The sequence below is a fragment of the Falco punctatus genome (assembly GCF_963210335.1).
Source record: "Falco punctatus genome assembly, chromosome: 1".
NCBI classification, from domain to species: Eukaryota; Metazoa; Chordata; class Aves; order Falconiformes; family Falconidae; genus Falco; species Falco punctatus.
This window is the reverse complement of record NC_137580.1, coordinates 22240418-23163304: the sequence shown is the minus strand read 5'-3', so window position 1 is coordinate 23163304 and position 922887 is coordinate 22240418. Positions and strand designations below refer to the sequence as shown.

The 922887-nt window shown below is 41.4% G+C and overlaps 15 protein-coding genes and 5 long non-coding RNA genes across 102 annotated transcripts; 6 read left to right on the top strand and 14 right to left on the bottom strand.

Annotated features, from left to right (window-relative positions):
* Positions 1–6793: 6793 nt before the first annotated feature.
* Positions 6794–22188, bottom strand: RBPMS (RNA binding protein, mRNA processing factor). 2 transcript variants are annotated; one of them, XR_013931716.1, is made up of 9 exons: positions 22056–22188; positions 15284–15361; positions 14715–14753; positions 14519–14581; positions 13626–13776; positions 12630–12760; positions 10710–10779; positions 9213–9318; positions 6794–8434 (listed from the first exon to the last, which is right to left on the bottom strand). XR_013931716.1 is itself a non-coding variant. In XM_080409668.1 (8 exons), the coding sequence occupies exons 1-8, from the start codon at positions 22116–22118 to the stop codon at positions 8429–8431; spliced, it is 576 nt and encodes a 191-aa protein (XP_080265794.1). In that variant the 5' UTR covers positions 22119–22188; the 3' UTR covers positions 6794–8428. The 2 variants fall into 2 exon arrangements, 1 of the variants encoding a protein (XP_080265794.1); XM_080409668.1 differs by lacking the exon at positions 12630–12760.
* A 3377-nt stretch (positions 22189–25565) lies between these two features.
* DCTN6 (dynactin subunit 6) lies at positions 25566–27713 on the bottom strand. Its single transcript, XM_080373714.1, has 7 exons — positions 27620–27713; positions 27465–27529; positions 27284–27389; positions 26686–26774; positions 26440–26487; positions 26017–26159; positions 25566–25910 (listed from the first exon to the last, which is right to left on the bottom strand). The coding sequence occupies exons 1-7, from the start codon at positions 27640–27642 to the stop codon at positions 25812–25814; spliced, it is 573 nt and encodes a 190-aa protein (XP_080229840.1). The 5' UTR covers positions 27643–27713; the 3' UTR covers positions 25566–25811.
* A 26-nt stretch (positions 27714–27739) lies between these two features.
* On the top strand, positions 27740–28591 carry LOC308058228. Its single transcript, XR_013925735.1, has 2 exons — positions 27740–27778; positions 28532–28591. It is a non-coding gene; the product is annotated as an uncharacterized lncRNA (long non-coding RNA).
* A 2446-nt stretch (positions 28592–31037) lies between these two features.
* BTC (betacellulin) lies at positions 31038–36886 on the bottom strand. 2 transcript variants are annotated; one of them, XM_080373721.1, is made up of 6 exons: positions 35236–36881; positions 32302–32397; positions 31901–32018; positions 31624–31770; positions 31234–31341; positions 31038–31142 (listed from the first exon to the last, which is right to left on the bottom strand). In XM_080373721.1, exons 1-5 carry the CDS (start codon positions 35309–35311, stop codon positions 31236–31238), a joined length of 543 nt encoding a protein of 180 aa, XP_080229847.1. In that variant the 5' UTR covers positions 35312–36881; the 3' UTR covers positions 31038–31142; positions 31234–31235. The 2 variants fall into 2 exon arrangements, with proteins under 2 accessions (XP_080229847.1, XP_080229848.1); XM_080373722.1 differs by lacking the exon at positions 32302–32397 and having other exon boundaries at positions 35236–36886.
* A 2024-nt stretch (positions 36887–38910) lies between these two features.
* On the top strand, positions 38911–52388 carry PARM1 (prostate androgen-regulated mucin-like protein 1). Its single transcript, XM_080373715.1, has 4 exons — positions 38911–39066; positions 49953–50663; positions 51408–51486; positions 52098–52388. Exons 1-4 carry the CDS (start codon positions 39018–39020, stop codon positions 52180–52182), a joined length of 924 nt encoding a protein of 307 aa, XP_080229841.1. The 5' UTR covers positions 38911–39017; the 3' UTR covers positions 52183–52388.
* Positions 52389–63799: 11411 nt separating this feature from the next.
* Positions 63800–69962, bottom strand: RCHY1 (ring finger and CHY zinc finger domain containing 1). Of its 2 annotated transcripts, none has more exons than XM_080373717.1 (9): positions 69850–69962; positions 69647–69766; positions 69411–69526; positions 69162–69240; positions 67886–67930; positions 67725–67783; positions 66741–66767; positions 66337–66457; positions 63800–65369 (listed from the first exon to the last, which is right to left on the bottom strand). In XM_080373717.1, exons 1-9 carry the CDS (start codon positions 69907–69909, stop codon positions 65241–65243), a joined length of 756 nt encoding a protein of 251 aa, XP_080229843.1. In that variant the 5' UTR covers positions 69910–69962; the 3' UTR covers positions 63800–65240. The 2 variants fall into 2 exon arrangements, with proteins under 2 accessions (XP_080229843.1, XP_080229844.1); XM_080373718.1 differs by having other exon boundaries at positions 63800–65317.
* Positions 69963–70045: 83 nt separating this feature from the next.
* On the bottom strand, positions 70046–86125 carry CDKL2 (cyclin dependent kinase like 2). The gene is made up of 13 exons (XM_080373709.1): positions 85653–86125; positions 81389–81583; positions 80320–80498; positions 79307–79419; positions 78854–78993; positions 77714–77802; positions 77078–77204; positions 75914–76188; positions 75351–75441; positions 74505–74616; positions 74277–74383; positions 73464–73556; positions 70046–71820 (listed from the first exon to the last, which is right to left on the bottom strand). Exons 1-12 carry the CDS (start codon positions 85818–85820, stop codon positions 73497–73499), a joined length of 1656 nt encoding a protein of 551 aa, XP_080229835.1. The 5' UTR covers positions 85821–86125; the 3' UTR covers positions 70046–71820; positions 73464–73496.
* Positions 86126–87060: 935 nt separating this feature from the next.
* Positions 87061–107447, top strand: AP1AR (adaptor related protein complex 1 associated regulatory protein). Its single transcript, XM_080373716.1, has 11 exons — positions 87061–87077; positions 87436–90546; positions 94632–94680; positions 96308–96334; positions 97213–97238; positions 98130–98226; positions 98977–99075; positions 101463–101524; positions 102595–102668; positions 103578–103706; positions 106919–107447. The coding sequence occupies exons 2-11, from the start codon at positions 90470–90472 to the stop codon at positions 107182–107184; spliced, it is 906 nt and encodes a 301-aa protein (XP_080229842.1). The 5' UTR covers positions 87061–87077; positions 87436–90469; the 3' UTR covers positions 107185–107447.
* A 4276-nt stretch (positions 107448–111723) lies between these two features.
* On the bottom strand, positions 111724–116699 carry TIFA (TRAF interacting protein with forkhead associated domain). Its single transcript, XM_080373720.1, has 2 exons — positions 116542–116699; positions 111724–112965 (listed from the first exon to the last, which is right to left on the bottom strand). Exon 2 carries the CDS (start codon positions 112943–112945, stop codon positions 112385–112387), a length of 561 nt encoding a protein of 186 aa, XP_080229846.1. The 5' UTR covers positions 112946–112965; positions 116542–116699; the 3' UTR covers positions 111724–112384.
* A 174-nt stretch (positions 116700–116873) lies between these two features.
* Positions 116874–164744, top strand: ALPK1 (alpha kinase 1; the record flags this gene model as incomplete). Of its 3 annotated transcripts, none has more annotated exons than XM_080373670.1 (13): positions 116874–118108; positions 135227–135459; positions 140225–140379; positions 150244–150442; positions 152460–152519; positions 154168–154254; positions 154962–155038; positions 156502–156597; positions 157109–157213; positions 157644–159687; positions 160461–160614; positions 161655–161817; positions 163751–164674. In XM_080373670.1, exons 2-13 carry the CDS (start codon positions 135339–135341, stop codon positions 164207–164209), a joined length of 3720 nt encoding a protein of 1239 aa, XP_080229796.1. In that variant the 5' UTR covers positions 116874–118108; positions 135227–135338. The 3 variants fall into 3 exon arrangements, with proteins under 3 accessions (XP_080229796.1, XP_080229795.1, XP_080229797.1); XM_080373669.1 differs by having other exon boundaries at positions 116874–122833; XM_080373671.1 differs by lacking the exon at positions 116874–118108 and having other exon boundaries at positions 127002–135459; positions 163751–163937; positions 164548–164744.
* A 12973-nt stretch (positions 164745–177717) lies between these two features.
* On the bottom strand, positions 177718–178505 carry NEUROG2 (neurogenin 2). Its single transcript, XM_080373719.1, has one exon. It carries the CDS (start codon positions 178454–178456, stop codon positions 177752–177754), a length of 705 nt encoding a protein of 234 aa, XP_080229845.1. The 5' UTR covers positions 178457–178505; the 3' UTR covers positions 177718–177751.
* Positions 178506–186576: 8071 nt separating this feature from the next.
* On the bottom strand, positions 186577–212616 carry ZGRF1 (zinc finger GRF-type containing 1). Of its 9 annotated transcripts, XM_080373661.1 has the most exons (31): positions 212490–212616; positions 211824–211921; positions 211154–211344; positions 210955–211035; positions 210775–210831; positions 210139–210324; positions 207983–209762; positions 207539–207844; positions 207137–207219; positions 206398–206499; positions 205786–205959; positions 204997–205093; positions 204811–204917; positions 204480–204600; positions 202875–203539; positions 201271–201409; positions 200590–200774; positions 199940–200127; positions 199219–199358; positions 197910–198056; positions 195753–195867; positions 194676–194935; positions 193297–193456; positions 192568–192645; positions 191531–191678; positions 190403–190530; positions 190007–190130; positions 189410–189586; positions 189148–189282; positions 188265–188526; positions 186577–186874 (listed from the first exon to the last, which is right to left on the bottom strand). In XM_080373661.1, exons 3-31 carry the CDS (start codon positions 211172–211174, stop codon positions 186759–186761), a joined length of 6282 nt encoding a protein of 2093 aa, XP_080229787.1. In that variant the 5' UTR covers positions 211175–211344; positions 211824–211921; positions 212490–212616; the 3' UTR covers positions 186577–186758. The 9 variants fall into 9 exon arrangements, with proteins under 9 accessions (XP_080229787.1, XP_080229785.1, XP_080229791.1 ...); XM_080373659.1 differs by having other exon boundaries at positions 206398–206472; positions 207539–209762; XM_080373665.1 differs by lacking the exon at positions 207539–207844 and having other exon boundaries at positions 206398–206472.
* Positions 212617–212648: 32 nt separating this feature from the next.
* LARP7 (La ribonucleoprotein 7, transcriptional regulator) lies at positions 212649–239923 on the top strand. Of its 5 annotated transcripts, XR_013925728.1 has the most exons (14): positions 212663–212790; positions 217445–217678; positions 219141–219241; positions 219351–219434; positions 221508–221672; positions 222327–222435; positions 223972–224343; positions 225201–225330; positions 228013–228170; positions 229075–229193; positions 231891–232050; positions 234479–234570; positions 234717–234836; positions 239492–239923. XR_013925728.1 is itself a non-coding variant. In XM_080373674.1 (13 exons), the coding sequence occupies exons 2-13, from the start codon at positions 217471–217473 to the stop codon at positions 239570–239572; spliced, it is 1779 nt and encodes a 592-aa protein (XP_080229800.1). In that variant the 5' UTR covers positions 212649–212790; positions 217463–217470; the 3' UTR covers positions 239573–239923. The 5 variants fall into 5 exon arrangements, 4 of the variants coding, with proteins under 4 accessions (XP_080229800.1, XP_080229798.1, XP_080229799.1 ...); XM_080373674.1 differs by lacking the exon at positions 234717–234836 and having other exon boundaries at positions 212649–212790; positions 217463–217678; XM_080373672.1 differs by lacking the exon at positions 234717–234836.
* A 2757-nt stretch (positions 239924–242680) lies between these two features.
* ANK2 (ankyrin 2) lies at positions 242681–637760 on the top strand. 39 transcript variants are annotated; one of them, XM_080373625.1, is made up of 50 exons: positions 283710–284187; positions 316288–316346; positions 482174–482275; positions 495302–495400; positions 496746–496844; positions 512315–512413; positions 516426–516611; positions 517089–517112; positions 519259–519357; positions 520508–520606; positions 528725–528823; positions 530831–531028; positions 534027–534125; positions 534296–534394; positions 536916–537014; positions 538198–538395; positions 540334–540432; positions 540931–541029; positions 542637–542834; positions 544304–544402; positions 544510–544608; positions 547265–547363; positions 549495–549593; positions 555077–555149; positions 570475–570619; positions 575897–575999; positions 576614–576717; positions 580206–580247; positions 588443–588667; positions 590339–590437; positions 591647–591801; positions 592668–592879; positions 593746–593950; positions 595778–595874; positions 600123–600351; positions 602830–602955; positions 605119–605241; positions 606751–606783; positions 609570–609591; positions 613807–619575; positions 620976–621050; positions 623158–623289; positions 623805–623951; positions 625310–625589; positions 627961–628252; positions 630076–630168; positions 630641–630724; positions 632239–632403; positions 633791–633973; positions 637603–637760. In XM_080373625.1, exons 2-50 carry the CDS (start codon positions 316326–316328, stop codon positions 637615–637617), a joined length of 11640 nt encoding a protein of 3879 aa, XP_080229751.1. In that variant the 5' UTR covers positions 283710–284187; positions 316288–316325; the 3' UTR covers positions 637618–637760. The 39 variants fall into 39 exon arrangements, with proteins under 39 accessions (XP_080229749.1, XP_080229772.1, XP_080229774.1 ...); XM_080373624.1 differs by having other exon boundaries at positions 283710–284191; XM_080373626.1 differs by lacking the exon at positions 283710–284187 and adding an exon at positions 284216–284632.
* LOC308058225 lies at positions 329871–354846 on the bottom strand. The gene is made up of 2 exons (XR_013925732.1): positions 337454–354846; positions 329871–337421 (listed from the first exon to the last, which is right to left on the bottom strand). It is a non-coding gene; the product is annotated as an uncharacterized lncRNA (long non-coding RNA).
* On the bottom strand, positions 570626–591640 carry LOC308058223. The gene is made up of 3 exons (XR_013925730.1): positions 591508–591640; positions 587648–587718; positions 570626–571855 (listed from the first exon to the last, which is right to left on the bottom strand). It is a non-coding gene; the product is annotated as an uncharacterized lncRNA (long non-coding RNA).
* LOC308058221 lies at positions 592889–609563 on the bottom strand. Its single transcript, XR_013925729.1, has 5 exons — positions 609052–609563; positions 607699–607792; positions 596011–596997; positions 594462–594537; positions 592889–593421 (listed from the first exon to the last, which is right to left on the bottom strand). It is a non-coding gene; the product is annotated as an uncharacterized lncRNA (long non-coding RNA).
* CAMK2D (calcium/calmodulin dependent protein kinase II delta) lies at positions 612487–821796 on the bottom strand (the record flags this gene model as incomplete). 25 transcript variants are annotated; one of them, XM_080373680.1, is made up of 23 exons in its annotated part: positions 821662–821796; positions 821126–821401; positions 820171–820265; positions 758773–758832; positions 730233–730287; positions 721683–721748; positions 718989–719061; positions 713066–713168; positions 706673–706756; positions 705595–705689; positions 703900–704022; positions 702790–702873; positions 702013–702055; positions 700493–700615; positions 698017–698054; positions 690503–690544; positions 687882–687930; positions 682921–683004; positions 671774–671849; positions 670474–670568; positions 669006–669234; positions 665023–665072; positions 662417–664464 (listed from the first exon to the last, which is right to left on the bottom strand). In XM_080373680.1, the coding sequence occupies exons 2-22, from the start codon at positions 821191–821193 to the stop codon at positions 665066–665068; spliced, it is 1692 nt and encodes a 563-aa protein (XP_080229806.1). In that variant the 5' UTR covers positions 821194–821401; positions 821662–821796. The 25 variants fall into 25 exon arrangements, with proteins under 25 accessions (XP_080229824.1, XP_080229806.1, XP_080229813.1 ...); XM_080373687.1 differs by having other exon boundaries at positions 821126–821390; positions 821652–821770; XM_080373695.1 differs by lacking the exons at positions 700493–700615; positions 718989–719061; positions 821662–821796 and adding exons at positions 692167–692226; positions 696501–696533; positions 717913–717985 and having other exon boundaries at positions 821126–821625.
* Positions 770727–783476, bottom strand: LOC308058226. The gene is made up of 2 exons (XR_013925733.1): positions 772475–783476; positions 770727–771303 (listed from the first exon to the last, which is right to left on the bottom strand). It is a non-coding gene; the product is annotated as an uncharacterized lncRNA (long non-coding RNA).
* Positions 821797–874274: 52478 nt separating the features above from the next.
* Positions 874275–919743, bottom strand: ARSJ (arylsulfatase family member J). 4 transcript variants are annotated; one of them, XM_080373678.1, is made up of 4 exons: positions 919591–919634; positions 919120–919259; positions 917160–917242; positions 874275–876843 (listed from the first exon to the last, which is right to left on the bottom strand). In XM_080373678.1, exons 3-4 carry the CDS (start codon positions 917183–917185, stop codon positions 875442–875444), a joined length of 1428 nt encoding a protein of 475 aa, XP_080229804.1. In that variant the 5' UTR covers positions 917186–917242; positions 919120–919259; positions 919591–919634; the 3' UTR covers positions 874275–875441. The 4 variants fall into 4 exon arrangements, with proteins under 4 accessions (XP_080229804.1, XP_080229803.1, XP_080229802.1 ...); XM_080373677.1 differs by lacking the exon at positions 917160–917242 and having other exon boundaries at positions 919501–919743; XM_080373676.1 differs by lacking the exon at positions 917160–917242 and having other exon boundaries at positions 919120–919505; positions 919591–919691.
* Between the last annotated feature and the right edge of the window lie 3144 nt (positions 919744–922887).

Below are 922887 nucleotides of genomic sequence, written 5' to 3'. Positions count from 1 at the left end.
GACAAAAGCAGAGCTCTTAGTGAGCTCTGAGTTGCTTTTCATACCTTTTGGGATTTTTTAATGGGGTAACTTCACAGTCATCTCAGTTAGCCTTACCCTTTCTGTGTGAATCAGGGCTTGCAAAGCAAAGCAGGCTGTGAGGTAGGCTGCCTGTTTTGTTTCTCTGCTCAAGTGATTAAGATAATAGGAGAGTCTAAAGAAAATGCCTCTAGGCTACTTTCAAAGATTAAAAATATGTGAGGTCAAAAAATAGGAGAGCAGGAAAGGAAGATTGACTACCAGCTCTGTGTGCTGTGCTGGCATTGTCAGGCTCCAGTGTTCCAAGGGACAAAACCGTCCAGTTGATGTCCAGTTGGAAAGACTGGGTTAGATGCTTTGTCTCACTGGAGGAAGTAGTCTCTCTTGCTGTACTAGCAGAGAGAGCATAATAAGTTTTACAACTTGTTAGGGTATAGTTTCAGAAATAGCTTAAGGGAAGCTCACGTTGGCTTGTGAGAGGTGACATGGAATATAGGCAAGTGGTCGCAAAGAAAACAAGTTCAGAAAATAAGCATGAGCATGAGCTCCTCTCTTTTGTGTGGGTTTTAGGAGTTAGATTTTGTTTCTTTATCAAAGACGCTCCCAGCGGTCCTTACAGGTTTTTTCCAAGACCTCTTAAAAATCAAATGTTGCAACTTGAAAACGTCTCAGATTATATCAACAGGAGTCTTTTGGCTGAAAGCATCTTAGTACCACTCCAGTCCACTTCAGTCTCTTCACAGCATAATGTCCAAATCAGGCTTTTTGCTGAAGTTCAGCATAAGAGTTCACATCTGTTAAAAACTTAAACCTACTTCATCTTCCTCCAGGGTGTTCTCACGTATTTTGTGTCTGGCAAGATGGTTCTCCCAGTGGCCAAAACCATCATGCCCTCAGCTCACTTTCCTTGGTGAAATCCTTCTTCTCTCAGGCTGACATTGCGAAGGGCTGCTGAGAAGCCTTATGCTCTTTCCTGGGGGCTGGAGGCCTATTAATCCATTTTTCTTTTCCTTCCCTGGAACCGTTCACTGCTAGTCAGGAAGATAAGGGGACTGGGGCTGCTTTTGGCAAAGGTAGAACATAGAATATTTCAGCTGGAAGGGACCTACAATGATCATCTATTCCATGGCAGGCATCTTCATCTCACGCATTTCAGGAAGGCTCTTTGGCAAAGCCATCTCAGTGCGGTCTTTACCTGTCCTTGCCATGTGAGGACTTCCCTCTTGCACTGTCCTGAGGCTCCTCAGGTGATGCGTGCCCTGTCCAGCAAGGATGTTGTTCCCTCAGCTCCAGGATTCAGTGTGTCGATCCTGGCAGGGTTATCATTTGAGCCTTCCTAAGGCTCGGGGGCAATGGAGGAATGCAGGCACTGATGAGTAGTTCTTCTGACACAGCTTCCTTCTCTTCTTCCCCTGCCGTATCAGCCAGGAGCAGAAAAGCATTCAGCTCCCACCCCCTGTGATGCTGACAGACATACAGACAGGGCCTTGGGGAAAAGGAAGACAGTGTTTCTCAATGGTGGGAGCTCTCAGATATATCTTGGCTGTCTACATCATCCTTTTGCTTGTGCAATTTCATCTTGAGCCTGTGGCTGTGGGGACAGTATCTGCAGCAGTCGCTGGAGTTATTCCCAAGAGAACTAGCTCTTTTGAGGTCTGCAAGCAGCCAGGGACATGCACTCAGTCCTCTGGTTTCTCCCTCGATATTGCACCAGTTTCATTGTGTTGGGAAGGGGGTGTGCTGATTCTGCCATGGTGAAATGGGAGGAGGAGGGAGCCAGTGGAGTAAGCCAGGTCATACCGCTGATAGCTCTTCCTCTCTTGGCCAGGTGTTGCTGGTCTAGGATTTGCTTCTGAAAAGGTATCCTCATGAGGGCATCTGGTAGCAGCATTGGCATACCCTGGCCATGACCATCAGGGGCTGCACTGGCCCTGCAGAAGGAGCTCATTAGGACTTCTTTGTGTCTATAGATGTGAAACAGGCCTTGTATGTCATCTGCTTGTCCTCGCCTGCAAAATAAAAGCATTGTTGGTTTTTTAAGGTAAAAGTTGAATAGCTCAGGTGTGTCACACCTCTAAACAGGGAGCTTAACTGGCTTCTCTCCTGAAAGTTGCTCTAACTGAAGAGTTATTCCACCTCCTCCGCCATTACAATGGTTGTTCTGGAAGGGGATGGAAAACAGCAGGATTTTGTATGGTTGAATGAGAAAACTGACATAAGGCAGTGTGTACCAGAGCTAATCTATAATTCATCATGATCATTCAAGGCTTTTAGAGAGCAGGGGAGAGAGAGGCAAAAGAGCCCAGAGAAATGGTATAAAGACCCTGCACGTGGATGTAGTCAGTGAGGGCTGTCACTTCCGATGAGCACGGGCAGGCGGTGCAGGGCCACCAGGGAGAGCTGGGCTCTCTGGTACCTGCTGATGAGGAGAGGCTACATTTGCAGATGGCTAGAAGCAGCTATGGTACTGACATCTCGTTATTTCCAGCCTTGTTGCTTGCTTTCCAGTCACTGCTAATGTACCAGGCCCAAATTCCTTTGTGTGTTACTGCCTTGGGGGCATCTGGCAGCTACAGCATCTAGGGGACTATGTCCAGTAGGGTTGAGTACTTACTGTTGACCAGTTTAAGACCGGCAAGGCTAACCGCTAACAACCATCAGGGAGAGAAGAGCTCGGACCCCAGTCTGCTGGTACAAGCTTTCTGCTGCTGGCAAAGTCAGGGATACAGCTGGATTGTTGAGGCCTACCGCTGAGTTGTCAGCGAGAAAGGGATCAGCCTGAAAACAGCATTCCTGGCCACCACAGGTAGCTGGCATTGTTACAGCGCTGCCCAGCCTGGCTCGAGGGGTGCTTGCAAAAGGCAGCGCCGCCCCAGCTGAGAGCCCTGGGCCAGCATTTTGTTGTAGTGCGGAAGGCTGGGTGGTTTGGGGCTCTCCCAGGGGAGAGAGGGTCTGCTTCTGCACTGCTGCTCACGGCTGTTGTTCTGGCTCCGTATGCGCGATCCAAACAGTGTCTGTCTTGCCAGCCCTGTGCAGGCTTCCTGGGCACGACCCTGGAAAGCAGGTAAGGAAGAGTGGCAGTTCCCCAGAAGAGAGGGCTTGTCTGAACACGGCAGGGCTCGCGGCAGGAAGGCAGCTTCTCGTTCACACTGGGTATTGCAGAGCTGTAGGTGCTTTCTTCCCAACCGAGGCAAACCCAGCCTGCCACCGCTCCGGCAAGGGCCAGCAGAGCATGGAAAGCTGTTGGCTCCCTGCTCAGCACTGGGGAGGTCAAAGCTGGAAACTCTGTCCAGTTTGGGCCTCCCCGCTCCATGCAAAAGGGGTGCTGGGATGCTGGGCTGGTCAAGGGCTGGTGGCAGAGGGCCTGGGAGGGGAGAGTGGGGAGCTGGGACAGCTCAGTGTGGTGGAGACACAGCTGGGGGTGTATCTAATCACAGGTACAGCGATGTGAAGGGCAGTTAGGAGATGATGCTGTCAAACTTCTTGGCAGCCATGGCAGATGACATAATAGGGGAACGTGGGAAGTTTGGCTTGGGTATTAGGAAAAAAAAAGCTGGTGGGGAGGTGACTCCATCCACAGAGGTTTCAAGCATTGCTCAGGCAAAACCAGGCTGACCAGATCTCTTACTGGCAACAGACCTGTTGCGAGAGGGAGGTTGGATCAGAGACCTCCTGCGACCCCTTTTATCCCTGTGTTCCTGTGGGTCCAAGCCCCAGTTCCTTTGGTACTGCCCAGACTGCTGTAAGAGCAGTTCTTGTTTCTCACTGGCTTGCTTTCTGCTGCTTTGGCTTGCAAGTGTGTGCAGCAGCCTCTGTGTTACCCAACAGTCCAGAGAAAAAACAGCTGTGACTGAAAACTCATCAGTGCTTCTGTGGTTGGGACCCACGTGTTGGACTCCACCAGCCTCGTGGGTTGGATGTTGCGCAGAGTGCAAGCACAGCAGGGGAAAAGGATGGTTAAGGCGGGAGGTTGTCCTTCCATTAAGTTAATTTTTTGACTATACCTGCACTTCTGGGCTTACATCCAAGGCCTGGAGTACTTGTGCGATTTCCTCCTGCCTCCATCAGTTACACTGTATTCTCTATTCCCTCCTGAGCTAGTTATTAATTATGGAGACTGCAGAGATGGAAGTCCAGACTCTGCTAATGGTTGACTTCCCTGTGTTTTAGAAACAGCATTTCAGGCATCTGCTAATGGTATTTCTTAGCTTTGCTTTTTAAGCTCCACCATCATCTTGGTTTCTAGCCTGAGCGTGGCAGTGAGGCAGGTAATGGTGTTTAAATGCTGGCCGAAGCCTGGCTCTCGGGGCAGCCTGCAGTTGCAGGGCACACACACATCTGCAGCACCCGGCTCATCTCCCTGCGTGGAGATGTCTCCCCGGTGCTGGCACTGCTGGGCCCGGGGCTGGCTGCCCTGGCTCTGGGCTGCAGGCATGGCCCCAGGTTTTTAGGTGTGCTGTGCGATCCCCTGTGTGCAGTTATCCCCGTCGCTCCCAGGGCGGTGGGATGGCCGATGCCCTAGCTGCGCGCTTTCCCAGGCATGCAGAGCTTTTCCGTGCTGGCAGGGAGCACGGGGCAGGCTTGCCTGGCAGCGTTCGGGCAGCGCAGTGAGCCTTGCTGGCTGATGCCTGTCGATTTCCCCAAGCTTCCAGAACTGGGGAGCAAATCCACAGCGAGCGCCGAGCCCTGGCCCCGGCCCCAGCTGTCCTCACAAAGCCACCTCTTTGCTCTTAGCCGCCGGCTTCCCTCCCAGCCTCCTCTAAAGCTGCCTGGCCAGACCCCAGTGCTATCTCATCTTTCCTCTCCCGGCCTTGTTATTCCTTACCCCCTTTCCCAAGGAGGCCTGCAGGAGCGGGTGCTGGGCTCGCTCCTCCTCCCTGCCCCGGTCCGGGCTGCGGGCGCTGCTGGCCAGCCTCGGCGCCGGCTCTGTCTGCCCTTTGCTCTCCCTGTCCCGGCTGGCCCGTCTCCATTCCCGCAGCACGATCCCTAGTCCCTGACGCTGCTGCTGCCCAGCTGCCGTCACTGCTGCCTGCCCCCAACACGTACAGTCCTCCGGGAGATGCAGCTCTCCTTCTCCCATCTTGTTCGCCTTCCTCTGCTGCTCCGCTGTGTCCGTCCAACGTGGGGGGTTTGCGCTGTGTTTCTCTGCAGACCCTGCCAGCTTGTTCCCTGCCTCGGCCATTGCTTCCAGCCTGCTGCCCGCCAGCAGCCTCAGGGCAGCAAACATCTGTGCAGGGATGCGTAGGAAGGAGCTGCTTGCATCCTCCACTCCCCGACTTTAGCTTCAGCTTTAGGGGGATGGGGAGAGAAAGACTTGGGAAAGTGGAAACAGTGAGAGTGTGAAATTTTCTCATTTTGGTTTTTCCAGTTCTGCCTGTTTGTAAGCCCCCCCCCCTCCCCCCCGGGACTTGTCCCTGGTATCGGATGCCAGTACTGGCCTGGGAGTCCCTGGTCCCATTTTGCAATCTCCCGGTGTCAGCCAGCAGCTTGGGCCTTCCTGTAAGTGCCCCAACGGTCATGGGGAAGGAATGTTCCCCCGGCTGCATAGGGAAAGGTCACCACGGGCAAAGGGGACTCTGGGGCTGGGTGAGCAGCTTGCTGCTCCCACCCCTTGCCGATGAGGGCAGTGCTGATCAGCACGAAGCTGAAAACAGTGGAAATTTAAAGAAACAAAAAATAGAAAAAACGGTTCAAGAGGTTAAATATTTTCAGCAAGGCCCTGCTTCCTTTTGCAGGGCAGATCTCGGAGCAGATGCTGTGCCCAGGCAAGGTCCAGGAGGATGCGTGCGTGCTTCATCGCTTTCTTAGCTGGAGGATGTTTACTGTGGAATCCGCTCCCCAAAGCATATGCACAGCTCACTAAAGCGGTGCCTGGGACGGTGGCGTCGACCAGCTGGGCTGAGCAGTGCGTTTGCGTTGCGCTCACAGCTCGGAGCTCCCTTCCCTTGCTCCCTTCCCTTCCTCCCGAGGCCTGCCAACAAACCTCTCCCCTGCATGCAACTCGGAAACAAAGCCGTGACTTGCGGTGGCTGCGGGGGGATTAGCATCCAACATTAAGGGCTTAGCTCCCTGGCTCATCCCTGCCAGCCGGGGGTTTCAAGTAACACACCAGCATGCCTTGTTCTTCCGCCTTCGATGGTTTGTAGCCTGTTTTAATAATGTCCTTTACACACCGTTCTCTGGGCTGCGTTTGCTAAGCTGGAGCTTGTTCCTGGTACTTTGTTTTCAGAGCCTTGGTGTTTTCAGAGCCTGGCCCGTTGGCCAAGGCTCCTGGGGACGCTGGTCACATTTATCAGGGCGGGGGCGGAGTGGAGGAAGGAGGAATTTCTAGGTTGGGCTTACGAACAGTTTTTCAAAATTCTCAGCGTGTTAAAAAAAAAAAAAACCAACAAACCACGATAATCTGGCCCTTCGTCTCTAGGTTACGTTTGCCTCTGCTGTGGCTGAGCTCATGGAAAATTGCAGCTTAGCTCCTGCGCTCAGTGCCAAGGTTAGTAGGTTTAAAAACTAACCGATAACATCTTTGTAAACTTAGGAGTCATTTCTTTCAAGCCTGCTGATCCTTCCAGCCTGGATTTTGGAGCTTTCCTAGACACCCAAGTGAGCCAAACGGTCCGATGGTATCTGCCCTGGAAATTCAGCAGTCCCTCAGGAGCATTGCCTTCAAATACCCCAAGGGAGGAAGAAGGCTGCTGTTCCCCAAGGCCCCCGAGGGGTGTATGTTGAGATCCTTCTCCCTGTTCCCAACAGACACAGCACACGATGACGCTCTGCGTGTAACTTACAATAATCACTGGTTTTATTTTTAAAAAATTACAATAGAAAAGTACCTTTAAACGTATTTCCAAAAGCGGAGTAGACAATGTGGAAGCTTCTCTCCTCTCCACAAGACAAATTACAGGAAATAGTTTGCTAAAAGAGTTAGTCCGTTGCTTGGAAACGCTGGTATCGTTCCTTATAGAGCCGCTCAGAGGTTTGTCTTGGAATTGATTTCTTCTCACGTCGCCTTTATCAATCCCACTCTTTACAGAAAACCCCAACGGGACAGTTTCCCATCACACCATCTCACCCTCCCGCCCTGCCCCGGCTCCGGCAGCCGAAATCTCAGCCATGTTATTTTGGCCCACCCACAGAATAAAAGGAAGAAGGAAGAAAAAAAGGTTATGGTGTTTCACAAGGCCACGGGCACCCCATGTCTTCAGTGCAGCTGGGAAACCAGCTATGGTGAAGCCCGCACAGTGGCTGAGCTCGGTGTACCCTACAGCAGGGATGGGGTAGGGGGGGAAAGGCAGTGAAAGAAGTTTTGCGCCTCCTTTTGCAAGAAACTGAAATCTGTTTGAGGTTTTGGTTTGGTTTGCTCTATTTTAATTTTTTTTTTCCAATTCCTCCTGGAGCAAGGAGACTAGCATGTCAGCTGTCTCTTTGCTGGTACGCTATCTCTGTAAAGGTGACAGATACTGCCCCAGGGGTGTTAGCAACCTCCCTTCTTGTCTTCGCACATGGAAATGTGGAAATGCTACGCAGCGAGCAGCCGGACCAGCATAACCTTAACGCTAAAACCCCAGTTCCGCCCAGCACTTTGGCGTAACGGTAGGAATGTGTCTAAGCCCCTCGACTCGCTCGGGACTCGCACCCAACCTTGAGTAAGCTGGCAAACTGAGGGTTTGTTTTCTTTATCTCATACAGCAGTTTACGTTGCCCATAACAACTTCAAGCAGTCATCGCAGGAGGAGGAGGGAAATTGTCACCTTGCTACATGTGCGGGCTGTCTGCCCATCCCTGATCCGAGCCGTTGTACCATGCCGAAGCTTTGCACAGCAAGCTATTAACATAGCCCTAAGGTAAAAAAAATCACCATAAGAAAGTTTCTGATTGTCCTGCCTGGTTGTCATTTGGTACAACTGGGAAGAAAATGGGAATGCTGTAAGTGTCCGCAGACGTCTTGCTGTAACAGCCGGAGCACAATTCCTACAAACCCGAATCGTGTGTCTCAACATCTGCACGCACGTGAACATCATGCCTTCGACATGCAGCTGATGGGGCAGGGGGGGTGGATAGAGACTCTTAATTACACGCATTCAAAAGTCAAGCACAAAAACCTGTGGTCCGACCCAGTGTAAGATTGTCCTATTTAGGAGGTTTGGTACAAAAATACTTGCTCTCGTTTCGCTTTTTTTGTAGTCTGCTTTCCTATGGTTCTGTTTGAAAAGCCTTTTCAAACACTACAGCGATGCCTGTCAAACCATGCTTTCAGAAGTAACACACTCTTTCTTACAAATATACAGTGTAAAAGAGGAAAATATTATTACTAGGTATGCTTTTCGGTTTTCTTCTAGGAGAGCAGATGTGTGATAGAGGCTGTGGGAAAGTCTTGGAGGAATCCAAACGTGTGAGGGGTTGTTTTTCTTTTTCAAGCCTGTAACAACAGAGAGAGGTGTTAAGACAAAAAAAAAAAAAAAAAAAAAAAAAAAAAAAGCCGCAATCTTGGACTGAGGCAAAGTGGGAAAGGGAATGTGGTTAATCCTTCTTCCTTTGTGGGGAAGCTCCCTGCCGCAGTGTGGGGGAGAGGCTTGTTTGGGAAACAGGGCGAGGAAGGGAGCGAGGAAGGGAGCGCAGTACATGCAGTGACAGCAGTGCATGCAGTGACGGAGCTCCATGGACAGTTGTTTAACCAGGAAAGGGCAAGGTGGGAAATGCCTGCGGGGAGAGCCGGGACTTCCCAGGCAGGGGGGAAGGACCACACTGGTCCCAGTTCGCTCCTCCCAATGGCTGTAGCCCCTGGGCTTTTAACTGAGGCACCAGCTGGGAAGCCGAGAGTTAAGTTTGGGTTGAATTTTGCACTTAAGAGGAATTCAGTCTCTTGATCCAAGGCAGGAAGCAGGACAGCAGCAAGATGAGATTACCGGGGGTAATTCAAAGCCGAGAGGCATTCCTCGGCTGCCGAAACTCTCGCCCCAGATATAACGATAAACACGGGAACGGCAGAGCCATGGTTCCATGCTGGAGGTGCTGTGCCGTAACGGGAGCAGCGATGCCACCCGGCAGGGATCAATCCCAGGGATGCGTCTGCCTCACTGCCTGTTTCTTCAGGGACATCATGTTGGCTTGGTTGCCCCTCTACCCCCTCCCCAAAGCAGCAAACCCCCCCGGGGCCGCGTCCCCTGGCGCGGCTGGGCGCCGTGCTGCAGCCTTACCAGCACACTGTGGTTTTGTGGAGAGCATGCCAACCCAGTAGCCGCCTTGGAAGACTCCATTAATACCCACAAGACTGACTGTAGGCCACCATCACACACCTGAGACCTGCGAAAGGACGCAGCCAAGGATTAGGGACACTGGCAGGCGCAGCCGGGGTGCACTGCGGGGAGAGGTTATTTTTGCAGTGGCCGGGATCGGTGCTTCCTAAGAGGACAGCTGGCAGCTTAACCCTGCCCTGATGGGCTCCACGCAGCAAGGACAGGGAGGATGAGGCAGGAGAGCCGGGTCGGCAGCAGAACACCTTGCTGGGCTGTGCCATAGCCCGCCCTGGCCAGAGGAGCCTGGTGGGGAGCCAGGAGGTCCCCAGCCTTCCACCCTTGCTGCCCATTGCGGCTGCTGGGATTGCTGTGGGGAGGTGGACCTGATCCAAGGGATTCACTCATCTCCCCTTCCCAAATACGGCTCTGCTTCAATTTTAGCTGGAAACGTTGGCAGGTTCCGTATTTTGGAAGAACCACTGGTTCCCAAAGCATCACCACTCCCTATTTTTATCTGCTGGGCCTAAAATAGCCGGTAAATGCTTTGTAGATCCAAGTCCCGGGTCTGAACCCAAGAAGCCGGTCCTTCTGCCCTCGCCGGCTGAGCAAGCCTCATGGCCGCGGCGCAGCCTGTGGGTACCAGGCGGACAGGCACAGCGGTGGCACGGGAGGATGGGCAGCCGATGCTGGAGCCTTCCCACCTCCTTGGATCTGCTGGGATTTCTCCACAGGCTGGTGTGGATGTGGTGCAGAAGACTTCCCAGCGGACAGCAGCAGCGGCGGGGGATGGCGGCTGGGCTGGGCTGGTCGGGGCAGGCTGGGATCACGGGGAAAGCAACGCTCAGCATCAGCAGAGCCTCCTTCCCCTTTTCCATTTGAATCCCTTTTGTTTATCCACAAAAGGCCGAGTTATTTGGAGAGCGTATCTTGCAAGGCTTTTTTCATCTGAAGAGGTCTGAGGTGTAACCAGCCCAGCCCCCTCGCTCTGGCTGGGCAGACAGGCACTCGGTAACGCCACGCTTCTTGTGGCAGCCCTGGGCTGCCAGGAGGGTTCTCGTTAAGGTTTAACGAGCTGTTTGCGTCACAGTGAAGCTGCCTTCAGCCAGGCGGCCCTGCCGCCACCTTCATTTGTAGGACCCGTGCCATTGCCACGGCCCCCGGGGCATGCAGCCTCTGCTGCTGCAGCAGCATGGGCCGTGAGGCACGGGATATCTGGGAAAGCAATGGTGGGTGGGTGATGGGGTGGATGACGGTGGAGATGTCCCTTTCCTGGGGGCAGGGAGGGTGGCCAGACCTGCGGTACCTGCCAGAAAGTGGCCTTGCCAGCGCAAGGGTATGGTCTGGCCACCCGCCCTGGGCTGCTGGAGAGTGGCAGCAGGGGACAGCTCAGGGTAAGGGTGGAGGTGGCCACCAGCCCACCACACCAGAGAAGGATAGGCACAGAGAGGTAGCGCTTACCCGGCATTCAGCAGAACTGACGGGACTTCCAGCCCTGAGAACCAGCCTCGGAGGGAGGGAGCCAGCGCATCTGCAAAGACAAGAGGGGCGCAGGGTGAGAGAGGTAGTGGCTGCCCACCCTGGCAAGAGCTGCCTGCCTCCGGGACTCCCCTTTCCTGGCCTTCCCCAGGCACAGGGTGGATGGAGGTCCAAACACAAGCAGCACAGCCATCCCGGCTCCGGTTCGGACAGAACACCAGCTGGGGCTGAGCATGGCCCCTGGCGTCGCTGCTTGCCGCAGGACCGAGCCGGGCTGGCAGCACCGCGGTTGCACCAAGCAGGAGTGGGCTCACCCCTGCTTAGCATCTGCAAAGTCCACAAGAGACGGGGGCAGAAAATGTCAGGACACCAAAACCCAATGGCTCTCGATGACGGCCCATGTGCACTCGGTGCTTTGCGGCATAATGCCACATTGGCCCCACCATCCTGAGGTTCCCCGTCCCACCGCTCCGTGCAGGACCCAGCTGGGGAGGCCACCCTGCAGCAAGGAGCTCCGGGTTGGATGGTGGCTGCCCTCTCCAACGCTCCCCACCAAAATCCTGCCACCGGCCGCTGCAGGAGGCACAGGGACAGCCTGCAGCCCCTAGCAAAGCAGTGCTGCCTGCTTCCCCACAGCACCCATGGGCGACAGGGAAGGTGCCACCACCATCCTCCCCACTGTGCTGGCTTTGTAACCACACGGATAACGTTTCTTGGAACAGTGCCCAACATCACGTCTCAGCCTGGGTTTTCCCAGGGGGCTCTCAGGGCCTCCATACACCTCCGTTTCCTCTGCCAGCCATCCCCCTGGCCTCCCGAGCAGCGCAGGTGCTGCTTGTTAGCCATTATTGACAAGGCAAGTATGTAGCTGCAATAATATTTACCGCTGCTCTTCCTATAAACAGCAGGGCCGGAAAAGTCGGAGTTTCATCCAAAGGCTGTGGCTGGTTTGTATGCTGAGTGCTTTTCCTCACCCTCCTGCTCAAACCAGCCCCCATCTGCCTCCGGCTCCCAGCGATGGTGGCTCCGGATAACCCGGCTCAGTTCCAGCGGGCCAGGGCCAAAGCCTTTCGGATGTGGCTTATCCAGAAAATCTGTTTCCGTGCACTTGTTTCCTCCTGCTCACCGCCAAGCCAGAGCCGGCAGTGAGGAGCGAAAGACGGGATGATGTTGGTGTGGTGATGGCAGCTGATGAGGAGCTGCCCGTGTCCCCCCGAAGGCGGGGGTCTCTTCCCGGCATCCCCGCGATGCCGCTCTAGGAAACATCCCAAAGGCTGGTGCCGCAAAGAAATCCTCCGCCACCCCCATTTCCACTTCTTCTCTTCTTTTCCCCGCTCCTCTCCCGAGGCGGGTGGTTAATTTTTAACGGCCGTGTGCTGCCATCGGAGCCACCGGTGGTGGCAGCCAGCAGAAGAGCACTTGTGAGAAGAGCAGCACCTCGTCAATAATAGATGGGTCCTCCATTTGTGCTTCGCTCACCCTCTCCTCCCCATCAGAGTCGCTTTGCTTCATACCCCGCATCACACAAAGCCACATCCCAGCGATGCCTGAGGGGTGACCGGGGGCTCGGGAGCCCCCAGCTTGCACCGTGCCAGCAGCTGGGTGGCTCTTCGGTGCCGGGAGCGACGGGGCCGGTCCAGCCCCAGCGAGCATCCCTCCCTCCCCGCCTGCCCCTGGTGCGGGCAAGAGCGAAGGTAGGAAGGCAGAGAGAGGCGTTGGGGAGAGGCAGGCGGTGCTGCCCGCGCGCTCAGCTTGGTTTGGGTGCCATCCCTAAATTTCAGGGAGGGGGGCAGCGAGTGCCTGTTAGCCGGGCAGAGGTTAGTGGTGCGGCGAGCACCGAGGGGATGGGGGGGGGTCTGGGGCGGGGGGTGAGCGCAGTGGTGGTGGATGGATCTGAATTACCTGGGCGTGCAGCGAAGCAGGATAGGTGAAAGCAGGAGGAGGTAGAGCAGGTGCTAACTCCGCTGGGTACAGAGGGTATGGCCCCCACACTTCAGGGCTACTGGGGTAAAGTGCAGGCACTGTGAGCTCATCTGCAAGAAAAGAAGAAGGAGAGTTAATGGTGACCACCACGTCGCGGCCCTCACCGCCCCACGTGCTGCACGATGGCACCGACGGTCATTCCTTCTCCCCCCAGAGCAGGCACGAGCAGGAGCAGAGCTTCCCCCAGAGAAGTGCCAGCATGCCAGTCGGTGTGCCGACCCGCAGAGCCAACACTGAGCTCCCGCTCCCGCTGGGAAAATGCAGGGCTCAGCTGGTGGCGAGCAATGCCGTGGGGCTGGGCACATCATCACTGTGAGGTTTCATTGCCCAGGGGATGCGGTGTCATGGGCACGAAGGAGAGCGTGCAGCTCGTGCCCGCACACAGCAACGAGGCAAGGAACTGGCGTCCACGTAAGAGCTCTTCCAGCAGCAGAAATGGGTACGGCGTGCTCACGGCAGGACATCGCTGAGGTCTCCACCGAGACTCCAAGCCATCACTCAGAAACTTGCCAGCACGGTCACGCAGTGCTGCAGGCTTGTCCCACTCCCACACGCCGTGCCAAGGCAGCCGTCACTGCCACCGGCTCCTCTCCAGCGCTGGCAGCCACCTCTGGGCACCCACGGCCACCAGGCCGGCGTCTGCTGCTGGCACTGCCGCTTCCCGCTGGGCATGGCGTTCCCCACCAGCACCCATCCCAGCTCCTTCCAGCATCCCGCACCAGGAGCCCCGCATCCCCACATCCACCCATGATCTCCGCGCAACATCCAATTGCCTGAATAAGGCGTTTTGCCGAGGCAAATGAGGACGAGGGCAACCCCTGGCACCTGCCACCCCAAAAGCCTGCTGGCATTGCAGCGGTGGCGGGGGGGGGCACATGGCGAGGCTCCCTGGGGAGGGCCAGGGCCAGTACTCACAGGGCTCCCGGGCGATGAACTGAGGTACGGCGGTGGGGAGAGGTGTGCTGGGGTTGGGGGTGCCCACCAGCTTGCTCTTGGCCATCTTGGTGTTCGCCTTGGCGAACTCCAGCCGCAGCGTCTGGGGGATCTCGGGGTCGAAGCGGATGCCCTGCGGGAGGGAAGGAGGCATGGCGGCTAGGTGAGCACCACCAAGTGCCAGCCCCGCAGCAAAAATAACTCCTCGTTATTTTTTTATTATTTTTTTTTTCAACTTCCAGCCTTGAAATGAGCTAATTTGCCGGCCCCGAGGCGGCTCGCATTCCTCCGGCATCTTTAGCATCGGCACCATATTTGGCAGTCGGCATCCCGCAGCCCAGCTCTTATCCAGAGGGATTAGCAGAGCCAAAAAAAAAGTTTTACATTGAAAATGAAGACAAGGGGAAAAAAAAAACAAAAAAACCACCAAACCAAAACCCGGCAAGGAATCGGAGAACCGGCTCCGTGCGGTTCTCCCCGTGACTGTTTTCATGAGGTTCTCTCCACAGAAGGAGCTGCTAAAGGAAAGCGAAATTTGCTTTTGCTTTTGCAGCTTTAGGAGGGGTTTTTCCCGCTGAAGAAACAGGAGAGGCTGGGAAAGGCACCTCTCACTGACTCATATCTAAGGCTCTAATCCTTAAGCTTCCAGCCTTCCTGCAGGGCCCTGGGAAAGGCGAGGGGGATGCAGCCCCCCTGGGGGAGGATGCAGATGAGAACAGCCGATGGGGATCGGCTGGAGGGATGGGGATGCTGTGGGGCCAGCTGGGGTGGGAGATGTACATCCCTGGGACGGAGGAATTCGGAGAATATCTGGGGACAACAGGAAAATGAGGGGGGGAAAATCCCCAAAAAATGGAGCGGCCAGGTGCACTCACGTTCAGCGCGTTCTTCGCCGCCTCTGCCTCGGAGCGGCTATCAAAGCTGACGAAGCCCACGGGCTGCAGAGGAAGGAGGGGGGGCACCATCAGTCAGGGTGGCAGGGCACTGGGGGGACCCTTACCCGGGTGACCGGCAGCACCGGAGGATGGAAGCGTGACGGGGGATGCTCGCCCTGGTCTGAGCGGCGCCTACCTGCTTGGAGGTGAGTTTGATGAGAGACCCTTCGTACCCCTGCGAGGAAAGAATAAAAAAGGGTGTTTGTGGAGATGCCCGTGATTCAGCTGCTCCTTGGAGAGGGAAACCTCCTGCACCCACCACCCGGCAGCCCCACAGCTGGGGGCCATGGGGGGAGCTCACTAAGGCTCAGCACCAGCATGGGGACTCGCTGCTGCTGGATTTGTGTCGGGATGCTGGATGCCTGATAATATCATCCTTTGTGTTTCAAAAGAGCCGGTGCCTGAGCTGCAGGTCTGGCAGGGTGAAGAGACTGGAGAGGTTTGCAGCCAGCACTCTTCTGCTGCTAAAATGCAAATCAACATGCAATTGAAACCCTGGTGCAATCAAAGTGCCCGATGCCATCTTCCTATGGTTTACTGGGGGCAAAAAGGTGCAGAACTGTTTCTGTGAATAAAGTGACTGAATTAGACTTTCTGGGGGAAAGCAGCGGGCTCCCAGATCCCCCAGGGCTGGTGGGGCGACAGGGATGGGGCACGGAGCCAGCCCTGCACTTCCACCCCCCTCTCCCCTCCCTAATCTAGTACCTTAAAGGGCCTGAAGAGCAGGTAAAGTTCCCGGGGCTTGATATCCAGAGGCAACCCGCTGACAAAGAGCGTCCTCACCTAGAAAAGAAGAAAGGAGGTTCCTGGGGACCCTCCCTCACCCTTAGCTTGGGGATCCCCCACATCTCCCACAGCCTTAGGTGGTGGCACACCACAGGGATGATGGCAGCCTGAGGGGAACCTCGAGCCTTCAGCCACGCTTGGGGGATGTGGCATTTTTGGGAGAGGCATCCCCATCCCTTGGGTGACCATGGAGGAAACTGCTAAGATGCCACGGAAAGGTAACCGAGACCCGTCCTCACTACAGCAACTGCCCTCTGGGTCAAAAAGGCTGTCAGCATCCCGGCACCTTCCACCCTGGTCTGGCAAACAGGCTCTCTCCTGGCATCCCCAGCAGAGCCTTACTCTGCAGACAATGCCTATTGTCTCTGCTTAATTGCAGCAGCTCATTAAGGACTGGGAGAAGCAAATCCCAACTCTTCCTCCTGGAGGAATGGCTCTGTTTTGGAGGGGGCTGGTTTTAAGCAGCTTGTCACCGGTTTATAAAATCACCTTTTAAGGAGTTTTAACTCCTTTTGGGTGGATCTAAATGTTTGCCGTGGTGCAGCATCCTCAAAGCCAGGGCAGCTGGCAGCAACCCTGCTGCCACCGACCCCGAGGGGGGATGCGGGGTTCCCTGGGGACAGGCAAACCCCACCGGGGCAAGACCCGTGCTGGGATGGTTTTGCTTTACAACCAGCTTCTAACTTGTGGAGTGGTGTGGGGCAGGAGACCAACAGCTGGATCTGCTGCCGGTCCCCCTCTCCTCATCCCCAAAATCTCATCCAGACACCTTGGTGACCGATGGCTGGAGACCCACGAGAGTTTGGGGGTGCCAACAGCCCCAACCAGCCCCACCTGGACCCCCCACCCACCCACGCAGACTGTCCATGGTCCAGGGGCTGTATTTAGGCTCAGACCCCCCTGGGGAGGGAGCGGTTGGCTTGGCCTCAGCCCTGCCGTGTCCTTGTGGGTAGGTCTGACACTGGGTGCCATCACCCACCACCTCTGCTCTTGCTGGGGCACCCAGAGATGGTGCCTGTGTCAGTGGGGTCCCTGCCTGGCTCTCCCCCTCAGCTTCAGGCTTGCAAGCCAGCCCCACTCCTGCTGCTGCCGTAGCATCTTTCCGGGAGGCCATCTGGAGGATTTGATGGCTGTAGCTTATTTTTTCAGGCACCCACATGGCTTGTGAGAGCTGGTCTGGAGGGGCTAGACCAAGGTCACCCACCCCAGGTACCAAGCTGCCAGATTGGGGCTGAAGGAGGGGAAAACATTGATTTTTTTATTTTTTTTTTTTGGGGGGGGGGCGCAGGCACACCCTACTCACTGGGACAGACATATGAAACAATCAAAGACAGCCAGCCCAGGCCTATTCTTCTACTGACATTTCTTCTTTCTCTTGCAGATAAGCTATCTACCCCATCTCACAGCCTAGGAGCAGCAAACATTCCCGCTTTGTGTAACAAAACCTCTGGCTGACCTATATCTATTAAATAACAAAAGGTATTCCAGGCTGTTTGCATATAGCCCTTGTGTCAACAGCCCGGTGAGGTGATAACCATCGCTGCTGGTACCCATCGCTGGGTGCACGCTGGGTGCATGGGGGCTGCCAGAAAACAAGCCACCTGTGAAAGTATGGCCATCCGACGCTTGACTCCACTTGGAAAGCAAGCCCAGCTCCGGCCAAGAAAGGATGCTCATGGCCTTGCCCAGAGGGATGCTGAGAGCTCCAGCAGCGCAGGCATGTCCTCAGCCTTTCCTGAGCCAGGGCTGCAGTCAGGTACAACCCTGTAGCCTGTCCCCTCTACTGGGACCAGCCATGGGAGGCTGGAAGCCCCCCCCAAGGGCACCTTGGGGGACCCCTGCCTGCTTTCTGCCTAACTTCTGAGATCAGAGGGCGATGAAGCATCCCAAGGCATTCAGTGCTACACCGATGGAGACACTGCCCGAATTTCTCCTGGCAGGGGTTGGGGAGGGATTCACCTGGAGGAGCAACCCTCGTGTCCATGAAATTCAATGTAAAGAAGGCAAATTCACTCTTTCCTAGGGGAAAAAATTATTCCCCTTCAGACAGGTCTGCCTGAGGGTGGCTGCTGCTATCCAGGGAACCAGCTTGGAATCCATCCTCCCAGCTGGGTTTGCCTCCTGAGGAGGCTGAGCATCCCTGCCTGTCCCCCCTTGCCTGCAGCATCCCTCGCGCAGGGAGGGCAGGCTGGCTTCTCGCCTCTCCTCTCCCTAGGGAGCTGCATGAAACACCAGAGGTGTCGAGACAGCTCCAGGGGAGAACCCGCCGCCAATTTGCCGCGTCCCTGAAATCCAAACCCCTAAGAGCCCATCTTGCCAGATCATTTAGCCCCATAGCCGTGCAGCGGAGAGATGAGAGAGATAAAAAACTGAAAAATCCTCCGAAATTCGGCCTCGCAAAGGAAGGGCTCCTCTTCAGTAATGACTTGTTTTCTTTGAAAGTTCAAACGCGGGTCGGCCAAGTTTTAAACCGTAAAATTATACAGCGGTGAGGGGGTGAGGGAGAAGGGCTCCAAAGGATGCCCCAGCTGCTTTCCAGTCCCGAAAGGATGTTTGAGAGCTGGGAGAAGGGAGGAGATACAAGGTCCTAGGTGCTTCCCATCTGCACCCCACAAAAATCTACAGAGGGGCTGGTGCACCCAGCCGAAGGGATGTTTGAGTAGGTCCTACGTAAACAGCATCCTTCGGCTGGGCTGGGTAACAAGCAGGTGGGAGGATCTGGGCTGTGTTAAAATGAGGTGGGACTGGCAGAGAAAGGGAGCGTCCTCAGGGACAATTCCCAGCAGGCTGGACGGATATCCTTTTGCCAAGGGGAAGATTTTAGGCGGAAATATTACTCCTGCCCTTAAATGGAAGAGGAGCTTCAGCCCGCAGGGAGCTGCTCCAGGCTTTCCTGTGCCGAGATCCCAGGGATTCAGCCCCCATCCTCTACCAGAAACGCTCCCAGCACAAAATCCTGCCCTTGAGGGTGGAAAAAAAGGCCTTAACAGAGAACTGGCCGGTCAGCAGGCAGGTGTATGCTCTTCCACAGGGAAAAATGACGGCTTCTAGGAGGCGGATCGGGCAAGACGCGTGCTCCCGAGCAGCCTGGGGGACATGGGTCAGACCTCCAGGTCCCCAGCAGGGCTCAGCGAAGGGAGCTGGAGCAGGGTGGTGGGAGTCCTGCAGCCCAAACACCCCCGCTTCAGGACACCCCGAGCTGTTTCGTTTCCATTCTGCTCCACAGACATCTTTTAGTTTCTTCTTGGTGGAGCATTTCTGCATCTCTCCTTTCTTGGTACAATCTGGGGTGAACCAAAGGTTTCTTCCAGGTCAGCAGTGCCGATGTTTGCTCCTGGAAGCTGCCGGCCATGGGTGCAGGACCTCGCAGTGACCACAGCCTTGACTCCCTTCAGTGGGGATGGCAGCCACGGGACTGCACAAGGAACACACCAAGTCCTCTTTCCACAGTCCTCCTCTGCTCCTGCTGCTGCACCCCAGATTTGCCAGGGCCGCTGGATCCCACCTCTGCCACCTCGCTCCTGGTTTTTCCCCTCCTGGTGTTTATCATCCCTGCAGAAAGTCTTCTCCTAGCTTCTCCTACTCTCCTCTCCCTAGGAAGCTATCCATCCCACTTCTGGCCCGTCCCTCTCCCCTCTGCTCCCCCATGTCCCACCATCACCTTCTGCTGTCCCCAAAATGCTGTGTCCTGTCTGGGACCAGTTCCAGGGATGCTGCAGAGTCTGGGGGGTTTGCCAGGACAGTCTGGGCTGGGGACACAGAAGGACGCGCAGGGACTCAGGCCAAGAGGTGGCTGGGGTCTCCAGACCATGGCCCAAGGATGGTCCCAGCATGAAGAGGTCCATGACGGACCACTGGCAGCCCTCCTCCTCCTCTTCCTCACGTGAAGCCACAAGCCAGGTTTGCGTCCTGAAGGTGAGCTGGGGAGGCATTTGGCTGCCTTGGACCCCCATCAGATGGCGGCACCCCGAGGGATGCCGGGTGCCCCAAGGGATGCCAGGTGCCCCGAGGGATGCCGGGTGCCGGTCACACTCCCCTGCCCCTGCCCAAACCAGCCCCCCTGGTAAACGTTAACAGGCCCGGGGGGCGGCAGGGAGAGGCGGAAGGCGGACGGGTGATTCATTCACGAGGCATTTCATGTCTCCTTCGAGCCCAGCTCCCTGGCTGCCACCTTTCCATGGGGGCTTGCTTTAATTCTCCACCAGCCGATTAGCCGCTTGGCTGCCCGCCGGCGGGGAGGCACCACCGGGGTCCCCCGGTGGCAGCAGGAGGGGGATGGCACGGGGCCGCCGTCCAGCCGTACAACAGGGAAGCAGAGGTTTTGCTCCCCCCGTCCTGACTCCCCCAAGCAAAGCAGGGTGCTGCCTCTGCCTCCCACCCCCTCCACCCCCCCCCCTCACCTCCACCACCCCACCACCACCACCACCACCCCCGGCGGGGTGCATTCCGGCCCCGCCGGGATTACTCCTTGAGTAAATACTCCCTCTGCTAATGGAGCGTCCTCCTCGGCTGGGTTTAGATTCCTGGGCTGTGTGTACGCATGCCGTCAGCCCGCAAAACTCCCCGACATAAACAAGGCCGAGGCCGAGGGACGCTGGCTCTAGTGGCCCTGGGATGCGGGAGGAGTGGGCTCAGCCTCCAGCCTCGCCACTCGCAGCCGTTTCTCCAGAGCGGTAGCCAAATGGCCAGCAGAGGATGGGAGGAGAGGAGCAGCCCTCCGGGAAGAGTGATTCTGGAGCTGCCGGGGCTGGAACGAGGAAGCAGTGGAGGAAAAGCCAGCGAGAAGCCAAGAGAGCAGATAGGGGATTGCAACAGAGGAGTGGCGGGCACGGGCGGGGGTCACGCGTGGCCGTGTCCCACCCATGACTTTGGTCCCAAACCCTCCGAACCCCACACTCAAAGGAGGGAAGGACGCAGGAGCACGGCGTGGTGTGACACAGGGGCAAACCTCATCCCCTCACCGGGCACCTTCCCCCCAGAAACCAGCACTAGGGTCCCCTCCCCGCTCCCCCAGGGTGAGGGATCTGGCATGGGATGGGGATGAGGGCCACGAGCCGGGCTCTCCAGAGCCACTCCGCTACCAAATAAGGCCTCCATCGAGCCTTTTACATGCCATTCTTGCCTGGCCAAAGTGACGTGACCTCCTTTCCAAATTGTTCTGCCCCCCACACACACACACACCGCTCCTCTGTGGGGACCCCCCGAGCCCACAGCAACCCTGTCCCGGGGGGGAGGTCCCTCACGGGGGGCAGGCAAGAGGGATGGGGAAGCCACCTCGGGAGCAGGCAGCGGGACTCCTGCCAGCTGGGGGGGCTTCTTCCACCTGACTGACACCCGTCCCAAGATGGGCGCTGCTTCTCCCTCTTTTTTTGGGGGCACGAAGCTGGAAGGCAAGCCCTGGGGAGGAGCAGGGCGCAGTAACCGGGCAGCCCCTTTCCCCTGCGCTTAAGCAAATACTCGACAGCACCGGCTCTTCCAGCCACGGCTGGGAAAAACTCGTGCAGGGAGAATACCTGCCTGGCACTGGAGGAGCACGAGCGGCCATTGCCCTCCTCACACGTCCCCAGCATGGCAGGGGACCCTGGCACCTCGCGGCCGTCCCCTCTGGCCACTCATCATCCCCAGCAGCCCCCCCCCGGGCAGAGCGGCATTGCAAGGTCAGGGGATCCCCAAGGGCCAGGGGGTGATGGCCGGCCCCCGGCCCCCCGGATTCAGCCGGGAGCAGGGCGAGGGCTGCCCATGGCCAGCGCAGCGCATGCCGTGCCACCGGGAAAGGCAACAGGCCCTCCATGGCCATCTCCCACCGCCGGGTCCCCCCGAGCCGCAGCGCCTGCAAGCACCCGGGCAGCATGGTTTGCCCCACACCCGGCGAGGTGCCAGCAGGAAAATTCCCTATTATTGGGGCGCTTTGGGAAACTTTGGGAAGTTTCGTGTCAGAACCACCTCTGGAATATAAAACCAAAGGCAGGCGAGCGGAGCTGTGGTGCGCCCCGGCATTGTCCGTCAGCCAGAGACCCCAGGACAACCCGGCCGGAGCAGGCAGTGAGGGGAGGGCGCGGAGGATCCTGCCCCGGCCGCTCTCACCCTCCCAAAGTCCAAATTCCCATCTCAAGGTCACGGGCAAAACCAGGAACTTGGCGGTCGCAAGGGAGAAAGCCCGCTCTCGGCCCCGCGGGGGGCGGGGGGCTGGTCTCCAGTGGGGGGGAGACTGTTGGGGACACCCTTGGGGTGAGCCCCACGAGGGGTGCCTGGCACCCCCCAAGGCACCGGCCCCGCGGGCTGGGGGGTCAGCCTGGTTTGGGGCCCTCCCACCCCGGGAGCTGCGCGTCTCGAGTGGGGCTGCCCCACACCCGGGGGGCTGCCCCACACCCGGGGGGCTGCCCCGGGGGGTTGCCCCGGGGAGTCGGGGCGCGCCTGCGGGGAGCCCTGGGGAGATGCCGGCAGGATGCGGGGGTGTCCCGGGGATGGGGGGATGCGCTGCCCACCGGTGCCCCCCCCGCCAGACCCCGGTACGTGGGGCCGGGGAAGCCGGCGGGCCCCCTCCAGCACGGAGCCGCCCCCGGCGTGGGGGGCGCGGATGGCGGGTGGGGAGGGGGATGCCGGACCAACACCCCCCCCAAAACCCCGACCCCCCAAACCCGGACACACCGCCCCCCCCGCCCCCCGCGGCAAGGCACCCCCGGCCCGGTACCTCCTCCTCGGGCAGGCCAGTGTCGGCGGGGCCGCCCTCCCGGTCGGCGGGGAGGCTGCTCATGGTGCGAGCGGCCAAGCTGCTGGTCCCGCCGGCGGCAGCCGCGTCCGGGGCGGGCGGGGCGGGGGCTGGGGCTGGGGCTGGGGCTGGGGCTGGGGCTGGGGCTGGGGCTGGGGCTGGGGCTGGGGCTGGGGCTGGGGCCGGCCGGCGGCGGGCAGCGGCGGGGCCGGGGCGGGGCGCGGGGCCGGGGCGGGCCGGGGGCCGGGCGGGGGAGCGGGGGGGGGAGGGGGGGGCAGGGCTGGGGCCGTGGGACACGGGGTCATGGGCGCGGGAGGGGGGGGGCGGGGCAGGCCTGGGGCACGGGGCAGGAGGCTGGGGACACGGGGCAGGCGGCTGGGGGCATGGGACAGGAGGCTGGGGACACGGGGCACAAGGCTGGGGACGTAGGACAGGAGGCTGGGGACACGGAACTGAAGACTGGGGACACAGGGCAGGAGGCTGGGGGCACGGGGCACGGGGCTGAGGGCATGGGGCACAAGGCTGGGGCATGGGACAGGAGGCTGGGGACACGAGACAGAAGGCTGGGCACATGGGACACAGGCTGGGGGCGCTGGATACAGTTAGGGATACAGGACATATGGGGCACAGTCCTAGGGACATGGGACACTGGACACAGGGTTAGGGACAGAGGACATAAGGCTGGGGATGTGGCACAGGAGGCTGGGGGCACAGGGCACAAGGCTGGGGACATGGGACAGGAGGCTGGGAACATCGGATACAGGCTGGGGACACGGGACAGAAGGCTGGGGACATGGGACATGGGCTGCAGACAATGGACATAGGGGTAGGGATACAGGACACAAGCTGGGGACATGGAACAGAAGGCTGGGGACATGGGACAGGAGGCTGGGGACATGGGATACAGGCTGGGGACACGGGACAGAAGGCTGGGGACATGGGACATGGGCTGCAGACAATGGACATAGGGGTAGGGATACAGGACACAAGGCTGGGGCATGGAACAGAAGGCTGGGGACATGGGACAGGAGGCTGGGGACATGGGATGCAGGCTGGGGGCACTGGACACAGAGTTAGGGATACAGGACACACAGGACACAGTCCCAGGGACATGGGACACTAGACACAGGGTTAGGGACAGAGAACACAAGCCTGGGGATGCAGCACAGGAGGCTGGGGACATGGGACACTGGACACAGGGTTAGGGACAGTGGACACAAGGCTGGGGACATGGGACAGAATGCTGGGGATGTGGGACACAGGGGTAAGGACACAGGACAAAAGGCTGGGGACATGGGACACAGGCTGGGAACACAAGATACAAGGTTGGGAACATGGGACATAGTTCCATTGACATGGGACACAGGACACAAGGCTGGGGACACAAGACGGTCCCAGGGACACAGGACACAAGGCTGGGGACATGGGGGACAATCTCAGGGACACAGGACACAAGACTTGGTGACACAAGGCTGGGAACACAGGACAGATGGATGGGGACATGGGCCACAGTCTAGGACCCAGGGTTGGGGATACAGGACACAGTGCTGGGGACATTGGACACAGTTCTAGAGACATGGGACAAAGGACACAGGACAAAAGGATTAGCGACACAAGACACAAGACTGGGGACATGGGACACAGGCTGAGGACACAAGGTTGGGGGACACAGGACGCAAGGCGGGGGACACAGGACGCAAGGCTGGGGACACAGGACACAATCCCAGGGACACGGGACACAAGGCTGGAGACACAAGACACAGCCCCAGGAATATCTGCAGGACAGAGGAGGGGACAGTGCTGGGCACACAAAGCACAGGAGGGGGATGCAGGGGCAGGACGGGCTGTGGGGCAGGGAGCGGGCCACCGAGGGCTGGCCATGGTGTGATGGAGGTGACACTGGAGCAGGGGTCCCCGCTGTGCCGTGCCAGCCCTGCCCACCCCTGTGCCCCCAGCCCTGGCAGGACCCAGGGGCGGTGGGGGCTCTGCCGCCCAGGTTCCCTCCCCACCTGGCCCTGGGGTTGCAGTCAGGCTGCCACCCCACTCCTGCGCAGGCTGGGCTTTGGGTGACCCTGCGCTGGGACGTACGCTCTGCCCAATTACATTATTATTTATTTTTTGGGGGGGGTGACCCCAGCCCCGCCATATCCCTGCGGATGGGGCTGTAACCCCACACCAGCTCCGGAGCAGTGTGACAGACACCCTCGGGATGAAAGCCACCTGAGCAGCAGCCGTACCCAGAGCAGATGCTGCCCGCACACCGCACGTGGGGACCGGAGGTGACACTGAGGACATCTTGCCGATGGCAGGGGGCTTATGTACCGAGGGGGCATTTAAGGTCACGGCTCGCCTTTCTGCGCCTCGGTGGCCAGATTGGGCCTGCGGGCAGCTGCCTGCCGGCCTCAGTGCGGCCACTGGCTGAGAGCAGAGGGTTTCCAGAGCAGAACCTCTCGTGCTGGGAGGGAGATGGAAACGCGCCGCGCCAGCCAGATTCGGGGGAGTGGGAAGCGTCGCCTATGAGGGCAGGCGGCCCCCAGAGGGAATCTAAAGTGTGGGGACCGATCTAATTGTCCAAATCCACTGGAGTGTCTCACTTTTGGGGTAAATTCCCAGCAAAAGATCTTTCAGCAAGGGGAGAAGTTGGGGAGGAAAGATGTGTTTCATGTCCCACTGTTTTCCCCCTCCATGGGCAGCTCCACAAAAAGCTTTGGGGGGGCTGCTCGGGTGGGCTAGAGACCAGCAGCCACCGCGACAATGTCTGCAGCCCTTGTTTGTGCTCAGCGCGGGAAAGGCCTGTGGTTTCCCTGCAGTGCCAGACCCTGGGTTGGAATCGCAAAGCCAGGAAACGGTGGGATTTTATTTTTGGCATCCCCTGGTCCCAAATCTAACCCTATGCCCAGCGGGTACCTGGGGCTCCTCGGCCAGCAGCTGCCGATGCCCTCTCCTCTCTGCTTCCTACAGGAATTTCTGTCTCAACACCATTTTCCTTCCACGCTAAGGCAAAGCAGGGGGCTGTGCCGTACAAGGATAGATGGGGAAGTTGTTAACATCCCCGGGGAATCTCAAGGGTGGCTGGGAGGTGCGGACCTGCCTGGAGCTCACCAGAAGGGCTGATGCACGGAGGAGCTTCAGCTCCGCTCCGGCCTCTCCGGGAGGGCAGCCGAGCAGGAGGCAGAGCACAGCACCAGCCCTGGAGCCTTTCCCACCCACCATCCGCATGGGTTCGGGGGTGCAGGGCCAGGACACCCCTCCCTCCCCGCTCTCCCGCAGCGTGGGTCCATCTCCCTCTGCCGGTAAAGCCGGGGAAGGAGCGGGAGCGGTGCCAGGGCTGTTCCCGAGGGCTGTCCGCAGGGAGGGCCAGGGCTGTCCGCAGGGCTGTCCGCAGGGCTGTCCGCAGGGACAAACACCCGAGGCAAGGGAAAGTCCACCCTGATAGGGCCGGGATAAAGCGTTACCTGACCCCGAAAGGACTGCAGACCCCCTCGACAGAAATGCAGGTGACATTTTTATTCCTAAAACAAATCACGTGCAACAGAGTTAGTGCACAAGAGACAGCGGATCCAATGCCAGTCCGAGATCCTCGGTGGCATATAAATAAAGGACACAAAGAAGCAAGACTTTTTTTTTTGTTTTCAAAGATGGAATGAGGGACATGGAGACTAGCTGCTTCCTGGGGGCCACGTAGTGCTTGGCAGGACCAAACAACCCCCCCCATCGGCCACCGGCAGCAGAAGGTGCTCAGCTCTTGACCGGAGTGGACGCGGCCTTCATGGTCTTCTTTAGGTGATGGTAGTTTGGCAAGATCTTCATCAGGAAATCCAGCTGCAGCGTCTGGGGCTGGAAACAGAGGCAGGGGAGGTCAGCCAGCAGCCCCGCTGCCCCCGCTCGGGCAGCCTGCAGAGGACAGGAGGGTGACAGTGTGTCACCCGCGTGTGGCACCCACCTGTGGCCGCTCGGTCTGGACACGGCGCAGGCAGTCAGCCCCATAGATGACGGTGTTTTCGGGGATCACCTCGTAGGTGTTGACATTACAGCAGACCCCAATGATGCAGCCACTCGTCAGGATCACATTCCTGCCAACAAATGCTGCCAGGGAAAGAGAGGAATCCCTGTGAGAGCCATGCCCACAGTGCGGTTAAACCCTGCACCACCAAACAACAGCACCATGAGCTGCTCAGCACCAGGAACCGGAGCCAGCTCCCACCAAGGCAGCAACACAGGTGGGTTCTGTGTGAAAATCCCAGCTTCGTGGCAAGCTGCAGTTTGGCCTCAGCTACAGCAAGGCACCAACACGCAATCCTCCGCTGCTCCCAGCATCTGCAAGAGCAAAACCTCGCCAGGGCCACGATGATGAGCCAAGACTTACCTTTGGATTCAATGACGTTGTTATCTCCCACCTTCATTGCTTGGGAATCTACAGGTCTGCGTTAAAGAAAACTGTAAAGTGTTTTGCTTCTATTCCAAAAGGTAAACCCTGGCACCGTTTCCAACCACCACCCTGCACCCAAAAAAGCCCTGGGCTGTTCTGGCAGAGCCCCACGTGTGCCTGCCCCCGTACCGATCCCCAGGCACGGTGTATCGGGCATTCCACCTCCCTGCGCCGCAAGGATGCAACACCCAACCTCGAAAACATTGTTGGTGCCAATGACCATTGGCTTGGGCTCCACCTCCTCCGCTTCGGGTGTAATATTCTCTGGATACCTGTGGAAGATGGAAGAATACATTTCAGGTTTTGAGATGACAAAGACACCGTCCTGCTTGGCAGCTCAGCTGTGTGAGCGGCTGAAGTCACCCATATCCCATCCCATCCAGTGAGAGCATCAGGTTTTTGGGATTAGGATCCTTCTAGAGATCCGAGAAGGATTCAGAGTGGGAGTACTTCTCCCCTAGCCACAGTGCCACACACAACAGCAGGAAAAGTTTGGGGTTTCTGTTTTAAATTCGACCTCCCCAGAGATTTTTAAGCTTGGAAAGCGGTGAGCACAAGGGCAGGTCCGACAGGAGGGATGGAGGGTCTCTGGCTCGGGACACCCAGGAAACACCACACCGCAAACACAAGCGCAGCCAGCGCCCTGCAGGGACCCCTGCCCACCCGCCGGGCTCCGGGGGACACGGATGGTGGCTGCCCCCTCCCCCCCTTCCCTGAGATGGCGGCCGGGGGGGACCCTCGTGGGGAGCCCCGTGGGGACCCCCCCCGCCTGCCGACCGACCCATTGATGATGAGCGCCTGCTCCTCGATCAAGTTGCCCTCCCCGATGACGATCGGTCCCGCCTCGGCGATGATCCTGGCCTTGGGGTGGATCACCGTGCGGGGTCCTGCGGGGAGCGGCGTGGGGTTACCCCGCGGCCGCCCCCCGCCGCCCGCCGCCCCCGCCCCCGGCCGCCCCTTACCGATGGTCACGTCCCCGCGGATCTCGCTCTCCACGCACACCACGGCCCCCGGCGCGATCTTCACGCTGCGGGAACGGATGGGGGGTGTGAGGGGAACGGCTGAGGGAGGGGAACGGCTGAGGGGAAGGAGCGGGCGGGGGCCGGCCGGCACTCACCTCTTCTGCACCTTCTCCGCCATGACAGCACCGGGCCGCGCCTGCGCGGGGCCGCCCCCGCCGCCGCCATCTTCCCCCCCGCCCCCCGCGCGGGGCTGGGCCGGGCCGGTCTCCCGCCCTCCGTGAGCCCCCGGCGCTCGGAGCCACCACCAGGCCCAGGTGAGGAGGGCAGCGGCCGGGGCCGGGGCTCGCAGCCGGGGCCGGGGAGGCCTCCGAGGCGCGGGGGCTCGGGGCGGCGGGGCCGGGCCGGGCCGGGCCCTGCGGGGCGCTGGGGCTCGGGCCCGTCCGGCCGCTGCTCTGGCTGCGGAGCAGGGCCCGGGCCCGGCGGCTTTGGAGCCGAGCTGCGCCGGCCGGGCCCGGGGCTCGGGGTGGGGACTCGACCCGCGGGGTGTGCGGGGGGCTGCGGCCGGGCGGAACCGCCGAGGGCGGCCGGGGCGGTGGGGCCGGGTCAGCCCGCGGCCCGCGGAGCGCGGGCCCGGCCCGTGCGGGCAGCCCGAGCCCCCGGCTCCATGGGGGAGATGGGCCCCGGCCCTGGGGCGGGGGGGCGGCTCGTTCGGTCGCTGCTGGGGCCCGGGAGCGAGCCCCGGCCCCGCCGCTGCCCCCGGTGCAGCCCGGACGCCCGTTCCCCGCTCTGGTGGAGGCCGGGCCCGGGGCTGCGGGGGCTCGGGAGCGGCCGGGCGGGTTTCGGGGGTCCCTGGGGGGGGGGTCTCAGCAGCGCGGGCCGGGCGTTTCCCGGGGCTGAGAACGGGGCCGGGGCGGGGGGGACGGACAGGTGTGCGGGGGCCCCCCGGAGGAAGGGTCCGGTCGCTGGGTCCCCGCAGCATGGGGGGGGGGGGTGGGGGTGGGCACCGGGTCCAGCTCGGCCTCTGCGGTGGGCGAAAGGCGCTTTTCACACCGTCCTTGTGTGTCCAGCTCTTTATTCAAGGTGTGTGCAGCAGCCGGAATCGTTAATAAACACAAACTGATCAGTGAGTGTGTGTACAACTATGACATTTAATATTAATATTCGAGTTATGACTGATTGATTTATGACCTGGCCAAAAGCCAAGATCATTTTAACAAGCACAAGCGGTAATGAGCCAAAGGCCAGCCGGGCCAAAACAGGCTGGTGCTGAAAATGAGCTGGAAGTGAAGAGGAGCTGGAGCTGCAAACAATCCAGAACCATCCACAAACTGGAGCCAAAACTGAGCTGGACCAGAAACAAACAGGAGCAGCAGATCAGCTGGAGCCACCCGTGAACTGCATGGAAATGACCTGGAGCCATCTATGAGCTGGATCTGAAGCCAGATCAGAAAAGCCGGTACAGAAACAGACAGGAACCAAAAGTGAACTGGGGCTGAAATGAGCTGGACCTGCAAACTAAACTGGAGCCATCATCAGCAGGACCTGAAATAAACGGGGCCAGAAGCAAACAAACAGGAGCCTGAACCGGGCTTAAGCTGTGAACTGAGCTGGACCAGAAACAAACAGGAGCCCAAACAAATGGGACCCATAAATGGAGCTGGGCCTAAACCAAATGGGGGCCCAAACCACTGACCTGGAGGCATGTAGGCCATGCCGGGAGCAGAGCCATGCACAGGGTACCCAGCTTCTTCCTGGGGCTCCTCTGTCCATCCATCTGTCTGTCCCTGCTCAAAGAGAGACGTGGGACAGTCGGAGCTCCCGACAGCGCCGCACAGCCTGGCCCAGAGAGCCCCAGAGCTGCTGGTCCTGCAAACCCTGCCTGCCTCCTGGGCATGGGCAGCTCTGCCTGGCCACTCACCGGCACTTTCGGCAGTGGCTGGCCAGTGCCACGTACCTGCATGGGAGGGAGAGATCAGGATGGGACACCAGAAACATCCCATTTCTCCCGGGGAGAGTGGGTGAGATCCAGGATCTGGCCAAAAAACCCATGCTGCAGCGGCACAAACGTAACAACCAGCAGCCACAGGGCCAGCAGCACACCAGTGCCTGTGGCATCTGGGCTGGTCACTGTTAGCTCACTCCTGCTGCCCCAAACATGCAGTACCAACATGCCTGACCCTGGCTGTCACCAGCAGGGCTGCAGGAGCTCGTGTGGATCCATGAAGTGGCCTCTGCTCCCACCACAGCACGTTTTGAGCTGAAAAAGAAGGTTTTCAGTCGAAGCAGGGCTTTGCACAGGGCCTGCAGCTGCCCCCAGCCCTGCCATGGCAGTGCCTGATGGTGCTGCATCCACCTGCAAGGATGATGTCAGGCAGGGCCAGCCAAGGGCTGAAGCCCAGTGGAAACCAGTTTGCCCCAGTAGTAGGTCCCACGCTTACCAGTGTGAGGTCTTCCAAGCTTCGGCAGAGCCAGCACTGGGCAGGAGGTTCTGCACTGCCCACAGCTGCCTGGGGAAAGAGCTGGGGATAAGAAACCAGCCTGTGCCAAGAGGAGGAAGGCTGGCAGCAGGAGGGGTCACCGGCCGCACCAGGAGACCCCCAGCCCTGCTGGGTCCCCGCTTCTCCCAGGTACCGTGTGGGAGACATGACGTGGAGCTCCCACAGCCAGTTGCCAGGTCATGCTTCAAGTCGGGGCTGATCCTATGGCTGAAATGGGGAGCTGCTGGGGACCCCCAGCATCACAGGGTCCTGGGAGGGGACGCCAGAGGGTAGGTGCTGAAAGCCACCGGTCCCTGCCCGGGCACCTACGGGGTGTCCCGCACCGCGGGTAGGGCAATGAACCGCTCACCCGTGGTTGGCAGGGCAGAACTCTGCGGCCACAGCAGCCGGGGTCCGGGGACAGCTCCCGCGGCCTGTCGGCAGGGCATAGGCCCGAGCTTCAGGCAGCGGCCAGTGCCGCCGCTCCCGCACCGGAGCCAGACGGCGGGGGAGAGGGAAGGGGTACGGCCGCGGTTCTCACCCGGTTTCCACAGCCCGGCTGCGGCCACCTCCTGCGGGGACCGCGAAAGCCGTCCCCGGGGTCGCCTCGGGGAGACAGGACAGCCGGGGCAGGCCCGCAGGCACCGGTGCCCGCTCGGCCCCTGAGAGGGGAGGCAGGGTGGCGGCACCGGGAGCAGCCGTGGTGGCCCGGCGGGACCCCCGGCAGCGCCCCCGGGACCCCGCGCCCGCTATCGCCGCGGCGGCGGCGCCCCCTGGCGGCAGCGGGGGATGTGAAGCCTCGGGAGCCGCCGTGCACCTGCCCCGGCGCGGCAGCGTCCCCTGGCAGTTACGGGGGTAACACGGCGCGGCGCCCCCTATCGGTTCCGATGCAGCACCGCAGCTCTCCGTTACCGGGGGGACTTTTCCACGCCCGGTTGGCCCGGCCAGGGCTGGGGGCTGTGCGGGACGGGGAAAGGCAGGGCCCCCGCTTGGGGGGGATAAGGCAGAATGGCGGGAAAACATCGCTGGGGAGAGGCTTTGGGGCCTGACCCCCCCCTGATGTGGGGGGCCTGTAAGGACCATGGCGACACGTGGACATCTTTCCGTCACCCCTTTATTCAAGCCATTGTAAATTTTAGCCCTCGCCCATTGAACCAGCCGGTGCTGCCGTCCGGGACCCGCCTGCAGGTACCTGGTGCTCCTGCAGAGAGAGAGCAGGTCTTTGGCCTCGGTGTCCCCCCAACAACATTGGGGGGTCTCCCATCACACCAGGCTTGGCCGCCCACACCCACCTTCACACGATGCCCGTCTCCAGCACGTCCTCACTTTTGGAAGGCAAATTCTTGTTCAACGTCTCCATCTCTTCTGCCTTTCTCTTCCTACGCTGCTTCCGACAGTGGCTGGAGTTAATTAGTAATTAAAAAGGGGAAAAACAAAAAGGTGGAATGAGGCATGGCAGCAGTGCTGCTCCTCCTCCACCCTCTGCTCTCCTCGTGCAGGAGCCATGCAGGCTGCAGTTTCCAGCCCCAAAGCGATGCCCCGCGCACCTCCCGGCACCCTCTGAGCCCGCATCCTGGCCAGGGCAGCCCACATCTGCCCGAAGCTGGCAGAGGTGGGCAGCATTCCCTCCTAATCCAGAGCTGCCCCTTCCCTTCCCACCCTGTGTCCCCCTCTCCACGTACTGACTGCAGAGGCAGGCGGAGATGATGAGGATGATGAGGGTGACGATGGCAGCGATCAAGGAGATGATCACGATCTGGCCCCGGTCGCCTCTCAGGTAGAAGATGTCCACCCTCTCACAGCGAGCCCCCGTGTAGCCTCGCTCGCATCTGCCCCGTGGCACAGGGAGGGTCCGAAACACTGCCATGGTCCCCGTGCCACCATCGTCCCGCTCGCCCAGGGCCGACGGGCACAGCACCCCCACCCTGTGCCACCACGTCCCTGCCACCAGTGACTTACACACAAGCTGGTGCGTTCTCAGCCACAAGGAAGCGGCATCTCCCTTTGACGCAGTAGTGACTGTACTCCTCTGGGCACCTGGAGAAGTGACCCTGCCGCCTCAACTGCGTCACGTTCCCTGGGGGTGACAAGGACAAAGAACCCCCCCCATGGGGGGTTACGCTTCTGCTCAGAGACAGCAGCATCCCGGGGTTGGTCCATCCCCACGGCAGGTCTGAGCGCGGCCAGCTGCACCGAGCTGCCAGCACATGTGTCCTTGGCCTTGGCGTCTCCCAGCTCAGTGGGTGCCACATGGCTATGCTAGACAAAACACCCTGCCCCTCCTCCACCCCGTCCCTCTCCCCCACAGTGCCCATCCGACACTGCCAGCTCCCTCGAGCATCCTCACCCCGGTGCCTTACCCGTGCAGCCTTTGGCCGTGTCGCAGGCCAACCCCTCTGTGCCATGGCTGGCGGTGACATTGGTGTCGGCACCCACGCAAGTGAAGAACGCCAAGCCTGGAACGCAGCGGAGGTGGCTCAGAGCAGGGGCCTGGCCACAGCCCCCACCCCCACCCCGGCATCACCGCCACCACCGCCCCACCGCAGCCGCAGGGAGGGACCAGCAAAGGGCTCCACAGCTGTGCCCATGGCCCCCCTTCCCTGCCAGCATCAGCTTTTCCCCAGGGATGAGGAGAAGCGAAAGCTGGTCCCCGCCTGCCTCCTCCGCCCACCAAACCAGGGGTCCAGCAGCCAGCGGGGCGGGTGTTGGGGGGCACAGCCCTGCCTGCCGGCAGCCAGCAGCTCCTATGCCCGGGGAGGGATCCCCAGGGATCCCCAGCTTGCTGCTTTGCCCTTTTTGAAGAGCCTGGGTTTCCGAGCTGGGAAAACCACAGCAGCCACAGGAGCGAGGAGATGGCCATGCTGCCAGTCAGCACCCACCAAAGCCCAGCTGTTCCCAGTGTGCGAGCGCTCAATCCCCATCACCACCATCGCTCACCGCTGCACCCGGGCTTGGGATACCTGGCATGAATCGAGCTGGGAAAGCGGCAGTCATACTCGCCGTGGCCACGGGACAAAGCCGAGGAGCCGAGGGCCAGCTCAGCCCTGGCACGCCACGGCGGCAGTAACCGGATCGCTGGCATACCAGCACTGACTCAGCACAGCCCGCTCCCAGCCTGGCCCTCCCCAGGGATTTACCCCGCTGGGTGGCACCCAGGGGAGCGGGGACAGGTCCTGCCTGATGGGGCAGGGTGCTGGGTGGCTCCCACGGTGGTGGCACGCTGAAGCCGGAGGGTGTTTTCACCCAGAGTGGGTGCACTTTGCAGCTCGGCCACATCAAGGCCTCCCGGAGAGAGGGAAGTTTGGGCAGCCAAGCCTGAGCAGCCTCATCCCCGGTATGCATTGTCCCACCCTGGCAGCAGCGGGGGGGGGGCTGCCTGGCCAAACCTCTGGTGTTCCCCTGTCTCACAGCAGAGCCGTTCCCAGCACACGCATCCCTCCTGGCTATATATAGCCACCGCCACGCTAACGACGTGCTTTGGGTAACAGAACTACAACCAAGCCAGGGCTGAAACTGCCGGGTCTTCGCCGGTGAGCATCCCCTCCCCAGCCCAAAGAGCCCGGTGGGGACAGACAGAGCCCACCGCCCGGTCTGGGCCAGGCAGCTGGGTGGGAGCTGCCCGGTGGGAGCCAGGGGATGAGCCACGGGGCGGCTGCCCCACTGGGAACCAGCTGCGGGCAGCAGGGACACACACATGGCGGTGCAGGGAGGGAGGCTGACTTCACCCCTGGTGACCGAGTTTGCAGCTCGGTACGGAAAGATCTCCACCAAGATGAGATCCCCACCCTTATTGCAACCAGATGCAGAGCTTTGGCATCCTCCGGGCTGGCAGCCCCTTGGCGAGGACCGCCCCGGCAGCACCGCCAGCTCAGGGGGTGTGGGGTGTGTGTGCCCCCTGACACCCAGATCTCAGTGCCCAGGAGCTGCAGGTGCAAACCACTTCATCCTTTTGATGCACGGAGAGCCCGGCTCTGCTATCTAAGGCTGCACCCTTTCCTGAGCAGCTGGAGATAACCCGGGGAAGCATCCCAAACACCGGATTATTTTGCCGTAACACCCTCTGTACTCCCTCGGGAAAGCCTGAAGTGCAGAACAACTTCCCAGGGCATTGCCCTGGCGTGATGGGCACCCCAGCCCCAAAACAGCTTGGCCACCCTTGCTTTCCTCCTCCCAGCACAGGTTTGGCAGGTTTTGCCGAGCACTGTCACCAGCCCTGCCAAAATGCCAAACCCGAACTGCTCCCCACAGAAGGGAAGCCCCCCCCCCCGAAAACACCCCGAGGGCTGCCGCTCTCTGCTGGGGGATGCTGCCAAGCCCGGCTGATAACCTGCAGTTATCTCCTGCCAGCCCGAGCAGGCAGCTGCCTGCTTTGCCCACTGCCCATGCACTATGGAACTAACACTGGGATGCTCACGCACTTGCTGAACAGGTACCGGCTCCCCCCTCCCTGGCATCCCCCCTCCCCAGCATGCCCCATCCGCAGCATCCGCCATCCCCAGTGCTGCCTAGGACGGCCAAACATAGGTGTTCAGGCATCTGTCAGCAGCGTCCCACCAACAGGTGGTAAAAGCATCCCAGCCCTGCTCCAGGGTCCAGCCAGGATACCCCAGCCCCATGCTGGCCCCATAGGGTCCAGGGATTCAGAGCCAAGGTGCCACGACAGAGAGGATGAGATGGTGGGGAGGAGCAGGATGGGACCTGGGGGCACATGGGGGAGCACTGGGATGGGTGCAGGGAAGCATGGGGGAGCACAGGGACAGGAGTGTGTAAATGTCAGGCTGGGCATGGGGGAAGGACTGGGATGGGATTGTCCAGGGGGGACAGGGAGTCACTGGGCTGGGACTGGAGAAAACACTAGGGTGGCCACGGTGAGCAGTGGGATGGGACAGGGGGAGCAGCGGGATGGGGTGGGACAGGAGGGATACAGGGGAGCAGCGGGATCAGAGTGGGGAGCAGTGGGATGGGATGGGACAGAGGGGATACAGGGGAGCAGCGGGATGGGACGGGACGGGGGATACAGGGGAGCAGCGGGATGGGATGGGACGGGGTAGATACAGGGGAGCAGTGGGATGGGACAGGGGAGCAGTAGGATGGGATGGGGGAGATACAGGGGAGCACCAGGATGGGACCGGGGGAGCACCGAGACGGGACGGGGAGGCAGGCGGGGGATCACCAGCTGGGACCGGGCAGCAGCGGGACCAGCCCGGGCCGGGACGGAGAGAGAAGGGGGCCGGGGGTGGCAGCGGGCAGGGCCGGGGGGGGCAGGGGGCGCAGCCCGGGACCCCCGTGCTTACCGGAGGCGAGGGCCAGGCAGAGCAGCAGGGTACCGGGGCCGCCGCCCGGGGCCGGGGCCGCCGCCGCCTCCTCCATGCGCGCCGCCGCCTGCCCGGTGCCCGGCGGCTGCGGGGCGGGACGGGGCGGCCGCTGCCAGCACCAGCGCCCTCCTCCGCCTCCTCCTCCTCCTCCACCGCCTCCGCCTGCCCGGCTCCCACCCCGCCGGACACAGCCCCCGGCGGTCTGAGGGTGCCCCCTGCCTCAGCCCCGCTCCCCCACGCGTATCCCACCCACGCGTGCCCCCTCCCCACGCATCAGCCACCCTGCCAGCGGCAGCGAGCGCAGCGGATGCCGAGCAGACAGGTGCCTTGCCCCAGCATCCCTGGGGATTCGGGGAGCCAGAGGGACCCCCCCCCATCTTGCTTTCCAGGCGGGGGTCCGGGCGTTCCCCTGCCCAAAGGGATAGTGGGTGAGCCTGGCCTCACCTCCCCAGAGCCATTTATCCCTGAGCAGCGTGTTACGGAAAGGGAAATTTATTCCTAGCGAGCTGCTATAAAACACCCTCCAAAGCCCTTAGCAGGCGATGACGGCAGCCACAAATTATTTTGTGAGGGGCTGTGCCTTGGCACAAGCCTCCTGCACGTTGGCCTTGGGGTGGGTATTTTGGCCTTGGGGTGGCTGGGACAGTGTTTCTGGTCCCCCAGGCGATGTCCTGAGGAGCAGAAGAGTCCTGTGGGGTTGAGGGTGTCCTCCAGGATGCTGGCATGTCACCTCCTGGCATCTGGGGATGCTCAGCAGGGATTCAGCGCCGGGAGCTGATGCTGTTCTGGCCCCAAGGAAAGCAAAAGGGCTTTACTGGGCAGAAAGGAGCGCAGGCAGGGAGGGGTGGCGGGGCTGCTGCCTGCTCGGGGGTGTTACAGGCATGAAATAAGGGGGTGGAGGGTTCTGAGGTGGGGGGAAATGAAAGACTGGAAAGAACGGGTGACCTCAAACCGCAAGCTGGCAGCTATTAATGCAGGTGCTGGCAGCCACCCAGCCATGCCGTTTGGCCACTGGCCAGGGTGCGAGCGAGCTTCCGTAGCCCTGGCAAGCCAAAAAACTCAGCTGCAAGCTCCAGCGTGCCGGTGCTGCAGACCCCTCGGCTCACGGCTACCCCAGCTCCCAGCTGGCCGCAGGGGGAGAGCCCAGCCCTGGCCCCCCAAAAGCAGACCATGGGTGCTAAACCATCAGAGCAATGTTGCAAAGCTCCAGTGGGGACAGCAGGGACCTGGGCGAGACTGAGAAGACTGGCAGCTGGCACCTGGGTGTGACATGGTGCCAGCTAAGAGAAGCTGGCTTCATCCTGGTGGGGCCGGCAAAAGCAAGGAGCTGGATGCTTGTGCCCACCAAAAGAAAATGGTTTCCCTTCAGCATCCTTCATATCTGGACAAAACTGGGGAGAAAAAGCATTTCAAAGGGATTTTAAAAGACCCTGGAGGTGTCACCAGAGGCAATGGGTTCCATTCTCCAGTAGGAGCAGGGAAGGACTGGCAGAAGGTATCTCCAAAAAGGCACCTTTTGCTGGCCCTGTGTCCTCTGCTCTCACTGTCACCATAAGTATCACACCTTCCCTGAGGGAGGCCCAGGGACCTGTGTGGCCAAGTGGGTGTCAACCCCAGATGTGGCCAGGCAGAGCTGGCCTTGCTGTGGTGACCACGTAGGTGTGGCCTTGCCAATGAGACCAGGCAGAGGTGGCCAGGCAGGTGTGGCCCTGCTGAGGTGTCCATGTTGATGGGTGCAAGTAGAGGTGGCTAAGCAGACATGGCCATGCTGATCAGACCAGGCAGATGTGGCCCTACTGGGGTGGCTATGCAGGGGTGACCATGCCAGTGAGACTAGGCAGAGGTGACCAGGCAGACGTGGCCAAACAGGTGTGACCATGCTGGTGAGATCAGGCAGGTGTGGCCCTGCTGAGGTGGCTGTGCAGAGGTGACCATGCCAGATGAGACCAGACAGTGGTGACCATGCTGATGAGACCAGGCAGAGGTGACCATGCTGAGATGTCCATGTTGATGGGTGCAAGTAGAGATGGCCATGCAGATGAGACCAGGCAGATGTGACTAGGCAGGTATGGCCCTACTGAGGTGGCTGTGCAGAGGTAACCATGCCAATGAGACCAGGCAGAGGTGACCATACTGATGAGAGCAGGCAGGGATGACCATGCAGGTGGACACCTCAGCAGAGTCACATGTTGATGAGTGCAGGCAGAGATGGCCATGCTGGTGAGACCAGGCAGGTGTGACTCTACTGAGGTGGCTGTGCAGGGGTGACCATGCCAATGAGACCAGGCAGGTATGGCTCTACTGAGGTGGCTGTGCAGAGGTGGCCATGCCAATGAGACCAGGTAGTGGTTACCATGCTGATGAGACCAGGCAGAGGTGACCCATGCTGAGGTGTCCATGTTGATGGGTGCAAGCAGAGGTGACCATGCCAATGAGACCAGGTAGGGGTGGCCATGCTGATGAGACCAGACAGAGGTAGCCAGCAGATGGCAGCTGGAGCCCAAGGATGCCTGGCAGGGGCCTTCAAGGCTCACACAACCCAGCCCTTGGCACCCCAGCACCCCACCCAGGCAGGGGGTTCGCACCCAGCACCACGGCGGGGAGTGGTGGCTGTGCCCTGCCCTGCCCTCTCCTCGGAAACCTCCTGCTCATGGGAACACGCAGCACCTTCTGCAAAAGAAAGTAAAAAAAAAGGGTGGGAGACCAGGGGCAGGGAAATTGCCACACGGTTCCCATGGCACCAAGTTCCCGCAGGATAACAGCATTATTTTTCTTCCTCCTAAGCTGAGAAAAGGTTTCAAGGAGACCTGTGATGCTGATGCTGCCCGACGTACAGCAAGGCAGCCGGTATCCTGGCCGCTCCAGAAATGCCAGCAGACTTGGAATTTGTGTCCTGCTGTTTTAGGCCCAGGGCCAGGATCCATCCCGAGAAACTGCCACATGATGCGACAGAATAGATGGCTGCATAACCCTGTTAAAGACAGCCTGGCCGCGGCCTGGGCTTGCTGACATCCTTGTCCATCATGAGCCTGCAAAAGCCTGGAGAAGATGAGCTTGGCCTGAGAACATTCCATCCGCAGCAAAGCGCTTTCCAGAAGGAAAGGCATAAAAAATGGCACTTGTATCTTGCTGTGCCACAGGCATCTCCTGGCTGGGTGCTTCGGGCACCGGGAGCTGCTTTTAGGGAGTCGTTCGTGCCGTGGAAAGGCAGGGCGCTGGCTGCCTGTGTCCCCTTGATGCATGTACCTGGGGTGCCCCCCGGACCCCCTGATGTGATGCTGAGCAGTGAGGGCAGGCAGCGCAACCCCATCCAGCCATGGCAGGAGGGGGCCTCTGTCCCCCAACCCCCGAGAGCAGAGGGATGCCCTGGCAAGGTGCATTAATTTCTTTACAACCGTTAAGTTGTACCCAGGCAGGAGCCGGCGTGGCCCTGGGAAGGCACGGGGCACAGCGGGCACCCGAGCACCCCGCTCCGTGATGCTCCGGTGCGGTGCTCAGCACCCAGCCCCGCTGCTGGGGGCCCAGTTGCCCCCCCCCGGGCAGGCACCCAGCCCCAGTGCCCCCCACCCCGGGGCAGGCACCCAGCCCCAGCGGCCCCCCCAGCCCCTCGCCGCTGCCGCAGCCGCCCCTCCCGCCGGTGCCCGGTGCCGGCAGGTGCCGCTGTCCGCCCGGGGCCGCTGCCGGAGCGGGGCGGCGGCGGGGGCCGGAGCGGGGCCGGCCGGGGCGTCCCTCCCGCCGCGGCTGCCAGCGCCGCCGGCACCATGGGCTGCTGCTGCCGCCTCCTCCTCGCCCTCCTCCTCCTCCCGGCAGGTAAGCGCCCACCGCTGCACCGGGCTGGGGGGCGGGGGGCGGGTGGGGTGTGTACCGGTACCGGGGAGCCCCGCGGGTGGGCTGGGAGCCGTGCGTGGGGGTGGGAGGGCAGACCCCCCCCCTTGCCGGGGACAGCCCGGCTCCCTGGCGGCAGAGGCAGGATGCCCGGGGACAGGCTCCACACAGCCGGCACCCCCACTGCTCCCAACCGCAGCCCCGACACCCGTGGGGCCAGGCGAGAGGGGCTCTGCCCCTCTTTTCCTCGACCCCTGCCCCACAGAGGGGTCCTTGGCTGGCCTGAAGCCGGGGTGCAGCAGGACAACTTCAGGGGACCGCCAGCATCTCCTTGGTGGCAGCCCCCCACCGGGGCTGGCACAACCCCCCCAGCCTCGCACCCCCCTTCCCAGCACGGTCACTGCTTTGAAGCAGCTTTTATCGCTCGCCCCAGCCTTGAGCAGATGCTTCTGCACACCCAGCGCCTGGTGCTTTTCCAACCAGCCAAAGGCATCTCCCTCCACCTGCCCCCCGGCAATTTCATGCCCCCATTTCATAGAAACGCCCCGATTTGACATTTTTCCCCCCACTGCAACAGTCAGAGGAGACAGTTCGGTCCCCGGCCAGCCCAACAGTGAGGACTTTCAAATGACAGCAGGCACAGGTTATCCCTCTGTCCAAGCTGGGTTTTTAATAAACACCACAAAGAGCTGCTTGATCAGAAACATGAAAAGCACACTTGCATAACCAAGCGACGGGGACGTGCGCAAGGAAAAACACACTGGGCAAAGCTGCTGTGAAACTGCCACCAGCATGCAGCAGCGCGAGGGGCAAGGCTGGGCGAGGTTTTGAGCTCCCTGTGGAAACCCACAGCCAGCAGCCGTGGTCCCACACCGGCAGCTGGGGAGGTCACATCTGTGGGGACAGCAAAGCATCATCCTGGACCACATCACCTTGTGGGAGACCTTCCCCTGTTCAGTGACCCCACTGGTGCAAGAGGAGGGAGAACCAGCTAAATCCTTCTCCTTGGGAAGGGGGAGTTTGCCAATATGCTCTTCTTTCTGTACTTTCCAAACAAGCGCATTTGGGAGGGATGGGGATGAACCTACATTTTGCTCCGCAGGGATGCTGGGGATGCTGCTCACCTCCTTTGCGGGCTTCTGCCTGGCCCCGATTCAGCTGCCGCCTTGGCGAGCGGCTCCAGAGCAGCCAGCCGCTGCTGGGAGTCAGCCCTCAGCCACTTTGGGGTTGGGAGGCGGGTTTTTCCCAGTGCCTGGGCCAAACCCAAAGCTGTTCCCACGACCATCCCTCTCTAAAGCACCAATGCTTGGCAGAAAAGCCAGGAAATATGTCCCTGGAGTATAGTCCCGCAGCTCTCGGGCTGCTCCCAAACACCCCCAAAGCCCCAGATCTTTCGGGTAACTTTCTACAACTTTTTCGTCCCATCAAAATAACACTTAAAGATATGTATTTATCACCCATGAGGAAAAAAAAAAAAAAAAAGCATGATTTAAATACGTTTCAAGCTCATTCTTTGGGGCTTAGTGATAAAGAGGTCGTCACTGGGTAGGAGTAATACAGGGCTGAGCTTTGCCTGGCCACATAATGAAATAATGGCAACTTGCACAAGGAAGTTTTTATCCTGTTATTACTTCTTACTCGGGATGTAAATTCAAACCTGCTTTGCTTTCCTGAAGTGATGCCCAGCCCCATACGCACACCTGGTCGCTGCAGCCCCAAGCCTGCTCTCCCCTATAGCAATTCACCCTGCTCCAGTGGCTGAGGCATTTTAACGTCCCTGCAAAAGGGACCTTTCAGCTTTAAAGGCTTTGGGTGCTTCTGCAAGGAGCTTCCAGGGGGGAAAAGCTGCTTTTTGGGGGCACCACAGGCTATTTTCAGCACTCCTGGCCCCACTCACCTCTACGTGAGCTGGAGCACAGGGGAGATGGGTAGTTAATTATTCACTCCCAGCCTAAACAAGCAAGCAACAGCTTCAGCTTCTAATCCCAAAGGATGCTCAAACCCCCCTCTGCTGAACCCAACTGCTTCCCCTCCTGGGGCAGGCTGGGATGGGGCTGGTGCATGTTTAAAGCTGCACCTAGAAGCTGTAATTAGCAGCCAGCCAGGAAAATTAACTGGTGTGTGTTCACTTGGGCAGAACTGCTGTTTGCAACACACCTGGGCAGCTCAAGAGCCATATCAAAGATATCTGCCCGGGAAAATGCATTTTGAGGGGGTCCTAGCCCAACTGCACAGGCAGGTCTCTCTGCCAGCCTCCCAGCCCAAGGAACTGACACGGCTCCTCCTCTGGTGGTGCAACATCCCAGGGAAATAAGCACAGCATACGCATATTTGCACATTTCAGAAATATAACATGTGATATCTAAAGTATTTTTTTATTTATATCAAGCAAAAATAATTTTAGGAAGAAGCTGGTGCTGCAAACTATTGCTCTTAATAAGGGCAGAAGGCGGCACCAAGAGGAACAGTTCCCACGCTGCCCAGCAGCCTCCTTAGGCCCAGCAATCGGCTAAAGCCACCAAGGCAGGTGACTGCCTGCCAGCACACCCCACCCCAAGGGGGACAGAGGGCCCTGCCAGTCAGGGGTTCTCCAGGAACACAGAGGCCTTCCACCCCAGGTCCTCAGCAGAGACCTCTGGCTGCATGGGTTGACCCGTAGCCACAGGTTGCTTTGTCACTCAGCAGGAGAAAAACCTCTGAAGGCTCCTCTTCACCTTCTTCTCTGCTATAATATCATTGCAACTTCAGGATCAAGTGCTTCATGAGTTGAATAATTAAGCAACACTTAGCTTTGTGGAGGGAAACATCATGTTTTCTTTGCACAGAGGGTGGTGTGGCCACCCAGCCCTGCAGCTGCTGTGAAGGGTAGGTTTGCTGGGCAACCAACAGCCCTTGTTGCTGGGCTTGGCCATGCCGGGAGATGGTTGCCTGAGAAGGACTTGGTCACTCACCCCAGGCAAGGAAGAGCTGGTCATAGGGACCATGCAACATGCAGGCAACTGTCTTTATTTTAAAAGTCAGCATTAGCATTTTTCTCTGGGAAGAGCGGTGACTGCAGGATGGTGAAGCTGTCCACCTGGTTCCTCAAGAGCCATCTGCTTGCAACAGCTTTCCTCAGGGTTTGAAGAGTGTGCAAGAGTGAGTCAGGGCTCCTCCGCACTGGCTCCTTACTCCCATGCAATAGGAGCAGCATCTGCTGCTCCCAAACCAGGTTGTGACCCACCAGCCAGCAAAGACCTCACCTGGAGCCTCTCCTCTCCGGCTTGCCCAAAGCCCCCGCCTTGACGCGTTTGGGCGTGGGGATTTTGCTCTTGCCTTTCACAAGAGGCAGGCCAGGCATCCGCAGGAGATGCTGGTACAGCCCCTACATCCAGGGGGTTGATACAAGTGGATTTGCTCAGTAGCAACTCTCTGGTGGAGGGCTGCATCCTCAAGGAGGGCTGCCAAGAGACATCCCCAGGGTGCCCTGGCCAGCTGCATGTTTGGGACAGCCTCTCCCTCAGGGATGGGGCCTCTGGATGGCGAGGGACACGTGGAGACAGCACAAAGATTTCCATTGCCACGCTGTTCCTCTTAGCTATGGAAAGCTTTAGGCTTCAGAGCAATTAGACCTAGACCACTTAACGACCATGCAAAACCAATCACACAGGAAGCCAGTACAGCTCAGCAGTAAATCAGAGCAACTGCTAATTTATTTGGTCTGACAGCCTTGGCTTCTTTACGCCATTATCAGATAGCTTTGCCTTTTACCTGTTGATGTTTCTGGCCCCTGGTGTTCTCACTTGGGTTCTTCCTCCTCTCACAACCGGTTTTATACCCTCACCCACACAACCTGCCATCGGAAAGCTGGTAACAGCAGGAGCCAAGCAAGCAGCAGTGCATCACCCAGGGGTGGTTCTGCTAGTATTAGAGGTCACCAGCATGCACATGCAGTGCCGGAGTTTGCTACAGACCTGGAGCCACCACGGTGGCCCTGGTTTACTTATGGAAGCTTGACAGCAGCCAGACATGTCCCCAGGATTTACCATTTCCCGGTACTAACCCTGCTGGATGTTCCCTCTGGGATGGCGTGGAAAGCTCGTTGGTCTGCAGAGCTGCCCCTAGACCACCCCATCATCCTTATTTCTTGGGGATAACACGGCAGGGCTCTGCAACAGTGCCCTAGAAGCACAGAGGCAGAAGTTCAAAGCCCAAGACAACGACCACATCCTCCCTCTTACTTCTGCCATACCAGTACAGAGCTCAATCAGAGCCTTGTTTACTGCAGCCAGGGCCCTCCAACCAGCGAGGAGGGAGGTGAACACCAAAGCCTAAATTACATAGCGACAGAAAAGGTGAGGCAGCCCAGTGCTGAACAGCTTGAAAAACAAGTTGAACCCAAAGCAAAAACCAGTTTTATTTAGCCTCAGCCACAACAAGGAGACCTTTTGCCGTCCACAGTCAGATGCTAGCAGTTCTATTGCTAAGAAGCAACAGCACAATCGCACCTGAGCACGAACAAGGGGGAAGGGAACTGCAGAATAACAGCACAAGGTATGGGAATCCCCAGCTACAGAAACCAAAGCCAAGCCAACAAGGTCATGAACAGGAAGTCCTCACCCTATATTTAAACATAAATTGTTTTACCGCTCTGCATCATTTAACCTGGTAATAAACCAACGCATACTGCAGGACCAGAGCAGGCAGGGATGCTCTATCATCATTACACGGTGAGAAGCAGCATAAGAAATGACCTGTAGAAGGTCAAAGAAGATTGTGCACCATCAAACACATCATCCAGAGTGAGCCACACCAGCTTACCTTAGCCTTTAGGGTCCAGTTACTCCTCTAAAAACGTTGAAAGAGAACCTCACTCCATGCACATGCTTTCCTCCCCTAATACCATCATTTATAAATCATCATCCATAACGCTTTTCCCAGCAAAACTGTGCAGAAAGGACACAGCTCCAGCCACCAGCTTTTATGCTGGAGCCCCAGCTGCGCTAACAGCCCCTGAGCACCCCAACAAGCCTCTCCTGGGACCCCCCACCCACGCACCCTCTGCCCACAGGGTCAGGACCTTCACTGAAACTCAGGCTTCAGCTTTTTGTCTTAGCTGTCTGGGGGTGGTGGTGTACATACACACATACACACAGGCTGTATATCCCTGTAGTGCCGGGTGGTACTTAGACCTGTGTTGTGTGTAAGTTGTCTCTAACCTGTTCATCTTTAACATTCTGATGCTGCTTCTAATTATCTCCTGTGTTGACCCCAGACAATGTATTTCCTTATCTTGAGCAGAGGATGAGGCTGTATCAGCATCCTTCTTTGCCTACTCTGCCTAGATCTTGTGGGTCTATGGTGAAATTAATATGGAATTTTGCTTTAAGGAGTAGTATGGTCCTTAGTCTATAGCTTAGGTGTGGCCTTAGTCATATGCCTTTGTTAGTGCCTGCCCCAGAAGCAGCTGCTGAGCTGGCACGGAAAGTGGTACCTGACCTTGCTGCACCAGCACAGCATGCTGTGGGTGCTCCACAGACCTTCTGGTTGCAGTGGCTTAGTCTCCTTCTGTTGCTTTCTCTTGTTCAGAAAGGGTGGTTTGGTTCCTCGTGCAAGTACAGTCAGGGCAAGCTGCTGGGAGGGAGGCAAAAATAATATTCATGGTGCAGAAACTTTTATTATCCCTGAGACCTCGGCTGCTAGAGGAGCATCACCTCCTGCAGCTGGGGTACGGGTGCCTTAGTTAATTCAGGCTGAGAGTAGGCATGTGGCGTGTGGGTGAGGTCATGTGGACCTTCTGGTAGTTACATCAGATGTGATGAGTCATAAAGTGAAGCTCGTTAAAAGCTCCATCTCTGCTTTATCAGTGGATGTTTGTTTGCTGTGGCACGGCTGCTCCATCTGATGTCATTCACTTGGGCTGGAGATGTTCCCTTGGTTTTTATGCCCTCTTTCAGCTGGCAGAACAATTTAAAAGGTTGCTGCAATTGCTTCTGGAGTACCTCAGAAATGCATTGCTGGGGAGGCTGCCAGCCAGGTCCGGCAGCTGCTTCCCGAGCAGAGCACGAGTGTTCAACTCCTGCCAGGGTGAGACCCCCACCTCTGTGGTGCTCACAGAAGCCAGAAGAGCACGCAGGTAGCAGAAGGAGGTAACCCATCAGGTGGGAGCGTCATGCCTTGGGGTGGCAGGTGATCAGGGTTAGTAATCCCTAAGAGTGAGATATTTGAATTATAGGGGTTTGGGTTTTTCTTTTTCTTGGCTGTTTCCCATACTCCTAGGGAAGGCAAACTAGAAGGACATTTGGAAGCTCCTGTGGGGTGGCAAAGTGTGACACCGCTGTTTTCCTTGTCCTGGCAGTCCCCTGCCCGTCTGCTCTGAGCTGGATTCTAGCAGGGTGCTCAACTGCCTTAAGTGAATTAGATGGGCAAATTCCTCAGGGCTGAGCTATCCTCAGTATCCTTTCACAGCTAACATCCTTCGGTCCCTCTGACAAACCCGTGTTTGAAGATTTTTTTTAGCCTTTGAAGTCATGTGGTCCTAAAAGAAGTTTTCTAGTGGTTTTTTTTTTTTGTCCCTTATTCCAGCGCACTGCTCTGGTTCCTGCTCACAGCTGCAACTCCTACAGACCAGGTGCTGGTAAAAGAAGAAAACCCCCACCTTGGCTTTTCTTTTCCTTTCTGGATGTGTTGGTAGAGGACTGGGCTTGCTGGGTGCTCTTCTGGCCACCCAGCTCTGCGGGGACAGGCAGCACCCACCTGTGGGGCAGCCTGTCCAGGAGCTGGGCGCAGTGGCGTGAGGATGCGTGGAGCTATCAGCCAAGGGGGTCCTCAGCCATGTCCTTTTTGTCCCCCTCATCCTAACCCGGTTCAGAAGCAGCCTGCGTTGCCTCCAGGATCCCAGCTGGGCTTTTGCTGTTGTGCGCAGGGGCACAGCCTGTACGTGGGGGAGGTGATGTTCTGTGGGTGAGAGCCGGGTCCCAGATAACCTGATGGAGATGGTGGCTCGGGGGGAGGAACAAGAGCATAGCAGAGGGCTGGCACAGGCAGGGCTTGCTAGCGGAGGTTAATGCAGCCCAATCGACCTGGAAACCAAAGCTTGGCTGGCAAAGATGCTGCAGGAGCAGGGGGAGATGGGGAAAGTGAGCTGCCTTCAGCTGCACTTGCTCCCTTGGGAAATGTTCCTGTGACCTGTGACCTGCTTGGCTGGGAGCGCTCAGCCAGCGGCCAAGGATTGTTCCTGCAGCCGGTTTTGGCTCGCCCTCTGAATGTATACCCTTTAGATATTATCAGAAACTTCCTGACTCATCCCAGCTGGCAGTATCGCCAGCTTTTGAAGGTCCCTGTTGGTTTGCCTCCAAAGTTCAAGCAGATCGTGAGCTCTGCTGACCCCAAAGCACAAGCAAGCAATGTGGGGTGCCAGGGTGGCTTTGCAGAGAGGTGGCAAGCTGCCTGTGTCCCAGAGAGACTGGAAGCACCTACATTCAGAGAGGTAATAAACTGTCCAGGTGCTACCAGCCCTGGGATGCTTCTGCTGTGCTTGATGGGAAGTGCGACATGCTATGGGCTGCAGGCTCTGCTATGTGTTGAAGTGGCACATCTGAGCCAAGGCGTGATGGAGAAAGGGTTATTTTACCGAAATACGTGGGTGTTGCACCCTGATCTGAAGAGCACCAAGGGTGAATGGATGCTCAGTTGGGGTTTCAGCATTTCCAGTGCCCTCGGTTTCCACATAGCAGCTGATTTCTGCCCTGGATTAGCCATCTCCAGTGCAAACCTCTTAAAACACCCAAGTGTTGTGCTCAGGGCATGCATGAGCTGTGAGCTCCTTTTGGCAATGCCATGTCAGGTCAGCTGGGCACCTCCCTCACATTGCTGCTGACTGGTGTAGATTGGGGCAGGGGGGGAAATAAGCCCAACATCTGAGGTCAGAAGTGCTGGGCCAGAGTACCTGGGTTCTTCACTCATGCCTTGATATCTACTTGTATTGCTGATACGCCTTTCCACCCATGCATCTCCAGAGCAGACCCTCTGCTCTCTGGCAGAGACCTCTTGCAGAAGGCTCATGGTGTTAAATCTTTGAGAAAGACTCTGTTGCCCGATGTTCCTCATGAATCCAGCCAGGGATTTCATGTCCCACCCTTGGCCATGAAAACCAGCGGGCTGTGCTGTCCTGAGCTTGTGGGTGATGGCACCTTTGGCTCCTGTGATGGGGGAGGTTGTGGGCTAACGTGCTCGAAGTGGCACTTGTACCTTCTTTCTTTTAAAAAAGGCGATGCAGTTTCAGCAGCCTCCCTTCTTTGTACTCTGCCACTCAAACAAGCGTGTTGGGAAGACTGTATGGGGATACTCCAACCTGGTCAAGAAAGGGCAAGGGGAGGTGCCGGTGTAAAAGTGAAAAGGGCACAAATCAACCACATGAACCTCATTATCATTAAAGAGGCAGGCTCTTGCATCTTGTTTCTGGCCACTGCAAGTGATGCACCAAATGGTGCGGGTCCCTGGAGGGTGCTCTGGTGCTCTGGACATCCCACCCCACTGGCATGGGACCTGCCACTTGCTGCCTGTGGTCCATCAGCCTGGAGAGCTATGCAAGAGTATGGAGCAGCACAGGGGGGAATATCTGGTTTTATGGCGTTTTAGTGTCTGAACTGATCGAGGGAGCCACCAGCCTCTGCAGGAGAAAGGGAATGGGATGCATGGGGACACATCAGGTTTGCCGGATGGAGCCAGTGCTGTGGGCGGGCTTTGTCCTGGGGAGATGCTGTGGGTGAAGCCAAGCTGTGAAAACCAGTGCGTTCATCCGAACTAGCGGCTTTTCAGCTGAGGATTATGACAGTATTGCAGCTCAAGTTCACATGCCAGTAACTCCCAGGTATTCACCAGGAAGCCTGAGATGTAAACATCTTGGGATGAGGAAACCTCAGAGCGCCCTGTTGACGGCAGAAGCTTTGTAGGAGCCTGGTATGTTTTGAAAAGCTGGGAAGGAGGAGATGGGATGTCTGGGTGCTTCCCCGCTGCTGTGGCAGGGCTGGCTATGGAAACCATAGGTGCTGAGCTAGGTGGCTTGTTTGGTAACCAGACTCCAGCTTATCATCCATCTCCTCTTCCTTATCCCAAGGTCTATCTGCCTTGCGCCTCAGCAGACAGAGAGCCTGAGGAGCATGAAAGTTCAGAGGCATCTCCAGGTGCCTGTTGCTGGGAGAAGAGCACCCATGGCCTCAGTCCCACCTCCTAGACCTTCCTGCCTGGGAAATGGGGTCCACCACAGCAGTATCTACCGTGCCAGGGGGAAAAAATCCTCTGGGTCAAGCATCCCATGGACTTGTGCTCCTAAATGCCTTGGGCTTTAGTAGAAGCCTCCCAGAGCTGGCTTTGAACCCCTGGCCAAGCATGTTAGCAGTGTCTAAACAGAAAATGCCTTCATGACGGATGTGCTGTGCACCCAGCACTTGCTGCAGCCAGCTGGAGGTCCTCAGCTGAGATGTCCCTTCTGCTGTCCTCCTCCACTGAAGGCGTGCAGCCTGAGCAAAGCTGTAGTAGACACCACCAGTCTTCTGTTTACCCTGGCAGCTGAAAACACCCCACACCACCGGTTGGTGAGTCCCTGCTCACCACTGCTTCATCCCACCATTTTTGCACGCGGGTGGTCTTTTCATCTCTCCTTCAGTGTGAGGTGCTGTCCGTGCCCTGGGAGCCTTGTGGCTCTCCTGGGCGCTCAGCAGTGAGGGGCTTTGCTGGAGGAACCCTGTGTTGCACAGCCCTTGCTCCCAAATGTGAGTCCTTCCTGTGCCACTGCTCCTTGGTGCAGCTTTACGCACAATGAAGAGTTGTGTGGTGGGCCAGCAACAGCTCTGTCCCATCTGCACCCATCTCTGGTGCAGGTCTGGTCCTTCCTTGCTCCCTTGGGTGTCACCTCCATGGGTGGCATTTCAGTTAGATGTTGAAGGGACAGCATTAGCTTGGTGGGTGGCTTGGTGATGGGGAGAGAACCTTTATGTACCCACCTGCAATGCCCATACGGTCTGCAAGCTCTGCTCACAAAGACCTACCATGATAGGCATCTGTGCTCTCCGTGTTCTTGTTTCTCACCTAGGTTAGCACCAAACTCCTGTCTCTGGAACAGAAGTGGGAGTTTGGCTTCAGGATTCCCACAAAACCGGCATTTTCCTAAGGTTTTTTTGTCCTCAGCACTCACAGAATTAGTTCATTGCGGCTTGTTTGTACTGGAGCAAGTCCTTGTTCTTCCCTGTGCTGGGCTTGTGATGTTCTGGGGGTGTAAATAAATGAATGCATGAGAATAAAAATCCATCCCGATGTCACTTAGTGTTGGCATGCTCCTCCCTTGGCCCAGTTGTGCTGAGGGATCTTGCTGCTGGTGCTGGCCCAGTGCAGAGTTTAGCCCTAGAGAGCAGAAGGGGCTGGCGGGGGAGAGAAGAAAAGCCCTAGCAGCCTGCTGATGGGGACAGGGGAAAAAATGACTCATCTGCATGCTAAGAAATGGAGACAAATGAATGAATGCACAAGGAAACGGGGGGAGAGGAGAAAGAGGCATCTTGTGTTATCATTCCCAGCTGCACGGTGGTGGTTGCTGCCGAGGAGGAGCTTGCTCCCCTGCTGCTTTGCTGGCTGCTGGGAGGAGATGCTGGGAAGATGGAGGGGGTGTTTGGGGACAGGGGGTATCCCAGCCTTGGGAAAAAAAGCTGTTGACCCATGCCAGGGCAACCGGTCTGGTTTAAACCTCACCTCTAGCTACGTATATATATTTCCCATCTCTTCATTTCAGATGGCTCTCAGCATTTTAAAAACGATAAACTTATTCCCAGCTTCATTCCCAAACCCCAAGTTGCCCCAAGGATGTCCCCATTATTAATTCCTCTTTGTCTTGCTCCTAGGACTGGGTGATGAACCTACAGCATCACTCCTCACCCCTGCCAGGCCCCCCTTCCCCTCCGAGGGGATCCCAGCGGGGCCGGGCTCCAGGGATGCAGCTGTCCCCACGCCAACTCCTGGCCAGCCCTCGCTGCTCACGTCCACGGGACCTGCTGGAGATGGGACATCTTCTGGGCTGGCAGAGGGAGATGGCCACAATGCCACATCAGTGGCAGCACTGTCCCCTGCTTCTGCTTCTGTCACTGTGAGCTATGCCACCACATCCACCATCACCGCAGCAGACAGCCCACCCGTAGCTTCCAACCCCAGCTTGGTGCCACCAACCTTGGAGACAGCCCCAGGTCTTCGGACAGCAAATACCGCCAGCTTGGCAGGAGGCAGGGTGGATTTGGGGACAACTCCCAGCCCCAGTGGTACAGCTGCATCCTCCTCTTCCTCCTCTTCCCTCTCCACCGACGACCTGTACTCATCCCCTGGGACGGTCTTGTCCCCACCACCTGTCCTCATGAGCTCTGGCACCACCCAGCCACCGGCACTGCCCAAGGATGTCCCTTCCTGGGGGACGCTGGCCATGGCATCAGGCCTGGCCGTGGAGCTGACATCCCCCCCAGTGACTGCAACAAGCCCTCCTGCAGCCGAGGCCACGGCCACTGGCAAAACCACCCTCTCCACTGGCATCACCATGGAAGAGGTCCCACGCGCCTTGAGCGCAGGTGAGCACCACTGCTCTCCATATGCATTTGTAGAAATAATGTCAACCTCAAGGTGCTTAGATAAGAGGGGAAGACCCCCCAGATGGGAAGGGAAGAGGTAGGCAGCTTTCTGAGAGCACCATTCAGCAAAAGCTGAGCTTCCCTGGAGAAGCCTGCACCATCTGTTCCACCAGTGGAGACAGAGAGTCCTAGATCCCAAACCTCAGTTGCCCGGAGGCGTGAATAAAATCCTTAGCTGTAAATTTGAGCTGAAACATTTAAGGATGAGAGGAAACAAGTGCCTGGATGGTGGGTGCAGCCTGAGCTAGGAAGATGTAGGTTTTGCTTCTCCCTCCTGGAGACCTCATTAAGCTGATACCAGCTTTCTCCTGTCCTCTTCTGCAAGCTCAGGTAGCTCCGAAGTGCTTCATAAGGCCAGAAAAGGGAGGGATCTGGAGGTTTTTCTGGCCTTGGCTCAGCACTAAATGCTGCCTGGTGCTGAGAGAGCATCAAGGAGCCAGCCCATAGTCCGCAAGCAAAGCCCAGCTATGGTTTATCCCCAGTCCTCCTGCCCTGCCTTTACGGGAAGGGGGTTGTTACAAACAATATAGGGATGCCCAGCATCCTCCGGAGGAGCTTTGGGAAGCGGTGAGGGAATATTCCCCCCAGGCAGAGACGGCTGGTACAGGTGTACCAGGACAGGCCGGGGTGTGGGGCTGAGACTGGGGGGGCTGAGTGCTGCCCTTTCTGTTGGACCCTCTGCAGGGAGCATCGTGGCCATAACTGTGACGGTCATCGTGGTGGTGGTGCTGGTTTTCGGGGCAGCAGCGTACCTCAAGATCAGGTAAGGCTGTTTTGGGGGCAGGGTCCTTGAGCTGTGCCCCACACCTCACCCCCCCACCTCCCCGAGGCTGCAGCCCCTCTCACCACCTCAAGGGTGATGCTCAGGGGCAAAGCCCTGGGGAAATGCTGTCCCCAAGCCTGGCAGGGTGGTGTGCAGACCCCAGCAAGGTTGTATTTTCTACCGCGTTATATTGAAAAGCAGAATTTTTCTCCCTCGTTTTACAACAGCCTCACTCAAATGCCAGAGACGCTGTTCAGCATAGTCATAACCAGTAATTATCCCTAGGGCAAGCTGCTACCACGGGTCTCACCGTGACTTCGACAATAAACAGCAGCAAGGCCCAGTGCTGAGCATCTTTAATGAGGCTTTGCCAACAACTAAGACGAGCAAAGGTCTCGTTTTTAATTCCTTGACATGTCCCAGTGTGGTTTAATAGGGGCAAAATCCTGCCTGGGCTTATTTGCTGTCCTGATGCTTCCTGCTAAAATATCCCAAACCTAGTACATGCTTTTTTTTTTTTTGCCTTTTTTTTTTTCTTCACCCCACAGTAAAATAAGTCATAAAGCACCAAAGCAAGCAGTAATGCCGGGTGGTTTGCTTTCCTCTGGCAGGCACTCCTCCTACGGCAGGCTTTTGGATGACCACGACTACGGCTCCTGGGGCAACTACAACAACCCCCTCTATGACGACTCCTAGCAGGGATGAGGAGGAAAAAAATAATAATAAATTCCTTAATTTATAACCGCTTCTGCAGCAGAGCATCCGCTGTTGAGGAGATGCCTGGGCACTGAGCCACCGCTGCAGGCAGGATCATGGTGGGTCCGGTGGATGACAGGCAACTGGAGGGCGGGCGGGTGTGCAGCACCCACAATAAACCTGAATTTTGGCCTTTGCGTAGGAAATTCTGGGTCCTGGGACATGTCGGCCACTTGGTTTGTAGGCAAGGGAACCCAAATTCCCCAGGGGGAAGGGTGGGGGGAGGATGGAGGTTCAGCCAGTGCCATGGCATCCTTTGAAATGCCTCTGCCCCACGGCTCGGGGGGGACACAGTGGGTGCTGAGCCAGGACCAGCAGTGTGCAGCAGTCTCCCGTGCTTTCACATGCCCCTTCCTCCAAAATCACCTCCCTCCATCACCCCACTACAAAATCCCTTGCCTTGCCAGGGGCCACGAGCAGTTACGGGGCTGCTCCATTGCTGCTCCCTTGCTTTTCCTGCAGGTGCTTCTGTGCAGAAGCTCGTAGTTTCATTTTTTTCCATTTAATTGTGTTTTTTTCCCTCCAAACGCAGCCTGGGAGCCTGTGGGAAGATGCATTGACCACCCACACTCCTGGGTCGAGAGGTGCCCCATTTCACACATGTGGGTGCTTGCTCTGCAGCTTTATTTTTAAAACTTGGCTGCTAAAACACAGCAACGTGGGTTTTTTCATCCCCAATTTCTGCATTCAGCTACTAGAAGCAGAGGGGTGGCTGACGGCAGGGTTGGTTTGGGGAGGGGATGCTCACGCTGGCCCACATCCCCCTGCTCAGCCACTTCTGCCTCTGGCTAAATCCCCTGTCAGCGAAGAGCAAAGCCCTCTCAGTGTGGCCTTAATAAATAAATCAGCACTAAACGACACTGCAAAGGTTTGGGGCATCCCAGCAGCCCCCAGAGCTGGTCACCATCACCCCAGGGGTTGTGGACAGGCTGCTTCTCGCAGACCCCCAGTGAGATGATGGCACCACCGAGTTTCTGGAGGGGTTTTGGGGAAGGCAGCAGCATCCCTGCACAGGTTGGGATGCACCAGTTTGCAACGTTTTACACCCCTGTTCTCCGTTACCAACTGTTTTCTTGCATGGGGAGGGCATGAGGTTCACTGGGCATCCTCCAAGCTACTCTTTGCTGAAGCCCTGAAGCAGCAGGGCACTGCCTGCTATAGGGAGGGCAGCCGAGAAGAAGCTGCTGTTCCCTATGGGACGCAAGCAGACGAGGCAGGAGAGGCTCAGGCCATCTCACCTGAAACGCAGGTGTCTGCTTCAGGTTATTCGGCATTGGCTGCACAGGCTGGGAAACAGGCTCTGCCGTTTGCCCTGGCTGCTAAGCGAAGTGTCCCCGGGAACATCAAAGCTTGGGGTATTTGCATGATTGCTTCCTGCAACAGATGCATCATCTCTTGATTTTCATCAAGCGAGTGTAATAAACCCAGCTGGCACCTAATAGCCACCTGAAAAGGTCAGGAGAAATGAGGACACCTCTTCCAGCTCTGCTTCCCAAAGGGAAATGCCATCATTATCCATTTCCCTTTGCCTTCTGAGCCTTGTTTAGCCTCTTCAGTAGCCCATCCTCTTGCTTCCCTTTCCATGTTAGCGCTGGTTGGGTGGCTGGACAGCAAGGTGTTGGCACAGGCTTTGCCAGCACCAAGGCCACCTGCTAAGCCATGGGTGTTGAGCTGCTCCTCCCCCGCTTCTAGTTCAGACAGGGTAGAAACAGAGAATAAAGAGCATTATTAGATATCATATATAAAGAACAGTCATTGCACCTTCAAACCACCACCAGCCCGGGGAACTGCTGGGGCTGGGAGTGTATATGGGGTGAAATTTATGGCTCTGTATCCCACTCGCCCTCTTCCCTGGGATAGCAACCTGCCAGCTGCTGGCTATTCCAGCCAGGCTCCAGAGAGATGGGATGTGTTTAGGGAGGCAGGGGGAGAGAAGGGACCGTGATGCTGAGGCATCACAGCAGTGGCACAGGCTCTGAGGGTGCTCGGGGTGAGCAAAACTCCCTCCTACCTTTCTGGCAGCCAAGAAGCAGCAAATTAGGCCACCTTGGCTAATAAAACCCACAAACTGAATAAAAAAAACCCCACTCTTCTTCTGTTTTAATAAATTTGATGGTACGGTGCTGTACTTGCCCTCCCCGAAGCCACACGGAAAAGGCTCTCCCTTGCCCCTGCTGGCAAGAAGTGGCCCACCGGGGAGCCCCTCTGCTTTGCTTGGCTTTAAAACCCTCCTGAGCTACAGCTCAATATTGTCCAGCAACAGCAAAGAGCAGGCATTAAAAAACCAAAACCATCCCAAAGGTATTAAAATGTCACTCACTTTGCTCAGATGCTGCTGCATAAGTGAGGGAATAAAGGGAGAGGAAAAGCCATCACCGTTACTTAAAAAAAAAAAAAAAAATCCCCAGGGGAATCAATTCCTTTTTCACAAAGGAGAACAGAAATCCAGTGTCATCTAATGCAGGACACTGAGTTTCTAGGAGGAAGGTTTGGCCAAGAAACTAAGCCAGCCCTCGTCAGCGTGGGCTGATGGCACATGCAAATTCACACTTCATCCTGGCACCAGCGGTGACAACCAGAGATGCCACCTTGTCCCCAGTGCCACGCAGCTGCGGGTCCACAAGGCTGACACACAGGGTCCGCTTTCCTGCTCAGCCCTATGCCTGGATTGCTTAAAATGAATGAATCTCTCTTTGCCTTCAATGCGAGGAAGAATGTGTACATATTTGGGGGGACATCCTGGGGTGAAAAGAGGTTCTGCGCTTCCTGCAAGAGCCTGGGACCAGAACCCATCCCAGTGCCTTCTCTTTGCTCCTCGGTGCGGCGTAAGCAGCAAGGCAAAGCCTCTGCCCTATGGCGCTCAGCTGGCGGGTCAGGTGAAGCAAGAAAGGATGGAGATGGACATCCCACCATGAGCATGGCTCCAGCCTCCCACCCATCACCCTGGCCTCAAGCCCGGGGAAGGGAAGGCACACCGGGTGGGAGTGGTGACCCTCACTGGGGTGCCCTCTCCCCTTCCTAAAGGCATTTACACGGCACCAGAGCTCCAGCCTTACCTCCCCCCCTGGTGAAAAGGGGCTTCTTGCCAAACCACTCGTGTGTTTTAATGGCACCCACTGCTGGGGGTGGAGAGGAAGGCGCGAGGCTCTTACCAGCTGGCTCCGAGCAGCAGATTGTCAATGAATACATCACGTTTGTTCCCACAGTTTGGAAATGGAGCCAGAAACAGCAGGCTGGGATACGTCAGCAGGCTGGGATACATGCTGTGGTACCACCCCTGCAACTCAGAGCATCCTCCTTAAAATGAAAGGGGTAAAGGAAGCTGAGCCAGGCTCCCAGCTCGGGGCCAAAAATAGCTGGGGAAGGGCTTGCCAGGCTGAGTACTGCGGGATACAGCCCATAAAGCTCCAAGGCATTGCTGGGTGAAACCCAGCATCAGCCTCAGATAAAAACTGTGAGGACAGAGGCAGGGACCGTGAGCGAGGTGCAGAGATGCCCTGACTCTGCCCACATGGGGATGGTGCAAGTCAGTCCACTGCACAGCGGCAGGGTGTTAAATACATTGTTTTGTGAAGAATAAAGAGGGGGGAGTTATTTCAGCTAACCCCAGGTCAAGCCAGGGCTGTCCCCAAGCCTCTGCAAGGAGGAACTCGAACAGCCCCGTCACAGCCTGTCTGCCCAGAAACCACACAGCCCAGTTCAGATGCCTGCTGGATTTGGGAATTTCAGGGTTACCAGGTGACGGGGGTCTGCTGGAGGAAGGATGCTGTACTGGCAGCTCTGATATGGGGCAGAGGGAACCAGTGCCAAGACCGCACCAAAGGGCTTTCCTGGGTGATCACACCACAGACGCACGGGGCTTTGCACCTTATTTACTCATAACGCACCTGCCCTGCGATATGGATAATGTGTTGGTGCCTACAGCACTGGGGCCAAGGTGGAAGGCAGACTAACAAATACCAGATGCACTTGTCAAGTGGAAAAAACCACTTTAGTACCGGGGAAGGATGCCTGTGTTCAAGGTGATGGCTACAAACACCTCTCCCACATTCCCACCTCATACCCTCCAGCTTGCCCAGGGACTTCTGTGCTCCTCACACTACTATGGCAGGGAGGAAAGGAAAAAAAAAATAGCCAGGACATGCCATAATAATTATAATAATAATAAATCACCCTTTTTTTTCTCCTTTCCTTCTTCTTTTTTAAAAAAAGATAAGTAACTCCCTGCCATGAGCTTGTTTTATTTACGAAAATAGTAAACTCCCATTTTTCCCAAAGGCTTCCCACCTCCCCCACTTTGGCTCACTTTCATCTCAGAGATATTTTATTTATATATAAAAAATAGTTCACGTAGCTCTGTGTGGAACATCCTATTCCCTCAGCCTCTCGGGCAGCAGCAGGGTCTGGCAGCCGCACTGCAGATGACGTGGTCCCTCTCCAGGTCTCAGAGGCAGCCCTTGGTTGTAGCCTCCAGGAGCAATAAAGCTCATTAGGTGAGCTAATTGCCTGCCAGGTGAGAGCATGGCATGTTAAGCACAGTGCAGCTCGGACCAGAGCTGAGGGTATCACCTTGTCCTTGCAGCCCACGTCCCTACAGCTCCAGCTTCCAACAGGTGACTTCCCACCAAAAACCCATCCCAAAGTTTGCAACACAAGGACCAAACATCCCCGAATCTGCCTCCGCAGCCCACTCAGCAGGCACCGCTGGCTTGCGGTGCTCTTCGGCTGCTGCTCCTATTCAAAGGTTGTTTCTCAAGTACCAGGCAGCTCAGGGAGACCCTCACCTTCCTCTCTCGTGGCTCACCACCACCTCCAATAAAACCACTTGGCCTTCAGCCCACCCAACTTATCTTCCTGGATGCTACAGCAAGATTTGTGCATTTTTATTTTTAGCCCTTTATTTATTTTTACTACCCCTCGGATTGGTTGAGCAGAGGTGGTGCTGCAGTTCCTAGTGTTTAAACAGAGATAAATCTATTATCTATTTCCCAATCCCAGAAAAAATAAGCAAACACCTTGTCAGCAAATCACCTTCGCCCTCTCCCGCTATACCTCGTGCCAGAGGGTTTGGAGCTCACACCAGAGCCCCAGCGAGCACCTGGGAGTGTCTGCCAGCCCACCAGGGCCACAGCGAGGAGCCTGGAGCTACTTCCCCCATGGACCTCAAAAGGGAACATCCAAGCTGGACTAGAGAGCCCTCACTCCAGAAAAAGCTTGCTGCAAACCCTTGTTGTAAGCCTCTCGAGGTAGAGATGAAGCCAGCTCAGTGTCAGCAGCCAAGAGCAGCCTCAGGTGCCCAACACAAGGTGAGACCCTGCTGGGGAGGTTTTCTGCTCCCCATCGCCCCAGTGCAGCCAGGGCAGGGTGAAGGTCTGAGCTCTGGCAAGCGAACAGCACCTCTGCCTGGGCTGAGGGGCACAACCAAGGGCCATCAGCCTCTGGTGGGAGGTCACCCTTGGAGCAACCTCCTAAGGGTGTGCTGGAGCCCACCCACCATCCTGCCACCTCCCTTCCTATAAAGAGCCAGGAGCTCCAGGTACTTCATTTCTTTATCTTGCCAACAAAGCTATTTGCAAGCAGAGCCAGAAAAGTAAGTGTTGAAGGCCTAGCCATTTCTCACAAGTCTTCAGATAATCCATCATTTTGCAATTATTTCCACAGGTTTAGAAGGGTGGGTTTTTTCCACAGAGCACCCAGACTTCTTCCACTCACCCTATCCCACCTGCTCAGCCCAGCACCAGCTATATTACAGGGACCCAGATTTGCAACTCCACCAACCCTGAGGGACTCCCATCCTGAAAAGCTGTAGGAGATGAGCGAGAGGAGGAAAGCAGGGGGGACCAGCACCTCAAGGTCCCCGCAAGTCTCTGCTCCAGCCTCTGCCACCCAGACCAGAGCCAGCTCCTTGCAGATGACACAGGAATCGGTCCAGGCAACAGAGAGCAATTATTTCACCACAGTGTGAAGTGACAAGTTCCAAGTCCCATATGCAAACTGCCCCCCAGCTCCAACTGGGACCATCAAGGAGAAAAAGCAAGAAAATCAACCCGTTCCTAATACGAGGGCCCTGGCACACCCCTGGGCTGAGCCAGCCCTGCCTGGAGCCGGAGAAACAGATGCTCTGCTAGCCCTCCGAGTTATAAATAGCACGGCATGACGAGCCTTCCCCTAATTGTGTTCCTTCCAGTTGGAAAGTAAAAACCAGATGGTTTCTCTGCAGCTGGGCAGGGGCAAGACATCAGCCTCGGCCCCGGGGAAGCCAGGACTCTTCTGCTGTGGGACAAGGGGTTTTAAGTGTGCACAAGCCAGGAGGAGCCTGCACAGCTTCAGGGAAGGTTCTTTCTCCCACCACCGGAGTGCTCCCTGCCTTTCCCCAAGCCCTCCTAGGGATGCAGATCGAAAACACACTGCTGCTGCTTCAGCAGAGCTCAGGGTTGGGTTGCAGAGCTGCTGCCACCAGCTGAGCATCTGCCAGCGCTGGGGTACCACCCCAGCACCCATCCAGCTCCAGCCTTGCACCCACACACCCACCCCCAGGCACACAGCCAGCTTGAGAGGAGCCCACGGGAGGGGAAGGCTGTACAGGAGGTTTAATATGCAACAGCCCTACTTCCCCCTGTCCCCCCCCCCAGCAAATAAAGTTATTGGACCCAAGGCCACCAGACCACACTTAACTGCTTTCTGCCAGCAAGCCAAAAACCACACCAGCATCATTAAAACCATCCTTCCAGCTCAGAATTGGGGATCCCCTTTCCCCACTGCTCCTGAGCCGTTGCCCTGCACCTTCCCACAGGGATGGAGGGCTCAGCTGAGCCTCCTGGTCCAGCATCGCTTCACTTGTTGGCTTCACGAGTCCCTCTCCCAAGTTTTGCACACTCCAGCAGGCCCTGGCTGTATTAGTAGCTCCGCTCACCTTGTTTGTGCCCGCAGCCCTTGCACCTGCTAAAACACTACATATTTCCCCGCAAGGCAGCGATAATCCCATCTGCTCCTGATTTTGCCCTACACCGGCGACCAAGGCTTGATTTCAGGTGGCAGGAACTTGCTGCCATGCCCTGCAGCATCAAGACAGCTTTGCAACAGCTCCCTTAGCCGGCAGGCAGCCCTGGCCCAGCCACCACGCTGCCTTCATCCCAGGACCATCACACCCCTCTGATCCAAGCATCCTTCCCACTCCTGGCAGCACTTGTCTGCTTGGACACATTTGAACTCAGGCAACACACAGTAGGATGGAGATGAGTGGCACCGTGCCCGCCCCAGGCAAACACCCAAGGTCAATACCACGTCTCTCCCCTTGATGCCAGCCCGCAGTGAGGATGGAAAGCAGCACCAGCTCACCCTTACACAAATCACGGGTCTGACTGCCCCACAACCTGTCCCACATCCCCTGTGCAGAGGCTGAGCAGACCCTGCTGCTCTGTTAAAGCAGAGGGACCAGGATGCAGGGCACCAGCCTCCCCAGATGCACCAGTCCCTGGGAGGATGGGACTGAACCCCAGGGACGTGGGAATGAAGCCCACTTGGCACAACAGCACCGCTCCTGTGACACCCTACAGGACTCCCTCCCCGCAAAAGGGGACCATATCCAGCATGTCCACGGGCCGGGGCAGCAAAGCTCGGTGCAGCACCTTCCATCCCATATACCAGCTCCTTGCCTGTCTTCATCCACTGTATCGATCTTTATCACCTCGGAAAGACATTCGTTTTTCTGCCATGCAATGCAATTTATTTCCCTGGCAAAGGGAGTGAAGGGCTTGGTGCCAAGCTAAATGCACGATACAGCGGTTCAGCTGGTGGCATCGGGTTCTCCAGCTGCCTGCCTTGCTTTGCAAGAGGCAAATACCAAAAGCAGGAGAGCAAAAGGTCAGAATCAGCTGGATGCCACCCCCAAAACCATTTTCCTTCTCAACCCAATACAAAAGTCCAGCTGGGGAGGGAGCTGCTCTTCCCAAGCTCAGCTCAGCTAAGGGTTTTCTTTCAGCCTCCTCTTGTGATTGGAACCCAAATGGAATTATTTCCAGCTGGGATAAAATTATCTCACCATTTAGCATCAAATCTGTTTGGTTGCGGACTTGACCAGCAGGGTTTTACAATTAGCAACACAGTCAAAGGCTACTTCACTATTGAGTTGGCTTCCCAGCTGCACCATGATATTATCAGCTAAACGAACTGACAATACTATTGCAGGGGGAAGAAAAGAAAAAAAAAAAAAAAAAAAAAAAAGAAGAAAAAACCAAACCACACTAAACCCCACATCACAAACAGGAAACAATTTGCTTGTAATGAGCAGAGCGCTCTGGAAAAGATAAGAAGTAAGATGCACAGAAATTCAGCCTTGACCTTTGCCAGCTGCGAGCTGTCCTTCTGTGCTCCCCCGCAGCAATACCCGCTGTACATACATCCTTCGGCCCTAACTCATCCACTCCTCTGTTAATTGTCCCCACCTGCAAGGCCACTACCTCAGCAGCAACTCTGGAATAACATATGTCTCTTAAATATATATTGCATCGAGTTAACGAACAAGTTGCTGCATCTGTTTCTCCCCAGCAGCTGCTCGCAGGGAGAATTTGCCTGCTCTGGATTTTGTTTTTTAATTAAGGCTGGGCTGTATCTAGCTGTGCCTGGCAACATCTTCTGGCTGAAGAGATTGATGTCCTGCATGGCCTACCATCACCAACAGCGCTCAGGCTTCATGGGCGCAGTGCTCCTTTTGGAAGGAGAAGGCATGCCAGGAAGAACCATGAGGTCCATGGCACCTGGTGGGATAACAAGCATCCTCACTCGAAGGCTCACCAGCCCAGGCACTGGGGTGGCAACGCAGCCCGCAGTTAGGGTGGGCAAGCCCAGCCTTTCCCAAGGAGGTGGTGTGGACCTCCCAGTCTCCATTTCTCCACTGGCCAGCACAAATTTTTAGAGACATGTAAAAGACAAGTTACTACCCATGTGTCCTCCACCTCCAGCAGCACTTCAGATGTGCTCAGCATCTCACCACCTTCTGAAGGCAACAGCTGCTGGGTGCCACTGAGGCCAGGCTTGAGCCCCATCCACACAGGGAGCACAGGTGGTACCTACGACAACCCTGCGTCACACAAGACTTGCTTGCGAGGAACGCAAAAGGGTTTTACCACCTGTTTACAGAGCAGCAGAAGGTGGGGGCACCTCTGCCATCAACCCAGAGCACTCATTGCCTCGCCAGGGACACCGCCACACTCACCTGCAGAGACAGCCCACCCTGGTTTCGGAGCCCACGAGGGCTAGACACAGCTCTCCACCCTTCTTCTGAGCTCTGAGCATCCGTTCACTAGCGGCTTTTTTAATAGAAAAATGAATTTGTTGTTTGCTCCTTCTCCTAGCGATGCTGTACACCCTCGGTGTATCTCCACACCATTTCTGCTGCTCCACCCACCACCCAAATCCCAGCTGATGGTGGGAGACAGTGTCTGACCCAACGTTTCCCATCAGTGGGCTTCTCAGGTGTCAACCAAGAGTGTGGTCAAGGGATTTTTTTCCCTCCCTTGCCCTTCTTTTTGGGAGGAGAAGGACTATAACTTCATTAATAATACAGAACAAACAACATTCCTCAGATTAATCTCAAAACCATCAGCTGTCATCACATTTTAATCCCTTTTACAGCCCATCTAGCCCTGCCTGTCCTTTTAAAGGCAAAAAGAAGTTGCTTCTCAAGCAGTAACAGTCAAGCAAGAGAAGAACCTTGAAAACATTGAGGTGGCATCACCTGAACCTTTTTTTGTCCTGCTTCTGAGCAGCCAAAACCACCACGCCGAGCTGCTGGCAGCCACCACGGGGCTGGAGTTGTTCAGGCAGCAGGGGCCCGGTGCCCCCTGCCATACCCTGCAGCCCCTGGGGGCAGCAGTGGTGGTGGTGGGATGAGCTCTGCTGGCATCCAAATCCCCCTGCCACACACTCAGGGCTGCTGTTTCCTCACGGTTAAAAAAAACCTCTGCGTGGCCCCGTTGCCTGAGCTGGGCATCTCCCTACAAGACCACAGAGCTCTGAGATGAGGTGATGTGAGCTCCAGTGGCCCTCAGGGCTTACCTGGGAGCAGGTCTCCATCCAGGGAAGGCAGTGAAGTCACCCGGTGACAGCACACCTTTGGAGGGTGCTCCAAAGCAGCAGGGAGTCTTGCTGGCAGCTTCAATGGAGGGACCACAAGCAAAAGGTGAGTCCTTCTTACCACCTACAGGAGCTTCGAGTCAAGCGGAGCTGCCAGCACCACAGGAATATCTCCCTCAGTAGGCCTGTGGCAGCAGGGACTCACAGCCCCGTAGCTGAAGCAGCCCCTTCCCCGGGGCACAGCCCCTCAGGAAGATGCTCGCCATGATAGCCAGCCCCACCCCCCACTCACGCAAGGATGGAGGGGACAGCAAGGAGCCAAGCCACGCTCCTTCTGCACTTCCAACTTCTGAAGACAACACAGCCCTGCCAGCTTCCTGCATTCTAACAGCAGCCCCCAGGGGAAACTACCGCTTGGAGCCCAGCACAGCCCAGAGCCCCCCAGCTTCTCCAAAAAGCACTTTCCCTAGAAGCACCCCCAAAGGTAGGGAGCTGCTCCGGCACAACCGGGAAAGGAAACCTTCCCTGCCCCCTCACCAGCACCCTGCTCCCCCCCAGCACAGCCCCGAGACGATTTATGGGCTCTGGGTGAGCCAGTGCAGCCCACCTGGCCCCACACATGGTTCCCCACCACAGGACTCACCTGGACTGCAGGGTGGAGAAAGCCGGCCTCAACCCGGAGCGCCTGCTCTGCTGCACGTGGCCCCGGCACCGCAGTCTGGAAGGGGCAGGACAGCCAGGGCAGGTTTGGGGTGGGAGAGCGGAGATGTGGGCTGGGACCTTAAGAAATGGGGTTTTGGCAGCTGCCGGGCTCCTGGCACAGCTCACTGGGATGACTGGAGCAGTGTCACGGTTATTTATGGCGGCCTCCCCTCCAGCACGCGGCACGGCTAACCCACCACCGGAAAGCGTCGCCGTTAAGGTGCAAGGAGACAAGTGGCTCAGTGCTATCCTGGGCAGAGGTGCTCCTGCTCTTGCCGGAGAGGTTCCGTGATGCAGGAGGGGGGGCTTTGTTGTTGAATTTAAATACTTGTGCAAAAATTTAAGTCTCCCACGTGAAGGGCAGGTAACATGACCTCCCCGCAGCAGGTCACAAGCAGAGTGTGGGTGACTGATGGCATCACGTCCAAGCTGCTGCTCAGAGCCAGCCCTAGCCGAGCCTGCAGGCCTGATCCAGCACCTGCCCACCGGCACCACACCATCTTCCATCTTCCCTCCCATCCCGCTGCTGGACTTGCTCCAGCTCATCCCAGCCCTCCAGTACTGGGGAAGCCCAGACCGGGACCAGTCCCAGCCGCACCAAGGGGAAGAACACCCACCACCCACAGAAACATGGAAATACAGGGGCTGTTCAGATCCCTGTTTTCATAACCCAGGGGCCACCCCTCCAGGCATCCAACCCTCTTTCTTTTTTCAGCATTGAATCATAGTTTAAACTCAGCTGGGAATTTCCAGAGTACATGTGTGAAAGGAGAGACACACATAGTGTCATTTGTTTTAATAGAGATGTTATTTTACATTTATTTATAGCAGTGAGAAAAGTGCTTCAGAAAAAACACAATACCCCAGTAAAAGGCAGGCTACAGTAAGACTACCACCCGAGTCCTAGTATTTCAGACATAAAGGGGCAGTCAGATTAAGAAAAGCTGTCATTTTACAGAGGAGTAACACAAAAGCAAGTAGTTGTACGGTGAACAATAACTGGGCTTTGGGGCTTTAAGCACTTTCATTATTGGAGACTATTTGCACTGAAACTAAGAACTTTCACACTTAGACTGCAAAACACCTTGGGCGGGAAGGGCGGTTTGTTGGGGTTGTTTTTTTTTTTTTTTAAAAAAAAGCACTCCTCTGTTATCTCCCCCCCAGTGAAATCAGATACCATTAAAAAAACCCCAAAACACAACAAATTGGTCCCTGCACTACCTGAGTGCCTCTATGAGCTGCTGGTACTTTACCAAACATCTTGGGCTCAGCCCAACCCACTGGCCCGCTGTCCATCCTGACAAGACAATTGTATGTGCTTCACTTATCAGAACATCAAGCTACGTAAGCGTCTAAAACCCTACGACACCTCGGCCTTTGTACGTAAATGAACGAACGGGTGTGAACGCAACTGCAGCTGGCAAAGGCATCCAAGTGAAGAGATGGCAGGTCAGATGGGTGGCCGGGGCAGAAAGGCAGCCTTGCAGCTTGGTTTTTAGGCCGTTCACCACACCTACGCAGGCAGGCCAGCCTTGTTTCAAAGCAAATTCTGCATGTGCTTCCAGAAATTCATGCATCCAGAAATCAAGCCAAAGGATGCAATTTCTGCAAGCTCACACCCTCTCCAGCCACTCACACCGATGGCTCCAAGGCCCTAGAACAAACACGTCATTTAAAAGGAACAAAAAGTACTTACATAAAAAACTTTGCAGATGTCAGCTTTATGTAGAAAGGCCACTCTCAAACCTATAAATTTTCCTCAACAGCTGCAACCAGAATGGCTGCTATACCTCCACCTCCTGTTAGCTCACAACCTTCAGCTGCCCCAAAACATCTTCTGCTGCGTCAGCTGCTTATCACTTCTCATTTTGCATCTCATTAGTTATTCTTCTAGTCTGTCTCTTCTCTGACACAGTAAATGGCTCTTTTGAAGGGTGCTGTTCTCTCCAGACACCAACCTCCTTCGGGCACTGCCCTGCTCGACAGGGAAATTTCCTCAAGGGCCTGACCGCACCATGCCCCAGGTACTAGGGAGGGGTGTGTGATTAGCAAAACTCCTTTGCACCAGAATTAATTAAATCTTGTAACTGTTTCACCAGTGCTGTGACAACTTTGAATAAGTTTTTACTGACAAGTTTGGTGTTTTGTTTGTTTTTTTTTTTAACGTGGTGTCTTTCACAGCAGGGTCCTCCTCAACCAGCCGAATGCAGCATGTATCTCGGTCACTGCTCCTCCAAAGGCAGCTGACATCTTCCATCTTGGGCAGTATTGTATGACTCACAGTTTTTGCACTTCATGCCTAGGAGATGGAACTGCACTGTAGACCGGGCATTGCAGTCATTGCAAAGGATCTACACACAGAAATGAGAGGGAGGTTTCAGCATCAGCAGGAACACTCAGCAATATACTACAACCATGATTCTAGCAACCACTGAACTGGTTTGCCATCAGGGGACGAAGCAGAAACTATCTTTCTTTTCAAGACAGCAGGACTGATTTAACTTTACCATTTGTAATACTTAGGTCACACTGCATAATCTTGGAGAATTTACTTTTAGTATGGCAAGGTGACTCCCTGGGTAAGTCGCGTATAGACACGCTTTGGCTTCTCCTCTTGATGAAGCAAACCACCAGAGAAACCATTCAAGTGAAAACCGAGAGCAGATCAACAGCAGCTAGCAGCATTAGCCAGCCTGCTGTGCAAGACAGGCAAGCGACCATTCTTCTCAAAATAGACAGTAAGGAGATTTTTTCCAAATATCCTGACTCCCAGAGCTGGCAGAATGGTTGTCTAAACTGTAACAGATGCAACTAAAACATCAATGACCAGTGCTGTTCAATTTGGTGTTACCTGCAAATAGCAACCAGTCTCACAGTTCTGAGTTAACATGAAGAAACAGAGAAAGTAGAAGTTGCCTCTGTGAGCCAGCCTTGATCAGTAGCTGAATATTTTTGCTGAAAAGCTGCCATGTTTAGTGTGGAACATGAAGCTCTGAACTGTTAACAAACAAACATTCCTGCTTTTTGCTATGACAGCACCTAACACAAATGGAGAAAGCAAGATATCGCCGAAGATCAAGCCATTTCTTCACTGTGTGATACTACACCACCAAGAGGTTGTGGTTTTGGGGTTGGGTTTTTTTTAATTATTTTTTTGAGTGCAGGTGGGGGGTGCTTTCTTTTTGTGTGTTTGCATTACTCCCTAACCAGCAGGCTGACTTCTGATGCAGTACAAGTGCCTAGTGCCCTCTACTGCCAGCATTGCAAAGGCACAGATCTGCCAAGAATGGAGACATCGGTGCAAGTCGCATCTCTTACCTCGACCATCATGTTCTGATACTCTGTGGGCATAGGAGTCTGCGCTACTTCGTCATCCAGCTGACGCCAGTACCTTGTCATATCTAAAGCTGAGTGCATGCACAAAGGACACCTGTAACCTCTGGCAGAAAGGAAAAAACAACAACGAAAAAAAGTCTAAATCAGAAGACGGAGTGGGGCCATGAAACAAGTCCAGCCAAAAGGACCACTTTCGTATCATACCAGTCAAAGAGAAACACCACGAATCAAGAAGTTCTTGCAAACAGAACTGGAAATTATAAGTCCCTTATCCCTGTAAGAGTTGGCTTTAAGTTATTTGGTACAGGATTGGCATCATTATCTTTGCCTCTTGAAGGAATCTGTTTGGACTACAACAACATTAAGAGGTGTTTAGAAATACTTACTCCTTTAGCATGTCCTCGTAACATGTTCTGAAAAGAAAACACAATGAGAAGTTCAGCAAGAAGAATGCTATTACTAACTGGTAACACATTTGGACTGAAAAAATGGAAAAGGCACACCACTATCCCCACATCAGAAGTTAAAAAAATATTCAGAGTCCAAGTGAGAAGAAAGCTTCCCAGCAAGATCACCAGGTACTTGGGCAAAAATCCAGAGACAAAGCACATTTGATTCCATTCCAAGGTCTTCTAACCTAACGCAAGACTCAATACAATGACAAGGATTCTGTGGTTCAAGTTAGCTGAAAATATAGAGAGTGATCATCACAAAGTAAGTTTAAGAGGGACAGGAGCTGAAAGAAGATTGTCTGGACAGACTTGTGTCAAACACAGGCCGTTTAGCATACAGAGACAACGGCGCAAGGAAAATGAGAGCCAACAGAGCAACAAAAAGCTGCGTCTGTAACACAAGACAGAAGCAGAAAGGGCAAATGGAAAGGAAACATGTGGCAATTGTTCCTCCAATGGCACCCAATGCTATACATCACTTCAAAATCCCAAGAGATGGCAGTTTTTGTAGCGCAAGAGTGCTCCACTGGAAGTCTTGGAGGGCTGTCTTAAGGAAACAATCTAAAACTGAACTGATGAGCTGCCACCAACCCCTTAAAACCACTGTGCAACTGCTTTATGCACCAAGGAGGGACCTCGCTACAAGATTCTTGAAACTTCCAAGTACTAACAGAAGGAAATTCAGCATGAACAGTATACAGGTCCCTCCGCCACCACCTAAATTTACTGCGGAAGGAAGACAACCTTTCTAAAGAAACTATTTCCTCATTAAACAGAGACTATCCCCTGCCGTGTGGGCCCCTTAGAAACCAGCTCCCAGTAGCTGATACAGACTAACCAGGCCTGTAGTGACACTGAATAAACACCACGCACAAGGCAGGGGCTATTGCCTGTTCTCAAGTATCTGCAGTGCTTTACCTGTGCAGAAGATGACCACATGGCAGAACATGAGCTCCAACACGAGATGTGTGAATATCCTGTTTCGAGGCAAGTATCAGACAAAAGACAAGAAAATTAATTCAAAGACAGTCAAAAATACAGCCACACAGAAATCTAAGAGATGAAAAGATGCAGCTCACCTCCAAACATATCGGACAGTCCTGCCTGGAGACGTTTTCAATACACTTTGCAAAAACAAAAAAAAAAACAAACCAAAAAGGTTATTTTACTGCATGGATATTTGCATTTTTCTAAATTCTAAAATTTCTTTAGAATGGTAAGAAAAGATGTATGAAGCATTACAGATTGCATTTAGGTTTGAAGTTCTGAGAATTAATGGGTGGCTAAGCATATTAAAAAACAAACAGCTTGGAAGTATACATAAGCAAATAGCTCCCAGAACGCCCACAGCAGCAAGCAGCTTAGCTTTTCCTACACTGCACCAGGAACGGGAGCTCAAACTTAAGCTGGCAGATCTGCAATCAACAGCTCCTTCTAGAAGAGGAGACTAAGATGTTTATTTCCTATAGCTTCAACTGCTAGCAAAGCCAGCCCAGAAGCACTCTGCAGTGCTGTTAGGTGCACTTAAGAGAGAGAGAACCTGCTGCTCTCACCGTCCCTACGGCCTTAGATGGAGCTGTTGCCTCAAGTCCTTAATTACCAAACTGATTCAGACGTTAAACAAATCTGTGCATAAAGCTTAGGCCAAGCTGGCTCTCTAAAGTTGTTAAAAGTAACAAATGAAAGGATTTCTAATCAAGGGAGTCAGCCTTGGGAAGGATGAGAATGGATGGTGAAAAGAACACCATTATTAAGTTATGCAGAAAAAAGACTCCAAGTGAGGAAGTTCTGGCTGCAAGAGGAGACAAGTTGATAAAGCGTTGCAATTCACAGAAACCTGGTTAAAAGTAGGAAAAAAGGTAATTGCGGCATTGGGAGATTGTGACCTCCCCACTCAAAGAGCCCCCTCAAAAGAGGGCAAACCCCAGCCTGGGGAGCATGTGTAGCTGGCAAAAAATTTCAACAGCGCTATCTGAGGATATGTACTAGTTTGGGGGAGCATGTGTAGCTGGCAAAAAATTTCAACAGCGCTATCTGAGGATATGTACTAGTTTGCATTAGAAGCAAGAAACTTGTAACCAAGCCTGCGCATGAATGAAAATGAATATGTAACACACAATGAGTGTACAAGTACTCTACTGTATGTAACGTGTACCCTCGAGTAATTTGGTGTGCACATTGGGTGGAGCTATCCCCCATGCCTCCAGCACTGTAGGTAAAGAGAACACCTGATTCTTAATGTTACATTGGTGTGAAGAGGTTTACTCTCAATTTTGATGACAGAGCTGAGGCACTATCACCTTCCATTTTCAAGGGTTTTTTTTTAAGCTATGGAGTGAACCGGTGTATTCTTACCTTGTGCTTTCCTTGAAGACTCAAGCTTAGGCATAAATTGCATTTTGAACAGTGGAAAAAATCCTCCTTTGGCCCGATCCTGAGGAGAAAAGCAGCAGGCCAAAGCTGATTCGCTCCGTTCCATACCACCCTGCCACCCTCCCATCCCAAGTGGGGCTGGGGCCGGGATGGGGAGCCCACCTGCCCTTCAGACAGACCACCCCTCCACCTCAGGCCGGCCATCCACCCCCCCCCCCCCGCTTCAGTCACCTGCAGATGCCGCACTCGGCGCAGTGGTACTGCTTCTTGTCGCGGTCGAAGAGGTGGCAGATACCGCAGTAGTACTCGCCGAAGAGGTTGTGGCAGCCCTCGCAGCGCTGCTGGGCCTGCCGCGCCGGGGAGGAACAGAGTAGAGGGCCATTAGGCGCGCCGCCGGCGCCCCACACAACATGGCGGCGCCACCCCCCAAAATGGCGGCGCCCTCCGGCCCCCACCACCGGACCCACCTTCTGCAGAAGGCGGCAGCGGGTGCACTGCACCTCGGCCACGCGGAAGCGGTCCAGCCGGTGCCCCTCGGCGCCGTCGTGGCACAGCCGGCAGGCGTACAGCTTCCCGCAGCACGGCGCCTGCGAACGGCACGACCTCAGCGAACGGCCCCGGCCCCCCCGCCACCTGCCCCCCGGCCCGGCCCGGCCCGCCACCGCCTCACCCGCAGCAGGCAGCCACGCCGGTAGTGCTCGCAGCCCTCCTCCTCCCCGCCCGCCGCCATGGCCGCCGCCCCCGCCGCCCCCGCCCCCAACCGGCCGCCTCGTCGTTTCCGCTTCCGCCCCGCCGGGAGCTGGGCGCCGGGCAGGCAGCTGGCAGCAGGGTGCAGTTCCCCCCCCCCCCCCCCCCCCGCCATAATAAAGCCCAGACTCTTGGCCGTGCGCTGCAGCGCAGGGGAAGGCAGCCCTTAGCTGGGCAGCCCGGGTTCCCCCCAGGCGTTTCCCAGGAGGGGCTGGTTGCCGTTTCACTGCCCGCGGGTGCTGAGGCCGAGCACCTCTGCTGGCGCTGGGAGAGGCACCTGGCCCCGGCTGGTGCCGTGGAGAGCTTCAGGCAAGTAGCTCGGCTGCATTTGCCCACGGCTAGCTAAATGACTGCTACGGCCAGCTGAGAGCATTTGCTGTGGGCTACCGTGGAGCAATTTATAGTTAGTGGCAAAGAAAAAGCAGGGGGCAACGGGAACATCACCAGGCTATCACCCAGTCAGCCAGCCAAGCTGGGAAGGTCAAGAGCACACTGGATAAGCATGGTCAGCTACGCGCTGTCCAGATGCTGCTGAGGGACATTAGGAACCTGCACTTGTAAATGGTTGCAATAAACTCGATGTCAACTAGTAAATAACTGAGTCAAAAGTCCTATTTTTCAATGCCAGATTTCAGCACTTATTTTTAAATGCCAAACTTTTTCAAATGCCACCAATACAAATCAGCAGGTATAACACCAAGTCCAGGGAAAACCAAGTGAGCACACACTAGTAGCAAGAAATTTGGAATTTGAATCCCTTTTATTTACAAATTTTAATGTACATGTCAAAACACAGCATAGCCACAAAGCTCTAAATCCAATGATACCCATACTGTATTTCGCCATGATACATTGATAGGAAAGGCCATGTTTTGTGGAAAGAAAAATTCCAAAATTAACTACACCGTATAGGGGTGTGAACTGCGACAGAAGCCTCGAGCTGCCAGAAAACAGAGTTGTGAGAAACGCAGGGACACCATAGAACTGACTACAGCCAACCTGAGGGCAGTTAAGCAAAAATGGTGTAACAGTCCCAAGATAAAAGCGATGCCACCCTTCTCTCCCCACAAGCCACTGCTGAGTTTTACACTTATGTGTTCCATTCCCCACAGGGATCTAAAGGACCGATGACTTAAGCCAGTTACTGAATGCTCACAGAAGCCATTTCACATGCCATCCACATCACAGCTTGGTATTTTACACCGATATTCTTCCTTCGCCAGTAACAGCTGCCAGACATTCACCCAGTGTGGCCAGACCACTGGCCCAGTTAAACACCCCAAAGACAACTGCCCAAAGACAGGGACGAAAGCACAGAGGGGAAAAGGAACCTAATGCAAGGTCATGCATGCTGCTGAACATTAGTAAGGGTTTCAAAGGAATAGCTGGGAACATTTACGCATTTAGAAATTGTATTTCTTGCACAAATGTTTTCTTCACTGATGTTTTTGTCAAGGCAAAAGTGCTTTCCAATGCAGATCAGGTAGCCCACCAAAATATGGCAAATTCAGCAGCCATCTACTCTCTTCGCTATTCCTTTAAAAAGAAATCCCTCCAGAGGGCAGCAGTTAGACAAAAGAAACCCCAGCTTCCTTCAAAACCCTCCCAACCAGCATCTGCCCTTGCCACACACCAACAACCACCATTCTTTTCTGAGCAACCTCAGACAACACTTGGCCTCAGGCCAAAAAGTCAACATTTCAGGAGCTGTTTTGCACGCAAGAAATCCAGCAGCAATGGCGGTGCGGGCTCTGTCCTCAGACTGGACCTCAGTCACTTCCCACGACAGCCTGCTGCACTAACGAGAGACTATGGGATCTTCCTCTCTCTTGCAGAGACCTTGCACCTTTAGCACCTGGAAACTCCGATGGATTGTTCCCACTGTTTCAGCCACCTGCATCAAGAGGACAAAAGAATGATGTCACAGACAGGCTAAGAAGATCACAGAGGTACTCCCTGATGAGGTCTTTCCTTTATTTTGATTTATTACACATCCTTACCTTGCTAAAGCTGTGAACTTACACCTCTGTGCTTCACAGATGAGACTACTTTAGTAAGGTTTCTCCCCTCCCACCCCAATTCTATTAATCAGGATTGCTTCCCATCCCAATGTTTTTTCTTCTTTCTTCCTAGTAGCATATGAGCCATCACATCATGTGAATATAAGTGACAAATACACTCATACAGGTTAAGAGCCTGTGCAGCACTGGTGCAGAGATTTCAATCAGCAGTTGCTCCCTCTCCTAAAAAAGGAAACACCAGAGCCCAAAAGAACAAAACAAGATGCACAGTTTGCAGCCTGCGTGTTAGCAGTATTACCAAGAGATGCTTGTGGCTATCTGTAACTAACACCGAGTACGAGCGGAGGGAGTCTGCAGTGCCTGGTGGTCCCTGCAGCCACAGGGAGTATCCCCAGAGGGGCAGGTGTGTGATCATGTCCAGGCCGGCAGAGCCAGTGTACCCAGAGCACTGAGTAAAGCCCATGTATATGGGATGGAAGGTTCCAATAGAGCTGGTGAGATTTCAGAGCACAGCCTCTGAAGACCCTTCCAAAGCACCTTGTTTATTCTCCCCAGCTTCTGCGCCCTCCAGAAGATGCAGTCCTTCTGCCCAACCTCAGTGAGGAAAGAGGGGTGATCATGACAGTAAAAACCCTCAGCTAAGCACTGCAGTTCTTGCTTTCAAGAGGATAAGACCGACTCCAACACTTACAGCAGGCTCCCTGGAAGATGCTGAGCAATGAGAGGTAAAAATACCCCAATACAAAAAAAGCAAAACAATTTTTTCCATGAGTTTTCTTTCAGACAAAATTACTTATTTATGGAACTGCATGTCTCTCAATGGGCAAGATGAGAAACCATTAAAACCACATTTAAAAGCCTCTCAACCTCGAATGATGAGATGCAATGCTAAGTGAAAGTGCAACTAGAGTGGCACAGAGTTCAAACTTGGTACTTCAATCTTAAGACTACAAGTCAATGACACAGACAGCACTTTTCCTAAGCAGCCTTCTCTCCCAGACTCCTGTCTCATGCTTGCAGAGCACTGAGGTTATCAACAGCTACATTAAATAAATATAGATTGCATGACATAGTTACTAAAATTTTCCCTAGTGTTAAGCTTGACAAGCTCCCCAAAACATTTCTCTCCCTTCTTGCAAGAAAGTCCATTTTCTGTGATGCACCCGACAGTGCTGTGCATACAACCCATCTTTTCCACTCCTCATGTGAAGGCAGCCAGTTTCCCCTTTTTGTTATTCTATCAGTTTGCTCAACCCCCAACTTCATGAGCTGCTTAATTTCTGATACCAATGTCCAGCACCTTAGCTCAGGAAAACTATTTACCTAGCACAGCCAACTTCAATATCCATAAAGAAACCTGTGCACTGCCCTCACTAAGAGGTCTGTCGTAGCTAGGTGTCCTGAGAATGTGAAGGGTAAAAAGATTTTTCTGTTGCACCTCCCCACTAGGTAAGCATTCATGAAACTATCCATTTGAAAGCCACCAGAAGACCACGCAGCAGAAATTAAAGCCTACCTTTTACAGGCAAGTGTGATCTTCTCCTTAAGGCTAGTGCTCAACTCTGGGGAAGCTGGCTTCTGATGTATCAGGCATCAAGGTCCCTGACAACTGTAAATTGGGAAAGAAAGAAAAAAGAATGTCCATTTCCAAGTGTAGTATAAATAGAACAATCAGAAACCACCTTCTAGGGACATATGCAATGCCAACATGTAACTTAATACAAATCTGTTTTTTGATAATTAGACTTCAAAAATGCTTTCCCCTGCCCCTCTCCCCCCCCTACAGTCTGCTGCATCTCAGCTGTAAGCAAAGAGGCCAAAGTGACTGCCTACGGAATTACTTCCTCTCAAACTACATTTCAATGTTACTGAGGAACTAATCTTAAAGAGAGCTGCAAGATATCCCCTTCTCTCCCTATGCCTGACTCCTATGCTTTCTCGCTCCCTACTGCACTCAGCCCCCCAACATCTAACATAGCCAGAACAGTTCTCCTCACAGGACACGTCCCTCCTGGCCTCTCTTCAACTCTGGTAAATCAGGCTTAATTCCACCTTGATCCAGCCAGCTGAAATAGCAACAATTCATGTTGTCTGTCTTAGCAGTGAGAATCTAGTATTCAGTTAACCTCAGAGAGATAAATAGAGCCCCGTGTTTCATCCATGACCCCTCTCTTTGCCCCCAGCATAAGGCCTCAGGTCCTTTTACTTAGTTAAGAAACCAAATTCTGCTTCTGTTAGAGTCACACTGGAAATTTTTTGGTCAAGCTGTTCAGAAAGTCTTGAACCAAACAAATACAGAGCAGCACAAACTCTTTCATTGTTTTGTTACCTGCTGTGAGGCCAGACTTGGGTTATGGAGGTCAATAGCAGCAAGGGAGGGGACACGGGACTCCGAAACTGTTTTGTTTTCCTTTTTCAGAAATCTGGGATGCCACGCTGCAAAACACAACCAAGGCATACAATGTTAAGGAAGTAAGAGCTTACTGCCATAATGCACACTACTTCCTGCCACTTAATTAGTTTCTAGGTTTTATTTAGAAGGCATCAAGGCTCATACCTTCCACTCCTCTCAGTTCAGGGAGGTGATTTAGTTCTGGCAAACGTACATCTGTCTTGGAATATTCCCATTTTTTCCTATTTGCCTGAATGATGTTTTTTTCATTAGTAACCTGTAATCAAGGGCATAAGTACAAGCTCATGAAAACATAGAAAAAACAAAGCCGTTCTCAAGGTTAAAAATGTGTCAATGCAGCAATGTTCTGCTGTAGTTGGAACTTGCGCAAGAAGAAAAGAAGACTCTAATGTGTGTGAAAGAATCCATTCTGCTCAACTGTCATTTATACATTATGCAATGGAACATCCACAGCAAAAACCCACCAAATTATCTAAGCGAGACTGCTTTCAGAGAGACAAAATACAGCACTTGGAGAATGGCTCGGATTAGTTACCTGTAAACAGGCAAATGTTCCTACTGTCACAGAAAGAATATTGCCTAGGTAGTGAGTGCAATGGAAAGCTTTCCATCTCACTTGTTTTCATTATCAATTTTTAATGCATTTCAGACATGACTAAGTAAGGGCCTGACCATGTTAAATCCAAATCCTCAATTCTGCTTCAATAGCACAGCACACATGGTCTACTTTTCCTGGCCAGGCAGGAGGCCATGGATATATTCCAAGTCTCACAGATACACTGTGTTGGGCTGCTCCCCTCATTTAAAATTGTCCTCTGACACAAAATATGTTTCATATAGAAGATAACTACTAGTAAAGGACAACCAATGACACACCTGTAGGAAGTGGTTTGGTGGAGGCTGCAACAGATGGGATTCTTGACAATAAAACACACACTTGAGTTCAGAATTTATTTTTGCTTTGCCAAGAAGGAAAGACATACGACTTACCGATGTCAAGCTTACAGTGTAATGGCCTGCTGGAGAATACTTCCGTTGCTTTAGAAATGGGTTCAGGTATTTTTTACTCTTTTCATCAACTCTGCAATTAAAAATGCCCCAAATTTTGCATTAACTGGGGTAAGATGGTGAGTATAAGAAGAACAAATGCAAGACATCCAGAAACACTGTCATTAAATGCTTAGAAAGAAGGCTCACGGGGAGAATATCCTTTGTGAGCTTAGTTAACAGAGAAGTTTGGTCCCAACGACAAGCCATGACTCAAAGAAAGGACAGTGTCACAGCAGCTGGCAAACTGCTGCTGTTCAGTAGAGCTCTGCCAAATGCAGAAACACAGGGACCCTGTGCCTGTGTGGACATGCACAGCTATTCGAGGTGAAGCTGAGCTTTCCAATCCCCATACAATCCTCCACCCAAGAGCTGTTCCTAGCTGTGTCCTGTCCCAAACCCACATCTCACATTCCCATATCAACACCCTGCACCTCTCTCAGGACATTACAGCTCCTCAGCAACAGGGATGATGGATACAACCTCTTTCAGGTCTTTTCCCATACCTGTAATTAAGGTTCCCAGGCACAGGACCCATCCCAACTGCAGTGGGAGAAAAGTTCTGGTTGATGGGAGGGATAACTATGCTTGCATTCTTGGCATACTCCAAGCTGCCGCTGGAATCTTTTAGGCTGGTTTGAGGGCTTATTTTAAATGGGTTGATCGCACTGTCATAGAGGGAGCTCAGGTTGGAGGATCGGTCTGTTTTCTCTGCATCAGCTTTAGAGTGCTTCGCCTTTAATAGCTTTGCATCTCTGCTCTTTGGGTCAATGCTGAAATCCTGTTTGGGAAGATAAGCATTGTCTTTCTCTTACAGCCATGTTTATAGAGTAGCTTAGAGGAACGCATGGGGGAAAAAAAAGTCAAAAGCCTAAACCCGCATGATCCTGCAAGGATCTGATGAAGATGGAATTGTTTTTAGTAGAAAACCTCTGTTTTCCATCAGACAGGAGGAGACTTGTCAGGGTTCCAGCACCCTCTGTAAATAAGTCACCTTAGAATGAGATCAGAAATGATGGCGGAAGAACAGCCGTATCCTGTGTCACTTCCAAAGAAATTAAATAAGAACTGAGCCTAATGTCACCTCGAAGTCACTCTGAAGCCTCTACTCCTTAGTATCTGATTGAAACCAAAATATGTAATTTTGGAGATAGGGTTTGACAAGGGTAAACAGCAGCACACAAGCACATTTTTGTGATTTAGGATGACTTATGCTTCCCAACTGACTCCCCCTTCAGCTCTGTATTTGCCCATAACTGCATCACTATGTAGTTTACCTGCAAGGGACTGGCCAAATAGCCACTTGCAGACTGCAAAGCTGAGCGCTAAAGAACCCTTGTAGCAGCCAAACAGAACCAAAGGCACAGACCTTTCACACAATAGTGTGCGGGTTGCATTGCACCAAGTGTCACAGCTGTGGGCACAGAGGCCTCATGAACTGCCTTGAACCAGGCAACAAGGTCTTCAGCACTGTTTAGACTCAGAGTGGCTTACAAAGGTGAGCTTCTCTGAGACAGCACACTTATCTAGTCTTTTTTTAAAAAAATGAAATTGACAATAATGCTTCTATTTTTGCTATGAACTTAAAACTGCAGCACATACTTACTTAGTGATTTTAAAACACGAAAGAAAAACAAGCAACCAAGTTTGAAAAATAAAGATGGACTAACCCGGACACCAAGCATTTTTCTTTCTTCTAAAACATCATCTTTGTCCCTTTTGCTGATTTTTGATTTTTTTTGTAATTGATGGTCTCTGGCATCTTTCTGAATCTTTAATTTAAGCTCCTGAGCAAATCTACATCGGAGATGGGGAGGGAAAAAAAAAAAAAAAAAGGCTTCTGTTAATCTCAACATCACCATTAGAGCCCAGGCTCCTATAGCCTTCTAAGCAATCAAACAAACCATGCCTTTAACTAATGAGAAGCCAGCCAAATATGATGTATCCATTAAAGTAAATAAAATCATACAAGCACATGCTTTTCCATTACAGCAATAAAAGTGTTTGTATCCCAGCCTGGCCTAGATGCATAAAGTGAATACAGTGTAAGACTATGCTACCCAAGACAGTGTGACTCCAGGCATGCACAGCAATGAATTAACACCATGACAAGGTAAGGAGGCAAACATGCCACTGCAATGCATTCCCTTTCAACTGTTCTCCTATTTCCAGGAAGGCTAAAACCAAACAAACCCAAGATATTCCAGTGGCTGTCAGCTCTGCAAATCGAGCATGCAATCTTCCAGCACAACTGCTTAATGTCCTTCTAATATCAGCATTCTCTGAGCAAGAAATGAACTGTTTACCTTTCAGCAAATCCATCCTTGTTAAAGAAATCGCACTGCAAGAGTTCAGCACAAGATGGTCTTTTGTCTGGATCAATTTGCAAACACTTCTGTCAAATAAACATACACAGTAGAAGGCAAATACATTAGAGATGAAACAAAGGCTTTAGTGTTTCCAAGTGAAGTCAAGAAAAGAGCTGCAAAACTCTCCCTTCTAGGGCCTGTTATATTGAGATGAACCCAAGAGACACCACTGTCAAAAAAGTTTAATGTTTGCCAACTGCTTCCATTCTAATTACCAATGCTCACAAAGACTCATTGCACAGGGAATACCTGTCATACAAATAGATTGCTCTGCTCTCAGTAAACCTCCCTTGTTTTCAGTTACATTTGTTTGGCTATGGCTTTAGAATCTGTTTTGAACATCAGGCATTTCAGATACAGCCATGTTGTTTTTAGGTTGTTTTAGTTACCCAACATATCGGTGCTCCAGACTACTGTATGAAAGCACAGAAAACACTCCCTGGAAGGATTGTCCAGAATCTAGTAGGTAGGGTTCCTAACTCACACATAGCAGATATACAGCTCCAAGAGCAAAGGACATGTTTGGATGCCATCTCATCCAAACCTATCTGCTTGCAGTGCCTCCACCAGCAGGTAAAGGGAGGGCTGGCAGGCAACCCCATATCCACACAGCTCTGCTAGCAAGGAAGAATTAAGGGGCTGGCCATTATCTACAAAGCATCCACTTAGGTAGCAGCTAAGGGGCAAAGCTTCTTGGGAGACCTTTCAAAAGATCAACTGATGCAGTGAGGCATACAGGGAATGCTTTCAACACGTGAAGCTCTTCTTCACCTTCCAAGTCTCCTTAGAAAACTTAATCAGTGGGGCACTAGATGCTACAAATCCTCCCCGGAGGGTATACAGTGACCATTTTGGCTCTGGAGATGCCTGGCTTAGGCTCCTCTGTCACCCCAAATAGTAGCTGTTGTATCCTTGCAGCCCTCACTAAGCTACAAACCCAAGCAGTAGCTCATTGCATGGGCAGTCGAGGCAAAGCCAGTTTAACAGCCCCAGCCCTTTCTGTAGGCTGTATTCAGCTCCCCAAAGTGAAGGACAAATAAATACAGAAACGTTCACAACAAACGATCAGTTAATCACCTTGGCTAAATCTAGCACTGCAGCAGAGAGCTTGGGATATCGTTTGTCCAGAGATTCGGCCTCTTTCACTTCAGGCAACCTCATGCCAGCGAAGAGGGGATTTTTATAGAATAACTCTTGGTGTCTTGGAATTAAGTTACCTGGAATCACACAAGCAAAGCAACCACATGGAAGAAACACAGAACAGTTCCATGAAACATTTGAGAGGCTGAAATCCCAGGTGAGAACTACTATAATTGCTACAGTCTGGGTCATTCTCTTTCTATCTGGGCATCATGAGCAGGTACTGTACTCACAAGCTCCTAGCTCCCCTTTTGTAAAAGGCACTAAGAGTATGTGCGCTCAGAAACAGTTCAGCACAGCTTTTCTCTTCACACCCTCCTCCCCCTGTCAAAATATTTTTGACCCCTTCATTAGTAAGCAAGCACTAGGAGCCTGACAGGTTGCTCTTACCCAGGCACTTGGTGATATGGTAGAGCTGGTCAATGTCTGAATCTCCAGGGAAAAGGGGTTCTCCTGTGAGCATTTCTGTTATCAGAGAGCCAATAGCCCACACGTCCACAGCCCTGGGAAAAAATGAACAAACAAAACACCACCCCAGCTCAGCATGGCTTCATTTGTCTCTGATCTCCAGGCTGAGCCAGGCCAGTGCACAGCACTTCTTCAGCTGGGTACAAGGCCTGAAGGCAGCTCTGCCCCCCTAAACAGCAAGACAGCTGTTTTCCAAGCTTACAAGTGCTCTGATGAAGGGCAAAGATTCAGCTCCTGAAGCAGACAACTGCTAGCAGAAGTCTGACAGATGTAAAATCAGGTTCCAAAACCCAGTGCTTTAAAAACAGTCATACAACATAACATATCAGTCAAATCTTATACTTTAGAGAGCGCAAAGGTAAGCAGCTCCTCTTTCTGCAGGCATCTGCTCTTCAGGCAAGTTTACTGAAAATTAATTTAAGTAATTCAGGCACATACAGAAACCTGCATGATTGTACTGACAGACCTGTGAATTATATAGTTTAAGTTCTGACCTGGTTTTGCAGCACTGGGGATCCCAGTAAGAAAAAACTCATTCATTCCACCTCCTCACTCCTGAAACCTCTGTCTAGAATTGTTTGGAGGGATTTGTCTGGCTTCCCTCCACGCCCCCATCTGTACAGGAGGGAGATCTATCATAGCCTTCCCCAATACTAACATTGGCAGCTGAAAAGCTCCTATAGACACCAGACCAGGAACTCTGAAGACTCTCTTTGGCTTTTGAGCCAGGAAAACTTGCAGTAGTTAGCTGCAGACTGGGAAAGAGAACAGGAAGGCTTAAACTTTTACAAATGAATAATCAGGGAATGCTGAACAGCATTCTCTTTAACCTGTTTGCCAAGCAATAGTCCCCTGCCTCCCAAAAAAGCAGAGCAACCCTTTCCATACTCCCCACAAGCCCACAACCCTTCTGCAGCCTCACATGTCAGTCTTACTTGCCATACTTGATATCTCCCACCAGCAGCTCTGGAGCTCTGTACCATCGGGTTGCCACATAGTCTGTGTAAGCTTCCCCAGAAGCTGCTAAAGTACGGGCAAATCCGAAGTCACATAGTTTTACAACTCCCGACTGGGAGACTAGTATGTTCTCTGGCTTAATATCTCGATGTATGATCTGCACAGAGAAAAGCAAGTCAAGACAAATAAACTCCCTGTTTCTACAGAGTAAATTGACTGGCTCACCAAAAATAGTGGCTTCCTCACATCCAGGTAGAAAATTACATTTTTGCAGGCATGGGAAACACACAGAGTCTGTAAAATACAGCTACGTACACACAGTCAATGAACAAGCACTGACCCAAGTGCACAGGTAAACACAGAACCTCTAATTTTTGCACACATAAATGTTTATTTCATGTATCTCTTTGCAGCCGTATGTATGTTCTACACCTGTATTTACTACAGGTATTTTAACAGGCACAATTTATTATGCTTGAAAATCTGGCCTTGACCACAAGTTTAAAAGCTGTATTGCAAGGGCCATCGGCATGTCCTGCAGTTAAATGTGAAGAGTATTCCAGGAATTCATGAAACACATTTTCCTAGACATAAAAATACACAAATGCGTGTGTGTTTATGTATACAGTTACACAACTAGGATTAAATTGGCAGACGTGTTAGAAATCACTTGAGAACAAAAACCTAAAAATACTGAAGAGAAGAAGCAAGCCTACATGTTTACATTGACACTATCAGAACCAAACTTTTGAAGGAGAAAATCTCCCTCTGCAAGATAAGCCATCCTACTATAAGGTGCCACCAAGTACTGAATTCCTGTGGAGCTCTGGACCCTTCCTTTGAAACACTCACAGATACCGAGACAGACTGATTAGCTGACATCAAGCTCTGACATTTTCTATGGAATTCAGTCCAGGCCTTCTGCTCTGCCTCTTTCGTTTCAGCCAAAGCTTTATTTCTCTAAATTTTAATATATATCAACAACACACGCTTCTGTATCTATTCATTCAAGGTTAACTGCGGAGCTGACTACTTGTGCATACTTACATTATGACTGTGACAAAATGCTATTCCTCTCATAATCTGAAATAAATATTTCCGAACCCTGCTGTAGTCTAGTCCATTCGGAAATGCCTCAAGGTCATCAAGCACCGTGTGATCCACAAATTCAAACACCAGATACCATCGTTTCTTCTTTTTATATACTTCCAGGAGGTTCACGAGATTCTCATGCCTGAGTTGCTGTTATAAAACAGGAAATATTTTGTGAGAGCTTGACAGCATATAATGGGTAAACTGCAACCAGATACTTTTAACTGCAACCCAGCCAGTGCACTGCCCTGGAATGCTCCCCTTGTCATGGCACTCACATTCATTTACTCTTAAAATCAGCCCACTGATATTTTAGAATAGGTTTTATTTTTCTGATTTTATTTTAGTTTTTTAACATTATCTGGAGGATTTTCACCACCTCATATATGCAGGCACCTGGTTTTGTAATGTAAAAATAGATAAAACACTAAGGACATTTCTTCTTAATGGGGATGCCCAAAATACACTGTTCTGTTGTTGGAAAATCTCATGTGTTCTGCTTCTTACAATACTCTCCTCACGTAAGAGGTAATGATAACTCGTGCCCTGATTGTGACAAGCTTTAGAGCAAGCTTATGTTCCACATAAGAGAAATCTTGAGGAAGTCAAGAAGAATTCCAGAGGAGCATGTGTTACATGAGAGACAGCAGGCACCTAACAGCATCTCCCACAAAGACTTGCCGTAGCAAAGGAAAATCCACAGGTCCCTGAGCTAGCAGGAAAGACAAAGCAAGATGGTTTATACTGTAAAGTTCAGCATGCTGCCAAGTATGTCTCTGACCACTGCAAGAAGAATAACAGGGCATTTAACCATGACTGGTGAGCTGCACAGACTCCTTGCTAGTTTTGCTTACAAACAGCTCAAGCAGCAATAAACACAGCTTGTTCCTGTAAAAGGTTGGGCTGTATCTGTGGCTCAAACACAGCTTGTTCCTGTAACATTGGGCTGGATCTGTGGCTCGAACTCCTTCAGGAGATACTCTCATCAAGGTGACCAAGTAACACTGTGCCACCCTGCCTGGTCCCTCAGAGCACGGCATGAAGAACAACACTAGCTAGCTACCCTTTCCAGTCAGGATTCAAAGGATTGCTGAAGACAGCTCTTAATTTTCTTAAAACAAAACACTTTTTGCCCTTCCCAACAACCCAAAGCTGATTAATCTCTTTTCTCCCGCATTTTTTCCAGGAAGTTTTATTCCTCTCTGTTACTCCTTTCTCCAGGGTGTCGCCTTAAAAATATCATTCACCCCCCATATAAAGGCAAAACAGAGGCCACTGCAATACCTCTCAGTTCTACCTCGCTGCCAATTCATCACCAACTACTCAGTGTCTGCATCTTAATTTTTTCTAGTAAGGCCAACAGAAGACTTTACTTTTAAGCTCCTACCATACCCAAAGCATTTCTGTTGGCACTGCCAGCTTATACATATTTACAGCAACTAACATGTGCCACAATAAAAGCACAGTAAATAGATAAAAGGAATGTTCAGCATTCTTACCTGTAATAGTGTTAACAATTAAACAGCCTCTATTAAACTGTGTCTAGTGGATTCACAGTGAAAACTGACCAGTCAAGGATTTGAAGAATTTTTTTTCCCCCAGTATTATGCAGAGGGGAATGCCAAATATAGTTTAGAGAGAGAGAAAAAAAAAAAAAGCAGCTGTATTTTCTAGCTACTTTGTCATCCTATTCTGACCAGACAAGAATCCACCTCCAATTGGTTACACATTTGTAACACCGGTTTATCACACACCACTGCAACAAAACAGACCATGCTACAATGCCCAGTTATTTATTAGCTTGGAGCCTAGCAGGGAAACATTGGAGGCTGCCTGAAGGCTGCACCATAGCCCAGGGATCACAACACACACAGGAAAATGCAAAAGGACTGCAGACTGTCCAAAGCAGGAAATTGTAGGGGAAATGCTCTGTCAGTGCAGTGGAAGTGCCAGCCAACCTGCGCCTGGATCTGTCAAAGACCCAGATTTCTTAGAAGGTCTAAAAAGTGAAGATTTTAGAAAAGATGTTCAATGAGCAAAAAAGCTCTTTTCTCAAGAATAACTTCTTCCCAGCACAGGACACCTGACGAGGTTTTGCTGTTTTCAGCCACAATTAAATTTCTCCCCAACTCCAGAACAGGAGAAAAGAAAAATAAATTAAAAAAGGAAATAATAATAAAAATAAAAATAATAAAAAAAAGATTCATAGGAAGCATGCAAGTGAAGAAACTACCAAAAGATTAAATGTCTAGATGTTTATTTTCACTGAGAGAGGCCACACTGACTGAGGTATACATGGAAATGGGAACTTGGCAAGTTCCCATTCACCCAGGAAAACACATCAGTTCCCACCACCACCTGGGAGGTGGTACACACTCTGACTCAATAACTAAGCAAGCTTGGCCAACAGATCAGGTACAATCCAGACTCACACACATCTGCTTCAATACAGTTGAGGGGACAACACTCAGCTGCTGGCTGCCTCTCAAGCTCCAGCATGTACATTTTTATGAACTCTAAGGGTCTGTAGCTCTTGCAGTGATGGCAGAGATCACTTCCCCCCAGGGAAGCACAGGGACTATAGTCTGGCAGACTTGCAAAGAGACACTTGTGGCAGCCAAGAGGAGAGAAGATGGGTCTTCATGTATTTCCCATCTCTAGAACATCCTGCATCAGAGGAAAAGCCTAGATGCATTCCAACTTGTAATAAGACTTTCCTTCATCTCTTCACCAGACACATCACCTGTGTCCCAATGCTCAAAGCTACCACGTGCTCACGCACAGAGACAAGCACCCTTCTGTGCATACCACCTGTGGGACAAGGGAAGAAGGAAAATGCTGCAACTACTGCTACTAAACACAGGAGCTGAAGGTGGTCAAAAAAGCAAAAGGAACAAAGGATGTATGTCTTGGCACAAAATGCCACCCTGCATTCTTAGCATCCTATTCACAAAGACATGCAGCAGAAAAAAAAATGGCAGTAAAACAGTTTAGGAACTTGCAAGAAAGACAAGACAGGAAGCAGAAAGACCACATGACAGAACACTGAAGAGCATACACACAAAATTCTGTTTATCTACAGCTCCTGGGTATTTTCCCAGAGTATCTACAGCCCATGAAGAGAAGCACTTCTAACAAAACAACCCATGCAATGAGGCTACACCACATAACATTGCTGATAAGAAGCCAACAGGCTAAAGGGCGACTGGACATTTAGGTGAGTATAGAGCATCCACAACTGATACCTGGCAAATCATGCACTCAAACAGCAGAGGACATCATGCCAGCTGGCACTGAATTTGATACACAACACAGAGGGGGACAATTACTACTAGCAAGCAGTAGAGACCTTGGGCCTCCCTTCCTTGTACCTTTCCCTCCTGAATACAGGGCACATAAGCAGGTTTCTGTGCAAGTCAGGTTTAACAAGGCAACTCAAGCACAGCACTCAGCCAAAGGGAAAATGCAGCTCTGCAAGGTTACAACTCAAAGACTAAATGAACTGTTGCTCATGGAAATACAAACAGGGCCCAACTGAGTCTTTTTTCATTTGGACTTAGTTAAACTTCATAAATCATGGTCAGATTTACACAGGAAGCTGTGTTTCCTTCTCAAAATGATCCAATGGCTTAAGTTGACACCTATCCTACAACTTCACCAAATAAACACCACTCCTTAAAGGACCACTAAGGAGTCACAAGAGGCAGTTTCCTCCCAAGAGCCCATGAAGTCCCTACAGGTAGATCTCACCCATACCAGCTAGCACCTTTACTGCAAGAAAAACCTCCAACCACAGACATGAAGGTTACTGTTCTGCTTGGAGTCATTTGCCTTCACAAAGGTATTTAAACACCTGAATAGGTTTCAAAATAGTGCCATGAGGAGGTACCTCGAGCCCAGCAGAGGCTGGACTGACACACCGCTGCTCTCTCTCCCCAGAGAACACCCATGCTGGGCTGCACCATTCCCCTTGCCTGCAGCAAGGTGGGTTGCTGGAGTAGTAACTGCAGGAGCTTCACAATAAAAAAAGTCACGCTCTGTATTAACAACCCGGTGCAGCGGCTCATGGCGGATGTTGTACTGCAACATAAACGTCTCCCAGCTGAACGAGGAGCTACGAATTTAAACACAAGGCCATCAAAAAACCATTGCTCTGGTCAGACTTTGCTGGCAAATGCAGGTCGGCTCCCCTCAGCCGCTCTCACAGTCCCCTGCTCACCTTCAGCAGCTTGATTTCCCTCACGGCGATCTTCCTCACCACCGCGTCATCCTCGCTTTCCAAGAACTTCTTGACGGCAACGATCTGTCCGCTCTCCTTGTTTCTGCACTTGGTCACCACCCCGTAGCTGCCTTCCCCCACCAGGCCCAGCACCTGGTACTTCTCCATGACCAGTTTTCTCCCTGGGGGAGGCCGGGGACGGTGAAAGCTCCGCTAGGTACACCGTCGGGGCGGGCTGAAGGCGCCGGGACGGGCTGAAGGGACCGGGGATTTACCGAGCGCTGCTATACAGCAGCAGGCCTGGACCCAAGGCACCGTCACCATAACAACCGCCCGCCGTAAAGCGCAGCCGTCGCGCACGCCCCACCTGTCGCAATAGCCGCCCGGCAGACCCGGCCGGGCGGCTGGGCGGAGAAGGCGAGTTGCCGCAACCGGCGGTACCGGGAAGCGGCCCGCAGCCCCGCCGTGGCGGGAGGAGGAGGAGGAGGAGGAGGAGGAGGAGGGTGGGCTGGCCCCATGAGGGAGGCAGGGCTGAGGGGGGTCGCGGGGGCGGGGTTCCGGAGGTACCGCGTGTCCCCGTCGCGACGAGGGGCTGCGGCCCGGTCGTGGGGGCCCGGCGCGGTTTATTCGTTTATTTCTTGACGGGCCCGCCTCGTGTGTGTTTGTGCCAGCGCCAAAGGCTGTAGCCCTGATATTTTACGCTTTTCTTACAAAAAGATTGTTAAGTTCGATGCCTCTTCTAAGGCAAACCCACATGGTACTGGTGTCGGCTGTATGAGATTCCTTGGCTACTAATGAATCGATACACTGTATCAAAACCGATCCGTTTTCTTTAAACACAACAGCCTGCAAATCCTGTACTAAAATTTTACAAAACCAGTGGAGCCCAGTGAAGCCCTCAGGAAGCCTTGTCTGTCAGCTGTCTCTCTCCCCAAGTAAATGCAAAAAAAGGTACTGAGCACACAAATGAATGTCTACTGATTTGATGTAAAAAAACCTGCCCCTGTAGACAAGGGTAATTATGTTCATTAATTAAAAGGTTTAAGACCAGATTCTTGTCAGAAGAAGGGGACAACATTTTGTACGCAGCAGTGACTGCACACAAGGATTTGCACCGCTGGACTGTGAGGCCCTTTCGGGAGCCCTTTGGTCATGCCGTGACCTCGCCATCCACAATTACAACAGCATCACATTCCTCAAGGCCTGTTGCTCCCAAACTTTCCTCCTTTGCCTTGAAGACCTTTGCATCCCCATCCCCTCCGTCTAGGACTGCTATTCAGTCTTGGGCCAAGGTATTAGGAAAACAGGAACAGCCAGGAGCCAAATTTGTGGAGCTGATGGCACAAGAGATGCCAGACTCCTTCCTAACAAAGCCAGCCTAAGCCAGTGTCCAAGACCTACTGGAGATCTACTTGGCTATAACAAGTAAAAAGGCCTTATAAAACATTTTCCCCTGAGGTTCTCTTCTTAAAGCCATTAAGATACATAAAGAACAAATGACTAAGCAACCTTATTGTGGCATGAAAACGTGTGGTGGGCAGAGTGCCACAATAAAAAAATGCTATGAAATCATTTAATGAATATTCTGTGCCTGAGCAGCTGTGTGCTGTTACGAGGCAGCTTATGTTGCTAAGAATGTGGCGATGATAAAGGTGGAATAATACGCTTTAAAATGGGTGTCTGTCAGTGCCCTTGCTGTGCATTTTATTTTAAAAACAGTTTCTGGATGTTATGTGCAACTTCACACCTTAACAGCATGAAGGTAACCGATCTCCTTCAACAGGGGCTGCTTCTAGCAAAGTTGAAGCATGCACGTGGGTTTACTGATTGAGACTTCATCCAACACACCCTTGCTCTCTCCACTGCACACTGGTGACAGCAACTGATGGAGCAACCCTTGACAGCTTTTTTCTCACACTGACTTGTCTTGCTCTGGACATGGACACAAGTGGCATGGCAGGATGCGTGCAGGAGAAAGCAATCAGAAACTGCAACTACAGAAACAAAGACATTCTGTGTGGATATTCCTGAAAGGTGCTATGTTACAGATGGGGGGGGAGGGGGGGGGGGGAGGGGGGGTGTGTGCGGGAAAGAAGAGATTAAAGCAATAGAAAGGAAGTGGAGACCAGCTATGTCTGTTCCAAGGACTGCAAAGCTGCATAACTCCTGCCCTGCCACGTTGCTACGAGAATGTCACACCCCATGGCCATCATGCACTTTTCCTCTTCTGTTTTTACCAGTCAATTCCTAGACATTTATCTTCTCAGTTTTGTGGCCTATATTTCATAGTCTAGGGTATTGTAGAAGAAATTTCTCTGAAGAAATTTATGAACACCTGTCAGGTTTAGCTACTGAAACAATTCTCTTTGGGAGAGGAGCAGTGTACACCTTGCCAAAATGCCCAGTTCCCTGGAAAATAGCATCATGAGGCATCAATATTCCAATAATGCTTTCTGAAACCTTTCTCCTATTTCTCTTCAGTCATGTCGATAATGCGTCACCTTCTGTAGTTCATTTCTGTTTGTTTTTTTTTATTTCTCCTTCACCCTTATTCCCACTTCCTATATGCAATCACTGTAATGCACCTTTCAAGGCTGACCTTACATTTCCAGGAAAAAAAATTGCAGCTCAGTTGTCATTAATTTATTATATTCCTCCCAGCTTCTGCTGCTCATCATTATTGTAGCAAGTGCCTTCTCTGGGTCCTGGCATTTGTTCAGCACTGCTAATAGATAGCTAACTTGGCAACCAATTAACTCTTCCATTGCTTAAGATACCAATTTTGGCTTGTTTAAACAAAAGGCACAAAACACAGGCGTCAAAAACTCACTCTCAGTGCAGATGGTTCTTGAATTTTATTTTAATTGTAGCAAACAATATGGGAAACCAGCCTTTCTTGTTTACGGACGGTGCCCCATCTCAACGGGATCTCTATTAATCAGAGATTCTAGCTGCCCCACTGCTGTGTGAGTAATGCTGGCTTTTACCATCAGCAACTAACTTAAAGATGACAATTCCTTTTGTGTATAGGTTGCTTTGAGGTTTGTATTTTGAGTGATCTTTATTTTTATATAGATAATGTCACTGTTAACTTCCAATGATTTGTGTCAGTGTGGTGCTGTAATTTAAAGCCACAGAGACTGAAGGTGGTGAAGAATAAATGAGGTATTTTGTTAAATCATATAGTACCCCCACTCCAGGTATGTCTGACAGTCTGTTGGTATCTCAACAGCATTGACCAAATTCAGTCTCGATAATGTGAAAGAAACCATGTTTTTTCTCTCATAATGTGATGCCTGTAGCCAATGGGGACCTTGACTCCATTCCTTTCCTCAAAAGTGTGGCTGCTGGCGATGCTTCTTCATACTGGCCTTTGGAACCCTGGAATATTTTTTTTTCTTTTAAATGCAGGCTACTATGAGCTCTTCTGATCTTCCATGACCATAGGAAAGGACATCTCCCAGGTTAATGAGAAAGGGGCAAAAGAGTTTTAAAGTCAATAGCTAGAAGAGCTTTCTTTTTCTGAGAATTAAATTGGTAGTCTTACAGTCAACACAGCCAATGAAATACTAAACCAATGAAATACTGCATAGTTTTATTTTCTAAGTACCTACAGTGTAAGTTAGACATTTTCAGTATTCTGAGCTGACTGCAACTGATACAATTTGTCAGTCTGGATTCTGGATCCTTTGAATGTGGGGCAATGGCATTTCTTTTATATATCGTTTAGCTTTTCGTACTAAATAATATGTGGCTGTGCTGTGTGCCTTCCACATTGTGCTTGTCTTGCTGTAGCTCTCTGAAACATTCATCTTGAGAATGTCAATGTGGTGTCAGTTCTGATTTTGGTTTTTTATTTTGCTTGCCAGAAATTTTCAGACATCATGGTATCTGCTAGAATCACCCATCACAGTTCTTGTTGTTGCACTTCAGGAAGACAAACAGCTAGTTACTTAATATTTTTGATAATGAAGTATCCAACGACAGACAAGTCAGGGATGAAGTGGTCAGGTGCCCCAAATGATCTTTTAGGGCTGAAATTACAACAGTGGGGTTTGGCTTTTTTACTTCAGGAACTTTTGTTCACACACAGAGTACAAGATGTTATGAACATATGCCAAGATGCAGGGTTTCACATTATACCCTATTTCTCTTCATTCCACAAAATGGAGGAGAATAAAGTACATTTAGAAAGAAAAATCACACCCGTGGCATGCGGTGGTGATGAAACAGTTGATCATGAGATGTCACTGACTTCTTTCCAAGGCAGTTTTGTAGTAAACCGGCTTATTTTTTTTCACCCATCCTGTTTTCCCCGATGACAAAGCTCCATCGCTTCGGTTTGGCGCCGGGCCTTTCCTCCCCAGCTCCCACCCGCAGCAGGCAACTCAAGCCCTCACCCACCCTTTCTTCCCATAAGACAACACCTGGAGGGGAAATAAATACCTTCGGCGCTGACCCTTAAGGTGAAGAGCCTTCGAAATGCCCATGTTTGCCGGGACGCAGCACCACCCTCTCGCCACGCCGGGCGGTTTGGGGTGGTTTGGCGCCCCCTCAGCGCCCGGGCGGGGGCGGGGCGGCCGCCGGGGGCGGGGCCAGCGCTCGGGGCATGCGGCGTCCGCCTCTGCGCAGCGGCCGCGGCCATGAGGCTGTGGGCGCGGAGCCGCCGCCCGCCGCCCGGCCCTTTGTTCCTCGGGGCCAGCGGCTGCCCGTCCTCTCCGCCCTCCTCTCTCCCCCGCCGCCCTTGATGGCAGGGGCGGTTTGAACCCGCCCGAAGGGAGGAGGAGCCGCCGTTCGCCGCCGCTGCCCAGAATGCGATGGGGAACTGCTGGGCGCAGTGGTGCTGCGGGCTCTTCTTCCGGAGGGAAGCCGGCCGGCTCCAGCGAGGCGGAGGGTAAGTAGGCAGCGCGGCTACCCCTTTCCCCTCCCCGGGGCGGGGAGGTGCTGAAGCCCGCCCGGCTCCGCCTTCCGTCTTCCCACTCCTCGGCGGGAGGTGAGGCGTGGCGGTCGGCCCCTGAGGCGGCCGGCCCTTGAGGCGGCGGCTTCGACAGCGGGACGAGGGTTGCCTTGGGGTGGGCGGGGGGCTGAGGAGGCCGGGGAGCCGTGGCGCTGCCCGGTGGGGTGGGTCGGGGGGTGGGGAGGCCGGGGGGCCGTTGGGGTGCCCGGTGAGGTGGGTCAGGGGGTGAGGAGGCTGGTGGGGTGGATGAGGAGACTGGGGGGCCATTGCGGTGCCTGGTGGGGTGGGGCAGGGGGTGAGGTGGGCAACTGGCACCTCAGGCAGGGCGTGGGTACACCGGGCTGCAGGCTGTCCCTTCGCCCCCTCCCCGTAGGGCGGGCAGGTTGAAGAGGGGAGAGAGAAAGAAAACGTGTGTATAGCGTCTGCCTTGACAGCTCGAGCTGATGAAATGCCATTGAAAGGCTGCTCGGCGTTGTGTGTTTGGAGGGTTGATGGTAACACGCTTCCAGGGATGGCTTGGGTGAACTGGCTGCGGGGATGTTCATACTCCTTTAGCCCTCTTCCAGGGTTGTTTTTCTGGAAGAAGTGGCTTAGAAGGGGTTTTCATGTCAGTTGCCCAAATCTGTGCAGGCTACCGTGTTTGTGTGGAGGTGGAGAAGCACCATATTTTCTGGAATATGATCAGTCAGAGGCAGAGACTGTTGGGATAAAGAGGGACTATTACAGAAGGTCAGGAGCAGAATGGTTCAAATAAACTTCCGTATATCTTGTAAATGTGTAATCTGCATTTTGTTCTGCAACAACCAGCTTATGGAAAAGTAGTGTACAAATGGGAATGATACACCACCTATACAAGAACTTGGTTTTCTTCCATATAATTACCAATATTTGATACTTACAGATCTTGCTTTGGACTGATGTATTAGGATTGAAATCATCCTAGATGGATATGCTGAGCATTTTACATGTTGCAAACTCATAGCCTTTTATTTCACATCAGCTCTAGCAGGCAAGTCTGCTTGTCCCAACCAAAGACCTTTTAGGAATATTTTCCAGAGAAATGGGGGAAAGTCCAGGACAGTGTGTGTGTATGACACCTGCTTGTATTCTTAAGACTTTCTAGCAGAGGGTATGAGAACAGCTGGCACTTAAATATCTATTTCTTGTGCTGTATCCTGAGAAAAATGGGTAATACTTGAAAGGTCCTTGCTTAGCATGTGTTTTCTGCTGAGTCTTCACTCATAGGATAATACCCATTTTTTTTTTTAGCAGTCGGTGGGGGAGTGAAAATTAGTCTCCAGTAACATGTACTTACCCTCTGAATTTCCTTTGGTTGTGGGGTCTCTTTGGTCTTTTATTCCCCCCCCCCCCCCCCCCCCCCCCCCGACTGCTTATAAGTCAGTTAAGAGCACTGGATAGGTGCCAGAATCCAAAAAGGGACAAGATAGTCTTGGCTATAACAGCAAATTCTAAACACATGGTTGTCCTGTCTGGTCTAAAGTGACTATTACCTATATTTTTTTGTTTGGTTGGCTTTTTCCCCCTTGTATTCTTCTGTTCTTGTATGTTTGCAAAAATTTCTTATCCTTTTGTATATTAAGTGATGTTTGCCTGTCATCTGTTCTAGTACTTGGTTTTGGTGGATGTTGGATTTGGGAAGTATAGTTTGTTAGCTTCTTGCCACACCGTCGCATGGTCTCCAACTGGTTTTCAGCAGACAGTTGCTGAAGTTAGGGGCTTATTTGCTAAAGGGAGAAATGAAGCACCAAAACCTCCTTTAGTGTTGTATAAGTTTTTGACTTTCTGTAGAAATACAAACTTCCAGTGGTAATTTTTTATTATTTTTTTAATGAAGTGTCCTTATGCTTCAGCTGAAATAGTTTTGCTCAAAGTAGTACGAGCTGCAGGAATAACTAGAAAGTAGGTCATAGCTAATTTGTCGCTAAATTCAACCATAAGAATTCCTCTGGACTCCTAGAGGAGTGTTTAAAAGAAGAAAAAAACCTGAATAAACCACAAACAAACCAAAAAAGAAAAAATGAATATAATTTGTCTCTGGCTTATTTGCTTGGTTAGTTTGGGAAGGGTTATCATGTAGCAAAACTGAAACAATCCTTTTTGTCACTGGTGTCGGAAAAGTAATTTTAATTCATGCCCTGGTTTTAATAGATTAAAAGTTCATTTTTAGTGACTTCTTTCTCACACATAGTCTGTATAAGTTGATTGGGTTTTTATAAAGTTAAAGATGATGACATGACTTTGCATAGAAAAGTTAGTCTTTGACAGCTTTAGATCTTTGAAGATGGATCTGGCAGTTTTTAGAAAGTCTTGTGGCCTATTAGCTGAACTGTTTCTCTAGTACCTGTCAAACCTAAAAGTTTCTCAAGCCTGTTTTAGAAGATAATGAAACAGTAGGGCTTAAAAGAGGATTATAACAGCTGTAAGCATTTTAATAGGTTACTATTTTATTTCAATTGAAGTTGTTGTGTATGGGGGTGAAGTTGATGAGTCTTCCATTTCTGTTGCTAATGACCTCAGTCTTCCATAGTTGCTCTGGTAATTAGGGGCTCAAACTTTGGCACTGAACTAGGTCTACTGTTACTGAGTCCCTGTCCAGCAGATGGGAGAAAGCGTAGATCTTCCTTGAAATATTGTTGCTATTGGGCTATTTGTAATTACGTTTAGTAGGCTTGCACTGCATTGTCTTAGTTTTCTGTAAGCTCACTCACTGTTCAATTCTTGCAACTAATCTGACTGCAGCTCACGTGTTTGTAAAGTTGAGCGTGATTTAGTTAGCACCTGATGCTATAACTGGAATTATGCTTTTGTTAACAACATACAGCCCTGAAACAATTTCCTGTAACAGTTTTATTGAATTAGATTCTTAATAGTATTGGCTCCTGCACACCAAAATGTTACTATGAAATTACTTTTAAGTGTTTGTGCCACATGTCCCAGTTATACTTGCAATGTAGTGCATGAATTAAAGTGGCCTTTCATCCCTGGTTTCATAGCAATGAGTCAACTGGAAACTGTTCTGTAGTGGCAGCTGTGCACTGCAAGGTACGCTGCTGTACAGAAGGAAAGGTTGTGCAACAAGTTGCCATGGGAGACGTATCATAACTGACTTCCATAGAAAAATAATTCAGGCTTTGGCTGGTGTGTTGCTTTTAGCATAGTAGAAGTCTGTGTTGATTGCAAGTACAGAGTGATCTTCTGTACAAGCATAGAGATGCCTGACGTGCTGGCTGTATTCCTGATATCAGCCAGCACTTGCAACTGAAAACTCTGGTTTTTAAAATAGTTCAATGAAATGAATGTTGTACTGAAGCACCAGTATACATTTGATTGTTCTTTTGGGTGATAGCCAAACCTCTTCCACTGGGCAAAAAGGTATTCAGGTAACTTAATACTGTGGTGTTTTTTTTTTTAGAGAGGACAGTGTTAAGATGAACAATCTCACAGGAGAGACTGATATCCTGTATAAAATTACAGACTGGAAATATTGTTTTTGTAGTTGAAAAGTATTGTCGTGACCTCTTCGTAGATGTTTTTCTCTGAGGTTCAACCTTCTAGCAGTGCCTAGCTGTCAAGAACAAATGTATTGATGTTGTACAAGATACTATGCTAGTAAAGAGTTAAGTGCCGTGATGAGCAACGCTGTTTTCAGGAATTGCTTGAAATAATGTCTTTCAATAAAAATGTATTAAAAGTATTGCAGAACACGCTAAATGTCTGTAAATGTCAAGTCCAGCATCCTGGTAAGTGATTTCTTCTCACTTCAGGGTGTTTGTTGTTTCTCCAGTTCTGTATAAGATGTTTACACAGTTTCGCCTGTTTCTGCTGTGGTAGCGGTGCAGAGCACAGGTTAACAAGTAAATGTGTTTAATACATGAAGATTTTATGCTTATTTTATACATACTTAACATATTTCAAAAACTATTTAAAGTTGCCAGGCTTGTTTTCCTTCTGTTGTGAATTGAAGACTATTCTGTAGTGTAATTGTAGACTTACTTTTCCAGATCAAAGTATTTTAGAACATGTTCAACAGGAGAACACTTCACTATAGAGGTGAGTGCTTCCATTTCTAGTGATTTCAAAAAAGAAAAAGTGGAAAAGCTGAAATCCTGCAATGCCTTTAACAATTTTTGCAGTTTATCTGCACTGACATACTCTGGGTTATTTCAGACTAAATGAATGCTGCACTGGGTGGCAAGATAGTGGTTCTTACAGCACCTCGGAACATTAATACATCACCTAGCTTTAATCTATTATTTGGAAAGAAGAGAAGTATCTGTTGTGTTCTGATACTCAGCACTAGAGAATTCTGGAGTCTGCCTATTGCATCTTTCATCACTGCTGTGTTGGGAGTGATTTTTCTGTTGGTATAAGTACAGGACATCTAGTTATGAGTCTGACTTCACAAAAAGCTAGAATCTGATGAGGTTACTTTATAGTTAGTGATGTGTGTAGTCCACCTTGCTCACTACAGCAGTACATTCTTGTCCACCAAATACCTTACACTACCCTTGGCAAAAAGGGTTAATTTGTGTAAGATTCTCAGAATAACCTGGTTTACTTTTTTTGAGTGTTCCTTATGGTCTAAATGTCCTAGACTGTTCAGATTGCCCCTGTTACTGAGAATACCATTAATAACTGTAATTACTGCTTTGGCTTTCAAGAAAGGCGGCAGATGTATACGGTAGGGGTGATATTTTTTTTTTACTTTTTTTTTTTTTTTTTTTTTTTTTAGTGCACAACTTCCAGTTGTGTGGTATTTCCACAGCGGAAATATATGGTAGGGGAAATAAAGTTCTGTCCTCCTCCCAGATTGTTATTCATATTCTGCTTACAGCAATTAGTTGATAAGAAGTTTTGCTGTAGGTACTGACCTCCATGTTTGATGTATTTACTACGTGGAAGGTGCGTATTCAGTGAAAATAGTACAGAGAATTTCCATTTCCTTTTGTGTTTTTTGTGATAGTTGAACTTCTGCTGGATGAGTTTGTGCCGCTTAGAATGCTCCATGTATTCTTACTCAGTTTGCGTTGCTTTTGGCTTCCTATCATTAAGCTTTACATTGCCTTTATTGACCTTTAGTTTCTTATGTGCAAAGCTGGGAGGGGGGGGTGGTTGTTGCTTGCTTTTTTTAGAATTCTGTGTAGAAAGTAACTCCATGTTTTCTGTAAATTAAATACATCTTCAAATACTCCTTAAGCATCATGATTGCTGTGTGAGGTAGAGGTTACATGCACTGTAACCCTTATATCTTCTATAGTTTTAAATTAAGTGGGTGCTTTGGTGTATGTCAGAGCCATACCATTGCTTCCACTGCTTGTATTATAATGCTTCAGATATGCAGAACTATTAGCAATCTCAGAAACTAATAAGATTTCATTTTTATTAGGACCATCACGTAAGTTGTAGTGAAATACATTAAAGTTTTTTACTTTTGACTCTTCTGCTTTTAGGGGAATGTAATGTTTAAGAAAAACTTTGGTAAGAAGATAGATCCTACTATAAAAGTAATACTGTCTCTAAAAGTAGGGGCCTTCATTAATGGTATTACGGTCCCAGTGTTGTTGTTGCGGTAGTGTTTTTTACAAGACAGATTAAATATGAAAATCGTATTTGCTGTATGTGTTTAGTGACTTGTTATATTGAATTATAAAGATTGTTTACTACTTTTTCTTTGCAGTTTGAGAACCTAGTGGAAAGTGATGAGGTAAGTACCTGGATTATAATGTGAAACCTGCTAGTACAACCCTTAAAAATGGTTGCAAGACCAGTATCTTCCTCCCACTATGTTACAGACTTAAATCACATGGTTTTTTTTAATTTGAGTTTTGCTTGGTCTAAGAATGAGTATTTAACACTTTGGGAGAGATGAAGACCTAAGAGAAGAGAAAACTACTTGGGGAGAGTATGGGAAGTAATCATTTCAGGAAGAGAGCACTATGGACATTAGGAAGGCAAAAAGGAAAGAAGAAAAAGATGGGTGGTGGAAAATGTGTGTGTGTGGGGAAGACTTGAAGGAGAACTTGCTCCTGGTGTAACTCTTATATAGGATACAGCAAATGCTCTCTGAAAACATTAATGGACCTGGGTTGCTTTGCTAAGGAAAGTTTTGGGAGTCCTCTGCCATTACAATTACGGGTAAACTGGCTGAATAGTACTTCAGAAAAATAGAAGTTGGCCTTAAAACTTTAGTCTTACAGATTTAATACAGGTTGATAAGGGGAGGACACCCCCCACATTTTCGGTACGCTGCCCTGTATTTAAAAAATATGAGAACTAATAGTTTGATTCCTGAAATACACTGCTGGAATATTTATTTTTGGTTTGAAGTACTTATTTGTTTTACTGACTCAGCCACAGTTGACTGCGTAACAAGATTTTTTTGAAATTCCAAGTTAAAACAAGCGATTTCCCCCTCCCTCCCTGCTCCCGCCCCCAATTGTAAAACCAATATATGGGAGAAACTATTATTTCATATTGTTTTTTTCCCCCCATCTTAAGATTGACTTGATTGCTGAGATTCTCAAACACTGACTGTTTTTTTTGTTTTTTTTTTTTGTTTTTTTTTTTTTTTTAATTTAACAGGGGGATAGCCCAGGAAGCAGTCACAGGTAAGACTTCGAAATTCAGGACCTCTTCTTAGCTCTGTTCTCTCACTGTGACTTAAACTTTTCAGAGTTCCTGTCAAAATCCTCTCTGTCTTATTAGTCATCACGTACATGGGAAGAGTAGACGTCAAACTAACCTTCATGCTTAACCACATCAAAACAGTTTAGATGATAATGCACCATGCAAAAACTATATATGACACTTAAGGCTCTTTGCAACATACTGGTTTTATTCTTGTTTCCAGAGTCTGTATTTAAAGTTACACAGGGTGTTAGTGCTACAACACCAGTGAATTTTTTGTGAACGTGTTAGCATTTATGTAAGCAGTAGAAACCTGGAGGCCTGCTCTATAGGAAACATACGAAGGCACCAAAGTGTACGTGTTGCTTGTCTAATTCTAGACATTTTGCATTATGTAAGTTTGACAGTTCCCAAAATGATATTCCCTGTGAATGGTTCAAAAGAAGTGATATAGCAAACATTATAATAATGCTTTTGCAGTCTTGCTTGTTAGATACATATAAGTAGACATAAAGTAGATGACAGGTGAAAGGGGAACAATTTACAATTAGGGGATTAAAAAGAAGTAAAAGAGACTTACACTGCAATGATATCAACTGTTGCAAGTAGTTCTGTTAGCAAATAATGTTTTGAAAATATACTTTATAGAAAGAGACAAAAAATGCTTTGTAAGAGTAAGGAGAGACAGTGTTGTCTTGAGTAAACTGGAACTTTGGAACTCTGTTCTTGGGAGGAGCTGGCCAAAAGCACCCCTTGTTGAATTTGCATTAAAGAGCCAGTCAAGAAAGACTGTATGGATATGTTTGTGCAACTTAGGGTTGTCATGCGTAAATAATAGATGGAGTGTTTTTGTGTTTCCCCCATGCTTTTAGACCTCTGACTGAGGAAGAAATTGCTGACTTGAAAGACAGACATTATGACTCCATTGCTGAAAAGCAGAGGGCTGTTGATTTGAAACTTCAGTCAGAGGTAAGCAGTCACGATTGGATAGTTTTTCTTTTAAAGTAGTTTAGATCTCAATTATGAACGCAAGGAGATTCCATTTGCTTGAACGAAACAGTTGGAGTTCATCGGTATTTTTTAGTCTGCAAGATACACAAAGAGATTGCTGCGCAACTTAAGTTTGTATCTGAGATTGCTTCTTTTTAAATAGCCTCGTAGTAAAAAATTGAGTGAATAGGCTGGCTTTCCAACTTGAGATCTGATAAATTGGAATTTTTTGCCAAAGACAAAATGGGGAGTATACTTGATTCAGCTTTACTTGTGCGCAGTTTTTTCCAGAGCTTTTCTTAAGAAAAAAAGCCCATAATTTGTCATTTTGTTTTAGTGCGTGTCAGCAGTTAATGGAATACTATGTGGAATACAATGTAGAAATTGAGAATGATTTTCAATAAAGTACCAATGAAATATTCAACTGAAAAGATTTAAGTCTTTCACTGTGCAGTTCATAATAAAATGCAACATGCATTTAAAGGGATTCACTAGTAATGATGTTTATTCAATAGGGTAATGTTTAATTACCTACATTTATTGGGGTGTTTGGTGGGGGGGAAGCTGTTAGATTCAGTTAATGAGGAAAAATGTTTTAGCTATAGTCTATTTTATTTTATTTTTATTTTCTAGTAGCTCTTCTTTTGTTTTATTGAACTTATGGCTTTATTCATAGGAAGATAGATAGGTTCTGCTTTTGTTAACCATTACTGTTTTGTTCATATACAGTTAGCCTTACAAGAGGAGAAGTTAAGAATAGAAGAGGAGGCTTTATATGCTGCACAACGTGAAGCAGCCAGGGCAGCAAAGCAGAAAAAGCTCTTGGAGGTGAGGGGAAAGACCCCAATATATATCAGAGCTTCTGTTCTGTTTCTATGTATGCAGACTTTCCTAATATCCTTTACATCTCAGGAAACGTAATGAGGAAATTGCTTTGGCTTGTAAATTCTAGCAGAGAAAGAAATACACAATTTTAAACTACAGCTGACTGGAACAGCTGAAAATCGTCAGAATTTTTTGAAACGGCTTATGTCACCAAGTATAGATTTTGAATGAGATGTATAATTTTCATCTATAATTAGCTTGACAGACTACTTACATTATATAGTAGTTACCGATCTTTAATAGAAAGTGATCTGTGATGGGTTTCTAGTACCCACCCCCCCCGAAATTAAGCACACTTTATGGCATTATGTAGATTTGTACAATGTACTTAATATATTTGTGCACTTAATTGTTCCTTATGTCTGTGGTTTGTGTTAACATGAAGATATGTATTTCCAAGTCATCTGAATTTGTTGACCCGGCTTTGAGCAGGAGGTTGGACTAGATGACCTTTTGAGGTCCCTTCCAACCTGAGTTGTTCATCACTTTGTGATTTGTATGTGTAGTAGCCAAAGTCTAGTAATGACTTAACAGCAGTCTTTTTTTAATAACTCTGTGCCTACTTTCAGATGTCTGGTGTCCATTCTTTTGGAGCTTGGTCGAGCAAAACAAAAGCCACATTATGTTCTCCTGCTTTTTTGAAAACTGATGCTGTTCTGTATCCCGATAACATTTGTTACTCATGGTTTGCATCTTGCAGTTTGAAGAGTTACATATCCATGCATTTAATATTTTTGCCATCTTAATAAGCTATTAAAGCATGTGTTTTCACAACATCGACAAATTTCAGGTTGCCAAAGTGTGTATGTTAAAAAGAACATTTTAACTTTGCGCTATCTGTTCATCTGTAATGTGTGTGGCTGCAGTTGTAACGTGTTCAAGGAAATAGTCCACTAGGCATGTGATGTGTGTTCGATTAGAAACAAATTTTCAGAAGTTAGGTTTTAGACAAATTGAAGAAGTCTGAAATCTACAATAAGTATAGGGGAGATGTTTAACCCTAATGTATTGTCTATGTTCAAAAGAGTGAATTGAAAATTGTTATTTCCAGCCTGATAGTAATGAGTGAGTGTTCATCTAACACTTGTTGTGAAGTATAGGTCTCATTTCATATTCTTCTTTCTATTCTCTTGTCATTTGTTATGGGAGGGTTAATACTTTCTGATGGTTTTTGCCTGTAGCTTTTTTTTTAACACTTCTGGTCTATATGGAGTCAGCAGAAGTATTGTTTTATGGCGTTAACTGTTTTTTTTAGAAGTTCTGTGCAAGAAATGCTATTTTTCTTGTCCTTCAGTATTTTTAATCTGCACCTCTTTTAGTCAGGACCTAAGATAGAATGCGTTATAGAGATTTTAATTTCCTCCTCCCTTAAAATTAGTACCACTTACCTTCTTTACAAACAACTCCCCCCAAACCCCACAAAGATTATAAGGATTTCTAAGGGTGTGCTTTTTTTATAGATACAGATCAAACATTTAGCCTTTCTAAATAAACTAAAGCCTTTTTTGAATACACAGCTCACCTCTTTGCTGTTTGTGGGCAGAAGTCTTCTAAACGAGAAAAAATGGCTTTTCCATGGGAAGTATGGCATCCCTTTAAAACTAATTTGGCTTGCTAATGTTGCCCTACTAAATGTCAGGGTTTGTAAGAGAAGAGAATTTTAAAATATGTATCCTGGAACCTACAGTGTTAAATATTTGTATGTGACCTGGCAAAATAGGTAGATAATTGAAATTGGTTATTATGTGGGTATATGAATCTTAAAAGAAAATTGTTGCATGTGTCAGTAATTGAATTTTACGGACTTGTTAACTATATTGGTACCAAATTTCTGTCTCTTTCTCCCTGCATACTTAAGTCTTCTTGCCTACAACCACTGTTACGTGGTATTTCTTTTACTTCTACGCTTCCCGTTTCCTTATTGATTGCAATCTGCTTATTCTGATACTTATATAAATATCAGAGATGGAAAATGTGCCAAGAAACGGAGCCATCATCATCTTGGGATTAAAAAATACTAGCTTATCTGATGCATTTTTCTCACCAGCAAAGAGAGATTCTTAGATGAAGTTAAAGTTGACAGTAAAAAACTCTGGCTTATTTCCCCCTGCTTTTCTTTTGCAGGGACAGATCTGTTAAGACTGAGAATAGACTTTTCAGAAAATACAGTAGCTAGATACTAAAATGAACTGGTTTGTTTTTATCTTAGTCTTTGTCATAATCAGGACAGCACTCCTTCTAATGTCTCAGTTAAGGGAATGCTGGTGTACTGAGTGTATTGCTCTGAGTGATTGCATTCAGCTTTTTCAACAGTTTGCTTCTTTCCATAGCAACGTAGACAGCAAAGGATAACACAGAGAGCGCATGCTGCTAATAATGGAGAACATCAGAGGTAAGACACAATTTTTAGTGATTATCGAAGACTGACTGTTTTTACTCCTATTCCTCATTCCCCCACACACACCCCAAAAAAAATTCCACGTTTTCCAAATGTAACATTGGCAGTATTTCTAAATTAGAGCTGTTATTATTTGTTGCAGTTTTTTCCACACCAAGTAGTTACTGAATGCGAGCTGGTTACTGTTAATCTGTGAAATGAGAGGCTAGATTGCATTCATTCTGGTTTTCACTGTGGTTATTAGACTGATGCATACAAAACTGAACATACTGTCAGCTACTAAAGTATATACACATACACAAAATCTAGTGGTTTTGTATTAAAAAGATTTCTATATATAAAATCTCAACTAATATAAAAATATTTTTATTAGTCAGAACCCTGTTTGAAATGCCCAGTAAAATACACACTAATCAAATGTGGAATTGAATGTTTATATAGTCTGCCTGTTTATTAATATTATTAATTTAATTCTCTTCAATCCCATGTTCTGTGTTCAGTGTTTGGGGGGAAGAAACACCTCACACACACACCACCACCACCCCCCCCCAAAAAAAAAAAATCCTATGGAATGGTATTTGAGTTTAGAGAAGGGTCTAAAATCAAACACCTATTTTTGAATGGAGGAGAAGTGGGATAGGAAGAATTTTCAGTTAGGGAAGTACAGATAGAAAAGGAGCTGTGAAAACTGAGGTTTTATGGTATGAGTAGGAACTAGCCATATTTTAGAAATGAAGGGCTGCAGTAGCAGGGTTTGAATTCTTAGTTAAAAAAGGAATTGAAATGAAGGAGACATTTTATAAAGTGAAAGATGAAAGGAAGAGTTGTTTTGTGACAGAAGTTCATTAATCTCTTAACTGAAAATATTACTAAAAATTGAGCAGCTCAGACTGGGAGAGGAGGTGAGTAGGAATGCAAAGGCATTTTGTAGATAATTTCATAAAAGCTTTAGTTTACGATTTATGTGCTTTGTAGCATAAAACTGGGGGGCATGTGGATTAATGTATCTTTTATGGCATCCCTAGAGGCTTATAATGCTAAAAAAATGTGCATTGTTCTTACAGCTCTGTGGCAGAGGAAGATTTTGATTCTTTCTTAAGAAATACAAAATTCCATTATGAAGCTTTCCGAAGTAGTAGTAAGTCTTCCTTTTCTTATGCATGTCTTTAAAGGTTAAGTGAGTCTGAGGAGCACAGGGTGCTTTTTTTTTTCTAGGTGAACATTATTTATTTATTTTTATATATATACATACTTACATATATAGAATGTGTATATGTATATTTGTATTAAAAAATCTCATGGAAACTTCTTTTTCTCTCTAATACCTGATGCTTCAACTGTTTGAATGGCTGTAGCACAAGTTGCATATGCTGTGTTTTTCCAGTTGTCAAAAGCAAGTTCTGTAAGCAAATAAGTCCTGTGCATGGATTTTATTTTACTTACGTTTTCCAGCCATCTTTGTGCAGGCAATGTCAATGCTGTGAACTTTTCTTGTAAAACCAAACTGTGTATCAAAGATGTGAATGCATGTATATAGTTTTTTGAAATAATCTCTCAGCAAAATTAGTCATACTAATGTTTAATTTTTTTCTAATGAAGTGCAAGAGAGGATACTAACAGTTTAGAGAAAAACAATTTTTAACATATATCCCTAGGGAATTGGTGACAGTATGTGATAGTCACTGAGAAGCTGGAGGGCTGATGGTAATTCTTGGGAAACACTGCTTGTAACTTGGTGGTTTTTGAGGGCGAGGTTTGGTGTTTGGTTTGTGTTTGTTGTGTGTTTTTTTTAAGTCTTCACATAAGTCCAGCTCACAGCTTATTAAATTCCCCTATAGTTTTCATTAGGCAGTATTGCTAAATGTCCTCTTGTAATATCTTGGTGATGTTGACTATTAAAAAGCTACTGTATGCTCTTTGAAGTGATGGATGGGGTGCTTTTCCAAATGTTCCTGAGGCTTGAAGGCCACAAAGCACAAAAAAACTTTGGAAAGTTTAGTTTTTCATATTGAACCTTAAATTCTAAAAAAAAAAATTTTATATATAGGACTTTCATCTGATGCTACAGTGCTGACGCCCAACACAGAAAGCAGTTGTGACTTAATGACCAAAACAAAATCTATGAGTGGAAATGATGACAGCACTTCATTAGATTTAGAGTGGGAAGATGAAGAAGGTATTTATGTTACCATTCAGTTTCATTCTTAATTTACAAGTTAAAAAGGCTGACAGTTTTAATTATGTCAATTTGTATTTTTCAAAAGGGAAAGTGTATTAAAACTTAATTCTGATGCAATTTCTGTTAAATATGTAATGCTTAAATTGTAAATTACTTTTACCTAGAAAATTGCATATTTTGATAAATGTGGTTATCTGTCTAATAATTGAATTAATTTCCTTGGATCCTTCAGTAAACTGTCTTTTCCTGCATTTTGAGGAACTGACTTGTAAACTCACAACTAATCGTAAAGAAATGCTGCCCTCTTGTGAGCCAGTAGCAGAAGGAACAGCTTGTTCTTAGTTTTAAATGTGGAAGCTGGTCAGGAGTAAAGTATTTTGGGAAATATTGTTTCTTTAAACCCTAATTACTTTTATTGTAACTTCTACGGGAAACTTAGGTCTGTTCCAGGTGAGTATCCCAACTATTCTGATTGCTGCTGCTGTTTGTTATAGATCTTTTCTGTTCTCTTTAGTAAATCAGCAAAAGCTCTTGTCTTAGTTTCAAAAGAAATCAAAAAATCTGAGACCTTGACTCTTGAAAAGCTCAGAGTAAAAAATAACCCAGAATTTCTTTTAGCCAATACATAGCAAATATTTTTTTTTCTTTAGTAGGCTGGCTTTTGACAATCTGTGTGCAGTTTAAAAGTTCAGCACTGTCAAGAGCACTAAAATGTTTAATTCAGAAACTTGTTGTGAAATACTTAACTTTCACAGGTTTACCCAGAAATACCCAGCATCTTTTTTTAGCTAGGGTGTGCAAGAGCTATTAGTGTTCTAGAGGAACTGAAGCTAGGGCAGGGTCACGAATGTTGAAGTACACTGGATTTTATGTTTAGAGCAATTAGCACCAGTGCAGAAACAGTGTTCTGGGAACTCTATTCTACGCCATGCTTAAGAAATGCAACAATTGCATTCTTTGCTTTTTTTTTTTACAGATTGAATTGTTCTTCCACTCTTAGGTGTTAGCTTAAGTTACTTTCTAAGTAACTATTGAAAACCAGATGAGAGCAAGGTTCAGTCTTTACCAGGCATACCTGCATGCAAAAGTATCTTGTTTGTTTGACAGGTTGAGGGTCTTGTTACATATGGGCTTGTATTATCCTCACTGTTGGGAAATTTAATTCTCTATATAGAATTAACAATCTGATGTTTGCTCTTCATTGTTCTCTTATCACTGTCACATTGTAAGTATTTATCTAGTTTAGAGGTAACTGAATAGTAAGTGCTGAGAAGTGCCAAAAACTGCCTAAAACCAGAACAACATTACTGCATTGCTCCATTTCGGATTCCTACTAGCCTGTGCTCTACAGAGTAATTATTTTTGAGAGCTAGTCGTTGTGATGGTAGCGCATCTCTTCTGCTCAAGATTTGAGGTTACTAGGAAGAAGAGATGGTGTGATAACCCATGGAGGATTGCATATGCTTGAGAAGGTGACTTGTTTTCATGGCTGTAAAGGAAGGAATGTGGTTACTTGAAAGAAGCACTAGTCAATATTGCAAGGACTTTGAGTAGTTTTTAGCATGTTCTTGGTAGATCTTAAGTTTATTACAGCCATCTCCCTAAAGGGGTTGACTGCTTGCTGGGGATAAGAAGTTTAGTTAATGTGTGTGATGTCAAAATCTACTGTGGAGACTGGACAGATCCAAAAAAGTAAGCGTGTGTGTGTGTTTGGTGAACTGGGATATTAATTTATGGTCTAGTCACACATTTTTATTGTTAGTAGACAAAGTTGTATGGGGGCTGAACACAGAGTAGAGAAGGACCAGTGTTTTGAAAGGGTATTAGCCTTTAAAAAAACAACTCAGAATAGTAACAAAAGATGACATTGCTTGACTGAAAAGTTGCTGGATTAGGAGGTTCTGAACAGGGAATAATGCCTAGATCTTGAATTAGGCATGATTATGTACTACTAATAGTAGTATATAATGGCTGTGTAATGGTAGTACTGAAATGGGGTTGTGGACTGGAGCAGTCTGAGCACAGCAGATGCCTAGTTTGTGCCCTGCAATGCTATAGTTTTATAAAGAGCATTATACAGAAAGACAAAGGTTGTGAAGAGAAACTGGAAACAGTAACTTTCCTGGATTAAACAGATTTTTTTTCTTAAACAGTGATTCTATTTTCATTCTTTGGTGTCACGTTCAAGTAATAGACAAGGGCCTTGTAGCACTAATATTGTATTGGTGTTTTCAGCAGTGTATCTTGAGATGGGCAGCAGCTTCAAGTGAGCCATTGGTACCAAAGGAATAATGCTGTTGAAAATAGTGATGTTCTGAAAGGTCCATGAACCATTAACATACAATCTATCAATTGAGTCTGGGGAAGGGAACAATTTACCTTTTAAGTATTTTTTTCCTGTGAAGCCTCCCCCCTACAAGAGATGTGTGTTTCATTTGTAATATGTAACTTTTTAATTATAATTAACTAGTTAGCTAGTTCTCCAAGTTTAGAAGGGGAGTTTATTTAAGAATGTACAAGGAGTCCAGTGAATAAGAAGAGTATTGTAAATCCTCTCCTTTATCCTTTCCAGTGGTGTGGGAGGGTTTTGATACACCATGAGAAAGTCTATGGTTACTGACAAAATAAATAGCATCTCTGCTGTCTTTGTGCAGTTTTCTGACCCATATTTTGCCTTATTTTGTGTGAAATGAATGACGCCTTTTTGAAACAAACTAAAGACCTTTCCTAAACAAATGCACCCAATATCTAGCGAAATTTTAGCTGCTGTTTAAAATGTTTCACGTGATGTTTCACGTGCTTGTCAGTAAGTTACAGGAATGTTGCAGGATTGTCCAGACATTTAGCTTTTCTGGAAGTAGCACAGTACCAATAATCTTCCACTATTTATGTGCCCATAATGTAGGGCAGCAGGCTGCATATATAGGAGAAATAAGCACTGCTATAAGTTGTTTCACTAGGTTGTCTTCATTAGAACTCTGTAAAACATCATCACTGTCTGTTGTGTTCATCTGGGCCAAAACTGACTGCAAAGTATGTATTTCATGTGAACAGCAGCACCAGAGAAAGTACGGTGATGCTCAGGAGTGGAATTACGAGAGTCTTGATCTCTAAAGGATTCTTGCTGTTTGTTCTGATGTTCTAACACAAACGTGAAGGTACTTCCCTCAAAATTACGTCTGTCCTTAAAAACATGTCTTAAATCACAGGCATAAACAGATTGATTCCAATGAGAGAACGCTCCAAAACAGAAGAAGATATACTGCGGGCGGCACTGAAATGTAATAGCAAGAAGACAGGAAGTAATCCAGCTTCAGCCTCTGACGATTCTAATGGATTGGAGTGGGAGAATGACTTTGTTAGCGCTGAAATGGATGACAACGGCAATTCAGAATATGCCGGATTTGTAAATCCTGTACTAGATTTGTCTGCATCAGATGTAAGGATATCCGATTCTGATCATCAAGACAGATAGTGAAACTGTGTGGCCCTTGTTTATGACCAAATGTTGGAAAGTGAAATAGAACGTACAAAGCCAATTTGCTCTTTTATAATGTTGGTTCCCTTTTTCTTATTAATTGATCAGCAAGGAATGGGAATGACTTGCTCTCTGAATTAATTCAGAATTAAGTGCAATTTTATTGTCTACCTTCTAAACTTTTATGAAAACTGGGGTGATTTTCTTGTGTATATTTCTGGGTATCTGGATTTAATATAAAGTTATCTGCACTAATTTAAGCTTCATAGCTTGACATGTCTATATTTTAATGAGCTTTTTTTTTTTTTTCCTGGATGATGTTTCTACTGGTTTTGTTTTTAAAATTCATCACTGGCCTAATAACGTTTATCTAATACTTGAATATAGGAAAATAATTTTAAAAAAACTTCATTTCTGATATGTGCTTTTTGACTCATTCTGTGGCTATTTAGAGGGTGTACTTAGCCAGCTGCAAAACAAATTTCATACATGGTAAATTGCACGTTTTCCCTGTCTAGTTTACAGTCTTCCTAGTTTTGTGTTGTCCTTTTTGTTTGTTTTTATTGCTTTATGCTAAGTACAGTTAACCTCAACAAACAGTACAAATCATCAGGTTAGGTAAGATGTTGTCTTGTTTAACATGCCAGACTTAGTAAGTGTGTGCTAGATAGAAAACCAACTATAAAGATTTTTTTATGTGTCAAACTCTAATTTTTAACCAGTATCTAGTGGAGAACTGGGAGGACCAAAGTCTTGATTTCTCTGCCCCCCCCCCAAGACAGACCAACATCTGTTACTACACGGTCCTTAAAATTCTTTAGTTGTGGAAAACTTAAGATTCAACTTAACTGGGACAATTACTGAAAAGAACTTTCTCTGAGCAAGCTGGGGGAGGGATGATTGCTCTGCTGTTGGGGTGGGAAGAACAAGTACCTAAAGACTGAATTTCTATATCTGCATTTTTAAAAGGAAAAAAAAAAGTTCAGGTTACAAAACAGTGTGTTTTAGTGCTCTAGCTTTCCTGTGCCTCTAAACTGGATGGGTAATACTGCTAATACAAACTGAAATTCAAGGAGGTGTTCAGTTACTACAGATCTGGTGTAATGTATTGTGTGGTCTCCCCCGATACTTAATGTAAGTTATACTTTAAAAAAAAAAAAGAAAGGGAAAAAAGCTCATTGAAGAGAATGTGCAAAACACTTGTAGATCTCAAGCTTTCCCCAAAGTTTCAGTAAAGCCATGCTACTCTACTGTTATTTTGTGTAGCCGTCTTGTTTTTCCTTGAACAAAGGGGCAAGGGCTCTAACTTCATTGTGGAGTAGAAGCAACATGCTGTGTTAAGCAGTAAATATGCATCGTTGGAAGACCAGGTCTTCCAATTTGTCAGTGAAAGCTGTGTCGCTGTTTTAGATCATCTGAGCCTATGTATAATATTAGGGTCACTAGAGTGTGGTCCTTTTCATGATAACTTGAACAAAAATACTGCACACTTGGATTAAGTATGTACAAATATTAACACTACTGAACAGCTAAATCTTGTTGATGACATTCCATTTCTTAATTTAAACCATAGCTATGTCATTGAAAATATTTTAATGTAATTATCTACATTTGCAATGCCTGTAATAAGCTTTAAAAATTTGTACACATCAAATGTATATTTTTGGTTTGGCATAAGCTACTACTGTGTAACTTCTCCTGAACGTTTATTTGTATAATATATTCCTATGGAAACAAAGGCAACTTTCTCAACATGTAAATAACAAGTTTTTTACCTGCTGAAACCATAACTTTACCCTGCAGTGGTCACTACTTTTCCTGACAAGTGAACATGACATTTATTTGTCCTGACCATGCTTGGAGGAAGTAAACTAGCTGATATTCCTGCTTGTAGAATGGACAAGCACTTGGGAAAAAGGAAGCTAGCTCCAGCTGAAGGCTTTTACAGTGATGAGCATGTTCTGTAGCCATGGTTAATAGCATTCCGCTTTTCAGGAGTTCAGTGCACCACACTGAGCGACTTGAGAAATTTTGGTCAATATTTGCGGAAATCTAAGAAATTGAAAGATTATACACATGTGAAAGAATTCAACAGTACTGGAAAATACATATCTGTATAAATTTAGAAGTCATTAAAATTTTCAGTCAGTCTTAAGTTTTTGGCAGTTTAATCTGTTGCTGGTTTTGTGGCTGCTGTGTCATACATAGTGAAAGCAGCGTGTAAAGTTGAATTGTTAGAACATGACACAAAATTACCTATGTGTCAGCTAACTAAGGAAGATTTTAATAAATAATTAGCTGTGTCTTTAACTACTGAATTCCATAGCATCCCTTCTTGAGACCTGTCTACACAAGCTATGATAATGGAGGACTTGAGGAACTTGGAGCATGGAGCCCTTCTTCTATCAGTAATGAGTAGCTGTACCCTCTTACTTAAAGGTAAGATAATCTTCCTTGCGTAATGTGAAGATGGAAACTGCTCTCAGTCTGAGCTAGTGCCTAGCTGATTGTGCCTGTATGTAGGAAATACAGTGTCTGTAACAAGAAACTATTATTTTTATATTCCAGGGAAGCATTGTACCAAGTTGTTAACCTACCAGTTATACGTGTTTCTATGCTAAAGTTGAGCCACTGTCGAATAGAGATCATTTGATGTGACTATTTGGGCAATCTGGTCAGTTACTTGGTTAAGTATAAAATTGGTGTTTCAGCATTGTCTTCTAGTATTTCACTGTTGAGAGTACTAGGACAGCTAAGCCAAGCAAAAGCTTACAAAAAATGTTAACTGCCTTTGTGTGTGTAGTATTTCTCACAATTAAGTTAGCAGTATATACTAACGGTAGCCTCAGGGTGGGTGGAGGTGGAAGCAGAATCTGTTTCTGGTGAACAAAGTATGCTCTAGTATGCCTGTACTGAAAGAATATCTTCAGTCGAGCTAATTTCTGTTAGTCAAGTCAACACAGCAATAGGATCCTCCTAGGAGGGGATTAATTTTTTAATGTGTTTTGGGGTTGATTCTTACCCCAGGTAAATACAGTTGGAGAAATGATTAGTGTTTGGAAATGATTAAATTGCTGGGGTTTTTTACATTCCCAAGATTATCTCCTGGTTCCTGGAGATGTGCCCAAGGAATGCTGTGCTCTGGATCTGTGGATATCTGTAGGGCCCCGCTGTACAGAATGAATAAAAAATCTGCTGAGACACAGCACTCGGCTCTGCAGACCAGACTGAAGACTTTTCTCTGGTAAGTGCTGTTTGTAGGTGCTTCTGTTTATATATTGCACTTGAAAATCTGAGACTGGGGTTGTCACTTTTTCTTTAGAAAATATCCCAGGAAGTGTAAGCAATTAATAGGATCAGTGCCATAGGTTAATGCCCTGCGTGATGGAGCCAGTGAATAGAAATTGGGTAACAACATATTTCTTAGTGGTAGTAATAGTAACCTGGTTTTTAAGCCCGAAGCAGTACAAAACAAGAACTTGTATGTAATCGGCAGGAAGAGAACTGTTTACTGGGAATGCAAAACTAATGCTCCCTCCTCCCTCACACACAAGCCAAATTGGCGAATGTAAGAAATCCCATGCATTTTATATGAGAGACTGATTGCATGTAAAAGCTTTTGTATGTAAGAGCTTGTTTCAGGTTATATTGGCATCTTGCTCTCTTACTCAAGACAGCTTGTATTTGCAGGCATGGCCACGCTGTCTAATTAAAGAGTAGGAAGACTTGGGTCAAGAGCTTATAAAAGCTGAGCAGCCAACAACTATTGGAAAGCTGCAACCAGTAGCACTGTGTCCAGTGACGCAGCGATACCTGTTCAGGTTGGTTTTGTTAAGCTGAGGTGCTGGGTGTGTGCTAGAGGCACTTGTGCCAAGATGGTGACTGAACTGCATGTCTAGGCCAAAGACTGTAAAAGTACCAGCACCTAGTTCAAAGAGTAGAAAACAAGGGAACAAAGTATTTTTGGCAAGGATGAGATGAATAAACGAATAAAATTCTATATAAGCCTGTGTCTGATTTTTCTTGGCCTCTCTGTAATTTTCCCTTGCTTGTGATTGTTTGCCTTAATCTCAGGTTACGTTGTGTAATTCAGCTGTTCTCCCCTCAGTTACAATTCTGGTTTTCTTGTAATGATTAATGCTGAAATGCATCCTTAATGTTTAAGGATGGTAAGATGGGTAACTCTTAGGTATGCTCTGTTCTGATTCTTTCCAGTGTGTCTTTCAAGCAAACTAAAATACTTGGGTTTTTGTGAAGTATCAATGAAAAACAGAGCCCCTAGCAAAGAAAAACTTAATTGAAACAATCTGAGAAATACTTGAATGCAAACAAAATTATAAGAGAACTTGGGATGGGGGGTAGAGGTAGAAAAGTCGCTGAAAGTATTTTAGCCAACTCTTATCTTGGAGCAATACTGCTTTTAGAAAGAAATTTTCACTGGCAGTATTCTGGGCTTATCTGGATTGTCCTGGAAATAATTTTATTCACCATTAAGTGCTTTTAGACTGCAGTTGTAGAAGACAGCAAATCTTTACTAGGTAACCAAATGCTTTTATTAAAAATTTGTCTGGATTTTTACATACAGTGATCACTGATACTCCATATTTATTTACATTCACAAGCAAAAGGAGTTAATTGAAAAAAAATTGTTTTAAAAATAGAAGAAAAATCTCACTGCAAAGTTAAAAATATTAACTTTAAAGGACTATGCTGACTAAGTGTTTCTAAGCTACAAAATCTGGAAAGTTATAACCTAGGCTTGAAAACATTTTGCAATTTCACATCAAAAGCAAAGCACAAAGTATAACAAATGCGGTGAGACTTTACATCCTTACTTAGCTAGTCAGGGCAGGGGCTCAAACACTGTTCTGTGTGCTCCATGTTAATGCCTGTTGAATATACCTTCAAGGCATGTGCTCAGAGTTCTTGAATCTGCTGCAATGGATTTGAGTGACCCTCTGTCTCCTACATGTTTGTGGCAATCAGAGAGCACATGTGTCCTGGTGAAGATGGTGGCAGGAATCTGTTACTGTTGAATAAAGTATGTTCTGGTGTGCCTATTCTGAAAACAACAGCAAGAAGACCGATGTGCAGCAGTGAGAACCATCAAGAACAGTGGACTGAGATGACAGCCTTCAATTTTGGAAGTTGTGCAGGTTTCAAATTATCAAAATCGGATCCGGCCTCCTCCTCCCCACTAGCATGACTCATTTTCATCAATCTCTATGGGGCTTTTGTCTTGGGAAGGAAACGAAGAAGAAATGCCATTCTCCTGTACAGGTTGCAGGGATGGCACACATCTATCTTGTAAGATTGGCACTTCAGCCATGTGTAAGTGAGTCTCAAAATAATCCATGGACTCCCCTTCTTGAATCTCTGCTAAAATCTGGTAGTCCCCAAAACATATGATGCACTTGCACGGCAGGTCCATTTTGTTCAAGTAACCCAGTTCTGTTTGGTCCACAAACAGTTTTGTTTTCTTGCTCATGTTCTTTATCTCAAAACAAAGTTCTGAGCTGTTCAGTTTTCTGTAAAACTGCAGTGAAAACTGAATCCGAGAAACGCGAGTATCTATTAAATTATAACGGCAGATGTTAGAATCACGGCCAAACTTGGCCATTTCATCTGCCCTGACCTGTTCTCGCTTACGGAAATTCAAGCAACGAAACATCATCTTGTTGTCTTGGCAAGGATGGTAAAAGGTCATGTGGAGACACGTTACTGTTTCTTCAGTTTCAGCTTCTTCAAAAGAGCTCATGATGAAAGGCGTCCTTGGAACTACAAGGAAAAAAAGTCAAATACTAGCATGAAATCACTGTAGTACCAAAAAACCTGGATCAGTGTAGCATTCAGTTACCTCATATACTATTGTATGGTGACCATATGTAATTTATAGCAAAATGGTTGACAGTAAATGTAATGAAATCACTGGAATGAAGAAGCGGGAGTCAAAGCTACTTAGTCCAAGACAACCATAATTTTCCACCACTTCACCAGAGACTCCTTTGGTGACCACAGCTAAGTGACACATTGCTCTGTGCTGAACTCTTCCTGTCAGTCAATCCCACATCTGTTGCAATGGCTGTGTTAGCACTTCAGAACTCTCGAAAACACCCTTGACTGTAAATTGCTGCCAGCTAGCTCTTCGTGAGAATCTTTCAGTTAAGACTTATCTTTGGAAGAAATATGTTACTTTACAGTGACAGTAAGATTTACTTTATGGACTTAAAATGGAGCATTAACTAGTATTATCTAGACCTGCATGTTCTGTTTTACATTGTAGTCCTTTGACTAGAAGCTATCAGATAAATGACTGTAGGCAGTAATGGTTCAATTGTGTATCAAGCACTCTTTTGGCTCTTTAGTCAGAATTTACCTCTTGTATGAAACAAAATACAGTTTTTTAGAAATGACTGATGTGACAGTACATAAAAGGAATACAAAAGCTGGAATATCAGTGATGCCTTACAGAAGGATTTGTCACCAGCTCTAAGTATTTCCCCACTGCCTATTGGAACATCCCAGCTATCTGCTGCAGAAGTACTTAACTAGGCACTAAAAATAACTTTTGTTGCATTTTGGGTTTTGGTGGTTTAAGCTTCTCACATGCAGTACAGAGATGCTTGCTTATGAACTTAAATTCTATTCCACAGTCTGAGTGACTGCAATGCATCCACATAAAACCTATGAGACACCTTAGGAAACACTCTGATCTCGTCCTCTATACAAGCAAGGCCAGTATTTTCCTGCACTGAAACTTAGTCTAAAGAAAGAAAAGGCTGGGTACTTAAAACAGGAACCAGAGAATGAGTTCTCCATTACTCAACAGAGAAACATGGGAGCAGCCATTTAACGGGGATCATACAGTGCAGATGTTTGTCATGTTTCTCCTAGATTGTAGTTAAATTTCCAACATGCCACATGCCAATCGTGACTTTCTCACCAGCTCTGTTCAGTGAATGACACTGAAAAGCAGCTTACAATTTAATTTTTTTTATGGGTAGTTGAATCATCACTGCAGTTTTCTGACTTGTGGTGTTTTTTTAAGACTAAATTATACCACTGTGCATAAACTCCAAGCACAGTGAATGGTTGTATATCGGTGCATCACTTTCTGGGTGAAACCTCACAATCGTTTCCTTATACTTTCAACGTAATAACAGCACCAGTTCTGACGCAGTAGTTTAGCAAACTCAGCTTGCTTACTGGAGTAGGCTGTAACAGTGCTAAGCTTAGATGCTTTGAGAAATCAAAGAGCTTGCTTTAAAACAAACTAGAAAATATCATCTGTGCTTTTGACAGAAGTACAGAGAGACGCTCTGATGGCAGGCTATTCCTTTGCTATCTGTACGACAAGCTGCGGTGGCATTGGCATCCATCCCACCTCCTCCTAGTATGCCTCAGCTCTGGAGAGCTGGAAGCAGCTCTGTGAACAGGAATGTGGATGTCTCTTCCTGTGCTTAGTTCTGCCTGTTGCTCTTTTGCACTAGTAAGAGGATGTGAGATGTTACACAGGGTCATCTTTAGTTTAAGGGGAAAACCAAGTCATTTCACTTAGTTTGCAGATCTGCCTACAGAGAGAGTTTTCTGCCTCAAGACTTGGGCTGAATTTGGTACCAACTTAAAAGCATGTTCTGCTTCCATTAGTATCTTCCCTTAAATTGCTTTCTGAAGTGTATCAGGACGGGGCAAAACACAGGAATAGAAAGAAATATATTTTGAGAAATCTGCAGCGCATACAGATGTATCAGATCAATGATAAAATGGTTTTATTCACATGTTCATGAATTTTACAAATGGCTATGTGTATTAATTAGGGAAGGGGAAGAACGGCCACTGATTACTTAAGCAGCGCCCATGGGACCTGGATTTCAGCAGCTCTCACAGACCCTGCTGTCTATTCATGATCTGTTTGTGTGCCACCTCAGGCAGCCCCAACTTAGTAGCCGAGTCCTGCATTAAAGGTTTATCAAGGTTAGACTGAACATAATTCCACATAAATACTGAAAGAGTTTCTGTTTACTAGATTATATTGGACAGGAGAAAAATTTCAGAGAACTCCAACTGGAGAAGGAAACTTCCTGCAGTTAAGTCCAGAATTCTGCAATTGTAAGGTAGCCCACTGCACTGCTATTGGCTGGACGTTAATTTGCAAACAAATTGTGATCTTGCCTCTTTCCCTTCTCCCGACATTGTGTGCATCATTATCCCCATTTTTAGAGACAGGAGAATAACACAGAGCATTAAGAACAAGAAACAAGAACAAAGGACACACCAGAAGAAACACTTTCTAGTTGAGTGTTTAACAAGAGCTTAACTCAACCTACAGTGTATTGCTCAGAGCTCTCTGCCAATTTGCTTTTGCAAATCAAAATGCAAGTGTTCAACCTGTGTATTGAGAAATTAACATCTGGTTTTTTAACTTAACTTACATTCTAAAAATGACCATGAACTTTGAGGCAGAGGCAGTGCAGAATACAGTCCAGGTTCAGTGCGTGCTGCTGAAGCAACCAGCGGCTGTTTTTCCCCTTCTCTAATTAATAAATGTAGCCATGTGTAAAATAATTTTCAGGCACATTACACAAGGACAACTGTCCTTTTTGTCTCCCCAGATTGCCATGCTATGGTCACTAGCATATCTTTCGCCCTCAGCCAGCGATCATGCAGGAGGCTGGCAGACCCCTGCGTGCATCCTGAGGCAGCGTGTCCCAGGCGCGTCCTGACAGCTCTGGGCCTGGGAGTGCAACCTCTGCTTTGCTTAAAAACATCATCTTTGCTGGCATCACGTGAGAATATTCTAACTGGACGTATTTAGGGTCTGGGGCACAAGGCTGATGGGGGGCGGCTGGGGGGGGTCAGCCTGGAGAGGGGCTGGGGGGCCTGACCGCTCCCCCACAGCTGCCTGACAGGGGCTGTGAGGGGGGGTCGGTCTCTGCTCCCAGGGAACAAGCGACAGGACAAGAGGGAACGGGTTTAGGTTGGATATCGGGAAAAATGTCTTCAGGGAAAGGGTGGCCCGGCATGGGCACAGGCTGCCCGGGGAGGGGGCGGCGTCACCACCCGGGGGGGTTTAACACACACACAGATGCGGCGCCTGGGGCCATGGTCAGCGGTGGGCTCGCTGGGCTCACAGCTCCTTCCCAACAGACATGACGCCGCGGTTCTAACTGTTGCCCACCCGTGGACACCCGGACTGGCCGGCGGGGCTCTGTGCCGCCGGCCGCAGCAGGGGCGAGGGCGGGAGCTCCCGAAAGCCCTCGCCGCCTCAGCCGCCGCCTAGCGAAGAAATCCCGGTACGCCCTGTGCCCGTGCCCGTACCCGCGGCGGCGGCCCTCGGCCCGGCCTCCCCCTCACCTGTCAGCAGGCGGGCGGGAGCGCCTCTGGCTGCCTTCCGTCCTGCGGGGCGCGGGCCTCGGCGCCTGCCGGGGGTCCGCGGGGGCGGCCGCCTCACCGCCCGGTATGCGCCTCCTCACCGCCCGGTACCTCAGCGCGGCGGCGGGTGGGAAAGGCCGGGCTGGCGCTGAGGGGAGGCGGGGGCCGCCGGGCGGCCGAAGGGTGAACTTGAGGTGTTTTTCTGCACGGTGTACCCAGCTCTCCTTTTATTGTAGTGAGTAAACCGGGAAGAAATTTAAAAAAAAAAAAAAAGTAGGTGCAGCTCTGTCAGGGATTTTATGTGGGCATCTCAAGCGTCGTGCATGTAAGTGCCGTACCCAAACCAGCGATCATAGCCCTGTCAGGGAGGGATCCAGACTGCAGGGTCAGTAGTTCACTGAAATCATTCCTGTTTCAGCCCCGCACCCGCAGCTTAGCGCTTTGAAGAGTGAAATATAAGCAGCGTAGCAGGTGACTGACGATGTTCTTAAATCGAGTAGTTTAAAACGCTGGGTTATTCGCTTTAAGCAGCGGTGGTTCAGCTTCATTGCGCTGCCTTTGGGGAAAAAACTAATCTTTCTTTGGCTGGTGATCTAAACTGGGCTGAAAACTTTCCATTTGCTAGAAACCCTGAGGCAGCCCTGCCATCTGGCAGGAAAAAAAGGAGTAATTCTCTCTCATCCAGCTGCATAATTTTTCTTATTAACCAAGGTTCCTCCCAAGCACGGGGCAAGAGGCAGGGTGCAGAAAAAACCTGTTCCACCTTGGCCTGAACCCTGCTCGGTGTTCTCCCTTACCTGGGTTTGTATAGCCTCGTGAGTAACGAGCTGCTGTGCCTCCCTGAGTCCTGTAGGTTTAATTGCTTTGGCACGGGCAGTGAGATACTCTGTTGGTTCATATAAACTTATTTTCATTTGTGGGTTCCTTTTATTTATTCAACAAACAGGTAAATTACTTGTGGGTTGATAAGTTCCTTTGTAGATCTTCAGAATACATTTGTATCTGTACACAGGCTAATATGTCTGCTGCGTGTGCTCTTTTCCCCTCACATCAGAAAAAATAAAAAGGAGGTTAGACTGTGTTTTGCAAGAAGTCACGTTGAAAAGCAGAGAAGGAAAACAGATTCTTCCAAGTTTTTTCCTTAGAATAATGCCTTTCCCGCAGCAGGCAGGGCTGGGTGTATGGGCTCAGACAAAAGCACTTTGCTGCCTTCTGGAAAAGCCAGAGTTGTGCAACCCTGCTAATTATTGCATCTCTTTATGGTTGCAATTCCTGTCAGCCCTTCAGTTCCGGAAGCAGCCTACTTCTCACGTCACAAGAGAGCTTTTCTGATAGGATTATTTCGATACTTGTACCTATTGAAGTACCCTTCCTTTATTCCTAGTATTATGTAACCTCATATTAACTGCATATTCCTTATTGTTTTATGATTTAAATACAGCTCTGCATGATTTCGTAGAGGGGAGCACAAGAACTGGATTTTCTTCTCCTCTTTTCCGTAAGTTTCTAACTGGTTGAAATCCTGCCAGCTTGAGGAAAACAACTCCAGGTTTGTCCGGTATGACAGGAATTCATGCACTCTTTGCTTGTGTTTTTTTTGGATGATCTTCCTGCTGAAATGGTTATGTGGTTTACTAGAGTTCATTCCTGTACTACAGTAACTTCTTTTTTTTATCAAAATATCTTTGGTCAAAAGCAAAACTGCAAGTAAATGTGTAAAGCTCTGTAGGGCTGAGCTGCACTGCATGGTGAACAAGCTGCTGGGACCTGGGCCAGAGGAGCTGATGTCAGTGTTAACCTAGTAGCTCTTGCTGCTGTCCTGTTTTGTGTTGTTTGCACAATCCCTTCCTCACCTGGGGTTGCGGTTTTCCCCAGAAATGCTTTCCTTTCTGGAGTGTGAATCTATTCTCACATCCCTGAAGTTATCCAACGGATAATTGAGGTGATGGAAATTTGAGCCTTCCCATGGTGGACTGCAGAGCTGGTGGCACATGACGTTCCCCTGGATTGCAAAGACAGCATGGGATATGAAAACAAAGGTGGAGAAGAACCATGTTGTCCTTTCAAGCTGCTTCCAGCTGGTTGGTTTTCAGATACCTGTATTTGTTGCCTTGCTAATCCCTAGAGAGGAGGAAGGCCTAGGAGAAGTCATGCTCATTACTTTAAATGGATGTTTCCTGCTTACATATGCCCTGTGTAATTATCGGTGGCACATTATTGATGCTAGCTGCTTGGGCTAATTAAGTATTTGTAACGTGTAGGCTGAAAGACTAAGGTGGTTTTGGCTTGGCTGTGGTAGTGTATTGTTTTTCTAACAACAGATTCGTAAGGATTCGGATAACTCTGGAGCCTAAATAAGCAAATCTGGAAAATGAGAAATACTAAGAAGTCTTACATTGCTTTTGGTCACTATTGGCTTTGAAAATCTCTGCATCAGTGAGGGCAAATATGTTTGTTTCTCTTTCTGGGAAGGTCAGAAGAGTAATAGAAAGTGTATGCTGGCTTAGTGAGTGGAAGGACTGTTTTTGGATATCTGTGTTCCAGCTAATTCTTTCTAAATGACTTGATGTGAAACCTTCCTTCCCAAGCTTCCTCCCTATGCTTTAACACGCAGTGAGAAACCTTACCAGAACATCCCTGGGTCTTTTTTGAGTGCTCTGGCACATGGTACAGTAGGCATGACTGTTAGTGGTCTGCCTGGCTGGTCACGAGCTGGGAAGCTGTGATAACTGTTCTTGGACACTCAGGAATCACTTGGGAATTATGTCCTTTATAGTTCTCTCTCTCTTACTGTGTAAAAGCTGTTCTGGAAACATTTGAGGCAAGACAAGAGACTAGCCGTAGTCTAGACCAGTTTGAAACTTTCTATTTCTCTCTGCTATTTAAATTAACATAATGAAAGTATCCTTATCCTGTTGGATCAACAGCAAGCCTGGCCTGATTTCAGTGGTACTGAGTTTTCACCATGCTTCTGTCCTTTCCTCCTAAGGCCAGGTTTTACGTGTGGTTATCAAAACTGCTGATGCAGTGCTTGGGTTTCCCAGCTGTGTGACAGGATGGATGCAAGTGTAAAGGGTGACTGCACTTGTAAATGTTGAGTATGTAAATGTAAAAGTATGATTTCTGTGGTTTTCTGGCGGCCCTTTTTTTTTTTTTCATTACTGGCTTTCACACTCACTGGTACAGCTTGTGAGTGGTGTCATCATGTGAATAGTGAAGCAGATACTGTGACCTAGTGAGACCTCTTATGTCAAACTTCGCATTAGAAATACTTGAAGTGGATTTCAATGCACTAGGGGTTGGTTCATGTGGAGCTGCCGTTTTTCTGCAGGGTTGGCCTCTTGCCACAAGGGGACATAAGCAATGCACTTGTGTTTCGATGTCTCGTCTGTGACAGATATGAAGTGCAGCCTCTTAGATGAGGTTAGCAGGAAGCCTGTAAGAGCACAGTAGGTGAGCAAGTTACCCCCCACCCCCAGCCTCTCCGTATTCCCCTGGTTTGTGCAGTTCCATGGGCACAACTCCCAGGGTATGTGGGCTCCGTTTGCTGAATTTCCCTCGCTCTTGTCTTGCTGCGGCAGGTGCCTGTCTTATGGGCCTGGGCATGATGGGTGACAGGGGGCACACTGCCGTGGTACCTCCCCTGTCCCAGGGCTTGCTGTCCTGGTGTGGCACAGGGGTGACCTGAAATTGTCCTTCACTTGTTCAGGGATGTAGAGAGACACAGAGAAGGAGGCTGGTGAGAACTAATTGCTGCTTTAGAGCCATAAAATCCAGGCTGGTGGATGTGTTTGCTTGTGTGTAGGTAATGCTAAGTTATAATAAATTTACTGCTTACACCTGTAATATGCATGTTGGGTTCAAATACCAACCTGTGCCCTCCTGCTGCTCTTCCCCTCTGCTTCACAGCCTGTTCCTTGATCCACCTCAGCACTGCTGAGGGTGTAGGGGTGGGAGCCAGTAGGTGGCAATGTGTGACCAGACATGGGCAGCCATCATGTTTTATGATTTTTGGTGTTTTGTGGGGTTTGTTTTGTTTTGAAGCCAGAAACTTCATTTTGATATTGCGAGAGCTGTTGTGGTACTTGTAAGTTGCTGGTAATAATGGCAGTGGTAACTTCTAAGAGTTCATTTGGGAAAGGTATAACAGAGTACAAAAGGACCTATAGCTAGGTTCTGCAATGTGTTATTATTGCCATACAGGAACCAATGCCTCACATTTAGACCGAAAAGAAATAGGCCCTTCTCAAAGACACATGTGTTCCAAAAATAAAGCAAGATATTCAGCTGGATCTCAGTGTGAGAGGGAAGAGAGATGCATGGAAAGGAGCTGTATTCACTGAATTTTTAGATCCCAGTGCAAAGAACAGTTCTACTCCCTGAAGCAGAGAGGAGGTCTTCCAAGGGAAGAAAAGAGAGCACAGTTCCCTCAATGTTTATTTACTTCTTTGTTTACTCAGGAAAAAGAACTGTTCCGCATCAGTTTATTCAGATGAGATAGGAAATAGAAGCTCCCCTTGACTACTGAAGATAACTGTTTCTTACAAGATGGACTTCGTTTATGCCAGTCTCCAAGTTCTCATTTTCTTTCTTTTTCTACATCACTGTCTGCCCTTGGTCCTCCTGAACCACTCTGGCCCCTCCCCTTTGCGTCTTTCTTGCCTGTCTGCTGTTGCAGTTTCTCTTCCATCTTCCTTTCCCCCTTGCTGTCTGTTGTTCTTCCCTCTCACCATCCTCCTGATTGTTTTTTCTACCCCCTCTGTTGCTTCCTCCACCCTCTGTTTGTTTTTTCTCTGGGGCCTTTCTCCCTCTGTCTGGATTCTCTCCCTTTCATCCATACCACTGCCCTTATTTCCGCTTTCTCCCCACTCTGCTTTTGTTGCTCAGGACTAGACACCTGTGAAGTGACTTACAGGACAAGTGAAACCAGGCAGTCATGGGGCAGCAAGGAAATAAACACTGGGAAGAGACTGGGAGGTGGAACAGACTGATCTGTCTGTTGACATCACGCAGCAAGACCCAGTAGTGGGTCCTCAGCATATCCCTCCTTATTCTGTTGAAAAGTTGGCTGCCCTCTCTGTAAATAGCTGGTAGAGGTCTAGGGCTAGAAGAAGAAAGCACAGTAGGGACACTGCGGAAAGAGGTGGCGATGTTACTTACAACTAGGAGCTCCTTCTTATTGACAGCTGTCTTTGGAGGAAGGTTTGTGCAGCTTGGTGGGAGAGAAGCTCCTGTAATTCCAGCTTTTATGGAACAAGAAGTAGAAAAAGAAGAGTAAGGGAGGTTCAGTGCCATAGAGCAGGTGCTTGCTTCTTGCTCAGAATTAAAAATAAATCATCTTTAAGCCCTGATACAAGAGAAAAATTGTCAGCTCTTCCTTGTTATCCTTTTTTTTTTGAAGTTGGAACGAAGCCTGGAGTCTTAAGTGTGCTGAAGCATCACGTTTCTCAGAGACGAGTGACTTAATGAATTTCAGTAGAGCTGAAAATGAAAAAATAATTTGTGCAACTTAGAGGCATATTGGGGATGAGTAGTCTATGCACAGCTGCTCATTGTAGCTGTGGTCACAGGATTCCCCTGTGTCTGGGGTTTTTGTTGGTGAGCCCCTGCTGGAGTTCTCTTTGTTTACCAATAACTGAGTCCAGCTTTCAGTTATTTGGTGGTCATCTCATGTCTTTGTATGTGGAGGTGATTTACCAAGTGAAGTTTTACTCCCCTAGTTGTATGTGACTACATTTCTAGCTGGCATAGGCATCTCCCTACATTTGTTATTTTGTGGAACTTCTCTTCAAACTAGAAAGGCAAAACTCTTGGCACACAGATAAGGCTTCTTCTTCTCTAATAGCTTCCAAGAAGTCCACAATTCATGTGTGATTTTTTTCCCCTACAGATACCCTTGAACTTGCTACGTATGACCTATGACATCTTCATGATATCTCGGTTTTAGACCTTGTTCAGTAGCTATGTGAGACTGAACCTTATCAAAGCTTGAGAGAAGTCCGTGTTGCTGTGGGTAGCCCAGCAACAGCGCACAGCCTTGACTTGAGTTCTGTGTGACAGAGGGTATGCCAGGAAGTAGAAGCTCCACCTTTCACATCAACTCTCGCATAGAAGATCTGAACAAGAAGAGGCTTGAACTGGTGTATTACAGCCAATGAGTGAAGGTTTATCAACTTTTTTAATCTCAGTGGTCAGCTGTGACCATTAAGAGACCAACAGCATTCTTTGCAAGAACTAGAACAACCGTCCAGGTTTCCTACAGATTACAGTAGAAGTAAGTGTGTTCTCCCTAGGCCATAACCCTTGCGTTTCAGTTTGGTGTTCTCTGTTCTTTGCTATTTCCTCTTCTAAAGAACTAAACTGAGGTAGCTGCATTTTCTCGAAGTGGCCAGATACCAGCAGTAATCAAAGGCATCACAATACGTAGTTTGGCTAGTGGCAAGTATTTTAAATACTATATTGGGAATTGATAGATTTTATCATTGTTAGAACCTTATTTACTGTATTAAAAAAAAATAATCTGTTTCCTCTTGCTCTGAAGCAAATCCACTGAGTGTAAAAACTGTGACAATTGATATAGACTCCAGTGAAATGTTTTGGCTGAAAGCAGAAGATTCATGACTTCAGCGCACTTTGGAATAGAACACCATTTCTGTACTTCTTTACATTCGCCACATGAGGGACAATGTGGTCGTGTCTCCTAGGTACACAGTAGCAATTCTAAATCTGTTGGATTATCCACACTTTGGATGAGATACTATTTTGACAGCAAGGAGTTTAAACATTGCCTTCTCAGGGACCAAGATTTTACTGTAGAGACTGATTCTGCTCACTCTGTCTGGTTTGATGGGTACAATGCAGACTGAACAGAACCAGCCTTTCCAGCTCCCTTCAAAAACAGTGATTGAACAAAGAAAGTTATTTTGAAGAATTAAAGATAAGCACTAAAAGAAACCATCTTTTTCTGATACGTAGTAGGACCAACAAATATAGCATTTTGTAGGCTGGGTTTTTTTCCCTTTGAATTTATATAGATGTTAAGGTGTTAAAGATTCCACATTCTGTGTTGTGTGACAATAAAAACTCTATTCCATTATCTCAGTTCGTAGTGTTTAAGGGCACCCAGCTGTGAGAGATGCAGCCTGCCTTGGAGGTACATGACCCTTTTTTTCTTTTTTTCTTTAAAGATATATATGATTGTGTCCTGAAATACTCTACCTGTGATGCCCTTATGTTGTGGAGCTTACTGGTACAATACAACACTTATCTGTTTTCCTTGGATGTAGGCTTTAATTGTAGCTGCTAGTAAATCAGTTTGGTATTGCCCTTACTTTCTAGCTGGCATCCTAAAACTAAGTGACCAAAAAGTAGACCTGAAATAAATGTGAGCCTCGCTGAAATAAATGTGAGCCTTTCCACAGAAAGGGCTCTAAGGTGGAATAGAGGTGGGAAGAGAAGACAGGAGGGAACCACGTTTCAATAAATATGCTCACTTTGGCATTTTCCATCTCACTTTGGGTTATGTTGACTTCTGCCCTTTCAGATTTGAGCCATTGTAACCTGCTGTATTTCAGAAGCCTTGCTGGACTGTGAGAGAGAGGATTTGGCCAGGGAAGCAGGTGCTTTGTTCATCTTTACCTTTTATTGTTCTGGCAACCCTCTCACGGAGCAGTTGCTGTCTGATGATGTTTAGAAACAAGTTGGGTTTATTACTGTAGGCATATAGGCTCTGGTTGGAAATTGGCATTGAGAGGTGGTGAAGGCAACTGCATCTCTTCCCTCTTGTGCAGCCCCTTGCTTGGGTCTAGGGAGGGTCTGTCCCTTACAGAAACGCTTGGCGATGAAAACAGGATTTCACAGCACAGGGAGCATTGGTTTATGGCTCTGTGTATAGTCTCACAAGGGAACACTGTTCAATAGGCTTCAAAGTGATTCAGCCATGGCATAACCGTGGCTGTGGCCACATGTAATATAGCCTGTAGCTCTTTAAAGAGGATTAGCCTTAGATCAGGGACAGCATTCATTGCTGGATTTCATGTAAAGTAGAATATGCTAATGAAATGGAAATGTCTACAGCAAACATTGCGTAATATTGTAAACCTCAAAATTGAGCATTGTGTCTTGATATCTCTGCTGGAAGTCAAACATTCATATTCTGTTTGTTACTTGAGGAAAAACTGAAGTTTGTAATATCATCAGAAGCTCTCTAGGGTAAATTAAGATCTAGTTTGCAGTTTCACAAGCAAAGTTAAAAAGATAACAACAAACATTTGAAGGTAGATTTCACACGCTGTTGAATGCTTTAATGATGTCATAGCTCTCCAACACAGACAAAATCCACCACATCTTAAAATATCTTCATTTGGGTTTTCTGCAACTTGGTTTGATCCTGTGTTCCCTCCCTGTCTGTCCTTGTGTTGCTTTAAACACCATGTTTGGGCTTACAATAGTTTCAGCACCAGTCCTGCAGAGACACAGTATTTCCAACGTGTTTCTGAGCCATTTCATCTTTTTAAGGCACTTTCTGTCTGTACATCACCCTCAGTTGGCAGTCCAGTAGGCTTGATCTGGCTCTCCTGTTTCAGTTTTACACCAGACTTTTGAATGCTTGAAGTTTAATATTGTATATATGTAAGAAAAGCTCCCATACTTCAAGGGAACCTGTGATTCAAACTGTCTGACTTGAGATGATGTCAAAGATTTTATTTGCAGAAGGTCATGAACGTCTCTCAGAAAATTGTTTTAGTGGGAGCACTGGGAAATCACTGGCTGCTTCTGAAAGTCTGTTTTGTTGTTGCATGTAAAGGGACATGTTCTTACTGTATTAATGCACTGTAGGTAGTTTATTAAACCTAGAATCATCTTTATTTTTAATGTCATGTCTTTGTAAGCTTCACAGGGAATTTGTTACACTGATACAAAGCTGACTCAGTGCCTGAACTTGAAACCTTTGCCCGTGGAAGCATTTAGAACTGCTATGGGTGCTTTCCTTCTCACACAAGTAAGCAGGCATTCGTGTGAGGCTCTGTCTTACCAGCCCAGCGGTGTGTATTTGTGGCCTGGGGTTTGATGCCCACGCAGCACATTCAGACAAATGCTAGATATAAAATACATTGATAGACATTATATACCCTGATGGGCCATTTTGCTTTTGTGTACTTACAAGTGATGACTTGAAGTGCCTCATCCCAGTCTGCTGGGGGATAAAAGTCCAAAGAAAACCTTTGGGAAGAAGATCCTTCTGGCTCTGTTTTCAAAACATGTGCTTTCATTACTTAGTAGTTTTTTCTCTCCCCACAGCTCTGTGTCTTAGAATTTTGTTGTTCTGGGATTTATTTTTTATGGTGGAGGATAGGATGGTTTTGTTGTGGTTTTTTTTTTTTTTTATTTTGCCGTTTGGAAGGGTATTTTTCTGTAGACATGGAGGGTGGTGTTACATATTCATGAAAGAGAAGTCTTTCCAGCCCCTGCTCACAATGACAAAGACTTAGCTGTTTCACACAGCAAGCTGACTGGAATTGTGTGGGGCCTGCCTGACCAGATTAGAGCAAACAGCAAGCTTATTCCTCAAGTCGTCAAGCCTCCCCTTCCTAACAATTTCCCCAATTGTCATTTTGACAAGGCTGTCATTAGGTGATGGCTTCTTTTGGCCATTTTCAGATAAAGATAATTTCCTTAACTTCCATTTTATTTGACAACAAGTAGTTTGGGAGAGAAAGGAAGTGCTTCAGTAGTTTATGGATTAAGGGTTTGTCACTTCAAAGGCATCTTTGATCTAAAAATATGTGCTGTACCAAATTCATTATGTCTTTTTTTTTTTTTTAAGAACTTTCTAATTTATTGATCTGCCCCTCAATTATTCCCTTTTTTGCATCCCCTAGTAGTACATGAGATAGCAATGGCGAGGGGAAGGCACCCAAATGGCCTCTCTGAAAAGTCATGACCAGGGCAAAACAACAGGTGCTTTTGTTTGGCACCCAGTGCTGGCTCTGTCGCAGACTGGTTTTAGCCAGAGGTCCTGCCTGCTCTTCCCATGGGAGGGGTATACAGCTGGGTGTAGGGCTCGGTTAAGAACTGGGGGACAGAGAATACGTTTCCTAAGGAGTGGCTTATTTCATGTTTTGTATTTGTCTGGGTCACTCCTCTGGTAAAAATGAATGGCCTAAAAACACGGATCTAGGGCAGTGAGCATTTAGCAAACTGGAGATGGGTTTTGATTCCCCAGTACCCTCTTCTGCCAGCTCCATGTGGCAGTTGTCATGGGCTTATATGGCTTTCTGTGGGTTATGTCTCCCCTCACCTCCTGCCCCGCTGGGACCCTACACCCTGACTGCTCCCTACAAAAATGCTGACAAACGACTTTCTCTGATTAAGGGTAGTTTTGAAGTCAAACTCTGGAGCTCCTTTTTTTTTTTTTTTTTTTTTTTTTTTTTTTTTTTTTTTTTTTAATAGGAGTATAGGGGTAACTTTACTGAAGCTCTGTTTTGTGTCTGTGCTGTACTAAGAAATCGCAAACCTCATTCTAACAAACAAAACCAGAAAAGCGCTTTTCCTGGTCTGTTTCCGACTTAAATGCTCTTCCAGAAAGCACTTAGCTCAGCTTTGGAGCAGGCAGGTGCAGTGGCTGTTGAGTATTTTGCTTACCTGACCCCATCTACCCGAGGAGGCATGCTCAGAGTTGGACTTGATGATCCTTATGGGTCCCTTGCAGCTTAAGATATTCTATGATTGCTAAGTGCAGGTCTGCACGGCCAGTTTCTCTTTGGCACTTGTTTGCAGTGTTGCAGGGAGAGCAGGATGTGGTGGGGGTTTGAATATGGATCAAGAGCTGGGCTTTTGCAATGTCTGCCTTAGCTGTGTCAGGCACTGGGCTTCATTTTGACCCCCTCCTCTGCTTTTTAGGACTGACAAAACTCTGTTCTTTGCTACAGCAGTGTAAATCTGTTGCGTAAGCCCATTACACTAGCCTTATGCAGGCTTAGCTGATGCTAGGATTTGTTCTGAATTAATATTAATATCTGTTCTACCTAATTACTTCAGCTTTTTCTGTAATGTTACCTCCATATTATACCCAGCCGGCTAACCACCTTCTTGCTGCTGGAGGCTGTTCTTGATCCCATTTCTAAACACAAGCACTTCTGCTTCAGCTCTGGCTGGGGTAGCTGTGCAGAGGCTGGCTTTTTTTTTTCCCCTTTTGCCTGCTAATTGGCTGAGACCACCAGAATTTGGAGGACACAGATGTCACTGATAGTTTGCCTAGGGAGCACATTCATGCCCATCTGTTGCAGTCTAGAAGGCTGTTCATATATCCACAAGGCCTTCATTTAATTCTTGTCAGAAAGTAATGTAAATCCAGTTTACCTCAGAGGTCACAGCCAAGATTTATGCCAATGAGCCCCCTGCAATTTACACACACTGTAGTTGTATAGGATGAAAAGAAAGCCTTTCATGTTGGTGCATATTAACAAGAAAGCTTGCCTTAGGAGAAGCTTTTTGATTGAGGTTCTTCCTTATTTTAATACAGCCAATGCCAGTTGGTATATCCAGCTTTACCAAAAGAAAACATCTAATCTTTAAGCCAGGGAAGTAAACGAAATAAATAAATAAATAAATAAAGCCCCTAGCAAATCAATTTTTTTCTTTTAAAACATCTTTTCTCTTTCATGTGGCAAAGCCTCTGCGTACTGAAAAGAAGGGTAAATGCTGTAGGAAAACATAAGCATGTGTGCATTGAAATAGGAAACTGAATTTGCTTTCAGTAGAAGATGATAGTTACTCAATCACGGAAACATTTGCTAAATTGTTGTAAGCATGTTTTCTTTTTCTGGTGGTTCCCCCCCCCCCCCCCCCCCCAAGCTGCCAAGTCTGAAAATAAAGTTTAACCTGTTATTTTTGACACATCTAATGGGAAGGACTCCAGAAGCTTTATGTGCAAATCCACAGGAGGGAGAGCAGCTGAAGATGCTGTGCGATGTGCATGTTCCCTGTTACCTACTGAAGAAACAAATGCCAGCTTCAATGTTCGTTCACTCTTCTAGGGACAGTCTTTTTCAAATTTTTCAGTCTCCCTGCAGAAGGCAAGGGGACACAAAATACCATAACAGGGAGTGAAGATGACACCATAACTCAATCAGCTTCAGGAGGTGGTTGCAGCTAGAATAGATCCAGCACTACCTCTGTGTTTCACCCCTGTCCTCCTTGTTTGTCAGAAGACTCCACCATCTTAAAGACCCTCCCTAAAAATCAGTGTGGCTTCGTTGACCTTAGTGAAGCTATGTGTAGATAGGCCACAGTGCAGCATGAGAGTTCTTTATTAGAACAAGAAAACTGGATTTCACAGAGTCGGAGGCAAGGGTTCCTACCTCAGCATACACAAAAAATGCTGACTCACCACATGGTGTTGGCGTGGCTAAAGTGTAAGGGAAAGCCTGTTGAATTAGGCTGGAGGGAAAATCTAGAACTGCAAGTGGTGCAGATACTTGAATTGAAAAATAGCTGTTAAGAAAGAAATGCTTTTAAGTACTTTGGTTATTAAAGTTGCTTGTAAGAGCAGGTGCTGAAAAGTAGCACACAAAGATTGATCAGGATGTGCCAACAAGATTACAAGGGGGTTTCAGCGTTGGGCACCTCTGCTTTTTGAGGCCCAGTGTAGTTTGAGAGTTTCCTTTCATTTATACCAGCTCTGCTCAGAGGGATCCTCCTCCCTTTTCCTCCTTCCTTTTCCCTAGTTTGTCAGGCTGGTGGATTTTACTGTGGCAAACACGTTCAAATGTTACAGGCATGAAAGTCAGTATCATTTGCTTGGGTTCATAATGACCGGAGTGGTTTGGGATTAGGAGGGAGGAGAGCAAGGCATCGAAATGAAAACAGGGCTCAGATTCTAAGTTCCAGCGTAGCACTTAAAATAATTAAAATGTTTATTTGAAAGTCAAAACAGCCTCAGTCATAAATAACTATCCATTCCTTGATTGATTGTGTCGAGTCCCAACTGAGAGCTCTGGGAATAAGGTTTATTTGCTCCCTGTTGGGATTAATCCATAAATGTAGTCTCCACATGGAACTCATCAGGTCTTTGCTTCCTCTTCATTAGTCTCCCTGGAACTGGAGGGTAGCTTGAATAAGATGAAAATTAGGATAATATATTTTCAGAGAGAAAAGGTCTGGTGATCTCTAATTTGTGTTTCAGGACCATAATGCTGTGGAAAATTTCACAAATTATGTTCTCTGAGAAACCAATGCTTGTTATGCTTGCCATATTTGAAGTTTGAATGCAGCCATTGCATCTTCTTTTTCTAAAAGCCTCCAAAGCTAATTGCAATCTTAAACTAGCTAGATTGACTCCCAGGCTTCCTTCTATCCACAGTAGAACTTACAATTCCTTTCTCTTGACAGATCTTTTGGTCTGCTAGCCCAAGGGCTCTGAAATGTCACAGTATGGCCCATTTCTTATTAAAGAGATCATTTCACTGTAGCCCACCCAATTCCTCCCTCCCTCCCTCCCACTTGTTCTGAACCCCAACCCTGACTAGAAAGCAACCACAAAAATTATTTTCTCATCCCCTGAGACCTCTGTACATTTTTTTTCATCATATTTGATGCAAGAAGTTATTTTAATCCAGGCTCCAACCAGAAATGGTACAGATAGTTTTTCATCATTTCTGTTTTAAAGTGTCTGATGATTACATCAACCATAAAAGAACTACTCTGTGTCCAAAGCTGGTGTAAAGGAGCTTTCCTGTCACTAAAAAATGCTTGTCTTCAATCTGATGCAAAATTGGTTTTATTATGTTTTGAAAGTGGTAGCTACAGCGTTTGTTTGTGTGCCCTTAGAAAGCATTTTTGCCTAGATTGTTTTGCAGCATATCAAGCCGCAATTTTTATCACTTCAAAACTGTAGTCTCCTTAAAGTACCATTTGTTAGGATTTTACGGTACTTTAAGCAAGCTAATTAGCAAGCATTAAGAGGGTTCTAAAGGCCTCTAGAAGTTTTTGCTAGTTCTGCTGTTTGGCTTTAGTCTCAGGTCCTGCATTTGCCCCAGGTCCGTAAGCTGTGTGCTTGGTTATTTTCACATCCCAGCTGTCATTCAGTGCTACAGCTGTCACAAAACACAACTTAGAAAGTGGCATCTGTGTAAAGGATGCTGCTATAGTTTAAAGCTCTTTGGTGCGTTTTAAGCTGATTTTATGATGCGAGTCATTGTCCCTAGTGATGGGTCTCAAAAGGCTACCTTCCTTCTGAGTGCTAATGTACAGTTTATTGCACTTTTCTGTATGGTTCCAGCACTTTGTTGCTGCTGCTGTTGTAAATCATTATTTTTATTACTTTAGGTGTCCTTGCTGTTTATTCAGTTCTTTGGAAAAATGTACTTGAAGAAAAAATTCTTGCTTGCTGACATTCATATATCACTGTTACAGATCTGGCAGTTTCCCGGTGAGTTAAATCTTTACAATCCTAGGAAGCCAAGTGCTGTACTTCTACACTAATTTAAGCTACCCCACTAAGCCCCGTCAGTTCTTTGTGAAACTGGCAGTCTGTGTGGCTCACAAAGCCACGGGGCCCTCCTGCTTACAGTAAAGACCCAATGTGATCTTCCAGTCTGTAGCACTGCAGCCTTCCAGCCTTTCCATGAGCTGGGTTCAAAAGACTATTTTTGGGGTCTGGACTGCAACATAGATAAGTTGGAACATGTCTGTAAGCTCCCTTGGGTGCTTTCAATGCCATGTTATTTTTTGTAAAGGCAAGTATCTCAGCACTTGTTTGCTTTAGAGCATCTTCATAGAAAATTGTATTTGTGAGCACATCTTTACCAGGGCTGTGAGGTGGCAGTCGAACGCAGGCTTCTTCCGACATGGATCTGCGTGCTCGTGAAGCAGTCTCCTCCACTCAGTCGGACTAATGTTTGCAGTGAATCTGAGATACATGTGTATGTGCTCAGTGGTTACCGGAGAGGACTCCCTAGAAAACGAGATTTTTAAGAAATCAATTACACAAAGGAATGAGTCAGGGCCAGATGGCAGGGATGCTCCATCCCAACCTGGGAGGTACTCATGGGATGGCCGCACACTCATTCCCACAGGGCTGGGTAATCAGATAAATCAATTAGCAGATGTCAGTGCAGTTAACAGAGCAAGCAACACTACCATAGGTGTGTTACTGTGGTTATAACAGTGGGGGCTGCTTTTCTTTTCCCCAGTGGATAACCAGCAATGGGATCAGCTTTTCTAGACCTGGCAGGGTAGGAGGAGAGGACTCTGCTTTTCCTGAGAGTCTGCTTTCTGGGTGTTGTCACCAGGTTCAGATGTCTGTCCTTGCTGATCCAAGGTCTTAGGGAGAGGGGACTTCTGTGAACTAGGATGTGGACTAGGACCTTGTACTGCAATTAAATCCTATCAGTATGGTGGCCTTCTTGTGGAATTATATTTGTCATTGACAGATAGTTCAGCTGTATCTCCTGGGAGGACCTGGACTATGCTGTAGCTGTGTCTCCAACCCTGTCTCTGGCCCCATCTCTTTTTACTCCTGATGGAAGCCCCTAAACGGGCCCTGTGCCTGGTCCATCCCTTTGCCATGTGGGGGGTGATCCCAGCACCCCATTACAACCACCCAGCTACATTCACGTGGCTCAAACCCTGTGGAGCGATGCCCTCTGTGGTGTGGTCCTGCTCGCTCTTACTTGGAGCTTACATAGACTTGGAGCTTACATAGATGGAGAACCCTTTCTGGGTTTTCCTTCTGCTTTGTTTCTCAATGTCCTGTACCAGGGTGGGGGGAAGAATGCTAGGAGAGGTCTTCAGCTATAAATTCCGCATTTGTGGTTTTCTTTTAACTTTGCCATGCTTAGGAGTTATGTTCTTGGACTGTGTTGAGACCTGCATGTACACCTGTTTTCTGGAAGCAGCTCTAAATCCTCTCAGAGGAAGGCATTTGTAATACAAAAGTGATTGGAGAAAAGGAAGGTAGAAATACCAACTTGGGCAGAGATATGAAGGGGAGGAAAAACAGCAGAAATGCTACCTCAGTGTTGGGGGGATGGGAACTGAACCTGAGTGCAGACTTTAACCTGCTCTCCTTAGAAGAACCCTGACCTGTATTGTATATTTTATTTGATTGTTCTTCCTGGTGAGTTAATGTTTTAACAGTTGGTAGGCTGAGAGTTGTAACCACAGCAATGAAACCTGTGCTGTTCCTCAGAGCACTTTGTCACTGTATGGGCTTCTTATTTATTCATATGGTGGACATCTCACAGGCCCTGACAAAGTTGACTTCACAGCACCTCAGGTTTCTAGCTGCCCATTGGGAGGCCCAGACAAAAGGCCCAATCTCAGATGGCATCTCTGTTGCTCTCTCATATGTCTGACAAGGAGAAATGAGGCACGGCATACATGACTTAGCGTTGTCAGGACATCAACAGCAGACCTAAGAACTGAAGCTAGCTCCTCTGTATCTCAGTCTGGTGCTGTACTCTAGAGACTCCCTACATAGGGAGTTGGACTTGATGATCCGTAGGGGGTCCCTTCCAGCTCAAGATATTTTATGATTCTATTCTGTGATTCCAGTTCTTAACAGAGGATGGTTTGTACCCTCCAGAACATGAAGGCTACAATCTGCTTTTGCATCTAATTGAATACTGTGCCACGACCTTTTTGTGCTGCGCTTCGGAGTGTGTCTGGAGTAGAAGGAAGCCCTGCCGAGGTGCTCCATGGTGTGGATTGCACAGAAAGAATTGACACCAGCAAAACACCACTGCAGTGACAAATCCTAAGCCTCAGATGCTAGGAAATGTTGAGCGTTTAACAGTGTTAGTCTAGCTGATCTTTTGCTTGTCCACCCTGCTCTCCAGTTGCTCTTTATGTGCCTGTGCTCCTGCCCTCAGTCTCCCCGTTATGGCTGCTTTTTAAGTTTCTTCTTTCTCTGATATTTGTCTGCAGAGTCAGTCACGGCCCTACTGACTAGCTCCTGCCTCCAGGCTCTTCACTGATGAATCCCATCTTTTGCCCTGCTCCACCTGCCCTTCCATGGCAGGCTCTCTGATCCTCTCTGCTTTCGCATGAGTGCATCTCTTTTGCCCTCTGCTTTTCAATCTGGCAGCTTGCTCTTACTTGGTGCCATTGAGAACACAGGCTGTCTGCCACCAGCTCTGGGATCCAATGATCCCAGAGCTGCAACAGAAAGGAAAAAAACTGTTTGGAGGTTTAGCTGCTGAAACGTAAGCCATTTCTAACAGAAAACTGTCTGTATATGTGTTCCTTTGTACTTCCCTTCCTATTTCATAGCCTTACTGTTTCCCCAATTTTAGAAATGTTTTCACAGAAGCTGTGTTTCTGACTACGTTGCTTCAAACTGTGGGGGTAGTTTTCTAAGTGAGACCATCACCAAACTGGTGGAAAAAACCTCCATTGTTTATTTTGTGCCTCATTTTTGAAAGCTGCTTGACTGTTTTGGCAGATGCTGAGACGGATACCTGGGATGGAAACTGTAGGTTTTTTTCCTGCATTGCCTTTGGCAACGTCCTAAGCACCTGAAGGACTTGCAGTGGAAAAAGTATGGCAGGCCAGACACCTGGATGAATGTAGAGAGCTAGCCTTGGATAGAAGCAGTCCAAGCAGACGACGGCAGACTTCTGCTACTAGGGACTTTCCCCAGAATTACTGCAGTAACTAGAAAGGGTTTGGTGTTAGTACCTCACACATCATGTGCAAGTTGCTCTACAGTGTATGCAGAGCCTGTGCCTGGCTACTGCCTGCTGACCTCCTCAGTCCTGAGCTGCGGGTGTTCGTGGGTGACCCTGCCCCAAAGGGTGCTCAGCAGCACCCAGGCAATGCTGGTGTCAGCAGGGCTTCCCGAGGGTGGGGGCATGAGGTGGGCAGCCTGGGGAGGCGGAGGGACGATGTTGATGCGCGAGGTGGGAAGGAGAGGTTATCAGGTTTGGAAAGGCTCCTGAGAGCTGATCTGATTGTGGGAGACCTGGCTGTGACAAAAAAAACCCCCACACTTGTGTATGTTTGGTAAGATGGTCGAAAGCCCCAGACCTTTCTGTCTGTCACAGAGCTGGTGAAGCTGTCATCAGCTCCAGTGCTCGGCCTGTGGCTTTGTGAGGTGAGCTCCTGCTGCATGCTGCAGCATCAGTAAAAAGACTTTTCATTCTGGTGGGTTCCTTCAAAGACCATTTTTGCTCCACTATCTCAACCCAACCGTGGTAGGATGCCGTATTATTGTGGCACGAGTGGGGCTAGTAGTGTGAGAGGAGGTGAAAGTAATGTGCTCCCTTGCCCCGGGGTAAAAGACCCTGTGGTCTGGTAAATGCATGCAGCATCCTCCACGAGTTCAGAGCGTGCACGGCTCTGCCATTCAGTCCTGGCTAACAGTGTGCGACAGCCTGAGCCTCCAAGGTGCAGGGGGCTTCTGCCCAGCCTGGTTAGTCACTTTACTGCTTGGGGTTTCCCAGCTCCATTGAAGAGCCCATCCTTTCTCCCTGGTACCTCAGAGATGCTCGCCTCACACAGTTTGTCACTGAGACCCTGCAGTAATTTCACACACTCCTCTAATAAAGTCCTCCGAGGCTGTCATGTATTTTCATGTATTTCCCCTATTATTTCTCCCTGCTTGAGCCTTTCAGATAATTGATGATACTTTAGTTAATCATTTTCCCCCTCCTTTGTTCGCCAGGTACCTCAGCCTTGAAGGGATCCTTTTCATTTAGAATCCGTGTCTTCTCTTAAGTAATTGATCACTGTGCACCCGGGGACACCCAATTCACAGCCGAGTGGGATCAGCCTTCATGAATAACCAAAATGCCGTGGCCATGCTGCTGCAGGAGTGCAAGGGAGCTCTGGACGCGCTCCTGTCGGCGAAGGCTGACGCGGGCGAGGAAGTCGAGCGAGAATACCGGAGGTGCCAAGGTGAGGTCCCCAGGAGAGGCAGCAGGACCACGGCAGCAGCCACCGGTCCTCAGCCCTGCCCTATTTTTCTTCTCTCGGCAGATGAGTGTTTAAGCGATGCCTGGATTTCGAGGCCATGAATGGGATGTGGGCTACAGGCAGGCAGGGAAAGAAGTCCACTTTGTTGCAGTGAATTGCTGTCAGTTCTAATTTTAGGCTTCAGTAAACATGAGGCTGTAAGGAACAGTTTAGTTTGGGAAGAACAATGCCCAAAAGTTTGCTGATGCACATAAATTTCAGTTATTAAAAAAAAAAAGAAAGGAAAAAAAGGATGCAACTTCTGAATAAGGGCACATATTTCCTTTCCTTTCATAGGAACTGGGGGAGGGCCTTTTCTGTTTGTCAGCTTCTCCTAATATATTAAAGAGCTCATTGCCTGAATCTTTATCTTGTAAAATGTGTGTGACCTCTATAAGTGGTGTCCAAAGGAAAAAAAAAACCTTGCAATATCCCTCCTGAAAGGAAAATCTATGCCGGCTAATGGCTGGAATAAATAACCGGGAAAGGAAGCAGTAGTTAGTGAGAGCTGTAATAGAAAGGTTCTTCATTTGTTTTAATGCTGGCATTACCTGCTGGAAACCAGCATTTATTTTGGTATTGTCATGGTGCTTTGAGAGTGGTTTGTAAAAAAAAAATATTATTCCTTAATTCCAGTGGAAATCCAGTTCATGTCAATCATGAAAGGATAAATAGAATTGGTTTAGTTTTCTCTAGATTCAGACTTTGAGGACTACATAACTTCATTGCCACAGCCTTTCTATTCATGAAATAAACACTGCATTTGAATTGCTGAACTTGTTCAAATTACATCTTTTCTGTACAGGATAGGGAGTTATGTACTTCTTTCTGCCACACAGAAAAATAACTTCAGCAAGTACAGAATAATATAGTAAAGGATGAAGGTGAAATTTCTAGAGGGAAGAACAAAGGCATTAGCAAAAAACTACGAAAAAATCTGTTTATGTACAGGTTTTCCTTTGCGTGACACATTTGCAGTACTGTCCGTTTTCCAGTTTAGTGTTAATAATGTTTAGTTTTGCTTTGCATGAATGACTCGGCCATAATGTTAATTTGATCTTTAAAATCCTTTGTTTGTCTCGGAGCACAGAGCCGTTGAGAATATGTTTTTCCAACCATCCTTGTTCTTGCTGGGAGGTCAGCTGCCTTTTTCTGAAGCACCTAAGTCTGTTTGTGGTGGAGGGTGGTGTATAGGTTTCTGTTATGGATACTGGAAGATTTTTCTCTTTTTTTGTTTTCAACAAAGGGTACTTTGTTTCCTCATCACAAATTCTTTTAAGTTTTATTATGGCTCCTTAGAATAGGCTCTTGAACTCCTAATCAGGTAGTGCTTTTTTCCCCTCATCCTCCTCCCTCCTTTTCTCCTATTAAATACCACAGAGTATGAGAAATAATCAGTTTAGTTCCAGATAAGGTAAATCAGTGGCCTTATAATCACTCAATTAGACATGGTCCTTCAGGTAAACTGCTTTAGGAAATGAACGATCAGAGCCTGAAGTGATGCTCAGACTTTTCCGAGGACCGTGTTCCCATCAGCTGAAAGAAAAATACCCAGCAGCAGGGTGGTGACAGCAACATTAATAACTGCTGGGGCTCTCTACCCAGGGATGGCAGGGCCTCGCAGGTCGGCAGCTCTCTGCTTCGGGGAGACCCTCCCAGCACAGAGGTGGAGGGGGTTTCTTCGCCCCCCTCTCCTCCTTTGTTTGCCCCAGCTTTCTCAGACCAGGTGCAGGAGGAACTGAAAGTCAAATATGTATAAATGGTGGGGAGAGGAGGAGGAGTGCTTCTTTATCTCGCTTTAATAGAGGGGCTAGAATGGGTGTTAGATGGGTCTGGATTGGGTTTTTATTTCTTTTTAGGCTAGAAATCATTCCAATCAACTTCTGTGCCAGTTCAACCTTCATTAATTAATGAATTTATATTGCCTGTGGTGAGAACAGTTACCTTACAAGCTCTCTGTTACAACTCTTGTCCTGGGAGTTGGATTTTAGCTGAAAACCGCACAACTGTTCATAGGAGCTCCCCAACTGTTTAGTGTGGTTCTAGTGGATATTCTTGCAATACAACATCATTTTATTGTCATTAACACACTAACTGTGTTTGTTTCCATGCGGTGACAACTAGACATCACAGCAAGGCTCAAAGTGGTATCCTGCTAGGTTTGCACAAATATCCGATGCCAAAGATGACTGAAGGCTCCTAGATTGCCCAATCCTTCTGAAGATGTTGCCCTGGTTTCCTTTTCTAACCAGCTTTGTGGCAGTGACCACTGAAGATGCCTCTTTAAAAATCAAAGTTCAATATTAAATAATTTGGATGTATTCTTTATTCTATAGTGCATCAAGTAGAAGGGGCATTAATGTTATTTAAGGATAACATGGAAACAGGAACAAGAGGACAGCAGTAATACCTTTATGCTTTAGCAAGAATACCAATGTCTATGTTATCTCACTGGTTATTTTCATAGTTGCTGTCACTACTATTTTTCCTGTTTTAGTGTTATTTAAGTAAGTGTGACTTCATGTGGAAAAGACAGAAGATGAAGGTAGAGAAAGAGACAGAAAGGCTGTCTGTGTAAGCATCCTATTTCTCTAGATCCCTCCCCAAAACGTCAGTCCTATGGGATCATATGGGGAAACATGTACTTGCTCTGACTGCCTTCAGGCTCCCCATCTTCCTTTGGAAAAGATTCTGGGAAGCTCAGTCTTCCTCGGTCTACACAGGGGCATGAATCCCTCTGTCCATCATTTTGTCCCCCTCATGCTGAGGTGGGTGTCCCTGCTGCTGTGCTGATTTTGCAGTAAGAGGTATGAGGGTGGGAGCATGACCTCCTCTCCCCTCCAGCTCTGCCACCTGGCCACATTGCAACAACACAGAGAGCTGAGCCCCTCCAGACACTGCTTCAGAAGGACTGAGAAATGTGGCTGTGTGTGAAACTGGGATGTGTAATGGGAACGTGTGTCCAGAGCTGCAGCAACAAGTGAGAAAATGTGGGTTGGAAAAAGTGGTATCTTTTTAGAGGTGACCTTTTGGCAAAAGGGCCCTACATGTCCAACTTTCCACTTTTTCCTAGAAAAAAAAATACCAGTAAGTGCACTGTAATATGAGCATGAAATAGACTTTTTATGTAGTGCATGTTCTACAGTCATCCATAAAGGACTGATTAAAAAATATGTAGTAATACATTTATTGCATTGCCTTGTTAAAGCAATGATGGTCCATCTCTGAGCAGGGCTTTTTCTGGGGATTAATGACCAGAAGGGGCTAGATCTGCAGCTGATGATCACCATTAACCCCATCTGGTCAATAATCCTTGTTAATCCACTTTTATTGGCCAGAGAGTCTGTCCAGCCAAGTGGTTAGCACAGCACAGCACACTCAGGCTGCAGCTTCATCCCTGCTTCAAGGAAAATTAAAATGTGGGCTGCAGCTGAAAGGAAGGGACAAATCCAAGCCCAGATCTCTAGCTGTGTGCTCCTACTAGCAGTTGCATCCTTAGTCGGTTCAGGTTGGAGACCTAACTGAAGCTGATGGTTATGTGGGAGGCGAAGGGCTGGCCCAGGGAGGGAGCAGGGCACAGGCCAAACTGTGCTCTTGCCTTGCAAGCTCTGGCACATTGCTGGAGGTTCAGGGGCCAGGTGTGGGAGATGGGAGTACTTTGCCCTCATTAAAAAAAATAAAATCTGTCTTTTGACTCCTTTGTGCTTGGCCTTTCCAGCTGGGAGGGAAGCTGTACTTTGGGTAGGATTTGGAAACCCTTGGGTGAAAGGTGTGAGGACTGGGGTTCCCATACGGCTCTGTACTGGCTGTGCCTGAGTAGGACCCATGCCTGGATGAAGGGCATCTTCTCCTCCTAGCTTATTTTTTAACTTCTGTTGCAAACTGCAAGAGAAGTACAAGAGCTCAGGCCAGCTCCTCAGCTAGTGTGAATTACTTGGCTAAGCTGGCTTCAAAGAAGATGCATCAGCTTTGAACAGGGAATCTCATAGCCAGGCTTCAGCTGCTTTCTGCCACGCATCCATGGGCACTGCCATGTTAATAGCAGTTCCTAGGCACGTGGCTTAAACCATTTTGCCTTGCTATAGCAGTGAGCTCTCTTGTGTTGAGAGAAAGTGTCCTGTAGTCTACAGCTACTGCTCTGAGAGCATGTTGAGTAACTCAAGCCAACAACCTTTTTTTTACTGAATTATCTGTCAAATAATTATTCTCAAGAGCATATGCTTGTTATTCATTATATACCTTTAGATCTTTGTCTAATTGCTTTATGTAGTCTGGGTTTATCTCCCTGTTTGAATGTGGCTTTTTGGGCTGGCTCTGCCACCGTCACCAGCAAGCTCTCAGTAAGAGGGACAGGTCTTCTGTGCTGTTGGCCCCATTTGCTCTGCCAGGAGCCCTCTCCTCAATCAGGGAACAGATTTCCTCCTGTCTCTTGAGTAGCTCTTCACGCCCAGCCAGCCACCAGCTGGTATGACTTCCTGCTAAAAGCCTTTTTAATGGCTGATAGCTCCCATTTACCTGGAGGGCAGAGCAGTCAAGGGTAACAGATGACAGGCAAGCCTGAGGCTGGTGGCAAGAGCTAAGAGCTAGTAACAACTGGGAGAAGGTCTGTGAGCGAGGGGAGGTATGCTTTTTGCAGAGTATGTGCTCTGTTGTAAGTGTTGCGGCTGAACCCACTGCAATATCTTTACCTGCTCTTTGACCTTTTCAGGTTTGCTTCCTGAGGACTTGAGGACCCTTCTGGAGGAGGCAAAGGAAATGAAGTGGCCCTTTGTGCCAGAGAAGTGGCAATACAAACAAGACCTCAGCCCAGAAGACAAAACAAACCTGCAAGATATGATCAGTGCGAGGCTCCCTGATTTGCTGGTATGAACTACAACACACCTGTTGCATAAAACATCCCACTGAGGTGTTGAGGGTATGCAGAACCCTGGCAGGTAGTATCACCTGTGGGTTCAGGGGCTGTTTTTTTCTGCCTGGTGGCAGCAGCAGGTGAGGAACTGCTTGGCAAGCAGAGGTGAGCGGGTCCATGTTGGGATGGGGTCGCTCACAAAGGCCAAAGGGCCAAAGTAGAGATGTGACTTCTATTTGTTGCAGTCCTCAGACGAGAGGGACCCAGAAGCTACACATAGTTTCCAGGTTTTTTTCATTACAGTTGCTATGAAGCAACATGTGTGAATCAGTTTCCTTCTCCTTGTGAAACAGCTCATTTCCATGTCACCACTGCATCTTCCAAGGGAAGGAAAGTCCTGCCCTCTGCTGTCACTGCAACCAAGCTAAGGTTGAGATCAGTGGGAGCTCTGCCTCGCGGTTAGGCTTCTGGTCTGTCTGTTGGCTGTGCAGCTCGACGATGGGTGTGCCACACCATGCAAGGCTCTTTGTTTGAGGTCTTGCTGGTACCTGCAGTTTTATGTGCTCTCCCAGTGCAGGGAAGATAAAATGGATTCAAGCGATAACATCTTGAGTGTGTCCAGGCGTTTGGCTGCTGCTGTGCAAGGAATAAAAGTGCCTAGATAGTAATGACAGAGACATCGCAGAGCAGAGGGCACTGCCTCTGCCTTGTCTAGACATGACCCCAGAAGGTAAATAGGGATTGTCCGTGCACTGAGCACCTTGGAGAACAATTGAAACGTGCAGCGATGACTGTGACTGCACTTACATTGTTTCTGCTCGCTGTCGTGCTCAGCCTGTGCTAGTCTGGGCACATGCTTTGTCTGTTCCTCTGCTTTCACAGGGCAGTTCTGTTTCTGTTTCCACTAAGGTAACGTTTACCTCTTCCCTGAAGAACTGGAATTATAAAAAACTAAAATGCCAAATGTTTAGATAACATTTAAAAAAAACACCATGAATTTGAAAAGACTGCTGTGCCTTGTTTAATTCAGCACTACTAGGAGGCAATGAGGATTATTCACTTTAGTAGGGCTTGCACGATTCATCACCTACTTTTCTTTTTTCAAGAAAATTACTTGACAGGATCCCTTTGAGGACCAAAGCTGGCCAAAACCTAGGCAGGAAAAGCAAGAACTTAATGTGACTTCTCCTGTGAGTAAAGGATACTTGGCTGTGTAAGGAGTTGCAGGATCCAATAGGTGCTTGGGGATCCCATCATGTAAGATGATGAATTTGAGTGTAAAGATTAGAAAGCAGCAAGAAATACGGGTTGCTTTTTGATTTTCTCAGAGGTGTGTCAGACATGACTTGTAGCAAATAGAGGACTGCCTTTTCAACAGTAAAGGTAACATCTAGGCTAGTTATCCCTTTGGCAGGGCAGACAGAAAGTAAGGATGTGGTTTGTGAGGTTTTGGGTGTTTTTTTTTTTTTTTACTTGCTGTAGTGCATGTCTGAAGCCAACACAGTCCTATTCCTCACGGGAAGGGGCAGTCTGGCCTGAAAATCTAGGGTTTGGGGCAGGGAGGTCTGGCCCTGCTGAAATCCTAGCTGCAAAACTGCTGTTAACTCCAGGGTGGCCAAGAGATTTCACCTGCTTCAGAGAGAATCCTGCCCAAATAAAGCCAGCAAGTTTTGTTTGAGGAGGACAATTACTTTGAAGAGCAATGAGAAGCTCAGAAAAGCCAACTGCAGGGCTGGGAGGTGTCAGCCGCAGCATCCCTTCGCCAGCATCCCACATTGCAGGGATCCTCATTTTCCTTGGGGAGGATAGGGAGTGGCTGCTTCTTGGGTATTTATTTTCTTTTTCTCTTTGGTGTGTGTGGCCTTAGACAGAAATTTATGGCAGAGGTTGACCTCCTTTACAATCCCCACACAGCTCTCTAACTTTGGAGCATTTGTCTGCTCTCTCTCAGGATAAACACCTGCAGTAAACTCCCTGAGAGACCTGGCTAGATGGGAGATTAATGTGGCTGTAATAGTGGAGCAGTGTTTGCAGCATTATGCCCTCTCCCCAGGTAGATGGATCTTTTCTGAGATGATACCAATTATTTATTGCTGAAACATCTGTTGATAACTGCAGCTGCCCTTGTTAAACAAAGCATATCATGGGGTCATAGACTATAGGGACTTAAAATCCTACTGCATGCTAGTTTTAGACTATTCACCAACACCCCCTGAAGTCCATTGGTTACCGTTGTCTTCAATGTTTTATCCTGCGGTTGAAAATACTTTGTAAACGTTGTGCTGCCTTTCCCCATGTGCTTTGAAGTATTATTTCATCTTCATCAGTAATTTATATTCCAGTGCCATTGTACCATGGGAAAAAGGGAAAACCTTTTTTGTTTTCCATTTAATTGTAGATAGACTGACATTTTGACCTGTATTATTAGTATTAGTCAGGAAAAGGGATTTCCCCCCCCCCCCCCCCTTCATCCATTCCTTTCCCCTCCACCCCCACCCCTTTTTTTAAAAAATAAAATTTCAAGGCAGAGCAAAGGCTTCTTCAGTTCTTTGAATAAAAAGCTGGGGGGGGGGGGGGAAATGAGGCTGAAGAGAAGTGATTACAGTGTGATGAGGAAAGATAAAAGTCTGAGCAACTTTTTTTTTTTTTGGGGGGGGGGGGAGTGGGGGCATGAAGGACAGAAGGATAATTTAATTCCCTAGAGGAAGAAAAAAAATAAGTCTTTGTCAATTTATTGTTCAGGAAAACTTTTAAAATTTTTCATCTCTGTTTATTTTAATTTGCCATTCTTAGAATAAGCCCATAAACCCTAATTCATTACATTTAAAAAGTGCTTTAAGATCCATGAATGAAAGGCACTTCATTACCATAACACACTGGTGGTGTTAGGAGGAGACAGAGCTGGCTACCAGGGCTCACCACGAGGATGTTTTACTCTGCGAGTAGACTGAAAAGCTCCATAAGACCAGCACAGTGAGTAAGCGGATTAGGCTTCGGCTTCAAGAGTTTGCCTTAGTGTTGCACTTTAAAAAGTGGGATACCCATTGCTGGTGGCTGCATGCTTGTTTGACACATCAAGAAGGCAAAGCCACCTGCACCTGCAGACTTTTAAAGTGCTCTTCTTTGCCTTTGCTGTGGGATGATTATTGCTTCTGCACACTGGCTGAAGGAGTAGGAAGGCATGGCAAAACCAGCTTGGTGGGGCAGGGGTTAGCGACGAGCCAGGCTTTCCTCGGCACACTCTCACTGCAGCATCAGTTCAATGGGAACCATGCTACTGCCAGAGCACGGCTCAGGACAGATTTTGGCAGTATATGCAAACTTTTCTATTACCACCCTGCCCCCCCCCCTCCCCCTTGCTCCACTATATGAAGTTACTGAACCTCCCTTGGGATTTAAAGGCAGCAAATTTACTGTAAACTTGAGGCAAACCGGCACTTCTGGTTTTACAAAATCTTTGCATCTTCTAGAAGATGGTTGGGGTTTTTTTGTTTGGGTTGGCTCTTTTTCTTTTCTCTGTTGGGGATTCCCCAACCAATACAAAGGCAGCCCAGTTCAGCAAGCTCAAAATTCTGTTTTCCATGTTTTCCTAACAGGTTTTAAGAGAGCTTCCCTGCTAGCAAACCAAGCCATCCCGCAGCCCCCATCTCAGCCTAAATGCCCCTTTAGTGGGAAAGCCAACATCTGTATCCAAAGCAAGCACTGAGGTCTTTGTTTTTAACAAATCAAAGCAAAATCAGAATTGTAACAGCATCCTTGCTGACCAGCATAAATAAGGAGGGATTACTTTTTCTCTCTAAATACCACATGCGTTGTAGGGTTGGGACTGGGGCTGCAGATCCAAAAGGGAGGCTGCCAGGGGTTACTCTTCCTGCAGATCTTCGCTATCCCAAGGGATGGAAATAGCCTTATGCTTGGTGACCAGCCAATAGAGGGCAACATGCCCGTGTACACATAGGCTTTGATCCCACAAACCGTGTTGTAGGTTTTAGGTTTTGTTGAAGGACAACACTATGCGCACAAGTAGTTCTTTTGTGGGATGATTCATGCCGTGTTAATATTTTTATTACTTTTTTGCAAGATTAGAGCCTGTTTGCAAACCTATCATAATGATGTGGGCCTTTACTTCATTTTTATTATACATATCAATAGTTCCTGCATCCAGGCTTAGGTGTTCAGCCACGGACCAGGATTGTACCTGGGATAGGTACAATGAGAATACGTGGGGAAAATCCCTCAAGAGCAGGGCTAGGGCCAGTCTCTGCACCTGCTGTAGGGAACAGTGCAGGCTGACCCCATGCTCCTTGCTGTGGATGGGGCAGCACAAATCCTGACTCTGCTGGTGCAGAATCTCATGAGAGTTAAAGGGAATATTGAAAAGAGTAGAAAATAAGGCCCAGCAGCCCTTTCCTGGGCCTTGGCTAATTACATGCTGATGGATTGCCATTAGGGAAACCATTCTGAGGAACATGCCCTAACTACCCTTAGGTGTGTGTGTGGCACTTAAGAGCTGGGAGCCTTTGAAAAAGAACTAAAGAGGGGGCTGAGGATTTAGTTTTCTCCTCCTTCTAACTGTTGATGTGGTAACAGGAGAATTAAAGCCCTAAATCGTAGCCCTGGGATCTTGGTTGTTCAGGCTGACCTTTTGCTACCTGCCTCATAAGAGCTCTTCTTGGGTGATCCCAGTGAAACAGAGAGTGACGTAAGGGAGAGCTGTGGCTGTGGGCTGATTTCAGCCTAGGAGGGAATCCGTGGCACCCCAGCCTCCCTTAGGCTGCACAATCCCAGACGCTTTGTAAGTGAGAAGTATCAAAGATCAGGTGCAGGCAGGAAAGCTTCAGCTGTCCAGGGTGGCCTCCCTGATGCTGTCAGCGTGCAATGCTGCAAAGCACTCAGTCTTCTGCTGCCCGTGTGGGAAAACTACAGCAGAGTTTATGTGCAGCACCAAATAAAAAATGGGAAGTCTGATCCTGAGTACCTGTAGGGCTGTTCAATTTGCTTATGGGTAGGATTTCCTCTTCTCAGACACAGCTTCATGGAGGAGTATTTCCTCCCTGGAAAAGATCTTAAATGTTGTATTACTGAGATTGCTGTGTTGTATTTTCATTCCAAATTAAACTACCTCTCAAATTAATTGAGGACACAGATTTAGGACAGAGACTGTTGGATTTTTGGCTGACTATAATGCTCTTGATGCCACCTTCTTGGTAGGGTTCTGTCACTGGCACTTAGCTATTTTTAAGTATTAAAATATCCCCTTCAATATAGTATCTTGATGTACCACAGGGAATCACCACACTAGTTTATAAATAGTCTAGAGCTCGAGCACAGCAGAACAAATAAGGACTACAAAATTATTGTTGCACCTGTCCTTAGTAATAATTAAGAATAGGTACTCCTGCAGATGACTGTGGTCCTCCAGACCCCTGCTGCCTTGTCAGATATGAGGTCCACAGGAACTACCCCTCAAGGAGCTTCCTTAGCACTTTAAAGGGTTCTGCTTCTGTCCTCATCCCAAAATGCCACTGTTCAGCAGCCTGAGCTGCCTGCTGCTTTCCTCCCTCCTGTGACTGCTCACGTTCATCACACAGATGATTCTACTACTTGCCCCTTCAGGTAGCTGCAGTCCCTTCATTACTGCTACCCAGTGCTGAGAGCACATGCCAACAGCAGCTTGATCAGGGATGGTGCCTTCTCTGCTCAGTCTTGATGGGATGCCCTCTCCATCCTGCAAGGGAGGGAGCTGGTCCTGCCTGCAGGAATCTCCAGGCACTGCTCTACTGGAGCTCTGCTTTCTGCAAACAGCAGTGGCTCTCAGATAGAGTGGAAGCTGAGAGCAGCACGTGGAACATCCCAATAGCAGTAAAATGAAATCAGTGGCAAGTGCAATTGCAGAAAACCAGGAGTTATTCTCGCTCTAGTACTTTCTCAGTTGGTGAAGCAAGATGTGGTTGGTTGTAAAAAAATGACCCGTTCTGTGGTGTTTTGAACTGCTAATAATGGACCTAATGCTGCTTCCATTGAATAAACACCCAACACTCCATTGCCTTCAGGATGAATAACTTGAGCTAATTAACAGCCTCGGAAGCTCAAGCCATGAAACAGGGTTCTCTGCTGCTCTGAGCAGAGAGGAAAGTGTCCAAGAGCTTCTCATTCCTCAGACTGTGGCTATTTTCTGCGTGACTGGACTGTCCCGTGTTTCAAGTGTATCCATCTGCACCTCATGGACATGCTTTCTTCTGCCCATCACAGAAGTGGTAGGAGGCTTAATTCCTTGTTATTTGTCAAATGGGCTCTGATTGCCAGCTGAAAGGCAGAGATTGATAGAGAAGTCCCATGCGGTGACAGCAGCTTTGGTCCGTTGGAAAGACAGGCTTTGCTAAGAGCGCGTGGGGTAAAAGAGTGAAAGACTTCAGCCAGATCCATTGGTGTTGTGACTCTGTGTTTAATCTGACAGGGGACGAACGTAAGGGGAAAGAAAACTGAGCAATTTGTTAGGGTTCAGTGAAGTGCTAACTAGGAGCAGGTCTTGCGAAAGAATTAAAGCACCTGGAAGTACGTGCCACTGGAACTCCTGCCTTGTGCACAGAATTGGAAATTCTTTGTTGACTGCTCTTGGTTTTGTTTTGGGGTTTTTTTGAAGATTTTAAACCTCAGCTGCAGTTACAAATGCAACAAAGACTGAAACACTCTGAGGTGAATGGATATAAGTGAAAACAGAAATCCAGAGCGTCTGCAAAACTGTGGGGACACCCTGAAAATGAAGTTATTCCTGCCCCTGCTTTCTAACCTTGCTGCGTGCAGTGGTGTTTTACCAAAGGGGACCCTCCTGAGCCCACAGGCTGGAGCAGGGGGGCTTGCCTCCAGGATCTTTGCTTTATAGAGAGAACATAGAGAGTGGATTAAATCAGTATTTCATTTATTTGGGCTTGTAATTCCGCTTACATCAGCTGCCACATGAAGATTTTCTCCTATTTTCTTCCCCTCCTCCTCGTCCTCATTTACTATGCACCAATAATTTCCCTTTGACGCTTTCCTGCCAGTCCTAGTGCCAGATGGCCCCGGTTCTGAGCTTCTCCCCTCTCTTGGGAGCGGCCCCCATTGTCAATGCAAAGGAGGCGTCGTAGCTTTGAACCCAAAGCTGGGACCCAAACTTCAGCCCCGGCATGAGGAGGAGCTAACCCACTAATGCAGGAAACCATGCAAACAGCACACCCTCCCACTCATCGCCATTAAGGAAAAAACCCTTCACTAAAGGCTGTTTTGCATTTTCCCCAATGGTCCATGTATAGAAATCTGGTGCAAATTTAATTCTCTCACCACCTGATTCCACTTCCCAGCCGCAAGGTTCCCTTTGTGTCATAAACTCAATTAGACATATGCATTTCACGTCATGGACACAGATGTGAAAACAAAGTGTGCACATACCTCGCTCTTTCTCCCTCCCTCCCTCCCTCTCTCTCTCTCTCTCTCTGTAGATGCGCCTACATCAGCTTTAAAGTGATAAAAGAAAGTGAGTAAATCTGTTCAGGGCGCTAGCCCCCTATGCAGAACAAAGTGTCTGGCTGTGGCGAGCGGCGCTGGGTTTCTGATTGTGTGGGGATAGGCTGTGACATCTTGGAAGTCAATAGGGTTACCCTGGGTCTGGGCTGGGTGACAGGGAGCTGCTGCCCCATTTCATTTCGGAGTGGCATGGGGAGGGTCTTTGTGCATGGTTTGGGTGCGTGCCCAGCGCGCCGGTGCATTAGCTGTAGGTGCTGAGGAATTTTCCAGCCACACGAGTTGGCAGGGAATGAAAGGAGTGGGTATTAATTTCTCAGAACAGGGGGGAACGTAATTGCAAAGACTGACACCGAACCGTGTTTCTGTGTGCCACACAGCATGCAGCCCTGCCTTTTTTTTAAAAAAAAGCAGAGTTTCTCTCCCTGGCTTGACTTTTCTACATTTTGCGTCCATTTGGGTTTGGAGAGGGACACGAGAGGTTTTGGCATTGAGCAGAGAGTTAAATTATGCAGCTGCAAGACTGCCAGGCCCTTCAGAATAGGATGCTTCGTTTAGATTTTCCACAATGCTATTGAAGTGCTTATTTTCCTCCTGAAGAGACACAAACAGATGCAAACTTCTGTAAACACTTTAGAAATGAATTCAGTGAGTTTGGCCTCTCAGCAGTGCTCAATAGCTGACAGAAAAATGTCTAATTAGTGCAAGTGGAAATAATAGGGCCACTTGGATTCCTTCCATCCTCCTCCAAGTCTACTTTTCCTAGGAACTCAAAGGCCCTTTTGTTTGATAGGTCACCCTCTCTCAGGCTTTTGTGCTCCGATCTATTAAAGGAAGAAGGGGAGGAAAAAAAAATAGATTAGGCGATGCTCTGTGCTTAAATATATGGCCTGTTGATGAGCATTTCGAATGGCTGGTTTGCAGTGTCAGTTTACAGGTGCTTGGAGAGGGGGATTCCTCCATTGTTGGCCGGCACAAGCGGAGTTGTGCGTGCCCAACTCCAGGAATCCTTTTCAAGTGCCATCCTCTTAGAAAATCCAACCCGAGCTCAGGAGAAAAAAGGAAATTTGTACAAACCCTCCTCGCTGAAGTGCAAACAAGCTAGCAAATACTCACAACAGATTGGTGCTGCAAGCCGGCCTTCATGCCGTATACCGCAGGGACTTCTCCAGATGGTTTGACGTGGGCTTTCTTGCACACCTCAGACGGCGGTTCTGCTACTCAAAATCAAGAATGAGTCTGGTTGTCAGAGTGTAAGGCTCTGAGCTAAAAGGATAAAGAGTAGAAATAAGGCTGGGGAGGAGTCTAAGAAGCTTGAGCGGTGCCTGAAGCAGTTCGTGGACCATTCTCTGGCTCTGCCTGTGCATTCACACAAGGAAGGGAAGGAGGCTGGTGCTAAGACAGAAATGGGAGATAGCTGCTAAACTTGATGTTGTAGCAGGGATTTGGACACAGTTTTCTTGGCAGTCTCTCATCCTCTGATGGTGCCGTGGGGCCTGATCCTCCCTCCTCTGTGTTGCTTTTACTCTGTCATGAGTGGAGTTACTCACTGACATGAATGACATGAGAAACACATTCTTCTTGTTGGCCTCCTGTCCTCTTAGCAGCATGCTATCTCAGGAGCTCTGGCTGATTCCTCATGTCAGTGTGATGGCTCAACCACTGTGGGGAATCCCAGAGAGTTCATACAAACTTAGTAATCATTAAAGATGACCTGCAGGCGAAAAACATGGGATTCCTGCCCTGTTTGCTTGTTTGTGGTGTACAAAGCAGTGGATGGCTTGAGCTCCATCTGGGGCAATGCCTATAGTGACCATTTCCAGTCTTTCCAGACTCATGTTCCCCTTTTAAACTGTTATTACTGCTAGTAATCAGTTGGGCATGATTTAAATTCATTAACAGGCCATCAAATGATGTGGTTCCAAATACTAAACAACAATTAGAAAGACAAAAAAAAAAATCAGGAATGATATCTATGCCGCAAACAAAAAAACAGCTGGATCCTTCCTACCTTAAAAATGAAAATATGTTCAGGAATAGTCATAGTAAATCCTATCTGGTCACTGACACAAAGACTTTCTCCATTATGTCAGTGCCTAGGAAGGTAAAGATTATGAGGTGAGTAGAAATTCTGAGACAGCCTTTTAATTGCTAGTGAATACTTGCTTCTTGTAATGTTCAATACTTCTTTTGCTGTAAAACTGTGTAGCCACCTTACAGAAAATAACTAAGGATATCCCATCTGTTCTAAAATGGTACGTAGGCAGCACTGTTAGGGAGAGAGTTACTAAAGCAGAACATTTTTTGTAGACAGTCCACTGAGCCTTTGCGAGGTAAGTTTCTCCAAGGCTGCCCCATGGCACTGGTGTTCTTTTCAGGTTTATTTGAAAGCCTCCATCATGGTCAAGGACTGTGTAACCGCAGCTGCTATTGTGTTCCTGATTGACCGGTTCCTGTATTGGATTGATGCCTCCAGCAAACTTCTTCAGATTGCCAAAGGTCTGCACAGGCTGCAGCCTACCACGCCGATCAGTCCTCAGGTGCTCATCCGCCAAGCTCGCCTCTCTGTCAACACAGGTACCGCTCCATTTTCTCAGCTCAAGCCCAATAAGAAACTACTTGACTTTGAAGAAGACACTTTGTCCCTCGCTGCGGATGACATGCTTACAGCCCCGGTGCCATCTTTTCAAACGCACAGCCCACCCCCAGCCCCCTTGAGCCCTCCCAGCTCCTCTCACTAGCACAAAGGGGCTGGTATAAAAGGTTTCAGAGCCAAAAGCAGGAGAGAGAATTGTGAAAGGGTGTGGAAAATACTAATTGGAGCTTTTGTTCATTAACAAATCTTCCCTGCTGGTTTCAAACAGGGATATCTGAATTGCTATATTTCTGACCAAGGGGCTTTAAAAAGTAAATTAGAATCCTGGCATTTTCTCTGCACTGCCTTTTTTTTTTTTTTTTTTTCCAGTGGGACCCCTTGACTATGCAAACAATGCAGCTTAGAGGACAAACTGATTTAAAAAAAAAGATAAATTCCATCATTCCTATAACATTGGCAACACCTGAAGGATTTTTAATGCATCTTCTCACTGTCCTACTAGGGAGAAGGAAACAAAGCCAGACAAACTTGCTCTGAAACACCCAACTAAGGAATATTTTATTTGCAGAAAAAAAGAACTAAAGGTTCCCTGTGTAGCCGGTTTCATTTGTGGCTGTGGACTTCTCATGCTCCTATTGCCATGGTGTCTGGGTACTGGCACACTCCAATTGATGAACTAGTTCAGCCAACACTTACACTGCTTCTCTGGCTGGAGCAGCCTTCTTGAATTCAGCCAGACAACTGAGACAAAAAGCAAGGTTCAACATGAATCAAGCTGATCAAATTAGACCTTAAGGCCTCTCCTGCAGCCCGTCAAGCCTGCCACGGGTGACTCTGGCCATGCAACAAAACCTCTGAGCCACATGACAGGGGGCTGATAGGCAGAATCTCCACTTTGTGTTGCATTCTGCATCCTTTCTCTGTATTTTTTTGGCTATATAATCTGTGCTTAAGATGGTTCTTAAAAGCTATATAGAGAATGACAGGGAGGCAGCATAGCCTGTGGCTATGATTTCTGTGGCAGGACGTCAGGTCAGCTGGCTCTGAGGTGCATCTGCAGAGCTTCCCCCCCGTGGTGAAACTCCCCAGTGAGACCAAAATGGGTTTCCAAAACCCATGTTTCCCTGGGACAGAGACTGGCAGCTCTGTTGGTGAAGGAAGCAGGCTGAATTACTTTGTTTTGGAAGAGAAAGAAGAGCAGGGAAACCCAGCTGGTGGGGTGGCCATCAGCTCAGTGCCCAGTCTTGTTGCCATCTCCCCTGCTATGACTCCTGCAGCAGCCCAAGGCATGGGAAGGAGCAGAGCAAGAAATGAGTGCCTGGAGCCACCTGCCTACACTGCAGGGCTTGGGTTTACTCTAAACCCAACGTGCAGCCTTAGCCTCCCCTGTAATGAAGAGAGATTTATTGTTTTCTCCTTGTGGTTGGTTTACTGAAGCTGTGCTGTAGAACATAGACAGCATGCACAGAAATTCAACAGAAATATCAGAGTTTGACTTGAGGAAGACTTTCTCACATTCTAAGATTAAGCAATCTTCCAGGAATGGATAATATGTTAAGTAAAGAAGATATATACATCATTTTATCTTACTGTGCAACCACGTTATAGAATGTAATGCATGTACATTTATGACTATTGACAGCAGCAAATGTATATGCAGGTGATAATGGGATCTATCAGGTTAAATATCACATAGCTTCTCGATGAGATTTTCCAAAGCAAGTGTATTGCTAGAAACCGTTGTCTCATCAGTGTTTTCTGCAATATTTGTTGTATATATAATATATCCAGTGTCAAAGAGATTCCTGAGCGTGAAGCAGAATCTGCGGCACATATTTAATTGGAAAGTTTAGTCTAAGCATGGACACACTGACAGTGCTGGGAAGAAGAGTACAATTTGCAGAGGCTTTCAGTGATGAGTATTTTTGTTCACTTCATATCACGTGGTATATTTTTATATTAATTTTCTATCTTTTTTAAAATTTTATTTTCAATCAGGTAAACTTTTAAAAGCTGAATATATCCTAAGCAGCCTTATTAATGACAAAGGAGCAACAGGTATGTATATCTTTCTTTTCCAATTTCATAGTTGCTATTTTGGTGGGATTTTTTAATACTAGTTTTAATCACATGAGCTTCAAATACAGCCAGTCTGACCTCAGTAATGACTCCTTACATCATGTGTCTCTTTTCTGCACCATTCTTTGCTAAAATGTGGAAACTGCGACCTTTTTTTAAAAAAAAAAATCCGTAATTCATCCTTGTATGTTTTCAAATGGGTGGGAAAATATTCTGGATTGGCAGCCTTCCTACTGATTTCTCTGCCTAGAGAATTTTAAAATGTGGATCAACTAGGACAACTCCCTCCCCTTGAAAAAATCCAGATGGTTAGAGTAATGCTTATCCTCCAAATTCACACTGTTTCTATGGAGTAAATGAATTCTTTATTCTAGATCTGAAACAGACTGCAGGGCAATTATTTAGTATCTTTTGGGGTTAACTAAAAAAAAGGGAGTGAGTCCTGGTTCTTACAGCACTTTCTTTTATTGCTGGGTAGATGTGCAGAACTGTAAAAATGGGACCATTCCTTAATGCATGATGACGTTTGTAGAAATTAGTTGTTTTTTTTTTCCTTTCTGTCAAATGACTATACTGATGGTCGTGCGGCTTGTTTCAGATCTGAAGGGATGTGTAGTATTTCCAATGGTAAGAATTAATTAATTTTGACAGACATCCATAATTATTATTTAGTCATGGTTTTGAGACAATGTATTTCACGGGTTTATATCTGTTCTCCATTTTCTTAGCCTTCAGGGTTTATTTAGTCAATACATTCAGGTTTCTCTACAACCATGTAACTCTGGCAATTTAAGAAGCCTGTTTTGGGTCTTGTTGGTTTATTTTTCACATGAAACTGAGGTCCTCATACAAGAAAGGCCTTCATGCAAGAGGGCTTTAAACAAAACACCAGCTATCACTAGTAAAGTGGAACTGGCTATGCAAAACATTGCATTTCACCTTTCTTGGGATTATGCTTTTCTTTTAAGATTATTTTCATAGTATTCAATTATAATGCTTGTTTGTTTAACATTGGAGATGTGTTGTTGAACAGATAATTAATGCTGAGAATTGCAGTGAAATGTTCACAATGCTTAGGAAAACTTAGTGATTTTATTTCATATTCTGTTCTGAAATCCAATATAGATTTGAGAATGAAAGACTTTGAGTAACTAATCGTGCTGTGTTAACACAAAAACTTTTATTTTATTCTTCATGAGATACTGATACCTGAAAAGAAAACATATTTTGCCAATCATTAGAAGTATTTTGCTCTGCTGTATGTATATATTGATGGCAACAAAGATATGCCATATTAATAGTTTTGACTGGGTTTTAGTGGAACTCTGTACAATGTTTATATACAATGACTTTTTCATTACTTCACAGAAGACAGGCACCTTCCACTTTTTAGATTATTTTTATGCTCTATAGCTGTCACTCAAGCTACATACCCATACAGCTGTCTACTTATATTCCTTAACACGCTGCCACTTTGTAATCTATCTTAACTGTAAGTCCTGACTCAGACCAGCTGAATTCAACAAGGAGAACCCTGGCAATTTACTGGGATTTAGGTTACCCTCAGAGGCTTAAAATGATGGCAACATTTTTCATTCTTTACTGAGTTTTTTCGTTCTTTCTGCAGGTACCTGGAAATATGCTAAGGAAAGCGATAGGATTCTCGTTCAGTCAGTCTGCTTACAAATCAGAGGACAGATTCTGCTAAAGCTTGGTAAGGGTTTTTTTTCTATAAATGTATGCTCAAGGTTTTTCCTTATTTTTTCTTTGCAGTCAAGCTTTAAGATGGTACATTTGGCATACGTCAGAGTTTTGGCTTGTGTGGAACACCTGCTGTGTCCGTATGTCCATAACACAGCCACAGAGGTTGAGTTGTACACCCCTCTGCAGCCAAGACTTAGAGCCATGTACCAAGCAAATGCATTTTAGAAATTATCATTTTATTACTAATCTGATGAGCAGTTGAGGAGCATTCCGAAATGTTGTTCCTTTTTCCCTGTGCTACTCCACGTTTGCTGATGCTTTTCCCAAATTGACTGTTCTCAAAGGCATGCAGTAGTTTATCACAGGTACATCACAGAAATTTTCTCTCTTAGGACAAGAAAATCCCTAGTTTTCAGTATGATGGGCTTCTGTATTCAGGGATTGGTACTTGAGGCTAACAGCCTGAATTTTGTTGGTTTGATGTGACCTTTCATCTTCCATGACTGTTGAGCTGAAGTCTTTTATGAGCATAAAATGTGCATGTTTATGCACAGCCAAAAGCTAAAGGAAAACAATAAAAGTTCAGTGTCACCGAAGCAAAAAGTGCTGTGGTATGGTTTTATACTATTTTGAGGGCTCATGACTCAAAGAGATGTAAAATAAACTATGGAAAGTCATCTGTAGCAGTAATCTGACTATTTTTCTGATTTATTTCAGGGATGTGGTATGAGGCAGCAGAGTTGATTTGGGCTTCAGTTGTGGGTTATTCCAAACTTCCTCAACCAGATAAAAAGGTACAGTTTCCTTTTCACTCTGGATGTCCTTGCCAATCTAATAATCGTTCCAGATTAGCTTTTATTTACTTCAGAAAAGTCTTTTAGCAATAATATTTCAATTATGCACCTCAGACAAAGTTAACATGCAGGACAAACATTCTGGCCGAAGTCTGTATTGCACATTGTTTCCGCATGCATGCACAGACTTAGGGACACCTTTTTTCCTGCAGGGGAATGAAAGTAATAGTTTTCATTAAGCAGAATCATCTGAAGTGAACCATTCACCTAGGATGTCACAGGTGCCTCTGACAAGGACAGACTAATCCCAGAATGCAGCCATAGATTTTATTTATCTATTAGGACTAAGGCTAATTTTTTTTTTTTGTGACAGCTACCGTATCTGTCTTTAACACCTTTGTGAGGCTTGGCTGCACTAATCTCCCACTGTAGAGGAAGAAACAGTCACACCATGTGTCCATAGCTAAACAGGAATGTGAACTTAAGTCCTGCAGGTCCTAAGGTGGTGCTTTAAGAAGTTTTGTAATTGTACTCCGGCGTAAGATACACCACAAAGCCAGACCTTGTCACCTCTCCTCTACCATACCTTAAAGCTTGACCTCAAGCTTTGTTTCTATAGGAGCAAAGATGTGCAGTGAATTTTGCGGAGAGCGTACAGATACTTCCCACCATTCTTAACTATTTAGCTGGACAGACCCTTAGCTAGCACATATAGATTAACTCTTCCAGAGAGAGACAATTAGCAAGTTCATAGATCTATATGTTACATGTTCATGGCTCATTTTTTAATTGGTTCTGTAGAACCAATGACAAATTACAAAACCCAACCTAATTATATCAACACCAAGATCTCTTCACTTTTGTCCAACTCTTGTTTGTTTGTTTTTTAAACAGTGCAATAAGCTCAGGAAGTGTGTTAAAAAAGATGCTTATTTTCTTAGGCTATGAGTGATGAGCATTTATTACTTCTATCATCTTTCTAGACACCTTCACCTTGGATTTTTTAGAAAGACTGGGATCAACTGGCCAGTTCTTAAACATAATTTTTGGGTTTCTGTGGTCTTTTCTGAAAAGCAATGGTAAACCAGATTGAGTCTTTTTTCAGATATAGTTCACCAAGGGCTTTTGGTGATACCACGAGACTTTGCTTTTGCTGTCACAAACAGCACCTTGGGAAAATGCAGTGCTGTTTAAGTTGAAACCTAGAGTTAGTGGTAATAGAGATAGCTGCCATTCATGGAAACTCATATATATCCACCAGGCTACGCTTTCTGCAGGTTGGAATTAATAAAACGCTACCAAGATGATGTCTTTGAATTTCTTAGCAGTGCTTCACTTTGGATCTTATTTGTTTGGTTTGGGTTTTTTTTGTTATGTTCTACACAGAACCTACTTTATTGTGAGCAGCAAAATTCAAAACACAAGGGGAAAACCACTATGATAATTTTCCATTTCTCTTTCAGGGAATTGCTACTTCCTTGGGTATTATGGCAGACATCTTCGCTTCCATGAATGAGAAGGATTATGTACGTTTTAAAACCAATGCCAATATTGACCTGGTAAGACTTGGTTTGGTATTTGTGTGTGTAGATTCTTCAGATGGACTATGTATGGTTGTTCCAAATTCACCTGCACTTTGTTCTTCCTCCAGTTCCTCTCCTGTGCTGAGAGGGCTGAAGAAACTTCCATTGCTCTGGGTGAAAAAGTTCATTGGTGCCTAGATGGAAGGATGCCTTGCTTCAGGAAAAAGAAAACATTAATAGTATTTACAGAGTATGTAGTCTGTGTAATATATAGAATATTTATAGGATCAAAAAGTGACATGTCAGTGGTAAACATGAGCAAAAAGGCTCCTGCAGAAACAGACCTGGCTGCTGTTGTTTAAGATATGATGTCCCGCTCTATCAAGACTCAAGGGTCACAGAGAGCTCAGGGAACCTACAACAGTCAAGAAAAAAATGCTATGCTGTCTTTCTTCAGTCTAACAGCATTGCTTACCAGGTAGACCCATCTCTTTGAAAAGAAAGCTTTTGAGGTGAGGTTTCCCTCTTGTTTTTCTCATTTCACTAGAGCCTTCTCCGAGAGTTCAATCATCGCTTGCTATCAGCTGCTGAGGCCTGCAAACTAGCAGCAGCCTACAGCCAGTACACCCCGCTGTTCGTCCTCACAGCCGTGGTAAGCATTGGTTTTAATTCTGAAAATATTATTTGTATAAGACAAGAGTCCAGGCTATTACATTTGGCTCTAATCCGGCTTTCAAACATTGCATCATACAGGGTGTTGTGTCTGTGTTGTGGGTGTGATGCTGTATGTTGCTCAGAACTCCAGTTGGGAGCTAAGCAGATGGGTGAGAAGCAGTATCTGTCCACAGAGCGAGGATGGACTTTCAAGCCCATCTGGTAGTGCTGCTTCTCATATAACTACAGCTATATTTCAAAAGAAAAAGAGCAAGATTATTTCCTTCAGGAAACACAGCAGCGGCAGTTAGAGCTGATGTTTGCTTCAAATTGTAAAAGGGAAAGAAACATATTTCCCCCCCCTTTATTTAGCTCTGACCTGTGGTCCAGGCTTTTAATTCCTTCATTCCTCTTTCATCCCCTCCCAGAACATCCGTGGGGTGTGTTTGCTGTCCTATAGTCACTCCAAGGACTGTCCCCCAGAAAAGAGAAAATTCTACTTGTCTGAAGCCAAAGAATCCTTTGAGATCGGCCTTCTCACCAAGAATGATCAGAGTCCTGTCACCAGCAAGCAGGAGCTCCATAGTTTCATTAAAGCTGCTTTCTGCCTCACAACTGTGCATCGGTGGCTCTATGGGGAGAGCGAGAAACTCGGTGAGGTAAGTCAACTCTGTAGAGAAGCCATGGGAAAACTGCATTCATACAGCACTTCCGTTACAGAAGAGGAAGAGAAAGGAATGCTTGCCAAAGAGATCATGGCTCTGATCACAACTGTGAAGAATCTCCTGCAGGTGGAAAGCTTCCCTAATTCTGATGCCAGGTCTTATGTTCCAGACAGTTACAAAGGCACAGTGGAAAAACCTATCCTGCAAGGGGAAGCCAACTTTGAGAAAATCCTTGCCATGCATTCTCAGCATCATCTGTCAGTGTGTGAAGTGTTTGAAAATACTTGCAGGAGTCATAAAACCACAACAGGAGGAACTCAAGTGGGAGCTTGTATCACAACCTTAAGAACAGAAACCAAAACCATAGACACTGTGTGTACTGCTGAAGAAATAGTGTACCAGAGGAAAGGCGCTACGGAAATGCTGAATTCACCAACAGCAGGAATTATCTCAGAGAGACTCAGTGGCCAGAGAGATAAATGTATTGGTTCTGATGTGATGAAAATTTCCATCACTGAAGGGATTGAGCCATTAGAAGTAGAAATAAATGATGAAAACAGTGTTTTCAGCAGATGGCAAAACAGGAGTCAAACCACTACTTCAGAGAGCTCTTGGTGCAAGCTGTCAAAATCAAGTCACTCTTCCAGCTGGGAGGAACTAAACTGTAATAGCAGTAATGAGCCTCCCAGGGAAGGGCAGCAGCAGGAAAAGGGCTCAGCAGAGGAGCAATCTTGTACAAAAGAGTCCAATGAAAATGGTCAAGCTGCATACTTGCCCTCATTGCCTCCCAGAGCCTGGCATTCTTCTCCTCCAGAGCCTCTGCGTAGCTGTGGAAGATCTCCTCAGCCTTCCTTAGCGGTAGATACATCTCTACCTGGGAGATTTGTGGAAAAGGCATCTCTTTGCAGAGAAGAGCTGTGGGAGGAAAGACACCAAGGAAGCAGCTCTTTAGAAAAGAAAGCAAGGGAGGTGAGCAACATGGTTACTTCACTTTCCACCCCTTACTCTGTTGCTACCAGGCCCGAGGAGGAGGAAGAGAAGGCCTCCTCCTGGGTGGAGCTGGACTGCAGGAGCAAGGACAGCAGCAGGGAGGGCAGCGATGGCAACACTGCATCCCGACCCCAGGGCCCGTGTGCATGGGTCCACCCAGAAGGAGAAACTGCAGACAGAACAGAGGATTCCTCGTTTGAGGCACATCTCCGAACAAATGGAGGTGCTTCGGTACTATCGATGAGCATTGAGTTGAAAAGGGCCAGCGATTCCTTTGTGCATGACGGGCCGAGGAATTCTGCCGTGGTGAGACATGGATCTTTCAAAGTGCCTGAAGTTGATGCCCAGGCAGAAACTGCAGATTACACTGAAATTGATTTAATCAGTACTGGAGATTCAGGAAACAACTATCCTGCGGCATCTGTTCCAAAGTATCAATCAACTCCCAGTACACCTGCAGCTTTGCCCTTGCGTAGAAAGATACCCATAACCAAGCACTTTGACTCTGCCACTACTGAAGAAGATGAAGAAAAGTCTCAGGACATGTTGAGCAGCAAGAGACAATCCAGTTCATCTCTGAGTTCATCATACAAATCAGCACAGGTGCCCAAGAGTTCCCCTGAAAGTTCATTTCTGAACTCAAGGGGGAGTGGTTTTGTCTTCATTCCTGGCAGAACGAATGAAGAAATCCTTGATGCTCGATTTCTGAGGGATGATGATTACATGCAGCTTCTGGCAGGAGTAGAACATAATTGGCTTGTCCAGAGACTGACGCCTACTGGATTTTTTAAGTCTAAACAGCTTCGTAAAGCATACTGTAAGTTTCCACACAGCAATGGGCATTTTCACACAGCAACAGGTACTCCCACAGAGAACAGTCTTGACTTAGGCTTTTTAACACAATGTTTCAGTCATCATCTTAATTTTTTGTTGTTTTATGGGGGTTTGTATAAAAATTTTAGCAATGGAAGAACACTTCCTTGAACCATTTTCTCCTGTTCTTAAACTTACACATTAGTGACAGCTTCATGGAGGTGGGCTCCATCTCCATGCCTGCTTAGTCTCTCCTGCTTCAGTCCCTTCATGCAAGAGGTAACTTAGGTTGCCTGAACTCCCTGTGCCAGTTCATCAAGCCTTTTCTACCCCATTACTTGGGTCTCTGGTTTTGTTGCCCATTTAGATTCCACATTTCATCCCTAAAAACTGTGTATTTAAGATAATGGTTATTAAGTTAATCATAAATAACAGCCATACCTTAATATGCAGACACTTGATCAATATACTAAGAAATACAGAAGGTAGGAGCCACACCACTGTGGGCTTGCCTCATTGAGCTCATTAAGTAAAACCCACTTAGGGCTCATCCCATCTTGCATGTCTCAAGCCTGTTTAGCAATTTTTTGTCCTTAATGTATAATATCCAACTCTACACCTAGATACATCTTAGCGTATCTTTTGTAGCCCCATAGTTTTCTTTCAGAGAAGCCTGGATATCCTGTCTCCTGGGTGCTGATTATTTTGTCCCTTAGCACAGGTTTAGAGCAGCCCTGTGGGATTGTCCATTCTACTTGTGGTGTTTTCTTTTTGTAGCTGCTCTTCTTTTAAAGTACTCAAAGAAATCAGGTCTCTGGACAGGCCAAGAAACGGCTGTATTCATCGGGGACTACCTGAATGTGGCAAAGGAAGGCAAACAGAGAAGTGCGTTTTGGATACAGTTCCTGCACCAAGAAGAAATCCTGGGAAGGTATTGACCAAACCAATTTCTGAAATAAAATGTATATCCATGCTACTTCTGTGTAAATATGAATGAAAATTGTGTGATAAGATTAATCTTATACCTATGATTCAGCTAGTCTAATGCCTTGTTAGACAGTAGATTTTACCAAGTATTTTCAGAAGGCAGTACGACTTTTTACTTGGACATCTACAGAAATCATAGTCATAACAGGAGAAGATTGTTTCTTTAGTCTGTTTCAACCTAGTTTACATTTGGTTAGATTTTGACTGATTTTCTGTGGCAAGAACGCTTTCCCAAATCTTTTGGGCATTTTGTCAATCCTTGCCATCACTCGATGTAACCCTCTACTCTAATTTCTGGGAAGAAAAAGCTACTTCACTGTTGTCTTCTAACTGCCATGTTAGTGTTCATTTGCTCATGACAACTCTTAGGCCTGACTTCACCTTTGTGCTGGGATAATCTCATGGGAGCTTAAATGTTGCTTCCTCTTTATGTGACCTCCGGCTTTCCATTAGAGATTTTGCTCTCTCTCACACACACACACCACTTACAGGCAGAAAGGTGTTTCAGTTGCTTTTCTTTAATTTTAGCAGCACGTTTATGCAATCAGTGCATCTGCTCTGAAAGCAGGATTAAAATCACCTATTTGCTTCATAAAGGCCTCTGCACCAGAAAAGCTCTGCTAACTGCACATTTTGGATTGTTATTAGAAGTAGCTTTTGAATTATAATGGATTAAGAACAGTATTTTAAGCACCTCTGAGTCGGGTCTCCCTTCAGAGTCAAGAGTTGACTTTAAAGATTCCCATGTTATGAAACCCCCATCCTGGGATTTGATTGATCAGTACAGCATTTTACACCTATAAGAGCTATAAAAGAAAAACCCCACAACTTTAGTCACCACCGTTTTAAATGCAACACCGACAGCTGGCTTTTCTCCTCAACAGCCAAGCTCTGCTTTGTAGTTGTTTCTATATTGCAAACAGGGCTTCCCAAGTGCAGTCTGCTGCAAACTTGACTATGGCAAACACTTCTCTTTCTGTTTAGGTATGTTGGGAAAGAATACAAAGATGAAAAAGGACTTCTTCATCATTTCAGTGATGTGGAACGGCAAATGACTGCCCAGTACTACGTGACAGAATTCAACAAAAGGCTGTATGAGCAAAAGGTTCCTACCCAAATCTTTTATATCCCATCTGCAGTACTCCTGGTAAGAACTGTATTTGGATTTTAAAATGCTAACAGTTAGGCCACTGTAGCTGACACGCTGTCATTCATGTGATCTTACCTGGTAGCTGCACTGGCTCATTTCAGGACAGAAGACATCTACCCGCAGAGCTACAAGTTCATGGGTGCACTGGCAGAATAGATGCCACGTACTGTTAAAAGTCAGAAACTCATTTGTCAGTGAAGCCCAGGAGCTACCCAGCCTTTTATATCACCTAACAGTACATGAACGTCTATTTTCAGGGGTAGTTATGAAATCTGAGCAGTGGAGTTGACCCATTTTGAGCACAACAAAACATCTAAACTTCACTAGAACCCAGCAAGTGAGGTTCTTGCAGAAAAGTTGATTCGCTGCAGGACGGCTCTGAGGCCTTTTCTGCAGGATGCTGAATTTCAGGAACACAGGACTCAAAAGTAGCTGCTCGTAACTCATCAGGACCAGTGCCCTGATATCACAGGCAGCAACACTGCGTAATCCCTTTTTATGCTCATTAAGCCCTATCTTAAAAGCAGCGGTGGGGTTTTTTTTGTGTTTTAACCTTCATGAATTCCAAAAAGAAATCATTCCAGAGCTGCTCTCTTGGTGTCTGGAAACTTTCTGCTATTTTTTAACTTAAAATCAGTCAATTTATGTTTATTGTCTTTCTCACAACTTCTTTGAGGCCTAGATTTAAGGAAGGAGCAGCAACAACATCCCCTCGTAGCCTCTGTTCTCCAGGCTAGGGAAGCCAAGCTCATTTTAGTGTCACCTCAAGACACAGGTCTCTCTTCCCTGTTCATCCATGAAGCCCTGAGCCTGCTTTACGTTGAATTACCATTTCCTAAGTATTAATGACAGAATTGCACCATGTTCTCCCAAGACTCTTCCACACCTTTTGCAGGGGCAATAGGAGTCCTTACCCTTAGCGAGACCTGCATTTTTCATCACCGTATCACACTGACAGCTCAGTCATCCTTCAAGTGGCCATCACAAAAAGCTCTTTTCCTCAATAACAACCCCTTAGCATAGAACAGGCCACCTTTAAACCACAGGCACCTTTAAACCAAGTTCAATTAACTTGTTGACACAACCTCACTACCTATCCAATGCTCTATAGCCCGCTCCATTTCCGCTTGTCCCTGATGGCACAACCAGTATCTCTCTCTCCAACTGTGTGGACTGTACTCAGTCACGAGAAGGAAATGCCCGTGCAGGAGCCCTGTCTGGGTGACCTGGCACAGAGGTTAATGCTGACATCCAGTCCCCAGTGGGGCAGTAAAGGATCTTTCCTTTATTCTTACACTTAACTTTCAATTTGACTTGTGTTTCAAATACGGAGAGCTACCCTCTATGGTACAGAGCTGAATTTGCTGTTTCATTATGAGTAGGTATATGATAGCATGCTATGGATATTAATATTTCTGTTAGCCATTCTGACACTGGGTATGGCTCTATGCCACTCGCTAATAAGACCTAATGAGAGTCTGGCATCAGTACTTACAAATCTCTGAACATAGAAATGACTAAAACAGCCCTCAAAACCTCCCCCTTGTTATTTACACACTGAAGAAGGACCAGGTGCAGGTTTAGCCAAATCTTTTCAGATTTCTAGCTTATTCTTTAGACACAGTCTCCTGAAAGAAGTTTCCTATTTGCTGGACAGGCTAGATATTTATAGAACTCACTGCCCATGTAGTTTGGCCAGTCAGGCTGATGTTGTATTGAATCTTGTTCCACCCTTTGTTCTAGCTAAATATGAGCGCCTCATCTAAACAGCCTGTGTTTTGAATCACCAGTGAGTTAACATGGACACTCCTTCCATCTGTCTTATGACGGAAAGTTATAGGAGGAAAACCAAGACTTCAGTTAGAGGAGCTTTAGCACCCTTGTTTTTACATCCCTGCTTGCATGACTCTCGTTAACACGCTCTTTTCAGATACTGGAAGACAGAACTATAAAAGGATGTGTGAGCGTGGAGCCCTACATCCTTGGGGAGTTTGTGAAGCTGTCCAATAACACAAGGGTTGTAAAGAATGAGTACAAAGCCACAGAGTACGGTCTGGCCTACGGCCATTTCACCTATGAGTTCTCCAATGGAACAGATGTTGTTGTTGATCTGCAAGGTTTGTATTACAGTAAACTTCATTTCTCGTGTGTCCTCTCATGTTGCAGAATATGCTATATAAAAGACGTGCTGACTCTAAATGACATAAAGGGAGGGAGGGATGTGCAAGTATATTTTTGCCTTGAGCAGTACTCTTGCTCTCCGCTGCATCACAGCAAGAGCACGCAAGCCGCCTGCTCCCTGGTGTGCCACAGCTTCATGCCATGGAGTACTCTGCATCCCATTACACTAAAGCCAGTCTGCAAAGACGTGTCTTGTGGAACCATCTAAAGGAGAACCACTGAAAGAGGCTGTGGGTTTTGTCACGCTTCCCCCTTCCTAAAACTGGGAAGCCTAAGAAAAGGTCCCGTATTCAGCTAATGGCTAATTGAGCTCTTTGGTTAAGAGTTAAAAGACTCAACCTTTAGCATACAGGTATCTTTGGGATATTAATTTCATTATATAATCATTATGTGCCTCTTAGGGTTCTGCTTTTGCTGACATAGGGTCAAACTGGGAATCACTGCAGTGACAGTAACAGAGCATGGGCTGTGCCAAGCAGGCAGTCCCGAGTACGGTCTGTCTCAGGCTGTGATATGCAATACCAAGATGTGTCCTTTCTTCCACAGGCTGGGTGACAGGTAATGGGAAAGGCCTCATCTACCTCACAGACCCCCAGATTCATTCTCTTAATAGCAAGGATGTTTCACACTCCAACTTTGGGAAGAAAGGAATATTTTACTTCTTTAATGATCAACATGTGAAGTGCAACGAAATCTGTCGCCGCCTTTCTTTGACAAGACCCTCGGTAGAGCTGACAAGGTAGACTTGCACAGGACAGTCACACAAAGAATGGTGCAGAAGCTGGGCAGTATATTATCCTACACACCTTTAGGAGCATATTGTCTCCATGAGAACAGAGACACTGAGACAATACCCATGTGAGTTGGGTCAGTCATTATCTCCACAAGTTTGGCAAGTTCTGGCCTTTGCATCCAGGCTGGTAATACCATGTTACCAACTTGTGTACCATCTGAACCTTGTGCACTTATAGCCGTCTGTAATAATTAACAGAAGAATGTAAGAAGAGCGAGAAAACAGGCTCCCAAATTCAGCTAGAGGTGTACTACAGGACTGTATGAACTTCTAATCTATTCAGACCCAGTAAGGGGAATAGGCACCATCTGCTCTTTGGAAATGGAATATGAGATAGAGTGAGACAGAAGCAGGGAGTTGTATTTCAACCATCTGTAGAATTTTCAAATACTTCTCTAAATGCTTCAGGGAGCAAATGGTAATATTTTGATTTGCTTAAAAAAATAACAGTTCTTTCAGAGGGGGGGGGGGTGTATGTGCATACGTGACCACACAATATCTAAACAGTTGGAAATATGGTTTTAACTTTAACAGCCAAGAAAGCTGTGCTGCTCTGCAAGGGACAAATAGTGTTCTTGAACCAAGAGATGCTTTACACGAATAATTTAGGACTGCTACATTTCACAAACTCTCTGAAGACTTTCTCAAAGAGAAGAACAGTTCTCACTTAAGGACAGCACATCTCTTCTGCCTGTAATGAAACTGTGAGCACCGCAGATTTGGTGAGCAATTCCATAACTGATTCCAACAGATAATCTTACGGGACATGAGTGTAGCTGCTTGTACAAAGGAGCATTTCTGGGGGGAGTCCAGCATCTAGTAAGCCCAGAGAAAGCAGCCTCAGTGCCAGTTTTGGTTCCAGCTGGGCAGGCAAATCACCCCCCTGCCTCCCTTTGAGCCTCTGTCATCCAGCCTCAGAGAGCTGTGAGGTAGAAGATGTTCACAAACGAGGGGCGCCTTTCTCAGCCGAATTTCCAGCAGAAGCAGACAGCAGGAGACTTGCAGTTCGCTGCCAGTGGCAAGGACGACGCATCTGATGGGTTGTGCCTCAGTGGTGGTGGAGGCACAGCCCGCAGAGCTTCCAAGCTGCTGAACATCCCAGAAAATACATTAATGAGAGTAAAACAGATGTCCAGTAATACCGAAGCGATACTTACACACTTCCCCTACCAACAACCCACACCAAGATCCTGATCCTCCCACCCCACCCCACTCATAGAGCCAAAGACTACAAATCTGTACTTCCATGACGGGAGGTTTTCTTGACAACTCTGCCTGTGCTGGGAACACACTTTACTATCACACGTGCAAACAGCTGCACATAGTCCATGAACTCCAAATTTTAGCAGTATTTTTGTTATTCTTTGTGCTTGTTCTTGAGCACACTTGGAGAGCCCCTGATTTTTAACATCAGGACCAAACAGCCTGTGGTGTGTATGCTGGCCACATGCTTCGGTAGTGCCTGCCTGGGTTAGAGGCAGCTGCAGCCTTTTACTTTTTATGAAACAATCTTCTTTTTTTTTTTTTTTTTTTTTTTGGCGGGGGGGGTGTTGTTTTGTTATTTGGGTTGGGTTTTTTTTAACCACAGCTTGCAATTCATTCACGTGACCTACATGTGACACCTGCAGCAATTCACATACCGATAAGCACTCGGCCACTTCCAAGAGACCTAACTGCTGTTCTGCCACAGCAAATTTCAGAAACATGGAGAGGAAAGCAATGCCCTCCCAACTTTGTGAATTCTAGATGAACAGTTGAAATCTTTTTTTTTTGCCCTGCACACTGTGGCTAGCTGAAAAGAGTAAAACCTTCTGGCCTGGTCAGATAACGTATACATGCACTGTGAAGAAAACAGCCATAAAAAAAGAGGGAATGGGAGCTCCTCATTCTAATGCTGTGCCCCTTTTAATGCTGAATTAAGCCAAGTGGGACGTCTGGTTGAAAAAAAAAGCCACCAAACCCAAAACCTATTGGCAATATTACCCAAATTCAGACTATGATGAAAGAAGCATGCTAGAATAGGCTGACTAAAGCATTTTAGTCCTAAAAAATTCAACTGCCCATTTTACATCTGCTGCGGACAGACTTCTAATGAGTTACTTGGCCAGGATAAGCAGCCTTCAACCTTCATTTCCAATGGGTGGTTAACCTGCGTGGGCTTCCAGGAAAACGCTTGTTTCAGCCTCTGTCAGGGATGCAGCGCAGATTTTGTTTAAAAGCAGAGGGCATGTCTTTGCATTTACAGGTTGCAGTGATCTTACGTTCTTCCAGCACACCTTTACTGGTGTTACTAGCCTAACCGGCAGGAGAAAAACTACTTCTGAGAAAGTTCAAGCAGCGGTTATATGTATTCCCCTTAATAGTGCCACATAGGAGTGGAATAACACACAGAACTGGAGCTAACATTTGTCTCTGCCTCTCCAGCAAAAAGAAACTATCAGAAGACCTAGAGTTTACTCTTCCAAGACCATGGCAGCACCTCCAGAATGTGTGTGTGCGCACGCATATGCGTGTGCACTCCCATGTGTATTATGTTTGAAAAATGGTAAGCAGCTTTCCCGCTCCATCAGCAGTGAAAAGTTGCCTTAATTTCAAATTCTCCTCTTCTCCTCCAAAGCCCTGATGTGCCACTGCCCCTGTGCTCAAAGGCTGGGATCGTTTCTTTGGGGAGATTTTCTTGATGAGAAAAGGAACACAGCATCAAACTTCCACAAAAAGATGGGTCCCCAACAGAGAGTTAGCTTTAACAAAACCATCCGCTTTTGTTTCTGCAGCCAGCAGAGTTTTTTTAGGCTTTTGTTCCTGCTTTTTAGCAATGCTATTGTTTTCTAGGTGATGTTTGTGCCGAGTTGTTTGGAAAGATGCCCTATCACTGCACCGACCGATTAGAACTAGGTGTAAAGAGGGAGAAGCAAGAGAAGAAAAAAAAAATTAAATCTCTTTATTATGGTGCATAAACCTTCAGTGTTGGGGATCTGGGCAGCTGCGCAGGAAGAAAAATGCATTCAAAAATATAATGCTAGTGTGAATAATCCTTTCTCGAATGCTGCTTGCAGACTGCGTCAGCTTTGTCAGGTGAACTTGAACTGGGCCATCAGATTTGCTGCCATTCCCATTGCACACTGTCTATCACCCCGGGGCATTCACCATCTTGACTGTTGTTAAAAGCGAGCAAACAATCCATCATTGAGCCGGGGAGTCACTCGCTCATAGAAAAGTGAAATCGGCATGTGACGGTACACTCGGCCCCAGTGTTTTGCAGATTAAAGTGATACATGAAAACTCACGTGTTACTGGGAAGATTAAGTCCGTTATCTTGTTCTGCAGCCAATAAAGGATGGCCTTGTCCGCAGCAGTGGGGAAATGCTGGCTTTAACCAAGTGACAAACGCTGTGCGTGCATAGCTTCATGCTCCGGCAAAAGGGAGCACCGAGCTCTAAAGGGGAAACAAAGCTAGTTAGCAAGATCTCGGGAATTAATAGGCAGCGGAGATGCTGTGTTAAAGCCTCTCTGCAGAGGCTTTCCCTTCTCTATAGAGACAATTAAAAGCAAAACAAAACCTCCCGGACAATCTCCGCAGAACAAAGTGTGCTAATGCGCTGCCAACAGCTAGCCCCGCAGTGTCTGCTCTAACAGCACATGCAGTTTCAAGACCCCTGAAAAGTGATGCCTTTTCCAGCGTGTGCCTCTTGTTCAAAGAAAGAAAAGAAATATGTATTGAGATACGCTCCTGAATAAATCCATCTGTGGGATTTTGTAATATTTTGATTTCTTCCTAGTATTTGCATTTAGCAGCTGATTTTCTTTTGCAGCCTACACTTTACTAAAGTTATGCTTACTCACAGTTATAAGTTAGTATCAAGTGTCAGCTTGTCCAGTTCCCTGTTAAAGCAGATATCATCATATTTAACCCTGTAGCTTCTACTGGTCCTACTCTTTACAGGCTTGGGCACAAAATCAGGGGTATCAGTCCTTCACAAATGCAGGCACTCTGCCTTCATCCAGGCTTGGATACTAGAAATCCTGGATCAATGTGCTCTATAACCTCATTGCCTGAAGAACTTAGATGCATGCGTGGCCCGAAACACACCGAACTTAAATTATTGGTTCGTATTTGTGGTATAAACAGGTGATTATTGCGCAAGATAGATAGTTGACTCAGACTGATGATGGAGCATTTAATATTATAGCTGGAAGTTTCATCTTAGAGCTACTGACTGAAAAAATGGTGTTCTGATATTTTCTCTGATTTCAGAAGAAAATAATTTGAACCAGTGAAGACTTAGGGAATACTTTTTGCTTTTTTCCTTTTTTTTTTCTTTCTTAGGAATTCAGTGGTTTATATTAAGTAACTTTCTACCAAGAGTGCTTTTGCGTCTTGATTAATCATAACACACTCCAAAGTCCAACATAAGAGCTCAGTATGACCATTAAGAGCCAGTTGCCCTGTCCTTGCTACAAAATGAGCAAAACTATATTGTGCTGGTACAGCAAAATATTATCTGTAGGGACATGAAGTCTGAAGAAACATTTCCTCCTCTCAGCTAAAGCACTTGAGTTTACACCCAGTGCAAGCGCTACAGTAAGTCGGGCACAAAAACGTCCCGCTCTTGACAAGGCGATGACACACTTTCCTGTCCTTCGGGGAAGATACTTGGTGAAAAGAGTTTTTTCCCGCTCACCTTTCTGCAGGCATCCAGATAAAAAGCAGAGAGGTCTTGTTTGCTGTGTGTCATGCATTTGTGCACAAAAGTTAGTAAATTTGATATCAAGAGGGAACAAATTGATGCAACCAAAGCCTGTTAACCACAGGCAGAATGATTTTCTCACTCTTTTGCCAGTACCTAACATCACTACGAAGCACTTCAGGGAACTTCTCTTACAGAAGACCCAGTGTAAAAGGGAGACCCTTGGTTACTGCGACAATGCGAGGCTGAGCCAGGCTTGCTGTGTCCCTCTCCCTTCGAGGCAGCAGCATCCTGGGCCATTCAAGCCAGTGGAGAGCGGGCGCGGGGTGACCCCTCCAGCTGTGAGGCAGCCCTTGCACGTGAGGCAGCATGTCCCCGCTGCCATAAACCTGACATCAGCTGCCCCGAGAGCCCAGCTGCTGGATTTAGGCATCAGTCCTTTACTAGAAAGAGCTTTTCATGGGTACCGAGGGGAAAGCTTCACGTGAGCAAGCTCAGAAAGACAGCCTGCGCTGCCAAATCGCTCCTGCTTGGCAAAACTCAGCGCCAATACTGAACACCAGCCTCCTCAGCGATCTCCTTCCCACCATACAGATTGTTAGCAGGGGTGGGATTGCTCTTCCAGGCATGGGACTGGCACCCAGCACGGGACTTGTCCCAGCCCATCCTGCCCCCCCGGCCAGCAGACCTGAGCACGCAGAGCTGTATCTCTAGGCATCGCATACGTGTTGGGACAAGCGCACTACTTACAGGTGGTGTGATGCACTGTTGTAACCGCTGCTCCCTTGAAACAACCGGAATGGGGATATTTACAATAATGTGTTGACCAATAACTGCCACTGTCACCTGCTGCCTTGGACAGAAGCACCTGGGTGCCTTCCCCAGCAGCCTCTCCTGGAATGGCACACACCATCCTCCTTTTTTCCACTTGGATGACATCACCTCCGTGTCCCTCTGCAGGGAGCAGATGGGGCTATGAGCCCCCGCAGCCACCCGCTGCCCTGGCTCCTGTGAGCCCGTGGTGCCCCCAGCCCCGCCGGCCTGCCCATGGCCGCCCTCCAAACGGAACTTCATCCCGTTCTTTAACCAGGACATCTCGCTGCCAAGCTACTTTTAAGATGCAGCATGTCTTTCATCAAAAGATACCGACTTACTCATGATTCAGTGATTGCCTCTGCTCGCAGCAGCGTGTGCTGCAGGACCGGAGCACCCGCAGCACTAAGGGGAGTGCACGGGTCTCGTAGAGGCAGGTGCAGCACCCCGCTCCCCCTCCCCCCCGAGGGGGTGCCCATGCAGCATGGCCAGCACCCAGGGGTGCCCTGGCAGCACGGCGATGACAGGCAGGGTCACCCTGGCTGGCACCGGCTGCCTTTCCTCCCTCAGTAACAGCCAAGTGAAGCCCAAACGGCCGTGCCGGCTACTGGGGCTGCCGTCCCCTCGGAGCAGGCCATCACGTTAATAGAGGTTGATTTGCAAACGGCGTCACCCCCCCAGTGCCCCCGTTTGCCTGACTCCCGCTTTTCTGCTCAATGGCACAGATGCTGCTTTGTGCTGCCCAGGACCAAGCAGCTATTAGCAGCAAATCCAGCGAGGGAAATTAATGAAGGCGACTACTAATAAAAGACAGCTCAGGACAGCCATACCAACTTGCTCCAAGCAGTAATTAACTTTTTTTAAAACTCATGAAGGTAAATATGCCATCAGCTTTGGTCCAGTCTCTCTTCTTTTTAATAAAAGAAGGGGGAGGGGAGGCGAGGGAAAGGGGATGGCTGTGTGTTGCAGCCGCCCCAGCAGCATCCGTATTCCCTCCCCGCACGCTGCTGGCCACTGCAAAGCGCTGAACAACCCTCCGTTGCAGGCAGCAGTCCAAAGAATTTTTTTATCCAATCAATTTTTAAAGGCTTTATTTTAAATCTTACCATCACAAGAGTATTAGCTCTCTTCAACCATAAACCTGACTTCGGCTCAAGGAGTCACAGGGATGAGAAGGTTGCCAGAAGGTTGCCAGACCCGCACAAATGTGGCAGCACCATAGGCTGAAGGCAGGATATATCCTTCAGTCGAAGGTATCAGTTAGCTTGTTGCTCTGTTGCTCTGCAAGAGTCTTAAGCTTTAAGACGTAAGATTTGGCCCCCATAGTCAGACAAAAACCTACACCAGGTTAAAAAAGAACGAATCCCACCAGGATTTCTGTTCATGCAAGTGGGCTGCAGCACTGCGATTGCTGTAATAAAAGATGGGTGCTGGAGATTTTGCCTGTATGGTATGGGAATCGGGTCTGCATGGGCCAAATCCACACATAATGGAGGCAAAATGTGTGAAGTACAAGCCCTTAAGGATTTGGGGTGTGTGATTCACACCCTCCAGGTGATGAATTCCAACCCCTGCCCCCATTCCTATGCCTCTGCAAAGCCCTGCAAAATATCTGGTGGCTCTTCACCCTACGGGCAGCCTGGGACTTCACAAGATCCTGAATTGCCACTTCACATTCACTGGGACACGTGCCTTTATCCCAAACACTGGTCTGCAAGGGCAAGCCCCCGCTGCCACCTGGGCAGCTCACGCTGCTTGGTTCCCTGCTGATGCGATGGGCTGAGGCCAAGTAGCTCCTTTCCACCATGGACCAGCTTGGAGGTGCCTCTGGGTGCAGCTGCCGAGCCGCTTGCTGCCGAGGCGGGCTCGCCTGCTAAGCTTTCTAGCCTGCCTTGAAAAACACCGGCTTAGATTTATGTCACCGTTAGCCTTGCTCCTGGCGCACTTTTATTCCTTCACGCTGAGTTTATCTGATTACTTCAGCCAAGGGAAACAGACGGCCTGTTGACATCCCCAGAGAATGCTCAAAATGCCCCCTCCCCAGGCAGAGAGCAGCCTGCAGGACAGGCGGGAGGGGGGGCAGCAAGTCGCAAGGGCTTGATGGCCGCCAGGCAAAGCAACACCCCAAATAGCAGCAGAAATACTGCAAAGCTGGGGGCCCAGGGCTCTGGCTGCAAAGCTGGGGGTCCAAGCGCTCCCATTGTCTAGGAGGGCTGGAATCTGGGATCTGGTTCTGGTCCTTTCCCGAAATCAAACTGGGAAAGAGGGCTTTGCCAGGCTTCCGCAGCAGCTGAGCGCCTCAGGGCTGGAGTTGTGACTGTGCGAGGCTGGGATGCGCTCCTGCTGGCAGTGCTGGGAGCGCTGGCATCCCCTACCAACGTGCGGCCTTTTCAGCAAGGCCAGGCCGACCTCATCCCTTCCCCCACCAGGGCCGTGCCCCTCTCCACCACCCCCTAACTCGCACCACTTCTGCCACCCATGTCCTCTGGTGCCTGGAGGACACGTGCCCTGTCCCATGAGAGCATGGCAGGGAGAGCGAGCCGGGCACAAACCCAGACATCCCCAGCCACCTGCAGCCCCCCGGGCAGCACGGCCGGCATCCCCCCCCACCCCCGGGGGGCTCCTGGCTCCCCAGGACCTCCCCTCACCCCATGGCTGGAGCAGCAGCTGCCACTTGTGGCTCATGCCCCCGGGGTGCCAGTCCCCTTCCCTGACATGTAGCCCCACTGCCAGCTCCCTGAGCCCCCAGGTACCGAACCCCCTCCCCAACTCATTGTAACCCCTGCACTGGTCGGGGCTCTGCAAGGTGGCTGCGGAGAGGGGACCTGTGATAAAAACATGGCAGAGTGCAAGGGTGGGCAACAGGACCCTCGGAGGCTGGAGGAGCTCAGCTGTGATGGGAACTGAGATGGCGATGGCCCTTCCCCCAGCAGCTGCTCTGAAATACTTCTGAAACATCATCAAAATGAAAGGGTGATATTTTTTTTTGAGAGATCCGCTTAAAAGCTTTCGCTGTCTTTCGGCATTAAATCAGTTTAGGGAGAAGAGACTATGAAATTCCCATCTGAGGAGTATGAGCCCGAAATTTGAGGACTAGCCCCGCTATGTACAAAGCAAGCAAATGAAACCAGTGAAAGGCCGAGTCCCCGAGGAGAAAGTAGTGAATTGCAAAAAAAAAAAAAAAACGAAAAAACAACCCAACCCCAGCCTGTGGGGAAAGGCAGAGCCTGAGGCGAGGCAGTGGGAAGGTGTGTGCCCACCGACTTCTCCAGCCTGAAATGATGAAAGGCAAAACTTGCCTTGTCGGCAATGGAAATGAGAGGGTTGGGGGGGAGTTAAAGGGCAGCCGGGGGATGGAGCAGAGCGCTGCCAGGCTGGGGACCGCCAGGGGACTGTCTGTCCCAAGGCTGAAGGTGGCAATGCGAAGATTGCGTGGGGTCTTGCTTTTCATCTGCAGAGAAACATGCACAAAAATACATTTTACAAATATTTTGGGGTGGGCTCTCATTAAATCTCCTTGACTGGTGTACGCACTTTCCTAGAGGAAGTAAGAAAAGATGTATCTGTTTAATATCCCAGATGACCAGTCCTTTCAATTACAGCAACATTAGGCGATAACTGATGTACCCAGTGTCAAAAAACCAGCCAGTGTGTGCTTAATTACTTAATGTCATATACATTTCAATAACAGAGTCATTAGGGAGCACCACAGGATGGCCCGTAGCAGGTGAACCCTCATCTGGTTCTTTCCCAGCATAACGGCATTACCTCTTCACCATCAGCATACCCAAGTATCACTGTGGCAACAAAATAATCGAACCAATAAAACCCGAGGAGCAATGGACCCTGAACCCCAGCCCGAGGCACCTGAATAAGGGATTAGGAAATTTGCTTCTTTAGTGAGACCCTTCATGCTGAGCCTCACTGTCTTCAGCTTTACTGAGAAAGCTCCCCAAGTTGAATTTTCAGCCCTCCCAGGTCTTCTGCCTTCATTTTGAATCTCAGTGAGCATCAGCGAGGTGCCCGAGCCCGAGTGGCCAGCTCTCTGCCTTGGCTTGTAGCATTCGCCTAGGAGGGAGGGCGAAAGCTGTGCTTCAGAGCCGCCAGCCAGATGAGGGCTGTGTCAGGAGCGCTCTTTTTAATTATGGCAATACGCTGAAAGATTTATGTCTGACATGAAAGCAAGCAAGCGCAAGCCCTTGGGGTGCGGCTGCTGTCACACCGGCACTAGTTTGGCTTCTTGTCGCTATTCTTATGCCAAGGAGGGCTGTAAACCCCCTTGGGGGCCATAGAGCTGCCCCTCCAGTGCTGACGGCACAGAGAAGCTTTTATGCCAAAATACAACACACAGAAGGATCATAAACACGTGTTATTATGGCAAGGTGCTGCCATGGAAACCACCTCCAGGTTTTCCACTTCATCTGAAGAGATGCTTTCCCATCCTTCATCCCCTGGTCCACTTCCAGGTTGGCTGCGATTGTCTCTGCAGCCACGGGCTGATTTCCCGATGCTCTGGGGAGCCACAGCTCTGGTCAGGGCAGGATCTCCCATCACCTCCAAAAATCAGTCTTCAGAAAGAAAAGAGGGAAATAAAAAAAAAAAAGGGAAGAGGGAAATAAACTCCTTCAGGTTTAGAGGGAAGCAAGAGGGGAATAATCTCTTTTGGCCACAGTCAAAGTTAAAACTGGGATGTAGGTGAATGGGAACGCGGCCTCTCCAGCTGACCCTCGGCCAGCACTGCCTCTGCCTCCCGTCTCCTCCAAGGGCATCTCCAGCCGTGCTGGCAGCCCTGCCCAGGGACCAGGAAAGGTTGGCTTGCATGGCTCCCACCCTAAACCCCGCACTCAGCCGCAGAACATCCCTCTCCTGGCCCTCACGCCCCATCCTCCCACGCTACTTGTGCTTTTTCCCATGGTGGTTCCTGTTGCCGTGGCCCTGGCAGGACGGGTAATGCTCCTGCTAACAGGGTCTGTACCTGGGATGGAAGGAAATACCTCCAAGGATGCTGAAACGGGCAAGACCCGGCGTCCCTCCCTGGGGACCGTTGGAGAGAGCATCCTGGTGCTGAGCCACCCGAGCCGTCCCTCCGGCTCCTGCCTGGCTCTGGCTCGCCACCAAGGGAGCAGAAGCACGTCCCATCCCTCCCGGCCTTTGAAGAGCCGAAGGCACCTACTCCAGCGCCTCTTAAAAGCACGAGAGAAACGGGGAAGGACAATGAGACCCGACCAGAAAAGACGGAGAGGGCGAGCGAGGCACTAGCCTTCTTTTTGGCATTCCTGGAGTTTAATCATTAAAAGGGGTCGTTAAAAGAGAGCGAGAGTGAAAAACCCGCTCCCGACGGGCTGCCCCACACACTGCCAGCGGATTGAAAGGCTCCCTCTTGTTTTGTTCCTTCTGGCCCGTGGCAGATTTGGGGGACACAGCTTCATCTTGCTGGCCACATCAAAGCAGTGATTATGCAAATGCGCCCACTTTTTTTTAAGGAATTATTTATCACACAATAACCCCCCTGCCAGGGGGGGAAACAATAGATCAGGCTAGATAGCGCTGCTTGCCCGAGGCTGCGGGGCTGGGGGGAGGCCGAACCCCCGCACATTTTATTGGCCTAACCTAATTTCACTAATTCTCTTTTCACACGTTTGTGGGGTTTTTTTTCTCCCCCCTCCACCCACCCACCCCCACCCCTTTCTGGGACGTTGCTCCCAGGATCCAGGGGGCACCGGGTGGGATTCATGTGCTGCACATTTTATTTAATTAATACATTCAGGCGCCTCTGCCTGTTTTTAATGATTTCCAGGTGTTTGTACCCAGAAGTCACAAAGTGCTCCCGGGCGCATGGGGGCAATGATTGAGGGGCCGTGGCGGCCTCCAGCATCTCCCCCCCCCCTGAGTCGTGACATCCCTGGCCATGTGCTGTTGGTACCCACGCTGAGCACGGCTGCCTGCCATGACCGAACTCAACCCCCTGGACTTGCCTGTGCCTTGAGTTTCATCCACCCCTCGGAGAGACAGAGAAACTGTTCCTCTTTAAACCCATGCTGCTTTTTTTTCTTGACTCAGTAACATTTCTTTCCTACAGCCTTGTCTGTGAAATCCAGGAGCCATCAGCCTGAGGTGCAGTGAGCAGTTTATCCATCCATCCATCCAGTGTTTGCTGTGCAGTGTCTTCTGTACAAAGAGGCACAAGTGACACTGTCGGTAAACTTCCACCAGACTGACTTTATATATACATATACACACACACACTGTGCTACCAGCCACATGAGGAACCCAAGACCAGAAATGAAACGCCACGACAAGAGGCAGCGACTGAGCCATGTGTGTCTTTCTGATGGTGCCCGTCCCCTCTAAAGCCAGCCTGCGGCTCCGCCTGGCTGGAAACCCAGGAGATTTTCCTTGGTTCGGATCCACTTCTCTCCCTGCTCCACCCCCACCCCAGTGGTGAGCTGCCATCCCCAAGAGCGCAGTCTTACTCTTACTCTGCAGAAAAAAGGGGGGTTCTTGTAAGAAGTCAAAGGAAATTTCCAGAATTGAACTGCCCGTCAGTCAGCCTGCTGGGGCCACAGCAGCTCCGGTGGCCCTGAGCGCTGCCATGGTTCTGCCTGCAGAGGTGGCTGTCACCAGCTACCTGCTGGGGGGGGGGGGGGCATTTGTCACCCCAAGGCCCTGCGAGCTCCTGTCAGATCCTGGCTTTCACCAGGGGCAAGGATGGGTGCCGGCCGCTGGCACGTAAAGCAGCAAAAGCAACGACCCGAAAGTTATGAAAATTAGAGATTTTTATTTATATTTTATCACAAGAACAATCCCTTTGCTCTTCAGTTGTAAATACATACTGGAATAAACTCTGTAAATTATACAAAAAAATACATCTTTTCCATGAAATCTGTCTTTACAATAAATAAATGTGAACACGTGTGTGGCTGATCGCTGTAATGTTCCGTGTCTGTTTAGGTTTTCAGTCTGTTGATTTATTTTTAATCTCCTGAAAGAAGGGGGGAGTTCCTCGTCCCCTAAAGGTCGAAATAAATAATGCATGAGGGGGTCCCCCCTCCCCATGCCCCGGCCCCCCCCGCCTTTCCTCTACGTTTTTTTTTTCTTTTGATAGAGAGTTCAGCCTAAATTTCCACGCTTGCATTCAGCCCTCACAAAGCCTACAAATTATACAATGACTTCTAACCCGGACCCCTAGCAAAACAATTTATTTTTTTCCCCCCTTCCCACCCCCTCCCCGCCTATAAATCATAAGGGACAGATGGCACGGGGGGGGGGGGGGGGGCGAGGGGATGGGGGACACAAAAGCCCCGGTGACAGATCTGGGAAACGGGACAAAGTGCACATCGGCGAGAGCAAGCAGGTTTGCTTTGGCAGGTGCCGCCGCCCCGGCCGCCCTGGGAAGCGGACAGATGGGGAGCCCCGGGGGGAGCCCCGGGGGGAGCCCCGGCACCGCCGGGCCGGGCTACAGGCAGCGCCGGGGCGGCGGGGCGGGGGCGAAGCGGCCCGGCCAGTGCTCGGCGTCCGAGGCGGAGCCGGCGGGGCTGGCGGGCGATAAAGTGCAGGCGTAGGGGGAGGCGGAGGGTGCGGGGCTGGCGGCCCCCCCGCTCCAGGAGGAGGCGGGCGAGGGGCTGCCCTCGACGGGGCCACCCCCCCCCGGCCCCGCCGCCGCCTCGGGGCCGAGCCGCGCCGCCCCTGCCAGCCGCAGGGTCTCGGTGAGAGCCCAGATGTAGTTGTGGGCGAAGCGCAGCGTCTCGATCTTGGTGAGCTTGGCGTCCTCGGGGAAGGTGGGCAGCACGTCGCGGAGGGCGTCCAGCGCCGCGTTCAGGTTGTGCATGCGGTTGCGCTCCCGGTTGTTGGCCTTCAGCCGCCGGCTCCGCTTGATGCGCTGCGCCGTCTCCGCCGTGCGGGCCGGCCGCGGGGCCCCGCGGGACCGCCCCGCCCGCCGCTTCCCCTCCGCCCGCCGCAGCCCCGGCGCCTCCACTGGCCGCGCCGGCGAGGCGGCCCGCAGCGCCCGCAGCTGCTGCTGCTGCTCCTCCTCCTCCTCCTCCTCCTCCTCCTCCTCCTCCGCGCTGGACGGCAGCGAGGGCGAGGGGGCGGGCGAGGCCAGGCCCAGCAGCAGCAGCTCGTCTTCGGCCGGCGGCGCCAGGCTCTCCGCCTTCACCAGCATCCTGCCGCCGGTCGGCACCCCTCGCCCGGCCGGCCCGGCCGCGGTTTAACGGTTCGACGGGGCGGGCGGGAGAAGGGGAGGGGTGGCGGGGGGGGAGGGGAAGGGAGGGAGGGGGGGGCGCGGCGCTGGCACGCGCCCCGGGGCGGCGGCGGCAGCGGCGGAGCTGCCCGGGGCCCGGCGGCTGCGTGTCTGGCACACGACCCTCCTTAACACCCCTTATATACCCCGCGGGGAACAATCAAACCTGCCCCCGGGGCCCCCGCGCCCCGCCCGCGCCGCCCGCGCCTCAATGGAGGGCGCCGGGGGCCCCCCCGGGGCCGGGGCCGCGCCATTGGTGCCTCGCGCTCGGCTGGAGCGTGCCGCTAATTTCTTAATGAATGGCGGGGGGGGGTCGCGAGGCGCAGCTGGCCAATCAGGGTGCCCCGCGCGCCACGCGCGCCGGAGCCGGCTCCCTTTCAGCCTCTCATTGAGGGGCGGCGGCGGCACCTCCCGCCCCGGTGTGTGTGTGTGGCGGGAGCGGGGGGGGGGTCCCCAACGCCGGACCCCGCTCCCTGGGGGGATGGGGGGCCGTGGGGAATAACGGGCCGTGCTGGGAGCGCTGCGCTCGCGGCACCGCAGCCCCACGCCGCGCTGCGGGCCGGGGGCCGGGGAGCTGCCCGGCGGGACGGGACCGGGGGGGCGGCTGATGCCGGCTGGGCGTGAGCCAGCGGCGTGCCCGGGTGGCCGGCAGCGGCCTGGCTTGTGCCAGAGCCAGCGTGGCCAGCAGGGCCGGGGCAGGGACCGTGCCCTGTGCTCGGCACCGGGGGCTGCACCTCGCACCCCGCGCTGCACCTCGCACCCCGCGCTCGGCCCCTCGCTGCACGGGGGACACTGAAGGGCTGCAGCGTGCCCAGGGATGGGCAGGGGGCTGGGGAAGGGGCTGGGGCACAAGGCTGATGGGGGCGGCTGGGGGTGCTTAGCCTGGAGTGGGGGGCAGCTCGGGGGGCCTGACCGCTCCCCACAGCTGCCTGACAGGGGCTGTGAGGGGGGGTCGGTCTCTGCTCCCAGGGAACAAGCCACAGGACAAGAGGGAACGGCCCCAGGCTGCGCCAGGGCAGGTTTAGGCTGGATATGGGGAAAAATGTCTTCAGGGAAAGGGTGGCCCGGCATGGGCACAGGCTGCCCGGGGAGGGGGCGGCGTCACCACCCGGGGGGGTTTAACACACACACAGATGCGGCACCTGGGGCCATGGTCAGCGGTGGGCTCGCTGGGCTCACAGCTCCTTCCCAACCTATGTGATGCCGCGCTTCTCTGAGCGCATCTGCCATGGTTTGCAGCCCTGGGGGATGGCAGAGGTGGGTGCTGGAGGGAGACCCCTGCGGGGACAGGGACAGCAGAGGAGCTTTGGATGGCACACAATGAATACACAACTTTTCCAGGGTGGGGGGAAGCTGCCTTTGTGGCTGCCAGCAGTGGTACCGCTCTGCCCTGGAGGCAGCGTGCCCCTGGGGTGCATCTGCTCCCCAAAGCCGGGTGCTGAGGCACGGCCCTGGGCTGCCCTTGCCCCTTCCCCTGTGTTTGCAGCAGGTTCTGTGAGGAGCAGGACAAGCCTGAGGGGAGAAAAGCCATGTCCCTCCGTGGTTTGGCAGTCAGGAGAGCTGTGGTCCCAGCGCATGGGCTGCGGTCCTTGCTCAGAGCTGTCAAACGCAATTCTTGGACACAACATAGGCTCAAGAAGACTTTAAAAAAAAAACAACACCACAACTTGTCAATCCATCGGGAAAGCCTTCCCCACCCCCCTCCCCGCTTCTCTTCCAGACCACCCTCCGGGGCAGAAAGCCCCAGTGAATAGCTGGGCCTGGCGACATGCCCCTGGGGTCAGCAGGCTCACTCTGTCTGATAGACCCACGGGGAAGGAACGATGGGGAAGGAATGACGGCGAGGATGTACAAAACAAAAAACGGAGGGTGGAGTGGTGTCCTCCCCGTGTGGGAACTCCCTCACTGAGGCACTTTTGGGGAGTCGGGTTTTGAAACAGAATTTTGGTGGTGGTGAAAAAAGCCCAAAATAGATGAAAGACTTAAAATCTCAGCCAACTTCTCACCCTGCACTTTGCAAACACGCACATGGCTCAGTCCCTTGCTTGTGCTGAGTTTGTGGCCTGTCTCACTCCCCACGAGAGCGATCGCAGCCGGGCGGCTGCCTCGAATGGTGCTCGGTGTACTCAAGGGTTGGCTTTCACAGCCTGGCTCCATGTGCTGCCGTTCTACAGCCAAGGACTGTGTCTGGATACGTCCTCTAACATCAGTGGCTGCCCACTATGATGATTTAGCCCATCTATTAGAAAATCTCTGGGAGTCTACTCTCGCCTCCTTTTGAAAAATGGAAGATCTGTAGGTCCCCCCGACATCCTGGCAGAGTGACACAAAGGGACATTCTTTCATTTTCAGCATCTTAAAGCGCGGAGCAGAGTCACCTGTGACTGGACCGGCCTGGCCCTCTGCCCCCACCTGGATTACTGAGATTTCTGTCCTTCTGTCACCCCTGTGAAAGCGATGGAGACGTTAGGCGGAGGCGGCAAAGCAGTGGGGAAAGCGGCCGCGGTGCTGGGGGGCAGCAGGAGGGCACAAGCCCAGCTTTTTCCAGACCCGGGGCGTGTAACCCATTGGGTTACACCTTTTTGGGTGTTACAAGCCTTTTTGGGGTTCAGCCCAATTCCTGCCGCCAGCCTGCCGCGGTGCAGTGGTTTTCTCCGCAGGGCTGAGCACGAGGTAACTGAGGATCAGTTGGCTACTGAGTCCTCACAACCCTCCCAGTGCAGCAGGTCCAAGAGGCGCTTGTGTGGTCTGCGGCCGGCCCCGGCGGAGCGAGGGTCGAGCTGCTCTGCCGAGAGCCACGGGGCTGGGAGCAGCGGGGGGAGCGGGAGTGCTGCTGCTGCTGCTGCTGCTGCTGCTGCTGCCCACTGCCTGAACTGTCCTCCAAGGGTCAAACTGTTCAACTTCAGCCCCTTTGCCAGACTCAATCCTACTTTACGGGAACAAAAGCCCAAAGTAGGCGACGATCAAGAAATGGGAGCACAATGATTTAAGCTTATCACACAGCCCAGAAATAAAGGACACTGAGCTTGTGTGCGGGAGAGGGGGAGACCTTCAGAAAGGCTTTGTTTGCTGTAAGAAGATTGAACTCTGAGGCGACCCAGTAGCCCTTAAAGTTTAGGGTCTGTGTTGCTGAGAGACCTTTGGATACAGCCCATCCACACTTCGACCTCACAAGTCGTGAGCCAGCATTAATGGCTTGCCTGCCCCAGGTGAACGGGGGCGTGACACCCCCGGGGAAAGGCAGGGGACAGTGCTGCAGGGGCGGGATGGCCTGACCCCTCCCAGTGCTGTCTCGCTCACACCCACTTGTGGGTCTCCTGAGGGTTTGGGGGGACCAGAGCTGCCCACACCAGGGTCCCCCCTGCACCCTGAATTCTGGGGCGCCCAGCCTTATGGCAGCACCCACAAACCCCGCGAGCGGGATGGCTTTTAAACTGGGGGTCAGAATATGCCCCCACACAGCAGGGTACCAGGGTGCTCTGTGGAGGGGAGAAATCAGGCTGTTGTGGGGTTGTGTCCCTGCCTTCGCCCCAAGCCGGGTCCTTCCTGACCCCCCTGTGCACACTGCAGCGAAAAGGGCTGCAGGGAGGGGCAGGAACCAGCCCCCCGACTCCCAAGCCACATTAGCAAATCTGGAGTTTGTTTTGGGATCAAGGTGAGGAGGGGTCTCTCCCTCAGAGTGCTGCCCCAGCATCCTTCCCTAGCACCCCCCTGCCCTGGGCGGACAAGCCCCTTGTCGGGGGCCGATTGTTCCTGGCAGATTTGCATGGCAGGTGCAGGCCTGTGGAGTGATTTTGCTGTCCCGAGTCTTGCCTGGTCCCCCCCCCCCCAAGAGGGTTTGCCTCCCCCCCCTTGTGAAAAAAGGCTGCCGGTGCCTTCCTTTCCCATGAAGAAGAGAAGAAGCTTGAGGATCGCGTGAACACGCTTCAGTTTTCTTATTCTTTTCTATAGATGTGGGGAAAAGAACAGCCGATTGTGTGAAAAACCCAGTGCCTGCAAAAAGGGACATTGGCCATCCAGGCGAAGGTGCGCGAGGGAGAGCACTAATCGCTGAACCAGGAGACAAATACGATTACCAGCTCCGAGCCTTGAGTCAGAAAGTCTCATAGACTTTAAGATGTTAATCCCCAACATAATCCTTCCTTTGGCGTGTAGGAATAGTGCAGCCACAAGAGTTGTTTTGTTATTTATATTGGCGTTTAATAAAACTCAGCCAGTGGTGAATGGGCTGCCCACTCTCCAATGGTAATTAATTCCCTATTTCAGTGACCCAATTGTGCTGGGATAGAGCAGTGGGACAGTCCTACTGCCCCAACCCGCCTTTGTGCAGCTACACAGCTCTCGTGCTTCAACAGCTATGGAAACTCATTCTTTTGATGTCATTCAATGAGTTTTCCTTGGGCATCTTCTAAACTTCAAGGACCCTTTTCTTTCTCGAACGCCTGAAAAGCAGGACTAGCTTGACCACCTCTGTAGAATTTAATGATTTGGTGAAAGGGCCTTTTTGGGGGTTTGTGTAAGGAAAGAGAGAAAGAAAATTTGGCAGGCTGCTATCAAACAGGGGGCTATCCAAACTCGAGCGCACTGAACTCATTCAGCTCCTAATTTATACAGGTCTTAAAAGCCACTCTTCCTCACGCAGAATACTTCGGGGCTTCTCTTAGTCAAGGCATTTCTAGAAGGGATTTGCTAGTAAGCAGATAACTGCTTCACACACACCACAGATTCAAACGGGACTGCGGATGAGTACGGACAAAACAAATCACGTTTTGAGGCGGCATTTCCATCCACCAAAAGGAAAAAGAACAAGATCCCCAGAATGGGTCATGCTGCCGTTAAAAAGCACGCCCGAGGCTTGCACCTTTTGGCTCTTGGGTGGAGCGGGAGCGGTGAAGTTGCTACAGAAGGAGTGTGTGAAATGAACACGTGAAGAACATGTAGTAACCCTGCAAAGCCTCTCCGGTATGGGCAGCCTCTTCTATGTCTTTATACACACTTCCAAAAAAAAAAAAAAAAAACCCTTCGCAAGTCACAAACAATTCAGGATTCAACTAAGAAAACACAGAGTGAACCATATGGCCGGGGTGGCTCGAGTTGGCTGCATTTTCCCCCAGACAAAGAAGGGATTGAGAGTTGAAGGAAAGGAGAAAAAAACCAACTTTCCGGCTGATGAAGCTGTTGTCTGGAGGCAATGATCCCAAATCTCAAGGCTTTATTCCAGGCTCCGACTGAGACGTGATATGTCATATGATTAGCATCTTTCATATTTACAAGAGTAGTACGGGCTGCCAGTCTTTAGAGAAAAGCGAGAGAAAGAAGGGGCATATGCTGAAATGGATTTAGCATTTGAAAGAGAGAAAAGAGAGCGGATAAATACACTTAAACGAGGATTTAGTTTTACTCCCGTTGAGTTCTAATGGGTTGTTGATTGAGATTTTAGGGAGCTGGAACAGAGGTGTCAGCAGTAATTTAAAGGCGCTATTCAACCCTCCGTTGCTCCTTCTTTTTCCCCGCTTCGCTCCTACGCGCCTCTCACCCCACTGCGCACCCAAGCGCCCACGGTTCTCCCGAACGAGGAGTGATGCCCCGCGCCCGGGGTCCCTTGCGGTGCCTCTGTCTCCTGGTGCCGGGTCCCCCCTGGTGCGCGGGGTCCCTGCGGGTGCCGGGTCCTCCCCGGTGCCCCTGGTCCCTCCCGTGCCCGTGGTCTCCCCCGGTGCCGGTACCGCATCCCTGCCGGTGCCCCAGGTCCCAGCGCAGGCTCCAACGGGCGGGCGGCGCCACCTAGCGGCGGCGGCGGCGCACCGGTAGCCCCTGCTCCCCTCCCCCCGTACCCCGAGCGGGTCAGTCACTTGGCAATGTCAAAAACTATTTGGCAGCGCTCGATGAGTTTTTTCACCCGCCGGCAGGGACACCTTAAACGAGACCGGGTTGCTCAGAGCCCTCTCGAACCGGACCCTGAACGCTGCTGGGCTGGGGCATCGCTTTGCTGGGTGGAACATTTATTCCATGTATCTAGCCTGAATCTGCCCCTTCTTTAGTTAAAACCAGTCACCCTTGTCCTGTCGCTACAGGCCATAATACGTCTGTCCACATCTATTTTACAAGCCCCCTAAAGTACTGAAAGGCCACCAGAAGGGCACCCTGGAGCCTTCCCTGGGCCGAGTGACCCCACTGCTCCCAGCAGAGACCAGTTCTGTGGCCTCCTCTGGACCCTCTCCAACAGCTCCATGTCTTTCCCATGCAGAGGATCCCAGAGCTGGACACAACCCCTGGTCAGGTCTATCCAATATGGAACAGAAGGGTGGAATCACCTCCCTCGACCTGCTGCTGGCCACGCTGCTTTGGATGCAGCCTAGGATACAGCTGGCTTTCTTTTAGTAACAGTTTTTCTAATAAAATAGGAGAGTGAAGCAGCAGGCTCCATGTCTCAGTGGCAGCCTCTGGAAAAGCACCTGGGCAGGAGCCTGAAAGAGCCGTCAGGGTGACAGCTAAGGCGGATGCTAAACCATATGTTTTGCCTTTGTTTCCAGGCGCAGCAGTGAGGTGGCTCAGGGTTTTCACGCACCCGCTAGCCGCTGCGGGTGGCAGGTCTCAAACGGGTGCAGAGAAGCAGGCATGCAGTCTGCTCGCGCCTGCGGCTGAGGGTTTACGTGTGGGTTGGTGGGACTTGCTGTCCAGCGCGAGCTGTGACTTCTCAGGGACAGGAACACTGGGTTACAGCTCGTTTCAAAGGGTAAATGCCACCCTGGGGAAGGCAAGTTCTGTAAGAACCGTGGCCTTTCTGGCAAGCAATGGGTCAGTTTATGGCTAGAATAGACTTGCATATTACAGGCATAAACTACTTCTTTTTTTCTCCAGGATAGGTACCGATGAATCCCTCGGAAACAGCAACTGCCCAGGATAATACCATAACCTATCTAAAAGCCAGTACCCTCTTGCTCAGCTGAGAACCATCAAAACACTGTGAGAAGAAACAACTGAGAAACTCCACCAGAGGATGCGCAACTCGTCCCTCAGCAAGGCCGTTCCCCGCCCCCTGCAGTGAGGCAGTGGTAGCTGTCAATGTCCTTCCCAAAGGCTGCTGGACTACAGCACTGACCCTCACCTTCAGTGACCCAGGGCAGCTAAATAAGATTCCTGGTCCAATTCACTGACTGATCCGCTCCCAACGCACACACGCTTACTTACATAGCAAGAACTTCAATTACTGTCCTTACAGAGAAGCTTTCCCCTCTTTATCCCTTCTTACATCGTCCCTGGCTAACCAGTCCCATCATCAGCTCACATGTTGCAAGTACTCTGAAGTTCAGCATTTCCCACAATCCTGATTTCTTTCCAGGGACATCTGCATCACTGACTGCAACAAGCTTCTCACCAAGCGGTTCATTTCAAAGCTGCATAAAAAGAAAGTAGAAAATTACTTCAAAGAACTTCAGTGCTACGAGGATGCCTGCTCTACAGCAGGCTCCCGGGAGTGCCTCAGTCTTCTCTGGAAGAAATTTAACAGTGTGGCAGCATCTAGAAGTTTTATGATGTCCATGCTTTTCCCACTTCTCCCCACCATTTGTACACTAATCACTGAGCCTCTTCTATGCGCTTTGACACAGCCTACAAACAAATTTTTGCCGTGTTAAAGATGATGAACATGTTTTCTTGTCATAGCGTTTCTGACACAATAGCAGTCTTTTTCTAAACCAAAATCATTCAGCTTTTTTGTAGTTTTGAAACACAGCTGACTGATCTTATCCTAAAACCTGTAAAAAAATCTAGATACAGGTCATTGGTTCTCATTTCTTTTTGTTGACATCCAAACCTTTCACAGACCAAGGACATGTAATATTTCTTTGACTCAATTACTTTGTGTTAATTTATTTTTTTCATTGTTTCAGCTACAGTCTTTCTTAGATGTGACTGATTTGTAAATATACAAGATGACAAGAATTGCTCTATGATATGATGTTACATATATCTAATCTGAAGAATAATGAAACACTAAGAATACAATTAGGTACCTTGTAAGCATAAAAGGATTTCAATTATCAAGCAGGTAAGAGTCAACTTTATTTATTTTTAGTCACAAAAAAGGGGTCAAAACAGAAGTATCAGTGCACTGAGATACAAACAAAAAAATTCTTACATTTATTATAAATACTAGATTTGCAATCATTCTGGTAATTGTTATAGACACACAATTTATTTTTTCTTCAGAAAACTGCCATACATTTTAATTTTTCTTTTTCTTATTCTGTGCTTCTTCCTCCCGTTTCTCCAAATAACACGTAAGAATTTCATTTAGCTGCTGCTCACACTGGCTTGCATGTTGCAATCCATTTTCCCATCCTAAAAGCAACATAAACAGGGTAATTATATCTCACTTTACAGCATTTATCATGTAACTAGTCTTTGGTGATGCAAACATCTGTTTCCCCAAGCCTGTCAAATGGCTCTAATATTTCTACTTTGAAAACTGTTCTTCAGAGTGCAACTGTTAACGAGATGCCTCCTTTGAAGGAGGTCAACCAAGTAGGTAAATAAAATAATTACTCTTCTGGTACCTATTCTTGCAGTAATTCACTACCAGTTGCTTTAGAGACTGAGCACTCCCTTTGTACTATCTGCTAAGGTAAGGGCCCACCTGCTCCAAAAAGGGATGTGCCCCTTAATGAGGGAGCCTCCGTGAGTACTGGGGAGTCAGATCCAGCCAGAGTTTATTGAATGTACTTCAAGGAGTTGGACGCTATTCCATCTCTCCCTTCTCTAGGTCAAAGGAAACCTCCATGGAAGAATTTATGATTAAATGTAACTAATGCTTTGAGATACAAACCGCCCATTTCAAAGCGGACTAATTCAAGTGCTAACGAAGCAGGAAACTCTGACTTCTCTTAGGAGAGAGATGCACACAACTTTGGGGCTGTTCAGGCATTGTAAACACCTTCTAGCAAAATTGCAAGGGGCGGAGACTGGCACCATAAGGTGTTTTTTTTGGGGGGGAGGGTGTGTGTGGGTTTTTTTTTAAGCAGGATTCGCTTTCAAATATAAATACTCCATTACAGTAATCTTCACAGCAAAGATGTAGAAACTGTAAAAAACTGATTTTCAAAAACTCTGTTTCCCTCTGTGGTCCAATAAAACACACATATTCACCAGACCTGTAAACAAAGCAATCAGAAATTACTTTGTAGAGTCAGCTGATCTCCAATAGGATTGTTTTTTTTTCCTAGCAGCTCAAAATTTATCTTCCAAAACTGGTAAGCCCCTATTGCAAAAAGGGTGTTACGCATTTTTCTTTCCTATATTTAAGTACTATCCATTCAGAAATACTGCTGTATAGAAGAATTTTTTTATAACTTGTTTTGTCTGGGTCTACTATGTAAAAGCAAACTGGGCAAGGACTAGAAATGCAGCAGTGGGCTTTAACTCTCCATACGAGTGTGCTCTTTGTGTAGCTATCTGATGGCATCAAACAAAGAAGTCTCATTACTGATTAACAAATACCCTTGAAGTATAAAACCAGTTTGCAGATAAAATTGCAAACATGCAGCTTGCACACTTGCAAATACCTGCATTTTCCTGCAGTATACTATATTTTATATATAATAAATGTACTGGTTCATATAGTATGCATACTATATAGACTATATAGTATATATACACTATAAAATGTATTACGTAGTTTAATTAAAGAAGATTAGCTGCAGGGTTTCAAAAATACAGGAAAAGAAAGTACTACCTTTGCAGTGATGAATTACTCTTCCCCACAGTCTGTTCCTACTTAAACAGGCCAGATTTCCAACAATCAACAGGTGCCTCTTTGCTCTCGTCAGTGCAACGTTCATCCTCTTTTCTGAGTCTATGAACCCAATTTGTCTTGTTCTTACACACGACAGAACAATGATCTCCTTCTCAGCTCCTTGGAATGCATCTACAGTGGACACCTGGACAGCTTTAAGTTCAAAAGCCTCAGAGTGTATGTCGCTAAGCAAATTCTGAGTCTGTAGATAAATGAATATGGATGGTGATGAGTTATGCTACTCACAGTCAGTAACTCGTCTCGAGTGAACACACTTAAGTTTGAGTCTGCACTAGATGTGAACTAAGAAACTAGCGACTGCAATGACAGTAAAGCCTCAGCTAATCACAGGAAAATACATGCAGTGAACCTGGATTTGACAAAATACTGGTGCATTCAGTGTGGCAACCAGCGCTTTCGCTTACTTATCCCAGCAGCCCATGTCATGCCTTGGATGACTAGGTGAGGTACAGCTGCAGCCTTGCTAAGCAGATGCCTCTGCTACCCGTCCTTGTAACACATACCAGTTTGTAACACCCCCTAATTCATTGATGAAAATTAATTTGCCAGTTTTCCAAGAAGGTGGAATGCATGTGGAAGGAAAACAAATGGAAAGATGTATTTTTTTTAATCATGTTTGGATTAAAATATTTTGACTAATTTTAAAGGAAAAAACAGATTATTTTTTTTTTAGTATCTAGTCTACCTATCCAGCATTTGTTTCTCACTTCTACTTGACTCCTCCTAGTTGAAATGGAGCCTTTGTTTAGAATAAACAAATACACTTAAGAAAACTGTTGTATTGATGGTACATTATACAAACCTTACACATCTGTGATTTATAAAGAGTAATCAGACCAATTGCAGATCCTTTTATTCCACTTGCAACTAGAGCCTGGATGAGCTTGACTGCAAAATGAACTTCTGCCATGTTATAAAAGCTGTTGTCTCTTTCAATCTGGAAACAGGGAAGATTATTTTCAACTTAGTTAGCTCTAACAAACAGCAGAATGCAAGAAAGAAGTAGTATGGAGGAAAAACTACAGCACTGACTTTTTTTATATAAGAAGTGTTTAAAAACTTACTTGCTCTACCCCGTTAACACTATAAAAACATAGTGTTGGAAGCCAATCCAATAAAGGACTTCTGTCTTTCTCGGAAACACCATCTATCAGATTTCCTTCATAGAACAGCTCGTTGGCTATGGCACTAATAGCAGGGTGACATCGGTACTGTGTCCGAAGAAGTATTGTTTTATGTCCCTAAAAAATTATTATATAGAAAGTGTGACTAGAAAAAATAATTACTAAATATTTTACAATGAAAGCTAGGTCAAACAAGAAAGTGGAAAAAATTCCTGCAGTAAGCTGGCTTAACCTTCATACAATCACTTCAACAGAAGCTAGAACAAATACATAGCCTCTGATTCTTCTACCTGAATTGAAAACTGCACAAAGAGATCAGAAGGCAGAATCTGTCACTGTTTTTCAGTCCATTCTTGGTTTACATTTGTTATGCTTAAATTTCCATGCACTGTGAAAATGACATTTACAGAGAAATGCACTAGAATGGAATCTGCTGGTCCTCCGATATCTAAACCAGAACTCTTCCAGTGACTTCAGTGACCTGCAGTTTCACCCTCCGTCTTTACTAAAAACATAGTGAGTATGAGTAGTACATACCATTAAGCAAAGCCGGTCAAAGAGAGTCTGCTCCAATCCCTTTTCATGAACACTCTCAGACCCTTGAATAGTTGGCGGTAATTGCTTAGGGTCTCCAACAAGGACTAGCTTTTCACACTGAAACCTAAATAAGAATGTTAAAAAAAAAAAAAAGTTCTAAAGATGATGTTCCATTGGGCTCCCTTCTCCATCACCATCTTTCCACAGGTAAAATAACATGGTATCTCAAGGAAGGCACCGAAGAGCAGGCCTCAATTAAAAATTACTCATCTTACTTTCTAAATTGAGACCTTGGACTTCATGGTCTTAAAAAGATGTGTAAGTTTGGCAGTTATTGGAGGTTGCATCATTGCTAACTGAAAGTTTCTCTGCTGAAACACAAAAGGAAGGCTGTACCTTGCAATAGGAAGGAGAGAAGCAGGTTCGGTTATCTGACTGCACTCATCCAGCATCACTACAGGAAACTTAAGAGCATTCAGACAAGGGAACGGGCAGGCAGCACAGGTCACTCCAACCACTTTTACCTTTGTTATTAGTGAGGGGAAAATGGGTAGACAAAAAGTTAAGATCATTTAATAGTTAATCTCTGTGCAGTACACAACTATAGATACCTTCAGACATAGAATACACCTAAATTAATTTCTAGCAGTTCTACTGCATGCTGTGTAGTAGACTCACTGGATCTCAAAAAGTTATATTCTGATTTCCAGTTAAAAGGCACTGTGTATGTATAGAGATCAACCCAGAGTTACCATTTCTCATGCTCAGGGTGTTTACACATTAGAATAACTCACAGATTCATGTATTTTATACCTAGATCTGGTCTGGTACAGAGAGAGCTCAGATCAAACAATTCTTCAAAACTTCTGAGCCCCAGCAGCAAAAGCAACCACAATGACCACTAAGAAAAAATCACAAGAAACTCAGATTGCTCAGATCTGCTTTGTTACGACTGCTCTACAACAAGCTGGGATTTTTTGAGTTTAGGTCTAAGGAGAAAAAACAAAACTGGAAAGACAGAAATTGAGAAGGTTTTTCTACAGGAAGTCTTAAATCTTAAAAGGTAATAGTTGGATGAAAAGTTACTTAAAATACATTTGAAGTTTTCTTGGCAGTTGATACTCAACTCTAGGATAGGTTTAGCTCAGTCCTTATCTTTTACCTTTATGACAACACAGATTTGTTTCAGGATGACAGCCGCAGAGTAGCTGTGCTCAGAATTTTTACTCTCCCCCTCTTGTAAACTAGGATTGATAATATTAAATCAGATTACAATAAAGTTCAAAAAGGGTTTCTGTCTTCTATTACTAAACAGGAACTGCATGTTCAACTCAGAAGTCATACACAGCTAAGACACTAAGCTATACCTGTAGAGTCAAACCCATCCTAGTCCCAATATTAATTTTATTTTTCAGAACTAGGAGCTTGGCAAGTATGAGAGGGGATTCCCAGCTTCCATTTGCTGGGCCCTGTGGATAAGACACAGCGAATCCCCACTTTCCCATCCCGTCACTTTGACTGTACCTGTTGTAGTATAGTTTTATTGGTCCCCAGTTTATGTTGCTCGATACTCTTCCTTACATACATTTTTTCAGTTGGAGTTAAATCTTCTTTCATGAGAGCAAGCAGCTCTTTTAACTGCTCATTATCGTTTCCTGAGCCAGCATGTAAACTTCAAAAAGATTTTGAAACATGCATTACAAGGATTAAAAATAGTAGTGCTTTCAGCACCCAATACAGAAAAATAATCACACTGTATCCACACCAGTACTTTACAACAACGTACTAACCTATCCTGAATCCAGCTGAGACAGACTAGTATAATCCCTGTTTTAAACCAGGTATTAAAAGTTTAATTAAATGAAGTAAATGATAGCTTTATCCCATCAGCTCAAACCCTACCATCCCAACCAGAGACATATATGTAATACATGACTTCTCCAAGTACACAGCTGACTTGAGAGTGGAGTAGAACTATGGGAAATTTTTCATTCTTATACCCTTGGTATGGTACCGACACCCAGGAATGGAAACTTTACCTTTATTCATCTTGAACTTAACTTTGTTCTCTCAAATTGTGTTTGAAAGTACTATGTAGATTGCTTACTTTTAGTAAGTAGTTTGTCTGTAGTTAACAGACAAACCCCAGAACACTGTAACAAAGATAACTTGGATAAGTAGTACAGAACTCATGAGTTGTTACCATTAATTCTCTGAACATTAAATTTGTGATTACTTCCTCCTAGTTCTTATCACTACAGCAGTATGTATCTATTTCAAGTCTGTCCGTTTTGCTTTTCCTCCTTGTGTAAACTCCCAAATCTGTAACTGACATTATTTGTTCTCCTCTACTCCTTCCTGTTTAAAAGCATTAGCTTTATTCTGCTACAAGTGACATTCCCAAATCAAGGTAAAAATTTCCACTGTGCGGGGCACTGGGAACTCTGAGATACACCTATTACAGTCACATTTTCAATGACTTCAAAACAGTAATTTTACAGCATGCATACTATCATGAATCTTAGAATTGCTTCACATCCCTCAAAGAATAAGATTCTTACCTATGAGGAAGAATTGCTTTGGTGATTTTCCTAATACTTCCCACTCTGATAAAATCCTCAAATCCAAGATCAAGTAGACTTTGAAGAAAGAGAGGTGATACACATTACAGAAATGTAAAAAGAAACTTTGAAAAATTTAAGCTTGGTTCTAAAAAGGCTAATGGACACACCAAAGAATACAAACTTCTGCGATTAACCAGATGAAGTAACTCAGGCCACAATTCAAGTAAATCAAAGTAAATTACCTCATCATGATTAGTCTCAAAAATGCTTAATGCCTTTGTGATTCTGCTCTCATAAACAGTCTTCCATTTGTACTTTCCCTTCCCTCCTCTATCATTCCAAACCACAAGTTACTTCATGTTAGCTTCATGCTGAAGCTTCCCAAGTCTGACTCAGTGTCTCCCTCCATCCCCTCCTTTCCCTGCCCCTACTACTAATACCTAAAGATTCCTGAGCAATACTGTTTCTGCCACGATTTAATAGTAAATCTGATGAGAGTAGAGCCCAATATTAGTCTCATGTAAATTCATGCAGCTATCCTTACAGTCTTTTAACATCTGTGCTGTGCAGAGGAGCAAGGGTAAAATTAAAGCCCGTGTGGGACACTTTCTAGGGAAAGAACGCAATCCTTTTTAAGTGTTATACCGGAAATATCAACAAAATTATCTTTATCATATAAATGCACTATTGTTTTTGGAACGGTCTGTAAAAATCTCAGTAACCTACCCCTGCAGTATCCTGTCTATGGCAACATTAGTGGAAGAAGCAATCAGAAGTTTCCACTGAGCTGGCCTTGGACCCTTGGTAGCTTCACTACTTTCAAAGAGCTGTACTAAGAACAAAATCACAACAGACAGCAGATAGCTCTTGCCAGCTCCAAAAACACCTGGTATTTTGGAAGAAAAAGACAAAGGTACAAGTGAAATTTTTCTAGAAAGTACAGTTTTAATCAATTGTTGTAACTCAAGTTTATCTTATGAAATAGTATGCTGTGATTCCTGACCAAACATTGCCATGTGCTTGCTTCAGCAGCACTAAGTATTCAGGGACAACCAGCTGCCTTACACTTCGCATTTAATGCCTGCAGTGAATTTACAAAAAAATACAGAGGAGGGGAAGCTAAATTCCAAAATTTTCTGGTTGAATACATGCATTACTTGCTAAGGAGTCTCATCAATACATTAAAATAATACAAGTATCTGCATGCACATCCCTCAATACCACGTCTACGGGTACAGAATAATAAGGAATCTGAGAGATAATTATTTTAACAACTATAATTTTAACTAGATTAATATGCCTGATAACCTAACAAAAGCTCAGGCAATTTAAGTCTAGTGGTAGCTGTACTAAAAGTATCATTACTGTCAACGTGTTTACTTTGACAGGATCTGAAAACTTATATTTGTATGGTAACCGCTTTTCAATACTGTTTAAAAAAAATATAATCTTTGAACTAAGATGTTACTAGCCTTTTTCTACATGTTGAAAAGAGATAAAACAAAGAGAAAATGAAGTATTAACCAGCAAGGAATAATGCGTAACAGAAAAGAAATTATATGATAATTTAGCAAAGCTGATACGTGACAAAAAGTGGGTTTAATATAAAAAAAATAAGGAGAAGACACTAAGTAACTCTAATATTTTGTATTGATTGTGCTAGGAAAGAACTCCATATTTATGTGAAATTCTGCAAAAGGCAGAATGCAAAATCAAGGATCAAAAGCTCTGTGCTGATAGAATGGATGTTATAACATCATGGCCATTATCAGAGGGGCCTCATCCAAGAAACGAATTTTCAGGAAATGCACAAAGTAGGTGAGGACAGCAGCAGTACAGAAGAGTTTAAAAGTATATTCCATACACAGAAGCAGTTTATTCAAGCTCATCTTTTGCACGGCATTTAAAATAAGTCAGCATTTACCTAGACATAAGAATCTCCCCTTAAGTCTGCCTGGAATTGTGAATATATGATTAAGGAAAGACGTTTACTATTTCATCACTGATAGAATTCAGGGGTATTCCACTAACACTGGCATTACATATTAACTAGCATTTTTGCAAAGATACAACAACAGAAAATTTCACAATTATTTACTATATACCATGTATGATTGTGATAGGCAAGATCTGGTGTTCTTCCACTGGTTTGAGATTTTCACATGAGGTCATCATCTGAGCTATCCGAATCAGTGATGTAGCTTGATCTGGGTTCAACAAGAACGTTTGAATCATCTTTTTAGCTAGTTCCATTGCCACTTCAGTGCTGACAGGTCCATACTTCATTGTGCGTTTCATGTTGATGGCAGGTGGAATAAATTTTCTTTTGTTGACTCTATTAGTAGCATTTTCAGAACGAAAATTCCTAAGAAAAATACAGCGGTCAAAAGCTGTGGTATAATACTGCATTATGTATAATTTTCCTCTCGTGGTTCTGATATTCCTACTTGCCTGACACTGAAATGCTGAGGCTTTATGATTAACAGCTGAAAATTAAAAGTTCCTGCCCCCTGCACCCTGACATATACCTGGGCCGTATGTTCCTACCCTTTATTACTTCCCTGGGTGGAAGCTGGACCATACAAAACAGGCTTTTGGGGTTTATCGTTCTTGCTGTATGTTAACGCTTTCAATCTGACTGACTTCAACGCCACGATACTGACAGAATTAAGAGTGGTAGAAGAATGCAGTCAGAGGTAGCAGGGATTCATTTCATTACTTGTTTTATACAGTGAATCATAAGCAGTCTTGGAAATATCCCTATATTGCTCTGATTCTCCAAGAACATCTTTATTTTTAGGTGTTATGTCAAACTACTCTAAAATTTGGAAGGAAAACCAGTTCCACTGAAGCCCTGTGAAACATATACATTAATAATACAGCTCACTGAGTGACTGTGCTAGCAGCCTAATAGTCATCATAATAGCCAAAATAAATCTGTAGGTTGTAAAATGTGGGCTGCAGGTTAAGTTTTAAGAACGAACCTTACAATCAAGTTAGAGTTAAGCAAGTGATATATTTTCATTTCCACATAAATGAAAACTGCATTGTCAGCAGTTCATGCCTTGTACTTTTTCTGATCTACTTTTTAATAGGACAAACTCAAAAGTATTTCTGTGGGGCTTTCTTCTGTACCTATTGACATACTATACGCTCACAGTATCACTGAAAGAGTAACTTACATCTTTAATAGATATGGCATTAGTGGTAACGTAGATGGATTGAAGTGCTCCTCCATATTCCTTAAAGCTGTAAGCTCACCGCTAGCATTACAAACCAGCAAGGCATGAACAATCACTGAAAAGGCCACAGAAAAATAAAATTAGGAAAAAATGAAATCAGCCAAAATTTCAGATCAGCTAGATAAATTAACTACACAATGCCAAAAGAGTAATTAGCCTCCTGTAACAGAAACAAAGTTAACCCTGTTACCATGTCTGACTAAATATAATGGATGAGGAGAGACCTATTAGCCCTTCTTTTAAAGGTGTGTTATTTTGAAGTATTTCTGACTCCGACATTAGGAACCTTCTGGGAAGGAAGCTTAAATAAATAAAAATCCTTACTCATTTTAGAAACACTTGAGATGTTTAAAAAGCTTTGGAATTTAGGAAGTGAATTTTCTATGTATACCATCTGTATCACAATAGCTAAGCAAATGTTTTCTTAAAAAAAGACAAGAACATAAGAACACCTCCAATGGGCCAGACTCAAGTTCCATCTAGCCTGTTTCCCAGCTGTACAGAGGTGGATGCCTAGGGGAGAGTATAAGAACAGAACAAGTATTCAATTATATTTTTCTGAATTCACTCCCAGTTTTCTAAGGTTCTGGGACTCAGGCATTACTTAAGTAACAGGTTTCTGATATGTTTACTAACCCACCTACCTCTATTTTGCTGTTATCACTGCCAACAACCAAACATTACTTAAAGCTTTCTTATCATACAACTTATGGGTTTAGTTTTGCAATCGTTATAGAATTATGAAATAATTTGTATTTATGAACACAGAGAAAGTTAGGACCAAAATTTATTAAGAAAAAATAAAATTCCTTGAATTCAACAGCATTGACTGAAAAGCTGCGTACTAACTCTTCCAGACTGACTGCTCGAGAGATCCAGTCCTGCAACTAACATTCAGGGAACAAACAAAACCACCTCCAATTGTATTTGAAGTCCATGATTTTGATAGCATGTATGCCCACAAAGAACTTGTGTTGTCCTGTATTATTTTTTTCGTAGCTTTTGGTCTTCTGAATGTAATTCAGAACAGGAGTTTAATGTAGGCTCACTGAATTCTGCCTTGCAGGAACTCTCTCCCTAAGGAGTACACAGAAAGCCTAAAAAGACTTAATTTGTTAACTTAAAACACTCAATTCACCTGCCTTTTGTGATCAAAGCACACAATTTTCACATTGCATTAAAAAAATGTAAGCAAAGGTATATTGTTACTAGCTTCAGAATGACTACATAAAACATTCTTTATCTCCTTCTTTTACAACAACAACAAAAGACAAGACAAAGCCAGGACTTCAGCTCAATTCACCAGCAAAAATAAGAAACTTTTGCATCATGTTTGGCAGCAGATTTGTCATTTTTCTGTGGCATCTATAGCAGAGCCACACTCTGTTTCTCTCTGCACTAACCTTACTGTTTGCAAAGCACTGATGACAAAATATCACAAAATTACCCCAGAATGAACATGTTAAAAACAAAAAGAAGGACAGCTGCAATTTAGTTGGGAACAGCTTCCTAAAGAATAAAAAAAATCAGCAGCTCTTTAAAAACCATCAGTGCTAGGTTTAGTAATATTTTCTTTTTAAAATACAATATTGAAAAAACCTAAAACTAGACAAATTTGGTTTTTCTGAATTCTGAAAGACCAAAATTTTAGTCATTCTAGACTATAGCAACAAAGGCACAGAAAGGAAGGTTGGGAAAGCCAAGTCACAGATTTAATAGATGGATTTTTATATAAACATAAATTTTCCATGGTGAGTTGTTTGGGATTTCTGTTTGTTTTTCAAGGACAGTAACAACATATTCGTGCTACCTATGCTATGACAGTCAACTTGCATTCTACAGTGTATTATTTACTACATTATTTATATTATCTTCATTTCTTATCACCCATTTAGAATTTCTTACTAGATACTTTGCAGGCTTAATTGCATTAAGTACTGTATTCAAATCACATATTCAACAATACAAGGAAAAAAATACTGTGACTAAAAGCATGTATTAGATTTCAGAAATTCTAATCTCATCCTTCATTGCTGGCCAAATTTTTCCCTCGACAGTAGTTTCCTGCAATTCTGAATCATTTGGTGCAGAACTCACTATTTGATCGCCAGTTTGAGGGACAGTAGCCTTTCAGTGGTAGTAATTCCACTTCATCGTTGGAGGATGGTCCAAAGAAAGCACTACTTGCAATGAAAGTATCAAGAGGATCAAAATTCAAAGTCTTCGAAACAACCCAAATATCATCTGTCAAAAAAATATAGAGTCTCATAAGCTTCCTCTACTGCTGCCTTTCAAAGAAAATGAAGCTGGACAAAATTGCTCAGCATTTACTATGCTGCAAATTAATCAACTTTTAATATGAAAGCAGGGGCTATTGCAAAGCCCTAAAAAAGCCTTAGTTCAGCTCTAAAAGAATGAATAAATAATTTGCAATTCTTCCAGTATTTACTGTCTGATATTGAGGGTAACTGTAAAGTTCTCTCCTGGTGCACTTAGCAGTGTTTGACTTCCGACAAATCTGAAGCATTATCAATTTTGAGAGTATTTGGAACAAATCACTGAAGTATACTACAAATCTAGTTAACCAGACTTGCCAAAGAATAACAAGTACTGAAATAAATGTACATTTTCCCTTCCCTGTCAAGACCAACACATACTGAAGCATGCAAATGTTCCATTTTATTTGGCATATCTGATGAAACTAAAGCTTGCTACACTATTCCTATATCTTAAATTGCAGAGCACAGCACGGGAGATTTCTAAGTTAAGAGCAATAATGGTGCATATATCTTTACCTGTAACAAAAACAATTAAAAAAAATATCATACACAAGTAAAAGTTTTGCCCATGCAGAGTTTCAGAACTTGAAGTTACAACCCCCTGATGTCTTAGAACATTTCAGTCTGAACATAAACTGTGCACAAACACATTTGTTTCTGCCTAATTTCCTTCGTATAATTTTCAACAGCAAAGTGAACAAACTATGACCATATGGATATGAATTAAAAAATTACTGAAGTGAAACAAACTATTGAGACTATCTGGATCAAATCATTGAATGTCCAACTTTGTGACATTTTAATAGTTTAGAAGAGGTACGCAACAACTACTGAAACACCAATTTTTACATCAAGTTTTCCTTAAATATCGTCTATTTGAATATTGGGCTTTCTCAAAAGTTCATGATTCATCGATTTAATATACTCTAAACCCAAGGATGTAGAATTTACATTTTTCTAAGATAGTCTTTTATTGTAAATGTTAAACTAATTAATAAGATACTTTGTTGCCCTTCTAAAATGAGAATTGAATTATCAGGGTTGTCAAGAGTTTAAAAATAGGATTCAGTTTTTCTCTTTAGATTACAACATGACATAGACAATTCTGATGCTTAAGGTTTGCTTACCTTTGCTATAGAAAGAATAATGCTCCTTTTTACTTAGTTTGAGGTACAACTTTTTTTTGGAATCACCATCAAATCTATCAGGTGTATTCATAAATTTCTTGAACTTACTACACCGCTGTGCTTGAACTTCAAAGGCTTTCCTGTTAAATTATAATTTTAAGAAAGAGTATGTAAATGATTGGCACATTTTGGATTCATCATCAAAAGAAGAAAGCTCCACAGATTGGACCAAACTATACGGCGCAGATCTTGGTGGCTGTTCATCGTCTTACATTACCAAGTTTTAAACACAGTTATCCTGAATACAAAATACTGCTCTCATATTCAGCCATAATTCAATTGTTTCCCCTACAGTTAAGCCACACAGGATTTTTAACATTAAAATTAGAATCACTAAAAGAACAAATCAAATACTCTTACAAAAGATTAAAGGAGCAGTAATTCAAATGCAACAATTCTAAGGGATTTCATCAAGCAATTGCTCAAGTTGCTGGTAAGCAGTTTTGCTTCTTGCTGAAGAATGCCAACCTGAAATGCCGTTGGTGTGAATATTATTCCTTCACTAATCGGGCTTTCACATTTCTACACAGAACTGTGGCCTCTTTAAACATTGTTAGTGAAAGTGTCTGTTAAATGCTACTGAAATCCAGAGCTACTGGACTGTTTATAAATCCTGTAATTCACACAGCATTTGTGGAAAGCACATAGCGTTTCAGAATACCTCACCAAGAGCTGGCATCCCTCATAGAGAGCAATCTTTTGACTTCTGAGGTATGTCCCAACACTTTTCATATCATGAAGCACTGCACTAGGTCTGGATTTTATCTGCGAGGGGTTCACATCTTCTATCCACTTGAAAAACAAACACTGCTCAGATTTTGGGGCATCACAGGTATAGAACAAACGACCCTGGGAAAAAGCAAACAAAAAAGACCATTAGCACATTAAAACAAACAAGGAGAAACAAAAAAGTAAAGCAATGGACCAGTACTCACTGCTACAGAAATAATCAGATAAACACCCGTGTTTTCATCGTGTTTGGCTGCAAAATACAAATGTGTTCCCAGGACTCGCCATCTGAAGACAGCGTGTGTATTCATACCTTACAGAAATCCCATATAACCTAGAAAATTATAAATTCAGGTCTTTCTCTCTACATACATAAAGCTGTTTCTGTATGGAGAAAACTATTACATCAACAATTCTGGACACTAGTGGATACACTACAACTGATCTTAAGTGATCTCTGGAACACATCACTTGAACCTGCAATTGTAAATCATACAGAATTACCCTGTAATTGTTTGCACAATGCAGTCTATAACCCAAATGAACACCCAAAACTGTAAACAAATGAGGAATGAACAGCACCTTGTTTTGACCTTCTTTTTTAACCATAACAAGCTTAGCAGGACGCATGTGACTGCAGAGTGGAACACAGCTTTCTTTGCTCATGCTTTGCCCATCTTTCAATGATGTGTAAAATGATATATCCACTTTTGAAAGAGCTTTGTGTAATCTTTGTGACAACTCAAATAGCATTATGTTTAATTGCTCTTAACATAGAAAGGAGAATAAAAAAATAATTAGTACAACCTTAAAATGGTCACACAAGCACACAACATTAAATACATTTTCACTTGAACCTTTCAATCCCAAATCTTAAATCAAAAATTTAATGAGCCCCAAAATAAACTATGACTTGCAAAATTCAAATATTGCACATGCAATTAATTTGTTCTAACTGCCCTACTTTCATTCCAATCACATTTATTTAGTGTTTGGATATACTTAAATGTTAAAAAATGAAAAGCTTAGATAGGAATCTAAAGACCGCTAAACAGTCGCAAGGTTACATAGTTGTACAGAAATGTACTGGTTTGTCTTAGCATTTGGGTATAGACTAAATATATTTCAGCATATATGTCCAAAACCAAATGCACAGAGTTGTTCCAACAGATGATGTTGATGATCTCTCTCCCTCTCATCCTGCTTTGTGAAGCTTCAGTTTAAAAATGACAGCATTTTACATGTCATGGTCTTTAGACATACCTGTCAGAGCAGCTTTAAAAATCTGTTTGTAGTGAACATGAGACTCAAAAACAGTTGGTATGGTAATCTTTCTTTTAGGAAGATCAGCATATTTTACTTTATCCACATTAGGAAAAGACAACTCAGAAATTGTTATGTCCTATAAAGCAGAAAAATAAACCCTTTAAAACTTGCAAAACCCTGAATGAGACAACACTTGATAAACAGCTACTATGCAGATACACCAAAACCTATCCATTTTCCTTCTCCTTTTCTTTTGCTTTTATATACTGTGCCCTCATTAGTAAGTACAACTAAATAGAAAACAATTTGGAGCCTCATTCTGCAACCAGAAGCTTCAACATGAAGATTGTCAATGAAGAATCAGTTTTCTAAAAGCAAAATACAAAATCCCTTCACCACAAATGTTTGCAGATTTTGTTAACTGTAAATACAGGAGCGTAATTCAACCGGACTGCCAATAGGAGTAAAATTAAGTATACCTGGAGCTACAATATAGAGCTCGGACTGCCATTTGGGATGTACCATGAAGTTAAAATCTGCTCCTTGACAAACAGCCTGCATTTACACTAACACAGGTAATACTTTCAAAGGCTTTAGAGTAAATTATATAATTCAAAATCACGTTTTGAGCACTGGACACAGGGAAGGAGCACACAAACCCTGTTTCTAACACTATTTCTGCACAGAAATAAATTAATCAGATGAGACTGTAGCAAAGGTAGTACAAGGCTATGGAAGGAAGAACCAGACTAGAGAGCTCTGGGGAAAGTGTGCCTACTACAAGCTATCCCTGTGCCTGCCATCGAGCTAGTTCTTCCACCTATCAATGCTGCAGGGGGCATCATAACTGTATATACTGGATTTTAAAAAGCTTATGAAGAGAGTTATCGTTAATATATATTATAATTACATATATACACACAATGTGTATACTAGTGTCTATATGAAATATACTATTTGTTTCCACATATTTCACATGAATATTTTACTGTACAGTTTTAAAGAACTAGAAAACACAGCATTCTAAGTTTGTGTCAAAAAAATAAAGAGGAGAAATCTAATATTTGCATTAACTCTTAAACACAATCATTTAACAACTTTTAAAACTACTTGTGGTTGGTATGGTGGGGTTTTTTTCCAATTTACTCCATTTGTTTGAGACAGTCTACTGGTCATAATCAGTTGTGCTAATTTTTTAGGTGCTTATTCAATGCCATAACTTACTTTACCACAGTTAAAACAGAAGAAATTTAAAATATTTTAAAATCAGAGATAATTAAAACAATGTCGATTTCACAATTAAGAAAAACAGTTCTTGAAAACACGTTCTGACCAATTATAGATGACAAAACAGCCCAACAGCTTATTTCATCCTCCTGCTATCAACGTTCAGATTAAAAATCTGAATCTGGCACTGTATGCAATACACATTAACAGCTGCTGTTCTGCAGCTAAGACTCTCTTGAGTTACTAGGTATGCAGAAACATTTCATCCAATCATACTGATAGTATCTTGCAGAAAATCACGTAAAAGCAGTTACTTTGTCCAGAAAAATGTGTCTCTGTCACTTGTAACTGTATTTGCTTGAACAGTTACACACCTGGCTGTATCCTGTTACAGTGTAGCAGCTCAGATGACTTAACACCTTTTGTGTTGCTTCAGCCAAAGGTGTCTGACTTAAGTGCAGAGAAAGTAACTTCCTCTCTGAAATGAAATCTTCCTTGCTGGTATTCACACAGCATTTATCAAGCATGCTCTTTGCTGTCAGTAGACATGCAGAGCCCGGAGCGCTTTTATTCATGGCACTGCTCTCTCCTGTATCACCCAGCAGCATTCCAAGGACATTCTCAGCACAGATGTCATCAGTCACTTCGCTATCATCACTATTTTGAGCTATCAAGTCACACTGAGCCATGTTTTGATATTTTAGCCACTTGCTTTGTCTATATTGTGAAGTCAAATTAGGGAATACTGATTGTACAAACTCCCTTTGTTCATCTTCCGTATACTCTCCAAACACAGAGGTTTCATAATTTCTGTCCCCAGGGCCAAAAGCACTAATAGGAAATACCGCTGACTCGTTGCATAAATTGACTACTGAAGACTCAAAAGATTGCTGGACCTCCTCACTGTCAGTTGGATAAACTGCATCGGGAACCTTCTCAGTGGCAGGAAGACTGACAAACGGAACTCGAGCTCGTGTTTTAACTGGGCGTTTGAATCTTGAGAGGTTGCATTCCCCTGGATAGCTGGATTTCTCCTGTGCTGTAGGGCAAATACATCTTACAAGCAACTTGTAGAAGTATGGATGGTACATTAAACTACAGACGTACAAAAAACTAAGACAAGGAAAGAATTCTAAATTCTCTTTTACATCCTGTCTTCTAATTGGCAATGTCTTTGTATCATGCCTGCGCAGCACCACACTAAATTTCCATACCACATGAGCAATTTAAACTGTGATTCTTTCAATATACTTAAATCCCTGTATTCAGAACACATTTCTAAGCACTCTATTTGTATAAAAGAAAACATTTGGTAGAAATTGTTTAAATGTTACTGTATTTTAGAGGTCATAAATCTGACATTCTTGGCAGATCAGTGACAGCTGCCAGTTGGAAAACAGCCAGCTTCACATTTGCTCCTTGTTCCAAGATCACCCACAAAACTGTGTTTGACTAAGTTCACTATAGATAAGACAGTCATTGATAGGTGTCAACTGAAAGTGGGCCAGATGACAGCTGAATATGGAAGAAAACTAAAAGCAGGTAAATAACTGAAAACACTAATATAAACTAAAAGTTTAGCTTACAGCTTTCACCCCCACCCCCAAACTAGAAGCTGATTTTTCTTTGTAAAATTAAAATCGCTCTCTTCCAGGAGAATATAATTGGGGAAGGGGGAGTGGGGCATGGAATTCAAGGCTATTTCAGCTGATTTGGAAAACGCTGTTTAAAATTGTGCTTAAAAATGTAACACACTCCTCTATGAAAAACATGTGACAAGCACAAATCAAACTCCAGTTACCCAGACACACCTCAGCGTATTTCAGCAACGAAGCAGCCAGGGCAACTGTCTATTATAGTGCAACTCACTATGCTTCAAAACCCTCAGAGAGATTTTCCAGAAAAAAATATTGTGAAGTGCAATTACAAACTATAATTTCTTACTGGAAAAAAAAAAAAATCTCGAAGTTCTGACTTACTTGGCAACATCCTGTGTATCAGAGGCTCTTGCATGTCTCCAATAGTTTCCCCACTTCCTGAAGCTGGAGAAAACGTAGAGTCTGGATTAAGCGAGGAAGTCAGTTCCACTGATGATATCACCTACAGATGAAGAATTAACATGTCAAGTGAATGACTGGAAAAAAACCCTTGATTATAGCTCTTTTGTCACTATGCATTCTGTCACTGTTCTAAACAACTGAAATGTCTCTCAGAGTTAAGACCAAACAGTTTCAAAAATAAGGAATTGCTACCATGAACACACAGGAAATAAACCCACAAAAAGATCTAGAGGAGACAGTTAGTTCACACCTTGTCAGGTTCCCACGAAGTCCACTGTGTTTGTCTCAAATCAGAACGTGAAATTGAGTCTGACATTGTCCGTGGTAGAACTTCAGAATACATATTCAATGCCAACGCTAGGAAAAATACAGGAAGGACAGGAGTCACGCAGAACATTGTTGTGAGGCCAGTTGCTGTCATTCTACTTTCACTTACGGGACTGATCTATTCTTGACTCTTCAATAACATTAGACTGCTTTTCAAAATTCTCTTCTCTGATATCACCCTCATGAGGACTTCTTGAACCTGGAGACTTGACCAAAAAAGTACATTCAAAAACTTGTGAGAAATTAAACTGTTCATCCTCTATATAAATGTTACCTTTATGTGAATCTTACTCCTAAATATCATCTTATTCCTAAACATCATTCTTCAGTATTTCTAGCCCATTCTGGAAATAAAAAAAAAATGAAAAATCTGTTTTCTTCCATTATTTGAAATACTGAAATATAGAAAACTGCATTAGAAAAAAATATTCTATTTCATGTTACATGCCATGTTTCTTTGTGTCCAGGAGGAACAGAATCATAATCCAGGGAAGGAAATTTTAGCCCTTGCTTTGGAACTCTCTAACAATTTTATGCCAAATTTCAAATTCAGCTGAGGTGAATATTACACTGTTAACACTAGGAAACAATCATTATAAAAGCTTTCTGCCACTTTTCTCTAGAAGAAATCTCTCTGTTTACTATCACACAGTATGGCAATGTACATTTTTCAAAGTGAAAAAAAAAGTTACAAATGCACAGTCCTATGGCGAAGAAAAGTAAAAATAAGTAAAAATAATTGTCTAACTCAAGTTTTAACCACAAAGCACTATGTTCAGTTCTTAGCAATTTTGATATGATTGTGGTATTCTAAAAATGAACTCTCTTTCATACTACATAGACAGGGTACTTTCTTGCACTAATGTTAGTAAAAGTAACTTTGAAAAAATTGTTTTACCTCTCTGAAGTCAGACAAGACATAATTGCTTGAAAACAGGGGTGACAAAAATCTCTCAGCTGCAAACTCTGTATTATCTTGGTACTGCTGCCATCCTAGCTGGGAGCTGGGAGCTCTCAACATTATCTCACTAGCTGCTGATCCTTTTACTTGGTGCCCTTGAAACACAACAGGCTACACAATATGATGGAATTATCATTAACTGAAAATAAGTACTGTTCTGAAACTATCTACAGTCAATGAAGGTGCTTTTCATGCATACAACAAAAAAAAATTGTTGGAAAGTGCAGAAAAGGAAAAAAAAAACATGCTTTTTTCTTTCTCTTGCACTCTTGCAACTCAGCAGCAATAGTTTTCGCACAAATCTGTGAACAGAAAATTGATGTTCTGATGTAGCATGTTGGGTCTTCTTATTTGTACTGTAAAATTTGAGTTTAAAACTCTCAGTGGAAAACCTCCCATAGAAAAATGTACTAAAAAGTGATAAGAAGCCCATTATGAGATTGCTTAAATATCTATTAAGCCTTATTGTAACATAAGGCAAATAGTAAACCACTGAATTGAAATTTAAGAAACAGTATTATTTATATTTCAGTTCCACAGAAATCATACTTTTAGTTGGCAGTCAGATGTCCAAGGCTGTCTTTGGGCTGCTGCTGCTGCTGGTAGAATACATGCCTCTGTTTTCTGTAATAAATTGTCCACACAGTTGGGCTACATACAGAAGTATCAAAAGCTAATTAGTAATTCAATAACCATTTAAAATTAAGCTAAAAAATATCTTGTATTTATACAAGGGAAAGCATTTTAAATTACAACCTTTTTGTTTGAAAGCCAGAACAATCCATAATAGGATAAGAAATTACATTTGCTTTTCACATGGGTCAGGAAAAAGAGAATTTAATCTTCTTTCACTTTGACAGATTGAAAGAAAAAGACTGTTAATAGCACCGGACAAAAATCATCAGATACAAACAGATTTGCCAGCGTTTTTCGACTCAAGTGCTAAAATTCCTAGAAAGCCTACAGTCAAAAAGATAATGAAAGAAAAAGGAATGGTAAAAGATAATGGGGTAGGGAAGAAGCACCACCACACTATTAATGTGATATTAAACATAACTAAATATTACAATTTGCATTGAGTTTGTCATACATCAGGCCTCCTGAACATTTATTGGCAATAGGGTCCACAAGAGGACATCTTCCGTTTTCTATCAACTTCCTTGTCAATGCCTCTAAGCAATTACTAGCTCAACCTCTATAGTTTCATAAACCATTAATTTTATTCAATAAGCCTGGTAGAAAATTAATTTATCTTGTACAGATAGATATGTAGTCAAAAATTGGTTACCATAAGGCCAGAAGAATCAAAGTATGAACCGGAAGATGCCTGTATACTTTCTGAGTAAGGTATTTCCATAAACTGTTTTATAGCTACAAAAGATGGAAAGGCACAGTAAGTTACAGTTATAGTATTCTTTCTACATGCAAACATCTGAATATTTACTGGGCTTGCAAACCTTACCCATGCAAATAATTGCATAGTTAGGATTTAACTGAACTAAAGCAAGCAAAGACACAGACTTGAAGGCTGCATTGTTGCTTTAAATACTAAAAACTGCATGATGGAACCTTCATAATGCATCACTCCAAAAGTACGATTTTTGAACAGAAATTGCCTAGCAGGAGAGATAAGAGTACAGTCAAACAGATAGTCATACAGAATTCACTTCAAAATAGAAGCTGACCTAACCTTTAGCCTTCACAAGGGGTTCAAGTATCTCTTTAGAAGTCTCTGCTTCATAGAATGTGCTATTATTTTCCTCAATCTTTTGTAAGCTTTCTAATGCTGTGCTATGTTGAGTCAAAGCTCTTAGAAGAGTGATATTGTTTACCAAATCAGGAAGATCTGATGAATTGTCAGCCATTGCCATGCATTTCAGGCAATCCGTTCCTATTCTTTCACCTTTGCAGGCTTCCTGAGAGGCATTTATGCTCTCTAAACTTTCAAAGTCATTTTCATCTATTTCTGTTTCGTGTGAAGATGAATGGCCTTTTCCTAAAGGACAGACAGAACTTCTGGAAATTAAAGCATCTTCCCTATGTGAAACACCAAACACGTCTTGGTGGTCTGCAATATATTGGAATGAGCCATAGCTAGGATCTAAGTTTTGTGACAAAGCCAGCAAAGGACTACCTGGTTTAATGTCATCAGTCTTAGTACCCCAGAAGCGTTCTAAATCAACATCTGGGGATTTCAGGCATCCAAGCTGTATAACATCATCTTCGGTCCTTTTGTCCACTGCAGAAGTTATTCTGCTGGTAGAAATACATGAAATACTTCCAGTTTTCTCAAACGTACTCAGTTTAGGGTGACATTCATTAACATTTACGTCTCCAGGAAAGAGATCAGAGTGCTTGCTTTTTATCTGTGACATGCCATTAACGGTACACACTGCACAGCCATCAAGATCCTTCTTGTTTGTGCCTTCAGTACTTAATTGGCCTTCGTTAATTTCTTTTATGTTGCATCCATCATCCAAAAGTTCCACTTCAAATCTGGTCTGGTTTGCAGAGTCTTCTGCAATTGTCCCTGTATCGCCGACATCGCTGTTGCAAAGCTGAGATGGCATAACCCCAGCGCAGGGATTTCCATCATTCTCTCCATCAGATGTTGAACATTTGACTTCTCCATTTTTACTGTGCGTCACTACTTGACAGCAAGAATGAAGCCTCAGTGCAGCATTTTGTGCTACATCATCTTCTGTTAAGAAATCTGGACTTTGTGAAAGCATGACTCCTTCAGTGAGTTTAATCACATCTCTTTCACACAGGTCTTCATTGTTGGTGTCATTAAAATCAAAAGCCTCCAGTAGACTGAAGTTAACCTCCATCATCTGTTCACCCAGACCACAGTCTTTGCCATGTGTACTTAATTCCTCCAGACCACAGTCTTTGCCATGTGTACTTAATTCCTCCTTTACAATTCCAGTTTCAGTCAATGTTAAGTCCTCAGAGAGCTGCAGATCTCTAGGCTCTCCTGGATTTTGTCTGGGCTGAAGCTCACTTTGCAACTTCACAGATGAATCCTCCTTAGGACTGCTAGTCACTGAACGTCCTCTGTATCTGGAGTGGTTTTTTTCAGAGGTGATTGGACTTGCTGAACATGAAAGATCACCTGAGGATAGGACAAACTGACTGTCACTCATTCTACTTACAATGGATTCAGGTAGGAAGCAACTATTTGTATTGCAGGGATCTTGTAAGTCGTGACTTAAATTATCTGCCTCTTTGTCATGTCTTGTGACTTCTTTAACACAAGGTTGTTCAGCTGAATTTAGAAGCATTTCAGCATTCCATTCCTTTTTATCATTTACAGTTCCCTTCGTAAAAGGCAGGTCCTGAATATTTTGCATGAGCCTTTTTGCACTGTTGCCTGAAAAACCATGCAGGATTGTGCTCTTCTTATGTAAGCTACCTGTGTTTCCTGATGCCTGAAACCTAGAAAGGCATTCTGTGACTGCGGATGTTTGCTCTCTGCACCCTTGCGTTGGTTTAGACTTCAAAAGAGCAATTATCTGTGCTGTGCTCCTTATGTTGCCTGATGCTGCCCTGTGACCAGCTGTCTGACTACTAGATTTGGTGTCCCCAGTAATTTGAGAAGGTTCTGGCTTCACAATGGACTGATCAGAGTTTTGCTTCTCTGCCTTCTCACATCTGTCAAGAAACGGAGCAGAAAGCAGTGAGGAGACAGACATGTGCTCTGTATCGTTACCCGTACACACATCTTCATGAAAGTCTGCAAACATATTTGTTTCTGTATCCTTCTTACAAACTGTAGAAAATAATGGAGAGGTAACATAAAACTTGGATGGCAAAGTACCCTGACACTGCTTAGATAAAGGTAACGTCGTTGATTTTAATCCGTCTTCCATCGCTAGTATTTTCTTTCCAACTTGGCGTGGCCCTTGGAAACCCTAGGAGAGAAATTTTAAATTAATTTATTTGGAAATCAACTTCACATTTTCACATAATCAACACATAATCAAATGTTGACAATAGGGCACACTTCATAAAATATATTCTAGTCATGTAGCACATGACTGTTCCACAGATGGATAGAAATAATCTCACGCCTTTGTGATTTTCAGTGCAACCTCTGCAACAGCAGTCCTGCTAAATCAAACAGACTTAGTAAACTCCAAGAAAAATAGCTACTGGTAACACGTTCCGGCTTACAGTTCCAAAAATACAGGAAGACTATTTATTTATTTACCATTCATTAAAAGATGTGCCCTTTGTCTTTTAAAATGCATGTTAATATCAGATATAACTTTGGAAACAAAGACTTACTGTAAACTTCCTTTTCAAGCCAACAGACAGATGTCGTGGAGGCAGAACACCAGGTTTTACACCATTTCTATCCACTGCTGGAGCTTCTGCTTTCCTTGGCTGATCTTCAAAAGATTTTTCATTCACTTTTACTGCTTCCACTGTGATCAAATATCGTTCACCTTCTAAATTATCTCCAGCATTCACCTAGAAAAGAGAAAGCAGCAGTGTGTACGTGAGTGTTACATAAGAAAAATAACAAGCAAATACACAGTCTTCTAAATACTTACATATAAAAAATTCAGAAATGTATACCCAGTATATCACAGCTGCCATATAAATAATTAGATTAAAAGATACAAAATACTAGAATACATTAGCACTTAGTTTCAAGTTATACTTATTTAATATATCACGGTAACACACTGCTTTTACCCAATAGGAATAAAATTCCATAAAACCTCTACACGGGTTCTGGAAAAAGGCCTATCAATAAACAGCAAAAAATAAATTTTTGTTTTCCACTATTTGCATTGCAGCAGACTTTCATATACACAATAAGAAAAAGTACTGCCTTAGCTACCAAATGAGTTTGAAACGCTTCCTGAAACACAAACCACAATCAAGCATAAAAACAAAACTCCAAACAAAACGTACCTGAGATTTCAAAAAAATACTCTCCAAACATCGTCCTTTATCATCAAACAAGATAGCCTGCAATGAAAAGATAGAATTTTAAATAACTAATTTTATTTTGCAGATCTACTAGATTGCCACTGACAGTCCAGCAGTGGCAGATAATATTGAATCAAACAGTATTAAATCCAGGTTGTTCACCTTATTTCTGCCAGTTGTAATCCTCAGAATTCCATCTTGCCACGTTTTTGATTTTTTCATTTTTTGGTGAGTATATAACACCTGTTTTAAATGTGTAAAATGTTGAAATAATAGTAAGAAAGACAATGTTTAAATAATACAGCAGCTACAGCATCTTTTAGTTTATTTCTACTTAATCGTACACAGCATTAAGACTCACAGTAAATTCTTGAGAAGCCATTGCTTTGGCAAAACAGTCATCCAACAGCTTATTTCACAAATATTCACATCTTCATACAGCCTGAGAGACAGGGAAACCTTCAGAAACCACCACAGTTGTGAAGAAAATGTGAAGAAAAAAAAATAGATGTCCATTCACTGTTGGGTTTTTGTCTCCTCAAAAGAAGAGTGCTAGATGCAAGACAATGTCAAAACAATGGGGTATAGCTGATGTGGGCATTTTAAAGAGAAACCTTGAAAATAAGCTAAGAGAAAGACTACTGGTAAAAAATTGCTTTTTTATACAGATGCCAACATATTCTCTGTCAGGGGAATTAGTTTATTTAAATGAACAGCTGGTAACTCTCAAACTCCAGTGATCACATTGGTATTCAGAATTAACAAATTATCCTACACGTTTACTTGCAGCAAAAAAAATACCACAGAAGCTACTAACAGAATATTTTTGTCACAAGCTTATTGACTCTGGACTTAATCATGCATGCTTAATTCATCTTAAAGATAACTGACTCTCAAACCTAGTTACCCATGAAATCAAGCCTCTTCCATTATTTAAAGTTGGATCACAAGAACCTTTAATATAACCTTTGGCAATGAAACTGGGAACAAATCATTATGAAAACAACACATCTCCAGAAGCTGTGACTTACTGCTGTACATACAGTCTTATAATATTTGATCAGTACTGTGATTTGTATCTGCACTTGGAGATCTGCGCTTGCGGCCTCAGTTCAATCCATTAACAGCACTGCAATGGAAAGTATCGCGGGGAGACAAGGTAAGACTGTGCACTACTCTTAAGACAGTGAATTAGTAAAAAACAGTTTATATTAAGAAAGGAGAGAGATTCACACCGTTTCTTACAGCTGCCACCTTCTTGGCAGTTCCCGGGTGTTTAGCAAGGTGCAAACCCTTGGAAAAAGACACCCTTAAAGGTCAGAGAATTGCTCCTTTAGCTATTAGAAGCAGCTGGAAGAATGCGAACGCTTACTTTAACTGAAAACGGAATACCATGGGAACGGGGATGAACAAGAGCGCCGCTAGCACATTCGTACGGATGTGCAAAACCCGCTTTCTCCACACAGCCGAGGCAGGCCCGGTAAGCCGTTTTCAGCCCACCAGCCACAAGCTTTTCCTTCAGCACGGCGGTGTTTGACGCAGGGCCGCACCCCCATAAGTTTCGCTGACCTGGAGCGAGCCCAGCCGCAGAAGCTCGCCCCTCCCGGCGTAGACACCCACCACCGTTAGCAACCCCCCGATCCCGGGGATCGTCTCTTGGGTTGAAGGGACCCAACAGACAGCCGAGTCTCACTCACCTACCCGGGGCAGAGGCGCAGGACAATAGCGGCCGCCGTGTCCCCTTCCTCCTTTCGAAACTTCCCGCCTCAGCGCGCGTGACGTCACAGCGCCGCGACGCTCGCAGGCCACGGCGCGCCCTGTGCCGCGCTGCGCATGCGGGGGCGCTGCGGCGGGGCCGCGATCGCTCCAGGGGCCGCGTGTCGCGCCGCGAGTGACGACGACGACGACGGCGGCGGCGGGAGGGGGCGGGGGCAGGGCCCCGCTGCGAGAGGCGGGCGCGGACGGCTGGGCCCGGTGTCCCTGCGGTGACGTCGCTTGGTGAGTCCCTCCGGGCGCGGCGGCAGGTCAGTGGGACGAGGTGGGGGGCAGGCGTGTGCGGCGGCGGCGGCGCAGGCAGGGGGCGCTGCGGACCCCCCCGCCACACACACAGGCACAGACAGACACACACACACACACACACCCCCCCCCACACCCGGGCGCATGCGCCGCGGCGGCCGTTGGGCTGAGGGGGCTGCGCGTGCTGGGGCGGCGGGTCGCGCCCATCAGGCGGAGGGCGGGAACGGTGCGGTCAGGGCAGCGTCGTTCCCTTGCGGGTGCCCGACGGGGAGCGCCACTCGTGCCTCGTCACCTGCGGCGGCCCTCAGCGCCCCCCTGTGCCCGTCTCCTGGGCATCCCTCCCTCCCTCCCTCCCTCCCTCCCTCCCGGTGCCCGCTTCTCCCGGTGCGTGTGGCGCCTCCCTCAGGCTTTCCAACCGCCCCTGTCCCTCGGCGCCTCCCGGGGGCTCTGTGGTGACTGCCTCAGGTGAAGCAAAGGCGGCGGTGCTGGCTGGGCTGCCTTCGCACGGCGCATGACCTGCCGCCTCGTGTGGGGAGGGGAGGGTCCCGTGCTGAGGGGAGACGTGGGGAGGGGCTGGCTTTGGGCTAGCCGATGTGTGCTTATTTTGTTATTTTCTGTATGCAAGGTCCATAAGCAATGGCAGCGGCAGTACTGAAACCTGCAGTGGTCAGTACTGGTGCGGCTGGCAAAATGTATGGTGGGCAGCCTTCTGGGGAACAGACATTTGGCTAGTTGTTGGGCTGGCAAAGGTTAAGTCGAGGTTAGAAAAAATCTGTTTCACATTCTGCGTTTCCCCTTCGAAGTGTAAAGATGTTCTCCCACAGTTGTGCAGTGCTTCTGGGACAGTCTGAGTGCAGCTGCTAATAGGCAGCAGAATGTCTTGCTTTTGTACCCCTCCCATCCTGCTCCCAAGTGCATATTCCTGCTGCTTCCTTCATCACCTCTGCTGCTTATTCAGCTCCTTATTGAGTTGGTTTACCTCATTCATCCAGCAGGAAAGGACCAGAAAATGGCAACTTCTCAGGTCAGAGTTGAACTGGTTTACCAGAAAATGAGATATTGCTATAGGAAGACTGTGCAGCAACTAAGATGAGAGAGCTGGGCTGCTCTTTGGTGTCAGCGAACCATTGGTTCATATAGCTGAATCCATCTAATCATAGTCTGGTACTGCAAGCTTACATTTTATTAAAAAAATCACTTTCTGTGATTAAATAAAACAGGAAAGGGTAACCACGGCAGGCAGGCCTCACTGTGTCAGTCCTATGTCTGGAAACAGCCTTAATACTCATCACTGTCAAGTGGAAGCAAAATCTTTTCTGTTTGTGAGCACGCAAGTTTCATGGCATCTCTTGAATGCCTTAAATGTAGATTTAAAATGTATTGGTTTCGTTGATTAAAATGGGTAAAATGCAGGAGGTTCTCTGCTTTTAGGTTGAGAAAATTGTGCTGGTCCCCATGTATTAACTTCTGTATTTTCTATGCTTGCTTTCCACAGAGTGAAGTTACAAGGCAAGATAGGAACTTAAACTTCTGCAGCTTTGCCTGTGTAAATATTAGAGTAAGAATACCCAAGGTGGAGTACAGAATGTGTCTTTGAAAGTAGTTTCAGGTTTGCTAAATACTTGCCTTCATTTTGGAGTAAATGTCTAGGAGAGGATATGTTGCCATTGACCGTATGGAATAATTTTCATAGTGTAAAAAGTATTTTTAATGATTCTTTCTCCCATACATTGCCCCATTTTGCTATTTAAAAAGTCCAAAGCAAGCAAGCAAGCATTTGCACCAATGCTTAATATCAAAGAATAAAGGTTATTTTATAGCTGGAACCCTGTTTCTTCCAGACCCTAGCTTACAGTTAAATTGGGTTATGTTTTTCTAGATCTTTTTAACAGTAGAAGTTGGTTTGGGAACTTGGCTGTGTACAATGTGTTAAAGTTTACCTTTTAAAGAGTATAGATACTGTAGATTTGCGTGAACCTGCATTATTTAATTTAAATTATCTTTGCTTTCTTAGGGTTCCCTCCCCCTGCTTAATTGTCCCCCTTTTTCCTGGTTTCACATAGAGGCACTGTGATTTTACTTCATTTGAGGAAAGCTAAGACATGGCAGCTGTTTTGCTTTAAGAGAGTGGTTTTGACCCAGGTTTTGCTTTCTTCTGATTTTAGTTGTTTATCAGAATGGTGCTTGCAGTTGCGAGGCTGGCAGTGTAAGAGCTGACAATTCAAAAATACAGACTGTCTTATGCCTTGGCATTGCAGCTTTCATTGATGAGTTGAGATTTGCAAGAGTGATTACAAATTAAGAAAAAACCAACTGAAAAAGCAAACACTATGAGTTATTGACATGGTTACTTAAAAACAGTATTTTCTTAAATCTTGAGTTTTAATTTAGTGTTGTCTCAGGAATGAGCATTTCAGTACTAAATGTAAGATTGTGTACAGATTCTAATGATAGATTCATAGCTGACAGTTTCTCTGACTATTTCCAAGCTCCTTCAAAGTAATGTTCCCAACACTTCATCTTTAAAGCAAGTAACACAAAGTGAGAGGTGGGGGGGAAGCCCAGAATACAGCTTGCAACTGTTTTTCTTAAGCTTGAATGAGAACCTTTCTCCTGGGAAGGAAGCTTCAAGGCTAAGTGGCTCAAAACGTGTGCAACACTGAGATGGCTGCTTAAAATACAGCTTTACTGTACATAACCCACAGCTATTATATGTCAGTGTGGTCATTTAATGCTGTTCAGCCACTAAAAGTATCTCATAATGATCCTTTACTTTTAGTGGTGCAACTCACTATAACCCTCAGCTAAGTAGCATATTGTTCTGCTGATTATTGATATCAGTACCCTGCTGAAGGGCTTGAATGGAGCTTGAACTTCTGCTGCAGTTGCGAGTTTTACCTGGCTTATCTTTTCAAGGTAGTTGTTGACCTTTGGCTGTCTTGAGTGGTCAGCTCACAGCAGGGAGAGAAACTGATACCCGGCTAAGAAAGCCTGATTTGCACAATAATTTGAAGACCATTTCCATTTTTGTCATCCTCTTGTAGAGGTGGGCTTCCTCTCTCATGACTGTACTCGCAATTCTTTCGATGTTACCTTGGCAGAGAGCTGAGAAGTCTTTCATATGATGATTGCTACATTAATTACTTTAATTTTTGTGTTAATTTCATTTTTGAGAAGCTGTCTGCTTTTGGCAGTATTGCTTTGTTTTGCTCATGTAAAATGAGGTATTGTGGTGACTGGCAGTTTTCAAGGAGGACTGACTGGCTACACTGAACGGAAATGTGTACAAATAAAGACGAATTGATGCGTTGAAAAGGTTTTATATTTTTCAAGGTAAACCTGTACATTTAAGTCACTTCTGTTGAGTTAGTCCCTAAATTCTAGGGTCCTGATTCTGAGGTACTAACAACTTGGGTTTGCCATTAAAATCAGTGACAGCTGATGGAAGAACCCTAATCAAAGAAAGGAAAAAAATCTCTTTAAGGGTAGCACATACTGATTGCTACAGGGACTTGTGAGTAAGACTGTGCTAGAACATGTTAAAAGGCAGGATTGGAAGATTTTTTTAATTACTGTGCTTTGGTAGGGCCTTGGCAATTAATAGTGGTTTGCATTTTTGACATAACAAAGACAATTTTAAAAACAAACCTTACTATTATCAGACCTGCTATGTATGTCAGCTATGTCTTTACAAGGATTAATATCTGCTTCTCATTTAGAGATTTTACCATAAATATTTGCGACAAGCTCTTCAGCTGCTGTATGTGTGTCAGTGTAACCTGTTTGCAGCCATTGGATTTAGGATATATGCTTGCTGAGCATGGTTCTTTGGCCAGCCTTTACAGAATTCGTCTATATAATCCACCTTTCCCCCCCACCCCGCTTTGCCTTCTGTAGAAAAGGATAATTTCTGAAGTGTATAGTTCTCTGGGTTTTTTGTGTTTTCTTTCTAATGGTTTGTACAGATACGGGGGGTGGGGAACAAATTTTCTGACTTTTTTTCAAGTCTGAGACAATGTGTTGATGAGGAAGGAAATTGTATGCTTTTTAGATTTAGTTTTTTGTAGGCTCTCTTTAGCAAATAACTTCCCTGTTAACAGAAAAGCAAGCTATGTATTACTAAAACACAATTTGTGACCTGCACAAGTGCCTTAAAGAATTCACTTAGGGGTGTGTGTATATATATATATTATTATTTTTTTAATAGCACTGCTTGTCTGATAACTTGCAAAAGCAATTGGAACTATGAATCCTATGACTGCTGCTGAAGTTTGAAAGCTGATATTAGAAGTCTAATGCGGAGGGCAGACTGTTCATTAGGCATTCTGAATTAACACGATTGTACAAATTTTAAAAGAAAAGCCTGCGGTTTGGTACCACCTTACCTCCAGTGAATCTCTGTGGCTAAAGGGCACTACTATGTTCCATGAGGCATGAATTCCAGCTTAGTCTTCACTGCAGTTATTGTGTGACCTAATGTTCCTCATGATCTGTATGCTTTTTTCTACATTTTCTATGCTACAATATGCTAAAATAATGAATGGCATGTAGTCTCACAGGGGATGCGTGAAGTAATTAATAAAAAATAAAACAAGAACGTTTACTCCTTGAAATAATATTTTTATTTTTCTCAAAGGTTGTATTCAACTTTCAGTTGACAGAATGACAGGAATGGAGACTGAAACTGCAAGAGACAAAGCCATGGAAGAAGAAAGCACTGAACAGAAAAAGGAGAGAGAAAAAAAGAAGAGGTCGAGGGTTAAACAGGTGCTTGCAGATATAGCAAAACAAGTGGATTTCTGGTTTGGTGATGTTAATCTCCATAAAGACAGATTTCTCCGAGAACAAATAGAAAAGTCCAGAGATGGCTGTAAGTTTATATTCAGTATATTTCAATAGATAGAAAGTTTTGCTTTCTTCTTCACTGTGTTGCTGGTGGCAGTTACAAGTTGTTTTGAAGTGCATGTCCACTCCTGGGGAAGACAGTAATTTCATGCTGCAAGCCAGCATTAGGATTAGCACCTCAGCAAGCAGAGCTTGGTACCAGTTTTTAGAAATTGTATTTCGTGTTTCTCTTTTCCTTTCTTTTACTATGAACCATAAGTTTCAGGCATCTATCAGAGTAGAAATGACAGGGAGACACAATTTTCTCTTTTGAACTGTATAATTTTAAGAGTAAGCAAACAAACGGGTCATTTTGCCTTTGGAGGTACAGTACTTTACTTGTAGGTTACATATATGCAGAAATTAAAACATCACTTGGATTTGTGGTTAAAGATACTGGGGTTTTGTGTTTTCTGCACAACTTTGGTGTGTGAGAAATGGTGTATTTGCATGTAGGGCTACTGTGGGTCTCTTTCCTTTAGACAATTTTTGACATTGTTGATCTGACTTCAGAGTAGGAAATTGAGCTTGGTTCTGAAACTGCCAGTTTCTGGAGAAATTTAATTTACACGTGAGCTGCAGTGACTAGTATGCTTTTGCTTTTAAAAAAAAGTACATGTGTGGTAAACGCAGTCTGTCCATATAATTGTTCAGTTAACTGTGTTATGCTGGATGAACTCTAGACATACCTCTAGTATGGTATGTCTGTAAAAAGAGGTGGCCATTTTCCATCAGAAAAAAAAAATAGCAATTTCCAAAAGTGTGTACTTATTTTTGTTTTCTTAAGGATTCTATATTTATTTGAAGTATAAATCATTAGTTCAGTTGCATTGTGTGAAAAGTGTACCTTCTAATTGCTTGTTATAGTCCTCAATTATATTGAACTTCAAGCCAAGTTTAAAAACACAGCCTTCAGAGGGATAAGATTTACCCTACGTTTTCTGAAGATACTAGAGCTCGGATGTCTTGTAACTTTTTTTATTAAAACTAATACTGCATAGTCTTCTGTCAAGCAGCATGACTCATGGCAACTGAAGTGCAACCAGGGACTCTTTTGTGTTGGGAAGACTGGGTTAAACACTTATTGGGTACTTGGAGAGGCATGTTTTCAATGCAAATTGGTTTTGTATTGTAAAACTACATCAGAAAGGGGGTTTTCTTCCTTTCTTTGCAAAGACAATAGTTATCAGTGGGGAGGTAAAAGAACAAAATTCCTTTGATAAGGGTTAGCACAAAAGACAACTAAATGTAGGTTTCCTTGGAGCTTTAATTTTTACAGCAAAAGTTTTCTGTAAATCCTTGGCAGCATAGTTGCATACTGCACTTATGACTTGCAGATTGTCTCACAAAAATACTAGCAGAGTGTTAATGTTCGATTAGAACACATAACTAATGCTTTCTAGAGTACCATGATTTCATCATTTGCACTTTTTTTTTTTAATCCCTAGATGTTGACATATCGCTTCTTGTTTCTTTCAATAAAATGAAAAAATTGACTACCGATGGAAAATTGATAGCTCGAGCAGTTAAAAGTTCATCTGTTGTAGAGGTATTTAATATTTTACTTTTGTAGTTCTGATGCTGGAGTAATAATGACAAGGGTACCGAAGTAGGTGATAACTTACGGAAAATGCTTGTTTATTTCTTATTACTTGCAGTTGGATTTAGAAGGAACTAGGATCAGAAGACGCCAGCCACTGGGTGAGCAACCAAAGGATGTGGATAGTCGTACAGTCTATGTGGTAAGGTTTTACTTGTATACACCTCGTGTCTGGCAGAGTGCCTTACTTCTAACTATGGAAATAACTTTGTTGCTTTTAATTCCTTAAGAGTGCAAAACCTGCTCTGCGTTGTCTGACAATCTAATTGCATAGTGTTATTTACTCTTATTAAAAGCAATAAAACCAATATAAAGCGGCCACATAGTTTTACCAGAATTAGAAGGTAGATTTTCTTTGAGAACATCTGCAAGAAACTTTTACATAAATTATAAAAGCGAATAGAATTTTATTGTCTTTTTTTTTTTTAACCGAAAGGGGGCGACAGTGCGAAGGAGGGAAATGCATTATAGGTCTACTGAACTTGTAATGCTAAGGCCCATGGAGTGGGGTTAATGTACAGTAAATATTTTTTTTTATCGGAAGTGTACTTGTGCATCAGTATTCTTCTTAACACAGGGAGAAAGTGGGCAGGTGGCTGGTTGCTGTTGTTTGTGCAGTGTACGTAAGGAAAATAAATTAAGTAAAGGCAGGTGAGTGCTGGCAGTGGCCATGCAGGAAAGGGATTATTTTGGTACGCTGATGTCTTGTACCAGTTTAAATAAGTAAACGCTGAGCAAAGAGCTGCTTCACATGCTGTAAGAAAAAACACACTTTCATTTAGCTATTACTGCTTTTCACTGGGCTTTTCTAGTTAATGCCATTAGAGGACCAGCACTGGTACCAAAAAATATTTACAAATTACATTAATGTAGTCAAAGCTTTATAATAATAATATTAGTTTTATCAAACAAGATCTGGCAGAGTTTGCAAGATCATCAGGGATACTTTAGAAAGTACGATCTGTTAACTAATGCTGTTACTGCAAGTGCCTTTGGTTTTGTAACACACAAACATCATCCTTTTAAAGGCAGAATTTACCTAAATGAGCTAGTCTTATTTGAGGCTTTAAAAAAAAAAAAAGAATCTTCCCAATAGCACACTGTCCTGTCGCTACCTTGATAATGAAATGATTCATTAATTGAAATGAAAATAGCTCTGCTGCTGGAAAAACTTCCCATCTCAACATGACATTTCAAATGTGTCAAACAGTTATTATCATATTGTTAAGCCACTTAAGTGGTAGCATGGAAAGAGATCTGATGGTTGAACTGTCACTTATTTAAAATTCGTTGCTTTTTTTTTTTAATAGAATTGAAGCCAATGTGGAATTCCCATTGTCTGTAAAGAAAGTTTTTCATGACTAATGTCAATTTAGGTATATACCTGTAGCTGTTTAGCAGCTGAATTAGTAATTTCAAACAGGCACTAAGCTTTCTGTGATGAGGATACATAATAATCCTGACCAAAATGCCAGCCCATTCAAGTAAAGAGAAGCTGGATTACTCCGATCATTATATTCTTTAACAAAAGCCCAGGAAAGGTTATTAGTTTGGGGTTTTTTTAAAGTAAAATGTGCCAGGCATAGTATTTCCCCAACATAATTAAAGGGACTGCTTAGACAAAATATTTGAGGTGTTCTGTATAATTTTTGGAAAAGATATTCTAAATTTAATGCGCCACATAGTCTATTCGTAGCTAAAGTACATAGCTAAATGGTTTTTAATATTAAGTTATTCTGTAAGACCAAAATAGATAACTGGTGTGTTTTTGTAGGTTACTGAATTCATAGAGATCTTATTTAGAGAATATGTAGCAACCTCTTACCTTGCTGCTACCAAAAAGGGTGGGGTTTTTTGTTTTTGAAGACCAGTGTATGAGTTGTCTGCTCTTTAAACTGCAATTACAGAAATGTTATGTTAAAGGACTGGTATGTAGCAGTGGGGGGGAGCAGAAGCAGTCCAACTGTTGGTAAGCTTTGTTTCACTACGGAGTAGGTGAAAGATTTCTATGTTGGATTAATTAGTTAGCTAACTGAATACTATGACCTCTCAACAGGAATGCTTGCTGAAATAAGGTTTCTCAGCATTGTCGCCCCAAACTTGCATGCATTTTGTTGTGACAGCTTTTTAATTGGGTGATAGAGCAAACTATCCAATACAATAGTAACATAGTATTGAGAAAATGACATTTCTTTCTTTTTTTTCTTGTTTTTAGGAGCTGCTTCCCAAAAATGTCAATCACAGTTGGATTGAGCGGGTATTTGGAAAGTGTGGTAATGTAGTTTATGTCAGTATACCCCGGTATAAAACTAGTGGTGATCCAAAGGGATTTGCTTTTGTTGAATTTGAAACTAAAGAGCAAGCAGAGAAAGCTATTGAGGTGAGTAATGGTGCCTCTGGTCTGTTAACATTCTTCGTGATTGTCACTTTGTGTTGTGGTGTTATCTTTACTAGTTCATCTACTGAATTCTTAAAATATCATAATTTAAAAACTTAACTTAGCAGGATTTATTTTCCTGTTTACTACCCCCAGACCTCCAATCAATTCCACAGTTCTTTAAAATGTAATTCTGTTAGTAACCTTAGTAGACTTAGTAGAAGCATCGTGGGTATTTTTTGGAATAGTTTGTCAGCCACTTTTGGCATCCTCTGCAGAAAGAGAGATCTGTGTGTGTGTGCGCAACAGTACAATGGCTATTAAATTTCATCAGACAGGCATGATCTTACCTAATTTTCTGTATTTAAATGTGATTTGAAAGTCAGAAAACGTCTGTATCATGATGTTAACATGTTTAAAGATATCACACTAATAATGTGAATCATTTAAAAAGTAAACCTCAACAAACCCACAAAACCCACACCACTGAAAGAACAATTTATGCCTCTCGAGTCCTGAGGAGGGACTACGTCTTTCTTCAGTGAATGTAGGACTGTTGATCTGAACTTTGATGGAAATTCTTCAAAAAAAGAAAATGTGCTTTATTTAGTAGTGGTGTGGGGACTTGAAATTGCTACTTCTTTTTTTTTTTTTAAGTTTTTGAATAATCCACCAGAAGAAGCACCACGAAAACCGGGGATTTTCCCCAAAACAGTAAAGAATAAGCCTGTTCCTGCCCTGAACACAAGTAACAGCAGTGTAGTAGGTAAGTGTGATGAAGTTACGTTTTGTGCCTCAGCTTCTGAAGAGAGAATTTTGAACTGCTGTGTTAATGCAGTCTTATTTCATGTTTCTTAAAAACTCTGTAAAAAGGCACATTGCTGATTGGCCAGTGTAGGCTTAAGAATGAAAGTGTGTAAACCTAAAATACAGTAAACTTCTGCCTTTTTGTTTTCCTGCTTGATAAAGTACCTTAATTTCTTTTCATCTGCCACCATTAGTCATTGTTAGGCTGGCAGAACAGCTTTCAGACTGCACAATAAATCATTATCTAAGCATTTAGTATTAGCAAAAGTCAAATCTGATAGATTGTTCTAAAAATACTTAGTATTGAAGGGAAATATACAGGCAAGAGCAAAATTATATTTAAAACGGTAGTGCTGTGTTCAGATGGGTTTGTGATTAGCTGACAGTGATCAGTGTTTCAGAGCAAACCTTGCAGTGTTCTCAGCTGAAACTTGCTGTGAGAGAAGTACGAAAATGGTGGAGTTCTGCTTTTCTTCCTCTTTGCAACTCTTGCTATGTGAGCAGAGCAGTCTATAGCAGAATTAACTTTTCACAGCATATTTACAATTCGACTTTACATGATTCATAATTACTCAAAAAACCCTGGAGGGTATTTCTGAGAAAATAATCTCAGATTCACAGTTAAGCATGTTTCCAATAAATACGATCTACTATAACTCACAAAGCATCACAGAATTTTACAACTTTAATCACTGAAATATTTTTCCTTGTTTCTGATTTCCCAGACATCTTCCCAGTTTCTTCTTAAGGATAATGATGAAGAATCATATGTTGCATTCCTCACTATCATTCTTTGTTGCATCAGTAACTATGATTTTTTTGGTTTAATAGTTACTAAGAAGCAGCCTGCTTTTTGAACCATGTTTTAACCTAACCCCACTTAAGATGCTCTGTATTGCTTCATACTGCATCCTGCCTGTTGCAACTTTGAAGCAAGCAGATAGTATTGAAAATAGTTTGGTTTTTTCAGATTGGTTAAGTTAATGTTCTTTAGTAGGGAAATAGTTGTTCATTACATAGTTCATTGGGAGAGTATCTCCTTTTATTCTCAGAATACAAATTGGCAGTCTTTTTTTTATTTTCTTGTCTTTGTTGTTTGCCTGTAATGAGGAAGATATCTCTTCTCAAAGAGAAATAAGGGATGACATAACAAAATCTGCATTTGTTAAGGACAAGCAAAGTCTAGCTCATTTCTTTTTAGTTTGAGAGTAAAGTACTTAAGGAATCCTGTAGTCAAGCTGCCCTTGTGACCCAGAGGTCACTTTGTGAGACCAAGAGTCTTATCTATGGCGTTTTTTTCCTCCTCTGCTTAAAATGCCTAGGAAGAACTTTGGGACAATGTATTGCATCTCTTCTGTAGTTAGAGATGGCAGAGACAGGCATTTCGTTTAAAATCCCAGATTATCGTGACACGTGATACTGTGATTGTTTACTTAGGTAAGTTTATCTACTTTTTAATCATTGGCAGTTTTAAATATTGTAATTTTTAATGCAGAAGAGAAGAAAAAGAAGAAAAAAAAGAAATCCAAAGTCAAGAAAGAGAGCAGCGCACAGGCAGCTGTAGAGACAAAGGAATCAAACACTAATACTTCAACAGAGCAAGTACCCAAGTCTAAAAGACATAGGACTTCATCAGAGTGTTCAGAAATGGAAGGAACTGAGACTCACAGGCAGCCCTCAAAGAGAGAGAAAAGAAAATGGGACAGAACAGAAAGCTCAGAGGTACCTTGGGAAAGCAGGCCAGGGAAGAGAAAAAGAACCAGCTCTGGAGATGGTGAGACATCAACTCCAAAAGTCAAGACGACTGTTCAGAAGGATGAAGTAGGTCCTGTAAAAGAAGAATCAGAAGCCCCGAAAGATTCCAACGGTAAGGTTTCTTGCATCTTTTTAGTATTATTTATATGCATGAATTAAATGGCACACATATCCCTTACAGATGACAAATGGTAGGCTTAGTAATGAGGGAGAAGTCTAAATAAGGAGAAAAGCTTGGGTTAAAAAAATCACATTATTTGCAATTAAAATTGTATTTGTAGCAACCCAAGTTAAATAAGTAGGAACCTTGATATGCTAGAAGGTAACAAAGAAAGAGGGTTGCAAAAATATGTAAAAAGTGCAATCTGTGTGATACAGATGCATTAGTGAACTGCCCTTTTTGGCTGCCAGTAGGTTTATTACACTGTAAAGCACTGGTGAAAGATTCAAATTTCTGTCTTTGAAAGTCTGAAAACTTTGTTCTGCTTGGGTCAGCAAGTGAAAAATGGTTGATAAGGTGGAGGCACAACAAGGTCAGTTAAGGAATATGTGGTGTTCCCTGCAGTTAAATTTAAACCTGGGAATGAGTCATTCCAAGGAGGTAAGTTACATGGAGAATAGTGCAGAAACTTTTTAACTCTGAAAAAAGAGCCTCACTTAAGCAAAGTATGGATTACATGGTCAGGCTAGGCAAATGGTGACAGTATAGAAATCTGGACAACTTGATTCCCAGTTTCTTATATAAGGAAAAAAAAGCTAATTGATGGGATTAAAAGCTGCGTTTAAATCACATTCGGGTTCAAAAAAATCAAGGTAGTTGAGCAAACGACCTAGAAATAGGCAGCATTTTTTTCTTGATATGGCATAGCAATATTTACTTTCAGGCTGTATTTTATATGTTACCCCATATATCTTTATCAATATTAGATCCTTAACATTTATTTTACTTTTGGACTTTTTTTAATGTAGATGTTTCTGCAGAAGATGACAAAGATAAAAAAGACACATCCCTTTCAAAATCTAAAAGGAAACACAAGAAAAAACACAAAGAAAGACACAAAATGGGTGAAGAAGTCATTCCACTCAGAGTACTCTCCAAGTAGGTTATGTAACATAACTGACTAGCTTATGGGGTGGCTAATGCGTGGGGGAAGTGTTGTATTTGTATATATAGGAGAGCATTTGACCGTCCAGTTTGAGCAAACTGCAAGCAGTTTCTCAAGTATTGGGGTAGGTGGGTGGGCTAGCTTATTTTTCAGTAATGAATTTTTACTGTCCCACTAACAATCCCAGCTTGTTCCATTTGATTGATCCACAGATTAGGCAGGCTGGGTGGGCTCAGCTTGCTTGCTTGGCTTTTAGGCTGCAAGAGTCTTGCAGTACAATTTTGCCCATTTGTCCTTTATTTTTTGCAAGCTAGTCAACTATGTCTTTTCTGCAAAACTTAGGCATTTGGAACATTTTTAGTCTTACTGCTTTATTTTAATGTGTTTGTGTCGAGTGTGTTAAGAGTGCAGTTATATGAATTCAGTTACAGCAAACTTCTCCCCCCAGGTCAAAAAATCTTGAGTTTATTAGTCATATACAATGGTTTCAAAATGTTTCAAATTTTCAAAAATTTAAATCAAGACTCTTTAAATCATTGTTTTGTCTTACAGTCCATCACCATTGCTAAAGTGCAATTCCAGGTTTTGAGCAACAGAGTTGCATGTTAGCAACAGTATTAGCCTGTAGCTGAAGGTTAATCAAGTACCAGTAACTGTAAATCACACCTGGTTTCTTTGAAGTAACAGGAAACAAAAGTGCAAAGTTGAAATATTCACGTCTCTGTTGGGGTCTTAGGAGTCACCACAACTAAAACATGGAAGCACTTACTTTTTTAGTCATCCAGCAAGTACCTCCATGTTAAAGTAGAGGGGGTCCTTGCCGTTTCTTTGCAATCTTGTGCTCAGTGATGCAACTGTGTACGTTTTAACTTGTGGAGGCCACGTGTGCGGTGCAAATACATCTTGTTTCATTTTTTTTTTTTGATAAATGTATTGATTACAAAGTGTTAAGTTGATAAAAAAGGATCCACCATCACCAAAACATGGAAGCACTTACTATTGAGGAACAAAGCAAGTACATCCACATTTAAGTTGTGGAGGTCCTTAAGGGGAGACAAATGGTAACAAAATACACAAAACCAGAAATCAAAAACAAGGCATATACAAAATTATGATAACACAGGTGTAATACTGTAAGTAGGCTTCTTTGAACTGTAGCAGTTCCTAGTAATTGTGTTCAAAAAAAATCAGGATCCACCGCCACTGAAACATGGAAGCACTTACTTTTTTAGGCAGCAGGTACCTCCATGTTAAAGCGAAGGGAGTCCTTCAAAATTGAAAAAAATTACTTCAAATTTAGAACATGCAGGCCACTGAAAAAATTCATCTTGTTCGGCAAAACTTGTTGGATCTTGTTGGAGAAGCATGCCTTCCATCAGCTTATGGGCAAAATACTTCTTTTCTGGATGTAAAAATCTAGCTGCAACCGAAGTAAAATCCTGGATGGTACTTCAGTATTGCGATCAAGATTCACCTCTACTAAAACATGGAAGCACTTACTTTTTTTAAATCACAGAAAGCACCTCCATGTTAAAGTAAAAGGGGTCCACAAAAAGCGGTAGTTATCAACGAAGATTGTCCCCTTCTGCCGAGATTTTGAGACTGCTGCATCAAATAGTTAAATTAAATTTTAGTTAGCTGTACTAAAGGGCAGGGGAAACAAAAAAAAAAAAAAGTTTTAAAGAAGCATAAGACATTGCAAATACTTGCCTGACTCTCATTCCACATGGTCTCCTCTTCCTTCGACTCAAGTTAACAAGTACCTCCTTGAGCTTGTATTTATACCATACCTTCCTATGGAATGGTGTTGCCTTTTTATCTCGAAGAATCATTACGTGGGTCTTTTGTTATTTTAATGTCTTTGCTCTGTTGAGAATGTATGATCCTGGGTGAGTCTGGATGCTTTTTTGAAGTATACAGTTGTCAATGTTAACAGCTAAAACCATTACCACAAGATATCCTCCTCTTTAAAAATCCTCTATCAGCTTGTTTGATAGCACAGATTAGGGTAACAATGAGTCATTCTCACAGTGGCACTATAGGCATTGTGTTTCTTTGGAGCAAAGCTCTAGCTGTTTGCAGAAACATCTCCATGTTAAATGTATGTAAATATATAAATTGCTTCCATGTGGTGGTATTTTTTAACCAAAATGCATTTGAATAGTAAGGAATGTTCTTGTCTCGGTAGGTTTTTGGCAAGTTTAACCAGTTGTTGATTTTCCATCAATGATTTCGCTAGAAAATAACTGACTGATTCTTAAAATAGTTGCAGGAGTGGGTTCACTGAACTAATTCAGTGAATGAAGAGTTCACTGTCTCTGAATTAACTCTTAATTTAGTACCTATTCTCTGTGTAGTTTTAGCAGAAAACACAGTTTGCCAAGCTGTTCTGTATGCCCTCTGAATACATAAACCGAATTTGGGAGTCACTTTATTCACATAATAGCTTGATCTTGTTAGAACTTGCCTAGAATATGAAAAGCTAAAGCTAAATAATAAAAATGCAGGTAGTGGCAAGGCTTTATTTGGTGTAAGTGCAGGAAGATGGTAAGACACTGCTCACCAAGTTCAGCTTAAGCTATTTGTAAACTGTTTTGTCTTAAGTTATCATTGACTTTCTAAACACTGTTTTCTTGTTTACAACTGACATCCTGTGCCTGTGTTGCTGCTTATAGGACCGAGTGGATGGATTTGAAGCAAGAATATTTGGCCCTTCAAAAAGCCAGTATGGCCTCCTTAAAGAAAACAATGTCTCAAATCAAACCTGAGCCTGTGGGAGAGATGGAAACAGAATCTTGTGCACAGAAAAAGTCTCAGTCTCAAAATAACAAATGTAATCCTGTTTGTGATGTTTTTTGCGTTTTTCATTCATGATTCTAGTACGCAAACATGTGATTTTTAGACTCTGGTCCTCCAGAAACACTGCAAAATGGTTTTATTTTTCATAATGCTGGTCCTTTCTCTGAATGCAAAATACTATTGAAAGCAACCCCGCCTTCATTTAGATAGATGGGGACTAAGGAATTTTGTAAGTAAAGACTAAACAAGTCATTTCAGCCTATTCCAGTAGCACTTTTTAAGTTCAAGCAGCTTTTAAGAGAATTGTAGTTATAAAAGATTCAGAGAGAGTGGTCAGGAATGAGCTTTTTTGATGATGTAATTTGGACATGATTTGCTTAGTCTTAACTATACCTGCAGTGATTTGAAAAATAATTTAAGTCATTCAAACCCAATTGCAAGCTATTTTTTTACGGGCTTTATGGTTAAAAGTAGCTTTGTAAATATGCGCTCTTAGTTAAATTTCTGCATTTTTCAGAGTTAGTTTTTTGCTCTGGATCCTCTTTACTTCACTAACTTCAAAACTGACATTTCAGTACCGGTCTGCTGATTTTTTAATCGGTTTAGAACTGACGGTTCAACTATTAACTGTAGTCAATAGAATATAAAATATTGTTATAAGATGATCCTGTAGGCTGTGAAAACTTCTTTAAGATTCCTTACTTGGAGCTGTTTGCTTCCCCCCACCACCACCCACCACCACTTACATTGACTTTGCCTTTTAAAGTCATGACCCTAGATAAAAAAACAAAACCAAAACCGCCGAACAATATTTGATGCCCCTTGGTTCGTTTCATGTGTACATCATGTTGCTTATGTGCTTTCATAGCACCTTTCGTTTATCAAACTAATGCATGTAAAAAACTTTCTTATTTTTCACCTGTTTTTAAATGGAACAGCCAGCAGTGGAGATTCTGCCCCTCCAGCCAAGGCTAACACAATGGGGCCTCAGTTCGTCAGCGGAGTAATTGTGAAGATCGTTAGCGCTGAGCCCCTGCCGGGCAGGAAGCAGATCAAGGTAATGCCTTTGTAACCTCAGGGTAGCTGTTAGCCTTTCCTCTTGCAGTGCCCCCCAAATGTTTGAATATGGAATACCATTTAAACAAGTCTTACAGATTTTCTTTTGTTTTTTTTTTTAATTTGTTTGAGCACTAGCTGTGTCCAGATTCTTCTCTAGTGCCTGTTAATGGCAGATTTTACAACGGCAAAATAGGGTAAAGAGGGTGTTTCAAAGCAAAAATCAGCCTTTAGAGTGCTTTGAGCAATGTCAAGTTTATAATGAAAATAATGCTCTAGAGGGTGAGTAGTTCTTTCCAGTTTAAAAAGAGAAGTTGAAGACAAAGTGGGGTGTAGTGCTCTGTATTTGTCATTGCGCCAGTCATTCTGGCACAATCCAGGTAAAGGAATCTGTAGAAGTATATTGGAGTTTTTACCCTTAAGAGGAATTTGAGGGCAAGAAAATGCTCTCTGCATGAGAAAAAATGTCTTGTTTTTTAGTAAAAAAATTACAATTACAGAAACTCCATTTCAGCGAGAGTGACAGCAGTAGATCTTGTCCAATAATTCATTCACTCATTTTTTTTTCCTCCTCTATGGCAAGTGCTCTTTTTTCTCAATTTTTAAAAAAAGTGTTTCAGATAGGTTTGCTTTCTTGTCTTGATATGAAAGTAACACGTGTTAAAATATTCTCTTTTAAGGAAAATAGCAGTTTTAATGTGCATCCTTTTGAAATGAAAATATTAAGCTTTCTAAAGGAAATAATTAGCTTTTTCCAGATATTCACCAGTTGGGTGAATAACAACTGGAGTTCTAACAACTTAAACTCATGTTGGAATAAATATTCAGATTACTTAGGACAGTGAGGGTTTAGTTCAAAATGTGAGTTCTGAGAGGACTTGGCAAACTGTATTTATTTATAATGTAGTGCATTTGAAGTCACTGGCTCCTTGCAAGTCTGTGAAGTTTAGTGTGTGCATGAATCTAAGCAAGATGAGAGACCGTCTCTCTCACTGAAAACAAACTGATGATAGGGTTTCAATTTAATCAGTCTTATCTGCCTGGGTATATTTGTAGTCAGTTGTCTGAGTGCTGGAGACACTGAGAGAATGTAGTAGTTGTCACTGTTAAAGTTTGAGGGCCCAATTGACTGTAGCGTACATCTATCTTACAGTGTTAAGTCTGTGTCACAACATATTGTGCTTGGGGGGTAAGCTTACTGTTCCCACAACAGTTGAAAATCCAGGTATTCCTAGTTATGCTTTTGGTTTAGTTTTAGGGAAGTGTTTCAGGGAAGACACACTTTATGAAAGGTTAGGTTGGCCTTTGTCATTATTGATCATGTCTTTGGTTCCCATAATAAGTAGATAAGCAAAATAGTTTACAAAGTGTTACCATACAAATAAAGCAGCATTTTTAGAGAGACATGCAATTGCAGAATACAACTGTAGTTGGAAGAAGCAATAATTGTTGTAGTGCAGCAGTTCTTTTTTGGGTCAGCAGTGGAAGCTGCAAACTATTCTCAATGCTTACTGGATTTTTCTGGCCATACTAGTTGCTTTTATGGAAGGTGCAACTCTTTGACAAAATCTTGTTTCTTCTGTGTTCTGGACTGTCACAGTTACAGCAGACACTGCCACAAGGCAATGCATCTAGGATTTTTCTCTTAATAAACTTCCAGAATTGATTTCTGATTCTGTGGCAGGCTTAATTACTTCTGCACACTGAAAAGGTCTTTACAGACCACTTTTATTATAATTTTGATGTGTTGATTTCTTCATTGCTTTTTTTATTTTGCTTTTAAGGTGCTTGTCAGAGATTGTAACATTTGCCAATTCCAGTACACTGTTTGGGTCGTTGCTGTTTCCATGTAAGCATGACTTTGGGGTACCAGAATTAAGAGTGAAAAACAGCTTTGGTTGGCTCTCAAATGATCTTAACAGTATTGGCACTTAATTTTTGTTTTGTTTTAAGGCTGTCCTTGGTAGTGGAGGGTTAAAACCAACGTGCAATTCTTGAATAGAGGCATCTTCCTTTTGAGCTGCCTGCTGTGAAAAAAATTGACTAGGAATGTGTGGTGGTAGTTAATTTCCCTAACAGCAGGTATTACAAGTGAAGTACTTCATCTGAAAGAGAATGTGTGACTCTTCCTCCTTCAGCTGTCAGTGAAAATTTTCAGGCAGAGGTCATTTCATAAAGATAGGAAGGGTTGGTTTACTACTACTCATTTCAAATAATCTGCAATGAATGAGCTTGCTTTTATATATTTTGTGCATAGAATGAAATTACTTTTCTGTTGGACTGGCATATATCAGTGTTATAGTACACAAATAATTCTAAAAAAAAAAAGTACATGCAGATACAGTATTTAAATAAATGGGTAATTACTGGTGCTCCATTAGTAAAGTTATTCTTACGTAAAAAAAATAGCATCTTCAGGATTTACTGCTTTGAATTGTTCGTGGAGAGCAGGATGAAAGATAAACAGATGTTGTAGAGTCATAAATCAGAATTCAGTTATAACCTTCTCAGGAAGATATATTCAAAAGTATTTCACAAGAGATTCATTGATTAAATGTAAAAGTTCATTTACTACCTTTTGTTTCATTTTTTTGAAAATATCAGTCACCTACAAATTGAATGGTCAAAAAGTCACTCTCCTGATATTCTATTTTTTAAAGTCTGTTTATGGTCTGTGTTATCTCACATGCTTTGATAGGATGCTTTGGCAGTGCTGGCTGACGTTGCTTATGTTGACATGCTGGAGGGAGACACAGAATGTCATGTCCGTTTCAACACTCCTGAAGATGCCCAGATTGTCATGAGATCATACAAAGAAATACAGATCAAAAACAACTGGAAATTCGAAGTTCTTACTGGTAAGACTTCTTTTTTTAATGCTAATATGAGAGAAGACTTTAAGTGCTGTGAGATGGATTCTGTCCCAAGGTAGCTTTAGGAGTATGTTTAGATGTCTTGGTTGCAGAAAAGACTGCTTTTATTTTTTTTCCCGTGAGTAGTCTTATTTTGTTGTTTTGCTTATTTTGCTTATTTTACAAACACCAAAATTATTTATTATTTATTATTTATTATTCTTACAAAGTAGCAAAATGGGGGTTTATGCCACTGTTCTGCGCAAAATATTTTGCTTTTTTATCAGCTTAGTTGTGTTGTTTTGAGATTAACTTTTTAATGTTGCTTTTAGTGGCAATGAACTGTAGAATTTAATTCACATTTCAGCTTTATGAATACAACATTCTGATGATACCAAAGAACTTTAAATTAAGATTTTCTTGAAAATACTGAACTTATATGTGAAATAACAGGGCAAGGATCTAACAGCATGGGTACACTTACAGAGGTTTTAGCACTTGCCTTCTAAATAATCTTCCTTTTTTTTCAGGAAATTGAGTAACTTATGCCAAAGTATACCTTTTTAAGATTGTATTTACACGAAAATTTTTACTGACTGGTGTTGGAACAGCATCCTAATGTGTGGGTTGTTTTTTGGGTTGTTTGTTTCGTTGGGGTTTTTTTTTTCTGAAATTACTGTGTTCTACATTCATATCTTGCATTAGATTGGACTAGTCTTCCAAGTTTAGAGAAACCTCTTTATGGAAGTGAGGGGCTGAAGAAGCAGGGAGAAGGGAAGTCTCTCAAACTTTGTTACTGTATTCATAAAACTTTTACATTCTAGACATACACTAAAAATCCTAAATGTGTGAAAGAACAGGTAAAATGATCTAGGTGAGATTCTCTTCATCTGTGGATTTAAATATTTTAACACACTCCTGCACAGATCCTGACATAGGGCCCCATACCATGCATGCAGGAATGTTAACCCCTGTAAATGTCAATTAAGGATTGCAGAAGGAAGAGAATAACGGAAGAATTAACCTTCATGATAATCTGAAAGTTAATTAAAGTTTGAGACTCACTGAATGCTGCTAATGTCATTTGGAGATAGATATGTCTCCAGAGTGTTCTGTGTTCCAGAGATCCAGAAGCAACTTGAAATATGCCATTTTACAGCTGTGTGCTCTGTGTGTAGTGTGTATTTTTCTCTCATTTTGTATCCTCATATAGAAGAGTGTAGTAGTAGATTAGGAGTAAGTACTACATTGTAGGAGCATTCCATTCATAGTTTTAAGATTATTTTTTTCTCTAACTGGTTCATTGAAATGAGAATGGAAAGGCTTCTAAAGAACGCAGGAGTGACTCACGGTAAGGTAAGGATTTCAGCTTCTCTTGGTGGCAAAGGTGAGAGAGAAAGAACCTTTAATGCTCCCTGCTGCAGGGACTAGAGCTTTCCCAGTAATATTTTACTTTTTAGGACTTGACTTTGACTAAATGTCCTCGGATTTTCATCTGACAATATAGTAAGCATCTGTGATAATGTTTAGTAGGTGTTACTGTGGCTGAATGAATAAATAATTCTGTTAAAATGTGTTCAAAATCGGTTCTTAGAATTATTCCATAACTTCTGTGGGAATCTTTTCCAAGATCACTTGGAAACTTTCCTGTAACTGAAGATTTCCCATGAGACTGTACATTACATCACATAATTCCCGTCATGATAGTTATAGCACAGACTAGAAGAAACGGTGGCAAACTGCTTCTTACTGCAAAACAGCTTCTGAGAAAACCTGCAAATTTATTTCCTCTCATATTGCCCTCCACGTTTAAATATTCCCAACTGCCCATGAAGTTCCCAGAGTTTGCTTCTAACAATGGTTTTGATGAAACAAAACAATCACAGTCATTCTTACAGCAATTATTTTTTTTTTATGTTTGATTTGTTTAAAATAAAGAAGAGGTTGAGTACATAGTAAATCAAAGGACCTCCAAGTACTATGGTGAAACTTTAGCTGAAACTGAGCTCCTGCTAATTACGTGTAGGGAGCGATGTTTGCGTATTTCCTCAGTTCTTCTTGTTAAGTTTGTGAAACTCCTTGCTCAGGAAAATTTAGTACTGGATAGCCACGGTTTGTAACTGAAGAGGTAATAAAATGCACAGGACCTCAATTCAGGTCCTGTCCAACTCGTACAGGACAGAGACCTTGGCATCAGCTTTAAGCTGATTTTAAGTTTTTCCTTTCTTTATTCACTTTGGTGGGTGTTGGTCAGATGTTGCAATGCTGTGTGACTTCTCTGACTGGGAAATTTAAGACTGATGGAAATACCTGTTAGGGAAACCTAAAAAGTATTTTCACCTGTGTAAAGATTCCTTCTCATAGCTGAAAACACTGCATCCACTTGCATTTAATACTTTTATTCATGAACTGTAATGTTACTTCATTTTTCAAGGTGATCATGAACAACGTTACTGGCAGAAGATTTTAGTGGACAGACAAGCTAAACTTAACCAGCCTCGAGAAAAGAAACGGGGTACTGAGAAGGTAAACTGCAAGTCACTTTTTTTTTTTCCCTTTACAGCCATGGTTGAAAATACAACTCTGTTTCTGGGTAGGTCTGCATTTCTTTGATACTTTAGTGTTTGGGTCCTTATTTAATCCAGTTAAATCACTTTCTACTGACTTTGCAGGAGGGTTTTACAGCCACAAAATAACGTCTGGCTGTCCTGGTCCTGTTGCCAAATGCAAGGCTTGTCTTTATGGAGACAATCAGAGGAAGTTGTCCACGACTAAAGGCATGAAGTTAATTTGTAAGCTGGATTTCCTTTAAAATTCTGTCTTGATGAGCTCCTTAAAAATTAAGTATTTTCATTTGCTGTAGTGTAGTAAAAGTCTAGTGCTGCGGTCTTAATTCTCTAGTATGATAGAGAAAATGGTTGTCTTCAGAGTTAATCTCTCTTTCTCACAATTTACACAAACACATAGTTCCATGCTATGGTGAGCACTGCTGTGTTCCTAGTTTAGTCAAGAGTCTATGCACTAGTGTGTCTGTGTTCTGATCCAGAAAAATCTGATAGCTGCGGTGAGCATCTGTAGCTGAGCAGCTTCCAGACCAAAACTGGCTCACATCTAGTGCAGTTTCCTTCCAGCCTTGGGAAGCCTCTCAGGCCACAGTGTAGACAAGAGTGTTGCAATGAACTTGCAGGCTGTAGTCTCCATGCCTGCCCCAGAAGATCCTTCCAGGCGTGAGGCGTTCTTGATTAAGTCAGGCAGATCCTTTACTTGACAGAGAGGAGCCAAAGAGTATTTCACAGACATTTTATTGCTAGATTTACTTCACAAACATTGCAGATAAGGCTTCTGAGTTGGCTTTAGCCTGAATCTTTATGCTGTTGCTTGCAAAACTTCAAAATCATCTGACCTTAGTTATTTGCTGGTGACTTTGGAGACTTACTGTTTCCTAGATGCTATTGCGTGCATCACTGCAGCGAACATTTCCTAGTTGTTCCGTGTATAATTGACAAATATTACATGGACCTAAAGGAACAGTAATTGTACAGCTCAAAACTTGTCTTGCACAAGGCATATTTTCATGTATAGTCTTGTTTGTCTAAATGTTCTTTCAGCGGTCACATAGACAAATGAATCTAGTTCTGTGCAAAAAAAAATTCCCCAAATGACTGATTTAATTTTCTTAAAAGCACAAAAATGGCATTGGCTTTAGCTGTTATTCTTTAATATAAGCAGTAAGGGAATGTGAAAACTGTACAGCTGTAGAGCCTTTTACAGAGCGCTGCCAGGTTTTTTTCAGTTTTTTTAATGTATTTTACTTTTTTTAACAGAAGGTGCCAGTGACACCTTTGAGGCCAGTTTGGACTGTAGGTGTCCTGCTCTCAAGTGTCTGTTCTTCATCTTTTGAAGAATGGTATTTGTTGACCAAACTGGTGTAAATTGTCCAGTAATATACCTCATATAGGCTTGCAAATATAAACCCTCTCACTTCTGCCTAACAATAGCAGCTCAAGGGTGCAAACTCCTGCTCCTCCCCCTTACCCATCACCTTGCAACTCTGGAGGTGTTAACTTCAAAGCTTAGGGAATACTATTTAAATGCTAACGTTGTTAAGCAAAACGTCAAGAAAAGAATGCCTTGCTGTTTAACCCTTTTATTACTTTTTTACTAGCCTGCATTCCAGAACTATAGACTAATAATGAGAAAAAGTTTCTTCTTCTGTTCATTAATATTAATTTTAATCTTCTATTTGAAATTTATTCCAAAGTACTCACAAGTGGACTTCATTTGAAGGTCACATTAAAAGGAAAGAGGAAAGTGATATAATGATTTCTAATTAAACATGTGCGGTTGAATATGCTATTAGTGTATCTTTCTTGTAAAGATCTCTTCTGTTAAAGGTTTTTAAATCCCTTACAAGATCTCTTTTTGAAGATGAGCATTTGCCTATTAGGTGGTTTATATTTATAGTAAAGACAGCATCTTACACTTTTCCCGTTAGTGTTTAAATGTAGGCTTGAAAGTTACATTCATGTAAGCTCTTGTAGCTGCATTGATGTCAATGTGAGTATTTATAGTAATACTTAACATATTGTTGCATGGATGCATCCCATTACAGGCACGATACAGTAACAGAGCACAGAGATGCTTTTGATTGTAACCTAAGCAAGTTGAGATTCCGCTTTTCCTTGTGTTCTAAAAAGTATAGGCTTACTTGGCTGTCCTACAGTGGGTCCTGTGGCACACCAGAGTAAGGGTTAATGGTAACTTCAGCAGAGGGTTTCTGGCTAATGCCTTCCCCCGCGCCCTCCCCCCCCCCAAAAAAAAAAAAAAAAAGTGGTAGAGATTTTACTTTCTCTGGCATAGTACTTATAATAAACTAAATGGCCCAAAACCACTATATATGCCAAGTTCCCCAGAATTTGTGGCTAATGCCTAGCCATCCTTTGGAGTTAAAAAGGTGTCAGTGTCTGGCAGTTTCCCCATGGCTGGTCGTTCATTGTCAAGTGTGTGGTCCCCCCCTTCCAAATCCATGTTCTCTTTAATCTGTTTTTCAACTGTGTGATAAAAAAAACTTCAGCGATGCAGTGATACAGATTAAAAACCTTCCTGCCAGAAATGTTTCTTCAGGGTAGTGCCAGTTTATGGAGACCTAAAGCAATTCCTCAGTTTGTAGCCTTAAAGTCTCCAGACTGATTAAAGTCTGCTGTTCACAAAGTGAAGGCCTGGGTGCCTGCAAGCTTTCCATTTGGGTACTTGTCTTCTGGGGGAGGTGCTGCTGAACCTAGTTTACACCTTATACACCCCCTTACACAGAAGGAAAGGAGGAAGTTTAAGGGGGTGGGGGTGAGAAGTGAGAGGCATTTGGTGAGCAAGTGAGAATAGGGTATTTGTGAAGGGTAAAATAATTTGCAAAATGTAAGGGAAAGGAGGGTAGTGGGAATGCCTGGGCACAGCCCACACTATTCTCTCCTGATTATGCCTGGGGCTCGGGGCCTGTGTCCTTGCAGGGCTGACCAGTTCCCTGTCTGTGTGCCGGTGGGGAGAGCACAAATAAGCCCCTTTCCCTGATTCTCTGAAGTGGCTGACAAAGGAGGGGCTGGGTACCTGTTTGGAGACATGCATAGTGGTGCTTAAAAAAAGGTGCTGATAATGGATTCAGTAGCTGAAAATGGGAATCCATGAGGCCTGTTGCAAATTCTGATGTGCTGGTATAGAAACATTCACTGGTATGAACCAGGCAGTTCATATATTAGAGCTTTCCTTGCAGTGTTTGTGATTGTCCATCCCTTATGTTAAAGGAATGAGCCACCATACTCTGCTTCTTTTTAGAGTTCAACATTTTAAATCCCTTTTTCAGATACCAGAGAGTAAATGTAACTCTTACATATTTAGATCAGTTTTACTTCTGGAGAATGGTTGAGAAAGTAATTTACCAGAACTTACGGCCTGATGCTGTTGAGAACACATGAAGGATTGCAGTCAACTTAAATGCTGGGGGGTGCAGGGGGACCTACAGGTAAAGCTGGCAGTGTACTTACATTGCAGCACAGCAAACAATACATCCACACAACATCAGTGCAGAGCGTAATTCCTGATGGCATTAATCAGTGCAGCAGGATTCCTTGGGCTTCCCTGCTGTGTACAAGATGCAATGTGTACAGGACATAGCTGTGGCTAGCCATATGGATAAATAGCAAATAATTTTATTTATGTGGGACTCTTTTTACGTCTTAGCAAATTCTTTACTGGACTTTCTGGTGAGCAAGTGCCCCTTTACTTAAGCACCAGCTAATAAGTTTTAGTAGTCTCCATCAGATAAATTAATGTGGATTTATACTGATGTTACAGATGTGCCTAGATTAACAGGAGTTTCCTGCTTTCTCACTTTTTGTTCAGATTAAAAAGCCTGCCTTGTTACTTGCATTTTGGGTTTTTTTGGGTGTTTTGTTTTGGGTTCTTTCGTTTGTTTGTTTTAAATCTTACTCATTTAACAGTTACCTCATGAGCTCATGAGGAATCTTGGTGGGGCAGTGCGGTAACAAAGCTTGTACCTTTGCTTTGGGTATTAGTATGATTTGTTGCAGTGCTGTGGTTGAATCTGTGAATGTCCTACTATTATGGAGCTTTAAAAACAAGTATGCTTTCAATGTTATTCTCAGTGTTTTGTTTTCTGCCTGAAGACACAGTCCACAGAAATTGAAAATTTCCAGGTTAGTTATGTTCCACAAGAGTGTTTCTCCTACCTCTGTACTGGGAGCAGCTAACCCAGGTACCCTAGAAATTTAGGCAATTTCCCTAAAATGCAACTGGAAACAAATCCCTGGTCAGACAGGGTTTTGAATCAGGGATTCCTAGCATCAGTGTTCCTCCAAACTGCACCGTTATTTCTTGAGATTAATTCTCAGCACTGTTGTGATATGTATTGTGCTGTTTTCCTGTCCTGAGGGATAGTCCCCATCTGGATTTCAGTGGTTTTGTTTCTTTGCTAACGTGAGTGTAGAAAATGACGTAATATTCATACAGTGGTTTTGTTATGGGCTGACCTTGTTTTTCTTACATCAGTAACAATGCAAATCTAATAGAAGGGTAGGGGTTTTTTTAACCTGCTGTGGAAGACTGTGTTTTGGGATTTTTTTGAAATTGTAATTTTGTTGTCTTCAACCATGTTGGGAGGAAGAAGGGATGAAATGAAAGGTGCTGCACTGCCCAGAGGCTGAAGAGTGCCTTACTATTTTTGATGGTTCAGAGGCAATGCTGAAATAAATTATAGCGGGGCTGCTTTTAACTATTTTTTTTTTCTCAAATGTATGGGTTAGCTCAGCTGTTCAAAGGTAAGCCGCTTCTTATGAAGTTTGGTAAATCAGTGAATAGTATGTTCATTATTGTAAGATAAAATTGTAGCAATATAATTTTCCTCTAATCTTTTCTACAATATTTTTCCTGTTTGCAGTTAATCGCTAAAGCTGAAAGAATGAGACTTGAAAAGACACAGCAAACAAGTAAACATATTCGCTTCACTGAAGATAACTAACCAAGACGGATTGTGATATTGGAAGTGAACTAGTTTTTTAAAAAAAAAAAACCACAAAACACAACCGAAAATAAATCTCACGAACACCACGGCTTATAGCAACTAAATAATTTCTAAGAAACCGTCAAAACCTGGTCCATGTGATTCATAATTCTGCAGGCTGCAAGTATAAAGACTGCTGTGAATCCCATTTTTAAGTAGGCTGAATGTTTACTGCTTCTGAGCCTTTACATAAAGCTTTCTGGAAAAAATGTATTATGAGATCTTGCTTTAGTTCACTTCTGGGTTTGGGGGTTTTTTTGTATGTTGAAGTTTTATACAATAGGTTATGGAATAAAATGCTCAAGAAATTTTCTGTTGTGCATCTCTAATTCTTTGGTCTGCTTTATGACACTGTAAGTAGTAAAACTGGTTTGTGCTAAGTAAACCTCTCTAGGCCTCTGTTCAGTCCATTAGACTTTAAAAGTACAGTAGAATGACTATATAATCTTCCATCTATTTTAAAGTGGCTAGGACTGTCAGAAAATCTGAGAAGTCTGGAAGAAAATTACATTCATGAAGTGCACACAAAACTGAATTTAGCTACTTTTTTTTTAGAAGAATCCTCAGGGGAAGAAATAACAAAGCCTTTGTTGTATCTGGTAACTCTAGCTGCAGAAATAATTCTCACTTACAGATGCATGTTAAAAGTTGTCTAATTCACAAGTTAAGATGGTGACCTTAATGTGCTTTAAAGTGTTTCTTTGTAGACTGGCAATATTTAAAAACCTAAAAACTAAACATAAAATTGGAATGATACAGAAGGTGCAGTTTATGTATGACTAAGACTACTGTTAAATGTGACTTTACATTAATGAAGAGCTTTATTTGTGATACTGTTTTACTGAATTCTATTGCAGGGCAAATAAGACACTAATACATTGGTTTTTAAGTGTGAAACTTGCTTACAAATAGGATGAGCAAGTTATTTTGAAACTGAAGTACATTCCTAAAATACCATCGGAGTCTCTTGAAGGAAACTGTCAATGACACTAGGCATTTTTGCAGCTACAGATTTTGCTGGCAAGACAGGTTAACATTTCTAAATTCTATGCTATCAAATTACTGGAGCAGTGTAGGTAGTTTAATGATACATGTTATAATAGAGGAAAGGTCGGTGACACTGCTGTGTTTTTGCTATCGAACAATACAATGTGTGTTATTTCTACTGAATTATTGAAAGTAGCACGGGTCTAATACCCACAGTGGCCTTGCAGTCAGCGAGAACAGAAGGCAAAGGAGGGGAAAAAAAGGGAAAAAATATTCAAGATATTATACCAAAGCATATTAACTCTACTCAAGCTATCTGAGATAAGAATAGTGTAGGGAAGCAGCACAGTAAGAGTGAAGGAATGTTTAGGGAGCACCATTTATGTGCTGCTACTTGTGATGTAGCCCAATGCAGCTGCAGTGGGAAATATTTACTTGTACAGTCCGTAGGCTCAAGTACCACCAGTGAAGTCTTCATGCTTGACACCCACAAGACTTGCATTAGCATCTGACCTCCCAGCATCCCTCCGGCATGCCTCTTAGGTGGGGAGTGAGAGGATTATCACAAAGCAGTGGAGAGGGGATAGCAGTGATCAGACTAAAGATAGCAGAAGTACAGAGGGGAAAAGTGTGAGATAAGAGACAAAAACTTCTGGGTGTGGAGGGGAAGAACTTGCTAATGGTTCTTGGAAATTGCTGCCATGGGACTGCAGGGGAACTGTGGGGGGAAGGCTGGGAACAAACCTGTGTGACAGGCGCTCCTGTGTCGGTGCCAGCAGTATTCAGCTGTTTAGTCCAGTTGCAGGAATTATTATTTATTGTTGCTATTGTTACTATTATTTATTATTTAGACTTTGACTTACCTGTTATGCTACGTGGGTAAGCTATTTGGTGACGCAATAGAGAGAACAGAGATACCTAGCTATGAAAAGAATTGATCAATGAAAGGTCTTCTAGGCATCTTGCCTTCCAGGCAAGAGATTCTATTTTTTTTTTTTCAATTTCTGTGATGTGAAGGGGAAAAAAACCCCAACAGGCTACCCTGGGTTAGGTAATGAAATTAATTTACGTCAAAAATTCATCCATGCATAAATTATGCATATAATAAATTATTCAGACTTTTTATGTTTTGTGGACAGTTGAGCAGAATTGCAATAAGCTTTGGAGTTTTGCTCTTTCAGTAATAATTCCTGACTTAAACATGTAGCTTCTGTTCCTTTCCAGATTTATATAGGTTAAGTCTTTACAATTAAACATCAGTTTTCTCCTTTTTCAAACTGGTGCAAAAATCTGCTTTAGCAGAGAAGGGTGGCATTTAGTACTTGTTGAAGAAGTTAACAATAGAATTTTTGCCTCTTACTCTCCATATGTGACTTCTGAAGTACTGTCTGTATGCATTTACAAAAGACGCTTGGATTTTTAAGTATGCCAGCATGGTTTATGTAGGGGGTTTTTTTGTCTTTATCTGCTGCTGTTATCCCTCCTCATCAAACATATGCCAGGACGGCTAGGAAGAGCCGTCCATCTATTGAATTTTACCTTGGCAAGAGTTGCATCTGTAAACATACTTTGTATTTCACCTTACTGATGGAGGATGCCTGTAGCGAAGTCTGGCACATCCAACTGCAGTGGGTTAGTTCGTGGCTTACAATTAAACTTCCTGCTCTACTGTTTTTCTCTAGGTTCATCCATTCCTAGGAAGAGTGACTTTTTAACTTTCCCCCTCTTTCCAAGAAATACCATATTTTACTTAAAAAATCAGGACGATACAGTAAAATTACAGGAATTTATAACCTTGGACTGCTCATTTGTTTGCCGATTTTTCTGTCTCCCTTGACTGAATGTAATGAAAGAATGTCATTACGCATATATCTGCCTGGAGCAAAAACCAGCATTGATTCTGCTCTTCATGACCCAGCATAGGGCTGAATCTGAAATTATTTTTAGTGCTCATATCTCTACGTCTCTTCCACTGTTCGCAAGACTCTGCGTGGCAGCAGCAGGACTGTAACTCTGTCCTGTGTGAGGCCTTTGGTGCCAGCAGAACATTAATTTGGGTGAATAATAATAATAAAGTTCTATATTTAAAAAAACCAGCAAGTAACGGTTATGTTTGATGATTGTAGATCTCGTTGTCTATGACCTTGTGCCTCTGAAGGCTGCTTTGATTTCTCCTCTGGTCCAATGTTTCTAAGCTTAGAGGCTGACCTGGTAAGTACTGCTGTCTTCTAGCATGGACTGTTGCTGTCACCTCAGAGGTGCCAACGTGCTGTTGGACTTTGTACAGATAAATTCCTCAGAAGTAAGAGCGACATGAGGAAGAGGGGGAAGAGGATGGGAATGGAAGTGTGCAGTGGTTGGTATGATGGCAACAGAGAGTCACTTGTAATGAACGAGTGGAGGAAGTCAGCGGTGCAGAAAGAGAGCAGCAGGGCCTCCTGGCTGTCAGCTGCAGAGCCACTGCAAGCCTCTAAGGGACACTTGTGCTACCCCTCAGCTGCATATACGTGTTCTCCCATTTTTGTGAATGGCTCCCACAAGCTGTGTTAGTGCACTTTGTGCTGGAAGGAAGAATGTGGTTTTGGTAAAACACCTGTGCTCAAAGGCAGCGGCCTGATCACTCGGTGATTGCCGGATCCTGCGGGTTTTCAGTAGGCGGCAGTCTGCACTCAGTGCAGTGTCCCGCTCGCCACATGATGCTTGTGCCCCGCTGCCCTTTCTACCTTCCCTGCAGCATGGAAAAGCCGCTTTACCTTTGGTTTGGCACCTTGTTAATTTGTAATTCTTGTTTGACTGTTCTCGGTCTTACTGTCACCTGGAGCAGGCAAAAAAGTCGGGGAAAAAAAAGAAATCCTAAAGCAAACTTGCACTGAATTACAGTTCCCACAGGAAACTTGGGATACCTTGAGATGCTGAATTGCTCATGTCTGGGGGATAGGTGTTTGCAGTGAGAGAACTTCCTAAATCTTTATCTGCCTCCGCTGTTGACATGCTGTATTCCCAAAGACTATGCCCTTTTCTTTGCTTCCCTTTGGTAACTAATTCTTTTGCTTTTTATAATTTCTGACGAAGTCTGATTTAACATTGCGTGTTCTACCTGTTTTAACTTAAACAGCTAATACTAGTGTTCTGTGTGTCCTTTTTTTTTTTTTTTTTTCTCTTCCCCACCCCCCTCCGATGTATTATGTATCCTGGTTTAAATCAGACTTTAAGACAGTCTTTGAAAGCTAGCTGGTAAGTAAATTATCTTTTTCTAGAGAGGCTCTAAATCAAATCAGAAAATTACCCTCTGATAGATGACAAAGGCACTTGCCTGCTCAGGTCTCTTAGAACATGGGTCAGTGTTGTAATGCTTACTTAATGGCTCCATAGTGTCTAATGATCTCAGTCGGGATTAAATCATGGGAATAGTGTTGCATAATGCTGTAAAAAATAATTAGATAAGGCATGCTTGGGTGACTTTGAAATGTGCCTGAGTGGGGAAGTAATATGGTTATGTTACCTACAAGCAATTAAGTTTCTGTAGGTGGTGTTAGGGAAGTTGCTGTCTACTAAGAGTGGAATATTGTTCCTAAAGTTAAATATGCTCTATTTACGTCAGTTGTAGCTCTGCAATGGAGGAATATGGCTTGCGTACCTGTGATGTTCCGAGTGTGAGCTAGCTCCATTTGTACCAAAGGTATTAAAGCATTATATTCCAGCTGCGTTTCCCTCTTGTAGCAGGTTAGAAGCCTGGTCCTGCAAGTATTGAAGAGCATTTATTTAAATGCAAGTGCACAGCTGTCGTCTTCCAGGTTTTTACTTTTCTTTTTAAATATGCCAGTAGGTGTTTTGTCAGCATGTTAGAGAAATGGCTGGGAGAACATACTTGATTAATTTTACAAAGGAAAAAAAAATTAGTTCTAGCTGCTTTTTGTTGTGTTGTGAAGATGGGATTATCAGTCCCATCATCAGATAGGCAGTGACACTGGCCTAGGAGTTTGTCCTGGCTGTCACTGCGGGCCGCTCACACCTGCCCTGAGCCCGCAGGTCCTGGTGTGCAGCACTCCGTGGAGCCTGCTGTGCAATGTGCGACCCTGAGGATCTGGGAAAATAATGATGGGAAATTTTAAGCTGACTTCATTGCTGAGGAAGACATAATGTGTAAGCACACCTTGAGTGCCTGGCTTAAGTACCCACGCTTGGTGTACTTGCCAGGCGTTAACCAGAAGTGCTGCAAAGGAGTACTAGCTGCACTGTGTAGTACTTGGGCTTTGCAGAAAGTCACCTTGTCCAGAATCATTAAAGTGCAGATACCAGTTGAACGTGTAACAGAGCCAACCATACAGATCTTCTAATAGTGCCTTCATTCTCAAAGGGTCACTCTGGTGGAGCTGTAAGCGACAGAGAGCTGCAGCACTGGGGCTCTTGGACTTTTCCTTCAAAGTGAGCGGGCACTGTTACAGCGGTAGGCAAGGCCTTCGAACTCGGGAGCTGCCAGTGCCGAGCGATTCTCCAGGGTACTTGGCAACCCACGGGTTTTTGTTAGTTTATGAGCGGAGCCAGGCCAGCTCTCCTATTCATGCCTCCGTTAGCCGGAGCCCGTGCTGACCGCATACTTAGCATGCGGAGCAGTTACCCAAGTCACACCGGTCCCTGCAACACCCGGAGAACGGGGAGAGCTTTGCTTCTCGTTGCCAAGGCGACTCCTTTTCAGCTAGATAAACACTTGCTCGTCACTGCTGCCGTTTTGTTGCCTTGCGGTGTTTGAAGTGGAACCAAACACCCGAAGGTGAAAAGAAGTGGGAGAAAGGTAAAGGGAAGGGACAAACCAGCCCTGGCACTTGAAAGCGAGCGAGGGCTGCGTGGGCAGGAGGGCTGCCTGTGTTTCTGCAGCGGCGTTTCTGTTCCCAACACGTAACAGCGCCCTGACCCCATGCACCCCTTGGCAGTAGCTGGCTGCCAGTAACGCCGTTTGCAAATGTCTAATTACAGTGTTCAAAACTAATGATTTGTGGGTAAAAAAAAAAAAAAAAAAAGGACCTGGAATATAGAGAGGAGTGTGATGAATCTGATGGGAAAAGCCTTCCAGTATGGTGTGGTTTTACTTGACATTTAACCTACCTGATTTCTCTCTCACCTTTTGCAGGGCTGGGGCAGAGGTTGCGGCTCCATCAAATTTAGAGGGTTTTAATCAACTCTTCTTGGGTTTTTTTGTTTGTTTGTTTGTTTTTTTCTTTTCCCCTAGAATTTTAGGTGTGGTCATTCCCAGTGACAGATCACTCACTACCCACTAGCTGAAAACTCACCAAGTCTCTTGCTGTGTCTAACCTTTGTGCTGCCGGCATGGGGAAGGCTGGGGACAGGAGGGGTGGCAGCCCACGGGGCAGGGGGCTCCTGCCTGGGGCTGGGCTGTGGGGCGCCCCTGGGACCGACCCCACGGAGGCTGTGGCCAGCAGAGGGCAAAGCTGCTACGTGCTGTCCTGCGCTGCAGGCACAAGGCAAAGCTTCGGGTGCCTTTGCTATGCATTATGCCCCAGCTGATCATATAGATGAAGCTATATATGTAATTTCTGGGGGAAGAAAAGTCCCCCAGGGATCCTGTGAGCTGGCCAGGTGCGGGGATGCAGGGTTTCCAGTTGCACCAGCCACCAGCCCTGGCTCTCATCCATCTGCCTGTGATGGACTAGAAGGATGCTTTTTTAGTACGTTTGAGAGAGATTTTCATCAAGCTGGGAAAATACTTCTCTGAGGGTAGCTAAAACTACTTGCATCTGGGTTGAATACCCCTGCAGCCTCAGGCAGCAGAGCTATCCACAGAGAAATCTGGGTACTTTGGCACTGAATTACTCTTCACAGTCAGAACGCACCAGATAAATGTGTAAAATTCATCAGTGCAGAGATCTCCACTAACTGGTGGTGGGAACATATATTGTGATTTGTGGGGTGCAGGCTATATGCATTCTGCCCTGTTGTCAAAAGCAAAAAAGCGCAATGAGTATAAAAAAGGAAGCTCCCTAGCTCCTTGTCTCTGTGGAGGGAGTTTGTTCCAGTCTCCCACCCTCTGAATAATTTATATGGAGCAGACATGGTTGAATACCTTTTACCTTCACGCTTTATGCAGTTTTCTCATTTTGTTTTTGGTTGGTTTTTTTTTTTTCCCCACCATGGCTGGTATTTCTATTTGCTTCCCTTTCTCTTAGCTGCTGCACACTGAAATGTGGTTTTGTTGTGAAAAGCAGCTTTTTGTTACCTAGTGTTTTGTGTAGTATTAGTTTGGTATTTTGGCAATACAGCTGCTCCCTCAGATCTTGCCCATCATATCTGGTGCCTCAGTAGAGAGCATCTTGCAAGGTTTAGCCTAGAAGACCTCTTCCAGGTGCACAAATGCAAAGTGTACTTGACCTGTTGGCTCAGTTTAGTCGGACTAATAAAACCTTGGTTCAGAAACGGGTTATGCTGTCTGGTCTGAACTTCACACACTCATCAAAAGAGTATAATTTTAAATCCCAAAGCCCTGAATTTAATCCTTTATGGCAAGTAATATATATCAGTTAGTCTCATGTAACCGAAATTCAATCTTATTACAAGGTAACTTACAGGGTGGCAATTTTCTCTCACTGATTATAAGCTAAAGTCTTCACAGTGGCTTGTACCTGGCGTAGCCTCAAGAAAATGAGGCATTTTTCCAGTGCAGATAAGTTCTTATTCATGGAGGAGGCATGCGAAGGTGAGCTCGGTCATGCTGTGTGCTTGCTTCAGGGGCATCATCCACTGCTGTAAGAGCAAGGTGATTCAGTCAGCACGAGAAGGGCCCTTCCTTTTGCCTCATTTCCCTATCAGTGCAGCGTGTGAATGGCAGCCCATGTTTGAGCAGGGCTCCAAAAACAATGTTAGGTTGCTGTTAAGGAAGAAGCCAGTTCCACTAGCGCCCTTCTATGTTCCATTTTTCTTTGTTATTCTCCATGTTGTCAGTGGTAGACTGTCTTGCTTCTGGTATCTTACACTATGGCAGATACCGAAACATCTATCCATTAACTTGGCTAAAGTTTCAGGCATAATTAATCTCTTCCATACCATGCTGCTTTGATATTATAATTTTTTTTGTTGTTGTTATTCTGACATTCAGCATTCTCAAAACTGAAAGCGGAATTTTGAATCCACTGAAATTCCTTGACTTGCACTGAAACATCCACTGCAGAGCTTATTCTGTATGCCACTGCAATCCATCATCAAATAATTTTCCCCCATCTTCTCCCAGCAATAGCTCTGAGGTGTCTTCTGGTCTGTGTTGGGCTCACCTTGTGTGCCAGATTTGAAAAGGTAGATTAAACTCTGCGCCTGGAGCAACGGAGAGAGTATCAAGCAGCCGCATCTCCTGGATTTTCTACTTGACTTGGTGTCGAGTTATTTTGCTCTCAGATGAGCCAGGTGATTGAGGTAAGCAGATCTACTCAGTGCTTTATGCTTTTTGCTAAGGGTTGGTCTTAAAGGTGGTGGTGCGGGTCTCAGGCTGGCAGCTCCAGCCCATGCCCTGGCCCCGCTCCCTGCCCATGGCCACCCAGCTGGGCACCCAGTGTCTGCGTTTAACACCACAGCTGCTCTTACACCAAAAATCACACCTGTGGAAAAAACACCTTGAGTCTCTTGAAAACTTTAAGCAAGAGGGAATAATTTCCCTTTTCCTATTGATTCACATAATCTTCTTTTTACTTTCTTGTCTTCGGTGCCTGTTCCTTCTCCCTTTGTCACTGGTTTCCTGGAGGCCAGGATTAAAGGTGAACCCCTTTCCCTCTTAACGCTTTCACCTCCTTACTGCAAGTGTGTCTATAAACCCTCCTGCTTTCTGTCAAGTCTGTTGCCACGCTCTTATACTGATGGAAAAAATGGAATAATACAATTTGAATCAGGGGCAAAATATTTAAAGTTATTTGGGTGTCGAAAATGCAGCTGTGCAGCCTAATTGGGTTTAGGCTATATATATAGTTCTATAGCCATATATATCTCTCTCTGTGCATCTATATATAGATACAGCTGCCATGGCAAAATGGATCATCTGCAGCTTCCAGCAGGGAGAGACACACGGAGTCATTTTGCAGTTTTTAAGCCTGTTTGGCACCATCCCCTGTCTCAGATGCCCTGATTACAGCTCCTGTGCTGTATTTTATATCCCATTTGTTGTCGATGGCTGGGCTTGCGGCTGGGTTGGACCCTTTCCTTTAGGGAGTCCTGACAATGTGGCTCACTCTTTTTAACTCATATTTTCTTCCTTTGTTGGTCAGATATACCATGTTTATTTTGTCCTAAATTGTGTATACTCACCTCTGATGTGCAAAAGCAACAATTTTAAGGAATGTTAAAATAGATTAAAGGAAGCGGTAGCTGGTAGGTGTTGGAACTGTGCGTGCAGAAGAGGATGCCCTTCCTTAGGGAGATTCCTGAGGAGTATGCATCGGAAAGAAATGGCTAGAGCTTTCACAACGGGAAGGTATGGCTGTGTGGGCTAACACTGAGTGTGGTCACATCGTTTATGGAGACGGTAACTTGGCCTTTGGATGTAAGGTGGCAGTTTGTGTGGGGAAATGGAGCTACTCCTGCTGAAGCTGGTGGCAGGCCAGGCTGAGAGAAGGGTAGTGTTTTCTGCAATGTTAGACTGGCATCCTGTGCTGGAAAAAGACAGCTTGCCTGCCTGAAAAAAAATGTTATTTCTCTCCACTAGCCCAATGTGAAGGCTGCTGGATGGCAAACAATGTGTCCCACTGTGTGGGCAGATGTTAATCAAACTGTCTGCGCCAGTTGTTCTGCTATCAGCAATCACCACCTTTCCAGATGGTGATGGCTGTCTTGTCCGCTGCTTCGCCCCTTTAGAAAAGGCATGAAACAGGCTTGGAAAGAGGCACGCTGGTGTCACGCTGCCTGTGGCTGAATGGAGTTGGAGTCAAGCCGTGTAAAAAATGAAACAGAAGCAGAGGGTTTACAATGAAAAGTCGGAGCACCTGGTTTGAAACATTTTTAAAATATAACAGCTTTTGCTGTCTCAGTGCAAGAGGTAGGAAAACAGATGCTGGTGCATGTTGTATACAGGTGGAGTCCCAAACACTCCAGGCAGCATCACGTACGAGTTGAACCTGGCAGTTGCAGGAGCAGGAAGGATGAGGAGACGGGAGCTGCCAGCTGGCTGCAGACGGGAGGGTGGAAGCTGTTCCAGGGATGCTACCAGGAGGGCCCAAGCCAGGTTCAAAGGGTTAATTTTAAAAACATTTTTTTTCCCTGTGTCTCAGCACTGTCTTCTTTTAGCTGAGAAGGGAATTAGAAGTGACAGCATACCTCAGGGGAGCTGTTCTCGTGGGGTTTGGATCATGCCTGAAGCTAGATGTACCAAAAACCTCCTGAGAGAGGCTTGGTCTGACAGACCCTTGGACGATCGGCTGCCACCAGCCACAGTTTGGCCGAGCATCTTGGCTTCCCAAGTGAAAGGAGCTTTCCAGTTTTTTGGCATTCACCTCTCTTAGCTTACCAAGATGTTTTCTGAACCAGACATGATGCAGAGGGGCGAGCTGGTGCGATAGGCCCTGCTTTGTCCTGGCAGAGGCAGTGCAATCCCTTCCTCCCTCACTGTCATCTCCTTGGAGAAATGCAGGGAAGGCATGATTCCTGGGGGAGTGCTGGCACAGGTTTTCCTGGTCTCAGCAGCATTCCAGCTCCAAGGGAGCCCTATGTGAAGTAGTGCCTGTGGATGAGGACAGTGACTCAAAGCAGCCCTGCGACACCACGCAACTAGAGACAGCAACATGTGGTGATGCAAAAAATAAGAATTACACATATAAAATAGTAATACCACCAAAAAAGCCCAATAGCTAATGCCCAGCAAATATATTCCTCACGGTACTGTACTTCCCCTTTTTTCTGATATTCTTCTAGATCTACCTACCCTGCAAAAGAGGTGTGAACATCCTTAAGGAGAGAGAGGCAACCTGAGATTCACGGCTGCGAGGTTCTGAGTGATGAGAGCTGCTGCTGGCTCCTTGCACTGGGCAGGACAGACCCTTCTGGGGGGGCTGTACAAGCGGCTGTGGGCCATGGAGAAACTGAATAATGTTCTTGGCCTCAGGAGACCCAGTTGTGTGACTGCAGCTTGGAAATGTCCTGTGGAAAAGGCAAGGAGTAATTTTGTCTGAAAGTAAAGACGTTATTTTTCAGTGACATTGCTCTACTGTAGGTGCTGACAGAATAGCTTGCAGGGATCTCTGGGACTGAACAGAAATGTTAAATGCATTGCAATGGCCAAATACAAACAGATATTTTCAAAGTAATGTGGCTATTAGATAAAATAGCAATCTAAGAAGCACACATGACAAAAACCTAGTGAGACCAAATACTTGTTTTGGTAAAAATTTGAGGTTTTGATGTGATTTTAAATGCAGTGATTCAGAAAGCTTTTTTGTGCTGCAGAGAAGTCTCTCTTGCTGTTTTGAAGTTTACCACAGAAACCTGCTAGAGACACAGAAATATAGGTGCAACTTCTTAAGTCTATCTTCTGCATATCAAAATGAGGATCCTGACATTAGGACAAGACACTGTGTCTTTCAGTATCAAAATACAAAGCCCAGCATCACCTGACACTGCTCTATGCAATATCATGGGCAGCTTGAGGCTCATCAGGTCCATCTGATGAGGTTCTGCCACCATCCCATCTGTTTTGTATTCACCTGACACTGAGACTTGGAGCCACTGGAGAGGAAAAAGAACTGGCAATGTCAATGTAGTGGCTTTTTGACATCAATACAAGCAGTGTGGGAATTGATAGACTTTGTTTCCTGGTACTTATCATGGGCATCAAACTGTAACATGGGGGAAACCCCACGAATTCTACAAATACCACATCATCTCCCACTTACGAGTAAATACAATTGTCATTTTTCAAATTTTCTAGACCGAAAGCTACAGTTACACCATGTTTCAGCTGTTCCCTAACAAAAGGAGACCACGTGTGTCTGAGCTGACACATTGGCTTCTTACTGGTACAGTCAGAATCCTCCTGTAGGCTCCACTACAACCACCAGCAAAACAGGTACAGTGTGGACTCTGTTAGCTGAAGTGAGCTGGTATTGCTCCATACGGTTGTCCTAAAACAGATTAGGTGAAGATTTGGCCAACAGCAAGTGTTAAAAGGAAGAAGAAATAAGAGCAGCCATACACCTGGTGGGACTGAGGTTTCCTTTAGCTCAGCACCCCGTCTCCAGCACCACCCAAAGTCAGTACCCAGGGAAGAGGGAAAATCACTGGATAAACTGATGCTGAAACAGCCCCTGAGCCTCTAGAGTGCAAAGTACTCCTTTTAACTCCTACTTTATTATCCCTTTTAGTAGGCTGTTTTTCAGTTCTCAGTGACACATAGTAAAGAGTAACTGCTCCTTCTATTTCCTGCAGGCTGCCCTACTTTACATCATCACCTTGGAGACAGAAAACACAATTCTGTGCAAAATCAGTATCTGCTTGTCCCGATTCCTGATTTGTTTTCTTTATTGGAAGTGAGGAAGTGAAATGCTGACCCCACTGAAATCCCTGGGCATGTTCTGTTCGGTGCGGTGGGGGCTGTGGCTTTGGGAGCCGAACGCAAGGCAGAGCGAAGGACTTTGGGCATTCCTCACAGGTCATGGCACAGCTCATTGTTTCTGCCCTTTCTGCAGCCCCTTTGTTCTCGAGCAGTTTCCATGGTGTCCCTGCGTTGTGTGTAGACCTGTCTGCAGGCAGCACTCTTCTCCAACACGCCACACAAGATGATTTTATGGGGCGGTGCATCACATCGTATGGCTGCACTGCAAAGCTGTAGCACAGGCTACCAGGCATCAGCTGCCACAAATATCTTGCCAGCTGTCTCACAGCTCTGTCTTTAGAAAGTATGGATTGGTGTTTTTTAACTGAAGGGATTGATACAGATGATGCTACCTAAGAATCCAGCTCAGCCTTTTGCCAGTCATGTCTGGGAAATTAAAATAACAAGAGGAGAGCTCTTACCCAAAGGGATTGTTGCTGGCAATGTAGCGTTGCTGTAAGAAAAAAAAAAAAAAGCAATAGAGAGCATAACAAGAAAGAGCAGCCATGCTGCTTGCTGCAGCACTCTGCAAATTTTACCTTCATCTGACATGGGTGTGAAAGTAGACAATCTGTATGTGTAACACAGCATCACTCCCCTCTCATAGAGACTGGCAAGGATGAAGTCAGGTTCATTTATCTGTTATTCAGCTGTTAGTTCCCCGGTAACTGCTCTGATACCGGAGCGCTGACCCCCTGAACTGCTGCGGCAGGTGACAGGGAGGACCTCGGGGTCCTCCTGTCAGGTACAAGGTCAAAAGGGCTGAGTAACCTGGCCCCTGCTTTTCATGCCCAGGAATAATATCCCTGGAGAAACCCTGAGCTTTGAGGGGCAAAGGCTGTCCAAAGGATAATGATAGAGTGCTTATGGGCCAGTACTAGAAATATTTCAGCAAGAAAACTGGTTATATGAATCTTATAGACTGTTGATCCCAAAAGAACTGGAGTGTAAAATCACTGCCTAAGTGAGAAAGCGGGCAAAAGGGCAAAGCTGTGCTAATGGGGGATTTTAACTCCGGGGCACAGCAGAGGGTACATTAAACAGTGGAAATAAGGCTGGAGGTCTGTTAGCAGGCTGTGTACAGGGATGCCATTTAATCCAGGACCTGCAGATATCAATAAGAAATGGCACAATATTAGAGTTATCATCAAAGTATGGAGAGAATATAACTGAGGATGCAAAGGCAGCTTAGAAACAGAGACATCCTAGTCACCAAAACTGAATACTCTGAGCAGAAAAGAGGCTGTCTTGATTAAGGTGAAACCTGTACTGTGTGTTGGGATAGAACAGGCTGCTCTCCAAAGTTGGGCATGAAAATCAATGGTTTGTAAGTCTTGGCAGAGGTTTTCAAAGACACCTAGAAAGTTATAATGCCCAATTAAATAGGAATCTGTCATCAAAATCCCTTAGGAGGTCCTGAAAATCACCACCACTCTGCACTGCATCTAATTTTCAGTCAGATTTTTCCCCTCTGCTTCTCTCTGTCTCCTTGTGCAGCACCATCCCCAGCTGCCCCGGGCACAGACCTCCAGCTGAAGCCTAAGCCAAGTAGCAGGGCTTTGGAACACAGCATTTGAGCAGCCTTGGTGGAGACAGGAGAGAGGATGGTCCATCCCTGCTAAGGCCACCCAAAACTGATTCTATGGCAGCTGTTAGACACGAGCCGACTGCTGTTTTTCTGCCAGACACGTCCCACCTTTTTGGCCTGTTTTTGTGCCTCTGGTGTGGAAACGTGAAGCCAGATCAGCAGTGAAAAAGCAGGCTGTGCTCCAGTGAAGTTAAGTGTGAGATCTAGTTTCAATGGGTTTTTTTTCTTGGTGGCTGATGGCTAGCGTCTCACATGCACGTACTGTGCACCTGACCTGTTTGGGCTACAGCTTCTGTGCTGTGTGTCAAGGCTGGTGGCGATGATGGGGGGCGTATGTCCTCCAAGCTGAAGGATGCTTTGCGAAGGAGTGTTAGGCAAAGGACAGGGTGTGCTGAGCACGTCCTGTAGAGCAGGGCATGTGACACAGAAGGTGGGACTATAGAGAGGCAAGTCCCCAGCAGACATGATCCTATGCTGCAGAGAGGTCCCCAAAGAGCTTTAATTGACGTAGATGAATGTCATCTTTTTGTGCTCTCCTCAATTATTCCAAGCTGAGCAGCACTGAATCACTACCTGCTTCAGTATCAGTCCTCCTCTTCAAGCGGGGCACAGGCTGGCTGGGAAGCCATGCCCAAAGTGCTGTCTCTATAAGACAGACAACAGTGGAATTGAGAAAATTGGATCATTCTTTATATATCTGTATTGTTTCACCCTGTACGCTGGGGCCTTGCACCACTCACCAGCAGGGCACCGGCTGGTTTCCTCCTCCCTTCCTTGCTGCCGGGAGGCACTAACTGGCTACCAGAGCTGCTTCTTTTTTGCTTCTGACTGAGAAGTTTGTTGCAGCTACAGAAAAAAAATTATGACAGGGTGCCTTGGGCTCTTCAGGGCTGTGCCCATGCCCAACATTGAATTTCTCTGGATTGTTTGGGGTTAGGAGAGAGATTTTTCCACAGTCAACCAGTACTATGGGCTGTATCAGTAAAAGACCATCGGGAGCTTCTCTGCACCACATGAACTACCTAGGACCCCCTGGGAATTTTACTACATCATTGATTTTCCCCACCTGCTCGCAGCAACTCCAGACTGGAAATGGCCTGTACCTGAGTGCAGAGGTGAGGGAAATCCTCCCCCGGCAAAGGCTTGGGAGATAGGAAAGGAGAAGAAAAGCCTCATTATTTTGGGGACAAGTGGTAAGACAGACTTGCAAGAAAACAGGAGGGAAAATGCTCTGATTGTGGACAGGATCGTTGGTGCCATCTAAGACAGGAACAGTGTCACAAGCTTCCCTTGGAGCCACCCTCCAGCAGCACCTTTAAATGCCACAGGCAACAAACTGAAACTTAGTCATGGCCAGAGCACTGCTACCCTTTCACCTGTGTCTTGGTTTTCCACTAATTCCCTCTGCTCCACCCTTCTTGACTAAGTATCCACCTACTACCAGTTATTACTGCTTCTCAGCCCTCCTTATCCTCCGGATCCATCCAGGCTATCTGTGGCCCTGGAGTTGCTGAACTCCTCAGCTGCGTTGCCAGCCTGCAGCAGGCTGGAAAGGTGCTGGCAGTTCCCAGGAATAAACCTGTTTGACGTGCGTGAGGCATTGTGGCACCGGGCACCCTGGCAGGATCCGAGGAGGAGACGTACCCTTGCATGGTGGAGGTGACACAGGCAGGCATTGCTTCTGGAAATGATAGATGGAGAGCGGTAATGGAAGAAATACAGGTAAGCAGGATGAAAGCTCTTGTAGTGAACAGAAAGGTGTATCTTGCAGTTGGTTTTAGCTTGAGTTTTATGCTACTCTAAGCCTGAACTTTCTTTTGTACGTGTTTGTAAAAATGTCATATGCACCTGCAACATTCCAGAAGTAATAGCTTTCCCTATCAAACAGCCAGTGTCTCTTGTTCAGTAAAGACATGCCACATGTTACAAAAAGCTGTGGTGGTCCTTTCAAATCTGTGTGAACCGTTTCCACTCTGCTCTGAAACACAGACTCTTTCAGTCTTTGTTGGGTCCTTGGTAAAATTTAAGTGAAGATTATGGCACAGAGTCACAGCCTATGGGCTAGGTAAAAATTAACAATGACTGAAGTCAATGTAATATGCATGCTGATTATGGGAGAAATATACATGGAGTGAGTGCCAGCTCTCCAAGCCGGTGGGAAGACATATATTTATTTATTTGTAGTTGTGACAGAAGGGGCTGTGTTCTGCCTCATTGGCTGTGCAGCACCTTCACACCTGGTAAGATGTGATAATAATCTGAAATAAATTTCCGTTCAAAGGGAGGTTTTATTCTCCCTCTGTCCCGGGCTCCCACTGCTCGCCCTGGGCTGGCACCAGCATGTGCTCCCGCAGCAAGGGCCAGGAGGTCCCTCGGGGCAGCTGGCAAACAGTCCTCTGGAGAACATCAGCCTGCAGCTGGATCCGGCTGACCACCCAGCTGCTGAAGTGTCAGCAAGGAAGGGATGTAGGGATATGAGGCTGGAGGTGGGGCTAAAGGTATTGGCTAAATCCCCACGCAAACAAGACTAAGTAGTTTCCAAATCAATTAGCTGGTAGGAGTAAATTTAGCATCTCCCTAATGCAATAGAAATCATGGCGGTTTTTGAGTCTGTACTTTCAAAGACTGATTTTAGCTGACAGCACTCGAAAGCAGGAGGGCTGGTAAGATGACATGAACTGGAGCAGGGTTTTGAGCCTGGGGCAGGGCTGGAGTCCAGGTTTGCAGAGGAATGCTTTTGATTAACAGTTTTCCTCCACCTTGTATTAAAGAACCAAGCGAGTTTTGAGAAGAAACTTGACTGAAGCAGCAAATTTCTTTTCTGCTGAATAAGGGGATTTTTTATTTTTTTTTTAGTATGCTAGCAGGCAGATCACTGTATCACTAGACAGGTGTTTTGGTGAGGATTTGTGACGTGGTGCCACACTTAAATGTGAGTGAGCAAAGGTTTCCTCAGCCAGGCAGGCAGGCAGGCAGGCAGGGGTGTAGCAAACTCCTGTGGCTAAAATCTGGAGATAAGTGAGTATAATTAACTGTTGGAACCACTCGCCTAGAGATATAATTTTATTCATTCATTTTAACTCTACGATTTCAAATTGTCTTTCTGACATGTATTTTGTAGCTCCATCGGCTGTTTGGGATTTGCCATAGGAGCCACTGAGGGAAATGGTATTGCCAGAAATTCCTGTCTTATGCAGGAGATCAGACTCTCTGATTATAGGCTCCCTGGTGACCTTAAAATATCTGAATGTAGGCAGTGGGGAAGAATTCTTCCCCCTTCACGTTCCACCCAGATAAAGGCCAAAAGGTGCTCAGCAACCTCAACCCCTGCGTGGGTTTCCATGCCGTCGACTGGCGGTAAGCACACCTGAACATCCCCGCATCGCTCTAAACCCCTCAGCCTGCAGTTTTATTCCTGTATGTTGAAACTAAGCCTTGACCGGGAAGGTCTAATCAGATATTTGAATTCAGAACAAAGCCTCGGGTGGGTTCGGATGCTGCGGCCACCCGCTGGCCTCTGGGCTGGGTCTTGGCGGGGGGGTGGGGGTGGGAGGGCTGCGGGCAGCGCGGAGGAGCGTGTCGGGGGTGTGTGTGCGATGGATGTACGCGTGTGTGTCGGGGGGGGTGCGGGGACGAGGCGGGTCCTCCCCCCCTCCGCGGCGCCGCCCGCTCGCCGCCAGCCGCGGAGCTGTCCATGAGCTCATCGCAGCCCGGCTGCCGGGGCACCCCGCCGCGCCGGCCCCCCGCACCGCCGCGCACCCCCCGCGCAGGGGCCGCGCCGCAGCACAGCCCGGGCGGCGGCGGCACCGCCAAGGTCACCCCCCCCCCCCCAGCGCCCCCCCCAGCCCCGCGGCAGGGGCCGGGCCGTGGGCCCCGGCATGGTGGCAGCCGCGGGGTGCCGCCGGCCGCGGGGCTGAGGAGAGGCGGGCGGCGGCGGGAAGGAGCCGCGGGGCGAGAAGATGGCTTCCCCCGCGCCCCCCGCGCCGGGAGGCGGGCCCTCGCCCCCCGCCGGCCCGCCGCGCCTTCGCCAGGTGGGTCCGTGCCCCGCGCGGGGGCGCGCCCGCGCGGGTGGCAAGTGCGGGGCGGGGGGGGCTGTCGCCGGGGCGCGGGGGCCAGCGGGACCCCGCTGCGGGGCGGCGGGTCAGGCGGGGCCGGCCCCGGGGGGGGGGATGGCCGAGCCGGCGGGGCGGGGCGGGGGGGCAAGTATTGGGCCTCGAGCGCCCCACAGTACCCCGGCAGCGACGGGCGGTGGACGCCATTCCGTTCTGCTCGCCAGTCAATCCAAAACCCCCCATAAAATAACAAAAAAAACCCAGCCAGCCCAAAATGGTTTGAGGCAGCGCACCTGCGCAGGTGTGCCCGGGCACTCACACGCACGGGGAAAGGTGTGCATGCACACACACGCGTGTGTAACTGTCCGGGGTTGTGAGCAATGGTGGTGCAGCGCGGTGCATCTCGTGGTGCATTACTGCTGTAGCAGAGCGAATCGAAAGGCATGAAAAAAATCTTAATTAACGTAACGCAGCAATTTTCAAGCAGCTCTTCCCGCTCTCGCTGTACGCAACGCTTCTCTGCTTATGCCTGTCTCCTTGCAAGAAGAGAGCTGTGGTTTGCAGCAGCTGCTGCATGAATTTACATTTGGCGCGGTGAAGTTGGTCGCAGGAGTTGTTTGGCGTTCTCTGTCCAGCTGGGTCAATGCGGCCGAGGAGTGGCACGGCGCTGGGGGTCCTGGGGGGGTTCGTGCCACTGGCACTCCTTGTCTCCTGAAAGTGGGAGAGGCAGAAATGGAGGGACGCGGTGCTGGTGTGTTCAATTTGCTCTTCCCTGCTAAGGCTGTAATGTTCCTGTGGTTATTAATAAAGGAAAAAAACCCAATAAAGAAAAAGCTGTTTCAAAGGAGGATTCCCGAAGAGTAATCAGATTAGCGTAGTACATATGTATGCAAACAAATCCAAATATAAATCCCATCTTGCTCTTTTTTTTTTTCTTTTTTTTTTTTTTTTTTTCATTTTCACTAAGATGCTGGTAGTACTGTTGACAAGGAAATCTCAGGGGTCTGCAGCTGGGACAGGCACCTGAAAATTGGAGAAGTAGCTAAACTTGTCAACCCCCTTACACGCTGGAAGTTTGTCCGGGGGACTTAAGCAAAAAGGTCTTTGTGTGGATTTGCTTCTGACCCCGGCTGGAAATGCCACAAGAACAGCCGTCCCCACACCCTCATGTTTTTTGGCACTTCCTGTTCCCTTCCCTGCTGGGAACTGGAGGAAAAAAAAAAGTATCTGATTTTACTAGTTAACTTTGATTTTGGGAGGGAGGAAAATGAGCAGTGATCTCTCCAGTCTCTTGGCAATCTGTACTAGGTGCCATCGGTGGTACCGGTAGGACAGATGAAAAGCATCGGAGAGGGGAAAGAAGTTCCAAGTAGTAAAGGAAAGGCTGGGTGATAAAGACCCCAGGCACCAGGGATCCTCACGAAATCTGACTTCTGTTTTCATGTCACTTACTCCCCACGTTTACTGCAGCATATTGACTTCTGCGGGATTGACTTCTCCTGGGGTTGTTCATTTCACGTGAGAATGAAATGGCAGTGTAATATCCTGAATTAGTATGCAGAAATCCCTCATGAAAAAAAATGACTACTACAGTTGTTTTACTGTCTTCCTATGCATTTTGTCCACTCTATATTTAGAGCTGTTTTTAATTGCATGTAGAAAGAAATCACATTTCCGAACTGTGGCTGTGGTAGAGTCTAGTATTTATTTGCTGCCGTTCAGTAAGGTGGCATACGTACAGCTTATTGGGTGACCTTCAGAGGAATTTAAAAGCCCATGAATAAATGCACAAAGCCACTCAAGACCAAGGTAAAGAGCACAACAGTGGCTGAAGTCAATCAATTTTTCTATAAAACACTGCCAGCCTCCCACTTTACCAAGCATCTTTTGCATCCTTAGGAGGGAAGGAGAGTAGACTCCGGAGAGTACAAAACGAAAGGGAAGCGAACACATCTGCTTGAAACTATCATACTGACTGTTCTGCTGTCATAACAGCTCTCTTGATGAGAACTGAAAACAGCTACGAGCTGAATTCCCTCTGCACCGGGGCCTCGCAGGGGTCCTTGAGGCTACTCTTGTATTGCACCTTGATGGTGAAAGTCACTGAAGAAGCTGTTTCCACTGAAGTTATATTTGTGGAATTTTTAGTGTCTTTTAGTTAATTTAAGAGATCTTTGAATCTGTCCTTCATGTTAAATATATATTTGGGGGCACTTGCAGACCTGAGGCCATTATTTGTATCTGTTAGCTGTAAACCTGTTTTAGCAAGAACTGTATTTTACTTTAAACACCTGAGTTGTACCATTTCAGTTATGCTTTAAGTACACCTTGCCGAGTCAAATACTGCAGTCAGATACCAGTGCAATTAATTATGTAAAGCTTAAGAATATGCCAAACCAAAAGCCAAACTATTGTTAATTACACCATTGGAGACCGTCATGTTTGGAATAGGACGGATGTTTTTTCTCTTGTTAGCAGTCAGGAGTTAATTTCCACTTCTTTCCTTCTGGTGGTCAAGGATGTACTTCTGTTGTCAAAGGAAAGTTTAAATACTTATCCTCATATTAAGAAATACAAACATATTAATAAAATTGGCAAACCAAACACTAAGCATCTTGCATCAGAGCACCTGATCTGTAGAAGAAACAAAGCAACAAAAGTAGTATCTAAGGGAAAGACTGGCGTGCTAGGTTGGTGTTGTAACATGGATCTGTGATTAAATGAACCCTTTTATGGATTTCCCGTTGCCCGTTTGGCAGGCAGGTCCCTTCTTCCAGCCTCTGTGGAAGCTATTCCAATGTTTGAACTCCACATTGAACTCCAGGCTACACTGGGCTACCCTCTTCCGCCACCACAAGTGTATCAGCGAGGTGCATGGCCATTTCTGGGGACCCTCCACAATGTAAAAATCAAGTTGGCTTCAGAGGAACAGAATCAGGTGACTGTATAAGGACCTGACTGATGGATTAAAAATTGTTCAGAGTAAGAAAGAAGTGACTGAGGGTACAAAAAGATAAGATCATACCAGCATTCGGTTCTGGTCCTTCGAACAGCCAAAAGATTTCAGCGAGGAATCCTGTTTAATTTGGCGTTGTGATTTTATGTGAGTATGTTTCTATGCGTAAAATAAAGGAAACAGTGATAAACCCCTCTCCTACTAACTGTTCCTGAGGAAAGGTTTTTAATCCATTGAAATTGCAAGCTGTGTAATTCATTAGCAAGAAAAATTTACAATAATAATTGCTCTGTTTATGGGAGCAACATAAAATGAAGGTAATTTAGTGCTTTGGACTTGAACTGAGTCTATGTCTGGTTAAACAGAAACAGGCCAGTAATGCTAAAACTTGTGAATACTGTATTAGAAAATATTAGTTTTATGATGTAGCGAAGAATCTAAAGAGCACCTTTACAAGAAGAGATGGAATTATCCTCTCACTAACCTTTCAGATGCTTTGAAGGGCTGCATCTAGTGATCAGTTAGTGACTAGTCACTGTCTAGTGACTTTGCATTTTAAAGGGAAAAGTGAAAATTAAACTGAGGTACAGGTATCTGAATATATTATACTGTGCCAGCAGTTCAGTGTATAGATAGCTTAGAAATGGCGTCAGCCATAGAAATAAAGTCAATAGTAGAGCTAGGCAAGAAAGAGTTCTTCAGTTTTGTGAAGGTATTAGGCACTCCAGAGTTTTGCTGCATCACACTAGGACAAACATTTCAACATTTTAATGAAGTGGAAGATGCATAAACAGGTGTTGTCCATCTTTCCTGGGTGGCGAGATGTGCGGCTGTAGACACCCATTCTGCCTTCTTTGGAGTAAGAGGCTGAGAGTGGGATTCCCACATCACAAAGGCTTATACTGCTCTGGGGTCATTGTTTGAGAGCCAGTTCTCCTGTTCTAAGTGTCCTACACAGTGTTATCTCCCATGGTAGTTAGGTACTACTGTTCTACTGTGCCTCTGAGCATGCATTAATAAATTGATGATCTTAATCCATTATCTGATATGAAAAGGAAGTGTGCAGGAGTGTCTCACTGTGATTTAACTGATCTCAGTCAAAGTTGCTTATCATCCAGCAACATACGCAGTGGCAGCAACAGCAGTCACACGGTAATTTTCATTATTGATCCCCCAGAAATCCCTTTATTCCATATAATTCTCGTTTGGTAAAAGACCTGTCTGTAAAACAATGCCTAGAACTGAAAGTCCTCCTTTTCCTATTCAAGCTTTTAAAAATTATTTATTTATTTTAAAATATAGTTGGACATATTTGGAAATCCAAATATGTCCAAAAGGACATAAAGGATTCTGGAGTGCCAAACTCATGGCTTGGAGCGAGAACCAAAACTGGAGAGAGAATACCAACCATGTCATTCAGAAGAAGAGTGCTGGTGTGGATGTGGGAAGATGCAGAACAGAGCTCCTGTCATTCTGTTTCTCCGGGGATGTTTCCACAGCAGAATTGTCCTGTATTGCAAATCCGTGAGGGCAGGACATTCGCTTGAGTATTTCAGAGAGTGGAATAAGAGACCTTTGGATTTTACCCGATACCTCATTACTAGGAGAGCCAAAGTCACCACAAGCAGTTGAGATTGCCAGCCTTGTATGTCTGGCCTTGTGTATTGTGCCAAATGTGACTCTTGCACGCAACGGCAATTCATCTCTGTGCTCAAATTATACAGTTTTTCAGCTTGTCAGATTACATAAACTCTAACAGATGTGGTCTGATCTGTATGAGGTCTCCATCTAAGGCTTGACAAAAATCTGTTACAGTCGGTGTGTGGGACTGCAGGAACTAGTTTTCTTCTTTTTTATTTTCTTTTCTCAGGGAGTTTCCCCCTCTATCTGGACCATTCATACTACTGACTATTCATATACTACTGGTGTGCTTTGGTGCTGCCTTTTCTAGCCCACTGTTCTTTATCCCACTCCTCAGGCTTTTCCTACTGCAAGATGTTCTTTGTTCCCTACTAACAGTTGGTGGGATTTGAGGATATTTGAAGCTTCTTTTCCAAGGGTGGTTTAGACTGATGGCTCTCCCAGCCCACCCTTGCAGTAGCCTTGCTTTGGACAAGAGGTGTTTGCCGTCACCTCTTTGCTGGCATGGATTCTAGTTCCATAATTTCCCAAATTAGAGTGGTTTGAATTCCCCATTTTCAAGGTTTCTTTGAACTTCAATTTGAATCAAGCTTATTTTTAATTTTACCTTCTGCTACTGTGAAGGATTAGAAGTAATTTGTTCAAAACTAGAATGACTTGAAAATCAGCATAGTGAAGTACTCGCTTAGCCGTCACAGCGCTGAGCAAAGAGAATGTCTATCAAAACGAACATTTCTATTTCAGTGAACTGAACCATGCATGCCATATCAAAGGGAAGAGGGTGTTAGAAAATGTCTTCTCACTGATTTGAAATGATGAAACATAATGCATAATGAACCTGTTGCATAATAGATGTAGGGTAATGTAGGAAAAAGTAATTGCAGTTAGTTCATGAATGACTACATGTATCTAGATTACATATAAAAAATTACTACGCTGTGGTGTTACTTAGGTTGCAAAATCAAGCACTTAATAGTTACAAACTAATAGAATTAAGGACTGTGCAATCTTAATTCTGTCCTCTTCTGCATCTGTCCTTTGCACTGAACCAGGCTCTGGAAAAAAACGCTTAAGTGATCATATAATTAGAAACTGAATCATGATATATGATAACACACTGTAGGATAACAAACATACTTCTGCCTCACTGCCAGTGTTTTTAGGCTCACAATCAAGAAAAGGGAAATGGTAATTTTGGAAAGCTTGCTTCCCAGCCAAATGTGAAGGGAATTTGCCTGCAGAGATTAAAGGTACAGCTCCAGCTCCAGGTCTTTACCCTGGCAAAGTTCTCTTATCACCTGGGGGCTGGGCATTGGCATATGGCTGGACTGTATGAAGACTATCTAATCCCCAGAGGAGAAGACTGTATATATAAGGGGGGTGGAAGCTTTTGAAATGCTTTTCTCTGTAGCATTCAGCCAGGGAATCACAGATGATCATGGTAGGAAGAGGTATGTTGCAATGGATCGCACACAAAGCACATGGCAGGGGGGACAGATGGGAAGAACAACTGAAGTAATTGCTGGTGCTGTGTAAAGCTGACGTTTGGTGCGGAGAAAGGCCAAGGGGGGACACTTTCTAAGAGCAAATGTAACCTCAGCTAGAAGGCTAGCCCACTGCTTAACAGTTCAGCTTAGGATTTGTGTTTAAGTCACCTGAATAAATGGTCTCAAGGCAGGCAACAGAGATACTGGAGCTTTTTACAAACATAGCAAGAATTCTCCATAATAAAAATCTCATATATGCAAAATTACAGCCAATCCTTGGTATTTGGTCCTGTTTCCATCTCATACAGTGACTGAAATGTAGGGCTCACGAGACTGTCTGGCTGTGGGTTGGTTGCGTTTAGTCAAAAGGAGTGCTCTAAAATCTTGGAAATTAGCAGATCCTTTCGATCACACAGCAGAGTCTAAAATGAAGGAACTACAGTAAACTGTCCCAGTTTATGCAGAAAAACGCATGCAAAGATTTACCACTGCCATGAAAGCCACTTTAGTTTGAGCTACCATTTTTAGCCCACTGTGGAGGGCAAGAATTACAGGCTTAAAATCCATTCACATTCCAATTAGGCCTTTTCTCGGTTTGTAGAAAAGAGTGTGGAAAAGCAAAACAAAGGAAGGGAAAAAGTAAAGCAAGCTGTAGAACATTGTCTCAGTGGGCATTAAACAGGTTCCCAGGTGGAGTTAATTCAGTAAATACTGTCAGGTGCCCTGATATAATACAGAAGTATGTAAACCAGGTGGAAAGGAAAATAGACAAGGTGGTATTCACATATTATGATCTACTCCCTAAGCATATAAAAACAAATCAATGATTTTATATGTATCAAAGGGACAGTGCTTCCTCAGGGAGGCCCTCCCTAGGGCCCAAGGCTGCAAGGGCCCCCCCCTGCCAGGGCTGGGACATCCCAGTAGGAGCCTGCTTGCTGCTGAACTGAGTTTTATGCTGGAAAGCAAATCCATTGAAACCCAACCAGGATGCTGCTAAAATGCAGGTGGGGAGGGCTTTGAAGGGAAGGTGTTCCTGGAGGGTAATGGGCTCAGGGACGCCCGGCTGCAGGCAGGCAGCCCTCAGGGGCCGCCAAGTCTCACTCTGCTCTACTAAAAATCAATATACTGAAAAAGATTATTCTCTGTGCTTACAACTGGCTCAGATGTTTAGGGATGTAAAAAGGGACTAGCTAGTGACCACACAGGAGGATCACTGACTGCAAGGGACACCCTTCTACCCTAAAGTCCTTAATGTCTTTAATTTCCTTAATCTCCTCCATCTTTTATTACCTTCCAGTTAACCTGTCCTCTCACCCCTTACAGCTGCTACCAGAGCTGTGGGGATAGCTGCGTGACAGCCTCCTCCAGCCCAGGAGCCTGCTTAAAGGCTGTGGTAATTATTCCCAGCTGGTGTTAATTGTGAAGCAGGTACTGTAACTTACCTGGTCACCTCACGCAGTAGTCAGGTAGAAAGTACCAGAAGCAGCAGAAAGTGTTACCTGAGCAGGGAGGCTGTTCCAGGCTATCACAGAGGTACTGTCTTATTTTCTTTTTAATATTGATGCTTAAGAAATGGGAATTTAACTAAGGGTAGTAATTTGATAGTTATTTTTGTGTCAGCACTAGATCTACTGTGTTTCTGATGCTCAGTGGTTGTGAAGTTTTTTTGCGTGCTTCTGAGTTTATATGCATATATTCTATGGAAAGAGTAGAGTGTTTAGGAGAGTCTTGGGTTTTGTTTATTTGGGAGGGACTTTTTTTTTTTTCTTTTCCTGTGGGAGTTTGTGTTTTGTTGTTGTTGGTTTGGTTTTGGATTTTCTTTGGTTTTGTTGTTTTTTTTTTACTTTGTGTTTCCTCCTTACAATAATTGTACACATCGGTGTTACTGAAGGCTGAATTCTGGCTGGTTGGTTAAGTTTTTGTTGAGGGAGCTGGTAGGCCTGTCCCTCGCTTCAGGGGCTGCCCGCCATTTTGTGGGGCTCTGTGGCAAGGCTGCAGCTGCTTCGTCTGACTGCTGTGCATGAGGATGGGAACCAATACCACAGCTTGTTTTCAAAAAAGCAGCTACTACATGCCTTGTGTCCGAGATTATTTTCCTCTGAACTCACTTGTTGAATACTGAAGGAATAGTACTTCTTACCAGTCAATAAGTAAAAAAAATGAAAGCAAACAGAAAACTCCACAACCTACCACTCCTCCAAAAAAAACCCTCCCACTTTAGCACAAACTCTGTGAGTCTTTCAGTGCTAAATACTGATGGCTACATATGTGTAGTAGCAACACAACTTGTTGTTCTTAATATCTGTAGCTTTGTTGCCTCCCGAGGTTACATCTTTGTATAGTAATACTTGCTGTGAAACATCAAAATGGTCATGGTGAACATGCTGCATCTGTGTTTAAATTTTATTATGAAGTATTTATTGTGAGGCTTTCTTTGTATGGGAGTTTAGGCATGATATTAAGGTGACTTGTGTGATGTTCCCTCAGAAACCCTGATGAAGGTATTCTCCACAGCTGTGTGTCTCCCTCTGAGGAGGTGGGTGTGGGAGGGCGCTGGGGCCAGTGAGGGCTGTGTGGACCCACTGATAGGCATGTCTTGATGACTGCTGTGGCACTTACCAGCTATGGCTGGGCTACTTCAGTCTCTTTGGGCTGTCTTCCTCCCATGGCCATCTTCCTCTGAGGAACTGAAGAGCTCCACCTCACTGGGTCACCGTACTGCGTTGTTATCGTGGTAAGCTGTGATATATTGCTGCATGTGATGACCCTCCGTGGTGTGATAAGTGAAAAGGCTGATGTTATAGCAACAGAGAAGTAACTTTGGCGTTTACCCTCAGGCATCAGTCTCGAGCTAGCATCACTGAGAATACACCCCTTGAGTAGTAAATAGGCTCTGCTGGTGATCAGAGAAAGTGGGGCCTCCTCACTTCCTGCTCGTGCCTGTTTGTGTTCGGAGTAATCTTTCCTATATTTACAAACAGTAACTGCTAAATGAGCTTCAGAAGTCTCCTAGTTAACTGTCAATACAGAACTGACTAACACAGTGGGGGAATTACTTGACTAAATACAACATGTTCTGTTCTGATGGCCATCCTTTCTCTTTTTATCCTTTTTCTTCAGTGCCTGATTGGCCTTACTGGGATGATGAGTCAGCTGGGAACTCAGAAATGACTGTGGTATCTGGCAGGATGTAGGCTTCAAGATGTCACTGTGTTTTGCACTCTTTATTTACATTCTTAAAAAAATAAAAACACTTAAGTAAAGGGAGGGAGTTGAACTAGAAATTGCTGTTCATTACCACGTGGAGGTCTATGAACTTGGGTGGGGAAAACAGGCCGTATTTGGAATCTGTTGATGCATAGAGATTTTTAGAGCTATGCAAGTGAGCAGCTGGCTGAAACAATCTGACAAAATTTCTGTCAGAAAGCTTTAGAGCTGAAAACTGGGCCTTACTCACTAAAAGGGTCGGGAGTAATACCATACAGAAAATGGGTTAGAAGTGCAATGCTGCAGGTTTTTGGAGCTGAGAATGTATTGAGATGGAATTTTTCTCTTAGTTTAGCAAACATTATTTTTTTTCTAATCATAGTTTTAATGTATTATGATGAAGTAACGTGGAGTGCTTGATGTCCTGACGTTCTCCTGATAACTGGCTGAACGTGCAAACTAGGCTAGTGGTTGCTAAACCCTCAATGGACAGAGAGCAGCAGCAGTAGTATGGCAGCTTTGCTAATGAGATTACGGCAGCAATGTCAGTCACGCTTCTCTCTCCCCCTGCCTCAGAACACAACTGCAAATCTGAGAGCTGAAGTGTTTGCAAAAGTCACTTTGAGGAATACTAAATACATGCTTTCTGTAAGTTGCCTGATAATATTCTAGAATAATATTTGTATCTGTTTTCCCTTGTTCTGTACCATAACTGCTGGTATCAATTATGTGCAACTGCTCTGCATTTTTAGATTTAATCAAGTTAAAGCTCTGGTCAAGCTCCTGAGATTCCCAACATAAAACAAAACGGACTGTGTTGAACTGTGGGACTGCACAGTACTTGCAGCACAGCTATTTGTTGTCTCTGTTTGTGCAGGTTTTGGTTTTGTTTTTTGTTTTGTTTTTTACTGTCTAGTCTTGAAGTATTTTGATTTATCTGCAGAATTTTATTGGTCCTCTAGAGTATTAAGAGTACAGTATGTAATGGGGCAATTACTTGAGACTTCCTATATTAAATGAATCTTTGTTTGTGCAACAAGGATTCATTCAGCACACACACTGCAAAACATTTTGGGAAAGTGTTTGCCTTATTAACTCCTTATATTCAGTTCTACTGGTGTATATAAAATGACAACTACAGGAAAATAAGTTGCAGGCCTGTCCCTTTTGGGGGTACGCTTTCATAGGTGTTTTGGCCATTGATAACTGAGGTGAGTTTCCACATGTTAGATGCTCTCTTCGGTATTCAAGTTGTGCTTGCTGAAAACTGATACCCCTTCCTTAGTTTGATATTTACTTATAAGTTGATTTATTAAGATAATCTGGGTGTTTTGAGATTATGTACCTGGGGTAGGAAGAAGAGTATGGCCAAGGGGCCTCTGTCCTTCTGTGGAGTTTACACATCTCCTTCAATGGAAGTGACTGGTTCCTGCATGTGGAGCTGCTAGCACTAAGTTCCAAGTTGGTAATGGCGTAACCGTCATAATGTTCTTAATTGCTTTTAATATTTGTACTTCTTTAGGCATCCAGTTTTGCTGAAATCCTTGTATCAGGTATTACGTTCACTATTGTTTAAATGTGTTAAAAATAATGAATTAAGTAAAAATGGTAGATGTATTTCACAAGAGACTAAACTGGAGGAGGATTTGATCCCTCTAGTGATTGCTCTTTGCAAAGGTGAGTTGAATGTACGGGTGAATATATTCATGTGACTGTCATGAGCGGCATAAGTTTGTGTGGGGCAGGTTCACGTAAAGAAATGGTGTGTGACATGAAGTCCTGGCAATCTTGCAAAAGGTGTGAAAGGTCTTGACGTAAGTTTTATGTCCTGTTGGAGAACTTTCATCTCATGGGATGTTTCCAAACATCAGACAGATAGGAATGTATTGCTAGCATTCAGACTGGCTGGATTCAAGCTAGTGTAGCAGTGCTGTAAATAACGTTACTATTCGTGTTAAATCTAACTGTGAGGTAGTTTTGTGAGCTCACCTCTGAAAAGATTGAGGACATCTAGACTTACTTCGTCTTCTCCTGCAGTCTTTCTAAAGGTTGCAGTGTTGTGGTTTTTTATTTATTTATTTATTTAAAAGTAATTATAGATATCTTACCTACATCTATATATTTAGAAAATATCAAACTGGGGGCAATTTCCATTTTACAGCTCCTATGTTCCATTAGAAATAGCACACACCCAAAACCTTTTGTTTAAAACAAAACAATACAAACACCCCCTGCCCCAAATGCACCCTCTGCATATGCAGCTCCAAGAGGAGAAAATAAACTTTGTATTAATTCTGAATTAGGGTGTTTTGTATATGATCTAAACTAGTAACTGGCTGTCAGATCATGTGATCAGAACTCTTCTGAAGTGTCCTTTGTGTGCTGTTTTAGCGTGCTACGGCTACATGAATCCTCTGAGACATTTTTGTTTATTATTTTATCTTTCTAAAATCTAGCTTTCCCTCCTCCTCCTGGTGTGGAGTGACTGCCAATACTTGGTCATCTATGACCCTCAGCTGCTGCTGCTGTCAGGAATGCGTGTTTCGTTCCAGCAGTAGTGGATGACTGGGGCTGCGGTTCCCTCTGATGTGTAGTGTGCATGTATGTGTGGGTGGCGCAGGAGCTGGCAGGGAAAGGGGCAGGACTTTGTCATGAGTAGAACTCTCTCATGACTGTGCAAGAGCTTTCTGGGAACTTGAACTTGCTCAGGCAGGATGCTAATAGCCTGGCTTTGATTCAAGACGGTATTTTAGTTCTTGCCGAGAGCAGCAGCTGGTCAGTGTACAGAAGCCAAAGTCTGTTCGTTTGCCTAGCATAACAGACGGGGGCATCACATGCTGCATGTACATCTTTTGTAACACTGTAAAGTTTGACGATTTTTAGATCCAGGTCACGTCAACAATAATTTAGTCTTAGATTTCTTACAAATAGCTTCTTCTATCTGAACCTGCCTTTTAACAAGACAGTTTCTGAGAATTATTTCTGTAGCAGTTGGAGATTTGTACTGGAAATGCTCTACCTTGAATCATTGCTGGGTTCATTGTTGTCTTGGTAGGCATTCTTTTCTTTCTGCTGCTATTTGACAAGGTGGATGTTGCAAGCAATTTCAGGACTCTCCAATATGGACAAGGTTGGAGTATACCTGAAAACCAGAAAACAAGGCTGACACCCTTCCTCCTGGTCTGAATTTTTTTAACTTTAGTCTCTCATCAGGGACTGAGGCACACGTGATTTTCCAGGTAACAATAATTGATGAAAAGATGCCATTGCAGTCCTATTTTTAACCCTCCCCCCAAGTGAGTGTGTGTCAGACAAGCTTCTTCAGACTTTACTGAAAGCAAGAACGGGCTGTTCCTGAGGACCATAGTGTGCTGGAAATAATGGGTAATAGACTCTCCCTCTGCTAGGTCAAAACCTTGCATGAACAAAGTGTAATTTCAAGGCTGAAAGTTTCAGAATAGCTCATTTGAGTTGCCAGATAAAATTCTCTTGTGTATCAATTTGCAAAAAGCCATATAATCTTAGGGTTTTAGAGTAAGAGCCCACATTCCTGCTATTTGAGCACTTGTTGTCTCATTCGTGTTACAGGAATACTGACCTGTTATGTGTGTCATCTCGCCGTTAAAGGAGGAAAATTTATGTTCAGCAAACCTTTGCTTCATATTAATCATCACAATGGATCACTTGCTGAAACAAAACAATAAACTTCATTTCTAGTAATTCTTTAATGGTAATAAGCAAGGTCTAAGGATGCAGTTGGAGATTATTTGCTCATAAACAAAGGACAAAACCAACAGAGGACCTTAAGTTTCTGTGGCACTAAAATGCAAAAGGAGGAAGCCTTATGGTTCTCGTAATGATGGCTGGGTAAGTCAAAGCAAGTAATGAGCAAGAAGAGTTTGATATAAATATTTGGAAGTACAAGTACCTCTGCAAAACTCCTGTTGGCTCTAGTGGCTGCTAGTTCCCCTTCAGGTTGTTCAGCTTGAAGAAGGCAGTCTATATTTGATAAAGCAAATGTGTGTGAAATCTATATAAAAGCATTTTGTCTGACACGTTTTGGATTTGTACTTGAGACCTGGTAAGTCGATGGGCAGGCACCGTAGAAAATCGATTGATACTCTATTTTTATAGTATGAAATTACTTACTTGGCATGAGCTAATGAATGGTAACCTCTTGTCACCCAGACTAATACTGCTCCTGGCAGGTAACTTATTTGCTTCTGGTTTTGGCACCTGTGTCTGAATCGTGCTATTGCAGCTCCTTTGAGGTTAAGTTTAAAGGCCCTAACTTCTCAAGGTCATTGACCTCGGTCTTAGCATCTTTCTGAGGACTCTTAAGAGCACTGTACTTGAAGGGCTTGGGAAAACCTTTGTAGGGCAGGGGCAGAGAGTGGCTCTTAACACAGAAGAACAGGCTGTGTTCTTCTGGCAATGTCTCTGGATGCTTTGCCTGATGTTTCTATGGCAGCACATGCATGCAGCAAGGCATGAGTTGATGTGTTCCACCAGACAACCCAGAGAGGTGTGTAGTGCCGTGTTCCCCTGTCGGTTCAGGGCTCCGTGGCTCAGGCAGCTAAGGCCCCCTCACTGGCTGGGCTTGCCTCTGCAATTTTCTAGTCATCTTTTCAGGTGACAACCAGGTGTACTAATGGATACAAAAGTGTAAGAAGTCCCTGTCAAGGTTTTGTATTATTGGCTGCACTTGATGAAACTGGAGTCATCTTTGTCTGTAATGGTATTTTTAAGAAATACCAATTTGCCTGAGAGCCTACTAATAATATGATACAGAGGTGGATGCAAAGGTTTGCAATTCACAAGTGTGGTGGTGGGGCTGCTAGAAAGCTCTAGTTATCTGTAATGTGACCTGACACAGCCTTCACTGCAACTAAACATAGTTTGGTATTCTCTGCACCTGTCGGTCTGCTTGTTACTGGCTCATTTTGGAGGGGTGCATTTAAACTTAGACTTTTACCTGGAGTTAGCTTCCACAAAAACATGCTGAGTCTTAATTAATTATACTTTGTATTATGGTATTTGTGTTTAACAACCGGAGGTTGACTGTGCCATGCACTGACTTCCAAAAAGGAGTAAATGAAGGACATGGCAGTGCTAGGTTAATGGTTGGACTCTATGATCCTGGAGTCTTTTTCATCCTAAATGATGCTATGGTGCTCTGTATGAAAGGTAATTGTTTCTCTTTTTAAGTTTGTCTAATGTAAAATCATTGAAGCCTCTTGGAGGATCTGTACTTTGAGGAGATAGCTAACCTCTACTTCTTCTGCTGCCCCATTGAGCTTTAATTTGACTAGTGCCTGTGGGAGCTGTTGGCATTGAGATTTACTGGTGCATCACCAACATGCAACAATAATACAGCATATACATCCCTTCTCCATAACACTTTCCATTGAAAGTATGGGTGTATTGCATCTGTGATTTTTTTTCTTTTTTTCTTTTCATTGGAGTTTTGCAGAGTTAGTATAGAGATTGATTCCAGTCATAGAAAATTGCTGAGCAAACAGCATCATGGTTTTTCTTTTTTTGAGATGGATAATAGAATGTCATGATCACTCTGATGCTAATTATGATCTATCATTTTGAAATACTAGAAATGTCTTGTACTGTAAAAACAAGCACCAAGTCAACTCTCCAGCTTCCTACAATGCTATTGCTATGACAAACAAACCGCAGAATGTAAAACAATTATCTATCCAATCCTGCTGCTGTTTAACAAGGAATTGAGGAAATAGGTCACCTTAGTTTCAGGTACAGTTTAAATTCCCTTTTTAGTGTGTGTTGCTTCTGCAGAAGGCAGCAAATTTCAGGGCTGCATAAAGAATGTGTTACTAATCTTTTTTGGTTGGTTCTACTTGTGGAATACACTGCCTATGATTACTTAGAGTAAGTGGTGTGAGCTTATATTGTAAAACACGTCTTGATGTAAACTGAATCTATGTGAGAGGCTGGAGAGATAATAGTACATCAAAATTAATTTTGTACTGAATTCTAATTCAGCTGGATTTAAAATGGAGTTTCTAAGGTTTGTAAGTACGACCTGAAGAATTAATTTGTAAGTGTGCAGAGTGGCTCATTGTTGCAGAATATGTAGTGTCTTTGTTAAACAGTTCCCGAGAGAAATTATTTTGTAATAATATCTGATCTGAAGCTGGCTACTTAAAACAATGGCTCTGCTGTAGAATATACACTATTGTACAATAAAACCAAATCAATTCTGATTCAAAAGAGCATAATGCTTTTAGTTGAAAGACAAATGAAGGTTTACTCGTCTATTCTTTTGCTTTTATAATAGGTATTTTTAAAGATCTAATAGGAAGCATATGTACCAAAGACTTTATACTTAATAAGGAAATTTCAGTGAACTGTCTAGACTTACTGTTCTAGTGAAGTAGCTAGAGTAGTATGCAATGATGCGTTTATCTGGAAGAAAAAACCTAGAAAATACTCCCTTAAGGTACATTCTAAAGAGACTGTTTTCATATTGTAAGAAGCTGAAAGGATTAAAGCAGGAAAAGCAAAGAATTAAAAGTATTGTGAAATGAAAGACAATAAAAACTTCCTACTAAATCACCTACTAAATGGGTGATTTCTTGAATTTTTGTTTTAAAGTCTTATTATTTATGGTTGTCATAATGACCATAGTTGTCAAAATAATCCAAACCTAAATGTAATTACAAAGATAGATGTCTTTTTCAGAAGTGCACTTTGGTACAGCAGTGAAAATTAAGATCTTCTTATTTAGAGATGACACAAATATGTATTTTTGGCCCCTGTTTGTAGAAAGATGGAATTATGTACAGCAGAACACTTACCATGGTAACATAGGTTATGATAACTGAGCTATTGACAACTTTATGCTTAAGATGCAGTGGAAGCCACGGAATAACTAAAAATGGTGACATTTCTATTGCATTTTTATGTTGACAACTGTATATTTAACTCAAAGCCCATTTAAAGTTTAATTAAAATAGTATTTTTAATGCAATCTAAGTATCAAACTTAGAAGAACATAAATATGCATATAGAAATCAGTAGGCATTTGGCGAAATCTCTCTTCTAACATTTAATTAGTGAAGAGTGGTTTGCACAGGGTGTTTTGTGTTAGTTTGACATACCTTCTGTAGATGGAAAACCTATACAAACCTAACTGGTGATACAATGTACCCCTTGACTGTAATTAAATGGCTCTGTTGAGGATTATGTTCTGCCAAAAGTGAAAGCAGTCTTGCATCTAGATGTATATTACTTACATTAAACTGGTCATTAGATGGAAGACGTTTTTCCCACCTCCGCTGTGCAGCTGTAAAACTGATGTGAAAATTTTACACTGGTGACTAGAACAGTTGGAAAGAAGGAATCGGGAAAGATGGGAATCTTCTCTCCTCTTTTCTAAGCCAAAATGAAATGTTGCGAGTCACAGGTGAGCTTAATTTTTGTCTTGGTTTAGGCAGTTTGAATGTGTTAAGCGTTTTATTTGTATCGCCCACAACAGAGGGTACAACAAACGCTACTTCTTAAAGGGCAGATCAGCATCTATGTCAGTTTGAAAGAAAGTATTTGAAGAAGCATGCTTCAATTTTTTGAGATGAGGTTCATCAGTCATGATTCTCTGCCTGACAAAAACTCATGTCTCGCCTCCTTGAAGATGGAACATTCAGTAATTTTGTTTTACCTGACAGCTGATCAGCTCAGCTGGCATCAAGCTGCTGCTCGGAAGAGAACAGTGAGCTAGATGTCAAAACCAGCCCTGAAATGTGGCTGAGAGCAGGTGTGTCATCTGCTACCCAAATGCAAGCTCCACAGAGTTGTGTGGCTTTAGTTCGCTTAACTTTAAAACTGCAGCAATAAGAGACTAATCAGTGTTCTGAATACAGGGGTAAAAAACTATTCAATACATGCCACCCACCCCGCAGCGCTTGGTGTTGCTACCAGAACCCACTGTTTTGATTGTGTTGCCAGACAAAAATATTATTGAAAACTGGTTACTGGTACAAATGATTTGACAAGACAAATGCTTCGCTTCTGATTCCAAATTGACATTGATTGGGATTACTCATGAGGAATTTGGACACTGGTAGACATGGGAAATGGTTATGTTTACAAAGATGCATGAACTTCAGGAGAAAAGCCATATAAGCCAGCTAGCCAAATATTTGAACAGTGTACACATTTCAGATGTCCTGTGTATAAATGTGCTTCTATATTATAGACTGTCTTCTGTGCTTTGCTCAGTTTTTTACCTGCCCTTGCAAAAGAAGGACTATAGTTAAACAGCTGTGTTGCATGAAGAACTCTCCAGGCACATATATAGGATTACCTTTTGCATGTAGTTGGACAGTCTCTGAAGAGATAATAGGAAAAAACCCACAGTGTTCAGCCACTGATCTGCAGAATTATTACATTTGGCCCTAAGAGATTTTTAATGTGATTTGTTTTGTATTTCCTAAGCCTTTTCATATATTGGGTATCTCTATGGGAAGAGAAGTCTTCATTTACTGTAGCTTTGCCAGAGCTATCAAAAATTGAACCTATTAAACCTGTATGAGAAGACTGCTCAGATAACGAGACCTTGAAATTAGTGGCATGTTCTTTGTTGTTTCTTTTTTCAGTCTTACGAGAGGTTGATTTTACAGCTATCAGAGACTAGATCTTGATTTTGTATCTCTCTGCAAAACCTTGTCAGTAGTCTTCTGTTCTCTCATGCAGATAAAAATTACTGTAGCTGAGGTAAGAATATAGCTTTTGCTTTCAAACATCTACATCTTGGCTGTGCCACTTCCGAGCATGTCAGTTTGTATCCTTTTCGCCTCTGGGTGTATTATCAACCATTTGCAGGTACGGTTGTATTGGAAACATGGTTGACTTTCATGTGCCACTTGTGAGATGAAAGCATGGGATTAAAAAAATTGAGTTTTTAATCCTTGTATTGTATGCATGTAAGTAACTGCAATAGAGGAGTAGTTTTAAACTAGTAATTTAGAATTTTATAATAAAACTAAGGGAAAACATAAATATGTAGCTTCCAAAAGGTTGGTAGCATCGTTTTCATGCTAGTTGCCCTGCTGGACCATTGCTATTCTATAGCCTTTGTGTATTGTTAGACATAACTGTGCAATGTGCTATATTGCTTGATGATTACAAAACCTGAATGTTCAAACATTTAAAGTAAAACAAAATTAGGCAGTGATTGAGAATTTTGGCGGTAACTCCCAAACAAGATTATTTTGGATGACTGATTTCCCCCACAGAGGAAGAAACAAACAAAATGCTTGACTGAGTGGGTCCTAAAACCAAACCTGATTGTGTCAGCTATTCAGCTTCATGTTTTGAATAACTGTGGTTGTCTATTTATTCTATTTACCACATATGTTAGGACAGTGTTAGTGGTTGTTATGTAAATGTATCCAGAGGGTAAACTTTTATTTAACTGCAGATACTTCCAGTAATAGTCTTGTTTTCTTGGAAGTGCCTGTCTGGCTGTTTTTTATAGGCTGGCTCTTAAATGGCTTATCAGATAAATCAAAACAATTTTTGAAAAATGTACTTGAACTGTAGGCCATGCCTCCATACATCCTTTCCCTCTTTCAGTTAGAATATAAGCAGAGAATCTGATCAAAGCACATTCATCTTGAAATATTTGATATTATGAAGGATTAAATAGAAAACTTCTGAAAGGGAATTATCAACTAGTAAGAACTGCTGGGAGAGCAGAGCATATTGTAACTCTTGACCTTAGTCTAAAGGGAATCTATGGGAACAAGAGTCTCTTGATGCACTTACTGTGGGAAACAGTTTACTTGGAGTTTTCTCTTTATTAGACACCTAAGAATTCATTTCAGACAATGTTTTTTCCCTGTATGGATTCTCTTTAGACTAGAGAGATGAACTCATGTTGCAACTTGAATGTAATTCAAATAATTCAGGCAGCTCCTAAAGCAATTCCGGTGGCTGCAGAACTGTATTTCTTCCTCTCATTTCCTTTTAATGCTTTAGCAGTGTGGGCTGTGAGGTGCTTTCTGTTGGGGCACAGCCTTATGAGTCATGCCAGGCCAAGATGCTGATGTATTCAGACAGCCTGGTTTCTCAAAATGGTTGCTCCTTCCAACTGATATTAAAACAAACCTGACTTTTGTTTGCATCAGCATAGGAAGCCCAAATTGAAGGATTAGGGATTTAGAAGATGTCATCACGCTTATGATTTGCAGAAGGAATCAACTCCTATTTGGAAAGTAGCACCTTTTGCCATGTTGGTATTGTGGTCAGGCAGGTGACTGTTTTGATGTGCCTGTAAAAGCATCCAAGCTCTCCCACAGTCTTATCTCTTTCTGGCATTGCCAGAGGACAGGGAATTTGCAATGTAAAAAACATCTGATTATCTCCAAAATGAGACTTCTGATGGGGCAGCCTGTTAACTTCTTCACCAATGTAAGATAGAAATCTAGGACTTGAGGTGCTTTGAGAACCAATTTGGTGGTATTTGCAGATCTTATACAAGTCCAAATCCTATGAAATTCTTGTTTAAAATAAAAAGTAACGGGTAATTTTTTTTCTGGTTTCTTTTTGTACAACCATGTGTTTTAAGATGTTACTTAAAAGCATTGATGAAGGCTTACTCTGTAAAGAGGGAGCCATCTGTAAAAACTGTATTTAACTTGGAGCTGTAGCAAAAGCAAGAGAGGATAACCTTTACATAGGGGAGCTGGGGAAGTTTTGTTTTTAAAGGAATTGAAAGAAACACGAGGGGAGAGAGAGAAGAGGAAACCAAAACTGATAGAGAGTGGGAAAGAATCAGAGGAAAGACAATGGAACGCATAAAAGAAATTGAAAGTTTTCTGCTTTCATTTCCAGTTTTGTTAATGATTTACAAATTAGGGCCCAAAATACCTTTCCCATATGTGAAAACACAAACATTTAAAATATGCTGGTCTTTAATAAAATAACTGTCTGGAGCTGATACTTCCCTAATGAACAAATATATGAGAATCAGTGGCTGATTTTATTTGCAAAAAGATTTCCTTGAATGATTTTTCTTTGATGGAGAGCAAATGAAATTGTGTTTCAATGGGTGTGCTCTCATTCAGTCTTTAAAATCTGTACTCTTAATGCATACTGTAGCATGAACCTTGCAAATTTTGGAAAAAAAAGCATAAGTGTTAATTTAGTGGGAAATCTTTATCTTAAGCCCGTCCTACTATACCTCCAAATGACAAACAGAGATGGCTCAGGAGAAAGTCAGATTTGTGAGGAGGTTAGGAATTGCTAGCCCTTGTTTATTTCCTTAATGTAAATAGCACGTGTTTTCAATCTTTGCTGTGGCTTAATATAGACTTTCTGGCTGGGAATACAGGAGTAAAATAAATCAGATGTGTGAAATGTTTACTGATACAGAAAGCATTTTCCCAGGGATGTGCAAAGCTGACTCTGTTCGACTGCTTGCCTTTCCTGCCAGGTTCCTACATTGATGAGCTTTGAACACATCCATATCTTTAGCGACAGAGTTTTACCTTTGAGTTTGTGTAAATCTTCACTCTTGGTGATGTGCTTGGTGTGCCTTTAAGAGACACATGAGAGAGTTTGCTCCTACAGTGCACTGTGTGCATTCTCACTGCTTCATTTCAAGTCTCTCGAACAATTAAGAGCCCAACAGTAAGTGCAGTGGAGAGGGGAAAATCCGAGATTTATTGTGGAGTCTGAGTTTCTGTTTTCCCAAAACAGGAGCTTTCTTTTAGTGGTATTCAGCAAGTTCCCTTTCTCACAGGAACTGTGCCAGAAGATGGCATTGCTGTACGCAGAGCACTCATCTCCATTGCAACAAGTCATTAAGAGGAGTGGAAAAACTGCAGCTTCAAAGTCCATTAGATTGAGTCAGGCTGACAGGAAACAAATTTGCCTTCATATCACACGTCAAGGATGGTTCCATTAAAATATATAATGTGCTGAGGAGATTGTTGTTTTTTTTTTAAATTGTTGCTGTTTAACGAGAAACTTGTGTTTAAAAGTACAGATTAATCTGTAGGCTGAGGGGGTGTATCTCAATACTGAGAACTTTTTTTTTTTTCCCAAATGGAAACAGAAGATGCTGTAAGATTCTCCCTGTTCCGCTCACACCACCTCCTGCCAGCATCTTACTCTTTGGCTTCAAGATCTGCGCTTTTTTCTCAAAACGCTTTTTCCCAGCCATCCCTCAGATGCAGTGGAAAAGGTATTGTAAATCAATTCTGGTGGTTTGGTTTTGCTGTGGTCTCTATGCAAGGGCAAGTAGCACTTGGCACACTTCAAAGGTGTCTGCAGTGAGTTTAATCCCAAAAGAGTAAGCTGCCCTTTGGTGTAGGTGAAAGCCTGAGGAAAGCCTGCTCAATCGGCAGAAATGTGGTTTTCTCCTACTTTGTACTTTATACAAAGTTCTGTTCTCTCAGGGAGAGCACGAATGCTGATTTCCAGTCTGTAGGATGAATTGATATGATAACATGTGATAGCTTTTATTGGAAAAAAATTGGAATAAAAGTTTTGCTGGGTGTATCATAGAGTAGATCCAGTCTGTGTGGATCTGTGCATGTGTAAGGATTACAGTGTAGTCATCTCTGGGCATGTTGATGGAAGCTACCTGCTGTGTTCTGGCTCTCCAGGGAATTGTTAGGTTTGTTTGAAAGCTGCTTGTTCCTGTCGTGAGGTTTGGAAAATCTTTAGGTTGGCTCATGCCGGTGGCTGAACTGTAGGATCCACCTCCTTCAATTATGTCCCAAACACTAAACAGAGATGCACAGAAATTTAATTAGGAAGACATGATGCTAGAAAATTAACAAATACCAGAGCACTTCCTTTTGCCTACACTGTAAATGAAGCTAGATTCCCTTACCAGTAAGACTTTGAGGGGGATGAAAGGGAAGGCAAACAACAGTGAAGAGGAATGGAGAAGAGTGTAGAACAATTATTTGAAGTTACCTTTCAATCAGAAAGAGAGTACCTAGCATCTTTCACTTGTTAATCTGGCCATAATATGTTTCCTGATCCTTCTGCCTTCAAAACCACCAGGTTTTGGAAAGAAGTAGTCAAGGACAAAAGTGCCATGCTTTTTCTTTGCTTTTCTGATGAAAAACACCATCACCTGATGAAACTGACTCCATGGGATTTGTTCTGGGGTTGGTAATGGATAGGTAAGGTGGGGACAGAATTGGCACCTGGAAACAGATAATGCTTGTGGTGGTGTTTTTTGAGTGGGCTAGGACCCAAATGGGTGGGTAGATGTCATCTTGATCTTTCTACAGGTGGACACTCCCCTGGGAAGAATAGGGATCTGCTTCTCATAGAAAATTTCTCTTTGATCCTTTTAGCAGCAGTTCCTTTTGAGAGGGATCTCCAGGCTTGCTGTTGCTGTTATCTTCAAGAAGTAACTTTTTCATGAAGAATGGAACTTAAAAAAAAAAATCCCAAACTAACAAACTTGCCTGTGAAATACCCAAGGCTCTGATCTACAGTAATGCAAAGCTGTTATGTAGACCTGGGCTAATGTACATTTGGCAAGTGCTTCTCTCAGTCTGTGGCTTGCTGTGCCAGGAAAGTGAAAATTGTCCCTCGTTCAGTGGTTTAGGAGATAGCACATGAAGGGCTTTTGTTGGAGTTGGCGTTTGTTAGCTTATTTCTGAAGGGAATAGTGCTGGAGAGAAATATTTTGCTTTGCTTTAGTAGTGTGTTACTATGCAGAAGAGAACTCTTATGGTGAAACCCTCTAAGCATTCTCTAGTAGGAGAAAACTACTCATTCTGCAGGTTGGTTTGGCCACTTCTTTCTGTTAGATATGTTGTAAGGAAGACTAACTTGATGGAAAGAACACTCTAACTTCAGGGGGTATCGGTGTCCTCCTTGAAGTGTGTTTTTGGGTAGTAACCTGTTGGTTTAGTTTTTTGGGTTGTGGTTTTTTGGTTTTTTTGGTTTTTTAAATTATTTTGTTACTGAGCCAAGTCACAAGTTATCAGCCTCAAAAGCACAGCCTGTGGCTTGAGCTCAATGGCATATTCCGTTCTGCCCCTGGCAAGGCCTCGGTAACTGAGGGAGACTGGACTGCTCAAATGTCCGAAAATGAAGTGTGGAAGAACAGCTTTAACTAGTGAAGTGGCTTGTTCCCCCCTGCCAAGAGGAAAGAGTCTCTTACTTTAGCTGCTTTGACACCCAACAGTCCACTAAGCAGCACTGAAACATTGTTGCTTTCTCCATCCTTTTCAGAGTCCCAATGTATGTGTAGATAGAGGTATTTACTTAAAAAAAAAACCCAAAACCTATACGGCTATGCTGGGCCTGCTCCAGCATTTCTTATACGCTTGGGATTTGCTCCTGTTTAATTCCGGAAGGGGTTAGATTTGAAAGGGGTGCAGCATTATGCTGAACTCTTTATGTACTCAGAGCTAAAAGCATTATCGATTTCATTTGCTATGAATGAAACAACTTAGATGTATCTGGAAAATGAGAGAAGGAGGAATAGGGAAAAACAAATGAATGTTTCATGCCGCATATTTTGATGCAGCAATTTCCTAGCTTTCTTTATTCCTGGCTTCCTTTTTGTTAGACTTGGTGCATGTTTTGTGCTGCAGGATTCAAAAATACCCTGTCTCGTCAGGCTGCACAAAGAATACTGCCACTTGCGTTGGTCTCAGAATGAAGTTGTAGGTCACTTTAGTCATTTTATGTCAGTGGTGTGGAAGCACAAGACAATTAATTTAGAGGAGGGGGAAGTATGGAAAAGGATATGGTAAAATAAAGGACAAAATATTGCAACATAACTATCTTAAATTAATTTACAGCTTTAATGGGAGGAATGTTGAGAACTGTTAAAGCTTCCTCAGAATTAGTTCCAGATAGCACTGACCAGCGCTAATGCATACAGCGTCGCAGAACAAGTTTCTTTCTATTTTTGCATTTCTTCATACTTCCTGTTCTCTTTAACCCTTGCTCCAATCTTCTGATTTTAATAGCACATAAAAGTATATCTTCTGTTACTTTTTGATGTGTGGGTTAATATTTTCTTACTAACGTTATCAGACCTTATGGGCTGAAACTGTTCAGTCTTCAAGATCCATGCTTGCACAGGAAGATTTTGTGTGCTTGATACAGAGCTTTTTCTCGTAGAAAACTACACAGCTAAGGGAAAATGCCTAGTACCCTTCACTGATAGATCCTATTACTGCACTGAGGAAGCTGTAAAATTGAAGAGCACCAAACTATGTCTGTTCTCTGCTGAAGTGATGGTATGTTAGAAGAAGAATGAGAGGTGCTACCTGTTGCCTTTGAACTTTATTGTAAATGATGGTATTTTCTGAAACCCCTTTAGAAAATAAGTCCTAACATTGCTGACCTTCCTTCTAACATTGTATTTCCCTCTGTTTGGCAGTGACCAATACCTCACTGACCTGCTCTCCTCTTCACTGCAGCAGTGTGCTCGAAAAGCACAAAAGATGCTCTTGCATCTGGGCTTGTCATATGAAGGATTGCTAGAGTAGCATATTTGTCTGGAAAACCCTGTTAATTGCTGTATGTGTGATTATGAGAATGTGGTCCTCCATTAAAATGGCAGGAAACTCAGCCATTTTCTTAACTGAGACCAGGTTAGGTCTTGAACTGAAATTGACCTAAATCCTTGTGATTAAATTAGCTTCTGCTTTCTGTGTTAAACTTGTTCCTTAAAGCTCTTAAAGTTCATTGGGGGAAAAAACCCCCAAAGTAATAGACAGAATGGCATGGCGGGGGAAAAAATAAAAAGCCAAGTTAATGAGACGTTTGTATCAAGGGACCTTTTTGATACTTTATAAGACTTAGCTCCCTTTTAATCTTGTGATAGTTACCTCTTGAGAAACCAGGCAACCTCCCTGTATAGTCTTATCCAAGTACCACGGTGTTTGATGCCCTTCACAGTCAGTGCGGCTGAAGACTGCTCTTCAGACCATTTGAACTACCATGTCGAGAAACAGGGTGTGGAGCTGTTGAAGCAGGGCTCTTTGTATCGGGTTGTGTTTCACTGCTGGGGGTGACACACCATCTCCTTTCTGTCAGTCCTGTCCCATGACGTGCCTGCCTTTCTGTCCCTAGTTCTCCCAGCCTTTCCTTTCCCAGAGTTTTGCCTTTGGATCTACTTGAGGTGCTGGCTTAGGCTTACTTTCTTACTCTAGCTTTACACCTCAAGCATCGTTAATTTAGCAGAGCTCTAGCCACAGAAATGTGTTATAATGCAGCAGTAAAGCAAAGGTAGATGTCTTTTCAAACCAAACTAGCATCGTTTGTCGGCCAGCCTCCTCGCTGGCTCAGCAAAACTGTTGTGAAACAGCTGCTTTTCTCTCTCAGTTTCCGTCTTCTTTGTGCCCCCTCCCAGCTCTGGCACTGTTGCCGTTGGTGCCTTTTTGTAACTCGCCAGCGCTGTTTCAAATGACGTTTTCTGAAGTCAGGGTCGTACCCCCTTACCCGCTGATGGGGGGAGGAGGGGAGCGGGGGAGAAGGAAGCAGCTGTGCCTCTCTGTGGTGTCTATTATAGCCTGTTGGACGCTGCTTTTTCCGCATCGGCGTGGTTCCCCTCCCCTCCCCCCGGTAAGAGCTTGCACCCCAAGAGCCGCGCTCGGCAAACGGCGGCAGGAGCCCGCAGGAACGGGGCCGCCAGCCGGGGCCGGCACGTCGGGGAGCCCCACGCGTGTTCGTCTGTCCGGGGGCAGCAGCTCTGCCCCAGCGCCCCGCTGCGGGCGCGCTGTACAGCGGGGGGCCGTGGCCGCGGCGCGGGCAGGGAGCCTCCTCCCACGGGAGCCCGGCAGCGCCCCGCGGCTGGCAGCCAGCGCCCGGCCGTCCCCACCGCCCTGCGGCTGGCCGCGGGCTCCCTGCGTGCGCCTGCTTCAGATTTGGCGTGAGGTGGCTTTGACATGCCGGGAGAGGGAGGGAAGAGGGAGGGCTTCCCTGCTCGGCACTGTCACTCGCAGGGACCAGCGGGAGGCGGGCTGGCTGCGCCCGCGGCTTGCGGCAGCCGAGGATCGCCGCTTGCTGTGCAGGGACGCTTCTGAAATGCGGCGCTGAGCAAGGAAATACACCCGTGCGTAAGTTATCGGGGTCCCTTTCTGTCTAGGACCGTCGTAAGGGTATTTTGTTGGCTGTGGCTTGGGTGATGTGATGACTATATTTTTTTTTTTCTTCCCGTTGGTGTTCGCCGATGGCAACCCCAGAACTTGTGCTGTGTAAGAAACTATTGAAATAAATAGCAGAGAGGGATAATCGGTATTCTCCCCCCCCCCCCCCCCCCCCCCCCCCCCCCCGTAGAAGCAGGAAGTCTCCCTTCTGGCCAAGTAATGTGTCAGGCAGCCGGGGCAGCGGCTAGTGAGCCTCCGTTTGAATCTCTAGAAGAGGAGAGATTTTTCTGTGACATCCCGGAGCAGTGAGGAGGTGGTAGGCGTAGGTGCTCTTGCTGCGTCTTTGGAAGAACTGCATGGAAGGGGGGCTTGCCTCAGCCGTGCCAAACTCTGCGTCTCTGCAGTCCCTGGGTAAGAATAATCATCGTGCTGATTGGGAAGATGCAGAGTGAGATCTGTCAATAATTCCTGTATCCTCTGTAAAGAGTTGTCCAGAAGAATTTTCCCCTTAGTGTGATGGGAGGGGGGTGCTAGAGGAGATTGTCAGGGTTTCTGATTCTTCTGCTCATTTAAACGAGGGCTCAAGGGAAGCAAAATGTCCTCAGTTCCTGCGGTTTTCTTCCCTTCCTTTCTTTCTCCTCGAGGAGCCTGAATAATAGACAAACATATTAAGCTTCCTATTTAATTTCCGTCATAATGTGATCAAGCAACACTAGTTAGTGTTTCTGATGTTAAACAGCTGAACGTAGAGGCTATTCATGTGAGGTGCTTTACCAAACGGTTTACAGGCTTTGGGCTTCATTGGCAGCAGTTTACAGATTCTGACTGTGCAGAAGCTGAGGATGGAGCATGGAATAATTATGGCCCTTGGGCGTGTCAGTTGTTGGAAATACAGATTGTTTTAACTTTTGCTTCTAGCTTCCTATCTTTTTGTATTGGTTGGGGAATTACTGGTGATGTAAATTCATCTTCCCTAATTTAGTCTCAGTTATTTTACTGTGTTTTTACTTGTGGTAGAGTGTTGAAGAGGAAAAACACATTCTAAGAACATGCTTGAACTATTGAGTGACTTTATACGGGATTGTGCCTGTGAAATACTCCTGTTGCTGTTTCTTTCTCTCGTTTTTCTGCAAATGGACTTGATCTTTGTGGAGATGTTGCTGGAAGCAAAGTAGCATGTATTAGCTGCTGGAAAATATGTCCATGAGTCTATGTTCCACATGTGCTACCCAAAAAGTGGAGTTTTTTGAGCAAAAGGCAGAAGAGTTGGCTAGTACAGAAAAGCAAGAAAACACATTTTAATAGCTCTTTTGCCATTCTGTGTTCTATGCTACTTTGTTTTTGCATCGTATGTAATTCTTATTTCCACATCTATGTGCTGTCAGAAGGGCAGAGCCATGCAAGGGTTGGCACCGAATGGTAATTATTGCTTGAGTTTAAAGGATAAGCCAGTACTAGTCAGGCCAGCACTGGTATTCTAGGGCTTGATCTGAAGGCCGCAACAATTGATAAAAACCACTCCATTGACCTGGATAGATTATTATTTTTTTTTTTCCATTGGCTCCCTAGCTGCCCATCTGGGTAATTAGTGACTAGATTCCAGCAGGTTGTCTTGGTAACAATGCCTGGACTTGTTTCTAAGCATTTTAAAATAATGATGATGATAATAAAATCATACCTTACCTTTTCCTTATTTCACTACAAACCAGTAAAAGCAAAGTGTGGTTTTATTGTATATCTTGCTTATGGTTTTGTCAGAGTACTTTGTTGCCTTGCAGCAATCTGTTTGCCTTAGCAAGCTGTGGGTAATTCAGTGGTCCAGATACAATCCTTGACTTGTCTTTTCAGCCTGTGCATTAAGCTATACTGATATGGTCAATAAATTATTGCTTCCAGTGCTGCTTGGGTGTTCTGAGTGTAATTAGACCTCTTCTAGGCCTGCTATATTTGTAACTCTAAAGAAATAAGAAAAGTCTCTTGTTACTGAATGATGTCCTCTCCCACCGAGTGATTTACTCTAATACCTGTATGGCTGTGTGGACTCTGTAATGGGTTCAAACAGCTGAAAGAGCAGAATTTTCAGTGATTTTTTTCCTGTCTTGCTCTCCGGCAACTAAAATCAAGGGTGGCTTTGCTGTAATCTGCAGTCATGTGGATGCAAGACTGGAGACACGTTAATCCATTTCAGAAGCAGTAGGTGTGGGCTCAGTTTCTAATGCTTTCTGAATCACTTTTTTGGTGAAGGTTGTGAATGTAAATCATGACAAGTCCATGACTGGGAAAGAAAAAGGTGACTGTCAGACCATAACACTTTACTAGATAAAGTTTAAATTTTGTATTAGTGGGTAGCTTTAGTCTCATGCTGTAAACTGTTCTGTAAACTCTGTACTTGGTTCTCTTTAATTGGTATCACTTAGGCATAGAGTATAAGCAGATATCTCATATAGTAAACAAAGCAGCAGATTTAAGTTAATGCTAATGTGTTTGCAGTCTGAGCCAAAAGCTTTTCAGGGTTATTATAACATGCTGGGCATACAGCCCATCTATCTAAGTGTCTGAAGGAGACAAAAGTTATGGATTGGCTCATTGTACAAACCAGCTCATCTGAAAGTCAGATTCTGCTATTTGTTGCCATCAGTAATTTAGTTGTATTAAGTACAGCTGAGGACGGATGGCAGTGTGGCCTGAATATTGAGATGGGATTTCTGAGATCCCAGGAGCCATTCCTTGTATCACCATAGATTTCCTGTGTGACCCGGGGCAAGTCATTAAATGTTTCAGTAAACTGGGGTTGAGGATACTTCCTTTTTTTTCATGGGGCGCTGTGAAGATTAATGTGTTACAACCATTTCTAAGAGGACCATATAAATGCAGTATCAAACGAAACATTTGGAGAATGTGTGCTCTATACATGACTAGAGAATACATGCTTTGTAAACCTACCCTACAAATATGCTTCATACTACGCTATGCTTACAAGTAAGCATGTGCAGCTAAAGGGACTATGTTTTAAATTTGGCAGTAAACCCTGACTATTCATTTGGGGCAACTACGAGAAAAGCCTTTGTTCATCATCAATTATGAACCAGTATTTGTTAATGTTAACATGTCAAATAACAAAAAAACCTGAATTTTGTTGTGTCTTACCAATGACAAGATAATGCAGACTGTGTGAAGGACTTAACTATGTAATTCCTATGTGTTGGGGACAATGGCATGCAAACTTCTCCTGTGACTGCTGCTATTGTAACCTGAAATTATTTAGGCATTTAAGTTTTGGAAGGTTTAACTCCTGAACATAGTTCAGTCCCATTCATTGGAACTGCTTGACCAAGTGGAAGAAATTGGTTATCTTGGACTATATGAACTCTCATATTCAAATTAATACATATATACAAAGTTCCATTTTAAGCTTCATCATCTCAGCCCACCCTTAGGAGAATAAACTGATAAGGTAGTGTAAATAGGTGGGACATCTGTCTGCTTGGAAGCAAAATATTTATGTTTCGATAGAACAACCTTATCAAGGTTGGTTAATTAAACAGAACAGAAAGTTCTTAAACTCCATGCAGCAGCTTTAATTATAAGTTAGGCCTCCTAAATGGGTCATGATGCACAGCAATTAGGCATAGACTATTTAAGATACTTTCTTCTTATTATCTTGTATCTAACATCTTATTGTAAATGGTGTTATTTTTATGATCATAGAAAACCCATACCAGTCATGTAGACGTGGTTCTGTTGTGTGGTGGTGGTAGTTTGTTTTGGTTTTTTGTTTGTTTGTTAAATCCGTTGCTTTTCAGCATGTATTCCCACTATAGTCACAAAGCTCAGCAATGTTGGCTGCAGAGGGAAACCTCACACTTGGAGTGTTAATGTGTGCTGGGCATTTTGAGCAGGAGGTGGGAAGGATGTGGTTCTGTCTGTGTGACTGTCACGCTCTTGAAGCATGATTGCAGCTCAGGGAGTTCAGCAGCTTGTGCAGTACCCAGCCTCCCTCGGTGGTGCTGGCTTTTTGGTGTCTTCCCCTCCTGACAGGTGTAAACTATCTTCTTTCAGCAGAGTCTGCTATCATCATCATCATCATCTGGAATGGGTTTGTTTTTTTGATATGTTCAATTTGAAAGAATATCAGTAATTTGTACATTTGGATCTTGATGTTTTTACTTGGCTAGCTATGCCATTTTAGCTTTTCAACAGAACACCTGTTCCACTTCCAGAGACAACTTTGCCTTCCCACCTCCCACAACACGTCTTCTCCCTCCCATCTTCAAACTGAGACTTGTCACTTAACTGCCTGTGCTATTTTATTGACCTTCCTTTGGGGCCATAGGTTTAATTTCAGAGCCATTTATGTAATTTGTTTTGCTTTAGGTTGCAGAAGTCTTTTCTTATTAAACTAGTGGCCTGAAAATGCTTTCCATGTCGTTTCTAAAACTTGAACTTGCTTTGGAACGTCTTCACTCATTCCCATTATTTTTATTTTTTCATGACAAAAGCTTTCACTTTACACTTTTCCCAGCTTTGCAATGTGGTTTGGAGAACAGAAGCAAATAAGTTTTAAAAATATGTATTTGTATATATTTTATATATATATAAATACATACACATATGTAAATATATATATACGTGTACATATGTATGTAAACTAGAAAATTTGACTCACTGTCCTTTAGCTCATTGAAAATTAATTTTAGAAAATTAGGGACAGAGAACTTAACACATCTCATTAAAAAAAGGCACTGAATTTTGAGCACTTTCTATAAAATTCAGAAGTCTTGAAAACCTTGTTTATCAAGATGACTACTTTGAATCTAAAGCCATTTTTCGTATGTTAAGAAAAACACAAGATGATGATCCCTTAGGTTTATTTCTTCTATGGTACGCTAATTCAACACACTGTTAAAAATAGTTGAGCTCTATTGTGATTTTTATTTTGTGGGTGAGCACAGGTTTGAGGCTGCAGTAGTAATATAGTCCTACTCAAGTTCTTGAGATTCATTGATGGCAGTATATATTTTTTAACTGCGTAAGAAACATCTCCACTATGTGTTTTCCCATCTGCTATTTGAAGTTCTAGAGAGACAACCTAACCTAGTGCTATTTCTTCTTGCTTTTCCTGTGAAAAGGCATAAGGCAAGGGTGAGATCTCATCATGTGCAGATTACTTCAATCAGTTATGGTTTACAATTATAAATCTACCTAGAGGGAAGCTACAAAATTAGCTGCAAAGGATTTTTATATATTGTGCCTTACACAGCAAATACAGTTTTCAGGATGCTTTTGATACTAAAAAGGAAGCACCTATTTATAAGAGCTCCTGTTTCTATTTATTTCTTGAACAGAAAGTTGATGATGACTAGAGATAAGCATTTATCAATTTTTAAAAAGATGAATTGATTTGAGAGTTGGTTTGTAAGCAGAGAAATCAATGTTATGATTTGAGCTGAAGTAAACATGGCATTATGGGCTCTTTTCATTTCTCAGTCTTTTTAAATAGTGACAATGACTTAAAATCTTAACTGCCTGCAGTTAGAGAGGGCTCCTATTTATATGTCTGTGCTCTGACCTGCAGAACAGCTGGGCTGATTCCATACCACAGTTTGCTTTGTGGTTCTGATCTGATGATCATAAAGACAAAAAGGTACAACCAGTTCTGCAGTATGGAGCTTATGCTCCGCAGCCAGCTGCTGCCTCTTGTGTACCTGTTTCGGGAAGCCTAGCCACCGCTGGTTCTACATGCTTCCTAGCTGTCACCTCTGGGAGTGATGTGTGCTGGATCAAACTGCCCAACACTGTGCTGCAGGGACTGGTGTAGGCTGCATGCCTGGAAAGGAAGATGTCAGTTAGGATGCCTTCCAGGACGTTTTTCAGCTTTTATAGATGTGCTGCTTTGGTTCAGAGAGACAGCAGAAATCTTTATAAATACAATTAAATCCATTAATCAAAGTGCTTCTTGCATTGGCGAGACTTGTTTCAGTAAGTTATCTTCACTGGCTCCCTCCTTTGCTCTTTTCTTGCCCTGAGTGCTCACTGCTCCCAGGCATTTGCATGCTTGTCGCTTCCTACAGTTGACACATTAGGTCCTTTATGATACGTTGTTTAGGAAGATAAAGCATTTCAGCTCTCTCTTTTGTTCAGTAAAATGGATTTTGAACGATTGATTGAGAGGCAATAGATGGAGTGCATACACTGCTGAAACAAAATTATCCTGTACTATGGAAGAAATTATTGGTTTAATTTTGAAAAATGTTTTTTTTCCAGGAGGTAAGCAGTGTTCAGCTGTTAGCGTTCCATAATAATATGGGGAAATGGTGTACAAGCACTTAAAAAGGTTTCTATTTCTAGTCTTTGAAATGACTCCCTGATTGTATAGAGCTGCAGCTACTGCCATTCCTATGGCACAGTATACGCCACTGCAGGAGATGTTTCCATTTGCCCCAAAGGGATACGAAAATATCCCGTGTTTTCTACTGAGATTTCTATACAGCTCTGTACCTTGAGGGAGCATAAAGAGTGATCTCTTAAATTACCCCCAAGCCTCCCTGCTGTCAGTCCAGCACAAAGCACTACGCGAGCTTGGGATGCCGGGGGCTGAGGGGTGTCCAGTGGTGAAGTGTGTGCAATACAAGAATGACTTTCAAGATCTTCCTCCTGTCTCTTACCTCTTTTTGTCTTTCCAAGAGAATGGTTGTTAAGCAGCAAATAAAAATGGGTTTGGATATATTTAATTTTTCCAACAATCTACTGTTTATGTGGTGTGGAGTTTTTTCTGTTTGGTTTTCAGAACTTGAAGCATGTGAACTTTGCTGGGGCTCAGGTGAAAAGGTAGATTCACTTAGACCTGCACATGCTTGAAGCACAGCATACACACAGTCTCACTGATTTGAGCTGGATTTTAGCTTTTTTAAAGACCTGATTCCTAACATTTTCAACATCTGATTCTTTATCGTGTCTGGCTAGTTGTGCTGGCTTTTAGACAATCATTCTGTTATGTCCTACTGGTTAACTGCCAATATCTGGGAGTTGTGTATAATCTTCGGTGGTGGTTCTCTGGAAAGCATGTAGCATTGTCCAAGGGTTTTATCTCATGATTTCTCTTGGGTTTTTCCCTCATCAAAGTGGGGACAAAACCATCAAAACATTTGATATGTTGGGTCTTTTCCCCACTTTATCTGTATGGATTTACAGAATGATAATACACTTTATAATTAATTTCTTTGAATTTTTAACCTGTGTCTGGGTGGTGCCTGAATGACTATAGATCAAATGACTGCAGTCGTGTTACTGAAACCACTTGTCAGCAATCTCAAGCAAAATGCATTGCGTTGCTAGTTAACATAAGCTATTACATTGGCTATGAAAAAGAGGGCAAACCAGTGAAGAGATGATGTACGCTTGAGGCCCTTCCACCCCAAGGAAGTGGAAGAAGTGTGAAATGGATAGGAAAGCTTCCAGTTCATTAGATTAGTGACTGCAACAACCATCTGTTCTAATGGTGTTCAGAATGTTTTAGACTAAATGCATTTTCTTGAAAATTCTCACTAGCTGTTTGGGTTCAAAAGGGAGCTTTTGAAGTCCAGGATGCTCTGGTCTTGATGAAAGGCAGGGAAAAATCTCTCAGCTGTGATTCTATTGATCTCCATTTATTGTATGGAAGCAGAACTTGATTATGTCTGTGCATAGTTGCTGTCTAAAGGGTTTTGTTATCTGATCATTCCTCTACTTGTTATACTTGTCCCGTGGTTGAGACCATCTCAACCACATGTTCATCATCATGTGTCTTATACCTTGGGTCTTAATTACTGCAGCCTAAGGAAAAAGTAGAATGGCTGCAAGATTTACAGGCTATGTGACTGATATCCATCAAAGACTCTTTATTGGATAGTTAATAATCTCTGGCAGCATATAGGTAGTGTCACTGTTTTCCTGGTTGGCTAAAGCTAGCGTTTTGTTTTGTTTTTAAAGGGCTTTTTCACAGCAGGAATGAGTGGGAAAAACACATTTGGACAATTTGGTTATAAAATTCTATGGGGAAAAAAAGATGACATAGAAACATGTTAAAACTAACTGCAAGAATTGCATACTTGTAAACAGGTATCATAAGTGACTTGCATTCTTTCACTGCTTGTGGAATGGTAAGCAGAGAGAGTGAATGGATGACAAAGCTGTTCTGTGATAGCTTTCAAGGTTGCAAGACTTGGGTTTATTTTATTTTGGTTTTACTTCTTGGCATTAACTTCAGCTTGATGGCAAAAGCAAGTGCTTGGGAACATATTTGCTGTTACCCTTTAAGGAGTTAAACTACAGTGTCTCCACTTCTCAGGATGGAGAAATATACTTGTGTGTGTATATACATGCATATTTATATTTAAAAATATTTTCTCCGTGTATATATACGTATGGAGCTGCAAGGTGTGAAGGTAGCATTTTATTCCCTTGCACATTTTTTCTTACCTCCTGTTTGTAAAGTCTTCAAAGAGATTTTATATACATAACTCATGCTTTTTGTTGCCATAAAGGGAATCTTATTAGATGAATCTGGAATCACCTTTCTCTTATACAGGAGATATTGATGTTGACTACTCTCATATAACCTATTTCTTGGAAATCACTGCTGTGTCATATGTACAGTGTGCAGTCTGAGATGTATCCAAATTCTAATTTGTGTTGTGCACAAAATTAGTGTTTATAATAAATTCACTTGTATTGAAAAATAACATTATTGTGGCAGCTTTCCATTTTGAGGAAATGAAGGAGAGAAAAGATGAATATAATACAGAATGATATAATGCTATCAGTCCATCTTCCCAAATGTCCTTATGGTTTGAGTGATATGCATGAATTGATGCATTATTTTTTCTTTGTTGCCTCAGCTTATCTTCATTCTTATTATTGCCACCTGCCTACTCTAAGTGAGCGTTTGATGTGGATGTTAGGATGGCTTCTAAACACAGTGAAGTGAAACTAATCTCAGTTGGTTTACAACTAGAAAGGACTGTATATTTAAATGTATGGGAGTCTTTATTTCATGAAATACTTCTGATGTATGAGAAGTATACGTGAAGTTTTAAGTTACTGTGAAACACCTGACCTCTGCAGTGCAAGTTACCATGTAGATATACTGCAAACTATTTGGGGCATAACTATTAAAGATGTGGTTTTGATCATAGGTTCGTGGTCACTTCAGCAGAGAATGCTAAAATGAAAACTCAAAGAACTTGGGAGATACTACAATTCAGGTCTTCGGGGAAAAGAGCAAAGACCTATTTGAAAATGATTCTAAATTGTTTCTGCTGAAAATTAAAATTCTGTAAAAACTGAACCTATTATTCAGATTAAATTGCTGTCTGGATTTGATCATTCCATGTAAATAGTATTTAATGCAAGCAGTCCTGAGTAGAAGGTGAGTGTGAAATTAGAAAATGTTTCTTGTTTTCTTTTACTTCAGCTGATTAAAAAACTGGAAAGCAAAACATTGCAACACAGTGTCAACACTTGTGATAAACAGAATTTGCTTTTGCTGATCAAATTACTGGCAAATAGCAGTAATTTCTCAAGATTTCACAGCACAGTCTGTTGTTTGTTTATATCCTGATATTTTATGTCCATGTTAATTGAATTCTGATGGACATGTTGGTAATGACCACTGTAGCACAGCATATTCAAGTACTCTCCCCCTGTTCCCCTTCTTATTTTCTGAAAAAAAATCATAGTTTTTCATGCTTTTTTACCCCCTGTACTTGGATGCTTGTTATTTGCTTTTTAAAGTATTTTATGACTACAAAATATGAGAATATCCTTAAATATAAAAGAATCTTTAGCCTTTCTTGAGAGCAAAGAAAGTGCAAGCCATCTGAATTCTGTATTAACATTCTGTATTTCCTTGCTTCAGTGAGAATTAGCATAGGAACCACTGAAGTCTGGAATCTCTAAAACTTGGTATAAAGCTTTGTTTACCAGTGGCAAAAGTGGTCCTAGAGAAAGCCCTACGTGAGGTGAGGGTGGTTTGACATCACTGTTTCCAAACCAGTTGAGACTGTCATGCTTACTTCATCAAACTGCTCAATTCTATGGTCTCTGTTGCAAATTATGGGCTTTAAGCAGGGTTGATGTGTTCTGCTTTAAACTGTGACCCATAGACAGCTGAAATATCAATAATGGAACTTAAATTGGATAAAAGGAAGAATTCCTAATTAGCCTGTGTCGTTTGTAAGACTAATAAAGTCAGTGCACTGACAAAGTTTTGTGAGAAGGAGCAATATCTGCAAGGTGTTTTGAACATTAATGTTTTAGTTTCTAAATGTACTAAGCTGCTATTACAACTTTAACTGGATTTTTCCAGGCTTTTTTAAGCCTTCTAGTTGACTGTTAGGATGTACAGCATCTAAAGTCTTCAAATGTGCCTTTAAGAACTGTGCAGTGACAATTATATTAACATGTCATATGTTTAGGTCTTGTGAAATAAAATAACTTTAATTATTTCCATGTGAAAGTAATCACTGGTTAAATGATAACCTTGATATTTCAGAAATGTAGTCCAAATAATTTTTTTCAACTAAAAATGTTGGGCTTTTAATAAATATTTTTCCAACTTTTTTTTTAAAATGTCTGTTCTCAGCTCTCCGTTGTACCTGTCTGTGAAAAAATATAGATGGTTAGAACCATTTATGGCAATATAAAGGATTGTTTTAAATTAAATATTTGAACAGGTGTATTATTTTTGAAGATACAGGGCTGTTTGTATGTAACAAACAACACTGGCTGCACCAATTACTTTAATATCACAGGAAGAACTTTGCACCTGTTTTACTGTATGGTCTCAGCCATTTATGGATCCACCTTCCTTAAATCAGTCTGAATGGCAGCTCTACTACTCCTCTGTTGCTTCTTTGGCAGCTTTTAAAGACCTTTTAAAAAAAAAAAATAAGAGGGAGAGGGACAGGGCTGAAAAAGATATTGCTATCTGATGAGAGCAAACATGCATTTCAGAAACTTGTCTTTCATTTGCTTTATCTAGGTTGTACATCTGTTTTGCAGATGAAAGATCATAAGCAGAAAGGGAAAGCAAGTAGTTAAGTGTTATAGCTTATGTGGAAATGAGACAGTTTTTAAATTTTATTGTGTTTGCTTGTCTGTAAAGCTTTGTCGCAAGAGTGAGTGTACTATACAGGGAGTTTTTTTTTCTGTGGGTAGAAAAAAAAGGACAATTGTAGCATCTTCAAAAAATGCTCACTTTGCTTTGAGAAGTCTTTCCATTGTACATCAGAGATAATATGTTATCGATTTATTACTCTAAACTTACTACTCTTAAACTGGGAGAATCTTTCATAGAATAATGAAGTATTCAAAATTGCTTATGAGATTCAGACATGCAATTTCTATTAATTTAAATGGGAGCTGTGTGGGCTCTTTAATAACTTAAGTAGCTTTGAAAAAACTCATCCTTAATGTATTATTTCTCTGTAGTAGTCAATGTTTATAGTCGGCTTTGTACAAGATCAAAAATTCCTTTTCATTGTACTGAGAGCACACCTGAGAGCGTAGAATTGAAATTTTGTACTTAACAACAGAAATGTTATGAAAAATTACTGTATTCTTTAAAATCAGCATGAAATACTCATCTAAAAATGTTGATAAATATTTAAAGGTAATGTGAAAATTTCATGCTTTTTAAAGAGTAAAAAATAATTAAAAGGTTGTAAGGACTAAACTGTTATCCTTAATGGAAGAGTTGTACTAATACCTGTGAAATTTGAGTCAGATTTTTTGTTCAAATTGGTGAAAATACAGAAAGATGTGGTGACTTCTTATTAACCCCTCAATTTCTGTAACCTGGGCTTAGGACACTAGTTTAAGATGTGGAAGACCCAGAGTTGCTTATCTCCTCTGGTAGAATGGAAACTCCTTTTGTTTCCGTGATTGTGGTCTCTCATGTGTTAACCGATGTTCATATCAGGACTCTCCTTTTGAGTAAAGACCTGTGTTTGGGCAGAATGCAGGGATGCTATCGCAGGGATGCTATCACATTTCTGTCCTTCGGCGGAGGAGGGATGGGTTATGACCCTACCCAAACCCAAATGCTGGAGGTCTTACAGTTGCTGGAAAACAGCTTTGTCATCCTTTTCCAGTCAGGGCTGTTTTGGGGGGGTGAGCTGGGGAGAGAATAGTCTGCTTTTATTTATGAACCTATGTTCCTTTGGATATATGGGCCGTATATGGGAGTCACTGTGAGAAGGGGAATAAGGAACCTCCTGAATATGTGGAAAGCTTGGGGGCAGGTTTTCTGTTATTATACTTGCTTGCCAGTGGAAAGCTACAGATAAACAAGGTCACTTGCAGTCTTATTTTTGTGACCTGGTTTATATTTAGGTAGTATCTTACTTTTATGATTTGCTCTTGGACAGCATAAGACTTCTGATCACATTTGAATTTTGGTTGTGTTTCAATACAACTTGTGCGTAAGCCATTCACATGCCTTTTGTGTCCTGTTCTGTCACCTGCATCAAGTGATGAAATATTCAGAGTGCAGGGGTTTGCTATTTTAAACTAATGTTTTGCATTGTATCGTATTAGTGCTTTAGGGCCTGCAATGACTACTAAGTATCTTTAGAGAAATATTTTGAAGTAGAAATATCCAGCATGGACTGGAAAGGTTCCTTCTCAGGGCAGAGGTGCCTGTGTATCCTCGGTGACGTTCACATGCACAAAGGTACCACATGGCAGAACAGTAAGAGACTTTGGGGGAGTAGCATTGGATACCAGAACACCTGCCATGCTGGCCAAGTACTACTTCTGGGGTTGGTAAAGGCTGAAAGACAAGAGAGGAGAGGCCTATCACTTATTAAACAAACTTGTAAAGTTAAAAAAATGCTCACGAGCTTCGTCCTCTTGTCCAATCAACAGTGAGCTGAAAATATTGATGTAGAGACGGCTTCCATCCTGGGTGCCGCTATGGCAAACTCTTGTCCTGCAGTAACCTTGTAGAACACAACTCTTCTGAAGTTAATATATATTTTTTGAGCTCAGTTTTGGCCTTCTAATATTAAAACAAAATCATTAAAGGCCATATGCCTAATAAACAGATTTTGAAATTTATTCTTTTACACCAATTAAATAGAAGGGGTAAAAAAGCCCTGAACAACAGTGGCAGAGATACAGGGAGGAAAGTGTATCTGTTAAGGCTTGGTGTGTGAGATAATGAGGGATAGATCTGGATAAGGAATGTGTTGGTTTTGTGGTTTGGTTTTTTTGTGTGACCTAAAAAATAAGTCTTTGAACCAGTTGTTGAAGACCAATGCAGAAGAGACCCTGGAGACGTTCCAGAGAAGCAAGTAAAGGTGAAAATTAATATTCTGCACAAACAACTAGAGTAACTGTTTTACTAAGTTGCCTTTTTCTCTGTTTTGAATGGATGCAACCATTCCAAGTCTGTTGCGAAGGACTTATCAAAACTGAAGAATGAGATGAAATCTGCTAGTTTTAACCAGTATGAGTTTTCCAACTATTTAGTGGGAAAATTCTTGACCAACTAATGGAAGCTGCTTCTTAATGAACACAGAACATTAAGAAAGTTACTTTAAATCGAAAAGTAAAGCCATTGTCTGATGTGTGAGATTAGTGCTTCCCTTTACTGATCATGAGGAGATTATCGAAAAGAGATGTTTGAGAGATGTAGGTGTGTGTGTTCTTTCTACGTAACCACAGGCACCCTTTTGAAAGCCAACTGCACTTACTATTTTGTGGTAGCCTGCTATTCCCTTCTATTTGCAATAAGAAATAACTTTTATTTCAAATGGGAAAAGAATATTTTTGCATGGCAAGTTGTGATATAAGACTATATATGCAGGGAAGCCTACAGAAGGTGCAAAACCCCTATACACCGGAAAAGGAATCCGACATTTTGACAACAGTATGTATCTGGTGCAACCTGATAGACTCTTGCAGCTTTTCAGAAATGAAGTCCTCATATTTTATTAGCTTGTGCCCCTGAGAAGGACATAAAAATGCATGTGGTCTTTGCATGCATTTGTAAGATTTTTCAGAAGTACGCAGTGCTGCTTTTATTGCTTGCTGGAATCAATAACGATTTTTTGGAATCGGGAGGAGAGCAATGCTCAGGACTTCGGAACTAAAACTCCTCTAAGCTGCTGTTTCCTTCCTGGGTATCAGGACTTAGTAAACAAAGAGAAATTGCATTTTGTTTAACTGAAAATTAATGTTGTGGTGAAGAAAAAAAATAATTAAGGAATTTAAAGAAAGAGGCGTGTCTGAGAAGACAACCAAACAGTCATTCTTGTGTTCGTTGTGTTTCTCTTGACTAGATAAAGATGAAATTTGATTGCACAGGTTTCTGTGCCAATACAGATAGGAAGTTTAATTTCTGAAACACAAGTCCCAGTTGTTTTCATAGTGCTGAAAAAAATATATAAAAGGAACTGAAGAATAAATACTGGGGGAATGGGGAATGAGTTTTAGAGGAATATTCTTCCTTCTGGTTTTTAAAAAATCTATTCTGCAATTGCGTTGTCAGTTATAATTTTGTCTGCAGTTAGTTTGAGACAAGATTCATTAAGATTTATTCTGCATGGGTACTCAAAAGATTTTTAAAGTGTGAAGTAAATGGTGCAGTTTTGGGTGGGGGGAATGGAAAATAAAACATCTGACACAAACAAGTTTGGAGGCGTGCATGCCTGCTTGGCAAGGAAAGCACGCGGTTCTCTTGTTGCTGCAGCTGGTGCAGCTGGTGACTTTGAAATTTCTCCTGGGTTTCATTTCTTGAGGTGAAACAAAACATTGCAGCTTTATCTCATCATGGCTTTTTTGGCCCAATACTGTACTTCCTCTCTGGCCGCCTTTGCTCCTTGATTGCCATCTTTGCTTTCAGTCTCCCTTCACATCACTGTTCTCTGAGATTCCCCAGGGTCTGGCCCTGGGGTTTTGGCTACCCTTCTGAAGGGGTTTCTGAAATTCTGGTGTTGAGTCTACAAAACCTGACCTGCTTGCAAATATTTAAATTACTGACAGAAGGAATGTAAAATGCATCTTGTATGCTAAGGGGGGATGTGGTTGTAGTAGTTACCTTACTGATACTACTCCTGCTGTCATTGCATCCCATGTGTTGGTCTATAAGGTGTTTAGGAGTGATCCTACTTTTTTGGTACTGATGCCAATTGACTGATGATAGAAAACATCTGGAGGAGATTCAGCTTCAGTTTTAGGTTTTTTTCTTTGCACTAGGCTGGCTGTTATTGTCTTCTGGAAAAAAGCTCACTTTCAGAAGCATAAAAGTTCATTAATAATGTAAGAACTTTAATTTCTATCAAGTTGAAAAAGAGGCTTACAAACAAGCATTGGTTTATACTGCTGTGGAAGTGAAGTCTACTGTTCAAATACCATTTCAGCCAACCAAGCCACGAAAACTTATCTTAGTCGAAATGGTTTGTTTTAATGTTCTGTATTTGTGATGTAAAATTTGACAGTGCTGATTTTATTGACCAGTTATTAGTTTTCTGTACTTTAAGGTATGATAATTTGCCTTAATGTTCAAATACAGCATGATATCTTAACTTAATTACAAAACGGCAATGCAAAACAGCAAAGAAATTATGTTTTAAGTCTGTTTTGCAATGTGTCTTTTTTGGGCGTGAAGTTGTTACTGCAAGTGTAAAGATCAATTAGATGTGAAACCAAATTGATTTTTCAATCTGAAGGCATTGAAATTAATTATGATAATCTTAACACAATTTTCTGAGTGCCCTAAATAAAAGTAGTGGTTTGTGTACTCTGCTAATTTTTGTAGAATGCTGCTTAATTAGAACGGTAGATCCAGAAATGGTGATGCAGGAGGGGATGCTTCTGGTGACAAGAGAATGCTTACTAGACAGTGGTGAAGGGTTTCACCTGCTTCAGCAGGCAATAAAGACAGCAGGAAATACTCCACTGACAGCGTTAGCAACAAGAGGATCAGACCCTCGGGCCTGATCTCCTGACTTGTCTGCTGTGCAGCTGAAATCAGAGAGACATGTGGCACTGTACAACCAGAAGCACAGCAAGTGTTTTCCTCGGATGCAAATAAAGCATACCATGTCAATGCAGACATCCGATTTCCACATTTTCTAAGTTAATTTTAAAAATATCAGATTTTAGGTGGCTTTCTGGCCACTCAGGATAAATTAAATGGCAAGGCATTTCTGAAGTGGTTCTGACGTCTTCTAAAATTAATTTTCTCTAGTTTGGAATCAAGAATAAATGTATAAAAGTTGCTGGGCCTGTTGCCTTATAACAGTGAGCACTCTTTTGGTGGGGCTGGGTTCAGAGCCGGATGGTCTGCAGGTGCAGTGAGGTTTCAAACACTTAAATGTTGTATTGAGGTGTTTACAACAGATTTTTAAATGCATGCTTTCTGTGTACTTGAAGATGTGACCCAGTATCTGTGAAAGTGAGTTAAGTCTCTTAAAATTCATCAGCTCCCATTAACTGTTGCATCTCCTGGATGAAGGACTAGATTAAGTCTAGATGGATAGTGGTGCCTGTAGGTTGTCAAGTTACAAAAATGTTGTAAAACTCATCTAACTTTAGTAAATAGTGTTCTGCTTACAACTTGATTCTCAGAGGTAAGGGTTATCTTCTAGGCCGATCAAAATATTCCATACCTCCCCCTGACTTAGCAGGACTTGAGGACATGCTGCACCTTTCAAAAGGCTGTGCTTTGTTCCAGTGGCTCTCTAATTGGCGGAAAAAAGCAAATGGGAAATTCCTTTAGCACAGTTGGAGTGAATGTTGAAACACTTCATGCAGGGCTGAACTCCAATTCATTAATGTACTGTAGGCAGCTTTCAACATAGTAATGCCAAAAACTGGGCTCGTTGTGCCAAAGAACCAGCTATACCAGCACGCTCTAAACAAAATCCAGGCACCTCTTTCTCTGACCTTTGGCAGCAAGCTAATTAAACGTTGGGGAGATTTAAACTGTCATTTTAAAATAATGCAAGAGAGTATCAAGGCAACTTTGTTGGTGTCCACTCTCTTGCTAACTATAAATATTTGGTTTCCTGTTCTGTCTCTGATGTGGATGTAACAGGCTGAATCTTCTTCACACGAGAAGATTAGATAATCTTCACATAGACTATTAATTTGGACGCCTTGTTTTTCAAGTTGTCTTACGGTCTAATTTTAAGACAAGTTGTGTTTCTAGTCCTTCCCTCCATCCCAATTTGTAGCAGGACAGAACCACAGTCTGACTTCTAAAATCATATTAGTTGTGGGGCTTCTTCCTTTTGCACCAACATCCTCTTAGCAAGGTAGAACTTTGTGATGAGACTGTATTAGTCTGATGTAAATCAGCAAAGCTCCTAAGTTGGAGCTGTGGTTTTTTTCACTCGCTATTGGGAGTTTGAAATGCTTCAAGCCTTCAACTTGATTTTTGCATGTTTATTTTTATTTATTATTTTTCTTCTGAGCCTAAGATATGTGTGTAAATGTTCTGGAATGACTCTATCACCCAAAAGGATACAGAGAGGAAGAAATATTGGTGGCTATGCAAAACGATGAAGACTTCCTTTCTTTGAGTGGAGTGTTGGTTTGTGGGGTATTTTTTTGTTTTGTTTGGCGGTTGTTTTTTTAGGTGGTCACTGACATTGGCTAGAAGAGGTACAATGTGTGTGTTAAGACTTCTAAGGAATTTGAAGTTCTAATGGAATACGTTGGAGGACCATTTCTGCAGTTTGGGGATGGCCATCCATTGTGATTAATTGTTTGCACCTTCATTGCAGAATGTGACCGGGTATCAGGTGATGCTTATTATTCTGGAGATATAAATATATATGAATAGAGCATAGGAAGTATCCTCCTCCATCTTAGTAACATTTGAAAGGTGGATGTGGAAGTTCTCTTTATGTTGTCAAAATTCTGACAGTGGTGCTGTCAGCTGGTAGGAGCATCCTGCCGGTCACTTAAGAACAGTTATTTTCTGACTTAACTGTAATGAAAATTTTCTCCTGCATTCTTTCTCTTCTCCTCTTAAAATTCCCCCTGGTGCCTTCAAAAAGATACACTGCTGCTCCCTGCCCAGACTCCCAGAGAGATAAATCCAGCTTTTGTTCTACCAAATTCTTTCGGCCTGGCACTGACAACACTAGTGGCCTCATCTGATTAAATCTACTTCACTGCCATGCAACATGACAAATGCTTTTGGTTCAACTTGAATGGTAAAGCTTTTGCAAACAGGAAAAACAGTTGTCAGCTGTCACTGTTGTGGTACCAAACACGCATTGTGCTAGAACAAGCAGACAAAAAAGCCTATGAGGCGTAGAGCAGATCAAATGGAAAACCTACTTAGGGTACATCCAGTTCTATTAAGACTTGAGTGTATTTTTATCAAGACTTGTTTAACAACAGAGGGGCAAACATCTGTCAGCAATTCTTAATGTGGAAAAAATAGCGTCTTTTGCTGTCAAGAAAGCCCAGAAATTGCAAATTACATGATGCTGTATCATTTTCAAGATAGGAGTTTTTGAAATCTTAATTTGGTTTGCATACAAATATAGTTTTTGATGTAACTTCTTACAAAAAAAAAGTGTTTAAAAGGAATATGCTGTTTCAAGGAGCTCTGGAGAAAGCTGTTTGGCTACAGAGTGATGGCTCTGCTTCAGAAATTAAGATATGAGAGTGAAATGTGGTTGAAAGGAATACCTGGGTGTTTGGTATAACTTTGGTTATTGAGTTTCTTGTGCAAATGCACACACACGTTTTTAAGATCGTAGACTTATGTAAGCAGATATATTTTTATGGCTAATGCAAATTATTTATTTCTGCAGTGAGTGTAACTTGTGCTTAGTCACACTTTATTACACACTTCTGAAGTTCTGCTGTGGTAGTCAGTGTCAAATTCCCAGAGACCTTTGTCAAATCAAAGGTCTCTGGGAATATTCCTTACTGTTCCAGGACTCTGGACCAAATCTTTCCAGGCTCTCTCCATTCTTATTCCATGCCCCTCCTCCCCACCCCCCATCCCAAAGAAAAAGTCCAGACATTTTGTTTATTACAAGACATGAGACAAATTGTGATGTTTCTGAGTTATGTTTCTCTGTGTGTGTTCTCTATTCTTTGTTTTCTTTGAATAGATTAAAAGAGAAACAAATACTGGCTTTTTGTTTTTATTAAATGGCTTGCATAAGAATAGGTAACTTTGGAATTAGAGCTTGTTTTGAACTGTTGAATCTGTAAAATTATAGGCCAGTCTCAATGCTATGCCAGATCTATGCTTAATCCTAGATGATATTCAGTTGGGCATTTTATCCTTTGTGCAGCAAATCCCATGCATGGTACAGTATATGTTAACTTTTCCTTTTGGAGCTGTTCTTCTCAGAGGTTATTAATTCAATAATCGTTTTTTTTAATTGAATACAAGCAAAGTCCAAATAGATCAACTTCCAATAGAAGTTTCTGTCTTAAAACCAAGTCAAACAGAAAAAAACTTCCCTGTGTGTATTTTCCACCAGATTCTGGATTCAGAAATTTCATATCTGGAAGGCAAGGGGGAGCAGCACCATCCTTGAATTATGGCCTTCACTCTGAATTTGGCCTTCTGAATATAAGCCTGGAAATTATCTGTGTAATTGGTGTGCTAACCACTGTACAGTCAGACTGCGGGCATGTCTGCCTTGCCATTTACGGGCAGACCTGCCTGCTCACTCCATTTTCCAGGCTGGCTGGACACCAGCCAGTTCTGACCCACAGGCATAATGTGCAAACTAATAAGTGTTGCTGAAAGCAAGGGGTAACCTAATGAATCTGGCAGGGCTTTCAGGGCTGAGCCTGTTCCTGCTGCAGATGTGTCAAAACCAGGGGAGGCAGGCAGAGTGCGGCAGGCACGCTACACCTTTAAACATGACAGCTACTAGGCAGGCTGGCAAATGGTGAACAATAGCTCCTTTTTCTAGAAGATGAAACATAAGAGGAAAACATGTAGTTCAAGCAGAGTGTTCCATTTTTGTTCTAAGAGATGGTTTCGGTTTTTTTCTGAAAGTTTTTCTGGGGGGGAGATGACACAGATGAAGGAGCTGTGTTACTGCTGCTCACTCATTCCTTCCCTTTTGCCCCTATTCTTCCTCCTCGCATCTGTCTTAAGAAGTTTTCATCCTTGTTATGCTCTTGGAAGAGTACAAAATGAAAGAGGTACTGCAAGTTTTAATCTGAATTTCTTACCTGTTTTTTTTTCTTTTCTTATTATTATTGAAGGAAATAAGAGTTATTAGTGTCCTTTTGGGGCCTTTTCCCCCCCTTTTTTTTCTTTCTAACTTGTGTAATGAAAATAATGAATTAAACTAGATTGAAAGAAAAATGACTGAGGGTGATTACAATTATTATTTTAAATCTTCGTTTCTGCCCTATGGCACTTGCACTTTATGCCTCCCCAGACTGTAAGAAAACTTTCCTTTAACTAGGCTTTTCATACTGAACAAGGAAATGTCATCCTCAAGGTCATAAGTGGCTTAATCTTCAAACTGTGTTGTGTGCCTCCATCCTCATGGCTACATTTTTATAATATGCTAATAGCTTAGTAAGTAGTGAGAGGAGTGAAATACCTATGCCTGTCAGCTAAAGAGCACAGAGTCCCATGTGGTCCTTAATATAGTAAGGGAATATCTTAATGATTGGCATTCCTTCCTCCTCAGCTAGAGAGCTTTGTGACCTTCCATTCAGTTTATTTTCTGTTACAGCTGTTCAGGAATTGCTAGAGCTACCAGTTTTGGGGGAATTGTATAACTGAATTAAAATAGTAATTTCTGCCATTGCCCCCTTTGCTTCATCGCTCCCTGCTCCCCAGTAATTTCTCATCATAGAGCAGGTGGTAACTTGCAAGTCTAGCAAGACTCAGTAAGGCAGTTTTTTTTCCCAAGCTACACTTTTATTCTGCTTCCTTTTTAAAAAATTAGATCAGCATCTTAATTTTAATTAAATAAAAGGCTGCTAGTTAAAGCCTCTTGAGCACAGAGCACAAAAAATAGGAAGGAAGCCAAACAGAAATGGCTGCTGAGATAATTTCATCTTGCAAGTAGGAGTCTCAACTGTGTGTCCTTCAGCTTCACTTCCTAAACTGTATATTGAAGTCTGAAGCTACTTGGCACCCAGTGAATGTCACAGCAAGCCATGCTGTCACCGTGGAGCTCAGGAGTCCCTTGCGATGCTGTGAGCATGGTCTTTAGAGAGCACCTGTCCTGAGAGACCAGTAAGAAAATCTTGGATCACATAGCAAGAAAGCTAGTGAAGTGTTTCAGAAAATGTGTCAAAATAAATCAATGCTATAAACTAATTTATCAATAATTTTGAAATGAATTAACAGTCGTTCCTGCTAAGATTTTTTTTCAAATGTTCTCACCGTTAATCTCTGTGCTCTCAGTGGAAGCAGTGGTGTATATTTGTGGTGGACGGTTATCTAATTACTGGCTATTAATGAGTATCTGTAGTCTCTGACCTACTGTGACCCTACTGAGAGACATGAGGAGTGTCAGATTAATTGATTGTTCCCCCTCTCTCTCCTTTCTCCCTTCTTTAATATTTCAGGCTAAATTTTGCACTACGTACGATAGGCAAGGGAAAAACCCTGTTGCACTTGCTGTTGCTGAAGGTACAGACTTTCAGAGGATCCTGTCTGTGTGGGACTTGTTTTCTGCTGTGACTGCTCAGGTGCTGAACTGGCCTTGTGCCAGCTGCTGCTCCTCTGTCAGGGCTGAAAGTCAGCACACTGGGTCAGGACTGGAGCAGGAGAGGGAGGCAGAGGCAGTTTTTGCTACTGCCCTGTCTTCTGTGACGGGGTGGCTTTGCGGAAATCCTCATTTGGCTACATGTTCCAATCGTTATTAACTTTGATGTAGTGATGAATGAGACATCTCTCTCTCTCTGAAATGTCACTGTCAGAGAGAAAATGGCAGGTTTGGGGATTTAATATTTCAAAGGAAAAAGATCTAGTGGTCTGAGGAATAGCTGTCAGTTTTATGTAGTCATCTTTCAAAACTGAGTATTACGTAATGTGGAGACCTAAAAAGTATGGAAAACATTGAGATATTTACAATGTTCAGTCTGTAGTCCAAATTGAAATATATCCTAGCCACTTCTAGACACCTTGTCTCTGTATTTGGATCGTCATGTTGACATGAACACAGCAGAGCTTTCTGCCTTTCCTCTTTAACGCTTCCACTCTTGATTATTTTTTTTTCCTTTCCCTGCAGTAACTCAGTTATGCCTGTAATTTAAGGACATCTTGCATTGAGGGTAGGCGTATGTCCCTGTAGGTATGCCTCTTCTAGTATCAGTTGGGACTTAGATGGGTTTAATCCAGTTACATGAATAGAACCCGAGTGCTCTGGGTTTTTCTTGCAGGGCATTTTTGGCATGTGGCTTTCTGGAGCATCCTCACAGCTCTTGTTCAAGTTTTTATTACGGTGATGAATGCAGTGGCTGTCTTTGCCAAAAACAAGGCTTTTGGTGTAGTGTGAAAGTGAAGTGTTAATGTGAAACTAACTTTATTATTTTGTTTTAACTTCTGGCTCCATTTTTTCCTCTGGCATGGAATATAACGGGTATCAATTTCAGAATTCTCCAGAGCTTCTTCCCTCCCCACTTCTTCAAAACACCACCCTTTGTTTACTAATAAACTGTTGATTTCTCTCTCTAATCAGATCTTAATATGAATTTACAATATTCATTGCCCTTCAAACAGAAGCTTACAAGTGTTTGCTTTCTGCTTTCCTTGAATGCAGAGACATGCAAAGCAATTTTTAATTATTTTATTTTTTTGGCCAGCATTCTTCTGATGATGTTTTACCATGGTTTCTGTGGAGCATGCTTCTTAGTGAGTATGTTTTATAATACTGTGTGTTCAGTCTCTGTTCATTTGTTACGAAGAGGCACTGTTCAACATAATTTCCTTGTACTTTGCTCTCACTGTCCTGGATTCCAGTCTTCTGGAGCTGTGTCTGTGTGGGGCAGGATGATATGTTGGTCTTCAAATAGAACTTCTGGTGCAATGCTTGCAGAAATAGGATCAACTATAGTAAGTCTTTTCTATTGCATTAGAAAAAAAACCCAAACCTGAACAAACAAACCAAAAACCCTTAAAGATTGTGATTGTAGGGGTGACATGAAGGTGTCTTGCCCAATGATCTCCTTGAGGTCTCTGAAATAATTTTGTCTTGGCACAGGAAAAATAAGAAGTACTTCAGAACATTTTGTCAACTTCCAAGAGGGAGCTCTGGAGGTGAGGTGTTTCAGAGCTACCTGGTAGCAAGCATATGATCATTAGCTAGCCTGAACAAATAATGGGTACCATCCTGTCACTAACGAAAGGTTAAGCTGAAGTGGAACCACATCATACAACTGTACTGCTAGTAACACTACCTCTACTTGCATCAAAACAAAAGTAGCATTAAACCAGATGTCTCAGAATGGTTGACATCAGTATAGCATTTAGTAAATGGTTTCTATGTTTTCCCATGAAATCTCTTTTGCTCAATCTGTAGATTTCATTAAGCAAAACTGGAATGAATTAAGTACCATTCTATGTGAGGAGCACAAATTTGAAATGAGTTTTTCATATATCAGTTGCAAAAAGATGGTATGGCAGGAGAATTCAGTAGAGTTTTTCTGGAAAGAAAGATTATGAGCTCTTCTCTCTTGCTTGTTCTTTTTTGTGCTGGAGGAGCAGAAATATTCTGTCTCCCTTTCCCTAAAGGATTAAATAGATTACTTTGCAGCTAATGCCTAGATTTACTTCGGTAGGTACCTTGGATCCATATATTAGACTCTTGCACGTTAGTGCTTTCAAGAAGAATGCTGTAATCACAGTAAATGAAACCAAATATAAAATACTGCGTTATAGCTTTATATAGATAGTGTGTATATATATATATATATATATATATATATATATATATATAAAAAAGTATATTGGGTTGCTGCCCCACTTTCAAGATTTAACTGGAATTTGCAAGATGTTTGATTTTCTGTTAATAGAAAACTTAGTCGTTCTCTACAGTAGACAGCTATAAGTACACGGTGGATTTAAACTATTTAAACACTTTAAAAATATCCTTGGTGCTGCTTAGGGTTAGGAGGAAGAGAGAATAAATTACTATTTTGATGCTGTTGTTCTTGTAAATAATACAGATGTCTTCAAAGGGTTTCCAGAATTGGGCGGTAGTGTTAAAGCTCCAGTTACATGCAAGCGATCTTATTTTTATTTTTTTTTTTTAGGATTATTTTAAACTGAAAATATCGAGAAGAGCTTTGGGCTTTGAAGGCCTGTGCCAAAGTGAAGGAGTTCATGCTACTGGTGCTTTGAATATCAGGCATACTGTACAATTGATGTCCCTGACAGTATTGTATCTGTGAGCCGAGTTCTCGCTGCCTTCCAAGGAACCTGCACAAAGGCAGTGTTTGTTCTCCTTCTCTGTGACCCTGGTGACTCAGTGCCCTGCCAGGGCACTGAAACAGTTTGCTACAGGAACAAAAAAGAAGCTGGCTGTAGAGCTCTTGAAGAGGAAGATGCAGAGGCATTTAGTTTGAAAGTGCTTTAGCAGAAATACAAGCAAATTCATTTTAATGCATCACTTTTAACATTTTAGGCAGTGTATAAAGGTCTCAAGGATACAAATTAAGATTTGTATTCAATGGTTACTACGCTCTAGGGTGTAATATTTCACTTCCTGTGTTAGAAATGGTAACTAGGGGTGGATTTTAACCACTATGAGTGGGTAAAGAACTGAGCAGTACTAAGTTAAATCTCAGTGGCCATGTTTTTGGTTGGAAAATAGGAAGCTAAGGTTCCGACAGCACCGCTACTCCTATGCATCTGGTACCTATAGGAAAAGTCCCCCATGCAAGAAGTTCACCAAGGACTATCTATTCAGTATCAGGATGCTATATGTAAATTAAGATTACTCTGTCTTCTCGTAGGCTGTTGTTCTGGCTTGCAACTTGCTCTGTGTTAATGGTTCTTTAAAGTGAGTCAAATGCGCCTCACTGGAGTTAAAAGTAAGATGAACTGAGCAAGTACATTGTTCTTGTAGTAGCTTCAAGTTTTGCTTGATGTGATCTTAGTGATTTGACAGGATTCGTACAACTTCCTGATGCATAATTGTTGGTGTTACTGTCATCGCGATAGTCCTGCAGTTTCTTTCTTGCTTCTTGCCTTTCCTGTTGACCCCTGCAGCTATCTAAAAATCTAAAATCAAAGCAGTAGTACAGATTTTGACGCTATGAACTGACAGTGCTGTGATGGAGCTTGGTCTAAATGTGTTAAAAGCACATCCCCATTCCAAGCTTGAGTTCATATGAAGCTACGCCATCCTTCAGAAGTCAGTATACCAGGATTTTTCCTGTTGGTTGGGGGCAAACGCCTCTTTCTCCACAGAATAATTGGTTTTACCTTAATTTTGTTTTCTCCCAAAGCTTGCATGTCTCAAAATGTCTCAAAAGCTGAAAACTCCAAAGAGATACAGGAAGATGTGAGGCTTCAGTTTCTTGTTTGATATGCACTTTTTGGTGCCTTTCCTGCACAGAAAGGACAAGAGTGAAACCAACCCAGCTGAAGGGCACAGGGCAGTGATGTCTGAGTGTAGTGAATGCATGTGACGTGAATTCCTGGGCCCTCTGCACTGTCCTCCACAGCCTCTCTCACACCCTGCCCATTCTGCCTATTCCTGCTGGCCTTCTCTCTCCCTGGCACCTGCTTTCTCTTCTCTTCATAGGAAGCCTGTGCTTGATAATTAGTTCTCTGTGCAGCTTTGGAGAGAAATATGTGTAAAGGAATCCCACGTAGTAGTGCGCTAGTATGTTATCTCATGTAGTGATTGCTTGCACATCCGTAACTCCTGTTCCTCAGAACATTTCATTCTTGGGTTTTCTTGACTTTTTTTCTTATGCCTCTCGTCCCCATAAAGCTTCTTCTGTGCTGTCTTCACTCTCTTGCTTGGATACCTCTGTCCTAAGTTTCCTTTTCCAGGCTTTCTTTTTGCCTAGGCCATGACACTGACATCTTTTAAAGCAGGAAAACACTACTAGGCTGGGTGTCTGCTTCTCCCTGTCATCTGTCCTCTCTGTCCTGGTGGCCAATATGTAGAAAGTTAGGGTTTTAACCTCAAAGACCCTGCTTATAGAAACATACCTAGAGAGATGCAGATATGCCAGGGGATATCAGTAGCTGGAGACTGTTTCTGAAATGATGTAGGAATCTTCACACAGCCTTGTTTTTTACATGGAAAATCTCCTGTGAATCTGAAATAAACCCCCAGCCCCTACCAAGCCCCAAAACCCAGCCCTGTATCTGCTTCATCCCCTCTCTTTCAAGAACCTAGGCAGTCACAGAGCTTTTTTTTTTCCAAGGTAAAACAATTTTTACCTCCTTTATATAGGAGAAGCACAATTATTCAGATAGATAATAGTGGGAAATACCTTCTGTTTACTTTCCTTCCACACAGGAATGCTGAGGGTGAGCGCTGTGGTTGTGCTAAGTGTGGTATGTTTAGTACCGGAGGAATATGAAATCTGATTAATAGAGCTTTTCTCATGCGCTTCCTCAGTGAGCTGCAGGTATCGGGATAAGCAAGTAAAGGTATTGAGGAACAAAAGTAAGGGAAGGCAGATAAATTGTTGCAGAAACTAACACTGAATTTCTTAAAAGATGAGTTAAAAATAAGATTTTTAAACACAACATATGTTACAGTGAAGGATAAAAGTGACTAGGTTGGAAGAATGTGTTTTTTAATCACATTCTAATTTAAAAAGCAAAACAAACCACAGTGTGTGCTTCTTGCATAAGGTACTCTAAGCAGATGCAAGAACCTGGTATGGAAATCAAAGAGCATGACTATTTGGTGGACATGGGATGAGCCAAAGCAGACAACATGGGGGTCACTGTATAACAGTAGTGCTTTACCAGTCACTGCTAACTCTTGGTATGAATACTTTGAAGGTAAGGCAGCTTTTTGTTTGTCTGATCTTGGTGGACACAGAGCTTGAGTGAAGATTTGTCGGTGTTTCACAAAGCAGATGGCAGTACACAGATTTGGACTAAACTATTTTCATTTAAAGTCCTCTGCAGTAGTAGGAGAAATAGGACTTGAGCCCTCATAGCTGTATTTATGTCTGTAATTGCTGGTTAATACAATTCTGGTCAGAGTGTTTGAAGGATCGTTTCTAATTGTTAGACAGACAAAAGACAGCATCATCCGGTAGCACAAATGCTATTTCACCAGAAGCTCAATGCTTAAGCTGTATACTGGTTTTCTCCCTGATTCATAGTAACTATTGCATCTTTATCCTCCATTAAAATTGGAGGAAGGTGAGGCTTGGAGCCTCATGGATGAAAGTGGTATTATGACACCTGCTGCTAATGTGGTTGTTGTTTCTCTCTCTACAGTGGATATCATATTTCTCTTCAAAAAATAATATTAGAGAAGAAGAAAACCACGCTTATTGTGTATGGTAACGTTTCTGGCAGTCCGTCCTGTTGTTTGTAATATGCTGGTATAGTATTGAGAAAGAGGAAAGGAGGGAGTGTGAAAAAGACAATCGGCTCTTCGTACAAATGGTGCAGCCAGCCTTGCAGATTAGTCATTTTAACATTTTATCGGTACTGCTAGATTCACTTCAAATGCCTAAGGAAACAGTAATGTAGTTTTTAATGGCTCATCAATTACTCTAATTTCTTCAATGCTTTATGACACACTTTATACGTCCTCTTTCCCCAACCCAATAAATATTTAACTATACAAAGTGGAGCAGCTTTACAGAAGAAGCTGAGATGCCTGTCCAGCGTAACTCAGAGCTTGGGGATCAGGAAGGATTCTTGCATGGTGTGTTGGCATCATAAGCTCAAATGCTTGTTTTACCTGATTCAGAGCAGTATCTTAAACATAATCCACCCCCAACCTTGAGCCTAGAGCATAATCTAAGTATGAAATCTATATTTGGCTAGTTTAGATACAGAATGCTACCCGTGACCAAATAAATCTCTTTTTTTTCTGTTTTTTTTTTTTCTTCTTGTTGGAAGGTGTAGGAGGGAGTGGTGGAAGGAATGAGGGTACTCTTCAAGACTTTAAAAGTGTTCTTGAAACAAATCTGTGGGGATCTGCTGCACACTTTGGCACTAGCAGAGTTACTGAGAGATAGTTCTTCTGTGGGATAATGCCCGCAACAGATTTTTAGAACTTTGTTGGTCGAGTATGTGCTTAACTGCTTTCTTGAACAGGAGGAGGTTCAAACCATGTCTATATCCCATTTAATCATGTGGTTAAGTGCACAGAACTGGCATACTTTAACAAGTTAAGCTCTTTGGCTATTGTTGTCAACTACAAGTAGTGACAATTGCAAACCCTGGTAATAGCAGAGATAGAAGAACCTAGGAGCAGCGAGCAACACCTGTCTTCGAGCAAGTGTGCCTTCAGCTTGACCTTGGCTTGGTGTTCCTTGAAGGAAGCAGCTGAGATGCCAAATGAAGTCTAACAGCTCACTTCCTATATCTGCACTAAACTGATTCCTGAATCAGTACAGTCTCAGATGACTTGGGTTGTGAAGGTGCAAAATGAAGGATGTTACATGAAAGAAAAGGTATGGGATTCATTATTTGTGTATGACTCGCCTCGTTTGGAGTCTGTCTGATGGTGGTTTCCTGCATAACTACTTTTCGCTGATAAAAGAGAAATGTACACCTCATCTGAGTGGAATGCTTGTGATCTGCAGCTAGAATGCACAAAAGACAGCTGAAGTACGTGCATTCTTGATGATTACTCTTAATGCACAACAAGGGATGCTTGTCTTGATTTCATCTCTTCTGGTATAAGCTCCAGGCAATTGAATCAGCGTAACGCTTGCCAAATAGCAAAGGACAAAAATATTTTTTCCCACAGAAATAAGCTTTAGCTGTATTACTTGAAGTTCAATGTGTACTTTTTGTACGGGGCTTCCCATCTTTTTAAATTGCAAAGACAACGCTGCAAAAAAAGTCACTGAAGTCTTTATTATCACTTAAAATTGCCTGTGGAATGGATGTATGGGTATTAATAACAAACAACTGCAGGAAAACTAGCAGTGAGAGTGCCTGTGGTAAACAGGATTCACTTGTTTTCTTGCTAACCTTGAGAAGTATGCTTCCTCTTAAAAGGGGAAGGGGTAAAAAACAAAATCAAACCTAAAAACTGTCATGCTTAAGCAGATAGTTCTAGTCAGATGGCAATAATAGCATTGAGTTGTCATTTTAAGAATAAAAATATGTAGTAGTACATTTTAAATCCAGCTAAGTATATCTTGTAGTTAAAGCACAATAGTGTTATACATTCTGAAATGGGCTTGTACCCTGGCAAAGTATGAATTGTAGCTGGCAGTTAATTTCTCTTAAAAAAGGTTAAACATGTACATGCATTTGGACTAGAGAACCAAAATTTTCTGCTTTAGAAGAGGATTATGATATGTATTCTGCCAGGGGAAAAAAAGTGTTCATTCAGAGGCATCAGAGAGTAGGCTGACAGGAGGTGGGAGTAGCAGAACTTGTGCAGTAGATGTCTGAATTTGGCAGTGATCTAAAATTCAGTCTAAAATAAAGTTAGTTGAGTACAGACAGAATTAATGTTGAGCCTGTACACTCTGTTCAGTGTGAGCACATAATGTGAAAAAGTAAAATTTCCATCTGAAATTTTTCAGAAAGCTTGGGCAAGCATAATGCTGCAAAGTATGGTGTTATGATTCAAAGAAATTCAGATGAGTTTTTGATTGAATATGAAAGCTATTTAGTTGTTATGGGTTTCACCTATGTTTCTTATAATTTTCAAATTGTGGTATCAGTTAAGAAAAGATCTGAAAAGCCAACATATGGCAAAAGTGGTGGTATGGATGCCATATGAAATATTTTTCTTTTCAGAATCAGTGCTTGTAAGGATGTATTTTGAGTAGTTTAAGGCTCATCTAAGACAATCCTACTTTTTGTAGTGTTGTAAACTTTAAGAATTATTTTCGGTTTCAGTATATAAAAGAAGTAGCAATAAATGCAATGCAATCATAGAAGAGGGATAGATGATGTGTGGATGGGAGAAATGAGTTGCAATTCATTTGAGATTTGCAGATGTTGTGACACCTGTGGTGGTTTGCCCTGGCCCCTGCTATAGGGTATGGAGAAGAACAGGTGCCACCACCTAGATTTGAGCAAAGATACTTCTGCCCGCACAATCGTGATGGGCACCTGAGGCCAGTTCCAGGCTGTGCTGGTGTGTTTCCCATCTGGGTCCTCAGCCTCTGGGCAAGTGCTTCTGGGTGAGAAGGGGAGGACAGGAGCTCTAGGAGGTTCTGAACTCATGGCTACCTGGTCTAGAAAGAAAGGTTTTGTTGAAGACAGATGCAGTGTATAACGACATAGAAAACCATATTTCTGTGGAAGAGGACTGTGATCTTGTCACGCATACACTGCTCTCGCTGCTCTCACTGCTCCTGACCAGATGGTGTAGATTTGTTACCGGTTTTGGGAGCTTACATGTACTGTTGCTCCAATGTCTTCAAGATAAAACTTGAATTTAGAACTCTTTGCTGGGATTTCACCTAACAATTGATAAAACCCTTACAGCTCTTCCTCCCAGGAATATATGTTTATATGACTGTTTCAGGTTTTGATTCTCAGATGTGATTTTAGTCCTTTTCGCTTAGGCAAAAAGCCTGAAAGACATGAGCCTCATAAAGCAAGGCAGCAAACAAAATTTTAAAACAAAGAAATTCAAGCCTCTTTATACTAACACCAGCTTTATGAGTTTGTGAACCAACTCACCATTTTGACTTGTTGGAGGCAGGAGCCTGGTGGGATTCCTGCTTAGCAAATTATGTGTGCTGGACAATCTGTCTTTGTCATTGTTGTTATATATTGCTTGCTAGTGTTGCCAAGTACATTTTGAAAGCTCTCTGTTCTGTTACAGAAATTGTGCTTTAACTTGCAGTCATCTCTAAAAGTGCTTTAGGATGGTAATTAATGCTCTAAGTAACCAAAACTGTTTCTATACAGTGCAGGGAATTACAGGACTGCAAAATGGATCATTTGTTGTATCATTTGGACAGATATGAAGTACAGATCTAATCCCTTGTGATATCCTCAATTTAATCCCTTAAGGATTACAAATTTTGGCTGTTTCTGGGTGTTTAGTTGATTATTGTTAAGAATTTGAAGTTTGGATGTGAAAAGCCATGAATGCAACCGTTCCTTTCTAAAAAGCACAGTAAAAGCAAGAAAAGAGCATCAGCTCATGAAATGGTTTTGATGGCTTGAGAGGAAAGCCGGGGGGTGGTGGTGGTGCGGGAGGGGAGTAAACAGGATGAAATTATGCAGTAGTGAATTAATAAAGACGCAAGCATTGTTGACAGCAAGCTTTTATCTACTTTCTCGTTAGTAACTAGTTCCTCAGAAAGGCAGTGGTACCTGCTGTTACAGGGCATTGTTTAATCTCTAAAGCCATGAGAGACTAATGACAGAACTGAGAAGGAACTGAGTGGTTAAAATATGGATGGATCCTGTGGAGATTGGCAGGAAAGCTGTACCTGAGTTCATAGAACTATTCTCACTAAAGTCTTATGGCTTGCTGTCCTCTCTTCTGTCTGCTCAAATAACTTTTCTTGCCCGTAGCTGTTAGGAAGTTGCACAAATTTCTGTACTGAAGACCACGCTGCGGTACTTGCGTTGAATGTTTTATATTTCCATTACTGCAACTGCAATTATGACTTTTCCCAGAGTAAATACAGAAAATGTGGAAATCTAATTATTGAGGGCATCAAGTAGCTTTTATTTGAAAATCATTTACTGGGGAGGAAAAAAGCAATAATAAGAAAAAAATCCTTAAATTCAATTACTGAATGCTTAGCTGAAGCAAAGTGGAAACATGTCATCTAAACAAATAATATAACCAAAACACATTACCTTACTAGCCTTACCTAATTTATAAGTACCGAAAACTTACTGGAGTGGAGAGCAAGGTATGTATTCATGATAGATTTGAGAACATGGGAAATTAATGTGTTTTTCCTTTTCTTTTTAGGTAAGTAACTGAAGGGGACATGAAGAATTGACATTTAAATGGCCAGCATGTTGCAAAAGGTATTTCACTCTAGATTGAAGAGGAATGCATGAGTAATTCATTTGAGTAAATATTTAATGCATATTTTCCTCTAAAAAAATTGATTAAAGCTTTTGTTCACGGAATGATTGAAAGAAGTAAAAATCAGCAAGATTGTTGGTGTTCATGCTATCCTTGACATCAGCATCTAATGGGAAACTGGATACCATTCTCTTTGCTTTTTATCAATGTAACCCATGCCAGCTGACCAAATACCAACCTGTGTGAGTCTTTCTACCTCTCTGGTTCGCAGTGGTGCTATTGAGCATGCAGGTAAAGTGTTTGTGGTGCTTTGCTTGCAGGTCACAGGTTATTTAAAGTTAACACACGCTGCACCATGCAGTAGTGGAAAGCAGCTGTGGGCAGGGGCTGTTGAGCTTTGCTTGCTGTCCCTATACAGAGGTGTAATCCTCCTTCACTATCAAACAACATCTGGACTGGCAGGAGGTCCTTACAGTGTCATTGTAGGGAAAAGAACCTGTTTTTAGCTAATTGGCTAAAACTATTTTGTTTACTATAAAAGTATAAGAAATATTAACATGATGAATAGAATATGTAAGTATCATGCTTGGAACCTTTATCTGCCTCAGAATTTTCCTGAGTCAGATGAGATATTGCTAATTTTGCTGTCGGTCACTAGAAAGTTCGTTTTAGATGCTGATCATAAGCTTGATAGATGGTGTCACATCTGATTTCTAAGAGATGATGTCGTCATGTAACTTTGAGAAAGCTAAACCAGTATCCGATCTCTAAACAGCCACTTCCTTGCCAGCCAGATGGTTATGTAGGTATGCAAGGGCTTATCGTGCACTGGGAACCAGTATCTGTAAATATGCTGCTAAAAAAACTCTTGAGCTTCTGCTGGTGACACCCACACATAAGCTTCAAAGCACACCCTGCTGTATTTTCTTTACAATAGTTGTCCTACCAATTCTTTTTTTTTTCTTTTTTAAATTACTGATGATCAATTATAATTTTATGGAATGTTTGTTGTCAAATGTGGTAGTCTGTGAAATCCATCGGGATAGTACGGGCTGATGGGAAAGCAATGGTTACATGGAGTAATTCCAGTTAATATCTGTTAGGGATGGTAATGCAGAATTATTTGGAAGAATCTTCAGAAAAGCTGGTTAAAAAAAAAAGAATTCTGTCTTATAAAAATATCAGTGTTTCCTAATTATTCCCATTTGAATGAAAGCTATACTACTAAATATTTTTGACAGAAGAGTGGAAAGAGGAAGACAGGCCTTTGGATTAAGGAGTGTGTCTAGGATACAGAAGATAAACTCAATTTCTGATTTCACTAAGGCAGAACTGAGGTTTAACTCTGAATTTCCTATTTCTGAAAAGATTACGGAAACTACTGGGTTTTTGGTTGTTCTCCTTCCCTAGATTTTGAGTTAAAAACCCCAAAACTATATTGGATGCAAAAAATTAAGTGTTGCCTGGCAAGATTTTCAGCTGAAAAATTCTGACTGGCTTTGCCTTTTGTAGACTTTCCATTATTGGCTGCATGTAACTTTATAATCTTTTTCTGCTCTTCTTCCTGATATTTCTTTCTCTCTACTGGGATTTTACTGACACAGAAATGTCATGGAGAAACAAAGCCTCACCTGAAGCTGATTCAGTTAACTGGAGTTTGGGAATATTTAATCTTAAAAAAAAAAAAAAAAAAAAGAATCTCTACAACTAAAACTTTGATTGCACTTTAAGTGTGAAGTATTTTGAAAGATGGGGTATAAATGTGTTGCAGCTAAGCAAGAAAATAAATCAGCCCTTTCCTTTCCTGAAACTTACTGTAGTTTTACTAGTTCAGAGACCCTTCTGAGCAGAAGTGGCTAAATCAACATGTGAAAGGTAGTAATGGTAGAGCCCTGCTTATTATCAGTGAATAAATGCCTTTGTGGGAATTAAAATTTCTTTTAAGTCCCCAGAGAATGCCACAACATTGTTTTAGTCTTTTAAGAGGAATTGCTTGGCTAGCATTAAAACAAAATCCTGCTAATTGTGTCCGCTTTAGAATTATTTTTCAATTTGAGCAGCTAAACATTAAGGAAACCTCCAGTTATGAATTGGAAGCAAACTTTCAGTAACTTGGGAGCGATGGGTGGAGCCTGCAGGTCAGTGTAGTTGTTTCTTTCTGAAAGTGGTGATCTGATCACCCCAAATCATTCCCTTATTCTTGACATTTATCTTCTCCAGTGTAGGGATGCTGATGTAAGGCCTGAGTGCATGAGTGTTTAAAACTGGTTTCAGGCTGTGAAAGAGCTAGAGTTTCCTCTTCAGAGTTGATCCTTTTGGTAGGCTGAAATGCATCCCACTTAAGGCAGTGGTTCCCCTTTAGTCCGTGACGGGAGCTTAGGATTCATAGTATAGCAGACACACAGCTGCATGAAAAATACAGTGGAGCACAACTTTTGCATTACTGGGATTTTTCTTAAGCAGTTACTTGGAACTAATAAGATCTATGTAAAAAACAGCATTAATTACTTGCTCGCTGGTTTTATGTATCAAACAAAAATATTGGATCTGATGCAATGCTTACAGGAGCACCTCATGTATTTGGTAAGCATAAAATTAATACAAGTTTGTCCCATATAGATTTATGTCTCATGAGTTACATTAAGATACGTGTGGGGAAACGGGTATCATGATATATAAAGATGAAATTAGAGTGATTTGTTTCAGGCAATTTAGTTTATTACATTTGACATGTTAGGTCTCTGAAACATAACTAGAAGGTTCCTCTTGGAAACATGTCAACTCCTGTCTGTCTTAATGATCATCTGCATGTGTTATTACTCCTTCATTTTAACTATGTGCATTATGTCAGAAGCCAGCAGAGACTCTGCTGCTGAGGAATACAGAATTCCTTTATTTTTTATGGGAATAATAATCCAATTTTGTATTATGTCTTTGAAAGTTTTCAGAGGTCATCTCAGTAAACCAGGCATTGTTCTGTGAGCTGCATCATCACCATCCCAAGCAATCTCCCATATGGGTTCTTGAAGTATAGATGCACTTCCTGCTCCACCCCATTTTTGTCTGTTATGTTATATTTTTGTCAAGCCATATACATAAGTTTGAGCTCTCAGTAAAAGATTTTAAACATGATAGGGAGATAGTACAGTTCATTTAGGTTATTGCCAAACAACATGCTAAGATAAGGGATTCTCAAAAGTAGGTCAAAATCCTCTAAGATTTCAGAGTGTCAGTGTTCTGTGGTGATTTTGCCTTGCCTTTTTAAAAACACAAAGCTTCTAGTTTGTATGATTGTAGAGGTACCAGTGGAAATAAGAACTGTGTTCATACGGATTTACCCAGTGCTCCACTGAGTGTTTGTACTGCCTGAAATGAGAGGTAGGTGTTCTTGTCTTCTTTCTCAGAACACTAAAGACTCAGCCATCAGACCTCTCTGTGTGTATATAAATTTTATATCACAGAACAAAATGTGTTTATTTGTCATTGGCAGGTAACAAGGTGGCCAGTGTTGTGCTATGCAGCAGGGAAATGCTGCTCTGTCTTTTACCCTTCAAGCTTCTGATAAATGGCACTTAGTGGGCATGTGGTACGTGCTCTGTCTGCCCAGCTTTCCATGGAGTCAGGCAGCAGAACAGACATCACCCTTTCTTTCCTTTTTTGTCTCTGGCTTGGCTGTTAACAGCCACATTTTTTTTCTGATTGGTGATCTTGAATGAAGCAGTTGGTACAGCACCTGATAAAATAATGAGAGATGTAGTAATTTTATTTTTAAACTGAGTCAACTGGTGGGGTGGTCAACATCCAGCTTCACAAGAGAGTCTGCCTGGAATCTCTTAATGATCATCCTGACGATTTTTCAACATTAGAAAACCAAAAACCTGTATGAATAGTAGCTGAATGGCAAAATCTGCCAGATCTCCTAACTGGGAGATGTTTATTGTGTCTTACTATTTAGATATGATAAAAGAATCTCTTTGCAACAGACTCAAAACAGTTATTCTTTCCAAGTGATGTGGTTTTGTATGTGATATATGTCCAGATAGAAACAGTTACACTGCATTTCTGTTATTCAGGGGCCTATGAAGCTGTTTTTTGAACTTCTCTGAGGAAATAAAACTTATTTCTAATACCATATGTTTAGAAAATGCAGGAATCAATAGATCTCCACTTCTTCATTAGTAAGCTTACACAGGAGTATTGGTATGCAAAGGGGCTACTGTGAGACAAAGAAAAAATATAGAGTTCTGATGAACTCTAAAAGTGGTCAACAGGACAGCAGATCTCACTGGGGTGGCTTTCTGTCTGCTCTACAGGCAAATACTGAGCTCAAGATGCTGAGGAGAACCTGTGGAGTCTACCCTCTGACTTCAAAGTGAAGTAAAGGCAATGTATCGCTTTGAAAACTGGTTTCTAGTTAGGGGCACGAGGGGCAAGCATTTATTCTGGTGAGCAGGAAACATAAGAGTGGAAAAAACCCCTGTATGTATTTCCAAACTGGCTTATATTTTTTTTATACAAATCTGTTGAAGAGTGCTGGAATATAATTATTTGCATTTGCAAATAATGTTTATAAAGCCAAGCAGTGACACTGAAGAACAGGTGAATTCCTGGACAGGATTTACCTTAATTAGTTTTAACTTTTTTTTCCAGATCCACAGCTAGGCAGTAAGAGTTTTCCTGCAGAATGACTTTACAAGATAAATATAAAAGACAACATTTTTTTGCTGTCTTTACATTAAAACTGTTGCCCCTGCCCTGTTTCTTTTTTTTCTTGTTAGGGTGCTTTTATGAATGTATGTATTCCTTTATGAACTAATGCACTATACATATGTTAGTGTGCGACTTCTACATGCTAAGCTTATTCAGCCACTATGATTTTTATTCCACATTAATACCATAATCTCGTCATCCACTGGAAAATATGGTATTAAAAATATGAGTCAGACAGACCTAGTGGGGAAGGAAAAATCATCCATGCAGTTTGATGTCGCAATATATGGGTACAGATTTGCTGGGTCAGCAGTAGTGCAAAGTTCCTGTCAGTGGAATTTATCTGCTGAAAGATCTGTCCTGGGTTCCTAAAGAGACAAGGTACACCTGTGTTTGCTGTGTCTTTTTGTTTTTTGAAACATCCGGCAAATTCTGTAGCTTAGCAGTATACTGTTTGCATTTGTGCCAGTAAGCTTTTAAAGAGTGATTTGGTGATTGCAAGACTCGCTGGAGCTTTGAGATATTTGGGAATTTACTTTTGTTTAATGCTAAGAATATTAAAGAATATGAGGTTACTACAGCAGTAGTCAGTCAGTGTTGATCACTGTAAGCAATGTAGTATCATTTTTTTGGGAAAACTCCATCTCCATGCTTGTTAGATTCAGTTTCTGTGGAACAAAGACTATAATTCTACATGCTAAATTCAGCTAACGTCAATGGAGAGGAGTCAAGTTTTGGAATGGAGCAAAGGGCAAATTTAATTTTGCTTTCTGCTGTGTGTCTGCCTGACTTAAAAGAGTTGGGAAGGAGCTGCGTAATACCTAATCAGTTTAAAACTGACTCATTGGTTAGTCCTGATAACTGGACTTAGAAGCATTGGGAAAGATTTGGTTTACTGGAACAAATACAGATTTGGATCCTGTGCTTTGTTTTGGAGAGCTGAGAATTGTCCATGTTCTACAGCCTGGTTTCATCTGGAGAATTGTGTTGATTAACTGTAGTCTGTAATGGGGTGCTTCAAGTTTTATTTGTCTTCGTTGGAAGGTTTGATTCATAAAGGCTCAGTAACAAACGCAACCCTACTTTTCCTCTTTACTTCAACAAATAGCACAGATCAATTGTTTTACACCACTCAGTTGCTTACTGGGACTGGCGTTGTATCAGGTAATGGTGATCTGTAGTTGTCTGAGGAAAGGAAACTCATTTTTCCACGGTGTGAACAATTGATCATCTTACCAAGTATTTTTGAGCCTGAGATGACCTCTAATCCAAACTGATTCAGAGTACTGTGTCACACACTCTACTGGTGGTATTTTCCTTTAGATAACTTCATTGTCATTTTACTGAAAAAGGCTGTAAGCGGAGGACATGAATACATGTATTAAGATTTTTCCAGTGAGCAATGGACGTTTTAGAACTGTCGGAAGGGTCTTGCATCTGAACCTTACCTTTATTTTATAGTTTTTTTCCTCCTTAAAAAGTGGATGAGCACTTCAGGAGTTTTTTTTCTCTTTGTTAGCATACATTAGAAGTTAAATCGCGTCTTCTGATGTCTGTCTTAAATGCTTTTGTGCACAAACACAAAACATGATGGCAGGGGTGTTGGAATAGATGATTTTTGAAAGCTGCTCCCAGCCCAAACCATTCTATGATTCTCTGAAAAGTCATAGTTTTTGCTGTACTCCTTTCCAGCTGTGTTGCTGTAGCTTAGTATTTATTTTTGTATTGTGTTTAAAAATGGTAGAAAATGTGTATCTTTAAATTCTGTGTAGATATACAGTGACTTTAAGTTGTAACTATTATCTGCCTGTTTGAATTTTCGAAGGAACAAATACTTACATCTGAAAATAACAGCACAGCATTTCACGTTAAATGCTACTTTTGTTGGCAGCTTCAGGGGACATGAAAGTTTAAATGGGCATAATGAATAAATTACCCTTTGACTTCAGAGTTCCTTCAAAACAAGAATGAAATGGTATATGGTGAGTTTGTACTGCTTTTTGCCACCTTGTATTTCTTTGGAGGTATGCAAGAGGCTCATTTTCATCATGATTAATCCATTGTGATCAGGTCTGTGTTGCAGAATGCAAGTAAAAGCTTTTTTTTTTTTTGTCGCAACCAAAATGAGCACGGAGAAGTCATGGTTATATTTTTTTTATCTTCTTGGGATCTGTGACTACAAAACAGGAAAAATTCCAGAGTCTTTACAAAGACCTAAAAATATTTCACTCTTGCTATTGATTTTTACGTGGAATGCTTTCAGATGCTGAGGCAATTAGCAGCTAAGCTAAATGCAACCAAAGAGGGACTGCTCTATCAGAAATTGAAGCTAATGGGCTGTAAAGGCACATGGGATAATTAAAGTGTCCAGCACTAGGTTTGAACCTAGACTGCCACCAGAAGGAGTGGGGAAGCTCGATACATTGGCCCAAGGCTGACTGATGCACTGTGAATGAGTATTAGCTGTTTTAAGACGTTGTGTAGCCATGCTTGAAAATAGAGCTTTCAGTTTAGTAGCTGGGAAGAAAATGGATGCGGAAAGCATCTCTTGCTTGAAGCAGTTACTGTTTAACCAGCAGATTGTACATGGCGTTTCTGTGGCTTATTCTCTTCTGATTTGTTTTCTTCTTTTTTCCTTGGGCATAAAAATAGAAGGAAGGAGCAACTTCAAATAGCTAAGATCTCCCAAAGCAGCTTTGCTTTATTTAAAAAAGAGCCCAAACTATAAATACTAAGGAGGTGTCTGATGAGGTCCTAAACCTTTCCACGGCTCGTTTTCCAGACATAAAGTAAAACCTGCCATGTGAAGCATTGACTGCAAAGAACAACAGGTTGGCTGCCAGTTTTTGGGTTTTTTAAATCTGTCTTAGCCTTTCTGCCAAAATCTTATTTATTGTCTTTTAGTACAAGCATGGCAGTGAAAAGGGCCTTATGTTTTTCCAGTGAAAGAATGGGCAGTTCTTATCAGCCAAATTTTTTACATTCTGTTTATAAACATATGCTGAGAAAACACTTCATACTAATGCAGTTTTTGCAGTTTCCTTATTGTGCCAGAAGAGATGAAAACATAGGTCTGGCCACTTCACAGAGCTACTTTTTAAGGATACTCTCCTTGTTTCAATGTTTCAGATAATTATTGGTTGCTTTACCCCCCCTCCCTTCAAGTTGCAAATCCTTTCATGTATGCCAGTGTATGTCAGGGCATGTTGCTATTTTTTAAAAATGTTTGTAAATGGACAGTTTTGGATGAGGCTTTGTGTTAAGAGGTAAGTAAGAATGGGAAACTGTAAATTTTCTCCAAATAGCCTGACAAATTAATCAGATACCAGTAGGTCTTTGGCATTCTGAATTTCCTTAATGCTCAAACAACAGCAGAGAGCTACCTTGACAACCGGTTCTGCAATTGTACCATAATGCTTATCTAGCGGCATGACAAATTGATGTACCTGTAGCACTGAACAGGTAAGCTCAGAAAATCAAGAAAAGATAACACCTGGTGTCTTTTGGAAGTTGCAATGCAACTATTTTGTACTGTACTTGTCTCCAATTGGTCCCTTCTCTGGTTAGACAAAACCTTCTAGGAGGCAATGCCGCCTCATCTACCCGGTATATTAACTGTTGGCTGGGAGTAAAAGCTGGAACTTGGGTAGTAACATTCTTAAATGAAACATAAATGGAGAGTATTGTTGCCTCTGCTTTTCTCCCTCCATCTTCCTGCGCTATTTCAGGCACAGCTAGAGACTGAGGATGGGTTCAAGTTATACAACTTTGTCAGGGTTTCAAACATCACCAAAGATTTGGGGGTGTCGAAAGGCATCCTTTTAAGCTTGTACCTACCTTTTAAGTGTATTTGTACACTGCAGAAAATTCACTCTTCAGTTTTGAAGTGCCGCTTAAAAATGCACATCTAATCTTCTGTAGATCTGAGTGCTTCATGCATGTTCTCTTCTCTCCAAAGATTGGCTGAATTCAGACAAAATCAATTAGAAGTGGGGTTTGTCTTGGATATAAGTGCTGATGGTAGAAGGTTTCCATTGATACATTTAAGGGTGAACTATGTCAGTCTTATTACTCTTTTTGCTGTGATGGATAGGCTAGGTATTTTCCTTCAGAAAGTATTAGTGGCATGTAGTTAACAATAAAACATTGGCTTCCCTAGACTAATTTTAAATGGCATGAAATAAAAACTAAAAAAAAAACCCCAAACCAAACCTCCAATCTTTTCATCTTTTTAACACTGAACAAGCTGAGGTAAGAAAATATTGCCCCAATGTATATTTTTGGTTAGGAATGCAAAGTTTTTAATCAGCTGTTATATTAGCAATCTGTTTACTCCCTCACAAAATCTATTCTCCATATTTTTTTGGGTATAGAGGAAAGAGGGAAAGGGCTAACATGGTGTATATTTTAGTGAATGCAAACCTACCCCACAGTTTTTTTACCGTAATGCCTATGGTTCAGAGCCCCGCATCACTGCAGAGGTGGGAATGCAAAGGTGGAGGAAGTAGTTTTTATTTCCTTTGTGTACTTGGAGCCTTTTAGCTAAAGAAGCTGATGAAAACTGGCTGCCTCATTGTCTGCTTTTGTTTTGCTCAGACTGTAATGTCACAGCAATTTGTCTCATTAATTTGTAGCCATGAGAACAAATTATGATCTGCTGTAACAGTAATTATATTAACTATAAAGGTCATAAAAATGATGGAGGAAGCTGTGTATTCTAAATATCAAAGCTGTGCAATTAGTATTTTTCCCAAATATTTTTAATTAAAAAGGTGTGTGTATATGTTATATATGTGTGTGTGTATATATATATATACATGTGAGTGGGTATAGAATGTGGAAGTGTACGTTAAATAGAACAAAGACCATATTCATGGTTTGAGATTAGCAAACCTTAATGAATTTCTATGAATTCTCACAGGGGAGTCACCTGATGCAGTTGAGTTAAAGCACTGGGATAAAATCCTGCACAGTAGTAGGTAATAGACACTTTCTGCTACATTTTAATTCTTTTCTTTAGCACTTAAATATCCATTTTTCAGGTGGGGAACTGGGTACTTTCTGAAGACTCTGTTAAGCTTTGTTTGGAAGAGATTTTCAAGTGAGTGCGAATAGTGGAATTAAAGCAAAACAACTAAGCCATGCCTTTTGAGCAATGCAAAACTTAGGTCAGTGGTTGTGAAGTTGCTGAGAACCTACAGCTGCGCCTTCTGATCGCTTGCAGATGAATGTGAGATAATGTGCAGTAGAAGTTGCTGGGGTCCACATTTAGTAACCGCTCAAGGAAAGCAGTCAATGATTTTTGGACCAGCCCATTAGACTTCGAAAACTTTAAATGGAGTAGGAGCTGGAAAACCTGGATTTTGCCTTGTGTTAAGAATTGGACTGAAACAAAAAGTCTGATGTAGGATCCTTTATAAATATTGTTCAACACTGGACAGCTGTCCTAAAATGTTTCAGAAACAGAGTAACAGAAACTGGCCGAGGAACGTTAGCACCATCCAGGAGAGCACAGGTGGTGGTTTTGGAGGAGAAGGAAGGAATGATCCTGCCATTTAGGAAAAGGTTAACACCAGAGTATGTGACGGTTTTATTTACATTTCCCTGTTAGGACGCTTAGCTGGGAGCTGCCATTTGCTCTGTATCTTCTCACAACTGCAACAGGAATTTGTCTGTCTGAAGATTACGACCTCTGATGCGGCCAGAAATTTACAAAACATGCTACTTTGTTCTCATTCCTCTTTCTGTTTTATTAGCTGCTGGTTTTAAAATCACTTTAGTGGTAGTGATAGCCTTGAAACTGTAAATACACTATTAATTGATGAACTGTTGCTTGCTTTATTCTTCAGACAGTCTGAAAGCACACAATCTAATAAACTTTGTCAGGGTGTTCAGATCTTAACCGCATTTGTCATCTGAGAGAGCTGTGTTTCAAGATGAGACCCAAGGGTCTGTGTTTCTCAGTGTCGTCTTCTCAATAATATCCGCAGCTTGCTGCTTGGGGAAGAGTAAGAGCAGGGCAAGCATATCTGCTACTTCCCCTGAATAATCTCCCAGCCTCCAGCTGTTTTTGGCTCAGGGGATTTCCTGAGCTGGATATTGTCTCTGTGTATTTAATAACCCTCAGTAGTTATCTCTTTCACAAACTTATGCCTCATTGAGCTGAGGTAAACCCCTTCCATCTTGCTAAATGAAGGGAAATTCCTGCCACCACCTCTGTTCCCACCGTTGGGCTGGGACATGCAAAGCCTACTGTCTTAGAATATAGGATGTGTTCTTAAATTCAGGGAGGGGAAATACAAAGTTTAAAAAGAAAAATAGTGATTTTAAAGAATATGGGTAGTTATTGCTGCAGTTGAAGTATTGTGCTGAATATAGGCATATGATCAAGAACAAAACCAGAACGCTAAAAAAAGAACACCGTATACCAAAACCAGAAATCCTTGTACAAATGACTAGGCATTCAAGTCTTTGCAGTAGCTGACTGTCTTGTCAGTTCTCTTGCTCTCGTAAGTATGGCTTTATTTATAAAATATTAGCTTTCAAAAGGAACCCATCAGGAAATGAATAGCTTTGTAGTCACAGCTGGATTTAAAAAGTGAAGATAAAATAGCAAGCTCTTACTGAGGCACTCCATCCATTTTTGTGTGCTGAATGATGTGGGAGTTTTGTGAAAAACTTACTGATTCAGTAACACAAGAAATTAATGTAATCTATTTTCTGATTTTTGCCATTACATGTTGTTTCCTGTCTTTCATTTCAAATATTGGGAGAAAAAAAATATTTTGTTGGTAGCTTCCTGATTTTAAAATAACTTTGTTAAACTAAGTAGAAACTTAGAAAATGCTTCAAAAGTGGGGGACAGAACCTTGTGTCACTGGAGCCAAAGCAATTCCCTTTAGGTAGGTTCCCTGGCCAGATAGGACTCCTGAGCAGTACAGCACAGCTTTCTTCCATCTGCTCTAACAGTACACCCGGGAGTGCCGGCATGCTTCCACCCAGTTTTTGAGCTGTCTGGGATAAGACAGGAACTGTACACCAGTTTGGGTTGTAGGAGAACGTTTGGTAGCATCTCTGAGTGGATATAACTTATTCTTCTCACTTACTGCCCTGTCCTGGTCCTCACACTTTCCCTGTGCATTTTTCCTTTTGTTCTCTTCCTCTTCAGCCCTTCACATGCAGGGTGGTCCTGTCCTTTTCTTTGATGTGTAGCATATGGCAGGAGTACTGAGAAACACCATCTTCCTCCTGCTCTCCTCTGCTGGAGCCACGAGAAGCACTTGCCAGCTGTGTGCCCTGCTTGCAAGGGGCAACACACAGCGACAGTGCAAGTATGGTTCAATAGTTAGCACAGATGATGCCAAATGCAAACTGAATCTTACACAATGTTATTATTAACCTTTAAAAGCCTGTTTAAAGAAGTGGCAAAATGGTGACAAAGTGCTCATTTCGAAGTGTATCCAGAACTAGTGATGAGTAGCGCTATACAGAGGAAAGATCTGTAATGTTAAATGTAACCTGTATTTTTAGAAGCTTGTGTCTTGCTCAGTTTTGGATGAATTTTCATGGAGATAGCAGAAAGCTTATCCCTGACGTGACAGCCTGTTTTTTAAGTCTGTGCTTCAAAGCATGAATATTCTAGAGGTTTTCAGCAAAATGATGGTAAGAATTTTCTTAAAATAATCTGTTCTGCACACGCTTTTTTTTTTTTTTTTTTTTTAATATGGCTAGACTGTCAGCCTGAGAGAGACTCTAAGTACTGAAGGTGTTTTAAGTTTGGTATAATAACAAGCAACTTGCCCTTATACTGTAAATTGTTAGACAGTCTGCAAACATTGCTCTCTGCACCACAGCAATAGCATCTGTTAGTGTAAGAATTTAGTTTGGTTTGTGTAGTTCCTAGTTAGGAACTTCTAAGGTAATGTTTTGTTTAAACAATTTCTGCTTTAATTGCAAGTGGGAAAAAACATGAAAATGCTGAGGGCTGAACTGATGTACTAACATCACGGCAATTTTAGAAGGAAGCAAAGCACACAGTCCCTTAAGCCTACATCTGGCCTCTGGGCTGCAGCATGTCCTGAACAGTACAGTCCATGTGCAGTAATACAACTTTTATCAGTGTATGACATCTGATATTTTCTAGAACTCCTTGGCAGTGCTATAGCAGTGCTACGAGTTGCTCAAATGCTGCTGTTCATATACCCTGTGGAGTCATAATCTCATCTGGCAGAACAACTGGATGCTAGTGTTAGTAAAGGAAAAGACTCATTTAAATAGCTTGGTACATGAAAGTATTATCAATAAATTATTACTATTAAAATAAATATTGCCAGGAGGCATCTGTATAATAACAGGAATTGAATTTGAGTTGTAAGTGGTGGTACCTTTCAAGGCCTGTAGATACATAAATATGTGGACTTGTATTTTACTGTAAGTATCGTGTTGATGTGAAAGTATGCACTTGGCTAAAATGAAGTTTCGTTTACTTTTGCATGTGTGTTGAGTATAAAAAGTTTTGTCAGGTCTCCTGTTACTGTTCCTTTAAAACTCATGCTATTAATCTTTGGGATATGCTCTCAGAAATAAGCTGCTCTCTCCAAACATATATGCCAATTTATTTTTGTTGTTACATCATTGGTATAAAATCGGCTTGAAAGTGCTGATTTTTCCAAGGTTTGGGGAGGAGTGGATGATGATTACTAAGTTTATTTTTGGGTGTGTGACAGTCTTTTCATGTCGTGTAAGTCAGTTTTAACTCACTGAAGAGATACGGACACAGGGAATTAAGAAAAGTAATGTTTAGGAATTATTAATTCTTTTTTTTTTCTTTTAAGGAAAGACCTTTTTTAAGGTCTTTCAAACCTTTCTTACTTTTTCATTTTGTTTGAATTAGCTTTTGCTGTTTAATCTATTTTATAGTTACTAACCACTAAAGAACAAAATGTATCTTACTCATCATTTCCCTTACACTGGACTCCCATGTTAAGGCAATTATAGCATGTAACAACTGCAGTTAATTCCCAAACTCTGTCCAAGTCCATGTTTCAAGGGGAAGTAAAGTTATTTATATGACACTGAAGTGCAGCGTTTCTCTGATAAAGGCCAGTGTTCTGGAATGAGGGTTAAATGGGAGCAATAGTCCCTTGCCAGCCTGTCAGAGAGCTGGGGTCATGTAATGTTGACATGAAGCCAGACAACAAGCCAGGGCAAGAAATAGCTTCTGAATAATTTTATCTGTTCACCAGTCAGGAAGCTATAGCTGTGACAGTAGTGAAGTTATTTAAAAATATTGTTAATTAAGAGATTGGTAAGTGCTGGTTCCTATGCTATATAGTTTGCCCTTTAATGATTTTTTTAAAAGAATATCCAATATTTAGTTAATAGTTGGTTTCCTTACATTTTAGCTGTTTCATTTTACTCAAATAAGTTACTCATATTTAAGCAAACTGGGCTGTTTTGTTCAGAAAATGTCTACTAATAATTTTAATATTTCCCGGTGAGGGGATCATTGTCCCATGGTGGTGGTTGTTTTTTTTTTAACCTCCTTAATCTCAGTGGAAGAAGCGTGTGCTATTTGGAAGTGGTTTTCAGCTGTATGATGAGAACATGGCATTGAAATTGCCTATGTATTGAAATGAATAGTATCATCTGACTAACTTGTCGTAACTTCCTGATGCATATTAATTTGGTTTTTTTAATAGGCATTTTAGTATTTTATTTCACGTAGAGAAAAGAAGCAGAAGATGAAGGTATTTTACAGGTTGATTGCAAAACTGGAAAGCTAGATTCATTCACAAAGAACGAATGTGGAAAAATTCTAGGATAAAAAGCTGTTTTGGCCCAAATTTATGGGGCTGTATTGATTTATAGCAGCTGTCTCCAACTTCTCCCCACATTTATCAGAAAATTGGTATGCTAATAAATGAAGTATGATCAGTTAGAAGGGTAACAGTGACTTGATGATACTGCCATGGGAAAATAGCTTCTGAGGATGCCTTAAGAATGCGCTTTCATGTATTTGTGTGCTCAGTAGTAACAGATTAGCTTGAAATTGTGAGGGAGACGAGCGTGTGTTTGGGATGGATGAACACGTGTGTGTGTGGTTGTCTGTTCTTGACTTAGTGTTTGAGCAAGCTGAAATTTTAGCTGCTAAGAGATGTTTCTTCAACGTTTTAGAAGAACATGTGTGCATGTGCATGCTTAACTACGGCTTTCACATATGCTCATTTTCCCTCCAATGCTTGTTCTGCATGGCTCATCATGGCATTTAAATAGTCAATTTATAAATTCTGCGTTAATATTAAAATACAGATTCAAAGTTTGCTTTCAGGTATATTATACAGCTGGACACCAATGGGCTTAGAGGTTTAGTCTTTTGAGATCTTAATTGAGGGTCTTGTTCTCTTTGCCACTTCAGTAACTTTTGCTAACATCATATTTAAGCCTGGTAGGCTTCTTGGGATGTTAGATATTTTGACTATATCCATTTGCTTCATGTTGTCGGGTTTTTAAAGTCTGATCTTTTACAGTGACACAGAGAAAATTGTGTCTAGCAACGGATGTGCTTTTTGTGGTGGATGAGCAGTGACCAAAGTCTGCGAATGTATTTATATCTCAGTATTCACACAGCTCTCCACCTGGCAGTGCTGAGGTGCTGATATACATGCAGACCATTAGAGTTGTTGCCAGAAATGTTTACTTAGCCTGTTATAATCACCCCGCAGAAGTGAAGGAAGACACTGTTGCTGCCTGCAATGTATCAGTTTCCAGCCTCAGGTGACTGATGGCATGAATGGAGACCTGCCAGTCCCTGATCATGGTCACTGCTAACTGAGCCAGGGAGAATTTCACTAACACTTTGCTTCTCGGTTCCCCTCCGTTTGCTGTTGGGGTAGGAAGTTCAGCCACTGCCCCTTCAGGGCTGCTTTCACGTGACCTCCTCATCTTTGGTGATGCTGGCTGGCATGTAGTAACCATGACGTATGTGCAAGGGGAACACCTGTGTAACTAAGATAGACTTCTTGGGTTTCAGCTCCTGGTGCCTGTAATGTTTGACCTTAAACCTAACCAGTTGCTAGTAAGCAGGGTTCTGTGGGGTTTCATTTTGTGTGGTTTACTGGGTAAGACTTGGGCCATTTAAACCCCTGAGGGGCTGGAGCTGTCACCCAGCCGGGGCTGCACTTTGGGCAGAGACTTGCTGTTTGGCGGGCACCAGCTTGGGGCATGCGAGAAAGATTTCTTTTTAATTGCCATGTAATAATAAAAAGAATCTTTATTTCAAGAGATTTGAAACCCAAAAACTTATGCAGAGCTTCAAAATGATAAAATCAAGTGCTTTGAAACTTCAGAAAAAGTTCTAAAGGTTGCAACACTATAGATCAGTGTTTAAAAAAAAGGCTTATCTTTGCTTCCATTATAACACCTGGCATCTTTGAAATGTGTGTGAGATACTGGTAAAAATTATCGATTCTTCTGCCCCCGCCCTGTTTTATCCTGTTGCATTTGTCTAAGTCAGAACCGTGGGGGAAAAAAGAATAATAAATGTTGCCTTCAAGTCGTCATCTCTTTTAAGGCAGTGTGTGATGGCTCTGCTTGCTTCGTGTCCCTTTGGCCGAAAGAGGGAGGTCTCTGCCTGCCTTCCTCCCTCCCTCCCCATCTCCCTCCCTGTCTGAGCCCGGCGGCGCGGCTGGGGGCCGGTCCGCGCCGGGGGGCCGCCCTCCCACCGCTCAACCTGCGGATTTGTGGAGGCGACATCCCCCCTCCTTTAATAATAATAGTAGTAATAGTAGTTTTCTGCCTTTTGGTGAAAGGCTGTAAATAAGGAGGCATTTCTGATGAAAAAGGGAAATCAAGATAACCCTTACATATTCGCAAAGACTCTGCAAAGCAGTACAAAATGACAGTTTTGGGTACCGATGGGCTGATGTTTACCAGCTTAACTGCAAACTTCAGATGAGCTTAATTCATGTGTGGTTACCTGGTTAACAGTTAAGTGTTTTAACAAAATATTTTATTCTTCCCAAGACAAAAAAATGAAGTTTTCCGTACACTTTTCACCAGTGCTCAAGAGAAAACTTCTTAGAAATGAAGGGGAATGTTACTGTATGAAATGTAACAGCACTTTCTGACTCTAGCTTTAAGGTAAATGCTTAAAATCTAGCTTTTCAACTGGAAGTACATAGGCTTATAATAATTTTTTCTATTGACAAGCTGCACAAACCCCCTGTTTTCAGTATTTTGCTTATAGATGTAAGGAACTGTGTAGGCAGCATACTGAAGTGGTTAGGAAAGTCTTGTCATTATGTCAGCCATTCAAGGAGAAAGTTACTCTTCTTACGCTTACTTTTACCCAGGAGTAACATAGCCATAAGAAATCATGCCTAAATCATATTGCATTTTCACTGGAGATGTATGACCCATGCATATATGTGTGTTTTGTGGTGACAGCAAGCATTTAATTATGAATAAAATGTATACGGATTTTGATTTGATGCTTTATTGCCACCTTCTGCTCATCCATCTTTCCACCACATACTTGCAATGTAGTAATATGTTGCACTAGGGAACTTGCATAAGATGACATTTGATTATACAGCCTTTCAAGGAAGCAGTGCTAAAAGGAAATGTCAGTTCCTCTTCTGAATTCCTGAATGCAAAGCTCTGTTGAAATAATACAAGGAAAATGTCTTCTGTAGGAAAATGAACGGTAGTTTTCATCATTTTGAAAACTGAGATGTAAGCCGTTTTTCTGACAGAGTAGCTCAGTCTGACTTCAATTAACTTAAAAGCTCACTAATCACAAACTGAAGCAGATTGTATTTGTGTATTGTATTGTGAATTGCAGAATTTATGAGACTAATTTAAATCTCTGAATGTTCTAATAGGGAATAGAAGCAATTGTAGAGGTAGTATTGACTACTTAAAGTGTATTGATTTCTTCTGAAGATTTCTACTTGGTGGTGTTTGGAAAGCATGCCCCTGAATATTTATCCTGTCAGCATTCATGAATTATTATATGGCCCAAACATGGACTGTGGCTCCTCCTGCTCCATTAGGCAATCTGTTCAGGCAAAGAGAAATAGAAAATATCAGCTACCTTTTAGATACTACTAGTAAAAATCTATCCTTTCCAAAATGCTGGAAATTATGTGCAATTTAAAATATAGCTGAAAGGTGTATTAATAGTCTAGTAAAATTCACAACAGAGAGGGAACAGAAGAAACTTGTTGGTGTTCCTAACAGGTACTTTTAGCCAGGAGAGTTAGGTAGGAAGAGAAGAAGCAGCCTTGAAACTTCATTGATTCAGAGATCCACAGGAGGAATCAGGTGTATCATTATATACTGGTTTGTTCTTCCCCTTTTTGGCATGGCTTCCTTAGAAGCTGCACCAGCAGCAAATTCTTTTTGTCTGAAGCTGCTCAACACCTGCAGTTTGTGAGGATGAGGAATATGAAGTCAGAGTTGTAGGAGGAATAAATCTGGGTAGCTAACAGTAAGTGTACTATGGAGGATAGTGGGTCCCTAATTGCATCCTGTTTTACCTGTATTTATAAATAGTGCAAAATAGTTTCTTCACACTTAGAGATAGAAATGAGATGTATCTTGATATAGCTGAATGGCCTTGATGTTAATGACTAGAAAAGAGATATGCTTTATCTGTTACACTATGTTAAAAACTGCTGGCTGCTGAGCTCAGATATATGAGTACCTACAGTAACTTGGAACGAGGTGTGAGAAAACATACAAGTCGTCATTCGATATTTCCTGACATTTTTTTTTTTCATTTGGCCTTCATCTTTTAAAAATATTTGTATCTCTGATGTTATTTTACCTAAATGAATCTCTAAGCATGAAGGCTTCTGTGCAGAGCAGGGATGGGGTTAAGCATGGTGTCTAACTCCACCTGGCTTTTTATGTGGAGTTGGTGAAATTTTGAACGTGCTTACAGTGTGAGTTCTTTGCCCACTCAGGACCACACTTGCTTTTGCCTGGACCTACAATCTTTGGCCCATATACTGAAAGAGCTGTAATGGGAGTAATGGTGGTTACTGGTCTGCAGTACCTGCCCAGGGACTGCCCAGGCAGGTGTTTAGTTGTTTTAATTTGCTTACCACAGGCTAAGAGAAGGGCACAGTTACTGGTCTAATACAGATTATAACTAGTTATGTCATAGTAACTTATTCCTCTGCTATAAACTCAATGCAAAGCAGTTTAAAATCTGTGTGGTATCTATTTTAATTTATTAAGCTAAGTAAACTTGTTCAAAAATAGTCTATACAAGCTCCCATATACATGGTCCTGGCTTCTGCTTTGCTCTAGTGAAGGGTGGGTGGACTCAGTCCTACTGGAACTCAAACAAACACTCTTGGACATGTGGTTCTCACTCACAGTTAATTTCCCACAGGTGGGTTGCTTTTGGGCAGCTACAGAACACTTTTTTTCTGAAATTGATTTATCAAGCAAACGCACTGAGGCACAGTTTAAAGTCATGCTTATCACTGCATACAGTTCACTGAAGTTTTGCTAGTCAAAGGATCCTTTGATAGATGGGACTTGCTGGGTATGTGTCACTTTTTAGTTCAAAGACCAAATCTCTTTAAAATTCAGATAAAGCCACAAAATATTTATTTCTCTGACAGTGAATGTCCATAAGCAATATTACATTGCATCTAAAAATAGCCTAGTTTTGCAGTACAGGTGGGATTTTGAAATGTAAGAACTAGTTTAAGAACAAAGGATGCTATAGAATCAGTCTTCAGACAAATGCACCAGCTATGTGGTTAAACAGACTGTGATGCAGTTACTCATCATCTGCCCTCCTGAGTGGCCACAGTTCAACCCACTTGAGCCTCGCTAATGTCCAGCCACTCTTATCAGAAGGTGGCATCTCACAGACAAAAAGGGCAGTTCAGTTTCAGTGCCTCAGAGGTGGCAGGTGGTGGTGCTGCTTACAATTTTCTTTGATTTGGTACCTGTTCCATAGGAGCTGAACTGACAGGATGAAGGTAGTTCTTAGGCTGCTGGGCATCTCAGTAACGGATTAAGAGCATACTGGCTATATGGTATTTGTATTTTTTCCATTTTTGTGGATTTTTCCCTCTCTTTCTCCCCCTCCCCCTTTTCACTTTCTATTTTCACTTCAGGAAAAAATTATCTACTGAGCAAAGCATAAATAAATAATATCATATAAATAATAATTGCACTAATATGAAACAAATAATACTTGTTTTTCAAAAGTTACATGACTACACATCTGATTATTGGGAATTGGTCTTTAGCTTTCTATTATTAGGAATTACTTGGGTTTATGTGTCGTTGTCAAAATATGATAGTAACATTTTTTTCAGGGGTTCCTGTTTTGGCTTTCATTGCTTCCCTGCTTGGGAAATTTAAGTTTGGTATTTCTTGGTTTCAACTTTTTGTTGCTTTATTTTTGTGTACAGCACACTAGACGACAACCTCAGAAATATCTGGTCTTTACGGGAAAATTTTATTTTTGAAATGCTGTTCTTAACACTTAAGAATTGTAAATTAGACTGAGGTTGTCAAAATGTAAAATAACTAGGGAATGACAAAGTCATTTCAGTTTCTGTCACAATCTGGATTTTAGTTACATTATGTTTGTTTGGGTTTATTTTTGCTACTGTTCTTGTTTTTTAGTATAGTATCAGTAAATATATTAAAGGAGTGACTCTTGCAGCTTTTTTTGGGACACTGTTTCAGAGTATAATGAAATCTTGACATTTAGTCAAGCTTTGACATTTTCTGTTGGACAGGATTAAACCTTCCTTCGTGAAGGTGCATTTCAATAGACCAGAAAATGGCAGTCAGAGGGTCACCTTTCCTTCTGATGTTACTTCTGACTTTTAGGCAACAAAATAACATCAGGATTGAACTTAGTCTCTGGAGCTGCAGGATGTGTCAAATGCTGCTTTAATGGACTGAAACTCCAACATGCCCTTTTGCTTTTTGTTTTTGGTGTAAAACTAAGTTCTGACTGAGTCACTTCAGTGAAATAGAAACAGTAATTTAATTATTTGTACCTAATGTTCCCATCAAAGTTATGGAGAAAGCTCTTCAATATCAGTCATGTTTCATTTTATTTGTGTCATTGAATTGACTCAGAAATGAAGGCTTGGGCTATTAGAAAATAGCAGCTGCTTGGGAAGGTAGCTGGGACTTGGCTTTGGGCAAATCTTTACACTATGACAACTGAAATCTTGGATTGACAGCTCTTGGGGTTGCAAGCCCTTCCATTCTTGTATTCTACATAGCTACACAATGGGTAATAACTTTCTTCCCAGGCTCCACATTTTTTATTCTCAAGTTAAGAGAAAGGCTTGAATTTGGAGGCCTCTGAGTTACTTCTGTTATATATATATATATATATATATACTTACTGTCATTTAAAAGGCTGTATGTTAGCAGATGTCTGCTGTGGCTGCTGCAAGTGGACAACCAGTACAAAAAAAATCCACGAGTATCTGAAATGTAGTATATTTGAGCATTTGAACATCTGTGTGTGACCAGTGATTGTTTCTTGGCCTCCACTGGAACAATCTCTGTTTTGGATCAGTTTAGATCAACCTTTATTGTGTGTACAGAGGTAGCATATTAATATGAATTCAAGCACAGCAGCATACTTTGTCCATATAGTTTCTTGGATTTTGCTCTATCTTCTTGCATGTAGCTAGCTTCTGTCTGGGTGTGAAGAATCCAGAGTGTTTTACCTCTTAAAACATAAGAAATATCAGACCATTATCTGCTTCCCTTCAATGCATCAGAGTCGTCTTCATCATTATCTGCAAATTTTATTGTGGTGACTTCTGTGGGCATGCTGTCTTCTGTTGTGCTCCTGCAAGTATGATGTTCATGTCAAATTGCTGCATCAAAGTTGTCAGAAAACTAGATGAAGTCTCTTGTCTTTGTTTGCTTGGGCATTTCTGTACGTAATTTTTGAGTGATGCTGGAAAACTCCCTTATGATTATCTAGGCAGAATAAGCAGGGATTTCAACTGATAGAATCTTTTTGCGCCATAGAAAAAAACCGACCCCAAACCCTATATTAAAAAGAAATTTTACAGACTGTTTCTGAATTTAGGTTTTGTTCAGGAAGCAGAGGAGGTAGGAGAAGCGTTGATGAACTTCTGAAACTGTGTCTATGGGAACCTGAGTGCAAAGTGATGTATAGAAAATTTGTAATTAATTTTTCTGTCTCGGTGTGTAGGACATTCTTTTGCTGCACAGATAAGCATAACTGGATTCTGCTGTCTTGCTCCCATAAGGAATAGGAGGAGTTAAGTGCATCTGACAAGAATGTTTTCATTCCCTCTTTATGACTGAGAGAGGCTGGATCACAGATGCATTTTTGTGCATAGAAAATCAAAAGGTTGGAGGAGGACACAGTCTCTTTTTGCCAAAGAAGTGCTTGTGATCTGCAAAACAAGATGGTTGTCTGCTTTTAGTGTGAACTGAAGTAAGGAGCTGCACTGTTAAGAAAAAGATGGCTGTTTAGTGTCCTGGTACTTAACACATTGAGGAGTCAGCATCTAAAAGAAGAAACAGACATGTTGGGTGACTCTTGCCAAGGCTCTTCAGGAAAGCAACAAAGAAAAAGGCAAACAGGCAGAAGATTTGGCACGTTCAGGGGCTGAATTTTCTGGAGCCCTAGATAGTGTCTTAATCCAGTTTTCTCAAATTCCTGGTGATAAAACTGAAGAAAGATGTCAAACTGCCTGCTAGGATTAAATTAATCAATGTAGATGTTCAAATAGATTTATTCTGCATGGAAAGTCTGCTTTGAGCTCTGTGTGTAGCTCTGTCTTTGCCCTGGTTTCCTTCTGGTCACCCACTACCCCAGGCAGTGTAGCAGCCACAGTCTCCATGTGTTGCTTCCTATGCTGATTTACACTGGGTGACACTCTTCCAATGTGACTTCCCACATACACATTGAAAAACATTTTTTTTTTCTTTCTTTTTCCTTTGGATGATAATACTAGCTTTCATTCTGTTCAACAAGAAAGAAAATGTCCCCAGGGTACTGCTCAGAGACAGCATCCTATTGCATGAAACACTTTGGTTGAATTTTAAGTCCTCCTGAAGTGAGGGACAGAGCTTTCGTAGTAGCAACACTTTTTTGCTGTGGAAATGGTAGCAAAAAACAGCAACAGCCTTTGCTCAGGCTTTATTTTAGTGAGCGTTGAGATAATGTTTTCCTTCAGTGGAAACTGTGGAGTATATTCTTGCTGCCAATAAGAAGTGATGCAAGAAACCTTTAAAGGACTGCTCGCCTCTGATGTAGGAAACTCTGCCAACAGATGGGTTTGAACTGCTGCTTGTTTCCTCTCCGCTGTGCACGAGTTGCTCATCAAGTCATTGCTGGGTCAGAAGGTAAATGGTTGTGAATGCTTAGGCTGTATCCTTGAACCTCATGCTGCGGTTAACTCTTATAGTGCTGTTCTCAGGCACGTGAAGGAACAGGCGCGCTTCAGTACAGCCTTGTCCTCTTTTGGCAAAGCCAGCTGTGACAAGTGGATACCTACTTTAGAGTTGTGTGACTTAGGAGCATGGAACTAGGAAACGAACTAATAAAGGAAAAGACAATAACACCAGAAATGGAGGAGGGAAAAGGGATGGGAATGGGGTGGGTGGGAAAGAGTGAGGGCAAGATAGGAGAAAAAGAAAGAAAGGGAAAAAAAAGAGCTGGAGAAGATAGAAAGATGTCAATCTGTGTTTCAGGTAGAAAGCCCTAGTAACATACTGGAAGGTTGATCGAGGTTTGTCCTGCTTACTAATGCATAGGTCCCTGGGCTAATTGGCTAATTGTATACCTTATTCTTAAATAAGAAACGAAGAGTCTAATCTATACTTTTGAATCATTGAAGATTTGCTGTGGTATCTAGGCCTGCATTTGTTAGAATCTGTTTCAAAGCTTTATCACTGTAATATTTCCTTGAGTGTGGGTCAGTGCATCCCAGTTAAGCCTGTGTCTTTGTTGCAGTAATAAAAAGTAAACTTCCAATCTAATATGCATCTTTGAGAAATGTGCACTATAGATAATAAATGCAAGAAGGTCAATGGGAAGGTGACCACAGCAAATGCAGCTGCCATCAGCTATTAGAGTGCAAACCTATTCCCTTATGTTTTAGAACAACCACTCTTCTTTTCCTTCTGTGTGAGGGAAGGTCAAGGAAATGGCTCTCTGTGTTCACAGATGTGACTCCTGGATTGATTGGCAGGATTAAAAATCATGTCATATGTTCTTCTGGGCACTTACAGACATCCATTAGGAGGCCCTGTGCCTAACGGTGCTGTGTATGAGTTCTCTTGTTTTTTGCAACGTCCCAGTGGTCATTCCATGTGTATACCTGTGAACTTGGTATATTTTCCAGATATTGCAGTTACTGGCAAGTCTTAGCATCTGTTTGAAATAAGTCAGTGTGTGCTATTGCATAGATCTAGTGTCGCTTCAGCCACGTGGGTTGGATTTTTCACTATTGAGCCCTAGAGGGGTTCCCGTGTTGTACTGCTGCTGTCAAAAGCGACGGCAATGAGTCTGCAGCTAACTAAGGATCTGCCGACAGCGGGGGAAGGAAGGAGCTGCATAATTTCATTATCCTTTTTACTTGTAGAAACCAAATGCTTTATAACCTCCTCTCTTCATTGATACTAATGCCTCTGTAATCCCATTGTTATATTAAACATCAGCCAGTTGAGGATATCCCTTTGAGGCTCCAGTGGCTCAAATCTAAGCCTGGCATAGAGCTATACATAATTTCAGGGGTCATAATCCCAACATATCTCTGCTTTTCAATTTCCGTTCAGTTCTAGTCTTTAATTGAAAAGGAAACATTTTATCCCTAATCATATGACTGATGCTATTTCTATCCCATCCAAACCAAGCACAGTTCCTTCTTAGCGGTCTCATTTTTTTGCATTAAAAAATGTTTGACGACTTATTCCAGAAACTTAATTTTTAATGATTTTGGAGTTGTTCCTTACACAATAACTTTAGTTGTATAAGCCAAGAACATTGTTTTCTGGGAAGTTGTTGGCTTTCCATTTCAAACTCTCCGAAATATCACTCGGACTATCACAAGGAGTCTGGTGAGATGATGGCTTTGTGTCCTGTGGAGACAGTTCTGCAAACAGTGTGGGGTCTGCTCCCACTTCATTTAGGTCAGCAGTAAAATTCCTATGAACTTCAACAGGGTCATTGTGGATTTGTTTTGTGTGGGTTGTGGGATTTTGTTTTTAGTCTTTTTGTGGGTGTTTGTTTTTTCTTAAAGCTTTTCCCACTACTTTTTGTGTAATCTAGCCAATTCTACAAGTGTCAATAAGATACCCACACTTAAGATCTACAAATACACATTTTAAACACTTTACGTGTATATGTCTTACCATAGTGGAATGTAAATGCGACGTCATTGTACTCAAACTGCTCTTTTTACTGCCAGGTGATGCCTGTGTTGGAGTCCAGTGCTGTCCCAGTGAGGTTAACTTGTCGGTAGGTGTACTTGGAGGGACTGTTTAGTTGAAGTCAAGCTGCCTTCTAACAGCCTACTTTCTGAAGAGTGGACTAGGAGAGAGCAGGGTTCTCCCAGCCACCTTGAAGTTTTGGCTGTTGGGTTTGCTGGTAGAGCTACTGCTGGTATAAAAAATGCAGGAGCAAATCCCCACTCCTTCCCCCCCCCTCCCCCAAGAAGCTGAGAGATTGCCTTTGTGGGACTCCAGCCCCTTCCCCAGCAGGCAGGCAGTCTGCGCAGAGAGGTGAGAGCTGAGTGAGAGAGATTGGACCTTCCAGCATGGAGTAATCTATCCTCTGGATTGGACTTGGTCTGTGTAGCTACGAGCTACGTGCTGTCCCTCACTGAGGGCGAATACTCCAGGAGCCAGTGCAGCTCACTGCTTTTATGTAACCGGTAAATAACACACTGCATACTGTGTGAAACAACTTTGCGGTAGGAAGTGGTGCCATCCAAGAACACTGAATCTTTCACTTGCTTTTTTAATTATGAATAGGCAGTATTGTTGGATTTGAATGGAAACCTTTATGAATATATTTAATTGAAGATACTGGAGGCTTATAGAAATACAGAACATTCTATATATGTTAATTTGTAATTAAAATTCATTATTAATGGAATACTTGTATTAACAAACCACATCTTGATTATTATTTTTTTAAAGAGATTATGTTATTAGACTTTAATGAATTTCTGAGTAAACTCTGTGATCAGGAGCTTTCTTGCTTTGTTATCTTTATTAAAGTAAATTTCCTCTAATTAAGATTTTTTTTTTTCCTTAACCCCACTCTCTCTGTTGTGTCTCCTGCCCTCAGTAGTGTCTCAAGTTCTTCTGGGTAAAGAAAGATCTGCTTATTAGGGTTATTCAAGGGCAGTGTAGATTTGATTTTTCTTGGTTTCTGGTTGGGAGCAGGAGACAGCTTAGTAATTTTTCAAGAGGAGCCCTGTGTATATATAAACCCTGACCCTTTATGATGCTGTCAGCCATTTGATAGAAGGATTTGCTCATTTTGCACTATAAAGGATCTTGACACATCTTACAAACATTATCTTGGTTTTGTTCTCCACTGCCTGCCAGCTAGTACCTCCAGTTAGCAGGTAAGAAAAGAAGGATGAGGAGCTGTGTCTGTATAGAAAAATATAAGAGCTTTATCATGTAGAATTGGTTTCGTCACAACAGTAATGCCAGTCTTTTTCTCTCTCTGCCCATACACATGCACACATATTAAAGTTCAAGTGTGTATTTTATTCTTGTGTTTCCTAAGTAACGCACGGCATGACTAAGACTAAATTGCAAATTACAGATCAGTGAATCATTTTGTTTGCATTCAGATGTTTCACTGGTCAAGTTTTAGATGGGTAAGACCTGCACACAACAAAGAGGGATGTCCTAAACCCTGGTATTATTTTCCCTCTGGATGCATGTAGGAGACACTCTGAAGAGAAATTTTTTCAGGGTGCTGGAATTCATTGGTCCCACTCACCATTTTGTCAGGCTGTACACAGATCTCTTAAAATCACTTGAAGAAGTGACTATAGGAATGACACCACCCACCCCCAATATTTTTTGAAAGATTTAAGTATATCTCAAATATATGAGAATGTTCCAGTTGTATTCAGTATGTGCCAGGAAGAAAAACAGATGCTTTTTTCTCCTGTGGCAGCTGAGCTGAAGTCAGTGCTGATGTTCTTGTTTACAGCATTGCATCCTAGAAACAGGCTATTCAGAAGATTTCTTGTTTTCTTTCAAGTCTAATATTTGAAGTCTTAAGTCACATTCTCCTGATTTTCTGGTCTTGAGATAGTGAAATTTAATGCTGACATTGGGTGTTGAGGAGTATGACCCTAAGATACTAATGAAGTCACACACTGTAATTACTGGTTAGAAAATTACATGTGAAGTAGTCACTGACCAGAAAAGTCTGATGTATCACTCATTTTAAAGAGGGGTTATTGTTGCTATTTTTTTTTTCCCCATGAGCTTTAGATTTGTGTTTTTCAACCCCACTCAGTTTGAACGCAAGCTGCCTGCTGTGGGCGGAGGTAAGGGGAAGAGACAATGGCATCTGCGTTAGCTGCTAATTTTAACCTCTAGCTATCTTTTCTATCAGGATGCACTGTGCAGACAGAAAAGCTTGTAGGCGAATAGAGAGCAAATGATTTTTCCCAAAGTAAACTAATTATGTGTCAGACAGAAATGATTCTGCCAAAATGACTGATCTTCCTTCAAAATCATTCCAGAAGTTTTTTCAGCTTCCAAAATGGAGTAGGAGTCTGGTAGGTAGTAGCTCTGGTCATGCAAGCTCTGGCTGAATCCAACTAAATATGACAGGCCTGAGTCTTTAGTGGGTGTATGTTATGTTAGACAGTGCTAAAGCCACTCTGAACACATCTTTTTATGGGAAGCTGATGTTTTTTATTACTAGATGTTCCATGCTTTTTGGTACTCGTTCCACATAAAAAGTTTCTAAATTGAACTTCTGTTTTGGGACTAGTGAATAAAACAGGGATCTGGTGCTAGGATTCACTGAAGTCTCTTACCTCAGTTCCCAAGTGCCCCCAATTGCATGAGTGATTATAGCTGAGGAAGACAGTTTTCAGTAACAATTTGCTTGATGAATTAGCCTTCTTTCTTGATTGCAGATTGTCTGCAAACAGAGTGCAATTTTAACAAACTTGTTTGCTATTTATAATTTTGTGCATAATAATCTTTGTTCCTGAAAATTGCTGTTGGTAGTAAGAATTACTCTGTGGTCCTGAGAGAATGCTGAGAGCAAACTCTTCCCATAAAATGTCCACGATAATCAAACAGAAGATGTGGGAACACAGTTGGAGTAAAATCATACAGAAGTCACTGGGATGTTTGCATATAATTTTTCTCATTATTTGCTCAGCTGTAACAGTAAGTGAAAATTGACACCATCTGATAGCTGTTCAGCAGTCTGTGTAAAATGAGTCTGATGGGCTCTGGGGAGTTCCCGCAGACACATCCCCATCTCTTGGATCACCTCTACAGTTCATATTAATTGACAACCTCATTGCTGCTAGCTGCAGAGAGACCAAGTGATGCGTGGCTCTTGAGCCTGAACAGTGTTTTCATGCAGGAGTCAGTTCCTGGAACTCACTGGGGAAATGCTGCTGAAACAATGCAGAAAGGTTTATGATACCACTTTTCCTATTACACCTGCTATTATGTTCCTAAAAATGGTCTGGTTTTCACTAAAATTGGTATGATATCTTTCATTCTTAGCCATTCCTCCACATGCACTGTAATTTTATTTTGATGCCTACCTATTTTCTAGCCAGCAGCAAACCACTATCTTATTTGTTGGGTGTTTGGCAAGGCTGGGAGAGGAAATACCTGTGATTAGAGTAAATTGAACAGCCCTGAAGGTTTATATTCATTAGGACAGCAGATAGCACTGGTACGAACTTCCTAGCTAGCTTTGACTTGGCAAAGCTATTAAAGAAGTGAACAGGCCTTTCAGTTCTTGTCTGATCTTCCTGCATAAGGCTGCTGACAAAGACTGTATTTGTACTCTTATTTCTTATGACAGTTACTTGTCTTGGAGTAATTAGAAAGAGATCGCCAGCTTGTCACAGAATAATGACCCTGTCTCTGCGTTGCTGAAGGAGCTTTGATCCAGCTATCCTTGTGTGGGTGATCCTATAGCCAGTTACTGATTTATTGAGCTTTTGTGCTTCGTTTTAAAAAATAATAAAAAAATTGTGTTCACATGTGTATGAGAGTTGGATCTGTCCAAAGGTACACTAGGAAATACTTTATTTTACTTACTTCATTCACAGTTTGGGTTGCCATAATAGACAATGTGAAGTGTAGACTGGAAAGAGGCCAGGGGAACCATCTGCTAGGAAAGAGGTATCTTTCTAATTACAGCCGAGTAGGCAGAGCCTGGGGATAACGCCATACCTTTTCTCTTATGAGTATTTTCATGACCTTTGCCTGTCTCAGGAGATTCCCTCAGTGCTATGCTAAATTGGGTCATTTGTGTGTCTACAAAAGAGAAAGACAAAAGATGGGTGTATGTTCCAGTATTACTGCAAAATTGTATCTCCTCACCAATTAAGTAGTAAAAGGATTCTGCTGCAGTTGATGGGCAAAACAGTTGCTGAAGGGCAGGGCATTTTCTGACCTGTGCAGGTATGTGTTTTATTGCTCTGTAAATTGGATCTGAGAAAGGAAGTTTCTTGCTTTGGTTGCTGTTTTTTAAGGTTTTCAAAAACTGCATACAAAATCAAAACTATATTAAAGCATTGTTTCTGAAGTGACCACTATTGTGTCCATCCACTTGTTTATACAGTTCTAATGTGTCCAGCTCAGTATGATCTCTTTGTCATGCTTCAGGCAGTTTCATGGCTAAAAAAACAAGCATTTGAGTCTTCCTGCATGTTGGAAAACTAGTCCAAATGGAGATGTCTATTAAAAATAAATAAAAATGGGTATTGCAGTGCATATATCCAGGTCATCTCCAAATAAATTTACAACAGTTATTTTTTTCTTTCTCTCTTTGTTCAGGGCAATAAAAATATCTGTAAATATGCATGGTTGCATGCATTCAATAAAAAACAAACAAAAAGAAAAAACCCAACCAATGTAACCTTGCAGTCCTACCCTCTGTGACCTCTTTTTGTTGTAATTCTGACTGCCCTGATTCCCAATGCTCATAAATATTCTACTACATCAGTGGCACAAAAGAAATTCCCTTGTAGCATTTCACATAAAGACCAAGTTTCTTATTAATTTTGCATAAATAATCTTTCTCCTGATGATAAAAACTAAAAGTAGTAACTCCTAAGCATGGTGGTTTTGATTGGCTTTGTTGGTTTCCTTACTTTGTAACAAGCTAATGGTTAACTGTAATGGTTCCTCCATGTATTTCTGCATTATTAGCAGCAGTTCTCTATTTACTGCTTTGCATTTTCACTTGCAGCTGATCACTCGGGGATCAGTTAGAACTCAACCCAAAGTTTAAAAATAATCATTAACAAAAATAAAAGGAGGGGATGGAGCCACAGCTGTAGCAAAGCAATTTCTAATCTTTGTGTGCTAATGGATCAGATTCTCTCGATAGAGAATCAGAATGGCTAATTTGCCCTTGCAGCTTGTGTCCTCTTGACACTTGCTGTGTTTGATGGCTCTGTTATGTTCAGATCTGGTCCTGCAAGGTTACTTATGAAAAGTGTTTTGACAGGTTTTTGCTTTTTTGCTCTTCATGCAGAGAACAATTATGTCATTAAAGTATGAATAAAATAAGAAAGTGATTAAAAACACATTTCAGAGACCTACCCTGAACTTTTTATCACTTCAATGTTTGATAGCAGAATTGAAAGAATTTCCATTTCAGCTATTTGATTCTATTTTCATCTTTGTTCTTCTGTGTATATATAATGCTGACACTTTATGTTCTTTTAACTAATGTTGCTTTGGTATTTTATAATGCTGGGTTTTCTATTATATTTTTGTCTTATTTAATCATCGTGCTGCAAATTATTATTAAATAAGGAGCTGTTAAATAGGAGGCATTCTAAACTATTTTTAGCTCTTCTGCATTTTGAGCAATCAGCATTAATTTCAAACTGTAATTGACTTAAACTTTATTATATGCAGTTACATGTTTTTCCTTGCAGAAATGATTAAAGGTGTTTAAGTTACATGTAAGAGATGGTGGTAAGATGCATAAGTCAAGGAACTGTCAAGGGTAATATAATTAGCAGAAGGGCTCACCTGTGTGAGACCAGTGGCCTAGAGGATTAGGTTGTTTTTTTTTAGCTGATCATGTTCAATAACCTTTCTTCAGGTAAGTAATTCCATTGAAGCCTTTTTGTTGGTGGTTGTTTTTTTTTGTTTTTTTTTTTTTTTTTTACAAACAGTATTTAGTGTTGATAAGATGTATAGCATCAGGCTCTCTCCATTATAGAAATTACGACCATTTATTGTTTATGAAGAAAATTAAGATGATGATGACCATTGTGAGTTTTGTGCTGCTTGGCTCCTTTGCTGTCCTTATTGCAAAAATATTTTCCAGTTCTGCTTCAATTTTCACCAGTAAAAGTAGTGAACTCTTTAGGGCAGGAAGCACATCTTTGTTTATCCTATAGCTAGTAGCCTGCTTTCAGGTTGTTGTAAGGGGATAGGAAGAGCAGTTAAAGACCTTTCTAGGTGCTTTTGTTTGTATAGAAGACAAATCAGTAGAAATAACAACTTTGGGTGATTAGTTCATTACGCACTGCTGTTTTCCAACAGCTGTGTTGAGCAGAGGTTAAGCAAACTCTAAATGTGGTGTAGATTTGCCCTCCTTCTTTAAGAGCAGCCAGCTCTTTGTTTTTCGTCTTTCCCCTGACCACTTAAAAAACCAACCAACCAAAAACCCTAAGCCCAAAGAACCCCCAACCAAACCATCACCAACCCGTGTCTATGGACGTTTGCAAAGAGGCCTCTGCAGCTCCTGGCAGGCTGGGTTTGATGTGCAGAGGCAGCAGTGCCTGTCTGGCACAGACTCTTCTCTTGCCTTTTGACAGTGGGCAAGACATCTGGACTGGCAGATGGCCGAGTGCTTGCTCTCTGAGCTCTGCTGCTGGAGCAGAAATGCTTCCTTAAGATGAGTGTGTGGCATGGCAACCACTGCATCAGCCTCACTGTTGTTTCACTGGGAACCATCTTAAGAGTAGTAGCTCTGGCCGGTAATGGCCATAATGAGCTGGGTCAGTTACATGCCTGTTCACTGTAGCTGGAATGACAAAACACTGCTATGCAGTTGAAGGGACGTTTGGATGTGTGTGCCGATAACATGTGACAAGCATGTTAGTAGTGAAAAGTCCACGCTGCTGCTGTGCAGCATCATATTCCTTTGGTTATTAACTTAGTAGATGTCTGTCTTGAACCACAGGGATCTGGGCAGTTCTCTGATTCTGGACCACATCTTGATGACTGACTGAACGACATTTCTATCAATAGAAATAAACAGTTAATAACTGCTGTCTTACTTTTTGAAAAGCCCGCAAGGGCATGCCTCTCTGCTACTCATAACTGTTCTTCTTACCAGTTTTTGTATCTATTTCTTACAGTTTTTGGCACTGGCCTCTTCAAAGAGGCCTGCTGCAGTTTCATGCTGCTGTTGCAGTAAAAGGATACTTGTTCTAGAATGAAATGAGCCCCCTTATCTGCTGAAAACAGGATTAAGTAGAATAAGTAAAAATTGCATGTGTTCTAATAGGTCAGCTGTTTATTAACAGGAAACACATGTTGTCTTAAAGAGACTTTGTAGAAATTGTATGAAGATTTTAAAAAAGTCAGTCTTGCAAGTTGGTTACAATATATCTTTTAACGGTTGAATAACACTTCTTTATTCTGCAATTGATGACCCATGAGACTTCAAATTGTCAATATTCATAGAATAACGCATTTAAGGAAAAAAGTATGGTGATCTTACAACTTAATGCGATCGTGTCTTGTGTTATAAGTAGTCAAGTTGACAACTGATTGTTCCAGTCCGTAATCACAAAGGGAAGAGCCTGTGACCATGGATTAGATTAATTTTGTGGTTTGCAAAGTTGAGTTTGTGGGTGTGAGGAAGGTAGGAGGATTTGACTGTATGAGTGTGTCCCTCATGAGAGAGTGTGTTTGTCAACCAGCTTATCTCTTATCTCTGTGGGTCTGTAAAATGGACGTAGTATTAAATTTTTTGTTATTTTAAAGGACAGGGAGTCTGTGATGAAATAACTTGTTTGGCATTTCCCATAACCAGTATGGGACGCCAGATGCACCAGTTGCGTAAAGCAAACCAAGAGCCTCTCTCAGCCCCTCGGTTTTTCAGATTCAGAGGATAGTGGTTTATGTTTCTGAATTGCCAAAAAGTGACCTAAAATATGAGTTACAGTGAGGATGGCATTGGGTTGAATTCCCTGTTCTATCACTTCAGCAGAGTTGGGGGTTCTTTGGTTTGTGTGTGTGTGTTTGTTTTATTGGTGTACACAATAAATAAATGTATGTATTAAAATGGCCATGCAGAACAAACAATTGTACATATGGGAGAATCTACTTATAACGTTATGGCTTACCTTTCCTACCATAAAAGCCCACCTCTTGAGCTTTTCAGATGCTTGAAGAACAAGATGGTGTGATACTTTTAAATGCCCAGTCTCAGTGGAAAAAAACGCATCTCTGTAAAGCAATGTCTGCCCTGGGAAAAATTAAATCAGTAGAAAGCTCTTAGCTTTGCTCAATTTAGCTAGATTTTAATGAGCCACTTTCTACTGTACGCTTAGCTGTGCCATGAGGTGACTTGGAGAAAGCAAATATGAGGTCAGGGAGCTTTCTGTTTTAATTTACAACACTACCACCGTCTAATATGTTAAAACTGAGCCCAAGTTTGATAGCCAAGAGAAAAAGATGTGTTAAAAGCAACATGGAATAGCCAGATTGAAGTGTATCAACTCTGACTGCTCCAGAACATATTTGTGTTTTATGCTCAACATTTTTGGAATTAATGTGTGACGTAAAGTTATAGTGTGTGCTCCAATACTAATGTATAAGACAGACATAAACCGGCTTTTTTGGTATTCTGTTTTTACACTTTTGTTAGGTAAATAAAGAATTTGAAAAGAAAATGTAATAAATGTGTCTTTCTATACTGAGACTGAGAAGTCTAATATCATAAAGCATCTCACTGTGGCACTTGTCAGCTTTTGAAGTTATTTAAGCTTCTAGTTGCCATTTGTTTCAACTGTCAATACAGTATGTGCACTGGCACAGATCCAGTAAGTAGAAAGACAAGGCATTGAATTACAAACCAGTAGTTTCTAATGATTTTGTAGCTGAGTGCGTCTATTCTGAGTGATTTATAATAATGCATTACCCTAAACATTAGGTCTGACATGCAGAGTAGAGCGAATATTAAGATTGTCTATGAATAATACAAATATCTTTGAATTCAAATTGTGGCATATTGTTAGATTAACGTAGTTCAATATTGTTAGTATTAATTAAAATGACAGAAAAGTTCTGTCATGTCTCATCTCTTCATTTTTGGTTTGGTAAGGCCATCTTTGACTTCACAGAAAATACATGTCAGGAGTCTTTTTATGGGAAATAAGGCTTTTTTGTTTATTCAGAAAATCTGCTTGAAGTCTAAGGAGCCCTCTGCTACATTCTGTCATCTCACCAAACCAGTTCGGGTCAGTTACTGCACAATGAAATGTGAAAAAGAATCACGATGTTGCTCATTAGCAGTATTTAATCCATAAGCACTACTTGTAATAGATTTTCAGGAACATTTTTGTATTTCTGCATGACGCTCTCAAAGCATCACTGAGAACAGGTATCTGTGTCCGTAATTATGCAAAGCTTTGTGTACTGACTGCTTCAGCCCAACAATAAGGAACATTTAAAAAACCCTCCCAAAGAAATATAATACAGTGCAAGGACAGTATAGACATCATCCCAATGGGGCTTCAGATGGCTTAACCTGCTAATTTTTTTGTCATAGGCATGAGAAATTTGGGTCCAAGTTCTAGCCTGAACCTTGCTGAGTAACTATCTTCTCAGACATAGTACATCTTGTTCCTGGATGGCAAAACAGCTGCTTTACAAGTTTTGCTCCTTGAATCTTACTAGAGCTGGATAGAAGATGGTAGAGTTCATCTCTCCAGTTTGCTCTAAAACATTTAGGCTGTGTAAAGCGTGGTGCAGGTACCAGGAGGACTTTGATTCACGCCCCCCAGTAGCCTCTGTATCCTTTTTTCTGCTTTGTTGATGGCACGTGGTACTTGGAAACTGGCAGAGAGCAGAGTTGTGTGGTGGTCTGGTACACTCAGTCTCAGCAGCCTCACTGTTGAGTAGAGTTCCCCCCACTGACTGCGAGTATCTCCTGCTCTTCCCTCTGAGCAGGTAGCAGGTCAGCACCTGTGCTACCCTTTGGTTGCAGAAGAAGAAAATGGTGTGTGTGAGAGAGAGGAAAAGGGAGGGCTGGAGGGAGCTTGTGCACTTCAGGGCCAGCTCTAAGGGAGCTTGCAGGCACTGTACGTGGGACCGTGGGGGACAGTGAGTACTCTGTGGGAATGTTTCACATAGTCTGTGTTACTTCTCCCTAGTTGGCACCAAGCAACTCACCGTTTGCATATGCTTTTTGAATTGCCTTTCTGATATATCTGGATGTGACACAATTATGTGCTAGTTGCTGTAGTGTTGAACCCAGGCTCAGGGGTCACCTGGGCTCAGAGGAGCTTCATTGGAGCTGGCCCCACAGCAGGCAGGCACTGATATGTACCCCACAGGAATAATGGAGGGGAAATGGAATGCATTTTGCTTTATATTTATATATATATAAAGTGCCTATCACCATCTTGATAAACATTCTTTGGAACCACTCTTGATGGCGTTTTGCTACAGGTGATACTTCTCATACAGGAATAATTGCTATGACAAAAGGCTTGATAGTATAGCTTATATTTTCATGGATCTGGCATAAATTTTACTAAAAAAAATGTGCAGTTATGCTGGCATAAAGTAAATCTAGGTTAGAAATGCTTACTGGGTATGGAAACCAAATGACGGATATTTAGGCTGGATACTAGATAGCAGTAACGATCAGTGGGAATTTTTTTTGTTTGATGTCATCTGCCTTTATCAGTAGCAGTTACGTGGTTGGACAAAAAACAACCAAACCATAGCAGAATGGTGTAGTGCTTAGATGAAAAACCTGAAAGCTTCTCGTCATGCTTTTCTTGCCTTTTTTCTATTCCTTCAGGTACTCTTACTGCTATTTACAGAGTGGAAGATATAGGAGAGCCTAATAGCATAATTCTTCTTTCACTGTGTACATACGTAACAGTTCCTGAAGATGGCACTACACTTGCCTTTCTCACAACGTATACTAGATAGTGTCTGCTTTAAGATGGACTTGTCACGCTGCTGTTTTTTTTCTTGAGGTCAGTTTTGGAGACTATTATACCATTTTCTGAATCCAATATGCTTTCTACTGCCATCTCAATCTTCTGAATCCCTTGTAAAAATACAGACAAGAGGAGTCACAGAATTCAAATAAGTGATTTAATTAGTAATGTTGTAGAAGCTAGGCCATGGTTGTTTGAAAGGAATGCTTGTGTCAAAACTTGCAATGGCAGCGATTTTAATAATGTGTGGATATTGTGTAGTATTAAGAATCTCCTTGTAAATTCCAAGGAGCCATTCAAAGCACAGTATCAATTTCATTAGGAGGATACATAACAGAGTCTGAAACAAGATGAGTAGCATGTTAGATAAACCACAAGATTTTGTTTCACACGGCTACAGCTGAAGAAATAATCCTTGTAACAGAAAGTTGGATTTAAGCATTCTTAATTACAATTAGAAGCACAAATCACCATATGCCAGTGAGTAGATGGTTGTCCAGGCTTTTGGGAGGTTGGCTCCTACTGTCTTTTCTAGTTTCAGAGTGAAATACAAGAGTACCTTCCAAGCTCTGTGTAAAGTTATAACATAGTAGTTCTCTTACCCGGGAGGAGGTAGACATTTTCTGATAGGTTTCCAGAATTTCTTCTACCTTAAAGCTGTGGTGTATAGCTCATCTCTGTTACCAGGAGGTTGCATCAGACTGGCTTCTGTTTATAGGCACCTTGTGTTTCTCTCCTTGGCCCTAAGTGAGCACCATGTGTGCTTGGAAAAGCTGAATTGCATGAAGTAGACTGGATGAAAGCTGAGAGGAAAATTTGCTTGCTTGCAGGAAAAGCAAAGTGCTGCTTGAGGAGGGAGTGAGAGGGGAGGCTTGCTCTACCTCCCAGTTAAGTTGTCCCATTTTTGGGCTTACATCTTACTGTGCTTTTACTTTGATGTTACGTGCTGTTGATTCTGACCATGAAAAGGAGGAGGGAGCAACTGGCTGAGAAGTTGCTAGGGATTGTAGGTGCTGGCAGCTACTTTGGCCTTCAAGGGGAACGTAGCAAAAAGACCACACACATGTGCCCCTTAAAGGTGTGTATCTTTCTGTCCATGGTTACCAAAAGAAAGTACCAAGTGTTCTCTCTTGAGCAGGAGTTTAATTGAGCATCTAGAGAGCACAGAGATGTAGACCAAAAAGCACAAAACAGACAAAATAGTTGTAAGTAAATAAAGTGAGCTTCTCCGTGCTTTCTATATTGAAAAAGCTCCCTGCTTCCAAACTCAAAGAACTGGTGTTGTGAGTTACTGAGCATAGCTGACTTGGAAGAAATTTCAAACATTTCAGAGGGACCAGGATGAATGATAATTCTAAGTGGTTTTAGATAATATGTAGGGGCATTGCATAAAAACATTTTTTACTATTTGGTCTTGTTTTTCACAATTTGAAATATTGTCAATCTTACTTTTTCCTATGCTGTACCTTTTTATTTTTTGTGTTGCTATTTTATGGGTTTATTGTCACTACAAACAAGCCTGCTGTTGTTCTCATTTTATTATCTCTGTACAATTAACTTGGACTTGCACGGTCTCTGACAAGCCTTTGAATTTTGGTATTAACAATGCATTATTAATATTCCCAAGGCTTTTGTTGTTCTGGATTTTTTTGAACATTACCTTACTTGCTTTACAGTAATGTTCATCACTTTGTTTTTCTTTCTTTTGAGAGTTCTTAGGGTTGTGAACCTCTTGAAATAAAGACAGAGGAAGAGAAAGGTGTCTCTTCATCCTCGCAGAATAGTTACATTATTATTTTTATATATATATAATTAATATGTGATTCCAAAACAAATACTCATTTCTGGGAAGCTTGAGCAAACTAAAATCATAACTACTCCTAGTTTACATAATTATCTAGTTAAAGAAGTCTATTTAAGTACATCCTTTTTTCTGTGCATCAAGTTGATATGGAAATTCACTGGGACTCCTGATATTTGACTGTTTATACATACTCTGTAGTAGGGGGGGGTCCTATGTATGTCTTTTAATGTATTTTCATAGTATTGCTGTTGTGATTTATTTCCTCTCTGCCTTATCAGGTTTTGTTTTCCATTGCATAATGCCCAGAATACTTCCCTCGATCACCAGAAAGCTCTGACAAACTGCTGCAGCCACCAAGTATAACCTGGAAACAGCAAGTTTGCCTCTGAACAGCTCTGTGTGAGCAAGTCACCAGCAAAGCACCACTGCTGCTTTGGTGGAGGTCTTAGTTTTAATACGGATCCACATCATGAAATCAGCTTTTAGCTGTAAATGTTTTTCAAGTACCATTTTATCGCTTTAGCTATGGCAAATACATGCTACTGGAGGTGTTAGTCAACGAGACTGACAGGCTTTCTTCTAAGTCACACTCATGTCAGTAGGCCAGAGAAGCAGCAGAATGAGGTTTACTGAAATTGAGAACTAAGTGGTTGGAATTTGTGTGTTAATTAATCCACATCTTAGTGTTTGTTTTTTAAAATGAATGAAAATTATTAGCAATTGAATTGGGTCTGGCTAAGCTCCATAGCAGCCCTCCTAGTGCTGTTGGCACCTGATGTCCAGCTGAGGTCAATCCACCACAGCAGCTTGTGCTCATCTATCTTCTTAGGGAGGAAAGAGCCATGGCAAAGCTTGTAGTATTCTGTAATATAGCTAGTTGGGACAATGCCTTAATATTTAGAAGTTGGAATAGGGCATTAATTTTGACTAGTTACTCATTTTTCCAGAATTAATTAGTATTTTTAGTATCAACTAAATATTTCCTGAGATTGAACTAGGCTTATGTAGGTTTTTTCACATCATTTACCAACTAGAACCTAGACTCTGTTGCTTGATTTTGATGAGGCTACTTGAGTTGAAAGGCACTACTCAACTGAGTTACAGAATCTTCCTTATAAGCTGTTGCAATAGCCTTCCCCACAGCATTTTCCTGGGGAAACTGGGTGCTCATGGCCTGGATGTGTGTACTCTTTGCTGCATAAAAGAAACTGGCTGGATGGCCAGGCCCAAACAGTGGTGGTAAATGGAGTGAAATCCAGTTGCCAGCCAGTCACAAGTGGTGTTCCCCAGGGCTTGATACTGGGCCCAGTCCTGTTTAATATCTTTATCATTGGTCTGCACCGTCAGTAAGTTTGCTGACAGCACCAAGCTGGGCAGGAGTGTTGATCTGCTTGAGAGAAGGAAGGCTCTGCAGAGGGATCTGGACAGGCTGGACCAATGAGCTGGATCAATGAACTGTATGAGATTCAACAAGGCTAAATGCTGGAACTTGCACTTGGGTCACACCAACCCCATGCAATGCTGCAGGCTTGGGTAAGAGTGGTTGGAAAGGTTCCCTGGCAGAAAAGGACCTGGGGGTGCTGGTCAACTGAATACGAGCCGGCAGTGTGCCCAGGTGGCCAAGGCGGCCAATAGCATCCTGGCTTGTATCAGAAATAGCGTGGCCAGCAGGACCAGGGCAGTGATCATCCCCTGTACCTGGTGCTGGTCAGGCTGCACCTCAAATCCTGGGTTTGGTGCTAGGCCCCTCACTGCAAGAAAGACATTGAGGTGCTGGAGTGTGTCCAGAGGTGGGTAACAAAGGTGGTGAAGGGGCTGGAGCACAAGTCCTGTGAGGAGCGGCTGAGGGAACCGGGGAGGAGGAGGTTTGGGGGGGACCTTCTTGCTCTCTACAACTGTCTGACAGGGGCTGTAGGCAGCAGGGGTCAGTCTCTTCTCCCAGGTAACAAGCAGCAAGACAAGAGGGAGCGGCCTCATGTTGTGCCACTGGAGGTTTAGATTGGATAGTAGGAAAAATTTCTTCACAGAAAGGGTGGTAAGTCATTGGAACAGGCTGCCTATGGAAGTGGTTGAGTCACCATCCCTGGAGGTATTTAAAAGACACATGGAGTGCTTAGGGACATGGGTTAGTGATGGGCTTGGCAGTGCTGCATTAGGAGTTGGATTCTACGATCTTAAAAGTTTTTTCCAGCCTAAACAATTCTATGATTCTATAATTTAAAGGTAAATCAAATTGATTTTGGTGTAAAGCCATAAGGCCATCGGTGGATAACAAAACAGAGAACATTAAAGATGCTGTCTTTTTACAGAAGGGATTTTTCTGGCACTTAGTGATCTCAGTTGTATGGTTCTGCTTTGTGAGCAGCTTGGCTTTGGACTTGGAAGGAAATTTCAAAGTCATATTAACTCGAGCTCATACGAGAGCAGAATGACTGAAATAATGTTACTGCTATAGACACTGTCATTTCAAGTAAAAAGTTGGGTGTGAAGATTGTTTACTGCTTTAATAGAGTAATTATAAGTAGGTAAACTATATCCTTGGCCTACTTCTGTGGAGCAATGCAGATTTCAGTTACACAGTACCTGGTGTGCTGGCAAACTTTAATTGTCAAAGTTTTAGCTTAAAATTGTTAGGCAAAGTGCAGCTAGGTCAGTGTTCAGGTTATTTACGTGTAATAGAAGAAGCCGTCCTCTGACAATTGACATGGTAAGGATTGAAGTTTGAAATGACGGAGTATGTACTGGAGAATTCCTGCCTCTTTGTCAGGAGTTACTCCTTATTTCTGTGATAGCAAAATTTTGCCCTGTGTTTTAACAGCATTTTCTCCCCTGCATTCCCTGCAGCAATTCAGTGGAAAGAATACATAAAAAATGAAAGGAATAACATTAATATGAATCTCTGTCATCTTAAAAAACACCAGGAGTTTCCCATTACTATGCAGATGTCACTCCAAGGGAAATGAAAATCTACTGACGAAATCTTCTGACATGAGTCAAATCTCATGTGAACCAAAACTGAATATACTATATCATCCACTCAACTGTATTTTCAATGAGTCTTTTTGATATCTCAGGAGAGTTTAGAGTGGGAAGAGGAAATGGGGGGGAAGGGAAAACAGGGTCCTACACACTTCCTGAATTTCATTGTTTCTGCACAGTTTCTTAAAAGAGCAATAATCTTAGGGCAGGGTAAGAAGATGTTTCTTCTCCTGTGGCAGAACTGTGATACCCTTAACCACAATTAATATCTACAAGTAAACTATTTTCACCTCTATTGATTATTGCATTGAGTAATTAGAGTGAATGGGCCTCAGAAAGTCAACTGGTTGAAACTAGTGGATATTTAGTAGAGCCTCTGGTTTGACTGTTTGGTATGGGTCTGGGAGCGAAAGAGGTTTGAAGTGCTGGGACAGGAGGTCCCAGATCCTCCCTCCTTCCTCATGGTCCCAGGGACGCAGCAGTCGGGCCTTTCCTGAGCCATGTCGCTGTGTTGGTTCTGCTAGTCTCTGCCTCTGAAATAACCCTGCAACACGCTGGTGTCTCAGTGGGATGTGCCTGCGGGGCATCAGGCTAAATGAAGCACCAATATTAAAATAACATCAAGATTCACTGGCTTTGTGACAGATTTTATTCTTTTTCTGCTTAAGTTCCAAGTAGAACAGCAGGCAGTTTCCTAGACACAGTAATATAATGTTTATATGATTCATGTTACCACATGATTAGCTATATAATTTATTGTCTAATTTCCCTAAATATGGTATTGCAAATAGTAACTGATTAAGATAATCAGAAACAGGAGCCTAGTATGAAGAAACAACAAATCCATCATGAGGTTTTAGTTGCTGTTAGATTTTTAGGTCGTCTGAGTTACAGCATGCTGACATTAATAATACTGCTATTGAATATTCTCATTATAAAGTATTTTATAGCAACATTTATGTGGCTTTTGCTTGCCTGGCAAAATTTTCCATACAAAGAAAACTAAAGGCAATCCACTTTTGTTCCCTTTAATGTATTTTCTTAATAGTTGGAAGATTTTAAAATATTGCTGAAGTGTGTTGTTGTTTGAATGTTTATATATAGTTATAGTTTAATAAGTGTTGCCAGTATCCTGAGAATACTATATTGTCGTTTCATAACTGGTCTCTTCAGGATTAGTCTTCAAACTTCTTTTTTGCTTTGTAAACACCTCACTACTCCACCCAGATATTTTTGTCTGCTTTTCTTTGTTATTCCAACATTCTTAACCCTTTGCTTCACCCCTGCTCCTGCTGTGGCACTTGATGCTTTGGTTACTCCTTGGTACCAGCCTGCTCCTTTCCAGCTCCTGTGCTGTGGCTGTGAGCCTCCGAGTTCCCAGGCTGTGGGGCCGGGGGCTGCCGTGGGAAGGAGCTGTCACCACTGCAGCCCGGACAGTGGCACCCAGCAGGGCCCTGGCTGTGTGGGGAGCCTGGCCTGGGTGAAGCTGGGGTCGGTGGGACTGTTGCCATTGTGCCCGGACTCGATTTGGGCGGAGATGGTTCCCTGCAAGGCTCCTCTTCAGGGACTCCAGCCCCAGTTCACCTCGCAAGCACAGACACGTGAGAGATGGTAAGACACAGGACTTTCTAGTGTGTTCTGGTGATTGAATTCATTTTACCTCACATGTCTGTTATCAAGGAGTTCTTAGAGTAACTCAGCTAAATAGGTATAAAATCTTGATCTCTCTCATCTATATAGGGCATATCCCAAAAGGGTTTTTATAATAACCTTCCTGTATTTGTATATTTACTTTGAGTTAGAGCTCAAGGCTTAGCAGTTGTTGAAAAACTGGTATCTTGAAGAATTAAAATGTGAAGAAAAAACTTTTAAAAAAACCTGGGGAGACCCCTGTCTTTCCTTTAGTTCTTTGTTGTCAGAGAAGTATATTCTCAAAATAGAGTGTTAGTCAGGCACTGTGGGGCAGGGTTTGGTTTTTTGTTGTTGTTTTTCAGTTTGGTGGGTTTTTTTTTTTTTTTTTTGCTACCTCACACATTCTGGGCTAACATCACTGTCCCTTGTTTGCACCAAAAGATCCAGTAAGTAGGTCATTTACTGTCTTTTTGCAAACACAGAACTTACAGAAAATAAATCTCAGGCTTCTGTCCAGTGTAAAAAATGTTATCAAAGTTGTTATTTTATTACAGCTTAAGGTATGGTTGTAGAGATAAGACTTAAAACTCTGTATCTGTTCCTTTCCTAATGAATAACAGATGGAGCTAAAATTGCAAGTGCATCTTCAAAGATAAAAGCACAAATCTACGTGGGTTTGCAGGATCAAGCTCTAAACATGCTCCCAGAATTAGGTAGTGATATTCATGTGCAAAATGAAATTACGTATGCCCTTCATCTGCCCATAGTTCACAATACATTCTTAAAGTAAAAATGAAAAATTTTTCTTCACGCAAGTGTTAGAGTATTACTAATTTCTGCTTGTGGCTGTTGACTTCAGAGAGGTACAGGTAGTATGGCCCTTGCGCTCTGCCAGTGAAGAAAGGGGACTTGTGTCTGATTTAAAGAAATCCAGTACATAAATGAATCTATGTGATTTCTGGGGGAAATTTCATGTAGTGACTACATCTTAATTGCCTGTATTTTTTAACATTAAGGCAACTAGTAGAATTTGAGACTACAAGAGAACACCGCAGAGATGTAATGTGATCTAATAGGTAACATAGACCATGGAGTGCAGTAGTGTGATGCTCACTGTGAGGCCAGTGATTTGTAATTCAATAGACGGATATCCTTTACATCATCTTTTCACCACAGTGTGAAGATAAATGCAATAGTTGACTGTCTCTCTTGCAATATTGTATCAACCGCTAGTGACCTTTGCGGTTAAAGTGTTTCCAGCCTGATTTTTTTTCCAACACTGATTATGTACACTGTGCACGTGTTCAATGTTAAATTGCACAAAGAGCTGGGTTTGCTCAACTCTTATTGAAAAAAATTTCCAGATAACCTTTAATAAGAACAGTATGCCTCACTGTATTACATGTGAATTGCTGAAGGTCTGAGAATCTTCCCTGACTGATTTATGGAAGTTTTTATCTTTTTGCATGAGTAAAATATGCTTTAAAAAACCTTCAGTGGTGTGCCTGATTTTGCCACTAACAAATGTACACTTCTTTCAATGAAGCTTGATGCAATGTCTGTCTTGGAAAACCTGTGTAAGCCTCATTTGCTTGGTTGAGGGGGTTCCAGAAATCAAGTTTACTATTTCGATCATATGACAGGCCAGTACAGTTACTCTGTTTTTTAAATCTGTGAACCTGTTAGTTACAGTGACTTAAAATTAAGGAACCATTGCAAAATCTTCGTCTTTTATCTGTAAACAACAGATTATAAAGAGCAACAAATATTATAGGTTAGAAGAATTAACTTTTTTCTTTGAGATAAGAGTGTCACAATAACCATTCTAGAGTCTGTGCAAGGTTTTCACAGCCAAGGAACTTGGCCATAGATAGATTTATTTATTATTTTTAACATAGTACTCCAGTCAAATCAGTAAAAAGAATCCAATTTACAAGTAGCTGAAATGATTTGCCATCTGCTGTCAAGTAAGTTGTGATTTTAAAAACAAACAAATCCAACCAGCCCCCCCAAACAAAAACAAAAAAATAATGCCCCAACCCCCCCAAAAAACCCAACAAAATGAAAAAAAGCCCCAAACCACAAAATGTTTCTGCTGTATTCTCTCTGGTAAGCTAGATAAGACTAAAGCATAGTTACTTGGTATCTCTCCTTTGCCCCTTTCCAAGCAGTGAGCGATGCAGGCTGATTCTTAATTTCTTATGTTTTGCCACTTGTTTCTTGAACCTCATCTTTGCCATTCGCATAGGAAAAACTTGCCAACATCTTAGTTTTAGGAAAAATAAAAAGGAATAACTGTTGCTCTTTATTTTCTTATGGAGAATCTTCAAGAAAGAATATGTATGTTTTTGATTAGCATTCATTTGCATGTCTGCTTAGAACTTTGGGAGAGGTTTTTGTTTGGGTTTTTTCTTTTTCTTTTCTTTTTTAATTTGTTTTGGTTTTGGTTTTGTAATTTGGCCTGAAGAAAATAAGGCTATGATAAGATTGTATTACTGCCTTCAGCTACTTGATAGGGAAAAGATAGCCACGCTGTTCTTAAAGGTGCACAGTGCTTAAGACTAGGACAAGTGGCATTGGGCACAGGCTGCAACACAACAAATCCTGACTATATATAGGGAGAAAATTTTTCATCTTGAGGGTGGTCAAGGATTGGAGAAGTCTGCTCGGAGAGGCTGTGGCCTCTCTGTCCTCGGAGGTGTTCAGTATTTAACTGAATACTGTCCTGAACCCCCTGGCTGAATTGGACCCAGGTGTTGGTGAGTTGAGCTCCACAAGTTTGTCCGAACCTGATTTTTTTTCTATCACTCTGTCATTCCTTTGGTTTGGGACAAAATTTGCTTTGCCTTCTCTTAGGTCAGAGGCTTAATTTTCCTTTACGTGAACTGCTGGACTAATTAGTTTTAATGAATCTAGAATCTGGCTGGAGATTGTTATGTCAGATCTATAGCAGTGAAAAAAGGCTGGAGCTTCTGCCTCTGAAACGGTTGCCATGGTTCATTTATGTTTAACACTGTACAATTTGCATCATTTCAACAACTTTATTTTCAGTTAATTTCTTTCTACTGAACTCTTGCAAACCAGGTATTTGCAGATGTTTTGAAGTTGCTGTACCACAAGCTGCGTATCGGTTGCAATGAATGGAAAAGAGACAAATTTCCCAGTGTGGTGCTAATGATTTGTGGAATCCATCACGGTTCTTACAGGAAGGATTGATTTAGAGCTGCTGCATGTGTGCAAATAGCCCTAGGGGTCATACTAATGAGCTCCAAATTTGCCTGAGGAAATTCTCAGGGGCCTTATGCGTGATTTCTCTGTGAGGGTTTCTATTGAAAATAAGCCTTCATGTTATATGTCAGGAGCAAGGGGCTACCTTCTGCTCCCCTGTAAAGTGGAGTAGCCTTGCTGTGCTAACTGCAGCGACCAGCTAAGGCAGAAGAGTCAGGGGGGCCATAGGTAACCTTACTAACCATGCGCAGTGTGATGGAGTCGTGGCAGGCTGTGGGGGAGCTGGGGAAGGAGAATTGCCTGGGAGATGGAAAGTTGCATGGGCACGCTGGGCCAGCAGTGGGTAAGGGCAGAGAGCGGGCACAGCTGGGAGGCAGACACGCATGGACCGGCTGAAAAGGAGTAACAGCTCTGATGCTGGACAAAGGCACTGTGTTAAAAGAGACAAAAGGAAAGAATAGGGCCAAAAATGAGCGAAGAATAGAGATTGGATGAGGCATCCCCTAATTACTGTGGGATCTTACTGAAAAAATACTCGATTCTATGGTATTGTGATACACAATATTGAGATACACAAAAGGGCAGTTTTAAACTGTGTCATTTTAGCTTTCCTACTGTTTGAGCTTACAGATTTGCAAGCATCGTGTTCTTTTAGCACTGTTTCTTTCAGTGTGGCATAAGTTTTGTTTAATGCACCATTCGTTGCTAATGGAGAGCTTTTAACATATTTTCACCTTGAAAAATAGAACTCTATAAGGTGATTATTAAAATAAGGAGGATAAATTGTGTTGGGTAGATGGTGGCATATTCAGGGTTTTTTTTTTATTAAAAACACTTTAAAAAGGTTAAGAAAGGAAAATTTGCTATGTTTAATATGGAATCTTTAAAATGCCTCTTTTCACGTATTCAGAAGGAAGATAACCTGAATAAATTATGTAAAGGTTCCCAACATGATGGTTCTGCCTCAGCACCATCAAAGTGACATAACTGTGAAAGGTTGTCAATTGGCATTTCTTTGGTCTTTTTAAAAAAAAAAAGCTTTGTGTATATAAATTAGGTACCACAATATATGCAGACTTTGCTCTGGGAATGTGTTAGGCCCAATGGTTAATATGATCTGCTATCTGGATTTTTTTTTTTAATTTATTTCTGGATTAAATTGCAAATACAATAAATTGGTAACTGACCTGAAGTGCCAGTATTTCAGCATTTCCCTTTTGTTACCTGTACCTAATTTTGGAACAGAAAAGAACAATTGGTAGTAGTCCAGTGTATGGTCAGAGCACCTGCAACTACACGACTGTGCTGCTTGTTCTTTACTGTGGGAGGAGATCTGCAACCAGGTCTTGCAGGCAACTGCTGAGAAGAAATCTGTCAGCTGTGATTTTTCCTTTTCTAGGCTAGGAAGAAAAATAATCAGCTATATTTAGCACACTCAAAAGAAACCACAAAATCTGTCCAAGTGAAAACAGTGTAGTTGGGGGATTTGCAATGCCATGTCTTGCATCTTCCCAGGATCCTTGTGAACAGAAGAATGCAGGACATGGAAAAGTAAAGCAATTGCTGATATTTATCAATTTGTCTGCGTATTAGCTAAGCATCTAACAGAATGCTGCTTATTTTACATCTGATGAAAAGTAGCAAAACTGAAATGTCAGGCCTAAATCTCTATTTTATTTATATATATTGAAACCAAACTAGTATGATTCTGGAAAGCTGATTACAGTTTCCTTTGGTACACGTTGGTATGGGGTCAAGATAGGTTCTTTGCCAGGCTGTTTTCTTCTCCTGCTGTGTTTCTTGAAAATTGCAGTTTTCATGGTGTCAAAATAGGGGTGCTTATTAATAATTACAACAGGGAACATTTGGAGGTTTTTGTTTAGGAAGGGAGCCAGAAATTTATCAGGAGCTTTCTTGTCTAGAAACAGTGAAGTACCTTGTTCAGTGACAGCCTTTTATTCCACATGCGTATGTGAACGCATTTTGGACCTTGGTCATAGTTGAAGTATGCAATTGCTATAGTAATAGAAAAAACTTCAACGTGACATTAAGAACATACTTTCTTGAAAATTGCTGTTCTTTGGGTTTTGGAAATAGAGCCAAGAAGATCTTCTATATTGTATTTCTTTGTAGTTTGGTTCTTTTATTTCAGAATGTGCAGTTAGGTAGTATTTTCAGTTCGTTTACTTGCATCTTGCAAACTACCTTTGAACAGACCTCCTTGAAGGTCTACTTCCGTGTGGTTTATGGTTAGTAATGTATTATTTGTTTTGAGCAGATGCAGTGTTTTTCTTTATGGGTCTTGTAAGTGATATTATTTAGTGAGTACCTATCCAGAACAAAGCAGTTGGTCCATCAGGTGTGGTGCAGCTATCTGTCAGTTATGTGAAATCCACTACTCTTGGCACTATCTAGTATTTGTAGTGGTCGCACATCCAGGTTTAGTAGTGGGTAGCGGGTCCAAATCTGTTTTTAAGTAGTGGCCACTCTATCCATTTCACTTCCCCTTCCCACCTCTACTATGAGTACTATTCTCTATTATTCCTATTTTCTTTTCTGTATTAAGTCCATAAAGCTTCACCTGAATGAAGAGGTGTGAATCACTCAGTCATAAATTGAATCAGCATGAAAACGCACTTTTTATTTTGACTCTGGATACTCCTATTTTTTGTCACTGTTGCGCACCCAGTGAACAGTGGAGGGAAGCCCAGCCATAAGTAGCAGCAGCAGCACGTGGCCTCCAACAGGAACTGAAGGCGGTTGCCAAACAGAGTACGTGTAGCGGGAGTAGTAACATAGGTAGTGTGGTTTGCTGGTTCCTGATTTATCTTCAGCTGGCTTAGAAGCATGCTTGTTAATACAGTGTGTGTAGCTCTGAGAGGCAGACACAGTGGTTAATAGTGTTAATATTTAACTGTTTTATTGAGGTATGCTATAAAACCCGAGATGTCTTGCATGCATCTTGTGATTTCAGCGATGCAACTTCAGATGGACTTTAGCACAGAGGAATGATAGTGAACTAGGTACGTGCGTAAAAATAATAAGGTGGATTTTTATGGTCTTGGAACCTCACAGACTTTCACTGCTTTCCTGTTTGTGTCCTGAGGATTGAAAATGTTAGCTGAACAGGTACCACATGACTTCTCTTTCTCTTTCTTTGAGGCCATCAGTTAGAACCAGGGAGGTGCTGGCAGCAAAGGTCCTGCTCGTTCAACTTCACTAGTTAATTGCTCTACAGACCCAGTGTAAAGCGTGTTGAAAAGGGCAATGCTGTACTCCCTCTCTGGTTTGCAGCACTTCCCAGCAAGCTCTGGGGGCTTGCAAGCCCAGTCTAAGGATTGTCCCATTGCTCACCAAAGCATTGCAATTTAGAGAACTGAGGGTAAACACCGGAAGACTCTCCAGCCCTTAAACAAGATATTGTGAAACTGTAGGATAAATGCAATCAAAGAGAAAGTTAAGAAAAAATCTTGTTATATTCATGTAAAACTGGAATTGAATTAGAGGATTAGTAGTAACTAAAAAATATCAAATGTCGTGTCCAACCACCACCTCTCCCACAACAAGCCACCATATTTAATTGGTAATAAATTCAGTCTGCAATTTTGTGTGCAGATAATACACAGTGTAATTCACAATGTTCACCTAATTCATGTAAGAGTTTGAGTTTCATGTAAATGACATCTCTTTGAAGGCACAATGAGACTTAAGATCACTAAGGTATTTCTGGAGAAGCTAAATGTGAACTTATCTTTTCCTGTGCAGTACCCAGAGGCCAAGCTTTCTTTCTGTGTCCTCCCATTTGCAAAATGCACTTTCTACTCACATATTGGATGGCATGCATGGTATTTGCAGAGAAGGCACTTTGTTTTGTGAGCTCATACTACTCTAATCATTCTTCTGGAGATCTGGAAATGAGGTTATGCAGCTCAGCTTTGGAGGAAACCAGGGAATGCTGGGGATGGAGAGTTATGAGCGGTTGCTAAGAATATCAGATCAGCTGGGATTGCTATGGCAACGGTGTAGCCAGGATGAAAAACTTTCACTGCAATCAATCTGAATTCATAAGTACTGTTGTCTACCTATGTCGCATCAGCAAGTGAACCTAAATTTTCTGATCCAAAGCAAGTATCTTCTTAAATCCTTAAGGTTCCGTATTCTCTATTTGCTAAATAGTCTGGTACAGAGAGGAAAGAAAGCATCTGTGTCAAGGCAGAGATGTTAAGGGGCCAGGTTGGAGAAAGACATTTACAGAGACAACCATATGAATAATCAGATTGCATTTATGTCATTCATTGGTTTGCTGTTCACATTTTTCATTCTAGGTGATGAGGTGAAGCCTCTTCTCTTTTTGGACAAAAGCTTGTTTATAGCTGCAAATTCCTTCAGGTCTATTTTATGTTCAGTCTCCTTTATTAGTATAACATTGAGATTTGGGTTGTGATCACAGTTGGGGATTATTTAATGAAAATAAGCACACAAATATAAGAAGGCCTGTTATTTCTGCTTGAATTTTACTGCTCACCTTGGTTAACTGTTTTTAATGTAACTGAATTTCACAGACAAAATGCATTCAAGAATATCTGATGCTGTGTTTGCCAAAGGTTGAGTTGCTTTTTCAGGGTCTGATGTTCTTCTTTCTAGGCTAAAGTTAGTCATAGCTGATATTTACTAGTGAGTGTCCTTCAGATTAAACAATTACATAACTGGCGAAGTATTTTTCATCTTGTGATCAACGCGCTCTTCTAGTTTATGCCAGCGACCACAAACTTACTGACACTTCTGCAGCTCCCATTAACACACTGACATTAAAGAGATCCTCAGGTATCTTGAGTTCAGGGGATGAGTGGATATGCACAGACCAAAAAGGTATTTTCAGGTCAGGTCATTCCACAGAAGTTGGCTTGGCTTGTGATATACATCACGTGGATAATGGGCTATCTTTTTTTAAAATAAGCATGTTCATTTACATGGAGCTTTAATATTCACCTTCCCATGCATAGACCAAATCCTGCTCTTAGCTTCCAGCGGCAGCTCTGCTCTGATCAGCATTAAAGACCATCATTGCTTTGAAAAAGTACTCTCAGCTGGCTTAAAACTTAAAATTTGCATTACCTGAAATTCTAACATAGTATCATTCATTGTTATCATGAATTGGCACAAAGTTGCTTTAAAAACAGACTAAGCAAATTAACAGTCCTGTTCTATTTTGATGAAAAAAGTTACATTGATTCTTAATTGTGTTCTTAATATAAACTTGAAAGATTATATATACAAGTATACAATTTATAATACATACTATATACATATAAACAATATAAATTTTAAAGCTGTTAAAATTTCACGTTCTTTGCTGATAGTATTATATCTGAATACTGTTATTATTTAAATTCATTCCCAAACAATGTTTTTGTTTCAACAGATTAGGATTTTCTAAAAACACCCCAAACCATCCCACAAAACAAAACACCTTTTAATCAGAAAACCTCACAGTAATGACTGAGTGAACTTTTCAGCCACACCTACGTGTAACACATCTCTATTTCTGCCTCGCACAAAGTAGAAATTTTCATTTTCCAGGTAACTTCTTTTCTAGAAATATCCTTTTCAAATTGTAGATTAGGAACGGGCTGATGGAAATCTTGCGTGCAAGTGCAGTCTTTTACTCCTCTAGTTTCTCTTACCATTTACTGGTCCACGTTTTCAAAAGAGGATGCAGATACATCTCTGATTTGTCATCAAACCACTGATTTTCTTACTGTAGTACTCTTTTTACCCGTTGGAGGTAGCTACCTTTCCCAGAAAGACAGATTGGTCTGATCTGTCAAGATCTGGTCAGTAAAGCCTGTATGGTACCTGTGTTCTGACCTCAACAGCTGAAAACTGTGAACAAATCAATGATTTGCACCTAATATTGTGGTGATACCTTTCTGTGTAAGCTCACTTATTTTTGTTGCGAGTTGGTCTGTTGTTATATGTCAACCAGAAAGAACTGACAGTCTAAAGAGGTTCAGAATTTATGGTGGGTAATATTGAAAGCTCTATAGCAAATTACAGTTCAGTATTTTGCAACCTTAGGTAAGGAATTGCTTGCAGGCAGTTTCAATGAATGTACAGGTCAAGACAAAGATTAGCTGTAGGCTAACTGCTTACTATAGCAGAGTCTTTCATGATATTAGGTTATTTACAGGTGACAGATGAAAACTTGTGTCCTGGGTTGATGAGAGATTTCATAATTCTTTATGAGGTTTCAGTATGTCAAAACGTTAACTAAAAGCATGGCATCTAGCCTGAAATGTAAAACTATTTTTGTTGATTCTCTAAGGGGTCTGTGTTGTTTCGGTGAGGTACCAAAACCAGCTTTTTGTACAAGTGAATTTTCTTAGCCTGTTGGCAGGAAAAGTAGGTGAAGAAATTACTTTGTCTTGAATTTGAAATCACTTGATTGTGTATGTTTAGCTTGTTTCAAGCACCCCGTGTTTTGGGAAAAAGAGCAGCTTTCTTTTACTAAGGTGGTATTTTTTGATTAACATGTATAGTTATCACTCTAGGGATTAAAGACAGAAATAACATTGGAAGAATTTCAATAAAATATATCTTGTCTGAAAGACATGATTTGTAATGAGATTTTATGTGTCTCTGGGGTTTTTTCCTATTTCTGTCCTTGCGTCTTTCTTATATAAACACATCCAATTATTTACTTATAAAAATTTACAAAAATTGGTTAAAAAGAGTTGCTTTAGCCGTGTTTCATTACCAGTTAGAGAAATTAGTATAATATCAGACAAGACCAGCAAAGATAGATGCAAAAATTTCTGTTCTTTTCCACTGTTCCCTTCTATTGCAGTGCCTGTGGTACCCGGGTGGTTCCAAAAAGTGTCCAAAACCCATTCAGATAGCTTGTAATTTTTCAGAATTCACTATCGGCTTCTAGAATTTGGAGCAATCCTCTCCGCTTATCCACAGCCAGCTGAATTCCTACCCTTGTTTCTTTTCTCTGTTACATGCCCCAGTCCATCAGTTAAACAGGAAGGTGAATTTAACCCCTAGAAAGAGACTGCCCAAATTGTCGCGCCTTGACAAAACAAGTGAGAAAAATGTTGCTCCAAGTATTTCTAGTTTAGTAGGCCTGGCAGCAGGAATAGTAAAACAAATGTGGAAGGGCTCTTGGGAAGAATTGCATTTAGAGTCTTCAGTTAAAAAAAAAAAAAAAATAAAATCACTGGCACAACTTATTTGTTCATAAGAAAATACAACTATTTTCCTGTATTTGAAGCTTCCCTCAAAGTCTACAACAGAGAATTTCCCTGCCTAAGGTTAAATGTGACTGTGTTGCTGTTGGGTTAGGTGGGTTTCTCAAAGCTGATGTGCATGCATGTGAGATAAAAGGAATCACAGGGATATAGAATAAAAAAAAATTAGGTTGGATATCTTTGGAAAAAATATATTACTTATTTAATTGCAGGGGAAAAAAAGACAGGGCTGGTGCAGCTATCTGTTTTCCCTTATGAGTTCTGACAATGTACCTTGGTTCCTTTTCACAAATTATTTGTGTCTTCACATTCAAGGCACCTGTTGGACACACTTGATGATGAAGTTGTGTTTTTATGTACATGATGAATCAGTAATGTTAAAATATTTTCTCTGCAATATATAAAGCTTGTTATAGTTTTCCCTTGGAAGCCTTGGCTCTAATTAGGGGGGAAAAAAACCCCAAAAAGTATTGTGACTTCTTTGGTAGAGAGATGCCTAGGTTCATTGTAACATTAATTCTGTAGGCGCAGCAAGGTTTTCTCCTGCATTTTTGTTTCTTCATTAGATGAGTCATTATTGAAAGGTATCCTAAGCATCAATTAATAAAGAGTGTAGATTAAACGCTCCCAGGAATTCTTAGTTAACAGTCATTTGACCAGCCCAGTAGAAAGCTTGTTTTCACTAAAATCCTGAAATTGAAGAAGCAATGATGTAAGCCCTTCAAAGGCTAGAGAATAAAAGGGGATTTTTCACCCCCCCCCCCCCACCCTCTAATGAAAAGAAGCTTTTGTTAGTGGAGGCAGAACTCAGAGTGTCTGGGAGTGGGAACATGCCATTCGTTCCTCTTACTGCCACCCCTCCCCCAGGCTTTGGGTTTCTGTAGTTCTTGCTTGTGTAGCATGGCTTGATTTCCCTGCACCCCCAAAACTGCATATGAAATTTCTGTGAATGTTAACAGGAATCATGCATATTGCCTAAGAAAAGGGGGTACATCAAGGGGCCTAATGGGAGCGTGTGTGTCGGTGGTTTAGATGACGCTTTGCATGGGGAGAGTGTTTAACAATCTGTTTTGGCCACTGTTGTGCTCCTCTTGGAGTATGAGAGTCTGCCTTGCACTACCGTCAGAACTGGTTGTAGATAGACGTGTGCAAACAGTATCTTCCTGAATTTAAAAGAAACCCCAAAAACAAAACCATGGGAAGTTTTTCTGGTGTAGTGGGTATCGTTCTGAGTGGGCGTGTTTTCAACTGCCAGAAGTCACAGGGTAATATTTAGTGGTAGCTGACCTACAGTGAAGATTATCTAGAGTTTCAGTGTCAAACACAAAGCTCTGCTTTATCAAGTGCTGTTCAATGTATATTCAATGGTCATTGTAATTTTTATCTTAAGGATTTAATAGAGAAGTGAATACATAGAAAGCAAGCATCCAACAATCCAGAAGTGAGAAAACAGAAAACATTAATGAAGTTATTATAATAATTAAGAATGGGGCTCTATGCACTAGGCACTGTACGAATTTAGAACAACAGGCAGTCCTTTTCCTGAAGAGTTTAGTGCCTAAATGGATGATTCACACACAGGGCAACAGAAGGCCTAGAACAAACAAGCTGCAGGAGGGTTGGTAAACAGTCACAGCTTGTTATTATTAAATTTATATATATATTTGGGTTCAATTTAGCTGAAAGGGAAATTGCAAAGGGGAGACACAAGAAGATGGAATGAGGCAAAAAAGCCAAGAATTTACAGGGGGAAAACAAGACAAAAATTATACATAGGGTAGGAGGAGTTAGGCAAAAGTCAAAACATTTTAAATGACAAACCTAGGGAGGAATTGCAGCAAACAACAGGGTACTATTATATTTTGGGGAAGAAACATCAAGATGGTTTTCAATCTTCTTGAGAGGATTTTGCTGGCTCCTGCATCCTGCTTTTGCTCCTAGAGCTGCTTCTGTGGCCCCTTCTGGTGAAAGAATTTGTTTAATTTCAATTGCCTACTTTTTTCTGGAGTCCATGCTTTCAAAATTTACAGAGCTTACAAAAATGTGGTAGGGAAACAACAGAGGTTCTAGTTTGCCCTTCTAAATCTCTGCACACTAGTGGGAACCGCGTAGCCTCAGCAGACCTTGGTTTTTCCCCTCTGCCCTCAGTGGAGTGATGCCTTCTGAGAGCGTATTTTCTTTCAGGAGTTCTTTCATCTGCTGCATTTCTAAATCCCTGAGTCTGTTCTTTCTAAAACACTAATCTTATGATCAGCTTGACCTCTGCAGCTGTGGGCAGGGAAATATATCTGGTTTATATTCTGAAGCACACTATTGATTGGAGAGTGCCACCAACAAAAAGCATTTCTGGAGGGAAGAAGTCCTGTTTTAATACAGAGCTGGATGTGGGAGAACTGATTTGTCAATGTTTTCTGTGTTAATTCATTCCAGGCCTCTAATAATATCACTAATATTTCAGTCTTTGATGTGGTTAAACTACTGTGTATTAAGATGAGACAGAAATCCACAATAGTAATATTTTAATCTGTATTTTAAGAGTCATTCTGCTTAAGGTGTTCTTAATGAAAGGACTTGAAGCTTAATTTTTCTCTTGTCAAGGACTCACATTCAATACCTTGCTCAGATTGTATAACTTATGCATACATCATATGCAACAGTATGAAAAATGCAGAGGCCTTCTTGAACAGACTATGTTCAATATAGGGTTTCCTTAAGAAAAAGGTAAATAAAAGCTTCACCAAGGCTATATTTAGTGTTGTTATGCCCCAAAAGGAACTTTATTAAAATATACATTTTCTAAAGTGAGCACTTCTACTCCTGTATTGCAAGCCATATGTGAGATTATTGGGGTTTGCCTGTTGATGTTAATGTACAAGTGGAGTAACGCAGCAGTATGGGTTAAAACCCAAGTTGATTTTATGTTTTGTACTTTACAAATGAAATAAGTTGAATTCTATATTAAGGAATCATGCTCACCATTTGCTTTTCACCATTTTTTCACCATAGCCTTTGTTTTATTCAGATATGTTATCTAGGTTTCATGCCAGTGACAGCAGAGCAAACATTTGGATGAAACTGAGAAATGAAGAGTTAAAAAATTTACTTTCTGCATTTCTTGAATGTTATGAAAACATTGAGTATTTTTCTAACAGTTACTGCAGGGAAGGAATAAAAATCACATTATCAAGCAAAAAATTAATGAAAGCTTTTCTGCTGAACAAAAATCTATGTGTTTGACATTAGCCTTTCTAATTTCTCTTCTTCATGTTTCAGATAAAATTCTATACCTCTGTGTTTAGAATGTGAAACCAGTTGTCAGTATTGGCATCCTAGTAACGTTTGTCTATGCTGTTAGGAAGTGAATACCTCATTTGACAACTGCTGAGGTTTATTAGCTGCGTAGGTGCTTGCATGCAATTGGAAGTAATTTTCTTGTACCAGATTTTCTCATCCCATGTAGTAAAAAGCAAATGTGTTTGTTGAAACAAAGAGTGAAAAACCTGTGTAAGATAAAATTCACATCTGCTGCAATAAGAAATTCATCTTGTGGAGAAACTGGTTCTGACTTTCTGCTAGAAACAGAACCAAGAAAATCTGAATCATCCAGCTGTTAAAAAGATGTCTGGAGTTCTGGAGTGAGCATTGCAACTGTTGGACAAGACTGATATTATTTGGACACTTTTTTTTTTTTAAGCTAACATACGATTAATGGTCTTTTCCATCCATTGTATGGTGATTTCCGTATTGTGTTGACTATTGTACTTAAAAGTGTGGTTTAGGTCCTTCAAATATGAAATTATGAAATTCGTGGCAGGTTTCAAACTATGGCAGAAAGAAATACTGCTGAGTTTTCTTTCCTTGAGAGGCTTTATATCACAAAGGAAATGAAACCCTATGGTTGCCACTATGTGCATTGATTTGCAAAATAACTACAACTGACTGTTTCTCCTGTAACTAACTGTTCCCAGCTGTTGTTTCACATTCCAAATTTTATGAGTATTTTTACTGGCAATGGGGAATATTTTTAAGACTTTGCAGGATAAGGCATCCATTTATTTTACATAAAATGTTCTGTTTATCTTTTCTGATCATTCTGCATGTGGAAATATTGCATATGTTTCTAAAATGAAAATTTTGCAATTACAGTTGCAGAGAGTGAAAAATAACCATTTTCCGAACTATTGTATTAGTGCTGATATTTAAATCAGATTGGGTTTTAAAATTGTCTTTGTTATTGTAGCTGGTTTTCCAGGAAAGAAATGCTAAAGATATTTTATGTTCTTTCTGTTCACATGAAGAATCCTGACTTTAGTACAGAAGAAAAAGAAGCCCTTATTAATAAATCCATGTCATAAAAATTGAAAAAAGCATATACTAGATGTATGTTGCTTATTTTTCAGTGGAACTTTACTCATATTGTAATCCCAGTTTATTGTCGCCTGTTGTGCCCTCCTTTAGTTGCACTGAGATATTTCAGGCTTTTTCTCATCCAGCTTGTGTGCGTTGCTGTTTTGCAAGCAAGCCTTGTATTTATAACACATAGTTTATAGACAAAATGTCTGTCTTCAGAGTTTCCTAGATTCCCTCTAAGATGTGGTTTAACTCATTGATTTCATTAACTTCATTGTGTTTTATCAATTATGTATGAGGGTAGAACTGTCTTTGGGTTAATTTCCTTTCTGTTTTTCTTCTTCTCCATTTCATCTGTTTTCTTTGCACCAGTAGAAGATTTCTTGTTGTGCTTGGACTGACACCAGTACCTTCCACACTCTTGTCTCAATATCAAGCGTATCTGAGGTTCTTGTGGCTGCAGCAGAGCTGTCCCTGTGCCGTAAGGCTCTTCAGGTGCCACCTTCCATCCCAGGTTCTGCTTTTAGTGACTTTCCAAGTTGGACTTTTTACCGTGTTATAACAACACTGTCAAATACCACCAGAATTGCAGCAAAGTAGTTATTATCCCAAAGTCATATTTAAAGAAAAGTAGCTAGTACTTCACAAGATACAGATGTTTTGGCTTTTTTTTTTTTTTTTTAATTGACCAAAATATGGTCCATTTACCAAAATACTTCTGGTGAATAGTGTATATTACCCAAAACGTGTGGTGGCTTTTTGGTTTCCACTTGAAAGCTTTTCATAAATGCATTGAGTTTAGGAAACAGTTTTGGAGGAAGAGGAAAAGATTTGGAATATGTTGCACAAAAATAGGGGAAGGAGGTCACCTTTCCTGCTCTTGAACTAATGTAGATTTCAGAAGTTTAACTCTTGCTTCTGTGGGGAAATGTACACTTTCCAGGTGATGGGTGGGTTCAAGCATGGATTTAAACAGAAAACTAAAGTTTTGCTTGGAAGAATACTCCGATAGCATTTTTTTTTCCCCTTGAGTCTGTTACATTGCTGCTACTGTGGAGTGAAAGGGTTTCTATCACATAACTAGTAATTTCTGAAAAGCTTTCCAAGCCTCTTGTCTGAAACTAACTCTGGTTTTGTACTCTCCTCCATTTCCTATAGCAGGTGTCTCAGACCACAAAGGTTTTTTACTTTTCTTATGGGCAAACTTATCTTACATCTTGTTCACATCTGCGAGATGACCTTAATCTTCCAGAGCTTTGTCAGATTAACATTTCACCAGCACTGGATTTGTATTGTTTTATTTTTTTGGGTTTTTAAACTGAGCTGAGCTCCTGGTGTGCAGCGGAGGAGTCTAACCTGCCTCTGGACCCCGTGCCTATTTTGCAGAACAAGGAAAAGATTTCTTTTGATTGCCAAAATGATCAGATATAGTGAGTTAGGTTTGTCACAATGCATCCATCTGGAGTGTCTGTGTGGGCAGCAATCATACCAACACAGCTTTTGGGGAGAGTGTTTATTGAGGAAGACGATGTGACAAACCTTTCCAGTTGCTGTGAGTGGCTGCTCCAGACATGGCTGGCTCCCCAGAGCAGGCCTTCACCCCGTGGCATTGGCTCCAGAGTAAACAGTGCTCTGCAGGCTGTCCTTGCTTTTCGCTGCCAAAGTTTCCCTATTGAGACAGGGAGTTAAAAATAAATGCATTCATTTCTTTATATGCTTTGGCTTAAGATACTATAAACAGAAAGATTATTCTAAGATCAAATGAGTTTAGGCCGTTCACAGGACAGCATGTGAAGGCAAAGCCTATTTTAAGGCAGAAGAATATTCAGTGTAGCCATTTTCATTTTTTTTTTTTTTTTCTTCTCTCCTATTGCTAGAATGATTCATCCTGTTACTCACTGTAGGTGTGTTAATTGCCACATTGTAAGAGAAGTGCCATCTCCTTAAGGTGAATCTAAGAGAGTAGGGCTGCTACATGCAGGGTATTAGCAATTTCTTTAGAGGAAGTGTCAGCAACAAAAGATAGTCTCTTCCAGTGTGTTTCAAAAATTGAGCTCTGTAGTGGAAAGTATGTTCTGATGTTAAAACTTAAGGCTCATCATTGATTTGATTATGAAGTATTATCAACTTGTAAGTTGGTTTATATTGTAGGTAAGTCCTGCCTATCCAGGGAAACTTAGAAAGCTGATGACTGCATTTTTTGACAGAAATGGCAAGACTAGAAAATAAGAAAAAAGCAGTTTAATAAGTGTTTATTGTCTCTAGGAATGAACAGCATTAGTTTCTTGTATATTTGAGAATTTTGACCTAATAAGATTTATTGTTTAGAGATGATTAAATGAGGTGAAGAACTATGCAGATCTGATTTTTTGGGTTTTTTGTTTTGTTTGACACTTGAATTTGCAGTATAGGTAACATAGCCCACGGGCTGTTACATAAGGTTATTTTATAATTACACCACTCCAGTGTGCATTTTAAGATTATCCCAGTACAGAAAAGCACTTGGATGTGATTAAATGCTTCATTGAATTGAAACTTCACTAGATGTTGTACTCTGAGGACAGAGCTGTAAAAAGGCCATCTGAAACTCAATTTCTTCTGTGCAATTTGCCAGTGTAGCTCAGAGCAGCCTCTGGGACCTGCGGGTTCTTTTTTGTTGACCGTAGATGACTGAGGCATAGAGAGTGCTGCCTACATCAGTTTGCTACAGCAGCAAAAAATCCCGCCACAGCCTGGGCCAGAGTTTGTCTTCAGTGTAGCAGTCAAGAGCAAAACTGAGGACCTGTACTTATCTGTGCACCAAATCTTTCGTCTGAACACAAAGAGAACATTTTAAGTGGTACTCTTCCCTAATATTCTGAAAGTAGTTATTCTTAAAATATTTTTTTTTGCAAAGTACAATACCTGTGGGTGAAAAAAGGAAGTACTGCTGGCTTTTTAAATGTGTATTTCATTGAATACATATTGGTACAGTTCCAAAGAGTATATTTTCTAACAAGATGGGTTTTCAGTAGAAGAATGTCAGATTGACGTGCTGAAGTGATCTTTTACAGTAAGGGAAGAATAAATTCTTTGTTAAATGTTACTCCAGTTTTTGTTGCTAAATATATAGACATGTAGTTTTTCCCTTAAAGTTGGAGGAAGTATTTTTTCACTCAATGCAGGAACTGTCCCAGATATTTTAAGTAAAACACTTCAAAATGGAACATTGTGGCAGGAAAAAAAGGTGTGCGGGAAGATGCTAGTGTAGTCAAGCATGGAGTGGGAGGCTTTTTAGGGGAGAGCTGTCATTCAAGGTCTCAGTATTTTGTGATGCCGTGATTATATCTGTTAAGAAAACATCAGGATTTTCTCCTGCAGCTGTTAGCCTTTGGAATTGTGGCTTGGAGGGGGACTCATGGCGAGTGCTCATATGCTTTCAGTCCCATTTACCACAGAGGCTTACACAGTATTACTTCCTTGCTCTTGGGCCTGGAGAAACAGGGCTGTGGAATAGCTTGAAGGAATCTATTATGTAACAGTAATAATAATCACTGAAAATAAAATCTCATGAAGAGCAGTAAAATCTTATAAAAGATCAACTGACCTAGCAGATCTCCACTGCTACTCAGAGCTCAGTACTGGAAGTGGCTGCCTTGTGTGTCTGAATTATTTCCTTTCCTTGTGGGTGGACTCAGATTGCTGTTGTGTCCTGTGCTAATAATTCTCTCTTGAGTTCCCAAATTCAGTTTATAATAGGATGCATTTTGTTATATCCCTGTGACAGTGTGGTGTTTCATGGGGTTGGTGTGTGGAGTTGAGCAATTGGATACAGTTTCTTCACAGCCAGTTGGTAAGCTCCTACGGCAGGGGTCCTCAAACTTTTTAACCAGGGGGCCGGCGCGCAGATGAAGTGGCAGGCAGCCATCTGCGGCTGCTTGGTTCCCCCCCCAACCCTCTGTGGGCTGGGGGTGGGTGGGTTTTGTAAATACTGGGGGGCCGGATTGAGGACCCTGGGGGGCCGTATGTGGCCTGTGGGCCGTAGTTTGAGGACTCCTGTCCTAGGGTGTCAGGGATTTGTTCTAGTAATGATTAATAAAAGCTAGAGGAGCTAGTGTCAGTGTTGGTATTAATCCAGAAGAGCGTGCAGTTCCTCATCTGCCCTGTGGAATATACGTTCAGTTTATTAACCTTTTCTTTTCCTTCTGAAATACTTAGTGCTGGCCCTTTCCTGTTTTGAACAAGTTTCTAATGATGGTTTTGATATCAAGTAAAAGCAATGTACCTAATGTATGAGATCACTGAAAATGGCAGTGACTGTCAAATCAGAATGTCTTGTGCTCTGATCCTGTATTATGTTAGAGTCCTTACTAATTTTTTTCCTATATATATATACACTTAAAAAATACACTGAAAGGACTTAACTGAGAGTGTTGAGTTAGAAGATGCTTTTGCACCCCTTGTTTGACCCAGTCATGTATATACATCATGATACAGTCTTCAGTTACACACATCCACAATAATTTGTCCACCAACTCCTGCTGTATTCAGTGCACAAAATAGATGATCTGCGTTTAATGAACAGCTATTCAATAGCTTGTTCCCTTCTCGTTGTTTGATTTGTGGCCCTAGGCCTTATTTACAACATGTTGTTCAAACCTCCCTTTGAAGAAAAAATTATTATTCCCTTGGGGTCTCATCTATAGGGCTCATCTATAGTGCTCATCAAAGTAATATCCAGAGTGTTGAAGAAATAATGAATTGTCATTACATTTCTGTTAAGTGAAAAGACACAATTATTTCTATTGAATAGATAGGATGCTGAAAGAGATAAATGATGTGCAAGTTTTTACAGTGTTTGGAGCCTTAGCTCAGGAAAATGGGCACTTCTGTTTTTCAGTGTGTTCCAGCTCATGGGTTGAAGTTATAAACAGTCCTCTTGACTTTGATTACACCTGGAGTTTTTAACCCTTTGAAGACAAGCTCACAAGATCTCTGATAAGCATCCAGAAAATGAGAAAATTCTCTGTGAACAGCTTGTTTTTAAGCATCTGTCTTGTATGATGTCAGGGACAGATGTAGCAGCATGAACCCTGTTATCTGGTGTGAAGCTCAGTTGCCCTAGCTGTGAAGCCACCATCTTGTTTCTAGTCCTACAGTGCCCTACACCGTGTCTTCCAATTTCTCTGAAAACATCTGCAAATCAGGTAACAGATGCCCTCACCCTGTATCTCTTTGATACTGTGGTGTAGTCATCTAAGCCCTGACTGAGCCAGGTGGTTCTAGTGAAATAACAGATATGCAATGATGTGATTAGACTGTGTAATGCATTAATATAGGTAGAATTAAGGTTACACGAGTACTATTGCTATTTACGTTTCCTTGCTTCTAGAACAGTAGACAACTACCTGCTCTTTCTTAGTAGTAGCAGCAGTAGCTTCATGCTCTGTAGGTCAGCTGCTACATAATTTGTCTAAAGAGTTTCAAACCATTTGCTGATTATAGACCTTGACATTTTATGTCATCCCTGTTGTGTGTGCCTCCCCAGCCCCACCTTGGAGGACACTAGCCTTTAGGAAGCGCTGACTGCTTGGTCTGTTTTTCCCTTTTTCAACCTCACAGTAGTTTCTCTGCTCCTCCTGTGCCACTGGTGCCATTCCCAGATTCGTCCCTGGTTCTGCTGCCCCAGTGTTGGCAATCCTGTTACCCTCTTTGTACTTCTTAATCTGAAGCATGTGGATGTTAAATCTTTAACAGCTGAACTCTTTCAGATGAACATTTCAAGTTCATCTTGAGAGACGCTGTATAAAAAAGCCTCCTTAAATCCCAAAGGTGGAAATTTGATCAGAATATTTTACAAGAAAATATAAACAGTACCTAGCAAGAGAAGGCTGTATATAATAATAATAATAACCAGCTATACCTATAATAAGTTCAATTGTAGAGGCTCATTTGAGTACCTGGCAGGAAAAAAACTCATTGTTCTTTATTACATTCTGTTGAAAATATGACACAGCTCTCTTGCAGTTTGTGCATGTTAAATGATACAAGATACTGTATTTTATAGAACCCATGACAGAAACATTTATTCTAATTTTCTTCTATAACTGATCTAAGATTTCATTTCTGGTAATCTTTAAGTTGCCAGATGAACACAAAAGTCTCAATTCCTTTACTCCAAAATAAAACATAACTTAAGAATTACCCAAAGAATATAAATTCAAGGCATAGGAGAAGAATGCTTCTAGCTAGAAAGTGTCCATGGTAAGTGTCTGGTTACTATAGCAATCGCCATGGAGCACGTGACCAGCATGATAATTGCAAGGTTCTTAAGAGCCTTTTCTCTTGCATAAGTTTGATGTCCTCTAAACAGAGGTGTTATGTGAGGTCATATACACTCAATTGTAACTACCAGATGGATGGATAATGCAAACAATCAATTTGCAGCTCCCACTGGGCAGAAAATGATGCGTTCAGTTCATAGATTTTAATTTGTTTGATATACAGCATGCTACAAGTGCAGAGAATTTCATCTCCACAGCCTATAACGTTTTTTAAATCTGCATTTTGACCATCAGTTTGTCTGTCAGTCTTTGCTGCGTGCATGTTTTATGGAGCACTTCAAACTATGCAGACAATCACAAGTCTGCAAAACTTGGCTGATAATTATAATGCAGATAATGCTAGAAATACTGTATACTCGCAGCAAATAGGAGGTGTTAATACTGAAGGACAAAGTAACCTAGTGTTTCATTAAAATAACCAATTGTTTTAAAGTTAAATCTTTTAGACAATTGCTTTATTTTTCTAGTGAGTTTGGTGGCTTGACATGAATGCAGTCTTTCTAGCAAAAAAAAAAAAAAAAGATAGTGTCAAATTTGTGTACTTTATTACTTTATAATGGGTATTTGAATAGGTAGTCTGAGATTTATTCCAGCATATAGCACTGCTGATTTGACTTTCATCAGTATTTAAAGGCTGTTGAGAATCACATCTAGAAAATCTTAAATATTGATAGTCCTTTTGCCACTTCCATGGAATGACACTTTTCTAGAGGATAGAAGCAACAAGGGATAGAGCCAAGTGATTAAATATATATATATATATATACACACACACATTTTAAACACATATACAAGTTGTTGACAGCATCAAACTCAGATGTGAAATTTTCACAATTTGGAAATACCTTTGAAAGAACCACCTTTTCTGTAATACATATTTTCAGTATTACTGTGCATCATCAACTATGGTATATTTGACTGATGATAAGACCTTACTACATGTTGTTGCTTTACACAAGAACACACAGATGGGTATCATCTTTGTTTTGAGATTGCTAACAACAGATACTCAGCTGGGGAAATGAGTCACCCAAGTGTATTTGCTACAGGAATATTTGCTGTCTTTCTGCTGTGTGGAAACCAGCTATGACAGGCGTTTGTGCTGTGCCAGTGTTAGGAGGCTGGAGGAAACGAAGAAAGTGCCTGGAATGCACCTCCAACCTGGTGTAGGGAAAGAGGCTTGGCTCTCACTGCTGTCCACCGCCGGGGTGCTGAAGTCGGAAACAAGGAGTAAAATGGAGCTGGGATTTTTTTATTACTTTATTGGGTTTCCTTTTCAAACACAATTTATTAATAGAACGGGACAAGAAGTCAGATATATTTCTTGGAAGATGGCTTTGTATATCTTGGCCATCTTACTGTCGTGAGAAGATTCCTTACCAGGGCAATTATAACTGTGCAACATAAATCCAGATTAAAGACAGACCACTTTGTCACATATTTGAGATGCAAAATCTGTAACATGCCAATATTTCTTAAACACGGTATAACAGATGATTTTAAATGGAAAACTATGACGCATTGTTGGAGGAATCTGCTTTTTAGGAGGTTACAGCCAGAATTAGTAGAAACAAACAGACCCACGTCTTTGGTCACTGTGCCTTTTTTTTTTTTTTAAAAAAAAACCAAACAACAAACCACTTGGCAAGTTATAGTTTGGGCAAGAACTTCAACTTATCATGATGATTGTTCATCTTTTTGTCTTCCTTGGCCCCACCCTCAGCTAGGTAGAAGAAAAAAATAAGGCTGTGTCCAGCATTTTGCTTGAAGTAGCAAACATTTGGAATGGTAGGTTCTGCTCAGGTCCCTTATTGGAGCCGTCTGGATTCTCAGCAGGTTGGGGACCCTCCTGTACTGTACCTCAGGCTTCTGTTTTGAGCCCTACTTGGATTGACTATTGCTGTGTGCCCTCAGTCAGACACAGGTAGCCAAGGGTTCATGGCCATACGGTTAATCTGCTCAGGGTCTGTCACCAGTAGTCATTGACAGGTGGCTCAACCATTGGTCTTTCATTGTAGTTCTTCTTCCATGCTGACAAATAGAAGATATGCTGGGGAAGATGAAATTAAAATTGATGTGAATTGACCAGTTAAATAGTTTTATTGTTTCATCCCCTCTGTCAAGAGATTAATCCTTTCATACCAAGGAGCACATAGAATTGAGTGAAGAAATTAGATTGTATACAGTTTGAATTAAACAAAGTAATAATAACCTTCTGTGCTCTCTGAGTCTAAAGTTTTGCATATTAAAAGCCCTGCCTGCTACTTGCATAAGGACAATTGTTATGTTAGTGGGAGATATTTTTGTGTTTAAATGGTAATGGTTGGCTAGGCTGTATTAAGTTAAAGAACTAAACTCCCCTTGTCTTTATCAGGGCCAGGATTTCACTCAGAATTTGACACACAGTAAATTGGGGGGGGGGGGGGGGGGGGCAGTGCCTGCCAGTAAAAAGGAATATTTTGACTATCTGTTGAGCAGGATAAAAATATTTCCCTTGGTCTTTTTGTTTTTTTCCTTGCTTGCATCTTTGTTTCTCTGCTACTGATTCTGTTTGTGCTCCTTTCATTGAGGAGGAAACAAATAGAGATCAGTTACATAACTGCATAAAAAGTCTCATTTCTGTGATGTGTGTTATTTAATTTCATCATCATAAAAATTGTTTGGTCGAACTTTTTGGTGTAATTAACTAAATGCACACATTAACTCTTTCCTATTAGAGTTTGGTTTAATGAGTTCCGTGGTAAACCGTAGCTGACTTTTTCATCCACCTCTCATTCACTCTACTGTTCTTCTCTTATCAGAGTGGGACAGATGGAAGCTGAGGGTTCAGCTCAAGGTAACCAGCAGAAACTCCTGTAGGGGCAAGTCGATAAAATCCCAGATGATCGTCTGTGGCATACAGCTGAACAGATACAGAGCACTTAGTGCACATGATATTTAGAGGATTTTTAAGGGGGTTTTTTTGTGTTTTGTTTTTTTTTTTTTTTTGTCTTGTTGGTGGTTTTTTAATGTTTAATGCTAAAAATTAGGAGCAGTTGACAAAATATAGGTGTCACCATTTTAAGAATGACAGTGTTTGCATTACTCAACTGGAACATCTGAGTATTTTAATGCCTTTAATGACTACCAAAAGCAAAGCACTCTTCAAACAGCTGCAGAATCAATGCTCTGTATTTGTACTGTCACAGAACGGTTGAGGTGGAGAAGGGGTCTCTGGAGATCATCTAGTTTGATCCTTGTCTCAGATCAGAGTCAGCTAGGGCAGGTTGCTCTGTTTCTAAGGATGAGAATTCATAAGTCTATCTAGATAATCTGTTACTTAACATTTAAAAGGTTGGTTTTTTTTTTCACCCACTCCTTCAGTTTAAATGGAATTTCTTTGGTTTGTGCCCGTTGTCTTTTGTTCTGTCACTGGGCACCACTGAGAAGAGCAGCCTGTCTCAGACTTCTTTACTGTCTCCCATCAGGTATTTGTACGTATTGACAAGATCCCCCCAGAGCCTTCAGTTTTGAAAATGTGGAACATGAAAATGTTCTGACTTAAGTATTATTATTGTATAGATAGCACAAGTGCAGAATATGAAGTAGGGTCAAGGTGTAGAAAGAGGTCCTAGTTTAACTATAAGTTGAGTTTCTAGTTTCTGTTGTTTGTTGTAATGGTGGGATTTAAAACATCTTGAATGGATCTGCTGCTGTTGGATTCGGTGGGAATACAGCTGGCCTTGTAGGATTAAGTTTTTCAATTGTGGAAGTAACCAGAAATGATATCATAAGGATTGACTCCAGAAAAAGGTGATTTTCTACTAGGAAAGCATGACTTCTATGACAGAAAAGGGGATGCTAATGACTGTCGGTGTAGATGTGCCTGAGCTAGTTGTAAGTCTGGTAGTTTACACAGCTGCAGTGATCCAACTGCATCATCACAGAACTCAGTGCAGGCTAGTGTCATCTGCCCACAGTTGTAAAAAGAACATTTTTCTTTGGCTTTGGTTTACATGTCTACATGAGTGTGTTTGGGAGTGAGGGTCCTAGATCTGGAAAACACCCAAGCAGAACTCAGTAATGAAACCCTTTCAACTGCCTGCACTTATCAAAATTAAAGGGATTCATTTAATACTGCTGCCATTACTGCTAATGTGCTACAAGAAGCTTATGGCAATGCTTGCAGAGAGGCTGGCCAGCACTTTGCTGAAGAACTTTCAAGGAGTTGCTTCATGCTTTTGTTGCATAACTTCTTTTCAGCTCCATAAAGTACATTTAAGCTGGGATGGAATCCTCTTAATCACATCTGTATGAAGGGAGGTAATTGTATGTTGTTAACTGGAATGTGATTCAGATGTTGGGTGGATTAAGACACTTGAGCTAAGCCTGGACTTCGGTGTAATGAATACAGGCCTCAAAACAACGTAACTGACAGGATATATCCGTGGGAAGTTTCCACATGCTAATCTACCTGATCATCTCGACCCTCATTCATGGAAACTGCCTAATCATAAATTACTAGCCAGTTATCCTGCACTAGGGGTTGATAGATGCAAGTTGGAGATACGATATTCCTTTTATAAACTGATGAGAGGCAATTACATATGTGACTGCAGCCCTCTGTTTCAAACGAGTTATTTCCCATGTAGTTCCCTATATTAGAAGTTTGGTTATGTCTACATTTTATTTTTCCAGGTAAGAAATTGTGCTTTGCAAAGGAAATGCAATCTACATTCTATAATTTTTTTTCCTAACTGCTTTAAATGACAAAGAATGCCTTCAGCAGTCTCGAATATTTAGAACTTACTAGTATGTTTGGCCACTTCTTTGAGACAGTTCTGTGGTTATTATACCTGAGCTGGTGCAGTTGTTAGACCTATTGTCAATTCACACCAGCTGTGATTCCCTGCTTGGTTAGGTAAGGCTGATTAGGTTTCATGCTGGATTTCTGGGATCGTGGGAAACAGAGAGCAGTGATACGTTGTTACTGAGCAAGAACATTTGTTTCCTTTGATTACACCTAAAACTGTGTTGCCAAAGGTGAATGCCTAGGATTTGAGGACATGACCTAAGAGCAGTTAAGGTTAACGAGGTTGTCATCCTTCAGTAGATTTGTACCTGTGAGTTTGTGCTGGCTATGTAGCTCTTGTCAATAAGTATTTAAGATACTTGTCACAATAGGCTTTTCCAGTATTTTGTTTGTGGGCGCTGTCACACCACCATACACTTGATTTTGCAGGGAGTGGTGTGGCAGTGCAACTCTCATGTACTCATAGACAAAAAGAAAAAGATCAGGTGAGAAATATGCAGCTTCTCGATGGACAATTACAGGCTGGTTACTTTAACATAAGGGATACTACTGTGCTTGCAGTTTAGCTTTCTAGCTACCTGCTGCTTAATTCCCTTTATATTTTAACTGTGGCACGGATTTATGTGAAGATGGTGTACTAACAACTACAAAACTTACATAATGGAACTGAAAATCCTTAAACTGTGTCTTCCTCACTTCTTCCTCACACTTTACAGCCTGCAATTAGCACTGGCTGCCTCCCAGGGTACTGGCCTTTTGCTACTTGTGGTGATTCCCAGCGAGTTCTTCCTTTCACGAGGCATCAAGCCTTCAATCATAACAGTCTCTCAGGAAAACCTGCTCCTTTTCTTGGATGTCATGGAATTCTCCTGCAATCCAGTTTCCTTATTCTTTTCCAGCTTGAAGACCAAACTAAACATAGAATTAAAAAAGTAGTAGCAAGTCCCATCTCTTCTAGGGATGGAAGGAAAAGCACTGGGTTTAGCTGAGTGAGATACTGTGTTCTTCATCCCATTTACAGTACTGTGCTATCACCTTGGAGTTTTCAGAACAGTCATGTGTGATTTAAGTTGTCTTTGTATTTACATTCAGAAATATCAGTGGTTTGGTTTTTTAATTTAATTTTGCAAGAAACATTATTTTAAGAATCATAAATAAATCATCGCCACATCAACAGTCTGCCTTAACCCAAGGATCAGTTCTTAGTGGAATTAAACAAATGTTCAACAGAGAATGTGAAAGGCTTAGTTTTGCACAAACAAATTTGTACAAAATTTGACTAAAACGTGAAAGGGGAGGTAACCTCTTTCTTTAAAAAAAACATTTGTGTGCGGAGTAGGTTTCTTTGTAATTTAGAAGAAAACCCACATCTTTACAGGTTTCACAAATGATTTCCATCAATGTCTGACACTGATAAAAAATGACTGTTGTATGTCTTCCCCAAAATACTTGCTGTGACTGTGACTGCAGCTCTAATTATGGTGTAACAGATGCAGTGTTGTATAGCACCCGCCTTCTTCAAGATTTGTAGCTCCCTTTACTTTTAAATGAGTTATTTCTCTTTGTAGTGTAGAACTTACTACAGCTAGCAGTAACAAAGAAATCACTTTTAAAGTAAAAAAAAAAAAAAATAAAAAAATAGGGATTGTCAGATTGTTACACTGCTTACATTGTTGTTGTGCTGCAGATGTTCGTTGTGTTAGCAGCCAGCGTGATCGTGGGAGAGCGTATTCATGCCTCATTGGGTCCTTTCCACTTTCTCCAACCTCTCCTCTGCTGAGTAAGCAGTTAAAGTGACTTTTTTCTTTTGTTCCCCAGCCTCGCTACTGTTCAGGCAGGAGGGCAAGTTACTTGGCTGTTTTGTTTGGTTATAAGTGGAATGGTACTTTCTTTTTAACACGTTACCCAGAAGAAAAGAGAATACATTTGTGATTCTCACATGCATTTACATGTGACTGTTGCTGCGTTGTTCTTTCAAAACAAGGAGAGGGTTATTTATTTTAGTAGTACAAACTATTGCCTTATGCTGTGCCAATCACGCTGCCATTGTTTTAATACTGACAGTGAATCATCTCTTAGACATTACAGTTGCAGCCAGATGCCTCGGTGGTGTGTATGGGTTTCAGGATGAGGAGGGCAACACCTTGGGCCACAGGGATGTCTGGGAAGTGCTGTCTTTCCTTCCCAGAGCACAGCCAGGTCCGGAGAACCACTGGTTGACTTGTCAAGGGCTGTTCTGTCACATCTGAGGAAGGAGGACTCAACCCTTTCTTCATAGAAATACTTTCTGTTCCGAGCATCCTTTCTCCACAAATCTCTTTGTTTCTTGGGTCCTCCATTAAAATAAAGCAATTAATGAACCTCTGCTCAACAAGTGTACCGAGTCAGGGCCGCCTGGCCTGTGATGTTCATTCTTTCTGGCAGATGAAATGGAAGTGCGTAGTGTGCTTCTTTGAACAAGACTTTCAGCTTCGGGGAGCTTGTTTTGAGTGGGGAGACACAAACTGGGCAGATGCCCCAGCCCTGGCACCGCGCAGGGTCAGGAGCGAGTGGGCTCTGAGCAAACTGACCGGGAGGGGAGGACCCCTCCCTGCTCCTGGCGGGGGGTCGGACAGGGTGACCTGCCCGTGGCCACCCAGCCCATGCTGGGCTGCTGACAGCGCTGCCCCCTCCCCGGCACCCGGGGGGCAGAGCCGGGGGGCGGCTCTCGCCGCGCTCCGGGAGGGGCCGCGCCGCCGCCCCTCGCCCCGCCGGGCGTCCCCGGGGGTCCGCGGGGCACCGCCCCGCCGCCGCCGCCGCTGCCACGGCAACGCCGCTGCGCCCGCCCCCGGCGGGTCCCACCCTCGGCAGGGGCTGGGCGGCTGGAGGCGTCCATGGCACGGCTCGGCGCCGGCAGTGCCGCTCGGTAGGATGAACGAGGAGGCAGCCCAGAAGAGCGACGGCGGGGAGAAGTGCAACGGCGGCAACCAGAGGCGGAAAAGACCCAAGAAGGTGGGGCCGGGCGGCGGCGCGGGCTGGGGCCGCGGCTTTCGCCCCCCGCGCCGGGCAGCACAGGGGTGGGGGGGAGCGCAGATGGAGGGGCGCGGGGCGCGGCACCTCGCACGGAGCCAAGGTGTGCGGCGGGCTCGGGGGGCTTTAGTGCTGGTGGTGGCAGCTGGCTCGGCAGCCAACCTGCTGGCACTCCGCAAGCGAGGGGGATCTCCCGCTCTGGACGTTGCTTCACCATCTAATTCAGTTATCGCAACGTTATCAGAGGGTTGTCTATTGCTTTTTTCTTTTCCCCTTTCTCCTTTTCTCCTCTGGGGAAACAGCTTTCTGTTTTGTTCAGGGGAAGTTGGTTTCATTAGGCAGCCGGTGCCTCTCGCTGCGGATTTCCCTGTGCTCCCCTTAAGAAAGAGGGCAGTTTGTTTTGGCAGAAGAAATATAAAACCTGCACATGATGGTGTGGACTTGTGTGCTTCTGTCACTTTTTCTGTAAGCAATACAGATGCAGGTTTATAAATCTTCAGTTTACTTTTCCAGAAATGTTTCTTAGATTGGCTTATGAACAATCCTAGGGAAATCCGTTGCCGGCTTTTGTACCACCTCTGGTAATTCAGTGATGCTAATGAAAAATAATGGGGTAAAAATGTGACTTGTCCAGCCACACCCAGTTTCCAGGGGACTTTCTCTGTGTGTCCAGTCTCTGTCATAAATGGTTGATTTGCAAGGTATGGTGTGCCCGCTGCTTCAGCCCCCTGCTTGAAGGAATTTCTTTTAAATGGCTTTAATTGTAGGCAACTATGTATTTTTGTTTGGGTTTTCTCTCCTCTTTAAGAGGAAAGATGTCTGTGCTTCTGCATAATTATGACATAAACTGCTTTACAGTTATCACCCCCCCCCCCCCACCCCCCCCTTCTTTAAGATTAATTGGTGTAATGTGAGTTACCCACTGAAATATGTGGGACTACTTGCAGGATGAGGTGGAATTTAATCCAAACAGGGTATATTGACTGATGAATTCTTCGGTCCCTTATTTTGCATAGAATTTGCATCTTAATCAACGTTGGTGTATGAGCAAGACAAATCGCTACACATGGAAATAATTCATAGAGCTGCAAACAGACACTTATTCAGGGACTTTTGCAAGGGTTTTGACCTGGTGAAGAGAAGCTCTTTTGCAATAGGTGACACTATTAGGCCCCATTTTATCGCAGAGGGAAGATTCTGTACATATAACCATAAGGGCATGAGATAATCCAGTCTAAGCAAGAAATTGAACAAAAACATCCTCACCCCACCCCATTGTGCCTGGAATATTGCCTGGATCTCCACACAGTGGGGGATTTTATATAGCATGTTGGCCTTATATTTAAGCACAGACAAGCAGCAGAAGGAATATCTGCTTCATCTTGCTTCTGAATTTGAAAGGTTTATTTGTGTGGGTATGTAAAGCCATATGAAGAAGGAAAAATCAAATTATCGAGTGCATAGCCAGGGTTTTAATTTGGCTGCTAGATAACCTGGGAACATTATCGTATTAGGGGAGAGGTTTTGAAGATGGAGTCAAAGTGGGTGTTTCCATTTCTTTTTTATCCATGTATACATGGTTTCTTGCTTTGCTATTGTTTTTGAAGTAGCCCAGAACCTTTCAAGGTTGAAACACAAGTATGTGCCAGTGCTGCCAAATGAGTGCTTAGAAAGCATCTCTTACATTGAGTCTCTGTATTCGGAGTCTTCCAAGAGCTGATGTACCTCCATTTTTCAAAAACTTATTAAATGTTTGGGTACCTTTTCCAAGTTATTTTTTACAACTAGAAAATACTAATTGGGTGTTTTTGATTGACAAATGTAAACCACAGAATTCTTAATTGCTCAGTTTGGATGCAATAGATGTTGGTGCCTCAGGTCTGGTGTTGGATTAGCTCTCATGAAGCTTTATCCTTAGTTTGATTTCACGAACAAATACAGCTCCAGGCTTTAATATTCGTTTTTAACTTCTAAGAATTATTTTCTTAAAACCTAAAAATAGATAATTTTTTTTATAAGAAAGAGACACAGTGAATAGCTAAAAGTACAAGAATTCCAGAATGAATTCCCCTGTTTTGACTAGGTAGACACAATTTTGGGAACAGAGATGGAAGTGCCATGTGCAAGACCTCCAAAATCAAAAGTAATATAGCCTCTTTTCAGGTCCTGAACTACTTTTGCTGAACGAAGCTGCATTGCGCCATCCAACATGCCCTCTATCTGTTCTGTGGAAGTTGATCCCTTTTATGTGGATAATTAAATATTAATTGAGGCAGATGAGTTTGATCTATGTATTTATTGGGAGAGACAGAGAGAAACGCATCTCGGATACAGCATTCAGCTGGATAGTCTATATTCCAGGAGGGTATCCTAGCTATGAAGCAATGTAGGTTTTTCTCTAATTTTCAGCAGTACCCCAGGTTTTTGTTTTTAAATGCACATGCACTTCAAAATGAAAGGGCTTCAGTTTCATCCTAATACAGGATGTCAAAACCCAAAACTTTTGTAAAATGGAGAAAATTACTGTCCACCTAATACTAAATTTAATGCTTGTGGTGATGTTTGACTTTGTGCATGCTGGTGAGTTAGTGGGCTGCCTTATTAGGTTTGTGACTCCAGTGGTAGGGTTACATCTGGATTTCCTGTGGTATTTCACCTCCATGTAACTGGGGTGTGATGAAATTTGTGTTCTTGGAAAAATGCTAAATTTCTATGTTCATACAGTTCTAGTGTCAGAGAGCATAGGATGCGTTCTGCTGGAGGCAGAAGTGAACAGAATGGCCTCATTCTGTTGCTGGTGTAACTGCATGGAAACCCAAGGAGAGTAACGTGTGTTGGTCCTCTCATCTTGGTAGCCAACATACCACTTGTGTTGAAGGAACAGCATCGCAAGTGAATACGAATTTATGGTACTTCATTTTTTTGAGGCCTCCTTCAGCATTTTGCCAAGTATATTGTGAAGTGTCCAAGTACCAAATGCTTATAATTCCTCTCAAGGATTTTTTTTTTTCGTTATAGAGCGTTTCAGATTTAAACCAACTACTATCAGTCATCATGTAGAAAATAAAGTGTATTCATATACCTAGAACTAAAAACTGATGGGAAAGAGTTTTCCAGAAACCACAGGTTCTTACTCCACTGATCATAAAGCACATGCCATTGATGGATCAATGAAAACCAATCCATTTTAGCTTATTGTAGGTTTCCAGTCTTGTCACTTGTATTCTTTAAGGGAAATTAAAAGCTTGGAGTCAAGCTTGTACTATAAAAGGCTTTGGGGAAGTTGTAATGCTGATTTAAAGGAAGAGAAATAATACTTCTTTTCCTAACCCTAAGCATTATCTCCTATTTTAAATGTATCTATGGAAAAAAAATAAGTTGGATGTATTAGGTGAGGTATTTCCAGTGGAAGCTCTATACTTGCTAATGAAATGATTACAGTGTGCAAGCTAATGCTTTTAATTAATTTTGGTTACTTAAGACTATTCATTCCATGCATAAGGTAATTGAGACCCATTCTGGAATACAAGCAATACCTGCGTTCAAGAACAAGAGTCCAAATGTGCTAAGAAGAGAGAGCCTGTCTTAGGCAAAAACTACAAGAGCTTTGCTTTGGTAGGCTAAAGCAAAAGGCTATCTGAGGGCAAAAGGAAGTGAGGCTCTTCAGCAGCCTTCTAATAGGTTTAATCAGGTAAAGAGCCTTCAAGAGAAACTTGATTAATTATCAATGAGATGTGATTTCTTTAATGTATCGCTGGACTGGATTCAACTGTCCCTCCGCTTCCATGTTCCTGTATTTTCAACTATGTCGTTTACAGTGGCGCAATAATATTACACAACAGTTCAATTGGTGGTAAATATGGCTACTTAAGTATTTTAAAATGTTTGTTTACTTGGTTATTTTACTCTTCCAGCTACTAATTTTAGTGGAAATTTGAATGCCATTGGAAGAAAAATTTGAACCAGTGTCCATCTCTCCTTAAAATCAGTATGGGGGTTTGTATGACGGCAGTTCCCATCTGCCGGGTGGCATTTCCTCTAAAGTGCCCTCATTTCACACTTGTGAAGTCCCACTTAGCCTTCTCTAGTTACTATTTCCCTCACTATGCCATTATTACTGGTGACAGACAAATAGCTGTGGCAACACTGAAGAGCCAACTGATATGAAACCAGAGTATGCGTCCTCTTCTGAGAGAGATCATATCCTCTAGCTTTAGAAGAAATATTTTCCTTCAGATGATACTCAGTAAATTGAATAGGCAGAAAGAGCTAATGACGAAAAACACATTTTTTTTTTTTTTTTCATTCAGGACTAGGCTATCTAAAAGACTTCATCGCAAAGCAGAAGCAGTAGTTATAAGTTAATCCAATTCATCAGTGTTCACTATTGTTAATTTTACTCGTAACTTAGCTTCTGTAAGTCTGGAAGATTTTACTCTTCTTTCAGACGAACCGGTTTTAGAGGACTGGAACTGTTTTGATTTTAGCTGAGTTAGTCCAATTTACATGAAAATAAGGAAGCAGAGAAATGGTACTAGCGTTTGCTCTGGAAAGAAGAGAATGGATGGAGAAGACAAACTCATTTTAGGTCATAGAGGTAAGACACAGATTTGTAAAGAGACTTCTAAAGATAAAATGAGACACATTTCTAAAGGCCTGCACTATGTTTCAACAAGGCTTGCACCATTGTAAATCTGATGCAACTCCATTGATATTCTTGCATTATTGAGATCAGGTTTTGCTTGTTCCCTTTGCCTTTTCTTCCAATCACATGGCTTCCAGCATGTTTTGTGTCAGGTATAAAACTAACACCATAGCTAGAAATGGCTTTGATGTATTTTTTATTCTCTCTTTCCTTACCTGTTGTCTCTAGCTTTAGTTGCTATGCGTGATGGTGACAAAAATGATGTGTGTTTATTCCATTATGAGATGAAGCGCCTTACCTCTATGCTACTAGTTGCCACAAAGCAACCATCACTTTTGATGATTGCATCAGTACAATGTCCTGTGCTTCTCTCATGGCAGCCCCATGGTGGTTGACACTCTGGAGAAATAATTTCCATTTATTTACAGCAATGAGACAGGGAAAATAATAATGGGCAACATAGCTGAACATCTGGATTATTGCATTTTGTGTTGTCGCTGTGGTTGTGTTTCTAGCATTGTAAAGTGTGTAAGATGGAGAGAACATGTGGTATTAGCCACATGACTGAACCTGGCTTTTCAAGGTCTTTATGTTCTAGTGTAACAGGATCACTTCAATCATTATTGTGCTCTGTTGTATTGATGGAATAAGTAATGAACAAGTCTTAGAATTGACACAACTACTTATAAGATTGCATTTATTCATTGTGGCCTTTAAAGTTAATATATGTAGTGCTTTTCAGAATGTGTTATTTTATAGAGTAATAGGAATCTGCAAAGGGATGGAGTTATTTTACATTATTAGCAGATTTGTGCAAGTGCTACATTTCACATATTAAACAATGTGAAGATAACAAGGAGGAAATAATCTGGATAAGAGTGGTGAATTTTATACAGAACCGTGCGATGTGTGGCAGGCGGATGCAGGCTCAACGTGTTCTGGGCTCCTGATTTATCAGTCTCAGCTCTTGCTCATTTTCACCAATGTTTGGCAAACATCAATTGAGTCAGAGAAGCGAGTCCCTTTTTCTCTAGCCAGCTTCCCTTTCTCCCTGCAGGACGCCTGGGGCTGTCAAGTATTGCACATACAGTATCGCATTCGCACATCTCACAGCCTCATCACGCGTTCCTGCAGGCCAGCAGCGACAGGCTGAGCTGGGCTTTCAGGCAGCAGCTTAAAGCTGCCTGTCCCGGCGCTCTGGGGACACTGGGGTCCGTGCTGGAGGCAGCCACGTGCACTCTCTCTGTCTCCCCTCCTGCAGGTTGTGCTGCAACCTGCATATGATGGAAGAGCATCTGGGAGAAGGGTTTTAGCAACAAGATAAGTTGGTGAGAGAGGCCTGATACTTATAAATATCTCTGTAGTGAATGTTCTGTTTGGTCTTCTGTAGATTTTCTTTTTGTTTTTGTTTGGTTTGCTTTTTAAAATCTTACCTATGGAGCCAAAGCTGGACCATTTCTCTCTTCAGGCAGTCTCCATTTAGTGAGATGTGTGCGTGAGGCCTGGCTATTCAGCTGACAGGAATAGCAGTCTGGGGGGTGTATCAGCGCCTCTCACGTTCTCTACTTCTCTTACCTGCTTATCCCTATCGGAGACGCCATGGGTTTTGCAGCTCTGTGTTCCTGCCTCCACTGGGCATGCTGTGTTGCTTTAGATGGCATTTCTGCCTAGGAAATCTTTTCCACTCTGCAAATGGAGGCTGACATATGCAACACATAGATATTTAGGCTAGACGGTGGGAGCCCTGGAGCTCTGAAATGCAAGGAACAGAGGGAGGCCAAGAAAATAATAAGATGGCTAGGGGCTCTTACATCCTCATTTATTTGCAGGAATTAATTATTGCAAAATCTTTCCTAGCTGATTAAGTGGGTTGATTTTTTTCTCGGTGACAGAAATTGCTGAGCTGAAAGTTTGAACTTACTATTACTGTTCTTACACTGCGTAGGAATAATTATTTCCATACTTCATTTTCAGTAGAAACTTGCTGTACTGTTATTTGTTCAGTGTGATCTAAATAATTTTGCATTTTCTCATTTATTACTACTTGATTTCATTGTGCTCTGGCACCAAATACAGGAGGAAAAAATTTTTTTAGAAAGCAGATGGAGATGGGCTAGTGCTCAAGGTTCCCTCTGAGTAATTTCTAAAATTGCATGAGAGAGGCAGTGAAGTGCTTCAGATCACTTTTTTGTAAACAATTTGTAGCTGAAAATACATGTAATTAATTCTTCAAATTAATCTTTCTCTTGTAAGTGTGATTTTGGAGGATGGAAATGTAGCATTACAACTTTGCCTTTTAAACAAAAAGGCAGCACATCCTTACAGGCATTGCAGGTCAAATGTGTGGGCATTGATTAGTCTTTCCCAACCCTTCTTGAAACGGCAATGTTCCTGGAGCACACAGCAATGTAGGGAGTGAAGGTAAATGCCTACCCATATGATCTCACCTTTTCTGTGGCTGCTTCCAGCTAGCCTGCAGTTGGGTTACATGCAGGTAAACAATTCGTAGCCTGCTAGTATTTTCTCTCAGTTGAGCTCACACACACACACAGAAATTTCGTCCATGAATGAAGTGCTCTCTGGAGAACAGTCTTGGCTCCTAAGGAAATGATAGAGTAAATGGCAGTAATTGCCATTTAAAATGATTTTCTAGCTTAAACAGCGTATAGGTTTCCGCCACAGGCGAAGTATTTCATAAGCAACTGGCTGCTTTTGTTAGTTTCATCCATTCTTGGATGGCATGCATTTATATATATATGGGATCTGAGCAAACAGAATGTATGGATTTAAATTGGCACCAGGAATGCACAGATACCTGCAACAATTTAGCTTTTTGGTAATTAAATCTGCTATTTGTTCCACTACTGGGCTTTCTTTATAAGGCAGAGTTTGGAGTATATGTCGATGTAGTTGAGGCAGTGAAGAACACCGGTGATAGTTTTGAAATACGTAAATGAACAGTGAACTGATGTTTATAAGCAATTTATACCCTTCTATAGAAGACGTGATTCTGAACCTAGCTTGTTTCTTACTGTATTAAAAATTATGCTGCTTTCCTGCAACTAAAAGACTCTGCTAGTTCCTTTTTTAAACCATTTTAAATATCTAATACATCTGGCAGCTTTCTATATCAGAGACCAGATGTCAACATATAAATATCAAGAAACAGTGGCAGTTATTCATCATGCAAACCATTAGAAACCTCATCTGACTCTCCTGGTAGATGCGTTGCTGTGATCCAATCAAAAAATGAATGAATAGGCATAAACATCAGGAGAAGCGAGCTATGGGTTGTGTATGTATGCATTTGGGTTTGTGTTGTTACGCCATATCTCAGCCTGTTTGTGCATGTTTTTTTCTGTGCATGGCAACAGAACACAGTGGGCCATAGTCTCTGCTGGATGTCAGTGTTGGTTTGTTACAGCCAGCAGCAGCTCTGCCAGCTTTCATCAGCTGAGGATCAGGGCTCTTGTTGCTGTGTACCTATGCAACAGAGCAGAGAGTGTTGAATATCAGAAAACAGAAGCGCTGGAATAGGCACAGATTTTTCCAATCAATCTATGATTCATGCTCATTAGCTTTGAAACACTGAAGAAAGACGCTTTATGAGCTGGCATTTCCATTTATGCTTTAACTGCTTTACTCACGTTGAAAAGAGAGTGATGACTACAGTATCTGCAAAAACAAGTGAAAAGAGAAAGACGGGAAATGTGTTCTGTGCCTTGTCTAAAGGTCACTGCCCTGCCAAAGACTTACTGCTCAGGTTAGAGATCATGGCCTCCCACTCAGCCACTGGAACTACTGATAGTGTGTTATTTTGTGTGAAATGCAAGTTAAACTGATGAAGCATAGAGTTATTACACATTTCCTTTGGTGCACTTCAGAGCTGGGGAGGAAAGGTGTCAGTATTCTCCCCCTGTACCTTGTGCTCCCTGCCTGAAAGATGAGCACAGCTTTTGTTGTTGCGTTTATTTTTAATTAGCTACTTCTAACGGTGCAGAAGGTGTTTTCCAAGGAAGCCGTGGCACTTGCAGAGCCTGCAGTCAGTGTGATTGTGTTTGGAGGTAGAAGTGTGTGGAGACTTATGACTAATTATATTTAACACCATGTATTTGTACACGCCTCTCTCCCCCCTGGTCCTCAGCCTAACTGCTTTTTTTCACAGCAACATCACCGACAGTAGCAGCAGGCGATGGCTTTCAATTGTAAAACAGCTGCCATAAACTCATTATGCACTAATGTAGACTTTAAAATGCAAGATTGTTCCTTTGCAGTGCAAGCTTAGGAGTGTGGCCCATTTGAAATATAGTTGACAGCAATTAGGATACTGATGTACAACATGCCTTTCCTAGAAATTATTGTTATAAACCAGTTGCTACCTCTGAACAGAAATAATACCGTCTGGCCCCTATTTATACAGCAGTTTATACAGCAGAATGGGAGAGAAGGTGGAGCTGTTTCTTTTGTGACAGTTTCAGTGCTTGACTAGATCATCAGAGAGAAAATTCTGGGTCTTTTTCACTATTGTGTACTTATTAAAAACCTTTATTTGGAACAGTATGAAAAGCACATAATTATTTGGTGCTTTTTTCTGTCTAAAATGTGATTTGTAGCAATACGAATGAAATGAGTGTGATTTACATTACTATAATGTATGGTTCAACCAACAGAGATTGGGCTGCCATTCACATAATGGGGATATTAATATACAGTAATTTTCACAAATAGCATTTTTCATCATTGTGGCTAGTATGCTTTATAGAATAAAATTGGTATTGCTGCTTTGTGCTGTAGTCATTGTTTTGCAGTGGTTTGCCTGGGGCAGCCTCAGGCACGACTGCCAGAGCAAGGCCAGGAATCCAGCAATCCCGTTCTCCTGCCTCTCTTCCACTGCTATGGACCAGCTTCGGGGGCTTCTGTTTCCCACACCCCCACTTTTTAAAACCCCACCTCTTCTATTCGCTTTCTGTGCCCTGTCCCTTTCATCTGAAGACCTTCTGAGCCCAGGGTCTTTTCTCAGAGGTTACATGACATATTCAGGGGCTCATTCAGGCTGGTTCTAACATTAATATCTTGAGATGCGCCCTGGAAAGCAGACCTTTATCTTAGCTGCTTTCAGACAACTCATTTTTAAAGCCTGAGTCAAAGCTTGCTGGAGTTAATGGAAGGATTTCACTTAAGTAATTTTACTGCCTTCAGTAACTGACTGCCTTTTCATGGCTTTGAGATTCAGCCCATCAGGGATGAGCTGAATATTTCCTTGTTTACCCCTGATGTTTATGGCATGTAGCTACATTAATAGCTGAACCAGGGCTAATTCTCAATATAATTAGAGCTTGGATTGATACATTCTGGGGCCAAGGCTTTAATCCTTCTTTGGAAAAATTTTCCTTGTTACCTAGTGAAATTATCTGGATGGTTGTATTGCAATACTAATGACTACCATCAGTATATATTGATGTTTGTAGGAAACATATAACACCCAGTCCATTTCCCACCTTGTGCCATAAAATTCAGCAAACAGATACCTGTAGGAACATACAGATACTTTTCATACTGAAGCACTTCAATTCACCTTTAAAGTAGAAAAGCAGTGCTCAGCTATTACCTACCTGTACCTCAGTAGCAAGGATTGAATAAGTCCATCATGAGGTAGTGAAATGTCTGGGTGGATTATTTATTCCAGATGGCATTAAAACAATTTGTTCTGCAGAGAGCTGATTATATTCACTGTTTTTTTAAATTTTTTTACTTATTTTTAAGAACAATACATCAATCAGCAGCTCTCACTGTTGCATTATAACAGCTTCTTCTGCGGAGAGCTGATTATTTTCACTTTTTTTTTTTTTAAGAACAATACATCAAACAGCAGCTCTCACTTCTGACTGCCTATTGTCAATTCTTTTGTATTTCACTTTATGCCATTGTTAGGATTCAGGGATATATCTCTTCTGCTTTAGTCCATAGTGAAGCGTACCTCAGTGTTCTGTCATATGTGGCACTGAAGCATCTTGCTCCTTTTTGAAGGCATTGTTAAACTTGTAAGATACAGCAGTAGTAGAATGTTACTGAAGGTTGCTGGAGCTCTGGTTAATGATCAGTGTGAAGAAAGATGGAATTAGGTACAAGCAAGCACATTGACTAGATGAGCCAATATTTTGCTGGAAATTCAGTTCTTTTATTGCCTATGTGTAGTATCATTGTCTTAATTCTTGGCACTGAGGTCAATATGTGGACCTCAATATGTGAATTAGTTTCTCCAGCAGTAAGGAAAATCTGTATAAACACCTAACAACAATTAAGATTAGCATGATGTGATAACATTAAGATTAGCATGAATGAAATGTCAATGGAAACATACAGGAATGTGGCAGTAAACACCAGAAACAACTGGGACAAGAAAATAAAGGTGCAAAGAGTAGCCTTTGTTGGTAATGCAGCAAGATGGAAAAACATGCTATTTAAATCTATGCCAGAAGGACTGTGCTATGAAAAGCCCACTGCAACAGAGATCACTTGGCCTCTGAAAACCCTGCATCCATCCACTGGAGGATAGCAAAAGAGTTGCTGCAGATCATGCCTGCTCTTCTTTTCCTGTTAGCCCACCAGGACAACAGACTTGTATTTTAGACAGCAAAAATGGAAAACAGACTACAAGCAGCAGTGCTTTGACTTATAAAGTAATCAAGATTCTTACCACTCTGTGACAACTGTTTGATGTCTAATGGGTTTAAAAGATCTCTCCTAAACTTGTTTACTGCCAGCAATAAACAACTGCAGAGGTGGTGAGAAATCAGTGGCTGCCCCCCCTTGTTCTCTGTGTTGCGGGTGATGCTGTCCTGACTGCTCATGCACACCCACCTTGGTGCTCGTGGAGACTGGAGTGTAAGACTGCAAGTGAATGAAATTTGTAACAAAATGAGTATGAGTGGTAAACTAAACTTAGTTAAAAGTCTTTATCAGGTTCCCCTGTTATTCCCAGGTTGTAACCTGCAATGTTCTGCTTCACAAATTTCCTATAAGCTTCCCAGTGTTGCTGGAAATAAGGATGAATTTTAGGAAAATCAGGCTGTGTGATTATTTCCAAAACACAGACTGAGTTGCCTACTTATTGCACCTATATTTGAAAATTCTGATGCTGCCCTGTTATGTCAGACCTATGAAAGATTTAGTGTTGACTGGGAGTCTGTTTCACACAGTCAGAAGGTGACTTCAGCAAAATTGTTATGCGGTTCTGCATTGCTGAAAGCTTTCATCAGAGTTTTTGGTGTACAGATATTGTGGTCTCAAGGATAATCTAAAATGTGGTATGTAACTGTAGTGCTCCAAGGACAACAGGGAGGGCATGTTAATTGTGAGAAGCTTTTGCAACAGCTTCACTTAAGACAAACATTTCATTTTAAGAAAGACAATGAGCTTTTGTCATTACAGGAGTAATGTCAAGGGATATGGATGATGTGATTGGATGCTTGTGCTAATGGAGAATAAGGCTGAGGGTTTATTGTAGCTCTGACAAGTTTTCCTGTGATCCATGTTCGGAATTTCAATCTGATGTTGGCTGTGGTTGAGAGTAGTGGGAAGGGCAATGCTGTGTGAAGGCAATTGCTAGCATTAGGTGAGCTAATTAGGTGAGGAGGGGACCCAGGGGCTGCCTTTGCAGAGTGAGGTTCTGATGCAGAAGAACTACAAAGAATATTCCAGGTATGGAAAACCCTTACAAATTGTGGCAGGGATTATTCAGGAGCAGCGGTACCCAGTGTGATTGTAAGGAATTAAAAACACTCTCAGGCAGATGAATTGCTGTACCAGTAACTTTAGTTACAAATGAGTAAATACTTATTCTGGAGAGGATGCTGCCATTTACGAATTTTGTTTGTGTGCCAAAACTCATGCTGCAGTCTTTGTTGTCAGAGCAGCAGAGAGAGCGTATGTTTCAGTGTGTTTCAAAAAACTCTTGAGACCTTAGCAGGAAATGTCAAAGTGTGATTCCTTCCCTCTTTCAAATTTCTTTTAAAAACATTGTTTCTTTTTTGGTCTCATGAATACAACTATAAATATTTGTTTTGTTACACAGATCTTGGTGGACCAAATTCTAAAATTCCATTTTAATGAAATTTTGCCTTACAAAACGTTTCAGAACAGAGGTAAAAGAAGCCTCCTTTCTTTACATTACTCTCATTCAGCATCTGTTAAAGTTGACATAATCTTTAGGTTTGGCTGCAGGCTAGGTTCAAATGATTGCTGAAGATCTTTGTCCACTCCAGCCATGCAACATGTCACTCCATGTAGTGCTCAGTGAATATTTTTCTTGGGTTGTTAAATGTCTTCAATGTATGTGTCTGCTTGAATAAAGAAATATTTCTTCAGCTGTTCTAAATGAAGAAATGTTTCTGTAGCCTCTGGAAGTTTACTCACCGCTGAGGTTTCAGAATTGGATTGCTGGCATGTAATATAATTTCAGTGAAATAAAATGCAGACCCACAGAAGAAAAAGTTATGGGAAGGTTTTTAAGAAAAAAACTTGAAACCCAAAAAGGGTCAGCTCCTGGAAGAGAATTGCGTCTTGTTTCTAACAAATATGGGCTTTTTGTCAGCACCTCTCTGTTCTGTAGGTGTGATTTTAAAAATATGATTTATCGCCCCCTTTCCTTCATCTCTTCTCTTGATGTTTTTAAAGAATATGCCTAAAACCTCTGTCTTGCTTGACTCGGCTGCTAGCCAAGTATTTAGTTCAGAATTTATTCAAGCTCTTGTCCTTATGCCAGTCATATTGTTACCCCTGTGCAGGTGCTGGGCTTCCTGAGGGCAGGCATAACAGCAGGTGGTAGCGGTCTGGGCATCGGCAGCCATGCTGCCAAGATTAATGAGCAGCAGCTCCTCCACACAGCCACGGCTTCCCCGCTCACCTTTTCAGTCTTTTGTAGAAGACGTTTCCTTCCCCCACCTCATCCCCAGTCTTTATAAGACGACCTTTATAAATGTGAGATCTCTGCTCACTTTGCATATTTGATGCCATGTGTTGACGTATACATTTTTATAGAGATCATGACATTTTGTCATTCATATAAAGCACAGTACTTGTGAAGGGTTCAGCATTCATTCTAAGAAACATAGATGTAATGTTTAGACATTACGCTTAATTGTTCATTAGTGATCTTGATATGTACAGAAACAAGAGTAAACCTATGAGCAGCATTAAGTCATTTGGTTTGTATAATGGATATGTCTCTGGTAATGGTGTAACGTTAAAGATTTCCTCTTAAAACCAGATGTAGGTGCTTTCCATTTTGCAATAGTTGTATTAACAAGGAGGAATTGCCAAGGAGACAGAAGAGGGTGATAGCTTTTGCTATTTCAATTTTTACTTGGTGTCTAAAGTCGGGGATCAATCTAATATTTGCTCAGGATACCAAGTTGTGGATTGGTTTTCAAACATATTTTGGGATAAGGGCTTAATTGCCCATATTACTCTTGGCATGTATATCAACTGTTCATAGAAAGCAGTGAGTTTCCAGTAGGGAATGAAAGAGTTCTTGGGTTTCAGGGACGTGAGCAAATAGGGTATTAAAAATGTATGTGTGGTTTCTCTCACCTCTTCAAGGCTTCAGAGTTAATCTTTTATGCAGGGCAAACTGCAGAGCACTCTCAGCTGCTAGGGCAGGGCCTCCAGCTACAAATAGCTTGAAGAAACATCTTTTATTATCCTAAACAGTTAGTGCAGAAGGGACAGAAAAAAGTTGCAGACTGTGACAGATGAGACCACCTCTCATTCAGTGCTGAGCTGTCACAGGGATAGCCTATGAGTACCATTCTCACTAATTATCAGAATTTATGTTCTATTACAATTATATATTTTAAAAATACCTCATTTTGTTTTAGAATATAAAGAAGAAATAATAAAAAAAAAGTTTTGTGTAGTTACTTTTCAGAAGACTTTTGATCTGGGAACTCAAAGCTCTTGTTTCCTTCTGGCAGTTAGTGACTAGAGAACAAGCAGGAACTGTCTGGGTTGACCTCCAGGTTTGAAATAAAAATTGTCAGGACTCCAAACAGCCAAATGAGAGTAGCCTGAAGGCATGAACTGTAGGCACCTGGGCTGAGCAACCACCATAGGAGACAGGAAGGCAAAGAGCAAGACTTGCCATTGTTTGGGTAGAAATCAATATAAGTGGGCCACCTTTGATGGGGCAATTCCCATCCAGCTCTGTCTGTAAGCCCTTTGGCTGCATATTCAGGTAAAGAACTAAACCATCTATGCTTTCATGTTTAGTCTTAACATTTTTGCTGAGACTGGGTAGAACTCACTTGCCATCTTGGCAGTAAGGACTTGGCTGAAGCAGAGATGCTCGTGAGTTGCATTTGAAGGGAATCTGACAGATAAGGCTGAGCCAGAAGACTGATGTCCTCAGAGTTTGGTTTTTGGAAATAATTTCATTTTGATGATAGAAATAGGAACTTCCTGATGAAATCTGCAGGACTGAGAAGGGTGGAACATGGTAAGAATGAATAGTGCTCAAGAAATGTTATAGAAGAGGTACTAGTACAAAATACCAGGTAGGACCTATAAGGAGGACCTTAATGTAGTTGATGGCAGGATAATGATAAGACACAGATTTGATATAGCCATAAAAAATCAATTATATGATAATATCAAGCATAGTCTTTTCAGTAGAGGTGGTGAATGTCAGTGTTGTTGCACAAAACACTGCTGACATCTCATTTGTAATGACATGCAAAATTTGATACCCCGGACTTTACAAAGATGATCTCAGATTGGAACAGGGCAGAAAAGGCCAATGAGGAGGCTTGGGAAAAGGAGTTTGTCTTGTAAGAGATGAAAATGTTGGCACAAACAGAAAATTGATATAAATTTTCTGTGATTAAATTTAGGCCTGAAGTTACGCTGTTTTTAACTGTTTGAGTAATAAGTGTTTGGAGGCACACTCTGCTAAGAGTGTAGGGGCAAGTAAGTTCTCTATTTTAGCATGGAGTTAAAGAAATCTATGGCTAGGAGTGGATGATGTGTTGCTTGCTGTGTCAGGAGGTTGGATCTGAGGACCAAAGGCACCCTGTGTGTGTGAAGTCAGAAATCTGGGAACAAAAATATTAGAACACTAAAAGACCTATTGTTCTTTTTGTTCTGGCTGTGTGCAGCCGTCATAGGCAATAGAGTGCTTTATTTATTTTCAGATTTATCAGGAAACCTAATTCGTTCATGTCTGTTGAGTCTGGATAGCATCAAAAGGAAATATCTTTGTAGGTCAACCACTTGAGATAAAGGCCTTGATCCATGCCATAACCCAATACAGTTGAGGTCGTCCTCCTTTCCTACTTTTGCTTGACAGGATATGCTTGCCAGTCTTGTTGTTTTCTTTTCCTCAGCCTATCAGAAATACTTCACCAAGAGATTTCCCCCCACCTCCCCCTAACTCCAAGGATCAAAGTTGCCTATAATTTTTCCTTCGGGTTTTTTTTTTGTGTTGAGGTATACTAGTAGCATTTGAAATACATTCCTACTGCACTGGTCATTTTCTAGGCAAAATCGCTCCTTAAAAGAGTCCTGCTTCTCTTTACAAAAAGTCTGTTCAGATGTGCTTCAACACAGTACTTGTATTTCTGTCACAGATTTGCAAAATCCAATTTTTGTAGGCCTAAAAAGTGGAAAATCAACATACTTGTAGAAAGTCTGTCTTTTAGAATGTCTTTAAAATTATGTAGACTCTCTTTCTTTCTATTGAGTACTTTATTTTGGGTTTTGATATGCAGGAAGGAAAAACTGGGGTGAATAGAAAAATTAAATGAAGCCAAGTTCATTTGGGTAGAGTCCTAAAACTACATCCCTGCTACGTAGCACTCGTGGCTGTTGAGCTGCTGGTGCATATTTCTCTGTTCTATGTGCCGGCCAAGGCCAGGCCACCTCCAGAAAATCTCAGAAAAGGGGGATCATATAATCTGTTTTGATTCAGGTGCATGTTTTTCTACATTTGGTATTACATTTCAACTTGTTCTTTGGACTCACAGTATTCAGAACACAACTGCTTGCTATTTTTCAAAATCTCTTTCTCCTCCTGTTTAGAAGAGGTGGCTGTGTCTGGGGCAGGTCTAGAGTTTCAGCTCCTTCACAATGAGTGATATAATTTCAATAGTGCTTCATTAAGTCAGGTGGGGCTTTATTTGATGATATGCCAAACAGGGCAAATAGCATTTGACTTAATTTGGGCTGCTGTTTTAAAAAGAGGAAGGCTACAACACAGCATAATATTTTATTTCTTTTGGTATTTAATGAGTAGATGGTTTGAAAAGTAACTAATTCTCTCTTGGCTTACTAGTTTTCTGTGTTTCTGTATCACAGCTGGCAAGATGTTATTGTTCAGAGTAGCTTAGGCATGACTTTTCAGCTTCTTACTGTTTACTCTGTGTTTGCACTTGTGTATTTATTTGAAACCCTAGACATATTTAATTCTCATGGTTTACATTAAAAAAAAGTACTTCATATTTAAAAACCCTAAGACTTTTCAGGGCTTGTATCAATTTAGCTACATTTATTTAAATATTCCCTGGTAGCTCAAATCAACATGCATTTATGTATGTTACCTTAGAAATGTGGTGTTAAAGATGCTGAGAATATTAAGTAAGGATAACCTGCTAATCGCACCAAGTTTAAAGAATACTATGTCACTGAGACTTTTCTTAAGTCTCAGGCTGCTATCTTTTAATTCCCTTTGGTAAAATGATAGTTAAGTGGTTTTGCTATGCCATTCTAGCATGAATAGTGCTGTTTTTAAAGTGTACCTTGGAGATAAACTGTTCTTTGGTAGTGGCTTTCGTAGTGAAGTGTGAACAATGCTGGTTTTCGTTGTTACTTGCAGACAAGCAGTAGAGGGATTGAATTTGGATAACTGTAATGAAAGTTACAAATAAGGAAGACCAAGAAATGTTGAGAAATAATTAACAGCTTTCCTAAAATATGTGTTTTGTGGGGACACTGTGTGTGTGTGTGTTCCTGCAGGTGATGCAGTTCAAGAGATTTCTGCAGCTCACCTACTTTAGGATCTTGTGGCATTTAAAACCACTGTTGTAAAATATGTGCTCTGTACTTCCACATAAATGTCCAAACCATGTTTCAAGCCTTCCAGAGGGTGTCAGGAAGGAAGCAGTGTTTTCATTTTCAAGGTGAAGAATTCAGTGATGGAGCCTGGGGTTGTGGCTTAGCAAAACGTTGAGTCTTAGTCTCAGCTTGAAAACAGCAGGGTTACACACCGATCTAAATGCTTTGCTGAAGTAGGACACAGCAGTGCTGAGCTGAATTTATTATAAATTAGCACCAGAATCATACAAGAAACTGGTAACAGCTTTGGAAGCCAAATTCAAACCAGTTCAGTTTGATCAGCTTCACTGAATTAGTCCCAAGGTAAGTCTTCTTCAAAACTGTATGCTTTTCACAGAGGAAAAGATTTCCATGAGTCCCATAGAGCCAAAATCATGCCCACATGTGTAACTATTTCCTAGTCCCTGTGACCAGCAAGAATCTAAGATTCAGGTTTTGAGAGTACTTAACAAGAGAAGCTAGGGAAATACAGGGAAAACACAGCAAATAGAGCACCCAAAAGGGAGCAGTTTAAAATATTTCTGTGGCAGAAATTAGTAAATAATTCACTAACAGAAAATAGTTAGTTCTGCTAAGAAGAGTTGTTGTGCAAAGGTAGACATTCAGAGCAAAATTTTCAAGTTCTGTCACAACCAGGTCTCAAAACAACATGCCTCAAAGTCAAGTCTCCTTGAATTACAAGTTTCTTTTGCTTCCCCCATAGGTACCCAGTTGCACATGGTTGTCATCACTGGAGATCTATAAAAATTTCCTGCTTTGTATGAGTGGCAACCATGTGGACTCAATGAATTTGCATGCACATATTTCAACAGATGTGCATGTGTGCAGTTTTATCTGTAATTTTAACTTGGGAGCAGGAGTAGATATGGTGAAATATTGCTTGCTGTAGACAGAAATGTTTATTGTGTTGTCATCATATGACAAATAAAAGCATTAAATGCTGAAGGGAAAAATAAGTAGAAAAGGGCTGCTATGTGATCAGAATGGACATTGGTGAGCTTTAAAATTCAAACCTTTCTTTCTTGGCAATGTGGAAAAATACCACATGAGAAGGTGCAACTCCAAGGGGGAACAATATTAACTTGCCTTTTGAAGAGGTTAGTTAAGGTGAATAGAGAACAGTCATTAAGGGGAACTGGTTTGAGTGTGAATTGGAAAACATATGAACAGCAGTGATTTGAAAGGCTGTGACCACACACTCATATTTGAGTATGAAGGTTTTATAATTATGAACAAAAGAAGTCAACAGTCTTATGCATTGGTCTAAATGGAAGTCCTATCCCCAGTGCAGAGGAGGGTATTCAGTTCTTACTCAACTTTCTATCATTCTGCCTGTGTGGCTGTTAAGATTATTTTGGCTTTTAGAGATTTATGCGGATTCCTGCTGAGGTCATGTTCAGCATCTCTGAACATAAGTCTATGGAACCCTAATTTTTCAAGGGGTGGAAAATAATTTAAGTGATGTGGAGAAGACATTATAAGAGTGTGTACTAGTGTAAAGTACTGGTTACTGGCCTCTGCATCTGACACCTTTCTCCAGTGTACAGGACGTGAGATGCACCAAGGTCATCCCCTGTGTGTTTGTAGTGGGATGAAAACAGGGCTGAAGAATAACTCTGGATGTTGCACCTTACTTTGTATCTGAGGCCTCTATGTCTCCCTTGATAATATACCATTGTAATTCTAATGTTAAAAGTATAACTTTGTAGCAGAAGACTTTTGTATATATTCTGTCTTATCTCAAGTTCTTATATCCATGCCTTGCTTTCACTGTGGTGGTGTCTGGAGAGGACGCTTTCATCTGCTCCAACTGTGGAGCACAGTGGCCCATAGGTCCTATGGATGTTGTATGTCAGTCCTGGCCTTAGTGCTCTTGTACAGTTTAGCACTGCTTAAAACATCCTTCACATTATTATGAAAGTGTGTGCTTATATTTTCTCAATTGTTGTCTTAAAAGCACAAAATAGCGGGAGTAGGTTACTGCACAAACACTACCAATTAGGCCCAAAAGACAGTGACTCTTAATAGCAAACCACCTTGCAATTCTGAGCAGTAAATATTTTTATCTGAGCAAAATATAAATATAAAATATAAATATTATCTGAGCAAAGTATTAATGGAAAATCAAATAATTTCAGTCATTCAAGAAATTTTAATTAAATAGCCCTTTAAAGAAGTTGTTTTCCTATGGCTGGCTATGTGCAGTGTGTAACTTGGTTGCATATCACATCTACTGTGAATTTACAACCTGGCAGGCAATCTAGCTTGCAAATGAATTTAATTACTGGCCATGAACTACTATTTGCACAGATTTTATTGAACTTGGTTGGAGCTGAAGATGCTCATCTTCAGCTGAGGCAGCTGGTGCGTGCCCAGTCCAGGAGGAGCTCTGCCATGCCAAGGCAGAGGCGTATGCGGGGAGGGCTGGTTTCTTTGTTGTTTTGTTTGTATTCCTTAACATGAATATTGGCAACACATCAAATAAGCAGGGCTCTTGCCCACACTGGGCCGTCAGACCTTTCAATCCCTCTCCTACAGATTCTGCCACAGCTGTTTCTTTCCTGCATCTCTGTGAGCAGCTGCATGGGAAATGCTGGATCTGTGGGGCTGCCACCCACTGCCTGGGGTAGCTGGCTGAGACATTTTAGCTTTTAAAGAAGCATCTCTGCCGCAATTTTTTTCATGAATATTAATAATACCAGCTACATGGCTTACTGAGATAAATTATAAGGCATTTTAATAACATGAACAGAATTCTGTGCTTTGTTGGCAAGAAACAAATAATTTCATGTGGTTTGACTCGAGCATTACTTAAACTTCATTTTTCAGAATAGGAAGACCTGCTAGTTTGTTTTAAAAAGCCTAGTTAACACTGTAACCTGTTGTAAACTTAATGAACCTCTGCAGATGACTTAGTTATATCCGCAGTGTATCAACAAAGAAGCCAGAGTATGTTAACAAAGTCATTGTCCATTTTTATGCTGCAGGGCAAAAGCCACTTTAGATGGTACTAAAATTTACCTGACAGAAAATGGTAGTGGTGTGTGAAAGACACCAGTCCCCATTTTGCAATCCATGTAACACAGAACTTTTAATATTCTGACTGGAAACAAAGAAGTAAAAAAAATAATTAAAAAAATGTTAGAATTAATTTCATCCTTTGTGTTATCTATGATAATTTCTGTGTTGTATGTTAATTTTCTTGAAACAAGTGTCCAAATCAAAGGCAAATCTTCATAACCAAGACATGCACTGGAAATAACATATCTGCAGCAGGCTTGGAATTTTTTCCTCTGATTATTTTCAGAGGAAGACTTTTTATGTAAAACTAGGCAGTGCTTTTGAAGAGACAAATTGAGTGAGAAGATATGTATGTTCTGCATTTGTGTTGAGAATATCAACTAATAAAATTAATAGGTGACTGCATAAACACTAGCAATTAGAGCAGAAGAGTATATAAAATCTGTATCATGGGGAAGAGTGTCGATGTAGAGCCATATTTCTGTATTATTTGTACTGACAGAAAACCAGAAAAACTTGCCGAGATCAGTAGAAATCTTGATTGATGTGTGCTTATTTTAAACTTTTTTGTCTAACTTTGCCAGTTCTCATTTTTGAAGTTTAAATCAGCAATGGAGAAGTAGCTAAGATGGATGTGTAGAAGGTCTTGAGAAATGACCTTAGGGATTCAGGTTTTTGGCAGTATAATGAATAGGGCAAGTCTGATTCCATCCCTGTGCCTTGTAACTAATGGAGCTCCACACCTATGCTTTACCTTCCAAGCTGCTGAAATTTCTGCAAACTTGGAGTCATCACTGAGCCTTTCCCTGTGGTTTTTGACACTGACCCTGTTCAGCCTTGAATTTGTGCTCATAACTTACATGGGGGATCCCTGTCCAGGATTACAAAATGACATTCCAAGAAAGCGCAATAGTAAAATACGTGCTTTCTGAGTATTATCTTCCATTGCTACTGCTGAGTAATTCCAACTGCTTTGAAATATCTTCCTTCAGCAGTGGCACAGTTTGAGGCCTGTTGGTTTTCACCCAGAAAAATGCTCTGTTGTAGGTCTTCAGGTTCATTAGGAAGTCCTCAAGGTGTGCAACAATCACATCTCTGGAGGATTTATTAATCTTGTATCTTTTGTTTACTCTTTTCTGAAATGAAGTTGGGGCACTAGTTCCTGTGAACGTTTTTTTTTTAAAAACTTTCCTTTTGAACTATTTTTAAGCTACCAGTTTTTGTTCTAATTTGCAGAGTTTACCGAGCAGGTTAATCTACTCAAGAAGCACAGTTATTTTTCCTGTTTTGTATTTAACTGATATTTTTGATGTTGGTGTTGCTAGATAAGCAGGACTTTCTGTAGCTAGTATTGGGTTATTAACTTTCAAATGATTTGGAGGAACAGTACAGCCCTGTATGTTTCATATGCCAAAAAAAGCTTCAACTTACTCTTGCATTTCTGTATATGAGGGCCACGTACACAGCCAATGAAAGGTTTTTTCAATACAGTATCTTGTCTCCAGCATTCCTGGGTCAGATGCATAGCAAAGAATGGATTTCCCTATTCTACTAGGAAACTGCCTTATTTTCATAATTTTATCTCCATCTGTTCCATACCAGTTTGCTTATGAAGGTCCATTTGAAAGGCCTTATTAAAACAAAGCTGCCCCAAAAATTGTAATTTCTTTGACATGATTAGTTCTTAATAAATTCATGTTAGCAACTCCTCACAATCATTATTCCCTTTATGTCGGGGATACCCTGTTGTTGTTGAGGTCCTCTGGATAATTTTGTGAAGGTTATCCAGTTTTTCCCAAGATGCAGTCAGCAGGAAGCCGTGTGCTGGTTCCAGCTCTGCTGTGCCACGCAGGTGCCAGTAAGACAGCTTTACAGCTGCCTGGGAGGGCAAGTGGACAATGAGAGAGAGCAGGTCTTGCAGGAGAGGGACAGTCACCACATACTTGAGATTTCAAAGGACAACAATACTTCATAGTAGGTTAACAGAGCCTTGCTCAAAATCCTTGCAATTTAACTGTTTGATAGAGTCTTTTAGTGTTTCTCTGTGTAACAAAATTTTGGCTGACCAGTCAGGAAACTCTTCCTTCTCTGCTGTTACCTGAACTTGGTGCAGAAGTCTATTCTTTGCATTCCAGTAGTCATGTTACTTAAAAATTGAGATGGCAATGTTTGTGGTGTTAATAAACTCTTTCATCTTGCCTGGAGGAGGTTCCTCTCCAGCATTTCTCTGAGCAGCGCATTGCAGCCTGCTGCCAATGGCTTCAAATACTTCTGTCCCGTTCTGGGGATCACCTTTCTCTGGGACTAAATACAGTTATGTAGGCACCTGAATGTCAAGGAAGTGTTGCTTCCTTTTGAAAGGCTGGACGTTGTTAAATGCAACTAGCGTCTTTCCTGTCTGGGGGTAGAAATTTAGAACTGGGTCTTGGGGAGGTAATATAAAAATATTAGGGCTTATTCTGCAAGGGAAGATTGTGCTAATGTTGTAGGGAAGGCTTTTTTCATAGGAATCTGAGAGTTGATGCAGAGAATTTCTGAATTCAGGCACAATGCTGGTTCTGGTAGTTTTTTTTTTTCTTACTTCTAGGACTTTGGTACAAATTGCTGATGCATACAGGTCAGATGACCAGGTTGCCAATTTTAAAATTTTGTTAAAGCAAAACTCAACCTTTGCTATATTTTATTGCTTTCAAATTGTAACTACGTTTTCCACAGCTTGGTTAACAATCTATTTGACTGTTACTGGTATTTATACTGTCTGAATATAAGAAAAATAAGGAAAACCAAAGGAAATAACCAGTAGTTACAGCTGCTGGTACTGAGCGCACCCAGTTTATCAATATAAAGAAACTTTGTCCCTAAGCCTATTGTCACTCCGTCACCAGTTCCAGTCTCTTTAGATTTTGCCACGTCAGTAATGCTGCAGGGAATTATAGTAATTTTCTTGGTCTTCCAAAGAAAACTATTCAGTCTCCTAGAACAGCCTGGCCAAATTTTGCATCAGTGATGTTACAACCCCTGGGTGGAAGAAAATAACTACAGTGGTATATCTCTGTTTTGCAAATGACCAAATGTGCCTGACAGAGGAATGAAATTATATAGAAAGAAACTGTTCTAATTGCCTCATTCCTTCTACTTTAGGACCACTTCAAAGGACAGGTCCTCCTTGAGCTCTGATCAGCATGATTCCTTTGACTTCCCCAACACATCCACATCATGTGATAACAGAGGGCTGACCTTTCGTGAATGCCTGGTGCAGTGTAATTTTAAAATAAAACAAAACTATGTGATGCTAGTTACAGTAGCTCAAACTGCAACATTTAAAAAGGCATTCCTACTTTACTTTGTAGCTACTTGAAGATGCATCTTCATCTTTGAATAATTTACTTACTAGTTTTAAAAAAAGCTGCAAACTTAATTCTTACTTCGTGTGCTTTTAGTAGTAAAAAGAGAAGGGAAATCAGTGTAGTAGTCATAACGCTGTTCCTACAGTGGGCTCACCCCTCAGCATATTGCACTCCTATGTGTTTCACAGTGCCTGTGCAGCACGAGACGTGGGGTTTTATTTTATGAGTGATATAAGAAATCTAAGCTGTATTTAAAAGTATGGCAGGTTATCCACTGACTCTTGCTATTTCCTCTCCTATGTGCGCCCTTCCTGGAGGAGTGGTTCAGGCATCAAAGTGAACTCTGTTGTCAAATCTTGTTGTATTTTATTTTGTAGTGTAAAGCATCTTGTATCTGGAAGAAAATGAAATCCTTTAATGTACATTTAGCCTTCATCTGAAACCTGGCACAGCAAAGCCTGGTTCATCAGAGGTTTACAAAGACCACAGTGGTGTTTTGGCTTTTCTGCCATTTTGAGATGTGATCTAGTCAGTCCAGTGTCATGACATAATCGGGATTTTTCAGACAAGCACTTGGGCAGCAGGCTATGGGTGAAAACTGAAGGGCTTCAAGAAGCTGTCTGTCAGTAGGTGATGCTTTCCCCCTTGGTAATGCATGCTGCTCCAGGACTTGTTTGTGCAAGTAGTGAAAAGGTGAACAAAATGATTCTGGCCACTTGTTGTAATCCTGAATTTTATGGCTCTTTTGCAAGAGCAGGAGGTGGCTGGCTGGGGGCCAAACAGCTAATCACACTCTGTGATCCAACACCCCCTGCCCCCCACAGTAATTTAAGCTACTCTCACTTTTTGCTGATATGCACTGCTGCCACTTTCTGGTTCTTGCTTGAGCTATTCAAAACCAAGCTGTAGAGTATGCTTGGGAGCCTACCGCAGGAAAAAAGCTTGAGTTGGCAAAGAAAGGAGGGAATGCCGTTGTAGGGAGCAATGAACATATTAACCTGCAGAAATGCAAACTGGATACCAAATGCAAAAAGATTTCTTTTAAAATTATGCTAAAATAGATGGAGATCCACAATAATAATGGTTGTCAAGTGTTTGGAATGTTATATATATGTAAAGATTGTGTGACAAATAAAAAAAAAAGTATATTTTGCATCTTATGTCTCAGGATGTCTGGGCAAGTTTATTGGTTTCTCTTGTACTTGGTTGGCCACATGATTTGAAAACAGATTTTCATTTATCCTTTGCAGGGGGGGATGCCAGCAATGCAGCACTGAGCAACTGACTCTTTTGCTATACTTGATACCTTAAATATCTTGGCAATTAGTAATGTAACACTGACTTTGTGAGTTGGTCTCCATGAACATAATTTGGCCAAACTCCTGTGTACTCAGCTTCATTAAAATGAACAGGAAATCTGTTCATACCAAGCAAGCTTTTGTTTGCACTGCGACATGCAAACAAACCTGCAATTGCTTTGCCCCATGTGTGTTACCTCACCAAAAAGAACCCCCTTTCCAACCCAGAAACAGCTATATTGTGGTGGCCGGTAGTTTTGTTCCTTACTCTGACATCTGTTTTGCAGCTCATTCTGTCCAGTGGCTTCTCTGCTTGGCATTTGTAACAAACTGGAGGGTGTTGTGATGGGCAGTAAGGCAGCATTGAGGGCTACTTTTAGAAATTGGTGTGTGCAGAGGGTGAATATGTCTTGTTACCAGTCCTGCCTTAGTTCCTAAAACACATCCAGACAGAGCAGCAGAGCTTGAGGTTCATTTTTTAATATAATGTATACCATCATTGGCTTCCTGCAACCACTGGAAAAAAAATACTATTGTGACACATACGTTTAGAATTACTGTTCAAAGTTACTGAAGCCAAAACCGTCATTGTCCACAGTGCATGTTTTTTACATGGTAATTCTGTGGAAAAGTGTGGGAACAGTCTTTAGGCTTATTTATAGAGAATACCCTGAGGTGAATCAAGGTAAAACAGTGAAACAAGTGATATCAAAACAGATAACTCAGAGCATGGTAAGCAACCTGCAGATAAGTAGCCTTACAGGTGGTGTGGCTGTTCATGCTCCAGTCACGACTGCTCTGAGGAGTGCTGGACCATTCTGGAGACTAGTATCCAAATACAGTTTTGCTTGGGGATTTTTATTCCCCCCCTATCCCTAGGCTCCTCATCAATTTTGAGTCCTGACTGGCAATGATTGCTGTTGTTGAAAATGATAGTTTCCTCTGCAGAAATATTTCAGCAGACTAGAAGATACTTTTTAAGCTGTTCTCTCCTCTCCCCCACCTTTATTTTCTTTTCTTTTTTTTCTTTTTTTTTTTTTACCCATCTACAAGCAAGGCCAACTTTTTCAGTGGAAAATAAAAATTTTGGGGATCAGTGCTCATTAAGAGTGTTGTATTGACAAGCCATTTTCCACCTGAAAAAGTTTCAATAGGAACTTTTTATAACCATGGAGAGATGTGTTAGATATGAAGACACCAAATGTTATCTAAAAAATTCCTGAGATTCTGTGTGAAGTGATTTGATGATCTGATTCCACACAGTGTGCAAATACCCATCCCAAGCACCAACATTTCACTTGTCCTCAGGCACCAAAATTGTCTTGCTGGCTTTGTTAAAGTGTCAGGCTTGAGACAGACTTGCAGAGCAGGATAGCAAGCCAATTATTTCGGGTTCAGTTCTGAGAAGCACTTATTTCTGTCTGTGTCTGGATATAGAATTGTCAGTTTGTAGAACTGCTGATTCACTGCTTTAACAAGCAGTGAAAACTCTCAGATTAAAAATATTAATTTGCTATAACCTACCTCTCGTAAAGTTTTGGTGTTGGGAAAACTGTGACTATCATGTTAAGGGGAGAGACCCCAGTAAAATGGGTAGTAGTTGAGTATAAATCGAGCACTTCTAGTGTTGTGATTATTTCATACCCACTGAAACCTCCTTTTGTTTTCAACCCATCTGGTTGCAGACCAGGAGACCTCTGAGCACACAGCCCTCATTCAGCTCTGCCAGTGGTGCTTTGCAGCTGGTGTCATGTCCTGGGTCGGTTCCTGAGAAGTACAGACACCCTGCCCAGAGCTGGGGTTTTGGCTGAAGCTCCCAATGAGGATGTGTATATTTACAGGGGAATTACCGGTCTGCTAACTTTTGTACTTGCAAAATACAGAATTTCTAAGAGACCACTAACATCTTGCTGACATATGATAATGGTAAAGATGACTGGAAAGAAACCTTTCATTTTAACGCTGAAGAAGTGCTTTTGTGGTATGGAGAACAGAAGCAGCCCTAGAGTTACTCCACTTTCTCTGCACAGCAGCTTTTCTGCACCAAGTCTGTCCCAGCTCCTCCCATGTCACTTCCCACTGTCAGCTTTCAGACAGGGTATATTTACCTTTGCAGCAGGGATAAACTGAGCAAAGCCTCCATAAAAAAAACCCCAAACCAATAAAATAGATTGCTCACTATGACAAATTACTAGCATTTATTATATATGCATGCCACCCTTGTTACTGGGGAATTAGGATGTTTAATACTGAGGCAAAAGCCCCGGACCCAGTAGCGCATTTTTCCCCCAGACACAGAATTTCTTTTGAGCATCTCATGGTCTCTTCTCCACCTCCATGTGATTGATAGCTTAGTATCCTGTGCTACAAGATAGTCCTGTAAATTAGGGTTTTTTAAAATGAATTATCTACAGTGCTATCACACCTGTTGTTATAGATACAGTACAAAATTCATGTGGACTACTTTTTGACTTATGGAAAGTATAAGAGATATCTAAACCAATTATTTTTGTAGTTTTTTAAGGCCCTGGGTGGTTCTTTCAAAAAGCGTAAGGTAAGAACAATGCATGTAGCCTGAAGATGCATGCATTTAAGTTTTAATTCTATTTACTGTTCTCAAAAATTTTATGTGTGTAAGCTTTTTTAAAAAAATTATGTATTTTATTATTGACTTAAAGACAAAACTAAAATGAGTTGCATACAGACACAACACAAAGACGTGGAAACCTTGGAGAAACAGAGCATTGACATTGTTGCTAGAGCCTGATTAGCTGTTCACAATGCTGGGCCATGTAGTCTATAGCAGTTAGGAAAAACTGTCACTGTAAAAATGATTAATTTAATTTGCAAATTCTTATTTTTAAGTCTTGCTCTTTAATGAAGAATTTAGCTACAAGGCACTAACACTAAGATCACCAAAGTGCATGTGTCTGTATTTGCATTAATGTTTAAGCTAAATAGGCTTAGGTAATGTGTATATTTGTTAAGAAACATTTATCACAGGCCAAGTATTTTGAGCAGATTCTTTATATGAGGTGAGTGTATGGCTATGCACTATCAGCACTTGACCTAGCTGCTTTAGGGTTAGCCTTAATTTATCTGTATGGGCTCCTGTGTCATTAATAACTGAAATAGAGCTATCTTCTCACTTTCTGCTGCTTAGACTGAGCTGTCTTTTTTTCCACATGCTTTCCTGGTGTACAGAACGATGTTCACTGAGACTTTTCCACATGTTTGTGTTCTTGTGTGGAATCACACAATGCCTTCTTAACCAGGCATATTTTGTTCTGCATTTGGATAGCTCTTCTTTTCATCTGCGATGGCTCAGAAAAATTCTTCAGAGAAGTTCCTTGGTAGAAATTAACAGTTTAGCATTAACCCATCTGCAGCAGTAAGTTTGTGTTGTTATGAGGTTTCTTGCTCATGCTTGGCCCTGTGAAAGCCCTTCTAATGGAAAACTTAGGAAGTTTTCTCCATGGTAAAATACCATCTTCTCATTTTTCCTTTACAAATACAATTTCTGTTAGCATCAGTAAAAATTATAGGGAGATTCTCTAAAGCCTTCTAAGTCAGTGGAAACCTCTCTTTGACTTAGTCAGATTTCAATTCTTAAGCATGTAAAACGGATAAGAAATCCCTAATTATAATTTACTAATTCGTTTTAAGAATCTTGTTACAGCGGGCTTGTAAAAATGTAGTTTAATAGAGCTGGTAAAGCTGCAAGAACTTGTTTTCTTCTGCCTTGAGTGCTGGGTCAATTAGAAGTATGCAGACTTATCTACAGTTGTACTTTATAACAACTTTGTACCCCAGGTGTCTTGTTCTTGAGATTCTTTAACGGTGGCACCCTTTGATGGATCTTCATCCATCAGAGCTTTTGACGAATCGGGTATTTCAGTCTTCTGTAGGGTCTGTGACATGAGGGTAGCGAGCTCCCTGCTGTGAGCAGCTGTCTACAGGGAATGGAACAGCTCAAGTCCACTAGAGCATCCTTCAGAGATTTCTTCGTTGCTCTGCTGCTTTTTTTTTTTATTCTGGTCAGTGTTATTTAGCAGCAGCTTGTAAGAAAAATGGTATTGTTTTGAAAGACATTGCTTGTTTTGAAGGATGTTGCTGTGCTTTCTTGATCTTTTATGTAAGAGTTAGGAATGTACTGGTGATAAATGATAGCTACTCTTTTGTGTGAAATGGGAGGGGTTCATTTAGCAGATTGCCAGCATACATTGAATTGTTAATTACACATGGAATAGCCCTCCTTAATATTCTACACAATAATATGTTGATTTATTTTCACAGAAATTTGAGGTTGGAAGGGTCCTCTGGAGATCATCTAGTTGATTCCTTGCTCAAAGCAGAGCACAGTCCAAGGAAAATGTTAATTTTTGACTTAATAGTTTTGTGCATGTTATGTTGATATGAGGTCATGGAGGCTATTTACTTACCTCACCCAACAGACCATCACCACCAGTGTGGTCAGTAACCTTTGCATAAAACTGAGCTGTGGTTACACCCTTCTGCTCAAAAGGCACTAAAGGGAGCAAAGCTGGCCCAGCAGTTCTCTGGAGGCAGCACGGTGCCTCCTTAACTGCAGCTGCTCAGAGGATGGCTCACCACATCTCATCTGCCTAAGGAATCGTCTTAACCTTTTCTCTCACCCTGGAGTCTCTTCCTAAGCGTGTGTAGTTGTCTGCTGAACTGTGCAGCTTACTTCATATAAAATGGATAGTGCTCTTGGAACAGTTCCTTCCCAAATTCTTGTCCATTATTATCTATGTTTGTAGCCCTACTGTGGTTTTGTGTTTCTAGCACTTCTACTGTCATTTCAAGAATGCTGTTCTCTAATTCTTCCTGTCCCTGGACTCCACTCTGCGTATGTGTTCAAAAGGGAATTCTTAGATTGAGCTTTTCTATGACATTTAGTGCGTTGCTTAACAATCCCACCTCCCACATCACCTGTTACAGTTCCAGTTGAGATGGCATGGCTTTGAAAACACATAATCAGACATTATAGACCAGATGGCTATTACCTACAATGATTTTACTCTGCAAAAATATGACTTCAGTAGAAACAGAAAAAGATCACAGAGTCCCAGGACATACTGTTGGTGTCAATCAGTGCAAGTCCTGTCAAGAAAGCTAGCAAAGAGCAAACAAAGCCAAGATTTCATCAGTGAAAGAGTCTACGTCATGAGAGCTGCTGCTGTGAGGCTTTAACTAGCCCCACTGACCACACTGATTGTGTTATAGCTCTGAACAGGGCAGGAAGGCAAAATGCAGGTGATTCCCTCACTGAACACCAAATTCAAGAAAGATAACTTGGGAAGTAGTGGCATTTGAATTAATTCATACAACAGCGAAAGCTGAGGCCAAAACCAGCACGTTTTAATCTCATTTATGATTGAAGTAACTAGTGAAGAAGTCTGCCAGGACATTCCTAAAATGTGGGTAAAAACGTAGAAAGTTGTCATTGTAAGAGAATGCTATCCACCTGCTGGTTAAAAGCAGCAAGTTACTGTGTTTATAAAAGATGAAAATATATTCTGGAAAAGAATGCCAAAAAAACCCTTAGTATTTTAAATATAGATCATTTACTACATCACTCATTCTACATCCAGAAGAATCTTAACATAGAAATCAAAAACATAAGACTGTTCTTGATAAAGCAGTTTTGTGTGGACTATGTTAGAAGGAATCAAAGGATTACACGGGAAATGGTCAGGATTTGGAATGCTTGTGTGAAAATCATAGCAGCAAAGTTTTTATATTCTTAAATGTTATAAATGTGTATTTATAAAAATACCTTTATATTAAAAAATCCTTTTCAAAGCATAACAATTTATTGGCAAATAGGGAACTAAACCTGTATAATGGTGTTTCAGGTGATCTGTTGACTCAGGGTCACGCTGCTCTATTCTTTGCTCTGGTTTCATTCCTACAAGGTTATTTTTTCAGCCAGGAGGGTGAAAAATTACTTGAAAGCCTTTCAACAAAAGATTAATTTCACAACAAATCCTCTGGCCACAGAACGCACAGGGCATCAATTACGATAGATCTTCCAGATAACAGGACTGTTTTCTTTTTTTTTTCTCTTGCTTTAATCTGGCTCTCTATCGCACTCTTCTCAAGCTGCTTTACATCTATTTTGATCTTTTTTTCTGTCTTTTTTCAAAGAAGACTTTACTGGTAACTTACTGTGATTGAGTTGTATTCATTCTTGGGCTTTGTCATCCTATATTATTCTTACCACTATGAGAATCTAAAATCTTAATTCAGGACTTTAAGCCATGATGGTTTTGGGACAGTAGGTACAACATTTGCATTTTGAGTAGTGTCTACCAAACTGTCAATCCACAATAAAATATATTTTCCTAACAATTCCTTGTAGATTGACCTTGCTTGATAGAGCTTATTCATAAGCAGTGTCACGTTCAGTTCCTGTGTTTGAAACGCTTTGGTATCCTCCATGTGCCCAAATGAAGTGGAATAGAGCAGTTGAAAAAAGTGCAGTGGCTGTGGAGACTGTCATACCTAAAATGATTATTAGTTTTCTTTCACTGAGTTCATAGGGTTTTAGGTGGCGCATGCTTAAGCAGTTATTTAGTTAGGCTATTTCAGAACATCACTAAGACTGCCAAGATTCTTAAGATTGTTTGCCAATGTACACTGCTGGACGAGGGGCATCTTTGTGTTCTTTATTTTCTGTCAGCTGTTTCTGTTTTCTTCATCTGCTAGTCAGTGAGCCATGTGATACCGTATCATGGCTGACCGTATTATAACGTGAACATTTTGACTGATCCTTCATCAGGATCCTCTGCTTCTTAGTCTGGATTACCATGGAGTTCTGTCGAGCACTGTGGCCTATTCACAGCGTTACAGTACTATTGTTCCTTGAATGCTGAATTTTATCCAAGGGTTTTTTTTTAATATATATATACACACATTTTTTTCCCTCATATATACACGTATGTCTCTGTGTGTGTATAGAGAGACAGAAACAGGCTTCTGTGGGTAAAGAAACAAAACAATTCACGTAATAATTAAGGCAAGACAATTAGAACTCCAAAAATATTTAAAATCAGTATATATTATACAGGAAGCTTACCAGGACTTTAAGGGCTTCTGTCAGGAAAAAAAGTTCTGTGTTGTTCTTCAGTATCAACCAAGCAATTTGCTTTATGACATTACAAATAGTACAGTTACGTGGAAGCTCAGACTATTTATAAGAAAGTAGGCAAAGCAAAGGGAGAGAAGAAATGTAAACAGTTTATTACAGAGTATGTATGTTACAGGAAGTACCTTGATGCTTTGGATGGCATTGGACAGAGGGGAAAACCAGATTTCTTCCCCCTGCTTGCTGGAGAGTAGTGGAAAAAGGGTGGTGGGAGGTGGAGATTTGTGCTAAAAAAAATTAATCTGCATGGTGGTAGGTGCATTCCTACCTAGTTTCCATTTTTATCTGAGTGCATTAATATAATAACGTGTCTGCTGTCAGATAACTGTTTCTTACTTTTGTAGACGTGTTTATCTGCTAAAGTTATCAGAATGCTTGGCAAAACCACAGAGGATGTATCATTCTACACATTTTTACAGAATTTCAATATGTTTTGCCTGAAGAAAAATAGAAAATCAGCAGATGAGCCAGAAATACCCTGCAAGTTTCTGTTCCCATTCCAGCTTCTGGACCACAGTCCCTCCACGCTGTGTTTGTACTTCGCACTATGCCAGTGTTTGCTGCAAAAGGCAGATTTTCAAAATGTGTTGGAATGCCACATATTGATTTAGCAAAGCGTTGGTTATGTAGGTCCTTTCAGAAGTTCAGTTTGGAAATCCTGCAAACCTCATTCAGCGCATCCGATGTCGCTCCAGCAGTGTGCGTGAGGATGCATTTTGCTCAATTTCTGGGTTTCTGCATGCAAAATGACAGACTCTGTTGCTATGGAGACCAGCGCTCACTGCAGTAATGATCCATGCTAACTGGCATTAATGATGCCATGTAATCAGGGGCAGGCAATGGACACAGCAGCCGAAACTGAGGCCATCACTGATCTCTGCTGAACCCATCTGCAGGTATTGACAGCAGCTGGTGAAGCATGTAGTTGGCTCACATGCTTCTGCTTTTTTGTCAACCCGTTTGCATGCTGCAGCAGCTGTGACAGCTGCTCTGCAGGTCCCCAGGTGTCCCCACTGGAAATCGTGTGTGTGCTGTGCTACTTGGTGTGCTGCTAGTGGGAAGGGGGAAGGTGTTTGATTTCAGGAAGGATGAGCTGAAACACGTTTGCTGCCAAGCTCTGATTTTCTACAAAATACCAAATGCTGCCTGGAGGTGGATCCTTCAAAAGCCCGACGGTCATGGCAGGGTGAGACAGGGACACCCTGGGTGGAATAGGGCTAGAAGAAGGGATATGGGGACATGTTGCTGTGTGGCAAGGATAAGGCATTGCAGAAGAGGCAAGATAAGACTGGCTGCCAGAAGGCATAGGGAGATGTCATTAGATGACCCTTTAGTCCAGGAGTTTCTTTGGAAGGCAGGCAACAAACTGGCATTATGTACAGGGCTTGCTGATGGGTGATTTTTGCTTGTGAGTACCCAAATACTGAGAGGCACAGAGGAGCTTTGAGAGATTTGCTTGCTGCCAAACATAGGAATAAGGAGAAGCCTCCACTAGGGAGACTTAAGAGGATAAATGTCCTGTATCTAATGATAAGAATGTTAAATTTTCCCTCTGTTTGGATCAAGAAGATCTCTTCCTACGGAGATAACTAACTGTTAATTAGGGGACATTGTCTTCGTCAATGTATGGACTCTCTACATATATTGCAATGAGTAATAGATTATCAGAAGAGTAAAAAATAAAATTCACCTCTATAATTTGATTCCACTACCTGAGTATGCATGGTTAAAGCCCTGCACAATTCTTGAAAAAATATAAGCTTTTGCCATACAGATTTGCTATTCCATTTCTGTAAGTTTATTTTAACTGTCATCAAAGGCACGTTCTATATTTCAGCAGCGCTTGCATGCAGTCTGTGTACATGTACTAATGGTAACACTGCTAACGCTGGCTAGTGTTTCAGTAGCCTGACACCTCATATTTCAGGTGTGATAGCATTACTAAGAATTTACACATTCCCAAGAGCAAGACCGAGGACAATTATGTATAAAGATTAAGAAGTGCTGGAAATAAAGGGTGTGTGTTCTCGGATGCAGATTTTTGGTGATGGGGTTGTGTGCTGTTTTTCCATAATAGCTTTGACTTTTTCAGGGCACAGGCTAGATGTGAGTTACATGTGAATCAGAGTTTAATAATCAGGGGAGGGCAGCATTCTTGCTTGGGTTGTGTTAGAAATGGGGTGTTTGTGCTAAGACAAGGGATCATGGGGAAGAGAGGAGAGCTGGCCATGTAGGAAACAGAGCACTGCCCTGGAGACATGGATTCTGACTTTCTTCTTCTCAGAGGCCCTGCGTGGTGCTGTTCACATCAGAAATCTCAAGGTTTTCAAGGACTGCCAGCAGTTAGGTCTTCTGTCCTTTTATTTGACAACTTGACTTGTGATTCATGGTCTACCTGTAGATATACTGAGCACCCATTATAGCAAATGAAGCCAATAGAAATGTCACTTATAATTCAACAGTGCTACATCTAATGTATATATACCCTAAAAAATAAGATTCAAAGCATTTCTGGTTGATGTAGCCAAAATGAGAGGATACATTTGGCCTTGTGAATTGAAGATTAAGTGCCTTTCATTTCACAAAGCTGTTCTAGAAGTTAAAGGCATTAGTACTTATTATATATATATGAGTGTGTGTGTGTATATATATATATAAAAAACAGAACTACAGAAAGGCCTATGAGGAAATTAATAATGTCTTCATAAATCAGATTTATCATGCAGAATGAAAGACCTTCTGCCCCCTGTTGAGCATCATGGCAAAAATAAGTGCTCAAAGCTCTGTTTCTTAAGTGCATGCTGCTGGGACCTACTCACTGAAGGAGGCAGAGGTCTCATGAATATATAGTATGTGATCCTTAAATACAGACTGTCTCACAGTACATGCACATAAGGGGATTGGATAAAAATTATGGTCTTCATTAGGAAGTTTTTGGGTTTGAAGTGCTTGTCTTTGCAAACTGAATGTTCTTACGCTACAGGAGGTTTCACGCGCATTGGGCTAGAGGACAGATGCTAAAAGCATCAGCGTGAATGTTCTCTATGAAATTTGGAAGCCTGGCTGTCAGACTTCCTGTGCTGTTAGTGCCTAGTCCAGATAGCTGGAATACGTGACAGAAGAAGTTATTAACAACAAGCTTTTCTAGCAGTGGCCTTCAGAATAAAAAGGCGCACGTGGAATTTGGATCTGCTATTCATTGGGATTTTTGTTGTGTGGTTGACTCTCTGCACTCGCTGAAAGGCTCCCAAGAGAGGACAGCAAAGAGCGACTCTAGGGGTCTTGTCAAAGAGCTTCATCACTCTCATTTTTCACAGTGAACACCCAGTGTTCAGCTCCCGGAGCTCTGGGGTTATTTTGTCATTTGAGCCAGTAACGATGCAGAGATCACCCCCCCAAAAAATGTCTGTAGGCGTGTCTCTTTGTGCTCCTTAAAATTAATAGGATTTTGCATTGTTTCCTACAGCCCCCTCACTCTTCTCCTAGGCTACCTTCTGCATCTTCCCCCCCACGTCTCACCTCTGTTGCATTTCTATTGTGGTGCTAGGTTAAGTACCTATTATGCAGTTTAAGGTGTTGTAAGATATGAGACCGTACGTAGAACACTGTCAAATGTATTTTTGTTTTGTTGCAGAAGTTCCTGCTTTTCCCAGCATAGGAATAGGTTAAAACAGCAACAGTAAATGGATAGGGGAGAAGAAACTAAAGGGCAAAACACCAATAATCAGACTTCTTGTACTCTCCTGTACAATACAACAGCTGAAGTGACTATTCCTATGCACATGTGCAGTTTGATGTGTGATTAATTCAGAAATAGTCCCCTTATACTACACAGCAGCAGCTAATCTAAGACCATACAAAGCGAAAGACAGCAAGAGTCTTTTCAAAGGTTACTGTAGTTTCTTTATCCTCACTGGGCACTATTTTCTCTCTGACTCTGGGGGATGATTAGGTTGTGGAAAACACCATTCTCTGAGGCACCGGTGCCGATGTCTAAAAAGAATATATTTTGCATTTGAAAGTGGCAGGTTTGTCCTTCCTGTGCATTAAAAGACAACATAAAATCTCAAATGTGTTTCTGCTGATGGTAGGTGTGAAAACCCATGCTATTCTTTCTCATGTGGAACCTCTTGAGTTTAATGTTCCTCTGAATATTATCTGCAGAGTTACACCATAGATTGTATGATGTAACCTCCTTAATGTGCCAATATTAAGCCATGTCACAGTAGCAAATTTGGAGAAATAAGAAAGGTACCATGGTGCAAAAAAGCAGCAGACACTCTGCTCTTTCTTGAGTGGTACAGAGGGTGATGAAAGCAGAGTGCTTTATCTTAAATGCAATATAAAATCAGATATGTCAAGGTCATATGGCCTATTCAAGTTTGTGAGCACCTGTTACGCTAAAATTAGCTCTAGGTTAATTTAAGGGATGGCTGTGCTGAGCAGCATGCCAAGTTGTGTGCCACTATTTGTGCTTGTTGCAGTGTGAAACATTTAGAAAAGAAATGCACCCAGGGAGTCCTGAGCAGCTGCTGCCAGGGAGAGCTCTGGGCACCAGGTGGTGAAACCAGCACCATCCCACTGGCTGCCGGGAGGTCTGAGCATTGCCCACAGCATTTCCTTAGATCTGCGTGTTTAAAATACCGTGGGCATCATGGTCAAGTCCTCGGTTTTATGGCAGGCTTTCTGCGAGGAGGAACTCAGAATGGTTTGCTGTTTAGCTTTCCTCTTCCTACTTGCTTCAGGATGCGGGGGAGTGGAGAGCCTTTGCTGGGAGCACCCATCTGCCGGAGTTATAGCCGGAGAGTGGCAGGGTCACAGATAACAACAGTTCCTGCAGGCCAGCAGAATTACCGGGTCACTGCCCTGGACCAGACAATCTGGAGGAGTCCTTCCCCACGAGAAGTGTGAAATTATTGGAAAAGTAGTTTACTTTTTATTTCAAGCAGAAAAAAACACTTGCCTGGTGGTCAACTTTTTGTTGTTCTAAATTAAGCTATTAAGCTGTATCAAAGACTGTTAATACAGTTCAAGCCCGACTGGTAACCTGCCGGCTTATCCTTGGAGCATCCTGGCGGTGAGGCTTGGGGCTGGCGACGGGTGGCTGCTGGGGCCAGCGGACCAGGAGTGCCATCGTGTGGTCCTCAGCCGCAGCTCCAGTTGCCATCACCGGCGACAGGCTCTGCTTGGGGAAAAATAATTTGATTTATCGCCAGTTAAAATAGATTTGAGTAGCAGGAACCCGTAAGACAAGTATTAAAGCAAACCTTTTTACCCCTTTTCCAGGCTGAGCTTCATTCCTGACTCCTGCACTCCTGGAGCAGTGCAGGGTGTTACAGTCAGTACGTAGTGGTTCCTCTCTGCCACCCCTCTCTTTTATTGAAAAATACATGTAACATACCGTTATATCTGGTGTATGACCATTAAAAAAGCTAAACTTCCTTATCCTAAGGCATGGACTTATTATTCATATGTAAAATGCAGCACTTAGCATTATATATAGCAATGTCATACTATTCTCTGCTGGGATGCAATACCCCTTTGCATCTCTTGTCTAGTTTTAGTAATAATTGTACAAAATCATGTACGTGCAGGGATGATGCAAATGATAGATATTTCAATTTTTTTCAATTTGGGGTGTAAACTTCTAGGGAGAGGAAAAGGGGACACCTGGGATACGCTTCTGCAATCCTACTTACCATAAAAACTCCGTATAACCAGGTAAATTATTCCTCCTCGCAAACCTTGCCTCTCGAGGGTGTGCAAGTTCTGTTTTAGCTGTGGAAAGACAAAGGTGAAGCTTGCTTTTCCAGGAGCCAGGACCAAAGACCACATGGAAACTATTGTTTAGCTTAGTAGAGACAAGTGTGTGTCCAAGACTAGAATGCTGCTTAGCTAGTGCAGTTCATACACCCCTTTTACCTGCTTGAGACCACCGAGATGCTTTTTTCTGGCCGGGCAGTCCTTTTGTCTTAGTATGAACGCAGTGCATTGAAGGGGCATTTGGATATTGTGAGCTAGCCAGAAGAATGCACAATGGCTCTGAAATGCCTGAGAAAAGAATTACTGTTGTTTAAGTTCACAGTAGTGCTTTTATCTGAACCCAGACTTTTTTGACTTCCCTGAATTAAAGAGTATTTAGAATCTTCAGATCTTGTAGGATCTGAACCTGCTAGTTTGGAGAAACATAACGTAGTACCACAGCATAGGCTTTACTCGCATGCTCGCTGTTGTTTTGCATATTGTTCACTGTTAGCCAGACACAAATTTCAGTCCCAGCTGATGAATTAAAGACTGATTTTTATTAAGAAAGCCCTTTGCTGTGCATCCTTGTGTCCTCAAAGAAAAGACATGACAACTAAAGGAGGGGAAAGGACTAGTAAATCCTCTTTGCTGGCTGGTTGCAGTTATGGAGAGGTGAATCCCAGAGATTTTATTGTTCTATTTAGGAATTTTGAAAAGCTTGCAAATACTTCCTTCAATATAGAAAAGATGATGTTTCAGGATACCTCTGCATTGTGCTATGGTGGACGGTGCAGTGACCTTCAAGCCAGCACCAATAGAGACAGGATAAACATGTCAGTGCAAGGCTACAGATTAACCCAGCTAAAAGATGGGGCACGATGTGCTGATGTGCCTTTCCTGCTGATGCGCCTTTCCTGCTGCTACGCCTGGCCAGCATGCTCTACCATGCGGACATGTTGGCTGACTCAGTACTTCGACAGCATGCTCCGTTGCACGGGGTCAGGCGCCCGTTGAAAGACTGGTGGTTCAGGCTTTACTTGGAGAGTTTTTGATTCAGAGAGCTTTCTGAAGTCCCAAATTAATATATTAGTGCCTGACTAGTCTGTGGTTCCTTTTTTGGAGCTGTTCTACTTTACATAAATAACAGCATTTTAATTGGGCCATTCATTCATTGAGGTGATAGGACACCTGGGACTGTGAATCTAGGTTTCTCATGTCCCCAGTGGCGTGCTAAACATTAGCTAGTGTTTCTTTGTTATCCCTCACTGTGAGGTCCAGCTTCTGCCTTTTCCATACAAACCAGTTAACTCCCGCTTTGAAACTCATCTTTGGTAATTGTTAGTGTCATCAGTAGAACTTGCATGTCTGGAAAGGTATTCTTGGTCTGGCAGCTCTGTGATTGGGAAGGAGGACAGCCTCTCTTCAGCACTCTCCTCACAGGTGCTCCAGGAGTGCTAATGTGGCAGAGTGGAATTAAAATGCTTCCTGCAATCCAGTGCTTTATGTTGTGCAGGTACAAGCTTGTTTTGCCCTTTGCAAGAGCTCAAGGATGATAAACGGAGCTGTGAGGGAAAGCCTGGGATGAATTATGCATTTGGTCCAGACTGAGGCACAGTTCTTTTTGTCTTCCTTTTTAACATGAAGCCTTTATGTGCTGCCTTTATCCCTTTCCAATGTAGAGCACAGCCTCAAGCCATGTGGATAAATCATCTGCCCTTTTGCCACATCTATACAAATTAATATGGCCAGCTCGAATTTGAACTGCTCTGGCAGCCGAGGGTCAGTTTTGCTTAGATTTTTGCAGAAGCCTTTCTATTCCATGCCAACCACTGTCACACTGTCAGTCAGCTCAACTACGATCAGATAGATGTCTGATTTTCAAAGATTATGTTCTTAGGAGCATCTCGTTCTACACATTGCAAACTTCCAGGGCTCCAAGTGAGAGCATTCTATTTTTGACTTTCAGAGTAAGGTCGAGGGAATGGATAAATTGCCATATTCTTTATTCCTCATTTTTAATGCTACTGTCTTGGGTGAAATGTAAAATCACTAAATATGTAGTGATAGTCAAGGGGCATCATTTGATGAACTCAGCTGAGTTACAGTAAGGCTTCCAATTACATCAGGCATGTCAAATTACAGTATACTTTTGCAAGGATACATTTTTTGCTAACGATCTCTGCAGTGCATTTTCAAATCTCCATAATAGCAAGAGGTTGTTTGGCAAAGTGGTTCAGACAGCTTCTTCTTTGTAAGGTCTTTATTCCCAAGGCTCCCAAGAAGTCACAAAATGTTTTTCAGAAATTATTCCTTTTAGAAAGACCCTGCTTTTAAAGTGAAGATTATGATTAATCTAGACAGAGTGCTGCCTGTATTCTAGCTATGAATTGGGACCATTCCTGTTAGTTGTTTGAGAAGACAAGCTCTTCATCTTCATCTTCCACAGGAATTAATGGAAATTGAAGGCGCTTCAGGAACAAATTCATGGTAATGTATGCCTTTCCGTGTGTCAGAGATGTCTCTTGATTCTGGAGAATGCTTTGTTCCGTGTAACTGAAGGTGTACTGTTATGGACAAGGTCTTTTACCTGGTGGGACAGATTTGACAGTAAAAGAAAAAGCTGTGCATCAAATATATTTTCCTGTATTTAGCTTGAAATATACAGTTGCCTCTGCAAATCAGCTTCAGATCTAGAATGTGTTTTGTCTTCAGTACAAATCCAGAATCAGACCAGTTCAGTTCAATGTGAACACAGTTCTGGCCTGGCACACTTACACAGATCAGTGATCCAACTGCCCAAATCATTTCAATCTACCGTTGTAAGAAAATAATTTACTGAGGGCTGCATTTGTGCCTCTCCAGTGCAGCACCGCAGGGGTGATCTGAAAGTCCTTTTGACAAGAAGCCAAGCTGCTTCTTGACAGACCAGACGCATTCCAGTAAACTTCCTACATTGGTCTCAGAATTCCCTGAATGCTGTAGAAACACTAGCCATTAAAAATATGTAGGATTCTTAATATAAAAATGTAAAAGTGAAAATTACATTTCATAGTCCTTGAAATGCCCATAGCTACTGGAAGTATGTATGATAGCAGTGGTCTCCTGTGCTTTTTGTGTTTATGTGGAGTTTTTTGTTATATGGTCCTATAATGAGGGTATTACTTTTAGGAAGGACAAGAAAAAAAGGCTAGTGTTTTGGAAGTGAGATCTACGTTATGTTTTTAAGTTATAGAAGGACAGTGAACTACATTCCCTTTAATTTCGGAGGAGTTTATCTTTAGCTGACTCAAAAATGACTGTTTTAAAACTGATGTTATTTATAAAAGGTACCTGTAATAGCTTGTGAAATACTTTTAAAAGGTCACCTGCCAGGTGCTTCCTGAAGAATGTAGATTGTTAATCCAAGACCAGCAGAAGCTCATGAGGCAGGGCCTTCAGTAGTGGGTTATACGCTGGTCAGAGGCCTGTCGCTGGGTTTGGTCATTAGACATTACTTTCTGGCTTTTATCTATCACATAAAGAAAATGTTTCTTCATTTCATAGAATCACAGAACCGTTTGGATTGGAAGGGACCTTACAGATCCTTTAGTTCCCACACCCTGCCATGGACAGGGACATCTTCCATTAGACCAGGTGGCTACAAGCCCCATCCAGCCTGACCTTGAGCACTGCCAGGGATGGGGCACCCGCAGCTGCTATGGGCAGCCTGTGCCAGCGCCTCGCCACCCTCATAGTGAAGAACTTCCTAATATCTAATTTAAATTGCTCCTCTTTTAGTTTAAAACCATCCCCCCTTGTCCTATTGCTTGTAAACTACCTACTCTTGTAAAAAGTCCGTCTCCAGCTTTCCTGTCAGCCCTCTTAGGCACTGGCAGGCTGCTATAAGGTTTCCCCGGAGCCTTCTTTTCTCCAGGCTGAACAGCCCCAACTCTCTCAGCCTGTCTTCATAGAAGGGGTGCTCCCAGCCTTCTGATCATCTTTGTGACCCTCTTCTGGACTCGCTCCAACAAGTCCATGTCCTCCTCCTGTTGGGTACTCCAGAACTGAACGCAGTACTCCAGGTGAGGTCTCACCACAGCGGAGTAGAGGGGGAGAATTGCCTCCCTTGACCTGCTGGTCATGCTTCTTTTGATGCAGCCTAGGATTTGGTTGGCTTTTTGGGCTGCAAGTGTGTATTATCAGGCCATGCTGAGCTTTTCATCCACCAGCACCCCCAAGTCCTTCTCCTCAGGGTTGCTTTTAATCCATTCTCCTCCCAGTCTGTCTTGATACTGGGAGTTGTCCTGACCCAGGTGCAGGACTTTGCACTTGGCCTTGTTGAACTCCATGAGGTTCGCAGAGGCCCACCTCTCAAGCTTGCCAAGGTCTCCCTGGATGGCATCCCTTCCCTCCAGCATGTCAACCACACCACACAGCTTGGTGGTGTTGGCAATATTGCTGAGGATGCGCTCAATCCTACTGTCCATGTCGCTGACAAAGATGTTGAACACCGCTGGTCCCGATGGACCCCTGAGGAATGCTACTTGGCACCAGTCTCCGCTTCTGCTACCTCAGGGGCATTTGGATCTTCTTGGGTGCTTTGTGTAGAGATTCCCTAGTAGTCTGTATCTTTGGGCCACCAAGGCTTTCGTGGTGTAGGTGATACAGACAGCATCTTGCTCCATCTTACCCTGATCTACCCTATCCAAACGGTGGTAGGACAGTGGAATGAAGGCAGAATATGTACAGTAGGGCCTTTCTCTCATGAAGTTAGTCATTTACCACCTCTTGGTTACCAGTGTCAGTGTCATCTTGTTCTTAGCAGGATTTTACCGTAGGGGAATTTACAAGTTAGTTAATTAAACCCTATCCAGTTATCCTTGGCAAGCTGTTTCAGAGCTTCTCAGAAAGTTACATGGGAAAATACACCTGTGAATAAGGATTACTGTTGGTGTCCCGAACAGACTAAATACTTAGGTGAACCTGGATGCTTAGCGCGGCATTTGCAGCTAGAGCAAGGGTGTATTTTAGCCATCCCAAAACTTTGTGCTTGGGCTGCTGCAAAATTGCAATAGCTATAGGAACCTACCGCTGCCTTAGCGCTGCGTGACCAGGGGAGGGGGATCGTTCGCCGCTCATTTGCTCTGCATTCCGCAGGCCCTCGCGGCGGGAGCGGGGACAGTTTGTGCTTAGCTTGACTGCGTGTTTTCCACAGAAATTAGCATATGCCACAGTAATCAGAGCTGGCTGGCTTGGATTTGGAATTTGACTTTTTAGCTGTTCTAGACCTCGGCTTTTAGTTCAAATGTATTAGTCGTTTTCGAGACCTAGCATTCACCACTGGCAAAATTATTTCACTAGGAATGTGAAGGTTCTTCGTGGTCTCTCTGCTTTTTGCCCCCCTTGCAGGATCCGAGCAGAGGGTTTCGGAGGTGAGCAGAAGCCTGGGGTGGTGAGCTCGCAGCAGCGCCGCGGGCCAGCCACACCGCTCGTTGCCGGGGCCCCACGTCGCATCCGAGAGCGGCTGGGCCGCAGTTCTAAACGGGCACGAACGCGGGCGTGCGGAGGGGACCGGCGGGCCCCGTGGCGCTCCCGGCAGGCCGGGCGGGCAGGCGGCGCCGGGCGCTCTCCATGGTGCTGCCCGCCCGCCCCGCCGGTCCCCTTCGCCCCGCCGCCCTGTCCCCGTGAGCACCAAGTGGTGAGCGCTGCCGAAGGTGCCCGGCAGCTCTGGGGGAGCCGAGAGCTCTCCTCCTGGGGATTCGCTCTGCAGTAAATGCCTTCCGTGCTTTTTCTGTCCCGGGCAAATGAACGCGTGCTAACGGCAGGGTTTGGCAGTGTGTGTGCAGGGCAGAGGCATTCAGCACCTTGTGGGCGATTCTAAAGTTATTTGGGTGCGGGGGGAGAGACTCTGAATGTGAAGGAATCTCAACCTTTTGTGAGGAAAAGATGAAAAATACCTAGTTTAGAAGAAGAGTTTCATATGTTTATGTGCTTAATGTGGTTGTTAATTTGGGGAGTATCTAAAAATAGTCTTTGAGAATCCATAATACAAAATTTTATCCTGTGTTTTCATAAACAAGTATCAGATAGGTGTTTTCTTGTTATAAGTGGGAAAGTGTGCTTGGAAGACAAACGATACATCTCTTTGCCATAAGTATTTGCTGAAGCAATGTGCTATCTAACTCTTCTTTATGTTTTTATTACATCAAACAAGCACAAGAGAAATTACTGGCTTTAGAGCAGGCATACTAGGCTTCTGCAGGTTGTTACTTAAGGTGCATTATTGCTGATGTGTTTTGGAAATTGTGTAGTTAGAATCTTTCTTAGGAGTGGTTGTGTGTAGTCACTTTAGCTTTTATATCCACTCTTGTGGCCTAAGCACTCAGGCTCCAAGCCAGATTGCAGGTGGGTAGGTGAAATCTAACCATATCATTAGTCCTGATGGTATGTTGGTGATGGAAATGCCCTTTAAAGACCATATACACAGTAGGCAGAAATATAAAGGCACATCACTTGGTCATACTCTCCTTCTATACTTTGCAAACTGAAACAAACTGTGAAAGACAATTGCTTGTTTTGTGAGCCATCTTTAATTTTGGAAGGCTCATTTTGGGGGTCAGACTGCTACGTATACAAATATATATACAATAATATTTGTATAGGTAGCAATCAAGTCTTTGTTTTGATAGCTATGGACATGGAATCGTTTAATTCAAGGTAGATAGAGCCCATTAAAATGTGAATCCATGTGACCTAGTCCAACACTGAAGTGCAGGCACACTTATACATGTAAGAGCAAGGATGTTTAAGCAGAGCTGATTATGTGCAGCATCTAGATTGCAACTGAAAGGATTTAAAGTGGATGAGATCTGGGTCACGCTGGCTTACAGACTTCCAATGCAGTGGCTACCAAGTCGGTTTTCCTGTTACATGCTTTTGTTGCCCAGGCATAATTATTTGTTGTATTGTTATCATTTGGAAAGTTATTTTATTTACAGCACCCCAAAGTGATTAGCTTTGAGATAATGGAATTCTGTTTCCAGATCAACAAATGTTCTTGTTAAATTTGTTATATTACATAAAACACTGTAGTCCAGCCACATTATTGTAACAGGATAATATTACATCAGCTAAGTTAGTGGGGTTAGAATCAAGAGCCCTCCACTTGGCTTTTCAGACAGCTCATTGGAAAGACTCCCCTGGTTTCTGGGAAAACAAGTAATAGGACTTTTTAATCACAAGTGGTAGGATTGATCCATCAGGGACACAAGTGAACTATATGCAAGCACCTTTCAGCATACAACTTGCTTTCTGTGACTTTTTTTTCAGGTAATTGAGCTTAAAATATGCCCTGTCTTTCAGAACTAATGTAATTCAGCAGTATCTGGCTATAATGAAAATGCTCAGAAAAAAAGATGGAAAAAATCCTTCTGAGAACAGGCCAGATCACTATATGGGAAGACATTCAAGCAAAAAAAAATTAAACCACTTATTTTTATCATAAAAATCAAAAGCTCTCAAGTCTTAGCTGCTCCCTTCAGCTTTCTTGTCTTCCAGCTAGAAAGCCTACATCTGCTCACAGTGACGAGGCAGGTACCCACCTCATGGGATTAGGGACAGGAGCGTTCTCTCAGGGTGTTGGACCACTTGTCCATGACACTAGGTGGTAGCTGGGGAGCAAGCAGGATGATGCAGACCCCAACAAGCTGCCCTGTTTTTGGCTGTGGGTGGCCTCACTTGTGGTGTCAGCAGAGCAGAGACTAGATTGGCAAGCTGCCCCTGCAGGAGAGGGGGCCCTGCATGGGCCAGTGGCTGATCTCTTTGCAGCGGGTCCAGCAGATGTAAGTGCAGTCACTAGTGAGTGTCAGGAGGGAGCCTGAGGAACACAGTGTGGGTTTTGGGACTTGGACATGGCAGATCTGCAACACCTTCAGAATTGATTCCTCAGCTCCTTCTTTGTATTAATAGCAGCTTCTTTCCTCACAAGATCAAAACTGAACACAATATTCAAAGATGAAAGAAGATAGGGCAGGAAGGAAGATGAGGAGGCACGATGTAGTGTTGAATTAAATGATTATGGTCATGATCCAAAGTCCATTAAAATCAACAAAATGTCTGCTGTTGCCCTTAGTGAGCTATTGGGTGAAGCCCTGTTTGACTTGGTTAAAATAGAATGCAACATCAATATTTTCAATCCATATGAAAACTAAAATAAGTGGAACAATATTTAGAATTAATGCAACTTAGCTGTCATCAGAATACTGCAAAATGGGCACTCTTGCCAGAAGTGTCTATCTAGTTTACTTAGGATTCTGATAAAAAAAATATGCTTCTTGAATTGCTAACTTTGGTACAGCTGGAATGTCTTTACCTCAAGACTGGTGTATTTATTTAAACCGGAGACATCAGGCTCTGAAGGGTTTTTCTAAATCCTATTTTTGGTGTTCAGAAAGTTGGTGGTGTGTGCAAAGCATTGCTTTGTCATGGCACAGCTTGGACAGTAATAAAGGATGACTGCAAGGACTTTTGTGATTTGAGAATGACACGTATTTTATCTTGCCTTTGCTGATCTCTTAGTGCTTACGGTGACAATAGTACTTTGAATGTGTAGTTAACTGCAGAACTCTGCCTTAATATGCCATGGATGCTGGAAACTTGGAAAGGTTCAGAAAGAGACTGAATAAGTTCATGGAAAACAGCCTGTGAGGATGACCATATAAACTGAAATGTCTAGCACAGATGCCCGTCAGTCTGAAATGACCAGAAGCCAGGAGAGTACTTGAATATATCATCTGTTTTCTCTCTTCTACCCCTTGCTAGGTATCTTATTTTTGGCCACTGCTGGGGACAGAAGACTCTCATCCCACAGTGATTACGTTCTTAGGAGCAAATGTAACCATACGATCTCAGTTTTTTTCTGATTACGTTCTTAGGAGCAAATGTAACCATACGATCTCAGTTTTTTTCATCTGTGATAGAGGAAGAAATAATTTGCTAAGAGTAGATGAGTATTTTCAGTCGCTTTTTCAAGATGAGGGTAGCTAAGCAGTATCTCTTTTTTTTTTTTTTTTCTGGTGTAATTATTAATTACATTTGACTTTTGGCAGTGTTAAACTGAACACCTTTAAGACAGCAACCCGCTGTGCAAGGGAGGGTATGGTATTGCAAATATGCCTGTGTCATCTGTAATGTGCTTTTTGTACTGACCACTAAATGTGTCAGTGCTGTCAATTGTACCCAGGTGGTGTAACAGAAAAGAAGGGAAAGACATTGAGACTGGTCTGATTTATGTCTATTAATATATGTGCCATAACTTGCTGTTTTTCATTTCTTGTTTTGTATTGTCGCTTTTCAATTAATAAAATAGAAGTAATCAAGGTACAAAAAAAAAAAAAAAAAAGCAAGCCAGAATGTAACTTTATATATTATTTTTTTAGTACCAGTTCAGTGACACTAATTTCCAGCCTAGAGCTTTCTGGAACACATTGTCTTCACGTATTCAGTAACATGAGATTGAGAGAGTGTAGAGCCTTTTTTTAACCTTAATATTTTTTCTTTCAGGAAAATATAAAGTGAGACCTATATAGCGTGGACATGTGATTGCTAACACACTTCCAGGGTTAGTGTACCTTCAGAATTAGGGCAATTGCTACCTGTATAACTTATTTATAAGGGTGTGGATTAAACAGTCAGTGAGACAGGAGGCAATTTATAAATGTAGCATATACTTCCATAGTTAGCTATGTGCTTTTACTTTCCACAAGAATTATTTTGCCTTTTTTTTTCCTCGGAATGTGTAATTCTGTAGATATTAAAGTGGCTGAATATGTTAATATGTACAAGCCATCGAAATTGCTTTAAATAGTTGAATTAAGTACATTGTTACACTGCTCTGGAACACCAAATATTTTGGTCCCTATCAAAAATATTCCATCGTTTCCATCCTTATCCCTCACGAGGAGGTGTTCAGGAAGAGTTTCCTGACCAGAGGGACAAGGATGTCTACCTCTGACATTTAACCTCATGAGAATGACAGCAGAGAGACAGGTCGACGTCTGTGCTTCTGGGTAGAGGTGAGCTAAATCTTTGAGTCTGTGTTCTCGGGTTTCTAGGCCACTAAGGCTGTGCATGCACATCAACAAGCCTGGTCTAACGTGTCCTGCCTTTCAGCAAGGAGGGGGAGTTTAAATCTCTGCACAACTTGTAAGGACAGAGACAGTTGTTGTATGGTTGCAAAATAACACCTAGATGTACTTGTTAGATATTGTGCACAAATTAGGCAGTGCATCACTGCAGAGGGAACGCAGGTCCCCTGCAGAATTGCGGTCTGCCTTGTTCAGAAGGGTCCTCCACAACTCTAAACAAAAGGTCGAATTGCCCAGCTTTCATCGCTACCAAACTATTGACTGGGACAGCCCTTTCCCATTTTTAGCTGTTTGAATTTTGATTTCCAGCCTATTTTCTGAATGTGCTAGCAGCTTAGAACTGGAAAGAACAGTCTCCATCCTGGCTCTGAGGCATGAAAGGCTTTTCCCACCCCATCACTGCCTCCCTTTTTTGGTAAATGATGGGAATAGATTTCAGTCACGCTTTTTGGCATTATTTCTCAGCTTGGTTTTAACTTGGTTTTTGTGCTGCCCACATGATTTATGTGGAGAGAACCTCATCTTTATGAGATGGACCCCTGTTAGTGGATATGCTTCAAGGAAGATAATCACTTGTTTACATCCTCTCCTCTTGTACTCAATTACTGTTGATTTTCGTCTGGTAGGTTTCTATAGACAGAAAATGCTGATTTGCTCAGCAAATCATGTCTCTCCACCTGAAAGCTGGCAGTTAAAACCAAGTGCTGAATATAGCTGTGGCTAGTAAAGCACTGCAGTGCAGTAGCCTTTTGTCTCAGCTGGTGGATCAGGTTAAAACAACAAAGCCTGGAGACTGGAATTAGATCAGGTCAGGAAGTTAATGCTTTATGCTGGTTTGTAAATCAGGCAGAAGGGAGCTGTAACCCTAATAATGCAGCCACACACCTGTGGACCTCATAGTGAGGTTAGTTGCTCGCAGCCTATTCACAAATCACGCAAGACTTTGTATGGGTTCAAGTCTTATAAACTTTATTATCCCAAATGGGAATTTGTTGAATCTCATGACTTATATATTTCTACATTCAGAGCTAATGATGACAAATGCTTTTTAGAGAAAAGCCACCCTTTTTCTGGTACTGTGTTCTTTCTATGTTATTGTGCATCTGCCCACGCTCCCACTCCCCTCCTACGTACCGTTTGTGGTAGCATCACTGTATATTCTGTTTTTCTTATGTAGCAGCTTCACAATACGTTTTCTGTGTTTAGGGGAAAATTGCTCAGTTTCCATTTTTACTGAACAGATCTTGAAAATTTAATCTTCAGATTGATGTCCGCAGAACGATTTCTTTTTGTTAAGATCTGTATACACAGGGCAATGACAAGCCATTTTCTACTTCCGTTAGGAAAAATCTTTCTGTCTTAAAACAGAACACTTCTTTCCTGCAGGGACATTAGCTGTGTCAAGTAGTGATACATACTTCATGTTCTTTTCCCCAGACTGGATATGTTCTTTCTAAAATAATCTATTGAAAGTTACTTCCCCCCCAAAATATTTTTATGTCTCCTTGAGGTTAGGGGCAAAATGTTTAGGAGACATAATAGTGAACTCATAGACATGATCTGAAGTTCTTTGCCAGTGACCTCCTAAAGAATATTTGCTGTTTCATTTTGTCGTACTTGGCACCAGTTGTTCAATTCAAGTGTCTGATGTTTTTCCTCTCACGTAGCATGGGTTACAAAGTACATCAAGTCCTTTTTCAACTTTTAAGTGAGTTTTCTGAAAGAATAATTATTTGAGACTGAGCTGATGAGCCTGCACATATTAATCATCAAAAGATGATGTATTGTTTAATAATCATAATTCCTATAAACCCTCCTGTGTAACAAACCTTGTCTGTGCACTGCGTATCAGGATTGAAGTATTCAGTGGCTTGAGGAAACTTTGAACTGTGATTTAAGAAATCCTAAGACCAGGATTTTTAAGTGTGGTGGCCTGTGATTTGGTCTTATTTTCAAATTTCTTGCCTAAGATCCCATGGAAAGGTTGGGAAGATGCATGCTTTCCCACTGTATCAGGAAGGTAAAGTTCTAGATTACCAGCTGTTTAAGTGCTGGTTTACAAGTGGTGATACCTGTGAGGTTCATACAATGGCAAGAAGGCAAGGGTAAGCTACAGGCCTGTTAAAGAATTCCATTTTCTCCTTTATTTTATCCCAGTGGCTGCCTCCACTGCTCTCACTTTGCTGGTGGCTGTTGCTGCAGCTACTGTTTGTGTTTCAGCCATTAGTTTTGTGTAGCCTAGTTTCTCACAAATGGGAACAACTGTGAGAAAACCAGCCTGTATGTAGAGAGGAACCGGAAAAAAGGTTGGCTGGCACTCTGTACCCTACTTCTTCTGATGTCATCTTACATTTTTGATCGAATGCACAGATTGCTGGCTCAAACACAAACCAGATGCCTGTTTTAAAGTTGCCTTTATAGTGCTTCCTAGTTTCCATATACAAGGAATCTGTGAAAATTTGGAATTTTTGAAATTCTCAAAGTGCAACCTTATAGTAAAAACACACACCATCAAGAATGATTAGTTCCCTGGTAATAATAAATGGTCTTGGTCTATGCGAGCTGAAAACAACCATGTTCTGTGGGTACAAAAATAACACAAGTTTGGGATTTGGCCCGGTCTATGAGCTGTTGTCACATGAAGAGCTCACAGGACGTCTGTTACTGACTTGGTGGTGCTGTGTTAGAGTGAAATTCATGGTGCTCAGGTTTAGTGGCCATTCAGTCAAATTCAGTCTGAAACCAAGGAATATATTGCAGAGGGAAACCTGGCTAAGAGAATTGTTGCTTTGGTTCGGTGTTTTTAGTGCTGCCATCAGTGAGGTCCCATATCCCTAGCTCCCCTAGGGTGGCTAAGCCAGGGATGCAGACATCTGTGCTGCATCGGCATGTTGCAGTCCTCTCCCTCAGGACCTGTCTGGAAGAGGCTGGATCAGTGGTGTTGGTGGGAGTTCAGATGTGCTCCGCTGCCTGCCAGGAACTAATGCAAAGGCTCTTTTTATCTATCTGTGTCCTATTTTGATGAATAAATGCTTGACGCTAATAGTGATAACAGTTACCCAGGGAGGCAGGAGCAGAGCTTTGATATACTGGTTTTAGCAGAGGGATAAGCAACGAGGGAATGACAGACCCATCTGTCTCTGATATTAATGCTATAAATTAATGTCCCAAACCCAAATGATATCTGGGGGGAAGATGACAAGGGGGAGTCTAATTAACAACATGTCTCTGTTGGTCTACATCTATAATCATTCTCCATCTTCAACACAGGGCTTCTTCGTAAGTTGTCTTAGGAAGTGTCTGAAAACAGTTTTTAGCATTGAATAATAATGAGCAGCACACTCGGCAGTATTATTTTTACCTCTGTGAAGTTGAGCTGAGCGGGGCAGGCTGAGCCCAGATTACGCTGCGTGCTTCCCCGAGCAGCATCCCCCTCCTTGCCGCGTTTGGTTCGCTGCTTAATGCAGCTCTCCTGATGCAGCCTCACGTGGCTGCATAAAGGCACAATGAGGACTTGACTATTGCAAACGGTTTCCAGGCGGCTCTCCATGCTGCCTGCAGGTGAGCAGGCTGAGGCTGGTCTCTCAGAGCCTGGCAGCTTCTGCTCCTGCCTTCCTAGCGACCGACTCAGCAGTAAAGGAAGATTGTGAGGAGGAGAAGCCTCTGCTGAGCTCCAGCACAGAGTCGCAGCAGCAGCAGCAAGTCAGACTGCACCATTTTCTTCTCACCCTGCGTAAAGGCGATGTGAGAAGCTGAAGGGAGCTGCCCCCTCCCCCAGCTGGTGGTGATGCTGAAGTGGAGCCTTCCTCCCAGTCAGAAGACGCAGCCTATCTAGAGGAATCCCAAAAGACCTTTCCAATTTGATGTGTGTTTAAAGGCCAAATTTTCTTTTTCATTTTCCTTTTTTTTTTTTTTTTAACTCCTTAGCTAAGTCTGAAGCTTGTCTTCACTCGCAGTCACAGCCTGCAACCTGCAAGCAGATATTTGCCAGCTGCTCTCTGATTTTGTGTGTGTGGCTGTGAGCACTTTCGCACACTGCGTGTGTGGACGTGGCTCATGCTTCTGAGTTATGGGTGCTGCAGAGGCTGGAGTGGATCTGTGACCTTTTCTGGGGTGCTGGAGGAGGAAGAGTGGATTACACTGTGAAGTTCTGGCTTGCAGCCAATGCCCTTGCAGAAAAAATAAATCACCTGGATAGCTGCGTGTGCTGGAAACGGCTTCCTTGGAGCTGGTGTTTTCCTCTTCAAAATGGCTCATGCAGCTGCTTCCATTAAAAAAGTTCGAGAGTCTGAACTCGAAGAAAGGGAGAGAAACCTTGAGAAGGAGAGGAAAAGGCAACGGAAAATCTCTAGGGCAGATCGGAAACGCAAGGTATGAGGGGAAAGGGAAAAACAGACCCCTTGTCCTTTGTCCCTTCCCTCCCTCCTCCTCCCTGCCCGCAGCACTTCCCAGGTGATCCATTGCCATCATTTTCCTAACCTTTCATATCATATTTCCCTTTTGCATCCCTTCCCATCTCCTCTGAGCCCCGCTGTGGACTTCGCCTAGCTGCAGTGAGATTAAAGTGCTACCAGTCATGGCAGTCCACAGCCATGCAGGGAACATGCAAATAAAGCTGGCCATTGGCACACCAGTATCATCGCCTTCCCTTCATCCCCAAAAGGACCAGAGATGCATGTCATGGTGCAGGAGCCAGGTATTCCATGCCTTCGGCTCATCTGAAGAAGTCAGGGAGGGAGGTGGCTGTGTTTATGCTTTGCAGCGTGAAGGTGCATTTCTGTACTTCAAGACAGCATTTCCCCCCCATTTCCTACTTTTAGTCCCAATTCCCACATCACCAGCAAAGCTAAATGCTGTGGGTAAGACCTGTCGTGGTGCTAGGCGTAACAGCAGAGTCGTTATGCAGTTCGGTGTCAGTAACCGCTCCTGGATTAGCAGCCGTGATTCAGTCTATTTACACTGCATACTGCAGGTGTATTTTTCCAGCTGGGGCCTGAAACCCAAGTCTGCAATCTGCTGGGGTTTTACATCTGTTGCTGGTGGCAGTCTTTGATTCTGTTAAGGCATATCTATTTAGATGTTTCAGATTTTGGGGAGGTTTCTCCTAATCTATAATTTACTGTTATTTTCCTTCTGTGGTAGAAATGGGGAATGACATCTCCGATTGCCTTGAAAAAATAACAAAAAAATATATAAATAATCAATAGAGATTATTTATTTGCCTGATGATAGTTTCCAAGGACACAAATAATATAAAACAGTGGAAAAAATATTAAAAAACCTGAAGCTTTTGTTAAGGTTAGGACTATATTAAGGTTTTGTTAAGGTTAGGACTATATTACATTGGGAGTGCCCATGTTAATGCCTCGTTGCCATTTCTGTTCCCCCCACTCTGGTATCTCTAGGTTGTGGCATGCATTAACTCATTCACTGACACCATGTTTTGATCCATTCTTTATCCATTTCTTCTGGAAGGGATAATATCAAGAGACACAACCTGTCCTTTTTTTTTCTTTTCTGCTACACTGCACGTAAACACAGATCTCTCTGTAAAAAAGAACAAAATCCAGCAATGTATCATTCACATTCACAGATCCTTTTGGCAAATCTCAAGGATTCAGAAGCCATCTGCTCCCTTGGCATACCTGGGAAATTTTGAATTCATCCTACATTCAGTCTTACAGATTTTCATATTCTGAACTGCCTGACTTAAATAAAATTACCAAGGCTGTTTGATACCTCTGGGACCTCTGCATACGATCTCCCTGACTTTTAAAAGGCTTGCTTTGCATGAGTTCATTAAGTTGCATTAGAATTCTCTTTATCAAAACAAGAATGTAATTTCTAATGTGTGCAGGGCTTGGATGCTGGGACAGAGCTGCTTGGGGCAGATTGTGATTACTATCCTAATCCCCTAAATGGGACACTGCAGCATAAGGTAGTTTTTGTGATTACATTTTTGATTATGAAATTCTCTGCAAAACAGCCTTTTAAAAAAAATTATTTAATCTGTGGGTGTCCTTGCTTGGGAGGGTCTTTTCTTCATGTTTGCCCAGCACCCATCTCAGTTACTTCATCACAACATGTGTTGTTTTTCCTGATTTTCACATATCCTGTTTCATCAATGTCTTCGATTCAAATGTGTATTCTAGTACTTTAATTAAAGCTGGATAGAATTAATACTGCCCCGTCTGCTATCTTTTTTCCCCAGGGTGCTGCATATCCCTGACTGCAAGTATACAGGCTCAGGCTGCATTTGTGTTATAACAATGTATGGTGATGCAGGATCCTAATCAGATTTTCAGATACACGGAACCCCAGTAGTCTTTGCTTAGAAAATATGCAGAATATCTTAATATTGTTTGCATTTCTTCCTTTTTAACATTCAGCGACGGCCCTTGCTCCTGTCTCCCTTTTGCTGCAGCTGTACCTTGCTGTTACATAAACAAGTGCTGGGCTGCACCCTCAACTTGCCTTCAGAGAGTACGGGCCTGGGTTAAGGCTGGGCATCTTCCCTCACACACCCTCTGCACGAGGCGTACAGCAACACAAGCATGAGTTTGTTTCTGTTTGTATGTATACGTGCTCGTATTGTGTAGAATGCACAGTGCAGAGCAGATTAGATATGTCAATATGTATACATGCACACTCATATACACAATATACACAAAATAGATAACATACGTTATATATAATGGAACATTTGTATTTATTCATCGGTTTAAGTGAGGTGTATGTACCTGTAAGATATTTATATATATGTCACTTAAATTGCTGAAGAAAAATAAATTGTTCTGCTGCGAAACATGACTGTCTCCTAGTAGGTGCAGAGCCCTCAGTTTTCATTGACTTCCTTGGGAAATGAAGGCTACAAACAAATTCTGTGTGCGGGCCCATGAGAGAAAAAATGTAAATTAATATTTTGTGATTGCTCCCAGCACTTGAACTCTTTCTACATATGGGGAATATAGTCCCAGTGTTGTGATTTATTTAAAAGCTATTGCATTGCAGTGACTAAATTTTCAGTACAATAGAGATCCATTTTGTTGGTAGGAATGATAGTGAGAAGGGAAATACGGTAATGTACAGTATTGTGAACTGTCTTTTCAAAACCTCATTTGGATATATGCCATATACAGATACGTTGTTGTTTGTGTGAAGTGCTGATTTGGCCTTGGGATGGAAACTTTTTCTTTGACCCTGGAACATCCTGATTATGCAAAAGAGGATAATGAAGGGCTGCGACTTTAGCTCTTCCACTCTGCCAGCACGCTGGGCATCTGTTGGTACTGTCCTGTGCTTCTCCTAGCTTCCAGGGATGCAGCAGGGTGTGGGATCTTTGTGGCTTTGCCTCTTCTCTCAAGTGTTTTGCTTAATGATATTTTGCAGTGTGATCATCATCTGTCTTGATAGCAGTGTTACAAACCATGGCTGTAGCTTCTGTGCTTCTTGGGTAGAACCAGAATGTTCTTAAATGTCATAGTGTCTGTTATTTGACATAGCTCTGGACAATAACAACTCCCTGGCCATTAACAGAGCTGGGAAAAGGGCCAGCAGCAGCAGTGTTCTTGCTCAGATGATGGCTTTGCAGTCCTTAGACATGTGTAGTTCTTTAAAGATTAGCAGAATTATTCCACACCCAAAAATTGGAAAAAGGTGTTTGCAGACTGAAGACAAATTCCAAGACCCTCTGCCGCATTCTTTCTGAGGCTGACTTGACTCATTTTTTTCAAAACCAGTTGACAAGAGTCAGCTCTGCTCATCTTGCATTCAAATGGGAAATACTCACTTTTTTGCATGCAGTCTTTTCTTGCAATGCTGAGACACACATACTGATGCAAATAGGTATATGTAAATACCGTGTCGTGTCCCCCCCCCCCCCCCCCCAACCGTCTGAATATTTGCATGACTACCTGAATGTATCAAGAGCACTGAAAGCCAGGGACTAATACAGGAGGTGAGCAGCTTAAAATAGATAGATTTTGTTGAAATTTAGGCATGGCTAATTCCATGATACCTAAATTCAGGGTATGTAAGGGCCAGCTCCGCTTGCTCTCAGTCTCTCTTCAGATAGCTGAATATGGCTCGTCTTTTGCAGAGTGAGGAAAGGGAAACGGTGTGATTACATGATGGTCACTCACTGAGTCAGCAGCAAAGCTGGAATTACAGCTTTGGAACCCAGCTTCCTAGCCCCTGGCAGTGTGTAAGATACACTTGCTTTTGCCTGTCTGAAATACTTTTGAAAGCAGACATAGCTTCCTGTCTTTGTATGTGACAAGTGTTTAAAAGTTTTTTGAAAAGCCACAAAAAAATAAAAATCCAAACCAAAAAAGCTGTTATTAAAAATTGATTTTGCTGCCAAATAAAACTTGATTTTTAAATGTACAAATATGGTAAGATGATAACTCTTACCCTTTTACCATCAGCAATGAGGACAGAGTTTGACCTCTGGGCTCTAGTAGCAGTAAGTGGATGTTTCTTTAGTATTTAAATAAAGTTTTTAAAAAGTTTTTTAAACTTGTATACCTTTTTTAAAGGCAAGTCTCATCAGTTCAGCATCCTTTAGCATAGAATGTCCTACAGCATCTGGAATATTCACCACTGCTCACCAAAAGAGATTGGGAAACGGTTGCATCTCAGTGAATTTTGTCCTTCACTTGTCAAGCACTGTCAAAGCTCGCACAGAGCTGCTGCTGCTAGGTGATACCTGCAGAAAGACAAGGGTGGAGGGAGAAATGCTGCTGTCAGCAGAATTCAGGTGCGTATGGGGAAGAGTCAATGTTCAGTAAATGGCTTCCATTGCATAGCTGCAGAAGACAAGGACTGAGTTTTCTTTGTTTTCCTTCAACAGCAGACCTTTATTCCCCATTCCCATCTCCGTTTTCACAAACTGAGTATCAGAAAGGAATCTCACATTACAAAATTAACGTAGAAAATTACATTGTATTTGTCTCAGAACTGGGTGGAAAAGCCCATTTGAAATTCAAGCAGAATTCTGCTTCAGCAAAAGCAGGTGTTTGTCATCTGGGCTCTGAGCTGAGGCTGGTAGCCACAAAGTTTATCCCTTTTGAAAGGGCCAGAGCCTCAGTGAGGAAGGAAGAACGTGGAGGAATTAATGAGTGCTTGGGCATGCCAGAAGAAGGTATCCCAAGGAGGAACTCATATGGAGGTGTAGTTTTCACTCTTGGTTACTCTTACTTTGGTTCATGGATGCCAAACAGTATCTCATCTGGTGAATGTGCCACAGGATCAGTGTAGGGTTTGTACTGGGCTAAGGAAGAGAAAGTCTCACTGTTTAACCTCTCTGTACTTGAAGCTTTCAAGGTTTATTGCAGCTTTAACCTACTGATTTTTTCTTTCACACTGAGTAAGTCTTATCTGTTCAATGTTGTGTTTGTTGCCTTGGCAAACAGCTTTGTGATTCACTGGAATTTCTAGATGTTTCAAATGCCTCTTCAGCCATGAAAAATAATCTTTTTGGTGTTTCGTAATTGAGTGTTTGCGTAGGTGGTGCCTATTCCTGATGCCCTTTGAGTGTTTACCTCCTGTATCTCTAACTTCTGTTTTCATTATGTAGATATTTCTTGGCATGAAAAGAATACCCTGCTGTTTACTTCCTTGTAAAATGGAGCTTCTTTTGATGACATTGCATTTCCTAATAGATTGGTATTTGCTGCTTCGGTTTCTAGGTGTCCTGTTTGAGGGATGATATGCATGTGACTGCAACACTGCTGAAGCTAGCAAATACTCAGCTGTGCAGGCACTCTCACTGCACTTAACATGCATGTCCTGTTCAGTGTGTCTTCCTCAGGCAAGTTAGCTACAAGTTCATTGTGGTTTCAATCTACATGAGATAAACCAAGGGGGGCTCGAAAACGATGGCTCATTAAGCTCTGTTCACCTTTCTGCAGATAGAGGATGTTACTGTAGTGCCAAGTGTCATTATTTCTCTACTCTTCTTTGAGATTTTCACGCTGCTTGCTATAATTAAACTGGGAACAAATACATGATATGCTGAAATGAGGCAAGCCAGGTGTGGTTGTAGAGAGTGATGATCTCCAGTTCCCTTACTTCTGATGGGAAAGGTACAATCTCCACTACAATTTTAGATTTGCTTACCTTTATATTGTTGTCTAACCATACCATGATTTATATCTGTTTTTTAAATTTAATTCCTTGGTAATATTTGAAAGGCAAGATTTATTTGGTCTCAATAAATCATAACGTGGACAGTATTAACACAGATCGTTTACCTAGGTATGTTTCTGGTATCTTGAGTAAATATGCCTCTTCACAGCTTTAAATTAAATTAATCCATACCTGGAATAGTGGAATAGACAGGATTGTGGGGTAGGTTAGTAGATAGCTATCATGAAATAAAAGCAGTGGTGGTAATTGCTTCTTGCATATTTAGTGCAAAGAAGCATGCTTGGGCTTGAGTCTAGGGCTCATTCAGCGCGTGTTGCACCCGCTGGTTGCTGTTCCCTCTGGCTAATTGGTGTGCTGGGCACAGGAGTGGTCTGAACCTCAGATCCTCCCTCACTCCCTGCTACTTGTGCCAGGAGGCATGGAGAAGATGAAGGAAATTGAGATATATTATAATCCTTTCACAAAGGGTGTGATAGTTTTCCCTGTTATTTCCCTCAAAAGAAGATGGGGCAGGAGGAACGCTTTGTTGGGGAATGTCCAACTTACTAGGGTCTCCAGAGCTGCTACTTGGTTGGTAGCTTGTGCACCACTTCTTGGTAGGTGGGGCTACAGTTCTCATCTAGCCATGGGAAGACAGAGCGATACAAATACAGGCACATCTCTCTGCACTTCTTTCTCCCACCTTCCCTCCCCTGGTGGGGATAAACCATGAGGCTCACAGCTCCATTGTGTTAGATACTGTACACAGGAGGAGGAAAATGTGTCACTGGCATGCTCAGTCCTTTTGCATTGTAAAGTTTGCTTGATGCAATCCAATTTAATGGTGTACACTTTGATTTTTTTGGTTGGATTGACTCATAATGGGATTCTTTCCATGAAGTTATGAAAGTGTCCAAAATGGCTAAGTTTTCATCTTTCACTCCATTTGTTTAAGTAAAAAGAACTTTTGTTGAACTTTAAAAAGAGCAACTGAGAGAGAGGAGAAAGGCCATTGCAGTGACTCCACCTATCCTGGTCTTTACAAATTTAACAAGTGTGAATCCTACTTAGTGGAAACCATGAGTGATTAAAAAAATTGAAAGAACCTTTACACATGAAACGAAATTGTCCCCGATAAACTTTTGTGGCTTTTTGTTTAGTTTTACCTTCTAAAAAATATCTTGTGATGTCCTTTAAATTGACGACATTTTCTGCACCACTGAAAGAATGACTATAATTGCAAGAATTACAATTAGTAAGCAATTAAAATCTCCCCTTAAACATTTTCTTTACAAATGGAGGTCAAGAGCTGAAATAGTAATGTAGATGTCAGATGTTAAACTGTGAAATGTCAAGCTTTTGGGAATCTGGCTTCTGTAGTTTAGTCCCTCAGGCTTTTCCATTGAACTCCTGGGGAAAGTTTGGCACCTGAAGTAACAGTGGCATATGAGCATTGAGAGATCGTACTTTAATGGCGTGATTTGGAGCCATGCCCTGGTGTATATATTTGCCAACATATAGTGCATCCAGAGTGTGCAAACAGTGAGTATGTCCGTAAGCAGTATAGTAGGATTATTGCCAGTCAGGCAGTAGTTCTTTCCCTGAGACAGTGCCTTCTGCAGCAAAGTCCCACAGCCCAACTGGAGTGTGTTTCTGGGGATCAGGGGTGCGGGAAGCATCATGGGCTGCATCTGCCCCATGATAGGAATTGTTTTTCAGCCTTTTCTTTGCAAACACACACGTTAGTATTGCTTCGGAATTTAAAAAAATGTCTTTTTATAAATATGTATTTCTTGGTCAAGCGTCTCTTTGAATTTCTTCCTGTTTTGTCAGCATAGTGAAGATGGACTGACACATTCAATATATGGTTTGGGATGCTGGCTGGTATTTAACTCCTATATGATGACTTTAAAGCAGTTTTAAAACTGCTTCAGTGCTAATGCCTTATAAGTGAGTTATTTTGTAAATTGGAGGTTAATGGGTTGACTGGCAGGCATTCCTCCAAGTCCTGGTCATATTCAAATAAGAAAATACAAATTTAGGAAGTGATCATTAGTCATACAGTGTCATGCTAAAGATACCGTGAAGAATATAACTAAACCAAGCATAGATCTGCTATCAGTAATTAAGGGTTTTGTTGACCAATGTAACAGAAAACTTTCCCTTTTAAATATTTTTCCATACTTATTTCCAGTCAAGATATAGAACACATTCCAAAGTAGAGGCCTGAACTTGACTTTCTTTAGAAAAAGATCCCTAGATGTCAGAGAGAGTTGTCAGTTGTAGGTCAGCAACATCAGTCCTGTAGCATTTTTCAGGTGTGATGAAAAACCTTTGTTCCTAGTAGGATCTGTTCTTGCCCTAACAAAATGGTGTGTAGGTTCCTGAAGCTATTTTTAAGAATTTTTTTTTTTTTACTTTTGTGAGCTTGTTATCAACTGTATACAAACGTTTTATGACCTGATCCAACCATCCCTTTTTCCCTCGTTTCTTCCTCAGAATTTTAGCAAAATGCTACAGTTGATAGTAAAACACATCACCATACTTGATTGACTTGACTATGCTCACAAAATATCTTTTGTGCTACTCTTTGAGAATGTAGGTGGTACTTGACCTTTTTTAAAAAATAAATCCTGTTCTCTGCATTGATTCCAAGCACTTCCTTTTGTGCAGTCACTGTGGCACTGGGTAGTTTTGTTTGAATGTCTGGCAAGATTCTTTTTGTGACTGGAAACTGCTTCTTTAGGGAAGATAAGCAGTTCGCAAGTACTGCTCTCCTATACTTAATGATATCTTGATGAACGCTCCTGTTAGTAACCTGTTGGTAATACTTTAGCCTTAGATGGCTAAAATCAACTTTTTTTTTTTTTCCTTGCCAATCTGTGGAGTTGTCCAGGTGCAAGCAGGAGTAGGTATTTCACACTTACACAATTATATATAGTATTAGAGTGTATAATACAAATTACTGAAATCTGACAAATATAATTAAATGAATTTCAGATGGTTCACAGAGTTGGCACTGTACAAGGTGCTAATATGTTGGCAGTGTTCAAGGGCTTTCTCTCTAATTATTTATAAAAGTTCCACATATTGTAAATAGATTTAGTGGGTTTTTTTCTGATAGTTTTTCAGGGATTCCTTCAAAACCATGTTAAAACTCATTCCTACACTAAGACCTTCCACATGCAGATCAATACAGATTAATTACTAGTTGCCCTTTTACAAGTGACTGCAAATAAAGGCTGCAATTAAAAAAAAAGTCATTAATTACCATCTATTTGTTGATGCTAATGAAGAATTTAGCATGTTAACCACTTCAAAATATAGTATTATTTTTTAGTTTATTAGCTGGTTAGGGCTTTGGAAAAGAGACAGTTTTAGGGAACTGAGCCTGAGTAGGTTTCAGAGTACACACTTGGGAGCTCTTCTCTTTAAGGTCAGCTTCTCATTCCCTAGCAAAATTCCCACCGTAGCTGGTGGGGATTGTATTGCAGACTCTGTTCCCTTTCTGATGAAGAGAGAATAAGAAAGAACAGGAAGAGAGTGGGGAAGGGAAGTAACACTAGATTTACCAAGTCCTCTTGTTTGTATGCGCCCATGCCGAAGTCCATCGTGACTGCAAAAGAGATGGTTGGATCAGGTCATAAAAAACTTGAAGTGTTTCATATTTAGAAAATACTAATGTGATGCTATTATTGTACATTGCCTGAGGAAGGGTGTGGATTTCTTTTTCCCTGATTGTTTAGATCTGCATTCTCTTTATTTCTGCATGTAAAATAAAGCCAGCGTTAAGGCCAGTGTTCACCCAGAATGGATGTAGCTCTTATTTCCCCAGGCTGGTGGAAAATTATTTCAGCCGATAGAACTATAATTACAAACCTTTCTAGGCTGTTTTAGGTTTAATAATTTAAGCTTGTTTTTAATTATTTACTATTCCTGGCTTATGCTATGTCAGGATGGCTAACAAGAGACGGATCACTACTCAGAACTAGTGAAGCTGACAACGCAACAGGAGGCCTGAGCAGATAAAAGCCAGTTCGTGCTTCGCTGCTCAGGCCATGATTTAGTCAGGAGTGGCTGGACCTTGTGCCTTCTTACTCCCCCTGCTTCCTTTGTTATTTTTTGTTTAAAGGCATCAATGCAGCATAGAGGAAAGAAATTAAATGCACCATGTTGGTAATACTGTCACTGCTGTAGCGATAGGAGACAGTAACTAAGATTTACCAAAAAGCAGGACTTCAGGCCCCAGTCAGTTAACAGAGAATGGTTATGCTCAGTGAGTATTTTCCATTTTTGCTAATGAATGTGGTAATGGACACCAAAGCTGCCTGGGGGATGGGAATCGTTGCTGTGGCCCACGTTTCCAGGCCAGGTAGACTCAATTCCACTTAGTTAAGTCAGGCAACAGTATAAGTTATCTCTGTTTTAGCCTTTGCACAGGGTTTCCACAGATGTAATATTAGCTCCATTTAGTTGCTGTTGGAAGAGGTTATTGAAATAAGATGGATGGTCTGTCTCATTATAAAACTTACATTCTTGCACCAAATTAAAAAAAACCCCGAAACCAAACCACAAAACTGTGTAACGGCAAAAGAAAAAAACAGTTGCTTTCCAAATGGTGCTGATTTTTTTTTTTAATGTTGCTCATGGAAAAAAATTATGTATAGATAGATACATTTTGAAAGTATTTTGGTAGAGTGGCATGACTTTGCAGGAGGAATTCAGTAAAATTTAAAACGCTGACGTGAGATTTGAATTGACGTGCTACACCGCTGCGTGCAAAGCAGGCTTGGCTCTAATGATTATGGAATCATTTTGCAAAATGGCATTTGCTAGAAACAAAAAAAGTGAATTAGATTTAAAAAATAAAAAAAGAAGTTCTTTTGCCAGGTCAGTGGCTGTAGCAGCTGATGTATAGCAGCAAAATTTTTCTGAAGAGAAATGCATGGAGACTCCATAGCAACCAGATCAAATACGTGCTATATTCTAAATAGTGTTGCAGTGTTTTCTGTGCAGAAGGCACCTCCACCCACTGCCACCACACCCACACTGTCTGTGCTGCTCAGCCTAACTGCCTTGGGCAAATGGCAACTCCAGCCAATGACCACTGCATCAGGGTTATTTTTAGAATGATAAAAAATTCCTCAGGTCGTATTTTGTTTCCTTTTATTTGATTATCGCAAGGACAACACAAAGCCTGCAGCATTGTCTGAAAGGTAGATAAGCCACTCAGTCACTTCTTTGGTAATAATTTATTTACTAATATCTCTTTCCTCAGATACAGACACTAGCAATACGTACTTTAATAGAGCTGCTTCACCTGAAGTAGAACTGGCTGCTGCGTGGAACTAACCTGGTGAATGATGAGGCCTTGAAAAAGGTTTCCCAAACAAGTGAAATCAGAAATAATTCATAGCTGTGCACAGAGCTAGCTCTGCATTGCAGCATGAGTCGTCCCAGGCTTAAGGAAGTACGTGCTTGGCCATCTTCCCCGTATTTCTAGGGAAGCCTAGCACTTCAGTAGTTTGGTTTAGTATGTGGTTATCCCCGCCGTGCCTGCGGTGTGGCATTGCTGATGAAAACGCAGTTACAGGAGTGCAGATAGGACACAATTATTGGCAGAGGTAAGGTGCCAGTACTGCTGATGCAGGGCTGGAGGCTCCTGTGACGCTTGGAGTTACGCAGAGGATTTGTCCCTGCAGCATCTGTTTTTAACTGTTGGTACAGTGCTGTGATGTAAACCTTAGCACATGTTTGCTCTTAGCAGTGCTTGGTGACTTCATCAAGATGGTGGAACGAAAGGAAATTCTGTAAGGGCAGCTTAGGAGGAACCAAGGTACTGCGTCAGCTTGTGGATATGTAGGAAGTAGAAAAGGCTAATTAAATGTCACTTCTCTGTTTATCTCAGTTTAGCCATTTTGTAAATCATCTGGGTGGATTTAGCAGTATATATTCCTTTATTCCGAGCAATAATCCATCATTATTTTGTGGTCTCTGTATAGTTGTAGTAACAGTCCAGAAGCCTGAAATATAGGGAAAAGTATTTGGTCCTTTTGTAATGTAGCTGGACAAACCCACTTCAATGTGCAAACCTGATGTTACGAAAACAGAATGCTTGAGAGGAACTATTCTCCTTCTGGAAAAGGTTTTTGAGATGGACAAGGATAATTTAGAGATAGGGAACTGTCATTAAAGGTTATAAAAGAACACTTGGTTTTATAACAATATAGAGTATAACCTTAACTCATTAAAATCCCGGAAAGATTTGTGAATGATTTCAAGAGATATAGGGTTTTTTCCAGAATATTTCAAATAGGAGATAATTCACCTCATATTACATAACCATCTTGGTGCTTTATATTTTCAAATGTAATCTGTGAACATTTGTTCAATTTCTATAATACAGCTTTGTGGTAGGAAGAGAGATTTTGGTGGAAAACAATGTTAAACAAATATACCTTGAGGATCAAAATGCTGTTTAGGTAAGTCTTGTGTCCTGTGACCTGGCCTGTTCAACTCACCGTGTTGTTGGCATGAGGAGAGTGCTGGTGTTCTAAAGCTATTTCTGAATTTAATAACAATCTAAAGATAACAAATAAAATTATTAGAGGAGCAGAAAGAGCTTGAAAATCACTAATTAAATTGGAGAGAAATTCGCAAAGACAGAGGGATAAAATGAGGTCAGTTTTTCCCAACACTGGGAACTCGAGGTGTTTGTATGCCATCCATGTAATGCCTTTTGAAGAGCGAGCATGCTCGCTTCAGCCTTGCAAAGGCGCTAGCGCTTTTCTAACCCATCTGAACATAAATTCTAAATATTCTTCTCTTGTTTTACTTTTGAAAGTGATTTCCAGTAGTTGAGATCCTCCCAATCAATGCTCCTTTAAGTTTGCCTGGATAACTCTATTAAGCAGTTCAGAAAGGGCTATCTGCAATACAGTTTGCTGCCTATTTTAGCTTATAGTCTTCTGTTACTTCATAATAGCATATATGCAACTGAGAGTGCTGCAGTGCCTACAATGGCAAGAGGCTTCTTATACGAGCTCCTGTCACAGTCATACTTTATACAGGGAGATAAATGTGATACACGTTTTAGTTCATTTTAGTGTGTGCTGAGGCTATTTAAACTGTTACAGCTTCTTAAGTTGTTATATAGTCTCCTATATATTTGAATTCCTTGAGATTATTAATACAGAAGCTTGCTAGTAGTTAAACCCCATAGGGCTTTGTGGGGGTGAGAGACCCCTATTGTCAGTGAGAAATAGGGTCAGAGATCAACCAAGATCTTCATTTCCTAAATACTGCTTTAGGGCATCTGTGGCTCTACCTAGGGTATTTGTGAAAGTGTTAAAAATAGGTATGTTTTCACTGTGTAAAGATAATGCAGCATCAGGTGGTGGTCACTGGTGAAGCAGGAGGAAGAGTCAAAGTTTTGCTATGTGTAGCTAGTTTTTGTTCGACACATGGAACATTTTACAGAAACAATCCTGCAGTGAACACACAGAAGAGCTATATTAATATATAAAAATATTAATTTTTAAATAATACCTTTATTCCCTTTTTAATGTAGGTGAATATTCAAAGGACCCAGGGAATTGTTGAAGCGTGCAGCTGAGGAATGTTGGGAAAGCATCTGAGTAATTTCAAAAAAGCAATTAAGGAATTGTGCACAAGCTTCTATCCCAATAGTATAAGGTTAAATATGTAGGTCAGGGTGGTGTTTAGCCCTTACACTAACAGAATTCCTACTATGTAGAACAAAATCTTTACTTTGCAGAGATTTGGAAAAAGTTACTAAGCATTCATCATTACAAAAGTTGAAATATGGTCCTCATACTCCAAAGCAATGGCATAGTCCTGCAAAATTGCAGCCGCAGCCTTTTTCTTTTCAGAGTCAGGGAGGGGGAGTTTTGGTCTTCTAGTTGCAACATTTTCACTCCAGGTCCAAGAAAAAAACACCCCCAAATACTTAAGAATTGACTGTTTAATGGCAGGCTAACATACTTTCAATTTTTAATTTTTTTTACACCTTTGCTTCCTTGTATTTTCTTCTATTCTTCTACATAAAATATTCTGCATTAGAAAATGGATTATTTTCCTCATGCTGTGCTAAAACTAACATGCTTTTCTCTGTGATGAATATGTGAATTCATTTTGTGCTATACAGTTTATGGAGGGACCTTAAGAAAAAGGGGAAAAATTTTCTGATTTAAAATGTGCTTTTAGAAATACTACGTGTATAATGTGAGGCGAGGGGAAGAAAAAAGTATGTATTGGGAACATTCCCATGCAGACAGAGATGTTGGTGGCCTTGCTGCTTCCAGAAAGACTGAGCATGCCTGACCGTTGATCGATGAGTCTGTGGGTTGTAGAGAGCTGCTGTGGGGCTTTCCTTCTTTGATTTTTGTTCTTGACAGTCCTTTAGTGCCGTTGGAGTGCTCCCTTTAGAGGGAGTTGGAGCAGTGACTGAGAGAAGACCGCTCGGCTAGGGATAAACTGATCCTACTGCAATCCAAAGGCAAAGATCGGGTTGACCTCAGTGGGTGCAGGAGGAGGCTTATAAAGAATGGATAAGAATAGCCAAATATTCATTTAATCAGACAGCTGCTTCCCATGTATGCGGTGTTGATATCCTCCCATAAATGAGTCATCTTTGCAGCAATAAAGAATTTCGTCACTTTGAATGCAGTAGGACTTTTCAGAACTCACATGTAGGATCTGAGGTCTTTCACTTAATGTTCATTTTGCCTGGGAAATGTTTGCCTCTTCGAGTATTTTATTATACAAAATTACTTTGTTTTAGAGTATCATTGCATAGTATGTGTACTTTTACTTATCTGGGGGGATCTGGTTGTTGTTTAGCTTGCCATATGAAATATTCTTTTTTCCTGTTATTTTTACTCATTCTGAACATAAAATGCAAATTCAAGTGGGAATTGTAGTCCATCTGATGGATACCTGGGATGTGGGGCTTTGTCAGTGACCTTCTTCATGACCTGAGGCTGAGCTTTGCCTTCTGTGTACGCAAAAAGGAAATAATTGTACTTATTCTTTTTTGTGATACAATTAATAATACTAAGGCAAGTATTATGATTATGTTTGAATGTTTATAAATATTGTTATTAACTTCTATGAGACATTTTGATTAGAAAAGTAGCCACTTCACCAGAAATCTGGCAAACAAGGACATGTCAAATTTCATAGAAATGTTGCATCTGCTGTTTCACTTTATCAGTGTTGATAAAAATAATTGTATTACTGATTTGTAGTTATTTATATCTCAAATATACTTTGCTTTTGCTCTGAAAGATTATCTGGGTTGAGTTCTTGAAGGCACAAGTCTCATAGGAAAGTTTAGTGCTGTATTCCACAAAATAGGGAGTTGCTCTGAGTGAGTTGGGAATCTTGGTTCCTTTTCTCTCTCTCTTTTTTTCTTTTTTTTTTTTTTTTTTTTTTTTTTTTAAAATCTATTGTAACCTCAGGTAGCAGGGAACATTACAAAGCACAAAGCCAACTTCCCCCTTCTTCCCCCGCCCTTCCCCAATATAGTACAGGCTAAGGACCAGTTTAACAATATTTTTTCCTGTTGATAAGCATTTAAATAAAAAGTTGATAGGACTTCCCTGCTTGGGCTGGTTGGGTGAAGAAGTGCTGCTCTCTGAAAGGAGGCACACCGAGAGTCAGCTCTGGGTGAACTGGAATCTCTTTCTGACCCTGTCTAATAACAACTGCACTTACCTTTATGGAAACATATTAATTTTCCATTCCACGTAATTGAAATTTTATGTGTGTCCCCCATGTGGTGTTATGCTGTCAGAGGGAAAAGCTGGAAATCCAGTGTTGAGAGAAGGTGTTGGAGAAGGGAGTGGTTTGTGGAGGCTTGCGAGCTATTTTCCATCTTGTAATTGCCTCTGGGCCAAATTTTGGTGTTTGGCCATCAAGTCCAAATAAATGAGGTGTAACAGTGACAGAACGGGGCTGGAAAGAAGTAATACAGATGTGAAAAGGTGCTTCAAAATGGAAGAGTGCTGGAGGTCATGGGGGACGTGACTCCCCACTGCTTGTTTTGAGTTATGCTGCCTACCCTGACTCTGTCCCCTTGCATGCTGGAGTCATGGGGCTTTATTGGGAGTGGGAGGCGAAGTGGTCATTGCTAAGGGTTTCTCTGATTCTTGGGGGCACTGTAGGGTATATAGGATAATTGAGTAACTCCATTTATTTGGTAATGATCAAATATTATAGTTATAACGTAACATAGAATTTAAAACACTACTAGCAGTTTCCTTGCCATAGGAGATTTTAATTTTGAAAGAGAAACACAGGCTTTGTGAAAAGTCCTTCAGCATATTTTTCTTTTTCTTGCTGGCAGTAAATCTCACTGGTTTTTTTGTATTCTTAGTTCATTTCAATTGATATTGATAGAGTTTACTAGCATCTAATTTTTAGTTCTGTTATAATTGCTCTTTTCCTTAAATTGGACTATTGGGTTTTGAGAGAATCCAGTTCTTGTCTGGATCCTTTTAGGAAGAAGCAGCTGCGTGTTCCCTTAAATAGCTTATGGCTTCCAAGCAAGCTTGACGACTACTTGTTGTCAGATATTAGGATCTCTAGAGATATTAGGCAAAGAAGGGGGTAACTCATGTTTGCAATGCAACTTACATTTGGGGGTTTGTTGCGCCATAAGGGCTCTTTTTGTGTGAATCCCATCTACTAGGTGCTATGACTGAATTGCAGAGCACCTGTTAATTCCTCTTCTTTATTAGTTCAGAACTTTGTGAAGTTGGCTTTTAGCAGGTTGGGTGGGGTCTTTTTGTTGTTGTTTGATTTTTTTTTTTTTTTTTTTTTAATGAGAGGCATTGTCCTGAATCCATATTTACCTGAATTTGCTAATGCCTGAACTACAAAGCTATTATTTATTTGATTGCCCCTTTCTTACGTGTTTATTTCTCATAAGAATGCAAAGTCACTCTTAAAACCTTGGATATTTTGCCTAATATCTAATAGTCACAGTATGCACACTATTAATGTTGTGCATGTCATAGCATTATGAATTATGAATGGCAACAGAAGAAAGTTTTACAGCATTCTTAGGACTTCCTTGGAAATAAACTTCTCAGTTTTGTCATCGTGCCTTCTCTGGCTCACTTTAATTTATAGGCGCTACTGTTTTTAATAGTCTTGAGAGACTGCAGTACACACAGGTTTGCTTTGTCTGCTGTCAGTTGTTCGTAATCAGTCTCACTCTTACAATTTTTAACTTGTGCATAATTCTTTGGTGAAGACTTGGTAACAGATGATATGCTTTTCACTATGTCCTTTGGTGTTTCTATTAATTGTGTGGAGGTGGTTTGTTTTTTTTTTTTCCTGGGTGGCATGTCTAACTAACTGACAAACTTTGTGAAGATGTGTTTTCAATTACAAGATCTTAAAATGTATATTTAGAACTGGGTATATGGTTGCAATGATGGAAGCTTATTCAGTTACATAGCATACTTAGTTCTTTTTCATGCTATTCTGTCCGTCGTTTGTATGCTTTATATAAGGCACAAATTGTTGTTTGCATACAGAAACCAAAAGTCTTGTTTGTACTCTGTTAAAACACTTTTGATCGTAGAGAATTGCTTTTGAAAGACTGTCATCTTTTATTTAACATCTATTACAAACTACTTCAGTGTGGGGAAAGAAAAAATGTTCAATAGAAGTGATATAAAACCAAGCTTCCAAATACTGTTTGTTGACATGTGATGAATGTAGCATATAACCTTTCATTTCATGACTCACTCCTTCTTCAAAGATTGGAAGGATAAGCCCTTTAGAGATTTTTCCGAAGAGGATGTCTTTTCATCTGCATTGAATTCTTATCAACTTATTAAAGCCAGAGACTTGGAGCCAGTAATTCTGGATTCTGTTTTGTTTCTTCAAGTAGCTAGTAGAAAAATCATACTGTTTTATGGTTGTAGTTCAACTAAATGTAAGTCCACTTTATTCAGCCAGGTTGTTTTCAGCATTGATACAGATATGTGTGTGTGTATATATATATGTGTGTGTGCATAAGTGTATATGTCAGTGTGCAGTGACCCATATTAGGGTGTAAATTGGGGGCATTAGGTATCGCTTTCATTCATTGGCACTATGTATGTTTCACTATTTTTATTCTAGTTTAACCATAAAGAGCAGTTTATAAAAACAATGGCTTAATAGTCAAGATAAAAGTATTTTCTTATGCAGATTAACAGAAACGCCTATTGTACCAAATGTATTTAACGAGCCCTGAGATAGTAGACAGACACAGGATGCGAAATAAAAAGGAAGCTGAGCAAATGAAGGTGTGTACTTAAGAACCTCTGTAATTATCTACGTCAGCAACCAATAATACTGGGAGAGTAAAAGCTAGAATCAGGGGTACAATGCTAAGCAAAAATATACCATTCTTTGTGGATTCCCGAAGAATATGTTTTTTTCCTCTCTTTCTTTAATTGACAAATATAGAAATGGAGAAAAAAGTTGCATATACATTACATCTGATGGTCTTTCTTTTTTATTCTTAAGGTGGTAGTGACACTGAAATGTGTGTTTCTGAGTTCTGTTTTCAATTTCTTGGAGCATTTCTTAGGTATTGAAGGCCTCAGTTGTCTTCTCTCAGTTACCAGGATGTATGCCCAGACAGTAGCTGTTGTTGAGACAAGAGGACTCTTGTCTACCCAGTAATTTCAAGCACTAAATTTCAAGCACTATTTAGAATGAATAGTTTGACACGGGCACAGTTTCAAAATGTATTTAATATTAAAATAAATTATACTTTTTTTAGCATATAAAAACCAAAATTATTTCCCTAGTTCCATAAAAGGTCTGATAAGACTGTATAACTTTCAATTACCAGCTATGACGTTTTGCATATGTTAAAACATAAGTTAAGTTTCATCATCCTGTCTAGGACAGAGGTCTGGGGATGGTAATTTAGTTACAAATCATTTTTCTCTTCAAAGTTTCAGCATAGAAATATTCAAAGCTTGTGATATGGTAACTTTGTAAGGAAAAAAAAAAAAAGAAACAATACTGTTGTTTTCAGTATAAAGTGGTGTTTCATCTGAGGAAATTTATCAGACCCTGCACTTCTTTGTGTTCCAGACATAAGATTCTGTGCTATTTAATATACATGCAGCACTTCTTAAAGTATTTTCACTCTCTTCCTTGCATGTTAGATGAGTGTATTACGAAAATATTGAATCTCAGAGCAAGGCAGTTACCCTTGTCTCTGTTTCATATTGCTGTTTTGCTCAATTTTATTACAATTGATTAAGGTCTCGCTTCCTGTTACCAGCATTGCAGATATTACTGCTGCATAAACAAAAAATAGAAGGACAATTGATGACAGGAAAACATTTAGACTTCAATAAATGTTGGGCGTTAGCCTGAATAAAAAAATAAAACTCCATTTTGGTGAATGTCACTGAATGGCGAGATCTTTTGCAAAGGAAGAATTATGTAACACTGTTACCTTTTAATCCTCATTGAATTGATTGATTCTTTCAAACTACAGTAAAAGAAAAGATGCACCATGTGCGAAACTCTATTATGTATATTGTATACCTATATATATATGAGACACACTGTCTTTTATATGTTACATATGAATATATATTGCCCCGACAAACTGATTTTATATGAATATAGGGATGTTTTGTCTGTGAAAGTTGTATAAAATTTGTAAGACATCAAACAAAAGTGAGAACTTCAGAAGGACGTAGGAGAAAGGGAGGTCAGCGTGGTGTTTCTTCTAACGTGACGCGAGGAGGCACACAGTGCTTTCGGGGGGGGAAAGCAATGGAGTGGTACAGCGGTCTGTGGTGGGGCTGTGTCTCTGCCTTCTGTATTACAATAACAAGAGCTTGAGAGGCTGGGATTTTTAGAGACTCAGCAGTGATCTCCTGCTTATGTATTCAAAAGAGAAGATGGGATGATTATCTTAGAGAAGGGGATTGAGGCCTAACTTGATATTCCAGATTCTGAACGAGTTAGCTTCACAAAATCCTGCAAGATGGTTTAAGGCAGAATTAGTATCCTGTCTGTGTTAAGGAACAACAGTTAGAACTAATCAAGGGCCAGATACTTCATTTAGATTTAGGCCTAACCTCCTGAGACAAACAGGCACCAATTACAGTTTACTGCCACAGAGGGGTATAAAACCATGAAGTTCTCAAGAAAGTTTTATTTCTGTTGAAAAGAAAAAAAGTAATCTGTTTTGGGCCAAGAAATGATAATATACTTTATAGTTCTGTTGGCATGGGTGGGTCTGAACTGCATTCTTAACCCTTTACCCTGAAATTCATAGTTTGGTGCAGTGAGAGCTTCGCCACATCACTGCTCTTAGATTACTGCTGCTAGTAAGATCCCACAGTGTTAATCAAAGTGATTTACAGGCTGGGCTTGCACGACTAGCTGATCTAAATGCTTCTCTGTGTTGGCCAAGTACTGCAAATGCATTTGAGGCTGTGGCTTTCCATCATTTCCTGCATGTACCATGTTTATACTGAATGGCATATGTATGCATTTTTTTAATTTAGTGAAGAGCTGTAATTTTATAACACAACTACTTCTCTGTATATATCAGCAAATACAAATATTGCTATGCATTGAAAGTACTTCTTTCAGCCTGCAAAACAAGGGTGGCAAAGATACAAGTCCACAACAAAAACATGGTTCTGCATTTGAGTTGAAATCAAGCAGGTATTAATTTTATGAATCACGGCCATGCTTAGATTCCAGCTGAAGAACTGCCCATACAGTGCTACAGGTTTTCTTGGCCTTGCTTGAGAAAATGATGGTTAGCACATTAAAAAATGAAGACCAGCTGATAAAATTATATTGAATACTGGTTAATCTCAGACTTTTAAAGTCAGCCACTTTTTAAAGTGCAAAAGTTGCTAGTTTTGTGATTGGTCAATAATCTTTGTAATAGTTCCTGTGTGTTATTATTTGATGTCAACACATGTATTTCATTTCCAATAAGTATGTCTCTTTGGAAAGTGGAAGCTTGAAGCAGGGCTGAGGAAGGAAAAAAAAAATAAAATCAACTGCAATTGTTAAGAGAAGACTGCATGTGTGAGAGGTAGGCTGCTGTGCCTGTGAGGGATCTCTATTAAACAGGCCATGAAAATTTGGTTTGGTTTTTATCATCCTGTGTCACACCTCTCATCCAAAAGCTCCCATAATTTTATTGATACTGAGAAAGCCTTACAGTAACTCTGCAAAATAAGTATGTGCCACAGTGTTATAACATCTTGATAGACCAAGTCAAGATGAGCCGAGTGCGAGCTGAGGCCATACCGCAGGTGCTGAGCTCGGCAGCCAGTGGAGAATCCCAGGGTAGTGCTCTCAGAAACATGCTCTCTCTTTAAGATACACTCTGCATTTTTCAAACAGGGAAAACCAGATTGTTACATGCTAATAAAAAGGCAACTTTGTTAGCAACATGCATATCTATCATGTGATAATCTGTAGAAGGGAAATGAACTTTTTTCCTAATTACCTCAGTATTCATGTGGGACATTTTTCTCCTCTGTGAATAAGTATGAAAACAAGCATGAGATAAACCAGTGTGCTTTGAATTACAGAAATCCAAAATACAAATGGTTTAGTTAATATTGTATTTCTATACATTACATACTTAAACATTATGAATACTGCAATAAGAAGGTTACCTTTTGCACTTGCTTACACTCCAGCCAGTATACCAAGGGTACATCGGGTGGTATACTATATGTTTGGATTTGAATTGTCCACACTTCGATTTTCCTTTTGTTTCTTAATTTTTTTTGTTCCATGTGTTTCATCTGTGGAGTGCTGGAGGCTCAGGTGGCTTGTGTTGGGAGGAAGGTCCCCCTAAATTCACCAGAGCACTGTAAATATTTCAAAATAACAGAAATTGGATAGCTTTTTGTTAAAATTTATATATTATATACTACTTTGTTTCAAACTTTTCTATTGATGAAACAAACTTTTCCCAAATCTGTCACACCTGTGCCCCTTCAGTACTGCAGGATCTGTAGGTGCAGTGGTTAAACACCAGGATATCTCTTTGCTCATTCTCATAGGGATACAAAGACATGTGGTACTACTTGGATTAAGAATTCTTTGTCACTGTGCAGAGAGGATCGTTGTGCTTAATGTGTCGAATGATTTACCATCTAAAGCATAGCAAAATGATTCATCCTCTTCAAAATGGCTCAGAATAGATTTTTGCAATTGATTGGACTGAAATTATTTAAGCTGAAGAGGATTTGCTGCTAGGTCCTCTGTGCCAGACAACCACCTCTTGTAAAGGCTGCTTGGGTTTCAGGAATTATTTGTTGTGGCTTGTGTGACCAACATACGGTAGGTACGAGAAGAAAGAAAAGGCTGAATTTTTGGGAAATAACGATTGCATCCGTGTCAGTATTGTAAAACATAAAGAGGGTATAAATAACAAAGGCATAAATCATCAGAGTTTATAATCTGCATGAGGTCAAGATTTGACCCAAAATAATTGCCAGAAGCAAGTGAGCTATGTTGTACTTTACCTTCCTATAGGAGAATCCCTATGACTGAAAGACTTTGCATTTAGGAAACATTTCAGTTATGGAAATCTCCTAGAAATATGTAGGTCCCAGTACAGTGTGTGTGTCTTTATTTTTTTTTTTTAATTACTGTGTTTAACCATAAAAAATGTGATAGGAAATACCTCTTTGGGGAAAGATTTCATAATAGTAAATCTGGGGATTTATGTCACTAACAATATATAGGTTGTGATATATCTCAATACTTGGAACTTTTTCTCTCTTCATTTTTCCCTTTTGTCTTGCATTTTGCAGCATCAATGTTTGTTTGTTTGTACAGCACCTCCTGAATGGTTATTTCAGCACTGGGCTACACCAGGGCATGATTGAAACCATTACTGACAAACTAAGCTTTAATCGTAATGGCAAAAAAGAATAAAGTGGCACCCTTCATAGCAGCAGGGCACTTCTGCATTTGCTGCTGCATACCTGGGTGTGTGTGACTGTCCCTAGTCCTGTTCCATCTTACTTGACACAAGCTTTTCCATTCTGCGCTGTGGAACAGTATGCTGTACAAGGAAGTCTCCATCTGCAGATGAGATTACAGCCTTGATTTCACTGCTTCTCACTTATTAGTCTTTGAGGCCTTTGTTGAGATTTTGCAAGTAGCAGCAAATCAGTGTTTTTATATTGTGCAGTTCTTGATGGCCAGTAGTAGGAAAGTCAAAGTATTTAGCGGTGACTCCATTTACAACAAGAATCTTTGGAAAGTGAAACCAGAAACTGGGGACAGAAGAAATACTGTAATTAGGAGAGTAAGTTCTTGCTGATGACATTATAATCACTATATGCTTATTCTAATTCTTGGTGACATTATGAAGCATAACGTATGTGTAAGTATGACAAAAGTGCAATGTTACATCTGCAAAGACATTTCTTCCGATATAATTTTGTCTCTAACATTCATCTTTTGGATGATAAGGCTTCTTATTTTTTCACTTAGTGTTTTATATGGTCTTGGGCAATACTGTCTATGTTGATCTTTGGAGTTAGTTTTCAACTTTTAATTTACAGGAATTTACAAGTGTTTTACATCCATATTTCATCCTTTGACTAGGTTCAGTATTTTTAGATGTGGCAAACTGGAAATAAACCAGCCTGTAACAAGAATTGCAAATGCAGGCAGGTGTTTGCTGGGCAAGGAAGTTGGTAGTTGTTTTGTCAGAGGTTGTCTCGTGCTAACATTTAAACCAAGCCAGGTACATATCTGAGAAAAATATTTATGAAATGTCAGATGCTGTTCAGAACAGGCATTACATAACATACTAGACCTCACTTTTGTCAAAAAAAATAATGTGGGCGTGTTCTGGTCAAGTTTAAAAATGATTTGTGTTTACTCAGCTGTATTTAATTTTATCTACAGCTGCTTCTCTTCTAAATGTCATGATTAGGAAAACTGTTTAAAGTAGTAGAAAATTTAACAAAATCAGACTCCTGTAAATGTACTTAATGGCTGATTGCATGAAATTTGAAGGTCTGTTTTGCTGTGCTTAATGGAAAAACTCTTGCAAGACGCAATTCCCAGAAGTCTGCTGAGGGCTTTGGTGTTTTGTGTACTAGCTTTGTGTTGCTGAAAGGCTGATAATCGAGCTCAAGTGATGAAATCCAAATGTTTCCCAAAGCCTATAGCATGGTTTGAAATAGAGAAGGCAGTTGATAGCGTTTGCATGGTTCTATATTTTTTTGCAGAGAGCTCATTATACTGTTAATGGTCTTTACCAAGGATTTTAAGCTTGCTTTTTTTTTTTTTTTGGTGATTTCTGATCACTGTGCATTATTTGGGAGGTATAAAAGTGCAAAAGTTGCCAGAAGAAAATTCCCCATAGAGATGGAATTCTCCCCCAAGCAATAGCTAAGGAAAGTGTTATAATGAGCCACCACATCATGCAAAAATGATGCCAGGAGAAAGAGGGGTGTTCTGAAATTGTGGTGAAGCAAAGAGTAGTGTTATGAGAATTTTCAACAAATGAACTAGAGCAGTCCCTTGGTTCCTCTAAGTGGTACCAAAGTTCCTTAATTTATTCCCTGTTGTCTCAGTGTCAGACAGAATTTGGTGGGTGAAAACTCAAACTCAAAAGCTTATTGACTAAGAATAAAGGAAATTGGACATGTGGGTAACTAGGATTTGACTTCTGAAGGCAAGGGAGTGGGAAGAATGGGGTTTCTGACAAAAGCACATTACTAGAATATTTCTCTTAAAAAAAAAAAATCTGACACAGTTAACACTGCCACTTTACAAGGCTAACTTTGGGGAAAACCTGCCAAGATGAATCAACCAGTTTACACTTTTACCACAAGTACTGTGGCAAGCTTAAACACTCAAAATGAAGAACAGTGTGATTTTTTTTTTTTTTTTTTTTTTCCCCCACAGAAGTGTCAGGGAAATACGTGTTTGAGGTGTGAGTGTAAGGTGCAGACTGGAGCAAAAAGGAGGGTTTCTGGACTACTGGGTTCTCACGTGTCTCCTATAGTATCAACATTCTGGGGGACAAAGGGGATCTCGTCTCAGTCAGCTGCTTGCCACCCTAGCATCAATGCTTAAGTATAGTATATGAGGTACTCTGCTCTCTTTCTTACCAGGTACTTTAAAGTGGTTTTGAAGGTTTTTTTTAGTTAAAGGAGTAATTAAGGCTTTGAGTTAGTGTTGCAAAAAGGTCTGTTGCCCTGCTGGGGAGTAAAGGGTATATTAAAACATGGGAAAACAAATGGATTCAGTGAATTACCTACAGGAGGCTCTTTAAAAAGCTCGGCTCCTCTGTGAAGAGATGCAAGGTCGTGGGCTTCAGAGCAGTTCTGGCAGTGTAACACAGAGCAAGCTCTGACTTTTCTGCACAGAGAGGACGACTAAGATGCTTTGGTGTGCATTTCCTGCCTGAAAACCATGCCTTTGTGTTTTGGTTTCTTCAATGCCACCTGATGGGATTGATATGCAGCCCAAACAACAGCAGCAAAAAAGAGCATGGGAACTTACAAAGATACTGCGACATGTTCCTCCACAAAGGCTTTGAATCCTGCATCCCAAGACGTATACTTTGTTAGAATGTGATGTCCTAACTAAGTCTGGCAACGCATGAACATGTTTGCTTTCTGAGTAATTTGCCCTAATGACTTTGAGCCATTTGGACAAACAACAGTTATATTGTTGAAAGACCCTGGCACAAAGCTTATCCATTACTCTCCATCAGATGTCTACACAGATTGTTGCTTTCTGCAAGCATGATTTCAAAGGAATTCATGCTACTCTCTGTTTGCCACCCTTTCCCCATTGAGCTGACGCCTTGTTTCACTCTTCTATTTTTTTCTAGTAGGCTAATTTCACATTAGATTGCTCTATCCAAGGATCTCTAGTTTAACTTTACATTGGAATCTTGGTTATATGACATTTGGTCAAGCCAAGCATTGGGTGGGGTTTCTTCTTGCATCCTTTTATTTTTATTACTGTACGAAGTAGTTACAGCAATGTATATACATCTTACCGTCATAGGGTGATGCCTTGCAAGAGTTAAAGCAAATCATTGCCAGCTAACTATTGGAAGGCTAGCCTTGCATGAACATTTCTGAATTATCGTTGGTGTCAGTGAAAGGCAGTGACTGCTTTCAGTTTTGTGGCAACCAGACGTCCAGTGCAGGTGCAGCGGTTGGGGCTGTTGTCACTCTCAGGATGGTCACCTTGCATCTGAACCTGTCTAGAGCTAAGAAGTAATGTGTGTATGTATGGTATTTTATTATTATAATATGCAGATTTGATGTGAGCTGTACCCTTGACTTGTTCATTAGTCATTAAGGTCAGGCTGTCTGAATGTAAGATTAAACATTCCATCTCTTGTATTTACCAATTGCAGGTAAAAATGTTGTCGGGGCCTTATTGTAGTTCAGGTTTCATTCAGTTCAGTGCAAATATATAATCACATAACTAAAGTGACAATGAATTTAACTATTTTGTGCATGCATCTGTCCAGCATATATTCATGCTCATTACACATCCTAGCGCCTGAGGCTTATCAAAGGAGCTGAACGATCCAATCCTGGAGCATTCATCAGTCAAGGAAAAATTATAGAGCCATTTTAAATCTACCTCACGGTAATTAACACAGAAGAGAACCCTATACTGATCAATAATCCTTAAAAGGGGGCTGGGGAAAGCTTGCTTTCTCTGATTATAGCTGGCACTGCTGTGAAGGGTAACTGAGTAGAAATCAATAGGATGCTATGGACAGCTGCCTGCTGACGTGTATTGCAGTGCTAGCAACCCTTTAAAACCCCAAAGAGAAAAAATGTTGGCTAGATGTGAAAATTCTTGGAGGGATCACTCTGTTTCTGAGGACTTTGGGGCTTATTTTTCAAATACAAGCCCAGCTCCACTTACAGGTTGCTTGTGCCATGTGATGTATTCTATGGGACTCTTACCTACAGACAGGCAGCCTGTCTCCATTACCTCCGTTACCTCCAGCTGTTCTTGCAGCATTTGAAAACTGCTGATTACTTCTCAGTTAACTTTCTGGGGTGTTTTGTTTTGTTTTAATTCTGGAGTGGGCCTTTTCTGGGGTAATGAGTGAATTCCAAAACGCAAGCCTCAAAATTATTTTTATCCTACTGAGAACAATGATGATAACTAACTCATACCTAGAGGGAATGTCCTTATTCCCAATTTTGATGGGATTTTCGTTTGTTTGTTTGCATTGGGTTGTTTTGTTGTTGTTTTTTTTTAAATAATTACTATTCTAGCTAAAAAAACCAACCCAACTCTAAACCAAACAGTGAAAACCCAAACCGAGATCAGACTTGACATAGACAAGAGCTAAAGTGATCTAGCATCAGAGATTGTCCTTTTTGTATATATTTGAGCTCCTCTGAAATCAAACCCAGGGTTATCTCAATTCCATTAGCAAGCTCGTCACGGTTATTATCTACATGAACATGAAATACCATGTGAATCACAGGAATGAAATGGTTGTGAAATCTGTACTCATACATTTTGTCTTGTTTTTTAAATATCAAATAGATGCTGCTTGAATTAATCACCTTTTTGAGTTAGAAACTCAGGAGGCATTAGCAACGTTCTGAAATTTAGTGCTTTATGTAAACACAGCGAGACTGAGCGTGGTAGGGAAAAAATCAAAACATTAAAAGGCATGCAACTGGGTAATTCAATAACCCTCACATGTAGAGGCATTTGACTCAGTGGGACTTTAACTTTACATGCTAGGCAGGCTGGCTGTATGCTGGAAAGCGGTTCCCCTCCACCCCACCCCAATGCCATTTACATGCATAGCTGGCCTGGTAGGTGTAAAAATAGCCAGGCAGTGCCTGAATTGGAAATGGTCACCGACTGCTGCCCGCAGTTGCTGGGGTTTCGGGTTCTCCATGACACAGGACGGCTCGGGGAAGGGAGCCCGGTACGAGTGGTCAGGGAGCAGAGCACAGGCAGGATCCTCCTCCTGGATCGACAACTGGCCTTCAGGAGCGCTGGGCACCCTCTGCGGCGCAAGGGCAATCCCACTTGTAGGAGTTAGCAGAAGAACTGATATGGGCAATGCACCGATTTGCCAGTCCTGTCATTCAGATAAGGGTTTGAGGACACAAGGGAACATACAGGATTTGGATAAAACCCCTGACTATTATGGATGCAACAGTGAAGCAAGTAAAGAGCCTGAAGCCCTGGTAAGTCTTGGCTGAAGAAAACAGGAATCAAAGGGAAAAATTAAGATCGAGGTTGTGCATGATAGGTTTGAAAAGGATCTCTCTGCTTTGGGTGAATCTTAAGTGATAGCTTGCAATATTAAGAGATCCGCTAAATATCTCCATGTTCATGCTTTGTTTTTGCTATTGCGACTGACTAATTAAAAAGCAGCTGTCGCTGGGCTGTGCAGTCACTTAAAAGTGTTGTCAGCTGCCAAAAGGTTTAGGTATATGGAGGGAGAACACTGTCAGTGAAACAAGTCCTTCAAATGAATGGGAGTAATCAATTATCCTAGTTTACATGACTGCTATAAATGGTCCTGCATCCAGAATTCTCAAAACTTGAACTTAGTAACTCATTTTAAGCTGTTGTCTGTTCAGTACGTGAGATTATGTTCTGTGTTTGCAGTAGAGACAGAACCCCAGAGATCATTATGCAAATGACAGTTACAGTGAGTGGGACCAGGAACGTGCAGGGGGGTCACACTGATGACCGCAGGACATGAGGGTTAGGCATGCAGTAAGTGATTATAACGGTAATGGCAGCATTTGCTCTGCAAACCAGAAGAAACTCACTGAGATGAATACCTATTTAATGTCTACAGCAAATGAAGTGCCCTTTCTGTTTATTTTCTTTTTTTTTTCTTCTTTCTCTGTTCGGAAAATCTGTTATTAGATGGTTATTTCATTTAGAATTGGCAATGGAAGGAGGTAGTGTCAAAACTTCTGGCAGAACTGGAAAATCAGAAAACCTTTAATGCCTATATATCCAAATATTATGGTCTCCCGTATTGATCTAAAATAAAATTGTTCTTAGGTCAACATTACGCTTTGCACTTGCATGAATTTCTGCAGTGCATTATAGGAAATGTAGTTGAGATGGATTATGGCATTCGTCAGGGGAGACCAGAGGTGTGCCCAGCAAGGAGTTCTGCTTTGTCCTAGAAAATAATTTTGATGCTGTTTTGGTTTTCTCATAGGAAATTTATTTGTTGGCTGAAGTTTTCTGACCGGTTTTACTGCTTATTTCACTGACAACACAGCTGGACCAGTTTTCAGAAATAAAACTTGCTTCAAGCTAAAACCTGAAATTAAATTATTTCTTTGAGCTTTCAGACTTTTTTTTTTTCCCCACCAAGCAGTTTTTGGTTGAACTAATAAATAAGTTCCCGCAGTTGTGATGGGAAGCATGCAGTTGGCAGGAGGGACAAGGCAGGCACAGGGCTCACACAGGTGGCGGTGGGGAGGACAGGCCTCTGCCACTGTTGAATATGGGGATGTCAGCAGGCATTACAGTTTTCCCCTGAAGGTGAGTGGCCTGGAGCTGTTAGCAAATGTGTGGACGGGTCCTGTGACAGAAATAAGCAAACTCTGAGACTGTTCTGTCTCCGAATGTACAGTCTCTAGGCGGCCCTTCTGCATGAGGTCAGGTCTTTGAGGAGGCAGGAGGGAGCCAAATCGAGCAGCATGTGATCTTTGAGGGTTTTTTTTCCCACCACCCCCACCCCTTTATTTTTTTCCTTTCTGGACGCTTTTCAGTCAGCCTTCAGAGCTTTTCATAGCAGGCAGAGATCAGGCACTTTGATAATGTCTTTGATACATTTAATCATAAGGTCTTGGCTTTATACAGCTCTGGTAGGGACTGACAGTTGCTTTAGAATATCTGCCTTGACTGAGATGTCACAGTGCTTGCAGGACTACAAAGGAAAATCGCTGTACTTCCATAAGAAGGTTTACAGTCTTTTATTATACTTATTATTGTGATTCCTTGCAAAAAGGTTGGGAAAAAAAGTGTCTGGAAATTAGAAATGTCATCAAAGTTTTGTGCTAAAGGGAGAAATCGTATGGGTTTTTTTCCCCAAACAGAGATATAGTATCCAGCACAATACTTAGATAGCTATACATTTCCTGTGCTTTTATATGGTTTTATATAGCTGTAGCCATATTGGCTATCTTGGTTTATTAAAGAAACTGCCAAGTCAAGCTGAATATGATGACTCTGTGAATCTTGTACCAAATACAAGGTTCAGAACAATTCATTTGGTATTCTGCCAACTCAAATAGCAAAATTGCTTTGCATAATCCAGTCTTTTCTAAACTAAAATCAAATACAGTCTGCTGCTTCAAGTCCATCTTGCTGAAGAAATCAGTAGTGTTGGTTTGACTCTCTTGAATTGTCCATATGATGCCAAATAATTTCTCAAATGGGGAGTCAAATTTTGATAGAGGTCATATTTGAAATAAAAAGAGCATTAAAAAAATCATCAAACTATTTCATAATTCTATATTATAGTTTTAATTAATTCTTTTTTTAATGTGTTGAAACAAAGACAATCTCAGATGCCAAAATGCTGGGGTTTCTTGCAGTTGCTGGACATTTAGTCTCCCTCTTTACTTGGATATTTATTTACCTTCATGTTTGCTCTTGAAAGTATATGATCCAGTCTTGCTCCTTGGTGCAAGAATACAACATGGATCCAATACGACATGGATCATGTTGTATTTCAGACTACCTAGGACAGACTGCTCTCTGAGTTTCAGGACAGGATCATTCTCAAATCCTACTGCATCATTCAGAGGAGAAGTTTTCTCAAGACAGCAGGTTTGGTAATGCGGATTTTCATGTCGTCGTACAAGACAGCAGGAGAGTCAATACAGGGAGCTACCTGTGAAGCAGTGACACTGAGAAGTGATAAGCAATTTGCAAAACCTTGGGAAATATCTGTGTTTGCAGAGTGTAGGACTCGTGCTCCAGCCAGGGCCCTTTCACTGCTGTTTGCTACAGCAAACATGAGTGCGTGCCTGGGTTTAAAACCAGTGAGTTTTAAATACTTAAGTAGGCCAGTGCCATGCATTGCAGTCTTCTAGAACAAAGGCTTACAGAAATATGGCCAAAGAGCTGTTCATTCTCTGAATTTTAGACACTTACCTTAAAGTGAGATAAACTGCTTTTAGGAAGTATCCCTTTTCATTGTTATTATTATTACTTGTTGCCATAGGGAGCTGATGGGGCCTGCTTCAATTAGTGGTGTAGCTGTTTCACGGGTGAAATTAGATGAAACTGGTACCTCTTTCTGCTGCCCAGAGCTGAATTGTTTGAAATTTAGTCCCAGGATTACAGGAGGTTTCACAGGTAGTGTTCAGCTGGAGATCAAGGGGAGATGATGAGTGCTTAATACCATGGCCAATATACAAACAGCTGATGTCATGGTTGGTGAAGGGGAGGGTTTGGTGTGGGTTTAAATATTCTTGAAGTGTAACTCCTCAGCTGATTTGGGATAAATTAATGTGGAGAGATAAGGAAATTATATGTGCTGAGTATGATGCTATTTGCATGCATCCTAAAAAACCCCACCACCAACCCACAAAAAAAACCTCCTAAATGAAACCTGTTTTCTTTCAGTAATGGACAGAGTTAAAAATTCTTAATTTACTACTTTGGTATCCATTTTACCTTTCTGTGCAAATAAGGTCTTTATGATGAGTTGTATTGGCAGAACTGGCATTAAATTAGAAACTGCTGCGTTTTGTTTACCTGTTTTAGTCCATCTCAAACATGAAGTAATTTTTTTTCTGCTTATGGTACCAGTAAGTTTGAATCAATGGGCAACCGGTTAATGATGTTTAGGTAAGTAAAGCTGTTTGATTCATTGGCACTGGTGGTGTTAGTGCACTTACTAGAAGATGTCCCTTTAACCACAAGACAAGGGATGGAAAGGGCTGAAAAATTAATGAGAGTGATAGAATCGTCTGTCAACAGTCTGTCATAAACTTCACTTACAGGCTACATTTTTGCTAAGCCTAGTTATTATTCTGCTAGATATGCTTGGAATGGCATCCTAATTCTTCCTAGAGGTGTTCCAGCATTATTACCTCTCTATTTAGGAACATCATTAGTAATGGAAACTTGCCATGGAAACCATTTAAGTGCCTGCCAAGTTCTAAAGTTGTTCCTAACACCTCAAAATCTCAGTATATGGTATCCCAATGATCCTCAGTATTTTTCCTTCCTTTAATATTATTCAGCTCCTTTAGTGGAAATCTTGGTTCCATATAATTATTTAAGTGACTTCAGTAAATGTGTGTGTTTATATAGCTGTATATAATTGCGTAGAAAAACCAAGACTGACCCTGTGGTTATTTTGAACATATCCTGAACCCTTGTTGTTTCAGGAAATGACTAAATGATACTTTCACTCAAATTCCAGTACAGGAAATATTCCCATTAAACAACAGAATTACCCATTTCTATTTTTAGAGTAGTTTAAAAGCCTTGGTAAAAGACATGACAATTTTTCTAGTTTGTAGGATTACTTAGACAGTGGTAAAAGCTTTCATTCTTTAAACCCAAAACCTTTGGGATTTGGTTTGTTGGTTTTCAGTTGTTTGTTTGTTTTCTTTCTTCATTTTTTTTTTTTTTTTTTTTTTTTTTTTAAATCCAGGCTATGTTTTCCAGGCACTTTTGAGATTCTATTTTTTGGCTTCATAGTGATGAGTATAATTCAGGCTTGCACCCATTCTTTCCAAAACTGGACTTACACTGAAATATTTGATTTTGAGAACACAGATAGCTCAGTGGGACAGCAGGGATTTCACATGCCTGAAGTTCAGCTAGTACCAAAGTGCTGTTTTGGTTTAGAACTGTATTACTGATGTTACTTTAAATTATAAAATCAGTATGGATTAAAATACTTTCTATCTTTTCAGATACTGTGTTTGGAAGGAATATGCAGCTGGGCAAAAATTTTTTTATTCTATTCTTCATGGAAAACTATGCAGTTTTGCCTTGGTTCTCACAAATCCTTCATTGACACAGTAAAAGTCAGTTGGCAGTGTGTCCAGTATGTCAAATTAATGAACATAGTGGGAGGACTCCTACAGATGTCTGTGGCCGCTAAAGCATCATAAAGGGTTTATAGAAGACATTTGCTTCTTGGCTCAAATTGGGGTTGATTTTACATTAATTTTATCTTACTCTTTTGCTGTTGCTGTATTTGCTAATATTGGCCCAAACTCAGGAACACAGTTAATCATGTATTTAAATCCGTCCTTTAGCACATAGCTTAAATCTGTTTTAATTTGAGATCAATTGGACCTAAAGATGTGGTAAAAATTAAGCGTATTTTGAAATGTTTTGCCAAATGTAGCCCTTTATTCTCCTCCTGGTTAAAAACACAGCAAAACTCATTAGGCATTTGTACATTCCAGTGGAAAGAAAAGAGTGGCTGGATGGCTGGTATCCTGCAAGCTCTGGAATTTCAAAGAGGAGCTGGCAAAAGAGTGAAAGGTGTTGAAATATAACAACTGGTATAAAATGAAAGTAATCCTGTGCAAATAATTGGGAATTTTCCCATCAATATCATAAGATAGAAGCTAGCTGAAGCTTGGCTTTTCCATTAGTAAAAATTAGAAGGGTCCATACACATGTAATAACTTTCAGTTGTGTCTGTCTGGAGCAGTCTTGTAGCAGGAACTGGTATTCAGATAAAGCTGCATAGCGAGGCATAAGTTTTCTCTCCTTATGTTTCTCAAAAATCCATGTTTGTTGGGATAGTGTAACAGCAATAAGGAAATTCCTAAATATCAAATGCAGTTTTCGGAGAACAGTCTTTGTAATAAGATACCAAACTACTACAAAACCGTCATATGCAAATATTAAAATCACTGGAAGAAGTCTTTCAACTCAACAATTCAACAAAAATATTTATTAAAAATACATTGGAATTATAATACATTTGTTATTTTATAACATGCATGAATCATAATGCATGCCTCAACCTAGTTTTATTTCATTGGGCTCTTTTTTGCGATGGCTCTTTCCATCTCCAGTCATACCAATGAAATGCATTTCTCAGGGACACTCCAAATCTTGAATATTATTACACACTGTATCTCTTCTGGGATGCAGCCTCTTTGTCTACTGTAGGAAAGCTTCTACCCATATGTGTAGTAAATACAAACAACATTAGTCTTCCCACCTGCTTTGGCACTGTATAGTTTTGGCTCCTACACATCCCGTAGTAGATACCCATTGCGAGGCACACAGAACATAGTGAAGGGGTCACTCTTGAATCCAGTCAACTCTGTCACAGGTTTCTGTGGCAGACAATAATTTTCTGTCTTTAAATATGTATGAGCTAGTTTTGATTTGAAATCACCAAATGTTTTAAACCTGGGTCATATGCAGTCTATAGCCCAAAAGCTTTTTCTTTTCCTGTAGCTATTTCACTGTCGTCTTGTTACCCAGCACTTGTTGTTGTAAGTAGCAAGAGTCTTTATGCCAAGTGTGGGCCCGTGTCCATACTCTGTGCAACACTATGGTGAGGGCAACTCCAGCCACAGTTCCAGTTCAGTGCCGGTAAAAGAGGTGCCAACTTCTCAGTCTCCTTTGTGACATTCTATGATTAATTGGCTTAAATACACAAAGCGCCTTAAATTATTCAGGTGCATAGTATGTACTTGAAAGAATATTTTTATTTTTCTGATTTATAACCATCATCATCAACCTAGAGAGACAGACTCCTGAGATGAAAGTAATTAATTGCTATGTGCTATTAGCCACGTCTTGGTAGAGAATATTTAACTTGCTAGCGATCTCTTGTCTCTGAAACCTTGTCTTCCCCTTCACACTTAACAGTTCCTGTGATTCAGCTTCTCATTTCTTAAAAAAATGTTAATTTATTCTAAGGTCAGTTGTGTCTTTTTCCTGGATGAGATGATGAGAAAGAGGTGCTTGTTTAGTTAAGGCTGCTCTTTTAGAATTGTGGGCTTTATAGTTAGTCAACTGTTTATTACACATTCTGTACAACCAAAGGTACATAGCAGGATGAATTAATCTGAAATGCCTAAACGTGCTTGAATGGGAAAAGCTGTGTGATAAAAATACTTTTCTGAAGTTGAAATAAGAAAATTTGGCATGTTGTTCATCCTGGAATTTTGATAGTGAAATTTCTTTAAGATCTGTGATTTAATTTGTCTTCTTTCATGTCTTCCAGTAAATTAGTGGGAGGAAAACATGTGTTTTTATAAGCAAAGGAAGGGGCTTTGAAAGTAAGGCACTGTTGTATTTCTTTTCTTTCAGAAGATGGATGTTATTTCATTAAAGGCTGGGAAAATATGTTTCCATTACAGCTGTTATTATCTCATTTAACTCATTTACCGGCATTGGATTACTGAGCCTGTGCCATTGCAAGTGCAAGATTTAGTTCACATTCTGGCATTCATATCAGAACCACAGGCTGAGACTCAGCTGTGGTAGTTTCAAATTTTTATTTTTTATTTAAATTAAAAATCTTTTGCCTTCTTGCAGTCATAGCTGCATCTTAGGCTTGCAGTTCACAATATCACCATTGTTCTGGTGCGATGCCCTTTGGAGATCAGCAGCACTTCTGGCTCAATAAAGCAGTAATTTAGGGTACAGAAGGTAAAGTATGAGCCACTGAAAAACTTACTTGCTGGCAAGTTTTACAGAAACTGTTCTGCAAGGAAAAAGCATTCCTTTTGAAGTCCTATCTTTTACATTTGAATGCTGGTATGGAAAAAGCTACCACACTGGCAAAAAATACATATGTGACAAATGAGTTGGGTAATGGTAACACCTCATCTGCGCTGCTTTTAGAGTTGCACCCAATTAAATGATGGCTGGTTTGAACAGATGGTTTCTGAAATCAGAGAATAACCAAGCCAATTGGGACAAAATTTAGTGGTTTTCTCAAGGGTAGGATCATAAATTGACATGCTACTAGTAAGTGTGGCATAATAAAAAATTAATGGAAAGTGTTTACATACCTGCATCTTTTTAAGTACTGAATAATATCAAGAAGCCATGAAACCCAGAGTTCAGATCATGCAACTTTCCTTCTGCGGTGAGCTGAATTCTCAGCTCCAGGCATTACCTGAATATATCAACATGATGAGCCACCAGTCAATTGAGAGCTTTTTAATGAAGAAGAGTTAACAAGCCATCAGCATTTTACTAATTATAGAAACAGCTGTTGAACAAACACTGCCCCACAGCTCTGAAGTTTGTAATTGGCATTAACGCTGTCAGAGAACCCCGAACACTGCCTACTGACAAATTCTGTCTTCATGCTGATCTCACATGCAACAACACTACAGAGTTTGATTTAACATGGAAGTTTTTATAACTGTTAATGGTTTGAATGTCTTGATTTATATAAAGCGTGCAAGTTCATAGCAGGTTTTGCTCGCTTGCTGATCAGGGCCGGTCTTTACAAAAGTTATAGCTAAATACATTTTCTCCATATGATCAAAGCAGTATGTGCCAGAGTCGATGCTTGAAAGGTAAGCCTAACAGGGTTGTCAGTGTTCAGGGGCACACTTTCATATACATACAAACCAAAACCGTTACATTAAAGTGTAAAACTACCATTTGGTTGTCACACATCAGTTTTGAATTCTGTTTTTCCTGTCATTCAATTAATAAACTGTATTTAACAGATGAGAATTGTTCAGCAGGCATTTTTGCTAGACTCTGTTGTCCCACAGAGATATTTGTGATGATGGGCTGGCTGGGGTCATTCACCTTATCTGGAGGGGGGGAAAAAACCAAAGCCAGCCTGCGGGGATAATTTTGCTATAGCCATCATTTGAAGCAAGTATTTGGATGTTTTGGATGGTGTTAATATGAGAGATGCCTTTTGAAAACTGAAGCCTCCTACTCCCCCAATCTTTCCTTCTTAAGCATGAAGTTGGTTTTCACTAGCAAATTGGAATATGTGGAGAAATTCCTATGGGTTTGGTATAGCATATGATTTTACAATTTATTTTTGCACAGCTCTCTAAACTGCCTTTGAGAAACAGGTGTGTGCTATGTGCACTAAGTGGTGCGGTATGCTGTGAGACAAGAAAGGCAACCACAGGCGAGGACAGAGCATCCAGAAGGGAAGGATTTAGTCTATTTGAATAAAATACTAATTTCCATGTATGCTCTAAGTACTGGGATTCCCTGAGCTATATGTTTCAAATTCAGGCAAAATTCTGACATTGCAATTAGCAGAAAGGAAGTTGGATCCACAGCCTCTCAGTCATTTAAAAAAAGTAATCATATATTCACTTCATCGTTTCTTATTTTTCTTATGCAGTGTCTGACAACTGTGTACTTACAAAGAACATGTTTACATTCTGCTGTGAATGTACTTAAGCTTATAGTGATGTTTTTCACATTGTAGTTCAGTTGTTTATAGTGCTCTGAAAATTCTGATTTCTGGCTGAAATTGCCTATCCTCAGTCAAAAGTTAATAAAGAAAAGTTAAGTTAAAAGATAGGAGCTTTTTATGAAATTCAGGAACACAAAATAGTCCTCACAAATCTATAGCACCTATTAGAATTGCATTGCAAACAGAGTTTTTTAAAAAAGTACTTATCAAGGACTTGCAGTACTCTGACTGCAGATGTATTGGAAGTTGGGTATAGTTTTTGGTTTTTTTTTTACAGTGACTGTTGTCCTTTTCTTTCATCAATATTTGGTATCTGTAGAACTGCAAGTACATCGTCTAGATTCAATCATGATTGTAGTGAAAAGAAAAATTCTCTAGGGAGCAGTCAAATGTTAACTACTGTTGGTGGTGCATTTTTCATAGAGCAGTTTGGATATCTTGGAGTAGTGCATTAGAAAAAGCTTGTTATGTCCACAGATGGTGCCTTTGTCCCATACTATAAAATATCAGCTATATATTCTTCAGTTCTTCACATCTTATTCTAATAGTGGGTTTATAACATATTAGATTGCCCAGCCTTAGTGGCCACATGTAGTCAAAGAGATTCTTAATTCTGACTGACCTGAACAGTGGGTGACATGTAGAGATGCCAGCTGAGACTTTGCAAATTAACATGTCGTCACGACACTTGAGTTTCCCAGATTGGAAGCCTCTCATGTTCTCATGTTCACGTGGGTGCTGGTAGCTGCTGGAGCCATATTCTCTTGTAAGCCTTTATTTTCTGTATTGGTAGGGTGCTTGCTTTTGAGTGCGGTCTGTGTACATATGTAAAACTCCTAAAAAACCACACTGCAAACCCAGCCTCAGGGTGTGTGCATAGGAAGAGATGACGTGATACGTATCATATGGTGCAAAGGACTCTGGCTCTGTGTTTTTATCTTCTTTCTTGTAAAGAAAGTATCTTCAAATGACAGCATGTTGACAGTTTGTCTTCACCAGTCCGCAAACTAGCAAAGACCAATATGCCAGCTTTTGTGCCACTGAAACGTGTCCTGAATTCAACTAAAAATCTACATGAAAGCAAACAACATATTTCATGGGATTACTGAATCAATTGGAAAAGCCCTCAGATAAAAAGAATCATCGTTTCGTAGTGTGGTAAGAAAACTGCTGCTACTGACTACTGAGATGATTTTGTTAAAGTGGATTTGAATTCATAATGTGCTGAAGTGAGTAAATTGCTGAGACAGTAGTACTGACAAAAGGGTGTTTTAAAGACATTAGAAGAATGGGGCAAAGGACAAACTACTAACGAGGTACAAAAAATTAGAGTTGACAAACCAGGAAAGAAAATACAGATCACAGTACTCCTGACTTTTAGGACTTCTAAGCTTTAAAACACAGTGCTGAATCTTTTGAGTATTTCATGGAAGCACTCACTGGTATTTGTATGTGAATTTGTATACAAATTCAGCTGAATTGTTGCTTCAGGTCTTTTATTTGTGTGTTCTAGTTGGACATAAATGAGAACTTCATGCAAGTCTGTGAGAATCTATTTTGAAATAGGAGAGGCCAGACTATGAGGAGATAGGTACAGTCTCATTCATCTAATACGAGATCAGTCCATGTTGCAGTGAAAAAATGTGTAAAAAAGCAAAGATCATGTAGACTAGGATTTTCAGAGGCACCCAAATGAAGCACCAATATCTCGTCGTGTTTCACTGGGACTTCAGCAGTTTTGTTTTTCTTCTCTTCACAGTCAAGCACTGTTAAGTGAGAATACACACAGTAAGAGACACTGCAATAAAAATGCCTGTACCAGGAGTTAACGATGAAGACTTAATTCATAATAACTCCTCACAGAGGCAAGAAGTTCATATTTTGCATTGTGATTGATATTCAGGTGTATGTAATGTGTCTAGAAATGATGTGCATTGCAGTAATTTAATTTTGATATAATGAAAGTATGAATCAAGGAAATGAGAACCTGTTTTGAAAGCACTGTTTGCATCTTCTTAGCCAGCAACAAATGGAATGTATTCCTATGGTCTTAGCTTCAACCTGAGCTTTCAGCAGTAATTGAGACTTTAACATCGTTAGTCTGTTACTCTGCTTGAAAGAACAAGTGATGTTTGATTCATCCCTCATAAAACCAAAGTTGTAGATGTTCATTTGTTGTACTATTCTCACTTAATCTTTTACAAGTATAAAAATAGATGTTTGCAGCTTTGACATGGCAAATTATTGTAGAAGTAGTAGAGCATGAAAAAAAAAGGCAAAACCCATAAAACATGTTTCCTGTTGAGGCCAAAGATGCTTTTCCCATTAATTTCAGGTGTTTTAATTTACCCCTCATGCTCAAATATTTATTCTTGGATTTTGCCACCAAGACAGCTGATTTTTCAAGGACATGTAAACATTAAAGTATCATTTTGTGTCTTTATGTGCATGTACGCATCACAGGAGAGGGTGCAGTGCTAATAGCTATCCTTCCATCTGAAAAAGGCATCTCTTTCATGTACCTGTCAGAATCTGCTTCTGCATCAAGCCTCATCCAAATGCCTGCCTGACTGAAGCCTGAAGCTGGAAAAGGGTTCTGTCAACGTGAATTCCTGCCCTACCTTTCCCTTCACCCTGCTGCGGGTTTAGAAAGGGGGTCTGTTTTCTTAGCAGTAAAAGATGTGGAATATGTGCTTAAGTTTGCAAAGGAATTTAAAAGGAAATATTTTTGTCTTGGCATGTAGCGCAGTTGTAAGAAGAATCATTTTGATGACATCCATCTGTTGCAGATTAAAATAGGTTGGAATCGGGGATTGTGAAGTGAGTTAGTACAGCGTGATAAGTAGGGTGACTGAAATAAACGCATCGAAATGGATTGGGTGACTGAAGTAAATTTCTTTGTTGATCAGTATTAATATGTTGAAAGTAGGAGGCTTTTAGGATATTTTCATGATGTGAAAGAATGTTTTTCAGCTGGTGTTTCTGAAGGTGAAATTAGGGAGGGAAGTGAAATTAGATGAGAAACACGCTCAGTTGGAGGTGTTTCACAGGAACTCCGAGTACTAGTCCAATGGTGTGCGTGCTCTCCTGTACCGATCTAATCACATCCCCACAAAACAGGCTTTCATGGTTATTTATCTGCTTTTTGAAGCTCATTCCTCTATTTATATATTTTAAGTGTGAAAAATTTTACTGTCTCTGTGTGCATTTGAAAATTCTTGTTCTGTTTAATCATTACTTCTGTTGTATGCCTTTGTTTTATTTCTGATCTCTGCGGTTGCATTAGTAGTCAATTTACCTGTGTGTAGGTTCATATGTGGGTGAGCATCAAAGTATATGCTGGTTTCAAATAGCCTGTGTAATTTCATGTTTTAATCTTAGATAAAGGCAGGAGGGCTGACACATTTCACGCTCCCTTGCTTAACAGCACATCCCACAACCTAGATGAAAAACAAAAACATGATTTAACTTTTTTTAACCTATAAATGCTAATGGGGCTTTAAATGTGAATGTATGAATGCAGGCAGTTCAGGAGTGGGCATGTTTACAACATTATCCTGGATTTAGCTACTCAGGCTTGAGTACTTCATCCGCTTTGTTCTATGGTTAGCTACGCTTGCAGTGCTGCCTGGTTTTGTAGGACTTTTTATTTTCTATTTTTTTTTCCCTCTAACACACCCCACTTCTGTGTCACAGGAGATAAGACACAGGACTTTCTTGCTCTTGGATGTTGTTTTTTCACCAGTATGTGTGCATGAATATGCACTGTAGTCACGTAACTTTTTATGCCAAGTACAAATCCAAAGCAAGTATATGTTCTTTTAAGTAGCATAGCCAATAATAGGATTGGTCCATTATTTTCCAGAGTTTTGAGCATATATGTGTTTGTATATAAAAAATCCAGAAAAATATGGCTAGCAAGTTAATGCATTTATTTTTTTTTTCTTGTTGCCAATTTCAGTTGCTATGATTTCTGTTGGTTTGTGTTTGTGGTTTTTTTTTTTTTTTTCCCCTTTGGTTCTTGCTAATTTTTGAACTTCAGCAATTATTGCTCTGTTTTGCTCTCTCTGACAGGTGTGCATTCTTTTGTGCCAGTATTGCCTTGTTTAAGTATCTGTATGCTAATTAACACAGATATAATGGAAAGTCGGTTTTCTTCACAGTTTTACTCTCCTGCAGCATAAAATGCAGAAACCTTTCACCAGTGATGAAGTTGCGCTCTCTTTTAAGCAGGAGCTAACCAGAGATTTTTTTCTTCTTATCTTTTACAGTCCGACAGCAATGCAAGCTTTCTCCGAGCTGCTAGAGCTGGCAATCTGGACAAAGTAGTGGAATACCTGAAAAGTGGAATAGACATTAACACATGTAATCAGGTAAGATATTTGAAGGACAGAAGTTTGCAAGAGTGAGTTACAAGAACATCCTCCTCAAAAACTAGTTTTTTCAGGCTAGATTACTTCATCCAGGTATTTTGATTCACCTCAAGTGATGTCTTCAGTCTTATTCCTCAGTGGTATCTTTCTACAGGGAGCTTGATAATGCCTATAAAGCTGTGCTGCTTTTAGTAAAGCTTTGTGCAAGACTTTTTGAGCTTCTCTTTCTTGCCAATGTTCTCCAGGTATGGATATATGTTAATGAAGTACCTATAATCAAAACTTAAGGTACGCTTTGGTAGTCTAATGCTAATGGACTTGCTGTTGTGAAGTTCCAGTTCTAATGGAAACAGTGAGCATTAAATGCAGTTGTATTGTTCAGAATACTGAAGTTGCAGGGGGGAAAAAAGAGTTCTAGTTGAGGAAGTTATGATGTAGTATTCTTTGGACACAGGTAAATGCTGTGATGAAGTATGCCAGGATATGAAGCTGAAAATTCTTGGTAAATTCTCGTTGGTTTCCTTGTAGACAGTTACAGTCTGGATGGCCGGAGGCATCTGTGTTCAGAAAAACCCACCCCACTCCCGTCTGCTTGGGTGTGTGTTGCTGTGGTGGGGTGAGGCTGAACTGTCTTGGCCAGGAGCCTTGGGAAGCTGAGGCCCACCCGTTACCCAGTCTTCTTGCCCATCCTGAGAGTCTCTCATTCTTTTCTTTGTCTGGAGAAGCGGGACTATGCCAGCACTCATATTTTTTCCCTCTGTTAGTTATTGCTCTTTGTTTATTGTATCCATTTACTCACTGTAATAAGGCATGCCCATGTAATGGGAGTTGCTCATTTTAATGAAAGCTATGCCTTCCTCCAAAGAACATGCATCACAAACAGGAGGTGAGGAGCAACAGGCATTACAACAACTTGACAGAGGAGCACAGGATGGCAGTGAGATAACTGTGATTAATATATTCCATGGCAAGTGGAAACCTGTCAGGTTTTGGGACTTTTTTTTTTTTTTTTTAAGCTATTTTGAAGACCTCTTTTCTAGCAGCTTCACAGGTGTAGGGGTTAGTTTAAAAAGTTCCAATTCCTTGTTGCAAACATTTGTCTGAAGCACAGTGTGGACTGGCATCCTTGGCGAAGCCAAGGAAGAAGCTGAAAGCCATGCATGAAAAATGGTATCATTATCTTACATGTGAAGACATCGCTTGATATTTTAAAGTGAGGTGTGCTTGAATGAATGAGAAAAGTGAAACTGATAGAGACTAACTGTTCTTCATGCAATGATTTGCAAAGGTGAATGCAATAGTGTTTGAGTAGATTCCAAAACTGAATTGCAAAACTTTTTTCAGTCACCTAAAGAAGTCTCTTGTAAACATCATTTTTTTCATATTCAGTGCATTAGGTTTAAGCTCTGTAGCATGGGAACACTATTTAGCATCTGGGTTTTTTGTCATACCTCGAGTAAGAGTTCTGTTCCAGGGCGCCCACTTATCCATATGATAGTAACAGCAATAACTTAAATAAATTACAGGTCTAAATTTGTAACAAACTTTTAACTATTCTTAAAGAAATTATCCTGGCCGTATTTGCAATATGTTGATACAAGTTTCTCCAAAATAAAGAAATGTAATCTGAGGTTTTAGTTTTATGCTTAGTTTTCAGTGCCTGTTATTACTTGACTTGCTCATTAAATTAATGTGAATACTGAGGGAATGAGATAGCAATTAATTCATACCACAGAGATCAGATGTTAGTGAAATAAATAGGTAAATTTGCACATTATCTGTGGATTGTATTAATGCTTTGTTATTCAGATCATTCAGTTAGTATTTTAGTAAACAGATCTTGGAATTGAAATATTATTTGCTTGTATGCGATATTAAAATTAGGTTTTTCAATTTTTATCTGTTTTGTGGTGAAAAGTATCCTCTAAATAACATAAAGACAGGAAAATGATGGAAAGTGTATATATATATATATATAAAAAAATATAAGCTTTATGGAAGAAAAGAAAGATAATTCCACTGTGAATCTAATCTTCTCTCCTGTCATTCATGTTACTTTTACATTTTGATTTTATCAAAAATATTCCTATTTTGGCAGAGCACATTTCAAGTATAAGACATTTGGAGCTGCACTCTCCTTTGGGAAGTATGTAGGGATGGAACCTATTAGTACTGGATAGTGGAGAAAAACAAAGTAAAAATAGTATTTTAGGTTTTGTGTTAAGAAAGCACCCATATTGTCTTATCTGTTCTGATCATTAGTTAGAATAAGATCAGAAATAATCAACATTTTCATTACTGTGTCCTGAGACACAGTTGTGGCTTCTAATGTAAATTGTGTCCAGGAGCTGAGCTGCTAGTTGCTGTGCATATGCCTGTTATAAATAAGTAAAATATTTAGGAAATAAAGCTGTATTTGTCTTTGGAGTTAGTAAGGGAGTTATATTATGACTCCATTAAGCTGTGATAGCTGATAAATTGATCTCGGGGGCAACTAGAAGGGAAAAGGCTGTTGAAGCAGCATCCCTAATACTTTTTTTTTAACTACTAAGGTGAAAGGTACACATTCTCCAAGTCAGTCATCAGACTGAGAGCTTGAGAGTCATCAGACTGAAAGCTTGAGTTGTTTCCTCCTCTGATATGAAAATGGGCTCTAGAAGCCATGGATTTCTTTGATAGCAAAGAAATGCTACAAAAGCATGGGTTTTCTTTGGTGGCAAGAGCAATAATCCCACACAAAATTGTAAGTCTTCATTTTTCTGAAAGAATTTTAACAAACTCACTGGGCAGTATGCTCTGGAATGGTGGCCTCCCAGGGGTGCTGATGGCAAATTCCCCAGTCTCTGGAATATGGGTTGCAGTTACTATAGTTCTGAAATCTCAGCGAATAAATGAAAATTTTGTTTTCTTCTTTGATATCTGGAAGCTGCTTGTATGAAAATTATTAGTAAATTCATTCAGAAACCTGTAAGGGGCTTACTTTGGGGCAGAAAGAGTTGGAATTAATTTTTCCAAGGAAGTATTTATACATCATCTTCCTTTGGCTTACTTGAGGTATACCCTGAACCTATTATTATAAGAAATAGCTTTGTACTATTTTAACCAGTCTCTTTTGCATTTCTGGTGCATCTTTGACGTCAGTGGTTCAGTTTTAATGAAGACTTCCTTGGTCTGTTGGTTGCCCAAATCCTTTCTTGGCCTTCACAGAATTTCAGAAGGAATTTTTTGCAGCTGTTTAGTTAGTGTATGACTTCATGTATCTTCAGTGGGTTCTAAAACACTTCTTCATTTTGAAGTGAAAAGGAAGCAGGAGGAGGTTTAGCACTCCATAGTGTTGGTCTCCTCCCTTAGGAACAGTTTCTGGAACTGTAGAGGTAATTGTTTCACCAAGAGCAAGATGAAATCCAATTTAGAATGTGCACTCACACAGCAGAAAGAGCACTGGGCAGCCTGGACTTTATAGTAATATCATGTGCTACTTTATCACACCGAATGCAGTGTGGCCAGCCAATTGATTTTCCTTGGCCATCCCACACAAAGCAGCTGATCCCCTGTGACCTGAGATGGCGGAAGTCTGAGGTTTCCCTTGCTATTTTGGTGAGATCTCAGCCGGTAAGTAAACGTTCAGTGGGTGGTATCTTTAGCTGACTAGCTAACTTGTGTCCAAGCAGATCAAAATCTTGTAGCTCACTTGCATTAGCAATGCAATTCTGATTTCCCTCAGATGGTTAGGGAGTAGACGTGTTTTTTTACTGTGTTTCGGAAAACTGTAAACTTAAATATCCTCTTATGACTGGTCAATCTTATCTATAACATAAATTGTTTTACATATTGTTAAAAAAAGGTACTTAAATTTGCTGCTTAACATACTGCCTCCTCTTTCAGGAAAGTTGTTACTGCTGTATAAAAATACACTGTTAAGGTTTCACCATGGATATGGCTGTGATGTGATAGAATGCTTTAGCTTGGCTCTTTTGTAAGTCTGTCATATAAATCCAATTACTTTTGTTTCATAGCCGAGGGACCTACATTTGCACCGCTTATTTGACTAATATAATCAAATTTAATAGGACTGTAACTGTGACTTAGAATAAATACGCAAGTGTCTGCATCAGACCTGAAAGATGTCTTGACATGCTGGTGAAATCGGTGGCATTTCTGTGAAGGGGGACTTGAAAGCTCAGGCTGTATGGTGTCCAACTTTCCCCTAAATCTTAGCCAGATTTAATCAAAATGACATGAAAATCAGTAAATCATTCAATACCAGTGTCTCATAAGCTTGGTTTTGTAACTCATGCATCATGAGATAGGCTAAAAATTTCAGTGCACCATCTAAATTGAAACTTCAAAGACTGTTCACCTTCATAGGCTACTATAGTGTCAGGTTCAGCTTGTTGGCAGCACAGTTTATTCTGTTCCACTTCCAACAGTGGAAGAGCTGTAAAGAGGAAGAATTCCTGGAAAAAAGATGCAGACAATCAGGGAAAGTTTGCGAGTGGAGAAGAAGACTGTGAACATGCTGCTCCTGACATGCATTGACTTTGACATGTCTTGAGCAAGAGTTTTGTGAATAACAGTTATTAGTGAAAGGTGTGATTGGTGTGGTGTCCCTTGGTATACTCCCATATCCCTGCACGTAACAATTAAAACTCCTGCCCTTTGGTTACATTTGGGAACATCATGAGTGTGCCTATGCTCTTAGATGACTTGCCTCCCTAGTTCCACTCCTGAGTCCTGGTTCCCTAATCACCCACACTATGTATGTATTAGTTGGCTCGCAGGCTCCTTCTGGCCTAAAACAGCTGGTTTTCTCTGAAGTGAGACTAGGGAGCAGTGCAGGGGATGCCCAGTGCAGGCACTGCTCTCCTCACGCTGCAGGGAAAGCCTGTGCTGGGCATGCTGGTGCTCCTCATAGTCCCCTCAATACATTCGAGCCAACCTTGATCCTGTAAGCCTTGTCTCAGGCTGTGAGTCACATTGTGCACAACTTACTTGTGGCATTATGCTAAAAAAATGTGTTTTACAAAATCCCTCTTTAATAGTCTGTGGTACAGCACTCATTTTATTTCAGGAACTTTCACCCAGAGAAAACAAACACGCACGCTCTGTGTCTTTGGGACATGATGCACTGCATGGGACCAGGCGAAGGCTGCAGGCGGGAGGGGTGCGTGGTGTGGGGTGCCGAGGCTGTGCTGAGTTGCGCTGCTTGGGGGCGAGGGCACAGATGCGCAGAGGCAGCCCTGACATAGGAATCTGGGGTGAGAGGGACAGGTTCTCAAAGTTTCCTGGTGTTCTTGAGACCTCCAGGTCTTTAATTCTGTGGAAAATCAGCTACGTGTTGGTCTTTTAAAAACTACATTTAAGTCCTAATTAATTTAATTTAAGCATGCAACTAAGTGCTAATCTGAAGAAGGCTGTTTTCCTGAACTGGAGCTTTATACTAACCAAATGTTTTCTATATCACCAAGAAAGCCTCCATAAAATTCTTTGCTCCTTTTTTAATAATTACAGGCTGACATTCAGACTGGAAAAATGTCAAAACTCATTAAACCCCCCACAATTGTGGCCACTGTTTATTTTTGGAAAAGAGTAGATGGAAGAATAAGAAATGAAATAATCTAAAGTATTTTGAGACGTTACCTTCCCTGCTGAAGAAAAGCTGCAGATGATTAAAGTAGGCATGTGTCAAATGGAAGTTAGGATTAGGATACAGAAGTGAGAGCAGTTGTGTTTTCTGTGCCAAGGAATCTAATGATGAGCAGGATAAGAGCTCAGGCTTTCCTTGTGCTGCTTATTGAAAACATACAGAAAGAATCTTGTCTTACTGTCTAGGAGAAAGTTTCCATTAAAAGACCTACTGTCAACAAAAAGCTTGCCGAGTTAAATGGGATACAACCTGGCAAACATAAAGTTCCTCAGTTAGGAGCAAATAAACGTAGACTCAAGTTCTTATATTCAAATAGATCCAGTGAATTTTATGTCTTGATTATAAGCACCAATAGTAACAAAAAGGATCAACCCTAGGACAGAGCACAGTTAATGTGATTATTACCTGGAAACATTACAAGTATTTTTTTTCCAGTGTTCACCTTCTCTTGCTTGCTGTGAGAGTAATATGATTAGGATTGCTGCAGGTTTATTTTCTACAGAAAGTGCTTCCCATTTGCAGGTGGCTGGCAAAGCCTCTCTTGCACTGTAGAGGTGAAAGCAGAGCCAGATGAATGCAAACATCAGAATAGATGCTGTGGAATTTCTTAGTGGCCTGAAATCAGTAAAGCATTCCTGGATGTTAGGTGGCAACACTAGCAACTTTCAGGATCTGTGGGTTTGCACTGTGGTTAAGGTCAAACTGGACTTACACCTGAATATATTAGGCTAGAAAAAGTGTTTGACTAGTGTGCAAAATGGAAAAGTCCCATTTTAACATGATTTAATTAAGTAATTTTACCTGACGTCTGGGTTGAGTTAACTCAGGAATTTTCTGGACTGTGTGAAGTGTTTTGAGCTCTTGACAAATAGTACAAACCAAAAAATGCTCAAATAACCCCCTTCAGATCTATGAATATAATTTCTAATGTGGATTGTCTCAGCCCTGGTAGCCAGGAAAAATGTCTCCCTGTGCACTGGCTAACCGTTTTCCCTGATGACATGGATGACCCTTTGGGTGCCCCCAAGTACAAAGAATGAACTGCACCCTACATCATCAGGACTAGCGAGCCTGATTGCTTAGTCTTCACCATCCCTTGCACACTGAGAAGTACACAAACAGGCACTTCAGCTTCTAGCAAACTTTGATTCTGGTGCCATATAAAATTGCCCGCAAAGCTTCATGATAACTAAGACCCTCAGCTTCTATTGATGAAGCATCACTGGTGTATTGTAGATTTTATTAGGAGTGGGAGCAGACTCCTCTTCTAGAGGTTAGGGAATAGTGAATAAGCCCTGGCAGGTGCTACGTCACCTCCTCCTCCAAAGGGCTTGAATGGGATGTCTACATGGCTGTGTTCCAGCTGTCGAAGGGGAGAAGCTAACACATTCTGTGCAAAACACAGAGGGTGTATTTTAATTTTAAGAGTGAGATATCTGAATGCTCTTTCAAAAATGAAGCCTTGTATATGCAGGGGTTTTTTTTCTCAGTGTAATGATATTTTTAGACTAGATACTGTCTCAGAAAACTGTACATAATGTTAAGGGTAAGCTTTCCTGAACAGAGATAACACAAGATGCTTTCTTTAGTTTGTTTCTCAGATCCTAAGTTTTCACAGAGTTCTGTCTTTATAGATAATCAAAGTATTTCCCCAATTCAGCTGTTTCCAAGATCTGGTGGAACTTAATGTTTCTGTATATACTGGATACAGGGATTAGTCACAGCTATTAATATAGTTATGTAGTTAATAATTAGTTATTACTTAATTATGCTTTGTTGAATGCTACCTTCTGGAGACAGTTAGAAATGTCAGGGGACAAAATTCCCCTGTTTTAAAAACAGTCCCTTTAGAGGATCTAATTACTATTATTTTATACGATGGAAAACTGCTAGCCGTTGGAAATCTCCGATTCCTTTAAAGCTATTTTCCTTCTGTCACAAATGTAGTTATTTTAGGACATGGTTGCTATTTTTAGTTAACATAGTAAAAAAAACCAACTTCCTTCTGAATCAATGCTCAAAATGTTGATTAGTAGAATGAACTTTAATTTTACAGTATGCATTTGTGCAACCTATAGTTCTCACAGAGGCTAGACCCAAAAATCTGACAAGTCTAAGGGTTCGTCAGCTGTCTGCTGTGTTTTGAAACAGAATTGGTAATCCGAAAGGCAACATCAAGTAACAGTTCCCCATCTTGTCTTTGGAGTCTTGTCACTTTTCATGATGATAGATTTACTTTCCTGGAAGGAAAAATCTGATGGATTTTGTTATTTGTTTTGAAGAAGTCTTCTGTATTCACAAGGAATGTCTGTGAAGTCTGATACTTGAACAGGAGTCAAATATTAGGTGGTTTTGGGGGGCCTCCAGCTCTAGAGCTCTGTAAAACCTATACCTGTTTGGCTTTTGCTCTCGTTCTGTTGGCTTCCTTTTAGTTTGATTGGTGTCTTTATTGCCTCAATTATAGTGGGACAGAGCACCAGCTGTTAATTACTCCCACGTTTAGTCCAAAGGGAAAGCAGCTAACACCCCCAGTAGAGCTAACTATAGACTGAAGTAGCACTGTAGTTATAATGAGGTCCACACCATCACATGTTCATGTCACCGAGTAGGTTAATTCATTTCCATGAATTCATAGGCTATAAAGCAATATAAAAGGAGAATTTTCATTATCTGAAATGATTTTTCTTTTTTCCAGCCATCCAATTTATTACTTTGTGATATTTTTGGGAAGAACTTCAACAAACCCTCAGACCTGAGAAGGCTGTGCCCAGCTCTCTAATGTGCCCTTTCCCAAATCCTTGAGAAGAGGGTTAACTGATGCACTTTTTACTTCCCCAGGAGATATTATTCAGAGGAGAGACTTTGCAGCAACCTTAGATTGACATCTATTAAAGAGATGTAGAGTAGTATTTGACTTTTAACAAAGACTATGATATTGCTTTTTAGTCTCAGCCTCCACTGGTGAGCGCAGATGACTTCCTAACTTGGGCAAAACATGTGAAGGAGTTAGCAGGACCATGCAGGGCTGGTCACAATAGCTTTTTAATTTTCATTGTGTTTGTAATTAATGCTTTGCAAATGACCTGTTAGTGTGTGTGTATATATATATATATGAGCCTGTAAACACAGCATCAGTGGAAGGAACTTCATAAAAGTGCATTGCATTTCATGCTTCAAGAGAACGCTGGAACATTAAAAAGATTTTTCTGTATTGTTTTATTTTCGTTGACTGTGATGATATTTTTTCTCTAAGCTGCTTAAATGCCATTCTAACCTTCTGTGGCATAGGCAAGAGTAATTAGAAACTCAAATGTTGGCAGATCTTCCTGGGAAATGTTGCATCCTGACTTCCATCAGAGTTGATGGGAGTTATAAGGGGTACGACTCTTAGCATAAAGGAAAGAAGAGGGTTAATTTAGTTAATATATGTTCTTGATTCCTAATGTTCTTAAAGATATTGAATACTTAATGAATACCTTCAAATAGAAGTAAACTTTAGGGAGTTAAGAATCATATTTAACAAAAGTTGTTTTCTTTAGTGCCAAGACCGTTATGTACTGAAGTAGCGCAAGCAAATGTTCACTTCTATAAAGAATTTTCCCCCACTTCCTTCAAACACTTTCTTTCCCCCATCTGTACGGTTTTACATTCTTTATACTTCTAAGTCTCACCAGCAGAAGGTGAGTAAAGCTTTCTAGGACTACCAGGTTATTGTCTATACCTGTCACAGCTGAGCCTGGAGGGGAGGATGTAAAAGCTCCCCCAGTGCCCAGATTGCAGCTTTGCTGTGTGCTTTGCCAGTGAAGCTGCAGTAATGCTGGGACAACCACTGGGGCTGTATTTTGGCTTTGTAAGAAGTCGATACCACTACAGAAGCAGTGGTGCTGGTCTTGCCCTGGCTTGGTGGTCATGCTTCCATGCTGTGCCATCTCCTGCACTGGCAGAGACGTGTGCAGCCTCACACCGAGCCCTTGAGGGACCTGATCTGCAGAAGGGTGGCTGGGGGTGGAAGAGAGCAGAGGAGAGGACAGGAGAAGCAGAAACACTTCTAGTAGCAGTACTGCCTTCACTGATTCAAGATGTTCTTTGAACAGACTGATCTGATGCTCTGCCCAGAAGTTGCCTTTCTGTGGGGTCACTTTGCTTTGGCATGACAGGGTTAGGCAGGAATAGTATAAGCCATTATTGCTGTTGGATGTAACAGCGATCTGGGTGATGTCCCAGCAGGGGTAAATGGCACAAGCATGATTGACACCAAACTGGGCAGCAGCTGAAGAACTTCCATTCCATGAGGATCACTCCATGAGGCAACTGAACACAAAGGCAGGAGTAGCACGGACTTCCTCGGGTGATTTTCAGACAAGAGCAGTAAGACTTAGTGCCAGTCTTATGGGGGAAAAAAATGCCTGACTTTCAATTGACTTAGAAGAGGTTGGTGATTTCTGTGATGTACAAGAAATCCGTGGGCTTTTCTGGTGTGATGAAAATACAGAAGGTGACACTACAAATAGAGCTGTGAGCAGTGGTGGGATGTGTGCATGTACCTCTCTAGGGGGTAAAAAATGTTGACTCCTCTAGCTCAGCGGTAGAGGAGAAAAAGAACTGAGGGAATAGGGCTCTGCAGGGAAGCACTTGAAGAACCAAGCTTGGAGGGCTTAGTATTATGTTCTGTTATGAGAGTCAGAATTACAAATGAGCCTCTAAAAGAAAAGTAGTTATGGTATGCATGTGCTTTGTGGGGAGGAGCAGTGCCTATGCTGTACAGTTTTGCTTAGCAGACAACTCATTTCATCCCCCTGCAAACTTTTTGGTAGGCATGGGAGAGAAAAAGGGAAGTGTCAGAAACCTTTGTTGTTCTAAAATACAAGAATCCAGTTGACAGGAACGAAGGAGTTGCGTTGATTAAATCTGAGCTTCCGTCATCATAAGTAGCAGGGATCAGCTATGTGGGTTGGGAAATAATTACAACATTGGGTCTGACGATAGAGGAACAAAGCTTGCTTTAAGGCTTCAGTTGTGCTGGCCCTCAGCATTTAAAGTGCAGCGCTTGCTTCTGCTACTGCTTGCCCCAGCTTACCGTATTTAAGGAAGTACGGACTTTGAATGTGTACAGCAGCAACTGTATCCAGGCTATAGTTTCTTTCTGTAGCCTTTTTACTGAACCTCACGTCTTCATTTTGCTTATGTTTTAATAAATAAAAAAGTCACATCTTGCAAAGAAACTTGCATAATTATGCAACGTTAGCTTTCAGCTGCTTAACATGGACTATATATGTGTCTAGAGATAGGGACACGGGTATTTTAAGAGGTTCCTACGGATTAAGCACTGGGACAAGCCTTGCTTTGTCTGTACTTTGGCATGTGGTAAACTAAAAAAGAAGCTTGCCCTCACCTTTTGAAATTCAGAGGGACGCGTATGCACATAGTTCATGTGGGCCATGCAATATTGCAGTTTCTCTGCTGTGTGTGGACTTCAGTCTGCTCACAAAGAATAAGAAAGGTTAATAACACGCCATAGCAATACATCAGCTGCATAGAACTGTAAGAAGTCAAAGTTACCGTTCATACTGTCACAGAAGGTGTCAACTGAATCTGTGAGATGAGGTATGAAAACAGGTCTCTGTTCTCAGACAAGGAGAAGAATGCTCTGTGTGTTTCCCCACAAAATACTATTTCAAAGCTTTCAATGACTGTAGGTAGTAATTATGGTTATTTAATACTCAGCTGAGATTGAAAAACAAGGAAGATTAGAGCTTTCTGCAATGTTTTCAGCCTGCAGAAAGTTCACTGACGTGTACAGTGTTCTTCATCTTGATGATTATGGTCAACCTCACCACATAATTTTGGCCAAGAATTTTTCCTTGATCCAGGGCATGGTACTACTACTGCCATCCCTGGGCTCTGGACAACAGTAGTAAGCATCCCCAGCCCTGGGGAAAAAAAAAGAGATCTGGTTACTGCTGCTTTACACGCACAATAGGACTTGAAACCACATTTGTCATTAACATTTCCTAACTACCAGACTGCATAAGGGTATTCTGCTCCTTTTGGCAGCTTGTGAATGTAGCTGTCCTTCAGTTCCTTTGCTTTGCTCATAGTTTCACTTCTGAATTTGACTAAAAACTCTGCCTGGGCTGCTTACATGTATGTAGAATTAAAGGGAGTTACTTCAGAAATGCATTTGGGCTGCTATGCCTGCAGCCATTGGACCCACTCCCATGAAATGCCTCCTGTGAAGTGCTAAGTGCTTTAAAATCCTACTGGGAATTACAAGCTTGAACTGCCTCTGTGGACAGACAAATGAAAGACCAGAAAGCAGCTTGTTTATTTCACAATTTAAATGACTGTGAACTGCTTAGAGACAAGTGAAGAGATAAAAATTACACAGTGCTAACTTGCTGCAAGTTGCTCAAATACCTGAGTATTGCTTATGATGCTTGCAATATGGAAAACAGGAGAATGCTTGAAGGCAGTGGCAGTATCTGTTCCTGTCACCTGCCTGATGTACCAGGGAAAATACCATAGGGTTGTGAAAAATAGGTTGGCAATTCAGCTACAATAGACTGTCATTATATATTTTTTTCTTTGGGTAGAATAGCAATACTAGGAAGAAAGAAGATGCAGTTTCCATGGCTAGAATTTGTAAGAGATGAAGTATTCTGCTCCTATTTAATATGAGAAGGTGAAATTCTAGTTCTTATTTCATGACCTTTTCCTTTTTTCATGGGGTTACAAAGCCTCAAGGTTTAGTGAAGACTTGCTCACCAAACCAGCAGAGGTACTAAGCCAAGGATCAATTTCATTTGCAAGCCACATGCAGCCCACAACCATTTTGGTCTACTTGTGCTTTTGGTTTTCTGTTTGAAACCAGTTATCCCAGAGGAGAGTAGGAGAGTCCAGGGTTCAGGAGAACTACATCAGCCTGGAATAATCCTGATTGAATAGACACATCCTGTGTAAATTCAGCTAAGTCCTGTGATTCCTCTGTGTTAGTGATGCCCCGCTGGGGCTAGATAAGGTTACGGTAAAGAGAAGGCAGATACACATTTCAATTCTGAAATAATGGGCTTACGGAGATACCCAAGGTATTAGTCTGGGGAAAAGAGAAACTATCAAAAAGAAAGGAAACTCTTATGGATACTTGCAAAATATGGTTTGTTTTGGTGCCTTTGTTGCTATGAGAAAAATGTTATTGGAGATGTTTGTTACACAGTGCCTTGGCTTAAATAGCCCAGTCCAAAATATCTGACTTATGTAGACAGTCAGCTACGGGATGTAATAGTATTTCAGCTACTAATCTTCTTCTTATACTAGGCTAAGGTAGGAATGTATATCTTCAGAACTGATACTTGTAATTGATATGGCCTTTGTGCTTACAGAATGGACTCAATGCCCTGCACCTGGCAGCTAAGGAAGGCCATGTGGGACTGGTACAAGAATTATTGGAAAGAGGGTCCTCTGTGGATTCTGCCACTAAGGTAATTCATGCACGTCTGTTAGTTTATTCAGAAAAACAAGTCATCAAATACACGAGAGAAATGTAGAAAAAAATATGAAAGTACAAAATAGGATAATAATACATCCCTGATATTTAAACTGTTCTTTTTTGTTATGGTCTGAGAGTCTGTGTTCTTTGCTGAAGCTCATTGGTAGTAAATGAAGAAAGAAAGATTATTATTTGTACAACCTGTTAGCAGAGGAAGCATTAAAAGATTTTAGTAATGCCATTTTTTTCATTATTTCCAATGACAGGTCCCCATCATAAAGAAAGTGAATATAGTTCAGAACAGCAGATTTTTTCAGATCTGTGAAAACTGGTAATTGACTGTATCCTATCCAGAGCCTTTTCAGTCAAGAGCACAATAGAAAAAACACCTGCATAATAAGTTGCTTTGCCTTCAGCCTTTCCACAGGCAGGCACATGTGTGTTCCCAAAACATTCAGTCAGTATGTTATTTGTCTGTGGGTGGTAAATTCCTTGTGACGGGCCAGATTTGTTGGCTCAAACGATGTAATGCTTGACTGTGCCCAGCCTTTGCATTTAGTTACCACCACTGTGTCCCTGTAGCTCGCTCTTACTTTTTTATGATTTTGGATGCACAGGATCCTCCATCAAGGTTAACACTTCATCCTCAGCTTGGACTGAACATTTGGTTTTATGAACATTTATGATTCTTTAATGAAGCCATTTAAATATTGCTCCCAAGATGAGAGATTGGCCTGAGAAAAGTACAAGGCTTTTACAAAAGCAGTGGTCTGCTGCACTGCTGCTGTTTTGTGAGAGATTATTTTTATTGTGCAGTGCATCTCTTAACTTAAAGCTAATGCCTTCCAAAAATATGCGTTTTAATTTTATACCAATTAGAGAAAAAAATATTATCTTCTATGTTTCAAAGGCTGGTTTCCGTTACTTAACAGTTAGATCTTCCTTTTGGGTCTTGTACAGGGGAATCTCATTTTACATGTGATACACAGCGGGAATTTTAGGACTTGTGGATTTCAGCTACCTTCCACAGGGCATGGTTCCCGGACCTGAATGAAAAAACCTGTTCACCCATACTAAACTTTACCTGGAAGTTTGTCCCATGCCCCAGTCCCATGCCATAATTTCACTCAGAAGTTATATTATGATGTTTGTGTTACACAACCACTTAAGAAATCTTTATGGCTGCAACTACCAGTTCTATCCCGTGATGTTTACGCAACATCATGGAACTGTAAAGTAAAATTGTACTGAAAAAAATGAATGTTATAAAGAACGGCTGGTTGAAATCATTCCTGAAGAAGGGTAATGTCTTTCATTTTTTTCCCTCCCTGTAACAGAAAGGGAATACAGCCCTGCACATCGCATCCTTAGCAGGACAAGCTGAAGTTGTCAAAGTTCTGGTTAAGGAAGGAGCCAATATTAATGCACAATCTCAGGTATGATGCTATTTTCCCTTATCTCTTCTAGAAGTTATTTGGTGAGATTTTTATAAGATAGATCTGAGAAGTTAGGCAGTAATTCCAAACATCCAAGCCTGGCAAATCAATCAAATTGAGGCTTACGTAGCATTCACTGGTAAGTAACAAATTGTAGTCATTATATACTCATTGTGTGATACAGGAACTTGCATTGTTGTTGATTGAAATCTTTGAGGCAGTCCTGTTACGTTTTAATAAACTGTGTCAGAATTTTTTCAAAGTGTAGAAATACGACATCGTATGTTTGAGTTCCATTTTGTGAGCAGTAATGAAGAAAGTAATTTCTCAGACTTGATTTATACAATTGCTTGTCAATTTGCTGGCTAAAAATTTGCATATAACTTATTCCAGGCTTCCGAACTCATTCTTTATGTGATCAGAAAGAATTCAAAACAAGAGTTTGGAATGTACATTTGAATTAGGGAAATTCACCTTATCCTGGTGGGCAAACAAACTGTAAAAACAGCCCTGTTATTTCTGCTGACACGAAGCTTGTCTGCTCTTCCAAAACATACCAGAGGACGTGGTGATGTTGCAGAGCCCGACCGATGACCAGTTGTTCTCTCCCTGGTTTGGGCGAGGCCGCGGTGCTCCCTGCCTGCTGGGATTTCGGAGCTGTAAATGGCATGTGCTGGGCTCATGGTGAACAGCAGACTGCAAACCAGCTTGGTGGTGGTGTGTTTCTGAGCTGACTGTCCCTATCTCCTCAGCCCTATCAAACAGACACACTATTAGCACCACAGATTAATTGATGAAATTATCCTGTTGCATACTGGAGATGCCTGTTATTTCCTCTGTTTAGGATTAGGAACAATGTATCAAGTCTGATTAATGTTTGTAAACGCTACCTTAACTATGGCAACTGTCTGTAGCTATGAAGAACAGATGGTATAGATGAGAACTGTGTATGACAAAAAACCCGAATCTTTCTGAAGCACCTAGTCAGCTTGTGACATTCTCGAAGTACATCATCAAGCTAACCAACAGTGCTCAGATTGACTCCTAGTGCGTCATTCAGTGACCACAAATATAATTTTTGCAGTAACAGCGTAAGCTAAGATGATGAGAAAAACAAGTCATGCTTCAGGGGTTGATTAATTTCAAATTAATTTTCCCCAGCACTTACTGTCTATAGGCAAGATAATGGCCCTTAGCGCAATCGTGCTGGGATACGTGAGCAGAACAAGAAGAGAGTGATCTGATTTACCAGTGCTGCTAGGAGCTGCATGGGTGAAGGGTGTCTCAGGAAGCATAGCTGAGTCTGTGTGAGATGCTTTTCTCAATCCTCTTCTGTAGCGCGTTCCCTGAAGGAATACAGACAAGTTTGTAAAAGGTTTTGATTAGTCAGAGCCCATCTTAAGTCTGGCTAGCTCTCCACATCTTGCTTGCCCAGACCTGGGAAACTGGAACCCAGAGGGCTTTTTTTGCTGTTTGCTCTTACAAATTTACGATGGACAGTGTAGAGTAAATAGAGAGCAGGAGGTAAATGTGTACGTTTATAAAATTAATAGGTCTGTCTTTACCTTCATTACATTTTAAGACAAGAGAGAGAAATTGAAAAGGTCTTTAAACTGCCCAACACCAACATTTTAAAAATATTTTCTTTATTATGCTTCTTGCCCCAAAGCGACTGCTAAAGAGGTCTCTTAGGATAACTGATGGTCAATTCCTCCCCATGCTCTACTTCCATGAAGGATAAGAAGTGTTGCAATTCCATTGCTCAAAAATTTAGCAAGCTCATTTCATAATGACCTAACTGGATGATTTCTTCCTACATTTATCAGCCTTTTCGTGTGTGCAAGAAGATAAAGTAATATCTTTAATGTTAGGATTTTGAACATGGTAAGAGAAGTAACTGTAAAAATGATAACTTCTTTCCTCAAAAAGTCTTCATAAAGGCTTTTCCTTATGCTGGAGAAATAAATGATGTTTTCTAAATTAAAAAAAAAATAATTCTACCAGAATTGGAGATTGTTTTCACAGGTATTATTTTATATAATATTCTAGTTTTAAACGCTTTTATTCTTAGCACTTAAACTTCTCTGTAATGTATGCAGAGCTGTTAACAGGCATTTGCCACTTGAGTTAATTGAATTAATCTGATAGAGAATGTGTTTTCCCCATTACTGCTCACTGGTTGCCTCCAGACAGGATGAATTAAAACTGCTGTGATATCTATGTCCTGGATTTGTGCCATATTGTCTTAATTAAGCAAGTTCTGTTGACTTGAATGGGAGGGTGAGTCCTTAATGCAGTGAGATCCAGCTGGGGGGGCCTTTGGGTTCTGTCTTCCTGGCCTGCTGTGCTTTTCCAGAAGAGATGGATAATAGCTGCTTCAGGCAGGAGGAGATGTTCAGAGGATCTTGCTGCTGCTGCTCCTGAGGGGGTGTTTGCTGTGGATGGAGTCCCTTTGTAGGGACCACGCTGGCGTGGGGTTTCTTGGTCCAGCACTGTCACGAGCACAGCAGTAAAGGATTGCACTCGGAGAGGCAGGCGCATTACCTAGATCTGTCTTCTTTTTGGTAAACGTTGAATGCACTTGGGTAATACTTACTGAACGTGTTCAGCGCTTCGAATACTATTTGTGTGTGAGCATTCACACATGTGTTCCCGTGTAGCTAGTAATTTGAATATGAATGAACATATGCTGCCTGTGTGATGGGTGGAAAGGATGTATTTGTTTTAGTCAGGGCTCTGAGCAGACTCCTAACAATTTGGTTCTTATTCTGATTTGCCAGAGGCATCCCTTGGAAGATGAAATAAAAAAAAAAGTAGTTTCTTTATGCTCCATGCATGGAATGAGGTTAATGAATGCTGCCTTTCTGCTCAAGATTGCATTGACATGCTCAAGAATCATGTATGTAATACAAAATAAATGTTAGCCAAAACAAAGAAGAAAATAAGAAGCTTCAAATTTAGTAAAGAATACGTGATTTATGATAAAAGATCCAGAAAGATTCAAGCATACCTAACTATAGCTGGTAAAAAAAAAAAAAAGAAAAAAAGAAAAAAAAAAGAAAAAATATGACATTATGTAGAAAAAAAGAAAAGAGAATGACTGAACAGAATATGCTTGAATGCTCAAATGCTGTTATTTTGTTAGGAAATATGTCATTGATGAAAAGAAAAGGTGGAGAGAAAAAAATTATACCATGAAAGATCTTAATTGAGAAGGCCAAATAAAAATAGAAATTAAAGGTAAAATTGAATGTAAAAACTGGGAACTCATGATTGAAATGCTCACTTTCTTTCTAATATTTTTTCTCAATTCCATTTTTAATAGAGGCTATATTGTCGCTCTTAAATCTTTTATGAACAGTTGTTGGTATTGAGAGTATATTACATCCTCTCCTTGGTATCTCTATTATTTCACACTTTATGTTTTTTAGGTCCCCGCTAAATGCCATTTGTTGGTAGTGATTTAATGCCAGTGAAGTTATTCAGGTTGCTCCATAACTTCCTCTTAATGAACTCTGTATCTGTCAAGGTCGTTCACATTTCCAGTGATGACAATTTGCCATAGTGACAAAATTTCTTCACTGAGGATAAACTGATGGCTAAAAGAGTATTCTCAACTTCAGCTTTTCAATTTATTGTTTTTCCTTTCCTTTTCTCCATTAAATTGCATAAAATCACTGGCTTTTATCAGAACTCACCACCAGTGACATCTGAAACACCACACCGATTTTCCAGTTCCTTGCAACAACAAAATAAGAGAATTATCTCAGAAAAAGCTATTTAAAACATTGTAGCCACTGAGATTACAAACCCCATCTGTGCTATCTGAGACTATTAAGCATTCAGATTCAGGGCTTTGATTTTATGGATTTTGTTTTTCTATTAGATTAATTTGCTTTGCCCTTCAGTTTCACGTTGGCCTTCAGAGCTGTTATTTTGTTCATCTTCCTCTTTCAAAATGTCTGTTCCTTTTGAGCTAATACATCACCACTGTTATTTTTAGAAAATAATTTCTATTTTGATACAAAGCCTAATTGCACAGTGATTACTAATTGAATGACTCCACTTTCACTTGCATGCGTATCATTTGAGAGCTGACATCTTCCTTGAGTATGTTCAGGCAAATGCTGAAATGAGGGTGCACCCAGAAATGGCCAGAGATCTAGAAGTCCTTTCTCGGCATACCCCCACCTAGAATTTGACAAGTGTACAGTTGTTCGGCTCAGAATCACCTTTTGGTACAAGCATTCCTGGAGAATTTATTTATATAATGAGTATCTAGAAAACCTTCGCTTGGCTGACTCTGCTCATAGTTTGGTAAGCAGATCTGGATATGCATCGTCAGATAAAAAAATCAGTTTCTGCAGTTTCCTCTCCTGATTTCACCATGATTTTTGATCACATAGATCTGACCAAGCTGCACTCAGTGATAGTACAAATATCTTGTATCACCCCCCCCATCACACGCTTTCACCGAGCCCAGCAGTACCCTCCTCTCACAGCTGGATTGCTTCTTTACCCCAAACCTATTCTTAGTTGTTGCTTGTGCATTAGAACAGTAATTCATTTTGTGATCTTCCTCTCAATCAGTGTCTACTTTTGTGATGTATTAGGAATTCTTTTGCCAGTTTTTGATCATCTTTTCCCAGGTGGAAGAACCGTCACCCAATTTAGTCAGTCCAATCCTTCCCGTTGATAAATTACTCTCTGTTTCTGTTGCTTTCTCTTAAAGTCAGATTGTGTCATCTGACTCATGTAGGCATCAGAGATGCCTGATTACTGGAACATGAGCCTGCCAAATGTGACAAAACCCCAACTGCAATAATCTTAATAACAGAGTCTACCTGTGGACCCTGCTGCAATGATGCTGAGCTGTTCTGGCCATGCCTGTCTTATGGAATGGAGCCATCCTGACCTTTATCCATTCCAAACAAGATCAAAAAAGTTAACCTCATGCAAAGAGTTGCACCTCCTAGGATGAGGAGATATGACATGTGTCAAGTGATTGAGGTAGAAAGAGCTGCAAAGTAGAAAACAAAATGAGGAAATACAATTCACTCCTGTTCAGTAACTGTAAGGGAATGCATCATATCCTGGAGTCACCTAAGAAAGAAATTATTCCCTTCAGTTTTAAAATTTCTGTGACTGTGTTTCCTGTTAGCTGCTAAGGTTGTGCTTTGACCACTGCTTCATTAAGGGGCCCTCACAGAAGGAGGAGCTACCTTTTAATCATCAGATTATTTAAAGTGACCCAGATACAGAAAGCAAGGATTAGATAAATCGGTCCTCCCCCAAGCTTATCTTGTTATTTAAAAGCCCTCTGGTTTCCTTTCCTCGATATCCTGCTCTAAGCTCATTGCAAACACATTAGCCAAGAAATATTTGTGTTTAAATTTGCCCCCATTATGGTTACCATTTCCTATTTCAACACGTAGGAGACGCTATCATGGCTGCTAGAATATTCTTATCCAGACTGTTCATCAGATTGAAGCAGTCCTTAGTGTAGCATTACATTTCCAGCCTCGGTATGCTTTCCCGAAAAGGAGCGGTAAGAGAGCTCATTGAATGTCCATATTCAGTGTTTCCAGAAATGCAAAGGGAGGATTTAGATGATTCTCAGAGAAGTGATCAGCTTGTCTCAGGATGCGCTAGGATTTGCTTTATCAGAGATTGCTCTCCCCACGGTTTGTAAAGATAATCTTACCTTCAGAATGGAGCATATTTCGCAGAGTATTTGCTACTCCATTATGACAGAAGGTTTTAATTCCACTAACTGGGCTTTCTGCATTTATATCACTGTATTTAGAAAGCCAGATTTTTAGCTGCTGTATATCAAGAGGAGTCATTTAGCTGCAGTTCATCATTGCTAATGTAATAAAGGATCAGGCCCATTATCTCTTCACTGGAGGGGGAAAAAAAAAGCCTTCTGGAGGATTATATGGATTTTGAGAGATGTAAACAAAATTAATACATTAAGAACAGCGAAAGAACAGATACATTTATTCATCCTGTCTTAAACTAGTCCAGTTTTCAGCTGCCTGTCTGTTACAGTGATTACCAGTTGATGATAAACAACCCTTGATCTTGAAGTGTGATCTCAGGCAGCCACGTGAGTGCAGTGGGATGCCTGTGCATGCAAGACTGAAGTGGTGCTTAGATTGACACAGAATTACAGGATAACACAGTGTGAACATGAGATAACGACTGTTAATATCAATGCATTCATGTGAAACTTTCCCGTTTCCCCAAATAATTCATAAAGTTAAAGGAAAAATAACCCAATGAGGATGCCCACTTTATGGTAGCGGCTGCATGGTGATCTGGTGACTGCTTGACTTTCTCTCAGAAGCTGCTTGGAAGATCAGGAGCTCTTGAAGAACAAAGGAGGGTACTGAGCCACTTTGGTGTTTGTCTCTGGGATTCCAGCTGCAGCCATAAAATAACTGAATGTGTCAGGATCTCAACCAACAAAGACTGAAAACAAACTGAAAATACTCACGGCATACATCTTAGTCTATTCTGTTAACTTGCAGTCTCTGTTGAAGTGCTGTAGAGGGTCAAGTGGTCCAGGTTGAAAGATTTTAATTTAAACAAATAGTGGTTTTTTTCAGCTAATAATGTGATACATGGCCTCTAATACTTATTCTTAAAATGCATAAACTGTAGGAGACTGCAGTAAACCAACAGACTAGCTGAGAGGATAGGGGCTCACCAGACCGGCACATGCCACATTGCGCCCCACTGTAATGACGCAGTTCGATGATAAGAACCAGGCAGTGGAAATGTTATCTGTGTATGTTTATGCAAGTGTAGATATAACTGAGTCACAACTGAATAAATACAAGCATTTTATTTATAATTTTAGTGCAATATTGTCTTCCTTCCAGCCCCTCAACCATATACATAAATTGTTTTCAGTGCTGCTTTTCCTTTACTATGTTTGAAAGGCAAACCCAAATGCTGCTTTGGATGACTGCTCAGAATTCAGCTGTGAGACTCTGCCCTGGCTGGGCTTTTGGGCCCTAACCCATGCCCAGTACCAAGGCTGTGTTTCCTTGTGCGTGACCAATCAATCATCTTCCCATTATTCTCCATCAGCTCAGTTTCTGTTGCAGGTTCCCTCCTTGTAAAAACGACACTTCTAAGGCACAGAACATCTTGATTTCTGCCTGGCTGTGTTTCAGGCTCTGTTGCTGCTTTGCTGTTCTTGCAGAGAAAATTGTGATATTTGACGCTGCTGAAATAGAATGTTTGTGCTCTTTAAATTTGGCATCTGAGCTAGGAAGTGACTTAGAGTAAAACACACATCTCAAGAGAGACGTTCTTGTGACGGTGAGGCAGCAGGTGCCGTATGCATAGTGCTGTGGTTGGGTCTGTGTGGGATCGCCATGAATGAACTTACCAGGTTTATCACAAACCCAGGCAACATTGTTTATCCGTAGGCTTTGTAATTACTGCGGTGGTGTGAGTACAAAGTGGAAAACACTATTTATATTACTAGAGAGTTAGTGAGATGGTTGAAGGGCTGTTGTTGCCAGTATAGGCTTCTGCGTCACTACATTTTAAAAATTTTAATTACAAATTAGTTTTATGATCTGTCAGTTCAAACAAGTAAATACTTTTTCATTGTTTTGTTTGTTTAACTGTTTGGCTCAATAAAGTAGAATCAGCAGCCTTCCTAAATCCAGTAATTCTGGCCTTTTTCCTAAATGCTTTTCGCAGCTTTAATCTTTACAACCTATGGGACCTTGCTGGCCTCAGCCTCCACTGCGTGCAATGAATGTAAAGATTGTCACCTAAATGATTAGCTGACACTTGTTGGGGAATTTTACCACAGGTCAGAGTCCAGGAGCTCTCCTGTGCCCTTGCAGGTGTGTCACTTTACATTGAAGAGTTCTGTGCTCACAAATGCTTACATCTGATTTGTGTGTCATTCTTTTCACTAGCACCTTCCAGCTTTGCTATAAAAGGAAATGATATTCCAGGAAAATGAGTGTATACTAACGTGCTGCTCATTTTGAGACATGGGGGAAAGAATCTAGTGAGAAAACATAAGATGGTTTCATCAATACCCAAAATCCGCAGTATTGAATTTAGCTGGTTATTGATGTATGCAAAAGGTTTCTCTACTGAATCTCTCTTTCTCATAATGTGGATATAGGAAAAAAAACAAAAATTCCATCCGTGAAGGTGCTGTCAGCATCACAGCAGTGCAGTCGGAGGGGCAGGAGGACAAGCAGGGAAGAGAGTGCACTTTCTGCTTCAGTCTCTCAAGGCTGAGCCAGACATGAAGCTGAAGCTGTTCACTTCTCTCAGAAGAAGGAAAGAATCTTGAATTGAATTATTTTTCTCAAAGGCATAATTTTGATTTTTGCACTGGGGTTGGTTCAGCACTTCTCCTTATGGTTGAAGTGGAATCAAACTCCCTGCTAGGGTCCCAAGGGCAACACAGAGATGAATATCAGATGGGCTTCTGAATATTACAGTGGTACATTTTACACAAATAGATCTTCTTATGAAAAAGCATTTAAAGGTAAAATTAAGCAGTATGCAAGCATTATGTGTCACCTTGACACTATTGATCTGACTCACTGGAGAAAGAAGTACAGTAGTTTTCCAGTTTCAGTTGTTTTCAGCTTGTGAAGGCCTGGCAAAATACGTCAGCTTAAATTTAGTTGTTTACTAAAATAACCAAAACCAACCCTGAACTTTCAAAAAACGTATATAGTATTGTACAGTTAATATGAATACTTCCAGTTCTGATAGTAAACATTATTTCTAATCCTCTTTAGTCATAGATGTAGTGAAGGGTAGTTTCCTTCTATCCACCTTTGCATTCTGAATTTCGTGCTGCTTAAGCTGTCAGTTGGAGAAGATGGGCTTTTGATTTGAGTATTCTCAATCTTTCTTTGGAGTAGCCCACTCTCCCTTGACTGTATGGCAAAACAAGACTCCTTAGGCACCTTAAATTTGGCAACTTAAAATTAAATGCTGTGAATTTCCCTTTAGCATATCTTCACAAATTTAACAATTGCATATTTGCTTGACTGTAAATATAGATGTAGTAGTCCAGATATTTCTGAGATATTTTTTTCTTGAAAAAGAATATGGATTATATGTTGTTTTATGGAAAATTTATTTTAATGGGATAAAAAGAGGAATGTGAATAACTGGTAAAGCTAGCGCTACGTAAAACTTCTGGATGTTGATGTAAGCTAACAAAAAAAAAAAAAAAAAAGAGAAAAGAGACCTTTAAAAGAGAGAGACCTTTAAAAGTTAAATTAGATACCTTGATCTATCCTTAATTCACCCTTTTAGGCAGAGAATCTCTCCTGCTAAAGATAAAATCCTCTTATGAAGGGTTTATTTTTAGACTGGCTCAAAATAATGCTCAGAGCATAATGCACAACAAAATTCCCAGAATCGTGATATTGTTGATTCTATCAAGATGTGTGTTCTTAATTTAGCTTGCAGTGTTGCATTTATTTGTAACCTTCATATTTCACTGATTAAAATTAATTATTTGCTTGGATTGATAGAGGATTTTTCACTAAATCACAGAACGGCTGAGGTTGGAGGGCATCTCTGGAGGTCATCTGGTCCCACGCCCCTGCTCAAGCAGGGTCACCTACAGCAGGCTGCCCAAGGCTGTATCCAGATGGCTTTTGAACATCTCCAAGGCTGGCCACTGCACAACCTCTCTGGGCAACCTCTGTCAGCGCTCGGTCACCCTCACAGGAAAAAAATGTTTCCTGATGTTCATAGGGACCCTCCTGTGTTTCAGTTTGTGCTCATCACCTCTGGTCCTTTTCCTTCCCTGCATGACGTTCTAGGGTGGTTATTGCCTCTGCTGTGGAGGCTGCTGGAGGTTGGCATAAAGGGAGACAGTGAGTGAAGGCAGACTTATTTTAACTGTTAAGGTGAGATGTAGATATCACTGGTTTAGGCTAATGTCTGTGGAAAAATGGGGAAAACAGGGAGGTGAATTGTATGTTGCTGAATAAGGATTTAAATCAGGTACTTACTGCTCTTGTTGAAGCTGAGTAACGTTCTGAAGAGTAGAAAAAATCCTGAAACGGTTATTGAACATAAAGGCCCCAGAAATGATCATGATCTTACTATGTAAAATGATATATTAACATTTGACCGTAAATCAGAAGATTTTATAATCTGTGTGAGCTGTTTCATGAGTAATCTAAGTTTGTCTCATTCTTGTCTCATCCATTGTGCCAGTATCTGCTGATTTTGGGGCTGGTTTAAGTTCTAACGAGCAGAAAGAGGCGGCGGCGCAGGAAGAAAGATAGAGCAATTTCACAGAGGCTTCTCTTAGGTTACGTCAAGTGCTGGGTCCTGTGAAGGAAACTCTAGAGTGACCCAGAGCAAATGGAGCTTTTATATGGGCGGTGTTTTGTGCACAGAATCTTCTCTGAATGTTGCTTGAGAAGTGCAGTTGCAGAATTGTAGTAAAGGTTGCAGAAAAAGCTTAGTTAATTTGATTTTCATTTGTGACCTTTGGAAAATAACTTTTTTGTTTCCTTGGTGCTGGGGGGGAGAAAGCTACCAAAACGCCAAACCAAAACCCCGTGCAGTAAGGTGGAGAGGCAGAAAAGACAACTGGCCTGGGTTGGGCAATCTACTGATTGTGTTGACCTTCTGATTGGTTATTACGTCTTGAAGAGTAAGTAGGTATGCGTATTTGCTGTATGTAGACAATTGCATTAGATGTCAGTTGTCTTCCCTAGTAATCTCGGTGGTCTTCTAATACCATCTTAAACACTTCCTGGAGACCTTTAAAATAAAATAGGTATGTTCATTTGGGTTTACATTAGCTATTTAATCACAGGATATGTTGCTAACTCCTATATGTCATTTTAAAAGAGGCAAACCAAGAGAAGAGATACTATATCTTTATTTATCGTTCTTTTCCTTATCAGTATGAATTTAGCTATCTATCTATCTACATATCTATAGATAGATGTATAGATATTTTATAGGTATATAGACACTAAAGGCCATATCTTCATGGACAAGCATGGGTAGGCTAGTCATTCAGTTGCACCGGCTACTAACCAGAATTTGGTAGATGCACGCTTCTGATCATTTGGTACTGCACACAAAGAGTATGGTTCCTTGAAAGCCTGCCACAAAATAAAGCTCAACCAAGCTATATAACTGTTTGTATGATTTTCTAAATGCTCTAATAATGCCCCTGCATCTTCAAACTGTGTTCTTCATTAGGGCTTGGGCAAAACTTAATGATACAAATTCTGAGTCATATATAGGCTTGCCAATTTGCATTAATAGCTTGAAGAATCATTGAGAGCTACTAATTTTCTCAAATTAGCAAGTAAATCAGTGAATGTAGTAGAAAGAATGGAGTACAAAATATACTCTATTTGTTTAGCGTTAATTTCTCATTATAACTTCATGTTGTAGCAGTAAACATCTTGCAATATACATTTGTAAGGATAATGAAATCTGTGTACTCTGTTCTCATGACAAATACTCTGATGAAATCATTGTTCGAAAATGAATGTTATATATCATTACAAAATTAATTTCTGTTTTTCAGATGATGCACAAAATCTAAACATATAGACATAACATAATTACGCAGATGTGCTTTCAGAAAAAGCAAAATAAAGTGCATTTCTCCCTTTCCAGGTCACATATATATGCTGCAGTCAGCACTTCTACTTTAATTCTGGACTGTGTTTAAACAGTATGGTATTGTAAGCTGAAGGAAAATTTATTGAAATAAAGATTCCCCACCGCTGGCCCAGTCAACCCTCTGTATCCCATCCCACATGCTAAAACGAGGGGGGGGAGAGGTCAGTCTCCTTTGCCATATGGCCATGGAGAATCATTAACCAGAATGTCGTGGATTCCATAGAAGACGTTTTGGCGTAGTGAAACAAAAATCTAGGGAAAACATGTTTACTTCGCTTTGCAGAGATCTGCAATCTTGAGCTTTGAAATGTCTCTACAAACAGAAAGGAGAAACCAAGTATTGGCATATAGCTCTTCGAAACTGAAAAATGAGAAACTGGGAAGGGGATTTTAGATTAACAAAAGTGAAGGAAACAGAGGGAAAGATGTGCTTTTGTTGTGGGCATTTTCATTTAACTGCAGGACCAGTTGAGAGAGACAGAAACTTGCTGTGTAGGATGCAGAGACAGACACATCATAGAAACTCTGCAAGGTGGGAGGAGGGGTGGAAGGAAGTCCTGGGGGCCACTGGGCAAATGAGAAGGAAGAGCCTCCAGCTGGGCTAACAGGTAATCCCACTGGGCACAGCTCTGCCAAGGGGAGCTGTGATCTTGGTAATCCTAAAATAGTTTTCTGGGCAAGAGCCAGAAGTGTTGAGGTCAGGAACACTGCAACTAAAAGCTCTGAAACCAGATCTTCACTGAGAAAGCAGAATTTACCCTGCCAGCTGAAAAAATCAGGCTTGTCCTTGCCAGGGGGAGAAATTCAGGGGAAGCTTTTTCAGTGTATCTGGTATAAGCAGTTTTGCGTATAGAACTTGGCATCCTGTTGCAATTTCCAAAATAAGCCAGATTTTAAGAGAATAGATAACAGTAGTTTCAAACTACAAATAAAGCTTGAAGGAAAAAAAAAAGGCTATGATTTTATGTGCAAGAATTTCCTTACCCCTGATTGCTGTAGTTTCAGGTATGATTATAGCATGTGAGGAGGATATCCTTGATATAACAGGCACTCTTCTGGATCTCTGTGTGGAAAAATACGTAGTACTTCTTGGTACTAAATGATCATGAAGTCATATATGTATTGTTTATGGTCTCCTAATCCAGGATTTATTTCCTGATCCTGTTTGAGAGCTAGGGACTTGAACTGATTAAAATATAACAACAAAAAAAGATTCTTCGGAGCTTTTAAGTGAATTGATTTACTCTGGCTTGAAAATCGTCATATGAAAATTTAAAATATTGCTATGTTAGACTTTAATATTAAAATACTGATGAGGCGGGTGGAAAATTACTATTAGTTATTCCAAATAGATTGCCATTTTGTTTCTTTCCGGAGTGGGAAGGAAAACTGACACAGTGAGCCAGCTCTGTTACCTGCGGTTTTCTCTGTCCTATGCTGTACAAGTGCAATCAAGAAGAAACCAATCTGTTCATAATTCCCACTGCCAGTTCAGTCCCTATCCCTGGCAATCCCCTGCCTTTCTGCACCTACCTAATGACACTGAACGGCGCTCCTTCATTTTATCCTGTGATGAGAACTCTCCTCTGCTCCCTGTTAAAGAGTTGCCTGAGGAGCAGCCAGGAGGCCAGCAGAGCCCCCGACCAGCCCCAGGGCAGACGTGGGAGAGCCTGGCTCCTTTGCCCAGTTTGTGCTTCCAGTTTGCTGCCTAATTTTAGCAGTCATTTGGGAGGAGGGAAGCTGCCCATCAAAACGCTGTGCAGGCTGACCTTACTGTTAAGAGGCTTTTCTTGATATCCAACCTGAATTTTCTTTCCAGCAACCTTAGCAAACTGTGTCCTTTTCTATTTGTTTTAGTCATCACAAACATGGAGATCAGACCTTTACCCGCCTTTTTAAAGACAGTCGCCTTGTTTTCCTCCAGTTCTCCTTTTCCAGACAGAGCACCACCAATTACTAGTCTTTTATCAAAGAAAAATAACTTCCCTGGGGACATATATTTTTACACCAATGCAACAACGATCTTTATTACAGCAGAATGAGCTCATTGACCAGTGCCCCGCTGGCAGACCACTGTGACCTTCAGGTCCTTTTCTGCAGAATTCTCTAACTCGTTATTCCCTGTTGTTTTTCCTGCAAAATTGGCAAAATGTGTATTTGTCTTTACCAGATTACATTTTCAGCTCTCTTCTCTGGGGTAACAGGAACCTTTCAAATTATGATCCTGTTGTGTGGTGTACTTGCAGACCATCTTGTTGGTGCTGTCTGTAACTGTAAGAAGGGCACTGTTCCATCCTTCAAGTCATTACTGAGACTATTGGATAACACCTGCCAAAGACAGACCCCTATGCAAAGCCACTTGAAATCCATCCCAAAGTTTTGGCATTGAACTGCTGTTAACTGTTCTCGGGGTGCCATTTTTTACTTATGTGTCCCAAGGCTGTTGATGAAAGTGCCAGAATATTATGCAAAGCAGTATTAAAAGACTTGCTACAACACATATGAAGTATATCATGATATACTCAACATAAATGATATTTATTTCCTGAGCAGTCTTTCACATTTGTAAATACAGAGGGAGGTCGTAAAGTCATCAGTTCTACAATCAACTGTATTATCTAGTGACTGAAAAATGAGATTTCATTTCATTAGGAAATTACTGGAATATTTCCACAGCAAGTTTGCTAGAAAGAATAACATTGGCTTGTCTGAAGCAAGGTTCTTGGTTACCACAGTGTTTGCATTAATTCTGACCACTTCTGTAAATGCATAGGGTTATCATTCATTGTGACAGTACGCAAGATTAAAAAAAATAATAAAATTGCACATTTGAAGTCTGGTTTATGGTTTATGTTCTAGCTACAAGTGCCATTCCAAGACAGAAGAATGTTTTCAGTGGTATAGGTGATTATGTCCTATTATGTTACACGGTGATCTACAGAATATTAAAGATTTTTCTAAGGCCTTTTAAATAATCTTAAAAACTCTTTGAGGAAAGTTATTAATCAGGCAGACAACTCACTTCCATGCCTTTCTTTCATAAGGATTTTGTAGCTAACAAATTAAAATTGTTTGTATTAAAGTATTTTAATGGGAAGAAAGGACTTAGGTTTCTAATGAATTTGCCTGTAGTTTGATTAACTTGGAAAATTTTTTTTGGAGTTACTCTATTATCCAGAGCAGATTCTTCTAAGGACTCTAGGACATTTTAATGAATGTTTATAATTAAATGATAGATGAGCTTTCTGTACGCACAGAGATGCAGTTGTTGCTTTTCAAGGTTGAGTTCCTTTATGTTTGATGACTGGCAATGTTTTATGCATTACAGATTTTTTTTGTAGTATGTTAAGCCTTTGCCGTCTCTACTCAGCTTGTCACGAGGTATAGACTTTGTAGTCTCCAGGGGATGATGTCTTTGGTTAAGTTAATGTAATAAATGAAGGAATATCTTGCTTTCCTGTCAGCTTTCATAAAACTTTATTGCCAGCTTCATAGTCCCCAAGCATTATCAGCAAGGAATAGCTGTATTAATAATTAGTGTGTTCGTTGCTTCCCTAAAATATACATCAAAAGAAAATGAGTGTGAAAGCATGTAGAGTTTTGTGGGTTTAAATAGTGTTAAACATTACCGTATTTAAAATACAAAAATGTATTAAAAAATACAAAGCTGTTTTGCTTACATACTTAAAACATTTCAGCTAAAAAACAAATGCATTTTTAGTGGTGTATTTATCTGTGCTTTCTTATTGTTGGTATATTCCGTTTCCTCATTACAATATTTTCTTGTGTGTTCTTCTTAGAATGGCTTTACTCCTTTATATATGGCAGCTCAAGAGAACCACATTGAAGTGGTGAAGTATCTCCTGGAGAATGGAGCCAACCAAAGCACAGCTACTGAGGTGAGGTACATTGTTCTTTTTTTACACACACTCTTATTTTCCTTTGCCTTTATATTCAGATTGCTTACAGTCAGAAGATTTTTCAAACGGAGTATTTTGAGAATCTTACCCATTTTTTTCTACATGTTCAGAAGACAAAGCTGAACTGTTCTGAAAGTGGTGAAAAGTCAAGGGATGAAATCCAGCCTGATTCATTTGACAGCAAAATTTCCACTGACTTCAGTGAGCTCAGGGTTTTCATCTTCAGTTTTTCCTCTTTTCTCCTATCAGCTTCCTGAAGAATTTTCTGAAAAATGAATGAGGCTTTGAAGAGAGGTCCCTAAGGCTGTAGAAGCTACAGGAGGCCAAGGTGGTATTGCCAGGGGAGTGCGATGAATCGATCATAGGCTAAGTGGGGAGGTACAACATTTCATTTGAACAGATCTACATCTCCTACAAAGCCCATGAAAACGCAAGCATCTAGGAGTGCCATCACCTGAGCGACAGGGCTATCTTTGTGCTGCTTTTTCATTTGCACTGTAAAATCTGGGCAAAAATCAGTGAATAGAGTATTATAGCACATATATCCCACTCTTGGCTTATAAGAGGTCTTCCGGGGAAAGTAGTTTAGAGGATTGCTTCAGCTTCTTCCTTGGCCAGCTGAAAAGTGTGTGGAACATAATGTGAATGTCATAATTAGGGGTATGAGGACTGTGTCCAAAAGGGTGTCTATGTATAGTGTAAAATGGTATCAAAACAACTAGTATCAACAGTTTGTGGTTTACAAGCTTCCTTTTAGATTGGGTCTTGAGATGTTAGATGAGTTCAGAATATTTTCTGCATAGAAAGAAAGAGGGAGAAACAGGCAAGCACACAGATGTGCAGAAAAGATGAGTGGGATGGGCTCTCTGTGGTGCTGGGTTCACACAACCATGCAGGTAAAAGGGGCCTCAGGAGGTCACATACTCCAACCACTGGCTCCTGTTCCCCTAGGGAGGAGCAGTGGCAGCTGGACCTCCTTGACCAGCGAAATTACTCTGATTTTGAAGCTTGTCTGTGACTTTGTGTAACCTGTGAATATTCATCATTATCTGTCATTAGCGTAAATTGGAAATGAAATTACTAACAAGGATCACATCAGTGAGCTCAGCAGGCAGTGTGCTGGTTTCTCCTCGGACACTTTATCTCTACTGCCGGACCATGTGGGTATAAATACACAGGAGGATGGTATTAATTGCTAAGTTCTGGGTTTAAGTGTCATGCTGTTAACCTGCAGTAACTTCAGTGCAAGCAGGGCAGGCACCAAAGTAAGAGAGACAAGACTCCATCTCAGGAGGAACTGAATCGTAAGAACTTCCATCTGCAAATGGGAGGATTTAAGGGCAATGCAGGAAAACTCGTAGGTCATGAGGATTGTGCTCATTGTGTTTCCTCTTCTTGTTCTCTTCCTGATGGACATTCTTCTATTCCAAGTCAAGGGGATGAGTGAACAGGCTCTGTGCTGCAAAGTGTGTTGGTTTCACCTTTGTCCTGTGGATATGGATGTGCCATGTGAAGTAGTAATAGGAAAGTTCCTCTCCTGTTAGAGATTTTGCTTGTGTTTATTACTTTTCCCTAGTTTGTTTTCTGGATTCAGAGACACATGAATGTGAAATGATGGTGCATTTATGCTCACTCTCCTTTAAACCAAACTGCTAGTGTTAACAGCTGCTTTCCTGTCCCTTCTTTCATTGGATACTGTACCATTTGATGACAGCTCCTAAAATAATCCTCTTGTGGCCCGCATATATGGTGATCACATTACATGTCAGCTTTCTGAAATATGAAATCCCATGTGATTGCCAGGCAACGTCGCAGAAACACACTCTGTGTGAAGGAGCCGAGTGGAGCTGTGGTTCTGCAGGAGCCCAGCCCAGCTACAGCCCACAGTCACCTGCTTGAGCCTTTCTCCCAGTGACTTTTACCAGCTGTGATGATCAGGGGCACTGGAAATTCATTCATTGGTTTACAGGAACTGTGAGGCTGAGATGGTTATAATTAACGCTTCCTCTGCTTGAATGCAGACATCCAGGCATCGCTGGAACTCACAGTTATAGTCTGATTTATATTTTTTTTTTTTTAAAAAGGGAGGGAGAAAAAAAATAATCAAATGCCCCCCACTCAACCCAAGTCTAACTCTGTCTTCTGCCATCAGAAAGGTCAGTTTTTACCTTTGTAGCTTGGAAAGTAAAGGCTGTCTACCCACTTATTGCTTAACTAGATAAAGTTTTGGTTTCAGGTCTTGCTGAAGTGATGGTTTCAGTGATTTGAGTATTACTGAAGGATGGCCCAAGCCACCATCTGCTGTCACATGTGCAGAGTTAGTCTCACAGAGTAAAGAAATGGTACATTAAATAAGGTGGGATGGCAGCCTGAAGTGAGGATGCCACCAAAACACATGGAGAAGGACCTTCAGTCTGGCATCAAAGGTTGGCTGTCTTCCTGTGGGGCAGCGGGGAAGAAAAATGCTTTCTCCGAGCTCTGGTCAGCGTGCTTTCCAGAAGCAATAGGAGAGGGAATGCAGAAAGAGTGGTGTCCTTTTAGAGAAGGATAGAAGATAGTGGTGCAAATCAAATGGATGATCTTGTCTTTGAAGCTTTGAAACTTGTGCTGCCTTTAGATATATTTTGTTTCCTCAAACACTTATATACATACATATACAAAATGAGAGTAAGGATGAGCTCAGTTTCACAGGGCCTCTAATCCAGGATTTGTTCTCATGTTCCCAGAGGCGAAAGGCAAATGCATTAAGCCATTTCAACACCTAATGTAGCCTCAATCTCGGAATTATCTTTACAGTTCAGCTGTTTCATCAGCTGTTCACCCTTTTTTAATTCACTGTACAGAATTTAATCTCTATTACAGAAAGAAACCATAGCAGTATCGCTGTTACAATGCACCTACTCACAGTTCTACGCAAAGGGGAGTGAATGCTATTTGATTACTAAGGGGAAAAATTGCTTGGGCAATTCCTCAGATGTTTCTTTCAGCATATGTTAGCTCTCATTCCTTCCTAACACATCCTTTATTATTTTATCATCTTTCCATATTCCTAGTCCAACTCAATTCTGTCTCGTTCCTATGCCTGTTACTCTTTGGTTGTTCCTTCTGACCTAGACCCAGAAGACCCTGTTGTATTTATTCCCTTCCCTTCTGTTGCTATTCACCATATCTCCAGTCACAGGCTCTGTTCCTCCTGGTTCCAGTTCCCTCCAATCTAGCATGTGGCTACAGCACTTACGTGCTTGGGCGGCATGCAAGGCAAGCTAGAATCAGTTTGATAGAAAAAAGGGAGCAGGCAGTACTTCAGATGAGGTAGCAGTTTGTGATCATGTGATGCATTTTAAAGCATTGACAATCCAGGGCATGTGTGGAGGAGAGAGGCAATTTAAAAATAATTTAAAAGCAAAGCATGAATGAATGAATGAAAAGCAGAAAGATTTTTCTGACTTTATTTGTACTTTTTGGAAAAACAATCTAATGTTTTCTTCCTTCAAATTACAATAAATTCGTACTCATGATCTGGCTTTCTTGAGTCGTAGTCCATGTGTAATTTAGAATGGGAAACAGCAGCAATGCATCCAAAGATATATGAAGACATGAAATATTCAGAAGCAGGTTTCCTGTATGTTTTTCACATCTACTTTGTTCAGTGCTCACTAATCCTTACCAAAATATTGCTAAAGATATGCTCTGTGTCTCATTTTAAGGTGAGAAACAATTAAGAGAGATACTGTAGAATGATCCTTTGCTTGTACTTGACTTCAAAAAAGACTACTTTGTAATGGAAAAAATGTGCTTCTGACATGTTTGAAATCATATCTGGGTTAAAATGTTGTGCCTCCAATGTCATTTCACTGGAGATGGTGGTGCAGAGGTAGAAAACCACTGGTAACATGCTTATCAAACTTCTCCATGTGTGAATGGTGCTGTGCAAACCACTGAAGCTGTACATCCTTCGGCTTACTGAGCATATCTTGTTTTCCTCTACCAGGACGGTTTCACTCCTTTAGCTGTTGCACTGCAACAAGGACACAACCAGGCAGTGGCCATCCTCCTGGAAAATGACACCAAGGGGAAAGTGAGATTACCAGCTCTGCACATTGCCGCCAGAAAAGACGACACCAAATCGGCGGCACTCTTACTGCAGAATGACCATAATGCTGATGTGCAGTCCAAGGTAACAAGATGCTGCCATAGAGGTAACAGGGTAGCCACGCGGCTGAGTGCCGATGGGCAACAAGCTGTACTTCCTTCCTCTTAATGGTTAAAGGTAAATTCTTCCATGGGGAAAGACAAGTTGCTCAACCAGTATCACCAGTAATAGATCTACTTTTGCAGCATTCAGCTACACAGTAATTACAAACTACTCATTTTTCTGCTTTTCAGTTATGCCTCCCATTTCTTTGGTAACCAGCTTTCTCTCATTATTTGTAAACGAGAAGACACTGGAATGGAAGCAGAATCACTGCTTCCCTATTAAATAGGATACTGGTTTATTGCCCATGGGAAGATAGGTTGTATTTAAAGTTAATGCATGCTTGAATGGCTTTCCCCATAATTAACAGCATAATTCATTTCAAAAAGCAACATAGTTCTTCGTTTTGCGGCTAGTCTTTAATATTGTTCCTCTTTTTCCCAAACCATGCTGCATCAGATGATGGTGAATAGGACGACTGAGGTACCGAGATCAAAAATTTTTCTTTCTGTTATTTATAATTATTTTCTCTTCTCTGTGGCAATATTTCTTTATTATTTAGCACTAAGAGTGAAGATATGTCTCTTCTTTAATGCATAGAATTTTAAGATTAAGAAAACCTATTTTTATTGATCCTTTGTCTTAGAATTTCTTTTTATTCGTGTCACTGTTGAAGTAAATTTTTGAGAATTCATATCAGTTCAAAGAAATCTGAAGTAAGTAATGGAGCTAAAAGGATAAAGATGCTTTTCTAGATCAATTTTTTTAGTTATGAAAATGCACTTCGTTGGCATAACTAAATTAAGGTGTCTGGCTCAGCCAGAGTAATGGTAAAATTAATTTTCCTTCTTTTACAATTATAAATATAATCAAATCCTCCAAAGTAAAAACTTGTTCAGAGCATCAGCTTATTTTTACCATTCTTCTTATTACAACCTTTTGAATATAAAGTTTTGAAAAGTCCTTAAGGTATAACACATAGTCAGAATTTACCTGCAGCAGATATTACATTTCTCACACGGATTCAGGAAATACCAACTCTTCAAGCACTTCCACTAAAAATCAAGGGTCCGATTAGCTAGAACTGTAATTTCTCCCCTGCAGATTATTATCACATTTAGGAAAGAGATTTATTTCCAAGAATGAGGTCATTATTTGAATGCCTGCTTTTAAGTAATGGAGTTTCTCTGTTAGATGAGGGGATGAATTTTAAATGCATGCAGCCTTGTGAAAGTGCGTCCTGCTCGGTGTGTGCACGTGTGAGCAAATTGCCGCGAGGCAGCTGGCAATGGGAATTGAAAGGGTGACAGCTTTGCGCTGGCATCCACCCGTGGGCATGTTCTTCACTATGATCAATGTGACAAGGGTTATCACTTCTACACCCGCCATCACGTTACTTCTCAGTACCTTGTGTTTGTCACCAGGCAAACACATGTCCATGAAAAGGTAGTTGTTAATGCAATACACATGCAAACTATAGCTCAATGCAGCATCGTATTTGTGTGCCCAATATCCTCAGTAGTCATTGCCCTGCTAATCTATCACAGCAAGGTGATTATGAATTTAATGAGTGTTTGACTGGACTTTGACCAGGATCACCTGTGGGCTGACAAGCAAGTAAATGGAATTAGGGTAAAATAATGGGCTTATTGCTCTACCTTTTGGGAATAAAGTTGATTTTGAAGCGCAACATGTGCCTACATTTCTGTATTCCAAGAGTAGTTCAAAATGATGATTTCTACACTGCAAGGAATGAAACCTAGTTGAAAATATGGTATAGTCTAGAAGCCAAAACTATTTCTCCCTTTCTATAACAGTAAGATCTGATCAAATCAGTGTGAAGCTCTTCAGGGAAACCTCAAAAGCAAGATCCTTTCTACTTGAATTACTTATGAAACTAAAAGCTTGCACTGTGTCCTAGCTTCTGAAAAATTAATCTTTTTTATGATGTTGTCAAGCAGTTCTATATTTCATATCTAAAGCAGGTTTCACCTTCTACTGTTCAAGAGGCAATAAGTAAATTGTGTTTTTTTCTGATGTATAGATGGAAAAGTTTCTTCAGATCTTGAGATCCAAATTGTATCTAAATATAAATAATTATGGTTCTTATACTGCGATACTAAGTTTCTCATGTACACCAAATTCTTCAGTCACATGTTGAATAATCACTGCTTTTCAAAAAAAAAAAAAAAAAAAGAAAGAAGGAAATATGTTGTCAATATTTTTAATCCTAAGAGCAGTAAAATAAGAGTCCACCAACTTTTGTGGTCATTTATCCAAAACCAGTAAATGGATGCAGCCCAAAAGACCCATGTTGCTTCCAAATTGTAATAAGGAAACTTCCTTAATTTTCTTCAAGAATGGCTAATATATTAATATTTTCTGTGATGAAATCTACTTATCTTATTGGCTACTGATTTAGAAGACTGAGTTGGAGAATTAAAGAATGAAGCACTTTTGATAACCTCTCATATGAAAACTGCACTCTGTGCCTGAAAGGCTGTGCTATGTTATAGGTGAACTGTGACATGATACATTTGTTTCCCAGCAGCTTTTAAAATCAAGTTCTTGTTCAGTTGATTATTTTGTATGAAATGATTTCTATAATAAGGGCTGTTTCTCTTTATAGAGTGGCTTTACACCTTTGCACATAGCTGCACACTATGGAAATGTCAATGTGGCAACGCTTCTGCTAAACCGAGGAGCTGCGGTCGATTTCACAGCAAGGGTACGGAATAATTTCTTTCTCTTCTTAGTTTAATGGCCGACAAAAGTGGGAGTGTTTCTTTGTGTAATTCTTAGTCAAGAGTAAGTGAGGAGCAAAGTAATGCTGACCTGTTGTGTTCAGAGATGTCTTCTTTTTGCAGTAATTCTTAAAGGTTGCCTCCACACAATGCACCAGTGTCCTTGGGATTGAGTAGTGCGCGGTATTCCCAGCTGAAGGAAGCAGGCTCCTGTGACTAGCTCTAGAAAGCTCATAACATGTCGGCTCACTTCAGCTTTTCTGTCAGTCAGACGTACTCCAGAGATATATGTAGGATTTATCAGCTTATTCAGTATTTGCTATACCACTTTAATTTGGTATTTTCGCATATAAACATAGTTGGAAAAAGTAAAGGTGTATTGCCATTATATAAATGCAACAATAAAACTACTAATTGATCATGACTACTCTTTTATGGTAAACAACTGCAGAGCTACGTAATATAGTCTCTTTGCTGTTGTGCGATACATAGTTTGAAGCACGGCATCTGGTGCCATAAAAACCTCTGGTAATCTGTACCTCAACACAGCTACTGGATCACAATTTTTTTGTTTAATTTTGCCAGACACACTTTGAATTACTTCAGAGTTCTGCCTTTCAGACTGACTTCCTCCTGTTGCCAGTCTGGAATAGCTGCTAATATTATTTCTTTCCTCACCCAAAGTGCTTGCAAGGACTTTCAGCTTAAACAGCACTTACTCCTTTATGCTATTGGCATTACACTAAGAAGGTTCCTTTGTGTAGGAGTCACGCATCTGTGTACTCTGTGTATGTTGCAATGATTTAAATACATCAGTGTTTTGTGAATATTGACTCATTGGACTCTGATACATGTTTGTTTATTTGTCTGACCCTGGGACTGTGATGTTCGCTGCTTTGGCAGATGTGCTGCTTCGTTTATTAAAAACCCCAAACAATGAATAAAGATTCTTGCTTAGAAAGGAATTACTAACTCTAGCTTATATGGTGTGTGCCTAGCTCTAATGCTCAAGTACATTTTCGTTTATTCTCTATGATGTGATGGTCTCATTTTTTTGTGATCCGAACACAAATTCACCACCATTATACACCTTCAAATCCATCCTGCTCATTGTTTGTTCTTTTCATGGTGTAGAATGGAATCACCCCACTGCATGTGGCTTCCAAAAGGGGAAACACAAACATGGTGAAGCTCTTGTTGGATCGCGGAGGGCAGATCGATGCCAAAACCAGGGTGAGTCTTTCTATTCCCTGAATATGATGTTGACCCTTCTTGGGAATGGATTGGGATTTTTTGTTTGCTTGTTTTTTATTTTTAAGCCAGAGACTGGGAACACAAAGATTCATACTAGGAGTTCAGCTTCAGTGATTGTGTCTTGTTCTCTGTTCTTGAAGTGAGATATTAGATGTGGCTGCTATAAACGACTCACAAAAAATAGAAGTTCAGCTGAACACAGCTCCAAAAATGTTACACGTTGCCTCCTCACAAGTGTACTTTTTTAGAAACATGGACAAAATTCAAATTCTGACTCCAAAAATAATTGAGGAAGAAATATTTTTGTACCTTTTTGTACTTCTTTAAAATTCAGAATCTTACCTTTAGTTTTCAGATTGTTATTTATTTTATGTAAAATGTTTTCTATGATGGACTAAAGAATATCAGGTATTGATAACAGCAGGAGGCAGAAATACTATTTCCTTTAGTCTCCTATAGAATCTAGCTACATTGTACAAGAAAAAATATGATGAAACTGATCTTTTTTTAGGAAAGAAGCCTGTTGGTCCAACTTCACATGACACAAGAACACGCGTGCTGCACAGCAATGGCAAGTGGAGGGTTTGGGCTCAGCCAAGCCTTTCAGTCCCCTGATGTCCTCTAAATGACTGTGCCAGGCATAGCGTGCCTCATAAAAACTGCCATAGTGGGCTGGCAGTCACCTTTTATCAAAAAGTCAATACTGGGAACATACTCTGTGCCAGCAGCCCATTCACCTCTATCCCAGACTAACCACTGCAAATTAGGTGACTCTCACTACCTTCCTTCTCCCAGGTGTCCTGTTGAAATGCCACACCAATACTGTGCTCTTTATTTAGGGCAGATTTTGCAGTCATCCCAGACAAAAGAAAAGCCCATCAATGTATATGGGCAGGGTTAATTATTTCAGATGGGATTTTGGAGTCACCTAGGTAAACACAGTCATTTGTGAGCCGAACTGCACGGGACTTGTTCTTGAAAGCTGCTGGGTTTTAAGCACTGATCTGCAAAATTTTATCTCCAAGTAATAGAGGGTGCCTTAGAACACAAGAGTTTACAGCTGGACATAAAAGTTTTTGTTTAATAAGGTAGAAAGGGAGAGGAAGGTAGAGGATATTGCAGTCAACTACCTCTGCAGTTACTACCATTTGTTGCTTCATAAGCTAGGAAGACAATCATGATTATTGTGTAACTCTGTATGTGGTTATGATTTTGATTTCTTATTATTTATGAAATGTCTCTCTTACTCTTTTTTTTTTTTAATTATGGTTGATGGAAATGAAGGTGTGCAGTAAATCACCCCGGTCAAATTTTCTGCAATAAGTGCCTAAAATCTCATAGTAAAGAAGCATGAAATGGTAATAATACATTGCAGTCAGGATATTCCACATACTTATAAGCATAGTAGTCATATGGAAATGGTCCATTTGGCCTGTGGAATGACAGTATTGATTCACCTATTTCCTGTTCAGCATTTAGACACTGGTTTTAGACAAGCTGGCACATATGATTGTAAAGGACATCTTAGATTTTTAGAGGTCAAGGTGTATTCCCTTCCCTGCTCACTCACAAAGACTGATTGCAGATGTGAATGAAACTGAAAGAGCAGGACTCTGTCCTGCGTAGGTGGAAGGTGCTAATTTTAGAGTCTTCTCATTGTCTTGGCTTCCTGCCCTTTGTCAGCTGCTACATTAGCTCAAAACCTGTCAGCACAAAGATGTCAGTGAAAACCCACAGAAGTATCCTAAAGCACACATACCCCTTTGCCCAGGCTCATGAGTTTCCTCTGCTTTTATCTTCTGCCTTCTCCCTGCTCAAAGGCACATGGTGGTGGTCGGCTGCCTGTACTGCACAGTGGGGAAGATTCCAGAGCTTTGGTTTTGCTGTCAAGTGTCTCTGCGGCATGGTTTTGTCTTCATGCCAGCTGTTTACATCTTCTTGGTGTCCTTTTCCCTTCGCTTTGTCTGCATGCCTTGTGTGCTTTGCTGTGGCTGTGAGCATGTAGGGTATTGAAGGGGTAGGTTGTGTGTTGCATGCCGTGTGTACATGTGTTCGGTACTGTAAAGGGCAGACCTCCGCCGCCTCCACCTCAGTACTAACATGGTTGTCTTTCCATACTTGCCTTTTCATTGCTTCTGAGGAACACATGCATTCTTCCAGTAGGTCAGATTCACTGAAAAACAGTGTAATTAAAAGTACTAGGAGAGTTCATTGCTGGATAGCTTGGGCTGTTATTCTTAGTTTCCATTCCACATCAAAATAAGCTTTTTGGTTAAAAATGCACTCATTGCTTTCATTCAGTTTCTTTTTAACTGACTTTATTACATGACATCTGATGATGCATAAATAAAGATGTACAAACTTATTTTAACAGATTTTAGATAAGCCTCTGTACTTTAATTTTGCAGTTAATCTGTGAAATCTTCTTGTTTGAAAATGTTCCATTGGAATGATCTATTAGGAGCCCCTGTGTTGTCTAAAAAAACCAAATTATAATGTATGTTCTTCAAAGGGAGTAAACCATGCATGTGTCCTACTGTTCCATAGTTAATGTTGCATGCCAGAAGAAAGCATCACTTACTGCAGGATTTACGTATTTCAATTTTCTATACATTTCATAATGTATTTGTTGAAAATTTATGGCATTGCTCACTAGAGTATAAAGATGTAGAATTGTAAATCTGCTTGCTACACTTAAAAATTTTAAAATTTTACTTTTTTTCAGGTTTTACTATTTTGCTCAACTGACTACTAAATAAGTTTTTAAAACATGGAATTTCGTTTCTCTTTTCTATTGTATCTAAAGCAAAAATGTAAACTCCATTACCAATAATATTTATAAGATACTCTTATTAGTACTGTCTGTTATATCTACATTTGTGCTACTTCTGTTTCCACACAAGCCTTATTGGGAGTTTTTTTTGCTAATTAATGGGTAAAATGTCTTATGCTAAAACATTTCATACTTAAAATCTTAGTCAAATCTATGTTGTCGACACATTTACCTGAAAGATGGTGGAAAGTTCAGTTTGTGATTAAATTGATGTCGTGGTCAAGAGTAAGGTGGCAGTTATCAGTTCTCACCTGCATTTACAGCCTTCCAGAAACATAGTAAGGATTATTACAGGGAGAATTATTTTAAACATTTAAAAGCAGAGCAATTTCAGCACGGCCTATATATATTTTTTTCTATTAAAAAACCCACCATATTCTTTTATAATGGAATAGTAACAGTAAGTATACGCAGGGCATTGAAGTGTTACTGACTACTAAAGCATTTTAGGAGTATTCTTTCTGAATGCAATTTTTGTATTATCTCTATTTTTTTCGTCTCTCTATAGAAACTGTAAGGAAAAAAAGGAACAAGAATGTGAGGCATTTTTAGGTTTTGAATGCTTTTATACTTTTGAAATACAGTGTTAATCAGAGGCCTTTGTCACCTTGCTGGTGGTATTTTTGTGGGACTATGCAAATGCCCTTAGAAGTTGGAGAGAAACTTGTTCACCTGTCTCAGATGCTGAATTTTGTCACACGTTTTGCGTTCTTTCTATTGAATCTTGCCAACACTGGAATTAAATTTTTCTTGCTCTGGGACTTTAGAATCCTCTTGCAGGCTTTCGTCCAGAATATTTCGAGTAGAAAAAAAATCCCAGGAATGAAACACAGCATCTAGTCTTGGAATGGAAAGCTTATTGTGTGGGAAAGTAAACATGTTGTGTGCCTGGAGCGCGGCAGCTGGAGCTGGAGAGGGGAGTAGAGGCAATAATGGTGGGGAGAACGTCTGGCATGCCATTTGAGTTGGAGAAGGGCCACAGGAAAGGAAGGCGGCTCAGCTGGAGCTGACAGAAGTGGAAGGCCGGTCACAGAGATGTGCAATACCAGTGGAAAAAGAAAAGGAAGGAATCTATGGGGCTTGGAACTCAGATCTTGTTGGTTGGTTGGTTGGTTATTTGCTTGTTTTGGCTTGTTTTTTTTGTGGTGAATGTGCTTCAGACACCCCTTAACACTTGTTCTGGGAACCTAATGAGGTTTATTTGTAATAATGTCTCCTTTTGTATATATGCATTCTGACAAAACAGGCAAGGCTTTCTGCTGTTTCTGCATGGTAGTGGGTTTCCCACCATAAAGCCGTTGTAGCAGGATCCTAACCCTGTCTTGGCACTGTGCTATGTTTACGGGGGGGGTGGGTGGGGGGGTGGGGTGTGTTCCTGCAGTAATGCTGCTGTGACATTTTCTTCTAGTCTTCACATGTGCACAGAGCACTAATAATTCATTGGCAGTTTTTACCGTTTCTTAAAGCAACGTCGGATTATAAATATCTAATCACAATGCAGACATTTACTATAAAAAATTGAGTGGATTCATATAATGTTTACAAGGGAGTGGGAAGGAATGTTGTACAGATTATCTATGCAAGCTATATAGATAGTGGCTATTATTTAGGATTATTTAAGTTAATATCTTATTACTCAAGCAAATGCATGGCATATTTTTTTGCCGCATTTCTAAAATTTGTTCTTTGAAGGGCAGACCTGGAGGAATATTTTAGAGCATGTTTAATTATGCCAAGACTCTGAGAGCTTGGAGCAAGAGGGAGATTTGCCTTGTACATTTTTAAAGAGGTGGGATTTAGTAGTAATGAAAAATGAACAAATGGAAAGGCCTTTATTTGTTGAGAAAATTTAGGCAATTTTGCATGTCTACCATACAAAATACAAAAAATTTATTTCACCCTTATAAAAATGAGACTATTCAGCTGCAGTTCAGAAGAATTCTTTCATAATTTGGCCTTTAATTTTCATGTGTTATCATTGATCTTCGTTCAAATGAGCACTGAATGTCAAATGAGTTCAAATGAGCACTGTCAAGATGCTGCTGATGTAATTTCCTATTAAGAATCTCTCGTAAGCACAGCTTCTTTTTGTCTTGGCCTCTCTGGTAAGCTGAAGTAAAGCATTTTAATCACTGTGAAAGGACCCAATAATTTATCTTCCCCAACCCTGCAGTTAGGAGTCATGCACAGAATTCAGAATGAATTTTACAGGCTAAAAAATGACCAATGATTTATTTTCAAGCTAAAAAGGCAAGAATTTACCTTCTACTTTGAGAGCCATTTAAGAGGAACTTAGGACTGATGGGATTTCATGGCTTCTGTACATACAGAGAGGATCGTAGTGTCATTTCTAGCAGTGACCCAGCTGTTGGTTACTTTGGAAAGCGTGAGCTAGGAGAGCACCACGTACGGCAACAACAGAACACCAGGTGCAGGGTTTCACTTGGAAGATGAAAACGTTTAACTCTCCATTATGTGCTGTTTGGGATGAGAAGATAAATATTTGACTTCTTATGATATTAAATTGCTAAATTTCTTGTCTCCCAGCATGGTGGCCTTTGTGTTTATGGGATATCCATTATCTGTGCTTCAAAGTCTGTGTCTCTTCAACCCAGTGTTGTATGTAGTGTCAAATGATGTGTTTGGTATTTTGGTCAGCATGTGTTCTTCAGTTTATGTGATGTATCAATTAGCAATGGAATGATTAAAAAAGCACATAGGCAAAGTCCTGCAACAGACTTCAGAGCACTGAGGTTCATCGCAAATAGGTAATGGTGCAAAAGAGGACTGATCTGGTATACCAGTGTGTCTCTTGATGTTGGCTAATGTTAGTTTATCTTCATGGTATTACGTACTAATTCTTCCACTACCACGACTCTCTCTTCTCAGTTTCCCTCACCTTGAAGAAAACATATAAGCAAAAAATAGAATCTGAAGTATTAAATAGGCAATATTTTAAAAAATTTATATGCTGTTTTCCCCCAGGGCAGGAGGAGGGAAGAGAGTTATATGGGAAGGCCACAAAGCATATTGCTTCTTTCACCTGCTGGAAAGTACACAGACAGTAAATGATGATGCATTTATAACGGGTATGACAGGACAGAATAGGATAGGTAGAAAACTTTTATCCCCACTTTTAGAGGGAATTATAGATAAGAACAGAGGAGAAATCATGCTTTTTAATGATTTAGTGCTTATTTTTGTTTTAGCTTGACTTTCTTGAGGAGTTGATGTGTTTTGTAGCTTGTATTTTTCTTCTTTTTTCTCCCTCTGGGGATCTGTCCTGTTGTGGTTTTTTTTTTTTTTTTTTTTTTTTCTTTTTTCAAGGGTTCACACAATTCTACCTTTCTTTTGCCATTCTATTAAATAAAATAATATCAAAGTCACTGTGCAGATAGGGAAAGCGTACCTCCCACATTGACTGAAAATACAGAGCAAAATATAGAAACTGGGAAGAGGTATCAAATAAATACCTCCTCTAGAAAGGGGGATATATTCCTCACCTTAGTAATACTATTGGAAACTGTGTGTATGAACTGCTCTGGCAGTGAGACGTAAATATACCCCAGCTGGGCCTATAAAGACTTGATGTAGGGGACTGAAGTTTCAGTGCAGACACCCCCCCACCCCCCATATGCTAGTTACACCCTATTCCTTTACACTGACCCCACCGGCCAGGTCCAGAACAGCCCTGAAGTCTGTTTGCAGGTTTGATCTTGCATCTGTTGAATTTCATTGCAAAGCTTCCATGGGTTTTAGTGATGCCTCTGAGATGGTAAGTGTCAAGGCACACCTAACCCCTTCACACATTTCTGAAAAATCTCTGGAAACAGTAGATAGGTAAGGGAGAAAAATTCCTCCCCACAGACCTCAGATCCTCGCTGCTGAGGAGCTGTGTTGCATTGCAGGCTCTGAAAGGTGCTCTGTGCTTTCGAAACCGAGGGTAAGGGAGCATCTGCTCCTTGGAACTACCTTTTCTAGCGTATTACAGGGCTGTTTGCATAGCCAAAATGATCTTGCAATTGCAATGGCACTGTGCAGTCTAAAGCTATTTTTAATTTTAAAATATTAGCAGTAGCAGTAAAAATACAGTGATGTAGACTTCCTCTGAACTCCAGCAAGGCAAACTGTATCTGCGAATGGAGCAGGGCCACTAGCTCATACTTAAGGCCATGTTTTTTGTATGTTTTTAACCTCTAAGTAATTAATCTATCTCAGACCAGTGTATTAATCTGTTACTGGATTCTTCGGAAAGTACCCTAGAATAACAGCATCTGTCTCATCTAAGATGAGCAGTGTCTCAAAGGAAGAAGGCTTTTCTTGTGATTAAAAGCTATTGCCAGTTCACCTTTATAAACCTATCTCTGTTGAATGAGTATTCATGACTCCTCCGAGTCCATGCTTGAACAATATTGAGATAAATGAGATGAAAACTTAGCTTTCTAGATCTTATGCATTTTCTTTTTTCTGTCATTTAGCACTAATATTCTTTTGTAACCATTTTTCTTGCCTTATATTTCCTGTATTTTCTGCATAAAGTCCAAACTGTAGCAGAATTATTTAGAATGCATTCTGCTAGCTCAGTGTTTCATTGACACATCTGCTATCACTGCTGTGATCTTTACTGAGTAGCCTGAGCAAGTGTTTTGGTATAGGGTGGTGTTCTGCAATGGAAAAAATATTGTGGAGTTGGTGGTCTTACAGCAATTTTAGCAAAAAATTGTTAGCTCTTTATTCACCATTCAGCTCTCAGAAAGAAAAGGTTTTATGCTTGTTTCTCTCCTTATCTTTTTCTCTGTTTTAAAATCTTTTCTCCTGCTACCTGTTTAAAAGAAAAATAATTCTAAAGTAAATTTTCTAGTATGAACATTTCTTATTTCATCCCTGCATCAAAAGCAATCCAAAGGACAAGGGTTGATTAAAGGAGCATCCTTGGCCCAGCACGCATTATCCAGGGAGAAGCAATACAATCTCAAAGCCATGCAGAGAAGGAGGGGAAGGAGGTGATGATGCTCACATTTATCCTCTTTGATAAAAGATTTCCACACACAATGGGTTTCCTCTCTGAAACGGTAACCTTAGTGTGTCCTTTACTGGTGGAAGGAAGAACAGGGATGAAACTTTGTGTTGTGGAGCCAACTTAGGAGTTAAAAAAGAGTATTTTTACATGCTTGTTGGGCTGCATTCCTGGAAGGATGTTCCTTAGAGTGCTAGGGCGGACAGTTAAGGATGTGCTCATTTGTTTTCCCTCCTTCTACTTTAAGGATGGACTCACCCCGCTGCACTGTGCTGCAAGAAGTGGACATGACCAAGTTGTGGAGCTGCTCCTGGAACGAGGTGCCCCACTGCTTGCACGGACCAAGGTGTGTGTCTTATCTGACTATACTAACAGCTCTATGTAACTTTCCATGGAATTTTCAACGTCACTGAAAGGACAAGGAAAACGACAAGAACAGTTCTGTTCTCCCAAAGGAAATGTACTAATGGGCAGAATGAGCCAAAATAAGGTTTTCTTACATAATTAGGAACTATCCTTACCAAATATATGAAACACTATAGACTTCTTTGCCCTCCTTCTATAATATCAGACTAAACACATGTTATACAGTGCTGCTGCAAGCACTTTGTTTGTGATGCTTCCTAAGGCCATAGGACACAGAGATGGGCAAGCTGGGTCAGTCTCTCCCGAGAGATGTTTCCTGGTATGCACTTTCTGATCCTTCACACAAGCTAACTAGGACCTGTGAGTTGCAGATTCTCCTAATTGTTTTTGTGGACTATTTCAGACTTGGAAAATTATTTCAATGTGTTCTTACTTATTTCTGAAAAGCACACATCTAAGATAACGCATTTCTTACAAATGCTGCCCCTTTGGTCATTGTTATTGGGAGTAGAATAGCAAACCCCACTGAGCAGCACTTCACAACAGTAAATTTCAGAGTGCCTGACAAAGGTAGGTGGTATCATTAGCTGGAAAACAGTGGAACAGAGTATTGCAATGATATGCTTGAGGTCCCCTGCAGGATCAGGAGGGACAAACAATTTAAATACCAGTTTCATACTGGGCCCCACTCCCTCAAACATGGCTCAAAACAAGGGCAATTAGTGTACTCTGACCCATAGTTACCCTTATTGTTTCTCTCTCTAGTCTTCAGGAGGTTTTATCACTGGGTTGCAAGCTTATCAACTACATCAAATAAGGATGTGCTCAAGCTATGCATCCTTGAAAACACCAAGTAGTCTAAGTCACCTGTTTATGCAGGAGGGATCCACATAGTTTCACTGATTCCTTTGGTGGAAGAACGTTTGGAGAAAGAACTTCATGTGTCAACACCCTTGCTTCACTAAGGCAGAGAGGCTCAGAACAGATCCTGCCATATATATTGTGCACACTTCAGGCAGGATTCCCAGATGTTGCCATTCAAAGGCAGATATTGCCCATCAGGACAAAATACCAGCATTGCTGTGGCAGCATCTGGATGTCCCCACTGTGTCAAGGATTGAGCAAAGCAGAACTGTGCAGTGAATAATTCCCTCCTTCCAGGTGACAGTCAGTTTCTCGTTCAAGTCTGTAAGTTATAGTCTGTCTTTAAACAACACTCTTAAAGTATGTTATTGTGTGTAAAATGGAATTAGATTTAAAAACAACTTCCACTTTTAGCTTCTAAGTGAAATAGATAGTTCCAAACTGGAGACAGACAAATATGTAAATATTAAAACTATTTTTTTCTGAAAATAACTTGTTATACATATTAATAGCAACAGTTCTCTTTCCTCTTAATTGTCTACCTTCCATGGACTTGAATATTTACAAAAAGATATATTAAAGCCAGACAGGGCTATAAAACCTCTGCTTCCACTGCCCTGCAAGTGTTATGGTTTGAACAAAAGGTCCAACCATGATGGTAGTTGAAAGTATCGTTTCCCAGAAGCTCAGGGGTCAGGTTTGCCAATATAATTTTTTTTTTTCATTGAACACTTAAAAGAAAAAAAATAGGTCTCTTAATAAATATGATGAATGGTAAGTAGGTGCTAATTAACATACAACCTATGTCTTACTGTTATGAGTATCCCTAGAACTGTCTTTTAAGGTCAAGATATGTTTTATTATATGAGGCAAGACCATTAGATTCTTTTGTTTTGATTAAATCCTGATTTTAGGTAGTTATGTGATGGTCCTCTAAATTTGCCTGTATTTGCTGGAAGGGGAGGGGTGGCTATAGCTTTTTCCAGCTTTTTTTTCCAGCTCAGATGTGGCTCTGTTTCAGTGATAGGGGTACCCTGCAAACTCATGATGGCATCCTTCTAATATGTGTCACGATCTAAGTGAGAGTTACTAGAAGTTACTGTGCCATTTTCTTTTGCTGCAGAATGGACTCTCTCCACTTCACATGGCGGCCCAGGGTGACCATGTGGAATGCGTCAAACATCTACTGCAGCACAAAGCTCCCGTGGACGATGTCACGCTGGATTACCTGACCGCCCTCCATGTGGCCGCACACTGCGGCCACTATCGTGTCACCAAACTCCTTCTGGACAAGAGAGCAAATCCCAATGCTCGTGCCCTGGTAAACCTGTCCCACCTGTGTCATGTAACCAACCTATCCAGGGCAGATGAATAGCTCTTACCAGTAAAGCTAAGTGAAAACTGCCAACAGACTCCCAACAACCTTAAATAGTTGCAGTAACAACAGGGTTTGTCACGCCTGCTGGTTACCAGTGTTGTCTCGTGTGCTTAGGCCTAGTGATGGACCATGTCCTGTGACAGGTGGCTGTTGTATAAGGTCTGGAAGCTCTACGGGGTTCCTAAAATCAAAGCCATTTCTAGTTGATGCTAATGTATGCATTGCTATTTTACTGAATTAAAGGTTTGGTTTTCCATACTATATGATACGATACACAATTTCAAAACTTTCAACTGAATCAGTAAGTTAATTGGCACAGAGAAAATATATTGAAAAGCTAGTATTTCTGCATTTATCAAATCATAACATTCCCCTCTATTAGGTGCCACTTCCCTTCCTTTTCAAAAACCAGTTTTTCTGATGCTTACAGGAAAACAGGTAGGATTCCTTTCACTCACTGATCAGACCATTATCCCCTAACTGAGAGAAAAACATCATTTTTGGCTTCGGGAACATATAAAGCTTTCAAGAACGTTTATCCAAACCCAGACAACATTCCAATATTCTCTAATAAGAAGTGTCCCCCTGAACTGTTAGCTGGGTGGAAGTTAAGACACTGATATATTACACTCAGTGGGGGAAAGAAAGAGACTGTGTACACTTGAGATACTTCTGCATGGCAAGAAGTCTGCCATTGTCTGCTGCATTCAGTGCCTCCACAGAACTTCCACTGCTGGCCACTCCGACGTCTGCCCCAGCTTTTTGCCTTCAGTATGAGCCTGTGTTTTCCTGTGAAGGCTTCCCCTATCTGTATTTCCCTTACTTCCTTTTTATTTCCTTTATATCCCTATTTACTTCCCTTTTCATTGAAACAGGTTTTTTCGGCCCTCTCATTTTTCTTGGCTTCTCTATACCCACATATCCCATAACGCCTCTTGGCTTCCTCTTACACTTTTCTTGTTTTGTCTTTCTCAGCATCAAGTTCATTTGGTTGATCTTTTTCGATGCTGTTTTCATCCTTTCTTGTTTTTCTTTTCAGTCTTCTGTTTATCTTTAGCTGTACTTTCCTCAGCTACCCACACATACACATTGTATGCTAGCCCCCACATATTTTTTTCTTCCTTTCCATGACCAGAAATATACTTTCTGTTCCTCTCCCTGCCTCCCTCCCTGAGAAACATCTGAAATGAAATGAGAACACCCTCAGGCCGCTGCCTTTCTACTCTCTTCCCTCCAGACTCTTTTTTTTCCTCACTCTTGTTTCATCTCCCATCAGGGACTTGTCGCCTCTGGGTTGTTTATAGTGTTTAATATACTAAATGATGCTCATAGTTTCTGTTAGTGATACATTTTTTCTGCTTCTCCTCTCCCCCATCAAACTGTTCCTCACTGAAATAGAAGTAGGAAAATTAAATCAACTCAAGCAGTAAAATTAAGTGAAAATATGGAAACTTCTGAAACAGTAAAACTCCCTGTGAAATATATTGAGATATATTGTGTGGGAGGTAAAATATCTAATGGGTTTGATTCTTTCTTTAGAAATTGGAGAAGGCTAATAGTAGTAATAATTTTCAGCAGAGTCCTGTGATGGAATAAATGTTACAAATAATCCATTTTCAGATAGATAAAAAAATAATTGTTAATGTTTGCAAAATTACTTGGGGATACAAGCACTATACTAGTTCTTAGCTTTTTCAGTTTGTAGATGCTTTAAAGCACCTTCAAATGAGCTAGTAATTAACATTTCCCCTAACAGAAGCTTTCTGTAGAATAATCTGTCACATGCCTCTTCCCATGAGCTGAGATTTCACTGATAAATTCTGTCTACTGCTAGTTGTTTAGTAATACTGATCCTTTTCATTAGAAAACAGGAATTCTTCAACATTATCTAAAAGCGTTACCTGTGCTTTTCACATATGGTGAAATAATGTGTTTGCTTAGCTTTAGGCACACACCTAACCTGCATTAACTATAATAGTACATAAAAAAAGCTTGAAGTCAAAGCATGTATTACAGTGTAGAGTATGAAGACATGCTTTGATCTGGGCTTCGATCTTATTGAATAAGCGTTTCCAAAGAAATGAATATGTGCGTATAATAAGCACAACATGGAAACTACTGTCTCACAAAACAAAATGCTAGGTTGCAATCTTGATTTTTAGATGTTCCCTTCCCGACCTGTCATTCATTCCTGTCCCTGCCCCATTTCGTTTTAATCCAGATCAAGGCTGACACCTTGCTTACAATGCCTTACGACTCAGCAGGGCAGGAATAAAGGAAAGGGAGCCACAAATACTTCACATGTGAACACTTTGTATCATGAAACCATGGCTAAAGTAGTGATTATTTATTTAAGATACCTCACAGAATGCACATGTGCACATAGACATGAATATAAGATACTGTAGATTGATGCGTAAATGTAAAAATAAATACACATAGATGCTCAGACTACAAGATATTCTAATAAGACAAAGTAAGGTGGAACCTCTGTTCTTTTCCTAGAGAGGTACAGAATATGCTTTATACATTTCAAAAGACACTTAACTGATTTCAAAGTGATCACTCTAAATTCTTACATTTTCCTTGTGTTAGCTAATCTTGGAAACCACTTTAAGTCATTTGTACATATAGACATGTGTAACCTTTGGAACTGCATACATACATGTGCACACACATACACTTGAAAGTCAGAGCGGGCATGCCTGTGTTTGGGTTTTGGAGGTGGAAGTTCAGTTTCTCTCCATTGCCTGAGAAGAAAGCAGCGCTGCTGCTTTGTTCTGCCTCAGACTACTGGAAGATGTCTGTAATTCATAACCTGTTGTGTTTAAGGAACAGTTGCTTCTGGTACTCTAACCCTTCTGCTCCCAGTGTGTCAGCATGGAGCTGTGTGGAAAGTGTAGCTGCATGTTTTTAACTAACATGACTGTCTTTTGCACAGAATGGTTTTACTCCACTGCACATTGCCTGCAAGAAAAATCGCATCAAAGTCATGGAACTCCTGGTGAAATATGGGGCTTCAATCCAGGCTATAACAGAGGTAGAAAAATGTTTCGTGTCCTGAAGAAACATTCCTTCTCTCTCTCCCTTTTTACTTCCTTTTTTCTCTCTCCTATCATGCCTCACTTTCACTTATGTTTTATTTAAACGAAGAAGCCCCTTCCCTACGCCCGTGCAGAGGAGTAAAACTGCTCTTGCTTTGTTTCGCAGTCGGGCCTCACACCAATACACGTGGCTGCATTTATGGGCCACTTGAACATAGTCCTCCTTCTGCTGCAGAACGGAGCCTCTCCCGATGTCACTAACATTGTGAGTATGGCTTTGACTAGAATCATCTGTGCAATACCTCCTCCGAAAAGGGTCTGGCCTACCATGTAGCTCAACCAAAGGTCACATTTTAACAATACTTTATGACTTTATTGCATTTTAGGACAAATTATTCTAGCACCTTTCGCGAAGGGGGGAAAATGGTGATTGTATATGCATCATAAGCCATCTGTGGTTTCATGTATTCTTCAATAGTGCTTGAGTAGGTAAAGTTTCCCTTAGAAACAGACAAAGCTCACCAAATACATCCAGAACTGATTATAAGCCAAGTCCCAGCAAAGACTGTGTTTTGAAGGATGAAATTAAGTCCAAATGGCTCCGATTTCTGCTTGCATAGTTTCACTGGCTGCCATGAAATTGTGTCATTTGTATCAGCAAAAGGATAGAAAATGCTTAAAACCTAACAGTTAAACAAAAAGTAAGAATGTTAAATTCAAGATGTTCCTCTTACACAGGGAATTCCTGGAGCTGGTGCCTTTCGAAAGAACATGCTTAAATCTAGAAAATGTGACCTTTGGGAGGCAACACAAAATGCAGAACCTGACTTACCATAGAAATCAGTGTTTGTATACCAGTAGCTTAGTTGCCAAGAGGAATAACAATAAAAGGAACATGGTAGTTTTCTGAGCTGTATTTCATAGATATCTTACCATTCATATTTGTCAGGATAAACAAATACTCAACTTAGGAACACCTGCACTTTGAAAGCAGCCTTTTACCTTTAACCTAAATAAGGTTATAGGTAGGTGTTCCCAAGAACAGAAAAACAACAAAGATGTAGTCATCCAGGAACAGTGGTCTCATCAGTTTTTCTCAGAAAAATCTTACATGAAACCTAGCAAAAATTTTGAGCACACAGAGTTGTTTGCTTGAATCATTAGAACAGACTTTTCTTGATAGTCTCTTACTGCATTCATACTTTTTTATAGAAGCAGTCTTTATATAAAAACTTTATTGATTATATGAAAGCCAATAAGAAATTCTTGTGGAAGCAATTAAAAGTATTGTGTTACCAGACATTTCTGTGCAAAGTTTAACACTTTTACAATTTATGCTACACAGGTGTCTTGGCTTTTACTTGGTAAGCTGAAGTTCCCTGTTGAATTACTGTTTCCAAAAGCTAAATTGCATTGCTAATCCAAGTACAAAAGGGTCTTTAGAGAAATTTGATCTGTAGTGTGTGTGAAATGTAAACCTTATTCACATTTTAAACAGCTCATTCTTCAGGTAATAAAGTTTATGTAGATGAAATTCTCTATTAAGGTTTGTAGCTAGGACTGGGATTTTGTTTGTTGCCTACTTATTAATCACAGCTGGTAATATAATGTTAATTTTAAAATGACAAGATAAATTGACTCCTGGTGAAGAGGGTTTGCTTTAATTAGAATTTCATAATAGGCTGGCTCAGGCTGCTTCTTTTCCTACATCTAAACAAGGGACAAGAAGACATGATTCCTGATTCTGATGCAGGGTGTTCATTTTGGTGATTACACTTCAACTTGATAGTTGTGGGCATAAAAGCCATATAACAGAATATACTTCAGCTCTAGAGTAAGGAGAAGGAACAATGAACACAAAGGAGTGATCGGTCCTGCTGTGTTGTCATAACATAACAGATAAATACAGAGCTCCTGGTTGTGGAACTGTCAGTACCTCATGTGCTAGAAACTGATGAACTGTACAGGGACCCTTTTAGTTCACTTCAGGACAGTGCACTCAAAGAATGTTGGTCAGTGCAAAATTAAGCTAGAAATGCCATCGTCAAGGAATACTCGCGTTCAGTGTTCCTTTGCAAACCTGTGCAAAAGTAAATGCTTTGAATGTGTCATTCGTACTTTGTTATCCTGATCTGAAATTCCACATCACTCCAGTCAGCTTTCCAAAACTTCATATTCTCCTTCAGATTCTGTGGGCTACAGAAGGCTTGAAACAAGATTCACTCCATAGCCTGCAGACATAGCCATGCTGCTGAGCACAGATTTTACACATTTCATATGCTGGCTCAGCTGTGCACAGCCATTGCAAGGCCTTTTAATGCTGCCAGCTCCACACAGTGTGCAGGAAGAGACCATCTGGAAAAATATCCCCTTCCATCTTGAGGCTCATGTGCCTCATGATCCCTTGAGAGAGACAGGCTCAATATATTCTTATCTCCTGTGCGGCACACAAGCTGATGCAGTGTTATGTAGAAAGCTAGGGAACATATGTGACCACAGGCATCTATACGGTAGAATTTTCTATAAGCTAGGATTTTCATTCTGGCCCTCTGTAGTGAGATTAGGTTTGTCTGGGCTCACCGAGTTTGCAAAGGCAATGCCTACCCAGGCCCAGCGACATGGATGCACACCCCCTCCTGAACCACCTGTTGCTGGGTCTGAAGCCAGAGCCTCAGCTGGCAGGAAGGCGGGTCTCTGCACAAGCAGACGTGGGTGGAATTTACACCATCGGAGCTCTGTTTCTTCATGGAGGTTTAGGACACTGAAACACTTTTGCTTCTCTGCAGCGTGGAGAAACTGCGTTGCACATGGCGGCACGTGCTGGGCAGGTGGAAGTAGTTCGCTGCCTTCTGAGAAATGGGGCCCTGGTTGATGCCCGAGCAAGGGTAGGTGTTCTGCTTACAATTATCTTTGCTTTATCTTACTCAAAAAACATAGCTGAAACAGGGGAGCTAGGGAGGAGCAATTTCATTTCTATTTGATCTGTTGGTACAATGTTAAGCACACCTAAAACGAGTTCTGAAAACAAGAACTTACTTCTGCACAGATCTTCCAAAGGGAATGCGTGTGGCGGGCTGACCCTGTCTGGCAGCTCAGCCCTGCTCAGTTGTTCGCTCACTGCCCCTGCAGTGGGATGGGGGAGAGAACTGGAAGGGCAAAAGCAAGAAAATCTCTTGGGCTGAAATAAAGACAGTTTAATAGGTGAAGGTTAAAGAAAAAAAACCCAAACCGCAAAACCAACTCCTCCTCCCCACAAGCAATGCAAAAGCAATCGCTCACCACCTCCCACCAGCAGAGCAATGACCAGCCAGTCTCCGAGCAGTGGCTCCTTTGGAAAAAGTCACCCCCTTGTTTTATTGCCGAGCGTGATGTTATATGGTATGGATTATCTCTTGGGTCAACTCAGGCCAGCCGTCCTGGCTGTGTCCCCTCGCAGCCTCTTGCCCACCCCCCGCCTATTCCCTGGGGCGGCAGAGGGAGAAACAGAGCACGTCTCGGTGTTGTGTAAGCACTGTTCAGCAATAGCTAAAACACTGGTGCATTATCAATGCTTTCTTGGTCAGAAATGTAGAACAGCGCACCATATGGGCTGCTGTGATGAAAATTAACTCCATCCCAGCTAGAATGCACCTGACTCACACCAGCAATAGCTATTCTGTTTGAGCAAGGAGGTGCACAGCCGTGTCCTAAACCCAAACAGCAGAGGTTCTGATAGCAGTTAGTGCCAGATTTTGAAACCAAGGGGACTGTTTGTAAAGCAAGGTACAGCTGTTGTAAAACAGATTAAGAACACAGAGGAGTAAGTGATGCTCACAGTGAGATGTGTGTTATCTGCTTGATGAAAGAGAAGAACAATGTTTTCCTTTGTAGTTCTCTCTGTTCTAATAAGACCTTGGCGAAGCTCACTGCAAATTTAACCCGAGCCCTCTGTTACTGCCTTTCTTTGTGCTATTACTTCCTATGATTTTTTGCAAGACAAATGCCTGGAGAGATCTATTGGGATCAACCAGAGTAGTGTGTTCAGGGTGGTTCTACCTGCACTAATTATCTACTCGATTTGAGTTGTAGGAAGAACAGACTCCACTGCACATTGCTTCTCGCTTGGGTAAAACGGAGATCGTCCAGCTTCTGCTACAGCACATGGCCCACCCTGATGCCGCAACAACTAATGGGTACACTCCACTGCACATCTCTGCCAGAGAGGGACAAGTTGATGTCGCATCAGTTCTTCTGGAGGCAGGTGCCTCGCACTCCATGTCCACCAAAGTAAGACAAAATGCTTTACGTCTGCATTCCAGTAGCACAGGTAGCATGTGCCAGCGCACGCCTGTTCCACGCAGAATGTCCTTTCACACTAAGAAGCTGAACTAGTTTGGGTTTTCTGTTTTTTTAATCAACAGCGACCCAATAGACTGAAGTAAAGTATTGGAAGTTAATCAAATTTTGATGTGTTTTGCTGTCATCTGAAGTTGGGAGTTTGGTTCCCACTGGAGCCAAATGCAGATCGTGATAAATACATGGTCCTGACAGTTTTAAATAGTACACCAAGTCTTTGTTTCTCTCTTTCCCATTGTGTTATGGGTAGGGCTTTTTTGGCCAAAATTTTTTAAATTTTAGGAACAGGCCTGCTTAGTCTTCAATATCTTGTTTATTTAAATAGTAAAATAATTCTGATCTGTGCTAGCTGAAGGGAATGTTCCTAAAACATACAAGTCAGCATCTGTCCCGTCACATCTAACGCTGAATCTATTTTCAGTGGTTCTATAAATGAGGTGTCATATGACACAATAGGCCATTTTGTCTGGGGTTTTAAAAGAAATAGTCTGCAGAATCTTTGTTGCTTTGTTAGCCAAAAATGTTTACCAATAGATTCTTAGCAGAATGATGAACGCATAAGAAAACAGCTGCAACCAGAATTAATTATGTGCCAAGATAGCTTTTCCAAATTTATCATGTGTGATTAAGTGAGGATCATTTAAGTCTCACTCTTGTTTTAGGTCTTAAAAAAGTACCCCTGATTTTCCAGCTGTAGCTTAAAACATATTTTTGAACAATGGGGTGTCTTCCAGGGTTTAGAAGACTAAACCAGCAATTTTCAAATTATGATCCACTGATTACTGGGAATACTTGCTGTTCTGCTTTTATCCAGCTGTTAAATCACATTAGAGTGGCTAAAAATACACTAAATACTTTCCTAATTTCCTATATTGCTTTAGTACTGCAGGAGCATTCTATAATTATGGATAGGAGATGTAGTAGTCCACTAGGTGATCTCTCTACAAACCTGTGATTCATGATACTGGAAATATTTGAGACTCCCTGACGTAAACCCTTTCTAAGGTGGGATTAATGGAACAAGATGATAACGATAATAAACGTTACACATCACTTACATGTCAGTCAAATAGGTCATTGTAGTTCCCTGGAATCACTGTCAGGGCAGCAGTGCAGCCTGCCACCTACTGTCTTGCATCCATGGGTTTCCTTATCAACACGGTTTTTTTAAATTTAAAAGATCCAGCAAAGAGCATGTTAGTTTGTCATGGACCTTACACCTCTGTTGTACTGACAAGCATTATTAAAACATATAGAAAAGGACTCTCTAAAAGACAAGGTTTTCAGCCTTGTTGCAGTGTGTTTCCAAAAGCACTGCCATTGAGTCAGGCATGACTTTTTTTTTAGCTGCAGTTCAGAGACTGCGGCAGAACTCAGTGACTGTGTGGTACATGAGTCCCAGTACACATCATTCTTCACCAAACTCTAAAGGAGGAATATGATGTTTGGAGCTTTCCTTACTGAATTTGGTTGGTGTTTCATTGTTACTGGCAACAATTGATACAGGAAATACTTCTTAAGCTGTCATCATGGAACTAAAAAGTGAAGCTGGTTTGGAGTAAGAATTTGAACATGTGCCTTTGTTGCCCACACACAGAGTGTATGTCGCTAGTAGAGTCTGCATCAGATAAGATGTCTGCCAGCCTGACAGCATGTACTTGAGGCAGAATAATATAAGGAAAAGTTATTTTCTTGTATTTCATGCATCTCAAAGTGCTTTCAAGAGGTGATGCTCTTTCCAGGTATGACTTGATTCTGCGAGCTAGAATATAGCTTGAAGAGTAAGCACATAAGATGTAGTTCTTAGAAGCGAGATGTCAGCCTGACTTTAACGCAAACATCTGCTTTTTGTCTCCTGGATTTTTTCAGAAGGGATTCACACCTTTGCATGTGGCGGCCAAATACGGGAGCCTGGAAGTGGCAAAGCTCCTGCTGCAGCGTCGTGCCTCTCCCGATTCAGCTGGCAAGGTACTGCCGTGAAAGAAAAAAACAAGTCAGCAGCATTTTGGATTCTTCCTTAAGCGAGAGCTGCGTGAAACACGCACACGGAAGGCGACCGCAGCTGCTGTGCCCTTTGTTAGGGCCGCGCTCCCCCACGGTGATGGCCATGTGTGGGGTCCGGGGCCCTGGCAGGAGGGCACGGGGTGCTGAGGGCCCACGGGGCTCTCGGGAAGCGTCGGGGCCATCGCACTGCCCAGACCCGAGAGGGCGAACACGGGGCGCCCCGCGGCGGGATCCCCTCAGCCTGGGCCCTGAGAGGGGACAACCCGTGCGGCCGCCCGCGCCCACCCCGCGACACCGCTTCTCCCCCACTAACGGCGGCCGCCGCCCCTGGCCATGCCCACTGCCCTGGCTTTGCCCCCCGCCCCTCCCGTCCCCTCTTTGTCCCCTCCCGTCCCGCACTAACGGCTCCGTAACGCGGCCGCCCCCGCCGAGCGCAGCCTAACGCCGTAACCGCCCTTACAGAACGGGCTCACCCCCCTCCACGTGGCGGCCCACTACGACAACCAGAAGGTGGCGCTGCTGCTGCTGGAGAAGGGCGCCTCGCCACACGCCACCGCCAAGGTGAGCCCCGCCGCCCGCCTGAGGGGAGCCCGCCCGCGGCCGGGGGTGTGTGCCTGGAGAGGGGCTGGGGGGCCTGACCGCTCCCCACAGCTGCCTGACAGGGGCTGTGAGGGGGGGTCGGTCTCTGCTCCCAGGGAACAAGCCACAGGACAAGAGGGAACGGGTTTAGGCTGGATATGGGGAAAAATGTCTTCAGGGAAAGGGTGGCCCGGCATGGGCACAGGCTGCCCGGGGAGGGGGCGGCGTCACCACCCGGGGGGGTTTAACACACACACAGATGCGGCGCCTGGGGCCATGGTCAGCGGTGGGCTCGCTGGGCTCACAGCTCCTTCCCAACAGACATGACGCCGCGGTTCTGTGAAAAAAAAAAAAAGTAATTGCCAGGGTGTGTGGGGTCAGACAGTGGAATGGGATGCCTGGAGGGGTCGGGGGGGCTTTGGGTGTACGAGATGGGACCGGGTGAGTGGCTGAGCTGCCTGAGGCTCGTGGCGGGAAGCTGGGCCCCACTGCGTGAGTTAGCGTACAGCTCCCTCAGACCTCTGTTGAAGAAGAACGTAAAATATGAAAAATACTGAAAAATATGTATGTGTAGCTAAGTATGTGTCTCAGCCCAGTTCTATGGGCTTCAGTCATAGCTGGAGGTCGCTTTAGCATTGTGTAATAGTAGAAATGATATGCATATTCTGACCACGTATACAGAGAATTCATTCTGGGGTTAGGAGCAGTGTCGTGATATCGCTATGTTAGGCAGAGGCTACTAAAAGGCGAAAATAACAACCAGATTGGTGCTGATGTCAGAATGTTCTGCCCCATGTGAGGCTGCTGTTGTATGTGCTGCCAAAAAATGCGGCTTGTCTGTGAAGTGATCGTATCAGATCTGTGGTTTCCATAGCGGTGCATGCAGAGTAGCAAAAGCTGCAGCTGCAGTAGGATAGTTTGGTAAAGCTTCCTTTTAAAACAAAAACCAAACATAGACCAGCCAGCAGAACACCTCCAGGGAGACTGTCTGCTGTAACCCAGAATTTTCCCCCACAGTGTGTTGTAAAGCAATTAAAAGTGGGAAGTTGTCTTATTGCCAGAAAGAACCATCAATGCCATTCTACTTTGCTTAAATTGTTAATTTGCTCAGAAAAACATTTCTCCCTGTTGCTGTTTCCAGCCAGTGCCGTGATGAGCTGTATCAAAATTCCATATGCAAACACACCTCTACCCACACGCTCCGAAAAAGCATAATGTGATGAAGAGTGTGCACCCATCACTCATCGCTGAGAATGTCACTCATCAGTCAAAAGTGAATATTTACAACATAGGTTATTCAAAATGTAGGTGTCAAACTCGGGGATAATTTGGAGGTATCTGCTGAACAGTCCTGCCCACCCTAGCAAGGGCTGGCTTTGTTCTTGTTTAGATGGTGAAAATAACAGATGGACAAAGCAACACAACAGCAGGGCCATGTGGGACATGTCTGGCTTTGAAAATGTAATGAACCCTCATATCTAGTAATAAAGGGTAACATAAAATAACGCTGCTTTATGGTAGCTGACTTCTTAGGCTTACATGGCTGTTGTGTTAACTTTATTCTCATTTTGTTTCCTGACTGGTGTTAGAATGGATACACCCCTTTGCATATTGCTGCCAAGAAAAACCAGATGCAGATAGCTTCCACTCTATTGAACTATGGGGCTGAGACCAACATTTTGACCAAGCAGGGAGTCACTCCGCTTCATTTGGCCTCCCAAGAAGGTCACACTGACATGGTGACCTTACTCTTGGAGAAAGGATCCAATATCCATGTGGCAACAAAGGTAACTCACGGCCAGAGACGAAGTACTGTGGGTGGGAGTATCCAGTAAGATGCAAAGTACAGTGCAGGAATGATGTCACGTTGTCAGGAATTCTCAGCTTCACTTCCTTATATACATATTTCTGAGAGTGCAGAAGTGACAACAGGTGGGTGAACAGCAGAAGTGAGAAGATATCTAGGACTGGCAGATGTATTGACTGATTAGCTTATATCATGTAATTAATAGCTGTACTGAGTAATGCACAGAGGGAGCTGCAGCTGTTTGCTGTGACCAGAGGAAAATGCTTGGCTCTGGTAGAGAGGTTACAGGAGGAAAGGCAGACCAAGAGAAAATAGTTTCTGAGCATTCAGGAAGGTAGGACTGCAGTATTTTTTTTTTTCTTTTGTGCTGCAACCTTGCCATCTCTCAGGTGTTTTGCGTATGCTCCTGAAGTTTTACATTAGCTGCAAAGGAAGAGGAATGTAAAATTCTGGGGTTTGTGGGTCCGTGGGTACTTTTAAAAGGTTCTATCAGAAACTGAGAGTTACAGTCTAAAACAGCTCAGTCTTGTTGCCGGCAAAGACAATTTTTCTCATGTATTTACCCTTCAGCCTTCTTTCCAAGTGGAAGTAATTGGCAGGGTCTGGCAAATAGCAAAACAACATTATTAACAGAGTAGCAAGTGAGAAAAAGCCTATGGAGGGCTTTTCCAATTTTCTTGGTGGTTTTTTTTAATGATTGTACATGACAGCTTTTTCATAGGAAAACAAGTTCTCCCCAAAAAAACCATTAGTGTAGATCACCATAGGTCACCAGATTTATCCAGGTATATATGTACGTCTTACTTACTTAAGGTCAAAAGCCTGCAGCTTTTGTTCATACAAGTCAAAATAGAAAGCTCAATGCTCTTGTTGTCTGGAATTAATGTATTATGCTACCTAACCAAAGAGAAATAGGGTGATTTTAATTTCTCTTACAAAATTTGTTCCTGGCCTTGTTGACAGGCAAGTACCGTGTGCGTGATCACAGTGAGCTTTTAGTTAAAGGCTGCATCCATTTCTTTGGTATCTTTGAATGGGATCTATTTCTGGAGATATTTTCTTATTTCTGACTCGTGCCTGCTGTTGTCAAGGTTCCGTTTTCTGTCTGAGGAGTGGGAAGCACAGTGAATGCAATTCCCTAATTTATTAATGGGCTCCTCAGCTACCCAAGTGACATTATTGTATAAAATCCAAGCATGATCATTGATGCCTGAAAGTCTTACTCTGTGGTTATGGTGATGTAATTGCTTTGGAGCTGTTTGTGAGCCAGAACAGGAGAAACATCAACTCTACTTTGTTTAAAAAAACACACACATACTTAGGAGCTATAGTTAGGATCTCTTCATGTTTTAAAGATGAGGAAGTGGGAAAGTCTAGATTTCTTTCCTCACGTAAAGTAGCTTTTAGTCTTATTTTTTTCTTTATTTATTTTGTATATTCCACCTCCAGACTGGACTGACATCCTTACATCTTGCAGCTCAAGAGGATAAAGTAAATGTAGCTGAAATACTCACGAAGCATGGTGCAAACCAAGATGCTCAGACAAAGGTAAATCATGGAGGGGCTACTGTGTCCAGTGTGCCAAGGGATGCTACCATTGTAAAAGGAATGTTCCACTGAGCTTGCAGTTTTACTTCTTTGTTCTCTTATTGTAGCTTGGTTATACACCTTTAATTGTGGCGTGTCACTATGGAAACATCAAAATGGTGAATTTTCTTCTCAAGCAGGGAGCAAATGTCAATGCTAAAACAAAGGTAAAGAATTCTTCATTGCTTGCTTTTGCTCTTCGTAGTGAACCTGGTAACCAAGCACTACAAATACATACCATAGGTGCCTTTTTACTGGGAAACTATGATTATTGCATGGTAGATGTCAACATATGGTGATTCGTGGCTGTAGTGGAATCCTTTCTGTCTGCTACATCTCATTGTGTGGTGTTCACAAAGGAAAAGTCAGATAACTCTTCAGGTATATGAAAGAAGGAGATAGAGAATCAATTTATTTTCTCTTTTTTTTTTTTTTTTTTTTTTTTTTTACTTGCAAACTAACAAATGCAAGCTTGTTTCTGATCTCATTTACACATGGTTTACACCAGTGTAGTACCAGTGTGCTGCCAAACTAATATGTATAAATTCAGACACTTTGAGGGTGATGCCAGGTTCTTTCCAATCTGCTGGGAGAAGAGTGGGAAGAATTACAGCTGATCAATGTGTGGGTGGTATGACTTTGGGAGAGGAAGCAGCTGTGGTGGGGGAATGCAGTTTACTGAAGATAGGTTTGGGGTTTTTTGAGGGGAATCTGGGTACAATGTTACTGACCAGTTACACTGAAATGGTACTGACTGCCTCTAGCCAAAGTCTGAACAAAATCCACTGACTCCAGCCGTTTCTTCTAGTATAAACTGGTGGCACAACAGCTGAATGTGATGTGTTTTGTATCAAGAATTGTCCCTCTTCTGAGTATACACAGAGAGGTTCTGGTGACAGCAGTGGGTGTGTTGCATCCCAGGTATCATTCCATCACCCTTATCAGAAAGAGAAGGTAAACTCAAGAGCTGCAGGGCTTCAGCTTAGTTAAAACTGGCTTCAGGCAATAGCTAGCTACTAGCTTCAGGTTGGATGTCTTGGGATGAACGTGAAGAAATCTGTTGATATTTCTAGGGGCATACTTTGTATTTGTAAGATCCAATCAAAGTCACAGGCTTGTGGTCTGCTGGTCCGTCTGGCCAGCTCCTCTGTCCCCAGCCGCAACCTCTGGGATGGATAATTTCTCAAAGCACCATTTCACCACAGTGGTCACAGCTCAATGTGGTAAGAAACAGCACAGTAAATAAATAAAAGATGCTGGCCTATGCCTTGTGAGATCACCCAGAATCAATGGGCAAAATCCAGGGATTCCAAAAGAACAGGCCACACTACTAGAAAAACAGCTGATAGGAATTAATAAAGCAGACACTGGCAGGATCCAAATGATAGCTGCCAAGACATTCAGCTGAGGTATTTGGAGGCTGACTAAAGGGACAGACATACTTGTGTCTTTAGTATTAGGTCTCACTGTATGTCTGAGGGGGCACTGGGCCAGGTTCTGACACCATTTCCCCAGGTAGCTCACTTATTTAGAATAATTAAAGTCAGCAAGTTTGCATGAGAGTATGGGGCAGTTGTTCTCCAAAATCTCATGCCTAGGGACTAATAAAAATACTGGCAACCTGTCAGCTGGTACTGTGGAATCAGTTTAAAGAGCAAATCCATCCTGGCTGGATTCAGGATAGGCGTGTTAAAGAATAAGTAACCTCTATTGCAGCTTGGTCTTTAATTAGAGAAAGCCTGCATGATGGTTTTTGCGATCTCCAATGTAAAACAATATGGGTGAATTCTGTTTTTGAGGGGCTGCACTAGTATTTAAGTAAAGATAGCATATTTACTTTGCGCTACAACCCACAGTAAATTCCTCCTTCAATTTCTTAGTACGCATACTGTAAATATAAGAACAGTAAGAGTTCTGTACTATCGCTATCTAATTAGTAGTACAAAGCATTACTTGCATTTATTACTTTGCAAAAAGGATAATTGTCAGAGTGTGTCTTTCAGAGCCTCCCCCCAGGCTTTGCATAAGTGTACAGTAAGATCAACTTGGTGTTTCTTCTAGTTTATTCTCTTCTTGCTTTCAAAGCCAATTGCAAATAATTTTGTAAATGAATTGCCTGACTGGACTTACACAATACCATCTCAGATCAACAAGCTGAAGTACACTTTGCTTATGTTTTTGTATTATGTAACATTAGAATGAATCACTGGAGCAGATAAGTCTATGGAGTTAAGCATGTTTATTAATACAGACATTGTATACGTGGTTTTAGGTGTAATTACAGCTTGGTCTAGCCTTTTGAAGGCAAAGTATAGCTAAAATTGATTGACATTTGTAATAGGTATGTATTGTTAGCCTTTTTAAAAGCAAGTATTCTCAAATCACTGCTGTTAAAAATCATATATTTTTTTAACTTGGCTGAAATATTTTAAAGGCAAATCTTGGGGCTTCTATAGAAAACTAAGATGTCAGAAGAAGAAAAATGTTCTCTGCTCCAGCTATGATTCTGTGCCCTCAACATGCCACTTTAACTTAACCATTCATCATTGTTCCTCCTTCTGATTTAGGAAATGAGGGATTATCGAGATTGTTTATGTTGTAGATGAAAGATGATTTATAAATAAAAATATAATCTTCCTTTATCTTTTCATTAATCTGGGGAAGGCATATTATTATTACTGAAGATTAACTTTGGGTTGATGGACCATAACTTCTTTTTGAAATGTCTCAAAAGGAGCAGAAGGAAGCAAAGCAAAGTGTCTAATCACTGGTGGTTGTTGTTCTTTGTTTGTTTGCTTTTATTGGAACCACCTTGGACAACAGAATGGGTATACTCCTCTTCACCAAGCTGCTCAGCAAGGCCACACTCACATCATTAACGTTCTTCTTCAGCATGGGGCCAAGCCCAACGCCATCACCACTGTAAGTCTGAAAATTGTCAGTGGGAACTTGTTTCCCTGGACAGTTTTTTTCTTTCCTTTTTGAGGGTTTGAGAGCACACTGTATTCCTCATGCAGCTGGCTGTCAGATGTGTAAATGCAACTTCCTTTTCTTTTCCTTATCCTCTTAAGGTAGTTCAGACCAAATCTAACTCATTGTGCACTAAGCTAAACGTGAGGTAGGGAAACTAATTTCTGAGCTGCAGGGTCAGGCTGGCCACAGCTAGCTGTGTTGTGCTTGTTCAGTTGCCCTCTGCCTCAACACTTGTGTCTGTAAATTGGTATCAGTAAGGATCCTTCCATAAAAAATGAAGGGAAAGTCAGAACCTGGGCTTTTTTGAAGATTTAGACCCAAATTTCTGTCCCCCTATTCACTGGATCTGTTTCAGGTTCTTACTGAGTTGACTGACGTTAATACCTCCTCAAAGATGCTCATTAACTTCTGGCACAGCTCCTTCTGCCTGGTCAGCCAGGAATGCAATCATCCCGTTTCATGTTGATGTTGTTATTAGTCACCTCTAATTGGGGGATCTCTAAATGCAGCTAGAATGTCCAAAACTTGTGTTGTTCCCCAGAGTGGATCGAGTGTCTGTGTACATTTATTGTGCATGCTTAAATCAGTGCTGGCACCCTGTTTGGTCCTGGAACGATCACATTGTGTAATCTTTTGTGAAGTTGTCTAAAATATGAGTTTATGCACCAGATCATCAAGCGAGAGGTCATTGTAATCAGCTCCTGGGGCTGTAGGTACTATTGGGCATATTCAACCGAAGGTCTCCCTGCTTGCTTTCAGTCCTCATGTTGGGGCTGTCACGCCCAAATCTAACCTAAATCCAAGCAAGGTCTCAGGAATCTGTCTTTACTGCACAGTCTGCATGCTTTCTCAGGTACTAGATCTGTTCTTGTCCACACATAGCAACCTGTAGCTTGAGATAGAATTTCAACCTGAGACATCTGGCAGGGGAATATGGGAGTGGGATATGAGCAGTTAATGTGCAAGTGACAGTAAGTGTCAGGTTTGGGTTTGTTTTTTTTTTTGCTCTGAAGATGTTAATCTGTTCATTTTGTGCTGCTTATCTGCAAATGCTGTGTTGCTTCAGGGTTGCTGAGCTAGGCTAATAAAGAATTTAAATTATAGATAACTAAAGCCAATCCTGAAGTAGAAAGAAGCCCTCAGGCTGATATCCTGCGCACAGTGCAGTGGGGTCACAAGAGAAATCATTTCAGTGCAAAGAGCAGTACAGTGGCTTTCCTTGATTCCACCAGTAGGCCAGTATGTTGTCCTTTGGTTCAGTGCAAAATAACATAAACCAGTTCTGTGTAGAGCTCTTTACAAAGGCTCATGTAAACATCCTTTCCTCCTCTCCCCAAGTTGAGTGACATGGGAACCATGGACTGCCAGTGTTCCAGGTGATGAAATGGAGATAAATAGGCTTAAACACTTACTAAATTATCATTTCAATGACCACCGTTTGATGACTTGCACGTGTATATATCATGGGCATTTAAACTGCAAATAAATGTATTTAAATAGAAGTTAATTCCCCACCCCCAAGCCTTATATAGATTGTGTTTGTGTTTATTAGGCCATTAGCTTTTGTGTACTTTTGTTGGACATAGGTTTTGTTGTAAAGAGGAACAGAAGTGTATGTGGACAACACAGCTGTAATCTTGTATTCCCCAAAGTGGGCATTGTTCCTCATAAAGATTTGATTTTCAAATGGAAGTGAAACTGTAACATTTTAAAATACATTTTTTTAGAAGTGTATTTGTGACATAGAACCATTTCTGCAAAATAAAACATGAACTTCTGCAGGCAAGACATCCTGTATAGTGAAATTTGAGCCCTGAAGGGTTAAACCATACAGCACTTTTTTATTTAGAATAGCAGGCAGATGTAAGTGTGTTGTGTTACCATGGTAATCAGGGCTATAGTCTTAAAGAAGTTATAAAGGCAGAGTCAGATGTAACAGTGAAAAAACAGTGATTTTCCTAGGCTGTGCCTTGTTTTGGATGGAAATGCTGGCTCATGCAGTGTTGAGAGTGATCTCATTGGTTCACATCACAATCCTCCCTCTCATTGCGCTCTCTCTCCCCTTCTCTCTTCTCTTCAGAATGGTAACACTGCCTTAGCTATTGCAAGGCGTCTGGGATATATCTCAGTGGTCGATACGCTGAAGGTTGTAACGGAGGAGATTACTACCACCACAACTGTGAGTTGCAGATGCATTAAAATGTCTCTCTTCTTTATTCAGAATGTTATATTTATTTTCTTCCCTCAGACTCTCCATGTATCTCTTCCTTTTTTTTTTTTTTTTTTTTTTTTTTTTCTGGTTTAATCCCCCTTTTCTGTTGGATTTTTGCAAAAGTGCTCCAGTGCCTTCAGTGTATTTTGTAAGCACGTGGAAGTGTGTGCAACACAACAGGCTTCACTGAGCTAGGTAACAAAATCTATGTGTATACAGATGGAAAACAACTATTTAAGAACAGAGTAAAACTTTTTTCTAGATAAGGGTCTGAGCTGCAAACCCAAACTTTTCAGAAGTTTGTGCATTGTTGTTTAGATCCTGTCCTGTTTCTCTTTTCACCTCTCCTTTTCATTCTGTCCTTACACTTCCACACTTTTGACACCTACTGAGGCTCACCCGTTGCAGCACACCAGAGCAAACTTCTTAGCATTTGGACTGTGCTAGCCATGGACTGGTGCCAAGATTAATGATGCTCACTAGATGGCTCTGAATCACATCAGTCATCTTGTTCTCAAGTCACTTTCAGTTCAAATAGATCCTATTTTTCCAGCATACAAAAGAGTCTTTCCTTTTGTGCTCAGTCCTCCATACTCCTGGTAGTCTGTATTTTGACTTAAGGGTCTGTGAATAAATAGTATTTGCTGAACGTCAGCAAGGTGGTACTGTTGCTTTAAGCCAGAGAAAACATATATTCTGACACTCTGGGAGGCTAAGGGTTTGTTCTCTTGGACTTTTACCTCCTATCTACAAGTCTTTTAGCAGGTAGAAAGAGAGAACATTAGAAATAGTGCATTGTTTAAGAAATTAGTGTTAATTTAAATTTCCATTACTGCATTTTATCTTGTGTAACACTGTTGTAAGGTTATGTTTGGTTTTGCTTTTTTTTGGGGAGTGGGTGGTATTTTTGGTTGTTTTTTTTTTTAATGCAAGAAGAATTAGCAGTCTAGAAAACCTGTCTGATCAGGATGTCATTTAGAAGCTCAGAGGCATAAAAATCCACAGATTGCTTTCAAGATGCCACTACTCGGTCAGGGAGAGGGTTAGGGGAAGGGAAGAAATCCAAAGTCTCTTGTGAAAAAAATGGGAAAATAATTTTTATTTTGTCACATGCTGACAGCAGGTCTCACAGATATTAGCCAAGGAAGATGAAATAAAAGTAACACGGCATAAGGTTACAAATAGAGCGAGCCATAATTTATTAATGACCTGCAAAGATCAGACTGAGTCAGGTTTGGACAAGCATAATTCCAGAAGTCTCTTAATAAAGATTGTATGTTTTTGTTGCGATTTATTTTGTGTTCTTGTTTAATTATATAGTGCATCACACTTGTACATGCATAAACATATATATATATATCTCCAGAGATTTAGAAAAAAGAAACCTAGGTAAAATTTTTTTTGACAAACTGTAGCTCTTTTCAGAAGTATATTTATTAGCCTGAAATGATACCTTTGCTGTTCTCTGTGCTGTGTCCTGGCACACTTTTCCCATTTGTGCCCTGCTATAAGTTCTAACTTCTTCCTATCATACATTGTGTTGCACTGTGGAGCTTTGTACCTTGTCATATGTAAGTATTAGATGCTTTGTAATAACAGGGATTACACTATGAAAAGACACCTGTGAGTTATTTACTTTGGATAAATGTTTCTTTAAACTTTGAGGGTAATGGATTTTTCTACCAGATACCAGATGCTTGGAGTTTAGGACTGAATCAAATACCGAACCTTACTTGCATAGTTGACCTCTAATGCTTGCATGTAAGAGAAATCTGAAATCTTGAACTGTGTCTGTGTACAAAGCACTGCCTTTAAAAGTCAGGTGGGAACTCTCGATAAGCTCAGCAGATTTTTCAGCTATGAATTTGTCGGATTCTTGTACCTTAGGGATATACAGAATATAAACCTCTGGTGGTGCTGTTCATGGTGAGGAATGTAGATTAAACATAATTTAGAAAAAGTCCTAAAAAGGAGGGATAAATTACAGGCACTCCCTGCAATAAAGTTCTCCAGATGGTGAGGTTGGTGTTGCCAAACCAGAACACAGCATTTAGCACTGAAAAAAAAGGTGCTGTCACCATAGCTACTTCATTCTCTGAGGTTGTAGCTGAGTGATGCATGGCGGATGTTAGACAGGCTGATGCTTTATTGATATTCAAGTCACTGGTGTTTGAGATGAGGAAAAGATCTCCAGTGCCAAAGCCTTTGGTCTAACTTCGAACAAATTTTCCTCTTAATTGCATTAGCGTTATTATTAGTGGAGCCACACGAATATAAAGCAATAGAGGGCATAAAGTGCACTTACTCAAGGATTAGAGGTGAACAGGAAGTAAATCAGAATAAGCTAGACTTTCAAATGTTTGCTATGCAATTAAGTTTTGGGGTATTTATACAAATAGATATAGTCTTCCTGTGGACAAATGAATATATGAGGAGCTTTGAAGTTGCCCATAATCGCTGAATGTACATATAGGTTCATATACCTGAATTATATACCCACCAGATGAAAATCTGGCCTTACAGTGAAGGTCTTAAATACAGAAGCTTGAAGTACATAATTGAATTCTCAGTGGCCCTAAACAGTAGGGATTTTGAGAAATATACTTTGTGAAATTTTCATAGTGGGTCATTCATGGGGCTAGATACGGATTTAAAATGTTAAGAGCATTTGACGTTTCTAATGCGCCTATCAATTTTAAAAAAATCTAGCATTATATTAAAAGGTCATCTAAAACCATGAATTTACAACTTCTGTTGGGAATTGATGTAGAATTAATAGTGGAGTTCAGTGTTCTAGAGATAGCATTACAGCTTTCTTTTCCTTCCAAAACACACACACGTGCATGCACACAGATGTTCTCTCTTGATTCTGTTTTCCAAACTTTGTTTCAATCGTTAAATTATAGAATAATTTTCTCTGACTGAAGGGAAAATCAGGAAGTAAATAAAGTATCCTTACTTCTCTGTAAATAAATAATAATGTCTAAGAGCCTTAGTCAGAGACCCGATTGTTATTATATAAGGGCCTGTAAAAACCAAATTAATTAAAAAAATTATGATAAACCTTAGTTACTAGGGTCTGCAGATCTAAGTTAATGGAAAGACTGTATACAGTGTTCCTGTATACCTGTAGCTTGTGGACTGGAGTATTGTAGTGTCCGTTCACTTCTGTGTTCTTCTAAGCAAATGGATTTTGTACATAAGCTAAGGTTGGGAACAAACTTTTCTTAAATAAATTTTGGTCGTACAGCAGACATACAAAATCTAGCATTTGTGACTCCTAGGCAGACCCTTTCTTTCCCTTAGCTGGTCACCTCCTCTTGCCTTTTTTTTTTCCCCCTGATTTTTCAGCTATTTTACATGGGGAACAAATGAACTGGCAATAGAGAATTTGCAGTACACTTTGTGTAGATATAGTTGCAATGCCAATTACAATGCTAGTAAACTCATATTCACACACAGTGCTTTCCACTTCACTTGAAAAAATATACAGCCCCTTCACCTGGGTTTCTTTCTTTAGCCCATTGTCAGTGATTTTTATTTTTAATTTGCAATCTATTTGTTAACTTACTGCTGTACTCTTGAAGAAACAAGGTCCACACCACCTGGACGATAGCATCCTCCCCATCTGTCATTGCTGGCTTTGTCACCCTGCTGCTGCCTGGCATTTGTATCTGAGGAGAGCCATGGGAAAAAAGTCAGACATATTGGTGGAGGCCTTTGGTGAATATAAATTAATTTTCAACACAGAACGTGTGTTATGAAAAACACTGCAGCAGAAATAATTAATTGTCTTGAATCATGGGTATGAGTGAATTTAGGAGGCCTAACTGGGATTGCCATTTGAAGCAAAGGTTATTGTTCTTTCCTTGCACCTCAGGAGGGTGAATTGAAAACTGCTGTCACAGTTAAATATACTTCAAAAATGTAAAGCAGATTCTTAAAACCAAATTTCCAAAGTAATTACACTATTGGTAACTTTCCTATAGACGTGCAGTATGTTATGATACTCAAGAACGCTGTCTTTGACAGTTTGTTAGAAGTAGAGAAGTATAAAACAGAATTGGGAAATACCTAGTAAGGTTAGCGCAACAAAAACTGCTGTTTACTTCACTGTTTGATATCAGTGGGCATTTTCCCAAAAGCAGTTGCATAAGGTACTTGGGATTTGGCTGACATTAACGATCCCTCAGATTGTATGCTCTTCCACTACTTCTGCATGTTATGTTAATTTATGCTTGATAGGTACCACTCACAGTAGGGAGTGAAGCACTACCTCAGCGGGAGTTTCACAAGACGTGGCCCCTGACATTGCTCTCTGTGCCAAAGGGGCACATCTGCTCCTACATACCTTAAAGGGAGATGTGTGGACTCCCCCCTCCACAGCTCCCCAGTTCAGCTGACTGGCTGCAGATCTGGGTGGAGCCAGGGAAATACTTTTCTGTTGTGACTAATGCTGTTCTGATGACTGCTCTTTTTTAAGTCCTTGATGTTTTGTGTCCTGTATCATAACACAATGAGGAGTTGCTGCAGGCAACTTTTTCACACCTTGCACTTCCTGTAGTTTCTCTCATTATGTTCTTCCTCTCCTTCTCCAGTATGTTATTTTGATGCTAAAAGGATGTCCCCATTCTTGATTCAGCACCCCTTAACATCTTCAGTTTCATTCTGGAAGTCATTAATGAAGTTAAAAATCACATTAAAAAAAATAATCTTCCAGTGTTCTCTTGCTCTGTGCTCTCACAGTTAAACAGTGTCCTCCCAGCAGTCCTCAGTCCATACTTGCCTTGTATCACAGCAGTTTTAGCTTTTTGGTGCATAGAATATATCAGAATGTTCAAATAACTCCCCCCCCCCCCCCCCCCCCCATGTATATGTGATTTTGGGGAGTATACATATTTATGAGAAAGATATTATTAATATGCAGTGTAATCACTTTTTTTTTTGGGGGGGGGAGAAATGTTTCAAGTGATCTGTGTAAACCTTTCACATCTTTTTTTAGTTTAAAAATTGCACATCATTCATAACTTCATTTCCAAATGCTTTACGATTTAATAATTTCCATATGCCACATACAACTTTCTGAAACTCTTCTGTAGACATTACCTAATTCATTTTAAAATCATGTTGGAAATATTGAGCTGAATTGTTCTACATGCACCATTTATAAATACATTTGCTGAGAGCTTTCTTTTCTTATTCCTCTAACTCTTTTTTTTTTTTTTTCTTTTTTTTTTTTTTAACTTTTCTGCCAGAATAAATGTTACCTTATACAGCACTGAGGATAGGACCTTCTGGAGTAAAGATGAAAAATAAAGTTAGGGGAAGGGGAAACATGTTCTAAAATATCTCAGCAGATCCCACTGCTGTTGCTGTTGAAAATATCTTGCTGTAAACCTTGCTGCTTCTTTTGATGTTTGATTTGAGGATTGATGTTACTGTCTTTGCAGACTGTAACGGAAAAGCACAAGCTAAATGTACCTGAGACAATGACTGAGGTGCTGGATGTTTCAGATGAAGAAGGTGAGCAACTTTGCTAAGTTCCTATTCCATGTTGCTTGTGTAACCTCTAATACAGGCTCAAGATAACTGCTGAGGTACTTTGACTCTTTATTTTGCAGTGCTTGAAATGAAGTTCTATGTAATGGCCTTTTAGAAATGACATAGTCATTATGGCATTAGAATAAAGATGCCAAAAGTTGACCGAAATCAAAATCCTGGACCCTTGCATCTTTCTTCATAAAAAGCTTAGCTGAACCAAATCAACAAATAAGAACATTTCCTGACTTCAGATTTTAAAATTTAAATATAGAGCTGTCCCAAAGCTGGGTTTGACCCTCCCATAAAGAGGAATTTGAGCAGTAGATTTTTTGGATCAGTGCCTTCTATTTCAGATGCATATATCTAGGAGTTCTGCCTAACTGAAAACATTTGTGTAAGAAGATGCATAAGGTAGAAGGTGAGGAGACTGCTCCCTTGAGGGAGCTTTTGGCACACACAAATCACAGATACGTACGGCATGACATAAAGTAAGCACTTGTTAATAAGTTTGGCACTTTGGTTTTGGTGTGTATTGTATGTACAGGCAAGAGTTGTACCTCTTAGCTAAGTCCTAAGACAATTTCTGTGAACTTCTGGAGGGACTGATAAAGTACTGTGGTTTTATACAGCACAGAATTAAGGAAACAGCTTAAAAACATCCCTTTGTAAAAAGGCACAATTGCCTTACAAATTTTAATCACAATGGCATCAGGTAAATATACATGTTTCAAAAAACTTTCTAAGTTCCTTTTTATTGTTGGCACTGTTAATTAGTATCACTGTATCTTACATATGCCATTTTACAGTTATTATTATTTGATGCAAATAATTTGTAGAGTGACTAATTTTAAAAAGTCCTAGGTATTTAGGAACACAGGTTACAGGGTTAGGCTTTTTTCTTCTACAAAGAACACAAATGCACTTGTGGTCCTAAATGGTACTGGAAGTTAATGACGTTTGTGTTGCTAAACTGCTTGTATTTTATTTTATTTTTTTGAAATGGGATTTATGCTGATAAATGATTTGCACTCTTGAGAAAATACAAAGTTTAGGCTCCAGATACTGCTACTTTTTTTAATGCTTGCAAAGCTGCAAGTGAAAGCAAACAAATGTGATTTAAAAGAAATTATTTTCTGCTGCATCATGATCAGTGAAATTATATCTCTCAGGCATGTTTTTGCTACATTTTCTCTGTTTGGAAAACATTCAATTACTTGTGTAATTATTATGATGCTTTTTAAATTGCTTATAGCCTTATGTTCACTGTTGAATTTTCTACCAATCTTTTGAAATACCATTTAACCGTCTTTAAATCCACAAAGCCTAGTATGTCTCCCTCCTTCTACAGGATGAATACAGGGTATTCCTTTTCTTAAACCTATTTATATGTTGTACAGCCTTTAAACACTCTGATGATGAACGCTTCAGTGATGGTGAAGCATATAGTGGCACAGGTGCTGTTAGCAGAAGTTTGTGGAGTAAGACAAACTTTTTCTTTTTTTAACTCTGATTGATTCTTATATTTTTTTGTGTTGAAGCAACATGAATTTGCTTAATCTGGGTGCCTAACACTGCTCCTTTTCATTACTTTTGAAGTGTGACTGTGGGTGTGTGCTTCCTGAAAGGTGGGAGGAAGAAGGGAATCCAGAAAATCAAGATATATTGCCTGTATCTTGAATAAGTTGGCAGAATTTACTGTGGCCATCCAGCATGACTAATGTTCTCCAGTGCTTTGAATTAACATTCTCTGCTGTCTGTTACCATCTGACGCGTACCGTTTGTCAATAGCCAGCAGATAAGACATAGGGACTCTGGCAGTATTGATGGTGCCTCTGTGACCCTGCTGCAGGTGGCGAAACAGGTTGGTCACAGTTACAGCGCTTCATGCCATTGTCCTTGTAAAAGCTGTTTCTACAGGCAAAACATTCAAGATGTTGTGAAAATTCCGTGCATCGTACTTGTCACAGGAACTTAAAATAGCTGGGGGCAGGAGAACTGCAAAACTTTTTTAATAAACGGGGTGAACCTTTTAGTGATAGTGTAGTTTTTATAAGAGGCTAGCGTTAAGGTTTCTGTAATGCTATGTTCTTAGCTGCTTTAAAGTGATGCAATGTTTTCTGAAATAAGTTAACATGATACAGTAACCTTGCCTGCCCTAATTATATAATTATGAAGTTGAACACAAGAAGAGTGCTTGACCAGATAAGTATTTCAGGTCCCATTGTGGAGTTTGTTCACCACTGGTGATAAGTATTTTGCATTTTGCCTGGGAAGCAGTTATATTGCATAATTGTATATTGTTACGTTAATAATATAGTATTCATATTCCTAAAATAAATTCAAGGCAACATCCAATCTTAGCAGTATAAAATAAAGGACCAGGTAATCTATCAAATAGCTCAGCTTGGTGTGTAAGGTCCTGCTCTGTGTAGCCTTTTTAAAAATATTTTGAATGGACAGAAAGCCACACTAATTCTTCTTTGATTGTCATACAGCACTTTTATGTTTAGTAATGGTATTATTGGTCAGAATTCTTTACCTTTTACTGTACCTGAAAAAAATTATCTTTCCTTTGAACTGAATCAGATTATGTTCTTTATTCAAAATTGCATTTGAATTATTGTTTTTCTAAAATTAGACTGCTGCTTTTTAGATTATAAGTATCAGAGTTAGGTGCAGAAACAGGTGTGAGATGTCAGGGAAAGAGAAACATCCATGACATTTACAGACAAGATGAAATTGGATTAATAGGTTTTTGTGCCAAGGTCAAGGAAGAAGTGAAAAAAAAGAAACTGCATAGGCTAGCCAAAACATGATTTTAGAAAAATCCTACTTCATCTGCTGTAAGCCTGTTATGTGATCCTATGTGTATCAGATGTTCTGTGGCATTAATGAGTCTTTCCTACTTTGTGACCATCAGGGCCAAAAGTGTATCAGCACAGTTTCATTAAGCAGTTTCTTCATACACCACAGAACTACTCACATGTGTATGTGTGTTACTGCTACTTTCTCTGTACTGTAGTCTGCCATGAAGACTCTTTAAGGATAATCACCCACCGTTTTTTGCTCAGCACTGTGCACAGTGCAGATGTAATACAATCACTGTTCAGAAGGTGATGGCCTGATCTTGCAAAAAAGATTAAGAAGTGCTTCTCCTTAAGGATGGGGATTACCCTACAGATTCCCACAGGCCTAGCTGTTAAGTGATGTGGTTTCTGAAGCACATATCCATGCCAGCAGAAATGCTTTGTGTGAATAAAGTTGCACTAAAAAACCTGTGAATTTTTATCATTGCATCTGGCTTAGCTGTTCTTATTACCACAAAGTTTAGTTCCTTTGAAGCTGTTGCCACAAAAGAAGGAATTTGCACCTGAGGGATCCTTACAGCGGTAAAGGGCAATTACTGCAAAGCATCTTCTGAAATGTGTTTTAATGACATGTACAGAATTAGTGACGTTAAGCACAAGCAGATGTTTCTTTTAGGGCTGAGTCAGTGTAGACAGGAAAATCTAAAAAAGGCAGGAACCTTTCTTTTTATTCTCCCACGTGTTAGTATTGTATTGAGGAGCATGTTGCTGCTCCTCTGTACTCATTTTGTGCGTTATTTATGTGGTAAGAGCTGTGCAAACTGCCGATTTTATCTTAGTGACTCCCATCTGAGATAGTCTAGTAAGGATACTGCTGTATATAGAGGATACAAACCCAAGCAGTATAACAGGTTGTCAAAGAGCTCTCATTTGTGTCTGTCTGAGCCTCCTCCTCTCCTGCTCTCTTTTCAGTCCAGTTAATTTTCAGAAGCTCTGTTTTCACTGTCTCTTTGAGACTAAGCTCTGGCCGCTGCAAGAAATTGACATAGCTCTAACCACAATTTCCTACATCCTCCATTATGTCAGCACAAATGTTCTATCGTGTGGTGAATCAACCCAGAGAACTGATCTGTCTGAAAATAAAGCTCTTTGTTTGTTCTGACAAGTTATTTTTTGGCCAGACTACTTTTGCAGGCAGAAAGGAGCAGAAAGGCTGAAGGAGAAGGTGAGACACCACTGCCAGAAGCAGCATCCCCCTGAGTTGGCTACCATACAGGTCACTTCACACCACGCAGTAATTAATGCTGACATTTCAGTTGCAGAGAAGGGATAGACAATGTTGAGCGAATGGTCATGTGCAAACAATCAATGGAATCTCAAAAATCAGTTGGAATCACAATATCCAAAGAACAAAAAGTGTCTCTTTCATAAGGGATGCTTGTCTAAAAGCTGATAAAGAGTTGGCCTTATGCCTGGTTGAGACACAAGGTCATGTTGTTGGCTTTTTTTAAAAAAACCTTTTTTCTTTAAAAAAAATAATTAGAAATAATGAAGTCATCTTAAAAAGAATGTGATTAGGACATTGAATGTACTCAAGCGTTCCTAAAAATGGAAACAATGTCATTAGGTGTCTTCAAATAATTTATAAAAGAAAATACCCATTAATGCCTACATATGACAATGACCCAGTGTCAGATTGTTGCATTTTTGCTCTCACAGAAGTTGCTAATTTTTCTCCTTTGTAGTTTTAAAGCTCACTCATCATTCAAGTGATGATACATCATTCAAGTATTCACAGTAATAGTATCTGTGTAAAAGTGGGGTTTGCTATCCCTTCATGTATGTGCATCAGTGACAAGGTGTCATATCTGTGAACTGCTGCATCACTTAAGGGCATAAAAAATGTGATCTTAGATTCCAGAAAACAGTTCACAGCTAATCCATACCTGATTATATCAGAATTCTGATTAAAAAGAAAAAATCCTTTTTGTTATTGAAAACAATTGCTTTCTGCATAGACAATTTTTTCCAATGTAGAGAAACTATCAACAAAGAGAACTTTCAAACTGCTTAGGCTGGTTCAGACGCAGGCTCACAGGGGACTGAAAAGTTACTGCGTTGCAGACAGACCCTGCAGTAGGGTTCAAGATTTTATTTCTGGCACTGTTGATGATTCCTAAAGGACTCTCTGGAAGTCACTCTAATTATCTCAGTCTTCCAGTTGTAGAATGGGATAATGATAAGCTTCTTTGCCTAGCGTGTTGAGAACTGTGAAGAAAATGCCACCTGTACCTGTTTACCTGCCTTTGTAACTGCTTGTCTGGAACTAACTGGCCACCTAGTTACTGTTGTGAAAGTTGTTATCGTTAAATGGTAATATGCTCTGTTATCCAAGAATATTCTCATGTCAAAGTGTATTGCTTCATATTTGTGGTAACTGCAGCCTGCACTTTGATAAGCGTACTGAGTTCCTTCATAGTATCTATAACAGCAGTAAACAGAGCTAAAATATTAAAGTGAATTTCCTGGGGGCCTCCGCACGTAGCCTCTCAGTACACTAATACTCTGGCATATGTGTGGGAAATGAGCAGTTAGGTCTGGGCAGAATTCATTGCTGTTGTACAGACACATAATCCCACTGAAGTAGTGGCTTAATTAGTTGGAAGACTTAAGGAATAACTTCCCTTAATTAAACATAGAAGTTAAAGTTGCGGCCAGGAACTTTTCTTGGTTAGACTTAAGTAAGTTGCTGTTGCTGCACTTTAAAACACTAAATTAAGAATAACACTGCTGAATTAATTTACACTCTAAATTAAGCATCTTATAGCCAGTAGTGTAAAATGTAGCCAAAGATTGTTGACTTATAGAAGTAAACCACAAGCTATGTATTGAAAAGTCAGTTGAAACTTTTTTTAATGAAAAGAAAGCTGTGCTCAGAAAGAAATAGCTGTTGAGTAAGTTGGTTCTTAAAATGTTACTTATAATAACTTGCACAGAAAATATGCCAGTGTCTACCTCCCATTTCCTAGGAATCTGTATGCTTTAGATACCCTGTGAGGTTTGTTATGCAAAGGGTTTGATGCTGGTACATTTTAACAAGGTCATCCAAGATGAAGGCAGATTCTTCTCTGGAAGGTTGCTTTTGTTCACATGGTATCATTAAGGTTTCTTAACGTTTCTTTTTTCCCCTGAGTAAAATGAGAATATTTTTATTCTTCTAAGTGCTGGATGTGCAAATGCAACAGGCAATCTGAAAATTGGTTGTCTTTTTTTCATTCACGTGTTGTCGACACAAGAGGTTCTCAAAGTAATGGTTAGCTGCTCAGTTTTCTCTTATAACTTTATTGATGTTATTGCTAGGAATGTGGAACAAAAAGTTATAACAAAGTCTTACTTGGATTTTTTTTTCATTGAAATCTTTCACTGAGAACATAGCTTTTTAAAAAAAATATATCTGGTATTGTCACTGGAAAGAAATTAAATTATTTTTGTTGGGGTAGCATTGCTTAAAGATTGCTCATTTGTTACCATTTTAGTAATGAAAAATAGGAGATTGTGGTTGCAAAAATTTTGGCAAAAGTTTTAAAGAAACTGCTGGTTTTCATTTGCATCAGTTGTTGACAAAAAGTAGAATTGACCAGATTAGCAATAATAAATGATGTCAGTGACATGTGTAGACGTGACCCAAACTAAAGACACACAGTTGTTAGTGCAAAGAAGGAATAATGCATGGGCATGGCCAGTAGACACTAGTGTATTTATACAGTATTTCCTAAATTGTTTTTTTTATGAGCAATGTTGAATACTGAATGGTTTTCTTCAGATATTTAAGTTATAGAGGGGACCTACAATAGCTTGTTTATTGAAGTAAATGATAATTCAGCATGCTAAAAAGGGGAAATGTATTTTGGACTATTCTTAGAATCACAACATCACGTAGGTTGGGAAGGAGCTGTGAGCCCAGCGAGCCCACCGCTGACCATGGCCCCAGGCGCCGCATCTGTGTGTGTGTTAAACCCCCCCGGGTGGTGACGCCGCCCCCTCCCCGGGCAGCCTGTGCCCATGCCGGGCCACCCTTTCCCTGAAGACATTTTTCCCCATATCCAACCTAAACCTGCCCTGGCGCAGCCTGGGGCCGTTCCCTCTTGTCCTGTGGCTTGTTCCCTGGGAGCAGAGACCGAACCCCCCTCACAGCCCCTGTCAGGCAGCTGTGGGGAGCGGTCAGGCCCCCTGAGCCATCCCCCATCCCGGCTGAGCACCCTCAGCTCCTCCAGCCGCCCCCTATCAGCCTTGTGCCTCAGCCCCTTCCCCAGTCCCCTGCCCATTCCCAGACACACTGCAGCCCCTCAGCATCCCCCTTGCAGTGAGGGACCCAGCACCAAACACAGGATTTGAGGTGCAGCCTCATTGGTGCTGAGTACAGGGGGACCATCCCTACCCTGGTCCTGTTCTGTTGGCCACATTATTTTGGATGCAAGCTGGGATGCTGTTGGTCGCCTTAGCCACCTGAGCACACTGCTGGCTCACATTCAGCTGGTCATCAACCAGCACCCCCAGGTCCTGTTCTGCCAGGCAGCTTTCCAGCCACTCTTCCCTAAGCCTGCAGTATTGCATGGGCTTGGTGCGACCCAGGTGCAGGACCCGGCACGTCTCCTTGTTGAACCTCATACAGTTGGTCTCAGCTCATTGGTCCAGCCTGTCCAGATCCCTCTACAGAGCCTTCCTTCTCTCAAGCAGATCAACACTCCTGCCCAACTTGGTGCTGTCACCAAACTTACTGATGGTACACTCGATCCCCTTGTCCAGATCATCGGTAAAGATGTTAAACAGTACTGGTCCCAATACTGAGCCCTGGGGAACACCACTTACCCATCTGATCTAAATCTGCCTTTAAAGCTGCTGGATATTCCCACTCATGATTTATAAAAACCGGTTGCTTTTACATTTACATTAACCTCAAGTAGCCAAAGGTTTTGTGGCTGCTGACAGTACTTACAGGTATGTTGTAGTCAAAGTGAGCTCTCCCAGTCAGAGGAACATTACCTGTTCTGTGGGCAGCAGGCATCTAGAGCTATTGTTCCCTGAACAACATGGCTGTGAAAGATGACTTGTGTGTGAGGACATAACATTTTAAAAATATTTTTTGAAATGCTACATGAAAGAGCAGTACATGCTGTGTGAATTTCACAAAGGCAAAATTAGTAAATACTTTGTATCCTTGGGAAGAAGGAAAAGACTTTTTTCCCCTGCTGTTTTCACTTTAATGTGTGCAGGGTCTTGGTGAGCACTTTATTGGGAGCCATAGATATCTGTACTAGACTGAGTTTTCCTTCCTTAACACCCGATATGTTTTGTATTGTGAGGAAATGTCCTATTTCATAGGACATGAACACCCAGTTTAGGGTGAATTTTCCTCTTCCCTGAGAAGAAAGCAGTGATCTGATGGAACGAAAAGCTAAACCAGTCCTCCATCACTTCACTCAGTGTGTTCTTCTAATGTTATTTCCTGCCTAGAATTCAGTGTGGGATCTGCTTTATTGCTTCTCTTGAAACTTTACAGAGAACTCGTTCAAGTCCCTGTTTGGCTGTTCGTGGCATAGTAGCCCCACCGCACCTCAGACTTTTCAGCATGCCTGCTATATTGATGACCTTCCAGGGCTTCTGTGGCTTATGGACATAGGGATAGTTTGTTTTGGTCCAATTCTAAAAAGGCATTCCTTTATATTTTGTTACCTAGATCCAGTGCAAAAACTTTATAGATACTGTAGTAGCCACCTGTGAAACACTGGAATTGGTTTTGCAGTGGGTTAATTTATGAGAAAAAATCAAAGCATCTTCCCCTCCACACGGATCCTAGAGGATAGACATACAGGGGTTTTTCCTTTCCATTTGCTTCACCTTCTGTCTTTCTGCAAGTGCTGCACTGAGCTACCAATAGCTGACATGAAGATTCATGTTAAGTCATGTTTCAACATATGAAACCACACATGAAACCCTGGTTTCCTGACTGGCAAAAAATAAAGAAATTAGAAGCATTAGCAAAACTGTAATTTAGGGAAATTTCTAGTGTGTGTGGGCCATTAGATAGAGGAATGACTTTAGGGAAGTGAAGGCGTCCAAGGAAAGTGTCAGAGAAACTCTGCATTATACATTCCTTTAAAGATGCTTCAGGACTTTACATATTCCATAAAAAATTGTGCTTGCCATAGCTGTCCCTTCTCCATCTGTTACTTTTAAGGAGCAGCACTTATGTGGGGAGCTGTAGACTTATCTGCATGCTGCAGAGAAAACAGTAATTTTGGCAAACTCACATAACTGTATCAGGCTTTAAAAGCATCTATTAAAAGCAATTTCTGGCAGTTTCTGTCACAGCCCTCTTTCATTTTTTTAATACTTTTATCTATATTTTCTCTGTGTTTTGTGAAAAACATTTCCAGAACAATTCTCATACAGCAATTGTAATTTGAAGTTCACTTCCATAGCAGGGATAACTGTAACGATGGCAGGAACTGCTTCTGTTGAGGCTTCTCTAAATGAGTTGATGCTGTAGATGCATATCCAGAATGGCATGATGAAAATGTTAAAACTGCTTACTTGATCAAACATTTGCATAGCTACCTGATATCAAAGGATAATTTCTGAAAAAAACCCACAACCTAGTCTGTTCTTGAAATGTTAATGAAACACTTGTCCTGTGAGCCAATACTAATTTGCTTAGCTGAGAACTGCATGTGTCTGGGTGCCTGAAAACTACTGTCTTGTAAATATTATTTTGCATTTAAAACACATTTCTGATCTCAAAGTGATTCATGATTGTTGCTTGAGTTAATCAGTTATATAGATAGGACATAGCACTCCTTTTTGCAGAATTTCAGAAAACGAAGAAGGACAGTACAGCAATATCAGTATGGGTCTCCAGTTTCAGTGGTTTGGTAAAATCCTGTGTCTTCAGCCAAATTGTCACTGAAGGAGCAGATACGTGATCTCAGCACGTGGCCTGTTTCTCATAGTAGTCTGTTCAATGATTTATAATTCTCAATCATCAGCATTGAATCCTGATCATCAGCATCATCAGCATCAGCATCAAATGAAATCATCAGCATCAAAATTAGCTTTTTGTTCTCTCCATACTATTCAGTTAGAGTAAGGCAAATATTTACTAAAGTGGCCAGTCAGATCTGCCCAGGTGCATCCCTTCCTGCTAACAGGTATCTTAGCAATTAGCAATTGGGATCCACTGCTGTATTTGGATATTACGGATTCATGATACGCAAGAATAATATGTGGTCAGCATAAAATGTAATAAATAAATAAATAGGAGCAGACCAGTAAGAGTCATCATACGAATGTTGCTGACTTGAGCAAAAAGTTAATTTGTTGTGGATTTTTGTGAGTTGGTTGGTGCCATGGTTTAACCCCGGCTGGTAATTAAGTACCACACAGATGCTGACTTACTCCTCTCTCACCCAGAGGGATGGAGAGGAAAGTTGGAATGTAGAACTCGGGGGCTGAGATAAGAACAATTTAATAATGGAAGTAGAATAATTTGTATTTATTGAAAGAACAATAATAGCAATGATGACAATAACAGTTATGATGAAAAGGGGAAGGGAAAGAATAAAATCCAGAGGGAAAGGAAGAAAGGAGCACATGGTGCGTGGTGCAACTGCTCATCACGTGCTGACCAATGCCCAGCCAGTCCCCCAGACATGACTTGTCCACTCTGGCCAAACCTCCAGGTATATATATACCAGGCATGATGTCCCATAGCGTGGAATACCTCTTCAGCTAGTTCGAGTCAGCTGTCCTGGTTGTATCCCCTCCCAATTCCTTGTGCCACTCCAGCCTTTTTGCTAGCAAGGCTTGAGGAACTGAAATGTCTCACATCAAAGCCAAAACACGGCACTGCACTAGCTCCTAAGAAGATAATTAAGTCCATCCCAGCTGAAACCAGGACACTTAGTTGGCACTATTTTAATGCAGACTTTGAAAACAGTTCTGTATGGCTTTGACAGTGACCAGCAATGGAGTTTATTCCTGCTCTAGTCTAAGCAAACAGAATAAACTCCAGGCAGCTGCATTTTAAAAGCTCGAAGCTCGTGGGGAAGTTTCCCATTGATGTTCTGCCCATTTTTTGCCTGCCTAACTAACTGCACTACCACTGGGTATGTGCAACACCGGCTGCTCCTTGTAGGCTCAGCTGCATCCTTACTGCTTCGTGGTTGTGTAAGGCTCCATCAGAGCCCTGTGGAGCTCTGTAGAATGATGCCAGTGCTGCTATTTTAATTGTTTCTGTGGCAGCAGTATCTGAAAGGTTCAGGGACTTCTGAGTCAGTGAGAACTAGCTGTTTGGTTTTTCTGGATTGTGCAAAACAGCAGGGTGGAGAAGTTCCCCAGCTAGTGCCACCTGTGTTACACATCATGGTGCAGAACTGGGCAGGGATGCCTGCTCAGATGGGCTGCAGGGCACTGCTGCTGCCTGAACAGTCCCTGCTGTGGGAGAGCTTGTTTGTTCAGGTACAGCACTGATGCACGGCAGCTCTACTGCTCTGGACCGGAGTGTTTGCATAGCTCTGCCGCCTGGTATGCATGGATTCACCAGTCCAAGAATCTCTGTGCTGCTTTTCACTGCTTAAAATAGATATGCCTTTGGTTAACTTGCTTGTGGCAAAGATTTAAAACTTTGTGTAAAGTGATTCTAACAACCATCAATGCAGTTTTCGCTTGCCCGTTCTGAGTTTCTGTATCAGGCCTTCCTTGCCTTAAGGATAGTATTTAAATCCTGACGTTTATTTAATTTTCCCATTCTGATTCTTGGGTTTACTGTCTCTTTTTCCCTGCTCCATTCCTTTTTCCATGCTTTTTTTCCATCTCTTGGATCCAATCCTGCAAAGTGCTGGGTCTCCAGTTTTTCAGAAGAGGTTACCTGATTTAAAATGTTTTGTAGGTGGCCAGCGCTTCATAGAAATGTTTAGCAGCTTGTTTAACAGGTCCATATCTCCTCATATTTTTTTTAGTAACAGACCTGGAACCTGCTTAAACGTATAGTGTCTCAGCGATCCCTTCTTCCAACCCTGGCCCTTGCCAGTCCCACCCTTTGTATCCATCTTCTTGCTTCAAGTGATCACTCTGATTATTTTGTTTTTCTTCTGTCCCCCTTCTGAGGAGAAAAGAAAGAACCCCAAGGATTGCAAACCCGTACAAATTGTATGCTTCTGTGGGCGGTCTTGTTCCAGGGCATTATTGTGGCCACTGGAAACAGATTAATGGACTAACCAGATCATTGCTGAGAGTGCAGCAGGACCATGAAGCATTGTCTATTGTGCTCTGGAAAAGCTACCCATCGTATTGGGAGTTATTTGTACTCTGCAAAGGAAAAATGACAGCAGCAGCATGTGTAGGGCCTCGGCTGTTGGCCACTTCTTGTTTAAATACAGATGCGTAGGTTTGGGGATTTTAATCTTTTTACTTCTTGTTCCAGTGTCCTTAGCAGTAAACCCCCAGTGTTTCTTTTAAAAGAGTCCAGGTACTTGATACTTCCTTCTAGTACATTTTATTTCCTTTCAAACCTGCTCTAAAGAAGATGATGTTACTCAGACGTGCAGATTTGGACAAAATTACTAGAGATATTTGAGAGAGGGGCAGTAGCAGTGGTGAGGCCAAGGCTGAACAGGAATGCTTTAATTGGGGCACAGTGCAAGGTCACCCAGTGACCTTTTGTAGTGTGTTTTCCCCTGTCAAGTAAACCTCTGAAAGTCTGTTGGTATGATTGAAGAAAGGAAGGTATTATTTCAAGTAAGTAGGAGATAGATCACTAAGTGGGTTACTCATTGAAAGCCACCTTTAAGTTCATAAATGGCCACTGAAAATCGTGGAGCGTTAATGTCAAGGGCTGTATTGTCATGAACTTCTTAGTAAGTGGTGAAAATGTTACTGTCGTTAACTTGATGGGGAACGTGATGGCAGGTGAATCATTTCTAGCATGATTAGAAAGGGTAATTTCTTGTACTGCCACAAAACTGCCATCTGGTAAGATTTGCTGTGTAGAGAAGCTCATGGTCAGCTGAATATGTAAATTATTCTCAGTAGATAACATGTCTGTGCATGTTTGAATTGACTTAGGCTCAGGGATATAGCTGTGTTAGATCTTTTAATGGTAGCGTGTGTTACTGGCAGGATGAATGAGTGCTTGTTACACAGGCTCAGAATGATTTGCTTTGTGCATGTGCAATTGTCCTGCAAAGCAGGAATTAAGACACTGGGGTAGCTACAAATGTAGGAGATGTTTTGTTGCTACACAATCATTTAGACTTAAATACATATTTTTTTTCCTCCTTTGTATACTAGAGGCGCTACTTGTTTGGGGAGTTCACCTCACTGAGGAAAGATGGAAGGGCACAAGGGGTTGGTGGGGAGCAACTTTAACTTCTAGTTCACTTGCTCAAGACTAGTACCCTAGCAAGTAAGCGGTGTTAGCAACAGATAAATATTCTGAAGACATTGTGAAATATTCCTGGTTAGACATTACTGTTTGCAGATGTTCACAGCACATAAAACAGCTAGCGTAACTTAGACCCATTATAGACAACTCTTAGATGAGAGGCCAAAGCTGAAATAAGAGTAGAGTTTGGATATTTTTTTTTAAAGGATGTGGGTGTGATGAAAGTGGTGAAGATTTTGCCTTTGTTTCTGTTATAGATGGAATGTCTGGCGTGATTATCTAGTTTATTTGAAATATAAGTTGAAATTGCTTTTACTGTTTGATTAACAGCATTGCCTTAATATCTTCCAAGTTTTCACTAAGCCCTGTGCTTTAGAATGTGACATTCTGAGGAAACAGGAGGCATCATCTGTCAGAAGACAGGAAACATGTAATGATTAAATGCATTTTATTCTTTTCTGTGAAACTGTGCCCAGTTTCTCCTCTTAATGTGGGCAGATGGAATTTTCAAGAGCTTTTGTTGTTATGCTGAAAAGATTTAGATCTCATTTTTGCATATATTTGTATATACAAAAAATCTTATAACCCCAAAGATTACTTAGTTTTAGGTGACAAGTTATAAATTATTTATTTATTAACTGAAACATCAAGCTAGACAAACTGGCTTGAATTGTGTCATGAAAACAAATATCAAGATTTCTTCCTTTAGTAGTGACCAACACTCCTACAGCTTGTAACACCAGTAACATTGGGCAGGAGCAGGGAAGATGCTCTGCCAGAAATAGCATCAGTAACAATAATTGGTGTTTGCAATTTTGCTGTATTTAAACTTTAAATCACACAAGTGGCAATTATCCTGATGCCCGAATGAATTCTCTTTGAAACAGCATGGATACCACTTACCTAACCTTGACAATCTTTACAATCCTTTGTGTTTCTCAGTGTATTGGAGTAAATTTCTGCAGCTGGAAGGTATAGCCCCTAAAAACTGTTCCGGTGTAGCAGTTGCAGGTCTCCTCCATGTAACTGAGCTGCAGGTTCCTGATGTTTGCCCATGCAGGTTGGAAAATGGAGATGGTTGAAGATGTTGGTAGCCTAGGGTCATGTTGTGTGGTTCTTTGGGTCATGCCAAGCCTCTGGCAGGCTTGTACAGTAGTAATTAACCATTGGGAAAATGACTGAAATATCCAGGCAGAAACTGCGGGGAGAAATGGTGTAGCAAATGGGAATGAAAAAAAACATCTACAAGTTGCTTGGCAATGTAATCTGTTTTGTTAGTCTGCTGGGGAAAAGCAAACTGTGACTTCATATAGACAGAATTTCCTGGGGAAAATAATTTTGAACCCAAAAAAAAGAAAAAAAAAAAAAAGAAAGAAACCTTGTTATTCAGAGTATATCAAAAAGGTCACATAACCAATGATCACTTAGGCTTTGTTTCATTATAAATTACTTACCTGATTAATGATCATTACCATCTATGCATATCAGCTTATTTCCAGTTTCTGGATATTGCCATGTTTTAGAAATAAGATTTTTTTTGCTGGTCACAGAAGGGTGTTAGAGCATGGATGAGGTAGCCTCATATGGTATGGAGTTTGGACAATGGAGAGTTTAAATTAGGATTTGCAGCTATCAGGCATAAGGCCACAGAAAACACCCTTTCAGCTGAAAACACATAGCTTGCAGTCAAGGAAGTGGTTCTATTTAATCATAAACTGTCAGGCTGTGATACAGTATAGCTGTGACCAGAGAGCTAAAATGGATAAAGAAACAGAGACATCATGCTTCAGAGTGGCAAAGCTGTTTGCCCCTTACCAGTATGTGCAACAGCAAAAATCAGATTAAATCTAATTGATTAATCACCTTGATTTCTTTTTTTTTTAATCTTGCTTGATGTGCCAGTTTCATTAAATACATTAATTGCTTGTGGTTTGCAGTGTTTCCTGAGTGGAAAAGGCTTTCCTGTTTATTGTGCCATCCAGCTGTTAGGTCCCAACATGCAAATGAAATGTAACTTGTGTGTGTGCTGATCTCTGTCCCTTCTGTCATTGGTTCAAAGGTGATGACACAATGACAGGAGATGGAGGAGAGTACCTTAGGCCAGAAGACCTCAGAGAACTAGGAGATGACTCTCTACCAAGCAGCCAGTTCTTAGATGGTATGAACTACCTGAGGTACAGCTTGGAAGGAGGACGATCTGACAGGTATTTGGCTGGACAATATCTTTTCCTATGATAATTCTGCGCACATTTTGTTATAAAAGTTTGAGATTCCTTTCTTGGGATCTTTACCTCAAGGGAGATGTGGGATGCACTAATCAACATTTCTTTATTAGGTATGTCATTGTGGCAGTTGCCACTTTGTAGGAAGAAGGTGTGGTCAGGAGGAATATTTCTTGACCAGTCCAGAAATGAATACATTTGGTACTAACACAGTACACAGAGTCTGGTAAAAAATTTGTTTGTGATTCTTATTTGGTTCTTGAAAAGGTGTAGCTTGCTGTATTGTCTTTGTGGTCAGGCAAAGGCAGAAGAGTCCAGCTGCCTATGGAAAGGGCTTATGAGTCATCCCCATCTCCCTGGTGAGGTGGACAAGGTGTTTTAGCATTAGGTGGGCCGACTCTTTCGGGTAGTTTGCTGGCTGTAGGTATAAAGAAGGGAGCAATGAACTTAGTCATTCTGCATTGGATCGGCAGTGAGTATACTGTCAGCAAGTACATGGGCTCTCTCTGTCTCATGATGGCTGAATTAGCAGGAGAGAGGATAATTTTCCTTCTACCGCACAATATAGTATTTATGGTATAAATAAAAAAATATTAGAAAAAAGAACATGTGTTCAGTCCAAAAAAACTTGCTGATTTGCTTATATCTAACAAGTTGAACTTAAGCCTAGATGTATTTGTGGAATAGTAATGCTTGTAGCTTTAGTCTTCTTTATTTTTAATTTATTTTAAAGAATGTACTATAGTCTAAAAAAAATATGGAACTCCCTTTTCAAAATGAGAGCCTTTACTAGTAAGCGTAAGTGTAGACTCAAACTGGCAGATTAACACCCACAGTTCTAGCTTAGAATAGGCTACCCAGGCATTCCTGTTTGAAAATTACAATGTCTAGTGTAAATCAGTAATGTCTCCAGATTTACTGCCTTTAGAACTGGGGTTCACTAAAGGGGAAAAAAGAAAAAAGTTGAGATTTTGGCAACAGAAGGAGTTTTTAACCTACCTCATTTTCCAGTCTTGATTGTTATTCTGGCAGCATTTCCGAAGCTCAGTGAGATCAGTAGGATCCATTCTGTTTACTTCAGTGGGCTATGAATTGTTCTTGGAACAAAAGATGTCAGGAAACAGTTTGGTTTGCCTCACAGCATGTGTAAATCCCTCATCATTCAGGTCTTACAAGCTTGGAGTCTTTGTTGGTTTTTAGGCAGCGCCAGCGAACCCACTGAAAACAAAGTGACTGTGTGGCTTTTTAAGTCTCAGAGGATGTTTATGAACTATATCAGAATGCTTAAAAATCAAAATGTTTTATCATATGCTTTCAACGGTAACAAAGTTTTTACTTTTTTGAATTTTAAGATGTTGTATAGAAATGATTGTACAGGCAAGCGTTAAGCCAGTTTCTGCTCCCATTTAGAGTATGTCAGCTTTTAAATACTGTCAGTGGATTTCAATAGATTTTCACTGGCATGTAATTGATGTGTTTTATTTTCTGTTGGATGAAAATTATTTTGCATCCTGTATCAAGCACGATTATATTGAAATGAAGCAAAATTATAAAGGGAGGAAGAATGAAAGAAAAAAGTACATCTTTCTAACTCCATGGTCTCATTTTTTGTTACTGTCAGGTTGTAATACTGTAAAATACTTGTAAGAATTTTCTCATTGCTTTTGCTTAAATATGATTTTAATCGCATTATACTGACTGTTTTTTCAAGAAATTCAGTAAAGCAAAATAGTATTTGCGGTCTAGACTCATGTAATCTTATGCATTACACAATTCGATTTAAAAACATATCTTTTTCTTTTGTAACCATCTTCCCTATTTATTTTATTTCTCTCTCCCCTTCATTCTTTTTCATATGCTTTCATTAGCACTATGCCCAGGTAGGTATTACATAGCATGGAAACATGTTGTCTCTATATCCTGTTATGGCACCTGTCTCTCTTCATCCATTTTGGAGGCTTGCTGTACGCCAGAGTGTTGGAGAGCCACACGAACTATGCTGCTGTTGCAAATAGTTATAGTCTCACATGGGTATGGTATGTAGTGGTGAATACTGATCCAACAGTACCCTCTGTCTAGAAAGGTCCCAGTATGACATATCCACTGTCCCACAGAAACTTCCCCAATCCCTGTACCGATACAGTTAGCAAGGAGCAGGGAAGTAGCACTAGATCACAACAGCTGGTAGCTGTCCTTCTGTCACCGTGCTGCAGCAAAGGTGTAGCCCTTTTCCTTCCCTTTGTGGAGAAACAGTGGTAGAATACACAAATAAAGAGAATGGACTACACTAGCTGGATTCTTCCTCTGGATACTGAGAGCCAGAACTGACCTGGGCTGTATCAGATCACCAGTACATGAAAAGGCTCCATTTCATTGTAAGTCCCTTCCACCTTTCTGGGCTATGACAGCTGTGAGGAAGGCTTTCAGTCTTTAAAAAGAGAAATGTTTTCAAGACTGATTTATAGAGTTTGCAATGATACCAGGTTCTTTTACCAGCTTCTGAAACAACATATACCTTGTACCATATACAAGAGAGACACTCAACTGGACTAGAGATCTGTCTGGGCTGGCAAGTGGATGTGTGCTGCCCCATGGTCTCCCAGTCATCCAGATTAGAAACATGGCTAGATTGTGCTGCTCTTATTTGCTGGATACCGCCTGGGCTTTATCCAGGGCTTAGAAGAGTTGAGTGATACATGCCTGTGCGCTGCCTGACACGGGCAAGACACACTCTTCTGCTCAGGAGCTTTGTAACCTTCCTGGGTTCCACAGGTCAGTCTCTGGGACTGAGTAGAGTGCTATTGACCCCACAGCCCCTGTGACTTACCAACCAGATTTGGAAAGAATCTGGATTTAGACATCAGTTTTGTCTCTGGGATTTAGGTTTGGTGGTTTGTTGTTTTTTTTTTTTTCAGGATTCCCAAAGACTTATTACCATAATAAACAATAAGTTCTGTTCAGTGCCACCACACTTCTGTAACTGGTCTGTTGTTTCAGGCAGTACCTTTATTTCTAAGTCTCATAAGTACAGGCCTCTTAACTACTGGTTTGCTCTTCATTTAGCTGGTACAGCACACAGAAAAGGGACAGTGTCATCTGAACACAAGTTTTTAAATTAGTAGGAAATCTAAACTTCTAATTTACCGCAGACCTCAGTCATGCTTGTGCATACATTACCTGTAAATAAAGTCCATACCCTTGAGGTATTGGATATTTGCTGGAGCTTACATACAGCTACTACATAGTGGATATATACTGGGCTACTTGTAGTGGTAGTAGAAGCAGTGCCTGGTACTTGGAGAAGAACAGAGGCAGAATCACCATACTGATAATGAGTCAAATCTAGTACATATTTCTATTTATTCAGTATTTGTCCAGGACATGATGTTAGCTGAATAGCAGAACCTACGACTTGGATGGTGCACCTCTCACAAGCATTGCATGGCGCAGCGAAGCAGTTCTGAAAGTGTCAAACATGGAAAAGAATAAAGGATAATGCTGGCAAATGGGGTCTGCTACTGAGGCTTATTTTTGAGCCAAAGAACAAATGTTCGCTGAAGCAAGCAAGGTGTACTTGGCCTACCCAATCCACTTTAAAATGTTCAACCAAAATACTCTTCAGTCAAGATTCCCTTTCACAATTCTTTTCTGAAATGTTATGTGCAGATAGTTAGGGTCAACTTCAGTCCCTATTGAAAATTTCTTGGTTATTTTAATGGAATCAGAATTTTATTCCAGAAATGCGTAATTCCAATAATACCAGCCTTACATGTCTAACCAATTCCACTTGTCTGGGTGAAAGACATGTCATGACATGTAGGAGAGATTACTTATTGTTGGTTTGGTTTTTTTTTCTCAAGACTTTCCTAAGGCTGATACTTGTGTAATACCTATCTTTGCTTTCAGTTTTGTACAATCCATCTAATATGCTAAATAGGCTGTTGGTATAAGTAAGGATCAATAGCATTGATTATTCTTCAATGTCATATATTTCTCATAAAATTAAGATAAACGCTATTCTAAAAATGGATTGAAAACTATGGAGCAAATGTAGCTATTGTTAAAAAAGGCTGACTGGTCTGAAACAGATGGTCAAATATGATTTCCAAAGATATGCATTTAAAGCACTTGATTTTCCTGTCCATAATGTACACATGACTTTTTTACTGCTAACTGCTGAAAATGAATGATCCTTTAAAAATCTATGTATCTAGATGAATGGCCTATTGTTCTGACCCAGTGTGTTAGTCATTATGAGTACTACTCATAGATAAGTAAGCCGTGAAAATAAAATTGCTTCCTACAGTTACATGTGCTATATCCCTCAAGATGTAGAACAGGATCACAGAGTACATGTACAACATCTGAAGGTGGTTGACCTGTTTTTAAGAAATCACTATTGTAATACTGCTGCTAGTAAATATTTAAAGGACAAAACTGGTGCTATTTGGTAGCAGAAACCCCATTTACCTCAATATGTCCTTCTGTGGTGTCTTACTTGTCTTTTTTGCTTTCTGCTAGTGGATGCTGCAGTTACATTCTGAGCCAGTGCTTGGAAGCAGCTTATTTACTGCCTTGCACCTCTCATTGCTACAGCAACCAGTGTTCTGTAGAGCTGTGTGTACTTAGAAAGAAAACGGTGCTCATATTTGGACTGCCTCGCTAAAGATGCTGTTGGCATACAGAGGAAGAATTTTGTTTTACACAGGAGCTTGTGGCTGGCCACAACTCACCTTGCTGTGTGTACCTTCCAGGGGACAATATCAAGCTTACTTATTTACAGTTTCAAGGGGAGAGAGTAGATTGTAACAAAGCTTCAAAAGGAGTGATTTCAGCTTTTCTTCAGATGTTAGCATTTTGGTTTTCCATAGTGGTTTGCTTGTGTGACATAGCAGGAGAGAGAACTTCTCCAAAGAGCCTTACTTAAAAGAAATTTGCATCCTTTATTATAAGGAAACTATTACGCCACAAAGCCAAGTATAAAGTATTTGTGAGTATAAAATAAGCTGTCATCTAGATTAATCTCAGGGTTCTGCATTTTGAAGCAAATAAATCAGTCAAAAGACTTTGTGGCCGTTGATCGAAAAGGTAGCATAGCACAGATTTGTAAAGCTCTGTTTTTTTCCCCTGTGACTGTTATCTGCTCCCCCTGGAAGCTGCATCATATTGCTAATAGCACGCTTTTTTCATTCTCCCACTCGATCTATCATGACACCTTTACAACATCATCTGTACTGCTGATACATTGCAACCTCCCAGCCTGCGGTCCTTCAGTTCAGACAGGTCTCACACATTGAGCCATGCCTCCTACCTGAGGGACAGTGCCATGATTGACGACACGGTTGTAATCCCCAGCCAGCAGGTAAGCAAATTCTCTTAAGTTCCCCTATCAGTTAGATAAATACAGAAATACAAAAAGATTACAGTTTAGATTGTACTAAAGGCACCATGTCATGTATGCTGCTTTGTTGATTTTAATAAACCTCTCGTAGTTTTCATTGATATTTAATGACATATTATACTGTGCAATAGTAAACTCTATTCCAAAATAAATGGATAAGCTGTGTGAATATAGTACAGGGACTGTCTTTATAATGTTCTCCATTTTAACTGATTTTTGAATGATGCTAACAGCCATTGGGCTAAATATTCAGGTGATCTAATGAACTCAGGGCCATTGTCCTCAAAGTTACTATCCTGATGCATGTTTGTAGTTTAAAAAAAAAAAGATTTGGGAAATGCCACTTCGGTAAATCATAACATTCATATCACAGGGACCAGTAACATGATTACTTTGAGCAAGTACAAAATGCTAATAAGGGGTTTTTAATATTTTAATGCTATCATTAGCCCTTTGTTTTCTTTTTAAAAGAAGTGTAAACACTTTAGGCATTACTATGAAAAATACATCATCTTATTGTTTGGTTGATTAATTGATTTTATTGTAGTAAAAAGGAGGGTTTTTTGCTTACCAAGGTAACAAGTCTGGCCAAAGAAGCTGAAAGGAATTCATATCGCTTAAGCTGGGGCCCTGAAAACTTGGACAATGTGGCTCTTTCTTCCAGCCCTATTCATTCAGGGTGAGTGTATCAATTTAGCATTATACTAAAAAAGAGAGAAACAGAATACCTGCAGTGGCAGCAGCTTCAACTAATGCTTAACTAGGAGTTATGTTTTAATTCATTGCCTCCTAGAGCTGTCAATAAATTGTTATGATCTCTTAAGCTCTGACAATCAAGCAAGCCTGAGTACCAAGACTATCCGCTGAAATCACTGCAAGTCAGTGAGCATCCAGTCAAGTTCAAGAGGAATTAATGAGATAATTGACATGTGCATTTGTGTGAATTTTATGGAGAAATAAATACAGTGCCTTTTGAAAGTTAGTAATAACTGAGACAAGGAGCCAAATCACTCCAGATGGTGACTGCTTCCTATGCTAGTGAAGTAAGTAGTTTAGGTAAGCACCAACTCTGGTGTTTGTCATGATTACTGAACAGAGAAACCAAGGATTTTATATTACATGAACTGTATAATAGACAAGCAACCTAAGTATCATTTGCTTTACACATATTTGGCCACCACGTTCGTGTGTTCTCACAGCTGAACTTCTGTGAGCATTTGCATTTAGGCAAACTCATTGAAATGGATTAAGACTGGTTAAAATGCAGGCCCAGCCAAATTCATAATTACAGAGCTTATCCTGGTGGGCCTCACAATCTGTGAGTACTTTAAGTGGTCTTACTTACTGAGTTTTAAGTAATTTTATTCTTTATGCTAAATTCTATACTTGTGTCCTGCTGTCAAATTTGATGAGGCATGTGCAGATGAATTCGTAAGAAACTGATGTCATGAAAAAGCATTTAATTTCTGTGAAGCTACATTGTACACAGCATGGCTGGACATCACAAGGCGAAAGTTTTCGGGGTTTTTTTTTTGTTAATCTCAAATGAGTTTGCAACAATCATACAGTTCGTATCTTTCAAAAAATAACACTGGAATCCTATTTGGAATGCCAGGTAGTCCTGTTTGAGAAGAGTAACAGTATTGTCATAACTGTGATTGCATATTGACTGATTAGTGACATATATGAGAAGTTTGTTTGTTAGCTGGTAGCAGGGTATTTGGCTGTGGCTAGGGTTGTTTGGATTTGCTTTTCTTGAGCTCTAAAACTAACAAATTAAATGAAAATATTTAATGTGTACAGTATGTATGTGTTTATATATATATGTCAGTAAGTAAGCTTTAAAATTGTTTTGGTGGTTTATTCTAACCCAAAATAGTTTACAGACTTTTTCCAAAGAATGTGTTACTTTTCACTTGCAGAAAGGTAGGTCTTCCCAGTGATTTCAGAGGATGAACTAAATACTTTCTGGGAGAGTTGCATTTATTTTTTGCATGTGCAATCACTTTGTATTTTTCTTTTTAAAAATATTAGTGATATCTAGATCTTTCTGGATGACCAGGATGCCAGTGGTAGGATAAGAATATGTGATTTTAGTAAGGAGAAATGCTCTCTGCAACCTTGTATGAAACAGTGACATTTAACAAGACACAAATTATGTTCTGTTTTTATACATACCAACTAACATACCCCTAAATGTTGTAATAAAGAAACCTATAATAATGATTACTCAGCCTTTGAAAAAGGCTCTACAACACTTCATCTTGCTTAGGTTTGCCCAAGTCATTAAGTTACCATAAACTGTTGGGGTGCATCTTGTTTACATCTCTTTCTTAGGAAAATACATTGACTACTAGAGTTTCACTTGTAAGACCTTATTTTAAAAGCGAAACAATTGGAGAAGTACTGTGTGCATGATTGTTGCATTCGCTTAGCTGCAACAACAAATACATTTGTCAATTACACCCCTTTTGTCACCTACAGCCTCCTTCGTTCTTGCAAACTAGCAACACTGTTGACATTTCAGATGCACACACTGAGGTAGTATGTATCTGTCATGGAAGAAAACTCTTGGTGTGTGAACAGAAATCCTATAGAGACATTGTTAGTGGCTTTGATCGAGTATGGTCTTGGTTTTGCCCAAGACATTGGAAATGTACTGAATTCAGACTGTGGTTTTATAAAGTAACACATCGGCATAGTATTGGACAGTAATCACTTTGGCACAGATGATCTTAATTTCGTATTCTGTGCAATCTCAGAGAAAAATGACACTGTTCTCTCCTGGTACTACTTCAGTGGCTAACCCCAAACTGTTGTTGGGTTCTTACTGATCTCCCATGGTAGGGCAGTGTTTCTGTGGATCAGTGCAACACCCCCAGGCAAAAGGATAAATGTATAGAGAACTGTTCTCTTGGTGTGGAATTTCACAGGCATGTATTTCAGCCTTTGCATAACTAACCAAATCTTCTCCAATGTCTGAAATTTCAGGAAGGGAAAATGTTTTAACCATCCATTTCAAATTTAAATGTAACTGTTGCCCCAGTATGTTGATAATTTCATCAACAAGGAAAGAAAAGCAAGATCTTTGGTCAGTGTCTTGGGCAGCCATTTCAAAAACAGGAAAGTTACTCTCTCTTAAGAGGTAATACTCTTTTGGTGCTCAAGTCTCAACATAAGCGTCTCCTGATCGTTTTACACAGTTAACAGTTTCTGAAGAGTTTCATACATTGGCTGAAGGAACAATTCCTGCATTCCTGCATTTAAACTTCCTTTCAGCAAAGCAGGTTTGCTTCTCCTGATAAAACTATCTGATCTTACATACTGAACAAAGATAAGGATCCCTGAATATGCCAGAAAGTTTGGGTGCTAAATATCCAATAAGATAGAGTTTTGTTGCTTTGCTGGTAATATTAGGAGATATGTATAATATCCTGCTGAAGTGTTAGGAGAGACAGAACTGATGCCTAAATAAATGCAAATGCGTTTCACAGTTTTAAGCTTCTATCTCACAATATCCTATATTGTGGAAGAACACATATTTTCATCAAGTTGGAAGGCAAAAACCCACTGAACTGAAAATTTTCTTTTCACTTGCAGCATTTAGACATTGCTTGACAGTATCTTATGTCTCTATCACCCATAGTAGTTAAGTAAGTGTGAATAGTAAAGATAAGGCTGACTAAGATTTTAAAGTATAAATTATGTGCAAAATTATGTTGTTCTCATACCTGGGTTCTGGTGATACAGTGAAAAAAAAGAATCTTACTGACAAATATGTGAAGGTACGGTAGATAAGAGAAGAGGCAAATCTTGACACAGTGTGAGGAAGGAGCTTTGAGTTCATGCTTTGATATTAACTTGCTTTTGTTTTCTAGAGCAAGATACGTAGCAGCTCTGCAGTTTTTCCAGCTCTGACTTGCTCACAGCAAAATTTCTATTTAATGAAAATTCTGATTTCTTTTATATAATTTGATGAAGAAGTCCCTATTTGACTAACAGGTGATCCAGGCTTATCAATGCTTGTATCTGACAAAACAAAACAGTTGGAATATTATTAGTGAGTTTACCCTTCTGGAAGTTGTTGCTTCCATCAGTGAAAAAGGGAGAAGGATGAGGGAGTGGGCAGCTTGAACTGTGACAAATAATGTGAATTATCATTCTTAGTTGCATGTCTGCAAAAAAGGAGGCTGGATCCTTGCTAACAAGGTAAACAAAATATATTTCAAGTGTTGTATTTTGAATCCATAATATTGTTTTTCCCAATGTGAGATTAATTTCCTGGAAATATTTATGGAAACAGGACCTGGCAGCGACCAGCTGATAGTCATTTCTAAAATCTGAAAGTCTAAATTCTTTCAAATTATACTGTAGCCTTTATGACCTTTATTCAGAAAGTTACAATAAGGAAAAACAGCAGGTGTGTTTCATTAATAGCAAATTGCTGTTCATGTCAGTGGAAGAAAATGGCAATGGAGATAGATACAATAAAAAATGACATCAGAAAACTAACTGGCCATGTGACACGTTACTAAGAGCCTGAACAGGTCAAACTGAAAGCTTGACATTTGTCGTTCTGTAGTGCAGAACAAAAGGAGGACAAGAAACATGTTGAAATGCCAGAAAGTGGAGGACAGACCGTATTGATAGGAAATCGGAAGAAAATAAAATCGTGATTTATTGTGTTATCAGAAACGCTGTGTGGAATTACTTTAGATATCTTACCCTTTGATAAACCATGGTCCAGATTGCACATGTGGATACCTAAACCAAACAGCATTCCCCCTGATCTGGTTCTTGGAAGATTTACTCAGAATCTAACTGCACATTTTAGGTATTTGACTCCCGGTTTGAGAATGTATGTAGAAAAAACAGATTACTCTAGCTTTACTGCTGTAGTAGTAACTGTTTGTAACCAAGGATGTTTATGTAGGCTTATTTTCCATACTCACTCCTACATTCTCACATGTAATGAATATGCATATGTATGTATATGTCCATGTATTTAATTTAGAAATCTGTTTAGTTTTTCCAATATTTCAGTATTTTATTTAACTCATTCTTTTTTCCCTTTCTTTTCCTTTTTGATGTTAAATCATTATTCTATTGCAGATGCTCTTCTCCATGTCTTGATCATGACAACAGCAGGTGAACTTCTGCATAATTTCTTTCTTTAATACATTGCACTTCTCACCCACCCTGTTTATCCTCTCTTACCTCACTTCAGGATGCTTTAGTGTTTTGATAGTGCAAGTTAGCCAAGAGGAAAAAAAATGATAATCTACTCTGACTAGCAGTGATAGTTACACATGGCCCTATTTCTCTTCTTACACACTGTGTCCACTTTGTCCCATCTGCTGTGTCCTTTATTTCTTATAAAAAATACTGGATACATAGTAAGTCTGCTGCAAAATATCTTAACAAAGCTCCTTATACATTCCTAGATTGTTTTAACCATTGACTTAATTAACATTACATTTTCTGTGTTGGTGGTATGGTTTAATATTATTAAAAGGAAGGACACCCCACCACCACCACCCCCATCCCAAATAATCCAGCACAAACCACTATAGATGGGTTTAGTTTCAACTGTTACATTACAAAGGGGGACTTTCATCTCACTTGTCTATATAAAGAATTTTGCAGAGCCACTTCCTAGGTCCTATTTTCCAAATTGTGCCCCCATATTGGAACTAGTAGAATGACAGCAAAGACCCAGTATATGTAATTTTTCATGCCACATATATTTTTTGTGGGACCTCAGTTAATCAGTGGCTGAATCACTGGCACATTGCATCCTGCACACCTGAAGTGGTACCTTCCCAAAGGAGATTATATTTACTTGGCAAACTGAGTGTTTATTGATACAATACCTCTTCATCTCCTTTAACATAACTGTAGAAAGGTGAAATTCTTCTTAAATATTTAGCTGTCCAAAATTATTAAATGGCTAAATAAAACCCCAAGCTACAAACCCATATTTTTAGGTCATGTCACTCAGTCTCTCTGTAGTTGACTAGTGAAGAGAATGTTACCATAAATCAATACTCTAGTGGCTTCCTGTGTAGGATCATGTTTTTTGTCCTCCTGGAATGTGTATTTTGCCTTGTTTATGTATGGCATAGTTGCAGCCTGATGGAAAGCACACTGAGGTAGCTGAATGACTTGCAGTTGACTTCAGTGAGAGCTGGACTGAGGCCTTTTTTCTTAATTTCAGACTTTCTATCAGTTTTCCTTCTCCAGCTGAACACTTTACAATGGCTGAAGCACCCTGATTGTTTGTTTCTGCTTCTTCACACTGCGACTAACACTGAATGCTGCTATCTCCTTGTTTCCCAATTTCTTTTAAAAATTAAGATGACGTACGCAGAGAAGTTCTTAAATGTGCCTACAATGTATGTGCTCTAGTTAGAGCTTTTTATTGTTTCCTGCTACCTGATGAGAGCATGTGTGCCTGCCTAGCTAGTTTGAAAGAATAATTGTACTCAAACTGACCGTATGAAAGTGGTGGGTGTATTGATTTTGCCTATTCTGGTTTTGTGTGTTCAGAGGACTGTTGCCTGTTCTAGAAAGACACTTCACGATGCTAGGGTTGCATGGCCCTACAAAGGATGCTGCAGAATAAGTGCGTTTGAGTGCCAACATGCTTGCATTCGCAGCCACTTGGAACTGTGACTCTTCTGCAAAGCTTTTTACATAACAGTGATTCTTCACAAATCGCACAAGTATCTCCTTACACCCCTTGGTGTTGACACATCCTTTTTAAATTTTATTTGTTCATTCTGCTATTATCTTTTAAATTGAGCATAGATACAGCATAAAACCAAGTTAATTCCATGTGAATAAAATCAGCAGAGTAACTCAGACAGATCTGAAATACAGATTTTTCATGAAAACACACCACAACTTTTTGTCCTTGTAAGGTGGATAAATCCAATACATCTATATCGTCTGTGTTTTGTTCAAGTGGAGCCATTAGAAACCCCATTGCTGTTTCCTCTGCTCTCTGTAGAAGGCACAGAAACAGCTTGAAAGTTTTAGGGGCTTTTTATATATGTCCTCAACCAGAAGGATGCTGTAGCCAATGTTATTTGATATAGTTGCCTTTCATATGGCAAGTATGTAAGTTTTAATTGCTCTAAAATTAAAAAGAGTGAAATAGCCCCTCTAATTTATAAGTAAGTATTGAGAAATTAGAGGAGAATGGATGATGCTTGATCTAACTGCTAACCATGTGGTTAACAGAAGCGTGTATAGATTCCTCTGAAGTCTATAACTTATTCCTAGAAAAAATTGCTTTTGTTCTTTATTAAAAAAAAAAAAAAGAAAATAATCCTGACTTCCTCTTCATTCTCTTTAAAGGAGAGAAGGCAACAATTTCCCAAAACCTGATTTGTCCCGTTGATTTGGCTATTATATTGGACTACCACCTTGCTATATATCAGGAGAGCTCAGTGTCAATCCAGTTTGCAACTGTCAGGGTCACATGTTTGTGTCATGCATCATTTCTAACTGAACCTTTAAAACTGGCAGAAAATGAAACTTACTCAAAGGCAGTCTTAGTACTGAAAAAGATTGTCTCGTTGCCTTAGTCACCCCTGACATACACATTTTGACTTGGCTGCTTTAACCCATAATCTGCTTTGATTTTGGACTGTCACCCAATTGAATGTAAGTTCTTGCCATGGGTTGCCAAGATAAACTGAAGGCAGTGCTAAAGAAGGATGCTTCCCCTATATGTAGTTATAGGAAGGACATTTAAAACATTTTCTGAAATAGACTTTTGTTGATGGGAAGTACATGTAATTTCAATGCATTGCTTGATCAGTCAGTTCACTTATTTTGGCCACCTTTGTTTTAAATGGCTCACAAGAATGTTTTCCTGCTTAACAGCTGTCCAAAATTTTTCTCCTATTTATATTGTTTTCCCTCTCCTCAGTTCTACCTTGTTTCTCCTAACCATACTTAGTCCCCACTAAGGTTTTCCTTCCCCTATCTTGCCATTTTCAACCCCTGGTGAAAATTGTAGCTATTATATCTACATGGACTTCCTGTAAGTTATTTTGTTTTCTTTCACATTTTCTTTTAGTGTTAGACAAATTATCACAGAAGCATGTAAGGAACATTTATCAGCCTAATTTTTTTAGGATGTCTCCTCTTCTAGTGATAACCTGTAAGAGCTTTCTGATTCCCTTTAACCCCTTTTATTATCATCTTTTTTTTTTCTTTTGAACTCTTCACAGCTATTTATGATTCTCTTTAAGGAGCGTTCTCCTCTTTGTTCTCTGTACGCAGATGGTTGATAGTGCTTGCAGTAGTGCTTCCTGCAGCTGGAACATGGAGTAAACTCTGAGTTTCCAGCCTGGCCAAGAGTCACTTTTTGCACCATGTAGTCAGCAGGAGCAGAGGGTGCCCAGTGCCCTTTGCAGGAGGATCTTAACAAAGTTTTAAAGTCAGAGCAGGGAAGTCCGATGCAAAGATGCAATGGGTACCTCTCAGGGATGGTAAAGCAAAACCCTGTCCACATGCTGTAAGAGAAGCACCCCCAAGCTTCGGGGAGCATATATGATGTTAGTGTCATTCATATGCTAGTATTATGTATTATTTTCTTTTTGATATTTTATAATGAAAAGGTACTACTTCCCAGAGTGATGGCTTAATCTGCCAATCATTCCTGTTAGTTTTGTTTGTTCCTTTCAGTACAATCTCTTCCTAGTCACTTATATCTTGTCACTTAACAGCTGTAAAAAAAAAACAGAGGGAGGAAAAACAATGTGTGTGCGCATGGGCAACAAAATAATTAATTTGCATTTTATGTTTCCTTTATATTAGTCACACAGTTTTTTCACTTTCCTAAACGCACATTTCAGAAAGCATGTTTTATGTCATGCATTAATTTTGTATGGATTATTTGTATATTGATAGACACAGTCCTTTGAAAGGGCGAAGCTTTTCCAGTCCTGGAGCAGTAATGTCACCATCCAGATGCCCTACTATGTAGCAAAGAGGCTGCTATGATTCAGAAAATGCTTTGGTTTGAATTATTTGCTTGACTCTATTGCATATCCAAAATTGTGAAATGTTTTTTTTTTAAAAGATGAAAATAAATCAGATTAAATGAGTGGATGAAAAAACGAATGTAGCAAAATGTTGGGAAATAAATGGTGATATCGTGGAAAATAATTTATTTTTGCATTCTGTGTCAGCTCGACATATCCTGCTTCAGTGTACTGTCCTTCCAGACTTTTAGCCATGGATCTGGAGCTGAGGAATTCTCCCCTTCAGTTTTTTCTTTTACACTGTATTCATAGTAGTTTTCCAAAATTTGTTTTCCAGAAATTTCATAGCTGTTTTTGTGAACGGGCTCCTCCACATTTAGTGTTACAATTGGCCTGACTCTCTGTGCTGGCCTCACACTGTTCTGTTTGCCCCACTCTGCTGGCCAGCACCCGAAGGGTACCTGCAGTCTCTTAGGTGGTTTCAGACTCACCCAGAAGTCACAGAGCCCTTCAGCAATCTCCCCCGTCACCTCGGGGTCTCTTCCAGTGGTATGGCATGATTCTGGTTTTTGGTGTATACTGTGAAGAACACTCCTGATTGCCAGATTATGTCTTGTTATTCAGTAACCACGTCAGATCTTCTTTATGATAGAAACAGATGTTTTTACAGTGAATAATAATAATGTCCTAACGGTTTTTATCCTAATCATGGTTATCTTTGTGTCCACCTTCCAATAATACTTCTCTTTGCCTGTTTTTCCACTCTTTGGAGCAATAGTTGGCTTCGTTGATAGATGACTGATAGAACTTGTGATGGATTCCCTGACACTTTCCTCTGACCCACCAGGCACGTTCAGTGAACTGAAACTGAAACAAAGCGTTGCACCCTTAACGCCTGACCACATGCAGCTATCCCTTTGCATCGCAAGCGCTTACTAGAGCCAAATGCCACACTCCGTTTTTAATTGATCTGTGTCAGATCCCAAGTTTTGCAGGGGTGGGAACACAGGGCTATGACCGTGTGTGTGAGGTGAGGTACTAGTTTGTTCTGGGTGGTCAAAACCTGAGACTACTCCTGCTGCTTCAGCTGTTATACTGGTTCTACACCACAGGCTAGTTACCTTAGTTATCGTGTGGTTTATGAGGAGGCACTACTACTGCAGATCTTTTAGTTAGTCTGAAAGGAATCACTATATGGAGAAAAAGCACTGTATTAAAAGCAACAGAACCCATTATTGTGGTCAGAAGGAGCATTATTTGATTTGGATCCTTACCTTTTGTGTGTGTGTATTCTTCTAGTAGTGCATAGTGGTTTTGGCATTGCTGGGATACATAGGGGGATAAACTAAGGAGGACCTAGGACAGACAGATGACCTAGCCCTAACAGTTCAGTAATGGACAGCGGAAGAAGGTGATCTTATTGTTAAAGTATACAGTCTTGAGTATTATGTCAATAATGAAAATAATTGAATCCTAAAAGTTGTATTCATGACAGCTTACACAATGAAAAATGTGAATGCTAATTTAATTCAGTAAGTGTGCTCATTAGCCTTCTGGTAATTGTGGGGGTAGTATTTCTGTTGCTCATAGCATTAGTATCAAAATGTGAAACACTTCTTCCAGCACTCAGTGTTATTAACTACCTCTAATGCACCCATTGTAATCGAGACTTGGACTGATTCTCAGAAACATAATTCAGAAACACTTTGATAACACTGCTTCATACATACTTCAAAAGGAAAATTGCAGTGCAAGCCATAGAGCATTATTGCAACAATTGAGCATTTAGTATCTCTTAAGCTCTTCTTTCATCTGTGCTTTAAAATGTATAAAGTATGTATTTTGTGAAGGAAGCTCCCATTTTTCTCAGTTAATCCCCAGAGAATCAAAGCTGTAAAATGTTTTCATTTTCTTTTTTTCCCCCTTGTTAAAACCACAGAAACACCAACCTCTAAGGAATGAGATAATGGTTGTACTACCCAGACTTTTACACTAAACAAAACCTAGAGGTATATGAATGGCAGTAGAATAGGAGACTGCATGTGTGAGAAAGACTGGCATCCGTGGTGCATGGTGTGCTTCTGACTGGCGCTTGTGGCTCCTTTCCATCATCCATTTTTCTGACTTGCACGGTGTGTTGAGTGTTGTGTTTTTACAGCATGTGTTGTAGCTGTGTGGACAATGAATGGATGCAATATTTGTTGCACAGAATGGTTGAAGGGGACAGTGGAAAAATACCTGTATTTGTTATTCATGTTATAAGGGTTTTTCTTTATTGCAGGTCCTTCACTAGCATTTCTGCAACTCCCCATGTGATGGTTCTATTTTAGTGGCTAGAAGTAGGCCTGATGCTGTTCTGTGTCATCTACTCTTATTTTCACTTCCAGCAACCTGACATTCCCATCCCACATCAGGCATGATCCTAAGTCATAAACCAATAAAAAAAATTGAAGCAGTTCTACACCTTTCCCAAGAATGTCCCCAGTCTTTGTAATAAATCTATCAAAATCTACCAGTTAGTTATGTATGGAACTATAAGAAGTTCAGCATAAAAGAAATTCCATGAGATGTTTTTCTCCTGTTTAAAGAAAAAGAAACAAGAGAATTTACCTTGTGCTAGAAGAGGGCTCCCTATAGATGGCTTTCTGCATCTCTAAGTTTTCCACTGGGACATTGTATTGCTGAGCAAAGTAACACAGAAAAACAAAAATCAAAAAATAAACCTGTTACGCAGTGACTGTAGCTATTGTCATCTCACCAAAATCGCTCTGCAAACAGTAATGACACGTAGGTTTTTTTTTATATAAATAGGTGCTAGCTCCACCGATGAATTACAAATTGTACCCACACATTCCAGAATGAAATCTGTTATTTTTGTAAATCAAAACCAATATTTTGTTCAAAATTATAGTTTATGAAATAACTAGAAAATTATATAGATAACCTTAAAAAATCCCAACAACCCCTTCAATCAGAATTGGCTTTACATTCTTGAATCATACATAGTTTTCTTCAATACGATGTATTTGCTTGTAAAATATTTAAAGAGTGCCAACTTTACAGTATAGACGCTTGCAGGTACAGAGCAGTGATATGTGCACTTGACTTTGTCTCCAATAGGTACATACACATATGCTTGCATTTATTAGTGACTGGTCATTTTTTTACCAACAGCAGCACTGTAAAATAAGATTTTCAGTGAAAAGCTCTTAGATAGCAGTTGTCAGTTTAATTAATAAATGATCTTAGCATGATTTGGTGCTTCACATGGGAGAAAGCCTTTTTCTAATTGTACATCTTGAGAAAGCACTATATTTACATACGTCGTTTGTTACGTATGTGGAACGTAACCAAAGGAATTTTGGTATGCCTTTGTATCTAATTATTTATTTCCTGATTTTTCAGCTTCCTAGTTAGTTTCATGGTGGATGCTCGTGGAGGTGCCATGAGAGGTTGCAGACATAACGGCCTACGGATCATTATTCCTCCGCGGAAATGCACTGCTCCAACACGAGTGACTTGCCGGCTGGTGAAACGCCACAGACTGGCCACAATGCCTCCTATGGTGGAAGGCGAAGGTCTGGCCAGCCGCCTGATTGAAGTTGGACCTTCTGGTGCTCAGTTTCTTGGGTAAGGGGTGCCATATGGCCAAAAGGAAAATGTTCAGTCTATTTTCATCTGTTTGCAAGTTGCACTGAAATGGTTCCTTTTTCGAGACTTGAACAGAAAAAGATGTTCGTAACATATGGTAACAGACTGGTCGTGTGAAATATAAATCAGTTTTTAGTTAACAATTCACAAAGCTTTTACGCTTTTTTCTTTGAAAACAGATATTTTAACCACTAGTACTAAGGTTAATGTGCTTCCTTGGATATACTTATTACTCAGTGTTGTGATATTATAGTGGGAAAAGACCCCTTTGCAGCCAGAAAAAGCAGTTTTTACTATATTTAAATAATCTACATTTAAGGTCTGAATAGCACAGCACTGATATAAAGCCCAAATGTAAAGCCTGCTACATATACAACACAAGTTACAGCTGCTTATTTCAGAGACTTGTGTTGTATTATCAGTAATTTGGACTTTCAGGGAAGCACAGTGCCTTTGATTTTTCTGGGGTTGAAATTGCTAAATTAAGCAATAGGACAACCCTGGAATTTTTTGGCCATTTCTTTTGTCCTATGCCGCAAAACCCGTAGAAAGATCAGATTTGTGTCTGCTGCTGAGCTTGTTTTAGCACTTTTCAGCTGGAAGCAGCAGTTATGCACACTCCTTGTATTTATTTGTTTTACCAACTTTCTCTCTATCAACTGTGGCATCCAAAAGTGGATGATTGAAGGAACCCCTTCTATTACAATAGCTTCATTCAGAAACTGCAAAAAAAGTGACTCTGTAAACAGCAATAGTTTAAATACATTTTGAAACAAATCAGTTGCTTTAAAATCCTGTTACAACAGGCAGTCATCAGAGCCACTATCTTTGTTAGTGCTTTTTCTAAAAGATTGAGCTTGGGCAGAGAAAAAAGTTGACTGGTGGTTTCTAACTGCCCACCACTTTTGTATGGCATGTGAGAGGAGATCATACCCAAGACATCTTTTGGCTCTTTCACTGTTGCTCTAATCTGGTAAAAAAATCAAGAGCAGTTCTGAAACACTGTGAATGGGATGGTGAGAGCAAGCCAACCATTCCTTTTGACAGACAGGATACCTCTCTTAAAGTAACAGCAACCAACCTGGTTAATCAGGTGCTTTGTACCACTTAGCTCTTTTCACACGTTGTTCATTTTTAAAGAGAAGCAGAAAGAAATTGAAAGAGCAGTAGTACTGTGCTGTCACATTTAGTCTTCCCATTATCTTTGTCACACACAAATTGATCTTAAGTATGTCTCCCATTTTCTTTTTAATGGTTTCTCCATCCTGAAAGACCAGGATATAGCACAGTTTTATTCATTCTCAGATCTTTGTGCCCTTCCTACAAGTGTTTTTCTAGGTGTTGTACTGCCAGTGAAATCAGAAAATTACCGTACTGTTTGCAGAGATGCATTCCAAGGTCCAAATCCCATTCCCATTGAGTTCACTGCCAAAACTCACAATGTCTTCCCATAAGCAAAACCAATTTAAATTAACAAAACTAATTTTGCTGATTTTGATCACCAAATTGTCATTGCTAGGACGGAACCTTATTCAGTGTACAGCCTAACTTCCACTCTGTGGACCAGACAGTGGCACTGGCGTTCTGGCACAAAAAATACATAAAGTTTATTTATGTTCTTTCTTTCACTGCTGCTTTGGATGTACTCAGTAAACTTCATCTGCCTACGGCTCCTCCCCCACTTAATGAGGGAGAAAGCTTGGTCAGCCGAATCCTTCAGCTGGGGCCTCCTGGGACCAAATTCCTTGGGTAGGAGAGACTTGAAACAAATTGATGGATGCTGACCTCCCCATTCTTCTCCTCCTTCTGCAATATGATTTTTTTATGTCATTATGCCCATGATATTGTCCCTTTCTATCATTTGAAATTTTGTATACCTAACCCTTAGTGGACCATTTTCCAACCCTTGTGGTATGTGGTTTTGTTTTGGTGGTATGTTTGTATCTTTTTCTTAAAGTACTGTGGCCTTCATTTTTGTTTTGGCATGAAATCTTCCTAGTTTTGTGCTTGATGTCTGTAGCAAAGCAACCTGGACTGGGACAAAAAAAGGAATCTACTGTAAAATTTAAAACTTTTTTTGTATCAAGAACTGATTAATCAATAAGTTGTATGTTGGATACCACCAGTGTAATAGAACACGTGGCATTTACTAAGTACATGGTAACCTGTGTGAGTCCTCTAATTAGAGAAGTGTATATACAAATATATTTGTATTTTCTCTCTTATTTCTAAGAATATGTATGTATATGTATATATGAATATAGATATATTATATGTACACATATGTATTGCATACGTGTGTGTATATAAATATATGGATGCATACAGTGATACGTATATTGACATCTGTTTGTAAGGCAACAAGGCAAATTCTTATCTCCTATACTGAAACAGAAACCCAGATGACCTCCTCACACCACCTTTATCTCTCCCAAAGTGTAAATCAGGAATAAATTCATTGGAATATATAAAAGTACAATGAAGTAAAATTGGTACAGGACACAACTGCTCACTGATTGCAGTGAAATTATTCTGGTTTGCACTAGTATAAGTGAGATCAGAATTTGTCCTACTATTCATATACATTACAGTAGATTCTCTTTGAAATGAAGTTGCACAGGTTAACCCAGACAGTAGTGACAACTAAAATGACTATAAGGGTTTTTATGAATTTGCAAAACAGTTACCAAATTTCTAGCCAAGCACTATTACCTTACCAAATATCAGTCACACTGTGGAAAGAGGTGAATGCACTCTTTAATCTATCCTTCAGCATTTACTGGGTCCCTGTAAAAACCTTGTATGTGTTAGCGACCTACTACTTTAGGATTATGCCAAAGTATTCCAGTGAACTAGGTAGAATTCCAGGTCACTTTGTAGCAGACTGAATAGAGTTGCTGTTAATCCTGTTTCTTCCTCTCTCCCATGTGCATTTAATGCGCTGTGTTGCTGTGCCAGGCCTGTGATTGTCGAGATTCCCCATTTTGCTGCTCTGCGTGGGAAAGAGAGAGAGCTGGTGATCCTGCGCAGTGAGAATGGGGACAGCTGGAAGGAGCATTTCTGTGAATACACTGAGGATGAACTGAATGAAATCTTGAATGGGATGGATGAAGGTATCCAGTGTGACTTTTTTGTAAAAAAAATTCTTCTCCTGCATTACTCCTGTAGCTGGGGTTAATGGCTTTTTACCATTTATTTTATTTAGCACCTCATGTTTGGTCCATGTAAGCACGTTTGTGTTTACTTCCCTTGCATGGTCTGCCCAAGTAGTGAGACAAAACAAAATCTTCCATCACCAAGTTGAGAATAGATGCTAGACTTGTGTTTTCTACTGCTCCTTTTCATAGTGTGAAACGAAAAGCTTCCATAGCAAACATCTTTCCAAAACAAGGCAATTACCACACTAATCCTTTCCAAGCAGCTACGTGTGTGGGAGGAAACGTCAGTCATGGGTACTCTTGCTTTCTGAGAGAACAGAATGGCCTTGGGCTTGTCTAGGATCTGCAGAATTTGTTATTAATTTTGATGGCTTTCTTCACAACCCCCCGCCCCCCCAAAAGTAAACAAGCCAACTCACATACTTAAAGCTGAACTCGTACTTTGATACTTTTGATTTGGAATTTAGTTTCCTTGATGCTACTCCAGGCCATAGTGTAAACATGTGGAATGGAAAGGGGCTTGAACTGATCACTTTGCTCGTTTGCCTACTGATTTTGGGGGTGATATCAATATGTTCTGAGTTTGCTGTGTTAAGCTCCCTTCAGTTAGTTGTTTCAGTCTGTCATCTGTTCCTTTCTTGCTTTCTCTGGTTTAACTGAACTTGAAATACTGGGGTATGTTTCCTTTTCCCCTTTGATTTCTAGACAAAATGCTTTTTGTAAGTTGCAATTAAACTATGAAAAGTTCAATGCATTTTGAAGTTTGCTGTATTCTTTCTATGAAATTCTTGTCCTCTGACCACCTTCTCTTTTGGCCTCAGTACTTGACACTCCAGAGGAGCTTGAGAAGAAACGTATCTGCCGCATCATCACCCGAGATTTCCCTCAGTACTTTGCAGTGGTATCTCGGATCAAACAGGACAGCAACCTTATCGGACCTGAGGGAGGTGTGCTGAGTAGCACTGTTGTGCCGCAAGTGCAGGCAGTCTTCCCAGAAGGGGCTCTAACCAAACGAATTCGCGTGGGTCTCCAGGTACAGTGAAACAATTACAAGGGCTTGTTTTTTTTTTTTTTTTTTTAAGTGTAAAATCACCTTTTTTGAATGGAGAACCAGCATATTCCACTTATCATGTTGTATATTGTTGTCTACAATGCTTCTAGTAAAAATAATTTAAAAAGAAACAAAAAAATCCATGCAAAAGTCAAAGCAAGTGGTAAAGCTTTGGATATTCCAGTTCAGATTCCTGTCTGTTAACTGTCTATATGATCTTGGGAAAAGCACCTCATTTTGGTGCTGATGGTATTAGTGTAGGTCATAGAACAATTTCTTAAATACTTGTTACGAAAGGCATCAGCGAAGTACAAAGTGCTGTAATAACTAAGTCAAATATACAGATTATCAGCATGAAGTAAACCAGCTGAACAGTTCACTACTGAAAGAGGGGGAGTCTTTCCCCTACCACCATCCCCTCCTCCTGCTGCGTGCATCCACAGCTTACCTTGGCCAGGAGGCTGCGCTTGTTGAAATCCCCTGTGAATAGCTGAACAGCTTAATGAAATAGTTCACAGCTTGCTCTCAAGGGGGGGAAAAAAAAAAAAAAAAAAAAAAGGTGACAAGGGGAATCATTTGCTACTGGTTAAGTAAATTAATGCTATGGAGGGTCTGACAAGCACCAAGAAAGGGGATAGGAAGAGGAGGAAGGCATGGGAAAGTTGAAAAAGGGAGGTCTCCCCTTCTCACTTCTTTAGTCAGTTCTTTAGTCTGCAGAATTTCATGGGAAATTGTGCCATTTAGTGTCAAACCTAAGGGTTTCGTGGCAATATACAGACCCAGTTCTTTACATACTCATTAAACTGTTTTAAAGTAACTATTCAGTTATTGTCTTTTGCTTTGGAAAGGCTCAACCTATGCATACTGAACTTACAAAGAAGATTTTAGGCAACAAGGCTACCTTCAGTCCTATAGTCACACTGGAGCCCAGGAGAAGGAAGTTCCATAAACCCATCACGATGACAATTCCTGTCCCCAAAGCCTCCAGTGATGGGATCATGAACGGTTATGGAGGTGACACACCCACTTTAAGGTTACTATGCAGCATAACAGGTAGGATGCAAATACTAGAGCTTTTAATGTGCACCTTGAAACTGTCGGTCATTGTGGGCTGAATATATTAAACTGATTATATACATGAAAATCTTGGTGAAAACCTGACTGGGATGAGATGCTGCGAAAATAAACTACTTTCCAAACAATTACTTTCTAGCAGAAATAACATTTGTTGTTTGGACTAACAAGAGATGTGTAATATAATCATAGACTTTGGGTTTGGGTTTTTTTTTGGCATTTTCCTTACAGTTAGTTTCTTAAGAACCAACTTACCCTCTGCCTAGCAGAGTAAGTGTAGTACAAACATAATGTTGCAGTATGCTTTAGAGGAAAACATTGGAGTTAAACACTTTATACTTGTTATAACTCCAATGTGATTAGCATCTCATTCAGTCTCAGCTAAGAGGCAGAAATGAGCTGTGTGCATTTATTCTGTTCAGAATTTAGCATCTTTCTTAATTTTCAAACTGATTTCAGATACCAACCCAATGTAAGATGCATTACTCACTGTGATGTGTCGATGAGTTGTTCCTGTTGTAAAAGCAGGTGCTTTTACAATTTCTTGATACAAAGGTGTTGGGTAGCTGCTGAAATACCAGAAACATCTGATCAACAAAGAAGTGTTTGCATTTCCAAGAGAGTGAAACATTTATTTAAATAGAGAAGAATGGTCTCATCTATAAAAAGGAATTTGAGTAAGCTTCTTGAAGGGACAGTAAATCTGTGAGGATCCTCTAGAAAACTTTAAAAGGGAAATTGGTTCCAAGAATGTTTCACCAAAAGGAGAAAGGAGGCATTTCCTGAAAACTAGTATTCTTTTACAGATACAGCTTGGGGTTAAGGTTTGCATGAAGACCGTGCTGCATGGTCAAATGGGCATCTTAACAAGGCAGCTGTATATGACAGGAGGGACAGACACACATTCTGACAGCCCTGGTTACGCATAGTTTTTCCTTTAGTTCTTCATCTCTGTTTTATAAATACTTGTAACTGCTGTTAGAAATGAACACTTTTATTTCTGTTTTCTGTAACCTCAGTGTGATTTTAAGGTAACTGGAAACCAACCGGACATCCTTCACCAGAAGGTGAGGCAGGGACAGGTATTGAAGAACTCAAAGGCACAGCTGCAGGGTGACAGATTGTGCCCCTGTTTTCAGCTGCATGGGCCAGATAGGAAGCTGGCAATGTCTGTGACAGAGGGGTGGGACACTTGACAGACTGACAGCAATCCAGAAGGCTGCCTCTTGTACAGCATGATATGGAGGTGCACGTTTTAACTGCAAGATCTTCCAGGGACCGTGTCAGAGAGACATTGATTCATAGGTTTTCATTGCGGTGTGCAAAAGAAATTTCTTATCTATGTACATACTGGACCCAAATCTTTGAATTATTTGAAAAAGAAGTAGATTATAGAAATCATAAATTGTGGTGGTGGTCACTATTAGTAACATTATTATTGTTTCCCAAGTGTAACAATATAGGTTTAACTGTGCTCTATCTGGGCCAGTTTTGTTCCGCATATGTGTTTAGTCTAGAATGAACAAAAGTAATTTCTAATAAATTACATCCCTCCCCCCAGAATTCTAGCTTCTTTTAACATTGTTGGCACTGTGCTACAGGACTTAAAATTTGAAAACCATTTCAGCACTTTATTTTCTCAGGGTAGACCCATACAATCCTACTAGCATTAGTGGAAAAACATGGACCTAAGGAGAAGCCATGTCTGGGATTTTACCGGTTCAGAAGAATGTAAAATATTCCATAGAAGCATGAAAGTTACAGGCGTGCTTGGTTTTAATTTTTTTAAAAAATCTCTTATTTCAGGAGGAACCACCCCTGCCCAATGGGAAGACATCACTGGAACAACACCACTGACATTTGTTAATGAATGCGTTTCCTTCACAACAAACGTGTCTGCCAGGTACCTACACAACAAAACACGAGTTTTACACTGTCACCTTCAAGTGCATGTCTTTTTTCAACAAATTATTTACTTAAACTGTTTTAGTTTAGTTAGTAGAAGGAACATAGGTATTTTGTCTATGCTGTGAACCAACCGGTGAGGTATTTTTGGAAGCTCTGAGCCTCCCAGCCCAGACAGATGATGTACAAGAGCTGTAAGCACTACAGCCCTGACCAGTGGCGGAGAGAAATTGATGTTCTTGCCATTTTTATCTCGGCCATTAGTCCTTTTCAGTCAGCACCTGCTGTGAAACCAGAAATGAATGAATGACATACATACTTTTCTGAAATAGTAATCTGAGGGACAGTTCAATTTTCAGGTAGTTAGAAAAAACCTGGTTTTGCTTTGAATACCCCTTCTCTCCCAGATGCAGAAATATGCAAATTTCCATGGACACAAAAGTCCCTTATTTGGGTATCTCATTATACATCTTCTAAAAGCTGTTACTTCCAGAATATCCAACAAATAAAAAATCAAGTAGAAAGGCCTGTAGGTGTACCAAACTGTGATCTAGAAGAATCTATTCCAACCATCTGTTCTTGTGATGAGATTCAACTACTGTCTTTCTGAAAACAGAATTTAATCCTAAAAAAAAAAAAAGAAAAAAAAAGTATGCATTTTAGTTTGTATGTTGTGCATGATTTATATCACAGGAATGCTCAAAAATCTCCTTCTCTGTAATAGGAGATGCAGTCTATGACTTGGAAAGTATTAATTTCAGCATGTGTAGTCTAGCAAACAGTTACAAAAATCCTTGGATAGCTTGCCCATGAAAATCAATGAATTTCCCTCAGTGCAAACATTCAGTGTCCAGAGCAGTGATTATTATAGATTAGGTTTGCTATTTAATGAAATAATTTATTTAATGTTAAATGAGTTCAGGTTTTTCAGTCCAATCTAGAATATAACTTTTAAATTAGGCAAAACAAAATATTATTTCTCTATACTTTATCAGTTCAGAAATGGCTTTCTTCCTGTGAAGTCCGATGCAACAGCGCTTATGTACGTTTCTTTAACAGCAGTGACCACAAGAGGGAGACCTTGAAGCGTGGTTTAGCTTTCATCTGCTACCTCCGGTGTTCTGTATAAAAGGATAAATTAGAGGTTAATTTAAGAACCAGAGGTGGAGACTAGATGCAAAGTTTGAGAGGTCAAAGTCCCTAAAGCTGTGAAGTCCCCGCCAGGGCTACACATGAAATAAACAGTTTGCAGAACTGCATTCCATGTTGGTAGTGGATGTTTCCTAATCCCGATGATGACATTAAAACTGATTACTATTGCTAATGTTCTGTGATATAGGCGGGGTCCCATATAGAGATTTTAATAGGTTCTACCTTTTATTTTTAATCTAAATGGATTTTCAACAGACTACTTTAACTCAAGCATGTTTTTAAATGCTGTCAAAGTTAGAAAATGGGATTTTTCATGTATTTAGTCAGGGACTTAATTGCTTTCTTTGCTGAAGGACAAGCTAACTTAAATTTCTTCACTTCTGCCCCCGTCTAAAAGTGCATCTGCCCTTGTGCCCTGCTGAGAATCAGCTGATTCCTGTCTGCTATTCACAGTAATTTGTCTATGTCTAGTTAAACCATTAATGATGGAGCACTGTTTTCCCATTCATAAGACTAATTCTGTCCAAAATGAGCTTGGGAAAGAGGTATATTTGTCTAAAATGCATGTGAATTAAACTGCAGACTTTGAGGCATAGCTGTTTTCCATTTACTGAGCTGCAGCTTTTTAAAAAAATTATTATCTGTTTGGGCTTTTTAGCCCCTGGTGTATGACAGCAAATCATTTGAGCATATGGTGATTTCTCAGAGGATATAGCTTCTCCAGTTTGAGTCCAGCATAGCATAATTCTCCCACACATGAAAAGGAAAGTATCAGTATGCCAAGCCTTTATGTACCAAACATGCTTTCTCTCTTTCAAATGTCATCAGCCTGTTTTTTAACCAGTGTGTTTGTTAAATGTTCTAAAGATAAGCACAGCATGAAATTCGCTATTATTCAACTGCGGATGAGTAAGACCAGAGAAAACACACTTGAAAGGTATGCTTTGTAGGTTATAATACCATGTAATCTACAATAAATAGTAAGCCCCCCTGTACATTGTACCAGCTTTTGAGGTGTCTTTGACCTCTTCTGACTTCTGTCTCCATCCTACGGGTGTCAAACTCAAGCATGCTTTCCACCCACACAGTGAATTTTATTTAAAAGAAATGTCATCAGCTCCACAAACTAAATGAAGTGATATCTGAGAAAGAAGGCAATACATGCTACTCCTTGTAAAATGCTTGGTGTGTTTCTGCTGATACATTTTGAGGGTGGAAGTAAAATTATTTTAAGTGAGAGCTGGTATCCTTGCAAAATAATAATTCAGTTGTCTTGACAAAGATATAAGGAAATTCTGTAAATTTTTATTAACGGGCAATGCTGTTCTGCCTCGAATGGCCCAAAGAAAAGGTAGTGAACCTGTGGGTTTTAGGCAAGAGGAGGGTCGGTTTTGACACAAGAAGACCTGTGCTGGAAGCTGAAGTTCTAGACCTGAGTTGCAACATCCATGGTATGTCTTCAGTAATGGTGCACGTTTGGTAGGTTTTGAGGTGGTTTCTGCTGATGCAGACACACTAGCAATTCTTAGTAAGAGGCAAACATTCCTTTGTAATAATTGTGTTAGTGAAATCAGACAACTTACGACATTACCCTGTAAAAATTTTTCTCTGTCATGGTGGTACTTGAATGGGATAGCAGTGGCAGCTCCTGGCTTCACATCATGAGAGGAAGTAATTTATTCCAGCAGTATTTGCCTGTTGCTTTGAACATGTTTATGTTTGACTTCTGGCACATGTGTCACGGGAACCACTGGGGTAGAGGATTCAGTGTATACATTAGAAAGATGCTGTCAGTAAAACAGCCTGTTAGAAACCATGACGAAAAGGGAGTCAGTGGTGATCACAACCTCTGTGAAGGCAAGGGTAGTAGGAATCAGATGTCGACACATCTTCTCTCAGAGTCTTAGAATATGGCTCAGATGAAGAAATATATATGTATCACTGGTCTTCAATATGCATTACAAAAACTTATCACAAAATCAAAGTTAAAAAGCCCCTGACTAAATTCACATCAGAATAATTTCTGATTTTGCATGTAGTGGTAGTTACACAGTGGACAAAATAATTTACACTGACCTAAAGACCCTCAGATTTTTATATTGTATGTAAGGAATGTACTGCTAACCTTTTAAGCAAGGTGGTAGAAGAAAAACAGAGTTTTGGGCAAGGCAGCTTTATATTTCCACAACAGAGATAGAAGTCAGCTGTCAAAAAGAACCTGTCTCTCTCTAGAAGAAAGGCACATATTGCAGAGTTATGGTTAGTGGGAAACCAGAACTGTACGCTTCCAGTACACCCTTCTCTACTTATATTCTGCGTAGATATCAAATAATGACATGTGATAAACAAGAAGAAATTCAGAGATCTTCTGGGCAGCTCTAGAAGAATGGTGATAAGATCAATCACCATTTCAAACGTCATCAGAAGCTGCTGAAAGTGATGGAAAACAGAGACCACTGAGCTTATTCTAGAAGAGACTTATTTCTTGGTAAAGGGCACGAAACACTTGATCACATATTCTCCCTGAAAGGATTAAATTCAGATGAAAACAAAGTTTAGGCGTTAGCCAGATTTTCGATAGAAGAAAAATAATTTATTGGATACTGTGACGAATTTCCAGAATCTCTTGATTTTGGTAAGCCACAAGTAATTGTTTTAATATTATATTCAGAGAAGATAAGTAAGACTGTCTGCCACAGGACAAGTGAACTTCTTAAAGCCTTTAAAAGTCAGTCACATCATACCTGGAAGCAAATACGCTTCCAGCTGAGTGAGATCTTACCAGAAAGGCAAACAATGGCCTGGAATTTGTGCAGCAGGAGACTCTGTGAAAGGTTTGCATCTGGAATTTAGGAAAGTATGTCCTGGTCCAGATGCTTTCCCTGTTAATTTTGCTTCATGCTCCTAAATGCATAGGGGGTACCATGACCATTCTTAGGCTATTCTTCCCAAATGGTGACTAATTTTGTTTTACTTTATTCTGACTTGTCATATACAATTGGTGTGGTTACCAGCTAACGCTGCCAAGATGAGAAAACATTTCTTGCCTAAATCTTTCTGTGCTGATTATACAACTCTTCATTCTCTTTTACAGATTTTGGTTGATAGACTGTCGACAGACACAAGAATCTGTTACTTTTGCTTCCCAAGTGTACAGAGAGATTATCTGCGTCCCCTACATGGCCAAATTTGTGGTATTTGCCAAATCACATGATCCCATTGAAGCACGGTTACGATGTTTTTGCATGACAGATGACAAGGTGGATAAAACTCTAGAACAACAAGAAAACTTTGCTGAAGTTGCCAGAAGCAGGGATGTAGAGGTACCATACAACAATCTTAAAGTTTTCTCCATTTTCTAATGTATGTTTTTAAGCTAGTATTTTCTGCCTTCTATCTGCCACAAGTACTGAAAAATAACAGTGCCGACAAATACTGTCATGATGCATTATAATGCATCGTAAGATGTAAACTTCAGCTTTTGTCAGATGTAAAGGAAAGGTAGCTGCCAGACACGAGTGATGAAATCCTATTCCCAAGGGGCAGTTGCCAATCCCTTAGTCCACGGGGGCTGGTGGGAAGGTTACCCACACTCAGCTGACTGCACTTGGGTCTTCCTGGGCCAGCCTGCCGAGGTGGAAGGGAACTGTGGGCTTCACCCACAAGGAAATCCAATCAGCTGGTTATCAGAAGTTAAAGGAATGCCCTGTCTGACTGTGGTAATACTGTGGTTTTGCTTTCTCCATGGCATTATCAGCATTCAGATGGGACACCCAGTGTGTTCTAAGGGCAGTCCTCAGCAATTAAAAAAATTAGGTAGGAGGAACCTTAAGGTGGGTTCAAGGAGACAGTAAATACGGAAGTGGAGTCTGCACTCTCTGTTATGAGACTAAGGCTTAGAAAATCCATAGGACAAAACAGAATGGGAAGAATTTGGTTTCCCAAGATGCTTTTTTTATGGTGGGTCTGTTAAACAGTTATACTTAGGAACTGCACTGATTTTATGCTGGGAAATCGGGTAATAAAGTAAAGTTGGGGGTTACCATTTAGCCCAGCAGTTTCAGGTTCTTTGTTCTCCTTTTCCCTGGTGTCGGGGTCAGCATTTCTTTAATTCAGATTCAAAACTAGAGTAGCTACTGCCAACTAAGTATTATGAGATGGCTAATTATGCAAACAGGAGACATCACCCATGGCTTTTATTAAACAAAATGCAACAGGCTGTAGGAATTGTGTGTAGCTTGGCTGGGGTTTCAGGTGAACAACAAGATTAAAGCCACTCAACAGTGAGCTGAGAGGCAGCAGATAGATGTTGTAAATGGACTTTTTCCTGTTAGCTTACAACTAAGTTCTATGGATGCAGGCTAGCCCTAAATTCAATCCAGGTACCTCATAGTCAATTCTGTGGTGGTCTACAGTGATTACATAGTTTTAATTAGCTCTGTAGCAAACTGCCAAGAGGCATCTTGAATTTTTCACTTACTGACTTCCTCTTAGAGGAATGCCTGAGTAAAGATGAGTTTTGAGGATGGTGTTCTTTGCTGAATTGTTATGTTCCTGAGCCTGATACTAAGTGGGTGTTGCAAGAAAAGGGGAGATTGTCAAAGCCGAAAGGACAGGTAAATCTCAACTTCCAGTAACTCCATAAATGAGTATCATTCACCAAAAAGGCAGTCAACTTTATCACTTTTTGTCAGCATCTTTGCATACCAAGAAGTTAAACCAGCAGGTTTGATTAATATTCTGCTTTACAAAAAAAAAAAAAATAAATTACATCTATTGCTGAATGGGCAAAAGCTTTCCTATGGGGAATCCAGAAAGCTGCCTGCTAAATGTGTTTTTTCTGGCTTTTCTGTTAGCGTTCTCAGAAGGGATGAGAAATTGAAAGTGCTTTAACTTTAACTGCATGCAATGGTATACTCTTCTGCTCAGGATGGTCTCTTTTCTGTGAGAATCCCATCTTTAAAAGATTTGTGCTCACTGTTCCTAAAGCTCTGACGGGCATTTCTTGTGCAGAGCAGCTAAATAAAATATGAGCTTATAAAACTGAATGACAAGGCTGAACTTCTGGAAAGTAAGAATGAGATGTTAATGTACTGGCATTTTGAACATCTCCAAAACTGGCCAGCTGAGATTTGGCCATAAAATAGCAATCTGAAGATGCAGCTGGTATCATTCTATAGGGACTTCGGAGAGCCATTTACCTGAGGCCTGACTTTCAAAAGCTCTAGGCCTTTACAAATCTAGCTGAAATAAATAGAATCTACTGATAAACACTGTCTTTGCCTGCTGTAACAGACTGTTGCAAGTAGATTAAACACATAGGTAATCTGATGTAGAAAGTTTTTGCATTGGTAAAAAGGTCCTCTGCAACTTCATGTTATTCCCATGGCTTATTATCCTACCAGTCAAAACAAAGACTTTTGATTTGGTTGCTGAAAAAAATATTTCTTAGACTGTTATGATGAGGCCAGGTTAGCAAACTCTGTTAAAATAAAATAAGCCAATATAAAATTAAAATATAGATTGAGAATTTGCCCAGATTCCTGACACTGAATACTCATTTGGTCATTTATAGTGTCACACTATTGTTATTGAGTTAACAATGGATTCCATTTGGAATTTAATAACCTGAAATGTTTCCACAGATTTTAGATAACTGTACATAACAAATCTTGTAAATGCTGACAGGTCCTAGCGATTCAAGGAATTGATCAAAACTGCTGCAGAATTATGCTTAAGAAGAAATCCTAACCACCTCATTGTCATTAATTGCTGCTTTGCTTCTTTTTCATTTCCAATAGGTATTAGAAGGAAAACCCATCTATGTGGACTGCTTTGGCAATTTGGTGCCACTAACAAAGAGTGGGCAACATCATATATTCAGTTTCTTTGCCTTCAAAGAAAACAGACTTCCTTTGTTTGTTAAGGTACTGTCATAATATGTTCTATGGATTGTACTTTTGTTTTTTGTCTACTTCTGAGTTACAGTAGACTTAGTAGACTGAAGAACAGTTCCAAATCAATTTATGGTAATGGATTACATGTTGACTCGGTTGTCAAAACAACCAGTTGTGGCTACCTAAAATTTAGGAAGATTTTTCTGTAAATATAATTATCTGTGCCTATGTTCTTCTAGCCATGACTGTGTCCACAGCATTCTTTCAGACACCAAAATGGTACTTCTAGGAATCCCGTTCTCTACCTAATAATCTAAAGAGCTGATCGCATTTGATCCTGTTTGTTCTTCTGTATCATGGTTCAATACAGTGCAGGAAAAAAGTGCAGAAACTGCAAAAAAGTGTCATAAAACATTGTAGAATTGGCAGAAATCTATCAAATAATGGTATGTTGTACCCTACACTTGTAAATATGTATATGGCTGTAAATAGAGATAGACCTATTCTTCAACTAGTCATCCTCTCTTCAGTAGCAATGCAAAACTTCCTTGGGGGTACAGTAAGAAAAGCATGGCTCCTTTTTGGATCTTTTGGTTTTACCATAATTTTGAGAAAAAAGGAAAAAGGAAGTAATTAATTTTGGTAAATTCCCAACTGTAACCTAATGTTTTCCATGTAATGTCTATTACTGTACTATCCAATTTTAAAACTTTTATGTGAGTAGGAAATTTTGTAAAACAAAAGCCAAAACAAAAAATCTCCATTAATCCAAAATTAACTAATGCTGTAGCCCTAGCTATAGAGCCAAGACAAAACCACCATGGTCCACGGGGCTCATCTGCGTTGTTCATGAGATCTGCAGGGAGCAGGAAGTCACATAAAAAAGTGTCCTCGCTGTGATCACCAAGCCACCACCACCTTCTCTTCTGGAAAGGATATTTAGAGGGCTCTGCAAACCTCTTCCCACAAACTTTTCAGTGGGACATACCAACTGCAATGGAGTACATTATTGCCATTACAAAACAGTTTTAGAGAAATGCCTTATGACTGGAAGCCTCCAAAAAGTGGAGAAAATCAAAACCACTCCTTCATTGTGTTAAGTTTTCAGTATGCTGCTTGGTGATATTTAAACTCTCCCTCCTTTCTAGCAATATTTTGTAAGCTTGTTTTAATTTAGAACTTCACCTATGCCACCACCTACCTTTGGCTTTGTGGTTTTTCTTCCACCATGGCTTTTCCAAAATATGTTCAAAAACTTGTGTGTATTTGCATCTACGGTTTTCAACCTGATAAAGTTAGTACACGTGTATCTAACTGTATCATTTTATTGGTTCAGAAAGCTAAGAATGAGGTCATGCTTTCATCTGTGATACACATAATCCTCCTGACATAATGTACAAAAGCTAAAACTACATCACCAGCATCTTAAGTTCTAAGTGCTTACACTTGTTTCTGCTAACAACTGTGGAACATATATTTCTAAGATTCACTGCAAAATCTTGAAGAATGGCATGATGTAGTATTTTTTGTAGATAATAATGGCCACACCTATAAATATAGTCCAGCAAACTCTGTCATACTAAGACTAGTGTTTAATAATACATTTGAGAAAATGTTTTTCAAGAGAAGAAATTTTAAGTGTAATCTTCCACTGTTTTCAGCCACTCAGCCAGAAGACTAGTTAAAATCATATTTAATACTAAAATCTTGAGCAAAGAAAAAAATCCCTAACATAATCACCAGCATAAATACATATTCTTGTCATATGGGGGAAAATGGCTTAGTTCCTTTTGTCACCTAACACAAAGTGCATCTCTGTTATGACCATAAAGCTTGGGGAACAGTTTCAGTGAAAAATGGGTATTGCAAGTTATCCTAGAAGCCCAAACTTAATGGAATATCTCTTTTCTTTTAAGACTGTGATTACAGTGGTAGGACTGCCTGCTGTAAATAAGTTTCTAATGTGTAAGCCTATACATGCTTGTGTCTTTTCTTGCTTTGATACCCAAATGCATCCTTATCTACACTTACAAACAAGGGGGGGGGGGGAAAAAACCCACATCATTTTTGCCTACATGGACTTTTTCTCCCACATCTAGCCTCTTTCTGCTAAATAGTTTTGAGTGGCACAAGTAGATCATTTAGCAAAACAGCAAAAGAACAGATTATATGTCTGTATGTTTGCTCTACCAGGTGCGAGATACCACTCAGGAGCCCTGTGGACGATTGTCATTCATGAAGGAGCCAAAATCTACAAGAGGCCTTGTTCATCAAGCCATATGTAATTTAAACATCACTTTACCCATTTACACAAAGGTACTGTGAAATTATACTGATCTGCAGTCATGAGCATTATCATATAAACAAGAAATGAGTAGGAGGGCAAAATATCATTAGCGCTTTGTAGTCAGGTATTTTAAAGAATAATACATACCACCTAAGGGCTTTCAGTTTCTTGGGTTTGGTACTCTTAATGCCAGTGTTCAAAGATGAGTCCTCAGATGACAGAAGGGAGACAAAAATCCAGTTTGCATTAAATGGGTCCCGTAGTTTCATGTGGTGTTGTGCAAGACCTATGCTAATTCTTTCATACAGAAGTTTTACCCAGTTTCTGTTCATGGATGAGACAGAGCAGGGACTTGATGAGAACCTCTGGGTTCATTTTTTGTTTTACCAAATGCTTCCCACACTTTCTAACCATGCCTTGTGACACCTCTCTGGAGATGAAGCTTTGTTTCACAAAGTATAAGGATGTCTGTAGATCCTATGATGTTCTTAAGGTATGAAGTATAGAAAAACTGAAAATTTTTTGTAATTTTTTTCATTGGCCAATTTGAAAGTTCATGAGCTTTGCAATAGCATTTTTAGCTAACTGCCTTGTTTATCAACTGCCTTGTTTATCTGTGGTGATAGTGATAAACATGTAGCTCTAGAATTTGAAAAGTTTATAGCAGTGCCAAAGGTATTTTCTTAGATTAGATTTTAATATTACGTTGACATTTGACCCTGACTTTTCTTCCATCATCTGATCAAATCTTTCAAGAATCTATGAGTATGTCACATTGTGTAAATGGTCTTTCTTCAGAATATTGTTACAATAGTTATTAATGTACTTGGGGAAGAAAATAGCCCAATATCAAGGACAGAAAAAGGAGAGGTAAACTCTAGTATGAGTTAGTGTTTATAAATAAAAGACTGAGACCAGTTGAACGCTTGTAAATCATGGGAGTGCCCTTGATTTCTGTTTAAGTGAGATCAGATGTTAAGCAGCACTTGTTTCCTTAGAAAGAGTCAGTTTATTGCTCTTCTGTGGTAACTCAGATTTTTTACTGTCCTTGTCAAATTAGGAGCTGCATGCCTTTTAGGAATGTATTAAGCTGGCTGTTTGTCCAAAATCTTTCCTGTTGGTGTTCATTTTTTCTCAGCATTTACAGCATTTTTGTATAATTTAGAAACAATACATCTCAATGTATTTAAACTTTAAATGGGTAATGTTCTTAACTATTTAAAATATTTATTTGCACTAATTTATGGGTGTAAATGTATGTATATATTTTAAGTCTTGATACAAATAAGGATCACTGGAAGTCTTAACACCCAGAAGCAATTTTACTGTTTGTAATTTGCGTGATTCTGTAGCCTTTTGTGTTTTAAACTGACAGTTTAGTTGTGCTGCTTTTTGACCTAAGAAATGTACTGTGTTTTCTTCTTTTCTGTTAAATGTTGTCAGAAGTTATTTTTTCCTACTCTAGTCTTCTAAAAAAATTGCATTTTGCCTGCTCTGTTTTCCCCTTCTCTTTTTGCATGGCATTTTGGAACTGAAAGGAATCAGAATCAGATCAAGAACAAGAAGAGGAGGTAATGTTGCTTTAACAGCATGTTAATGCTTACGTGTACTACTAAAATACAACTAACAGATATAGCCTGGAAGATGAAATCTGTACTGAAACAGGCATATCTATCATTAGGTCAGTGCTACAAAAACAATGAAGAGGAGTGCACTTAAAAGGATCTTGCCCAGGCTCACTTTTGGAATTTACTGAGTTTAACCTTCCCTACATTAAGGTTTTACAGATTCAGATGCACTGATTGTGGAGATCTATAATAGTTCATTTTACTATCCAAACAGTTCCTTTGCTCCAGAATAAGCCATACAAGTGTACTTCTTTAACCTTTATTCCCTGCAGCACAAACCAAGGGATATGGGACTGGTTTTTCTGATGCTGAGAACCATCCTGCATCCTAAAAATAACACAGTGTTGCTACTGGACTTGTCTGAAGTATTCAGATCATTGACATAGTATACCTTTTATTACTACCCCTAAGCATGGTCTGAATATGCTTCTTCTAGTTAGTGGTGGTGGGTAGGGGGGAACAGAGGCAGAGGAACAGACCTAAAGACAACAATTACTTCCATCAGCGAGTTCCCCACTGTTGCGGGGAGTCTGTGACCAGTCTCAATTGAAGGCACTACCTGTACGTACCTGGAAGGGCTGCAATTCACAAATATTTTCCATTTATAACATCCACTAGACTGGATCGTAGAGATTTTTGAGTTGTATTACCTAAGTCTAGTACAGAATCAGTGTTAACCCAGAAGTTAAAAGTAAGTTTGCTCCAAGTAAAAGGTGTAGAGTTTAACATAAACTGAATTGCATCTTCATGGAGAAATGTGGCCAACTCCCCACTACATTCCCAGCCCCGTTCTGGCATTTACAGATGTTTAAGGTCAGACCCCTACATGAATAAGTAACGTTAGAAAAGCATCCTCACATTTTGATGATGTTCAGCTGTTGGAAACAAGTAAGAGTGCCAGAACTGTGAGAACAGCCTGCTCCCCAAAGATGATGGACATCTTTTCCATGAACTGCAAAACAGAGTTCAGAAGTCTCATTGCACGGATTGCAGTTCCCTATTATCATTGCAGAAATATATACCACTCCTATTTCAGCGCTGAAATACAGGCACTGTTCAAGTGAAAACATGGCCAAAGTTTTTCAGCTAATTCCCACTATATTCATTCAGAAAGTAACATTTCTTACCAGGTGATCATTCAATTTTGTACCAAAAGCATGAAACTAATTCTTTTAGCCTCTATAATGCTCTTTATGCTTTCCCATGGAAGTTCCCAAAAGTTGTTTTTAACAAATCTACACTCTGTAAAATCAGTGGAAAATTATTTTCTGAACACTGATGATTTTTTATGTAAGAAATGGAAGCACAAAAAGACAAGCTCATTAGTGGCCAAAACCACCTTCCACTTGAAGTTCTTTTTTTTTTTTTTTTTTTTTATTCATTTTTATGTTAATAATTAGTATGCTGACATAGTTCCAGACTGATTTGGAGGAACTTAAAATTAAAAGGGGAATTAAAGCATTCTAGGGATCCTAGGTTACCATGTAGGGCAATCTCAGCATCAGAGAAATTCATACTATTATGGATCCCTAATACACACTGCTAAGTGTGAAATTTAATGATGTCACCTAAATGATTGCAAGGCATACAGGAATATGTAAACGCTGCCAGTGATTTACTTGTATTCATGTTCAATTTATGGAAAAGCAAGAATGAGTAGCATCTTAACTGAGACAATATATTGCATTTATATTTATAAAGACTACTTTTAAACAAGTAAAACCTTTTCAACACTCACTAAAGAAACTATCGTGAGGGCTTTAACATACAATACACTGTGTATCAGCAGTACCGCATAGCTGATTTTCATTCTTCACAGTCATCCTGTTTGTGTAGAAAATTAAATGTTTAGTGCTACTTCTAAGTCTGTACACTTTTGCATATCTAAATTTACACAACCAAATTTGTGGGGTTTTTTTTTTTGCTTACGTGGTCAAATGACTGAAAACGGAAAAAAAAAAAAAATCAAACCAGAAGGCAATTTCAAAAACGTGCTCCTTGAATTTTCACAGTCTGACGCTGCATATTTTTTTTTAATGTTTTTTGGGCAAGGACTATTGTTTTCTTTTGAGTAACAATAAAATTGTATGGCTTTTTCAATTGATACCCAAATACACTCTGAAAAAATCAAAAAGATGGCCTCTGAGGGCCATCACTGCTCCCACTTAGAGGTATCAATAACTATTAGTAGCATCAAATCCTAGTTCTTACCTTAGGCAGTAGCAAGTCTGCATCCATTTCTGCACTTGCTTTTCATCACCACAAAGTACAGAGGCAAAAGTGCACAATCTCAGAATGGCTATGGCCAATGAAACTATGTTGTAGCAAGGGTACTAGTTGCCATCCAGATGGGACATACGCTTTCAGATGACTGTATTGGACTTTCTTCTATTAGATGGGAAGAAGTAAATGAAGAACAATGCAATGACATACCCAGTAATAAAAAAGCCTGCATCCTCTATACTGCTTGTTGCATTTAAAGAAAATACATTGCAACATTTTGCATCTACTGTTGACTATAGCAAAGTAACCATTTTTCTGTTATTAGAAATACTAAATAAACAAAGCCATGTTTTTACCATTATTTTAAATACATTCTTGGTTCCATTTAAATCAATGAATCTGTATGTCTCCATACATCTAGTGGATTTGACTCGATCTTCGCTAGTGACTTCATACATATTGATTATATCTGAATTTTTAAAATTTACTCCTTTTTTCTCTTCCAGGTTGATATGACTTCAGAAAAAAGTAAGATTTTCTCTTTTTTTGAAAATGTTATAGTGTGCAATTTGTATGAAAAATGAATAAGAATAAAGACAAGCATGAAAGAGAGCTAAGCTTTAACTGCTATTGCTAATAACATCAATACTTTAAAAATGTAATAGAAAACAATTTAATACCAAAGCAGCTATCCAGTTAAATACATTTTAATGTATAAATTAACAAGTAATACAGTTTAAAACAGTTCATCTAAGCATTTACTTTCCTTTGACATCCCTAGTGATCCTGCTATTGCTATTTTGCTTGTATGAATGCTCATCCCTCCATTTTGTTGTTTTGTCCATTTGTTGACACACATTGTTGCCTCATATTGAGATATATGACAGTATCACTTTTAATGAAAGCATAATTAATACTCCAATGTAATTAATTAATCTCATGGGGAAAAAAAGTGATACTGTCCAAAGTAATCAGGCTGTTTAACCCTTCCCCCCCCCCCCCCCCCCCCCCCCTTTACTGTGGTGAAATATAACCGTTAAGCTCAGCACAGCGCATAGACCTTTCGTCTATACAGAACCAGGCTGTTTTCATTAGAAACAGAGGGAGAGTGCTTCACAATGCCAAAGATCTTCAATGAAGACGCAAATCAAACACACATATAGAGTATCTCTAATAAGAACTGTTTTCAAATGCAGTGACTTGTTAAATCTGTTTAGGAAATTACTTCTGTCTTTTTTCCAGTTTTAAAGCCTTGCCTTTTTTCCCCCACATTGCATTTTGACGTTTTTATTCTTGGTATACTATGTACAAGTTTTAATTGGAAAGACAACAGCACCATGATCCTGAAGATCAAATGAATGATCGTTCCCCTATAACCTCCTTTGTCTAAAGCAGAAATGCTTCATTTAGAGAATGGAAGACATCAGGGTGACAAAATAGCTAATAACATGGTGGGAAATAATATTCATCATGATTAACAATGTTATTAGGATCAGATTTTTGCTCTAATCCATTATTATTTATACCAGGAGGACCAATTTCATGAAGGTGGAAAAGACACACCATAGTATAGCTAGCAGAGTGGAATTTCAGTCCCCCCATGTCTCACTTTGGCCACAGGAAACAGGAAGTGAATTCAACAGAACAGTAAAATAGAGAGGTGAAGAAAGGCTTGAGTGCTCCTCTGGCTGCACAGTTATTTACTCAATGCAGTATGCCCCCCTCTAAGCAAGGTGGCGGGGTGCCGGTGAGGTTGTTCAGTGGTGGCTGTCACAGACTCATCTAGATCCAACATAGCACAGAGCTAGAATCTTTGGTGACTCTTACACTGGATGAATGAAAGTACCAGTCAGAGAGCAATTTAGTTTTGCTGCTTCTTCCTTTGGCTTAACGGAGAATTAGTTTTGAGAATTAGGTAGAACAGCTGCAAGCAGGAGTGTGAGAGAGACCCTGTTCCCAGGAATCATTAAAAGCATAATTAACAAATACAAAGGAGACCAGCAAGTGCTTGCTTAAAGAACACTGATATGGCTCACATCATGCTACCCAAATTGCTGGAAAATATACTTACAACCAAGCAACCTCATTTCAGGCAGTTATCCCAGTTCTCTTATACTTCTGCTAATGGTGGCCTTTAGATCAAGTAACTTCTAATTGCAGTAAGGTAATATACAAGTGACTGGCTGCTTTTTTGGCCCAACAGTTGTACTGTTCAGTAAGAACTAGGACTCACATGTGCGTGTCCTTGGTTTGGGAATAATTATTTACTTAAAGGGAAAGGGATCTATGAGACAATGCAGAAAATCTCACCCCTGTCAACATCCTGCCAAATTCACCTTCATGAACAGACCTTAAAAGGTCTCGGCCAGGATTAGAACTGATGTTTCTGAAAAGTGTGTTAGAGACTTTACCATTTGGCTGTAGAGTCAGTTCCTTCCTGGTCTGCTGAAGAGTTAATACAAGTAAACAGCTCTCTCCAAAAGAATGAGGGCAAGCCAAGAACGTGACCCACAAGAGCTTACCAGTTAGAGGTACTTGGTTTCAAATCCATTCAGCTCAATCCAAAACAATTTCCCACTGAGGAAAGAAACAAGCAATAAAATCAAACAACAGAACCTCTAGAACACTATGATAAACTGAGAGATTTTATCAGCATCTTCTGTTTCAGCTGTTCTACTTGATCTAAAGAATTATTCTCAGAAACAAACATTTGCACTTTAGTTTTCAAGGTTACCTTGAGAGACCGAGCAGCCACCAAGACAGTTGTGTTACACTCACTGTCCCTGGCAGAACAAACAGCTTGGTGAAATGAGCTAGGAACATTCCAGTGCAGGTGTGAGGGAGGCCAACCATGTCATGTCCAAAAGCTTGTAACATGGCAGGGAGGGCGACTACTCTGGGACGTTAATGACACACTGCCTATCCTGAAAGGTCCTTGTCCTGTACTCCACCAGCTGTATTTACTGACAGCTGTTGAACATTCCTCACAGTTTAGGAGTTACCTTATTTTTTCTCTAACAGTAATCCTACCACTGCTTCTTCACTCTGCTAACCAGTTAGGCAACGGAGAACCCCAGCAAGCATTCCTGCTACCAGCCACATGCCGTTCGGGTAGTACTTTCATTTTATTTCCCACCAGAGCTTCTTTGCTTCAGGCGAATTAACTTGACTCTTTGGCCAGTGTGATAGTCAGCCATTTGATATTTAAGAAAATGTGGTAGAAATCCACAAAATTACTAGATGGCATTTCAGTATGCACTAGACCATTCATGGTAAAAACAGCAGCGCCAAATTTTCAGCACCAAAATCACCCCCAGCAATCTGGTTATAAATAATGTACAGCGCAAACGTTTAACATTCATTATACATGAGAACAGTATAGCAAAATGGTTATTTATTTTACAAAGAGATACATGTATTGCTTAGGTCCTCCTTATCTGCGTTACTGCTGGGACTTTTAGATGGGGGTGCAGAAATGGGTCAAGTTTTATATGATGTGCTACCTTTAAAAGAAAAAGGTACAATTATAATTTCTAAGCATTTCCTTCTCTTCGTAACTTGCTTCAGTCCTCCAATGTTTCATTCTGCTCAATACACATTTTCTATTAGTCCCTCCTGAAATGAAATATCCCCAGCAGGCTGTTATGGCATAATGGTAATTACCTACATCCAGCTTACTGTGCATTGATTGCACAGATTAGTAAAATATTTCACCACAGTATGTTTTACAATATTTTCATGTATCTTTAATTTATATGATTAATTTTCAGAGCTATTGTTTTTTAACTGAAGTTACATACCCAGCAGCATTTGCAACACCTTTGCTTTGCATGGAAATAACTTGCCTTACATGAATTGTATGTATGTGTCTAGTGTGACTGTCTCTGATTTTTGGTTGCCATACATTACATTTTTTAAAACTTTGAAATCACTTCTGAGTTGATTCACAGTTTTTTCTTATTATCTCTCCTTTTCTTCTCTGTCCTCTCTTTCCTCAGTCAATTCATTAGTTGTCAATGAGGATGTTCCAAGGAAAGGACCATGCCTCTTAAAACAAAAGAATGTTTGTTTCATTGTTTAGGTGTGAAGTCCCCTTAGATGAAATGCCGGTTTGCAGCTGATTCAGATCTCTACGTATTTGATCATATTTTAGATTACTGCAGAATTACTTTTAACTTTTTATTTTGGTCATTAAGAAAAAAAAATGTTAACCCAATGTTATTCTGACGGTTTGCTAACACTGGCTTTCTCTTAGAGGAAATCAACTTTCAATCAGTTCTAATGCTTTCCCCTTTTTTCTTGTGTTTGGTTGTTTTTTTTTTTTTTAATTTAAACATTGATCTGTAACATCTGAACAATCTTGAGATGCTATTTTTGTGTAACTTCACTGTGTTTCTTCCGTTTTTAATTTTGAATTTTATTGTTGCTGTTTTTGGTTTGGTTTTTTAGTGGTGTCCTGATTTGGTTTGTTACAGCTTTGATTATGTATGTGTGGTTGTGCTATATTGATAAAATGAAGCAAGTTATTTCCTGCCATTTTCCTTTTCAGTTTCCCCCCCACCCCCACCGTTAGCTTTGCTTTGCTCTTGTACCCTCAGATCTTGTGGATCCACCATTCCTGGCCCATTTTGTTGACTTTCCTACCACTGCAACCAAAGACTGTCATTTTCAGTCCTGATTACATTTTCCAATCTCTATTTTTGATTTCCATTTTACTTTCAATGTTTTTCATTCGCATCAAAGATGACGAGACAGAGTCTACAGAAACATCTATCCTGAAAAGCCATCTGGTTAATGAAGTCCCTGTACTAGCCAGTCCAGACCTGTTGTCTGAAGTTTCTGAGATGAAACAAGATCTGATCAAAATGACAGCCATCTTGACAACTGACCCTTCTGATAAATCAGGCTCCATTAAAGTGAAAGATCTTGGAAAACCCACTGAAGAAGAGCCAGGAGAACCTTTTGAAATAGTTGAAAGAGTGAAAGAAGACTTAGAAAAAGTAAATGAAATTCTGAGAGGTGGATCCTATCCCAGAGAAGAACATGTTTTGCAGAAGTCGCTTTCGAAACAAGAACTTGTAGAAGAAGAATGGGTCATTGTCAGCGATGAAGAAATTGAAGAGGCCAGAAGAAATGCTCCTTTAGAAGTCACTGAACCTACCTGTGTAGAAGTCAGGCTGGACAAAGGGACAACAAAACCGGAGAAGCCAGACATGACAGGAATGGTAGATTACCTTACAGAGGATTTAAAAACATACATTTCTCTTCATGAGGTACAGCCACAAGCCTTACAAGAAGACCTAGTGGAAGAGAGGTTTGAAGCTGTAGTAATAAGCAGGGATTCTGAAAAAGAAGGACAAGAATCTCCAACAAAAGAAACCCTAAGTCCACAGGAGCAACAAAAGCCAGCCTTAGAAATTAAAAAGCCGGTTAGGACAAAATTAAGAGACAAGCAAAAGCAAAAGGAAGGCAAGACGCACAGCAGTGAAGAACGACCAGGACTAACAAAACTCACTTCAGATCAGTCACTGGGCGGGGAACCTGGCTTAACACTGACAGCTGCTCCTGAGGCTAAAGCTGTATCCCCGGTTATAGAGGAAACTCCTATTGGCTCCATAAAAGATAAAGTTAAAGCTCTTCAGAAACGAGTGGAAGATGAACAAAAAGTACGGTCAAAACTACCTGTCAGAATTCAAACAAAAGAAGGCACTGCTGAAAAGGCTTCTAAAAGACCGGTACAAGTCAAAAAACCAGTAGCGCACAAAGTACAACCACCTGTTTCACCTTCTTCTAAGACAGAAAGACTTGAGGAGACCATGTCAGTTCGTGAACTGATGAAAGCCTTTCAGTCAGGTCAAGACCCATCCAAGAATATATCTGGACTGTTTGAGCACAAATCTGTCAAACAGAAGCAACAGCTCCCTGAGAAGGAAACAACCCGGAGAAAAACAATTACTTCACAAAGTGAAACGAGGCGAGTAGCAAGCCACAAGACAGACAAACCAAAGGACAAACAAAGCACGGTATCAAAAGCAGAGAAAGAGCCACAATTGAAAAAAGGAAAAACGCAAGTTTCTACTGTTGAAACTACCAAGAAAGCTGTAAGTAAAGACCAGGTAAAAGAGCAGAGCAGCAAAAAGCCAGCGGAGCCTCTCCCTCCGGTATTTGGTGATGAAAGCACCAAAGATACAGCAGTTGTGAAGGGCAGGACTTCTGATGAGCAAGGAGATACTGACTTCCAGATCAGCCCTGACAGAAAAACCTCAACAGACTTTTCTGATGTAATTAAAGAAGAGCTGGAAGATAATGACAAATACCAACAGTTCCGACACCTTTCGGTGACAGAGGAGGGAGAGCTTAACTTGGAGCAAGTACTGACCAGCCCTTTCAGTGTGGCTTTCCCTACAGAGTATGTGAAAGATGGATTCCTTCCTGCTCTTTCTCTGCAGAGTGCTGCTTTTGATGGGAGCTCAGAGAGCCTTAAACACAAAGGTGTGGCTGATTCCCCAGGTAGCCTACTTGATGGAACGCCTCAGATCAGCTCTGAGGAAAGTTATAAGCATGAGGGTCTGGCAGAGACTCCAGAAACAAGCCCCGAAAGCCTTTCATTCTCACCAAAGAAAACTGATGGGCAAACTGAAGAAGCTAAAGGAGCAGCTAAAGCACACGCAACAGCAGAAACATGTTCTCCGAAGGAACTCTCTCCAAAGGAAGATGAAAAAGGTATTACTGAAAGGCAGCTAGATGCTATTACTGAGACTAGTAAGTCTCATTCTGACCATGTATCAGAAGAGCTTGTACCTACAGCCTCTGAAGAAGAGGCTGATAAACCTAAAGAAAGTAGCTCAGCTTCCATTATGGAAGATGTTAGCAGGGATAAAGAATCCAGAACCACTGCACACTTAACTAAGTCTTCTGAAACACATGACACTGCTTTAGAGCAAGAAAAAGATATAACCTCTGAACGCCGTGTTGTGGTTAGAAGTCCCCAGAAATTGGAACTTACACTTGCTAGCCATGATAGTGAAAGCTTTAGCCCAGTTGCAGATGACTCTTTGGCTATAAGTCATAAAGACTCCCTGGAAGCAAGCCCAGTGCTAGAAGATAACTCATCACACAAAACGCCTGATTCTTTGGAGCCCAGTCCTATGAAAGAGTCTCCTTGCCGTGATTCCCTTGAAAGTAGCCCTGTAGAGCAAACAGTGAAGGCTGCTATTTTGGGCCAGGGTCCTCTTCAGTCTGTTCTTAGCAAAGGAGAAACCTGCCCAGAGCTGGCATTGGTGCGTTCCAGGATTCTCCGTGACCCTGAGGGAAGTGCTGATGATGACAGCCTAGAGCAAACATCCCTCATGGAGAGTTCAGGGAAAAGTCCTCTTTCACCTGAAACTCCTAGTTCTGAAGAAATTAGCTATGAAATCACACCTAAAACAGCAGACTCGCAGGCACTGTCAAACATGCCAAAGTCGGCCATGATCCCTGAAGTCAGCGAAGAACCAGAGGATGATTCAGAAAGTGAACCGAAGAAGAGATTCACCCCTGAGGAGGAGATGTTTAAAATGGTGACCAAAATAAAAATGTTTGATGAATTAGAACAAGAAGCAAAACAGAAGAGAGACTACAAAAGGGATTGTAAGCAAGATGAATCTTCTGCAACTGCTGATTTGCAACCTTCATGTGAAGCTGAAGAACCAGAGTCAACAGCTGTAGACGAAAAAGATGTACCTACAGTGGTGATGTCTACAGCTGAATCTAGAAAAAGTTCGTCCTCTTCAGAAAGCGAGCCAGAATTGACTCAGCTAAAAAAAGAAGCTGACTCAGGCCTCTTAATGGAGCCTGTGATCCGAGTGCAGCCACCCTCACCGTTACCATCCAGTATTGACTCCAGTTCTAGCCCCGACGAAGTGGGTTTTCAGCCCATCGATTCAAAGCAATGCTCTGTCGGGATAGGTGCAGGTAAAGCAGAACACGATAAGCCAACAGAAGATGACAAAGAGGAACCACTTCTCCATGGGGGCAGCTGTAAGGCTGCCACAAGAGGATCAGGCACTTGTCATTCTGATGGTTGTGCATCAGCAGAAACTGATGAATTAAAATGTGACGGTGCAGATGAGTGTGAGACAGCTAGTCCCAGTGCTCCGGTCACACAGTCTGGGGGTACTCTGTGTCATTCTGTTGGTGATGGCTGTCAAAAAGAACATGTTGAGTCTTCACTGACACTAGAGCAATGTGATGCTACCGAAAAAGATGGCAAAACCACTGCACTGGTAACACACACAGATCTCATTTCTACAGCTGTGTCTGACAAAGTAGATGGTGGTTCTTGTGGGCGCAGTACTGCTGAGTACTCTGTACCACAAAGTGGCAAACCAGCTGGAGATGATGCCACTGACCATTCTGCTGCAGGAAGTGATTTGGGAAAAGCAGATACAGATTTTGAAACATCTCAAGGAGATATTCATGCTGAGGAACCCTTAGCAGAGTATTCATCCCTTACCACTGAAACAGGGGAGCTTGACAGTTGTGTAGCAGGTGCTGCTGAAAGTAGTGCTCCTTATATAGTAAGCCCTTACGAAAACGTGTCTTCTGGACATTTCTTTACTGACTCTGAAAGTAAGGTAGGATCTGGTAGAAGTCCGCTACCTAGGGAAAACTATTCTGTCAAAGATGGAAAAGATCAGGCTGGTGAAGTTTTGCTGAGCAGAGACACAGGTAGCGAATATCACTCTTCAGAGGAAGTGTATATGGAAATAGAGCCAAAACCAGAGGATGCATTTCAGAAAATGTCACAGGGGTCTTCAGCATCAGAGTCTACAAAAGGAGCTGAATCTGCCCTTGAGGATATAAGAGATGAAACAGAGAATTTGGTCAGTCAAGTTGTCATCACTAAAACTGATGTGGATTCTGACATGTGGAGTGAAATACGTGAGGATGATGAAGCTTTTGAAGCTCGGGTGAAAGAAGAGGAACAAAAGATATTTGGGTTGATGGTAGACAGGCAATCCCAGGGCACAACACCCGATACAACACCAGCCAGAACACCCACCGAAGAAGGGACACCACTTAGTGAACAAAATCCTTTTCTTTTTCAGGAAGGGAAGTTGTTTGAAATGACTAGAAGTGGAGCCATTGACATGACCAAAAGGAACTATCCTGATGAAAGCTTTCACTTCTTCCAAATGGGGCAGGAGCCTCAGGAAGAAGCTTCTGTATCTGAAGAAATGAAAGAAGCAGCAGAGGTAGAATGTTCTAAGCTGAAGAGCTCACCAGATCCATTTTCACCTTCAGGATCGGAGGACTCGGATATACAAGAAAAAGATGCATTGCAATACTCACCCCCAGCATCTGAGTCTAGTGATAAATCAGAAGAAATGATGGGTGAAGGTGCCAACATAGGCACCGCAAAAGCAGATCTTAAATCCAGAATTCCAATTAAAATGGGTATTTCAGCTTCTTCAAAATCACCAAAGAAAGAAACTGCTGCCTCTGAAGCTGAGCCCCTCTCCGGAACAGAGACTGACGAGGTTGACAGCAGCCAGGTGCCTTGCCCTATCTCTCCTGAGCAGTCTGTAGTAGATGAATTAGGTTTTTCCAAAGTCACTAGATCGGTTTGCTCTGAACAGGGTGACGAGTCCCCAGACTCTTCACCAGAGGAACAGAGATCTGTGATTGAAATCCCTACTGCTCTAATGGAGAGAGTGCCTTCTTGTGAAAACAAATCCAAAATTCCTGTAAGAACAGCTGCTGCTGCATCACAGCCCTTGCAACAATCGGAAAATGAGAGCCTTCCCACAGACAGCTTCCTAGACAGTTTACAGTGTGAAGGAAAAGATGACCAAGCAAAACCAAAGTCTAAAATTCCTGTCAAAGCAGCTTTCCAAAAAGCTGAACAACAATATACATACACAGACACACCTGTCCACAAGCTAGAGTCACCCAAAGCTCTTGACACAACATGCAAACTACCTATGAAACAAGATAACCGAAGTAAATCTGAATCTGATGCAAGTACTCCCACGGACCCAAAGACTAAACGTTCAATAAAAGCTAGGAGTTATGCTGAGGCAGAAGCAGAGACCAGAGAAAGGGAGAGAGAGATGAAGCTTGAGCTAGACTCAGATGAGGCAACAACAGCAAGATCCAAGGTATTCTCATCACGGCTGCCAGTTAAAAGCAGAAGCACTACAGCCTCCCGCAGTGCTTATAGTCCCACAAAAGAAAGTAAGGAACATTTTTTTGACCTTTGCAAAAACTCCATAGAATTCTTTGAAGAAATTAGTGATGAAGCTTCTAAATTAGTGGAAAGACTCACGCAGTCAGAGAGAGAACAAGAATTAGTTTCAGATGATGAAAGCAGTAGTGCCCTAGAAGTTTCAGTTATTGAAAATGTGCCATCCAGTGAGACTCAGCAGTCAGTTCCTGAAGACATCTTTGACACCAGACCCATTTGGGATGAGTCTGTAGAGACTCAGATTGAACGTATCCCTGATGAAAATGTCCATGACCATGCTGAAGGTATTTGCCAACGACTGGGATTCCCTGTGCGACGCATGTCATGAAATAAACTTTTCGGTTTTTTGTTTTCTTTGGGGTGTGTGTGCGTGTGTGTACATTTGTATACATGTGTAATGTGTGCGGCTTTTTCTTTTAAGCTTCTGGTGGTTAGTTGTGTATTTTTTTTCCTCTGTGAGCTGTGTTTGGTTTTTTGTGTTGTGTCTGTATTTTTCTTGTCTGTGAAACAATCTCAAGATTGCAAACCATGAATGCTAATGGGAAGTGTTACCTTAAACAAAAACACTTCTAAAAACATGTATTGTTTTACCATTAAACTGATTGCTCAGGTCATGCACATTTTGGCTTCTGGCTTTCCCTGGCCCTGTTATTAACTATTAATTTTTGCTAATACTGAAATATTTGGGCATCAATTGAAACTGAGACAGGCAAATTTATTTTCTTTTGAGTTTCATTTTCATTTTTCTTTTCTGCCCAATCTGCAGAAATTTTAAGCAATTGAGTTTTTCATGTTCCTTTTTTCAACAATCTGTCTCAAGAAATTTCGGTGTCACCGGTAACTTTAGTATAAGTTTTCTGGCAGTTGGTTTTCCTCTCACCTACTTGCACATTACTACTGCATAGCCACTGTGGAAATCCAGGAGCTACAATGAAGCATACATACATCATTAACCCTAAGCAATTTTCTGAATCTGAAAGATTGCAATCCATGTGTGCATTCAGGGAAAAATCAAAACTCAAATTCTGCCAACCTCAAATTAGCTTTGGGGATGGGAGGAACAGTCAGTCTCACTGTTACTCAGATAAATGAAGACTGGCAAATGAACATCTGATTTTTCCTTGCTTTCGTTGTAAGTATTTTGCATCACTCCCTAGTTGAAAGGGTCAAAGACATTTAAATTAACAGCATCTCAAATACAAACTGTAATATGAAGTGCCATATGGACTGTTTAAATAAAACTTTCCCTAAATAGAAAGAACACGATTAAAAGCACCAGTCCAGATGAATTTTTCAACCTCAGCATTTACTGAGACATAGAAAATTATGACTCTTGACTTAGTTAAGCTCTGCCATTTGGTGTTAGAATGAAGTTTTAGAATAAAATGCTTGGCCAAAATAGGCACAGTAGGCACTTCAGTCCTTGTTTAGGTTTTCATACGAAGGCCTGATTTTCAAATGGAAAAATGTAGAAAGTCCTGTGCTTTCTGAAAAATCAAGCTTTATTTTTTATTACACCTGGGGATTTATAGTCCTCCCTTTAGTTACCCAGTTGTAATAGTCTGTCCACATTTAGATTACAGCAGTTAAAAAAAAACCACCACTTTCCCTTCTTGGGCTATATCACCTATGAAAACAGTTTTGAACTTGTAAAAGGCAACTTTTGGCTCTTTCTGACCTTTAGATCAACAGGATGCTCAGGAAAGGACAGAGGAAAGACTGGCCCACATTGCTGATCATCTTGGATTCAGCTGGACAGGTAAAATGCATGTTGTGTACTCCTGAGAGAAAGGAGGGGAACATTCCTCACTTTTTTCATGTTCCTTTCGGGTGATTTCCTGATTAGCTAAAGATGTTTTACAGAAATATTTCAGTAGCTTACTGTCTTCTGGTTACTAAGATTCCTATAGCATGTTAGGGAAGAGCTCAGATGCAGAGGTAAGGCCTCTGCACTGGCTGTGGCATCTCCAGAGGGAAAAGTTCCAGGACAAGAGGGTGACAAAGAGCTGGCCTCTGTTACCTTGCAGTCTCTTGCAAAAAGCAATGCCTCTGGCTAGATAAACAAATACATGAATAACCATCAACCGTGTTCTGGAACTCCTGAGCTGGAAAGGTCACTATCAGGACAAGTGACATCCTTCTTTTCAACAGAACGGTACTGAGGAAGAAGGGATAAAAAGGGACCTATTTGTAACAATGTATGGATTTAAAAGATCTGAGACAGTTCACAGTACCGGGGACAAGTGAAAGCAATGCAGAATAAAATGCAGATGTCTGTCACTGAAAACCAGCTCAAAAGTGTTTATAAAGAAAGAGAGCTGTGCAGAAATCTCAGTGCTGTGTCAAGCTGCACAGTCTGACAAAAACCTGCTGTGAGAAAAACTAAAGCAGGTCTACACTTTTTTGTATTTATCTCTAGAATAGTATCGTGCTCCTGAATATAAGCAAAGCTGTAGGTGGTAAAGAAGAGTTGTATACCAGAGAGAAAAAAATGTTAACTCCTTGAAAATAAAGATTGTGCTCTAGACTGTTTTTATAAGCATCTTCAGAGCATAGGCAAAATAGCACCAATACTTTTGCTTACGTTACTCCCCTCTTCCTTCCCTGTCCTCTGTTTCAATCCACAGAGGAGGCTGGGAGCATATGTCACTCATCTCAACATGGGTATCTTGAAATCAGTAGGACGTGGACCTGTGCAATGTAGCAGATTAGGAATCTGCTGAAAATTTTATATAAATTCTGTTCTGAAAACAAAACTAGACATTGCTGTTTCATAGCATTTTAGAGAGGGCAGAGTAATACTTCTGTATAAATATTCCTGTCATATGGTAAAGCTTGATTATAGTAAAGATTTCAGTGTCAAACATTAGTTTGGAGGATAAAACAGTGGTTATTTTTTGTTCAAACTTAACTTGACTACCTAGGATTTAAATCTAATGTGTAGTTACTGTTTTTATTTGTTGAAGTTTACAGTTGCACCAGTTTACAAGCCAGGCTGGAAATAAGGTTATCTGGGGTTTGGGGTTAGGGTTCCCTCCACCCTGTTAAAACATGACACCCTCCAAAGTCAAGTCCACGCAACTGTAGCGATAATGATTATGGAATATAGTATGAATCCTTAGTGAAAGAAGCAGAAATCCAGAGACCAGGGATAACAGTAGGAATCTAACAAGATCTCCGTGGCTTTAATTCATTTGATGATCTGTTTCAATGGTTTCATCTTAATTTGGTGATGGCAGAAAGCTGCTCCTGGTTCTGGACATGATAAAAGATACTACAGACTATTAAACCGTTTCTCTTTTCTGGACTGCACTCTGAGTCTACGCTACTTCAGACAGACACCAGTTATTCTCAGTTTCACATTTTCAGGTTTTGGTTTTGAACTGTAACTCATAGACATTTACTTTTCTTTAAATTAAAGAAGTCCAGGAGAGCAGTAGTATGCTTTAATATAGCCCTACAAAAGGCTATTACTTAAAATGAATTATTTTACTAGATTTTGATCCAATGTTTCTGAAGTAGTCAAAATTTCAGGGGATAGAATCTGCTGAGCATGGTGCTCTGTAGCTTGAAATATTTTTATCTGCTCACGTGCCACTTCTGCAACTGCGCTCTACTTGACAGCTTGTCACTGCTGAATTTTATCAAAGCTCACATAGGCCCACCGCTTCTAGGTGTAATGCGTTTCTGTCTCCATCAGGAACTCACTGTTTAATATCTCTAAGTATAACACAAGGTACATAGAAGCAAAGAGAATTTGGTTTCAGAAAACTTTGTAATCCACTTTGCTGCTGACAGCTGTAAAATAGATGTAAAGGCAGGGAAAAAGAAAAAGACGTTTTTACAGAGATGGATTTCTTTTTCAGAGCTAGCAAGAGAACTGGATTTCACAGAAGAGCAAATTCACCAGATACGAATTGAAAATCCTAATTCACTTCAAGACCAGAGCCATGCACTCCTCAAATACTGGCTTGAAAGGGATGGGAAACACGCAACAGGTTTGTTTCCAGTTATCGTACCTGTAAGTGTCTCCAATTTGCCAGTTGAGATGGCAGATGTGTGTTATAATCACAGAAAGAAAATCTAGGTAAAATTTAGGCTATAGAAAGAATGACTATAGATTGTACTTAATGTTTTTAAAGCTTATCTGTATAACATGGCATATCGCAGGATTCTTAGAGAAAAAGAGCTTAATGTTGTTCCTTTGAGGGCAAGGCAGAACATCTTACAGCAAAGAAAGAGAAGAAAGCCACTGAGGCCTCTTTTTCCTAAACTGAAATATGTTTGCGGAAACTAAACACATTTATTAAAGAAAAAACCAAAATGAGTGCTAATTTTTATAGGCAGCCCTTCAGTTAATTTTACGTTGTACACAGCAATGCTTCTAAATGCATCTGTAGTTTGTATATATTATATTGCTCAGTATCCTCCATATGTCCTTAATATGGAGAAGGGGGGGAGAGAGCATGTGAAAGTCTTAACTCAGCTACATGGTGTTGTTCTAATGCCACAGATACGAATCTTACCCAGTGTCTTACGAAAATCAACCGGATGGATATTGTTCACTTAATGGAGGCCAGCGGCATAGACTCCATGCAGGTCCATGGCACTCGCACATACGCAGAAATTGAACAAACAATAGGATTGGACCATAGTGAAGGTAAACATCTCCTGATCCAGACTGCCCAGGTCATCTTAGGGAATCCCCAGCTTCTGGTCTGAAACGTTTGACTAGGACAATCTGTTAACTCTTATGAGCAAGAACTAGAATCTCATTCTGAAAGCACAGATAATATGGATGAATGCACGCGTGACATCACCCAGGTCACTATCTCACCAGGTATAGGATCTCTGCATTAGCTGATTCTTACAAAGCAAATAAAGGAGTGTTGCCAGAAACTGCTACAAATACTTACACCCATTTTGCTGGGCGGGGTTTGTGCTTATACAAGTACTTTCACGAAAGTTAAGAAGGCTGCATTAGGGTTTGACCAAGATTTGTAAAAGGAAAACTAGTTCATGCATGCTCTTTGGGAAAACCTTTGGATTCAAATATCTAGGATATTGTAATTCTGCTATGATGCTGTTGGATTTCTTAAGTTTAAAAGTTCAGTAGATCAGATCGATGGTTCTAAACTAAAGAAACTCCTCCAAATTATACAAAATAGAATTCTGTTTTCTGGAAGTGATACTTTTACACCCTTAACTTAATAGTGAACTAGTAGCTCAGTAAAGTATTAGACAGCTGCAAACGTCCCATCTTTAAGAGAATGTAGGAATAGAAGGCTGTTTGCTGTAGTTAGAATGCTAATATCACAACCAATGAGTTTTACAACTTCCATGTCCAGCTCAAATTCAGTACAAGCAGTTACGTTCCGCCGCTCCCCCCCCCACCCCCCCCGCCCCCCAGCCTATTCATCAGAATCCAATCGGTTCCTAGTGAATGTGGCTAGTAAAGAAAAACAAAATTCCAAGCTTGTGACTTGTAGCCTGTGGAACAGAATTATTTTAGTTTTTGCAGAATGCCCTTGCTTTGAGATTAGGGATTGGGAGTGGTGGATGAGTTTATATGCTTTGAAACTCATAAATGAGCTATTCTTGCACCTAGTCCTGTGTAAGTTTTTGTCCATACTTGTGTAGTTATTTTTTCCATAAGCAGATAAATAACAGATGGGGGGGGGGGGGGGGGGGAAGTCACTGAAACCTATCCTAATCTGCTGGAAAACCACTGTTGTGAATCTTCTTTCATACTTTGAGTGTTTCAAGATTAATTAGGTAAATTTCTGGGCAAATTTTATTTTGCCTGTTACTGTCAAGATTAATTTTGGGGCAATAGTGGTAGCAATCCAGCATTCCTTCAGCTACTTAGAGAGGTTAAGTCCTCTCCTGCTCAAGGTGTCTGAAAATGTCAGGTAATGGTTCCATCCAGGGATTTTAAAGGCACGTGGAGAATGAAGAGGATGTCCTGCATTCTAGTTAGATTTGTAATGACATTTCTCATCTCTCTGTTTTTTAAAGGGTTTTCTGCACTGCAAGAAGAACTGTACAGCTCAAGACACAAGCAAGAAGAACAACGTAGAATATCTAAAGACAGTGAGCCAACTGAACACCCTCCTATTGTCTCGGAGGAAGATGTGTCTGTCAGTTATTCTCCTTTTCAGGACAGTACTCCCAGGAGTGAGGCAGAAGTATCAATGGCTGAGCTCCTGAGGCAAGCACACAAGGAACAAGTAGAAGCTGAATTCTCAGGGAAACCCCAAGATATGCCAGAAAAAACATCTTCACAACATGAATATTTGTAAGTGTCAAAAGACCAGAATGAAACCTCTGTGGAACAGATTATCTCTTCTCTCTGTAATAAGAGGATTTTACAGTTCTCTTTGAAACATGGGAACTTGGTAGAATTTTCCTCCAGTTGTGCACACTAGTTCATTAGTTCCTACTGAGGGCTTGACTTTTTAATTCATGTGGAGGAAGCCTGAATGATTAGGAGAGAAAGTCAATTTGTTATTTGAAGCAATAATCTAGTCTAGTACGTATGAAAGAAAAGAGGGATAATGTGTGTGGGGGGTGTGTGTGTGTGTAAACTGTATATTTTCCATACATTAGATGGTAAGTAATGTTAAACTTAAAGGCATTAACACTAGAAGTTTCTTCAACTTCAGGATGGCTTTTCCGATCAAGGCAAATATTTTCCAACTTAATGATTACTTACAAAACTCAGAACAGTATTTTTAGGAACTACATTTTTAGAAGTAGATTTCAGATGGCCCAAGGGACCAGAGACAGGGTTTTATACAGACAAGACAAAAGCACTTAAGGGAACAACACATGATAAAGTATAGATTTAGAAGACTTGCACAGAAGAGCCTTGAATTGTGATTTGGGGCTATCAGCGGTTTCATTTGAAAAGCAACTCGAAAGGAACTTGACAGGGATCATGTTTTTTTCTTCCCACCATCCCTAATTGTGTGGCCATGCTGAGAACTCAATGCAGGGTTGACTCAGGTATTCATAGGCTGGCAAAATATCAAGGATCCCCTTCCAAAGAAGTGATTTTCCTGGGAGTGATTAGCTTTGATGTGGAGATGCAGCTCCAAACAGTTGAAGTGCAGTTGAGTCTAGCAAATGGTCTTTTGGGGATTCTTTAGTTCAAGATATGCTTTACACCCAGGAGTGACTGTAGGAGACAGAACACAGCATCTAAGGCAGAGGGCTTACACTGCACATATAGGCAAAAATAGCAATACTTCCTAATGCTTTGCATGAGGAAACACATGTTTTTGAGGAATAGACAATACATTTGAGACAATATTGCTGATACTAAATGAGAGTAGAGTGATGACTGAGGAATATATAGCACTTTGTGCTAGTTTGAACCAGGAGGAAAAATGGGGCCAGATGTATATAGCTCATAAGGAACACATACTAAGAGGAATTATACATTAATATGTGTAGCCTGGTGAATGGGAGAAAAAGGCTGGATCAATACTGTTTAACTCATAGTACAACGAAATAGTTTTGTACTTTAGAACACGGCTGTTTCAAGGGCAGTAGTTGGGGGAGCACAACAAATTGTCAAAACCCAACTTGTATCAGGAAACAAAAACATATACATGCAAGTTATTCTGTTACTGTTATTACTACTGTTATCTACTCATGTGATAGGTTATGGAGAGAAGAATCTGGACTCCTATTATTAAAATTTAACAATTTCCTTGGTTAAGTTTTAGGATAAGAGGGGGGGAAAAGCAAGCTTGTAGATGCTAGCTTGTAGATGCTAGCTCCAAGTGGAAGATTTAGTTTTTGCACGCCCACCATTTTTCAAGCTGCAATTCCACTAATATTGATATAGCTGTCTTTTTTCTTTTTACCAATATACACGAAAAGATAAAAGTCAACCTCAAAAGAAGGCTCTAGTTAGCGACACAGGTTATGTTTTCACAATTAGCGCAAATCAGAAGTGACCTTTTCAAGCTAGCATCAGATTTATAAGGTTACTTGATAAAACTCAGTCAGATGAGGGTTAGCTTAATATCTGAAGTCCCTATTATTCATCCATATGCAACAGAAAAGTAGCGCATGTACATGTGCTTTAATGTTTGTATTACCTTTACATATGTTACATAGCAATATATGTAATACGTTTAAATAACTTGCGGCAACAATTAAATCACGGTAGTGTGCAACAGTGAAAATAACATTACAAACAAAAGAACATTCTCTATTAAATTTCCCTACTAAATTTCTGTTTGCTAAGGCTCCAGAATTCTACATAACAGTCGGTCTTTCCTCACCTGCAGCTGTACAGCCTGCAATTAACGTAGTAGTTGCTTGACATCCATCTAGAGTGATCTTTCCCCCAAAAAATAACAGGCAGTATGTAGATTTGCGAGGGCACAAGTGACAGCAAAGCTCAGATAAATCCTTTACAAATATCAGGTTTTGCAGACTCAGGTGCAATGTTTGGACGTCCCTTTGGAGATTTTCTTGGGTTGGGAAAACAAGAGAATTCCTAGCCAGATTGCTCTGTAGTTAATATCAGTTATTTCTAGACTTTTTTAGACAGCTGATGATGTAACAGTATTTCATCAGTGCATAATGTTCCAGTTTATGGAAACTGGAAAGCACTGCATGGTAATAACTCCCCTTGAACCTGTAATTCACAGCGTCACAACTCCAGGACGTCTACAGCAGTCTACAGCACCAGTAACTGAAAAAGCTGCAGGTGAAAAATCTGCACACTGTAGTGCAGCAAAGGAAGAGACAGAAAAAACATCCCCGCAGCCCCCATCATCTACTCAGAGAGGCGACTCTCCCATCGTCCAAGAGCCTGAGGACCCCCAGCTCCACCACGATGATGACCTCTCTCCAAGGAGAACTAGTCTAGTGATAGTGGAGTCAACTGATGAGCAGACAGAAAAGCTTGGAAGAGGCTACGAAGAGGAATCTTTAGAAAAGGTAACTAACAACTTTGTCTCTATGTAACTGACACAAAAGAACAAGTCTTATGTCTCACTCATTCCTTAAGAGGAGATTATTTGTAATCCACCTCATTAATGCCCATCTGCAACTAAGTCTTTTCTCCTTTCCTCTGTGGTTATAAGGGCTAGCTAGCTGCCGTCATTTGTAGAGAGGTCTTCAAAGCTGAAGCAAAACTCATATCCTACAGTCTAGACTGTAATTCTGGTTCTGCTGCCCTTATTTGTCCTTTGCTTTGTGACAGTTATGTCCCTGCATGTGAGAAAGAATTAGTGTAAATAACAGGTGCAGAAATAAAGCATGTACAAGTGAAAGCTGAAAAGCAGATGTAATGAAAGACAATGTATTAATGTTAAAAGCCTATGAAGAAAGGCAAGAGTAGCTCAGAGCAGCACAAAGAATGACATGAAAATTACTGTAAAGGTGGTGAGATGGAAAAGAGGCAGCAGGATGTACTGGAAGAAATTGCAGAATCCTAAGGATGTGCTTAGGAACTTTACTTCTAAGGAAGAAAAGAACTTGAGAATGGTGTTTATGTAGCATGCATGCAGTAAAGAGAAACAGAGACAGGAGATGGAAGAGAAGAAGAAAAACTACATGAGGTAGGTTATTGGTTGTGTAAGACAAAGGAACCTTATTGCAGTGTTTGGAGAGGGGAGGATGTTGAGGCAATGAAATCAACTATGTGGCTTTTAGTAGGGAATCCTAACTACTTGGCAGATAAACGTTTAAGAATAAGCTTGCTTTGCCTGTTTAAGTGGAAGAAAAGGAGAAGGCATAATTAGGCAGGAAATTAGTTTCTTCAGCAAAGTGAGAGCCGAGAAGGCACAGTTCTACGTAAGCAGAAATAGTTCCCTGTTGTGACATTCACCTAGAAACGGGCTCTTCTTTCTTTGCTGTTTGTTACCAACTGTACCATCTCTAGAACAAAGAGTTTCAAGAGCTCTGCCCATGGGATCTCAGAACAAGGTTGAATATAAAATGTGTAGGGTAACTCAAGATGCTGAAGGATTAGCTACAATAGGACTCAGTACAGTGGCTGCTCAAAGTACAATGCCCTCAAGGATAACATACTCCTTCTTCCCCCCAGATCTTTTGTTAAACAACAACCAGCACCACCAAAAAGAAGCACACACACCTCCGCTTATTTTCCCCTTTATGCTTTTATACTGTTGATGTTTCCCAACTAGTTCTTTTCAGCTTCTCTTTGCCTTCTGACCTCTATCATTTAAGTTTTTAATTCTTCTCTATGCAGGAGAGAGAAGAACTTCGACACTTGTTACTAATTTTTCTTGATCCTTCCAGTGCCAAGGCTATTGATACATTCCTCTAGTCCAAACTGTTCAGTCCTACTGTCTATATGCTGCGCTATGTACTTCCTGGTACAGAGGATTAAAAGGCATTCATATGATTGTCTGCATGATTAATACAGAAACCATATGCAATGTGTATGAATTCTAGAGCTGGCATTAGAAATACCTTCTAGTCCACCTGCAACAATGTCATGCCACAAATGTCAGGATTGTCCCAGGCAAACTTAAGAGCACTAAGAGCATCCTATAGCATTAGTGCCATAAAGATTCATCCTTCTTTTTTCAATATGCTAACGAGCAGCTCATGTATAGTCAAGTGGCCAAAGCCTCCCACCCCACATCAGTGCTTCACAGATTAAAGTCAGGTAAAGGGCCAAAATCCTAAAAGCACAAATTTTCAGAAGTGAAGATGGCTTTACATAAGAACAAGACAGAACCTGTATCACTAGCAGTACTTACAACAGAGCGCTACTTCCATGCTTCCACCAGGAGTTAGCAGAGGAGTTAGGTGGGCTGGAGACCAGCTCAGATGAGGACGAGATGGTCACTACCAGGGTCATTCGTCGCCGGGTGATTATTCAGGTACCGAGTGTTGAACGATTGCATGAGCCTGCAGTGCCTAGGCACTCGTAACACCTTTAGCATGCCGAGACAGCCGCCTATCGCACCTGAAGCTGGAGTGCTCCAGAACAATGCATGGGCATTGGATAAGCTGTTCCAATACCTTTTCTTGAAGGCAGGATTATAGTAGTGCTGCTAACCTAGCTCTAAGTTCTGATAGATCTCTCTGTAGGAGAAGCCTTCTCAGCCCCATACACAACACAGTCAACTAACATATATTTGCCTGTCCATTGTGGCACAGTTTTTCTTTGCATGCCTTTCTAAGTATTTATTTGCAGACTCATAATTTTTCTAACATTTCTCTTCCCCCCCTTCTTCCCCCCTGCCCCCCCCCCCCCCACACCTTTAACCGATTAACCAATTTTAAAATTGCTTATTTAAAGTTACCTACATGAAGGCCTCGCTTCATAAAACTGTGTTCTTTGTCATACAGGCTGATAGCATGCCTGAAATGCCACCAGAAACAGTCACAGAAGAGCAATATACAGATGAACATGGCCACATAGTGGTGAAGAAGGTATTGTCAGTTATGCCCCTTGCCACCTTCTTACTGTCCTATAAAGAAAGGATAAACACATCCGCATACATGCTAGGTTTTCTTTTGGGAAGGGGCATGTTTAAGAGTATAGGATGGAAGGAACCAGAATTTCTGTTCATGAGAGATTCCAAAGTTGGAAAAGTTATTTTGATTCACAAGATCAGTCTGTGTTACAGTTTGTAACTTGACATGACATATTTTGTTAATTTTCCCACTTAAAGCCAATGAAAACTCTGCATAGATCCACATTTCTGAGAAAATAATAATAAAAAACCCACCACCACAAAAAACCCCAACCAAAAAAACATACAACCGCAATTTTATCTAAGATCGTGTTTGCTTTTAGTAATGAAACTAATGGAGGGGTGAGTCTGAAAGAGTCACCTAAATCCACACTTTAGATCTTCACATTCAGACCATGCTTCTAAAAGTGAATTCTGCACAGCACAGAAGTAGAAGAAGAACATCTGTGCTCCTTGCTTTATCTGACAGCTCAGTGCTTAGAGAATTGGTCTAGGACTTGGCTGAATTCTGCTGGTGGCCAACTCCATCTTGTGTCTCCCAAGATGACAGGACTGCCCCTCAGCTGGATAGCATGTCTGTGGAAGCTGGTTGAATTCATATTGATATAAACAACCCCAGCCAGATATTCCTGGGCACATTGTGCAAGAGTAAGCATGACTGTATTCTTCTGAGTAGGTCCATGCCTGGGAGGGTACTACCCCCCACCTCTGTGACTTAAGTATAGGTGACCCAGCCTGATTGAGCATCACAGCAAACACGCTTTTGGACAAGATGGGAGGTAACGGGTTAATGTTACCTTGCCAAAAGAGGCCGGGGAGGTAATATGAAAATGCAGAGCTCCAGGTCATCCACAGAAGGATTGCGTACCCATCCTCCTGAGAAACTGATCTCATCGTGGGCCCTATAATTCTCTTCTGCCCCTCTTTGGCTTGCCAATGCCTAGAAAGCTTAAGAATCAGATTAGTCTCTTTAAGTGGGTTAATTCTAGCTCACTAGTTCAGCAGTATCATCAGTGTTACAATGTGATGTCCAAGTCCCTCTGGGAATCGAGTTCTAAACATCTGATAGCCAAGCTGCTAACCTCTTAAATTTCAGAAACCTTTTCAAAAATGCCAGACTGAAATTTTTTTTCTCGCAGTTGTAAAGTATGTTTTCTCTCTAAAATACTATACCTCTTTTTCTAATAGTAACTACTGGTTTAGAGAGTCATTCCAGTATCTATATTGTGCCCACTTGTCAAGTAAGTTTATGGAAGCTTTGCTGTGTGGTAACCTAAGTAGGGCAAATGCTTCAACTTGCAGCTTTACTACAAGGTTGTTGTGACTATATGTGTTAAAGACTGAACCATCTATGTAGGTTTTGCTGTGTTGGAAAAAAAGCCCTTTGAGTAGAAAATGCTATCTAGAGAACAAAAAGGAACATATTTTTGTTAATTCTTTGTGGGACAAAGCTCTATTTCATTTCTTCAGGTAACTAGAAAGATCATCCGGCGATACGTTTCTCCAGATGGCACAGAAAAAGAGGAAGTCGTAATGCAAGGAACACCACAAAAACCTGTCACTGTCGAAGAAGGAGATGGCTATTCCAAAGTTGTGAAGCGGGTTGTGCTGAAGAGCGACAGCGAGCAGTCAGAGGTCAGATCTCTTTCCTTGCGATGGTACAAAGCAGCAGTACACCAACAGTGTATTTTGTAATGACGTCTTACTCATGCCAACAACATTTGGGTTCAAATGATACTTTGAATAAAGTTTTCTTGCAGATGGAAAGGCCTCAGAACAAAGATGGGGAAAAGGCAGGGCGTGGGGAGGTGGGTAGTGAAAGAGGGACGTTTTCTCTGAAACAAAGGCAGGATACAGAATCTGTGATTTATGAGAAGTACCAAAGTCATAAAGAAAACAGCTTTGTACTAAGATGACATATAGATAAATGGAAAATCCATATTTGTTGTTATACCTCTTAGTCTAATGAGAGAATTCATGAATGATGTAATGAAATTATCTGAAGTTCTCTAGGTTTCTACAACTAAGCCCTCCTAAATTCATACAGTTATATTAGGGTGTGTTCTTTGCTTTGAAAAGGCTAAAAAAGAGAAAAGTATTACTTTAATGTAAACTGTTTGTAGAGCCAAGTAATTAAAATTAGAATGTAAGTGCTTCTCAGTTTATCTTTTCCTATGTTAGTTCACCACGTAGCTCTACAGACATCTGTATCAGCAAAATTAAGGTGGTGACAGAGGGCCAGAAGCTAGTAATAGTGCTTGCTTTCAGCAGTACTCCAGCTGAAAGCAACATGTAACAAGTGGTCACTAGAAATGGTAAGAAGGTAACTGCCAATCTCTCCTGCCAGAATTAATTCTTTGTGAGTAAGGTAACAAGAAAACAAAGTAATGTTTGGGGTTTTTTTTAGGTAGCTGACCATACCAGAGCTACTTTTTATCGTACTGAACCCACGGGCATTAAATTTGTGTTTTGCCAAATAAAATCATGTTTGTCACTTTCCCATGGTTTTACAATATTCTGGTGTGTTGCTCCTGTAAGAGTTCCTTGTTTTTTCAAGTGTGACTTCTCTCTCAGAATAACATCTTAAAATTAATATGCAGTCTGATACCACTGACTCATATTACCTGTGCAAGTACAGCAGGGATTCACAGCAAGAGGTCCACTCCTTCCGTGGTGTAACTCGTGGCCTGGGCAGTAAGCCTGTGGTGTGGGGAGCAAAGCGCGATCTCTGCTACCCTCAGGCCAGCTCCGGTTCCAGAGGCAGTGTTCACCCCGCCAGCATAAAGCTTCTCAGCAGAACGTATTATCCAGGGCTGCATCTGAAGCGACATGTATCTTACAATGTCTCCTTCCAGAGCTGTAAAGCTGGTAATAAAATGTACATGCACTTTTCAGAACACAAGATGCTTCTTATATTCTTATTCTCTATGGCAAAGATTAAGAAAGAATGAGTAACTACAAGCTTTGTTAGTATCCCGTATGTAATTGATATCCAGTGTACCTCTGCTTTCTAACCTCACAGGTGACCCTGTCTGAACCCGCTGTTTTGCCTAGTGCCTCCAACTTCCAGTCTGAACCAGTGGAGGGCCGGAAGGTCAGCAAAGTCATAAAGACCACTGTAGTGCAAGGGGAGAGAACGGAGAAACACCTGGGGGATGCCAGCCTAGCTACTGATCTTCCATCAGCCAAAGAGGACTTTGAAGAGGTAAAAACAAATACTAAATGAGTGTCACAACATACCTGGGGACAAATTCTGCTCTATTGAAAGCATTGGGGGAAGTGTCATACCCAGCTGCTGAGTATAAACCTCTGTTGCTATACTGGGCCATGTTATAGTTTTTGTCTACAAAGGGTGCACATGTGGGGAAGCTAACATTACAGAATTGGGTATAAAATGTTAAGATTCTGAAAAAACACCACCAACCAACCCAACCCTGGAGGCTTTAAGGTAAAGTTGTGTGAAATCATGGGTGTGGTTACTGTTCAAGAAAAAGTTTGTTTATATGTTACCCACATGGAGCTCATTTTAGAAACCGATACCGTTAAGTCTGCTCTCTGGCGAAGGTGATGTATTTGTCCTTGAAATAAACAGCTGCCAAGCTGATTAGCACCTTTCTGTTTTTATGCTTTTTCTGATCAGTTTAGACATTTCAGTAATAGAAAAGTGATACTGTATCAATACAGCTTTTTTTCTACAAGGAACTGATAGCACTTCACTCTTAATCCATTTTATTGTCCCTTGGAATAACACATGTAAAACACATCTTAAAGATTTGCGTGGATAAAAGTAGTGTGTCATTAGCTGCAACAAAGGTACTTGGTTTGGGTTTTTAATCTGACAAAATATCATATAAAAATAGATGCAACAGTATCAGGCATGGTCTGGATATTTCCTGCCATGCCATGCTGTCGCAGCTTGCAGGAAGAGAAGAGGTGCTAAGCTGTTCGGTGGCAAGGGCAGGGCTGTGGCCCAGCAGCCAGAGCCCTCTCTCCTGGCGGTAACAAAACAAGCAGCAAAAATTCATGCAGAGACACGCACAGGAATGGCTTGGGGAAATGACACTTTTCCCAGCTTGCAGCTTCTAGTTTAGTAGATCGTGAAGCCTGGGGAAGATACCACACAAAAACCCACATCCAGCCAAAAGGAAAATGAAAATGCTGCCTTTTAGTTCTCGTGTTTTCTATGAAGTATTAGTAACAGCAGATAGTCTCTGGAAAAGCTTGCCAGGCTCCACTCTCTGCTTGTTCCCACCTCAGTACAGTGGAGGCTCAGGAGTATCACCCATCACATGTGTGTACAACCGTTCCTGTACGCTCACCCTGAGAACAGGCAGCTCAAGGTGGCAGTGGGGACAGCTGTGAAAGAAAAAGTATTTTCTGTGCCAGGAGAAAGGTCGCTGTAGCAGGCTGTCATAAACAGAAAGCATGAGTTCTCCCAAGTGCGGTACTGTGAAACCTTGACCTGGGCTACCTTCAGAGTTGAAAAGAAAGCCCCAAGACATGCTTCAGTACAATTGTTAGTCAAATGAAACTACCCTACACAAGAAACTGTATGTGTATTTGAGCAATATTTGAAAGGATGCAAAAGGACAGGCTGCTGTTTCTCTTTTTTGGCTATTCATCATTTTCTCAGCATTCAACTTCATTAATATAGAGCACAAAGGAACGAAGAGCAAATACCTTCTGTTCTAGGTTTTTGTTTTAATTTGAAGTTTATGTTTTAATTTGAAGTTTATGTTTTAATTTGAAGTTTATGTTTTAATTTGAAGTTTATGTTTTAATTTGAAGTTTATGTTTTAATTTGAGGCTTTGAGCTACACAGGTAACCAAATGAAAGTCCAACTCCCTGCTTTAGTAGAGAAAGAAATCATGAAAGATGACGGATCCATTATTAAAAGGTTTGGTGTGGCATGTCACTGACCTGTTACTACAAAAGGATTAACAAGCCCAACAAATGAGTGGATTTAAGCAAGTGGCTGAAGTGAAACCACTGGCAGCATCTGTAACTTTATTTGCAAGAGTACTAAATATGACTACTAACATTCTGTTACAGGAAGGGAAATATGCACTGGAAAAAGTCTACATGTGCTTGAAAAGCCTCAGTGAATAGGGCAGGGGTGTGGTGGGTTCACTCAAGTGCCAGGCAGCTGCTCCCTAACCCTCCTGGAACGGGGGAGAGAATAAGAACAGCAAAAGGGTGACAACTCATGGGTCAAACAAAGAGTTTAGCGAGGGAAGGAGAAAGGGAAGAACAACCAAACAAGCGATGCAAAGGCAGTCACTCACCACCTCCCACAAGCAGAATTACACCCAGCCAGTCGCTGAGCAATCATCACCTTGGAAGACATAATCCCCCACCCCGCTTCTTCCTCTACTCCCCGTCAGTATTGCTGGGCGGGATTCCCTATAGCACGGAATATCTCCTTGGTCAGTTGGGGCCAGCTGGCCTGGCTGCCTGCCTTCACAGCCTCCTGCCCACCCCCAGCCTACTCACTGAGGGGGACAGGGGGAAATAAAGAGAAAGTGCAGATGCTGCATAAGCACCATTGAGCCGCAGCTGCAGCACTGGCCAGTTACCTACCTGGTTCTGGGCACACCTGGAAAACAGTGCCCAGGCTGCTGTGAAGTGAACTGCACCCTGGCCAGACCCAGCACAAAGGGGTATGGCTGCCTGGCTGACTTCATAGGAGGCGACACAGCGTGGTTTACAGTTAACAACAATAATCAAGGTTACTTCAAAAGTATTTTTTTCATACCAGTTGCCCCTGCAATCATTTGCTAATTTTAACATTATCAGAATAGACAAGAGGATACATGGGGATAGACAGATATATGCATGTGACAGTTCAGCCTTTCGAAGAATGAGGCAGGGCAGATACTAGGAAAATATTTGGCAGGGGAAAAAAAGCGCTACTGTAGTACAGCAAGTGTAGTCATTCCTACCACACAAAACTTCAGCCGAGGCTGCTAGAGGCTAGGTGTCTTTTAGAACCCTTGTCTTCCAGAATCGATCGTGGCCATTGGGGTGGTAAGGCCAACATTAGCCTTTGAAAAAACATCCTGACCAAAGTCTGTAATTGTAACGAGCTGTAGGACAGCTCCTGGTTTCCAAGCTAGCAGGATGGTGTCACCAGGACACACTGGGAGCCGGAAGACCCACTGCATCTGCTTTTGGACAAAGGGCACGTTCTTATCAAAGCGCCCCATCTAACGGAGGGAACTTTGGGCTTCTGGGTACAGCTAAGCGAGAGATGCCCAGCTGCCCTATGACAACTACTTTTATTTGCCATAGATCTGGAAGGGACTTGGTGACGTTTAAGGTTCTGACTAGTAAAGCAAGATGGTAATAAATAGAATAGTTTAGGACACTAGCTCACCACAAATGTAGTTTTACTGACTGTCAGAAGTAAGATTTGTTCAGAAGTAAGCATTCGAGAAAGTAATCAGCTTCAATTACTGTTGTACAGGACAACTCTGTGTGTTGACGTTAAATACAGCAAATAGAAGGTCTCATATGAATTTCAATGTATGTTGCATGTCTGTGTGTTACAGCATGGTTTTGCTGGGCATCTCAAACTGTGTGCTTCACCAGCGCATAGAGATTAATTGCTATTAGTTTACATTATGAAAGCTCATTAAAGCGGTGCCACGTGTTGTATTCAGAATGCCTAACAAATATCTGACCTCGGTAGCTGGTCTGACTGCCAGCTACAGGTCTTCTCATGTTACTTTAAATGAAAAAGCCATAACACTGCAGCTGAAAAAGAGCGTTTTTTTAAAACCTTTGGGAACCACAGGCTTTTAAAGACAGTTTTCTCGTTTATTTTGTTTTAGGACAACACTAAGTAAAGCCAGCACACAGAAGAGGACTGTGATGAAGGATCGGTATGGAAAACACGTTCACCTAGAAGAGCTGGAAGACACACCAGAAGCGCTACCACAGGATGATCTCCAACATGACCTCCAGCAGCTTCTCAGACACTTCTGCAAAGAGGACTGGAAACAGGAGGCGAAGTGAGAAGCTGCCACCCCTCAACACCACCGCATAACCATCCATCCCGTACGCAGCCTTCATCTTCTCTAGCTGTAGACATTCTTACCTACATAATCACCAGAAGACACTGCCACTTCTACTTGTGCAGATGCAGTGAATTCATTTATTTCCCCCACCCCACCACCATATTTGATTTTGGGTTTTTGTTATTTTTTACCCTGTAAGCTAATTTGTGACCAAAGATAGCATCCTTCATTCAGGATGATTTATCCACCGAATCGTCGTCTTTGTGCCGTACCGGGAATTTTTCAGCATCGCCACTTCTCACTGTTCCTTTGCTTCTGCACTAGCTTCACAAATTTGCATTTGTCAAGCCGACTTCATCTACAGGCCTCTTCAAGTGACTATGTACATGCACCACAAAAAAGGGAGTTAACGCATAAACTGTATATAGCAAGAGTATGTGGACTTACAAGACTGCAGAAAACACACTGCCTGTGACTACAATTAGCGTCATGGATTACAAGGTCTATTGACACTGCTGAACAGCGATTAATAAAACAATGTTAACACAATCGACTGCAAACACAGACTGACCAAGGAGGAAGCACTGCAGATCTACTGCACCCATAAGACTTCCAGTTTAGGGATCTATTATAGTTAAAGGCTCTAAGAGTCAGGCTAAAAACCTGGAAATTCAGCTGTTCTTGCAAAGTAACAGCTGACTGTGGCCATTAATACTTCTAAGACCTTCGGACAGCCACTTAAAGATTTCCAGCAAAAGAAAAGGAAAAGAAAAAAGAAAAAGAATACCCAATTAGGTAACCAACTTGCTAGCAGCTATATCTATGGCACATTTGCATACGGTATTAAAATCTTTTAGATCTGGACATGTGGCAGGGTGTATTAAACAATTATAACTACAGTAGTTTCCTGTTTTCATCACTGCTTAGCAAACCACACTGTCTTATTGGTGGTACTTCCTGCTGGCCACTGCACTGTAGATAACTATGGGAGAAAGACTTATCCACTATACAAGGAGAATAATTAAATCACCGTGTTTTATCGAGATTGCCTCTTATCTGATACATGCATGTGGCATTTGAAGGTCAAAACCAAACCCTCCTATAATCATGTCAGCTTGTTAGCCCTCTTAGCACTGAGCGAGCAGTTTTTATCTTCCAATCAAGTGTTTTTTAAAGAGAAAGTGCTCACAATCCTTGAAAGCCAGTTTCTGTTCATATTTTGTTATCTATCTCTATATATAATATATATATATTTCTAAAAAAAACCCTCTGAAAACCACGATAGCATGTCTGCACTTTTATTTTCAAAAAAGGGAACGTAGAGATCTGACATTTTAGGTGTTCTATACCTTAATAGTTATTGGAGGGAGCTCCATAGTGTTTTAGCATATATAATACACACACACACTAACAAAATGTTTTTGAACAGCTATTTGATTTTTTTGATAGTATACTCAAACCCAGAGTAAAACAAATCCTCTCCTCTAGGAGTAATACTTTTCCCAAGCTTATCTGGCCTTCTAAAATTATTAGGTTGGTTGTTCTTTTTTAGTGACTCACTCAGTGCTCAGAGCAAGGGCACTTCCTCATTAAGGTAATGATGCCAAAAGCATGAAACATCTGGGGAGTTCTGGCTTCCTGCAGGTAAAACAACCCGAGGTGTCACACTAACACTTTTTTGGCAGGCCGGAAAACAAAAAAAAATAAATAATCCCCAACAATGAGTGTTTTGGCAGCCAAACCGAACGAGACCCATGATGAAACATTTCATAACGCATCATGGCTTTCTTATTGTCAGAGACAGCACAGGATGATCTTCAAGGATGGGGCTCTAAAGAAATGCATTTCTGTTGTGTTATTTGCGGTGCAGATGATGTTCTGTGTAACAACATAATGGTTATTCACCTCTTATTTTGATTTTTTGCTGTGTTATCAAAGAACTTGAATACTGTGAGAAGAAGTGACTTTTAAGTTGACGAATCAGCATCTTGTTCCCATGGTGATAACACTAATTGAATATATCTATGAGGGCATGTATTAGTTAAAAAATAAAAAAAAAATACAACACTAACAATACATAGCTGCAATGTGTACAATGGCTGATTTAACTAAATAAAAATGTACAAGTGTTAAATGTAGAAACAACGGCTCGCTCTCATTTACTGGCAGCGCAGCACAAAATGGAACAGCGCTCTTCGGGAACCCCAGCTGAACTACTATAGTTACAGTTCCTCTGTAGGCAGCTCCCAAAGGAATGGGCGATTTTTGGTTTTAATTGTGCCATTCAGTGCTGATTGGGACGTGTCGGTCTGTTATAAGTGAGTGACAAAGGTGGTTTTCTTTAATCACTGCTAATAGTTTTTCACAGGGTATCCAGCTGCGTTCCCTAGTTATTATAGCGGGCCTGGAACTGCGGAGTTGTCCTTCAAGAGTGGCTCAGACTGTCCCAGCCCATTACTTTTTCAGCACCCACTACTCGTTAAGTGCCCATATTTCTCAAGCAGCAGAAGGATAGGGAAGAACAACAAAGGGTGAATATCTGTCACATCTTACATCCCTGTAACACACATAGAACACTGGGAAGAGTCAGTTTTGTTGCCAACTGAAAATGTTTCAGTGTAAGTAAGTCCATTACTGCAGGCAATGCTCTGGCTAATGTAACCGCTCACAGTAACCCCAGTCTCTGCCTGACCCCCACCTTCCCAGTCATTCCAGTAAGTGGAAAGAAACCATCACCAAAGCCTGGGACCCAGAGAGGTCCTGTCGCAGCAAGCTGGGACACGCAGCCTGCTGGTCAGGCCTGCCTGCCCTCCCAGAAACTCAGACACTCTCTCCAAAATGACAACCTGACACACAACTCAGAGTGGACACATTTATTTTAAACTAAATAGCCCCCAAACCCACAGAGACTGACTCGGTACATACATGACCAATGACTGCTGCAGGTACAACGCATACAGCCTGTAATTTCAGGCCTTCCACAGTGACCACTTTCAAAGAACAACAAATTTGCCTAAGAAAGGGAATACAGACTGTTTCAGCCACACCATCACCCTCAAACCTTCCCCACCACTTCCCAGCTATGAACCCTGCAATTGCTGCAAGCTGTCAGCTCTTGAAATGCCCGATAAAGACGACACCCATTGTTGCAATTCCTGCCAGCAGGGCATCGACACCAGAAACAGAAGCTGTATCGGCACCCTTGGCTGTCCTCTTCCAGCCCCTGTACGACGCTGGTTTGCCTTCCAAGGCCTAACCCCCTTCTCAGTACCAACTGCGGCAGCGGGCACAGGCCACCTCCACTTTGCCTGCCCTGTCTGCCCCCTCCCCGACCAGCAAGGCAGCAATTAACACCACCCAGCAGGCTGCCAGAAGTTGCTTTACTCAGGGCCGTACGGGAAAAGGGAGTCAGGCAAGCGATTTTGGAACGCATTTCTGACGCGCTGCAAGGATACGAGCAATATCACTGCTCTGCTTGCACGCCATGGGGCTATTAAGACCCAAGGCTGTACCCAGAACTGAATCTTCTCTAGTTGTTAAAAAAAGCTGCCAAACAAGCAAGAACATGCAGCCACACGATGACCACCCAGCAGAGAACCCACTCACGCACATCCCGGAACCCTGTACCTGTTTACCCCACAAAAGCTAACAGTGTTTCCAGGTCAGCAAGTGCCTAATGAGGGCACCAGCTTTTTGACTGCAGTGACCGACTCCCTTTTCAGCTCTGTCAAGTCAACATCCTTCTCGCTCAGCCTTAAGGCTGCTTTTTTGATTAATCTGTCACCAGCTTTCCTCTATATACTGAATCAGTCCCTAAGCGATCATTGCATGAGCCCAAACATTGCTGCTGCAGAGCTCAAGGCTGGAACAAAGCGTACCTGTCCACTTACTTCCTGGGAATTACAGGCTATGCATCTAAAACCAGCATGCCATTTCAATACGCACAGTTGAAGAGATTGAACCACCAGCATCTACTACCAGCTGGAGTGCTTCAGAACACACGGCGTGCTGAAAACCCGCCGGATTTGCGGTGCAACACCATGGCTTTCACAGAACTAATACTGCTATAATAGTACAGACCTCACAGAGCAGGCAGGTGGAAGAACGGTATGTTTGGTTATGCGATGCTCAACTGGTGTACCGCTGAAGGGTTAGGATCCAACAAAGACTCTCCCCTACAGCAAAACAAAACCCCAAAAAGAATTTTAAAAGAGCAAAGAAACAAATAGAAATACGCCATTCTGATTCCCTAGCTTGTGTTTGTGCTTTGCTCTTCATGTTTTTGACAGGTGACTGCCCACCAGTATTCCCTCTTCCTCTTTCTGCAGTTTCAGCTTCATGTTCTCATGCCAACATGACTCCATAGCAGGAGCTGACACAGTAACAGGATTAAATAGAACAGAAGGCTGGCACAAGGCTCTGGCACTGCTAAAGATCAAGCATTCCTCAAAAGCATGTTAGAGCTTCTCTTTCCATCTCTCAGAAATGAGAGGCTGGCCAGTTGGTTGGAAGGTAGGAGACAATGCCCAGAATCACCCCACAAGCCACCACATCTCCCTCTTGTTTCCAAACCCAGAAACAGGCAACTGAGCCACAAACAAATCCTTCCGCTTGGCTTTGTTACTGCAGGAAGGACCTTAATCCCCCATCACACATGGCAGTGGGATTTCAGGTGCTGAAGATGCCTCTCTAGCATTCCGCCTCTGCTGTGTGATAACACACAACCCTTCCTCTAGGTGAGCAACCAGCCCGCTCTGGTCTGCGGCCATTTGGTACAGGCAGAAAGGAGGAGGGAAGATGAGCAGGGCTGGCCAGGCAGCATTACTCTGGGTCACGCTGTCACAGCTGTGTGTGACACAATGAACAGAACATTATAGCAAAATGCTGCCTTACATTACAGACTATGCTAAAACTATCCTGGTCCCATGAGAGGACAACAGCAGTTGACAGAAAGCAGGTAAGAGCAACAGAGACACCTCAGGGCTGTGCAACAGCCTGCGATCAGATCAGGAATAGCAGATTCACAGCATCACTTAGGTTGGGAAAGACCTTTAAGATCACTGTGTCCAACCGCTAACCCAGCACTGCTGAGCCCACCACTAAACCATGTGCCCAAGTGCTGCATTACACATTTTTTAAACACCCCCAGGGATGGTGACTCCACCACCTCCCTGGGCAGCCTGTTCCAATGCTTGACAACTCTTTCCATGAAGAATTTTTTCCTAATAATCAAACTAAATCTCTAAATGTGAATGATGCTTCACATCAGTGAATGCAGGTCCAAACCAGCATCTCCCTCTCTCAATACAGAGCAGATTCCAGGTGTATTATCATCTTGAGTTGCTTCTTTCACATAACTGAGGTACCACTGGTCCAGTAAAGCTCCATTGATCTGAGGCAGCACCTGGCTCCCAGCCCGCGTTTCAGACTGACAAAGAAACATCACTGGACAGCCAAGGGACCATTTTGGTCTTGGCTCCAGACAAGACAATGAGCACAAGGGTTAAGACTTTTCCCCTCCCAGTTTTCAGCAATCAAAAAAGAACGTGTCGGAATTGTATCACTGGCATTAACAGAATTTTTGGAGACAACATGGGCCAAGTGTTATTGTGGAGATAAGCGACTGACACAGGAAGGGAGGAGAAAACATGGAAGCGATAACCTAAGTAATGAAGAAAAGAGGAACTGGCATGTGAGGGAGGGACGTCCCACTGCAGTACTTCCATTGGCGAGTCCTTTTCTCATCTGTTGTATCCAAACAGCATATTCCTCTGACAGCCATATAAGAGACAGACTATTTGTTTTCCGGGCGTATTTTCAAACGGTACAGAAAGCCCCTCTAGCTTTAGACACCACAGTTATTTGTTGACAAGGCAGTAAAATAAGTCATGAAATCATCCATAAATCAGTAAAATCATTCACACCAGGTGTACATAAAGACACAAGCTGCACCAAGTCCTCCCTACATCCCTACAGGATGCTATCTTACCTCTCCAAGTTGGAGAACATCAAGGTGAAGGAAATGAAATACAGACAAATCCATGAATCCAAGATAGTTAAGGGATTGTTCTTTGAAATGATGCAAATAAGGGAACTCAGTCCCAGCCTTTTTGGCATTCACCAGCAGTCTATGTTTTGCAATAAAAATAATAAAAAATAATAATCTGTGCTAATCAGCATATATAATAACACAAACAACAAACACAAAACCCCCAACCCTTCTCCCCCCCATCAAACCGAACACGGAGGAGCCTGCCTTGCCCCAGCCGTGCCCCAATAGGCTGTAGCCCCCGCAGCAGCGGGCTCTGCTCTCCTCCAGCCATCTCAACATGATTTCCAAAGGGTTAAGAGATACCAGCCTCACCTCTGCAGGCTGCCTACACACTTTTCTGTCTCTTTTATTACGAGCACAGAAAGTTACTATTACTATATTACTACCTCCAGTGCTAAATGCAAAAATGTGGGCAATTAAATTGCCATGTGTAACAGCTGGCTGGACCCGTCTGAGGCCAGGTGGAATTCACCTCCACTGAGTTCTTGCTCAGCAGTAGCTGGCATCACACACCACTTTTATTAAATAGCCACTAGAGAGCAGCAAATCATCAGCGTTTAACAGAAAAAACACAAAACTGCCACGGATTTTTCACGTTGAATACTCCAGGATTGGCAAGAAACTTCCCATCCCTTATCCCAAACTTTAGAACTTAAATATGTGTGTATTCTATTTACATACATACACACGCACGCAGAGTTCTCCCCTGCAATACAGCAAAGGTAAAAGTCAGGCAAAACAAGGCTTCAATAAGGGTATCAGCATACTTTGGGAATATTTACATCTCCAAATATTTACATTTATTTGCTTGAACAGCATTTACATCCTTTCATTGCTTACTTTCCGTGGGTACTGAAGCAGATGGCTCATTGTCTGCACCCAGAGCACACACATTTCACTGGGGAGTATTAAAGCAAGTTTTGTACTTGCATGTGCAAATAGCCTCATCCCTCACACAGTGCTAAGAGTAACAGCAACAGGACACAAACACACTGTGCAGCCAGTGCTTCTAGACAGATCAGAGCAAAACATCTAGTTTTTTGGTGTTTCCCCCCCTCCCCTTTCTTTTTTTAAAAAAAAAACCAAACACTTTCTTTTGGATCTGTAAAGCACAAAATTTTTTCTCCAATTTAATTCACTTATAGCCAGGAAAATATTTTTTTCTAGTTAACCAAGATCATTTAAAAGAAAGAAAGGGGAGGTCAAACGTATTTGCCCTACTATTTTCACCTTAGATGACTAAGCCCAGCGAGGATTTTAGAGATAAGAGACATGGCTATACCCCACTCGGGGGCTTAGCCCAAGCCCACTGAATCCAACCCTACACTTCTGTACTTCAGAAGGCTTTTTTATCAGGCCAAATTTGCTGCAGCTAGTAAAATGCTCAACAGTTCAGCCACATTGTGAAATGGAAATTACAGTCGCTTTCTATACACCTCTGTGCTCAAAGGCTTCCAGTGGTTCTGAAGTTGAAATATCTGACAATTTTATCAAAACGGGTACCCAGATCCAGCATAATCCTGTGACCTTTTTATTGCTACATTTGACATGTCCATATCTCCCTCTGAGCGTGCAGATTTGCTTTCATCAAAGCTCATGTCCCTGCCCCATTCCCAACAGCACAACAGCTCCCGCAGGCACGGGGGAAAGCCGGCTCACGTTCCCATTACATCAGGCAGGCTTGGGGAAAGCAAGGTACACAGCAAAGCATGCAGGGAGCCAACAATGAATGAGGGACTTGAAAACATATTTCAGAGTTGAAATACATTACTGTAGGCTTAAGAACAGATACTCTTCATGTCAGCTTTTAGAATAACCTATCTGCTATGCAAGTGCTGCAACAGCATCAGCTGTTGAACTTGCACGTAGGGGTATATGCAGTACTCATATTGTACACAGTTGTGATGTTTCAGGCTTCAACTCACTCAGAAAGTTTCCTTTTTCCTCAGACACCTCTGCCGTACATAGATCATCAGATCGTAAGTACCATGAGATTATCCAATAACTTTAGCAAGTATTTTTAGGTTTTTTGAGGTTGGTTTGCTAGAACAAGAACAGAGCAAGCTAGTTACCATGTTTTGTTCAGTAGGTATTTAAGAACTCTCTTTATCACACCAGCCATTTGAAAATACAGCTGGGAAAAGGAAGGGATACAACAGTTTCCCCCTTCTCCTCCCCTATTCCTTCTCACAGGTGAAAAGCATGTGCCTGTACTTGATGATGATGCTGGTAGAAAAGCCCAATTAAAGTTCCAGAAAAGCTAAACTACACCTGGGCACAGTAGAGTGCTTTTCTTTAAGATGAAACTACTGCAGAAATGCTCATTAAACTCAGAGAGCATTTTGCATTGCCCGCCTGAATTCTAGAAGTATCTATTAGAAAAGTATTTGTCCACAAGCAATTTTCATGGGGAAAATCAAAGTGCAAATCAAACACCTCTCCTCTGACAACCACAGACACAGAGTGAGGCTTTCCCCACCCCTACCCCCTAACTTCAAAATTAAAGCTTAGCACCCAGTTTTGACAAATACTATTTTTCATCTTTTATTTTTCCCTGTCAATCTATGCATCACTGATCAAAGTCACATTCTGCTGAGTGGCAATGCTGACATTAGACGGACATAATTCAAACTACAACATACTTTTGTGGCTAACTTTCCATACACAGGGAGAAGTGTGACTTCCACAGCATTTAAACAGTGGATATTGTGCAATACGGTTCATCTGTTTGATACACATGAACAGACTTAAATAGGGTCTAAGCCTGCAATTATTATCAGAGACACACATTCTGCGTGATCCTGGAGGGAAACATTTGGCCTCCCTCCCCCAAAGACCCTGACCCCAGGTGCTGAACAGCAGCCCTCGATTTCTCCACCAGGACAGAGATACCAGAGCACCTCTCAGGTTTTACTTCGGGCTTCAGTAACTTACTTTCACAAACACAGAAGCATGTGAGCCTTCGGCAGAGTTCTGTAAGGCAGGTTTTACCATCTCCACTTTGCCAGCATTATTTCTGGATTGCTTTCAAAAACTAAGGCCAAATTCTTCCCACAATAATAAAGAAAGAGGAGAGCAGACTTCATGTCACCAGTTTGACTTCATCCCATTATCCAGCAGTGCTCTAAACCAGCACTTCAAGAATATTTGCACAAAAAATTATTTGTTCAAAGAATTAAATATGGACAAGTACATCTCAATCACATCTCCATCAAAGAAAGATAAAGGCATTCTAAGACGGTTTTGCTGTTACTGATGAAGCTAAACCACCGTGGTTCCATCTCTCCATGGTGGCACCAAAATAACAGCAACTGACATCCCACAGCACAGTGCCTGTTGCCAGTAGAGAAGTGTGTTAAGTGAACGTCACATAATTAGTACACAATCTGAGATTCATTTTAATGCAGTTAGTAAATTATTTCAGCATTTATCAATTCATGAAAAATTTGTGAGAAAAGAAGTTGATCTAGTCCATTATTTTCCATAAAGAGCACGCCAAGGTTTGTCCAAGAGTCTGATGACATATGAAGAAAGACTTTCACGCTCTTGCTCCCCATGTAGGCTGACCAGAATGGAGAGGAGCATGTGTACCACATGTGAATAATCAACAGCAGACAAAGCATTTACATAACTGTTTTGAGCTGGTGAACACTTACTCCAACCAGTACCTCATAAGAATCACAGAACCTAACTATTTATTTTGTTTTGTTAAGGCATGGGCAATTCTGAAGATTCTGAAAAACTCAGGCATTACAGTCCTGGCACATACCCAGTAGAAATCACAATAATAATAATAATAGGAATTACATTTATAAACAGTATTTTCATAAAGTAGGAATAAGAACAGCAGCACATTTGTCATGAAAGGGCACCTAACTCTATAAGCCTTTGAAAATAAACCAGTACATTTAAATAAACTGCTCTCATACTGCAGCTTGTATATACTTGAAGGTTTTCAAAAAATGAAACACATCATTTAAACAAAGCTTTGTGTACGCCAGTTGAATATCAAGTACAGATGTCGGCTAGCACAGGAGGAAGCTTGCCTGGCAAACACATGCTCCATTTTCTATGTTTAAAAGACACTTTTAAAATGAAAGCCTCTTACTTGCAGCACAAGAGTTAGAAAAAAACAAACCACCCTTGCTGGTCTAAAACTTTCAGATTGTTTTCTTTACTGTGTAAGATTTAAGATTCCTGCCCCATGACGGCACACACAGCCTTTTATCTTAAGTTTTTACAACAAAGAGCCTCTGCAGCAGGACCAAGCCACCTAGCAAGAACAACAAAATAGCAACTCTTAACAACCATCCACAGATCTTCACCTGCATCTGGCAGCCTCCTCGCCGCTCAGATAGCGCACACCACCTACAGAAAATATGCTATTTTCCAGTCATAGGCTACAAGCATCTCTGCCATGCACAGCAAGACCCCTCCAGCCACTACTCACCAGTTGCGAACAGCTCACAGGAGAATCCATCCACTCCTCCATATTGAAGGTCAAAACACATCTACTCCTATCATGAATTCCTGAATATTTCCTTTCTGATCACTGCAAATCTTCCCTCTAATACCAGCACTAAGATGATCTCTAACTTTTCAGCAAAAAGCCCAGCTTCAATTGCACTCAGAGCCAGTTGTGAGGCTGTTACCCCAATGGGGAACAGCTGGCATTTATGAGGCAGTTACTCCAATGGGGAACAGCCGGCACCTTGCTCGCACCTGACTCCTCCAGGTGCAGGCCAGCACCAAAACCCAGGGCTGGTGGGACGGGGCTGGGAGAACCCCATCTTGTTGAAGATGTCCCTGCTCACTGCAGGGGGGTAGGCTAAATCACCTTTAAAGGTCCCTTCCAACCCAACCCGTTCTAGGAAAGCTTAGCATGAGGTGCAGTTACACTTGCTCTTTGAAGTGGTAAAGGAAAATAATAATAATGCAAAAACCCCCACCAACTGCACATATTTATATGAAGATACTGCAGCTAGTGAAGCCTGAAAACATAGCTGAGTATGCGCTGGGGACGGATGTATAGATTAGAAAGTGCCATAGCCTTTACTTCTTGAATGGCGCTATATTCTTTATGAGTAATTTCCAACTGGTGCTGCAGGACATATTTACTCCATATTTCTGTTTGGCTTCCAAAAGCCTTGGGTCATTCACTCCAAACTTTAGCAAGTTAACCCATCTCAGACGGAAGGTTTGTGTCCCTGCTGCTCCACGTGGACAGCCGTGAGTGCCATGCCACAAGAGATGTGCCAGCAGAAAAGCCAGTGAGGCTCAGCTAGGCACTGCGCCACTTCACAGGTGTGCTCTCTGTTACAGTTTCGGGCAAATCACCAGGCTGGTGCCTTGCTCCTGCCATGAGGTCACGCCAACCAAACAGAACCTGGAAAAACCAGGCATGAGAAACTGCTGGGTGAGGCAGATAAGCAAGGGAGGAGCTGACAAAAGTTACAGAGGGTGATGCGAGGGATGCCTGCCCTTCACAGGGGCTTAAGGGAATTAGGCCCTCACAGGTAACTGCAGGGGCGTATGGGGGACCTCACAGAAAGCAGACGCTTGTAGGTAACTGTAGAGGAATGGAGGCAGGGGGTTGATTAGCATTGATAACATGCAGCTGTGGCCTGGCCTCAGGGGCAGTGGGTTGATTGACATGGACAATGTGCAGCTGTAGCTCCTTCCTGCTAAGTGGTTAAATAGCCCCAAGGAGTGTAGGAGGAGCAGTGTGGTCTGACTTCTAGAGGAAGAAGAAACAACATGGACAGTAGAATCTGACTGATGGTAAAAGCCTTGTTGCAGTCTGCTAGTTTGATTGTGCTGCAACAATTGGTACCCTGTGTGAGGCTGACTGAGTTAGACTCCGACTACAACAGGTAACCATATCATAATGCCCTCTTATTAATATTATTATTAAATAAACCACCAATTATTATACCATAATAATAACATTATCATTATTCCCTCTAGATAATGGTATCAGCCATACCAGGTGTGGGTATAGATTTAGTAAAGCTGGGATCATCCAGGAAAAAATCAATCATGAGCAGGTTGTTTATTTAGGAGGGGACAGAGGCAAAGTGAGGTACAGGGATGGCAGAAAGAAGGGTCAAGAAATGGAAAAAGGGGTAACGCAGTCATAAAAATGGGACTTGCGCTTGATCACAGCAGGCAGAGGAGACCAATGAACCAAGCACTGTGCTGCTGACCCTGTCAAGAGTCGAACCTGCTTCTGCAGCCAGGAGGACCAGAGGAGACAGGGAAGGCAGGCAGGATGCTTTCCCTGCCCAAAATAGCAACATGCATACAGATGGATCGCATTATCATGTGTTAGTGTCCATTCCTGGCCAGATGGCAAGTGCCCACCACTTCCCACTGTGCTCACCCTTCCACCAGTGCATCTCATTGGGCTTGTCAAATTCAGTGGTATTCAGTTTATTTTCCACAAAAGCACTGGCATTTAACACAGCTGCACATGCCACAACCTGTGCAACAGTCCTAGGTGGGGTTTTTTGAGTTTGGGTTGGTTTGTTTCTTTCTTTGTGTTTGTTTATAGTAACTAAACCCAACCACACTGCAATAACAACTGTACCGAGGTTAAATTCCAAGTTGCGTTTTCAGGCACAGCAAGTTCCTATGTTTGCTTAAAAGAAAGTTTGGTTAGTTTAGCATGCCTGCAGACACCACCTCCCCTCTATGTGAAGGGGAGCACTGTACCTTAGCCATGCATTGTGATGCTGCCTCTCTGTTTACCCCATCACCCACAGCATGTTATCAAAACCTGTTCGATAATCAGAAATGGTTTTAGAAAACTGTCAAGTACCTGAGATGACAAAGCCCAGCTTCTTGCAGCTGGGCTTCTTCTCAGGTACTTGACAGTTTCCCAAAACCTTTTCTGATTATCAGGAAGGTTTGGAGTGCCTCCTTAGCTGCAGACCAACGGCTCTATTCAATAGTGCTTCTAATGGTAGGCATTGGCAGGCAGGCATGATTTTCCTTCCTCCCATCTCCCCAAAAGCCAGACAGTCTAGAAATATGAGTATAAACAAATGAGCCATTAGTGCCAGCTGGCTATTTCCAATTGAGTTATATTTTTTCCCTATTATATTGCATTGTTGCCTAGAGGTCTTTATTTCTGCTCTTAATTTCTCTGGCCTGCTTATTTTATTATCCAAGTGTCACAGCCAAATAGCATACAGCGGTAGGTTTTGTGTATTTACTCCAAGCACGCTGAATAAAAATTGACTTGAGAATATCAGAGCCATTTCTCTGAGATCTGTGCAACAGAGCGTCTGAAATACACATTTTAGAGGGGTGGCAGTTACGGGCTTGCCTGACAATTCAAAGACACCAGAAAAGCTGTTGCAGATTCTGGACATAAGTCACTTCACTTGAATATTGAACAGTGTCCAGGTTCTCTGGCTAGTCTCCCAGATAGATGGTATTTCAGTAGCGAAGAGAAAGTCCTGTGTGGGGACAACACTTACAAATAAGTATGTTACAGAGACAGGATAATGACTGATCCCATGGGATGTGGAAATACTTACGTAGGAGGAGACTGATAAACTGCATATGGGAATTCAGACCCTGTTTGATAGTTGACAGGGGCTCTAAATCCCTTACAAATTTTAAGCTCTTAGCCCAAGTCTGCAAGCATCTTCAGCATTGTTTTGCTATCATACTTGAATTAATATTCAACAGAAATTTTTGTTCAGTAGAAATCACTAAATATAGTCCCAAATTTGTACTGGGGACTGTGTCAGAGTCCAAATCTCTTACTGTACTAAGCCTTTACACCACTCATTCTCAGCACTTCTCTAACCTCCCCTTCTCCACTAGTTACAGCATGCATTTTACCTGTTTGCTATGATTTCTGAAACTGCCTCAACTTTTACATCCATCATTAAGAGAGATTTTCACCTGCACGTTGCCATTTACTGGTACACGATGTATACAGTGCATACCTTCAGGCATTAGCCTAGCAACGCTGAAAAGAACTCCCCTCTGCAGAAGCTGCTGAAATCACAAACATGGAATACTCAGAAGTTAATGATCAAAATTACCTTAGGCAGTTTTGGATGGGCTCCAAAATAAAACTGTTCCCTCTTTTTATCAGAGGTAACCAATTTCTGTCCCCAGTTACCGCCTAGTTGTTTAAGTTGACCAGAAGATATGAAGGTCACTGAAATGAGATACTGGAACATAGCTGTCTGTACAGATGTATGATCTCTTAGTCTTTCACAGATTCTTGAATTAGGAATAGAAATGAACAACAACAATGAAATCTTGTACCAGCCAACTGATGTGTTTAGGATATGTGAGCAAGAAAAAGGGTCAGACTTCCAAAACAACTTAGAAAATGACTCCTAGACTTTCACTAGGAATGCTTCTAGTTTCAATATACATTTCTGCAAATTATCTCCTTTTTCTAAATAAAAGCTGTGGGGGTTTTATTTACAATGCCTATACATTGATTGTGTTATTCTGGAGCTTTCCTCTGCTCATCAGTATCTATGAAGGTATGTGCTGTAGAAGAGGTTGAGAAAGCCTACTCTGACTGTATTATCTCTATACGGTGACCTGCCACTAAATTCACACTTTATTATTTGACTGCAGAGGAGAAAGAAGGGGAAAATTACAGCCTAAAGAGGAAAGGGAAGATGCGAACACTGTATTTTTCTCCCTCACACTTCCATTTTATCTCTCCATAACCACTATTTCACTCCCTGAAGCCAAACTCTTATAAGAAGTTGCAGCTTAGCTGTAAAAAGTATTCCTATCTAGAAACTTCTCAAATGTTATTCGGAGTTATGAATCAAAAGCATCTCATTTCTCACTCCTCTGACCTAAGCTGACTCCTGAAGGGAGCCAGACTGGCTGGCAGCAGTGAAGCAAAATGAATGCCTCCCATAGACACAAATATGCATTTATGTAGGTTGTGCTCAGATTCTTCATCATTGTCCTCGTCATAGGTGTCTGCTGACAACAATAAAAAGTGGGTACTCTAATAAATTCTCATTGAATTTATGAGTGCCTCCTCCAAGGTTAATTTTATGTGGCAGGACAGCTGATCACACCAGTCTCTTGCCCCAGAGGATAACATAAAGTATGCATTCTTTTACAAAAATCAGCAGTTCAAATAACTTGACTGCAGCCATCGAAGCTGTGCACTGAACCCCTTCTACTTGGACAATTGAAACTTGAGACTTCGACCCTAATAAGCTCTGGACTGTAAATCCAAACTTGGTTTAGCTTATTTTCTATTTGTATCTTTTAATTTTCTTTGAGGAGCAACATGAATAAAGTAGGCCTTGATTTTTATCATCGCTTCCACAAAAACACATGCTCCCCAAAATTAAATGGAAGTTGTAAACTGATGAGATTTATTTCATATTGTGTGTACATAGATTTTACATCTTGGAAGAAAGCGTAGCAAATGGAAGGAACAGACTCCTAATAATAACGATATACCTAAACTATGTTATCCAGCGCTCTTTTCTGAAAGGTAACAAAAAAACAGCACCAAGCTCTCAAGCAGATGCTAACGCAAGGATGAAGGATAGAACTTTTCACTGCCCCTAACTCTCCCTTTCAATCACACTTAGTTACAGACTGAGGACATCAGTTCCTTGGCTGGTCACCCCTATTGTATTAGCGTCTGGACTGCATCAAGCGCTTGCAGCCAGTAGGAAGGAGCTGGCTTCTTTCTAACAACGGCCAAATGACAAAACCTCACAGCAATGACCTGGGTAGCAATACAGACTTTTTGTGCTCAGGGAACTGGAGCCAGACCCACAAAATCTCGTGGAGCTATCTTGGGTTGGTCATTAAACTCCTCTTATACCTTTGTAAGCCCTTATCTGCAAACAGAATCTTGCCTCTTCACAGATGAATGTTTTTTTCACGTTGGGGGAACTGATGACAAGGATGATCCTTCACTGTAGGAGCCCACTGAATATCTTCAAACTGAAGCATTTTTTTAAACTGAAAAGTATCAATGTATTCATTTCAGTGGGAACCAAGAAGGCTCCTTGAAATGGGGAGCTTGAAAACCTCAAATTATCAAAGAACTTTAAAAAAGACATCACTTTGCAAAAATATGTAACAGACAACCTTCTGTTCTGCTTCAGACTCTGTGTGCGTGAGTGTGCACTGTAGCATTACATTTTAACCAAATCACTGTAAAACTGAAACCTTGTAATTACACCTTCTCCATCAATCATCACCATCTCAGATCTTCTCCATCTCTCAGAAAGATTCATGAAGCATCTAAATATCAGATCAGGTCTCTACCAGTGGCAGAAAAATTAAGTAACTTTGGGTTTGGGGTTTTCTGGGAGGGATTTTTTGTCTTTCTTTTTTCAAGATATACAAAGAAAATATACTGCTAATGCTTTACAGATGTATTGGCTTTGAACTGCTGACAGATGCAGGAAGTTGATTTTAGCTAATATAATTAACTAGCATGACCTTCAAAACTTGCAGGGTATTAGCACATGCTCTGTTGAGAACAGCAGTACGTTGCTGCCACCTTCAATTAAAAGTACTGCCCTCAGAATGGTGTGCTGTGGCTTTTCTTAGATTTGGGAACCATTGCATGGTTTCAGTTGCCAGGATAGATGTGAACCTTGCTTTTCAGAGGGAACTTAGTTGGAACGCTGCCTCTTCCCCACGAGCTTGGAATGCAGAAAGGTTCCTGTGACGAGGACTCAGAACGTGAGCAGAGGCCACAAACCATGATGTGCTACATGCCATGCAGTGAGCAAGTGTGGAGCTCTCTAAGCATTCCTTATAATTCTGGCCATAAATCCGTCATGCACAGACTGTAATCACTGTCATTCAAGGAATGAAACTCAGCCTTGTACCTAGAAACTCCTGTCATCCATCAGCTTTGTGGCCTTGGGGAAATTATATACTGTCAGGTTTTTAGCCATAAAACTAGGTAGGCGATGCTCGCCCACTGCCAGTGACATAGTAAAGATTAATTAGCTAATGTTTTTAAAAGCCTTCCAATCAAATACCCAAGCACAGCAACACTACACCCAGTAATACTGCCTATTGTTCCAGCTGCTAACTGTGCCCAGGAACAGGTCTCACGTAGAAGAGAGAGACAAAAGGTAAGTGGAAAAAAATAAGGAGAATGGAGGGAGTTGAGTTTTAGACATAGAAGTAAATGAGTCATTTTGAGGAGTGGCACACGACACTGTTTTTAACATAATAAATGCCATGCGGTAATAACATCAGGGTTTCTTGCGACAGGGGGAGGAGGATGATTTGGGAGGAGGAGGAAGGCAGGGCATGAGCATTAGGCAGCGGAAGGAAGAGGCAAGCATCTGAGGGAGCAGCAGAGGTGCATTTTGACAGAGAGGCAAAATGATCTGCCAAAAGAGAAACCTCAGACTCCTTTCTCCTCTTGCCACCAAAATTTTTAGATCTTTGTGCCAGCGATGACTCCTTAGAGATGAGTAGTGTGAGTTGCTAAGGCCTTTTAATGAAAACAGTATACTCCTCACCCCCCTGGCTCTTCCACTCTCTCAAATATCCCACTTACAACCTTTTGGCAGACAGCGTAAGACTTGTGGGATATAAAGTAGCTCCACCTTGTCATGTGTGAAAAGCCGGTCTTAACTGGGAAACAGTGCTTAGAGAAAGGTGGGAATGCGCTGTGTCAAACACCAAGTTCCCCTATTTATAGAGAAGAGAGTAAATATTCTCCCATCCTGCCTCTTAGTGCGCCTCAGGGTCCTAATCTTGGGAAATCCATTACAAAGAAGAGATTAGAAAAGCATCAATTGAGGACTTTTAACCCTTTCTTATTTGCATTTGTTCACCTACTTAAATCATCAAACACATCCGTTTCTTTAGGTAGAGTGTTGTAATGTTTCCTGCCCTCAGCTTTGTGTTAATTAATCCTCATTGCAATTTTCAGCCTTTTTGACAGCTTCAGTTGACAGGTGCCCAGGGAAGGGGATCCTTTCTGCTGTTGCCATTAGGGAAATTTTGACTTTTTTTTTACAAGCTGCTGAAACACAAACTAGATCCTTCCCTGCTTATTTCTCAGAAAGGAAAAAAAAAAAAAAGGCCGTCTCAAATATCAAAAACTCAGTGGTTATGGCACTGACATTGCACAAGGGACACTCACGCTCAGATTTCTGGCTAGAATGAAAAAGAGCAAAATCTCCTACTTGTGCTTCCCAATCCGTGTCAAAGTGCTCTACATCCAGGGTCTGAAACCAGTCTGCTGCTGCACTTGTCTGTGTCCATCACAGAGTATTTATTTATACAAAGAGGTTTGGTCCCAACAGGAGACTGAAACAATGCCTCCAAAAACAGATCTTGGAACGATGTGCCAACACCTGCATGCTTCCAACCATGTGCATACAAAAATTCATGTTTGATGAAACACAATTTTCATACCAAACAAACAGTGTTGCTGAACTCACAGATCTATTTCAAACCACAGCGACAGCTCTGGGAGGCATTTCACTTCAGTTCTTGTTAGGAGCCAGCACGGGCCAGCCTGCCATGCTTGCGCTTCTTAAGAGCGTCATGATACTTCATCAGTTAAAACACTTCTGCTGAAGGATGAAATAAAATGCCCTCTTTCTTCTCACATTTTAATTACTACCCTAAGTAGTTAGGGCAGAATTAAAAAAAAATAATAAATCTATTACTGCTCTTTAGACTTGCTGTACGTGTGTTGAAAAAAAATACTATTTTTTTTGTTTTCTTTTGACTACCAGCACACAGGAGAATTCTACCATTCTAATAAGCCACAAACATGCAGTTTTCCAAGTATCACTGATGATTTCAGATGCCTCAGACCATGTTCAGAAACTTCTTCAACTGTGTTGTGAAAATGCTGTGACCTGGAGATCCAAAGAAAGGTTCTGCAGGTGACTAACCAGAGCAGACCTTAGCTGGGTCCCTCTTAAGATGCTGGAAACTAGTTAATACTCCCAGGTTCTTAAAATATATATACAGAGGATATTTAAGTCTTTACCTAAAGGATAATTTTGCTCAACTTTCACAGACCCCTTTAATCCACAGGTTCATCAGGGTCTAGAGAGGCAGTCTGAAAACTATCAATACAAAGAATAGCAATGAAAGCACAGAAATGGAAACTGCCCCATCAGAGTCAGAAGTGCCCATCCCAACACCATACTCAACGGGCAGCCCCAAGGCCAACTAGAGGATCAGAACTAAAGCCTGCAGACAGAAAGCCAGGCACACTACCAGTTCCTATCATTATGTGTAAAGGTGCTCTGCTGTATTCAAATGCCTGTTTAGGATAACTTTTCAGTAAGATTAGATTTAGGGAGTGCTGTCTGTGGGGGTTTTTTAAGTTTGTGTGTTCAGGCAGCTGCTAGGAGACAGAAAAGAAAGCAAAGCTGTCACTTATTCACCTAGAATAAACATTGCCTGTCACTAACCTGCTTTCCAAACAATTTCTGAATTAATTTAATAAATCATCTTTGTAATTTACTAAAATGTATTTGTTTAAAATGTTTACTGTTGATCAAAGCCAAAAGAATATCCATACGTCACTGTAAAAGAAAGTTAAGCTCCTTAAGCCTATCTGTGTTGTATTGATTTGAACTACCAGGAAAAGAAACATGCACTTGTATAACTTCTGATAGTATCTTGATCTTCATTTGACAATATGCTGGTTTAATGATTTAAAATTTTGATAAAATAGTGGGATACAAGGCTTTTCCCACATACATACCGTTCTGGTTTTGTTTTGATTTGTTTTTTTCCTTTGTAAAGACTTGCTTGGACTTCAAGTAGCCACATGAGAAACAGAATTATCTATGAAGGTCAGAGTAGCTGTATTTGCAGTTTTGGCATGGCCCAGCCTCTGCGCTTTACTCTCTAGTTAAAAGGTTTGTTCAGAAAAAAACCCAGAAAATTGCAGCAAAGTGAAATAGCAGCCCACTAGCTGCATCCCAAGGAAAACCTGCTCTGCTCCAGCTGGGCTGTCAGGCAGCCCTTCTAACAGGAATTCCTACACAAGGCAAAAATACATATAAAAGCTACATCCCTCAGCAATGCCTCTGGAACCTGAAGCAGGATCAGGAGCTACACCCAGACTTGTGATTCTAAAACTGCTGCCATGGTTCTTATCCTTTCTACAGCAGTGTCTATATTTCATGATTTTTTAAGCGTCCAAAGCACTTAGGATTTCACTTCAGTGTATGCCCAGCAGCACTCACAGCTGAATAGCAGAGAAGCCATGCTCTCAGCTCATGCTAAATCTCTAGCTCAGGCCAGGGAGTAGATGTTCAGATGCCCATTTTGCCTGAGGAACTTAACCAAATAAGCACACCGAGAACACACAAAGCTCCTGATGTTCATGAATCCCTGCTTCAGGGCTCAGAGAAGCAGAGGCATTACCTACAAAGACTCAGAAAACAAACAGGGGGGCACAAGGAAACGTATAGCGACAGGGTGAAAACTTGAGTTCAAGACAAAGATTTTCTGACAGGGGAAAGAAAGCAAGCTCAAACACAACACAGCACAAAGGCTGTGCAACGAAAGCCACTAGAAGGAAAACCTGTTAAAACAGGGTGCTGTGATAGTTCAGGGATAGATGGGTTAAGTATCACATGAAAGCAGCAAAGCACTCAGGGTAGGAAGGACAGGCCTGCAGAGCAGGAGGATGCTGGAGACAGACGAGGGGGAAGGCATGTTCCAGAGACACGAAACACCAGGGAGAACCAAGCGCCAAATCTCACGCTGTGTCTATCAGCCCTTACTACATTGGGGTTTTGCGAAACTCATTTCAATCCCTTTCATCACAGGCACAATTCAGAATTTCTGTGACACTCATCAGTGATGTTCCTTGCCAGTAACATCCTCTGTCACTTTGCAAGTAACTGTAGCACAGATCATCAGCTGCTTCCTACAGCAGTCTCTGGGGCTCTGAGGCTCCTACCACTTTTTTACACTCCATAAAACTCAGCGACTCCACCACCTAGCAGAACATGTTGGGATTTCTTTGAGAATCCTGTGGTACAGGGTGCCTGAAATAGTGGCTGCCAGGTTCAGAAAGTCCCTATGGGAAGCACACTTAAACATCTACCAGAAAAGAATACATGCTAAAAATGGGGCAGCAAGCACTACCACCAGTACTTGAGATCAACACCACCATGTCTACACAATATTGACATTTGATCTTTGCAGTTGCTTTGGTCTAGGATAATCTCCCCAAACAACTTGTGCAAGGGAGGCAACAGCTCAATAGACCATGAACATCTTCCTCATGAATATGTTTAAATATATACTTACTTGTTCCTCATTGAAACTGTAAGCACCCTTAATCCTGCCAGTAGTCCTGGAGCCAAACTCTTGCTTCTTGCTCTGGTACTTACCCTCTCTCCAGGGCACAGGACATGGCAACAGTTTTATATGGTGTTTAAGTTGGTATCTTGCTGTAACACGACAGAAGTGTGTGCTTGGGAGTACCCTCTTCTCCATCGTTACTAAGGGTTTGATTTGTTTAGGTACCCATGTTCCACAATAAACTCTGTTTATAAAATGAGCTGTCAGGCACACAAACATAGGCTCCTCACTCCACTACCAGGCTGGCTGCTGGCTAGTATTGTCCCTTGATTACATGTGTTACTTAACAATCTGTGACTGTCACCGCCTTGGTCCTGGGCAGCTGTCTTCTCAGGGAGCCAACACTGAATGCCTGAGAAGGGTGGGAAAAGGAGTGGTGAAAGAGCAGTGTGGCCTCCTCCTTCCCAGCTCAGGGGTGTTTGGTTTGCCATGAACTATCTCCCAATGCTGTCTATTAATAAACTTCACTCCCCTCTCCTCCTGTACCAGCTTGCTAGGACACTGGGAAATACCTGGCAGTGAGCAGGGGGCTTGCTGATACATGCTCTCTTTCTCCTGCCCTGACATGAGATGGCATCTTTCCACTATGGGCCGAGTTCAGGGAATAGCCAAAGGACCTAGGCCCTTAGTTGTCAAGAGTTGCATCAGACTCCTGATAAAATTCTACACTGCAATTTAATGCAACTTTTTGGAGGTTATTCTGTGGCTATGCAGATTCAAACCATTGCTATTTTAAGGGAAACAACCTTGTCCCAACCACATGCCACATTCAACTATCTGACTTTGTTAACTAATTAGAAGTCATTATGATGAAAAAGATTATATGGGCCAAATTTCCAGTTACTGCATAAGATGGTCCAGCCCCATAGCTGCGCTCTGGCAACACCTTTAAAGGAGTGACAACTTCTGTAAATACAGAGACACTGCTCTCCTATCTTTTCACCTCATAAACCAGCTTGTCTTTTTTGCATTGATTCTCCTCCCCTCACACTCTGTGATTAAATTGTCTCCTCTTCCCCAAACTTACTGTCTGCAGTGCCTTTTGCCTGGGCTCAGAGTCTGGACAAGAACATGCTGGAAACAAGCAGCCTTGTGCTGCTGCTGTTCTGCAGCAAATGAGCAAGCAGAATTGCTGCGTTCTCCTCATTTTACATGCATGCTGTCTTGGAAGCAGATCCTGCAACTTGTTCTGCTCAGCCATGGGTATCTGTGCAAGAGAGGGAGTAGAAAAGAGGAAAGGCTTCTAGTCTGCTATACGCAGGATCCCTTCCATGTGAGGCATAGATAGTCTGCAGGGTAAAGAATTCTCCCCTCTTAAAAACGTCAGCCCCCTCCATACTGTTATACAGGTGCGTCAGGGCTCTACTACAGCAGCTCTGCCTGCAGGAACCAGGTATTTAGCAGCTGGACCTTGCAGCACTGAACTTCTAACCCATTCACCCACAGCTGTCTGGTTTTTACCAATAATTTGTGAGGAAGGAAGAAGCTGAATCTCCTGGAGCAATTTAGACAATTCTCCGACTAGCACAGTTGATTTTTTTGACTAATGATCTTAAGATGAGTTATGTAAAAAGTATGATTGTGCAAATTTAAGAAAGAGAAGCCCTGAGAAGAACAAAGTAATTATGTCATCTGTAAGTGCACAGTCCAAGGAGATAATACACTACAGAGGATTCATAGCACACTGAAGAAACAGTAAAGTTAATCTTTCACCCAATGAACTCCAAATTTAATACACATCTCTAGGAAACAGATGTTTATTTTCTTAACTGTGTCCTGGGAGCCCATTTTTAGAAAATGGAATCAATCCGATTCCTCCAGGTATGTGTATAGCATATATTCAAGACCAAGCAAATGGACGTTTTCAGCCTCTGAAATATTCTGTGTTCCTTACTCACATTAAAAAAGCGAATGCATGAAAGCACTGGGTTCCTTTCTGGATAGAACAAATACCATCTTCCTGTGCACGCCTAAATAGAAAAACACCATTACAAAAAGCCACCAGGAGGCAGCATATGAAAACATTTGTGCTATAAAAGGACGTCCATAAAAATAAACACCAAAAAAAAAAACCAAACCCAAAACCCACAAAAAGAACCCCAAAATTCACCCGTTTCCCAAATCTTCAACCTGATATTTAGCCACTGTATTGTCTCCACCTCCCTTCTCATTATGCGTTATACACTGCTCTCCTTCTCTACACACCTGAAATTAGTATCAATTCCACTGCTGTCAAACAGCTTACTGCAGGCGCACATTTAAAATGGAAATCAAACTGATTTCTGGAATAACATTTAGTGGAAAAAATGAGTAAACAGTAGGTAGAAGTGATATGACAAAATATAAAACTTCCCAACAGACTCAACCACTTTTGCTTCCTCTGGGGTTTACCAAAACATTCCAAACCCCTGAGCTCTCTCCTAACTATTTTTCTTTTTGTTTACAAATACATAGCAAAATGCTACCCAAAAGGAAGCACTGAAATTTTCACAAACCCAGGAATATGCTCTTGCTCCTTGGACAGGCGGTACTCCTGGATCACTGCCACACCAATGCTGCTGCTACAGGTCTGGCTTGCAACTACGCTGCCCTGGCACAGAACCAGAGACATGATCCAGCTCTGCATTTCATGACCCGTGAAAGCTAGAAGTTGTCTCCTCTCCTCCGCCCCCTCGGTCCTTCTTTTCTGCTGGTATAAAAGACTGTTCTCAGTTGTGGCTCAGCATAGGATAAGAGGAGCCTAAAGTCACTACAGATATATATTAAAGCGTTTAAACTGGTATATTATTTTAAATGCTAATTATTTATGGACTTTAATACATTTTACAGTCTGTAATGCTAAACATATAGTAACTGTTCTTACAGCATCTTGTGTTACAGGCTGAGCATATAAAACACACTAAAGCAGCTAGAGAAATCTGCAAACTACCTAAACAATTTCTAAATATAGACCTATAAATATGTGCAAAATACATATAGCATATGCACATACCTATAGTATTTGCAAAATCTATCAACAGAGTACAGCATAAATGGTGTACAATCGGGTCCTCAGGAAAGGCAGTTAAGAACTAACCAAAAGACAAATCACGAAAGCAAACACTCGTATTGTCAAACTGCCAATCTGACTTGTAAGAAAATGCAGCTGTATCTCCAAGTTCTTAATTCAAACAGACAGTACACATTTTCCAATGCAAAACCCATAGTTAATTGGGAAATTAAAACACAAGCACATTGTCAGCAGAAATCACAAATTTATTAATCCTTAAATATATCAATCATTTACCATTATGGCAAGAAATATGTACACTGTGTCCCATGGTAAACTGCAGTGTTCCAAAATGACAGAAGTGTATAATTCAGTTGTGGTGGAGAGAACAAATCACAATTTCCTCACGTCTTGGTGTGGAAGACAAACTTGGTCTACAGTAATACGTCAACACCACATGCTATGTTATAAGTATAAAAAAAAACACCCTACACCTAATTTGTTAATTTTAAATACAGTTATGCCACTTATAGCCGCTTCACAAAAAAAAGGTAAAGAAATTAATGAGAAAAAAATGAGGCCATTACTTTTTTCACAGATCCCATTGGCAGGTTAATATGGCTCAACACATTTATTGTAGATGCTTATTTTAAATATATATTGTTTAAAATCATGTAGTAATTATCAGAGCTTAAATCCATCTACCATACATCCACTAGTAACAACATCAAAATGTTTAAGAACTGCTTTTGATTAGTAATCAACACAGAAAGGTGAAATGATACAAATCAGGAAGCTTTCCCATTTTAAAAACTTCAGGCTGACAAGTTGTAAATTTTTAATCGCTAAAAAGGACATTGATTTGGGATACCATGCACTATACAGCGCTACAGAAAACAGTTAGCCCTGTTGGTAACAGAACAGTTAACAAAAAACAAACAAAACCAAAAAAGAAATAACCGATCCCTGTATTTGTCTATTAAAAATGGGAGGGAAGAAACCTAAATGCTTGCAAGGATGGATTTTCACAGCGACATAAGGGAAGCAAAACCAGTCCCTGTTACAAAGTTTGTGTTCTGAACTGACACTGAGAGCACTACCTGTGCAGCGTACAAGTGTTTGCAGCCAGGGATCAAGGGCAAACCAAGTTGGTAATACTGCAAAAAACTTTGTCCTTGATACTGTATGCTGCATGAGGATTTTAAGAAACCAAGAGCAGATTGAGAGGGAGAAGAGAGGAGAAATGAATCAGTGGTAAAGTGTTAGAGAAAACTGGTGTATCCACAATACATTTCCAGAGAAGCAAAGCATTGTAAAGTAAGTAAACTCTTCATACTAAGCTTTTAAGGCTTAATATTTCTCGAGTATATTAACCACACAAGTGGTCTATATCTTAATCAAAATGTTGTGTTTTTTAAAGCCTCCTTAAAAATCTACAGTACACCCTAAAAGTGATAAAAATCGATCTTTCTCTATTCTTCCATTTTAATCCTCAAAAACTGCCCCTCAATCATCACTTAGTTCCTCACAATTTTTAATTTTGCTTAATCATCCAATAGAAATTTTCAATGAGCATAGTAAGAAAGCAAAGGTAAAGACTCAAAAGAAAAACAGAAGCTGTCAGCTCACCAGAACATTGACAGTTAATTCTGAAGTGACCAAGCCAGCAAATGATGAGATTTTTCCAGTTTACATAGACTAATAAACTAAGAAGGCTTCAGCTGGTACAAAGCCAAGATATTATCACTCCCACGTTTATCAGTGATTTCGTCCATCTACATGCTGTAATAAAAATCTGTTTTACAGTAACAGAGCTGCCAGTGGAAACCCTAACCATTCCTACCAGAACCAAACCAAAATCCTGGGACTCGGAAAAGGAGGAGTCAAAAAACAGTTCTTAAAAAAAGAGGATAAAATGTACTTTTTCTTTTCTTTTTTTTTTTTTCTTTTTTTTTTAATAAACAGGATACTTCTTAAAGTTGTCTGTCAAAACTTGGCATAAATGGAGAAAGTGACAAATGTATTCTGTACCTACTGCTGTCCATCAAATATTTTTTTTGTCTTTTATACCTTGTTATTCTCTATTTGCATGGAACATCACTTTCATTGAAATGTTAACAGTGTACAGATGGAATATACAGCAACATGGTGCATCACAAATGTGTTACATGAAGAACCTTCACAACTTCATGCACTCAGAAACATGCATGAAGAGAACGGGATGGCCAAGATGGTAATCAACCAGGTGCGTTGGGTACAGAAAATGCAAGAGTGGCACCGCTGATATTTTTAGCTAGGAGGAAGGAGAAAAAAAACAAAAACAAAAACAGATTGCCATTACTGAAGTAACATCACCACCAGATAACAACACATGCTCAAGTGTTAGCCAATACCATTACAAAAAAAATAAATCTTCTCAAGATCATTTAACACAATATTGTGAAGAAAACCAAGGGAAAAGAAAAACCCCAAATGCTCAGGCAAAGCATTCTTTTATTTTTCAAACCACTTTACAGACATTTTCCATCCTAACAACATGCCAGCGAGGTTGTTAAAATAAAAAAAAAGGAAACTGAGGCAGGAAGCCAAAGTGCCTTGACCGATTTCTTAAAGGAGGGAGGGCAGAATTCAGACGTGAATCTCTTGAGTTTAACTTACTTCCTCAGCGTGTACATTGTAGACACTGCCACGGACTGAGATTCTCATACAAAAATTGAATCAAGTAACAAGAAAGAATCAGATGTCATTTACATGCAAGACATGCTAGAGCCATATGCAGAGAGATAACGAATGAAAAGGAATGCGTAAGCAAGTAGTTAACTAACTTAGCTTATAATATTGTTTGTATTACCGTAGCATCTAGGGGCCGAAGTCATGATTGGAATCCCGCTGTGCTAGGCACTGTACAAACACAGAATAAACTCTTTACTTACGTCTTCCTGCAGGCTGGTATTTAACTTATGAAATTATAAAAAGCAGTAAAGTGTGAGAAGTGAGACAATATAAGCCTGGGAGCCTCAGGTCTGAATTTAGGTTTTGGGAGTCAGTTTTCAGTCCAATAGCCCTCTGACTGCCTGTGCCATGCAGGTTCACTCTCTGTGTGTATGTAGCTCTTAAGAACATAGAATACAAAGAAAAATTTCCTACCATCAGTCATATCACTCAGAGAGAAATACTGGACAAGACAGAAACCAAAGTTCATCTTGTCTAACTCGCAGCGAAAACTATGAACAAAATTTATTTATAAACTAAATACATGCATTTGTGCTCATACTCTTTTCCAAATAAATTATCTGCCATAAAGAAACATTTCCATATACCTGTAGCTACCAAAGAGCTCAGTTCTGTCCTTAGATTTATGTACACTCCTTATGGTAGTCCTGAAAACAAATAAGCTACTGTGCTTGCAGCAATTGATTTGATGTTTGCAAAAGCAGATCGCAGCTGCAATGGCTTTTGCAAGTTTACTGGATTTGAAATTCTTCTTCAGACATTATGTGTAAGATACTTTTTTATTACAGAAGTGCTATTGTTAACTACTGTTTTATTGGTAATAATTAAATAAATAGCTGTAGGCTGTAAAAATTTCAAACATGAGAAAAGAAAGGAAGGATAAATAATACTTTAATTAGATTTCTTCTGTAGTTTTCCAAAACTGAGAGCTCTGACTGGGAAAAGATGAAGTTCAAAGCAGTCTAAAAGACCGTCAGGATGGGTTATAGAAGGTAACTTCTAGCATGGTGCTACATGGGAATCTACCAGTTAAACTTGAGAAGATGGAGATTAAAGAAAGAATATGTAAAATAACTAAAAGAAAAATGGTAATGCTTGGGCTGAAAGGGTAACTATCAGCCTAGAGGAGACTCACTAGTCTTTTTCAATGACCTGAGCACAAGCAGTAGGGCTGATCTTATGTAGTGTATTTAACACTTAGGTGGAAGGCACTATAAATACAAAGCAAAACAGGAGTATTGTGCAAGAAGAACCAAACAACCTTGAGGGCTGGGTAATCCAGAAATGTTACATGTAATAATAGGAAGTACAAAGCTGCATGTTCAGTAGAGGTTTCTATATACTCATTGGCTGGAAATGACACTTGAGGATAAATACATGGCTGCCTTAGAAGATCTGCTGGCGTGATGTAGATGACAAAACTGCAAAAATCATGCCAGAACATAGCAGGTGTGGCATTCTCAACGGGGAAAAGAAAACCCAGCTCATGTCTGCATACCTATTCCCAGCACAGGGGAACAATGATGAAACGAGAATATTCAAGGATATATAGAATATGATTAAAATTTAGACTGGAAAGTAAGGTTTCTAACCATCAGATCAATGGTATTTTAGAACAGTGATAGCAAGTCCAAAAAACCTTCTGAATTAAAGATGAGGGATAAGGGATTTATGTGATGCTGTTGCCAGTGCTTATGCTGGGCTACATATCTAGGGCTATGTTGCAATCTCAGAACATCTCTCCATGAGCCTTCACCATGCTCTAAGGCTGAGCCGCTACTCCTCCTCTGTGACCTTTTCAGCTTGGATACCCTCTCACAATCCTGAAATCTTCTATGTCTGACCCCAAAGGCGCAGAACACCCACTGACAAAGACACAACCTTGCAGTCTCAAAGAAACTACTTCTCAGCTGCTTCCCCTTCCATCCTTAGCAGTGCCAGAAATCCTTATCTTTATTAGACAGCATGAGTAGCTGTAAAGAACTGGCATTACACAAGTCCTAAATACTGGCACTGCTTCCAAGGAACAAATCTTAGATCTACACATATGACTGCATTCCCTTGAGTTGAGGTGTGCAGCCCAAAGGACCAGGAGTTGCTCTGTGGCAGCTAGTATGTGCCCTTCATGTTTCAGAGAAACTACCTCTGGCAAGTGTTTGTAGGAGCTGTACATGTGACAGCACACAGCAACCCATCACACATGTACACATCATGCGAACGAAGTACTGAGGCTCCCATTACAACATGGTACCTCAAAAAGAAAAAGTTGCAAAAGCTATAGGGTATATCTCTACGAAGCATTACTGAAAGAATTACTACAGGAATTAATCGGGCAAATTCTGCAATCTTCCATGAAAATAATAGTATGATGGCTGTTTTGTTGCCTTGTGGTTTTGACGTCTGAGTATCATAAATTACTTTTTCTTTAGGATTGTTTCCTATAAATATGGTTAAGTTGAATAAAAATTGACAACTCCCACCCCTCTGCCTCCAAATGCGTCTCAAAAAACAAATTAAAAAAACCCAAACAAACAACCCACACAGGAAAAGATTAAATAACTCTCTAGTCCAATTCATGTCATTCTGCTATAAACACTTACCGTACAGGGTGCACTGGGACAGGTGAACCTGTTTCACTTATGCTGTCTTTACAAACATCCAGGTCAGATCCCTTGACAAAACAACTCTTTATGAAAACATTAAAAATCTACCTAACACTGCATTTCAAGAAAATGTAGCTACTCTTTTTTCAATATTACTTTTTAAAACATTGCCAGTGAAGCTGGAATGTGAAAACTAAAAGACAACACTGTTCCTGCTCCCATTGGTTTCATATTTTTAAATAAAATACAACAGTTATCACTAGGTAGTCAAATTACCTTCTTCCTAAACTATATATAAAAAAAAATCATCCCCACTGAAGTTTAACACTTCATTCTATCATGTCCCTTACTTTATCAAGTATTATTTCATATGGGAGAACAGCGTTGCAAGAAGTAAAATACGGGACATGATGAAGTTCAAAGGATGAAATCTAAGCTCTTAGCATCCATGCCAGGAAATTCAGCCACTATCCCGATTAAGACACCTCACACAAATGTAATTATATCCTACACAGAGGGCTCGCACCTGAGGAAGCCAAGGTCTATGCCAGTGCTGCCTGATTTGGAACAGCCTAACCTGAGCCAGAAGTCAGTGAGGCTGGGCTCTGAGGAACACAGCAGCATTAGTGAAGGCTGCAAGCAGAAGGAAAGCAAAGGACTTGAGAGCAGATCCTCTTGAAGAAGCCATGACTCTTTTATCTTGTTATTGCAACTATGAGTATGCTGTAATTTTACACTGCTGAAAATCTGGCTCTAGGAATTCAGGTTTGCACACGCTGAATCATGGCATGACTCTGACGGTACGAGAGGCCAGGCAGAGATGCCCGAATTAACGAAAGAGAAAGAAGGTGACAGGAGCGATCTAAGGCTTACCCACACAGATGCCATAACTATCAGACAGTGACTACTCAGCAGTTAAGTGAAGAGTGTGGGAAAAGAGACCAGAATGTGATAGGTACTTGTATGACTTAATTTACAAAGTAAATAGGTACACTGGCTCAAAATCAACTTGCAGTGAACATAACTGGGCCTGAGTAAGTAGAGGTGGCTGGACATCACAACAAATATACTTGAAATTCAGTTTTTCAAAACAGTGATACTTTTTTCCTTGAAACTTTCCTGTCGGCTCTAACAGCTCCGCGTATCCTATTGCTTTTAATTTTTCCAGGTTTTCCTGAAATTCTATTTCAGGTTTTCCAGTCCTATTGTATCAAGCTTTATCTACATTAAAAACTTTTTCTGCTCTTCAAGCTGTCAGTTCAGGGACTGAGTTGGATCAGTGGGCATCACAGTTGAAAACAATGAAAAAAGCACTACTTTAAAAATATTTGCACGGATACTATATGCACACTGCTGAACATAATACGCACTGCATAAATGACCACAAGAAATTACACTATCAAAAGGACGGTTTCATAGTTTTTAAGGCCAAAAGCAGCTATTAGACTATCTGGTCTGACCTACATAGTTTAAGCTTGTGGTTGGAATTGTTTCTTACTTGATAGGTACTGTTGGTGACCCTGAACGGTGAAAATGAACGTTCTGCCATTTCCCATCACGACGGTGCCAGACCCGCGTTTCCTCTGACTGCATAGTCTTTGGCATCCCGCTTCCATCCATGTACTGTGTGAGCCGTATATATGCAATGCAAGCAGCATCATCACCCACAAGGTGGACATGAGGATTGAGGATAATGGTGTGGATTGGCTTATTACTTTTGGATAAAGCTAGGAAGGAAACACACACACACAGAGGACACATTACATTTTTTCCACCTAAGCCAAAACAACTTATCTCACTCCATTTTACAAAACACAAAATCTCAAGCCTAGCAGACACAAAATAATAACTATTGTTTACTGATAATCAGGAGTGACAACTGGCTCAAGTACATTGCAGCAATGAGCACAGTCACAGCATAAGTATGTTCTCCCACTTCCTATATGGAAACCAACCAAATGCTTAATCATGCATATTATTTAATCCACATACATACATGGATTAGATAAAGTAGGGACCACCATCTTGAGTTTCCCAGTACTTCAGTTTCACTGCTTAATGTCTTAATGACATTTGTATTTGATATTTTCAGTTAAAATAATTCCACTTTTAACTCACTCTTGTGACTTTTAGTAAGTGCTGATATCTATGAAAACTAAAAAAAGCAGCGGTAATGAAAGGAAACTTTATAAGGAAAAATATGGAAAATGCTGTTTTGGAGATGAAAGAGAATTTACAAATACAATAAACCCATTTTATGCTCAGACATTTCTCAGAAATTACTGGATAAGCTGTCATCCTAATCTACAGTATTTTATTTCCTTTTGAGCAAGTCCACTCTAGAATGGTTACCAACATTATATGATCCGCCAAAACTTTATTAAATCAACTTTACGGGTAATTTTTCTTTCCTATAGCTGACATGATTGTAATATATACATTATGTATATTGATGCTTTCATATATAAACCCACATACATACATATACATGCACACCAATACAAAAAAGACAACTGATTAGATCCTCAAGCAGTATAGACTGACTGAGTACAACGTCTTCCCCAATACATCACATACTCGCTGGAAGTGCTGACAGTTACAATCACTGTCACATGATTTAGTTACCTTTCTTTTAAGTATACTCAGCATAAATTTCTTTTTTTCCCAATGGAAAAAAAAAAAAGTATGAGAATTACTTATCTATGGGTTTTTTTGGTTTTTCCTTTACACGTCTTGACTTTTGTCTTTCCAAATACCTGAAACTTTCCTCCATTATCCAAGATGCCCTATGATGTATGAATGAGCACAGCAGAAACAGAAACACATACAGCAGAACTCTGCAACAAGTAATATTCCCTTCCCCTGCCCAAATCAATGTACTCCCAACCCCAAATGCTAATTAGATCAGAGAAACACAATCACAAGGAACAGATGAAGCTTCACAGAGAAGAAAAAGGAATGTTTACCATTTTCAAAGTAAAACCGGTGAAAGTCCATCCCTTCTACTAGATTACCCAAAGCTTCAGGTTCGAAAGATGTAAGGCCTGGATCACAGATTTTTCTGTGGAAAAGAGAAAATTCTGTAATCAACACATGCAAGTGTAACACAACTTCGGAGAGATTACTTTTTAAGTGTTTCCTTTATTCCCATTGGACATGTTACCTGTGCCACCACACTGGAAAAGAACAGAACCAAAATGGGGAGAATTAGTGGGAGCTTCGGTTTTGCCTAAATTAGTAAATTTGTCAGCTTACTTTAGGTGGACTATATTTCATATAAGTAATCTTTTGACCAAAAAAAAAGACTGCCAAAGGAGGCCCCACAAGTCAATGGTATTTACAAATAAGAATTTTTACTTGTGAGACTGAACATGCTTTATGCAAGCCAACAGATATTTTTTTATGTCTCACCATTATTTAAGCAAGATTTAATTATTTTCTTTAAATGACAAATTCAGGTAAGAATTTGGAGTAAGTTTCCACTTAACATTTATACAACAAAGGTTTTAATGTGATCATACTAAACTAAAGCCTAGTGCTGGCAAGTCTTTAAACAGGATAAGTAGTGTCACTGTTGAACTGTGAGGCTTGTGTTGCGACATGATAGAATCCATCCAGAGAAACCGGAGACCAAAAGAACTGCTGAGAAGGGCTTTCCTCTACTTTTTATAAACTTTTTTTTTTTTTTTTTTGAGATAGGAAGAGAAGAGAAGCACTGATGGAACTGTGTCTTTGCAGAGAAAAGCTGAGAGAGAAACTGGTCCATTTCCCCCAGCAAATTTTTGCACAGTGATCAGTAGAGGCTGGTGGAACCTGAATTCCATATAGTCTTTCACACTCTGAAGTACTAATTGGATTCTAGCTAACATCAATCCTCTACATAAAATAAAAATTTTCTGTAGAAGAGGCTTCTACTGTGTTTTCTGGATTCTAAATCACAAACGCGACTTTACTTTCATACACCTGGATGTATCACTGCCTATTTTGTGTTAGGATTATGATCCTGTCTCAGCAGAGTAGTACGTTGGGTTTACACTAGGAGCTCCTCTGAAATTGGCAACCAGGCTTGTGTAAAGCTGGGGCAAAGCAGCAATGAACATGTCTTACGTTTCTTGGGGGCATCTGAGAATGAACTTCAAAGTACATAAATACAAACACACACACTCATATATAAATGTGTATTTATATGTACCATCAGTGTCAAATATGTACCAAAATGTCAATTACATGAACTCTCCTCACTCCCTCCTAAATGAGAAAACTTACGTGTAAGCTTCAAAGTCGCCATTGTTGATGGCTTCAATCAACTGCTCAGTAACCTTGATAATCTCCTGCTTACGAGCTAGAAAGAGATACAAACACAACTCGTAAAATGGAAGGCAACATGGAAGATGACAGCTGAAATAACAAAGGTACTCTCATTCCTCAGCTGGCAACAGCCATTTCTCTTCCTTTTCTATGACCAAAGGACATGATGTTATATTGCTGCTTTACACTGTTGGGGCTTCAGTGTACTCCTGTATTCATCAGGAAATTAAACACACGTCAAGATCAATCCACTATCATGCTTCTAAACATCTTTCCTTCACTGAAGGATCTGCTGTTTAAAAAGCAAAGCAAAACCAAACCCAACCCAATCCCCAACTCTTAACTTCAAATTAAAGGAAACTGATACTGTTTTACAAGCAATGCTCTATCTAATGTTTTATATGCACCTGGAGCCTCTACATTTTAAAGTGTCTAATGATGATTTTCAGGAACTCTTGTAAAAATTGGCGTTTGCTTTGGTCACATGTGTACATTTAAGTAAAGAGGAATTTAGACCTTAAGCCTATAATCAAGATCCTCTGGTGCAAAGCTCATGGATTACACATAATGCATCCACAGGTCTAATTACAACAGTGTCCTTCAGCTCTGACTTCTGTGGTTGTGCTTATCTTTTGCTTGTAAAATGCTTCATGGAGCTATATTATAATAAATCTCAATTATATCATTCTGCAGTATTACAGTACCTCTACTAACAAATAATAACAAATGCTAAATAGTGACAGAAGACCAATACATTAAAAACAACAAGCAGCACATATATTTCTAGTAAGAATATTCTAAGTCAAGCAGCGTTTCAGTAAGCTTCAAAGGCAAAAGTATGCAAAACAGTTTCTCATTTATCAGCTAAGAAGTAAGCTCACAGTTCAGTATTTGTCCATGTTGATAGTGGTTACACTGAAACAGTGCAGAGTAAACAAATTCTTGCACGCTGCTATGGTTATTACTAATACCAGTTACTCCAGGAGGGCAAAGTTTAAGAAACTTTTATCAAGATGGAAAACCTTACTGCCTTCACTTTGAAAACTGACTTCTGCTTTTAAAAACTTGTTTTTGTGAGGAACAGACATTTACATTTTTGCACTGTACATTTATCATTTTGTAAAGTTCAACCTTGTCCCAGTGAAGTTCAACTGGAGTGGCACTGCTGTCAAATATACAGATTTTTCTGAGTTTAATGCTGAACAGGTAACAGAGAGAGATTTCACAGGTACATTGGCAAAGATTTAACTTAGATTCAACTCCTTATTAAACCTCAGAAAATCAATTTGAAAGACCAAGCTTGAAATAAAAGGAAATGCAAGCAACCAGGCTGCAGTAGCTTTCTTGCGCAAGCAGCGGTTGTAACTCTCCTGCACGCTCCTACATGTGGACTAGACTATTAACACACACATGAAAATATGCTTGGAATGTTAAAACCAAAGTACTGAGAGCTCGCATTCTTCTTCAGAAAGAGAATGTTGGGGAGCATAGGCACAATGTAAGTCTCCAATGCTGTACAGCAAGAACTGGCATCATGATGGTAGAGAACCTTTTCATTTCTTTTATGCTCCACCCTCTCTTTTTGTAAGTGCACACATAATATACCCCGATAAAAGGCACCAAAAAGAAACCAGCAAGGAAAGAAATGACAGAGGAAAAAAGTGGAAGTAAAGGTCTAGCAAGGCTTTTTGTGATTAGCTCTTGGTAGAGCGCACTACTAGATAGTATGATGGGTAAGAATATTTCAAGTATGAATCGCTGTATTTTCCACAAAGATTGTGGAAAGAACGAAGAATTTTAATGAAGAGATGTTTGGACTGCTGATCAGCAATGGCTCCATTGTCGTATGTTTAAACAACATAGACCAAACTGTGGACACTGTATGGCATTGTCAGCACAAGCCAAGTGGTAGGATGGTTCAGTAAGACACAATGGGGCAGTGTTAGAAAAGGCTGGCAAAAATAAACCCAGAATATGCAGACCTCGTGCAGTGAGGGTATCACAGGTTTTGCATGCAATATACATGTAACTAAACCAAAGGATTTGATTAAACAATCTGGTAACACATTTCAATTAGAGAGTAGGAAATTACAGTCTATTAAATCAGACAGTGGAAAATGAGCTAAAAATCTTTGATGCGCTGCTACATAATCATGAGATCATGTTGTTGGAGAACAATGTGAGCAATGAAAACATCTACAAAAGTACTGTAGTTTCCACATGCAAGAGACATAAAACCACACGGACATGTAATTTTACTTGCATTTGGCTGGAGGCAATTAGCAATATGCCCTTTTTCACTAACATCAGTTGTTCCTTTTCCATGTTTTACCACGAGAAGCCCACAGTTAACTTACGTGTTATACATACTCTGACAGGGAAGAGCAAACAACAGTGAATATCTGAATACATTATATTACAAAATATTCTGTGATCCAAGCTCAAAGGTTTATTAAAGTGTTTTGTTTTAAATGAATGGTGTGCAACACCAAGGTAGTTGGATGGTAGCCTGACCAACTGGCATCTGTCTTCAATAGTATGGGTTAAAGGAATGTGAATGACAAAAGTTTATCTCCATAAATCTTTGAGATGTTGAGATTTGATTTCAATCTGAATGAGAATGGAAATTTTTGCTAATATGCATTTTTAAAAAATTGTTTTGTGTCAACCAAAATGTTGCACTTCAATCATACCTTTGATGTTGTACTACATTACAAGACACAGTTCAACATCAGCCTCAGAAGGGAGAAACTGAAACACATTGTCACATCGCTCTTTTTCCTGTTTTTTCTTCCAAATGAATTTTTCCAAATTTTTCTTCCAAATTCCAAATTTTTCTTCCAAAATGAAGCAGAACGTATGTTTTCATTAAGCTTTCTGATAGGAGCCACCTTGTATTACAGAATATGGTTCCAGCAAAGTTTCCCTGGGCAGTACGAACATCTAGCAGAGCTGTGCCTGCTGACCTGCCTATGGAATATGAAACACATGCATCAGGAAGCTCTGCAGGCCAGCAAAGTAAGTGAAGGAGATTAAGGCAGTATCACTGGCTCAAATCAACCACCACCCAACTCTAGCACTACATCAGTTCTCCCAGTACTTGTGGAAAGTCTTCACAGTTCATGATGTGGACCATCAGGAACAGAAATATATTGCCAAATCATGTATCTTTGACTAATTTCTCAATTCTTCTACAAAATTACAAGCACCACGTGAACCTATGTATGAAAGCAACTACACTACTCTTCCCTTTCAGCAACACACAATTAACTACACACATATTAGAAAACAAGATTTCTTCCTATTTAGTGGCCTGATATGCAATCTCATTGGCAGAAAGTGACTAAGAGCCAAAGACAGAGGTGGGGCATAATTTAGAAGGTGGTGTTCCAGAAACTATTTCTCCTATGTGCAAACCCCCACTTTGTTCTGAGCTCTTACTCATTTGAGAGCAAGAGTGAGCCTTACAAGAAAAAGATGGTCAAGAACACAGCAGTATGAAATGTTCAGTACCATCAGCATCAAAAAATGATTAAAAATCTCAGCAGCCCATGCGATTTTACACAAACCTCCTACTGATTGTTTTGGGGATCTTTTTTACCTTAGCATTTTATACTTTGTGTGTGGGTGCGGGGAGACAAGAGTACAAATACAGACAAAAAGTATTTCAACCTATAAATACATTGCCGAGGAAGCAGAGGTTGAGCCTGGGAGGAAGGAAGACAAAGGAGACAGGGAAGAACTGGAATACAACAAGAAGAAAACTGGAAGGAGACTGGAAAGCAGCAAGAAAGGAAATGCAGCCATGACTCGGTGGTCACGTGAATCAAATCAAATACTGGTGCTTTTCCTTAGCACAAAGGAAGAAATAGGGAGGGCACTGAAGGTGAACTAAGGTGAAATGGATATTGGTATGAACAAGGTCCTGCTATTGCAGACATCTGACAGAAATAATTGGCATTTATTAAAGTGGTAAGAAAATTACCAGATTTTCATTCTAAATTTGATGGACTCCATGTAAATTTGATGCACTCTTCCAAACCTTCACTTTCTTTCTCCATCTAAACACACATTACAAACTACACAAGGACAACAAATGGACATACAGGACATAGGGAAGAGGCATCTCGCCAGTTCCCATCTTCCAGGTATCTTTCACTTTTGTAGCAATCATTATTTTAATTCCATTTTTTTTAAACCAATAGTAAGCTTCATTTGTATTGAATTCTAGGAGAATTATGCTGTTTGATGTACAGTGGCAGTTTTATGCTATTATACTTTTTATTTGATGTGCAGTAAGAACTTCCTAAATAACATACTTCAATTTTGGCTGAAGCCAGCCAGGGATCTGCAGACTCTACGCACAGTTTCTTTGGCATTATGAGTTACATGTATTACGGCTGTGTTATTCCCTTCTTTTAAAATACTGTCACATGTTCAGAGTACAAGGACAATATCTAGACTTAAGGCATTTAAGAGTTTGTCTGATAAATGAAAAAAACACTCTAAGATACAGGAGGAAAACTCAAAAATTGTAATGGGATTTTGATAAAACTGGTTTAACTACTTTTTCTAGGGGTGTGGTAAGAGCCAATTGAAAAATTAAAGCCTGACCCATCAATACTGTCTTAGAATACAGCAATAGTTTTCTATGGCATAAAATTATACAATCTCTGTAACAAAGGATTACCTAAGGAAGAATACATTTAGTGTTTTTAAAAGAACTGAGGTGTGAGGGAAGAACATTGTTACAGAAATTGAAGATGTTGATCTATTTTCTTGAAAAACTAATAATCAAAAGGACTGCAGACAGCATGGCAGAAAGCTACCATAAAATGGCAAACTTGTGTGGAAAAGATGGTACCTTTTATGTTTTTTGCTCAGAATAAGAGAGAAGTAAACACATTAAAGAAAAGATCACGGACCTGCTCTCTAAATATAACCTTTACCCCGTAGGGGCAGTGAGTTAAGGTAGGAAGGTAATAGTAGTTCAAAAAAATACAACCCCTGCTTTAGCAAGTGAGTAAGTATATGACTAATACAAAGGCAGTTCAAGCAAAAATATTATGAAGAAGAACTATAAAAAGACCAAATAAGAAGAAAAAAACCCAAAACAGAACGCTTTCTAGCACTGGCTAAAATTATTTCTGCAGCACTGCTGCAGTATATATGCTAACTTCAAGTGAGTTATTAACCTCTAGCTGTATTTCATTACCTGTTTTTCCCCTCATACAGAGTGGGGATAATCTTTTCATAATTAAAGAACACAAAATAAGTAAGAACATAATTTATTCAAAAAGCATCTAATACTATAAATGCCTTAAACCTATAAGGTGCAGTCTCACGGCTAGTGAAATCAAATATGACAGAAAAAAAAAAGTACAAACAGCAAAAGCTGTTTTTCTACAAGGGAACTATGGGGCATTTCTTCCCTTCCTGTAGCCCCAAGCAACATTTGTAAACGCAATCTACAAGAATCACACAGAAATGATGGTGGATATTCTGGTATTTTAATTGCAGTGAGAAGGTGTAGAAGACAAATGAGCTGCACATACGTTAAAATGAAGCCTTCAGAAACACACGCACCAGAAACTTCATGTTTTGTGAAACACAAAAATGAATCCTTTGTAACTTATTGATCACCATATTACCCATTATTTTTTTTAAAACTTCCACCATTATTTTTGTTCTGAAAATAATAATGTAAAACATCTTAGGCTTCATTCACATATTGGAGTATCCTTCTGCTGTTATCAGTACTGTAGATGATTGACCATGTGATTACTATAACTGGAATAGTTATTAATTGCCCCCACTGATCTTAAAGAAGCAGGAATACACTTTTTAAATTGTTCTTTGACATACTTAACACAAAGTAACCCTAGGAACACTCACCATACTAGGAAAGTATAAAACCAGTATTTTTGGTCTTTCAGAAAATAGTTTATTTAAAAAGTACAGTGCAGCCAGCACTTGCAACAGGGCCTGAAAAATCCATAGCAAAGACAAATCACCTTCATCTTTCAAATAAAATAAAATACCCAAATCAGAGAACTGCATGCTCCCTGCCACTGATTGCTTTGAAATACATAGCGATGAAATCCCTGCTAAGCAGTAAAGCACCTTTCCAGAAGAATGAGGTAGCCGGTTTACAAATTAGCACATGAACTTGAAGATAACTAATATGATTCTGCTTCTTACTTGCTCACATTCTGTTGCTCAAGGAAAAAAAAGAACCTTAAAAACTTTTCCACTCAGTATTCTTAACTACCTATCTTGGTACACATCAGACTGGATTAATCTCACATTTTGGAAATGTATAAGCACAGACAAGTGTGTTTGTTCTCTCAACTCCCATTCCTTATAGTCAATGGAGAGAAATAAGCACTTTCAGGGCACGATCCATCACATCCAAAAATAGGTATTAAAGACAAGCGTGACTCATCTGGCCTATTTGCGTTGACTAAAGGGAGTCTAGACAACTAGCTCAAATATAGGCAACTACACTATGGAGGATGTCTGAATCTGGGGAGACAAATCCCACCCCTTCCACTATCATTTTTAAAACATACAGTCTTTATCAAGGTGACATTCGTCTGCTAAAATTGAATGGCACAGTATGGAAGAACCTACCTTAATTTCTGATCTGAACATCATCCCAACAAATAGCGATTAGTTGGAAAGCATACAACCACTGATGTTATTTCTATACTCTGTAAGTAAGCAAGGTTTGAAAAGAAAAAGGAAGAGACTAGAAGTTTTATCCTCTGTTGTATAATGAACTCTGGCTATATGCATGTACCAGATACCCTTCAACTGTACAGCATGGACTACTACCCCAGAAGCAAAGGAATACAGCAAGTGTCACAAAACAGTTTTCAAAACCATTCTCTTCACACCAGTATTTGTAAATTCTCTGCTCATAATTTTTTACAATCTATTGCATAAATATTCCAAGAAAGTAATTTCTGTGAAGAAAAAAAAAAAAAAAAAAAGGGTGCTACATGAATAAATGACTAATTGAAACTCAGATATACATAAAAAATAGCTAGACCCTCAGATGACAAGGCATGCTCTAGCAGACTTCCCATTCAAGAAGTTTACAAAATTTAGTGTACGTAAGATCAGAGCTTATCTCTCACCCTACTGCTTAACCTTAAACTTTGATATGAACTAAGACATCTGAGTTGTCATCTCACATGTAACATGTCTTTCCTAGAGCCTGCTGACTCCAAAGATTCACTCTGATCCATCAAATTAGGATCTGGATGGATAGTTTGTAGAATTTTTTTTAGGTTATCGACTTTCACCATTCTGAAAACCTGTAACCCTACTACTTACCTAGAGAAAAAAAAAAAATTAATAATTCATTAGGTATGTAGGGAAATACCTGAGAAATTATCCCAGCACTTTTCCACCCTATAGTGACAAAAAAATACCAAACACACTGAATGCAGCTCCTATTTAAACCTTTACCATGATGTGATGTTAAGCAACTTGTCAATGCCCTGCATGGTTTCTTTTCATTTATAGGAAAATGATGATTTCTAAAGATATTCTCTCCTTGGAGCTACTGTACAATTATACTAACATTTATACTGTATGGCAAATGTTGACAAATGTTTATTTTTTAATGACAAATCACTTACAGTCTGAGAATAAAGCTGTATCATGGTCACTGCACTTACAAGATACTGCACTTTTTCTCAACGTGTTACATTAATCATGGAATCTGGCTGCTGTCTCAAGAAATGATGTTTAAAGTCTTGGTAAGCGAGACATTAACAAGCTTTGCTGCTGTGCGCATTTTTATTTAAACTGTGCTCTTACCTAATCACTCTACCTATTCAGAGAAATCTTGTTGTCCACTAGTGTTTTACAATGGAAAATCAATAATAATCCTCAATTCTATGTCTCTTTCCTTTTAAATAAGCATTAAAAAGAAATGAGATGTATTGAGTTAATAATGATAATAATAATGACCCCAAAGAATAATTCTAAGAAATGTGGCATTTGCCTGTCTTACTCATAGGAAAACTGCGCTGCCTTTAAAAATATATTCCTCAATAATTTAAGGACCTAGGGCTTGAATGGAGATGTTTTATTCTCCAGGACTCACTTTATATGATAATCCTTCCTCAACTTGTCTTTTCTCAACATACCACACATACATCACCTTTCCCCCGTGTTTGTGACAGCAGATTAAAACCTATCAAGTTTACCACCTAAGAAATCAGTATTTTTCTTGTTAATAATTATACCATATACCAATAATTATAATAATTGCTACTTAACAACAAACAGAGGGTGAATTCAGTTTCATACTACACAGAGCTAACACTGCAGATTATTTTGGTTCCCACCTTCTTACCACTGTGCTGTCACAAAATAGCTGTCAGGTATGGGTGTTCATCCAACTCATCTCTGGAGCCCTTCCCATTTCCCAGATGCTTTTGAGATGAAGAAACTGCATGTGCCTCTGACCACCAGCTCCCATAATAAACTTGGTAATCTGACTTCACTGTGTAATTTTTTTCTTCTAAATCCTCAAATTTGCTCTTTGAAAACACTGACGTGAATTCTCCTGTGATGTATTTTAAAAATCGAAAGCACCTGAGCCTAGATCATTGTCTCCAGCAAGCCCAGTAACCCCCATGTAGTTTACAAAAAAAGTCTCAGCAATATGAATTTTCACTGCTAGTGAAAATTATTCACTACTATAGCTGTTTGCAGCAGTTATCTTTTTTCTGGTGAATCTAAGTCTGCCACATGCTCACCACTCCAATAGCCCCCTTATAGTGATATAACAGAGACCTCTGTAATGTGTATCAGTATTCTGGAACAGATCATTAGAGATAGTCCAACAAAATTCCACTTCAAAATGGTATTAGCAGAAGCACATCTGCTGTTAGTCACACCAGCAGTTTTTTCCCTAATAGCCTATCATGTTCCTAATGTCTCCTCTCAGCGCTTTTCTTCTTACTTGAACTTGAATTAATCCTGTTCTTGGTAGACAATAACCACTTTTGGCTTTCTGAATTTTCTCAGCCCACAGGACTGTTGATTCCTATTAAATGTACAGCTACGGAAAAAACAGTGTATCATGGATATCATGGATATTTCTAAAATCATATTATACTGGAATTGCACATTTTTTAAAACTAAGCTGAGGACAGGTGAGGTTATGGGGACTTTACAGTTTCTTTGGTCATTAAACATTGAATGAAATTAAATATTCCCATTATTGGGATGAAGTTATTTTGAAGCATCAGAATACAAAAATACAAGCCAGACTGGTGCATCTTCAGATACTGGGTTAACATCTTCTGTTTTGCCTACTAGTGTTTTGGCAAATTCTAAATTTCTTCTCTGTAAATCACTTACACAGAAGCGAGCTGGTAAGCTAACTACCAGATGTAGCAGTACCATATCTCCACCAAGCAGCTTTACCAGAATAATTTCACCTAATATTTTTCCTGCCTCTCAGCAGATGGCTGTTTAATTTGATCTTTGTTGCATTCCTTAAACTGAATTCTACCAGCATTTCTAAATAGGATTTTTGAGAAGTTTATTTTGTCGAACAAAGGGGCAATGAAGTGTGCTCATTTCTGAAGCCACAGAAAGAACAGAATAAGTAAGAGATTGTTCACTTTCTTAAAATGTCACTGTATACACATACTATGCCATTTCTGCACAACACTCTTCAAGTAAACTAAAACAATCTAATTTTTTCAAGTATAGTGACATTACTTGTGGTGCCTCTGTTCCTATATTTGGTAACAAAATTAGTAATCAACATCTACATTTAAACATGTGGTCTTAGCACTAGTAACTATGCGATGAAGCAGGAATGTGAGGCTGCTAGCATTCAAATCTGAAAACGTTGGGTACATAATGGGCACTCTGGGATGTATACTGTGGATGGAGTAAAAGCCTTATGGTATGTGTAACTGATGTCTTAGCTTTGAATGTTATACAGGTCCATGACTTTCCTATTAATTCCTCTCTTTTTACGGATCTGTGCAATTTGTGCTGTAAGTTTTTGTAGTTCTAATTTGATATAAAGTTGTCTGTATTTTGATATACACTATCCTGCTCTTCCCTTGGAACGGAGGTACTCTTTCAACATTACCTGCCAACAGTTGTGACTGGAGACAGCCTACCATCTCGGGGACTCATTCTCCTCTCCCCTGCATCAGTTGCACCTACCAAACATTCCACTCAAATCTGAAAGAAGGTTCAGGCCAATTACACACAGCCCGTGTCTCCAGGGGCTCACCTGGATCTCACCCTTCACCAGTGTAAATGCCTATTCTCAGTACCAGTGCAACTACCTTAACAGGCACAGGATACAGGATCAGAATCCAGTAAGCAGAACCTACATTCCCTGGGAAGTCATTTCCCACTTCAGCTTATGTCCCTCCACAATAAAGGATTTCTAAATAATTTCTTAGTTAATTTATACGCAAGAAATGCATCTAGCCCGGCCTTTGATGTTCTACCGCTACACAAGCTACTAACACAATGCCTTTCTTCCCTCTCATTTAAACTACTTGAACATTGCCTCCTCACCCTAAAGATTTCCTTTACAGTTAACTGGTCACTAAACATCACAGATCTCCTCCTAAGCAAAGCATGAAGCTCTTCAGTTGTCATGGATCAATGCTGCAAGCTAACAGCTGTCACAGCAGCTTTAAAGCTGGTTTATCAATGGTGATGCTAAAGAAAGTAACTTGATGACATACAGAAATGTAACAGGTAATTAATCTGGAGACCCTATCCAGGATTCAAGCCAAAGGTGAGAGTGTAACCTATCTCTAAGTTGAAAAATACTGCAAAGATTACCTCTGCAAGACTCAACTTTCTGAAATACAGACCTACTTATACTTAGAGCTGATGATAATACTTTTACAATTAATAAAACCTGGCCAAAAAACATGTATCTAAAAAACCATACTCCATAATTTCATAAACCTTAAGGAAAGGTCTTTCCTAGATCAGGCAGATCACAGCACTGACCTTTATTGCGCTACTGTCAGAAGATGGGGCGGGAAGAGAAGGAGGGACAAAAGAGATCATCTGAACTGATGAGACTCTCAACTTACACAGCACAGAGGAAGGAGTGGAGTGGGAGAGCTCAGACTCAAGCGAATGACTCTCCGAGTTTGCATTTTTCATGGACTTGCCCGCTGAATTGATGGAAAGAAACACAACATATGAACAAACAAAGATGAAGAGGTAGAGTGTGATCAGAATCCTCAGCAGGCACGGGCAGCAGGAGCGGCCGCTGGGGCACGGCAAGGGTGGTGACCAGTGAGATGAAGAAGCAATGGAAGAGAAGTGGTGGGTGGAACATAACCTCTCCATGTCACCCTCCTTTGTGAGAGCTGTATGAGGGTCAAGTAGATGTGAAAGAAAAAAAAGAGAAGGCCAAAGGAAAAATAATGATAATTTAATTAGAAGCAACAAGAATCTTTACAAAATCTTTGAGCACACAAAAAATGTTAATGATGTACTTTTGGGAGGCAGTGTGGGTGCCAAAGAACAGTTGTAAAGGTCATAGCCATAAATGACTCTGTTCAGATGCCAGCGCAGATTTATCCTTCTATCCAGTACTGAGATATACAGGGCTTTGAAAGAGCTTTTAAAAAATGTCCTTAGAAATTTGAAGGTTTTTCTTCAGGAAAGTATGTACCTAAGGGATTAGTTTAAACTGGTTTCTTTCTACTGTTAAAGAAAATAAAACCAACAGATATAAAATGAAATAAATTAGCAAAATATATGAAAATACATGCCCCCTGAATGGTTAATGTTTTGAAGCGCTGTATCTTACAGATACATTAAGTAGCACAGATTAGCCAGACTTTACCTAATCTGTATCTCCTACACCTCAGCAATTTTTCCCTGACAAGAATCATCATTCTTACTAGCTCTTTCATTAACTTATTTCCAGAGGCAAAAAAAACCCCATGAGAAATCTACATTTCCTGACCACGATAAACCTAACAACTCAGCTTTATAAAAGTCTGCGTGTGTTGCTGGCAAAAATAACAATGGTATTCTACAGCATTACTGAAAAAAACCCATATCAATCTCGTATCAAAGAGACGCTGCCAAAGAGTTCCAGTCTCATTACTACAGGAAGGTGAAATCCCACAAGCAATCCCAGAAGGCAGCATTGCCTACGGTCCATTTTTCCAGTATCTTCTTTCTGTCCACTCCTGTCCTTATATTTAGGAGGGATCACTGTCATGCAGGCAAGCCCATGTTGAATGGTTAATGTCAGAAAATCATGTTAGCAAGGACCCTGAACTACAGCTTCAAGTGATTTCAGACTCAAGTTCTAGATTCAGCTTCTTCCTTAAATTACTATTATTTGCCAAGCATTGCTTGTAGTAAAAGAAATATGTTCCAATCCTAAAAGATGTAAATGCATATGTAAGCAAGACAATTTTTCAATAAATAACAAATGAAAAGTAAGCCTGATTTTAGTGTCTTGAAATTAAAATACTTGCATTCAAAAGTGAAAATAGGGCAAGAGCCTGACGTGAGAATACTGTATGCATTCCCTGACAGGTGTGAGGTTAAGAATCTGTTCCCAAAGACAAATTTGTTACAGCTTATTTAAGGCACTTTTTTTTTTTTTTTTTTTTTTGGGGGGGGGGGTGCTACCTTTCTGAATGAATGGTAACATTTGTAATACTTTGTACAGACATGCATATGCACACACACTCCCACAAGGTACACAGAAACACAACTGTGCTGGAGATACTATATCCCACACAGACTCATGTGATCCACACAACTGTAAAGATTCAAATCAATAAAAACCAAGAAAACTACTTGCTGGAGAGCTGAGTATTTTAAATATGTTTGGGGTGCTAGTCTGTACAAATGAAGGAACCTGTACTTGTTTGTGCAGTCTACGCACGGTATTAGAATAATAGGAGGAATAAAATGCATAGATTGCACGCCTTTGCAAAGAAGAGTCATTCTCTATGAGGCATGGGTCATACTGCAATACTATAAATCATATGCAAATACTACTTCTCAGTTACAGAGTGGCATCCCCATTTCCCTTCGCAGGAAGGAGAGTGCCTCTTCCCACATTGTACTCCATGCTGCAAAGAAAAGCAAAAAGATTTTTAAGGTCCTTGGGAAACATTCTTTCTAGATCTCAAATCTGGTGACAAGCATCATCTGGAGCATAAACATAAGGACCCAGCCAGTCAGTAATCTAAGAGAGTTCTCTCTGCTACCTCCGAAATCCACTCGTCCCTATCAATATCTTATCTCCAGCTGCAGCTAGTAGCTGTTCCTGACAGGAGAACAGCTTTCTCAGAGTTGTCCTAGAAAATCTACATCCAGAAGTCAAGCTTGGTGGAGGGGGAAAATATCTTTCCTAAGTGCCTTGCTAAAGCATGAAGCTTGAGCTTATAATAGCTGTCGGGGATGCAGGACTGCCTGACTCTGAATCATTCTAGAAATTGGACCCTAGGGCTACTGTTAACTTTAATTTATAAAAACAATCTGAAAAGAAGCCTCCTTCTGAAAAGGTGGAAAGACTAAAAGTGTGAGAGGAATACTAAAAAGTGAAAAACAAGCAAGCCTGCAAACAATTAATAACAGAGAGATATATTTCTTTTTTTGAATAAACAGAAAATGAAATCCCTATACATTGGAATAAAATGTTCACCCAGTGTCTGGTGAACAGGGTAGTGGTACCACCACGTGTTAGGCCATGGACCTGATGCTGAAACAGCTGCATCAGTGTACAAGGTTATCGTGATCACCCCAGATTTAGCAGTTCAAACTGCCCTTCTCAGTCACCCCACCTTCCCAGAAAAGCAGGTGAAGAGCAATATGCCGCTGCTACTGTGCCTCCTCTTCTGCAGCCACAGGTAACATCTTTCAGCTCCTCCTTCTGCAGTCTCCAGAAAATAACAGAGTGCACAGTCTCAGCTCACTTTGCTGGCTTACTCCCTTTATGCCCTTTGCATCACTAGCATGTAGCTATGGGTCAGGAACCTACAAATAACAGAAAACATCACCTGCTAAACATTTCACATCTGTCACTGAGCTACAGCAAAGAGGAGGCACAGCCAGTATCTTGTCTCTTAGACCTGTGATTACTGCAAGATCCTCTTTTCTGTTTTGAGAATAAAATGAATCATGGCCATTCAAATGTCCTTAACTGTGACACTACAGAATCATAGAAAAGAATTAGGTAAAAACATTTTCATTGTTGTTTTTCTTACAGTTGTAATCCTGAGATGTAATTCTGTGCGCTAAGCTTCAGACAGAACTCTATAAAACTCCTACTGTTATAACATTGCATTATATCATCACGCAGAGGCCATGTAAATCAGCTACTCATTTAATGAGGTTAGTTGCTGAACTACACATAGTCCTTTGAAGGAAGAATTACAAAGTGTTATGAATAAAGGTGAATTACACTGTATTTTCCTCTGCATCAGCTGCAGCTACCTGTAATTGTTCTCCAAGCCATTACTTTGCATTAACTCAAATTGCTATCACTAGGTTCTTATTTAAAGTGAGTAGGTACTGGCTGTTAACGCACCCAAGACTTTATTCAAGTGGAGGTCAAATGATTCACTGAAACTTTAAGAACAAAGCACCAACATCAGCGGCTTAATTAGAGCTACCTGCAGCTCATACAGTAGTCACAACTGACAGCTGCATTGCTACTAGCAGCGCAGAGAAAATTCTCTCTTCGCTGAGGGAACACCAGCTATGCAAAAGTGGAGAAAATGACTGAAGCACAGCAGACGGCAGATACTAGCCCGTACACCAGCTGAGCTCCTCAGCCTTTCCAAGAGCAGTGCAAACAGCAGCAGCAGAAGCAAGGCGCTGGGCTCTGCCGCAGCCTTGCTCTGCTCTCCTGTGCAAGCCTCAGCTAAGCTGCCGTGACGTAAATGCCCGATGAATCTCATATGCAGCATAATATAAAACCTGCATTTTCAACACTGTGCTCCTCGGACAGCCACTACCAGCAGACTGTGCTTTCATGTTTACACTATCAATTCATTACCCTGGCAATGCTGTTATTTTTATCAAACGTATAGCAGCTCTTCTACCAGTCACAGACTAAGCACTAGGTATTTTTGATACAATTCTAACTACTTTATGTTTGAATCTCTCTAAATTCTAAAATGCTCCCATGCTCTTCAGAGGCCAGTGAACCTTTAGCAGATTAAAGTCTGTGTTTTCAGGTACAACTTTGCTCATACACGCTTTTAACAGTACTTAGGCATTGTATTACTTCCAGCATAAAGCAAACCCTGTATTACAATGGTTCACTAAGAATTCTCTTTTCCATTCTCCCCATTTTATCTTTACTATCATGTCTGGTTTGCGTTTCACAAATATTCACCGTACATTTAACATTGTTTTTTGAGGCTGAAAAACAATCTTTTCTGTGAACCAGCAATACACAATCCTAGTTTTCTTTAACTCTTTGTTGTATGAGCAACACTGCAGTATAATATTTAGAGCTGAAAAAATGGAAACAAAAACAATTAGCTGTGAAATTACAGAAGTAATTTAATAAAAAAATATTTTAGTTTTTTAAAGAATAAAAGATGACTAAAAAAAGTGTATGGACAGAACAAAAAAGAAAGATGAAAAAACACTGGCATCTGAACAGAATAAGTATTAAAATGGTGATAGCAAAAAATAAAATAGAAAAAAGCAAACCCAAAACACAAATGCATGCTAAAAGTACATAAACTAAGAGTTACAAAGCACTGACTTACACATATTTAATCTACTACTATTATTACTGGAACTAGTATCTTAGTTACTAAGCAGTAACTTTATGTTCTTCATTCCAAAACAACATGGCAAGTGGTGTTTTGGGAAATGAAAAGTCAAAGGTAAGTCTGAAACATGTCAGAAGTAACACAGAAGAGCATAAAAGTAGTTTCTTTAAAATAGTATTCTCTCTTAAGATTTATTAGGAGTTTTGGTGTTTAACGACCTAATGAAATACACTGACATAACTCCTGTTATTGCTTCTCCAAATGTTTCAAGCTTAAACTCCTACCTTTCACATCCTCATCTTCAATGGTTGTATTGGAACTCTCTGTCGATTCCTGTTGAGAAGTAAATACAAGTAGAATGTATAAATAGGCCAAGCCTTATTTGAGTGCCTTTGAAAATTACAGTTAGTTACAGATATCATGCAAAGCCTTGAAGCAGGGTGGGATGTAATTCACAAACAAATGATCACACACTGATTAAGACATTTCCACCTGAAACTGATGTCAAACATTACCGTTCTCTACAGTAGGGAACATAAACACATTTCCTGCTGTCTAATGCTTTTACTTCACATGAATGTAAAGGAAACTTCTTTAACATCCAACCGTACAAAGTCCATCTGAAATGTTATATGAATTACCTCAGCCAAGTAGGAGAGCTTGCCATTTTAAGTTTAGTGATTAAACCAACTGTGCAAAATAAGTCATTCCATTCCAACTTCTAAATATGCAGACTTCTGCGTGCTACAATTTAAATTTTTTTCTGCTCGTATGACTTATGCAATGTATATTAAAACAAAGCCTCCCAGTGACTGTGAGGGTATTACATCAGATTCTGTCATTTTAATTTTTATATTGGTTTTGTGATAAAAAAAATTTTTGAAGGAGCTGAAGAATTGATAAATAGATGATAGCAACTTTGACAAACTAAGGTATCTTTGTAGTAGTATTCTTCAAGCTACCAGTCATGTAGAGGAATGACTCATCTATCAGACAGTTTATAATACTTAAGCCACCACACTGTTAAAAAGGCAAGGATAATGTATCTCAGTCTTTCATGAATTACCAGAAACATGAAATATTACAGACAAATTCAACCGGGCATTGTCAAATCTAATACGTACACAGTTTTAGAAAGCTGGAAAGATTTCAGACTCTTTTTTTTTTTTTTCAATTGTGTACTTTCTTGAAAAGTAGAATCAATATAATTATTTTTTATTCACAGCTCAATAGTAAAAAGGATTAACTGTGGGCTATTTTTATTTGAGAGACAGAAGATAGGACTGGTACTGTATTTAACTCTTAAAAGGATTTTACCATTAAATAATAAAAGGTAAATTTGTCAGTGCCCTTTTTTTACTGTGTCCTCACAAGGCTGAGCTGAAGTAATGTTCAAAACAGCTAATGTGTTACTCGGACCTTAAAAAAACAAAATGTATTTGCATCCATAAATAAAACTACATGAAATTAACTCACACACATACACACAAAACTGAACAAGTCACCATGCTTTTTCTGAACTGGCTGTGATGTTAGACATTTCACTCCACACAGATATATTGTGCTCTATCACTTAAAATATTAGATAAAGTACTGATAAGTAAACAAAAACCCCACACAAACACAAGTTGTAAACACCATGCACAAGCTCAGACGGCAGATGTAGCCTGTAATACTGAAGTATCCACTCCAGTTGCCATAATACAACAATCAGTCTTTCAAATTTAGGAGTAACATTCCGCGTTAAGTTGCTTGCTTGTTTGCTGTGACCTTTTGGGACATCCAGTATCTTAATTGCTATGATTACACAATAAAGTCAAGTAGATGTAGTCACGCCAATAGTTTATCTGGATTTCCTGGTCTTTAGTGGATTTCAGTGATAAAAATTAGACTAGGGTTCAAACACAGACTGGCTGTTGCCTACGAGTTTAGACTTGGGGAGCTGAAAGAGTAGTAACACGAAAATAAAAGCTCTATGTTTGACAGATGCAAGGTACACAAAGGAATGGGATATACAAGCACAATACACACCATCAGCACTTTCATGCTCAAGAAATGTCTGCATGCGTTATTTTTGCACTCAGATTCAATCCTTCTCGTATGAAATAACCACAAGGAGTTAAGACTAGATAAATGAACTGTCAATTCTTTAAGTCAAGACTGTAAATAGTGACATTTTTGTTGACGAGTAAATTCTTTCCAGAAAACCTAGGAACATGTGTTATATGAAAATGATGATATTTCCTGGCCATTTTCAAGTCCATGCATGAAAAAAACAAAACAAAACACGTTTTAGGAATCAGCTGCCAAACGCAAACATCACAATACACAAGAAAAAGAAAAGAGCGTGAAGAAAACATATAAAAATCAAAAGACCTCTTTGTCAATTGAAATGTTATTTTTTTTTTTTAAACTGCTCAGTGATGTTATGGAAGAAAACCAAAGTCCTGTGCAAAAGACACGTCACAACATGGTGTGTAAGCATGCTAAGAAACAGCAGATGGGATAAACGGAAATAACATCTTTATCTAAGGTGACAACTGCACATAAAACTTGTCAGTATAATCTCACCGCACTCTTAGAACAGCATTCTTTGGTTTTACTCAGACTGCAGCATTTTTGGCTGAAATGAGAGAGATATGACGCTCCCCGAGCCTAGCTGCACAGGGTACTGAACTCTGCCAGTCGCTACCGACTCCCCCAAGAGCTTCAGAAGCTCAGCGATCAGCAGGACACACATAGCAGATGAACACAGATGAAAACAGGCTCAAGAGACACCAGGTGTAACAAATGCAGGAATGAGATTTTCCTTCATAAATTCCTGGAAAGGCCCTATTTTGCTGTGGAATAGTGGATGGGATGTGTGGTGTGGAAAAGCAAGATGGAGCTGATTCTTTCTGAATACCTTATTTCCATCAGGATTGTGGATTACTGTAGTTTGGGGCTCCTGAGCAAGAACAAAATAAAGAGAAAAAGAGTTCCCATTGGTAAATACATTCTCATTAGTGTGAGGGAGTGCAAAAAGAGCCAGCTCACAAACGCTGAACACTGATGAGCTAAAACAAATGTTAACTCTTACCCAGAGGGTGAAACTGGATGTCTCTAATACAGATTTCCTCAACAGCAAGCCAGCAAAAAAGACCATCTCACCTAATGCAGCAGCATGCAGAGACCTTATTCAGAACCAATGTATACAGGGCTTTGAAACTCTGGAGACCTGCAGAGGCTCTTTGCTTGGCACATTTTCCTGTCCAGCCCAGGACAGACAAAGTGGCCAGAAATCACTTCTCTTCTTTAAGCATGTTTGCTTGTATTAGTATTATGCAATCAAATAAAAATACAGAAGAATCAATAAGGATTAAGGATGAGTTAACTACCTCTAAATGCTACTATGTTTGGAAGACACAGTTTACTGGCAATTGCTGCCCCGGCAGAGCAGCATCAAAGCAAGCAAGAGAAATCTTGGCATCATTTTCAAGTGTCGTTTCCCCAAATCCTTTTCCCTTAAAAAAAAAAAAAGATCAAATAATCTTTGAAATGGCAGATACTTTCAGCATGGACTATTGTGCATGGCTATGTCTGGGAACAGACTGCCATACACTCACGCACGAAACCTGTTAACTGGTCCTTAGAAACTACTTAGCCATGTGTGCTGCAGTGCCAGCTGCGCACAAAAGCTCCAGAGGAAAAAATCTCTGCTGATGAGTGTGAATTACCTACATTTTCAAGGCTATGTATGCAGGCATACAGGAAACAATACCTCACCAAACTGGGCACTTACGTGCTGGCATTTGTATTTGTGAGCCTTGTGATACATGTATGCCTAACAATTAGGAGCTACTAATAAAAGCAAGACTGCAATAGAAACATTCATGAACAGCGCTCCGATTGGTAGTATGTTCCTAAATGGAGCTTAATAATGAGTAACATCACCTGCAGATTTAAATGTAAGAAAAACAAGCGAAAATGTTCAGCACTAAAAGCCTCTTGATCCCAGTGAAGACTTAAAAGTCCTGCTGAGTTTTAGGAAATATGAAACGAAAATCTGAATAAGGTCTATTTTATGGCAGCCTAGCAATAATCCTGTTAGCTCTCCTTGATATCAATACTTATACTAAAACAAAGCAGAGAAAGTAATAGAGCTGCTTTTTAGTAACAGAGCTGCTTTTTCTCCCGCCCCCCCCCCGCCCCCCTGCAAAAGGTTAGCATTGAAAATATGGAAACAGTCATCAGGCAAAGAGCTAAGAGCAACATAAAAGCGCATTCTACTCACTTTCTGGCACAGCATGCAAAAAATTCAACTACAGTTACAAATGCTATGACTCTACCGCATCCAGCTTCCATGTAATACTTTCTATCAATGAACATGGTCTAATGGACTTCCTCACAAAAATAAAAAAAGCATAATTCAAACAAAAAGCTTTTCCAAAAACTGTTTTTAGAAAGCAAACAGAGTAAATGCAGGAAAAAGAAAAGAAAAAGAAAAGAAAAGAAAAGGAAGAACAAACAGAAAACAGTTAAACAGTCAAAAACTTCAAGATAGCATGAGAAGGAAGATTCCAGGTATACCAGCGCCGGGGTAGGAATATTTTCCTTGGGGCTGGTTACCACGTTCGTTTTGTTGTTTATCTGTAGGTATGCAGAAAATAGAAACAGACAGGCCTTAGAACTCACGGTAGGCACCGTATCTATATCTCTCTGTATAGAACATCTATATACAGATATAGATATCTATATATAGATATAGATATGGAAATAAAGAATCACAGAAAGATGAAGTTATGAACTTGAAAGAACGCTAGCAATAGATCCAGTAGCTAGCTGCAAACTCTCCAAACATGCTAGCTACAGGTTTTCAGATGCACTATATGAAGGCAGAGATGACTTCAGCTGCGGCACTTAAAAGAACAGGGAGCCTTTAGGTAGCTGCTAATCACATATCAGAGGAGTAAAGAAGTAATATGGGTTTGAACAAAGACCTAAATAGTCACTGTGTTTTCTTGACGTGCAACTGCATTAAATAGCAGCACCCAGTTGTTCTTTATTTCTGATTACCTATCACTACCATAAATAATATTTGATTATTCACAGCTCTCCAGACATCTATACATATGTTCTACTGGCTTCTGGGAGCAGATTTGAATAAATATAACTGATTCCTGATCTGAATAAATACAACTGATGCTAGAAAGAGGCTGATGCCCCTTTAGCCTTTCTGGTGTTATTTTAGACAAAAATAATAGGCAGCTGTGATTTTTTGCACTCTTAAGAATCCTGCAGTAACTGTGTGTCAGCCTTTTGATTTCGGTACTATAACCTGAAAGTGTAAGGTTTCACACTATAGTATCTGTAGCTTTACTCCACAAATCAGTACACATCTGCTTAACTTTACATGTAGGTTTCATGTTGATTTTTAGGCTTAGCACAGCACTACACCTTTACAAGACTTTTGGTATTTACTTATACACACTCTTAATTCAAATGAAACTGTTTAGCAATAAGTTTAAACGTATCTGATTCTTTAAATCCATTTTTAAGATTCAGCTTTCATAAATACCATGGTATGAAAAGAACAGAAATACTAAAAATAATGTACCGAGCCACTTGTTACATGCACTAAGAAGCAAGATTAAAGTACAGTAAAACTAGTTTGAAAAATGTGATTTTTTTCTTTAACAATAATTAGGAAAAAGTATTATGTACATTTTGGTCATGTCTAATTTTAACAAGAGCAGTCCAAAGCAGCATGCAGAACCGAGTGTATACATATATATTGTCTGGAAAGACTTTGATCAAAAAAAACCCCAAAAGTTCTACTGAACCTTCTAGTCACAGTACTTCATAACAACTGTGTGAAACCAAGGTAGAAAGTCCAAAATTGTTTTGTTAATGGTTTTTATAAAACCATAATTAACTTCTTCATTTAAAGAAACTATAGCAATTTTGGGGTCAAGATTTGGTGGTTTTTCTTCTAAAAGAAAAGCCTTTCTAAACCAAATAGAAAATAGCAATATACTAAGTAACATATATGAAAAGGCATAAAGAAAGAGGAACTCCTAGAACAGAGGACCAAACTGAGCTCTGTATGAAACATCTGACTTGTGATTTAAGCTTCCTGATGACTCTGTAGCCTCAGATGAAGTGGTCAGCTTCTCAGCATGCAGGCTAAGATTTAAGTTTTGTCTGTGCCAAGGGCTTTGCTAAATTCGAGCCTTCAGGAGTTAGAACCACTGGGGAAACTCACGGAACTTGAGCAGTTCTTGATGGTTATTTTGCTTTGGTACAGGTGTGGCAGCTGACATGTTGCTTGCAGAAATTAAGCCTGCAGCTGAACTGAATCTTACTCAGGGTATGTCTAGATTATGGAAATGTCAACAGGATTTGCATTAATTACAGACTGCAAATTTCCTTATCTTAACCAGCATTTAACTGGCTTTGAATAATATAAAATAATCTTGTTGGCTGATGTCAGGGGACACTATATTGACACTAAATGTTATTTAGTAATATTTAATAGGAACCATTCTCCCACACAGAATAAAAATAATTTTCTTTGATTTAAAATCAAAGTTCAAGTGCTCTACAGCAGCTGGGTGAGAAAACTATTCTTTTAACAGTGGTCTTTCTACAGAAATTGTCATTAAGAGAAAATACGAGTCATTATTGTGTTCCAAGTGTTGTGTTTATGCTCCAACTCAGCGTGTTACTGTCTGGTAACTTTCATTTACCTATGCACAATTACAGCCGTAAGTTGCAACAGTGTCTGAACTCAAGACAAGGAGAGAATAAATACATTTGTGCATAAAGTCATACATGGGCAGATGTAAGTGTTAGCAAGTATTTTATATATCAACTAACTTGCTTTGGTATTTATGGGACTGTGAGATGGGCAAAACCTGAACTCCTTACTCAGGAAAAACTTTACAAAAGCCCCAACCACTTCAGTAAATTAAAGTTCTACAGGAGCATTTGGAATAGTGAGAACCTATACGACATTGCTCGACAGCATACTAAATCTTACAAAACAAGAGAAAATTACACATCATGTTATAACTACAAGTTCCTATTTTTAGGACAGTGTAGTCATCAACAGACTACAAATAAGAAGGCCCTAACAAAAGGCAGAGAGACATAAAGCAAAAACACGAGTAAAGAAATGAAGATTTCACCAGATTCCATACAGTTCTATTCAGTAGTAGTGTAATACAAAAAGAAAAAAAAAAAGTGCTATGCCAAATGAATGCTTGCTGTTGAATACATAATGAAAATAAGTTAATCAAATTTCAATTCCAATTTTGCCTGAGTAAGGAGAGCAGGCTTGGGTCCATACTCCCTTGGTGAAAGTCCTATAAAAATAAACAATATCCATTATAGCTACTGCTGAAAACTGCAGGAAATACATCCAAATTTCTTAGTAAGATATTGAGAATACAACATTCATTAGTAAAGGCAGAAAGAGAGAATGTGATTCAAAATACAGCTATTTCTTCTGTGTAAACAGAACTTGGTAAAAGCCTTTGAAACTTAAAGAGAGAAAACAGCAATAAACCTGTATACTTTCTCTCTCACAGAACAGATACACGTGCTTTTATTAATACAGGAACACACGTGGTGTGTTTTTCATCTATTTTTAACAGCAAAGGAAAATGATTCCAAAAGGAGTAAAATATTTTCATATGAAACAGTTATACTAAAGTTGAATTGTGCTTAAGTGGTGACCTGCTATTTGTGGCAAAGTAGGACAACTTTTATACTCATGCATCGCTGGTCAAAAGCCACTCTCTTAGGTCTGACAGTAGTGCAAGAGAGACACACACAAATGCTCCCAACAGCTTGGCATGACTGTAGAATTATTACTAGTCTTTTTTCAATATATTATAAAAATATTTTAAGAAACAAAACCCGTATTGTGGGACTTAAATCTTTCACATGGTACTTCTGTAATAAAAAGTTGAAGCACGCTTTGTCTTTGGGATACTAGAGATGTCCCCACAGTACCTTTCTGGTAACCCTCATTTGGACACTGCTACCGCTGATACTCTGTCACTGAAATTCTATGTTCATCCAAAAAACAGATTATTTGCCTACATAACTACATGTCTGCTCAGCCCTGACCTGCAATTTTTGCTTTTCAAGGAGAGTACATAGTGAAAGGTGTGGAGGAGGGGTATTTGCCTTCTCTCTAACAGCAGCAGCAACAGAAGCTGGCTGGCACATCACAGCTGATCATCATACACACCACAAAAGTCAAATCCAAAACATTAAATAAACAGGAATAGAGTAAGTTGCTGTGTGGGATCACAGAGGCCTAATGAACGCGAGACTGCAGAGCAGGCTGAGGAGGAAGAGAAGTTATTGAGACTGACTGTCAGTTGGGACATCTTGTGCCAAAGCCCTGAGCTGTGAAGGAAGTTAGCTGGGAAAGTGTAGTATGGAAAGGCTGTGAAATTGGTTTTTTTCACTCCTGAGCATTTAGCATGGCATCTTGGTCTACAGTAGTTCCATTAAAGAAATAAATTTCACTGTGCAATGTGGTTTGTGTTACATTTTATGATATTAATACTATTAGTTTTTAAAATAAGGAGGTTTTAAAAATTAATAGAGGGCTGTTATAAGACTACTATTTTGTTACTATTTTTATTTACTAAGGACAGCTGCATTGGCCCATGTTACATCTACTTTTTCATTTTTGTATGTCCCCAGGTTAAGAAACTTGATTGAAAGAACTGCAGAACAGTTCACTGTGGATGGCAGATAGCAACTGCAGGCTTAAAATTCACAAGATTGTACTTTAAAGTCTTGCAGCTTTTCACGGTATGTTAACAGAACTAAATGCAACTGTTTGATTTCTAAGTGTGAATGTTTCACAGGAGGAAAAAAAGTCTGTCGATAAAGATCCTCACCATCATCTGAACACTCGAACTGGACTTCCTTTTCTGAATTGACCAGTCAGAGAGAAAGGAAAAGAAGAAAATGTGACTGGTTGGATTTGAAGTATCAATGCATGGAGTACAGTATATTTCTGTTTTGGCTTTTTTTAAAATTATTATTATTATTAAAAGAAAAAGACAGCTAAAGCTGTAGAAAGGGGTGGAAAAATATAGACTTCCCCAGATGTAAATTTACTCCCTTTGCTCCACATGACCATGCAGACAAACAGCAGACCCATCAAATGTGCTGAAAACCAAAGTATCAAATCCCAACAAATATAATTTAGGCAAAATTTTGGCAACAATTGTTTCCAATATTATAATCAAAACTGAGATATAAGAAATACCATCGTAGACCTGTAGGAGGAATGATATTTAAAAAGGAAAAGCTGGTCAGATAGAGTACATAAAATTTATATATTCCACAATGAAACACATAAAGCAATTTCCACAGGAATGACAGTACTGAATGTGTGCTTCTCCATATAGCTAGGATATCTCTACTTGACCGTGAGAAGCACTGAAATCCTAGTGTACTCCATTTTAAGTCAATCTCATGATTTTTTTGATAGGAAGAGTGCGCATATGTGGGAGAACAGGAACAAATATTTGGTATTCAAGTGTACACTGTTTTGTTAAAAGTAAAAAGATTAAATAAAAAATTAAAATTCAGGTCAAAGACACGCTTCTGAGTAAACACACAGAGCACATAATATCTTTTGAATGATATAATGAAAGCTAGAGGCACTTATTTTAGTCTTCAGGAGCCCTTCAAGAAAAGAAAGAAAATATTTTTCATTGCTGGTTTTTTTTTTTTCTGGCTGTTTTTCAAAGTATGTATCCAGAACATTCATTTGTGAAGCATCTCTCCTCCTGCAGGTTCTGCTGACATGAGAACAGGAGCTCTAAATCGTGTATGAAAGCTGCCAAAATGTTCCCTTCTTAGCAAGGTCTATGAGGTCAGGATGAGCTCATTTGTTGAGAGAGTAAACCCCTCAAGTTCTGCCAAATATAGCAAGTACATCTGGCAGAATACACCTTATGTGGAGCCAAGCCTACCAGACAACTTTTTAGTCTTCTATGAAATCTAGTGAAAAGTCAAGGGGAAACATGGCGGCAATAGAGCTGCAGATAAACACTGATACCTAAAAAACTAACATGCCCACCACCAAACCATTATTTATATTTATAAGCTAATCAATAACACCGAGATGTTAATTCCACATTCATTGCTTCATTAAAATAGCAAGAAAAACACTTTCTCCCGTAGTTTTCTATCTTCCTTATTAAAATCGTTTCCCAAATATCTCTTTTATTGCACTTTTAAGCTTCACCTACTGACTTCAATCACTTCAAATACACTGTAAGAAGCACTTATTAACAAATTCTATAAAGGAAAGAAATACCAATAATTAAATCCAAAAACTGGCAGAAGTTAGAGATAGGTGGTGACTAATAAAATGTATTTTAAAGCACATGTTTAACCTACCTTAACTCCATCCGGCTTCTTCAGTAAACTCTTGGCTGCTGTAAAACGAGACAAATAATTTCAGTGTCAGGTGGTTACCACTGAGGTCAACCAGCTGGCAGCAAAGCCCCACTGCCTCCCAGCTGCAGATACACTTTAGCTTTTATTTCCCCTTTTTGTTGCTGAGTATAGAAAACGAAATATTTAAGAAACTACAACACTTCAGATTATACATCTCTTTTTCCACTGATTAAAGCTGTAGGTGAACTCTGCTTATACAAGCAGAGACCTCCTTGGGTGGCACAGAGGAAATGGAAGCAGGTTGTGTTAAAGAAGCAGCTTTGGATACGTTTACTTTTTCAACTGCAGTATGTTTATAATTGTTGATGAGGATAGTTTTATACAGCTATGAAAAAGTACTATTCTGATGGCCAAGACTTTGAGCAGGTGTTTGCAGAGCCCACTGGTATCGTAATGTTGTTATTGATATGACAGTGACATAAAAATAACCAGTATCAGATCAGTAAGGTATCTAAAGAGCATACTGAGGTACAATACTATCTATTCCACCTAACGAAAAGTAAACTGGGTTTTAAAAAAGCATCTCTGAGCAATGTTTTTGGGGGGATTTCCCACCATAACAGCATCAGTCACCCTGCGTGAAAAGTCAGGGAAGTTGCAAATAAGAAAGGAAGAACAACTTGCTAGCAGTGTGTTGCTTTGGAGGAGTGCTTCCTGGGAGTTAAATGGTAGGCTTTGCTTCAACTTCTATAGAAGAAAAAGCTGTTATTTTCTGAATTATGTCTCACACTGATCAAATTCCTTCAAAGCGGCGGGGACTGTTGGGCAAAATTTTGCTTGCCATAACATTATCCACGTGTTAGGCTCTAAATTTCACCACTTAAATGTGGCACCAAGAATGGGGCCAAATCATTCCAAATTACTAAATTTGGAGGGCTAATGTGCAGACAAGCATGCTGCAGCTCTGAACCTGAAAACGTTTACAGCAGAAATACATGCTGGGTGATCTACCACATTCAAACATACTTCACTAAAGTGTAAATGATTCATGACTCACTGTCAAAGACTCAAATAATAATAATAAATAACAAAACAAGCCTGGCATTTTTTCTTTTTATTGTTGTTTATGGCCCAATCTTCCTATCAGAAAGCGTACCATGGCTTAGGCTGTAAGAAAGTACTGTTCTGTATATGCTGTTTTGCTCAGGAGTAGGAAGCCTTTCTGAAAGGGAAATGCTGCAGCTAACAAACTGGCATAACCGAAAGGAGACAGGGCTGACACAGAGCTCCCATCATTACTGACATCGTCCTCTTTAAAACAAAAAACCCCAAACCAGTTGGACCTTGCAAGTCAAAAGATGCTCAAACACGCTGAGGATGCTGGAGTTATTGAACATGTGGTTTAAACTTGAAGTTAATTTTTGTACTTGTGGCTTGTTATCTGGCTGCATCTGCATTAAGTGCTCATTTAGCTGTGGTTCAGAGTACAGAAAATGTAAGATCACCTCAGAAATGGCACGGAAATAACTGATGTCCATTACTCTGTTTTTTACATTAAAAAAACTGGAAAGAGAAGCCAGGTTAATGCTTATAATGTCATTAATGTATCAGCCCTCTAAATGTGGTTTATTAATTATGGACATCAGTCAACACTGCCATTAAAACTATCACAAGGCTTATGATATACAACTAACATGAACAAAAATAAATTTGCCTGCATTATATTTTCATTTACAGAAACATCATAAATTAATATTGAAAATTAGCTGGTTTACATGTATTTTTGAGATAGGATCCATCCTGTTGCAACGTGTGCTTACAGGACCTGATGCAACATGGCTTTAGATTTTACACTACTACAAATATTGCGGGCGCTCCATTAACTTCAGAAATTCGTTTAGGGAAAGCAAATGGGGGGGCTATTTCTAAAACCTAAGAACAAAAAAACCAGAAGTTCATTGCCTTAGAAGCCTGCTTTATACCATCAGCCTTTATAAAAATATGGGAAAACATCAATTAATTCTTATAAGCTGCTGTTGATAACTACCTAGGTCCTTTCGCTAAATCTGTGCACAAAATTTCTGAGTTCTTTTAATGCTTAACAAACATTACATATTATATGTAAACAATTAAATGAAAGCCAGTAAAATGAGGGCACCAAAAGCAACAATTACAAATACTGTGTTTATGGCATTGCCAGCGTGTCCTTCAAAATGTGCCTAGTATGGATTATTATGCAGTATTTCATGTTACAGGACATATTCCATATTCAACTGCCTTTGTTGGTTTTGGCTTGGAATGTATTTTTAATAATATTTTGATGCATCTTTCTTTAAGCACAGATACTGCATACAAATCAAATATTTAAAGGATTTGCAGTAGCGAAGCAATTAGCATGTTCTAAATTAAGCCCACAATGAAAGATTTCTTGCAACTACAAGCAATAGCTATAAATAAAACCTAAGGCAGCACTAACAGGCCAGAAAGCAAACTGAAAAGAAATGGTGTTGTGACAACATGTAGAAATTAAAGTGACTTAGGACAAACAGCAGTTTTGATTTAGAAGAGGAAAAAGATGTTCCTTTCACGTGCTGAGGGTCTTACCTCACAAGAAATATACATTCCACATAAAAGGAAGAAAGAAAAAGGAAAATAAAACACTTTTATAACCACATTGTTATGGACAAATGACCTTCAAAAGCATGCTTTGCAATGAAATACAATGAATAAACAACTTAAAAAATAAAATGTCATCAAGGAAAAATATGGGTCATTGTGGTGTAAAACAGAGATGACAGGTGAAAAAAAATCCGAAACAAAGCCAAAAACCCTGTCTGCTTTTCATGCTGAAATACTCTTTTAGTATTACTTCAGCTTTTTTTGGTTCATGAAAGTTGAAATTGACTCTTACATATACATAGAGAGTGACGGTTATGAAAGGTGATGATAAATGATATATTTGATATTTAATAATCACTCATTTTCACAAAATTTGCAGCCTACAGCATTCCCACCTTTAAAATGAATTGGCAGATACTGGCAATTCATTAAGCACTGATCCAGTGTAATTTACATAAATGTAGCCTTCTGTGTTATAGGTGTGTATTAAATATAGGAAATTAACTAAGAATAAAATTATACTTCAAATACTATGTTTATTTTGGATGATTCAGTGGTTATTATTATTAAAAACATACCCAAAGCACTATTATGTTTTTGTCCGTAAGTTAATTTATCTTACACTCCAACAGTTACGTCACAGAGTAGGAGGGTATGTAAAATTACTGATTTTTAAATTTGACATTCTTTTTCACTATTCACTCGAAATCTCAAATGGCAAAATGACAAATTCCGCATAGCATCAAAATTTTGGCAATACTACTATTGAGGACAATTCTAACTCTACAGCAAGCTTATTTTAGCTTTTGCTATTAAAACTTGTTTAGTGTAAAGATCTGAATCTCCAGGAATATCACTGCAAAATTTTATTTCATAAAGAGGAAACATCTCTTGTATATCAAGCTAGGGATTAGAAGAGAATGAAAAGGACTCATTTTGTGTTTCTTACTGCTTAGCAAAGTAATAAAGAATAAACATTTATTATTTTTTTTTAAACACAAGATGCAGCAGAATCCTGGAATGATATTTTAGGTATCTAAAAATAAGTTTTTAAATGTTGTTTGGTGATACTTGTGCATGTGGAGCTATATGCTTTGTTTTCAATTTTCCTCCACCAAAACAGACAGGAAAACACTGTCTTTTGACAGACAGCACTAAAAAAAAAAAGTAAAAATTAGACTGGCATCTACAAGAGATTCTTTTTGGCCCAAGTAGTTTAAATTCTCTTGTTTGCAAAGGAAACAATTAAAAGATACATCACATTTAGATGCTCCTGAATAACAAAGATCTTTCTGTACTAATGAATCCTAATTAATCTCAGTCATCACAGACATCAGAACATAAAGACCGTATTATTTTGGAGTTCAATGAACATACCTGAGAAATTTCTGGTAGCCAGCATAGTTGTCAAAATGGCCCCCTGTGTACATATACATTTTCTCAAATTAGCATCACACTTGTGTAAAATTCTGAATGTGAACACGACACAACAAAAAGGAAAACACACTTGTAAATTACATCAATTACTAAATTAACCCTGAAAGAATGGACTGTCTGTGCATTACCTATCCTAGGTGATGTCATGGGTGCATGAATTGTAATTTATTCTTCATTGCACACTTATCAGCAATCCTGATAATCTCAAACATTTACCAGTTGTGGGTATGTAATGCACAAACCATGAGCACTCACAGGCACAGTAATTATCAGCAAAATACATATCTGAATATGAAACAGACTTTGCTAATGTGCGTAGGTATTTTTTTAGGTGGGAAGAAGAGTTTATTTCTGATGTGCTAATTTGAAAAGCTCACATCTGCAAAGTTTTTCTGTCTGGTCAGGAGAAAACAAAGGATGATGTAAAATAATAACCTTAAGCATTTTCCTTCAACAAAATATTTTTAATGTGTATAAGTGAAGATCATTGTTACTATTTTGAATCCAAAAAAATTATGCTATGTTTTATCCACTGTCATGAAAACTTTAAGATCCTCATGCCAAAAGCCAATCATCTATCAAATAGTTAATTTAAGTATAATATTCCAGAAAAAAAATTGCTTAGGGACCATTTGTTTCTACACATGGACCACAAGGCAATATTCTTTTATCTTTCCAAAATTAGCTACTCATCTTTGCAGAAGTTTTTGTTCTTACCTTTAGTTTTCTTCTTGCATTGAATTTCTTCAAGCAGTCTACAGTCTCTTGTCTATGCATCATAGAAGCAACAGTAGAACGTTGCTAAGAGAAGAAGGAAATAATAATTTTAACACACCCAGCCAGACGTCTAGCATTCTATTTACTCTACAATATACATATTACAACCCACATAGTCCAACACCGTCTGACTATCGCTGTGTGCAGGTTTCTACACATTTGGGAAATTTCCAAATCAACAAAACCAAGGTCTCATTTTACTCAGCCTTTTCCATGTGTGAAGTCCTCTTGAAAGAAACAGGGACTAAGAAACCCACAAAATCTTAGAATGTGGATTATGCTGTATAAATGTAATCAAAGTAACATTCTGAATTATGATTTTGGGAAATGTGTTTTAAGGAAACTTTTCCTTAGCATTAGTGATACTAGGTGAGGTACAGCAGCAGGAAATATTTTCAGAGGAAATTCAGCAGTATCTGCATTTTCCCTTTAACTCAACTTCATTTGCATCACAATTTTAAAGGCAAGATAATGCAGCCTACTGGAATGAATAAAGAGCTGGGAACCAGCTGTATGTCTTGTGACTTTCAAAGTATCAGCCCAGACTACCTGCAAAGTCAAAGTATAGAAAGCACTGAGAATTGGAAAGTAGTCCCGGATCCAGTAACAGCCAGGTAGCCTCTGCTAACTGCAAATTAACTTTTTATTAAAAAGTCCCTTAATTTCCCACCTTTACATTTCATGCTTATCATAATGGTTACAGGGAAATGAAGATGCAAAGCATTACTTAGCTCAAAAGTTACTTCCTTGTACTTTTTTTTTTTTCTCTGAGAATCGAAAATAATGGTCTAATTTTGGCAGTGAACTTCTGCATGACAAAATCAAGGCACCAGAGCTCATTTCTTTAAAAAAATCTTATCCCAGGCTGAGACCTCAATATGTGACACTATTGACTGTATCTGTATAATTACAATTTTACACTCCCCTAGTTACACAGCTGCATGACTAAGGATAAAAATTATCCTCTGAACACCTTCACTATGTGCTGAAGTAAACTGTAAGCTGATTTGTCTGCTGAACTATCCTGTTAAATCTGTAGAAATTACTTACACAGATCCATGGATGCTTTAGTGCTTCTGATGCTGTGATACGTTTTGCTGGATTGATGGTAAGCATTTTATTGATAAGGTCTTTTGCTTCAGGAGTCACTGTATCCCACTCTGGTGAGGGAAACTTAAGAAAAAAATACCTTTGTGTATATTAACTTGTATAATCTTTACACAATTTTACTTAAGGATACTTAGTGGTACTACTTCTGTAACATTGATGGCTAGTACATCCAACCAGCTTTAAGGGGAAAAATGCAGTTCACCACAACTAAAAAAGTTTGAAATAGCCAGTTTTATAAATAATGTTTTTCTTCTATACTGTTTTGACTTGTTGTTTATTTGGCTCGAATGGACAGTATTTCTCTATTTGCAATAATGCCAATTGAAATTCATAGCTAAAATTCATAGTATAAAATAACAACAGCAGACAAAATAACAAATTCTAGTTGTCTGAGAGGCATATGTTCATACAGCACTTAATACGGTCCCAGTTTCTTTTTTAATAAAGACAAAAATTCTAAGCATTATTATTCAAACTCCTTGTTTGCTTTCTTTCAATGTAAACCTTAATGCTAACTGTATAGTTATGGTATACAAATCTAACCAGTTACGAATTTAACACCTCCATGCTCAGTAAAGTATTTATATGTGCGACCCAAACCACCTGCTCAAAAGCAAATGAAACTAAAAAATTCCATGTCCTAAACTGCTTTTGTGAACATACCTTAACCTGGAGGATTTTGTGTTTTCCAATATTAAAAATGTTTATTCTTAGACAACAGGGATTTGATATTACCTTGGCACAGTACATCACAAGTATGTATTATGTCTGTCCAATGCAAGGTGCATAGCTCAGTCTCTGCACCTCAGTTCTTGCCCTCTGGGCTGAAACCGTAATTCCCCACTGTCACCCCATTTGTTACTGTATGATTACTTGTTCACCAGGAAGAAGACTTGACAGACCATAAGTTTACTTTCAGTAAAAGGCCATAGCATAACAACTCCCTTTTTTCAGCCATCACCACCCAGGACTGGAAGCAAATAAGAGCTTAAAATTACAAGGTTGTGTCTTTTTCACTTCATCATTGACAAATTACTTAAAGCTGAGGACGAACAGCCTTCTGTCTGTTTAATGTAATATAAATAGATGATGTTTCAAACTTCACAATGTCACCAAATCATCAGCTCTTACTTACCAACAGCTGTAATGTTTTTTGTTGGAATACACGTAATTAATGAAACTATTCCTTTTGAAATGCTCTATAGCAGCTTCTATTTCCAAAGGTGGTCAATACAACAGCATCAAGATGTATGTTTAGGAAGCTTAAGACTTCTTAAAAACAATTTAGAATAACTGACTGGTTGAAGTGATAAACTACAAGGAAAAACACAGGTCCCTGGGAGCTTAGAGAGGTCTGAACAAGCTTGTCAGGATTACATAAGCTTGCATGATTTATACAAGGACCAGACTTAACAAAAACTTGGAGCCATAGGGGAATCAGACTTAAATTAGCATAGGATGTTCCCGTTCCAATAAGGTTCATGTTACTAAAGCAGTATTTACTATATTGAGTGGTTCATAAAAATAAGCAATAAAAAAAGTATTTAGGAAATAATTCTGATTTTACTTTTCACTCTAGAAAGCCTGTTTAGAAGTACATTAAAAATAATTGAATAGACAGAGTACAGTACATACATCATAAGCACCAGCCTTGATCTGCTGGTAAAGCCTGTGCTGGTCTTCATCCCAGAAAGGAGGATATCCCACCAGGAGGATATACAGAATGACACCTAAAGAAAATCCACAGTAGTATTATATGATTTCACGAAACAAACCCCAGAAATGTGTTTCGCATCTGACAAGCATGTAGAACAAATGGCTCATTAGTATTATCCTAGCTACTGAAAAATATTCCCTTCATACTGGAGAAAACAGTAAATGTAGGGTTTACAAGATAATCTCTTATACAGTGATGGCAGTAATGACCACACTGCTGGCTGGAGAAATATTTTCCAATGTTCATGAACGTTCTAGGAAAATGCATTCTTTACCTCTGGTTTTATCATGGTTTGTACTGGTACCTGTAAAATTGTGTTTTAACTAATCTCATGCAATGAAAATTCAGGCAACTCAATTTATCTCTATAAATACATGCTCAATAGGATATTAAAAAGTCCATCTGCTAGTCTTGCAGAGAGGATTCACTGTGACTAAAGGAAAATGCTTTCATAAATACCATCAAGTAAGTGTTCGTAGAAGTAAAATTAGGAAACCACCAATTGTTCTCAGCTAGCTAGCCCCCACTTGGCAGTACGCTAAACCACACTGTTTCAAGAACTGGATGATAAAGTAATCGCTCTGTACTGAAGTTCACAAAACATTGTTTCACAGTTTAAAACTGCAGTTATATTATATGAACAGATTGGATTTTAGGCTGCTTGTGAACCAAAACTAGGGCCTAGCTCACAGTATGAATTGTTATGTTTTCTAACTAGTTAGGCATCATGTGCCTGCAGCTATTTTTTTAATACTTGGTGAAAAGTGTGTTGTGTAGACACAGCCAAGAATGCCATGGTAACACATCTTCACAAATAATTAAAAAAAAAAAAGAAAGCTGGTAGAAAACCAAAAAATTACCTCTTCTAAAAATTAAGACTGAATTTTCCTATACATGTATTATCTGATGCAAAAAATAAGGTGTTCTAGACATCATCTCTCTCCCTTAAAATACTTTACGGTGGACCGAACATCATCTTTCAGAGTAATTTCTTACCACATGCCCACATATCCACAGGTTTCCCGTAAGGGTCTTTTCGTAACACCTCTGGAGAAAGGTATCCGGGAGTACCAGCAAAGCCTGTCAAAAGGCAAGGCAACGATTCTCAAAAGTTGTACGTGCTCTGCAAAAATTAAGTGATTCTCTTCTCAGCCCACAAGACATTATTTCCCAAGCCATTGACCACTAACTGCATTGACCAACAAAGAACTGCTTTCTTTTTACAGTGAATCACCCAGAATGAACAATAACGAGAACACTTACATAGACTTAGCACATCCCTTTCTGCCACCACATCTGGTAGAATCAAGAGGCCAGCAAAAAACCAGCTGGTTCCCCATCTACACTAGTACTGCAGATTCAACAGTGTTATCAAGGATCTGGTGCCAGCGCAACAGATGAAGGTTTCCAGAAAGATTAGGAGATAGCTGATGAAACGTCTTTCCCGAGTTCTGCATTGCTATAAACTGTAGCAAGACATCCAGTAGTGGGGTGCAAATGCATCTGGCTCAGGGTCAAGGTCAAAAAAGTTAACAGGGTAGCGGGAGGTGTGGGAAACATTATCTGAGTGATCCCCTCAGAGATAATGAAAGACAGAAAATTCACACCATGCATGCCAAAGCCTGTTACTGTGGGGTTTTTTGGTTTTTTGCGTGTTTTTTTTTTTTTTTTTTTTCAATCATTAGCCTAATTTAGGCTCTTTTAAAATACCCCCAAACTATAAAAATTAAGACTGGAAACATGACTTGAATGAGATTTCTGGGAGTCCATCAGCTGTCAGCTGTGAAGACTATTACCACACACAGAGTACTTCCACTGACATTTATGGGAAATTAATTAACAAAACAGAGGGGCAGCAAAGCTACAGCATCGTAGCTATAAGAAGCTACATTTAAAGAGCCCTATTCAGTCTTATGAGAGGGCAGATTTCTGAGTAAACAACATGTAGGGCTAAGATTTAAGAAAAGCTTATGTATGGAGAGGGCTCTCATTTTGAATACAGGAAAGTATAAACACTGTTCAAATTTCTTCACACGTAAGTGGAAACTCAATTCAGCCAGTGCCAGATGGTGGCAAAGTAAATGTTCTGAGATGTTCAGGATTAGCTTTCACAGGAGCACAACTGGCTGTTACTTAGTATGAAGACCACCAACTTAGGGCTCAGCCTTCTCACCACCTTTGCCATTTGTATTTCACACAGCTACGAACTTTCCACTGCAAAACTCATTTCCGTGCATTTATTCCACTTCTGGGAACCTTCTTTAAAAAGTTGACAAAAATCAATCTCTGAAGTAATCTAGCCTTTAAAATTTGTATGTTTCTCCTTCTTTATTCACTACCAGCAGTGCTACTTTCTCTTAGGAGAAATGCAGAATGTAGGTATAAATGTAGACTTTTCTTAGGACACTGTAAAGGATAAAAACTTCACGACGTGCTGTACTATTTCATTTAGTAAGTCTGTTCTTTCAAGCATCTTTGCCTAAAATAAATGCTTGGGAATTCTTAAAAGGCGAAAATTTTGTGGCTTTTGTGAAGGACCACATGTCATTTCTGACATACCACACTGGGTTCCACAGAACTTATGAGAGACGGTGATAATGTATAAAGTGTATAGCTACAGAAAAAGGAAGTCTTTGCCCTGCAGCTGGCAATCATTTTGGAGTGGGAGGAGGAAATGAACGAACACATTCTCTATATTCTACTGAGAACATAGCTAAAATACTTTCATGAAAAATAAGCTTGTTTTTTGCAGTCTCCTGATATGAGAGCTATGAACTGTTAAAGAGTACTATCATACAGGAAACACATCGTAAGCTCCTTTGAGAAGATGAAAAATGGATGTTCTAAGTAGCTTTAAATAAAGTGATGTTTCATATGCCTTCTTGGCTGTAGTGCTCCTCATTAACATTTTTGTTCATTGTAAAGGGGAAGTGAAGTTGCCTCCACTTTCAAACTTACCATAGCTCTATAAACATTACCATGCATCACTTGAAAATAAGCTTTAAAGAAAAATAAATACAGAACTTAGCTAACTTTATCTCTTGATGAAGATACAGAATGGGTCTGAACAGAAGTAATTGGTATGGTTATAATATATATGCTGAAGTTGTTTAAAGCAGCAAACACAGAAGAGTTATTATTTCAGTGAAAAAAACATACTGAAATTGGCAATTTATTTATCAGGTAATTCTATAACTGGTCAGAGGGAACCCAATATGTGTGTATACTTTTCAGAGAACTATTGCCAATAGTAATAATTTGGCTAAAGCAACTTGCAAAGCTGGAAACTGTGACTGACTGTACAGTGTCTAGAAAAAACTGTGCCACCTTGCACTCCTATTTAAATAAGCATTCAGGGGCCCAAGACAAATGCTCTGCCTTGCTCAGTTCAGTGGTGCCTGTGTACATGAGATGGCATGTTACTCAGCCTAAACAGCTTACAGTCTCAAAACCCTCTTATGCAAAGATTACATATATACTTAACTTCATAAATAGTGACACGAGTCAAACCTGGACTGAGGGTTAACTATAATCCTACAACATAAAATTAATTTAATGCAGACAGATGCATCTTAAACACACAGCAGAAGAGATTACTGCTCTAAGATGTGCCCTGTGCTTTCATCATTCCCCTGCCAGACTTACTGCCTTCTCAGCACCAGTCACGCAAAGATCCCAAAATAAAATGGCAGGACAAACCATGTTAGCTTAAACTGCATGAAGCTGTACATCTTTGCTAACGCACCTCCCTTTGACTCCAGAATAAAAATTCAAAGGAGCAGTCTGGTGAGATGATACGGAGAAGGTGGCAGCAAGCAGCAAGAGCAAGCAGCTGAGAGTAAGCTGAGGGCAGGCAGCCTTCTCTTCCTGCACAGCTGGATTCAAAAGACTTAAATGTAGACAACCTACATTTAACGCAGCTTGCAAACTAATTTAGTGAAGCTACACAAATGAATTAAGTGGTGTCTATTAGTCCCAGTTGTAGGACTGGACTTAATTTAATACGAGATGCAACTAGGACTAAATCTAGCTACCAATGAGTTAACTGCAGTCCTTCCACTGACTTCAGTGAGGGGCAACTCGTCACCTGCCTCTGTGAGTCAGCTGAGCCCGCCCAACACTCTCCCAGTACATTAAACACCTGCTAACAGGGTGGAGTGTTTCAACTAAACCCTGAAACACTTTTCTATAAACAGGCAACGAACAGGTTTGTTTTACAAACATGCAAACCAGGAAAGTATTCTGTTATACCCAAACACACGGAGCTCTAGCCAGTTTCCTGCTGAGGCATACCATGGTTTAAGCAGAAAAGCAATCATCACACCAGAGGGCTACACTCAAAAAAAAAAAAAAAAAAAAGAACAAAAAAAAAAAGGAGAAAAGAAACCCAACACACTGATGCAGAGCTATACTTAGAATCAGAGCATGCCATGAGTCACTAAGTGCTGCAGAATCCAGTGGAACGCAGATAATCTTTTGGAAGGAAGCAAGAAAAAGTTCAAAACGTTGAGAACATTGGAGTTCATGTTTTGCCTTGTTAAAGCAGTCGTAAAGATGAAGGCAGGCACTCAGACCATTACAGAAAGGTTTTGCAGAGGAAGTTCCAGAAGAGGTAGAAAACGTACTAGTCTTACCAAACACCACAAATTTAAAAACAGAGCCACATTAGACTAATTTATTTCTATTACCTTGCTGCCAGCTTGTTCTTCTTACACATATATTTTGGAGACGTTCTGTTCAATCTCCTTTCTACCAAGTTCTGCACGGCAGTCCTCATGATGCCACACATCTAAACCAAGTACTTCACAAGAACCAAATGACCAAAAAATAACGTGCAAGATTTTACAGGAAATTGCAACCTCCTGGGCATCACCTGCATCCATACAGATGTATTATCTACAGAAAATATCCCCTAAAGTTCATTCTGCTTTTTCTTGAGATGCTTCTTGTTTACCTGATGTTTTGTCATTGTAAGAAATCACTTGTGTTTTGTGTTATTTCTGTTCCACTCTTCTTGTACTGGCCTATTTGTTAATGTACAGGAGCAATCTCTTCTGTCTTTTGTGGATTACTGAAATCCATTTATACAAAGGCTGGGATTTGAAACAACAGGCTAGCTTATAAAGCTACCAACATATGTCCAATGGTACTGCCTGTGCATCCACATGTAGTTTTATCCTTGATTTCAAACACTCAATCTCTCAGGCCATTGCCTGCACAAAAACCTTCGTGCTTTTGTTCTAGGCGTCGACAGCAAACTCACAATCACTTTGCTTAATTTTAAACTGCACTTTCTAGCTGTTTTAAGTGAGAATAGGTAGCTGCTATAAATATTTTATTCTGTATTTTTTTCGTCCTGGGATTTACAAAACAAATTTTGTCCTGTGCGTCACATCTGTTCGAAAAGGGTAGTACATGAGATAGACGCATCACATTTGTACATGCCTTATTATTTAAAACAATCAGTATTAAATCTTTTTCCACCATCTTCCTTTGGGCATCTGTTAACTGTAACAAATAATCTGCACTTAGCAGTTTGGTTTTTTTAATTAGCAAAAAAAAAAAAAAAAGGAAGGAATAGTTTACTGGAACTACAAAGAAACACGTAATGTTTAAGTCACTACTCCTATCCTCTTCTCATAACCTGAAGCAGAGCATTGTAGAGGACACGTAAAATACATTCCAGGTATTGATTCTGGAGACCTAGTTCACCCCATCAATTGCCACCTTCAAGAGGGCAGACACCCTCCCTTTCCAACGTTTCATGAGCGGGTCTGGAGCACAGAATGAGCTCTCAGATGCACACACACGAGTTTGCTTCCATGTTCCCATACATCTTTGTCACCTTCACCATCAAGCAAGCATACAGATCCCTTACAGATGAAGATAATGTTTTCAAAATCACTGAAGTGGCCGAGAAACTCCAGTTCCAACTTCAGAAGATGTTCGTAAGCTATGGGTAGACAACCCTTTCCAGACAACTGTGTAAGGGTCCAGATGCTTTTAACCACCCTTTACCTTCTTGGGTTTATGCTCTCCATAATCTATTAATGTGAGATGCTTATACATGTGTTGTACATTTTTAATAAGCCAGCTTATTTTCACCTCAGTGGGTCAAAGAACAGTTTTATGAACAGTTTTACTTGCAGGTGTGAAGGGGAAGTCACCTCTAGGACAGCAATATAAAGAGCTGGGACAGGTAACTTGTACTGTCACAGCAAGATCTGGTTGTGGATGACTCTCTACAGCCTCAGGTACTCAAAAAACTTTTTATTTTTTTTTTTCTCCACATCACATTCCAAAGTGCTTCAGAATAAAATTTTCACCTATGTCCAGTTGACAGAGAACATGTTTTGACAACTGGACAGATCTACTCAGCAGTGTTAACCTATAGCTTAACTCCTCAGTCATCTGAGCACCTAAGTGGAAACTCCCCATCTCCCTCCCAGGCTCTACACCCATATTTCCTTCTTCTAGATACACAAGGAAAAGTGGAGGAGAAGAGACTCATGTGCACCTAAGTCAAACTAACAGGCTGACAACAGCTAGGACAAGACAAGAATCAGGAAACCTAAGTTTCAGGGTCAAGAAATGTCAATGGAACTTAAAACTGCATGCAACAGGGACATTTGTAAAGCTGTATTTACTAGAAGCATGAATTTTAAAATGCTCTCCCTCCGTCCTACCCCATACCAATCCCACTGTGCTGGCAAAATCCCCAGGATGAACACAGCTGTGCCAACGTAAGAGACTTTTTCCTAGATCATTTTATGTAATTTGGTAAGGTGATTTCCCCTCTGCTAGTGAAGAGGAGGCTATGAGGCAGATCTACTTCTTGTCAAAGAGAGCTCTGAGATTTGGAAGTATAGCCACAGGTCACTTTTGAAGTGTTGGGGGATACTTGTTTGTCTTTTTTTTCTTTTTTTCTTTTTTTTCAATAAATAAGGTCTGCTGCCAAGCTCTGTTTAATTCGGTTAGAATTACAGATAACATTTTTACTGGAGAAAAAGGTCTAAAGCAGGGGTCCTCAAACTACAGCTCGCGGGCTGGATACGGCACACCAGGGTCCTCAGTCCGGCCCCCGATATTTACAGACCCCCCCCACTCCACCACCTACCCGCTGCTGCGGGTTGGGGGGGGAACCAAGCAGCCGCAGATGGCTGCCTGCCACTTCATCTGCACACCGGCCCCCTGGTTAAAAAGTTTGAGGACCCCTGGTCTAAAGTGTAGTCAGCTGTAGGGATCAAACCACGAACAAGGTATCCTTTAATGCTACATATCAAGTAATCACACAGCTGCATGTTTTACACTAGGGTAGGAGTTTGGGTGCTTTGAGAGGCCTAATGGCTATGCTGAATAAATGGTGAGGGGATAAAAAAAATTACTTACCAAACCAAGCCTGTTGCTCTCCTTGGACTTCTATAGCCAACCCAAAGTCCGCTAGTTTTACTGCTGCTCCCTTGGATTTGCTAGCTAGAAGTAAGTTCTCAGGCTTTATTCAGAGAGAGAAAAAAATTGAGATGAAAAGATAAGTAAATATATTTTATACGGGATTTCACTTTTTTTTTTAATTATGGTGGTCTGGAAAAGAACAAATACTTAAAGGAGTTAAAAAGAGAAAAAAACCCTGTGTTTTCTCCATGAAATACCAAAAAATGCACTTTCCATTCCTACTTGGAAAGAAGCACCAGGCCTGTAAACAGCCGTCACAATCCCATGACAGCATGACTAAGGACAGCGTGCAGATCTACCAGAGGAGAATGGTCATATGGAGCTGCGACACCTGTTTGTGTGATAGGACAATTCAGAGACTCCTAAGAGCTCACTACTAGAAAAATGCTGCAGAAAAACCCCAAAAGAGATGTATTCTTGGATTACTAGGCTAACCTATGCAGTTTGCAGGATCAGGCATCTATAACTGTCAAACATAAACATGTTTTGCATGACAGCCTAACAACAGCAGACATATTACTGTATTTGTATTTAGAGGGCAGGTGTATTTACATTGCAAATCTTTCAGCAAAAACAGCATGCCCACTTTTTTGCTTGTAGAGAACCTATTACAAGTAAGAATGGAAGTTTGAAAACGTTCCCACTTCTGTTATTTTTTAGGGTACGTTGGTCACATCCAAAATCAAATGCTACAGTACACTCACACAATTAAAAGGATTTGAACATAACAATGGTGTTCATTTTACTGTTGATAACATATTCTTTTAACTTAATTTAGCAAATACATCAAATGCAAATTGTCCAAAGACAACTTTATTCTATGAACCTTAACTTTTTTTTAAAAAAACCTTACACAATACTGTAGAATTCAACAGGTTATTTCAGAGAACTGTGACCTCTATAGCATTTTCTTGCCATTCCTTTGTCTTCTATCTCCATTATTTTGAAAGAAGGTTTCATTCTACATTTACAATATAACAAACCCTCACTTTCAAGGGTATTGCTGTGACTCTTCCAAAAGCAATTTTTGCAGTGATCTATCACAAGACAATTCACTATATCCAGTCTGGGACTGGGGACCCAATCCTGCAAACTCTTAAACGAGTATTTTGTTTTAAACCCAGAAGCAATCATATAGTTTTCCAAGGGACTATTTATGTGATTACAGTTAATCCCATGCAGGTACAGAGCTTGGATACAATTAAAGATCATAAGCTTCTTTCAGTAAAGGCTATCTTTAATACATCTGTCAAGTATGCAGCAAAATATGCTTGAGCCTAATTAAGACCTAAACCGCTGTGATACTTCTATTAATTAACAACACAACTGGCCCTGACAAACTGTAGTTTAACGGTGGGGGTTTTTTTCCCCTCTCACCAAACTGTAAAGGAACATTTTTTCAGCAATTTACAAACACCATTCTGTCACTTACCCCTTGTTGCTACGTCACAGAAAAGACAGGTTTAAAAACCTTTCATCAATAGTTACTTGATGAATCTTCTAATTCCACATGTTCTTAAAATTGAGATTAAGGTCTCTCAGAACAAAATACAATCTTTATATTCACTTAAATGATCAGAAACCACTTTGACTACATTATGTCAAACACCGACTGAATAGCTTGAGGACTCTTCTTTAGTTCATCAAGACCAATTTAAGCAATGTCACACTGCCTGTCAGTTAACTACGCTGATTGCAACGTACAGGCACTCAGTTCTTGAAGGTTTCCCATCAGAGCGAGAGAAGTTTACAGTAATTACTGCCCGAAATGCACTTCTATAAACCTCTTAAAGCAATGGATGATCCTACTCGGTTGTGACCTTCAGCAAGCCAAAAGCAGTGAAATGCTTCACCCTCTTGGTTGAAACACAAGCACTAACCTACCAAGCACACCATTTTGAAACATGTGACGCCATTCAAAATTTCCATTCAAAAGTTTTGTGCTGCTGGGTTTTTTCTGGTTTGTTCGCCCGCCTTGGGATATTTTTTTTTTTCATTACATTACATGTCCTTACCATGCCAATCAAAGTGCTCTGCAGAAATACCATTGTCATAGGTGAGTATGTTTCAACAGAAGCTGAAGCAGATTTCCTGATTTACTCATATGCCAAAGCCAACAGCCTTTTGGGCAATGCTGTGTGGGACTATGCACTCAAACAACATGCAGCTGTCATTTCAGGATGACGAGCGGCATACTGGATAATTATCATGCATTAATGTAGAATGACTGCAATTACTTGGAAAACATTAACAGCCTAGTGTGGGCCCCTCAGGACTCGTACTTTGGATTCAATAGTGTCACCTTGTGTTACCAGCAGACTGGCTGCAGTCAAGCATGTAGAATGGCAGTATTAACTACTAAAATTACTTAAAATAATGTGATTTATGCCTTATTTTTCCAAAGGTCTTTGGTTCTTCGAGATCAAGTACTTAACCCTCTGTGTATTTTTCCTTGAATATAACTAGAGTATTCACTTTGGGGGTGTGGGGGAATGCAAAAAGGTCATAATCGTAAGAGTTTCACAAAAGCAGCAATGCTGCTGACTTCCAAGATCTAGAATAACTATACGGAAGTGCACTTCTACCATCTGTTAAAGAAAAACTGCCACTAACAGGTTGATTTCTTTCTGGAAAAAAAAAGATTTTTTTTTCCTAGGATCCACCACCATTCTGACTTACACTAAGGATTACAAATGGAGCAGGTCATAAGAGGCTGCAAAAGCTTCTCTATTTGCTACTAAATTACGCTAAAAGAGAAGTTAAATAAAGTAAGATTGCCCAAAATCTCCTCCTCTGGCTCCCCTGCCCACCCCCAACCACGTCATCAAATTGTGGTCTGAGTCATCGGGAAAAAAATCCATCAAGTTTTGCAGTCTAAGGATCCTTGCTAGGACATAACCATCTTCTACATGTCTTGTAGACATGGTCCTGGGCCTCGGCATCTTCTTTTCAGTATGGAGAGTTCTGCCAGGATTTCATCACTGTCTTTCATTTCACTCTTTGGTTTTTTTTTCATTTGTCACAAAGTAGTAAGTGCAGAAGGATCGTTTTCTGCCTCCTGAAGTTTTCACTTTCAGAAATGAAACTGGGTACTACAGCTTGGCAGAAACAGTTTTTCTCACACCGTTTTTCCAATTCATCCTAGATTTACCAGAGTAAGAAATCCACACATGGTTCGGAGCAGGGAACATCTGGATTTAATGCATTTCCAAAGAAAAGGTTAGTTTGTGTGAATGTATGAAAAGCACTAGAGAGCATTCCTTATTCTTTCAGCTTGCACAGCCAGAATCCTTTGTTGTTTTTTTTTTTTAATTATTTTTCATGCTAGAAGCATAGTACTGCATGTTCAGTGAGGACAGGAACCACTGGAGCAGCTGGACAAATCTGACATCCTTTCATTTAAACTTGTTGCATGTTATCTGGCTGCCATGGAGGTTTTATGGATTGGAGAGACTTGTTGTTCGACCGCAACACAGGAAAATCCAGAAGCGCAAAGTCCGTAGAGAGTTTTGTGTATCTGTCTCTGAAATCCATCATGCTCTCTGAGCTTTCAGAGCATAACCCTTTATGTTCCAATAGGACAACAATAGAGACGATAGGACAACAAATTCAGACAATGACAGTTGTTTCCTTGGGAGTGAAGGATGGCAAAAAAGATGATGCCATTTTGATTCCAATGTTATTACTAACGATAACCACTAAAAAGCTCCTATCCTGGGAGGAAATTCCTGCTCCCCATAACTCACTCAGAAAGGAAAGTAAGAGACAAAGAAGTTGTGCCAGAAGGAATTAGTGTGTTTCACTGCCTTAGCCCACATACTGTTTTTTCTCTGCCTCTGTAAAGGATCTGACATTTCAGACGGTGCACTTCCATTTGATTTCAAAATGAAGTCTTCTTTCACCTGAGGATCCTGAAGTCCAAGTGCCCAAATTAAGTCCTCTCCTTTATCCACAAGGATACTTTACTACCAGCTTTGAGACGGACTTGTCTCTCTGAGCTTCCCAGTAAAAGAAAAATGATCTCTGCTTGTTTCCTTCAGTGCTTTAAATGCAGAGAGCATTTCTGCAGCTGACATCTCCAGCCATGTGGACATACAGATGGTTAAGAAAGAGATAATGCTCTTCTCAACACAAGAGCTTTCTTTCTGAAGCCTCTATCCTGATGCTACTGTTTGTCCGGAAGGAACTTGACTCCCTCAGGTGATCTTGGTGAGAAAACTGTAGAAATTCCCACTTTCTAAAGATGTGCTGTAGCCCAGTCATCATCTGGAGGAGAGAGAGGTCTTTGTGCCAGCAATCTAACAGCAGCTGGCCTTTTGTCACTAAAATGCATGACATGCAAATGCTAGCGTGCTTCCCAGAAGCACTCCAAGTTACGCTGATGTGAGATGGAAAGTTCCCCCCACGCCCTGCCCCAGAAGCCCTGTATGACAAGAGAGAAGAATTGTGCATTCAATGAATACACCAAATGCTCGAAAAGCGACTACTGTTCTCCCTGGTACCCACAGCAGGTGCCAGCTGACTGGCGGCTGTCTTCGCAGCCCAGATCTGGCCAGCTAGGTGTTGGCAAGCCTTTAGCAGATTTTCTCCAGTGAATGCTAGCAGTTCATTCTTGTGCACAGGTGAAGGAGGGGGGGGAAAAAGGGAGGGGGACAGAAACCCGTTTACATGTCCACTGATCAAGGCTCTGTTGCGCTAGGGTTGGCTGCTCTCCGCTGTGGCACGGCGCGGCGGAGGCTGCAGCGGCTCCGGCTAGGAGGGCTCGGCGGGGCAGCAGCACTCACCTTGAGGTCGCGATGGACTACGCCCATCTGATGGCAGTGTAGCACAGCCTCCAGGATCTGCTGAATGCAATGACTGCATGCAAACACCAGGGGCGCGTGTTAGTTCCAAGCGTGCACCGCCCGCCCGCACGCCCGCAGCCAGGCACGGGGCGGCGGCGCGGGGCCGGCGGCAGCAGCGGGGCGGGGGCGGCGGGGCCGGGGCCGGGCCGTGCCGTACCGTGCCGTGCCGGGATCCCCGCGCCGCCGCCCCGCGCCGCTCAGAGCACGACGGCCTCAGGCTGCGCCGCTGCGGGACCCCGCACGGCAAGGGGCCAGCCTCGCAGGCATGCCTCAGCTCGGCTGCCTTCTTTGCTTGCAATTTAAGTTATTATGGTTTTTAATGCGAATTTTGTAAAAGGAAAACTGTCGGGAAAGCACATGGATTTTGCCAATAATTCGCCGATGAGGTTGTATTCAATCTTTGGCACCCTCTGCACTTTCCCCTCCTGTCATTACTGACACCTCTCTCGGAGGCATTACAAATTGTTGTGGCCATCAATGTAAGGAAAAACCCCGCTCCAAGGCCAAGCGAGGTGTTTTAGGTAAATCATTAACTTCTCGCGGTCCAATTCAGCCCGCAATTAGCATCACTTGCCTGAGGGTTCGTCATACTCTAATGCAGCAGTGTGCGACCGGTTGTTCTGCTACTGCAACCCAGGGTCTCAGAACAGAAGTGGCGTTTAAATCTGCAAGCTGACATACATCACAGCCAAAGTTCACCTCCATGTGCGTACACAGCGATACATGGACAACCTTAATAGAATACCAGACACGTTCGATCGACAGCATGGGATAAATCCAGCGCCTTGGAAGGAGACAGGTTTTTTGGCAACCATTCCCCCTTTTGCCATGATGTATATTAGGCCTGTAGACTTGCAAACTGGAAAGAGGCATCATGCATTATTTGTTCGTCTAGTTGTTTTGAGGGTGAGTAGGATAGGCAAGGGAACATCGCAGACAACCCACCCTCTGCCCCTACCCAGCGGAAAAAAAAACCCCAAACTCTTATATCCAATTGATGGGCACCAGATACTGACCTTCAGGTCTCTGTGAACTATGCCATTTAGATGACAATGATTAACACTTTCTAGAATCTGCTGTATACAATGACTGCAAAGATACAAGGGCAGAATGGAAGGGAGAACATTTTAAAGGCACATAATCACATTAAATACAAAATAAAATAAAACTCAAAAATAAAAAAAAAAAGAACAAAAACAGTATTACACCTCCTGACAAGTCTTGATTGCACACTGAACTGGAACAAAACAATGTTGAATATAGAGATATTTCCAGCTCTAACACATCCAAAAACAAAACCGAAAAACCCAAAACCAAAACAAAAAAGAAAAAAAGAAAAGAAAAAAACCCAAACAAACCAAGAAAGACATTTAACATGGAACGTATGACACCTATGAGACAGAATTATTAGATAGTATTTTCATTCAGCAGTATGGAAGCTTTTTCCAGTTTCCAAAAACTGCTACAGGAAAAATAAAGTTAAGGCAATAAAACAATTAGTGATATATTTTGGGTTTTTAAATTTTTTACAGTGAAGTTAGCATTCCAACGAGTACTGAAACAAGAAAATGCTCAGAAATTAAATGGTATACAGAAAACAAACAAAAAAGTCAAAAGCCAAGGAAAAGCAAAACATTTCTCATTTTGAATCTAATGGTTTCTTAAAAATTATTAGTAGAATAAAAGCCAAGTCATTCAAAAAGGTGGCATGCATTTTCATTTAAAATATCATCAAGTGCTAGTTTAGGAGTCACTCATGAAATGGAAATCCACATTAAAATGTAAACAAATGTTTTATTTTGGTGCTTTAAATAATTTAATTAGCACCTATTTTTCCATGCCCAGGTTTGCAAGTTTTGGCCAGCCTACAATGCCAAAAAGCACAACTACAGTATTCATGTTTTAGAGCACTGGAACTTTTTTAGATGTTTTTTGGCACCACAAGAGCTTATAAATTTGTTTTTAAAGATATCCTTGTGGCAGGAGTTAGTGACTGTAAGTAACACACAGCAGTCAAGGGCCAAGGATTTGATACCGCTCATCCAAAACGTTTTTGACCATGGAATTCAGAAGGAATGGTCATAAATCAGTAACCGGAGCCCAAGCCTGAAAACCCTTTCTTATGCAAGTAGTACACAACTCACTGAAACTGACTGCTTGTATGAGTAAAGACTACTTGCATGAGTAAGGGCTTGCAGGAACAGAGCAGTGTTACAGTCTCAACATATGCATCTGTCAAGTCCATTAACTATTTCTATAGGGATACACACACACACACACGCACTATATATATAGATATATATATACACACACACATGAATATATATATATATATAAAAATACAGAGATGCATGGTAACGACATATTCCACATATTTGGTCACCTTTTTACTGAATATATAAAGTGCATATATATATCCTATATATATATATACACACACATGCAGAGCCCCTTCCAATATGTCATAACTTTAGAACAGAAAAAAATCATTGCAATTTTTCTTTTTAAATCACAACTATCTCAAAAACACACAATGACACCATATGCTGGCCTTTGGCATCAATATTAGAAAATTTGATAGAATCACAGCAGGCAAAAAGTAATTCAAAATTTTTTTTAAACATAGCTCCTCTCCTTCTACCCCACCTAAAGTACTGATTCTGTTCTCTTCTGCAGTGTGCTTTTCTATGTGGTGTTCCACATTTCAAGGCTTAAAAGTGATGATATTTCTACCATTCCTACAGAAGTTAGTAAGAGCAATAAACAGTGGAAGCTTCCTAATAGTCAGGGTAAGTTCCTTGTTCATTATTATCCTACTTCTGTTGTTTGGGGCACTTAATGCTTCCAGGTCATCTGCCAATTAATTCCTAATGTAAAATAGTAACTGAAAATTATATTCACTAAAAACATGCGGTGGTGTGTGACTATGGACACACAAAATCATGAGGCTTCTTTTAATTTATTTTGAGATAAATTTTCTGTTGAGAGTGTAGTGGTAGAACATATTTTCTTTAAAGTAATTGACCACAATGTTTAAGATTCGTAATTATAGAAGAATATTTAAGATTTATTATTGTATGAGGGCAAACAGATTGAGATGAAAAAATGGCCCTGATACTTTATGTCAGCATGCAAATTATGATAATCGTCAACTTATTCTTCAAGTTTTTCAACAAGCACTTGCAGAAAATTGCTGGAGATTTTGTATTTGAGCTCAGACTATGAGATGCACAGTATAATTGCTTATTGATGAAACACAGCAAAAATGTTTAAATATAAAAAGTAAATTAGTACTTCTGGACTGAGAACAAAAATTATATTTAATGTAAAATTCTTTCAAGACCAACATGTATCTCAAACTTTGATCAGCCAGTGTAATAATCCCTAACTGAGAGAGCTGAAATGTTATGTCCAGTTTGCAGAGGAGAAAACTGGGTAATATTTTAAATACTTCACAAGTTTACTTTAACAAACTGAGGTCCAGTTTTGGCTTTTTCAGATCAGCAGACGTCAAGACTTCATACGAGTTCTCTACCACAGAGTCATGAGCTCAAAACACCAAATTGTGCCCTTCCAAGGCAAAGAGAACTCTATGAGAAATCCTAGAGTCTCACAGACTGTGCTAGCCAAACTGATGCCAAACACCATGAGAGATTTAAGTAACTATCCTAGAATTATTAAAGGTGACATTAGAAAAACAAGTGACTTACCTGGCATCTGCTTCACTATAATATTCTCTTGCGACTATATCTTCAAACAATTCACCCCCAGTGACTCTGTTAGAAAAAGCAAGATGGGAAAGGAGATTTCAGAAGTGAAAATGTGCACCTTAAATTAACTTGACAGGGAGAAGTCAGAGAAGAATAACTGAAATATTTGTACAGAAATGCAAGAGGTCTTGACCAGCAAGGTGAAGGAGCTGAACTGGAAGGTTTGTCCATCCAAATCATTGTGTGAAAAAGGAGGATGCGGTGGAAGAGCAATGATAATGAAAAAATAAAGGCAAAGAGCAGCAGCTTATTGGGCAAGATGCCATACATCATTTAAGGATGTCAAAAGTAACGATAAAACTACAAGAATAAAGGGAACTGATCAGCCAGGAAAATTGTGGATCAAGTTCAGAACAGTTCAGGATCAACTGAGAACTGTAACATAAGACAGACGTAAGAAAGGAAAATACAATAATGCCAAAAAGGGAAAAAGGCCTTTATGGGTAGGTCAAAACACAACAGAGGGGTACCCATCTGCCAGGGTGGCTTGCTTTTTGTGCTTTTGCTAGAAAGATTACTCAGTTGGAAGGAGAGCATCAGGAGAAGCAAGAGTACCTTAATCAGTTCAATGGCAGATTTTTTTTTCCTAGATAATTTTCAGTTACCTTTGTCAAGAAAGTAGGAATAGGTTAGTGAAAGCTCCACAAAATATTTTAAGAAGCTTCAATAGTATAAGGGAAGAACTGTATGATCCAGAGGACCTTTAACAGAAGCAACTGTGCCTGGTTGCATACTCACTGTACAACCAGTGGTTTAATATTAGGAAGTAGTGAAAAGAAAGCAAGCTGTGCTGTTAAAACCCAAAGATGACAGTCCAGAATGAGTCACCAGCAGGATGCTACCACAGTCTTGGAATGCATGTCAAATAAGGTGGCAGCAACGTCCTTACATACAGCAGTGAACCCCCTCCTCATATTGTACACAGTTCTGGTAATGTACCTTCAGAAAAGGTAACTGAAACAGCAATATGAGCAGAAAAATTGCTACTAGGCTGTCCTTTCACTTACTCATCATACCTTCTTGGAGAAGCAGTCAGTTTAGCTTGGCAAAACATAGTTTAAGAGGGATGAAAAGAAATACTGAAGATAAAGAGCATTAACCATCTTCTCCATAGAGGAGAGCTGTAAGGGACAATATTGGTACAATAATAAATAAGCATATGATACCTGTGAATAAATACAAGGTTAAAATCACGCAGAGTTTTCTAACCACCATAAACCTGGTGTAATTATATGGTTTTTGGTAAAGTAACTGAGACAGGTACTCTAGTTTTAAGGTGAAGATTGATGAGCTTTTAAATGAAATCATAGAACTTGGCTGCCTGTGTCAACAAGAGCATGGACTCAAAGAAAAAGGAAGACTTTTCCTATACTATACTCATCATTTCTCTTTTATGGAATACACTGTCATACTTTCACAGCTAAATACAAATCTTCATGTATTCATGTGCTGTACTGAATGGTTGAAAACAGATGCAAGCCTTGGAAATGCACAAAATGTGAGGTATCCAAGTGCACAGCCTAACCAGAGCACCTAAACACAGCCTCAACAGACAGGCTGCACATGTTAGTCTGATTCCTGCTTTCCAAAACCTTAATCCTACTGATATGCCCACATAAATAATTCCTAGATGGGACATCAATGTTCCTGTTTCATTACTGTTTATGAATGTAGTGAATTTTCATATAGCATATTATACTCTAAATTCCCAAACGTAAAAGCTAGTGGGCTACCAGATGCTTAAAGATCAAGATGCTTTAAAATCTACACTACAACAAATACAATTATTATTGAATACAATTAAATTTAACAGGATTAAAAAATTAAAAGTGAGGATACTTGGAATCTTCAGAAACTTAACATTCATTTGCAAATTGCTGTACTAACACTTATAGTGTTACAAAATTGTTCCAGTCATTCAGTCACATTCGATGATGACAGAAATGACCTGCTCAACCAGCAGCATAGCTCCTTTCTTTGAGAAAGCCAGTTAAAGAACTTTATTTTCAGGTTTCCATTTACATTTGGGTTACATCATCCTTTCTCTGAGTTGTACCTTACTGACATCCCTTTCAGGTAACAGAATGCTATTTTGTACAAAAGTCTGCAATCAAATCTGGAGGTGGTACAATAGCTGGTTGCTCATCTGTATTCTTTCTTTTTGTCTTCTACCTTCCAGAAACTGGCTTTGGTTGCTGTAACACAAAATGTTTGATTGATATATATTTTGACATTCTTTGATACCTCATTTTTGCATATATATTTGCCTACCACAGTTCTGGTAAAGAGGAATAATTCTCACTTTGTGATGAATGAAAAAACAAAACATCCTTTGATCTTATTCTTCCCTAAAACACTTTATTTTTGATCCAAGGGGAAAAAAAAAAAAAAAAAAAGCTGCTGTCATCAAAGTGCATTTCAGTGGGAGAGAACATCGAGCTGATGCTTGTTCTTCTCAAGCACAGAGAAAAAAAGGGATATGCAGTCTTATTTGCTGACACTATACACTTTCTTGGCATTTGTAACTTGTTAAACAATGAAAAAATAAAAGCAGGAACAGAGCAGGTGGATTTCACTGACAACCAACCAAGTAGCAAACAATTCCCATGCTCTGTCATTCTGAAGGATACATTAGGAATAATTGTCAGAAGACAGCTAAATGGCCATAATGAAGGAAGGTAGCGCTAGGGACTAAGAGAGGCCAGAACTCACCTGTATTTTCTGAGCCTCTGACTCCAAGAAGATAGTTATAGCCATGTAAGTGGCCTTTGCTCATCGAGCGTGCATGAGCAATGTGCCCTTGCAGCAAAAAATGTCAACTGCATCACGATATAGGACAGCTAGCAGGTTGAAGGAAGCAATTCTTCCCTTGCATTTGGCACTCGTGAGATCACACCTGCAGTACTATGTTCCGTTTTGGCTTCCCAGTTCACGAATGGCATTGCCATAATGCACTGTGTCTAATGGAGGGCCACCAAAATGTGTAAGAGTTGGAGGCATGTGGAGAGACAGACAACTAGGGTTCTTCACCGTTAAGACAGGAAAGCTCAGGGGAGATTGTACTGTTGTCAACAGTTCTTTGGGTAGATACACAGAAACACCATGAAAGGCAACGCACAAGCTGAAACACTGGAAATACCAAATAGATTTAAGATTTCTTCTTCCTTTATTCTGATTATTTACTATGCATTTGCTGCTCAGAGGTTGTGGAATTTCCATCCCTGAAGATGTTCCAACCTTGACAAATCCCCGCGCCATTTGATTCAAGAAGGGGGTTAGACCAGATAATCTCTAGGGATCTTTACCAACCTATGTTATCCACCGATTTTATAAAGAAAGAATAGAGCAGTTACCAATATACTTATTTTTATACTCCATACAGTTTAATACCCAAATGGCTACAAAGCATTCTACTCTTTATTAGATGTCATTTTGTTAGGTGGGTTTCTCCCCCCTGTATGTTTAATTGTGAAACACGATGGCTAGAGAGGGACCTGAGACATCTATCACGAATATCAACTACACACATAGAAGAGATCCTTAGTTACAAGGTCCTCCTTGCCTAGCGAAGGCCAAGACCCAAAATGCAAGTGTGATGCATTCTTTGGAGAATGCATGACTCTGTTACCAAGTAGGAGCACCAAAGTGCCTTACATGGAGAGGGGTGCCAAAATTGTCACTCTTGGAGGTTTTGCTGATCAACAGAAATGCTTAGGCTGATCTCTGAAATCAAATCACACAAATAAATGAAAATAGAGGACTGACAGTTTGGCTGCTACTTCTATGAAACTTGTATTTTTTCCCTAGGCTAAAATAATGAAAAACTGATACATTGTACCATTCGGGTGGGGCAGCAGTCATACAGATTCTAGTCTGTGTACTTAAATTAGAAGGCAACTACCAGCATAGTTAAGATCTACAAATATATCCAGGTAGGCTATAAACAGTGTAAGTGAAGACTGTAAAGCAGGGGATAAAAAGTAAAAAAAACCAACCAAACAAAAAAACCCAAACCAAAACAAACCACAAATAACTTTGGTCATTTGCTATAAAGCTACCTGAACAGCTGCCAAGCTACTTTCTCCCCACAAGATGAAAATGGGAAGTAAATCAATCTCAGTGCCTTTCTGATACAGATTTATTGTTGACTTCAGTGAAGTCCTGTTTCATGACAGGACATGCTATGAGCTCCAGCAACTTTCAGGGTACAAAGTACAAAGTAAAAGCCACTGGTTCTCACAGATTATTATTGTCATTTCATAATTTTCTGAAGAGTGTACTAAAATGGCCACAAATAAAGCACATGGGTTTGTTTAAACAAAAGAAGTACAATCAGCATGTAGAAAGACCAACACCCTCTGCACCAGGTATGTCTTTCAGAAAAACAAAACTGCAGAGAGGGGGAAGCAGGAAGATTCCACCTACAAAGGATGCTATTTCTATTTACCCCTCGGAAGAGGTACATTAAGAAGCCATTTGTAACTGCTTCATTCAACTGACTTTCTACACTCACTAAACCAAATTACTGCATTTACAGCGTTAAATGCCACAGTCTGTTGTTGCAAACATTTGTAACGACTTCATGTACCATATTCAACTGATTAGGAAAATTTACAAATACAAGATTTTAAAAAGGAATACCCAAGTTAGCAAAACTAGCTAAAAAAGGCTCTGCTGATGATCACACTGGCGTTGTTTCCTCCTACCTTACATTTCTTATTTCCTAAATTGCTTTCATAATGAAGGTGCAAGGAAGCAGTCTTACAAAATTACAGTGGACATACACTTTTTACATTTATCTGTGACCTTTCTACTTCCAAAAAAGAAAGGTTCAGGCACTTAGCCTAGGCAAATGTTGTTCTGCAATTACATTTGGGGGGTTTGGGGCTACTTTTGTTTCTTCTACTCAGTACAGTCCCTCTGCTTGGAATTCAACAGCAATACCAGGATTCTTAATGTACCAATTGTTGCTTCTCATGACATCCATTAAAATGGGAGACACTGAAAAAAGAGAATCTCATTGACTTGCACAAGAGAGTCTTCAAGTGCTACAGCTGTTTCCATTCAGATACAGCAATTAATACTGACGGAATTGATTGGATTTGAACTCATCTAACATCATTAACAGTGAAGAAAATCTCATTCGTGCTTAGCAACTGAAATGGGCTGACAGAAAGATGCAAATCCTAACTACAGTTGCCTTAACTAATATGGGAAGAGGAGTAAAAAGCTTCAAGTCCATTACTAATCTTACTATGCACATTTTATTAATCTGCAAATCACTTCATTATCTCTAGTGAGCGAAACATAAGAGAAAGAAGTCCTTTGCTTGGGAGAAGTATCACAGAAGGCTATCTTAGTTAATTTTCTAAAAGATGTAGGACATACTGGTAGATCAGTAAGATGCCTCTATTCCTTGGCAGTGACATCAACAAGACCTGGAAAATCCTTTGCCTAGTCAAGTGCAAAACAACTTTTTTTTTTTTTTTCCCCAGAATGATACTGCCATGACACAGACATGGGGAGTCAACAACCGAAGACAGATTTTATATTTTTTAAAAAAGTATGTGTGTATGTGTGTATATATATATATATATATATATGAATGATAGGTCAATACTTCGGTACATCTGTTTCTTTCCTGTGGAGGGCTTCTTACAGGAACACCCCAACACTGCATTTTTTCAGCAAGCACACCTTTCATAGTTCAATGTCCAGTTTCCACATGGATTTTCAAAGATGTGCACCTTCCCATTTTGACATTAGAACTCTTCACCCAAACGTACGCCTGTAACAGAGTACCTTAATCTTTTTTATTCCTTAATCTCTTTTCTTTTTCCTCCAGACATAAGCGCAGCTATCGCTGAGGTATACAAGAGTGAAGCAACAAACTTCTCCTTCAGATTGCAGACATCTCTATCACAATAATTCAAAACAGATTATTAGAAATTCAAAATAGAAAGTGACAATGATTGGTTTTCTCTGTTCACAGAAAACCCAGTCTTCCTCTTCACTTTCTTATGTGGGATGCAGTCTACAAGAAATTTCTAAAGAAACAGTTGAACTGAATCCCACACAGTCTGAAAGAAATCATTAAGATAATGACACGATGGTGTGCGTGGGTGGAGTGACAGTGTTACACCACAGTCAGGCTCCTGTTGAATAAAAATAAAATAAATAAAAGCATGTACTTGGCCTTCATATTAAGGAAGTACATGAGGTACCTTTTCTTGTGGCAGCAGTTTTGCGTACGTTTAAGCAAGCCACTAACCCACATATTTGTAACTGCATTAAAAGATGATGTTTCACTAATAAATAGTACTAAGGAGCATTAAAGCATTAAAGAAGTAACTTACGTCTAAATGAAAAATTAACTGTCAAAAGCTATCCTTACTGTTTAGGCAAAAGTTCTTCAAGAATGAAACATGTTGCTTTTCCAAAGATAACTATCAGTCGGTACAGTCACTACCTCTACCATTTAGACTTTAGTTCTTTTTTGCAGAATAATTCATTTTGAGAAAAGAACCAAGCCACATGATCCAAACATAAAACACTGTATTATACATGTTGAAGAACTCTTTTCTTTGAAGAGGATGAAAACAAAAGCCATGCAGACTTTCCAAATGAACAGCATATGTCTGTGTCTGTTCCCATATTTGTCCTGAACGGGACTGATGGGAAACAGAGGAAGCTCCTTCCAGCCAGTGCAGAATGCTTCCTGCAGAATCTAGTTTTCTGCCAAGATGGTATCTCTGGATTAAGTATTAATTTTTGTTGCAGAATACAGGCTTCTATTTGTTCTGTTACTATCAAGATATAGATAGTGGTATCTACAACTTTAAGTTCTTCAAATGCCTTCTAGTTCACATTACAATCGTAATCTCCTGAGATATGTCTGGCATTATATATTGAATTTAAGGCACAAGCAGCCTAACTGCAATTACAGTAGGCCATAGTTTCTAACAGTACAGTAGTACAACAAAAAAATAAAAATGCCGCCAGTTTATAAAAGGGATATTGTCCCTAGAAATAGGAACTCTGCACGCACTTCTTGGAAATGTTCAGTATTAAATTTTTTTTCCATTTCCACATAGAAAGATTTCCTTTGTAGTCCTTAAAAAAATGGTGAAATAAACCCCAGTGCATGTCAGAGAACAAGTACGCATGTTGTGCCCTAGAGCCATTACCAAGTCAGAGCAGTTACCTGGGATATATAAAAATCAGATATATCTTCCTGTTGAGCCCAGTTAGGATTTGAGTACTGAATGCCTTCACTGCAGATAGACTATTTAGTATTTTTGCATTGCTAGTCTGAAACCAAGTCTTGAAGAAGCCTTCACAGATTTCTTTAAAAAAATCAAGTCAGAAAATAAACCAGAACGTAACCTGAACATGAAAGCACAAAGCTGACTGGGGAAGACCTAGGTTTTAGTTTACCTATGCTGAAGGCAAGTATTTCAGTTAGTATGCTTAGAAATGAGCTTTTCCACATTTCTACGGGAAATAACACATTCTCATTCCAACCAGCAAAACCACACCAGGCCTAAGAAAGCTCAGGGGCAGGAGGGGGGGGGTGAGGCAAGTGCATTGTTTGTCAAAAACATAAACTGCCCTGGAAAAAATTGCAGTTGAAATAAGATAATTTTAAGTAATTAAGTCAGTTTTGAAAGACAATTTCTAATCATTCATGTTTTCCCATGCCCAGAACCAAAAGCACTAACTTTTTGAGTGGAGAAGTTTGCCTGTCCCTGGGAAGAGTGAAGAACATCAGTGTCTCTTTTCAAGTTAAGAGTCTGAGACACATACTTCGTGTTGTCACCATCCCTTCTTCCACTGAACAGCCTTATCTAGAGGAAACAAGCTCCACATAATGCACAGTCACTACCTGAACAACTCACAAGACTCAAATTCCTGATGCAAAATGGGAAGTAAGTAGGAAACTTCCTTTTTATATGCTGGGCATTTTATATTTTGAATGGTGTCAAAATGAAACATTCTATGTATCAGCAAGATATGAATCAGGAATAAAGTACTGAAAGAGTCATTGCCTCTAGGAAACTCAGGCTTACCTTTCAATCCAGCGATGGGGATTTTCTGTAGAGAAACTATTGTTCCACGTGTTTTTTTTATGTTTCCTTTACAGAGAACTGGCTCCCAGCAAATTATTTTTTCTGAGTCGTATGTTTGCTTAGCTTTGGCAGATATCATGCAACCCTTACTTACATACCTAGATTTTACATTAAAATCCACTTCAGCAGTGGCCCCACTTATTCCAAGTTTTTAATATGGAATTCTTACAGTAACATTTATAAATTAGCTCTTCCATATGCAAATGACCAGCTATGTTAGTGTCCTTCCAGCTCAGTTTACATCTGTTTATCCAACTCACTGCACCAGAATCATGCATTTATCTTGTGAGTTTGAATTTACATCTAAAAGTTTCAGTAACACATCCCCAACATGCTAAATATATGCAAAACACATACTTACAAGTCAAAGACTAAGTAATGGAATCCTTCTTCTGATATGCTGTCATGAAGCCGCACTATTGAAAGGGGAAAAAAAAAAAGATAAAACACCAGTCATCTTTTCCATGTCTTTAATGTCTCTCTTTGATTTTGGGGGAGAAGGGAGGATTGTAATTCTACTGTAGAGCTGGTATTGCATCTGTGTCTGTTCTCATCTGTCTTTGGTTTTGTTGTTTGCTTTTTGGTTTGCTTTTTTATTATCTATCTTCAAAATAGTCTTTTTCAACAGGTAAGATAAACAAGAAGACTGTACATGCAGCTCATTGTACACTTATTTTTAAAGGAGCTCTGCTTTTGCTATGTCAGTCATTTCCTACCACCTCCTGCATGTATGGGCACATACACACACGCTGTACCTTGCCTTTGTCCTTCATGCTGAATCATGACTTAACAAGTACTAAAAGCTCAGGCAGACTTCATCTTAACATACTGTATTAATATGATTCAACTCCCTTTTTCCTAGGCAGAACCTCCAATCAATCTTTTAAAAAGCATACACAGGAGTCCCCAGTCAATGGACTTTTATTATCTTGAAACAGTACTCAATCTCATACAACTATTTTCTCAGCAGTATTACATCCTGAAAGTTGTAAACAAAACATGATGAGAAAAGAAAAAGGCACGATTAATCACAGATTTCAGCAGAAAAACTTTAAGGGCTATGTTAACAAATTCCATAATCAGACAACAGATGCTGATTTTGAAAGAGAAAGCACCACTGCAAACTAAAAGCATTTGCCTCTACTAAAATAAATGGGGTCAAGAAGGGAATAAGTTATATTCCTGCTCATATTTCTATTACATAGAAAGATATATTTCCCTCTAATCTTCTTACCTGCCATCCACTTCAACCACATGAATGGTGAAGAGTCACAAAGACAGAGATCTCCTGGCAGACTAAAGCCCACCAAGCCATGCTGAACTTCTACAATGGCAGCCAACAGCATGGTTGAAAGACTAAAGGGAAGGGACTGGGACTACCCACCACCCGGCTGTGGGTGCTCAGCCAGACCTACAGACAGCAAGGGTGGGCAGGAGGAGAAAAGGAGCTGGCACCTGGAGGTGTGCCAGCTGAGCAAGGTAACTGCCTCTCATTAAATTACTGTGAAGAGCGATTTCCTGAAAGATGTAAGATGCATGAGAGGACTTGCCAGAAGCAAAAGGATGCAATGTCTAGAAAACAGTCATTAGCTTTTCCAGTGCTTGTCACAGCTGACAGACTTACAGCATCCTAATGATTAAAACCCCATGTCATGTTGACATACACCTATATATCCATAACTAACGTTTTCCCCAAAAATGCATTAGTCATCTGCAGAACCTTCATTCTGAATGTTAAGAATTTAAGTCACATCGTGGTAGAACTATGAATTAAGTCCTGTGTTTTTTCTTAATTACTTTAAATGAAATGGCAATTTCCAAAGCTAATTTTTCCACAATACATGAAGCTTTGTCAGTAATTTGATCTAAATCATTAACAGTTATAGAATCAAATAAAAAAATCAGGGTACCCTAGGAACTGCTTCATGTTGAAAACTGAGCTGATGAAGGAAGTGTAAAAGAAAGTGATTTGCAGATTTCCCCTGATTATAGCTTTATGTACTAACCATTTTTTATAAAATACATGACATTTTAAAAAAACCCAAATAAACATTACTTTTTTTACTTAATAATATTTAGCCCAGGGAAACATCTTGTGTTTACACAACACTGAAGAGAAAACCATGTCTTGGCTGACTCACTGTCCAGAGCTCGTGATGATTCAGAAGAGCCAAGTAGGTCTAAATCAGAATTTGTGGTTTTGGCTGGTTCTATATTCTAGATTTGTCTGAGTTTGTACAAAATGCAAGCCTTGAACATAAAAGACCAAGGTAACAGTTTGCTGCCAAAAAAAAGTCCCACAAAAACTCAAAATCAACTTACTTTCTTGTTGTGTTGCTCGAGTTGAGATTTCAATAACCCCAAATGTCTGGTCTTTAAAGCAAACCAAATGTGAGATGCGCACCAAATACTAGCCTAGAACAGTATCCTGAAATTTCTAGCTAAAACAGAGACCCCTAAAACATCTGGCTTTAAAGTACACTACTTTGTACAGTAGCGTCAAAGATACTACCCATGAATGAGTGCTCAGAAATGGGATTTAATTACAGACCTTTGGCTATGTCACAGAGACGCAACATAATCCTAAAAGTAAATTTTGGAGTGCAGCAAATACATTTTGCATATACCTCTCTGAAAAAGTTTTAAACTTCACAAGATTTAATACATAGCAAATTATAGTGTTTGATAGAAACTGCCTGTTCCTGAAACAGATTAGTAAGAACTCAAAGCATGTTTTTTCTGTGAACACTTTTTTAATTCAAAGCAGCATTCCCCTCCTCACTGCTCGCAGTGCTAGTAGCATTCTATTCAAACAGGCTGAAGCCTTCATATTCGATTTCTCATATCGTGTATGGATATTGAGAGCTCCCAAATACAGTTCTGGTGAGACAGAGTATTTGCTGTCAACCGCTTTCAAAGAGCTCTGAAGCATGTAAAACAACCCAGATTTTTGAAACATCTTTAGGGAATTGAAACACTGTATTAAATCTTAAAATTTAGAAATGAAATCCACCTTTAAGGTATTACTTTGGTATTAAAACCAGACAGTCTTGGCTGGAGCTTGTGGCTACAAAACAGTAAAAAGCCTGTGTTCATATGCATACTTACTCAGGTTTTGCGGTTCACTTCTGCTGCAGTGTGTATATGCTAGCAACCAGCTGAATCAAAGGACTGTATTATTTAATTACTGCTGTATTTTTTAAACACAGAATGACCTTCTTACATGCATTTATGAGAAGGTCATCTCCTAAGTAAGAATGAAGTCAACATGAACCTACAGTCATTAAGGCACCCTTTTAAAACTGTGACCTTGAAGAGACCAAGGTCACAGGAAAAAATAAGCTGCATTTCATTGCCTTTGGTTCAAGGCTGTACAAAACCCCTTAACCTCTTTCTCTCTCTTTTTTCTTTTTTCTTTTTTTTTTTTTTTTAAAATAATCATGCCTGCTCGTACTGCTAGGAATATCCATATTTCTGTCTGCGATAAATACTTTGTATTTATACAAAGCAAACAGACGCTATTACAGCTATTACATACAGGTAGCAGCAGCTCTGTACAGAATAGTAGCATATTCCTAACATGTCGTAGAAGAGAAGTACCTTGCCCAACAGCACACAGCATATCAAAACTAGAGCCAAGAGTACAAGTTTTATCTTGGGTAGAGGCATCTGTCACATCCCTGTTAATAAGCAGACCAGCACAGCACCATGTGAAGGGGCTTCTCAAGCTCTGCTACCTGCCTGAAACAGGAGGTGCTCCTGCTTTGTCACATCCTTTCCTAGAAGAGGGCTTCTTTGTTTGGTGTTGCCACAGAACCATAGCTCCCTTCTGACTCGAAAAGGGTTGCAACTTGAGACTATGTTTTTTTCCTCAGCCGGGTGATGCTATTTCCTTACCAGCCAAACTCTAGTCTGACATGTCCATGGGGGAATCTTCTTCAAGGATCGCATTCATTGTTTTTCTTTCCTCCCAAATGTCTGAATCATAGAAGTGAGATGGGACAAATCCTTCTCTGAATCAGGATCACATGCCCCTGATTGTCTGTGAAAAGGAAAACAGGCTGAGGCAGCCAGAGAAGATCAAAACTGCCTTTTGGCAAGTGCTTATGTTGGCTTCTTCAGTCAGTTCAGATACAGTGTTATGCCAGTAAATCTGCTAGGTGAAAATCCCAAATAACCATGGGCAAAGGCAAAGAATCTGTGGTGAAGACAAGACAGCTCGACAATCCAGAGCAAAGGGCACATGACAGCACAGAGGCAAGTAAAGTATTGCCCAGACTTTGCTACTGCGTTTTGCATGCAACTCAGCTGGGAAAGACAAGGGATGTCGGGATGACAATTTGAGAATCTATTCACAAAGTTTAAGAGGTGATTCACTACACAAAGTATTCGTGTATTCACCACAAGTATATATAGTTCTTTGCACACACGTATCACGTGCACACAGGCACGACAAACCAAAAAGCAGCAATTACAAAGATTATTCATCCAGTATGAGAACTCCCATCAGTAACCCACACTACAATTCCTGCTTCTGCAGAGACACATCAGTAGAAACAGTTCCATTTTTCTTTTCTGAAAAGATTACAGTTAGACCTAATCATTATTAATTGGAGTTGTTTCACGAGTGCTGTCATGAACAAACACATCGTATGGTGGAAAGGACACAGTAATTACTTCTCTCCTCCCGCCTGCTGTAGCACTGTGGTCATTCTCCTCCAGTGGGTTACAGAGGAGGCGTTTAACCACCTGTGACAACAAAGTTGTTGCTCTTCAGCAAACCACTGAAAATGCCTGACAGGAATCCAGGGAGCATGCAGCTCTTTCTTTTGGAAAAATACTATAAGCCCACAACAGATCAGAAATATCCCTTTGGGTTCAGCACTGATTTTCCTCTGAAATACTTCCCAATCACGACTCTGCAATAATCATTACAATAATTTAAGGGAGAACTCCTATTAGCTTTATTAGCTTGATATTTATCTATTAGTGCAGCCGAGCTCCAATTAGACTGAAAAGTAAAATGATCTCCTTTATGTGGCTTTTTGTGTTAACTATAGTGTTTTGTGTCTATTTTTCAGAAAACGGCTTGGTATAATGGCCAAGCAACCTTAATATCTCCTTTCTGAATTTCTGCTTTTAAAGAAAAAAAATAATCAAAATAATAGTGTTCCGCATACTTTCAATGAAAATCCAATTCTTCCAGGTATGGAAACAAGTCAAACAGTAAAGTCAGATAAAAGTTCTTCAGGATAAAGATACTAACCCTATCTAAACTATTGCCTAAAATATTTATTTTTGCAAAACTGCTGAATGATAATTTGGATGAATTTGGCATCTAGATTAGTTCACATTACAAAGACAAAACATCTGAGAAGTCTGAACTTCAAACAGAAGTCACGGTCCCAGTCAGTACAGCAGCTGCACAAATGCGCACCAAGATGTCAACCTGTCGGAGTGTCAGTTTATTAGGGAACACTCTCTCCGCGCCATCCCATTCATTGTGTTTATTAATAGAGCATAGAAAGGGATAGTGTAGTTAATGAGAATGTAGTTAAAAGACACTCATTTCCCCTTTGGTGCTAAAGAGTAAGATCTACGGACTCACAGAGGCATTAATTGTGTAACTCTGTGAAGCTACATGTCTCAAAGTAGTGCACTGTTAGAAAGCTATAGGGGTCATTTGTCAGTAGTACAGGTTTAAAATGGGTTTGAAAGTCACAAAAGTATATGTCGTATTCGCTGAACTATGCAAATTATTTCTTCCAGTTCCTGCCTTCCTGCTAGAAGAGTGAAAAAGGGACTTAAGTGCTTTCCCTCTATGTTCATTTCCAAAAGTGTATTAGAAGTATTTATGCAGATCTTACGCAGATCACTTATTAGAAAAAAAGAACTTTAAAAAATGAACTTAATTACTTAATAGAAAGAACTTAATGGAATAACTTAATCTTAGGTTTTCTGTGAATGGCTATCTGCCTGCCACTAGGTATGGGGTAAGCTGTTGCATTTGTAAATAAAGAGGTAAAACAAAAAACCTCAAGTCGCTGAAAAGGTATAACTATATATTTTTGAGTAATATTTGAACCACTCAATTTTATGTTTCAGAACACTTGCCTACAAGCATCTTCTGCTCTCTCATCTCTGACAAAGAATGCCTCATGGTCAGCAAAGATGTTTGGCTAAGAAGTGGATGATCTGCAGTGGCTTAGCAACTGTTAGGATACAGATCTTCCTGCAAAGTCACCCTTTGTCATCTTTCCTGTTCTACTAAATAAACCAAGCTGATGAGGGAAGGAAAGAAAAGCTACTGCTAGATCTTCACCAGAAACTCAAAAGGATGCCAGCGCAGAAGTCATTACAGAAGTGCCAAGAACAAAGTCAAAGTTCATCCTTACAGCTTTTAGTCTGGATCCCAAGCTAAACATGATAAACACAGAACTGCATATGGGAACAGAACTGCTGATACGAAAGCTTGTGAACCTATGCTCAGGAGCGCTGCTGTTTGCACTGACCAGACACTGCTTCCTTCAAAAAACATTTTCACCGCAGCCTCATTCTCTATACCTCAATGCTCCACGTTTTTCCATCACTGTCACTACTTCCTCTCTTTTGATGCCTGGTATAAATAATCCGTGCTGAGCAACCAAACTCCCTAAATCAGTGGTGCATAACAGTCATGGCTATAGCCTCCAGACATAAACACAGTAAAAAACAACCCTGCTCAAGCCTATGCTGTAGTTACTGCTGTGGCTACAGCTCTTGTTTTGTGCAGCTTAGATACTTCTTTGAAAGCAACCGGTTGTAAATATCAGTCAAACTTAGCAAGAAAGCTGGATAAATACTCAGGTGCTCTGCACTGAATCTCTGCTACCACTAACAGATCAAAACCCAGTGTATAAGTCAGGTAGCTAAAAGCTGATTCATGACCACAGAAGAGGCCGTGTGGATAGACCCCCTGCATGGGGTGAAACAGTTGGCAGCTGCATGGAGCAGAGGTCCTCTCATCTGCTGCAGCACAAGATGAGGGATGCCCAAGTCACAGAGCAGAACTTAGCTCTTGCCACCGTTGATAAGCAATGTGCAGGGAAGTGTCCCTTTGTCCCTGCTCACATTTCAGGAGCTGAGAGTCAGAAATTTAAATTAAAAAGGAGCTGAGATTGCTTCTTATGCTTATACTTCCTCATATACAATACTATTCTTCTGAGACCATGAGAGCCTGAGGGGGCTCTCTATAATAAAGCTGCTCAGTAACAGTAGAAAGAACTTTGTAAATACTAGTAAGAGCCATTATCTAACAACATGAAATATTTAGAGGCTAATCTGGTAAGATTAGTACAGTAGCAATGCTCAAGGGCAGCTGATTTTTGGAAGATATTAAACATAGAATAATGCTTTGCGTATCTAAGAAAATAATCCTCCCCCATGTTGTTAAATACACAAGCGGTATACTGCAATACTTACTGTCATTACATGACTTTATACACAGCATTGTGTATGCTATTAACAGGTCCACATTCAGCAACAGTGAATCAAAACTACATAGCTTCCAAATTCATTCAACAGCTAAACAACTTATTATTATAGTTTAAATTCATGGTTAGTTAGGGTCAACAACTTGAGAAAAAATCCTATTCATCTGCATCTGTACTGGTATAATGAAAAATTACGGGAAAAATAATTAGGCAATTTAATAATTGGAAAGCCTGCATTTGTCCCCAAGGCACTGTAACAGTAAGCGTTAACTAGCATGAACGAAATGCCACATATTCTAAAAATACTCACTTGTGACCAAAACTCTCCCCATCAAGGCCCTCACACAATAAACCTCTGTATTCTCATGAAATGCCAGGAATATTTACATTCACTACCTTCATTAAGACTCCTCAAGTTTAATGCATGCTTGGAAGTCAGTCTGCCAAACTGTTAACTTTGGTGAAAGAAAGATTCTTGTTACACAGAAAACAAAAAAATGCCAAAGTAGATAAAAGACCAAATTTTGAAGTGTACAGTCAAGGTACTAATGTCAAAGCAGATGGCCTCAAAAAAAAAAAAAAAAGCTCTTTTGTCAGGATGAGACTCTTGCTTCATTCCTGCTGGATGAAGACTGACCAGTTTAGAAACAGGTCATCAATACACATTGTGGGAAATGTCAGGGAGAGAGGAAAAAGAAAGAATGCTTTAGAAAAGGTATGTTTTCTGATCAAAGGAGTCTCATTGAGCTACTAAACGCCCTAAAAAATCCCAAGCAGCTTCTCCAGTCCTAAGGAGTGATGCACAGTGAAGCACAGACAGACCCTCAGGTCTAGCTTCTACGCATGCTTTAGGCACTAAGTGCTAACAAACAACTTAAAAGACAGAAACCAATTCAGCCTGAACACTAGGAATGTAGCTGCTAAAAATAAAACATCCCAAATAAAATTAACTAATTTAAAAAATGTAATCACATATTCCAAAACATATCATTCTGCATTAGTAGTCTCCAGGGAGAGCAGCTGTAGTAACTCTTGATGCTTTTTTCTTTAACCAGTGCACTGTGACACAGGTGTGTGTGCATTTCTGTGTGCAAACATGCATAGGAAAGTACTGTGGAATCATATCCTATATCCTGAGAAGTTAAAAGGAACAGGTAGAGTTACACACCTTTAATTATTCATATATGAAAACAGCACAATTGTATATACCTGTTTAAAAAAAGAACAGAGTACTAAAATGTACACCTGTATCTTTATGTCTTTGTTTAATATATAGTCAGGTCATTTACTAGAAATCCTGTATTTCAGATTGAGCTAATTCGTCTTTGCAGTTAAAGCCCTGATTTTGTAAGTTTAACAAGATTTTTTACAACACAACAAAAAGCCTTACAAGTATCACATTAAGCCTTGTAAGGATAGCTGCATGGATTAAAGAAAAGCCTGACACAAATTTTTGCTAAGAGCAAACTGATGCCTCAGCTGCCAGTGTTGATGCTTTAAGCACTAACATTTTTTTTTAACCATTTTAGCATTCATCAGAAACATGTAAGAAGAGGAATAATGACAACCTACACAAGAATTTCATGGGGTGTTAACTAATAAAAGGACAAGCTGTAATACAGAGTTGTTATACTAATTAAAATCAACAGGTTTGGAAAAAACACACAGCATACTTTAATGAAGGGAATGTAATTTGCTTAATTTTTCCAAAAGCAGGGCCTAGTTCTCATATTAAAGCAAGGCACCTTTACAGACCAGTGATAACGAAATTGCCACAATGTTTGGGCAGCTCATCGATCGCCAAGATTTGTTACAAAGTGACATACAGAATCTTAGCAATTCAAGAAAGTGAAGAGATAAAAAACATCAAATGAAAAAATGAATTAAACCCGCCTAACACACAGAATCTAACATCCCAATTAGACAAGCAAAAGAGTCTATTAATCCCTGCTGGAAAGATACAGTTCTGTATTTTTTTGGTAAGATACTTTTGCTAAATTTAAATGCAGTAGAAGAAAGCTTTCAGCTAGAGTCTGGATGCATCACAAGAAAATAAAACCATAGACAGAACTGCGCAATTGTCAAAATTAGGCTATGTGCCTTTTAATATTTACAGTGCTGGCCAACATTGAAAACAAGTCTATATAAATAATACGTGGGAGCTACCTGTCTACAGAATTGGATATTGGAGGGTTGTAATCGTTGGGTAGGACACACAGGCTCCCTTCTTGCTTTCCTCTCTTAAAACACATTGAATGCAGTAATACAAAAAATGTATATAATGACCACTCAGAGATGTATGTTTGGTTGGTTTTTAAGCACTCCCCTTTCATGAGGAGGCCCCAAGGTATTTAAAGGCATCAGCTTATGAAAACAAAGTCGCTCAATATTTTGAACAAAAAAGGAAAGCAGAAAATTGTAATCCTGTGGCATGACTCAAGAAGTACCACAGAAAAGAAATGCCACCTGCTCCACTTGAACCTCTCATAAAGGAGCAAGGCATGCACCAAGCTGCTTTAGACCATGTTTTCAAATCTATCAGCACTGTATTTAAGGCACCTTTAGTAACAATCACCTTCAGGAAGCCTACACTAAATTCTTTCAGTCAGTAGCAGCAATTACTATAGTTAAACTTTTCATGTTTAGCCCCCCCCCCCCCTCCATTTTAAAAGCTTACTCATTAATTTATCAGCATAAAGACCATTAAGTACAACCAAAAGGGATGACTGTATTCAAGGCAACTTAGTAAAATTCTTCATTTAAATTTGATTAGAACTGTGATAGCTTATAGAAGTAATAAAAGATAAAAGATGATCTTTACTGATACTTTTGTCAGATAGTGATTTTTTTTTATTTTTTTTTAGTAACTAAGCAATAATCAATTCTTGCATGCAATTTGAATTCAGTGACCACTCCTATATAACTATCCTAATAAAGAATATTGTAATTAATCTGAACTACTGATCTGACCAAGGGGAATACTGAAAACAGAGTATTTATAGACATGGTCATAATTTTTTAGTCTCTCAATGCTTTAGGATAACAAGGGCCTTAAAGTTTTAAAATTGGGCATCCTGGAAGCTGGAGATAACTGAAGCACAAAGCTATTCTCCCCACAATAATTTTTCAGATCAGTATACTATATCTACTTTGTAACACTATGGAAATACAGCAGGGTTGAAGAAACAGCTTTATAATCTGATGAATATATTAAATGCACTATGAATTGTGATCTTGCTGTTAGAAACTGCATGTAAATCTACCCTAACTGAATTAGTGAACCTACAATAAGCATGATGCAAGCCCTCTCTCTCTCCGATGGCTGACTGAAAACTTGATTTTCCTGCCCATTTCTTCCCCCCAAGATGCATAGAATTTTTCATTTTACTAGTAACAGTGAAAAATTAATTTTTCAGCCTACAAAAAAAAGAAAAAGCAAACCCAAAACCCAACAGTGATTTGAAATACAAACATTCATTTTGTTGAAGGAAGTATTTTTAGATTTTTGAAAAAACTTGTGTTTTCTGTGTAAAGCAGATAGATATATTAGGGGAAAAAAAAACCAACTGAAAAATTTTCTTGAACCCATTTAGAAGAGCATCCCAGTCACTTTGGTGGAATACAATCAATAACCTTTTGTAAATATGTTTGTAAACAAACCACATTTATGAGGAATTTAATAAATGATCATGTAATATCACAAAGAGCAATCTGGTCTTTTGCTGTTTAATGGAATGCAAACCTTATTAATTAAGGATTTCATTTTACCCCAGCTGCAATGAAAATGGCCACAGAAAGTATTCCACTTCATTGTACCATGGCACTTGACCAGAACAAAAATTTGCAATAAATATGCTCATACAAATAAGCACACACATGTAAACATTTCCAGAAGTCCTTTCCATATGGACTGCATCTGTTGGGGGTGGGCGGGGAGAAATTTTGTGTGCAAACTCATTTTTCCTGTTGTCCTTTTATATTCCAGTACTGCAGTGGGTTCCACGACTAACAGAGCCTTCCCACAACTGGCAACATCTCTCTATCCCCCCAATCCTCTTTACACAGTTACACAAGGCTGTAGCTCTGCAGTGATCCAAAGGAGATGACAACTCAGATGTCCGTACCTTTGAAAACCCACTGAAATCACCCAGAAGAACATACATACAATCGCAGTTTGACCTGCTATCTTCGTAAAAATGGTCCCTTCTCTGCATAAAACAGCTCAAAATGGCCCACCCATAGGTCAATAAGTTCATTAAACAATCTTCCACATTAGCTTCTAATGTAAGTGATAATTGTGCACGCAGATATGTGTTTTTATATGACATTATTCATCCTAGACATAAACAACTGCTCTGCAAATTGGCTTTTTAAAGTAAATAAGGAAGACTAATTATCCCTACAGAAACAAATCTCTGAATCCCAGCAGATTGAATTTCCTGCTGTAACAAAGAACCAGGAACATATTTCCACGAGGCTAAACTTTGGAAATTTTCCATTTCCTACAATACTTGCCAAACAACATGCTTTTGGAGAGAAAAACAAAACCAATTCTACTGCTGTAGACAAATAATTAGTCTGTTAGGGGACAGAAGATGCAAGCGCACTGGAATTGCCTCATTTGACTCCCAGTGACATCCCACTGCCAAATGGGGAGTATGAACCAGGGGAAAAACCCCTCTGTAGGCTCTGAGCTTTGTTTCCCTCAGCCAAGAAGCTGGTCCCTGTGCTCAGTATGAAGCACCCCTTTCCAGCATCAAGGAAACAGTGGAGTAAATGGTCTGTAATGGACCCATTTCCAGCCACAGACTGCATGCTTCTGCCCTGAGCATTGTACATGGGGGAAGAAAGGAAAACCCCGCAGGACCTGCCACCTGACATCCATGTGAAACTGCTCCCCAAGCAATCTCCGAAATGAAAACATACTGGGATCCTTCTCCCTTTCAGCCAAGGCAAATCTTTGAGATGAGGAAGCAAAAGATGAGCCACGTGCCACTTCAAATAGGAATGCTGTGTTTCTAACCCTTGGGAACAAATGACTTCTGAGATGTAACAAATACAGCACAATGTGCAAGCAATGCTCCTCTTGCTCTTGGCTGTTGTGCGGATAAGGGTACAAAGCGCCTCCTAAACTCTGGCCTTAAATATATATTAATATATGTTAGGCACTGTGCATAAAATAGGTTGAATACAGTTTTTCAATATATACATATATATGTCAAAATTATCATTATCATGTTGATCTGAAAATACAGAACTTCAGAAAAAGCTGCTACTGTGCTTTATTTTTTCACAAAAAATACACTTCAGACCTTGTAAACAGTTAAGTCTTTATAAAGTTCATTTTACCTCATACTGGAATAAATAACCTTTAAAACAGAAACTAATATTCCTCTTATTACAAAATACCAATGGATTACAGAGGGCCAAAGGAGACCTCAAAATTATTTTAGCTTCCCTGGTTTTCCCAGGGGGAGGACAGAGGCTGAGGCAAGAGCTGCCTGCTCCCCAGGCAGGAACACCTCAGTCCTGTTGCTGGGCTGTTTCGCCCCATTACTGCCATCAGCTAGGAATATCAATTAAAATAGCCCCATCCCATCTGATTCATAAACAAGTCCAAACCTTGGTTCTGGAAAAAAAAAATTAATTGGTTTATTTTCTCTTTTGCCTTTAAAGCTTTAACTTATTTTCAGATGAAGTTGTCTTGGGGAATTCTTGTCATCCCTCTCAGTGGGAAGATGACAAGAGAATACACAAAGAAATTTTATTTGCCCTTACTTATTAATGGAGGCTGTAGAGTATTACAAATACTACTTGTTAACACCTTCGTCTACAAGACAAAAATGCCCTAGTCTATGTTATCGTGTTGGCATAAAAACAAAATTTACACTGTTTTAATTCAGCTTAAAACAAAGTACCAGATAATATAAATTGAAACAATTTCCCAGTATACAAAACAGTATACAACATAGCCACAAAAAACCAGCTTCATCAGTTTAAAAATAAATCAGCTTTTGATTCAGTTGGGGCAGCTTTATATGCAGATAGACCTAAAATTCTACTCCCTATGTAAGTTTAATGTTAAGTACAACTTTGCTAGAAGTGTTACATCAAATATAACTCCTACTGTCAGTCCTTCATGAAAGACCCAATGTATTTAATCATTATCTTTGTGAACAACAGCAATCAGTGTGATTTTGAAATATTCCAGATTTGCAATTAAGATCATGCATTGTATCATTATCTTTTCTGTAAGACAGGGAAGTTTAAAACACATGAGTAACATTACCAATGTAGTCACACTTTTTAGTGAAGTGGTTATAAACATTAGACAAACAGATCTGAGCTCATTTTCTGAAGACCTACATAGAACTATCTTTATGCAGCATGACCACCAACAGTGCACACAAATTCGCTTAATCACAACAGGTACCACCTTTTGGAGGCATCTGGAATTCAGTGACTATTTACTTAGTTTGGTAACAAGACAATCAAATCACATACCCTGTACTCCAGGCACCGAGACAGACTCTTAGGCACTTCTGATTGCAATACCAAATATCACAATATGGCACTGAAGCGGTGCTATGACTATTTTCCCAAATAAAAAACTGTAAGTTAAAAAAAAAAAAAAGCTAAGATAACATGTCAACATTATCTCTAAATTATTTCTTGTTTATGCTGTACATTATTCTAACACCCAGAAGTCCCTGGAGATCAGAAAGTGCTGTATTCTGAAGTGATGGTAGCAGTAGCAGGCCATAGACCTGCTCCAGCAAAAACGTGAGTTCTCGGCCAATAAAGTCAACTTGATAGAAGAGACCCACACTGCTACTAAAATACATACAAGCTTTCATCTCCTTAGGAAGCTCTTGACCTGCCCTTACTGGAGATCAGGGAAGTATTCAGGGGAAATATCACTACATGCATCTCCACAGCCTTTCCTAGGCCTCCACAGCTACCGACACCAGACCGACTGGCTTTTGATCTGATCCTACGCACGGTTCCCACATCTCATGTGAGCAAAGGACCAAATGCAAACAGAACACTCCTACCTCTTCAGGTTTTGCAATTCTTAGTATATCTTGCTACATATATTTTCTTGCAGTCTATGCCCATGTGGCTAAACATTTCAGTCCTGTGGACTGCTTCATCACATAGTTACATATGGCTATACTTTTACTTTGTAGATGATCAAGCACATCTAAATGTTTCTACAAGATGATCTTCTAATTCACAAAATATGAATTAAAATAACATCTTCCAAGTGAACCAAGCCCTATCATAATTTCATATTCTATATTTTGGTGAATGAACCTATTACCCTCGTATGTTACAATGTACACTGTACATTTAGCCTCTCTATGCTTTTATCTGATAGCTTTTTGTGTATCTGTCCATGAAAACAAGGCTAAAGCCACTTTCATAGGATCGGGTCCCCAGATTTTCTGTTACCAGCCTTGACAAAAAAATAACAGACCTAAAATGGATGCAACAGACCTAAAACATACTTATAATCCCATCTCTGTCCTTGGTGTCCTCTTTCACAGGCATCAGTCCTGAATATCCTGTGTGAACAATACGATCAACTCAAGAGATCAGCTCCATACACACCACTACAGTTTGCAGCATATAAAACTCAGATGTCCCCTCAGACTTGAGATTACCTGTTACTTACACAGGAACTTCTTTATGATAGCAACAGGGGATATGCAAGGACTACATTTTTTCTTCCATCAGTTTCCTGAGGAAGCTGTAACTATTGTGAAAAAAGCAATTACATAGGTTTTATCAGGACCTGATTAGTTTATAGATTATGATAATATATGAGTTACTACGCAGTGAAAACTCCCTGAACATATGCAGTCGGGGAACAAACAGGCTTACACTTCTTTGCTAAATATTAAAATAAAACTATACCATTAATTTATCCTATTTTAACTGAGCATTGTCCTGTGTTATACAGTAACAGGTTACAGTAGAGGAGGGCTTACGTCCTCTGAACAAGCGGCCAGGCTAGTGCTTCCCACAGAGCCAGCAGCACAAAGAGGCTTCTAGCTAACGCTGACTACTTCAATATGTTTCCAAAGATTATTGACTTTGCAGGAGGATTTCTGCTGCAACGTCCCCCTCTCTTAGCGGGGCATGATTTAGCACACAACAATTACAGATAAATATTTCCATTTGTAATTGTGATAGTTACAGCACGTTTCCTAGGGCATGTCTTTACTGCAAATGGGAACGTGGTGTAGAGATACCCAAACTAACTTTGAGCAAGCTGGTGTGTGCACCTCTATTAGTTTAATTGTATCAGCATGACTTACTCAACCTGCTTTTCACCAGCAGCAAAAACTAAAAGCAAGCCCAGGCATCTTTACAGTATGCCACAGGTTACAGTGAAGATGCAAAGTCATCTGTTTCTTATACCCACTATAAATCTCAAGAAGCAGACTGCCTGAAAAGTCTCAAGGAAAAAAAAAAAAAAGATTATGTAATCAGTCTCTTGTTTCTAGCTGTCTATATGATGCTGCTGACATCCACACAGCTTCAAACGTAGTGAACAAAAATTTGCCATAACCCAGATAACCAAATGCTTCTACCATTAATCAAGACAACATATAAGCAGTAGAAGCTTTTTGTAACTTAACAGAGCCTAAGACTGAGAGATTCAAAGTTCTATACCAAGACAGGGTGTTTGTTTCCATAATAAGCCCACTCCATCTCTATCCGCTGGGCTCGGCTCAAAACCATCTGTATTATTTTCTGAGGGAATGTGGCTACCCCATCTATCAATTAAGTATCACAGTAAGTCATGCTACCAGAACTGAAGACAACTATAAATTACTATCATTTTCCTAACATGCAAGTTTCAAGTGAATGATGAACCCAAATGATTGAAAGGGTTTGTTTTACAAAAAGCAGGGAATGCATATTAACTTAATAGATGACAAACTTGAGGCTTCTGATGAGAAACTGCCATTGTCTTTTAATCACAGTCTCACAATAAATGGAAATTAGAGTTTGTCCTGTCCCATGGGACCATTTGTAAGATTGTAATTAGCTCACTGAAAAAACACATAAACTTGGATGGAAGAGAAGCGCCAACAAAGAGCTGCAAGCCAGTCTGTATTCACAAAACCACACCACTAGTTGCTGTTGAAGCATCCCTCTAAATATTCCTCTTACTTAGCACATCCAGTAACTCCCAAAATATATATCCTACAGAAGATACCTGCAAGCCATTCAGCTGCAATTATGACTTTAGATCATCAACCAATTCTTTCCCAGCAAGACTGCATACCCAAAGTCAACATAATCCTAGCAGTAACACCATTAATATGAGACCAAATATAAATTGATGGAATACAATTAAATAACTCTCAAGGTCACCTGGTAAATAAATGCACAACAAATTATTTAAAAAGCACTACTTGGGTGATACAATTGCTGATATATGAGTCCTGTTCACTGCTGTGCCGCACAAGAGCAGAAGCTGTGGATTTGATTACAACACAATACCAGCACATCTGCAATATACAAGTATCAGGAGCAGAGTGCCATGCTTGGCCCAGTGTGGCTGTAATGAGAAGTTGCATGTATTTAAAGGAGACAGACATCTAGAGGACAAACTAAAATTAGAGGCACATTCCCATGGGCAGTCCATGAGAATACTAGCACTCTGGTGAAGTCACTAAAAAAAGAACCTCCAAATTTGGAAGGTGACTGGGAGGAGAGAGGTATCATTAAACTCCTATCAACTGGAAAAAATCCTGGATCAGCAGTTTTGTAAGAGTAAGAAAGTATTAATTGCCAAAATCTGAAAAAAACAGACTGAACCGAGCAATTACAAGATATTTATCCATTGCCAGTGATGAAGGTTAGTGGTATTTGCAGGGTAAAAAAGCATTTAGTCTGTGCCAGGTTGCAGCATGTGAAAAGCTGGAAGAACAGTCTGGCTAGCATCCTTTGGTATGCCATGGCTATGACAGATAATTCCCGGAGCAGAACAACACAACAGCCTTCCATCACGATGAAAAGTGAATTTGTGACTTTTAACAGCAAACGTTTGAAGGAGTGAGGAAAATCCAAAAGGGCACCTGAAACACTTACTACACAACAGGGGATGGTTAGGGGGGTGGCTGTCAACCTGGAACTGCCCGATTCTATCCCCTCACCCTCGAGTACAAGGGGGAGGTTAGCCAGACTGGCACCAGCCACTGGCACACCGCTGCCACGTGGTGGGACAGTGAAGGGTAACAGAGCTACAGACATGCTGGGCAGGCAGTCCTGAGTCCTGATAAGCACAGACCTGCGGCTATTGAAAAAAGTAAAAGAAGAAAAAAAACCCAAACCATCTTGCTCTGTTACACAGTTGACAAGAGAACTTATCTTAAGAAAACACAGACATAGCCAAGAAGCTCTTCAAAATCTAGAAGTTCCTGGTGATTTTTGTGAGATGTACTGGCTAGTAGTCTCTAGCAGGCAGCGGCAGTCATCACTAAATTCACCACAGTTACCATAGCCTAAGCAATGAAAAAAAACGTACCACGGCTTTTTCTCTCTCATGACTTCTCCAGAACATGACACAGGGCTAATTTGTACTGCCAGTACTGGTAAGGTGCATTTGCATAGACAGCAAACACACCCTAGGTCTATGTTGCTAAATAGAGAAGAGCCATGGGCTGATGGTTCAGCCAGCTTCCTAGTGTCACAGCAATACACAGTTTCGCTGTGCTTTGTTCATTATCTTCTATGTGTAATTTTACATTTTTGGTAAGTAACCAGATTTTCCATGTGCTGTTCTCAATATATAATATCCGAGATATAAAAGGGGCATTCCACCGGTAGATATGCAGAAGATGCATGCAAACAGCAAAAAGCAAGAGGAAAAGGGATTTCTGCACAGGACACGACAGAAAACTTCAGTCTATAAAATGTACTTCCAAATGCATGCTTTGCAACCAATTAAAAACTGCATTCCAAAAAGTTAGGCCCTGTTTACAGTCTTTAGTCAAATTACACTTTCATTAAGAACTTATGTCACAATATTTAGACATGAAAGCGGATGTATTTTTAAGAAAAGCACAGAAACATCCTAACAGGGATGCAGCTGTATTCAAGAACATGCACTTTTCCTTCCAGCACCCTGTTGGCTGATCAGCAGGAAAGATTTTGGAGCACAAAACAGCGCAAATGCCTTGCTCTTTGCCCTAAACTATTTTCTTCTGCTGCATCTTGCCTAGGAAAGCATCCTAACAGCAGACTAACATGCTGCTGTTCTGCTAATCTGAAGTTACGATAATGCCAATCTGAAGTTATGAGCACAAAACCAGACCATACCCTGAATTACATCGTGTCTTGTGCCTCTGAAGTAACCTGTGATACTAACTTTTCACCAGAGCCCAGTCTAAGTACTTATTAGGACAGCTTAACTTGTTGCTAGCTTGTCTCCAGCAGACAGCCCCCATGATGCTTAGGGGGTGGTACAGGTGGCACATAAGGAGGGGTTGGGGCAACCGCAAGAAGGGAAGATTGTAACATATCTCGCTTCTGCCACCAGTGGGAAGGCCGTCGAGATGGCAGGAAGAGTCTTCTCCAGGTTGCAAAAAGCAAGTGGCAACAGACACATGCTGGAGTATGGAAAACCCCAGCTAGATATAAAGACACTTTTATTTATTTATTTATTTATTTATTATGTTGACAGGAAGGTGGTCAAACACTGGAGCAGGGCCTGGAGTGGCTGTGCAACCTCCTTCCCTCGAGATTCTTCAAAACCAGCAGCACAGACCTCAAGTAACCTAATTTTACTGGACATGGCTTGAGCAGGCCGTTGGGACTGGATAACCTCTGGAGATCCCTTCCAACCTGCATGATGCCATGATTCTATCCTTAAGGTCCCTTCCAACCCAAACCAGTCTATGATTCTATGATTTACAATGTTTTTTTTTTCAGGAGGCAGGGTATGTAAGTAAAGCAAGATGGCTGGGCAGATGGGAGTAGCCCCAAGGATTGTCTCTCCTAATGAGCTTCCTGGGTTTGTACTGTCTTTGGAAGAGGAGCAAAGACATTCCTAGGCAAAGACATTCCTAAGCTCCCCAGCGAGCTCTCAAAGTACCACTCCTGATTTATCATGATCACTAAAGTCAAAACACAATCCATGGTCCAAAATCAGGAGACCTTCCTTTCACCTCTTGTCACTGCCAGCTCAGATCCTCGGCTTTCCCTTAGTCCCTCACTCACATGCTTCCCTCTCCCCACTGGTCATGCCATCCTTCCTCCTTTCCTTCTCTCTGCGCCCATCCCTGAATTTTCTCCATGTCACAGGGAACTGAAGTTGAGATAGCAGAGAGGAAGGTAAGGGTGGGACTCAGCTCTGAGGTGGTGCAAACACTTTCTCCTTGGAGACACATTTTCCAGAAGCAGGCACATACCAATTCCTCCCCACAGCCTCACTGCTGGAAACGGTGACAGCCCACCCTCCTCAGGTTAGGATGCCAAACACTTCCAACAGGCAGATTTAGACTGCTTGAGAAACAAATGCTGCCCAAATGATAATTCTCTATTTTCTCTTGGGAAAGTGAACAGGCCGAGACAAAAGTGGCCCACAGAGCAGGTTCAGCTCACAGCCACAAATGCCAAGGCTGGAGCTGGGTTTATAATGGAAACCACCCGACAACAATTTTACCACCCATACAGGAGCTGCCCTAGTGCCATCCAAACAGTGACACCCATCCACACTACCAAATATACTGTAACACTTTTTCAGTTCTGGTTTGGTTTATTGTTTTTTTTCCCCCCAACTCAAGTAAGAGATTCACACTATTTCTTTCTAGCATTTGGGTATTGATCCAAGAATCAGTGCAGAATTCACCTATTAAACTATCAACAATGTTGTCTGTACAAAGCAAGGGGAACAGAACTGACCATATCCCCTAAAAATGCTCTAAAAATGTCTGTGCTAGCTTTACTGAAATAAAAAGCTTACTTTAGCTTAAGTAGTAGAGATCTATGTTTTTGGAGGAAAGGGTCCAGAGGAAAATTACATATTTGTGGTTTAGCTGGGAGTCATGATGTCTATCCGTATGCACAACACGTGGCTGCAGATTCATAACAAAGCAAGCTTTCAAACAAAAAAAAAGTAAGTTTTCAAACATTCATCTTGTGTGTTTAAAAAGACAGCAGTTCATTTTAATTATCTTATTTATATGGTTCTTGAAATCAGCAATTCAATTATGAAACAGATCCAGAGATCAACATACAAATGGGAAGTATGGTAGCCATCCCCTGCACAACCCCTGCAGCAGGTTCCTCAAGACAGATGTTTAAATTCCACTTCCTGTTTCTGTGGATTATTTTACATTCAAAACGCCTGGCTACACAAGCGTAACTGACTTTATGGAAAGAAAAAAATGTTTAGAAGAAGCTGGACATACTATGAAAAGAATTCTCATGCATTTAAGAAAACATACAAAACCAGCTCTAAGCAGGCAAGGAAAATCCTTCAAGGTCTGGTTCACACTCAATTTATACTTTATCGTCATCTATTTTGAGGCAAATTGTGCATATACTTTCTGAGGAGAAAAAAAACGGCAAAATTTGTGGTGAATCTTAGTGAAACGGGATTTCCTCAGTATATTATGAATGGTGCTACAGTTATCAGGGATATTACAACCAGCAATGCTTCACTTGAGCTAGAATAATCTTGTCTTCCATTAAAATGAAAGAGAATTAACGTAGTATGGCAAAAAGTGGTGCCACTGTCTACACTAAAAGATATTTTTATGCTCCACAGTAACTCAGAAGAGTAATACCTAAAGTTTCAATGCCACTTTTACCAGAATAAAAGGATTTCCCTTAATGGAAAAAGAGACAAAAACTTTAACACCTAATATAGCTGCCTTCACACTTCTTTGCTTTCTCATTCAGACCAACCATATTATCTGACACTTAAGGTTACATGCTGAAAATCACTGACACATTTATTAGCACTAAACAACTCACAGTCTTTTAATTATGGGGTATCTTTTTAGTATTTCGCTCACTTTTAGGGCCATCAACAGATCTACAGAAAGCCCTTCCCTATCAAATTCTTACAGCAGAAGTGAAAACATCTAGTCACTTCACCTTAAACATCAACCATGCATTCACAACTTCACCAATTAAAAGAAATCAAATGCACAGTAATAAAAAACAACTGCTGAGAATAAGATAGCAGAAAAGCCAGTTGCAACAAAATCCATGATACCCTCATTGTGTGCTCGTGCCTGATTCAGTTTTGTCACAGTATATTTAATTTCACAAATAGCTACTACAAAACCAGCTTCTGTATTCTCTTGTTGCGTTTCACCGTTCAGCTACATGCTGTAGCCACAGCTGAATTTAACCACTGAATCTGTTATTTTGTAATACTCATTAAATTGCCTTACACAAGAAGAATGAAAACATGTTATATCACTGGTTTACCTGTTTTTTTTGTTGTTTTATTTTAATTCTCTCAAGGACTATGGTTCACCTTACTCATCACAGGAATTAAAAAATTAATTAATTCAAATGAATGGATGAGATTTAAAACTGTTGAAATGATCAGGTCATCTAAGAAATAAAAACAAGCAAAAAAAAAAAGGAAGTGAGATGCTCTACATAGATCAGTCCCACAGATTTCCAGTTTCTCTATGAGGTAAACAAAAGCTTTTTTATATATGCATACATACAACATGTATATAAAACAAACTATATATACACACTTATATGCATAGATATATTTAATATACTCCTGAGTACCATGTGTATTGAGCATAAACATATAGTCAAGGACTTGTTTGATTTTCACTGCATCAGGAAAGAACTGTGTTATTATCTTTTAAGTCTGTATTAATATATTTTTGATGTAAAGGGTGAAACCTGTAATTAAGTTCAGAAAAAATATTGTGCTAAAGAACTACATCCACCACACAGGAACAGGCCTGAGTTTTACTCCCTATTTTGTTTATACCCTAACTTAACAAATGTCAACCAAGCTACTCCTGACTTTGACACAGTAAGTCAAATGGAATTCAGAAAAGATTTACTAAATCCACATTTGCTGTATATTAATAGTGTTTCTTTTCAGATTCTTGTGAATTTATGCAAAGTCCCATGCACAAACATGGTGAATATTAAACATAAAGGACACACTGTCTTGCATAAAGGACAGAAAACCCACAATATAAGTTTCTTATTCTTCCTCCCACATGAAGGATTTAACAACTTCTTTGCACATGTTTTGTGTTATTGTGGGGAGAGATGAGAACACCCCAGAAGGCTTTTCCTCCTTTCCTTCAGGCAAAAGGGTACACTCCTGAGTACACAAGCTGAACACAAGCACAGAAAGTTTGATGAGGAGCAATGCCAACTCTGGGTGCTATCAATCTCCTCAGCAATTTACGAAAGGTATGAAAACCAGCTCAAAGTATGGAAACCAGAGCAGACTGCAAATAGGTACCAACACATTTATTAAATACATTTAGTGATCTGTCTTTTTTCCTGGTGTCCCAGACTGTCCTGCATCTAGCCTGCCTCTTGACCTACTGCAAAGCCACCATTCCTTGGACAGATGCTGCTCCATATTCCCACATGCTGGTCCAGCCATAGTTCTTCATAGAAGATTGACTCTTCTGCCCTCCAAAGGACAGCAGCTCATGCTGGTCACTAGCGCCACAGCTCCAGCCCCACAGAGGCTATGCAAGCAGATCTGCACACGACTAGCTCAGGCCTATTAGAGCTGACATGGCACTGTTTCTGCTTGGCAGTCCTACTTACCTCTAAATATCCTGACTTACAAAGCCATTCAGGACAACCTGTCCTGTTGCCAGAAGGACTTCATTTATCACCTGAAGGGCTGCCACATGTCAGTAAAATCTGCTGCAGCCTTTTGGGAAGGGATGAAGCTTCATCAGAGTCAGACTTGAGCCTGATGGGGTTGGCTAATGGATCCTGTCTGCTTGCCATATCTTATACACTGTCTATAAAGCAAAGGGAGGAGGCGGCAGCAGGCAAGGATTGATGTGCTGTAATGAAGCCAGACATGTTAGCACTGCCATGTGAAAACCAGGAGATGCTGCTTATTTACATGATCTTACTACACTGGACATACCATCTTGCTGCGTACAGCTTTTGACAAGTGGGAATGTAAAGACAGCAGATGCCCTTCTAGTAGCTACAGAGAGAGATAGTGCAACTCTGATTACGAAAATACTACCCCAACTCAGCACAGAACCTGCAAGAGCAAACTCAACCTGGAAAAAACCCCACATTTTTACCAGGTTTGAATCAGCAGTTTTCCAGACTGGGTCAGAACTTGCATCCCCAAGCTAACACAGTTTTTATGATCTGTTGGGACCACATAAACCAAAATTACCAAAGCAAGCTCTAAATCAACATCAAAAGTAGTCTTAAGATGGGGCAACAGTGTCACACCATAAAAAAATATTTGGATTGCTAGACTAGAAATCAAGAGTGCTAAAATACAACTTTACCTAAAGTTAAAAGAGGAATGAGAAATCAAAGTTTACCAAAAGAAGATAAAGGGCAGAAAACAGGACAATGACAGTGTGTTTCTTAATGAAGAAATTATTATTTCCCTTACGCATTTTCTTTCCAAATTTCTAATTAAAAAATTGGAAGCATTATTACACATAACAGCTGTACAAGTAACGGTTACACAAGATGATATATCCTTTGTGGGTATTTGTTCAGAAAAGGATGTAAGCTTTTAATATAACTTGATGTGTAATCTTACAAACAAAAAGCACTACGTTCTCCAAACAGTAAGGCTTAACCTACATTTACATCTTTCATTTTAAACTCTATTATGCTAGCAAGCTGTAGTAAGTAAACAGTCATGTTTCTTTTTGCCTTTTTCTTGATAAAGAACATTTTCTAGTCATCTTGGTAGACCTCAAATCACTCCCTTTAACCTAGATCATACTTAGTGACTCGTGCATGTCAAAGCTCAGCACAGTATTCTAGAAGTGACTTCTGTTGGCAGACACAAAATAAATACTGTTTTCCTCTTTTTGATTGTTACTTCCATGCATCTGAGAACGGTACTTCCCCTGGGTGTTACAGCATCCCAATGAGATTTGTATTCAAGTAGTTCCCGTCATCACGGGTTTTTCAAAGTCACTCTTTTCCAAGAGGCATGCACACCTCTTTTAAGACGGACACACATTCTTTGTTCTTGGGTATGTGAGCTCACATCTATTGGCTGTAAGGCTCCTTAGTCCCACCATATCAAACTGATACCACTTCAATTTTTTTAAGTCTGTTGATAAAAATATTAAAGGAGACCACTACAAATAATCCCATCATATGAGAACTACCATCTTATATTTTTATTGTGGTTATCTGTTTTCTTAATAACCCTAATAATATGCTGATTTTCCATAATAAAAAGAATTAGCACATAATACAGCGGTGGAACAAACGCCTTACAGAAGGCAGTTGATGCTAGTAGCTAGATTCATGACTTCATTAAAAGGGTATTAAAAGTGCACTTGGAAAAACCTGTTTAAAAAATAAATAAATTTTCCTGCATCTACAAAGCACTTTTCAAGTGACAGTGTGCTCCTATAGGCTTAGCTATGCATAAATATATGTATCCATATCAAGCAACACAACATCTGTGTATCAAAATGAATTATCACGGATTTTTTTTATTTGTAAGCATTTGGAAGTGCCAGATAGATGGATTTTGATTTAGTTAGCTTCCCTTCCCAACACTTGTCTAGTGAGAATAATTATCAGAAATTTAAATTTTCATATATGAATTCAGAACTTGTTATCTTACCCTAGTTCAAAATAATTCTTTCAGTAGAAAAGCATAGTAACAATTAAGCTCCCTCAATACATATTTAAATACTTTATTTGTGAACATTAGGAAGACATGCTGCTTCCTGAAATAATAATCTGCTGTCATAAATACTTCCAAAAAGGCAGCAGAAAATATGTTTGTTTCCTCTGAGTTTAACATTTATAGTGACTACTTGGGGAGACTCAAGTAAAGAACTGAAAGCATTTCCATGTGTGCCTCCTTAATTTCCAAATTTCAGTCTTATCCTTTTGAAAGAAAGCATTCTGATTTAGTCTTATTTTTTTCCCCCCATATTCTGTGCTTTTCCACACCTTTTGTTCAAATTGTACATTTAAAAAAAAAATAATTAAAACATTCATGTTCATTTTTAAGACTTCTCTGCCAATACCAGAGGACCTTCTGAAGTTTAGTGCATACAAATACAGACTAAAGTTGAAAGCCTTTTTTAAATGTCATCCTAAGATTTCCTAACTGCATAACAGCACTCATTAAATAAACAATCAGATCAGATACGAAATGGATACAAAAATGGTTCTGTTGGATAGCTAAAAATAGGTATTTTGATTGTTAAAGAGTTGAGTCCTGAATTCTTTCTTATCCTGATGAAATAATTAAGTACTAAATATTTTTCTAGTTACATACTAATTGGACACCTACATTGGAAATACAAACCCAGTGATCTGTAGAAGTTTTTAATAATTCTGTTTTGTCTGGAAAGATAATTGGAAAATATTTCAAGTGGTTTTGCATTTTTTTTTTAAACTCAGTTTCTCTAAAGAAAAATAATCTTGAAAACTACAATGTTTACTGACAGGCTGAAATCTAAATATGTGATTCACCACAGCTGTGCTGCTTTGCTCTGACCAGAGGGAAAGTATGAAAATGGTAACTAAAATGGAATTTTCACCCTGAAGATCTGGTACATACAACACCCTGCAAAGAAGTACTATTACGTATGTATTATTTAGAGATAAAGGTAACCTGAAACTGACATCTTTACACTAAGTCACTTTTAGAAGAAAGATTTAATCAAGCTAAGTAGGCAGAACAAAGAAGAAGGCTGCAAGAGAAAAGAAAAAGGACTACTGAATTCTAACTCCAGAAATCTGCTGCCTTGCAACAAATCTGTAATTCAAAAAAGACAACTTAAAAAAATATACATTGGAGAAAAATAAAGAAAACAACTGAGATCATCTCTGAGAAACTGCCCAATCAATTAAACTAGATCTTTGCTTTCCTACAGAGACTGCATTTGAAAAATTATTTTTTATACTGATCATTAACATGACAAGTGCCTTTAAAAAAAAATCTTTTATTCTCTAGGCTATTAGAAATTAATCCACAGCAAGAAATTTAGGAGAAAATACAGATGAAGGGAAAAACATGAGATTTATATTCATGGACTGGCTAATATTTTTAAACATGCATACTTCTTTGTCATCCATGTAGTGGAAACAAAACTTGTTTACAAGGGTTAATCTTTACCATTTTGAGGCATATACAACACACTGTACTTGCTGCTGTCACAGCTGAGCTACCCTTCTCTGATATACTTCCTTTTTCTCTATTAGTGCCTTCCAGAGTGATGTAGTATTACTGTCCACAAGAGATGATTTTTTTAGAAAGGGATGTGACAGTGCCCCAAGAATAAGAGATTCAGTTGGGTACAGGCAGCATGCACCTAGAATGATTTTAGGGTTAACGTTCAGCTGGCTGAGGACATGACTGCAGGAGAAGGGGTGAGAGAGAGAGAAGGGGTTGTTACTGCTGTAACCACACTAATTGGAAGAGTGTTTTTCAGGCAGATACACTGGCAGGGCTGGCAGAACAGCTGACACTAGAAACTGAAGGACAACAGAATATAATGCCTGCTGCCAAACCCTGGCATGTTAATTTCAAGTCATGAAAATCTTCTTTCAGACAGATCTAGGACATGGCATCTTTTGTGAAACAGGAGTAGAAGAATCTGGCTATAATCCTTTGACTGAACTGTACACCTTGGTGCAAGTAGTGATGCATGGAATTTGTGCTGACTTACAGAACCCTACCTGCCTGTCATCAAAGCTGTCATCGCCTGTTCTCATTTCAGGTCATACATTCACAAACACAAACACTGTATGTGGAATTGCTGGACTGCCACAGAGAATCTGGACTCCATCCTAATACTGGTCCAAGCTACTCAACAAACTGAAGACATGCTGTCACATGAAATCAGTTTAGACCTTTCTTTCAGCTGAGTTTTGTTCACTTCCACTCTTCCACTTCATCAGTTTACTGTTGGTTTTCATTCATCCTCCCTGGCTTGTTCAAACTCACAAGGTTACAGCATGGCACAGGTAAATGACTCTAGAGTCAGACTAGCACCACATGTGTAACCACTGCCCTCCACAACCGCAGAAGAGCTGCACCTCCTCCCTGCAACAAGTTGTACGTTCCCTTGTCTTGCTATTTTATCCCAGCCAAAATTTTTGCATTGTAAAGTGATGCATGCAGGTAATGCTACTCTTCATCTTTAACCAAATTTCCATGTGAAAACTCTAAGCTTTTAAGCGTGCATAACAGAGCTTTTTCAGAGATTCAGCATTTATTTTGAACTGTGATGCATTTGTTTTCAATTTGTGATTATTATTAAAAGAGCTGATTCTTTCCCAGGCATGAAGCAATTTATAATAGTCAAAAAATGTCACAAAGACCAATATTTGTTAAATAATAAAAGGAGAAAAACTAACTAGAAGAGGAAGCAGACAGCCACGTGCTTTTGGAGTACCAAGCATAGGTATTTATTTAAAATATTCAGTGAGATTACTAGTTTTTCTGATGACAACTTTTAAAAACTATGTGAGGACAGAGGAATAAGGTGGACAGGACAATCCCACCCTCCCACAAAAGTCTCAGGTACAGCAAATATTCTTGTAAGAGATACCCTTGGCATACAATTCAGTGTCTGAAAAACCCAGATACAACTCTGTAAATATCAAGTACTTATCTGTTTCTACAGCAAGGAAACAGACATATCCCACACCCCCATATATCTTTCTTTGCTTTCCACAAATGCTTAAATAGAAAACATACATTTCTGGAAACAAGAGGAGAGTTTCCTGCATTTACCTATGTTTTATACGGAAGAACAGGATCTCAAACATAAAATAAAGCAGGATAAAATAAGCACCTCAGTAAAAACAACACTAACTACCAACATTGGTCTGTGTCATTTTGCAACATATGTTGTTAGATAAATTTCTTCTGCAGGTCTCAAAAAGTCATGAGCAGTACTGGAAATAACTCCTCCTACACACTGCTCAAAAAAAACCCCAAACACCTGGCATAGATAGCTCATTGATGGCAGAGCAATAGCTCAAAGAAGATGAGAACAGTACATGTTGCTTTAGGTGACCTACTGGGATATTACTATAATCCCATAGTAGAATTAGAAAGCAGCACCACACTATAAAGAAATTGTCTTGCCTGGGGATATTTCCACTTGATTTCTCTGAGCTGCTATTAATATTTGCTATTTTGTATTTTCCCTTAATATTCTAAAATGATAGCTACTATATAAAGCAATTAAATGTTCCTACCAATATTGGGATGCTTCAAGAGGCGACAGATTCTAGCTTCTCTTTCCAGTTTCTGGTGATCTGCAACAAAGGAAAGCAAAACAATTGCTTTTAGTATGAAGATTAACTTAGTTCAGTGTATTTGCTTTACAGAAGTAAAAATAATCTGATGTGATCTTTAAAAAAAGACCTCCGTCATTTAGATCCATTAAGATTTTACATTTGAACTGTTTTTAATATTGAATTAGGCTACTGCATCCAACCACTGCTTTGATGAGCTACCACAGGCAGTTCCGTTAGAAAAATCAAGCTGCTGATTTATTGGGGAGAACAGGAAATACTCATGCTATGACCTGTAATTATCAGGCAATAAACCACGTTACAACATTAATCAAGGACAACCTGAACCTCTAGCATTGCCTTAAATCCTACCCGTTAGCTGCTTTAATGACACCTAGTGTATCATTAAAGTACAGGACGTGGCAGCCACCCAGACAGACTGCCAGCACTTGGGTCACCACGCACTCCCACCCCAATACGATGCTGCAGGAACTTCCAAGAACTAATGACCAGCAGTTATTATTTTCCCAGTGAGGCTCATCTCTCTCTCAGGCTGATTATTCATTAACCTGAAGATACTCTGAAAATGTAGGTCCAGGTGTATCATCTGTTGGCTCCTCCTCTCCTGGTCATTTGATTCTTTTTAACCTTCAGGTAGAGAAGTAGGTCCAAACTTGTACACCACCGAGACCTAATGACACTTCTGGAGATAAAATACTACAATTCGCGTCAAGCTCCTATTTACTTAAGCTGGTTTTTTTTATGTACAAACTTTTACAGTATTTGTTCCAAACACCACCATTTATAGTACTACTTCTCCTGTATTCTGATTAACATTAAGTAATATAGTACTTGTTTTATATGATACATACAGGAGTTTTGGGGGATGTGCATAAGTTACTTATACTGGAAATATCTGAAGGTCTGCAGGTATGTTAAAATGTTTCGTGTAAGGCAGTATAAAGCACAAAAGGTAACGTGAATATTAAAATACCTAATTTGGAAATAATAAGAACAGCCAGCTACTCCCTACTGTAATCCTGTAATTCCATCAGACTGCTACTGCATTTATCCTCACTTTCTGCAGCATAATTTCTATGCCTGCAAAGAATACTAAGCTTCTGTTAAGAGGCAGAAAAGCAACAAAGATTCAATTTTATAGTATTAGCTAAAAATAATTTCTCACAATTAGAAGAAAAATAAACTGCAAAACGTTCTTGGAGATGAGGCTCTCTTGCTATTATTTTAACTAGCTTCAATTTGCTATCCAAGGGTAGTATAATAACCAATCCTTCACAGAGGCTCAGACTTCAAATGTTGAACAAGTAATTTGGGTTGTGCCACCTCTGCAATCCTTATTATTGGCATTACGTTTGGGAACACTCCTAACAAATGAAAGGGGAAATTCTTAACTGGCCTTCCACCACATAAAAAGAGCAGTCCGCACAGCAAGTTTTGAGTTGAATAACCAGCATTTAGAGAATACAAAAAGTTTAACCTACAAAAGATTAATAGGCATCAAAAACCTACAGCAAGAATTAAGAAATTATCTGGTTTTGTAATGTCACTCTTGCATATCTATCATGGTATCTGTTCTCTCCCATAACACCATCAGTGTAATTAGGTGTGCCTTCCAAGCCACTAAAGCATAGTCTGTCTGATACCAGTCTGACATCAGAATCTACTGTGCAAGAGTCAGACTAGGGTTCAAGACAAAACACATTATAAACACCCTCCTCCTCAGTGCCTGGATACAATAGTGTGATCCTGACATCCATCCTACTTTTAGCTGGTGCTCAACTCCACAAATTACCTTAGCACTTCACCTTCCTCTTCCATGGGGAGTCCTAATGTTCCCTGTTCAAGCCAACCACAATCCAGAAAGTTCTCCTTCCTACATAAGCCAAGGGGCAACAGGAGGATTTGCAACCACCTTTAACCAGCAGACAGGTACCAGGCTCTGTGCAAAGCGCACTTCCAGCTCTGCTCTTTCCAGTCAAGCACTGGGTGCTTTCTCCTTTTAGAGAATTTAACCTAAACATAGATCAGAGTCACCCTGAAAGTGGGACAACTCAATTCTACACAGATGGCTGTGCCAGCACAAGGGAGACAGGGTGGCACACAGTGTGACAGCAAAGGTGACCACTGGTCTCTGCTGCTGCCAAAAACACTCCATCTCATGAAACTGCAGCTTCATGTTCCTGAAGACTGCTTTGGCTTCAGCCTGCCAGCTGTGGAGGTGCTCTACACAGCTCATTGAACAGGACAGAGATACCCTCTGGATGAGCGAGGCGAGAGCAATAGGTGCAGATGGGAGCAGCAGGCATGAGGCAGTGATCCTGGGCATTCATGTAGGTCCAGGAAGACATGGTCTCCCTGCTGTGTGGACTGCTTCACGTGAAAAGCATCAACAGCCCCTGCACAAAACACATGAGTTGTGATGGGAGCGATGACCACAACCTAGGCATCTTCCCACCAGACTGGCAGCTCAAATCATCAAATTATTTATATATCCTGGTTGTTCCAGTAGCAATTACTATTAAGGACTGAACTGGGATCTTGGTGCTGTTTCTCCTGCCATTGACCACATTCATTACCAGCTAGCCAGCTTCGGCAGCCTGTCTGCACAGTGCACTGAACAATTGGCTCCTGATTGCAGGCACAACCTCCTAAGCGTGACAATGACATGAATAAAATGGCAAGTAGGAACAATTCCAATCCTTCGGGATACTTCAGTACTTATAAAAGCAATGACAGCTAGAGGAATATATCAAAGATTAATGTGCTGATGAACTGTAGAAGCTGGGGTTTGGGGCAGGGGGGCTGTTCTGCAGGGGGGGGCTGTTAGTTTTGGAGGGTTTGGTGTTTGTTTTTTTTTAAGTAAACTGTTCGCAAACAATTCAACTCCTATGCTGTCCTGCTGCACTTAAGTAAAATGTTCTTAAACTCAGGCAGGATACCAAAGGTTTACACATACAGACCCAAGTGTCACATGGTGGCAAAGCATAAGCCTGGAACTCTGGGGATATGTAACAGCAAGCAAGCTGACCTCTAAAAAAATGCCACAATATAGCCTGAAGAGCACAGCCTGTAGTCAAGTCAGAAAATATAAAGGCTTATTTAACACACCCAGTAGGATTACTCTTGAGTATCATGTTTAAAAGTGCACAGGGATAAAGGGAGAAACTGGGCAGGAAAATCCTAACCTTCTCCTACAGAAGTCATCTCACGTGTAGCACACACACTTACAGCAAAGGGACACTTGGCAGGCAACCCTGGTTCTGAAACATTCAGAATCAGCTCCCTAACACTAACCTTCACACCAGTCTGGGTGAGGCCAGACAGACTGACCTATTTTACATGTACTTGGAAAGCAAACTATAGCAAATAATAATAGAAGAGATACATTAAGTCTCTGGCTCTCCTGACAGATCTTGACAACTTAATACCAAGTACCTGTCCTCAATTAATGAACACTATTTTTTTGGTATTCATCCAACCGTTTTAGGCATAATCAGTAAAGACTTCAGTAAGCACAATTAATGTGTCAACAGAGAGTTCATCAACAAGCAGCAATGAATTTGAATGCAAGAAGTTCTGTAAAAATTATAGCTGTTCAACCGCTGCAACAAATTTTAAAATAGGACAACTTCAAGAAATAGAGGAGGGAGGCAGGGGCACATTGTCATTATCCACTGAATTTCATACATTAAACCCAAGCAATTTTGTGACACAAGCACTACTGTACAGCTCCAGCAGAAGGGATACTAGGAGAGGGATGCCAAAACCCTGTTCCAAGAGTAACAAGAGTACCAGGTTTCACACCCAAACTGGCTGGCGACTCACCAACAGAGACCTGAAGTGTAAAGAAAACCATGAAAGGCGAAAACAAGCAGTAACCATAATCAGATTGCTCAGAGACATCTTTTTTTTGCAGGAAACACAAGCAGCGTGTGTATAGGGCCTTTTCATGAATCAAGAGGGAATCTAAATCAGAGAACCATTGACACCAAGAATAAAAAGACAGCAGAAATTGTATTTAGTATGAATGTTAAGGAGACATCAAAATATCCTGGACACAGCTGTCAGTAACACTTAAAATGCTGTAATAACAAAAAAAGGAAATATGAGGACATTGATAGAAAAATATATGCTGTAAAACAAAATATAAAGGCACATTTTTTAATTTTACATTCTCTGAAACTAAGAGATTTCCAAAGTTAAATAATTATAAAGTCAGGCACTGATTCAGTAGTAGAGATTAAAGCAAACACATGGACTTCTGTTCCTCTAGCAATTCTTTCCATAATAAAGGGAAAAAACAGTCACAATGCAAAATGTCAGCAACTACCAGTGGAATTACTAAAAACATAAATACCGAAACATATAGTAAATATACTAAATATACTTGCTCATAGAAATCAGAGTATTTGGTTTCTACATTGCAAATCTAACACAGTATGTTGACAAGAAAAAATATATCCATTTATTACAAAAATAGGCACTATCCTGCAATAAGTTTGAAATAATTAAGCCAGAGCAGTAACTTTTGAAGACAATTAACACACAATTTAAGCATGCTTAAATATCAGTTAATTAGAAGAGAGTTATTCTCTACATTTTCCTGTTAGGGATAAAAAATATATAAGACTAGCATATTTTAAAATATACAAATAAAACACATAAAAAGCTTGCAGTTTTCATTGAAATCATACCACTGAAGGCATAATTTTTTAATACAATATTCTTTGCTAAAAGTTTCCAAGACTTTTTGAAGCCCACATAGATATACCACATAATTCAGTTTGTTTTCTCTACAATAATTGTACTCCTTTAAATGAAGTACATGAACATTAAATTAAAATATTTACTATGATGCAACTACAAATAAGCATCACAAATTTCCCAAAATAACAACTTTGGAAAATACAACTGTTTGGAATGTAAAAAACATGCTACAGTTGAAATATAGTGCTTTAAATCTTAAACAAAATGATCATGTATCACAATAACTGCATGGTGAAGTTAGTTCTGAAAATACCAGGAAACTAACAAGTTTAGAAGAAGTTGCTATGTATGACAACTCTCAGAGTCAGAAATTTAGCATCAGACATCTAAAGAAAATGAAAAAGCTCAATCCTTACTGCAAAGTGTCCAAGTATTAGCTATGTGTGTTTAAAAGAACTATAACAACAGATTTAAAATAAAATATAAAAAGCAAGTTCCATCTTTAACATAGTCAGCACCTCAAGTTTGTAAAACACTTTTTAAATCTGGAGGGGAAAAAAATACCCAACACAGGAAGCTTAATTACTTTTTCTGTAATTTGCACTTACCAGTATTTTCAACTTTAACAATAAGAACAATTGAATCAATTCTACGTAACAGTTCAGATTTTTTTTCATATTCTTTTAAGAAGTATGCAGTCTTCCGCCCAGAGGTATAGGTCTTGAGCTAGTCACTACTTGCCCACTAAACCACCGTAATTCTATGAGACCTCAAAGCCTACACCACTCACATGAGAAAATGTCAGCTTAATCCTCTTCCATGTTTACTTTATTGTTAATTTTAAAAAAAGTGATTTTAAATGTCAGAAGTTTAAAATATAAAATATTTTTTTAAAAATTGCAAGATGAACTCAAAGATCCTTTATAAACTTAAAATCTTCCACTGAGGTTTTATGTTAAGATTTTAGATTTCAGTTACAGCAAGTTAAACACAAGCACAGACATACACAGTCTCAGCATCTTACTGCCCCTTGGCTTTGGCTGTAACTTAATCACAGGTTGACCAATTACCATATTATACAGAGCACGCAGGTAGATGATCTGCAATGCAAACTAAACTAAGCTTGTTTTAGAAGATGAAATACAATCAGAGCCTCAGGGAAAAAAAATAATCAAGGGACTATTGGGCATTTGGCATAAGATGTCTATCTCTGATGTATACTACCAGCACTACTTTAAAAGACTATTCTGTACTACCTCGATCTGTATTTACAGGATTAGCCAGCATAGCTAGAAACCTGGGAAGTGTCTCAGTCTTCTACGCCTATCTCGACTCTTCAGGAATAACACAGACACAATAAAGCACTTCATCCCTGACTCTTAATATAAACACTTGAAATTTCTTTGCTATACCACAGCTTCTGAACTGACACCTTATATGATTAATTTCTCACATACACTAAACATTGTAATTGGTTGTTTAACTGTTATCACACTACACCCAAGGGCACTCTGAACACCCAGAGCAGGCACATACCACCTGGGTAAGGCAAGCTAGAGTACTAACCCATACAGTGCACAATGAACACGATACAGATGTTCCTCCTGCTCTGTTGGACGGTAAATTAAACAAGATGAAAAAAACAGACAAGTAAACATTACTTCACAACTTACTAGGTGAAATAAACTCTCAAATGACAAAGCATGAACTAGGTGGAGCTCTTTCATTCATCTGAAAACAACTTATCAAGGCTAAACCTGTAAGATTCTGGCAATCCTTGGCTCCCACTGACGTCACTGAGATTTTAGCATCAACTGCATTAAAAAAACAAAGGATATGTGCACATGATCGTGTACGGAAATAATTTAAAATGACAGCCACTGTAACTGAACAATGTATTTCATTTATTCAACTACAGCAATTCTTGCTATTGCTTCTTCATATTGCTAACTCTGATGCTTCAGCAAGTACATTTCTCTGATAAAAACACATTTCCCTCATAAATTAATACCGTTTCTTAGAGACAAAGCTTCACATTGTAAGGCCTGCCAATTAAAAGCATCCAGTGAATACAACTGCTACTCGCACCTTCAACTTACACCTCAAAGCAAGGACGTGCCCTGTGTGTCTTATCCCCACAGCATTCAGTCAGAGGTAGCCGTGTCTGCAGAGACTGCTTCAGATTGTGGCATAAAACAAGAGGATAATTCAGAAAAGAAACACGTTCAAGTAAAAGATAGCACACCATGTTACATGAGACAGGGTTAATATTCAGCTCTCACTTATAGACATGATAGTGTACTCAAATAACAAATATTAGAGCTATGAAGATAGGCTAAATTGTTATTGTATGATTTAAAGAACAATAATTGTATTGATTAAAAAAGCACACCTGATATTTTTGTATGCCACAATCAAAACTGCAATATATGAAGGTTACACCATCATCATCATCATCATTATTATTGACTGCACTATCATACTCCCCGATTTTCACCCTAAACTTAGCTAGCATATCAACTGGTGCCAATTAGGTGATATCTGGTGTTATGTAATATAATGAGCTCTCTGTGTTTACACCATTCCATTGCTCATATCAGAATAGTTGTTGTTACACCTGTTATAAAAGGAAATGCAAAGTGAATGGAGATACCTCACACCATGCACCTTGCGCCATGAGGCAGCAGAAAGAGCATTAAGTACTCCTTGAGTCAGGGATTTAAGTGGACATTAAGGTCCCGAAGATGAAAGCTGCACTTCCAAAGAAAGCAAGTAATCCTTAGCATTGTTGGAGAAGTGCCAGAAACCTTCTGAGTAAGTCCACAGTACATAAGTCTTTTGGGGAGGGAACCAAATTCAAATTTAACCTTCTGGGGTACCCAAGAAGATGACTCACCTTTAAAGCCTGCATGTTTCTAAGTGTTTCAGGAAATACTGTGTGTACCTTCCTTCCTCCACTCAGCTTATTCACAAGTACATTCAACTGCAAATGCTGTACATAAATATCTATTTCTGTTACACTGTTTTCAGCCAGGTTTCAATTACTGATGATCTGACGATGAATGTCAAAGGGCAGGTCAAACTGAAATAATTTGAGCACTCAGCTCCAAAAAATCCGAAGCGTAAGAAGGTGCGCCACTGCCCTGTCATGACAAGCACAGACAGAGGAATTACCTAGCAGGCAAGAAAATCCTGAGAAAGTTTGATAGTGCCTAGCATAAAATGTCTATGCTACAACAGCATCAGAGGAAAAGCTCTAAAAAAATAAATTCACTAACAGGTCACTTACTAAAACCAAAAGGTTAATTCCTCTCATTTTTGACAGTATATGATTAATCAGCTAAAGCTGTGTTTACCTGTCAGTATGAAAAGGGAAAAATGATTATCAGTAAAAGGAAGCCAAGCTTTAAAGCCAAACATATAATAAAAAGGGAACATGCAAGTACATTTATACACTTGCTTCCTTTGCTCTCATTTAATTACCTATACCTGATTAGAAAAAGGTCTCTTGCACTGTCTACGTGAGTAGCTGTAAGGAAATTAAATGAAAAATACAAGAAAGAAGCTTAAAAAGCAGCAAAGCAAATGCAGAAGAAGGAATGCTCTGTAAATTCTAAATTATTTTATGAAAGCAAGTCTCCATTTGCGAACAATGACATCTGTTACAGTAACAGTTAGTTATCAAGATTGGAAAAAGATCACTGCCTGTGAAATGCAGATACAATCAGAAAGAAGGCAGCAATGAGAATACAGTTTTATTAATGGAAAAAACCCTGCAGAAGCTACAAATAACTTTCAGGTGATGCAGCCAAGAAAAATAAAAAAGAAAAAAAAATATAATTCACTACAGCATGAAAAATTTAGCCTTTACAATACTAACGAAACTGTGAAACCTGAAACAAACAGAATATGGATGTTTAAAATCTGGGGTACTGACAGACTGTATGAAAAGACTTGAACTAATCCTAATTCATATGACAATATCCTAATAGACCAAAATCTTATATTACAACTTCTGACGTCTGCATCAGAAAATTACTGTCTGTATACAGTTTTTATTAGGTAGGCAAATAAGTAAGATGTTAAAGTGATATCAAAATTTACTTTCTTAAGAAGACTTCTATACATAGACTATACCTAATCCTTGGATTAAGTCATAATGTATTTTATAATTAAAGAAGCAAGAATATAATTATTGTCTTCAGCATAAATCTCTCTCCTACGGTGTCATGATTCTTAATCCAAAGTGCTGGCTGCATGACCATCCAAATGGAGCTTACCACGGCAGAAACGTTTACTGCTCACCACCTATCAACACAGGTATCGAAAATACAAACTTCTGCAAAGCAAAGCCTCTTTCTAACAATAATCTGCAGTAATTTTTGTGTTCTTCCTGCTATTTATTGTTAGAGCTTGCAGTCCCCAGCAAACTGTAAAGGCAATCTCCCCATTGCTAACTTTTATATCTTTAGCCCCTTTCATGGTCTGTATATGTCTTTTTTTCCCCTGGTACTGACTGGATATTATTCAGTGTGAGATGATCTATGCTTTCTCACACAGCCTGCTTAGTCTTTCTGAGGATGGCCTCCACAAGCTGCTTCCTATGTAGTTCAACACTTTTCAGTCTTTTCCCATGTTTTTCTTTAGACAGCTTAATGAAGAGAAAGCAATGAGCTCTAAGTCCCAAGAGGCTCACCAGATTGCACTGCAGCATACCTTAAAGCCTACCCCAGACCACTTTGGCCCTGTTATATTCTCCCATGGAAATCAGAAGACAACTGCAGAAATTTGACAACGGGATGCGCTAGGACACAGCTGTACTTCCTCCTTAGTATTAGTATTATTTTGACTAAAAGAAGATTTTCTTTTGCTCACTCTCCTTCACAGAAAAACAAAGCTCCTATTAAAAGGAAACATGGTGATGCATTAAAAATCTCTCTCTTCTCTTCATACTTTGTTTCTACTAGAATTTAAAACTTTACTATGGCAGAATATAACCTCTGGGCACCTAAAATCTCACCAGAATAAGCTCTTCTATCTTAATAGGACAGAAGAGACTACTCCCCGAGATCAAAGGTCTTTAAAGCCTTTGAACTGATAGTGAGCCCAAGCATCAGAGAGCTTTGAGCCTGCTTGGGAGATGAAGGCCTGCTCCATGTAATTTCTAGGTAGTTCAGTCACCAGGCAGCACCTAACCACCCAACTTTTTAGCAGTTTCTGGGCTATGCAAAGACATACTAAACACCTGGTAATATTTAGGCTGGTAGCTGTAGAAAGGGAACTTTCACGGGTACAACGTAAGTGTGAGGCACCTGAGGTCTGCTTATACCCTGTGTCAGATCTGCCCCTTATTCGCTACATACAGAACATTTGTAAGATCGAGGGTTCAGAATTGGAAACAGGTTAGCAGGTCTGTGAATGTTTCACTGAGGAACAAAACCTTTTCTCTGTGCTCCTCTATCACAGGAGTGCCAGCTTTTTTTTTAACCGAGGAAGCATGTAAGTGGGCTGACACTCTCCCTACTGACTTGCGCAGTGCATAGTCATTTCCATACGTTCCGAGCCACACAACAAGGACACATCTCTCAAGTTTTCCCACCTCAGACCACAAGCACATCTAAACCTGCTAGAGACTTTCAGGCCAGGACCTCTCCTGTTTTGCACTGGTTCCCTGTATTCTTATTTTTTACTAAATCATTCAAAAGAATGTATCTTCCCAAAGTAGAAGTTCTGAGGCCAGTTCACAGGCTGCATTGACCCCACTAAGTGCCAAGGCCACGCATACACACAAGACAAGACAGATCTGCATCAATATTGCCCCACAGCAATGGCAGAGCCTGGCCGTACGTGGGAAGAGTAGGCAGACCACAATTCCTGACAGGAACGTAAGTTGTCCAAATAAACTTTCCCTTCTCACTTCTGAGGAACAAAAAAGACTGGTTGGAACCAGTCTGTGGATGATGTTGCTACAATGCAGTGGCACAGATGAAGTTAATCAAGAACTCCCTTGAGAAATAAATGTGCTGTGTGTAGTAAAAATACATAAAATTGAAACATTAAGACTATGATAAACCCTTCCATGTGCACAGATTCCAGGCCAAAAAAACAGAGCATCCAAGAAAGCTTACTTTTCAGTACTACCAAAATGTCAAATGTGATCCCTGGGTGACCTGAAACAGCAATCATATTTTTTTCTACATGTTTTTCCGGGGCAGTTATGCAAACCAAATCTTTGTAACTCAGTGGGGAAGACCCACAGGTTAACTGAGCAATACAGCTTCCCCCATCACCACCCTGATTTTGTCAACTTCTCTGACAAACTACATACAGCACAATGAAGTGTTCTAGGTATCAGGGAATGTAAATATTTGTGGTTTAAGGGTGTATTGTGCAAGATGAATAGTGTTGTAACAGTGACTTGCTTTAAGTCTGCAAATGCTGTTTACACACACTCTAACTGCATCAAATACATTTTTTAATCTCTCTCTGAGGAAGTATTAAGGCTTTGGAAACAGCAGAGTTCCATTTCTTAATCATTTCTGTAAGTTGAAGTCATTAGTGAGTGTTCTGGTTTCAGCTTGGATAGAGTTAATTCTCTTCCTACTACCCAGTACAGTGCCACATTTTGGATTTAGGATGAGAATAAAGTTGATAACATACTGATGTTTTAGTTGTTGCTAAGTAGTGTTTACTCAAAGTCAAGGAATTTTCAGCTTCTCACCCCACCCCACCAGTGAATAAGCTTGGGGAAAAGAAGCTGGGATGAGAAACATCCAGGACAGCTGTCTCAAACTGGCAAAAGGGATATTCCATACCATATGACATCATGCTCAGTATATAAACTAGGGGGAAGGCTGGCCAGAGGTTGCTGCTTGGGAACTGGCTGCGCACTGGTGAGCAAGTGATGAGGACTGCATTGTGCATTACTTTTTTTGTACATTCTAATTCTTTTATGATTATTATTTTCCCCTCCTTTTCTGTCCTATTAAAACTGTCTTTATCTCAACCCACGAATTCTACTTTTTTCCTTCTCTCTCCCCCATCTCACTGGAGGGGAGTGGCTGTGTGGTGGTTAGGTGCCTGCTGCGTTAAACCACAACAGTGGGGACCAACAACATTACTAAACGGCTGACAGAGCCAGTTCTTATGAAAGATCATTTATAGACCTTTAGCAATTTGCAACCCAGTCATTTTCAGCCTATAAGATAAGACACATTTATTCATATAACAGTACATCACAGAGCCCTGTAAATTTTCCATTTCTGAGTTCATGCTACAGAAATGTTCACACATAAGCCTCACTTATGCTCTCCATCATTCTTACAGAAGGTAAACGCTACAGAACACGGTCCTTCAGTTGCCAAAAGCACTTTTTCAAAATGAATGCTCTAGCATTCAGTACCTGCTCCTGGGGAAATATTTGAAAACACAGCCTTTAGTTGTTCCTCTCCTCTTAGTATTTATAGCTAGGAAAGTGGGACAATCTTATAATAAACAATTACAGACACAGAGTACTCATCTGACCCACCCCTCCTAATGTTTCCTTAACAGAAGCACACGCCAGGTGTTCATTTTTATAAAGACATCTTTTCCATGGATACCCGGGTCCATAATGGATAAGAGTATGCAACAACAATAGCAGAGCCAATTCTTTTATTAGGCCACTGGTCAAAAGCATCAGCAGACCAGAAATCAGGGCACAGAGTATGCCTCCAGTTATTTCTGTGGCTATGTTCATATACACACTTCTCTTCAATCAGGCTTCTGAAAATCAAGGAAAAGCAAAATATATTAATCCAAGATGCTTCGTAAAATAACAAATAAAACCCACACCTGTTGGTTTTCATATTCTACCCCAGGGCATTAAGAAAACAAAAGACACATTTGTGCTCAGCTGTGAAGGCTGCCAACAATAGCAGTTTTCAGTTGGCTAATGTTCCTGTAGGGCTTTCTTCCACTTCCCACCCACTTTCTATGCTAATATTTTAGTGTTCATAGTGTGTGCAAATTTGATAAATGCACGCAAAGACTTTATTCCTACCTACAAAGCACAGATTACAGAGTCAGAGATGGTACAAGTGTCTGCAGGCCACTTCATCAAGACACTTTAGCCCTGATTTCTATGACAACTATGACTAAAAAAAACCCCACAGATTTTTCCTGTTTTTTCTGTTTCTAGCACTGCTACTGAAATTGAGAAGCACATGATTAATGTGATGTGACAAAAAGAGTGAAAAGAATGTGTGACATTAATAGCAAAACACTGAGCCACGAAGACAACTTTTTTTCTAATGTTTTTTCTTTAATGATGTCCAAAAGGGACAGAATGATTATAAGAAGCCAGACTAGATTTTACTCAAGCACTGGGAACCTTCAAAGCACACATTCACACGGTGCAGAGTTCAAGCTAATAAAACCTAAAATTCACACACACACCCCCCACACACAACCTTTTATACTTTAGTTTGCTGTGGTTTCAAACAGCCAGCTGGCAATTCACTCATTCTACTCTTTTGAGAGAAGTGACAGAAAACCAAGAAGAGCATTAGTAAAGGTCTGAAACTGCTGCATTGCCCCAGCAAGCGACACTGGCACAGGTGAAAACAACTTCGAACAGTCCCTAGAGAACAAAAAGTAGTTATTTTTTATATGCCTTTTGCCTATTTCTGGGTTAAACGACCTCATCAGTTAAAAGGGAATAAATCTCCACTTAAAAAAATATTATGCTTTATGCATTATATAAAAATATATGCACTATTATGTATAGTCATTATATATATTTATTAGATATTATATAAACAGTACAGCTACTAAAATTGAGTAACATGCTGTAAAAAGTTTCAGTGCCAATATAAACAGAAAGGCCCTGAGAACCAGTAGGTGCAAGTTTGGTCACCTACAACTGTTTGCCAACCAATCCTCACCTGGTATTTACCTGTTTACGGTGTGTCCCACCATCTCTCCTCTATATCACATCTTCTATTCTAATCTTTTGTCCAGTGCTGCATCTTGTACCACCTTCCCAATATATCTTCTCACAAGGCTTCATTTGCCTTAACAGGAAAACCTGAGTTCACTTTTCATCCTGAACCTTCTCCATACTACCTCTTTGTGTCTCTACAGCAGCATATTCTCCTTTGTGATTAAAACTTGCAAACTCTCACAACGGCTAGTCAGCCAGATCTTCTTCAATCCTTCCTCTTTTTGACCCATGATTTGTTTTTGGCAACAACTCTACATGCAAAACCTGAGCATATTTAAAAGCAGAATAACACGGCTTCTTTTGAGACTGGCCACTTCTGTTCCCTATTGCCCTAGTCCATTTCCCACTTCTGGCTAGAACGTTGTTGCAGTTCACACCCATCACACAGTGCAGCCTCCCAGAATTTTCTCTCACCTGGCACCTCAAATCATCTGCTCCCCACCACTTCTTCCAGGTGACTGTCCTTAAGTCCCTTAATTGATTTGTCACTTTTTGCATGACATTAATATACTAGGTTTTGAAAGTTCTTCACATTTTGTCCTTGTAGCCCTTTGTTCTCTGCACCTTCTCCTTCCATCTCTAAACAAATGGACGCCCTTCATCTTGCATATTGGGAACTCTTGTTCTACTTCACTGCCCTGTATTCATTTTTGGTTCTCAATTTTAGACTGTATGCCCTCCACCTCTAATTTTTTTTTAATTTCTGCTGATAAATATCTGCATGCATACAGTATTCCTCATTTTCTCCTATCTTCTATTTTCTCTGGTTTGTTTAATTTTTTTTTGGCTTCTCAGTCATGATTCATTTTTAAATAGTTCAGATATTAAACACGGCAAGTTATATTCCAGAACACGCAAGCTTACTCCACTTACTCTCAGCAGGAATTAAAGTAAGTGGACCAAAAGCACTGAGACTGCTTTAGCACAACACGTTTCAGCCAAAATATAGTTTCTATTTTTCAGATTTTACAGAGGAAAACAATTCATCAATTGGAGTTTCAGGGTGCTTACAACCTTTTCGCACTGTACAATCTGACAGCTGTAGAGAATGAGATTAGAGGGCAGTAACCAGAAGAAAACTCTGAACTTAATTAACCATACATTGAGCTTCTGAAACTAATACTGAAATAATTTTTCATTACAAAATGCTGCTGAAAATGAAAAGTGCACTGGAACTTTAGTTCCAGGAAGCATCTGTCTGGAAGCCTTTCTACATACCCCCTTGTGCTAATAGGTGTCAAAGCTATATGATGTATTCATAAAAATCACAAAGTTGGTTTCCTGATTCAGTCAGAAACACCTGAAGTAAAAGTATATGCAGCACAAGTCAGTCAGAGCATACAGCTAATGGAAATGACAACTCATCCCACACCAGGGACACTTCAAACATCGGTGGACAGCTTAATGACTGGTTACTTTTGAAGGGAACTTGACAAATAGATCTTTGTGACACAGCCATCTGATGGCTGCATTATATTCAGTACAGAGGTTTTATTTTCCAGTCCTATGTTTCCAACAAGTCAGAACAAAGTCAGTCTGCAAAAGGCTGAGTCCTTGAGTACTTGTACCCATGTATTTTCAAATACCCTGTTTCGAACACTAATGCTGAAAATTAGTGTTATATACTGCTCCTGAATGAGTAGCTCTAAACTATAATTAAAGAAATTGAAAAAACATTTCCCAATTCATTTCCTGCAGAAAGTTGCAGTAAGTTTGCAGAAAACAGCGAAAAAAATCTTAAGAATTTAAAGTAAGTTCAGAAAAACACATCATATATAAGAGATGCCTGGAATTTCAAGCATTGACTCAGCAGTCTAACAAGCCCTAAAGCATCTGCTTGCCCTCAAATACTTCAGTGGAGAGGGATGGGCTTAAGTACATACTCAAATGCCTTGCTCAACTCCAGTCCTACAGACTCCATTCTTAAAGTGGAATAGTTCAACCCATTAAATCCAGTAAGAGCATTATGAACTCTGAAGACACCTCTGTTTGACAACTAAAATTTTGAAGGCAACTAGATTTCTAAAATAATGCTATGAGACATATTCATTTTCCCTCTAATTGTTGATAAAACAATAGTGTGTAATAATAAAAAGAAAAAATGCAGCTTACTGTAAACACAAAAAATACTCACCTACAGCAATATGTGAACTATGGTAGCAGATTATTTTTTAACTTGAAATTAATCATGACCTACTAACTGATACTAGCTAGTTTTAATATAAATGAGTAATTACTCCATTAAGACACCAAATCATGACAACGGCCTAAGATATCTACCTGGCTTGGACAGACATAAATTACTGGTTTTGAAGCTGCTGCAAAGATCAGCCTTCTGAATTCTAAGTTCTTCACTTTGGCAATGTTTATTTTTAGAAAGTGCATCAATGATCACCATCTTTTGCCCTGATGTCATTTCTAGAACAAGATATTGCATTAATTGGGAATGAGAAACTGTGTTTTGTGGTTTTTTTTTAAACAGAAGATGACCAGTGAGACTGCTCAGTTCACTGCTGGCTTATGGATGCAAGAATATTCCATATTTAAGAGAAAGGGAAAAAAGAGAAATCAAAAGTAGAAATTCCATTGTGCAGAAAAGGTCAACAACTTTTACTTCTAATATTTCCTGTAGCCACTGTTACTTTAAAACTAAACATTACACATGACCTATTCTACCAGAGACTAAGGGCTTATTTTATGCAAATCCATTTGAAATCACTGACATTTATCTTAATAAAAGCTCATGGACTTCTACCCCCTAGGAGGAAGCAACTGCAGAACTAGAATCAAGTCCAAAAAGAACAGAAACAATGGTTTGGCAACTATCACTATGACTCAGAGGAAATGTATTAAGCACATCAAAGTCAAAGCTTTTCATAACAAAAAGAAAGGCTAAGAATACATAAGCACATGCCTACAGGAATATTTCTATGAAAATAACAGTAGGCTGTGCCAGTACTATAGGACTAAAGATACTATTGCATTAGTAAAAATATCGTAATAACTAAACCTCAGTATTTACCAAATAGCAAGCCACAGGTAAAGTAGGTATTTATTTCTACATGGCCCACAAAAAGCTAAAACAGTAATAAACTCAAAAAAGAGTTCCACATTAAATTGTAATTTGATTGTTCACCTTCTGTTAATTTATATTAAAACGAAGAAGTGGTTTATGACTAACCCACTATATTATTTTTTCTGCTCTGCCAAGTTGCTAAGTATTTGCTCATAAGAATAGCAAATCGCCTCACATACCACGTGCATGAACAGGTTTCAACCATTTGAAGCTTTATATTACACCAATCTTTGATACCAGAATTCTGATGCCATGATCTCCAAGCTATATAGTATGGCCTTATTTTGAAAGTAGATCATACTGACATTATTTTTAGAATCACTTTCTTGTAACTCAATTCACTGAGCGTTTGTAAAACTGATTTTTTAAAAATCCCAAAAAACTATTAGTCTTGCATAAAAGATGTACCCAAATGGAGTCTTTTCTCATAACAAAAATACATCTCAGAGGATTACTGTTAAAGTACTACCACAGTAATTTCAGTCACCACTAACTGGTGAATCCTTTTTTTGAAGGTTAGTGGTCTAATTTGTAATAACCTAGACTTCTGTCCCAGAGTTTGAATACATCTGATATTCTTTCAGTTTTATTTACTAACACCAATGCAAACCCACCCACTGTAACTGACTGAACCATGAAAACACAAAAGCCTCTAATACCCAAAACAAAGGATAAATGCCTAAATCCTCCAAGTGTTTTGCTTCCTCATTCCTAATTTGTTTTATTTCAGTAAGATATTCACACCTAACCTTGCCCGATTTAACAGTTACCATCATTTCACTCTTTTTACAGACAGTGAATGAATATGCTCCTAGGCAAGTAAGTCTGATGCTTTTCTTTTTTTAAATTAAGGTGAGGATAGTGATACCGGAGGCATTTTACCAGTGTGCGTAACTGTAAATGTTGCAACTAATGTATCCATGGCATTGCTGAGCAGTACAACGCTGCATTATGTAGTTTAGCTACTAAGTAGATAAGAACCAGTCGGAAGCCAAGACATGAGCCAAGAGTGCTGAAACAGAGCCAGAAGAAGAGAAGGCCATGAGAAGGGTAAGAAGAGGAAGATGATGAAGAAAGGATGAAGATGTCCCAAACTACCACCAGAGGACCCCCGACTCATCAGGCCACACATGCATAGTAAGAGCGTAGATATAAGTAGTTTTGGAACTTAATGAATATGCTAATAATTTCTCAGAAATTTCATTAATTTGTATAGATTGGCTGTATAAAGATAAACAGTGAACAAAGTCAGTATGCACATTGGGCAGAATTTATCTCCTGTGCATCTGGTGCTGAAAATAAGGAATGCCTGCTTTCTCAAACTCCAAACCAAGAATTGGAGAGTTCTGTCTCTGATCTTTTGGTATTAATAGAATGGCAGGACTTTTTAAAACACCCACAAATTGAAAGTAAAAGCAAGCATTACCAGATATTTAAACTTTGCTGACAAATTTCTGGGGTTTATTGTGTAAACAAGATTTCTTCCTTAAACGTGTGCTTTCATTAGCTTCTGCACTCTGTGCCATACATTATGTCCAGAAGATAATCAAAAGAACTGGCAGTATATAGAAATCCTGCACCAGATTAAGCCAGCTAGTGCTGCAAGCCCAAAGTCCCATGAGGCAAGCTATCCTCTTTAATGGTCAGTAGTTGCATGAAAATGCCTAAAGGGATTTAAGCTTTTTCCCCACTATTAAGGCAACTAACACTTGGGTATTTGCACATGTAGTGTTAATTCCCAAGCTGCCAGCCTTTTCCCTAGCTACTGAGCTTCTTAGGAAACACTATGAACTGGGTTATCTCTCTGTTGGCAAAACAAACAGGGTAAAGAATTCTCTGCCTTGGGAAAATAAGAAGATCCTAGACTACAGGGAGCACAAGAGAGAAAGGGAACTGTGAGGAAAAGCTGTCAAAAGGAGAAAAACCCAATAATCCCACTATGTAAAATAACAGGATGCATTTCAGTTTCTCATGGGTGTCAAGTTCATCCCTGGTACATGTTTAGTATTAGAGATATGATCAACCTTTTAAAACCACAACAGCTTTCAGGGATAAAACAAACCCAGTCAACAGGCCATTCTAGATAATGTTTATCCCTTGTTTCTGTAAATAAAGGCCCCAGGGAAGACAGCTAATACTAGTCACTGTGCCAGCATTTGGACTCTCTGGAATATTACACTATCTGAAAGGGTAAAACTGGAATATCATTGATATTAGCTGTCTGACAAGATAAAACTGGAATATCTAAATGGTAATCATTGCATAGTATTGTACTGATATTAGAAAAGACAACAAGTAATAAATATAATTAGGAAATTATTGAATTTAATTAGCCTGATTGTTCTTATATACCTATTTTCTCTAAATATATTTACAGCAACATGATTTGTTCAGTATATTCACACTGTCACTTTAAGTCAGGAATTTTATTATTCTGATTAGAGATGGTATGTGCCAGGTGTTCTATTGCCAAACCTTGATCACTGATACAGGTATGGTTTTGAACAGAATCACAGCACAGGGCTCTGGTAAAAAAAAGCAAACACTCAACAACCCTCCCCAAAAAACACTGCCCAAACTGCACCTGAACACTGACAATAAAATGGAAAGATTTCAATTTACTCAGCAGAAAAACTCTTCACTACATAGAGATCATTTCCAACAAGAAAAACTGGTGGTTTATTCAATTCCCATTCCCTTTAAGTATCAACCTCTGGTATTGTCATTGTTTTTTCTATGATCTGCTGAAAAAGTTACTCAGCGGAAATACTTTAAATTATGAATGTTATGTACCTCTATTATTAAAGAGCCAAATTTAATGTGGTTTCCATGGTACAGCTGAATATTCTACTTACCATATATAGTTTTCCACTAACTGAACCTACTGTAGAAAAAAGCCTTTCTCTTCTAAAACTGAGGTAAGGGAACTGGAAGTGGGAAATAACCCAGCTTCCAGTTTTGTTACTTAATTAAAACTGCCACTTCTAATTAAATTGCTGGCAAAACACTGGGGAAATAGTACCACTGTTATACCAAGTTTATAAAACAGAAATTCATTACTCGTATACTATTTGCCCACAGCCCTTTCAGCCAATTCCAAGAGCTCACAGCCAGTATGAGTCTCTGGGAGATGGAAAGGCTTTGTGAGTTCAGCATACAAAAAGGACAACAGCACTTCCCCTTCTTCTGACATCCATGAGAACTGACACAGAAAGCACACTGATAATGCATAAAAGCAAACCTCAGCAATTTCTGCTTCTTCCCAATACAGCTCACTGCTTTCGAAACCAAATCTGTATTTTAGTGCCTTCCACTACCTGTAACACAGCTGGATGTATTCCAGTTTTGAGGACAGAGAAACCTGTGGCAGTATTTTTTATACTGCCCTTTGAGAGAACAAGTCTGTGATAGGAAGTTAGCTTATACAATAAAGCCTTCAAAATAATTAACAGACTCTCCTTTCTACTCTGCACTTGTGAGGCCACACCTGGAGTGCTGTGTCCAGTTGTGGGCTCCTCAGCAAAGGAGAGCTAAGCAGCTTCCAGCAAGAGTCCAGTGAAGGGCCACAAAGATGATGAAGGCACTGGATCACTTCTTCTATGAGGGAAGCGACATCCACCTACAAGAAAGGCCAGAAGGAGGATCCAGGGAAGTACAGGCCTGTCAGTCTGACCTCGGTGCTGGGCAAGGTTATGAAGCAGATCATCTTGAGTGCCATCACATGGGACACACAGGACAACCAGGCAATCAGGCCCATTCAGCATGTGTTTATGAAAGGCAGGTCCTGCTTGACGAACCTGATCTTCTATGAGAAGGTGACCAACCTAGTGGATGAGGGAAAGGCTGTGCAAGTTGTCTACCTAGACATTAGTTAAGCCTCTGACACAATTTCCCACGGCATTCTCCTAGAGAAACTGGCCGCTCATGGCCTGGACGGGTGTACTCTCTGCTGGGAAAAAAATATGGCTGGACGGCTGAGCCCAAAGAGTGGCAGTGAATGGAGTTACATCCAGCTGGCAGCTGGTCACAAGTATTCCCCAGGATGCAGTATTGGGGCCAGTCCCATTTAGTATCCTTCTCAATGGTCTGGATGAAGATGTGTTTGCAGGTGACACCAAGTTAGACAAGAATGTTGATCTGCAGGACGTTCCCTCTGAACATCAGAAAACACTTTTTTTAGTGTGAGGGTGACCAAGACCCGGTACAGGTTGTCCAGCAAGGTTGTGGAGACTCCATCTCTGGAGCTATTCAGATGTCATCTGGACACAGCCTTGGACAGCCTGCTGTAAGGTGGCCCTGATTGAACAGGGACATTGGACCAGATGACCTCCAGAAGTACCTTCCAACCTCAGCCATCCTATGATTCTGTGAGCCTTCAGCATGAAGAAAGCCTAAATGCTGGGTATCCCACGCCAACTGATTGTTATGAATATTTGGCTTCCGTGTCTTCAAAGACAAGGTTCAAATACAAAATGGAGATCATGATCCTCATTCCTTGAATGAACAATTGTAAACATTTCCCGGAGAGGGTTCCAAAGTCTGGATTGATATTAAACCAAGCTCTTCACCCATTTCAAAAGACAACTATCCATTTAATGCCACCACAGGAACTAATTAAGAGCACATACATTCCTAAAGCCCTTTTACCTCCTGGTATATCAAGATTCCATTTGTGCAACCTAGTAGATGTTTCCCACGTTAAGAAGGCAAAGAAGTTTACTGCTTCGGTAATTTTTATTTTATTAATAACACCCTTAATAATCTGCCATGAACTTCCTGCTCAGATTCCCAATTTAATTGTAACCACTCCCCACCTTTACACATCATACCATTTTCTGATTGCTTGGGTAACTACATGCAAAAGCAAGCTATCTGGTAGCTAAATAGGATGCCCATCATGGCAAGAGTCTTGCTGTCAAGGAGACCAGGATTAGGCTGATAGCAGAAAAACCTTTACCTCCCCAGACGAGGGTGTGGACAGATACTGATTTCTGGTACTTACTGTTGCACCTACTGAATACAACATGCAAGACCATCTACCACAAATACAGCCGACCAGATTTTCCTCTGCAATCTGCTCCCTTTTTTGCAGGGGAATATCAAGTCTGCAAAGAAGCAGAAAATTTCCTTTTAAAAAGGGAGGTCTCTGTTTCCATCTTCACTCCAAACGTTCACTTAAATGAATGTACCAATGATAATAAAGTATTACACTGAGGAAGCGCTAGTATGTTGTGTACCATCAGTCTAGCCCAGATACACTTCAAGTTAGAGGTAACTTTAAAACACAATAGGGCTAAAGCAGCTTTCACAGTTTGCCCATCCTAAACAGATTCCTTGCACCACCTTTTCACTTCTACATAATGAATACAACAAACTCCGTTACGCTATGCAGCAGGATTGAGCGATAGTGCCATGGAAAACATTACTCTGAATTGCCTAACTTCCACATTCTTGAAGTCTGACTCACAACCTGTATTATTGCTAAACTGTGTGCAAGGTTATTACGCATCATGTATGAACACAGTTGTCTCCAGTCTTCATCTACCCAGCTCTCACATGTGTAACACTGCACATAAAACTTGTGCTAGGTAAGGTAAACACTAAGAATCCAACTGTGGCATGGAGGTATGACAGAGCACCAAAATCTTGATTACCACTGGAAATATTAGTAGCACAATTATCTCCTCCACAACAATGTCCACTGGTATCTGTACATTCCCAAGTTTAGTCCTGAACAGGGACAAACCCTCTTCAAAAGGCAGATATTTTAAAACTATAAGAGTTTTAGAGGAGCTCTTACTCAGAAAAGAGCCAATAGGCACCTCAGTAAACACACAAAGCCAGATCCTTGCACCCTTCCTTGGCAGAGGGCCAGACACTGTAGTCATTACTCTGGGAGAGTATCACTGATGGAACTGGTCCATGGCAAGCAAATTATGAGTCATGCTACAGAAACTTGGCTCCTGTAGTTGTTTCCCATCTAATTAAAATTCACTCAAGCATCCTACAATCTGGCTTTTACCATAACAGTATCAATATCTGTGCTGCCAAAAGGCTGTTCAGCATCACAAACTGGCTCCAGAGGTAGCACACATACATAACACAGAGAGATACCAAAAATCATCTATTTTGTTGCCTCTCTCCTTAAGGGACCCAGTTACAGGCAGCCAGTAATGAAGCTGCTGCCTTTTTTTTTTTTTTTCTTTTTTTTTAACAAATCAATTGAAGCAGCAGTAGTGTAATGTAAAAAGCAGCACATACGCAAAGTAAACTGCTTCCATGTATTTTAGGCTAGCCTAAAAGATTTATTGAACATGGCTTGCTTTCACTTTTTCCTCCCACAGGGTTTGTAAAAACCCTTCTGTTGCCTTTTATTTTTAATTGGATGTTTTGAAGCAACACTTTGTTCATTTATCTTGATTGGTTTTATTTCTGCTTATCTCACTTGAGAATTTCCTCAATTGCTACTTTTCTTTTTAAAATGCAGTCCAAAGATACTGGTGAAATTTGGTGACCTCTGCAACTATCAGGCATACAGGAATAAGACAACATGCTACAGGAAGATTTTTCTCTTACAAAAGATTCCTTGGTTTTGTCTCTTTATAAAACCTTGTGGATAAAGCTACAACCAAAGCCGGTGCCACTGTGACGTAAGATTGTCACATGGCTGGTAAAATGAAGTTACACTTACAAGTTTCTTCAGCGTGCACTAACCACTAAGAAAAAAATGACAACACAATGTTATTGTCTTGGCCTTTGAAGAAATAAATATATCCAGTCATCAGCAGCAGAAATACACAAAAAAAAGATTCCTACTGAGAACAAAAAACTAACCCAACCTTTAAATCTATAATATTATCAAAGAAGACTTAAAAGAAGGAAAAAAATTCCCACATGAATAGAGGCTTCTTCTACAAGCCCATGTGCGCACAGAGACAGTCTTGCCTTTAAAAACAAACTAGTGTTCCGCTATTTTAAATTAGTGTTCTGTGCTACTGGAGAATTAAGTAATAAAGCAATTAAAATCCCAATCCATGAACGCTTCCTCCTTAATGTTTGAAACAGAACAAAATAAAAACCACAAAAAACACAAAAGGCACGGGGATGTTGTGAATACCTAAACACAAAAAGCAACGTACAGGAACACAAGCTGGCAGTTAGACTTTCTGTTCCATGCCCACAATTACGCTTCCAGCCCTTACACAGGCGAGCCGTAGCTGAAGTTCAGCAAGCCAGCTGAAGCACTGAAACTCAGTCGTGCTTTGTTTCAAGTAACAGAAACACACTAGGCTGAAGAGAGAGGGAAATTACCTGCTCTGTCTTTTGTACTGCAATGTATGGCTCAAGAGAGCTAGCTGAATTATTGAAGGGGGGTGGGAGGGGAGAACCTTTTCCTAACACTGACATATCTTAAATTCTGTGGATTGCCAGCACATGAACAGTGTTAATGACTCTCATGTCTGAGATACAGGCTGATAGTACGTTGATGTATATACTGCCAGCACTGAAGGCTAGCAGGAAACTGGAGAGGAAAAGTAGTTACTCTTCTGTTAGACTGTAAATGCTATTCTTCAGACTTTAAAAAGCCACAAGCAGGAAACTGACTCTTCTATTACTAGCAAGTATCTCATTCTGCAGCATAAACATTTCTCATCATCTGTGATGTCCAAATTATGCTACTACTTGAATTCTGAATATTAGCTTCTGCTACATTTCATTCAAGGTTTTGGGCACAGTTGCCCTCACTCCAGACCCCCCCGGCTGTTCCCAGTCAAGCTAGCCTTAAAATGGTCACACTGACTATTTCAACAGTGCTGTGAAAGAAACTACACCAGCATGCAAAAATATTTAGGTATTGTCACTTTACTAAAGAAACATTAAGACTTCACCTTTGCAAAGGTCATGTAAAAATAGCAGAAATACTTTTGCCAGGCTTTCAGAGATGCTGTTCATTTTCTGTCACGTTCCATTAATCATTACAGGCCAAGAAAATCACAGTCCATACAGAATAAGAGTACAAAGTCTAGTAAAAAGGCCACTGAAGTTTACTGTGCAGTTTTACAGCAAATCCGGTTTAAATATATGGAAGTTAAGCTTCAGTCTTTTGGTTTTCAATGCAAAACCAGTAAGCCTTCCCATATGCTACAAAGCACTTAATGTACAATCTATTTGCAAACTGACTTGCTTTCTGTATCTGTGTAAATAACCTGATGTCCTATATCAGGGAAGAGTCACAATCAACTTAACTTTTAATTTCTCTACAAAATAAAGTTCGGGAAAGCATCTCTCAAAGTGAGAAAGCTATACTTATGTGGATCCCAGTTTCTCAAGATAAATTGAAAATACTATCGTATTTTCAGCAATCTGTGAGCTAGACAGATAGCAAAGCTCTTCTGTGAAGTGACAGATTTCAGGTGCAAGATTTGCATCTTCCTCTTACTTCTCAAGCTGGAACAGGTTTATAAAAAGCAAAACACAATTTGGTATCCCATTCCTAGGGCTTCCCTTTCCCAGCTACAGTCTTTGGGCATACGTCTACTTCTCTGTGTTTAGAAATCTCTGTTCTACATTCATAAATAATCCTATATGCAAGTTAAAAAATAAAAATCACTGCTTCACAAGAAGTACTATATAATCAGCTGTGGATACAGAGGCAAAACAAATTCAGATCTGTCTGAAAAGAACCTTTAAGGTTCATTAGGAAAGCTACATAAAGACAGTAACAGCAGCACTTGCTTCCTGCTAGTTAAAGGTTTTTCCAGATTACAATAATAAAGAATAATTTATCAAAATACTCTTCTAGACACTGATAGTTTTTAATATAGTTTCTAGATAGTAACTGAAAATATTGGTGATAGGAAGGAATAACACAGATAAAAAATTAAGCAGTCTACTTTTAACAAAACTGCTGAAAGTGTGTTCCATTTTGCAAAATATACTAGTCCTTTATTCCTCCTCTGATAATACTATGACAAGCTATTTCCTTTATTATTAAAAAAAACCCCAACCAATCAAACAAAAACCACCCCAACCAAAACAATCCTTTTCTAAAGGTAACAGCTATTATCTGCATTTCAATGATGAGGAAAACCAAGACAGACTGTGTTGAAGACACAGTGGAACAACACAGACTAGCGGAAGACTATAGCTAAAATTTTCAGAGAACTACATTTCAACAACCTAATAGTGCCATGGAATGCAATCAAAATTTACTTGAAGCCAAAGCATAATGTTTGACTCATAATTAAAAATTAGCAAAATTCCAGGTTGAAAGCATCACCAATTTCTGTAACAATTTTTCCTCAGTTCACAAACAGCAAATTCAACGTTGAGATCTCCAGAGGCAAGCTGAGTGATAATCTTTCTGCCTTGCTCATTGTTCTTACAATTTAACACTAACCTGAACTTTGCCTCTCCTCAACTCTCCAGGTTTTAGCCTAATCCAGAACGGAGAGCCTGCAACTGTTTCACAGCTCCAGTACTAGACACAGAACAGAACAAACCCCCATCCCTCCAGAAAAAAAACCCAGAAGCAAGAAAAAAAACCCAAACGCTTTACACATTGAAGCATTTACTCTCAACTGAGATAGAATAAGCTATTTGCCTATAAAGTCTTTTCTCACCACAGTGGAATTTCCCTGGGAAAAAGCTTTCAGTCTATAGTCTTATTTATTTTTCAGTGTGGAATGCCATGCTCTCAGAAAGTAATGGATACAGACATCTAGTAATTTGTACTTTATAACAATTAACTACAGTAGAAAAAAAACCCTGAAAGTCAACCTTGAAAATACTCTTTCAAGTGCTTTTTAAAACATCACAGTGATACAGCTATGAAATGGCTAGAGATGTGGAATTTACAAAGACAAAATGACTGAGCAAGGGTGAGTGTTAACTGGAATGTCAGAAGCAGGCAAAAAAAAAGGCAAAAGCAAACCACAGGCGTGCTAAAAGCACAGGGAATATGAACAAATCTAAAAAATGCTTGACTGCAGTGCTAAAGTGGTAACTGTTCAATGACTGCCACTTCACCTACGCACCTCGAGCTAGAGATGAAGCAGCCTTAAAGAGAGTATTATCAGGCATTACAGACTCTCTGCATCCACAGTGAAACTGACTTTTCATTGTATAAGCTTAAATACTCTCAACTGCCTTCAGCGAAAGAGATACTCTCCAGTTATCTAGCACCAGTCTGATAACTTGTTACTAAACCCATCCCACAACTTAAGAGTTCACTGATAGCAAATTCCACAAATCCACTTAGTTGGACTAAAGAAGAACGTTAAGTCTGTTCCGACCATCTGGTACAGCAAGTTTCCCAGCTTTAGTAAAATTGGTTTTCTTGTTGCCCCAGCTAACAATGCCGAACAACCCTTTTAGAATCAGGCTTCAGCACCAACATGACATACGCATAGGTTTAACCAGGTAACGGGCTTCCTCCCCAGTTATTGCAGAGATTTGACCAAAACTAATTATGGATAATAAAATCTAGATTACTTCTTCAAACTTTAAAATCACTTCAGACAAACGGCTTTTGAGAAACATTACGAAGGAACTGCAGAAAGCCACACATGCAGACAATTATCACTGTCTTTTAAATGTATACTATGCAGTGAAATATCTCAGTCTCTTCTAATTTTGAAAAGACCTGCAAAAGCTTTTGATTCAGTTCACTGGCAAACATGAAGACAGTATCTAAATCATAAAATCCAGGAAGAAACTAAGCTTATATATGTATGTATATAAAAAAATTAAAAGGAGACAAGACACACGCAGACTAACACAAACATTTCCCCACCACCACCCTGACACCACTGTTTTCATATCATAGTAGACGTACATAGTAACACACAATCTTACTTAAAGGCCTGGCCATTAAGAATTTAAACAAGAAAGGCTTCTCTCAGGGAAATTATAAAAACTCAAGCAAAAACTTAAAATAAAAAGAACAATTGCAAAGCTGAATTATTTCAGTGACACAAACTACTAAGACTGCCTATGGCACTAAGTGGTCCTTTAAAAAATACATTAATTTAAAGGTATTTTCAGCAACCCTAGTGTAAATGCAGTTTTGGCAACACTGTGACACTTCTTTCCTACTTTCTTCATTGTTTTGCAATAAAATTAATGCTTTTCCCAAGGCAGCAACTTAAGTAACTTATATTTTAAGTAAGGCTGCACCACTCTCAACATTAGAGTTTCTATACTAAAACCATTCGATTGTAGTATTCATGAATGTGTGATTTCTGCAATAAAATACAAAATTTCCCAACTCCAGTGACTTAGAAGCCTGAACTCAGAAACAGTGCTCCTGAAAAGAACCATTTTACAGCTTCAGGTGTAGGCAAAGTGTTTCAAGAAGCTGCCACCCACCATATACAGTTTTAGAAATTCATCTTTTAATATTAAAAGGCATGTTTATTTTTACCAAAGTATCTTTGATAGATTATGAAAATTAGCAGCTTGGCTGTGAGTAGCACATTACTTAAATATGCAATTGCTTTGTCAAAAAGCAAAACAAAAATGTGTTAATGAGGCTTGTGTTTTCAGTAGCTATATACCCATAGGAACATTTTAAATACACCAGGAAGGCTGAAACAGAAGCAGTGAAACACTTCAGTAGGACTTGTAAGCACTCACAGCTTGAAGTGTCAAGCAAATGAAACTAAAAAGAGAATCAAGGGAAATAGATGGTCACAGCCCTTGCCAAGCATTCTGATATAGAAAACATGTACGCTTCTGAGTTGCCAGGGCAGAGACATCACTTACAGCAAGGGAGACACTAAAATATCTATGATGTTTCAGTCTCATTTCAAAAATAACTGAGCCCTCATAGATTCTTGGGTTGATTATTTTACTCTAGAACACAGTATTATATATAGGCAAGTTAGATATTTTGCAAGTGATCTATGAAACCCAACACCCACTACTTTTGAAATCACAAGAGGGAGATTTAAGAACAAAAATACCACCAAATGCACATCAAAATCTCACCACACATTCAGCATCCTTATGTAGCACTGTTCTCCAGTATCTTGGGTTATACCACCCCTCTTTTGCTCCCTTTCTCCTGCTCCTTCCATCATTTTGAACCACAAACTGCTCTTAACATTCTACTCTGCTCTTGCCAAATAAATCTCCAAGTTAGCCTCAAAATTTTCACTCGCAAAATCAAGTTTTTCCAATGAAGTTTTTTTTTTTATTTGATACCTACCCATCCAAAATTAAGGGTGAAAAAAATTGGAGAAGGAGGCTGCTCTTTTTCTTACTGCTTTGGGGGGTTCTGCCATGTTCTTTACTATACTCACTTACTGGTTCCAGAAAAGAACCATTCAGTGACACCTTCCCTCCACTCCCTCAGCATTTTCTCTGAGCACCATACGGAGTGTAGTCCATGACATAGTTAAAAACACATTATGAAAAGTATATAATGTACATTGCAGTCAGTGGAAGTTCACAGAACACGTGGAATTTGCAGCTTTGTACAGGCACACTGACAGACTAACTCCTGGCAATACATTCAAGTGCTCGCATACACAGTGACTCCCACACCATTCAAGTTTCATTTATAAATGTTAGGAGTAATTACTTCAAAACTTGCAACAAATTTCAGTCATAAGCAATTAGAGACAGTTATTCTCAAGGTAGAGATCTATAAAGTATGACAAGTACTTACAAAAGCACTATATGCATACATAAAGCTCACACTGGTCAAGTGCCTATATATGCACTTGACTCTCACAAATACTGCAAACAACTTACAGTTTTTTCAAACCTGACTACTGCTGACACAAATGTGGAATCTCAAACTGAAGAAACAAAGTCACAGATTTGAAAATCTAAATTTGGATTTAACTTCATGCTCATAACTTAAATGCCAATTAATAAATTCAATATTTAATGCCAGAAATAAGGTATTCAAGCCAGTAACCATCTGTGTTAAGTATAACGAGGATAGCAATCTACTCAGTAGTGTAACAATGCTGATACTCTGGCACATTTTATTTTAGTGCTTTGAACCTACTTTGAGAAGAGCTTAATAAAAATAACAAACAAAACTTAGATTCCCTTGGCTTCTATATCCATGCAGTCTTTGTAGCAGAACTAACACCTTGTCCCAGAATACAAAAATCAAGTTGTATGATTACCAACAACAACAATCTTCAGCAAACTAAACTGTGTTTGTGTATTTATGCCTACAAAGAACATTCTCTGCAATGGACACCTTATAACACAGGGAATCAGGCCAGTATTTTTTCTATTGATGCACATAAAATCAGACAAAAAATTTCAAATGCAATTCCCTGCAGTAAAAACAGGAGTGCAAAGCAGCAGAGAGGTATTATTGCCTCTTGAAATGCATTCTTGATTAACATGCCTTATTCAAAACTAGTATTAATCAAATTACTCTCACCAACTTCAAACGTGCCGAGTTAAGTGTATTCAGAGGGAGATGTGGGGATCATAACTAACTGGTGAACCACTAAGAGTGGTTATTCTCTTATTTTTTAAATACTGAAAGATGAAATAAACTCCAGACATGCAATTTTAAATGCAATGTCTTTCAAATCCCCTTACAGTACTCCAATTGAAAAATAACTAATCATAGCTACCTATTGTTACAAAATAACGCTTCTCACCCTGCTGGCCACATTAAATGACCGAAGAGTGATCTGAAGCACTTCCAGGACAAAGCACTGCACGGCTAGCTGACTCAATGTACCCAGCTTGGTCACAAGTGCTCATCAAGTATTACCATGAAACTACATCACATGTCAGCCTCATTCCATTTGTGCACCGCGCAGTTGCCTTACCTAGCCATACTTCCCTTGATTAAATTAACACTCCCAACATGTACAGCGTAAACTTCCTGCACTGTAGCATGACTGATACACAACTTCTTACCCCACTGTACTGACAAGGAAAAAATGGACAATATGTGGTCACTCTCCTGAAAATGGTTTTACTCTCCTACTGCCACTGACAGCTCTTGTATGTGACAGGTCTGCCTAACTTTATTGAGCTTCAGGTAATACTCAGTAGTTAGGAATGTGGTTTTTTAAAAAAATAAATAAATGCAATCCCACAAAAAAGATTCAGTGAAGATTACAAATGTGGACAGGCAGATGAGAGAAAAAAAAGTAGAGAATGGAGACGAACTGCACAAAGTCCTAAAAGAGAAAGGATTGCTCACCAAAAGTGCAAACAGCTCCTGCCCCAGCTTCAGGAAAGAAGAGCAGTAGTTTTAAAGCAGGGCAACAGCTTCAAAGCAGCTTCACTGGTCCTTCAGGGCTAGATCAAAAGAGAGGTGGTTTCCTGTGCTCTCCTGAGCATCTTCCTTTTACTGTTACACATGGCTATATAACACTTGTAAAACTAGACAGACTTCAGAAATTTCTGAAGTCATGTTAAAGCACAGAGAGAGAAACAGGATTTCAGGACTCCATCACATAGACAGCGTCATCCACAGATAATAGTCAAAGGTGCCGAAATCCTCACAGATCCTTGCTTCCACTACTGAGCATTCTGAAAAAGTGCATTTAATTGTGGGGGGAAAGCACCCATATGGATATTCAGGAATGTGTTTTGATATTACGGGAGAGGCAACTGGGAAAATTTCGAGAAATCAGTCCTAAATGAAAACCTATTATGTTTCAGGTTCTCTTTGATCTGAAAGCATTTTTTTCTAATCAAAAATACACTTCTATTTTGGTATGACTGGTGAGGTCAGAAGACAGTTGACAAAAAAAATACCATAGTGCCTCTTGGAGATTAATGATCAGCTCTATGCAATCAAATCCAACCAATGATTATTTATAGACTAATCCAAATGCACAACAGCATTCCTCCACCAGGGTGTTGAATTACTTCATTATGTGCCCAATTCTTTCCAGTAGATGTACAATAAACAACATTTGTAATGCTGTGGTATCGAAAACAGCTGAATTTTCAAGTACATTCATTCCTAGAATATCACCCTCTCCAAGGATGCTGCAAAGATGTGTCACATTTCCAAGTTATCACATGATGTATGAAATAGCGTTTCACAAAGTTTTTTATTCATGTCACAAGCTTCTAGGCATCAGTGGCTTTGCACAGCTCTTCCTCTTTGTTTCTGTTCCCCATTCCCATTTCTCATCCTAAGGAAGAGAAGGTAGTACTTCGCAGCAATTACAACCAGTTTAATTTCACAACCACAAGGAACTCAGCTTTTTGCCAGCAAGGAAAACGAAGCGATCCATTCTCCTCAGCTCACCTCTCAACAGCCTTTGAATCTACTCATGACTGACCCCTAAGCCCACCACACCAGGTGTCAGAACACTTAATCTGAGAGAGACTTCTGTCAGCAATGCATCATCTTTCAGACATATGGAATACCTCAGCTGTAAGCTGCCTTGCAAAATAAAAAGTTATTTTAAATCAGAAATTTCCTGTGTCACGCTTCCAATAAGCATTGTCTCAAAAAAGTAACATCACCAGCACCAGGTGCACCCTGAAGGTCTCAAGTTGAAGCAGGAAACAAGCTTATTTAGCACATAAATTGCTGACCACACCTTGCATGCTGTCATTTCACTGAAGTAATACGATCTCTTTTAGTAATTATTAGACTTAACTTCAGTTAAGAAAGAGAGGGGGGAAAAAACCAAGATTGCCTCAGGAATGATACATCTTGAAACTCAAGTAATTCAACTACTAAGTATTGCAAGTTCATAGCTTCATAGTCCCCTTAAGAGAATCAGTTTGACATGTTACCCATTCTGATGATCTTCCCAACCAAGCTGCATCTATTTCAAGAGAAGTATAAAGAAGTAAAACTATACAGACTTAAAAGCGTTTCATGAATGAAAAGTGTATGTGCCTGTCTACACATGTATATTGTTTCTCCAGCCACACTGGGAGGGATTTCCCCTTCACATCTTTGTAAATGAGTAGAGTGTTAATCAAAGCCACTGCAGGAAAATGACACTTTTCCTAGGAAGCACTGCAGCCTGGTACAGCACTATGAGGCTAACACCAGACACATGACATGAGTGTTACCAAGGTTTAGACAAAGCAGGGACTCAGCTTTGATTCAACATAACCTTGCACTTCAGAGGATGTCACACAAAAAAAGGACTTCCTAGATTTCAGAGGGGTGAGAGAGATTAAACAGCTAACTGGCCAACCATCAGCTATAGATTAAGAACATTAACTCTTCTATTTATATCTAGAGGCTTCAGTATAGAAGATGAGTTTTATCTGGTGCCATACAATATAATGTTATTACTAGAAAACAAGTCTCAACTGCTACAAAGTAATTTTAAACCACTATATTGAAAAAAAAATCATGTACAGTTGACCTGTAATAAGTGTTTTAATCCAAACTTGATTATCTAGGAAATTCCCCTTGTAAAATAATACAATAACTCAAAGAGTGATGTCAATTTTCATTTAAAAAGTAGCAAGACCAACATTCAACTGGAATAAAATGTACTATTCATTCATTTGCGTATGGTAAAATAAGTTAACCAACAACAAGAAGAATAGTAATCAAAAAAAAAGCCAAAAGGCCTAGCTAATTATAATTCACAGTCAGAATATCACTTAAAGTATGCAGCATTATGTCCTATCAACAAAGGTGAAAGAGAAACACTAATAGAGAGGTATGCTCAGCTGATGTGACTGATTTAATTATAGATTTATTTTATATACCTAATAAATCAAATTATTCAGATCACTTTACTCTGGCACAAGATGAAAATGAACTACTAAAAGGGCAAAGAGGGAGAACCACTAAGAAGAGCTGAAAAGATGAACTACAGATTAAAAATGAACTTCTCTGCTAACAAAAGCACAATAGACCAAAACGTTGTGCAATGTTGGCAACAGACCACTGCACACAAGGCCCATGGAAAGTAATGCGTTGAAAACAAGCAGTTTTGACCAGAACTAGGCCAATAAATGTTCAACATACCGATTGTTTCCAGCAAAAAGCTACAGTGTCATAAAAAGGTCCTATTCCTCACTGCGTAGAAGATAATCGCTTTTCTGGCTGCACGTTTAAATTCTTTGCCTGAAACAGCCACTATCACACTGACCCACGTTCATTTTATTCCTTAGAAAAATGTGCAGAAAGTTTTGTTTGACATCTAGCAGTAACACCTCAGCAAGACAGGCTGAACAGGAGATGACTGTTCAGTTGCTACCTGTATTAACTGAAAACAGCCCAACATGCCTTTCCTCTGGGAAGCCCCTTAAATTCATACAGGAAAAAAAAGAACACTGCTGACCCTTTTTATATTAGTTGAATATTCTTTAAGGCCATTTGAGAAATTAATCATTACAATTGGTAGCATGAACTGAAGGGATGAATCCTTCGCAAAAACATAATATTACTAAGATAAACAGTATACCTATAAACTGCTGCTCATCAGTTAAACTGAATTAATCAGGGTGTTCTTCAGCATTTCAAAAAAACCTTACCTAGTTAAAACCTTTCTGAAAAATTAATGACATGTTTGTATGCAATTACAGAGTGATTAAGTGATCCACAAAATCACAATGAATAACAAACTTACTGAGACCTTCAACGCTGCATAAACTTAACTACACTAATTAATTAGAACTCATTTACTAAAGCATTAATTAGGAGCCATTGATTGTTATAACAGTTCATAATTCATAAGTCACATGCATTTTACTGTTAAGCAAGCCAACAATTTCTTGGGTAAGTGCAAGATTAGCATTTACATTTAAACATTAAAAATAGAATTTACATCTCTCCCCACCCTTTAAAAATATTTATTATATTGACATAAGCATTTATAACACTGGTAAAATAACAGAGGATTTATTTTAAAAAATCATTTATGTGTTGTTTGGATTAAAATGCAGTAGTTTGTACAAGTTTAAATGATCAAAGCTGCTAGAAAGGACCTTTGATAATTACTTTCTTGAAAACGTCCAATTTTAGAATAAATTTGGATAAATGCCATAAACAGTCCTATCATTCTACTGCTTTATAAGCTTAACAGAAAGCAAGTAAGGATATAAGTTTAAAGATCCATAATTCCTAGCTTATGACCCACAGTAGAAAAATAACACTCAAAAAAGAAGAAAAAAAAAAACCAAACCAAAACCCTATCTGAGATGCAAGCCAATTCACAACTTAACAAATGACACACCTCAACTGCAGGTAAAGTGCTCTGGCTTGGAATCTCATCTAACCTTCTTTTCTTGGTTAACTTATAATCATTCTTTAAACCTACTTTGGTACTAAAAAATTGCTATTATTTTGGTCTGCTTTCAGTTAAGGAACCCTTGATCCCAAAGGAAAGAAACACTACATAACTCTGTTAATTAAATAGTTACCTATTTTTTTTCTTCCTCCAGACTAATGAATCCAAGAATAAATTGGTCACAAGCTGAAGTTCTCAGACTGTACAAGGCTGGCCAGCTCACCTGAACTCTCCTATGTAGTTCTGAACTTTCACTTGCACATACAACTTAAGTTGCACATAACTAACCAATCTTTGCTAACATTCCTATTAAATACTCTTGTATGCACATACTACTATAAATAAGGTCTTAAATATTCTTTGTCAACATTTGATTGTCTGGGCTCACTTACTCTATCTAAATAGCGGAGTTAAAATGCTTACCCCTTCCAAAGCCGGAAAATAATTTCTCATCACCTATTTTATAATTTAGACAACTTCAGAAGGTTTTAGGGCGATTGTTTTGGAGGCTGCTAATTTTTCAGCACCAAGCCAACCAACATTTCTGGAAGTGAAAACAGAAACTGAACACTAAAGCACCATCTGCATGCCACCACATGCCTGAAACTCATTCCTATGCATAACTGGGTGCAAGTTGCTGGCTACTGCCTTAAGACCATCCAGGTGAGTATAGAAACCGTTACTTTTGCATGCAGCAGTTCATAGATAATGGAGAGATTCAATACTGTATATAATTTTCAATTCTTGTGTAAGCTTTAAGCCACACAGGCGCTATGCTTAAGTTTCTATAATTAGTTTTCTTTTATTTAAATAAAATAATGTCAAGGTTTTGCAGTCAATTTGGCAATCCCCATGCAAAAAAACTGTCTGTAACCCACTAATCCCATTGCATCAATCAGCATTTGCCTTATTTACAGTAATAATACTTCTAATTCATGATCCATAGTTTGATTACACAATGCTGATTTACTCTGAAGTATGTATGTAACTAGATTTTATTAAATATTATTTATTCTAAAATATTATAAACCAAATATTTATTAAACAATCCATTTTCTTCATCATTCTCAACCTATCAGGAGACTTGCAAAACCTCCGAAGTTTGGGCACCTTTGGCACTGCAGTAACGTTTTAACATCTGATCCGATGTTTGCTTACATGAACTGGAGACTACCACAAAGAAACTCAAGTTGACCTTTTGGTCCCAGCGTTGGTGAAACAGCTGCCCAGAAACCAAATTAATAGGTTTACACAATGCAACATCATCAAATGAAACAAATGAGTATTTAAAATTCAATTTAATTTAATTATATAAGTAGTTTATCTGGACAGCATTTTATTCATGTCCCCAGTTGACATGTTCATGGCTATTTTAAATACAAACAAGCTTAGAGAAAACACATGGTAGCTATTGTTTGCTTTGACGTTGTTAAGCAACTGGAAGTTTATCAGGTTTCTACAGCCAATTAATTGTCTATCCTAACTTAGCAGAAAGCAAGATCAATGGATCAAATCCTCAAATAGCTTTAAGCTCTGCATGTAAGGCTTTGCTTGCTACTACCAAAGAGAGCTCTGATAGCTCTCACAGCGAAAACAAAATAAATAAAAAAAGCCCTCCACTTTTACTGAGATTTCCTCTGCATTTGTCCTTCAGCTTTTTCAGTGGAGAAGCAGCATGTTCCACCAGGACGATCTAAGCTCTTCTGACGCAGGAATCCACCAACAAATCTAAACAAAATAGCAGCAGCCCAACTGAATTCACTATGTCAGGCTGTACAAAAGCTGGAGCAGAGTACACTTGAAGGAAATCACTTTGCCCACCACCACCATAGCTAGGACTGCCTTATGTTAGCGTGTGCATGAGTGCCAGCAATGAGTGACAGCTTTATGAGCTTTATTTTTACTTTGTTAAACTACACAGGGAGAAGAGCCATCACTATATTTAACACATTAGTATAGCTTAGGGAAGCAAAGTAGGAACTAAGGTTTGTTTGTTTTAATAGGAACACACTGTACGAACTTCTCAGTAAACACACACCAGTCCAAGAGCCCATCATCACATTTTCTCACAATTTTCATACAAGATTGCAATGAATTAGAGCAACATTTTAAAATGCACGTTAAGACTAAGTTGATTTTTTTAAATTAGGCATCCCACTAGAAAAAAAAACTAAGCTCCACAGAATTAACCAAATCAAGCTTCTGCACCTAACAAGAAAAAACAGCTTGCAGTTATACAGCCAATACAGTCTCATCCTGAATACTTCTGATTTCACCAGATCCTACGTAGCTCTTCAGGTACTAATATCCTCCAACACCTTCTAATTTCCACATTGTATTTCTGAACCATTATAGCACTGCATGGAATACAACTGTATCACTTAGCTAAGTTATTCAGTGCCATCAAACATCCTCGAAGGGCTACAGAATTCAGTGTACAAGACACTGAAGCTACAGATCAGGTGCAGCATGTCACAGTACTCTAAAGTCACTGTTCCATGGCTAAATCTGTGTAAAATTAATAAAAGTTCTCCCCTAAAGTATTTCTTCAGAGTGTAATAATGTGAGATAATATCAACCATCTCTCAAAAAAGTTTCTAAGTTCAGCCTTTCACTTCTAAATTACTTCAATAAATGTGAAATTTAAACATGCTTACCTTTTTTCATACCCCGTCTTCCATCCTTCTTATCCCCACTTTTTTCTTCTTCACTATTAAACTACTTCAGTAACTTTAATTTCCAAGTTCCCTCAGCAAAGAGGATTCCAGGCTACAGTCTGACACTTTGCCTAATGGGCTGGATACTGTATAGATAGCACTACTATTTAAAGATACATTTTTAATTGCCCACTCATATCTCAATTTAACATATCTGCAGTTAAGGGTCATGTGTCAATATTTCTGCTTATAGATCAAGTTAGACAGTTCAAAAGGTTTAATGAGATGCAGAAGGAGGGATCCCAGACTGAACAAAATTTTTCATTCATCAATAACGCTGAAGAGATTTTACTCTATTTCTTTTCTAAAGTTTCTAAAAATAAGAAATACAAATCTGAATTTTAACAGATAAAAATAAAATGTGTATTCTGATGACAATTAAATACTGCACATCCATGCATTTTAAAACTTTCTATCTACCACCTAATTATTCGTGACCTAAGGCTTTAGCACATCAGAGTGCTCTCAAAAGCATGTTCACAAAGTGGCTACATTTGGTTTTCAGAGCTCTGCGCTAGTCTAACTGTGGCCTTACCAGCCCCAGATCTCTCTGACAATTCCCTGGTACAAAGGCTTTATCAGCTACTCCAGTTTTTTGGAAATGATACTCCACAGGCTTTCAAAACCCCTTCTGATATCCCATTAAAGCTGACAGATGTCTTCCTATATCCATCTGGAAGAGCTGGGGGGGGGGGGGAAGCATGGGAGGGGGAGAGAGAGAGAGAGAGAGAGAGAGAAGGGGGTTAGGGAATATAATCTAAGCCACAGAAAGGAAGACGGGTGTCTTAGAGTCATCTTCTACTGAGTGATATACAGAAGAGTTTTCATTGCAAAATCTTAAAAGGATGTTGAAGACAACAGTGAAGAAAAAACCACAGAACCTGAAAGGACTGGCTGTGCTTACTACTACACAGCACATCAACCCAACAGCAAAAGAAAATAATGAAAATCCAACAGAAAAACACCAGGAAAAAAAAAATCCTGTCAAAAGCAAATATTTAAAAACTGGACTCAATGAAGACAACTATCAAAAGGACTGGGATGTCACCCAAGGATTCAGACCAGGTTGAAACATGGAGGACTTACACTCAAAAACTGTTCCAGGAGCCGCCAGCAAGAAGTCTTTTAAAGAACAAGTTAACCTTTGCTCAGAAGTTTGCCCAACTCCTGTTCACTCAGCATTAAAATTGTTTGGCCCTTCAGATAATCTAGAGATTAGCACATCAGTAAACAGCCAGTAGAGTGAACATGTTGAGAAGCATCTTCATTAAGTCTAGAAGACCTGTTATGATAGCTCTGTTGAAAAATCACATTATGATCATACCCAGAAGGGGGAAGGACACAACAAAAAACAACCCACCTCTAAGCAATAATTATTACTTTTTAAATCATGAACTATCATGAATATCTGGATAATGTTGCCTGCATTTGACCAAGCTTTTGGGGAGCTGGAGAGACTTCTTACTTGCTTTTTCAGTAAGGATATCATCTTGCCATTCAACCTGAAGTAGTTGCTAGTACTGAATGGATGTGGTAGTAGCAGGGTAAAAATGTCAAGGTGTAAATTTGATTTATTCAAATTAAGAAAAAAGGCCTCTAGTAGAGAAACTGAAAAAAAAAAGCCTACAAAGTTAAATCAATAATTTAGCTATAGTGAATACACTGGCCATTTTCAACCACTGGATATTAGAATCACATAGTTCAATACTTAGAATTTAAAAGTATATACATTCCTTTCAACATAAATATTGAAGAATGAGATACTCTGCTCAGGAAGTCTGTTTTATATTTTGCTGGGGCTTCTTTATGACCTATAAACCTAACCTTTCCCAAGGGGCAGGGGGGTCAGAAGGCAATTGCTTAGCTTTGAGTATAGGACAGGCTAGGCAGAAATATTACTCAGTTCCTTCAGGCTAAGTAACATTTCTTCTTTAATATCCAGAAGAATATTAATCCAAAAATATAGCAGCTTCACCTCTAAGTTTAAAAGGAATCAAGAATTTGTTCTACCTGGACAGAAATGAAGGCTGTTGCTCTCCAGGAGTATATTCAGTTCCTCCATGATACGTGAGAACTACAGGGTTTCCCATTCACTTTCCTCCATGAGTAGTTCAGCGAGATTTTGGTTCACAAGTTTGGCAAAAGATATCAACGTTTCTTGAGGAAGTTTCTCAATTTTCCATTTTCCTCTAGAGGAACTGGTTTTGGTTTGGGTTTTTTTTTTTGTTGTTGTTGGTTTTGGTTTTGGTTTTCCCCCCCCTCCAATAAAGGGGAACCCCCCTCTTCCAACTCAGGAGAGCTTGCTCAGCACATTTCTTTTCACTTCTGAAACTTCCAGAAGTTTATGATCTCTTTACCTCTCAACAAGTTGAGAGAAAGGTTTTACTTCACCTCATTTTCCCAAAATAATCTTTTCTGTCTTATCCATGTCAAAATTTATGAAGTTAAGGTACTCATCCAGATACGTAGCTTCAGTTACAAGTATAAAAAGCACAAAATTATTTTATCCATACTCCTTAGTCATTCTTTGAAATTACTTTATTACCCTGTGATGCTCTGTCTTTCTAAGAGAAATAACTGAGACAAGGCAGCTTCTTTAACAGTGAAAAGCTTCATAAAGAGCCTGCATAAGGGGAAGTCCAAAATCACATGAAATTATTTACTAGGTGGCATCACTGAAGCCTTTCTTACGTTACTACTTTTAGAACAAATTAAACAGCAATGACGTTTTTGCTTTCAGCAAAATGACAAGATGCCTTTCCTGCTTTTGCCAGAAAGGTAAGAGCAACTAAGATAGACTTCTTTAAAATAACCTAGTATTAACAGCTTAGTAATTTATATAAGAACAGTTTATACACAGAAATAATCGCTGAAGAAATTCCTCAGAAGATTTGTACATCTATGTAGTAACTAATGATAGCTTACAGGCACACTTAAGTATGGAAGGAACAGTAGCCTGAATATTTAATGTGAAAATGACCTTAAGCTATGTGAAAGACTTCTCAATGAAAACTGAAGTGATAATTTCTGCTTTTCAGTTAAGTAGCTTTTTCAGAGATTGTTGTTCCTATCTTTTACATGTGCTTTTTACTGTCCATCCAAAGAGCATCATTGACATGACTGCAGTCACCTTTTCAAAAAGTTTCTTGTGAAGAGATGGTATATATAAACATACACCAGGTAACTATAGCAATTAAAAAAAATCCTTTCCATGTAACAATCTGCCTCCTAGAATGAAAGTGTTCTTGTGAGTAATTCTGTGCAGCACAAGGATGTTTGCTATCTGTTGAAGGCTGGTTCTGTAGTGTTATGGCAAAGCATAACTGAAACAGTGACTAATTTGCTTTCACAGCTTTCCAACATCACAAGAAAAAAATGCCACGCTCCTGTTCCACCCTCGCCCCCTCTGTTTTCTCTTGCTGCATTTTCTTTATGTTCACAAACCACCACTGTCTCATATAGAACGTAGAAATGTAGGAATAGGGGTGAAAAAACCTAGCAGGGCCATCACTTACAAGAAACAAATAACTGAATTTCCTTAGCAGGCAAATGAGCCTGTAAAAGCCTATATAAATATCCATTCCAGCCCTCTAAGAGGGCGTATGTTGTTAATGCTGTACCTATAAATATCTTGATGGAATGGTTGTGAAGTAAAAGGCCTGTGCAGAGCAACTAAGGAGCTTATCAGACAGTGATAATCCCTTTCAGGATCACACAAAGACATTGAGAAAGGTGAACAAGCGTTACAAGATGTATGTTTCATGCAAAACCTGTGGCACCTCTACAGCAGTACTTTTGAAAACTAGGAACCACAGCAAGCATCCTGTATCGGACTTTCATTAAAAGGAGCTCAATTTGGTAATCTTCTCTGCATGACACCTTCTTCACTAACAGTAATTGCATCACAAATCTCACTGCGAACAGGAATACATCATCCAAGGCTGAAGCATGGCTCATTGCTCGAACAAGTATTTTGCAGCAGTTAAGATGCACGTTATTTCCTAACTCTCAAGAAAAATTCTGTCAGAAATTACATTGTTCAAAGAACACTGCAGATTTTTTACGGTCATATGATCTAACAGTAATTACCGTTAGATCATATGACCACAAAAAGCCAAACTCAAACAAGATTAGGACAAAGAGCAAAACAGCCTTTCACCTTTCATTACCATTACCCACCCACCTCCAAGTGAAAGAATAGTATTTTCAACATCAATTACTCAGTTTTTCACAGTTCTTAGTATTGACAAATAATTTCATCCACTTAGTCTTACAACTTTGAGTATTACTCCAGGCTACTTTTAGTCAACTAATGGTCTAAAAATAATTCCATTTAAAGAATGTTTTATTCTGGCATATGAAAATAAAAGACCAAGTTGTAACACAGGTTAACACAGTGTTATATGGACACCAGAATTAGTTCCTTTCTGAAGGCAGAAAGACTTTCTATTCACTTGGTTTTGAAACATCTTGGAGTAAGACAGAAGCCTACGTTTCCCTTCTGTATGTTGTTAAAAACTCAGAGATGCTAGTCCAGAAAAGACATTCTGTACTACAACTCATCCCTTTCACGTTTTTGATGGATTTTATATAACTGTGTTTGTAAGTTAAGCTTATAGGGACTCCAGTCATGTTTGTGCTGTATCAGCAGCAAGAGAAAATATTACTAATCATATCACTGTAGAAGACCCTTAACATGATTACACCTGAAGTTGTAGAGTTACAATAGGCAGGCAGAGTACAAGCAAGGTGCCAAACACACGTATGCTGCATACTATTTTGTTAAACACTACAAAACTTTAAAATCTCTCTGTCTGCTTCCCAGCGATACCTGCAAAGAATTTCCCCCTCTCTATGTCCCAAAAGGAAAGGCAAGAAAGAGACATAAGAGTTTAACAGGAAAATTATTTCATAAAATCAGTAATGGGTTTACAGCTTGCACAAATAGTTCACACAGCAGCATGCAGAAAGGACAACTCACCTATGATAACATCCAAGGACAGAAATCTCATTTCTCTTCCTTCCTCTCAATAGCAAACCTGCCACATGGCTTTTTAATTAAGGGCCACATTCTAATAAGATTTTCAGTACTGTTATAAAAAAAAATAGTTGAGATCCTTATAAATTGCACGCCAGCTTTCTTTGCCTCTTGATTTTTATAGTAAACATAAATAATATCCATCAAGTCTAAATTACCCTGGTTATTGTTCCATGTGTCGTAGAGATACATCAATATATAAAAGGTCACATTTCAAATTAACCAAACTACCAACTGGCATTATCTGCCAATCTATCACATACACTAATTACCTGTGCTACTAATACACATTTGTTTTTATTAGAACTACAAAATCACTGAATGAACCAAGATAATCACTGTTCAGGGTTTGAAAAGGACTTGAAATGATGATTTAGCAGAGTATGTAAACACAAGCAGACTTAAGGTATGTTTAGTCCCATGGATTATTCAGTCTTCAAGGCAGATAAAAACTGTTCTCATAGTCTGTATGTTAGACATACAGAAACCCTCCATATTTATTAGAGAAGGAGCAACAAGACAAACAGTACTTAGCACTGGGCGTAAAGGAGAATGAAAAGGGAGTTTCAAACAGACTATCTGAAAGTTCTTTCCATAGTCCAATTACTAGAATCAGCAAATATGCTACACTAATCAGAACTGTTAAAGTTACATTTATTTGGCTCTACACTGTCTGGATGAGTGGCGGCAATGCTACACATATATAAAATGTTTGTGACATTTGCAATTTCCCTGTCAGCTCCAGTGTTAATGGGCTAAAAACACAGACAGACTACTTCTAGTGGTCACTTGCTGTGTGACGCCATTCCAAATCTGAATAACCTACAAATAATTGTTAAAGAGCTATATACATGTTTTTAGAAAGGAATGGAAATGACAATTTTACAGACTGTTGCCTGTCAGCTTTACAGTACAGAGTTCACCCACATGTGCTGACCAATTTAAACTCTCCTTGGATTCAGCTGAAGCTGGTGAAGGGATCACACTCAAAATCCTATGCTTGGTTTGACACAGGATGCAGTGTTATAAACACAAAGACAAAAGACAATTCTGAAATCAGCCTTCTATACCATGGATTTTCAGTGTCTCCTCAACGGCAATCCTCTGGTTTGTGATACTCAAGGGGAATCACTGGAGAAGTACACAACACCGAAAAATATAATATGCTATTTCCAAAAAGAAACATCTGAAATCAAAAGTTAAATACTTGGTCTTTTACTGTAATTTCTTTGGCAGAGGGTAAAAGAGAGCCATCTGCCATTTTAATAGCATTGCCTCCCCATCTGTCCTTGGCACTGTGCAATTATACAAATCCAACAGTTTCACAGGTTATTCTTTAAAGTTAATTCTGCTGAGAAAACGAATCACAAAATCGCAGCTCAGAGGAGGAATTATGTATCATTATGCTTACATCAAACACAGCCACCACAAGAGTACAACAGAAACACAGCCCTAAGTGTTGCTCATGCCAGTGGTGATAACTGCAGCAAAAAGCCGTCCCCACAGGAAACAACTACGCTGCCCTGCCCTTCAGCTCCGACAGACATGGGGGGATTATGCTGAAGCTTATAATGCAAAGATCAGATAAAGAAGAGTTCATCATGGATTCTTCTCAGATCTCCACCTTGCTGTGCTCCCAGAGCGTCACGTTTTTGCCAGAGATAATTATTAGGATATTAAACGAAGTTCTTACTCCTCTTAAAACTGTTGCACACTTTAGCTTTCTAACTACCACCTCTGCAGTAGAGGAAGATATAAGATTTCAAGGAAACTATACTTTCTGAAAGTTTCTAGCTTTGTTGTCAAAAACTGCTGCAATGATTGCTGTTTGCCATTTGTCAAAACACTACAAGCTACAAGTCTCCATTTTAGACTTCCTTATTAGTGGGGTGGGTTTTGTCCTTTTGTTGATAATAAGAAAAGCAGTGACATTCAGATAATGACCAGAGTCACACCGAACAAATGAATCGAAGACTTCTTGATTTTTTTCTTTTTGATTTCCACCTCCAGACACCCTCAAAAGAACTGTAGATTCTTCAATAAAGTTATTTAGTCCTACCCAAAAAAAGAATCAAAAAAGGTTTATGTTTCAACCTAATGCTGTAAGCGGGCAATAAACCCATAACTTAACTATCTAGGCCTTTGCACAGTTAACTATGAAGATAACATTTTTCCACCATCTTTAAAAATTGCTTTTCTCCTTTAATAATCAACCTTCGCAAATTTCCAAATCAATTAAAGGAAGAACATTACAAGTACTCAAACCAACTCTGAGAACTTGATGACAGGTTTGACAACATCGCTCACTTCTGCACAGCCTTTCATTTTTTTATTATGCAAGAAAGCTTAGTCATTAAGGAAAACTTCAAGTGCATTTGCAATGCTTGTCACTCAACAATTCACCACAGAGTATCAATTTATTTAATGAGAATCAGGCTGAAGTAGTAGCAGACCATTTTATTCAGCTGTTTCATAGAAAGTCTCATGAAAATAGGAAGAATCTTCCCACGCTAGTGTGGTAAACTTATCACTATAAGTGTACAACTAAAAGTAGCTACACTGCAGTCTTATTCTGCTGGTATTTTGATGTGAGATCATTCAAGATAAACCTTTAGTAGTTTCTTACTGAATACTCGATTAGCAGCAGATTTTTCTTCATGCATTTTTCTTTAGCTCTTATGCTAGAACGGCAGGATAATGGGTGTCAGGATAGTATTTTCACTTCTTTAAAGGGCAAAAGCTACCAATGAAAAAAACCAAGTTATTTGAACATCACACTTACCATATCAGATAATCAGCTTTTTTTTCGCCTCCAGATTTTTAATCCTTTAAAATAACCATGAAGTTTTCTCTCTTGGCCAGTGCCTGCCTTTTCTTTGGAACCTCTTCTCCTCTATCTGGCAGGTACTCCACACTCACACAATGTAAACAGGAGAGGCCCTGGTACATCAAGAGATGCCAGCTGGCACCCCACATACTATTTTTATTTTATTATTGAAAGGTTAAAATTGAAATTCAGAAAGCTGAACTAAAACTAAACTAGCAAGGATTTCTAGTAGGAATGGGTAGACGCTACCATGAGAGAAAAGCAACCTTCAAAACCAGAGCAAATCTGAGCTCAGGAAGTTTCTGTAGTTTCAAGAAGAGTTCTGGTAAAAGAGTACAGTTTGCAATGGTACTAACTGCACATTTAAGGTGCTTAAATGCTGTACATGAAGTTATTTTGTTCAGCATGTATACCAGAATTGAAATACATCCAAAACCTAAGCACATTCAATTCAAATAAGCATGCATTTAGAAAGAGGATTTTCTAACATTTTAACTGCAAGTACTTTTGTTCCATTGACTATTCACATTACACAGGAAAGGAAAACAAGCACATTTCAAGCAAAAGAAACAATATGAAAAACACAGCGTTTAAAATAATCAGATTACCTTGTCAAGAGTTTATAAGGGCTCCACCTCATAGAGATGGGATGTAACAATTTCAAAAAAAAAAAAACCACCACAACCAACCACCAAACAAAAAATCCACCAAAACAAAACCACCCTATTTTATAAACCTTCTCAAGCACTGCACTGGGGAACAACGGTTCTCAAACCAGGAGCTATTTAATACCTTAACAAAATGGGAGTAAGTGTGCATGGAAAGGATATATGAATAGCACAGACTATGAAACTATCTGTACCCTGCTCATATCTCCCCAGAAGTTGCTAAGGATACAGGTACTAGACTAAACATGATCAGGTTCCAGCAGATGAAGAAAATTATTGCCCATGAGTGGAATTTCCTGACTGTATGCAATTGAAGTCTGCCCCAGTTGCAAAATATAGCACATTAGCTTAAACATTATCTAAGGTTCTCAGAACAAGTCTATATGCACAATTTCTTTGACGGTTCCCTCATATGCTCTTTTCTTAGCAAAGAAATGATCAGCATACTAAGAACAGAGGGGCAGCGGAATCCTTCAAAGGCATAAAAAAACAAATGCAGATGCTTGCATTCTGTGCATCCCAGCATGCAATTCCAGAAGCAGATTTAGTCTGCAAATACCCAAAACTTATGTGAGTAGTTCTATATAGCTACATATCATGATGTCATAAAAACCTTCTGTGTAAAACTAGTAGTAAAATTCCCAAACAAGTTGACAATCTCTGCTTAATAAAACAGTTGTTGGGGTTTTTACCTCTTATTTTAGATAAATTTTAACTCAGATAGATGTTTTATATGTCATTCTCGGGCTGAAAATGCATTTATGTAATATAATTAAAAAGAAAAATTTTTTTTTCCAATCACAGCTGAGATTATTCCTTAACTCTGTACTGCAGAATACAGATTCAGGTGGGCCAACTGCAGATATCTGAGCCTTAATATGTTACTAAGATTTTTGAAAGGAATGCAATTGTAGCATTAGGTATATAGCTCTGTTTGCATTTCCATAATCCTATTTTCTATATAGAATTTACATGGTCTGAATATTTAAGAGACAAAGAATATGCATCTGATTCAGTTGACTTTTGCTGTTGAAGTCTGATAGTATTAGCTAGTATGTCTGCAGAATTTTATTGTTTGCTAAAGGAGCCAATGCTAGTTCTGAATTACCAGATTAGTTTCATACCTCTTGTTTGTATTTCAATACTGGAAACAAGCTATTATTCCCAGCTCTCCCCTCCCTTTTCTGTAGAACATGTCTTGCAGCTTGTAAAATGTCCTTACAAGGCAGCTTTACTCTTTTTGTAGAGATCTCCTTCCCCTTCTCCTCCTAAATGAGAAGGATCCAGGACAGGGCAGGGAGATTTCTCAACAACTTACCAAAACACTTCAGTAAAAATCATAGTTTTATTTGTTGTTTCTGGTTTTAATCTGTCTAGCATATTTTTTGATTGATCATTATTAAGATTTACTAAGTAACAAACATCAAGGGACACACTTCTTTTAGAAAGTTCAATCCATCTAAGTATTTACAAAAGCAAGGAAGCTTAACCCTGCATTCATTTAAATACATACCTCCCATATTAATAAAAACACTACTTTCTTTTTAACAACAACAAAAAAATAAATATGCCAAACAGCACAGCTTTATGTGAAGCTTTCTGGTTCTAATAATAAATATTTTTGTTTGAAAAACCTATTTCATATAGTATTTAATAAAAATTACTATTTTCTGTGTAGGAAAGTAGATGTGACAGATGCAAACCCAGGTACTGATGCCATGAATGCTCATACATGTTAGCAAAATTCGTATGTTAGGTATCACATTTACCTGTGTTGCTAAATACACCTCCACTGCTGAATTATGCAAAATCACCTCATTTTCAAGATCAGATTGTACAGACTTGAATATATATATAATTTTAATGAACTTTTCTGGTCAAAAAAGACATATTCAGCAAGTTCAAGATCTTAAGCCCACTTAGCCCTTACTTCCAGAAACTCTAGATGCACTTTATAATGAAACTGGAACTGGCATCAAGTACCCAGCCTCCATGAAAAGCTCAGGGAAGGAAAGCAACTCACCACAGTCTCTACCAGTCCTCCCAAGGAAAGCTCCAGCAGGCAGTGCCACAGAGCACCAGCATGCTCACCTGAGACAAGCAGCATCCAAGTCCTCTTACACAACCCCTCAGACTAACATACTCATTGGTAACTGCCAGAATTTCCTCACATGCTATGAATACAAACCAGCCAAGGGAACTACATACAGCTCAATTCATGTAACGAGAAGCTCATACATCTTCCCTGTTCAGGAAGTTTCTGCTGTCCACTGTCATCGCTTTATGAAACACCAGTTGCCTATAAATTAGAGTTTAAGAAATACTAAGGGAAGGGACCTCAAATAAATAAATAAATAAATATGGCCATGCAATGCACTCAGAAACCCTCAAAATCCATATTGAGCTAGTTAGGTACTTGTACACACTATATTGTATTGAGTGAACCAGTCAACCAAAGTTTTGAAAGTTTCAGTTTATTTAGCATGTGAATCAATACAACTTTTCTTTAAAACAATGAACCAAGCTGCTCTAAGTACATTTGCAGTTTTAATTTTCTTTAGCCATTTCGTTGAATAGATGAGCATCTGTGGTTGCAGAAACAAAAGTCAACACTCAACAGAAACTATTCCTAATTTAGCTTAATTTCATGGAGCTATTTTCACAGCAGTTTCCACTCAACCCTGCACAAAGGCAAGAGTAATGGCAGCTGTAGAAAGCTACCATGTTAGAAACTGAACACCACACCTGTGATGGAAAGAACTGGGTTTTGACTTTGGTCTCAAGTATGTGTGACCTTGAGAAAATCTGTACCAAAAAAACCCAAAACAAACACAAAACAAAAGGGGGAAGGGGAAAAAAAAAAAAAAAAAAAAAAAAAAGCATCCACCTACATCTGTGCACATCAGTTACTGGTTGGGTACAGTAAGTCCTCTAAAACATCGGTCTGGGGAATTTTTCCAGGCAGGAATTGATGCCTCCTGCAAGGTTTGACTGTTTAAAATGTATAATATATGAAAATGCAACGTCTGGGGATTAATAAAAATGGAGACTACCAAACTCACTTTGAAATTGGTAAGAAACTGGTAAAGGGGGTGACAAGAAATGTAGTCACGAAAGGGAAAGCTGAAGTGAAATTACTAAAGTTCCTTCAGTATCAGTCTCAGAATCAGTCAAATGAATCTGTAAACAAACACTGGAATTTACCAGACAAGATCCTCCCATGCAGACACAGGCAGATTACTAAAGTGACTCATGAGACCCCACTTGACTTAATTTTATTTTCTGGTTAATTCCAATACCCCATTCCAAACATCCATATATATATATATATTATATACACACATCTATGTTTGTGTGTGTAAATATATATATATTAGCTTAGAACATACTTAAGGAAGAATACCAAAATAATGGCAAGTCTGTCATACAGGAGGAAGCTAACGGAAGATGGCTGTTAAAAAAAAATAATGGAGACAAGATTGTCCTTGATAAATACACTGATGAAAGATGAAGAATTATCTGAAGGACAACCTAGGCACAGTCAACAAACACTGTCTATGAATATATCTGGGCTGTAAATCAGAAAAATCTTCGAAGTAGAACAGTGCAGTACTAAATTCTTTTTTCAGTAAACCAAAAGTAATTAAGCCACTCACCTCCCCAGTTAAAGATAGAGCTTGATTACTGAATGAGACTGTTTACCTTGTAGAAGGACTCAGCTTCACCATGGATACACTTAAACTTTATTTTCCATTTTTCTCCTAAGGCCAATGCCAGGTGATAGATGCTCAAACGTTCTCTTACCCTGTATAAGTCTCACAGTGGATAAATGTGATTTGACAGTGGAAGGCGTCAGTTTTAGCTAGACCAAATGTGTCAGTCTGAATCTGTCTGTTCTGAACCAAGAACAGATGAAAAATAATCTAACTCTAAACTTGACTTTCCTTTTTGAGTATTGGTAAATGACCCATCCCTACCATTCAAAACTATCCAAGCAAGAAGACAGTTGTGAACAGAAGAGAATCAATCCTATTTAAAGGGGATGGAGGGCAATGAGTCCTATTTAGAGGGCAAACAAAATGTTTTTCCAAGTATTTGATACTTTAAGGAGCATGAACTTTGTTTAGATGTAACAACTTTGTGAGATTTATATGGCTATAAGAATGTCCTGTGACCAAAATAAAACTAATTTGAAAAATAAGGATGGAATATTAAACCTCATGATTTTGAGACTTTAAAAATCTCCACCTATTATAGATTTGACATACACCTAATTCATGAGTCCTTATCCACTTACTTCAGGTTTCCTGAACGCACCTCTGAGATATGCTCATCTTACCACCATTAGTATGCAATGCTAGCCACATTGTTGATCTGGTCCCCAAAACATCTGTAATATTAAAACACCTCTCCTAGAAGGGGGCATGGACCACACATAAGCAGCTTCCACTCTGGGAAAATTAATCTCATTACATGTTTTGATTAACATGGCATTGAAAGCAATTTATTAATTTAGGTAGATAAATCATGTTAACCACAAATAAACAAAAATTTAACGACACCAATTCTTGCCATCATTACAAGTAAAATTAATTTAGTTAATAGGTCTTTTAGCATGAAATATTTTCCTACAGCAAACAAGCTGGCTGGGTACGCATGAGCTCTGCCAAGCTCTGCTGGATCGTTTTCTTTCTGTAACGTGTGCACATGCACACACACACAGAACGCAGACACCAGTGGCCTTTTCTTCCTTCCTTCCCCCCACAAAATGCAACAGCTATGAAAGACCATAAAGTGCTACAGGTATAGAAGAAACATTACTGGGTTTCAGAAGCTCTTCCATCCAGCAGCAGTACACATAATCTTATATATCTTAGGCTTCTCCGGCATTCAACTACTACTGGGAGGCTTTACTTGAAAGAGTAAGCAACTACAAATGTTTTTAACATGCTAAAATTTACTAAGTATAAATTATGAATATCAGCAAGAGTACCATGGAAAGATGCAGAAATTTGAAAGAAACCTTTTTCTTACCCTCCCTCCACCTTTTGGGGTGGTGACACCAAAAAGCCCTGAGAAAGAAGGGGGTTTATGCCACAACGAGCAAGGCATTTAGTCCCATGAGCCTGTATCAGTGCAATGCTAACCACAATCTCATAGCTGTCCATGCTGCATGAAGAAAGCAAATATTAAGTAATCTATCTTACACCCAGGTTTCATTTCTTTAATTTTAAAAGCAGTATACACAGTATAAAAAGCACCACAGTAAGCTTTATCTTTTCACAGCTACAGTGTTTCATAAACAACCAAAAAATGTAGTTTTTGAAGGGTGCTTTCTGTACTGGAACTTACTGGTGTTGTGGAGACACTTCACACTTGTGACAACTTTCTATAAAGAAAGGTGGAAAACAAGTCTTTGAGTGCGTTTTAATAACCAAAGTTCAGCGGCACCTGGAGCTGTTCCAAGGGAAACCAAAGGTCATCTATCCTACAGCACAAAAAACCTCCCTGCAAGGCAGTACCACAGCAACACAGCTCTGTCCATGTTACATGATGTTCTAACTGAATATACATCTGCACTTCCTGATGAAAAATTTGAATAAAATCTGCCAAATGAATAAGGTTTCAAGATAAATCTCTGAATTTTGTGGCTATTTCTTCCAATGACCAATAGCCTATTAAAACCATTCATACAAGTCTCCCAAACCAAAATCATACCTAAGCACTAGCTTGAAATCTGCTATGCAATACAAGTAACTTCAAGGCCTGCCTTGACTAATTAAATCACAAACCTATCTCTCCAAGAGGTTAAAATTTAAATGAAAGCTTACGCTTGGCAAATCCCATCAGATTGTCAAATATGGACATTATGTAGGAACCCCATCTGTTCATGCAGCAACATGAATATGCAACGTGACTGCTGCTGCAACACTTGCATTCACATTGCGGAAAATTTATAAGCAAGCAGTTCTTGAATACAATCGTATCAGGAACAAAGTTCTGAAAACACGTGCAATAGATTGCTTGCCACAAAAATGAGCTTCAATGCTCTAAGTTTATGCTTCTCTTCCTCTCACATCCTGAGATGATGAAATTTTACAACAGAGGTGTATTATACTTTGCACTTACACGGAGGCTTGCTAATCTTCCTTGTTGGGCAATGTACACTGTTCATCGTAGCACAGGGAACGGACAGCAGGTAGAAGGCAGCTTTCTGCCATGTGACCCAGTGCATTGCCCATCATGCTGTACAAATTAATTACCAGTTTCACAGATAAGGAGAGCTGCCAGCTTGAGGCCACAGGGTTGGACAAGGAGTTCAGAAAAGCTGTATACTTGCCTGCAGACTATGTATGTAACAACTGGGAACTAACTTTAACATCAGGGTTTGATATATTCTTCAATATACCTTACACCTGTCAAAATTCATGCACATACTCACTCAATTCAGCTAACATTCAGGTTTTTTTTTTTCTTCTTATAGATCAGAATCTGAATTTTTTTAATTCTGCACATCATAACTTCTGGCTAAAGATGGGTTTAGGTAAAGTTCTACATCTAGTGGAACATAACCACAGCCATGCTTCCCACAGCACTGCCAAGTGTATGTTGGGAAAGTAAAAATAGATGCACAATAAAAAGAATCAACTCCTTAGACAACACTTTTAGGACGGGGGAAGAGGCTGTCCAACTGACAAACCAATTGACTGATTTGGCTGTAACTGAGCAAAAGAAAACACATGACCAGTCATGAACTTTTTCAACAAGAACACTCTACATTCAAGGTGAAAGTGACTGCCAAAACATAAATTCTGTTTTTATGGATGCCAGACAGTTCTCTTGGAAAGCATCACCTGGATGTTAACTTGTTGTACCAGTGTATAAATTCTTGGTTAGTGGCAAGAAAAAAAATAAAATGCCTTCCATCTCAAGATGAAATGTTTCATCTTGACCAGCAAGTATCCACAGCATCCCATTTCCATTATTAAATAAATTATTCTTTGTTACTTTTGAGAGGTTTTGGGGTTGGTTTGTTTTTTACACTAGGTCTGCATGTTCTAGTCTCACGGTTTCCTGTGAAATACTTGCTACTTACAAAAGGTCAGGAATACACGGAATAGAAGCTACCTCAAATCACCAGGTAGGCCAAAGTTCCTTTCCACCAATACAATCAACTTAAACCAACAGTTGCATGCACTCATCTGTAACAGCTTGCTCAGCATATGAAGTATCACTCCCTAGACTTAAAAATCTAATCCAAAAAAACCAAACAAACACCAAAAAATATGCTGTAGCACAATTTATGCTTCTCAGTTTCCACTAAAGAGGCCCTGGATTAGAATAAAAACTAAATCAAGGATAAGATACATTTGCAAATTTGCTTAAGTCCTTCCTCCACAGCTTTTTTGAGCTCTGGGCTATAGCTAATGCTTCTATGCAGGGGCATCTATAGAAGCAATAGATTCAAGAGAAATTAGGTAAACACAGTTCAGCAGAATATATCCAGCAGCTTCCCATCAGATGCAACAGGAATTATCAGGGCTGCAAAGCTTTAAAGTGAGTTTTCTAATTCAAACAACGGAAGTCAACACATTTCAGAACAAGCTGACAACAACCTAGAAAACGACACTGGATAACAGCACAATCATCTCCTCTGGAAGGAAATACTAAAACCACGTCACACAAATCCTCCGTTCTCTGATATCACACACAAGACATTTCTCATACTAGGATTAAACAGAGGACGAGTTTGTACAAACATACATGCAAAAATGTACACTGAGCTCAATATATTCAAGGAATAAACAGACAGACTGCATTTCTGTGTCTCTGCAAAACACAGCAGATGTTTCTTCAAATTCAAGGCGTAACTATTTTTAATACGGAATTTAAAAAAGGAACTACCACCTTTAAGCTAGGTTTTTGTTCCCTATTAATCTTTTTCAATGAACAAAGGAGGTTTCCCACATAATTTTTTTAAAATCCCCACAATACCCTTACAAGCCATTTGACAAATGCACACTAAATGTATATGTGAAGGAGGAAGCTGGACCCTGACACATGGAACACCCTGGCCTACATTTCTCAGGAGGTCAAATGAAGGACAGATACATGAAAAGCAGTATTTTAGCAGTATTTACATTTGTAAAGCAAAATATTTAGCTAATTTTTATTTCAGTCTCTCAGTTCAGTCACCTCACGATTAAATGGAAGAAAAAAAACCTACAGCCCTCTCCTGTCTTCCAAGCCATAGTCAAAATGGTCACCCATCAAAAAAACCCAACCAAAACCACCAAAAAACCATCCACCAGCACCCCCTAAACCCCAAGCCCAGACCTTGGAATCATAGAGGCATAAATAAAAGCAGAAGAGATGACTTCACATACACTAACCATAACCTGAGAAAGTGAATAAACAATTTTAGCATTTGGACAAATATATACCTGCATATGCTAGGACTTTCACGTCGTAATACCAGTTCTGTTTTACTTAGGTTTTAAGAGAGGCTTCAGAATTAGGTGCAGAACAAACCCTCAGAAACTCAGTCTCAGTTCTTTCAGGAACAGGTGTATTTCTACCTTGCTGTCAATGCAGACAGATGCAAGATGCTTAAATACCTCAGCTGACCTGGGGTTTCAGATTGCAGTAGACACAAACCAATGTTTTCTACGTACAGTATTACGTGCAAACAGACAGAACCAATCTACAATAGAAGTTAAGTGTTTACCATTGTGCTTATTTCCTTGTTTTTGTATTTGACTAAAAGCTTTCATTTGCAAGTATGATCTGGACCTAAGCAGTAAAACGTTACCAGGGAACACATCCGTATTTCAGTGTCAGAACACAGACACACAAGCTGAGTAAAAGTACTCATACTTTCCCCCATGTCTAGCGCTCCCCTCTCTCCCAACAGAAGCAATTCTGAAAGTGGAGCTGTTCAGATGTGCAGTCAAGTCTTTACTTTGCCATAAGCAAACACACAAAACAGAAGCACCCATCGGTGCCAAAGAGTTTGCAGCTTCTGACAGAAAACAGCAGGAAAGTCGTAGCCAAGGCAGTCCCCAAGAATCCCTTTGTTGTTAACATTTCAGCGGAAGAGATCTGAAAGGAGAGGGGATCCAGGCCAAAGTAGTGGTGAAACATGATGAGAGAAAATTGGAAGCTCCCAAGAGGCACAGGTGCATTCAACTGATCTGTACTTTTAGGCATACTTAATAATCTTGGGAGTTAGGACAGAAAAACATCTCTAATGTAGCTGTTACTCCCCCACTCCCACCTTCAGCTTGGTCAAACTGAGATGACAGATGATGCCAATACCCTTTTAATTTTCCATGTCTCCCCCGAGTTATCTTACATATTGGGTTTGGGTCACATGTCCATTGCAATCAATGGCTACACTTCCACAAAATTCCAGCTTTCAGGAAAACTTGTAAGCAGTGTTTTTAGAGTATGGCTTCAAACTATGAAGCTACATGCCAAAGCCCTTTCTCTGAAGCATGTGTTACAAGAACAGCAGCAGAGTACGCTAGAGTTCTTTTCACCCATCCTCCATGTGGAAATACATTAAGGTATGCGTTACAGTTTTAACTTTTTCTAGTACATACCTCCCAGTAAGAACACCAGTGACAAGCTTTAATGATTACAAAAGCAATACATGCACCTTCAAATTTAGATGTAATCTGTTTTAAGGCCCATCAGTGTATGAGCTATAAACAGAATGTCTTTCTGTAAGAGCAACAACAGTCACAATGGAGAGAGAAAATAATCCTTTGCAAAGAAAAACAGAAGTGGCCTTATCAAAATCATATAATGCTCGCTATGGATAATTTAACTATGAACTGCCAGGAAAATGAATTTCAAATCTAGTTTAAGCTGTTAAGAGTAAGTTATAACCAACAAACACTCACCACAATAAATTTCAAAGCCCTCATTCTCACTGGTATTCCAAATAATTGCAAATAATTTTCAAATACTTTCAAGTTCTTCAGATTTTCACTAAAACAAAAACATAACAAAAACTCCAAACCTTCAAAACAGAACACCTAACCAAAAATTTATATTTTTTTTTTTTTAAATAACACTTTTACATGTGCTCTCTATTACTCTAAGCTTTCTGAAGGACTCAGTTTTAACAGACATAACCGGCAGACTGCTCAATTATGGTAATTTTTCAGTTGCAACTGAAACAAATCCTTGCACATCAGCATGCAAACCTATCCACGTTAAATCACAGAATGTGTCAAAATGAAAAGAATGCCACGACCAAACTGAAGGACAGAGAGAACAATAAACATTAAAAAAGAGCAACCACATGTTAGCAGGTAAGTCATATTACACAGGATGGAAAAACATTTTTTAAAACATTCCTAACACATGGAAGAAGGCAAACACACTGCTTCAACAGGTAATTAACTTGAGAAACAGACTAGAGTAAGATAATGACAAAAATAACTAAAATCCCAAGCTTAATTCTTGTCCTCACAAAGACAAAAATCTGCTTTACTGGCAACTAAATGTCCTTAAAGATAGTACTTTATGTGTGGGAGTAACTTCATGTGTTCGTAAGAACAAAAAGTAGCATCAAAGATATTTGTGTTATAAACTTGCCCAGGTAAATGTGTACTCCAGAGATCAGATTCTTCAGCTAGATAAGGAAGAATGATTTTCTCCTCCTATGGAGTACAGGAAGCCACGTTACAGCTTGCTTTCTTGTAAAATACTTGGTGCTGACACGGGATACCTGACTAAATGAAATGTTGGTCTAGTGACACAACAAAAATGTTTATCTCCGCATCACGAAAAAACATACTGAAAAACGCTAGCCTACATGCTTCACTTTTCATTCATCTCCTTAATGTATTTGAAATTGCTTTAGGGATCATGAGGTGCTCTACTCTGACAGCTTTAGACAGTAACATACTCTTCCCACAGCCAAGATTACTCAATACTACCACCAAAATACTGTGCTGAGAGGGTGGGGCTTTCTGCCTCCTCACCCATCAGAGCTTGTTGCAGTGAAGTGCAATTGCTCCAGTCACCTCTGGCTATGCCTTGCATATGCAGTCACAAGCTCATAGGAAATACCCTCCGCTCCAAAGAATAGGAAGACGCTGGAAAAGATTTGGGAAAGTTCCTGCTAAAAAGGAAGATAAATGACCAGTGAAGCCTTCAAGGCTTAAAGCTTAGAAACTCGCTAAAGCTAATGGAATATTTGGTCCCTGAAAGCTCACGAGAGCTCTTTCACAAAGAAGTGATAACCTCCAGCTGATTCCTACATTACTGTTAATACCATGTATGCCCATAAACGAAGCAGTTTCTATTTCTGCTGCAGCAATCTAAGGGCTGGGAGAGGCGTGTCTGGGCAGTATTTACAAAAGCACACTATAAAGGAAAATGCACTGGAACATCATCCTCCTCTCACAGATGCCACCAAATTGCCATCAAAGGCACAGTGTTTTTGGCCACTACAAAGAAAACTTCAAAATTAGTTACTAGCAAAAATTACAACCAATGAAAATATTTTAGTAATTTAATTTTCAAGTATGATCAAAGAAGCAAACGTTTGTCTAATTATTTTAAGTCAGAAAACGAGGCCCAAACCTGTTAAGAAAATTAGATCTGTTTATATGAAATCCATTTGAATCAAAGCCAGAAGACTCTCAAAAGAGAAGATAAAAGATGTACATATAATGACAAAAAGAAAGAGATGATTTGTTAATGATTTGGTATTTGGAACTGACAAGGGAAAAGTAAAGTCACCTCACAGAAGTTCACTTTTATCTACGTTGCTTTCAACACAAGAAAAACAACACTGAGAAGCCCAAATCAGCACACTTTAGAGACTGGGTAATAAGAAAATCCCAACTTCATCAGCTGTAACAATACAGAACTCAGAAGGAGCACATACATTCTTCACTTTATTCTTACTTTTCTGTATGCTTGTTCACTGTTGCACTTAATTTTAGGGGGGTATGTTACATACACTTTTTTACTCCTAAAAATCAGCCCCATAATCAAATCATGCAAGCTTGTCTGGAACACACTCTTGATACAAACCTAGCTGTTGATATACTATCATCAATTTACTGCTAAAACTGACTTAGTAAATGCCAAGTCAAAGCTTAGTACTTCTAAGTGCAGCTTAAGACTACCTTAAGAATACATCTTACTGTAACAAGCAAAAGTGGTTTTGTTATACTGAAATAAAGATTTAAATTGCAAATATTTATTATTTCCATCACTTAATATCAGAAAAACATGGAATTTGAATTGCCATGTACAGTCAAATGTTTAAAATTAAAGCTTCTTTTTAAGTATTTTTTATTAATTTTGGATTACGATTTGTAAATAAGAGCATAGCAGATATAAAAAACTGATCATCAACTTAAAAGCACAAAGATTACTCCTGCTAGAACAGGGGGCATAGCTTTCTTTCCCCTCCAAATTAAAACCAATGCCCATGCCTCTGCACACACGCAATTAGTCCAGAATTTCCCTGTAACTATACAGGGAAACAGATGAGAACAGACCTTCATCAGCATAAGTCTGTGACCAGATCAGTTCCTCAGTTTAGAAGGACTACTAAAGTAAGGATTCCGATAAATCTCCAAGAACATTTATGGCTGGGGTAAAGGAGGGATGGGAAGATAACTATTTCTGTGACTGAGCTGAAACCAGTTCAAAAATTTTTCATTTCAAAGCTACCTTATGGAAAGTTTATTTAGTCTTGAGAGTCTTGACTCCTTCATGTTATACATTTAAACTGCTCTTCTTCAGTCTTGCAAGCAAGAAGGCTCAAATTCGACATTGTGTTTAACAGACATCCAGGGAGCCAGGCACTGTACAATGGATAGGCATTTCCAAGCCAAGAACCTCTTAGCTCACAGATGAAGCTGACCCAATGAACAGTCCTTTAGATTTACATTGTAATTGGTATTTCAAGGAAGAAGTATGAAACACGAAAGTGAATTGCTATCTCATCATAAAGCAGTTCAGCTGCAAGTAGAACGGAGCTTACAGTTTAGATCTGTAAAATGGCATCTTTGTTAAAATCTGTTATCAGCCAGCAGAAAGTATCATTTTGAGGCTTTTTAATGTTTAGTTTTTGCACCACAAGTACAATTAAAGCACACCTTTCAATAATTAAAAATAATTGCCTAATAAAAATCTGAAGACTTCTCTAAGAAGCTTGCTCTTCACAAGCTGTTTAGGAGATTTCAAAAAGCTAAAAACCAAAACAACCACCACCACAAAGAACAACCAAGCAGATAGAACACCTTAAGTATTTTTGGGATCTCTGAGAACAGAGATGGAAACGTATGCCCTGCATAACGCATTCTGATAAGAAAGGATATTTCATGGTCCAGGTTTGAAGCTTAACCCCTTCCTTTTATGGGTTTACATGCTAAACCTCCATGAAGATCTCTGGGTGCATTTTCCCTCATTCCATCTTACAAGCCAAATTCTCTCAAACATGCTTCTACCCATTAATGGACTACACCAAGGACCAACGTGGTCCTGCACTAACAGCCAAAAGCAGTACAGAAATTAAAGCTTGAAATACAGTATACTCCAAATGATGACTTCTAAGGAAGACATTTTTCATTAATTTAGCCTTGCATTTCAAAACTGATCCCATCATACATAAAACCCATGGCACAGAAGTAACCTGGTGCTGATCTTGCTACTTCTCATGTCAAAAGGTACTTGTATGTATGAAATCACACAGAATGTGGTGGTTTATTTTAAGCATCAAAACTCACCAGATCATGTTGTGTAACAAAAGAAAAAAGGAAGATCTGTTTTAAGCAAACTTGTGAAAATATTTTACCTCAAATATTCCCGTTCTCTGAACCTCTCTCCCTTTAAATTCCTAAGTCCACAAAGGAGTATTTTAAATTTAAGTACCTCTCAAAAAATAAAGAAAAACAAATCTTGCAGCAAGGGTATGAAGACTAAAATTCAGCAGAAGGTAGAAAGTAAATTTTCACACAACTTTCATCAGCTGAAAATAAAAGTATCGACACAATACTTTACCAGATCTTTATCAGAGAACAGCATGTTACCAGAACACGCCATAATGTCATACATAATATTTTATGTTTAGATTTGATTAATTAATTCAAACTGCTGTTTACCTGCAGTGATTCCTTTGCATCAAAAAGCAAGCCAAGCCATGAACGGGTTTGCACTCTGACATTATTTGCTTGTTCACTTCCATATTATTTACCACACCACAAATTCTTACCAAAACGCACATAACATTAAGGGAGAATACTCCGAAATCCCCAACATCCTAGCACAAGCACTCTTAGCTTGGACTTAAGCAACTGACTTATCACATCAAAATGACATTAAGGCTTGTTTTCAACATACACATAAAGTGGGTTACTGAAATGTCATAAAGGCACATCTGCGGAAACTGAAAATGTCTAGGAAATACACCCGTGGCAGGGAAAGTATAAACAAATGGTACAGCAGGTATTACAGTTGTGTTGTAACAGTAAAACAGTTTCATCACTTAATCAGAATTACTTGCTTCATAAATGATTAGTTCATAAAATGATAAATTTTCTTCCTTAACATCATTTTCTTCTCATAACAAAGTTTAGCATGAGGCAGAAGTAGGCTTTTTCTCATGCATTCATAATCAGATGGGCTTTGATGTTCATATTTAAATGCAATGGAAATACAGAATTCAGTAAAGCTGTTCAACATTTAAAATAAAAGCTGTAAGGTAAACTTATTATTTCTCAACCTTCCCCAAAAAAACTGGCTTGCAAAATTATATTCCGTTATTTAGATACAAAGCGAGGAGACTGCATTGTGTTAAATCACTTTAGTATTTGCATATCTTTTCTTGAAACGCTTTACAGCAACCTCAGATCTCCACGCAGCCAATCCAGGATGTTAAGAGAAAAAAAAAAAAAAAGAAGCACAAAGGAAACGAAAAATAAAACAAAACAAACCCAAACCCCCATGAAATAAAAGTATTAATAAATCTATTAGATCATTTAGCCATTTTTATTATTTTTTTTAACGCTTACCACACGAACACAAAAAAATGGGGAGGAGGCACCATAAATACTATGTTAAAATATACCCACCCCTAGCCGAAAGCTTTTTAGTGTTGATAATTTTGGCAGCATACTCTTGTCCGGTGGTGATTTTCATACACCTTCTCACGACGGAGAACGCCCCTCTGGAAACCAACAAGCGGACAAAGTGTCAGTTCGACTGAAACATCTCACTCCCACCGTCGACACGGGGAGGGGTGTTCAACACGTTTCAGCGAGATGTGATGTCGGCCGAATTAAGAAGAAATTAAAAAAGGGGGGGGGGGGCTATTTTCAGAGAGTGCCGGTCACTATTAGTTTTAGTCACTAAAACGGTGAACTCCGGTCTGAAAGGCGGGTGCAGGCGATACCCTCGCGGTTGTACGGGCTGGGCGCAGGGAAGGCACGCTTCGCTACCTCACACACGGCGGGGAGAGCGCGGCCGCGGCCCCGGCCGCCCCCGGTGACACCGGCGCCCCGCCGCCCGCCCCCGCCGGGCGCCAACATGGCGATCGCGGCCGAGAGCCGGCGGCCCCGGCCTCGCGCCCCTTCCCGCCCCGCCGCCGGGGGGCGCGCGACCCGCCCGCCCTCACACACCGGGGCGCCCCCCGCCCCGCCCGCCACAGCCGTCACCACTAAATATCATAAATAACCCTCGGGCATTTCCCGCGCCTCGGCAGGCCGAGGGCTGCCCCCCAACGCCCGCTCGGAGCCTCCCGTACCCCGTGGGGTCAGGCGGGTGCCGAGACCGATCCCCCGCCCCACAGATAACGCCCGGGTTGCGGGGAGCGGGGCCGCAGGGCTGCAGCCCGGGCGCTGCCCCCGGTGCCCCCTGCCGCGCGGTGCCCGCCGGGCTCCCAGCATCGGTCAGGCGGCCCCTGGGGCTGAGGCACCGAGTCCCCCCAGCCCGCGGTGCCTTCCCACACCGCCCGCCCCGGGAACGGCGGCTCCCCGCGCCGCTCCCTCAGCGGCGGGGCGCGCCCGCTGGGCTCCCCTCCGTCCTTACTTCCCGAGCTCCTCAAAGAGCTGGTACTCGTCGGTGAAGCGTGTGCAGGTGGTGGTTGAGGCCATCATGAGGACGGGCGGCCGCCGGTACCTCCGGCGGCCAGGGACGGCGAGGCGGTGACGGCTGAGGGGCTGTGAGGCGAGGCGAGGCTCCGCGCCGGCTTCTCCTCCTCCTCCTCCTCCTCTCGTGACGGGGCTGCCTCCGCGCCCTCCTCCCCGCCAGCTGGCGCGTGCTCCCCGCGCAGGTCTTCGGTCTTTCCTCTCCCCTCCCCTCGCCCTTTAGGGAGGCAAAAAATAAACGAGCGCCTCGCCGCTTCCCTCCGCCGCCCGCTGGCGCCGAAAGGGAAAGCAAAACCGGGGCGGGGGGCGCGGCGCCGCCGGCCCAAGGGGCGCCTCCGCCTTCCGCTCCCCCCCCCGCGGCGACAAGCAGCGGGGCCGCCGCGTCTCCCGGTGCCGTGCTTCCCCCTAGCGACCCCAGCCCGCCGCGGCTCTCCCCCCGCCCCCCCGGGCCGCTGTGGCGAGGGGACCCTCACACACCGGGAGCGGGGCTGGGGGAGCCCAGCCCCCTTTCCGCCCGGCGGCGGGAGGCGCTCGCCCGCCCTGAGGAAACGGATGCACCTGCGACCCGCTCCTCAGCGGCCGCCTGACGTCACAAACCGCCCGGGCGGGGGCCGCGGCCGGGGCGGGGGCGGCAGCGGCGCCCCGCCCAGCTCCCCCCGCCCCGTGGCGTCACGGCGGCCCGGGAGGGGCCGGGAGAGGAGGGGGGAGCGCGCGTGCGCCCGGTCGCGCGTGGGGCGGCAGCGGCCGCCCAGTGGCCGCCGCACCTGCGGGGCGCGCGTTTGCACGGTGAAGGGCCCGGCTCCCCCGGCGCGGTGCTGAGGCGGCGCGGGAGGACGCGCTCCCCCGAGGGCAGCGGGGCCGCAGGTGCGGCCAGGCCGGCGGCGGGACCCCGGACGGGGGGCAGCGGCCGCTCGGGCCGCGCCGGCACGGAGCGTCCCCCTGCAGCGCCCCGCGCCTGGCCAGCCGGCTGCCGCAGCACACAGCACCCTGACAGCGCGCTGCGCACCTCCGGTTTGCCATGAGCCCGGTGGCGTGCCATGGTGTAGGGTCACGCCAAGCGAAGCCGGATTTGCATGCCCCTTGGCACTGTCGGTGGCAGCTCCAGCCCACCCTGGCGGTGGGCCACCCTCCGGCGGGGGGCACCCGGGCTGGGGATGAAAAGCGGGAGCAGCACAAGGGGGGTCGCTGAGAGTGGGTGTCCCTGGAGGCGTCGGCAGCTCGGAGAGTTGTCAAGTTGTAGACGTTGGCCAGAGCTTCGAGGAGACGTTTAGCCAGGGGTGCTGCAGGGGTGCGCGGCACACTGGCCCCGCCAGGGCAGAAGAGCAGCGCTGGATGTACTGCGCAGATAGATGGGAAGAGTTGGAAGCACAGAGCAGGGAGCACGTGTGCGGTGATGAAGATAAAATGCAATAGTAAACAGCTGTCTCAGTTCTTTGACCTTGGGCTAATTTCTGTCCCAAATAAGGGCAGGCTTGTCTGTTAAAATAGCACGCAACCGCATCATCCCAGCCCACAAATGTACACTGTCGGGGGCTACCAGGCCTCTGCACTGTGCTGACGTTTAAGAGAGAATTCTGCAAGATACTTTAAATGTGTTTGATTTTGAAGCCTTCAGAATGTAATTGTTTTAATGTTCTGAAAGCAATACCAAAAATGCTGTTAAATAAAGTGTTTGTGTGGTGGAATTTGGGGGGTGGAAGTGAAAAATGTGTGTATGTTTACATTTGGCTTATCCATAAAATTTCCTTCTGAAATACTAGAGTGGCAAATGACAAAATGCTAGTTTTTGGAGCTATAACAGCTTTCAAAACCAAAACTCCCTATTGCCCAACTTTTTCCTTTAAAAAGCTTTTCAAGTGTATATTATATATGCCACCAGTGCCTCCGTAACCTCACTCTTATTTCTGGCCTAGGTTTTGCCAATGGTTATTTGCTTCACTTTGGGCAAGTTTTATCATTTCGGTTTTATTCCTTTCTGATAAACTAAGCGGTGGTGATATAAGTAATGAGTTAAATTAACATCCGCACAGTGCTTTAAGCATTTAAAGTGTTGACTATGTGAGTTTGTGGTACAACGGGAGCTTCACTAAAAAAGGCAGCATATAGTTGAAGTATGAGTAGGCAGCCTAAAGCACCTAAATCCTTATTCTGATATGTGACCAGACATCGCATACAAAATACATCCACAAAGGTTTCTTTTACTGTAAAGCCCCAGTTTCTAGAATTGGGCTCCAGAGCTGTGATCTTGTAGGAAGAGTTAAAAAAACCCCACTGACTCTTCCCTAAACTTAACGCAAAAGCCTGTGCGTGTACCATGTGAATGCGTAAGCCTGCGTACAGGGCTAGTTTTCCTCTGGGTGAGGCAGCTGCACCTCATACAATCACTAAAGTTGCAGCATAAAGGCAGCAGCAGAGGAAGCCTTTGAAACTTGTGAGCAAGTACAAAGCGTTTACTTGGTAAGTTCCTCTCCAGGGAAACATTATGTGCAGCAGTGCGAGTACGAAAAGACTGGAGGATGTTTCAATTTAGACCAGAAAATTTTACACAGAAGCAAGAATTAATCTGTTCTCAGACCAGTGAAGGGAATGTGCCTTTAAAAGTATGCAGAATGGTAGCATATTTTTTAGTTCTCTCTAACAAAAATATAACATGCGAGTTCTGCATAATTTTGTATATATCTGCATAAATAACGCAATCAGCAGTACCAAAACCCCAGAGTGGTCTGATGATTGTGCGTATTTATGGGGGCCTGTCTGCTGGGTTCCTTATCTATATGCACATAGACATTAAAAAATTAAACATATTCCCTTGTCCTATGTCGTTGTTTCTTACTAGTATGTTCTGACAACAAGCATTTGGCCAAAGTATCTGTTCGTACTGTGCCATACATTTGTTATATAATAATAACAACATTTTTAGAAGAAATTATTAAAGTTACTCTTTTTTTCTTGCTGTTGTTGTTGGTGGGTTTTAAATGACATTATAAGGATGCATGATCCAAACTCAGATTTCATAAAAAAAGAATTAATTTTTATTTTTTTCCCATTTCTCAATTGGGGGAGGGGGGGGGAAGTCCAAGAAGGGCCAAGGAGTTCTGACAGAAATATCAAGCATGACTTTTATTACAGGAGCTAAGGAAAGAAAATAGAAAATAACTGTTTACAAGATCAGTATCATAAGTCTTGGAGAATTTCCACAAGGAGAGACACTAGGGAAGTGATAAATAGCTTGGAAACACTTCAGTTTAGAGGGTTTTTTTCTTTTTACCACAATCATCTCTTAAATGTAGTTCACTCTTGAGCTGAAACAAAACCGCAATTTGTAGCTGCCGTTTAAGCACTCCATACATTTTCCAAATTCTTCCTGAGCAGACCAAAGCAGCCAGAATGGCAGCCAAGGACCTGGCCTGCTAGGTTAACTTCTAAAAGCTGGTTAGACCTTCAGGTTTCTATTAAGGCCACAGAAACAATTAATCTGTGGTTGATCTAGTGCAGGGATCACCAAACTAGGGCTCGAGGGCTGGATACAGCCCCCCAGGGTCCTCAATCCGGCCCCCGGTATTTACAGAACCCCCCCGCCCCCCCCCTGCCAGGGGCTGGGGGGGGAACCAAGCAGCCGCAGATGGCTGCCTGCCACTTCATCTGCGTGCCGGCCCCCTGGTTAAAAAGTTTGAGGACCCCTGATCTAATGGATGCAGAAAGTCAGATCTCAATAATGAACTAAAAAAAGGCTTCAAAACCATCCTGGGGCACATTTCCCCAGAAGTGTTTTTTTTAAGAGAGCAGCAGGCAGTGCAAGTCTTTATGAAACTGAAGAGCTGTTCCTCTGAAGTTCCTGCAGTTTAACAAAATGTTACAGCTCAGTGGAATGAGTTATGTATTCAACTTCAGAATCTGAAACAACATTTATTGTGGCAAAGGAAATTGTATTTATTTTAAGAGTTTGCTATCCAGCAAGGTCTTTGCTTTATATGGCTTTATTTTTAGATAGCCAAAGTGAGGTTTTCATTTTATTTCTGGTCTTGCAAATAGATATTTTCAATTTGCTTACATTTTGAAGGAGTCAAGAGTTTTCAAAAGGTCACTCATGTAGACTTCTCATTATGAGTACTGCTAGGAATATTGTCTATTTAGTTTGTGAGCAAATGCAACAGCCATTTGCAGCAGAGGTCTAGACAGAAAATGGCCTGAAAACCTGAGTAATCTTAGGTTTCGATAAATACTTGCTTTACGACCAGACGGTCTTGAACAGAAATCCTTGGGCCTTCCCAAGGTCACACATATTCTTGTGGCAAAGCGCTTATTGCCTTGGGGCAACTGATCAAAAACACTGGAGCAATTACAGGTACATCACTGCAGTAAAGCTGAAAAACTGCAATGTGATCAATAAAATACCCCCATCTTGTTGATTTAAAGTGTGATCCAAATGCCTCCTTCACAGCATGTTCAAAGTACTGTTGTTTTTCCATGGAGGCTTGCGCTGATAATGCATGGCAAGCATGCCTGAACCGGACGAGGGAGTCGTGGGCTTGGTCTAAGGAGCATCAGGGAGGGGAAGGAAGTGGAGATCTATGGGGTAATGCACCAACGCTAAACGTTTCTGCTGGCACCATCAGCAGGGAGAGCGGTGGGGAGGAGTACAATGGAGAAGTCAGAGGAGAGATGTCAAACCAGAAACAGAAAGGGAAAAGAGTGCTGTGTGGGAGGAAGGGAGAGGTGTTAGACAGCAGATGGAAAGGGGAAATTAGACCGACAAACCTGGGGCTGCTGAAGTTACGTGGCTTGTGTAGTGAGATGAGAAGAGAGACAGAGAGTAAATGAGTTTTGTACCTGGAATGGAGAATAACAGAAACATAACAAATGAAGAAGGCAGGGAACAAAGGGAGAAAACTTTTTCTCAAGAAAAGGAGTAAGTAAAGGGAAATTGAAAGAAAGTAAAACAGTTGTTAGGCTCAGAAACAGAAATAATCAATGTGAATGTTTTTCAATAGAAAAACGAGCATCTGAAGACAGCAGGAAAAATGGAGAGAAGTTAGTCAATGAAAGATCAAACAGGTATGTGGAAACAATGAAAGATGTAAGAACAGGATAAAAGAAGGATCAACTGTGAGAAATCACACAGAAGGCAGCATGGGCTTACAGTTCATTGTAACAGTTTGAACTGAAGGCAACAGATTTCAGGCCAGTACTGGGTTATCTGTTGCACCATACACTGTCCCTCTCTGTTGTTTGCTCATTGGAACTGCTGGACTTTCCTAAGTAAAGTTGGGGACGGAGGGGTGGGGTGTGGGTGCATGACACCAGAAGCACTGGTAACACCACCTAGTCGGCATGCCAGAGACTCAGTCCTTGCAGCTTCTCATTCCCAAGTGGATGACAGTGACCTAAGGTGTGTCCTAATGTCTCCTGCTGGAGCAGCTCCTCCCCTGCCCTAGGGCTTGTTTTCTTTCCATGGAGAAGTTCTCTTGCTCAGTCCCTTGCTGCAGTTGTTCCACCATGTCTGCATAAGCACTCAGAGAAGTAGATCCTTGATGGTTCCCCAAAGAAAATTAATTATTTATCCATTATTTACACTTCTGGCAAGCACCTTACTACCTGACTATGGCAGTGTGTGTGCTTGCTCTTACTCTCCTGATGGAGCACTCCTACGTAGGATTAATTTACTCTTCAGTGAACCAGAAAGATGTTGGCAGAATAACTGATTTGATAGCTCAGTGATTCTGTCACGCTCTTGGTATGCAGGAGAACAAAACCTCTCTGGCCTAAAAAAGCATTACCCTTGACAGACTAGGAGGCATTGCTGGCCATTTAACTCCTACCTCTAGAAGCATTACAGGGAGAACTAGGTGAAAAATTCATGCGTTTTGGGGGGGTTTTTTAAGCTTTTTGTGTGTGCATGCCAAGGACAAAAATACAGGCTTAGCAAAACTGAGATCTTTTAATTTGTTTGCATTGGAAAGGAAACAGAAATGCTCTAATAAGATCCAAGTTTCATCTCAGAATTTTAAGTAAAACATTTTCCTTCTTTTTTATTTGAAGGTATTTTTAATTAAGAATGTTCCTTTAAAATAATGCTTTTGAAGAGAGCGATTTTTTAATACACTTGTCCTGGTTTTGCTTTAATTTTGAGCTGAGTGATTTTTATTAATTCCTACCAAACAAAATACTACAATATTTACACAGCAGCTTCTTACAAGCAAGTAGTGGAGTCAGCAACACTGCAACGATTATACCTTTTGCCAGTGACTTGCATAATAGATTTGAATGATAGATATTATTTAAAAAAAATACTTCAAGCTGTGAATGAATTTGTGGATGGAGCAAAGACTGGAAGGTGAGAGGGAAGAGCATAGCCCAGAAAAGCATGCGGAAGGCTGCTGTCTTAGGCACTTACTGACTGAAACTATGTCAATGGGATGCCAAATTCAGGATTCAGTGACAAAGTCAGCAAACATCACTGCTCTAAGCAATAACATTTTGAGTCTTCAGATCTAAGGGAAGACCAGCGGTTACTGGTCAACCTTACTCTGAGCTGACTAAGGACTCATTCCAGCAGCTACTAAAGGTAATGGGATTCTTTTTTCAGCAGATCACCTGGTGGACATGATAAAGGTAACAGCTCAGACAAGGCGAGCTGTAAATATCCTTAGGCAGGCACGCTAGCTTACAGTCTGCCAAGATTACTGCTCAACCTCAAAAGTCATTTCGTAGGAGAAGACCAAAAAGATTTTCCCAGACTACGCTTTTTTTTTTTCCTGGGCACTAGAGCCACAAGAGCCCCCAGACTCAATTCTGTAAGACCTCACTAGGCTGTAAACTGCTTATCTGTATTTGCTATGTACAACAAGAGCAAACTATACCTTGGGGTGCGCACACATAGGCACAGGTAGGCTGCAGTTAGCCAGTACAGTGACAAACAGATAAGCACAAAAAAAGAAATCAAATTATGAAAATTTTCCATACAGCAAAAATATCTTTGACGTTAATTTCAATAATTAAAATTGAATGATTCCAAGGTGCCATGAAAGTGGTCTGGATTTTCCTCCCCATCAGCTGGCTAACATAGTTTACATTTAATAAATTTTAAGACTTTCTTTGTTCAGAGTTGCCAACATTAACAAAAAACTTCTCTGGTCTGAAGTACAGATGTGACAAATACAGACATAACTGTTACAAATTTCTCTGGAACTCATATAGACCCAGACCTCATTAAATTCCTCCCCACTCTCCTTTGAGGAGAAATGGGAAAGAGATCTCCAGCATGGAAGAATCAGCCTTAGGTAAGATGCCAGGGAGATTCATCACGTTGACAAAGCTCCTGCCAAGGAAAGGTAAAGGAAGAAAACCAACAAAACTCACCTGATCAGACTCCAGAAAATAAAGTTACTTTTGGAAAACTGCTCATGAAATCTTGTCTGGACAGGGGTATAGATCTGTTCCCCACAATGCTCATTTCACATGTAGGAGCAGTTGAACTACTTCAGGGAAACTAGCATTGACAAAAATAAGCAGATCAAGCATTAAAGTGAGACGCAGCTTTAGGGTCATTGCAACCTAACTTGTGGAGTTTCAGGAGGGGTCAGGCCCATGAAGTGTATGAGCAAAAAGCCCCCTGATTTAGGAGGTGGTATGCCAGAGAAGGTGGCATGTGTGACAGGAGCCGAAGGAGTGGAGAAGGGACATCCTGACAGCGGAGTGCCGGCTCCGACGCACCTCTCTAGCTTCCTCCTGCCACTCTTCGAGGGGGCTCTTTGACTGATGGACTTCTGTGGTTGCTTTCCAAATGTTTCTGGAAGTTTTAGCACCAGCCTTGAGCCCTGTATGATCGGATGACTCAGAAAAGATAAATATATCTCCTTCCAGAGTTCCCAGCGGTTAGTTACTTCTGGTTCAGTGGTGATAGACTCTGAGAAATACATGCATTTCTCTGGCATGGTAAGAGGTCTCATTTTAATGTTACCTTGTCATGTAAATTCAAGAGAAGTATATGCATCTGGAAATTCTGGCTATGACAACTTCAATATCATCAAGACTGTGAATTAACTATGATCTTGGCTAACATACTCGATAGAAGCTCACAGGTCTACTAAAGTAGAAAACACAGGAGCCTGCATTCACTTGTCTGCTGTGCTCCCCTTGCCTTACACAAGCTCCACAAAGCCACCGAGAAGACACACAACTCCAGAATGCTACAAACCCAGTGTGGCTGTGTGCTGGGCTTATGAATCCAGTGTCACAGCTCCTGTAACAACTAGGACAGGGAGAGGCAGTGAAAAGGAATGGGAATAATGCGATGTGCTTCAGTTATTCCTAAGTCACCCAAAAGCCTGCTCGATATTATCACCAGTTATGACAAGGAGCAAACCCTGCCTGGTCTAACCAGGGACTGAAAGCCAAGGATATATAATAACAATTTAAGACATCTCTTCATTTATAGTAGAAATGTAGAAAAATATATAAATATTAGAAAGGTAGTAGAAATAGCATGCATTTAAGTTGTGCTGAATCTGCATTCTGAATGCTTTTTGGTGATTGTTTTGTAAATATTTTCAGGCATTTCCTATAACTAATGAGGGAGAAGACTCAAAGTAATGTCATCTGCGTACATTTTAGATTCAGAACATCCTTTTGATGAGGAAAGTTTAAGAAGGAAATTAATAACAACGTCCCCTGCTTCCCAAACACGGGCATTCCCAGCACTGGAGACGAAAAGGCTTTCCAAGAGGAGCAGAGATCAGAACCAAGCGGTAACGGAGTTAATCAGAGCTGAGAAAAGAGGCAGGCTTGAATTTTAAGGGGGAAATAAGTCAATGCTGAGATTTTAGAAGGAGGGGAACATTCTCAGAGTGGTGAGAAAAGGGAAATATTTTGATGGCAATAGTTTGGACAGATTGAACCAAAGAGGGGAGAAAAGGTTTGGTCAGAAAAGGGAAAGGTCTTGAAAGAACCAGAGCACAGGCTAGTGTCAAGACACTGTTGACTGGGAAGAAGGCTGACTTCTGAGAAAAACACAGTTGTAAGACTCAGGGAGGCTTTACATTCAAGTAGAGGAGAAATGCAGAAACTGATTTCATGACCCAGACAGCAGGGAGTGCTAATAGTAAGAGAAAAATGACAGGAAATAAAGAGAATAAAGAGATGTACAACTTCCAAACAGCTAGCCTGTGGGGTAGTAACTTTGTCACAATGCCATTTCTTACGTCTTCCCAATTGCACTCAGCGTACTTCAGAATACTCAGAGGAACAAATACATTCTTATTTACTGGCCAAAAAATATCAAGTAAAAGCAATTCCTTGAATAAAGTGCAAATTGTCTAAATCAGTTCACTGGAGCAAAACTATTTGAATAAGGGAAGTTTTGGTTCCTTTTCAAGTGGAATTGCTTTGCAAAATGTACATCAGTAATACAAGAAACCTCTTTTTTCTTCCTTTTTGTTTTTGTTTTAATCATTTGCAAGAGTGCCAGCATTTCCCAACATTTCCTTTACCATGTTATCTTGAGCTCCACAGAACGTGTGTTGTTGTAGTGCAAAAGATCTTGATAAAGGCACAGCTGTGAATGTGACCGCAGTGTTTCAGTTCTATGTAACATAGAATCACAGCATCATTTCAGTTGGAAAAGACCTTTGAGATCAAGTTAAACCACTAACCCAGCACTGCCAGGCCCACCACTAAACTGTGTCCCTAAATGCTGCATTTACACGTCTTGTAAATACTCCAGGGATGGTGACGCCGCCCCCTCCCCGGGCAGCCTGTGCCCATGCCGGGCCACCCTTTCCCTGAAGACATTTTTCCCGATATCCAGCCTAAACCTGCCCTGGCGCAGCCTGGGGCCGTTCCCTCTTGTCCTGTCGCTTGTTTTCCTTGCTTTTACAGTACAAAGGGCTACTATAATGCTCTTTACTGTTCTCTGTTTATTGAGGGAATTAAAGAGGAACCTGTCAGCTCTCTGCTTACGTTCCCTCTGGATATACATTGAAGTGCAAAGAGTTTGTGTCTTTCTGACATTTGGTTCAACTGTGGGCCAGTGTCTTCTCCCGCCTAGCCTTTCACCATCCCCTTGCCTGAAATGCAGAGAGACATTTCACAGTGGGACATTTGACCAAATGAGAGAATCCCCAGGCTAGGGGCACAATCAGCAATTTCAGTATCCTTTTTTCTGCTCACCTTTGCTATTCCGAAGCAGCGTGGGCAGTTCATGGAAGGAGTGAAGGCAGGCAGGCCCTTCCCTTACAGCCATTCAAACACAGTCCGTGCCGGGAGGGACAAGAACTGCTCCTGTGCAGCGGCCCTTTGTTGGATGGAGCAAAAAAAGGGTGACTTTAGCCTGAAGGCAATGCCATACATGAGCCTCTGCTGCAGCCAGGATTAACGGGCACCTTTATTAGAAGCCTGTTTGGAAAGAGCAAACAATAAACCAGTAACCGGATCCAACAGCTACTGTCTCAGGGCACATACGTACCTGCACAGCACCATCTGAGTGCTCAGAGGCTGTGGCTCACCAGGTTCAGGTGGGATGGACACCCCTTGGTTCCGTTATTCCAGCGAACAAAGCTGTTTCAAGTAGCTTTCGGAAATACGGCGTTGCAGGAAGGAACTTTAACTCAGCCTGGGTCTATATCAGCTTTGCAGCACCATCTTCCTTTCAATGTGTTGGCACTAAATAACTTGTCTAAATAAGAAGATAGATTTTTTCAAACTTGGACCACTAGTTTTCTTTTGGAACTTTGAAATATGATGGATGTGCTACTATCATTTTTATTTCAAGCAAAATTGATGGCCAATACAGGGCATGGAAACCTGCTGAATTATATTAATCTCCTTAATTGTATCTAAGTTTTGGCTCCAGTAGCTATTTTTATAGTAATTATTATGAAATATAGTGTGATTCATACCCCAAGTAATGATTAGACATATGCAATGTTTTCATCTATGCTGTATGTATACCTTTACTAGTTATTTTGTCTGTAAATACAGATTTAACGCCTTAGTCACCAGAATTAATTAACTATCTTAATTTTATCTATTTTTTCTTCCCTGACTACATTTTACCACACTCATAGTACTGGTTATTGGCACAGAACAGTACCAGAAGTGCAGTGATAGCCGCAGTTCTGTACTGCAAGATCTTGATAGTTTTAAGATCAACAGGAATTACTCGTGTACAGTCTGTTTTCCCCCCTCACTTACACTGTGTGGATGTTCAACACCATCTCCTCCAGCTGACACTGGAGGTAAGCTCCTTCCCTATCCTGACTTCTATCTAGGGAATCTTTCTGATTCAGAATTATCTTTCTATTTATTAAAATTAAAATAATAAAATAAAATAAAATGCCTGGTAAAATCCAGAGGAAAACAAAAAATGGTATTTCCTGGATGGTATCCTGCAGAGAAGTAGCTTCCATGGGAAAACCATCTTTCCTTCAGCTCATATTTTTCCTCTGTGATTCCATCTTCCACTGCTAAGTACCACAAAGGAGAAAAGAGCACCTAAATAGCTTACTCACCCTGAAAGGCTCTTCTGTCCCAGCCGTAGTCACGGCCTAGCTAAGTGTTCCTTCTTTTGAACCACAGTACCAGACGGCCCAGGAACAGTCTGGGATTTTAACAATCTGTAAGCTAGGTTCCCACAATAGCATCTGAGCGGTGTCACAACCAACCTCCCTCACACTCTGTGCAAACAAGTAACCTGGCTACAAAATTATCGTTGGAAATCACTGGTCCATTCGCCTCTCTCATAAATTTTGGCCATAAAATGCCAGAAATCAATTAAAATATGATCGACACATGAAACGAAGTATATATAAACCCAGCAGGAAATGGTAACGGATACTAATAGGCAATAGACAGACAATAATTCCATGCATTCACCAGCGAGAAGGCTTGGCTTGCCATACCCTGGGAAAACCAGGGTTCGGTAGTACATACAGAGAGAAGTTGTAGCTCGATGTGCTATCACTGCAGGCTGCAATGCAGAGAGTGGAAAAAACACTAACGGAGTGGAAAAAATGACATCAGACATAGGAAAAAAAATCCCATATTTAAACAACATTTAAAGGTAACTTTCAAATATTTTAAGGTATTTACGATGTAAACAGCATTGAAAGATTTAGACAGCATTTAAAGTATTTTAAAAGTTTTTGAGGTATTGTAAAAGTATACATTTATACCAGTATAAATTCAAGGTAATCGAGAATTAAGAAATCATAGGACTACGGGTGAACATTGCAGGTCTGATAAACTCTGTCCTACAGTGAGATGGGTGACAAAGTAAGTTTGTCCCCTATTGGAACCCTTCGATACTACCACAACAGAAACATGAAATAGCGTTACTTCTCAGAGGAACTGCTATATCCCTCTTCCTTCTCATGCAAGTGACATTAAGGAAGAGCAGTAACAATGCAGAAAAACTATACTATTAGCAAAAAGATGCATTCAAGAGAAAAATCATTTCATCTGATGTGTGGGTGTAGGAAAGCATGCCGATACTTTATTGTAGGAGAAGATTCTGGTATTATTTGCCACATCGTGATTGCAAAATATTCTAATGAATAGATTAATAGTCCGGAAATATTTTTTAAACATAAATATATCTCTATCTATATATTTATGCATACTGATATAGATGTACACACACAGATATAATGGACAAGAGATTCTAGTTCTCAATAATTAACTGGATACATGTGGAAGACATCTGGACCACCCAAATTCCTGCTTGGTTTCTACAGTGTCTTGTTCCTTTCAACAGTTGCTGAATCCTAAGTTATCACAGCTTTTTAGGCGTGCTTGCTGTAATTACTGTGGTGCTGGGACGTTGTACATCCAATCTCTGTAAGCCCTTCAGCCGCTTCCTCTGGGTGCTTTAACAATGAAGGAACTGAAGTAGCCTTTCCTTTATTGGTATGAACCCTTCCCAACTCTGCGCTGGGTAAGTTAAGGTTTTTATCATCACCTAGACAATCTAAAATGACAAGGAGTGGAAAATGATGTGGAGTCAGCGTGCCTGAGTATAGTAGCTGTTGCCAGATAAAAAGCAATTAAAAAGAGAATAACCCAAAATATTCTACCAGTTGCAAAACTGCTGCAGATGACAGAGGCAATCCATGCGATGGTTGCATATAGCTGTGTGTACGTAGGCTGTGTCTGGCTCCTGCGGGACAGCACATGCTGCTATACTCACTCTGTGTCAGGGGATAAATTCCTTTACGTGCAGGTCATGATGCTGCCACCGCACCCTGCTTCCCTCCCACGCTGCTTCTCCCACTCTCATTGCCTCTGGAAATGTAAGAGGTGGCTCAGCTGGAAGCAACTTCACATCTTTTTCTGCGCAAACATGAGGTTATTATGTGTTTGTAGGTAGCTGAAGTGTTCATGAGATTGCTTGTGTGAGAATCCTGGGTTCCGTCATTAAGGAGGCAGTTCTGGAGTGGCAGCCTTGATTACCCTGGCAGCAAAAGGTTACAGGTAATGCTGATCAAACAATTGCTGGCACCATGCATGTTGAGAGGTAACTTCATGGGCAGAGATTAAACCAAGAGGCACTGGAGCTGTGTGGTCTTGATCAAGAATTTTCATCTCTTTAAATATTATTGTACACATATAACCACAGACCTCTGGAGGGATCCTCCTGCTTACAGACTCTGTATTCTGCAGCATTTGATGTATCAAAAGGAGAATAACCTCACAGCTAGAGGACAATAGCTGGGTTTCATCAGGAGAAGTTCCTGGTGCTGTACATGGCGTTAGGGAGGCCCAGCCTGCAGAATAACCAAGCACAGAGGCACTGCAAAGGGCCACCCCAGATAAAAGCTTCTCTCCTAATGGAGTGCAATATTCTCCCCTTCTGTACGGCAGGGGACATTTGTTAAAAGACATTTGTTAAATGTCACCCCATTTCTTTCTCTCTCTTTTTTTTTTTTCCCTCTTTTTTTTTTTTTTTTTTCCCAAGTTACTTAAAAAATGTCAAACTCTATAGGTACGTGTGTATTGTCATTTACAAAAGTCGAGTTCCTAGTACGTAATCCTAGTACGTGATTTGCATCAGTGTGTGTCACAGAGAGATTTCTGGTCATTCTTTCTCCTTAAACTGTATTCTGTTCATACTCATTCAAAGCCCATTTTTTTAAATAGAAAAAAAAAATTCAGAGATTTCACAAACCACCAAAACAGGCCACTTTGATTTTTTGGTCACTATTCGCAAGGCAGGTATTACAGAAAATCACTTTAAACTAGCCCTTAGAACAGCAGATCTGTGGAATGATTCACTTCCAGCTTATTTCAGCCAGAATTCAGATACATGAATTGATATCCCACCCCCCCTTTTAAATCCTATTTGAGTTTTGAAAGATCAGTAATTATTTAGACTTTGTTTCATGTTACATGTTGCCAACCATAGATTTGTTTGGGGGTTTTAATGTTGTTTTTAGAAAACAGAAGGTGTCAAACCCAAACTAGGTTTCATAACAATGCCATTATATAACCACCCAATTAGTAGCTTGTTTGCTGCTATTAATAGCAGCTTCCACATCTAAATCACTTTGTGTACTGCTACAATAACTGGCAAGAAGAGGCTTCACATTAGTTATTCATTCTCAGAAAAGAATAAATGAACTTCATGGAGATTTATGAGATGCAGCGTAATGTGCTGTTTATTAGCTGCCAGGCTGCTGCCTGTTCAAATGCTGTTTGCCTTTCTGGACTCACAAGGAGATGGTCAGAGACCGTGGACTGGTGCTGCAAGCGCTGTATGTATGTATGTATGTATGTATATATGTATCATCTATCTATCTTACGTGCATCTCATATAGAAGGCTACCAGAGACAGAGCTTAGACCAAGGTGGTCTGAAGCCAGGAACTCTTTGAAGTCTCTTTCTTTGAAATAGTATCTAGAATTTGGTATGATGTTTCATGTTTACATTGACATAATGTAATTAATCCTCCAGCGATGGCGATGTGCTGTGGTTCAGCTGGAGTTCCACTCCACAGTGGGCTGTCATTGCCCTCCATGGCAGCTGTCTCATAATGTTGGCTGCTGCTGGCTGGCTGTTTGTCATGCTGCAACAGCTCCAGCACAGGCATATACACCGAGGAATCTGACCTCTTCCAAAAAAACTTGACTGGAGTTTTGATCATACTAAGCCACTTGAGCTACTGACCACAGAATCCAATCCAGAACTTTTTTTAACTTTCTGTACAAGGGTTTTTGGTTTGGGTTTTTTTTTTTTTTTAAGGGTGAGATCAGATATTATTTCTATTTTTGAAAAAAAAGGTGCTTTAAGAGGTGCAGCATGTGAGCTAGTTTGATCTTTCATTCCTCTGTTCCTGAATTCCAACATGGAATTGAAGAGATTTCTCCATGGCCTGATGACAACTTTCCACTCTTTGTCACAGAAATGTCCTTTTAGATCAGATCCCTCACCTGATATAAAGATGGGTCAAATTCAGATATGTATATGGTTCTAAAAGAATTTCTTCTCCTGAGGTCCATATTCTCCTCTCTTTGGATATCTCCACTGCTCCTGACTTTTAGACAGTTGTTTTGCATCTCTCGCGTGCTCCATCTCTTCACTGTTGTCATGCTCCGCGTTAGCTGCTGTCTATGGGGATGTAACAGTCTCTTCCACTCCTTTTCCCCAGGTACAAGTTGCTTCAGAATTACATCTACTTACATCAGTACAAAATGAGTTGCATAATTGATGGGCTTGACTGATTATTGATTCAGGTTTCTGTTTCTGCTTCTGTGTGGCTTCCTTGTTGATCTAGTTGTTCTTCAGACCCTCTTTACTTGACCTACAGGCATATGTCCTCCCTGGGGAGGGGGAGGGGGGGGGGAGAGAGATTTCCAGCATCAACAGCATGAGCTAGTGAAAACAGAAAAAGAACATGCACGTTCTTCCATGGGCATATTGAACCATGCAGCGTAAATCACTAACAATGTTTTTTCTTTGGTTTGTCATTTCATTTCCTCCTCCTATCGTGTTACTGCTTTCCCCTCTCTTACTGTAAAATATGTAAAGTTAATAACCAATGTAAAATGTAAAACTGAAACAGGAAATTGTGAAATGTGAAGTCTTTTTTTACATACCTACACAATCTCTAGCGCTCTGCACAATTATAAATATTTTTCTAGCATTTTTCTTGCTATCGTGACAATGTATTAATTTTGTATGGTCACATATTAATCATACATGTCAGTGAGAATCATGATATATTTGGCCTGTTCTTACATATTTATATACATGTAGAATACACGAGAGTCCCAGGTGATGGGCATACAATGATGGTGAATACGTGGCCTCTTCACCTGTCACACTTAGGGCTAACTCTGCATGAAGCCAGCTATGGCTCTTTTGGGTTGCTGGTGGGAAAGTGGAGAAAAAATGGTTGGGCTTAAGATGAGATTACAGCACTTTTGTACTTTCACACTGAAGGTGCAACTACTCCACTGTGTGTAAAGGAACAAACGTACAAATGGCAAGCTGAAAAGCTGATATTGCCACTAATGGAATGGTATCTTTTGGTATCTAATGGTGATAAAGCTTCCTTGTGGCACAGAATTACTTCTCAGCCTGCTTACAGAACAGAACTAGATGCTGCTCCAGTGCCTGACTTGTTGCCCGCTGTTCATATTTCTGTCTTCCTGACTTCAGGACTAGGTAGAAAACAGTGGTCAAGTCTTCTTTCTGAAAATACTTTAAAAACTATTGTCTTGGTTTTGACAAATTTCCTCTAAAAAGGGGGCCAAAACTAAATTAAAAGCAAAAAAAGATTTGGAAACTAGATTTCAAAACTCAGTAAGCCATTCAGAACCGGAACAGTCTGAACAATTAAGAATACTGCCCGAGTTTCAAAAGAAACATTGCAGGGATCATATTAAATCAGTCTGCTATTCTCCCCATTTTGCTGGGGAAAAAAAAATATGTGTCATTTTTATGTAGAATACCTGTGCATTATAAGCTTTAAAAATGGCTGGCAAAGTACTTGGCACAGAAACGCAGGCTTCCCACTCCAGCCCAGCCAAGCCGATGCACCTTTGGTGGATCTGTCGAGTGAAAGACTTACAGAAAAATGACTGTGACCCATTTTGTTTTATAGAAAATGTGGATCTGATGCTCACATAAAGAATCATAGATTGCCTGAGTGCTCAAAGCTACTTACATGAGAGAAGATTGCTTTATAAGTAAGGATTTGTAGGATCGAACTGGAGTAAGAGCGTAAGAAATGCCCTGCTGCATCAAACCATTGGCACATGCAGCCCCGTGTTTTGTCTCTCACAGTGGCAGAAGGAAATGCCACGCAGGCATTGGAGCACAGAGCCTGGTCCCGTGCTGTCCAGAACATATTATATATTGTATATATAAACAGTCAAGAGGGGATAGGAAGAAAGCAAGGAGACAACGTGAAATTTTCCCATTCACAAAAAGCTGTGTTGTGTCTTAGAAGGTGGCTTTTCAAAGGAAACCGCTCAAAGCACTCACAAATAGCTCATTCAGTAGTTTACCGCACTCCTGCTACGAAGGTAACTTTAGCCAGTGTACAGCTGCCAGTTTGGTAAAACACACGAGTAGCCCACAGCAGCCATCCCATATACGCATATAATTGTCTGGCTTACCCTCCTAATCAAACTTATTTCTTATTCCACACTGGTCTTGTTTGCCAGCCATCACTAATGGGCTTGTTAGTGGAAACTGCAAGTGATGGGCTGCTCCTCAGCCTCCACCATCCCTTTTCTGAGAAGCAGCAGGTCAGCTGGGTATCTCGCCAATGAAAGAAGCATCACATAAGCTTTTGGGTGTCTTGACACTGTCTTTATCTGCTTTGTATACAGCACCGACAGTATTTCAGACACAATTAAAAAAAAATCAAACCATTCAAGCTGCTTTTCATCTGACAAACTGACAAGTGATGGATTAATGTGCCCCAAGAGATTCTGAGAGATAAAAGCTTTTTGTTTAGTTCAACAGCCCTGCCAAAGGGTTTAGAAAGGCTGCTTCCTCAGTGTTAAAGTACAGCTCTCATCTGCATTTATAATTTAACATCTCTGGAAGTATGAACAACAACAGCTTACGAATAAACCCACCCATCTTCTGTAAAAGAATAAGCTTACCCATGATGTTAAGATCACTTCTTTACTTCAGGATGTGGAGACGGGACTCTAGTTGTATCATTTCCTTCATCACCTTTCCAGTCTCAGCTGAAAAATAATAAGACACCTATTTGACCTTGAAACCTCTGACTTGAGGAAAAGAGGTTTCCTGGATGATTAAAGCAACGTAGTTCTGTGCGGTTCTCTGCCCTCTCTGCAGTCATTTTCAAGGTTTACTGATTTCTTTTTAAAGCAAAAAAAGATTAAAACCACCAAGTATCAGTAATGGTGCTGGCTTTACCAATTACAGACATTTTGGGAAGCTCACAGAAACATTACAAGTTTCTGGTATGAAAATGGCATATCCTAATAATAGGAAGGAGAGGGCTTCGGCTGAGACCGAGACAGTTTCTTATAGTGTGTTGTGCTTAACAGATAGGGTTGAATATCCGACCCTAATATTTTTCTATGTACAGCATATTTGCTTTGCCTTTCAGACTTTTCTTACAGTGGATGAATACATTTAATAACCAAACTGCTCGTTGTGTCTCTACAGAAGGAAAACATATGCTTCTACACAAAATATTTATCAGCAAATGCCACAGTTGAAGTTATGGGCATTACAGATACTGCTTGTCAGTTGAAATTCTTGATCAAGCTGAAAATTCAGGTTATGGGAAGCTAGTGAATGGAATAACATGAACCAGGGAGATTCAAGGTGGAAGTACCTCCCAGTTTTCCTAATGATTAACTGGGGGAAAACTCCTCAAGAACTAAATGGTTATCGTCTGATGCCCCTAAGACAACACTGGCTGTTACTCTTAAAGGTATTTTCATTGAATCCCAGTTACTAGGCTTGGTTCAGAGGTGACCACATGAAATGTAACAGTCTCTTTTATGGAGGAAGACAGGCACAGTGATCTATTGATCTCTTCTTCCTTTAATAGCTGTGACCAGAGAATTTAAATGTTGCCAGCAGGTAATGAGTTCATCACCCAGAAGCTGGCTTTTTAGGGGAGCCTGGGTTCAGTCCTGCCTGTGATTAATTGCTGGCTTTCCAGCCAAGCCTTCTGCAGAGGTCATCTGACGAGAGCTTCAGAACTACCTGGTCATCATTAGAACCAGAAGAGCTCATTTAGAAAGACAGAGGTAGGGAATGAATGGGCTCCTGTAGGAAATCCTGGATCAGAGAAAATAATCCAGTTGATATGCACTTCGAAGGTATACAATCTGTAAGGATAATCATGTAGGAAACAGATAACCCCTGCAATAGAATCTGAAGCTGAGAGATGACTGGCATGTTAAGCCTGTGGCTAACATTTTTAGTTAAAAACTAAAAATAACAACAAGAAAAAATTAAATTAGAAAAAAAAAACCTGAAAAAACCTTGGCTGTATTTCCTATTGAACCAGAAAAAGATTTAGCCTTTCTTGATAAAGGATAGGAAATAACTGAAGAAACACTGAGGGTCCTGTGGTACAGCAAAACATGTTTATAAAGTCATTATATATTTATATAATGGACTATTTTCAGCTTACAAATTTTATATTCAGGTAAGTTTTCTCATCAAAGAATCATCAAAGTATTCTTGATATAATGTTTTTAAGATTTTTGGGGAAAAAAAAAGTTTCTTTCTAATGAATTTTACACTGAAAAAGCATGAATAAATTGATTATGATAATATATAACAGCCTAAACCAAAAAGATTGCTTGCTACCTAAAATGCAGAAATGCACAATATGAGTTACAATGCTACTAAATTCATGGCCTCTGAGAGGGTAAGTGGGAAAGAAACTGGTGAGAGTGACGCATGTAGAACAGAAGTGGTTCTGTTTCATGCCATCAACAACAATCTGTAGCTGCTCACTGTCCCATCTGTAATTAATTTAGAAATACATTGCTTAACTGAGTATTTACTAGTGGCTTTTTGACCAGATTCATAAAAATGAGCAGAATGGATTGAATCTCTGAAATTGCAGCATGAATGACAATATTTCAGACAACAGGAAATCTCAGCAAGAAATTTGTGAGCTCCTTGGGTTTCTTTCCAATTTTTCTTACACAATTCCTTTGCAGGTAAGCCTGCTTGCAGGCCTTGTCTTTGTTCTAGGCATGCCATGCACAGGAATTAAACGTACAGGACTAGAAGGATGCTTCTGGGCCGTTTTAGCCTTTTATAATATGGCCAGGCTTCACCTCTCATCTTCCTCTGCTAATCAGATTAAAATTCTACCCCATGCCAATACAACATTAACAGTTAGAAAACCTTGCTTAATATCCAGCCTATACACATCCATTTTCAGCTTGGAGCCATTTGTTCTGTTCCAGTATCGTCCTTCAATTTCCATTAAGCTTGTCCCCAAATGCTGTTAATACCACTTCTGTGTGGAGAGTGCATTTGCATCCTTTTTCAGTCTTTGTTTTCAGTCTCTGATCGGAAGACAGGTTTTCCTTTTCCCTGTCATCCTCAAATCTTCCCCTGACAGCTGTTCAGACTGGATTTTCTCTTTCTCAAATAAGGTAAAGCCCAATTCTAGGTATTACTTACATTTCTAAATCTCATTATTATTTGGGGGGACATCTCACCAGCCCTTTTCTATTTCTGCTTAAAATATAAAAACATGGTTATATCTATTCTGATATATTCTAGCACCACAAATCCCATATAACCATCACTTGGATAAGATAAAGCCAAGCCTGTCTCTAAATAGTTGCTTCCAAGTGATGAAGCCAACTAGATGCTCAGGCATCCAACTAGAGACAGCCGAGATGCAATGGGGATTTAGTCCAAAAGAGGAGACTCCCATCTCCCCACAACAGAAAAAAGAGTTTGGACCATGGCATGAGTAGAGTAAGTAGACCAGATATGTAATTCATCAACATCTTTCCTCTTACCTATGTGCTCCTTTACAGTGACAGACAGAAAGAAATCATTTCTGTGGGAAATGGTTGTGTTTCTGGCCCCTTATTTTTTAAAAAATACGTCCTACATAGTGTTTTTTTCCATTTAGTGAACTAGTAGACTACTTCACTGTATACACATTGCATATGTATACACTGGTATATATCATCATGATATATTTCCCAACTAATAATTTCTTAAAAACAGTCTCAAGTTTCTGCTGTACAGCTTGTAATGAAATACCATGGCCCCAAATCCCATTTTTTCCTGACTTTAGCAGCATATTACTGTATTTCCAGGGGAGATATATATGAGTTACAAAGTTTGATTGTGCAATAATAGCTGCTCAGGGATTTACAACCCTTGCTATCTCTTTGTTACAAAGGTACCTGCCAAATGTGAGATTTTCCTTCAGGAAAAACAATTAGCCACGTACAATGAAATCATGGACTATTGCTATTCTGGAACTTTTCTGGAACTTTTGGCAGGGTTGCTTTGGAGACCCACATCACCTCTCACTGCAAGCCTCTTGGTGGTTGGGACCCTATAAATATCAAAGTCAAGAGCAATCTCTGATTATAATTGTCCAAAGAAATACATTTCTGGCTCCTTTCATGATGTCATTGACCTTGAGAAGAATAATTGCTAAAGATAAAATGTCTCTGGGTGATCTGTTGAGCAGCAAAATTGCTTACTCACCGTCATGACAACCCCCGCAGGGCTGGTATTTGTGACCTGCCAACTGTCTGATTGTAACTATTAGTTTTGGAGGCTGGATGCCTTAGGAAAGATTAAGACAAATTCTCCGCATTGATCTCAGATTGAGAGAAGAAATGCCACCTCTTCATTTGGAGATGGATCAGTGGAAATAATTTTCAAATACTACTGATTATTCATGAGGTAAAAACAATTGCTAATTCCTTGCAGCAGCAGAATTTCCTTATTTAAAATGAACATCATTGTTCAGAAATAACTCCCAAATTACCATCTCATTTGCTTTCCCTAAAAGGTATTAAATGTGATCAGTGCACTCATATAAGGAATCAAACAAATGATAGAAAATTAGTCAGTAGCAAACAATCTGACTAACAGGAGTTTTGAAGGGAATGAAAAGACGCACAGGGCACGTCTGCTTTCTTGACTTGGTTTTAGGCTGTGCAGAAGGTATCTCAGAAGGCTGACCTGGAGGACTGGCGTGCAGAGATTTATGATGTGCAGCCATGGGCTGCTGAGCATCCCAACCCGAGAGAGTTTATTATGTCTAACAGTGACCTGAGATTGTTTTTAGGTTCCACAGTGAAAAAAACAACCAGCAGGCATACGAATGGTCTTCTTTGAACAAGGACATGTGGTCGGGCTATAGGAGTGTTACATCTCTGGAGCTAACAGGCAAATCTGTATCAAAACCAGTGCACATTGGCATTTATGGCCTCAAAATTACCCAATAAAATTTCAGATAGCTCAGAAGAACATGCAAGAAAATATTTAAAGGATCCTATTAGAAATCCTCCCTGTCCCACAGGAGAAGAGAAAGTCTGTAAGTGCACCACTGGCTGTGTAGAAAGTTTTACAGTATATTGAATAGTTCTCATGTTTTGATGAACCAAGGGTACCTCGGCAGGGAGACCCTTAAGGCAACTCAGAATGCAAAAGCAGAAACAGGAAAGAGATAGCAGGAGTCAAGATGACAAGAAAAATATCAAGGAGTCACTTAGCAAATGTGAGAACATACTTTAAACCTATTGTTGTGGATAAATAAAAACAATCGGCATTTTCTGTTAGTTAGCATGCATCTGTTTTAGCTAGTGTCACTTGCACCTGGTGTGGTTTGGGGGGTTAACTCACTGCTTGGAGTCAGAATCATGTGGGTAAAAGGCAAGTAATATCAGTACCCTATAAAAAAGGTAGGTAATCACATCCTGAGATGACAACACATATGACACTTAATGGCTTGAACAAAGCTCTACAAACAGCAGCACAGAGAATTCATCATTAGTTTCTGCTACAAGAACACTGAGCACTAAGAGCAGGAGTAAGTACCTTTCTGTAGTTTGATGGCAGCCTCAAGCCTCAAGCCTCTACTACTGAAACAGCCTCAGGATTTCTACAAATTATAGAAGAGTCCCCAGACTCAAAAAGCTATTTCCAACACTGAGTAGTGATGTATTGTATATGGTATTTAACAGACAGCCTCAAGAGTCAAAAACAATTTTATGCAAAATAAAATGTGAGAAAAATCATTAAACTGAAGAAAGTGACAGTTGAGAACTTAACAAAAAAACTTCTAGCATATGCCCCCAAAACCACAAACTTGGGCTGAAAAAGAAAACTCCAGGTTAAAAATCAGCCTGGCTTTGAAAGAAATGGAAGTCACAATAAAGCAAGATAAATATTGCTATTGCCGTTTCATTTCTTTGGAAGTCAGGCTGCTCTTTTAAACAGCACACCTTTCGTTCCCAAGCATGGGCTAACCTGCATAATAGGGGAGGAGAAAGTGAGAGCAGTGAAGGTAAGTGAAAACTTGCACTTTGAAGAAAGGGAGGTAAAGGACTCAAAAATATATAGGTGCCAGGCAGAGCTGAAACACCAAAAGCTTTTAAGATGCACTCTTGGCCCTGACGCTGTCCGTGGCAGTTTCAGACAGTTTGGGAAGCAGTAACAGGAGTATCCTTTCCATCACCCCAAAAGCACTTTGTTCCCAGGAGTTACCTGCTCGGCAAGATGAGGAGTCCTGAACTATCACGGGCAGGTTGCATATCAGACAGCAAAGAACAGCCGCCTTCCTCTTCTGAAAAGTAAAAATGAAAATGTCATTTTGAATACAGAAGAATATAGACAGTTTCAGAAAATACAGCTGTCTGGTTACAAGGCTCAGTGCCTGTTTTGAGCTTCTTAATGCTAATGACAGGTTTTTGACTGTGACAATGAGTAAAGACACTGCCTTTCTGGGTTGATGTAAGGGTCTGTCCCTCAGTCAGAGTAAAATTTTAGTGATGCCATGTGGTGACCTTTGAAGCTGTCCTTTCCAGAAAGGACTGTAAAGGATCTTCTGATAGACCAATCTCAAGTACAAGGCTAGCAAGAAAGCAATGCATGCAGTGTTTGGCTCAAGTTCCTTCCTCTTGCCCGAGTCAATTATATATAATTTAAATTGGACTCCTACATTCTCCTCATCTCCTCTCACTGCCTTTCACCAAACAGTTAATACTTCCTTCCTCCATCACTTGCTAATGTTTGTTGGCATTAGCTGAAGTTGCCAGCCCAATGTGAGAGTCAGCTAAGAGAAAGAAAACCACAGAGCGGGATGACGAGGCTGACCATTTCTTCTGAACTTCATGCGTTATTTCAGCAGCTCTGCTGAAGCCCCCTCTTTCAAACCTTCACACTTCTTGCCAGCTCAGAGGCTCCAATTTCAACATTTTCTTTACGGTAACTCCTAGTTGTGGCAAGCCAAATGTACATATTTTTCAACATAGATAAACCCCCTTCACTCGCATCTGAGAATAAGACTAATTTGTGAGTCTTCAATACATCTTACTATTAACATGGATACCAACAAGGCAGCCAAGTCAATAAATTACATGAGATAGGCTTCTCCCAGAGGACGAGAAGGAAGTAAATGAATAAAGGTACATATGTTAGGCGAGGCTGAGTCCCTAACAAGACATCTGTGGAAGGGAAGAAGAGAATAAATCTTTTTCTTATTCTCAGTGGAACTGCATTAATCTTGCCTCAGTTAGGCTTTTCTTACCTATTGCTTTTCCCCCATGAGCAAGCAAATAAAAACTGTAGGAAGGATGGAAAGAGAAGAGCCATAGCCAAGGTAGAATGAATAATAAAATAAAATAAATAAAAAAGATGTAGAAAATTATCCTTTCAGAGCAGAAGACAGTTACAATACTGTGATTAAGCAAAGCACAGCTCCTCCTGAAGAGTTTATGACTTTACACAGCTTACGCACTACATTTTCTTTGCCCACAAACAGCTAAAACTAATCCTTTACAGGGCATTTTGTCAGACCAGGAGGACGAGATGACTGTTGTGAAGAACAGACCCCCACATGCAGAGCCAATTTCTCTGCCAGGCACTAAGACCTGGTGCCTTTATAACACAGCCCCAGGGGCAACGAGCTGTTCATTCCCCCTTCCCACTCCATTTGCTTTGGGTGTCTGAAGAAGAAACACATCCCATTTTCACTGACGTAGTGTACAGACTGTACCTCACGCTCCGTAACAGAAAGACACAGTCACTTCTTGTGTTCAGGGTGCCCATTTCACGCTTACATATGTAGAAATGCCTGTGCTCTGCGTGATGCAAATGTTTTTTCATTATGGAACTCTCTTTGGAAGGTGCTGACAATTAGTGATCTGCTAATCTAGTAATGCAAGAGGGTACGTCTGTACCCCCATAGCAGAGCAGGCAAGAACACCAAGGCGCATTCATATGTGCCTTAGGGGTGTGGAAAGCGTGGATTTAGAGAGGACCTTCACAGGGTAACCTTCAAAGCCTGTACTCCTTGACAGTGTTGAGGCATTTTAATAATCTCTTAGGAGCAAATGACACAGAATGCAGAAACAGCAACAAAAATTACTCACAGATTTCCTACCCACATGCTGTTCGCATTTGTTGAAAGCACATTCTACTGCAGTCAATGAGATCTACCTTTTCTATTTCTGCTAAAAAAAAACCCCAAAAAAACAAGCGTATCTGCCTGTCCATCTATCCATCATCTTCTGGTACATCATAGCACCACAAATCCCTACAACCACTATTAGATAAACACAACGTTCACACCAGGTAGGTCCCAACTAGTACCTTCCTTCCTCCTCCTTATGCATCTGCTGGGAAAGCCAGAGCCTGGAGGCAGGCAGAGGCCCCAGCCCTGGGCGCAGCCACATGCCCAGAAAAGCCAGGACTCAGGACATTTGGCAAACTTTCTCCAGCCCTGACTGAACCCTCACCATCTCAGGAAGGTCAGCTATTTCCTTCTGCCTTGCTTCGTGATTCCCACAGCCCTTTCTCGTCAGTCCTCTGCGCTGGTCCCAGACTTCTCTTCCTTTCTCATTTCCCTCCCAGTGCATCGCGTAATCCCTTCCCAGGTCAGCCACCCTGGAGCAGAGGAAAGAAGCCCGAATGTCCATTGGTTTTAGTGCTACAATGCTGCTCTCCTTGACTTGGCATTCTATGACTTTACCCACCCAGTTTCTATGTAGAGCTTAAACTCTTTGAGGCAGAAGCTGTCTCATACTCAGTGTTTTCAGAATGCCTAGCACAACAGCGCTCTATTTCATGACCTTCAGATGGTCCCTTCCCCCCCCCCCCCCCCCCTTTGCTTATATAATGCATATGATTCATTAATATGAAGTCTCCCGTAACACAGAACATCTGGGTTTAGTTTTTGATTTTTTCTTATTCTGTGAAGTTGTCAAGTCAGCTTTGGGATATTTTGTCTAAACTTGATCCTTAGAAAGTTGATGTCACTAGGATGGGAAATCCTTTCCAATTTCATCTCACAGGGATAATCCCATGTTGGTATATGCTATTTCCTGATCAGATGTTTGTGTTAGGAGAACACCTTTCGAAAGTTGTGTCTTTCGTTTAGTTTTGGAAAAGATAATCCTCGGGTCATTAACACTTTCTGTGGTCCTGTTGAGCTTGGCAGAGTTTTCTTTCCTTACATTTCACAGCAGTTTTTCCCTCTATGGATATTCCCTTGAAAGGTTTCCTCCATCTGTTTTGTATTTTAAAGCTTGGAGGAGGCTCTGTATCTCGGGTGATGTGGCCATTTCTACACAGGACACTATCTGGTTTGCCTTTAAAAATGTACCAGCTTTGCAAATTAGAGGGTAACAATTTATCATCCAAATAGGGCTAACTCTCTCATCACTGGTCAAGGAATGACTTCTTTCAAATGCCAGATAACAGATGGTGAAGATAAATTTTACATCCTCTTCTTCCAAAACTACCATTTGAGCTAGCAGGGAAAAAGTGAGAAAAGAGGAAAGCTGGACACATGCTTCAGATTTTAAACATACTTGGTTTAATCAGCATTTAAAACCTGACCTGAACTAAAATTATACAGTTAATTGCCATTTCCCCCCCCTATTTTGGTCAAAATTTCATACTCTGAAATCCGATTCAAAATTGACAAATTGTTTACTACTTTATAAAGTTAATCTGCTTTTGTCTTTACAACGTAGTGATGCCAAGACACCACTGGTAAGTTACTCAAAGTTTTTAATCAAAACCCCCAAATTAAGTGACATTGTAAAAAATATGTTTGTATATTTCTTAGCAAGAAATTGCTATTGCTACAATTTCCTTGCAGTAAAGTGTTCTGTTCTAGGAAGATGAGATAAACAGGTGAAAAAATGTCTATGGGATACACTTCAAAATCCAGAATTTTACGTATAGCCTAGAAACACTGGCTGATATTAAACATTGCACCATGTAAGAAATAATTAGTACTTATATTAAATCTATACAAATGGATACATATATTTCTGTCTGTCTCTATTAGATTATTACATTGCTGGTGATACAAGGTATCCCAAAGCTAACGAACTTGAAAAGTACAGTTTGTAGCAGACATGAAATGGTGGGTGAAATTTAGCTCAGACTAAGCAGTGTTTGGTTTGGACATGCATGGTACTTCTGAAGGACTGAAACTCAGATATTTCCTGTTACTACAAACTTGACCACAACCTTTGTTTTGGTATCTGTGTTTTAGAACCGCGGCGTCATGTCTGTTGGGAAGGAGCTGTGAGCCCAGCGAGCCCACCGCTGACCATGGCCCCAGGCGCCGCATCTGTGTGTGTGTTAAACCCCCCCGGGTGGTGACGCCACCCCCTCCCTGGGCAGCCTGTGCCCATGCCGGGCCACCCTTTCCCTGAAGACATTTTTCCCGATATCCAGCCTAAACCTGCCCTGGCGCAGCCTGGGGCCGTTCCCTCTTGTCCTGTGGCTTGTTCCCTGGGAGCAGAGACCGACCCCCCCTCACAGCCCCTGTCAGGCAGCTGTGGGGAGCGGTCAGGCCCCCCAGCCCCTCTCCAGGCACACACCCCAGTGCCCTCAGCTGCCCCTTGTAAGACGCATACTCCAGCCCCTCCATCATCTTCGCTGCCCTCCTCTGGACACGTTCCAGCACCTCTACGGTCCTCTTGAAGTGAAGGGCCAAATTATTCTGAATGCGTGCAAGGAGTAATAACCCTGTATTCAGCTGGAGACAACAGTGTCTGCAGAGTGACTGACATTACAGTCTGGTTGAGTCTCTGAATGTCTCTGGTAAGACTTGGTCCAACTAGAGATTATAGGGTTAAATGGGTGTTTTTTCTAACTGAAATTGTTATCCGTCATTAAATCTTTATAATAAACTTTACAATTTTAATTCTTTATCAAGATCTCTGTTGATGTCATTAGGAATTCTATTTGAATATATATTGAGTAATTGTTAAATACTGGGTATTTATAAATTGTCTTGACCTTAAAAGTAGCTGTGTGTCTTATTGGGAAGCAAAGTAAGTTGTTATGGTTATTACCATAATCAATATGTAATTGATTATACAGTGGAAGACATCTTTATGTATATATCTTGCTCTCACAAAAAATGTGTATGTAGAAGAAAGAAGAAAATCCTAGAAAAGTTCTGTCTAAGAAATGCACATTATTGCTACACTATGAGCCACGAGATTCAAAGAGTACCTGAAATTCCCTGGAGAGATGAGAACCAAGACTGAATAGATTATTCATCTGCCCTTTCTGATGTATTTGCTGAGTTGTTTTGTTCAGAGAACAAGGAAAATGTTAGTTTTATTCTTATAGTTGGCGCTGGAGATTTTAGTGTATGTTCTCATTTTTATAGCAAAACTCTCTTGTCACTTAAATGCACCCACCTTCTGCCCGTTCTCAATTAACGTCCCTCCGGTGTAACAACAATGTTCAGTCTCATTTTGGGGCAAACCATGACAGTATCTTCTGTTCAGTTCTGTTCCAAAAGTTGCCGTTAGTGGAATCTGAATCCCTTCCTTGCTACCTTGATGGAAAAGGACAGGAAAAGATTTTAAATTTCGTGAAGTAATTTAAAAAACAGCAGCAATTTTTCATCTTGCTCAGCTTCCTCGGCCAAAGCTTATCCTAATGCTCCTCCAAATACTTGTATTCTCCCCTGCATATTTAGCTGATGCTAGCAGATGCTGAGTCTGCGTGTCAGCCCTCCGGGGATGGAGCCATAAATGTCTTCCTCAAAACTGCATCGAGTACCATTCCCCTCGCAGCAAAACTTAATGAGTTTGCATAGGAATCAAAAAGCAAATGAGGCCCCTCACTAAGAGGAATTCAAGTTATAGTTTACTTTCTTATCCTTGCTTGAACTCAGCCTCCTGCAACCACTGAAAGGCTTTCTCACTTTAAAATTCATGTATTCTGTGGATGGTGCTCGTAGCATCTTACTGACAAGGATGAAAGGCAACAGGGCAAAGCCAAGCCCTGAACAACCATTTTATTTGATCACCTTGTGCAGAGTAGATCTGTACAAAACAGACCAAACCAGAGAATGATTTCCCATTAAACTGAAAAGAGACAAAAATAAGAGGATTGAATAAAATAAGTCTAACCTATGTGAAACGAATGGCCTGAATGGACTACATACTGTTCTTGTTGCAAATGGAGAGTTACATTTATAGCAGCTGGCATCTGATTGCATAAGTGTCATGGTTTTCAGTGTTTTGTCACTGTTTATGGGTTGGGGTAAAGCTTAAAATGGGCTAGAAAGAAGAGGGTAAATAAAAAGATACAAGTTATTTTTGTTGGTTTGGTTTTTCCCCTGAAAACTCAGTTTTAGAGCTAATCCTGTGTTTTCTGAGAACCTGATTCCTGATTTCTGCATCACTAGCTTTGGCAGGACTCAGTGTTTGTCACCAGCACAGTGTTGCTGTGAATGCTGCTAACAGTATCCTGAGTGGTAAAACAAAAAAGATGAATGATATGTTCTGAAGACTGAAAATTTACTAAGGAATCTTGACTTGAGGAAAAAATAAGAACATCTTTTCTAATCATTTTGGTGACACAGATAAATACAAACCACGAAACTCAGGGGAAAAAAACTTTTGTTTTGTAAGGTTGGATACACTGTTAATACCAATAAAATCAGATTATAAAGACCAGATCTTCATATAATGCAATTCACTTTCCTTCCATTGATTTAAACAAGTATTATATTGACTTAAAGGCAGCTATGTCAACTTCTATCATCAAGGGGTTTGGTTCTGAATATGTAAGAACTTGATTTCTTAAAGTCTTTTATATTTATCATTCCCATGGTGCATAGAGAGGTTGATCATACCTCAGCAAAGCACAGGCTGCCAAACAAATGAACAAAACCCAAATCCCTCACCACATGACCTCAGTTTAGATCATTCTGTGTGGGGACACATATGAATTACAGAAGTACATTTTTTATATATATATATATACACATACACACACACACACATATAATCTCTACACACACATATATACATAAAAGCATATATAAATGAACAAAATAATGTAAAGAAATTCTAAAATTAGATATAAACACATTCAAATAAAATTTAGAAATTCATTCTGATGACTTGATCGCATTCCGTGTCTTTGTTCACTCACATGCATTCATTCATTCCCATGCTGGCTTGCCCCTGAAGTAACAAGGTCTGTAACCAGAAAGACAGTGACTTCTATAAATCTCAAAGTACAGTAATCCGGGATTAAAAAAGTAAAGTGGTACCATTACAGCAGATAATTGTAACGCTGGAGAAATAGGTCAGAGCTGCAGTTCATCTCGACACTGCTACCAACAAATGAGGTCAGGTTTGGCTTTCGTTTGTTGTGCTCTTGCTTTGAAAGAAAAGACCTTTTTTTGGTATTGATAAAGAATACCGCATTCCCAAGCAGCAACACTAGAAAAGATAAGAGCAGAAATTAAATCTCTGGTCTACATGGCCTGAGGTATCCAGTCCCTCCTCAGAGCGTTTGTGCTGAAGGCTTCCAGAATTTCCATGTGTGCGTTCCACCCAACACACGCACAAGTAAATCTTCCTACGCTCTTTTTAATACTTCTTACAAAATTACATACATTGTTGCACTTGAGTAGCGTACAGCATGCACAAAAACATAATAGAATCCTCCAAACACCCTCCGTGTAAAGCAGGACAAACAGGCGGGCTGGTTCATAGCACTCTCCGTCACTACATGTGCATGCTCTGGTTACTTATTAAAGAGAAGTTGTCTCTACAGAACTTCTAAAGGAAATGAAAATAAGAATCCCAGAATTTTTTGTAATTGCTTTTATGGAGCATAGTCATTCAAGAAGGAATTTTGTGCAGCTGGTAAAGGCAGTGTAACTACAAAAAAAATTACAGCCTTCCTATAAATTCTCTATGATCCCTAAGGAAACCTCAGGAAACAGGCTATTGCGATGCAGATTTGCGCGGTTCCCTGAAGAACACTGCACTTTCACAAATCCTTCCCTGAAGAGATTTAGCTTTTCAACAGTTTACACTCAAGTACAGTTAATTTTGATGGCCCCTGCCTGCTTACAAGCCTAATGTTTAGATTTTGTATCAATTACCACATGAGACTCTTCCTGGGTCACTACTACGGCTGCACGCACTTTGTAGCCGGTTTCATCCTCTGTGTAAACAATAAGTGTGAAGCACACTGCCCTCTCTGAACCAGCTGAGGTACAAAACTGCCAATAAATAGTCAGTTCAGGTGTTTGCCGTCAAGGATTAGAAGCGTGGAAGAAACACACGAACAACTCCTTTGTCCTACATCACAAGATACAAATTCAATTTCAATTCAAATAATAAACTGGTGCCTAATACTGTTGATGTGAATAGTAAGACTCATTTGCAAGAACACAGGTGAACCACTGCTACAGCCTTGTTTGCAAGCATTTACCAATTCACGCCCTTTGTTAATGGCAAGCATTTGGACAGATGTTAGTATTTATGCAATTATGATTTGTAAAAATCTGATCAGCTTGTGCTAGGCGTGAGCTGTTAATTCCTTTCTAATTCAAAACGTTTATCAAGACCCATGAAAGTTTGCGGTCAAGGTTTTTTAAGTTTTCTCCTTTGATATTCATCTAGATATATACATCATCTATTAAATATTTACAGAGGAAACCTCTTAGAACAATGAAATATAAATGAGTCATTTGGTGGAGACAATGCGTTTTTCTGCCAAGTTTTACCCGGACCAGTATTAGGGGGATTTATGCAGGGATAGGATAGTCTGATGAATCTGGCAAAGGGAAATCAATAGGAGAATAATTAATTTAACTTCTTATTTTTCAAAGTGACAGATTGATGATGGGTCATGAAAAAAATATGAAGCATTATCATTTTCCCTCTACTGTAGGCAGATTAGGTAGATAAAGATAAAAGGTCTGTAGCTGTTCCTTACCTGACACAGGGATCTTTCTACAGAAAAGTTACAAAGGCTTCTGGGTGAACATAATGATATTTAAGGGAGTAAATGTTTACACTTCATGAACATATGTATTTTAAAGTAGAAACATAATATATCAAGGAGTCAATACTTCATTGTCTATAAGGATTTCACAAATCGTGGCTGAATCTCCTAATGTAATACTGAAGCCTGCTCATCAGAGAGTTCTGACATAAAGGAAAACACGCAACTGAGTAAGAGCTGGTAATACCAGGCGAGCAGGCTTGTGTATCTGATGGCCTTCAGCAACTGGGGAGGAACTACCAACAAATGACAGCTGTCAACAGTAACAGCCATGGCATATGGGGCACTTCCCAGAAAAAGCCAGAGAGATTTAACTATAAAATCACAGAATGGTAAGCGCACATTGCATTTGGTATGGTTCTTTACATTTATTTTTATTTGACCCCATTTATGACACATTCGAATTGCTGTACTCTGAAAGTACAATTTGTTTCTCTACAGCTTCATTTTTTTTTTTAATTTTATTTTTTCCCCCAGGTAGCCTCCTCTTCCTCCTCTCCTTTCCTTTTAATGTGAGGGAAGGACTGCAACAGCCACACCAGCTGCTGAAATTTGCTGCTTGTTTGTAGAGGAGATAAAGTAAAAGCACAAAAAGTGTAAATCACCTTGTCAGCCTCTAGTGGGAAGAATGCAACTGACTCTCTGCCTGGGCTAAGGATAAATGTAACACTGACTCGGAAAACATAACTTACTAGTATTTCAGGGAGGACAGTACTTTTGTAGCCAACACCTGACAGAATGGATGTTTGCTCTTACCATTTGCTGCGTCTTGTTCGGGAGTTAAACATCATGGCCATGTTTCCTATTCCAGGGATCAGAAGAAAACTTAAGCTGCGGTAGAATGCAATAAATACGTCTCCGGGATCACTCAGTGCTGGAAGGAAAAGCAGTACATTTTTGCAAACGCTGAATGCAGCACATTCATACTGTGGCTCTAGACAACGTTCCCAGCCTCTAACATGAGTGAAGATACCCATATGCTTAAGTCTCAGTAAAAGCAGTATTTAGGTGTGTGCATGATTTAAATGCAGAAAGCAAAATAATAAATGTCTGTTTAAGCCACCACTTGTGTGTTCATTCTCTCTCCCTTTCTATAAAGAAGGTAAGTTTCTTACATTCCTGGTATTATATAATATCTTTCACTTACCCTCTTTTTGTATCTTTCTTGACTAGAAGTATTTTTGAATGTTGTCTCTATCGCTACATGCAGAAGTTCCCTTTAGCTTTAGGCTTCAACAACTCAGCTACCAACACTCTGAAAACCAGAAAGCCTAATAACTCTTGACAGTTTACATAATCTCAAAAGTTGTTCCACTGAAATTTGATAGAAAACGTTGCAGTTGCAATATTTGGATCACTACATGCATTAAACAAGGGTTTGGTTCACTTTCTAGAAATAAAAAGCACAATAATAAGTTTCCTAAAAAAGTGCAAATATAGCAGAAAGGGGGGAGTGTTATTACACTTTTTTTTATATAGTAATAATTTCACTTCCTCCTTGATCAAATTAAAGGAAATTTTAAAGCTTGTGAACAACCATGATAATTTCAATTTAGATCAGCTCGGTTCTGTGAACGCTTTCAATTTAAAATATATGCTCAAGTAATTTCTCCTGACCAAATGCAAAATACTTTCCTTTACAGCTGCCCAGAATAATAAAGGATTTGAGCTCTCTTAACTCTTACTCTCCAAACTCCAAGGGGAAAATATTATTGCATGCTGGGAGTCATTACGATGATTCCAGCCAAGTTATGAAAAAACACTAGTTTTACTAGTCTTTGCTGAGGCTTTCTGAGCAACAATGGAGATTCTGGAAGTTTTCATAGATAAAGAGTTCTCAGCAAAACTGAAGAGATGCCTGTGCAGTCTTTGTGGAAGCGCCATGGGTAACCCTGTCAAACCGCGGTGTTTAGTACCTACTCCAGCGCCTGCAGAAGTCGTTTGTAGCTCTGTTGATTTCAGAGGGGTTTCATGTTTGCAGCAGGTAAAAGGGCTCTCTAAGCCAGCAGGAAGAGCCTGCTCCTGCGTAGCGCTAAGGCATTGCTGCAGGAAAGCAGAATGTCATCTTTCCAAGATGTAAAACTGCATTTTGAGCCCAGCGTACCTATTAAAGAGAGGTCTCACAGCAGGTTAGTAATGCAGAACCAGAGTTTACAATCTCATGAGTGCCTCGACCTCACCTGCCTAGAAATTTCTCAGTATTTCAGCTGCATAGGCCATTTTTTCCCAAACACTTCTCCTACTAAGAATGAGTGACTCTGTTGAAATCCATTGCCACTCCCAACTTACGACTCCCACACCTTCCCAGGAAAGAACCCCACTTGATTAGATGCAACATGAAAACAATGTTAGAATACATATACCGTATGTGGTGGATATGAATACTTGGTAATTTTGCCAATTACAACTCATCCTCTTGGCCATTGCACTTAATAATACCAAATCCCACCTCGCTGCCTAGAGCTTTTGCTGCATTAAGATGCTGTTTCCATGTTGTACCTGGATCCTCTTTACTCCCGCATTCGCCAAGCCTTTGGTTTAGACCTGAAGTGGGCAGTCACAGTTGGCAACCAACATTAATAGGTGGCAACCAACATTAACAGGACATACAGCTTGCTCAGGTCTGACACTTGTCTCATCACATCTTCTAATTGGTTTCAAAGTCACAGCGATATAAATGATATATAACAAACCTTTCCTGTAGTTATAAAGAAATGGTCAGGCATCTTTTTCACCTCTGTAATTTTGTACAATTGCTAACATGAGAGTATGTACACAAATCAAGTATGACAGTTACATCAATATAAAGTGACCTAAAATGACACTCAAGTGGTTTCTTAAAACAGAAGTAAATAATCTAGATACATGTAATAAGTCCTGAGGGTACCCTCTACCTCCAGATAGTTCTCTCCTTCCACTGCCTATTGTATGATTAAGAGTTTTCAGTATTTACACCATTACCGTTCATTTTCTGCATGGATGATTTATTTTACAGACAAGGAAAACAAAGGAAGAAAAAAAAAGTAAAACCTTCTCAAAAGATGGAAGTGTACATTTCCTCTTTGCAATGTTAAAACCACTCTGGGAGTTAAAAAAGGTTATTAATTCTCTTTTATATTGAATATATTTAGTAAAATACATCTTTTTCTAATCAGTTAACCATTTCTCATACTTCACCGATACTTCACAAGAAACTTTACTGAAGTCTCTGAAAAATGTGCAGCTGTGAAAAAAGCATTAGTAAGATGATAGGATACGTGAGAAATAAGCGAGTGAGACAAAAGTTGTGATTCCTTCATATGAAGCAACACCACAGCTGTCTGCAGCCACTCTGCAGCACTTGCTACCTCGCATCGTGACGTGTGCTGCAGAAGCAGGAGGATTAAGAGAACAAAAGTGATTAAGGGGCTATAAAACCTCTGGTACGACCAAGGACAGAAAAGATGGAGGCTCTGAGAAATTCACAAGATGCACATGTTCAGGTAAATCAAATAAAGAAGGTGACTCGGAAGCTTCTGTCTCTGCACCTCACTGCCCAGGACCAAGAGGATATTCAGTTCAATTCAGGGTGTGAAAAGCAGGACTGACACAAACATACCTCTCCAAAGGAATGAAACTGTGGAACTCAGCACTACCAGGAGTCACCAAATCCAACAGCTTAGCAAAACTCACAAGGAGGGACTAGACATTTATAAAGCCATCAGGATTATGGAGTTTTTATCATATTAAATGCCATGTACAGTGATTTAGACCAGTATGTAACTGTTGCAAACTACAGCAAGGGCCAGAGTGGGAAGCTGTGGGTAGGTTCTTGCACCTAGTCCTGAAGCAGCTGGCACAGATACTACAGCAGAAAGAACAGAATTTGAAGTTAAATGAGTAAGAGAAGGGCATAAAGACACCGCGTTTAATTTTTACCCTAACACACAGATCTGTTTTTGTTGCCATATCAGTTCAGTTATGTAAAATATAACTACACAGAATATTCCTTCCTTTTTGTAACAGTTTGACCAATATAGCATAATTCAAAGATTTCATACTTATTTATTTAAAAAAGTGTAAGGAAAGCTACTATTAACAACAAAAGTTGACTGTTGGTGGTTTGCGTGTGTGTGCGCAGACAGTGCACAAGAAATAATTTTCTTTGAATGATGAAATTTTTACAGGACCCTTTTTTTCCATGTGTCAATTTTACTGCAAACATGGTATGTGTGTGTGACTTTTTTGGGGAAGATAATATTACAGGAAAAAACATATAGTCCCGCTTCCCAGTGTTTTCCTCAGTGCTCTATATAGCTTGCTATGTATTATTTCCTTAATAATGAATGCTGTTGTTCTAGCATAGCTAACTTCTAACTGTCATCTCTTTTTACTGAAGTCATTCTGAAAAATTTGGTGCTTTTTTTGTTGTTGTTTTTACACCCAGATCAACTAGTAACTCATAACAAGCTAAGTGAGAAAAAGAAAAGGTCATGACAATCAGGAAAATTTTTAAAGAGGATTATTTAGTGCAATCAAGTATTTGTTAATGCTTTCCCCTTCTACATGATTACTGTTTTCTGTTTGAAAGTAATTTGTTGCAAGAAAATTGTATCTCCTATTACTGTAATACCTTAAGAATATATGCAGATATTTTCTCGGGTTTAATATATTGGGAAATGTTGTCTCAGAAGCCTATTAGTTGACTTTTATTCTATTTTGACTTACCCATACTGTTTGACACAAGCCTTTGATGTAGCTATAATTAAATGCTGTTAGCTTCTGTCTGCATCGAACTGGAGCTGAGGCATCACACAATAAAGACAGGCTCCAGGATGCCTTTTTGGAGTCAGTGATGTAACCTCAAAAGCTGGAACAGAACTGTGTCAAAATTACATTTCTATACGTGATTTATTCTTACTGCTGAGGCCAGCTTTTAATTCCTGAACCCTGTGCCAGTTAGACTTTAGCCCATCCACAGTCATTCTTACTTAAGAGAGTACACTTTACTTACAATAAATTCACCAGCCTAGCATTTGACCATTTATTGCATTTTTCTGGCTAGTAGTAGAGCACTGTAATTTATTGAGCCAAATGATTGCAGTTTCACAGAAGTTTTACTTAGCACTTAACTTGCCTAGTGAAATCAGTATTATTCCAATATTATACATTAGAAAACAGTAAATCAGACTTCTGCCTAAAAATTGCTGATAAACTATTTTCTGATATGCCCCGCTGTTGACACACAGACACAATCACACAGCTATATCCATATTTTCTTGAACTGCAGGAGACCTCTCTGATGATTCCTCCTAAATGAACACGAATGGGTTAAATAGCAACTTCAGGGTTATGCAGTTGTTACCATTGCCAGGATTAGAAAAAGAAATCTGTCAGTTCTAATAAAGAATTGAGAAAATTCAATAGTACCAATAAATAAATAACATATCTATGGCCTAAAACCAAAATAATTCTAAAAGTCATGAACTTCATGTTGGTTATATTGCAAACTTGAAGCAAAACTGAGATTAAAACCACACAGAAGAGCAATTATGCCAGTGTACTTCTCAGTATATCTTTGGCTACATTACCTTCCCTTCAGGGGCACCCCGAGGAGCTTTGAACACTGTAGCACAGTATATAGGAGCCAAGCTGAGTTTGTGTCATTCAAGGAAGACAGCACTTCAACACAGGGTGAAATCAGCTAATAAAGTTCTGAGTCACATTTATTCCCTTTAAATTCTTACACAGTTCCAGCACTGAAGGCCTCTGTATTTTAATGGCAAAGTCAACAAGGCTTGGCCTCTCCAAGAGGCAGTCAGGTCTTCACAATGCAGCCTTATGTCTTCCTCCACTGTGCCTCCTCTGGAGGAATAATCTGGTCCAAATATGGTAGTCAGGACCCCCCAACCCCATCTCACAGACTTTTTGGATGGAACACAGAGCTTAAGATGATATTTAAGATCTTGTACCAGTAACAGACTTCACTTCGTTCACTGATGAAGCCAATACACCTGTGCAGTAAAGCTTAGCAGCTAAATTAGGCTACGTTTAAGAGCATTGGAAAGGTTAACTCCCCCATAAATGTGTACACTCTCCTTCTTTACTTAAGTATGCTTTCAGAAAGTTACCAGAAGCATGTCCTAAAAGAACGTGACAGGCCTGTTAGATCCGATGTGGTGGTACCAAACGGCACTGGTGGCAAACGGGAGAGACAGCGCTACCTTCCTTTTTCCAACATCAGCCCTGCACTGGCTCTTCTGCACTTACAAGTGTTTGCCAGATGTGTCTACAAGGAACAGCAGAGAAATGCTTGCCATTAATAATCTTTCCCCTTTGCTTTCCGTCTCTGTCTGGTAGCCAGCCTGTCATGCAGCAACTGGGTTATACTATCTTGCTCCCTTTTTGATTTGTGAAACTTTTCTCATAGATTAATTGTTTTTCCCTTTATTTCAGTGGGTTGTGATTGTGGCATAACTTAATTACACTTTTCCGGTCCCAGGTATTTCTACCTTAGCGAGGTTCTTTGGGAGGGAAAGGACGGTGTTTAGATTTGCTTTCAATGTCCTTGCAGCTGGGAAACGTGGATGGCAGTGTTGCTGGAACAAACTCTCTTGCGAGGTTTCCTGTACTTTCTGCTTGCAGTATTGCCAAGAATATTCCTAAGGCAGCTTTTTCACAGTGACTTGGAATTTCACACTCTAGGTGAAAGCAACGCTAAAGCAAACGAGAAGCAGAGTGAAAAAGGAATACAGTATTTCAGGTTAGTGGTCTTAAATTCAAGAAATGAGCAAGCTTAAAGGAAAAGATTCCTTCTTTTTCCCTCCCTTCACCAACTAATAATTTCCTACTTAAAATTTCCTTTTGATTTCCCCGCCACCCATCAACAGTGGCACAGAAGTTGCTTCTACTTTATCTGCTATTTACTGGCAACTGCAACTTGACCTCTCAGACAAGGAGTCCCTGAGCATACTGTTCATGGATTTCAAATAGCCTCTGGATCTCTGCTTACAGACAGAAGCAATCGAAGGGACATTGTAGTATAGCTGGCTTATCCATGTTTTAAAAAAGTACTGTCCCCTCATAGCCTGGGCAAATTTAGTCCTGTAGGATTTTATCCTCTATGTGCTTAAGAATTCAACACCAAGCTCTGTATCATGCTTTACCCCCAAAACTCAAGGCAGAAACCAGCCAGGCAGCTCTGCTCCCCATGACCTGTGAAAGGTTGCTGGGCTCTTGAGAAACCTACCGAAGCAGCCTCCATGCTGCGTGTGTGCAACTGCTCACATGTGAAATATTTCCGTCTTCAGCCTGAGGACATCTGTTTTAAGTTCTGACCTTTTTTTTGAAAAAGCACCTTTTCGTCAGCAGCTGAAAAACAAGGAGACGTGTTAGAGTCAGCTCTGGAGCTGCTGCTGAACTCTTGCATGCGCTGTGCTTCATGCCAAAGAATTACAGCACTTGGGTCTCACATGCAATATTGTCTGTGGTGTAACCACGGGACCAGCTTCCAAACCCTGCAGCCTTAATGAGTCTGAGCACACTTCTTGCATCCCAAAGCAGAGCAGCTGGAACCTGAAACAAATATTCCATGCTTCATTTCCTGAGAACCGTTGGTACAGAGAGGGCCTAATGCTGGTGATCAACACTCAGAAGCCATTGATTTAGTAGAACTCATGAATGGAAAAGTAAAGGTGCCCAAATTCCAGATCAGGTGGTTTAATTGTTGTGTTGCTGTGAGAGTAACTTTGCTAATGTCATATGATAATGCTTGCAAGCCTCTTGGCTTATCTTATATTGCCTAAAAATCTTTTACTGTACTAAACAGACACACAGACAGCGATTGAGAATCATGTTTTAAACAGTCATCTACTGGTGTAAAACTCCAGAGGAATGCTTTTGTTGTTTGGAGGTCTTCTTTCAAACAGAGATGAAGAACCGGATGAGGCATCAGCATCTTTCCTGCTTTACACAAGCCAATTATATCTATGCAGTTGCTGATGTATTTTTTTATTTTTTTTTCAGAGGCTGGATGCGTAAAGCCATAGCCTTCATCTGAGGGGAAATGAAGAGGAGTCTGTAGGTATCTTTCATCTCTTGCTTCCCTAATGCTATTATTCTGCATTTCCTAGGCCAGAAATGTTAAGGTCCAGCTGAACAATTCTCAGAGCGTGCTTCCTTTTACCAAGAGCTGATATATTACTCTCCAAGAGGTGCAGAGAGTTGCTTCTAGATATAATACCAGCTTTTCTCTCATGCTCCTCAGATCATTCTTCTTTACAGGAGCTGCTGCTAAACTTCTTTACAAAAAACACAGGAGAAAGAGGTTGCAGCCACAGTATTCATGGAGAATATGAAAAGAAATATTATACTTTTCAGGGAAGAACATGGCTTGGGAGGGAATGAGAATGAATCATAGTGAATCATTTTCACTCACTGAATACAGTACAGAAGGGGGGGGGGGGGGGGAGAAGTGTGAAGATATTTGCTTCCATCATTCTATAAAGTAAGAGCTAAACCTCAGGGCTCCTTTAAAAGCTGTATGAAACTTTTAGTGTAGATATACTTTCTGTACAAGCACTTAGCAGAGCAGTATCATACAGCAAAAAAACCACGGGCTGGTTTAACAGTGGCAGCAAGCACTAAGAGGACAAAATCTAGGACGCTGCATCCAAGGTCTGGGTGGTCTGCACAGAAAGAAGTGCCGCACAAATCACCATGTGAAAGGACAAGGCTGGCAGCACAACACAATTCAAAGGTAATAGAGAAGTGTTGTGATGGCCAAGCACTTTCAAAGATGCAGGAAGGATTCTCCACCTTCTACCAAGCATAATTTAAAGGCAATGTGCCCTGTGAGAGCAAAGAGAATATCTATGCTGTCAAAAGAAGCCCATATAGGTATATCTATCTATACTCCGTGTGGAAGGGCGAAAAAACCTATTGCAATGTTACTATAAAACACCTTTACACCGCTGTAGAAGGCATCATGGAGATGTACTGGTTTAATTCTACTGGTGAAAAATGACATCAACAAATTATACTGGCACAAAACATACATTTAGAATGGGTCTAACTGACCACGAGGGAAGAGTGGCGAAACTCTCCTACTAAAAATTAAGTCATTATTTCATGCAGGTATCATGTATGCCTTGTCTGGATCTGTTTCTGTAGAGTGAAAGCTAACTATATGGAACAAGAAATACCTCTCATTTTAATTTCTTTTTATCTTGTTGTTTTTTTCTTAAATATTGCTTTAATTTAAGTATTTTATGAAACCATTTGAATAAAGTACATTTTGATAAAAGTTATTCTGGTCATTCTGGAGAGAAAATACCTTCAAGAAGATAAAAAGATAATGTGGCAACCTTCTAAACTGGAAATCCTTTGAGGAGAATGAGCTAAACTCTTTCTTTTTCATAAACAGTGCTACGTGTAGGCCTGCGTTCTGATGGCATGCACCAACAGCTGATGGTGAGCAGGGACGGGAGCTGAAGGGCTACAAGTGATGAGGAGAAAACCAGTACCTACCCTAGCATTTCGATTAGGAGTGTTCAAATACTCCCCCACCTCAGCGGTTTCTGGATGAAGAAATAAATGCAGCTGTTTCTGGAGACACGGCAGAATTTTCTGTAAGATCAGTTACCAGTGCTTACTCAAGTCCATGTTTCACTGACTCATCTCCGCACTGAGTTGCTACAAGTTGGCCTCTGCTCGGGAAGACAGCTTGGCAGGAAGAAGATTCCTCTGCTTGCTCAAGGTCTTGCTGACTAGCAAGGGCCAAGTTCTCTAGTGGAGCTGGAAAATGTGCCAAGAAGTATAACTCGGTTTGTTTTTTCTTTTCTTTCTTGGTCATAAAAAGGAATTGCTGCCCTCACCACAGAAGATGCAAGTTAGGACAGTACCGTGATTCAGACTGGGTAGGTGGAAGAGAAAAGTATGTGCTGGATGCGCAGGGCCCATTGGCCAACCCAGCTAGAAGCAACCAAAGGCAGAATGGTTTGCTGACAACACGAGTGAAAAGGAAGCCGCTCTCCCAGAGGAAGGGGAAGGAGAATTCCCCTTCCCACTCCTTACAAGAGGAAAGCAAAGAGCTCCAGAGAGGACTTGGCCAACAGCAACACCTGCCCTGACACCCCAGCCCAGAGCTCTTGCTTCCTCCTCACCACCCCCCATTTAACTTAAAATAAAAAGAATGACTTCACCCTTTCTTTGGGAAAAAAAGAAAAAAAATATCTGCAAAGCACTTAATGACAAACCCTTACCAAGATGAGTAATTCTTTGTTGGAGAACAGCACCTGATGTAGGAGGGGTTTGGGTTTGGTCTCAATCTATGCACTCCTTCATGGGAAACACATAAAGAATAATCATATCATCTGAGGGCTAGACCAAGGAACTAGAAAAAAAAAAACATGAGAAAGAGGGTGCACACTTTTAATGATCTGGGTAATTAAACATTGGAACAGTTTAGCAAGATGGGGGTGGATTTTCCATATGGTTTAACATGTTTGTACTTAGCCCGCTTCATAAGATGATACCTTGTAGCAAATTTGTAAACACAGTTTGGTAACACAGATTTTTGTATCAACTTGCAGCAAGTGCATAGAGGTAAAATCATTAACAGGAAAGCTAATAAAAAAAATGAAATCACAGTATCAGCCACTCTGGTAATCCCACCCACCTTTCATACAATACAGGGAGATTTCCAGCAATCTCCAAAAGGGCAGCTTGGGTTAGAAAAGAAAAGGAAAATAATATTCATAAGAGATTTACAATTAAAGCCAAAGATTCATTTCCATTTGAAACAGATGGTCAGGCAAAGGCATTCTGGATAATTTAGCAAAAGCCTGTGCTTCAACTAGCTAACAAAAGCATTGACTTAATCTTCCCTCTAGTTGTGCAGGGTAACCTGTTTATTGCATATTACGGATCAGGAAATATCTGCATTGCTTAAAACCTGACATGCTTACAGGACCAGTGCAGATCCAGAATTACATTTAAATTAAATTAAATTAAAAGCATTACTGCTTATAATGAAAATTAATTGAAATTGCAAGTGAAGACAAATAAGACATATAAATTTCTAGAAAAGAATGAGAGATGGAGGGCTGAGTGAATTGGGAGAAAACTAACATGATTATAATGAATGGCAGATAGCTAAAATATCACTGCTGAGGTGTTGCGGTGAAAGTAGTGTTGGGTAAATGCAGTACAGCTGATAGACAATAAAAAGTATATTTTTCTTTGCTTCTTTAAGGTAAACTAAGGAATCATGATATGACACAGTTACAGTATTGGATGGATAAATCTCAATGACAGCACTAGAAACACGCTTTCATACCTTGGGAAGTCTTGTATCTCAGCAGACACTGCAGAAGAGAGTCATTGACATGTCTTTTCCTCTGGGAATAAAAAAAATGTTGGTAACATTAAACCTACAGTGTATTTTCTTCCATCTACCCTCCATGTAATAAATAAATTGCAATTTTGGTGTACTGCTCTCACATCTACCTTAATAATTCACAAAATGCACATTTAAACCAGTATCTCACCCAGACCTGTAAACAGCAGTAACTACAAACTCTCAGACCTACCCTATTTCCATCATTAAAGCTATTAATGTTTTCCGGCAGGACTGATGCCCTTGCCGTGCAACTCTACCTTTGTTTATATTTTCAGAAAGTACTTGGTAAAAAAATATATTCATGATCTTCAGGGAAATAATATCACTAGGCAATTACAGACTGAATAAATTCTGGAATTATAAGACAATTCTACAAATAGATTTGATATTGTCATAGGGAAAATAATACTCATCTTGTTGCATGCAGCAAAAGATTTTAGGATGCAAATTATTAAGTCAGCCTGAGTGTTCCTCCACTCCCCGTCCCTCCCAGCTGAACTAAGGGCACTGGTAGTAGCTGACTTTAGAATGTGACTTTCACCTCCCCAGTCCGTTGGGATGATGGTGAGGATGTCTAAATCTGCTCTGTGGCTCCCAACTCAGTACACAGCAACTAAACCATGCAATCAAGAGGCTACCGTGGTACCTCTGCAGACCGATTTAAACCCTGCTGCTACAAAACACCAGTAGAAGCACACCTGATGAAGTGCTTGAAGAATGATGGCCTTATGGTTTAACCATTAGACTCCAGTTCAGGACATCTGGGCTTTTGCCAGCCCTTGCCAATGCCTTCCTCTGTCACCTTGGGACAACCTATGTCTTATTTTCTGTATGTATAACAGATAGAAATAATGCCCTGCACTGCAAACTGTGAGGGTACATGTAGTAAATGTACAGGCATTGCTCAAAACCATGAGTGTACACAGTGAAGGAAGAGTGGAAGAAAGAACTAGGCATGTATATCACAGTGGTGGCTCAGTGAAATGGAGTAAATTTCACCATTCAGCAGTGATAAAGCACCACACTGCACCCGGAAGCAAGAAAACAGGAATGAGGATTTGTCCGTCATAAGGGAAACAGAGTAGCTATTTTATGGCATTGATTACTCACCTACATGATCTTCAACATCTTCTGTTGGGAAAATGCAACCGCTAAAACACTTCAGTTATGTATGCTATCCTGAAGGCTACATTTGAATAAATATCAAGTATCTGATTTAAATAAGTGTGAGTTAAACATTGTCTACCCTCTGGAATCATGAAATGTGAAAAAGTTACTTTTGAAAATTTACTCCTTAGAGGAGATCCATTATTTTTCTGAACTGGACATTATAGGCATGGCTGGTGGTAGTATATTTTGTGATATAAAATATAATTAAAGTGTTTATTTTGTAGCCTATTTCATACATTATCATCTCTTGTTTTGCATAGGGTGCTTTTAGAAAATGACTGTAGAAGTTGAGACAGAGAATTGAGTTGCTGTGAGAAAACATAAAATCCTTTTTCCAGGACGGTTTCAGACTTGATTTTTTTTTCGCCCTGTATAAGAACGAGCAAAACCTAAGGAGTAGAAGCCTGCCTCACTGAAACAACCAAAATAAACAGAAATGATACCGGCAGTTCTCTGCCTGGGCTCCTTGGCCAGGAGTGCCATCCCGAGCTTGAAGCAGCAGGGGATGCTCTAGGCTCAGTGCAGCCTGCAGGGCAGAGTCTGAGCATTACAGCTATCTTCCACCACAGGAGATTTAGGCTTTCAAGACTCCTGGGTGCCAAACCGTTTTGCTACTTGAACTAAGCAATCGATAAATTAAAATAACTCTGATAGTACAAGCAGAATGCACACCAAATGGCATTACCGATGGCTACCTGGTAGGCCTCCAAGGGAACTGTCACTGAGAAGTCATCATTAAAAGGAGGTGCTTTCACGGGAAGCAGTATTGGGTCCAGCCCGTGCAAAATGACGGCGGACAAGATCTGCAGGTGACACAAAGGCTGGTGGAGTGGTGTACAACATGGACAGGACAATTGCAAAGTGATGCAAATTACCTGAAAACTTAATAGAATCATAGAAACTCAGCTTCTTCAACAAAATATGTTTTACTGAAACCAGCTATTGACTGATGCACAGAGTATGTGTAACAAGGAACGAAGGTGTACCAGTAGAAGAACTGGAATGGTGAGAAACCTATCCATTTGAGAGTCACAAGGGACATGCAATTCATTAGAGGCAGAGGAGTGCTCCCTTCTTGGGAGCTGATGTTTCTTCCTTTAATACAGCTTGAGTGAAACTAATACAGGAATATTGTATTTACTTTTGATGTCCACATTTTTCACAGTCTACTGAAAAACTGGAGGTTTGCAAAAAAGCTTCAGCTCCTGCTCAGGAACTGGAGAAAGTGCCATACAATGATTAGACTCTAAGGATCCATTCAGCTTCTAAACAATTTAAAGATTGGAATACAGGCATACAATTGTAAGAGGAAAACACCAGGTGCCAAAGAACTCTTTGTCTGGGGCATAAAGATAACATAAGGCTGGAATCTGTAGCCAGACAAGAAGAAGGCATATGTACTTTTAACTCAGATACTAACTATTGCAAGAGATTTACAATGGGAAGGAATAGATTCTTCATAGTTTTGTTCTTTAAATCAGAACTGGATGCTTTTCCTTGTTTGTTTTTTCAAGTAAGTTATCTTCTACTTAAACAGAATTTACTAGGTTTGAATAATGAAATGGGAATTAAAGAAAAGTATAGGAAATGGCAACCTGGCAAGCTTGTGTCTTTAGCAAGACACTGTATATTTAACAAGTCTACTGTATAAGCACACAGGACGATGAAAACAGTTATTATTTGTTTATGAATTTAGCTGAATTTATTATATTAATATGATATTATTTCCTGTGTACCTCTGAGGAACAACCATGACTAATATGAGAAAGACAGGATTCTAGCTGGACTTCAAGGACTGCCTTCTAGTACAAGTCCTCATGCTGTTTTTTTGCTGGCATGGAGGAGAAGGAAACAGATGTCAGTGAGATCTCAGCCTGCTGTATCTGAAATAGAGAAAAGCTTTCACCGATTTTCATATAACCATCCCCCAAGTTTCGTCAGTGTGTAGCAGTAAGAAAGCGGCTGTAAAGAAAGGACAGGAACCAGAAAGGGTACCGTTTCATCTAAACATGTTCGTTATCTGCGGCTAACTATTGGATCTTGGCGTACTCACATGCTAAAAAGTTTAGTGACTTTCCTGCTAATGACTCGGTAGCGGGGGCTGTGGGAGGCTGAGAGCGGTGGGAGTGGAAGCAGCACGGCGTGTTCCTCCTGCCGCAAACCAGGCACTTCTTGTTCTCCTGCTGCCATTCTGCACAGGGGGGTTCCAAGCAGACTTTCACATCTGATGGCGAAAGCAGAATTAATCATTTAGCCTTTTTCCTTTCAAAGAGAAGGAAGAAAAATCTAGCGGCAGTAAAAATCTCAAAGAAATGATGTTTAAAGACAAAAGGCAGTGAGTTGCTGAAGTCATCTGGGCTGAAGGCCAGGGCTTGTGCACTGCCTCTGCATCTCTGCAAACCCTTCTTTGGGGAGGTTAACACTTATTAACTGCAGGGACTTTCTTCTGCTGTCCAAACAGAATGGAAATGATTAATTTTCAAATCCTCCATAGCTACACGGTAATAAAAGATCAATTATTTCAGGATCATAGAAATAAGTCTCGCTAAGAGATTGCTTAGTGATTACTTGAAAGCCTAAACAATTTGGTAAAGATAAACAATGCCAACCAAAAAGCTCTAATATGCTCTTTATCAACACTAACTATATTCACTCCATCCATGGTGATAAAATGTAATGAAATCTGCTAACAAAACCCCAAATAAAACTTGAATCAATCACTATAAAAAGGTCAGAGAAAGATTTTAAGAGGTTTGCCCAAAGGTAAGACACTACTAGTTACATCCTTGGCCTTAAAGTTTTGCCAACATTCAGAGCTTTGAAGGCTGGGTATTTTTAGAAGAAAACCAGATGATGACAAATGAAGTATTTCTTTAATGACATCCCATTCACTCCCCCAAAATGCTCCCATTAAGAAATCTTCATTCCATGTATGATACCAGTCACAGCTTGGTACCCTTCATTTGCTCACAGGGCTATGTTTCCCCTCCTTGTCTAGCCTTCTTAAAAAATCAAAATGTGTCTCAGTTATCAAAAAGGAACAAATTAGCATATCACATTAGACTTTGGCAAATCTCTCCAAATGTACTGGATTCCGATACTAGCGATGTCCTTTTCCAAACTGTGCTCTCTGTACTTACAACGAACACCTTCTTAACTTCTGGAGCCCCTTTGACTTTCTCCTGCATGCAGTTCTGTGCTGGCTAACCTTAACTAGCAGAAGCAAAGCTGCATTTAAAGGAGGAATAAACATGCCCTTGCCAAGTGATTCTCCAAAGTGATCTTTTGAAGCATGGGAATGACAACAAACATCACAGCCTGCACTGATTTTGGGTGATTAAATACTTGACTTTTACTGACACTCTGATGTTTATAAAGAATTTTAAAATATATTTTTCAGGCTATGTGGCATGACTTTTCAGGACCCTGTTCTCCACTCATTACAGAAATTCACAACAACAGTCATTAATCCGTTCTGTTCCTTCAGCTGCAAGCTAAACTTTAGCAATGGTGCTCTGATTATAACTGAAACAAATGGAATTTATGAAGCAACTTTTAACCGTAACATGGAATATACCTTTGTTGCAACATTAATTCAAACCCAGGCACTTAATGGATCTTCCTTCATGCTGTTCAACTGTATTTATGTGTATTCACTTGCTTGGCAGAGGTAAAAACAAACAGAATTTAGGGAAAGCAAACATTTTTGTACTTTCACACTGTCCTGTCTTTTACACTTCTCCACTTCATCAAGACCTTGAAAGACGTTCCACAGAATTGAAATTAAGTACGTTATTGAGTACTCTGCTGAACAGGAATGGAATGATGAAGTGAAGTTGGTGTTACTTAACCACTAAATTAAATCTTATGGTTTTTTTTTTTTTTTCTGTGGGAATATGCATTCTCTTCCTGTTCTTGGAAACAAGAAAATAAAAGACTGAAAGCAGCAAAAGAAAAGTTACTGCTGTCCTGACAGTACAGTTCATTAAGTCAGTAGTCAACAGGCATAGTGTATATTCCAGCATCTTTCTCTGAGCTAACATTATCTTTTGGAAAAGCAGACATAACATCAACGGTATAATTTGCAGTATATGCAATATGAAGTAAACTAGACTTTACTTGCTTTCCTTGAACATCGCTGATGAGTATTTACTGGGTTTAAAGCAAGATGACAAAAGGAACCTATAGTGTCTGTGACTGTTATATACTGAAAATCGCCAAGTATTTTTTTTCCTAGGGCTTGCATGTAACACACAACAATAGTCAGCAAAGGTACAATCCTTTGTTTGTAGATCTCCGTATCTGGGGGAACAAAAAAATCTATAAAACATACTATGTGTTATTTTCTTCCTTTCTTTTCCTTTCTTCAGAGATTTTCTGAACCACCTTTGGAGCAGAAGCTTGTAGATCCAGCATCCCCGCTTGCACTAAAGAATTCCACTAGAGGGAATTCAGTACCTCCTTGTAGTTTAAGGGGAATGCAGGACATACTCATTTCTTTTCTCTAATTGCATTGTGGAATCTACTGTTACTCTTTACCATCAACTAAATCTGAAGCTCCTTCAATGGACAGAAATTTTAACAGCAAGTCCTTTCCTAATTTACTCCCTAAATGCTGCAGCCCAGCACCCAACCTCATACATTCTAACTTCTGCTGCTGCCTCACTTTCTGTTGCAGAAATCTAATGCGCTTTATAAAAGGCAAGTTTCAAAATGTGGATTCCTATGCAGAAGCCTGAGTGTTGGTTGCTGAATGTGCGGTGCATAAAACATAGGGGGAGAAAAAGCAGCTTATTCTGTGCAGTGTGATCACAAACCCCTACGTTTCAACGTTGTCTAGATGATCCCTCAGATAACCCGTTATGTACAACCCCGCACAGACGGAAACATGAGTGCTCTTTCATCATCTTGAAATCCAATCAGCACCCATTACTTGCAGGGAGAAAGAGAAACTTGCTGGGTTTAACAGCCTAATTCACTTTCCAAAAAGCCTCATGTCCCAGCAGATAGGAGAACCTTTTGGATGCCTTCAGACACGAATGACTCCATTAGTTATGATAACTCACATTCCGTGATGGACCTTCACAACCGCACAAACTTTCCCTCACATCTTACAACACGACCCATACATAAAGACTGCCATTTCAGATTTACTTACCCTTCTTGGCACCTCCTTCCACTGGTCTTTATCTGTAGCCAGGATAGTGTTTTGTCTCCAACTTTATGTCACACTAAATAACACCACCACCACCACAACAATAATAATAATAATAAGTGAACATGATAAAATTATCTAACCATTAGAGCAATTCACAAAGCTTTAGAATAAAAATGAGAAAACCTGAAAAGGGCCACACAAATATTTTTCATACTTACAAGACTTTAAAAAGCAATTCAGCGTGATATACTGTGTTCAGGGAGCATCGATCACGAGGCAAGGCTTTCTTGCTTCTGGTTTGGTGGGTTTTTTTCTTTCTCAAGTTTTTCTGTCTTCGTCTCTTCCCTGCAGTTATCCTTGCTCTTCAGGTTGCTTTGCTGTAGAAATGATGATCCAGGATCACAGCTATTAACAATACATGGAAAAGGAAGAAATATTGTCTCCCAACTCAGGCTTGTCCTCCCTAAGGTGTGGATGTCACTAGGACCAGATCAGAGAGCTAGTATCATACCTGCCTTTTTCTTGTACCTATATAGCATGTGGAGAACAGAAGGCTTGAGACAACTTAAAAAGAGTGAATAAATCCTTCCCCCACCCAATTTTTTTCTAGATCTCTTTAAAAATGTGGCTAGAGAGACCAGTTACAGACTTACACCAGATATCAACAGGTATTCACGAGTGCCTTTGCGCAAATACACCAGCTGCGTAAAGTGCTAACTCCCTCGCTATGGCTGCCGAGCAGTTAGGACTGCTGCTTTCCCTTCAGAGTACCGGACTGTGGTTTCAGTAAGTCTTGTAGCCTTTTCTGAACAGCTTGCAGTGTTTACCTACCATACCTTCCCTGTGATTGGGCATGTAGCACATTCTGAGACATAAATAACCTGTGAAATCCTGCTGTGAGAGTGAACTACTTCCAACTCTGTACACAACAACATCAGGTTTGAGAGCTACCGGAGAGAGGTACCACTAAAAACCAGAGACCATTGCTCTGTTGGAGTGAAAAAGAAGTATTGCCTGACAATAGACATGAAAATTGCAACATGGTGTTTTCACATCAGCATCTCTTCAGTAAAAGATTCAGGAAGGCTTCCAAATTGTGGGTACTTTCTAACCCACTCCAAATCCAGCTTTTGGACTATACCAGGTCAGAATATCAATTTCAAGAGAAATTCAGCCTAAGAGCCCTAGAAAACATACTCCCATTGTATTCTCTACAAACACTTACTCCTGTGACACACTATTTAATACACGGGCATGCAAGAACTGGTCTACTGTTCTGCTTTGCACCAATTACTTTCAAGGACTCCCATTTTGCCTGGGAGAGAACAGATACAAATAATTAGAGAACAAGAAATTGTCAGAGAATAATGCTGTCTGGTTGCTTCAGTCTAATAAAAGCCAAAGCAACCATAAAACTTTCATGGAAAAAGGGTGATCACTGATTCTATGAGGGTAACACTTTATTACAGTGTTTCTATTTCTATTTCTATTTTGCCAAAATAAATTCAAATATCTTACTCTTCTTTGTGTATAGTTTAGTTTATACATTTAAAATTTTGGCATTTTTTAAATTACCTTGGAAAGTCAGAAACATTATTGTTTCTTTCTAATGCTGAACTCTGTGCAAGACAGGGTATTTCAAACATAAACATCATAATTTACATGTTAACTTGTAGACCAGACCAGACTGTATAATGTTTCAAAATCAGTTCCGGATTCCTTCACTTCTCGCCTAATGTTTATTATTGAAATGTAGATTCTTTCCTAGATCAGAAAAGGTACACCATAAAAAGTCATCGTTTTTGCATTTCTGCATTTGTCCAATTTGTGCACATACCTATGCACTGATAGCTGATCCAGAATAACTTAATAAGTTTCACTTTTTCTCAAAGACAACAAAGACATGTATTTTCTCCAAGACATGAATTTTATACATCACATTTTGGAGTGTAATGCCTCAAGACATTATTATAATTTCTTTTAAGGACGTTGATGGTACATTTTTTAAAAAAGTGGGAAATTAGAGAATGCTTGAGTTCCTAATTACTCACTGAATAGTCTGGATCTTACGTAAAGCTAGACAGATTTCTAAGAAAATTATTAGTCCTCTTCAGCAACACACAATAAGAAAAATAACAGTGACAATATTAAACACTTGTGCAGACACACACCATCCTTTTATAATTATTATTTATAGGTAGTTATTTAAGAAGTCTATTTCTATCTTGTCCCCAGTATATTAATCACAAAAGTAACTCCAAAATACGACTAACTTGTTTCTGTTTTCATTAATGACAGCTTTATTCTGCTTTATAGTTGAAACTATGTAATTTACTATGTTTTGGCAGTATATGTCTGCAGTTAGTTTCTTTTCAAAAAAGGTCAGAGGTGTTGGAGCATGGGACATAATTGAGATTTTAGTGTGCACTGATGTTACAAATGTTTAATTTTTCAACTGTAATCCTTTTATATGACTTCCAAGTCAAGGGAGATGTAGCTGAAGACCACGCTTATTTTAAATTTCACCACACCATGTTATAGCTATGTAACAAATGACTCATCATTTTTACTTAACATAATTTATCTTGAAACTTACATATCCATATGTATTGTATCACTTATCACAGATCACCATTAATATGTAGTCAGTACATCCATTAGCCCTTTTCCAAGGTGTTTGCATGGATGATTAAGTTTGAACCATGTCTCAAATTATATACATATTGGAACAAGACATTCTGTTTCAGAAGCGGTGTCATAAAAATCAGCCCTGCACCAAAAATAATAGTGATAAAAAAGCTTACTGAGTTCATTTAAAATAAACAAGGACAGAACTGCTATCATTAATGCAAAGAAGAGGCAGACTACTTTTATGAATGCCATAAAAATAAACTATTTTAATAGATACATAAATAAAAGGTTTAAGTAGAATTTTTCCCCCAAACATAAAGATGGCCTAGCTTCTGTACAGAAACTGAACAATATTCATGTGACTCCTAAATTAAATAATCACTTTGTTACATTCAAAATAATTGGAGGCAAATACATAATGAAATGATGCACCTGAATCATTCTCCTTTCTCATTCTAGCAGTGTATACAGTATTTTCTGGTTTTACAGTACTCTGAGGATATTGATCTGTTAAATAAAACTCTGAATGATAGAGTGGAAATAAAATGAAAAATCAAAGGAAAAAACCCCAAACAACCCTTGCACCCAAAAGAGTACCTTGTGTCACCCAGTAATTAAACTTTTAATGGAAGAGAAGTAAGTATTGTGCTGTAAAATAAATTATGTCTTTTACATGTTGTTTTACAGTTATCTTAGTGTTTAAAAATTACATTCACTTTGGTGATGTGTTTTTCTCTATGCCTATAATAACCTATACGTGACGTGTGCTAGCTGTTCACGTGTGTTCAATAACAGCCTTCTGGGTTTACTACAAATGGAGGGAGCTTAGCACATCTAGGAAATTTTTTTAATTTTCTGATTTATGTAAGACAGACAAAGTCTAATTCAAAGCAGCTTTCCTCCTATCATGCCCCTCTCCCCAATACCTCTAAAAAGTTACTCTGACGGCTTCATGGTTTTGCTGTGTTTGTATTGAAAAATGTCATTCTGACCCACAGAGGTTCTCAAATTTTGTTTTTCCTTCCTCTCTATGAATCATCTGTCAGTTTGAGAACATCTGCCATTAACATCTCCATATTCTCCAGAGATTATAACTGATTTAGGCAAGGAACCACCACATGTCCACAAAAAATGAGTTTACTGAAATTAAGTGTTATCACCATTGATATCTGGAATGTAGCTGTGATGGGTGAGCACCATTCATCCCGCAGAGGAGAAAGTTTGTCATGTGGATGGTTATGTACACTCAAGGCAGAGCACTGAGGTATCTCCTGCTGGTGAAATCGAAGAAAAAATTAAAAGGTGACAACTTTTATCCATAGTGCAGAGCTGGCATTTCTAGGATATTCTGTCAGAAGTTCAAGAAAGTCGGGTCAAGCTGACTTGGACTTGGCAAAAGAGGGTGCTTAGAGTCTATCCACCAGCAAGACGTGAACGGCAATGTAACGACTGCCCTTTTTTCTGATTTGCTTTTTTCTTGTTCTTATTCTTCTTTTGCTTATTCGCACCTTTACTTTTGTCTGATTTCTTTTTCTTTTCATCCTCCTTAAACCACGGACCCCAGACTCCTCCATTCAGCTTTGGGTTACTCCGAGGGTCCTTAGGTGGGTATCGAACAGGAACGGCAGTCTTATTAAACTGTGAAAGCCTCCGCAACAACTGCTTCACTACATCTGGATACCTTGCAGAGAGGTCCACTCGTTCATATGGATCAGCGGTTATGTTGAAAAGCCACACTGTTTTGCCAGCCGACCAGGAGACGCGTTCATTGTGCCAGCGGTTGGGGCCCGCGTTGCTGAAGGCCTGGGGAGGTACCCAGTCGCTGTATCCTGGATTTCCCGTCAGTAGTTTCCAATGATTCACTCTGATGGCAGATTGAATCGCAGTGTTCCAGATCCCATAGCCTGCTGCCCAGGACCCATTTTTGGCTTTGGTGTAAATCGGATCAATGTTGTGTAAGATGTCTACTCTTGGAGAACGTCTGCCTTCGCTAATGGTTTCCCATATATCATAGCCATCCAGCTGGATATCTTCATTGATCTGCCCTTCTGCCAGTGTGATCAAAGTGGGGAACCAGTCTGTGATGTGCACAAGCTCCTTACACACAGACCCTTTGTTTTTCAGAAGAGGGCTATGGACAAACCCAACAGCACGGATACCTCCTTCCCAATAGGTCCCTTTGCTTCCTCGGAGTGGCCAGTTACTTCCTCCGGCCATTGGCTGTCCACCATTATCTGAAGAATATATGATAATGCTGTTCTCATAGTAACCATACTTCTTTAAAGCAAGGGTTACATTGTTTATGGCTTCGTCCAAACAAGCTAGCATCGCAGCATATCTTCGCCTGTTGATGTTATTTATCGATCGATAATGTTCAAAATACCTGCCTGGTGCCTGAAGAGGCGAATGAACAGCTTGGTAAGCAATATATAAGAATATAGGTTTCCTGGGGTTATGGGAAGCTAAGATTTGTTGTACTTTTTGTGTGTACATCTGCGTCGAGTAGATGCCATTGTCATGATCCCAAGCCGCGTTGTCATTCTCATACAGGTCATAGCCACATATCCCTGGGCTGTCACATTTGAAGTGAGTGTAATAGTCGCCGCTGCCTAAGAGCGAGCCGAAGAAAGTGTCAAATCCTCTCTGAGTGGGCATGCATTCTCTGCGGTAAAACCCCAAGTGCCATTTGCCAACCATGTGCGTTGAATAACCAACCTCCTTCAGCTTCTGAGGTAGCGTGACGTTATCCAGAGGTAAGCAGTTGGGCTGGGTTGGCCGTATAATGGAGTGCTGAAGGCCCGTGTGTATCTGGTACCTGGAGGCAGGGAGGAGACAGGCATCAGGTGGGGAGGGGGGAAAACATGCTCTGGCCCTTACGTGTGGACACCGATGTGCATAACTGTAACAGAAAATATTTCTACGCATGCAGCGATTTTCTCTGAAAATATTTTGAAGAATGTGAAAAACTAAAGAGGCCACACTATTAAATCCGACAAAACAGGAGAACGGCATCTGCTTTGCTTCACAAGTGTCTGAGAGCAGTTCCCCCGCTTTGGCCAGTGGGCGACAACACTGAAAAAACAAGACGCAGCAGCATCACACACTTCTCTCCCTGCTGGCTTCATTTTTCATGTTTTAATTTCCTCGTAGCTGTGAGCAATGTCAAAGGATCTCAGAGGCAACATGCTGCTCGTGAGCCATTCTTTGGGCAGTACTATTTTAAAGCTAGCAAACTCCCAGAGCTTTACGGTACCCCTTCTGTATGATACAAACCCTGGACAGCAGAATGATGACATTGTTTTTTCTGAGCATGAGCAAGTCCTACAGCACTGACCGGAGACCAGCTCTCCCGGCACGCGCAACGCTGACAGCCCGACAGTCGGATTTCTGGTCATCCGTCATGCAATATGCATACAGGCTATGACTTAGAAGAGATATTACTAATATTAAAACAACTGGGTCAGCCATCAGCATGCACATGATGGGGCCTGGCTCTGCTCTCTCCTGGAACACCTACAGTCCCATGCTCCGGCATTCATCTCCTGAGTAAGAGGCATAAGTATGTGCGGATGGCAAGTATCCTGGCCAAAACTGAAGGATGCATGTGCAGTTACAGGGAAAGAGGTTTATGAGCCATCACTCAGAAGGAAGTGGTGATTTCATCACTGGATCTCCTGTTCAGCAGTCATTTTCTGCCCTTGCCTAACTGCTCAATGAAATGTTTCCTTCCGTGAACTGAGCTAGTCAAAATACCTATATATACAGGAGGACAGATATTTGGAAGTAGGTTTTTTTCCTCCACAGAAAGCTGTCACATGTCCCCATTAAAAATGGTTATAGAAAATTATGTGGACAAATACAATTTTTACAGTGCCTCATAATTTTCTACTGGTAAACATATCTACAGCATATAAAAATGCTGGACTTTGAGCATGTAACAGCAGTATATTTAAAGGATCGGATAATAAATTCTGCAGTGCAGTACAGTCTATGTGTAAAGAATACATATGGGCTCCATATGATTAGAAAATGAATTCAGCATGGGCAGCAGCAAGCATCAAAATTCAAGGACAAATCCATTTATATTGGTTTGACACTAAAAAATAAAATGTAACAGCATATTGTAAAGCAAAGAAGACTTCTCCCAGCGTGTGCGAATAGATCAAATTCTCAGTCATTAATAGAATGGCTAGGTCCACCAATACTGTGGATCTTCCCCAAAACCACTTTTTTAATTAATTTGTGCTAGCGGGAGTTGGGACTTCCTGACACATTCTGCTAGTATTGCCAATCTGATTGGCCTCCTGAGCTGTTTAGAAAATTAAAAACATTAGGCTCTGCCTGTCCATAAATAACTTAAAAGTCTGCTTTTATATGATGTCTTCCTGGCCAAGATCTTAGAAGGCACCATAGATGTCTTTAATGCCTGCCAATCTGTAATAATTGTGTAACTCCCATTTTATTCTTGACCTTATTTCCACGGAACCAGAAGCTCTAGCCTAATTCGTTGCAGAAGCTTTGGGTGTTGCACTCTCTGCTTCAAGCTAGCCTCTGCTAACTACACCACAAGGGCTGCTGCTTTGCTCTGTCTCCCTGGCACTTTTTCAGAGCATTGTTTCTGTTAGCAGTTTGTGGATTGGGAGCCCTGCCATCCAATTGTCCCCAAACTCACCAGCTGGTGCTGACAGAAGAGATACTGCCGTAGTTAAAGCACACTCACAAAATCATGAGTTTCTGGGGTCGACACTTTGCTTTTGTAAAAAAGAATACGATGGGCACACGCAAATACCCACGTCTTTCCTATGATTCAAGTATAATATTCTCCTTTTAAAACAGGTAAACTGCAGTAAGGAAACCGTGCTGACTAATGGCAGTGCCCCATACCTCAGTTCACTCCACCTCTGAGAGTCCTCAGGGAACGATGTTTACAAGACATTTCATTGCCTTCTCCTTTGCTTTCCTCTGCCTTTTTAAACTCTTTCAGTAAATTCCCTGTATTTGATCCAACTGGAAAAGTCCTTGCCCCCACCTTGCTCTTTTACTAAATAGTTTCTGGTTTCTTAAATGTTGACAGCCACTTCTACCTTGGGATCAACCCCCAATCCCCGCTGGAAAGTTTCTGCCCTGATAAGCTTATTTTGCTGGAAGTCAGTATTTTCTCAAAAGCGGTGCTGTAACAGATCCTTCTGCCCTGCCCCTCAACACAGAAGCTGAACTTTGGGGGGAATGGACAACAGAATCTGTGACACATTGCAAACCGGTTTGCCTCTTTACAATGCCCACACAGAAAGTATGATATTTCGTACAAAGTTAATTCTCATAAAGAATTCATAAACAACATGCAGATTCCCCAGGGCCTTTCAATTATATATCCAAGCATGAAATTCCTGCACTGTTAATCTGACAAACACTGAACCAAAAATTACCAAGAATTAGCCTCGGTGATACATATTCTTCTTAGGAAGTTATCTGGTACACAGGAATGCATCTTATTTCAGCAGTCCCCCCAGTAAGTTATTCAATATGCTGGCTACAAGGCACATACAGCAGTCCTGCTTCAGTTCTCTGCTGCTGGCTTCCTTGCTGAGATGCTCGTGTGTTCCCCGTGTGTGTGCTATTTATGGCATAGCTATGCTTCTAGATATACATATATGCACACATACACTGAGACAGGCACTTTTATATTCATAAATGTAAAAAGGGATCTGCAAAATAATCAAATTTAAGCCCAAACATTTTAACTGTAGAAGTGTTTCACAAAAATGTCAACCTCTAATTATCAGACTATTATTCACTATCACAAAAATGGTCATGATTTCTTCACTTTCCTGTACCGCATGCCTTCCTAATTGATCCATTAAGTGCCAATGCTACTTTTTCGGTGAAAGTATTTTGTTTTCAAAGGACCTGCAGACCATTCATGGGAAAACAAAATAATCTGAGCAAAAGATAGAAGTAAAGGGCATTAACAGCAATAAGGCAAGTGTCTCAACATTACTGTTCTGAAACTGTATTTAGGCTGTTCAAGAGAAGAAAAAACTGAACGAGGCAAAACATAAAGGAAATAAGAGGCAGATGCTGCTTTGGGAGGAGTTCTCTAGAAGATAAACTCACGAGCTCACTAACTGCCATGAAGTGTTTGTGAAATACATTCTATAGATTTCATCGCTTTCTACCACAATACTAGCAACTTCTTTAGAATAAATTGGTTTAATTTAATCCCAAATGCCAAAAGTCAGTTATGATCATGACTAGTCTGGAATTCATTATGATAATTACAACACTGGTAACCAGTTATACACAAACAAATGGTGACAGGCCACAAAATCTCATTTCATAGGTTTCCACACTTCTACCTTTATGGACAGTATTTATATACAGGTAACAGACTGATAATATTCTGTACAAAGTACAGGGGTTCAAGACTTGTGAATACTTTATATGCATGTACTATGCCCTCTTTCTCCCTACCCCTCCAAGTTCCTAGATCTCAGCTGTCTACCTGCAATCTGAAATCTGCAGAACAAGGAACTAAGTAAGATTTATGTGAAATGTTCAGCTAATAATAAGCATATTGAAAATGAATTTATCCTCACTACACTGGGATGGCTCTTTCTTGCGCATTTTCTACTCTTCTATTTTCTTAGTGTGGAAGTTGTTCAGATGTTTACAGTGAAAACACTGCTAACTGTGCCAGCCAAGGCAGCTGTTTAAGGCTAGTTGACTGTTACACCACTTTGTTTACTTGTTTGTAGTGGAAAGTTTAAAGCAGTGGACTCCCAGTGGGAGTATCTTGATGACTTCACAGGTCCTTTGCTTCTTGGATGCTGAGAGAAATATTTCTTAAAACAAATGAATAAACAAATAAATCCTCCATCCTGAGTTTGAGCTCAGGGTACTGCTTTCCAACACCATTTCCCATCCTGTTTTAATCTAGAAAGACACAAAGCTAAGCCAGTGGCTTTTACATTACTCCTGCCTTCAGTCTCAAGGTGCAGAGACCATTAAGTTGTTAAAGGTCAACTGCACATTCAAGTGCCAGAGCCTTTGTGGATGTAAATCACAACGGGGATACTAAAGTCAATTTGACCTGAGCTTGAGGAATGCATTAACATTTCGAGGGTTAATTTCCCCTTTCTGATGTCCTTAGTAAAGCTAAATTAGTTTCCCTGTTCCCATCTGGAGAGCAAACCAAAGTAGAGAAGCAGATCAATGACAGTAATCTTTGCACATTTTCATTACTATTCACCTGAAGCAGAGAGCAAGACTTAAGGTCTGTATTGTACAAGAGATTCTCCTGGCATGCCTCACATCCCCACACTGCTTATGCAGTCTTAAACGTATGTAGACCAAACCAGTTGTCCTTAAAAAAAGTTTCCCCAAGGAGTTTTCTATTGAGTATTTTCACCCTTAACTTCAGGGTGGGTTCTGTACTGAGGAAGAAGCTGGGATGTTCCTAATTTCGTAATGTGCATGTACAAAACTATTGATTTTAAGTTCTCATGATTTTAAAATACTGCATTAATTGTCTTCGAACTGAGATTCTTGTTAATCTTCATTAACAGAGGAGCACAGTTTGAAGTTTCTAATTTCAGGAACTTTTGCTAGCACAGGTCTAGTTAGTACATGTGGAAAATATATTTTTATTATGCTTGCATAGCTCAGGATATGTCAAATTTTTTTTCGCAGCTTTAAAAATAATAAACTTTAGCCTAGGATTTAGAAAAGAGTATTTCAAATAAAAAAAAGCATCTGCCAGAAGGAGTTGCAAACAGTGATAGCACTGAGGTACACATGCTACATTAGTTGAAGGGATCGTTATTGATTATGCATTTTCTTGTTAAAAATAATAAAATACAGCATGTAGATAGCAGTTTATCTTAGGGACTGCTAAAGAACAGTCTTTGACATCTTACCTGAAACTTTACATATAACACAACAGCTAGAAATATAGCTATTCCAGATGAGTAAAGAATATAGAAATTGGTGACAGTTTATGCTTGGAGGTTCCCAGTCCTCAGAGGTCCACGTTAGTGGGGAGAAAAAAACCCAACAACACACTTGCCACCAGCAAATCACTAGAAGCAGAGCCCTATGACCAGCAAAAGAAAACAGATTGATAAAGACTACTTTATTGTGGACTGAGGCTTTAAGCATGAAGTCCACAAACCGTAATCGTTTGAAAAAGCTGTTACTTTGGGCAGATGTGTTTACTCTTATTTACCTCAAAGTTATTTGGAGCTCTGTAAGATGCTTGCGTGGGAAAGAGAAGCTGTCTGGAAAGTCCTTCTGCTTTCAGCCAGCCAAACAAGCTGGTGAAGAGCATGGCAGAGAGATGCAAAGTTCCTGATCAGACACGGACCGACACGAAAGAACCACACAAAAATGATTTTGCATCAGAAAGATTTGCCATAAGAACTAAACGTTTTATGCTGAATCTGCTAAGGTTTTAAAAAATATAATGAGAAAGTAAAACTGGAAGAGGAGCAGGTTGATACTGAAGACACTGGGGCAGAGGACTGAGCTAAGCTAATTTAAATGAGATGCAAATAAACCTATCACAGCCTGACATGAATTGCTGCAAAGCAGTCAGCATCAATTCATAGTCTCTTCACACTGATGACAACAGAAGCCATAGCCTGTAGCCACAGTGCTTCTTTCTCATTTCATATTACATAAATTTACTGATAAGCAAAGTGTTGTCTAAACGTTCAGGTCTGTCTTATTTCCAGTCTTGCCTTTGCTAATTTCCACTTATCATGCTTCCATGAGAGCAAATGCAGGCAGTAGGCATCTCAGCATTTGTTAAGGCAGCAAGTTGGACTAATCTGTTCTGAACCAGACCGGGTTAGCTAAGCTCTGTCAATCACACTTCTTCAGTACTGATGTATGATGGCAACCGGGTACTCTTCCACGTGATACATTTTCTAAACAAGAGCATAAAAGGTTGGGTTTTCATGCTGTATAGTCTTTCAGAAAGTATCTTAAGAAGCCTTAAGCCTATGCTACAGGAGTTACAGTTTGTCTTTCAGAAACAGCAGCTATGCAGCAGCGCTGGGGATGGTGGGTTTTTCTGCCCTAAGTTCTGGCTACTTGGTTCCAAAGTAAAGTTAGAGCTAAGGCTTCAGTTCAACACACAGTTTAAATAAGAATGTAGTTTCAGCCAGGTAGTTGGCTGAAACAAGACCAAAGCAAGCAATCAAAGTTTGAGCCATGAACATGAGTGATGCGATAGGTATGGTAGTAACTCTCAAGTCAGCCATGCAGCATTTTGTCCTGGTTAAAATCCTGAACAACACTAAGGAATGAAGGAAACGCTTTCTACATTAGAACATGACCTGTCACAAAATGTACCCTTTTGCTGAACAATATAAATTAAGGGTAGACAGGATGTGTTGGCTTATGCTGCCTATTTTTCTAGCTGCTTAAGATTGTGGGTAAGATATTCTGCGTATCTACAGCATTGTCCAAGTGGTCTGAATCAGAAAATGCTTTTATTGATATGTGCAAATGGTACCATAGTTAGAGAGTTACTTCCCTAAGATGGGTGGGTGCATGACTTACAGAAGAAAATCTCCTTCTAGAAAAAAAAGAAGCAAAGATTTATTACTAGAGTTCTTCACTGGGATATGAGTTATGGCTGGAGGGTTCAAATGAGCTCTTCTGCAGCAAATGACATGCAGAATACTGTGCCACTGCCTGACCAACACTGAGATATTTTTTTTCAAATCTTAGGGAGGCAAAGGCCGTCCATTTTCTGAAGTAGGCATGATCCCTCTGGTCCCCATGGTCCTGGTTCTCAACTCTTCAACTGACCAAATGCTGGATGCACACTGGGATGAGACCTGGGTTTGTGTCATTGCCTCAGGTTTCCTACTTTCCTGGGGAAAGAAACAGGGAAGCCCAACTGAATCTGAACAATCCCCCTCAGAACATTTTCTCTGCTCAAGTCTTCTGTCACTGTTAAATGTATGCCAGAAAAAAACCCTATGAATCTATAATTTAACCATTTTTATCTTCTAGTTTAAAGCTTTAAGATTTTGGGGAGGGAAGGTGGGTTATGAGCGTTGAAGGATCAGAGAAGCAAATGCAACATTAAAGACTAAATGTGAATGCCAAACCTTTGCAGCCTTTCACTGTGTCAGCCCACGTAAAACCAAAGTTTTCACACACAGACATACACACACATTCATTTCATCTTCAGCTGTATGCTTTGAATTTTTATGTGCTTATAAATCAGAGCAGAAAAATATCCACTTCTAAACCAAGCGTTTATATAAAAAAGTCTAACAAATTATTTACTGTTTTATCACTCTGGCAGCGCTACTGCAAACATTTCACTTGAAAAGTTCTGAATCTTACCCTACTTCCCAGTTTTGGGGGAGTGGGGTGGGTTTTCTGTGTGTTTTTAAATCACCTAAGGCTCTTCCATCAAATACAGGAAAAGAAAAAATAAGTAGTGATTTATTTGTGGACTAATAATGTTACCTTTTTTGTTCCAATTACCTTTTTCCAAGCACCTACAGGAGTCAAGGTATCCAAGTGCCATTTGGATTTTGATGTATCAACTCAACCTCAAAATCACTTGAAAATTCTCATGCAAGCCTTGACATTTGGCCATTTAAATAACATACTTACACCACTACATCACTTACACTGCAAATACATTTTTATCATCTAGCACCTAGAAATGCCACCCAGTTACACTAGCAAAAATAAACATTTATCAATAGCAAGAACCAGAGGGACTTGCAGTGATGGTTGTGGTGGTTCAGAAGCCCCCACGCACAACGATGGACCCTGCTGCTCACAAGCTGGAGAACCAAGCCAGAAAATATTGTTCTTTGTAGCTCTATATTCTGACCAATTTTGCATCTCAAGGGTATCCACCAGCTCTACTCTCTTTTATCTTCCCAACTCCTGCTGATGCAACTGGCACCCAGGAGTGAGGCAGAGCTTGATGAACAGCAGAAAAGAAATTGTCTCTAGAGTTGCCGGCTTTAAAGGAAAAATAGCTGACTGTGTAACCAAGCTGGGAGAGAAAATAAACAGAAACTTTTATCTGTATTTCATCGGGGTTACTTTTCCTGATTGCAAGGGGCTGTTGGTGCCCGGAAAAATAAAAATCGTATAATGAAAGTCAAGCAGAAGTTTCAACTTTAAATCACCCCACAAATTAAGATGTAATTAGTATTTTTATACATTAATTCTGATTTTTTACAAAACAGTACTAAACTGGCAGCATATCCACTACTAACCTTTCCTGTCATTGAGACAATTTCTCTGCTGAAATGGGAGGACAAAAAGAATAAAGGAGAACATGGGAGTCAGCCGCAGCTGGAATGCACATGTGTGTATGCAGCTATTGTTTTCCTTGCTCTCAGTTCACTGCAGCTGTTGAAACAGAGCACAACATTTCCAACTTTATCACTGCATGTTATTCATTTAGAAAAAAAAAAGGGGGGGGGGGGGAGGAATGTGTTATTGCATAATCGGCGCGATCTGTTTCATGTCTACATGTAAGTGACATGAGAAGAAAACAATTTGACTAAATACTTTGCACGCCAACCACAAATCCAAACATTGCCACCAAATTCTGGCCTCTCAGCAAAAATAGATCCCATTGGATATTACACCTAATCAACATGTGATGAGGAAAAGAAATGCACTGCTGAGAAGTCAGGAGTGTACCGGAGCTACACGTGCAAGAAGAGAGGCTCACATGAACAGACCAGCCCTGCATATTCCTCTGAAGTTAAGGCAAGCAAATGGCAAAGGTAAAACAATTCATTAGTAAGAGGTGAGTTTTTTAGTCCAGCTTCAGTCATTTTTACAGGAGGAAAAAGAGATGAAAATGAGATAAATGGAATCTAAAAGCCCTAAGTTGGCAGGCAGAATTCCCCCCTTGGGCACTTCAAAAAGTGGGCTGCAGACCCTGTTGCAAGCACTGCACGAGGCTGAAGTAAAAACAGCACGCAAGGAGAGGGACACAGCACCTACCAGTTTGTAAAGGCTGTTCTCTGTGCTACAGCACGGAACTCCTGAGCATTGAAATTGTGTAAAAAGCAGCCTTCACTTTAACCTGTGCATTCACTGCTGTGCCAAGATAATACAATCTCAGATACTATTAATATTTTGGACTAGTCATTCTTACAGATAGTGTGAATTTCAGTGTGTCTCATCGAAGCATTCTGCCTAAAAAAATACATTAAATTGGTAATAACACAGGCCTTCTTACATAACCAGGAAAAAAAATGGCCACGTAAATGTGTGAAATAATTTTCAGCTAAAAATCTCAAGGCTGAAACTCATAATTCTGTGACAGTTTAGAAAAATTAGTTCATCTTTATATAAGAAATTATTTGGTGAATGCACCTAAGGGATGTGAAAGATATTCATTATATGGTTGCCTTTCATAAGAAGGCATCTTTCATAAAAATGACATACTCGATAGCAGCCCTTAAGGTAGCAGCCAAACAGTTATTTTCTCACTTTACACTTTAATTAAAGTACCCATTTTGACCATTTATTACTATTTCTGAATTAATATTGTCCTTATGTATTATTCATATATCCAATACTTAGAGTCTATATCAACCTAAATGACCTTGAATTGACAGCATGGATGACTGAGGACAAAATGACAAGATCTAAAATACACGTTAACAACTACCATATCATGATTTTAGATGATATCATTTGAGAGACATAATTGCTTTATAATTAAAGAACATTATGACATTGAAAAAAATCAGGATTATTCAGAGACATCTTAAGTGTTTTAGATACCTTCACACAACACCCAAACTTTGTGAAAGCTATAGTTTTATATTAACCATTGAACAACTACATAAACATACCGTTTCTGAGCATGACATTGGAGAATGTCAGAGCTTCATCACTTTATTGAGCTTAAGTATATCATAGGCCCATTAAGTTTCTTTCAAAACCTTAGAACAGTCTTTAAAACTCCAATTTAAAATTGGAGATAAATTATTATTGAGAGTATGCTAATCAAGTGGTAATGGCCACTATCTCTCTTTAGTGTTTACAATATTCCTATTATCTTGCTCTACGTTATGTCTCAAGTTCAATTTTCTCAATGCACCTCTTATAGGAAGAACCAATTCTAGCCCCTGCAATCAATACACACCTACTTAAATAGAAGGATCAACTCCATCAATTTCATTTGCATACTCTTTTAGATACATTTTTGCTCAGTGTCATCAAAATATCAAAATGAGTCCCTGAATTAATACATGAAGCCTCTTTTTTAGTGTAGGGATTCCTTGTGAATGCCGATTAATTAAGAAATACCCTTGGATACGTATTTCTGTTTCATCTCAACTCTGCTATTCTATTTGTTCTACTTAACGCAATCCATCGTATAACATGATTGTGTAACACATACATTGCATCAAAAGGAAATTATTATCTCTTCCTTCATCTCTCATTATCACAGAGCAATTCAACATAGCAGGATATCAACTTAGAGCAATGTGATATAGCTGAGCATTTATGGTTAAAGATTAATTACACATTTCTAGACACTTGTAATTGATACTGTTGACACATCGGTTGCATATTAAATGATAAACAGTTATTTGAAACTGAAAAAGTGAGAGTGCACAATCCACTTATTTCACTTAAGCAACATAATTTCCAAGTTTTACACAGACTGCAAAACCCACCCAGACACCTTCTGTTTAAGATCTTTAACGCCCACATTCCTGACGGCAAGATAACGATGCCCTTTGCTGTTGTCTCTGCAGGTATCCTGGGACAGACACGAGCTGGAAATTTTTTCATGCCACTCCACAGCTTTTGCTAGAACTGAAATAATTTTCCAAGAAAAGCTATGGCCACGTGACCATAAAGAACACCTTTATCTGGATTGAAGAAAGAAATGCATTTTGCCTTTTCAACAACATAGATAGTTTTCCGGGCTGACATTTACTGGCAACAGCAGTGGCGCTGAATCATTAGCAAAGGAAATAACCTTGACTTGAAAGAGAGGGCTGGGAGCCAAGAGACACGCTTTCTTCTGGGTTCTGCATAGTTTTTTGCCTGAGCATTGCAACTGACCTCCAATTCTTTTGTCCTTCTGACACTCTCATATAGTTTCTTAAGTCTTTTGTATTTCTTATTCCTTTAAGCAGGGATGGTACGACATCTATAGCTAATGCTCAAAATGAGCTTTTTATCTTCTGATAAAAACCATTGGCGGGATGCAAAGAAGCCTCACCCTGATGCTAAAACCAGTTTGTTAAAACACAGCACCTGGAAGCACCTACTCATTCACAATGATAACCAGCAGTTACGTGCTAATTCAGCCACATATTGCTGGCTTCTAGATCCTACTTCCTCATTGAATTCACACTGTTGGTAGCATTACTGGATTTTCTTTTCTACTTCCTGCTTTACCTGAAAAATATTGTATTAAAATAAATTTTTTGGAACTGACCACAACACGCCAAGTCCATTTTTGATTAAGACAATGGCTGGTGTTGAAGACACTGTGTGCGGTTCCCAAAGAAATAATGTATTAAGATAATTAATTATTTTATTAACCTGGGTCCCAGATGGAAGGTTCCTGATTGACAATATGGGGAAATAAAACATCTTTGTTTATTCACAGGGGAGATTCAACATAGAAATTAAATACTTTCACTGCCATTATCTGAGTGGATGTAGATGTAGGTGTGCTTTTCTAGCAAAGGAAGGAAGGAGTGGGGAGCAGCGTTTCAGGGCTGTCAGTCATTTATGTGACAATTTTTAACTAACATATTACATACTGTATAATATGGCAGAAAAAGGAAAGTAAAATGTCTGTATTCAAAGCACAACATTTTTCTAACTTTAGGGATTTTCACACTTTTGTAAAGCAATAAAAGTATGACGACAAACTGAACTCTTTTCCCATGTATCCTTAAATGTTGTGGTCATCAGTTTATTTCTCTCTTAAAAGCTCCATAGGCTGGAATTCCAAAGGAACAAACCAGCTTCAGCAGGTACTGTGCCCAGCTCACTGTGACCCCTTGTAACAGGAGCGAATACTAGAACGCCCCGAGATTCAGCTCCCACAGCTGCCTCCGACTGTGATGAGGCAGCATAACACCAGGAGCTTGGTACTTCATAGAGCTGTTTGCTGCTTCTGTACCAAACAGATTGGAGTCTCTATCTTTGCATTTTGTCCAAAATAGGCAAAGGCTAGGAAAAACGTAAGGCTGCCATGCAGAGCAGGAGTGCAGTGAAATCAGAAAGCTCTCCGTGTCGGGGATTAATGGCAGCCCACACATGTGATGGTTGCAAGATGCCAGGGCATGGGGCACTACAAAGCCCCCTCCCACTATCCTGCTACACTTTTCCCTTCCCTTCAGTTTCCTACACCACCAAAGAGAACAAACTAGAGTTAATAAGGGACAGAGGTTAACAGCACTTCTGTTTCTAGGCCTCCATTCAACTGAGTAATGAAGTGATTTGGATAAATGCTTCTTTATTTCCCTCCTAAATCCGGCTTAGCAAAGCAAGTAGTGCTATCTTGGAAGTCACTGCTGTGCTCTCTAATCCTTTCTAACGATCGGTAATTTCTCATTTATACTGCTCCTCAGTCACATCTTGCTTTACTGTTTGCATTGCAGGGGTGTCCAAAAGCCTAACAGAAAGTGTGGCCGCAGCACAATAGGCCTAGAAATAAAATGGAGTATAAGATAGGGGGTGAATGGAAACAGGTGCCTGATCATTGTTAGTCCAACAAAAATCTAGAAACCACATCTCTTACATGTATAGCAAAGCATACAGAAAATATTTGCTATAAAATGTTAATATGTTAAACAAACTGTGTCTTATTTAAGATGTTAGTAGGTGATTTTGATTCCAGACCAAATACGGCAAAAATGACTCATGTAATAGAGTGAGTTCTATAAGCATAAGTGAGGTGCAAATCAGACACACATAAAGTTTTGGCAGGATGCATTCAACATATTAAACAATGAAATCCTAGTACATACGTGGAACCTATGTATAGATGCCATCTATGTTGTACACCTGCCTTCTGTGCATCTTTTTCCCCACTACCTGAAAACACTTGTTTAATAGAGTGATATGAGCATCATATACCCTGTGATAAGTGATTTAAGGGAAGTTATCTTCTTGAAAATGTAGATTGCTCATATGGAGGTAGTAGTTTACTATTCTGTATGCGTAATATTCCATACTATTCCGTGAAAGAATTTCAAGGCAGAGTATCTTGGGAGAGGTGGATGGGATTAGCAGCCTGACTCATAAGGATGACGTTTGTACTGACTGCACAGGGCCCTTGTTTAGATCTCTCATTTCGGTTGTTTGGACCTAGCTGCTCTTTCCGTTCCCCAAGGTCACTTATCAGATGGACACTTGATAGTAACCTATTTTGTCCTACAGTCAAACCAAAAAAGTGCTCATACAGTCATACTTCTCTCATTCAGCTATATGCCATTATTATTCTTGATTTCACTACAACCCACCCATGTATATTATACAGAAAGAATGAGCATAAATTATGGTGTTGTGTTACTAATTGATTGCATATATTGTCATAGCCCATGAATTTCCATCACTAACTTCAACAGTTGAAAGACAAAATCAACATAATATTGTAAATTAAAAACAATTAAGAAAAACCGAAGTAGATCTTTTAGAATATGAAGCATTTGCTTTTTTCAAAGGTTTCTTTTGGAGCTGTGACAAACAAAATTTTTGAAATTAAAAATAAAAGATAGAAGTAGTGATTCTTTGAGAAGAAAGGGAACCACGTTTAGCATTTATCAAAGTGTTTGTTTCACTAAATCGCTACAGAGCTCTGACTTGGGAAGACCCCTTTGTATGGAAAGACTTTCCATACCTGCTTAAATTCATTGGAGATAGAAGAGCTTCCTTGAACAGGATGGATTTAAACAACTGCTTGTTCTTGAACTGATGCTTAAGTGCACTTCCAGTCTGCAAGATCACAAGAAATTCAGAAACCAGTTTTTACAGCTAAAGACACAAATAGGTGCCTAATGGGATTCTCGAAAGCATGTCCCTAAATCTCCATGAAATCAATATAAGTTACAGAAATTATAAAAAGATCACTTATTCCTGATATGCATTATTAAATATCCTTTAAAAAAAATCTGGTCCTTCAAGGCTTTTCTGTAACCCTAGCACTCCAGCCAGGACAACTGAATTTCTTAAGGTGAGTACAAATTTAGGCATGAGGAGGTCTAATATGACATCCAGGTCCTCAGAGTAGCATAGTAACTTTTTTATTAGAAGAAAATACGTACACTGTCCAAAACACTTATTTTGACAAAGGAGATCAGTAAATTTTCTCTATATTGACTTGTAATCCTCTTGCCCCAGTGGAACTGTATATCATATAAGTAATCACATGAATGATGTAGTCCTCCTCGCCCCCTTTTTTTTTCTTTTGCAAAAGGGAAATTACAAAGGCACACTCTGTTTTCTCAGAGTCTCCAAACCAAAATTATCATCACCACAGAAAAGCAACTCCTTCACATTTTATCTTAAACTTTAGGGTTTCTTTAGGAGCCAAGCATTTGTTGAAAAAGACAACAGTAAGACCATAACCCATCACTCCTTTTCAAGCACCATTAACTATGTGGAACATTACTCAATCAGTAGCAAATAACTTGTGGCTCCCAAATCACTTTTGTCCTTTCAAGGTTGTGAAATTACGGATTTCAGTGGTTAAGAATCTTTGTAATAACGTCAAAATGAACAAAACGCTGCAATGCCAAACAAATGAAGCATCATCATTCAGAGTCTGTTCTTGTTATTTCCAACATTCATCTCAGCATGGGGAGAGGAATATGGGAATTGTGGGGATTGTAAAGGGAAAAGACGGAAGGAGAAGAAAGAAGAATCAGGCATGCTTCGTATCTGCCATGAATGAGAAAACATTTATTTCCTCTTCAGGAGCCAAGAGAGTTAAAGGAGGAGAAAATCGGCACAACTGAATGCACGCACAGTAATTTGCTGACATTGTATAGTATTGTCTGCATTACAACTGTACAATACCACACAGAGCTGATGAGTTGTGACAATACCACAGAGCTATCTTCATTTGGGAGAACGTGAAGATGTTAATAAAACTGCTGAATATCAGAACATCACATCTGTTCAGTTTTGTTTGTATGAGACTTTTCCATTCATTAAACAAATCTGTCTTCTTAGCGTAGCTCTAATGGGTCACATAGGAGGGAAGCAGCCCAGAAGAAGCTGTAAACCCTTCAGGGAGCCTGTCAGCTAACTTAGTAACAAAATTCTTATCTGTATTTTCCTATTTGTAATACAAATATTTAACTCATTTACACAGCAATTCCTTTCCAGTCTCAAAGTGTCTCACAAAACAGATATATCATCATCCCTACTTTAAATATAGGTGCTCCAAAATAGGGAAAAATGAAGCATCTCGCAGAAGTAACCCAGCACCAAAGGCATAACTGTAGGAAGAGCCCTGCTCTTCCCAGTCACAGCCTGGGGCTCCACAAAGGCGTAAGAAAAGTTCAGGATTAGGTCCAGTGCCCCAGCGATGGAAAACAAGACAGCTCTTCGAAAAAGCAGCCTCCCACAAGCAAAGGTTAGAAAAGCAAGAATGCAGTTAGATGCCTGATACTAACCGATTCACAGTTGCAAACTTGATCTAGTTTGTGTCTTAACAATTTTCTCCACAGATTTTTAGCCATCTACATTAACCAAACCTGAAACTTCCTACTGCAATTCCTTACCGTGCACAACTTGAGCTTAACAAATTGTTGCCAACTTTGCAAATACTGAGCGCAATGGGATCAGTTACCCAGGTTTCTCACAAGAGTGGGTACACACTATACAACACACTTTCAACTCGTTCTGTGAATGTGCCCCTACAATGTAAACATGCTGCCTAAACACACCAGTTCTTCACTAATATTCCCTGTTGACTTCTTCAATATTCAGCACAAAATATACATTGAGTTCTGGTAATGTGACTGCATGACTGTAAAATCTTTCAATTATTCATTTTATGCCCAGCTTTCCATGAGCAGTGTTCTATAAATTGCAGGACCAACTTTGCTTTTATTTGTGTTAAAATCAAGCACCTGCCTTTCAAAATTGGGCTTACGTGTGCGTGTTCAAAATCAAAATGCGAGAGAGGTAGCTAGAGTCAGCAGCAACAAAATGGGATAGCAGCAAAAGATCCGTAAAGCCTTAGCTTGCATTCCTTGGCGAGCTGAGTCTGGGCTAAATAGGCATTTTGGCTCTGGCTTAGGAAAATGAAGCTTCTTTTATCGTTCTGATAGAATCTGTTTAACCAGCAGGGAAGCAGTACTGATGGTCATTTGGGGGAACAGCATCGATCTCTCCTGGTAAGAATGGAGACTGCTGCACCATGTTAGGAAGAAAGATGAAAGAAGGGAAAGATGAAAAATCCATGGAAACCACATTAGGACCAGAGGGACTTCACGATTTCCTTAGGGCTTGATCCAGTTATTAACACTACCCAAAATTTTAAATTAAGCCTTTCATTACTTTTTGTACACTTTCCTTTGCGGCTTTCAGTACGTAGTATTTTAGCCGTAAAGCCAGTTGTAGCTGTTGCTATATAAGTGCAGTATTTGAAAACCAAAGAGCTATTTATCTAAAATCAAATGAAATTTGAATTCTGATCTAGACAAGATGATACCAAATAACAGTGTAAAGGACACCATGAGCTAGCTAACAGAAAACACCATTACTTCCCAGGCTTTTACTGCCTGCTTTTTCTTCTGCTTTGGGGGATAGTAGTGGTGGGCTCTGGGTTGTGAGTTGGGGGTTTTTTTGGAATGGCATTCAAGTTTAAACCATCCAGTAAATTTTCTAATATAGCTTCCCTCCTGCCCCTTTTCCATTTGCAGATTGCATTATTATGCAGGAAAAAAATCTTGTGGCAAACTAGTTTTCTGCACTTGGTCACAATGAGCATAGCTTGGGAATGATGCATCAGCCTAGGAACAATAGAATAGCAAAGAACCAAATTATTATATTTGGAAATGGCATACACCCTGGGCCAGTTGCAGAATAGCCATGGCTGGATGCACTTTCTCTTGAAAGACGTAAGTTAGGTTCAGCTGGGGGATGTGAAAGAAAGTTTTATGCTGGCTTTTCAGTTCTTATGGTATGTTACATAAGCTCCCTTGCCCCTTTATTTTCATAACAGTACATAAATATTTTATGAACTATGGGTCTTTGATCTGTGTTTCTCTGACCCATTGACTGATCCCCATTTGCCTCTTTGAAATTGTATCTCATATGCAATGAGAAATTCATCATCCTTGTCTGTCAAAAAAAAAAAGATCCAAACCCCTCAACACTAACTCTGTTTGTTGCCAATGCTACAAGGCAACCCGAAGGACAAGAAATTTCCACTTAATGTTAATATCAGGGTTGCGTGGAGACAATTGTGTTCTGATACATCAGAAGCAGTCAAGCTCAAACAGCTTTTAATTCATTCTTTATATACTTCAAGTTAGCCACACCCAAAGATACAATTAAAAAAGGAATAAGGGAAAAGAATATCTTCTCTTTCAGTGTGGGTTAATGTAAATCCTGATTTCCACCAGAAAAATAAAAGCATCACTGTGCATGTTTATGTATCTTATTGCCTATCTGGAATTACAGACGGCAGTGACACACTGGCTCTTGTGCAGCTATTCCAGGCTAACATTCGCTGCTTCCTAAGGTGCACAAGGTTTTGTAGTATTACAGAAAAAATAAGTATTTAATGCAAGGCATTTTATAAAGCCCATCGAAGTATCTCAGTCCAACATAGCTAAATAGCTCTGCATTAGGTACACTTTCTAGAACCCTTCAAACTTTCCCAGTTCAGAAAAAGTGTCTTCCCCGCTCCCCGCTCCCCGCCCCCCCCCCCCCCCCCCCCCCCCCCCACTTTTTCCCATCTGTCTTCATTCTCATTCCTGTGGGATGAAGGAAAAAAACCCATGCTTGAAAACACAGTAAATTGCATTTCTAGAATCTAAGCTAGTATGATTGGCTTGACAAGGAAATGTCTACCTTTCTTCTGAGATTACCTGCACTCCCTGTACAAGATCTGAAATAGTTGTTCCAGCTATTTCTCAGTTGAACTCAAAATTAAGATGCTAGCTTCACTATGATTTAGTGCACTTGTTTATGAACAAACCTCCTTTTTATTTCATTTGCTCCAGAAAAATCTCTCATTAGTATTCCTTCTGAGCATATAAATATCCTTTGCATCAGCTACATTTAAGGATTTTATGTGCTGGCATAAATGCCTTGCTGGGTCCCTGGGGTTCCTTACTGGGGTCACTGCGACCAAACTAATATGGCCTTCACAAACTGAGGAACAAGAAGGTCGGATTTTGCCTTCTGCTCTAGTTTATATGGTTTTCTTCTGCATGAATGTCACTGCTTTGCCCGAGTTCACCTATACACCTCTCTGCAAGGCTCCAGGAATTCTGTACATCTTCTACAGGTTTCCCACATTTCAAATAGCCTATCAGTAGACAGTCAGGATGGATATTCTCATTGCTATCTTTTCCCACTCCAAATTAGAGTTCTCCAGCACACTAGAAGAACTTTTTAATAAACTCAGGAGTAAATAAATCTGGTCAGCTTCCTGGTGAAATAATACTTCCATCAAAAAAAAACAAACAAACAACAAACATTAGAAAATCCAGTGAAACCCAATCTTTTAGTGGAAACAATACCACCAAAAGTTTAAACTGGAAAATGTCTTCAGAGACAGAGATGTCAGCCTTTATCATTAGCTCTGTGGCCCGCAGTCTGAAGAGGTCTCTGTCCGTTTTTCTTTTTGACATGTTCACTGAACAAGGTCTCGAGCTGCGCTGCAGGTGAGAGCTCTAACTATTGCCCTGCAGACTCAGCCTCCGAGTCAAAGAACAGTGCAGCAGCTTTAATGGTGAAATGGAGAGACTCATTTCTCAGACAGCTACAGGATTACAAGGGATACTCGACAGACAGGGTCAAGTTCCCACATTCAGGTTCCTGATACTGATTACAGTCTCAAAACCAGGTTCTTTTAACATTAGAAGTTCAGAGTTTATGTCTTTGGCTAAAAAAAACCCCACCAAAACCAACCAACCAACCACAAAAACACACCCCAAAAAAACCCCAAGAAACAAAAAGCCCACCACCACCTGAAACTTGTTTTTATCTTGGTTTCATGCATCCATACAAGGTGGGACACTTTTCAAATCTCGTGAATTTTTCAAGAAAAATGAGGAAAATACCTCTAGCTCTACTATGACAGAACATAAACAGAAAAGGCGAAATAGGCATTCAGTCGAGGAAGGCACAGTTCAGACATTTACACCAACTCAGTTGCAGATATTCTGGTGGTAAGAAACAGAATCCTGGAGCCAACAAAATAAAAACCCCTGTATTTTGCTCATCCACCTGTTTTTCTTTTGCTTTTCTAGCTGATAAAAAGAAAAAATACTCTTTTTTGCTGTCTTCTCTTGGGATGGAAAAAAAGGAAAGAAAATCCTCATTCTCCTTAAATCTTCAATTTCTAAGGTGTTATTGAGACTGGAAAAATGAAACAAAGTAACAAACTCACAATGTTAAAAATTTCAAGTGCGCATGACTATTATGGAGCTCTTCATTCATGTATAGATGGAAAACATCGATTTAAACTAGCTTGCTGAACAAGTGGAATCATGTGAAGCATACTATCCCTTTTAATAAACCCCCAAAATGCATATACACTACTTCATGCTCTCACCAGACAGAATGATTTCTCCCACTCACTCCCTCAGGAATGTGCTTACAAAATTCCACTTCTCCTGACTCAATAACTCCTACTTCAAAATTCTTCCCAATTATGGCCATGTTTTCAGCTGCTTGTTTAAAAAGCATTTGATGGCCTTTTATTACCTGCAGACAGTTTATTTTCTAGAAGAGAAACAAAACAAAAATTTAAACACTATGCCTGCACATTGCAGTTTTCCATCCTGAAGTAAACCAGCAGCTGAAGAAACAAAATAGGGACTCGGGCAAAGTGGAATCTCTGTATTGGTTTGTCTCAAACTTTCCTTGAGACGTAGGACAAAGTATATAGGACACCGAGTCTTCAATAAGTAACAGCATCCTCTTGAGATCTTATTCTCTCTGCCCTTTGTCAGAGGTCGCCCTGAGAGTATCTGCCTTGGTCCTAGCAGAAACCCAGCTTCAGTGGCAGTTCAAGCCAACACCCAGACTGTGGGTTGCCAAAGCCAAAATGACATTCCCTTTGGCTCCTCCAGCACCTGGGCAGTAACCTCTTGCTTCCAAAAGGGCATAGATTTGAGCAAGGCAAAAGCTTCTTAAGCCACATAGCTAAGCTGAAATTAATTTGCCCATCACAGCTCTTCATTTTATCAAACCGGAATAATAATTCAGCTCTTCTCTCACAGAGCAGCTTTATTAATGTCTCTAAAGCTGTGTAAAATCCTTCGACAGGACCAGCTAAGGAAGGCCAAAGCTTGAAGACTGAAGTAGCTGCAGTTTCCATGGTTCAGTGAGTTTCTCAAACGTCTATGATGACAATTACATATACTGGATTTCTCATCCTTTATCCCTCTGAAAACAGCTCTCAAAGCCTCCTAAGGCAAGCCCAGGGTGGGAGGGTGGGTTATAACGAAGAAAGACAGAGAGAGGGGGAAGCCAGGCCCATCTTTCCTGTTTCTGCCCTGTTACCATTTACCTGTGTCACCACCCAGTGTGTCGGTGGCACTGGAGCTCTTTTGCCCAGCAGAAGCACAGACAGCATGAGGATGGCAGCACGTCCTCCCTTCTAGAAAAAGTTTTGCTCTTGGCTCAACCACAGGTTGTCCTCTTGCTTCACTGGCTCTTGCATTATCATCCGCCTACACAAATTAAGACATGGTTTCTGTCTTTCCTCGCTTCCTTAAATAATGAATTGATAAGGTGCAAATTTAGAAGCAAGTGGTATCAGCAAACACACACAGCCTAAGAACTTTTTTTTCTTAAAGACTAACGACTGTGTCCCATAAATAGGTTAAATCATCTATTTCAGCAAAGGGAAGCGATCTGTTCTCTCCCTGTCATGTTTTCTGGCATGACAATCACTGGGTGTACCATGCGAACTCAGAACACTGTTTTTTCGCCAGGATCCTCAGTCCCAACAGGGAACAGAAAACAGGAGGGGACACGCAGTTCAGTTACGTTCAATTTTTTGTGTTTGTATGTGCATTTCTCTGGGTGTTGTGTATTAACTGTCTTCAAGTGCCTACCACTTACCTAAATGCACTGTCTGGGTTTATTTAGATGCATTTAACTAAACAACTGATTTGAGAAAATCCACATTGTTCTTTCTAAATGGTATATCAAATTATAGCTTTAAGAGAATGACATTTTATGTTTAACAAATTATTTCTGATTTAATAAGTCATATCTTTTTCATTAACCATGGCAAAAACATGCGTGTGTATTACATAAAATTTTGTGAATAACGGCTTCACTGGCTTTTAACTTCAGGTTCATCTAGCTAACAAAATGATGACTTATTAATGTAAAAATACACTAATGGAAAAATGATGCTTCCAAAAGGTACACCAAATACTAGGAAGAGTCCAGTCATTAGCAATTAGGAAAATTAGTAAATCATCTACTCAAGACTTTATCTCTGGAGATGGATGAAGTTTTATCGCTGGCTAGAGTAATTTGCTTACTTTGTTTCCTGTGTGTACCATGCAAGAGACGGACCCACGTGCTTGACATTACCAGCACCCTGCACTGTTTCTCTGGCTCTTGACCAGCTTTTTAAGCCTGTCCTGAGCAGCTAAAGAATCAAAGTGAGTTAGAAAATGTAAATGTCTCCTATATGGTTGTAGGTCACCTTTTTTCTGCAGGCATGGAGAGGACATGACAACAGATGGCATGGGCTAAGCATGTTGTGTTCCTAGTCCCTGATGCTGACTGAGCATCACTTGCTTGACAGAATGGGAACACAGAAGAAAACATGAAGCACGCTCTCCCCCATGAGTTACATACATTGACTCAGTGCGACCCATATACCCAGCACAGGGGTGGGCGATGAAGTACAGCCACTGGTTGTCTTTGACAAAAAAGAAAAACATTACATTTTTGAACCACAAGAGCCATGTAAGTCTTTGTTTATACTGATTTATATTTACAGTAAACTTTTCTAGAGTGCATTTCCAAGTAATCTCTTTGCTACAATTTCCTAAAAGAAATTATTTAAATTTATGATATGCAGTCTGCAGTGCTCAAGTCATTTGCATAAAATATTTTACTGTCCTTTTAAAGGATGTGAAGTTAAATTTATGCTCTGTGTCTAGTTCATTTAAACTCAGATTTTGAGTAATTTCCAATATGCAGTCACTAACTAGTCTGCACTGGACCACTGTAAACCTGGAGTATTTCCATTCATGTCAGTGCAATTGATGTTAAGTTATTAATTGTGAAGGGAAGCAGATTTTGATGCATTGGAGGTTTGGGGGTGAGACAACTTGACTGCAATTAAAGCATGCTTGTTAAAAGCCCAAACTACTGAAAGATTTCTTTGAAAAGAGAACTGTTTATGCAGGAAAACATTTTTAGTTTGGATCAGCATACTATAGACAGACACAGTTTCTGTATGGCATTAGCAGCTGATAAGCCTAGAGCAGACGGCAGAGGGGAAATATTTTAATTCCATTCCTGCCTGGCCAGTGTTGTACCAGCACCAACTGTTTCAGACACTTTTGCAGCGTGGTAGTATCTGCAAGTGTTTCCTTCAAAAATGTGCAGAATTTAGTTCCAAGTAATCAGGACTGTTTTGACATAACTTATCAACTGCTACCAAACAGAGCAGATTCAGACCACACTTGTTCCATTTGCTAAATTCAAAATTTCCCACGTGCAAGCCAAGGGAATTAGGCTAGACAAGGGTGGGTTTTCTGTACACTTCTGGGTTTTTTTTGTAAAGACAACTACTCTGGCCATGTACATTTGTTGCCAGAAGACTGAAAGTTCAAGTGAGACAGCAAATTGATTTTTCCACAGAAGAATGGTGGTAAACAAACACTTTTATGTCTCCCTTGCTAATCTTTTTCTAGATACCAAACTTTACTTGGCATTCAGTATTCCATTATTTTCCCTTTTAAACAAGACAGTTCTTTTAAAAACTACTTCAAATTACGTACACGATCATTTGATATAAATCATTTTAGAACTTGAACTCTACTGCCATGATTTTCATTTGGATGATGACTCCTAATACAGTAGTTGCACTTTACAAAAATTAGGTCAGGCAACACATTAAGAAGGCCAACAGACATCTATTCTACAGACTGTTCTATCATCACTGCAGGGAAATGACAGTATTTCTTTTTAGGAGTAATGTATTTTTGAGCATGGTTGTTTTTCTTCTAGGAAGCCTTTTTAAAAGGTTGGGTAGTTCTTTAGCACTTGTTATTTGGAATAGTAAAGATTTAAAATCTTCAGCACTTTCTTCTGAAAATTATGACAAACACTAAATTTTACTGAATTACAGTATTGTGCACAGAATGTGGCCAATTCACTAGTATGTTCTAGTAATCTTAGGAAAAAAAAAAAAAGACCACAAAATCTGTGATATACAAAAAACAGGAATCCCTGGCTGAGCGGCAGATCTTACCCTCTCCAGTAATGTTAGTTTAAATGAAGAAACTTACAATTTCAATTTTTTTGTGCTATAATCTTGATGTTTTCAATCTAGTAAAGGATTTTTTTCCTCACCTTCTTCATCATAATACATGCTCTTTGAAAAAGAGAAGAAACTCATGCACAATTAAGAACATGCATGGTTTATTCCTAAAACCAAAATCCAATTCACTGATAATAACTGACAATTCCATTTTGTTCAACATGATTTAAAAGAAAATAAAGGTCATATTTTTAATAAAAACATGTATTAGGTATAGTAGAGGAAACACCTGGAGCATGCCTGATTGGCCATCTCTAATCTTTAAAACCTAATGAGGCCCCAACAGTAATTTTGTAGAAAATGTCCTTGCTGTAAAACACCATATGTCTACTTCAAAAGGCTTGAAAGCTTCAAACGGTCTTTTAAGAAAATGCACATGATTTGCTATTAACTTGATCTGCAATACAGACAATTTTTTGTGAAGAAATAAACACGAGCAACTTTATCTTGAAGGTCTACGAGTCACAAGGGTCAGCCACGCCTATGGAGAAATGACAACTTGTAGAAGACAAATGCTTCCCTGCTCACTACCAGAAGTATGCAAAGCAGGGCAGCCTGGTTTCCCAGCTTGTACTGGCCTTGTCTTGCCAGCTCCAGCACAACAACATGGCTACTGAGAAGGTTCTGTCCACTCATCTTGGTCACTGCTTGCCTCATTTCTTCAGAAAAACACAGAAACAAATTAAGATCAAACAATCAACATATCTTCCTTTAATAACTGCACATAACATCCAGTAATACTCTAGCTTAGTAGGATGCATTGACAATGGCATGGTTCATTTGACATGGTAATACCAAAACCAGAGACAATTATTTTGTTTGATGAACCAGAATCACAGAGAAGGGAGAGCAGAAATACCTCAAAACCAAAACAAACACCCAAGACTCCAAAAGCCCAAGGCTGAAAAAGACTCATGAAATGCCCACATGATTTCCTTAACTACTGAAAAATATTTGGCAAATTCAGTTTCAAGTGCTAAGATGAAGAATTTGGAATCAATATATTTAAGCTACAGGTTTTTTCATTCTTAAAATAAATCTGTGGGGAATAAGTAAAAGCAATTGGCTTAATTGCATTTATATGCAATTATGTAATTATTTTCATATGGGTTACGAATACATTTTTCAGGTGAAATTTATACACTGTGCATTACATTACCTGTGCAGACTGTGAATTAGCACTAGAACTTCTGCATTGCCTTTTGGAGAGCAGAGTTGAAATTCAGAATGAACTTGAATTAGAAAAGTAGCCTGAACTAAACAGAAGGCAATTCACTTACAACAACTGAAAAGCAGTGCTTTAGGAATAATCAGCTGCACAAACTTATTTTCTCGCAGAATGAAAGGTCTGGGGCTTCCTGACAACCCAGCCTGAAGATGAGTCAGCAATGACTTAACGTTGCGAAAACCAGCATCATCTTAACTGGGATGTATAAAAGCAATTGGTTAAGTAAAACAGATGACATCCTGTTTAAAGTAAGGCAATAAAACAGCTGACAAAAGTTTTCCAGGTCTGTTAGAGGAAAAGGAAATGCATTTGCTTCACATCCAAACATTGAGGCCAGAGAAGGGACATACCTCCAGCTTGGCTGCTCCCGTATTATGGTTTGGTGTGGCCTGAGTGCGCTTTGACCTGCACAGCACCAGAACGTGGGTGTTCTAACAGGAACTAAGCCCATAAGGATAATCATCTTGGTTTAATTTGCAGATCACAGTGTAAGTGGTAAAAATAGTACAAGATCTGTTGTTCTTGTGACATTTCCTGCCCATCAGCAGTGGGAAGAGAGTTATACACGCTTTGATACACAGATGCTTTGGCCAGATTTTCCGCCGAGGTAAATTCATGCCAGTAAAGGAGTTGATGTACTGCCTTCCAATTACTCAACAGTGAAAATATTTTAGAAACTTTGAGATTTAGAAGAAAACATTGAGGCAGCACTGGTCAAACTTCAACTGGAACATTTTGTCCTGTTCCGGGCGTCACTTTTCATGAAAAATAGGCCCAAACAGAAGAAGTCCAGAGGAGAACATTAAGAGTCATCAGAGGTATATAAACCAAGATCTATGTGGAAAGATGGAAAGAACTGATTTCACTCAGGCTAGAGAAGGGAAGAGCAGACGTGATAATAGACTTCAGGCATACAGGAGATTTATCGCTTTTCTGTGTAGCAAAGCAAGTTCTTCACTTAGGAACTGCCAAGAGATTGTAGGCTCAAACTGCAGCAAGAAAGATGGAAATTAAGACAATTTAAAAGCTATATAACTGAAACGATAGCTAAGGCTGCCTGGGGAAAGCGTGGAAATCTTTGTTGAAAGTTTTTAGGAACAAGTTATTCCCACATATTTTAATGTTTTCATTATATTTTCCTAAAGTAGGATGGACTATGTAATTTATCAAGATTTCTTCCATCCCTGTTTTCTAGAGGTATCTGTATGGATATGAAGCAGCAAATTCCCGTTTGTTCTCTCCATTCCTAACTGGCCAGAAGCGAGCCAGCTTCAGTTCAGGAGCCGTAAAGAAAGCCATCCAGAGAGCACTAGCTGTGCCTAAGCCAGTCCATCCAGCTGAGAGTCTCTTAAACACAGCCCACTTTGCTGCGCAGCAAAAACAACCAGATCCAGAGAACAGCTGAGAAAAAACAGTCTGAGCAGCACAGTGTTTAATTTGTTCCTTTAGCACAAAGACAGCAAGTTCCTCCCTGCTACTGGAATGCTGGCAGTGCCGGCAGGAGCCAGGTCCAGCAAAGCCAGCCATCATGAAGAGAGGCTGAACCCAGGAGGCTACAATTGTAAAAAGAACATCTGCTTTACTGAAAACACCTTGTTCTCATATCAGATTTCAAACCAAAGTGTAACAAATTTCCCTACACTACTAAGACAAGCTGGCAGTAACAGAGAACTAAATTCCAGGACTTGTAGTAAATCAGTGAAGCATGGTTTGGTTTGAATAAAGAAGGGTGAACTTAAAAAGTGAATCATCTTGCCTATATATCATACCACATCACATATCACATCATGTCATATCTAATTAGAAACTCCTGAACTGTCTCCAAGTGCCTTAGGTTTGTTTTCTTTTTCAAACATTCTTAGGAGTAGCACAACCTTTGCAAAGTTCCTTCTTCTCCGTGTTAGTAACACCTTTTCTCTTCCAGCTTTAAAATACTATGTTGATAGAATGCTACAGGGTAAAAAATCAAGTATTTATTAGAAAATCTCCTTTGACAGCAGGCTTTTCAACTGTTTGTAAAATATTTTCTGAACTGCGCAAGGAGTATTATCTACGATAGTCCTTAAATTGTGTTTACTACTGTGATCAACTATAATTAATGCAGCCTTAAAATACTCTGATAAGGCAGTATAAATATTCTTACCTCACAGACACAAAAGCTGCATGCATGCATGATGGTAACTGATTAACATGACCATACATTCTGCTTGTGTCTGAAAGAGACATCAAGCATGCTATTCAACCAAAAAATACCTGAAGAATTACAGAACGAGCAAAAAGACAGGGTGATACAATTCTTTCCTGTGGAGAAGACTTGGTTTGGCTTCCCCTTTGCTTGGTGCCGGCAACAGGATAAGAGGAAAATGAAGAAAATGGATTTAAGTCTGGGCAGCTGAACAGATTGGCCTTGGAAGCAGACAGAAGATTCCAGAAGGACTACCTGGTGGGCTGGTATCCAGGAAAGCCTGGAAGAGGTTTAGGAGGGTCCAAGGCTTTAAAACTGATTCTGGAACAACCTGAAAGGCTTGAATGTTTTGGGGGGATTTTGTGAAAAAGGTCAAAGAGGCATCCTGAAGGATGGGAGGGAAGTGTTGCACAGAGAACCAGTATTGCTATGGACATAATCATTTCCTGTGCTTTCCCCCTAGAAGGATAGGAGACTGTGGAAGGAACTGGCAACTGGGTCAAGTTAATAAATGTTGATTAAATTTCAGAAGCCTCCCCTGCTCCAAACTTGTAACAGCAACGTCATAAAAAGGTTCACTTATGCAGATGTGCAAACTAAAGCTTGGACAAGTTATACTGCTTGCCTGAGGCCATAAAGGCAATCCAAGAGAAGACTTAGACCAGGACAGATGTGGTTATCCTTGTAGTATGCTCTAGCCACTATCCCACTTCTCCCAAGCCCCAGTAAATAAACCTGCCATTGTCCTTCTTGACAGAATTTTATCCAGCAGAACACTGCCGGATACGACTCTTCATTTACGCTGCTTATTTCTCTAGCTGTCAGAAAGCGTGCATGGTAAGGCTCAAAGAATTTTATTCAGCACATTTTACACACAGGAGGAGCAGTCATATACTTTAAGTATGTAACTAAGGTGTTTTGAGTCATTTCCCCAGAGATGCCCGTTTACTTCCACTGACTATATATATATGTATATGGCTACACAGGGTCCCAGCTTTGATGCTTTCATTTGCATGTAAACTAGATGCCAGGAGTAGGGTATGTGTAATGAATGGCTTGATTACTCCCTAAGGGGTGAACTTGCATGAAAAAGCTGCTTTTCATGGTGCCAGCCATATTATTTTCAACTACCTACCACTGGTTTTCTTACAAAAAATTTTGTATTATGCATACCAAAATTAATGTTTGGCATGAATACCTGAATTTGAAAATGTTCAAAATGTTTGGGGGTTTTGTTGATTTGTATGTTCCATATAATAATTTAAATCAATGATTCTAACACAGGAACTTATTCTCAATTTACAATTACTATCAATCTAACTGCATTCAGTATTAGTTAGAAAAAATACCTCTCCTCACACCATCATGCCTACACCACTCTCATTGTATTTTCTAAAACACACGTATATCACAAGAGAAACACAAACGAGGGAACAGCTTTCCCCTAGTTAACTGGGAAGGAAGAGGGATTGTTCACCATTTTTTCTGATATGACAGCTGCCTTCACCCTGCAGGGAGGACTTCCAAATGCATGGACCTGGGCAAACGATCCCAAGGTCAGAAAGCAAAATCTTTTTCATCTGACTTCTGCTTACACTTTTCTGCTCCTCTATCTGCTTCTGACCCTAAGTACATTCATTATGAAGATCAATAATTTTTTAAGGAGCAGAAATGCCCCTCAAGCCACCCCCCCAAACCAACCAACTAAATTATCACATGAGATCATTTCACACAGGAAGGCATTATCCTGATTTTTTTCTTTTACAATGTCTCAGACTGTGACTTGTTTATTAAGAAAAATAAAGCCAAATAGCCCACAAACTTAATTTTACCTTACCTAAGCTGACTCACCGTGGTTAATGGCATCAAAATAACATGATTTTGTTACTGAAGTGAGCAGGTGTGGCTCAGTTACATAGAAGAAGCGTGTTGAGTAGTAAAGTGTCATCTTGACATGACAGTTTTTCAGATTCAAAAGCACTATAAGGACATAAAAGCTACATCTATACAAACAAAACCATTAAATCAGCTTCTCGGTAAAGATTATGCCTGGTTAACAAACGCACTGTAGGAGAGAACAGCTAGAATTCAGACTACTAAACTCCACTGCACTTCAAGGTCACATTTAGTAGCAGCTGCCAGAGTATCAAAAGGATGCTGAAGAAAGCCACTTGGCTTCTAGTAGCAATACATGTAAGAGCCTTGAGGTTAGTACAGAAGACACAAACGTGCCACCTGAGCTACATTTCCTCAGTGGAAAACAGCTAATGTTATGCATGGCAGAAATACAATGTTCTGTACAGAAAGCTCTGAGCTCAAAGCAAGCAGAAACATTTCTACTGCAAAATATCATTGAAAATATTTGACCACTCCAAATGGAGGCTAAACAGCCTGCTGCTGATGGGCTTCTGGTCTGCCATCAACTCAACCCTGGCAAGGCTCCTTTTGCAAAGCCTCATCACAACCAGATAAAGCAGTCCCCCACTTTCAAACTGATACACAGAAAAACAAGAGAAGCTGGTAACAACAGAAACCCAACAGACCAACCATGCAGTTGTCTCCAGTGGCAAAAACACACGAAACATTGAAATCAGAGAACCCTGAAACTCCAAGAGATGCTACATGCAGTTCCACTGTGGGAAGCACATTACTGCTGAAGGTTATAAAATGAAATCTCTGACAGAGTAAAGACTCAACAGGGCTGTAACAGTGCCAAACAGTATTACCTTAGCTCTTAATCATTACATAAGACTGCATCACTTACAGCATGTATACCTAGTATTACCAAGATGGCCAAATATTCCTGAGTTCACCACAGAGGCTCGTTCTTTTCAATCTTAGATAAGGCCTCAAAGGTTTTGAAATGTACAAGCACCAGAACTGTATAGTTACAAAATTAAGAACCATGGAAATGTTATCTTCCTTTTGCACTGTATACAGGTTCAAATCCTCATCTTCCTATTAAAATGAATTCCGTATCATACCAGCAGCAACAAAGTTAAGAAGAAAGAACTAGATCTCACAAATCGTATAATCACTTCAGTGAAGTGCATACCTGGCACATGTAAGTCTATCTTCAGTAATGTATATAGTTCCTGCATAGATCTAGTAAAAGTACACGTGACTCTTCAGAATTTGAGATACAATGCTAAATGTAGTGGTGTTATATTCTTACCAGGATGCTGTGTTCTTTAAGACACAAAACTTTAATAGGGCTGTGCTAATGCAGACTCAGGAGAGAGAGTGTTCAGACTGGTTAAGAGGGCCATACACCTAGCAGGCAAACACTCCACAGACTTTACTTCTACAGAGGGAGAAACAACGCAGAAGTAAGCTGCTCCTTCCTCCCCCCCACCAGGAATTTTACTGTGAAAAATTAGAACCACAAAATAGCTGAAGTTGGAAGTGACTTGCAGAGGTTGTGTGGTCTAATCCCCTACAAAAGCAGAGCTAATTCCAGTTGCTCAGGGCACTGTCCAGTTGACATTACATTTCTCCAAGAATGGAAATGGCACATCTCTGAGCAGCCCGATCTAGCCATGATGCGACCAGTGCCCATTGCTGCCTTTCTTCCCTTCCCTGGGCACCTCTGAAAGAACCTGCTTCTGCCTTCTCTGTTCCTTCCAGGAGGTAGCTGAAGACAGGGATGAGGTTCCCTCAGCCTTCCCTTTCGCACAGTAACAAACCAGCTCTCAAAGCCTCACCTCATCTATCAGGCAGTGAGAAAACTGAAAAAAAAGCTTCCTGCAGGACAGTACATTCCAGAAGCAGACCAGAAATCAGAATGAATTTGAAATGGTGTTAGCAAAGTACAAAAGTAAAAAAACCCTCTGCTTTAAGATATATCAGTAAACATACTAGCATAGCTTTCTCTGAAGTCTCTTGAAAAACAGGATCACGGAACAATTAAGGAAGGAGCTGCCATTATACTGTGGTCATTAACAAATTCATTTGACTCATTTCATCAGTTGGCCCTTAAAAAGGAAAAAACCAAAACACTATTTTTAAGAGATAAATGGAAATATGAAAAAGTTCACGAAACAGTTTTCTTAAGTTTACTAAAACTGACAACCTGGTAAAGCTAGATAATTCCCTAACAACAGTCTAGCTTCCAATTTCTTGAATACTTTGCAATTATTTTCTTATTTCCAGGAGGAAACAAACAATACAAGTGAGTTTATAAAGTCAGTGTGTCCCTGCTGTGTCATGTAAGTTGGCAGAAGGCCTGATTAGACACCCTCCAGAGGTCCTCTCAAACCCAGTTCTCTATGATTCTATGAGCTATAACACATGACAACTAAAACCGAGTATATCAAATGTGATGGTAAATATTGTCTTGAAAAAGTTTATTAAATTCAGAGAGGAGCAATTTGTGAGTTAACAGTATATCTATTAGAGCATATTTAGTCTAAAGATACTATATTGCTTCCCCCTACCCCCAAGACTAAGTTTCTCCACTCCCTCCAGCTCCACATTTTCCTGAAATTGTAATGTTTCCTCAAATTTGTAATTTTCTCCTTCTTCAAAACAGAAGGGAACTAATTTCTTACGAGAGCTTATTATCACAGAGATTACCTCTACATCAGTACCTTGGTACCCAGTTCTGTTCTGTAAATGTTAAGAAAAATTATATAATCTTATCTCATAATGGCACAATATTCTCTATCAGGGAAGAAACTCTTTAAAATGTATAAATGAGAAATATGGACTGAATCTGAAAATAAGCACAGGAGATTTATCTAGAAAAGAGCTAATATTCTGATAAATGGATGTGCTGTAATTAAAATGTACTTCAAAAAGCTGAATTAATGTTTCAAAACTTCCTGTTTTCAAAAACTAAAAGCAAAATAAAAGCCAGAGAAATTTAGTCAGAATTCTGCATTTCTCTATAACCAGAGTAAATATCATCATGAAATAAGGATGCTGTTTTGCTTTTAGTACTAAATACCAGGTATTTTTAATTATTAAAAGAGGTATGTTTGATTCTTTTGAATACTTTATTGTTCAACAATGGGAAATTTTGGCTTTCCACTGTCCCCCACAGAACCCACTGGGATGCCATCCCTCTGTGCCATAACACAACAAACACTTGAGAGGAAGAGAACTTGACAGCATTAATAAATCCTATTTTGAGATACCTTTATCATGTGGGTGTCTATGCACAACATGACAATCAGATGATGCAATGCATCCAACAGAAGCTAGAAACCGATAACCTAGCAAGCGGCGTGGCAAAGGCTGCCTTTCCTTGAGCGTCACAAACAGACTGAGGCAGGAGGAGGGAGCTCAGGCCTGACTCTACATTGCCGAGGGCTGTGACTTCAAGCAAGGTTACCATTTGTGGGACCTTCTTTTGTGCTGTTTTTAATACCTTTAAAGCTTCCAAATACTGGAATAAACACTTCTATACTTATGTTTATAAACCTTAATAACCAAATACATTTCAATGACTTATTCTATGCCTTTTAAAGGAGGCATTAGGCTTTTTCTTCCTACAACACATGAGATGGGAATGCACATTTGGTGCCTCAAATGTAAACCATTATTAACTCCAGGCTCTGTCTCACTTCCCTTCCTCCCCTGCGCGTGAGGAACCCCCAGGTCATACACTTGCTGGTGCCACTAGTTCAGCAGCCTTCCCCCCTCCTTTCAGACCCCTGCCCATGTGCAAGATGCATTTCATCTCTGGATCACAACCAGCCATCTACCAATACTACCCACCAGCACAGTGAGAAAGCTGTCATGGAACAAACGTCTTTATTAATCAGGTGTTTCAGTGTAAGAAAAATAAGCTATAACTTTGGCTCCCATACATTGATTTTCTGCCCCTACATTGAAAATTAAGGCTTTGGGGCCACAGAATACTTAAGATATTAATAATATCTACTTTAACTTAGTATTTAATACAGTCTCTTCATATATGCAGTCGGGAAGACAGTTTTATATTTTAAGCATATTAAGAAGTATTTCATTATCCCAGATTGGTTTTCTAACTCTAGCAACATCCCCCTCCCCCCTCCCCCACCCCCCCAACCTAGAGCATGATAACATCCTGGTAACAGCCTCAATTAATAAGCAGGTGATAGCTGACCCAGTTAATTAATGCATTATAATTGCAGTTGAACTAGAATTATGAAACATGTTTCACCACTTTCTTATTACAAGCCAGCACGTAAAGTTCCCTATTTAAAATTTTTCAATTTCATCACAGCAAACAGTCAAAGAATACTTCAGTCAAACCTCAATAGTTAAAACACATCTTTTATATGCTTTTTTTTGAATGTTACCCATGAGTGTTACTTTGCTTTCTCTCTGAACTCTTCGTATCGCATTTCAGCCTATCAATATACATTTACAGAGACAGGCTGAGGGCACCAGCCAGATCTACTGGCTTTTCAGTAAGAAAGCGAATAAACTGGGCAGCTATTATAAAAAGACTACTGATACAGAGAAAGCAAACACATCCTACACAGGATCACTCACACAGCTGCAATCTTGGTTTAATTGGTACTATTTATGTTAATCAAATGAATTAAGGCTGGTGCAATTACCTCATTCATTCTTAAGCATACATTCTAAAACTAAGCAAAGTCACCTCAGGGTAGAAAACCTGACTATGAATCAATACAGAACAAGGCAAAAAAATACAGGGGAAATAGGAAGTCTCAAAGATTTACAGCTAGGAATTAATGAGAAAGTGCTAGCTTCTCACACTGCAAGAAACTGGACTATGCTGAAGTAGAACATGAAGAAAGCGGCACGAAGTGTCAAGCACTGAAGAGGCAATTGCTCATGTGTGTCAAACAGTATCCAGTACTAAACATCAACATTTCAGGCTTTTAATGGAAATTACCAGATTCCACAACCAATTATAAATTTTTCATTTAGAAATCAAGTCATGTCAATTACTACAGCACAAGGAAAAAAAAGATCAAGCTCCCCAAAATTTTAAATATTGTATTAGTTTGCCAAAAAGAAAAAAATATTTGAAAGATCACCACAATTTCCATAAGTCTAATGGCTTAGTTTTCATTCACTCATCTTTCTTGACATGTGGTAGTACAAAATAAATGCTTATACTTATCTTTTATCATATTTTATGATGATTTTTATTTGCCTATGCACATGTTAATTAAATATTACTATAAGGATATGAAATATTACAATGCAAATGTCCTCAATTCTATATAACCAGCTTTGCTAGGTACACATCATGGGAACAAAAAAGAGGCACACTTTAAACATTTTGTAAGTTTAAAGATCCCCATTACCTTAAAGCAAAACTGTATTAAGGTGTGCAGAGGGCCTGATTAAATAAAACAAATACAAACCTGATTTAAAACCAAAAGCGCAGAAAACCTCAAAACCAGAACGAAGACACACACAATTATGGAAACAAACCCCTGGGTCTGATACTATCACAAACATAAGTGTCACAAACAGAAGAAGGTAACAGATCTTTCCCTTCTTCTGACCTTTAACTTATAAATCTGGCAAATCTTCCTATGAAATGTATTTTAATGAAAACATAAATTTAATTTGTCCAAATTTTAAGTCCCATGTAACTTGATCATCTTAGCCTAAATCCTTTGACATGAAAGTAAACCCCATGTCTTTCACTATACAGTTTTATTTCCAGACACCCATCTCAGTTTCCCATCTTGATTCACTTAAAGGGTCTCATGAAGGAAGAGTAACATTGAAAAGTGGGAGTCGCTATAATAGAAGACCACTACTACCACTCATTCAAGTTATTGTTAGAGGCAGCAATATGCATCATCAATTACAAAGCAAACATATCAGGAACAATGCTGAATAAGCAAAACTCCATAATTATTTTAAGCCTAACTTTTCCATGGAATAGAATTTTTCTTTTCCACTTAAAAAAACACAGGCTAAAAGTCTGTAACTTTAAATGCTCAGAGTACTGATATTTTACAATCACAGATTTTGTAAACTTCTGTCCAACTATTTTTCTTTAACTTACTGCACTTTGTTTACATTGGACAATGAAAAAAAAAAAGTTAACCATTTCCACTATGTAGTTAGTTACATACATCAGGTAACGCTATGTTTGTCTTATAGGCAGTGGACCTAAAGTATCAAAAAACATTCTTAAGTGTCACCAGAAAGTGATGCAAGAAAAAATTATCACAACCTGTACTACGCTTTACTACTTCCTCCATGTTATTTAAAAAAAAATCTTTATTGTTTGCATATAGCTTCCTTTCCAACTCTTTCCTCCAAACACTGCTTTCTACAGTGCACTAGTAATTATGGTATGCACAGACTTCTTAGAAATTCAGACCATACAGCAGTTCAGTACCTGGATCTAATTTTCTGTGTAACAAACAAGAGGAAAGCACAGAGACAGAAAAAAAACAAGAAAAGGAAGTCCTTACATTTAATTGTTTATTCGTTCTCCGTGTATGCTACACAAATATACATATATATATATATAGAGAGAGAGAGGCAATGTCATCCTAAGTGAAAGACATAACAAGAACATGGAAAAAGATACCTCATCATCTTTGGCAGCAGTCCCAAAAATTGTCATTAAAGAAGTTAGCAGAAATAAATAATTACATATCGCAAGAGTTACGGAGGCCAAGGGGGAAAAAAAAATCTTGAAAATTTTCAGAGAAACTGAGGATATGGAAAACATGAATTGCTAGAAGAAAACTGAAATGTAACTTTCACACAACCTATTTTCTCTCTCAGAATGAATGCTGAAATCATTTCTAGCATTTAAAAATATTTTATGAACACTCTCCTTCAGAACGCCTTCTGTAGCTAATATGTACTTCAAATGAGCCACAGATGAATATGAGTTGGAAGACAAGACATCCAGTTCAAGCCTCTTCCCCAAGACAGATTAAACTACATTATGTCATTCCTGACATATTTGTCTTGTCTGTTCTTAATGACTGCCAATGAAGAAACTCAGCAGTTTCCCAAAGCCAGTTATTCCAGTGTTTCACAATCTTCAGCCCTTGAAAGTTTTCCTTTTTACCTAAGGTGAAGTTTTTTCTCTACTCAAGCAAGCCCTGCATTTCTTGTACCCTGCATCATGACACTGGAAACACGTTATGTCCTTCCTCTTTGCAGAGCCCTTACAATGCTGAAGACTTAGTATATCCCTTCTCATTTTTCTCTTTAGACTAAACTCCATGTCTTCTGATCTCTTCTCCACAGTTATCTTTCTGAGGTATCTGATCACTCATCTGGACACTACCCAATTATGCACAATGCTCTTGGGGAGCAAAGTCCAAGTTTGGGCACAAGCGCTCCAGCTGTGGAGTAGAAGGGCTGCTTCACTTATCTGCTAAGCTGCTCTGTTTATACAAACTGGTACGTTTGCCTTTTTTGTAACAGCATGACATTGTTGACTTTATATTCAGTGCATGATTCACTATAATTCCAGCTACTTTTCTACAGAAATGCTGGCTAAGTAGTTGTTCACCATTCTCTGCTTGCAAAGTTATCCCTGCTTCAGCATGCTGTCTTCTATTTATCACCACTGACTTTAGTCGTGCTTTTTTTTCAGATTATTTCTCCAATTTGTCAAGATTATTTTCAAGATCACTGCAGTCCCTTAATGCTTGCAGTCCCACCTATCTTAGTGGCATACTTAATCAGAACATTTTATTTCACCATTCCAGTTCTTAATGCAAACACTGATCAGAATTAAACTCAGGACCGATGATGAACAAGTCTCTACTTCACAGCAGATAAGCTATCAGACCTTCTCTTGACACTTCAGGCTGATCTTCTGTAGTCCTTCCTATTTTGTTAACTACAAAATAGGGAATATATCTATAATTGTTACATACATTTCCCATTATTCCCATCAAGTCTCTGAGACCCTTCATTTCAACTCAGCACAGAAGATAAATTCCCAGTCACGCGCCATTGTACTGGATCCTTCCCAGAGCAACCAAATACCCAAAACTGCAGTTTGAACTGCTACACACCCAAGCGGCAGGGAAAGAGAAAGCTCACCAAGAAGTCTGAGCTCCCAGAATACAATATTTCTGTCTGCTTGCAAGTCAGCTACACGGCTTTCAATTCAAAGTACTTTCACTTTCCTCTATTCCATTTCTGTTTGTCAAGTAACTCTTGGTTTGCTGAGACACTGCCATTTTTAACGGTGAACCACATATTGCTACACAGGGATGCCTACAAGAGAAAACATACTAACTAGCTAGCTATAGTACCTATATTTATGAATGTGTAATATTTCTATAATTAGTTAACAGATATAATTATTTGTATTAAAATAACACTTCGATTATGCTTACTGATTATATGCAATCTATTTCTGTCTGCTTTGGATGAGCAAATTCTCAATATTCCATTTTATCCCACGGGAAGAAAAAAAAAAAAAAGGATTTATTTCCCCAGACCTTCAACATTTCTCAACATCTTCCATCTCCACATTCCATCCATCACACAAAGCTAATTCTTGAGATTAGTGTAGGGCTTCCATGATTCATAAGCTGCAAAAGGGAGTTCAGATTCCTTAGAGATCTGTAACCCTAGCTGTACATCCGTTTCTACAAACAGAGATCTGTACATCTGTACTCTGGTGTAGGTCAGGAACCTTCTTGTGGCCCAAAGAGATTCCAGTATGCATAACGGTCCTACAGTTATGGGTCTGACGATCAGCAGAAAACTGACAGCAGAGAAAGTAGGTGTCTGCTGCCTACATAATGCCCAAAACATTTCTGGCATATTGTGTCTAGATTCCTTCTTATCAGTCAGTCTTATTTCTCAAGTTCCTTTGCTAAATTAAGTATTGCTCCAGCAAGTATAACTGTATTGCATAATACCCTCTGCAGAATTGGGTCAGCTACCCCAACAGATGTTCATCTTAGCTTATAGTCTTTTTGCCGTACCAGCTCAAAAGAATACTCCTCCTCTTGGTCATAATCTTTCAAAATTTCTTTTAAAAAGTCTGGTAAACTGTCTACACACTGACTACGCTTCAATAATTCTTCACTGAAAAAGGAGATGACTCTTCACAATAAAGTAACTTAACAAGTTATCTCAATAATCAATACCACATGTGACCATAACAAATCGATCTCATACTCTGTACCTCATCTTTATGCACTCTCACACATGCACAGGCAGAAAACTTCACGCACAAATAATCTCATATTTTCTTAGTACATTATGTGACCTGTATTTTTCCATCAATCAAGATCATCTTAAACAATACTACCATACTTGTCTACAAGACTATTCATGCAATGAAAAATCATCAAGGCCATTAAGCACACAGATACAACAGCTAACTCAGTAAGAGCTTGGCCAGCCCGCTGCTGGGTGCACGTTGAACATCATTGTGTATTCTTAACCCCTTTTCCTAGAGGTGAGAACTTGAAGACTGGAAGTCTAAGCCACTATTTTTTTTAAGTTCTTCTATGTAAATTACAATAAGAAACCACATAAACGTGTTTATTTTTCATTTCTTTCATGGATGAGTTTGAAAGTAGTCTCTTAGTTTAGCTGTGTTCCGTATCACATTCATATGTCTCTCTGTATCTTAAGGATACCCCAGCATGGCTGATGTATGCACGCATGCAAATATCTTCCTACCTAACTTGGTGCCTGTGTAAGACAGGTTTTGCCTCAGCATTAGCTTAAGGCTATGTATCCTGAGCTATTCTGCTTAAATTATTTAGTTTATTGAGGTATGCCTATAACTTTCAAGAAAACAACAAAAAATACTGTACCACGCAATACAATTTGTCTGGAGGACAACTTATGTTCACTCACATCCTTTGGGAGGAAAGAAAAAAAAAAGCCCAAAAAAGCCTGCAGTCTTTCTACAATTTATCAGCAGGTCGATAACCTCTTGAGCATATGCAGGGCAGTGGCCTGCTCAAACCAGCAGGAAGCAACTCAAGGGATGAGTCTCCAAAACCCACCGATTATCACACTTCCAACCCAGCTGTAGGAGCTCAGGCAGGAACTGCAGCAGTCCCAGGAGCAGCACGAGCCAGAGCAAACTCTTGCCCAGGTCACTTCTGCGACAGAGTCATGCAGCTGCCGAGCACAGGCCAAGCTGCTTCCCAGGAGCTGCCTCCCTTACCTCCCCACGGCGGCCCCAGCGCAGCCGGCCGGGAGAGCACATCACACATGGCACTCAGCCCACTGGCTCACACTTCTCTTCTCTGTTCCCAAGATTCAGCTCAGCTGCAACCCCTTCCCCACACCCATAAATAAAGCCCAAAATAAAAAGCTGTGGAAGCCAGCTTTACTATTAGCCTGAAAGCAATAGCTTTTGAGGGAGTGAATGGGGAAAGAGGTAATACTGGTGGAAAGCAAGAAATGAAAGTAGGCCAAAGACTCAAGCACAGGACATGAGAAAGCAGAGGGAAGCAGAAGTGGTCAGAAAGAGAGGGTCACCAGCTCTTAACATTGTGGTGTGGCACGAAGGGGAAAAAAGAGCTAATTTTACCTCTTCCTTTGAACATGTCACCTCCAACCTCCTTCCCTGTGCTCATTCACTAGCACAGAACAGCAACCAAAAGAAGGGTCTCTCTGCTAACACAAGCCTGGAGACCGATGAAGAATTTGGAGCATTCAAAGTCTCTCTGCCTGAAGCCTGACTTCCACTTGGCGATGAGAGTCAGGGCTCCCTAATGAGCCTGGTTTACACAAGTCCCTCTGTTTTTCATAGACTAATTATGTAATATTTGGAACCTGTTAAGCGTGGTGTGTGTCCTGGGAGGCATGGAGCATCCAGGTGATCCTTCAGTAGAGGAGCAGCACACACTTTGGAATTCAAGAAACAACAGCACTTCTCTGGACTAGAAGTTTCTGAGTCCTGGCATTTTCATTAAGGTGCCTCTACTAAGAAAGCAGTAAAAGTAGTTATCACTAGCAGCAGCAGCCAGAATGGATAATAGTATCCTCTGAATCTTTTTAATACTCTACCCAAGCCTATTAACCCCTCACCATTCCCTCCTGTATTTCTCATTCATATGAGTTCCTTCTCTCTGTGGCTTCTCTCAGTTCCTTCTCTCTGTGGCTCCTTTTTCCTGAAGTAGAACAACATGAAAAAAAAAAATGTTCTAAGGGTTTTAGACCAGCAGACTAAGAAAATAAAATGAAGTATAAGCAAATTTCTTTTTTCCTATAAAAGCTTCCAAAACCAAAGTAGGCAGATTTGCAGAACCATTTCCGCCTGATGAGCTGATGAAAAGAGCAGGGTTCCTCAGAACATGCCTACCTCTTAATATATATTTACGCACAAACTGCTCCGTATTGAATGAAGGATTAAAATAGTTAAACTGAGTTATTGTTATTCCTTAATTTACTTTTATTCTTTGTTGCGTTTAGACAACCTCTGCAGTCTCCAAGAGCCAAAGCAGTGCACCCTGGTTCCCCTGGAACCCAGTCGTTCCATTCCTCCAGCCACTGCTTATTGTGCAGCATGACATTCCCTTTGTAAAGCACTGGTTCCCAAACCACCATCCTCAGAAAGCTGGCTGGCTACATGCTGCTGGCTGAGGTCCTTGCTTCCAACTGCTGCATGGCTTAAAAGACAACCAAGACACATTACACATTATCCTGATACACATTTCCTCTGTGAGCTGCTACTTGAGTTGCTGCAGGGCAGCTACGTTCTTGTGAATGAGCGAGTAGGTGTCTCAAAATAGCTCCTCTTCTAAGACACAGTCCACACAAAGAAACAAGAAAAAAAAACAAAAAACAACCAAAGAGCAAACCAAAAACCCACATGGGGAAGTCTTGCTCTAGATACCGTGTCAGCTCTCCATGCAAATCTCCGTGGTCCAGCAAGTGTGGGAACTAGATCGAGACCAGGAATTATCTCCAGTTCTAGCATATGGAATGCAATGCACCAGGCCAGCTACTTGTTTTATATAAGCATGTGTTTCTTTTACCAGCAATACTAACATTACCTTGTTCCTGTTTATATTTGTGGAGAAAATAAACTAAGTAACATTTTTCCTCCCATTCTGTTTTGCTGTTAAGAGTTCTCTGTTCCTGTCAAAGTGAGTTAAGCTAAACAGAAACAAGGCCGTTCTGTTCAAGACTAAATGTGTCCACACTTGGGGTTATTTGGGAACGGTTTCTACAGCTCAAATGCATACCCCCCCTGCTTTAATCCTTATTAACCTCCACATGTAAGAAGGCCCTTAGGTTAGGTAACTGTTTATTTACTCTAACAGACCACAATAAAACACAATTTATCAGAGATGGCAAAGCACACAACACCAACCAGCCCACTACTTTTACCATTTTGGCAAGGCACCTATCTTAGTGGCTTAAGAGAAAAGTTTCTAATCATTTGCAAAGCAGCAACCGCATCATGACAAGAGCGATATTGCAGCTCAGAGGATCCTGAAAGAGAGCCTGGATTCCCTGCACTCATCCCCAAGCGACACACTGGGGCATTATCTCATAAATTCAATATACCTCCCAGAGACCTCGCATAAAGTCAGCGTTCAGTGAGACCCCTGGATCCAACGCGCCGGCTGCAATGAATGTACTGGAGAAAACATAACGCTCTCAGTTCCCTAAGACGGCCTCCTCCTGTAAGTCACTCTGAAATCGCACAGAAAATCTAAGCTGATCGGTTCCCCGTAGGAGCAACATTACTTGACAACTAGCACGTATGTTAGCAATGCAGTAAATGTAAATGTCCTATAGCACTCTGCAGGGGTAGCTCACAGTGCTGAATCCTTATTGGCTCACAGAGCATGAGTTTTTATTCGGCTATTTCAAATGTATTAGAAAGTCCGTTTTGTTCAAGGTTTTTAAGTGAATCGGAAAGGCACCTCTCTGCTACGGGATAAAACAGAGGTGTACCCAGCCAGGTTCAGCCCTGCGCCTTCCAACAGGGACAGCGTTTAAGCTGGTGAGGTGAATGATGAAGGAGGAGTAAACTTACTTTCCAGTGATAAATTGGCTTCTGGATGGTGTGCACATAGGCTGAACATAATAGTTCTCCAGTTTAACCCCTTCAGCAGCTAGCTTGTCCAGAGTGGGCGTCCTGATCTCCGATCCATGGTACCCTACGTCTCGGAATCCCTGATCGTCAGCCAGGATGAAGATGATGTGAGGCTGCGAGCTGGGGGCGCCGGCCCCCAGCCCCTCTCCCAGCCCGGTCCTCGTCGCCTCGGTCTCCGCGGGGCCGAGCCGGAGGCTATCCCAGGACAGGTAGCCGTAAGCCAGGAGGCTGAGCACCGAGAGGCCGGCCAGCACCCCCACCGCCACCATCTTCCCCTTGCAGAGGCGGTGAGGCCAGCTGCACCCACCGCGGGCCATTCACCTTGGCTGGAGCAAAAGCGAGACAGGAGAAAAAAAGAATAATAAAAAGAAAAAAGAAACAAACCCCCAAACCCAACCAAACCCAGCAAACCAGGAGAGTCTCTGAGGCGGGGGCAGGGGCCGTCAGGGGGCCCGCCGGGCGGGGAGCAGCCCCGCGCAGCGGAGCCACCAACTTCAACAACTCCAGCCGCTGCGGCGGGGGGCGCGGCGGAGGCCGCCCTGCCCGCTGCCGGTGCTGGAGCCGGTGCTGGAGCCGGAGCCGGAGCCGGTGCCGGCCGGGTGGGCAGGGCCCCGCCGGGGCTCACAGCATCCTCGGCCCGCCTCCGGCCCTGCGCCGGGGCGCCGCTGCCTGCCCGTCCCAGGGCCGGTGCCCATGGCGGGGCCACTCGGAGCGCCCCGGCGCAGCGCCGCCGCGGCAGCGGGCCGGGCCGTGGGGGCAGTGCCGGGCCGTGCCGGGCCGGGCTGTGGGGGCCGGGCCGGGCCGTGCCGGGCCGTGGGGGCCGTGCCGTGCCGCGCCGCCTCCCCCGCCCGCCCCGCGCACACCGGCCCGCGCGGCGCCCGCCACCCGCCCCCTCCGGCGCTGCGGCCGCTCCCGCCCCTCCCCGCCCCGCCGCTCCCCGGCGGGACCCCGGCCCCGGGAGGCAGCCGGACCCCGCTCCCGCCGGCCGCCCCCCTGCGAGCCCATCTCCCGCCCGCGCCTCCCCCGGCCGGCCCCTCCGCCGCTCCGGCCCCCCGCGGCGCCTCCCCCCGGGCCCGCCCGCCCCCGCCCGGGCTGAGCCCCCGCCCGGGCTGAGCCCCCGCCGCTCCCCGCGTGTCGCCGGCGAAGCCCCGCTCCCGGGCAGCGCCCCCCGCGCCCGCCCCCGCCGCCAAGGGCAGCCCGTCCCGCGGCGGGGCGTACGCCTCCTCCCCACAGCTAGGTGGTCGTTTGCCTCCCCCCCCCCCCCGAAATATTGCTTGTTCAAAAGTGTTTCTGAAACAGCCACAAACATCTGGAAGGTATGAACGCTCCGGATTTGCTGTCAGCCACAAACCAGCCCCAAATGCCAAACCCTCCAGCCCTGGTAAGGCTGTGGTGAACGCCAGGAATGTGCCTTTTCCAAGTGCTATCATTTTTTAAAAATTTGCGTTCGAGTCTGAATGTGCTGCAGTTGCAAAATACAACTTCACCACGGCCCTGGAAGACACTGAGGCAGGCAAAACCCCCACATTCACGCACGCTAAACTGAAGTAAATGTGCAGGTCTGACCTGTCTAACATGAGTCATCATGACAGGAACAACTTTTACTCAAACTAGATTTTATGAAGCATTAACTCTTCGACAGCCACTTAAGAGTAAATCCTGTTGCTGCTGCGCCTCCGCGCCGGCATCCCTCCCGCCAGAACCCTTCTGCCTCTCACTTCTTACAAGCGGGTGGATTCTAGTATCGAAAGTTCATCCACCCTTAAAAGTTCACTCCGCTCCCCCTGGCTCTAACGCCGCTTGGAAGAGCCTTCCGTAGCAAGGCTATTTTGGGATGGGGAGGGAGCAAGGGTGGCTTCTTTTCTCACAGAGCACAACATCCCCCTTGCACAGCTCTGTGTTCCCTTGTGCGCTGCATGTCAAACCCCATCAGCCAGGGAAGTTTCTCTTGTGAAAAGTTCCTGAGTCAGCATTGCCGTATCAGCACAGAAGGGGTGGCAGGGCAGCCAATGTAATGGTTCCCAGAGTTAATATTTTTCTCCTAGGTACACCTTCCAATGGACGCTTCGAAGAAATTTCCATGCACTAAATGGATAGAGCAGGCGCAAGCGGCAGCTTCTTAACTGATATCCACAGTGTGTGTATTAGATGTCAAATGTTGGCTTACACACTTTAATTACCTTCAATAACATCATCTAATGCAAGCGTCTGGGTTTTGCCTGCCTAGATGTCTGCACAAGTGTAATTCAGTTTGTAAGAGTGCTCGGTGTCCTTGTTCCGGAGAGAAAAAAAAAAAAAAATGCTGTCCTGAGGGAACTCTAATTTGGGGTCAATCTAACTGATTTTCTGCAACCTAACATCAACAGAAATGTCCCCACTCTAAAATTTCCACTGAAAAAGAGCTATTCAGAGGTAACTAAGCCATGTGCTGCAGTTTACAATGCTGCAGCAGGGAGAATAGGGAAGTAAAAGTGGTTTTAGTGATTTTAATGTGCTACCTAAGGGCTTGTCCACACTGGAAAGTGGTATTGATCAAATTACATCTGCACTGTAAAACCTACAAGGTTTAACTGCTGAGGTAGAACATCTTCTTCTGAAATCAGAGGAACTTTACAGCACATTAACTAAAGCTCTTAAAAAAGAGAGAGAGAATAAACCCCAAACACCTCTAAAACCTTAAAGTGGAGAAACTTAAATTTGCATCTACTGAAATGCCATTCCCTTTAAAAGAATCCTCTAGTCAAATTTTTTACTCTTGCTTTTCCCCCACATTTACAAGACCAAAAGAATGTATATAGGAACCTAAAACTATAAATGGTAAAACACAAACTGGATAAGTAATGCTATTTTTCCTTTAACATATCTACTGCAAAATGGCAAACAATATATAATGTCTTGTTAATATAAGCACCACAGAGCCAGACAAACATCAGAGCACCACACTAATAAATAATAATAATAATAATAATAATAAATACATATAATTAGGCAGATGCAACAGAGTTTACCTCCCTAAAGAACACAGCTGTTAGCAGACAGCAGAACACAGCTCTGATGATTTTCCAGTGCTGCCTTATGGCAGTGCCCCATCAGCTGTACCAAACCCTGTTAGTCACCACCCAACTGCAAACAAAAACATTCAAGGGCAATCTCTGTCAGACATCTACAAACTTGGCCTTCTTTCTTTATGGGCCTGACAAAACTTCACGCTTTTTTCTTTTTCTTTTTTTTTTCCACTGTTGTAAAAACAGAAGAAGACTTATGTCGGCAAAGTACTCTGCTGACCTTCAAGTAAACAGGCCTTGGAATATAACGTGTTATTAATATTCCACCTAAGGAAATATTCGTAGACACTCAGGAGTCGCAGGCAGGGTTTATACAGCCTGTTCAGGATGCTCAGGGAAAGGAACACAATAGCTGGGAAAGCTGGAAGAAGTGTTTTTCCCTCAGGGAAAAAAGTAGGGAACCCCCATAGGTATTTAAACTTGAGTGTAGTTAAATACATTAATTCAAATATGCAGTAGTTAAAATTGAATTTATTATATCATTAGGAAATTATATCTTTTTAGTACTTGTTACGCAGTCTCTGCATGTATTGAGACCATCAAATTAACTCAATTAAAGATGTGCAGAGATGATGACTTTAGTTGAAGGCTCAAGTGCACCTCTCTTCAGTCAAGGCAGGGGCTGTTAAAGATGCCCTTTTCC

What these genes read in the sequence shown, in the direction of transcription:
- RBPMS (XM_080409668.1), bottom strand. Translation starts at nt 22,118, where the DNA reads ATGAGCAGCCTCCCCGCCGACCGGGAGGGCGGCCCCGCCGACACTGGC. An exon ending in GTTCATCGCCCGGGAGCCCT is followed by an intron (nt 10,780 to 13,625) that starts GTGAGTACTGGC and finishes TTGTCTTTGCAG; the next exon opens with ATGCGCTGGCTCCCTCCCTC. An exon ending in TCAGTTCTGCTGAATGCCGG is followed by an intron (nt 9,319 to 10,709) that starts GTAAGCGCTACC and finishes GTCCTTTCGCAG; the next exon opens with GTCTCAGGTGTGTGATGGTG.
- DCTN6 (XM_080373714.1), bottom strand. Translation starts at nt 27,642, where the DNA reads ATGGCGGAGAAGGTGCAGAAGAG. An exon ending in GCGGAGAAGGTGCAGAAGAG is followed by an intron (nt 27,530 to 27,619) that starts GTGAGTGCCGGC and finishes CCGTTCCCGCAG; the next exon opens with CGTGAAGATCGCGCCGGGGG. An exon ending in CAGGCGCTCATCATCAATGG is followed by an intron (nt 26,775 to 27,283) that starts GTCGGTCGGCAG and finishes CATCTTCCACAG; the next exon opens with GTATCCAGAGAATATTACAC.
- BTC (XM_080373721.1), bottom strand. Translation starts at nt 35,311, where the DNA reads ATGGAGGAGGCGGCGGCGGCCCCGGCCCCGGGCGGCGGCCCCGGTACC. An exon ending in CTGCCTGGCCCTCGCCTCCG is followed by an intron (nt 32,398 to 35,235) that starts GTAAGCACGGGG and finishes GCTGCGTTCCAG; the next exon opens with GCTTGGCGTTCTTCACTTGC. An exon ending in GAGAACGCACCAGCTTGTGT is followed by an intron (nt 31,771 to 31,900) that starts GTAAGTCACTGG and finishes GCCACGGGGCAG; the next exon opens with ATGCGAGCGAGGCTACACGG.
- PARM1 (XM_080373715.1), top strand. Translation starts at nt 39,018, where the DNA reads ATGGGCTGCTGCTGCCGCCTCCTCCTCGCCCTCCTCCTCCTCCCGGCA. An exon ending in CCCACGCGCCTTGAGCGCAG is followed by an intron (nt 50,664 to 51,407) that starts GTGAGCACCACT and finishes GACCCTCTGCAG; the next exon opens with GGAGCATCGTGGCCATAACT. An exon ending in GCAGCGTACCTCAAGATCAG is followed by an intron (nt 51,487 to 52,097) that starts GTAAGGCTGTTT and finishes TTCCTCTGGCAG; the next exon opens with GCACTCCTCCTACGGCAGGC.
- RCHY1 (XM_080373717.1), bottom strand. Translation starts at nt 69,909, where the DNA reads ATGGCGGCGGGCGGGGAGGAGGAGGGCTGCGAGCACTACCGGCGTGGC. An exon ending in TACGAGGACATGCTAAAGGA is followed by an intron (nt 66,458 to 66,740) that starts GTAAGTATTTCT and finishes CCTTTCTGCCAG; the next exon opens with AGGTTACAGGTGTCCTTTGT. An exon ending in ATCAGAACATGATGGTCGAG is followed by an intron (nt 65,370 to 66,336) that starts GTAAGAGATGCG and finishes TTCTGTGTGTAG; the next exon opens with ATCCTTTGCAATGACTGCAA.
- CDKL2 (XM_080373709.1), bottom strand. Translation starts at nt 85,820, where the DNA reads ATGGAGAAGTACCAGGTGCTGGGCCTGGTGGGGGAAGGCAGCTACGGG. An exon ending in GGGAAATCAAGCTGCTGAAG is followed by an intron (nt 81,584 to 85,652) that starts GTGAGCAGGGGA and finishes GTTTTATAACAG; the next exon opens with CAACTCAGGCATGAGAATCT. An exon ending in GAAAAATGCTTGGTGTCCGG is followed by an intron (nt 76,189 to 77,077) that starts GTTAGTCCATCT and finishes CTTCCCAAACAG; the next exon opens with GATTTCAGCATTGACCCAAA.
- AP1AR (XM_080373716.1), top strand. Translation starts at nt 90,470, where the DNA reads ATGGGGAACTGCTGGGCGCAGTGGTGCTGCGGGCTCTTCTTCCGGAGG. An exon ending in AGCCCAGGAAGCAGTCACAG is followed by an intron (nt 97,239 to 98,129) that starts GTAAGACTTCGA and finishes CCATGCTTTTAG; the next exon opens with ACCTCTGACTGAGGAAGAAA. An exon ending in TGAAGCTTTCCGAAGTAGTA is followed by an intron (nt 102,669 to 103,577) that starts GTAAGTCTTCCT and finishes TTTTATATATAG; the next exon opens with GACTTTCATCTGATGCTACA.
- TIFA (XM_080373720.1), bottom strand. Translation starts at nt 112,945, where the DNA reads ATGAGCTCTTTTGAAGAAGCTGAAACTGAAGAAACAGTAACGTGTCTC.
- NEUROG2 (XM_080373719.1), bottom strand. Translation starts at nt 178,456, where the DNA reads ATGCTGGTGAAGGCGGAGAGCCTGGCGCCGCCGGCCGAAGACGAGCTG.
- ZGRF1 (XM_080373659.1), bottom strand. Translation starts at nt 211,174, where the DNA reads ATGGCTTCTCAAGAATTTACT. An exon ending in GTCAAGAATAGATCAGTCCC is followed by an intron (nt 204,918 to 204,996) that starts GTAAGTGAAAGT and finishes TATTTTTCCTAG; the next exon opens with CGTTGGCATTGAATATGTAT. An exon ending in TTGACCGGCTTTGCTTAATG is followed by an intron (nt 189,587 to 190,006) that starts GTATGTACTACT and finishes ATAATTTTTTAG; the next exon opens with GGACATAAAACAATACTTCT.
- LARP7 (XM_080373674.1), top strand. Translation starts at nt 217,471, where the DNA reads ATGACAGGAATGGAGACTGAAACTGCAAGAGACAAAGCCATGGAAGAA. An exon ending in AGAAAAGTCCAGAGATGGCT is followed by an intron (nt 217,679 to 219,140) that starts GTAAGTTTATAT and finishes TTTAATCCCTAG; the next exon opens with ATGTTGACATATCGCTTCTT. An exon ending in AAGCAGAGAAAGCTATTGAG is followed by an intron (nt 221,673 to 222,326) that starts GTGAGTAATGGT and finishes TTTTTTTTTAAG; the next exon opens with TTTTTGAATAATCCACCAGA.
- ANK2 (XM_080373617.1), top strand. Translation starts at nt 387,210, where the DNA reads ATGAACCTCTGCTCAACAAGTGTACCGAGTCAGGGCCGCCTGGCCTGT. An exon ending in TGGTGAATAGGACGACTGAG is followed by an intron (nt 517,113 to 519,258) that starts GTACCGAGATCA and finishes TTCTCTTTATAG; the next exon opens with AGTGGCTTTACACCTTTGCA. An exon ending in CTTGAATGGGATGGATGAAG is followed by an intron (nt 591,802 to 592,667) that starts GTATCCAGTGTG and finishes TTTTGGCCTCAG; the next exon opens with TACTTGACACTCCAGAGGAG.
- ARSJ (XM_080373676.1), bottom strand. Translation starts at nt 919,496, where the DNA reads ATGGCCCGCGGTGGGTGCAGCTGGCCTCACCGCCTCTGCAAGGGGAAG. An exon ending in AGCCAATTTATCACTGGAAA is followed by an intron (nt 876,844 to 919,119) that starts GTAAGTTTACTC and finishes CCCTGCCTCCAG; the next exon opens with GTACCAGATACACACGGGCC.